We start from the raw sequence: 1,153,433 nt of genomic DNA, 5'->3' as shown, positions 1-1,153,433 counted from the left end.
CACGTACTGGGGTGGGGGTACGACTGGAACGTACTGGGGTGTACATAGACGGTGGTACGACACGTACTGGGGTGGGGGTACGACTGGAACGTACTGGGGTGTACATAGACGGTGGTACGACACGTACTGGGGTGGGGGTACGACTGGAACGTACTGGGGTGTACTTAGACGGTGGTACGACACGTACTGGGGTGGGGGTACGACTGGAACGTACTGGGGTGTAGGTACACGGTGGTACGACACGTACTGGGGTGGGGGTACGACTGGAACGTACTGGGGTGTACATAGACGGTGGTACGACACGTACTGGGGTGGGGGTACGACTGGAATGTACTGGGGTGTACATAGACGGTGGTACGACACGTACTGGGGTGGGGGTACGACTGGAACGTACTGGGGTGTACATAGACGGTGGTACGACACGTACTGGGGTGGGGGTACGACTGGAAGGTACTGGGGTGTACTTAGACGGTGGTACGACACGTACTGGGGTGGGGGTACGACTGGAACGTACTGGGGTGTAGGTACACGGTGGTACGACACGTACTGGGGTGGGGGTACGACTGGAACGTACTGGGGTGTAGGTACACGGGGGTACGACACGTACTGGGGTGGGGGTACGACTGGAACGTACTGGGGTGTACATAGACGGTGGTACAACACGTACTGGGGTGGGGGTACGACTGGAACGTACTGGGGTGTAGGTACACGGTGGTACGACACGTACTGGGGTGGGGGTACGACTGGAACGTACTGGGGTGTACATAGACGGTGGTACGACACGTACTGGGGTGGGGGTACGACTGGAACGTACTGGGGTGTACATAGACGGTGGTACGACACGTACTGGGTGGGGGTACGACTTGAACGTACTGGGGTGTACCTAGACGGGTGGGGGTATACATACACGGGGGGTACGTGTCGGACGTACGGGGGCTGGGGGAGTGTTGGGCGCGTATGCGGGCACATGTCTCCATGGTTGCTATAGGAGTTCGGTGCGGACGGTGTTTTTTCCATACGGTTGTAAGCTCGGACGCACGGGATGGATCGTGATTCCTCGGTCGGACTTGGCTTTTCACGTTTGTAAGATAAATCGTCCGAGGACGTGTCGGACACATTTTCCGACCCGAGGACGTGTGGGGAATGATTCCCAGTGCGGTTCGTATGGACTTTTTACCATGCGAATCGTGATTGCCAGTTTGTACGGCACTTGTACGATTCGTACGGTAAAAAGACCCGATACGAGTCGTACGGGGACATTTTTTACCGGATCGTGATCGGCACCCAAGGGTACCAGTCACACATTTGCCTCGAGATGTACTCAACAATTTGTGCCCCTCTTGCTCATAATGGGACCACTGACTCCCTGTACCCAGCAGTGAACACCTGTTGCCAGTGACCGCCGCCACGCCCACTTCCTGTAATGTGACACAAACATTTCTTTCAATAAACCCGAGTTAATGCAAATGAGGCATTTCAGGACCTTGCTTCAATGTTTTTGGATGCCCAGGAATGGAAGCAGTAAATGCCAATAAACTCAGAGAAGGTAACTGAAGGAGCCTGTGTAACTGCGGAATGTAGCTGGAGATGTCTGAATGCATTTATGGTATGTAGCTGTAATTATCGGACTACACATAGAATGTATGTATAGACAGAAAAGTGTCTTCCTGCAACCCTGCCCTGAGTGCCCCAACCGTAATGATGTTTGGATCCCTAATGCTAATTATACTGGTCATAGGCAAACACGGATCATGTATGTGCGCCATGACGTAGGCCTGTCTCACAGATTGTGGTCTTGTTGGTTCTGAAGGGGCGCCCAAAGCAGTACCCTCAAAGTGGTGAAATGGTGCCTTTACTAGTAGCTAAGCAGCACTAATGAGGTGGTGGTAACATACCGTGGAGGTATCAGTAGAAGTAAACAGGTCCTTTTTACCTGTGTCACTGGAGTGAGACCTGTAGGCTCATTCATTTAAAGTTCTGCTACTGTGTGCTTAATTCACCCTAGGTTTGTTGTGTCGTCCTGTGCAGTGCAGGTGTGGAATCCCTGTGCCGGGTGCATGTGTGCCTGTGAATGGTTGAATACAGGGATTATGCAGTCCTGTGCAGTGTGTGCATAGTTTCTGCATGTGCTGGGTGTATGTGTGGCTGTGAGTGGTACAATACACAAAGGATGTAGTGCTGTGCAGTGCATGTATATTATAAGCATTTGCTGGGTGTATATATACCTGTGAAGAATGTAACACAAGTAAAACTCTGCGTTCCATTTTGGGAAACCCAGGGCTGGATGGAGAAACTTGAGGAGAGGAGGTAAAGGAATCCCCCAGACAGATTTGTGAATTTCTGCATTCTTCTATGCTGGGTGGGACACAATGGAGGAAGAGAGAGCCAGGCTCTCCAGTACACCCCAAAGAGTGCTTTTTGATTTAGAGAGAGTTCACAAGGAAGGGGCCTGGTCACATCTCAGGAATGAGATGGGGCTGATAAAATAATTATAAGGAGTAGGGCTGAGGACCTGGGGTAGCCTTTTGGGATGCACATATCACTGTGGCAGACATCCAAACTTTTTTACTTTTCTTTATATTTTATCATAGGGAAGCTCCACAGTTGAGGTGGAGATCTCCCTATGTTAAACTTTATAGAACATTAGTAGAAATATTTTTATATTAAACATAAATGTAAATAATGTTATATGTGTATTCTAAATGCAGAACAATTTTTTAAAAAGCTACAGCATTAACTTCATTTTGAATTAAATCTGTAATTATTTAAGTATATTAACTTAAATAAAAATATTTTTTCTGAGGTTTACATAAAAAATACATCCTCACCTAAAGTAATACATATTTTTTTGATATGCAATAATAATTATTAAAAATTATGCCTAGAATTAATTGAAAGAAATGTAATTATATTTTAATAAAAAGTAATGTTACATTCATTTATAACTTGAAAAAAGGTTGTTAAAAATGTTATGGTTTAAATCTCTTTATTGATATTTCAACATACAAGAATATAACAATGCAGGGTTAGCTGTTGCGCCCCCGGTGTTGCATAACATATGGCCTAAATGGCCAATCAAGGTCAGCAAAAGCATAACACAGGGCTTGTAACAAAACATAAAACCCTCAGAAGAAAAGAAATAAAAGGGGGGAAAAAACCCATAAACCCCCACTACCCCCCACCCTCCCTCACCACCCCCACCCGTGTTCCATGTCCACTAACTAGGCTGTCTGAAACTGTACTTGGCCCCAATCACTTCTCAGTATGCTGTGTATCGGAGAGGCGCAACAGTCGGAGGTACTGGGGGCAGGTGACTTCCCGGAATTCAGTGGCTAAGAGAGACAGGAAGGGTTGCTACAGCCCAACATACCTGGACCCCTCCCCTGCTATTGTCAAAGTCAGTTTCTCCATTCCGAGAACATGCCACAGGTATTGTAGCCAGCCTGTGAAGGCTAGTATGTGGGAAGTGAGCCAGTGTGTGAGTATGTTTTGTATTGCAGAGCCTAACGCAATTGCCATCAGGCGGCCTCTACGGGATCGCAGCGGGCAAGTCAGGGGATTTGTGAGGCCCAAGAGGACATATGCCGGGAAGCATGGGATTTCTGTATCAAAGTGTTTATCCACTTCATCTAAATCCTGGTTCCAATAAGGTTGGGATCCATTGAATGAAGATGCTCTGGGGTATAGTAGCAGTAGGTAGCTACTTTTGTGAGGGTCTCCATTAGCCCCATGTGGTATCCTGAATAGTGAGCCCTATAATATACCCCTTCCCACTCTTTGTGACTGAGTGTTCTGCCTAGTTCCCTTTCCCAGCGTGCCCGGCCGGAATTATAAGTGTGAGCATTTCTGGCCTGTAGCATTTTGTACAAATCTGAAATTAGCTTTTTATCTGATGTGCGAGTGATAAGCCACCGCTCATAGACGGTAAGGTGCCTACCGGCCCCAGGTCGGACCTGAGCGTGGAGTGCCCAATGCCGTACCTGAAGGTAGCGGAGTCTCTCAGTTTCAGGCAGCCCATATTCCTGTTTAAATTGATGGAATGGAACAACCCCGTCCGCGTCAAACATGTGGTACAAAAAGCGGCAGCCAGAGGGTCTCCATCTTGCGAAGGCAACCGTGTCCATACCCGGGCGAAAGTCCGGATTATCTAACAGTGGGGTGAGCGGAGACGGGAAGGTGGTGAGATCGTGCCTGATATTAGTGTGATCCCACGCTTCTAGGGTGACTTGTGTGATATTTGAGGAATATTAATTGGGGGGCCTATGGCGCTTGCGGAGGAATGGGACTTCTTGCAGAGGTCTGGCAGCTACTGCCTGATCCTGGAACAACCAGTGTTTCTCCGACTCCCATCTACTCCACCTAACCAGGTGGCGCAGTTGGGCCGCCTGGAAGTAGAGCCGGAGATCAGGGATCCCGAGTCCACCCCGCTCCAGCGGGAGCCTTGCCAGCGTCTGTTTCAGTCACGGCTTCCAACCGTTCCAGATGAACTGTGCGAGTTCCGATTGTGTCTGCTGTATCCAACCTGGAGGCGGTAGGAGAGGGATAGTTCGGAACAAATAAAGGAATGCTTTGGTGATCATTTCTCCCCCCTCAGCACCCATGGGGCTGGCCGCCTCCGTGTCCTGGCTGTTGACTGTTTTGGGCCTTTGCAAAAAGGTCCTTGAGGGTCTTGTCTCTCCGCCCCCGGGAGGAGGACATGGTAGGTTTGGGCCAGGCGCCGTGTCCTGGCAGGTAGCCGCAAGTGAGTCAGGCGGAAGACGGTAAGCCGGTGCAAGTATTGTCGGGTACGCTGAGCAGAGCACTATTGGCGACTGTGTCTGGTCATGTGGTATGCTTCCCACCGGTGGGGGGTTCCCAGCCTCTGGCGCAATCGTTTATGGTGGCCGGCCGCTTGAGGAAACCACTAGGCCCGCCCTAAATTTGCCGCTGGTGCACACTCTTATTCTTGGGCCCTGTGTGATACAGTCAGCCGTGTGAGGGTGTCAGGGTCCCCCAGGTAGTCTCTCTGCAGCAGGGTAAGGATCAAGGTGCGCGGGGTCCCACAATCGGTCCATTCCCACCTCCGATGGACTCGCCGAGCCCCAGTCCCCGAACAGCTCTCCCAGGACGAGGCCCGTCACGGCCGAGCTCCACTCTCACCTCCGCTGTCACCGCCCTGCCATCCCATGCTCCCAGTGCCGACAGAGCACTGCGACTCTCCCTGCGCGGCGCGGGCTCTTGCCTGAGGGCTCGCTGGAGCTGCGGCGGTGGGTGTGCTTGCCGCATCTTCATCTGGGCCTGGAGTCGGCAGGGTGCTGCTGGGCCTTCACTAAAGATGGCGGGGCCACTGTGCCGCCGCTATCAGCCAAGCCACAGCGGGTGACCCTCAGGGATCTCTGGGCCGTCAGGGTCTCCGACAGTCACCAGGAATGGCCCCCGCGGCGTGCCCTCTAGGCTCCGAGTGTCTGCAGGGGAGTTCGGGCTTGAACACAGCCCTCTGCACGGCCACTGCCACCGTAGGATCGGGTCACTCCGCTCTGCCGCGAGGAAGTTCACTCGCCGCCGAGCCCGTGGGGCCCTCTCCGATCCTGCCGTCTTCCCGGGGCTCCCGGATCCTCGATCGTTGTCCTGGGGAGCGGGTCTCGAAGCTCCCAGTCGCCGTGGGGCCCCCCCCTGAATCGGGCACATCACTTAGCAGCCGCCTCCGGGCGAGGGGGACAAGCCATGTAGGGTCGTAGTGCAGCAGGCCGGGCAATGTCGTGCCGCTTGCCGCCAAGATTTCGTCATTCCACCGAGCCCCTGCCACTGCTATGCTGATGGGGCACTGCGGAGGGACCGCCGGTTGCTTTCTACGGTGAAACGCCGGTGCTTTATTGGGCGGCCAGCGAGAGAGAGCAGGCGACACGTCTTATCGAATCGCCATCTTGGCCACGCCCCGTTAAAATATTTTTAAATGAAATAATAAATGTTTTATTATTAGATTATTTTAACAATTTTTTAATATTTTTTAATCATTACATTTCATTTTGTATTATTTCATTTGGGGTTTAATTTTAAGTACCTTTCTCCATTATCTTCTATGGAATGGTGTTGCAGTATCAGGGGCTGGTCATGTGTGTTGCCGGACTTACCTCTGTTTCTTTTTGGCAGTAGGAACTTACACATGTAAATTTGGCTCCACTCCTTGTTTCAGGGGTTGGAGATGTGTACGTCTGCACTTTTAATTTTGTGAACAGCCCAAAGTAGTAAAGTTACTAAAAAGTGTAAGTGTAAATTACACTTGTAAATTACTCACAAGTGTAACTTACCTTTGTGACCAGTCACAAAGGTGAGACCTATTGGGTTTTCTAATTCTTGTTTTAATTCTTTTCTGCCTTCTTGTCACACTCATTTCCTCCACTAAGTGCTTGCAGGTCCTTTGTTTCTATGGGTCCTCTCATGGTCTTATTCCTTTGTCTCCTCCTACGTGGAAAGCATGTTACATCCAACTGACACCACTGGACTATGCACTATCAGAAGCAGGAAGGCCGCCTGAAAAGGCTCTCCATGGGTGGCTGTGTCTACCCACAGCCTAAGTAGGGGCAGGGAGAGAAGAAAAACAATACCTACTTTTGAGGTAGCCAAGAGCAAAGTGCAATGCCTTTTGTCAAAAGCTAGGTAAATATTCTGATTTTTAGCTTCATTGCTTCTGAGGGTACAAGAAAATGAGCAATTCCCCGAATGCAGTGCTCTTGAGGGTGTCAAACATGACATGGGCAACCTGGTAGTGCTGCCTATTTGGTGACTGTTGTCTTGTGACTGGAGTGGTACTTATTGTACATGTGCACCACCAATAATACACAGGATTCAGTATGAATAAACTACTCAAGTGTTTCACAAATAAACTGGACAAAAAAGGGTTTGTAATTGCACTGTTTTGCTTTGCTCTCAGTAGGTTCACATTAAGCGAATGCCACATACATACATATACCCACACATTGCAATTCTCTATCTCGTGGTGCACCAAGGCGTGCCTCCTGAGCCGGGGGAGAAAGGAATCATTTCTACCATGTGGTGAGGCTCAACCTGGCTCTGCGGCAGGGCTCTCGCAGAGCCCTCAAGTGTCACTCGTTGTGAGTGAGACTCATACATTTGAAGTTTAGGTTAGCTCTCTGTCATAACAGGCCAAATTTCATATCGGATAAAAAATGGCTAAACCCTAAACTATTCATATATATATGAGTGGTGGCGAAAGACATTTTTCTACATGGGAAAATAAAAGAAAACTGAAACGATAAACGTGCCAAAAACATTTCCATGTGATCAGTGCTTTAAATGAGCTGAAATACAACAGGGTTGACACCATACACCACTCGAGAGCTCGGGCTGCAAGTAAATCTTGTACAAAACAAAAATAGCTCTAGCAGGATAGATCCAAAAAACACTAGTCAGCACAAATAAGCTAGTAAGGCTTAACTTTCCCCATTCAAGATGGCAGACTACGTTTATGTGCAATGCCTGGGCACGCCTTCCATGTTTTCTTTTAAGAGATAATAGGTAGGAAGGCTTTTGGTAAGAAGATTTCTGGTTTTCGATAAAAAGGGGACTTGGGTGCACATGCATCAACCAAACAAAAAGCGATTCCTTAATAGCGAGAAATAAGAAATCGTTATTAAGGAATCGCTTTTGGGCATGCATGAACAGATTCAGTAAATTTTAGCGATTCCTTAAAAATCGCTATTTTTACCGAATAATCAATAGCGGGGCATGCAAACTCCGATTAGCTAATAGCGAGTTCGGTAATACCGAATTAGCTAATAGCGAATTCGGTATTAGCGAAATCGCAAATGACCGCGTCGCTCCGGGAACATGTAGATGACATCACCAACCAGGAAATACTGCAGCCCCACCCTCATTGCCTCGACAGAGGAGCAAACAGGAGCTGTGAGTGAAGACTGCCTGTGCAGAGTGAAGCCACACCGACTGAGCTATCCGCCAAACCAAAGAACCATGGAGAAGGAAGCACCATCCAGCGCTGAGGCTGCACGCAAGCGCAAGCGCAAGTTCTCCGACAGGGAGCTGGAGCACCTGATAAAGGGAGTCAGCAGCAAGCACGATCGCCTTTTTGGTAAGCTGTCCCTCAAGGTGCCTGAGGGGGAGAAACGGCGCATATGGCTGCGTATCCGGGAGAGGGTGATTGCTGTTGGTGTGACGCCCCGCAGCATTGACGACCTCAAGAAAAGATGGTACGACCTGTGGAAGCGTGCTAAGGAGAGGATTGCGGAGAGGCTCCGGGAGGCGACCAGAACCGGAGGCGGCCCTTCGACGGTCCAAACCAACACTGCCCTGGAGGAGCTGGTGGAAGGGACAATCGAGCGAGAAGCCGTCGTGGGAGTGACCCAGATGGACACCTCCAGCGCAGCCACAAGTGCCCAAGGTAAGATGCATGCCTGTGCCCATACCCAGCATAGCGTAAATCCATTCCCATGCCCCCAGCAGGATCTGAGTGTGCATGCAGCTTTGGCCCGCACAGCCTTACTGTTAACACTAGTGCATCATGGGAGTTGTAGTCTAGTCAGCCCAGTGTGCATGTACAGGCATAATACAATTACGAATCACCACATAAGTTGAACATGGATAGAGACTGTTTATTTAGTGGATCACAGAGGGACATGTATGTGTACGACACTACGTAGGTGTAACTATCCCACTAACCATGCACTGTTTCACACACAGATGCATCTCCTGGGGAATCGGACGACAGCGGGCAGCTGGTTATATCCGAGACACCTGTGGATTCCGACATGGAGACAGCGCAGGATGCGCATACATCACCTCCACCTGCCACCCCACCACCACTACCACCACCAGCACCACCAGCACCACCAGCACCAGCACCAGCCACACCAGCTGCAGCTACAACAGCCACTAAAGCGCCGAGGCGCAGGTCCCACGTTGCGCACTTACAGGTGATGGGAACACCCTCCACACAATTGGGACAAAGTCTGTGCTCCATCACACCGCCTGCTGCACCACCTGGACGCGGCAGACTGCCACAGCGGCGCAGGGCTCGGCCAAGTTCTGTCTCCTCAGGCGACCTTGATCTCCCACAAACCTCTGCCATCGAGGAGAGGATGCTGCGTTTACAGCGCCTGCAGGGACGACACATGGCAACAATAAGCTCAAATATCGTGCGCCTTGCAAGGGAAATGCGTGCCATGACTGCGGCGGTTAGGGACATGACCACTGTGGTGGCAGAGGGCAATGGGCACCTCAGGGAGGACATCCATGAGCTCACCCGTGCCATGAGGGAGGGCCATGAGTGCGAGAGGAGGAGGCACCGTCAGCAATTGGTGCGGTCCGCGGCCTCTACAAAGGCCATCACACGTCTCAGCAACAGCACCGCAGTGTTGGCACGCCGCTCGGTGTCCTTGCAGGTGGACCTTGGGCACTTTTGCGGGGATGTTGCCAAGGCACTAGGGCAGATGACCGCTGCTGTCGAACACCTACAGAGCGGCACATTCAGTGCTGGTGCATTGGGAGGGGAAGACGGCAGTGAGGCTGCCTCGAGTGTCAGCAGTGTGTCAGTGGCAGAGGCCTGCACCAGGCGCCGCAGTTCGCGGGCCTCCACGGGGACAGGCCGTGGTGAGGCGTCGGAGACACCTGAGCGGAGGCTTGGTGTACGTGGCAAGCGCCACTAGACAGATTTACAGCCATACCTGACCGTGGTGGGGCAACCATGGTCCTCCCCTTCCTGAGGCTGCACAGCTGTGACTTTAACGCACATTTGTAATAACTTTTGTCATGTGGAGCATTATTTACATCGCTTGTTTGGTTGCACATACCGCAGTGCTACTGTGCATTAAACAGTTGCACCCCCAACAAAATAGTAATGTATCATTCTCACCTGATTCAGAAATTATGTTGCATGATGTATGTCCGCCTCCTATGGCCCTCTGCTGTGTTAGGGACTTGTGCCTGTCGGTGTTGGGCGGGTGGTTGGTCATCCCGGTGGTCGTCATTCCTGTCCACCTCTATGGGTATCCCCCTTCTTGTCGCAATGTTGTGCAGCATTGCACATACAGCAATAATCCTGCAGCAGGTTTCAGGTTTGTATAGCAAGGCGCCGCCAGTCTTATGTAGGATTCTAAAGCAACTCTTCAGAATCCCAAATGTCCTCTCTATGACATTCCTAGTGCTTACGTGTGCTGCGTTGTAGCATTGTTCCTGTGGGGTTGCTGGATTGATGTATGGGGTGAGTATATATTCACGCAGGGCGTAAGCACTGTCACCTAGAAGATAGAAGCAAAGACTTAGCAATGGTGATGTTCATACATGTGTGGTGTTCATGTGGGGAAGCGGAATTTGTACGTACCAAGCAGGAGTCCCTCTCCAAATTCTCCGTTGAGTAGACGCCTGTGGATTCCACTGTGGCGGAATATGTAGGAGTCGTGTGTGCTCCCCGGAAATTGTGCCACTAGGTCCGTTATGATGTGATTGGCATCGCACACAACCTGCACGTTGATTGAGTGGTATGACTTGCGGTTACGGAATATGTACTCATTTGCTGCGGGTGGACATATGGGGATATGCGTACAGTCGATGCATCCAATTACATGGGGGAATTGTGCCACCTGGTAGAATGCCTGTTTGTTGCGGTCCAACTGCTGTGGGGTTGTGGGGAAGCTGATGTGGGTGTGTAGCATTGTCAGCATGGCATCTAGGAATTTCTTGAAGAAGCGTGAGAGTGCACTTTGCGATACGCCTCCGGCTACCGCAATTACCCCCTGGAAACTTCCTGAGGCCAGTAGGTGCAGGCTGCATAGGACCTGGACGTGCGCAGGGATTGCATTGTTTCGGTGTGTCTGGTGTTGCAGTAATGGTTCCAGGTCTGCAATGAGGCGCATGATCATGGCACGATTCAGTCGATACTTCTCGTACACCTCGTCCTCATTCTGCCCGAGCAAGGTCATTCGCAGTCTGAAAACTCTCTCCTGGACCCTTCTCCTGCGCTGTCCTGCCGCATTGATACGCATCCTCCTTGCAAGCACGTAGAGGGCTGCCATTTTGTGGTAGCCAACAGGGTCTCCTTGGCCACATTTAAGGGTTTGGTGATTAACACAATCAGTTGCACATGTTTAATTTTTTTTTTTTATTCACATGACTTTTTTTTATTAACTTTACCTCCAGGTTCTGATTCCCCTTATTTAGCTCATGCTAAATAGCGATTTTTGGGATTTTCGGTATTTGCGACTGTTGTTGCATTGGGTTGCGATTCGTTATTAGCCATTGGCACTTGCCGGGAGCTATTAGTGATTTCGGTGATTGCTAATTCGGTATTTAGGGATTCGGTATTTTTGCATGTTGGTTATTTGCGATTCGGTATTTTACCGGATTTCATTTAGCGATTCGTTATTTGCTTACATTTTGGGTTGATGCATTGGGATTCGGTTTATTTTACTCGCTAACGGGTGATTTTAGCGATTCGGTATTTTACCGACTGGATTTTGGCTTGATGCATGTGCCAGTTGGTTGCCACCTTTGATGCAAGTAAGGCTTTGTGATTGTAAAGGACGGCCCACCATTGTGAGTTCTGCTTAATTAATAGTCACACGATATGCAGCTCGGTTCAGACGTGCCTTTTGGTGACACGCTAGGTTTGGTGTAAATACTTGGTTTCCCTATATGAGCATGAGTGATACATCATGTGTTATTGCACCGCATTATGACTGTCATGGTCCTGCCTCCAGTTGCGCACTGACTGCTTGTGGCGCGCGAACTCAGACGTGCGATCCTCCCCAAAGACTACACCTCCCGGCGAGCCACGCACGAGTCACACCCCACGTGACTCAGGCGCGACGCCGGACAGCTGATATAGGGCGGCTATACGTTCAAACGCTCCTGATTATTCGTACTGGTACCCGCAGCGGAGTTCCCTGACGGATTACAGGGCATCAGGTGGTAAGAGTGCAGTGTGCACTAATTCCGGATCATCTGAGTGTTGACTTACAAAGGCCGGGGTGGTCTCTACCCCTTTGAGCACTTCCTTGCTTTCTCCTCTGTTGGCCGAGAGCCACCATCCGGCAGTCTCTTGCAGGTGGAGAGACTGATTCCCCGCTGCGGTCTCATGCAGGGAGGTATACAACAGAAACTGTGAGTAAGCAAAGGCGACTTGTTAGAAGCAGCTCCTTCTCCCCGTTATGCCATCTTGCTGAATCTCTTCTTTGGCCTGCATTGGGTGTTCCTTGTTCGAGTGTTGAGCAAGCGCTACAAGTTCTGTGTCCCTGTTAATAGTGGAACTGTAATACACTTTGCTTGCAACGTACCGGTGATTCTCCTTTTTGGAACGATTGCTAGAACCAGAGACCACTACACCCCGGAGTGTTGTGGATGGGGTAGACGTATTTACAAAAGCCAAAAAACCGCAGTGAACAAGACAAGTTCAGGGTATAGTGATACCCATACAACCCCTGAGCTTTTGGCACCTTGGGCAGTTACAAGACAATTATTGTATACAGGCCCTTTGTCGCTTCTTTAAGTTTGATGTTCTTTGGTTTTTTTTTCTTACTATAGTCCAGGAGTGAGCGACCAGAGAGGGTGCGCAGAACGTCTCTGCTATGCATGTCAAGCATCACCACATGTGACTTCGGGTATGTGTTGCTGGAGATTCTTCCCTCTTGTTAGCAGGACATCAGATGTTGTGATGTATAGAAATTGTGTCCGATGTATGTTCTCTCTTCCTATTAGTTCATGTTGGGGTCCTTGCAACAACCCTCTGCTTTCTCCTGGCGACAATCTCTCACCTTCTTATTTTACAGGTAGAGTGTTCTAGACACTCAGAGTAGCGAAAGTGTTAGTGCTTCATTTAGCTGTGCCACCGTAATATCGAACTAGTGCTTACGTTGTGTTCCTTTGTCATCCTTAGATCTCCCTCCACGCTGTTTCTACTACCCTTTCCTTCCCCCGCTTGACTATCCCACCACTCCATGTGTCTTTATAATCCGGACTTGGGGCCGTCGAGAGGTGGACCCCCTTGAGCATCAGCACAATCCCGAGGAATCTGGAAGGAGGAACCTGACAATGGCCATCTGTGTTTTAGTGTGAATTGGCCAGGTCCCTGCGTGTGACTTGGACTCTAACATGCACAGCGAAATGTGTAATACTCAAGATTCAATACAAAATTAACAATTTTTAGACCAACAAGTTTCTCACTCAATATATTTTTACATTTCAAAGAAACATTATAACAGATTCAAACATATTTCGATACATGTCTTATGTATAATGTTACATTGTAACTTTGGTGATTTAACATAAGAAAAAAGCCCAATGCATTTTGGGATGTAATGTCCCTTCATCAGGGTCAACCTGCAATGATAGAAAACGGGAGACAATTCATATTGATGTTTTAGGGAACTTAAATGAGGTTAGTTGTTTCATTATTTTATCATGCACCCTTCACCAATGCCTGTTGTGCTCGAAGGTGATAATTGTGCCTAAAAATCCAACACTTACAGTTGGCTCTGTAACGAACCTGAGTAGACAACACAAATATGATGACCTGATACAAAGGACACAAAAAAAGAGAAGAAAGACATTTCTAAGTATTGAAATTGTAGTGACCAATCCTCGCGCTCTATCTATCTGCCAAGGTACGTGTTATGATTTCACATACCTCTATAATACTCTAGGGATTGTCCGTGAATCTTCTCAACACTCTTTCTGTCATCAGTAGAAAGAAGGACCAACATTATACCCACACGCCAAGTTAATGATGAAAGTCATCAATATCGGAACATTAAACAAACATACCTCAGGACTTGAGATACGAGGAACACAAGTGTGCTCCGCTACTTCATCACTAAGCTACCAGCTAAACCAGGGCAGGAACTCCTTACGATAATCAGATGTTTCTCATGAGCCCACTACAAAAAAACGTAAATATCCTCAATGCGACAAGTTAAAAACTACCAAGTCGAATAGCCTCACAATCCCCCCAAGCACTTACCGATAATAACCGGATTCCCACGTGAAACGCCACAACAAAGTCGGACCGTTCAATCGCCCGAGGCGGCCGCTTAAGAACAATTGTTCTTCCATGCACTTAATAGAAAGGAAGGACAGACTTTTCCTCGACTTGCCGCCGTAGCTTAACTGGGGATCTCTGCCACATATCTAGCAAATGATTAAATTACTATATTTTAATGCGTGCACAATTGTTGAGGATCCACTCGGCATCTCGGGTATTTGTATGATATTAAAATAAAGTGGTGTTCACTACTGAATATTATTGGCTCAGAAGTGCTCCCAAATCATCATGGTGACCATTAATAAAGGAAATAAAAGTACACAGTGTAAATTGCGTTTGTGACCATGTCCAGTGCGTTTTTAGATATGCAGACTCATTACGTTTTTTTGCATGATAAATGACAATACAATAGAATCGTTGATCCTCTCTATGAGTAAACTAACACAACAACTACAAGCTGTGAGTAATACACAATGAATGGAGGGTAAAATCAAATGTGTGAAATTAAAGGAATGTTGGGAAAAGCTAACTCTGTGTTGTCCATGAATATATAATTGGAAATGCGTGTATAGTGGTTCTTTGGGCGCATGCATTAATCAAGAATGGGTTTTTTACAGAAAGCATGCCATTTCAAATTTGTCATTCAGCCCGTGGGGCTGCAAGGTATTTAACCTTTTAATCCAAAATGCCTCACGCTGTAATGATCTTTTGGAGTTGTCTATTCCTTGTGTGACAGGTACTTGTTTGATTATTTGGAATTTTAGTTGTGCGATGGTGTGTCGATATTCCTCCCAATGTACAGCTAAACTGGAATTCGGATTCCGGATCTTACTTTTATGTTCGGTGAGGCGTATTTTCATTTTTCTCTCTGTTTTTCCTATGTACAAAAGTCCGCATGGACATTTGATAGAATACACAACGTTTTGGGAATTACAATCTGTGCTTCATATGAGTCTTATTTTTTCTCCAGTCCTAGGGTGTACAAGTATTCCACCAGGGATGACATTGTTACAGTGGGTGCAATTCCAACATTTAGTTGTTCCACTTTTCCTCTTCACTGGTTGTAGTTTTTTACTAGACAATAGTTTGTTAAGATTGCATGCTCTTGAATAAGCAAATAGTGGTTTCTCATGGAATAGATCTTTGAAATCAATTTCTGACTCAAGTAATTCCCAACGTTTACAGATGATGTTCTTAATTTCTGTGGAAGCTGTTGAGAATTTGGAAACGAAAACTGTCCTATTCATCATTTTCTTTTTTTTTTTTTGAGTAATTCTTACTAATGGATTTTTAGGCACAATTATCACCTTCAAGCACAACAGGCATTGGTGAAGGGTACATGATAAAATAATGAAACAACTAACCTCATTTAAGTTTCCTAAAACATCAATATGAATTGTCCCCTGTTTTTTATCATTGCAGGTTTCCCCTGATGAAGGGACATTACATCCCAAAATGCATTGGGCTTTTTTCTTATGTTAAATCACCAGTTACAATGTAACATTATACATAAGACATGTATCTAAATATGTTTGAATCTGTAATAATGTTTCTTTGAAATGTAAAAATATATTGAGTTAGAATCTCGTTGGTCTAAAAATTGTTAATTTTGTATTGAATCTTGAGTATTACACATTTTGTTGTGCACGTTAGAGCCCAAGTCACACGCAGGGACCTGGCCACTTCACACTTAGTACATATCATATGCCAGGCAGGCATATGTCTAACGTAGCACACTCACGGGTATACTTTTTCATACCAGATAGAATTTTGAGTGCGCAATCCACCAACACCATCTGTGTTTTTAACCATGTGGTGCAGTATTGCCTGTTGTGCCTGTGCACAGGTGATTTCTCACTTTGAAAAAATCTATTGATGTACTTTTCAAGGTATTGGTAATCGGTCGCTCTGACCCTCTGATCATTCGCTTTTAATATATTTTGCCTTAAAGTGGATTTACATAACCGTGCTCCGTCCTGAAGAGGCCTTTAGTAAATAGGCTGAAACGTGTCAACCATACTACAAGCAGCCGGTCAGACATGAATTATAAAGATACAACTGACTTGAGAACCGTTGCTCTAAATTACTATAGACATTAGACAAATAACTCTTTAAGCTGGTCCTTTCCTTGAGCAGACTACCTTTTGATGGTTCAGAGGTTAAAAAAACCCAGAAATATCGTCATGTTTTGGAAAGGATTATGCAATATCTAAGATGCATGATGATTTTCTTTAAAAAAATTGTTGATACCTGTATGAGTAAATAATTCTAAAATCATGATAAACAATGAGATCTTGCGTAAACAAGTGTTGTGTCTTATGAAATAAAGGATGAACGGAAAAGCGGTACTTAAGTAAAAAATTTATGAAAGTATCTTACTTGGATGATAATAATCCAGCCAATAACAATTCAAGTGTTATTGGTGCTGACTAGTGCCTTTTAGATCTGGATTAATTATAGTGCATGTTGGGTTTCTTGTCTGGTTGGTAAATAACAGGGAGTGATGTGGTGTTTCTGCCCTTTTCTACTAGCTGCTGGGTGACAGTGTGTGGTATCCTGCTCTCTTCTCTGTCTGGTCCTTTCTCTGTGGTCTGTACTCTGCCGCTCAGCCAGCGTAAGTGATGTCACAGAATGTTCCCTGTGTGTATGTTTGAGTGGAAGTGTCAGTTGCTGTATGTGGGCTGAGCAGCAGGGATGCTGCTCCCGCTGGGGCTGATTCTCCAGATACTACTTTCAATACTACTACAACCATCTTATCCTCAAATGTTCCTGTCCTGACTGAACTAAAAAATAAATCTTCCTTTTGGATATAACTACATCTCAGCGTACCTTCTTTCTTGCATTCCACACTGGTGATGAGCGGCCATATTGGGGGAACTTTTCTGGTCAACCAGAGAATAGAGTCTGCAGGTTGGAGATGGATTCTCACATGTGAGTACTGGAACAGGAAGATGAACGAGGAGGTAATGGCTTGCACACCTAACAGGAAGAGTGTCTGTGACAAGGTGGCCTGATATATGCTGTCCACTAGTTCTAGTGGGCACCTTGAATCAGTCCAAACAACCCCTTATGGTGAATGGTTAAAGACAACCTTTATTGAAAGCTATCCTAGTGGTAGCTATGGGGAGCAGCCTTCAGGCTAAGTCTTGAAGGAATGTAAAGCAGCTTATTTTACCAGTCTATAATCTCTTGAATGGTCAAATGAAAGTACAACCACATCAGGTATATATTCAAAATATATGTATTTAGGATAAAACACACCCATCTAGTCTCTTTATGAGACTGGAGTTTGAAGTACTTTGTTTACAAGTTAGCAAGAATCGGTAATAGCACAAATACACGTTTGGGCCCTAGGGGCGTACCAAACCATATACCAAAAAAGTGGTATAAGAACCACGACTGGAATAGACACAAGGCCTAGAGCCTGTAGAATCGCTGGGACCCCAAGGAACCACCCAGGTAGTGACACAGGGGACCCACGGGGACTGTATGCAGTGTGGAAACACAACCGCGGGTTCCCGTTATCTTCTATGGGCAATGTCGCGGTTGGAAATTTAAAGATTAGGGACACTTCTAATCGAGTCAGGACCAAACCCTTTTGGACTTAAGAAGTTCTAGGGCTAGCACCCACGAGAGCACCGGAGTACTCGAGTTACCTCACCCAGGGAAGCCGTCTATTCGTGTCGGGTCGCGTCGTCGATTTCAATGGAAGCCTGCAAAGAACTGCTGCTGCCGTGAAGAGGAGAAGTGTCCGAAGAGATCCAAGCCCGGATCTAGGGTGGAAGGAACCTGAAAGCAGAGGGGACATAGTCTGTGTCACTAGCCAGTGACCAAGGGCAGGATGGACCAATGCCCACAGATGTCGGGTGCTTCAGGTGAGTTGATGGGTGTCTTGACTCTTCAGCCACGAGGTCCAGGAGGCATCGACGAAGTCCATGAGCCGGATTCGAGCTGTCCCACAAAGTCTGTCGAGTGCTGCAGTGTCGGCGACCAGAATGGATCCAACAAGCCTTGGCAACGGCAAGTCACTGGAATTCAGAGAAAGGACTGCGGTGCAGACCAGCAAGGTCTGAGGGACTCACCCAGCAAGGGTAAGTCAGGGCACGTCTGGAGCAACTAGGAAAGCCCAATTAGAAAAGGAGTTGCCTTCGTGGGGACCTGCTAGCGAACAGGCTAGTGATCGTGAAGGTGCCTCGGTCGCACTTGAAGCTGGCCCACGGTGGAGGCCAACAATCTTTGGTGCAGGAGGAGGACAAGGAAGATAGTGATGCTGCAAAAGTTCACGGTGTCCAGGGGTCACGGTTCCACGTCACCCACGATAGCCACGGGCCTCAGCTTTGCTGTGGACTCAGGGTAGCCTCGGGAAAGTCTGGAAATTCACCTCTGGTGATACAAAGACTTCGGGAGCTTCCGCAATGCACACCGGTCAGTTGCTTCTTTGGTGCCTGCCAAGCAGGGGAGTCACTCCTTGACCCCAAGGGAAATTTCTTCCATCTTCTAGTCATGATAGAAAGTCGAAGGTCCAGGATTTATGTTGCAGAGTTTCGTCCAGGGTAATCTAAACTCCTAGGGACTGGATTCCTATACTTATACCAAGTTTAGGGGATGGACTAACTCTAAGGCCCCACCTATGGGTGGGCTTGGAAAGAGGGATGGTTACACCCATTTCCTTTGTCCAGTTTCGCACCAGAGCAGGGGCAGGTAGCCCCTGCAACCGGTTTGAACTGGGCTATGCACAGGGACAGCAAACGTGCCCCCAGTGCAGGACTTCAAAGCACCAGAGAGTGCTCCCGCCCAGCCCCAATACACATCTGCCTGTCTGGGGAGGTGGTCACACCTCACTTCGACAGGAAACCTATTGTCCAGGCCTCCCCTGCCGGAGTTTCGGTCAGCAGCAGGAGGCCAGACCCGTGTCTGTGGCAGAGGCATCCATTTTGTGATGTCAGGGCTCAGGAAAGTCCTACCGGGTTTGACCAGCGTGAACATGTCTCTCCCTCTAGAAGGGTGGAATGCTACCCCAGCCACCAGAACTGGCGGGGGGGGGTAGTATTCCAAAGCGTTTGACTCCAAACACGACATGTTTTGATGCAGCCATTCCAAAGTTAGCATTTACCGCAAGGTTATAATGCACTTAAGAGTATATGGTATGGCTGTATCACAGGGTATAAAGATAGAATATCGACGGGAAAATATCGACTAGCATTAATATCGTGGTAAGAATATCGACTGTGAAAAATATCGTAATAGAAAATATCTTTGTAAAAAATATCGTTTCTTGAGAATGACAAAAATATCGTCAAGAAAAAATATCGATGAACAGAATATCGTTGATCAAAATGTCGTTTTACATAATATCGACAGAAAAATATAAGTTGTTATAAAATTTGTAAAAAAATATGTATTATGCTTTTAAAAAACTTACAAAACTCCTACTAGTAATAATATGTGTTAAAAAATATTTTCTACCAAAGAATTGTTAAAATTTTAGTAGCGAGTTATTGGTATTATAGGGGATAAGGGTGGGTAGTAATTTAAAATTTGGTTTTTACAAAATTTCTAAAATATAAAAATATTATAAAATAATTAAGAAATCCAAATTTGAATTAGAAATTTCGATTTGTTCACAAAATTAAATTTGTAATTAAATTTTAAAATTCCCCAAAAATTTTTTAGGAGCGGGTTATTGGTATTATAGGGGATAAGGGTGGGTAGTAATTTAAAAATTGGTTTTTACAAAATTTCTAAAATATAAAAATATTAGAAAATAATTAAGAAATCGAAATTTTAATTAGAAATTTCGAATTTTTCACCAAATTAAATTTGTAATTAAATTTTAAACTTCCCCCAAAAAATTTTAGGAGCGGGTTTTTGGTATTATAGGGGATTAGGGTGGGTAGTAATTTAAAAATGTCGTGTTTTAAAAGTGTATAAAATATTAATAAATTAGAAATTTATCATGAAATCAAAATTTAACTTCGAAATTTTAAATTTTACATGAAATTTATTTTTTAATATTAATAAAAAATATTAAATTAATATTAAAGAAGCGTTATTTTGGTATTATAGGGTAATAGGGTATAAAAAATAATTTAGATAGAAAAATTTATATTGTTTACTAACCAGCACATTTCCTGACTTATGTTGGATTGGAGTTAGAATAGTAAATTGTTATGGTTTACTATCCAGCACTTTCCCTGACTTATGTTGGATTGGAATTAGAATAGTAATTTATTATGGTTTACTATCCAGCACTTTCCCTGAGTTATGTTATGTTTGGAGTTAGAATAGTAATTTATTATGGTTTACTATCCAGCATTTTCCCTGACTTATGTTGGATTGGAGTTAGAATAGTAATTTATTATGGTTTACTATCCAGCAGTCTCCCTGACTTATGTTATGTTTGGAGTTAGAATAGGAATTTATTATGGTTTACTATCCAGCACGTTCCCTGACTTATGTTGGATTGGAGTTTGAATAGTAATTTATTATGGTTTACTATCCAGCACTTTCCCTGAGTTATGTTATGTTTGGAGTTAGAATAGTAATTTATTATGGTTTACTATCCAGCACTCTCCCTGACTTATGTTATGTTTGGAGTTAGAATAGTAATTTATTATGGTTTACTATCCAGCACTCTCCCTGACTTATGTTATGTTTGGAGTTAGAATAGTAATTTTTTATGGTTTACTATCCAGCACTTTCCTTGACTTATGTTGGATTGGAGTTTGAATAGTAATTTATTATGGTTTACTATCCAGCACTCTCCCTGACTTATGTTATGTTTGGAGTTAGAATAGTAATTTATTATGGTTTACTATCCAGCACTTTCTCTGACTTATGTTGGATTGGAGTTTGAATAGTAATTTATTATGGTTTACTATCCAGCACTTTCCCTGAGTTATGTTATGTTTGGAGTTAGAATAGTAATTTATTATGGTTTACAATCCAGCACTTTCCCTGACTTATGTTGGATTGGAGTTAGATTAGTAAATTATTATGGTTTACAATCCAGCACTTTCCTTGACTTATGTTTTGTTTGGAGTTAGAATAGTTAATTATAATGGTTTACTATCCACCATTTACCCTGATTTACGTAGGATTGGAGTTAGAATAGTTAATTATTATGGTTTATTATCCAGCATTATCTATTTACTATTTTTAATAAGAATAATATATGTCATGTTGTAATATTCATTTCAACAATATAAATTAAAAACATTTTTATAACATTTTTACATACATATGACAAGTTTCTAAATTAAGAAATAAAAAATTTTAGATCTTTTTTTTATTCATAGTTTAATTTGTTACTGCAAAGATTTTGAAAATTTTATAAAACATTTAACATAATTTTTGTTAACAAATTATATTGCAGTTTTGTACATAAATACAGTTTCAATTATGCATACATTAGTATATTAAATTTTAATATTTTTTATAAAAATTTAATATATTACATATTTTTTATGACATTGATTTTATCACGATATGTACATAACATAAATTTACATTTTGTAACATCTGAGAAAAATATTTAACAATGAAAAACATTTTTTAATATACAATAAACAATTAATACATAATTCTATTGAACATATTAATGTATATTTTACAATATTCATTTGTTTTTTAAGAATAAAAAGTAAATTATTACTAAACATGGTAAATTTATATTTAAAGGATGGATTTAGCTATTAGGTCTAAGTATGCTAGACCTTCTATACTTGGGTACAGTCTAGTTTTTTGCTGGAGATATTCGTACATATTTAATGTTTGTTTACTTACTTTAGGGCCAATTTTAGAAAGGGATTGCTCTATTCTGAGTTCTTGGTAGCTTTGTTCTTTTTTAATGCTTTGGATTAGTTTGTGAAGTGTTGGTTGACTTCTTCCTAAAGTGGCTTGGAAGGCATTATGCCATCCTTCAACTGCGTTGTTAGTTTTAGCTTTCTGTGCTATTGTACTACTATACACATTCCACCATGGAATCTGAAATTTAGGTTGTCTACGGTGGCCTGAACGATGTAATCTTCCAACCCAGGTATCTTCAAAATAGTCCAAGAAGGGAGTTAGTATTTTCTCATTGGTGCGGTAGAAAGGGCTGTCAATTAATAAATTGTAGTAGTTAGCTACTTCTGTTGTTGGTACATATGCCAATGCAATCAACTTTTTTATTTGATAAGCAAAGTGACTGTTTGTAGAATATTCAATGCTTAAGGTAGATTTTTGTAAGTGCCTCCATATACTTTGGTTGTAGTGATAATAACAACCTTGTATTGAGGTATGGGGATATATCTTAAGTATAGCTTGAATCATGGCTATTTCAAAGTCAATTATAATTCTTTGAGGATAGTAATTATCTGTTAATTCTTTGATCTTTGTTAAAAGTTCAACGTAGGTAGTATTTGTTTTGTTTGGCAGCAGAGTATAAATTAGAGGGATATTTGTATCTTGGTATTCCCCATGGATGGTGTAAAGTTGATAGAAAGGTTTGGGACAAACTTTAAAAGTCCCGTCCATCATCCATGTTTCACATGATTTAAGTTTTTGCAAATTACTATTAGTAGCAAAAAGTAAAAATCGTTTGTCATGACTCTGGTTGTCATATATTAGGAATTTATCCTCATTATGTGTAATGGTATATTCAGGATATATTTTTATATCCTTAAAACTTTCTGGCGTTGGTGGAGTTGGATCTGAAGCACGTTTAGTTTTTGAAATTAATCTTTTTAAGTTGGGAATAGAAGGTAGCTGTCCTGTCACATGTTCTGGCACTTTGCTTAAAACATTTTTCAAAATACTAGTGCTTGTTTCTTGTGATCCTTTACTAGCATCTTTCAATGTTTCCAGTGCTTCTCTAACTTCCACTTCTGTTACATTTGGTGGGTGGTTATGCTCACGTACATTTACCACATTGTTATCAACAGTTGTTGCTCTACCATAGCATGCACTTGAGTAATATTTGCTACATTTCCAATGGGTCTTATTCGCTTTTACTCTTTCTTGGGTGTAGGTGTAACCCATGTAGTTCAGCATTAGTTTCCCTTTTTGCGAAGTAATGAAAGTAGCTCCAGTTGCCATGTCTAAGGTAGATCTGTGGAAAATATATATATGTATTTTTAAGAACATTGAAGACTATTTACAGAGATGTGTATAAGAGCAGGAAAAAGCGTGAACATATACTTACTATGTGGCTTCACTGGTAATTCTTTTATTCTTATTTCTCTTTCTGAATTTTCTTCTTTTTAAGTTCTGTAGTAGTGTTAAAGAATAATTGAAAGACATGATTTAGTGTTATAGGTGTTTGATTTTACTTTCAGAATTGTTATACATACAGTGACTATACTTACTTGATGTAGTAGAAGATGTTGGTAGTGTAGTTGTAGATAGGTAAATAATTTTGTAGAGTCTGTGGAAAAAATAATCATTGTGTTACTTATAGTATTTGGATGATAGTAGTTGTTAACATATGAAGTAAATAGTACATTTACTTAGCAAGTTTAAATAATTTTTATCAGCTATCTAAGTAGACATGGATAAGGTAGTTTATAAATGTTTTTACATCTAATTTTTTGGTCGTTGTTGATAAGTTCAACATGTTTTGTTTTCACTCTAAAGAAGAACAGTTTTTAAATTAGGGAGTTTATCTACTTTTTGCTAAGTTCGAATGAAAAAAGCAATGCGATTTTACTTACTTGAAGTGTAGTATGACGTTTTGTAGTTGTAGTCGTAGGTTTGCATTCTCTTCTCTCAGCAAGGTAACCGTTTTTCTCCAAGTTTGTGCCAAAAATGGTAAATTACCTTAAGTGTATAATTGTTTTTATATTAGTGAGTTAATTAATGGTAGCTTTTGATTGGTTCAATTAGTGAAATTTCAAAATCATTGGTCGAGAACGTAATTTCGCATTAGAAAACCGTTATTTTCATAAGAGTTTGTTGCATCACTATTTGTTTGTTAAAGTACATTGTAAAAAGTTTTATATGTGCTTTTTTGTTTTATATGTAAATAGTTTATATGTAGAAAATAATGAAATGTGTTTCACATTTAGGCCATCGGAGTGTATGATAGTATCAGTAAATGTAATTTTATTTAACATATATTATATATTTTATATCAATAAGTATTAGGAAAACTAAATAATTATATGTGTGAATAGTTTTGTAAAGTAAAATAGTAAAAACAAGTGAGTAAAATAAAAGAATCGTGCATATCGAGTTGGTAATAAAAAGACGATATTTTTTGTATATTTCTATAAGCAGATAGGTCGTCGATGTTAGTGTAGTCGGTATAAATGTCTAAGGTAATGATATTTAAAATAAAGTCGATAATGTAGTAGTCGATATTTATGTTGTAGATATTAGTGTGAACGATATTAGGGTTGTCGATAAAAAAAAATCGATATTTGTGTGAATTCTTGTTTAAGTATAGGATGACGATATTAATGTAAGCGATATTTTAGTGACGATATTTATTTCTGACGATATTTATGTTAACGATATTCCATCATGGAACCATTGTCAAGGCCTGCCAGAGGAGTGGCTTATAGGTTTATATGTGTCTGTATATATATGTGGATATAGGTAGCCTATACCACTGTAAGGGGTGAAAGCCCACCCTTAGCCAGGCTGCAGTATCAGACGTGTGGTGCCATTTTGGAGTGCTCTCCAGGGGTGGCATAATACATGCTTCAGCCCCTGGTAGGCCTCTGAAGTACCTATGCCCTAGGTATATAGCATACCTTATACTAGGGGCTTATAAGGCACTCCAGAATCCAATTAGATATGTACCTAATGTACATGCAAACCATTTTAGAGAGGAAGCAGCTAGGCTGTGGTCCTGATTAGCAGGGCCACAGCCAGACTAATGTCGAAAAACAATGAAACACCAGCAAAAAGTGGGGGTACCCATGTGAAGCAGATCCTACTCTCCTACAGCGTCAACGTAAAGCATTTTATGTCAAGACCTAAGGCATCTGTTATATGCATTCCACTTCATCACTGACCCTCAAATAGTACCTATTAATGTATGTGGCAGAAGAAAGTTTGGGGTGCAACTATGTGAGCTGGCAATCCCTTTAGAACACCACTTCTTTAATTACTGGTCCTTGACTAGATAAGTAGTCTTTTACACCTGCTCCTTGATCCATCATTATTTTTGTTTTTATTGCTGTATTGTTGTGGCATCGCAGTGATGTAATATTAATCAGACAATTTATTGTATTACTTACAATTATAACAGTTATTTTTATATTTCTGTGAAGCTTCTTTGAAGTTACAGTTAATTAATTGATATACTACAGAATGTATTTTTTCTAATTTTCCTTACAATATTATATTTCTTTACCTTTTCTACATTTGTTTGACACAGAGAGGTTTTTTTCTCGTTTTGTCTCATGAGTACTGTGCCTAATGTTATGCCCCTACCCAGACATCGGACCTCTAGAGGCCCTTCAGGGGTAGGAAGATAAAGCACTCACATGCTTACCTAACACACAATGAGTCTGTCAGCTTCAGATATGACAAGACTTAAATGCTCCAGTTCTTTGCTGGTGTGCATGAGAGTCTCTCAGGTGGCTTCTACACACATCTCTATCTTTCAGGATACTGATAGGTGCCTCTTGCAAAACATCCACAGTCATCCTTCACAGTTGAGAATGTACACAATGGAACTGAATGGCTGTCAGTAGAATTTGATGTTCTTAGATAAAGATAAATGCCAGCTTGCTCCATACACCCATGGTACTCTTGTTAGTCAAGATTGTAAATTTAAACAAACATTGGCAAAGCCAATAAGTCTTGCATTCACCATCAGCATTTTGGCTTTGTTAATTCTTGTTTTGCTTCTTCATGGTTTTTGCAAAGCTTTATTGTTGGAAAAGCTGCCTTTCCCTCATCAATCTAAAAAAAAAGCATAGGCTACAAAAAAAAATATTTTTGGGACTCAAGAAACACAAATTGCCATAGAAATCCCTGGCACAGAATTGAACTACTTTGTGTGTGGATGTGCACCTTGTAAAAGGGGAGAATGCCATCACTCACAGTGAATGTAGCCAGCGGCTGAAGTGGGTTCATCCACTGCCCCATGCTGTATGCTGTAGTGAGTGAATAACACAATAACAGGCCAATGGATGAATAAGTACTTTATAATTTTAGTAAAAAAACACAGCCTTGGCTAATGCTAGATGTGAAGAGTTGTTCTTCATTTTGAATGGGCAACAAAGCACAAATGAAGCTGAGGTGAACTCCTCAAGTCTCAATTTATGAGAAAGTTGGCAAGAGCATATGGGGAATTATAGTGCTACAAAATGTTTTTGAGAATTATTGTACAAAAATAGGTATTCGACAGGCTCTGCCTGCACAGGTAATAGCGGCGGGGTGGGGCTTTGGGGGGTGGATGGGGGAAATCAACAGACGGCGGGATAGATAAAATTAAATTAAAAAATAAATGAAACTACTTACCTTGCGCTCACCACATCGCCAACTCAAAAATCTGGTTTCGTCCACAAGGAATTCATTATCCAAGTTCAAAGAACTGGTAACGTACAAGTGCCAAGTCGGAAACTTTTAGAATGGGTCAAGAGCCATGAAAGCCATTGGATCACAATTGGAAGACATTGAGTACAAATTTCACCTGACTGGGGTATGCAAAAAGTGATGGAGGAAATGCTTGAACTACCGCATTCCAGTCCATCATTGTTCTGCACACTATGTCACCTCAGTTTGAACCCAGCTATCTGCAAATCAGCATGTTTTTTTGCTTGTTGGGCAATGTAAAAGCGGGCGCAAGTTACTAAATATGGAAATAGCTGGAAATTTTACATCTTTGAGAAGATTGTTTGAAGCTGGACAGACCATGAGAATAGAATATTTTCCAATCTGAGAATTTCAAAGGGTGTAATATTTTTCAGGGAAGTGGAATTTCTCTGGTTATTGTTTGTAAACACTTCTAACAAGTAGTCTTAGAGGGAACCTCAGAAACATAGGGAGGGTGGAGATATCCTTTCTACATGAAAGGTGAGGGGATACATACTCCCTCTGAAACAATCGTAATACAAAAACGTGTATCCTCTCACTGAAAGAGAATGATCGAAGGAAGAAGAGGGAAAGAATAGTATACGTACTTCCACAGCACTCAGAGATGGGAAAAACCTCTTTTTTATTTTATAACCCTGACCCACTCTAGTAGTTACAAGTTGTTTTACTGCTTAGGGTTTTTTTAACATTAAGATAAAAATCCCTAACTCACCCAAGGTATCCCTTTATTAGTGGGGTGAGCGGGGATATTAAAAATAAAGAAGGAAGGGGAAATTCGGATATTATGGTCCTATGACGCTAAACTAAATGCGCTAACATGTTTCTGCTCTACTCTAATGGCCTGTGTGGGTCCGGGGCATTCGTCAGGGCGATACCAGAGAAGCGATACCCCAGTTGCGTCACCTTGCAGTTTTACAAAAGTGAGCGTACAATGCTGAAGAATTGTTCCGGCTTGCAACAACACAATAACACAGAAAGTTAAAAACTGTACTTGCTGTTCTTTGGGGAATTACCCCCAACTGTCGACAATAATTACTTATCAAGGGACGGTGGTAGGAAGGCCCTGTAGTCACACTTACTCCAAGGGTCCCAACCTGCAGGCAAACCTAATCGTCATGACCACTCCTTATGCTGGTACGGAGGGCGCTGGTACGAAGGGCGCTGATAGGGAGGGAGCAGTCAGGAAAATTATTTGAGAAGGTCTTTTGTTTGCCTCGCTGAAGTACAACTGAAAAAGAGGTGGCGGAAGCTTTGCATTAAAAGTGAGGACAGGGCAGCCCTGTATTCTTACAGGAATATAATTACAGGCATAAGCAAAATATTTATTCCAAAGGATATTATTTGTGAAGAATGTTCAAACAGTAGGCAGTACTACATATATTCCAGAGAGCAATATGTTCATATAAGTGAAGGCTTTTTGCAAGAACCATTTGGAGGAAAGGATGGGGAAGACCTACATGTGGTAACATTGGATTGAATTGGTCTGGCAATTGTATAGTGCATTGCTGCTCATAAGCATTATAGAAGACCTTACTGAATTAATTGCAAGCTAGAGCTTTTGTGAATGTTTACCATGTCAAGATTAGTGCAAGCCAGAGTGTGGGTGCATTGTGTCTTGTCCGATTTAGTGCAAGCAAAGTTTTGTTACCTGTTTGTTAGGGTGCATGGTTATTATGTGGTCGGTGTGGGAAGGTTTGATGTTGTGAGTGAAGCTCTCGGTGGTCCTATGAACTAGTCACTGTAGCTTGGTGCTGCATGTATGATTTCCCTAGTGAAGTAACACACTTGGGGGATATTATCAAGAAACGGCGTAAAAATTATTGCCGTTTTAGCGGCAGAAAACTGCCGCTAAAGCGGTGATAATGGGCTTGATAACATGCCGCAGAGAATTCCCATAGAAGCCCATGTTCTGTTGTCAACATGGGCTTCTATTGGAATTCTCTGCCACATATTATCAAGCCCATTATCGCCGCTTTAGCGGCAGTTTTCAGCCGCTAAAGCGGCGATAATTTTAACGCCGTGCTTGATAATATGCTCCTAGATTTTAATTTGGAACAAAAGTCTTAGAGCCTGATTTAGAGAAGGGGAAAATCAGGGCATTTGCCAAAAATTCTCATTAACTCACATTTGTTTAAACGTTTTGCTTACTCTTGTTCACTAACACACTGCAACTCTCAATTTTACACTCATTCTCAAATTGCTTCTCATTTGCTGAAGTTATCATGAATTGCCATATGAGGGCATAGGGGAAGTAGGCGTGTGGAAATGTAATTAGGGCAAAGCTACACAGTCACTTCAAAACCTGTCCTTCAAACTACTGGACTATAGTTTGAAAACTTTGCTGAAAAAATAAAATCTTTGGGGATGTGTGGGTGCTGGGCGGGATAACATCATACCCAGGGAAGGCTTAAATAATCTCCAGAAATGTGTAAATGACTCAGGACATGCCTTGTGCCCAGCACCTGTTGGTACATACTGGTACTGTGCGTAGCCATAGTAATTTTTCTTGCATTTCCATTCAGGATGACCCCATTTGATACTTAAGCATGAACCTTTCCCAACGCAAACTATTGGAATGATGAAGTCCTTTGAAAGCTGCCTGATAGGCCAGTGGAGGCTCTGGCTTCTTCTGAAATACAGAATGTCTTGATAAAGAGCCCATCCTGCCTAGTGGGAGTTTGTGTGACCTCTGTGCACCTGTCAGTGTGATCTATGTAAAGTGGATAATGGACCATGACAGGAGGGACTTGTAGGCTGGGTTTTTGGGTATAGTGCATGGACATAAGGGACACCATGTACCCAAAATGCCACTGAGGTTAGGGGTACGAAACAAAGGCCTTGAGTATACCTTGCACCCACTGGGCATGGTTAGCAGAGGTACTGGGCCCTCAGGGAATGGGTTGTGGAGGCAATACCCTGGGTACGCTGGTACTGTTCTCAAGCCAAACCCATCACTGTACAGGTGCATGGTCAGACCTCTGAGCTGTCACTGGCTTTGCCATGCTAGGGAGTGAAGATCTTGAGAGGGGCAGCAGCTTTTGCCACTAACCTACTCATGATCCTGAAGCTTACTAGTTTTCAGCGTTGATGATGGGAACCGTGAGAGATGTGTAAGAGGTACATGCAAGGGAGAGGGGTCAGGAAAGCTTCAGGCTTCCTTTCCAGAAGAAAGCACCGCCATGGGAAATCCAAGGGGGCAAAAAGGACGCAGAGTCTGATAACAATATTTATTTTGCTCCCTCACATGACGTTAAGTTTGCATCCGTAATTCTGTTTCGACAGCTTTGTTGTTTTCCCCCTTTGTCAGTTCCCTCAGTCTCCCTTCTCCCACTTCCTTTTACTCACCGCTGTGTTTATTTTTTGACTGATCTTGGTATTTTGACCTGGTTACTCTTTTTTTTATCTTTCTCCAGTTATCTCCTGTGATTTAGCTTAGTCGAATAGGAACCAGCTTTGACCTGGTTTTCGAAATTCTCCTTTTGTTTTTTGCGGCTACCATTCAGATTTCCAATGGAGTGAAGTGGAGAACTACTCGGCTTCAGTTCTCAGGCAAGTTTCTGGGTGTTCCCGGTAGCTAGCTACAGTGACGCTTCACCTCACACTGGGAAAACCACCTCAAGTATTTCTATAATACTAACCCATTATAGGAACCATCTTCTGTTATCTTGTACTCACTGTCTTTAACCTATTATCCTATTATCTTGTACTCACTGTCATCTGTTTTCTTCTTCTGTTATCTCATACTCACTGTCTTCTGTTTTCTTTCTTGACAGTGAGTCGTATGGCGCCTCTGTAAAGTTGTACCATCCTGTATCTCAGAGTCCAGGCCATCCTGCTCCAAATGAGTGTGTGTCTCCGGTAAACAACGTTTACCAAGAACCTTCTTCCCCGCAGGGAATCACAACAACGCAGCGCTAAGAGACCTGTCGGTATATATGCGCTATATAAATCCCCCTACCTATACAAACACGGTCGTTATAACGACTGCGTTGTGATTCCGCATACCATTACTCCGCAAGTCGGAACAACGACTTGCGGGGGTGGGGGGGAGGTGTTGGATTTAAAATCCAACACCTTCCCTATTGTCCGCACAGACTGGAGTTGGAATAGTAAATTATACTATTCCAACATCCAGCGTCCCCCCTCCGCAAGTCGTTGTTCCGACATGCGGAGTAATGATATGCGAATCAAAACGCGGTCGTTGTAACGACCGTGTTGTGATTCCCTGCAGGGAAAAAGACTGCGGGATAAGAACATACATTCGTGTGTCTCCATCTATCCCTCTCTCTCTCTTTCTCTTTCGCCTTCTAATCCCACAACCCTCTCTGCTTTTTGTTAAGAATCAGCTGTTCCCTACTTTCCTGGAGTGTGATACAGGAAGAGGAACCAACTAATAAAGCAAAAGGCAGGGTTAACCTCCCTGTACTTCGGCCTGAGTTGCAAGGTTGTGGCACACACAAACAAGCATTGGTAAACGCATTAGGTTTTGCCTGGGTGATTAATAATAAGCTGTTTTTTGCTGATGTTTGTCGCTTGCTGAGTAGCTGTACAATATAAGTTACAGAAAGTCTGTTAAAGTGTTATGACTTGTGTATGTACAAGAAGGCAATATATTGTGCTGTTACTAGTGGTATAGTGCAGGTAAGTAATAGTCAATTTTGAAAAATGAAACAAAAGAGGGAAATAATAGAATTAATTGATGTAATCGCAATATTATGTCTTTAGAAGAGTTCTGACAACTTTTGGGCACGGTGCAACTGCACCTGCTGCACCATTCAAATCATGACCCTCTTGCCTGTAAGGTAACTGCACTTGTGACTGCTTGTTTAGTATTAAAATATTGCAATATTTGGTGTTTAGAAGGGTTCCTAGAGCTTGTGGCCCCAGTTTCACTGCACCTGCTGCACCATTGAAATCATGACTCTAGTGTCTGCAAGGTAACTACACTTGTGACTGCTTATTGAGCAGTTAAATATAGCAATATTTGATGTTCAGAGGAGTTCTGACAACTTTTGGCCCTGGTGCCACTGCACATGCAACACCATTGAAATCATTATCCTAGTGCCTGCCAGATAACTGCATTTGTGACTGTCTGTTTAGTAGTAAAGTTTAGCAATATTCTGTGTTCAGTGGTGTCCCTAGAGCTTTTGGCCCCAGTGCCACTGAACCTGTTGCACCATTCAAATCAATCCCCTTTTAACATCAAGATAACTGCAATTGTGTCTGCCGGTACAGTAGTAAAATATAGCAATATTGGGTGGGATGCCTAGAGCTTTTGGTTCTGGTGCTACTGTACATGCTACGCCATTCAAATCATGACCCTCTTGCCTGCTAGATAAATGCACTTATGACTGTGTTTAGTAGTAAAATTTAGCAATAATCTTGGTTTAGTGGGGTCCCTAGAGCTTTTGTCCCCCGTGCCCCTGTACCTGCTGCATCACTCAAATCATGTCCCTTTAACTACAAGGTAACTGCAATTGTGACTGCCTGTTTAGTAGTCAAATATAGCAATATTATGTGTTTAGTGGAGTTCTGACAACTGTTGGGCCCAGTGCTACTGCACCTGCTGCACCATTCAAATCATGACCCTGTTGTCTGAAAGGTAACTGCACTTGTGGTTGCCCGTTTAGAAATATAATATAGCAATATTAGGTGTTTAGTGGGGTGCCTGGAGCTTTTGGTCACGGTGCCACTGCACCTGCTGAACTATTACAATTGTGACCCTTGTGCTTGCTAGATAACTGTACTTGTGACGGCCTGTTTTGTTGTAAACTATAGCTATATTAGGTGTTCAGAGGACATCTGACAACCTTTGGTCATGGTGCCACTACACCTGGTGCTCCATTCAGATAATGACCCTGTTGACTGCAAGATAACTGCACTTGTGACTGCCTGTTCAGTAGTAAAATATAGCAATATTTGGTGTTTAGTAGAGTCGTTACAACTTTTAGCCACAGTGGCATTGCACCTGCTGCACCATTTTAATCAAGCCCCTTTCAACTGCAAGGTAAATCCAATTGTGACTGCCTGTTTAGTAGTAAAATATAGCACTATTATGTGTTTAGAGTAGTTCTGACAACTTTTTGGCTCAGTGCCACTGCACCTGCTGCACCATTCAAATCATGACCCTAGTGCCTGAAAGATAACTGCACTTGTGACTGCCTGTTTAGTTGTAAAATATAGCAATATTCGGAATTTAGTGGGGTGCCTGGAGCTTTTGGTCCCAGTGCCACTGCACCTGCTGCACTATTGAAATCATGACTCCAGCAAGCGCTAGATAACTGCACTTGTGCCTGCCTGTTTAGTAGTAAAATATAGCATAGCTCTTGTATAATAACTTTATTTTTAACGTGCAATGTTTATTACAACTTTTAGAATTTGATCATAATGGCCAAAAAGATTAAGTTGATAAACTCAATCTGGTAATGCATACAAAGTGCAAAGAAAGGTACTGAAGCATGAATAGGGAATGCCACAAACGTTCTAAGGCTAAAGCATCTGCTCTGCACAAGTAAGTAATAAAAAAACGAGCATTCTACCATACTGTTAGAAGCTGTCTGCCTTTTCCATGGGAAGAGATCTTATCTTGACAGTGAATGGGGCTGAAACAATTTTAACAGCTTTTGTTGAAGTATTGTAATTGGGTGCAGCCTGGGGAAGTAAACAAAAAAAAATGTTCCACACAAAAGCCAATAAACATAGTAATTTGTTGATGGAAACTGATAAGAGCCTCCTTTTAAGATATATTGAATACAAGCAGTGTGCAGACGAAACCTAAATATGATTTTGTTTTCTTTAAATGGAAGTAAATAAAGTGATCTGATTGTCTGTTTAGCAACTGGTACTGAATTTGTACAATGAGTAAAATAAAGGAGTAGCTAATTTGGTGGTTGTCTGTATGTGAGAGACTACAACTGTGTGAGAGACACCCAGGCCTTGGTCTCCAGTGGATTCAAATTTCATCCACTTTTAAATAGGAGACACAAAGTATGGCTGTTGCACGGACCAAATGTTATGTTGTGCAGATTTGCAGAGCACACTAACACCCAGGAAAGTATCCTGGTGCTGAGCTGGTGTGAGTCTAGGTACACCTGGGGCCGTGTGGGACTATTCGGAACTGCAGATTTTCAGCTTCTTGGGGAATCCAAAAAATTAGGAGAAAGCTCTTATGTGTAGTGGTATTTGTGCAAATTGGAGTTCTAACGTACGGAGATGTCTAGAGGGTTTATGAAGCCAGAATCGATTGTTGAGGTATGCTGGGATAGTGTTATGTAGCGCCTTGAACAGTGTGGGTGAGGAGTTTGAATTGGGCTCTTTTGTGAATGGGGAGCCAGTGGAGCTCCTTCAGGTATGGGGTGATGTGAGTGCAGTGTGAGAGGTTAAGAGTGATTTTAGCCGCAGGGTTCAGAATGACCTGGAGCCTTCTGGTGAGTTTTTTGGTTTTTTGTTGATACCAGCATAGAGAGTGTTCCCTTAGTCCAGCATGCTCATGACAAGGGTGTGTTTGATGGTTTTCTGAGTGCTGGTTGGGAGCCATTTGAAAATCTTCCTCAGCATTTTCAGGGTATGGATGCAGAAGGCTGTGACGGCATTGACTAGGGCGGTAATTTCAAATTTGCTGTTAATGATGATCCTGAAGTTCTTGGTGTGGGTGGTGGGGTGGGAGACGGTCCTGGCTCTGTTGGCCACCAGGTGGAGTGCCACAGTGATGTGCTCTTAACAAATATCATGATTCCGGTCTCGTCGGCTTTCAGCTTTAGAATGTTTGTCTTCAACCAGTGAGCAAGTTCAGCCATGAGGCATTGAACTTGATCTGGGCAGTGGACGTTTTGTCTGTGAAGGAGAGAATGAGTTGCATGTCATCAGCGTAAGAGAAAAAATAGATATCATATGAGTAGCTATTGCTGGCTAGAGAGATCATGTATGTGTTGAAGAGAGTTGGGCTCAGGGAGGATCTTTGCTGAACTCCGCAGATGAGTTCGCAGGCGTGCGAGGTGTACTGTGCCAAGCTGACTGGCTGTGTCCTTCCAGTCAGAAAGGAACAGAACCATCGGAGTGTGTGCCCTTGGATTCCGATGTTGTGTAGGCATTGGGTGAGGATGGAGTGGGAGACTGTGTCAAATGTTGCAGAGAGGTCCAGGAGGATGAGGGCCACCATGTCTCCTCTGTCCGGAATCATATGGATATCATCCATGGTGGCAATGAGGACAGTTTCCGTTCTATGGTTGGTTATGAAAGCAGACTGAGTGGTGTTGAGGAGCTGGTGGTTGTTGAGTTACTCGGTGAGGTGTCTGTTGATGATTTTCTCTAAGACTTTGGTCGTAAATGGCAGCAGGGAGATCGGTTTACAGTTGGCGAGAATTGAGGGCTCCTCAGAAGGTTTCTCCAGCAATGGGAGGTAGGTTACGTATTTCCAAGCATCTGCAAGAGTCGCAGAAGAGGTAGAGGCATTCAAAATGATTCAAAGCATGGCACTGATGCATTGTAGTCCACTGGAGTTGGCTTGGTGGGGCAGAAGTTTGATAGGGCACCTGAGTGGATGGACTTCCTGGTGGCGGTGGTTTCTTCTGGGTGGGTGATGAACCATGTGTTCTTTGGATACATTCGGGAGGCATTTGGCGAAGTCTTTCGAGTCCTGCTGCAGGCTGAGTTGCAGTAAAAAGTGGTTGTTTGCAGTTGCGTTTTATCAGTTTGAGTACATCAGTGTACCAATTGGCAGGGTCTGGATCTTGTTGTATTGCTGTGTTTGAGGGGTGCCAGGGAGTCAGCGCAGGAATTGATCCAATTGTTAAAATTCTTGATGGCTATAGGGAGGCTGTTGGTGTGTTTGGGTCAGTGGGTGTTGAGAGCGGCGGTTCAGTCCTTGTCAGTGATGCTGCTCCAGTTTTAGCAGGCTGGTCTGGTGGTGGTTTGTGTGTTTTGGACCAGGACGAGGATACTGAACTAGATCAAATTAAATATATTGAATTCTGCAGATGTCCATCATGGCACAATAGGCTCCAGCTTGTTAATGCATTCGCAGTGAGTGTGTGGCTATTTTTGAATCCTGCTTTTATTGTTTATTGTTAATATATGTTGTATAGTGATTTGATTGCCCTTGAGCGAGGACCAGTCGTTTAAATCTGTGTATGTATGTACTTATTACTTTTTGTAAAACTTCAATCAAGGCCCATGCATCTGAGGTGCATCTGAGGGCTGAAGACAGTAAAATGCTTCAAAAGAAGCAGAAACACAACCATAAGGATCTCAGCCTGTGCCATGCTAGCGGCAATAGCGGGTGTTTGTGGAAGGTTTCATTTTATGGACTTTTTTCATGACCCGCATGGAACCAAATTTCCTTGCTTTTGGTGAGCTTCTCCTCGAGGGAGAATAGGGGTTGGTGGACCTGAAGCAGAGGCGTGCCTTGGACCCACGCGCTTCCTCAGTTATTCTCCTGCTCAAGATTTATTGTGTGTTATTGGCCAGACTGTGAGATATTTCTGGGAGACATCCGTTACAACGCAGTCTTTACACCGCAATACATTTACTACGTGGCCATTACAACGCAAGTCGTTACAACAACTTGCGCAGGATGTCGCTATACACTAAGGAAAAGTATGATTTACTATTCCAACACTTTTCCTACTGTTAGGTAGGCTGGAGTTGGAATAGTAAATCATACTGGGCCCGATTCACAGAACTAACTTAAGACAAAATCTTAAACTTACTACCATTTTGGTATTCACAGAAGGCACTTACTCATTTTGGTATTCACAGAAGGCACTTACTCATTTCGGTATTCACAGAAGTTAGGAGTCCTAACTTTAGGACTCCTAAATGCCTTCTGTGAATACCGAAAGTCTTAAAGTTAGGATTTTTCTCAGTTTAGGAGTAGTAAAGTTAGGACTCCTAACTTTAGGACTCCTAAATGCCTTCTGTGAATACCGAAAGTCTTAAAGTTAGGATTTTTCTCAGTTTAGGAGTAGTAGTTAGGACTCCTAACTTTAGGACTCTTGAGAAAACTTGAGAACATGAAACTGGAGGATGAGAGAGTATTGAGGGAGCTGGAGAGCAGGGCTAAGAGTCTAGAGATCTCCCCCTCTGGTGGCAGCGTACCTTTAGCACCTACTGAGAGTAGAGATTATATACCCAAGGATGTCATCAAGAATTTCCATAAGAGTAAAGATATTTGGGCAATGGTTTGCCATCTACGAGATAGCAATGGTGTCCCACCGCGTCCCTGAGAAGGATTGGGGAGCGGGGTTGTGGGGACACCTTGTGAGTGATGGGAGGGATATCCTGTTGGATCTGCCTGAAGAGAGCAGGATGGTGTATGCCCATATGAAAGAGGCCTTGTTAACACTATATAGTTTGACCCCAGAAATGTACAGGCAGAGATTTAGAACCTGTAAGCAGTTAGAGGGCACCACTTGGGTTGAATATGTGTCTTTTTTTTGCAGAGCAATGGATCGCTGGGTAAAAGGTAGCAAAGTGGAAACTTTTGAGCAACTGTATGATTTGTTTGCGTGGGAGCATTTAGCTAGTAACTGTGTTCCAGAGCTACGCCAGCACCTTATCGATAGCAAGCTAACTAACCCTAGGAAGCTTGCTGAGGATGCGGACGCAAGGTCATGTGGGAGACTTCGCCAAAGGTGGGCAGGGTCCCCAGCAGAGAAGAGGGGGGGGGTCAGGGGTAAACAGAGGGAGTACCAGAGAGGGCCCCAAAGTAATTCCCAAAGGAACCAAGGAGTGGTGCCCCAGTCTCCCCCTGAGAAGATGCCAGTGCCCCTGACAGGTATGCCTGTTCTTAGGGGGCCCCTTACTTGTTTTAAGTATGGTCAAGGGCCGCACTCCCGCTCATCTCCACAGATTAGGTCTTGTGGCTAGTGACAGATGCCTCAGCAAACAGCGACCTCTCCCGCGTTCCCCGCCGGCTCCCCGCCCGCGGAGGCCGCCGGTGCTGGTCCATAAGCTGGCCCCCTCTGGTACACGGTCTCCCGCCCTTGTCTCTCCCTCCTTTACACATGATGTTTCTCCCTCTGGGTGCCCACTCCTGCCCTTTTTCACTGAGCAGTTGGTATCTCTTCTGGATAAAGTTTTATTGTCATTTGAACATGTGATTATTTCTGTGGTACTGTAACGCTTCGACGGGCCTTGTCTCCTGTAATTTGGCAATTGTGTAATTGTACTGTGCATATTCTTTGAAGTAAAGGTTTTTGGGAAAATCCCCCAAAAAAAGTATGGTCAAGTAGGCCACCGTTATTATGATCCCACAGTGTCCCCAGAGGGACCACAATGCACCACCCTATGCACCAACCAGCCAGCTTGCAAGTGTAGCTCTGGGAGGGGAGGAGATGGGTGCCCAAGAGAGGTGGGATCCCATAGAATTGACCCTTGTCTCGCTAGGAGACTTTGAGAAGGTCCCTAACCCCACACTGCCTGATAACACTAAGAAGTACAGGCAGTGGGTGACCATCAATGACCATAGCGTGGAGGCTCTGAGGGACACAGGAGCTAGTGTGACTGCTGTCAGCTCCCGGTTGGTGTCCCCAGAGCAGGTTGTCCCCCATGCATTCTGCCCAGTAGTGTCAGCAGACAACTTCGAGACCCAGTGTGAGTTGGCTCAAGTTCCCTTTGAGTGGGGGGGTCTCAGGAACTCTTCAAGTAGCTGTGAGGCCCGCCATGCCGGTAGACTGTCTGTTGGGCAACGATCTAGAGAACTCCCCGTGGGCTACGGTGGAGAGGAACTCTCACTTGGAAATGTTGGGTCTTCCTGAGTGGGCGTGCGCGACCACTAGGTCCATGGCAGCCAGGATGTTTAGAAGGACCTGGAGCCTGAAAGTATGGCCCAGGCCCCTGCCTTAAAGAGAAGGGGTAGGGGGCACGGGAAACTGACCCCCATAGTTCCCACGGTCCAGGAGGGAGCAGACCTTGAGGGGAAGGCCCTGGAGCCTACAGGGGAACAAGTAGCCGAACTGGGGGACCTGCCTGAGCTGACCCATTGGCAGCAGGAAGGAGGGCCCACCAGGGAGGAATTTTGTGAATAGCAGAGAACGTGCCCTTCTCTTGAGGGGCTGCGGTGACAGGCTGCAGCCCAGGCAGCAGGTGATCAGTCAGGGTCCCATCTGGTCTATTGGGTGAATGACATCCTTTACAGCGAGCCTAAGGTTGCTGAGCCTGGATCAGCCGTGTGCTGGTGGTCCCCAGTGCTTCAAAGCCTTCCTACTGGGGTTGGCTCATGATGTGCCATTGGCAGGACATCTGGGGCAGACCAAGACCTTTGAGAGGCTGGTCACCCACTTTTATTGGCTCAGATGCTCACTGCAGGACATGCGGAAGTTGCCAGGCAAGTGGGAAGAGTGGGTGGAGGATCAAAGCCCCACTCCAGCCGTTTCCAGTTGTCAGTACCCCATTCGAGCGAGTGGGCATTGACATTGTGGGGCCTCTGGACCCCAAGACAGCCATGGGCAACAGGTTTATCCTGGTCTTGGTGGACCATGCCACCCGGTACCCTGAAGCCATCCCCCTCCGGACAGTGACGGCCCCCGTGGTAGGATGTGCACTGATGTGGATTTTCTCCCGTTTGGGGTTCCCCAGAGAGGTGGTGTGTGATAGGGGTACTTACTTCATTTCCAAATATATGAAGTCTCTATGGGAGGAGTGTGGGGCAACTTATAAGTTTACCACCCCCAAGGTAATGGGCTGGTTGTGAGATTCAACCGGACCCTCAAAGGCATGATTATGGGCCTGGAAGAGTCCATGAGGCATAAGTGGGACGTCCTCTTGCCATGCTTGTTGTTTGCTTTCCGTGAGGTGTCACAGAAGTCCATAGGGTTCAGCCCCTTTGAACTGCTTTATGGTCACCCGGTAAGAGGGCCTCTGAGTCTGGTCAAGGAAGGCTGGGAGAAATCTCCCCGGCAACCACCCTAGGATGTGTTTAGTTACATGCTGGCCTTCAGGAACCAGACTTGGCGTTTCAGAAAGCTTGCTGAGGCAAATCTGGAAGCCAGCCAGGAGGAGATAAAACGTTGGCACGATCAGAATGCCACTCTGATTGAGTTTCAGCCTGGTCAAAAGGTTTGGGTCATGGCCCCATTGAAGCCCTGTGCGCTCCAAGATAAGTGGACCGGACCATTTGAGGTGGTGGAGTGCAAGAGTCCTGTTACCTACTTGGTGGACTTGCGGTCTCCCTGGAACCCCTTGCGGGTCCTGCATGTCAACCGCCTGAAGCCCCACTTTGAGAGGTCCGAAGTGGGCATGCTCCTGGCCTCTCACTGACCTCCTGTGTGCAAAGGAGCAAGATGGGGCAGTGGAGAGTGTGGTCCTCTCCACCACACTGACCCCTGAGCAGCAGAGTGACTGTCGCCAACTGTTGGGGCAATTCAGTGATCTGTTCTCCCTGGTGCCTAGTGTCACTGATTGGTGTGTCCATGAAGTGGACACTGGGGACAGTCCTCCTGTTAAGCACAAGGCTTACCGCATTAAAGAGGAGGTTTCCAAAATGTTTGCTTTAGGGGTGATTGAGTCCTCTAGCAGCCCGTGGTCCAGTCCAGTGGTCTTCGTACCGAAAGCTGCAGCGCCTGGTGCCACTGCCGAGCTTCGGATCTGCATGGACTACTGAGGTCTCAATTCAGTCACGAAGACTGACGCGCACCCCATCCCCATAGCTGATGAGCTCATCGATTGGCTAGGGACTGCACGGTACCTCAGCACGTTTGAATTGACTTCTGGGCATTGGCAGATTGCCTTGACTGATGGAGCAAAGGAGAGGTCAGCATTCTCCACACCGGATGGGCACTACCAGTTCAGGGTGATGCCCTTTGGGGTGAAGAATGCCCCTGCCACCTTTCAGAGGTTGGTCAACGGGGTGTTGGTAGGGCTGGAAGATTTCAGCGCCGCCTACCTGGATGACATTGCAGTGTTTAGTTCCTCATGGGAGGACCACTTGCGCCACCTCTGGGAAGTGTTGATGGCACTGCGAAGCGCAGGCCTCACAGTCAAGGCAAGTAAGTGCCAGATTGGGCAGGGTTCTGTGATGTACTTGGGACGCCAGGTTGGGAGCGGCCAGGTGGTGCCCCTACAACCCAAGATTGAAAACATCCTGGCTTGGGAACCCCCAAAAACCCAGACACAGGTAAGAGCCTTTCTAGGACTCACGGGTTATTACAGGAGGTTTGTCAAGGGGTATGGCAGCATTGTTGCACCCTTGACTGAGCTGACTTCCAGGAAGCAGGCCAAGATTGTGAACTGGACTGACACCTGTCAGGAAGCTTTTGAAGCCCTGAAGACTGCCATGTGCACAGCACCTGTCCTTCTGGCACCCAACTTTTCAAAAGAATTTGTTGTCCAGACAGACGCCTCAGAGCATGGTGTGGGGGCTGTTCTGTCACAGATCAATGAGGAGGGCCTAGACCAACCGGTAGCCTTCATTAGTAGGAGGTTACTTCCCTGGGAACAGAGGTGGAATGCCATGGAACGTTTGCTGTGGTCTGGGCACTGAAGAAGCTGAGTCCATAGATGTTTGGGACTCACTTCCGGGTTCAGACGGACCACAGGTCCCTTAGATGATTGATGCAGGTGAGGGGTGAAAATCCAAAGCTGTTGAGGTGGTCTATTTCCCTACAGGGTATGGACTTTACGGTGGAACACCACCCTGGTACAGAACACGCCAATGCTGACGGTCTGTACAGATTTTTTCGCCTTAGTGATGAGAACCCCCAAGTGGGTGGGTAGTTCTCCCCACATTTCAGCAGGAGGGGATACGTGTTAGACCTGGCACCATTGGCGTGTGTCTCCCTTCCATCTTTCGCTTTTGTCTCCTCTGTGTTTGCTGGTGTTAGATGCTCTGGGTGCTGTGCCACTGCCATTCAGTGCCACCGCGCGAATGCTCCCTAATGTAAAATGACCGTCTGAATTGGTATTCCCCTAACCCTAGCTGACCCAGGGAACATGTTTGAAGAATCGAATTCGGTATGCCTGAGCTCAGAATATTAGAGTGTGTCTTTTGGTGGGGGTTATTTTTATATTCTGTGTGTGGGAGTGACACGTTTGAGAAGTGGGTATTTTCTTGCCTAAGTCTTCCCGTGTGCTCTGCTGTTATGTGTATTGGTTGTCTGGTTTTGGAAGGACAGGGCAGGCTGAGCCCGACCTGGATTGAACAGAGAGATCTGCAGTTGGAGTATGGGGAGGGGTGACCCTTTGATCTGAGCAGGGCTGTGCCTGGCAAGGTGAATGATGGCTCCACCTCCCACTGTAGGTCTGATGGCAGACCCCCTCTTCCTGAAAGGCAGGATGCCGCTTCGTAAACAAAGTGCTCCAAGATGACCCCGAACTGGTTCTTCCTGGGTTCAGTTACTTGTGACTTTTGGAGACCAAAGACTTTTGGGGTATAAATATCTGTGCTAAAACCCCTATACTGTGTGTTACTTCAGGATATCAAGACGAACCTCTGTCCGTGTAACTAGAGGAAAAGGACTTTGAAACTTTTATCTATCTTGCTGAAGCAACTACCTAAGGGCCTGATTTGAGCGTGCCTCCTGCCGAAGTCTCAGGGACATTAGACTTCACCCATCAGCCTTCCGAATTCCCATTGAGGGGGATTCTACTCGCAGGTGAGATTTCTGTGGAGAATTCCAGAGCCTCTGGGTCCACTGCGGGGAACGCAGGCTGAGAATCATCGCTATTGTAGGCCTCTGCAGCTGAGGAGCTGTTGCCGCTGAGAGCCCGCATTTGCCTGTGCTACGAAAATCATCGCTATCGCTATTGTGGGCCGCTGCAGCTGAGAAGCTGATGCCGCTGAGAGCCCGCATTTGCCTGTGCTACGAGAATCATCGCTATTGTGGGCCGCTGCAGCTGAGGAGCTGTTGCTGCTGAGACCCCGCATCTGTCTGTGCTGCGAAAATCATCGCTATCGCTATTGTAGGCCGCTGCAATTGAGGAGCTGTTGCCGCTGAGAGCCTGCATCTGTCTGTGCTATGAGAATCATCGCTATCGCTATTGTGGGCCGCTGCAGCTGAGGAGCTGTTGCCGCTGAGAGCCCGCATTTGCCTGTGCTACGAGAATCATCGCTATCGCGGGCCGCTACAGCTGAGGAGCTGCTGCCGCTGAGAGTCCGCATCTGTCTGTGCTACGAGAATCATCGCTATCGCTATTGTGGGCTGCTGCAGCTGAGGCGCTGTGCCGCTGAGTGCCCGCCTTTAATCACCGCCTCAGGATCATTGTGAGCGCACGCCGTGGACCGCCGCAGCGAGTCCGCCTGTCATCATTGTGGCTTCCTCATGAAGCTGCATGCCGGGCCCCTTTCAACTTCAAGTATATTGAGCATCACCGGGTCGCATATACCCCGGCCTTGAACTAAGTTCGCTTCACCCGCTTTTGTTTGCTGTGATTGTTTTTTAAGTGACTCCATATTTACGTGCATTTTGGCTCCTTGATGGCTTTTGAGCCGTGTTTTAAGCCTATAGAAAGATTCTAATTTTTCGATAACTACTTGTGTGGTGTCCCTTTGTAGTGTCTTCACTGCGTTATTGTGTATGGTCATAAATGCTTCACACACTGCCTCTGAGATAGGCCTGTCTGCTCGTGCTACGTTACCACAGGGTTGAGCTGGGGTTATCAAATGGTGTAGCCCCCTTACTCTGACTTAGGAAGAAGGGTCCCTATTTGGACATTGGCACCAGCCACTGCCAACTAGAGATCTCCATTTCTAACACAGCTGTAACACCTTTTATCTGAGCTGCAACTGTCATGTATTGTGCCCAGAAGTTGTGAGTGCGGACTGGTCTCTGGGTGTCGGCATTAAGGGCTTTATTGCCAGTTGCCCAAGAGGTAAGAAGTTCCGCGTGCCTGCAATCAGTTTAGGCACGTGTTTCCAATAGTTTGAATGGTGTTGACATGGTCTGGTTGTTGGCAGCTGAATGCGGCAAGGCTAAGTCATTGTGACTGCTCCTTGCTTTGCTGTATTGACAGATGCTCTGTTAGGCAACATGTAAATGGTAAGATCAGTGTCCTCTGTACTTTCAAAGCAATGCACATAACCCTCATGTGCTACTTATTTCATTTCCCTTGCAAAAGCAATTAACCTAATCATGATCTATTATGTGTTTTCTTTATTCTTGTAAGTCATATATGTTTTAAATGTAGCCACCCTCTTTTCAACCCTCAATGTGTCGTCCCAGCTCTTTGTGACAACTATTTGCTGTTTGCAACAAATTCCAAAGATATTGATACAGAAATGTGAAAATTGTTTAATATGATTAAAGAAGTAGCAAAGTGAATAGCTTTATTTCACATTGACATTGACAATGTATCATTTGGAGCCTTCCCCTTAAAAAAATAATATTCATTATATGTCCAGTGGGCTACTTGAGGCCGGTAAACCATATTCAGGGGCCCAAGTGGTAGCCTGTCATTCTGAGACACAGTCTTTGCTATGGCTAAATCCTGTGCTGTGCTAGTCTGTTTGTATTACCCCCACCCTGCCTTTCATATACCCGCACCACAATGAGTAGCAGAGCTGCCCCAGGGCTGCCTGCAGTGGCATAAAAAAAACTTGAGGGGGCCCTCCTGCAAAGTTCATGGATGGGACCTCACACGCTCCAGACCCAGTCATGAGCTCTCAGGCCTGCCTGAGCACAGTGCCACCAGGGCCCCCTGGAGCTCGGAGGCCCCCCTGTACCATGGGGGCTATTGTTATGCCACTTGCTGCTGGGCCATACTTAACAACCTTACTCCCATTTCTTATTCCCATGGGTTGAGACACAGGAGTGAAGAGGTTTAATTGAGGCATCTGAAGGGGAGTGGGAAAGGTAATATGAGAGAGAGATAAAAAGAATCTGCAGGAGCCTGAAAAAGAGAGAGAAGCTGACAGCATGACAAAGCTGTTCACAGCTGGGGTTGGCAGTCTGCAGATTACTGGACGGAGGGCCAGCTATCCTAAGTGCAGGATGGCCCCCATGGAGGGTTGGGCAGAGGGAACTCTTGGATGTGGAATATAATCCAAACATTCACTGAAAAAGAAAATCTAATGTGAAGTTAAGGTTTGCTTTGATTATAAAACTTCAAGGTAAGCTTTAAAAACCTCATAAATTCATCTGTCAACACAGGTAAAGTGCAATTATGGTTAAGAATTAAAACTTGAAAAACACATTGAAATTCACAAGTTATAGCTCAATCCAAAATCTATAACTACCACAACAGCCAAACCAAATGCAATGCTTATGATCTCACCCATGGTGTGATGTGGTGTTGTTACACATTGATATAAATATTGTGAGTTCATCAAATAGTTTTGAACAATTGAAAATGTTATTATCCAGGAGGAAGGGGTGCTGCCAACCGAAGGGACTCCTGTTGACCCCGGAAGTATTCGACGCCGGAGCCCTTTCTCCCTGGGGCGGAGAGGCAGTGTCCCCTCGGACTCCATCTCCTGAGGACTGAGGCTGGCCCTGTGAGATCTCAGTGATGCTCTGATCATGGGGAAGGACAAGGCCTCTCGTGCTGCATCAATGAAGATGCCGATATACCATTACACCACCCCTTCCAGGGGTACCGCCTCGGGTCCCCTGGGCTCCGTGGACTCAGACAAGGCTGTGGCCCCACCCAATGACCTCTCAGTATTGTAATTCTGCAAGCAATCCACGCCTCCCAAGCAGCAATGGAGGCCAGAGTTGGAGAAGTAAAAATGGATGTTGCATTGCTCCGTCAATATCTCCGCAATGCCATAGTCAAGATCACAGAGACTGAGTCACTGAACTCCACAATCGGAGACAACGTCTCAACCCTCAAGTCTCAGGTCTCAAATCCTGGCTCGCACATCAGAACTATATGGGCGTGCAGAAAATTGCTCATGGTGTAATAATGTCTGCATCATGGGGGTCCCTGAGTCCGTGGGGTGTTCGACCCTTCAACAAATGGCAGATCTCATAGATGCATGGCTCAAGTCCTGGATGCATGAGGGGCGCCTATTCCCCTGGTTTGCAAACACGAGAATAGTTGAAAATATTTATTTTAACTAACGTGCTCTAAAATGCAGTATACGAGCCACCACCAGCAGCAAAATGCATAATATCAATACAGTTACCATTGCAGCAAGGCCATATATCATAAAGGGAGATATCATTTTATAAAGACAGTGTATAACGGATTATAAGGCCTAACCACCCTCCCCTTGGTAAGCAGAAGTATTATTGCATAATAGAAAGTCTCTGGGCTTTGTCAGCAGAACCCATACCATAGGACATAGATCGTAGTTCTTCATCACAGGTGTGTGTTGCTCTTCTCCCAAGTGTGCCTCACCTAAACATGCATCCACATAATATTAAAGTACGATTCACCAGCAAGAAGAGCTGCATTGGTAGGCTTTGTCTACGTGCTAGGGCCTGACCAGAACAGAATACCAAGAGTCAATGTTTATCGACCTTGCTCACTATGTTCAGGCTAAACTCCAGGAACAGGCAGAGAACGAGCACAGCAGAGAGTTCTCATGTGAAAGGCATAAACAGAGTCGTGCAAAATAAAGACATGAAGTATTGTGCGCAAAAGCAGCATCATGGCTTCCGGGCTCATGCTAACTTAAAGATGTGGACAATGTCTCTACACGTGACACCCTTCCCTTGGCCAGGTTGTAGTGCATAGACAAACAGTTTCAAAGATAAACAGAGCCAAACCGCATTATGTTCCATGTCAATAGTGCCCAAAAAACAAAACAAACAGCAAGCATCCAAATAGTTGTTGCATTCGCTCACTGCATAGTCGCAATAGGCCTGGTCTGAGCAGAACCCCAGGACGGACATCCATTGCGTAGCAGGAGCAGCAGTACCAGCACTCCACACGCCAATGAAAACCACCAAAGGAGCTGGAAAAATAGAATGCATAAAAGCTGGTATCACTCCAAAAATCGTCTGAAAGGATGAAACAAGGCCGGAGCTTACAAGTTTAAAAAAGTGTGTCAGGCCTTGTGTATCAGACGCATTAAAGATTTGTTGAATTGGTTCCTCAAAATGTAGTGGGAGATTAGTATTCAGCAGTGACTGAATTTCACAAGATGTTCTAGCCACTTGCAATTCGAAGGTCTCTCGAGCAGAAGTGAGAGCGACTTCTTGTTGAAACAATAGCTCTTTGAGTCTGCTTAGTTTATTGAAGTCTGTTTTCAGAGTGGGAATGGAAGGCCACAGCAGGTGACCCCCTGTGCCCCCACAGCCGGTCGCTCCTCACCCTTGCTGCCTGCCGCTCCTGGACGCCTCCTGTTGCCGCCGCTGCCTACCGCCTCCTGCCTGCCTCCTGACGCCTAACGCTCGCTGCCTGCTGCCCACCTCCTGACGCCTTACGCTCGCTGCCTGCTGCCTACCTCCTGACGCCATACGCTCGCAGCCTGCTGCCTACCTCCTGACACCTAACGCTCGCTGCCCTCACCTTCCGCTTCACCTCCGCTGCCCTCTCTCCTGGTAGGTGCCGCCGCCGCCACCACCTCCTTTTTGCGCCATTTTCCGCCGCTGCCCCTGGTCCGCTCCTCCTTCCCGCCGACGCTGACCCCAGGCCCGCCTCCCCCTGCAGCCCATTGGTCCCCCCGCCTCCCACCTCCCGGCTAACCCTCCCTCCCGGCTCCTTACTTAAAGGAGCCGAGGCGGGCTGGTCAGTGTGACCCCCTGTGCCCCCACAGCCGGTCGCTCCTCACCCCTGCTGCCTGCCGCTCCTGGACGCCTCCTGTTGCCGCCGCTGCCTACCGCCTCCTGCCTGCCTCCTGACGCCTAACGCTCGCTGCCTGCTGCCCACCTCCTGACGCCTTACGCTCGCTGCCTACTGCCTACCTCCTGACGCCTTACGCTCGCAGCCTGCTGCCTACCTCCTGACGCCTAACGCTCGCTGCCCTCACCTTCCGCTTCACCTCCGCTGCCCTCGCTCCTGGTAGGTGCCGCCGCCGCCACCACCTCCTTTTCGCGCCATTTTCCGCCGCTGCCCCTGGTCCGCTCCTCCTTCCGGCCGACGCTGACCCCAGGCCCGCCTCCCCCTGCAGCCCATTGGTCCCCCCGCCTCCCGGCTGACCCTCCCTCCCGGCTCCTTACTTAAAGGAGCCGAGGCGGGCTGGTCAGTGTGACCCCCTGTGCCCCCACAGCCGGTCGCTCCTCACCCCTGCTGCCTGCCGCTCCTGGACGCCTCCTGTTGCCGCCGCTGCCTACCGCCTCCTGCCTGCCTCCTGACGCCTAACGCTCGCTGCCTGCTGCCCACCTCCTGACGCCTTACGCTCGCTGCCTGCTGCCTACCTCCTGACGCCTTACGCTCGCAGCCTGCTGCCTACCTCCTGAGGCCTAACGCTCGCTGCCCTCACCTTCCGCTTCACCTCCGCTGCCCTCGCTCCTGGTAGGTGCCGCCGCCGCCACCACCTCCTTTTCGCACCATTTTCCGCCGCTGCCCCTGGTCCGCTCCTCCTTCCCGCCGACGCTGACCCCAGGCCCGCCTCCCCCTGCAGCCCATTGGTCCCCCCGCCTCCCGCCTCCCGGCTGACCCTCCCTCCCGGCTCCTTACTTATGACGCCCCCTCAGCGACCGCGCAGCGGACGCGCGCAGCGGGCGCGCCGACTGAGCGCCGAAGGTGCGCCAAAGGTAAGCCCGTCTGCGCCCGTCCGCGCCTGGCCCGCGCCCAGCGTCAGACCCCCTGGCCCCCGCGTCCGCCCCCCCCCGCAGAACCTACGCTGCCGCAACACTCATCGCACTCAACGCCGGCCGAACCCCCGGATGCTATCAAGCATCACCGCGACGCACCCATGGACCCTTCGTCTGCCGAGCCTGCAACTTCTCCTGCCTACGAACCCGCACCACACCCTTCAGAACGGACATCAGCAACCACCTCAAGTGCATCCTGATCAACACCCGCTCCGTCCACCGACACGCCGTGGAACTCTGGAACCTCATCGACACCGCTGCTCCTGACGTCGCTTCCTAACGGAAACCTGGATGAACGCCTCCTCAGCCCCCGACATCGCCATAGCCATCCCGGACGGCTACAAGATCATCAGGAGGGATCGCGTCAACCAGACCGGAGGAGGGATCGCCATCGTACACAAAGACACCATTCGCATCTCGACTGACTCCATCGACGCATTCAACGCCGCCGAGTACCTGCACTTCCAGATCCACACCGACCCAAAGACCACCCTCAGAGGCACCCTCATCTACAGACCCCCGGGACCGCGCACACAGTTCTGCGATGACATCACGGACTTCATCAGCCCACACGCCCTCCCCTCCACCGACTACATCCTCCTCGGGGACCTCAACTTCCACCTGGAGAACAACAACGACCGCAACACCACCGCCCTGCTGGACAACCTCGCTAACCTCGGACTGAAGCAACTGGTCAACACCCCCACACACTACGCCGGCCACACGCTCGACCCGATCTTCTCGTCCAGCACACACATCTCCTTCAGCCACTCCACCGGACTTCACTGGACCGACCACAGCTGTGTCCACTTCAGCTTCAGGAAGAACACGACCCACCACCACCCGAAGCAGGTCCCCCACAGAAACTGGAGCAAGATCACGGCCGACCAGCTTACCTCCTCCCTCAGCCAGAACCCACCTGTCAGCACAACGGACCCCAACACAGCAGCCCACAACTTCTCGCAGTGGCTGACCACCTGTGCCGACGACCTCGCCCCACTGAAGAAACCACCCACCAAGCCCAGAAGCAAGAAGGCCCCCTGGTTCACCGACGACCTCAGGGTCTCCAAGAAGGCCTGCCGCACACTCGAGAAGGCCTGGCTCTGCGACAAGACCGCCAACAACATGACCGCCCTCAAAATCGCAACTCGCAGACATCACCAGCTCATCCGCATCACCAAGAAGAAATCCCTGAAGGAACGACTGGACAACAACGCCCATGACAGCAAGGAGCTCTTCAGCATCGTCAAGGAGTTCTCCAACCCCAGCACCGGAAGGAACGACATCGCCCCTTCACAGGACCTCTGCGACTCCCTCGCCTCGTACTTCCACCGCAAGATTGCCGAAATCCGCGAGAGTTTCGGGACTCCGCCCCCGCACCCATCGGTAGAACCTCCGCACACCACCGTCACTCTCCAGACTTGGACCAAGGTGACTCCCGAGGACACTGCCCGCATGATGAACACCATCCACTCCGGCTCTCCAACGGACCCGTGCCCCCACCAGGTCTTCAACAAAGCAGCCTCCACCATCGCACCCTACCTCAGAGACATCATCAACATCTCCTTCGACACAGCCACCTTCCCGGAGAGCTGGAAGCACGCCGAGCTCAGCGCACTGCTGAAGAAACCAACAGCGGACGCAACCGACCTCAAGAATTTCCGCCCTATCTCGCTCCTTCCTTTCCCTGCCAAAGTCGCCGAGAAGATCGTCAACAAGCAACTGTCCACCTTCCTCGAGACGAACGGATCCCTCGACCCATTGCAATCCGGCTTCAGAGCCAACCACAGCACTGAGACCGCCCTCATCGCAGCCACCGACGACATCCGGGCTCTACTCGACAACGGGGAAACTACCGCCCTCATCCTCCTGGACCTCTCCGCAGCATTTGACACTGTCTGCCACCACACCCTAGTCCAATGCCTCAACAACACAGGTATCCAAGGGAAGGCCCTGGAATGGATCACCTCGTACCTCGCCGGCAGAACACAGAGAGTACGCCTCCCTCCGTTCCGATCTGAGGCCACCGAAGTCATCTGCGGCGTCCCGCAAGGATCGTCACTCAGCCCCACCCTCTTCAACGTCTACATGAAACCCCTCGCGGCCATCGCACGCCAACACAACCTCAACATCATCTCCTACGCCGATGACACCCAGCTGATCCTCTCACTCACCAGAGACTCTGACAACGCCAGGACTAACCTGCACAAAGGGATGAAAGACGTCGCCGAGTGGATGAACCTGAGCCGCCTGAAACTGAACACGGACAAGACAGAAGTCCTCATCCTTGGACCATCACCCTCCGCAAGGGACGACTCCTGGTGGCCCCCAGCCCTAGGCACCGCACCAAAGCCAACGGACCACGCACGCAACCTGGGCTTCATCCTGGACTCTTCCCTATCGATGACCAGACAAGTCAACGCCGTCTCCTCATCCTGCTTCCACACCCTCCGCATGCTCCGCAAGATCTTCCGATGGATCCCGACCGAGACCAGGAAGACGGTCACCCAGGCCCTCGTCACCAGCAGACTAGACTACGGAAACACCCTCTACGCCGGAACAACAGCCAAGCTTCAGAACAGACTTCAGCGCATCCAGAACGCCTCCGCCCGACTCATCCTAGACGTCCCCCGACGCAGCCACATCTCGAGCCACCTGAGAGACCTCCACTGGCTCCCTGTCAACAAAAGGATCACGTTCAGACTCCTCACCCACGCACACAAATCTCTCCACGACATGGGCCCAAGATACCTCAACAACCGCCTCGCCTTCTACGCGCCCACTCGCCAGCTACGATCCGCACGCCTCGCCCTCGCCGCCGTCCCTCGCATCCAGAGAGCCACCTCCGGAGGAAGATCCTTCTCCTACCTGGCGGCTAAGACATGGAACTCTCTGCCCATCCACCTTCGGCTGACCCAGGACCACCTCGCCTTCAGGAAACAGCTCAAAACCTGGCTGTTCGAGCAGTAGCAGACCCCCTTCCCCTAGCGCCTTGAGACCCTTCCGGGTGAGTAGTGCGCAATATAAATGCCTTGATTGATTGATTGACAGCAAGCTATCTACACTCCCATGCGGGAAGGAAAAAGAACATTGCTGCAACAAGTAACTCTTTCAGAAACCGTCATTATATACGGAATCCCTGCCCGTAACCCGCAGCATTTGCTACCGTTAGAAAGCAATGTGAGTGTGGGAATAATTGAGGGAACTGGTGTTCCTTTGAGAAAACAGACTAAATTAGGCGCTGATCCATTGCAAGCACCGTGAAGCTGTATTTGGTTACAAACTAAAGCATATCCTAGTGTAGAATCACAGTCCTCCCCATCAGGAAAACGTATTTATCTTCACGCAAACAGTGAAACGTAAAGGTAAAGACCACATTTCATGCAAAAAAGTACTACCCTTTGGTTCAAACCTCCTGATAGGAAAATGTTTCATACATGCACTAAATTGAAAGAGGTAAATGGGTAAAGAAATAACCCCATGTATTAACCATACCGAGGAATCAGTCTCCGCTACAGTAAATGGTAGTTGTTTTACCTTCGCAATATGTAACAAGGTGTATGTGGAATCTTATTTATTGACATAAGCTTTTGTTTATCCGTCAAATTAAACAGCAAAAACAACGCAGTTGTGTTCAAATAATACCAATGCACTTTCTCATTTTTCAACCAGCCAAATTGCATCACAGAATGCAACTGATTTTGACCATGATACAAAACAGACACATCATTCTGCACAATGTCCATAACAGGTGAAACAATATTGTCCAAAGTGTAAATACGGGAAGACAGAGTATTATTGCTGTTGTCTACTACATCTAAAACTTTACGCAGGTTATCCTGATCTAGTTGTCGCAATCTGAAAGCAGCCTCCGCTTGGGACAGCTTTCAGATTTTGTTATATGTTGCATATGCAAAACTCCTCAGACGAGGAGACCGTGGACCTAAAAGGAAATCTGCCAGATCAATGTCACCATTTAAACGTGAGAGATGTTGTTTCACAGATGATAACGATGACTGGCCCAACCACTGTTGACACAATTTACCCACAGAATATGTAGTAACTGTATGTGTTTGCGGAAAGCGAGGGTCAGTTCTACTGAGCATGAACCCCCTTGTTGAATTTGAAAAACGCAACTGGCAAGCATTAGTACTGAGCGGCCAAATTAACCATCCCAAGGGTGCAATAGTGGTCGAATTGAGGGTAGCATTGTGGACCATACCCTGTATGTCCTCCAAAGAATAATTTGTATATTGCTGCCAGTCGTCATAAGCTGCTAATGAAGGAAACAAGGGAAAATTTAAAGTCTTAGCAGTAGCCAAACCAAAACATGTAGTCTGTTGCACTGCCTCATTCAAGAATAACAGCTGTGACGGTATCAATCACACACAATGCTGTGATTCAGTTCCCTGAACCTGCCAATTTTTGGTACCCCATATTGATTTCAAATCAATAATGTCTTTATAATAATCATAACCTTTCAAGGATAAATCGGTTATGAAAGCCAAAGAATATACCAATTTAGTATTGGTCAGCATGAATTTTGTGTGGGTTTGAGCACTCAATATCTAATAATATGATCTTGGGACAGATAGATTAGAACCCAAAAAGTAGACAAACGTATTTTTCTGTGATTGCAAACTACCTTGGAATAGGGCAGGACGATGTTCCATTTGTGTATAGCTAAGCTGATTACGTACTGTGTTTGATTTATTTAAAAAATGATGACCATAATGTTGGAAACAGAATAAATTAGCATAATTGGCAGAATTCAAACACAAATCCTCAGTTTCAAAAGCAGCGTAATATTTTAAATCTGAAAACAACGAATGATTGGCATTACCATCCCAGTCGTCGGAATGCAGTCCCGGTGTGATGACATCACCTGATGAGACACGAAAGACGCATGGTATTCTAATCGTCTCCATCGGACCTTCTATTTCATATTGAACCTTATCCCAAACAATGCCATCTATTACTGGCCCAGTTGAAATGTTAACATGGAACTGATCCCTTTACATCATATGAAATAAGGGATGTGGGGCCAAAACACCATCAACCAAATGTACATTAGAACGTTCAGGTAAGTAATGACCATTAATCAAAAGGAAAAAGACAGTCACAAATCCAACCCACATAAATAGAAACACTGTTGTAAGTACTGTTCAAATGTAGGTCCAAGGAGGAACCAGATAAGTTCTGTGAAACCAACAAAAGAAAATGGAAAGTCGACTTGGGGATTCTTCCGTAGTTGAATTCGATGAAGGTAAAAAAAAATTATCTCTGTCCAAGTATTACCCCACAGTTCCTAGTCGATACAAAGGTGGACGAAAAGCATTAAAAGGTGATTAGAGCGCACTTGTAGGAATGTCTACAATAAGCTCCATTAATGGGGAGTTATAAGTTGGATGTGTCACCATCGATAATAAGAACAAGACAGGCAGCATATCAATTGAGGTTTCTACTTCACTTTCCTGGTTTACGGTTATCGTCGTCGAAGACCTCACAGGCAGTGAAACATTTCTCTGCGGGGATTTGGGCATACTATTCAGTATTGGCCAAATGGTGCAATTTGACATGTTCAATAGAAATGTAGCGATTCACCTTACGTCCATGTAGTGGAGGCAAAATCACAGTTCGAGTGCCTTTCAATCCAAGAACTGGAACTGCTTCTCGGTAGAAAAGACCGAACTCTTTTTTGTTCTATATCTTCTCCCGGACCCGATCTCCCACTTTAGAAGCCACCCTGTGACTGGGTTCAGCACCAACGTGTCATCGGATGAGTGTAACTCAGCTTAAGCAAGAGAGTCTCGAGTCATCTGTAGATCCTGTAAAATAGCACAATGGTTACCTACATCAAATGTTGCAGCTGCCGCCACAACGTCTAGACCATTAAGGTCTGGCACAAACATTTTGATGCCAAAGAGCATTTCGTATGGGATCCGCATACCCAGATATCTTCTCTGGAGATTATTTAGGGCACGTTGAACCCCATATAAATGCGTCAGCCAACCCCAGCCAGTACCTAAGACTCTAGCTGTTAAAGCTTGCTTTAAGTCACGGTTAATTCGTTCCACTATAGAATTGCCCTTAGGCCTGTATAGAGACGAAAACTGCAATAGCACCCCCAGAGACCTCTTCGCATCCTTGTAAGCCATAGAGGCGAACGCAGAACCTTGGTCAGAATGGAAGGTACCACATACAAATGTCCTGATAAAGACAAACAAAACTCTAATGACATTTTGAGCGTCAGCACTACGTTGCGGCCAAACCCAAAGGATTCTAGTGCACGAATCCACTGTAACCAGAATATACTTATAGGCAGTGTCTTATGACAAAGGACTGCAGTGATCAAGATAAATACGTCCAAATGGTCGATTTGAAATGTATAGCTGGGTGTGTGGCAGACGTGTAACCATGTTAGGTTTAATCCGTTGACAAATGTCACAAGAAAGAGCATAATGGTGAGTCCGTCTATACAGACCATGGCACCAATAACGCTGCTGTAAAAGAGACACTGTCGCCGAAACTCCAGCATGTGCAGATGCCATGCCTTTGTGCGCAGCAATAATCAAAGGAAGCCTGCGGTCCTCGTTGGGAATCAGCCGATCCCCAACGGACGGAATGGAAGCAAAGGGAACTTTTTCCGGTGATAAATGATAAGAATACTTAGAAGGGAAACCTTGAGGGAACGATGTCCCATCCCTCGTAGCAGATATAGCCGCAAGTATTTCATTATCAATTTTAGTCATGGACCTTGTAAATGCTGCTACTGAACACGTGGCCACTGCAGATTTGGCTGCCTCATCAGCCAAACAATTGCCAACAGCATGTGTTCCCACACGCTGATGGCCAAGAGTATGTATAACATGTGTGAGCGACAAGCATTCCTTAAGAGCTGCCACCCAAACTCAAAGCGTTTCATGCTTGATTGCCCTACCTTTAGAGTCTCGATAATCATTTTGAGACCAAAAGAATAGATTGTCATTAAAGGACTGTACACAATAATAAGAATCGCACACTATAAGAGTAGGTACATCTGGATCAGCGAATTCGAGAGCCAATACTAAAGCCTGCAGCTCAGCCAACTGAGCTGCACAGTCTCCAAGAGACTGTGTGTGGACTAAGGAAGACTTAAACACACTGTCAACCATAAAGCCCGCCCCAATAGCACAGGCGGCTGAGTAAGCGTGTTTGGAACCCATGGCCAGCTGCGCAGATCCATCTGTATAAACTATACATTTGTATCAGTCAAGAGGAAGCAAAACCTGTGGCTCAGGATGAACCTGTTCGTACTGTAAAAACTCCTGCGTTTGCAAGGATGGGTCAAAGATGAAAGTGACATCAGCCGGTGTAAAAAACCTCGCCCACTGAATCCAACGGTGGTGTAAGGCTTTAGAATTCGGTACGCTACCATTGTGACCGCTTCTAGATTAGGCACAGGCGATACCATAAGAATGCGTTTTCCCTGAGCCAAAGAGCGTTCCTTCAGGATCGCCATATGTGCTGCTGTAAGAATTTTCTCAATGGGTGGAAAACACATCTCGGCTGAGGTGTAGAAAATGTGATTTGTAAGCAATGGGTATTGTAGCTCCCTCATTGAACGTCAGGTAAGTGAAACCCACTGTACCCGGTACAATCCGTATGACTAATTTAGTTGTGTTGTCACAAGTAAACAAGAAGTTGGTCACCAGCAGATCAGACTGCAAAGACCAAATAATTTTTGGATGTTCCGGAAGCCAGTTGGAAGACGAAAAGGATGGTTGTATCAACTAGTATAGAGGTTTGATACGCTGGGCATAATCAGGAATGCATGTCCTCCTGAAATTCAAAAAACACAGCAAAGTTTGTAACTACTTAAAAGTGGAAGGAGGCATTAATTAAGCACATTTTTCCAGAAAGTGGGGGGCCTTTGAGTTCGAAACCCAAAAGGAGATCCGCCAAATAGTTAATGTGCGACTTAGCAAAATTAAATTTGTACCCTAATTTTGCAAAGGACAAGATGATGCGGTCAACACACACCAGATGCAGTATCAATTCGTCATCAGTCAAATAAATGTCGTTGACATAAGAGAACGCATAAAGCATCAGGATCTATGTCGTGTAAAAGTGACACAACACGCGCAGCAAATGCACCAGGGCTATTCTTATAGTCCATAGGCAACCTTTTAAATCTTTTCTGATTGCCGACCGCAGTACATGCGGTCCAGTCACCGCTCTCAGGAGCAGAATTGTGACTGTAAAATCCATTGGAAATGTCCAAAGTAGTTTTATACTTTTTACGGACTATATTGTTTATTAACACAGAGCTATGGGTGTTTTGTACGGCAAACGTGCAAACATGACTGTTCAAATCTCTATATTACAAAACTATGCGTTCTGAATCGTCCGGTTTCGAAATCAAATCGAAAAGAGAGGATTATTCATTGATGAAACACAGGGTTCTATTACACCCTGATATTCCACCTGGGCTAAAATGTCACCAACGGACGCTTTCACCTCACGTCTGATCGGACACTGCGCCTGTGGCTGCGGCATCGATCGCAAAGGAATCTCATGTGCCGGTGAATCGCTATCCCAGCCCACCTGATTGCGATATACAGCCGGCGCTAGGGCTAAAGCCCATTCCGATGCATAAGCCTGTTTAGTCTCATCAGAGACATAATTCGAAAAGCTAGGGAGTATCACGTCTTCTCCGCAGGAAGATGCTAAAACAGATGGAGGAGGCCAGTATGCCTCCGCCAACAAAATGTCATAAGACGAGGTAAGGTTATCCCAAAAGATACCTTTAATTGTGCGTTATATATCTACTTGGATTTGGAAGACTATCTAATAATGTCTATCAGGGGGTGCAACTCGTGTATCAGCTGTTTCCACTGTAATGAACGTGTCAGTTGCTCTCGCCTCCAGACAAGGACGGAGAAGCTCTCGTACTATGGTAACTTCCACCTCGCTATCGAGGAGTGTCACAGCCCATCTCCAATCCAGGAGCAGGTTCTCACCGTCTGAGGCATATTTCGCTGTTAAAGCGGCAAATTTTTTCTTTTGAAACAGGGCACGATATGGCAGTTGTCCCTCCGGTTTGGTTTCTACGTCAAACTAGTGCGGCGGAACACAATGCTTTTGCGTGGCCTTGCCTTTTCTATGATCCTGCCGTTCCCCTCCACTGGACTGTTGATCCGAAGAGTCCTGCAAGGAACGAGGAGAACGGGGATCAGGAACCTGAAACCTCTCTGGTGTCTTAAGCTTAGAAAGGTCACGTAAATCATACCTACGCTCTGGAGCATCAGGTGTCGGTGCACCAGCAAACGAACCTGGCTTCTGCTGTTGTTGTTGTTTATTCTTATTCCAATTCTTTTTAAGGAAAGAATGGACGCCCCTACTTCTCAGGGGGGGGGTTTATTCTGCAGCTGAGTAAAAGGTTTATTCCCCAAATTATTACGCCCTAATGCTGCATACACCTTAGCGATAATCTTAGGCAATTCTATATCAACATCTGCTACTGCCTCAAGGCGCTGACTCACTTGCAATCTAACCGCATATCCGTTTATTGGCAAATATCATATCAGAGACTATAGGGACTACCCCAACCAGTCTCATCCCCAACTCCAGGGCAGCCTCCGCCCGTGCTCCTCCTGAACTTTCTTAAGAACTGTTGGTAGCACTGTCATGGAGGGGGTGCCAAAGCATAGCGAATACAGCGCCACAAACACCTACCCCCAAGTGGTGCAATAAGCCAAATTGGGAATAAGACCTTTTGGTAAACTCATTGTAAGGATTCTGTGTTTATCCAAAGGAGAAGTATTGGGCAATACAGCTGTGAGTTGCTCAAATCGCTCAGCTAACCAGAACGGCAATTCATCTCCATATTGCAGACGCTTCCCCATCACTGAATTAATCATGTTCGGGCTAATAACCATGCCACCATATCCTGGTTGCTGAGGTGGGGCTGCAGCCGGAGGCACCTGGATCATGCAGGACATATATTGTACCACACTTCTGTGAATACGAACTAAAGATTCATGTAAGTCTCTCAGCTCTGCGTGTGAAACGGGTAGGGCGCCATTAAACCAGATTGTGTGCTTCAAAGCTGATAACAGAATTTCCAGTGACCGATAAGGTCTATAATCCCGGGTAACCGCAGCGTGCTCATATTCATGAAAGAAATTATCATTCCCATCCACCGCCGGGAACTTAACCCAAGAATCAAAAACCTCGAAGCGAAAAGCTGCGTTCGTTTCAACCAGAAAGATAATGGTTGCCCCCGCAACTGGAACTCCATATTGCGTCAAATGAGCAGTCAATGCCGCGTGATTATGAGCAGCAATAGCCATTATCCAACAAAAGAAGAAAATACTGAAAATGGTAGCGCAACACTGGGTTTCAAAGAAACAATAACAAAACCTTTTAGAATCCAAGCTTGAAAAACCTATAATCACAAATATAGGAGGTAAATCCCTCACACCAGGGATGTCTCCGGTAATTGGTGAGCGAGTATTATGGACAAGCACAATCGCTACTCAGGGATCTCACGAATATGTACTAGACCAAACGTTGGGCGCCATGTTGCAGGGATTCTGCATATTCACAGAACTATGTGCAGGAATATAGGACCTCGGTGTATAGGGGCTATGCCTTCCTATCACCTCAGCACCCACAATCCCCGGACTGACTAGCTAAAGTGTCACACTTGCTCTCCTACTCACAAATGGAGAAACTAATGATTAGACACCCCAGAACACAACACTCCCGGATCTTTCAGGAACTGCAGTAACAAGATACACATTTTTGCTCACATTCTCATACTTGTCCACAATAAGATCTGACAGAAACACTAAAATAGTCGAAAATATTTATTTAACTAACGTGCTCTAAAATACAGTATACGAGCCACCACCAGCAGTAAAACACATACTATCAATACAGTTAGCATTGCAGCAAGGCCATAAATCATAGAGGGAGATATCATTTTATAAAGATAGTGGATAAAGGACTATAAGGCCGAACCACCCTCCCCTTGGTAAACAGAAGTATTATTATATGATAGAAGATCTCTGGCTTTGTCAGCAGACCCCATACCTTAGGACATATATCATAGTTCTACATCACAGGTGTGTGTTGCTCTTCTCCCTGGAAAGGTCCCTCTCCAAGTGTGTCTCATCTAACATGCATCCCAATAATATCAAAGTACGACTCACCAGAAAGAACAGCTGCATTGGTATGTTTTATCTCAGTGCTAGGGCCTGACCAGAACAGAATAACAACAGTAAGTGTTTATCGACCTTGCTCACTATGTTCAGACTAAACTCCAGGAACAGGCAAGACAAGCACAGCAGAGAGCTCTAATGTGAAAGGCATAAACAGAGTCGTGCAAAACAAAGACATGCAGTACTGTGTTCAAAAGCAGCATCATGGCTACCGGGCTCATACTAACTTAAAGATGTCGACAATGTCTTTGGTAACCATGTGACATAACGTTTGGTTGTTTTTAGCGGATATAAATATATATTATTTAAATGTTACTGTTTCAAAATTAGGGAGTTGTTAAGATACTATGAATATGGATAGGCTGAGTCAACAGGTGTGGAAAGGGAATGGTGTCCTTCTGCAGATATTTCTCTCTCTTTAACTATTTGTAGCCCCTTTAAAAATACATTATTCCTCAGATTACTAAAATACCACAGCTCCCCCCACATTTTTAACCCACTGGTTTCATTCCTGAATTACCATCTCAATTTTCATTTACTCCAGCTTGCTCCTCAGGAAAAGCTTTAAATTCAACAGCTCCAATTCCTACAAGATGGTGCAGCAGGAGAGCCTCGCGTTTGTCTTGAATACAAAAGGTTAGCACTATAGTTGTTCATTAGAACTCTGCAGTGATGCTACAGTTAATTAGCCCTCTCTGAGCAGCAAATGATCAATAAGCTTTCTAAAGTCTGCAGAATATCTGGCTGTTTACCAAAAAGCGCATGTTTTTATAACATTCTGGACAGCGAAAGCTCTCAAATTCATAGCATAATTATATGTAAAAGAAGCACTGAAATGTTACTGGCACAGTAAACCAATCAGCTGTTAATTTAAAAATAACTCCTACTTATTTTCCTTGGTTAACAGTGCGCATAATTTGTTGCACAAACGAAATCATGTATTTTATTAATGTGAAACAGGAGAAAAACAATGAACTGCTTTTTCACATAAATAACTTTGACATGCTAATTGAGGCTCAGCTGAGCTGGCATTGCAATGTTGCAACATCAGAACATTCTATCCCAGGGAAGCTAGTACAGCAATATTTTTTTACATGAAACATGAACTTGGAGAGCTCGTTCACAGCAAAATAAACATTCAATTGTTTTAATGTGTCCTGGTGCAGCTCAGTTATGCTACCTGAAGCCAACCCAAATTAGGTATTATTATTTGATTCCAATCCAATCAAGGAGGTGTTCTAGTGTTCCACATCTCTGCATAAATGTAGCACTCTAATTGCTTGTTTAAACTCTGGTGAAGCTGCAGTTGATCGCAAAGGAGTTAAGTGACAGACTGTTGGTGGGTTGAAAGTGAATTCTTTAGTCTGCATGTCAGAATTTATTATTATTTATTTTATTTATTTAAAGGTTTTATATAAAGGCCGACTTTGGGACGGTGTCAGGACTGACGATTAACCAACAAAGGTCAGTTGCGTTTCCATTGGCAGGACTAGTGGGGAAAAACATTGCAGAACTCCCGCCTCTGGCATTCACAACTTATTACTTGAGACTAGGTAAGCACTTTTGCCGCATGCCTTGTTACAGGAGTCTCGTGATAGCCCTTTACCGCTAAATCACTTTGTATGAACTTGTGCACTATAATTGATATCAATGCCTTGATTCACGTGGTATCACTATCATACCACCGATGTGACGCCCCATTAGCTACATACTTCGCCTCTCGTACAAAAGAGACTGCGCTTCCTACATTAGCGCCGGGCCTCAGATTACACACCGTGTAACCATCATTCTGATCAGAATTGAGCCTTTCCCCTGACTCGGTGTGTAACCCAAGTTGGTGATGCAGCGAGCGCAAGGTAAATAGTCTTATGTATTTACTTACATTACTCGTGGCCGTCCTATGCCAGACTCCACTCCTCCCCCCCCCCCCCCCCAGCCTTTCCCTCTCCCGCCCCGCCTCGCAGCACTCCCGCTGCGAGCCGCCACTGACAAACCTTAGTAATGTCCAAAGGCCTTAGTTAAGCAAAGGTGTCTGAATGGCGGAGTCCGTTCCCTGCTTTGGGTAGGCTGCCATGGCCCTTTATACACACCTGTAGGGAAACAAGATTGACTCCTGAGGGCCTTCTGCAACACCTTAGGAAAAAGGGCTCATTCCGCACACCTTATTCAGCATTCCAGCATTCTTTACAAACACTAAAGTGATAACAATTTGGAACACTAGGGTAGGCTCTTGCTTTGAAAGTGGACACTCTTGGTCGAAATACATTTAAAACATCCCAGCAGAGGCCCCACTAGCAGTCAGGCCGCTGCTTAGGAGTGTACATTTCTTCTTCATCAACAGGGGTAAAATTCCATGCAACAACCCAGCACAGCCAGAAATAATGGTGCATCATCTGAATATGGGGAGACTGAGGAAACTAGCCTCCAGGATGGCACAGAATTCTCTGTTTACTTGTGACCTTGTTGAACCGGTGATAACTGCTGCATGTGTGCTGTACAAGCTGGCCACTGATAAAGGCCAGGCTTTGAAGTCACTCAGGGTGCAGCTAACTAATCGCTTAGCAAACAGGTTACCAAGCTCACACAGAGCCAGACACAGCTTGGCGGCCAAGCACATCTGCCACTTTATACCTTGCAGAGGGTATTAAAAGCTCTGTGTACATATACACACCAATATAATACAATACAGGAGGTTAACTGATAGCTACAGGCTACTGAAGCAAACCACCACGTTCCAAACTAGCATTGTCTTATATTTTACTACCAGCCAGAGGTGGTCTCATTCTCGTTTACCTGACAAGGATATGGAGCTATAGGGAACTTCTCTAATGTTCAATTTTAACTGTAGACTCGTCTCTTTTGTTTTCTCTACTTTTCTAAGATCATAAAAACCTGTTGGTTTTGTAGCATTAGAGATTTCATTGGGTAGCTATGTCCTGTTTTGTGTACTTGCATCGCGCTTCAAAGTACGGTATATATCTGTACACCTAGTTAACCAAGATGAACACTACAAATTTAGGGCTTCACTTATGAGGCCCTACCGGCAATTTTGCGCTGCCAGAACGTCACTTTTTTGACTTTCTGATGGCCCAATGTGCCGCAGCATATTTATAAGGCCATGTAAAGCCACTTTACCTGACTTTTCATGACCTTATAAATATGTGCCCCTTTCACGCAGAAAAGTGCACAAAAGGGGCGTTCCATGGGTGTTGCTGTGGGTGTTCCCGCGTAACACCCATGGCACTGCACACATTCCCAGATTTGTAAACCTAGGAATGCGTCAGAACCTCAGAACTCCAGGGGTGTCGTTAGGGAGGCACAACAAGGAGACATTTTTTAATTTCTCCTCGTGCCTTCCTTTTTCTATGTGTGATGCATTTTACACAAAATCAATCAGCGCCACAACGCAGGCACCCTTGCACCCTGGCGCCTGCGTTAGAGCACTGCAGCCCATTGTGCGCCGGCGCTGGGGGAAAGGACAGGAATGCACCGTATCACATAGATACGGCGCATTCCTGCCCTTTTGTTTTGACGTAGGGCAGAGCAGCAGATTTCTTGCGGCGCTGGCCCACGTCAAAACCTCATAAATGAGGCCCTTATTCTGTATGGGGTTGAGTCACAAAAGATTGCGTGAATCTACGCATTGCAGATTTACTCCTACGATGTGTATAGATTTCCTACCCAGCATGTAGGCTAATGCCCAAGTTGCAGTGTTGTAAAAAACATAGGTGCTGCATCTTTTTGACTACACTATGTATAATGTTGGTAGTGGCACTTGTAACCCTACACTAGGCATCAAAGTGTTGATGGCACTGGCATCATGTGTCAGATGTCGCGTCTGTCACTAGTGGCCCTGTTCAGTATCGCTGTGTAGGTATACTAGCAGCAGGCCTGCCAACTCACACAGTGCCAATGTGTCACACGATCTCACCCTGTGAGGAGCCTATTTCGCACAGTGGGATGGAAGGCGAGCTGGAAGCCTCTGCACTGAGTTGGTTTTCAGCTCATCTTTGGAAGTTCTAAGCAACCTATATTCATCAAGGGGTGTGAAAACAACCCTGGACATTTGAGGCAGCCTCCGCATGAACTTCGTCATTAAGTCCCCAAAGGTAGGTTGCAGGTAGGTGCCTGTCTTTTCTGAGCAGGAGGAGCATATGAAATTCCCTTTATTTAGGGAGTCCAAAATATGTGATAAAAAGACTTCAAGTGGTCCAGAATGCTGCCGTTAGAATCCTTCATAAAATTCCCAAGCATCAATCAGCCAGTCAAACCCTAGCAGCCTTGCATTGGTTGCTGGTTCCTAAAAAAAGAATTCCTTTCAAGGTGCTCTGCATCAATCGTCAGGTCAATCAGGGTGAAGGCCCACTCATCATTCAGAAATTACTCATCCCCTATGTTCATTGTAAGCCTCTTCAGTCAGGTACACAATGGCTCCTGGAGGTACCTAAGGTTAAAAGAACAAGAAACAGAGGCCGCCCCTTTGTGTATCTTGTTCCTAAACTTTGATACATCTTCCCTGTCACCCTCAGATTTCATCAGTTGGAAGCATGCCTCAGAAAACTCCTCAAAACTCACCTCTTCTGAAGCGCAGCATTAACCTAAAGTTCATGCGGGTATGCTGGATAGTGTTGTTGCTATCAGCACTAGAAGGCCCGGTCAGGTAGCCACAAGCTATAAAAATATCTGAATTGAATTGAATATGACGGGATTTCTAGATTTCCAGTAGAGCAGTACAAGCCAAGTGAATGGAGGACTGTGGAGCCGCCCAAATGCAGAGCAGAGGAACTGAGGGAATGCTTACGAATATCGAAGAGAAGAAACAGATATAAAGGCAGATGCATCCGACGAGGCCCCATGCTCCAGTGTTATGCCTTTAATCCTCTGGGGAGCTCACAATTGGTTGTTTTTGGGTCTACATTGTGTCCATACAGGACCTTGGCCAGAAGATTTACAGCTGTGGTTGTATATTTTTTGGGCAGTTTTTGAACTATTAGCAGGTAGAAGAGGATGTGCCCGACACCTCAGGCTGTCTAGAAATTGGACCACCTACATGGTCCCTAAAACAAGCATGCTTCAGTTTAGGAAGCCACAGTGGCTTGGGTCTACAAACATAAGAATTTCCACCAGAGAGTTGGTGGTAGAGTCTGCGATGGCATGTGACAAGTTAGAGCCAAGAGCGATGGTGGCACAGAGAAGACAAAGCAAATGGTGCACTAGACCACCATGGATGAGGCAGGAGTTGGGAGAGTAGACTGAGGATACAACTAGGCCACAAGGGACTAAATGATCAAATGTTGGTGGGGCTAGGTGATGGGTGTGTCAGGGGTACCACTATGAACTAGCCTGAACAAATCAGGGGGATAAATACGTTCAGTGGTACCACTAAGGATTAGGCAGAGCAGGGCTTAGGTTAAAGACATTTAGAGAAATCACAAGACCACCAGAGATTAGGCAGTGTACGCCTTAGGTGAAGACATTGAGAGACACCACGAGAGCATTAGGCATTAACCGAGGCAGGGCCTGAAGGGGAGGCACTAAAGTCCCATAGGCAGAACACTTTTGAAGTAGGGCTATCTTTGGGAGAGACACAAAGTGGGCAGTGTCCACTAGGCCTAGAGGGGTTGTGGCACAGGATATTTGGATAAGATTGATTTAAACCCAGGAGACAAAAACGAATTGTTTGGTAAAGGGGTTTGAAACAAGGAGTTGCAGCATACAGTGAAGGAAGGACATCTTGGCAAGTTGCACAGTTGGAATGAATGTGGGAACAAGAGTATTTTTTTGGTCCTCATATGTGACAAAAAGAATAAGAGATGTATGATCAGATACTGGAATAATTTTGTTTTTACAGAGTTTTATATAGCGCGAACTTGAGCTGGTATCGGGTATCAGAGTGCTTTACATAGCACCAATTGCGTTACATGAGGACACATTCATCATTTTTGTTAGGCACAGGGAGATTAACTGATTTGGTCAGAATCACAGGATTTTCAGCGTCATTGCCGAGACTCGAACCCGGTTCCCCAGATTCGAGGTAGACCGCCCTAGCCGTTGGGCCAACTCCTCTCTCCTAATCATAAACCCACAGCCTGCTGGGAATTAACTCCTCTTGATAAACCTTCTTTCAACCAATTTTAGAGGTGGTGGGGTCACCCCACCCTACCTCTCCTTGGATGAGTATGTCTTAATCCTTGGACCATTACGATTCCTATCCGTAAACATGATTTGAAAAATAACAAAAACACAGGCTCCCAGGCACTAACCCTCTTTTTAGGTCTGTTTATACAGTCTAATCTACCAATACGCTTTACTGACTTTAGCCAACTCAAAAAAGATGGTGAAGTCTTAGAGACCCAGTTCATGCAGATTTCCCTATGTGCTATATTAAGATAAAAAGTAATTGATCTTGCAGTTTCCTTCTCTTCCCTTTAAATCCAACTCCATCTGTAACCCTAAATATGATCAAAGGCAGGCTTACCTCCATTCCCGTTTTTGTAACTGCTGTCAAAACCTTACCCACATTTTGCCAGTAGGCTTCAATTCCAGGACATTGCCAAAACGTGTGCATCATCTGCTCTCTCCAAATCGCATTTCGGGCAACACTTAATCTTCGTTCTCTCCCAATCTGGATAGTTTCTCAGGGGACCAGTAAGCCCTGTGTAGAGTGAACGGATGATTTCTTCTTAAAGGTGCATATCTAACAAAAGACCAAAGTGTAGCCATAGATACTTGCCAGAGGGATATTAAATCTGCTGCAGGAAGATCTTCTTTCCACTTTCTTCTAGCAGTGTATTGGGACCATCTTCTTCTTGCACCAACATCCAGTACCACTTGGCCACCTCTTTTTTTCCGCATTACTGCTACAAATGACTTCCTCCCAATCTGTTATAAGTCCCACATTCGTTTGGTCTCGAGCCCAGCTCACTAATTGCAGATTTTTTAACCTGGACAGCCTATTTGTTTTTCTTCTTGGAGAATCCCTTGGTATTAAGATGTCGTCGTCCGTAACTGACCCCATTTCTCTATTCCCCTGTTCAGTTATTTAACCACTTGAACTCCTAGATACCTGATTTCCTTTTTTTCACTTCTTTCCAGGTTAGCATCTACCGGTATATTCCAGGACTTTACCTCAGTTTTTCCTTCATTAATCAGGTACCCGGCTACATTCCTGAAGTCTTTCAGAGTGTTCAAAATGTTAGGGAAAGCACCTTTAAAATCTTTTGTGTAAATAAGCAGATCATCTGCATATAGAGCCTCTTTCTTAATCCAAACCTGATTTTGGAATGGTAAAATTCTTTGCTCACCCCTAATTCTTCTTGCCAGAGTCTCAATATATAAATTAAATATTAAGGGTGATAAGGGGCAGCCTTGACGGGTACCTCTACCTATTTTCAGTTGAGAAGTACGGGAGCCATTAACTAAAATCCTTGCAGAGGGGTGTCTATATAAGTTTTTAATTTTATTTTGAAACTTATTCCCAAGCCCATTTTGTCTTATGACTGTGTATAAAAAGGGCCAGCTCACCCTATCAGAAGCCTTTGCGGCGTCAACTGTCATGATTGCATGATGTGTATAGCTAAAGACCGTGTAACTGTCTGTTCTTTATAAACCCTTTCTGGGATATATTAATCAGTTCGCCCATTACTTTATCCAGTCTTTTGGCCAAAATATTTGTGTATAATTTATAATCATTATTGAGTAAAAATATAGGCCTTTATGATTTACATTTTTGGGGATTTTTGTTCGGTTTTAAAATTAATGTTATTATGGCTTCATTCCAGGTTTCTGGAACAAGGACTTTGTCTATGTATATCTATGTTATGTATATGGTGTTAAATAAAGTGGTCAGTACCGGGGTGATTTCCTCTGCCAGAACTTTATATAGTTCATTTTGGGAACAAGAGTATTGCTAATTCATTTCTCTGGTCACACCACCCATTGTACTTTTCATTTAAGAACTAAGTGGCACTCTTGTTACAGTATTAGCATTCACAAGAGTGAGAGATTTTCGATTCGCCTCAGGAGCCAGTGAGACGCCAAAGTGTATCTTCATTGCAACTGCTAGAAGGTAAGGTGGTTAAGTTACAGGGTGAGGAGAGTGTCAAAGAAGTGTTTGTTTTGCAGGGCTGGAGGCATCGACAGGGAGTATCGCTTCCATGATGGAGAGCTGGAAGGAAGTGAACAGAAGACTGTGTCATGCCTCTAAAGCTAAAGAGGAGATGAGAAGCAAAAGCAAGGATGGGCACAGGGTTGACAGGTAACTGTATTGCATGTGATATATCACGTGACAATATTGCGTCCAGCACATCGACTACCGCTGTATCATCAAGGTAAGCAGGGCCGGACTGGGAACCAAAACCGGCCCTGGCAAACTGCTCGGTCGGCCCCCCTGGGGGGGGGACAGGGGGTGCAGCCCAGCTGTTTGTTACTCCGGTTTCGGTTGTTTTTGTTACAGGGGAGCCAATATCGCTGGTCCCCGGTAATAAAAACGGCCCCCCAGGGGCGCAAAACCATCCTCCACTATGGCAGTCCACCGGGGAAATGCCCAGTGCCCGCTACGGCCTGTCCAGCCCTAAAGGTAAGTAGGAGTGAAGTTAACAATAGAAAATAAATATTTCACTTTGCGATACAGTGCATACAGTGTTACTAAATGTTGAAATTATTGACCTTGAAACATTGACATGCAACTGAGCAAAAGAAGCGGGGGCGGATTGAGAAGGATGCAGCCGACAACTCTACGAGGATGGGCCCAACTTACGGCAAGTCAAAAAAGAAAGAGGTGGCAGCATTCCTGGGTAGCAGCAACAAGAAAACTAAAGAGGGGGCTGGGAGGAGAAGGGAGCAATGAAAATGTTGAGAACCCCCATTGCTGTTTAGTTGCGTTTTACAAGTAGTACCTAATGTATCAAGGAAGAGATGTGAGTAATCCAAATTGGAGCAAGGGACATCCTGGGAAGAAGGAGCAAGAGGCTACAGAGAAAGGGGGAAATATGCAAGGGTAAGAAACATAGAAAGATGGACTAGAGTTGCTAAGGAGGAAGAGAAAGGGAGAAGCACTACAGGCCAACTCAGCGAGAAGAGGGAAAGGCGATTCAAAACACCAAATGGCCACACAACTGGATGTGGTAGGTCATCAAAAACAATGGAACAAAGTGGATTTTTGTGGGATTGCCCATGTTCTGCCTAAAGGAAGACAGGGCGATGTAGAGAACACGCTTAGTCGAAATGAGGCATTCTGAATTAATAAACTGGACACGACAGCATGCGGAATGAATATTGATTCCAAGCTACAAATCTATCTTGAAGATGCATAAATAACAACAGTATAAAGAGATAGTTTACATTGGAACAATAAGACGCTTTCTTGTCGAAATTTGTTTTAATAGGGTTTAATGGCTGAAAATAATTGTTATGTCAGTTGCTCTCAGCAAAGGTAAAGTTGCGAAATAATTAATATGGTATAAATATAGAATTGTGAAAACTGCACAATCTTTACAACAGATTCATAAATGCAAGCATTTAACGAATGGAAAGTGGGATATTTTTAAATAAATCAGTGGAATGTATTTTCCCCTTTGATATATATTAAAGCAAAGACAATTTTAGGCAGGATACAGGTAAAATAAAGCCATTGTTATCTTCAGAAATCGGCTGAATTGGGTCTGTTGCCAAGTACGCAGATTAATTGTTTATACATGAGTATAGGATGAAAAAATTGTATAAGTGTTTAAAATAGATTGTTTATGCATCACAACATGGGAATTTGTTCCTGACTTTATAATGTAATGTAATGTAATGGGTACTTGTTATGTTATGTTATGTTATGTTATGTTATGTTAAAAAGACTTATATAGCGCTCTGTTACCCAGAGGTGTCCTGGCGTTGTATAGAGCTCTGTTCCCCAAGGAGTGCACCACAGAGATTGACGGATGAATGACCCGAACCTTTAATCCTGATTGAAGGGCCATGCTTTGGATTTCTTCCAAAACTTTGCAGAGTCTGCAGTGGCCCGCATTTCCAGGGGCAGTTTGTTCCATGCTGATGGTCCTAAAAAAGAAATGGACCTCCCATCAGCTCTGGAGCACTAGATCCCAGAGATGTGGGCCAAAAAAGTGTTGGCTGAACAAAGGTATCTAGTCGGAGCATAGGGAATAATCCTTGCTCTGAGGTACCCTGCACGAGATTGAAGGAGGGCCTTCTGTACCAATATCAGGGTTTTGAAGAGAATTCTCTTTTTAATAGGGAGCCAGTGCAAAGCCCTCAAATGTGGAGAAACATGCATTCTCAATGGCAGACCCAACAGGGTACGGGCTGCTGTGTTTTGGACCACCTGCAATCTATTGATGAGATAGTCCGGAAGACCCAGGTACACAGCATTGCCGTAGTAAAACCTAGATGTTATTAGGGCCTGTACTACCTGTTTATCAGCTTCGAAGGAAAGAAAGTGAAAAAATGTCTTTAGCACACGCAGCAATCCAAAACAAGTCCCCACTAACGCGTTGACATAACAACTCCCATACAACAACTAGGGTCCACATTAACTCTATCGCATAGATAAACAAAACTAAAATAAAGGTGAATATCAAAACAATGAAAAGTCACTGCTGTTAACAATACTTGTACGACTAAATGTAAAAAACATATTAGTGGGCAAACCTTGACAGTGACCAAAAATGACCAATCGGTATGCAGTAGCATACATCATCAATACTAACTAATGTTAAAAGTGAAATACATTAGCGGCCATATTAAAATGACTGCAAGGTATTACACCTAACTTCTTATTTGAAAAATAGAGTTAAACTGTGACAGACTTCTGGTCTGACATAACGAATGGTGGATGGCTATAATGCACTTGCAGTAAAATGGACGGGACATCCGCCATAATTGTGACAGAGTATCCTGTCCACCAAACTCTAAATAAACTCTAAATAAGGCCCTAACTTACAATTGAAGATAAATTATGACCAATTAATGAAGAAGTACTTCATAGATACAGAGGCGGAAATAAATAAATGATATATAGATACAGAGGGGGAGATGGGGCAGTGGTGAGAATGGTAACAAAGCAGGGCACGTTTCACAGGAAGCTGGAGACAATAACAGATTTGCCTTAATGCCAGGTGTCAGAGAACCCTCTTCAGAGGCCACGGGGCACGAAGGAGTTACTGAGCCAAACCGAGAGGGTTTAGGCCTTTTACCCCTGATTTCCCTAGGCCTGAACAACTATGGCTCCTGAGCAAATACGGCCAAGTACCCCTTCTGCATTTGACTCTCAGAAGTAGCTATGGTCGAGCAGCCCAAGGCTCCCTCAGGGGGAAGTGTGAATACAGGTCAGTTGACATGACTCATAACTCAATGAGCGCAAAGCAATGTAAATAAAATCAATGTCAAACCAAATACTTATTTTTATATCAACAATAAGTATTTTATTGCTAAATCTACACATTCAAATCAATATTAAAACACATATAAACAATATATAAACAATACCACATTTCTCCTTGAGGTTGGGGCTCTAGTGTTTTGCCCCTTTCACTGGTGGCAGAATCCAGGGAATGTTCACTAGTAGGCCTCAACTCAAGAGTCCACTCCAACTCTTTGTAAAATAGTCAAAAGTGTCTTAGCACCAGAGAGCCTTCAGTAGCGGCTTCCCCCAGGACCTGAAAGGCCCGTAACTAGTATCACTCACTCCAGCAGTGAAGAGGCTTGCAATATCCCAGTGAGTGTTACGACCCCGGGCACTCACACTGCTTCGGTCCTGTGTGGTGAGTTAGGTAGCCACGGCTCTCTCCTGAGCACGTGCTGCAGGCACCAGCAGCGATTGGAGGTGCTCCTCCTGCCCTGTAAGTCTTGAGCTCCCCATACAGGGGGGGGGGGCAGAGGTTTGGATTCCTGTGCTGCCGGCTGGGGGACCAGTGATGAGGCGGTGCACACATGGTGGCGTCTTCAGTTTCACTGTGGCAGTTCTAGCTCAGTCCTGCATCATTCTGACCCACATGTCACAGACATACATTTCTCGGATGACAGCCCGATTCTCACAACCACTTAAGTATCTGCAGCACCTCCTGGTACACCGGGTTGCTGTAACTCTGCTGGCCAAGAGGGTGGCCCTCACCACACAGAAGTCCGTACTACGGTGTCCCTTCTGGCATATAGGGTTGCAGCAAGGCTCCCCGCAGGCTTTGGCCCTTCCGATCCAGCCATAACTTTCATAGCAGCCCCTCTAACCATATGGGGCCGCCGACACAGGCACCACACAGTTTCACATGTCCTGCACAGCATTCCACTCATGGCTAGCTTCACTCCAGCCCCCTTCCCAGCATACAGGGGTCGATGACTGGAATCTGCACTCAGGCAACAAGTCAATCGGTGCAACAGCCGTCTTCTCACACCATGCACCATGAGTCTACTTGGCTGGGCTCCCCACTGGACCTTTGTCCCTCCAACACTGTCCTCTTGCTCACAGAGCACACTGGTCTTGGCACACAGGCAGCATGGACATTAATTCACCAAAATGTCAGGAGTAGCAGAAGTTACATCACACACCCTTTGACTTTATTGACATCAAAGGAAGTAACATCATATGACCTTTGACCCTGAATCTTCCCAGGAAGTGATGTGACTTTACCTTAGCTCGGACTACATCACAACTACATCACAATAATTGACATCACTGAAATTACAATATATGTAAGTTATTAATAGGAAAATACAACACAAACATATTTTGTGTCCATCTATATTAGGGTGCTGACATAACCTTTGAAAGTGTTGCGGTGTATGTAATACAATACTTGCCCTAAATTGTACTGAGCAAACTGAATGAAACAGAGAGCTTTTGAATGGGTTCAGGGGTAAGAGGGTTTCTCCACAACATTTTTTTTTAATGGGTCAAATAGTGCATTTAAAGCAGGTTTTTCACACAAATCTGCTAAAAAGCCATTGGCTATGAATGGGCATTCGTAAAATATATAAGTCCTTTTTTAGTATGCCAAGCCTAAAACCTGACGTCGCACAGGAGTTGACCCGCTTTTACCAAAATTTGCTATGGATGCGCCCATATGACAAAAATACCCTCCATTGTGCCCAGGGCCACCATTTTGAAATGGGTGCCCCCTACAAGCCATTGGTGTCCCCTTACTCCAACAATTACATATAATACGTCAGTCCTGGAATTTTGCTATTAATGTTATCCATGTATAGTGAGTGACCCTCATGTAAACATTTAACTCCAGTATGACACGGCTAGGGTTTCATCATGTTTGTCCAATATCTATATGGTACAGACGTCATCCTTCATGGTAAGAATCGTCTCCAGTGTGCTAGTGTGAGCATTTCATCCTGGGTGTCCCATACCAAGAATTACCTCCAGAATGCCTGCCCCAGTCTTATGCCATGGACGTCTCATATATCAAGTAATATGCAAGGTCCTTGTCTGTTAATAATTGCCTCCAGTATACTAACATCAGTATTTTGCAAGGGCCAAAAGCAGACTTGCAAGCATTTTACATTCTCACTGATGCTAATTTACATTAACTAACTCACACTACTTCTCACATAGCCGCTCTTACTCAACCATTGTCACCAACTTTCACTCATTCGTTCTCACTCTCTTGCACTCAGTCACACACCCACTCACACATTGTCACTCAGCCTTACACTGATTAACTAACATCTTCTCACTCACACTGGCTTGGACTCACTCTTACCCTCACTCCATTATTCTTACTCGCCTTGGCTCACTCATACTCACTGACATTTAATCTAATGTATTGCCACTCCTATCACTGACTGAAACTTTCAGTCACACACAAATGCTCACATACACACAAACTTGCACATAAGCTCACCTTTTCATACACACTCTCACACCCAAGCATGAAAACAACATACATTTAAAAACAGTTTTACTTACCTGATGCTCCAGTTTTTGTTACACCAACAGTGAATAATGTACAATTACTCACTGTAAGTATAATTAACAATGAGCTTTAACCAAGGAGGGTGAAGCCATCCCTGTCTTCTTGGCACTGATGCTGCCACTTCTGAGGCCATGGGGTCGCAAAGGCAGTGCCAGGGGTCGCAGTGAGTAAGCATGGGGTCACAGCTGAGACCCCTGGCAACCCCTAAATGACGTTTATGGCAGGCAGGTGCTGGTGCTCCAGGCTCCAAAGCAGGTGGTCTTGGTTTCCCTGGAGGATGTCCCCTCAACCAGCAGTGAGACTAGCAGACCATGCCCCAGTCCTGGTCACCGGCAGACGTCTTGCAGAGCTTCTCTTCCTCACACAGCCCATCTGGTTGCTTGGCAGACAACAAATCTTGTGATCTCAACCTCCCCTTCTTATAGTTCATTTCCAGACACAAAATGTGATTTAGGACCTGAAACTTTGAAGTTTTATGTTGGGGTTTTGCTTCTTTTGATTCATTCACTTTTCTCTCTATTCTACCCCTGGAAAGGCTATCTGTCACAGCAAGAAAGGTTCCAAAGCTGATCATACAATGCAGCACAGTTCATGGGAGTGACTAGAGTTCACACCTGCATATCAGCCACAGTGATCTGTGCATGAAAAGGTTAATACTACTCTTAATGATTCCCTTAGCAGTCCCCTCCCCTTCCTGAGATGTGTCCATGCCCTTTCCTTGTGATATACAACTGAATCAAAGAGCATCTTGTTGAAGTGTACAGGGGGAGTCCATCCCTTCCTTCAGTGTCTCCCATCTGACTCACAAGAATGCAGAAATACAGAAATCTGTCTCTACTTCTCATGTCTTCAACAGACAGGCCTGGGATTACCAAAATGGAACCAATTGCAGGCACACTTGCACTCAACGTACATACACAGCACACTTACTATCACTTCCATGTACTGTGCCACCAGGCACACATACATTCAGCCCACACATTCATTCTGTGTGAGCTGCTCAGTACTGTAGCCTTTCCATATTGTGCCATGGTCAGCACACACAATGACCATGCACATGCGGCACAACACTTCACCCTTCATGCATTGTACTTCTCGCATTCACACATGCACCTACCACATGCTTTCACTGCGAATGCACTGCTCAGCACGGGAAACAACCATTACAATGCAGTCGTTACAACGCACTACCTTTACAACGCAGCTGTTTCAACACAACTGCCTTTACATCGCATGCCATTACAGCGCATGCCATTACAATGCATGTCACTACAACGCATGCCATTTCAACGCATAGCATTACAACGTATGCCATTACAATGCATTATAAGGTAAGTAATGGGGATTTTTTAGTTTTAGGGTGGGTGTGGGTTTTGGGGTACATGGTGATAGTATTTTTACCCCTAGACTATCCAACACTTACCCTACTGTTGCACTCACTGGAGTGGGAATAGGAATTGTTAACCCCTACACTATCCAACACTTACCCCACTGTTGCCCCAAAAGTATTATGCATTGTAATGGTATGCGTTGTAATAGTAGTTTCTAAAAATGCATGTAGTGGCATGCATTGCAAAATCATGCGTTTTAATTGTAGTTGCGATGTATAAACCACGCTGTAAAGGCATGCTTTGTAATTGTTTGCGTTGTAACGTCATATATTCCTCAGGACTACATCTCTCATGTAATGCATCCCTCACAATTATACATACATCCAGTACATGCACACGCCATCACCATGCATGTACTGCAAAGCACTACCCCATCCCTGTCCTACACCCTTCCTAGGTACACATACATCCAGCGCAGAATCGCCAGTCCTGCACTGCGCAGGACTCTATATCTAACTGATGTAGGTGAAGTGGTGAGTTAAGCACACAGCAACAGAACTTTAAAAACGTGAGTGAGCCTGTGGGCCTCACTCTAGTGGCACACAGGTTAAAAAGGACCTGTTCAGTCCTACTGATCACTACATGGTATGCCACCACCATACCATCCCGGTCCAACAAGACCGCAATCAGTGAGACAGGCCTATGTCATGATACGCTCACATGATCCATGTTTGCCTGTGACTACAAAATTCAGCATTAGGGATCCAGACAATAGTACAGTTAGGCAATCAGGGGAGGGGTACACGTACATTACCATGCAGGGGATGGGAGGGGTACACGTACATTACCATGCAGAGGACAGGAGGGGTACACGTACATTACCATGCAGTGGACGGGAGGGGTACACGTACATTACCATGCAGAGGACGGGAGGGGTACACGTACATTACCATGCAGAGGACGGGAGGGGTACACGTACATTACCATGCAGAGGACGGGAGGGGTACACGTACATTACCATGCAGAGGACTTTTCTGTCCCAACACTAGGGAAGAGAAATTCACATCACAATATGTTCACATTTGGGTGATTCAGAGGAAATAACCTCCAAAGAAAGTGCAGAGGAGCTTTTTAAGCTGAGATGCTGGGATAGCAGTAATGACCTGCACCATCCAAAGAAGGTGCAGAGGAACTTTTCAAACTGGAAATCTGGGATGGCAGCAATGACCTGCATCATCCAAGGGAGGCTGTATTTGGCATCTGAGATGCAGGAGGACCTGGAGGAGGATAATATGACATGTACACTTCTGAAGCACATGTTCACTTTTTAGATCAACTTGACACTGACTAACAGATGTGTATTGTTATCCAACTCAATGGTACTTGTTTAATCACCCTCAGAAGCATGAAAGGCTGAGTGAACCCACCGGGATATGAGCTTGTGAACATGAGATCCAACACTTATTTCTGGGTTGGATCCACTGAGCTACCACATCCAGGTCCAGGTATGAATTGGTTCTTGAAGAATAGGAACAGCACAAGTAGTGTGTTTGAGTCCCATCACCAGGGAAGAGAAATGCACATCACAATATGTTCACATTTGGGAAAGTGCAGAGGAGCTTTTTAAACTGGGATGCTGGGATGGCAGTAATGACCTGCATCATCCAAGGGAGGCTGCATTTGGCATCTGAGATGCAGGAGCACCTGGAGGAGGATAATATGACATATACACTTCTGAAGCACATGTTCACTTTTTAGATCAACTTGACACTGACTAACAGATGTGTATTGTTATCCAACTCAATGGTACTTGTTTAATCACCCTCAGAAGCATGAAAGGCTGAGTGAACCCACCGGGATATGAGCTTGTGAACATGAGATCCAACACTTATTTCTGGGTTGGATCCACTGAGCTACCACATCCAGGTCCAGGTATGAATTGGTTCTTGAAGAATAGGAACAGCACAAGTAGTGTGTTTGAGTCCCATCACCAGGGAAGAGAAATGCACATCACAATATGTTCACATTTGGGAAAGTGCAGAGGAGCTTTTTAAACTGGGATGCTGGGATGGCAGTAATGACCTGCATCATCCAAGGGAGGCTGCATTTGGCATCTGAGATGCAGGAGCACCTGGAGGAGGATAATATGACATATACACTTCTGAAGCACATGTTCACTGTTTAGATCAGATTTGCACAGAATAACATGTTTATTGTTATCCAACTCAATGGTACTTGTTTTATCAACCTCAGAAGCATGACAGACTGAGAGACCCCACACGGATAGGAGCTTGTGAACATGAGGTGCAACACTTATTTCTGGATTGGATGTATTAATCCACAGAACCACCGCATCCAGCTCCAGGTATGAATTGGTTCTTGAAGAATAGGAAACAGCACAAGTAGTGTGTTTATGGTGAAAGGTTCCGGAAACAGAAAAAGAAAAGCCCAGTAAGCTGGGAAAATACACCAAATATTGAGTGGGCACACACAGCGGCAGGTGCAACCTTCCATTAGGGGGCCTATTTCTCACCAGTGGGTACATGGATAGGGAAGTACACAAGAAAAATAGGGGGCTTGTATTTTAATTCTGGGAAATGCCAGCTGCAAATGTATGCATGTTGCAGGTGTGTGGGTTCTCATCTGATTGATAGGTGCATTAAACCACATTCTATTGGAAAGAAAGAAGGAGATGGACAGAATGGAGCAAACTAAGGTCAAGACGTAAGATGGCAGAGAAGAAGGAGCCTGATGAAGGTCAAAGTACATTTTACACCCAATCCTCCCTACTCCCGCGTGGGGTGATGAGCTGCAGATGGCTTGAGATATTTCTTGGTAAAAGGGCAATAGCCCTATTGCAAGATTTTGTAGAGGACTTTAAAATCCCTTACAGGGGCCTTAGTGGTGTGTTAAAATGCATATGAACATTGATTCTGCAATGGAGAGGCCAGGTGTTGTGAAGGAATAACATTGAAAATGAGAACAGCTTGTTCCAGGTGCCAGGGCCATTTGTGACATATTTTAAGCTTTGTAGAGTTTTCCACTTGAGTTTCGTTCCAAAACATGGTATGGGGACAGAATACTGTGGCTCTTCGGCATCTCTGTCCCTTCAGAAACCAGTCCCCCTGAGTCCAATCCCTCTGACTGACTGACTGAAGGGCTTATAAAGCGCACTTATGCCGAGGCGTCTTGGCGCTGGGTGGCTATAATGCAGACAACAGATCTTAAGACCCTGAAAAGAGCCAGGTCTTTATCAATTTCCTAAAAACGGCCCTATTGGGTTCTAACCTGTCCCTCTAAGACACCATCATCCCTTATACTCGTGCTCCAATGACCCCCTATGTTTCAGAACACTGACACTGTCCACGTGCCGACTTGTGTGGAAGGAAAACAAATGTTGCATTTTAATCCTTTTTTCCAGACAGATCTATGTGAGCCAGGATGGCCTCGTGGCTGTAACTCTTAAATGTAGCTTTGCAGGTTTCAGAGAACAATACATTTTCCAAATCCCTGTTCAGATAACACAACAGTTGTTAAGATGCAATTCAATGAAGCACACAGCTGTTAGCACTGCCATGTTGCGTGTCCACCTTGAGATTAAGGTATTTGCGGGAGCCACAGCTGTATTCTAGATCATGGTCCTTTTCATATAAAGAACCCTACTTATTTTGGGATGGCCTTAAAGAAGGCCATTTCTACAAGTATCGAAAGTGCCTGAAATAATAAAAGTTTTTGTGAGGATGTTCATTTTTAATGCATCCATTCTTCCAAGCCTTGTGAGGAAGAGAGGGGATCATCTATGTAAGTCTCTTTGAATTTCCAATAGTAACAGAGGGTAGCACAGAGTGGCATATTTGATTCGCCAGTGGTTGTATACTGAGGGTGAACAAGCGGGGGAGGGGGTCTCTGACAGCTGTCCACAGAGTTTGGAGTGCTCTAGGTACCACATAATTTGCCATCACTATTGCAATATATTTCAAGCCCAACCCAGTCTCTTCCAGGGCTTGTTTAAGAAATGAACAATCACCACAGTGCAAGGTCTTTTCAGCATCTGGAGAGACAAGGACTTCTGTAATTTTTTGTCTACTTTCTCAACTAAATGTATGTTTTTTTTCCAATAACACGGGTGTGTCTGCCTTGTATAAATCAAGAATCATCCGGATACATGATGGGTAGAATTAAGCAGTCTATTCTAGTAGCTAACATTTTGGAATACATTTTCGCATCAAAATTAAGACGCGCCATTGGCCTGTAAAAGGTTTCAAGCTTGAAATCCTTCCCAGGCTTGAGGATAAATGAAATAATTGCTTCACTCATGGAAGGAGCTATCCTTCCCGATTCAGCAGCATAGCTTTACGTTTTTGCCAACATAGCAGGGATCAGTCAGGAAAGAAACTGTTTATGGAAGTCCAGTAGCCATCTATGCCAGAAAGCTTCAGCAAATTGGTAGAATCCATAACTTGCTAAACTTTTTCCTCTATGATTGGGGCATGCAATACATCTGTCAGATCATTTGGTAGCTTTGGTAAACTTGTTTGAAAAATATATTCCATTTGTTCCTCTCTATCATATTCCCCGTTTGTGTACCGGTTGGTATGTCTTTGTTAAAATTCCCCAAGCTTTTCAAATTCTCCCTCCACTAATGTTTTGTCCTCAGATTCAATGTCTCTGATTGAGGGTTGCTCAAACTCCTCCTGCACTTGGCACACCAACCTTGGTCCTTCTTTATTATTAGTCTTGTAGGCGAGTTTCATAGAGTGATTGCTGCCCTATTTATAACAATCATTTTAATTTGCCCGCTGAACCCCATTATTTGTCTCAGAAGTGTGTGTGATGCTATGTCTGAATACTTGTGCTTTGCCTTCCTTAGCTCCTTCTCTAACTTCTGAGATTGATCCAAGTGTTCTGAATCTTTGCAGTTCTGATATAGATGCTACTAATTTGCCCTTCAAAACCAATTGAAAGACATCTCAGATGGTCAGTTCTTTTCTTTTTGAGTACTGGGTCTCTCCGGAGGAGTGGATGCAGTCGCTGTCGGTAGCTACGGATATCGGCACCGCGGCATGATCTGACATCATGAGGGGATCAATATCAGCAAAAATAACCAAAGGGGCTAGTTTGTTGCTGATCAGTACCTAATCTATTTGTTAGAATGTTTTAAGTACATATGTAAAATGTCTGTACGTTTTATCAACTGGATTCAGCTCTCCCCAGTTCCATGCTTTGTAGTATAGCTTTAAAATTTGGGAGCATCGACTAATGTGTTCCACACTATAATAAAGTCATCTGTTATTGGCAAGCACATAAAAGAAATTAAGTAATAAGCTCTCACATCCATTGGGCTCCAAGGTTCATACCTCCAAACAAGCAAGACTTACCCGCTCGAGGCCACATCAGTAACTCTAACATTCCCCGGGTCGTGGTTTGTTTGAGGCACATCATGAAATCAACAAAGGAGTGTACCATCAAAATACAAGAAGAGAAAGCATGTTGAAAATAACAGTTAGGTTTTACTGTAGAGAAATACCCATTAGGTTTCTAAAAAAGCCCTCACTCACCAACCTGGTTGGTGACATGCTTCATCATCGGGCCCCACGAGGAGTGGCCGTATGCCACCCTAGTGTGCTGCGACGCCAGTTTACTGCGGAGCTGGTAATAGGTGTTTGGTGAAGAGTGAATAGTGAGTATAAAAATGTCTAGACTGTGTCAAAAAATCATTTTATTAGTTTTGCCAATCAGACATGGATAAAATATATATCGTGTGGGATAAAGAACTCAATTAAAAGTTCAGTTTTATCCCTGGGGGTGTGGTCAACATGTTTCTGCCTATGTGTGATTGCTAATCAGGCTTTCATCAGGACCAGGGTGTAGTGGTGAACCCCAGCGGTGTGGGCGCGCTAAAGCCCACCCTAACCAGGGGTTGCTAGTGTGAAAAATATTAAAAAACACTAATAGTTCAGATTCCCTCGGGATTAGAGAGGAACCGAGTTTATTGAATAGTTTATTGAATAGTACAACCGTTCATTGTACCATGGGTCATGGGACGGGGGTGATGGCGATATGGCACACCGCCCTCGACGCCAGGCACCCGCTTGGGACCTGGGAGCACCCTCTTTTGACCGCACAGCCTTTTTTCCTGATGGTTTCTTTGGGTCTCGGGAGGCAGATCAAGGCTGGACTGGGAACAGCAACCAGCCCTGGCAGATGTCTGCTCGACCGGCCCTGGGAGAGGGGTGGGGCGTGCTAGCAAGCAGCACCGCTCCCACTTTTGTTACAGGGGGCCAATATTGCAGCACTGCCTCAAACTGGCCCCCAGCGACAAAGCCGGCCCCCACGGCCACACAATCAGCCCCCACCCCTCTGGCCCTGAGGCAGATGCCCTCATACACAGGGAGCAACCAGCTTGTCTTCTGGATAAATGTCAGCCCCAGCCACTTCCACACAGGAACGTTCTTAGTAAAGTGTTTTGACTCTCATGTCTTGACTTTCAGGTCCCAGGTGTCATCTTTCCAGCCTGAGAACAAAAAAAAGTGGTGGGTGGAAGGCTTCAATTAATCTCAGCCACGGGTAATTACTCTGAGCCGCAATCCAGTCTATCATTTTTCTGCCCACTATGCCATCACAGACAGCAACTAGCCATATGCAAATCAGTCATGGTCTTGCTCCAATAGGAACAGTCCAGCCTTAAGTTCCAGGCCACTTCCCCTTTGAACGGGAGCATAAGCAAACCCCAAACTAATTTCGACCTATTTGGGCCTCCGCAGTAGGATGCAGCTTGACACAGCGTGGATGGTACCCACGTCTGACCATATCTGTCACAATTAGGGGGTTGCACTGAGGAATACAAAAAGTGATGTGTGGATAGCTTGACTGAATCCCAGTCATTGGTAATTACTCTAGGCTGCAATCCTGTATCAGAAGCCCCAAGTTATTTTTGTTGATCAAGCATCGCTCTCAATCACCAAAACAAGCTCACAAGGAGACCTCCACTCTCCCACCATGTGGCAGAGGTTTTCAGGTTTATCATTGGGTCTGTGGTCAGGGAAAAGAAATGAATGAATGAATAACTTTATTGTTTAGTTAATTAAAACACAATTAAAAACAGATAAACAAGGAAAGTTATTTGCAAGTAATAGGGCAAGTGAGAAGCAAGACAAGCCATGTCTGCTCAGCATAGTGCCATGCTGCACCCCCTTGTGTGCCCTTTTTTTTTTTTTAAAGAAATTGTGTTTTCTACAGTGCAGGACATAAATCAGTAATTGCATTGATCAGAATATGCGCACTACAGATTGAGGCTCGGAAACACATAGCAGGACCCACTGCTAACTGTTTCCAAGCTGGCTTTTTAGGTCGAGCCTAGACAGCACTTGCGCTGTCTGCAAGACATGTTGTATTATATCCTATGTGTATTAAAATTTTAACTGCTTTCTATTGGCTGATGGCTGTGCCATTCAAAAATGTAGACTTTGTATTGGTGTTGGGTTATAAAAGTCTCTCCTTTCTCTCCTTCTGGCGATTTCACTTAGTGAGAATTTTGTTTGGCCATCAAACTGTGTAGCGTGTGATGGCCCCTGTTTACAGAGACGTGCATTTCCTTATCATAACTGCAGTCTGACTTCCATTGTGACCTAAAGAAGCTCTGTGGCTTTGTTTCTGTTTCAGCGTGCATCTGTTAACAATTATTCTTATCTCAACTGCAGTTTCACTTCAATTCTGACCTAAAAAAGCCCTGTGACTTTGTTTATGTTTTAACGTGCATCTGTTATGCATTTTCCTGAAGGTAACTGCAGTATGACTTTTATTCCAACAGTCAAACTTAAAAATGATATTAAAAAACCACGGAGCATTTTATTTTACTAATATTAAACATTGCATGTTATTGATTAAATAATACGGTAGAGCGTTTTTAGTTTCTTTTTCTGTTGACGTTGTGAGGGTTTGTTTTTCGTTTTGCCAGCGTACATGGGCAGAGATGCTGGAGTCATGTAAGGTGTGGCTGAAAGTAAATGGCAGTGCATATGCAGTTGTTTCGGCACCAGCTTTTTAGAGCTAACAATGGTGAGCACCGGCAGGACCCGGCCCAATTAAAGCTGTGTCTGTTGGTGTGATTAATACAATTATACCAAACAGTCAAACTTAAATATAATATAAAAAAACCATGGAGCATTTTATTTTACTAATATTAAGCATTGCATGTTATTAAAAAATACGGTAGATCATTTATTTTTTCCTTTTCTGTTGACGTTGTCAGGGTTTGTTTTCCGTTTTGCTACCACTGTTCTTTAATACTTTCACTGCTCTTTAATACTTTTTATATACTAAACTCCAATATACGGCGAGACCTATTGGCACTGCCAATGCTTGTTTGCTAAGCATCTGCTAATTCAAACAGTTACCAAGATGGTGAGTCCTGTGTTCAGCTCTTAAATCATTTCGATTGAACCTTGAACCCAGGCAGGAATTAAAAGCAGGCTGATGCAGTACAAGCGATAGCCATCTTTGTAATAATTATAGTCAAATATTTAGACAGTGGCGTCGGAGGGGAGGAGCGCGTGCCAATGTCCTCCCTGTGAGTCATTCTTTAGGACAGAGGGAAAAGTGCACTTAACACCTGGCAGCCACTCTCCTGGAACAGAACTCTAGCAGTACAGCCTGCAATTAGAGTGGGTGTGGATGAGTTCGGATGAAGTTTGACCTCAGCCGCACAGGGCTCCAGGCCAAGCTGTACTCTAGCACACATGGGCATACTGTTTGGAAAGCTAGGGTGTTTGCCCTGCCCTCTGGCTGCACCCACTCTATGGTGGAAGATGCAAAGGTAACCATGGAGAATCAGCCCACTTTTTACCCTTGCAAGGAGTGGCTCAAAATCCCAAAATATAGAGACTGAGGGGCAGATTTACAAGCTCCTTGCGACACATTTACGCCGCCGCAGCGGCGGCGTAAATCATGTACCATGTTGCGCCGTATTTGCAACGTGACGCATCTAGGGAGATGTGCCACGTTGTAAACCCCTGCACCACATGAAACCTGCATCAGGTTTCAAGTGGGCGTTCCAGCGCAGGGTGGGCGTTCCCTCACAGGTACGCCTCGTAAAAGTGACGCAGTGAAATCTACAAGATTTCACTGAGTCACTTTTACGGCCATGCTGCGTCAAAACCCTGCGCCTGCTTGAAGCAGGTGTAAGGATTGACGCAGCATGTTAGGCATAGGGCACCCCCGAGCCTTGCTGGAGCCGCGTCGCGCTTGTGACACGACTCCAGCAATGCGCCGCATTTCCGCCGGGGGATGTGACACGCATCTGTCCATCCATGCGCCATGGCGCGCCGCATTGTAAATGCGGTGCATCGGTGGTGGCGCACGGGTGGTTTTGCAGAGATGCGCCAGACCTTGTAAATCTGCCCCTGAATCTACTAAAATTGTACTTTTCTATGATTCACCTCACCCTGTTGCTTGGCAGTTGGCAGGAGCCCTAAAAAGCAACCTGTGATGGTGACTTGCTGCTAATCGTAGAGAAGGGTGATGCTCGTCACCCTGGGGTGGTGACAAGAATGATGTGAGGCTCTTCAGCCCTTTGGGGAAAATGCAATGTTGCCAAAGAGAGTGCTCCCATATCCTGAAACATTGGCCAGTTTTAGTGTGTTTTTTTCTGTGATTTGGTGCCACCTTTAGGAGCCTTTAGGACAATCCTTTGTCATCTTAAAAAGCACTGGCCTAGCTTGATGTCATGAGACGCACTTTATTTGTTTTGGCGTGGTTTATAAATGACCTTACTTTGAATTAGCTAGGTTCTTTCTCATTTCTCAGGTGAAAGTGTAATCCTGGGCTCATTTTGCATCCTGGAATTACCAGTCCATCCGTGTCAGTAATTCCACAAGCAAAATTACCCCATTAGAATTACCAATGCCTTCCCCTCCAGCTCTGTAGCGCCTCCTCGCTGGCAGAGTTCAGAATGCGACTGAAGACCTGGCTCTTCAACTGAGACACAGCGCCCAGATACCCCTAGGGGTGACAGTGCTGCGCTTTACAAATGCTGATTGCCTGACTGATTGATTAATTGATTGATTGATTAAATGTAGGTGCAATGAGGGCCACTTTAACATAATATGGTGCTGATGTTCTCAGTTAAACTTCCAACCTGGGGCTGTGCACTGGGCAACTGGGCAGTTGAGTTCCTATATTATGGCAAGAAGCCTAATAGGCATAGCACATAAAATCAAGTTGAGAAAGTACAGCAAATTATCTGAAAGATGACACAGGCCTACTTAGGGGTTTGAACAAAATCCTCTTTTCAGTTTTTGAAAGGAGTCTGATCAAGAAACATTCACCATTTTATTCAGAAATGGAAAGAAACGTGCACTATTCTGTTGAGTAATGGAAAGGAATTAACATGTTTTGCTGCCGAGTTGGAGTTATAAAAATGAATGTGCACTACTTTATTCGGAAATAGAAAGGAATGGGCACTTTTGCTCCAGTTATAGAGATGAATGCGCAGTGAGTTTGCCACATAATAGAAAGATAATGTGCACTGATGTTTTAATATCAACAAGCGTGGGTAGTGACAATAGGTTTGGCTTATGAATGAAAGCGCCTCTCGTGACACTGATGGGTTTAGGGACTCAATAGGTCACCATACATGTACTCTGTCACTCATCTTTGCACTCGTGCAGCCATTCATCCATCCTCTATCTCACTCACCCTTTGACACTATCATAATAAAACACAAAATCAACAATATAGGCACAATGCATTAAGAGAATACAAGCAGAAAAAAAGAAAACCTGCTACTGCCTAAGCACAACAACAAGCATATGCTCACAATCACGAAACAAAACAAAGCTGCGGGTGTCTGTCTTGGGGAGGTATCGTAAATAGTCTAGAATTGTTTTAATGTTCCAGAGTGACAGCCACATTTAGAACCAACGTGTTGGCCATTTTGGAATGGTAAAACAATGATACACTATGGACAACAGCATTCCATCATGGTCACCTGCTTTAGAGGCAGTGGCCACGTGGGGTATGGTGAACTGCAGATGAAAGGAGCAATAAAATGGGAAGCAAAGAAATGAAAGGGAGGAATAACTATAAAGTTAGAGGAAATTGTAAATGAAAGGACTAGACTGGCCTCCAGCTCTGACACTTAAGCTCACTCATTTTCAGGTGGATGTAAAAATTTCATCAGAAAATGCCATCAGAGTGCAAGCGAGCCAAATGACTGATGTGGACTGAACCATTACCCCATGCAGTATGCTGTATTGGGTGAAAGCCGAGAGTAGATGATACTGAAACAGACCAATGGCAGAACAGAGCTGACCCAAAGGCCCTCTACGCACCTATGTGGGGATATATTTGTATATATAGATGTAGGCCCCATTCAATGATTTTCTTTGTTACAGGATCCTGGAAGACAGCTAAGAAGAGATTCTAACAAGAATTATTACAGTGCAAATCTATCTTCTCACTCTAGGGTTTGTCAGAGGTGGTTACTGACACCAAAAGCCTTCCCAACAAACATAATTTGTGACATTTCATTTAACAAAATACCTTTTTGTAGGCTTTAAAACCAAGAAATAGTCATTCACTTTTAAATGCCTATTGACTTTAAAAGATGTATTTCACAATCAATGTGTCGGGCCTACTGTGGCCAGTGTAAATCAATCAATCAATCAAGCGTCTTGTAAAGAGCGACTACTCACCCAGAAGGGCTTCAAGGCACTGGAGGGGGGGGAGTGCACTGCTGATCTGTCGAGGGCACTGCGGTTCAGTCGAAAAGCCAGGCCTTGAGCTCCTTCCTGAGTGGAGGCTGTGACGGTGATTGTCTGAGGTGGAGAGGCAGGGTGTTCCAGGTCTTGGCTGTGAGGTAGGAGAACAATCTTCCTCCAGCCGTGGTCTTGCAGATATGTGGAACGGTGGCCAGGGCCAGTTGGGTGGAGTGGAGGTCTCTGGTGGGTGCGATGAAATGAGAGGTAGTGGTTGAGGTACGCAGGTCCCACATTGTGTAGGGCTTTGTAGGCGTGTGTGAGGAGCCTGAAGGTGATTATTTTGTTGACTGGGAGCCAGTGAAGGTCTCTCAGGTGACCGGTGATGTGACTGCAGCATGGGATGTTCAGGATGAGTCTGGCTGAGGCGTTCTGGATGTTCAGTAATTTCTTGAGAAGTTTCTGGGTGAAGCCGGCATAGAATGGGTTGCCATAGTCGAGTCCGGCTGCTGATGAGCGTGTGGGTGACCATCTTTTTGGACTCAGGGTGAGGACTTTGGTCTTCTCTGAGTTGAGCTTGAGGCAGCTGTCCTCATCCAGGTGGTGACAGCCTTAATCTTGTGGAAGTTGCTCTTGGGGACTGTGAGTTCGCTGGTGAGAGAGAATCAGCTGGGTGTCGTCGTGTAGGAGATGATGCTGAGTCTGTGGTTCCTGACGATGGCTGCAAGCGGGGCCATGTAGATGTTGAAGAGAGTGGGGCTCAGGGAGGAGCCCTGGGGCATTCCGCAGCTGATCTCTGTGGGTTCAGAGTGGAACAGTGGTAGTCTGACTCTCTAGGTTCAAACGGTGAGGAAGGAGCAGATCCATTCCAGGGTGTTGTCGGGGATGCCGACACTAAGGGTTACCTGGTCTGTGCACAGTATTTGACCAAAGAACTTGTCTACATCTAAAACCAGTGTGCACAACTAAATATTGTGTACAGTGAATGCTGCAACCAACAGAAGAGGAAGCAGGGTGTGTTCGCACCTTACACCTACAGCCTGCTGTAGGACTGAAAATCATGTGATGTAGATTCTAAGAGTACATAGAGGGCCACAGGGCATGGCCAAAGTCCATGGCCTACATTCATAACCATACAGAAAAACGATAAGTTCCCTGAGCAAACTAAATATATCAGAACCTTCAATTTGAATTCGTAGGAGTAATTTGAAAATCACATGGACTTGGATTTCTTACTGAACATTAAGGTGTTTATTACTTAAACAAGTCTCCTGAGGATCAATGCCAAAGCCGCGACTACAAGAGACCTCAATAAGAAGATGCAGATTGGACAAAGCCCTTATCTATAAACATATTAATCTGTGATTTTCAAATTACTCCTACGAATTCAAATTGAAGGTTCTGATATATTTAGTTTGCTCAGGGAACTTATCGTTTTTCTGTATAGTTGCAATTGTTATCAATTGTAGGCAACAGCGTTGGGTGGTGGCTGTTTTGTTCCCTTCGATGCAATCTTTGTGATATTTGTGGTTGTCTTTTACTGTTTTAATCACTATTTGTTTGCGCAGGATATACCTCACTGCCCATCTCTTTCCTACATTCATAACCATCATGCATGGCTTAAAGTCAAAGGGTGAAAAGGAGACAGGGTATATTACAGCCACAGGTCACCTTCTTCGCCACAGCTTGCTGCATGCATACTTAGCGGGTACACACTGGGAGTAGGATATTGCAAAAGGCTGAAGCTGTCGTCTTTTGCCTTCTCAAACAACAAAAGGTTGTGCACATGCAGCTCTTCAACCAAGGTAAGTAGGTGCATGCCATAGGCAGTCACCAGAACCTGTGACCCTGCTGTGCATTCTACAGTAGGGGTGCATGGGCTGGACCTTGTTAGAGGAAAGTTGTTTGTTAGCCAGAGTAAAAATAAAGTTTGTATCAAAAACCACCATAATTCCCCCAAAAAATATCAGTTATGGTGGACAACCCAACTATAAATCCGTCCAATGAGCAGCTGTAGACCTCACACATGACACAGATCATATCGGTTACATAAATGAAGCTGGCATGGGAGTGCTCAGGAATACAGTGTAGGCTACACTGAAGGCCAGGCCATGCATGAGATCACACTGGGCTTGGTCAAAGCCCATGCCATGCCCATTCTATTTTAGATGCACTGTCAGGGCCTGCACTCAGAAGGGACTGGGACACTGAGAATTAAAGTGTGGGGCCTGGTCAAAAGGCAGACTTCATCTGCAGTACACCGGGAATGCACAATGGCCATGTTCAGTCACTACTTGGAATAAGCAGGCTGAGAGCAGGATATGGACCCTTTTCATTAAATAAAACATTGTGATGGTCACAAACATCAAGAGGAAGAAAAAAAGCGGGTACAGTGGGAGGCCACTTTTGTTGTAATGCTTCCTGGGCTTAAATTGCTGTGAGAAGTACTTGGAAGGTATTAGGGCCTCACCACAAATATGTTGTCTACCCAGGACTATTCCACATCCATGAAGAAGTAGAAGCAAAAATGTGAGATATCTCGGAACACAGAGAAAGTCAACAGATCCAGACCATAGGTTTCCCCCATTGTAGAAGTCAAAAAGCCCAAACACCCAGGACAAGTGTTTATCTATAAAAAGGTAGCCTACTACAATTACAATAAACATCAACGTATAGGGGAAGACAACATGAAAAAGAGTGCTAACCAGGGAGGTAATTCAGGTTAGGAGTTAGCCTGGTGTAGTCAAGGAAAGAGTTCCACATTCTTGAAGCTAGGCAAGAGAAGGTCTGCTTAGATGTTTTGGCTTTTCTGGTTTTAGTTATTTCTAGAGATGGTTGTTTTTTGTCTCTCATTTCATTGGCGCTCCTCTGAATCGGAGTTTGGTTTATGGTTATATCTTTGAGGGCTAAACAGGCTGGCTTGATTTGCACTCAAGCTTCAAGTGGAGACAATGAGGAGGTGTTAGGATGAGTCCCAGCATCCTATGGGTGGCCGCACACAAAAGAACCAAACTGGAGAGACAGTGTCAGTGTAGCGGTACTCTCAAATATAAAGGGACACGATGGCTAATATTGAACTTTCCTTTAGGGGCACCCTTTTAATGTATGGAAGGACTAAGTACTGTTGACAGGGTCTGCCCCAAATCTGCTCTCTAAAATAGAAAAGTGGGCATTAAAGACCTAAGCACCATATTGAGGGCCATATGTAGGTAGCATCACATTTACCGACTCATAAATACCTAATTTTACCGATTCGGTATTTATGAATCGGTAAATGTGATGTAGGTAATAATTCGGTAAATGTTACCGAATCGGAAAAATTCGGTAATTTTGAATCGGTATTTACCGATTCGGTAATGTGGTATACCTTCCCATTGATTACTATGGGCCTGGAGGCCCATAGGAATCAATGGGAAGCCATTCACCATTACTGATTCGGTAAATACCGATTCGGTAATGGGGGGAGCATATTCAAGGGTGGCAGGGTGTCACATTGACACCCTGTTGCACCCCTGAATCTTGCATGTGTTCACATGTGGCGCACATACATGCCCTAAGGGCATGTATGTCTGCCACATGGCACTCTTAAATCTGCAAAATATTACTTTTTGCAAGGTATTCGTTATTTATCACCAACCTGTATTTGGTGGTAAATAACGAATTCTTAATACTAATTTTCACTCTTTAGAGTGCTCCCTACATTCAGGATTCGGTATTTACCGAATCGGTATTTTACCGATTTCTTAATTTCCGATTCGGTAAATACCGAATCCAGAAAATCTGCCACCTACATCGCAAATGCCTAAATACCGGTCGGTAACGTGATATTTACCGAATTTCGGCCGTTACCGACCGGTATTTGGCTTCCTACATGAGGCCCTGAGTATTGTAGTGGTGATCCAGCAAACTTCCTCCCTTGACACCAAGAATTAGAAGAAGCAATAAGCTGAGAAAACTGAGAATCATAGCAGACCTCTTGTGGTACAGGTTTAATTAAATCTGCAAATATTAAAGGAAATCATACAAGAAAGCCAGATGCCTTCCTCTAATCTCCCCATGAAGCCAAACTATTTTCCATATTTGACTTAGAGGGAAGGGAACATTTTAGCACACTCGCCCTAGAGCTTAAATGAAACTGACACTTAAAGAAACAGAAAAAATGGCTAGCAATGAGCACAGTTGTCAAGGGAGGAGCACCCATACTTCAAACATTGGGGTTGAGAGACACAAACAGTTCATGGTGACTATCACCCAGGCCACAAGCTTAGCATGCAGGTTGGTACCACACCCTTAGGGATACACTATACAAGAGGCCCAAGGTTCCAGCACTAAGAACTGCGATGCAACTGACCAGCAATGTCTCTTTGGTTATGAAATGCAGTGGGGCACTTGTCGTCAATACATGGGGCATGGTTCACAGGACCAGGGTGAGCACCCAAAGTCTGACGTCAATAAGGGAATGCCCCCGCCTGATCTGAACTCCATGTTCATCAGATTAGTGTGAGCACTTCCCCATGTTTGCACGACATTGCAGACGGAAAACTTTCACAGATGGGATAGGTCAGCTTGAAGTAAGCTCTGCCATTAATAAAAATGAGGTGACCCAAAAAAACGTCAAAGGACCTGGTGTCGGGTCTGGAAGTGAGATCCGGAGACAAGCCTGGTCCACAGGAGCGAGGATAGGATCACCACCCTCCCGTAAGGTAGGTCTACTGGTCGGTACTAGAAAAGTTTACGACCAGAGAAAGATACCCTCAGGGAGGGAGGAGACGACAACAGGACCACGTGATCAGAAGAGCAGTAGGGAGCTGAAGGGGTAATGCTGTAGCACAAAAAATAATAAACAGGAGAGACAAAAAGACAAAGGGGACAGAGTAGTGAGAGACGTCATTTGTGGAGTTCCCCTTTAATTAAGGACAGTTGTGCACCTCCTCATACTCATATAGCGGGTAAAGTCTCCAAAGTTTAAACAAGGTCCCAAATGTATCTAGTTCCCCAAATTAAGGCAAAGGAAAACGAAGGTTCTATGACCCGGAGTTGGAATGCACTCGAGGTCCTTGAAGTGGATTCTTAAGAACTCAGTCTAAATCCGCTTTTCTGAAAGACTCTTGGGGGTGTAACACATAAACAAAAGCTTCTTTGAAATGTACAATGTTCTTAGCCACGTTCAGGGCTACAGGCACAAAATTAACACAAAACGAAAATACCGGACTCTTGATCTTCAACAGGCACGAAGGATCCGTAGAAGGTTGGGTTGTCGTCAAGGAGTCTGCTGGTCGTTCGTCTCACACAAGGAGAGCGCGTCACTTTCTAGGGCTGTAGCAGTACGGTAAATGTCACAGGAAGGTTCCGTACGAAGGGGGAAGTTGTTACGCTTGTCGGGATATGCGGCCAAAGAATCCAGGTCTTATTTGTCGAAGCCTCGACAGACGGTCTTGACGGTTGCAGCGAAGGCACACACACAAGCGTCCCTCGGGTCGGGACTGCGAGCGGCGTTGCAGGGTGCAGCGAAAGGAAGACAAGCGTTCCCAGGGTCGGGACAGCGAGCGGCGTGGCAGGGTGCAGCGAAAGGTAGACAAGCGTTCCCAGGGTCGGGACAGCGAGCGGCGTTGCAAGGGAGGGAACACAAGGCGTGGTCCAACACGGCTGAGGAAAGCCAAGCGCCGTAGTGCAGGAAGACGCCTGGTTTAAACGGACCGCGCAAGGCAGCATGGGAAGGCATACAACTCCACCCCCAGACTCAAGGCATTATGGGTAACGTAGTGCCGGAAGCGGGAAGGTAGAAATAAGACAAGAAGCTGGACGATAAGAAGCTGGACGGGTAACACCTGGGTATCGATTGGTACAGAAAACAATAGGTCCTAGGAGTCAGAAGACAGTCTTGAAGACAGACATTGACTGATGAGGATGCGCTTCGATTAAAAGTAGGCATATATTTTGTATACTTCGTGGGACTTCATACTAAATCTAAATAAGGAAGTCTCTCGCCGCTTATTCTGCAGCAGTTTTGAGAGAGTTACTTCCTCCCTGGGACGTTTTCATTACGGCCAGTTTGGGAATTTACATTGAATTTATGTTCTTGGCACACCATTAACGGATCTCCTTTTGGGGGCACACCGGTTGCCTACCCTATCCCTGGGGGCTACACATTTTTTAACTTAGGTCCCCTTTATCCCTGTCCTGAGGAAGACCCATAGCTGAGGAGATTACTTACACTTTTGCGCCTGGGTCGAAAAGTTGACGAATTCCCCCCCGCTGGACCTGTACTCTATGTACCCCATCCCCCTACCCCGGTCACAGATGAAGTATCATTGTGCTTCGATAATAATGAACAAATAACGACTAAGACTTGAATGATATTAGGGGCAGGCCTGCTAACATAAGGATTTTGGCCTTAGCAGATCTTATACATTGTTTATAAGTATTGTTTTCCAATTTCTCTGATTCTCTTCTTTCACGAAAGCACCAACTTTTCACTTTTTCTTTCCACCCCTTGGTAGTAACCCCCCCTTTTTAAAGAAAATTGTATGTTTTGAATTGAACTATGAATGATTGACTACGAACAAATTAATGTTTTTCGGCATAACTATGTCAGTGGGTATTGTTTCATTAACAAGGAATGTATTTTGGCTGTGTTTTCCTTTTTTCTTTTCTATTGCAGGATTTAATCATTTTTTGAAGAAAAATTATCAACATTGATTCTAATATTTAATAATATTGTCCAGGACCTGAAGTAAGTTCTGCAGCAGGAGTTCACTTGTGATCAATGCAGCACAATCACCTTTAACTCTGGCTGACTTCAACTATTTGGCACAAGGTCTTTGTACCTCCATACCTTCCCATGAGAAGCATGACACTTTATCTAAAATTTGGAAGAAATGTTATATAAGTGGTTCAGTATATGGTAAACCCACACTCCGCACGTATTGTGAGGCCCAGGCACGCGACATGTTGGAACAATAAATAGAACTTCAGGCATCCTCGATTGTGATTTTTTTTCTCATTACTCTTTACAGGCCATCTGCTCAAGATGTCAGGACAAGTGTCCGGTTCGCCACATCTTGTTTCTTTATTCTCCTCAAATGGCCATACCCCACCCCTCCGAGTGTGTGGCTGCGTGCTTTAGAGTGTGCATCAGCCATCAGTTCCTGCGGCGCACAACATCCTTTGCCACCATTAACCAGTGTCAAAATAGACTGTTCTTGTTGTAACATAACTGCTTCAGTCCAACGGTACCATTGAAAGTGCAGCAATCAAACTCTTGCACCTTCACCCGTGGTTGGTGATTCCATCTGAGGTCATAGCAGCCATCCCCTCTCTCTCCTCTTGCTGTCCAGACCGTCATGCCTGGCTGATGTTGATGAGATTCCTTGTGGGATGCACTCGTGATGGAGGTTGGCGCAGGGCCTTTTCTTGGTGCCTCGCACCGTTCCTGGTCCCTTTGTCTCAGATCAAGGATGGCTACCATCTTCGAATCCTCCTCCCATCTCAAATTTTCATCTGTGGTTTCAGAACCCTCTCCTAATGATTCCATGTTTTTTGGGTGAGGAACTCCCTTGAAAAGGGACACATTTCAGCTCAGGTGGTAGTCATCTCTCCTTGCTGTCACCATAGTACCTTGCACATGTTCTACTCTCCACATGGTGTACTTGGATGGAGTTCTGAACTTGCTCCCTGGAAAATGATCTTTTAGGAGGACCGAGTCACCTGGGTTCAGCTGGCTCTTTCACCTCAATAGGCTCGCATATGTGTTGTTGTTGGTCCTCTTCAGGAGTGTGGTGTGGATATTCAATTGCTGAGGCGTCCATCCAGTATTGTGAGGCAGAACATCCCATGGAGGCTCCTGGAACACCAGGATGGTGAACACTGCATTGTACAGTGAGATGTGAGTCGGTATGTTCTTAGAAAGTGGTGTAATGCTTTACAATACCTTGGTGCCCAACTTGCGGTAGTTGGGCGGCTGGCCTTCTCAGTGACAAGGGGTTTACTATTTTCGGCTCCCAGAGTAGAAGCCCATCAGAAGTGATGTTCACTTCATTGCACATCTTCTAGAGGGCAACCACGTCTCTTCGGCTGTCTGCTTTCGTCTTGGGCTTGTGTAACAAAGTTCTTTCATAAGTTACTTCAAGCGGCTTCCACAACCGCTTGTCTGCACAGGCCGTTGATTGGTGTGGCTTTCTCCTCCATGGACAGGAGCTTTGGGCACCAGGAGTTTTTCAGCATATTGTTGTGTTCTTCTACATCTTCATCCACAGAGTGGCGTCAGTGACTTGGGTGATGGGATGAAAAGCCTGCATGGTTGATGCACCCTGGCTGGTATGTGACTAGAGAGCTGTAGAATCTACTTTTGAATGTGAAGTGGGGCTGGGTGCGTGGGCACATCCCCACCTGATCGCAAGAAATTCCTTTCCAATTTTGGAGTAGCATATTTTTGTAGTTGATAGCACTCCGCTGACAAAGGCGATTAAAGCCCATGTTGTGTCATACTGGTTCTGTAGTAGCACGGTGCCTAAGCCTAAGGGGCTGGCGCTTCTATTAGTTTAGAGCACTGTTTCACTTTGAAGTACTACATGGTAGTGATGCTCATGAGGCATATTTTATTTTTTCAGAATGTTTCCTGTTGCATCTCATTCCACTGCCATGAGTTGTCTTTTCATGTTAGGTGTGTCAATGGCTCAGTTAAGGTGCCCAGGTTGGGTATGAACCTGTCACGATACATGGCCATGCCTACAAAGCTTCTCATCTCTGTGGAAGTCTTGGGTGCTCTTGCGTTTTTGTACGCTGACACTGTCACTGGAGAAAAAATAGCCATAAAACTCCACTATGTATTTCAGCAAGACATAATTTTGTTTGTGGAGTATGAGACCGCTTTCTGACTGTCGCTGTAGTATCACTCTAATGCCAGCATTGTGTTGGAGGAAAATCTATTAATAAAGTATGACAGAACATTTTTGCACAATAATATGGTTTTATTCAATCAATCAATTGGGAAAATCAGCCAGTCTCAAAAAGAGACTAAAGTCTGAAGTTCAAAGTTCTGTATTAAACGCAGTAGTATGTAGACTGCAAAAGCCACACAAAAAACGCGTGTTATAAATTCCTCCATGACGCATATATCAAGCTGGGCAGATAAGATACTGCCAAGCATTTAATTGTCTATGTGTCCATGCTTGTCAGAAGCCCCCTTGTCACAGGTAGGAAGGTGGACTTCACAGTCTTAGCGTTTTTCCATTTGCCTTTCTTTATTTGGTCTGTTTTCACAGTGAAAAGAAAAATATGTCTTAAGTCAAAAATATACCCTAACACTCATATTCCCTCATATGGTGTTAAGTTCTGTATAATTGTCCGTAATTCTTCTCCCATTTTCTGTCTTTTCAGGAGCTTCTCCCAACCCCTCTTGGAGCCACTCGCCACAGCATCCAGATGCCCTCAGGAAAGAAAATAAATGCTGGGGTAAGTCACCTTACTTTACCCTTCTTCTTTATAATAGTGGATAGACTCACCACCACAGAAAATATGGAACCACAGTGGTTGTTCATTTGAAAACAAAAAAAGGAAGATTTAGGACCGTAGACCTTATAGCAGGAAAGGTACCGATTTAACAAAAGGGGTGGGCAACTTAACCAAGAATGATCCTATAGCCAGGTAGATGAATGTAGAGTGGAAGAAAGGATACATTTAAGAAGGAACTCCCTTCCATCCCTCCTGTTTTCCCTAGAGTCATGCCGTAACTGAATTAGCCACGTTTCTCCAGAAACGTGGTGGGGCGTCATGTTGTACTGGGTGCAGGCTCTCCGGACTTCTGTTCGACTGGTGAATATGCCCGGACTCTTTAATGCGGGGTCTTCCTGAAGTCAGGGTTGGGACGCACTTCATCCTCGTGTGTCAACGGACTGTCGATCGCCAAATCCCCTACTTCCGCCTCTCTGCCATTTTCGGGACAAGAACCAAGTCAGTTTCGGGTCCATTCTTTCAGATGAACTCAAACGTTCTTCCGGGGTCACAGCTGGTTTATTTTCATCGGTCCGACATAGGTTTCCTGGGGACCAGCCTTACAAAGGCTGGGCAGTTCCGTGATTGGTCCTCTGCCTATCACGTGACCGTCTTCATCCAGTTCACGGGTTGCAACTACTTCCGGTTTGTCAAAAGGCTCCGGCGAGAGTTGCTGTAGAGCATGGTACTCATAAACTTTCTCTCAGGGGCCAAATTTACAGTGTGGTTTGTGGCCGAGGGCCGCACCGGTGGGGGTGGGGTCAGAGGGGGAGGGGCAGGGAGGGGTGGGGCTAAAGCCAAAAAAAATTGTGATCATGAGGTTGAACACAGGTCCCTGCAGCAGACGCCTTCGTCCACTGAGCCACTAGACCTGGCATACACACATCTCTCTCTCTCTCCCTCTCCCCTCTCCCTCCCCCTCCCTCCCTCTGTCGCCCTCCCTCTGTCGCCCTCCCTGTCTCTCTCCCTCCCTCTGTCTCCCTCCGTCTCTCTCCCTCCGTCTCCCTCCCTCTCCCTCTGTCTCTCTCCCTCCGTCTCCCTCCCTCTCCCTCCATCTCCCTCCCTCCGTCTCCCTCCCTGTCTCCCTCCATCTCCCTCCCTCCGTCTCCCTCCCTGTCTCCGTCTCCCTCCCTGTCTCCGTCTCCCTCCCTCTGTCTCCCTCCCTCCGTCTCCCTCTCTGTCTCTCTCCCTCCCTGTCTCTCTCCCTCCCTCCGTCTCCCTCCCTCTGTCTCCCTCCCTGTCTCCCTCCCTGTCTCTCTCCCTCTCTCCGTCTCCCTCCCTCTGTCTCCCTCCCTCTGTCTCCCTCCCTCTCCCTCTGTCTCCCTCTCTGTCTCCCTCCCTCTCCCTCTGTCTCTCTCCCTGTCTCCCTCCCTCTACCTCTGTCTCTCTCCCTCTGTCTCTCTCCCTCTGTCTCTCTCCCCTCTGTCTCTCTCCCCTCTGCCGCCCTCTCCCTCTCTCTCCCTCTCCCTCCCTCTCCCTCCATCTGTCTCCCTCCCTCCGTCTCCCTCCCTCTGTCTCCCTCCGTCTCTCTCTCTGTCACCCTCCCTCTATCTCTCCCTGTCTCTCTCTCTCCCTCTGTCTCCCTCCCTGTCACCCTCTCCCTCCCTCTGTCTCCCTCCCTCCCTGTCACCCTCCGTCTCCCTCCCTCCGTCTCCCTCCCTCTCCCTCCCTCTCCCTCTGTCTCTCTCCCTCCGTCTCCCTCCCTCTTCCTCTGTCTCTCTCCCTCCATCTCGCTCCCTCTGTCTCTCTCCCTCCGTCTCCCTCCTTCTCCCTCCCTCTCCCTCTGTCTCCCTCCCTCCGTCTCCCTCCCTCTCCCTCCGTCTCCCTCCCTCCGTCTCCCTCCCTGTCTCTCTCCCTCCTTCCGTCTCCCTCCCTCTGTCTCCCTCCCTGTCTCCCTCCCTGTCTCTCTCCCTCCCTCTGTCTCCCTCCCTGTCTCTCTGCCTCCCTCTGTCTCCCTCCCTCTGTCTCCCTGCCTGTCTCTCTCCCTCCCTCTGTCTCCCTCTGTCTGTCTCTCTCCCTCTGTCTCTGTCTCCCTCTGTCTGTCTCTCTCCCTCTGTCTCTCTCCCTCTGTCTCTCTCCATCTGTCTCCCTCCCTCTGTCTCCCTCCCTCTCCCTCTGTCTCTCTCCCTCTGTCTCTCTCCCTCTGTCTCTCTCCGTCTCTCTCCCTCTGTCTCTCTCTCCTCTGTCTCCCTCTCCCTCTGTCTCTCTCCCTCCGTCTCCCTCTCCCTCCCTCTCCCTCCCTCTGTCTCCCTCCCTCCGTCTCTCTCTCTGTCTCCCTCCCTCTATCTCTCCCTGTCTCTCTCTCTCCCTCTGTCTCCCTCCCTGTCTCCCTTTCCCTCCCTCTGTCTCCCTCCCTCCCTCTGTCACCCTCCGTCTCCCTCCCTGTCTCCCTCCCTCCCTCTCCCTCTCCCTCCGTCTCCCTCCCCCTGTCTCCCCCAGACTGCGCCTCTCTATCTCCCTCTCTCTCACCCTCTGTCACCCTCTGTCTCCCTCCCTCTCCCTCTGCCTCCCTCTCCCTCCCTCCGTCACCCTCTGTCATCTCACCCCGTGTGTGTGTCAGCCCTCAGCCGGGGCGGAGGCAGCTTCCTAGCGCGCACACACAGCCGCACTGAGACAGCTTCCCAGCGCGCACACACAGCCACACCCGAGTACTTCACAGGTCTTTAAAAGACCATTTACATGTTAATAAAGCTTTGTTGTATTTCACCTCTTAGGCCCCTGAATCTCCACTTTGACAATCACTGGAATCCCCCGGCTCCCACAGAGCAGAGTCTCAGAGTGTGGGCTGCTGCACCCCGCAGTGTTTGCTAACACTTTTTTTTTTTTTTTTTTTTAAACACAGGTAGGATGTCTGCAAGGTCCACGGGCCGCCAAGGAAGGCTTGCCGGGCCGCTGCCGGCCCGCGGGCCATACTATGAGTAACCGTGCTGTAGAGGAAGAGAAGATGTCACAGATGAGTCTGTGCTCCATAGAACAGCCACAGGGAATATTATCTTCTTCTTCAGGGTCTCTCTCTCACTGTAGCTCCGGTTCACACCCCCTCTTGTGGGTTTTTCATTTAGTTCTCAGAGTAAGGGTGAGAAAATCATAGAAACACTATCTCTTGTTTGACATCAATGGGCCCATCCCAGTCTATCTGACTTTAACATATTCTCAACAGGCTTGCGTTAAGGCAGAATCCACCTTGTTACCACCCTGTACTCAATGCCCCATGATAGTGCAAAAAAGTTTCTACTGTCGGCCTGTGGTAAATAAAATCTTCTTTACCGGACTGAATTTCATACGGAATCTTAAAATAAAGTAAAATAGCTCAAAATAACAAGAGGCAGAATCCGTGGTATAAGAGGTTTTCTAAATGGGCTTTATTCCACTCAAAATGGCCGACTCGAGTCGCGGCCTTCAGGTTCCGTCACCACGAGGGTTCAGGAAGTGAAGTACAATACTTTATTGACAGACATGCATTTTTATAATAAGTACATTACAATGAAACGAATGTAGAAGGCGTAACATTTGATAAGAAAAGTGACATAACAGGTACGTAATCGAAACTAGGCGTAATAAGGAATAAAAGAAACATGATTGGTTAGGATTATCAGACATAGGTGGATCTATAAGATAATACTTGGCATAGATGCGCGCGCAGCAGCATGACGTGTGAGTGACGTGCAACTAGGGGGTGAAGGGACTTGACATTTAGCTCTACATGTGGAGACGAGAAGTCTGGGGGGTCAAGTCAACCTAATCCCAAATCATATCTAACATCCTATGTTTAAAGAACTATGTTATCCACAAGGAAGGACTCTCGGACAGAATCTAGTCTATACTGACTGTGTGCGTGCACAAACGCCTAAGTGTCTATATGAGATGCGAGAGGCAGAAAACTTTCCATGGCAGCAGGGCTATGAATCACTTGCAGGAGGACGGAAAGGCTGAGTCCTTTGCTTGTGAGCTAAAGGAAATGTTTACCTAAATCACTAGACAGGAATGCATCGGCTGAAGAGCAAGATAGATAATTCGAAGGTGAAATACAGCTTCTTGGCAGGCAGGCGAAAACTGGCCGAGGCAGGCACCGTTAGCTGCACAGGGAGTAGGACAAAGTTCATGGATACAGATGCGAGCTCAAGCTGAAGCTGTCAGAGACAGAGAGCAGGGAAAAGCTTTGAGGACAGAATCGGGCCTACTTGCCTGAACTGTAAAAATGGAGTAACTTAGCCATATAAAGTCGGTGGCCTTTCATACTTAGGAATCGAATATCCAGCCCATTGATGGCGGATCTGACAGAGAACATGTCGACGGTAGACACACATATATTTGCGTTCTTAGAAACTGGAACTGGAGGGAACATACATGTATTTGTAACATGCATATAGAACCGTTGGGGTCCAAGATAGGGGACATAACTGATCAGGAAAATCCACATTTCCACATTCCCTCCTTGTCCCCTACTTGCCCTTTAAGAGATATCAATCTTCATCATTCCATCGATTTGCTCATGGAGCATCATTTCTTCTTCCTTCTTCTTCCGGTGTTTTGAACGAGAACTGTGATATGGAATGCATGATGTGGCACACAGACCACAAATCGCTGGTCCACATTGCAGGCATAAACAACAACTGAAAAGTATAAGAAGGCCAATACCTAGGAAGGATAGAACTCTCCATCCCCAGGCTGATATCACACTCCAAAACCACCCGGACCACGTCCAAGTGCCTGGATTCTCGTGTATCTGGCTCACAATCTTATGAAGGCGTGTTATAGCTTTATATACAGATGGCGAATTTTCTGGTATAAATATGCAGCAGCTGGATCCGATGACCCTGCAAGCTCCGCCCCTATCGGCCAGGATGACGTCAAGGACAAGACGATTCTGGAGAACAACAATTCTCATCACTGATTGTTCTTCTGTCAGATTGCCTAGGGCGGCTATAGTCTCGTTTACTACAGCTTCAAGAGTCTTGGTTAGTCTGCGTATCAGCTTACTATTTGATATTGTACCTATATAGGGAAAGATACCTTTATTGAAATCTACATACTTGTCCCATGCCGTCTCAGTATAATCGACAACTGGGAGATCTCTTCGCTCTCTATTGTGTACTAAATGAACATCTCGATAATAATCAGGGGGAGCTAGAAAAACAGGTGGCAAAAGGAATGCTATGTAACAGGTACCATCCCAATCTAGAGGCAGACGCATATATGCAGTCTGACCACATATAAAGTAAGAATGGCGAGAAGCTCTAAATGAAGATTTACCTTGATCACTATATTCTACTGTAGTAACGCATTGGCTATGGCCCATGTGTATGGAACCAACTTTTCTTACACATAATTCACCCTTAACTGGAAATACTGACATAGTGGGCAGAATTAGTTCAACTTCGGTTTTGACATTCAAAATCATAAGATTAGGCGTAAAATTACCTAATTTATACACTTCATTTTCTAAATCAGTTCCTGTTCTACTGGGGTGACCCTCCTTATTAGGGTGACAGACTTTGAATAAAACTAGATTCAGATTTCCCCATATCCAATGTTGTTGATAAACTGCTGTGTCTGGGTCTATGGAATTTAATAAACTAAACCATGCTCCACAGGAGCCATTGTGTGTGAACGGATGTGGAAAGAAAGGCAGAACTCCTTTGTTATTCTGATAGGGAGGGAGTCGGCCACACACCCAACAATTGGTGGCATTACTAGTCTGATGGGAATGATGTAACATACTAATGAAGGTGTTGTTGCGCAGCGCAAGTCTATAGGACAACTCATGTGGGGGTAATTCACTAAAAGAATGTTCATCAGTTATATTGAAAGCACGTTTAGAAACAGGATAATACATATGCAACAATATGCTTGCAGTAACTATTAAAAAACTCAAGGAAAACAAAATTAATAAAGTCACAATACAGTGGCTACGCAGTAATTTACAATAAGCATGTCGTTTTATTATGATTCTGGACTCTACATCATTCAGACCTAAGGGATACATGTCGGGACAGATTCAACCGCTTCACCTTGGAGAGGACTTAAACAATCAAATCGTCCGACAGTTTGGATCTGGACCTGAGTTTCTGCTTATAGAGTTCGGTGCTACTGGCTTCAGCCAAAGGTAGCTTTGAGTCAATGGGGGAAGACACACGAGGAGTACTGTTTGTGTCAGGAGGAAGTCCATGAAATTTCTTTATATGGCTGGAATGCACCCAGCCTTTTCTCCCTTCGATCTTCACAGCTGTTCTGGTTGTCAGCAGGACCAACTCAGGAAGCCTCCACCTTGGCTCCAGTTGGGTTTTCCGATCAAAATTCCTGACGAGAACATAATCGCCGGGAATTACATCATGAGGTTTCACCTCGGTGTTGTCGGGAAAAGCTGCGACTACCTGTGAACGACAAGATTGTAGTGCAGACATCAAGGAAGCCAGGTAATCTGTCAGCATATTACAGTCAACATCAGTTATTTTACGGGGTATAGGCGTCCCCCACATATTCGGTGGTCTACCAAAGATCACCTCATAAGGTGATAGCCCTGTTCGAGAGTGTGCTACCATCCTCATGTAAAATAGCGCAACTGGTAAAGCTACTATCCAGTCCACACCTTTTTCCTGACATATTTTAGACAGTCTGATTTTTAAAAGTTGATTATGTCGTTCCACGAGACCTGCTGCCTCGGGGTGTCGGACACAGTGGAATTTCCACTGATATCCCAACAAAAGCGAGACATGTTTCATTAATTCGGATGAGAAAGGCTGGCCGTTATCTGAATATACAACACGTGGTAAACCGTACCGTGGGAAGAATTCTCGAACTAGCTGCTTGGCAGTAGTCGGGGCAGTGTAATCTGATACGGGATACGCCTCTGTCCAACGGGAGAGAGCGCAGACAACTACGAGAACATATTTGAATCCTCGACAACGTTCCATCTGAATATAATCCATCTGGAGGACTTCAAAAGGATGGTCAGGAGGCTGAAATCCACCCTGCTCTACGGGAACACTCTTTCCTGGATTAAACTGACAACATATCATACAGGTACGAACTTTTTGTTTAGCTGCTGCTCGTAAATGTTTGTTGAACCAAATGTGCTGAATGCTGTCTAGCATAGCCTTCTCTCCTAAATGTGCTGGACTGTGAACTGTAGCTATAATGGCTTGAACCATGGAATCAGGGAGAAACCATACAGATTTCTCCTTCGTCATCCATCCTTGATCTGTCTGGATCCCTCCTAGTTCAGTCCACTTCTTTATTTCTTCTGCTGTGGCATGTGTCTGTATGTCAATTACGTCAAGTGCGGGATCCTTAATTGTCATACACTGTGTTGGTGTCTGAACTATTGGCTTTGTCATGTCTAATGTGCGATTCTGAGCAGTCTGTTTAGCTGTTCTGTCAGCTAAATCATTGCCTTGAGAAATGGTATCAGTAACCTTCGTGTGTGCTTTACATTTCATAATCGATATAGCAGTGGGTAGATGTATTGCGTCTAACAAAGCATGAATGAGGGGTCCGTGCTGAATGTGGGCACCATGGGAGGTTAAATAACCTCTCTCTCGCCACAGCACGCCGAAGTCGTGTACAACTCCGAATGCATAACGTGAGTCAGTGTATACATTAACTTTCTTATTTGTGGCTTGAATACAGGCTTGTGTTAGAGCAATAAGTTCTGCTGCTTGGGCTGACAAAGTATCTATACAATTTGTCTCAATAACTTCAGTGTCTGTTGTGACTGCATACGCGGTCACTAAATCTCCTGTATTTGTTCTCATGCACGATCCGTCTACATACAACGTCAGGTCTGGATCTAACAATGGAACGTCTGTCAAGTCTTGTCTAGGTTTCGTCTTTATTTCAATGATTTCAACACAATCATGAGCTAGTGGGTCTGTTCCAATTACAGGTAATAGTGTAGCAGGATTCAATGTATTACACCGTCGGATCTCTATGTGTGGTTGAAACAATGTCAGTTCATAACCGGTAAGTCTTGCTATGGTCAAGTGTTGTGTTTGTGTTCGGTTCACAAGAACCTCTACTGCATGTGGTACTTGTACTGTCAATGGGTGTCCTAATACTATGGCATCGCTTTGTCTGATTGCTAAAGCTGTCGCTGCCACTGATTTCAGGCATGCAGGCAAAGCCTGAGCTACGGGATCTAATGTACTGGAAAAATAAGCACATGGCTTGCGTGATCCTGCTTGATCCTGAGTGAGTACTGACAAGGCAGTACCTTCGCGTTCTGTAACAAAGAGTGTAAAATGTTTGCTATAACATGGTGTTGCTAAAACAGGTGCTTGACATAAAGCTTCCTTTAGGCTTTCAAAAGCTTGTGTATGTTCCTGAGTCCAAGGGAGAACAGTCGATGTGGCTGCCTCCTGTGTGGTTAACTGAATGAGTGGTTTTGCTAGAAATGCGTACTGAGGGATCCACTGCCTACAATATGAAGTGAGGCCTATGAAAGCCCGCACCTCCTTTTGTGTCTGGGGTATTGACATGTTAGCAATTAACTGGATGCGATCTGGTGTAAGCTGCCTTCCCTCCTTGGACAGCGAGTGACCAAGATAAATAACTCGCTGGACACAGAATTGCAGCTTAGAAGGAGACACCTTGTGCCCCTTGTCGGCTAGGAAATGTAAAACTGTCAGAGAAGCTTTTTCACATTCTGGCTCGCTTCTCGCTGTGATCAGCAGATCATCGACATATTGAAGCAGTGCAGTATTGACTGGCATGTGGATACTGTCAAGTTCTCGTTTCAGTGCTTGGCTGTAGATGCTGGGGCTTTCTGTGAATCCTTGGGGAGCGCGTGAGAATTTAAAACTGCGCCCATTTAAACTGAATCCGAACAAGTATTGGCTTTCCGGATCCATTGGGACGCTGAAAAAGGCATTCTTGAGATCGATTACAGTAAAGAATGTTGCTTCGGAATCAATTGCTGTCAACAATGATGATATATCAGGGACCACAGGGAATTGTGGTACAATGCACTTGTTTAGTTCACGCAAATCAATAACCAATCGGTACACTGGTGGGGCAGTAGGATCAGTTCGTTTAAGAATCGGAATTATCGGTGAATTACATACATTGGAGTCTGTTTCTACAACTACTCCCTGGGCAATCAGCTCATCAATGATTTTCAGCAAAGCCACTACAGCATCATGCGGTAACTTGTATTGTCGCATTCGTGGTAGTACCACTCCTGCTTTCAGTGTGACTCGATAGGGTGTAATGTTCATGCAGCCAACATCCGTAGGGCCTTGTGCCCATAGATGTACTGGTAAAGTCTGTAGTCGGGGATCCATGTCTCTAGACACATAGTGACCTTTAAAATCACGTAAAAACAACCTTACTCCTTCCGGAGAACAACATATTATGGCTCCTAGTGCTTTCAGAGTTTTAATTCCTAACAGATTTTCTGGGCATGATTTAGTAAGCAATAAATCTGTAGTTCGTGTCAAAGGTCCTATCGTAAGTGGTAGAGGCTGTGATACTTCATTAACAATAGGTTTTCCTGAAAAACCAAGGGAAACATTTTGAGAGCCTGAGAGGGGTGCCCCTGGAACTTCACTACGTTTTATGGTTGTTCGACTTGCCCCTGTATCGAGTAAGAATTTTCTATCTTGACCTAATAATTCACTATGTACATAAGGTCCTTCTTGATCTACAGGAATCTCGATAAGCGGTAAGTCAACTTCCCTCTCTAGGCTGGTTCATGCGTAACGCTGATACTCAGGGTATTCATACTGTGCAGTCTGATACATTTGTCGTGTTGTGGTTTGTGTGGCAGTAGCAGGCAACGGTGGTGCAGCTGGCACAAACTGTATGGGTTGCTGTGAGGCTGGCATGGACTGTTGTTGAACTGGCATGGACTGTCCATGCTGCATAGCTCCTTGTTCATTCTGATCTTGTCTAACTAATCGTGGTCTCTCCTTTGCAATACCTGTAGCTATATTACGTTTCAGGACTGGACAATCGTGTACATAATGGCCCAGTTGTTTACAGTAATTGCAGGTTCCCTTTACAGGAACTGCAGAATCACCAGAATGTGTCACACCCTTTTTGTGACCATCTGCTGGTACTGTCTGAGAAACTAGCATTTTCATTTTTGTATCCTTCATGCGTCTATGCTCGTGTTCTTGTTCATCCCTAATTCTATTGTGATGATACTGTAACATTTGTAGCATTTGCGACGGAGTGTTACTTTGCCAGGTACTCTCGAATTTCAATATTCTATTCTTTACTGGAGGCAATGCATTTTCCACTAATTTTGTCACAAATAAATGTGGATATGAGTCACTACTTGCTTTTATACCACTATTTATACCAAAACATTTTTCAAATCGAGCATAATAATCGCTTGTGTCTTCATCTTGCTTTTGTTTGCAGGCTGTGATTGCACCCCAATCTTCCTTTTTTGTAGTTAATAAACGTGGCAGTACCTGTACTAGTAAACCTGGTAACAGTTTAACTTTATCCCCGAGCCCTGAACCTGCAGTTCGGCCCCTTTCTTCCTCTGCTAATGCTGTCCAGTCTATCTTTTGGTCTCCCACTTCCCACTCTTTTTCTTTCAGTTTTTCATAAATGCCAGCAGGCAAAAGCACCTTTAATATCGTCATAATATCAGGAAAGGTGTACTCTCCCATCAGTAACATGTCTTTAATTTCTCGGTGGAAACCCGCTGGGTCTTTGTCATGACTAGGTACTACTTTTTTCATTTCTAATAATTCCATTTTTGATATGGGTGTGTAAACAAATACACGGTGAAACTCATTGTCTTCGCCTTTTATTGGGTGCACTTCTCGTAGGGGATTTTGTCTATCCATATAGTACGGCGCTCTTTCTCTGCGGGGCAGCGAGAGAGAATCCGGACTTACAAAAAGGACATACTGCTTACGTGACACTAATATCTCTTTAATTAGCTTGTTACTAGAACCTCTCCATCTGTTCGTGAGTAGTTCCGTTAATATATCAGGTAAAGGACCAGGGTCAGCATGTTGGCTCTTATATAATATGAGGAGTTGCTGAATCATATAGATTCCAGCTAAACGTTGTTCATCTGTACTGAGATTAAAAAACGTGTGTGCTACGGTCTCATCACCGTATTTTTCAGGACTGTCAATCCAGTGAACGGCTGATCTGGCTAATTCTTGCTCATCCATGGAATCGAGGAGGTGGTAACCCCTTCGTTCTCGTAGTATTTTATCTGCGGCTTGAAACGAATGTTCAGGAGACTTCAGATTTATTATAGGCGTCGGATACGTTCTGCTATTATTTGGGCATACTGAGTGTATGGGATCAGAAAAACATCTAGCATTATCACAGGATCCTCCTCTGCCTACATAGGCTATGGTCTCTGACTGTCTTGCGGAATTCCCTGATTCGGACACTTCATCTTGCTCAAACTCGTCTGTTCCCAATCTTTCTTCATGAATACGCTCTATTTCTTTACGGATTTTTCGGCACATGGCTATTATACAATTTTGCTTATCGTGTCTCCCTTCTGATATATTCTGACTCCATCTTGTAAGAATAAGCATTGCATTCGGGTCTACCCCCGGGCGGTCTTGATTTCTGATCACACAGTTTATGAGGAAACGTAACAGTTCCCCCTGTATTTCTACTTTCTGGAATTCCATAGCTCTGTTAATACATCCTGGATCTCGTCCTGTTTGAACAAAATGATATATGTTATCTAGATGCGTAGTCATTCCTGGTAACCTTGCTAAATACTCTGCGGCTCGCCTGATACGTAATGATGCCAGGACCATTTCGTCCTCTTTACCAACCACCGGGTCATATCTACAATTTACAAGGAGTTCCTTAAGCGTACGTTCACTTACGAATTTAGGTGTACGTGAATGTGCTGACTCTTGAAAGACAAGTTTATTTATTCTAGGTGGTGTAAAGGTAATGCTAGCACCTCCCGTGGCCCCATCTGGGGCGTCGGGTGTGAATGGGTTCGTTGAACGTGACACAGCAACTATGGGTGTCGATACCTCTGTAGAGTCGACTGCGGAGACAGATGCGGAAACAGATGTGCTTGCCGAAGCTTGTGTCGGGACTTGCTGTTGCACGGGGACAGATACCTGATCCTGACGTTGAACCCCTACACCAGACGGTCTATGTGGTGCGGCGTTAGCATACTCGGGAGCTGCGTCGTCTAGATATGAGGAAAGAAAAACATCTTCTGCGGTTCTGGGATGCCCTTTTGGATGTACCTTAATTGGAAATAATGGGGGTGGCAAGTCTTTTGGCATCTCTGGAGCAGCCTTAGGTAGTCCTTCGGCTAGAAGGGGATACATACCATTCATAAGAGCATTTCTTTGTCTATTTACTTGTTCTGATTTCACTCGGATACCTTCCTTAATTAATAGATTTTCTTGAACTTTATTTGAACTTTCTTTACTCCTCTCTTCTTGTCTACGTGCTTTTTCTGTTCGTCTATGAGATTCTTTACGCCATAACTCAACAGCGTCTTTCTGTGATTGTCTGACCTTTCTTTTCCATAACTCTTCCTCCACTTTCATGATGCATTCTGCATCCCAGGTTCCCGCTACGGGCCACCTTTGACTTTCCGGCAATCCCTTGGTATAATCTACCCATAGATCAAGAAACAATATGGCATCTAAGCCATGCTTATGGTACATAAAATGCCCTGGAGTGTCCCTAGGAGGAATAGGAACTGCTTCTTCAAGCACCCCTTTTCTGGTAGTAATCTGTCTTAACTTCGAGAAGAGCGGCATATTGACAACTGATCTGATACTTACTCTTGAACTTACTTAATACGAAAAAAACCCCAATAATGAACAGTGTACAATGAACAATCATTCATACCACAATATGCAAGACATTTCTGAAAACATTAAACATTAAACATTTAACAATGACCGACAATGATGACAGTCTGCCTAACTAATCACCACGCTGAATTCTTGACAATAACTGCATACTTCGGAATACTTGATATACTGCTAAACAGTACATATACACTGCTAAACAGTGCAGACCGGATTTGTGTACCCAAATCCGTCTTGACCGGCACAACCTATGTGCGCGTCAACACGCCTCCCCGGCGATGGTACTCACCGAGTAGCTCCTTGAAACGGAAGGCCTCAGAGAATGGACAGGACTCGATGACTGCGGACAGCGGACCCTCTGGACATCGGGATTTCGAAATATCTGGTGGGCCTCTGTATACCTCGGATCTTGCTCTCTCAGCTAGGCTCTGGTCGGGATACTTCGCACTTCTCACCGCCTCGTCTGGGTTGATCGCAGCCTCAGTCGCCCCCGCTTGACCGGAGGGAGCTTACAGGAAATCCTGCTGGTACGCGTTTATGGTCCGTCCAGCTGTGGCAGGAGACCGGGCCTGCAACGCACCGCCGGCGCGTGAGATGAGAAAGTGTCCCTGTTCGGGCGCCATTATGTGGTAAATAAAATCTTCTTTACCGGACTGAATTTCATACGGAATCTTAAAATAAAGTAAAATAGCTCAAAATAACAAGAGGCAGAATCCGTGGTATAAGAGGTTTTCTAAATGGGCTTTATTCCACTCAAAATGGCCGACTCGAGTCGCGGCCTTCAGGTTCCGTCACCACGAGGGTTCAGGAAGTGAAGTACAATACTTTATTGACAGACATGCATTTTTATAATAAGTACATTACAATGAAACGAATGTAGAAGGCGTAACATTTGATAAGAAAAGTGACATAACAGGTACGTAATCGAAACTAGGCGTAATAAGGAATAAAAGAAACATGATTGGTTAGGATTATCAGACATAGGTGGATCTATAAGATAATACTTGGCATAGATGCGCGCGCAGCAGCATGACGTGTGAGTGACGTGCAACTAGGGGGTGAAGGGACTTGACATTTAGCTCTACATGTGGAGACGAGAAGTCTGGGGGGTCAAGTCAACCTAATCCCAAATCATATCTAACATCCTATGTTTAAAGAACTATGTTATCCACAAGGAAGGACTCTCGGACAGAATCTAGTCTATACTGACTGTGTGCGTGCACAAACGCCTAAGTGTCTATATGAGATGCGAGAGGCAGAAAACTTTCCATGGCAGCAGGGCTATGAATCACTTGCAGGAGGACGGAAAGGCTGAGTCCTTTGCTTGTGAGCTAAAGGAAATGTTTACCTAAATCACTAGACAGGAATGCATCGGCTGAAGAGCAAGATAGATAATTCGAAGGTGAAATACAGCTTCTTGGCAGGCAGGCGAAAACTGGCCGAGGCAGGCACCGTTAGCTGCACAGGGAGTAGGACAAAGTTCATGGATACAGATGCGAGCTCAAGCTGAAGCTGTCAGAGACAGAGAGCAGGGAAAAGCTTTGAGGACAGAATCGGGCCTACTTGCCTGAACTGTAAAAATGGAGTAACTTAGCCATATAAAGTCGGTGGCCTTTCATACTTAGGAATCGAATATCCAGCCCATTGATGGCGGATCTGACAGAGAACATGTCGACGGTAGACACACATATATTTGCGTTCTTAGAAACTGGAACTGGAGGGAACATACATGTATTTGTAACATGCATATAGAACCGTTGGGGTCCAAGATAGGGGACATAACTGATCAGGAAAATCCACATTTCCACAGGCCTCTAACCGTTTAACAGATAGAAATGTGGTGGCCTTTTCTGTGATGTCTGTACTAATTGTTGATGTCCTGTCAAGTTTGGTGCTACAGAGAAATATAATCTATTTATGCGTTTCAGCGTAGCTAAATTGACCATGCAACTTTTATATGTGTTTCCTAAAACTAATGTGCACTGTAACCTATATATTTCTGCTGAACCCACAGTTAACTTTTTCAGCACGTTCATGTATTAACCTAGACCGGTTCACTACTAACACAGGTTTAAAACTATCCCTTACCTGAAATGTGTGTATTTGGGTTTGGAATTTTATACTTGTGTGCATGTGTCTATAAAGTCAAATCCTATTATTTCCCTACATAAGTTGTTTCCCCAGAGTTAAGACTTGTGTAGCATTATAGGTCCACGTGTGTAGAAAACATATCGACTGGTTTCATCAAGCAGTTCTGATGGTACACTTCATTCAAGTCATGTTTTGTGAACCACTTTGATCCACTGAAGTCATGTAGGAAGTTGTTCAATGTTGGTGTTTTGTGCTGCTCTCTGCATATGGCTTTAGTGGGCAGTCACATGTCTATGCATATTCATATAGCAACTGATTTCTACAGCTTTGTCGTGTGGTTCCTGTAAACCTATACAGGATCCGCGCGATTTTAGACAACATAGACTGTGGGATAGGTGTCCAGACTGATTCCAGACACCCCCAACGGGTATGTTTGCCTGTATACCAGCTAGCTCACAGTCCCACTGTAAACTCATCTTACCAATAAGAGAATAATTCTTGGCAACTATCGAACATGATAACTCTGTCCCATCAGGGATCGTGGAAACAGTACAGTACTTTTCTCTCAGTCACTCGTGCTCACTTTGTCTCAGAGAGATACACAGAATAAACGGTGGGGACCTTTTCAATGAGCATTTATTGAACTAGGGTCATTCTAATGTAACCATAAGACAGAAACAGATATAAATGATTGTGAACACCAATAGAGTAAAAGGATGGTAGATATAAACCATAGTGCTAAAACAAGGAATATATGCAAGCATATAAATACATGACAGTAATAATTTAAACTCCTACGATGCAACCCTAAAGAACCAGCGGTGAATGTATAATTGGACGCGACTATGGCGTTTGATACCGTGGAGTGGCCCTATCTGTGGGCAGTTCTGTCTAAGTTTGGGTTTGGTCCGGAATTTATCCAATGGGTACGCCTGCTGTACTCTGCACCTCTAGCACAAGTGGTGGTGAACAGGAAGGTGTCAGCCTCATTCCCGCTTAGTCGTGGAACGCGTCAAGGCTGCCCACTGTCCCCCCTTCATTTTTGCCTGGCCTTGGAACCCCTTGCTGCATGGATTCATTGGGATCCAATTATACGAGGACTGAAGTGGTCCCCCAGGTGGGAGGACCGTATATCTTTATACACCGATGATATCTTGCTCTATTTGGCTTCTCCCCAGAAATCCCTAATTGTAGTTCTCAATATTCTGGCAATCTTTGGGAAGTTTTCGGGACTCTCCATTAATTGGGGGAAATCCCTGCTTTTTTCTCTTAATGGTAACCCTCCTGTTCCTCCCCGAAGTTGTCAGATACAAATTAATAACGGTGGGTTTAAATACTTGGGGATCTTTATTTCCCTCGACCCTTCAGTTTGGTATGCTCGTAACCTTCTCCCCCATTCAAAAACTCAAAAGTGACATCGCCAATTGGAGGAAGCTCCCCATCTCACTCCTGGGTAGGGCCGTCCTTTTCAAAATGATGGCCCTGCCCAGATTCCTATACGTTCTGCAAAACATGTTAGATGTCGTTCCAGCATCCTACTTCAGGGAAATTGAGGGCCTACAAAGAGACCTACTGTGGGACGGTGGACCTCGAATCGCACTAAACAAGCTAACGTTAAATTGGTACGATGGAGGTATCAGTCTCCCAGATATCAGGAAGTACTACTGGGCCTCCCAATTGGCAGCTATTAACCAGGTGGGAACTACAATAGAGCTCTGTATTCGCGTCCCAAGAGTTTTCGATTATCAGGCCCCACAAAACATTCAGTTCAAATTTGGCATGACGCCACGAACTCCCTGGGATGGAGAAACAAGTTAACTTTAGTCACCCCTCTGTGGGACTCAGAGAAGCTGGGCCATCTCAGGGAAACGAAGGGCTTTGACAGGTGGGATCTTATTGGAATTTCTGCTATCAAAGATATGTGGGGGAAGGGTGGTATCAAGACCTTCGGGGAACTTTAAACTGAATACGAACTGGCAGACGCGGAGCGTTTCCGCTATATGCAGGTTCGTCATTCACTCCAGTCCGCGTTACCTAAGGAGACAGTTCCCCTGGAGGCCTCCCCACTAGCGGACAGGGTTCTGGATGGTCACCTCCCCGAGAAAACGATCTCTCTAATATATAAAAAGTTGATTAACCACATGGCGGATCCTCTTCAGTCACTGAGAGATAAATGGGTGCAAGACGGGATAGAAATGGATGACGAGGACTGGAAGTCGGCGATATCCTCTCCCAGAGTGGTGGCGATTCCAGCGCGCCTACGGCTGGTTCAATTTAAAATCCTTCACAGAATATATATATCGGGGCCCCGATTGGTGAGCATGGGGTGGGCTGACACAGGAGAATGCAAGAGACAATGCGTCCTTATCAGCATCTACATGCACACTATCTGGGAATGTGCACATATTAGCTCATATTGGCTTCAAATACACGACACAATCAGTAAGGTGTTACACACCACTCTCCGACCAGAGGCACGGAGATGCCTACTAAATATATGGGAGCCCACAGTTTTGAATACCTCACAGACTCAGTGGGCCACTTTGGGATTCATGTTAGCTAAACGAAATATTGCTCAGCTATGGGAAGAGGCATGTCCGCCCACCCTAGAGGACTGGGAGAGAAACCTCGACTGGTGCATGTTCAGAGAAAAAACGGTGTATCTGGCAAGGGGATGTCCCAAGAAGTGGTCGCGAGTCTAGGGCCAGTGGAATGGCTATAGAGGGGAGATTTGTGCACCACCTTGTAGCAATGATCATGAAGACCCTGACTCCCTGTAACGTTCCTTGATATTATAATGTATGTATGTCCCTTCAACTGTGTGCAATGTGCTAACTGACTCGCCCGATCCTCTGTAATGTATGATTTGCCGATGTTTGTTATTAAAAAGAATTATTTTAAAAAAAGAATTCCTTTAGGATATAGCCATCCTCAATACCTGAAGTGAGAGACTGTGGGACCCCGTCTTGGTCTCCAGATACACACCCCTCGAGGGATATCAGACCACGGCGAGCTGCAGTCTCTGCGTGCAGGAACCTCAGCGTCTCGCGTCCTTTTGCAACTCACTCTGCCTCAGTAAAGATATAGTGTTTATATACCCGAAGTGGTACGCTCAGGGGATCTACCTTGCTGTGTCATGTCGGACTAGGATGACGGAAGGAATGACCCTTATACATAGTTATATGCAGTAGATGGTAGTCCTGCTGAGATTCCAAGAATCCTCATGCATAATGAATTAGGCTAATTTTCGGAGTAAACCCCATGTCATTTAAGCAGTACCGTAACTAGGTAAAAGGTCACTACCAAGAACCGTTATGTAGTGTAATGGCAGGGGAAGTATAGGTAAAAGGCCTGGTTACTACTTGAGCCTATATCGGGGTATCTGTATGAAACATAACAGCTTTAGGGTGTCTACCAACAGGGAGACCCACAGAATCATTCATGCCTCTTTCGCAATTATATTGAGTTCCTTAATTTTCCTGCGTTTTTGGGCTACAGTTGAACAGCATTCAAATGGACTGTGACAGTGGTGGAGTGCTGCTGCACAAATTGATTTATCTATGTGGAGCATGACTGGATTCATTTTGAGGCACCCTTTCCCATATAAAAGGCACTGCAATGTATTTACTATTTCCTTGGCTATCACATTGTTGCCTTCAGGGGAAATGGTGGCAAGGAAGGTGCCTCGTACCGGAATGGGCTCCATGTTGCCATATGCAAACAGATGTGTCTTGGTCTTCCATAGTAGAGAATGGGATACCAACAGTTGAAACTGCTAGTTGCACATGACATTCACGGGGGGTGCTTGTGTCTATCATGATGATATGAATTCTCTGATTTGGACCATACACATCAGTCTTGGTGTTTTTTGTTTTCTTAGTTAGTAAATGAGATCTAGATTTCTTCATAGTCTTCCTCCTCCTCTTCATAGGTCATGGCGGTCCAGGGTCGGCTCTGGCATCAGCTGTGACACTGCACAGCAACTGCGGTATACTGCTGATGTTCTTGGGGGATGACTTGGTCTTCTCCCATGGCATGCGTTGGCATAGTGGTTTTGCTTACCACTGTTGGGTGCACATTTTCTCTTGTGCTGGACATTGAGCAGGTGGGTGTGGTCTGCCCTATAGTACACAGATGTCACCTGTCGTGAGCACCAGCAGGACATGGGTGACTGCTAGCAAGTTTTGAACTCTAGTCACCTCTCACAGCATAAGCAGTTCCAGATTTAATGATGGGGTTGGAGTCAATTATTCTGTGATGGTGACCTTGGTGAGGGCCGAATCCCTATGCTTGGCTTGAATACTCAATAGTTTGTGGGACAGACTATGTGTGGGTACATAATCAAGGGACATGCCAGGTTGTCTCAGGATCAATCTCTGAACACAGAAGATTGGCAGCTTTGTACATTTTGTACCTGACTTCTTTCACTGGGTCATCCCCAGTGCACGTGCTCACCAGTTCTCGGCCGCGAGTAGAATCTATTTATAGTCTTGCCCCAATCCATACATACTCCTCTGTATTTTCTGCCATGTCCTCTATGTTGAGTGTGGCCGTACTCTGGTGTTCGGAGAGGTAATCTGCTGAGTTGTGACACCCAGTTTGTATTTTACAGTAATAAAGTACTCTTGCATTTGCATTTCTCTGTTTGTGGAGGGGTCTTGGCAGTGTCTCTTGGATTAAAGAGACGAGCAGTTTGTGGATAGTGTGGAAGATGAAAAGGTGTCCATACAGATAGATGCGGAACAAATAGTGTATGCTGATCGCCTCTTTCTCGATTTGCACGTATCATTCTTCCAATGGTCATAGTACTCTGCTCGTAAAGGCCGCTTATGCGTGGTTGCTGCACAGTTGTCTCTGTGACAGGACTGCTTCTAGTCCTGTGGGGCTGACATCTACGGCCAGCTCTGAATCCTTCAAGGAATCAAATTAAGTCAGGGTGGTCACTGCTGACAAGGATCTCTTGTTGTCTCGGAACGAAGCTACCTTGACTCCCCCCCAGTCCCATGTGACAGATGATTTGATAAGTTTACATAGTGAAGCTGTGAGAGTAGGCAGATGTTTAATGAAAGGTCATCCCAAGGAAATTTCTCTCCTCTGTCATCGATGATGGTGAGGATGCTGCTTTGATGGCTTTGACTTTGGAGGGGTCCTGTGTTACTCCATCTCCAGAGAAAAAGTATCCAAAAAATTCCACTTTTCTCTGGAGTAATTCACATTTTCCCCAGTGAAATGTCAGACCACTGTCTTAGAGCCTCTGGAGGAGGATGTAGTGATCTTTCAGGATCTTGCCGTAGACCAGTATGTCGTCACTCACGTCGACGACCCCCGTCGGTCCCGACAGCAACTCCATTATGGTGTTCTGGAATGCCACAACGGCACTCGGCAGCTGCAAAATTGAGTCTCTTAAGATGGTGTAGTCTGACATAGGTGGAAAACATAGTAATGTGACAGGAAGCTTCGTTCAACAAAATTTTATGGTATTCAGACCAGAGATCCATTTTTGAGAACCAGCAGGATCTGCTGATTTTTCCAACAAGGTCATCATTAGTAGTGGTGAGATGCCTCTGTCATTTGATGGCCAGACTGGGGAGTACATGCCCACACATAAGATTACCTCTCACGGTTATTTCAGCTTTCTCATGAGAACATGCGCGACATCCAGGGAGCGGGTCCTTCAACAGGTTTCAATGATGTTCACCTTTTCCAGTTTGTGTAGCTTTACTCTGATCTTCAGTCGGAGGGGGCAAGATATTTTGCAGAGTGTCAGGGACACTGGTTGTACTGATTGTCAATATGTAGTTGTACTGTCTTTTCCATCGGGCATACAATGCCTAGAAAGAGGTTGGATAACTCTTCCAGGAGACTGTTGCTTTCTTAGCATGTATGCTGTACACTAGTCTGATGAGCTGTAGGTTCTTGGCTGTCTGACAACATAATAGCATGCTGGTCCTCCCTTGAGTGAAGAATATCTTTGCCTTGGCACTGCAATCGCTGAGGGACAAGGGGGTTAAAAACATTTCTGCCAGTGGCAGAGTTTAGAGCGTTTATAGATGAACACCCACCCATCACACTTTTGTGGGTTTCCCTGGAGGTTGATCAGGCAGGAGATCATATGTCTCTTTGGCCATCTTATTTATGGAGGCCCCAGTATTGATGAGGCTGTGATGTGTCTGCCTTGTACCAGCCCCTAGAATTTTGGTGGTTAGTGGTTGGGTGCCTTGGACTGTTCTATCCTACACATCATGTGCACCATGTCACAACAGTCATTATCGTCCATGTCTTTGTGTAGTCTTCAGTGCTTCTTTCTGTTGTGTCTTTGTAAGAGTATTTCATCTTTAATGTACCTTAGCAACTGTATCATAGTTACCTTGTTGCTAGTTGCCATGTTCACTGGATTCTAGAGTGTGGAATCCAGGGGACAGGGAGAAAGCCTGCAGTTACTGAGGCAGGAGAGGAACCTCTGTGCCCAGGTGTTGTACACTTCAAATAAACTTCTTTTTGATTACCATAAAGTTTCCTGTGAACTTTAAAAATATCCATTTCCATATTTGGAGCGGCAGCATTAACTACCTTCTTGGAATTGGTTTTCAGGAATGTCCTTCGATCCACACACCTTGGAGAAGGTTTGCCACATGCTGCACACATCTTCCCCTTCGCCTGACATTTTGTGGGAATAGCCCTCTGTAAAGCCCACAGGGATGACCTGGCTGTGTGTGCCATTTCTTTCCTTTCGGGTCCGTCACCTTGACAATCTGGTTTACATGTTCTTGTTTGATTGGCTTCTCCAAACTCTGCCGTGCTTGACACTGATGAAAGCGCCCATAGTCCAGGTTGGCCTTTGGCGTGAAGTAGTCATTTTGTGCTATGACAATCAATCAATCAGAGCATTGTGAAGCACACTACTCACCTGTGAGGTTCTCAAGGCGCTGGGGGGGGCAGCTCTGAGACAGCTGAAGAGCCAGGTCTTGAGGCTCTTCCTAAAGGTGTGCAGAGTAGGGGAGTGCCTGTTGTCAATCGGGAGCTTGTTTCAGGTCTTTACCATGTAGGAGAAGGGTCTTCCACCCGCTCTGGCTGTGTAGATGCACGGAGTTTCGGTGAGAGCGAGGTCGGTGGAGTGGAAGGAGACTTTCGTTAAGGTATTGGGTTCCGGTGTTGTGGAGGGATTTGTAGGTGTGGGTGAGTAGCTTGAAGGTTACTCTCTTCTCTATGGGAAGCCAGTGGATGTCTTGCAGGTGTTGGGTGATGTGTTCATGAGGACAAGTTTGACCATGGTGTTTTGGATAGTCTGGAGTTTGCGGAGCAGGGATTTGTTGATTCCAGTGCTGGAGCAGGGTTTTATTTTAAATTGTGTATACCCTCTCCATTTTGCATGTTCAGATTAATAAGATTAATTAACTAATAGTAATCGTATTACTTGGTTTGCTGTGGAATTTAACCAACCTTACTAAAAATAAAGAATACACGTGGGAATTGCATTTGCATGGCCTAATTAATACGTGAACTAAACAATGTACGCATATTAATCATAGATAAATAGAATATTACATGTTATATGTCGCTTCCGTGATGTATTTGTAATTTGTGCTCTATTAATGTGAGTATAACCCGCAAAGAGTGTTGCTTCTGCTAGATAAATACACACACATATGGGTTTTATCGAGGGGATAACATTTTATTAGTCATTTCTATGTATTAATTACGTTTTTGTGTCTCTTTGCTTAAGTCGTCCATTATGGCCTGCCTAAAGATGGCTGACAGTGGTACTGAACCCGACTGCCAACGCTGAACAAGGCTTAGGTGAAGTGCGCATGTGTCGCCGCCAGCAACAGTGGCCTCTACACGACCCTAACTCGACCGTGCCCCTCAAGGATGCTCTGGGCTGCCAGCCAGATGCCCGAAAGAAACAAAAGAAGATACTCTTTTGCCCACAAAATATGAACTATATGTAAAGAAACATTCTCCGTATGAGAAAGTGGTGGAACGGATTTCATTGACCAATCAGAGACTTTCTAAAATATTACTAGTTACTTTTGGAATGTAATTTTACTATAAAAGGCCATAGAATAGAGAGGTTGCATCCTTCCCCATCGAGCGCATTCTTGAATTTCCTGACGTTATGCTGACGGAGAGGACGGTGACACTGCAGGACAGCTGTTTCCAGAGACTCTGACAGATTGAACTGATGACCCAGATTTTGACTTAGAAAACGACTTTTAGCCATAATAGGTAAATATGATGCTCAGCTGCTTGATTTAACAAATGAACTATTTTGCAATTATTTAGATAAAATATTATTATTATTACAAGAACTGTGTCGGGTTGTTTATTATGAGAAAATGTATTAATGTAAATAGATTGTAGATTTTAGAACACTTCAACCAGCAGCTAGCTGATCCATGGCCTATCCATGAGAGAAGTACCAAAGGTGAAGTTCAGGCCTTATTGAATAGAGAAGGGTATTTCCTTTCATTACAGCGAATGTAACAATCACCTCCTTAGAAAACCAGATTAATAGATAATGAATGTTGGTGTTATGGGCCCCACCAGCGAATGTAGTGATTGAGTGTGTCTGTGCGATCTATGAACTGTGACGGAGGGAGGGATTTTGCATTCCGCGCTGCAGCAGTTTTTCCTGGTAGCAGAGATATAGTTAGCTACTGTTTGGTTTGGTGATCATTGCTTGTAAATAGCTTATTGATTTTTGATTATTGATTAGTATTGATTTATGTACTAACACTATGTTGAGTCGCGTCGAGTTATATGTTGTTTGCTGCACGGCTTCTGGGATGTAGGAAGTCGGAAGTTTGTAACAGTTCCGTAGTAGAGCAGAGGTAAGCGCTGCTCTCGGGAAAGACGGAATTGTTGTTATCCTGTAGGTACACAGGAAAACGTGTAACAATTGAAGTTGCACGGCGCATTGTCTGGGTTCGATTCGGTGACATCGTCGTGTGTTGCCACTAGAAACATTTTCTGTGTGAGAGAAGTGTGCATGATAGCGAAGGTTACCTGTGAAATTTTGGTCTTTAAGTACCAGGAAACCAAATGGCATACCGATAACGCTTATGACTGAAAAGGTAGCAGGTGTTCTCTGAGCTTGTTTGAAGGGCAAAGTAGAGGGTAAGCGCTGCTTTGTTAACGAGTGTTATAATTCTGTAGTAGAACAGACTGTTCGCTGTTCTCGGGAAAGGCAGAATTCTGTGTGAATGTACTACATTTTCTGTATGAAAGTGCGTGTATGAAAAGGCATTCCGATTAATTACGAAACTCTGGTTTTAATTCTCGGGAGCATTGGGTCTCCAATTATGTGTCTTAACTCTGGAGAAACAGTTAGTTGATGCTTGCTAGAAGGGTGAAGTAGAGGGATGTGCTACTTTATCAACGGAAGTAACGATTCCGTAGTAGGGCACAGGTTAGCGCTGCTCTCGGGAAAGACGGAATTCTCGTGAGAAAGGTCTATTGCTATTCTTTGGTTAGCAAAGCGGACAATGGAGATGTTTTTGTGTTGTTACTAATAGAATTGTAAGAGTTGCAATAAAAGTTCACTGAGCGGACTTGTAAAGGAGGGGTAGACAGAAGCAGAACTGCCGCAGCGGCTGCTGATGTCAGAACGACCGCGCTGGGATTGGACAGTCGGTCAGAACTGTAAAACGCTCCCCATTGGTGCGTTAGTGTGAAGCCGCGCTAGGATTGGAGAAATACAGGGTGACGTAAAACACTCCGGATTGGTGCGTTAGTGTAAGTCGCGCTGGGATTTGAGGACAGAGACAGTGACGTAGACGCTCCTGATTGGTGCGTTAGTGTGAATCGCGCTGTGAGTGGACAGAATAGCGGTACAGTTGTAGAAGACTAGCGATACACGGAAACCAAGAAAATGTATTACCAGCCGCCAGACAAGGAGAAAAAGACATGGCTTAGTAGAATTAAGAAATGGTTTAAGAAAGATAAACAGGTCAAGACTTGGGAAGGACAGTTACTTCCTCCACCGAAAACCCCCGCATCTTTGATGATTGCGAAATACGGGTATCATACTTGTATTTGGTTAGACAATTGGGTAAAATATACCCAGGACGATGGAGTCCTGGCATTTCCAGAGCATGGTTCCTTTAATTTGGCTGTTTTAAGGAATTTACGTGGGAAGATGATGTATTTAGAACCAAGACCTAGACCGACACAATTTGAGGCATTGACAGTGTGGGAAGACGAAATGCATGAACGAGAAAGACAAAGAAATGGTAGAGGCTACAGACATCTATTTAGTAGACCATATGGACATGAAACGCATGATGATCGTATGAAAAGGTGGCAAAATGCAAGTATGACTGAGGGTGTGTTTCCTGTAAGAACGATAGGAGAGAATGAAGGAAGAAAATGTGTGGAAAAGAGGAATAATGTGGAATCAAGAGGTTACGGAGCAAATGAATCAGATGATGATGTGCTGGATGATGTGTTTTATACAAATCCACCACCGTACCGACCAGACCCAGAAATGTTGACACCAAACGCTCCAATGAGAGAAACATTACGAATTATCAAGACTGAGGCTATGTCACCAGAGTTAGAAAAGAGTAGCTCCAATAGAGAAATAGAAAAGAAGGCAGAGAATAGAGTAAATAGTGAAAATTCAGCAAAATTGGCCAAAACTACTCTAGAATTAACAGAGAAAATAAGAGAATTGACTAAAAATCTAGAAGCTGTAACAGTTCCAGTGACTATAGGTCCAGTAATGCCCATTTTTGAAAAGCAAAAAGATAGCGAACATTGCTTGACAGTACCATACAGGAACCATAATTTGGTTGAGAGTCCAGAACGGAGTCAAATTGAGAATCAGTGGGGACCGACAATAAATATGTTTGAACCAAATGTTTCAAATAATCCATTTATAAGTCAGAATTATGCAGAAAAGAGTAGAATGACAGTAGAGACATTGTTAGAACCCCAAAGAAATCCAGAACAGGGTAGCATAGAAAACCCAGTAGGACCCTCAGTGGAGGAACTAAGTGAATGGTTAAGAGGGTCACAGAAACAAGATAAGGAATCCCAGTCAATTGATGTAGCCAAGTTGCGATTCCTACACATTCCTTAATTGCGAGTCGCACATTGCGATTCGCAATTAAGGAATGCCGTCCCATTCATTCCTATGGGCCTCCAGGCCCATAGGAATGAATTGGAGATTGCATGAGCAATTTGCGAGTACCAGTAGGTACTCGCAAATTGCTCATGCAATTTCAAGGGTGCAAGGGTGTCAAAGTGACACAAATGCACAAAAGGCTATTTTTCAAAGTTTTTGCAAATTACCATGAAGTTCAACTTCATGGTAATTTGCTCCCCCTAATAGCGAAATCGCAAATTTTTATACTTTAATTCATTGCATTTAAGGAATCTCAATTTGGGATTCCTTAAATGCAATCGCAATTTAAGTAATCGTAATTTAGAGATTCCTTAAATTGCGATTTTTGCATTTGGGATGATGCATCCCAAATGCAAAAATACCGGTCGCAAAGGTGCAGATTCTGAGAATCTGCCCGTTTGCGACCGGTTTTTCCTTTGATGCATGTGCCTGTATGTCATTTACGAATGATTTCTCTCGACTACGCGAAAAGCCCGTCGAGTGGTACCGGCAGGTAGACAGATTTATGAAATTGTCAAAAGTACTATGGATTGACTTGAATAGCTTATTTGACATAATAGTAGCGGCAGATTTGTGGACAGAATGTAAGTTGATGATTAACTGGCCAAATCAAGAATACCCTAGGGATCCTAAGACAGGAGCTCCTGACCCAGAGGTAATGAAGAAATATGAACAGGTTATGGTATTTTTGAAAAATAAGGTACCCCTCAAAGAGACAGATTGGGTAAAAATTAACCGAACACATCAATAAAGTAAGGAGTCAGTACATGCCTACAATGAGAGGTTAATTTTGGCCTTTAAGCAGTTCAGTGGAGATGAGAACCTGAGTGATAAGGATTTGGACTCATTTCGTATACAAATTTGTATATGGTTTACGTCCAGACATTGGTGATATGATAAAACAACATACGGTAGATTGGCAAAATAAGAAAATAGATGAAGTTTTGAGACATGCCAAATATTTCAGTGATGAAATAGAGGCCAAACAGCGAAAATTAAAAGAGAAGGCAATGTGGGCATAGGTGAAGGTAGCTGAAAGGCAGGAAGCTCAGTTAGTTGAACAAGCAAATAACCCAGGAACTAAACCCAGATTCGGCCCAGGAAAAGGGAAAGGTAATATAGAAGAAGCCAAATTGCGGTAGGTTAGGGCATTGGAAATCCGAGTGTAAATTTCCTCCAAGTACTAATAATGAAAATCCATCATTGAATCCACAGGTGCAGAATGAGGTCAACTGCAGCAACAGCAGCAGGTGGTTACCTCACAGAATCAGGTGCCAAAACCACCTTTCCCGCAGAGCAGAAACACTCAGAAGTATAGTAATGAATCAGGATTTTACAATGAAGAACAGGTAAATAAACCATCACGCGCTCGCGCAGTTTCACAGTATTGGCTGCAACACGATGAAAGTGATTCAGAAGGAAGCTATTGACGGTGCCGAAGGGAGGAAGAGGAGTGCGTACTTGGCGCAACTCTAGAAGTAGACCAGACAGGACCATTTGTAGATGTGAAGGTTAATAATGAAAATATTATTTTCTTAGTCGATACTGGTGCTACTCGATCAACTGTTAGATCAGCTGATGTCAAGAATTTTCCTCTCTCGGATGAAACGATCCAAGTAGTTGGTGTATCCAACAGACAGATTAAAACTTACCTTACAGAACCAGTGAAAGTTAGCATAGGGAAATTTTCAGAAATGCACCGTTTTGTTGTGTGTGACACCAGTCCTGTGAATTTATTAGGTAGGGACCTGTTGTGCAAGATGAACTGCACTATATTCTGTACTCCAGATGGAATAGCATTTGAAACGCCAGATGAAGATGTATTGTATAAAATGACCATAGCTAACAGAGAGAATGAGGTTACTGAAACTTATGCAGTATTCAATCCTGATGAATTACCTAAAGAATTGAAGCAGTCTGTGAAAGCAGAAGTATGGGATTTTACCGGAGAAGATGTAGGGCTAATGAGAAATATAAATCCAGTAAAAATAACTGTAAAGGAAGGAATAAGCTATCCAAATGTTCCCCAATATAAATTGACACCTGAGATAATTGAAGGAGTAACTCCAATAATTGAGAAAATGATTAAACAAGGAATATTTATAGAAATAATGAGTAGTCCATGTAATTCACCAATAATGGGATTGAAAAAGCCTAATGGAAAATTCAGGATAGTACAGGATTTGAGAAAGGTAAATAAAATCGTTGTGTCATGTTGTCCCATTGTGCCAAATCCATCAGTGATTTTGTACCAGATTCCCCATGATGCGGAATGGTATACAGTAATTGATCTATGCCATGCTTTCTTTTCCATCCCATTACATCATGACAGTCAGCAAATTTTTGCATTTAGGTTTGGAGAGCGGATTTTGGCATGGTGCCGAATCCCACAGGGGTATACAGAAAGCCCCTCAATATTTAATCAATTGTTGAAGAAATCATTGGAAAGTCTGCAAATGCCCGAAAGTTCAGTACTAGTTCAGTATATCGACGACCATTTGGTGGCGTCGAAAACACGTGAAGCTTGCGAGGTAGACACTATAGCACTACTAAATCATTTGGCAAATGGAGGACTGAAAGTGTCCCCAGCAAAATTGCAGTATTGTAAGAAGGAAGTACAGTATTTGGGACATAAAATTGAGAAAGGGCTAAGAAAAATAACGATAGACAGAATCAGAATCATAAAAGGAATGAGAGCTCCCATGACTCAAAGAGAGGTGAGAATGTTTCTGGGAATGGTAGGGTACTGCCGTCAGTGGATTAGTGATTTTTCCCTGATCGCAAAGCCCTTGGTGCGTTTGACCAGGAGTGATGTAAAAGATCCCCTGGAATTGAACAAGGAAGAATTGGCAGCATTCAAACGATTGAAAGAAGGTTTGTGTGAAGCACCAGCACTAGGCATGCCTGATTACGAGAAAGAGTTTGAGTTGTATTGCAGTGAGAGAAATGGATGTGCACTTTCTGTGTTGATTCAGAAACATGGAAGATTGAGGAGACCGATTGCGTACTTTTCATCAATGCTTGACCCAGTGGCTGAAGCTTTACCTGGGTGTTTGAAGGCAGTGGCTGCAACATGTCGAAGTTTGGAGCAGAGTGAAGGAATTGTGAGGGATATCCATTGAGAGTGTTTGTACCTCATGATGTGGTGATTCTTTTAACAAGGAGTCGTACTCAGTATATGACACATAGTCGGCTGACTAAGTATGAGAAGGTCATATTAGGTGCAACAAATGTGAGCCTTGTGAGGTGTTTGAATGTGAATCCTGCAACTTTGTTACCAGATGCTGAGAAAGTGGAAGTGAGAGATGAAGCAGATCATGATTGTTTGGACGTGCTTGAGTATTGCACAAAGCCACGACCAGATATAAAAGATGTACCTTGGCCAGAAAGTGATTTCGTGTTGTTCGTTGATGGGTCATGTTTGAGAACAGATGAAGGAGTGCTAAGTGCAGCATATGCCGTATGTACGGTTGCAGCAGTAATGGAAGCATCTTACTTGAAAGGAGTGAGATCAGCTCAAGTACCTGAACTTGTTGCTTTGACAAGAGCATGTAAAATTGGGAAAAGTGTGAGAGTGACTGTGATAACTGACAGCCAGTATGGCTTCGGGGTCGTCCATGATTTTGGCCAACTTTGGCTACAAAGAGGTTTCCTGACCTCAAGTGGAACCCCTATTAAGAATGCTGAAGTGGTTGGAAAATTGATTGAGGCGATACAGCTGCCTAAACAATTGGCTGTGGTGAAATGTGCTGCCCATAGTCAAAGTAGTGATTATATCACTACTGGAAACAGGTATGCTAATGATATGGCACAGTATTGTGCAAGGAATCAGAATTCTGTCAATCGGGCAAAGGAAAGGGAAATGTCTTCTTGCTCAGTGATGTTTACTAACGTTGTGGGAACATGGGAAGAAGTGAGACAATTGCAGGAAGAGTCAGGAGATGAGGAAATGAAACAGTGGATAAAAGCAGGTTGTGCCCCAAGAGAAAAGGACCGTGTGTGGGTCTACCGAGATGGAAGACCAGTAATGCCTGATAGCATGATGTCTACCATGGCACGGATGTATCATGGCCAGGGACACATAGGGAGAGATGCTATGATCAGGTCTTTTAAGCAGACCTGGTACAACCCCAAGTTTAGGCTTGTAGCAGAGAGCCTATGTCAGAGATGTCTAATATGTCAGCAATACAATCCTGGAAGAAAGACAGTGGTGAGTCTAGGAACCATAGGCCGAGAAGGAGGGCCTTTTACTAGAATGCAGGTGGATTTCATTGAGATGCCTCTTTGTAACAGATTGAGGTATGTTCTGGTCATAGTCTGCCTATTCTCGAGGTGGGTGGAAGCATTTCCAACTAGAAGAAATGAGGGGATGACAGTGGCAAAGCTTCTTTTGAGAGAGTTCATTCCCAGGTTCGGGTTTCCAGTAACCCTTGAATCAGACAGAGGAGGGCATTTCCACAATGAGATCATAAAATTGATTAGTGAAGCATTGAATGTACAACAGAAACTACATTGTGCCTATCGACCAGAGGCTTCTGGTGTGGTTGAACAAATGAATGGTACGATCAAAAACAGAATAGGGAAAATGTGTTTAGCCACGGGTATGAAATGGCCTGATGTCTTGCCTCTTGTGCTAATGTCAATTCGAGCGATACCAGACAGAACTACATGGCTGAGTCCTCATGAAATAATCATGGGACGTGCAATGAGGCATGTGTTTATTCCAATCAACAAGCTGATGACAATAACTGATGACATGGTGTTGGAATACTGTAAAGGCCTGGCTGACGCAGTTCATTCTGTGTTTCATCAGGTTGGAGCGGATGCCACCACCCTTGAAAGGAAGCCAGCCCAGGATCTGAGCCCAGGAGACTGGGTAAGGATAAAAGTCCACAGAAGAAGAAACTGTTTGGTTCCGAGGTGGGGAAAACCAAGACAAGTCATTCTGACCACGACCACAGCTGTGAAGTGTGCTGGATTGAAAAACTGGATCCATGCCAGCCATACTTTGAGGATACCAAATCCAGTTGACAGCAAAGAAAAAGAGTATTATGACAATTCAGAGTCAAGTACTGAATCAGATAATGAAGAGCTGAGAACACAAGAATACTCCGAAAGGGGGGAGACAGAACCAAAACAAAGTTTGGTCCCCAGAAGTATCTCTCTGAGAAGAAGATTGCAGATTTCTGATACCAGTTCAGATTCTGAAAACGAACAAGGAACACAAAGTTCTAGAAAAGAACACAGAAAGAAGAAGGGAAAAGACAATGAAGAGACAATAAAAGACATTCGGGAGAAAGAAGATTCAGACGAAAGGCTGAAAAAGATTCCACCTGAAATAACTGATTCAAGTGAACAAGGGACAGGTACAGAGAGAGAGGGACAGATTTCTGCAGAAGACCCCCGAGGAGTTGTAGGGAATTGCAACACCCAGTTAGGTGAAGGGACAAGTAGTCAGCAGGAAGTTTGCGTGCCGGAGACCCGAGGAGGGACAGAAGTAGGGAAAACAAAACAGGTGGAAGAAGAAGCCGTTGAAAAGACAAAGCAAGTTGAAACAGAGTCTGAAGAAAGTGAGAATGAAATACCGGAAGGTCGAGTATTAAGGAAAAGAGCCTGGAGAGAAGATAAGAATAATAAAGGAGATAAAGAGAAAAGAGTTAAGAGAGATGAGGTGTGGCCAAACAAAATAAAGAGATTGAGATATCGGCTGACACGGGTGCATTCACCGAGAGCTGAACAGGTGAATGAAGTGACAAGCCAAGAAAAGTTGAAAGGAGAAGAAACAACTGAGAATAAAGAAAGTAAAAGAACGAGGAAACCTAACCAGAAGTATAAGTCACCAGAATGGACGTACGTGGCTCTGCCTGAAAAGGAAGAAGAGGTAGATAGTCAAGGAAATCCAGAGGAGACTTTACTGAAAGTGGTTCAAGAGGAAGAAGAAACAGGAATCCTGAGAGTTATCTTGTCCGACATTGGAGAACAAGAAATGAAAATTCAGGAGTTTCTGTATTGGGATGACGAGAAGGAAGTGAAAAATGATGAGATGCCAAACTGAGTAAATTCAAAAAAGCAACTGATGGAGAAATAACAAAAGTCAAAAGATAGAAAACTGGTAAAACCAAGTAGGTGTAGAGAATTCGAAAAGTAGAAAACTAGTCGTGAAGTAGAAAAGGCTAAGTCAAAAGACACAGTCCAATTTTAACAAGATGGCTAACATAGATAGTAGCAAAAGTAGATGTACATTCATGAAAAGATGGTGTAAAATGTGTTGTTGTACAGGATTATTAATGCTTCTGTGGAGTATACTTGCTTTACTAATTTCTTTCAAGGTTACTATTGATACACTAGAAGGACACACTGAAAACATTACTAATGTAGGGAAGATTCAAAAGGTAGTTCCGACTAGAATAGATAATAATTATTTACATAAAGATAGGTCTATTAATGATTTTTCAAATAATGTGTTTTCAAAGTTATTGTATGAATAAGTAAAAACCATGGACGTACGGGACTGCTACGTATGCATGAAGTTACCTGCATCTGTTTCAGAAGGAGTGACTTATCATCACCTTCCAGCAACGTATGGAATAGCATGTAGTGTAATAGCTAGTTTATTTCATCAGACTGGTAAATTAGAATATTATTTTTCAGATGTAGATAACATTTTTGCACAAGTACCTGCTAATAACAAACTAAACAAAGTAAGACCTGCTAAGGTATTAGGTGAATTTTTCTTAGAAACTAAAGAACTAACATTAGAATATATTTTTAGAAACAATTTGACTTGCAGTTTGAAGAAAGAGGAAAAGACATTCTTAGACATGGTTGAAGAAAGGAGATTGAAAATGCAAAGAAAAGCAACGGAAGGAAAAGGGGAGAAAAGAGTCTGGTATATAGAAAAAGAAAAACATTTGAAGTGTGAAGCTAGTCCAACTATAGCTTTAGATTTGCCTCAGAAAGGGAAGATGTGTATTAGAAGGAATAAAACTGCATATGATAATTATTTTGTAGGTAATAGTGAGTGCCATGATACATACCGAATCATGGGTGGATGGGGATTTAAAGGTGGAAGAGATCCAGTTTTCCCTGGACTTTATTTTATCTGTGGGAACAGGGCATATTATCGTTTGCCAGACCATTGGTATGGCACATGTTATGTAAGCCTAGTTTTTCCAAAAATCTTTCACATGGACAGAGGAGAAGATGGTGTACATAGTTTAGGTAATCATTTAGTACGTAGTAAAAGAGAATCTTGGACAGAGATTATAGGTGATATTTTTGGAGCATTGATACAAGCAGTGGGAATATCTTTGAATGCAGACAAAATTAGAAAATTATCAATAGTAGTGGATCGCTTGTCAACAAGCACCGCTGGAGGATTTATATTGGTAGATACTGAAATGGTTGCCATGCGTGCTATGGTAATGCAAAATCGACTTGCCCTTGATATATTATTGGCAAAAGAGGGTGGAGTCTGTGGAATGCTGAAAGTTCAACATTGTTGCACTTACATTCCAGACGAAAGTAAAGATCTGAAAATTTATATTAAAAATATTACAGAATTGCATGATGAAATTGCACCAATGGAGGTTGAAAGTGTTTGGGAAAGGATTGGTAAGAAAATAGCTGCTATTAAAAACTATTTAGTTAAAATAGGTAGTACATTTATAGGTAAAAAATTGTTTCCATTAACATGTGTGATTTTCGCATTATTAATATTAAGATTAGGTTGTATGTGTTGTAAAAACAAGAAAACAAAGAATAAAATAAAAAGAGAAAAACTAAAAAGAAAAGAAAAGGATCCAGATAGAGACTTAGAAGAGATAACTTTAGAAGAGTGGAAGGAGAGTATGTATAAAAAGGCAAAAAGAGATGAAGAAGAAACTGAATTATGAATAAGAGCAAGAACACATTTTGAGTTTTCCGTAAAAGGGGTAAAGAAATGTAGTGTTTTTGTGGTGATAAAATCACCAAAGGGGGGATTGCTGGAGCAGGGTTTTATTTTAAATTGTGTATACCCTCTCCATTTTGCATGTTCAGATTAATAAGATTAATTAACTAATAGTAATCGTATTACTTGATTTGCTGTGGAATTTAACCAACGTTACTAACATAAAGAATACAGGTGGGAATTGCATTTGCATGGCCTAATTAATACGTGAACTAAACAATGTACGCATATTAATCATAGATAAATAGAATATTACATGATATATGTTGCTTCCGTGATGTATTTGTAATTTGTGCTCTATTAATGTGAGTATAACCCGCAATGAGTGTTGCTTCTGCTAGATAAATACACACACTTATGGGTATTAGCGAGGGGATAACATTTTATTAGTCATTTCTATGTATTAATTACGTTTTTGTGTCTCTTTGCTTAAGTTGTCCATTATGGCCTGCCTAAAGATGGCTGACAGTGGTACTGAACCCGACTGCCAACGTTGAACAAGGCTTGGGTGAAGTGCGCATGCGTCGCCGCCAGCAACAGTGGCCTCTACACGACCCTAACTCGACCGTGCCCCTCAAGGACGCTCTGGGCTGCCAGCCAGATGCCCGAAAGAAACAAAAGAAGATACTTTTTTGCCCATAAAATATGAACTATATGTAAAGAAACATTCTCCGTATGAGAAAGTGGTGGAACGGATTTCATTGACCAATCAGAGACTTTCTAAAATATTACTAGTTACTTTTGGAATGTAATTTTACTATAAAAGGCCATAGAATAGAGAGGTTGCATCCTTCCCCATCGAGCGCATTCTTGAATTTCCTGACGTTATGCTGACGGAGAGGACGGTGACACTGCAGGACAGCTGTTTCCAGAGACTCTGACAGATTGAACTGATGACCAAGATTTTGACTTAGAAAACGACTTTTAGCCAGAATAGGTAAATATGATGGTCAGCTGCTTGATTTAACAAATGAACTATTTTGCAATTATTTAGATAAAATATTATTATTATTACAAGAACTGTGTTGGGTTGTTTATTATGAGAAAATGTATTAATGTAAATAGATTGTAGATTTTAGAACACTTCAACCAGCAGCTAGCTGATCCATGGCCTATCCATGAGAGGAGTACCAAAGGTGAAGTTTAGGCCTTCTTGAATATAGAAGGGTATTTCCTTACAGCGAATGGAACAATCACCTCCTTAGAAAACCAGATTAATAGATAATGAATGTTGGTGTTATGGGCCCCACCAGCGAATGTAGTGATTGAGTGTGTCTGTGCGATCTATGATCTGTGACGGAGGGAGGGATTTTGCATTCCGCGCTGCAGCACCAGCACAGAGGGCATTTCCATAGTCCAGTCTGCTAGTTATGAGTGTGTGGGTGACGGTCTTTCTGGATTCAGGGGTGATCCATTTGAAAGTCTTGCGAAGGATGCGGAGGGTGTTGAAGCAGGTGGAGGCAATGGTGTTGATTTGGCGGGTCATGGTGCATGAGGAGTCGAGTATGATGCTGAGGGGTTCGGGAGTGGTCCGTGGGAGTGGGGGGATGCAAAGGGGGCGGTGGGCCACCAGGTGATGTCCCATGCTGAGGGGATGGGTCCAAGGACGAAGACTTCTGTCTTCTCCGAGTTGAGCTTCAGGCAGCAGCTGCTCATCCAAAATGCGACGTTTTTCATTCCTTCCTGGAAGTTGAGTCTGGTGGTGTGGGGGTCCTTTGTAAGGGAGAGGATGAGCTGAGTGTCGTCTGCGTAGGATACTATGCTGAGTCCATGCTGTCTGACGATGGCGGTGAGGGGGGCCATGTAGATGTTGAAGAGCGTGGGGCTGAGCGATGAACCTTGGGGTACTCCGCAGTTGATCTCTGTGGGTTTGGAGATGAAGGGTGGGAGTCTGATTCTTTGGGTTCTGCCAGTGAGGAAGGAGAGGAGCCAGTCAAGGGCAGTTCCCTGTATTCTGTCCGGCGTCGTGGAGTCTGGCGGTGAGAATGCGGTGGGAGACAGTGTCGAAGGCCTCAGAGAGATCTAGTATGATGAAGGCCGGGGTGTGGCCTTGGTCGAAGAGAGAAGGGATGTCGTCTGTGGCGGCGAGGAGGGCGGTCTCGGTTCTATGATTGCTTGATTGCTGCGGAATCCGGATTGGGAAGGGTCAAGGATGGAGTTCTCTTCAATGAACTTTGTTAGCTGGACGTTGACTATCTTCTCAGTGACTTTGGCCGCGAATGGGAGAAGAGAGATGGGTTGGTAGTTTTTTAGGTCCGTCGAGTCTGTGCAGGGTTTCTTGAGGAGGGGCATGTGCCGGATTCGAAGGTGGCATTTATGGTGCGTAGTAGCTTGGGTGCTATGGTGGCAGCAGCTCTGTGGAAGATGTACGGTGGGCAGGGGTCCATTGGGGCTCCTGAGTGGATGCTTCACATGGTTGTGGCAGTGTCTTTGTTGGTGACCGGGATCCAGGAGGAGATGGTATGCTGGCTATAGTTGCTGGAGGGAAGAGTGGTTTCGGTGTCTGGTGTTTGTTCGTTGAAGTTGTTGTAGAGGGACTTCAATTTTAGATGGAAGTAGGAGCCGAGTTTGTTGCAGAGATCCAGGGAGGGTGTGACGTCAGTGGCTTCGATGGGGGATTTGAATGATGCTGAATAGTTCCTTTGAGTTGCTAGAGTTAGCAAAGATTTTGTTCTAGATGAAGATCCTTTTGGTGGATCTGATGAGTAGGTAGTATTCAGTCGTGGCGTTCTTGAAGGTGTTCCGATCTTCTGCAGTTTTGCTGTTTCTCCATAGCTTCTCGAGATGTCTGCATGTGCGTCTGGATTCTTGGAGGTCGGTGGTGAACCAGGTGGCCTTCATGGGGCGCTGTCTATCGGGGTTGCGGAGAGGGGCGAGCTTGTCTGCGCAATTGGTGATCCATTTGTGTAGTTCTTTGGCTGCAGAGTTAGCGTCGGTCGCGGTGGGAGGGGAATCGTGGTTGAGGGTGGAGTTGAGGTGCTTCTCGGTGACCTTGCTCCAGTTTCTTCACGGGGGAGTGGTGTAGGCTTTTGTTAAATTACATTAGCGCTGTTGTCATTCTCCCTCTGTGCCATCTATTTTGCCTTCTGTAACCCCCGCCCACTCCCCCCTTTGTTTTCCCGCCACTGCGTCCCCTGCGACCCCGCCCTCCTGCTCTCCCATTCACCGCCCGTTCCCGCCTCCCAGCGGCTCCTCCCTCCCACATCCCCTCATATGGAGGCCGCGCAGCGGGCGCGCCGCTGGCGTGCCTAAGGCAAGCCCGTCTGCATCCGTCCACGCCTGGACCGCGCCCAGTACCAGGACCCCTGGCCCCCGCAAATGCCACGACGCCCGCCTCCGCTATGACTCCAGCACCCTCCACGCACTCAACGCCGGTCGATCACGCACCTGCTGCCTGGCCACCCTGAAGCGCACCCAAGGACCCTTCTCCTGTCGGAACTGCAGCTTCACCAGGACCCGGCCCACCAACCCACCTACCAAAGAACCCAACCACCTCAGATGTATCCTTCTCAACACCCGCTCCGCACGCAAACACGCCATTAAACTCTGGGACCTACTCGACTCCAACACCCCAGATGTCGCCTTCCTGACGGAGACCTGGCTGAACCCCTCGTCGGCACCTGACATCGCCATAGCCGTCCCGGAAGGCTACAAGATCACCCGCAAAGACCGCACCAACGGAGTAGGAGGAGGAATCGCCATCGTCCACAGGAACACTCTAAGAGTTTCAACAAACACCAAAGACACCCTCAACATCGCCGAACACCTGCACTTCCAGATCCACACTGACCCCAATACCACCCTCAGAGGAACCCTTGTCTACAGACCCCCCAGACCCTGACCACAGTTCAGCGACTCCATCGCCGACTTCGTCTGCACACACGCCCTTGCCTCCATGGACTACATCCTCCTCAGGGACCTGAACTTCCACCTTGAGAACAACAATGACTCCAACTCTTCCACCCTGATCGACAACCTCGCCAACCTCGGACTCAGACAACTCATCACAACACCCACCCACTCCGCCGGCCACACGCTGGACCCCATATTCTCCGCAAGCCCCCACATCTCCTTCACCGACACCACCGAACTCCACTGGACCGACCACCGTTGCATCCACTTCACCTTCCAGAAACCCACCACTCACCACCACACCCAACAGATGCCTCGCCGCTACTGGAGCAAAGTCACCGAAGACCAACTAACCATCACCCTCGCCCGGAGCCCACCCGCGGACCCGACCGACCCCGACACCGCCGCCCGCAACCTCAGACAGTGGATCAACGACTACGCCAACACCCTCGCCCCGTTCAAGAAACCCTCCAACCGCCACACCAGAAAGAAAGCCAGCTGGTTCACTGAAGATCTCCAGGCCTCCAAGCAAACCTGCCGAATGTTAGAGAAGACCTGGATCCGTGAACGAAAACCGGAAAGCTACGCAGCCCACAAGAACGCCACCCGCAGACACCACCACCTCATCAGATCCGCCAAAAGGGCCTCCTTCAAAGACCGCCTGGACAACAATGCACACAACAGCAAAGAGCTCTTCAACATCGTGAAGGAACTCTCCAACCCCAGCTCCAACACCAACGACATCCCACCTTCGCAAGACCTGTGCGACTCGCTGGCCAGCTTCTTCCATCGCACGATCGCAGACATCCACGACAGCTTCGACGCAGCGACCGCCCCGGCAACCACCGAGACCCTCGCCCCCACGACCACCACCCGCACCAACCGCCTGCTATCTTGGACCAACATCAACGACGACGACACCATCAAGATCATGAACACCGTCCACTCCGGATCCCCGTCAGACTCATGCCCACACCACATTTTCAACAGAGCCAGCACCACCATCGCACCCCATCTTCGGAAAACCATCAACATCTCCTACGAGACGGCAACCTTCCCGGAGAGCTGGAAGCACGCCGAGATCAACGCCTTACTCAAGAAACCCAAAGCGGACCCCAAAGACCTCAAGAACTTCCGACCCATCTCCCTGCTCCCGTTCCCGGTGAAGGTCATCGAGAAGGCCGTCAACAAACAACTGACCAGCTTCAATCGAGGAGAACAGCATCCTGGACCCATCCCAGACCGGGTTCCGCAGCAACCACAGCACCGAAACCGCCCTCATTTCCACCACCGACGACATCAGGACCCTGCTAGACAACGGAGAAACCGCGGCCCTCATCCTCCTGGACCTGTCAGCCGCCTTCGACACGGTCTGCCACCGCACACTACGAACATGCCTCCACAACGCCAGGATCCAAGAGAAGGCCCTGGACTGGACCACCTCCTACCTCTCCGGCAGAACACAGAGCGTCCGCCTCCCCCCTTCTGCTCCGAAGTCACCGAGATCATCTGCGACGTACCCCAGGGCTCATCCCTCAGCCCAACACTGTTCAACATCTACATGGCACCGCTCTCCCACGTCGCCCCTATGCACGACCTCAACATCATCTCTTACTACGCCGATGACACCCAGCTGATCCTCTCCCTCACCAAGGACCCCCACACCGCCAAAACCAGCCTTCAAGAAGGAATGAAGGCCGTCGCCGACTGGATGAGAAACAGCCGACTGAAGCTGAACTCGGACAAGACGAAGGTCCTCCACCCCTTCGGCCTGGGACGACTCCTGGTGGCCGACCGCACTAGGAACAGCGCCAATACTCACCGACCACGCACGCAACCTAGGGTCATCCTCGACTCCACCCTCTCCATGACAAAGCAGGTCAACTCCGTCTCTTCCTCCTGCTTCAATACCCTCCGCATGCTCCGCAGGATCTACAAGTGGATACCCACAGAAAAACGAGAAGGATGGTCACCCAGGCCCTCGTCAGCAGCAGACTGGACTACAGAAAGGTCCTCTACGCAGGCGCTCCGGCCAAACTCCTGAAACGGCTCCAACGCATCCAGAACACCACTGCACGCCTGATCCTCGACATCCCTCTCCACAGCCACATCACACCCCATCTGAGAAACCTGCACTGGCTCCCTGTCAACAAGAGGATAACCTTCAAGCTCCTCACTCATGCACACAAAGCAGTCCACAACACCGGACCAGAGTACCTCAACAGCTGACTCAGCTTCTACACACCCATCCACCAGCTCCGCTCCGCCGACCACGCCCTCACCACTGTCCCCCGCATCCGAAGAGTGACCGCCAGCGGCAGATCATTCTCCCACCTCGCCGCCAAGACATGGAACACCCTCCCCATCTGCCTACGGCAGACCCAAGACCTACTGACCTTCAGAAGACTCCTCAAGACCTGGCTCTTCGAACAGTAACGGTACTCCCCACATCTGGCGAGAGGGTGTCAAGGAGGTCCCAGATTTCTATTGTGTGCCTGTGCAGGCAGCGCATGTTGAGGAGGATGCACCTCAGGGCTTCAGGTATGCAGGCGTCCAGAAGAAGGGCGGTGGCCGTGTGGGTCCGGAGGATGGTGAAGGTGTGTCGGCAGTATAGGCAGGTGAACTGGCAATGGTTAGTGTTTGGCGTAGACAGCTGGCAGTTGTTGTTCCTTCCGGGGCTGAGTGCGTGGAGGGCAGTTGATTCGTAGCGGTGGGTGGTCGGAGAACCAGTAAGGGACGGGGAGGGAGCGAAGTGGGAGGCCAGAGCGGGAACCGGCAAGGGAGGAGGGGCTGTGGGGGCAGTAGCGGAGGGGAAAATGGCAAAAAAAAAGGAAAAACGCAACAAGGAAGGCACAATAAAGTCACAACAAGAAGGCGCAATAAAAACAAGGCACAATAAAGTCACAAGAAGGCACAATAAAAACAAGGAAAATAAAGACAAACAAGGCACAGTACAGACACAGATAGAAAAAGAACAGACAGAATGAGAAGACAGATACGGCTGGCCGAGCAGACCAGCAGAAGAGAAAGGCTCTCCCACTGGACCACCAGGGATGAGGCGCAGGCAGGAGCCTGCGGGTGGAGGAGGGCCTCGAACACCTACATGAGAAAAGGGATTTGCAGGGGGCAGCGGCGCAACGACGGAGCAGCGCGAGGGGAGAGCGGAGTTCCCTGACAAGGAGGTCAGAGGTCTTGCTGTACAATGGTGTTGTAAGCGTGCCGCGAGCCTTCTTCCTCCAGATTGAGGGATAACTTGAAGATGCCGTGCCTGGACAAATAAAGAAGAAGTGGGCATTTCTGGGTGTCATCGACTACCATGACTGTGAGGTATGCCTCCAGTCTCTCCATAGCTTCTAATTTGCTGCTTGGACAGACGGGGTCCTAGCTACAAATCATTGTTGGCTTGGATGATTCTGTGAACTGGGGTGAACGAAGGACATGTGGCCGTTGGCAGCTAGTCTGCCCACAACACTGGTTGGCATGCCTCTGGGCAGCCCTCTAAGTCAGTTACAAGCCCCTGGTCCTGAGAAAAGGTCTGTGCGCAGATCAGCCACTGGTGCAATTATATATAGCGCAAACTCAGCCCGGAGGTATTGGATCTCTTTACATGAGCGCCAGTTACGTTACACAATGACACATTCATTTTTGTTTTATCAAGGAATGGGGAAATTAAGTGATTTGCCCAGAGTCACGGGATGTTGAGCCGACGCCGAGACTCAAACCTGGTTCCCCAGTTCCAAAGATGGCAGCTCTGGCCATTATGCACATCCTCTCCCCACCCACTGTGACAATCATAGAAATGTAGTTAGTGTTTAAGACATGCCCTTACATAGATCATGTCCCGTCTGGAAATCCCCCACTTGTTTCATCCACTAAAAGTCCTGCCTGATAGAAAGTCCCTACATGCCATCATTTTGAAATTAGAAAAAAGGGAGATTTAAAAAAACTAATGTTAGGCTTTAGTTTCCATACAAAATAAAGCACATTGAAGGAGATGCCTTTAGAAATCTGGTGTAGCCTGCTTGAATAGAGTCTCTTGACACGTATGAGAGCACAGAAGTCCAGTAAAGTCCTTATCTAGTGTGGTGAAATGTTCAACCCAAAAACTATGCTTCCACTCGGAAAGACAGAACACAAGATACTCTATCGCCTTTATAACATATTTTTCCCTCCTACGTTTGCTGAGACTAGGATACAGCAGGCAGCTGCGCAGTAGTGTACGTTCACAACATCGACTCCAGCTGCACAAAAGACATGCTAAAGTGACTGCATCATATCTTTCCACCAGTCTGACTGATGAGTCAGTGCGCCTGTGTACGTCACATTCATAAACCGGCACGCCTTCTGCGCGTACCATCGAGTTTCTGTCCAATGGGATCCCGTCTTTCTGCGTTCCAAGGCGGAAGCGGCACGCGGCTGCGTGTTGCGTCCACTGTGGTTAGTTTCTGTTGCTATCCAGTTGTGGAAGAGCTGATGCGAAGTGGGCTGCGCGCATTCCGGGAATTCTTGTGCTAGTCGTGTAATTGAAGTCGCGCCGCCTTTTTCTCAACTCCTTTTTCACAGTCTCCGGAGCTGTCCCCGAGAAGAGGTCACTGTGCCCTCCCACCAGCCATGGGCTGATGATAGTTTGGTCCTGCTGTTTAGTTTGAATGGCTATGTAATTATCTTGATTGGCCATTAGTCAATGACGGTGTTATTATTCGACGATATGTGCGTTCCCGTTATGTACATTAATTTGTTCTAGGAATTCAGCATGTTTTAGTAAACCAGCAGTTTTTTTAAAAAATGTAAACATCACCAGTATTTCACCTGTGTAAATGCTGCTTTACACTGATCAGTTAAATTGTACAATATTTTATTTATGCATTTTATGAAGCTGCAGGGTGTGTGTTTTATTTTAGTCAAGTAGACATTTCAGTGTCTCAGGTAAAATTGCTCTCTGCACGCCCATCCCCTGCTTCCTGTTCTGTTAACCAAATCCACATTTTATGCCGCTTTTGACAGTTTGACATTCCCCTTTTGGTAGGATCTTAGCTGCTTGATATCACTTTAATGTGGCATTAGTCCTGGATGAAAACATGGGACCCTATTACACACAGTGCCCCGGCATGCAATGGTATTACAGTAGGGGCCGCAGACACTTGTGCGGTTCCTTCTGCACTACCGATAGCGCTGGAGCACATAAAGCGCCAGCGCTATCTTCAGGGGGCGTTCCCTCATTTACACGGGGGTGTGCCCCATTCAAATGCGGAAATCCCTTTGCATATGCACAAACGCCGTATTCGCAGACGCAGGCCCAGAGGCTAATATACTCTCAGGAGGCGTACTGACACTGCGCCACCTAAAATGTGGTACACTGTCAGTGCGCCCCTGAGAGCAGCCCTCTGGAGGGGGAAAGGGGGCATATGGGCCCCCCAGACATCTCCTTGCAGGCCCAACTGCAAGTGGATTTCTAATCCCCTTTGAAAGTGCAGGTGGCTTGCCACCTGCACTGTGAAAACATGGAGCAGCTTCAAAGCAGCCGCTCTGTTTTTCACAAAAATGTGCTGCCTTGGGGGCAGCGCATTCATCATAACGGCTTATCTTCCTTCATGGCGCTGGGCACACCTTTTGAAAAGGTGCCCCCAGTGCCATGAAGGAAATGTATAATGCAGCCCGTAGTTGTTGATGTATTTGTTAGAAATACTCGTTTGGCACTGTTATTGATATCTTTTAGGTATTTGATGTAGTGTGGCTATAAAGGACCAAAATAGCAGTGGAATTCGGTTGAGACCAGGTTATAAACACAGTCCTGCCAAGTATCACGCATCAGGTGTTAGACTAACTAACGCATTTCAGTGTGGTGCTTCGCATCACCGCACTGAAATGTATTGTCACGCATTTGCATTGTGTTTAAGCCTCATGAAGCACTGCCTAAAACTGTAATATTGTGGTGTGGCAGCGGACCGCCCGTGCCTTGCGCGCGCTGCTCCTGCTGGTTTGGTGCTTGTAGATGAGCTAAGACTGCTGCTAGCAGGCAGCTCACTGCTACATTGTATATGATTATTTCCTGTGGTGCCACTCTCAGATAGCTTGACTTCATTGTCAGACCAAATGGCTACTACCGTCACAGCCAGGGCGGGACAGACCGGTCTGATTAAGTTGATTTATCTTATAAGGTCTTGCCCCGCGGGGGAGGGGAGACGTGACCTCACGTCCTGCTGCCGAAGTCGGGGGGTTTGTTAAGGGAGAAAGCAGGTGACGCTTTAATCATGGCGCACGCAGCGCTGCCTTTTTCTGCTTCTTGCACCGGCCCGGGCTGCCAGTGCAGTCAAAAATCTAATGTGACCGGCGTCGCGCCTAATTCAGTTACAATACAGCCGAGCCTCACGTCAATGAGCAGTGATCGGCGATTGCAGCGGCCGCACAGGAACACAACGCAATGTAAGAAAGAGGTAACGGTGTCTTATAGTCATGTGGATTACTTGTAAACTGTGCCCCTAACTTAAACGTTGTTGCTTCTGATAGCCCTAACTGCAGCCTTTGTTGGTGCTGCTCCATTGTGGGGTTCAGCGGGCAGAGTTTTCGGGATGTCTGAGGGCGTCAGAATGCCAGAAAGATGGCTCTGCACATAAAATACATACTGTTGGTCCAACTATGGGGTTAGGGTATGAAGAAACAGCCAGCGTGAGGGTCTTGGGGATGACAGAAATATGCAGAGGCTTAAGTCCTGTCTAACGACTTTGTCTTTTTTGGCGGGTTGTTTCTGGTGTCCTGCATGAGTGAGAGAGTCAGGAGGAACACTCACTGGACAGCAGTAGACTCACCAAGGACAACCCTGGACTAAAGAAGTGGGCTCTGCGGTGGGTCCCAGCCTGAACCTGCCTCCCAGAGTCTACTGCAGGCTCATGGTTCCCATACCCGCAATACTAAACCTCCGCACCTCACAGTGTCTCTAGCCCCTTACCATGGTCAAAACACCTGTAGGTCCTGAGCTAGTATGGCCATGATTCTTGACCCTCTGCATCTAAGGTAGGGGTGGCACATCTGCAGGCATAGTGTCTTGGGCCACACCAGAAGCAGATGTGGGAGAGCTCAAACGTCCAGCACAGAGGTATGTTTGTATGGCCCAAACCAAGGTGGCATCCTTTTCATTTAACACACAAAAGGCTTGGCATTTCTGAGCAGCTGCAGTAGTGCCTGCCTGCCCTCTGTTACTGAGGACTGCAGTCACATAGTCTGTGTCTGATTACTGCCCTTCTATTTCTGGTGCTTTGCAGCAGTTTTAATATATTAATTAGAATTTCTTGTTGCTCAAATGGGTGTAACTTCTGATATTGATATGTTTCCCTCTTCTTCGTTACTTGATTTTACTTGTGTGAAAGTGTCACTCATTGTCGTTGAAATGTCACTCATGATTACACTGAAATTATGAAAATGTCACACATAAGCAATCTGAAACCTTGGCAGCTATGTAAACACTAGGGGAGGTGAGGATGGTAGCAGGTTATTGAATCGGTTGTCCGTACGTTTGCTGATTGCACATTTACCTTTTTAGTGCAAATTTGTAAGAATGCTAAGGGAGTTATGATTGTATGTCTAGTTGCAGTACTTTAGCTCCACATATTCAGAGTAACAAAAATATGATACCTACTATTGATTAAGCATGACTTTCAGTTCGGTATTCATTGTTATAGAATCTTAATTGTGTACGACCAGACTGGAGAACAGAAATCAGTTGATAACAGTATTTTATCATTTGAGTTCAGGCCTTCTTGACTTCGTTTACCATTTCTTCTAGAAAGTGGAGAATTTTGCATTATGTCCAAACTCCAAGTCAGGCTCAATGTGCTTAGGGATAATGATGCCAGAAGATGATCATCTATTTGTAAAAAGAGTAATTGGAAATAGCAAACATGGGAATACGGTTAAAAATAGCTGTCTTGAGGCACTGTCTTAAGTCCCTTTTGCAATCTTGATCTGGCTACCCAAGCATGCAACTTAATATGGCCTGGTATTGCCGGGTCCCCTCCCTTGAAATGATCAGTTGACCCCTACCCCAAGCCCTTTCTCCCCCGAGGCATCAATAATAAAATATCCAAACACAATTCTTTGGATTAGGGGTCGGATAACCCCGGCTGTATTTATTACAAATCAATAAAAACATAATTAAAATTCATAACTCCATTTTTTTTCAACATATACGCAGAAAACCCAAACATATCCAATCACATTTCGAATACAGATATTTAACACATTTTATTGCTAACCTTAACATGAGTCTAATACATAGCTATACCTAACCTAAAACTGGAATATGTAAAATTTGTTTTCTGCGTATCCTGGAGGAGCCTATGTGCAAGGTCATGACCGTTCCCAACTACTTGCCAGGTCCCCCTTTACCGGAGTGACCTTGCGCAGGAAGCCCATGTGCCCATCAGATTCCTTTCCGCGGGTGCCCCCTACGCCCTTCCATCCTACCTCCCAGGGGCTGATGTTATGCCACGTTGGCACCCAATGCGCCTGCGCAGGGGTTGACCCAAGCGTCCTACCGGAAGCGGGACTTCCTACCCCCCGCACCCTTCAGCCTACCGGCCGACAGCGCCCCCTGGAGTTTGATGAGTGACCACTGTCTCCCCCCCAGGTGTCCCCGCTAAACAATGGGATGCCTACTAAGAGAAGTACATTTTGACCTAGCAATCATGACCTTACCGCCACAGGCAGCATAGTTGACCAATTATCTTGTCGCCCCATCAGCTACGGACCCAAAGGTCATACCCTGTGTGTTGCCCCTACCATCCAGGCTAGCACATTATCCAGGAATAAGTCATTACCCAGTTTATAGAGGTAAACCCCGTCCTGTAAAAAGAAACGCTCCCCCACAAATGCACCCATGTGGAATTGTCCGCAGTTTTGGAGTCCTGAAAAGTCTGTCAATCCTGTTATTGATCCTCTTTACGGAGTGATTCAAAGCCCAGACAGACTCACCCCCCCCTCCCCCCCGTCATTGGAACCTCGGGATCATGTGAGACCATACTAAAATCGCCTGAGGGCACTCCTTGGCCAACCATCCCACTTCAGTGATTATAGCCTCCCTTTCTACCCATGTGGACCAAATCATTGCCTCTGAGATGTATTATTATCGCTTTTGGAACTGATTCGACCTTAATCCCCCTTGACCAGGCATTGAAACGTTCCAAGCCTCCTGGCGGGCCCTGTCCGCAAAATTGACTGTGAAAAAATGTTGCTTCAACCTGTCCACATATGAATGGCCTATAATCCAGACTTCTCTGCGGCCCGGCTCCCCGGCGGGTACCCGGAGTGCGCGAGGCGCAGTTGACCAGCAGGTGATGACGAGTTCCCCTCCTGCGAGAAAGGACGTGGAAACTGCAGAGAAATGGAAACAAGGCCAACGTTAGCAATGATACCTAAAGCAAATGCAACCACACATAGCGCTTGTAGCAGTCTGAAGACCAACGCCCTATTCCTTGAACACCCTGTCCAGTCAGTCCCCGAGCCGTGGCCTCCATGGCTGCCCCGATCCTGGAAGAATGGGTACCAAATTTGGATACATCCAGGCCTGCCGCCCCCAAAGCCAAAGCCAAAACCCTCCCAAACAGGAACCATGTAAGGGGGGAACGTTCCTGGTGAATCAATAGAGGCCCTCCTGCACCCCACGGCCTGCAAGCCATATAAGTCTCCAGGTTGCCCACCGGACAACACGAGCTTCCTAGCGCTCTTTGCAGGATAACGTGATCCCCCCTCCCGTTCAGCTCCATTTTTGATCTGGGGATTGGTAAGGATACTCTCCATTGTGCATTTCACACTTCGCTCTCTAGCCTTTATAGAGGCCAGTTTTAGAAAGGACGGAAACTGCTACTGCCTTACTGTCATTGTTTTGTGGTCCAGAGGATAATTGAAGAAGGCCCTGCACGCCCAACTGGAGGTAGAACACAAGAGAGGGGGGAGAAGGATAGAGCCAAGGAATGGATGAGTGGAAAGAGAGAGGTAGAGTGGGGTAGGAAAGTAGCAGGGCTGGTTTGAACATTTTTGCCAGGGATGCTTTGATTCCCAATCAAGCCCTGAGTAAGCTAGCTCAGTGCATGCCCAAATACCAACTTACCTGACTGTAGAAAGTGCAAAACAAAGCCATCCTCTGTATCTTCAAATTCTTCACAAACCGTCACTGGCTTTCCAGCCAAACCTATTAAATTCTGTTCCTGATAAACAAATACCCTTCGGGTACTTTAATAAACTTGCAATAAACTCTCTCCCCAAACTGGGACCGTTTGCCAATCACTCTCTAGTTTTTGGTACATTAGACGGCGCCCTGTGAGTTCCGGTGCATTCAGCAGGCCTGTTTCTGTTTTTGAGTACTACAGCTTAATCTCTTTTAAGTCTGTGTAGGGCTTTATTCAAAAGATGGAGTGCAAGATGGAAGGAATAGGAACCCAAGTTCTTTCGTCCCCTCATACTTCAGCCTGGTAGCAAATTATGGTTTCAGCTATGTTTAAGATTGTTTCCAAAGCCAAACACAGCACACCGCAGTGCACATTAACTGATAGGTCCATGTTTCTTGCAGTTTGTAACTTTTGCAACTTAGAGGCATGTATGTTATACTTCACTGCATCATTCAAAGAGCAGCCTATTAAAGTGTCCTCTTTTTCGATGGGAACTGTGCTCTTTTTCAAAAATATGGTCCTATAAATTGACAATGAAGGACACATTTCCAGAAAGTGATGGCTGTATAGGAGTTTGTGATTCATATCCACAGTAACTGTGACATCCTTTAATTCCTTCTGAGATCACAACTCTTATAAAATATAAAAAAGGAGTTATCCTGTAACCCTGTTTATCCATATGAAGACTTTTATTAAACTTTATTAAAATTATGTCCTTAGAAACTCTGTGGTTATGGTTAATTCAGAGTTAGAGTTTCTACTGAAAAGGCACCTTTTGGTGTCTTATTAAACTGGACACTTTTTGACACATTTGCACAAAATTTACCAAACAAATCTTCTGCCATGGTTTGGCATGTAAAGTTTTGTGTGGCTCTTTCAAGGGGATGGAAAACAGGGTCAAAAAAGTGACTTTTTTCCATTTAACTCTTATAGGAATCTTGGCTCTCCCATACTGAAAAAAAGCTGAACGATATTACACTAAACTTGGCATGAAAGAAGAATGTTACTTAAGAATGTGCCTTTGCTTGGTTTGGTATAAATCTGTTCAGGAATTTTTGAAAAATGTGCATTCATAAAATGTTTCAGGGTGGGCTTGATGGGTTACTGACGGGAATCGGCATCGTTGCATGTTTCTCAAGCTTTGGGGAAAACCGACAGAGTACCTTAAAAAAAGAGAGGTCAGGGATATCAGAAGGAAAAGAGAAGAGACAGACACAAATGTTAATAAAAAGGGAGCAAAGACTTGGAGAAGTACTGAAGTGTTAGATCTGTGTAAGCCAGAAACAGTAGGAGGGCTCTTGGTGAAGCGGAGAAGACATTAAAACAAGCATGCAAGGAACCAGAAGCTCTGACCCACCAGAAAGGAAATCCCAGAGGAAGGCAAAAGAGGATGAGTGACTGCAAATGGAAGTTCAGCAGAAGAAGACACAGGCTGAGCCGATAGGCCCTCTGCACCACACAAATTCGACTGCCCATGCCCATGATTGTCTTGACCTCGCCAGGTGCCTCTATACTTCCTGAATAGGTGGTAGGTAACTACAGCTCCAGTTGGTTATAGCTGGAGGCGTTTGAGCATCTAACAAGCGATTGGTGGCGGAGTATCAAGGCTGTATCTTTGTCTGAACTAGAAAATCCATAAATGGTTGCATAACACTTGCACAGGCTTGGGAGAAAGTTTCATGGGTATTTTTCAAACCGAATTAGAAAAATAGAGTACAATTTCATAAGCAAAATGATACCAAAATGCCCAAAAATCCATTAAGGGAACTGGAGATGTGAATGTTTTTGCATTTTAAGTACAAAAAAATAAAAAAAACAAAAAGCACTAAGCGCCAATGATAGTCTATGGTGCCGGTACACAAGGACCTAAGTGGGTTTTCAGGCCAACCATGATTGAGTGCAGGTTGGATACACCAAGTTGGTTCGTCCCAGTCAAAGATTTTACCTTCTGACTTGGGGCTTGATTTAGATCTTGGCGGACGGGTTACTCTGTCACAACGGTAACGGATTACCCGTCCACTGAAATATAAATCTCATAGGACATAGTGGGATTTATATTTCAGCGGACGGGATATTCGTCACCTTTGTGATAGAGTAACCCATTCGCCAAGATCTAAATCAGGCTCTTAGTCTTTTTATGGAGCTCAAAATCTTCCAGCAGTTTAAGCCTAAAACAGTATCCAATGAAGTTGCCTCAAAATCGGACACCTTTGCCACAAGGTCCCATTGATGGCTCCAGAGGTCTTGGAAGTCCAAAAATGTTCAAAGTACCAACTTTTCAGGGTTTCTGGGGCAGCCCTGCAGGATCACTCAGGGACAGCACTCAGGGGACCAGCTCTCATTTCTGCAGAGGCCACCAGCAAGGTCCAGTCCAGGGTCTAGTTGGTACTATCAGCTGGTCACTTCGGGACACAAAGGCCTCCAGTCTCTCCATTTGCTTTTTGAAGATTATTGTGCCCATGTATTAACACTGAAGGTCAACTAACTGACCCTTGGAATCCACTTCTTTGTCCTGAGAGGTCACAGAAAGCAGGTTCAGTCCTTTGCTGATCTTCCGCAAGTCCAGAAAGTGTTCTGAGGAGGGTTCATTGTGGTGCCACATATATGGTTTGCACTAGCCAGTCATAACCCTTCCCACTTTTATAGCATATTATCCTGTTTGCCTTACTGCAAATTATTCCACAGTGGTCCATTCTAAGGGAAATTCAAGATGGCATATCCCTGCTGCTCTTGAAGGGAGTTTGGGTGCAAGTCAAGGGTGTGGTTAGGAAAATAAACCATCCCCTCCATCTCAGCTACTAAAAACGTGTTCTGGTGCCAGCTCCTCTTCCCACTGGGCTGGTGCCAAGCTAGCAACCTTGGGCCTAGAGTACAAATGCTGTCCTTTCCTCGGGTCTCCCCTTACACAAAACTATGAATGAGGAGGGTTCACCTCTGTTCATTTCAAGTTAATGAAGTCCCTGGAACCTCACCACCTGCCTTCTGTAAGCTCATATGTATCACACTCTTCACCCCCAGTCCAACCGGTCACTGGGCCTACGCTAATGTTCTGCTCTAGGAGGTGTTTTAACACATTAAGGAGAAGCACGGGCGGGGCAGCTGCTAGCAGGTTAATGCAAATTAGCCTTCAAGAGGTTCATGAAGGGAAAAGGTCACTTTTGATAGTTATGTTTCCCAAATATTTATTAAAAAGCTAACTTCAACAAAGAATTCTTTGAATGACTATTGTAGCTGGTTTCTGTCAACTGTACAGATTAAAGTTTATAATTTTCCTGGATCCAGCTACATCCCTGACAGTGCAAATACAGTGTTGAAACTAGTCATGGGAGGAACATGCCAATTTTAATGTCACAAATACTCCACTTGTAAAAAACAGGCACCGTACCTTGTGGGCAACAAGGTGTACTTAGTGGTGACTTATTAGTATTTAAAAGCAAGGTTTAACACTGCTGCAACCAGGCTACACACTGTTCGCCTGAAGCTATGTTGTATAGGCCAGCCCTTTGGATGGCACAATAGGTGCAGCATTCCACAGTTGGCATTTAACTTTAAGACCCAGGGGATTTTTATATTCCATATACTAGGGACGTAGAGGCAAACTAAATGTGTTGATCAGTGTTTATTCAGTTGAACCATATTTAAAGGGGGACCACTGCTTAGCAGTGTAAAGTGCACAGAGTTCCAATTCCTGCAAAAAAATCAGACCAACAAAAAGTTGAAAAATCTGGGTGACCATTCAGAACAGGCAGCTTTCCTATTCGAGGTCTGTGGCCTAACCTTGGACTCAAATTTAAAACAATTGATAAATCTGATTTGATTTGGGAGTTATTACCCCGTTGTCCATTTTGGGTATGCAGACTCAAAGCCGGACGGCGTACTGATTGTCTGGCGAAGACTTTAAAGAAAAATGTGGTCACCCTTACAGAACTCAGGGACTTGTTCCATATGTCCTGCAAAATTAAAATAAAGATCCATAAGGGATGCATCTCCTGGCTCAGATGGGAATTGGGAGTTGGGGGTAAAAGTAACCTCTAAGTAAAGGAATAAAAAAAAAACATAGTTTTCACCATGGGGTTCCCAGGTCTCAGTGTAGCCCCTTGATGTTCATGAACCCTTGTCAAGGGTTCGCAAATCCACGTGAAGGAATCTTGAACTCTTGTTAGAGCTTTATTTGGGTTTGGAACATGCAACGCGGGCTTTGGCGGAAAGACCTGGACTTTGATCAAAAAAAAAAAAATGTATGGTAAACCGCCATGGAACTTTTTGTATATCATGGAAAATGTGAAGAAAAATTTGGTCACCTTTATAGAACCCAGGGACTAGGTACACACATCCTGCAAAATAAAATTAAAATGAAGTGCCATAAGGGATGCATCCCCAAACTCAGATGGGATTTGGGGTTGGGGGCAAAGGAAACCCCTAGGTAAAAAAATGAAAAAGAAAACATTATTTTCACCAAGGGCTTCCCGGGCCTCTAGTTTGGGTTCATGGACCCCAGCTTGCCTCCCTGATGTTAATGAATCTTGTTCAAGGATTTGCAAATCCGTTGTAAGGAATCTTGAACTCTTGTTAGAGCTCCATTTGGGTTTGTTGACCTGGAACATGCGCAGCAGGCTTTGACTGAAGGGCCTGGACTTTCTGGATTTGAGGCTTTTTTGGACGTTTTCAAAAACTGGCCAGGGAAATGGCTATGGAAGTTCTTGTACGTCATGTAATTTTGCAAAAAAACATTCTTAAATTTTCTGCCTCAGAATATTAGGGTTTTGATTTCCTCACCATATATTCTTTTTGTACTTCATGCACTATAGCAAGTATTCTGAAGCAAGGATTATTTTCTGTATGCTTCGCCACCAGTACCAGTGCAAGAACAGTCTGTGTAAATGCCCTATCCTGTGCTCCTGGGATTCTGTCTTCTGTGTCTTGAAGTTAACATCCCCCAAACTCCTATTCATGTCTCTTAACTTCTCCAATGCACTACCCTATATCTCACCCTATACCTCTCTCAGTATATCCCCTATCTCAGTTCTCTGACTCATACCAAACCACATCCTACTACTATGATCTCCAAAATAACCCTTTCTAGACTCTTCCCTCCTCTACCCCTCCTTGCATCATCTAAAACCTCATTTTACTATTCAGCTCTCACAAACAATCCTTCCCTCATGTATCCCTCCTTAGACTCATCCAAGACCTCATTTTCCCCCTAATCCACTTCTAAAGGCTCCCCCCTCCATCCCAAACCTTATCCTCCTACTACTATGATCTCCAAATAAAAAATGTCTAGACCCTTCCCTTTTCTATCCCTTCATTATCCCTTTTATTCCAACTAACAGACTCACATGTCCACCACTCAAATTAATTCATATTCCATTATACTAATTCACCACTAATCCTTTTTGGGTTCCGGAATAGCGTGCTGCTCACCAAGAGGTGCTTTGGCGTCTCGTTAGTGGTGGTAGGCGTGGTATAAATATAATTGCATACCAATTTCACCTGCTTCCCTCACCATATCCAAAGAACACCTTCTAGACTCTTCCCTCTTCTAACGCTCCATTATCCTATTAAATCCAACCAATATACCCACAGCACCAATTAACGCATATTTTGCCCTATACTAACCCACCACTAATCCTTTTTGGGTTCCTAAGTAGCATGCTACTTGCTGAAAAGCTCTTGGACCCCTCGTCAGGAGTAGTAAGCTCTATATAAATACCAATTATTATTACAAATATTTTAGTTTAATTGGAAAGGCAAAATCCATGCAAGGTTTTCCTGCCAGATAAAGGTTCCTAATTACAGAGTGATGGGTGCTTGACACCCAGTCCGGTACACTTAGCACACATCATTGGTGATATAGGAAGAGAGCTGAGGCGCTGCAGGGCACATGGGAAGCATTTTAGCAAGTTAATAGAGGCTTGAAAAGGTGATAAGGTCCTTGCGAGAAGGGCCAACAATGGGGCAGGGCAATTGCACAAACAGCCTTACCATGCCCGACAGACCCTAACAGGGACAGTGATTGAATCCTTCTCAGCCCAAGGGGTGTTTATAACCCTGCTTAGCAGCACCGCCTCTATGATTGTGACAGGCTACTCCCAGAAATATGCAGCTCAAATGGTCTCTTGCATTTGCACTTGACTGGCCTCCAATGGAAACCTGCAGAGGCCACCCGTGAGAGATTGCCCAGGAGATGCATGTGCACCTTTCTCTGATTCCAAGATAGTGGTCTGTCTTTTACCTGAGGCACCCAGGACTGGCATGGGGTCTCAACAGAATCAGAGTGGAGGCCCTAGCGCGGAATTCACTCAAAGCAGCATGGAAAGGAAGAAATATGTGGTCAATTGGAACACATAGATATAATCGAGCACATGGCTGAGTTACCTTCCCTGTGGGCAATCCATCAGTGAAATTGCCACCACTGTTGGGAGAGTATGGCAGAAGTAAATAAGCAGACAGATTCTCTACCAGTGAAGAACCCTCCAACTGAGTGTCCACTGGTTCTCCTTCAAACTGGAGAAGTTTCAGGTGCGACCAATCACTAAAACAAGCCCACTGTGACTCCTCTATAACATAGATGGGGCCAGTCTACCATGTCTCTTCTATGATCACACAGATAGATCTCACCAGCCTCTATGATCACATAGAAAACTGGTGCCAGCCCACCATATCTCTACTAAGATCAAATAGATAGCTCATGCCAGCCCACCTTGCCTCCTCTATGATCAGACAGATGCTTGCACCAGCCTACAATGTCTCCTCTATGATCACACAGATAGCTTTCACCAGCCCACTGTGCCGCCTCTATGATCACATAGATAGCTCGTGCCAGCCCACAATCTCTCCTCTCTGATCACATAGATAGCTCAATAGCTTGCGCCAGCCCACGTGTCTTTTCTATTATCACACAGATAGCTTGCGCCAGCTCACAATGCCTCCTCTATGATCACACTGAAAGCATGCACCAGCCTACAGCGCCACTTCTATGCTCACATAGCTACTTTGTGCCAGCCCAGAATCTCTCCTCTATGACCACTTATTTAGCTTGCGACAGCCCACATGTCTCCTCTATGATCACATAGGTAGTTTGTGTCAGCCCACAATGTCTTCTCTATGATCACACAGCTCTCGCCAGTCCACCGTGTGTCCTCTATGATCACATAGATAGCTTGCGCTGGCCTATTGTGTCTCCTCTATGATCAAATAGATAGCTCATGCCAGACCACCGTGAGTGACTCCTCTCTGATCACACAGATAGCTTACTTCAGCCCACTACGTATTCTCTATGGTCACACAGATAATCCTACACCAGCCCACCATGTCTGCCCTGTGATCATAGAAATAGCTCGTATCAGGCCACAGTATCTCTTCTATGATCACATATATAGCTCTTGCCAGCCCACCATGTCTCCTCTATGATCACACAGCTCTCGCCAGCCCACCGTGTGTCCTCTATGATCACATAGATAGCTCGCGCTGGCCTATTGTGTCTCCTCTATGATCAAATAGATAGCTCACACCAGACCACCGTGAGTGATTCCTCTCTGATCACACAGATAGCTTACTTCAGCCCACTATGTCTTTTCTATGGTCACACAGACAACTTGCACCAGCCCACCATGTCTCCTCTATGATCATAGAGATAGCTTGTGCCAGGCCATTATATCTCTTCTACGATCACATAGATAGCTCTCACCAGCCCACCATGTCTCCTCTATGATCACATAGATAACAGGCAACATCCCACAATGTCTCCTCTATGATCACACAGATAGCTCGCCCCAGCACTGAGTTATGGGATGGGATGACATCCATTTTGAGTCGCAGACGTATCTGGTTCTCCTGCTACAGGCTTGTTTCTGTGCTTGCTGCTCGCATTCCAGGGGACAACGCACAGAGTAAATTGAAGTGGGTCAGGTAAGTAACCGAGTAAGATAAAGTTACTGTTAAGGGATACCCTTGACATATCTACTTCCTTCATTCTTGTCTCTCATGAGATCGACATCCGAGAGCAGCCGTCATCACCGTATTCAAGTCATCAAACTGACCCACTTTTCGAAAGGAAGGTCATGCTTTTTTGTACAAAAATGCAACAACCTGCCTTATTTTTGCCTCAACACACTTTCCTCACAGTGTCCTGTATGGATAACAAAGCAGCAGTATTGTTCCCTCATTTTGTGTAAATGTTGTGGCTCTAACATAGGGCACTGCTTGGCTGTGAAAATGGTGCTGTCAGTTTTATGTCTTTTTGAGATTGTTTTTATAATGTTCACCATCTCTATACTGCAACTTCTGAAACTGAATAACCTTGAGCACTTAAATACTGGATGTTTTTCTCACTTTGCTACTGGATTCAAGCTAGACTGGCTGATGAGGGCTGTTAGCCCGAAAGTGGTCCCAGGATGCTTGTTTCCGGTCCAGGGAAGACATGGCTTGGCAGTTTGGGCTGGACTGTTCCCATGAGGCACAGGGTCAAGACTGATTTGCATATAGCTGGGTCTGAACTGGGGTGGCGAAGTGAGCTAAAGAACGATGATGGATTCAACCCAGATCTGTAACTGGGGGTGAATGTCTGAAAAGTTTCAGCACTCCGTCCATCATCTCCTTGTGTTTGTTTATATTAGCCACGACCTAACCCAATGAGTATTTGTTAGAAGGTGGTTCTGACACTATGGGCCGCCCGGATTTTTCGCTTTTTGAGCACCTAATTGTGGAGCTTTTACTGTGGGGGAGCCTCATAAGTTGGAACTCACCCACAGTGAACTCAGGATGTAAGAGACTGCATGGGGATTTTACTGGTGTTCCCCTGGCTTGACCAGGCCACTGCGCAGCAGCTGGAGTAAGGGACACCGGGCTGGTTACATGCAGACACATGTGTACATGCGTGTGCACACGTGTACGGGCTGCTCAGTGGAGATTCCTAGCGTGCGCAGTCCAGGAGCAGCTACAAAGTGAATGGTGTGGCAGGACTTATGCAGTATTGGGTGGAATAGGCTTTATACACTGGAAACATGCCAGGGAAAGTCAGTGTGTCTTACTGTTTTTTTACTTCATTATTCCCCTATGGGAATGTGGAGCCAGGGGCTAGATTAACTTCAATTAGGCCTACAGTTTCCAGACATATACTAAAGTCCATTGTATTGGAGGTGAAAAGAAGTATTCTGCAGAGTCCAAAGTCATATTTGTACTGCTTTTGGGTCATCCAGAACTGTCATATTTCTGTGAGCCAGCCAGGACCAGACCCAGGCTGAGGGCTGACCTCAGCTGGATGGATTGATAACCTTTCTTCCACAAGCTAGGGCCTCCTCTCCACGAAGAGAAGATGGGAGGGGATACAGGCTCATCAATTAGCAGCTGTCACTGGGTGCCAGGCACCAGGCTGCACCAAGGAGGGAAGGCAGCGTGGGGGATGAGGCTTCAGACATGTGGCCAGAAACCCTGGACGACACCATTTTGAGCAAGCTCAGAGGCTGGACAAGAAGGAGGGAGCAGGGGCAGGGACGTGATGTGTCGTTGTTTGATAGGACCAACAGAGACTTCCTGCCAGCCCCCTACTCAACTTTTAAAAAGTGCTTGCACAGGAAGAGAAGGTCTCTCTGGGGTGTGTGCTCGGCTGAGGCTGAAGGTGCTGGAGCCTGGCGCAATGGGCAGTTGGAAGGGGAGACCCCCTGACTGCCCCCAGGACCCTATCAGCACCAGAAGAAGAGCCCAGGACTGGTGCACAGAAATAGGGGCCTCTGCGCAGGGACAAGAGGGGCCCAGAAAGAGAGCCTGGCAAAAGGCTGGCGCAGGGAGCCAGTGAAGACAGCACACAGCTGAATCTACCCTCTCAGAGACCCAGAGGGCAGAGGAGAGTGTTCCCAGTGGCGGGGGCTGGTAAAGAGGAGCAAATCTGCCGTTTTGGTGCCGTGTGGCCCCCAGAGGAGGGGGGTCACCCTCACTTGTGAAAAGGTGCTGGGGGAGCTGCAGGAGAAGCACAGTCCCCCCCCCCCCAGCACGAAGAAATCTGCAGTTTTGGTGCTTTGTGGCCCCCAGAGGAGGGGGGTCACCCTCACTTGTGAAAAGGTGCTGGGGGAGCTGCTGGAGAAGCGCAGTCTTCCCCCCCAGCACGAAGAAAAGTCCCACCCTCAGTGTCATGGGGACCTAAAGGAAACTACCCCTCAAGGGCTCAGCTAGCATTTAAACACATTCTAGGCTGGAACTTTTGTTCTACAGCTGAGGGTGTGTGGAGAAGTGCATTATGAAGTGAAGGGCTGAGTGGGGGATGTGTGAAGAAGTGCATCCCCTGGAGGTGAAGTGATGTAATTGCACTGAAATACATTTACTAGTGGTTATTTCTTTTTAGGTGGACTGAAAGTCACATGTGTAAAGTGAAGTACCTGTGTAAGGTGATGTTAAGCTAAATGGAGTTATGCTGCTGGACCTTCCTGCTAGGGGGTCTGGCTGTATTTACGTAATCCCATGCTTTTACCTGTGATTCCTTTTAAAGTGAAGAGGCTAACTGCAGGAGAAGTGTAGTTGCCAGGAGTACTTCTTTTGAAGGGACTGTAAGTCACATGTGTAAGGAGATGTCATAAGCCAAGTGGGGTTATGTTGCCAGACAGTCCTGCTAGGGTGTCTGGCTGTAGATGCGTAATCCTGTGATTTTATCTGTGATGCCTTTAGGGGCTGTAATTGCCATGCATTCAAATGATCAACCAAGGTGATGAGTACTGTCATTCTAAAGTGTGCGTAAACATGTATTCTTGCTGCTGCGCTTAGGTGAAGACCCCAGACTGCTAGCCCTTAAGATATAGAGGTGCATACTGTATGGTCAGTAGGAGATGCTCAGTCAGGGTCATGTGTCACCAAGGCAGGTTTACCCCTTTTTAATGCTTGTTGAGGTAATGGGGTGGGTCGCCACTGGGATGGTGCCAGTGCGCAGGGCCCTCGCTCGAGGTTATGTTCAACTATCTGCATTGGGGGCAAGTTGATGTGCATACATGGGAGTGGTGGTACTAGACCCCCCCCCCCCCCTTTGCGGGAGGGGTGGAGATGTTATGCAATGTCACAAAGTAATTCCAACAGCTTATGTATATTTGTAAATTGGTGCATAGTATTGAGTAGTGTGTGTGTTTAATACATGTACTCTTACTTTTATAAAGCAAAGTACAGACTGGACATTTATTTTTGTGCACCTGCAAATGGCGATTACTAGCCCACACCACCTCCCTTGAGTAAGCCTCAGACTGCTCTGCAACGCTACCCTCTGAGAGTCAGGCCCTACAATTGGTGTTTGGTTCCCAGTGAAGGACAAATGTAGTCATGTTATTTGTGCAGGCCTCACAGATGCTGCCTCGTTTTCCAACAGTATTAAATGCTAGGAGGTCCAAAGAATGCAGTGGAACTGTACAGCACAAAACTATCTACAGAATAACGAAGCATTGAACAACAGGCTGTGCCTCCAAGAATACAATTCAGTTTTGTTTACAAGACACAGGTAACTTGTAGCTTCCCATCATGTAGGGGCACAGTCAGGGCACAAGTCGGGGGTACACGCAGGTGCACCGCATCCACCCACTCTTTTCACAGGGACAAGCTCAGCATATTTCTGTGGGGCCCAACTTCTTGGCAGAAGGGACGGCGTCCACCCTGTGAAAAGAGTGGGTGGACGCTGTCCCCTCTGCCAAGAAGTTGGGCCCCACAGAAATATGCTGAGCTTGTCCCGGTGTGATTTTCAGACACCGGGACACGTTCAGCAGCGCCTGCACGTTGTCTGCTTTCTGTTCCCAGCAGCAACGTGCAGGCAGGGAGCTTTTTTTCACCTCCAGCTGTGCCGAAGTTAAGGGGCCATCAGGCCTTCTTTTATTTGAATATCATGACTGAAGGTGGCTTGGAACCACACACTTAAATGTAAATGTTACGGAGGGTAAACAAAGGCACACAGCTTGTTATCCCTTCACAGGTACTTGAGAGAGGAATGCTTTTGCCTTTGTTCAGTTCCTGTATATAAGAGATGCATGCACTGCAAGAATGTCAGATGTGTTGGTCTGTCCCATTATTTATATAAATAACAATTTAAATAGCACTATTTTATTTATTTTATAGCGCTATGCAACCCAATTCAGGGTGTCAGAGCTCTTTACGTAACATACACATTACACATTGACAATAAATCATGTACATGAATAACTCAATGTACAAGATGAGTTACATGAGAGAGTGGGGGTTACAAGGTGTAGGAGTCACATGTCCTTCATACCTCACTGTGGTCTATTAGAAAGATTACAATTTATGAACTGCAGGTAACAAAAGGATCTCTGTGTTAAAAAAGCAGTAACCCACTTTACTATCTACATAAATTAAAAATCTGTCATCTGCGTGTTAGATGATGTGCTTTGCAGGAGGCACATTTACCTTCTCTACTACTTTGATTCAAATCTGGGACTTCACAAAACACAGATCTTTCCAGCAAGTGCATTAACCACCAGAGTTATCTCACCATTATTACTATCCCGTGAGATTTACTGGCACCTTCACACCAGATGCCTTAACCCAATCAAATATTCAAAAAAGTAGACTTTGCAACCAATTAAGCATAACAGATCCCTTTCTGACTTTGCTGCTTGCTGTTGGCTTTTCTACGGACTCACCACCACTCCTTGCGGAACCCGCTTCGCGGGTACCGCTGCGGCGCGATAGCCGCCTGTGTCAAGACCTGTGGATTTCATCAGTGAGGGACTGGGTGAGTGCAGGGCTGCGAGCGGTGGGACAGGACTACGTCTCCCAGCAGTCCTGTCAACCCGCGCCACCTGCCACCTGGCCGCTCTCCCTGCAAGCCCCGCCCCACTTACAGCCTGAAAAAGCCCCTCTGTGCTCCACTGCCCTGGGATACCTTTCTGACTTTGCTGCTTGCTGTTGGCTTTTCTACGGACTCACCACCACTCCTTGCGGAACCCGCTTCGCGGGTCCCGCTGCGGCGCGATAGCCGCCTGTGTCAAGACCTGTGGATTTCATCAGTGAGGGACTGGGTGAGTGCAGGGCTGCGAGCGGCGGGACAGGACTACGTCTCCCAGCAGTCCTGTCAACCCGCGCCACCTGCCACCTGGCCGCTCTCCCTGCAAGCCCCGCCCCACTTACAGCCTGAAAAAGCCCCTCTGTGCTCCACTGCCCTGGGATACCTTTCTGACTTTGCTGCTTGCTGTTGGCTTTTCTACGGACTCACCACCACTCCTTGCGGAACCCGCTTCGCGGGTCCCGCTGCGGCGCGATAGCCGCCTGTGTCAAGACCTGTGGATTTCATCAGTGAGGGACTGGGTGAGTGCAGGGCTGCGAGCGGCGGGACAGGACTACGTCTCCCAGCAGTCCTGTCAACCCGCGCCACCTGCCACCTGGCCGCTCTCCCTGCAAGCCCCGCCCCACTTACAGCCTGAAAAAGCCCCTCTGTGCTCCACTGCCCTGGGATACCTTTCTGACTTTGCTGCTTGCTGTTGGCTTTTCTACGGACTCACCACCACTCCTTGCGGAACCCGCTTCGCGGGTCCCGCTGCGGCGCGATAGCCGCCTGTGTCAAGACCTGTGGATTTCATCAGTGAGGGACTGGGTGAGTGGAGGGCTGCGAGCGGCGGGACAGGACTACGTCTCCCAGCAGTCCTGTCAACCCGTGCCACCTGCCACCTGGCCGCTCTCCCTGCAAGCCCCGCCCCACATACAGCCTGAAAAAGCCCCTCTGTGCTCCACTGCCCTGGGATACCTTTCTGACTTTGCTGCTTGCTGTTGGCTTTTCTACGGACTCACCACCACTCCTTGCGGAACCCGCTTCGCGGGTCCCGCTGCGGCGCGATAGCCGCCTGTGTCAAGACCTGTGGATTTCATCAGTGAGGGACTGGGTGAGTGCAGGGCTGCGAGCGGCGGGACAGGACTACGTCTCCCAGCAGTCCTGTCAACCCGCGCCACCTGCCACCTGGCCGCTCTCCCTGCAAGCCCCGCCCCACTTACAGCCTGAAAAAGCCCCTCTGTGCTCCACTGCCCTGGGATTCCTTTCTGACTTTGCTGCTTGCTGTTGGCTTTTCTACGGACTCACCACCACTCCTTGCGGAACCCGCTTCGCGGGTCCCGCTGCGGCGCGATAGCCGCCTGTATCAAGACCTGTGGATTTCATCAGTGAGGGACTGGGTGAGTGCAGGGCTGCGAGCGGCGGGACAGGACTACGTCTCCCAGCAGTCCTGTCAACCCGCGCCACCTGCCACCTGGCCGCTCTCCCTGCAAGCCCCGCCCCACTTACAGCCTGAAAAAGCCCCTCTGTGCTCCACTGCCCTGGGATACCTTTCTGACTTTGCTGCTTGCTGTTGGCTTTTCTACGGACTCACCACCACTCCTTGCGGAACCCGCTTCGCGGGTCCCGCTGCGGCGCGATAGCCGCCTGTGTCAAGACCTGTGGATTTCATCAGTGAGGGACTGGGTGAGTGCAGGGCTGCGAGCGGCGGGACAGGACTACGTCTCCCAGCAGTCTTGTCAACCCGCGCCACCTGCCACCTGGCCGCTCTCCCTGCAAGCCCCGCCCCACTTACAGCTTAACTCTCCTCCTACAAATTTAAACAGCAACTTCCGCGTTGCGGGAGCGCGCGGGAGCGCCCGGGGATAAGCCCGGGACAAGGGCGGGACCGTCTGTGGCCGTCAGGGGCCGCAGGAGGCTGGGCTGGGCCCACTCTCTTTCACCTGCATTTCTTTGATCCTATCTGGTTTGTGAAATAGGTTCTGGGTATGCCATCATCGGCCCTAGGTGGAACACCAGCGAAGGAGGGGGGAGGTAACACCGGGACTCTGGACAATTATTTTAAATCGGTAAAGGGTGATGGGGGAAACGAAACCTCTCTGGAGATGCGTAGGGCAGAGCACCGTCGCTCGATCGAACACATGAAAAATAGGCCCCTCAGTGATATAACTCCCTATCCTATCCCCCAAGAGGAAGGTTCCCTTAATGGTAGCCAGGATCTTTTATCCCAAGAAGACGTTCCCCTATTACTACGGGATAGCATTCCCAACCCTGGCTCATTTCCTAAACAAACTACGGACATCATTCCACTACTAGTTGCCAGTAGTTTGGCTGTTGACTTACTCACCCAAACGCCCCCCATAGTTAAAACCAGGAATAATAAGCCAAAGCAAATTGTGGTGGCAGAGGTGCATGACCTACCACCAAACAAGCGCAGAAGGAAGCTGAGGGGTGGCCAGGGGAAGACCAAGATCCCCCATTCTGACTTTGGAAAGACACTTAAGTCCATATCTATGTATGACAGGCCATTAGTCAATGTGCATAATGCTACTCCCCCCAAGGGTACTAATACCATTACCACTGCTTCCATCAGCGACAAAGGGAACAACCCACTTAATATATCACTCCCTGTCATCTCTTTGGGGAACATTGAATTTCTAATTAGATCACTCCTGTTGCCCATTAGCGAGAGTTTGAAGAAAATAGAAATCAGGCTGACCATTTTGGAGGCAACTTTAACCAGCCTGAAAACCTCGGACAGCAAACAGAGTAGAACCATTGAGTCCAATCTACCAATAGGAACCTTCCCCAATATTCAAAACCCTCCGACCCACACGGGTCCTCCTTTGGGCACCACTGCCGTTCCCCTTTTGCAGCCACTTATGGCTATTTCAGTTCCAATTCCACTTAGCAATCCTAACATCCTACCTCCACAGACAGAAGGCCCAGCTTCCCATTGTATAGCCCCTGGCATAAACCCTGGGGTCCTACCTAATGCTAGTATTGCCCCCCTATTCCCTAATAAGCCTGCCCCTAGACCACGGAGACCCGACTTACCACCGGAGGCTAACAGCCTCATGGTGGTTGTGGCAGGTGTTCCTCCTCTCGAAATGGGTGAAAACGAGAACTTTCACTCACTCAAGAGGAAAATCATCAAATGGTTGAATTGGAACAGACCTCTTCCAGCCCACCTCAATAACGAGATCATTATGGTGAGAAGGGTACCATGGTTGGGGAAGACGGGAAAATCAATATCAGGGGACTGTATCATGGTGTCTTTTCGAGACCCTGGGACAGTACTACACATTTGTGCTGGGTCAAACAGATCACTGGATTCCACCATACAGACTTTGCCAGTTTCTTTCTTTTTCCCCCCCATTCGCATGCATCATGATTTGTTACAAGGTAACTGGATAAGGGTGGAACGGAGATCTAGACATAGGGGATATGCTCCACGTCCAGTTTATCGACCCCCGGAGACACCCTTTTTGGATCACAATCGTTTCAACTGTCTGAATGGACTGGATGGGGTTGACTGACTGTCCTCAAACCCGGACTCAAATCCTGTGACCTTGGGCAACGGTCCCAGCGAACCTTCTGATCCGGCTAGACCTACCTCTGAAAATGACCCTGATAGAGCAATTGGGGTAGTGTCTGGCTCTGGCACTGGCTCCCCCCTCCACTCCACCTCTGCAATCCCCTCTGTGGTTGCTCCGGCGCACATGAGATTAATTTGGTGGAATGTGGCCGGCCTAGCCAATAAACTGGGCACTCAAGATTGGATAACTTACATCGAGTCCGGGGATGTTTGCATGCTCCAAGAGACTTGGGCAAGGGAAGAATATAAGCACCAAGGTTATTTGTCATTTTCCATCCCGGCTAGGTGGGAGGGTAAGGGCCGCCCCTCCGGTGGACTCATAACTTGGGTGGCATCCCACTTAGGATGCCAGGCTTCACGCCTACCGGTGCCATCAGACGACATCCTAGTGGTTCTATTAGCCTGGCCGAACCTAGCAAAACTTGCCCTGATAAATATCTACTCCAGGCCAGTGGGAGCTTCGCGTGAATCTTCCACCGTAGAGGAGCTTTCAGCCTATTTATCGGAAATGCCAAGAGACATTCCTTATATACTGGGAGGGGATCTAAATTCCCATTTCGAGCCGCTGGTCGGCCTCCTAGAGGGATTCCCCATGGAAGAAGAGTCCAGGTGGTTAGTACCTTCTGTAGTAGCACCCTCCCCGAAGGCATGGACGCCTGTAGCACTGCAGATTACTGCCCTTACCCTAAAGCATGGAATTAGAGCCTGCAATGGACGCATTAAGTCTGATGTACCAAGCAAAACCACGTATAACAGAGTGGGAAGAGAGTCCCGCTTGGACTATGCCCTTGTACAGATAGTGAACTGGTCTTCTATCTTGGACTTTAGGGTTAGGGAGAGACTAGATAGTGATCATAATGCCCTTGAACTCGATCTTAGCCATCCCGGGCTAGAAGCCTCTATAACAACCATTGAGGAGATCAAACCTGAACTTCTATTAGATAACAACAGGAGAAGAATCAGGTGGGAAAAACTAGCCACGAGCCAAGTGCAACTCTCGAAGCTCTATGCAGGTTTAATTCCTATTTTGGAAAAAGTGGGAGATCTCGCTAATGACGTGGGCAATAAAGACTCCCATGAGAAATTATACCAGGCTCATGAGGACCTTATAAAGGGAGCGGCCTCTGAGCTTTTTAGTAAGGTACAGAATCAGAGGAGGGCCCAGCAACACAAGTCCTCATGGTACAATGCAGCCTGCAGGAAGGCAAAGGGAGAACTCCTCAGAAGCATCAAGGAGGGAATAGGCAGAGAGAAGCTGCGAGAAAGTAGACGGGCTTATAAAAAACTAGTCACCCACGCTAAAACTGAATGGGAGGAGAACCAGTGGGAGGAGCTCACCACTTCCCTCGCAACAAGAGACCACCGAATGTTTTGGAGAGTAGTAAATGGGGGGTCGGGGAACCTCCATTCGGCAATAGAGCCAAATATTGCAGCAGGGGTGTGGCAGGCACACTTCCAGTCTCTCTACAGTTCTGAGCTGGGAGAAACTATGACTGATATCGGTACTGGATTGGCAGAGTATGACGGGGATTTGATAACAGTGGGGGAGGTGAAGGTAGCATTAACAGGACTTAAAGGTGGAAAGGCGCCAGGACTGGATGGCCTGCCCGGGGACCTGTTTAAGCAGGAGCCCGATGTTTGGGCCCCCTATCTGGCCGCTGTGTTTAATGGAGTTTTGCACGGCATGGAAATCCCGAGTACTTGGCTGGGGGCAGAGGTGGTTCCTATATTTAAAAAGGGCTCGCTCCTGCTCCCAGCCAATTATAGACCAATCAGTTTAATTGACGTGTCACAGAAGCTGTTTGGCAGGATACTGCTGAATCGGCTTCAGGACTGGGTGGAGGAGTCGGGCGCCCTTAGTCCGTATCAGGCGGGATTTAGGAAGGGAGTCTCTACAGTGGATCAGGTTTTTCGTTTGAACGTTATCTATTGGAGGGCAGCGATATTGGAAGGTGGCAGTTTATACACCATATTTGTGGACCTGAGGGCCGCCTTTGACCTCGTGTCCAGAGGGAAACTCTGGAGTGTTCTGGCTGAGATGGGGGTCCCCCCGGATATCCTGATAATTTTAAAGAGATTGCATCATAATAACTATGCCCGGGTCAGGTGCGGGAAACTTGGGGAATTAACGGACAGATTCCCCGTTGACAGGGGGGTTAGACAGGGCTGTGTATTGGCACCGACCCTGTTCTGCCTCTTTGTCAACGGGGTAATCGCCCATCTCAATGGCACCGAATACACTGACGCCCCAAAGTTGAATGGCAGCAGGGTGCCTGCAATTATGTTTGCAGATGACACCCTGCTGCTGTCCAAAACCCCTATGGGGATACAGAGGATCCTTGATTCTTTTGTGGCATTCTGCACAGACAGGGGGTTAGAAATCAATGCTACCAAAACCAAGTTTATGGTCCTGAACCCAACCCTAAGATCACGCCTGAACCCCCTACTGGGATCATCACGTTTAGAGAGAGTCTCCACCTTTGAAAATCTCGGTGTAACGTTGAATGAAACCATGTCTTGGGGAACACACCAGACTAGGGTTAATCTTAAATTAGTGCAGACCACTGGCGGCATTGCTCGGTTGATGAAAAGCCCCACATATCGACCGTTGGGGCCGCTTATCCAGATCTATAAGGCACAGGCCAGAGGAGCTCTGATGTATGGGGCGGAACTGTGGGGTCATATAGCCTCCTGCAGTTTGTCTATAACTGAGAATAACTTCATTAGACAGATAGTAGCACTCCCGTCTAGCACTCCGCTCCTCCCCTTGAGGATGGATGTGGGACTGAGACCAATAGCAGATGAACTAGGTCTCAGACCCATAGTCTTCTGGCGAAGGCTATGGAGCAGTGAAGAACTTTCTACCTACAGGGCGGAACTGAGGGAGTTTCTAACCCACCCTAAAGCTCTACAGATCCCGTGGATAAAATATATAAAAAAGTCCTGTGTGAGACTGGGGCTCCCCGACCTGTGGTCGGATCCAGCTAACGCCTCACTAAGGATCCCACGAAGAGCTTTGGCCAACGCTTATCACGAGCAGAAATTATCTATGGCCCTAGACTGCAAGGAAGAGGGGTCATTAACATCTGTATTCGCGCAAAGCAAGGACTCATACAGGCTGGAGAGGGTCCTGGACGCTATGTCTCCTGTGTTGGCCAGGAAGCTATTTCTCCAATGGAGATATGGCACATTGCCTCTGCGATCCTACACCAGCTCCTGGTCAACACCGCCCTCTACCAAGCAATGCCCGGCATGTGTGTGTGCCGAGGAAAGCGATCTGCATGTGGTCTTGTTTTGTCCAACTTACACGGCCGCCAGGAAACATTGGCTCCTACCACTCATCAGAAACCTTGGTTTTAGGGAGTACCTCCCGGTGTATAGAATTTTAAAAACTGACGTTTCAGGTCCAATTGTGTTTGCACTAGCCAAATTTCTTACTAATGTCTGGTATATTCGTACCCGTATTCTAAAGTCGCAGGCTCCCACCTAATTTTAAGTTCATAATTTTAATCGCATGGCCTTTTATCTGATTCACCCTAGTAGTATTTTTTTCGTAGGGTGGAATGATTTTATATTGTACCAAATGTGTTTCCTGATTATTTTTCTTTGATGGTTTTACATGTTTCATATGTGGTTTTTTTTTGTATATCTTTTATGGCCAAATTGGCCGAAATAAAGATTAAATAAATAAATAACAGATCTACTACCATGCTTCTCCTTGTTAACAATTTCTTTGTGGCAGGGTTTAAAAAACATAAATGTATTAGTTGAGGCACACATTTTGCTTTGGGTTTGTTCCACTTGTTTGGCACAGCCCCAACGCCAAATCTCATTTGTTAAACCTCATAATGCGCTTAAATGTACTCATTGTATACCTGATAAACATATGTGTGAGGGCTTAGTATCTGATATCACTTTTTGTGACATCACTTCGTGTGATGTCATGGGCAATGTCACTTGCCGTGACATCATGCGCTGTGATGGCACGCGTCATGATTTCACTTGCATACTGCCTAACCTGGCTAGTTCCCCCACTTCTTTTTTTAGGACTTGTGCCCTGGTCGCAGTTCCCTTTGAAGATGTGAATCTTTCGTCTTTTTTTGTATTTCTGGCGGTTTGGTGCAGTTCTGAAGTCGACTAGAATGCTGTTTCAGATCCTGGCTGTAATATATGAAGAAGGCCTGCCATCTGGTTCTTTCCTTCTTGTATCTCTTAATCTCCACGCCTTGCAATGTCCTGGCGTTGGCCACCTGAGGAGGATAGTTTCTCAGGCGCACAACGCTGCAGTTACTGTTACCTTTCTAGGATACCCATACTGGTTTTGTAGATTACCCATCCTAGTTTTGTAGATTACCCATCCTAGCTTTGCAGATTACCCATCCTGGCTTTGTAGATTACCCATCCTGGCTTTCTAGATTACCCATTCTAGTTTTTTAGATTACCCATCCTGGTTTTCTAGATTACCCATCCTACCTTTGTAGATTACCCATCCTGGCTTTGTAGATTACCCATCCTAGTTTTTCAGATTACCCATCCTGGTTTTGTAGATTACCCATCGTGGCTTTCTTGATCACCCATCCTAGTTTTGTAGATTACCCATCCTAGCTTTGCAGATTGCCCATCCTGGCTTTGTAGATTACCCATCCTGGCTTTCTAGATCACCCATCCTGGCTTTATAGATTATCCATCCTGGCTTTGTAGATTATCCATCCTAGCTTTGTAGATTATCCATCCTAGTTTTGTAGATTACCCATCCTAGCTTTGTATATTACCCATCCTAGCTTTGTAGATTACCCATCCTAACTTTTTTTAGATTACCCATCCTGGCTTTGTAGATCACCCATCCTAGCTTTGTAGATTACCCATCCTAGCTTTTTTTTAGATTACCCATCCTGGCTTTGTAGATCACCCATCCTGGCTTTGTAGATTACCCATCCTAGCTTTGTAGATTACGCATCCTAGCTTTTTTTTAGATTACCCATCCTGGCTTTGTAGATCACCCATCCTGGCTTTGTAGATGATGCTGACCCATTGGGGGAGCCATTGCAGTTCCTGCAGTATTGGTGTGATGTGGTCAAACGTTTTCAAGCCCTTGATGAGGTGTGACACAACATAAAGGATGCCTTTCATGGGTATCATTGTGGTGTTGAGATGCCATTGGGCTACTAGCTGCTGCCGTACTGGTGGGAGAGGACCAAGGCCTGTACTGTTGTTCTGATGTTCTGAATTAGGTAGTGGATATGAAGTGGTTCACTTTTTTTCAGTAGCGAAAGCTGGTGCCATGCTGTCTTAGTTTTTTTGGCACTGTGTTCCTGTATCAAGGGTGAAACAAAGTGATTTTGCATTGGCTGTGAACTGTTGGTTAAGCTAGTTGGATTCATTTTGGAATTGTTAGCTTGAGCCTGGGTGTGTTTGGTGCAAGGTGGAAACAGAAGGAACTCTGTTTTTATCGGGTTGACCTTTCGATAGGTTCTTCACACATAGTTCTGTGTTTGCACAAGGCAGGTGTTTACCGAGTGTCGTGAGTTGGTAGAGCTCATGGCACTTTTAGGTTTTAAGGCAGGCTGCGTGTCGTCAGTGTACTGAGCTCAGGTCTGGCTCTCACCCTCTTTGGGATGAGAGTCAGACCTGAGACACTGCATTGGCTTTTGCATCAGAGAGGCACAGAAAGCACACTTGGTGTGTCAATAAAGCACTGATAAGCACCCATATAAAGCAAACTGAGTTTCATAAAAACCTGGCAGAATAGCCCAGAGGCAAGTAATTTTGTAACTGAGCTTCATCATGATGATTACATATTAATATTGGTTCTCCAGGAGCCGGGTAGAAGTTAAATACAGCAGGTGGCACCAGGGTACCCTGAGTAACACCACAGGGTGGGCAGGTGGTACCAAAGCACAGTGAGGGATACCAAAGGGTGAACACCAGGGCACCCTGGGGGACACCAAAGGGTGGGCGGATGGATCCATGGTACCCTGAGGGACACTAAAGGGCGGGCAAGTGGCACCAGGGTACTGTGAGGGACACCAACAATTGGGCAGGTGGCACCAGGGTACCCTGAGGGACACTAAAGGGTGGGCAGGTGGCACCAGGGTACCCTTAGGGACACCAAATGGTGGGCAGGTGGCACCAGGGTATCTTGAGGGACACCAAAGGATGGGAAAGTGCCACCAGGGCACTCTGAGGGACACCACAGGGTTGACAGGTGACACCGGGGTACCCCATGGGACACCAAAGGGTTGGCAGATGACACCAGGGTACTGGGAGGGACACCACGCAGTGGACAGGTGACACCAGGGTACCATGAGGGACACCACTGGGTGGGTAGACGGCACCAGGGTACTGTGAGGTACACCACAGGTTGTACAGGTGACAACAGGGTACACTGAGGGGCACCAAAGGGTGGGCAGGAGGCATCAGGGTACTGTGAGTGAAACCACAGGCTGGACAGGTCACACCTGGGTACCCTGAGGTGCACCAAAGGGTGGGCAGGTGGCACCAGGGTACTGTGAGGGACACCACGGGGTGTACAGGTGACAAAGGTGACCCTGACAGACACCAAAGGGTGGACAGGTGGCACCAGGGTACCTTGAGGGACACCAGGGGTGGACAGGTGACAAAGGGGACCCAGGGACACCAATGGGTGGACAGGTGGCACCAGGGTACTGTGAGGGACACCACGGGGTGGACAGGTGGCAAAGGGGACCCTGAGGGACACCAAAGGGTGGACAGGTGACAAAGGGGACCCTGAGGGACACCAGAGGGTGGACAGGTGGCACCAGGGTACTGTGAGTGACACCACGGGTTGGACAGGTGACATCTGGGTACCCTGAGGTGCACCAAAGGGTGGGCAGGTGGCACCAGGGTACTGTGAGGGACAGCACGGGGTGGACAGATGACAAAGGGGACCCTGAGGGACACCAAAGGCAGGACAGGTGGCACTAGGGTACCTTGAGGGACACCAGGGGTGGACAGGCGTCTTGGGAGGTAAAAGGGCACAGAGAACCATTTGATGGCTTTTGAATCTGCATTTGCCATCTCTCATTAAAAGCCTGCCTAGAAGGGTGGGGCAGCCCATGGTGTCACATACAGCGGGCAGATCCAGTATGACCAGCAAGCAGTCAGCCCTCTCGTCTGTAATTCTGATGGCAGTGTCCCAACAACGAAACCGAGTACTTTCAGAGCACTGAGCTGTAAACCTGATTGAATTGATATTTCACCAAGGTCTTATCTAACATTGGCAAGTTGGTAATTTGGCTGAAACAGGAGTGTTTGGCAGTATCAAGGTTGGTGTTGTTTGTGACATGACAGTGTCTTTTGCCATAGACAAAGCCCTCGTTGAACAAGCTGTTATTCAGAGGGCAAATAACAGAGGAGCAAACCAAGGGACGAGCTCCCTGAGCAGCCCTGCTGGTCCTGGGTCCATTGCAGAATCAGGGGGTTTAAAGGCCCACATGATGCTGGGTCTGGTGGCTTAGTGGACTAATGTGTCCACTGTAGGGGCCTGTGTTTGACATCATGGTCACAGGTTCAAATCCCAGCAGGTCCACTCAGCCTTTCATTCTTCTGAGGTCAATAAAATGAGTACCATAGAGTTGGGTAACAATAAACATCTGTTATTCAGCGCCAAGATACCCTTGGATGAACGAGCACTTAGAAATACACATGTTATGTTATAGAACAGGTCAGCTTTCCCTGGGGTAGCAAGTTGTAAAGAGAAGGCCACATCTTGGTCTGTGTGACTCAGAGCCCGGTTCAGGCCACTTACCAGTCACACCCAACCTCATAAGTATTCTGTGAGGCGTTAATTATCCCCCTTGATAAATAATGATACCACGGATTATGTTATTTATCGAGTGCGATAAATAACACCTATTATGAGTTTATGAGATTTTGGTGTTTAACGTACCAAAATCTGCACGATATGGTAATTACCGTATGTTTTCCCCTGTTAAATTTTGGCAGATTTGACCTGCCGAAGTTGAACTAATGTTGGGTTATTTAACGCATGTGATAATTATCGGAGGCATTGAATAAAACCAAACTTGTAATTCTGTCCTTGCACGGGACGTTCTTAACCGCCCAACTTGTAATCAGGCCCGAAGCTTCCCAACATAGCTGAAGGTACAGAGCCACCTCAGGGTAGTCCAGGATATTCATTTGAAAGGCCCTCTGGATTGACTTTCAGCCTACGCTATTGCCTCAGCCCATTAATTTTGTTTTACAGTCTTAATAGCAGCTTGTAACATTTTTGGGGTGTGTGTGGTGACTTTCAGCTTGGCATTGATGCGTCCTCCATTTAGTCTATGGCTGGCCTGTTTTATGGCTTTAACTTTCCTATCAAGTTCAGACTGGACTCTGGAGTTTGCGGGTTTAGTGAGAAGGACGCTCTGCTTATGAGGCGGAACATTCAAATAACAGATAGTATGAGCCAGGTGGAGAAGGCAGTATCTAACATTAAGATCTGTTGGACCACAGTGGAATATTGGTAATATTGTTTTTAAATGAATGTTTGGATGGGGTGTGCGTTGCTATAGGATATAAAAGCAGCAGCTAATCAGGGTATAGTCTGAGGACACGGTAGGGAGGATATTATTGACCCCGATATCTACATTTCTGCCAAAAACTCATCTAGAGGCTGTCCCTCGCTGTGGGTAGGGCCATGAGCTAACTGGGTGGTACCCCTGCCACTAGAAGAGGTGATAAAGCAAGATGTTGGTGCATCAGAATGGACATCTAGCCATAGGCTGGAATCCCCTAGGACAGTGATTGAGGAGGACATAAGAGACAAGGAACCCTCAGTAGGTTGTTGAGTAGTTCATCATTTCTCCCCGGGTGGTGATAGTAAACTAGTCAAGTGGTAGAATGCTTGCGAAGGTTATATTTTTCTGGTTTCTATTACGTTGTAAAACATATAACACACAACTTCCATGCATAGTACGTAGAATTATTCAAATAAGTAACTTCAGTTGGCAGTATTTACAATAATACTTTCTCACTTTAAAGTCCCAAAAATATACATACCAAATCTTCAAATTAATTTTAAAAGAAGTGAGCACATCTAAGATAACCCTTCGTCCTCCCCTTCGCAAAGAGAGTGGGTGGTTGTTTGCACAGCTTTTTGTCAATCCTTTCTTGAATGAGGGAGGATATATTTAATATTCCCATCACATTTTAGTAAAATGTGTGTCAGTTTCCAAGGAATGCTTACGTTCCTGGCAGAGTCAGTTCTCTTTGTATACGCTTCACCGTGTGCCTTTAAGGATTTTGATACGCAAGTGACCAACATGTGTATTCTATCCTACCTTCTAGACCTCTCTGGGGCAGTGGTACTTTGCGGTACAGATGAGATGGAGCATAAACAAGGGTAGCCCAGAATAGACGCCCTCATTCCTCATTCCTTTTGGACTGGCCTGAGCACCCAGAGTTTTACCAAGGTTATGGCAATAGTTGCAGTGCAACGTTGCAGGGGAAACAGCATTTACAACGCTGTAATTAGATCGCGTGTTATTACAACGCGGTCGTTACAACGACTGCGTTGTTAGTACATGATGTAATGACATCGCAGGTCATTACAACGACTTCCAGTAGGGGGCGCTCGGGTATTGAAAATTCATTTCAACACCTTCCCTACTGTTGCGCAAACTGGAGTAGGAATAGTAAATAATACTATTTGTAAGTCCAGTGTGCCCCCTACGGGAAGTCGTTGTAAAGACTTGCAATGTAATACATCGCGTACTAACAATGCGGTCGTTGTAACGACCGCGTTGTAATGACACGCGATGTATTACATCGCATTGTAATTTGCCATATTCACATTGCAGACATGATGTCCTCACATATATTTGTTCCTTGATGACTGATTTCATATGACCAGCAAACAACTTCAAAAGAAGTGTGATTTTTCCTTCTACCGGTCAGGAATCCAACTCAGGCTTGGGGATCAGACCTGCAGAAATACATTCTCAGGTAGTTTTGTAATTTTGCTAATTAACTGAAACAATAAAAGGACTTGATTTTATTTTATTAGAATAAATCAAATCAATTCTTCCAAATCAATTCTTCTTCCATTCTCAGCAGTTAGGACATTATTTTTCAGTGGTTCTGATAAGTTACATCATTGGCACAAATATACACTGGCTAGGAGGCTCTGGAGAACAACTGGATGGAAACTGGGAAGGCCCTTTAAAGATGGGGCTGCGAAGCACAGGACTGAAGGGTCAGCTATAGGCTTTCCTCCTGGATTATGAGAGGCAGTACAGTTAAAAGGACAGCAAGCATGGACTACTGTGCTTGGCAACAGCGTTTGTTGGACTTTAGCTGCTTATTATCAGTTCAATTACCTGTTTGGCGTTCCCACACATTTGTTGTGTTTTTACCAGGGGCGGCTCCTCTGTTATGGTGGAGGAGGGCCGCCCCACCGCTGAGAGGCAGCAGAGACAAACGTGAAAAATAAAATTATAATAAAACCATTTTATTATCATTTGGTTTCGCTTAGGGAGCCAGAGCGGTAGGGGTGGGGCCATCCTGGGAGCATAAATGCATCAGCAGGAGAGATAAGAGTGGTGGGGGCACTGTAAGTGTGCATGTTGGTTTGGTTGGCCGTCTTAGGACGGCCAAACCAACATGTGCACTTGCATTTCTCCATCCCAGCTCTGTTGCACAGCCATATGGGGAAATGGCGCCGGCTCCCTGTGCCAGAGCGAGCGTCAAATCAGCCCACTCAGACCAATCATGGCACTGCTCTCATGCTGGTAAATAGTATTACAAGCATGAGAGCAGCGCCTGGATTGGAGTCTGGAAGCCTGTGTAGGAAATTGCGAGTTGGGACCGGAGCACTGAGGCAGCCGCCGCAGCGGCGGGTAAGTGCTCTTTTAATTTATTTTATTCCCCACTCCCATTTCCCTACCACTTGTAATTACGAGCAGTCGCCACTGGTTTTTCCTTCCCCCAGTTCCCCGAGATAGTAGTTAACTCCCTTTCAAGGCAGGACTCTCTGACAGTTTTCCGTCTTTCCTCCGTTCCACTGCAGTCCTGTAATATTCAGCATTGCCATTTATCCATTGTTTGGTGCCCACTGACCGAAACGTCCATGATTGAAGCTCCATTGGATCGCTTCTCCTTAACCTTTTAGGGCCATATTATCAAGAAACGGCGTTAAACTTATCGCCACTTTAGCGGCAGAAAACTGCCGCTAAAGTGGCGATAATGGGCTTGATAATATACCCTTGAGAATTCCCATAGAAGCCCATGTTCTGATGTCAACATGGGCTTCTATTGGAATTCTCTGCGGCATATTATCAAGCCCATTATCGCCGCTTTAGCGGCAGTTTTCTGCCGCTAAAGCGGCGATAATTTTAACTCCTTGCTTGATAATATGCCCCTTAGTTCTTTGGCTGTATTCTGGTAGCTGTGGCGGGGTTACTGTGCTTCCCTTGCTTGATCCTGTTAAGCACCATATTGAGTTCGAGCTTTGGAGTGATTCATGTTTGTCAAAGATCTGTTTCTAATGTTTTGTGTGCAGATCCCAAAGGCTAGTGATTCTTTGTGAATTTCCAAGAAGTGCTGAGCCTTCTTATCATCAGGACCTCACCTGTTTCTCACTCTCATCTGACCACTCTTTTCCCCAGGGTAGCATTATCTTCAGATGTCTTACTTTTCACACTGAGAGCACGCTGCCTTAGGGACAGAGGTGGAGTCTCTCCGCTCCCACAAAACCACAACCGACCTTGGGTTCTGACACTACCCATTCTCAATAAATGTGGAGAAATCATCTCTACTAATCGTAGAAGCATATCATTTATTGGTGGAGTCTTCAAGAAGATGATTGGAAATTGTCTTTCCACCTGTGGGTATGGGACCCATTATTTCCGAGATGATGTCACATGTCAGCCTTCAAACTGGGAAGGATCCAATTCTCTTGTTTGTTTGTCTTACTAAGCATCTTGTATTTGTCTAGCCCACAAGGGACGGACAATGAAGTAACATGACATCTAAATGGATGTGATTGTTGATATAGGTCAACCGTTCCTGGTTTTTTTGTGAAGTATCTTATACAACTGGAACTACTGGTTTTGAAAAATGGAGAAACTATTGTCTTGTGGATATGCAGCAAGACTTTTTGATAAATGTATCCGGAGATTTTAACAGATTCCATGCAGGGTGTGTCGCAGGACGAATTTAGGATTCACCAACAAATGGGAGATGGGACTTAAAGCTAAACCGGACATAACCCATGCACATTCTTAGTTTTATCAGTGATTATGCAAGGGTAACTCTGAGGGTTGTGTGTCTCTCTGTTCCCCATTTGGTAAAAGGCTGTCGTCTTTAATGATGCCAAGTATAACACATTGAAATTCCTTTGGACATTGAATGGTGATTAAAATGTTGAAGTCCCTGAAATTCCTCAAATCTGAGGAAACTGTACCTCAATAAGCAGTGCTAGATTTTCACTTGAAAATTGAATTGTTGAATTCAAACTCAGGAGCACTAAAGTTGAGCGTGACCAGTTAAAAAGGAAGTGGTACATACGATCTGATATAATTTGCCAGACATATAAAGAGTACTAAATGAGTTATCGTGTATCTAGGTACTGATAAGAGCTGTTAAACATTGCCCAACTCAATGTCAGTAGATTTATAGACCTAGTAAGGAAGAAAGGCTAAGTGGAGCTGAAAGAATTTAAACTTGTCACAATCAGACTACACAAAAACTTTTAGAACAACTAAATTAGCTCAGTGAGCTATTCTTTGCATAGACTTATTCAGCACTCAAAAAGTTAAAAAATAACACTTGATATGTAGTTATATCAATCACATAATCACCAAGCCCAAATTTTCATAATGTTACATTTAGGTGAGGATTGGTTTAATTAAGTTCTCATCAAAGTGTGCTCAAGTAGTGTGTGCATTAAAGGAGCTTATGATGACATTCATCATGCTGGGCCCGATTCACAAACGTAAACTTAGACTTTTGGTCCAAACTTAGACCAAACGTCTAAGTTTACGACTTCGGGAATTTCCAAAGGGCATTTACAAGTAAGATCTTTATGTCCGCACTTGGGCGGGGATCCGGACACTGAGATAGTTAGGCCAAATGTCTAAGTTTACCTTTGTGAATTGGGCCTGATGTGAATAAATTGTTAGTGGGAGCGCATTTCATACATTTGCAGATCATTAGTTGCAGGTGAACCACTGGTTGCTTTCATCTGCATTCCTGTAGGTGTGTTGCCTTCACTTGAAACTCTGCTGTGAATGTCAACTGGTGTATTGGGTTTTAGTATGACCAACTACTTCTTGATTTTATTTTGGGTATCAGTTACCACCCACTGTCAGCAGCTTTTCCATCAGCGAGGTGTGTCTCTCACTGTTGTTGGAGAGACAGCTACCAACAGGGACCAGGCAGATGGTAATCCTTAAGTCGGATTTTTCACCCATGACAAACATTGTTCATGTTTTATTTTCTGGCTGGTCAGCTTACCACGGGTTAGGCAAGAATGCCCACCACATTTTACGGATATTGGAATAATCAGTGTTTCTATACAACACTATCACCCAAGAATGTTTCTGGTCGAAGAGTTACTTACTTCCTTAGTAAATTGTCCCTAATGTGTTGGCACAGTCATTGAGCATTATAAGTTGAGGGATAGTCAGGTTTAGACGTACACACCTCCCTACAATCTTATTTTTCTATTTCTCTGATGCAATTCCACTCCCTTCTTTGTAAAACAAAAATCTTGTGATTTTTTTAACAGGAAGGATTGGACTTTGCATTAAAAGAATAGACAAATATCGATGGAAGGAGGTGTGCAATTCTGACAGGCAGCTGAAACCCCAAAACAGAGGTTGTGAATTTTTGTTTTGTATTCTGCAATTTGGGATTTTATTTTATTTTTATAGTTAGGCACATGATTGTACCTTAATTTTAAGCACATGTGATGATATGATGAACAGTCGTACATCTCTGGTCCGGAAAGTGTGATTTCAGAACTTGATTCGGATGTGGAAGTTTATGTTTATGTTTACAGGTTTCATATAGCGCATTGGTGCAGGGTTTCCCATCGCTGCGGAGCAGGAGGTCATAGTTAGCATTAACTTATTCAGGAAACAACCATGTCTTCAGTTTTTTCCTAAAGCTATGCTCATCCGTGAGAAGCCTTAATTCTTTAGGCATGGAGTTCCAGAGTTTAGGCACCAAGTACGAGAATGATCTTCCTCTCCATTTGGCTCGTCTTATCCTGCTGATGTGGTATCCTGCTGCTCAGTCAGAATGACTGCCTGAAGGAATGTTAGTGTTTGGAATGTGTGCGTGCGTGAATCAGTTGGATGAAGGGCTGAGCAGCAGGGAAGCTGCTGCTGGTGGGGCTCCTACTTAGACTCTGACTTCACCTCTCTGTATCTAACTAATTTCTCCATACTACAGCTGGTTTTGGCCAGGCGATCTGAGGAGGATCTTAGGGCTCTTTTCGGTGTATATGATGTGATGAGTGCCCTGAGGGGAGGAGCGGGCCCTTTGTCATTCAGGGCCCTGTGGGCTATGCATAATGCTTTAAACTTGACCCTGGCCTGTACTGGCAGCCAGTGGAGTAGTCTCAGGGCCTCTTTAGCTGACTCGTACCTGGGTATGCTTCTACCCTGGCTGCTGCATTCTGTAGCACCTGCTACATATTGCAAGTGGGATAAAAGCAGCTCATGTTATTGTTAGGCCAGCAGGGCGCACGTCCTGAACCAGACTGTGCATCTCCGAAGAGGTTGGTAAATTGGGCATGAATAACTAGTTTTATTTGACCACGGAGCTGTACAATTAAAACGTGCCCATTAAAAAACTACTTTGTATTTTAAAAAGTAATTCACATTCTGTTTAAAGGATGCTATTAAGTTTGATCGAATGTTGAATCATAAGTAGGGTCAGTGTCAGGAAGAACAAACCCAGTGAAGCTGATCCTGTTTCAGTCTGAGAAGGATGTAAAAAAGGGCCCTATCTTTGCTGAAAGAGAAAAGAAGAAAATGAGTTGTAGGATCAGCAAAATATACACAAATGACCGGTTCAACCTACCCGAGTGTTCATAATGACGCAAGGGTCAGAAAAACAAATGTGATTGTGAATCAAAGATGGGAGATGCAGCATTTTCCTCCAAACATCAGCTGGGCTGTTTGATTACGGGGCAGGGACAATGACAGTGAGAGCACCGAGGCAAAGAAATGGGAATTTAACCATCAACACATTTCCAGTAACAATACCCTGCTAGGCAGATTGCAAGAACGCTAATGTCGTGTTTCTTAAGATTGCAAGACAAACACCACCTCCAGAGGCCACGTTAACTCCTCGTGTCGATTGGCCAATTTGGATGAGTGCATCCAGGAAAAGGGGCAGCTTTGGCTTTGTTAGGTTTACGCTTGAACATAGTGGGGCATATTAGCAACAACCGGCGATAATTATCGCTAAGCGCACTTAGCGCTAGGATAATTATCGCCGGATAACGTGGATTTTTAACGCTGAGATAGCGTGCTATTAGCAATGCTTATCTCAAAGCGATAAAAATCCTAGCGCTAACTGCCAAACGTGAGATTATCGCTGGAAACCCGGCGATAATCTCACGAAGATTGGCGTTAGCTTGATGATAGGGCCTCACATACTTAGCCATGATATCCACCTTCTATAGGATATCATGGCTAAGTCAGTCCTGAAGCAGGCGTAAGGAAAGTAGCGATAAGAGATGTTATCGCTACTTTTCCTGCCGCTATGCTTCATAGCGTGGGGCTTGATGATAGGAGAAATGTCGCTTAGCGACATTTCTCCTGTCATGTCAGGTCAGGAATGCCCACTTTGCATCTCATTAGAGATGCAAAGCTTGGCGTTAAGAACCTGGGCGCTAATGCAAGGTTTCACGCAATAGCGTGAACTTGCTGATTAGGCGATAAAATTATCGCCGCTTTTCGTCCGAAAACGGACGCAAAAGCGGCGATAATTTTATATCGCCTCGTTGCTGATATGCCCCACAGTTTTTCACTTTTTATTTTTTTATTTCTAAATAATATTTTATTAATGGTTTCTTACAACCATTTTAAACAAATAATAATTTACGTCTGCAATATATTTAGAACATCTGTAAGAGTATCAAACTAAATCAAAGAGCCCATCAACAGTCTTCCTTTGCATTTTTTGCAAATGTAAAATTGACTTTGATGACTGCAGTGCCCCAATGCAGAGGAACAAATCAGAGACGGTGGAGAGAGGGTTACAAGAGAGAAAGCAGACTGCAAGGGCCCTTACGTTTAGTTGAATGATTATTATAGTTCTGGAACAGCAACGGCCATGGCTGTTAGCTGGAAGCTACAGGCCAGTTCTCCTTTAATGAAACTCCAGTGCAAGTCAGCCACCAAACATCAACACCATTCCCATAAGTCTCTTTGCAAAACCAGCCCCTCTCTCTGAGACCAGGTGCTTCCTGTTCTGCCAGTACATAAAGAGCCTCTGATCAGTGCAGCTCCTTCAGCCTGCTCCTGTTGTTGGGTTCTGCTCCAGCTATTATGAAGCCCTGCTAACCCCAGCTGTGCTGCTGTCCTGGTCTTATTTAGATCCAGAACATCATCCTTGCACCATCTGCCCTTAAATCAGGACCTAGAGCTTTAGAGTTTTTGCGCCACTGACTTGCTCCCCCTTGTGCTGTTGGGCACTACTTTCCATTTGGGGTTCTAACCCAGGCTAACACTGGAACAGTCAGTGCTGTAGCGTCCTCCGAAGCCCGGGTAGTCGCCAATGACTACGGCACACACGGACCTTAGTATAACACGTCTTTATTCTTCTGCGTATAACCCCAAACTCAACATTCTAAACCTACATTCACTTCACTACGCTCTAAAGCTTATGTCATATCTATGGAGTCCAACAGGAGCCACAAGGGTTCTGTTATTACAAACTCACACAGCACTACAGTTGCCACCCTTTCTTCATCGTCTTTAACCCCTTCAGTGCCCGCCCCTTTCCCCGCCCTGTGCCGGCCGTTTCATTAGCGGGCGGGGTTTATGACGAGCTGGTCTCGTCATGGGCACAGCGCAACCGCGGCCCATGACGAGACCAGCTCGTCATGGGCATTGAAGAGGTTAAGAAGGAGAAAAAGGATCAACCCCAACATCAATCCTTAAAGGTAACAGACAAACGGAACAAAACGAAATGAATGGTCCAAGTAAAGGCAGGAGCACTGATGCTGCCACAAAGTCAAAGGTTTTGTGTAGCATAAAGTGAAAAGCTCTTTAAAAGCAGAAGGGAGATGAGTGGTGGAGAGGGCTAGCAGACAAGAGGCAGGTGGGATGAGTACATTTCATGAACAGTTGATTTTGGTGGATGATGCTGAGAGGGTAATTTGTTCTACGTGGCAGTAAGGTACCTCAGTGAGTGTATATACTCAATGTAGGGATCTCTGCCTTCTCACGTTCAAATTCTAGGGAGTTTGCACACTCCCAGCAACTGAAACAGTAGGGGCCATACAGATGATAAGATGAACTTCCAAAATGTATGATATGAAAGTTTGTTTGGGGCGTGGCTTAGTAGCCAACAATGGCGAACAAGTGAGTTTGCTGCTCCACACCAGACCGTTTTTCATCCTGCAATCCCTGGCACAGACCCGGCCTGCAGCAGAACATGTCCCAAGACCAGGGAAGACACAAGAGGTGTGGGCGCTGCCTAAGATCGGGGAGAGACAGGACTGTCCGAGACCAGAGAGTTGAGGAGCGGGCCTGTGCTCCCAAGATTGCAGCCCAGGACTGTTGACCTGCGGAGTCAGGGTGGCCCTGAGACTTTGCGAGGCGACTGGGCCACTGGATGTTGGAGTTTCCTGGTGCTTCTCAAATTGTTGTATGGAGCCTGCGGTTCTGAGATGGGGGCTGCACCTCTGAGCTGAGGGGCCTGCCGTCAGGCAGAGAGCTCTGGATGGCTGCGATGAAGTGGAGAGTGGAGGCAGAGGAACGACGTACCTTGATGTAGCCCAAGGAGAGCCTACGGAACTGGAGAGTTCGGATGCAGGCCTGCCCTTGGTTGGGGAAGAGCAGTGAGACAGCGATTGGCCTGGCTGGAAGCTGTTGAGACCTGATAGAGGTATGGTGAGTGGGGGCAGCCCCACAGTGCGGTGGACACTCAGGGCCTGGTTCGAAGCCCGGTGAGAGGTGCTACGCTTGGTGCGGTTGGCCTGGCCCCCTGTGTCCCTCTGCTCTCCTGTGCAAGGCTTGAACCTGCACCCTGAGTTGGGTGGAGTACCCTGACTACGCTTGGGGAGAGCTGGTGGGGGGCTCGGCCTGACCAGAGCTGTATTACCGCCAGGGGCCAGTGAGAGATACTGCTGGCTCTGAGTCACAGTGGAGAAGTGCCCCTGCGGGGGCCCAGCTTGAGGTCCAGTGGGGGTCTAATTTAAAGGGGTGATCCCCCAGCCCACCTCCTCCTTCTGCGAGCATGCCCCTTCCCACCTGGTGTTGTGAGCCGACTCGGGCCTGGCCCTGCTGCCCATGATGCAACAGAGACCGTAGATTGTCCTGGAGGACTGCCCTGCTTGGGACAACCCCGTGAATTGCTCTTTTCCTGAGCTGTGCTTGCAGGGTTGGCCCCTGCGGTTGGCGGCTAATAAAAGGGGTTGACTGCCACCTTGCTGGAGGACCGGCGGCCTGGGCACGTAGTGGTGACCCTGGCGCAGATTTGGAAAATCTGACCTCCGGATCTGAGACTCCCTTAAGTGCAGCAATACTCTGGAGAGGGCTGACTTGTGGACACAACCACGATTGTTGTTAGTAGGACCACGTGTTGGACCTGGATGGGTAAGGCCAGATCAAAATTAATAGGAGCACCACCAGACCAGAAATTATGATCACCCGGAGCAGAAACAAGGGAAACCGGGGTTGACGGTCCCGGCGGACACAGTGCAACAGCAGCTGACCAAACTATTAGAAGCCATTGCCGACACTAAAGCAACACTGCATCAAGACATTAACACTGTGTCAGTGGGGCTGGGGCTCCTCAGAGCGGAGCATTATAAGCTAGCAGAGAGGGTGAAAGTAGCAGAGTCCTCGATTGCTGATCTCCACCCTGTACAACAAGCACTGTCGCTCCAAGTTGCAGAGCTCTGATAAAGTTTGCACATTAGAACACAGGGCCGAAGATGCAGAAGGTCGCAATAGAAGAAACAACATTAGGATGGTGGGCATACCTGAAGGGGTGGAGGGGGGACATGATTGCCTTTATAGAGCCTTGGTTTTGCACAGTGGTCGCATCAGAGGGCTCATCGACATTCTACACTCTCGAGATGGCTCACCGTGTCCTGGCCCGTCCACTGGTGCCGTGCGCCCCCCGCGGCGGGTAGTAGCAAAAATGCTGCATTACACAGACAAAGACATACTATTGCAAAGAGCAAGGACTGATGGCCCATTTGTAGTGGACAATTGCACAGTCTCAATATTCCCTGATTACACAATTGAGGTCCAACGGAGAAGAACCTCTTTCTTTGAAGTTAAGAAAGGCCTATGGGAGGAGGGTATTCAATATTCTTTGATGTTCCTTGCCACCTCCGCATAGTGTTGGAGGGGAAGACACATTTCTGTGAAGATCCCAAGATGGCTTGAGGTCTACAAGTCTGGGGGGCCACCCCCACGGACGAAGTCTGCCGCAGTGCCTCGGGCTTTGGATCTCAAGAAGAGATCCAAGAGGAGGTCCAAATGGGGCCAGACAAAAAAGACGAGGCCATCCCGAACCGAGAAGGAAATGGTTGAGATCATGAAAGATAGGGATACTATCTCAGAGGTTGGCTCCAATTCGGTAAATGGGACTCAGGGGTCGGACTCAGACTCCTCCCGTGGGGGTAGTGTCTCCCTACCGATAGTTACCCCAGGGACTGTGGATGACATTATTTGAAATACGAGTCAAGCATGAACGGTGCCTGTCCCCCTCAGGATGGGCGGCTCAGCCCTACTGAGCTGCCCTATTGTCTGGCTGGGCCTTGTGGAAGTCTGGACCGGCACAGTCTGAGCAGGAGATTGCTCCTTTAGAGCGAGACCTTCCCCCCCTAGAAGGAGCACTCCTTAGGTTGGTCCGGGTCCTCTACCAAGACAGATGGTTTATCAACAGTTTGGGTGGCTGGCCGTTGCAAGGCTGCTCTGGTATTGGGGAGTTGTCGTTTGTGGCTGTTTTTGTTATGGTTTGGTTTGTTCTCAATGCAGGGGTGGTATTGAACCCCTTATCTGGGAGTGGGGTGGGTGGGGGTACGGAAAGGGGCAGAGTCTGGAATTATGTTTTTGACAATGGCATCCACACATCACACATTGAAGATCCTGTTGTGGAATATAAGGGGGATGGGCTCAACAGTTAAGAGGCATAATGTGCATAGATACCTGAGATGGCGGGGTGCACAGGTAGCCCTGCTACAGGAGACTCATCTCATGTGGGGGGAGGTGGAGAAACTACATAGAAGATCGAGGGGGCAGATTCATGTGACCTCTTTTTCAGCATATGCCTGGGATGTGTTAATTTGGATATGGGCGGGGGTCCCCTTTGAACCTGTACGTACCTTGATAGATAAGGAGGGAAGATATGTGCTTGAGATGCTATAAGATGGATGCCACTGAGGCAAGCACTGAATGTATCTTTCTGAAATGATAAACCCTTCTGGAGTTGTAAATGCAGTGCGATCTCTTGATTTCTCCTCTAACTCGATCTGGTGGTAGACATTCTTTAAGTCCAGGGTGCTAAATACTTGTGCACCCAGCAATGTAGTGACTAATTAATTTATTTTTGGGAGGGGGTGACAGTCGACCCACAAGTTCCTTTTAAGGGTGCGGAGAGCAACACAAAGTCTAACCTTACCGAGCCACCACTATTGTAAAAAGCCATAGAGAGGATTCTGTTAGTTCAATCACCCCATCAAAACTCAGTTTCTTGAAACTATTGCACACTTCCTGTTTTGCTGATAACAGTGTATCCCATACTTAGTATCTGACTGGTACAGTATCAGGTTTTAATTTTATAACATGAATGAAACCCTTTACTTTGCAAATAGTGCTGCTACAGACCTATTTGTACCTATTCAATCTGCTATTGGTAGTCTCATCCACTTCAAGAAGTAAGACTTGGAGTTCACCAAATTTCATGTGCCAAGCCTTCAGATGTTGTCTGCTCTGATGTATGCTTTCACCGTCTTCCACTAAGCAGACTTTTCCATAGGTGCTCTTTTACCCTCAAAAGTAGTTTTTTCCCCCAAAAACCCATCGAGGATTGCACAATTTTTTTGTGTAGCCCCCAGGTTAATATCACTCTTTTTAAGCTTGATGTTAGACCCTTCAACAACACCGCCTTACCCCCACGGACGAAGTCTGCCGCAGTGCCTCGGGCTTTGGATCTCAAGAAGAGATCCAAGAGGAGGTCCAAATGGGGCCAGACAAAAAAGACGAGGCCATCCCAAACCGAGAAGGAAAGGGTTGAGATCATGAAAGATAGGGATACTATCTCAGAGGTTGGCTCCAATTCGGTAAAGGGGACTCAGGGGTCGGACTCAGACTCCTCCCGTGGGGGTAGTGTCTCCCTACCAATAGTTACCCCAGGGACTGTGGATGACATTATTTGAAATACGAGTCAAGCATGAACGGTGCCTGTCCCCCTCATGATGGGCGGCTCAGCCCTACTGAGCTGCCCTATTGTCTGGCTGGGCCTTGTGGAAGTCTGGACCGGCACAGTCTGAGCAGGAGATTGCTCCTTTAGAGCGAGACCTTCCCCCCCTAGAAGGAGCACTCCTTAGGTTGGTCTGGGTCCTCTACCAAGACCGATGGTTTATCAACAGTTTGGGTGGCTGGCCGTTGCAAGGCTGCTCTGGTATTGGGGAGTTGTCGTTTGTGGCTGTTTTTGTTATGGTTTGGTTTGTTCTCAATGCAGAGGTGGTATTGAACCCCTTATCTGGGAGTGGGGTGGGTGGGGGTACGGAAAGGGGCAGAGTCTGGAATTATGTTTTTGACAATGGCATCCACACATCACACATTGAAGATCCTGATGTGGAATATAAGGGGGATGGGCTCAACAGTTAAGAGGCATAATGTGCATAGATACCTGAGATGGCGGAGTGCACAGGTAGCCCTGCTACAGGAGACTCATCTCATGTGGGGGGAGGTGGAGAAACTACATAGAAGATCGAGGGGGCAGATTCATGTGACCTCTTTTTCAGCATATGCCTGGGATGTGTTAATTTGGATATGGGCGGGGGTCCCCTTTGAACCTGTACGTACCTTGATAGATAAGGAGGGAAGATATGTGCTTGAGATGCTATAAGATGGATGCCACTGAGGCAAGCACTGAATGTATCTTTCTGAAATGATAAACCCTTCTGGAGTTGTAAATGCAGTGCGATCTCTTGATTTCTCCTCAAACTCGATCTGGTGGTAGACATTCTTTAAGTCCAGGGTGCTAAATACTTGTGCACCCAGCAATGTGGTGGCTAATTAATTTATTTTTGGGAGGGGGTGACAGTCGACCCACAAGTTCCTTTTAAGGGTGCGGAGAGCAACACAAAGTCTAACCTTACCGAGCCACCACTATTGTAAAAAGCCATAGAGAGGATTCTATTAGTTCAATCACCCCATCAAAACTCAGTTTCTTGAAACTATTGCACACTTCCTGTTTTGCTGATAACAGTGTATCCCATACTTAGTATCTGACTGGTACAGCATCAGGTTTTAATTTTATAACATGAATGAAACCCTTTACTTTGCAAATAGTGCTGCTACAGACCTATTTGTACCTATTCAATCTGCTATTGGTAGTCTCATCCACTTCAAGAAGTAAGACTTGGAGTTCACCAAATTTCATGTGCCAAGCCTTCAGATGTTGTCTGCTCTGATGTATGCTTTCACCGTCTTCCACTAAGCAGACTTTTCCATAGGTGCTCTTTTACCCTCAAAAGTAGTTTTTTCCCCCAAAAACCCATCGAGGATTTCACAATTTTTTTGTGTAGCCCCCAGGTTAATATCACTCTTTTTAAGCTTGATGTTAGACCCTTCAACAACACCGCCTTACCAATAATTGTGACGGGAGACCCTGAATTCACCCTACACTCCCCCTTCCAATTCTGTTTCTTCAACGTGCACAATGGTTTGTCATCAGCGCTGCACTTCACCATTAGTACCAAATTGTCCATATTCTCAATGTCTTCTATGTCTTCAACTGTGCACACCCTAGCTGTGCACTTATTTCTCTCTAAATACCCCTTGCTGCCACAAACATTACAAATTTTGGCCAAAGGTGACAGGTCTTATTGCGCAACTCCTGTTGTTGATAGCCACACATTGTGCATATACCTGTGGTTTTAGTGGCATAGCTGTCTTGTTTCACTATATCCATCCTCCTCCTATAGTTCAGCGTATCCTTTTACTTCCAGCACCATGTTCATGGTTGCCAGGGATTATGCCTCATCTGGCTCATGTTGGTTCAGTCCCCATGGCAATCGTGTTAGCTTACACAATTGTAGGATTACTGCAGGCCAGGAGTCTTTCTTGTACTTCTTTAGCGAAAGAGTGGCAGACCACTTGGTCTCTGATCATCTGCTCTTTGGGGAGAGGATGCAGCCTAACGGTTAGGGCTGTGGACTTCAAATCTGGGGAACTGGGTTTGAGTCTCGGCAACCACACTCAACATCCTGTGATTCTGGGCAAATCACTTAATCTCCCTGTGCCTAACAAAAATGAATGTATCCTCATGTTACGCAACTGGTGCTATGTAAAGCGCTCTGATACCTGATTTCGGGTCAAGTATGCTCTATATAAAACTTCGAGAAAATAAAAAATGTTCATACTCAAGTATATGCAACTTCACCAGATATTGCTCAAACGGCTCATGCGCCTGTTGGTATTTCATAAAGAATTTCCCACAGCTATGCTCAGTGAAGTGACAAAATGGCTCTCCAAATGAATTACTGCCTCTTCTGAGATGTTTACATTGGGATCCTCTGGAACATATTCAGGCAGATCATCAAAAATGTTTTGTCCTCAACTTCCCAAACAGTGGCAACGTATTGCAAATTTGCGTTAAGTAGTGTAGGTCTTTCCTTCCATTTCCATCTGATTGTTACTGAAAGCCCTGAACCAACTCTTCCATTTTATTGGGACTTTTATCGCCTAATTAGCAACGTCACGCTAACGTGTGAAACCTTGCATTAGCGCAAGTATTCTTAACGCCCAGCTTTGCATCTCTAATGAGATGCAAAGTGGGCGTTCCTGACCTGACATGACAGGAGAAATGTCGCTAAGCGACATTTCTCCTATCATCAAGCCCCACGCTATGAAGAATAGCGGCAAGAAAAGTAGTGATAACCCCTGTTATCGCTACTTTCCTTACGCCTGCTTTAGGACTGACTTACCCATGATATACTATGGAAGGTGGATATCATGGCTAAGTTTGTGAGTCCCTATCATCAAGCTAACGCCACATTGCGTGAGATTATCGCTGGGTTTCCAGCGATAATCTCACGTTAGGCAGTTAGCGCTAGGATTTTTATCGCTTTTGAGATAAGCGTTGCTAATAGCACACTATCTCAGCGATAAAAATCCACGCTAGCCGGCGATAATTATCCTAGCGCTAACTGCGCTTAGCGATAATTATCGCCGGTTGTTGCTGATATGCCCCCAGGTTTCTCCCTGAAACAATGGAGAGAGAGAGAGATCTTGACCACCTTCCATGCTTGACTACCTCGGTTGACAACCACCATTACTTAAAAGTACAAGCTGTGGACCAGCCTCCCTGAACAGCTGGATGCCATGTTAAGGCTTGCAATATTAAGACATAGAGTATGACAACTCTGACAACAGTAGACCTTAATGCCATGTTCTATTTCCAAAGATTAATTCCAGAACTGCCATTGAATTTGTTGATGTGTCACAGGTGTGTGCACTCCATGGAATGTGCAGCGTGCAAACCAGATAAGACTCACTGACAAATAGATTCCTCATGCCAGCATATCGCAGAGTACACACATGTACTGGAACAGTATTAGTGTGCGCACAGTAAGAGGACAGCAACAGTACCTGAAAATGTGTGTGGAGCCATGCATGAGGTCAACTTTTCATCTATACCCCAAACCTGACCCAGCCTCACGAGTCACGACTCCTGCGAAACACCTTTTACGGTATACTAGCAGCATGATGGAAAACACGCCATGACCTTAGTGACCTTTAAGATCCATCCACTTCAGCTGTGAGTGATGGAGGCTTGACGCACTGGAGACGTCAGTGGAACGCACATCCTGATCTTGGGCAGCTTCACGTTCCACCTACTCCAGCTGGAAGAAACAGATGAACAGTGGGCTCTGACTCTACCAAGCCCAACACATCACTTCCTGTGCTGCCCAATACACATGCGCTGAGGGCTCAGACGCAACAACACTGCGCAACCACTTGTTGGAAAGAGTTCTCTGTCGGCCAGGCAGAACATAACCCCAACCTGTATGGGTGCCTATATAATGCACTTCTGACACTCTCCACACTGCCAATCACACAAAAACATAGGTGAAATCCCATCGATCGTCCCCAACAAAATGACGACTGCAATGCAGTGATGCAAGACTATAGTATCTGACAGTGAGGCAGTTCGGACTGCAACTGCCTCAACTACCACGATGTATCCAGGGCCGCACTGGCCTTTTTCCATCGGGCATTTCCCCAGTGGGCTGGACCCGTTGGAGGCCGGTTTGCAAGCCTCTGTCATTTTTCCCAGCTCCCAAGGTTAATTTGAGCAGTCACAGGGGAGCTTCAAAGAAAGAGGGGGAGAGAGAGAGAGAGAGAGAGAGAGAGAGAGAGAGAGAGAGAGAGAGAGAGAAAAAGAGATTAGGAAGGAGAAGAGAAGGAGAGAGCGTGAATAGATGAATGGATGGAAAGAGAAACTTAGGGACAGGTGAGGATGGGAACAGGGCTGATTTGAGCGTTTTGGCCAAGCTGCGTTTAGTTCCACAGTCTGGCCCTGAATGCATCAGTATAAAACCTACATGCTACAGACTGCCACAACCCATGCTCAATGCATGACTGCTTAAAAACGTAATTTTTTTACATTTCTTTATTAGCATTTTAAAAAACATAGTACATCCAGCAAGAATACATTAATTTTAAGATATGGAGAAAGGAATCTCAATGGTCCATCATATTTCATCAGTAACAGTGCCCTGGAATGGGTAGCCAGCACATCTGTAGCTTTATAACATCATTATGATGCTACAGGTTTTCACACTTAAGGACAAACTACTATACTCATGTGATGTGTTCAGGGCAGGAAACTAGATTTGTATAATACATGGGTCTCTCACTTGGGAGAGTGCAGATCTAGACCAAACGTGTCTACAGTAACAGTAAAATAGTATTGGTTCAAAGTTGGGACCATCAACATGTCTTCTTTAGTTTCACTAAAGCATAGCTCCCACTTACCACCCCAAAGAAATAGAATACCTTTGTGTAGAAATATATTCTTTCTTTGCAGCTCACCCTTTAAACATCTGTGGTGAAACCCACATAAATCACAAAACAAGACAGGTAATCAGAGGTCCTTGGATGAGGGGCATTGCATTCGCAGATCAGATACAAAACTAGTACTTACCTCATTGTTGGTAATCAAAGGTCCTAAAATATCTCACATGCGCCGGACACATTTGTCATAATATTGTCACACAAAACAGAAGAAACCGTGTGCAGTGCAACATGGTGGATCTTGACAATTTGTCTTCCACATGAATGCAAAGCTTGGACCTCATCAGAGCCTCAGAAGGTGCCTCTCACCTTGGAATACTGAAGAGGCGTCTCTTAACAGCATTCCTAAAAACTGGAATGCATCCTTGGATGTTGTTAGTGCTTGAAGCTCCATGTGAATCTTAATTTGGTGTGTGTGGCTTTCAAGCCTACGAGATAATAGCCCCCGCCCGGTTGCACCGGTCCCACAATCTACACAACTATTTAGATTTGGAGTTCTAAGGTCAACATGCGGGTCCTAGCAATTTTCTGCACTTCAACTATGGTGGGCATCCTCCGGAATGATTCTATCAGTTCAATGATCTGCTCTCTAAGGATTCTCAATGATAAGGCCCCTGTTTCTACTTTAATTACAAACGCCATTGTCCGCAATATGGGCCACGCAGGTGTGGTGCCAGGCTTAGCCACAATTGTATGCAGGAATCCCCAACATTCCCTCAGTGCTCCTAATTTTAGTGACAAAACCCGGAAGAGCACGGCTACTTTACCCTTCTCCTCCTAGCAGCAAAACGTGTAGAGAGGAGCTTGAGACAAACTTCATTTACAGACTCCTGTGGAACTCCTTGAGTGACGCCCCTTGAACCTTCAGCCCCTTAAAGAGTAACTTGAAAGAGCACATTTCCCTGCCATCAATCTGCTCAGGGCTGCCTCTCGCAGGGAGAACATTTCCTCTTCAGCTTCAGTCCGAGATGCACAAAGAAGCTGGGAATTTAAAGTTACCTTTCACTTTAATAAAAAAAATATATTTTAAAACATCCTTAGTTTCTTGCCCCACGTTTATCTGCTTGTTTGTTTTTCTGTACAGACCTTTGCAAAGTGACCTTACTTACGTCAGTCTGGAGGTGAGCTGCAGTAGCTTGACAGCCCACACTGCTGCCTTTAGCCTTAGGTGAAACAGCTCTTTGTGGCCTCCTTAGGCCGCTCCATCCTGTCCCTGGATCCAGTCTTGTCACTAGTTTTACCTCTAAAATCACCTTATATCACAGATACTTCAACCTTCATCTTTAGTGCTCTCTGGTGGGCTCAACAGAATCTTCAGCGGCTTCACCAATTGAAACAGTTTGGCTCAAGGTGGGGTCTGACTTAGTGCTTTGAATGGAAATATAGAAGCGCAGGCACTCACTATTTACAGTACCTGTTCCTGGGAAGGGCAGGTACTCTCCCATTAAATGCACTGCAGCAGTGCTGAGAAACGCAGGTACTCTACTAATAAATGCATTGCAGCAGTGCTGAGAAACGCAAATACTCTACCAATAAATGCATTGCAGCAGTGCAGAGAAACGCAAGTACTCTACCAATAAATGCATTGCAGCAGTGCTGAGAAGGGCCAGTACTCTACCAATAAATGTATTGCAGCAGTGCTGAGAAGGGCCAGTACTCTGCCAATAAATGCATCGCTGTCGAGAATAAAATCTAAACGAATGTTTAGAAAAACAAGTGCACTACACTAAGCCCAGGTGGGGCTATTGGTATTTGAACATAAATAGATAACGTATTATAACAAATGTTGTCTGGACAAATGAAACAATTATTCAGAAGTGACACCAATTGAATAACATTGAAATCATCATAGTAGTTAATTCTCCATGCTTATAGCACAAATGAATGTCGAAGCTGAATCCATGTGTCCATGTAGTATTTACTCAATAGCAAGAAAAAGTAAACAGAACAATGTTCATTCTCAACGAGAATTCGCAGTTTCGGAAGACAAATCCCAATGCATTTCGGGCTTAAAACATAGCCCTTCGTCAGGGGGGTCTCTAGAAGCAAACAATATATACATATCAATTGAGAGTATGTCAAAAATTATACTACATTCAATTTTACTGTACAAGGAAAACGCAAGGGGATAACATTATCGTCATAACACCAGGAGTAAAGTACCACCACCACAGAAACCAGAAGAATATGGTGTAAATGCCTCGAAAAAATGTGTGTATTGGAGACAAAAAAATGCTCAAACAGTTCCTTATTGATAGCTACACAGACCCAATTCCAGTAAAGAAACAGTACAACACCAACACCTTAAGAAACCAAATCAATGAGTCAGATTCGTAAAAACAAAGCATACCTGCGAAAATATAGTGGGTAAACCACAAACGGTGTGCCAAAAGCACGACGCAACATATACAATTAACAATCCGGAAGTCCCACTGTAAGAAATATATATAAAAATTATACTAGAAACCTAATCGTAACAACTCATTTCAACAACGGTCTAAGTGTCCAAGGATGCAAAGCTTACCCTGAAAACTCACACGAGTGAGATTGATCGAATGGTTAACCAGCCAGAAGTATTAAAGCGCAGCCAGCGTGTAAACTCTAAAAAATAGCAAGACACAATAATCAGCAAGCTGGTAAACCTCCAAGACTGCTTCAGGTCTAAAGTGAAAACAACGTTAGCACTTACCAAATAAAACTACGTTCCACCTCAGATCGCTAACAACGCTGGCTCTTCAAAAAAGCCGCCCGCGTCGGCGTGTTCTTAAATAAGTATTGAAATAGAAACAGGACTAGCGCTAACAAGACTAGCGTCTCTCCCATGCCAAACGGCCGCCATATTTAAAGATTGAATACAATACAATCCAGATGTAAGAATAAGAGATTCACAACAGAAATGAAACAAGTCAAAGATAAAAAAGAAGACGAAGAGGAAAAAGAATAAAACAGAAACAGCTGGTGCATGACCAATAATGTTTTACATCAAGTAAGGGTACAAATGCAACAAACTGTAAGCATTGTGCATAATTAATACATCAATACATTGCATGAAAATTGATGGTGAACTTTTATAAGAAACAGAACAATTCAAACTTATCATTAAGTCCCTTTGGCAAGAGACTTTGCATGAACCAAATCCAATACGCTTCGCGCTGCAGCATGAACTTAGTCATATCTCTATCGGGACGTGGTATCACTTTCTCTAGAATACCAAATCGCAATTGTGAAATAGAATGCTTTTTTTCAAGCCAATGTGCTGCCAGGGGTGAGCTGGTGGTTTTAGTACGAATCCTACTCTTATGCTCAGTCAAACGAACCCGAATTGACCTTTCCGTTTTTCCAACATAAAACATCTCGCATGGACATTTAATGAAATAAATAACATGGTGACTGTTACAATTTGCATCGAAGTTAAGGATAATCTTTTTCCCTGTCCAGGGATGAGTTATGTGCTTGCCAGTCACGGCATTATTGCAATGTGAGCAGTTCATACAAGTAGTCATCCCTCTAAATGACGTAGTGGGTTTGACAGAAGTCTGATTCAGTATTTCCTTCAAGTTGTTTGACCTTTTGTAAGCAAATAGTGGTTGCTCAGAAAAAAGATTACCAAAATCAGCTTCATTTTGAAGTAAATCCCAGCGTTGTAGGATACTTTTTTTGATGTGTTTAGAATTTCTAGAAAAAGTAGATACAAATACTTCCCGGCTAGAAGAGGCCGGTTTGTCCTGTTTGCGAAGAAGCGATTCACGACTTTTAGTCATAGCTCGACTTTCAGCATCATTCACCAATTTCAAAGGGTAACCTCTAGCTAGAAATTTGTCCTTGAATTCATGCATGGTCTGCACGCTTGACTCAGGGTCAGAGGAGATACGTCTGATCCTTAATAGTTGGGAGAAAGGCAAATGTCTCAATTGATATGTATATATTGTTTGCTTCTAGAGATTCCCCTGACGAAGGGCTATGTTTTAAGCCCGAAATGCATTGGGATTTGTCTTCCGAAACTGCGAATTCTCGTTGAGAATGAACATTGTTCTGTTTACTTTTTCTTGCTATTGAGTAAATACTACATGGACACATGGATTCAGCTTCGACATTCATTTGTGCTATAAGCATGGAGAATTAACTACTATGATGATTTCAATGTTATTCAATTGGTGTCACTTCTGAATAATTGTTTCATTTGTCCAGACAACATTTGTTATAATACGTTATCTATTTATGTTCAAATACCAATAGCCCCACCTGGGCTTAGTGTAGTGCACTTGTTTTTCTAAACATTCGTTTAGATTTTTTCTCGACATTGTTGTATGTAGGTGGCTGGCAGTGCCATCTTTCAGGTGCACACCATAATTGTTTGAAGTTCAACTATTTTTGAGTACTTAGTTGTATTATAGTTTGAATTTGAATATTGAGTGCATGCCTAGCTGCTTTTGTCTCCAGTTTCACAATTTTTCACTGCCTTTGCAGCTCACTTTGCACCACTGATTAGTTGACACATCGTAAATATGTCGTTTGAAGAGATTGTTCACTTGACAGATAATCGAGCCCATACGAAAGCATATACATCAGCTGAAGCTAGTGATATCTATGGGCTGATCAAGGAAGCAAGGGCATTCGATACATCTACAGGTTCGACCCTTCAACAGCTTCGGCAATTGGAATACTTAATGCGTCGCGAAGTTAACCAGCGTCTGCACGCGACGACTCTTGTTCAGTATCATAAAGCGAGCAGGATCCCTCGGGGTTTGCGTTTAGCAATTAAGCCCATGCTTTTTAATATGAACAAGAAATTCATGGAGAAATGGTACGCCATTCTCAATAAGTGCTCTTTGGATTTAATCCTTTTAATTGTGGAAGAGTTATCACAAGTCATCGTTGAGCTTGAATCTGAAATTAAAAATCTGCAGGCCACTTTAATAACTCAAATGGCACCTGAGGTTTGGTCTAAAACACTTGATGACATAAATCTTAAACTAGATAATTATGCCAAAGAAATACATGAGCGAAAAATTAGGAAATTCCGCAGGGACACTATTGATTATAAGTTAGATGAGGTCTACACCTGGGCGGAAGTATACGCCCAGAAACGTAACTGGCAGAAACAAGGAACTACCTCGTCTGAGGAGAGTTTAGCTTCGGTTACAGATACCCAGCTGTCCCGTCCACCTGTCTCCACTCATGTTCAGTCACAAGATAGTGCAACAACTGAAACTGGGCCGAGCACTTCGAAGGTGGCTTTTTTGGAGATAAGCCCAGCGTCAAATCAACCTCCAACAGGAATTCCATCTGTAAAACCCGCAGAGGGCACAGATTCGACAAAAACAGGACCTTCACGAAGGAAGAAACATTAGTAGTTAATATTTCATCTAAACCTTTAACTACTAAACAAATTTCAGTTCTTAGTAAAGGTTGTTCCTTTGTTCCATCATACACAGGGAAGACTCTTAATTCTCAGGTTGATCTTTTCAAATTCACCAGAAAATTACGCCTGCGTTACTTTTTTTCCACAGTTGAAACCACTCCCAATCTTGCAACAGAGGATGATAATCTAGAGTTTAGACCTAAAAGCTCCTTTCTACCTCCTTTCTCACACAAAACGATTGATCTATTTGAGAATCTAGTCAAACAGGACCTCAAACACATTCCGTGTTCAAAAACAGTGTCTTTTAACTTGACCAAAGGCGAAAAAATGGCTTTGAATTCTCTAAGATCCAACACCACTCTTTATTTCACGAAAGCAGATAAAGGAGGGGCACTTGTTGTGATGGATCGTTCTCAATATGAAACCAAAGTTGAAACAATGCTACTTGACCAAGACACCTATATTCCACTCACTGCTGACCCCACAAGTTCCTTTTTGTCCCTATTGAATTCAATTTTACAGAATGCTGAGGATATGGGTTGGATCAACACTAAGACCAGAGAGTTTTTGTTTACGAGATTTCCTCGTAGACCCACCATATACATGCTGCCAAAGATTCACAAAAATGTAGCTGACCCCCCGTTGAGACCTATTGTCTCCGGTTGTGGGTCAATTCATGATCCACTAGGACGATACTTAGATACTTTTTTTCAACCAGTGGTGCAGTCTAGTCCATCTTATCTACAAGATACCACGCATTTGTTGAACATCATTGCAGATATGAGATTGCCTTTGTCATCTGAAGTCTTTTTCTGTACTATAGATGTTGTGTCTTTGTACACCTCGATTCCCCACGTAGAGGGGATAGAAGCTGTTGAATGGGCCTTACTTAAACAGGACTCCATCAGAGCCAATAAAGTGTTTTTATTAGAACTACTACACTTTTGTTTATTCCATAGTTATTTTCAGTGGAAGGGCAATTTTTGTCTTCAAGCCAATGGCACATCGATGGGCTTTTCTGGGGCACCTAGCTATGCCAACATTTTCATGCTCAAATATGAAACTGAGCATATTCTTTCCAACTCATTGTGGGCATCTAATCTTTTGATGTATCGTCGATACATAGATGATATTTTGGTTGTATGGCAGGGGTCTAGACAGGCACTAATATCATGTATCCAGCAGTTGAATACTATTAATCCTCGTATCCAATTTACTTATTCTGTTGACCCTCTAAGTATTGCATATCTTGATGTCACTCTGACAAGGACTGGAACTCAAATTGAGACAGCAGTATACAAGAAACAAACTGATCGCAATAACGCCTTGCACTATCAGAGCTTTCATCCTTGGTCCCTAAAAAGACATTTGCCTTTCTCCCAACTATTAAGGATCAGACGTATCTCCTCTGACCCTGAGTCAAGCGTGCAGACCATGCATGAATTCAAGGACAAATTTCTAGCTAGAGGTTACCCTTTGAAATTGGTGAATGATGCTGAAAGTCGAGCTATGACTAAAAGTCCTGAATCGCTTCTTCGCAAACAGGACAAACCGGCCTCTTCTAGCCGGGAAGTATTTGTATCTACTTTTTCTAGAAATTCTAAACACATCAAAAAAAGTATCCTACAACGCTGGGATTTACTTCAAAATGAAGCTGATTTTGGTAATCTTTTTTCTGAGCAACCACTATTTGCTTACAAAAGGTCAAACAACTTGAAGGAAATACTGAATCAGACTTCTGTCAAACCCACTACGTCATTTAGAGGGATGACTACTTGTATGAACTGCTCACATTGCAATAATGCCGTGACTGGCAAGCACATAACTCATCCCTGGACAGGGAAAAAGATTATCCTTAACTTCGATGCAAATTGTAACAGTCACCATGTTATTTATTTCATTAAATGTCCATGCGAGATGTTTTATGTTGGAAAAACGGAAAGGTCAATTCGGGTTCGTTTGACTGAGCATAAGAGTAGGATTCGTACTAAAACCACCAGCTCACCCCTGGCAGCACATTGGCTTGAAAAAAAGCATTCTATTTCACAATTGCGATTTGGTATTCTAGAGAAAGTGATACCACGTCCCGATAGAGATATGACTAAGTTCATGCTGCAGCGCGAAGCGTATTGGATTTGGTTCATGCAAAGTCTCTTGCCAAAGGGACTTAATGATAAGTTTGAATTGTTCTGTTTCTTATAAAAGTTCACCATCAATTTTCATGCAATGTATTGATGTATTAATTATGCACAATGCTTACAGTTTGTTGCATTTGTACCCTTACTTGATGTAAAACATTATTGGTCATGCACCAGCTGTTTCTGTTTTATTCTTTTTCCTCTTCCTCTTCTTTTTTATCTTTGACTTGTTTCATTTCTGTTGTGAATCTCTTATTCTTACATCTGGATTGTATTGTATTCAATCTTTAAATATGGCGGCCGTTTGGCATGGGAGAGACGCTAGTCTTGTTAGCGCTAGTCCTGTTTCTATTTCAATACTTATTTAAGAACACGCCGACGCGGGCGGCTTTTTTGAAGAGCCAGCGTTGTTAGCGATCTGAGGTGGAACGTAGTTTTATTTGGTAAGTGCTAACGTTGTTTTCACTTTAGACCTGAAGCAGTCTTGGAGGTTTACCAGCTTGCTGATTATTGTGTCTTGCTATTTTTTAGAGTTTACACGCTGGCTGCGCTTTAATACTTCTGGCTGGTTAACCATTCGATCAATCTCACTCGTGTGAGTTTTCAGGGTAAGCTTTGCATCCTTGGACACTTAGACCGTTGTTGAAATGAGTTTTTACGATTAGGTTTCTAGTATAATTTTTATATATATTTCTTACAGTGGGACTTCCGGATTGTTAATTGTATATGTTGCGTCGTGCTTTTGGCACACCGTTTGTGGTTTACCCACTATATTTTCGCAGGTATGCTTTGTTTTTACGAATCTGACTCATTGATTTGGTTTCTTAAGGTGTTGGTGTTGTACTGTTTCTTTACTGGAATTGGGTCTGTGTAGCTATCAATAAGGAACTGTTTGAGCATTTTTTTGTCTCCAATACACACATTTTTTGGAGGCTTTTACACCATATTCTTCTGGTTTCTGTGGTGGTGGTACTTTACTCCTGGTGTTATGACGATAATGTTATCCCCTTGCGTTTTCCTTGTACAGTAAAATTGAATGTAGTATAATTTTTGACATACTCTCAATTGATATGTATATATTGTTTGCTTCTAGAGACCCCCCTGACGAAGGGCTATGTTTTAAGCCCGAAATGCATTGGGATTTGTCTTCCGAAACTGCGAATTCTCGTTGAGAATGAACATTGTTCTGTTTACTTTTTCTTGCTATTGAGTAAATACTACATGGACACATGGATTCAGCTTCGACATTCATTTGTGCTATAAGCATGGAGAATTAACTACTATGATGATTTCAATGTTATTCAATTGGTGTCACTTCTGAATAATTGTTTCATTTGTCCAGACAACATTTGTTATAATACGTTATCTATTTATGTTCAAATACCAATAGCCCCACCTGGGCTTAGTGTAGTGCACTTGTTTTTCTAAACATTCGTTTAGATTTTTTCTCGACATTGTTGTATGTAGGTGGCTGGCAGTGCCATCTTTCAGGTGCACACCATAATTGTTTGAAGTTCAACTATTTTTGAGTACTTAGTTGTATTATAGTTTGAATTTGAATATTGAGTGCATGCCTAGCTGCTTTTGTCTCCAGTTTCACAATAAATGCATCGCAGCAGTGCTAAGAAACACAAGTACTCTACCAATAAATGCATCGCAGCAGTGCTAAGAAACACAAGTACTCTACCAATAAATGCATTGCAGCAGTGCTGAGAAGGGCCAGTACTCTACCAATAAATGCATCGCAGCAGTGCTGAGAAACGCAAGTACTCTACCAATAAATGCATTGCAGCGGTGCTGAGAAACGCAAGTACTCTATCAATAAATGCATCGCAGCAGTGCTGAGAAACGCAAGTACTCTCCGAATAAATGCATTGCAGCAGTGCTGAGAAACGCAAGTACTCTCCCAATAAATGCATTGCAGCAGTGCTGAGAAGGGCCAGTACTCTCCCAATAAATGCATCGCAGCAGTGCTGAGAAACGCAAGTACTCTCCCAATAAAAGCATCGCAGCAGTGCTGAGAAACGCAAGTACTCTACCAATAAATGCATCGCAGCAGTGCTGAGAAACGCAAGTACTCTCCCAATAAATGCATCGCAGCAGTGCTGAGAAACGCAAGTACTCTTCCAATAAATGCATTGCAGCAGTGCTGAGAAGGGCCGGTACTCTCCCAATAAATGCATTGCAGCAGTGCTGAGAAGGGCCAGTACTCTCCCAATAAATGCATTGCAGCAGTGCTGAGAAGGGCCAGCACTCTCCAAATAAATACATTGCAGCAGTGCTGAGAAGGGCCAGCACTCTCCAAATAAATGCATTGCAGCAGTGCTGAGAAGGGCAGATACTCTCCCTTTCAATTGACAGAAGTGCAGGTACTCAGTACCAGACAGTACCTGCACATTTACAACACTATGGCCTAATGTCCTTTCTAGGACCTTATGGGAGGTACACTGTGATAATCTCCCAATAAATGCATTGCAGCAGTGCTGAGAAGGGCCGGTACTCTCCCAATAAATGCATTGCGGCAGTGCTGAGAAGGGCCGGTACTCTCCCAATAAATGCATTGCGGCAGTGCTGAGAAACGCAAGTACTCTACCAATAAATGCATCGCAGCAGTGCTGAGAAGCGCAAGTACTCTACCAATAAATGCATTGCAGCAGTGCAGAGAAACGCAAGTACTCTACCAATAAATGCATTGCAGCAGTGCAGAGAAACGCAAGTACTCTATCAATAAATGCATCGCAGCAGTGCTGAGAAACGCAAGTACTCTACCAATAATCGCATCGCAGCAGTGCTGAGAAACGCAAGTACTCTCCCAATAAATGCATTGCAGCAGTGCTGAGAAACGCAAGTACTCTCCCAATAAATGCATTGCAGCAGTGCTGAGAAGGGCCAGTACTCTCCCAATAAATGCATCGCAGCAGTGTTGAGAAACGCAAGTACTCTCCCAATAAAAGCATCGCAGCAGTGCTGAGAAACGCAAGTACTCTACCAATAAATGCATCGCAGCAGTGCTGAGAAACGCAAGTACTCTCCCAATAAATGCATCACAGCAGTGCTGAGAAACGCAAGTACTCTCCCAATAAATGCATTGCAGCAGTGCTGAGAAGGGCCGGTACTCTCCCAATAAATGCATTGCAGCAGTGCTGAGAAGGGCCAGTACTCTCCCAATAAATGCATTGCAGCAGTGCTGAGAAGGGACAGTACTCTCCCAATAAATGCATTGCAGCAGTGCTGAGAAGGGCAGGTACTCTCCCTTTCAATTGACAGAAGTGCAGGTACTCAGTACCAGACAGTACCTGCACATTTACAGCACTATGGCCTAATGTCCTTTCTAGGACCTTATGGGAGGTACACTGTGATAATCTCCCAATAAACGCATTGCAGCAGTGCTGAGAAGGGCCGGTACTCTCCCAATAAATGCATTGCGGCAGTGCTGAGAAGGGCAGGTACTCTCCCTTTCAATTAAAAGAAATGCAGGTACTCAGTACCAGACAGTACCTGCACATTTACAGCACTATGGCCTAATATCCTTTCTAGGACATTATGGGAGGTACACTGTGATCTAATATCCCTTTTGGGACTTTATGAGAGGCACGCTATGGCCTTAAATACCTTCTGGGAGTTTATGAGAGGCACACTATGGCCTTATATCCCTTCTGGGACTTTATGGGAGGCATACTATGGCCTAATATCCCTTCTGAGACTTTATGGGAGGCACCCTATGGCCTAATCTCCCTTCTATGACTTTATGGGAGGCAGACTATGGCTTAATATCCCTTCTGGGACTTTTCGGGACAAACACAACAAGATGATGGACGGAGGGCTGAAACTTTTTAACCACTCACCCCTATTCATAGATCAGGGTTTATTCCATCGTTCTTTAGGTCACTTCGCCACCCCAGTTTGGACCCAGCCATATGTAAATCAGTCTTGATCCTGTTCTGCATGGGAACAGTGCAGCCCAAACTGCCAAGCCAAGTCCTCCCTTGACTGGAAACAAGCATCCTGAGACCGGTTTTGGGGTATTACCCCTCATCAGCCAGGCTAGCTCCAGTCCAGTGGCACAGCAATCAAAGGGACCCAAATCTGGGCATACCTTTGGCCACTTAGGGCGACCATAGCAAACACAGCAAGATGATGGACAGAGTGCTGAAACTTTTCAACCACTCACTAATATCCCTCCTAGGACTTTATGTAAGGTATACTGTGGCCTGCAATCCCTTCTAGGATTCAGCAGCAACCAGCACAGATCAGAGTTAGGAGGGCGGGGGCAGGGGCGTGAGGGGTGGAGGATGTGGGGGAAGTGGGTATTTGAAAAAAAAAAACTCACCTGATCGCCACTTCCTCGCCACGTCTCTCCTCCGTAGTCCTCACTTGCTGGCCTGAACAGGAGGCACACCCAGGCTCTCACTCAGCCAATCACAATGCTGCCCTAGCAGCATTGTGATTGGTCTGAGCGCCGTGTTTCGCCACTCAGACGCTGACGAGCCTGGGCATGTTATCCACGCAGGCTGTAATGCAGTCTGCATAAAGAACATGCGAAGTGCGCAAGACTATTTGCCCGGTCCCAGAGGGCCGGGCAAGCAGTCATTGTGCACTTAGAAGGGTGCTACCACTCCTTCACTGCCCCCACCCCCTCACACAAAGCTGCAGACATAGGAGAAAAGAAAAGGATAATAAAATGAGTTATTATCATTTTATTTTCCCATTATTTCACTTCCTAAATGCACTGGGGCGACACTCCTCTGCCTTAGCAGAGGAGCTGCCACTGCTAGGACTTCATGGGAGGTACACTATGGCGGAATACCCCTTCTAGGACTTCATGAGAGGTACACTAGGACTTCATGGGAGGTACACTATGGCCGAATACCCCTTCTAGGACTTTATGGGAGGTACACTATGGCCTAATACCCCTGCTAGGACTTTATGGGAGGTACACTATGGCCTAATACCCCTTCTAGGACTTCATGGGAGGTACACTATGGCCTAATACCCCTTCTAGGACTTCATGGGAGGTACACTATGGCCTAATACCCCATCTAGGACTTCATGGGAGGTACACTATGGCCTAATACCCCTTCTAGGACTTCATGGGAGGTACACTATGGCCTAATACCCCTGCTAGGACTTCATGGGAGGTACACTATGGCCTAATACCCCTTCTAGGACTTCATGAGAGGTACACTATGGCCTAATACCCCTTCTAGGACTTCATGGGAGGATGGCCTAATACCCCTTCTAGGACTTCATGGGAGGTTCAATATGGCCCCTTCTAGGACTTTATGGGAGGTACACTATGGCCTAATACCCCTTCTAGGACTTTATGGGAGGTACACGGTGGCCAATACACCTTCCAGCAGTGGCGGTCAATGTAGGTAAGCGCAGTGGGCAGAGAGGGGGGCAAGTCGACAGACGATGGAATAGGGAAAATTAAACAAATAAATAAATCCTATTCTGTCGTCGGTCGACACTCTCCCACCCCGGACTGCCCCACCGCGCTTACCTGCCCGGACCGCTGCTGCCTTCTAGGGCTTTATAGGAGGCACACTATGGCCTCATATCCTTTCTAGGACTTTATAGGAGGTACAGTCTCTTCTCAAATATATTCGCCCACTGATTCCCTAATTCACAGCAATCTACTACATGGCTTCCTGAAAATGCTGATGACTAGTATGATTGCCATGGAGTTCTGATTTTGTACTAGGTTGTGCCTGGCCGTGTGTTTCCAAATTAATTTCCTCTTCAGGGACTATTGCGGCATCAGGTGTGTTTGCATGAATGGGTCTATTGGGAGTAAAGTATGCCTTCAGCATAGTAAACAAGCATCGACAATCGTAACAGGTCTGGCATTGGCTGCCAGCTTTTTGGTTTTGTCAATTTTGCAAAACCTTATTCATGGGGAAGCTCCCATGCCCTCATCAATTCAAAATCACCGGTTAAAACCAAAAATATTTTTGGTCTCAAAATGCACTGAAAGCTCCTACGTTGTGTGTGGACGCGCTACTTGTGAAAGGGCAGAGCCTGGCAGGGAAGTGATGTAGTGACTGAAATTGCGGATCCCTTGCCCCACGCAGTAGCGGGTGGAAGATGAATGTGACACACACAGCGGCAGACCAGTGGATGAAGACGGCTGGCGGAAAGCTCCGGAAGTAAGTACATTGGGGCAGATTTATGAGCCCCTTGCGCCTCATTCATGCCGCCGTTGCGTCACTCTTGTGACGCAGCGGCGGCGCAAATCCTGTGCCATGCTGCGGGGTATTTACAACGTGACGCATCTGGGAGTTGCATCACGTTGTAAAGCCCTGCGCCTGAAGTAGGCGTACCTGTGCAGGGGGGGGTGTTCCGTCACAGGAACGCCTCCTAAAAGTGGCTGAGTGAAATCTACAAGATTTCACTCAGTCACTTTTGAGCCAATGCTGCGTCAAAACCCTGCGCCTGCTTGAAGCAGGCGTAAGGATTGACGCAGCATTGTATGGTTAGGGCACCCCCGAGCCTTGCTGGAGCTGCGTCGCGCTTGCGACGCAACTCCAGCAATGCGCCGCCCTTCCACCATCAGATGCGTCACGCATCTGTTTATCCTTGCGCCATGATGCGCTGCATTGTACATGCGGCGCATCTATTGTGGCGCAAGGGTAAACTTTCGTGACGCATCTTTCCTGGCGCATCCCGGCTGATTTGCAGGGATGCGCCAGGAAACATAAATCTGCCCCATTATACATATAATATGAATAAAAACCATAAGGTCCTGGCCAACGCCAGACCCAACAAAAATAGAATATTTATGCATGTTCTGAGACTATATCTACGTTGCAGGAATTTTAGGAAAGCAAATTATTCCATAAAAATATTTTTCCACAAGTGATAGTCGTGACGAAAAGTAAGTATTTTGAACTTCACAAGACCCACCTGACAGGACATAATAAAAGACACAGTTCTACATGGGAAGGACCTTCACAGCTGTTTGTCACTCCAGCTGTGATCAGCGAGGCATCATCTGTGCTCCTTGATCTTTTGTCGCACGCGGCATCACCCCCCCCCCTGCCACCAGCCACTAACTCCCACCAGGCTAGATGGATCTAGCTGGTGAGGTGGAACCGTGACTCGGGTTCTTGCTACACACCATTATGCGGCTAATGGACGTTAGCGCTCACTACTCCGGTTCATGACCTACAGCGTGCTGCCGGATTCCCGCCCTCCCTCCCTCTCGCTATCAATGTCTAACTCTTTTCCCTCAATATCATTCTCTCCCTTTCTTTTCCCATTCTTTCTCCTCCCTCTTACTTTCTCTCCTTTACCTCTCGCTCTTTCCCTTTTCTCTTGCCATTCTTTCCTCCCTCTTTAATCTGCTTCCTTTCCTCGTACCACCCCCTGTCCTCTCGCTCTCGCTCTCTCTCTTTCTCTTCCCATTCTCTTACTTTCATTCTCCTTTCACGCTCTTTCTCATCTCTCTCTCTTTCTTTTTCTTCCTCTTGCTTTTCCTTTCCCGTCCTCTCTTGTTCTATGTTGTCAAATAGAGTCTATTCACTTTGATACAAATGAGTAAAGCACGTTTCTTTGTTTCAATCCTGGTCACTCAGAGCAGGCCTTTGCACGAGCGGCAAAACGCAAAAACAACATTAAATTGTATTTCCTATCAATTTATGCATGTTTATATTCTATAAATATTCAAAATGTATAGATAAAATAAAATGGAAAAGAGAATGCGTAGAACCTCATATGATGCAATGAAAATTGTGGGTATATTTCAAAATCCAAATAACTCACTCTGGGGCATATTTACAAGCCCATTTTCGCCGCTTCAGCGGCCGATTTTGGCCGAAATGCGGCGAAATAAACATCTCACTATTTTCAAGGACACGCTAACGCGTATTTCCTTGATTCTGTAGCCGTTCTCTCTCCATTTTGCATGTCAGCGATTATTATCGTTAATGACATGCAAAATGGGCGTTCCTCGCAATGTCTGCATGATTTACGTGACAGACAGACCTTCGCACTATTAACAATGCGATGTAAAAAAACGCGCTAACCGCGGTTATCGCATGAAGTTTACGTCTGCTTTTCCTTCTACTTAGCTATGCTGATAATGGGAGGTGGATAGCCATGTTTAGACCACCCTCCCCTATCAGCAAGCATCTCCATAATCAGCGCTGGATTTCAGGCGATGTTTCTGTTCGCAAAGCGTTGATAATACGCGGCTAACACAGTGATGTAATTCAGCGATAGACGGCGATAAACAGAAATGCGCGAAGTGCGCTTAGCGATGTTTACCGCTCTTCCTCGATAATATGCCCCCCTTTTTTTATAAAGAATCTATTTATTTTTTTTTGAAAACATACTTTATTTATCAAGAACACATATCATGCAGGTCCCTGTAACCCAGAGAGTACTGCCCAATCACAATATCTTGACATTTTTCTTTGTATAGTAAAATAATGCAGGGCATTTCAAACCAAATATAGCCCCGCGGAATCTGAAATTCCCCCCATAAAGAATCTATTTTTACAGATATTTTTAGCGAGTTATATCTCGCAAAGAGACCCTTGCAACTGGTCATTGGAAGCCTTATGTTACCAAAACACATACATACATAATTACATACTGTGTGGCGGATGCGCAAAAGCATTCATGAGTATAGGAAGTAGTACAAGATGCGTATTCTTTTATGTACTCTTACACGCCTTTGTAAATTAGCTCCATAACTTCAAACACCTTTCTAGTAAAGCTGAATAGAGAGAGCGGTCCTTTGCATTTGTACAAATATGAATATTCTCATTTTTGTCCTATTTATGTGTTTTGGGGACAGGGCATAAAGGCATGCATGAGTATATAAAAGCAAACTAAAGGAGTACTGTTTTATATGCTCCAAAATGCCTTTGTGAAAAGGCACCATACAGTATAGAACCTTAGCCCCTTGCTGGTAGCATTTTTCAGTAGCGGCCATTTGCAGGGTGTGTGCGAGGTCATGCTGGCGCCTTGGCCAATTTCTGCCGTTTTAAAAAGCTGCTTAAGACCTGGCTATTCTAATGTTTCCTCCTCAACATGGTGCTCCTCTCTCATGCGCCGAGAGATCCCCCCTGGGGGTGATTCATTGCGCAATACAAATGAGTAAATAAATAAATTGGCAAAATCATCAAATACATTTTCCCCTTGGTCGACTTGAAGCGCTGTAAGGGCAGAAACATCAGAAATACATTTCCGATTTGTGAAGCCAATGTGACTCCACAATGAGGACCAAGAATCAGTCATTTTGATTAAAGTAAATTATTTTAGGATATGAATTAATCCAGTATATATACAGAGTAAAAATCTATTCACACGATATAGCAGTATAGTCTGGAGGCTCAAACGTGGCAGTAAATTGAGTCGTAAAAAATGAGATGCCGAATCGTAACAGCCACAACACAAATAAAGCAAATTGTCGCAATAAGGTGTTCCATAAAGAAACTTAACTTTTCTATCCTAGACATAGATTTAGAATATGATTAGATTTCTATCCAGGGAGCATAGAAGGTGTCAGCGTAGAATAGAATTCTGTAGAAGTTCCGGGAAATAGAAGAAGTGCTCGGCATGAAGCTTTACACCCAGGAAAAGCCCAGCAAAGAGAGATCTGTTCCCTCTCAGAGTCAAGGGAAAGTCTGCCTAACCAGCTACGAAGACACAGATTAATATAGCAGTATTGTCAAAAACTTCCTTATCTCTCTCCTCACCACCAGGAACCAACCAAATTGCTGAACGTGAGGGGAGTCAACGTGCTCCCTTAGTTTCCATCTCCTCGAAACTGAGTCTGCAACTGCCAACCTTGAACACCGCATCAACCTGATACGCAATAAACAAAAGGCGTCCTTTGACCATTATTTCTCTGAGTTGGTTGCCAACTTCCTCCCCGCAGGTCTCGCTATCAGTCGTCTAATACAAACAAAAGTCTTTCTTTACTCAATGAGAAGCATGATAACGCACCTGCAGAAGGAAAGATAGCACGCTGGCGAATTAAAGAGAGCTTTTTCAGTCGAGGCCATCTGTCAAGTTGAGCTTTTCAGAATAAAATAGATGTGGGTTACTATATGAAATACACGTAAACTGAAAAAAGTCATCAAATGTTAAATGTGAATATGCATAACATGGTCACAGCAATTGATTGATACACTCATGTGTATATAACTGTGTGTGCTTGAAAAGGATATACTCTATTGATTCGCTCAAATGTTACATACACGTTAATTAAGCTTAATCACATGTTAAATATAAATGTCGTATTCGAGGATATATATGTATACTCATTACGTACAAAGGGTGGAGCTTAAATTATGCTGCTCCATTTACATGGGGTTTTAAATGATCATGTGTGGTACCCCTTGCACTGTTCTGAAGCACCCCCTGGCTGTCTCTGCCCCCTTAGCCCCTTTACCCCAATTTGTGGCCCCACTGTCATCTGGTGGCCTCCAATGCTGCCTGCTATCTGGCATTGGCACGCCCATAGTTTTGGTTTATCAATGCATGTTTAAATTCTTCACAAACATTGGCAAAGTCAAACCATTCTGAAATTTGGCCCTGTCCATACGTGTGCATATATGATGGTAATCTTGTAATGGAGTTCCAAAAAAACACAAGGCACTCCATTGCAAGATGGACACCATGCATGTGCACGAACGAAAAGCAACCATCTTGAAATGATATGTCATATGTTCAAAATAACTGCCTAACTTAATTCTACCGCTTGCTGAACAGTCTTCGTCTGATGTTTGAATTCAACGAGAGAAAGAAAATGTATGCCTTTTTCAGTGGTGAATTTGTCTTCATAGCTTTGATCGGACAGCATGCATTGTTTTTAATACTTTTTGAAAAAAAGCATCAACATAGTCTGCTAGCAGTCATAAGAGTAGTGCCTGGGTAGCTGCCCATTCTAGAGAAAAATATATTTCAATATGTCTCCTTAATCCTTAGAAATGGATAACCAGCCAAAATAGTCTTCTTTTATTCACAATCAAGCTGATTAATACCTGGTTTTGTAACAAAGATATAAGACACTATCCTTTGTCTTTTGGGCCACCTATTAAGATAAATACTTGTCAGGTAATTGCTTTAGATTTTCCCCTACTCTACATGGATTAATACACAGGAATTGCTGGGTTTTAATTAGCATCTGTCTATGTAGATTTTTATCTTTTGTAACCAGAGTTTTCAAAGGAGATAATTTTATATAATTGTTGTGTGCTTGTTTTAACATATGGTCACATCTTTACCCCAGAGTATATCAGGACTTTGACACGGTCTATTTTCTCAAGAGCACCATTACCTATTCAATCGTCTAATTATAAGGTCTTCCAAACCGAGAAGATAGACTCGTTCAAAGGTATTTGAGAAGAAGCAGGGAAGAATGGCCTGTCGAACCAATGCAGTAGTATAATTAGGCCTGGATGTAGACAGGGGTCTTTTTTAAGTTGTATCTTCACTCGCCAAACACAACTTCATTGACGATCATGGAAAGATAGTCAAGGAGACCAACTCGAATACATTTTAATAACTTGCTCTAAGTTAAATATATTAGCTTGCGGGGCACACTGAATGTAATTTCATGGGCTGCTAAGCCAGTGGTGATCTTGGTGAGAAACCCGAAACAAAGGCTCAGGAGAGAAACCAATGTGTCGAAGCTGTGCACATCCACTGTGAGGGCCATGGTCATGCTAAAGTCAAATCATAAAGAAACATTGAGATGACCAAGACAAAGAACCATCCATCAGCTCCTCCTGCACCAAATCCTTCCCTATGGTAAGGATAAAAGGAGAGGCACTTGCACCGTGTCTGTTTATATCAAAAGAACAATGCCTCACCCTAATAAGCACTGGCAAGCATCCGGGCTCCCCTGTGATAATTGTCCTTCATCACGACTCACAAACTTTGGAAAACTGATCTTCCCTTGGATCAGGCAAATCAATAACTCATCCTTTGCCAAGGGTATTGTCACACCTTCATTAAAAAACCATTGTAAGACCTGTCTTATTGTGATTTTACACTTGTAAAAGTAGACATTGAACAGACGTGTGCTGTGTGACTCATGAAACACCTTTCCAAGCATTCGGACAGTCAGCACAATACCCACATCAAAAACTGCGTTGTTTAATTGCCTGCTCTTCTCACACACTCCTGTAGTCATTGCATGCAGTACGTGAAGTGGCTGCTGCAGTAACTTGTAACTTCTGATATAGGAGTTAAGTGCAATATAAGTCCCTTTAATCTAGTTACACTTGTGTTACACACATGTGCATGCTGCACCAGGAATCAGTCAAGCTCTCTTCTCAGCCCCTCACTCCAACTGCCTAACTTCCTGTATTACAATTGTATAACCTCAGATCCTACGTCTCGCTTAAGGTGAAGCTGATAGTCAGAGACACACCACTTGAGTATACCATCTCAAGATGTTACATTCTCTTTTCGACCTACACTCCTCCCTTTGCAAAAGCCACAGCTAGCCCTTGTTCCAGCATTTTTAAGCTGCTTACGGCTACTTATCATCTTAATTCCTTCATCCCCAGACCCTCGTACATAAAATGGACAACCGTGAATTTGAGAGTAGACTATAAAGACCTTCAAATACTGTAGCTGTTCATAAACACAGTAATCAGCCTTCTCGCATATTGGAAACAAATATCTGCTTCTATTCTTCGGCCTCACTGGTTATCCACAAAATTCTGAAACCCCTTTCACCTATCTCAGAATCCCCCCCTTTCCCTCTGAGAACCCAAAATGGTTTAGAGGCTATTTCCCCTTCATCCTTAATTCTCAACAACCACCAACGTAGGTTCCGTTATAGTAGGCAGTTCTCCAAAGTTGCCACCTGTTCACCTCAACAAATTAAAATCTTACTCCAGATTTCAAGGTGGTATCTGACGTCTGAAAATTCTTCACAATGCACCCTCACTTCTTATGATCTACAGTGAACACCACTACTTCTCATGGTCTACAGCGAAACACCCACTTCATAGACGAACCACTGTAAATCTGTTCCAATGACCTCAAGCTCTCCATACATCTACTGGTGACTGCTCCCAACCCGGTCACCACAACAGTCTTCAACCAACCTTCTACGTCTGGCTAACATGCATGACTGAGATAAATTAGCAAGATCTACTTGCAGCCCTCTTATTTAGGTATGACAAACAATCATCCATGTGGTGTCTGAGCAACCCATCCATACCTCTATTCACTGCACCTGTAACAGCCTATCAGCCTTCACCCTTCAATTGCACTGACTGCCTCGCCCACTGGTGCTCGCTCTACAACTGCTAAGCGGCTGAGAGATTAAAAGTGTGGTCTTACATTTTCAAAACACTTTCAGGGTGTATGCGGTTGTTTGATGTTACAAAGCTCTACGCAGTTTGGTCCCTGTCCGCCATAAAATCCTGACACATGCGTAAGTTATCTCTACCCTAGTAACAGGAGAAAGGCACATTTCTATTGTAGTGAGACAACTTCATTATTTTAACCAAAGCTTGAGGCCACCCAGACACCTTGGGATATACAGATATTCTGACAACTCTAATCCCAACACTAAACACTACTAATATAGGTATAGTCCATTCCCCCTTTCAACTTTACAGTGCACTTGGTGGTTTAACCTCAGCACGTAAACTAGGTTGCATAATTAACTGTACCTAACACTGTACTTGGTGTGTAACCACAGAAACTTAAACATCTATTCATGCAGAAGTGTTGGCAGTGTGTATAATTACTATCATGCAAAGAACAGAATTGATTAAAATATGATTTAATGTCAAACGAAGCTACATTGCCCATGTATAAACTTCAGCTATAAGGAATTACATTTATACTTACAGTGAGCATCATAATATCTATGGTAAACAAATCAGAGGTATTGCGCGGAAACTGAATTAAATAAATAATTAGCCTTTCAGTAAAATATTTAAAACAACATGTCAAACAATAACCCATCACATAACTTCTTTGTAATACAAACGAACCGGGAAACATCGTTTACAACGCGGGGATTACATCGCGATGCCATTACATCGCGGTTTTTACAACGCAAGTCGTTACAACGACTTGCGCTAGATGGCGCTCTAGGACAAGGAATAGTATAATTTACTATCCAACACCTTCCCTACTGTACGTAGACTGGAGTTGGAATAGTAAATTATACTACTCCTAAGTCCTATTCCTTGTCCTAGAGCGCCATCTAGCGCAAGTCGTTGTAACGACTTGCGTTGTAAAAACCGCAATGTAATGTACCGCGATGTAAATGTATGCGTTGTAACATCATACATCCACAACCCTATGTATATAAGTCCATAAGTCACATTGTAAACATGCCAATATTTATTTTATGTGTGCATGTATTTATTTATCTCATTATTTGTTTGTGGTATTCTAGAGCACAACCTAAACAAAAGGGTAGCAGGTAGTGGCTTGTGGGCAATCGCTGCAATAGCTATTTTAGAATTGACACATCTAGCAGAAAATCTATTAAACGAGAAGCCAGCAACGTTGGCATTGGTGATAAAAATTTAAATATATGTCATGAAGATGAGAGTATGCTAGACCCAGGGTATATTCTTAAGGGTTACTTCTCGAAGCCCTATCTAAAAAGTAAGAGGCCACTGGGGATGACGACTTTCAAGTACATATACCACTGAGGATTAATTTTAATGGGGGCAGCAACACCCACTTGGGTTCGGATGGAACCGCAGTCATCGCTGGCACATGGACTATAATTACCACAATGCCTTGCCTGTTGACGCCCATTGGGGCGGGACTGTGTTAATTAAATAAAGGTGTTCCTAGACTTCATGCTGCCTCTGTTGTCAATGCAAGCCAGTGAACAAGGGCTTACGGCTTGAAACGCGTTTGGCATTTGCATTTGAAAGCTGAGGCGTTTTGCTGACAGCTGTTGCCGGAGGTGTATGTGCGGATTCCCCCCCAGGAGTGACATCTTTATTGGGGACACCCGTTGTTGTTATATATATATATATATATATTACATAATGTAACATAATTATTGAAAATAAATATTTTACATTATTTTAAAGTAATTTTTTATTTTTTATTTTACTACTATATACTACATATTTATGTATATATATATATTCACTGAAAAAACCATAGGTTTCAGACATGTTATAGTTAGCGGAAATTTTACTGATAAAAAACCAATGAAATTCCCCCGTTATAGTTAGTGCAGGCAACTATAACTCACGTGACCGCAATCCTCTGCTGATGCTAATACTGTATTTAGACACTTATTTGCCCATCTCTTCTTCCATAAATTTTTAGCTATACATATATTACAAATATTTTTTTTTCATAAAGACACATATGTCATCAGCAGAAGATTGCGGTCACGTGAGTTATAGTTGCCTGCACTAACTATAACGGGGGAATTTCATTGGTTTTTTATCAGTAAAATTTCCGCTAACTATAACATGTCTGAAACCTATGGTTTTTTCAGTGAATTTGCAAGGTTTTTTAAATGCTAATTCCTAACTATAACCTGTGTGAAACCTATGGTTTTTTCAGTGAATTTGTACGGTTTTTTAAATGCTAAGTTACTTTACGCCATTCGTGGTGTGCACGCCCACTTAACGCAGTTCGTTCCGTGCGCGCACGGTGCGCTTCGCGCACCGTGCGCGCACAGTGAGCACGCGGTGCGCTTTGCGCACCGCTCGCCCACTTTACGCAGTTAGTGCCGTACACGCAAGGTGGGCACGCAGTGCGCTACGCGCACCGCGTGCCCACGTTGCGCACATGGAGGACATATTATGCGCTTCCTTGTGATAGGTAATCTGTTAAATTTAATTTGTAAGTGATGACAATAATATGCCATGCACAGAGAGTGTTTTTTTTTTTTATTAAAATTTTTAGCGTAAGCGCACCGTACGCGTACGGTAAGCGTAATCGGCGAAATTTTCAAAAAATCAAAATTTACCGTTTTTGGCCTTGGGGGATCTTTGAGGACTCAACTAACATGGCTATGTGCATGGGCGCTGTCTAAACAGCCCCTTTATATGTTTTTTGCCTTTGTTTACAGCCCCCCCCTCAGAGTGCGAGAGAGAAAATGGCGGCCGCCGCTTCCTGGTTTCGACCGATTCGAATGTTTACTTAGATGTAACAGCCAATCAGAATCGCGCTCGCGCACGCCACCGTACGCGTACGGTAAGCTTACGGTAAGCGTACCGTAAGCTGGCTCAGATATATATATTGATTTAAAGGCTATTTTCTCAGAATCTACTGAACAGATTTACACCAAACCTACAAAAGGCACTTCCTTGACCTGAGGACTACCTCTCTGCCAAATTTCTAGTAATTCTGTTCAGCCGTTCGGGCTGTAGCCCTGTCTAAAGGTCCTATGGAAAAATGCATGGGAAAAACGCGTTTTGGGACCCCCCTTTTATCTCAGCCCCCGCTTGACGAATCCTCCCGAGACTTTCAGGGTAGGAGCGGAGCGTAGCGCCCCACCTATTTTGAGAAATTCGCGAGGATTCGTCGACCGGCGCCAAAGTTATTCAAAATAGAATGTTGCGGATTTCCTATGGAAACAGGGTCCTAACTATAACTACCTACTGGCGACCGCCAGTAGGTAATATATATGTATATATATATACATATATATATATATATATATATTCACTGAAAAAAACATAGGTTTCACACATGTTATAGTTAGCAGGACATTTCACTCGTGAAAAACCAATGAAATTCCCCCGTTATAGTTAGTGCAGGCAACTATAACTCACGCGACCGCAATCCTCTGCTGATGACGTCAGATATTACATCACTGTATTTAGACACTTATTTACCCATGTCTTCTTCCATTAATTTTTAGCTATACATATATTACAAATATTTTTTTTTCAGAAAAACACATATGTCATCAGTGATGTAATATCTGACTCCACCATGACATCACTGATGACATCACTTGAAAATTAAATATGTTTTATATATGTATATCTCAAGGTCGATGGAAGAATAAATGGGTATATAAGTGTCTAAATGGATGATTTGTTTTTGAAAAATTGATTGTATAACTGACTGATTAAGTGTATCATAGTGAATACATGGCTTAGTGAGTAATGTTTAAATATGTAAATATCTGTATCAGTCTCTCACTTTGTGTATAAGTGGCTGTATGGGTTGGTGAGTAGCTGCATGGGTGTCTATATAGGTTATTAGTTGGTTTTTTGAGTATCAGTCTGAGTGTCTGCATGGTTCGGTGTGGGGTGTTACGTAGTGCATAGGTGCATGAATGAGTGACTCACTGTTTGTATGTGTTGAACACAGCATGTGTGCAAGACTGTATGGGTGGATGAGTGTGTGTATGGGTGTGTTAGTGAGTGAATGACTGTCTCAATAGTGTCTTTATGAGTAACTACAAATGTTTTAAACTAGTATATGTGACTATTGGTGTATATATGTGAGTATATGTGAGAGTGAGAGATTGAAAGAGTTCCTGTATGAATAAGTATGTGTTTCTATAAGTGATTGTTTAAAAGACTAAGTATGTGTAAGTTTCCGTAGAAGTAAGTGTGGTGGTGTGTGTATAACTGTATATGCAAGTAAATGTATGTTTGATTCTTTATTAGCATGAGTGACTATGTGTGTGAGTAACTCTATGGATGAGTGGCATTGTGTAACAGGATGTATAGGTGTATGAGTACATATGATGAGTGAGTACATGTATGAGTGACTGTATAGGACTGTTGGTGAATGAGTGGATGTGTATGTGGATCTTAGAATTACTGAAGAGGTTGTTGTAACTGGTATTGGTATGTCCATTGTTTTGAAAATTTTAGTCTCTATTTTTGAATGTGTGTATCAAAGATTATATTAGGGTGAGAGGAGGTCTGCCACTCTATCACAAGGATGATGTCATCAGTGATGTAATTTGAGATGTCATCAGTGATGTCATGAGTGATGTACCTGACCATGTCTTGAGTGATGTAATATGTGACGTCATCAGCAGTGCATTGCGGGCGCGCGAGTTATAGTTAGCTGAACTAACTATAACGGGGGAATTTCAATGGTGTTGTACAAGTGATAAGTCCAGCTAACTATAACACCCCTGAAACCTATGTTTTTTTCAGTGAATTTCGGAGGTTTTTTAAATGCTAATTCCTAACTATAACGTGCCTGAAACCTATGGTTTTTTCTGTGAATTTCAAAGGTTTTTTAAATGCTAATTTCTAACTATGCCCACAGAGATAGGACATGTGAAGAAAGAAGAAAAAATGCACAGAAAGAAACAAAAGAAGTGCAGAAAGAAGCAACAGAAGTCCTCAAATACGAAGATAAGTGCAGGAAGAAGGATAACGTGCAGAAAGAACAAAAAGAAGAGCAGAAAGAAGCCTTGTTGCAAAATCATCCTGTACCCTCAACTTTTTCAGACGGATACTGGTGGTAACTGAGTCTGACTAACCAGTCCTAGAGCCAGTGCTATGTTAAAAGACACTTAGAATACAGTGAAAACACCTACATACACTAGGGAACATTATGCGATGGGGTCCCCCTGTGATTAGCATGACCTCCTCTGTAAGCCCCTAGTATATAATAGGGTATGGGGATTAAAACTACCTCTTAAAACAGGCCACAGGGCGTTTTTGCACGCGTTAACTCAGGCCCCGTCCCCTCCCTTCACCACTGTGTAAACACGCCCTGTGTCCGTTTTTAGTTGGGAGATTAAGTACATTTGAATCCTGAGGGTCCCTAGGGTCCAACTAGCCCACTAGGTACCTCCAGTAAGTGCCACAGAGCTGCGTTGCAGAGAGGTGTAAAAAGTGGCACGGCCTGGACCACCTCTCTGCAATGCAGCTCAGTGGCGCTTACTGGAAGCACTTGGTGGGCTAGTTAGCCCCCAGGGGCCCTCAGTATTGAAGGGAAATTATATCCCCAATTTAAAACGTACCATAGTGCGTGTTTGCACACGTCACCTCAGGCCCCATCCCCTCCCTTCACCACTGTGTAAACGCGCCCTGTGGCTGTTCTAAGTTGAGAGATTAAGTCCCCTTGAATCCTAAGGGTCCCTAGGGTCAAACTAGACCACTAGGTACCTCCAGTAAGCGCCACAGAGCTGCGTTGCAGAGAGGTGTAAAAAGGGGCTTGGCCTCAGAACACCTGTCTGCAGCGCAGCTCCCTGGCGCATACTGGAGATGCCTGTTGGGGGCGCGTTTGCAGAGTGCTGCACGGAGGGGGCATGGCCTCCGGCACGATGCCAGTCTTTTATTTATTTTAATTTTTTAAGAAGGGGGGCTGTGTGGTTCCCCTTCTTATTCTAATTTATTGGCCCTGATGACCCCATCCCCCAGGGCCTGTCTCCTAATTATATTTTTTTGACCCCAATCCCCAGGGCCAGCCACTGTTTTTTATTATTTTTTAAAAATATATATTTATAGACACACCTAGGACATGCCGGACAAACCGTACATACCTATCACCATGACGATTTGCGTGATATTCATTAAAAGGCGACTATGCATGCAATGAATCCACGTGGAATGTATTTACACCACTAGTGAAGCTCTGACGTGTCTGATGCCCTACCGTGCCTAATCCCGGTAGACACCCTTGTCGTTTATTTATACAAACATGGGTAGCTATTGACGGGCTCATTTAATACACATGCACACCAAGCCATTCAAAGGGGATTCAACAAAAATTCGACCAAAACTATGCAAGAAACCCCCCTCACGGTTAATAAAACACACATCCACTGCCGGATGTGTAATACTTTTTATTTTACTCTCTGGAAAGGGGCCGAACATCACTCGAGAGTCACAGCGCGCTCCTGACAGAGCCCAATGCTGTGTTACACCCACCATTGCCTGCCGAGTGCCACACACCTCTGTGTTGTATTCCACTAGCTAGTGCATATGCTATGACACTCTCTAGCCCATGTGCACTGTAACACCACCCCGTGAAAATGTCATGCCACACTTGTCTTCGCACGGGTTATATTGCCCCATCTAACGTGCCTTCCTCGATGCCTATGTTATAACGCACAGTGCTATGCCATACATATTACAATCTGGGATCCATATCTTTGTCACAGTGCATATGCAACGTTACACTCCCCAGCACATATTTTATATTACAACTTTAGAGACTAGTTAGGTTACACAACACTGCCCTGTGCATATTACACTCCAAGGCGCATATCGCATAGCACGCGCTAGTGCCTGTGCTATCTCGCGCTCTCCAATGAATCTGTCATTGCGCACAATGTATTGCATATTATATTTCACGCCCGGTTCATCTTATATCACACTTTTTGGTGCATAGTTTATACCATACATTATATCTAGTTTTCATTTTCAATCGTGCTCTCAGGACTATGCTCTATATAACACTGTGTTCACCTACCCTTTTCACGGGCATTACATTTTGCGATAGGGGGTGGAGGGTCAGGGGGTGTTTCTGTCAAGTGAGCCCGGAGTCACAGTCACAAACGTCCTCTTCTTCCTGAATAAAAGTGAGATTATGCTGCATACTTGTTCATATTTTAAGTAGTTCGCACAGACACAATGTTTTAAAAACAATAAAGTTCCTAATACCCGCCTTCTCTGAACAGTTAGCTTGCTGCCCCATCCCCCTCCTCCTAATCCTCTGTTGTGTGAATCCATGGACTAGCCTCCTCCCTCCTGCCATGCATGGTCTGATGTACTGCCACTGCCCTCAATTTAGTCTGATGTACCAGTCCACTCCTCCTGCCCTCCATTCCCCAATTCTATGCCCCATCATTGACCTCCTGCTTAAACTCTGTGCTTAGCTTGCTGCCCCTATTCTCCTTCCCCCTGCCCTCCGATGTCTTTGTGCATGCCCCTGCTCCATCCTTTTTGCCCACCATGTTCCATGGAACTGCCACTCCTATCTACTCTGAGTGTTCTGTTGAGCTGCCACTCCCCTCCCACCTAACTAGCATTGTCAGATGACTGTAACCTGTCCCTGCCACCTCCACCCTGCCTGTCCACATGCCATGCCCCTATCCTCTTCCTCCTGTCCTACATGGTCCATTGTACTGCCACATCCTTCTGCCCTCCCTGGTCTGTTGTGCTGCAACTGCTCCTCCCACCTGCCCCGTGTGGTCTGTTGTGAGGCCCCTTCCCCTGAACTTTCTTGTCTGTGCACAGGTCCTGACCCTCCCTTCTATCCTCCATCGTCCTTTGTGCATGCCCCTGCACCCTCCTTCTTGCCCATCATAGCCATTGTGCTGCCACTAACCCTCCCACTTGCCATGCATGGTCTTCTGTGCTGCCATGGCCCCTCCCACCTTCCCTGTGTGGTTAGTTAGCTGCCCCTGACCCACTCCCACCTTCCCTCCATGGTCTGTGTGTATGCCATCACAGTCTCACTGTTGCTCTTCATGGTGTGTCTTGCTTCTAGTGCCCATCCTGCCTGACCTCCATGGCTATCTTGCTGCTCCTGCCCTGCCCCCTTGCCCCCAGCCCTCTGTTTACATGTGCAGATCCCTACTCCCTCCCTCCTGGCTTGTCTGTTCCATTGTAATGCCCCTGATCCGTCCCTCCTGCCCTTTATGGTCTGTTATGCTGCAGCTTTCTCTCCTGTCTGTTCATTATGGTCAGCTAGCTACCATTGCCTCTTGCCCCTCTGTTCTCTGTTGTCCATGTGCATGGTCCTGTCCCCTCCCTCTTGCTTTCTATGGATTGTTGTGCTGCACTCCCGTCCTGCATGCCCTGTGTGGTGTATTGTGCTGCTGCAAACCCTGATGCCTGCCCTGCAGGGTCAGTTTGGTGCACCTCTCCATGTCCCTCCTGTCCTCTGTTATCCAAGTCCATGTCCCTATCCCATTTCCTTCCATGATCCAATGTACCATACTTGCGAACATTTTGAACTTGGTAAGAGGGAGATTTTGAAAAAAAACTGGGGTATTGATTTTCCCCTTTGAGTTACATTGAAAAAGAGGAGATTGTAGACAGGAGACAGATCAAATAAAGCCCATTTGAGCTTAAAAACATTGGACGTTTCCTGGCTGAATCGGGTCTGTTGGCATGTATGGTTGTACTACCATTGCCTCTTCCTTCTGCCCACAATGGTCTATTACATTGCCACAGCCTCTCTTGCAAGTCCTGTATTGTTGGTTTGTTGCCCCTGCCCCCCTTTCCACTGCCCTCCATAGTCTGTTGTGCTTCCACGGCCCTTCCTGCCTGCTCAGTGTGGTTAAATTGTTGCCTTTGCACCCTCCTACCTGCCTTCAATTTTCAGAGTCCGTGCCCCTGGCCTCTGCCTCTCAACAGTATCCTAATGAACAACTAGATTGCTAACATTCTATATTTATTACAAAAGTGTGGAACGCCTGACATCATCTTGATGTAATCAAAACTGTAATACCTAGAGCATTTCCTTTAGAAATTCCATATATGAGAGGGTCTTATTGTCATCAAAATTATGGTTAGTGCTCTAAAAGACTAAAATAAGGACATATTTTCTGAGTTTTCAAATAGCGACAAAGCACTTTTAAATTATTTGTTTTCTTTATGTTTTTTTATCCAGTTGACCACTTGATTAAATGTTGTACTTAGGGGAGAGGATGTGGTGTTACTTCCAGAACTGCAGACTTTGCAACTGGGGAACCAGGTTGAAGTTTCTGCTTCAGCTCGACATTCTGTGATTCTGGTCAAATCACTTAGGGCCATATGTAGGTAAATATATTTTACCGATTCATAAATACCGAATTTTACCGAATCGGTATTTATGAATCGGTAAGTTATATGTAGGTAATCATTCGGTAATAATTACCGAATCGGTAACAATCGGTATTCAAGAATCGGAATTTACCGAATCGGTAAATACCGAGGTGGTATTTACCGAATCGGTAAATACCGAATCGGTAGTTACCGAATCGGAAAAACAAAACCACATGACTGGATGAAACAGCCAATCCTGTGCAACCAAATCCCACCCAACCAGGAAGTGGCCACACCCAGGCAGGTGCACACAATCAACAGACTCTGGAGAGGCTGGGAGTGCAGAGGAGAGGCAGGGAGCCAGTGCCTGATTGTGCAGCTCAAACTCACAATGTCCAGCCAGGAGACACAGAGAGATGGAGGGGAAAGGAGGAGAAAGCAGAAATTTAGCCCCAAGGAACTGCAGGTACTAGTGGAGGAGGTGGTGAAGCAGCACCAGAAGCTGTTTGGGAGGCAGTCCCTGCAAGTGCCTGAGTCGGAGAAGCGGAATATATGGCTGGGAATCCAGGCGCAGGTCAATGCTGTTGGAGTGACCCCCAGGGACATTGAGGTACTTAAAAAGCGCTGGTACGACCTGAGGATCGTCACGAAGAGGAAGATGGGGGAACTGTAGAAGGAGGCTAGCCGGACAGGAGGTGGAAGGAACAGGGCACCTGCCCTTACCGAACTGGAGGAGCTGGTGGAGTCCACAATAGAGCCCGAGAGTGTCGTGGGGCTTGGGGATGCCGACAGCTCTGCCAGAGCCGCCACCCAACAAGGTAAGACGCATGCACAGCAATGTTGCCCCCCCTACCCCTATCCCACATCCCCAATTGTGAAATGAGTATCCCACTCCAGTCCATGTGTTAGTGCAGACTGGCAATGCATTATGAGAGATGTAGTCTGGGAAACCCCAACCATGAACTGAATAGCACAGAACAACAAGGTATGGTACACACATTAGCGAAAAGCAGGCAGAGGACAATGTGAGAGTGATACAGAAATTTATTGTGATGCTTGCAATGCAGGGCTTCAGGTACACTGAGCTGATGTTGCATTTCTGTCCACAGATGAAACATCGCGCAGGACTGCACATGCAACAGGAGAGAGGGCACACCGGCAAGACAGTTCAGGGCTGGCCAGCACAAGTTCTGCCCAGAGATCATTGCCACAGCCAGCATCACCACCACAGCCAGAATCAGCACCACAGCCAGAATCAGCACCACAGCCAGCATCACCGGCCACATCACCGCCTGCATTGGTGAGGTCGAGGAGGCGTGCTGCTGCCAGGTTGCGAGTGTTAGAGTCCTCATCTGACGACAGCAGGGGCTCGGAGCCAACCACTGTGCCCCAGGATGGGAGCCATGCCACTGTGCCCTCCACCTCAGAGGGAGCACACACAGGTGCCAGCCGGCGCCGCAGTTCTCGGGTGCAGAGTCCACCAGCACACGATGAGAGCCATGGGGTGTTCTCGGGGCTCGAGGGCAACATGTTGAAAATACAGCGCCTACAAACAAAGGCAGTGATGTCAGTTCAGCGCCAAATGCGGGGACTGAAAGCTACATTTGACAACATGGACAGGGGCATCAGCGTTATGGCGGTGGGGATGAGTGAGATGGCTGCGGGCATGCGGGACATGTCCCAGTCCGTCAAGCTGTTGTGCAGCAAGTATGATGCAGACAGAGCTGCACGGCGCCGGGAATGGCAGAGGAGAGACAGTCATACGAGGGCACTCAACCGGCTGGCAACTGCCACTTCACTGCTCTGCAGGCGCTCTGTGGCTATGCAGGAGGGCCTGACACACTGCAGCAGCGACGTTTCTAGGGGGATGGTGCAGGTCACCAGTGCACTGGAAGTGCTATTGACAAGCCAGGCGGCCACAACTGGTGCTGGGGATGCTGCGGAAAGCATCGAAACCAGCAGCAGGAGCAGCATAACCCCCCCGGTCCCAGATACACGCAGGAGCAGCAGGCGGCATGGGGCTGCCACTAGTGAGGAGGCACAATCCGTGGCATCCCACACTGTAGCCCACACTGTAGCGCGTGGCCGCAAACAGTAATGCTGCACGGCATAGCCTAAGACAATTGGGTGACGTAACCCTGGACTTGCTAGTAGTCATTACACAATGTTGCCAGAATGGCATTTTCTTGGTGTTGTGGCGTAGTGCCGCATTATTAAACTACGTCATGACATCCAACAACTGGCTGTGTCCCCTTACTTACTCAGAAATAGTTGCATGTGATCTCTGCCCGTCTCTCTCTCCCATCTGTTGCTGTTGGCACTCCAGCTGCGTTGGCCTCTGGCTGTTCTGCCTCATCCTCATTGTCCTCAAAATCTGTTAGTTCCACCTCTGTACCTCTCTTCGTGGCAAGGTTGTGCAGCATTGCACAAGTGGCAATGATCTTGCAACAGATGATGGGTGTGTACTGGCGTGCGCCTCCGCTTTTGTGGAGGCAGCGGAACCTGCTTTTCAATAGTCCAAACGTGCGCTCCACCACGTTGCGTGTAGATTTGTGTGCCACGTTATATCGTCTCTCACTCTGGGTTGATGGGTGTAGGTAGGGAGTGAGGATGAATGACCGCACGGCATATGCACTGTCGCCTAGGTGAGTATGAGAGAACCATCAGTCACATGCCTCAATACACGATGATTTGCACTTAGTAGAATGGAGCGTCACTGTTACTTACCTAGCAGGTATCCTTCTCCAAATTCTCCGGCAAGCAGTCGTGTGTAGATCCCACTGTTCTGGAAGATGAAGGAGTCGTGGGTGCTCCCAGGAAACTTAGCTACGATATCAGTGATGATGTTCCCTGCATCGCAGATCACCTGCACATTTATGGAGTGGGTGGACTTTCTGCTCAGTGGCAGCTGGTGGGCAGATTGGAATGTGTGTGCCATCAATACAGCCTATGACATGGGGGAACTGTGCCATGTGATAAAAGTCTGTTTTGGTTTTCTGCAGTTCAGCCTGTGTGTTTGGGAAGCTGATGTAGTGGTGCATTCTCTGCATCATGGCATCCAGGAACTTCCTGAAGAAACGGGACAGGCAACTCTGGGATACACCGCCCACCGCAGCTATCACCCCCTGGTAACTGCCAGATGCGAGTAGATGTAGGCTGCAGAGCACCTGCACATGTGGTGGTATGGCATGCGCCCTTCTTGTTGGCTGGTCCAGGAGTGGGTGCAGGTCCCTTATGAGGTCCATGATGGTTTGGGGGTGTAGCCTGTACCTTTCATGTATCTCAGCCTCAGTCTGTTGAAAGAGTGTGATGCGCTGTCTGTAAATGCGTTCCTCCCGTCTCCAAATCCTCAGACCTGCTGCCTGTAGACGTAGGCGCCTTGCAATGACATACAGAGCGGCCATGTTGTCCATGCTGTTGCATTTTGGGATTGCTTATATGCACTGTTGATGCTTACCACCTGCTTTCAATCTGTGTTAATTACCGACTCTTAATTACCGAATTTCATGGATTTCTTAATTACCGAATTTACCTACATGTCTTTTCTCTTTTTACCACTTCTTATTTACCGATTCGGTAAATATGTATTCGGTAAATATGAATCGGTATTTTAGAATTCGGTAATTATGAATCGGTATTTACCGATTCATATTTACCGAAAACTGGTTTTTGGCCTCCTACATCTCACTTGACTAAATACCTGTCGGTAACGGGATATTTACCGAATTTCGGCCGTTACCGACCGGTATTTAGCTACCTACATATGGCCCTAAGTCTCCCCATGTCTACAACCAAAATGAATTTGTTCTTGTGTGATGTAACCAATGCTCATGTAAATCACTCCAATACCTGACAAGTCTGCACTATATAACACTGCAAAAACACAAAATAATAAGTGTTTTGCACACTTCTGTCATTGGGCTATATTTGGGCTACATCTGGGTGATTTTGGGCTACATTTGGGCTCTTTTGTCTCCGCTGGCCATCTTGGGAAATTTATTTGTTATGAAGTTTCCTAATTTCCTCATGTACTGCAGTCTCCTCGGTAGGAAATGCTTTCAGTTTTTTACTTTGATTCCATCATGAAGATATTCAGATATGTCACACATTTGCCATAAATTCTGAATGTTAGCACTCTAGTTGCTCATTAGATCACTGTAGTAAAACTACTGTTCACCATGGAAGTCTGCTCCTGGTATTAAAAGTGCATGTTTCAGTCTGCATGTCAGAATTTTTTAATGAAATAGAAGAGGATTTGAGAAGTCACTCAAAATGTGCCCTCATTTTCTTTCTTCAGCATTAATCATAATTTCTATGGCAAAATGAACCCCCTCATTGTGTTCCTTTTTAAATTAAATGTTTTAAGTGTTACCAGTTTATTCCAATCAAGATGGCTTCAGGTGTGCCATACTTTTGTCATAATGAAGACAGTAAGCGCTCTAGTTGTTTTTAAGAACATTCTGGGACATTGTTCTGCATTCTGTCCATCAATTGTTGTTTTTGCATTTGTCACCCCGAGTGGCAAGGGTATGCCCAGACGTGGGTCCCGTGCTCTCCATGCCACTGGAATCAAGCTATCCTGGCTGAAGTGGGGTGAAACCCCGAAACCGGTCCTAGGATGCTTGTTTCCAGTCCAGGGAGGACCTGGCTTGGCAGTTCGGGCTGGACTGTTCCCATCAGGCACAGGGTCAAGACTGATTTGCATATGGCTGGGTTCATACTGGAAAGGTATGGTGAGCAAAAAAACGATGGATTTAGGCCCAGATCTCTGTACTGGGGTGAATGTATGACATTGTTCTGCATTCTGTCTGTCATGTTCCACTGTGACTCCTCCGGCCTTGAACGATGCACAAAGGGTTCCACCCCCAGACGTCCCCGACTCTGGATTCAAACTACCACAGAGCACTAGGGCAATCAGGTGAGGGAAAGGGATTAGGAAGGGAACAGCTGGGAGAAGGATACCTGCAACAAAAGATTAACATAGATAACAACAATCCAACAACAGCATATAAGCAGCGCTACTCTTGTTAGGTCTCACTAAATGTGTCTTCTACATACATCACACATAACACAAGTTCGCCAGTAAGGACCTTCAGAGGTAAGCACCCTCCGTCAGACATCAAACATCCACCCTCTTCCTCTCCCTTTTTCTGCCCCAAAACAATAATAATGAATGACTACTGTGCCTTCCAGCAGTATCCAGCGGATATACTTGAAGAAAAGAGTCGATAGTCTAAAGGAGCCTCTCTAGGCTCTACACGCTGCCCTCCCTAGTATCATTAAGAGTCATGAAACTGGAAATGCTGAGTGCAGTTATTTGTAGCCCAAGACTTCCGGAATGACGGCTGTGACAGTCTTGCCCGTGATTGATTCTACTACCGTGGTCCGTGCTTGTCAGGCGTTGGAGCTGTACTCCCAGAGAATAATTGACAAGCAATCGGTGGCTAGACACTTCCCCTTAGTCCGGACAGCCGAGTGCTAACAATCCACATACCGATGCGGCGGCGCTTACCTCAGCGCTTCGCAGTGGTCTCCATCCTGGCAGGAACCACGAACAGGAGTTCACGAAAAGCCTCTCGCACTGCTGTCGGCTTCCAGGAAGGATGGACTCAGAGTTCCGGGGTTGGCGCGAGGGCGCTGACTTCAGCGCGTGGTTGCGGTCTCCCGACTCGGAAACCGCCAAAGACTTCTAGTTCCGGGGTTGGCGTTGAAGGCACTTACGTCAGCGCTTCGCTGCGGTCTCCCAACTCGGGAACCGCTAATGACTTCCCCGTCTTCCTCAATCTGCAGCCACAGGAGAACTCTCCTTGAGTTCCAACGGTAGTTGGCAGGATAACGCGTGCCTCTCCGCTCGCGTTCCCGAGCTTTAAGGCAATAGCCACGCCCTCCTACCACCGGGCATTCTGGGCCTCGTAGTCCCGGGTCTGACCACAAGTCAGGTAGGCGCCCATGCTCAGCGCCTGACACTGTCCATCAATTGTTTTTGCATTTGTCACCCCGAGTGGGAAGGGTATGCCCAGACTTGTGTCCCGTGCTCTCCATGCCACTGGAATCAAGCTATCCTGGCTGAAGAGGGGTGAAACCCCGAAACCGGTCCTAGGATGCTTGTTTCCAGTCCAGGGAGGACCTGGCTTGGCAGTTCAGGCTGGACTGTTCCCATGAGTCACAGGGTCAAGACTGATTTGCATATGGCTGGGTTCAAACTGGAAAGGCATGGTGAGCAAAAAAACGATGGATTTAGGCCCAGATCTCTGTACTGGGGTGAATGTATGACATTGTTCTGCATTCTGTCCATCAATTGTTGTTTTTGCATTTGTCACCCCGAGTGGGAAGGGTACGCCCAGACGTGGGTCTCGTGCTCTCCATGCCACTGGAATCAAGCTATCCTGGCTGAAGAGGGGTGAAACCCCGAAACCGGTCCTAGGATGCCTGTTTCCAGTCCAGGGAGGACCTGGCTTGGCAGTTCGGGCTGGACTGTTCCCATGAGGCACAGGGTCAAGACTGATTTGCATATGGCTGGGTTCAAACTGGAAAGGCATGGTGAGCAAAAAAACGATGGATTTAGGCCCAGATCTCTGTACTGGGGTGAATGTATGACATTGTTCTGCATTCTGTCCATCAATTGTTGTTTTTGCGTTTAATTAGAGGTGGCAAGCCCTGAAAGCTAGAGCCAAGCTTCATAAAGATACCTGGATCTGGCTCAGATCGAGGTCTTCTTGGATCCTCGAGTCCAAAACGAGCAGAGCCCTTGTGTGGCTTCTACCTGCCATCAATGCTTTAACCACATGCATCAAGAATTAAACACAAGGCAGTGGCCTTTGATGTAAAATGGGCGAGAGACAGAGATACCTGTTTAGAGGCTGAACTGCACCAGGTAGAACTAGAAAACAGGGAATCAATCCTGGCTTCCTTACTCCATCAAATGGTGTGATCCTTGCCAAACATTTTTTACTGACTCTTCTTTCTCTTCACTATCAGGTATGAGATACCCGTCAAATACGTGAGTTCGGGATGTGCAGACTACAAAAAAGGGTTGTGTTTGATTTAATACACTCCAATATTGTTCTATGACATTAAGAATCGAGGACACATATAGGGGGCAAATGACGAGAGACTTACCTCCTAGCGCACCAGTGGCATAGTCGACAGGGTGGGGGACATGAATATATCTATATACATGTTTAGAAACTGTCACTTGCAATACATTCTTCTCAATCTAATAAAATAACATGATGTGCTAAGGTGAAACACTTCCTTGTGTTAATCAAATGGAGTTGTTTGAATTTTGAAGTGGCTTCATCATATTTTTATACGACGTTTGTTACATGAGTTACATGCCAAGAAATCTTCAGGACTCGTCTCCACCCCTTAGAGCCAAGCCAGACCCCGAGGCTCGGCTCTGGTTTGGCTCGCCCTAATTTCTTGGCTCGTCCACCTCTACAATTGGGCACACATTTCATATTGTGAGAAGCCATAGGATGCACAAGGTCACCTTGAGATCTACTTTTCATTTTCCGAGCCATCACCCATTCTCTGCTGGAGGAGCTTTTACGAAGGGTGGTTCGGTAATGGTAACTCTGAATATGTGGATTTTTGCTCTCTGGGGGCTCAGGTCTCTCTGCAGCCTCTGACTTGCATCCGCAAGGCTTTGTGAAGAGCAAGTGTCAGCTCATGCAAAATAGCCTCAACACAGATGGCTTCAGAAAGGTCCAAGTGGCTGCAAGGGGGCAGTGTGTTCTGTTGGCCAACAGCCTGCGAGGCAGAGGGCCGAGGAGGTATGAGGCATGATTGAGAGGGTCACATGGAAATACTTTGCCCAATACTAACTTTAATTTCAGCTTTCCATCAAAATTAAGTCAAGCTGCTCGTTGTCTAATTTATTGTCAGTGGTTTCACTTTCAAAGGACACAATCACTTATAAGATCAAGATGTATCATTTGCTCCATGTTTCTGTAGTATTTTTCTCAAGGGGGCAAGCATGGGTAGGACATTTTTTTCAGAATAAGTATTGTGTGAATATGGACTGAATGCATCTTTATTCTGTGCTCAGGTCTAGCGTGAAAGTCTGAAGGCCTGTTTACAGGTTCAGCCAAGAGGACTGCTGCGGCGGTGGTCCCCCGCCTTCCGTATTGTGATGTAAGCGCTGGCCCAACAGCGGTGTTTCTGATGGCAGGGGATATTTTTTCTTATGTGTCGATGCGATGTACACATATGAATGTCACAAAAAAAATATTCTAAATCCCTTCTGTGACCATGATCCATCCCAGCCAAAACAAAATCCTATTTCAATGTTGATGGCCATCCTAGTTTTTCATTTTTTAAATATGGTCACCCTACCTTTTAGATCTCGCAGTGTTTATCATGTCTCAACAGTGGCATAGCTATACCTTTTGCCGCCTGTGGCAAACCCTGCTTTTGCTGCCCCGCGATGGCCGCAGGTGAGAGTAAAGTGAAGAGGGGGAGGGGGATGCTGGGTAAAAGTGCAGCTGCCCCCAATACTCGTGTCTACCTGGGGCGGACCACCCCCCCTGCCTCACCCTTACTACGCCACTGTGTGGCAAGCTCATCTTGAGGCAAGCTCCATGGTGTTACAAACATTAATTAGCACGAGAGTTAAAGTACCCTTGCATATCAAACCGTGAGACCACACCTCACCTGGTTGCCAGAAGATCCACGTTCAAGCTACTTTGTATCACCCACAAAGCAATACATGGAATGGGACCGCTCTTCATCAGGAATAAAATCACCAAACACATTCAACAAAGGAACTTTCGCTCTAAACGAGCACCTCGCCTCAAAATTTCCAAGATACAAGAAAAAAAACATGGGTGGCACATCCTTCTCTGTTCAAGCAGCCAAACTCTGGAACTCTTTACCACCAACATAAGATCCACAGACAGACACCTTATCTTCAGAAAACTACTCAAGAATTGGCTCTTCCCCACATAAGCACCATACGCAAACAGAAATTTACAGCATATCCCTCTGTATATAAGCATTTATTTTCACCATAGATACGTACCTATCTTTGTGTATTGCTTTGTATAGGCAGGTAGAATAATTATGTTGTTTTAAAAAAAATAATTAAAGTAGAATAACACTTGAAAACCGGAGTTTATTTGGTGCATCTTTGGCCTCCATGTACTTGCTTCCATTGTGCTTCTATGTACCTTCCATGTACTGGGATATGTGTGTTAGTTTTTTTTTCTCTTGAAAAAGCATATCCAATGCACTACCCTATTTCTCATCCTGTTCCTCTATCAATATATTGAATCTACATATACTTACCTCCTTTATGCATCTATATACTTTCAATGTACTTATGGATCTATATATTTATCACTTTCTTCTAATTTAGCATTTCAAATGCACTACCCTATTTCTCAGCCTATACTTCTCTCAATATATCTTCTAGCCCAACTTTCTGACTCATCTCAAACTTCTTTCTACTACTCTTTCCAATGCACTACCCTATTTCTCACCCTATACATCTATCAATATATCCTCTACATTCATTCTCTCGTTTATCCCAAACTCCATACCACTACTATGATCTCCAAAATAACCCTTTCTAGACTCTGCCCTACTCTACCCCTCCTTGCATCATCTGACACCACTTTTACTATACCAATCCCCCAAAACAAACCTTTCTAAACTCTTCCCTCTGACTCTTCCCCTCCACAAACCCTTTTTACTCATCCAAAAGCCTCCTTCTACTGCTATGACCTCCCAAAAAAAAAAGTCTAAATCCTTCACTCTTCTATTCCTCCACTATCATTTTCAATCAAAATAACAATCTAACACGTTCACTTCTCAAATTTCATATTCCACTATACTAATTCAATACTAATCCTTTATGGGTTCCAGATTAGCATCCTACTCGCCAATAAAGCACTTCAACACCCCATCAGGGTTACAAGCGCTATATAAATGCAAACCTTTTTCCCTTTTCATACAAATCCTCAACCCTTCTCAATCCAAATAATTGACTAATATATCCACCACTCAAATTACTAATTCAACACTAATCCTATGAGTTCCAGAGTAGCGTGCTACTCGCCTAAAAAGTGCTTCAAAACCCCATCAGGGGTAGCAAGCGCTATATAAATACAAACCTCTTTCCTTCTTCAATCCAGCACCTATCATTCTCTATTCAAATAACTGACTAACATATCCACCACTCAAATTACTTCATATTTCACTATACTCATTTTCAACACTAATCCTTTATGGTTTCCGGAATAGCGTGCTACTTGCCAGAAAAGTGCTTCAACACCCATCAGGGGTAACAGGTGCTATATGAATGCAAACCTTTCTTCCCCTTCTATCCCTCTGCTATCCTTCTCGCTCCAGATAACTGACCATAACTGATCCACCACTCAAATTACTTTCATATTTCACCATACTATTTCAACACTAATCCTTTATGGGTTTCCGGAGTAGCGTGCTACTCGACCCCCAAAAAAAGATTTCAACACCCCATCAAGGGTAACAGGGGTAACAGGTGCTATATGAATGCAAACCTTTCTTCCCTTTCTATCCCTCTGCTATCCTTCTCGCTCCAGATAACTGACCACAACTGATCCACCACTCAAATTACTTTCATATTTCACCATGCTATTTCAACCCTAATCCTTTATGGGTCCCGGAGTAGCGTGCTACTCGCCGAAAAAGCGCTTTGACGCCTCGTCAGGGGTAGTAAGCGCTATATAAATACAATTACAATACAATTACAATACCCCAAAGTCTGATACACTTCATATTCTGTTTACTCAGAATCACTTCAACCTCTAGCACAATACAGAGCACTGGCTGGGAGATTGGCGCACTCAACCAAATGTATAAGTAGAATGTCGCAAGCGAAAAAGAATTTCAAGACCAATGTCTAGAAATTCCTGTAGAGTTGCGCTCTAGTTGCTACCAGCGCAATGACGTAGGCGCCTGGCGGCCATTTTGGGTTTGATGAGTAAGTGCCGAGCCCGCGAACGAGCTAGACGTTCCCCGGCGCTCTCCCTGTTACCATAAGTGTTATATGGGAATAAACCACGGTATTTATTCTACCTACCTGAGAGTCTTGCTTGCTTATTGCCCCTGTAAGCGACCCACTACAAATGGCGACGAGGAATGGGATCGAAACAAAGCGGGGAAGACCGAAGAAAGCCTGAACGCGGAGCGCACGTGGCCAGGAACCAGGGTAGCAACACAAGATACCCACACAGGTACACAGGAGGGAGAGCGCGGCAGAGGGGACACCAAGGCCGTGTGCACCAAGCCAGGGGCGCATACACGTGTTCGCATAGAGTGAACCCAGAGCCACAAGCAAAAACCCAAATCCACGCGGCACAGAGAAAAAAAACTACACATCAGCCGGGACCAACCAGGGCAGCACCCACCAGGCAGGCAGTGAATGGGAGACGGGTCATCGTCTCAGGCCACTGAAGTGAGGAGCAACAGGCTGTCAGGCTCAAGCACGGGGGAGGTGCATGAATCGTGACCTCCTAGGCAACTGCTAGAAGACGCTGGGGATCCCCTGGCGGAGCAGGCAGAGCCAAGCAGTGGCGGCGGAGCGGCGGCACACCAGAGCCCCCCACGCCGGCAGAGACAAAGTGTGCCAGGCAGTCCAAGGGGTGAAGACGAGTCACCGCGGGGCAGAGCAGAAATGTGCACCCAACCATCCTCACTTATGACACCAATCCCATTCCTACCCAAACCGGGAGAACAGTCTATGAAATGGGAGGACTGGAGAGAGTACTTCATGAATTATGTAGAGGCCCTGGAAGACGAGGCAGGAGAGGCATTCCCCAGCAAGAGAAAGAAAAGGATTTTGCTGCACAATCTGGGACCAGAAGGTATCAGAGTGTTTCAGAATATTGTCCCCACACCGAGGCAAGCGGCAGATGATGATGTGTGTTCCAGCATGCAATAGATGACTTAAACAAGCACTACAGACCAGCGGTGTGCACATCCATAGACAGATATAACTTCCAACAAAGGAAGCAAGCAGAAGGAGAGTCCATAGACGAATACGTAGCGGCATTAAGGAAATTAGCCATCACGTGTAAATTTGGCACGCTGCATGACGAGTTCATCAAAGACCAAATAGTCATGCACACCACCAACTCCACGATACAGGACAAGTTGTGGGTCAATGGCGAGGCGACATTGAAGGTGGTGATAGCCATGGTAAAAAAGGCAGAGTTATCGAAGAGATGCGCAGAAGCGGCGAAAAAGGAGGCTAACCCGAGGCCTATGGTGAACAAAGTCACGGAAGCAGAACCGCCGGAGAGAGGTAAAGGAGCAGCGGGGGACACGAGGACACAGACCAAGTGGATGCCCAGGCCGTTTCCGGCGAAGAAACCAGGCATCGAGAGCAAGAACATGTGCTACAGGTGCGGCAGTCCGTCGCACCCAGCGCACGACAAGCGATATCCGGCCTTCAAAGCCAAATGCATGTTTTGTGGACTAATAGGGCACTATGAGAAGGTATGTCGCCGCAAGCAGAAGAAAATAGCCGTCAAATATATCGCACAAGAGGAGGAGGAAGACGTAGAAAATGAGGAGGATGATGACAGCGTGCTATGTGTAGACGAATACGTGATGGGAATAAACTGCAACCGATCAAAGAAACCACAATGTGACCTGGTGATTGGAGGAGTACAAATACAGATGGTAGCGGATTCAGGATCCCCTTATACCATCATACAACGCAGCGTGTGGGAGGAACAGTTCAAGGACCACATAGGTGACCAGCTGGAGCCCCCAGACATCCGCCCGGTCACCTTCACAGGAGACCCCATTCTGATGGTAGGATACCGGCGACTGAAGTTTGAATTCAAGGGATGACAGGCCAGGTGCAAATTATACGTGGCAGAAAAAGGTCCATCCGTCCTAGGATGGATAGACCAAGGTGATCTAGGTATACAGTTGAATCCCAGTGGTATCACATAAGTCTTAATGACCAGTGACGACCAACGACCTGAAGCGGGAAGGCTGAAGACAGAGTTTCCAAATGTGTTCGGGGGCAAGGTGGGTAGACTAACAAAATTCACACACCAGATCGATCTCAAAAAGGATGCCCAACCAGTGTGTCACAAAGTGAGGAACATCCTGCTAGCCATCAGAGAACAGGTGCAACAGGAACTTCATAGACTGAAAGAAAACGGCATCATAGAACCGATAACGAGTGCCGAGTGGTTGGCTCCATTGGTGGTCGCGATGAAACCTAATGGAAAAATACGTCTATGTGTGGACCTGAGGGAGCTGAACAAAAATATCGTCGTAGAAAGGTTCCCCTTGCCAAGGATAGATGAGATGCTAGCAAAAACCAAAGGAGTGAAGTGGCTTTCGACAATTGATCTCACGTGCGCCTACCACCAGATCACACTACACCGCACCTGCAGGAAGCTAACATCCTTCATAACCCCCTTTGGGTGCTACCAGTTCCGCAGAATGCCCTTCGGACTGGCCTCGGCGGCTGCCGTATTCAGAAGTTAATGCACCGACTATTTCACAGGATAGAAGGAGTGCAATATTTTCAAGACGACATTCTGATAATGGGCGTGGACAAAGCAGACCATGACACCAAGTTGTCCACAGTCCTACAAGTGCTGGAACGCAACGGACTCACGGCAGAATGGGATGTGATCAGTGACCAAGGGATCACCCCCAAACAGTCCAATGTCAAGGCGATATGCGATGCTCCACCGCCCAAGTCCAAAGAGGAAGTAAGGTCGTTCCTAGGCATGGCCGAGTTCTATAGCAAAATCGTACAACACTTCGCTACGAAGACACACCACTTGCGACAACTCATACAAAACAAGACCAAATTCGAGTGGACCAAGGAAACGCAAGAGGAGTTCCACAGGATAAAAACGGACATCGGCACAGCTGTTCCGCTGAGAGGATACGACCCACGAACCGGAGCAGTACTGACAACAGACGCCAGTGAGCGGGGTCTGGGAGCGATCCTCATGCAGGAATCGGAAGGCGGAGAACTGTCTACCCTCAGCTTCGCATCCCGATCGGTGTCTCCCACAGAGCAAAAGTACAGTGTCATAGAAAAAGAAATGCTGGCAGTAGTATGGGCTATGGATAAGTTCTGTGAGTTCCTATGGGGCACAAGATTCAGGCTGAGGACAGACCACAAGCCCTTGATCAAAGTCCTCACATCATCAGGACATGCCACAGCGACGCCCCGCATCGCGAAGATGACGTTAAAATTGTTGGACTACAGATATGATGTGGAGCACATCCCAGGACAAAAGAACAAGGTAGCCGATTACCTCAGCCGAGCGTCGGCCATGGAAGAACCTCCTAAGGCGTCGGATGACGGGGACTGCTAAGTAGCGTTCATGGGAGACCACGAACAAGTAATAGACAAGCACGAGTGGAAGGAAGCGTACGAGATAGACACAGACATGGAAGCAGTCAAGCAATGCATCCTGAGAGGATGGCCGGAAAAGAGGCACATGGGGGCCCTGCTCAGGAAATTCTGCGAAGTAAGAGAGGAGTTGTCTGTTTGTGACCAAGGGATTTTCCTGAGGAGAGGGGAGAGAGTGGTTCCCCCTAACAAGTTGATCCCTCATCTCCTGACTCTCATCCACGAAGGCCATCTGGGTATTGTAAAGACTAAAATGAGAGCAAAGCAGATGTACTGGTGGCCGGCGATGGACAACCAGATAGAGAGGCATGTGCGGGAGTGTAGCCAATGCCAAAAAGCGGACAAATCTATGAGCCTGATGCGACCACCCCTGGGGAAATTTGACAGCCCAGAGAACCCCTGGGAGGACCTAGCCAAAGACATCCTAGGCCCGATATTGGACTATCAGGGCACCCAAAAATACGTGGTGGTACTGGTAGATAGGTACTCCAAGTGGCCGGAGGTGGACGTACAAGTAGATATGGATACGGAAAAGATACTAAGGTTCCTAACAGCTGTTTTCCTTAGAGAAGGCATCCCACGCTCCCTCCTAAGTGATAACGGGCCTCAATTTGTATCGGAAAAATGGAATACCTACATGGCAAGGAATGGCATCAGGATTAAACACACGTCTATATACCACCCGGCAGGGAATGGTCAAGCCGAAAGATTCAACCGAGTCATTATGGGGTCTGTACAGGCAGCGATTGCGAGTGGAAAGGACTGGGAAAAGGAACTGAAGAGCATGTTGTGGGCGTACAGGATCACACCTGCCAGCACGGGGTACAGCCCCTTCCAGATCCTAAGGGGTAGAGACCCCTTCACGAAAGATAATGTGGCCTGGAAGGAGCGCACCATCCTGAGCAAGTGGTCCCCCGCCGTGGTACGCCACAACCTAGAGAAAGCTCAGAAGATATATGCAGAACACTACAACAAAAGGAAAAATGTCAAAGAGACGGAGCTAGAGAAAGGAGAGTGGGTTCGCGTCAAACTGGCCCAGTTACTAAAGAAGAGGGACAGCAAATTCAGTGCACCGCTGCAGGTGGAAGAAGTTTATAACCGGTCAGCCCTACTTAGTGACGGGAAAGTGTGGTTACAGGACCGTATGTCCAAGTGCAACAAGATCATGCAATGGAACGGAAGGGAAAGAGGACAGGTGATACCGTCCCGGAGTCAAGGGACTGAGACTATACCGGTTGGCACCAACACAAGCAGCCCAAGAGGAAGAGAAGGGGATGCAGAAGCACTGGATGGTGGTGAACTGGGTAACTCTGAACTCATGGAAAGCTCATGTGGATCTCCTGACAAAGGAGTTCCCCCAAACACCGGGCTGGGGGGGCCCGAGAACTTCCCAAGAGGGCACCGATCCCGCCATGGGCACCCCTATGAGATGTACTCGGACTGGAAGGACGGTGGTGAGACCTGCAAGATTTAGAGACTTTGAGATGGGAGATGGAAGGGAGTACGCATGCTGGAGCGGGTAATGCTTACATTTGTATACCCACCTCATTTTGCATGTTATTTCATTAATTAGATTAATTAATTAATTATAATCGAATTAATGGTTTGGAGTGATGTAGAAAATACTTATCAACCTTACTAATATATGAATTACACGTGGGATTTGCATCTGCATGGCTTAATTAATACGTGAACTTAATTCTGTACGCATATTAATAATAGACAATTAGAGTAGTGCAGGAGGAGGAGCCTAGCGCGCAACCAAGATGGCCGCGTAGGCTTGTGGCTCCCGGGGGCCTCCGCAACCTCCCACGTCTATCCTGTCATAATCCTGATTTTTTCGATGGGCTTTTGTTTATGATCTTGCGCTAAGGTGCCACTCGTTTTCCAAATCGATATTGGACTCCGGGAACGTGTTTTTTGGCGCTCTGAAGTTTGCGGCCTTCTCCGGCCTTGGTGCCGAACTCGGGTTGGTGAGGTGCCCGGCTGCGAATTGAACAACAGCGGCATGCCAGGCTGGGCCTGCCCCGGACCCCGTGCTTTCACTTTCGGTTTTGAGTTAAGCTACCGAGACTGATGCGTGGGACATTGGGAGAGCTGCGCGGAGTACGGAGTGCAAGGCCTAGTCTTGAACTGTAAACAGGCCACTTCAGTTGGCGGCCCGGATCTCCTGGCCTTCCTCCGGGTGCTGGAGGGTGCTGACCTTGCTGATCGCTGACGATGACGACGAGAGTGGACGGCGACAAACTGAAACCCAAATCTACCCGGAGGGGAGCTTATTCCCAGGCCAACAATATGGACCACTATGCACAGCCAAAGGGATCCCCTAGTGGATCGCGTAAATCGCCTGAGCCGCCCAAGGAGGCCTCGGGCGCATCATCCGAATTGACCCTGTTGGATGTCATGGGGGCCATTGAGGAGATGAAGGTGACTGTGAACCAGCAATTGGATACTCTGCCTAACAAATTGGACTCGGTGCTGATTGATGTCACCTTGGTCAGAGCGGACCTGTCGAAAACCAATGACCGGGTCGACTCATTGACCCAAGCAGCGTCGAGCCTAACGGTAGATGTGGCCGCCTTGCAGACGACGGTGCGGAGGTTGCAGCTCGCCAGTGATCTGACCGAGCGTCGCCTTGAGGACTCCGAAGGCAGGGCCAGACGGAACAACGTCCGCATTATCGGCGTGCCCGAACGGTCGGAGGAGTCTGCTGTGGATCTTTTTGTGGAGGATCTAGTGGTGACTCATCTAGCACCCAAAGGGCTGAGCAAGTTCTTCGCTGTGGAACGGGCCCACAGGATCCCGGGGGGTGCACCCAAGGTGGGTGCCCCCCCGCGGCCTATCATTGCCCGACTTTTTAATTTTCGGGATAGAGACGCTATCCTGCAGGCGTCGAGGGTGGCTGGGCCATTACGATTTGAGAACTCTAATGTTAGCTTTTACCCAGACTTTACGCAAGCGGTTCAAAAGCAACGGATGGGATTCTCGGCCATCAAACGGCGCTTGAGAGACATGGAGTTCAAGTATGCGATGCTGTTCCCGGCTAGGCTGCGGGTCGAGTTGGATGGTCGCTCCCACTTCTTCGACCGGCCGGAGGCGGTGGGAGAGTGGCTGGATGCCCTGCCCAAGAGTCGGGATCGGGAGGGTCGGATGGCGGAGAGCGGAGAGGGTTTGACGGAGTAGGAATGGAACCGTGATCCTGGTGATGGACTGTATTGGTAACGTTTTGCACCTGTGGCTGCACTGGACTCCAGTTTGTAACGATTTGCCCCGTGGTATTCGGAGGTTGCAGGGGGCTTGCTGGGGCCCTTTCCTCCTTCTGGGGGTTTTTTCTTGTCCTTTTTCCATATTGGGGCGACAGGCACACTGCATGTTGGGGGGGCTGTTTGGGCTCACGCAGGGGTGCAGGGAGGGGGGAGTTTTGTTGGGGTTGATGGGGGGGTTGGGGTTTGTTTGTTTGTTTCACAAGGCGGGGTAATATTTTTTGCTGTGCTATTATGATTGTGCTCCCCGGGAGAGGGATGTTTTGTGCTGGGAGGGATGGGGGGTAGGGGACTGAGACTTCTTTCCTGGAATGTGAATGGGCTGGGGGACAGGATAAAGCGGGGGGTAGTCCTGCAGTTCTTGAAACGTATTTCGCCTGACATTGTGTTCTTGCAGGAAACGCACCTCATAGGGAACTCTTTTCATGCCATGAACAGACGAGGATATCGCCTCCTGGCCCATTCTGGTTTCACCTCTGGCTCGAGGGGAGTGGGCATTTTAGTCAGGACCTCTCTCCCGCTGGTGGTGGATGAGGTGCTCCACGACGACAGAGGGCGCTACACTGCGCTGGTGGGGAGGTGGGAGGGTAGATTGATTTCGCTGGTCGCGGTCTACGTGCCGCCGGGCCTGCAGACGGCCACCTTTGCTGATTTGGGGCACCTGCTACTTGGGCTTCCGGGGGGGGTTTTGGTCTTGGGGGGGGATTTTAACGCAGTGGTTTCCGGAGTTGAAGATCGACACCCCCCTAGGGACCTCCCTCGGGCCCAGAAGTGGCTGGGGGGCTTTCTGGATACCCTGGGACTGATAGACTGCTGGCGGTTGAAACACCCTGGACAGGCGCAATATACCTTCCACTCTGGGGCCCACGGTAGTCTTTCGAGGCTTGACTATATGCTAGTGCCTGCGGCCCAAGCTGGGATGATCGGGGAAGTGTGACACTTGGCACGCGGTATATCTGATCACTCCCCTCTTTTGCTACACCTAGATATCGCCTTGGGGGCGGAGGGGAGGGTGGCGCCGATCAACCCCTGGTACCTACGAAACCCCACGATCCGTGCAGCCCTGGTTAAGTCTTTGGAACACTATTTTAATGATAACGTGGGGTCGGTGTCTTCCGCCGTCTCCCTTTGGGAGGCCTTTAAGACGGTGCTCCGGGGCCAGGCCCTATCTCTCATTTCCCACACCAAAAAATGCGAGGCGCAGGAGGTTGTTCGGCTAGAAAATGAGATCACCGAGTTGGAGAGTGATTTGGAGCAAGGTGTTACGGATGACAGATTGCATGAGCTGGAGCTTAAGCAGGCCGACTATAAGGCGCTGGTTACTGAATCTGCTAAGAGTATGGGCAGGGAGCAACAGGGGCGATTGTACGATATGGGTGATAAGGCAGGGAAGTTGATTGCCTGGTTGGATAAGAAGGAGAGAGCGAGTCGAGTGGTGCCGGAGATTGAGTGGGTGGATGGTGTGCGTGTGACGGACCCCGGTGACATTGTTGATTGCTTTGCGGAGTATTTTCACGGGGTCTACTCTCCGGTCTCAGAGCGATCGGAGGAAGACTCTCGACTGCTGCTTCGAGATATTACTCTGCCTTCCCTATCTGATGAGGATAAAGTATTGATGGATGCGGCCCTATCGCCAGATGAGATTGCTTTGGCCATTCGCTCCATTGCCTCGGGTAAGGCCATGGGTCCTAATGGACTTCCCATCGAATTGTATAAGCTGCGCCCAGATGCGATTGCCCCGTATCTCCGGGACATGTTCCTTGAGGCTCAGGCGGCGGGCTCCCTCCCCTCTGACCAACGTCTTGCTACTATTGTTGTTATCCATAAGGAAGGGAAGCCGCGGGATCGGTGTACTTCTTACAGGCCTATCTCTTTGTTAAACGCGGAGCCCAAAATCCTCGCCAAGGTACTGGCCAATCGTCTGATCCGGGTTGTGGGCGACCTGATTCATCAGGATCAATCCGGTTTTATACCCCATCGCAATACCGCTTTGAACCTGCGACGACTGCATGGCGTCCTTGCTCGCGCCCCATTCATTAGTGAGCCGGCCATCTTGGCGTCCTTGGACGCTACCATGGCGTTCGACACCTTGGAATGGCCATACATCTGGGCGGCGTTGGCGAAGTTTGGGTTCGGCCCGGGGTTTATCGGTTGGGTGAAATTGCTTTATGACAACCCACTGGCACAGGTAGTGGTCAACGGACGGGTGTCGGCTCCCTTTGTTTTGGGTAGGGGCACCCGACAGGGATGTCCACTGTCGCCTCTTCTCTTTGCGCTTTGCTTGGAGCCCCTTGCGGAATGGTTGCGATGGCACCCCTCGATACGTGGCCTTAGATGGACGCCGGAATACGAGGATCGTGTTTCCCTATATGCGGACGATATCCTCTTGTATCTTGCATCTCCGCGTAAATCGCTCATTGTATTGGTGGATGTGTTGAGCTCCTTTGGTCGCAACTCCGGATTGGTAATTAACTGGGCTAAGTCTTGTGTATACGTTCTCTCCGGGGAGGCCCCCCCCCCTTCCGCGGGGGTGCCCTATCTAGATTGCGGAGTCGGGGTTCACGTATTTGGGTATCTTTATAACCCTGGATCCGGTGGCCCGGTATGAACGGAATCTTCTCCCCCCCCTTCAGCGCCTAAGGGCGGATGTGGCGGGTTGGCGGCGGCTGCCGCTCTCGCCGCTCGGCCGGGCAGCATTGTTCAAAATGATGTCGCTACCACGTTTTTTGTACGCCCTGCAGAATACTATGGACGTAGTGCCGGCCCGTTATTTTCGGGAGGTGGAGTGTCTCCAGCGCCGATTGTTTTGGGATGGGCGGCCGCGGATTGCTCTTGCTAAACTGACCCTACCGTGGTATGACGGGGGGGTCGCCCTCCCTGACATTAAGCGATATTACTGGGCCTCCCAGTTGGCTGCCATCAATCACGGGATGTATGGCCCTGCTTTGAACCCGGCTTTTGAGATGGACAAATTGCTACTGCCAGGCGGAGACTATAATCGAGCACTATACTCGGGGTCCCTTGATGCGCGCTTGACGGGCCCGACGCGGGTCGCGGTGCAGGTGTGGCATGCAGCAAATGCGGCGATGGGGTGGAGGGATCGCTTGACTCGGGCTACGCCATTGTACGCGTCCCAGCGTTTGGGTTGTCTGTATACTACGAAAGGCTTCGAGAAGTGGGATACGATTGGTATCAGCACGGTAGGGGATCTCTGGACGAAAGGGAAATTCAAGACGTTCGACATGCTGAAAACAGAATACCAGTTGAATGATAGGGAATACTATCGGTATGTTCAAGTTCATCATGCCTTGTGTTCCGTGTTCTCAGACGTGGCGGCTATTCCGGAGCATTCCCCGTTGGAAGACAGAATATTGGACGGCTATGTGCCGGATAGCACCATTTCGTTGATTTATAAAAAGCTTATCAATGATCGAATGGGTTTGCTGACCTCATTGCGGGAGACATGGATTGCAGACGGTATAGAACTGGACGACGAGGATTGGGTGTCAGCGGTGGCCTCCCCGAAAGAGGTGGCTATCCCGGCCCGATTGCGGTTCGTCCAGCTTAAGATACTGCATAGAGTGTACGTCACGGGGCCTGGCCTGATGCGTATGGGGTATTCGGTGGATGGTTTGTGTAAGCGAGGCTGTGGGCAACTGGGGACTTTTCTCCATATCTTGTGGGAGTGTCCGGAGGTGACTCGGTTTTGGTGCAGAGTGCATGCGGTGTTAGAAGAAGTCACGCATGTTGCCTTGTTGCCGGAGGCACGTAGATGCTTGCTGAATGTCTGGGAGCCGACTGATTACAATGTGACGCAGACGCAATGGGTGACTCTAGGCTATATGATAGCGAAGCGTGACATCGCACAACGGTGGGGCTCCCAGAGGCCGCCAACGGTCTCCGAGTGGAAGGAACACATGGACTGGTGTATGTTTAGAGAGAAAACGGTGTATGTGGCGAGAGGCAAGCCTGGGAAGTGGATTAAGGTGTGGGGTCCCTGGAACTCCTATCGTGGAGGTATTTGCGCCCCGCCCCAGACGCGTGAGATGGACGCCGCTCTGTCTCCCTAGCCCCCGCATTCCTGTATGCTCCTGCGACATGCGACTTTGTCGCTTCTGCCTTGCCCCCCTCCCCCCCCCTCTGTCTACCCGGGTTGGTTTACTCCCTCGATACGGGGAGCACATGTTTCTGTCATTAACCTCCTCTGCCTTGTGAGTTTGATGTTTTCTGTTTTTCAAAAATATGAAACCTTTCCTGTTTGTTTAGGGACTGCGGCTGTGGCTGTCTGCGATGATTAGCACTTTAGTAACTCTTTTGCTGCTTCATTGATGTGCATGTTAAGTCGTGCCTATGTTTACACTGCGTTTAGCGGCCGGCCTGTTGGTTGTAGGCCCATACTTGTATCTTTTCGAAATTGTAATCTTTTCCGCGATCTTGGCTTAAAATCTTTGCAGGATGTTGCCTATCTGCGTCCTCTGCTATTTTGGTGTAGGGTATGGACAACTGATGAGCTTAGTCATTATGCAATGGGCCTAAAGGAAATCATAGAAAAAGATTCCTCCCACAAGATAGAATGGCTGAAATCTCTAAAATTATTACTATATCGCATGGGACTGAGAGATCTTTGGGACGACCCTTCTAATGCAGATTTCCCTTCAAAAGACCTCTTGAAAAACAGATATTGGGAGATGATCGGCTCAGAATCATATACTAAGGGCTGCTCATCTACTTTAACTGGCAGATTTTTGGAATTTAAGCCTGACATCAGACTGGAACCGTATTGGGGTTTAATAGAAGTTCCGTCCGATCGAAAACTTTTTTTCCAGTTCAGGATAGGCACACTTCCGGTTCGATCATTTACATCTCATTGGGTAGTGGGGTCAGAAAGTAGATGCCCAAAGTGTCTGGACAAGCATGAATCTATGAGTCACTTTGTCCTTTTTTGTCCGCTCTATACCATCCCACGCAAGAAATGGGTACTACCCGTTTGCCGATTGTTGGGCATCCGAAGATATGAGGTAGCCATGAAAATCTTGTCAACTGACCCAAGCCCGACAATTTCTATTGCAATGTCAAAATACATTAAGTGGGCCTGGGCCATTCGGTCTAAATCGATCAAATGCTAAAATAATTTTTTATTAGAAACTTGACTGGATTGTAATATTTTATGAGTTGGTTCACTAATGTACCCATGCGTACTGTTAAATCCTATTATATGCTTTTTAATATTGCGATTTTTAAATGTAAATATGTGTTGAAATTGTGTGTATATTTTTTTATGTCACTTTTACAACTTAATTGTTGAATAAAGTATTTGAAATCGGAAATTGTAATAAAGGTTTTTAAAAAAAAAAAATAAAAAAAAAAATAATAATAGACAATTAGAATATTGCATGATATATGTCGCCTTTGTGATGTAATTGTGATTTGTGCTTTATTTAGTAAGTATAAACCGCACTGAGAGTTGCTTTTGCTAGATAAATACACACACATATGGGTATTAGTGAGGAAATAACATTTAATTAGTCATTTTTATGTATTAATTACGTTTTTGTGTTTCTTTGCTTAAGTTGAGCATTTCGAGTGGCCACAAAATGGCTGACTCCTGTACCCGATGAAACCGGCTCCATTGCTCAAGGTTCTGGGTGAAGTGCGCATGCGTCACCGCTAGCAACTGTGGCCTGGACCTGACCCCAGATGAACATGTACCTTCCAAGGACAGCCTGGGACATCAGCCAAATATTCCGAACAAAGACTGTTGTGTGAACCGGAACTGACAAGGGTCATAACCCAAAAGACACTTTCGTGAGAACCTAAAAAGGATGATCCCTGAGTGTCCAATCAGCGAACTCGAATGCCCAGATTGTGATACTTGTTAACATCAATTTTACTATAAATTATGGTAGAATAGAGAGGTAATTGCTCACGTTGTTTTCCAATTTCCTGATGTTATGCTGACGGAGAGGACGGTGACACTGCAGGACAGCTGTTTCCCTGAATCTTTGACAGACTGATCGGATGCCCAATTTCCTGATGAACTTAAATTTCAAATTTGACGGGCATAGATTGATGAGACTACTGGATCTGACTTAGAAGATGATATTTAGCCAGAATAGGTAAATATGATGGTCAGCTGCTTGAACAACTAAGGAATTTATTTGCATTTAATTAGATAAAACATATTTGAGTCATTACAGAATTGAGTTGGTTTGTTTATTTATGAAAATGTATTAATGTGAAGGGAGAAGAAAATTAGGTAATCATTTAAACAGCAACTAGCAGATCCACCGCCAAGATTATGGGAGGAATACCAGAGATGGAATATAAGGCCTAAATGAACAACAGTAGGTGGTGTAGATTTGTCACTTGTTAGGGTAAAAGTGGTATTTCCTTCTCATATCAGCGTTTGGAAGATAATCGCCTCCCACATGGGCTAATGGTGAGTGAATGTTGGTGATATAGGCCCCACCAGTGAATGTATGGATAATATGTGTATGTGAGATCTTTGGCCTGTGATAGAGGGAGGGATTTTGCACTCCGCGCTGGAGCACGCACGCAAGTAAAAGTATTTGTTTTTGTGTTTACTGTGAAAAAAGGGGAGATATGTAGAGTTGCGCTCTAGTTGTTGCCAGCGCGATGACGTAGGCGCGTGGCGGCCATTTTGGGTTTGATGAGTAAGTGCCGAGCCTGCGAACGAGCAAGACGTTCCCCGGCGCTCTCCCTGTGTCCATAAGTGTTATATGGGAATAAACCACGGTATTTATTCTACCTACCTGAGAGTCTTGCTTGCTTATTGCACCTGTAAGCGACCCACTACAAATGGCGACGAGGAATGGGATCGAAACAAAACGGGGAAGACCGAAGAAAGCCTGAACGCGGAGCGCACGTGGCTAGGAACCAGGGTAGCAACACAAGATACCCACACAGGTACACAGGAGGGAGAGCGCGGCAGAGGGGACGCCAAGGCTGTGTGCACCAAGCCAGGGAAGCATACACGTGGTGTTCGCATAGAATGAACCCAGAGCCACAAGCAAGAACCCAAATCCACGTGGCACAGAGAAGAAAAACTACACATCAACCGGGACCAACCAGGGCAGCACCCACCGGGCAGGCAGTGAGGGGGAGACGGGTCATCGTCTCAGGCCACTGAAGTGAGGAGCAACAGGCTGTCAGGCTCAAGCACGGGGGGAGGTGCACGAGTCGTGACCTCCTAGGCAACTGCTAGAAGACGCTGGGGAGGCCCTGGCGGAGAAGGCAGAGCCAAGCAGTGGCGGCGGAGCGGCGGCACACCAGAGCCCCCCACGCCGGCAGAGACAAAGTGTGCCAGGCAGTCCAAGGGGTGAAGACGAGTCACCACGGGGCAGAGCAGAAATGTGCGCCCAACCATCCTCACTTACGACACCAATCCCATTCCTACCCAAACCGGGAGAACCGTCGATGAAATGGGAGGACTGGAGAGAGTACTTCATGAATTATGTGGAGGCCCTGGAAGACGAGGCAGGAGAGGCATTCCCCAGCAAGAGAAAGAAAAGGATTTTGCTGCACAATCTGGGACCAGAAGGTATCAGAGTGTTTCAGAATATTGTCCCCGTGCCGAGGCAAGCGGCAGATGATGATGTGTTTCAGCATGCGATAGACGACTTAAACAAGCCCTACAGACCAGCGGTGTGCACGTCCTTAGATAGATATAACTTCCAACAAAGGAAGCAAGCAGAAGGAGAGTCCATAGACGAATACGTAGCGGTATTAAGGAAATTAGCCATCACATGTAAATTTGGCACGCTGCATGACGAGTTCATCAAAGACCAAATGGTCATGCACACCACCAACTCGACGATACAGGACAAGTTGTGGGTCATTGGCGAGGCGACATTGAAGGAGGTGATAGCCATGGTAAAAAAGGCGGAGTTATCGAAGAGATGCGCAGAAGCGGCGAAAAAGGAGGCTAACCCGAGGCCTATGGTGAAGAAAGTCACGGAAGCAGAACCGCCGGAGAGAGGTAAAGGAGCAGCGGGGGACACGAGGACACAGACCAAGTGGACGCCCAGGCCGTTTCCGGCGAAGAAACCAGGCATCGAGAGCAAGAACATGTGCTACAGGTGCGGCAGTCCGTCGCACCCAGCGCACGACAAGCGATATCCGGCCTTCAAAGCCAAATGCATGTTTTGTGGACTAATAGGGCACTATGAGAAGGTATGTCGCCGCAAGCAGAAGAAAATATTATTGCCCCTGTAAGCGACCCACTACAGAGCCCATTCCGGAATTGCCTTCCTATTCTCCAAGCACACAGAAATGGTTTGAGGTCGTGGTTTCAAAAGTCTTTTTATTCCTTGATTGGTAATACGAGCCCTTTTGCCAAACTGTGGCTCGTATTGCCAATCAAGGAATAAAAAGACCTTTGAAACCAAGACCTCAAATCCTTTCTGTGTGCCTGGAGAACACTAACGTCACTTCCCACTCTCATCGCCTCTGGATTTAGAAGATCCGACCTGGAGACTGAGAATGGGCCTGTGGCGGCTGGCCTGGCAGAACCCAGACTATTCATGCCTAGGGCGTCAAGCCTGCGGTTTACGTTCTAGAATTAATATGGCTCTCTGGTTGCGCAGAGTGATGACGTGCTGATAAGCCGTCTTTCTAATCCCGTTACAAAACTTTACAAATTCATATATTTTATTTCTTCAAACGGGCATTGCTATTATTCTGGCTTTTGCTTCGGCTTGCCTTGATGGCTCTCTGCTGTTTTTGTGTTTTTCTCAGGCACCGCAACAATGCTCGTCTTTGCTGACTCACACTTGCAGCATGCAGCGTAAACAGCTTGTTAGCAGGGGTCTAAGCGTGCAGGCAGCCCCACAGCAACACAACACTCCCCACCACTTTATTTCACAGGAAGCGTTCGGTTGCACGGGTTTCACCGCCTCACATTCATTCCCTCCCTCCCACTTCTCGATTCAGTATCAATATGTGAGAAGCTGCCTTCCTGAGGGGTCAGGCCAGTTCCTATTTTAACAACATAGTCAGCTGAGTGACCATAGAAACCGAATTAAAGTTCCTTCCAATGACAACATGGCACTTTAACAGAATAGTTTTTTGTTTTTTTAACTCGTGTCTGTGCCCAGATGTGTAGACATTCATTTCCTGCAGCATCGTCCATGGCATTTCTACACTTTGTCAAATTATGCGTAGCCTTATACCTGCATTTTTTTAATCGATGGGCATGGTGCTTACAAGCTCTGCATTCCTTTTAAGTTTTCTGTTTTTAACCTAGAGAGTAAACCTTCCTGGCATAACTTTAGCAAGCACATGCTCCATTCTGATTGGCTGTTAAGTATTCACTATATTTCCATTGGTTCTCTGATTGGCTGTTAAGTATTCACAATATTTCCATTGGTTCAGGCACAGCTACTCCATAAATTCGTCCTCTGTTCGGTGACTGTAAGTGTTATTTCATGCTACTTGCTGATGGCAACTTAGCTGTCAGGCTACTATTGACTGCCACAGAACCAGCCGTGCAGTCGGTATTGCGATCAATGCAAGTCTTTGCTCCAGGGACTCCCCACGCCAGCAGCATAAAATGTAATCTGTCAGTGTGTGGCAACAAACCTTCCTAAGGCTAGTACATTGCTTTTGTGCTTCTGTGGCCCATGAAACCTTAGTCCTCGGGCCATGGATGCTCTAGTCTCTTCTTATTTCCAACGTCTAGCGGCGGCCGCTCCTTCTCCTACATCACAGCCAATATCTTGTACGACCTCCCCCTCCAGCTCGGTACCACCCCCTCGCTGGCAGACTTCAGTAAGAGACTCAAGACCTGGCTCTTCGACGGAGACACAGTGCCCAGATACCCCTAGGGCAGTGGTCTTCAATCTGTGGGGCGCGACCCCCAGGGGGGCCGTGGAGGCATGGGAAGGGGGTTGCGCTCTTCATTTGATAAAAGAAAACTTCCCAGACGGTTAATTCCGGGAATCTCCTGTGCTGGGGAATCGTCGTCAGAAGACACCTTTCTACTAGTGTGTTGCTGGCCTGTGAAAGAAATGCAAATGTGTGCAATGAGTTAATCTGCAAATGTAAAGGATTTGAAGATTAACTCATTGTGAACATTTGCATTTCTTTCAGGCCAGCAGAACACTGTCAGAAAGGTGTGTTCAGATGTCTGCCTGGCTTTGATTTCTCGGAGAGTGCAGTTGCATTCAATTGATCAAATCACTTGACGTTTTTGAGTGGGTAGTGCAATGCGTTCAAGAGGCCGGGAGGGCTCTATGTATTGAAAGTGCAAAAAGGGATTTTAAAAAAAATAGCACTTGAAATGCGATCGGAAGAGACATTATAGAACAGGACAATATTGGGGTGCAGAGTTCTTAGAAGTGCTTAGAATTTAAATAGAGAAGGGAGTGGGTTTATGTAAGCATCGTTTCTTTAAGAGCAAAAAAAATAAAGATTTTGTCACAACCCTGGTGTGAGTATCCTGGGGAGGGCAGCAGTGGGGCGAGGGCATCTTCGGGCATATAAAATAGAAACAACTCAGACAGCATTCTTTATAAAGGGGCAAAAACGGCCCATTGCCTGCGTTAGGAACAGCATTTGCCCTCCCTGCCTTTACCATTTGAAATCATTGTATGGTTTGTTGTTAAAAGGCGAAAGTAATGCAAAACGTCAGGGGCTTATCCTGTGAGGGGGCTTCTGAAACAAATTCATTTTTAAATGCCCCCCCCCCAACACATGCCAGCACACAAAAGAAAGGGTGGGGGGTTCACTTTAGATAAGAAATGACGTTACTGCTATCCACTATCTCGGGGTGGATGGTATGCACCATATCAAACAAGGGCTGAACACTGCCTGGGTTAAAAATAAGTCCTTCCACCTAGGATTCTGTGTATATCTCTGTGGGGGTTGGGGTCATGAGAACTGCATCTAAAGTCAGAAAACTAGAGGGGCACAGGGCGGCTCTTCACCCATGTCCTCGGAAGAGCACCAATGATGGGGTGAAGTAATGAGCAAATTAACAGAAAAGAAAGAAAACACACATTGTAAAACTCCGGCATATGAACTAGCTTGGAGATCGGGATAGGAGCACCCCAGGAAGCAGAACCCCTGGTTATGCTCGGAAAAGATTGTCGGCGGTTTTATGGTGGGGAAAAAGCACAAATGTTAATAAAAGAGTAAAATGGAGAGGGTGTCAAAACTGACTATGTAAAGCATTGCTACAAATTGAGCAAACATGGCATGTTCTTACTTACAGCACCAAGTGCCCAAAATGTGTATCTATATATAGATACACATACACACGAATACGCCTATTTCTTCCCGAACTGAAGGCGCGGCATCACAAATGCTTTATTGGGGGGTGGGGGTCAATCAGGGCAATCCAGTTTGATTCTCACGAGGAGATGTGCGTTTTCCAATGAGTGTGTATTGGAGAAGGGGTGGGGGCAGCCATCCATCCACGGCCCCCACCGCCAAACACCCCTGTAAGAATAACAAGGCGACGGCATAGCAATGCAGATGTGACTCAGTGCAAGGAATGCAGTTCATGGGCTAAAAAGGAATGTTGTAAACACTTTTTGGGGGTTGGTGATCAAATGTAACTAACATGGGAGGCTAAAGAGAAGGAGAGATTACCTGGGGGAGTCATACTGAAAAGTGGGGGTAAGGGGACTGTAGAAGACCTGTAAATATATACGGGTACTGTTGTCTCGCCAGTGCGAGGCGATGGGCCAGTTCTGGCATGTAGTACGGCTTCAGGGTTCAAAGGCTCCTCAAGACACAGCACAGGAACTACATTTTTAAAAATGTCTGGACGCCAACGGAAAGGGCAAATGAATCAAATGTCAAACTGCAGGAAAGGGAATATGGGCGCAGCTCGCTGAGGGGGTGGGGGCGCTGAGGAGAACAAGAGAACGGCTGTAACTCTCCGATGATGGCAGGGAGGCGAGGACTTTCCGGGGGGGGGGGCAAAGACACCACAGAACGGTTTGAAACATGGCGGTTCTTGCAGTTGGAAGTACCCGAATGGCTCACAGCCTTTCAAGTATGAAATGGAGTTCACACCATGGTGCAAGACGAAGGGGACCCAGATCTCTCACCAAAAAATCAAATACCTAGTTTCCTGCATAATGGACTTTGTGAGGGTAGTCTCAGTTCAGAACTACCGTTTATGCCAAGGAGTCCAGAGTGACATGCTGTACATTACGAGCATACACAGCTTTTGCTACCACGGTTAGGTCTCGCAGTGCTTTCACTCTGAGAGCCCTTTTCAGGCGTAGAATTCTAGGAAAACATGAGGCAACAAAAACAAACAAACATTTTGTCCACACATACGCGGCAAAGCATGCACACAATGGAAGGGGGAGGGAGGGAAATTGAAAGCATGCCGCCATGCGCGTGTACATTTTGTACACACATACACGACAAGCCGCATACGCGAAGCGTCATTTTCATTGCTATGACAACGAAAGCTTCGCAAGATGGAGTTGGACTGTCCACAGTCCGTACGGACACGCGTATGCTGTCTGCTTTGAACAGATGGCGAGAGCAGCCATCTTTGTCCATGCAGACGCGTGCATGTAAGCCCATGGGGAGAATTGATTCCAAAAGGTCCTCTTCATGGCGAGTGCAGCGCATGCGCTGCTTTCGCCAGGCGAGACCTAAAAACTGCATTACATAGGGTCTGAATATTATTAAATTCTATGGACCTCATTTACAATGAAATGGTGTAGGGCCACAGCGATTTTAGCATAATTATAGATTTGCCGCATTTGCCACATAATCCATCATCTGCCGCTTAATCTGCTAATTTTAATAAAACAATTATTTACTCAAAAGGTTCAAAAGTTACTAAAAAGCAGCAACAGGTGTTACCGCTCTGTAGAAGGCCCTTTGTAAAACTGTACCGGTTACCTTTTTGTTGCTTATTGCTATATTTGGGTGTTAAACTGGTACTAATGAGGTGCAACCACAGATTGACTGTTTCTCTGGAGAACATTTATGGTTGTCAATGATAAGGAATACTAGGTTCTAGAAATTTTTGGCAAGAGGGGGTCCTTATGCCTAAAATATTTTGATGGGGGGGTCCCGGCATCAAAAAGTTTGAAGACCACTGCCCTAGTGTGACAGAGTTGCGCTTCACAAATGCTGATTGATGGATTGAAATAGTGCAACATCTAAGCAGAATCGGAGACTGACGTCCAGTGGTGTCCAATGTAGGTCCAGGAGGTCTGAATCTGGATATCACATGCCAGATTTTCAGGACAAATACATTCTGTGTAAATTCATGAAATGTATGTTCATTGCATGTGGCGTTGTCTATTTTGAACTTCCTGAAACTCTTGCACAGATCATGCCTTCTTGGACTACATCAGACACTGGCCTAAATGAAAGTGTGAAGTTGGGGGGAAAGTTGCTGCTGTAAACTAGCCCTTTTTTGTGCTTAGCCCAGTTTTTTAGGATACACACTCGGTAGATCTGTCTTGGTCTCCAGAAATCGTGGTAATTGCCGGTGAGTCTTCTGACCCGGGAGAGTGAATTGATATCTCACAAACCCACAGTGGGACTACACTCATATCACTGGATAGGAATGTATAGCAAGGCAACATGAACTGCCAGAAAAACTTCTCAGGGAATTTTGAGTAGGGCCTCTTGCTCAGGTAAGGACCCCTGAAATCAACGCACGTACGCAACAGACTTCTAATAGTTATTGTGTGCAGAAAGTATGTGTTAGAAATAGTATTAGGATAATTGGGATATTAGTACAGGTGAATAGTAAAAGGGTGTATATTACGAAAGCACCAGGTACTGCAAATACAGGCTACTTAAATAACAATCTTATTACACCTACATAATACTTGTAATTTTGGGAATTTCTCATTACGTTTGTTGTGGGAGATTCCCTGAATGAAGCCACTTTCGGTAATTACGCATCATTTGTGGTGAAAATTTACTGAAAATGCACAGGTGCAACAGAACAAGAGTGGTTGTTTGCAGTGCTTTCATTGTTTGCACTTTTTCTTTGCGTAAAAAAGTGTCCTTGGGTCACAAATTGACGTGACGACACATTTCATGCTAAAATATAGTGCCATATGATGGATTTGCAAAAGCAAATTACCCGAAATTAACTTATCCCTTGCTAAAACACGATTTCTAAACAATACTTGTAAAGATTAAAAACTGAGAAAGATGAAGTGCTCGTAGCCTGGTGAGGTGGCACAGTTACTAGATATCATGGGAATTAACATATATTGGGCAATGGTTAAAACCAATGTGCATTAGATTACAGGCCTAAACTACAAGCGCAAATACAGACCGCTGGTAAATTAGCAACAGGTGATCCATGAAAGGGACGGCTTGGTAAACGGTACATACAGCATATCACCTACTAAGACACACATTACACTATAAAGCATCAGCATATGTAGGAACAAGGTAGTATAAGTAGCCAGCAGGTACATACCTCATAGGTTAGAGGTGAAAGTTCATAGTGTTACATCACTTGTTAGTGGTAAAAGGACAGGAGAAGCTCCCCCCTTCCTAGGATGTTGTTATGTTCTGTTATGCTCTACTCAGCAGAGTGTCCCGGCGCTAGGCATAGGAGGAATCGGACAGGCCGTGGGTTTAACTATTAAAAAGGCAGGTTTTGAGCTTCCTCTTGAACATATCGAGGCTGTGTATAAGTCGAAGATCTTGTAAGAGTCTATTCCAGAAGAGTGGTCCTAGATACGAAAAAGATCTCCTACCAGTTCTGAAGCAACCAATGCGGGGCACCGTAGCCAGGAACGCAGAGGAAGAGGGGAGGGTGCGAGCAGGGGTGTATGTGCTAATTCTCTTCTTGAGATAGGATGCCTCCGTCCCATGCAAGGCCTTGTGCATGAGGACCATGGCCTTAAAAAACACCCTTTTTTCACCACGAGCTAATGCACAGCCCTTGGGTGAGGTGTCATGTTGGACCTGGGAGTAAGTCTGAGCAGCAGTCTTGCTGTGGAGTTCTGAACCACCTGTAGTCTGTTAAGGAGACAGTCAGGGAGGCCGAGGTACAGAGCATTCCCATAGTCTAATATGGACGTAATCAGGGCCTGCACTACCTTTCTGCCAACAGACTCAGATAGTAGCGGAAGAACTGTTTTCTGCATGCGAAGCACACTGAAGCAAGACCCTGCAAGAGCTTGTATCTGCGGTAAGAAGGAGATGGAGCTGTCAATTTTGATTCTGAGATTCTTGACGCAGTTTTGTGGGAGGCCTGGGTGCAGCAGGTTGTTCGGCCAGCAGGCTCCCACAAAGTTGTGGGGGACATCTCCGAAAGTCATAATCTCTGTTTTATCCGGGTTGCATCTCAGATGGTGCAAATCCACCCACTGAAACACCTTGGTAAGACAGCTTGAAATCAACTTACCATCCAACTCCAAGCCTTTTTCGCATGCAAATAGAAGCTGTGTGTCATCTGCGTACGAGATGACTTTTGCGCCAAGGGACTCCGCAAGAATAGTAAGGGGGTAAATATACATTGAACAGAGTAGGACTGAGGGCCGAACCCGGCGGAACACCCACAGACAGGGGTTTGGCTTGAGCTGTATAGGGCGGCAGCCAGACTTCCTGAGTCCATCTGTTCAGAAAGAAGGCTAACCAGTTTAAGGCCAGGTGTCTAATCCCTATCTCGTGAAGGCGCTCGGGCAGCTTAAGGTGGGGCACAGTGTCAAATGCAGCCGTGAGGTCAAGCAGTATCACGATGGCTTTACCTCCCCTGTCAAAGGTGCTCTGGACATTCTCTACTATTTCGAGGAGCGCGGTCTACGTGCTAAAATGGGGGTTGAAACCGAATTGAGTAGGGTGGAATATTCTGTTGTCTTCCAGATAACTGGAGAGTTGGTGGTTGACTTCTTTCTCCACAATATTAGCGAAAGCGGAGAGAAGGGAGATAGGCCTATAGTTTACTGCTTGCTTGCGGTCTGCTGCAGGTTTTTTTTTAGCAACGGTAAAACTTTGGCCTTTTTCCCCATAGAAGAAACCTCCCCTGTTGCCAACGAGGTATTAAATATGTGGTTTACAGTGGAACTGATAGATGGTGCAGGCTCTAGAAGTGAAAACGGGGTGCAGAAAGGAATCTACGATTTTAAAGATTTCCTTTGCTTTGTTGTCAGCTTCCAGAGTCCTAGTGTCGTCAAAGCTTTTTTGGGCAAGATGCAATTTCACCTGATACACCCTTAATGCGCTCTTGTATGCAGCCTCATCATCCGTGTGATATTTCCGTCTCCGTGCAACAGCTGAGTCTTCCACTTCAGCAGCGGCGGTCAGGGGCATTTTAGTTTAAACACCAGTAGTAGACAAAGGGTGGTCCCACTTTAGGAATGGAAGGAGAAACATGATCAATAGTGATCTATTGTTGGGGTTCTGGAATTATGTGATTGAACAACTGCAGTGCTTTCCGCATAATTATGTAGAAATAGGACACCTTTTCTGTCTTCCAAAAGGTCAGCAATGGTGCTTCTGGGGTCCAACCTGCACAACATCAGGGGGACTATTGGTGGGAGTTCCTTAGAGGACAGACGTGGCTTGAGTTTGCCGGCAAGGTAGGTTGACCCACGTGGGCACTTATAAATGAGAGCGTACATTTTACATTTTACTCTAACAACGACGGGTAGCCAGTGCTTAATTTGCAAACAAATAAGTACCAGGGCCTTCGTCAGGAGAACAATGGACAGCTTGCACTACCCATTGCCTCTGCCAGTGCTACTAATGACACCACAAACACAATTACTAACCATCACATGTGACAATTCTGACTATTCCAAGCACCCAAAGCTATGACAATGGCTTGGGTGGGAGGTATTAGTCATTTTTTATGTATATTGAATGATTAAACAAGTGTTGTTGTCCTCATCCCTAAAATAGATAGACAGTGCCACCATGTGGCATTTTGTCATAAGTGCCGGTGTTGACAATTAAGTGTGGGTGCCTAGCACCGGAATCCATCGGCTCAAATTAAGCACTGCGGGTAACAAGTGCAATGTCTTCTAAAGACAGAAACATAATCATGTTTCTTCAGACCAAACATCAGCTAAATAGGCAGCATTCTCAAGCTGCAGTCATCAATGCATTTCCATAATGCAGTAATCCGGCATCAATGCCATTTCCATAGATAAGCTTTGAGTTTGAGCGCTCCTACTACAACCACATGCATGGCGTTCGGCAAGACGGTAAGTACCTTGCACCATTCACAGAGCCTGGACCACACAACTCCGATCGTGTTAGCTATCTTTGGAATCAGATTCTTGTTTGTAGCCATACTAATGCAAGACATTGGAGACTCTGGAGGTGACCCATCCTAAAGTGAAAGAGGAAAGGTGAGGTTAGTACCTATTTGGCACCAAATAAAACAACCTCAGTTTTGTCTGCATTCAGCTTCACACCACTCTTACCTAGCCAGTTGGCAATGTTGAATAAGTGTGAGTCAATGTACAGAATCATCCACTGGCCCACTAGTGCAAAGTAAATGTGTGTCCTCTACATGTATAATGACATTGAGCCCTTCAGCTAGAGGCCTGATGTAAATATTAAATAAAGGCGATGACAGTGCCAGCCCCTGCGGTACCACACAAGTGAGCCATAGTGATGATGAAGTGAAAGGCTGAACTTAACGACCTGTGCTTGTCGCTCAAAGGTTGAACAAAACTAATGAATGGTTTGGTCAGAAGCTCCTGTCAATTATCTAAGAAGTGAGTAGATGAATGGATGAGGGATGTGCGTGAGTGGACGCTTGGGGAGGAGGCCCATATGTAGCCCAGTAAGAGGGATGAGAAGTTAGAAGAAGATCTCGGGACATGGAGGGAGCTCTGCAGATATTTCCTACATTTTGAGGCAACTATGAGTGATCAACATGCATCGGATGTGAGCGATAGTATGACTGATGATGAGGTGAGCTGATGCCCTTGATATGATCATTCTTAAGCTCTTAGATACATGGCAACTGGTACTGGAATATGTCATAATATATTGTTTCATTAATTGTATCTTGTCTTCGGATCCCATCAGACTGCATGCTCGTAAACTGTATACCCACTGAGACTTTATTGAAAAACAATAAATAAAGGTTACACATTCTTTTATCTAAGACGTGAAATAAGCAGACCACTGCCGCCATACTGAACAGGAAGGAGACTATCTTCAAGATTACAGAGGACAAAACAAGCAAGCACTTCAGAGTCAGCGAAAGGGCTTTAAAAACTATTCTGTGCTTGACATTTAAGAGGTGTAAATAAATGATGGCTGCGTTCTCAACAGCGTGCAGTCTATTCAACTGATGTCTTGGAAGACTGATCTATAAGGCCTCTGCACAATCTACTTTAGAATTAATCAATGCACCCTCAAAAAAGTTGTTCAGTTGAGTGAGTATATATTGGAGAATCAATACGCATAAGCTGGTTTAGTTTAGAAAATTAACTTTTAACGATAAAGTCCATTTGGACATAAAGGCTTACATTGGACTCCCATCAGAAACTTTCATATAGGGGAAATAAGGATTGTTAGACTTGGGGGTCTCTAGTTGGCACAGGTATGCACTTGTGACAATTAGGGACCCTCGCAGCTGCGGCACCACTCTACGCGATGCGACGACAGCAGCTTTGGCGGTGACGCTCTTCTCCGATGTTGCGAGACGCTTCCGCTCGATGCGACAGCTTGTAGCGGCGACACACTTTACGCGATGCGACGACAACAGCTCCGACGGTGGCACGCTTCTCTGTGGATGCGAGGCGCTTTTCTTGATGCGGTGCAATGCGTCAGCTACGATGGCTGCGATGGCGACACGCTTCTTCCTCGATGCAAGACTCTTCTCTTGATGCGGTGCAATGCGTAAAGCTACGATGGCTGCGATGGCGACACGCTTCTTCGGCGTTGCAAGACACTTCTTCAATGATGCGAGACGCTTCCGCTTGATGCGACAGCTGCAGCGGCGACACACTTTACGCGATGCGACGACCACAGTTCCGACGGCGGCACGCTTCTCCTTCTTGAGTCGCGTTTCCAGCTCCTTTGGACACGCAGTCCCTCAGAAGGCCCAAAACAGCAGCAGGCACTTCCAAAGAACTCTGGGGAGCTGGGGGGTGAAGTCTGTTGTTCCTGAGACTTCAGCAGGAGGCAAGCTCTTTTCCAAGCCCTTGGAGATCCTTCACAAGTTGAGCAAAAGTACACACAGAGTTCCTTTCTCCTCTCTTTGGCAGTAGGCAACCCCTGCAGGCCAATCCCCCAGTTTCAGGGATAGTCTCTCCTCAGTTTCTTCTTGGTTCCTCTCCTCAGCAGAGGTTTCTTCTTGTTTTCCCAAAGTGATCTAAATTCTTGGGATCAGGGTCCCAATACTTATACCCCAAACTCCTTTGTCCTCTGAAGGCAGAGGGGCCTTTGCCTTGTTCAAACCAGTTCTGGTTAGTCCTGGAGCACTTTGTTTACCTGACTCCTTCTTTCCTTTCAGAGTGCAGGGCAGAGACATCAGACGCACCACAGGAGGTGGAACCAGCATTGTGGAGGGAAGGCACAGCCCTATTCAGGTTCCAGGTGCTACTCCTCCCACCCATCTAGATGCAGATCTCTCGATTCACCACTGGGCCACCTCACCCTGTCTCCTGGAATTCCCCAGCCCTGTCACTCAAACTCCAGATAGGGAATACTCAGCCTAGCAGAGGCAGGTTTGAATGGTTAGACAAGAAAATACCTACTTTCTAAAAGTGGTATTTTCAAACACAGAATGTTAAAACCTACTTCACTAAAAAATGTATTTTATCATTCTGAGTTCAGGCATACTAAATTCGAATTTCTACCATGTTCCCTGAGTCATTTAGGATTATAAAATGTAATAATCAAACTGCCCATTCTGGCCCATGAAGAACAGGTAGCCTTGCAATAGTGAAAAACGAAAATGGCTGTAATTCACTATTAGAACATGCCACACACACCGGGGCATGTCCTACCTTATCCTTACAATGCACCCTGCCCTTGGGCCTACCATAGGGGTGTCTGATATGAAGAGGAGGGAAGGTTTAGGCAGGGACATCATAAGGATTTTGGGGGCCCTGGGCCAAACGTATTTTGGGGGCCCCTGTTGGGAACAGTTAAGAATTCATGATTGATTTTGTTTTTTTCATGCAGTGTTTAGCCAGATCACTAACAGGCACACTCGTCCAAATTCTAAATGCGTTTACATCAAATCTTCAGAGCTAGTGATGTGTGTTTTCAGTATTGTAACAGCAGTAGCTCACTAATATTGCTGTAAATAATCTCTGTGACACCCTCCCATTTCTTATATCTGAGGGCCTGTTTTGATCGAAAAGAATGTTTTTTTGTATCGATGGTGCATAAAAGGTAAACACAACATTTCTCCGCAAAATGTCTGTGATAGACCCTCACATATCGCCCACAATAAAAAAAAATGAAAGGAAAAATTGTATTTAAAATAAACTGTTTAAGAATTAGTAAAGTTCATCAGGGCAAGACTCTCTGCAGAACAGAGCTGGCTCTATCAGGGGCTCCCTTGAAAGACTGGGGCCCTGGGCCAGAGCCCACTTTGCCCCTGCCTTAAAACGTCTCTGGGTTTAGGGACTGGCAAGTGGGTGCACTTGCCCAGTCAGCATGACAGTACCAGACTGCACGCAGGCTCTGCAATGGCAGACCATAGACACACTTTTACAGGCTGCTTCTTTGGGTGGCACAACCAGTGCTGCAAGCCCACCAGCAGCATTTGGATTTACAAGCCCTGGGCACTCCTGGTGCACTGTACTAGGGTCTGACAGGTAAACCAAACCAACCAATCATGGAATCACAAATTCATACATTAATTTACAATAGGGAGTACTTGCACTGTGGCACTTGTCAGCAGTGGCACAGTGCCCTGAGCAACTAATACCAGCAAAAAACACATGAGGCAACAGAAAAAATGGAAGTGAGACCCACCCCAAGGTGCCAGGTCTAACAAGGATTATTCAAAGAAACAAAAGTGTTTTCTACTTCATCTAAGTTCCTTGGAAATTGTACAGGTTCATCTTGTCATTCCCCTCGGATTTGTTCTTGGAGAACTTAAGGTTAAAAGATTTCTTTCTTCCTGGAACAGTTTTTTCAATATTCTTTTGTGAAAGAGCAAGAGTATGTTGCACAATTCCTCCATGGGTTCATAGGTGTTAGATGGATTACTCGGTGTATTAATTGAGATATGATCTGAAGGTCTGTACAATAAGTGTTGGGGCAACACTACCCCTTTACTAGTCAGCGTTCTTTCTTCTTTCCATATCCCCTTACCCTCCTGCTCTCTTTCTTCCTATTTTCCCCCACCCTCTTGCTTTTTTTAATCTTACATATTCTGTATTCATCTCTCTTTCCATTTTTCCCTTTTCTATTTTCTTCCTCACCTTTATTTTTCCCCTCATTCTCCAAATGCCTTTCTCTTACCCTCAACTCTTTCACTTTACATCCCACTTTTATCATCCCAGTTTGGAAGGCAAAATAATGAAATACTTTTGGAAGGTAAAATAATGAAAAGCATTGTGGTTCTCCCATCAAATACAATGTGACAAATCATTATATTAGAATTATGCCTTTGTGCTTGTGATTTGCAGGGGCTTATTATCGAAATACGTTTTTAGATCGCTTACTCTAAGATTGAAAATGTCCTGCATGTTTTTCCAGTGGCTAATTTGCTGGGCACCCTTTCTCAATGAATCAATCAGTAATCTTATAAAGCACAAAATACTCACCCTTTAGGGACTCAAGGTGTTAAAGGGGTAGGCAGAGGGGTGGGTGGCACTGGGGTGTAGTCGAAGAGTCAGGTCTTAAGGTCCTTCCGGAATTGTGGCAGCGATGGTGATCACCTTAGGTGCAGAGGCAGGGAGTTCCAGGTCTTCGCAGAAGGTAGGAGAAGGATTTTCCCCCAGCCGTGGTCTTGTAGATCCATGGCATGGTGGACAGGTCCAGTTGGGCGGAATGGAGATGTCTGGTGGGAGTGCAGAAGGAGAGGCAATGGTTGAGGTATTGTGGAGGGCTTGTAGGCGTGCATGAGAAACTTGAAGGTGATTCTTTTGTTGACAGGTAGCCAGTGAAGGTCTCTCAGGTGGCCAGTGATGTGGTTGCTGAGTGGGATGTTCAAGATGAGTCTGGCGGAGGTGTTCTGGACAGTCTGTAGTTTTTGGGGAATTTCTGGGTGGTACCGACGTAGTGTGCGTTGCCATAGTCGAGTCTGCTGCTGATGAATGCATGGGTGACCGTTTTCCTGGATTCAGTGGGGATCCATTCGAAAATCTTGCGAAGGAGGCAGAGCATGTGGAATCAGGAGGACAGAATGACATTTCTAGGAAAATTATGTTAGGTAAAATGTTCCCAGTTAAGAATAAAGAATTAAATTATTTTTAGTCAGAAGACATGGTCTATGTTGTGCTGACAAATGACTTTTTAAGTCAGTTGGAGCTGTAGGTTATATGCTTATAACATGGGACTCGTTAAGATGGAATGGTTCGTTCAGCTGAAGGATCGGGATTCGCCCAAGATGGTTAGTTCCAGGTTTTATGAGGGATGTTCCATTAAATAGAGGTGGTGTACATTTCTTTAAACATAAAATGTAGAAGAATATGGATATTGTTGGACTATGTATGATTGTATATGTCCCAGACTTTATAAAAAAAAAGATTCTCACAGTTCAGATTTAGAATTACATGGATGCAATGATATTGTTGGGGGGTCCAGAGTGTTGAGCTGTAGCTGTCGTTTTGTGTAAATATTTAATGAATTTACACAAGAGGTTTAACGTCTGATTTTTATTTTTGTATTAATTGGTTCGTTCTCTAAAATATTTTATTTTTGTAAGTTTTGTAGGCTTCCACCTATACACACGTAATTAATCCCATTGTCAATATTCTTTGTTTTTTGTTTTCTTTCCTATCCCTGTCTTTTGCGCTGTTTCCTATCCCCTGTTCATTACTCCCCAACTTTTGATTTCTTTCTAGAATTTTATTTTGTTTGTTCACTTTTCTTTTCTTTCTACCTTCTAAATTATTCCCTTTTTATCTCCTTGTTTCAAACCTCAATTTCCTTCTTTTTTTTGCCTCGCGTTTAATTCGTCCTTTCACTTTCCTGAGTATCCATTGCTTCCTTTTACGTTTTCCTTCTCTTTTCCTCTCGCCATTTGTTCTTTTTTCTCTGTCTCTCTTTCTCTGTCACTGCATTTACTTCTGTGCCTCTGCTGCACGAGTCACCACCTCTCTGCTCTACCATGGTATTCTTTTAGAGTGTTATTTATCACCCTCTTACTGTAGGCTCGAATCTCAGATTTCAGCTGAGGGTGTGAAAAGAACAATTCAAAAGTTTCGTGTGACACAGAAATGCTGTCAATAGTCAGGATTGAGTACTGCAACAATGCAGAGCAGCTGCACCTATGCCAGCAGGGTGGGAGCAGTAGTGTAGCTGGATGGGAGCAGAGGAACAGTGGCACAGCAGCTGCATAGTAGTTGTGAGAGGCAGAGACGTTTGAAGACCTGGGCAAAGTGGGCAATTGCCCAGGGCCCCCACCTTGCAAGGGTCCCCTGGAAAAAGTAACCTACTTTTTTATTTGGCCTCTGTCTATTATATTTCATTATCTAAACCTATCTGCCTACCTTTACGTGTGACTGTCTCTCACTACCTAGATTTATCTTAAAGATTGTATGGTTCCTAGCAAGATATATTTCATAGTTTAACATATAATTGTGTTGGCATCATGTGAGCTTGAATTAGCAGGAAATTAGTGATAAAATTCAAAGTTTTCCAGACGGGGCACCCAAAGTACGTTTTGCCTAGGGTCCCTAAAATCCTTAAGATGACACTAGTGAGAGCAAAAAGCAGCACTTTATCAGCAAGGGAAGCATGAGTGCAGCATCAGCACTTTATGTGCAAGAGCAGCGCAGGTCTAGCATGGTCTGCACCTGGGACATAGCTATAAACAGTGTCACAGTACACTAGCATGGGGGCTCTGAAGTGTGCACCCCCCTGCACCACAATTACAGCTGTTGTTACTACCACATTAAATGATGGGCACCCATGTGTCTTGCTTGCATTGCAACCCATGGTAACCTTGCTTTGCCATTGGTGAGCACTGCAGTGTATGAAAGGTGCATCAGTAGAACAGACAAACTACTTCAGAAATCTTTATTGCATACTGGATGTTGGGCTAGCCCTCTCTACAGGGTCACCCTCAAACATTTTGCCTTCACTTTCCTGTAGGCTGAGCCCGTTTGTGTTGGCTTTTTGTAGTCTGCGCACTTTACCAGTGCTAACCAATGCAAAAGTGCTTGTACTCTCTCCATTACACATGGTAAGATTGGCTTACACCCAACTGGCACATTTAATTTACTTGTAAGTCCCTAGCAAAGTGGTGCTACATGTACCCAGGGCTTGTAAATCAAAAGCTACTAGTGGGCCTGCAGCAATCATTGTGCCTCAACTCAAGTAGGCTTTTAAAGATGTCTCAGGCCTGTCATTGCATCCTGTGTGTGCAGTTTTAAACTGCCATTTTGAACTGGCAAAATAAACCTTTTGCCAGGCCTATACCTTCCTCCTTTTTAATCCATATGTCACCCCTAGGTAGGCCCTAAACCGCCCAGAGGAAAGTGTATTTTAAACCTTGGATGTGTACTTTTAAGTTTTAGATGTCCTGGTAGTCAAAAACTCTTAAACTTGTTTTTCACTACTGCAAGGCCTACCTCTCCCAGTGGATAACATTTTGTTACCTTATTACATTTAATAAGTGATAACTTTCAATTGAGAGCAAGTAGTAATGTCGCGTTTGGTGTCTATAGAATTGTAATTTAAAACCCTCTTTAATGGTAAGGTTGGGTTTTAAGTCGCAATTCTGAAAATACCACTTTTAGAAAGTTGGCATTTTTTTATCCTACCCATTTGGTGCCTGTATCCTGAGTCACATGATTAGTGCAGCTGGCAGCTGGTCTTTGGGAGACAAAAGGGGAATAGTTGTTGGCAGGATGGGCCATTTCTGACTTGAAAGGGGGCGGAGCTGTCACCTGCTAAACTTGCACATCACTAAGAGCCTACCTCTGCACACTCACAAAGGATTCACACTTGTCTATAATGCCCCCAGACAAGAGAGGCAGAAAATTCAAGACACCTTGGTAGTGGGAGGACTCTAGAAGCTTCTCCCACTTCAAAGTGGGCACCAAGTATAAATCTTGGACCCTCATACCAACCCTTCAGTACAGTTTTGGGCCTGTGGAAGTCTCAGAAAAAAGACTGCTGTGCTGTTCTCTACTGCAAGAAGGACAGCTACTTTGCTGCCCTAGTTTCCGGCTTCCCTGCTACCTGATTGAGAAGGACTAGACCTGCGCTCTGAGTCCAGGACCACCAGAGTGACCCCTAGGGCTACTTGGCTGGCTTTCTGATAAAAGCCTCAGTGACAGAAAAGGGTCCACCCACCTTGTACCCAACGTCTGAACTCTGTTTGTTGTGAGTCCTACTCCCCAAGTGGTGCTATCCCAGTCCTGCACCCTTGGAAGTAGGCCTGAAGGTGCTCTGCCAGCCCATCTGTGGTTCTGTCAGCAGAACCAATACATCTCCGACTCCGAGCCTTGCATCGCAGCCTGCAGTTGCCTCAGAACCACGCAGCGCAACCCATCCTCGACGCAGGCCTTTGCATCCCAGTCACATCCTCAACAACGACGCAGGAATCTGCAACTAGGCCCTGCAGCTTCTCGGAACTGTTGCTGCGAGAATACATCCTTGACACCAGACTTCGCATCACAAGCCCTTTGCTGATGGCATCCTTGATGATGATGCAGGACCCCGCATCAAAAATGGCCCGCAGCTTTCACGGAACCGGGACGCATCCTATATGCGGGATCTCGCAACGCTCCGCGAACCAGGATTTAAGGTACAATGTTCAGCAGGCCTAGCATGGTCCCTGTATCTGGCCCGCACTCCATTGCGGTCGGCCTGAACTTGTGACTTTGTCCAGGTCCGACGTGACCAGAAACTCATAGCTGGTGCTTTGTGCATTTAGGCACTATTTTCACTTAAATATTTAAAATTCCATATATCCGGTTCTACTGATTGGATTTTCGTTCGTCAATTTATCTCAAATAGTTAATTAATTATTTTTTTTAATAAAACAGTCTTTATTAATAATACAAACATGCATTGGTTCCAAGAATTACAGACGTAGTGACAATGCAACACGGAGAAAACAATACATTGGCAGCAAATTAATACACATTGTTTGTAAAATACCATACTCGTGTGATACCTCCGGGAGATCCTTAAGTTTATTAAATTTTACTCTATTTTTCTAAATGGGTGTGGGATTTTTCTTGTGTTGTGTTCTTACTTTATTACTATTTGAAGTGCTGCATAAACACTTGGCACATTGCCTCTAAGTTTAGCCTGACTGCTTTTGTGCCAAGTTCTTAGAGGGTCAAGCACAGGGTTTGGTTGTGGTTCACCCTGACACAGATTGAGTTTGCTGCGTGAGTACGGTTTCACCCAACTCAACAGCGTGCATCAGCAGGGCAGGTGCACTCTACAACAACAGCAGTGCACCCAGACACTGCAGCAGCAGTGCAGTTGCACCTTGGAGCAGCAGCAATGTAGAAGCACGCCAGAGAAAGCAGCAGACGGTGCAGCAGCAATGTATGTGCACATTGTAGCAGAAGATGGTGCAGTATCTGTTTAGGCACACACTGGAACATCAGGGTAGGTGCACACTGCCTGAACACTGTTCAGCAGCAGTGCAGGAGTATGCAATCAGTGCAGGTGCAGGCTGCAGTTGCAACAGTGCAGGTGCACACTGTAGAATCAGACAGTGCAGGAGCAGTGCAGGCATACACATGGGCATCAGGGTGAGTGCATACTACCAGCACACTGTACAGCAGCTGTGCAGGAGTACACTGAGCAAGTGAATACTGAATTGAGCTGAGACGGTGCAGCAATGCAGGGGCATGCTGGAGCAACAGCATGGCAAGTGCACACTGAGTGGAGTTGAAGACGGTGCAGCAGCAGGGCAAGCGCACACTGGAGCACCAGACAGTGCAGCAGCAGTGCAGTGCAGGTGCATGGCAGATCAACATCAGTGCAGGCACATGCTTGCTGGAGTAGCATCAGTGCAGGTCCACACTGGAGAAGGAGAATCAGAGCACTGCAGGAACACTGGGGTTGAAGCAGCATCAGTGCAGGTCCACCCTAGAGAATCTGACAGACCGGGTGCATGCTGGTGGGAGCAGCAGGGCAAGTGCACACAGACTGGAACTGCAGATGGAGCATCAGCAGTGTAGGTGCACGCTGGAGCTACAGACTGTGCAGCATCAGGGCAGGCACACGCTAGAGAACCAGCCAGTGCATGCGTACGCTGATTGGAGAAGAATTAGTGCAGGTGCACACTAGAGAAGCACACAGAGCAGGCACACGCTGGTTGGAGCAGCAGGGCAAGCTCATTCTGACTCGAATCGGAGATGATGCATCTATAGTTCAGCTGCATTGTGGTTCCATCAGCATCAGTATAGATTCACCCTAGAGAAGCAGACAGTGCCGGAGCACGCAAGAGCCACAGACAGTGCAATATCTGCTACTGCGCATGCTGGTAGAAGCAGCAGGCAGTGCAGCATCAGTGCAGGCACACGCTCGAACAGCAGATGGTGCAGCATCTCTGAAGTTACACGCTGGTAGAAGCAGCCGGTGTAGTATCACTGAAGGTGCATGCTGCTATGAACAGCAGATGGTGCAGCAACAATGCATGTGCATGCTGGACCAGCATCAGTAAATGCACACTCTAGTAGCAGACAGTGCAGCATCAGTGCTGGCACATGCTGTTATGAGCAGCAGACAGTGCAGCATCCGTAAATGAGCACACTGGTAGGAGCAGGGCAGTCATGTGCTGGAGCACTGTAGGCGTAAGCTGTTTGGAGCAGCATCAGTACAGGCGCAGGCTAGTGCAGAATCCCCGAAGGCTGCAGCAGCAGTACTGGGGCAGCATCACAGAAGGCGCACGCTGGTAGGGAAGCAGCAGCTGGTGCAGCATCAGTGAAGACGCATGCTGGTAGGAGCTGCAAAGTTGCAGGAGCTGTGCAGGTGCACGCTGGTGCAGCGGGTGGGGCAGGGTCACTGAAGTCGCACACTGGTAGAAGGAGAACACAGTGCAGGAGCAGTGCAGACACACACTGGTAGAAGCAGCAGACAGCGCAGCATCAGTGCAGGTGCATGCTACAGAAGCATGTCCATCAATAGTTCTTTTTGCATTTGTCACCCCGAGTGGGACGGGTATGCTCAGACGTGGGTCCCTTGCTCTCCATGCCACTGGAATCAAGCTATCCTGGCTGAAGAGGGGTGAAACCCAGAAACCGGTCCTAGGATGCTTGTTTCCAGTCCAGGGAGGACCTGGCCTGGCAGTTCGGGCTGGACTGTTCCCATTGGGCACAGGGTCAAGACTGATTTGCATATGGCTGGGTCCAAACTGGAATGGCATGGTGAGCAAAAAAACGATGGATTTAGGCCAAGATCTCTGTACGGAGGTGAATGTATGACATTGTTCTGCATTCTGTCCATCAACAGTTCTTTTTGCACAGAAGCATATGGCAGCATCAGTGCAGTTTCACACAAGAGTAGCGGATGTTGCAGCATCACTGATGCCTCACACTGGTAGGAGCTGCAGTGGTGGAGCAGCAGATGTTGCAGGATCACTGAAGACATATGCCGGTAAGAGCAAAAGGCGGTGCAGCATCAATGAAGGGGCACATTAAATGAAGCAGCAGTGGTGGAGCAGCAGACGTTGCAGCATCAATTAACCTCTTCTGTGCCCATGACGAGATAGTCTCGTCATGGAGCACGGTTGCGCTGTGCCCATGACGAGACTATCTCGTCATGAACCCCGCCCGCTAATGTAACGCCCGACACAGGGCGGGGAAAGGGCGTGGCACTAAAGGGGTTAAGGTGCAGTCTGGTAGGAGTAAAAGATGGTCCAGCGTCACTGAAGGCACACACTAAAGGGGAGCAGCAGATGGTGCAGCATCAATGAAAACATAAACTGGTAGGAGCAGCAGATGATGCAGCATCACTGAAGCACATGCTGGATGGAGCAGCAGAGCAAGTGCACACTGACAGGAGCTGGAGATGGTGCAGCATCACTGAAGGCGCACCTTGGATGGAGGAGCAGTTGGAGAGGAGCAGATGGTGCAGCATCACTAAAGGCACATGCTGGATAGAGCAGCAAGGCAAGTGCACACTGACTGGAGATGGTGCAGCATCCCTGAAGGTGCATGCTGGTTGGAACAGCAGACGGTGCAGCATCACTGAAGGCACACGCTGGATGGAGCAGCAAGGTAAGTGCACACTGACAGGCGCTGGAGATGGTGCAGCATCACTGAAGGGGCACACTGGATGCAGCAGCAGTTGTAGAGCAGCAGATGGTGCAGCATCACTGAAGGCACATGCTGGATGGAGCAGCAAGGTAAGTGCACACTGACAGGAGCTGGAGATGGTGCAGCATCACTGAAGGGGCACGCTGGATGGGGCAGCAGTTGTAGAGCAGCAGATGGTGCAGCATCACTGAAGGCACATGCTGGATGGAGCAGCAAGGTAAGTGCACACTGACAGGAGCTGGAGATGGTGCAGCATCACTGAAGGGGCACGCTGGATGGAGCAGCAGTTGTAGAGCAGCATATGGTGCAGCATCACTGAAGACACATGCTGAATGGTGCAGCAGGGCAAGTGCACACTGACTGGAGCCGGAGACAGTGCAGCATCACTGAAGGTGCATGCTGGTTGGAACAGCAGACGGTGCACCATCACTGAAGCCACATGCTGGATGGAGCAGCAGGGCAAGTGCACACTGACTTAGGCTGGAGACAGTGCAGCAACACTGAAGGTGCATGCTGGCTGGAACAGCAGATGGTGCAGCATCACTGAAGGCACATGCTGGATGGAGCAGCAGGGCAAATGCACATTAACTGGAACCGTGGATGGTGCAGCATCACTGACGGCACATGTTGGTAGGAGCAACAGTGCTGGAGCAGCACACAGTGCAACATTATTGAAGGCACACGCTTGATGGAGCAGCAGTGGTAGGGCAGCAGATGGTACAGAATCACTGAAGGTGCAGGCAAGAAGGAGCAACAGACGGTGCAGCATCACTGAATGTGCACACTGTAGGGGAGCAGCAGATGGTGCAGCGTCATTGAAGACACACGCTGGTAGGAGCAGCAGACGGTGCAGCCAGGAGAGTAGCTTGGTCAGTAACACCGGGGAGGTGTGAACTTCAGATTATTCATCAATCATGCTGGTTTATCATGTTAATCATTATATGGGAAGCAGCGCACAAGGGGGGCTTAAGGGCCAGTGGAAATGGAATGGAGCGCGGATTGTGAAGGGAACTTAAAAAAACTGTGTTTTGTAAAATAACAATGATTTACGACCTGCAAAACAGATTCAAGAATGTGTGTGTGTGTGTTTTTGTCTGTATAAGTATTTTAAAATCCCAGATGAAATCCACAGAGACACCTTACCATACCCGACTGTAAGCTCCTGTACCCAACTACTGATTCAAAAAAACATTTATTGGGGGGGTGTAACACCGCAAACACCACCCTTGAAGCTGCACCCCTGCAACCAGCATCACTGAAGGCACAAGCTGGATGGAGCAGCAGTGCTGAAGCAGCGGGCGGTGTATCATCACCGTTGGCGAAAGCTGGCAGCAGTGCTGGATCAGCTGAAGGTGCAACATCACTGAAGACATACGCTGGTAGGGGACCAGCAGACAGTGCAGCATCATTTCAGATACACCGGTAGGGGCAGCAGATGGCGCAGCATCACTTAAGGCGCATGCTGATAGGAGCAGCAGTGCTGCAGCAGCAGACGTTGCAGCAACAGTGGAGGCACATGCTGGTATGAGCAGTAGATGGTGCGACATCAGTGCAGGAGCACGCTGGCAGGAGAAGCAGTGCTGAAGAAACAGATGGTGCAGCATTAGTGAAGGCGTACACTGGTAAAAGCAGCAGACGGTGCTGGAGCAGCGGACGGTGCAGCATCCCCAAAGGCACATGCTGGATGGGCAGCAGTGATGGTGCAGCATCACCGAAGACACAAGCTAGTAGGAGCAGCTGTGCTCGAGCAGCAGTGCTGGAGCTGCGGACCGAGCAGCATCACCAAAGGCTCATGCTGGATGGAGCTGCCGTGCTGGAGCAGCAGGCTGTGTAGCATCACTGTGGATATATGCTGGTAGGAGCAGCAGACGGCGCAGCATCACTAAATTCACACAGTGGTAGGAGCAGCAGTACTGGAGCAGCGGACGGTGCAGCATCATCGTAGGGGCAATGCTGATTGCAGCAGCAGACAGGGCAGCAGTGCAGGGCACCCTGGTAGGAGCAGAAATGCTGGAGCAGCGGACGGTTCAGCATCACTGAGGGCTCATGCAGACGGTGCAGCATCACTGAAGGCACACCAGTGCTTAATTTGAGCTGGTGGTTTCTGATGCTCAGCACCAGCACTTAATTATCAACATCAGTGCTTGTGACAGTCTGCCACAAGGTGGCGCTGTCTGGCTAATTTAGAGCTGACCACAGCAAGGGTTAATTATTAATTCAATGTACATAAAAAATGACTATTACCTGCTGCTCACGCCATTCTTATTGCTTTGGGGCCAGAAATAGAATGAATTGTCGCACTTGTAGGAGTGTGATGGTTAGTCGTTGTGCTGTTCCTATTATTGGCAGCGCTGGCGGGGCAATGTGTGGTGGAGGCTGTAGTGGCCTCCTGATGAGAGCCCTGGCATTTTTTTTTTTTTACAAATTAAGCACTGAGGCACATACTGGTAGGAGCAGCAATCCGGGATTAGCAGATGGTGAAGCATTACTGAAGGTACACGCTGGTCGGAGCAGCAGTGCTGGAGAAGCAGACGGTGCAGCTATTAGTGCAGGCTCATGCTGGTAGGAGACAGCAGACGATGCAGCCTCAGTGCAGGAACATACTGGCAGGAGCAGAACTGCTGGTCTAGCAGATGTGCAGCATTGCTGAAGGGTGCATACTGGATGGAGCAGCACTGCAGGAGCAGCAGATGGTGCAGCATCATTGAAGGCATACGCTCGTTGAAGTAGCAGTGCTGAAGCAGATGGCAATGCAGCATCATTAAAGGCGCACACTAGTAGGAGCAGCAGCGCTGGAGCAGCAAATGGTGCAGCATCAGTGCAGGCGCAAACTAAAGAAGCAGCTGGAGCAGCATCAGTGCAGTCACAGACCAGAGCAATGGATGGTGCAGCATTAACGAAGGCACACACTGGATGGAGCAGCAGTGCTGGATCAGCAAATGTTGAAGCTTCACTGAAGACATAGGCTGGTAGGGCACCAGCAGACAGTGCAGCATTATTGAAGATACATGCTGGTAGGGGCAGCAGACAGTGCAGCATCACTTAAGGCGCATGCTGATAGGAGCAGCAGTGCTGCAGCAGCAGACAGTTCAGCGACAGTGAAGGCGCAAGCTGGATGGAGCAGCAGTGCCGGTGCAGCATCACTGAAGGCACATGCTGGATGCAGCATCACTGAAGGCACATGCTGGATGGAGCAGCAGTGCCGATGCAGCATCACTGAAGGCACAGCTGGCTGGAGCAGCAGTGCCGGTACAGCATCACTGAAGGTGCACGCTGGATGGAGCGGCAGTGCCGATGCAGCATCACTGAAGGCGCTCCCTGTTAGGAGCTGCAGACAGTGCAGCATCACTGAATGCGCACGGTGGATTTAAGCAGCAGACCGTACAGGAGCATTGAAGGCCCATGCTGGATGGAGCAGCAGTGCTGGTGCAGCATCACTGAAGGCGCACGCTGGGTGGAGCAGCAGTGCCGATGCAGCATCACTGAAGGCACATGCTGGCTGGAGCAGCAGTGCCGGTGCAGCATCACTGAATGCGCACGGTGGATTTAGCAGCAGACAGTGATCATTGAAGGCCCACGCTGGGTGGAGCAGCAGTGCTGGTGCAGCATCACTGAAGGCGCACGCTGGGTGGAGCAGCAGTGCCAATGCAGCATCACTGAAGGCACATGCTGGCTGGAGCAGCAGTGCCGGTGCAGCATCACTGAATGCGCACGGTGGATTTAGCAGCAGACAGTGATCATTGAAGGCCCACGCTGGGTGGAGCAGCAGTGCTGGTGCAGCATCACTGAAGGCGCACGCTGGGTGGAGCAGCAGTGCCGATGCAGCATCACTGAAGGCACATGCTGGCTGGAGCAGCAGTGCCGGTGCAGCATCACTGAATGCGCACGGTGGATTTAGCAGCAGACAGTGATCATTGAAGGCCCACGCTGGGTGGAGCAGCAGTGCTGGTGCAGCATCACTGAAGGCGCACGCTGGGTGGAGCAGCAGTGCCGATGCAGCATCACTGAAGGCACATGCTGGCTGGAGCAGCAGTGCCGGTGCAGCATCACTGAATGCGCACGGTGGATTTAGCAGCAGACAGTGATCATTGAAGGCCCACGCTGGGTGGAGCAGCAGTGCTGGTGCAGCATCACTGAAGGCGCACGCTGGGTGGAGCAGCAGTGCTGGTGCAGCATCACTGAAGGCGCACGCTGGGTGGAGCAGCAGTGCCGATGCAGCATCACTGAAGGCACATGCTGGCTGGAGCAGCAGTGCCGGTGCAGCATCACTGAATGCGCACGGTGGATTTAGCAGCAGACAGTGATCATTGAAGGCCCACGCTGGGTGGAGCAGCAGTGCTGGTGCAGCATCACTGAAGGCGCACGCTGGGTGGAGCAGCAGTGCTGGTGCAGCATCACTGAAGGCGCACGCTGGATGGAGCAGCAGTGCTGGTGCAGCATCACTGAAGGCGCACGCTGGATGGAGCAGCAGTGCCGATGCAGCATCACTGAAGGCACATGCTGGCTGGAGCAGCAGTGCCGGTGCAGCATCACTGAATGCGCACGGTGGATTTAGCAGCAGACAGTGATCATTGAAGGCCCACGCTGGGTGGAGCAGCAGTGCTGGTGCAGCATCACTGAAGGCGCACGCTGGGTGGAGCAGCAGTGCTGGTGCAGCATCACTGAAGGCGCACGCTGGGTGGAGCAGCAGTGCTGGTGCAGCATCACTGAAGGCGCACGCTGGGTGGAGCAGCAGTGCTGGTGCAGCATCACTGAAGGCGCACGCTGGATGGAGCGGCAGTGCTGGTGCAGCATCACTGAAGGCGCACGCTGGGTGGAGCAGCAGTGCTGGTGCAGCATCACTGAAGGCGCACGCTGGGTGGAGCAGCAGTGCTGGTGCAGCATCACTGAAGGCGCACGCTGGGTGGAGCAGCAGTGCTGGTGCAGCATCACTGAAGGCGCACGCTGGGTGGAGCAGCAGTGCCGGTGCAGCATCACTGAATGCGCACGGTGGATTTAGCAGCAGACAGTGATCATTGAAGGCCCACGCTGGGTGGAGCAGCAGTGCTGGTGCAGCATCACTGAAGGCGCACGCTGGGTGGAGCAGCAGTGCTGGTGCAGCATCACTGAAGGCGCACGCTGGATGGAGCGGCAGTGCTGGTGCAGCATCACTGAAGGCGCACGCTGGGTGGAGCAGCAGTGCTGGTGCAGCATCACTGAAGGCGCACGCTGGGTGGAGCAGCAGTGCTGGTGCAGCATCACTGAAGGCGCACGCTGGGTGGAGCAGCAGTGCTGGTGCAGCATCACTGAAGGCGCACGCTGGGTGGAGCAGCAGTGCCGATGCAGCATCACTGAAGGCACATGCTGGCTGGAGCAGCAGTGCCGGTGCAGCATCACTGAATGCGCACGGTGGATTTAGCAGCAGACAGTGATCATTGAAGGCCCACGCTGGGTGGAGCAGCAGTGCCGATGCAGCATCACTGAAGGCACATGCTGGCTGGAGCAGCAGTGCCGGTGCAGCATCACTGAATGCGCACGGTGGATTTAGCAGCAGACAGTGATCATTGAAGGCCCACGCTGGGTGGAGCAGCAGTGCTGGTGCAGCATCACTGAAGGCGCACGCTGGGTGGAGCAGCAGTGCTGGTGCAGCATCACTGAAGGCGCACGCTGGGTGGAGCAGCAGTGCTGGTGCAGCATCACTGAAGGCGCACGCTGGGTGGAGCAGCAGTGCCGATGCAGCATCACTGAAGGCACATGCTGGCTGGAGCAGCAGTGCCGGTGCAGCATCACTGAATGCGCACGGTGGATTTAGCAGCAGACAGTGATCATTGAAGGCCCACGCTGGGTGGAGCAGCAGTGCCGATGCAGCATCACTGAAGGCACATGCTGGCTGGAGCAGCAGTGCCGGTGCAGCATCACTGAATGCGCACGGTGGATTTAGCAGCAGACAGTGATCATTGAAGGCCCACGCTGGGTGGAGCAGCAGTGCTGGTGCAGCATCACTGAAGGCGCACGCTGGGTGGAGCAGCAGTGCTGGTGCAGCATCACTGAAGGCGCACGCTGGGTGGAGCAGCAGTGCTGGTGCAGCATCACTGAAGGCGCACGCTGGATGGAGCAGCAGTGCTTGTGCAGCATCAGTGACGCCGCTCGCTGCTAGGAGCAGCCGCCGGCGGCGGCGCAGCGGCAGCAGCTCCTCGTCAGCCTTCTCCCACCCCCTCGCCCCCTCCCCTCCTGAGCTCTGCCCATCTCCCGCCAGCAGAAGGAGCCCTGCTCTGTGCTGGCGGCCGGCGCATGCGCGCTGCACCCCTCTGGTTGGAGCTTTTCCTCCCCGGCTGCTGCCGCCGCCACCGCTGCTGCTGCTGGCAGTGTGTGCACAGTGTGTGCGGGCGACAGCTCAGCCTCTCCCCGGCTGCGGGTGCCCGGCGCTCCCCTCCCCGACCTGGACCCCCAAGGACTGCCGCTCCCCGGCCTGGACCCCTACCCCTTCTGGATGCTTCCAGGGCGCTCGGCTTCCTCCAGGAGCGGAGGAGGAGGCGGCGGGAGGCGAGGAGGACCACGGCGGCAGCGGAACCCCGGTAAAGCGCTGCTCCACTCGCCGCTCTCCGGGCTGGGCTTCCCACGGGGAGGGCTCCCCGGCCACGTACCCGAGGCCCTGCAGCTTCCAGTACCACCCCCTGCGTATTGCATATACAATAAGAAATACCGTTACAGCTGCCTGGGGCCCAGACGTGCCCCCCTTATACCTTCACTTGTTGTGTTACTGGAGGTGGGGGCTGAGGGCACCGGAGGGGGAAGGGATGCGCAGCCTGGAGGTAAGTGGTCCCGTGCCTTGGCGCTCATCATGTGCCGGGCACCACTGTTTACACCCTGGTGCCAGCCAGAGCAGGGTCCATGTGCACTGTGACCTGCACCAGAGTCATGGAAGGAGCTATGTAAGCCTTTCACATGCTTCTGTAACATGCTGTGCTCACCCGTGCTGCTGTGGAGCACCTCAAGGGCTCACGGTGCCCCGTGCACACCAGGGTGCACGCTTATTCTGTGGTAGATCGCGTCATGCGCTGTCATGTGCTGTAGAAAGCATCACGCTCCTGTGAGAGGGTTCATCTATAGATAGCGGTGCCCTGTAGCATTGTCTACATCGCTGCTGATGACTGTAGGAAGGAGTGCGTGCAGTTTAGCCAGAACTAAACTATTCTGTTCAGTGCATGTACCCTAGACTTCATGTATGTGGCATGTGCTGTGCTATAGCGCTGTGGCCTGTCTTAGAGTCTGTGCTACACCTGTCTTGCACATCCTACACCACAGCTGAGCATTTTACATCCGCCTGTTACCGAGTTGCATCTACTGTATGTAGTGTTCTGTTATCTATTCATTCGTTCATTCATCTACATGAGTTAATTACGGTCCTGTGAGCTTTTGTTTACCATTTCATTCTAACATCTGTTCTACACTATGCCTCCCAGAACTGTAAATCCTTAGAAGTGAGCCACACGACAGTATTAAACTCTGACCATTCCTGGACCTTTCCAGATGTTGCATACTCCACTATTCCACAGTCTTGGACTCTGCCCCATACCCTCGCCGGAGATGCAGCGCATCACGAGCCATTCCTCTTCATTGCTTACACATTAACTGTGTGATCCTAGACACTGCCTGCTTACTTCTGTCCAGCAGCGCTGGGCAATACGCCGTGGTGCCGTGCTCTGTAAACCCGTGCAGTTCTCAGCAGCACGTACACTTCTGTTGCACTATCGTACAGTGTACCACGCTCCTGTCCCTGTTACACTGCTTTCTATTCCAGCCTCTTATACCGTCAGATGTTGTGGCACATACCATGCAGTTGTGCAATGTAATGTATACTGTGCTGTCTGTCCTATGAGACGTCACAGAGTGGTGTGGACTAAACTCTGCAGTACTGTAGCCTTCAGTACTCTTACACGGAGCGTGCCTGTTCCGTAGCGCTGTGTACCGCCCTGCCAGATTAGTCACACCATTCCGTTTTGTTATTCCATCTTATTGCATCATCGTCTGCACTACTCTGTCCTATCACAGTCCGAGTTCCCCATTTCCAGCCTTTATTCCCTGTGGTGTATTTGTAATTATTATATTATTATTATAGAGGCTTTTGTAACGCGCAGATCTGCGCGGGCTCTCTGCTCCTTTCCAAGGAGCTAATATCACATGCATTATTTCTCAGAATTGGGGCGACTGCCCACCATGTTGCTGAAGCCCAGGTCAGAAGGCTTCATTTTCTGGAGGGTGCGGCACAAATTCGTGTTCTGTTGTGTGACTAACTGAAGTTGTGGTTGTTGGAGACGCGTGTGGCTAAGGGTAGCAGGTCGACCCTGTTGAATTTCACAGACTTAGTGGTGACAGACCTTGGCAGTAGAATCGAGGTGTGAAAAGGGCAAGAAAGTGTATGGCACCCTAAACACACAATACTGTAAGAGCCTGGGAACCACCATGGAGTACTGACCTGCAAGAAGGATGTGTCAAGTACACACCCTCCCCTAATAGTTGACTTTCTGGGCTGCCCTGCGAATCATTGATCAGGGATGTCTCAATGTACAAAATCTAGTGACCGCAACAGTGCTTCATCAGCAACACAGACCGGTGAATGCAAACCTTGTGACTGCTGGGGATGGGTGGAATTCAGCAACTGAGCGTGCTACAATGTAACCACCCCCTTTGGCTAGCTTACTATGGGTGGGAGTGTTGTGTTTGGACCCGGACCAGTGGAGTTTGGTGTGTGATTGGACAATGTTGCGTATCCCGTCCTCCTCTGGGGCTCTTGTTAAGGATGTCTTTGAATGGACCTCCTCATGGTGGTCAGGTAGATGCGAGTTCTTCGTCCCTATAGTATCATTGTGAAAGCTACTTGGTCCAACACTGCTCCAAGTTCATCGGTGTCTGCTGTGTGTGGAGACGGAGGTTTCGCAGCCCAGTAACCCTCCTCCTCTCCGCCTGCTTGTTACAGTAAGCGATTCTTAAGGGCGTAATTTGTATGGATGGAAGTCTCAGCAAAGGTTCTCAACGACACATTAATTATTTGTACGATCTAATTTGAGTCCCATAACACAGGGACGCCCCCTTTTCAAAGTGTCAGGAGCATATGATCTATAAGGATAATAGCAGCAATAGGTCAGACCATGACCGTCTTTTTAAGCAGCGGGGATGTTTGTCGCGCAAACTCATCATGATCACACAATATTTGGGTACCAGACTGCTTCTAATGACGTTCTTCAGTACATTTGTCCTTTTGATTCTGTTTTATCCTGTCTCAAGGTGCTTAAAATCAAATATAATTGCTTACTGTGTATGAGGGCAACTGTATGTTTCTGTGTGTATGAGCACGGAGGGCAGACATAAATCACCTTGGCTAATCAAAGCACCATTGTCCTCTCCACTTAGTACATGGTTTTGCAATTAGGAGCCGACTGGAACAGTTGTTTAGTTATTTTTCACAGCATTAAGCTGTCGCTGTTTGTAAGTGCATGGGCACTTTTCCACTGAAGGGTTTTCAAGCAGCCCTTTAACTCTGTCTGAATTGTTTTATTGCATAGGGATTTGTTGGTGGCCTAAATGTTGACTTGGTAGTCGTGCCTACTGCCTCAGTTAGCCACTTGAGTGTTGCACAACCACTGATCTCTCACTGGCTGAAAGGACTCTTGTGTGACACGCATGAGTTACCAAAGTTTTCAAGTACTGCAACGCACATGCGCAGTTTTGGATTTTCAAACCTAGTGGTGTTTAATGGCGTCATCACTTTTGGCCTCTTGACCACATCCTCCGCATGGTTCTCTAATGTACTGCGTTTGAACTTCAGGCCTATTGGCCTTCCGTCTTGGAGATTTTTTTTATTGACTTTAAAAAGTGAAGGTAGCTTACTGTATGGAGTATCCGCCATTTGGTCCAGAAACCATGGATTTATCAATGTTATTGTTATCATGTTTACTCCTATTGGCTGTGATATAGCGGCAGTCAATGATTGCCTGTTACCAGGCATTTAACCTTTATAGCTCAGTGCTTTGAATCCTTATTTAATGATGAATAGGAAGATGGTGGCGACAGTTGTACTTCGGGCCACAATATAAAAAATTCCCAACTAGTTGATATTGGCTCACCATGTTGCTGCTATCACATTCTCTGGAAGTATTTTCGAGTTCAAAACGCTATTTTTTTCTTCAAATGTTTAAAAGAAGAGAAGTATTATTTATTAGGAAAATTGGGAGGCAAATTGAATTCCGTTGGGATCATTTTTTTGTTTTTAAGTTTAACGTAAAGGAATACTTTGGACATCTATCTTGATAAAATTGATCCTCTTCGAATAATCTTAAAGGAGGTGCCCAAAAGAATTTTGATGGACCAGCCGCAGCCCTTTTTTTAAAAAAACAAAACCATATGCTGAGGATGGGCTTTTTTACATGCAATCAATGTCCGAGAATCAGAAATCATGCCAAATCCTTACTTTGCCCGCATTCATGCGTGGTCATGAACCGAGATGAAGATAAAACAGGCGATGACTTTTGAGTATCTGAGCATTGACATGCCCCACTCCCAGAGGTTGGTAGCAGCACCTTTACTTGCTCCCCAGTAGGGAGATTCCAACATGTGGGATGGGCTAGATGCAAGCTGACATTGGTAGTGAAGGCTTGTGTGACCTGGTGTTGAGGATCTGGGGAGCACTCAAACCAATCGAGCAGAAGTGTGTGAATACACATCAACTGCTGAGGTTGCTGGCGATGGAGGCAGGTGGCGGGAAGCGTGTTGCTCGCTGTATACCGCAAAAAAGACGACATTAAATTACTGTATTGTATGGAGTCTTTGAGATGCAGAATCTCTTCCTCTGCTTGAGCACTGTTTGGCTGGAGAGAAAAAGATGTACTGAATCTGTCACCGTGGTTACGCCGCCTGAGAGAAGAAGGCCTGTATGAGAGAGGACTTTACGTTCTTTTCCATGACCTTTTTTTGTATTTTGGTAATTCTGTGTTCTAAAGGTGATGCTGCGCTCTATGGGTTGGAGGGTTCTGAGAATTGTGAAGCCCATCCTCGACACCGTGTACTGCTTCTTGGCAGGGACTAGGGTTTCCAGTGTTACTTTGCACCATATCTGAATCTCTATCCGCTTTTTCTCTGGCATTACATTGAATGAATCTCAAATGTGGTACTTATGATGCATCATTCAGGAAGCCTTGCCTTGAAACATGGTCACCCATGTAAACATTGGCCTCAAACAATAAAGTCAACTTGGCTGCAGGGAATGAGGTGTGTTATAGGGAAATCCAGTGTAAACATATCTTTGGGTTTAAATTTGTCTTCGTTACTGGTCCATAAAACTTCTAGTTAAATGTCTTGAACACTGGCTGCCTGAATTCAAACCGTTATGAGCATTGCATTACATGTGTCTTTCTATATTGTTTTTTTTTTTTTTTTTTAAATTGTGCATGCCTGTTTTTAGTGAAAGCCATGTAATATGATTGGGTGAGGAGATGTGTCAAGCATACCACCCATTTTCGGGTGAGCTCATCTGTGCTAAAGAGAGTGATACTGACGGAAGCCGCTTCTTGGCTGAACATATTAGAAGTATTTCTTTTGCTTTTATTTTGTATTATTAAAGCTGGTGTTCAGCCTATTTCAAAATATACACATATTTAGGTTTTGCTTGCGCTGTGCATGCAAAATCTCCTGTAAAGAAACAAACACAAAAGCACAAAACAGACTTAAAGCTAATCTATTACTTCCCATTGGTTGTCTTCCACCTCACTCTTCTTTCCTTGCTTCTCATTGGTCAGTGCCTCCTCCTTACCTCCAGCTTCCTCCTGGGGCTTTGTGTTTGTCCCTGCAGTGGAGCATGGACCAAGCACAGCTTCCTGTCAACAGACAGTGTCCTTCCACTGACTGCATGCTCCTTCAGGTACTTTATTTAAGACTTTTTACATGCAGTCTCCTAGAGTGGATGTATCTGCAGTCTCTCTGGCTCACCCTGGCTCTTTTACCGCTATTACTGCTCACTCCCTCGGGTAGCTTTCTCTCTCCCTTCTCATGCAGTCCTTATTTCTTTCCCCCCCCTCCTCCTTCTGCTGCCATTGCTTGTTCCCCATCCCGCTCTCGCTTTCTGTTTTTTGTTTCCCATCTCCCTACCGCTATCTGCTGTTTGTTTTCCACCCTCCACCCACTGTCTGCCTTTTGCTCCCCACCCTCTTCCCACTGTCTTGTTTGTTCCCAGCCTCTTCCCGCTGTCCTTTTTGTACCCACTCCTCTGCCCTCCTCCCGCTATCTGTTTAGCCACCCCCCCACACTCCTCATGTTGTCTGTTTGCTCTCCGCTCTGCTGTTCCACATACCTAAAATAATAAAAAATCACTGACAAAGCATTAGATCTTCCATTGGCAAAACCTATTCGCTTTGCCAATGCTTGTTAGATCTGGGGTTAGCCAAAAACTTTTGATTTTACAAAAATGATTTAATTGTATGTATGTATGTATGTATGTACGTATGTGACAGCATTCTACTCTTTCACAAGAGAAGTTCCACACACAAAGTAGTTCTCTTGAGTGCAATGTTTCCTTTTTGAGACAAAAAAATATTGTGGCCTTTAGACAATTTTTTTTATATGTGCTAAGTCACAGCAGCTCTCCAAACCAAGGGGGTTGCGGTGCAGGTCCCGCACCGCAAATTAGAATACGACCTCCACCCCGGCGGTTTCATTCCGCATATTTGACATTGCGGCGGGTGCTGCTATGAGCAGCACCCGCCGCAATGCCAAAGTGCCAACGTGGCAGGCACCGCACAGTGCCTGCCACCTTGTGCATGGCAATGTGGTACCCCCTAAGTGCAGCCTCCCACCCCCAGGGGCCTGCAACGGGCCCCCAAAGCAATTCTCCTCCAGCCTTTCCATGTGACACCCTGCATCCTAATATGGATGATGGTGCCTGCTAGGCACCGCCACCATATTGATGCCAAAGACCGCCCGTCCGGCAATCGTTCCGATTGCCGCCCAGCAGAAAAGGGCAGACGCACTTGGCGTCCACTGCAATACCCCCCCGCCATTGTAATATGGCGGGGGGTAAATCAGGTTGGGTTGGCGGGCAGATCGCCACCACCAGGCCGGCGGTGGCGATCCGCCCGCCATCCTCATCACCCCCCAAATTCCCAAACACATGACAAAAACATCATGTATTGACATAAACAAAAGGCAAGCAGCCAACGTCCGACCTATTGGCTGTCAATTTTTGTAATCGGAAAGGGATTGTGGCGCCAGAGATGGTAAATATAATTTTCACTGGGCCCGCAATTTTCGTCAAATATTAAAGCTCGGATTGTAACTTTGATCTCCTTGTGCCATAAGTGCCATATTCGTCAGTAAACTATGTTGCATACTATGGCTCACTATGTTTATCAGATAGAAAGGGTGTCCCTCCCAACAGAGTAAATGGACATGTGGCTGGTGTGACTAGGTTTCATGAGTGAAGTCCTTGTCAGGAGACAGTGTGTATGCATTTGTCTGTTCTCTCCAGGTGGCAGATCTGCAGCAGACTGAGTTAGCGCAGTAGCCTGTCGCTGTGCACTGAGTTGGTGTGTGATAGGTCAGGTGGGAGAATGCGACGGTGTGAAATCTGCTGGGGTCTGAATGCTCGTCGTCTGAAGAGCGCTAAAGCCTACCAGGAAGTCTATTGGTGTGCGCCCTGTGCGGAAGGTCCTAGCTTTGCGGGGCAGTCCCACAGGTTGTGACAGGATAGCAGGGTAGTCAGAGAGTTGGGTGGAGACGCTAGGCCCAGCGGTAGCCAGTGGCGAGTGTTTCACTGGTAATGCTGTTTCTAGCCACTCCGGAGGAGGCAGTGATCCTAGACGAGTTGGAGATAGTTTTGAATGTAGGAGGGACAGTAAGGAGACCTGCATCCTGGCTCACCACAAAGGGCCGCCAACACTCTAGCGGAGTCTCGGCAACTCTACCTCAGCGCTGTGTGGGTGTTTTCCCCTGTCTTGGTGGCCAGCCGTCCGATGTGTGACGATAGGATTGTGATTTAACAATCTTTGTAGTAAGATCTTCTCCAGGTTTCCTAGGGTAGGGTAAACCCTTTCACTCTAGACCTTCGACTCTTACTGCCCTAAGTGATCTTTTGTGTCCCCGGCCTAAGATGCGCTCCATTTTAGGAAAACCTCACATACCAATAAGTTAGGAATACATCACAAGTAATAACATTGAGAACTCGGGTGTAGCCCTACTCCTGCTATTTAATGGTCGGCACATTGAGATTCGTTGTCTATGAGCATTCGGGCCTGGGGAGGTCTTGTGGGCAGCATAGCGCATGCATCTGTTCTTAGGGATAGGAGGCTATTTCAGGTTTCGGCCCACAGGTTGCGCCTCCTTCGGTCCTTCCTCAGGGGAACCGGAAATAACACTCCGACTCATGGCTTTCATCTCACTGGTGGAACCGAGGGTACTAAGGGGCTACACATCAGTATTTGTTGATTCGTGAGGGGTACCCAACCTGACATCATTGTAAATATCACAAGTGCATAATCGAGGGCGAAATCAGGTCCACCAACCCTTTCCTTACCTACAGGCACAAATTTATATCACAATCCTCAATTCCAGGGTGCTTTAATGGTGATAAATTCACATCATGGTGTTTTGTTCCTTCCGACCACTTCGGCTACGGGTTCTGTAAAGACTGGGGTTTGAGGCAGCTCTCCCTCCGCACCAACCTCCTCCAAGTCATAATAAAAAAATATCACAGAGTTATGCTGTATCCTGTGGATATCACTCTTGTGCGTGGGGTATCCGTGTCAGTGTACCCAGCCGCTACAGAAAAAATTGTATAAAGAGCACACACATTCTAATCGCAAACAGATTCTTCTGCATGTACCCTTTCATTGGATATCTTGTCACCCCAAAACGTGCTCCTGAGGTCCATGCAGAGTGAAAAGAAGTAGACACAGTCCTGGAGACATGTGAAGAAACTCAGATAGAACTGCTGAAACATTCCCATGGTAGTGGTTTTCAAAAGAAGTGTGAGCGCAACCTCTCTAAAGGGCACGATGATGTTTCTGGGCTTCGCCAAAAAGAATATAATCCTATCTTATTGATACATATATTGATATTCACACTCCTATATATTAATTGGAACAGTGTATTTCTTGTAATGATAATTTTCTCCCAAATCCATACTTGGCATCCCTACTGAAACATAGCCTTTAATAACTCAGCTAGAATTGGTGATTAACCGCATTGATTCGTATGCGGCCCTTCGACCCCGATGGGCCCGCCTCTCGACTAACTCTGAAGCCCTGTTATTAAGAAGTTATATGTGTGGGACTTGTGATGACGCGGTGGTCATTTAAGTACGGTCTGCTGGAGGTGTTTCTTGTCAAGCAATTTACGTAGACAATACAGGCATAAAAACAGAAGATTATGATATTGATCATTTACAGTTTACAGCTCCAAGATTCTATTGATAATAAAGTGGTAGCCACGGTTTTAGGTTCAGCTGTTGAATTAAATTCTAAAACTTCATGTTTTCCTATCTCAGGTGATTCAGAAAGTGTCAGGCCTCAGGCTTTACGATATTGACTCGCTATCCACCGGATCAAACACCTGAAATTCTTGGGGTTAGAATGAACAACCGTGGATTCCACATCTCTGATGAAGAATAAGGGGAGCTTGTTAAAACCACTTGTGGAACTGAGTGTCTATCCAGTTCCTGAATTCTTTCTGGTGGATGTATGAAAATCCTGAATTCTTTCCGGTGTCTGTCTCCAATTCCTGACTTCTTTCCAGTTCCTGTATCCAATTGCTGAATTCTTTCCCGTGTCTGTATCCAATTCCTGAATTCTTTCCCGTGTCTGTATCCAATTCCTGAATTATTTCCGGTGTGTATATCCAAATCCTGAATTATTTCTGGTGTCTGCATCCAATTCCTGAATTCTTTCCAGTGTCTGCATCCAATTCCTGAATTCTTTCCAGTGTCTGCATCCAATTCCTGAATTCTTTCCGGTATCTGTATGCAAATCCTGAATTCCTCCCGGTGTCTGTATGTAAATCCTGAATTCTTTACGGTGTCTTTATGCAAATCCTGAATTCTTTCCAGTTCCTGTACCCAATTCCTGAATTCTTTCCCGTGTCTGTATCCAATACCTGATTTTTTTTTTTTTTTTTTTTCGGTTTCTGTATCCAATTCCTGATTTATTTATTTTCGGTGTCTGTATCAAATTCTTAAATTCTTACCGGTGTGTGTATATCCAAATCCTGAATTCTTTCCTGTGTCTGTATCCAATTTCTGAATTCTTTCCGAGTGTCTGTATCCAGTTCCTGAAATTTTCCAATGTTTGTCTCCAAATCCTGAATTCTTTTGGTGTCTGTATGCAATTCCTGAATGGGACCTGAATGTTATTTATTATCTTAGTACCCTCCATTAAAGATCAATTGAATGATGAGCAGAGGAAGCTAGGCGTGCTTTTGTGATTCTACTACTCGCACGAGAGAACCCTGTGCATTCTGTACCTATGATATAAATGTGTGTTGAATTCCTGCTTGAAGCCGAGGCTCCTTGCGCACAGTATTTCAAGATCTCGGGAAAGCCAAAGGATTGTGTCGTTCAGGTGCAGCCACCACTATACATCAAGTTGCCATAGAATTAGAACCTTGGGGAGAGTGGAAATAAGCAGAACGTAATTAACTTTTCCTGCTGTGGCTTATCTCAGGCTATGCTTGAGGGGAACCCATCACTCAATAGGACATCCCTCCACTTACATCGTTTGTTTCCCATCATCAGGGCTTTTCTACTAATTCGAAAATCGGATGGCATTCTGGCCTGTGTTATCTGTTTCTGGAAGTTTTAACCTTCTGAAATTATAATACAAATTGTAGTGCAGGTAACTCGAACAGGTGCTTTGTGGAGAGCTTATTGGTTGTTATAAATTCATTGTATTAGAGATTTTTTTTTAATTTGTGCTTTTCGGTTTTGTCTTGTAATTGTACTGCTATTTATCAGCTGTAAAGTTAATGTGGACAAAAGGCAGCACATTTAGTTAAATTGTCTAATACCTGAGGGGCGGGGGTGCGGGCAGGCCCTACGTGACATCCTAATACTCCCACCACGCCCCTCAAACATGTCCCTCTGAAGGATGTTTTACTGAGCGCTTTTAACTACAAACAGACGAATGCTGATGAATGGCGTGCCGCTTTTCAACATACAAACATCATATGTCTTGGTTGGCCCTTCGACATATCCGGTCAACGTGGATAGACGTGAGCCACCCCAACTAAGCGCTAAGAGGGCCTACGAATGGCAGACGTGTGCTCTACAAGCACATGTTGACATAACATATTTAAATAAGTAATGCTTCTCGGCCGGTCAGTTTAATGTTGGTATGTGCCCTGAGCTTGCCTTTTGCTAATAGTCACACTTAATAAACACCCTTTCCACGTAATCCAGCTACTCCAAGCGCCAGGATGCTCTAATGCGGTTAACACTATTGGTTGTGAGTGAGTGAGAGGGTACAGCGTTTTATTTCCGTGCGAGACTTCTTTAGATGTTTCTCGTTGGCAGCCGCACATACATTTCACCGTGTCCAAGTAGGCCAGGCTGCCAGCTAGTGCGGGAGTTGTTGTTGAAACAGCTTCTGCGAGTGGTTAAAAAACGAATGATTTATCGTAGGTTTCTGTTCGCCATGACCTCTATTGCACATTGTAAACAATAGAACGTCCTTTACATCCTGACCTGTAAAAAGAAACTGCTGTTTCTGAATGTGTGTCCTGGCACCGGATCAGACATGGTAGGTGTCGAGCAGGATGTTTGCAAGGTAGTGTGCAAATAAAAAACCGTGCCCCGGAGTCTCGGGTTTTCATGAGGGCAGTGACAGCTCTTTCCATACGGACTGTGCGGCCGCTGTGCTTATCCTGGCTCCCACGGCCGTCGGCAATGTGTGATCGCCGGCAACTTCCTCTGCCTCGGTTGCCACATCTGCCAAAAATCGGGAGGTCTTACAAATGGGTTAAGGACCCCCATGACACTCCATACAAATATACCAACAGGTTCACGAGCCCCAAGTGCTGCATGACGAAGCAGTGAGGGGAAAGGTTCAACGAGGCTTGCCCCGCGAGCGCCATGTTCCAGCAGGCACAAGCCACGTCTCACCTTTGATCCAGGTATAGTTCTCACTGCAGGGATTCACACCTGAATCCCCTCCCTGCCCTCGGCCATGTACAAGTGACACCAGTAAAGAGTGAAGCAATATGAGCAGTCATACATTCTGAGAGAATGACAGTCCCAGTTCAACTCCGATAAGGAAGTTCTGTTTTACAAGACTGAAGTCGGGTCACCGGCAGGTGATTTTTTTCCCGAGGATATTGCATCAGAGAAGGACCTTTTTGTCCAAACTCCGAGAATTCAGGATGGCAGAGAATTTGAGAGTGAGAGAGGGAAGAATTCACAAGTGAAACAAACTTCCTGTGGGACTTGATTTGAAGTTTTTTTGTTTGTGTTCTAAAAATTCACATATGAAGTAGTGTTCATGATCAGAATAGTGTTCTTTTCTGACCAGGTCAAATCATTGTATTGATTGTGGACCTGTTAAATAAAAAAAATTAACTCCACCCCCAAACATGACATTTGAGATGCCCCTATCTCTCAATAGCCTGTCACCAATCTACATTTCACAGGGGAACGCATGGAATAGCCCAACACGATGGTGTTCTGCAATGCAGAGCAGAAAACTGAGTAATTTATTGCTGTAGACCTGCTTAGATTATACGGGATATGGGCTCTTTGAATAAGAGCCCTGAAGAAGCCTTGGTGAACTTACCGGACGAAACAGGTGTTGGTTAGGAATGTTTGGAGAAGAAACGATGTATGAGAATGAAGGAAGATTTCGATTAAAGCTATTTCATGTCCTTCAGTGCGCATTCCAGGATAACAAACTACAATTTCGGGGTTGTCTGGTTTTGGGGGGCACTGGTGTGGCTGTTCTCCCCATGAGTCTGCGCCTCTTAGGGCTAACGGAAAGACTTGTACTCTTTTGGTGGAGTTTGCGCTAACGTTCTCGCTACCACCCATTCCAGATCCACATTTCAAGGACCCTGAAGCAGTAACCGTAAACCCACCACGCAAGTATACATGTAGGATGTCATCAAGTGACAAAAAGGGTCAAGATAGTTTGAAGGGTAACAACTACCTGAACCTGAGCAATGGATGACCTTACACTCAGAAGAACAAACCCGATAGCAGAGCCCTTCTCCGCTCTTCCACATGCACTTACTGTGCACACAAGCCCATAGCGGGGTCAATCTGGCCACGTCCCAGACTACGCCAGTAGCCAACCCCAGCTCTGCTGGCCTCTATCCTGCCTGGCTACCGTCCATACAATAACAAGCACAACCAGATACTCTTTCAGGCGACCACCGACTCTGGCCACATGGGATTCTACATCCATGATGGGAGCCAGATCCGGAGGCATTCCGGGACCCCACAAATGGTTAAAATGTACAGTACACATTAACATGATAGAACACACACCTGTAGGATCACGTCACTCATGTTCATTCCAACCTTAAACAAAAAAAAATGGTATTTCAAGTGGGGACCTACGAGCAGGCAGGGCCACTTCTCTTGTGTTGTCATGGCCTCAGCCTGCAATTAGACCAGGGGGAGATCTTCTGGCTGCTTCTGAGACTTAATAAGGTCTCATCTTACACTGGGGGAATCCATCCTTCCTTCTCTCCCTCTCCTTCCTTCCCTCTCCCTCCTTCCTTCCCTCTCCCTCCTTCCTTCCCTCTCCCTCCTTCCTTCCCTTTCCTTCCCTTCCTTCCCTTCTTCCTTCCTTTCTACCTTCCTTCGCTCCTTTCTTTCTACCTTCCTTCGCTCTCCTTCCTTTTTTCCTTCCTTTCTTTCTTCCATCTCCTTTCTTCCTTCCCTCTCCTTCTTTTCCTTCGTTTCTTCCTTCCCTCTCCTTTCTTTATTCCTTCATTTACTCTCCTTCCTTCCTTTCCTCCTTCCATCCTTCCATCTCCTTTCTTCCTACCTTCCCTCTCCTTCCTTTTATCCTTCCTTCCCTCTCCTTCCTTTTTTCCTTCCATCTCCTTTCTAACTTCCGTCTCCTTTCTTCCTCCCCTCTCCTTCCTTCCTTTCCTTTCCTCTCCTTTCTTTCTTCTTTCCTTTCCTCGCCTTCCTTCTTTCTTCCTTCCATCTCCGTTCTTCCTTCTTTCCTTCCCTCTCCTTTCGTCCTTCCTTCCCTCTCCTTTCGTCCTTCCTTCCCTCTCCTTTCGTCCTTCCTTCATCTTCCTTTTATCCTTCCTTCCCTCTCCTTTCCTTTTTCCTTCCCTCGTTCCTTCCCTCGTTTCTTACCTCTTTTTCCTTCCTTCCTTCCATCTCCTTCCTTTCTTCTTTCCTTCCCTCCCTCCTTCCCTTCCTTCCCTTCCCATCCTTCCTTCTATTTACTTCGGTCTCTTTCCTTGCTTCCCTCTCCTTCTTTCCTCTCCTCGACTCCCTCTTCTTCCTTGCTTCCCTGTTTAGTTCTGACACTTTCTTCGCTAGTAATGTTACCAGGGTGACTTTGTCACTTCTTTAATGAGGCTGAATTTATATAATACTTAAATGTTGTATTAATTTTTATTTTGCACATTTGTTACAGCACGGAGCCTTTTCCAAGCAGCAGGTTAATACTTTGTAGAGAGAGAGTTTGCCTTTTAGAGCCATGGTGGCAATGAATTGTAAAGTGATAAGGGAGGTTTGGTAGGGCAGACTGGACAAAAGACCCCATTCTGCCTTTGTTAGAGTAAACAAGTGCCCCTGATAATGCATGTCACTGTAGTGTACCGTGGTGAACACGTGGCACGGTGATTCCTTTGGGAAGGTGTAACGGTAGATGTTCCCCCTCTTTCCACCAATGGTCCAACGCCTGAGCTTGTGTCTGAGGGACGCATTCATGGGGGGACCACTGACTCCTCCGGCTGACCATCTGCATACACTGTGCACTAGTGCTCGCAAGGAGGCTGCGTCCTCCACCAGCGTCCATAAACGTTTAAGGCGCTGCTGGTGGGTGACTGCAGCCTAAGCAAGTACCCAGCAGGATTGGCAAGAACTGAGGCTGTACCTGGCTTAGCACTAAGCCAGGCTCCTTGTTCCTGATCTTCCATACCCGTACCACTTGTTAATGAGAATTTAACTAATCCTTACACATAGTTACTCCTTTATATTTCACCTGTCTAAAATGTGAGGCAAAAGTAAGTGATTTGGCCAGGATCGTGAGATTTTGGACATGTGCAAAGCAGGTTTAAATACCTAGGTCTCTGGGCATCAAGGGCAGCAATATTGATCTATCTTCTTTATCCCCTAAATCTCTGGACCACATCTCCTCTATATCTATATCCTACATCTATAGACCACTTCTCCTGCATCTCAGGACCACACCTCCTATAGCCCCTGCTTCTCTGGACCCACCCCCATATCATCTGCATTCTTGGACCACATCTCTATCTCTTACATCTATAGACCACATATCCTATATAACCTGCATCTCTGGACCCCATCTCCTATATCCTCTGCAACTTTGGACCACATCTCCTCTACCTCCTACCTCACTGGATCACATCTCCTCCATGTCCTAAACCTCTGGACCACATCTCCTATATCCCCTGCATCTCTGGACCACATCTCCAAGAGCCCCAGCATTTTTGGACCGCATCTCCGGACCACATCTCCTAAAGCCCCTGCATCTTTGGACCTCATCTCCTATATCCCCTGCATCTCTGGACCACATCTTCTATATCCCCTGCATATCTGGACCACATCTTCTATATCCCCTGCATCTCTGGACCACATCTTCTATATCCCCTGCATCTTTGGACCACATCTCCTATATCCCATGCATCTCTGGACATCTCCTCTATCTATTACATCTCTGGAGCATATCACCTATATCCTCTGCATCTAATGTCCTCATCTCCTATATTTGTTACATCACTAGATCACATCTCCTCTGTCTCCTACATCTATTGACCCCATCTCCTCTATCGCTAACATCTCAGGACCACGTCTATATCACCTACATCTCTGGTCCACGTCTCCTATATCCCCTGCATCTATCTTTCACTTCACCTACATTGCTTACATCTCTCGGCCACATCTCCTCTATCTCCTACAACCCTTGGACCACATGTTCTGTGTCACCTGCATCTCGGGACCACATCTCATGTACCCTATGGTCCACTTTTCCTACCTTTCTTACATCTCTAGATCACATCTTCTCTATCTCTTACATCTTAAAACCACATCTCCTCTATCTCCTACAACCCTCGGACCACATGTTTTGTATCCCCTACATCTCTCGGCCACATCTCCTCTATCTCCTGCAACCCTCGGACCACATGTTTTGTATCCCCTACATCTCTCGGCCACATCTCCTCTATCTCCTGGAACCCTCGGACCACATGTTTTGTATCCCCTACATCTCTCGGCCACATCTCCTCTATCTCCTGCAACCCTCGGACCACATGTTTTGTATCCCCTACATCTCTCGGCCACATCTCCTCTATCTCCTGCAACCCTCGGACCACATGTTCTGTATCACCTGCATCTCTCGGCCACATCTCCTCTATCTCCTGGAACCCTTGGACCACATGATCTGTATCACCTGCATCTCTGGGACACATCTCCCATATCTCCAGGCAGTGTGCTCGTTGCAATCATCTATTAAAAAAAAAGGATATCACCCGGGTACTGAGTAATGTTTGGTGTTGTTTACTCGAATCCTTTCCAATACACAAAGTATCAGAGTAGATGTTGTGCAGCATGGGGGATCTCTTTGCCGTAGCATGGGAAGACCTCTCCTATCACCACCATCTTAATTTGATTCATTTAGTGCTCAGAGCCCTGGGGCAGCTGAGCGCTTTGTGCAGACGGAAACCATAAATGCTTCAGGAAAACGTACTTGTTTTCAGCACCTTCCTCGCTGGAAGAATCCACAGAGCGAAGCGCAGCGGTTCCGGTAAACTGCTCCAAAGCGGAGTAGTTTGAGTGGGAAACTGCCCTGTACCCGTATGTTTTTAGGGGAATTAGAAGTTGTGTTTTTTAACTCGAACTCGACCCAAAGCTAATGTTTTACGCCACTGCATTGCAGAAAGAAAATTAAAGGTTGCTGCCTGTGCTGATTAGGAATTGGTCTGTAGGCGAGGTCAGAAACCATAGGTGTACCTTTTTGTAGTGCGTTTTTGCAGTGGTGAGCCATTCAAATTGCCATCTAAAGCTTCTAGGACAAGCTCGGCCTTCTTAGGATGAATTCAGAAGTGAGTGTGTAGGGAGACAATTATTAGTGCAAGATTAGACTAAATAAAGCAAGGTGCTCATGGCCAGTTATTTCTCAAAAGAGCTTGCGCAGACTTCAAGGCAGCCAGAACTCAACAGTGAGCGCTACTACAGACACTTCACTAAGGAATCACCACTCCTCCACACGAAAGACATGCCTTGGTTACCAGTACAAGAGAGGGGGAAATTTAAAGTTCTAACAGCAACACACGAGGCCACCTATGGCCCAGTACTAGAACCTCTGAAGCATTGTGTCACCTCGTATCATCCAAGAGCATCTGTGTGGTCCAGTGCAATGCGGCGGTCGACCTCGAATCTGGGGAACCGGGTTCCAGTCTCAGCAGGGACGCTCAAAATCCTGTGATTCTGGGCAAAACACTTAATCTATCTCGCTGTGCCTAGCAAAATGAATGTGTCCATCTGTAACGCAACTGGTGCTCATGTAAAGGCAAAGAGTCAGCCGTCTATTAGCTTTAGCAGCGCTGGTTACTTTATTTGTGATGACCATATTTGCACAAGTCAGCCACTTTTAAAGCATCCACGACTGGGAGCTGTATAACATCCTGTTGATCGTATATTGATCTTCCGTCATATGCCCAGTTAATGTTAATATGATCTGGGTATCGTCTACATAATTGTTGACTTACACTCAAAATGTGCACAGCAGATAAAGTAGGGGCAGGATGTATATGTGCAAAAGCAGGGGGGACCGGTATAAGCCATGTGAAATTCCACATAAAACAATATTTTCTGCTGACCGCATCCCCCTAATCTTTTCCTGGACCCTTTGTGTGAAGAGAATGTGCAATTAAAAATGAACCTCAGGCAAACATTCTAGCATATGTGGCCATAATGTAAGATGTATATTTTTCAAAAAGTTAGGCTCTTTGTAAAATTTGTTACAAATCACTCCTCGTTACTTTAAAAGATTTTGGACTCATTACCAATTTTTGTAGCACCAAACTTGAGTCACAGTCAGATATTACTATCCCAGGAGAACCATTAATATTAGCAGTTCAAAGACATCGGTGTCAGATCTTTGATAAGGGCACAGGATTTAGTCTATTGCAGAATCAGGCGGCTCATTTTAGTGTCGCTTGACTTGTGGGGCGCGTGGGGCGAGAAACCTAGAATACTCCCAATTTGATGTTCTTTAATAATATCTGGTTTGTTGTTTCCTGGTATTAAAAACCCAGTAAAAACAGAGATGATAATCTACAAATAGAACTCCAGTTAACCATGATCTGCCAAGTATAGATGCAAGCTATTGGAGCGATTCGGAGAAAGCAAGGCTACTTTCATCGGCTGTAGCTGGTCACTGTGTACACCACCACGCTGACTCACTAACCCCCCTGCGTGACCTTCAGCATCCACAGCAGGAGAAAGCGCTAACCCAACCAGGTCTAAGAAAATACTGAAGACAGTCAAGCATGTGATGAACCTGGTGTGTAACCCACAGCAGTAATCTCAACCCTTGTATGTGATTTGGGCTGATGGTCTCAGACATGACAGCTACCAGCACCCCCTTTCGTGACGTTTAAAAGATGGGATGTGTAGAAGGCAGATGTGTGTGGATGTGCTTGGAAACCTCATGCACCAGTTGATCCATGTTCACATCAAACACCAAATGATTTCAGAATAGAACTCGAACGACTATCTGTGTCACTCCAGGCATGCCGTCCATGCACCTCTGATCATTTACCTTGTTTTCAGTCAGATATGTTTTTTAACCTACATGTGGAATTCGAGCGCCAGCTTTTGCCAGCTGTCTTTTACGTTCATTTTAGATACACGACAGGGGTTGTGAGGGTTACTGATCTCATAAAAGTGGAATACAGCATGTGTTCCTGTGATCCAGTCTGCAAGTTGTATTTTCAAGCGCAAGTGTTTTTTCTAGTTAAAAGAACAATAAGAAAACTAAGGCGGCTGATATTTTTTAAATCACAGACGACCAAAGCTTTTCTCCCCTGATGTGGCTCACAACATTTAAATAAGGTGATAAATGCTCTATACATCTTTCAGACGTTTTGAAACATCTTGGTACCCTTTGTCACGCGTTATGTTTCCAGTTCTTTGAAATCTACATAGAGTGTCAATTACACTCCTCCCCAGAAGTACAGCTGTCTCTGTATGCAGTGTGCTTTTTGGTGTATCATTCTTCCACCTAAGGAGTGCTTCCATTGCAGGGTGTGAAGGACTATTTTACATCTAAAAAGTACACCCAATAATTCTTATTTTACACTGCACCAACCTCTTTTTAATGCTTTTGTCAAGACTAGGATGCGAGCCTGTTCAAAGAAGGTGTGCATAGACTTATCCTGTGGTTCTACAGAAGTTTAGACAACGCGTCAGTCCGTTTTGTAATGATGCGTATTGAGTCATTGAGTACGATTCTGGTGTTGAGACAGACGTTGGTGATGCCTTATATAGGGAATTGATACCTGCAACTTCTATGTGTTTAGATGGTGTTGCCAGTTTGTGGCATGATGAGCATTGGATGTTTGTGAGAGTGGGAGGTGCCTGCTAGCGAGAACTCATGATGGTGTAGTGAGGAGTAGTGGGGCTGTACGCAAATAAGATATGAGCCTTGATACTTATTATCTGCCCAGTGGTCACAAGACAGCATATCTCGCCTTACAATCGACTAAATAAATCCATTTGCAAATTTACGAAACACTCTCTGAATCTTAGGCAGGGAAGACGAGTGTTGCAGATAATGAGGCCTTGTTCATCCAGAGATCTGATTGATTAATTAGGTGCTTTCATGTAGCATTCTAGCCATGCTTCTGTGGACAAAGGGTCTAAGCCTCGTCTGTGCCACAAATAGCCATTTATTTAGCTTGTCTCACAACCTCCTCGAAGGAGAGTGCCCTTTGCTTTCCGGATGGAAGGGTGGTAGGGGATCCTTAAATAGGTACCTCGAAGTAGGGCCGTGGAATGCCTGATTACCTGGCTTACAGCCTTAAATAGACACCAGTATAGGGTCTTCATCAGGACAGTGATGTTGTCTTGGTGTGTCCCATAAAAATTAACTGAGGAACCTGATTGCAGACTGCTTAGACTTTGAATGATACATCGCTTTGGCGTTCCGTGTAGAAGGCCGCTTCTGTATCCCAGGTAGGATGTAGATCACCACGAGGCAATTTTCTGAGGACGAATCAGAAAAAGGAAATATTGAGGAAGTATGCTGAGTAATATATACTTGTATGAATGTAAATCCCTGCACAGCTTGACTTGCCTGCTATAGTACTTTATATTTACAAGACTCCTTTGCTATCACTTTGTTGAAAAGCTGTCATTTTTCGATCCTAGATGCGTAGTCGACCCTCAATACACCCACTTTAATTCCATACAACAGAGGAATGAATGACAATAGCATTTATGAAGGCTGTTCTAGAGACAAGCCTAGCTTTCTCGCCAGCCTCATGTTTCCCAGAAATTCTTAGTAGAGGGACTTTCAGTCCGTCCTCTTCATCCATTGAACTGTTCAAGTGTCATTCACATTTTGCCTCCACCCACCACACCCTACGTCATGGAAGAATGGGTCGGCCCACGACATCTATCGCCTCCCTTTACTATGAGTTACAGCACTGTGCTGTTGCACATCCAACTTGAAAGTAATCCATTTCAATACCAGGGCTGGCAGGCCTATTTCTGCCTTATTTGTTTTTTAATATTTGCAGTTGAGTTTTTAATTTTTTTATATGACATTTATATGTACTTTTTTTGCAAACATGCACACCACCTTTAGAACTTTTTATATTTATTACTTTTACAGTTTTAAGAACTATTCAATATGCTTGCAAAAAGAGAAGTAAATAAAATCACAGGTTTACCGAGGCCTGGCGTTTTAGCTTTACTAATATAATTGTAGCCAAAGTTACTGACTCTTAGTCGAACATACTGCTTGCTATAATCCAATGGGAGCCTAGATCTGCGGCTTTCCTGCTCTACCTTTATGCTGTTCTTGATTCCATGATTCTCGTTTTCCATAGCCCCTCAGATATAAAGAGCTTTTGAAACTGTGTGTAAACCTTCTGTGGTTCTTGGACGTATCCGGTCCATTCCTCTGGTACTTGGCGACCACGCTGACACTATTGTCATGCTGTGACCCTTCTACTGCTTTTTATAGACGCCGCATCAGGCACGTTGACTCATGTTTCAGTGCTTTTTCAGGCATTTTCAAAACCTCTTGGGAGCGAACAGCCTATCAGGATGGGCTTTGGGGGGCAGTCGACTACAGGGAGGTGTGCCCCCTAGGGAGTTTGGGACAATGGTCCTGCCCAGGTTACATTGGGCTTCTTTTGTGCAACATTTGGGGTGGGCTTCTTTGAGCTTCAAGCCCATTGTTAAATAAGCGACCATTTTATAAGACCAGTCACCATTTTGGTAGGTGACACGGTGGCCGTCAGTCAAGGCACGTTGACTCACGTTTCAGTGCTTTTTCAGGCATTTTCCCACCTCTTGGGAGCGTGCAGCCTATCAGGATACACATTTGTTATTCTGTTGGCTTCAGTGATTTGATATCCCTACTGGCCTCTGGCTGGTTTCGCTTCATTGTCTCTGGAGGCTTGTAGGCTTCTTCGGTTTGGATGTAAATGATGACGACTCACTGGGATCTCCCGGTTCCTCGGATTTAGAGTACCCCAAGCCAGCGTGCATTCGTTGTCTGTTGCACGTGGCATCTCTGCGTCAAGAGGAGGCTGAGTGTGTGGTTTTTCCAGACTCTCTTGTACTCTGTTTTTTGTCTTCGCTGCAACGCTGTGATCTGCTGCCTGGACACCCCGTGCCAGGGGACTGAGAATTCTGCATGGCCGGCTTCGGACAGCAATCTACGGAAACAAGGTTTATAATTCTGAAAGAGTAATCCGGAAAAGGAAAGAGTGTATGCGGTTACTGTTAATTAGCTACAACTAAAACACAGAAATGCTTCCGGGCTCGGTGAATTCATGTACTTCATTTAAACCGCTGCGGGGGAGGCCAGCAGGGCGCAGCTCTCCAGCGAGCCCCCCAACCAACAAGGTGGTGCCCTGGGAGATCCTGCATTTAACATAAGTGGCGCTGCATTGGTGCCCTTTTAGTCAAAGTATTTAGAGGTTTCTGCTAAAAACGCGCTACTATATTCTTGACAGATTTAGAGACAACTGTCTCATTATGGAGATATTTATATATATATATTTTTGAAACCGCACTTTATTTGTCAAGAGAGCAAACAATCGATAGCTGGGTGGCGACGTATTTCTGCCCTGTTTACACGTAACACTGAACATGTTGTATGCATTTATTTGTTACTGTGATGATGTGTTGGCCGTTTGAGAAAGGCTGGGGAGCCAGCCGAAACGCGTTATGTGCGGCAACGCTGAAGTTAACTAAAATTTTGAATACTGCGTTCCTGTGGACTCTGTTCAAAGGAAGGTGGGACAGACCAGCGTCGTTTTTATATGTGTGTGTGTGTATATATATGAGAGGATGTAGCCTTACGGCTACAGCGGTCGACCTTGAAACTGGGGAACCGGGTTCGAGTCTCGATAACAACGCACAACATCCTGTGATTCTGGGCAAATCACTCAATCTCCCCGTGCCTCACAAAAATGAATGTGTCCTTCTGTAACGAAACTGGTGTTCATGTAAAGCGCTCTGATACCCGATGTCTCTGGTCTAGTCGCGCTATATAAAAAAAAAAAAATATATATATATATATATATATATATATATATATATATATATATATATATATATATATATAGTTGCCCTGCATGAGACCGCACACACAGTAAGTAAACCACTTTATTGAGGACTTGGCAGGTTACACAGGCTCACAGCGCGAATGCTCTCTGGGCAGCCCAACGCATTTCGAACATCCTTGTTCTTAATCATATGCACATCACAAGCGGAGCCGCCACAGCATTGCAGAGCAGTTATTCAAGTTCACCAACATCCCGCCCCCATGGGCGTGTACCAAAGTGCCTTCCGGAAGTTGAAGTTCTGCAATGAAAATATAAACCCAAGTGGGTGTTGCTGGCATCCAAGCATTTTAAAACAATCCCCAGCAGTGAGTAAATGCTTAACTGCAAGTCCCGAAAACCCTGCCCATGTAATCCAACAAACAGGGAACCTCGCCGCTCTGTCGGCAACGTCATTACAAAGTCGCCGTAGATCCACATTTCCCTCGCAGCAGTGCGGTCTCGCGGCTGAGACCAGCCGCTATATGTGAGACGAAAGAGTTGCCCTGCATGAGACCGCACGCACGGTAAGTAAGCCACTTTATTGAGGACTTTGCAGGTTACATAGGCTCACAGCGCGAATCCTCTCTGGGATCAGCCGCGAGACCGCACTGCTGCGAGGAAAATGCAGCTCTACGGCGACTTTGTAATGAGGTTGCCGACAGAGCGGTGAGGTTCCCGGTTTGTTGGATTACATGGGCAGTGTTTTTGGGACTTGCAGTTAAGAATTTACTCACTGCTGGGGATTGTTTTAAAATTCTTGGATGCCAGCAACACCCACAGGTTTATATTTTCATTGCACAACTTCAACTTCCAGAAGGCACTTTGGTACACGCCCATGGGGGCGGGATGTTGGTGAACTTGAATAACTGCTCTGCAATGCTGTGGCGGCTCCGCTTGTGATGTGCCTATGATTAAGAACAAGGATGTTCGAAATGCATCGGGCTGCCCAGAGAGCATTCGCGCTGTGAGCCTGTGTAACCTGCCAAGTCCTCAATAAAGTGGTTTACTTACTGTTTGTGCGGTCTCATGCAGGGTCTGTATATAATATATATATATATATATATATATTCACTGAAAAAAACATAGGTTTCACACATGTTATAGTTAGCGGAAATTTTAATCATAAAAAACCATTGAAATTCCCCCGTTATAGTTAGTGCAGGCAACTATAACTCACGCAACCGCAATCCTCTGCTGATGACATATGTGTCTTTATGAAAAAAAAATATTTGCAATATATGTATAGCTAAAATTTAATGGAAGAAGACATGGGCAAATAAGTGTCTAAATACAGTATTAGCATCAGCAGAGGATTGCGGTTGCGTGAGTTATAGTTGCCTGCACTAACTATAACGGGGGAATTTCAATGGTTTTTTATGATTAAAATTTCCGCTAACTATAACATGTGTGAAACCTATGGTTTTTTCAGTGAATTTGCAAGGTTTTGTAAATGCTAAGTTACTTTACGCCATTCGTGGCGTGCGCGCCCAGTTAACGCAGTTCGTTCCGTGCGCGCACCGCGTGCCCACTTTACGCGGGATGGGCCATGTACGCACGATGCGCTTCGCTCACCGTGCGTACATGGAGGACATATTATGCGCTTCGTTGTGAAAGATAATCATTTATATTTTCATTTTATAAGATACATGCCATTTACAAAAGGTGCCCTACGGGCACCTTTGGCACACGGGGTGGGGATAGTGTGGATAGTTTTTTTTTTATTATTAATTTTAACCGTAAGCGGCGATTTTAGGAAAAAAAATAAAATTTAATTTTTGGCCTTGGGGGTTCTTTGGGGACACCATCATCAATGCTAGGTGGTTAGGAACTGAATACATTGCCCCTTTAGATGTTTTTTGCCTTTGTTTTTGCTGCCTCACTCAGAGTGCGAGAGAGAAAATGGCGGCCGTCGCTTCCTGGTTTCGACCGAATCGAATGTTTACTTAGATCTAACAGCCAATCAGAATCGCGCTCGCGCACGTCACCGTACGCGTACGGTAAGCTTACCGTAAGCGCACGGTAAGCGCACCGTAAGCTGCCACAGATATATATATTGATTTAAATGCTATTTTCTCAGGATCTACTGAACAGATTTACACCAAACCTACAAAAGGCACTTCCTTGACCTGAGGACTACCTCTCTGCCAAATTTCAAGTAACTCTGTTCAGCCGTTCGGGCTGTAGCTGTGTCTAAAGGTCCTATGGAAAAATGCATGGGAAAAACGCGTTTTGGGACCCCCTTTTTTCTCAGCCCCCGCTTGACGAATCCCCCCGAGACTTTCAGGGTAGGAGCGGAGCGTAGCGCCCCACCTATTTTAAAAATTTCGCGAGGATTCGTCGACCGGCGCCAAAGTTATTCCAAATAGAATGTTGTGGATTTCCTATGGAAACAGGGTCCTAACTATAACTATCTACTGGCGACCGCCAGTAGATAAAATATATATATATATATATATATATATATTCTGCTCCAAAGGTTGTCCACCAGGTGAGCAGCACTCGATCAGCAGCTTTGTTTATGATAGGCATGGACAAGGATGCGCTTGTAGAAGCCGCTCCGTAGTGGAATTGCCTGACGCGTTTCGAAGCTCCATATGCTTCTCTTCAGAGGCTTTAACGGAGACGGTGTGTGCAAACGCTGAACCTACTTCGCCATTTTCATATTGCACTCCCACCAATGGGAAGCTCAAATGAGACTGTGCATTGTGGGAAATATGGTCCGGATAGCACACAAATCTTGTCCTGTATGGACTCTGCAAGTGGACTCGTCCTCAATCCTGTTTGCCGCTGCTGGCCCACATTACTGACACGATGGTTACCATGTCAGGTGGCCCCCGTGACATTGCGGGGTGGTGCAAGCTCCGCGGCAGGACGGCCGCGTGTTACATTCTGCTCCAAAGGTTGTCCACCAGGTGAGCAGCACTCGATCAGCAGCTTTGTTTATGATAGGCATGGACGAGGATGCGCTTGTAGAAGCCGCTCCGTAGTGGAATTGCCTGACGCGTTTCGAAGCTCCATATGCTTCTCTTCAGAGGCTTTAACGGAGACGGTGTGTGCAAACGCTGAACCTACTTCGCCATTTTCATATTGCACTCCCACCAATGGGAAGCTCAAATGAGACTGTGCATTGTGGGAAATATGGTCCGGATAGCACACAAATCTTGTCCTGTATGGACTCTGCAAGTGGACTCGTCCTCAATCCTGTTTGCCGCTGCTGGCCCACATTACTGACACGATGGTTACCATGTCAGGTGGCCCCCGTGACATTGCGGGGTGGTGCAAGCTCCGCGGCAGGACGGCCGCGTGTTACATTCTGCTCCAAAGGTTGTCCACCAGGTGAGCAGCACTCGATCAGCAGCTTTGTTTATGATAGGCATGGACGAGGATGCGCTTGTAGAAGCCGCTCCGTAGTGGAATTGCCTGACGCGTTTCGAAGCTCCATATGCTTCTCTTCAGAGGCTTTAACGGAGACGGTGTGTGCAAACGCTGAACCTACTTCGCCATTTTCATATTGCACTCCCACCAATGGGAAGCTCAAATGAGACTGTGCATTGTGGGAAATATGGTCCGGATAGCACACAAATCTTGTCCTGTATGGACTCTGCAAGTGGACTCGTCCTCAATCCTGTTTGCCGCTGCTGGCCCACATTACTGACACGATGGTTACCATGTCAGGTGGCCCCCGTGACATTGCGGGGTGGTGCAAGCTCCGCGGCAGGACGGCCGCGTGTTACATTCTGCTCCAAAGGTTGTCCACCAGGTGAGCAGCACTCGATCAGCAGCTTTGTTTATGATAGGCATGGACGAGAATGCGCTTGTAGAAGCCGCTCCGTAGTGGAATTGCCTGACGCGTTTCGAAGCTCCATATGCTTCTCTTCAGAGGCTTTAACGGAGACGGTGTGTGCAAACGCTGAACCTACTTCGCCATTTTCATATTGCACTCCCACCAATGGGAAGCTCAAATGAGACTGTGCATTGTGGGAAATATGGTCCGGATAGCACACAAATCTTGTCCTGTATGGACTCTGCAAGTGGACTCGTCCTCAATCCTGTTTGCCGCTGCTGGCCCACATTACTGACACGATGGTTACCATGTCAGGTGGCCCCCGTGACATTGCGGGGTGGTGCAAGCTCCGCGGCAGGACGGCCGCGTGTTACATTCTGCTCCAAAGGTTGTCCACCAGGTGAGCAGCACTCGATCAGCAGCTTTGTTTATGATAGGCATGGACGAGGATGCGCTTGTAGAAGCCGCTCCGTAGTGGAATTGCCTGACGCGTTTCGAAGCTCCATATGCTTCTCTTCAGAGGCTTTAACGGAGACGGTGTGTGCAAACGCTGAACCTACTTCGCCATTTTCATATTGCACTCCCACCAATGGGAAGCTCAAATGAGACTGTGCATTGTGGGAAATATGGTCCGGATAGCACACAAATCTTGTCCTGTATGGACTCTGCAAGTGGACTCGTCCTCAATCCTGTTTGCCGCTGCTGGCCCACATTACTGACACGATGGTTACCATGTTAGGTGGCCCCCGTGACATTGCGGGGTGGTGCAAGCTCCGCGGCAGGACGGCCGCGTGTTACATTCTGCTCCAAAGGTTGTCCACCAGGTGAGCAGCACTCGATCAGCAGCTTCCCATTGGTGGGAGTGCAGTAGGTAGTTATAGTTAGGACCCCTTTTCCATAGGAAAACCTCAACATTCTATTTTGAATAACTTTGGCGCCGGTCGACGAATCCTCGCGAATTTTTCAAAATAGGTGGGGCGCTACGCTCCGCTCCTACCTTGAAAGTCTCGGGGGGATTCGTCAAGCGGGGGCTGAGATAAAAGGGGGGTCCCAAAACGCGTTTTTCCCATGCATTTTTCCATAGGACCTTTAGACACAGCTACAGCCCGAACGGCTGAACAGAATTACTTGAAATTTGGCAGAGAGGTAGTCCTCAGGTCAAGGAAGTGCCTTTTGTAGGTTTGGTGTAAATCTGTTCAGTAGATTCTGAGAAAATAGCATTTAAATCAATATATATATCTGTGGCAGCTTACCGTGCGCTTACGGTAAGCTTACCGTACGCGTACGGTGCCGTGCTCGAGCGCGATTCTGATTGGCTGTTAGATCATAGTAAACATTCGAATCGGTCGAAACCAGGAAGCGGCGGCCGCCATTTTCTCACTCGCACTGTCAGGGGGGTGAATAAAAAAGGTGGATAATGTGAAAAGGGGGCAGGCTCGACAGTTCCTGACCCCCTAGCCTTGGTCAGGGGGTCCCAGAAGGACCCTCAAGGGCAAAAATGAATTTTTTTTTTTTCGAAAAATCGCCGTATGCGCGTAGCGTACGCGCACGGTGTAATCTGCGAAATTCCGCGAAATTCGCGGAATTACGCGTACCGTGCGCGCACGGCAAAAAAAAATTTGCAAAAAGGAAAGCTTAAAAAAAAATAAAAAAAATTGTGAGGTAAGGTTGGCTCTTATAAGAGCCGTTGGGTTCATACAGGGATAGAGGAAAGAAAGAATGGGAATATTATGAGTGTCTACAAACATGCTGGTCTATCTTATTGTTAATAAGGGGAAGACTGACCTCCCCAAAAACAATAAGACCACCACATTTTGTACACCTCATTTCAACACTCCCAAATCGAGGGTTGATGTCCAAAGGAAAAGAAGAAGGTGATGCTCCAACAACAGAGGAAGGGCTCAGCTGAGCTGCCGATGATGTACTCGGCTGAGCATCTGAGGCTGGGCTCTGGTGACTTACTGAAGAGTTTTCTCCAGTATGTCGAGCAAAGGTCCTTGGGTGTCTGTCCTGAAGGTGTCTCTTCATAGAGTGATTTCCAAAGGAATATTTCTTCCTTGGATTTCCTCTTGATAAAACACGATCACAAAGTATGCAAGTGACCAATTGAGCATTCACCTTTTTCTCCCCCTCTGGAAAAGTGAAATACTCCCATACAAAAGAAGTCTTTTGTTTCCTCCTTCTCTGGATCATGGTGGTGCTGCTGGCCTCACTCTCAGAAGAGGTGTGCTGTTCTGCCATTGTATCCCAATGTCAATCCAGCTCCTGCTCCTAGAGAATCACAAGCAGAAATGAGGGGAATGGGTGTGGTGTGGGAAGAATCTGGAACTGAAAGTAGTTTCAACCAATGAAAAGTGTTCTTTCAAGCAGTAATGAGGGGAATGGGTGTGGTGTGGGAAGTTTCTGGAAGTGAAAGTAATTTCAACCAATAAAAAGTGATCTTTGTAAGTCACATGACCTGCCGTGCGCGCACGTGACGCTTACGGTGCGCTTACGCAGCGCTTACGTCACTTTCGCGCATGCGCATTACACGCCCCTGCGTAACCGCGACGTTGCTTCCGGGTATACGCGTACGGCACGCACGTATCACGTAGGCGCGCTGCACTAATGACGTCCAGAGCGCGTAGCGTCAGCTTACCGTACGCATATCCTACAAGCGCGTAGCGTCAGCTTACCGTACGCGCACGGAAAAAAATGCATAAAAAAAAAAAACCTTTCCATAATGCAGGATATAGTACATAAATTATTATATAAAAAGGCTTACAAAAAATGACATAAAAAAAATTTGCATTTAAAAAACCATACAAATTAAATGAATTTGGGAATCAGACACATTATAGTTAGAAATTACCATTTTAAAAATCTTGCAAAGACACTGGAAAAACCATAGGTATCAAACATATTATAGTTAGAAATTAGCATTTAAAAAACCTTGCAAATTCACTGAAAAAACCATAGGTTTCACACACGTTATAGTTAGGAATTAGCATTTAAAAAACCTTGCAAATTCACTGAAAAAACCATAGGTTTCACACGTTATAGTTAGCGGAAATTTTACTGATAAAAAACCAGTGAAATTGCCCCGTTATAGTTAGTGCTGGCAACTATAACTCACGCGACCGCAATCTTCTGCTGATGACATATGTGTCTTTATGAAAAAAAAATATTTGTAATATATGTATAGCTAAAAATGTATGGAAGAAGACATGGGCAAATAAGTGTCTAAATAAACTATTAGCATCAGCAGAAGATTGCGGTCGCGTGAGTTATAGTTGCCAGCACTAACTATAACGGGGCAATTTCACTGGTTTTTTATCAGTAAAATTTCCGCTAACTATAACATGTGTGAAACCTATGGTTTTTTCAGTGAATATATATAAAATCTACTGGCGGTCGCCAGTAGATAGTCATAGTTAGGACCCTGTTTCCATAGGAAATCCGCAACATTCTATTTGGAATAACTTTGGCGCCGGTCGACGAATCCTCGCAAAATTTTCAAAATAGGTGGGGCGCTACGCTCCGCTCCTACCCTGAAAGTCTCGGGGGGATTCGTCAAGCGGGGGCTGAGATAAAAGGGGGGTCCCAAAACGCGTTTTTCCCATGCATTATATACATGGGGCTGATATATATATATATATATATCACCCCCATTTCCATTAAAGCTAGCTGGGTCGTAGAAGTTTGTTCTAAAACAGTTTGGGAAGGACTGGTGGAGGGAGGGAGAAAATATATATATATATTGTTTTTTGGGGTGCAACTAAAGCCTCATATGTTAGCACATTGTCATTTAAAGACCACGCCTTTTCCATTCAAATGGCCACAAAATTTGAACAGACACACAGTTTTAAAGTATCTTGATTGTTTTGATCCTATTCAAAATCTTTGTTTAAATTACACTTCAAAATTACAACATAAATGTGCTTCATTTTTGCTTTCCAAACTACTGAATGTGTGTAGTATATTCACAGATATTTACGTTTTGTTGTGTTACAAAAAAATGACATTCTACAGCTTTTTCTTTCACACTCCCTGTACCCCAGCCAGATTGTCACATAATTCACTTTTCTTTCTCTGACTGCAAAATAAGGAGTGTTTGTAAACACCAGTCACTGTGTTACAAAAATAAGCAGCACTTTGTCAGAAGAGATAGCCTGACACTTGATCTGTCTTTGAAGTGCAGCTAATGTGACAAAATAAATACAGAATTTTAAAGGCATCTTTATTAATTGCTTGGGCTTTAGTAACTCTCAATAAATCGTCTCACGACCCACTGCTCTAGAAACGAGCAATCCCACACGCGCTGTAACCTGATGAGCAACAGTAGGGTCACACGCGCTGTCACCTGATGAGCAACAGTAGGCTCACACGCGCTGTCACCTGATGAGCATCAGTAGGGTCACACGCGCTGTCACCTGATGAGCAAAAGTAGGGTCACACGCGCTGTCACCTGATGAACATCAATAGGGTCACACGTGCTGTCACCTGATGAGCAACAGTAGGGTCACATGTGCTGTCACCTGATGAGCAACAGTAGGCTCACACGCGCTGTCACCTGATGAGCATCAGTAGGGTCACACGCGCTGTCACCTGATGAGCAACACACGCGCTCTCACCTGATGAGCAACAGTAGGGTCACACGCGCTGACACCTGATGAACAGCAGTAGGGTCACACGCGCTGTCACCTGATGAGCAACAGTAGGGTCACACGCGCTGTCATCTGATGAGCAACAGTAGGGTCACACGCGCTGTCACCTGATGAGCAACAGTAGGGTCACACGCGCTGTCACCTGATGAGCAACAGTAGGGTCACACGCGCTGTCACCTGATGAACAGCAGTAGGGTCACACGTGCTGTCACCTGATGAACAGCAGTAGTGTCACACAGACTCTGGTGGGGTTTATGGTATGACTTTATTACTTCATTTTAGGTGTGTTGCAATAACATGAATATGTGCCTCAGTGTGAGCGCGCAAACCCCACAGTTCCAGCAGTATAAATAAGCAACAGTTTCTTCTTCGCTCATGAACATAATACGCAGTTTCCATTTTTGGAATAATCAATCTTTTCATGATTAACACACACTGCTGCCTGCAGCTGTATTGACAATTCTATAATTAGCTATCATCGATGTGCGAACATCATCAGCATCTGTAACCTTCCACAGTGCACACTGCACTTGACATGCCCACAGAATCTGGGTTCTGGTGTTCTGTTTGCAGCTGACAGAGCGATTTTCTTTTTGTTGTTGGTCCTCTTCTGTAATGACACAGACAAGCTAAAAATTGATAGAATGGAATGCTGACCAAAGGCATTCAAAAAGGTTGAGATTGACCACAACGCTGAATATAGAGCAGTGAAGGGTTTCACCTGATGTTTGATTTCAGGAGGATGGGGCGCCACTGCAACAGTCTGAAGCAGGTCTTTTAGTTACTGATCAGAGTTGAGTTGATAACTAAACAGAAAAAAAGATTGAAAGTGTTTTTTAAAGTGGTTGGGTGGAAGCAATGGGGTGGAGGTGACACATGGACAGGGGTGGCGAGGCAGAGGCAACATGCAGGAGTGGGTGGGAGCGTAGCAACAAGGGGGGCATGCTCCCTACATAAACAAAACAACAGCGTGTGTTGTGGAAAGCAAATGAGAGACAGCAAAGTTAAGTGGTGGAGGTGGGAGCAAAGCAAAAGAGCGCAAGGCGGAGCGATGCAGGGGAGTGGGGGAGAAGCACACAGACGAGATAGGATATTGAGTGCTGTGGAGGTGAGGGAAAAGTACACGAGGGAGACAGATGGAAAGCACGTACTTTAGTACATTATTAAAAATGAACAAGCATTGGCAAAATCAATAGTTCTCGCCTATATTATATGCTTTGGTGTAGTTGTTATTGTAATACACTGCAGTGTGTGCAAATGTGTGTGGTGAGGGTGTGGTTGGCTTGCACACCTCTAATGGGAATGCCCATGTGCAACCCGTGGAAAGTACCTTTGCAGAAAAGTAGCGCTTAGCTCTACTTTGTTTTATGTTGGGTCACATTCCAATGCAAATCACGATGTGTGTTTGAGAGTTCATTCCAGCGTTTTGTTGATGCAAACCTGGCGAACAAAAGTTAGTAAATTTCCCCTTGAGTCTTTCTGCATATTTTCTGGCAGTCTATCTTTTACTGTGTGGAGAGTGTAATATATTTTTAAATTGTCCAACATATTCACAGTGCTTTCACTCCCAGGCTAGTACCTCATGGGTCTACAAACTCACAAATCACTAGTCCCAAGTACACCAACCGGTTATACATACATATATCTGAAGACACTGAAAGCTCATGCAGGCTTGAGCCTGAAGCCTGGTTCTGGCTCAGATCAATGTCCTGCTGGAACCTCGAGCCCATAGCAAGCCGAGCTTTCATGTGGCTTCTGCTTGACACCCTCACTCTACCCTCGTGAACAAAATGGTAAAGACAAAACAATAATATCCGAGCTAAAAAGGAGAGACAAAAAAATACCAATTTAGTGGCTGATTTTTACAAAGTGGAACCAGAAAATGTGGATTCATCATGGCTTTCCCGCTGAACCGAATTGTGTGATCGCGGGCAAATATTTGTATTTTACCCACCTTCCTCTTTCTTCACTATTGCATATGAAAGCACCTTCGAATACATGAGCTCAGAGTACCAGCTGTACACAACCTATTCGGTTTCATTTAATAGACTATAATGTTACTCAGTTTATAAGAATGTGGGCTGCATAAAGGATTCTCATGACCATTGTCAGGACAGGGATGGTTCTAAGCTCATGTTTAAAAACTATCACTTTTAAAAATTACTTCTCAGTGCAGCGCTATATTGTGATGTGTTAATGTCAAAACTTCCACATGTTAAAGAAATACACGTTTTTTTCAAACTTTGAAGAGGCTTTATCATATTTTAAGTGATGTTTGGTGTGATTTTCATGGCAAACATTTTCAGGGTTCAGCTTGTGCACCGGCTCCAAGAGCCAAGCCAGGCCTTTGGCTCGGCTCTGACTCGACTGGCCAGCTTAGTGTGTTGGCGTGCCCACCTACAAATTAACCAACTGGGCTTTACTCTCAGAACAATGGATTTCCCACAGGTCAGGGAGGACCACATGATGTGACGACAGTGACTAAATTATGCAGCAGTAAAAATCACATTTTGCTGCATAATGACAGTTTTTGTGATGGTATTACTTCATTATATTGACATGTTCACAAATCTTAACACGGTACGGGCAAAGGTTTCACCTCATTAGTACCTGCCTAGCACCCAAAGGTTGCACATATGCTGTATGTGGTGCTCCTACCAAGAGGCTTTGCTGCTCCTATGTATGAATTTGAGGTGAAAAGGTGAGAGAGATAAAGGCTGTTCTAGACTGATTCTAATGTATGGGTTGATAGAAGGGTGTAAGCGCCTTGTGGCCACTGTTTGGACTGTTTTGGTGTGACATGAAGGGTACCAACCTTCAGAGGTGCAAACCCAGTGTTTCAAGTACTTAAAAGGCCCATAAGTTCACCCAGTCACCCTCAAAGCAGCTTCAGTGGAAGGAAAGTGCGACATGCACTTACACTGCAGCAGAGCCTACAGCACCCACAATACACTTTGATAAACACAAAAACTACCTGGAAAAGAGAAGAGCAGTTGGACATGGAGGGCTGGGCCATGAAATAAAATCATTTATAGAACCTGGTGACAGTAAGAACTTTTTTCATTAAAGATTCTGTTTAAATAGTGTATTATGAATGATTTCAATGCACTAAGAAAATAAAAAAGACATTAACATTTATTCTTCATAAATATTTATGTTGCAGCTTCTTGGGACTCACAAGGGTTAGGAAAGCGATATAGGAATGCCACGATAATAATACAATGTAACTGTCTTGCTCATTTATATTTTAAAGGAAACTTGTATAACCTCTCCTTTGTAGTAGTTCAGAGTGTGACAAGGTAGTACTCTAGTGTATTTGTCAATATGCTAATGGAGCCATTCATCCCTGTTGATCTGTCCCCCCACCAAGTCTTTATTTGACACCTTGCAAGTCAGCTGGAGAGCGCGAGACCGCCGGGGGCACAAGAAGCAATTAAAAAACAAAGTCTCCTCCACTTTTAAAAGGCCTTTGAATGATGTGTGAAGTGCTAGAGTCCAGCACACTGTCGGATAAGAATCTTCTGTGTCATGGAAGCCGAGGCAGCCCGCGCTACAGCACAGGAGATGGGTGGAGCAGGGGATCTGAAGGCCTTTTAGTGCAATGTGCGTTGCATCCCCTCGGCCGTCACCTACCCAGCCGGACATTGGGCACAGTTTCTCCCCGTCTCCCTGTTTCCTCCCATTCCTCCCCCTCCCCTGACGAAGTTCTGTAACTTTGCTTTTTATCCTATGTTTGATTTTGCTCTTGGAACAAATGTAACTTGTAACCTGTAACTCTGATCCTCATGTAAAGCACTTTTATACCTCCGGGTCTAGCCAGCGCTATATAAAACTCAAAAAAAAAAAAAAAAAATAAGTTGCAGCGCTTGGATTTGAGAAAAGAGACATGCAGAATTTTAAGTCTGGAACCCGTTTAAACTTAATTCTTTTTTCAGTCCACATGCTTTTAATAGACTGAAAAACGAATGAAGTTTAAACAGAGACTGCATCGCTGTCTCTTTTTAAACTTCTGGGTCATTTGTCCCCCGTGCCCCCACCTTTGTCCCCCCGCCTCCAAAATCTGTGGGAGGGGCATGAATCCCCTGCGTCCGCCACAGTTCTTGTGCCCATGCTGGTGCAGTCGTGTAAACCTACTGGGACCGTCTGATCAGGTGACTTGAATTTGCTGACTTGAATTTGGCTGTGAAACCTTGTACCAATAGGATCAGGTTGGAAGGATGTGTTTTTCGAGCGATAGCTCTGGTTTTTGGAACAACTTGCCTTAATATGTAGGTAATACTAACAACCGTCTCTGGTTTAGAAAGCATCTGAAGACCTGACTGTTTGCAGCTTGGGTCTTTCTGCTTTGGCCCCAGGATGAATTTTCTTGGTGTAGTAGGCGAACACTGGGAAGCCCCATTCTGGGGCAGCTATGCGCTTTGTAAGCCAGTATAACATAAACAGATTATTGTCAAGGGTTGCCATCTGACAATTTGGAAATTGGAATTATTTTATCCTCATGTCTTTCAAACAGGTGTATTCCTTTATTTCTTGTCTTATGATCTCTGTTTTTGTTGTGTAAGGATAGGACGATAAACCTTGCAATTGAGAGCATTCGTGTTCCTAATTCCGCAGTGCTTCTGCAAGAATTTGGACCGCATCCCGAGCTCCCGTTCAGAAAATTGGGCTGATTTTGTATATGGTTAACATTGTTAAGTTAGGCAGTATTGGGCCAGTGTGTCTCATACCAGTATTATAAAAGAGCTTATAAAAGGCAACAGAGCTGGGTTTTATGGTTCACAGGAGAAAGATTTATATCGCTTGCGTAATCCCTCAGACGCACTGCATTATTGACCCACCTTGTTTAGGGTAGACAAACAGAGTATGCTATATGCAAACACTTCCTGGCAGGTACATTGTTGACCTACCATCATGTGATAAAGTGCTCGTCTTGTGAGACTCCTCATTAGCTTGTCATTAGACTCTGTGTAGCAGCTTACAGTCTTTCGATCCAGGTCCAACAAATGTGGCCATCTTCAGGACGGCACGACCGGTCCAACCCTACATGGCGGTGACCTGGGAGGAGGGTGGGGCCACTGTGTTTAAAAATAGCTGATGGGTTTAAAGCACATGCTCTAGAGTTTCTTGTGTGCCCAGCAGTTTTTAGGCAACACTGAAAATATCAAGATAACACTGGTAATTAATGATCTTGCTGGGGAGAGATTGCTGTTTTGTCTAGTGGCAGTTTTGACTCATCCTAAAGGGGCGCAGAGGGTTAATGTGCCTGCTGCAGCAAACATTGTACATGCAGATGACAGAACTGAATGTGAGTGAACTATGACTAGCACTTTAAAAAAATTAAAAGTTTGTCAGAGAGGGGCTATGTAGAGATGAGGGGTAATGTTGGAGAGTGTTAGTGAGGAAATTAGTGGAGAAGGAAGTCATGGGGTGGGGGGCGCCAAAAAGATTGTTGCACGGGGTGCCACCAGTGCTAAAGCCGGTCCTGAATGTGGCATGGAAGTGGAAGTCTGGGAACTAAGGAGTTGATGTAGGGAAACATGTTTTAGATTAACTAGCCGGCCAGTAGTTCTCCGCTAGGTATCTCGGTGTTTTGTGATGTAAGTTAATGTGTCCCTATCCATTAAGAAACTCCAAAAGGGTGTTTGCAGTTTTTCTGGGGCCCCAACACTTTCTCTATTGTCCCCTTCGGATGACCTGTTTCAATAATGGAATTTGGAATTTCACCGAGCTCCTTAGATGTCTTGGTGTTGGGCGTTGCAACTCCTTTGTTTTGCATACATTAACATTGAAGCAAAATGCAAAGGTACATTGCCGATTTTAGGGCTTATGTTGCCTCAGAGACAGGCAGGATGTACTCGAAATGAAAGAAAACACGACTTTAATTTGGCAACAAAGCACAGAGTGTATTACTTGCGCAAGTGGAAGCACAGATAGCTTTACAGAACTGAAACTGAGCTCAAGTTGTATGGGAATGGTAGCGGGGAATATACCTTCTCAAAGGTGAATACGTCACAAGCAACATTACTGATGGAAACTTCTAGCAGGCATCATTGTCAGCAAAAGGAATTACTATTCTGCAAAAATAACTGTTCACGTGACTATGAAGGTCTGCACCCGTGGTTTGATACATTTCTACGCTAGCTTGGTGTCCTTGGCTTGTCTGGTCCTGAAGCGTGAGGCGCTACTCCTACATGTCTGGGGTTCTGTGAAACCTAACATCCTGGCTGTCCTGCACTTCTATTCTACTCTTATCAACATACATTATTAAACGCGTGTTCCCTACGAAGGGGGCCTGTGGCCTTCACGGCTACGGTGGCTGCCTAAATATATTTCTCTACCCTAGGAAACCTGCATCTGCTCTCTTAACCTGATTTGGGCTGCTTTTCATTCTGCTGTTGTAGCAAGGCGGGCCGGCCTGCGCTGTTCCTTCAGTACATACAGTTGTACACGTTTTCCTGGTGTTGTTTTCATTGAAACATACGCACTTTCTTCATTGTCTACAAGGCATACTTAAAATCGCGTATATAATGCAGTCCGCAGCTGAAAATCAGCTGTGTGTCCTATTCTTGGTTGTAGGATACTTCCGTCCAGACTCTTTACTGTGGCACTTACCTAAAATGTAGCGTGCCCGCCCTTCTGTCTCACTTCCCTTTCTGATCAGACCTATCCGCACCAAGCTAACCTCTGCAGGTCTTATGTAGCGAGGGCGTCCTTTGTTTGCTTACATTTTGGGGCATTTGCGCGTGATTACTTTTTTAGAAAGCCAATCGTTCCGGCCATTTGGGAAGTTACAGTTTAGTTTAGTTGCGTTTGATCTCGGGGTGTGTTCCATTCATTAATTTGGTGATGGTGGGAATGAGTGAGCCCTTGGCTTGAGGGATAGCATGGGTGACCCGATAGTGTTCATGGATGTGATCATTCGCGATTGCTCCTGCATTTCTTGTCCATGAGTGCACCTGGCAGAAATGAGATGAAGTGCTGGGTCCCGCTCGTGACTTCCTAGCCTTGTGGGCCGCCTCAGTGGGTTTGGCACTTTACTTTACCAAGAGCGGTCTTCCATGGCCTTCCTTGCCCTACTCGCCTTCTCTTCATTGAAGGGGAGTTGCACCTTGAAGGGGCAAGCCTCAATCAATTCACCACAAACCTCCAGTCCAATTGCCCAAATGGAAAAGCAAGATCTGCAGGGGTAAAGCAGCAGGTGCAGTGACACCAGGTCATCGGCTGTGAAGGGCCCAATGCACTGCACGTATCGAATTTTGTTTGGTGCGGGCCCATTTCCGTGCTTGCCTTTAAGCCCATATGCCCTTACAAATAACCATGAGAAACGCTTGTCACGTTTAGTTGAGGTGGCAAGAGTACAGAGAGCCTTGATCCAGAATAAAACATTAAAATATAAAATCAATATGGCCGATATAAGAAGGAAGCTGGACATAAAGACAAGCCGGGGAGGGCCTGCTGCTTTCCGATCCTTCGGACCACCCACTTGGCTGTGCTCAAAAATGAATGGAAAAAGACGAGTCCGATATTACTGAGGGGACCGAGGGCCGGATACTATCGTCTGTCCGACTGGCCTAAAAATATGATCTTCATTTACAGGCGCCTCATGAACAAGCAAATTAAATTCCATTTATTGAACAAGGAAATTCGATCATGGTTTGCTGATCTCATAAAGGGGTCATTATTTTTGCGGTCAAGCCTGAGTGCCAGCTATCACCAGTTACAACTAAGGCTGGACCTCAACATCTGCTCCACACGCGCTACAGGAGCCTCGGGGCTGCCCTGAATAGAAGAACCCACCGTATTCTCACCCAACTCTCTTTTTTTAAACTCCTCTCTAACCAATTGATTACTTTAACTTTGCTCTCTCACTTCCTCCTTCTCTTTTGTTAGCATACACCTTTTCACTAACCCCTTTTTGAACCTTTTTCCCCATTGCCCACGCCCCCATTCTTGCACACCGCTTGACTATTTTGTACCTAGACGTGTGCCGTTTTAATCACAAATGCAGATATAAACTTTCAATAAATAGAGGGTGGAGTTCTGCGTCGCCTTCAACGATCAGCTTGTCTAAAGCGCCATTAGAGAAGAGCTGGTAGTGCCGTCAAGACATGCTTACCTGCAACAGAGGAGAGCAGGGGCTTCATACCTGCCTCAAAGTTGCTTCCAAATACCCTTTGAGGCTCCCCTCAATCTCAAGAAAGCTAAATGTGAATAAATCAAGCACTTGTTCACTCAGACTACCTGCCAGGGACAAAACATGCAAGCTTCAAATATGGGATCCATATTTGTGTCCAGTGAACTCTCTAGAAACTGTACACCATATTTATCAAGGGGTTCGCTTTGCTTTTGCACCATGCAACGTGGTGCAAAAGCGACGCACCCCTAAGATGCGATTTGTCAAACCCCGCAAGGCCACCTTGTGTGACCATGAGTGGCTTGATAAAATCTCAGCGATTTACGCTGTGTTGCGCTACTCTGCCCCAGGCAGGCATTCTATGGGTGGTGCGGTGGTGTTCCCACGCAACACCCATTTATTTTGACGCACACCTAGATTTACCATTACTGGTAGACGTGGGAATGCGTCAAAATGCTGCCCTTCCCAAGTGAGGCGTGACGAGGAGAAATATCTTAATTTTATCCTCGTTTTTCCCTCTTTCTGTGTGTGCTTCATTGTGCAGCACACATACAAAGAGGAAAATACCTCACGGGATTGTTTTTGTGCAGGAAGGTGCCTTGACTGCAGCAGAACATCAGTCCGTGTAAGACACAGAAGAGTGTGTCTGTTTTGTAGCCGATAAAGCCACCTCAAATGCATATGACTTTTTAGAATGAGAGGCGGCAGGTAGCACAGGCGATTACTTTCAGTACTCAAGTAACGGACCAGCAGGAACCCGAGGATGGTCTCCTAATGCATAGTATGCAGATGGCCACCATTATGTGATGGGCACAGTAAGAGGAGTTGTTGTCTCACAATGGCCATTAAGACGACATTAAAACCCAAATAAGATTGTGAAAGAAAGTGGAGATTTTCAAAATTGGTGATATGGTAAGGGTAATTCTTGGCCTGTATGGTTTTTATGCCAGGCTGCTCTGCTATTAGACTGGCTGTTGCCCATCTGTTCTCTTGTGAGCGGTGACCGATATTTCAAAATACATGAGTTAATGACCGCACCCAATTAAATGGGACATACTCTCCGCTCGCACTCGTGCGAATGGAGCATACTCTGAAGACCCAGGAGTAGAATTTGTACGCACCGCCGGGCTTAAGGGGTTATTCCAAAGATTGAACAAGTTATAGCAGCATATCCCATCACAGCTGAACTATAAACTGACAGATCTCCTGACCAATCCCTGTGGGCGTTCACAGGCAAGAAGATAAAGCCTACTTGTTATTCCTGGGCTTCACCGTGTGCAGGAGGAAATGCAAAGGGGCTCAAGAAGGCCCATGGGACAAGTTCAAAAAGTTCCTCCAAATGGAGCCACAGAGAGTAAAAGACTGCCAGTCTTTCAGTTCTTGTAATGTTAAAAGGCACAAGTGCACACACACACACACACACACACACACACCTTAATAGGCCTCTGCAAGACTGTGATCACAATGTCATCCTACATGGTATGGGTCCCAGAATCCATAGGGGGGACTAATAACATATGGGAAGACATTGGAAGTACCAAAGCAAGTGAATGGGCACATGAGCAGGAGAAGAGGCATGTGTCCACCTACCACCAGAGAATGTGACACCGTTTGGGTAAAACGGCACCCCAAGAAGGAAGACTGGCCTTACATTTAACCCAAACTTAAAGAAGGGGTGTAGCAAAGATGACAACATGATAACTGGGGCTAGAGGTGACCAACGCCAAGCCACTACTCTACCAATCAAGCAAGGGCACAACAGTCAGAGAGCTGAAGCAAATACCCCCAGTGACATCACCCCATCACCCAAGATTCCGTTCACATCTGACCTCATGACCGGAAGACTCACATTCCGTCTTCTGCTCGCAGCCTAACAAGGCAGATCACTGGCAGCATCAGACAAGGTGATGCTAGAGCCTCCAACACTGACAATCTCCGATTGTCTGACTGAAGCCTGTTCCTCATTGGGCCCTTTCCTCCCAGTGATGGGTGGCATTGCTCTGATAACAAACCAGTACAGCAAGTACGGCAACAATGGTTGGGGTGGTAGTTCAACTGCGGCAGTCAATACTCTTGTTTGTAATACTGTGTCCAGAATTTTGGGATTACTCAACCAAGACATTGTTTCCTCAGATCATTTCTCCAGCAGAACGTGGGGCGATGGAGACTATGGGACCACTTGGACCCCAGCCCTCCATATCTACCCATCTATGCCAGCCTGGTGGGGATCTCCATTCCTTGAGTCTATCTGGCAATGTGGCAGATGCATTGAAGGCACCGATGAATGCCAAGGGACTCTGTGTTTGATTGACCCACTTAGCATCCATTTTATGTTTTTATGAAACAAAGTCCCACAGGCTGAGTCTGTTTTCAAAAATACAAAAAGAATGTCCTTGATACAAAAAATAATCCCCCCCCCCCCCCCTGTGCATTAAGGCCGTGGGTGCTTTCCCTGTCTGTGCCCACCAAGCCTAACATGGTCTACCCGAAAAGCAAAATCAGTGGTGGTAGCCCCTCCATCTCGCACTAGGGTGGAGCTCGGCTTCCATCACTGTAAACTGGGGACCCCTGGTCGGACTTGTCACATGGACAAGGATTTCGGACAGTGGAGGCAACGGAGACTCTGCCAGCTGAAAGCTATTCCCTCACCTATAAATGGGGCAGGAGACGTTTGAGGTTGGCAGTCAAAATTTTTGGGCAGATGAAGGGAATCTGCGAGCCTCATAATGACCCCCAAAATGTTCCTATTCACTGGACTTTTTTTTATCATTCCACCAGCCACCATCAATATGAGGGTCCTTTTGTGAAGACTGGTGCCAATTACCTTTTTGGAGCCGCTTATCTATTTCCCTACTAATCACTCTAGTTTTATGTGATTGGTTCGAAGTTTTGAGAGTGGTAAAACATGAACTTACCTGATTTACTGTGAGCTCCTGACTGGATCAGGCACAACGGAAGCATACATGCGCTCTCTGGCTCGGTGATGAGGCCATGTTACTGAATTAATACTAGAACCAGTCCCCAGGGAGAGCAGGACCAGAGCGAGCGAACCTCATGGTTTCCCTGCAGGCCAGTCAAGCTTTTGAACACATTGAGAAACAAATGTTTATGTCTTGTGCTAGACTGGCACGAATCCTTATTGCTCTCTTGACAGCTGTGATAGTGTAAAGTCTCGTTTGTTGTCTGAAAGCTCAAAGGTGCTCTCTGGAAGTCCCCTTTCATGCTTAAAAAAGAAATAAAATTAAATATGCATTTGCCAAACATATTGATCTGAAGCACTGGATTGGATAGAAGCTTAACCGTTTCCTATTAGAATAACCTTTCACAGAAGAGAGGGAATTTAATGACCCCTCTGTAACGGTCTAGTCGTCAAATCCAAGGGACCTATAGCCTGGAAGGGCAACCACACATTGTAACACTCTCTGGCCAGGCGTGGCCAGAGAGCTGAAATAAACGGGCGGAGGTCGCGCGGGACTTCTGGCCCAACTAGTAATTGTGGTGTGCGTGTCTCTGTCATTGTGTGGCCCAGCGTTGCCTTTCCTCCCCCCCCTTACCGCAAGGCCATCTTTACACCCTCCACACCCCAACAGCGACTCCTCCGGTGTGGTGGTGGAGCGTTGCCCCCTGTAAGCACCCTCAAAAACTTGAAAAATACAATAATAATAAAACGAGGTCTAAGCCCATTTTATTTTTCTTCTAAGTGTGCTGAGTCTTGGGGGCGGGGCCAGAGGGATGACGTACACTGAGGGGGAGTGGTATGCACATGTGGGTTTGGACGGCCGTCTCCGGACGCCCAAACCAACATTTGCACTGAAGCTGTCTCCTACCCGAGCTGCATTGCGGGTTGGAGACAGCATGCACAGGCTCCCCAGTCTCACTGGAAGTGCAAATCGAGGGCGCTCAGGCCAATACCGACACCAGCTGCCACTGCCCCATCCCCACCATCAAACCCCCCCCCCCCCCCCTCCTTCTTCGGCCCCACAGATCTGCTAACCAGCCAGCCAAGACGATAACCAGCTGGGTCCCTGCAGCCCATCAGCTACTGTTCCTTGTTAGCTACCGCAGAATCTCCACTATTTGTGACTGGGCTGCAGGACACACATTTGCTTTCACAAACTTCAGCAACCATCAGGTACAATTAATATGGCAATTGCCTCAGTTTTGTAATTGTTATTAAAAAATACATTATTCGTATTAAAGGCTCTTGATTCATGGGAAACTGAACTGCTGTCTGCTCTCTGTGCCTCTGTGTTTGATTGACACACTTTAATTGCAAAATCTAATTAATTGAGTAAAGATGTAACCCAAATAAGCACAAAGCAAATAAGCTGTTACAGGAGCCGGGATTTTGCCATGTGCCGATCCCTACTGTGACAAGCTGGTTTCTTTCAGTATACTATGCTCACGGTGCACACAACCTCCTGTGTGCATTGAGTCTCCACACTCCGGATGCCTCGACTGCACTAGATATTATGTGCTCACGGACTTTGCTGGTCGCCCTTCGGTGTGGCGCCGTGGCCAGGGCGACTGACTCCGGAATCTGGGGATCACGGTTCGATCCACGGCGCCGGCGGCAGATTAGCCAAGCACCATGTGACTCTGGGCTTGCTTAATCTTCCCGTCGGCCCCCAGCGCCTAGAGACCCTTACGGGTGATTGTTCGCGCTTTACAAATGTGAATTATTATTATTATTTTTCGGTGTACAATCTTGCCACTTGCATTGTTGAGCCCAGCTCAAATTATCTTCAAAAAACAAATACTGGCATCTGATGTTATGGTCTGCTGCTTCTTGTTGCTTGCCTCTTCAGTTTATCTTGGTCCACGTGGCAGGATCCGGCTCTGCTTGGTGTCACAAGGGACATGTCTCATGGTGCATCACCAGGGAACCTTTTTCCCTTTCCATAGTTTGTAATATTACATAATCGCACATCCACTTACTGACGAAAAGACATTTCACGTCACTGAGGCAAACTAAGCAAAGGCTTAGGAACTGTCTCGTAACAGTCTGCAACAGGACTTGTGTTTATTTTTATTGGAGTCTATTTGTGCTCACTTGTACCTTGTTACGACCATCTCCACTTGTGCGTGGTGGTGGATTTTTCAACTTCGCTGTTCACAGCTGCCACCGAAACCCTCAGATTGTGTCAGCAGGCATTCAAAATGTCTGCCAGCTGTGTCACTAGGGAACAGGGCTCCCACCAGGGCCGGACTGGGAACCAAAACCGGCCCTGCCAAAGAGGTCGGCCGAGCTGTTTGCCAGGGCCTGTTTAGGCCGATTTTGGTACAGGGACCGATTTTGCAGCTATGCTGCAAAAACAGCCTTGTAACAAAAACTGCCCCCAAGGGCCCAAAATCGGCCCCACCCTGGTGGCCCACCGGGGAAATGCCCGGTGCCCGCTACAGCCAGTCCGGCCCTGGCTCCCACTTTGACACTCTGATTTCGCTGCACTACGTCTCTATAGTGGTTTTTAACAAATAGATTATGGAGCGAGGCCCTTGTCTGTGAGCCACACTCTCCCTGTCCAAACCATCTCCCCGTGGGCTGGAGGTCCTAGCCACACTCGGGCTGCTCTGTCCTCTAATGTCGTGATGTGCAACGTAAGAGAATCTCACAACCTCTCGCGGACTAGAAGTAACCTGACTCAGAGATGAAAGCATCAGTCTGGACTACCAGGTCCTGGCGCCCCCTTTTTTTCCTGAGAAACCCTTCTGGCATCTGCATATGAGGAAGCCGTTCCCTGATTTCACTGGCGGTAGAATAGGATGGATTGCTTAGGGCACCCCACCTCCTTCTTCGGTTCTAACCCTAGAAGTGTGACCATGACATTTCCATACTAAATCTCTCTAAAGGCACGAGGGGAAGCACCCTTCTATCCTGCCCAGTGCTGCCCTCTTCATTGCTTTCGCCAACAGTGCAAGAGGCATTGCTTAATTCACTTTGGGGTTATGAGTTCTTTTGTCCGGGTCTATGTTCCTACCTTAAGGTTCTCTACTTTCAGTTACCTTGATACATTTAAATTGACAGCAATTACATCATTAGGATATGTTTTTTACACAATTTGAAAAATGCTTAAATTACACTACTCTGACTGTTTCAATTGCATTAACTTTCTAACTTTAATATAATTAATTTATATTTACCTAATAATTGTAATATTATTATTATTTACTGAAGACTCATTGTAACACAATCCAGTGCTTAATTTGTTAAAAAACATGAAGTGCCAGGGCCCTTCTCGGAAGGCCACTGCAGCCTGCACCACCCATGCCCTGCCAGCGCTGCCAATGACAGAACCAACCTAACACCAAACCACTGCACTCCTACACGCGGGACAATTCAGACTATTGCAGGCCACACACAGCTAGAATAGCGGCATGAGAGGCGGGTATTATTCATTTCCAATGTATTGACTTGGTAAACAGGGTTGTTGTCTTCATCTCAAATTAAACAAGCATTTGCAAAGAAATACGTCTCCCATTTGCGAGAGTTTAAGCTATTGGCATTGTAAATGACAATGCCTTTTATTTTATGCGTTGATAATTAACACATAAATAAAATGCATTGTTACTAAGAAGGGACTAACAAGCCTATTAAAGAATCAGAAGCCAGCATTTACGAAGGACAATGACACAAGCCAATGACAAATATGGGCGGAGCTTCTATTCCATACTCCAATATGGCTTGCAGAGCAGCGCATACCCTACCCATGTGGTGGACTGTCACTAGAGCTGGTGCTGACAATTAAGTGCCGGTGCCGAGCACCGGAAACCACCAGCACAACTTAGGCACTGACACTAATCAACCTTACATTTAAGGTTCCAAGAAAGGCCAGGTCAGGAGGTAGGTCCTTCTCCGACTTGGCCCCTCTGTACCAGAATCGTCTCCCGCTCCACCTATGCCATTGCACAGACCACCTCCAGTTTAGGAACATTCTCAAAACGGAGCTGTTTGCAGCCTAATTTATGGAAACTCTGTATTGGAATGCTGGGCTGAGCCGCGATATCCCTCCTGGGGTGATTTGTGCGCGTTACAAATTATATAAATAAACTTAAACTCGTATGCTAACTTTTATCCCAATCTTTTATTAATTAAAATTATTTTAAATTAAGTGTGAATCCTCAAACTAAACCTTATACTAACCCCAAACCTATACTGTACTTAAGTTGGACTAAATTAGGGAAAAGAATGTGCAAACAATATCCACATACTGACCCCAATACTAAGTTAACCCCGTTTTAACGTGCACTTATTTAAATAAGTATCCCTTACTTTTTTTTTTTTAAAACAATTAACACTTAGTATTTAATTGCATTATAGCAATTTGAGAGTCAAAGAAAGGAAGGTGCAGGAACCTAAATATTGTACTGGCATTATCTTTTGTTGTGATCTCTGCAGGGTTACAACAATGTAATTCAAACGAAGCAAAGATTCAACCCAGTATTGCCACCATCAGCTCCACCGATATAGAGGAGGTACATTGTGTACACCACTAGGGCATTGAAAAAAGATCTCAATGCCTTGTGAAATTCTTCTACTACCATAGGAGACCATCCCCCCCCCAAGGACCAAACCTAAGGTGCTTTATACATGGCATGTCGCTTATTGGAATGTTGAGCGCTCCACTGAAGACAATGGAGCCTGGTAGAAGCCCGGAGCATCAACATTGCAATATTTGTTCACAGCTGTTGAGGCCTTGCAGAGTTCTCTAGCGGGCTCTACCGGCCATTAAAGGCTCGCCCCCTTGTTAAAGACCCGAGCTGAAGGAGCAGGCCTTTAATGGCCAGTAGAGCCCACTGCGTCAGACTCTAATCAATCACTGAATTTGTAAAGCACACTACATACCCGTGAGGGTCTCAAGGCGCTGAGGGCGGGGCCGCTACTGCTCGAAGAGCCAGGTCTTGAGGTGTCTTCTGAAGGTGAGCAGGTCCTGGGTCTGCCGTAGGTGGGTGGGAGGGTGTTCCAGGTCTTGGCGGCGAGGTAGGAGAATGATCTTCCACCGGTGGTCTTTCGTTGGATGCGGGGGACAGCCGCAAGGGCGAGGTTTGCTGAGCGGAGCTGGCGTGTGGGGGTGTAGAAGTTGAGTCTGGCGTTCAGGTAGGCTGGTCCGGGGTTGTGGAGTGCTTTGTGTGCGTGGGTGAGGAGTTTGAAGGTGATCCTCTTTTCGACGGGGAGCCAGTGCAGGTCTTTCAGGTGGGGGGGTGATGTGGCTGCGGCAGGGTACGTCGAGGATCAGTCGTGCGGAGGCGTTTTGGATGCGCTGAAGTCGACGCAGGTGCTTGGCTGGGATTCTTGCGTAGAGTGCGTTGCCTTAGTCCAGCCTGCTGCTGACGAGGGCCTGTGTAACAGTTCTCCTTGTTTCGGGAGGGATCCACTTGTAGATCCTGCGTAGCATGCGGAGGGTGTTGTAGCAGGCTATATTATTGTCCTGCTTTTATTCAGACTTGAATGGTTCCCTACCCTGCATACATCCTTATCACTGGTGCAAGAAGTAGTGCAAGACACAGCAATGCTTGGCCAACCGGACTATACCCTTGGGCAATGTCTGACTCGAATCATCTCCGTCATGATCTTCCTAATCCTCTGTCCCCTTCTTCCATTGAGTGGGAATGAAGGAAGAGCGGTTTGAAGGAAGGGAGCTACACTAATGCCTTCCCCTCACTTGCATCCAGTCAGTATACCTTCAAGTCCAACAAAATCTTTTCTCATAGTGGGACTGCCCATCAAAATCTTTGTTACCATCATTCCGCTTCCGTACACCCGTCCCATCCTGCTGCAACCAATAACAAACCAAACATCTTATGTAGGAAGTGCAACATTATCACCAGAGCAGATCGCCACGTTGTAGAGGTAAACTGTACCCCTTCAATTTCGTCTGGGGCTTTTTAGGGGTGTTTTCTCTGAGTCTGCATAGAAGAAACCCTCTTCTGTTCCCCTCCTCCCCCTCACAATAGGTAGTGGCGGGTGATGGACTTTTGTAAGGGGTCGGGGGTAGATACTGTTTCCAACGCAACAAGCAAGAGAGGAAAGCCAAGAATCATGATTTCCTTTCTGAGGCTTTGCAGACTTCCTGTCCTAGAATTGTTTGACTAAATGTCAATGAATGATACATTTTGAAGTACTTTTGACACAAACAGCCTACAAATCCTTTGCTTCTGAAGCAGCACTAATGATCGAGTGCATGCATCATGTAAACATTGCATGGTTGGTCCTCTACTGTAATGGCACAGTCAAGCTAAAAAATGATAGAATGGAATGCTGACCAAAGGCATTCAAAAAGGTTGAGATTGACCAACGCTGAATATATAGACCAGTGAAGGGTTTCACCTGGTATTTGATTTTTTTAGTTACTGATCCGAGTTGAAACTTTTGTGCTAACATATAGTAAAATAAAAAATGTGCATCATTTTGCATATTGTTTCTGTAATTTCACACAATTACGTGTCAGCAAATTAAGCGAATTTCTCACATCTCTACTTTTATGCACTGCCAATGGGATTTGTATGACATTTAAGAGAGAGTGTGAGTGTGTGTGTGTTTGTTTGTTTTCTTTAAAATAATGAGAGTGGTCTCAGAGGACCCGCCTCCAGCTATAGGGTATTTGGAGTATCATTTGGTCTAGCACAAAGTGTTTCCATGGTAATGCATGAAGAACTATTTTAAATTTGAAAAGTACATGCAAACATCACGCTGTTTGTCACATCCAATTCGTTATTTCTCATATGCGTTCTACGCAGCAATCCTTCTTGTTACACTTGCTTTGCCAGTGCTGGGGAAAAAAAGTAACAGGCCTTTTTTTTTACAAACAGCATTTGTATGTGAAGCGCATGTCATTGGCATTTAAGTTGACACTTTAAAGCCAGACTTGTTGGCTTTGCAATGCTTGTTTGCTTTGTTCTGTGCACTGGAGGTAGGTGCGTTGAGCCATAAAGCTGGTTGTTATCACATACTCCTTCAAGCACTGAAGTGAAGTCCAGAGTTATTGCATCCTGCAACAAATAAGATGGAGAGATTTTCCACCCCAATCTATGGTTTTGGAAGACTGGTTACCATTGTGCGCGTTCACTTCTGGCGCTGTGGTATTGAGACTTCAGTTCTAGTTGTCTGCAGAGTGCCAGTAGATCCATCCAAGCAAGTGCATTTATAACTGCCAGTACATCCACAATCTCAACGGCGGACCCCTAGGTTTGCACCTCATGCTAGTTCCAACAAATCCTGGTCCTGCGCAATACTCCCCAGCGTCAGCTGTTGCGTGACGCCTCTATTTTCCAGATCCAGATAGATAAATACAAGTGGGGGTGTGTCAGGCAATGAAGAACAGTTGACTCAGTGCAGTATCAAAAAATCCTTTATTGCAAATACTTTTTCACAAGATTAAATAGCAAACACCGCTCAGCCAACGCGTTGCATTCCCTCAAGGGGAACTTCATCATGCATGAAACCATCTGAATGTCCAAACTGAAGTTTTGCCGGACATTCAGACTAACGGTTTCATGCATCAGGGGTTATCATACCTGGAAAACTTCCACGGTCTCCAGCGCAATATACTGGATAATATTACCTATGCGCAACTATAATTGATGACGTACACTGATGAAATTATAAGCCCTGATGAAGATCCCCTAGAGGGAATGAAACGCGTTGGCTGAGCGTTGTCTGCTATTTGATCTTGTGAAAAAGCATTTGAAATAAAGGATTTTCTTGATACTACTCTGATCTACTGGACTTCATTGCCTGACTGCACCCCCACTTGTATTTATGCATTTATGACTGCCCTTTGACCGGCGTTCTACGGTGTAGAGTATTCGTATGCTTAAGCCTGCCAGGCAGTAATTTGCAATTGTGACCTATTACTTGCAGTCGCGTAACCTTGAGTCGCATGTGGAATGACTACTTTGAGCTTAGGTTTGCAAAGAGGTCCAGTAATCTAACTGGCAAGGGGGATGAGGGGGCGGCTGAAGTCCTCTTTCCCCTAGTCCATTTCAACTAGGTTTGCAGTTTCATTGCACTGCAGCTGCGAGCTGGGGGTTTAGGACGCTACTCTTGTATCACCACCAGGTTCTGGTCCGCGTCGGAGATTACTCCATGCTCTTGGGTCACAGTTCATGCCTCTTTTATTTCAACAGTGAAATGACTTTTTACAAAGGTGTTGGGCATCTGCTATTATAAGCAGTTCATATCCGGTGCTTCTGCATTTAAGCCGCAGGTGGTGGGCAGACTTTGAAAGGTAACCAAAGGTGGAAATGGAGGCAATGGGTGGAAAGCGGCAGCTGTTGGGAAGGAGAGGAGAGCGGACAAAACCCACCACATACATTAGTTGCTTTCTGATTCACCGGGATAACAGATGAGTCCGTTCGATTCATAGTGTCAAGTCCAAAAGAAAGGCAAAGAAAGCGATGGGGCTCGGTTCCTGTGAGTTCCTGCTCAATTCGGTCTCTAGTGTCCGGGTCCAGCTTTGGGACTGTAGACGTACTTCTTCCTGCAGGTATAAATTGTTTTCGAACTGCATCTAGGCTTGTCTCAGTATGACTCAGGACCACATTTTTAAAAAAATTTAAAATGTTCATTTTAAGCCATTTACGGCAGGATCAGAAGGATTGCGCTATTTGTAAGACGCAAAGTCTCGTCCTTACACGCATAATGAACCAATGCCCCGGTGAAACCATCCAGCCACCCTTGAATACCAGGCACTGCTGATCACGTGTGAACAGTCTTTTATACATCTGTTAATTACAGATGATAGCTTTGCGAATATGGGTAGAGCCTGTATCGGAGAGAGGATCTCGCACACAGGATTCTTTGTTATCCACAGAACAACAATAAGCATTCTACGTATTTGTAAACACATTATTTATTTATAACGTGAGCCATCAGAATAAAGTAATTATTAATACTGGGGTATTCAAATGATGTTTGCGCGTGCCACAGCTGTGTGGTAAGGTCAGTGCATTGATACCCTTTAACACACCACTTGGAGTATCTAACTGCCCTTAAAAATGCTTTGTTTTGTGTAGATGGGAGTCCTTGTTAATGGTTTAAGGAGGAAAACGCAAAATTAATTTTGCATTAAACTAAACGGAGAAAAATTCCAGCTTGAACTTCATATACCTCTTTAAAAACAAGATGGTCGAAAGAAAAAAAGATTTTTTACCCATATACTGGCATACCTCTTTAACATAAATATTGTTAGATTCTTGGCCGATGGAAACCGATGTTATTTTTAAAATGGCTTAGTTCATGCAAGGAAAGCCTAGATATGTCAGTTTTATGTACTAAAATTCCACGCATTCTGTGTTACGCGTTCAGTGGTAGGACTCAAGTGCAGTTATATGAAGGGCAGTGATGTGACGGAGACATATGAACCATAAGTCGGAAATATTCATAGTCCTTCGATTTCTCACTGACCAGTCACATTATTGTATTTTTATATGTATATTTTATCTTTTTTCACCCATCTGCAGTAAGCCTACTTCATACGATTGTATAACCCTGTTAATTGTATACTTCCAATCTATTCCAATCTCTTCATGCCGGTTTTAGTACCCGTCTCTAAATCTTTCCCATGCTGTCAAATATCTCTTCTTTTTCTTTCCAGTTTCTTCTCAGTTATGTGATATTAACTCTCATATCCTCTTTAACTCTTGGTCTTTCATTGTTTATTGTAGCTGAACCTGTATTTTGCTCTTTCTTCCATTTTCTCGTCTCTCTTAATCTTTCTTCAGATTGTATTTGCCATCCAGCTGGCATTTGCGTAAAACAGCACTGCATATAAAATCTTAAGATTGGCTCTGTGACAATTGCTAACAATACACAATACACTGTTTTTCAAAGTACAGCCCTAATGGTGACCATGCTCAATCGCCTTTACTTCCAGTTTCATTCTCTAGTTTGAAACTTTGCAACAATCCATGTTCTTGACATGTGACTGTATAATTAGGAGCTTCAGGTCCAATTATTTTACCCAATTATTGTATCGTTTTGTTTTTAAATAGAGTGCCGAGGCTGCTATGCACCATTGAGCTCATTAAGTCTTATCTAAGGATAGCCTTTGCAGTTTGTTTTATCGAAGACCTATAGTGTGTAAAACATACTCTGGATTTGGAATAAGGCCTTTGCCCTTGATCGGGTGGCTTTCTTCTCCAGCCTCTGGAGCATTTCTTCTGTACTACCTTTCCTTTACCACTGGATGGGATTTCATGTGTTTTATTGCTCTATTTCCATCTCTCCTGTGTGCCGCTTTCCCTTTGACATCCCACCCCAAAACTCTTTTTTTACTTTACTCAGCACTTGTCGGTGTTTCATTGATCCCTCGTATCTACCAGTCCTCTATTGATCCCCTGCCCCTATCTTTAAATTTTACTTTCATTTTTTTAGGAGGCCCAGGTCCTGTAGTTTGCTACTGGGCTGTTCCTTTTTAGGTCTTGCCTCGCTATCGTGTAAGCGATCGCAAAGCAAGACTATTGTAAGGGGGCATTTCAAAGTGCTCCCAAAAGCGGATTGCATGGCGAGCACGCGCACAATCACGCGCATCGTGCCGCCATGCAATCCGTTTGGCATCGCACTTCAAAGAGTCCGCTCCCCCGCCTGGAATGCGCTACCCCGCCAAGCGCGCGCACCACGCTCCGCCGGGCTTGTCTTGTTTATCTCCGCACTGTGCTACCGCAATAATCTTGCGCACAACATTATCCCGGAGCTTCCCACTACCCATTTTTTAATACGCTCTTGCCGCTTGTATTTGCCCTTACCACCTAAATATGTCTTTTAAACTGCCCGTGGCACTTAAACATTCCTTACAGTACCTTTTTCCCCCCATATATCAGTATAATTTGGGGGGCCTTAAACCACAGATTTTTGTTTCCCTTTGTGCGCTCACTTCCTTCCTCGGTCTAGCCCCTCCTCCCTCCAATCAATTGGTGCTAGTCACACGCCGACGCGGCTATGAACAGTCGGCTTAAACACATGCCCTCCAGCCCTTTTCTGCTGCCTCAAAGACCCATTTACAAATTTTATCTTTCACACCATCTTGCAACGCCTTACCACATGGAATCCTCTTCGGCCTTCACTCGCTTTCTCTCCCCCCCGTGTTGTCCCTCGTTTACATTTCTTCTACTGCTGTTCAAAAGGTCATATGGGTATAAACACACGCTGTAGTAGTTTTAAACCGCTGACTCAAAAATGAGCATTACTCCAAGAGTATCACTAACCACATTGCATCCGCATCTGCACCTTTGATTTTGCCCTTATTAAAAGATTTTGCCCTCCATACTATGCACAGGCCCCACACATGCCATAAAGCATTTTGCCTACCTTACGCCTTCATTTGTAGTGTTCATACACAGACTCCCTTCGTCCCCTCACTCCCTACCTCCCTCCCTTGGTCATGCTTCTCCTCCTTCTATTATATGTTGCTGGTGGTTAGAGCCCGCATAACTATAAATTTACGCTATACAACTTAAAAGCTTGTACCACAACAATACAATAATGTGTTTACCACACACTCTGTCCCTGTATAAGCAAGCATGTACAATATAGCCGCAGCTACACAATTTTCCACAAACAGGCCACTACCCTCCAAAGTACCATATACCCGATTTGCTCACAAAGTATTGCACCTTAATTTCTGCCCTTAATATATTATTTCGTTACGCACATTTTTGACAGCACACACCCATGCCTTTTAGCACTTATTTTTTTGCACCACAAACTCGTTTGTGGCCGCCTTACCACACGTTTGCCCGTTTGCCTCCTGCTTGCTTTCTCCCTGCCCTGCCAGCCCCTTCTGCTCTACATTATATACTGGTACTAGCTACACAATAATTTTAGCCCTCAGTACTCTTTTCTCCCCTTCTCACTTCCCCTCCCTGCTACTATTTATATTTATCCCCTTCACCCTCTGATGCTTCTATGCTTCCAACGTCCGTATATACTCCCCGTACACACTCCCCTTTGCCCAGCCTCTCTATGCCTTTTAATATAATTTGGAGGACCTTAACCCACAAACTTTGATTGCCATTTGCACGCTCACTTTGTCTCCTCGCCCCAGCCCTTCCTCCCTCCAGTTTATTCACACACCAACACAGCTAGTAACGATCAGCTTACTCACATACCCTCCAGCCCTTTTCTGCTCCTTCAAATGCTCATTTCCAAATTGTATCTTTCGCACCATCTTGTTTGCCTTACCGAATGGATCCCGTTCTCCTTCCCTGGTTTCATACCCAGCCCCCCCTCTCAACTCTCCTTTAACCTTCTCTGCTGGTGCTGGTCAAAACACCGTATGGGTGTACACAACCGATGTGCTAGTTTTAGCCCCTGATTCAAACTGGCCATGACCCCACATAGTATCACCAATCACATTTTAATATGTTTCTGCACCTTTGATTTTGCGCTTAACAAAATATTTTGCCCTCCATACTTTGTAATAGGTCTCACATTTGCGAGAGTTTGAGCTTTTGGCATGGAAATGACCATGCCTGTTATTTATCTGCTTTAAAAGCAACAAAAATAAAAGGCATTTCGTTTACAATACCAATATCCAAAACTCTCGTAAATGCGAGACCTATTGCATTGCAAATGCTTGTTTTATTTACTGTTCCAAGATGGGCATCTGTCATCTTGGAATGATAAATTGTAAATCGTGCTATGGCTGTGGTTTTCTGATGCGACTCATGCTTGCATACATGTCATCACGCTGCATTCACCTTAGTATGATGATAAATAGGCGTTTGCGTGATGACACATACATGTATACACATTATTGCACCTTATTTGTTCTTTTTTGCCGATGCTGAACAGCATCAACAAAAGGCTTTGGCAAAATCAATAGATATGCATTGGCAAAGCCAAAAAGAGAGACCAATTGATTTTATCAATGTTTGTTTAGGTCTGGATGTTGACATCGCAGCTGTCAAGACCGGTATATTCAGGGCTTTAAGTGGGCCGGGTCTGAGCACCGCCAGTTTTTTTAAAGGGGCCTCAAAACGGGTCTCTATCGGGCTCTGTTTTGTGCCCTGTCACTGGTGGTCCTTTTTTTCCCGGACTGCAGTGACAGCAGGCACATCGATGTGCGCCTGCTCACACTGCTCTTCTCACTAGTGGAGAAGTTATGGCATGACGTCATGCCAGGTGAGCGTTGTAAGAGAAGGGAAATCCTTTAAAGAGAGTCATTTTCTCTCTGGATTTCCCTTCTCTTTTTGAAATGCAGAAGCAGCAGCATCGTCGTGGTGTCAGCAGGGCTTTAAGTGAAAGCTTTTTCAATATTGGAAACAAGCCTTAGTTGCTGCTTATTTATCTTATACTACTAACAGCCATTGACAAAGCCAATAGTCCTGCCTTGTTGTAGGTATGATGTTACTTGTTGTATCATATATCTGGATGCAGTGACAGAAACAGCAGAATACAAGTCGGGCGGCACACTATGCTAAGCATAGATTTTTAGCTTATGTGTTTTTAAGCCACGCCCTTAATTACATTGGCCACGCCTCTTTGAGAGACCCCAGTTTTTTCATCCCACTTAAAGCCCAGGGTATATTGCAAACAGTATACATAGAGTGGGCTTGGGATCTGCCCCTTTCAGCCATTGGCTTTCTTCAATGAGTTTCTTTCCTCCATTAGCTTGAGACCTTGTCAATTACTGCTTGGCTCAGCCCAGTGGAGTATTTGTCTCTCACAAACCGCTGTAATCTTATTTTGTTGTGTACTTTGGCCTCTACTCAAGTGTTTGCATGGGACTACTTTACAATTATAGTATTTTCTGCTTTCTCCTGGCTCCCTCCCATGTGTCTCACTCTGGTGTGTTAATTAGGCATGGCCCAAATTTATGTTAAATCGGCGTAATCTTGTGTAATTTTGCAAATTTCATGTTACTGTTGTTAAGTGGAATTCCTCAAATGATCCCATGTGGTGTAATTACACTGCAAAATTTTAGCACCAGAAAACATGAATGCCAAGCCCGCCCACAGCTGTTGCGCGTTGTAGTTGTTTTTTTTAAGTCCTGGCGTCCAAAATGGATGCAAGGGTGGATTTCATGCTAAAATGTAGTGCTAATTGCCGGTTTTTGCATATTGTGTAATTACATATATATATATTTGGGGACTTTTGTGTAATTACACAAAAGCAAATTATGCACATTTTGCTCAGCTTTATGGCTAATGCTCCATGCATTAGCACGGTTATTCCACATCTATTGGCTTTGCCGGTGCTTGTTTAAATTCGAGAAATAAGTGAGGCAGGGGTCCTTATACTGAGGGGCAAGCCTCAAGTGATCGGAGGGGGGGTGGAGGGGGGGGGGGGGATCTGGCCAAAAGAAGAACCATTATGCTGATAACAGTGCTTTGTTGTAAGCTGAAAAAATGAGCGTCAGTAAGCCGCTCTGTAATGCCAACGCCACATCCAGCCAGGCCCAATCGCAGCAGGGTGTGTTGCTGCACTTTCCACGTGGACTTGTCTCGGTGCCCTGCCTCCTCTTGATGCTGGGGTGCTCCCATTAAGGGACCAAACAGTTGTGTTGACACGCTTTTCTGAGCCACAGGCAAAGCTGCTGTGTGGTTAGGGTACCAATTGGGTTCCACTTCCCTGGCCGTGTCCTATCGAAGTTCCTCGAGCCCCATCAGGACCCTGGCCTTGCAGGGGGACATTGGTGCAATCGGGGTGACCTGGTTCCTGCTTTAGTGCCCTCGGCGGTGGCCCCTTCGTAAAGAAGAGAGGGCTTGCTCACAGCCCTCCCTCATTTGTGGAAGATATGTGTATTGTAACTTCTTAGTTCGCTAGTCCTCCGGTCTCACTTTGTGATGTTATTTTACGAGCAATCCTTTACTGTAAACTCTCTAATTTGTCTTGAGTCATTCTTTCATCAGGGTTGTTTTTTAGGTTCTCGCCTGAGACAGCGCTTTAGCGCTGCTCTGGCGAGACTTATAGTAAGCGAGTTTTGGAAGTGCAAACAGTGCTTTTCAGGCCTCCAAATACAGTGCATGTGCGTCGGCGGCGCGCACCATTTGGCAGCCTGAAAAGCACTGCCTGATCACTTCGCGGCCCCTTTGATGTCCTCAGTGAGTCCGTGTCTTTACGCCCGGCACATAAACAACCAGCCCGCGGGAGTGTCCCCAGACAGCTTGCAGGACACAAATCTCCTATTTCTTTGTTCGTGTGCTTGATTGTCATGTGGCACATTACGTAAACTTTGCACCAGTGCAAAAGAATTGCACATTGATTTTACACGATATTTGTTCCTTGCTTCACTCGGAATTAAACAAAGAGGTTTTCCTGCAATCATGTTTTTGGAAAGATGTTTGCATTGGGCCAAAAATGGAGTAAAGTGTTTTGTTCTATTTTTGTTACTTGTAAGATGGAAATGTGCAAACAGGAGGCTAGCCATCACTGGTGTAGACACAATTTTGACCCAGTCATTTCCAGATAACATAGACTGCAGGGGTGAAATGTAGCCATTTACACTTGCACCTGGACACACGCTAACTGTATAATCTGTAAATATCGGTGAAAAATTGAACCAGAACCATTAAACCAACATCACTGTAATTCGACCTAGGTTTTACGCCATATATTTTGCTTGTTATTATATGCATATTTCCACCAGGACAAAAAGCAAATGAAATAAATAGAATGTTCTCATTTTTTTGATTTTAAATAAAGAAGAAGATAAATGCATTTTGCTCCCATTTTGAACTGTAAAAGATGAGACGATGTCTGAGGGGAAAACAGTTTGCATTATCTCAGATTGCATAAACTCCTTTTTGTCTTAAGCAAAAAGATTTAATGAAATAACATTTGGAGTCAAATCTGCTTTTCTCCAGTCCCTGCTAAACAAGAAGGAAAACGGTGTAAGTTGCTTGCCACACACTGCTGCACGCCGCACAATGCTACACGAAACACTGCTGCACGCCACACACTGCTGCACGCCACACACTGCTGCACGCCACACACTGCTGCACGCCTCACACTGCTGCACGCCTCACACTGCTGCACGCCTCACACTGCTGCACGCCGCACACTGCTGCACGCCGCACACTGCTGCACGCCACACACTGCTGCACGTCGCACACTGCTGCACGCCGCACACTGCTGCACGCCACACACTGCTGCACACTGCTGCATTACTCACTGCTGCATGCTGCACGACACTGCTGCACGCAGCACACTGCTGCACGCCGCTGCACGCCACACACTGCTGCATGCCTCACACTGCTACACGAAACACTGCTGCACGCCACACACTGCTGCACGCCGCACACTGCTGCACGCCGCACACTGCTGCACGCCGCACACTGCTGCACGCCGCACACTGCTGCATGCCGCACACTGCTGCATGCCGCACACTGCTGCATGCCGCACACTGCTGCACGCCGCACACTTCTGCACTCCACACACTGCTTTTATGCGAGTTTATGCTACTGACATTGTAAATGACAATGCCTTTTATTTGTTTTAAAACCAAAACATAAATAAAAGGCATTGTAATTTTACAATGCCAATAGCTCAAACTTATAAATGCGAGACCTATTGCATTGCAAATGCTTGTTTTTTTACTTGGTAATATCTGAGTGTGTTTAGTTCGAAGAGCGGCTTCCAAATGCTTTGATTGGCTAGTTGCCTCTGAGTAAGGGCAGCCATGTTACTCCAAAGAGTCACAAACTGGCAGTGTCGCACTCCAGCTGTGGGACTGGGACTGGGCATGGCTTTCTCGAACAGCGCCCAGAGGCACCTCCATATGTAGGGACCTGTAGCGCACGTCATCGCGCAACACCCACCTACAGCAAGGATCATTTACTGCTAGAACAGTTGCTCCATTGTAAATTCAGTGCCTTGTTCTCAGCAGGAGGTGTGTTAAATCTGACACCTTTTTGTGTTAAGCGTAACTTGTCCCTGCCGTTCTTTCTGAGCCTTTCACTAACATACTAATACAGATACACACAAAATAGTATAGCGCTTGCGACTTTTGACTTGTACCGAGGCACTTGACTTTCAGACTGGACACCGAGAAGCCTTGGGAACTGTCCATAAATGTTTACTGAAACAAGCTTGTATATTTCTTAAATCCCCCCCCCCCCCAGTTTGTAGTATTTGTACAGCGCTTAAAACTCCTATGCCCTTGCATCGCTGCAGCGCACTCTGCACTTTTACTGACTAAGGCACGTTTTTAAATCGATTTAAAGGTTGCACATAACCCGTTTTAAAATGTTGCACAGGGACTTGTTTTTAAAAAAAGTATTTGAAATAAATACCTCCATACTCGCTTCACCTGACTCTCCCCGGTCCACCGCAGCTCTGGTAGCTGATTGTGTGGAGGGAGAAGTATACACCGGAAATATTCACTTCATGGAGGCCAATGGATGGACGCCGTTTTTAGAGTTGGCGGTCTAGTTTTAGCGCAAAGGCACTTCCCGGGTTTGGATTTAAGACCGGGATGGTGCCGATGCGCGGCTGGCGCGCCGAAGGCATGCCTAAGGCGAGCTCGTCTGCGCCAGTCCGGGACCAGGGGCCAGGAACCCTGCCCAAACCACCTGGGTTCCTCCAAAACGTCTAACATACACAAACCTAGAGCTCCGGGTATAGAATACAGTAGCCCATCCCACCTGCCAGCACTCTATGGTCGCCAATGAGCCCCTGACCTGCCCTGTCTGTGGATTCACAGCCAAGACCGAGTTGCAGCAGAGAAAGGGTGCAGGGAAAAAGACAGACTACATCAATTATTGGAAGATGGGACTAATCAACTGCAGATCCCTCCCAAAACATGCAATCTATTTCTGACGGGAACCTGGCTCCGAGAAAGCTGTCATCACCCCCCTCAATATAGCTATGAGGCCTTTGCTTTCAGATTGTCCCACACCCCTGCATGCTCCTTTTCAGGCTGCCTTATCTACAGGCCACCAGGGACCTGTACACCGTTCTTAGAAACCACCCCAGACATTTTGGTTAGCATGATAATAGGGAAAAGCGTCTTTACTGTTCTAGGCGACTTCAACATCCACTTGGACAATCACACCAACCCTTCGACAATGAGATGTCTAGCCGACTTGGATGCACTACAGCTTACACAACTGGTACACCTGCCCACTCACGAAAAGGGCCACAATCTGGACCCCATTTTTTCAAACGACCCCAGACTAGAATCACTGGCCCCCATATGTGTGCCATGGACAGACCATTTCTACATTCCAATCCGGTTTCTAAAACCCAATATCGCAGAGCCCAAAAACGTAAGCTCTGTACTGGGACATAAATGGCCAAGGCAGGCCCCCGAAGCCTGGATTGCAGACCTTGAGTCATCCTCCCCACCAGAATCAAAAGATTTAGAAGAAGCCCATAAAAATTGGTTATCCTGGATAAACGGATCCATAGACCGGAACTTCAGGAAGCCAGGTCCAATAAAGCCAAAAAACACCAACAAATTGTCCTGGTTCAGACCTGAGTTGGTCGCTCAAAAGAAAAGCTGTAAAAAGCTATAACGAAGCTGTAGAAAACATATGACCCCGAGCTCAAAATAGCCTACAAATGAGCTATCCAGCAATGCCATAAGAATATTAGGAAAGTGCAACTGCCTTTTTCGAAAAAAAAATTGAGAAGTCCTCCAACTCTTCAAAGGAGCTGTTTTAAAATTGTAAAGTCCCTTTCTACAATCGACTTGGGCGCAAACATCTCCCAATGCTCAAAAGAGCGATGCAATGAGTTAGGCTCGTTTTTCAAGAGCAAGGTGGAAAATATTTATAACTCACTCCACCCTAACATAAGCCTGACATCAATATCCACCGAAGCCCCCAATACCTCCCCTGAACCTCCCAAGAATGCAGAACAGTTACTATCCTCCCCCCCCCCCCTGTTCTACTCACTTTCCCCAAACTGAGTGAGGAACAAGTTGGGTCTCTGCTACAGAAAATTAAATCAGGGTCCCCTCTAGACCCAGCACTACTTAATATTCTTGTCCAAGGGGGGAAAGGTGTCGTAACTGAACTCTCCCACCTCATCTCCCTATCCCTCGAAAGTGGCACAGTACCCAAAGAGTGGAAGCATACCATTGTAAAACCCCTACTGAAGAAACCCCAACTCGACCCCGCCTCTCTGGCGAACTACCGCCCGATCTCACTGTTACCCATCTTGGGCAAGATCGCAGAGAAACACGTGAATAGGACTATCTCACAATTTCTAGAAGACAATGGTGTCATACATCAGACCGAGATGGCATTCCGACCAAAACACAGGACAGAGTGTGCCTTACTTGTTGTCACCGAAAAACTAAAAAGCATTTAGATCAGGGAAGAGCCGCCGCAATTGTGCTACTGGAGCTAAGTGCGGCCTTCGATACGGTAGACCATGCTGTACTGGTCAGTAGGCTCAAGGGTATTGGAATCAGAGGTACAGCCAATAAATGGTTGGCGTCTTTCCTGAACGGTACATCTTTCCAATGCATGGAGGCCGGAATCTTTTCAGACTCCTTTTCAGCCCCATGGGGGGTTCCTCCGGGATCTTCCCTGAGCCTGACCCTCTTTAATATATACCTGAGCCCACTAGCTCACATAGTACAGGAGTTCGGTCTTTCCATTGTGTCATATGCTGATGACACACAACTAGTGGTCTCAATCTCTGACTCCATCAACTCAGACCATAGGCAACTAGCCCCATGCCTGGAAAAGATTGGTTCATGGATGGCCGACTGCAGCCTTAAGCTGAATGGGGATAAAACTCAGCTTATGATCCTTGGTAGCAACTTCAGCCCACGCTCGGAGATTCCCTTGCCAGACAGACTGCAAGTAGTACAGAATGCAGCAGCCCGACTGCTTCTGAAGATACCCAGGCATCAGTCAGTAAGAGCTTCCCTTAGGGAACTACACTGGCTTCCTGTCCAGGCCAGGATCAAATTCAAGTCGCTCTGTTTGGCCCACAGAGCTATGCACGGGAAAGGCCCCGCGCTGGTACGAGATCTGATCTCCCAGTACTCACCACGTCGCCATCTCAGATCAGGATCACATTTTCTGATGAACAAGAGATCAAGATGGGGTGGAAGGTCATTTAAATACCTGGTTCCCAAGCTGTGGAACAGTATGGACCCAGAGCTGCGCATGATCGAGAATGAAACGACCTTCAAAAAGAGACTAAAAACATGGCTGTTCCCCTAAGCCAATATGCAGAATTTCTCCCTGTCTTGTTTCATACTAGCGCTGGGATGCCTAAGGGTAGCCATGCGCTCTATAAATACCTAAACCTGTCGAGGCCCCAAATCCCGTTTTTGGAGGTGATATAGGAGCCTAACCGTTTGTTGTGCCTGGCTGGCAGAGAGTGTTTTTTTTTTCATTGAGGCATGTGCGTAGAGGCGTGTGTGAGGTTCAGAGAGGTGCTCCAAACTAGACATGGCGACCTTGTACCTCCGGTTAGACATGAAGGAAGGATGCAGAGAGGTGCTGGACATATGATACAGCTTGCAGATAGTACCAGCTTCCTTGTGTCAGACATGAGCCTCATATCGTCACGTGACACTCCACAACTAGTTTCTCAATGATTAGCGAAATGTCTCTGTTTGATCATTTACTCACACCTGGCTTGCGTAGCCAGTACGTATAACAGTTGTACAGCACGCTGTATGTCGTGTGATTGCTTGCTAGTCAGTCATGGTTTTATGTTGCGTGTTTGAGGCAGCAGCGACTCTGTAGTCTGCCTCTTAGGCCTCCATGAGCTTCTAACTTTGAATAACCTCCCTTGTCACTGAATGTTGGGATGGCTATGCTGGTGTCTCAAGGCCTCTTTTTTTTTTCCTAAACTGAAACATAGCTATCGGTACTCTAAAATCCACTCTTAAACCATAACAGACGAAACAAAGTAAATCCGTTTACACTGTCAATTATGCAGCAATCTGGCTTCTGCTAGTTAGCTCCCAGGAACAAATACTTCCAGAGTATACTTCCAAAGTGCTACTATGGCGAAAAAACAAAATCTTAATAAACAGGCATTGGCAAAGCCAACAGGACTGGCTTGCGTTTTGAATGAGGAAATCATTGAAAAGAATCCTGCAGATGTGAATAACGAAAAACAATTGTTTACGTATCTACCAGTGAATTAATTTGATGTAAGGCGACTCTGAGTACATTAGTGGCGGTAAACTAGCCCCTCATGCACTGCAGTGCTTGCACTCCATAAATGGCGGAACTATATTCCAAACAGCCAGTGGTATAATGTGAGTGAGAATATTCTTTTGAATGAGTACACCCTGCTTTGGGATATATGTAGGTCCTGTTTTGCTGTATGGGACATGGCCCTTTTCATCGGGTGACAAGGTTTCTCGGATTTGGGTGACCAGGCATCACGGATTTGCCGGGACAGCCCCGGCTTTTCACTAGCTGTCCTGGCAGATTATGAGACATTTAGCTCATGTCCCAGGTTTTAGGTCTCGCTTTAGCAGCGCATGCCCTGTCTCTCCGAGTCATGCTGTATCTATTGTACGGGCTTTCGGCATGCCCCTCGCTTTCCATTTGCGCCTTTGTGTGTCCTTTAAAATCTGGTTCTTTTGGGTGGTGAATCTGCCCCACTTGTCCCGCCTTTTGTGTTTTAGTTCTCACCCAAGGCAACTGGCCCTTTCACATGTCTTCTTTATCTTCTGGGAATGTGTGCTTGTTTCAGCGCACTATTTTTTAAGTTGGTTTCTGGCTGTAACACAAGTGATCGTGTTTTTAGTAGTTCCATAGCTGTTTATTAAAATTTTCTTAGCAACTGTTCCCGTTGAGCACATGAGGCATTGCATCCCCTCCCACTCCCCTAGTTAAGAATGGTGGCGGCTCTAGGATGTCGCATGCCTTTCTTATTTTTTGCATGCCCCTGCCTGTTATGTTTTTCCATCACATCAGAGGAAACAATAGGGCCGGTGTGTGCTTTGGCTGCCGGCAGAGGGACGGAACTTTGTTTAGGCATGGTGCAGGGGAGGCCCTTCTGGTGCTCCACAACCCCTCCAGCACTCCCAGCCTTTTTCATTGCTCTCTGTGCAGCCGTGCGGGATGTTCTGCCTAAAAGGTACATTTACAACACTTTAGTCGCTACGGAGTTAACCCATCCCCATTTTTATTAAAATTTTCGTACCAATACTGTTTCTGTCCAGTGCATGAGGCATTGCAGCCCCTCCCACTCTTCCTTGTTAAGAATGGCGGCGGCTTTAGGGGGCGTGTGCCTTTCTTATCCTCTGCACGCACCCACTTGATTTTCCATCGTAGTGGTTGAGCCGCATACACAGCAGCAGAAAACTGATGAGACACTGTGGCCGACATGTGCTGGGGCTGCCGGCAGAGGCATGGGGCTTTGTTTGGGAAGGGGAGAGCCCATGGTGCAGCCACCAGGTCATCATCTCAGTCACGTACCGTTTCTTCCTCTCCCAGCAAAACGGAGCGCTAGTATAACATGACTGCACTTCCTCCCCACCCCTCTGCCTTCTTCACCTCCCACTTGATCCCACCATGCAGTGTCACATTGCACTTCTACCAATCTCCACTTCTTCAGCCACAGCCCGCCGTCTTTCAGTGTGTCTCCAGTGTGTGGCTTGTTTTTTCTGTGCTGGTAGAAGGAACCCAAGTTGGTTGGTTGTTACGAAATTTCCCAGGGCGGGCACTCCCTCACACTGCTCCTCCCCTCTCATCTCGCACTCCCACTGCCCCACTCATATCTCCCTCATGATCCACGTCTCATCTCTGTACTGCCTGCTAACACATGCTGCCTTCCTGCACCTCCTTGCACTGTGCACTCATCCACCTCTCACCTCTCCTCTCTGGGTGCCCATCCCCCTTGTCTCAGTGGTGCTCTCACTTAAACCTGGAAATTGGAAGATGTGCACAGCCTGTTTCTTTCCTTGCACTTTCTGTCGGCTCACAAACCTCTCTCGGTATCCCGCGCCCTCTCCTCACGGTGTCCTTTGCCCGCTCTGAAGCTGCCTCCTCACCCTGGCTCCCATGGGCTATGTCTGGAACCCCAGTTCCAAAGCCCAGGTGCATTGTGGTAGTCCTGGGCATTGCTGTGCTGTTCGTCATCACTCTTCTGCTCTGGTCCTGGTCTGTAGTGATGGTCCTTCTGCTTCTGCTTGTCATCCTCTTCCTGCTTACTCTGACTGGTGCCCTGTCTCCCATGGGCCTTGTCCAAACTGGGGTCTGCTCATCTGGTCAGGGCCCCTCCGCAGAGCTAGTGCTCAGAAGTTCGCCTTCCACCCTGGCAAGCATAATGTGCTGCGTGGCTAATCACTTATAAGGTCCCAAAGGCTAGATCTATTGGCTAGGCCAATGCTTGTTTTCTTTTAGAGACAGACTGAAAACATAGGGAAGCAGGTTTTAATGTGCTCAAAGGCAGGACAGTTAGCAGCTCCCCTTAGAACACAATTTAAATATAACCCATGAGGCTCGGTTTAAAAATTACTTTTAATGTTGTTCCTTGGTGCCTCGTGTTTCTATGTTGATGCGCGCTTTCATTTAAGTCATTTTGTTCCCCTCGGCTCATGTAAACTGAAGACTTTCTTCAACGTTTGCTAAATGTCCCGGGTTTTGGTTTTCAATATCTGTTCAACCTACCTTTTTATCCTCTGCGTTTCCTTTTTTAGTTCGAGCCTAGCGTAACGGGCATGCACTGCTCTGTGAGTCTTTATGTAAGGGCTTCAAAAATCTGACCACACGCTCGTGCGTGTGCTTTTGTTTTTGTCACAGGCTATTGGCCTTTGCGTGCGTCTTTCTAACAAAGGCGGCATGCAATTGGGCAAAGGCGGGTGCATGTCCCGCCTTTGCTCCGCCCACGGCCTAATGCTTGTGGTTACCCGCACGGGCGCCATCTGTTTTGAATGATCGTGCCCAGACGCGGGCGCGATAATTGAAAATAGATGGGCTACTTGCTCTCCTAAGAGCGGGCACCACTCGCAAACTTTTTAAAAAAAATTGTTTCCTGGCCCTCGGCTGTGTTGTCCGGCAGCCGCCATTGGCTCTGACCCGGGTTCGGTACTAATCGGAGCTGCCAGGTCAGTGCCTCAATATTGCCCACACAGTCGTCACTTCTCACTGTTCGATCGAGACGTGTTCTCTAACAGTGCGCTTCAAGCTCAGTGCCCTGCTTTGTGACTGCCACATGGTGAAAGAGCCTTCTCTTGTTTCTTATGACAACGGGAGGCCACCGGGCGGGCTCCTCTAGGGCGGGTTTCTATAAAGCAGCAACTTCCGGATCTACGGGCACCCCTCCCCTAGACTCTCACACAAATATAGAGTGCGAATTGATGCATTTTAAAACATTTTATGTAGAATTTAAATAAAAGTTGTTAAAACAGAGGCGGCGTCTTTATTTCGGCATGCGGACGTTGCCCCTGTGTGTGTTGTTTGCTGCCACCGGACCTGTTGTTCTCCACATTAAATGATGAAGCAGCAGTTTAGTATTTCCATGAGAGTGAGGGAGAACGTTTGAGACGTGGGTGGCGGGGCGTGGAGCTTTAATCATGATTGACACACAGGTTCGGGTGCGCTGGAGAGTGAAATGAACAAGCTAGGTTGCACAGATAGATGCCTTGCACTGCCCCAACCCAACATGCCCAGCAAGGAAACGCCGTCATGACTACCTGAGAAGACAGGGTTGGGGCTGCAGGGCCAAGCTGGTCACAACCTCCATATACGCCCTCAAGGTCATGAGTGTTTTGTGATGGTGAGAGTCACGTGTGGAAAGGTGCTGCGATAACGTGCTCGTTATTTTATAGCCAACTAAACACGTTAAAAACTTCAAAGCCACACAGACATCTAAAAGAAATTCTGAAGTGCCTCAGCAGCTTGTCTAATGCAGTGTGCCTACTCCCGTCAAAGTACTTCACTGAACACGGTCTAAAAAAAATTTCCTGTATGCATATAAAACTGAAGATTTTTGTCTTTGATTTTCAATAAATTATTTCGGTCAGCCTGTTAGAAAGCAGTCCATCTTCTCACGCATCATCGAGCGGATGTTCTGATTACTGTGAGAAAAGGCGATTCTACTCTTAACCAGCAGCCTGAGTGCGCTAACGCGAAGGCACAGCTCTAGGCATGTGCTGATTTACAGTGAGTAATAACCTCCACCTCTTGCATATCATAAATTCAATCAAAGCTTCACAGATTGCTAGTTAAGGAACATTTCGAGCGTTTCATTTTAAGGAACCCTCCACTGAAAACAAGAGCATTTTCTTTCATGAAAAATAAAAAGGCGGGGCTTCTGTTGCATTATGCTAATGCAGAGCAGCGGCGGCAGGCAGCGTCGGGCAGTGTGCAGACCCATGTTGGGGGCCTGTGGGGGTCTCCCTCCTGGGTGCCCGGCTGAGAGTGAAGTCGGGGGGCCGCTCCCGGTGTCGGCTGTAGCTCCGCCCGTAGCGTCCAGAAGCAGAGCAACAGCGCTGGGCAGAGCGGGGTCCCATGTCGGTGGGCTGGGGGGTCTCCCCCTCTTGTGTGCCCGCCTGAGAGTGAAGTCAGGGGGGCCGCTCCCGGTGGTGGCTGTAGCTCCGCCCGTAGCGTCCAGAAGCAGAGCAGCAGCGCTGGGCAGAGCGGGGTCCCATGTTGGTGGGCTGGGGGGTCTCCCCCTCTTGTGTGCCCGGTGAGAGTGTAGTTGGGGGAGGGGGCGCTTCCTGGTATATAAGCTCCAGGTATATAAGCTCTCGATGTCCCACTAACTAAACACTTATAAGGTCCCAAAGGCGAGATCTATTGGCTATGCCAATGCTTGTTCTTCACATGCATCTGTTATTTTCAAGTTATTTGCTTTTTTGCAGGCCACAGATAGCGCGCCATCAGTATTTCGTTATGTCAGTTCCACCCTAGCACGGCCTTGTGTTGGCCTGCCGTAATGACGTCAGCGGTACGTGACGCAGGCGTCTTCCGCCGTACGCCTGTGAGATGGGACGCTGGAGTCGCCTGCTTTAGGACATCGGTAGCCCTCCTTTCTGGAGATTTCATTCCCCGAATCTCTTTAACTTGGAGGCATTCCATGGCCCATTTAGGGAGGTGAGGCGCGTTAAATCGTAGGACTTATTGTTTCATTTCATTATTGTGGTTAACGCAGTGGCTATTTAGTCTGCATCTTGCTCTTGTGAAATCCTCCCATTCTGGTGACGTTGATTCGACTAATGTAAGTACTAATGGCTTATTAATGTTGTTCTTGGTTGGTTCTATGTATTGCGTGGCTCTGGGTCGGGGGTTCGCGGCCAGTAGGCTCAGTGCCACCTGGAAGAACTCTAGAAACCCTCTTAAAATACATATCCCACTTCTTGGCGCACCAATAACCGTTCTACAGTAAATCTCCTGGGGTACATACAGCCAGAATAGGGTTAGTGTTTGAGTTAAGGGACCTACAAGACCAGAGCTGGACACCACTACCTTGTATACTGGAGTGGGCTGAAAGTGCAGGTACTCTCCCCCCCCCCCCCCCCCCCCCCAATGCTGCCTGTGAGTAGCTTACCCACCCCAGATTTTTTGTTGCATTCTGGGACTTCCCGTTCTGTGTATCCACTTCTATTCTCAGGACTGCAATTATCTGCATGCTAAGAAGGCACCTGGGCTGGAAGATAAACTCCATCATGGGATTTGGAAACTTTAGAGCTGAAGGTGGAAGGGTTAGGAGCTCATATTGGGAACCAACACCTATATGCTGTCATTCTGAAAATATTCTTTTGGGGGGGTCGGGTAGCTAGGTACTGGCAAGCGGTGGCTTCAAATAGGTTGATTGATTTGGCCATCGTGGCAGGAGTGCATAAACATCAGCACGCCTGGCCCCAGTCTGGAACATATTCCCCACGCTATTTTTATTATAAATGTAGCCCATTACCTAATGTTTCCTGAAGCATGCACGTTCTTCACGTAGTGTCTGCACAGTCACGCATGCCTTGGTTTTGTTTGTGTGCTTCTGATCCGGGAGCGCTAGTGTGTGAGGGGCTGTGGGAAGTGGTTTCGTTTTTTTTCTTTTCTTTTTTCTGATTTACCCTACAGTCTTAAGGGGGTGGTGGTGGTGTCTTGATGTAACAGGAGACCCCTTACATTACTGCCTCTCGGGGTTGCAGGTGTTTCAGAGACCCGGGCTCACCTCCATATAGGTGACCTCATCAGTCACCGGTGGTATGTGCAGTGCTGGTGCCTGGAGGGTGATGCATCGGCTCCCCTTAATGATAACTGCTTTGTGGTGGGTTGTGACACCTGATGGGCGCTGTGCCTCTCGAGGGGGTTGGTGTGATTAGCAGATCTGCATCCAGACGGATTTCTCTGACCTGGGTTCACTTATTGTTCTACCCTGGCATAAACAAGAAAAGCTTTACACCACAGAGGTCCATACCTTCGAAGTAGTATAAATAAATAAATATATATATATATATACACACACACACACATATTTATTTTTTCGAAATAAGTCTGAGTCATTACAGTACTCTTGAAAATATATGCGCATGATTTAAGGCCAAAGGTAGGAAAAATCACATGCCTCTTTAGGAAACGAACATAAATTAGCATTCCGGCAGGATGGCTCAGTGTGTTGTACACCGGATGCTGAACTAGGCTGTGATTAGCAAATCTCAAGTTTGAATGCTAGCAAGGCGACACCTAAGATCCTTCCGAGATGGTAAATAGAGGATGGTAATATGAGCACCTGTTATGGACAGCTCTTAAAGTCCACATTAGTGCGGTACGAAGCTCTTTATAAAAAGTGTTTATGCACGGAAGAGCAGGGAAAGCCAGATCTCACTGTCGGAGAGCGAGTAGCTCGACCGGGCTCATCAGCTTGACCATTATTCTCTTTCACTTAAAGAATTCTATTTAACAAAAACGTCCAATGCATAATATACGTTGCACATGTTGTATGTTGATGGGATTTTAGATAATCCGATCACATAGTAAAATAACCCCCCTTTACAGGATGGGAGGCGGTGTTATCCACGAGTAGATGAGGTTAGACATACCCCAAACAAAAACAGTATTGCCCATAAAACAGCAGAGTCCATGAAATAAGCGTTCTTGAGTCAAGTTGGAAACCATGAAGATATGGAGGGAACCAGGCATCTGTGTCTGCGCTCGAAGCGCACCTAGATTATGGAATAGTGGCGGCTAAATGTACTTCCTTGTTGTCCTTTACCTCTCCTATTCTTTTTCTTCCCCCTTTATCTCCTGTAAGATTCTCCTGCAGTTCTAGATGTTGATCCACTGTGGTCCCACTTGATGTGTTCCTGCTTATCCCTTTTTATGCTGGGATTGTTGGCATACAGACCTCCCAAGGGGAATTATTTACCGATAGACACATTTATCATGTTCTGTATAGCAAGATGTGCCCTTACAGCTAGAGCGCTCCACTGCATTTAGAGTTTATTACACGCCACTGTATCACATCTACCTTATTTACACCCTATAGGTTCATTGCTTGAGGTACAACTGTAATATGGCTGGGTGAGGTGCTGTTCTGTTTTCCTTTTTCTCTTTGCTACTTTATATTAAATGGAAAATCAATAAAATCTGTTAGATAGAAACCACGGAGGTTTATTAAACAATTACATTTCATTACAGAATGCAAACTGTGTGTAATCATTCAATTGCACTCAAGGACTTTTTATTGAGCTCAGACAAATGCGGCAGGTGGGCAAGCCCCAAAGATAATATCAACGTTTTGACCAGTCCCAAGCATGAATCAGGCTGACAAGGGTCTGCTCTTAAAGAATCAAGAAATTGACTCTGGCTCACCTCCAAAATGAGCCCTCATATATAGCAAAATACACCGTAGAATTCAAAAAGCCAGTGTGAGGGGAGCAAAATATTGCAGTACCCCTCTGCCTCCTGGTAGAATGAGCCGCTCCTTCCGCTGCCGAGCTCCACAAGACTGTGCCTCGCACATCGCCCTCAAGGCCGCCGCTTCAGTCCCACCATCAGGTGACCGCTGTCAGGCTCACCTGGTAGTTAGTGTGTTTGTGGTACTTTGGTTTTTTATTTTGTCTGTACCACTTTATTTTTACTTTATTTTTATTTCATTTGGCTCATTTTGGCTCTTTCTCCTAGCTGGGTGGTAGCCCTTGCCCATTCATGCCATTTCTCGCTCCCACTGTCTTTTTTTCTGCCGCCTCCCTGCCAGCCCCCTCCCACATCCCAGGTCTACTCATGGAGGCCGCTTTCCTGCTCCAGTGAGTAGCTCTTTACTCCTGATAGTGTGCCCCTCCCACCGCACCTCCACAAGACTGTGCCTCGCACACAGTCCTCAAGGCCGCCGGTTCGGTCCTGCTGTCAGTTGACCGCTGTCTAGCTGACCTGGTGATTAGTGTATTTGTGATACTTTAGTCTTTTATTTTGTCTGTGGCCCTTTATTTTGATGCTATTTTTATTAGCTGATTTTGGCTCTTTCCCTAGCTTGTTGGTCACTCCCTGTTCCTGCCATTTCCTGTTGTTTTTTTCTGCTCTGAAACCTCCTTCCTCCCTGCCAGCCCCTACCACCTCCTAGGACTTCTTATGGAGGCTGCTGCGTGGCGGGGCGCAGTGGGCATGCTGCTGCCAAGTCTGTCTGCCCCTGGACCGGGCCCAGCGACCGGACCCCTGACTCTCCCACTCCAGCGAGATACACCGCCGCTGACCTCCATGCCTTGGACCCCAGACGCACTGACACTCTCTGCTGCCACACCTCCCCACGAACCACCAAAGGACCACTCTCCTGCCAACAATTCCGCCTTACCTTCTGCACTGAAACAACCAACATCACCAGCAACACCGCTAATAAGTCTGCACCAGTTACATCAACCTAGACCCCCACAACATCACTCCAGTGCATACTACTTGACACACGTTATCTCGGGAAACACGCCACAGAGGTCCATCATTCCGGGCGTCCTCTTCCTCACAGAAACCTGGCTCCACCCCGCGTTCGCACAAGACATTGCCACCAACATCCCTGAATGTTACAAGATAACGTACCAGGACCGACCCAACTAGCGCGGCGGCCGAATCTCAATCATCTACAGCACAATATCTGTTGCACAAAAGCCCTTGACGACCCAATACTGGTAGTGGAACACCTCAACTTCCAACTCCGCACAGGCAGAAAAAGTACCATCAGAGGTACCCTTGGCTACAGACCACCGGGACCCCACCCCAGCTTCTGCAACACCATCCCGGAAGTCATCGCCCCACTTGCAGTCGACTCTAAACACGATATCATCCTATCAGACCTCAAACTTCCATCTTGATCACCCCGGCGACACCAACTCCGCCATCGGACTCGAGTAGCTAGTCACCGACCCACCCACATCGCAGGACATGCTCGACCCCATCTTCACCTCCTGCGACAGTCAGATGAACATTACGGACTAGATGAAAGATAGCTGCCTCAAACTCAGCTCAGACAAGACAGAAGTTATCATCTTTGGTAACAACACCTTGCCTTGGAACGACTCATGGTGGATTGTGGAGCTAGCTCACCATCCAACCCAACAGACCACACCCGCAACCTTGGCATCATCGTGGACAACAAGCTATCCATGAAGAAACAAGTCAACGCAGTTTCATCCGCTTGCTTCCACACCCTTCGCATGCTCCGCAAGATCTTCAGGTGGCTCCCGATAAACACCAAAAAGACTGTTCCACAAGCCTTCATCACAAAGCTGACTGGACTACAGAAATGGCCTCTTCGTATGAATCACCGCACGCCTCCTGAAGAGACTCCAAACAATACGGAACTCAGCGGCAAGACTCTTACTCGACCTCCCCAGAAGGACCCGCATCATACCACATCTCAAGAAATTTCTCTAGCTCCCTATTCAGGAGAGATGCCAGTTCAAGCTGCTGATCCACGCCTACAAGGCCCTGCACAAAGAAGGACCAGCATACATCAACAAATGCCTAACCTTCCACCAACCGTCCAGAGACCTCCGATCAGCCTCCCTCTCCATCGCAGACACCCCACGTATCCGTCGAACCAACAGCGGAGGACGCTCCTTCTTGCACCTGGCAGCCAAGACTTGCAACGACCGGCCTCTGCGCCACCGGACCGCACCGTCGCTCCAGCAGTTCAGACGCGATCTAAAGACCTGGCTGTTTGAATAATCAACCTCTACGCGACAGCAAACCGTTCCGGAGCCTCAAGACCCTTATGTGTGATTTGCTGTTCACTATAAATGATTGATGGACTGCATAGGCACAGTAAATCAAAATACAGAATATAATGCAACATTCCCTAATAAAATCCCCTAAATGAATAATAAGTCGCCATTTGACCTATTGTCATTCAGATCCAATACAATCTAGTTTCAGACCAAACATTGACAGACTCCTATAAAGAATAGGCCCACTGAGCTAGAGTCAGGAAGGACCTTGGACAGTTGGATTTGGATGGAAAGGCTTCCTCTGGAGCTCACCAAGAGCAGCGCATCACAATAATAAAGCATTTCATTTCTACACAGAGAGAGAAAGAAATGAAAACTGTCATGGTTGAAATTCAGAATATCTAAGATTGCCTTAACAAGCATAATGCATTATACTTTGCCCTGTTGATGCACGTCATAAATTACGTGATTATTTCCCGGTGCTCATTGCAAATAAGATGAAAATGCATCAACTCTAACTCTGCCCCCCCCTCCCCCAAAATGAGGAACCGTCGCGGAGCAGGAACTTTCACTCCCTGCGCCATGAATCAGAAACTGAGAACCTTTGGTTAATGTTACACTCAAAATTGCACTTTCAGACAATGCATGATGCCACTTATCATGCGTGTCTCACTTAAGAAGGTGTGGAGGCGTGACCTGAGCATTTTTGGGGGCAGTATGGCTGAGAAGTCAATCTGTATAAACCGTGTCGAACCAGCACCACCTAGTCCATGGGTACACGCAGGACCCAGAATGGTTACTGAAAGTGTAGGAGCCCAGCGATATCGCAGAGCGAATAGGGGTGTGTGTGTTTGTGTGGGGGGGGGGGGTCGCGATAGCTTATATAGTGTACATTGTATGCTCTAGTACCACCAGGTGGTGGACCATTGCAAATTCCCTGCCTTCCATCCCAGACAGTTCTCAGTGAGATCTGAACATTTAATCGTATTGTGGTGCAAAGCCAAAGGTGTGGCATGGAGACTTAGAGACGAGGCACTGAAGGCTGGAGGACCTAGGAAGCCATGTTGGGAGGGTACATTAAGCGGAGGTAAGAGGTGGAGTGAACACAAGATGGTGCGAGTTACTCATTATTGGAGGTGCTATATATATTGGGAAGCGCCGTGTGGTTTTGGTACTGGGTGACCCTTGTAAAGATTCATCATTCAAAGCCTCCACCCAGAACACAAGTTTGAGAAGTTAGGGCAGCACAGACAGCATTTGGACTGCCACAGAGGGTTAAAATGTAATGGTCCGATTCACAAAAGTATTTATAAGTATCGAATTAGGTCTACAGGAGCACCCTTTTATGTACCCATATCTCTTCGTGAGCCAGCTGAGAAACATTAACTCCCTACTAGTAAAAGTGCAAAGAGGGCACAATCTTTTCTATTTGTATTAATGGCATATATATATTGCCTGAATATTTCCATTGAATTGAAATTTTTAATGTTTTGAGTCCAGTTCACAATGGCATGTAAGAAGTAAGCGGCGGAGTACTACAGGAATGTCACTTTTGTGTCCTCCAAAATGCCCCTTTGACTGGGCCCAAAGTGTTCAGAGAGCAGTGTTCTTGCGTAAACTGATACTGCTGAAACTGCCCTTTTGTACTCCACCCACCCCACTCCCCCCCCCCCCCCCATCACATCTTGCGGTTCAGTTGGATGAGCACACTCTCATGCAGCAGGGGAAATGCGTGCCTTGTGGGGCACCTCAAGCTTGCAGACTGGTAAACTAGAGGCAGTGATGGGTGACTGCCCTTGGTGCCCCTCCACCCCTGACACCTCACAGCCATCTCTCAGGGTGCCCTGCTCCTCCTTCCTGGTTGCCTTTCCTCCACGCCACACTTCCATCGTCATCTGACCTGGGCCTGTTGAGTCATTTCCTCCCATTTGTGGTCCAGCGGGGTAAAGCAGAACTGGTTTTAGTGTCGTATAAGGGCTCCCCTCTTTGAGTAGTCCCCACTCAAGGGGGTTCTCTAAACGGTCCTAGCTATATTTTCACATTCATGGGCACAGAAGGTCTCGCCTACAAAAGACTTCCGCAGGTGTTTGTTGCTGATATCCTCTTCTCTTTGTTTTATTCACAGAAGTGTTGTTTTATTTTATTTTACAGTGCATGGCCGGGCCCAGATCGTTTCTTAGTTGGCCAGCACTAGTGCTTCTGGTTGCCACAGCCTCCCAGTACCGAGGCTGCCTCGACTTGATCCCACCTAAGGTCTTTTGCTTCCATCAGCATGCACTCACTGTCTTTTAATCTAACTCTTGCAGGTTCTTGTACATCTTTATTTCCCGCTTTGTCGCTGTTTTACGATCTTTCTAGGGGTGTGGAATTTTATAAAAGATCCACCTGTCCAAGGTGGTTGAGAAATTCAGTTGTCTAGTTAAATAAGCATTGGCATAGCCTATAGGTCTCGCCTTTGGGACCTTATAAGTGTTTAGCCATGCAACAGTTGCATAACTAAATACTTACAAGGTCCCAAAAGCGCGACCTATTGGCTATGCCAAGCGGCCGCGAAAGTGAAAGTAATCGCGGTCAAGCGCGGCGCGCGCCCGCGCACATGCACTGTAGCTCTAGGCTGGCCTGGTAGCACTTTTTGAAGCCCTCGCAATAAGTCTCGCCAGACCAGCGCATGCGCTGGGTCAGGCGAGACCTAAAAAAAAAACGCGTCTCATGTCGTGCCATGCAGTGAGGTGACTGATAATGGCGGCATTTTCATGATATCAGAGCTGTGATCATTGCTTCTCTGAATATGCCTGGGCTCGTACTAATTCAAGATTTGGATTCAAGTAAGGCTTGATAAGGGCACCTTTCTCATTATACTATACATTTAATACATCAGTGCTCTACTTAAGTCAAACCTTTGAATAATCACAGGCTCTGCCTATGCAGGGCTCTATTAATGAACTGTATCTGTTTAGGTCAGATTTCTGACATGGCAGGGCTGTGAGTATGGCCGCTTTGTCATTATGCTGGAATTCTGATCATGTAAGTACAGGATTTGTAATATTTTTAATTGTACTATCGCTGTTTTTCTGTGAAAGGGACTTGTGAATTCCTCTAGCAAAGTTTGTTCTAAGCATTCACTTGATTTAACAAAATATTACTGCAAATAACCCAGTTATTCTTTTGGTCTAGTACTTGTGTTTCTAACTGATGACCAACGAGACCGTTCATTGTCTAACATTCGCCACATAATCACACTGCATAATTCTTCGACAAATCACTTAATCTCACAATGGCTCCGTTGCTGTTCTAATTATGAGTATATACTTAACACAGTGGCGGCTGGTTACATTTGAAAGTGGTGGCTATGACTTTAATCTAGGAAATGACGCGAGCAAGCTCAACGGACAAACTTGGGGTCCAGAGTGGGTCCTCCTCCTAAGAAAAAATTGAAAAAAGATGGGCAAATTATACATTTTAAATAAAGCAAATGCATTTAATGATAAAGCAAGGCTTATAAAGCGATGGGAATGTATAGTCTTGAAATATTAAAACCATTTAACAGGACCCAGATCTTACTGCATAAATATGTTCAACACTTATTGTAATTTGCAAATGGTAGAGTGCAACAACTTCAGCCCTTTAAAGTGTGTGCTTGCCCAGTGTCTTACACTGCGTGCAGCATTAACTGTGAAAGAAAATGCCCTAACTAGGCTTCGGGAAGCAGACAAGTCTTTAAATCCGATGAAACAAAAGTGGGGACTCTAAAAGGAAACATGTAAAATAAATTTCTGTGTGTATGTAGTATGTCACTCGACCGGTATTTTGGTTTCTCTCTGAGATGTAATTGCATCCAGATATATAACACAACAACTGACATACACCTAAAACATGTTGGTACAGTTGTCTTTGTCAATGGCTGTTAGCTGTTTAATATAAATGCAAAACAACTATGATTTTGTATGACTAATTAACATTGGAAATGTTTCAATTCTGAAATTGTGAGTCTGTGAATTAAATAGTATTAAGGCCTGAGGAAGGAGTTTTGGCCTTCAGTTATGTGCGCCTTATTTTGGATATGTATGCCATTTTTCTCTGCATATCTCTTCCATCTGCACATCTTCAACTACTACTCTAGCCGCTTCAACACACTCTTTTTACTCTCTCCCGAATGCACTTTCTCGCATCTCCCTCATTTCACCACTTCCAAACACGCACTGCACTCGCACACATTTAAGCAATTTATTTCCTTTTGCTTTTGCCTTGTAAATATTTTTACATCTGTTCACCCCATCGCACACATTTCCACAGAATTTCAATAGAAACTGTAATACATGACCATTGTTCTGTGTGCTCTGCAGAGACCAACCCACTGACCGGCACTTTGCTTTGGCTTCTGCGTTAGAGCTCTCAATCAAAAGCACTTCATAAACACCTGCCACGGGAAAAAAATACAGTAACACAACATGATAAAATAGCGAACACTCTTGGGGAATGCTAGATTAGGTAAAATGTGCAGTAAGAGAGGAACTAAATCGCTGACATGCTTCGCCTTACCGTTTTCAACATTCATTGTTCGTAAATCAATCCATGTTTTTGGCATTAAGGTTAAGGGCATGACGATGTGGCCAGTTTAATCTCCACACAACAGATAACCATCTTCACATATATTTCTCCCATTGCGCTTGACTCGAGTATCTGGATCAACTTCACAAAGGGAACAAAACCCCTGCTTGTCTTTTGGATCAATTTTGTGGGTAATAAATACAGCAGTCTACCTGTAAATGGGCCAGCGACGTGTAGCCAGGGCCTGGGGTGTCACAGTGAGTGAGACTAGCGTGACCAGGGGTCTTGTTACAATATACATAACACCAGATTACATTAGAACACTTGCCATTACAGAGGGCAAGGCACCGAATCGCACATGATTGCATCCACTCCACATTGTGAAGAATGGTAAAGGGTTGGACCTGAGCCTGCGAATGACAGAGTCACCGATAAGGATAGTCAGCAACTCTTTTTCAAACCACTTCTCCCGTCGAAAAGTTAAATAATTTACTCTTGATTAGTGCAGGAGAAAATCTTTTTCCAGGGTAGGAAGGGACCCTACCCATTCCTAAAAAAAATTTTTTTTTTAAATTAAAAAACAAATGTTGAGGTGCATGGTAAGAAGTTTATCCATATAGAAAAAAGTTTTAAGAAGTGAATTTGCAATGACATTACTTGGTAGATATTTGCATGAGCAAATATATGTTTATATATTTGTTTATGGAAAAACCAAATTCACAAATGCTTGCCAGGACTACCCCTGGAATCCTGCAACTGTTGTTGGTTACCAGTCTTCCTTCTTTAAACTCTTGTGAATTCCTGACAGTTGTAAATCTCACTCATGCAAGGTCTAGCTAGACCTGTGGGTGCATTTTTGTTACTTTCATTTTAATGGGCCCCTATATTTTAGGAGTCGCCAAGAAAGTGCATGCACTGTCTCCTTGAGACATGCCGTATCTACTCTATGAGCTTTCATTGCACCCATCAGTTTTCATTGGTTCCTTAGTATACCTTTCCAAATTCCTTTCTTTTCATTGGTGGAACGTTGCTACTTGTCCCGGCTACTGTCATGTTACATTTCCCCCTCCTCTTTTGTTGTTTAAGGTTTGATTGGCACACTAATTGTCTTTCTTTGAATTGGTCCCTCGCCGCGGTGTGAAGTCAAGAGCTCACTACCGCCTAGGAAGAAGACAGCAGGCATGGGAGGTGTGTGGGGGAGAGCGGGGCAGCTTAGGCAGCGTACACTGGCCGGGCTCAGGCATGCGGCTAGGAGCCTGGTGACGGGTGAATGTCTCCTGTGCAGTGCTGGCAGTCCGTTTCTCGCAAGGTGCCTCTGCCGACACCCTCGTTGGTGTTGTCCAGTCCTCCATGCGCGAAGGGCCCGGGAGCCCCTCTGGAACGGACGTGAAGTAGGTGGAGGCAAGAGATTAGCTGTGGCTCTCCTCTCTCACTAGCTAGCATCGGCCTCCCCTTCTGCACTTTCCCTCCTCCCGCCTCATTTGCTCCAGAGCAGCAGCTGGTCAGCTGTTCGGCCCCCCCCTCCCCCCCTCCCCAGTCTCTACTCTGCAACCTGGTCCCACTGTTTGTACCGCCGACAAGAAATGATCAGTAGCACAAGTGTTTATGGTAGGTGCTTTTAGACATCCCATCTTCTAAGTACCAGTATCACATATGCACTGTGTGTTTTTTGCATTTGTAGTTCTAAAGGCAACTGAGCGGTTTTCCCTGACTATATGCTGTCAATATGTTAAAGTGTTCTGTGTTTTAGTCCGTTTCACTTGATGTTTACTTGTGTATTCATAAATGCAGTTAGCTGCAAACCTCAAAATTTTCGTTTCATATCCACTTTTTAAAAAAAAGAAAAAAACTTGTATGATTATTCCAAGATGTTGAGAGTGTCTGGGCATGCCAGTGGGGGGTAGTGTGCTGCATGGCTAAACACTTATAAAGTACCAAAGGCAAGACCTATTGGCTATGCCAACGCTTGTTTACATAATGCCCATGATGGTCTTATACTGCCTCAACATTACTGGGTGTTTTAAAAAACATATTGACATACATCAAGCATGTCTGATTAAATTATGCCTTATGAAATGGCATATGACATTTAGCAGAACTGTCTGTGATCTTCACCTATTTATTTTCAGGTTGCAAATTTGGGAAGCATTTTGTTTTGAAAGCAGATTGCACAATAGTTTAGCAAAGCTGTCTGAAGCCATCACCCATTTTATTCAAGCTGCAAATATTTTTGGGTGTACTTTGTTTATCCGTCCGTTCTTCTCCATGTATTGGTACAGTATTAAGTAGCATTCCGGGAGCATTATAAACAGCCACAAACAATTATATTTTGCAAATGTATAAATATTTTCAAACTGGATCTACTATGGGGAAAGCAAGCTGCATTTTGTAAGAGTGCTCATTCTAACAGGAAAAGTTTAATGTTAAGGAGTCATAGTCACAGGTTGGGCATCTTTAAACTGGCAACTTGTGTTCTGTTGGGGGGGCTGTTTGTTCAGAGGCCAAAATAAACGTGATGACTTATTGTTCCTGACCACAAAATTATGCCCTGAGTCAGTGGCGTAATGAAACTTGAAGGGGCCCTCCTCCAGAGTCAGTCATGAGGTCTCAGCCCAGGGTACTGTGCTGAGGGGGCCCCAAGGTGCTCGGAGCCTCCCAAACCCCGAACCACGGGGGGGCTGCGGCAGCCTATGTTATGCCACTGCCCTGAGAGATAAGTAATTGGAATTCTCCATTCCTGCCTACTCCCTTTTCTCTCTTTTATGACTTTTTTCTTGCTGTGGGTCGAAGTATGAGGATAAAAAAAAAAAAAAGTCCCAGTCCCCAAAAATGAGTACTGGTACTCACCACCTGCAAACAGCGGCACAAATTAAGCATTGCTTTTCAGTTTCAAAGCATTTTGCGTGCTGCGGGGAATCCTGGTAGAACCTCTCGCCTAGTCTGGGGCCCCCACGCAGACTCGGAGGCAGATGTTATTAGAGGACGTGATCATTTGTCTGAATTATCTGCATGCCAAGCAATGAAAGGGCCGCTCTGGTCCAGCCAAGGAAGTCCATACAAAGCAGTGAAATTCAATTGCCTCGGCGCGTTTGGCACTTTTTCTTTTTGGCTGAGAGACCACTTTAGCTGTCTCGCCAGCCTCATGGTTTAATTAAAATACATCTGTGTATTCACCTAGGCAAGAGCTTTTCGGCAGCTGTCTTTAGCATTGGTCTGTTAGAGTGTCACGCACACTTTGCTTCTGCCCTCCACAGCATAGAGGATGAGCTGTGGGTCAGTTCACTTCATCCATTGGATGTCTTGGACTGGGAGTGATAGCATTTTTCCTGATCATGTGCACAGCTGCCTGAGAAAGAGTGCACGTCAGTGCCAGGGCTGGTGTGCATGGGTTTCTTGACAACTCCTTTTATATTTTTGTCAGTTTTTTGCATGGTCTATGTATTTGTACAAAAATAGATTTGATAAGTTCAACAATCGATCAATCAGAACATTTGTCGAGCATGCTACTCACCCGTAAGGGTCTCAAGGCGCTGAAGGGGAGTGGGGGGGGGGGCTGCTACTATTCGAACAACAAGGTCTTGAGAAGTCTCCTGAAGATCAGCAGGTCCTGGGTCTGTCACAGGTGGATGGGAAGGGTGTTCCATGTCTTGGCGGCGAGATGGGAGAAGGATGTGCCGCCGGTGGTTGTACGGTGGATGCGTGGGATGGTGGCGAGGGCTGCGGAGCAGAGCTGGCGGTTGGGGGTGTAGAAGGTGAGTCGCTTGTTGAGGTATGTTGGTCCGGCGTCATGGAGTGCTTTGTGAGCGTGGGTGAGGAGCTTGAAGGTGATCCTCTTGTTGACGGGGAGCCAGTGCAGGTTTGCGAAGGCCAGACCTTTCGGTTTTGCATGTGTGTGTCTGTCAGCGCAGCTATAGTACCATTAGATGTCTCCTTTCCTTCCTGGTTCATAATCTGATTATTAGCCACTTGATTTTGCAGGAATCAAACAAAATAGAGAGTTTATTTTATAGGTGAGTGTGTCAGGATAGCTTTGCAGAGTGTGACATCTAACCTTCTTATTAGGTCTGGTTTCACAGCGTGGCTCTGTTGCCTGACCTAGCTTGGTCACAAGAAAAGTTCTTTAAGAAACACTACTGAAAGGGGGCTCTGATTTTGAATGCAGTTTGATATCCCTATACATAGCATAGGATTGGGCAAACGCCGTGTGCTTCTAATGAAAGAATGCTTGTACTGTATTTTTTCCTTGTGTGTAAGTTTATGCTCCTAGCAGCAGGGCTGAGTTGTTGAGGGCGATCAAGGCAAAGGGCCTGGTATTACGAGACGTTACAGCAAAGGTAGTAGGACTGACTTAATTATTGTGAAAAGCATATGTTAAAGCCAGTAGGTCTTTAAGTGTAGATTGGACGAATGCTGTGTTATTTTGTTACATGGAATCCCACTGACTTTGTTAGTAGACTGGGCTTTTGGTGTTGGTTACCCCTTCTGACAGTTCCTTGCGGTAGATGATTGGCATTGTGATGATCACTTCTAGACCCTTTTGCAAGAGCCTGGCAGATTTACTTGTCTACCAGGCTCTTGTAATAAAACAATGCAAAGTACATACATGCTGATACATTCATAAAAGCGCTTTGAGTCTGCCCTCTCCTGCCACTGGCCGGTTTGAGTGTCATTCACAGTTTGCTTCAGCCCAAGACCGGATACCCTATGGAGCAATGGGTCAGCCTGTTTCAGTCATTGTCTCTCTTGCCCTGTGAGTAATAGCAGTTTGCCTGGTCATCTGTGCATATCTAACCTAAAATAAGTATGCTTCAGCGACATAATTCGTTGGCCAGTCTTTTAATTTTTCTATTTTCTCCTTTAATAGGTCCCCTTAAATTTATTTAATTCTCTTATCATTTTTTTTTTGTATTTTATAGAGCCCCAGAAAGTGCTTCCGGGTTGTTCCCTTGTCTGTCTTTTCATCGGCAGCACGTCGTTCAGGGTGCACACACTTCTAAACCGGACAAATCTTGGAATAGTATTGCCCTCAGTGTTTTATTGTTTTACTGTTTCTAGACGTCACATTTAAAATCTTTTTGTTGGCCATCTTGGATCTGTATTTTATAATGATACACTATATGCATTATTGCACGACAGTCGCCCAGTGTGATGGTTAAGAAGCTAGCTTGGAATCCTACTGTGCATAGTGTATCATTGTTTCTCCTCACCAAGATGGTCAATGTGTGGCTTCTAAATGTGGCGGCAAGTTGGAACTTTGAGACAGAAGTAAATGGAATACCATACTGATGCAAGATGGCTCTCTGCTGCTAGGTTTAAGTGTATTTTTCATTCCAAGCAAATTCTGCCACACTTAGGCCAAGACATATATGGTTCTGTCAGATCAATTATTGGTGTTTCACACATTCAGAAGGAGGCTGCATAACAATCCTCCCGTAAGTCTATTACCTACATTGAGAAGTCAAAACACACACAAAATGCCTTAACACTTGTATACATGGATTATATATTGTCTTTACAACAGTTCAGATCACTTCATAGGCAGTAAGCTTAATCAAGGTGCACCGTGCACAATGTATATTTAAAGTGCTTGTTCAGTGCCTGGATGCATGCGAAAGAGCATGGATTATAGGCCCATCCATGATCAGAGAAACTGTAAAGAATGCTTTGGGAAGATTACGCCCACTGAGGGTAGAATGTCTAAAGTAAAAAAAGGAGAAATCGAGTATCAAACATTGGAATGTTGAAGCATATGGCCTATACCGGCAAATATTGGTGAATCTATTGTCTTCTGTGGAAATTTCACTGTTCCAGTGTTCTAATATTAATGAATTAATTCAATGCAAACTAGAGAGGAGAAAGGCCTGGCCTTGAGAGCTTTATCCCTTCATGGATATTCACACCAAAATGAAAATTCAGATTTTTTTATTCCAAGGACCCTCCAATAACAAAAAAAACCGACCCTACCGTACCATCCCATCACTCCGAATGCTGGTTATTTCGATAACGTTCAGTGGCATTCATTAAGCAAACACAAGTCATAAGTTGTGGCTTGGCTGGAAATCCCAAACCATCAATGTCTGAAGTGGAGTTGCATGATTCACATATAGGTTTGATCCTGTGTGGTTCACAGTAAATTTTGTAAAGCTGAGACGGTTTGTCAAAGGAGGCCGTTCTTGTAGCGAACTCACTGTTTCCAGTGGCAGTTCCGGGTTCCTTTTCATTTAAAAAAAAAAAGCTAATTGTTTTGGGATAGATTGTGAGGTAATTGCCCCAATGTCCATGAGTTATTCTGAAGGCAGCTCTTACTTTGCAATAGAATGAATGCAGGGGCCCAAAGCTCTGCTCAGAGGCCCATGGCCGGTGCTATTAAATGCTGGCATGCCGATTAACAAGGCTGAGTAATTTGTATTCCACCTTCTGTCTCTTTAATCAACTAAAAGACGTTCCCTGCCCAATTATGTCACTCTTGCATGTTCCTGCGTTCTCCCTTTGTGACTTGTTTTTCCTTTTTCTCTTTCTCCGTGTGTCCAATTTCTTTAGGTTACTCTCTCTTCCCGTTGGTAAATGTCTAATGCTGAAAAATAAGTGCCAGTCCTCAAAAATGAGTGCCCGTGGTCCCCTCTGGCATCCACAGGCTCATATTAACCAGTGTCCTGTCCGCGGGAGCAAGACCAGATCCTCTCAATTAAACTGTGGAAATGTCTCTGTAGCAGAGTTTGCATTGTAGTGAATGCCATCCGATTGTGGCTGAATGTTCTAGTTAAAAACTTCCTTTGCTGGAGGTAGAAAGGGTGTACAACTACACTTTGACGTGTCCGCCTTCATTCGGATCCCCTTGAGCCGCTGTGAAGCTGGGCGCTCGCTATGAGCTCAAACTGTTGCCTCAGCCTTGTGTGTGCCACAGTCGGATGCAAATGGCTGCCTTTGGAATGGGCGAGAATAATTTGAATGCTATCCCTGGCTGTTATTGTCACTTTAAAAATGGTATAAGGTTGTAATTCTGATCCGTGCTTCTTTAGAATCAGCAGCACATCAGACACTAGATTTGAATGAGATAGAAACATTTGCGATTTACCTCTGTGCAATTTCTCAACAGTGAAGCTCAGCCATGATCAATGAGGCTGGACCAGTGCGCATGCAGGAGGCTCTTCTCCACAAAACACACAGAAGTCTATCCTTTGACTGGTCCTCAGCTGGAAAAATAGTTTGTTGTGATCTTCACTGTTCACCTCCATCCTTCTAAGGTGCATAGCAGAGACTAATGTGTTTCTTAGGAGCAGGAGATATTAAACAATAGGAGACCATTTATTGTTACTTGCTCTCTGCCGGAGAGTCCATTATCACGTCTGGCTTGACAGCATATCTGTTTGCCTGATCAATTTTTACCAATCTTTAAAATATACAAAGAGTGAGCTTTGGCTCCGGTCAGAGGAGTATTTCCCTCTCGCCTCGTGCTATTGGCTGTTTGGTGTATCAGTCTGCCTCCAAGGGTTTTGCTTTCATTGCAGTGGATGATGGATCTTATTGCATCTTAATTGCAAACTGAATCCTCACATAATAAATTCTTCATCTCCTATGTGCATTGTACACTGAAAGCATTCTTGTGTTGTGTTTTTTCACTGCAGGGGGCTTATTTTAATGTAAGTCGGGCTCAAAATTACAAGTGGAGTTGGAGCGTTGTCTATGCTTCAAAACAGCAGACATTTGAAAATTATTATTTTGCGTACTCAACAGAACACTATCGTTCAAATATTGACAATGACCTGGAATCAATACCTAGAGAGTGGAGCTCACTGAATACTGGAGAATCTTCAGTGGGAGTCTTTGGGCACTTCAATACTAGTCTTGGGTGAAATTTTAATAATTCCTGCATAACTGGGGTAATTCTTGTAATTTCGAGTAACAAAATGACTGATATAATGCCATTATACCACATCGCGTAATTTTAGGGAGACAGATCAATGTGATATGTACTGTTGGGGTAAAGTTTGAAGATGATCATCATTTTAGGTAGATTTTTTTTTTTTACCCGAGTGTGCCATTTGGGTAATTTTTTTGCATAAAACCACAAAACGAATGTATACAGCAGTCTTTCGAACACAACGGCAGTTCCTGACACAAGCTTGAACACAGGTGACTGGAAATCAACTTGAAATTACAGTTGATTTTTTTTCCCAAACAGACCATTTGGATAATTTTTTAGAGGGCGAGATGCATTTTGTGTAATTATGCATAATTTTGTGTTATTTTCCATCAATTTTTGCGCAATTACGGTACAGTAAATTTCACGAGTTTCGCACACCCCTAGTTCATACCAACAGTGTAGTGACTCAACCGTCACATGCCACTCACCTAACCTGTATTTTGGCTGGGTCTTCAGCTGCCAGAAAATGTACCTCACAATGAATCATTATGGGCAAGATGGAAGCCAACAGACTTTTTGTATGAAAAACTACACAATAAAGGGTTGACCTATCTTACCCAAATCTAGTCTTTTACCAAGGCTAGATGTGTGGCACTTGTATCTCAAGTGAGTGTGTGACCTACACCCAGGTAAATTAGTGTGATCGCCCACATTTCTTGGATATATTTGTTGGGTCCTCACCCCCAGGGCCCACCTGTGGCCTGCTTCATCATTGGACCCACACCCATATCACCTAGTGTGAGTGGGTGGGCTCTACGGGTTTATACCATCAAACACAATGGGGGTACCCTGTGCCCCTCAGAACCAGGGTATACAATGTTATAAACTACAATGGGTTCTGTTGGGTGTTGCAATTTCTTTGCGTGAAAAATAGGTGTTGGAAAGTGTATTCTCAAAAAAGTTGGGAGAGTGTGGGCCTGTGCTGACCATTATTCAGCACTCCCAAAGTGTATTACCTAAATAAACACCACACAACAGAAGTTATAATTATTTAGTATATTGGAAGTCATTTATCCAAATAATATGCACACATTTTCTTTTTCCTATGAAGCTGTCAAACAACTCAAAAATAAATCAAATGACGTGACTTAGTGATAAAGTGACATACAGTGAATAAATAAGTATTACTTTTGACAATGTAGACACAGACTAATTTTAACAATATATATGTAGAAAAAGTATCACCAAAAATGTCTGTTCTCTCTCATATCCACAGTTCAACAACATCCTGTATCATTATTCACATTTCTTTAATATGGTCGACAGAGAACATGAAATAATGGGATTGCCGGCGACCTTTCAACTCTGTGTATGTGTTCGTAGTTAAACATCACAGCGGGTCTTCTTCAGGACTAAAGGGATGTAGACTGCCTGTATGTGGAGATGATTCCTCACATGTGAATCGCATGTGTTGTATTAAAAGAGGGGTTTTAAAAATCAAACCAAAAAGTTTGAAGCAGAGTGTGACTCACCTAAACTCTGTGCGATTCAAGGGAAAGAACTCCACCAAGCCAGGATGGAGTCCACATATGGATCCACAAGTATCTGTAATCATGTATCCAAAATTCAACGCGCGGAGACCCCACTGGGGTTCACTGTGAGATAGAAACATGATTATATTGTGAGTGGGAAGCCTGTAGCCTCCTTGATGCTTAAATACTCGGGCAGGGCACAGATTGCTCACCTTTCCACATTTTAACAAGTAGACTTTATTAAATACAACAGCAATTATGAGGAATACTTTCCTCCTGGCCCCCAAGTGATTCTGAAAAATGAAGGAATGGAGTGTGTAAATCAAAAGGATGTTGCGTGGTTGGAACCAGGGCTCGAGTCGGGGGTACACGCAGGTACACGGCGTCCCCCCAGTCTTTTCGCTGGGTGGACGCCGTCCCCCCTGTCAAGAACTTGGGCCCCACGGGGCATGGATGAAAAAGGAAACCGTTCGTGTAAGCGGTATTGTCCTAATCGCAGTAATATGAAACGGCGTTCATTTGCCGTCCTGTCACTTTAAAACACAAATCGGCGAAGGACTGGGTTAATCGCGCAGCATTGACGGCGATTCTTTGCTATCTTGTGTGGGTATTCGATTTAGCCGCGGGGCAGCTTCCTCTAGTAATGCAGAGCCCCCAGCTTTCCCAGAGTCTTGCGTGAGTAGTTCCCTCAGTCCAGGTTTTTACTTTGTGTACAATGTTTTCATTTGCGCATTTTCTAATGGGATAAGCAGGACTACAAGTTCCAGAATACAGAGTAAAAACTTGGACTGGACGTAGGAAACGGGCGAGCTCTGCTTTTCATGAGGGCATTTGCATATTATCAGTCCCCCACTTCTTTTTATAGGACTTGTGTCCTAGTTGGAACAATAAAAACCCTAAAACTCCCGCGAGCATGGATGTCATTTGAGGCTAGTTAGGGGTCGCAGCTGCGACCTCTAACTTGCTCGTAGCTACTCCTTTGCGACCCCTGGCCTGAGAGGAGTTTTGCCCCCTCTGAGGCCATTGTTCACAAAGGAAGTGCCAGGAGAAGCAGGGGGCAAGTTAGAGGTTGCAGCTGCGACCCCTAAGTGGCCTCAAATGACATCCAGGCCTGCGGAGCCTCCAGCATGGACTCACAAGAGTTGCATCAAAAGCAAAGTCTTCCTGCAGCGCGTGAACGCCCCAAGCAGCCCAGGAGATTGACAGCTGGCCGCCGCGGTGTAAGCGGGCGCGTCTACTTCCGGGAGTGACCTGCTATCGGGCAACTCATCTGGTAGCTATCTTAATTGGAATGCCACGATGTTATGTCACACACATGCCGTAGCAGGTTAACCCTCTGATGGCTCGTGAAAAGGCGAAGCTAAAAGGATTATCAGTGCCCGGCCTCTGTATCAGATAAGAGGTGTGTAGCTGGAGAAAGTGCTCGTGAACTTTTCCATGTTCAGAAAACAGCCTGTTCTGTGCCAGACCCTGCTGTCAATGGTTGGAGCAGAGTGATGACGGGAGCTGGCTTTTCATACGATTTGTAAAGAAACATTCACAGGATATTCATGTAAAGAACTTGGCTTTTCATGACATTTGTAAAAGGCATTTGCAGAATGTTCATGCAAGGAACTTAACCACAATATTTATTTTCTGACACTTCAAAAGAGTATACATGTAAAACAGAGACATAGCAGAAACATTATACAGTAGTGATGGTATGTGGTGCATTTACAATGTTACACCATCCAGATGGCATCTTGGTGCATTCTTTATAATGTAATACGCAATTAAATATTAAAAAGGCCCTCAGATCCAACATTGGGGATTAATATTCTTTTGGATACATATCTTCTTACCTGTTTACCATATCTTGCTCACTACGAAGCTTATCTCATGACATTGTAGGTTGCTAGGAAGCCATATTTAACAGAATCTTAAATGTGTTCTAGTTTCAGGGACCTGTGCCCGATCAAGTAGGATAATGTTTCCCGCGGATGACATGATTAGTTCAGACGCCAGGGTTAAAAAATGTGTTAAGCCTCACAAATTACCCACTGCGAAGCAAACCTGCCTGTCTGTTAATTTCCTCGAATTCATTAAGGCCGTGGTTTACTGTGTCCAGAATTTAAATCTATTTGCATTATCTTAACAACAAAATGAATGATACGTCACGTCACCTCCCCTCGGGTTGCGGATTACATTCTCTAGTACCCACCACCTCAAACTTTCAGCCCAGTGTCCCATGGTCTCAAAATGCTCAACTAGGCTGGCCACTTGGGTACCACATCTAACTCTGCTGCAGTGTTGGGGGATTCTTGGCTTCACCTTTTGTCTTGTTTGTCCCCTGTATAGTTTATCGCAAGTGCATTGTATTGTGTAAACTACCTCTGAGCTGTTACAGTTAGTTTGGGGATGTAGTGTATATTTACGATCTGAGTGAGTAAACTCCTTTGTCATCACTGTTGGCTTGCAAGCCTTACAATGACCACACTTTTAGTGTCCAAAACGTGGAGGTAGACTCAGTTGTGTTCATAGATCCGTGGCTTGTGGGGTCTTCAAGAGGTAACTAACCACGGAATCCTTCCCATTCCTCCCCCTCTGAAAAGCATAGAGTGGTTTCTCAGCCAAGCCCACTTTGTCTGACACCAAACCCCAATATTTGTCCATCACCAACTTTTATCTTGTGGCTCCTTGTACAAGAAGTGGTAACACAGACCAACCTGTTCTCAGCTGCAGCTGCCCATTCCTGTACCTCCAATAATGTGTCACGTGGACAGTACCACGCCCTCTTTCTAGCCCAATGTGGTAGGCTCTTGGGGTACCCTCTCTCTCGCAGTCTGCTGAGAAGCCCATCAGTTTCTTTAAAGAAATCTGTCCTGTGCAATTTCTGCCAAGCCTCCGAAACTGCCCATATGGCAGATTATCCCAAAGATTCCTGGGATGGTGGCTGCTGTACTTGAGAAGTATGTGTCATTCACTAGGTTTCCTGTACAAAGTAGGGTATATCTTCATTAGCCCTATTTTGCATGTAAGATCCAAGAAGCTAATCTCATTTCGGTTGCAAGTCATCACGCATTTTATGTCTGGTGACCTCCTATTGAGCCAAGCCAAGAAATAAATCAAATCTAGTTCACTTTGAGTCCAAATCATAAATACATCATCAATGTACCACTTCCCCATTGTGATATTATGTATGTGTATATATGTGTGTGTGTGTGTGTGTGTGTGTGTGTGTATATATGTGTGTGTGTGTGTATTTATACGTATGTGTGTGTATATATGTATGTCGATGTGTGCGTGTGTGACTGACATAGTCTTGGGTATTCTGTATGACTACAGCCCCTCCTTGTCGGCTGCTTCTATTACAATCTCAGAATTCCGTTTTAAGGACTCCAAGTTCACTCTCTTCTTTTTTGAAATATTGTATTTAATGTACTCTCTCTTATTCAGTAAACCTATAACTTTCCCAGGCACCACATGTACAAAAGCCAGGGACATCGTCCGTGAGAATACCTACTACGATGCAGTGTTTCAGGAAACCAAGTAGGTATTCTCACGGACGATGAGAATACTTTTGAAGAATGTTTGACTACAGGGGTCGTCTACCCCGCAAAACCTTATGATGCCTAATTAATATATAGGACATCCAAGACCATATTGAGGAAAGAGTCCCAATTAGGGTCTGTATAATTGCGTGTATGCTTTACTGAAATTGTACGAATGTATATCGATGGGTTGTAAGCAACAACTGTGCCATGCAGGGATTCAGCATAGTAAAATTGGTCCCGATGAAAGCTGATTGACCCTCAGTGCAGTTATACGTCTGAAACATTTGGACCTGATGTCCAGGACCATTATATTCTTGTGCCATCCCACTGTTTTTAGACTGTGCCCAAAGACCTTGCATATTAAATAGTAACTTTAGGATCCTTGAGACCATTTTAACTCGCCCACAATCCCTCATTTTGCACCTTTAAGCACTCTGCTCAAAAACGTGTAGAGCCGACCTCGGTGTGGGTCCGATGAAGAAGCAGGCCGCAGGTGGGACCTGTAGGTGAGGACCAAACACAAGTACCCAATGTACCTGGGTGTGGATCTCACACTCACTTGAGATATATTAAGGCCACGCATCTAGCCTTGTGAAAAGAGAGAGATGGGTTTACCCCCCCCCCCTTGTGTACTTTTTCATCACAGTGCAGGAGGCTGAGGGTTCCACCCTATTACCAGATTTTCACTCCTCCTTAGTGTTGATGTTCCTTTTTGCATGATTAGATTGCGTCACGGTCTGTCCATCCGTCTGGCATGTTCAGTTAGCGCTTGCCAATGATTTTCAATATGAGGTCTCAGCCCAGGCAGTCTTGGGAGAAACAGACTACCATTGTAATGCTCTGGCTTGTGCCCAATTCATATTCATTCTCCAAATTCCAGTACCAGGGAGCGATGAATATATAAACACTGGTGCCGGAAGGAAAGGTATGTTTGTTTTGTGCACAACAGCACTACAACAGTGATTATCGCGACTCCTTGTTTTGTATACATAGTTTAAATTAGCCAAGAGCGCGTTGTCTGTTCTCGGGCTATGCCAAACAGGCGCACGAGAGCTTGGAAGCAAGCGAGTTTCCTGATCTCAAATGCCTGTCAACTGTGGAGGTGTTTTAAAGGATATTTTGCATCCTCAGGCTTGGGCCTCAGGGCCTTCGGTTTGTAGGTTGTGACTTCAGCTTTGATTACCTGTGGATCCGTGTTGCCTGGCCTTAGTTGAATTGTTTAGAGACTCCGTGCTATGCTGGGCTATGTGTTCCAATGGGTTTGCAATATGATGGGTGTCCACGCTCAGAATGGCTCCAGACATCCTCTCCTTCCAGAAAGGACTAAAGAACTTATTGTTCAGAAACACCTAAGCAATGATCTAAATTACTATGATTTTCCTAGTCTCAGGAATGTCTTACTCTTCATCTTAAACGTCTATTGATTAGCCTGTCACCCGCCTCCTCCCCGCTCCCCTTTTGAGTATCATGTTCTCAACCCACTCTGGCCTACCTTAACACCCACCTTCACATTGTCGATCAACTTGGTTTGTCATAGGCCTTTGATCTTCTCCCTACCCCGCTTTATTTCCTCCCTCCATCCTTTGCTTAGGCCAAAAGGTAATTCTTTTTTTTTCTAATTCTTTTTTTGTAAAATTGTCTTGCATGTTTAATTTCAGTTTTCTATACAGTACTGAAACCCCTTCTAGTGCAGTGGTGGTATAGAAAGATACACCAATAAATAAATTAAATAACTTGACTGACCTTTTGATCAGGTTATTTCTGCAAGATGATGAGCTTCAGCAGATGTTGGTCAACGAGCCCAGCACTCAGGTCTCTGGTGGTATCTGCTGTTCTGAAACAAGGGCTGCTTGCGGCTATCCGCAGGGCCTGGCCTACCACATTTCTGGAGATCTCTTCAGTGCCTGTAGCAACTGCAAACTGGAGAGACGTATGCCAATGTAGATCTGAAAATCTCATTGCCGACATTGATTGCAACCTCTTTTGGCACAGACTTTATAGAAGTGGGCCCTCTGCTACCTTTTTGCCATAGGCCATATGGTTTATTGTCGCAACGTGGTTTCTCCAGTTGAGTTTAAAGTCTAGAGTTAGACCTTGGTGAGCCTGCTGTGTTTACAATTTACCACTAGTGAATAGTAAGAGCTTCCTACCAGTCACTGCACCAGTCGCAGAATGTGTGTATGGATGTTTGAAGGTCTTTGGAAACTCTTTACACTGAGAAATAACTCCAACACCTTGCCATAGAGAGCCAGGTCCGACTTCCGAAGAGCTCTATGAATGTTTGACTCATGTGCTAGGATGAAAGATGTGCTCTCCAACCCTCTTCTTTGGAAACTGTATTGTATGCTCTGCTTAGTAACCGATCGCAGATGGCCGGTTCAAAAATGGCTATCAGGTGATTCAATGTCATTGGGCTCACCATATTGCAGATCAACTTTTACCTTTTACGCACCACTGTAACCGACTATGGTAGCTCAGATGGGGTATTTTAATCACGTATCAAAATAAATTTAAAAGACACTCATGGTAAAAATCCTATAAACGAATCACTTGAAATGTATAACAGCCTTTAACTGTATGTTATTTGTCAAGAGAGGCTATAAATTTGAATTGAGAACGCTAGTTTTTGTTCATTCATTTTTAGGTTCTGTTGATGCAAGTTGTGGCATGGTCCAGCAGCATTAAAAGAGACTCATCCTTGCTAAGTCCTACCTATGTGCATCCTCCATAAGGATGTTGGGTCCCTCCAACCTCTACAAGGATGAGTGCAGTCTTGACAGCGGTCATATTATCTAAGTTTTCAAAATGTCATATACTTGTTTGTATTACATGTTTTTGGAAATCCGGCTTTTATCTTTAGTGATATCCATAATCAACTGAAACCACACCACGTCCCTCCTGGCTCTGTCTCTGTAGCCGAGGGTATAATTAGACATCATTACACTGCAAATAGAATTTCCGTACGATGGGGTTATCCAGCATCAGTCCATATTGGCCCGGGGCAGGGCTGTCCATACCACATTTTGAATTGTAATTGAATATATATTGCTCTTATTTCCCCTGACCAGACGGAGCACATTATGCAATTTAGTGGATGGTAGGGATGAGTTTAGGGCTGTAGTTACTGTTGTTTAAGGTGAGGAAGTTTCCCCCTCTTTTGACCCACCCCCATTACTGCTTCGGAAAGTCAGAGCAGCAGAGATTTTACACTTCATTTTTATAAGCACTGGCTTGAAATGTAAATTTGTCTCTTCTGTACATCCTACAAACCTGGCCAGGTTGTCATAATGTCACCGTGAAGAAGGGACCGCCCTTTGATCTCTGGAACTATAAATAACTTCCGACCCACCTGAAATGCTCCTGTTTTTAGGGCTGGCTTGACATCACAGCTGTCGCCAGATATTGTGTGATCAACCTAAAAGTTGTGCTTGCACAAAAAATTATTTTTGTCATGGAAATCAAGCAACTGGCATAACGTAAAAATCAAAAAGTGTATTTCTATAATATACCAGAGTATATCACTGCGTTGAGTCGTTTATTAAAATTAATAATAATAGTTTTTAAACATGAATTTGGAAAAATGAATGTCCCGACCCCCCTGCCATGATGACAATGACACTGGTGAACTAAGAGGCAAGTCAATTATCATGTGTATCCTATATGTAGTCTAGATTATTTTTATGCATGGAGCAACATTAATCTTTTAAATCAAACACAAGAGGTCTTTATACAGCACCCATTCGTAACTCACCTATTTGAATGTGCGCTCAAATGTGATAATAAAGAACAAGGGCGCGCCTCGCGCGGCAAGTTAAAAAAAAAAAAGGAGGTATGTCTGCTGGCGAGTGGTGTGTGATGTGCGCGCACCATGATGACAGAGGAAAGCCAGATGGCGCCTCAGCTCTTCATTGTGCGCCTAACCGCACGCTCTATGCCACCTAAAAAGCTGTGGTCGGCTTTTTAAAGCCCACTCACTAAATGTCTCGCCAGAGCAACGCATGCGCTGGCTCAGGCGAGACCTAAAAAGGAGGCTCAGTAAAATAAAATAGTTGCCTGGAATCCCAGTTTTTAAAGTGGGAAAGCTGGGATTCAACCCAGTTTTCTGGGTTCACATTGTGCAATTCATGGAGATGGGCATTCTCGTTTCTGGAACGTTTTTTCCTTAACAACAGGTTTCAAACTGTTCTTGTAAAAGTACAAAAAGATTTTGAACATCTTTCCCAATAGATCCAACCCACTCCAACCACAGAGGGCATCCTAAAGCTATGTACGGGCAAAGGAGGCTTTGTTTGTTCTTTCAATGCTTCTTGTGCCTAATGATGTTGCGCTGTCTCTGCAAATCAGCTCACATGCAAGTTATTTATAAAAAGACATGGACCCCAACTGGGAACGTGCTGAATTCCCAAGTGGAATTCCATTTTGCACAGTTCTAAGAGGTCCGGTCTTCCTGCACCCAGATTAACTGGGTTCAGGAACATCACAGCTGATTTTATGGGCTAGAAAATCCAGCAAGTAAAATCCTTGTTGAAAAAGGATGCCTAGCAGCTCAAGACCCCATCCATGACACTTGCCTGATCCTCAGACAATTTATGGGCAGGAGGGCTACAAGCTCTTCCCTCCCAGCCAACATTCTCCACTCTTTCCCTCAGTCTCACCTGTCCCGTCCCCATCTTACAACAGCCCACTGCACACTTTTAGCTCAGTTCCCTGCACCTTTTTACCACCGGGTGGTAAATGTGTGCACTGTCCCCCCCCCCGGAAAGAGAATACCATGCGGAATCCCGCCTGTAAATCTGGGTCCGCACGCTGATTCCCCATCCTGTGGGGTTTAACTTGCCTCCTGTAGAGGTTGCGTCGCTGTGTCTTGCCTCTTCAGACTAATGTCGTTTGGCAGCAAAATGCTTCTGAAACCTTATTGTGCTGTAAACCTAAACCTGGGCCTGTCACAAGCACCATAGCGCCGATATGGGCTGTAATGGGCTTCTGGTGCAAAAGCATTGTACAATGAAACACTACTTTGTGCCCTACATGTTCCACTAACAAACTGGTAACCATTTTCTGTGCCTGGTATCTCTGTTGTGCCCCATTCAAAGTTACCACCGGGCTAATTGCTACAATTAATATATACATTTGGAAACAACTAATGTAGGGGTCATGGTCATTCTTGTCAAGGGAGTTTTGGAGACGGTCATCACAAATGTTGCCTTTTATTATGCGCATTGACCCTGCAGAATGTAAATACGACATTGCTCTTGCAGTGACTTTTACACGTGTTGGGAGGATTCACTTGAAAGCGTGGTTGCATATATTACTATTAAGAGGCACCATTCCTGTTTCTGTTGGAGTGGCCCGTTGCAGGACATGGCTCACCAGCCTCACGAAGGACTGCTTGCATCCTTGGAATGCTAGGACACAAATCAGTGCACATTCATTTTGAGGCAACTACATTTTTGCCATTCCTTAGAGCAGGTGGCCGCCTGCACGGCAGTAACTCAATCATCTCCGATGATAACTGCTTAATGTGAGGTGCTAACAACTATTGTATATTTGATGTAGGATTGCACAGACTCCTGGCAGAGTAATTAACGTGCAGTAACTTTGCTAACTGATTGACGCTCCCACATTCAGTCTCTGGGTGGATGAAAGCTGCATTCGGAATCAACCCTGTGACTTGTCAGTGACACATGCTGTAATCAGGTGTGTTAACCCACTAAAGGTAATATTGTGATGCCTGTACACGTGTGTGTGGGGCCTCAAGGAACCTTATGTTGCTATACCTCTATATGCGGACTGAAAGCATACCTTGTGTGAACAGGCCGGAGTGTCTTTCTGAGGCTGTAATTAAAACTGTTAAACAAACTTGTCATCTCGCAGTAGGAATTGGTACAAAGACATGTTGTCTTGAAATAGCATTACAAAAACAGGTTATAGCTTTCTTTGTATTGAAACTTCTAGAAGCTGTAATTAGCTGTCAAAACACTTGTCCCTCTCATTAACAAACTCTGCCAGAAGCCTATAAACATATAGTGTATAAACATGTATTAATTGAGTCCAGGACTCCTGTTTGAGTATCGGGATCACGGAACAATCAGAAGGGGAGATTGACGGGTGCGACGTCCATCTTTTCTATGTGTAAATGAGCAGGGTGCAATAGCTGATGCATCCAATGGTACGCATGCGAGCTTTGTGCTACTCTATAATAAAGGTCCATATCTGGGGTACCCAGTCCGCTCAGACTGTAGGGAAGGGTAAAGATCTTCCACTGTACTCGTGGCTGCTTCACAGCCCATGCCAATTTTCATCAATATTGAGGTAATGGATTTTTAAAAATGTGTTGGAAGGACCATGGGTATATTTAAAAACAGAAATAAAAACCTCGGAAGGACCACCATCTTCATGAGCGATATTCGCCCAAGCAGACGTGTCCAGCGGTCCACATCCCCTTCGAGTTTAGTGACTGCCCTACCATAGTTTTCCCTGAAAACTATCTCCGGGTCTGTATGAATCTGTATACCTGAGTAGCGTACCGGGTCTGTAGATCAAGTTTGTGGAAAATCCAATTCAAAGGGAGCAGTGCGTTTGGTCAAAGGAAATATTATGGACTTATTCCAATTTATTTTTAATCCAGAAAGCACCCCAAAACGGATAACTCCTCTGAGAACAGGGGACAGATTGGCCTCTGGATTTGTGACATATAGGGGAGTGTCATCGGCATACGATGACACTATTAGATTGTAATTAGGAAATCGGATTCCTCTGAATCCATGGTATTCCCTGAGTGCACAGGCAAGGGGCTCTGGAACTATAGCATATAGGAGAGGAGACAGTGGGCAACCTAGCCTGGTGCCTCTAGATATTTTAACGGGGGCAGTGACCCTTTCCCCAAAACTTATTCTTGCAGAAGGAGAGGTGTACAGAACCGCCACCAATTTAATAAATATTTCGCCAACCCCCATCCTCCTTAGTACCGCCCCCATAAATGCCCATTCTACAGAGTCCTCACACAGACCTCTTAATGACACCAAGGTAGGGTTTTTGTCGCCAAGGCTCTGGTTTAAGCAAGCTTCAGGTCTACTGCTGGATCTCAGATTGGTCCAGTGCAATCGCCACGTCTTCTGTAGCACCAGAACATATCCCCGGAACTCTTATTCTATGTTTTGTATGGTGATGTGTGGAGTAAAAGCAGCCGGCGCGTGCTGCCGTTTGGCCTACATATAAACGTTCTACGTTCCCTAAAATGTGTGAGCACTTTAAAACTTTCTGCTGCTGATATCTGTGCGTGTCCAGCACGTTTCAAGTAAGAATCTGGATGGGGTCGCCTCATCCCATAATCCCTCCAAGGTGGATAAATCATACGCTACTTACAGCTCTCCAAAACTGTAAATTTGCAGTTTCTAGGCATATATAAAAGAGCCTGCTGTGCCACAGCTTACGTGGTTGTGACACCTCATGGGTCACATTGAGTAGGAACATAGTAGCAGGACGGACCTCCCGGGGCCCCGTTTCGCACCAGACTTTGGAGGGTTACACTCACCCTTACACGAAGTCCTACACTAGGCAGTTGACACACTCAATGGTTCTAAGCCAAACGACTTAATACTGAGGAGACCCTTCCCATCAGCCCAGCTCGAAACTCCGACACCTTTCCCGTGGCTCATTATCCCAGTGTGAATGATATGAATTTGCAATACTTGTTATCAGACCTCATTTGACATTACTTGATGAGCCGAGGTTGCACAGTGTCTTTATTTATGTTTTATTATCTGTCACACTCACTAGAGCACTAGTCGTTTGCACTTTGTATAGAATAATACACAGATCATTACAGAGAATTTGGAGCATATGATATTGTTTTGTAGGGTGCCGAGCAAAAGCAGCAGGGGTGCGACTCCGTTTGGGCGGGAGGTAACCCTCGACCAACGCCTTTACAATTTTAACATCCTCACTGTACATAAGTATTTACCTTTGGTTATCCTACCCACTACCCCTTCCCACCGTAACCGAATTATGTTAACTTCCTGTAATTGACATCTTTTGCTTCCTCTCTTGTACTGGTGAAACTTCTTCTCAACCTCCCTTGAAACTGATTCAAACCCCCCCCCCCCCCCGCACACACACAGCAATCAAACTGCTTCCAAATAGAACGAACCCTTTGACCTCTGCATTTTAAAAGTGAAGTCACAGCATTGCTCCTGAATAGCCACCTGCGACAGTAGACCTGGAACCTTGCGAGCACCTGTATTCGCTTCACAGCTTTGGCCACCTTCTCTACCACGCAATGTGCATCTCTTGTAACTACGTTTATCTCTTGTATTTTCTGCATTGGGAATGTGATGTATCCTCCTTTGTTACCAGCGCAACTTCTCAACCTCAATACACAGCGCTCTGATACCCTGTTGGGTCTTGTTCGTGCTATATATAACCTTTCCAATAAATAAATAATAAACAATAAACCTGAGAAACCTCTGCCAGCCGCCAAAATAGCACCAGCTTATGGGCGACAACTATAGGTTTGCTCTCCCCTTGTGCACCTGGCTCAAGAAAGCTGCCCTGTGTCTAAATAAAACCTCCCTTCCATCTACTCTAGGGGGTGAGAGCGGCCTCAAACTTACTCCCTGTGCCTGCTAGCTACCAGCCACCGTGCTGCAGTACACAAAATGGCCGCTGGTAGCCCAACTCACCTGTCGCTATCTGTGCGGCCCGGCCCCTGCCTACTAGCCCCAAACTAAAATCCTACTGACAGTCCTGAAGGATGTACCACCTGCCCAAAAATGCTCGGGGGGCAGATCTCTGCAGTCTGCTGCCTCCCACCCTCTCCCCCAAGCCTCTAGCCACTGAATGTTTCTTGTCGTTGTAGTTTGTTGCAGGAAAGGGTTCAGGTGGCATTTCCTGAAGCTACTGATTGGTCTGCAAGTATAAAAAAGAAATACATAATCTGCCCCTTTTTTTTTATTTAATAACAGTGTGCTTGTTTTCTCGTGTTATACCTAAGCGTAAATTGCAAGAAAGTGTTGGCGATAAAATGAGAATTCTGTTGATGCCGATTTCCTCCAGTTGTGTCGCAGTCTCAATAATTAGTTTCTAACGCATTGCTGGAACATAGCAAAGGGCAGTCATCGCTGTTCGTAAATTTAGCATTGCTAAGTGAGGCATTTGTTGCTAAGCCTGAATTCTTTTTTTTTTTTAGCCCTCATATCTGCTGATTATGCTAATGTGGCCAGTAGCAAAATAGCGGCGGTGGATCTTACAAACACATGGGTTGGAAAGAAGAACCAATCAAAATTGAGAATAAATAGAGTTTAAACTTGCTTACTTATGTGCACTATCCCGTGCAGGGTAGGGAACAGCCAACGCAGTCTACCTGCCCTATAAAATTGGCAAACCAGAACTGGACTGATGGAGTTGAAACCTACGCATTCTTGACGTGGGCACCCTAGTGACCACAGATGATTGACATATCTGGAAATCCCCACAATCAGGGGCACCTGCTGACTGAAGGGGCTGCCTCACCCAGGCCTGAACGTCAAATGCCTGCATGACCCTATGTGCAACCAAAACCACTCTCATTGCCAAGACCACCAGGAATGCTCGGATTTGGCTGCAGCTCTTCCACAAATAGACGGTTTCATGGATTCGCTTCCACCCCCCCTCCCCATCCACAGACCTTGTATCACTTGGACTTATCATCAACAGAGGTCTTCCTTCAAAACAGACATCACAAAGGAAACCTATGCAGCTTGGTACAAGCTCTCTGTTATACGCAGAGTAAAATCCTGTCTTCCATAATAGGACTACATAGGTATTGTCCAAGTCCTCTAAAGGGTTGTTCGGTCTCCAGTCACGTATGGCCAAGAATGACTTGGACGCACTGTTTGATTAATGCTTGCAACGAGGCACAAGCGCCTAGATTCTTTGTTTACATGACTTGTAGTGAAGGCATTGATGCAAGGTGCTTCAAGCATGTCCGCAGGGACACAATATTCTAGTCCTTTTTTCTACCTGAATGGTGGTGACTCTGTACTTGTTGGCACCTTATATTTTACATTGGCCCCTCGGGGAAGCATCGTACACATCGCCTCCCCTCATCAACATCCTGGAACATTATGTTCACATTACTTTCACCTGGACAGGCCTGCACTGGCCCAACCCAACATCTGCAAGAACGGATGTGTCCTGCTTAAGTCTTTCCAGTGATTCCGCAGGCTCCTAGGCTGAAACAAGGCCCATATCTGGAGGCTGATCACAAAAACAAAAGTTGTGACATCACCAGACTTGAAAACTTGAAATCAAAAAATGCAAGAAGGAATCAGTATAGGTAGCTAAGACCCCAGGGGTCCACGGACCAATGTTTCAGGAACTGTGGCCTACTGGAAGAAACTTTGCAGCCGAGTTCCACAGATCTAGTCTGCAGGACCAGAAAAGAGACCAACTCAAGTGCCCGGCTCCTGGAAGCAGCATTTTACAGGCTCTGTGCATGCTTTAAACAGGTGCTTGACTTGGCACATATACCACTTGTATTGTTTACTTGTGCTATGGAAACTGCTGGTCAGACTGCAACTACTTTTTCAGGACATTTTGCAGGATTGGAAGTTCACAGAGCCCAGTTTGTCCTAAGGAAATCCCTCCCAAAACTACTTTTAGGCATCTTTGTGGGACCAGGCGTATACCACGCCATGAGTCGGGGAGAAAGAGTCATTCTCCCCCGAATCATCACCTGCTTCATTCCACTTTGACCTTTTTGCCACAACCACAAAATCTCCAGACCAATATCTCCAACTCGGATGAAATTGCCGCGTCAAGACCTGCCATCCCTCCTCCCCCATCCAAGACAACTGCTACCGAGCTGCAACCAATTTATGCAAGCCACTATTGCAATGAAATGAGCCCACATCAGCTGCCTCAAAGCACCTTTCCCTTCCGGAGCTTCTCACCGCCTCTAGGCTGTGTGGAGTCATTGAACTTCTCTCACTCTGGGCTACAACCTGCAGTTCACTCCTATTTTAAGGGTTTATGCTTTGTCCCAAAGACAGGGGTTCCTGGCTGGGCCTGCTTCCAGTCAGCCACCCCGCCAGCTGTCCTACCTGCCCCAAAGGCACTGTCGTGCCTCATAGGCCACAGTACAGTCAGGATCACATTGTCTTTCAGGTGAATTGCTTAGGCACTTTCCTTGACCTTTTCTCTCCGTTTCTGATTTCCTATATTTTAAGCATGCTTTACTTCTGGTTAAACAGTAAAGCGAGGTTTGGAGCCGGTTGGAAAATCAAGAGCCTCCAAAATGTGGAGGAAATGCGAAATCTAGAGGAGAATCTACTGGTTCAGTGTCCTCCGACACATCTGGAGGAGAATCTACTGGTTCAGTGTCCTCCACCACATCTAGAGGAGAATCTACTGGTTCAGTGTCCTCCGCCACATCTAGAGGAGAATCTACCGGTTCAGTGTCCTCCACCACATCTAGAGGAGAATCTACTGGTTCAGTGTTCTCCGCCACATCTAGAGATGAATCTTCTGGTTCAGTGTCCTCCGCCACATCTAGAGGAGAATCTACTGGTTCAGTGTCCTCCGCCACATCTAGAGGAGAATCTACTGGTTCAGTGTCCTCCGCCACATCTAGAGGAGAATCTACTGGTTCAGTGTCCTCCGCCACATCTAGAGATGAATCTTCTGGTTCAGTGTCCTCCGCCACATCTAGAGGAGAATCTACTGGTTCAGTGTCCTCCGCCACATCTAGAGGAGAATCTACTGGTTCAGTGTCCTCCGCCACATCTGGAGGAGAATCTACTAGTTCAGTGTCCGCCGCCACATCTAGAGGATAATCTACTGGTTGTGTCCTCCGCCACATCTGGAGGAGAATCTACTGGTTCAGTGTCCGCCGCCACATCTAGAGGATAATCTACTGGTTGTGTCCTCCGCCACATCTGGAGGAGAATCTACTGGTTCAGTGTCCTCCGCCACATCTAGAGGAGAATCTACCGGTTCAGTGTCCTCCGCCACATCTAGAGGAGAATCTACCGGTTCAGTGTCCTCCCCCACATCTAGAGGAGAATCTACCGGTTCAGTGTCCTCCGCCACATCTGGAGGAGAATCTACTGGTTCAGTGTCCTCCGCCACATCTAGAGGAGAATCTACTGGTTCAGTGTCCGCCGCCACATCTGGAGGAGAATCTACTGGTTCAGTGTCCGCCGCCACATCTGGAGGAAAATCTACTGGTTCAGTGTCCTCCACCACATCTAGAGGAGAATCTACTGGTTCAGTGTCTGCCGCCACATCTAGAGGAGAATCTACTGGTTCAGTGTCCGCCGCCACATCTGGAGGCGAATCTACTGGTTCAGTGTCCGCCGCCACATCTAGAGGAGAATCTACTGGTTCAGTGTCCGCCGCCACATCTAGAGGAGAATCTACTGGTTCAGTGTCCTCCGCCACATCTAGAGGAGAATCTACTGGTTCAGTGTCCTCCGCCACATCTGGAGGAGAATCTACTGGTTCAGTGTCCGCCGCCACATCTGGAGGAGAATCTACTGGTTCAGTGTCCGCCGCCACATCTAGAGGAGAATCTACCGGTTCAGTGCCCTCCGCCACATCTAGAGGAGAATCTACCGGTTCAGTGTCCTCCGCCACATCTAGAGGAGAATCTACCGGTTCAGTGTCCTCCGCCACATCTAGAGGAGAATCCAGTGTCCTCCGCCACATCTAGAAGAGAATCTACCGGTTCAGTGTCCTCCGCCACATCTGGAGGAGAATCTACTGGTTCATTGTCCTCCGCCACATTAAGCTTGTGACGGTGGACTGGCAGTGGTCGATTTGTTTTTATTTTTACATTGACTCCAAATATTGGAGAATGGTTCTTTAACCCCCACTTAAAAATCGGGCTCTGATTCGCTTGGGCTGGGCCTGCGCTACCCTCAAGTGAGCCAAGATGTAACTCGTCCTTTGTCTTTTTTTGTGTCTACACTCCTTTTGCAACCTCAGATCCTCTTCAAACACCTTTTCAACTGGTCTGAGGTAGAATCGATCACCTGTTGGGTGGTCGCGGATTCACAGTGTTTACTCATACCTTCTGGAACTCACTTCCTCATTCTCCTAGCTCCGTCAGTTTGCGATCTGTCTTTTGCCTCAATCTGAAAACCTGTCTTGTCATTCAGTGCTGACCAACCAGTTCATTTGATTTTTAACTTGCTAAGCATGCCGTCAAGGCAACTTTACAGCACTAGTCGACGAGGCGACTTTATAGACCATTTAGCAAGTTAGATGGTGGAGTATGAAAAACGTCACAAAACTTTCATGAGAAACGACTGTCGGTGGAAAACGAAAATCTTAAATGCCTTATAAAAAGCCTGGTCCCTCAAGAAAGGAAAGGAGTTATTTATTTAAGTAGATCTTGTGCTGCCAACGCTAGCGCCATGAAACTGTTTGGTGTAAGAGCACTTTAAAAAAGCTAAACAAAATGACAAGTCCTGGAAGGCTTGGGTGTTCATCTATCCCATCTCTTTAAGATTTCAGTTTCTCTCATGGATTTTTTTCTTGCAAAAATCATTTTTTCTTAATTGGAGTAACTTAGGCTTCATGACAGAAAATTATATTTCTGTTACTCAAGTTTCCTCTTTAACGAAGCCTTTGGGAGATGCACTTGGCCAGATTTCAGAGTTCCTCAGTAGATCATGTTTAATAGTTTAGCTGAATGAGTGCCAGAAATGTGACATCGCTTAAGTTTGCTCCACGGGCTGGATTTACAGGCCAGGTTGGCAGAGGGAAGCTGCGCGCGTGCTGGAGTCCTGTGCCCTAAGGGGCGCGTGGCCCACACTGTGGGTTAGGAGTGGGTGTGCGTCAGTGATAAACCCGTGAAGGAACGAGGGTGTGGGGGGAGAGGTGTCTCGTTGTGGGTGTCTGAGGAGCAGTGTGCGTATAAAAAGCGCGGGAAGAGCAGTGCACACATCTGGGTTGGGGGATGGACAGTGTGCACACTGTGGGAGGCGAGTGTCTCTTTGAGTGTGCTGGAAGAGGGCTGTGGGCAGTACGGTTGCTGGTGTGTTCATTGTGGTCGCGGAAATGAGAGATGTGGGGAGAGTAGAAAGTGTGGGAGGGGCAGTGTGCACATTCAGAGTACGCGAGGATGAGTGTGCACATTGTAGGTTTGTGAGGAGCAGTGTTCCCATTGAGGCTGCAACAGGAGCGGTGTGCACAATGCCTCTGTGGGAGGAGTGGTGTGCACAGTGCGACTGTGGGAGGAGTGGTGTGCACATTGAGGCAGTGGCCGGAAGTGCTGTGAACAGTGCCACTGTGGGAGGAGTGGCGTGCACAGTGCCACTGTGGGAGGAGTGGCGTGCACAGTGCCACTGTGGGAGGAGTGGCGTGCACTGTGCCACTGTGGGAGGAGTGGCGTGCACTGTGCCACAGTGGGAGGAGTGGCGTGCACAGTGCCACTGTGGGAGGAGTGGCGTGCACAGTGCCACTGTGGGAGGAGTGGCGTGCACAGTGCCACTGTGGGAGGAGTGGCGTGCACTGTGCCACTGTGGGAGGAGTGGCGTGCACTGTGCCACAGTGGGAGGAGTGGCGTGCACAGTGCCACTGTGGGAGGAGTGGTGTGCACAGTGCCACTGTGGGAGGAGTGGTGTGCACAGTGCGACTGTAGGAGGAGTGGTGTGCACATTGAGGCAGTGGCCGGAAGTGCTGTGAACAGTGAGACTGTGGGAGGAGTGGTGTGCACATTGGGGCAGTGGCCGGAAGTGCTGTGAACAGTGAGACTGTGGGAGGAGTGGTGTGCACACTGAGACTGTGTGAGGAATGGTGTGCACAGTGCCACTGTGGGAGGAGTGGCGTGCACAGTGCCACTGTGGGAGGAGTGTGCCACTGTGGGAGGAGTGGTGTGCACAGTGCCACTGTGGGAGGAGTGGCGTGCACAGTGCCACTGTGGGAGGAGTGGCGTGCACAGTGCCACTGTGGGAGGAGTGGCGTGCACAGTGCCACTGTGGGAGGGGTGGTGTGCACAGTGCGACTGTGGGAGGAGTGGTGTGCACATTGAGACTGTGTGAGGAAAGGTGTGCACAGTGAGACTGTGGGAGGAGTCGTGTGCACACAGACTGTGTGAGGAATGGTGTGCACAGTGCCACTGTGGGAGGAGTGGCGTGCACATTGGGGCAGTGGCCGGAAGTGCTGTGAACAGTGAGACTGTGGGAGGAGTGGTGTGCACACTGAGACTGTGTGAGGAATGGTGTGCACAGTGCCACTGTGGGAGGAGTGGCGTGCACAGTGCCACTGTGGGAGGAGTGTGCCACTGTGGGAGGAGTGGTGTGCACAGTGCCACTGTGGGAGGAGTGGCGTGCACAGTGCCACTGTGGGAGGAGTGGTATGCACAGTGCGACTGTGGAAGGAGTGGCGTGCACAGTGCGACTGTGGGAGGAGTGGCGTGCACAGTGCGACTGTGGGAGGAGTGGTGTGCACAGTGCCACTGTGGGGGGAGTGGCGTGCACAGTGCCACTGTGGGGGGAGTGGCGTGCACAGTGCCACTGTGGGGGGAGTGGCGTGCACAGTGCCACTGTGGGGGGAGTGGCGTGCACAGTGCCACTGTGGGGGGAGTGGCGTGCACAGTGCCACTGTGGGGGGAGTGGCGTGCACAGTGCCACTGTGGGGGGAGTGGCGTGCACAGTGCCACTGTGGGGGGAGTGGCGTGCACAGTGCCACTGTGGGGGGAGTGGCGTGCACAGTGCCACTGTGGGGGGAGTGGCGTGCACAGTGCCACTGTGGGGGGAGTGGCGTGCACAGTGCCACTGTGGGGGGAGTGGCGTGCACAGTGCCACTGTGGGGGGAGTGGCGTGCACAGTGCCACTGTGGGAGGAGTGGCGTGCACAGTGCCACTGTGGGAGGAGTGGCGTGCACAGTGCCACTGTGGGAGGGGTGGCGTGCACAGTGCGTCTGTGGAAGGAGTGGTGTGCACAGTGCGACTGTGGGAGGAGTGGCATCACAGTGCCACTGTGGGAGGGGTGGTGTGCACACTGAGACTGTGTGAGGAAAGGTGTGCACAGTGAGACTGTGGGAGGAGTCGTGTGAACACTGAGACTGTGTGAGGAAAGGTATGCACAGTGAGACTGTGGGAGGAGTCGTGTGCACACTGAGACTGGGTGAGGAGAGGCGTGCACTGTGCGACTGTGGGAGGAGTGGTATGCACAGTGCGACTGTGGGAGGAGTGGTGTGCACAGTGCCACTGTGGGAGGAGTGGTGTGCACAGTGTCACGGTGGGAGGAGTGGCGTGCACAGTGCCACTGTGGGAGGAGTGGCGTCACAGTGCCATTGTGGGAGGAGTGGTGTGCATATTGAGGCTGTGGGAGGAGAGGTGTGCATACTGAGCTTGAGAGAGGAGTGGTGTGCACATAAAGGCTCTGGCAGGAGTGGTGTGCACATAAAGGCTCTGGCAGGAGTGGTGTGCACATAAAGGCTCTGGCAGGAGTGGTGTGCACATAAAGGCTCTGGCAGGAGTGGTGTGCACATTGAGACTCTGGGAGGCGTGGTGTGCACACTGAGACTGTAAGGAGTGGTGTGCACGTTGAGACTGTGTGAGGAGTAGTGTGCACACAGCTTTAGAGACGAGTGGTGTGCACATTGAGGCTGTTGCAGGAAGTTGTGTGCACACTGGATCTGTGGGAGGAGTGCTGTGCACATTGAGGCTGTGTCAGGAAATGCTGTGCACATTGAGGCTATGGGAGTGGTGGTGTGCACATTGAGACTGTGTCAGGAAATGCTGTGCACATTGAGGCTATGGGAGGGGTGGTGTGCACATTGAGACTGTGTCAGGAAGTGCTGTGCACATTGAGGCTATGGGAGGGGTGGTGTGCACATTGAGACTGTGTCTGGAAGTGCTGTGCACATTGAGGCTGTGGGAGGAGTGCTGTGCAAATTGGGACTACATCAGGAGCGGTGTACACATTGAGGCAGTGGCAGGAAGTGCTGTGCACATTGAGGCTGGGAGGAGTGGTGTGCACACTGCGACTGTGGAAGGAGTGGTGTGCACACTGCGACTGTGGGAGGAGTGGTGTGCACATTTAGGCTATGGGAGGAGTGCTGTGCACATGGAGACTGAGGGAGGAGTGCTGTGCATATGGAGACTGAGGGAGGAGTGCTGTGCATATTGAGGCAGCGGCAGAAAGTGCTGTACACATTGATGCTATGGGAGGAGTGCTGTGCACATTGAGGCTGAGGGAGGAGTGCTGTGCATATTGAGGATGTGGCGGGAAGTGCTGTGCACATTGAGACTGTGTGAGGAGTGCTGTGCACATTGAGACTGTGGGAGGAGTGCTGTGCAAATTGAGACTGTCCAGAAGTGCTGTGCACATTGAGACTGTCAGGAAGTGCTGTGCACTTTGGGCACAGCACTTCCTGCCACAGCCTCAATGTGCACAGCACTCCCCCCCACCCTCCCACAGTCTCAATGTGCAGAGAACTTCCTGCCACAGCCTCGGGAGGAGTGCTGTGCACATTGAGGCTGTGGGAGGAGTGCTGTGCACATTGAGGCTATGGGAGGGGTGATGTGCACATTGAGGTTGTGGCAGGAAGTGCTGTGCACATTGAGGCTGTGACAGGAAATGCTGTGCACATTGAGGCTATGGGAGGGGTGGTGTGCACATTGAGACTGCGGGAGGAGTGGTGTGCACATTGAGACTGTGTCAGGAAGTGCTATGCACATTGAGGCTGTGGAAGGAGTGCTGTGCACATTGAGGCTGTGGCAGTAAGTGCTGTAGTAAGTGCTTGCACATAGAGACTGGCAGGAAGTGCTAGGCACATTGAGGCTGTGGGAGGGGTGGTGTGCACATAGAGGCTGTGGAAGGAGTGCTGTGCACATTGAGGCTGTGGCAGGAAGTGCTGTGCACATTGCGGCTATGAGATGAGTGCTGTGCACATTGAGGCAGTGGGAGGACACAGTGAGACTGTGGGAGGAGTGCTGTGCACATTGAGGCTATGAGATGAGTGCTGTGCACATTGAGGCTATGGGAGGGGTGGTGTTCACATTGAGGCTGTGGGAGGAGTGCTGTGCACATTGAGACTGGGAGGAGTGCTGTGCACATTGCGGCTGTGGGAGGACACAGTGAGACTGTGGGAGGAGTGCTGTGCACATTGAGGCTGTGGCAGGAAGTACTGTGCACATTGAGGCTATGAGAGGGGTGGTGTGCAGATTGAGGCTTTGGCAGGAAGTGCTGAGCACATTGAGGCTGTTGGTGGACACATTGAGGCTGTGGCAGGAAGTGCTGTGCACATGGAGACTGGGAGGAGTGCTGAGCACATTGAGGCTATGAGATGAGTGCTGTGCACATTGAGGCTATGGGAGGGGTGGTGTGAACATTGAGGCTGTGGGAGGAGTGCTGTGCACATTGAGGCTATGAGATGAGTGCTGTGCACATTGAGGCTATGGGAGGGGTGGTGTTCACATTGAGGCTGTGGGAGGAGTGCTGTGCACATTGAGGGAGTAGCAGAAGCGGGTTCCTCATCAGGATTGTGGGAAGAGTGGTGTGCAGGGGTTACTCCTCTGTTTGAGTGGAGGATTGTTGCCCCACAGGCCAGAGCTGGAAAAATAAAACAGTGATGAAGTTTATTTATTACCATTTTATTTTTGAGCAACCGATCCATCATGAACTGAGTGACCGGACGGGACGGGGCCAGGGCTGCTGTACCGAGCGGCAGCAGCAGGGACCTGTGCGCTTTAAATGCGCATGTTTTTTTGGCTGCCGTCTTGGGCCGGCCAGCCAGCCAGACATGCATATTTTAAAGTTCTCTAACCTAGAAAGGGCAGGCCTCCAGTGCACTTAAGAGCACTGAGAGAAGCCGCTCTAGCCAATCCTGGCGCTGGTGTCATGCTGTGAGAGCAGCGCTGGGATTGGGTAGTGCAGTTTCCTGGTCCCGTTATGGAGCCTGCCTGGAAGGAAGATGACCGTTGGTTGGAGGAGGACATCACGTTGCACCGCAAGGTAAGTGTTTCATTTTTTTACTTCCCACCCTAGGAACATGGCGGCCGCCGCTGGGGGTGTGTACATTGAGGGCGCCAGAGGAGCAGAAAAGGTGTAGAGTTTGCTTTTTCTCCTCAAGGACACTGCCCAAGTGCTCGATGGGTTTGGGTGTTGCTTGTACTAAAGTATTGATGAACGCAAAGGCCTCGTTAGAGGCCTCTAAAGACACATTTTGAGGGGTATGTAGCTCAGTCTCTGGCAGCGGGAGGTGTTCGATTTATGACTGAAGTTCAGAAGCTGACTGACTATGAGAGAGTATGGTCAGATGATGTTCACCTCTGTCTCTCCCAGACCAGGAGACCATCCGCTCAGATGGCCTTTTTATTTTTTTAAATTTGTGGGCTTGTTGTGAATGAGTTGGGAGCACACACGTCTAGCATGTTGTCGAGGAGTTGTTGAACGGCTTCTTCACTGTGATGTCATCAATTCAAGGTTCAGAGTTCATACATTCCAAATGTGCTTGACATGAATAGTTAAGTTGACGTCATGTTGATGCGTTTGTCCAGTGATGCTGCTTTTCTATCTCGATGTTGGGCCATGGAAGGTCTGAGGCATCGCTGCTCTGCCTTCTTACCTTTCATCAATTTCTGCCTTCGTTGTACTTTTCCTGGTCGCTTTCCAGGAATAAAGTTTGCCTGCTGGCGCTGTGGCAGTAACTCGTGACGCTGTTCTTGCCTCGGGCCATTACACCCTGGCATCCGGCTCCCCGGGGCTGCAGCCAGTGGAGGCCCGGGCCTCGGGGTGGCCAAAGAGTCACAGTTCGTGGCCTCCGGTGGGTCTTGGGTATTGGCTGTGTTTCGGTTTAAGATCTTCCGTGTGGTTTGCTTCTTAAGGACGCGTTTGCTCTTTCATCATGAATAAGTGTAACAGATTGTTTTTTTTCTGTATTTCAGATCGCTGGGTGATTTTGACCCCCTGTTTTGATTCTGGTGTGTCCCCCCTTCGGGAAGGTTCTAGGGGTGTGAACTTTAGAGCAGATATCATCCATGTAGTTTCGTGATCTAATTGGGCCTGGGTGAAATTTGCCAAATTCCGTCTAGCATAACTTCACAGTTTGACAGTATACAATGTTGCTTCGTTTTTGCGAGTGGAAGACTGGTTCGGGCAGAGAACGCCTCGCAAAGAGATGATTTTTATTGTTGTTGCTCAAAGCAGCTCCCTGGTGGTATCTCGTGGCCTTTTTATTCGGAGTGCGTTTTAACAGGAAAAAACTACCAGAAAAAACACGCTTCAGAGCTAGTGCGCCGTTATTTAACTTGGAGCATTATATAGCGCAGCGTCTCCTCTTGTTTCTACTTAAGAAATAATAACAGCACTGCAGAATAATTATCCCAGAGCGCTGTGCGAAAAGCAAACCAAATCGCATCACTCTGTTCGCCTATAGGGAGCGCCTTGAAGCCCCCGAAAGATTAGCTAGGCGTTCCATTTGACATGCCAGAGTGGCGCCTGTTGCTGCTCTGTTCGCGTCTAAAGAGGCGGCATGTTTCTATCTCGTTGGAGGCTTTCACCTCCAGAACACGTGGATTAGAGGTGGGCGAGCCGAGCCAACACTAACTGTGGGAGCCGAGCCAAGGGTCCGCCTGGCCTGGCTCTAAGAGGTCGCGCGGGCACGCAAATCATGCAGCAACATCTAAAATATGTAACGTTTCTGCAAAAATCAAAATAGGTGCACTGCTTTAAGACGCGTGTTTCACCGTAGCATATCAAATTATTATTAAAAGTGATCGTTCTAAACATGAACCTGGAAATATTCCTGCTCCGCAGCTCTGATGACAGTGACATTAGCAGTCAAGTCGGTTGTCATCTGTACACTATATGCCAGCTGTTTTTTTTTTTTTTATAAATGAAGCAACATTCATGAACTATAAGAGGTTTTTGTACATCGCACATCCTGAACACACTTATTCAAAGGTGCTGTCATGTGCTAATGAAAAAAAAGGAGGCTCGGTGAAATAAAAAATTGACCTATATTTACCTAGGATCACACGGTTTGTTCGAGCCAGGATTGAACTTCGGTTTTCTGGTTTCACATTGTGCAATTGAGCCACTAGAGGGGGTATCTCTTTCTCTCCTTTTTAGGTCTCGCCTAGCTATTGCGTAGCAATCGCTATGCGCGACTCTAGTAACAGGGGCATTTCAAAGTGCTCCCAAAAGTGGATTGCATGGCGAGCACCCGCACAATCACGTGCATCGTGCCGCCATGCAATCCGTTTGGCATCGTACTTCAAAGGGTCCGCTCCCCCGCCTGGAATGCGCTCCCCCGCCCCCGCCAAGCGCGCACACAAATGTGCTTTCACTTTACAGCAGTCTATTGCTAATCGTCACTCCCTGCCCGGGTTGCTGCGGGTCACAGCTCAGCGTGCAGTTGTCTGCTCTGTTGCTCTTGGCACCACCGCTCATGTCCTTCCCCTGCGCCTTTTCAGAGATGATCATGCTCTTGCTATTTTGTGATGCTTCAGAATCTCGCAGTGTACCAAGTCTTCGCCATAGTATGTGCAGCCGCTCCCTTATGTATCTGCCTGCCACTTCATTCCAGCCTTCCTTTACTCCAGTGCTTAAAATGGAAATACAGACGTGCAGGTACTCTCGATTTAAAATACCTGTGATTTAAAATACCTGTTTGCTCCAGAGAAGGGCTGGTACTTTCCCGTCAAATGTATTGCAGCAGTGCTGAGAAATGCAGTACCTGCACTTCTTTCAAATTAAAGAAGTGCGGGTACTGAGTACCGGACAGTGCCTGCCCATGTAAATCACTGCTTTACTTCCTTGCTGTCCTTTACCCATTCTGTTCCCTCCATCCAACTTGAATTCTCTCCCTCTCATCCGGCCATTTGACTCTACTCTGACCCTAGCTCCTATTCTGCCACCTCACCCGTCTGTCTCTTTGTCTTCTCTGGCCCTTTTCTCCCTTTCTCGCTCTTCCCTCTCCTCTGTCTTTTCTCTCCCCTCTCTGTCTTTACTCCTCCCTCTCTGTCTTTGCCCTGCAGTCTCTCCCTTTCCACTGCATTATACCCTTCCTCCATTCTAACCTCAACTCGTATACTGCCAGCTGTCCCTATTTTCTACGTTGTTGTTGCAGTCTCTCCCCTCTTGCTCCTGTCTGTCTCCCTTCTCTTCCTCCTGCCTCTCTCCCCCATTCTTTCCAATCTGACCCCTCCACCCAGCCTTTCTTCCCCTTTTCATTCTGCCTTTGCTCTCCATTCTGCCCCAGTTCGTATTTCTGCCATCTCTCCTTTTGTCTTCTTTGGCCTCGAGGCCTGATGTCTCCCCAGTTCTCCATTCTGTTTCCATCACTCGCCATGTATTCTGTCTCTCTTTAATTGCTGCAATTCCATTTCTGCCTTAGCTCTCTATTCAGATTTCTTCTCCCATTCGGTTACGCTTCCTCTCCTCTTCTGTTTCATTGTTGCCTTCTCCCCTAACTCTGCCCTCTTTGTTCTCACGGGTTTTCTATTGAATCTCCTCCACCCAACCTATCTCTTTCTCTTATTCTTCCCCGCTACCTATTCGGATTACTTCTCTCCTTCTTTTCACACCCCTTATTCTGTTCTCTATCTGCATCTCAATCCATTCTCCCTTCTTTGCCCTCTCTTCACTTTCACCCCGTCCATTTTGTCCTGCCTCTTTATTCTGCCCCTATTCTGTACACTGTTCTCCTTCAACTACATCCCGGAGCTAGGTGTAACCAAACGCCAACAAAACCTCACACACTATCACACAATGGTTCTTGCAGCTCAAGTGATGGACTTCCAGATCCTTAAGGGTGTCCAAACGGTTAAAGTGCTGAGATGGTATAACAATGGTGGGCAGCGCTATACAAATGCAAATTACATCACTTACTATTCTTTTCCTCACTCAACTCTGTGTACCTTCTTAACTCTCTCTAATCCTTCTTTTGTTTCTGATTCTACAATCTAGTTCCTTTGCTGGCCCGTAACCGTCAGGATTTTTAAAATTCTTATATCTGTTTTTTGGGCTTGGTGAGCCTGGCCCTTTTAGGTCCCCGGAGACGTTGCCGTCAAAATGTTTAAACAAGCATTGGCATAGCCAATAGGTCTCGGTTTTGGGACCTTATCAGTGTTTAGCCATGCAACAGTTGTTGTTGCACCAAGGATATTGTTCTGCATAACTCAATACTTATAAGGTCCCGAAAGCGAGACCTATTGGCTACGCCAATACTTGTTAACATGAGGGGTTTATGCTTTGTTATGAATTGTTCGAGCATGGGTACTCACAAACTTTCTAGGGGGGGGCGAATTTTCAGTGTGGTTTGTGGCCGAGGGCCGCACCTGTGGGGGTGGGGTCAGTGGGGGTGGGGCTAGAGTAAAAAAAAAAACTGTGACCATGAGGTCGAACGCAGGTTCCTGCAGTGGATGCATTAGTTAGACTACGAATTATGTTAGCCATAACCACATCGGTTGGTTGTTTATTACCATATATGTGTTGAGATTCTTATTTGATTTCCTTCATTTGTTTGTATTTATGTTTAATAGCATAACATCCTGTTTGACATGCCTTAATAAAATATGATGCATCATTAGGACATGTATGAATGGATTAATATGTGTAAATATTATTAACAATAATCCTATAGTTAACCTTTACTACATGCATCGGCAAAGAGAAAAATTGTGTCTACCAAACCTGTTACTGATGTTATGTTCCATTATTCCTTTTTCTTTAATTAAAGAGAAAATATTTAAATAGTTCTGTGTATAAAAAAGAAATACAATAATATATTTTTAATATTTAATCTTTTCCGGTCACATATTGTTTTTGTTTAGCATAGGTCCACTTTTTATTCATTTCCGAAATGTTTATTCACACATTTTTTTTTTTTTTTAAAACATGTTTTTTATTGCAACATTTTCAGCAACATAACCATCGGGGCAACCGGCACCCCCTACAATCTCCGGTCATATTCTTCGGTTTAGCAACGCACACAGCCATTCAGCCCACATCCCGGGGGCCGGGCGGCATAGATGGATAGTTAAGCAATGGAACACAACTATCGCCTCACAGCGGTGCCTGGTGCATGCCCCATGGGAGCCTCTGCTTTTCTGTCCCCCCAGCTACATTCTTCACCCAACTCAGTGTAGCATTACCCTCCCACCTCAGGAACTCCCCCAAGTTTATTCACACATAACGTTTCAACCCTGATTTAGGAAATTTCTTCAGGGGTACCCCTATTTTCACACATAAAAGTCCACTGAGCCACCAGACACAGCATACACACACATGTCTGTGTGTCTCCGTCTGTCTGTGTCTCTGTGTGTGTGCGCCTGTGTGTGCGCCTGTCTGTCTCTGTGTGTATGTCTCTGTGTGTCTGTCTGTGTGTCTTTTTGTGTGTGTCTGTCTCTCTGTGTGTGTATATCTGTGTGTCTGTCTCTGTGTGCGTGTGTGTCTGTCTCTTTGTGTCTGTCTGTGTGTGTGCGTGTCTCTCTGTCTGTGTCTGTATCTCTGTGTGTCTGTGTGAGTGTCTGTGTGAGTGTCTGTGTGAGTGTCTGTGTGTGTGTCTGTGTGTGTGTCTCTGAGTGTGTCAGTGTCTCTGAGTGTCTGTCTCTATGAGTGTCTGTCTCTGTGTGTGTGTTTCTGTGGCTCTATGTCTCTCTGTGTCTGTGTCTCTGTGTCTGTCTTTGTTTGTATGTTTGTCTCTCGGTCTGTGTGTGTGTGTGTCTCTCTGTCTCTGTGTGTGTGTCTGTCTCTGTGTGCCTCTGTGTGTTTGTGTCTCTGCGTCTGTGTGTGTGTGTGTGTGTGTCTCTGTCCATGTGTGTGTCTGTCTCTGTGTGCCTCTTTGTGTCTCTGTGTATGTGTGTGTGTGTGTGTCTCTCTGTCTCTGTGTCTCTCTGTTTCTGTGTCTGCCTTTGTGTGTCTGTCTCTCGGTCTGTGTGTGTGTCTTTGTCTCTGTGTGCCTCTGTGTGTTTTGTGTCTGTGTCTCTCTCTGTGTCTGTGTGTGTCTGTGTGTGCCTCGTCTCTGTGTGTGTGTGTGTGTCTGTTTGTGCCTCTGTGTGTGTGTGTCTGTCTCTGTGTGCCTCTGTGTTTGTGTCTGTGTGTGTGTCTGTTTCTAGTGCGCCTCTGTCTGTGTGTGTGTCTGTCTGTGTGTCTCTCTGTCTCTGTGTGTGTTTCTGTGTGTGTGTCTGTTTCTCTGTGCCTCTGTGTGTTTGTGTCTCTGTGTGTCTTTCTGTCTCTGTGTGTCTGTGGGTGGAATAGAGGCTGCGGAGAAGAGGATTTAGAAGAGGAGGTTGTTGGCAACACGAAACAGGAAGCTGCCCAAAATACCCTTTAAAAGTCAGCTGTGAAAACGCTTACAGCTGACTTTTAAAGGGCCTTTTGGGAAGCTTTCCGACAGTGCCATGTGTGAGGTCGCAGAGGCTGGCAGTAAACACAGAAGATGGCTGCAGGAGCATACGTATTTAATACGTATTCACCACGTATGCTGCTGCGGTCATCTTGTGTGTTTACTGTCGGCCTCACTGGCAATGTAACAAGCATTTACAATGCAATGGTCTCGGCATTGGTAAAGTTAGAGCTATTGGCATTGCTCATGACATTATTTTTGTTTATGTTTTTGTTTTTAAAACATTTAAAGAAACGGCATTGTCATGAGCAATGCCAATAGCTCTAACTTTAACAATGCCGAGACCGTTGCATTGTAAATGCTTGTTAAGGTGGGCGGTGGGTTGGGCGCCGGTATTTTCACGCGGGAGCCTCACACTGCCTAAACTTTGGCAAATAGCGACTTGCAAGGTGCTGGCTTCGTAAGGTTGCGGGAGTGGGGTGGGATACAGATTCTTGACAGCAGGGTGCCCTAAAGTCCTCTGAAATGCACGCGCAGGACAGCTTGAGCAGTCTACTCGAAAAGAACATTGTTGCTCCAGAACCGCTCATTGCGCCTAATTGTGTTATTCTTCCAAAAGGTTTTCATTCATTGGGATAAAAGAAAGGCACCTTTTATTTTCGACACATGTGAACAGGGACCCTCCACCCCCGCTCCCCCCCCCCTTCCAAAGGACACTGCAAGCAGTACGTTTAACGGGCATGTAGAAGTGCTGGTCAGGGTGCCTGTTTGCTCCGAGAAGTGCGCACTCTCTAATTAAATGTATCGCAACAGTGCTGAGAAGTTCAGACACTCTTCCTTTCAAATGAAAGTCGTGCAGGTACCCTGGACCGGACAGTACCTGCCTATTTAAAGCACTGCCTACACGTATGCCACGAGCATGGTTTAAAATGGAACTAAGGAAGCGCCGAGGGTTCGGTCAGACGGTGTTTGTTCTCTGGAGGAACGGGCGGGATCTCGCTGTCTGACACCACCTGCAGTCTAACGAGGTGTGCAGGAGCACACTGACAGCGCATGGGGTACTTGTGAATAGTGCAATCGCTCACTGTCTAACGGTGTCTGTTCTCTTCTCTGGAGAGACGTGCAGGAACTCGATGTCTGAAATCACGTGTAGTCTGACATCTGCCCTCTGGTGAGAAGTGCAGGATCTTGATGTCTGACGCTGCCTGTAGTCTGACAAGAAGTGCGGAAACACACTGACAGTGCATCGGGTCTGGTGAACAGTGAAGACACTCGCTATCTAACGGTGTCTGTTCTCTGGTGAGAAGTGCAGGGTCTTGTTTTCTGAACCCAGCTGTATTCTGCTAAGAAGTGAGGGAACACCTTGACAGTGCTTGAGTTTCGGTGAATAGCGCAGGCACTCATTGTCGTTGCACGGTGTTTGGTGACAAGGGCAGGGATTCCGTGTCTGAGGACATGTGTAATCCGACGAGGAGTGCGGGAACACACCAACTGTGCGTGTGGCCTGGTGATTAGGGAATACTGCAGGCACTCACTATCTAACGGTGTCTGTTCGCTGCAGGAACTCGATGTCTGACACCCCCTGTACTCTGCTAAGAAATGCGGAAACACACTGGCAGTGCATGCAGTCTGGTGAATAGTGCAGGTGCTCACTTTCTAAAGGTGTCTGTTCTCTGGAGAGAGGTGTGGGATCTTGATGTCTGACACCACCTGTAGGCTAATAAGGAGTGCAGGAACACACTGACATCGCATGGGGGTCTGGTGAATGCTCCAGGCACCCACTATCGAACGATGTATGTTCACTGGAGAGATGTGCAGGAACTCGATGTCTGACATATGCTCTCTGGAGATACGGGCAGGGTCTCGATGTCTGACACCACCTGTAGTCTAATGAGGAGTGCAGGAGCACACTGACAGCGCATGGGGGTCTGGTGAGTAGTGCAGGCACCCACTAACTGTGTCCGTTCTCTGGAGAGACGTGCAGGAACTCGATGTCTGACACCCCCTGTAGTCTGCTAAGAAGTGAGGGAACACACTGACAGTGCATGCAGTCGGGTGATAGGTGCAGGCGCTCACGATCTAACAGTGTCCGTTCTCTGGAGAGACGTAGGATCTCGATGTCTGACATCACCTGTAGTCTAGCGAGGAGTGCAGTAACACACTGACAGTGCATGAGGATCGGTAAACAGAGCAGACACTCACTCTGACAATGCACGGTCTTTGGTAACATGTGCAGGAACTCCGAGTCTGGCCCCATCTGCAGTCCGATAACTATCTGACGGTGCCAGTGATCTGATGAGAGGAGCAGTCACTTGGGGCGCTCGTTCTCTGGTGAGAACTGCTGTTCTATCTGGCAATGTCTGTAGCCTGGTGAGAAGTGCAGGGGCTAGGAGAAGGGCCTGACACTGCATATAATCTCAGGATAAGTGCTGGTACTTAGTGACAGTGCCTGTAGTCTGGTTGTTAAATGGTAGCGGCAGTTTCAGTCGATAACCTTTCAAGTATTGCCCGGCGGTAATCGTCTCTTATACCATTCGATGATTAACCAACAAAAGAGGCAGGCGCCGGAGACTGGAAGGGAGGAAACAAAGTTTTATTCCGTCAGAGCAGAACACATCAGATCGGACAGCAAGGTATCGTCTCGAGGTGCTCTAACCACATCTCTGAGGCCTGGCCTCTTATACACAGGTTTATGACTTTATTACAGGTTTATTATACATGGCACATCCTTGAGATCGCTTTGATACATGAAAGAACATCCTCAGAATCCCCGGCTTAGATCCGCTCCCACACATAGCTACAGTAGAAGTCCCCACCCCACCCACAGTAGGAGATGGCTATCACACAGCTGGACATTCCGCCAATTCCTGGGGGTGTGTGCGACTGGTCGGGTCCCAGGGGGTGGGGGGCCTTGATCTACTGTAATCCCTTTGATGTGGGGTGTTTCCCTTACAGTAGGGGCAATAAACTGCATCCGCAGGGCTAGGTGATGGCCTGGGATCGGTTCGGACAATCGGGCGCAGAGGAAGGGGGTTATCAAAGGGATGTATGACCATGTATGGGATGAAAGAAGGTGTCGGTCAGGCGTGGGATGTGGTTCCATGGCAGGGTCGTGCAGAAGGAGAGGGTTTATGGCCCATGTATGAGAGCGCGGGGGTGGCCGGCGCGCGGGGGGATGTTCGCAGCGCCAGAGGGACGCGCTGGCGATCGGCAATGAGGTCATGGTGCCTAAAATGGCCGTCGCGCGTTTTCTGCGTCTGGCGCTTGGGGAGAGACAAGATGGCGCGGATAATGTTCAGTTACGAACTAAATTTCCACAGTCCTCCCTTTTAACATATCTCGCCAGCTTGTTTAGTTCGGATCTATCCCCATAATACCACGAACTTCTACCTCGTACAGAGCTTTCATATGTTCTGCTTCAAAGTTCAGAGTCTTAGGGCAGATGCAGTTCGTGAAAAGTGAGCATAGAGGTGGCAAGCATTGAATCCCCAGGCAGCATCCACACAGTATCACAATCGGTATTAGGATAAACGTAAACAACCTCCACCCCCAACTTTTAATAGTGTCCCAAAACCAACTCCCAAGCGACCATCCTTCTTGCTTCTGATGAACCTCTGCGGAAAGTCTGTGGAGGTGTTCAATCGCCTTGTAGACTGAGGGTGAGTTATCCGGTACGTAGGTACAACAGCTGGACCCAATGATGCGGCATGCTCCTCCACGATCAGCCAGAACCACGTCTAGAACGAGGCGGTTCTGAAGAGCTACCAGGCGGACGGCCTGAAGCTCAGCGGTGTTGTTGGTGAGGATGCCGGCTGTAATGTTCATTGTGGTTTCGACTGCCTGGGTCAGGTGCCGGATGGCACGGCTGTTTGCCATTGGACCCCACAGTGGAACAAGTCCCTTTACTGCATCCATGAACTGTGCTCCAGTGGAGTCGGCTTGTACAATGTCCTTTGCCCGTTTCTGCCGGTGATGGTTTGCTGGAGCCACATATGTTGGAGGAAGGATAAAAGCGATGTAACAGGTGCCTCCCCAACCTTTCGGAAGCCAGGTGTAGGCCTTAGTACCACAGACGAAGTACATATTTGGGGAGGTAACAAAGGAGGGTGGGTCAACTGAGTCCAATGTTCGGGTGATGAGACAGGAACTGTGGCCTACCGGCTGTGTTCCTAGGCCTTCGAGGCACACCAGACCTGTGATGTTGACGACGGACAGGGCCACTGTTAGGGTGGTGGCCGTTCGTTTCCGGAGGTAAGAGAAGGTGGGTCTGGCTGGGTTGTTGAACACCTGCATTTCAACTCGCTCCTTGGCAGGGATGTCCATATGGAAAGAGGTGGTTGATCTCAAAGGACAAAAGGGGGCAGAGGTTTTTCCAGTTTGGTTCAGCCAGAACCCATGATAGAAGTGCGACACAGTTTTGCCGGAAGTGGCATTGTCCTTGTAACTTTCTTGCAGGAGGATTAGCCAAGCGAGGCAGGAGCCATGGACCGAGAAGGGCGAAGGGATGAAAGGGATAGAATGTCCAGTGGCATGTGGTAGCAATCCACAGATCCAGCAGTTAGTGGCATTGGCGGCAAGGTTGTGTTGGTGGAGCAGTTGCACAAAAGAGTTATTCCAGAACTCCTTACGTCTTTCTCGGAGTTGGGGTGAAAGTGAAATCAGATGGTGTTCTTTCATGGTGGTGGGTTGGGCAGTGGTCAGCAATGTCTTATGAGCGGGTGCGTTTTCTTCCAGGATTCAGAAAGTGACCATGAGAAGGAGGCAAAGGAGAAGGGTAACAAAAAGTGCAATGGTCTTTGAGCTGTGCATTTTGTCAGTCTTTGGATTTTTGTAGTGGATCTTCGGACGTCCGGTTGCTTCCATCATCTTCATGTCGGGTGCTTCCATCACCTTCATGTCGGGTGCTTCCATCACCTTCAAGGAACTCGGTAGCGGGCAGAACCACAGACTTTGTTTAGTTTCTCTCCTGGAGGCCTTTGAGGTGACTAGGCAACCGCTCTGAGATTTCAACTTAGTTTGTGGTCTGCTTAGCCGAAGTTCCCTCCTTGCGTCGTAGGTTATACCCTTCTTTGGATGGCACAGTGGGATCGGGATATTCAGTCAATTCAAGTGTCTCTGTATTCGGGCAGCGGCTCAGGGATGGTCGGTCCTTGTCCAGAAGTTCCTCTTGGGCGGTGATGTTGTCGGTGGTCGTCAGGGTCGATGATACCTTCTTGCAGTGGTGTGCATGCAGCCAATTACGTTTCCCCTTCACTCGAAGAGCTGTTCGGGTGGTGATCAGGACTTGCAGGGGGCCCGTCCACCGGGGCTCCAGACTCTTGGTGCGCTGGAAGTTGCGCACTAGGACAAAGTCACCGGGTTGGATGTCGTGTCCGGGGCCCCTGGAAGCATCGGGAATGGCTTGCAGCACCTGCTGATGGATAACAGACAACGTTTTAGTTAGATTGTACAGATAGTCAGACATGAGGACGTCCGGGACGTCGTGAATGGATGCTGGTTTTGGTGCTGTCCAAAGGTTCATGGGTCGCCCGAAGACGACCTCGTAGGGGGTTAAGTGGTGTTTGGTAGGAGTGGAACGCATTGATAGCAATGCTAGTGGGAGGGCGTCTGGCCATTTCAGTCCTGTCGTGGCAACTATTTTGGCTATCTTAAGCTTCAATGTGGCATTGTGTCGCTCAACCAGGCCTGCAGATTGGGGATGGAAGACCGCATGAAATTTCTGTTTTACACCCAACCCTTTTAAGATGAGTTGGATAACTTCGGCTACGAAGTGGGGGCCGTTGTCGCTCCACAAAATTCGACAAAGGCCGTAACGGGGGAAGAATTCTTTCAGTAGTACTTTTGCGATAGTCATAGCAGTGTTGTCGCGGGTTGGGTAGGCTTCCACCCATTTGCTGAAGGCGCACACAACGACAAGCACGTACTTCAGGGTTTGGCACCTTTCTAACTGAATGTAGTCCATCTGTAGGACCTCAAAGGGGTGACTAGGAACCCCAAACCCTCCCCGGGGCACAGCAGTTCCTTTACCAGGGTTGTGTTGGAGGCATACCAGACATTGTTGGACTAGGCGTTTAGCTGAGTCTGGGATTTTGTCGTTGTGCCAGACTTTGGAGATGAGTTCAATCATGGGGGCAGACCCTATGTGTGCGGGGGAGTGTGTCATGGTCAGCATGGGAATTGGGTATGAGTCAGGTAGCAACCATTTGTTCGTGTCTCTAGTTCGCCAGCAGCCTTCATCATCTTTCAATCCCACCCGTGCCCATTCAGTCAATTTGTGTGGTGAGCTGGCCAATTGTATGTCTCTAATGGTTTCCCTAGCATCCTGCCATTTTTCAGTTTGTGACCTGGTCACGTACATGCGTGTTGTTGACCTATTCTCGGCTGTGGTTCGGGCAGTGATGTCGGCCAGCGCATTTCCCTGTCCTATAATGTCCGTCACCTTTTTGTGTGTGCCTGGCATTTGATCACAGCTAGCCGTGTGGGGAGGAGGACTGCTTCGGTCAGAGCGGAGACTAGATCTCCATGTAGGATGGGTGTGCCATGGGAAGTCAGGAAACCCCTCTCCTTCCATAGGAGCCCAAAGTGGTGAACCACCCCGAAGGCGTACTGGCTGTCGGTGTAAATGTTTGCGATTGTCCCCGCTGCTAGGATGCATGCTCGTGTGAGAGCAATCAGTTCAGCCGCCTGTGCGGATCGCTGTGTGATGCGGGCTGTCTCAACAACTGTTCGGGCCGTGGTGACTGCATAGGCGGCTGAGGTGGTGCCGTCGGGGAGCTTGATGCATGAGCCATCTACCCACAGCTCTCCGTCAGGATCTGGGAAGGCAGTATCTCGGAGGTCAACCCTACTCTTGGTCTGTTCGTCGGTGAGGGTCACACAGTCATGTATAGGGGACGCATTGGGGTCATTGTTAGGGAGAGGTAGCAGAGTGGCTGGGTTCAGAGTGGTGCATCGTTTCAACGTGATGTGGGGTGCAAGCAGAGTCAGTTCATAACCAGTCAGTCGTGCGCTAGTCAGGTGTTGAGTCTTAGTCTGGTTCAGGAGGGTGTCAACTGCATGGGGTACTAGCACGGTGAGGGGGTTTGAAAGCACGATCCCCTCACTTTGTCGGATAGAGACAGCAGCGGCGGCTACCGCTCGAAGGCAGGCGGGCAAAGCTCTGGCTACAGGGTCAAGAGTGGCAGAGAAGTAGGCACAAGGGCGTTGCTTGGGACCTATGGACTGGGTTAGAACAGACAACGCGCATCCCTCCCTTTCGTGGGTGAAGAGGGAGAAAGGTTTAGTGTAGTCTGGGGTTCCTAGGATTGGTGCTGAGCAAAGGGCATCTCGTAATTCTTTGAAGGAGGATTGGCATTCGGGTGTCCAGGGGAGGGGGAAGGGGACATCTTTAGCCAACAGGGAAAGCAGAGGTTTTACAATAAGACTGAAGTTTGGCAACCACTGTCGACAGAAGGAGGTGAGGCCTACCAGAGACCGCACTTGCTTCTGAGTTTTGGGAACAGGGGTTTCTAGGATGGTCTGAATTCGGTCAGGTGTAAGTTTCCTCCCATCTTTGGATAGGAGGTGGCCTAGGTATGTCACTTGGGGTTGGCAGAATTGCAACTTCTTCCTGGAGACCTTGTGACCGTTCTCCGCGAGGAAGTGGAGGAGCTGGATGGTGGCTGTGACTGCGAGCGGGGTGGTGTCGGCCGCCAAAAGAATATCATCGACATACTGTATTAACACCACTCCGTCCGGTAGTTGAACTGCATCCAGTTGTCTCTTGAGGGCCTGGCTATATATGCTGGGACTCTCAGTGTAGCCCTGTGATGCCCTACAAAATCTGTACGAGCGGGCTTTTAAGGTGAAGCCGAAAAGGTAGCGGCTGTCTGGGTGGATGGTGATGGAAAAGAATGCGTTCTTGAGATCAATAACGGTAAAAGTAGTGGCAGTGGACGGAATCAGGATGAGGATGGTCGTGATATCTGAGACTACGGGGTACTGAGGTATGACTACTTTGTTAACCTCTCGTAAGTCGACAATGAAGCGGTATGCTTTCTCATCTCCCTCGCCTTGTTTCTTAACAATGGGTAGGATAGGGCTGTTGCAAATATTACTAACTACTTCTTCTACCACTCCTGCATCGACTAGGGACTGGATGATTTCCACCAACGCCTTCTCGCCTTCGGGCGATATCCGATACTGTGGAAGCTTTGGGAGCACTGCGTCCGGTCGGACAGTTATGTGTACAGGGTCGATCATCATGCGTCCTACGTCTGAGTCGGTTTTAGCCCATAGATGTGTGGGTAACGTGTCAAGTAGGGACAGGTCAGCATCGGTTATGGAGAACATACGTCGTGTGAGACAAGGCCTGAACAGATCTGGGTTATCGTGCAGTATGACTCGGACTCCGTCTGGGGAACATCTGATGGTAGCCCGGAAATGTTTTAGTAAATCAAGACCCATAATGGCGTCGGGGGTGTTGGAGGAGAGCAGAAATGTCGTGTCAGTGGTGTTATTTTCCAAGTCAAAGGAGATTGGTGCAGACAAGGGATTAGTGGAGGGCGTTCCATCAAAGCCTATTGAGGTTACATGTGAGCCAGACAAGGGTGCCCTTGGGATCAGCCGTTTAGATAGCGCACTACGTGTCGCCCCAGTGTCTACCAAAAATGGAGACTTTGTGCCCAGGACCTTAGCAGTGACGTAAGGACCTTGCTGGTCAACACGGAGTTCGACTGGACCCCTCCCTTGCCACTGGCGGTCCTATGCAAAGTCATGGGTGTTTTCGTAGTCGGACTGCTGGCACTGGTTCTGTCGGGGGCGGTCGAAGGTGTTTGGTCTGTATGGCCTGTCACTGGTGGTGTCGTTCGTGTACCCTCGTCCCTGTCCTCTATTTCTGGGGCTGTTTGCTATGTCTCTTGTGTCCCTATTCTTGTTCATATCCAGAAGGACCGGGCACTGGGATTTCCAGTGTCCGAACCCTTTACAGAACGCACACTGATTCTCGTCTAAGTCCCTGCGTCCAACGTAGGGTGCGGGTGCATGGTCTCTAGGGGGTAGTTTCCTTGGGGCAGTCGGTTGGTAGTTTCCCTTGGGAGGTTCCCTTCCTATGGTCACCCCTTGTAACTGTGCGATCATCACCCTTTCCTTCAGCTCCTTTTTCTTTCTCTCGGATGCCCTATCGTTCTCATTCTTTTGGTGTTCGTAGTACTGGGCCATCTGGAGGATAGCCGCGGGTTTGGAGGCTGCCCAACTACTCTCGCTGGTCTGTAACTTCTGGGAGACTTCCTGTGACAGACCCTTCACATAATTCTGGACAAAGAGGTGATGTCCGGTTGCAGTGGTAATGTCCTGGCCACTATAATCGGAAAACACTGTCTCGAATCGAGAGAAGTATTCGGATACATCCTCCTGGGGTTTCTGGCGGCAAGCCGTCACTATCGACCAGTCTACTTTCCTTTCTGGGATTAGGGTCTTTAATTTCTGAACAATCTTGTCTGGGAGTTCCAATATGGCCTTTAGAGGTTTCTGTCCAGGTTCTCGCTGCTTGTCTATGGTATCGAGTTGTACCCAGGTATATCCGAACGGCTCAGCGTGATCGACTTTCCGGATTTGCTTCCACACATCAGCCGGCAGACATAACCCGAAGAACAAATCGATATCCGCCAAGGTCATTATAGTTGAACCTAAGGCCGTACCTAGTTCTGTGTAAAAGGCAGTCGGGGTCTTTCTTAAGTCGGGTAGGGTTTTTCTAAAGGTCAGGATGTCTTGTCGGTCCCATGGCTGATAGACCCAGTTATATACAACCCTTCCCTTCGCATCTTGGTGGTTGATGTCATCGTGTGTTCCCTGACCTCGTGGGGGGACCCAGTAAGGAGCGGCTTCCTTGATGGGCATCATGGTATCAGTTTTTCCTGCCTGGGGTTCAGTCGCTATGGGGGTTTCTGTCTTGGTCGTCTGTCTGTGTTCTTTAAGATGTCGGAAGACTTCGAGTGTACGTGTGAAGAGGTCCGTCACATCGCCCTCTCCCTCTTCCCCAATATCAACCTTTCTATACAAGGTTGCTAAGCCTTCGGGACCTCTATCCTGGTACCTATCCTCATAGGCATTCAGAGTGTGATAACAAAGTCGTACGACAAGGTGTCGTCTGTGGTTGTCGGCATATGAGTTATACATATCTGTCACATATTCCTCACTTTCCTTCCGTTCTACTAGTGTTCTTACTACCTTATCGATCCCGTCTCGTTCACCCTTTGTTAGCCGATTCATTCTGGCGGAATCTTTCTTTCTCGTCTCGGGGTCATCTAACGTTATTGCTAACGTTGTGTTCAGTACAAGAGGTTCGGCCGGCGCGGAGGCCGTAAGGATCGAGGCCCTGGTTCTGCTTTCGCTTGCGTTCGGAGGTTGTGGGTGCTGCACTATAGGTTGGGAGGGAGCGTATGGAGGGGGCATGTAGATGATCGGAGGACCTTAAGCAATTCATCGTTCGCCCGTTGCTTGGAAGGCAACTCAGGGTAGAGCGTAGAGGGGGTCCTAACAGGGCACTGGCCTGACGTTTCAGATTCTTGTTTTTGTTTAGCTTCCTTTCTCTCCTTTATTTCTTCCTCTAACTTTCTAGCGACAAGGTAAGCTGCCTTTCGTAGTTCTTTTTCTGCCTTTACTTCTTCTCTCTTTTTCCGTTGCGTTGTTTCTTTGCGCCACATGCCGAAACTGTCGAGCATAGTGGGCGTCGTTTTATTGCTACGTAGAGCTGTTTCTAGCGTTTCTATTTTATGGTCATCAAAGGATCCCATCAGCGGCCACTGACTTTCGGAGTCCTTCTTTGTATATTTATGCCATAGTTTGCTATAGGCTACAGCGACTAGTCCATATTTAGTAAACATGTCCTTATTAGGGGTGCCTTCCAGTGGAGCCGGATGGTTCATCTCTAATAAGCGGTCCGGGCAGACCCAACTACCAATCAGTGGGGAGAAGATAGGCATGACGGGTTACAACGGGGACAAAAGTCTGCACTACCTATCTTTTCACTGCTTGCAAAGACTAGACAGAATATCTCTATTCCACGTTATTTGTAAGCAGAGAATACCTCCAAAGAACCAATATCGAACAACCAGTGTTCGGACAATCAATCAATCAATGGGGAGAAAGAGATAGGCACGACGGGTTACAACGGGGGACAAAAGTCTGCGTTACCTACCCTTCACTATCTGCAAAGACTAGACAGAATATTTCTATTCTACGTTATTTGCAAACAGAGAATATCTCAAAAAGCACTATTCGTCAAAAACAATCAATGTTTGGACAATCAATCAGTGGGGAGAATAATAGGCACGACGGGTTACAAAGGGGGACAAAAATCCGCGTTACCTACCCTTCACTATCTGCAAAGGGAGAGAGAGTTTTTCTACTCTTCCCCGTTTGTAGGCAGCGAATATCTCAAAAAGAACAATCAAATAAGCAATACTAGTATTTTCAATCAATCAATCAATCGTTTCGCAATTTGTCGTGTTACACGACCTTACCCGGACCGCATGGACAGTTTCTCGTCTTCCGCCTCCAGCGCCCGATCGTCCTCTACTCTCCGTATTTGCCGCGGCACTCCTGATGGTTCCCAGTCAGGACCATAGATCACTCGAGAGAGGTCTGCTCGGAACCAGTGAAGTTCGGATGATCGGCTGCCAGACGAGGGTCTATCGGGTAGGAGCTCTTCCCGATCGTTGCAGTTGTTCACTCTGTCGTTGGGACCTCTCTCATTGTATCCACGTGTCGCTGATGGGCCCCACGTTTGGGACGCCAATTGTTAAATGGTAGCGGCAGTTTCAGTCGATAACCTTTCAAGTATTGCCCGGCGGTAATCGCCTCTTATACCATTCGAAGATTAACCAACAAAAGAGGCAGGCGCCGGAGACTGGAAGGGAGGAAACAAAGTTTTATTCCGTCGGAGCAGAACACATCAGATCGGACAGCAAGGTATCGTCTCGAGGTGCTCTAACCACATCTCTGAGGCCTGGCCTCTTATACACAGGTTTATGACTTTATTGCAGGTTTATCATACATGGCACATCCTTGAGATCGCTTTGATACATGAAAGAACATCCTCAGAATCCCCGGCTTAGATCCGCTCCCACACATAGCTACAGTAGAAGTCCCCACCCCACCCACATTAGGAGATGGCTATCACACAGCTGGACATTCCGCCAATTCCTGGGGGTGTGTGCGACTGGTCGGGTCCCAGGGGGTGGGGGGCCTTGATCTACTGTAATCCCTTTGATGTGGGGTGTTTCCCTTACAGTAGGGGCAATAAACTGCATCCGCAGGGCTAGGTGATGGCCTGGGATCGGTTCGGACAATCGGGCGCAGAGGAAGGGGGTTATCAAAGGGATGTATGACCATGTATGGGATGAAAGAAGGTGTCGGTCAGGCGTGGGATGTGGTTCCATGGCAGGGTCGTGCAGAAGGAGAGGGTTTATGGCCCATGTATGAGAGAGCGGGGGTGGCCGGCGCGCGGGGGGATGTTCGCAGCGCCAGAGGGACGCGCTGGCGATCGGCAATGAGGTCATGGTGCCTAAAATGGCCGTCGCGCGTTTTCTACGTCTGGCGCTTGGGGAGAGACAAGATGGCGCAGATAATGTTCAGTTACAAACTAAATTTCCACATGGTGGGAAGCCACCTGTTGTCTGATGAGAAGTGCTAGTGTTCTGGTGAAAAGTGCAGGGACTCTGATGGTCTGTGTTCTCTGGTGAGAGCAGTGTGCTCAATCCGCCAGGATCTGTGTCATGGTGAGAAGTGCAAGGGACTCACTGCCTGATACCACATATAGTGTGATGAGAAGTGCGGGTACAGTACAAGGCTAAAGTAAACAATAAGCTCCGGAGAGGACAGGGTGAGGAGAGGTGAGGAGACCAGAGCAGCAGCCGGACGCAGGGGGAGCGGACGAGCACACGACTGCCTTTCTCCGAGGCAGAGCAGAAATGCCTCGGAGAAAGGCAGCGGCATTTTCGGATTCGGGGGCGTGTTTTGCTGTTGTCTCCTCCTTGAGACTTCTTGCAAAAAACACGCCCCCCGATCCGAAAAGGACGGGGCCTAATCTGAATGACTGACCTCTTCTCCAATGGCTGGCCAGCATTCAAGAGGCCAGCCAATGGAGAACAGGGGAGAAGAGGGGCGGGTTTAAGCCCCTCTTCTCCAAGTCATTAAATCTCGGAGCGAGACTGCGCAAGCGCAGCCTTCGCAGCCGAGACCTAAAAACGGCATGACAAGGTCCTCGAGCTGCCAATGAAGGCCTGCTGGGGGCCCGCGGACCCTAATATGAGTACCAGGTTAGAGTGTGCATAAAAGGCAGAAGTCACATGAAAGCTTGGCCAAGAGGATGCCGATCCAGGGCCAGACAGCTAGCTTGAGGCCGGCTCGAGCATTCAGTGTCTTGAACACCTCTACTGTGGATGACCCACGGCCTGTGGACCAGTGCATCTAGACATTTATTACCAGCAGAGAGATTTGCTGCCACAGAGCACCCCAAGTGAGACATGACCTGAAATTCAGGAGGCTTCATCGGGATGGGTTGCTCTTTAATGAGCAGGGCTCGTGGCAACAAACCCCTCCCTTCATCAAAATCAAAACACTGTCAGGGTGACAGACTAAAACCTGCATGGCTCCTTGTGTTGCTAATACGGGCACATGGCAGCTATGGTAGGGAAACCACTGGAAAATGGTTCTCACATGGGGGGGTGATAATTCCAGTTGCAGGACTCCCTGACTTAAGCACTCATCCTGACATCTGCGGTGCCAGGCAAAACAACAAGAACAATGTGAAATGTTTGTATTCAGTGTTTGATGTATGACAGTATGCTACATTTTCTTAAAGAACGTGATATTTTAGCATTATTTTTATAAAAGCATCGTGATCTTTCTTGATACCGTAATAACACACATTTTATCAATATACAGCAGGGAGCGGCATACATTCCACATTTTCTGACGCTACCATTTGTGTATCATCAAATGGTGCCCATCTCCATGAGCCGTCTCTCCAAAAGCTTGTTACTATATACATCAAATTGGAGAGACACTTCAGTAGAGTACATTCAACTAGGCCCAAGTGTTACCTACATTATGAGCCCAAAGAACGAATCTGTCACTGTGAAGTCTTCATTTCGGTTTCGAATTAAAAGGTCTTTGTTCAGTTGCTTCATAAATATCAGGTTTTCATCAAAACATCTTTTAATCCAGTATATTCAAAGACTGTTAAATATCAGAAGGAAACAGCCAACACGTTTCGTTCCTTCTTGCAGAACTTCTTCAGGGTTGATTGATTGATTGTTCCCTAATTGGTCCTTGGCAATTTGGACCTTACATGTTTAACTAGGAGTCAGTTATTCTTGCTTACATGATTGATAAAACAATATTGTCTATAGCGTGTTATAATTTTTAGATGAAAAGTTATTCATAAAGAGCAGACAGTGACTATGCAGTCATTCTCGGTTATTCAAAGTGTAAACTGCTGGTGGTGTGACGACGTGTTTGTTGAATTAAGTTGAATTTACTCAACTGGAGTGTGTCTCCCATTTGATGTAAAGCTCACATTTGGACTTTGAACATATGAACTTTGCCATTTTAGTCCAGTGAGTTAGCTTGCATCCTGATTAGAAGCTCTGTGTTGCTTTTTGAACCTGGGCCTTTTCCCCAAAATAAGCCCCAGTTAAAACCTGGACCTTGTATTGTTCGAGCCAGCCAGGCCATTTTTTTATGTAGCTGGCGGGTTAGTGTTTCCTTTCGCTGACCTACTTTGATTTTGCAAACCTTGTATGGTCCTCAGACTTCTTTCATGTAACGTCTTCGCGGCACAATCTAATGAGTAACTCGATCCGGTGAATGTTTCTGGACATGGTGAGAAATCCATTCATTAATTTACAGTCTTGTGTTTGTAGTAGAGCCAGGAGCAGTGATAGAGGAACGTCAATCTTTTGGCTTGTTCTCAAGGTTCATTTTTATTCTATTTTAATTTTTTTTAAATGTTGAGCTTTCTCTTTAGATGTTTGTGTGCCAGATAATACCTGAAGCAGTTATGCTGGTTGACAATGCTTAAGCTACCGGTTCTCCCCCTACGGAAATTACTCTGGGTAGTATTCCATTCCGTCGTTTTGAGTGTGCCTGTGCTCCTACAGAAGACAGCCAACAATATGCAAAGCAGTCTTCTGCAAAAGAAGCAAACATCCCCAACAGCTATGCCACATTTCCTCAGCATGGAAACCCCAGCAACTCCAGGTGCATGTCTGCTTCACTGCATGCTGGACTGACCTGTGTGGGGGGGGTATTAAAGACTAATTTTCTTAAAGTTAACCCGTTATGCACGCTAAAATGCAATAATTGAATGCTACCCAGAGGATTTTCTAATTCTAGTGGTGAAAATGATTTGGCTAAAATATTTCTATCCATCATTTTTTTTTGCTAACTTTTGTCCATTGTTCATTTACCTAGTGGCTGGTGGTGGAATATATCCATCCATGCAGTCTAAGTGAAATATATTTACTAGTTTAGTGGATTTTTAAGGTGTGGCTGAGCAAGTGCCCACTTTCTTCAGAGTTTTATACTTTTCGCTTTAGGTGACGCAAAGATTTAAATTCCCTGCCTGAAGCAGTCCACCAGACAGAAGTATTCCCTGTAGAAACAGGTCATAACTTTGCATTGTCCACAGAACCGCCAAAGGAAATGGACGGCTATGCCTACAAGTTAAATTCAAGCAATAGAAAACGGAACGGAACACGGCGCCCCTGGCTTGCACTACTTATCTTACCACCTTACCATAAGAGATCTGTAGGAGCCGCTGCTTTCTCGGCACGAGCCGCCAATCTTTGGAAAGTAGAACCAGCCAACATTAGGAGCGGTCAGCAGCGTGCATGCGTTTGAAGACAGTTGAAAACATGGCTACTTCCTAGATCACAGCACCACCCACATACCAACAACAGAACCCAGAAAACAGTTGCACCATCAGCGGCGATCCCCAGCTTACAACCCACGAATTGCAAGCAACTCAGCCAGCACACTGTTTTCGATATGCATGTAAGCTAAGAAGTGGCTGACCTATGGTTTGCCTTGGCATTATATACTTTAATATATACAAGTTGCGGCCCACAATAATACTAAACCATAATAAGCAGCAGTCGGCAACACATTGTGACTTAAACCTCTTAAATTCACACTAGACATATCTGCTGTGAGGGTCGACCATCCCCTGCAGTGTAGAGCCATCGCCAAATAAACAGGTGTGGAATACCTGTCGCATATTGCGGAACAATTCAGGGAGCTTTAATATAGTTCGCAACTGCAAGTCTTAAATATCTATACAATCGGACGGCTTAAATCCTTCTCACAAAGACATTCAGATACAGGATGATAAAAATGTCCATCCCTACAGATCTTTACATTTCTGGCACCCTCCAACCATTTCCCTTTTCCCGGTTCATTGTAAGCGCGTTCTCAAATTTGTTCAGACCGCGCTACTACTCTGCTTTTAATATTGGCACAGGGAAATTCTCAGTTAAAGTATTTTCTGTTCCTGTAGTCAATTTTATTTCACTTTGCTTTACACTGCACTATAGAGCCTCACCTAATTTAGGCTAGCCTCATCGATCTTTAGGAGATCTCGTTCCACCAGCATAGATCAAAACATCCGCGAGCTCCTCCCTTATATTCAGCCGGGGAGTAGTAGCTCCTTAGCCAAATCAGGTTTGGTTAAGAGGAGATCCCATATGATGAAGCATGCCACCACGGTGGGTGATGGGATTACGTCCTCTTTATGAGGACTTCATGACTAGGTTTTAGTTTTATTTCTCATTCAGGTTCTGTAAGCTTCACTGTATTATCTGTTTGTTTTGTTTTTTTTTAGTTTTTTTGCTTCTCCATACCCCTGGACCTTAGCGTATATATATTGTTAGTAGGGGGACTTGTCCAGGCTGGTCGTGTGCTCCCTCAGACCCCATCGCTTATTCGGTTTGTTATAACCCTCCAACCATGCCAGCTGCGAGCCGCAACCATACACAAAACATCAGATTGGACAACCCAGTATAGTAACCGGCTAAGCAGACTATATCATGAGAAAATCCCAAGAGGGCCCTGCATAGCTGTTCAAAGCTGCCAACATACCATACATTGCACGTCTTTCTCCGACTCTTCTGGCAAACAACAGGGTTATACCCAATTGACCCTTTTAATACCTGGGTAAGGAACAATAAAGTGCAAACAACAAATGGTACAAAAGGAAGAGATAAGGAAATAACTTTGGTCAAGAGCACACTAATTAACTCTATCTAGTTTATTAATCTAGACAGATTTTATCAAAATATTTGGACTTTCCTGCATCAAAAAATGACAACGGACCTTGATGAGAGCAACAAAGCAAAAATACAACAATACAAATATACATAAATTGAACATGTGCAGAACGTCACAAACATAGAAAGACTTATACACACAAAAAAGTTAACCCCTAAACAAACATATAATTTTCTGTTAGTGTCCTCCTAATAATTTCAGGACGAACCACTGGAAGGTAGTCCACAAAGCGCGCTGCGACTCAACAAATTATTGTCGGACTTTCTCAGCACACTCAACAGTGAGTAACCACACTGTGCTTATTTTCAAGGACTCCTCCTTCAAAACCGGGTCTACGCAATTGCGTTTCGGCCATACACTTTCCTCGGCCTCCTCAGGACAGGGTTAATACAAAGAATGTACACACACTACAAAAAAGAAGTATATACACATATAAATATGAATATCAAAATAAATCATCTTGCCTACACATGAACTTAATCACAAGCAAAGTCGTAGCAGTTCTCCATGCCGCCCTGCGGGGAGTATGTGGTCGGTGACCGTCACCAAGGGGCACAAAGGTGAACCGGGGACTTACACCTGAAAGTGATACCCGGGGAGGATCTGTATCTTCATTGCAAAGGGACTATAATTATATGACCACCAGCGTGTCAATATCTAAGACTGGCGGAAATGGTGTCACAACACAGACCCAGTGCACAGCCCACCGTTGCAGGTGGTGCACCAACCACAAGGAGTGCAAGGACTTCGGGGGAACCCAATCTCACGTTCTCTCACCCATGGCTAAAATACACCGTCGAAAAGCACGCATGCTTAGTGCTACTACTACGTGTCTCTTAGGTATAAACAAACATATGGCACTCACAGAGATAAGGTGGCCCAATGGACGCTCATACGTGCGGGTCATCCGGGTCCCCAGATACCCAAAAGGGTGCCGAACCTATCGACAAGGAAACAAGAGGCTAAACACACATGGCGGCGCAATTAATGTAAATGAGGGGAATACACTAGGGGGTACTGAGTCCAAGGGGGCTTACCTTCCTTCAACAGGAAGTCCTTCCTGATAACACTGGATGTCGACAACTTGTTTAATTTTTCAATGGGATCGCTACCTGCAGAGGCAAGAAGCCAAGAACCTTAGAGAACTCGTTGGGGGCAGACGGAACACATAAGTCCAAATCCTGCTGAACTAGCGTGACGGCACTTACTTCGACAGTAATCCGACTAAAAAGTCCGGAACACACAGCTAGTCCACTCGACAATCCCTAAGACGCCGGTCTGCGTGAGGCTGCGAGCTGCACCAGTTCCTATATTACCGGCGCTGGTCGAGGGGAGTAAACATGGAGAAAGGATTCCACTAGAAAAGAAAACGTGTCGGCCATCTTAACACGGAGTTAGTCTAAACTAGCGCTACCCTCTACCTCTGAAGTGTAAATCAAAGAAGGGAACACAAAGGTCATCTTAACAGGGGGTGCATCTCTACTGGCGCTACCATCTACCTCTAGGGTATGAATCAAAAGGCAACATCAGATCGTCAGAGATAGAAGTACAACCCAGGTACAACTCAGGGAATACCTCTTTTCTTAGCAGTCCTGTGACTGAGTTGTACCTGGGTTGTACTTCTATCTCTGACGATCTGATGTTGCCTTTTGATTCATACCCTAGAGGTAGATGGTAGCGCCAGTAGAGATGCACCCCCTGTTAAGATGACCTTTGTGTTCCCTTCTTTGATTTACACTTCAGAGGTAGAGGGTAGCGCTAGTTTAGACTAACTCCGTGTTAAGATGGCCGACACGTTTTCTTTTCTAGTGGAATCCTTTCTCCATGTTTACTCCCCTCGACCAGCGCCGGTAATATAGGAACTGGTGCAGCTCGCAGCCTCACGCAGACCGGCGTCTTAGGGATTGTCGAGTGGAGTAGCTGTGTGTTCCGGACTTTTTAGTCGGATTACTGTCGAAGTAAGTGCCGTCACGCTAGTTCAGCAGGATTTGGACTTATGTGTTCCGTTTGCCCCCAACGAGTTCTCTAAGGTTCTTGGCTTCTTGCCTCTGCAGGTAGCGATCCCATTGAAAAATTAAACAAGTTGTCGACATCCAGTGTTATCAGGAAGGACTTCCTGTTGAAGGAAGGTAAGCCCCCTTGGACTCAGTACCCCCTAGTGTATTCCCCTCATTTACATTAATTGCGCCGCCATGTGTGTTTAGCCTCTTGTTTCCTTGTCGATAGGTTCGGCACCCTTTTGGGTATCTGGGGACCCGGATGACCCGCACGTATGAGCGTCCATTGGGCCACCTTATCTCTGTGAGTGCCATATGTTTGTTTATACCTAAGAGACACGTAGTAGTAGCACTAAGCATGCGTGCTTTTCGACGGTGTATTTTAGCCATGGGTGAGAGAACGTGAGATTGGGTTCCCCCGAGGTCCTTGCACTCCTTGTGGTTGGTGCACCACCTGCAACGGTGGGCTGTGCACTGGGTCTGTGTTGTGACACCATTTCCGCCAGTCTTAGATATTGACACGCTGGTGGTCATATAATTATAGTCCCTTTGCAATGAAGATACAGATACTCCCCGGGTATCACTTTCAGGTGTAAGTCCCCGGTTCACCTTTGTGCCCCTTGGTGACGGTCACCGACCACATACTCCCCGCAGGGCGGCATGGAGAACTGCTACGACTTTGCTTGTGATTAAGTTCATGTGTAGGCAAGATGATTTATTTTGATATTCATATTTATATGTGTATATAATTCTTTTTTGTAGTGTGTGTACATTCTTTGTATTAACCCTGTCCTGAGGAGGCCGAGGAAAGTGTATGGCCGAAACGCAATTGCGTAGACCCGGTTTTGAAGGAGGAGTCCTTGAAAATAAGCACAGTGTGGGTACTCACTGTTGAGTGTGCTGAGAAAGTCCGACAATAATTTGTTGAGTCGCAGCGCGCTTTGTGGACTACCTTCCAGTGGTTCGTCCTGAAATTATTAGGAGGACACTAACAGAAAATTATATGTTTGTTTAGGGGTTAACTTTTTTGTGTGTATAAGTCTTTCTATGTTTGTGACGTTCTGCACATGTTCAATTTATGTACATTTGTATTGTTGTATTTTTGCTTTGTTGCTCTCATCAAGGTCAGTTGTCATTTTTTGATGCAGGAAAGTCCAAATATTTTGATAAAATCTGTCTAGATTAATAAACTAGATATAGAGTTAATTAGTGTGCTCTTGACCAAAGTTATTTCCTTATCTCTTCCTTTTGTACCATTTGTTGTTTGCACTTTATTTCTCCGACTCTTCAGCATCCAACACACTGCTAGGCGCTGTGTCCCTTAACCAGTTCGATGCGGCCAACGGCCATCGCGAGCACTACCTCCATAGTGCTGCGCACGTCCGTTGGCCGACGCGGCCCCACCCGCGCAAGAATTTACCCGCACCGCGGCGGATTTTACAGGTTAACGGGTTAACAAGACAAACGCGCCTCGGTGGTTATCACACACAACACGGAAACACTTTCCACTTTGGATCAAAACAAAAACGACATCTATCCAAACTCACACCCTAAACTATGTTGCCTGATAGTCAAGTAGGCAACAGCTTCAGTGCCCCACATAGGGGTAGTAAGCGCTGTATAAATGCTGCAATACAATACAATTTTATAAAACCCATTGTATGGTGTGTTGTCATCACAGTTTTGGGTATTACAGCTCTCCGTTAATCAGAGTATTGTGTTATCCTGGCCTAAATAACTGATCTGTTCCCTGCGCCTTGTATCCCCCCTCTACCAAGGTTTAGAGACAGTCAGAAACAGGCAAAATGGAGTCAAAATCTTGAGGGTGCGATGAAATGTCAGTGTGTCCGCGTGTTAAAATGTGCCCTGAAGGGTTTCACTCGCACCAAGGGGAGAGGGCCGCGCTACTCAGTAAACGGTGCAAGAAGCTAGCGTCATAAACATTCTTTGTGCAAAGTATGTATTCTGGGAATATTTGCGTCTGCACATATGATTAATAAAGCGTGTTTTTGGATCGAGGCGGGCACCTCACGGAATAGCCAAGGCCTCCCCGCTTCTTTCCAGTGCCTGGCCCTTCGAGGCCGGCGGCTCACACTGGCGGGCAGGAATGCAGCTCTCGTTACACCGCGTTTCTGTTAGTTTGCAAACATTTCGTTGCATTTCCTTGAACTTTCATCGACTGTCTGACCTTTAGCGATTTTCTTCCCCCGCCCGAGAGCGCGCGCCGTATTCCTTCATTTCTTTTCAGATTCGAGGCTTTGGGGCATCGATTGGCCTCGAGGGCCGGACTGCGTGTGCAACAGCAGAGAAATTGTCGATTGACACGCTTAATTCCTGCCACTCCCCTCCGTCACCTCTGCACGCGCACCTCCCACCCGCCCCCCCTCCCTAGAGATAAAGAAATTAAGTGCACTACCTGCCCCTGGTTAATATTGCAACACGCTGCCAGGTATATACGTAAATAATGTATTCATACCGTACAGCTGTTGCTCACAGCCTCCTTAGAACTCTCTAAGTCAGCTGACCACGTGTGTCGTCATTGGTAAGGCCTGCGGTGAAACCCAGATTTCATATAGCGCTCCGACGCCTGCTCACTGAAAGCCCCCACTTAACTCTCGCTGCACCTCAGACTGCTTAGTGCGCAAGTTCACCCTGGAATGTACTCGTAAATTTAAAGTTCTTTGTAAGGGATGCGTTTCAGTTTACCTTCGCGGCTGCCAACTGCATTTCATATATTTAATTACGCGATTTGGACTTTTGCCATTTTACCGAAACGCCGAGCAAACCCCATGTCCCCCAGTGAATCCAAGTTCTCCTCTCTGAAGTGCTATTGGAAGGATTTTAGGGGCTCGGAAGACATATTTTGGGGGCCCCTGTTTGGAACAACTTTGATTTTTTTATTACTCATTTTTGCTGACTGAAGTCTATGTTGGCTAGCAATATTGAATTATATGTTAATGGTTAAGATAAAAAGTACACAAACGTGAGCTAGAGAGGAACTGCGGTGTCCCAGGGGGCCCCTAGGATGGTGGGGGCCCGGGGCAATTGCACACGCCTTAAAACGTCTCGTCACTTCCGTGTGACTTCGGGGATCCAGACCCACCAACTCAAACTAACTCAACCCTGTGCCACTGCTGGGCATGACCATGGGGTGGGCCCAGGGCAGGGGGCCAGGCTTTTGTGCAATGCCATCAGGGTCATAGTTGAGTATCTCCAGATGCCCCGGGGAGTGCAGGGCCCAAGTTGGGGGTACATGTGGGTAGACTGCGCCTAACATCCACTCTGCCAAGAAGTTGGGCCCCACTGAAATATGCTAAACTCATCCGGGTGTAATCTTCAAACAATGGGACACATTCAGCAGCGCCTGCATGTTGTCTGCCTTTATTCCTGCAGGTTGTCTGCCTTTTAGTTCTGAGCCAAAAGGTGGCGAGGGGGCTTTGTTATTTTAAATTCCAGCTGGGTCCAAAACAAAGGCCGAATTTAAGGGGCCATCAGGCTTCTTTAGGTCTCGCCTGACCCAGCGCATGCGCTGGTCTGGCGAGACATTTTGTAAGGGCTCCAAAAAGTGCTACCAGGCCAGCCTAGAGCTACAGTGCATGTGCGCTGGCGCGCGCGTCGCGCTCTACCGCGATTACTTTCACTTTCGCGGTCACACGGCCGCTTTGATGTTTGATCGCGATCACTTTCGCGGCTGCACGGCCGCTTTGATGTTCTCCGTGAGGCTTCAATAGATTGCAGCAGTTAAAACAAGCATTGGCATAGCCAATAGGTCTCGCTTTTGGAACCTTATAAGTGTTTAGTTATGCAACTGTTGCATGGCTAAACACTTATAAGGTACCAAAGGCGAGACCTATTGGCTATGCCAATGCTTGTTTTGTTCAAGTATCCTGGTTGGGAGCTATCTGGTGCCTCACACCTAGATGCAAATGCAATCACAGGGAAGCAAAGGCGCACAACAACTTAGTACTTCACAAGTACTTAAATGGGGCCTACTTTTGACTTTGTTCACTCCCTGTAAATAAGAGATATGCGTGCACTGTAAGAATATCGAATGTGTTGGTCTATAACCGTATCTATACAGATACCAGGTTAAATGCCACTATTTTGTTTGATTTCTTTTGTAGGCTATCATCCCAATTCAGGGTGTCGGGGAGCTTTACATCACACATACACATTATAGATTGATTTACACACTTACATTATTTATTGTCAATGTACAGGATGTGTTATACAAAACTGTGGGGGTTACAAGGTGTAGGAGTCGCAAGCAGAGGTGGGCGTGCCACTGAAAGTTTGAGCCAGATTCGAGCCCGATGCCCGTCTCTGGCTCGGCTCGAGGTGCTGTTGGAACCTCGAGCTCATAATGAGCCAAGCTTTCTCGTGGCTTCTGCACACCCCCTGGTGAGACCCAGGATGTGGCGACTAAGCCCTAAGATACTGACTTTGGAACTGGGGAACCAGGTTCGAGTCTCAGCGTCGGGGGTCAACATTCTGTGATTCTGGGCAAATGACTGTATCTTCCTGTGCCTGTAAAAAAACACGGAACCTGTCCTGGTGTAATGTAACTGGTGCTCCAGTCCCTTTGGGTCGAGTTTATACTACATAAAAGCAGCAGACAAATTCACAAATTAGTAAATACAAAGCTTTAACATAAGGAAAGACAACTAGATCCCCATTTAGTGGCTGGTTTGTAAAAATTCAAACCAGAAAACGTAGATAAATCGCATCTTCCCCACTGAAATTGTGTGATCTTAGGCAAATATTTTATTTCACCAAAACCTCTTGTTTTTGATTATCGTGTGTGATGGCACTTTCAAATATTTGAGTATTAATGTCAAAGCTTCTTCCACATGTTAAAAAAATACACTTTTTTACATTTTGAAGAGACTGAATACTATTCTAGATGATGTTTGTTGTATAACTTGCATAGCAAACATTTTCAGGTTGGGCTCGTGCACGGGCTCCAAGAGCCGAGCTAGACCCTTGGCTTGGCTCTTACTATAGAATTGTTGGCTCGCCCATCTCTAGTCACATGTCCTTCATAGCTTACGGTGCTGCATTAGAAGGATTACAATTTATGAACTGCAAGTCACAAAAGGATCTCGGTTTTAAAAGCAGGAACCCCCGCACCCATCTACATAAAATAAAAATCTGTCTGCATGTTACATGATGTGCTTTACAGGAGACATATTAACCCTCTGTTGTATTTTGATTCATTCAAAACTGGGACTAGACCAAATCTCTCCAGTAAATGCGTTAACCTCCAGAGTTATCTTACCATTATTATTTACTGGGCACACAAGGATCTCTGCACAATGTGCCTTAACCCCATAAGATATGTTAAAATTCAGATATTGCAGCCAATTAAGCTGAACAGATTTACTGCCACGTTTCTCCTTGTTGCCAATTTCTTTGTGATAGAGTAGTTTAAAAAAAAAGTATAAGTTGAGGCCCGTATTTCGCCTTGGGGTTGTCACTTTTTGGTACACGCCCAACACAAAATTTCATTTGTTAAATGTTGTAGTTATGTTAAAATATTTATAAAGCCCATGACTGCCCCAGCAATGGGGCGACCTAGTGCTGACTGTATAGTAGAGAGGGAAGAAGAGGCAACTTAGTGATTGGAGAATAGCCAAGTCTTCACAGTCCTTCTAAAAATCTAATGATCGGAGATGCTGCGGGTGAAAAGAGGTTGGGAGTTGGAAAGGGCAGGCGCAAAATCCTTGAACGAGCGGCTGCCCGCTCTGGCCCTGTGAACCCGAGGCACTCGGGCCAGATAAAGATCTGCTGAGTGCATGAAGCTGGCGTGTGCATAAGGGAAGCGCATATCGCTCAAAATCCTAGGGCAGAGGCCCCAAAAAATCTTATGGATGATGCAGAGAGCTTTCAATTGAATTCTCTGTTCTATTGGCAGCCAGTGTAACCGGCGGAGGAGGTCGGAGACGTGACAATGCTTGGGAAGTACGAACAGAGCGCGGGCTGGAGCGTTCTGGGCACGTTGGAGCCTTTTGATCACTGATTTATTAGAGCCAAGGAACAACGCGTTGCGTAGTCCAGTCTGGCCAGGGCAGTGGATTGAACAATCAACTGCCGGGTGTGAGAATCGAAAAGTCCTAGGATATGCTTTAGGCCACGTGACAATCCGAAGCAGGTGCCTGCTACTGATTTAGCGTGGGCTTCAAAGTAGAGGGCTCTATCCACCCAGGGTCTTGACCACAGATTTAGGCAGGGTGGATACACCCAGTGCAGGAGGTCACCACTGGCTGCCCCAAAGATGGAAATCCCTACCTACTAGAAGGACTTCAGATTTGGTAGAATGCAATTGAAGGTAATTATTAGTCATCCAATCAGAGATAGCAGTTAGATCTTTCTGAAATTTCGCTGTATCCTGGCTGGGATTGCTAGAGAAGGTGAGCACCAACTGAGTGTCGTCAGCATCTGACACTACAGAGATGTTCCGGGCTTTAGCTATCAGAGCCAAAGGTCGGATGTAGACATTAAATAGAGTAGGACTCAGTGGAGAACCCTGAGGAACGCCACAGCATAGCCAGTGAGTGAGGGAGGAGAAAGTGGAGGCGATGACTTGAAAGGTTCGGTCGGCCAAGAAATACGAAAACCAAGAGAGAGGGCCTTGCCATCGACACCGATTTCCCTCAGCCGATGTAGCAGGATCTTATGGGAGACCATGTCGAAGGCTGTGCTCGGGTCAAGCAGAATTAGCACCTAGGTTCTGCCCTCGTCCAGAGAAGCCTGTAGCTGCTCCGTAACCGCAAGCAAAGTGGACTCAGTACTGTGCCGAGGCCGGAAACCATTTTGAGATGGATCCAGTATTAAATTAACTTCCAGGTATTGAATTAGAATAGCGTTGACGTGTGATTCCATGATTTTGGAAAGGAACGGGAGCAGGGAGATTGGTCGGAAGATTTCAGGCGTGGACACCTCCAGTGTCGGTTTTTTCAGCAGAGGAACAACTTTGGCGTGTTTCCACGATTTGGGAATAGACGCCGAGGATAGAGACAGATTGATCAGCTCCAGGCTCCCAGGTAGAAGATATTGTTGGAAGTTTATAAAAAGGTCAGGTTTCAGAGGGTCACCGGGGACCCTGACTTTCCCTTGACAAACAAAGCTTCCAAGGTTTTGGGGGAAATAGGAGAAAAAGAAGAAAGGGAGTAGGGCGGACTCCTCCAAGGGTGAGGAGAAATATTCCCAGGACAGACACTGCTGTAAATACGCTCAACCTTATTAATGCAAAATGTAGCCAATACCTCACACTGCATGTTGGAAGATATGGTACTGTCAGGGGCAGAGGGGGATTTTACCATATCTTTCAGAAGTGTAAAAATAGTTTTAGTAGGGTTGCTACTGATATTGATCATATTGGCATAGTGTGCGGCCCCAGTCTTCCGGACCAGTTTATGATCTACTTTAATATATTCGTGTTTCTATACCGTGCTTTAGCTATGGGATCGTTGGACCGTCTCCAGGCTCGTTCTAGAACCTTACAGTTCTTCCTCGCTAATGTTAATGATCAACCTACTAAACATGGTTGAGGTCTTAAGATGTGATGTCACTTCCTGTAAGGTTATGGGTTGTAATGTCACTTCCTGTGATGCCACGTGTGATGTCATCCTGCCTAACTTGGTTAGCCCTCCTCCCTCTGCTTTTATTTTTTTGGGGAGTTGTGCCGTGTGTGGGGAATATAGGCTTTGGAGCTTCACCCCTTCTGATTTAGGAACGCTCCCCTGCTGTCTTGGGGCTACTTCACAGCAGGTTTTATATTCCGGTTTACTTGACCAATAAGGCGTTCCTAAAGGTGCCTTCAGCAGCACACCTTTTGTGTTTTAAGACCCTCCCTCTGACGTCCCTTGTAACACCAATGCTGGCCTCTTCCCAGGCACCTCTGCACAGTGTGCAGGGCCAAGGGTCATGCAGCTTTGGCTGCTCCAAGAACATCTGGCCTCGGTCGTGCTAAGTTTCTGATTCCACCCCCTGACTGGCACTTTATGAGCAGAATCCAAGAACGCACTTTGCTTCCAAGAGCTACTTTAGGCCACTCCCCCTCGCCTCTCCAACAGTACATGTGGGTCCGCATCTCATGTCCCGGGGAGGTTGCAAAATCTGCATGTATCAGCTGGAAAATACACCTTGGTGGTCACTGGTCAGTGTGTGATCATTTCTCTTTACTGGGCAACACATCCCAATACTGTGTGACACAAGGCGGCCCTGTGTGAGTTGGCAGGTACTCTACGCCAGTCCACTCTATTCCACGACCCTCTCCTCCCCTCTACGCTACGCTACTCCATTCTGGGCACTTCTACACGAGTCCACTTTACACCGCTCTACTCTACAGCACTTTACTCACTTCGACGCCACTCCACTCAATTGCATGATACTCCACTCTGACACTCCACTTCACTCTATGCCACCCCATTCTTCTATATTCCATTCTACATCACTAGGCTCTACTCCACGCCACTTCAGTCTAGACCACTCAACTCCGCGGCTCTCCACTCTACGACACTGCTTCACTCTACTCCTCTCCACTCACGTCCAATCTATGCCGCTCCTGTGTGAGTTGGCAGGTCCGGGGAGCCTTCTGTTCTCATTGGTACAGCAGGGCTTTGTTTCTCAGTTACAGGTGTTCTGTAGTGTATTGTAAGTGGAATTAACTCAATTTGTCGACGAGCATCACATTTCCTTTTCAGATTGTGAAATGCCACAGGTCTCTGGTTTCAGCAAGTGCTCTCCGTTGCTACCTTTCGCAGGTGTGTGGCTTGTCGCTAGAGCCCAGCTCTTACCTGTCCCTTTAACCCACAGCTGAAGGTCTCACCACAAAATTCAGGCTGGCCAATATGGGGCTGATGTCACTGAAAGCGGTCTGAGTCACCACAGACCCTCCCTGTCCTACTGCAGGGATGGTAAATGCATGGAGCGCTGGTACCTACAACATAGCACAGTTCAAGTACCCCTATTATTTTTATTATAAAAACAGTTTTCCTGTTATAAGAAACAAAAGATAGTTTAAAACATTGTAACCAAAGTCGCACATAGCATCATCCGACATTTGCACAAACGACAGCGGAGTTAGTCGCGTTCCAATTTTCTACTTGTCACATTCAAGGGCTCCTCGAGCTCCTTTCAGTTCTTGATCCAGCTGTGCACATCTGTCCATGCATGTTGCTGCATTGAGATCCGTGGAGTCTTCTTACTCAACCAATAATGGGTGATGTTCCTTTCTGCGATTAAACACCCCAGCCCGATCAGCGCCTGCCTGTGTCGGCTACGTGCCTCCTCCTCTACTATCTCAAGTACCGTTATTGAACTTCTGTATAAAAGGGTTGACGGACGGCTCTGGTAAGGCAGAGTGGTGGGGCCTAGCTCTTTGAGGATGCATGGATGTCTGCAGGATTGGCAAAGCATATGCATGACCAACACAGGTCTGCACTGCCAAAAACTGTAGCAAAAAATGTTTGACTGCGGAAATGGCAACATCTTTTTATGGAGCTGAAAAGTTCATCAGTGGCGTTGGTGGCAGCTGGTAAAGAGCTCAGTCTCACCTCTGCGTAAGAGAATGATCTAAGGCCTTTCGCGCCTTTGTGCGGTTGGAAATCTTGAAGTCTGGCGGTGGCTGATTTTGGAGAGTGGCGAGACGGATTTGCATCTCTGAGGGTTTGGCATGAAAGGGCCGTGCACTGTGTGAGCCTCCTATGCTCACTGTTATCTTTTACTGGGGTCTGTCTGTCAGAGAAGAGCACTTCCACCATGATGGACAACTATATTTTTGGGCCTACCAGCTTTTGCCTCGATCTAGGTTGTTTCTATTTATGTGTGCACCGGTACCACTGCTGTTTGAGGTTGGTTCTCTTTCTAAGTAACTAAATTAGTGTGACAGGATTTGCTGACGTGTATCGTTTGGATACCTGGTGCCAGGATGATATGCGTCGATATGCCAGCCTCTTACGTAAATTGTCCACTTTTAAGACCCTACCTCGTTTGCACACAGGGGAGTAGCACATTACAGGCATGGTAGTGCTCACGGTCTGTGTTCACATTGTACCCCCCGTGAACAATGCACTGTGGAACCTGCACTTTTTAGTTTGAAGCCTACCAGACAGTGAAGCTGTCTGGTTTGCAAAGACTTCTTGGGGACACCCTGAAAGCTTCCCTAGGAATGCATTTGCCCATTGTTTACCATTGGCTTTGTGGTTTGTAACCCACATTTGCTTGCTTTCTACTTGCTGCCATTATTGGTGTTAGGTCGTCTAGCATGTCTTTGTCCCTCCCGTGGAGCATAACCTGTTTACCACCTCTCTGACTCAATCCTTGTATTCTTCCATGAGTACTCTCTATAAACAGGCCTTTACATTTTGTTCTTATCTTGTCACATTTGGTGTGCATTCAAAGACACAGGTCAAATGTCAGGTTCTGTCTTCCGAAGGAGCTTGGTGTTCACTTTTCTTTTTCTGACATTAAAGTGAGAGGATTTATGCGCCAGTTTTGCTAGGTACTGGGGCGTGCTAAAGGAAAGGATGTACAATGATATTTTTTTCTAACTCACAACAGAATTGACATATCTATAAATGAACTGTGAAAATATTTCAGAATATATTAGAATTAGGAAAGCACAAATGAAGCATATTTTCTTGTAACTTTGAAGTGTGGTGGAAACTGATATTTTAATATGATCAAAACACATCAATACTCTAGGAGATTCAGTTTTCACACATTATCGTTTGCCCCTGTATATTTTTATCAGAAGAACTGTAGGACTGTGTAAATGTAATGGTTATTTCAATTGAAAATGTGTTGTTTGTAGTGGCAGTGCAGTACCACGCCATGAATAATCCACTCTAAGCAACTCCACTTTATGGCACTCTACGCCAATCCACTCTATTCCACGACACTCTCCTCCCCTCTACGCTACGCTACTCCATTCCACTCCACTCTAGGCACTTCTACACGAGTCCACTTTACACCGCTTTACTCTACAGCACTTTACTCACTTAGACGCCACTCCACTCAATGCCACTCAACTGCATGATACTCCACTCTGACACTCCACTTCACTCTATGCCACTTCATTCTTCTATACTCCATTCTACAACACTAGGCTCTACTCCATGCCACTTCAGTCTTGACCACTCAACTCCACTCTATGGCTCTCCACTCTACAACACTGCTTCACTCTACTCCTCTCCACTCAACTCCATTTTACGCCACTCTATGGCTCTCCACTCTATACCACTCCACTCTATGCCACTTCACTCTATGCCACTCCACTCTATGCCACTCCACTCTATGCCACTCCACTCTATGCCACTCCACTCTATGCCACTCCACTCTATGTCACTCCACTCTATGCCACTCCACTGTTACTTCACTCTAGACCACTCTACTCCACTCTATGGCTCTCCATTATACGACACTCTACTTGTCTCAACTCCATTCTGCTCCACTCTATGCCACTCCAGTCTGTCACTTCACTCTAGACCACTCTACTCCACTCTGACATTTCACTCTACAACACTGCTTCACTCTACTCCTCTCCTCTCAACTCCATTCCACGCCACTCCACTCTACACCACTCTATGGCTCTCCACTCTACGAATCTGCTTCACTCAACTTGTCTCCACTCAACTCCATTCTGCGCCACTCTACTCTACGACACTCTATGCCACTCCAGTCTGTCACTTCACTCTAGACCACTCTACTCCACTCTGACACTCCACTCTACGACACAGTTTCACTCTACTCGTCTCCACTCAACTCCATTCTACGCCACTCCACTCTACGCCACTCTATGCCACTCCAGTCTGTCACTTCACTCTAGACCACTCCACTGTACTCCACTCTGACACTCCACTTTACAACACTCTACGACACTGCTTCACTCTACTCGTCTCCATTCAACTCCATTCTACGTCACTTCACTCTACCCCACTATATGCCACTCCAGTCTGTCACTTCACTCTAGACCCCTCTACTCCACTCTGACACTCCACTCTACGACACAGCTTCACTGTACTCGTCTCCACTCAACTCCATTCTACGCCACTCCACTCCACGCCATGCCACTCCAGTCTGTCACTTCACTCTAGACCCCTCTACTCCACTCTGACACTCCACTCTACGACACAGCTTCACTCTACTCGTCTCCACTCAACTCCATTCTACGCCACTCCACTCCACGCCATGCCACTCCAGTCTGTCACTTCACTCTAGACCAATCTACTCCACTCTGACACTCCACTCTACGACACAGCTTCACTCTACTCGTCTCCACTCAACTCCATTCTACGCCACTCCACTCCACGCCATGCCACTCCAGTCTGTCACTTCACTCTAGACCCATCCACTCCACTCTGACACTCCACTCTACGACACAGCTTCACTCTACTCGTCTCCACTCAACTCCATTCTACGCCACTCCACTCTACGCCACTCTATGCCACTCCAGTCTGTCACTTCACTCTAGACCACTCCACTCCACTGTGACACTCCACTCTACGACACTCCACTCTACGACACAGCTTCACTGTACTCAACTCCATTCTACGCCACTCCACTCTACGCCACTCTATGGCTCTCCACTCTATGGCTCTCCACTCTACGAATCTGCTTCACTCTACTCTCCACTCAACTCCATTCTACGCCACTCCACTCTACGCCACTCTATGGCTCTGCACTCTACGAATCTGCTTCACTCTACTCGTCTCCACTCAACTCCATTTTGCGCCACTCCACTCTATGACACTCTATGCCCCTCCGCCCCCACCACCCCCTGTGATCAATTCACTATGGAACCTGCATTTTTTTCTGGAGGGATCATTTAATGCACTGTTCCACATCTCATTATTTTACCGTGCATCCGCTGAACTCATGAAATGGTTTCTCGTTCTGTCTTGTTATGTATCACTCGTGTGAATCTGTAAGCTTTGGTTGTTTTCAGAAAATTGTATTCTTTAAATTCTTACCTTTATATCAAATTTTCACTGGCTGAATAATAGTTTCATCTATTTTGTTGCTTTCTGCAAAAAACACCACAGCATAACCCAGTGAGGCTTTCCACGTAATAGTTGTAGCTGCTGCGGGGTGGTTACATTATGGAAAAATCCGTTCCTGAAGGCTCACTTTCGGGCCAGTGGGGTATTCTCATTATTACTGTTTTTTAAAGCCCACCCTTGTGCTTCTGACGCCTCGCGCACGTTGTCTTGGTTTCCTATGAACCCTCCTCCGCTTCCTTCCGTTGCTTGAGACCTCCATCCGCGAGGCCACTGCAGGTCCACGTTCGATCACTCTTGCTGTCTCCTGCCCCAATCACCCTTCCTTCCTTCTTTTACAGGAGCCACGGAGAACAAGCATGTGCAATGCAATAGGTCTCGCATTTACGCGAGTTTGAGCTATTGACATTGCAAATGACAATGCCTTTTATTTTTGTTTTCGTTTTTAAAACTTAAATAAAAGGAATTGTCATTTACAATGCCAATAGCTCAAACTCGCGTAAATGCGAGACCCATTGCATGGCAAATGCTTGTTTTCAGTTAGGAGCAGGAGCTCACCTTTCAGGAGAGACGGGGCCTGGGCCAGTCAAACAACAGCACAGAGGGCAGTGTTTTGCTGGTCTCCAATTCCTACTAAACAGTGCACACTGCACAGCTGAGTGCTCACTGAATGGCACGGATGCTCACTCTTTTAGACATATAGCCATGTCTTGAGACAGCTCTTCCTGTGTGTCTTCTGCCCCCCTCCTGTCCCTCTTGCTACCTTGCAGCCCTGACAATGGGCATGACACCGACCTCCTCAAACATGGAAGCCATTGCATTCATTTGTAACGTAAAACTTTAGACCCAAGCTTTTGTGACCCTCTGCAGCTGATGACTGTCTTTGCAAGTGATGTGCTAAAGTAGCTTTCACAAACGACTTTTTTCAAAGCTGAATATTCTCCTGTTTGGTTCCGTTTTTGCAGTTCTATGTGCACACTTGGTCTGAGGGTGTTGGCATGCTTTACCTGAGCGCCTGTTATGTTGCACAAGGTCAGATTTATATATATTTTTAAAATGTAATTAACGGATCTGCCCAGAATCACAGGATCTTCAGCAGATGCCGGAATTCGAACCCGTGTCTCCAGTTTTAAAGCTGGCATCTTTGGACTGACCCTCCTTTCAAGGGAGTTGGAAATGGCCTGCTTGAGAAGGGCGATGCCAGGAGGCATCTGTGGGTGGGATCCAACAAGAGCAGATTAGCCCAACCTGATCGCCTCCTTTCACATCACAGCATGCTCCTTCTATGCACCCACCGTTTCCCAAAACATCATATGGTGGGGTGAAGTCTGGTCTGTGATTCTTACGGAACACCCCCCCCATCCCCACCCTGTGACGACATGGGAAAGGGAGGGATGTGAAGCAGTGGAAATTAGCAAGCAGCTCCTAGCGGTTACAGAGCTGAAAATCATGCTGCCGGGGGCTGCTTCGAAAACGGACACTCCTGTGCGTCATTTGGGGGTGAAGCCCAAAGTGCCCAGATAAAGCAAGTCCAGTACCTATCCACAATTCGTTCTCTCTCTCTCTCTCTCGCTCTCTCTCTGTTTCTCTCTCTCTCTATATATATATATATATATATATATCACTCATCGCATTTGGTGTTATTTTCCTTAATATTCACCAAAACTTTGAAATATTAGTAATTTCAACTAATAGGCCAAAACCTATGGACTCACTCATGAAAGGGTTTTTATTTTTGTTTCATGTTGAATCATTTGCCGCCATTCCTGCCTAACCGCGTTTGGTTTTGCGAGTTTAGCCCTCGGTTCCCTCTGCCCAGTGCCTGCTGAGTATCTGGGGTAGTGATGGGCAATGCGTGGCCTGGGCCCAGTCTTGGTACAGAGTGGTTACTGCAAAGAAAATTTGAAATGTGACTAATATTTCACATTGCGAATTAAGCATTCGCAGGGCATTTCAAAACGACGTGCCGCATGAACTTTAATTGTGCTTGTTGCATATGATAGCACCGATGGTGGCCTATATATGCAATCCCAGGTGGGAAACATTTTGTAAAAACGCCCATGTCCATTAAAGAGATGGATGCTGTGTTTTTTTAAATAAAGTTCACTTATCAGGGCATGCATGCAGTGTTTCCTTTGAGCTCTGCCTGCTTCCCCTGGTGCCATCCAACACAAATTCCAAAGGGCTTCCACAGACACCCACTTTGCGGACCAGTTACCACCCCAATTTGAGAGAAGATAGCTTTCCAATGGTTTGCGACTCTAATTGATATCCTAAGCCATTCATTTTTTTAATTTTTTTCACTTGCATACAGCAGGAGGAGCCGCTTTCATGACCTCTTCTTTCCGTGTTTCGAAAAGGCCCAAAACACTTTTTTATTACAAATTGGAAAGACTTTTCGGGCCTGTGAAACCTATTTTGCATATTGTGAAAAGGAGTTTTACAGTTGCACAGAATTGCAAAAAAAAAAGTCAGTAAATGAAACCCTACTTCTTTATGGTGTTTTTTTATTGTTGTTACACGCTATACAAAAAATGTGTCCTGTTAAGATCTTACTTATTCTGGAGAAGGAAGTCTATATCTTCCTCTTGGCAGGCAGGGCTGGCTTCAGCCATTGGCGAGCTGTGCCCGGGCCCAGAGCGCCTAGTTTTAGAGGACCGCGCTGACAAACCTACAAAACTGCATTTTTTTTTCCAGTCCGCCAGCGCCTGCTCTGGTTTCAGGCGCCGCGTAAATGACCTCGTTCCCTCCCGGTAGTGTATTCCAGTTTTCTTTGCCCCCTTCCTTCTCCCCCTCACCCCGCCGACATCACCAGCAGCCGCAGGGAAGTGGTGGAAGTTGCACAGCACTCCTTGTCCACCTACAGTGGCCTCTTAGACACCTTTTCCTGCGCTAACATCCAGTTACTCAGCAGATAAAAGGTTAATCTTCCTGTTGTGATATTGTTCTTCTCGTGCAGACACAAGGAGCAGTAGCAGACCAATTTTTCCCATTCACAGCCAATGTGTGGTGCAGCAGCAGCACAATTAAAAGGAGTCTATGCAATAGTAGCTCCTGTTATATATAGTGCTTAGAAAGGGTTCAAGTGTAAAGCACTGGGCAGGTAGAGGAGAGCAGAGGGGAAGAGGATCTGCAAAGGTGCCACATTTGGTTCTGCCCGGGGAGCTGTCTTAGCAAAGGCCAGCCCTGTTGGTGGTACCTATGCAAACAACGAATAAAGGTAGTGATGTTCGTGTAACGAGGACGCTGAAATATTGATGCTGTGTGCCCAATAGGACTACGCCTGCATAATGAAGGCTCAGAGTGAATAACTAAGCCCGGGTGTTGTTCTGCACTGAGTATCGTTGACGCTTTACGCAGTGATGTTTGGGGTCATCCCTGGTGCTGCTATGGGCATCCTGACGCCCTTGCTTATGACCTTCGGTGGCTGTGTAGTAGTGCCTCGCTGTTGCACTGGTCTGGATTGTGGAGCAGAAGGGGCTAGGCCTGGTTGGGTTGATCCCAACCTGCCTTTCCCTAAGGCTCTGGTAGTTCTGGAAGGGTTTTTAGTAAACTACTTCCTCTGAATTGTAGGCTTTTAAAAGTGTTTTAGTAGGGTTATAACAGACCTTCCATTGAAGAACAAATGACAATCGGACACGCTAAGGATAAAACGTTTTGCTGTTATTGACATTTTGTATAGCACCGTCTACCGGCAGTATGTCCTCTTAGCACTTTTGGCCATCCAACGGCGCGGCTGTATGATTCCAAGGTGTTCGTCGCAGGCCGCAGTCTGACTTGTCCTGCAGTGATACGTTTTGATGTGCTGGTCTCTCTACGTCTGTGTAGTGAAATTTGCCTGGTGTGCTCTTGGTATTAAATTCTGATGTAAACGGATCATGTGTGGTCCTGTAAGATAATAATAATGACTCGTCTTTTTATTATAGTGCTTTAAACTGCACTGCTGCTGTACTTAAGTCGTGTAAATAACAGGTGCAACTATGAACTCACTATTATGGCACTCCATTTTCCAACCTCAGAGTGATTGAAGGCTGAGTCTGCCCTGCTGGCATCAGGTCTCTTGATTAGCTGATCACCACTTTTCAATGGCAGGTGATCACCTCCTGACCCATGCTGCACGCTGGTTGGCTGGCACAGCCATATACATTGAGCTATGAGTCTTACGTTAGCATTCGAGAGGTGAAGATGGGGCCCATTATCAACTAGTTGGTCAGTGACAGACCCTTTGCGGGCGCGTCCAGGCAGTCTGTGCACGGTACTGCTGTCTACCTGATTGGAAATGTGTTTGATGCTCTGCCTGGCTCTCTGCATTTGTAATGTAGATGTCTCTTTAGTGGTAGGGCTGATGGTTTTCTGACCATCTCACCGTCAGGAAACACCTCAAGACCTGGTTATTCGAGCAGTAGCGGCTCCCCCCCTCCCTTCAGCGCCTTGAGACCCTCACGGGTGAGTAGCGCGCTCTATAAATGCCCTGATTGATTGAGTTGTCTCATTAATTGATACATGTAGGAATGTGGTAGTGCCTTATTGGTCATAACTGAGCTGTGGTGAATGTATGTAAAACGCTCTGCCTGTAATGTATTTTCCAGAATTAGGTTAGAAAGAAAGAGAAATTGAATGTGTTATGATTTTATGTTGGTTATTGTTTTTGGAGGGGGTTTGAGCGACTTGGAGGTGCTGGTAAGGTATACACTGAATTCCACAAACTCAAGATTCTCAAGGAGATCTTCAAATAGCTCTCCATCACAGTTTGCAGAACTGTCACCCAAGCCCTCGTCACCAGCCATCTAGACTACGGCAATGCAGCCTATGCCAGAATCACCCCACAACTGACCAGAAGACTTCAAAACCTTCCATTGGGCACTCGCATCACCCCGCACCTCACATAAATCCACGGGCACTCGCATCACCCCGCACCTCACATAAATCCATGGGCACTCGCATCACCCCGCACCTCACATAAATCCACGGGCACTCGCATCACCCCGCACCTCTCCTAAATCCACGGGTCCCAACCCACAAACAAGCACTCTTCTAACTTCTCTTGCCGACATACAAAGCCTTGCACAACATTGGCCCCACGTCCCTCAACAAAAGCATAAACTTCCACACACCTACCAAACACCTCTGCTTAGCCGGACTCCTACCTGCACACATCCTCGGCATATGCAGAGCCAGATCTGGCGGTCATGCCTTATACATAGCTCCTAAAGCCTGGAACGACCAAGGTCGCCCGCGCTCATCAGAGCCACCACCTCAGTTCTTGAAATCTGCAAGAAACTCAAGACCTGGCTCTTCACCTAGCCCCCGGCCCTTGGGGGGTCCCATTCAGGTCCTGCCTTAGCACCAGTAGACCCTCCCGGGTGAGTTGTGTGATGTACAAAAAGACATAACATATTATATCAAAACATAACACATACCTGTACTGTGTTTGGGTGTGTGTTGTATAACGTCATTGAGTGCAATGAGACTTGTGCTGTTTGTAGCTCTAGGTTTTGCAGTTTCGACCCTCCTTTTCTTATGAACAAATGAGGAAAGTGCGCTAAAATAAAAAGAGCAGCGCTCTTTTTTATTGCAAACCGGGCACCTAGGGCATTTGAATAAAGAGGTTTGTCGGTGCTTTCATAAATTAAATCCAGAATGTTCTTTCAAGGCCACTCATAAACTTCTTTATTGAGATGTTTTGGATTCGGTGCTTTTAAGGTGGTAAAGGCCTTCTTTATGGGTAGTGACCTAGTGGGCAATTTCTTATAGCACCTTAGGAACCTGTGGACTACTGTATTGACATCAGTCAGGGGTAGCCAGGGGTAGTTGGTGCCTGCTACCCCTTGGTCTCCCTGGTCCTGCTCTTGCTAGCTCCAAGGAAGTAAACACGGCTCTAAGAGCCCTCTTTACTTTCTCTATTGTTCACTCCTTGCCTTAGGCTCTCAACAGTAAATAGGATTCTATTGCAGAGCCAAAGGTGAGACAGGCGGAAAACCCTTTATTAACATAAGATGTCAAAGGCTGTGTGATGTCACTTCCGATATCCCTGGCATTATTGTGAATTGTCTTCTAGGCCCTAGCCTCCGTTCTCTCCAGGTTTCTATATTGCTTAAGACGCAGGTGCTTTCAGTGAACTGTTGGTGTCCTCTGTATCATCTTAAGTATTTTTGATGTCCGGATAAGGCATATTTTGGGTCCCTGATCGGAAGAACTTTGAATGTTATATATTCTAATTATTCAAGCCATAAAGAGACCAAACAATATTATTTATATCAGTGCTCAAACAGTTGAAATATGCCCCCCCGCTGAAGGCTCAAGTTCTGGTGTCCCTAATGAGGCCTGTTTTTAATATCCGCCTCTTGGGGGCGCGGGCGGAGTGCTCTCTCTCTACGTCCAGCTCTATCTGAGCTGCAGTCGGAGTAGGGGCGTTAGTGTTCATTCCCTTCAATGAGTTGGCGTCCGAATTGTCTTCCCATTCGTTGTTTTGGTCGTTCAGTCTATCAATCCTACTATCCCAGATCTGGAGATCCTGCTCCATGTTGTCGGTAAAGACGCTCCGAAGCCGGCACTCTTCCGCTACTGCCCACTCCAGGAGGTCAGTCGACCATTTGATCTTTTTTGTGGGGGTTGGGCTAGCCTAATGTATGGCTATGCCCTTTCTGGTCCGCACCAATCCCAGCTGAGCAAATCTGTACAGCATTTTTTTCCCTTCTTGGAAGAGGCAGTAGCCTCAGGAGGCCATGTCGGATTGTAAAGTCCGCTTTTACTTTTGTCACTCTACGCACCTCGCGTAATATCTCATTCCAATAGGGCTGTAGCTGTGGGCAGTCCCATGTGACGTGTCAAAAATCCGCTGGGATTGCACCACGACGAGTGCAACCGGATGGGCGAGCCGAGTAAACTCTATGTAGGCGTTGTGGTGTTAGGTAAGCCCTATATAAGTAATAGCACTGCATCCATTTAAATCTGGGTTACTGGCCACCTCATGTACTTGCCCCAGGGCCCCACTCCATTCACCATCCGTGAGTGGGGTCCCTAGATCCTCATCCCAGGAAGCGCGTTTGGGTGCAATATTGGTTTGTCTGTAATTTTTTGGGGCTACATTTAGTTGGGATATGATACCTTTTGTGGACCCGGGGTCCAAAATCACCTGCAATAAACAGGATTCTTCTGGGAATGGAGCCCAAAAATCCTTCAATTGACACTGGGTAGAAAGAGAAAGAGACAGAGGTATAAGCAGGAAGAGTGAGGGAGCGAGGTTCTGATCGAGAGATCAATGTAAGTGAGATAGAGTAAGAGAAACTGTGACCGATCAATTTACCTGTAGAAGGGACTCTGGGCAACTTCCCACTCTGCCGATGCCTTAAAACGTCTCTTTGCATCCTTGCCCTTAGCTTGTGTAGTGTTCTGCCTTGCCTATGGGATGTCAGATGGTCTGTCTTCAACTTGGAGACTAGGGGATCCCGCACCACTTCACACTGCATTTGACCCTAAGGGATGGACTCACCCTTTCCCCCGAGTCAAGATTACGTCATACTACATGGGGCTGCACTGAGAAGCCGCCATGCTGGATTTTCAGCAGCTGTGCCCATCTTCTGGGATCTTTCAGAAGGAGATTCTCAGCAGAAGATTTAACTTGCGGAATGAAAGTGGTGACTGGCATTTGTGCACAAGTCATGAGGGGTTAAACCCACGTGACTAAAGGCCTATGACTGGAGCAGGGTGGCATGGGCACGTGCGAGCCACTTTTAGGTTCGAGACTTTGGTCTAAAAGTTGCTTACCTTCCATTTCCGAGACTTGAGTTGATTGTCTCTTCAGCATTTGACCGCAAAATGGCGTTGTCATGGGCAAATCGGTTATTCTCCCTGTACCTAAAACTACAAGTATGCCCATAATCCGTAAATATGTGCAATTTAAACAAGGACTAGTTATTGTCCCATCCATCCGCCCTTCTCTTCCGCTTCACATTCTCGTTTCTATAACCTTCTTTGGACCTTAACCTCTGCAATAAAAATGTTCTCAATAAAGTGCTACACTGCTCCTTGAAGCTAGCTTTATGATCTATTAAGTAACAAAGATAAACACAGTTTAAAAAAACACAGAACAGGTGAGCATTTTTATAAGCCGAGGCGATCACTGCAGTATTTCCGTTTCCTGGCTGCAGTGCCAGTTGATGTGGGAGCTTTGTGCCAATGTCACACTTGTCTTTTAGCTTCCCCCTTTTGGTATTTAAAGTTCTATATTAAAGAAGTGCAGACCCTTGACAATCTTAATATTGGAAATGAAAACGTGTATTTATTTAGCGTATGCATGGTCACCATGCAGTCCTTTGAAGAAAGCAATATGGGTCAAATTATTAAAATCTACACTTGTACCAATGAGGTTTCCTTCAGAACATTAGAGCGGTTTGTTCAAACATTTATTGCATTGGTAGTCAAGATTGCGAATTTCAGTCAGTCAGTCAGTCAGAAAGTCTTTATTCGATTTGCATCATAAAAGACATACTACATATTAGACAATTAGACTACAAAACAATTCATGTACAATACAAAAATAGACTGTAAAACCTTTAAAATGGTAGAAAAAATAATGAATTAAAAATGATCACATCATGTTAAAAAATACAATAAAGTGCAAAGAGAGACGTGCCGTTTATGCCATGGACCAAAGTAGATACTATTGTGTGGCAGCAGGGAACAAAGATTACAGCTTCAGTTTCTTGGCCCTAAGGATCCATGCCCAACTAATAAATTTAGCAACACCTATTACTATAGGATTGGAAGTATCTGTTTTCAAAATTCTACTAGCGACCTGTGCAGAACGAGTGCTCATTAGTCTGCATGCAGGTCGAAGCCAGATACGTCTGGGAAGTTGATAAGTTGGGCAACAAAAAAGGAAGTGGTCCATGGTTTCAATCTTGTCAACACAGAATGGGCATTTATCACTACCAAGAGGACTCCAACTTTTGGTGAGTCCTCGCAGTGGTAGAGCGCCCACTCTGAGCTGGTGATACAACTTACGATCAAGGAACTTCAAGATGGTATCCCAGTAACTTTCAAAGACAGAGTCATCCTTAAAAACTAGAAAAGAAGCAGTCATTGTGGAACCTGTAAGGGAAGCACATCTCCTATTCTTAATGTAATTCCAGTACGCATCCTTAAGCACCTTTTTTGCCGGGAAAACTTCTGTATCAGGGTTAACCCATAGATCACGCATCCCGAGATCATATAACAGGGTTTTGATGCTAGACAACCAGGGAATCCTATGCGACCCCTCCAACCCTTTGATCTCCAGAAGGGCTTTTGCATAGTTAGATAGTTCGGGGGTCGTCCACAAGCGGCGCCAAAACGCCAGGGGTCTATACCCTGCGCAGTCCTCTATAGGCTGAATTCCCAGGTCAAACAAAAGAGGGATGCGTGGAGTGGATTGGGGAAGCCCAATAGCTGACCGGAGGAATTTATTCTGGGCAATTATCAATTTGGACAAGTTATTAAAGCCCCAGATCTCAGCTCCATATAAAATTGCAGGTAAAATCTTGGAGCCGTAGATCTTCATGAGTGGGGCTATTGGTTTTGTTAAAGAGTGTTTGTGCTCTTTCAACAAAGCTCCTCCCAATTGGGCATGCTTGAGCACGAGAAGATCCAGCTGGTGAGACCAGCTGCACGTCTCGCTAAAAGTGACTCCAAGATAAGTAAATACTGCCGTTTGGGATAAGTTGACACCACCCAAACACACCTCCGCCTTAACCCGCCGAGGGCCACGAAAAACCATAAACTTGGTCTTCCCAATATTTATTTCCAGCTCATGCTCGCGGCAAAAGGTCTCGAAGCGAGACAGGGCCAACTGCAGTCCCTGTCTCGTCCTCGAGATCAAAAGGGTGTCATCCGCAAACATGAGCAGGGGAATCTTCATTCCTGCCAATGTAGGTGCATCTGTAGGGCTATTTAAGAAGTAGTTTACAACCCCATTGATAAATAAAGAAAACAGGGTGGGTGCGAGTACACACCCTTGTCGTACACCTTTGGATACTTTAAATCTATCGGTCAGTTCCCCGGGTTTACCCCATCGGACACGGGCGTACGTATTTTCATGTATGGTGACCAAAAAAGAAACCAGATCTTTTGGCATGCCCATGTCCAAGAGAACTTTCCATAGCTTGTCCCTCGGCACAAGGTCAAACGCAGACCTTAAGTCTACAAAGGCTGCATACAATTTGCCTCCCCCCAGAAATACAACCTTCCAATACAGAAGTACTACCCTAAAAACTTGGTCCAGGGTCCCAGTGTGGGACCGAAAACCTGCCTGAAGTGGAGACAGCACGTCAAAGTCAGACATCCAAATTTGGATACGACCAAGTACAAGGCGGGCTATAATTTTTTGTACTGCGTCTATTAGACTAATGGGTCTGTAGTTACCCGGGGCAGAGCGATCGCCTTTCTTATATATCGGCAGTATCTCTGCCCCGAGCCACGAGTCAGGGACTACAGCACCACCCGCAAGGGCGTTAGCCAGGAGGGTCAAATAAGGAATCCATACATCTTGTTCCTGAATAAATAGGTCGGGAGGGATGCAGTCAGGTCCTGGGGCTTTACCACTCTTAATCGAGCGTAGGACTAACTTGGTTTCATCAGGGGAAAATTTTAAAGTATTTTCAACAACTAAAGGACAAGAAAACTGCCTGTCCGTTAAAGCACCAACCTTAAATTGTTCCTCAAAATACGCTACCCATTGTTGTGGTTCTACTTGATTAGAGGGGCGAATATCCGAGGGGGAGTTACCCCATTTAAGGAGATGCCAGAATTGGACCATGTTGCGGTCCTGACAAGCCTGATATAAATCCCTCCAACGCTCCTCATCCCAATTTTGCTTGGCCTTGTGTTGGGCATTTTTGTAAACAAGTCTACACTTTTGGATGATAGAAAGAGAGCCTGATTTAATGGCCTCTTTCAGGGCACTTTGAGCCATTCTGCAGTCCTTGTTGAACCATGTACGTGGTCTCAACTCTTTACCCCTACCGGTGGCGGGTTGGCTTTTCACAAAAAAAGTTTTGAGCTCCGCGAAGAGTTTATTGTGGGAATCCCGGATGTTATCCTTAATCAAGTTTTGGGATTCCATTTTATTAAGTGTGACCAGGGTACTGTTGATTAGTTCCCTGATGGCCACACGTGAAGATTCACAGGTGGCAATCTTCGGCCATCTCACCCTTCTAAGGTCGTTGGTAACAATGACATCTATAGGGGAACTGCCATCTGGGTAGGTAGGGGAGGCTGCAAAAGTATTAACCTTAATACACAGTGCAAGGGGATTGTGATCACTCTCGACTCTACTTACTACCACCATGTCGTCTATGAGTGGCCACAAATCCAAGCTGGCTAATATATAATCAATTCGGCTCCCTGACCTACCATTGTCAAATGTAAACCTCCCCATCCTGTCAGATTTGGTTCGCCCATTGACTGCTCTCATGCCCTGATTTAAACATAGACCCTTCATAAAAAGAGCAGCTTGAGACCATTTGTTAACTGGTTCCAGCTCCAACATGGGAACACCCCAGGATGAATCTTCTTCCTCGGTGAAGTCCCCACAATCGGCCCCCAATGGCTCAAAACAAACATTGAAATCTCCAGCCACAATCTTGTACGTGGACATAGAAGCGGTCTCCAGAAGATTCTCCAGTAGTAGACAAGTGGGAGAGCACTTGCCTCCCGGGAGACCTCTTACATAGATATTAATTATAAGAAAATCGGGGCCGCTACAAGATTTGACCCTGATTATCAAAATATCAGGACTATCAATTGGAACCTCTGACACAGTAACACCTTCACATTGACGGATCCAGGTAGTTAAGCCCCCCATGGGTCTGCCTCTATGGCTCTTAACAGCAGGTTTGTGGAAATTCAAAAACCCTGTACGGAAGTGAGGATGCAGTGCCCAAGTCTCCTGAAATGTCCATATTTCGAACTCATCAATAAAGTCAGCCCAATCAGGGATCTCGAGCCTTGACCCCAGCCCTGCAATATTCCAGGAGCCCAATTTTAATGTAGTCTTCTCGACCCTGGTTTCGGCTGCTTGACCCGAGACATGATGAGAGTCGAACGTTTCAACAGATGGTATCAAGATGTGACCAGGTGAGATAATCAAACAGGAACGATCTTTAGGGGGGGGTGTCTCGATCATAAAATCATGGTTCTGATGACAATTGGGACCCACCAACCCCAGGGCAAGCACAGGGGTACGTAGGGAGCCATCCATGTGTCAATCATTATCCTCCAGTGTAGAAAGAATATCAAAGCGGTTGGAAGTCGCAAGGGGCATGTCAGACCTGACGGGAAATGTTGGAAAATTACAATTTTCCCGTAGGGGTTGTAAAAAGCCTGGCCTATAAAAGAAGCCCAAAGGGAGGATCTTGATTGTGTTAGGGGCATGGGGGAGGTGGTGGGCAGCTTCCAGTATGTACTTGACTAGAGCAGGTGACCTGAAGCTTAACACAACACAATCCCCAGGAAAAGACTTGTGGGACTGACCGATCCAATTAATACGTCTAACCATATTGAAGTCATCAAATAGGGCCTTGCTGTTACCAATTTTGGAACTCAAGTAGTGAAGGGATTTATTCTTAAGGTTGGACCAATGTTCGTAGGATCCTTCCAGGAGTGGTGGAACATTTGCCAAGATGATCGTGTAAGGGGTGGCTTGGGGCGGAAGGTGTAGACTAGTAGGGGGTGGAGAGAGGCCCACTCCCACCCCTTCAGTACCAACCCTGTTGACTTGAGAGGGGCGTCTTTGCAGGTCATGACGAGTATAAATACTCCTGTCGGTAACAGCAGCATGACCTGGGGCGGTAACGTTCTCTTCCCCTATAGATGGTAGCAAAGGCATTACCCCCACTGGTCTTTGTGGTCTTGAGCTACCAGCCTCGTTGGGCACCTCCACTGACAACACCCCGTTCGATGGCATGGGGGGCCCTGGGACTAAGCTCTTGTTACCAGAAAATCTAGCTTCCAATTGGTCCAACCTATTGGCTACAAGATCCAATTTTTGGTGTACAGGTGCAAGGAGACAGGATAGTTGATCTTTAAGGCCGGCAAGAAGTAAATCCAAAAGAGGTTGTAACTGGGCCTGGCTAGTAGGAATAGTGTTTAGGTCCAAAACACTCCCTTCTACAGGGGGCCCGCTAGGCTTAAGAGAGAGCGACTCGACAATAAGTTTACTCTTTCCCTGACCTCTCGATTGTTTATTAATAACGACTTTTGTATTGCCTTTAGCTTTATGGGCCATCCTCCCTCTTGTTGTAACCCTGGGAGGACTCTGAATGGAAGCATAGCCCTGAACTGGGCCCAAAGATTCCTGCACAAGGGGAGTAAGTGCAGGAGGAGAGGTGATACCATCAATAGGGCTAGTATGATCATAGGCAGGCGAGCCAGTCTGTATCTGGGCACATGGAAGGGAAGAATTGGTGGGATCTAGGGAGAGCCTACGTTCCACCGCTTGAATCTCGAGGTTCAAAGCTGACTCTGCTCTTATTAGATAATCGTCCAGTGTTCCCCCCGATTTATCACCAGCCCTCCTTTTAGACATGCTACTGAGGCAAGTGCGGCCACACTTATTAACGAGCAACCCGCCTTCCATTAGTATAGCACTGAAGCTTGATATGGTGCACAGCAAAACAATAGTAGCGTATCCCACTGGCAACTCACAGTTCTTGGCGCCAACTCCTTACAGCAGCGACGAGGAGAGCTGTGGCAGAGCGAAGTCCCACCACATATGTTAGGGAATGGGCCCAGCCCAGCCTTTTCCGGGCTTCGCCCGGGCGCGTCCCGCGCAGCGGCTCTTCGTCCCAGCCTTTAACCCTCCCCGGCGCAGCCTGATGACGCTGTAGGCAGGCGCCCGGGAGAGGGAATGCTGGGGATGGTAGTTTTCACGAGAACCGCCGTTCCCCTCACGGCACTGCAGCAGGTTGCCCAGAAGCTCCGGTAGGAGAGCCGTTCCCCTCACGGCTAGCGAGGTATGTAAAAGCTCCAAAAAGTGCCCAGGAAGCCAAGGAAAGCGCGAAATTTACTGTTTGAAGTATGTACAAATACGTGCTATAAATACCGACTTTAGGTTATTTTGCCTATTTTCAAACCGACCAGGACATTAAAATACCGGTGATGCCGGTAGAAAACTGGTCAGGTGGCAGAACTGAAAGGCTCGTTCCTTTAAGCCGGCACTTCTGCTCCCCTTTCCTTTCGGTGTCTTCATTAACCGCCGCCTCCCTCTTCTGCCTGACCCGCTTGCGAATTTCAAATTCCGTGTAAAAAAAAATCCAGCAGAATTAAGGTTTAGTGGAAAAAATTGAAGCAAAATTTTAGTGTGAGAATTCTCTTCGCAAAGGAAGATTTTGCACCAAAATCTGCTCCAAGTGAATTTCGGCAAAGTTTGTAGAACTGGTCAAACTTTCCACTGTACGAAACTGGTTACACTAAATAAAAAAGCGAATATCTCTATCTGGGTGACCTCCCATTAACTCAAAATTAATCCTTTGAGCCAGTTTGGATTTTAAAAGCACTTGGAGTTCTGCGTGGGTGCTGGGCACGCCATGGCATTTCCCGGATGGGCACTTAGAGGCTTACCCTGGCTCTCTTTGTCCCTGCGACAGGAACCAGCTTCATACCTGGATTAAGAGGCACATTTACTGTGTTTCAGACCACGTCACCTCTGATGTAGCGCCCACACATGAAACACTTCAAAGGCACATTTTAAACCACACTGGGGCTTAAAAATAGCTGTCTAAAAAAACACAGCTAGGGACTTTTTTTATGGAGTTTCCATCAGAAATGTGTTGAATGATGTAGCCTTTCAGTTTGAGGAAATGTTAGTGATACCTTCCCCAGGTGCGTGTGTGTGTGTGTGTGTGTGTGTGTGTGTGTGTATATATATATATATAGTAATTGAATGTTCCTTAGCACTGTGGACACCCTATAATTAAAATTATTTATATATATATATATAGATTTGTATATATAGATTTTTATATATATATATATATATATATATATATATATATATATATATATATATATATATATATAATTTTAATTATAGGGTGTCCACAGTGCTATGGAACATTCAATTACTCATTTAGTGTTTAAGAACATGTACCGAAATGCCGCCCCATCAAATGAAAATAGAAGCTTTTTAGAACCTTGTCTGAGGTTCGCGGGCTGCATTAGTTTCCAGTGTGGGCGCATTTCACATTTGAGGATCAAGGACAGACTATGTCCAGCCTCCTTGATATCAGCATTTCGATTTAGAAAAATGCAGTAAAACTGGTAGGCTGGCAGTAGTAAGCGTTCCTGGACATAGGGAATAATTGTTTCACCAAGATAGGTAGCAGCTCGCTTGTGAATATTATTGAGTGCAAGCACCTTAAGGTCTCTTGGCCAGATTCACCGGTGCTTGGCGCAAATACTTTAAAAAGAGCGACAGAGAAGCCCCTAGGTATTGTGCAGACGAGGCGGCATACTGCGTTCTGCCAGACTCTGAGAGCCTTGGCCTCCCAGAAACATTTTGTTCATATAATCACGTTTGGGGTTTAATCCCCCCCCGCCTCAAACACGAACTTATTCTCACGCTGTTATTCAATAAGATCTGAGACCACTGACTGCACCTTCCTTAATTTAGCGATTGTCTCCTGTTCCACGGGCCCTACCTTGGAGTTCATTACCAGATTACAATCAAAAGTGCCATCCAAAGTCTTTGCTTTTTGTTGCAATCTGCCTTGTGACCAGAGAGCATGATGGGAATTGGTGTATGTTGTGGTGAATTGATTTGGTGGCCAGATCCAATAAGGGCCCCGGCCACCTACTCCATTTTTGCCCCCTTTCGTTGTGGTCTTTTGGGGACCAGCTGTAGACTGACACGAAGCCCCTCACCCCAGATAGATATCTGGGAATTTATCAGAATGAAAAAGAATGTCTCTAGTGATCAGACCAGGCCCATGTCTGAAACCCGCAAACTTGGAGACTACAGTATTGAAATATTTAGTCCCATTGCGGGCATACCACTGGCACTGAAAATCTTTTGAAAAGTCAGAGAAGAACAACCAATTTCCAGAGGCAAAATAATTTCATTTGAGTTTTTGGACTAAAAATACTTTAAGAAGTTTTTTTCTGTGTGTGTCCTGTGAGACCGTTCTACAGCTTTCAGCACTGTGGTCGATGGACACGGCTGGGGGAAGATTGTTGGATGGCTCTGATCTCTTCTAGCTCAATGGCCTCGGAGAGGGATCGTAGAGCTCTTGCTACGAGCTTCACCTAAGATGAGAAGTCCCCAAGCACGTCCTCCTCCTGGTAATCTCTGTCTCTTGCAGAATTGTGTCACTGGAGACTGGTGCGCCTGTATTGAGATTTGCCAATTTGCAAAGAGTGAAAATTTCGCAGAACACCATCAACCTAATGAAGACTGGTCAGTCCGCAGACATTGAAACTCTCGCAGGCTCCCAATGACGTAGATTTGCAAACATTGAAACCCCCTCAGAATTCCAACAACGGACACTGGTCAGTCTGCAGACATTGCAACTCTCGCAGGCTCCCAATGACGTAGATTTGCAAACATTGAAACCCCCTCAGAATTCCAACAACGGACACTGGTCAGTCCGCAGACATTGAAACTCTCGCAGGCTTCCAATGACGGAGATTTTAAAACATTATAACTCGTTCAGAATTCCAATAGTGGACACTGGTCAGTCTGCAGACATTGAAACTCTCGCAGGCTCCCAATGACAGATTTGCAAACATTGAAACCCACTCAGAATTCCTACAATGGACACTGGTCAGTCCGCAGACATTGCAACTCTCGCAGGCTCCCAATGACAGATTTGCAAACATTGAAACCCACTCAGAATTCCAACAATGGACAGTGATTAAACTGCCAATATTCCAATAATTGAGATTTGCAACCACTGAAACTCTCTCAGGGTTACAAGAATGACAAGCGCGAAATATAATGAAGCGCGCACTTAGGACTCGGCCCCCCGGGCACCCGGGCACGCCTCCCTTGGTGATCCTCATTGGTGGAGTAACGGGACTGCAGCATGAATAACTTCCGGGTCAACGTCGTGACGTCACTTCCGGCCGGAGCCGACACCCCGAGGGGGGGAGTGGGCGTGGGCCTATTTAGGGCAACTTGCCCTTGTCCTCGCCCTCTCTTTCTTACTGCGCCGGCCCCGGTATGCAGGGGTCTCCTTTAATCTCCCACCCACCCGTCCCTAAAGATAGAGCTTGGGGAGGTGTTGGATGTGGAATAGAGAGTGGCGGTAAAGAGGCCACATAAATTGCCTTTACATTGTTAAGGGGAGTCCTCCTGCATACTCCGTAGGCCAGCACTGAGGTGGAGAGACGGTAAGCTCACCCCAGAGAGAATGGGACACCGGCTGGGGGCAAGGGCGCCAGTTTAAAAATAGGGCATGGGGCATCCGCCCCTGGTTATTCCCTACGAGCCCCGATGAGCAGCCTGGTGGTGGTGGGGTGGGCCCCTCAGGTGGCGGACCTAGACCAGATGACAGGGGCTCACCCCTCAAGGACGCAGGTGGGTTGCGCCTTGCGTGGTTCTCAGTTGGTTGGGCGACGCGAGCCAGAAGGCCCCTTAGTGCTGGAGCAATAGGCAACATTCTTCTGGTGAATAAGTTGAATTCTGTCCGACTGGCACGAAGCTAGGGGGAACTTGAAGATAAATATTGATTAACGATTGAATTTGATAAATCCATATCATATCAAATTGTATGAATTATATATTGTCATGTTTGTGTGAAGATTTGTAATAAACATGGCCTTTTAACCCACAGTTCTGGTCGTCAAGCATCGATTTGTGGGTTTGGATGGGGGCAGGGCTGGGAGCCGTCCTGGGGGGTACGAGTCCTATGGACACTGGTCAAACTTCTGACGTTCCAACCACGGAGGTTTGCCAATCTGCAAACATTAAAATCCCCCCAAGATTCCCTCAGACTGGTCAGTCCGCAGACATTGGAACTCTTGCAGGCTTCCAGTGACTGACCAGGTCCGTCTGCAGTCCGTGAACCCCTCCCCAGTGCCAGTGAATGTCCAGCTGCAGAGAGTTGTGGTTACGGACATCATGAACTGTTCAGATCTCATGGACTTGAAAGTGCTTTAGTGTTTTTTGTTGGTCTGTTTTTGAGGCATGCACGTGCCTTTTCTCTGAGATTTCCTCCACTTCCGTCCAGATGTTCATTTTAAGCATAAAGACAGAGCATCCACTCGCTTTAAGCCACCATCAGCGGTTTTCGTGTGGTGAAACTGGGTGAGGAGACGAACCGGTGCCGATCACTTCCGGCACACCTGGGGGGGGGGGGGGCTCCGGTGAAATGGAAACCCCAGTGTACTGTACAGTGAGACACCGAGAACCAGGGGAACCCCCACAATATCCCCGCAGCTGAGGTACTTAGGGGCAACAGGTGGGAAATCCGTGCCATCACAGGCTGGAATCCCCCCAAACTCACCCCGCTAGTAAGAGTGAAGCGGCGTTGTGAACGCTGCTCTTGAGCGCACCTGCCTGGGAAAGTTTGTGTTACTCATTTGGGGTTTGTTCGTTTCACTGTCTAAAGAAAGCTCGCAGAGTTGGAAACTTAAAAGCGTGCTAGTTTCTCAGTTTGTCAGACCGCTATTAAAGTCCAGCTCTTATCTTTGCTGTGCAGAAGTGCTTATGTGACGAAAGTGTTATCAGCCTAGAGCGTGTAAAGGGTTTTATCTTCCAGGTTCTCTCGACACTCCACATAGGCCCTGATTCTCACACCAGGGCGTGCCAGGGGTCAGAAATGTACTCTTTGAAGAATACTCCTGCTCTGCAGTAGATTTCTGTCTCTTGTGGGACAGTCTAAGAATCGTTGGAGTACTTCTGAAAGTCTGCGACAGTCGTAGATGTCTAAGAATGCGTCAAATTGTAGAATGTACTGATGCAGAATGTAGGTAGAAAATCTTCCTCTCTGGACTGTGCACGAATATGTTTGCTAAAATGTGTTTTTTTAATTATTATTTCTCTAGGCGGGGAAGTTTCCCACTGGAGGAAACCCCTCCCTCGCCACCTCCATGAAACAGGGAAGTTGTTGAACCTCACGCGCTCACTCCTACCTTTAATGTGAGTTAATGTTGAGGAGCGCCCACTTCCTGAAAGAAGCGGGTACCCACAAACTCACCAGCTCTAGTCTGTCCATCTACTTCAGTAGTACTTCCGTGTCTCACAATTAATCATGGCTTTGTGAAGGTGGAAAAGCAGTCCCCACGGGTGGAGTTTTCTCTCCTGAAAACACACTTTATAGTACTAAAAATCCCATAAATCCAAAATTTGTGTGCGTCAGGATGTGACATTTCCATTGTTAAATGTTTTTTCGTGTGGTTCAGTACTGCGAAAGTGCTAAAAAAGATGGTGAATTTGACACTCATTCAAAGCACCAGATGGCTTTTCTTGGGGAATATTTACAACTACTTGCAAATACAATGTAATGAATGAAGCCGGAAAGCTAGGTCCGCTCACTGGTTTGTAACATAAGGCACTTTATTCTAGTCTAGCATTTTCTAGGTTGTCATTCTGCGCCGTAGTTTAATGAAAAGTAGGCACCTGAACAGCAACCGCCTTAGACCTCATTGGCAGTGTTTGCCGTGGTCAGATTGTGCCAGCCAATCAGAATGCTGGCTTCGACTGTCGCTCATTGAGAGTGTGCCGCAGTGAGAGGCCGGACACACAGTGATGTTTACCGGCCTGTGTGGGATGGTGAAAGCATGGCGACGTGTGCTAATGCCTTTATTGCTGGCGTGCTGGCCTGTCCACAGCTGGCAACTGCCCCCTTCCCCCTGATTATACCTCCTCGCCTTCAGCTGAGCCAACGATTACAGAGGAAGCAAGTACCAGCTGTTAATGGCCTTGCGCAGAGGGCAGTAATGCTTAAATATTGTTTAAATGTACTCATTAAATCTACTTGTCCGGGTGGCTGGCTGGCTGGGTGTGATCCAGCGGACTACAGTTTTTTTTTTTGTGCATATTTATATAGCACAAACTCGACCCGAAGGTACTGGAGCGCTTTACATAGCACCGTATTTACATTACACATTCAGGCACGGGGACATTAAGTGATTTGCCCAGAATGTGGACGCGACCTCGAGGCTCGAACTCTTATTTCCAGCACCAAAGTCGGCAGCGTAGCCGACAGACCACATCCTCTTCCCTACAGTCGTTGCCATGATTCACTGACGTATAAAAAACACGATTTAAAGGGCACCGGAAGAGAGGGTGCACTAGGATAGATCCCCGCCTTTGATAGCACTGACTTTTACCGTATGTAAATGAGCTGCTGCTAGGAGAGAGCTGAGCGTGCTGTGGGTAAAGTAGCGCCTCGCCTGCCTCTAAGCCCAGACAGTGCTCTCTGCGCTATTGTGAAAAGAGGAACTTGCCGCATGCTCCTTTTCACTAACTGGATCGGACGGTTTCTCCTTACTCTGCCGGGTGAGGGGGAAGAATGGATCTCACCCTCTAATCGGGCTCCCGAAATGCTTCAATTGGTAAGAAAGGCGCACGCGGGTTTTCATTTGAAGTTGGAGTGGTCTCTTGCACCATTTCCAGGTACAGCGCTTTGAAACCCTCGGGCTGAGCGCTTTATAATAATGACATTACTATTATGTGTGCGCTTTCTGAACAAGTTAAATATACGTTGCGGATTCGGTATAAATTGCCACAGAGTCTAAGGTGAATTCTATCGGGTTTGGACGGTAATTATAGCATGAAATCTGATGAACACAAAGAGTTAACAACAACTAATAAATTGCCTGAAACCAATGGCATCAGGTTAAGATCTTAGCCGGCGGAACATCGCACCGTATGTATTTATCTCGCGATTCGCTGTTAGTGTTGCCATTCCATTGGACTACTAGATTTTCTTTCCATGCACTTACTTATTTTCATTATTTTTGCATCGGTTTTTAATGTCATTATATTTGATTTGTTTGTATTATTTACATTTAATAACATTCCTGCAGGGTTTATTTACTCTTTTTAACTCCTACTGTTTCTTTTCTGAGCACTCTCATTATTTTCTTTATTTCTTGTAGTTTAGCATTCTGCGTCAGGCTTTTAATGTGCGCTCTTTCATCCGTAACCGCCCCCCGCTGCTAATCACCTCTCAGGACTGCAGTCTAGCGATAGCCAAACTTTGCTGGTAAGAAGCACATGTGCCACAAACCCGCAAAATGGTGCTGGTAAGCGCTATATAAAACCAGTTTTACGCATGTTTACTCCTGGAGAAACCCAAGCGGGGACGCCACCGTGGTATTAGCAAAGCGCTATAGATAGAGGAATCAAGGAGGTATTTGAAAGGGGGCGGGGGATGGGGGGGGGGGGGAGTGTACCTTTGTACCCCTCACTTGTAGCACTTCTGCTCCCTACTGCGGATCTTCAGGGTGAACCGACCCGTTCGAGCACAAATTAAACCGCGAAGTGCTAAAAGAGAGTATTCTGAACCTGTTTCCCTGGAATCGTTTAAAATGTAACTCAAAACTAATTATGTGACACAGGATTCCCCCAGCAAGGGCTATCATTTTTGTCTGTATGCAGGGGGTTTTACAAAACCGCATAATCTCCTTAAATACACAAAACAATGACTAGCGCAGATCCACGCTGTTGTCACGTGATGTTTACAGATCGGGGCTTGGGTTAAAGAGGAACACACATATACACTTTATTGCACACAAACTCTCTCTCACTCACGCACACACAAACTCTCTCTCACACACAAACTCTCTCTCACGCACACACACACACACACACACACAAACTCTCTCACACACATACTAACTCTCTCCCACACGCAATCTCTCTCCCACACAATCTCTCTCCCACACACACGCTCTCCCACGCGCGCACGTAATCTCTCTCCCACGCATGCACACAACCTCCCCCTACGCGCGCACACAACCTCCCTCCCCACGCGCGCACACAATCATCCCCCACACACATACTTCCCCTATCCCCTACCCCTCTGCCCACCCCCTTCCACGTTTCTAGCTCAGTGGGTTGAGCATCCTGTGCAAACATGCACGTGTGTCGGGTTGTATATACGCAGGCAGTGATGAGGCGGCATGTGAGTGTCCTAGGTGATAACCATGAGTAAGGTTGCCACTAGGCTGTCCAGTTACAGATATGTCCTGTATCAATAGTTACTATCAGGTATTATTGCCTCAACCTGCGCGCGCGCAGCTCTTGCACACAGATTTCTACACTCCTTGTGGATTTTGCAGATCACCCGAAGATTCTGTAATTGTTGGAAACTGCGGCCAGGTTTTCCCTTTCGGCCCTCGTTTGCGTGCATGCGGAGGGAGGGAAGACTGGCCAGGCCACGGAGGCGGGGCTGCACACGCAGCTGTCCATGTGTGCTCTGGTGCCGCTGGGACTGACTGAAGCGGAGAGTGCAGCTGGACTCTGCAGTGTCCATCCCTGCACAGCCGTCCAACCTATGTCATTCACTCACAACACTTGACGCTCATTCCTAGCCTGCCACTAGCCCCCAGGGGCCCCGTGCAAGAACATGCCCTCCTCCAGGCGTGAACACACAAGGGGCCAGATGGATGACCATTCCGTTTTGCGTGTCGCAAATTGTGATTTTAAGCGACTCGTAATACAGAGTGTACTAATGTGTCTCAGACACATTTAGTGATTCCCAATGGGGTTGCAAATGACCTGCCTCGTCAATACTCATGAGGCAGGACACAATTTGCGACCCTGAATGGGCTACAATCACGGAGGGTGACCCGCTCGGTGACAGCAGACCACCATGTCTATGTTTGCTATTTGAATACGGCAATGTTTTTTTTTTTCTCCAATTACAGCCCGTTTTCCTTAAAGGAAAACAGGATGCGTTGAAGAAAAATGAAATGTTTTCTTTAATTTTTTAAGGCCATGCCGTGGTCCCCTTGGGACCCCTTCCCATTTGCGGCTGGTTTACCACCAGTTTTAAAATGGTGGTCACTGCAATTGTTTTGCATCCGCTTTTACAGTCGTGCATCCTCCTGCAACTCGATATTAGGAAGGGACGCCCTAGGCACGCCCCTTCCTAATAGCGACTCACAAACCCTATTTTGTGAGTCTGCTAGGTTAGGTTTGTACATTCTACAACCCTTTTTAGCGGTCACAAACGGCCCGATTTTCCGTTTGCGACGCTTCAAACGTTTGTACATCTGCCCCTAGGCTTTTTGAGCCTGCTGCCATTACTGCACAGTGATTGGCCATTGGCTCCTAAGTATCCTGCCGTTACTGCACAGTGATTGGCCATTGGCTCCTTAAGTTTTCTGCCATTACTGCACAATGATTGGCAATTGGCTTGTTAAATACTCTGCCATTACTGCACAGTGATTTGCCATTGGCTCCTTACGTTTCCTGCCAATACTGCACAGTGATTGGCAATTGGCTTGTTAAATACTCTGCCATTACTGCACAGTGATTTGCCATTGGCTCCTTAAGTGTGCAGCCATCACCGCTTGGTGATTGGCCATTGTACTACAGGAGGAAGAGAGCACAGATCTCCGCACAGATTGCCTACGCATCACAGCGCACCTTAACTTTAAAGAATAAGCTTGGTGGAGCAACATAGTGTTGAGCTTCAATGCAGGGCAGCAAATACCAGGCCTCCTAAATGCTCACTGTAAATAATTCTGTGAAGAATTCTACTGATAATAGCAAGTCATATAGCGCTAAACAGAAACGTAACAGTTTTTTGGCACTTAATAATAGTAACCAAACTCAGTGCCACTTATGCTATCATCCTTAAAAGAATGAAAGCATGAGTAACTTCTGTAGGGTCTTAAACATGAGCCGTTCGCATTACATGCAGGTGTTTGCATCGTGTGCATAACCAACTGAGCTGTCTCACCATCATTGGAACTGTGAACTGTAGGGTATACCAGAATCTCTTCAGCAACCCGCTCAGCAACCTAGGATTCAAACCAGGAAGCTGCAGATTCCAGGCAGCAATCTGCAGCAGATATGTTAGTCACCTGCTCGGTTTTATTTCTATTAGAACCTGTCGCTTGCTGAACACTCCTCTCCTCAACATGTCTTAACCCACTGAGGCGTATCACCTGCCTATACTGCAACATCCGGGCCCAACACCAGATGGCGATCTATGCACAGTGTGTAGATCTGCAGCTCTACATGCCAAGAACAGATGCATACTGGTAAGTAGCATATTCCTTATGCTAGCTCAGTGGATTAACATTCCTGCTGTGGAAACTGCTGGCAGCGTAAAGGTCGCAGGTTCAGATCTTGGTGAGTAGAAGTGGGCGAGCCATTGAATGCTCAGCCTGGCTGGCTTGAGCAGACGTGGGCTCTCGGCTGGCCCATGGTCTTCTTAGAACCTCTGGGCAAAAACTAGCTGTGCCTAGAAGCCCCCCTCTACAAACAACAACTTCGCCACATGCATGACAGCAGAAAGCACTTGGATGAAAAACAGCTGCCTCGAATTAAACACAGGCAATACTGAAGTGGGCTCTTCTGAAGGAAACCCTCCGCCCGGGACTCTACCTGGTGGTCAATTAGTCCTGGACCCTCACCTACGCCCCCCCCCCCCCACTCACAAGAATCTAGACGACAAGCTCGACATGACAGCCCAAGTAAACACAGTGAGCTCCACCTGCTTCCACATCCCTATAACGCTGTGAAACATCTTCAAATGGCTACCAGAGAACAACAGCAAAACATTTACGCAGGACCGTCATCACCCGCAGACTGGATTTCAGCAACATACTCTGCGCAGGAATTGCTAAGAAGCTCCTGAAAAGACTCCAGATCACTTAAATCACTGCAGCGAGACGCATACTCAACCAACCCCGACGCACACACATCACCCCACATTTCAGAGAACTGAACTGGTTCCCAATCCACAAACACCCAGTTCAGACTGCTCACACATACCTCCAAGGCACTGGGCCTGCCTACCTTAATAGTCACATACACTTCCACACACCTCCCAGACACCTCCGCTCTGTGGAACGCTCACTGGTGCACATACCCCGCATCTGCGAAGCCACAGGGGAGGCCGCACCTCCTCGTATCTCCCCCCATAGCACGGAACAACCTCCGTCACCACATCGAAGCCTCCTTTTCACTTCTAGAGTACGGCAAGCAGCTGAAGACCTGGCTCTTCCGTGAACCTCACCTGGGAGACTGCGGCCTGCCCACCTGCAAAGCGCCTGAATACCCTCAAGGGTGATTAGCGCGCTTTACAAATACACATAACACTACATAACTTCTGTAGCCCCTGAGAGTCTACTCGGCACCTCTGACTACTTATATCTCCACTATCAGAATGCATAAGACCCGTGGCTCTCCTTTGCTGCACCCACGGGGGCTTGGAGTACTATGCGATAGTGTGCAAGGGTAGGGGAGAAAGAATGAATGGACTTTGTGCAAGGGGAGTGATAACTGGGTGTGTTGGCAGGAGAAAGGAAGCAGGAGCAAGACGAAAGAGAAGGAGAAACTGAGTGGTGTGGGGCGCATAGAGTTAAAGAAAGCGCAAAAGAAAGAAAGATGGAGCGGGGAAGCAAGAGAGAAGAGTGAAAGTGGATCCAGAAAGAAACACAGGAGAGTGTGGGAGAGAAACAAAGAGGGGGCAGGTATCACAAGAGATGGAAAGGGGAAGAAAGATGAAGCAGGCAGAGCGACCGAAAGTGAGAACATATTCATTTTTTTTTTTTTGCTAGGGCGGCTTGTGTTTGTCCTCTGGCTCAGCTGTTTTTATTACTTCTTTAACTTGTCCTCCTCTGTTGAGGCCTATTCAGCTTTATATAGCTCTCAGGACAGTAAAATGAATGCCAAGTATTTCACTCTCGTTTGGTTTCTTGTGCTGTCCAGGACTGATGAGACAATGGGAGGTCCCCCGACACGCCTTCCCAGAGTACATCTCGGCCCCATAGCGGCCGTGTTACATACAGTGGCTCAGTTCATCATGGGGCCTGAAACACACGATCATCAGGGCACGAGTCGGGGGTACACGCAGGTACACGGCGTCCACCCACTATTTTCACAGGGTGGACGCTGTCCCCCCTGCCAAGAAGTTGAACCCCACAGAAATATGATGAACTTGTCCTGGTGTAAGACATCAGGACACGTTCAGCACCACCTGCACATTGTCTGCTTTCCATTTCCAGCACCAAGGTGCAACGAGGGGTGTTTTTAAAAAAAAAAAAAATTATTTTTCTTTTTTTACCTCCAGCCAGGCCGAAGTTAAGGGGTCATCAGGCCTCCTTTTGTTTGAATATCTTGACTGGAGGTGGCCTGGAACCTCACACAAATGTAAATGCCATAGAGGGAAACAAAGGCACACAGCTTGCTATCTCCTCACAGGTGCTCAAGAGATGCATGCATTTGCCTTTGATCTGTCCCTGTAAATAAGAGCAGACACTGTAAGACTCAGATGGGGTGGTCTGTCCCAGTATTTACACAAATAATTTAAATAGCACTATTTAATTTATTTTATAGCGCTGGCCTGGCAGTTCGGGCTGGACTGTTCCCTTTGGGCGCAGGGTAAAGACAGATTTGCATATGGCCGGGTCCGAACTGGAATGGTATGGTGAGGAAAAAAACGATGGATTTAGGCCCAGATCTCTGTACTGCGGTGAATATATGACATTGTTCTGCATTCTGTCCATCAATTGTTCTTTTTGCATTTGTCACCCCGAGTGGTACGGGTATGCCCAGACGTGGGTCCTGTGCTCTCCATGCCACTGGAGTCAAGCTATCCTGGCTGATGAGGGCTAAAAGCCCGAAACCAGTCCTAGGATGCTTGTTTCCAATCCAGGGAGAACCTGGTCTGGCAGTTCGGGCTGGACTGTACCCATTGGGTGCAGGGTCAAGACTGATTTGCATATGGCTGGGGCCAAACTGTAATGGTATGGTGAGGAAAAAAACAATGAATTTAGGCCCAGATCTCAGAACTGGAGTGAATGTATATGTATCTGAGCTAGCACCCCTTATTCGGGACTTTGGCTTCAGTCTGACCACCTATGCCGATGACACTCAGATTGTGGTGGCAGCTTCCAAATCCCAACAGTCTCCGGCTCCGCAGTTCAGGAGTTGTATGAGCGCAATTAATAAGTGGATGACAGCACATTGCTTGAGACTCAACTCCAGTAAAACGGAAGTCCTAATTTTCGGCAGCATTCAGCCCCCTTGGAATGATCTGTGGTGGCCCGCAGATTTGGGCTCCCCGCCCAACCCGGTGGTTAAGGCAAAGAACCTGGGCGTACTTATGGATACCAAACTCACTTTCCATCACCACACAAATGCGGTAGTTTCGGCATCACACTTTCTTATCAAAAAAATCAGGAAAATCTTTCCTTACATTCCTAATCATACCAAGAGAACAGTAGTCTCCTGCCTTATCTCATCTAGGCTTGACTACTGCAACGGTCTTCTCCTGAACGCCCAGAAGCAACATCTGCATAAACTTCAGATGATCCAGAATTCTGCAGCCCGCCTCATACTGGATATTTCTAAATATCACTCTGTCTCCAATGAAATCCGCTATCTTCACTGGCTTCCTATACCTCAGCGAATTGATTTCAAAGCCCTGTGCATTGTCTTTAAGGCTTTGCATGGTATCGGTCCGTCTTTCTTGCAGGATCATTTTTCTTGGTATTGTCCCACTAGACAGCTGCGATCCACTGGAGCTCGATTACTTGCTGTTCCTAGAATTTTCAAAGCCCACTGGGGTGGACGCAGCTTCTTTTATGGAGCGTCCAAATTGTGGAATACTCTTCCCTTTTACCTCAGAAACGCTAGCTCCCTGTTAACTTTCAGGAAACAATTGAAGACTTGGCTTTTCCAGCATTAGAGGCAAAGTAGTCTTGTATCTCTGTTATGTCTAGCACCAAGACACCCCCGGGTATACGTGCGCTCTATAAATCCCTATAAAAAAAAAAAAAAAAAAAAAAAAAGAATGTATGACATTGTTCTGCATTCTGTCCATCAATTGTTCTTTTCACATTCGTCATCTGCTGTGATGGCATGCGTCATGATGTCACTTGCATAGTGTCTAACTTGGTGAGTCCCCCCTCTTCTTTTTAGGTCTCGCCTGACCCAGCGCATGCGCTGGTCTGGCGAGACTTATTGAGAGGGCTCCAAAAAGTGCTACCAGGCCAGTCTAGGGTTACAGTGCATGTGCGCGGGCGCGCGCGCCACTTTTACCGCGATTACTTTCACTTTAGCGGTCGCACTGCCGCTTTGATGTTTGATCGCGATCACTTTGACTTTTGCAGCCGCACGGCCGCTTGGCATAGCCAATAGGTCTCGCTTTTGGGACCTTATAAGTGTTTAGTTATGCAACTGTTGCATGGCTAAACACTTATAAGGTCCCAAAGGCGAGACCTATTGGCTATGCCAATGCTTGTTTAGGAATTGTGCCCTGAGTCAATCATATTCCTCCTTTGGCCTTCGAACAGGAACATCCAGGGGGCAGTCGTCTTCCCTTTTGCCGTCCTCCCCTTCTCAATCTCTCCTTTGCCGTCCTCCCCTTCTCAATCTCTCCTTTGCCGTCCTCCCCTTCTCAATCTCTCCTTTTGCCGTCCTCCCCTTCTCAATCTCTCCTCATCCTCTTCTCACAGCTACTGTCCGGATCTCTTCTAGCGTCGGGTTGTTCTATGAGCTATCATACCCAGACCCCAGCCCTTCCCCGCCCCATGTCTCTTTGACAGTTAGTGTATGATGCCGCTCAGAAATTAGTTCCTTTCAGACCCTACCTTGATCCCTTCGGGTATTTACCACTTCACCGTCATTTTTGTACTTTTCCTCGTTAAAAAAACCGATTGAAGTGCATAAAGAAAAGTATGAGGCGTGTGATCCTGGGCACACTGGGAACATGGCCCTCCGATCTAGTGGCGGGGTCAGAGACCTGGTTAAAAAGTTCAAAATATTCTGGAACTTTTTAGTTCGCATTTCGCCTACAGGTAAACGCATATAAAAATATAATGCACACATTGTAAATGAAAAATAAATGCAACTTAAATTTATTTGTGGGAAATGCATTTTTCTGGTAGGACAGCTTGGTAGGTTAATGCAATCACTTCTGATGTCTTTGCGTGTCAATGGACAGTCACTCATTTGAATTCCGGTAGGTGCACCGTGGAAATAGCGGTGTTTATTTATAGTGCTAAGAGGTTCAAGTATGTGACAAAAAAACTCTGAATAAGTCAGTCATCAGTTTGAAACATGTATGGCATACAGGTTCGTTGGGTTGCACACAGTATAAATAGGCTGTCTCAAAATGAGCAAAAAGATTTTGTTCAAATGTTTACAGGGCTTTCAAAAGGTACGTTATTAGTAATATCCTGATTCCACCTAGTGCAAACCCTTTTTATCAGTTTCCATGAATTAAAAGTTGAATTTCTAGATTCTATCAATTAAGGCCTAAACTGGCTTCCCAGCAGTGTTTAGATTTGCGGATGAACCAATTGCGAATATTGACATATATTTTGTGTATCCGGCACCTTGGCGAGAAGGCTCGACTCTTCTGAAGCTGCCTCGGTCTTCTCATCTCAGCCCTTCTTGTTCAACCTACGGAAACTCAACACTACAGGAACGCTTTTTTAAATAAAAAGTATGGGAACAGTTTTGATAAATTAATAAAGCTTGGGAAAGTCGTTTCCCTGCCCACTTTGACCTCTGCATAAAACGCTCGAACATCTACAGGCCATTTCTGAGACTTAAAAAGATTTCTTAGGCCCCTCCTCCACTAGGAAACCCCGCCCACCATGTTCACCCCCCTTGAAGCAGTGGAAGGGGGGCTGATGTCTGGTCTGGCCCTGCTTGTGTGTGTTTGAAGAGACCCTGGCATGAGGGTAGAAAGGATGAGCACATGTCAATGGTGGAGCAGAGACTGCATATTTCAATTAGTTTGTTTTCCAACATCAATAAATGCAACAAACAAAAAAAGTGCATTGAGAGTAAATATGTAAATTGTTGTTTTTTGGTCATAAATTGAGTGAAAAAGGTAATATACATTTTCTCAGCTGTTTTAACTGATTTTATTGATTTTTGCTGTTGCAATAATTTCAGCAAGTTATGGCATATTTACTTAAGATTTTGGCTTTCGTTTTAAAAACTTGATATTCTGAAATTGACAGTTCAGTAAAAAAAAAAACAATTTCCACTTTAAAAAAAAAAATATATATATATATATCACCCAAATGCCAATAGTTCTACAGATTTCAGAACATTTGCCTTTTTCCTTGGATTCACCTGCAGCGTTTAGTGGCCCCCCCTCCCACCCCCGTTTGCCATCGCCCACAAACAGTGATTCTGAGATCATTAACAGAAGATGCATTCTTTGGGAGCCTGTGGTGAATCTGTTTTTCCTTTTTTCCAGATCCCCTGTCCATCCAGGACTAAGAGATTACTCTGCATTGGCGATCGCCCTCTCTGATCGTGATGTCCGGGGAGAGCTGCTTTCACGTCCACTGGTCAGCGGACGTCGTGCAGGTTGGTACTTTCTCTGAATCATGTAGGCTAGTCGTGTCCATGAGAAGTGAATCCATGCCAGATTTTCAGGACACCCATTGACTCTATAATTGATTCCCATGTGGATTTACTGTATATACATTTATTTTATGTCTCATGAGTTCCGCTTTCCCTGATCTCTCCTATAGATTGCTAAGATTTTACAGACTTGTTTCATCTGTTGCATTTAAATGCCAAACACCCTCATCCTTTTGGTGAGTAGAAAAAATGGCTGATTATATGGTCTGGTACGGCCTATCGCCCCCTTCTCCCCCCATTGTGACAAAAAACAATATAACCTTTTGTTTGGAATAGGGGGTCGATGACCCCCGATCGTATTTATTAACAAACACACAAGATTATATATACATACAATAACGCAGAAATGCCAAGACAGGATTCGGTACATTTGTTTCATTCCTAGCTTTAACAAAACTCTAATACATAAATGTTCCTATCCTAGTCTAAACACAATGGTAATCACATTTCTGCGTAGTCCTTCGGGTCTACGGCAAGGTCAAACGCTGGCCCCTCCCCCTTTAACCCAGATTGTCCCGCACACCCCAACCGGAGTGCGCATGCGCAGGGGGCCCAGCTGACCCGGAAGTACTTACCCCCAGGCAACCCCCATACGTTCAAGACTTACTCCATAAAGGGGCCATGCAGACAGCGCAGCTTACTTACGCCCGCGTGCGGGGTGGCCAACCAGCCAATGGAAAGCGTAACTCCCCCTTTGTCCCCGCACCGTTCCAACCAACCGGTTGTAACTGCCCCTGGAGTCTGGTGAGAGCCACATGTCCCTCCCCTCTGGGCGCCCCACTTCATAAGGCGCCCCAAAAGATTAGTCAATTTCGCCTGTCCAACCTATGACCTTACCGCCCGCCACGGAATACCGCCTAAAACATGACAAAAAGGCATTTATACACCACATACTTTATCAAATAGCACCCTGTGGGAAAAAACACATAAAACTCTTTTACTTACACAAACTCATATTTCAGGGATGGTGGGTGGGGAAAAAGAATTAGTTGTCCTCCCGATGGAGGAGGCACACGTGACTGGTGTGCTGCCGGGGGGAGCAAGAGACCGCCCTTCGCGCTCCCCCCAGCTTTAAAGGATCTGGAGAGTCTCCCACGCCCCGGAAGTGATCCGATCACTTCCGGGGCGCGGGAGAGACTCATCTGACCCGGAAGCGATTCAATCGCTTCCGGGGCACGAGCGGGATACGGGGGCACGGCCGACCGCCATAATGGCGGCGGGCCGATGCTGGCCCCACCTTCCTCTATGGTCTGGTACGGCCTATCGCCCCCTTCTCCCCCCATTGTGACAAAAACCAATATAACCTTTTGTTTGGAATAGGGGGTCGTTGACCCCCGATCGTATTTATTAACAAACACACAAGATTATATATACATACAATCACGCAGAAATGCCAAGACAGGATTCGGTACATTTGTTTAATTCCTAGCTTTAACAAAACTCTAATACATAAATGTTCCTATCCTAGTCTAAACACAATGGTAATCACATTTCTGCGTATTCCTTCGGGCCTACGGCAAGGTCAAACGCTGGCCCCTCCCCCTTTAACCCAGATTGTCCCGCACACCCCAACCGGAGTGCGCATGCGCAGGGGGCCCAGCTGACCCGGAAGTACTTACCCCCAGGCAACCCCCATACGTTCAAGACTTACTCCATAAAGGGGCCATGCAGACAGCGCAGCTTACTTACACCCGCGTGCGGGGTGGCCAACCAGCCAATGGAAAGCGCAACCCCCCCTTTGTCCCCGCACCGTTCCAACCAACCGGTTGTAACTGCCCCTGGAGTCTGGTGAGAGCCACATGTCCCTCCCCTCTGGGCGCCCCACTTCATAAGGCGCCCCAAAAGATTAGTCAATTTAGCCTGTCCAACCTATGACCTTACCGCACAGGCCTGCATAGTAGACCGACTATCAGGCTCCTTACCAGTGAGCTCCCTCAAGCCACGCTAAAATGTTGCCCAAGAGCGACAGGTGCACCCCATCCTGGACATAGCATGAGTCCCCCCTAATGCACCCATGGGCAATTACCTGCAATCCGGGGGTCCTAAACAGTTTGTGTATCTTATTATTAATCCTCTGGGCCGAGTGATTGAGCGCCTTCACCGATACCCCTTCCCGCCGCTGAAGCCTTGGTATCATGTGTGACCACACAATGACCGAACCAGGGCAGCGCCTGGCCAGCCATGCTGCCTCTGACAGCACCGTTTCCAGTAGGACCCTCATATTCAGGTGCACCAAGTCGTTACCCCCCAGGTGTAAAATGATAGCATCGGGAGGGGTGTCCAAAGAAGTGAGCATGTGACCTATCCGTTCCCTGAACCTGTCAAAACCCAGCCCCCCATGTCCGAAAAAGGAAACCCTGACACCTAACTGCTGTGCGCGGGCAGCCCCATTACCTGCCCTGAAAAAACTCCCTAAACGAGAAACATATGAATGACCAAAAACACACACTTGACGTTCCAATTTTCCATCCGGGGAAACCGCTGTTGTCTTGCCTGTGTCCCGCTCTCGGCGAGGCGTCGCTGTCTCTCTTCCTGCGTGGCAGGCCGAGGGAACTGGCGGTAGAACAAGAAAAATACACCATCAGTACTATTGTCGCCAGAAGTCATAACCTATCAACTCGCACGTAGCGCCTGAAACAGTTGGAGGCCCACCGCCCAATCCTCCGCACATCCTCTTCCCCAAGACCCCGTGCGACCGCCTCGATGGCGGCACCTATTCTGAAAGAATGTGTCCCAAAACTACTGGGGTCCAGTCCCGCCTCGCCTATTGCCTTATCTAAGACTCGTTTAAATTGGAACTTCGTCAATGGATCCCCCCCGCATGCATTAATAATGGCCCCACCCTATCACTCTGTCACCGAGCTGCAAGCCACCCCCCAAGTCCCTTTTGTTCTTAGCCACCAATTCCCCTATTCGAAAGGCCCCATAAAAGGCCAAGCTAAAGGCTGCCCTGAATAATAAACCTTCCGTTACACTGGCGCAAATCTGCTCTAACGCTGCCAGGACTGATGCCAAGGTAGTCAACCCTATCGGGCGCCTAGTGTCAGGCGCAGAACCCTGTAACCGCTGCCAACCCTTCAATGCCTGGCGCACTACGAGTGCCTGAGTAGGATCCCGCCTGCCGCCCATCTGTGCAAAAAATGAAATGGCTGCCATGTGTCTCCTAGCCGACCCCACTGACTTCCCTTTATCCCGCAGGGCTTGCAAGTACGAGCACACCCCGGCCGAATCGGCCCAATGCGTCCCACCCTGGACTTTCAAGAAATTACAGTATGCCCCAAACGCCCCTTCATATGCCTTTCTTGTTCCTGGCGCTAGGCTTGCTGCCACCAAGTCCGGTAATAGGGGGCACCAATCTGCCAGAGCTGTTCGGGGAAGGGCGTTGGGCGTGGTGCTGCTCCCGGGAGATGAGTTCTGAAAACCTGCATCTTGAAACGAGACAGAGCGTCAGCGGCGTGGTTCAACACCCCTGGGACATGTTTCGCCCTAAACTGAAGATTCAACTGCAGGCATCTCAAAACTATCTCCTTAATTAAACGCAAGATCATCCTACATTTTGCTGACTGGTTGTTTATGCATTCCACCACTGCCATGTTGTCAGACCAGAAAACCACTGCTTTCTTGCGCAGTTGCTCAGGCCAGACGCACAATACCACCCAAATGGGGAACAATTCCAGGAAACCAATGTTAGTGGTGAGACCATTGTCTACCCACCACGTTGGCCAACGCTGTGCCAGCCACTGCGTGCCCAGAATGGCGCCAAACCCCTCACTGCCTGCGGAGTCCGTCATTAAACCCCACTCTGCGCAGGAAGTGACTGGTCCGGGCCACAGGACAGAGCCATTGAAATCCCGCAGGAATGCCAACCAAATACGCATGTCCTGCTTGACCTCACTGCTCAATCTGGTGTGGTGGTGTTTCTGCCTAAGGCCTGACATTGCCTGAGCAATGGATCTTGAAAAGGGGCGCGCCATTGGTATAATGCGTAATGCAAAATTTAACTGCCCTACCACCTGTTGTAGCTGGTGCAACGTTACCCTTTTAGCTTCCAGACATTGCCTCAGCGCATCCCCAAACCTCATCACTTTGTCAGCGGGAAGCCGTGAGCAACCCGCTCCTGAGTCCAGCTCGATACCTAGGAACTCTATAACCGGGGATGGTCCCACGGTTTTTCCTTGAGCTAGCGGTACACCAAAACTCTTCATCAGCGCACAGAAGTGCTCAAGCGCCTGCCCACACCCCGTGGTCCCTGATGGTCCCAGAAAGAGGAAGTCATCTAGGTAATGCAGCACATGCCTATGCCCTGTCACTTGTCTGAAAGCCCACTCTAAGAAAGTACTAAACATTTCAAAATAGGCGCCCGACACCGAACACCCCATTGGCATGCACATGTCCATGAAAAACTTGCCCTCGAACTGGAAGCCCAGGAGGTGAAAATCGCTCGGGTGAACGGGCAGCAGCCTGAAAGCAGACTCTGTCAGATTTCGCCATCAATGCCCCCGGGCCCAGCCCCTTCAACATCTCAATTGCCTGGTCAATAGAGGCATAACGCACAGAGCAGAAAGTCTCATCAATGGAATCATTCACTGACTGCCCCCTTGGTGCTGATAAATTGTGAATTCGCCTGAATTCCCCTGGTTCCTTCTTAGGAACTATCCCCAGGGGGGAACACACAAAGTTATGCACGGAAATCTTGTCAAAAGGCCCCGCCACTCTGCCCAATCTGCACTCTTTCTCAATCTTGGCTGCCGCCACCCCAGTGTTCTAATTGACTGACAATTGGTTCTTACAAAACGAGGGACCTACAAAATCTGCCACAGGGATTCTATACCCCTCACTGAACCCCCTCATCAACGTCCTTGCTGCGGTCTTACACTTATATCTGTTTAACCAGGGTATCATTGCGTGGAGGAGAATAGGTGACCTAGCTCCTTCAATCTGACTTCTTGGCCCCCCTATCCCTCTGCTTTTTAAGGCATTTCGCCTCGCCATGCCCTGAGTTACCACAGAAACTGCACGCATGCCTAAATCTGCATGTCCCTGGTGCTCGACCACAGGTGCGCCTGTTAAAATCCCAGCAGCATCCCTTCTTCCCTGCCACCCCACCTGGTGAAGCTGAGGGGAACGACCGAAAGGGCTGCGGCTTCGGCGGGTCACTCACAGCCTCTGCTGAAAGACCGCCCACATGATCCATTTTAGCGTTGGATCAGATGACCTGATGCGCCTAAATTTTTTATCATAGTCTAACCACCCTGAGCCTCCCTTAGTCGCCTGCGCCGTGCTGATCCTAGACATATAACAGGCCATTGCGGGCGCTTCCTCTGGAAAACGCTCCGTCCTCACCGCCATGTAAATATTGTAGGCCAGCATCCAATGCCTGATGTTCTCTTCCACCCTGTACCTCAACATCTCAGTCGCCCATTCACGCGCAGGCATATAATCCTTCTTCCTCCTCATCTCCTCCCTCTCAACCTCATCTATCAGGAGTGAAAATATGTCAATGTATGTCCCCTTCCATATCCTCTCCTTCACCTCCTGCGACAAATAGCGTGAGAGAGATTCGTAAGATGTGCGCGCCTCGCCCATGCCCAACAATGGCAACGTCTGTTGCTTACCATGCGCAGGTCCCGCGGTGTCCTTGGGGGCCCCGACCGCCGGCACTTCTTTAGGCTTGGTATGATCGATAAGCTGCCTCGCCTTTTCCAACGCGTCCGCCCCGACCACACCCGCTGCACTCACATTCAATCCCATGCCCCCGAGCCAGGGAAGTACGGCTGCTAAGCTGGAGACAAAATCGGTGGGAAGCGTTGGTACCCCCCTGGTTGCGGGCAGAACAGGTAACGGAACATTAGGCACCCCTGGCCCTGGCAGCGCCGGTGCGGGGATATGATTTGCAGGGACTGGAGGTGAAAGACCGGGCACCGCAGGGACCACCGGTACCGCTGGTGCTGGCACCGGATCCACAGGTGCCGGTGGTATGATACCGGGCGTTGGCGGGACCAAAGGAACAGACCCACCCACTGGTTCTAAAGGAGCAGGCTCTACTCCCGGTGTGTTGGGAGCTGCGGGTACCGCCGGCAAAAATGAGGGGCCCCCATTCCCAGGAACCACCTGCAGCGCTTTTTTCGCCCTACTCTTTTTTGGCAGGGGAGGGAAAGCTTCTCTGGGGGGTAATGCGTCCCTGCGTGACCTCCCTGATGGACCCTCCTGTGCGTCCAGCCTCTCTGCCAGCTGCGCCATGGTGTTAATTATTTCCCTTATCTTCCGCATCAGGGCGTCAACACGCTTGCGATACCCGGGCGCCGCTCGCCGCGCTTAGCTTTAGGTGGCATCACTACCTAACCTGTCAGCACTGTTACCGTTGTTTTTGCCACAGCACCCACGCTACCGGAGCCTCAAATACTGGCTAGTCCAGCAAGGCATGTGAGCACAGGCTCTAACCCGCTTGGCTCCCAGCAGCGCCGGAATGCAGGCCCCAGTCGAGTCCTCAGGAACCCTCTGAGTCGTCGAAGACCCCTCACAAGCGTTGCTGTAAGCCCTCCAAGTACTCGTGATGATTGATGCCAAACGCTGCAACCTGCTACACAAACTCCCCAAGGGCGCGTCGATTTCCAGCGCTTGTTGTCGCCACAGCAACGGCCCCTTCCGCGACGTGGGTCAAAATCGCGCCCCAGTCCCGCTGCTCTCCGGCCGCTCAAGATAAGGTGCGGGGCTGCAAAAGAGAAGGCAGAGATGAAAACCGCTCCGTATCCTCCCCCCTCGTGACATCCAGGAGAGCGTGAGCCGAAATCCACAATCGACAACAGGCAAGGTTCCCCTTCGCAACGCCGCACTAAAAAGGGGGGAAAAGAAAAAGAATTAGTTGTCCTCCCGATGGAGGAGGCACATGCGACTGGTGTGCTGCCGGGGGGAGCACGAGACCGCCCTTCGCGCTCCCCCCAGCTTTAAAGAATCTGGAGAGTCTCCCACGCACCGGAAGTGATCCGATCACTTGCGGGGCGCGGGAGAGCCTCATCTGACCCGGAAGCGATTCAATCGCTTCCGGGGCACGAGCGGGATACGGGGGCACGGCCGACCGCCATAATGGCGGCGGGGCCGAGGCTGGCCCCGCCTTCCTCTAACCCAGTGTTAAGGGCAGAGGGGCTTTCCTGTTGTTGATGTGTATAGGCCTCACTGAAGCCTTTTAACAGAGAGGCCTACCTCAGAATCCGAGCTGGCGATGCCCGTTTTTACTACAAAACACCTGTTTTCGGCGATTGCAAGAAGACAGTAGAATTATTTAAACATGACTGTCAGCCAAAGGCAGACATCTTCCAGAGATCTCCATTAATCACAGATGTGTTTTCCCTTTTAAGGGTTCTTCAGTGTGATGCAGTTGACATGTCTTGAGTTTAATGTAGTACATCTATATGAAATAGTACAAAAATAATGTATTCAAATTTATTTTTCATGTGAAAAGTGTATTAAAGAAAATTATTTTGCACTTTTTGTTATAAATTTAGCTCCTTACCATTTTTTCATGTGACTTTAATACTGTCTCTTTTATCGGGTTGAGTGTAAAGAAGCCAGTGGGCTAGGTAATACCAAACAGTCTGGGTAATACCAAAAAGGCATTGACAAAGCCAACCGGTCTGGCTTGGATTGTGGGTCTGTGCTACAAGTTTAAAGAGCCTTCTGCAGTGAGTGAAAAAACAAAAAGCGGTTGCTTTCTGTATACTGCACGCCCATGAGAGGAAGAGTTTGATGCGAGATGATTCAGTGTCCTTTTGAGATATAAAATATGGTTTCGTTCTTGGTAACACAAGTCATTTCATAGGACGCAGAATGACGAACAAAACAGCCAGTAGCACGCGACGAGATAGAAACGCAACTCTGGGCAGAGTCAAAGCCCGCTCTTCGTACGTCGTAAAGAATTCATAAAAAAAGGTATTGCAGACAGCTGAGGTGTCAGGCCAGACCTAACGCGTGTGACTGCATGCCCTACTGTAGCATGCTGTAGGGCACGTCATTTGCACATCACGCAGTGCACCACCTGATAGGAGGATTTCACGCACACTCCAGTGGAGTGGTAAAGACCCTGAAAGCACACACAGCGGCTCGGGGACTTGAATGACTGCAGGCTACTCTGTTCTGCTTCCCCACCCCCTCCGCAGTGTTCTCCCCACCCTCCTTTCCCCCTCCAGTGGTTGCGCCCAGTGACTCATGCTGATGCAATGTAACACAAGGGCCACTTGTAAACTGCAGCCCATGCACTGCAGAAAGATGGCGGCTGAGCTGAAGGTTGTTTTCACAGCTGGGTCCTGCAGGAAACTGGTCACATGCAGCTGTTTCCCAAAGCTGCTCCTTACAGCGCGTGGGCAAGGCCTGGCCTGGAGCATCCGTAAAAGAGAAGATGCGTTCAGCCTTCCTGTCCTTGATACACGAGGCTTTACATACACTTTCCTGTTAAGTTCAAGATTTGTACAGCAGTTCACATTTGACCCCAGATTTGTACAGTAGTTCACAAGCAGTGTTTGACCCCAGATTTGTACAGCAGTTCACAAGAAGTGTTTGACCTCAGATTTGTACAGCAGTTCACAAGCAGTGTTTGACCCCAGATTTGTACAGCAGTTCACAAGCAGTGTTTGACCCCAGATTTGTACAGCAGTTCACAAGCAGTGTTTGACCCCAGATTTGTACAGCAGTTCACATACAGGGGTTGACCCCAGATGTGTACAGCAGTTCACATGCAGGGGTTGACCCCAGATGTGTACAGCAGTTCACAAGCAGTGTTTGACCCCAGATTTGTACAACAGTTCACAAGCAGTGTTTGACCCCAGATTTGTACAGCAGTTCACAAGCAGTGGTTGACCCCAGATTTGTACAGTAGTTCACATTTGACCCCAGATTTGTACAACAGTTCACAAGCAGCAGTGTTTGACCCCAGATTTGTACAGCAGTTCACATTTGACCCCAGATTTGTATAACAGTTCACAAGCAGCAGTGTTTGTCCCCAGATTTGTACAGCAGTTCATATGCTGGCGTTGACCCCAGATGTGTACAGCAGTTCACATTTAACCCCAGATTTGTACAGCATTTCACATGCAATGTTTGACCCCAGATTTGTACCGCAGTTCACATGTAGTGGTTGACCCCAGATGTGTACAGCAGTTCACATGCAGTGGTTGCCCCCAGATGTGTACAGCAGTTCACATGCAGGGGTTGACCCCAGATGTGTACAGCAGTTCACATGCAGGGGTTGACCCCAGATTTGTACAGCAGTTCACATGCAGTGGTTGACCCCAGATGTGTACAGCAGTTCACATGCAGGGGTTGACCCCAGATGTGTACAGCAGTTCACATGCAGGGGTTGACCCCAGATGTGTACAGCAGTTCACATGCAGGGGTTGACCCCAGATGTGTACAGCAGTTCACATGCAGGGGTTGACCCCAGATGTGTACAGCAGTTCACATGCAGGGGTTGACCCCAGATGTGTACAGCAGTTCACATGCAGGGGTTGACCCCAGATGTGTACAGCAGTTCACATGCAGGGGTTGACCCCAGATTTGTACAGCAGTTCACATACAGGGGTTGACCCCAGATTTGTACAGCAGTTCACATGCAGGGGTTGACCCCAGATGTGTACAGCAGTTCACAAGCAGTGTTTGACCCCAGATTTGTACAGCAGTTCACAAGCAGTGTTTGACCCCAGATTTGTACAGCAGTTCACAAGCAGTGGTTGACCCCAGATTTGTACAGTAGTTCACATTTGACCCCAGATTTGTACAACAGTTCACAAGCGGCAGTGTTTGACCCCAGATTTGTACAGCAGTTCACATTTGACCCCAGATTTGTATAACAGTTCACAAGCAGCAGTGTTTGACCCCAGATTTGTACAGCAGTTCATATGCTGGCGTTGACCCCAGATGTGTACAGCAGTTCACATTTAACCCCAGATTTGTACAGTAGTTCACATGCAATGTTTGACCCCAGATTTGTACCGCAGTTCACATGTAGTGGTTGACCCCATATGTGTACAGCAGTTCACATGCAGTGGTTGCCCCCAGATGTGTACAGCAGTTCACATGCAGGGGTGGACCCCAGATATGTACAGCAGTTCACATGCAGGGGTTGATCCCAGATGTGTACAGCAGTTCACATGCAGGGGTTGACCCCAGATGTGTACAGCAGTTCACATGCAGGGGTTGACCCCAGATGTGTACAGCAGTTCACATGCAGGGGTTGACCCCAGATGTGTACAGCAGTTCACATGCAGGGGTTGACCCCAGATGTGTACAGCAGTTCACATGCAGGGGTTGACCCCAGATGTGTACAGCAGTTCACATGCAGGGGTTGACCCCAGATTTGTACAGCAGTTCACATACAGGGGTTGACCCCAGATGTGTACAGCAGTTCACATGCAGGGGTTGACCCCAGATGTGTACAGCAGTTCACAAGCAGTGTTTGACCCCAGATTTGTACAGCAGTTCACAAGCAGTGTTTGACCCCAGATTTGTACAGCAGTTCACAAGCAGTAGTTGACCCCAGATTTGTACAGTAGTTCACATTTGACCCCAGATTTGTACAACAGTTCACAAGCAGCAGTGTTTGACCCCAGATTTGTACAGCAGTTCACATTTGACCCCAGATTTGTATAACAGTTCACAAGCAGCAGTGTTTGACCCCAGATTTGTACAGCAGTTCATATGCTGGCGTTGACCCCAGATGTGTACAGCAGTTCACATTTAACCCCAGATTTGTACAGCAGTTCACATGCAATGTTTGACCCCAGATTTGTACCGCAGTTCACATGTAGTGGTTGACCCCATATGTGTACAGCAGTTCACATGCAGTGGTTGCCCCCAGATGTGTACAGCAGTTCACATGCAGGGGTGGACCCCAGATATGTACAGCAGTTCACATGCAGGGGTTGATCCCAAATGTGTACAGCAGTTCACATACAGGGGTTGACCCCAGATGTGTACAGCAGTTCACATGCAGGGGTTGACCCCAGATGTGTACAGCAGTTCACATGCAGGGGTTGACCCCAGATGTGTACAGCAGTTCACATGCAGGGGTTGACTCCAGATTTGTACAGCAGTTCACATGCAGGGGTTGACCCCAGATGTGTACAGCAGTTCACATGCAGGGGTTGACCCCAGATTTGTACAGCAGTTCACATACAGGGGTTGACCCCAGATGTGTACAGCAGTTCACAAGCAGTGTTTGACCCCAGATTTGTACAGCAGTTCACAAGCAGTGTTTGACCCCAGATTTGTACAGCAGTTCACAAGCAGTGGTTGACCCCAGATTTGTACAGTAGTTCACATTTGACCCCAGATTTGTACAACAGTTCACAAGCAGCAGTGTTTGACCCCAGATTTGTACAGCAGTTCACATTTGACCCCAGATTTGTATAACAGTTCACAAGCAGCAGTGTTTGACCCCAGATTTGTACAGCAGTTCATATGCTGGCGTTGACCCCAGATGTGTACAGCAGTTCACATTTAACCCCAGATTTGTACAGCAGTTCACATGCAATGTTTGACCCCAGATTTGTACCGCAGTTCACATGTAGTGGTTGACCCCAGATGTGTACAGCAGTTCACATGCAGTGGTTGCCCCCAGATGTGTACAGCAGTTCACATGCAGGGGTGGACCCCAGATATGTACAGCAGTTCACATGCAGGGGTTGATCCCAGATGTATACAGCAGTTCACATGCAGGGGTTGACCCCAGATGTGTACAGCAGTTCACATGCAGGGGTTGACCCCAGATTTGTACAGCAGTTCACATGCAGTGGTTGACCCCAGATGTGTACAGCAGTTCACATGCAGTGGTTGACCCCAGATGTGTACAGCTGTTCACATGCAGGGGTTGACCCCAGATGTGTACAGCAGTTCACATGCAGGGGTTGACCCCAGATTTGTACAGCAGTTCACATACAGGGGTTGACCCCAGATTTGTACAGCAGTTCACATGCAGTGGTTGACCCACCAGAGCCAGACTGGGACAAAAAGTAGGCCCAGGTACCTAAAAAGTGGTAATATCCGGGAAATCAATTGTAAAAAACAGCCCACCTGGCCATAAAACTGGCCTACAACTGCTACAAAAACTGTCCCACACACTGATCTGTCAGACCAGCTCATTGGCCACTGCCTCACTGCCCTACAGGCCAGTCTGAATCTGTTAACCCCAGGGGTGTAGCCACTACTGAGGCAGCAGGTGCAGTTGCACCAGGGCCCAGAGCCCTCGGGTATCTATTGAACCTTGATAATTGCTGTGTTTACTACCCCGATAACAGTCAAAGGGGCCATTTTCCTTGCTTGTACCAGGGCCCATGACATCATTACCAACAGCACCAGTAGTGTTATAGTAGGCGCTGCTTCCTTCGGTGAGACATATACTAGTGTCCTGTTTAACATTCCATCCTTACAGTGCTTCAGTGAGAAAACGCAGGGAAAAGTATCCTTCTCTGAGACAGGGCTTTAAGTAGGCCGGGTCCTGCCGGTGCTCAGCAGGTGCTGAGACAAGTCCCTATCGGGCTCTCCATTGTTACCCTCACCCTCCGGGTTAGAAAAAAAAATCTGAGCTTTGCAGCAGTGCCACCCCTCACTGCGTTTGATATAACTTCAAAGACTCGGTATAGTACATTCAGTGTCATCATGTCGGAGCTTTGTTGAAGGCCTTGGAGCGCTGTGCACGAGCACCAGTGACATCACACAAGGACACACTAAGTTTTTGAAACACTGGATATTGAGCCGACAGTGTTGTTGAGCCGTCAATATCATATACAACGAAGCCATCGTTTTTCCTAATTTATCTTATGCAACTAACCATTGACCAAGCCAGTAGTGCTGGCTTCTTGTAGGTGTAATATTACTTGTTGCATTACATATCTGGATTCAATGCCCAAAAGCAGCAAAATACCAGTTGGGCGGCACACTATACTAAGCACAGATTGTGTGTTAAGCCACACCCTTAATTATATCGGCCACGCCCCTGTGGGAGCCCCTCCCCCCCCCCCCCCCCCCCCCCCCAGTTTTTTCATCCCTTTCAAAGCCCTGCTCTGAGATGTACTGGACAAAGAACGTTAAACGCGCAGCTGAGGGGTAGCACTAGTTATTGCCCCCTAGTTTCCTTAAGCGCATGTGCCCTGAGCAAATAAATCAAGTGCGGAAAAATAATGAAGTGTTATTACAGTCTGCTTAAGGACATTACCTGCTCTTGGATTCCTGCCCCACATTATGGACCGAGGTGTTGAGGAGAGAGAGCATGATGGGAGAGAAGGGCAATTAACAGCTCTTAACCTCCAATAGCCTGTGGGCGGGAAAGCCATTAGCAAGCGATTTCTTAAGCCATCAAACAAAGGGAGGCAGATGACGCTGTGTCACACACTCGGGTTGGAATGGAAGCACACAGTGTTAGGTAGTAGCTGCATTTTAAGCTTTCTGATTGGCAGAGACAATCTGAACATTCGTTCCTGCATTTGCAGCAGTCATCAATAACAACACGCGTATTTGTAAAGCGCGCTTTCACCCAAGGGTATCTTGGCGCTGAATAACAGATGTTTATTGCTACCCAACTCAGTAGTACTCATTTTATCGACCTCAGAAGGATGAAAGGCTAAGTGGACCCGCTGGGATTTGAACCTGTGACCATGAGGTCAAACTCAGTGTGCATTTCACCTCCAAACTGGAGACAAATACTGTATATTATTTCATCTGCGTATAGCAGACAGGCCACTGAGCGTCCCCCTATACTCGGGGGATATCCTGACCCATTACCCAATGCAGCTGGTATATCGGATATACACAGAGAAAATAGCAGCGGGGCCAACAAGCAGCCCTGCTTCAAGACGCTTTTTGTTGGGATTACAGCAGGAAGGCCCGAACCACTCCCAACAGGACTTGGCACCCAAGTCGAAGAGTGCAAGGCAATAGTTAAGCGTAATAAGGTTCTGGGCATGCCCAGTTCATGCAGCTTTTTCCATAAAGTAGGATGATAAACTTTATCGTGTGCCTTAGAAGAGTCGATAAAAGCTTCATAAACAGGGTAACCTCTGCCTATGTTTGTACCATAAGTTGCAGGGCTGAAATATTGTCCATGGTGCCGTGAGTTCATCTGAAGCCCATCTGCTCTCGTGGATTCCTCACTAACCCTGGGCTGAAGATGATCTAGTCGGCTATTAGTGAATACTTTACCCACAGCATCTAACAAGGCAATTTGTGGATAATTATTAGGTAGATTACGGTCTCCCTTTATATAAAGTGGGATAATTACACTCCCAATCCAAGAGGAAGGCCCTTTAAATTTGCCACAAAATTATTCAAAGACGGGAGATAAAATGTAAAATGGTTGCCCAAAGATTGGCTTCACTTTTTTTTAAAAACTTTTTATTGAGAGCAGTGGTGCAAATAGCATCCTGATATCAACGGCAAAAAGAAAGATTCTTACGGTTATCAAACAGGAGTTTGGTAAGGCACAATAATCATTTACAATCATACATGTTTCAATATCACGTTAATCAGCCGACATAGCTTCATCAAGGGCGGGGAGACACGGGGGAACACAGATGCTTCCACGATATTCATTCCACTTTGCCCATATTTGAGACCATTTCTTTGGACATCCCCTGGACACATAGGCTGTTTTTGTCCTGAACATACACCAGTCCATATCCTGTTTCCATGATATCAGTGTTGGGGTGCGCACTAGCACCCCACAGTCTGGCTATATTGCGCTTAGCTTCCATGTGCCCCAAGGTCACCCAAAGTTTCTCTTTGCTGTTCAAATCCATTGGCCCCCACACATTAAGTAAACACCTTTTCCTTTCTGGGTCTAATTAGTCTAATTCTTGGCCCAGCATGAGCAGTTCACAATGTTCAAATGCAGTCCTAATGCAATGCTATGCAGTTCGTAATGCAGTTCGTATTGTCAGACTAATGCAGTTCGTAATGCAAGAATAATGCAATCCTCAATGCAAGTAATCAGGCAGTTCGTAATGCAAGAATAATGCAATCCTCAATGCACGTAATCAGGCAGTCCGTAATGCAAGAATAATGCAATTCTCAATGCACATAATTCGACAGTTCATCATGCAAATATAACGCACTCCTTAATGCAAGTAATAAGGCAGTTCGTCATGCAAGAATAATGCAAGTAATCAGGCAGTTCGTAAATCAAGTTATGACGCACTCCTTAATGCAAGTAATAAGGCAGTATGTAATGCAGGAATACCACCAGGCCAATCGATGTGAGTGATTAGTGCGGGCACCACTAGTTCCCAACCACAGGCAACAGTCCTGAACTTCCGAAGGTGGCCCCGGTGCAGCCGGGCAGGTCTGGGCCGCTCGAGGACTCAGCGCGTGTAATGCGATGCAGTGGGGGAGAGAGACAGGAGCACTCCTGTACTACTCCTGCATGCCTCCCCAGGCCACACGTGCTTGCGGCTCCCGACCGGAGTCTAAGCCTTACCTGGGGGATGTGCTGCCTCGCTTGCTCTCTCTCCCCGCTCGTCGGAAGTCCTGCTGGGTGCTCCCGATGACAACGCAGCTCCGATGCAAGGCGACGCTGTAGCCGGACAGGTTACTGCGCTGCCTTCTCCATTGCTGACGATCTTGGGCAGATTCCTCTTGCGAACAATGATTATGATTACCTCACGACCTCCTTAGCTTTTACGAAATCCTTCAGCACGTTGTGGCTCGGGCCGGCGGCGGCGATCTTGATCCGCAGCCTCCGTTACAATGACGGCTCGGACCCCAAACAGCTACACAGCAGTGTGGACGATGATTCACGCTGCGGGGGCACTGCAGCCACGGGGTACTTTCCAACCTGCACCACGGACCCGCGTCAGTCTCAGGCTGCACACGCACAAAGCGTCGCTGAGACTTGGTTGGGCTTCGGGTCACACAGTCCCGGGGCAATCCTCACGAAGGTCTCAGGCTACACGAAGCACACGCACACAGCGTCGCTGAGACACACTTGGAAACTTTGATGTTCCTGAGTTTCCACAACAGGGAGCCAGCTCTCCTCGGGTCCTTGGAAGCACGTTACTTTGGGACACAGCACACAGCAAAGTCCTTTCAAGAAGGGGGACACAGCACACAGCAAAGTCTCTTAGCCTCTCCATTAAATCAGCAAACTGCAGGCCAGCCCCAGAACACACAGCAAGGGTCAGTCCTTCTCTTCAGCTGTTCTTCCTTGGTAGAGGTTCCTCTTGACCGCGAAGTAGTTTCAATCCTTTTCAGTTTTGATCAGTCCAAAGTCCAGGGGTTTCAGCTCTCATAGTTATACCCCTAAATGTCTTTGAAGTCTTTGTGTTCAGGGGCACTGACCCCTGTCCAAACCGGTTCTGGGTGCCCTTCTGCCAGTGACACCTTCTTCCTTTGATAGTGGGGGTCTGGTTCCTCAATCACTCAGCAGGAGGTGGAGCCATTGTTTTATGGCAGCAGCCCAGTCCTCTTCACCACCTCCAGGGGCTACTCCTCCCCCCTACACTCCAGATGTAGGTCAGCTTGTTGCTGTCTCACCTACTCCTCCCCTGGGTAAATACATTTCCAGATCTTATCACATTCAAATCCAGACAGTCAATCCACAACCAGCCAGAGACGCACAGAATTGTTAGAACAAAATACCAGCCACTTCTAAAAGCGTGTTTTCTAAACACACAATTCAAAAACCACCTTCACAAAAGGATGTTATTAAAATGTGAGTTCAGGCACACTAAACTTCACCTCTTCATCTTAAGCCTATGGGAAGATAGGCTGGAAACATATTACACAGCCTTCCCCATTCTGTCCTATGGGCAAGATTACTTTGCAACAGTGAAAAACGAAATGGAGAGTATTTACTGTCAGGACATGGTACACACCTCAGTACATGGCCTACCTTTCACAGACACTGCACCCTGCCCAGGGGGTACCTTGGGTCTACCATAGGGGTGTCTGATGTGCAGGGAAGGGAAAGGTAAGACCTGGCAAGTGGGTGCACTTGTCAGGACAACATGGCAGTTAGCAAACTGCATGCTTACACTGCAGTGGCAGACCTGAGTTCTCTCTTTAAGGTTACTTGTGTGGGTGGCACAATTAGTGCTGCAGGCCCAATAGTAGTGTTTGCATTACCAGCCCTGACACACATAGTGCCCTTTACTAGGGACTTTACTAGTAAGGCAAACATACCAATTATGGACAATCCAATTACCGTTACACTTTATACAGGGAGCACTTGCACTTTGACTCTGATCAGCAGTGGCAAAGTGCCCAAAACATCGAAGTCGGCAACATTACGTCAGAAAAAGGTCTAGGGGAAGGCAAAAAGTTTAGGGAACTTTAGCCAAGGAGGGCCAAGTCCAACACTCATATTACCAACCCCGCACCAATTTAGGAAGTGATATACGAGGTGTACCCGTAGCCCACAGTAGGGCTGTTTGCTCACCTTCAATTGCCGCGAAATAAGAAGCCGGGACCGGGGCGGGCAAATTATGTAGAAAATATAAAAAGCGGGGCAGGGACATCATCTTGAAAAGGGCCTGGTCTTCCAGTGTTCCACATCGCTTTGGAGCCGCCTCAATGGAGGCAGAAGGTTATGCTCGTAATATTGCTTAGGTTCTCTCATGATGTATATACTGAGATATTTGAAGCCATTAATTGCCTCGGTCACACTACACCCCCTGGCCAGGTGTGGGAACCTCCCTCTGAGCATGTAGAGCACGGATTTGGCCAAATTGATGGCATTTCAGAGTATCTGCCAAAGGTAGCAAAAATATCCAGGACCCTGATGATCGAGGCCCGCGGCCACGCCAGGTACAAGAGGATATCGTCGGCATATAGAGAGATACGGTCTTCCCAGTCGTCCGACCATTTTAGGCCCCGTATTACTGGGCCCGACAAATCCAACTCGCTAGGGGCTCAAGTGCCAAGGCAAAAAGCAGCGGAGACAGGGGGCATCCCTGCCTTGTCCCTCTACTGAGGGTGAAGGTCGTCGATTTCCTATTATTCACCACCACTTGCGCCAAAGATTAAGAATATAGAAGTTTGACCCATCCGATATGTCCAGGTTCAAACCCCATCTTTCCCAACACCGCAAAGAGATAGTGCCATTCGATTGTATCAAATGCCATGGCGGCATCCAAGGGCACCACCACCGCGTCTTCCCTCAGCGTGTCTACTCTCCCAAGTACACCTTGGAGTCGATGAAGATTTAGGGAAGTATTTCTAAATGGCATGAAACCCGATTGGTCTGGGTGAACCAGATCGGATATCACTCCAATCAACCTTGTAGCCAACAACTTGGCTAGGATCTTCACCTCGGCATTCAAGAGCGAGATGGGTCTATACGAGGTGCATCGATCCCTAGGCTTACCCTCTTTATGAATAACCACTACTGTGGCAATTCATTGATCCTGCGGAAGCAGACTGGCCTCCAGGCTCTCCACATACATGGCCTTGAGATAGGGGCTATTATATCAGGCTTTAGCTTATAGAGTTCGACTGGGAGACCATTGGGGCCCATAGCTTTCCTGGATTGCAAGTCCCCGATAGCCAGTGCTATTTCGTAGTTCGTGAGCTCATTGTCAAGGAAGTCCCGGTCCACCTCCAACAATACTGGAAGCCGAACGTCCCCAAGCAAGGCTCTCGATGCTTCTATTGGATAGACCGTTTGCGAGTGGTATAGCTGAGTATAGTATTTAGCGAATTAGTCAGTGACTAGTTGCGTATCAGTGATTGTCTCCCCAACTTCGGTTGTGATTTCCATGACCAGGCGGTTAGCTTGTTCACGCTCTTCTAGCCACGCGAGCAATTAACTTGCTCTATCTCCTAGCTCATATATCCTACCAAGTTTATCCCTCTGCAATTCTTTAGCCCTGTTCGTCACTACACTCTTGTATTCCTCCTTCTTGAGAGAGAGGTTATGTAGCACATCCGGATCCCGGTTCATCAACAATTCCCACTGTAGCACCAATATCTCACATTCCAACTGCAGTAGCGCGGCATTTCTCTCCTTTTTTTGCCCCAGCTATTTGAGAGACTGCTTGACCACGCACCACAGTTTTAAATGCTTCCCAGAGCGTGCGAGCAGAGCCCACCGAACCCTCATTCTCCTGGAAATAATGTTTAATTGATAAACTAATAGCGTGTCGTATGTTGCGGTTGCGTGAGTGCCACGGGTTTATAGGCGCCGTCCTACCCGCCTGAACGCTTCCCCTACCCAACTGTACCCATATTGGAGAGTGAGCGGATATGCCCCTTCCCTGGCTTCACTTTTTAAAACTGAGATCGGGCACCCATCGCTGCAAGTTCTCAAAGCATGGATTGTGGTCACAATGTCATCCTTGGATGGCAGACCATAACTCCCAAAATGAGTTGGCAGCATAAAGCTCTGAGATACAGCTACTCCAAATGTTTTCCCTAATGGGTGAGCAGCGGGATCTAACCTTTGTTCCACAACAGTCCACAATAATCTCTCAGAATTTTCTCGAATTATTAGAGCATACTGCCTCAATCCATTTACAATCTGATTCTTGGTTTTTTTTTGTCCAACTTTCTCGTTTTCTTCTCTTTTTCAAAAGTGCTATTAATTTAAATCTATCAAGTGAAACTGGAGACAAAGAAAGGTAAGAAGGAAAAAAGAACGAAATAAGCTTGTTCTATCTCGGCATCTCAGATATGAAGCACCATCCCAGTTACATTCAGGACTCTTTTTCTTCCTTCACTTTAGAAAAGTACTGAAGTCTCCCCTCTTTCGATGAACATTAAAACCTTACAGAGCCCCTTACTCTCTATTGAATAATGTACCCTTGCTTCATTTGATTATCTATCTTGGCTTGTGACCAAAGCAGCTGGCATATACAACCCGCCGATGCCCTGGATGGGTTCACCTTGTATAAATACCTCCATACATAAGTACATGCATACATTCTTCAATCAGATGCACAGTGCCACCTAACATTTAAACTGTTAAGTGACCCAGGTGTAGGGTTTCAAACCTATGCTGATTAGGCACAGCTTTCTCCTATTCACTGTGGGTGCACCAGCCGACTCCAGCAGGCTTCAGTATACACAGAAGACCCAGGCGTGAATGAAATCAAATGAGTTAGGCTTAAACGGTGCAAAAGCCAAGTTCGCCCATTGCACCGTGCTATACAAAATAGCGAAGCAAGAATATGAACTGCCTACCTTGGAACATCTACTAGTCATCCAAGCCTCTGAAGGTGGCAACTCTTGGTTTGACTGTGGTGTGACTTAGGCTGGCAACTTGGTTAACTGTGAAGGTCTTCCACATATCATCTGAAGCTCTTCAAGACCATTTATGTCTGAAGTAAATTTTGGGGTCATCATCGGAGCCTAGCATGCTATTGCAACACTTTCTTTACTGACACGTCTCAATAAAGCAAAGATGGCATGTTTTACGGCACCAATCGTGTTGTAATTGGTGTGCAGAAGACGTCGATCTTCAGAAATTCACTGGTCTACTTTTAAGGGCCAGCATCACATTTATGGTGTGAGTGGCACTCAAGATATTGTTATGATACCAGAGTTTACCTTAACAATAGGGTTGGCGTCTACCTACCAGATAGACTCTTAGGGCCCAGAGCGAAACACTTCCTGGTTGTTCCAACTCACAAAGGCATCTGTTGAGGAGATGATCCTTTCTACCATCAAGCCATCAATTTACATCAATTACCACCTCCCCATTCTTTAGGAGACAGATAAAAGCCATCCTTTTCTGGTCTCTTTCCATCTGCAGCCTTATCGGGGCCCGATCCCAGTCTAGTGTTCCAGCGCCTCAGAAATGGAAATGGCATTGACCTGTGAGAGAAGCGCATTTTTTCTCAAAATCAGAAGTTACAAGTAACTGCTCCAAGATGAGAGCCGTGTGCAGGAAACCAGGTCACCCGGGCTCTTTGAATTTAGTGCTCAGCGAACAGATTAATTTGGAAAGGGAGGGAGCAGTCAGATACGCTAACCGTGGCTTACTTTCGGAATGACAATAAGAATCATTGTCAGAGAGACTCATCAAACTACAAAAGCAAATTTAAAAGGAAAATGTAACTCTGGGTGTTGGATGGAATATATGAAACAAGCATTGGCAAGCGCCATAGGTCTGGCCTTACCAAGTTATAGATTTTTATTTAATTCTATTTATTTACTTACTTAATGGAAACAAAAACAGTCGCTTTAAAAGTAATAAAAGGAAACTTGCGACTGTCTAAAGGTGCCATGCATATGTTTGTAAAACAAATATTTAAAAAATCGTGAAATTGAAGCAGAGATTGGCTTAACAGCTGTGACACTGAAGTAGATTATTTTTGGGGCAAATGTGCACAAGCTTATGCTGTCTATCACCATAAGAGGTGACAGTGGCAGAAATGGGCTGGCCCACTGTCCGATTCTTAGGGGGGGGGGTGCAAAATGTGAACAACACTTGAAGAGACCAATGGTTAAGAAAGGCTTTCCAAAATCCCCCTTGTTATGTATGTGCGTGTATGTATATCAATATCGATATGTATCTATCCAGATATGTAAAACTATCTTTCTCTATTTTTCACTCTCTAAGAGATATATATATATTGGTTTCCATCTGCACAGATTGGGTGGCACACCAGCCATTCTTAAGTTATGCGATTTATTCTTTCATCCAGAAATCAACAGCATTTACAAATATATTACTCAATGTTGGTCGCCGCTGGGTAGTTATAGTTAGGACTACCTGTCCATAGGAAATAGCTTTTTTGGTTTGCTAGTAAGTTTGGCGCTGTTTAATTAATCTTCTTGAACCTTTCCAAAAAAAGTGCTCTTTTTTTACTCGGCTCCTTCCTAGTAAGTTTGGGATGATCCATCAAGCAGGGGCCGAGAAAAAGGAGGAGGGGGTTCCAAAATGCAATTTCCCCATGCAATTTCCATAGGAATTTTGGAACTAGCTACAGCTAACACGGCTGAACGGAAGTATACACCAGATTAGTCAGAAAGCTAGATCTTGGTCCAGAAAGTGGGCTTTTGTGATTTGGTGTAAATCCGGTGGACACTGGGACACCCAAAATAAAAGTTAAAAAAAAAAACAATGAATCCTACATGATTTTTTAACATTTATGATTCACTGCTCCTTGAAGGAGTACCCAATAATGCCCTGCAAGGCCTTTTGAAAAAAATGTTTGTGAAGCTTGGGGATGTCCCAAGAAGCAGCAGGGGCACCACCAGGCATTTATTTTAATGTGGGCAGTTGCAGGGAGAGCAGCAGCCCTCCGGCAAATTACATAAAAATACTTTTAAAAAACATTAAGTCGTCTCCTAGTTCTATAAATCGATGGCCACAGGTGAACTTAGCCTACTGTTTTTTTAAAGCACTCCTGTCTGGAGCTGTATTGTCTTCTGCTGGAGTACAGAGCCACAGTTTAGTCGGATTTATAGCTATACTTTGTAGCTTCAAAAATGTTTAAAAAAAAGACTCAGACATGTTGATTTTTTTAAATAAAGCTTTATTGCATTTTATTAAACATTGAGCTGCATGAATTAATGAAATATACATTTTATTATAATTATTGGTTATTTTCTGTCAAAGACAATACATATGCTTTATATATGTTGATATTGTGTTCCATTCAAAAAGCCAGTAGGCCCACTTTTTATATTTTGCTGTTCTGAGTCTTTGACAAAGTCAGTAGCTCTGCCTTAGTTAAAATGACACCCCTTATATTCAATCATGTGCACCCAGAGTAATTTGGGTGCCATACCCTGTCCCCAAGCCCCTACTGCACAGAAGCCATGTGCAGTGGGGTGAGGCGGGGGCAGGGCATGGTTCACAGGTAACCCCATGCCACCTTTTTCTCCAGAGGCCATGCGTGATAAGGTGTTGGCTGCCTGCAGGGAGTTGGACATACAGCCAGGCCCTGCAGCAAACCTCATATGGCACACGGCCAAAAGCCGTGCATGGGGTGGGTTTGGCGTTGTGCATGGTAATAAAATATTGCTTTACCCAGAAAAAAACCTAGAAATTCACTGAAAAATACAAAGGTTAAAATGGCATTATAGTTAGGTATGGTAATAATATCATACTTTCCATTTTTTTAAATCCTTAGAAATTCACTGAAAAAAACCAAAGGCTAAAGGGACGCATAGTTAGGTGATATGTCAGTTAACACAAAGTTTAAACTAAAAAATTCACCAGTTATAGTTGTGTCAAGTAACTATAACTCGTACCGTAAGGTAACTATAACTCGCACCCTGGCCATGCACTGCTAATTGCCCCACATAGTACATCACTCAAGACATGATCATGACATCATTGATGGCACGACTGCAGCATCTGAAATGGCATCATTGATGACTAGACTGTGCATGGCCGAGCCTCGAGCTATAGTTACCTTAGGGCCCCCAATCTACATTTGCAAGAGTGCGCTTTATCAATTTAGGTTTGTTTTTTGTGTCACGCTGCCAGTTCAGAGCGCATCAGAGATGGAGGGGTGGAAGTAGTCCATGCGGCTCGGCTTTGTAAATGCTGGAATCTAAGAGCGAAAGACCGATTCCAGGTGCACCTCTTTGCTGCCTCTGAGTGGCGGCTGCAGATGCTCGAGTCTTCAGTGAGGGGTTGCAGACTGTACAATGCTGGACTGGGAATTTGAGAGCAATGAGAGTGGATACCGACTAGAGGCAAACTGGTATTTTACTTTTTTCTTATTATAAATTGTGGTATGATAATTAACATTTTCTTCTTATTGCTGTACTTATTTTCAGAAATGTTTATTTTGTTAAGTTTTTTTTCCTTTGTATGTTTTTTAAGATCCACCAGGATACCTTTCAGATGCCTTCTAGACGACTGGATACAGTTTTGTACATAGAGCCCGATAGTCAAAAAGTGTGTCTAGCCAAATGCGGGCCTATATTAAGGGGCTATAGGTGTTTGCGGTCTATTTAACGCAAACAGTGTGAGTGAGGCTATGTCTTTGCTCAGTATTATCGAGCATCCCTTGGTTTGCGTGGGTGCTTTGAATTGAGGGAATTCCCTGCTTGTACACCTGCGTCATATTACCGATGCAGCCCGGCAGGCAAAAAAACCCTCGGAGGATGCACCTACCGCCCCCCCACCCAGGATGTGGCAAACAGTGCGCCCCCTGAGTTTCCATTTGGGAAGGGTAAGGTGATGGGAGTCCCTGGTAAACGTCTGAGCTGAACTGGATAAAATAATGTTGTTCTGAAAGGGGCAAACTGCTAGATTTGTAGGCCTTGCCTGAAGCCCTCTTTTCGCTGTATGATGGCTTTCACCTGTCCGTGGTTGAAAAACCTAAGATTGTGTTACCATCTTCCTTGGAAAAAAATACCAGCCATTTGTTTGTCCTGCTATTCAGTCTCAGCCACGGGCAAGTAGGTGACGCAGAATGTGTGTAAAATTGGCAGGATTCTTTTTTTAACATAGCAATAATGCCTCTGTTTGCTCTAATAGTAATTCTGAAATGATTACCAGAGCTCACAAATAATTTTGGCTGATCTCTTTCTGTGTTGGCAGTTTTAGGTTTATGTATCAGATAGGAAAAATACCAGATTTCCTTGGTTTTACCCACATTTTTAGCAACCTGAACTTAAAAATACAGGCCAGGCCAGTAAAAAACAACCAGGTGGCAACCCTACTTGTGGACCATACCAAAACCTTCCAGTGAGCTTAGAGCCCGCCCCCTGAGTACCATTGGTTGATTTTATTGTAACTCATGTGTTTGCTTCTTATTCAATGACTTTTCTTCCTCTTCTTGTGTTTGTCCTCCCCTGGAGCAAACCTTCTTTGCCATCCTTTTAATGGGATGACTTGAATATTTCCATTGTCCACACTGAGGAATCACATTTTTATTTTTCTTACTCCTTCCTTGACAGTGCATGAAGGAGAGCAGACCTTTATAAATACGTTAAATGTCCATGGGCTCAGCCGCGAGGAGTACTCCCACCCCTGACACTGATCAAGTACTGCTGCTTATGACGCTCCACCAATGCCTGGATCCTAATGCCTCTCCTTTTCTTGAGGCGAGGCATAGTCGTCTACCACCCGGCCTGTATATACACTAGCAACGTTTGGCTTTTGGATACATTCTGTTGGACCTGGCCCTTTTTGCAGGGTTATCCCCAAACCTTTTGCCTTCCTCTTGTATTTTTTCTGATCTGTTTTTGTTGGCTTTAGGTGCTAATCAGTGCTAAAGTGCATGTGCTCTCCTTTAAACATAGTATGAATGGTTTACACCTGTTTGGTATATTTAATTTACCTGTAAGTCCATTGTACAGCGGTATTCCATATACCCAGGGCCTGTGAATTAAATGCTACCATTGGGCCTGCAGCGCTGCTTGCGCCACCCACAGAAGTAGCCTTTCAAACCTGTCTCTGGCTCTGCCACCGTGGCTTGGCATTTAAACTTACTTGCCAAACCCAAAGGTCACCCCTCAGGCAGGCCCTAGGTAGCCCTATGAGCAGGGCATTGTGTAGGTAAAAGGTAGGACATGTGCCTTTATTGTGTGGCATGTCCTGGTAGTGACAAACCTCCTATTTCGTGTTTCACTACTGTGAGTGCTGCTCCTCTCATAGGTTTGCTTTGGGAATTTCCTGATATATTTTTCAGTGGTAATTCCTGATCTGAAAGGAGTAGCGTTGGCATGTTTGATATGTTTGGAATAGGGGTGATACATCCTGCTTATTGCTGTAGGTAGAAATGCCACTTTAAGAAAGTGGGCATTTCACTATGCTTAATGACTCTTGTGCTTTGCAACCTGGCTCCAATCCAAGTCTAGGGTAGAGTGACAGCTAGGCTGTGTGCATGCTTTCCAGATAGCCATCACACAAGAAGGGTTGGGTGTAACAGGGTTGCATCTGCTTTCATCTGCATACTGAATGCACTTCCTGGGCTTGGAGAGAGGGAGGCGGGGCGACTTACATTTGTATAGGCTGTGTACTGCACTCACACAAAGGGCTCATTTACCCCCTGCTAATGTCTGGAGCCAGGGCTGGGGATTGAATGGTGGTGTTGTGCATTTCTAAAATTTCTTTTGAAGTTACCTTCACATCAAAGACATTTTGAGTATAAGTACAGGGGCTCTGCCTCAATAATTGTAGATAATGCGTGGGACTTGTAACCAGACACTGCTGCCTCAACAGACTGCACATTGCTAGAAGGAACTGTTTTGCTACCAGGAAGAACCGCCATTGGACTGACTTGCTTGTTGTGCTCACCTGCTTGTTGTGCTCACCTGTGGCCTGCTGGGATACAAAAAGGACTGACACCTTGCCTCAAGGACCCTAAAGTGCTGTCTGTCTGTCTGTTCCCTGCTTTCTCTGCCCCCCAGTGCCCTCCAGGGACAGGTGGGCTGCTCCCATGCAATTGGGACCTCTCAGGGTTCCAGGACAACGCTGCCTTGAGTCAGAGAGTAGCATGTGTTTTCCTCTCCTTGACCAGCATGTGTTAAGTGCTTTGTCTCTAGCTTCTGGGGAATGCTTTTTTGGAACCCAGATCGGAAGCTCATGGGGAGCGGTTTTTAGCTTCCTCCCTTGTCCTGGCCTCAAACAGTGCGTGGCTAGCACCGCAACATGATCCTGCAAAGATCCACTTTCCTGGAGTTTGGCTGTAGACGGTGCTACCCGAGTTCACTGCTGCATTTCGCAAACCCCCTCCTCAGCGCAGCCCCTTTGCACACAGGACTGGGTCTATGGTGGTGGAAGTTGTTGCCCGCAAAGCCCCAACCCAGAGGAGCCTCCAGGTGAAACCAACGGCAAACTCACTCGAGAGTGGTTGGACCCGAAGCGGTCCTGTAGATCGCGCAGCGTGCGCTCCTCGCTATTGGAGATCACCCTGCCTTATTGTCATCAATAACCAGACCAGGGCGGTCCTGGAATCATGGTGCTGCGCCCTGTTCATTCATTTAAAGAACACCCGAACGATCTCAACATGTTTCGGCATAGTGCCCCTTCGCTGGTGGCCCCATAATTACAGAAGGGATCTCCCTGCTGAAATCTGCTGCGTGCCCCCTCCCCCGGGAGGGACGTACCTTGGGGGGCAGCTGTTGTTGGTGGCATTACTTGGGAAGCCTTGACGGCAGCCCCCGGTACTTTATTCTCCTCACTGCTGGGAGATTACCGCATTGTCACTAGTAAGCGGTCAGGTGCCCTAGTGCCGTACTCTGTTCTATCAGAGCATTCAGTCAGTAAGCCCAGAGTGAGTACAATAATCCTGCTAATAGAAGGGCAGGTGTTCCAGGATCCATGTGCTGTTACTGTTACGGGTGTGTTTAGCCCGATACTCTAGGAGTTGGGTACTACTGGTGAAGTATGGAGGTTCATGTGGTTTCTCTTTCTAATCTAGCTGCTGCCTTTCATGCCCTGATGTTATGATATTTGTCGTTTTTACTTTGCCGTGTCAGGATAACGAGTATTTTTTCAGGACGTACATTGTGTGCGCAGTGACTGTGTTTTCATGACGTGCAACCTAGTGACCTTTCTCTTATTGCTCTCATTGGGAGGTTATGACAATTGCCTAGTTGGCAAAGTAACTATTGGTTGATAATGTTATGGTCTATGTTTCTCCATTGCAGTGCATTTATTTTGTGTGTGTGTGTCGGTGTGTGTCGGTGTGTGTGTGTGTGTCGGTGTGTGTGTGTGTCGGGGTGTGTGTGTGTGTCGGTGTGTGTGTGTGTCGGTGTGTGTTTGTCGCAAACGCTTTAAACACCGACTCTGGGGATACGCCCGCCTGCTCTGTGCCAAGCTACTGGAGGTGAGCACAGGTTATCTTTGGTGTGTAACTCACTTGCCCTGACTAGAGTGGTGGGATCTGCCTGGCGTGGATGCATACCCTAGCCAAACAGAAACCCCATTTCTAACACATTGGCTTTGTTTTCACTTTTAGAGTAACTGAAACTAGAGTCAGACTATGATGCTGTGGGTTGAGAAGCTGTGGTTACAGTGGTAAGTAGAGGTGGGCGACGCAAAAAATTAACATGGAGAGCCTAGCCAAGGGTCAGGATGTCAGAGAACAGCTGGACTAAGATTGAAGACATTGAGAACTAGGGTATGGGTGCCATGCAGCCGTCTTAGCTGAAATAAGGGAAGCTGTGCAAGTCCTTCTTCACCAGATTGTCTCTTTTTTTAACTCTGAAATATCATTCACTACCAATAATGAAAGGGCAAATTGCTCTGGCAGGAAACGTGTTTCCATAAATATTTTCTTTCCGCTTATCACTGATCATCTAGAAAAAAAGAGCAGGAGAAGGAAAAGTCAATTTGTTTTCGTTTTTGAAACGCCTTCAATTATGTTCTGTGGTCTGCCTGTGCCCTTGGCTGCTGGCTCTAGCAGCAGGCATTGTGAGGTCGGAACTCGACTGTAATAAATGATTACAGTTGAGCTGCTAGGTTAGATCTTTGTGGTTGTTACGCAGAGGCTAAAGATGTTTCCTTTGCAGCTTTGGCGAAAGTGTTCAACCCCAGGGCTGTCCAACGTTGGGCCATGAGGGCTCAAGCCATGCTAGATTCTCAAGGCAACCCCTACTAATGTGTAAAATTACCATTCAGACTAATTTGATACAAATTAACCCCATGTACACACGCTGAAACTTTGATCTGACCCACATGGACCACTAGTGGACACCTTTGTAGTAGGTTCTTATAAGGTGCTGAAGTGGTGCCAGACTTGAGATGTTTTAGCCTCTGGATGTACTATGAACACAGGAATGCCGGATACAGTTGTCCCGCGACTCCTGTGCCAGTTGGAAGACAGCTGTTCAGGTCCCATGTTCCTAGTCACTCATCAGACGCGGGTGCCCATACATATGCCCGTCACCGTTGGCGCTTCTTGGCAAATATTTGTTTTGACATTTCGCAGTTGTCTTTCACTAAATGTCGGAGCGCAGTGAAATGTGATGTAACATCTGGCAGAATTAATAAAATCTCCAGCATCCCGACAGGATATAAAAAGCCAAATGGCACATTTCTGACTCCTTTAGGAACCGGCCCAGCTGGGATCCGTTCTGAATCCAGAAACTACTAGACGGCTGCAGGCCAGCTGTTTCGATATCTGCCACCGCGGGCACCAGAACCCAGAAATACCGTTAAACGGGCCCAAGGCTCCAGGGATGCAAATTTGCCAGTCAACTTGAATTATATCAATGTAGGTGTCTCAACATTTTAAACTTTATCTAACCTGGGGGAAGGTTATAAAGCATGTTGATGACATTGACTCTTCTATAGCTCAGTGAGTCACCATCAGGAATTTTTGAGGTGTTGGGGACAGATGCGTGCAGACGTTCAGTGGTATTTTCCACCCGCAACGTCACAATTCTTTTTGAACTCCACCAGGAAAGTGGATTGATTCAGATGCTGTTTGCGCCGTGGGAACGGCGTACCAGGGGCAGGAAGTGGCAGCGGGTAGAGTGTTGCCTCTTGGATGCAGCCGCCCTTTAAACACGTCCACTTACCCACCCTCCTCTCGCACTGTTCTCCTGCTCCCATACCCAGCTGAGAACCCCAATGTAATCCACGCTACCCATCCTTCGCACACTTTCTGTACCAAAAACCCATGTTGCCTGCTCGTCCCCGATAAACCTGCCTGCCCAGCGGCTCCACTCAGGCACAGGATGGCGTGCTGGTGAATGGGGGGTGCACAGGTTGTGTAGGTGTGCAGGTCTGTGGTTAGAAAAAGCCAATTCCACAAGAGACTTTTTTTAGTTTTTAAGAGTTTGGCAGATGGGTTAGTCTGCCACAACCGTAAAAGAAATCCCGCCCGCCTTATCACAGGTGCCATAGGATATAATGCACCCATGGTACATGGGGGCCTGCAGTCCCTGTATTGAAGCCTGTCTCTACTTTCCTTATCACAGGTGCCATAGGATATAATGCTCTCATGGTACATGGGGGCCTGCAGTCCCTGTATTGAAGCCTGTCTCTACTTTCCTTATCACAGGTGCCATAGGATATAATGCTCTCATGGTACATGGGGGCCTGCAGTCCCTGTATTGAAGCCTGTCTCTACTTTCCTTATCACAGGTGCCATAGGATATAATGCTCTCATGGTACATGGGGGCCTGCAGTCCCTGTATTGAAGCCTGTCTCTACTTTCCTTATCACAGGTGCCATAGGATATAATGCTCTCATGGTACATGGGGGCCTGCAGTCCCTGTATTGAAGCCTGTCTCTACTTTCCTTATCACAGGTGCCATAGGATATAATGCTCTCATGGCACATGGGGGCCTGCAGTCCCTGTATTGAAGCCTGTCTCTACTTTCCTTATCACAGGTGCCATAGGATATAATGCTCTCATGGCACATGGGGGCCTGCAGTCCCTGTATTGAAGCCTGTCTCTACTTTCCTTATCACAGGTGCCATAGGATATAATGCTCTCATGGTACATGGGGGCCTGCAGTCCCTGTATTGAAGCCTGTCTCTACTTTCCTTATCACAGGTGCCATAGGATATAATGCTCTCATGGTACATGGGGGCCTGCAGTCCCTGTATTGAAGCCTGTCTCTACTTTCCTTATCACAGGTGCCATAGGATATAATGCTCTCATGGTACATGGGGGCCTGCAGTCCCTGTATTGAAGCCTGTCTCTACTTTCCTTATCACAGGTGCCATAGGATATAATGCTCTCATGGTACATGGGGGCCTGCAGTCCCTGTATTGAAGCCTGTCTCTACTTTCCTTATCACAGGTGCCATAGGATATAATGCTCTCATGGTACATGGGAGCCTCCAGTCCCTGTATTGAAGCCTGTCTCTACTTTCCTTATCACAGGTGCCATAGGATATAATGCTCTCATGGTACATGGGGGCCTGCAGTCCCTGTATTGAAGCCTGTCTCTACTTTCCTTATCACAGGTGCCATAGGATATAATGCTCTCATGGTACATGGGGGCCTGCAGTCCCTGTATTGAAGCCTGTCTCTACTTTCCTTATCACAGGTGCCATAGGATATAATGCTCTCATGGTACATGGGGGCCTGCAGTCCCTGTATTGAAGCCTGTCTCTACTTTCCTTATCACAGGTGCCATAGGATATAATGCTCTCATGGTATATGGGGGCCTGCAGTCCCTGTATTGAAGCCTGTCTCTACTTTCCTTATCACAGGTGCCATAGGATATAATGCTCTCATGGTACATGGGGGCCTGCAGTCCCTGTATTGAAGCCTGTCTCTACTTTCCTTATCACAGGTGCCATAGGATATAATGCTCTCATGGTACATGGGAGCCTGCAGTCCCTGTATTGAAGCCTGTCTCTACTTTCCTTATCACAGGTGCCATAGGATATAATGCTCTCATGGTACATGGGGGCCTGCAGTCCCTGTATTGAAGCCTGTCTCTACTTTCCTTATCACAGGTGCCATAGGATATAATGCTCTCATGGTACATGGGGGCCTGCAGTCCCTGTATTGAAGCCTGTCTCTACTTTCCTTATCACAGGTGCCATAGGATATAATGCTCTCATGGTACATGGGGGCCTGCAGTCCCTGTATTGAAGCCTGTCTCTACTTTCCTTATCACAGGTGCCATAGGATATAATGCTCTCATGGTACATGGGGGCCTGCAGTCCCTGTATTGAAGCCTGTCTCTACTTTCCTTATCACAGGTGCCATAGGATATAATGCTCTCATGGTAACTGGGAGCCTGCAGTCCCTGTATTGAAGCCTGTCTCTACTTTCCTTATCACAGGTGCCATAGGATATAATGCTCTCATGGTACATGGGGGCCTGCAGTCCCTGTATTGAAGCCTGTCTCTACTTTCCTTATTACAGGTGCCATAGGATATAATGCTCTCATGGTACATGGGAGCCTGCAGTCCCTGTATTGAAGCCTGTCTCTACTTTCCTTATCACAGGTGCCATAGGATATAATGCTCCCATGGTACATGGGGGCCTGCAGTCCCTGTATTGAAGCCTGTCTCTACTTTCCTTATCACAGGTGCCATAGGATATAATGCTCTCATGGTACATGGGAGCCTCCAGTCCCTGTATTGAAGCCTGTCTCTACTTTCCTTATCACAGGTGCCATAGGATATAATGCTCTCATGGTACATGGGAGCCTGCAGTCCCTGTATTGAAGCCTGTCTCTACTTTCCTTATCACAGGTGCCATAGGATATAATGCTCTCATGGTACATGGGGGCCTGCAGTCCCTGTATTGAAGCCTGTCTCTACTTTCCTTATCACAGGTGCCATAGGATATAATGCTCTCATGGTACATGGGGGCCTGCAGTCCCTGTATTGAAGCCTGTCTCTACTTTCCTTATTACAGGTGCCATAGGATATAATGCTCTCATGGTACATGGGAGCCTGCAGTCCCTGTATTGAAGCCTGTCTCTACTTTCCTTATCACAGGTGCCATAGGATATAATGCTCTCATGGTACATGGGGGCCTGCAGTCCCTGTATTGAAGCCTGTCTCTACTTTCCTTATCACAGGTGCCATAGGATATAATGCTCTCATTTTACATGGGGGCCTGCAGTCCCTGTATTGAAGCCTGTCTCTACTTTCCTTATTACAGGTGCCATAGGATATAATGCTCTCATGGTACATGGGAGCCTGCAGTCCCTGTATTGAAGCCTGTCTCTACTTTCCTTATCACAGGTGCCATAGGATATAATGCTCCCATGGTACATGGGGGCCTGAAGTCCCTGTATTGAAGCCTGTCTCTACTTTCCTTATTACAGGGGACTTGTGATGCACCTAGTCCCCGTATTAAAGCAATTGCGTCGCCGCTCACCTGTAATAACTTGTTACAGTTGAGTTCTGATCTCAGAATGCCTGCTGCTAGACCCAGCAGCCGAGGGAAAAGGGACGCCACAGAGCATAAGCAAAGTTGCGGGTTCAAAAACGAAAAACAATTGGCTTTGCTTTTTGTGCTCTCTTTTTGTAGATGAACAGGGATAAGCGGAAAGGAAATATTTATGGGAACATGTTTCTTTTTCCATGCTTTAGTTAATTATAGGAAATATAGAATCTCTCTGCATGTTTCTACATATTCTGAGCAACAGCTTTAAAAAAAAAATCTTACTTATATTGAACTGATATCCTTTTTTGCAACAAATATCTCACTGCCTTTTGTGTGTGTTTTATTTTTCAGTAGATATTCTAATGTTATTCCTAATGTTTACAGACATCCTGTCCCTTTTACATGAAAGATCAACACACCAAGGATTTAAGCATTGTGTGAGAATGGTGATAGTGTGTGGCCATGTATTAGAAGGAAAAAAAAGTTCCCCATGCCCTACATTTTAAGGATATCTCAGATCACTTTGTCGTTCCATTATCTAATAAAGGAACCCGGCCTTTGATGTCGTTCTCTATATGTCACAGAACTACTTTGTGACTTGCAATATCCTTATAATGTAGGGCGGGGTACTTTATCTCATGGTAATGAGGCGGATGGGATAGCCATCACTTTCGTGACGGAGTATCCTATCCACATTACTGTAGATCAGGCCTTTCATCTGAAAAAAGTGTTTGACTTCACCATAGTGAAGAGAAAAAAATGAATGTTTTCCCTTATCCCAGGACTATGTAAGCATCTCTCCCATAATATAACTGCCTTCTTCCAGTCTAGGAGATGGTGGCTGTTTCCGTAGTTGGTTACCTGCCATCTCAGAGATTTGTGTTCTAATCCCATCGTCAATACTTGATCAAAAATGGAATGCTCCTAGACAAATCAATGTATCCCTCTGTCCAGTAAAGTAAATATGTGAAACAGAGTAATGTTTTAATGTGTTGTGCAACAAATAACTGTACATGTGTTCAAATTTCCCAAGCTGCCATGTTGCAATCTGGTTTGATCCAGACACCGACACGCGATACTGATCAATGAATGGCATCTCTGGTTGAGACACTCTTGCTGCAAACATTGTTCTTTGTGAAGTTCTCCATTGCTCTGTGGAGCCTTTGGAAAGGCCAGGTGGACTTGAGTGTGTTTGTTGGGAAGCGTGAATTCCAGAGACGTGTCACTAGAGCAGTGAAGCGGTACAAAAGGGGGTGGTGATGGACGGAGCATCAGAACCAATCAAACACTCACACCCAGTCAACAGATCCGGGTTTGATCCATCACCGTTCTTTAGCCCACTCTGCCACCCCAGTACAGACATGGCCATATGCAAATCAGTCTGACCCTGTGCCTCATGGGAACAGTGCAGCCCGAACTGCCAAGCCATGCCTTCCCTGGACCGGAAACAAGCTTCCTAGGACCGGTTTCTGGCATTTCAGCCGTCTTCAGCCAGGCTTGCTTGAATCCAGTGGCAAAGTGAGCAAGGGACTCACGTCTGAGCATACCCTGCCAACTTATGGCGAACAAAGCGGTACAAAAGGGGGTGGTGATGGACGGAGCATCAGAACCAATCAAACACTCACACCCAGTCAACAGATCCGGGTTTGATCCATCACCGTTCTTTAGCCCACTCTGCCACCCCAGTTCAGACATGGCCATATGCAAATCAGTCTGACCCTGTGCCTCATGGGAACAGTCCAGCCCGAACTGCCAAGCCATGCCTTCCCTGGACCGGAAACAAGCTTCCTAGGACCGGTTTCTGGCATTTCAGCCGTCTTCAGCCAGGCTTGCTTGAATCCAGTGGCAAAGTGAGCAAGGGACTCACGTCTGAGCATACCCTGCCAACTTATGGCGAACAGAGCGGTACAAAAGGGGGTGGTGATGGACGGAGCATCAGAACCAATCAAACACTCACACCCAGTCAACAGATCCGGGTTTGATCCATCACCGTTCTTTAGCCCACTCTGCCACCCCAGTTCAGACATGGCCATATGCAAATCAGTCTGACCCTGTGCCTCATGGGAACAGTCCAGCCCGAACTGCCAAGCCGCCCACTCTTTGCCATTGTCGAACCTGTGGCTGACAGGGGGTTTTAGTCACTCGGGAGCGGAGGGGGCTGATGTTGTGTAGTAAAGGTTTATCTAAGTGAGAGAAGGGGGTCGCTATGAGCAGAGTCGGACTGGTACAGAAAATAGGTGCGGGCACCAGAGTAAAAGTGGCTCCCACTGGTAAATCGGCTAACAAAAAAGGCCCCCAAGTTAGCACATGGGGGCTGTTCTGCACTTGTAGAGACATGCTGCCTACATGTTTTGCTTGGTATGGAAGACAGCTTGGATTTGAGATTGCTGTAGGCAATGTCTGTGGTAAAATCAGGGACAGCAACAGTAAAAACCGACCCACACACCCTAAAACAGGTCCACAAACAACTCAAAAATGGTCAAACACTGATCTGTCAGATGAAATCGTTAGGCAGGGATTGCCCCGATGGCCCCGCATGAGAGGTGGGCAGGCTCAGCTTGTGCACCAGCTCCTTCACCGTCACCTATGAATGCAATAGTCTGAGCACTGGGCCTTGCAGCTGCACATTTGTCAACCCCTTTGTTTCCAAATGAACCTGCTTCCCCTATGTGCGCTGCAGGCATCTGTTCAGCCAGTTCCTTACCTAGAGGGCCGACCAGGTTGTCTCCAGAGGTTGTGTGGTTCATTACCACATCTGCCGGCTTCAATAGTACCGAAGAATCTCCAGCTCTCCAAGTTCACCTCCTCCATCCCTTTACCGCATCAGTTCCACTGGTCCCCAAGTCAAAGCGCTTTATGTGATCTGCAGGGCTAAGCGCTCATGGTAGCCATAAAGGTGTCGCCACACGATGCAATAACCTTGATGTGATCCTGAAACTTCTAGGTTTAGATAAGGTGTCTCAAGACGCTATCAATCATGGGAGCGGAGGCGTGGTGTTTGTGTACAGCACCCTTCCCCATAACCAGCAAGGAAGTAGTGAGTTCAACTCCTAAGGTCATATTTAATTAACCCGAAATTTAATTTGTATCACCTTCATTGGCATCTTCCATAGGACGTAGAAATCCGGGTCAGATGTATTTTCTCTTCTTCCGGGGAGCAGTGACATTTAGGGGCGCTTTGAGCGCAGGGGAGGACGCGGAGAGACGAACAGATGTGATTAAAACGTGTCCTCAGCATTCCAGAAGTAAATGCTTTTAGTCGCCATGGCAACTTGGAACGCTGTCTGCTCCGTCGGCGGATGAGGAGGAAAGTGGAGGCATCTGGACCATGCTTTAAATGGACAGAAGATTAAGTGGTTGTGATTGGCTGTTTAGAGATGAGGCGCGTGTCCACTTACGGTCAAGCTGTGATTAGCTGTGGCTGCTGGAGTCAGGTGCGATCCCGGGAGCATCGCTGGTGTTACGGCTCTCGCGAGGGACGCAACGCGGCCACTTAGTGCGTTGACAGGTAAGAGTTCTTCGAGTGATGTCAGCGCGCGCTTCAAGGGGAGCAGCTAACGCACTTATCTCTGTAACTGTCTGGACGCTGCTGGCCTGACATACTTTATCACGATTTACTTTAATGTAATGTCAGTGGTCACGAATACTAACACGAGCTAATTTATTTTGTAGTGTGTGCCATATAAAAACTAGCAAGCATTGGCAATGTCAACAGGTCTGTCTTATCAAACCACTGTCAAACCAGACCTATATGCACCCATGTGCGTCGACTGCCTCCCTCCCATCTGCCCTGCTGTCTGAGAGAAACGCTCTCTAAGGCGCTCTAATAGCATTGTAATATCACTGGGTGTCTCTAAAAATTCAAGCTCAGGCAGCTGGATAAATACAAGGATCACAGCTGTGTGAAGGGCAAGCACTGTTTCTTGTGGACGCACACAACTTCTGCCCAATCAAAACATGTACTCGTGACTCCCAACATGTGGGCGGAGCCAAAGCCCCTCTTCTGGTGATGCTCACATAATTGTATGCGGACAGCTTCGCTGCCAAGCCAGAGGATAAAAATGTAATAAAAAGAAGATATTTGTATTTCTGTGTCTCGTGCTGGTGCACATGAATGCCTCAAATGCGTAGAAAGCACATGTTTTAAATTACATTTAAGTACGTGCTGTGCTTACTCACCGTACATATATATAGTTTCTGTAGTGGGTACATGTATGAATTATTTATATTATGCATCTGTGTTGCACATATTCAGTGTATGCACGATGTACTGTGTGCCTTGGGTACTAATGGAACGTGTAATGCATTTATCCAGTATCCTGCTTACCCTGTATAGACATTGCGATGGACGGACCCAGTCGGATACATCTAAATTGCTGGAGAGGAAATCTGAAGAAGGAAAAGTCAAATTGTGCAGCAAACTACAGCACAATCTTTGCAGTACTGTTTTTAGATTTCAGCACATTAATAATGTTGCGGCACAGCTTCCCCTGGCTAATCCTGAATACAGAAAGGAGAAACTGAATGGTCACCAGTTAACCTTTACAAAGGGTCTACCATGGCTTAATTAAAGTAACTTTGATCCTTTTGTGCTAGAAACAATTTTTGGGGAAATCTGCAGATCCTGCTGCTGACAGGCCTCTGATTATGCAGAAAACACCACAGGTATAGAATTTCATAATTCCAGTGGCCCTGCTCATGACCTGTGATCCTTGGTGGGGGTAGCAAGAATTAGTGATATTCTAATTAATTCATATTGTGAAAGTATTCTGTTGATTGATGACAAGTTTTTATTGCGTACACAATGTATGAATATAACGTAACCTTATTCACGCCCACCTTTGCCAGTGTTCAGCTGTATGATGTGAAAGCCTGAAACTGTGCGTTAGCGTGTGCACGGCCTATGCCCGGTTTGTCTCATTACCACATGCAGGTATAAGCTCCCTCATTTCTATATGGAACCAGTGTATACAAACCCCTGGGTTCTAGTTGCTCAAGTGTCAATGTTTTATTCTTTAGGGAACTCTGTTGTAGTCAGGTGAGCGCCGTGCTCTTGGACCCTGAGCACAGGGTCGGCAGTGGGCGGGTTCATCTCTCTTACCTAAGAGGAGGTACAAGGCTGTTAGAGGGTACACATTTGTAGCAAATCAGAAGAAATTCGAATGCAGGCCTTTGCTTACTTTTAATAAAATTGTAGGTGCTAATGTATGTATTTGGTATTTGTATAGTGCATACCTGGCTAAAAATGCAGAGGAGCACGGTGCAGGGTCAAAGGCAAGCGTGCAGCCAGTGAGTGATAGGAGAGGTAGGTGGCTATTGGATCGCTATTACATTCTGTGTAGTGTTCTTTAAAGTGGGGAGGCTTCACCTAAATTGGATCAGCGTTGGGGCGGCTGTAGGGATACAGGGATGGTGCTTCATGCATGGATGGATAAGGCCTGCTGCCTTGTTTGCTTTTCAACTGTTTGTTCCCGTGTAAATAAACTGACCTGCAGAGCCTCTGGCAGGTCTGAGGTACTCGCCGTTAATACGGAGTTCATCCTTGTTAACTATGCTCATGAGAGGGTTGGTGTTGTACATGCATTTTCATTCTATTATGGCTACCTGTATCCCACAAGCCTTCCTTTGTGTTCATGCCATTTCCTTCCTTCCAGAATACCTGTGTGTATTCTATTCTATTGTGAAAAGTTCTACACTCGTCAGTTCTACACTCGTCGTCTGGTCAGCTGGCGGAGTGTACGTTTGGTTGACTCTCCATTAAAAGCTAGCCTACTTACTTGAAGAAAGTGTCCAGTTTAATTTACGACAGTTGGTGCGACCCCCTATCTGTTTGACCCAGTTTGCGTTCTACCTGCTGCCTACATGGCTTGGATTTCTAAGTGAATCTAGGAAAAATCTAGCCTGCTGCTTCCGAGAGGTAATAGATAGAGCAGGGTACTAAGGTTTTGGGTGTCAAACTTCATGGCCGTTGTTTTGGATTTTCAGCAATTCTTTTGCCGCCATGCCTTGATGATCTGTAGGATATAGTGAGCCTTAAGGCGACTTCGGAGTTAGGCCACCCAGTGAGTGGCCTGTAGTTGTTTGTGTTGGTGGTCTAGTTGAGGGTGACTTTCTTGACTAGAGTTTTGCTTATTTGTATTAGGTAATTGATATGGTGTGGGTCACTTTAAATAGAATGAGGCAAACCCTGATTATAGAATCCAGGATGTGACCAAAAAATAAATGGGAGCCTACAGTCGGTACTGTAATAGACAACATACTTTTCAGTTGGATTGTAATTTTATACCTATTTACACCACACATTAACACCCTCTTGCAATTTCCGCCACAGGGCAATGAAGTGATTTGCCCCAAATTCTGCAACTTTGTTTTTTTTTATCAAGATCCAATTCTAGGATTAGAACCCACGTCTTCAGGTTCCATGGTTGGCAACATAGTCAGCAGATCAAATTTTAAGTCTTATGTTTTAAGTTTTTCGTTTTCCTTTGACTTAAGAGCATCAAATGCCACACCAAGGTAGCAGTGCTCCCTTAATCAATGGACCAATCAAAGTTCAAGTTGTAGGATGCCAAGAAGCCACGCTTCTCCTTTAGTGTTAGTGGTTGCCTGGGCAGGGTGGCCATTGGGAGCACTTGACACAGATTGGGATTTCCATTGGATTTGGGGATTCTTCTATGAGTTTTTCCTCCTTCTTTGTGGCCCTCTTCAATCTTTTTTTCCATTGGAGCTTTTTTCAACAAAGGCAGCCTTTCTTGTACTCCAACTCCCTGTCTAAGAGGTACCTGCCCCTTGGCTGGGGTGAAGGCACAACTTATAAAGCTCATAATATGAGGAGTGAGCTTGAATTCAGTATTAACTTTAGGTACCATTGGTGATACAAGCAAACCAGTGGAGGTTGCTACTCACAGACAAGGGTACTGAGTGACAGGACGCTGTTTACTCTGCTATAGGGAGGGGTGCTGTTGCTTCTGGGTTTGTGGCTTAGTGGACTAATGCATCCACTACAGGGGCCTGTGTTCCACCTCATGTTCACAGGTTCAAATCCTGGCGGGTCGACTCAGCCTCTCATTCGTTCTGGGGTCGATAAAATGAGTTGGGTAACAATAAACACCTGTTATTCCACCCCAAAATGCCCCTTTGGGGGTGAATATGCGCTTTACGAATACACGTTATGTTATGTTACGATCAGGTATGTTCCTGGCGAACATGGACAGCCATGATACGCATGGATCTTTCTTATTCTTGAAAGTCTACCTCTATACAAACTCCCCTCCCGCAGGGTCTGCCCAACCAAAATGCTCGCATCTGCGCTCAAAGGGAGTGTGGGACCCGATGAATGCCTGACCCCACCATGCAAGATGCGCTGGCCCGCAGAAAGTTTGCCCAGCCCTCACTACATTATAGCCAGGCTGTTTTTCTGCCTGACATGTGTACCCCAGAGATGTTCGTACTCTTCCCTGTCCTACTACTCCGGTCCAATATCAGAACCGCTTACGTGGGTTGTTCAAGATAGGAAGAGAACTTGAAGTAATGTATTCCACAGAACACCAGGTTTACCAGTGCAAGCTTTGTGACAGTGGTTAAGTAGCAATATTGTATTAAGCCCTAATTTGTAATCCTTGCATATAGGTGAAATGCCTGTTGAAGGCTTGTGTGAATCTCATACTTGTAACATAATAAAACTATGCTGCAGAATTACAATAATAAGTTAAACAATGGCATATCATATATATATATATATATATATATATATATATATATTTCTCAGAATCTACTGAACAGATTTACACCAAACCTACAAAAGGCACTTCCTTGACCTGAGGACTACCTCTCTGCCAAATTTCTAGTAATTCTGTTCAGCCGTTCGGGCTGTAGCTGTGTCTAAAGGTCCTATGGAAAAATGCATGGGAAAAACGCGTTTTGGGACCCCCCTTTTATCTCAGCCCCCGCTTGACGAATCCCCCCGACACTTTCAGGGTAGGAGCGTAGCGTAGCGCAACCACCTATTTTGAAAAATTCGCGAGGATTCGTCGACCGGCGCAAAAGTTATTCAAAATAGAATGTTGCGGATTTCCTATGGAAACGTGGTCCTAACTATAACTACCTACTGGCGACCGCCAGTAGGTAATATATATATATATATATATATATATTCACTTAAAAAACCATAGGTTTCACACATGTTATAGTTAGGTGGACATTTCACTCGTAAAAAACCACTGAAATTCCCCCCTTATAGTTAGTTGAGATAGCTATAACTCGCGCGCCCGCAATCCTCTGCTCATGACGTCACATATTACATCACTCATGACATGGTCAGTGACATCACTCATGACATCACTGATGACATCATCCTTGTGATAGAGTAGCGGTCGCGCGAGTTATAGTTATCTGAACTAACTATAACGGGGGAATTTCATTGTTTTTTTACTAGTGAAATGTCCACCTAACTATAACGTGTGTGAAACCTATAGTTTTTTAGTGAATTTGTACGGTTTTTTAAATGCTAAGTTATGTATGTATTATTATATATTTTCTTTTAAGGTTTTTTACCGTGCGCGCACCCCGCGATTTAAAAAAAAATAAAAAATGTTTTTTTCACCCTTCGGGGTCCTTTAGGAACCCCCTGACAAAGGCTAGGGGGTCAGGAACTCTCTACCCTGCCCCCTTTTCACGTTTGCCACCTCTCTTTTTCACTGTTGCACCCAAAACATACAAAATGGCGGACGACACTTCCTGATTTCGAACGTTGACTGACATGTAACCACCAATCAGAATTACGCTTGCACACGTTAGGGTGCGCGCACGGTGTGCGCACGGTGCGTGCACGGTGCACGGCTATAGATATTTATGTACTTTTAACTGCAATTTTCTCAGGAAATACTGAACAGATTGACTCCATATATGCAAAAGGCACATGCCTGACCTGAGGACTACCTCTTTGCCAAATTTCAAGTAATTCTGTTCAGCCGTTCAGGCTGTACCTTCGACTAAAGGTCCTATGGGAAAATGCATGGGGAAAACGCATTTTGGGACCCCCCTTTTTTCTCAGCCCCCGCTTGACGAATCACCCCGAGACTTTCAGGGTAGGAGCTGAGCGGAGCGCCCCATTAGTTTTGAAAATGTCGTGAGGATTCGTCAACCGGCGCCAAAGTTATTCAAAATAGAATTTTCAGATTTCCTATGGAAACACGGTCCTAACTATAACTATCTACTGGCGACCGCCAGTACATAATATATATAAAGACTCTGGTGCAATGAACAACAGGGGGAAATGGGACAGGGGATAGTTAATGGTTCAAGAACCCACAGAGGTACCATTCACTGTCTGCATGGAACCAGTAGTGTCTTTCTGGTGTGGGGTCTCTGGTACCTTACCTCCTATTGCTTCTACTGTTGCTGACACGTGCAGGGAGTGTTGGGCACGACGACTGTTGCAGAAGTGGTGTGGTGCAGCGGTGGCCTCAGAGGGTGCATCTGGTGTCAGGCCCTGTGCTCTTTGCCCCTGCACTGAACTTGTCAACAACAGACTTCCACCTCCAGGTTAAGGCAATACATATCAAGATGGTCGGTCTCTGCCTCAACCAAGTGGCTCTTCCCTCTCCCTGTCTGCTTCTCTCAGCCCAGCTTCCTGAACTTCAAATGAAACTACTCTTCCATTTAGGACTCGTCAAGGCCTTCCACTGGGAAGAGGCACCACTGAGTCTACGTTGGCCTGCTGCTGAAAGGAGAAGGGTGTCGTGTCTCGAGTTGTATACATAAACAAATGTTCCCTGGCCTTTTATGTGACATGGGGCGAGCTATGCGTTTTTAAGGCAGCCATGTTTGCTGTTACTTAAATATAGTGGCTTCTGTTAAACAATTTACCATATTTATGTAAAAGCCTAGAGCTCTTAAAGAGTCTTCAAGCTGTGTTGACACTCAGGCATACAAGCCTTTGGACTGGTCCTTGTAAATTGGCTCCTGTCTAGTAAGTCACCGGCATGGCAAGCCTGGCTCCTCATAGAAGCCATTGGTGTAAAATACTTACAACAACCTCACTTGTGCTAGTGCAATAGGTTGACTGTTTGTTTTGGGGTAGGAACTTGCCTTTTGGCAGGCCTATTTTTTGTAGGTAAGCCCTACAGTCAATGAATAGGTTTGTGGTGCCAAATGGCCACCATGGTGCGCCTGCCCTTACAAGGGTATCGGTGCCCTCTTCCTATCTGACATGCACTTAAACCCTCCTATTTAGATTCATGGCGTCATTTGGGCTCATTTCTAAGCACTAGGGAGCCATAGAAGCGAGCCTGAATGGATGTGTCTGTAAGTTAATAGAAACTGCATCTTTGTGTAGTTGGAAGAGTGCGAGCGAGGTCTGTGTAATTCCCAGTCTTAGCAGTCCTGTTATTGTCTGTTGTAAATTCCCATGAAAGCACTCACCACTGTAGAAAAGAATCAAAGTACAGGGTTGCAGAAAAACAAAAAGAAGTCTCGCTGACTGCATGAGGGCTTCATGGCTTACGCTAGCTGGGAGTTGGCATTTTATTTGGGCAGTGCTTACTAAAGTGCAGTGTGCGACCAGAAAAAGTGATCACTGAGGCGTGCACGGATATCTGCGAATGTCTAGATTTGTTCACATTTGGTGGTTGGTTGGTGCTGGCCCCAAGAATCTCAGACTGTGAACCTCCGCATAAACAGGAAAGGGCACTATGCTTGCGGTGCGACTGGCAGTTGCTGTTGGGTAGAGGGTGGGGCTTTTGTTGGAATTGAGCGGATTTGTTATAGTGCTGTTGATTGGCCAAGAGTGTCTGGCCCGCCTTGGCTGAGAATATCCACTTCTGAAGTTTTAAGGGTGGAAAAATCGAATTTTCCTGTCTGCACTGGCAGTATCCGCAAAGCTCCCACCTCTGGCACACACATTAACTTTGAAGAACCAACTCTAAAAAGAGACTGAATTTGCTATTTCATACGCGGAATATATTCAGTCATAGAAGCAGTAGTTCAGAAGTGTTCAGAAGTGAAGGAACAAACTGCTCTCCTAGAGAAGCACTTAAGGCTGCAGATTGATAGTACACAGAAGCATTGAAAAGCCCATTATCCTGCTTTTAGTGAGGATCCTTCGCGTGCTGAAGGCCCTGGGATTCCTTGTGCTTCACCAGAGTTCGCGCAGAGTGCCTGCGGAACTCTACAACGCCCATTTATAGCAAATTCATGGGCACCACGTGCACATCCTCTGCTCTCTCGTCCTCCCTACATGCACACCACAATTTCTTTTACGCACCATCCCAAAGAGGACTAAAACCTTTGAGGTCCTTTTTGAGCTGCCTGCTTGGATGGTAGGAGCAGGACATTTTTTTAAACTTCATTTTAAATATGTATACCCCAATTACATTGTCTCCTTATACTCCTAGAAATTAGTTGGTTCTACTCCCCACCACCTCTTTGCTCCCATTACGCTCACTGTTCTGCATATTCTGGCTAAAAATGGTTCCGGAGTAGCATGCTAATCTCCAAAAAAAGCACTTCAACACCTCATCGGGGGTAGCAAGCGCTATATAAATGCAAACCTTTTTACCTTTTCTACCCTTCGCTATCATTCTCAATCCAAATAATTGACTAACATATCCACCACTCAAATTACTTTCATATTTCACTATACTAATTCACCACTAACACTGTATGGGTTCAAGAGTAGCGTGCTACTCGCCGAAAAAAACCACTTCACCCCCATCAGGGGTAGCAAGCACTATATAAATGCAAACATTTTTTCCCGTCTCTATCCCTCCACGTAACTATCCTTCTCGATCCAAATAATATGACTAGCATATCAACCACTCAAAGTACTTTGTAAATGTAAATGTATGTGTCTTGTAAAGCGCACTGCTGCCCTGAGGCGTCCTGGCGCTGTAGACCGCTGGGGAACCCGTCCTGGCTATCCCTGTGAGATGGTCCCTCCAGGGTATCTCCAAGGTGAAACCAGGCATCCCCAGCGAATGTGGGGGGCCGTTGTGGAGATGAGGCAAGCTAATGCCCAGAGTTGCCGAGTGTGTTCCTGGTTAGAGTAGGTACCGAGGCGAGAATTATCGAGTCCGTTTTGACCCTGGTCCACGACCCTGCCGCGTCGGGAATTGAACCCTGGTCCCTGGCCGATTCTCTGCTTACGGATCTGCCGCCTCTAACCAGTGAGCCACACCTCTCACTTTAATATTTTCACTTTACTAATTCACCTCTAATCCTTTATGGGTTCCGAAGTAGCTTGCTACTGACCGAAAAAGTACTTCAACACCCCATCAGGGGTAGCAAGCACTATGTAAATGCAAACCGTTCCCCCTTCTCTATCCCTCCACTATCCTTCTCAATCCAAATAACTGACAAACATAGCCACCACTCAAATTACTTTCAAATTTTCACTATACTAATTCACCACTAATCCTCTCTGGGTTCGGAAGTAGCGCGCTACTCGCCGAAAAAGCGCTTAGACGCCCTGTGAAGGGTAGTAAGCACTATATAAATGCAATTCCAATACAGTACAATAAAAACCAGTTTGAATTTATCTGTTGATAAATTGCACAAAGCCTTGTGCGTCGTCTTTTGCTGAATTCAAAGAAATGGAAGATTCCGAAGAGTTTCTCGTCGACTAGTTCATGGACAGGTAGAACCTACCGGAACGTGAGTTGACACTCCTTGGCTGATGAATCTGAGTTGCTCCTCTTTATGTTGCAGGTTCTCATTGGAATGGCAGCTTCATCAGTTCTGTTTTCAGGACTTTGCTGACATGGAGGTAGTTTGCATGCAGTTCTTTGGGTTGGTTTCGGGACATTCTACAGTGTTGGGCCCTGTCCAACCTATGACCTCTTTTTTATCGTTCCAGTGTGTGTTGGTTGTTTATCGGTGCCTGGATAGGTTGTAGGTGGGCAACAGTTTCTTCACGTGCTCCGGGCTGTCGCTTAAATGTGTCTCCTGTGCTCCACAGAGTACTTGGAATGTGTTTCTTGACTCCCCTGGGGCTCAGTGGAGAGCTCTTGGTGCTGGTTTCAGGTAGGTGTTTACACACGTTCTGGCGCATTTTGACCACACATATGTCTACACTATCTGTTGTAGACGAAGAGAGAGGAAATTAATGATACTAGGACTTGTCCTTCCAGAGGCCTGTGACTGTGCAGAAGGTGTCCTCACCTTGGGGAAGTTTTGCACTGTGAATCTTGCTTCTGCAGGAACTCCAGAGAAGTTCTTCCAGTTCTTGGGATAGATTTATTCTCGGTATGACAAGGTTATCAGTAGTATATGTGTTAACGTATTGTGAAAAAACACAGAGTGGGAAAGTTGTACATTTCAGGGAGAACCTCAACCCCATTGACTCTGAGGAGTTAATGATAACTGCTGATATCCCACCTTCTCCTTGGTTTCTTATCATAGAAAGAGTTTCAGGCGTCCTAATAGTCACTGATGAGTGAATTGGCATCGTTTATTTTGGAGGTTTTCTGTTATCCATCTCCAGAGTGCTTTCTAAATAGCACAGCTCGCGCTTGTGTTGCGGTCTCAAAACTCACACCATGTCTTTAATGAATACATCTTGCTCTAAAGTGTGTTGCTAGATGGAGAAAATATACCAGAAAGCCAAAATAAGACTGAGCTTAGCTAAGTCACTTTACTATATTTGCACCCCCATAACGTAAATGTTGAAATCTTGAGGGCAAATGTTGCCCTTCTTTCTTGTCGACATGTTTCTGCATAATAATAACATCCCAGTGGGGTCTAGAGCCTTCACCAGGACATTGATATAGGTGAAGCTTAACCTACTGTGCCAACTGAAGGAAGCACAGAGAACAAAGTTTCTTTTTACAACTTTTTCCCCAAAGGTGTGCTCTAGAGATTGTCAGCCTCCTGTCAGCGTTTCATATTGGGCGCCCAGCAGAGCGGTGAATGACCATCCGAGTCCGAGCCTTTTAAAAGACTAACTGGCAGGACCCAGAGCGCGTTTATGGATCAACTTTATCTTATTAGAAGAAACGTAGAGTTAATGGATGGATGGGGAAGTAAGAGCGGATACAGGATGAATCGGTAGAAATATAACTTTAATTCATTTATTTATAATGCTCAGCAATGCCAAACTCTCCGTTTCAAGGTACAAAACAAAAGAACAATAAGAGGCAAGATAGGTAAAAATGAATGACAGGAAAAAAACGAGCATAACAAATGCCGTCTTATTCAAAATCAGTAACTTGCAGCAGCAGAACAAAACCGAGGGGGACCTAACAAAATCTCCCCTCCCCACCCCCGCCAATCTGCGGTGAAGCGGCCAAGTCATGAACCATCCTGAGGTGTTTTGGGAGTTGGTTCCACATGTTGGCATCTGCCACCTTCAGCATTTTACCTCCAAACTTGGTTTGATGACATTTGCAAATTGACCTTGTTTGCTCTTGTTAGAGGGAAGGCAGTGACGAGAAGAGGTCTGTAAGGTACATAGATACGTCTCCAGGGTAAGGGTAAGAATGTTTTAGGGTACAAGGTGGGTCCTAAGAGAATGGATGATGGACTTGACCTGTGGCGAGAGAGCAACAGTGGTGAATGGCAGTGCTGAGAGCAAGAGAAGCTAGGCAGTGAGTTAGTCTTTGACATATATATATATAAGCAGACTACCAATAGAAGTGAGTAAAACTTGTTTATGTTGAAAGGTGTCTTTATATTTTAAAGGGTCCATACAGTATAAAGAAAACAAGCATTAGCATAGCCAATAGGTCTCGCCTTTGGGAACTTTAAGTGGGATGAAAAAACTGGGCAGTCTCTCATAGGGGCGTGGCCGATGTAATTAAGGGCGTGCTTAAAACACTTAAGCTAAAAATCTGTACTTTCCATAGTGTGCTGCCCCACCGCTATTTTGCTGCTTCTGTCCATTCATCCAGATATATAACACAGCAAGTAATATTACACCTACAACAAGCCAGCACTATTGGCTTTCTCAATGGTTGTAAATTGCATAAGGGACATTAGCAACAAATATGAATTCGCTGTATATTATATTGAAAATGCTTTCGTTCTTGTTGTCCTTTTACAGCCATACTTTTGCTCAGAGCTTCATGAGGGGGTTTTGCTTCTTCCATGCCCCTTTCGTTCGAGCGTCAGCATTTTATTTTCTGTCAAGCAGGTTCGAGCCTGACATCGGCTCAACACCCTGTGATTCAAAACATGAATATGTCCTTGTGTAATGTAACTGGTGCTCATGTAAAGCGCTCCAAGTTTGCGCTGTATAAAACTGAGTCTGACGGATGATATTATTGCAGTTACATTTTTGTGTGTTTTTTTTTTTCACCCTGAGGGTAAAAATGGAGAGCCCGATAGGGACCCGTCTCGGCACCTGCTTTTAGGAACTGCCGGTGTTGAGCACGGGCAGGACCCGGCCCACTTAAAGCCCTGTACAGGACTTTAAACAGTCATCAGTGCCTCTGCTTTGCCCACTGAAGATCCACAGGGGTATGCGCTGTCTGCGCTCCGCTCTAAGATGGCGCCGACTGACTAAGACTAATTAGCATTCTTTTAATTTATTACAGTATTCTAGCGCAAACTTGACCTGAAGGCATCGGAGCACCGTACATTTGCACAAGCTACATTACATATGGCATTCATTCTTTAGAGGTTTGTGGGAGATTTATTTGCCCAAAATCACAGGGTGTTGAGCCAACACTGGGACTCGAACCTGGCTCCCCAGTTGTACTGTCTGAAGTTCTAGCCTTTACCCACACATTCTCTCCAACAGTTAAGGGCACAGATCGCTTGCTCATTATTTCCATTTGCCAGTAAATCCCTATGGATTCTTTCATAGATGCGTGTGATTCTGAACGTACAGCCAGTGCGTGTATCGGTTCAGGATACAACAGCATTCACCCATTGGGCGGAGCCATTTGGGTGATGTAGGGGGCCTTCATAGCCCGTTTGAAGATGGCATGGACCGACAATTGCAATACTTGGGGATCTGTAGCGCCTGTGACTGTAATGCAACTGATGCTCATGCAAAGTGCTCTGATACCTTTGGGTCGAGTTCGCCCTATACAAGGTCCCCCTCCCCCCCCAAAAAAAATGTGTACAGTAGCGCAAAGTGGCTTTCTCTCGTTAACCCTACAGATGCTCACTGGCAGGGGTGCCGGCAAAAACATGAAAGGCAGCAACGCGCTGTAAGTGGTGTAGGGACAGCGAGCGAGCTGATGCAAAACAAAAAGTAGTGTGCCAAACATGCATAACTGGTGAAAAGTGACCTGATCCATGTAACTGGGTCAGTCGCTAGGGCGGAAACAAACTGGCAACATGCGGGACAAAGACAAAGCGACCATAGAGGAGGAAGATTTTACGAGGGGCACTACAAGGAGCCAATTACAAGTGGTGGGCATGGCCTAAGCCCACAGACAGTACACCATGCCTCGCAGAGGAGCACATGCGCGCTTCTGGGCTCGACCTAAAAAAATTGTTCTCTTCACCCAGATATGCATCTCACAATCACCAGCAAGAGACATTCTTGAATGTTGTTTGTTGATATTAGGGGATTTAAGATCTGTTGCCACATCATTTTCTCTATGGCGCCTTTACCGTCCACTCATCTGAAATGGAAGGCTCCTAAAACATTGAATATGCACCTGCAGTTTCTGACTTGAGAACTTAAGTGGTATAAATTGATTCTGGAGCGTTTGTCGATAGGAAGTTTGTGCCATTAGACTTCAATCATTAGGTGAGAGATTATTGCTAAAATAAAATATGAATGTTTTCGGACAGCCAAGCTTTCGCTCTATCTTCAATCTTACTTTTCTACTAAACTCAAGAAATGGGTTAAGTGGGTAACTTCAGTTGTGTTTTTAATGTTTCATTCTCATCGATCTGTGCCATGCTAACTCTAGCCTGCCAAGAGGCATGGTGATAATGTGGGGCGCTGATATTATTACATCTATTGGCAGCATTCACCTGCATTGTGCTTCAGACCCTCTAAGAGGTGCAGAGGATTGACTTGGAAGGCCCTTTTCAGCCCCACCTTATTTTTTTATTTTTTGGGGAGTGTGGAAACCTGACCTTCCTCACAGGACACCTCATTACCCACTGTATCCTAAGCTGTGAGATTTTACAGACTGATTTCCCACCATGCAACCAGTCTGATTGGGCAAAATACCTCCCTGTGTGTACTGCCTAATTTGATTGTCCATACGTCAGCAAATGACTTAATTTGAAAGAAAAAAAATATATGTGCCGGGGCTTTCGTCATGAGGCAGCTTTCACCAGACCCTTTCTCCTGTTAGCTCCGCCTAAAACAGAACCAACTACTCACCATGAAAGTTGGGAGAGGGTGTGGCGTAATGACCAGAGCAACCAACTTCGGAGCTGAGGAACCAGGTTTGAGTCTGCGTCGGCTCAACATCCTATGATTATGGGCAAATCACTTAATCTCCTCATAAATTAATATGTCCTTAACTGGCGCTTATGAAAAGTGCTTGTGTTGATGATTAAGTGCTGAGCACTGTAAACAACTGGTTCAAATTAAGCACTAGCCTTCACGCTGCCAATGACTGGAAGGACGCAGGGTGTTTGGTAAACAGCCCTGAAAGAACTAGCAAACTCTGAACACTGAGTGTTGTTATGGTGGTAGGCAGGTGCAATTGAATCCTTGTAAATTGTGTATTTGTGGTTTTCAACTTTTATTTTTCACCCACCCGTAAATAACTTACTGTCATTTCTTGACTGAAAGCTGATCCGGTGATTGGATAAAAAGAAACTTGCTAAGCATTGTGATTTTTGGAAGAGAGTTTGGTTAGTGGGCATTCGGCCCTATACACCCCTAGTTTTGGGACCTGATACCAAAGATTGGGCAAAGACTGCACTAACACAAGTGAGAAAGTTGGTCTATGCTCTTTGTTTACCTTTGTGTCCGTACCCTAGATTAAAGACCAAGACCAATCTTTACAATATTAAGGAAGATTTTTACGTTTCGTCCTCAGACAGCTGTAGCTGCCTTTTGTCAAAGACGTGTTGCCCTCAAAATATTGTATATAGATTGGGCTGTGGGTCAACCCCTTGCTCGTGATTGGATGGCTTGCTGGTCTGTCTCAGTTTCCTTCCCCTTGGTTGATGACTTTCCTCCCTATTTTTGTGTTTGTCTAGCCAATAGTACCATATCTTCCTTACTTTTCTGATTGAATCACTTGTTTTATTCCACTGCTTCCTTGAGGGATTTACTCTTAATTCGTCTTTCAGTTATCCACGTGAGAGCGTCACTTTCCCGGTTCTCTTCCTTGGCCGCTCACATTCTTTCCTCCTTTATTTTCTATTCATTTGTTTATTTGTTTTTCTTCTTTTTTCGATAGCCCATTAGTTACACACGACTGCTGAGCAGCTCGCTTCTGGCCATTTGCTCCTGCACATCAGCTCGCCACTTGCCCTTTTCTCCCCACTTTATTTTTCAGCATTTTAAAATTATGTTTGTGAGGGTCCAATGTACATGATGTGCAAGAGCAAATGGCCAGAAGCAAGCTTCAAGCAGCAGTGTAACTGCTGGGCTCTCAAAAAAAGAAAGAAGCATTGGCAATGCCAACAGGTCTGACTTAAAAGGAATCTTGTAGGGTAATGTAAAGCATTACAAGTAGATGGCATGGGACTGGATATGTATTTGTGTGTAAACAAAGAACTGTAGAATAATATCGGTGTCTGTGAAATGGTATGCTAGGTGACAGTTGCACTGTCAAGGCAGACTTAAAAATCCATGTAAGTTTATGGCTGCCCTCTCATCTTTGCTGCTGCCAGAGAAAAGCAGCATATGTTGTCAAGTTATCTAAGACACTTTAATAGCTTTACAATGTCATGTGTGTGCCCCATAACCATTAAGATCAGGCAGCTGGATAAATTAACAAAATTAACAATTATCACAATTGCACGGAGGCCAGGCACTTTTTGGTGGAAGCACACAACTTCTGCTCAATCAAAACATGTAATCCTGAATATATGTGAACCACCGCGGGACGATTCAATATCTGATGTCAGTGACTGAATAGACATAATAGAACGGCGGTGCCGGCATCGGCCACGCCAAAAGTACGGCGGTCGAGCCGGCCCCCGGCGGAACAGGAAGCGGGCCTGTCGCGCACAGTAGTGACGCGACAGGCGCACCTCCTTCCCATAGGTCCCGTCCCGGAGGCGTGACCCGGAAGTGATTAGTATCACTTCCGGGTCACATGAACGGACATCGTCCGGGCAGTAGCCCTGGCCTGGCCACCAAGGGGTATAAAGGGCTGGGGAGCACAGGAGTCTGTCTCTTCGCTCCTCGCTCCCCAGCTTGCCCCCAAGCCTCGCTAGGAGGCTGTAACTTTGTTTTATGTGAGATATGGATAGGAAACCTTTGTATTAGAGTTATGTTAAGGTTAGCCATCTGACATCTGTACTTATCAATTGTAATCAGCGTAAAGTATATTTTCTGCTACATTATGTAAATATTGTACATTTTTATAAATGTTTATTAATCTTTGTTTAATAAATACGGCCGGGGGGTGTTACGCCCCCCGCATCCAAAACTTCTCTGCTGTCCCTTTCTGGGCCTTGAGTGGGGAGGAGGGGGTGTTGGTAGTACCTGGCCATATGTACAGCTATGCTAGATTCGATTCTATTGTTCTGTGATGCAATGCGAATGGTAAGCCCGTGATAAGGATAACAAATGTGCCTTTCTCAACTTGCGTTGTCTGCAAGATATGCCTCTAAAGTGTACTGTCGTTCTTGGTTATAATGATTATTGTATATATTGTAACGATAAAAGATCAATAAAAAGTATGATTTTTTAAAAAATTTACTCCTGGCTCCCAACGTATGGGCGGGGCCAAAGCCCCTTTCTAGTGTGGCTCACATAAATGACTGCGTTGTCCAGCCAGATTATTTAAACAAATGTTCTGCCTGCTCCACTGGTAAGTGGCTGGTCGGGTTTGTTAAGGTACAGTTCTTGGCCCCTGGATCTTCCACCAGAGGGATCCTCTGCGTATTGGCGGGCAGATTTAAGAACTACTGAAGGCTTCGCTCTCCTACAGCCCATAATGGCCACTCCCTCAATCTCTAAAATATAGAAAACACAAAGGAAGAGTCTACACGTGTGTAAAGTTCAAGTATTCCTCTGAAATTCTGGTTATAGTGCTGCAAGCTTCTACGTTTCCTAAATTATAAAATCTTGTAAATGAATCCTGCAAAAGTTGTAGTGGAAACCATGTGTTGCAGAATCCTCTTGTAAACAGAATTTTTGAAGAAAATTAATTCTGCAAAAACTTGGTTACCTGAATATTATGCCTTTATTTGAAGTTTCCCAAAGTCGACAAACCTCAAAAACTGTGAACCTTGTCTACTTCACTGATGAAATGTAATGTTTTATGGAGCCCTCCCCTATCGTAGTAAGAACTTAACAAATCCGTCTTTTTAAGCATATGCCTGCTCTAAAGCAAATATCAGCGCCTCGACGCCGTGGTAATGCCAAAGGAGCACATAAGTAATTTTCTTAATTTAACTTGACCAAGCTGTGACAAATTAAAATGTTGCTGTAGTCTTGTTTCAATGAAAAACAAAAACATTCCCTATTTCCTGATGAGTGGAAACCTTTGAGAATTCTGTTTTGTCTCAGTGTATGATTGTGCTTTTTGGGGGAGGCACTGTAACCCTATAACATATGCATTCCAGTGCTCCTGTTTCCAGGCCTGTTGATCACCGCCAGCAGCAGTTTGCATGAATTACCGAGCGCATCATTATTGAGACTAGACCACATAAACAATGCAAGGCCTGCGCAGAAGGAATCCTATTTTTGAAGCTTTTTGCCCACCTAATACTGCTTCACTTGCACAAGTAGCCTGTTTGGATGTACAGTTGGGAATGGATTTACTCACACAAAGATGTTTATGTGAATAAATCTCCCAGCAGGGGTGGTGAGTGGGTGATCCAGGGAGGAGGCCCGGTTATCATGTGAGCACAACCTCATCTTATTCCTTTGCTTCTGTGAAGGACAGGATAAATGTCTTTCCTAACTAGGGACGGAGCAGGCAGTGCTTAATTTGTAAGAGAATGAGTGTGTGCCAGTGCCCAAAGCTCTGCTCAGAAGCCCGCAGCCTGTCATGAGCAGCACATTACTGAAGGATAGAGCAGGCCGCCCGCGGCAGCTGCTCAGTCTTTCAATGTGCAGGCGGCACATGTCTGTGATTGAATGGAGTAGTGGGCATCCCCCTGGTGGTTACAGTGAGCGACTGCACCTGCCTGCACCGCCTGTCTAGTGGGTCCACAGGTCCCCTTTCCTCGCCCAGAGGGCTGCCATCAGGGGGCGCACTGACTGTTTGCCACCTTTTTATGGTGTGACTCCCAAAGGGCTGTCTCTGCGCACACGTCAATAATACGGTGTGGGCACAGAAGCAAGGTGTTTCCTTCCTCTGCACGGGGCTTTGCTCCCATGCAAATGAGGGAATGCCCTCTTATGATCGTGTGGGCGCTATATGTGCATTGGTGCTATCAGTATTACAGAAGGAGCTACATGACTCTGTGCCCACTACTTTAATACAAAAATACCCCAGAGGCTCAGAAAACAGGAGCTCATGCATGTTACGCCCCAAGGCAGCGTGTCTAATGCAGACCCAGGTGTACTTTTGGGACTTAATTACAGACAATGCCCCGGGGACGACAAGGATGTGTGTGCCCGTTTTCTGTGCCCATGGGGCACTGTTGTATTATAGAAGGGGGCGCAGATTCTTGTGCAGGACCTTTTGTACTGTTGCACAAATCTCGCAGGTGCCATCTTAAGAGGCGTGCACTCATGTGCATGGGGGTGGGGCCCCATGCAAATGAGGGAAACACTTTAACTCTGCTCCTGCCACATTTTATGGATGCCGGCAAACAGCCCGCCAGGAGGCGCAATGACTGAGCTACAACGAGCTGGTATTCAGTCAGGGCTCCCCCTGAGGAAAGCCCTCTGGATGGTGCAAAAGGGGTTCCATGGATCCCTCAGACCTCCCCCTTAAAGCAAGCGCAGGCACTCACTACACCCGCCTGCAGGTGGATCTCTGTTGCACCTTTGAGTGCAAGCCAGTCAGCTGCTCTGTATTTCACTAATGCGCTGCATGCACCCAGGGCAGGCGCTATATTTCACCCTGGAGGCAACGCATTATCAGTGTTAGTGCACACTGTGCAGGTTTGCGACAGGCAATCAGTTTGAAGGTGCTGCATAGTGCACACAGGGAGAGTTCAGCCTAGTTGTAATCCTTGGAACCTTTTGTGAATCCGCTCCCTGTGTGGTAGTAGGCCTGTGCCTGCAGATGTATCTCTTTCTATGACAGCGGAATGCTCTACGCTGGAGTTTGCCACGAACTACCGACCTGAGGTACACGCCTGCTCTTCTGTAATGTGCCAGTGCTCATGAAAGAATGCATGTTTGGAATTTGTGCGTGTACATGTTTTGACAGAGCATGGGCTGTTCTTTTCTTCCTCGTGGAAAAATGTGTAATCTGATGCGTTTTCTTCTTTATCCACAGGTCGCAAGAAGTTGAGTGAATGACATTGGGTAAGTTGTGCTCAAAGCAATGTCTGCTAAATATAGCTGCGATATCGTTGTAATTGTGGCCTGCGCAGGAGGGGCCTGAACTTCTCGTGCCCAGAATTGTTATTCTAATCAAATGCCTCTGACGTCGAGACCTCGCCGTCGCTTTCAGTCGGGGATGTCCGTAACTTGAACCTTTTGTGTTGGCGATAATCATGTAACGAGCCTTATTCTGAGAAAAAGATGTTGTTATCCGAAACTTGAAAATGAGACGCGGAGGAACACAAAGCATTAATCTAATGAAGGTCAGCGCGCGCAGAGTTCAGAGCACAGTTCGGGGGAGAAACCAAAACCTCTTGATTGCTTAAGATTCGTGCGCAGCGCAGTTAATGCGCGATAACGCCGAGCAGCGTCAGAATGCACTAGAAGTGATCCGTGGTGGGAGGGAGCGCGCGCACAGCCGTGCGCCTGCCCGGGGAAGGGGGGGGCGCGCGCGCGGCTGTCTTTCCTCGCCGACATTGACTGAGAGGAGGGAAGATTCAATGGGCTGACCTTGCATGCCTCCACGCAGTGCTTTAAATGGGCCAGTACTGAGTACCGACACTTTTTTTATTTTGAGAGGGAGAGTACCGGCACTTTTCAAAAGCGATGTAATACGTACAATTGGAGAGTGCCGGCACTTCTCAGAAACAGGCAGGTACTCTGGATTAGGTGTGGGTGGAATTTGCATAGTCGCGCTACGCAAAGCTCCGCGAAACGGTAAAAATTCTCCGCGGGCACGCAAAAGTTTCGCGAGCACGCGGAATTGCTTGTTCCACCCGTTCGCGATGCTTTTTTCCTGTTCGCGAATGCTGTTTGCGTGCTCGGGGAGAAATATCTCGCAAACACACATTTTGAGAGCGCGAACAAGCAAAAAATTCCACGACGCCGCAGATCGCGGAATTTTTGGCAATTCCGCGCTCTCTGCCGAGCGCGAAATTGCCCAATTCCGCGAGCGGAACAGAATTTACCGCCCAGGCCTACTCTGGATCAGAGTACCTGCACTTCTAATTTTCCATTCAAGCACTGCCTTCAGGAAAATGTTGGGGCATGCCGAGTGCTTCGTGCAGGTGGGAGGTACTGACACTATTTTTTATGGACTGGGACTTTTTTTTTTAAACCATGATGATAAAGGGAAACGCATGTTTGGGAAAAAATCGCGAGAGTGAGATAAGATGTGGACTAGGCAGCCTTGGCCTTCGGGTGCGCTGGCGGAGATCAGAAAAAAACTTTGGGCCCCGTACCAATTTGTTTTTAACATATTAAGCACTAGATGTGACAGAGCTTGAGGGAAGGAGAGCTCATGTTCCACAGTTTATTATTGATGTAGAAGAAAAGTTCTAGTGGTTCAACTAATACTTGACTGAAGTCATTCCTCTCCGTCAACATCTTATTTCACTCATTATCTCACCTACAGCTCTCCAACTCGATTCATGATTTAAGCAGCGCTTATGGCATTGGGTGGCAGAGTAGGGTGTGAGGAGGAGTCCTGACACTATGTTGACAGTCGTGGAAAGCTTCAGGCCCTCAATGAACCTTTCTACTGATACGTGTAACAAGGTGTGGTCTCCCTCATGGCTTGTATTTCTCTAAGCATACCTTCTCAGTACAAAGGCAATGGTGTCTGTTGCGTATATGTTTGCGATGTATGTGGGGTATATATAAAATACGTAAACCTAGCTAGCGATAGAATGCTTTCTTCAGGAGGATGGTATACAGTAGAACGGACATGGTGGTGCGCATGGGTCTGTAAGTCCATACCCTTTCTGTACCATCTTGATTTATGTAAATGTGCATACGTTTCATATTCTTATGTAGCACTTAATTGATGTACGGCATTTCCTACAGAGATGCAGCCATTTCAGAATAACTACAAGTGCAGGCTTATGGAAAGCTTGGAGATTCTCCTGGTGGGAGTGGTATGCGTATACTTTTTGTTTTGCAGAAGATAACTGGTGGGCGCATAGTTCTGGCAAAGCACAATTGTGGAATCAACATGATTCCTTTTCCTCCCAAACCATAACTGAATGCTGGTGAGCTGACATGCACTTTTTGCCAAATAGTCCACCACCTGTCAGCACAGGACCTTTTGGCCAATCGAATTGCCTGCTCCGTGGCCAATCAGATTGCACATTTAGTTTGACTGGAATGCCCAGTGTCTGTTGGAAATGCAGGACCATGGACAGCCCTGGCTGGCTGGACCACAATTCCAACCCACTGCAGTGGCCATCTTAGATAAAGCAGCTTTATGGGAAGGGGGCGGGGGGGGCAGACATTTTCAAAAGACATTTTTATGACAAATTACCCCAGTGTCTTTTATTGCAGATTTATCAATCAGTCAATCAAACAGTCCTTTTATAGTGCACCTAATCACCTGTGAGGGTATCCAGGCGCTGCATAGCTGCTCTCAGTCGAAAAGCCAGGGCTTGAGTCTCTTCCTGAAGTCTGTCAACGAGGGTGATGTTTGGAGGTGGAGGGGTAGGGCGTTCTAGGACTTGGCGGCGAGATGGGAGAATGAACGGCCTCCGCTGTGACTAATACATCTGTGCGAGGGAGGCAGAGCAGAGGTTTCTGGATGGTTGGTAGAAGTTCAGGCAGTGGTTCATGTATGCTGGCCCTTGGTCGTGGAGGGCTTTGTAGGTGTGACAATAGTTTGAATAAGCATCTTTCCCGGACGGGGAGCCAGTGGAGGTTCCTCAGGTGTTAGGTGATAAGGGGCCGTTCGGGCAGGTTGAGGATCAGTCTGGCCTCTGAGTTCTGTATCATCGGGAGTCTTCTCATGAGTTCAGGGTTGGTCCCTGCATAAAGTGCCGTAGTCCAGACGCCATGGCTTTTCCTTGTGCTTGTGGGGAGCCATTTGAAGACTCTTCAGAGCATGTGAAGGGTGTGGAAGCAGGCAGATGAGACTGTGTTGATCTGTCATTTCATGGAGAGTTTGCTGTTGAGGATGATGCCGAGGTTGCGGGCGTGGTCTTTTGCTGTGGGGGTGCGTCTGTGCTCTGGGCCATGGGGTGTTGTTCTAGAGGGAGGCCTGGTTGCCAAAGATCAGCACTTTGGTCTTGTCTGTGTTGAGCTTCAGACAGTTGTCCTTCATCCAGGGTGCAACATTCTTCATGCAGTGAGGAAGTTGGTCTTTGTGGTGGCGGGGTCTGCTGAAAGCGAGAGGATGAGCTGGGGGTCGTCGAAGTATGATAATATGTTGATGTTGTGGTTTCCGACGATGTCAGCTAGTGGCGTCATGTAGGTGGTGAAGAGGGTGAGGCTGAGTGATGAGCCTTGAGGGACAACACAAATGGTGCTCATTGGTTCCAAGGTGATGGGGGAGGTAGATTGTCTGCCTTCGTCCCGTGAGGAATGATGCAATCCATCTGAGTGCGTCTCCCTTGAGTCCGATCTGGTGAAGTCTCTTGATGAGTATGTGGTGGGAAACAGTGTCAAAGGTCTGTGGAGAGGTTGAGGAGGATCAGAGAATTTGATTTTCCTCTGTCGAGTAAGGGACGGATGTTGTCTGTGGCGGCGATCAGGGCGGTCAATGTGCTGTGGTTGGCTCGGAAACCAGATTAGGAGGCGTCTAGCAGGTTGTTTCTCTCAAGGTGTTCAGTGAGCTGATGGTTGATGGGCTTTTCCAGGACTTTAGGAAGAAATGGGAACAGCAATATGGGGCGGTAGTTCTGGGGTCTGCGGAGGGTTTCTTGAGCGGTTTGACTTCTGCGTTTTTCCATGTGTCAGTGAAGGTTGCTGTGGTGACAAATGCGGTTGAGATAGGTTGGTGGTGAGTTGGTGGCTAATCTCGTTCCTTCCTGGGTTGAAGTGGTAGTGGGGGCAGGGATCTGTGAGTGCTCCAGAATGAATCGAGTTTATGATGGCTGTGGTGTGTGGTGTGGTGAGCTGTCCCATGCTGTGAGTAGTTGGTCGAGGGAGGCTTCTGTTGGAGTGAGGAGGCTGAGGAGTTCAGTGGGTTGTGGTTCGAAATTCCCATAGATGGTGGATATCTTGTAGTGAACATGATTTGCTAGGGCGTCGAGTTCTTGCGATGGAGGGATAATGTACTCAGTGGCCGTTGGGCAGGAGAACTCTCTGGCGATGATGAAGAGTTCCTTGGTGTGGTTGGCACTAGCCTCGATGCGCTCTGCCAGGGCATTCTTTTTGCACCTTTGAGTTGTCGGCGGTTATCTGTTGAGGGTGACTTGAAGGTGGCTCGGTCTGAGTCATCTCCACTGGTACGCCATCTTTTCTCCAGTTGTTTGCTGCGATGTTTCATTGTGCAGAGTTCCAGTGTGTACCAGCTGGCTTGTTTGATGGCTCCGCGGGTTTTGGTTTGTTTGATGGGGGCTACTCGGTTGGCTGCGTTTATACATTTAAATATTTTTCATACATCTATTAAAGGAGAGTGGCACATAATACTAAAAAACATTTCATAAGCAAATATTCTTTAATATTATTTGATATCTTATATAGCATTGAGACAGATCTTTTCAGCACACACATCTGTTCTAATGATGGTCCTTGGTGTAGTTCTATGAAGGACTGAAATGTTGACATATATAGGCCGATCAGACTACTGTTTCATGACTTGTCTTCTGTACCTTTTTTAATTTATATGGGGTGCGTTCACTTTTTCTGTCCTTTAATTCTGCTTTTTGTAGATGTTTGTTCATTAAAAAAAATATTTTTGTTTATGAGCTCTGTTACTCTAGTCGCACTGGTATATGAAAAATATTTAACTGGATAAATCTGTAATAAATTGAATTGTGATGATTTGTCATAAAATTGTATGTAATCCTCATATGTAAAAATGAATCTAAATAATTCTGAATATGATTAACAATTCCAGGTAAAAGCATGTGTGTAAGTGACTCCTCCTGAAGTATTTCTTCATGTATATCTTGGTTAAATCAGGATTTCCGATTTCCTGCTTTAAGACTGAGTACACGCAGACCACTGTCGCTCATCCACATGGGTTTGAAATTCAAGGATGGTCCGCTTGGCTGGTAAATAGGTGGAAGATTCTGAGCAGAAATGCTCAGAAGCCGATAGCATAGCCCATACGGAGGCCACAGCAGCCCTCTGGAACCCTGATGCAACTCACTGCTGATCACTTTTAGGCGCTATGCCTCTGGAGTCTTGCCCACAACCTTCTGTGCTCTCCTGCACAGAACAGTTACTCAGAAAGGTCCTTACTTAAGATTAGGTGAGGGGCCCTATGCATGGATATGTTTATACCCGAACATCCTCTGAGCCAAAAAGGTATATCCATAGGAATATCAGACCAGCGAGGTTTCTCCACGCTGAACATACTTTAATCCTGCTGGATTTCCCGTTTAAGGAGCTCTCCTTTGTTGCCTAATCCGAGTTTAGTTGTTAATGTTCCCCAGCAACACGTGGAAACGCTTCTGAATTGTTGTAGTGAGGATTTATTGAGGTGTTTTGGGTGAATGAAAAATAGGATCTGGGCTGTAACACATGAATCATGTCACTAATAAGGGTTTTTAGGTCTCGCCTGACCCAGCGCATGCGCTGGTCTGGCAAGACTTATTGAGAGGGCTCCAAAAAGTGCTACCAGGCCAGCCTAGAGCTACAGTGCATGTGCGCGGGCGCGCACGTCGCTTTTACCGCGATTACTTTCACTTTCCATAGCCAATAGGTCTCGCTTTTGGGACCTTATAAGTATTTAGTTATGCAACTATTGCATGGCTAAACACTTATAAGGTCCCAAAGGCGAGACCTATTGGCTATGCCAATGCTTGTTTAGGTCTTGTGGGGGTTTGTGAGGGCTCCAAAAAGTGCTACCAGGCCAGCCTAGAGCTACAGTGCATGTGCGCGGGCGCGCGCGTAGCGCTCTACTGCGATTACTTTCGCCGCTTTGATATTTGATCGCGATCACTTTCGCGGCCGCTTTGATGTTCTCCTGAGGCTTCAATAGATTGCAGCAGTTAAAACAAACATTGGCATAACCAATAGGTCTCGCTTTTGGGACCTTTAAAAGTGTTTAGTTATGCAACTGTTGCATGGCTAAACACTTATAAGGTCCCAAAGGCGAGACCTATTGGCTATGCCAATGCTTGTCTATATTTATGTTCTGAACCGAAGTTTTGAGTAATACTTAAGCACAATTTACATCAGTCTGATGCCCCGCTCGGCCCCCCACCACCCAATCCGTCTTGTTGTCTTGCAAGCGCCCACCTGTCTCCGCTCTGTAGGACATGCCTAGTAGGTACAAACACTTTTCACCCCAGAGAAAAGACTGAATGAATATGGGACCCAGAGGCAATATCTTCTCTATTATCCAGTGTTAGGCCAGAGAGGCCGGGACTAGGAGATTGCGGGGGAGGGAGGTAAGAGGAAACAGTGAGCCTGGTCCGAGAGGGAAGGCGCTGGAGAGGACAAGGCCGACAGTCTAGCCTTGCAGGGCCTGGTCTCAAACAAATGCAAAACTATTCATACATTTTACTGCGCAGGAGTCCTTAATCTGTTCACTCATTTCACGTGATCATTGCCTTTATTCTCAACCTGGACATTTCTTGACTTGATTACTTCTCTTCCCCCTGGTCTTCCGCCCTCGTCACCCTCTTCTCTCTTAACAATACTTCAGTCCTCTTCCTGTTGAAACCGCAAGATATGGCTCATGTGTCCTCACATGCTTTACCCTACACCCCCCTTGTCTCTCTCTCCCACTGTTGTCTTCAGAAGATCTAAATGTGTTCGTGGTCGGTCTCCTTCCTGTCTCCTGTCTGACAGCCCCGCCGCCCACCTCCTTCATGAGTTCCCGCCCACTTTTTACTGCTCGTTTGTGGAACCTTCATCGCCCGAAAAAATAGTTTTTATTTACTTTAACCGGGTTATTTAACTAAGGTAAACACACTCGCCCTGGCTCCTTCTCTTTCCAAGTAAAGACTGTTAACACACTGGCCACTGTGAACTACAGGACACGAGCTGTAATTCAAGCAGGGCCAACCCAGCTTTTCATCCTTCTGAGTGCTGGCCACTGGGAACTACAGGACAAGAGCTGGAATTCACGCAGGCCCAACCCAGCTTTTCATCCTTCTGAGTGCTGGCCACTGTGAACTACAGGACACGAGCTGGAATTCAAGCAGGGCCAACCCTGCTTTTCATCCTTCTGAGTGCTGGCCACTGGGAACTACAGGACACGAGCTGGAATTCAAGCAGGCCCAACCCAGCTTTTCATCCTTCTGAGTGCTGGCCACTGTGAACTATAGGACACGAGCTGGAATTCAAGCAGGGCCAACCCTGCTTTTCATCCTTCTGAGTGCTGGCCACTGTGAACTACAGGACACGAGCTGGAATTCAAGCAGGCCCAACCCAGCTTTTCATCCTTTTGAGTGCTGGCCACTGTGAACTATAGGACACGAGCTGGAATTCAAGCAGGGCCAACCCTGCGTTTCATCCTTCTGAGTGCTGGCCACTGTGAACTACAGGACACGAGCTGGAATTCAAGCAGGCCCAACCCAGCTTTTCATCCTTCTGAGTGCTGGCCACTGTGAACTATAGGACACGAGCTGGAATTCAAGCAGGGCCAACCCTGCTTTTCATCCTTCTGAGTGCTGGCCACTGTGAACTACAGGACACGAGCTGGAATTCAAGCAGGGACAACCCAGCTTTTCATCCTTCTGAGTGCTGGCCACTGTGAACTATAGGACACGAGCTGGAATTCAAGCAGGGCCAACCCTGCTTTTCATCCTTCTGAGTGCTGGCCACTGTGAACTACAGGACACGAGCTGGAATTCAAGCAGGGACAACCCAGCTTTTCACCCTTCTGAGTGCTATTATCTTGGATAATTCACACCTCCCCTCCCGCTGCTCGGGGTGTTTCCGCACCGTGCCCCAGGAGGTGCTCGGGGGTGGGTGACATTTTCGGTCTAGCTCTATTAGACAGAACCGCTGCTCTAATGTCTGAAGCCACACCTGATGTCTCCTCGGGTAAAAACAAATAGGTCCTCCTGGGTTTCCCGGGGTTGCTAAGCAGCCACATTCTCATAATGGAGAGAGAAGAAACCCCCGCATTCCACAATACACGTCCGATTCTGAGTACTCTGGTTCAGAATCCCGGCATCCACCGCCCTTTCAACCCGGAAGTATTAACTGCTAGCAGCCTAGGCCGAAACTGAGATTGCCTTAAGGGAGAAGTGGTAAAGCAGCAGGCAGGTGAGTGTTCTTGCCTGTCTTCAGCCCCCATCAGTAGGCGTGGATTCCAATTTGTTTCCCCTGCTGCTTTTTAGAGTCTTTGAAAACGAGACTTTGCAGAAGTGACCCGGAATTGATGTCGAATTTCTACAGATATTCGTCTGTCATTGCTGGAGACCCACAATTGCCATTCCTTTTGCTGGTTCTGTCACTGTACAAAATGGGCGGTTTGGGCGAATATCTTTGACTCTGGCACTCAGTCACCATGCAGAAGCAGGCTCTGATAAAGCATATGACGTGTGTGCCCCCCCACTGCTAGAGAGCCGAGATCCCCCCAAAACTTGTATTAAGCAATACATTTGTCATAACCTCCTCATACGACTCGCCTCTCCTCGTGAAGGTGCTCTTCCAGATACAGCGTCATCAGCCACTCCGGCTCCAGTCGACGGGGACCCCAGAGCCACGAGGAGTCAAGGTTTCGACACCACTACAGGACCGTACACATAATAGTAAAGCACTATACAGATGCACATACAAGGACACTGAAAGGTCGTATGAGGTGTTTTCCTTTTACTGTCGACATTATCCCTTCGTAAAGAGTTGTGTACATTGTCCGGCCTGTACAAAGACCAGTGCACCGACGTGCCGGGGTAAGTCTTACTATGCGTCTCCCAAAGTCACTTTTCATTTAGTGTCATTCACCGAGCTCCACAGCTCCAGTGCACATTCTTTCTCATCCACCCTCCGATATACTTCTTCTGTCGTGTATGACGCATAAAATGTGTAACTGGGCAAATGTACCGTTGGATAGTATACACAATTCACTGCAAAACCAATGTATGCCAAGGCAGGCTCACCTACCATAGTGTTTTCATGGTCTGGCTTGACGGCCCAGCTGTTGCCAGCCGATGATGTGAGAATCGCCAGGAGAGCTGCTTTGGCTCCACCCACATGTTGCGATGGGAGCCAGGAGTATGTTTTGATTGGGCAGAAGTTGTTTGCTTCCACAAAAAAGTGCTTGCCCTCCAAACAGCTATCTGTCCTCATTTTGTTTATCCAGCTGCCTGCCCTTGAACTTTCAGAGACGCACACATGACATTGTAATGCCATTGAAGTGTCTTAAATAACTGGATAATTTATGTTGTTTTTTCCTGGCAGAAGCACAGATGTGAGGAAGGCAGTAATTAACTTGTATGGATTTTTAGGCCTGGCTTGAGGGTGCGTCAAATGACTTTTTAAATGACACCAATATCATTCCGCAAAACGACATATCGATTCCTATGTTATTTACTTGTAATGCTTCACATGACCATCTACCATTTCTTTAAAGCCACACCTATTGGCATTACCAATGATTTATTTTTTTGGGACTAGTAGCGACAACCACGTGGGTGGGGGCTGACCCATTAAGTTGGGCTGACTCTGAAAGGCTCCATGCTGGTTTCTACCCACAGGAAACATAGATCAGTACTGCTATGCCCACAATTAAGGTGGTCAGTCTTTTTATAGAGTGGGGGTGATGCTTCGAGACTGTCCAGGACCTGCGGGATTGTTGGGCATTTCTAATGGGATTATATTTGCCTTTAGGGAGTGCCTAGGGGGCCAACCATCGGTCATGACGCCTGTGACAAAGCCATTTTCACTCAGCGGCCATATGACTAGGAGACCGGAAACCAGGTCACGTGTCCCTTCTTCCCTGGTGAAAGGAGGTTCTGTTTCAAAATACCTTTCAACTTCAGAATTACCACTGCCGTGCTAACGCAGTGGGATTATGACTAATGCTATTCCATACAGTAGTTTTTTCCATCCTGGGTAGCTCACAGCCACACGTGCATTCCATAAGGCCTCTGCAATGTTGCCAACTTGCACTCGCTTTCCTCACCGCCGGAAGGTCATTCACTGACTATATGTACCCGAGAGGGTCTCCTAAAACCCCGCTCTTCCTCTTGCTTCTGTTGATGCATTACTTAGCCAAGATGCGATCATCCCACCCATCTTCAGTCAGTTGTGACTGCACAGAGGAAAGCACATCCCTGCTCCTGCTATCACTCACATGCACAACATTGCAGTAACAGACACAATATGTTGATTTTTCACTCGAATGATCGCTATTGCAACAAACAAAGTGACATTTTCACTCCGATGCTCAACATTTTATCCACAGAGTGAAACTTGCAATTGTTGTTTTTTACTTGCTCATCATTGCAGCCACAAATACAATATGAAACCTGCTGTTAATGTGTCTTACTCACGTGCTCAACATTGCAACGACCAACACTACGGAAAGTGCAGTTAATGTTTTCACTCACATAGTCAATAGTGCAGCCACAGACCCCGAGGTGAAATCTGCCGCCCCTGTTTATCACTCCTGACACATACTTGAAATGTCAGGGTTGTGCACAGCATTCCTCTGGTGAGCCACGCCATTAGGACTTCTAGTCGCCGCCTTGCATAGAATCCTGTACTCTACTGAATCACCCGTTCCCTTAACGCAAGCTGAGGTTTGCCTCTAGATCTCAGGGTCTCTCTTGTCAGCAGAGGTTGAGGACGCGGAGGTGAAGAAGTGATGCTCGCAGCTTTACTAGAGAGCGTACTGCCCCTAATAGCCACTATCTTTGGTGCTAAAACCTTTCAACATTGGGCCAGACCCCTTGAAGCGTGGTCCTTCACGCGCAGTCTGTTTATTAACTCTAGAGCAGCCTGGCAGGCCACATCCCATCCTCGTCACCAACTTGAGGCTCCATGGACGCAAGTCGTTGGCAATAAGATCTGCATTTATATCCATACACGCAGCATCCGGTCCTCATCGTATGCGGCTGTAGGCACTTGGATGCCTGTATACTCTAACCCATGGCCTAGCGTCAGTCTACACATGAAACTCAAGACTTCCATGTCTGGACCCCACTGTGACTGTAGTTAAGGGTGTTGGATGAACAAATGTGACCAGCAACAACTCTGGCTTCCCTAGGGACCAGAGGGATCCGCAAAGGGTGTCATTGGTTGATATTCCACTGTCCGTCCTGGAGCACTAAAGCATTCCAGATCACAATGCAGCGAATGGTGCATTCCCTAAGTCTTGCACAGATGAAGCTAGATTGCAACCCATCCAACCATTGGTGAGACCTCAGGTGGGATATTGTGTGCCAGTCCAAAGGGAGGCAAAGGTTATGGAGCGCGGTCTGCTGCAGGACGAGGCATGCAAGGGCTTGACACCCCATAGTCTGGAACGAGACTAGGAATAGAGCAGGTACGATCAAAGCAGATGAACCTCTTAGAGATTGTCAGGTTCTTACCGGATAGGATTCTGCAGGAGCGCCACCGAGTCCCCACGCTGCTGTTGCGAGGAGTAGAAGCTAATTCCCAACCGTCCCTTCTCACACCGTGTGGCTATCAAACACTAGAACACACGGGTAAGGAGGGAAAGAGGGGAGACAAAACAAGGAAAGGAGGGTAGCATCCAGAGAACTGCCTTCTTGGTTGTCACTGTGGTTTTGAGAGAGCGGACGTCTGAAAAAGGCACAAAGAACATATGTTAATGAGAAGTGAGGTGAATGTCCCTAAAAACCCCCTCCACCTGTCCTGACTACCAATAGGAGGCTCGCCTACCTAGTGGACTGGTTGTGAAGGGAATCCTAAGAAGTTTACTGGAACTGCCCCTGGTGTTATGGGAGACACATCTTAGGATCTATGAAATCATAAAAGGAACAGGATAAGGATGAAAGGCTCGTAATATGGGAACTAACACCCCCACCCTCAATGCTCCCCCAGCACAGTACCTTGAGTTGTGACGAAAGGAGCCTTGTATGTAGTCCCAACTGCCAACTGTAGTGAATATGGCCAGCTCTCCAAGTAGGGAAACACAGGAAAGTGGGTCTCTGGAGGATGGGGCAGATAATGAGCGAAACGGGAGAGGAAGCGTGGAAGGACAGGGGTGCAGGAGCAGTTAAACCCGGCCGGCCCACGGGACAAGATCCGGTAAGGTGGGCGGAGTACACTACTGCCTGCTGAGGTATGCTCGACAGAGCAAAGGCACAAGGCGCCAAACGGCGCGAGACAAAAATGAGCCCCCGAGCTGGAGGAACCAGGCTCGGGTGTCAGAGCTCTGACAAAGAGGGTTGCTGAAAAATAGAGCAACTGTGGGATCCTCAGAAGAGGATGGGCGATGGACACGGGAACAGAACGACTACCGAGGTAGTCCAGGAAACTCAGAACGCTGGAGAACAAGTATCGCAACAGCCTGAGGAGCCCCACTGGAACGCGAAGCTCCGAGTAAACCGGAAGTCAGGCTTTTCAACTCGCCTGACCATGTTGCGCCTGCGCACTCAAGAGCGGCCATCTTGGACAGGGAACGGAGTCATCCGGGGGCTGGAATCGGCAGGCGTGACAGTATACTCCCCCTAGAACCCCTCCCACAGGTTTAGGCTTGTGAGGATGACGTCTATGGAAAAGACGGAGTAATCGAGGGGCGTGAACCTGACTAGCGGGTTCCCATGTACGTTCCTCTATACCGTAGCCTTTCCAGTGTATCAGATACTGCAATCGCCGTCTGTTTCTTCGTGAATCGATAATGGCTTCCACTTCATATTCGTCCTCTCCCTCTATGGATACTGGAGCAGGTTTTGGGGGAAGCCGGGTCTCAGGTTCCATGGGCTTTAGCAACGAAACATGGAAGACAGGGTGTACCTTGAAGGACACTGGCAACTGCAGTTCCATAGCTACGGGGTTGATTACTCTTTTGATCTTATAAGGCCCAAGATACTTAGGTTTGAATTTACAAGGACCCCTTAGAGGTATATATTTTGATGATAGCCATACCTCGTCCCCGGGTTGATACAAAGGTTCTGTCTGTCTGTGAGCATCTGCCCCTTTTTTACACTGTGCCTTAGCCTGGTCTAGATTGTCCCGTGTGACCTTGTGTATATCTTGAATGTTATGAATGAAGTCACTGACCGCTGGGACCACACAGTCCGCGATGGTCACTGAAGGAAGGGTCTTTGGGTGGAAACCGTAAGAACAGTAGAAGGGTGTGTTTTTTGTGGATGCATGTTGACTGTTGTTGTATGCATACTCTGCTGTCCATACCATCTTGTCCCATTCTGTTCTGGAGTGTAGTGACTGGCTTCTTATGTATTGTTCGAAGCACTGGTTTACCCTCTCAGTCTGGCCATCGGTTTGGGGATGATGACTTGAGGACAATCTGACTTCTATTTGTAGCAGGGAGCACATTTTCCGCCAAAACCGAGAAACAAACTGAGAGCCTCTGTCTGAAATGACCACGGAGGGAAACCCGTGTAACCTGACTACATGATGGAGGAAGATTGTAGCTAATTCAGCCGCCGTAGGGAGGCCTGGTAATGGAACAAAATGGGCCATTTTAGTGAATAGATCTACAACCACCAATAAGGTAGTGTGGCCACTGGTCGTAAGAGGTAATTCCACTACGAAGTCCATGGACACTGTATGCCACGGCATCGGGGGGGTAGGGAGAGGTTGGAGTAACCCCATGGGCCTCTGTCTGGATGTTTTACTTTGGGCACACACGTGACATGTTTTCACAAATAGTTCTACATCCTTTCCTAGATTTGGCCACCAAAACCACCTTCTGACTGAGGCAAGAGTTTTCTTTATTCCAGGGTGTCCGGCCAGAGGATGAGCATGACACCATTCTAGAGCCTGTCTTTGCAAGTCCACAGTAGGAAGAACCAGGCCTTCCTGTACATACAGGAACCCCTTCCGGGTAACGTGTTCCACTGACTCTACCATCTCTTGTCCGCTCCCTGTCTGTTGTTCTGTCCTTACTTTCGTGTAGAAATCCTCCTCTGACAGTCCTCCCACTATTCTATGTTGTGGTATGATGTGGGGTGGATTTACCGATTCTTCAGGCATCTCAAATCCTAACCGAGACAACGCATCAGCCTTACCATTCTGTCTGCCTGCTCTGTATTGAATAGTAAAATCGAATTCACTAAAGAATTGGGCCCACCGTAATTGCCTCATGGATAGGGCCTTGGCTGATTTTAAAAATTGCAAGTTGCGGTGATCTGTGAAGACCATAACGGTATGTCTGGCTCCTAACAGGTACTGACGCCACTCCTCAAAGGCCTTCTTAATGGCTAACAGTTCCTTGCCTCCAACTGCATAGTTTAGTTCCGCGGGTGTGAATTTATGGGAAAAAAATGCCACTGGATGTAATTCGCCTGTAATGTGGTCTGCCTGGGATAGCACCCCCCCCACCGCGGCCTGCGATGCATCCGCCTCCACTATGAATGGATACCTGGGATCCGGATGTTGGAGTACAGGTGCTTGGGTGAAAGCTGTCTTTAGTGTTTGAAATGCTGTCTCGGCTTCTGTTGTCCAAACAAAAGGAACCCCTTTTTTCAATAGTTTGGTAATAGGCGCTATCGTCTTGGAAAAACCCGAGATAAAACGCCTATAAAAATTGGCGAAGCCGAGGAAACTTTGTATCTCTTTCACCTTTTGAGGAGTGGACCAACGATGGATAGCTTCAACCTTTTGGGGATCCATACGTAACCCTGTTGGAGTTATAATGAAACCCAAAAAGGGGACCTCCTGGACATGAAACATACATTTCTCAAGTTTACAGTAGAGATGGTTGTCCCTTAGTCGCTGCAACACATTTCTGACGTGGTGTACATGTTCTTGCGGGGAAGAGGAGTAGATAAGCAGGTCATCAATATAGGCAATGACGTAGACCTCCAGCATTTCCTTAAGAACCTCATTTATAAAGAATTGGAATGCTGAGGGGGCATTACACAGCCCAAAGGGCATTACAAGATACTCATAGAGGCCATATTTCGTACAAAAGGCCGTCTTCCACTCATCTCCCTCAGCTACCCTGACCAAGTGATAAGCACCCCGTAAATCTAGTTTAGTAAATATTTGGGCATTTCTCACTTGATCAAGGAGAGAGGAGATGAGCGGAAGAGGATACCTATTTTTGATCGTAATCTTGTTCAGAGACCTATAGTCAATGCAACATCGTAAGCCCCCTTCCCGCTTTGGTATGAAAAACAGCGAAGATGAGGCTGGGGAGCGGGAAGGACGTATAAATCCCATGGCCAGCATGGAATCCAAATATTCCCTTAAATACAGGTTTTCTTTCTCCGTGAGGGAGTAAACCCGGCTACAGGGTATTTTGGCTCAGTTCTGTAGCTCAATCCGACAATCATACGGTCGGTGAGGGGGAAGACTAGTGGCCTCTTCCTCGTTAAAAATGGCTTTCAAGTCTTGATACTCCTGTGGTAAAGAGTTCTCCTCCTCCACCCTTGGTACCTTACTGATCTGACTAGACATTACCGTATGAGCCAAACAGTCTTCGGAATTGAACTGGATTGTTGCCTTTCTCCAATCTATCAACGGGTTATGCAACCTCAACCAAGGGAGGCCCAACAAGACCGGGAACTGAGGGGATTGGATCAAGTCAAATACTATCACTTCTGTATGATTAGGCTCTAAGAGGACTTGTATGGCCTCCGTCTGATGTGTGATGGGACCTGATTTTAAGATGCTTCCATCAATCGTGGTGACATTTTCTATGTAACCCTTGTTATAAGCTTGTACGCCATGATCCTCAGCCCAGTTCTTGTCTACAAAATTCCCTGAAGCGCCCGAATCTATCATGATTTGAATCTCTGTTTTTCCTTGGTTCCAGATTAATTTGGCGGCGACAAAAAAATGACTGGGGTGAGCCATACTAGGGTTAGCTGAAGAGACACTTAAACCAGAATAACCCGGAGTCCTGGTCTCACTAGGCCCCGGGTTTTCTAGTTTTCCGACTTCTTGGTTACTACTGGTTTGGTAGGACAATTTCTGAGAAAATGACCCGCCTTCCCACAATAAAGACACAGCTGATTGTCTCGTCTTCTGCGTCTTTCTTCAGAGGTTAAAGGCCCACGTAAAGTCCCTATCTGCATAGGTTCCACTTCGTCGGCTGCAGAAGCGGCTTCTGTTCTTTTCTCCCGAAGAATCACTGTTCTACTCTCGATCTTTCCTTTTTCTCGCTTTCGTTCTTGAAGACGATGGTCTATTTTGACCGCTAGGTCAATAAGTTCTTTACAATCCCTGGGGAGATCCACAATCTGTGATAAAGAATCTTTGATGTCGTCTCTAAGGCCCCGATAAAATAAAGTACTACGTTTTTCTTCTGGCCACTCAGCCTCAACCACCAACCTCTGAAATGAGGTGATATAGCTAATCAAGTCTGTCGTCCCTTGTTTGAGAGCTAGTAACTCTGTATCTGCAGACTGGGTATAAGTGTGTTTGTCAAAAAGTTTTTTGAATTCTCTTTGGAATGCCCTATAGTCCTGTAATAAAGGGTCGTCCCGTTCTATCAACGGAATTGCCCATTTTGCTGCTGAACCACCTAAATAAGAAATCATAAAAGCCACCTTTGCCTGGTCTGTAGGGAAACATTGTGCTTTACATGTGAATTGTAGTTGACACTGGCTAATAAAAGTGGCACATTTTGAAGAGTCTCCTGAAAATCTTTCGGGTGGTGCAAGAGGAATGGACGGAGGAGTAGTTACTTGTATAACCTGTGCTGAGCCCCTAGCACCGCCCTCCCCAGGTCTCTCTCGCTGTAGGGTATTTACTCGAGCGGTCAAGGCCTGCGTTTCTAACTGCAAATTCCCTATCATATTAGCTAAGTCCGTCATTGTAACCTGAGGTAAGTCCATGGCGCCCGGGCAGAACAAACCACTAGGGCTTCGCGTTCTGTCAGGTTCTTACCGGATAGGATTCTGCAGGAGCGCCACCGAGTCCCCACGCTGCTGTTGCGAGGAGTAGAAGCTAATTCCCAACCGTCCCTTCTCACACCGTGTGGCTATCAAACACTAGAACACACGGGTAAGGAGGGAAAGAGGGGAGACAAAACAAGGAAAGGAGGGTAGCATCCAGAGAACTGCCTTCTTGGTTGTCACTGTGGTTTTGAGAGAGCGGACGTCTGAAAAAGGCACAAAGAACATATGTTAATGAGAAGTGAGGTGAATGTCCCTAAAAACCCCCTCCACCTGTCCTGACTACCAATAGGAGGCTCGCCTACCTAGTGGACTGGTTGTGAAGGGAATCCTAAGAAGTTTACTGGAACTGCCCCTGGTGTTATGGGAGACACATCTTAGGATCTATGAAATCATAAAAGGAACAGGATAAGGATGAAAGGCTCGTAATATGGGAACTAACACCCCCACCCTCAATGCTCCCCCAGCACAGTACCTTGAGTTGTGACGAAAGGAGCCTTGTATGTAGTCCCAACTGCCAACTGTAGTGAATATGGCCAGCTCTCCAAGTAGGGAAACACAGGAAAGTGGGTCTCTGGAGGATGGGGCAGATAATGAGCGAAACGGGAGAGGAAGCGTGGAAGGACAGGGGTGCAGGAGCAGTTAAACCCGGCCGGCCCACGGGACAAGATCCGGTAAGGTGGGCGGAGTACACTACTGCCTGCTGAGGTATGCTCGACAGAGCAAAGGCACAAGGCGCCAAACGGCGCGAGACAAAAATGAGCCCCCGAGCTGGAGGAACCAGGCTCGGGTGTCAGAGCTCTGACAAAGAGGGTTGCTGAAAAATAGACCAACTGTGGGATCCTCAGAAGAGGATGGGCGATGGACACGGGAACAGAACGACTACCGAGGTAGTCCAGGAAACTCAGAACGCTGGAGAACAAGTATCGCAACAGCCTGAGGAGCCCCACTGGAACGCGAAGCTCCGAGTAAACCGGAAGTCAGGCTTTTCAACTCGCCTGACCATGTTGCGCCTGCGCACTCAAGAGCGGCCATCTTGGACAGGGAACGGAGTCATCCGGGGGCTGGAATCGGCAGGCGTGACAGAGATAGAGACCAAGAAGTTGACACAAGGCATTGACCGTGTAGTTCTAGAATGAGAAGTCACAAAATCCACTTTTGGGAGCAGGCGCTTAAAAAGGTATTTACAGAACGTGCTGTAAAGGCATGGAATAACCTTCCAGCAGAAGTGAGTGTCAGATCTGAGCACCGGGACAGGCCTGGTACTAACCCAGCCCAGGATAGTTGGGTCCTGGGCTCACTGTGCCACTGGAATCAAGCTATTCTTGCTGATGAGGGGTGAAACCCCGAAACCGGTCCTAGGATGCTTGTTTCCGCTCCAGGGAGGACCTGGCCTGGCAGTTTGGGCTGGACTGTTCCCATGAGACATAGGGTCAAGACTGATTTGCATATGGCCAGGTCTAAACTGGGGTGGCATGATGAGCAAAAGAATGATGGATTTAACCCAGATCTCTTGACTGGGGGTGAATGTTTTGATTGGTTCTGCATTCTGTCCATCATTTGTGTGTCTTTTGCTTTCTCGCCCTAAGTGCGCCAGGTATGCCCAGATGTGGGTCCTGGGCTCACTGTGCCACTGGAATCAAGCTATCCTGGCTGATGAGGGGTGAAACCCCGAAACCGGTCCTAGGATGCTTGTGTCCGGTCCAGGGAGGACCTGGCTTGGCAGTTCGGGCTGGACTGTTCCCATGAGGCACTGGGTCAAGACTTATTTGCATATGGCCAGGTCTAAACTGGGGTGGCATGGTGAGTAAAAGAATGATGGATTTAACCCAGATCTCTTGATTGGGCGTGACTGTTTTGATTGGTTCTGCATCCCCTCCATCAATTGTGTGTGTCTTTTCCCTACCAGCTTTGTTCCACTCTCCAGGGATGATGTTGGTACAGGGGTGGGATGGAAGGTGCAAGCTGTCTTTGTGCTTGGCAGGAGGTCGGGAAGCTGATTGTACATGGCGTGTGATGCTTTTCTCTCCTGAGCCAAGTCGATTGCATGTGTAAATGCTTGTTTTTCACCGATATTAGCGTCCTCAGCCTTCTCACTTATTTAATCGAATATGTTTGCATTTGTATGAGTGATAAATCCTTCAACGCTCCATGAATAAGCTCTTTGATCCACAGGTAAGTAGCACTGATAACCAGGCCCTTAGTAAATATTTCCCCAGCGGAAGAGATAATATTTCTTTCTAATAACCTTCTTGGCCAAATTCCACTTTCAATAAAATGTCCTTCCCCGCGGTTTCCTAATCTCATGCATTTTGCGCATCATCTTCCGCCTTTACCCATGAATGGGCCGTCTTTTTCGCTTGTGCATCTTGATCTGTCTTGTACTGAGAGAGCTCGCTGGAAAATGAGCAGAATCCTGTTTGAAAGCATTAGAGAATGGCCAAGAACAGATCCCATCGGAAAGATGTGTAAGGAGCGCGCTACCACAAGCTCCTATTCCTTCATGCATATGTTACTCATTTGTGGGTAGGAGGGTAAATCCCAGATGGGCTTACCAGCACCTGTTTAACAGAACTTGTGTGGGCTAAAAAGCACATTCTCTGATTACCAATATAAGTATCAGGGCTCTCCATTCTAAAGAGCTAATAATGCACCTTCTTTTCTCCGGTGCATAAAATATGCATCTACACCGTGTTTACTGCTCCAGATTATTGGACACTCCCACTCTGGACTACTCCTGCCTCTGCTGCGGATAGTCTGCAGGAGTATGTCAGAGGGAGTAAGAGGACCCCTGGAATTTTACTTCTAACATAGATTCCCGAACCTCCTACTTCTTTGTGAACCTGTAAAACTTGGATGTCCTCATTTTTAGGCAGTTTGCCCTAAAACTAGGGTAGTTAAGGGCTCACGTTGAAGCATGCAAGGGCTGTATTTATAGTTTTAAGTGTTGTTCCCTGTGCCCGTTGCTCCATTTCTGTAAGTGACAGCTGTGCTTGAAATTGGATAAAACCCCGCTTTTCATGCATTTAATTTAATTTGGGACACATGGTAAAAAGTGAAAATGAAGCTCCTGTCCACTTTAGAGTTGTGACCTTGTTAATTAATAGGCTGCAGGAAAGATGGAGTCGTCTGTCGCACACAGAACTGAATCAAGAGATCCCTTCTGGAAACCGTCCCAGGACCTTCTTTCATCAGGGCAACAGGCCTCGTTAAAAGAAACAATGGGGTGGAAGGAAGCTCAGAATTCAGCCTCAATTCTGTTGTTGATTAGTTATGTCTTGGCACAGCCCATCTTCGCTGTCAGCCGAATGCTTCAATGTGTGCTTTGTGGTGATGTAGCAGGCATACAAGTGACGAAGACAGATGTTGTGTGCTGTTTGGGCTGTTGTCGCTCGGTGCAGCCGGGAAACCTGTGTGTCTGTGGCAGCCATTCTTTTTATCCACAAACTCGTTCCAGGGTTTGATTGTTGCTTCGTTTAACATGCTCGTCGGCTGGCTGCAGCCAGTAGGAAGGTTTTTGCCCATCTAAATTCATGATCACACTCTATTGCTGCTTCTACGCCGTGCATGATGGGTAGTGTTGGGAGGCCAACACGAGCCACGCTCTCGTGTATTCGCCATGGCCTGCTTTCCAGACATGGATGGTATTGGAGACTCCGGCAAGTGCAGATTTCCCCTAGAACCAAAACTACCAAAAATTGTTTTTTTTATTTTAATACATACCTTGTCCCAACTAGACGTGTTAATTGCAGTTGTGTCGTCATCCTGTACAGTAGCATGTGAACCCACAAGTGGTGTGCAGTGTTGGGAGTGTGGGATGGTGGGATCTTTGTTGTCATATAGAGATAACAGATGTTTTGGACACATTAGGAACACATTTCCTCTGTGCAGGCTGTTTTAAGCCCCCAGGCATTGGCCCTCTTACATGGCTGAAAACGAGGCTCTGATAAGTTCCTTTTCTCTGAACTTTGCCTCGTGTCCGGTTCCTGGGAAGCACCCCTTGCTAACGGGTAACATTAATGTGCTGCAGCCTTTAATCTTTAAACTCTGAACGCTGTTATGTGTCACAACTGCACTTTCAGGGCAGTTTTTTTTTTATTGTCTCAAAGGCAACAGACTTCATAACGTCAAATTCAGTCCAAAACTTTGCCAAAAACACAAACTGCCTTGTTGTGCAACTTTGTCTCTCTCCGCAACGGGTTCCTTTTTTGTACACCTCCTTGTAAACACTTCTTCCAACCATGTAGTTAAAACCCACAGTTTATACAGCCATTGGCTTGAAAATGGGATGGATTCAAACTTTGATTCATATTACGGAGCAATAGCGAAAACTATTTTTTTCCATGTTGTTTCATACCCGACTTCTGCCGTTAACAAGTGCGGCAAATCGAAGCCAATTTCATTGTAGTAACTTTATAGACTTTATAAGCGAGGAAGACCGTGCCTTCTTTCCTGGGTTTCCAAATGTGATCTTCGGATATCTGCTGAGGTCAGCAGGACGTATTAACTCACGGAGCCATATTGTTGGCTAGAACTGTAAAGTACGGCAAACCCCTCCAATATGATCTGCAGTGGTGTAATGGGCGGAGGGTTGCAATGTGCAAAGAAGAGGACAATGGATGTGCGTGTTTTTGTATTATGTACATAATAAATATATCCATTCTGATGGGTAGGCCTTCCCACAAATTCTTCAACTTATGAATACCCCTCCCAGGCTTCACACTGGTTTGGAAAACGTATGTTCGAGCAGTGACTCCCTAGCACACCCTGGCTACTCAACTCGCACCACGAGACCGCCTCTTGAGGTGATGTCACCGGCGTACATTTGGCACTGGAGTCAGTATCTGTATGTCAAACGACAAAATGTACTGTTTTCAACAGCGACTAGGTAAAGTATCTCCGCTTTCAAACGGTCCAGCAAGAAAATGTCTGTTTTGGACCCCAATGATGATTGCATGTGGTGTCTGGGTCAGGACGCAATGCTGCGTTCTTGGACTTTTGTGCCTCCATGCACCCATAGGTTATTAGGGAGAGTTGTTTTTAACTATGGCCAGCAGGGAGGCTCCTAAGCAGACTCCCTCCACAAAAGGTAATTCTCATTTCACTGTACCATTTCTAAGAGATCTTCCCATAAAATACACACAAAGTGCACATTCTCCCTCCAGGACCTGATATTGGACTCTTCCTCAATGTTCGTAGAGAACCCAAGTGTCTGAAAAAGTAGGGTTCTCTGGTCCTTTGGCCAACCTGCACAAGTAGAGGCCTTCCGGTTAGTGATGCTGGATCTTTTCGTCATGGCCCCACAACACTCACCAAGGGGGGACTCCACCATTCATTGGGGCCCTCCTTCATTGTTGACCTTAAAACTGGTTGTGACCCTGCCCACGGAGCCAGTTCGAGCTCCAACCATGGAGTTAGGAGGTAAAATTATCATCTGTGTGTCAAGGGAAAAAGTCTGGGATACCTTTTGTGATGTACCAGTATGTGAATCTCTCTCCATGGCCGAAAGGTTGAACCATTTTCAGGACATCCTTTGTTCAGATTAAGTTACCTTGACTTTGGAATATAAGAACTATGAAGGATGATGGGTTAGAAGCGGATCAACTCCTGCAATCTAATAATACTGATGGCAACCAAGCAGAATTGCTGGTGGCCATACCTTCAGCCCGGTCAGAGAATTTTAGGCCCTCTACATTTTTCCACTTTTCACAGTTTTCTACCCTAAGTGGATCCTTCGTACATGCTCAGTCTTCATACCCAAGTTAGTCTATGTCCATTACCCTTTCATCCTCCTTAAACCCTCCTCATTCCATCAAAGAGTGGATTCCAGGACTGGTCAAAGTGGATACGTTGTTTATGGGCTGGACAGAAGCAAAGAAGCTCAAGGCAATTACCAAACACGCCCTTTTTCATTGGGTCATTCTCTGCATCAGGATCTTATTAGGATCCTGTATGACTTGGCCCCAAAACAACTCCAGAACACACTGTGTCCTCTCCACTAAGGCCATTGCTGCTTTCACTACTCTTTCCACAGGTGTGGTGGCCGATACCTGTTGGGTGGCCACACGGTCATCCCTGCATTCGTTGTCCAAACATTACTGTCTCATACATTATCCCACAGTGATGGGTACTTTCCCAGGGCTGTGTTGCATGATTTCCATGGTTAATCCTTGGTTAATCTGAACGGCTCAATTCCACTTTCCAGGATGGTATTTCTTTGAGTCTCGTTCTTAAGGTGAGTAATCTGTGGGAAGACATGCCCACCAGAAGATAAAGTTATTTACTATCGGTAACAATATTTCTGGTGAATACATAATTTTTATGCAATCTCATCAAGGCTCTCCCACCTGACGTAAGAGTTCATGCCATACTTAAAAAGAAGGGGTGTGTGAAGTCATGCAATTTCTTTTTATAAATTACAATTACAAGCATTGGTGCTATCTTTGTGAAATAAACTAGCGATTGGGCAGCCCAAATGCCAGACTTTGAGAAACATTAAAGGGCTATTTTCTGAATGATGTGTTGATGGGAGGATTCAGATGTCTTGAAGGGTGAGATGGGACCTGAGGAAAGCCCAAAGGTTTAACAGATTAGGAGATTTGGAGTTAGTACATGAATTGGCACTTCAGACAACTAGTGGTCAATCTCGATGGTAGGATCATTCGGAGCAAAGTGACACGACTTCTTTGTCGACTAAAGTTTAAAGGCAAAATAGCTCATCCATTAGTGAGTGAAGTGCATCCATTTAATGCTGATCTGTCTTCCAGAGGCTAGGTCATTAGATGGAATTTGATGTTGCTTCTCTTTAGGGTGCTCTGGTGCTTTGTGGTCACCATTGTTAGTGTTTACTTGTAGAGTTTGAAGAGCATGGGTGACAGACTTTGTTTGACACTCACCATATGCAGTGGGTAGAAGAGGAAATTAAATAGCACACCTCAGGGAGTTAAGACATACAAAACGATGGTTTTCATATATGGCTAAAAGTAATTTTTAGTTAAAGTAAAAAAAACTAAAAATACCATAAGGGGTCCTTATTAAATTGAATACCCCTATAATACATAAAGTGAGACAAGAAGCTAAGAAAATGCTCAAGGGAATGGAGGTGAGAACAGAAACTGTTATAGAAATTTACTGAGAATATGAAACAATCCTTAGTACCAACCTCTGGCGTTGTAGCTGGATTGGCTGCGGACCATCAAAGTGGACTTGGTTTCTGGCATGGTAGAAACTGAACAGAGCCACAGACAACCTTGGGTTTGAATAAGACTGTCCATGCAGCGATGGTGGAAATAGTTGTGAATTCAAAGCTTTACACTGTCCTTTTGGTGTGAAATATCTGATGCTGGCTAAGATGAGAGTCTATGGTGTTTTGTAGACCATTGTACTTTGGATACTTCTCGGCTCACATGCCCTTGAGGATCAGTGGCCAGAGAAGAAAGTGCTCAATTGAACCTGCTCCAAATCTGTCTCAGAATCAAAAGCGGATCCGTGAGTGTCCAGGATTTACTGTAGTCTGTCTCGCCTGATGATGCTCCTATTCTCCCAAAACCACCTGAATTTTTCTGATTGCTTAAAGGGTTTTGTTTCTGTTTCCCCCTTGCAAATGCAATAGCTCTGGGTAAAGGTGGTAGCCACCATCTGTACTGTTAGCTTGTTCCTTAGAGGCCAAAATCACAGTAACATTTGACATTTGTAAAGGTTTCTTTTTACAACTGAGTTCCATGATGCTAGAGATGTCTCACAACAGAGATTAATAGAGAATAAATGTTTTCACTTGGACCGAATGAACTTATTGAAGAAGCTGTCAAAGAGGTTGTGTCCAGGAAGGCACTCGTACGTCTCTCTCGGTGAGATATTCTATCTACAAACTAGAGCTGGCCCCTGAAATCTGGGAAAGCTGCCAGGTTCACATACCGTCTCCAGTCTTCCTACATGTCTTAAGCAGAGATGCTGTGAATCTCCCGTGGTCGCAAAAACTACTAGATTATGCTTTTGGTCAGATGTGATTTTCCAGTGGAAATCTCCACCAGATTCAGCTCATTTTCTCAGTGCCCAACTTTCTTATGGGCCAATGGTAACTGAAGATTGGTGCATTTTGTAATCCGCAGCAAGAATGAATGAGAAATGTGCATTTCCAATGGAACAGAGAACCTGACCTGAATAGAGGCAGAGAAAATACTTCGGAGAGCCCTACCGATCCCTCCTTATTGGACTCGTCCCCGTGACTTGGAACACAGTGACAAGTCATGTTTGGACACAAAGCGGGAGTGCCTTCGGACTACAATAGCAAGCCGCGGCACACTGAAATCCTTCTCAGCGCAAAGAGTGTGGAGGAGGGGGCATTAGTTACAGACATCAAGCGGGGAACCGAGTTTTCTTTATCCTTCCGGCTCTACCCCAATTTGCCCAACAAATGAAGCTGGGAGGCCTAGTAGGAGGACACCCCTGATTAGACGATTGGTCTCGCCCAGTAATTCTCTACCGACACACACAGAAGCATGCTCTAAACATTACATCCTAATGGGGGCTCCTCCACTAAACTTGTGCACGCTGCGGAAATTGGTAAAGCGGTTTTGCCTGCTGTTACCTCAGTCGGCTGGTAAAGACCGCTTGGACCATCACTACCGGAGCTCGCTAAAAGATTGGGGTGATGTAATGTTGGCCATAAATCCACACAGAAGAATCCAGGGAGTGTAGTGGACGGAGGGACGTCTCACGCCCAGCTACAGCAGTTTTACAAAATTGTTGGCAACCCACCCATTAGAGTTAAGGCACTGTAGACCCCCCTCTTGAGGGGCTGCAACGGGGCGATGGCAGAGGGGCGAGGAGGAAAGCACTGAAGCTTGGAGGAGCCAAGCGGTGGCCCTCTGCGCGAGTATGTTGCCTTAGGCTTGGAGACCTAAAAGGAGGGCGCTTTTAGGGTGATCGGGAAGCGGAGGAACGGTTGTGTCTAACTGGGCAATCGGTTGCCTACACCACAAGAGACCGCTGTATTCTTTGGCGTTGCTTAATTTCAATCAGTACCTGTTTGGCTGAAAATGCAAAGCCGTCTTCTCTTCCTCTTTTGATGAGAGCGGGGTGATAACTTGGCAGGCGCATTAAGCAACTCCTTGAATTTGTTGATCCTTCTGAAAAATAAATGAGTGCCTGCTCCTGTGTAAGGAGAGTGACTGCAGCCTGTCGTTATTCCACTGCCATGGAGGAGGTGGTGCGGAACGTTTCCGCATTTTATATTTTCATATTAAAACTGAATTTGTAGGCGCACATTATGTTTCAGAGGTGAAAACTAACAAAGGTAAATTGAGAAATAGGTTTTATGACGGATTTAAATTTCAGGCACATAAAATATCATTGCGGCGTCTGTTATGTAGCAGGCACCATATAGTTTATTTATTGTTTATTTCTTGCCTCGGTTGTACTTTCTAAAGAAAATGTATTTCTGAATAACATGAGGAGAAGAGTGTGCGAAACGCATCAGTAACCGCGGCCTCTCGGCTTTAAGCGGCTCCTTGTGGAAAGAAAAACACCCTTTGCCTCCAGCGGCCCTTGTGTTTTGTTATGGCATTCTCGGTTCTATTTTGCAATTAAATCACCTTTATTCTTTCAAGTTAAAAGCAGAGGTTATTTAGGAAGCAAGCGTGACACTGCAAATTAACAAGTACACGTCCCACTCTCCTAAACAGTTATGCACCGTATGAATTCAAGTGGGCTTTTTGTGTGCAGTTTAATATAGCGCGAACTCTACTCGAAGGCATTGGAGCGCTTTACAAGAGCAGCAGATACGTTACACAAGGTCACATGCATTTATTTGAGGCACGGGGATGTGGAGCCGACGCCGAGACTCGAACCTGGTTGCTCAGTTCCAAAGTCGGCCGTTCTGGCCCTAAAGCCACATCCTCTCTTTAGCATTGAATTATAGTTTCAAATAAAGTTTAAGAAAAGTAAAAGTACTCCTCGGATTCAGTCTCTTTCTTGATAGTTTTCAGTAATCCTTTCATTATTATAATTAAAGCTAATATACATAAAACAACTTTTATAAAAGAGTTTTCAATGAGCACAAGCTAACGAGGGAATGTGAGCCCACTGTTTAGGCCGTACATTCATCAGGTCTGGCATACCTCTTATAAGAGTTCCGATTTATGATCTGTGCAGCGATGTGCCCAGGGGTATTCTATTAATCAGACATTTCTCTGGGGCGCGCCTTGTACAGGATACACGTTGTTTGCCTTGTAAAATGTTTTATCCAGTATTTAGGTATATAAGGCTAGTGTTTAATTTGATGGGCAATTTTGGGAACCGGGATTTTTGTTTTTTAGCATCAGACTTTACCTTGGACAAATAGGAAAACAGTGACAAAGGGAGAAGCAGGGAAGAACAAGCATTGAAAATGCAATAGGTCTCGCCTTTGATTAAGTGAAAGCCATTTGCTTTGCTATACAATACCATTAGCAAAGCAAATGGCTTTAACTTAACCAAAGGCGAGACCTGTTGCATTTTCAATGCTTGTTAACTGTCTGTTCCTTCTCTTGCTTCACTGTACAGGGACTCCTGATGTTTTTTTTGTTTTTTTGTTATGAACACCTCATATTCCACAGGCGCTTGACAAGGTTTGTATCAAATTTGTCACTTAAGGTTGGGAACGGGTATTTCATATCTTTAAGACTCCTGCAGAGAGAAAGAATTGAAGCTGTGAAATGGATACTACCCAGGACAGTGGTGGGGCAGGGGTGGAGGTGATGAATGAACAGAGGTGGGGGAGGGGATGGGAGAGGGACGAGGTGCAGCCTTAGTATCGGATCTCAAAACGGACTGTTGGGCTAAACACTAGGCCCAAAAGTGGAGGCGTTGCATGATACAGAGGAGTAACAAGCACTGCATGAGTGGCCGTGGTGTACAGTGTCATGTGAGGAAGGGAGTGGTAGGCACGGTGGTGTCAAGCTACTGATTGGGACCTCAATCGAAAGAACCAGAATTAAAAGCAGACGAACCGGACGCAATAAAATGGGCCCTAAGGAGTTGCTACTGTACAAGCCTTCGTCCAGACCTAAAACAGATTGTACTAGTGAGGGCACTTTCTAGGAAACGGCGGGGGATTGAAAGAGATGTGACAATCAGTAATAGCTATTGTTGGAGAGCCAAGTTTATAAAATACAGAACTGAACTCTGGGCAAGAGGTAAGCCTCAACTTCCCTGCAGACAAACAGCAGGCAAGGCCTTGGCCTAGTAGACACTGGTTGGGGAAGTTAGCCAGTTCTTTTTCAAAAGTACTGTTAATAATTCAGTATGCTGGTGCTTTGAGTTCACAGAGTCCAACTCGGTACTAGGCCTCTGTGACTCCTGATGTTTTAGACCGAGGCAACTTAAGGTTGCCATTCACCGTTCAGGAAAAGTTGTTTTTTAAAAACATTGTAGGACCGATGTTAAAATTCAAATGAAAAAAGTGTAGAACCTCTGTTTCTTCACTAGTCCTGTTTGGCTGGATGTTTAACGGCGTTGGTCACCCTGGTGCTGACCAGACTGGCACTGCCTGGGTTGCTTTCCCCGGCTTAGACCAACATACACACATGTTGCCTGGGGGTAGCTGCAGTATGCGCCTCCCCCTGATAGAAACCTGCCCTGCCACCTACTGCCTGCCTCCTCCGTGGTGCAACACGCTAACAACCTCCATAAACATTTCAATTTGATGACTTATCAGAAAGAAATTAATCTAAAGACATCTGAGGAGTCTGGGTCTTCAAACAAATCACCCATACAAAAAATCACAGATAGGCACAAGGTTATGACGATGCAGACTGCTATATCACACAAAGTTCCTGTATTTCAGTATTGGGTAATTAATCAGTCTATACAATACTCTGCGTTCTGGTTGTCCTGAGTCCATTTTCGGACAACATCACCTTGCCCCCCACTTTGTGTGCAGCAATGAACTACTTCCTCTGGTACCACTGAACCCACAATAACAAATATCTTGTCGGAAGATTGACCTCGCATTAAAACATTCAGCCTAAATTTTAGATTACCTCTGGGAGGTGGAGGGAAAATTGCACTCTTCATCTGTGAACGAGAGGAGCAACTGTTGTTGTGATGCCTACAAATGGAGTGGCAGCTGAATGTACCTGACAGTCGACCCCGGGTGATAGGCCCCGAGGAGTGACGTAGCAATGAGCTCCTTATCACAAGACGATACCCAGCAGCAGCACTGCACAGTCGGAAAGACTGCTGTAGCACTGTTATTCGCAACCCTGGGAGCTGACGGAAACGGGCCTTTACTGTCAGATAGTGCCACTTCTGAGCCGGCACACTGGCCCGCGCGACCTGTGCGCCTTCTATTACACAATGCTACTGCTGACTGACAGCACTCTGCTTCCTGGGCTTGTCCAGCCACATGCCACAGTGTGACCCCATCCTACCCCCCCCCCCAAGCTTCTAATGCTGCCCCTGAAGGTAGTGTGTTGTTTGAAGGTCTGAGTCTGGGAAGGTCATGGGAGCCGTAGGCGGCTGCAAACGTTATGACAAGGAAACACGCAATTCACATTTCTTTCCTGTGCTAACTACAACAGCACACAACCCTTCTCCTGTGATCCGTAATGTGAGCAGCCAGCCAACAATACACTCGCGCCGGGCCACTTACACCAGCCGAGGTATCTGCAGCCTCTCCAGATCACGTTGCCCGGCTGGCTTGTTCAAAGGAGGCGGCGCTCCGCGTGACTCCTGGCGGACATGGCGGGGCTGTCTGAACTCGCGTCCCGATGGCCTTCCTGCAGCAAAGCCGGGAGCAGCGCTACGCCAAGGAAAGGTGCATGACCCGGTTAAACTGGGGGTACGTGGATAGGGGGAGGTCTTGCATGACGGCACCCGGGTCAGGAGCTGGAGCATTGGAAGGTGCCACTATTCGAAAGCGAAAGCACGGCGAAGCGGCATTTTAGTTGCTAGGACAACTAAATGGCGTGGGACTGTCCACAGTCCCACGGACACGCGCATGCTGTTTGCTATGGACAAATGGCGAGAGCAGCCATGTTTGTCCATACAAACGCGTGCATGCAAGGCCTCAGCAGAATCGATTGCAAAAGGTACTCGCCAGGTTAGACCTAAAAAAGAGCCAGCAGGAGTGAACTAAAGAAACAGGAAGTGTAGGGTGGTGGAAGAAAGAGCCATGAGGTGGAATCAAGACTGGGCAGCCTTGGTCTTCAGCCACTACAGCATGTGCCACGGATAGCTGTGTATTTCTGAAAAAAGTATTACCTTCTGCACTTATTTTATTATTATTATGTATTTCTTTATTTTACAAATCAAGGCCTGCTTAGAAGATATTGATTAGTCATTGTATTTATAGACTTTTAATTTGTGTTCAGAAACCACAATTTCTGGTTTAACCTCAGGATTCCCATCCCCATTTTCTGACATGGCATTTGTTTGGGTATCTGCAATAAAATTAAAAGGGGCATACGGCTTCAATTTACACTCTGCACATCATTTACATTTTTATTCTGGGGCTTTGGCATGGTGCAAACCTACTTCTAAGGAGCCTGAGGGGCTTTCCTCAGACATTTACTGTGCCCGTAGCACGTCTCATGACGCGCTGTTAGTCGAAAATGGGATCCTAGTTGCAATAGGGTTAAAAAAAACAGTGATGGGGATATGAACATGTAAGTGGGGCAGTACCAGAAAACACCCTCTACAGTTTTATTTTATGTTATGTGTTTTATGTCAAGTTTATTAAGTTCTCACATTTATAGCACATTACTCATATTTGTAATTTGGTAAAAAAAAGGCATAAGGCACCTTTTGAAGCATATGGCACTTTTTCTTTATGTGCCATACTCCTCCTGTCTTTGCATCCAGATGAAGTAACAAAGTAACATGCCTGGTTTCCACTTTAACGGTATCAACGAAGATCATGTAGTGAAATGGTGATGGCTTAAAGTGTTAGCTTTCATCTGTTAAAGTTGGAAAAAAGTGACAGGAGAAAAATAAAATTTCTGCGTGATTCTGATATTTTATATTTTGATAGTATCCATACCCCAACATGTGATTTTCATTGACACTTCTACATAAAGAAAAAAGCAAACCTTAACCTCTTCTGTGCCCATGACGAGATAGTCTCGTCATGGGCACAGCATGACGAGACTATCTCGTCATGAACCCCACCCGCGTGTGAAACGCCCGGCACAGGAGGGGGAAAGGGCGTGGCACCGAAGGGGTTAAAAAATTGGGATGCATATGTACTCTGAAGGGATGTCCAAATGGATTTGCCGTAGGGGAAGTAAGCCCTGTCCTCCTGACGAGGATTACCTGTACTGTAATTTTGAGCATGAGCGGGACGCACTGGTAATGTTTACATCTTCTGTTTTCTTGCAGTTACCCCTGACGAATGGCATAGATTGCCCAAAATGCATTGGGTCTGTTAACTATTGTAATGTCATGCTATGCGGAGGGGTGAACCCCCAGGTTTTGTTAAGGAAAGGCCTGGACAGTCATTCGTTGAACATGGAATTTAAATTTGGATTACTATTTGGTATGAATTGACAACATATTGAGATTTGAAAACTTACTGGATTAACAGAAATAACATTTTGACACCTACTCAGTGGGAAGTGTGATTTTGGTAGGGTATCCCTTGTTGGGACCTGACGAGGTTCCATGATCACTACTTTTAGAAAGCTGACATTTTCTTTCCTCAGCCATTTGGTGCCTGCAGCCTGTCTCTGGGTCACATAACTGGGTGTGGGTTATAGTTGGACGTTGTATATTCCTCCTTTTCAGCCGCACACAAAGGGGGTGTGACTAGTTGGGCCATTACTGGCAGGTTGGGAAGAAGGCGCTGGGCCCAGCCCCACTTACACTCGAATACACTGTGTCCTGCCTCCAAACAAAGGGCTGCATACCTCCTGTAGTTAGTCAGGTGCCAGAAAGGCAGGGCAGATGTGCACCTCAAAGGCATGCCTCTAGAAACTTCTCCCCACTTCTAAGGCACAACTGGGTATAAATATTGGACCTTAGACACCAACTCTTCAGTATGCTTCTGGACCTGTGGATACTCTGCCAGGAAGAAGGACTGCTGTGCTGCTGAAAAGACTGCCTCTCTGCTGGACTGCAGTTCTGAAGAAACTACTGCCCAGCTGTGCTGAACTGCTGCTTGTGGCCCTCTTGTCTGAATGAGAAGGACTGGACCTGCATCTCTTGAACTCAGTGTGTCCCCAAGGTCTAGCTGACTGGCCTCCTGATCTGAAGCCTCAGGGACACAACAGGCTTCCAAAAACCTTGATGGACTCTGTCATCTGTAAGTGTACCCTGCCAAGCGGTTCCACCTCAGTTCTGGACCCTTGAAAGTGGGTATAATTTGCTTGTCAACCTCTGTGGATCCAGCAGAACCAATGCATCTCCTCTGCTGTGCGGTGCAACCCTGAGCAGAACCGACGCATCACTGCTGCTGCGTGGATTGAACCTATCGCAAAGACCTGCATCTCCTCCGCAGCCCACATCATCTGCGGAACCACTAAAGTGCGACGCATCCCCAGAGCCGGCTCTTGCATCCCTCATCGACAGCAGTCGCGACAACAACACCGCACTCTGCATCACAGCCTCACAGCTCTTCGAAGCCGATGCTTTGCCCTGACTCCGTGCCACCGGACTTCGCATCGCAAGTCCCATCACTGGGATCCTCAACGTAGATGAAGGCCCTCGCATCGCAGCCTCGCCGTATCCCAGAACTGACGCATTGCTTTGCCTGCGGGATGCATCTTCGATGTGGATGCTCTTAAAGCTCTGTGAACCAGGATTTAATGTACTCTGTTAAGCGGGCCTTACTGGGTCCCTCTAGCTAGCCTGCACTCAGTCATGGTGTTGCACAAATATTTTCTACATTACATCTGAGTTAAGCTGGACTTCTCTGTGCCAAGCTACCAGAGGGTTGACCAAAGATTAATTTGGGTTTGGCTTGTGCCTCACCCTGACAAGGATTGTGGTTGCTGCTTCAGTAGGGCCCACACCCCAGTCAACCATCAACCCAGTTTCTTACACTTGCAAATAGTCTAACTACTGGCAGTCGCTGTGATCCAAGGAATGAATACCTCACTGACAACACCTTAGTAGGATGGACTGTTCCCATTAGTATCAAGGTCTGTACGAATCTGCATAAGAGGGGCCTTTGTCTAGAATGGCTCCCTGGGTGAAGAATGATGATTTGGAATGCTACCACGAGCAATTTCCCAGTGGTTTGACTATTTGCAAGCATTCTGCCCCTAACATTTTTTGCGTACTAATGAAGCCATAGCCATTGTATTTGTTAATATGTGTTAGTTTGGCATGAAACAGGACTTTGCCTCTGAAGCATGCAGTGCTTTACATGGAAAAAGGAAAGTGCCGGTACTCACCAAATTGATTGGGATGGGTCTTGTGGGTATGTGTTTGGGGGCGTGGCTTCGAGGCAGCGATTTAGCAATATCGACATTTTCTTATTCAGTGCAAAACGCCCAAGTGTCCTTCGGCCAAGTTCGACTCATATGTGCAGGGCTTAATTGGTATTTTTGCAGTTTTATATAGTGTGGACTTGACCAGAGGGCATTAAAGGTTTTTACCTGAGAAGCAGAAGATTTCCATGAAAGCATACTTTTTTGTTTTTGTGGCACGAGACATTTAAGTGATTTGCCCTGAATCACAGGATGTTGAGCAGACTCTGACATTTCACCCTTCCGTGCCCATAAAAATAAAATAAAGTGTGCCATCATGTAGAACTTGTGCTTCCCATTTAAAGTGCCCTCATGCCAAGTGTGTGCTATGTATAACTGTAAAAAAAAAAACAATTGCGCACTGCACACATAACAGATGTTGGCCAAACGGCGTTAGGCCCTCTGACAGTCAATGGCAAGTGTATTCCAGTGCTGCAGGCTTGCGCTCTGATAGGCAACAATTCCAATGTCGGGAGCTCTAGCGATCAGCCCACATTTCCATATTCCTGTTGCAATGTCGGCCATTTACAGCACTGGAAGCATGTGCCAACTTGATGTGGAGCAAAGGGCAGTTTATTCTGCTTGATCCCTTATACGACCCCACAGGCCCACCCCAGCCCACTCGGGTGCTGTGAGGCAATAAAGAGATGGTGAACCCTCTATAACATAACGTGTATTTGTAAAGCACACGTTCACACGTGGGCATCTTGGCGCTGAATAAAAGATGCTTATTGTTCCCAACTCAGTGGTACTCATTTTATCGACCTCAGAAGGATGAAAGGCTGAGTGGGCCCGCCGGGATTTGAACCTGTGACCATGATGTCAAACACAGGCCCGTGCAATGGGTGCATTACCCCACTAAGCCTCCAGACCCGGCATAAGGCGCTAGACCAGCATACAGATGATGGCTCTTTGTGACTTCCTATCTTGTCCAGCAGGGAAGCAACAGTATGGCACTGTCTTCTCTATGCCGCCCTGATAGCGATGTGACCAGCTCAGTGTGTGTAAACATAGTCCCCTGAAAAGACTTCCTTCCTGCTGTCAGAGGTTGAAGTATTCCGGATTTGTGCCCTTACTTTTTTGACTTTACCAAAACAGCTCTCCTACTTTTTTTGGTTAACAGACAGCTGTCCCAGAACAGTTAATTCCTACAGTTGAGATGCCTCCTTTGAAATGGCCAGGAGGGAGCCTCCTGTGCTGTGAATCTGAGGGAGGGACAGACAGCTAAAAAACGGAACCGGCCGCTGCAGGGTGCCTGCAGTCTGAAGGAAATGTTCAAGTGTGCAATTGGTTATTGTGCAAATGTAAAGGCTGCTCGGAAGCCAGATTTGACGTTAATTGATGGAGTCACTTGAAGCTTTGCGATGATAAATATGTATTCTTTTTCAGATGTATTGTAATCGTGTTACCAGTTTATTGTTGGAGTGCGTGTTTTTAATGGACACTCGTAGAAAACGTTTCCTCGCGGTACAATCTGATTGTGTAATTACCAAAATCTATATTTCGAAAGCCCTTTTTTAAATATTAAATTTTTACACATCGTACGGCTGCCTATATTACACACCGTGTGTCATAGTGCATTTCCCACTGTTTAGTTTAACTCGCATTTATTTTTCATTTAAGGTTTGCACGTTATTTATATGCAGTTAACTTTAAGTGAAAGTCCAACATAACAATTGTAGAAATATTGACTTCTTTTTAGCCAAGGTCTTGACCCTGTCCCCACGCTCACCAGCCCCCATTAAACTGAGGCTCACAGTTCCCATACTTTTTTAATGCACTTCGACAGCTGTCTAAGTTATTGTGCTGTACTCTGTAAGTCACTTACTGCCACCGATATCGGGACTAACGTTTATACAGTTTACCTGGGTTACAACTGTCCTCTGCGTCCTGCCTGCTGCGTGAAGCCGGCCTCTGCCCCGAAAGCATCAGCCGAAGCTCCCGGCTCTCCCTGGCCTTGGCACACTTTCCCTGTGGGCGGTGCCAGCTGTCCCTCTCTGGACGGCAGCCCAGTGAACTTGCACTCATTTTGCGCCGCAAGGTTCCGCTTTCCTTGGAGTAAAGTTTTCCATTTCGACAGCGCGCGCCGGTGTAATTCCATCCGCGCGCCCAGGCCTCGGTGGCCTTCTCTTGGCAGCCGCGTGAGCAGCAGCGGCGGGCCCTGGGATCCTGGCAGCCGCGCGCACACGCCCTCGCTCTATCGGCTGCTGAGGGGGAACGCCTGTGAGGTCCCCGTCTGCTGGCGCCGCAGCGTGACTGAAGCCCAGGACGAACTTCCGAGACGCAAGACTCATTTCATTATATTCTTCGTGGGGTTTGTTGTTTAGTCAAGTTAGTGTATAATTCCAAATATGCTAGCCTGCCAGAAGTGAATGTGTCCTTGTGTAACGTGACTGGCGTTTATGTAAAGCGCACCAACACCTTCGGATCGAGTTCTATATAAAACTGCAAAACAAAAAGACGTTAACCCGCTGAGGCAAGAACTAAAAGAAACCTAAAAATGCAACGTTTTAGCCTAAGGCTAAAGAAAAAAACAGGAAAAATGAAATATAGTACACGTTTTGATGGGTTGGGGCAGGGTTAGAGCGTATGTTCCATTATATTACGTTGGTTATTTGTACATTTTACAGGACGCTTCAAGCGCTGGACTGTTGGACAGGGGAGAACAGGAGAGAAGAAAGACGGGATGGGGTTTCCCGGACGACTGTATCTCTCCGGAAGTGTGTGGTGGGCGCCGCGCCCTGGGCGTCGGACCAGCCTGTAAACAGGACGAGTAACGCCCGGAGAGCAGATAACGCCCTTGGTATCCAGGGAGACGCACGCGCGGAGGCCACGCCCCTCGCGGGTATCAGTCACAATAGCCCTTCGGCCATTAGTTAGAGCAGGGAATACATTATAACTGGCTTCCGGCAATTTATTGTTTGGTAAGCAATTAGCGGGTTTAAAGCAGTTCTTGCAGTGCAGTTGTAGCCTTTAGGCTAACTACAAAAACTCGTTAGAACAGGAACTACACGCTGTACAATGCACGGGCTTCGCCATTAGATGATTCTATGCGGCACACTTACACGTTTGGAGAAGTTTTACTTTGCTAGGAAAAAATGTGTAACTTGGAAGAATATGCAAGAGATGTCGCTATACATATATGGACCTTTAATTGCCCTTAAATCTTAAATATACCCCTGCAAAACAGTGTCATTTTAAGGTTTTTGGGGGGCCCTGGGCGAGACATTTTAGAGTAATACATTTGAATTTTAGTAGCCATCGCCTGCTAATTTAAAAACACCTGATGCCAACGAATTGTAAATTATACGTTACACTTTAACAGGGTCATACAAAAACAGTCGAAATATGCCTTGTTTGGGACCCAGAAGGGGGGACCCAGGGGGTGCAGGGCGCGAGCCAGGTCTCCCCCTGGGTGGCTTCGCACAATGGAGCGGCCACCCAGGTGCCAGGGTAGAGGGTTGATTAGGGGCGCGAGGCGCGCCGAAGGGGATAAGTAGGGGGAGGCAGGGGCGGGAAAATCACTGGGCCCTCGGGAGCGGGGAGGAGGGGCTGGTTTACTCTCTTTTGTCCCACCCACCCACCCTCTGGTTTATTAGCATTGTTTTCTTCAACAATTTTTCCTGGTGTTGGCATGACACCGATGTTCTTTTTCTTTTTGCCACGGTAAGACAGGTTTTTTCTTGTGTTTTGTTTTTTCAGGCTGTACAGTGTCCTGGGTAGGCAGGGTTTTTGCTGGGGGGGTGGGCAGCCTTGAGCGGGTTAGCCTATCCTCCAACGGGGGAGGGGGGGGAGCAGTCACGTGATCAGGAAATGAGAAGTAGGGGAAAATGCACACAAGGGTCGGGATTCTGTTTAGGGGTAGGGCTTTTACATTGGGGGTTAGGTTTGGGGTGATTTGAGGACAAACTGTGGAAAGTTATTGCATTGCAAAAGTTATGATTTGGCACCTGTCTTAATAAAGTGGCCTTTTTTGCTAACAAGTAAGTGGTGGTTGGTGATTTATTGTGCGAATCCTTATGCTGACGCAGGCTAGTGTTGTAAGGAACAGCACGAGACCGGTGTCTTGAAGAATAAAGATCTGGTTTATTCAGAGGACAGCACGTGGCCAATCCAGGAGCCTTGCCAGTGAAGACCGTCTCCCTAGAAGGTTGTCCGTAGCAACATTCTACAAGTTCCAGGCTCTAAGTGGAATCTACATGCAAACCAACCCACAACACATCTTTCCCTTTTACAGCCCCAAACAAAAATAAAACTATAATACAATAAGTACAACATAGCTTATCAAGCAAATATTTGACAGAAAAATAACACATTTAAGGAATATGTCAATACATCGGTTTGCAGTGCAGACCTCCATAGTGATAAACCTGGGTACAAAAATAAATTGCAAGCGTAGCTGAGAAAATGGCAATCTAACCCTAGTGCAAGGCAAAACATTAGTACAAGACATAATCACATAAGTATCTAGGGAGAATAGTATTCCTCATAATGTTTGCTCTACCAGTGGTGCTTGAGGAACAATCCAGATTCAGAAACTCTGTCCATCACCACCCCCTTTTTCCCAAATCGATTTTATCCACACTCAGTGTGGGAGGGTATGCTCAGACGTGAGTCCCTTGCTCATTGCACCATCAGGATTCAGGCAAGCTGGGCCGACGAAGGCTGTGATGCCAGAAACCGGTCCCCGGAAGCTTGTTTCCTTCCCAGTATAAGAATTGGCTTGGTAGTTTGGTTTGCCCTGTTCCCATCATGCACTGGGACAGGTACAGACTAATTTGCATGTAGCCAGGTTCTGAGCTGGGATGGTGCAGTGAGCTAAAAAACGGTGATGGATTAAAACCATGATCTCTTGACTTGGTAAGAGTATTCTGCATCATTCAGAAACTCTGTCCATCACCACCCCCTTTTTCCCAAATCGATTTTATCCACACTCAGTGTGGGAGGGTATGCTCAGACGTGAGTCCCTTGCTCATTGCACCATCAGGATTCAGGCAAGCTGGGCCGACGAAGGCTGTGATGCCAGAAACCGGTCCCCGGAAGCTTGTTTCCTTCCCAGTATAAGAATTGGCTTGGTAGTTTGGTTTGCCCTGTTCCCATCATGCACTGGGACAGGTACAGACTAATTTGCATGTAGCCAGGTTCTGAGCTGGGATGGTGCAGTGAGCTAAAAAACGGTGATGGATTAAAACCATGATCTCTTGACTTGGTAAGAGTATTCTGCATCATTCAGAAACTCTGTCCATCACCACCCCCTTTTTCCCAAATCGATTTTATCCACACTCAGTGTGGGAGGGTATGCTCAGACGTGAGTCCCTTGCTCATTGCACCATCAGGATTCAGGCAAGCTGGGCCGACGAAGGCTGTGATGCCAGAAACCGGTCCCCGAAAGCTTGTTTCCTTCCCAGTATAAGAATTGGCTTGGTAGTTTGGTTTGCCCTGTTCCCATCATGCACTGGGACAGGTACAGACTAATTTGCATGTAGCCAGGTTCTGAGCTGGGATGGTGCAGTGAGCTAAAAAACGGTGATGGATTAAAACCATGATCTCTTGACTTGGTAAGAGTATTCTGCATCATTCAGAAACTCTGTCCATCACCACCCCCTTTTTCCCAAATCGATTTTATCCACACTCAGTGTGGGAGGGTATGCTCAGACGTGAGTCCCTTGCTCATTGCACCATCAGGATTCAGGCAAGCTGGGCCGACGAAGGCTGTGATGCCAGAAACCGGTCCCCGGAAGCTTGTTTCCTTCCCAGTGTAAGAATTGGCTTGGTAGTTTGGTTTGCCCTGTTCCCATCATGCACTGGGACAGGTACAGACTAATTTGCATGTAGCCAGGTTCTGAGCTGGGATGGTGCAGTGAGCTAAAAAACGGTGATGGATTAAAACCATGATCTCTTGACTTGGTAAGAGTATTCTGCATCATTCAGAAACTCTGTCCATCACCACCCCCTTTTTCCCAAATCGATTTTATCCACACTCAGTGTGGGAGGGTATGCTCAGACGTGAGTCCCTTGCTCATTGCACCATCAGGATTCAGGCAAGCTGGGCCGACGAAGGCTGTGATGCCATAAACCGGTCCCCGGAAGCTTGTTTCCTTCCCAGTATAAGAATTGGCTTGGTAGTTTGGTTTGCCCTGTTCCCATCATGCACTGGGACAGGTACAGACTAATTTGCATGTAGCCAGGTTCTGAGCTGGGATGGTGCAGTGAGCTAAAAAACGGTGATGGATTAAAACCATGATCTCTTGACTTGGTAAGAGTATTCTGCATCATTCAGAAACTCTGTCCATCACCACCCCCTTTTTCCCAAATCGGAACAATCCAGATATGCCACACTACCCTGAGCAATATTGGCAGATTCTCTAGATGGCCCACTGCAAAAGCTAGAAGATGACTCATTCTCAGGAACAGAATGAGAATCTCCTGTTTCCTCAGTATCGGATCCAGGATTGACTCCCGACAACCCCACCTCATTGGTCTTACTCAGGACATCCTTTAACCACAATTCAGCCTCCAGAACCTCAGCTGGCCCCATTCGCACAAGCACCAACCTCAAGTCCCTTCTTGACCAGTGCCGCCTTACTCTTATGCCACCATTTCCCATTTTCAACCAAAATCACATGATTAGAAACTTTCACCACATGTGTGGCAGGGAAAAACTTAGAGCCTTGCCTCTTTTGGTTCTGTGGTCTCCTGATCTTCACCGAGTCTCCTACATAGAAAATAACCTCCTTGACATTGTGAACAGCATCATACCTCACCTTGTATCTCTCCTGCCCTTCTTCCACTTTGCTTCGCACCTCTTCACTACCAGGAACCCTCCTGCTCGCTCCAGTTTTATCTAAGCCCCACGCAGGGGCCAACTCATACGAAGAGTGCCTATCCCCCAACAACACAAATGGGGCTACTTCTGTGGTCGAATGCGGGGTATTCCGATAACTCCAAAGTCTATCTTGAGCAGCCTTCACCACATCGATACTAGAAGCGAACACGGCCTGAACCTTTTCCTTCAGCATCCGGTTAACTCTTTCCACCATCCCGTTGCCTTGGGGACTATACAGAGCAACTGTAAGGTGCTTCATGCAATGGTCACTAATAAACTCCTGCATGGAAGTGCCCATCAACTGCACCCCATTGTCAGTGACTATAACCTGGGGAAAGCCCTCCCTTTCAAACAATGGAGACAAAAACCTACTACAGCCTCCGTGTTAGGTTCTCTCAAAAACTTACACTCCACCCACTTGGAGTAGTAATCCACTACTACCAAGGCCTATCGCTTACACACTGGCAAGTCAAGCATAAGCCCCACAAAGTCCATACCCAATTTTCCAACGGACCCTTGGGAAACTCAACTGGGCACAAAGAAGTAGAACAAACCCTCAAAAATGTGTTGGCCTGACCACAATCCAAGCATTGGCCAACCCACATGTCTACCTCATTTTCCATCCCCGGCCACCAATAAAAATCCCACACCCTTTTTTTGTGCCTGTCCTGTCAACATGACCTTGATGAGCAAGATCCACCAACTGCCTCCTAAGAACACTTGGGGGAATGAGCATATTCATCATAGTACCAGCTCATTCTGAATGGACAACTCGTCTTTGGCTTTGTAAAAAAAAAAAAAGGCCGGCAATCATCATTTAAATTTGTTGCCTGAGGCCAACCTTTGGTAATGAACTGCTTTAACTTAATCTGACAATTGTCTTTCTCAGCACACTTTTACCACTCCTCATACAAAATGGTTTTGCCGATAACTACCACCCCATCCACTTTACCAACAACACTTTCAACCTCATCAACCATATTCTCTTTGTCATTATGCTTAGTAGGACACCAGAACAAAAAGTCTTCCCTGGCATTTCTATTTCCAGGAATGTGCTTAACATCAAACTTGAGCTCATATATTCTTCCTAGTACTCTTACCAACCTAGGAATTGCCTTACTCAAATTCATTTCAAAAGTAAAAATGGCAACAGTTTGTGATCGGCTATAAGGGAAACCATAGGTATGTTGAAAAATGTCTGGTCGCCCGCATGCAAGCAGAGCTTTACGTTCAATGGTATTCTAATTATGTTCCACGAGGGACAACCATCTGGAGGCAAAAGCTACTGTACATTCTGTTCCCTCCACCATTTGTGACAGTACCGCTCCCAAACCAACCCCATTGGCAGCAGCTGTTACAATAGACTTGGCTTCATCTTTGAATGGGGTCCATGCAGGAGGCTCCACAATCAATCGTTTAAAACCTTGGCATGCATCACGTTCATTAGCCTTCATAACATATTCAACCCATTTGCACAAAATTTTCCTGAGGGGTTCAGTTTATAAAGCAAAATTCTGTATAAAGGTGGAATAGTATTCGCACAACCCAAAGAAGGACCTTAATTGATCTTTATAAAAAGGTTCAGGGCTTTGAGTAATTACATCAACCAAATCAACTTTGGGTTTAATATCAGTTTTGGACAAAACGTGACCTAAATACTCTAATTCTGGAGCCATGAAACAATATTTATCTCTTTACTGTAAGACCACGTCTTTCCAGAGTGCCCAACACATAGCACAGGACTTTCAAGTGATCCCCTCATTCTTTGAGAAAATTAAGATATTATCTTGGTACACCAAAACCTGTCTGTTGTCTCTTAACAGTTTAAACATTAGTTTCTGAAAGACCGATGCAGCAGGCGTTAAGCTAAAAACCAAGTACAAAGACCTATATGCACCAAAAGGCGTGTTAAAAATTGTGAAGGATCTGGAATTAGCTCACAAATCTATTTGGTGGTACGCTGCTCTCAGGTCAAAAGTGGAAAACACTTTAGCTTCACCCAACAGTGCCAATATCTCTTGGATTTTGAGAAGAGGAAAATAACCAATGAGAATGTTCTTATTGAGAGACCAGAGGTCCACACAGAGCCTCATCTCGCCATTTTTGTTTTTGCCTACCACAATGGGGTTACCCATTCTGAGGAGTCAACAGGCCCAATAACCTTTGCTGATAAACACTTTATCTAAATGGTCCTTCAATTGATCCCTGATACTTAACAGAACAATGTTCACCTTGTGCACCACTGGCACAGCTTTTTTTTCAAAACCATTTTATGTTTTAATCCTTTCACCAGTCCAAGGGTATCTTCAAAAAGGGATTTATGTTCCTCAAGTAACTTTGTAACCAATAGGTGTTGCGCAACAGAGTCAACCAAAGAGATGTGACATTCAGTTCCCTGTCCGAGCCACATACCAAGTGCTTCCTGATCTCTCCACCCCAAGATATTGTATCCTTTTATCGCTACAAAATATTAGTATTGATGGATCTCCCTTGAAATGTCAACACTTCATCAAAGTAACCCACCAAGTCAATACTATGACCCCCCTAAAAGCGATAGTGCATATGTCTGGAGGCAACAGTGGAACTGGAGGCCACTCTGAATAGTAAAGTTTGTTGTCAACAATGGTGATGGGTGACCCAGAATCTGCTGTGACTTTCAGTTTGGTCCTGCCAATACAGATATTACAAACGGGATCCCCACCTTTTGCATTGCTCCGATTTAGTTCTACCATTTTGATGGAAAACACAACTCTAGTGTCTAATTCCTCTGCTAACTCAAAACGATATATTCTAAGGTGAGCAATCTGTTTTCAGAAATATCCATCAGGAGAACAAGTTACTTACCTGCGCTAACACTCTTTATGGTGAATACTTTGTCTAACTGCGGATTCTTCACTTCTGTGGCATGAACCTTTTTCACAAATAAAGGTCACGAGTTAGTATTCAGCACACCGATACCAACAATTGCCAAGGCTCCGTCTGAGGGCACGGAAAGGGAAAAGTAAGAAACTGACATCAGTGCGCCTGGGTGGCGCGCAGGAACACTGCCGGCAACTGGGAACCATTCCCAGATGAAAAATCTGCAGTTAGAGTATCTACCAGAAAGAGCGTAACCAACGGTAAGTAAATTGTTCATTTTGTTATTTGTCAGGCCTTCAGAATAATATAGCATATTTCAAGTTTCCTCTGTTCCAGAAAATATTTGTTTGTTGCAAAGAGAAGGTGCGCGTTTGTTTTATGACGTACTTGTATTCATAGTTTGGTAATGTCTTGTTTCTGTGAGCAATAGCTTTCACCAGAAGTTGCATAATAGGATCTTTGAACATAGATGCAAGAATGTGTGAACTCAGTTCTGTTATAGTCTGTGCTGTTGTTTACTCTCAGGTTTCGGTGTCACTACTAGTCCAAATAGGGCCAAGGATTTTGAGGTGCTTCTTTGTTTGATGCCTGCACCTCTGTTTTATTTCAATAGGTGTTTGGACTGGCTTTTTTTTTAGAGAGGTTTATTGTGTTGTAGTGACATGAATAGCTATAGTACACCTGCATGTCGACGTATGTGTGGCTAGATGTAAAGAACATTTTGCTTACTAGAGCGCCTCCCATACACTGAAACAAGCCAATTTTTTAGGCCTTGTAGTTGTTCGCTTCCATCAGTATGTGGGGCTTTAATGCTGTGTTCCTTGCCTTATGAAAGTGTTACCCCTGCACCAGACTTCGCATCTTCCCCAGACAGTTCGCACTGTCACTGGCTGTACCCGTGAATGCTGTTTTAGTAATTTTGTCTTGATGTGCAGCTCCTAGCAGTGTGAGGGAGGAAGGGGTGTGCCATTTGCTGCCGAGCATCTCTGCAGTCCAAATAGTTATTTTGCGTGCCTCTGTTGCTCGCTTAATCCCCTCACCCACTCCCAATCACTTTTGCACCATTTTCCCTCACCCGTTCCTTTGTTCCCCTTCCAGCCAAGCTGCCCACTCATTAAATTCATTTTTTGTATTTTTGTCCAGCCACTGCCATTTGCTGATGTGGCCACTTCACATTCCAAAAGGTGCTTTCCTTATAAAAAATATATATATAAACACATACATATATATTTATAAAGCTCCAAGGTGCCTTCAGGCAAGAAGCACTCGAACGCCGGCATATAGCTTCAAGCTTTTAATCGGTATGGCGTCCTCCAACACGCAGTTACATTAAACCGCTGTTTCCGTTAAAAGAGCCTGACGCGTTTCGAAGTCTTAATCTTCTTCAGAGGCTGAGACGGAAAGTGCACTTTGCTCGTAACTCTCCCATTTAAATACTGCATGATTGCACGCCCCCAGATGGGCAGCTCCAATAAGACTGGGCAAAGCATTATGGGAAACGTAGTGCCAAAATTAAATTCACAAATTGGTGCACAATAATGTTCTGTTGAAAGTTCCAAGCCCTCAATGGACCTCCGCATGTGGTTTCATCCTAAATTCGATGTCAGCGCCCCATTTAAACGGCTCAGTCAATACCTTCCCGCATGGCCCCCTTTGATATCTGGGTGCTGCTCTCTTCTTGGCGAGGCTGCTGCGTATAAATCAATATCCAAGGTGCACTGGGACGCCTACAAAGAGGCATTGGCCTGCATGGGTAAACAATATGATCAGGAGCCAAGTATAATGCTGGAAAGTCTTAATTTTTTTAGGAGGAGATAAAATGCCGATGAATGTGTGGATGATTACATTTCAGCTTTACGTGTCTTGGCACTTGCGAATTTGAGGCCCATACTGACATTTATATTCGTGACCAATTTGTCTTAGCTTGCTTTTCAAAGAAAATTCAAGAACGATTACTTAGCTGCAGAAAACCCTCTCTCATGGAAACAATTGACATCGCAAAGAGCATTTAGCACTCTATGATTACTTCAAAAGCACTTCTCAATAAAACAAGCATTGGCATAGCCAATAGGTCTCGCTTTTGGGAACTTATAAGTGTTTAGCCATGCAACAGTTGCATAACTAAATACTTATAAGGTCCCAAAAGCGAGACCTATTGGCTATGCCAATGCTTGTTTCTGTTTATTACTGCTCTGTAGTAATGGCGGCACCCGTGCTTTTGCTTATACATCTTAAGCTAAAGTCGGGTGCCGAGATTGCTTCAAAAGTAAGGTCCCAAAAGCGAGACCTATTGGCTATGCCAATGCTTGATTCTGTTTATTACTGCTCTGTAGTAATGGCGGCACCCGTGCTTTAGCTTAAACATCTTAAGCTAAAGTCGGGTGCCGAGATTGCTTCAAAGTCAAGAATTGTCTATTTCTTTTCTTTTTAAGCAATAAGTTAGCTCCGTGTGTGCGCTGTACAAAAGTGATAATGTTTTTTACAGCGCACATCTAGAGCACACATATTATAAGCCTCTCATAAATGTAGTAAAGAACAAAAAGAAGACGGTGAGAGAAAGTATTTGTGTAAGAGCACACAAATTGATCGAGCAGGAAGCTGGGATTCATCCCCAAGGTTTTAGTTTCACTCTGTGGAATTCCGCGACAAGATGGATAGCTCTTTTTGACTTCAAATGTGATTTTTCCTTAAGTCTTGGAGGATGAGATAAGAGCATGGGTGATAGGCAGAATGCGGTTGTGCTTATGGAGAGCATACACCATGGATTTTTCTTGCACGTCCTGTTTTTTTATCAGAACACAACTATTAAATGTCATTAAAATAAGATGCAGCAACAAATGCAGTAGTATGCCGCATAATTTCCATGTTTGTGCTGCAATGTACTGGAGGGTCTTTTCAAGGACCCCACAGCTTATAATCAACATGACTACTTAACCCAATTTATAGCACATCATTTGCTTTATTTAATTTCTTTTCTCTTAAGAGTGCATGAAACATAGAAGTTGCTTCCTGCTCCCTTGGCACGAGGGTTGACTTGTTCATTCATAATTAGCTCTTCAGCAGCTTTGATTTTTCCGCTGTTTGTGCTCTGGAACAATGATCGTTTCTTGAAGCCTACCTCCAAAGTTACATGCTGCTTTAAAGGAATGCATTTTTAAAACAAACCCCTAGAAAAGTTGAGTGAGCAAAGAATATAAAACGGATAATGAATGATGTTGAAGGTGGACAGTTTACTGCTAAATACAACATTTTTAATCTAATTAAGTGAGATAATTTTTATTTTACTGTATACTGTAAGTGAAATAAAAGAGAAACAACATTAGATTGTGAGAGCTCAAAATAGACCTTGGAAAATGAAAATCTCATTTTGTTTTTGCGGCAAAATTTCAAGCTACTTCTTGGCCATGATACAATGTTGTCAACACTGCATGTGCATGGTTCTGTCGTGCAGTGGTCAAAGTGCATTAAAAACAAGCAAAAGTGATCGCGATCAGACATCAAAGCGGCCGCGAAAGTGAAAGCAATCGTATCAAGCGCAGCGCGCCCGCGCACATGCACTGTAGCTCTAGGCTAGCCTGGTAGCACTTTTTGGAGCCCTCTCAAAAAGTCTCGCCAGACCAACGCATGCGCTGGGTCAGGCGAGACCTAAAAATCTGTAAATGCGTTGAAGATCATATGAACAAGACCACAGACTGTGAATTTAGCTAGGCATGTTAAGCAACCTTTTAGGAGAGGTAACACCAGTTGCTTTAGGTGTGGGTCAAAGACGCATTTAAGCAATAATCCCACTTGCCCTGCCCTAAGCAAGAAATACATGCTTTGTAAAAAAAAAAATAGGCCACTTTCAAGGGGTCTGCAGATCCGGAAACGTCACTACAAGAGTAAACAGTGTTGAGCTTCCTGAAGCTGTTGAAGGGTGCACAGAACAACTACACAATGTTTTGTTGACAGGGGAAGGCAATGGGATTCTTGACAGTTAAAAGGTCAAAGGACCTTGTTGTAATGCATTGTTTGGCAGAATTGAAGTTCCTATTATGGCAGATTCGGGATCACTTATCACAATCTTATCAACATTTTTATTTTTCGATAAGTGGAAAGGATCTGCTGCTTTAATGAACACCGATGTAAATCCAAAAGCCGTTGGCGAATTGGACGTAGATATGTTAGGATTTTTCATGTCCAGTGTGGAATGCTTGGGAAGGTCGATTCACACAAAGGTTTATGTTGCTGTCAAAGGATGCAACATAATTGGGTGGCAGGACCTAGCAAAAACGGGTTTATACTTAATTCTGGGTTCAGATAATCCCATTGCTTTAGGAGAGTTACTTGAGGGCTACACTGAAGTTGGATTCGTTGATGAAGAAACTCAAGTGGGTTGTTTAGGAGTGGAAGAACGCACTGTGGATGTCAAAAGGATCTTGGACTGTTTTCCAAGCTTGTTTTCTGATAGACTTGGAACTGTCAAAGGTTTTCAGCATTAGATTAGACTCAAAGCTGATGCCCAACCTATCGTTCATAAGGTACGTCCCCTTCCCCTAAGGGCGAGAAACGAACTTAAGTCAGCTCTTGGGTCCTTATGTGAGGATGGTGTTATTGCACCGTGTGACTCCTCAGAGTAGGCTTTTCCCATTGTTGTAGGCAGAAAAAAGTACGGAGAGGTCAGACTATGTGCTGATTTGTGTTCATTGAACAAGAATATTTTAATTGATTGTCACCCTCTCCCCAAAATTCAAGAGCTTCTTGCTAGTCTTGTGGGTGCAATTTGTTTTTCCGGTAATTAACTTACGTTCAGCATACCATCAAACACCCTTATCAGCAGACTCTCAGAAGTTCACCACATTTGTCACTCCTTTTGGAGTGTAGAAATACCGCAGATTGCCTTTTGGCCTGGCCTCTGCGGCCAGTGTCTTCCAGAAGTTAATGGATAATCTTTTTGGAGACATCCTGGGAGTCCAGGCCTATCAGGATGACATCTTGGTCTTTACGAATGATTGGAAAACACATTTGGATAATCTGAGCAAAGTTTTAGGTGAGCTGGCCAAAACAGGTATGACCATCTGAATGGATAAGTGCAAGTTTAGCAATCAGCAATTGGACTATTTGGGTCACACTATATCCTCAGAGGGCATAAACCCCAGGTTATCCTTAGTTAAAGCAATTAGTGATGCTGCTTGTCCCAAGGATAGAGAAGCTCTGAGGTCCTTTTTAGGAATCACATAGTACTATGCATGATTTGTAAAGGGTTATGCTCAGACCGCTGAACCCTTGCGTGTCCCGTTGCGGGAGGGTTCAAAGTTTGTCTGGACAGATGAAATTTCTATAACCTTTGACCAAGTAAAAAAATTGATAGTTGAAGCAACTGTGTTGCATGCTTTCCAAGATGGCAGCAAATGTTTTCTCATTGTAGATGTAAGTCTAACTGGGTTAGGTGCAGTTCTGGGGCAGTGAGTTGCTGGTAAGGAAAACACAATAGCCTTTGCCTCCAGAATGCTTAAACTATCTGAAACGCATTATATCACACTTGAACGCGAAGCTCTGGCTTGTGTTTAGGCAATTGACAAATTTAAGAGCTACATCTGGGGGCGTGAATTTGAAATATTTACAGACCACAAACCCCTCATGCACATACTTAATGGAACTGGTTTGGGAAATGCTTCGGCCAGGCTGGTGAGATTGTTGTCAAAATTACAAGAATTTCATTTTTCTATAAAGCACATGCCAGGAGGAAAAAATGTCTGGGCTGACTGCCTATCACGCATGGCCTTACCTGATGGATCGGGTCTTGGTGATGGCGGGGACAATATATGTGTAGTTGCGGCCTTGGATGCTGTCAAAGAGGGTTCCCTTTTATCAGAACAGTCTTGGTTGGCAGCTTATGACAAAGGCATCAATCTAAAGCAAGTCAAATAATTCATTTTAAAGGGTTGGCTGGAAGGTAGAAAGCTTACTGGTAAATTAAGGGCTTTTGCTATGGTGGCTCCTGAGGTGTCCCTTGTCAACGACCTCGTCTTGCGTCATTACTTGTTTTTCGTTCCAGAAAGTCTTAGAAGAGACTTTATCAAGTCAGCACATCGCGGCCATTTAGGTAACTCTAAGACTTCTCAACTCATCAAATCCTACCATTGGTGGCCCTCTTTAGATTTTCATTTTTTGGATTGATTCCTTTACAGAATGTCTCGTTTCCAACAAAAAGTGTTAATTGATGGATGCCCCCTTGGATCTGATCCCCTTTCCAGTCAATCCTTGTGTCAAGGTTGGTCTGGATTTTTCAGGTCCATATGATGTTTTGCCTAGTAACCCCAGGTTCCTAATTTTGATGATTGATTATCATTCAAAATTAATATATCATATGTTTTGTGATACACAGAGTACAAATAATGCAGTCAAGTTTATAAAAAGGGTTTTCACGATTGGAGAATCACCCTCCATTATTGTAACTGACAAAGGCACTCACTTTGTGACACTTCAAAGTTGCTTTATATTCTCCCTCTTCTAATGGGTTAGTTGAGAGGGCAAACAGATTGGTGAAGGGAGGTATTCAAGCAGCTCTGTCATCTTGTCAGGATGTTCGAGATTTTGTTGATACCAAAGTGTGGTCGTATAACATTTCCCCTCACAGTACCACAGGAGTGTCACCTTTTACTCTCTTAAGAGGAAGTAAAGTACATACAAATTTGTGTCCTGAATGGCTACAGAACATACAGTGTGTTGAAAGGGCAGGTAATGAAGGTAATAGTCTTGCATCTCATCTGAAACAAAAGCAGCAGACCATGAAGTTGAGGCAAGATGATGGTAAACGTTTCCAAAATATAGACTTAGAAGTAAATGATAGGGTCCTTATTAAACACCCTAGGAAGGTTGCCAAAGGACTGTCAAAGTTGTCCTCACCAGTTCAAGTGACAAATGTAAGCAAAGGCTCTGCGCTTCTTGGGAATAGGGGGCTGGTGGAACAAGAGGTTGTTGGTTCGTCTCTCAAACACTCAGGCTTGCTCCTTGATGAAATTAAATAAATGGGAGGTTGATAAATGTGACTGGTCTAGTTAGATGCAGGATACAACCTCAGATGCTTTTCAGTCTTTGAGCAAAGATGGAATTAGAGTGATCACAGATTCTCAGTGCATCATCTCATCTGGTCTACTGGACACAATTCCTGTTGTTCAGGAGGCAACTCACAAGGATCCTAGTTCCCCCCACCGGAATGTTTCCATGCTTAATCTTGGTGTGAGCAGTCGGCAGAGGAGGATGCCTTCCAGATTTGATGATTATGTTTTAGGTTAAGATATGTAAATTTTAGGTCATTTCCATTGTTATACTTTGTATTCCCTCATGTTGATATTTGTGTTTGTTACATTCTAAAGGAGGGAGAAGTTGTGGTATGAGACAACTTGTGCCAACCCTGCGTGCAGATGCCTCCAGCCGCGGGCACGTTGCATTGTTCAGTTATTGTTTCACAACCGATGTTGGAACGATCTGTGCGGGAACTCTGGAAACGTTAATTCAGTTTGCAGAGACATTTGCACGCATTGGGAGCCTCGTCTTGGGTGTCCTGTATTTCTTCAATAAAACCTACGAGCTTCGCCTGAGAAATCTTCATTTAACACAGCCGTATTCCCCTGCAATGCTTCCAATCTGGATGGAAATAATGTAATTAGGACAAGACCACCCTCAGAATTTGTACTGACTGACTGAAGAAGTTGAGGACATGATGGTGCGATGGCGGATGTACAGACTGCGTGCCTCGAAGGGTTAGCACAATCCTGCCTGTTGCCAGACTTTCATCTCTTTGAGGAAACAAAACGCATTAATTATAGGGCTGGTGTATAGCCAACCTTGGCCGGGTTTCCATGCGGCACAAGGAGCTAATGGAAAACTTCACAGAAGGATCTAAGAGTGCAGTAAGTAGTATTACAGGAGTACTCTGATGTATTCTTACATGCCTTCGTATATTGTCCCTAAAATGAACAACTCCATGTTAATAGAACTGCAACGAGAGCGCAGTACTTTGTGTTTGTACTAATCGTATATAAATATTCCTTGACTATTCTATTTTTGCCCTGTTACAGATATTGTGGAGCCACTTCACAAAGATGTAAGAATTCATAAAAGAGTGCTATAGTAATACTTTTACACGCATTGGTGAATCCACCCCTTAGTTGGGTTCACACCAGTTAGGTTTTCTATTAGCATAACGTATAGCGCCACAGTTGAGGGCTGCCGGCAACATGATTTTTTTTATTTTGTATTTTTGTACATTTGTATAACCAGGGAATGCTTCAGAATGCTTGTTTTGAGAAAGGTAGATGTTACTTGAAGATGAAGCCTTGGTTATTTTTGTCCTCTTTTCAGCATGTTGGATATAACGTTGCTTCCAGAAAGAATTTATTCTATAGGGCTGACGTTGGTGATGTAACACATATGGTTTTAGAGCATGATCACAGAAGATGCAAATGAAAGGTTTTAGCTTGGCTATTGCCCTGTCCTTCAGGGAATCACATCTTTCTCCAGCATGTTCTTGGAACACCAGATCTCTTCCAGGCATAAGAAAGGTGAGATGCACTCAACAGCGTGCACAGCTCCGCGAGACCTGCCTCCTCTCCAATCTGTAGAGGTCTCCCACCACCCTCGCCAGTCTGAAGAGCTCTCCCCTTGCCTGCCCCCGTCTGAAGAGGTCTCCCTCCATCTGCAGTCTGAAGAGATCTCTCCCCCCAGTCTGACGAGGTCTCCCTCCCTCTGTAGTCTGAAGAGGTATCACCCCCCCCTCTGTTATCTGAAGAGGTCTCCCCCCCGCCTCTGTGGTCTGAAGAGGTCTCCCCCTCCAGTCTGAAGATGTCCCCCCTCTGGTTTGATTATGTCCCCCCTCCAGTCCATAGAGGTTACACCCCACCCTCTGCAGTCAGAAGAGCACCCCCTTCCAGTCTGAAGAGGTCTTCTCCCCTCCCCAGTCTGACAAGGTTGTCTCCCTCAAGTCCCCCCCACCCCAGTCTGTAGAGGTTCTCACCGCTCTCCAATCTATATAGGTCCCCCCTCCAGTACGAGAGGTCTCACCTCTACTCCTGTCTTTAGAGGTACCCCCCTCTACAGTCTGAAGAGACCTCCCCCCTCCAGCCTGAAGAGATCTAACCCCCCACCCACCCCTCCTCCATTCTGAAGAGGTCTCCCTATTTGTCTCTCTTTATAAGGCGCCCACACTGGTTTTCTAAAACCTGATGGCAGTTCACCATCACAAGTGACAAACACTTTGCCCAAAGCATGGCAGTGAGACGTTTTATGTGGATGTGCCCTCAAAAGGAGGGTCCAGCCCCCAAGTCTTGCACTTGCTCTAGTGCACCGCCAACAGGTATAAGAAATTCATTGTTTTCATTGCTAAAGAAATGACAAAGACAACAGGTTGGTGCTCAATGAAACACCCTCATTGGTGAACCTCCAGGAACATGGACATTTGAGGAATTAGATCACCATAAATGTATTGTTTTTCTTGTACTCTTTTATTCTTGTTCTGCATATTTCTGACGTCATATGTTGCTTATAAATCATTGCCGTTGTGTTAAGTGTAACAGTTTTGATGTATTGCTGTTTTTACTTATCAAAGCAATGAAAAGATGTATAAAAAAGCAGCACTCCAACTGGTTTATGCCTCAGTCTAATTCAGTGTTTTCTTAACTAATCTTGTTGACATGTGCCTTCTTTGTGTGCTCTGAGAGGATGGCACACGTGCAACGGTGCCCTGGTCCAGTCGGCACATATAGTTTTAATTCGGCTGGATATAGAAAAACAAGCATTTGCAATGCAATAGGTCTCGCATTTATGAGAGGTTGAGCTATTGGCATTGTAAATGACAATGCCTTTTATTAATGTGTAGTTTTTAAAACATAAATAAAAGGCATTGTCATTTACAATAACAATAGCATGAATTCTTGCAAATGCAAGACCTATTGCTTTGCAAATGCGTTTGGGATCTGTGCTATAAAAATAAAACAAGCATTGGCATAGCCAATAGGTCTCGCTTTTGGGACCTTATAAGTATTTAGTTATGCAGCACAGTGTCCTTGGTGCAATAACATCAACTGTTGCATGGCTAAAAACTTATAAGGTCCCAAAGGCGAGACCTATAGGCTATGCCAATGCTTGTTAAATATTCTTCCAGGAACTCATCGAATGGAAATAGGTAATTTCTCCACAGTCTACAACAGATATCGCACCACAAGAGCAAGTCCAAGTACAATTTACAGATAACAGGCGTCATTTATTTACATTTTTGCCTCCTTAGGAAGACTGTTTTGGCAGACTTGGTGATGGATAAAAACCCAAGCGCAGAGCACCAAAGGGACACTGTGACCTGCTAATGTCTTTGTCACCCACAATGCCAACATCCTTTGCACGTCACAGGGTATACAAGGCATTAAGGGGGTTTCCCCTGCTGGCATCAAGCTTTGTTTGAGAAGCAGTTTGGTGGCCTCAGGACCACAACCCTTGACCATTGCCCCGCATCCAAACTGCAGGCACCAGAGGGCACACTCAAATATTCTTCCATTCTGTTCACTGGATTCAATAATCACCCTTTGACAACTCTTAAAGGTATAATTTTTATTGATATTTGCACTTTTTAGAAGGGGTGAGGGGAAGACCTGGACAATACCCGAGGAGAGGAACAGGCAGACAGAGTAAAAATAATGTAATAGGTACATCGAAAGGCAGAGCAAGTAAGCTGTGACAATGAGCATTGTTATGAAAATATTTATTTTAAACTAATACTGAGAAAAATCCACATTCTAAGATTCATATGTAGAAAGGTCCCTGCCTCCCCAGCAGCATCAGGAGCAGAATCCTGTGAACAGAACACTTATGACGTGATAAGCAACCCTGTGTGACGTCAGGAGGCCCAGGGTACGTGCAGAGGGGAGGCCTCCGCCGCAGCTGAGGGAAAAGGAGAGACCACTGTTGGGAAAGTATGTCGGGTAGGATGGGATCTTCTTTCAGGTTGACCGCAGGATAATTTCTGTGAATAAATAGTTTAATTGTCTTAAGAAATTGGATAATACCCGTGCAATGCCTGCTCCCCCTGTTAAAATGAAACACGTGGCTTCCCCCACAAAGTGATGATGTATGATGACACGTTGAAAGTCTCCATTGTGACGTTTCCTGGGCATAGAAGGATAGTAACCAGGCAGCTGCAGTGTTGCACTCGGGGACACCGGACAGAGAGGAGTTGGAGATGGGTCAGTCAGAGACTAAAGCTGCAAGGGCTGAGCAGGCTCCAAAATGGAAAGGGGCTGGGGTGGGTCTAAGGGTGCAAGGTAAGTGAATGAACCAACCGAAAACTGAACTGAACACTGAACTTAGAGCGGTCTTGAAATTCTTACCTTCATCTTTCATTTCTCCCAGAGAAACAGAGAACGAAAGAGAGAGAGAGGAGGACGAGAGAGAGACAGGGGATTAGAGAGAAGGAGATAGAGAGGAGGAGAGAGTGAGGGGGAAGGAGAGAGAGAATGAAAGAGCGAGGGAGGAGAGAGAAAGAGAAAGAAAGAGAGGAGGAGAGAGAGAGAGACAGGGGAAGGAGAGAAAGAAAGAGAGAGAAAGAGAGAGAGAAAGAAAGCAAGAGAAAGAGAGAGAGAAAACGAGAGAGAGAGAGAGAAGTTTGAACGTATTTGCCAGGGATGCTTTGGTTCCTAGTCCATCCCTGAGCAGCTGCACTGGCACTGGGGCCCCGCGAAGTGAGGGCCCTCTGCACCAAATTACGGAAGTATTTTACTGCTGAAAAGGACCACTATACTTAATTTCAGATAAACGAGGAGATGGCGCTGCTACGTCACTGCTATTTACCCAGCGTCCCGAGCAAAGCAGAAGTAACTTGTGCTAGAATATTTATCTCTGCATCATTTAATAACGCCATTTATCTAGGAAATGCTTCGGTTCCCAGAGAGACGGTTTTTAGTACCCTATTAAAACGGGTCTGTAGCAACAAGGACGAGAGCGTCTGGCTGAGCCGAGGCTGCCGCCAGGGTGAAGAGACGGTGACAGGATTCATGCGCCCGGGAACACGGCGCAGATCTGTGAATGGGAAATCAATTTGTGAGCGCTGTGCGGTTCCCGTCTGGGCAAGTCTTCAGCAGTAACGCAGAAAGGACACCAACCATGGGCCCAACGCGAGACGCGGCGGGGAGGGGCGGAGGTCAGATGGTGCCTGATTGGGCGCTGAAAGCTGGCGGATGCGCGCGTGCACATGTGCGTGAACGCAAGCGCTAGGCCAGCAAAAGCTGGGGTAGCACTTTTAAAACCGCACTACTAAATGTCTTGCAGAGCAGCGCATGTGCTGGCTCAGGCGAGACCTAAAAAACATTAGGAGAGAGCATGTCCTGCCTGCAACTGCGGGCAGGACAAAGCTATTTGAGAAAATAGTGCTCGGAGGCTGTAAATAAAGCCTACCGACTATCCACAAACGTAACGGGGGTGTCGCCTTGAGAGGTTACAAAATGAGACAAGGCGATACTAAGGAGGGACTACTAAGCCTATTGACCAATGAACAGCCACAGTTTACAGTGGACACTGACCCAAGCTAATGAAAAATATGGGGGGAGAGTGGACGAGGCTTCAAGTCCCTACCTGAATACAGCCTGCCTCGCAGAGCAGCGCATGGGCTGCCCAGGCTCGACCTCAAAAGCAAATTATGCGGCATTATAGGTCACATTCTGTGGCACTACTATTTCACTATTTTGATGTTTTAACACATAACACTGCATGTGGAAAGGTTCCACCTCAGTAGTACCTTTTTCCATACAATACTACGACTAGCAACTCAAATGTGACCCGCTGCAATGGGTCAATTTTAGCTACAAATTTCCAAATATTTTGTGATGCTTGGGTGTAAATTGTGTTGCCTGAGATATAGGCTCCTTCTAGGCACCCCATCCCCAAAAGCTTAATAAGTCTGTTATGAGCCTGAAGTGTGGGTCTGCTCAAGCCCATAACGAGCCTAGCTTTAAAGTGGCTCCTGCCTGCCTTCCTAGTCCTTATCCCCAAGATGTGGTGTTAAGGTCATACTGGTTGACTGTGGAAGGTTCAAGTCTCGGCGTCGGCTCAATAACATCCTGTGATTCTGGGCAAATCACTTGATCGCCCCGTGCCTATAAACAACGCATGTGACCCTGGGAAATGTAGCTAGCGCATATCATGTAAAGAAAGTGGTCCAATACTTTTGGGTTGAGTTAGCACTATATTTTAAAAACTGCAGAAAAATGCACCAAAAGGTAAACACTAAGCCTTGACAAAAGGAAAGACAAATAAATGCACATTTTCTGCTGTTTTGTACAAAGTGAAAACAGAAACCCTGTTTATATCGTGGCTTCCCCGCTTACACTGTGTGACCTAAGGAAATATTTTATTTCACCAAAACTCTTTTCTTCATTTTTGCATATGAAAGCACTTTCAAATATGTGAGTTGAGGCTACCAGTTGTATAAAACTATCACTTTTAATAAGTACTTCTGAGTGCAGCGCTATAACATGCAGTATTAACTTCAAAGCCTCCACATTTTAAAGAAATACACTTTTTTACATTTTGAAGAGACTATCCTATTTCTACATGATATTTGCTGTATGATTTACATAGCAGATCTTTTCAGGGCTCTAAGATCCGAGGCAGACCCTTGGCTCAGCTCTGGCTCGCCCTGTTAATTTGTTGGCTCGCCAGCGTCTAATCTACGGCATTTGTAATTGTTCAATGAGACGCTTTGGCAATAAACAGTAGAGATATCGATGGCTTCTTCTACATGGATCATACCGGTCCGGACTGCAGAGCTTCAATTTGGTGGAGAGAAAATATAAGTCTCAAACCGCACCAGAATACCGGAGGCTCAGGCCACAGAAAACAGAGCTATCTCTCAGGTTATGAAGACCTAACCGTGAAGCCTTATACAGCAAAGCTTTCACTCAGATTGCTGTTCCTATAACATTACTAATCAAACACTATAGATCAACCAAGTGAATTGCTCAAAATCACACTAGAAATTTTCAGCTGGAAACTCGTTGCTTGAAACTTTAGCTGAAGTCGTCCGTTCTCTCCCTACCTATCCCTGCCCAAACTCTGATGGGTGCTGCTCCACAGGTGTCTAGTTTTCAAATTTCACTTTACACTATTTTAAATTATTAAATGAGTTTTTGTTGCAGTAAATCAGGCTCTTGCATAGCGCATGAAGTCTTAGTCAGGACCACTGAATTAAACGGCAAAGGAGAACCAAATTATGCGGCAGGATTTACTAAATTATCGGATAATAAATCTGGTTATTCAGAAGATGATTAATTGTATGCCAACTCCAGGAAATCCATAACTAAGCAGAAAAAACTGTGTCCGCAAAATTGTATAATTCCATTAGCCCCGGTGTAATCAGACACTAAATCGCCTTTCCCCCATTTTTCTCACCACATTCTCCTCTCTTTCGGTCTTTCCTCCCTATCTCTCATTGTCTGTCGCACCAGTTACAAAACTGCTAGTCAAGAAGCAGAGTGACTCACAGGAATGGGGCAGACTTTTTTGTCATGTGGTCCCACATCACACATGTAACATGATGCTAATTTGGGCTCTGAGCCAGCAGAATGCTGGGACTTTCAGGCCTCCAAGTTGGTGGCCTGCAACATTCTTCCCTAATGAAAGAAAAAAATAGATGCTCCGATGCAATTTAAAAGTAACATGTATGATATACAAATAAAATAAAAAAAGACACCTTCCGTGTGAAAAGCGAAACTACAGTTCCTAGAATGCAAAGTTTCACTAACTAAAATACCAGTGCTGGATGAAGGGAATAGTGAGCTAGGCAACTAGGCTAGGACAGTTTCCTGATCTCTGACAATCCCTGTCCCACACAGGCACCCAAATAACCAGTGTCTGTCCAGATCATGCCCACTGACAGCAGCACAATGATTCAAAATGCATTAATCTAATTAAATAACAAAAAACTACAAGTCCCAGAATTAAATGATTTGTTAAATGGCCGGACCGGAACCATGACGTTATGTGGCAATCCTACTCCAAAGCACTCCTGAGCACACTAAGGTTGGGACAGAAAATCGTATCATTGAATGTAAAAATACACGTTGCAGGAAAGGCTGCTCTTCACATAGGCAGCAGCCGCCTCGGGCGCAGTTGCAAAAAAAACACGGAAACTTTTTATTTCTTTGCCATTTCCGGTTTCTTCTGGTTTCTTTCCTTCCATGTTTAACCATTTACTTACGGCAAAGTGTCTGCACTCCTCTAAACAAAGCCTGTTTATCGAGGCTCAAAAAATGTTTAGAGAGTTGTAAATCGTAATGCGTATACCCTCCTGTTACTTGTTAGTGACCAAACAGCTGCTGAATGAGCAGAGGCCAGCAGCACATATAAAACAAGAGTAAAATGCTGTCTGAAGATAAAAATAATAACATTACGTTAGTGACAGGTTACGCACTTTCACCGATACAGCAGGTAACAAAAAAATCAGCAGGCCTTTTTTTAGGGCATTCACGGTAATTTTGTTTAAAGTTTCCCAGTCACCTCTTCTAGTGTTGAGAACTTTGTTTAATAATCAGAGAGGTCAGAATGTCAATAAACTGGGTCTCCCCCCTCTGCTACCAAGGTAGACCCAAGGGTTGGCAGTCGAGATCGCTCGGGCCCCTTAGTGCCTGTATTTATATAGTACGCTGATAAAGAGAGATGTTGGTGTGCCTCGAGGAGGGGGCCAGCGCTGTGCATAATGATGACGTGAGGCGCTGTGAAGTGGTGCTGCGCAGCGCTCCGCTGCTGCAGAAGGAGTTGCGGTCTGCATTGTTGTGCCTCAGTTACGTGGCCCGCGTTTGACAAAGTGAAAGTCACCCTGCAGCGGCACCGTGGAAAATAAAAGAAAGGATGGGCCACAATAATTAATGATAAAGCGTGGCATCAGGCATGCCGTGCTTGATGTGCACGCTGTCTGTCTCACTGAGCGCGTCCACGTTTGGCAAAGTGAAAGTTACCCTTCACGCCCGCGGTGGAGAGAGAATAAAAGGAAGTCGCACCGCCATAATTAAAGCTAAAGCGGTTCCTCTCGGAAATGCCCTACTGGAAGTGCTCTGTGTGTCACTGAAAGGCAAGACAAAGCTATTTAAAACAAGGCGGAAGAGACGCGGACGCCGTGTGCGATCCAAATATCCAGTCCGCGTGGGCGAGCCAGAAAGGAGACAGGGAGGGAACCAAAAAGCCTCTCTCCAAATGAAATGCGAGCGTTTAACATAAAGTATGACACGCACAAATAAAAAGCGGAGGCGGAGCTTCCACCCCACTTCCGAAAGCAACCCGACGACAATAGATCTCGCAGAGCGGGCAGCGCATGCGCTGCGACGCTAGGCGAGACCTTAAAAGAGTCGCTTTGAAATGCACTGTGTCCCCGGCTATCGCCTCTTGTACATTGTCTTGGCTCAGTTCAGCAGTACAGAGAACCATGACGTGGTTTGTGTTTGCCTTGCGCAGAGACACTCGGATGATGCAAATGAAGTTTACATGGTGTTTTAGTATACTAATGTGTGCCTGGGTCTGCAAGAAGTGTACCTGCAAATGACAGACCCCCTTTCACAGGATTTGCATCCATCTGTACTTTTGCTGGAGGGGCTTGAAACGATAGAAAACCGCGGATATTTTCCAGTCCTGGGTTAAGTCAAAGGATGTGAAGCTGGGAGTCCCCAGGAGTAGTTTGAAGGAGGGCCAGATTAGCGTTGGGCTACTGGGGGCACCCACAAAGTTTGAACCTCGTGGCTATTCCCCAACATAATATCCACAATGAGTTTTCCACCCTAATCGCACAACAAACTTTAGTTGTAGAAAATCCATTTAGAGTGCCTGTGTGTTATCATGGAGTATAGGAAAGGAAGTGATTTCTGTGTGGAGAAATAGTCAGAGTCAAAAATATGCGAGAGCGCTCTTGAGTCTGCCTAGACTCCACTGGAACATGACTAGGCAGATGCACCAGAAAATAAGGATTTTATAGATTTTCTTAACATACCGATTGAGATTTCACGAATCCTGGGGCTCTCTATAGAATGAAAATCATATGCATAAATCTGGGATGTGCAGATTTACCGGTTTTTTTTTTTTTTGCATGACTTGGGCTCTTAAAATCTGTTGTTCTATAGTGTTCATAATTGGACCCGTGTCTGCATCTTTCCATGGGAGTTCATTATGCTAATGGCTGCTATGACAGATGCGAAAATGTCAGCCATGTTTCAACGAGCTGCTGTGTATAACAGATGTATTTTACAAGTGAGGTGAAATGTTTTCCCAGATTATCCTTCTGATGGCGTGTTGATTTTGACAAAGCTGCCTCCTGGAACTGTACAAGCAAACTATATCCCACCGCAGCCGTACCGAGCGACACCGCCACAGTGGTCACCGGGGCTGGAAGGTGTGATGAGCGATGTAAGGCGTAACTTCAGAAATGTCCTCAGGCTGCCTGTCATCCAGTGTCACTCTTTGAACACATACATCCTGATTTATAAGGCACTACAGGAAACCCATCTACCAACATCAGTACTGTACCCAGCAAAACAAGCATTGTCCAAGCCAATAGATCTGGCTTTAATATGCAAGACACGTGTAAACATGGGAATTCACAAATGCTGCCTACTGTGTTGCATAAATATGTGCTGTTTATCATATTAATGCCAGCCCTATTGGATTTGCCATTGTTGGGAAAAGGGGTGAAAAAAGAGTCCCTTTTCTGTGGAATTCATATAAGAGAAATAATCTGTCAGTGTGGGGATTGAGTGTACTTTTCATATGTAAAATAGTCCCTCATGCATTCTAGTGTAATCAGTTCCTAGAATGTGGAATGATACATCAAACAGCCAGTAGCATGAGGGCTGGAGAGGGAAATACTCAGCTGGGTGGCACAAAAGTCCACTCCTCTTTATATTTTGAAGAATTGGTAACACTAAGCTAGGTAGACAGCTGCGCTGTCAATCAACATTTAGAAGGCAAATTCATTACCTTCATTGTCGGAGGTCTACGCAACCAGTTGCAGTGGGTAGGTGTTATTTCCTAAACTTCCCAAAGCATGTCCTCCACTCTGCAGTGCATAGAATTCTCTCTTGACATTTTTGAACTTTACAAATAGCTAATCTTTGCTATATTTAATGTAGTAACACACCATGCAGCCCTCTCTATAAGTGTATCAGATAAGTAATTTGAAAACAAATGTCTGAAAGTAGGCAACATTGAAATAAATCCTGGAAAACAAATGTGTATGGGCATTATACACTTAATTCCGCATTTGTGCACCGGAATAAACAGAACGCAATATCATGGTTTCAGTCTGTGTTGCGTATATAGTCGGTCATGTACTCACACACACGCCGCACATGAAGGGAGTTCCCACTTTACTGCTCAGGCCAAGAGGACTATTTGTGGGTAGCGTGCATGGTACTAATGGCATGATGCATTGACTTGAACATTGCACACAGTCCAATACAGAGATACCCAGACTAGTGTCACTGTAGACTAATATCCGTGTTGTCTGGGGTGGTACTCTTTGCTGCTCACGTGCGATGTCTTTGGTCCATGAGCAGCACTTGAGTTTTTGTTTAACTTGAAATGAGAAGCCGCCGTGGAGCGAGGTCACTTCCCGTCATGCCTTCCCTGGATCATGTCAGAAGATGGATCTTAAGAAAATATCTAATTTGGCCGGATTTCCAGGCTGTCTGCATAAAATAGATTTACATGCAATGAACCTACATGGGACCTTAGTTTCATAGCCTGTGGTTATTGGAAACATGTGTCCTCTCGACCTTCTGTATTAAACTGGCTACCCCGACAGGCAATGCAGATAAGAGCGTGGTACATTTCATATTACTTTAGCTGCAAAATTAATTTCCACTTGTTAATTAAAATAAAACATGGCAAATCAACCTATTCAGATGTTAGTAACTCTTTTCCTAAACAGATGCCTCTACAATTTCTTCACACTGCCCACCTTCCTCCACAGTTGGAAGCCCATATGGCGCGAGTATACCTTTTTAGACCTGCATGCTATTTTTTTTTTTGGCAGCAGCATAATTTATTGATCTAAAAATGCAACGTGGTACTGCGAGAAAAAACACATTCTGCATAATTATCACAGGTTATTTTTCTAATGCATTAAACAGAGTTACTGTGGGGCAGAGCACTAGACAGGGGAACGTATAGGTACACAGAAGAGGTTTGTCACAGTATGTATCAGTTTTGTGTCTTCACCTGGAGTAAAAAACGTGATATTGCCATTATAAGGTGCGTGCTTTTGATCATTTTTGTTGTCTTCTAGAGGGGTTATAATGTACATAGTTTGTGTACATAACAACAAACCCATCCCACAAATGATCCAAATTCCCGTTCTCCATCCTTCTTGGACCCACTCGCTGAAATGTTCTCCCACTGAACATCAGGGCACAACAACAGCACTGGTCTTTAAAACAGAACGAAAACCACTTCTCCTGAAACTTAAAGGCTGTAGGAATTCAACTTTTCCCTACTATACATGGGCCGCGCAATGTCAAGAGAATGTGGCCTTACAGTTACCTAATGCTAACGGGATGAGGACTGAGTGCCTTACTTGTGGAGGGGTGTGGAGGAGTGTGGCTCAATGGTTAGAGCGGCAGACCCTGAAGCAGAGTTCTGGCCAGGGACCAGGGTTCGATTCCCGCCTCGGCGGGGCTCGGGCTCAATTTCCTCGGACCTGTCTATTCTCGCCTCGGTGCCTATTCTAATCACGGGCCCCACGCTGCAACTCTGGGCAATAGCTTGCTTAGCCTCCACACCGGCCCCAACAGCGCTAAGGATGCCTGGCTTCACCCTGGGGGTGCCCAGGAGTGGACACTTCACAGGGAAAGCCAGGAGGGGTTCCACAGCGGTATGAGTATCAGCGCCAGGAAACCGCAAAGGCAACTCCGCAAGGTGGCCGTCTGGTGACAGTGCGCTCTATAAGTACCTTGACATTTATATTTACATTTACTTGCTGGAAAAGGGTAGCAGACATGTTCCTAAATGACTGAAAGAGAGATAGTCCCTTGTTTTCTTGCGGTGAGCTGGTTTGGAACTGGCGAACTAAGGATGAGGTAATGCCATGGCAAGGTTAGTGGTCTCAAGGAGTCTCGAGCCGAAGCTAAGCCTGTCCTGCACTTGTTGATTTGCAGCTTCTTTTGTATGAACTTTGGCCATGTAAACTTGTGATTGGTCTTGGGATGCTCTACGGGACTGTGGGAGGTCTTGGGATGCTCTACTGGACTGTGGGAGGTCTTGGGATGCTCTACTGGACTGTGGGAGGATCTACGGGGCTGTGGGAGGTCTTGGGATGCTCTTCGGGACTGTGGGAAGTCTTCGGATGCGCTTCGGGACTGTGGGAGGTCTTGGGATGCTCTACTGGACTGTGGGAGGTCTTGGGATGCTCTATGGGACTGTGGGAGGTCTTGGGATGCTCTACGGGACTGTGGGAGGTCTTGGGATGCTCTACGGGCACGTGGGAGGTCTTGGGATGCTCTACTGGACTGTGGGAGGTCTTAGGATGCTCTACTGGACTGTGGGAGGATCTACGGGACTGTGGGAGGTCTTGGGATGCTCTTCGGGACTGTGGGAAGTCTTGGGATGCGCTACGGGACTGTGGGAGGTCTTGGGATGCTCTACGGGACTGTGGGAGGTCTTGGGATGCTCTACGGGAACGTGGGAGGTCTTGGGATGCTCTACTGGACTGTGGGAGGTCTTGGGATGCTCTACTGGACTGTGGGAGGATCTACGGGACTGTGGGAGGTCTTGGGATGCTCTTCGGTACTGTGGGAAGTCTTGGGATGCGCTACGGGACTGTGGGAGGTCTTGGGATGCTCTACGGGACTGTGGGAGGTCTTGGGATGCTCTACGGGAACGTGGGAGGTCTTGGGATGCTCTACGGGACTGTGGGAGGTCTTGGGATGCTCTACTGGACTGTGGGAGGTCTTGGGATGCTCTACTGGACTGTGGGGGGTCTTGGGATGCTCTACTGGACTGTGGGAGGATCTACGGGACTGTGGGAAGTCTTGGGATGCTCTACGGGACTGTGGGAAGTCTTGGCATGCTCTACGGAACTGTGGGAGGTCTTGGGATGCACTACGGGACTGTGGGAGGTCTTGGGATGCTCTACGGGACTGTGGGAGGTCTTGGGATGCTCTACGGGACTGTGGGAGGTCTTGGGATGCTCTACGGAACTGTGGGAGGTCTTGGGGGAGGCTTGATTTAATGCAGGATTCAGTGTAGCCAGGATTCTGATGGGGCAGATTGGACCTCATTCAGAAAAGCTGGAGTGATGCTTTAGTATTGGCAGTAGGTACCTGCAGCTTTAAAGCAAGGCAGGTAGGATGAACTAACAAGGGGCGAGAATCAGCTCCCGGGCTTCGCCAAAAGGACAGTGCAGCTGAGGCATGGTCCCAATTTGCTGTACCTTACACAACCACTTCCTGTCTCCTTAGTCCTCTCCCGTTTCCTTCCTCCCCTTCGTTCTTCAGTGCCTCTACCTGGTACGGTCCACTGCTCCATGGACAGTGTACTGCACTCGCCACAAGCAGTATAGTAAACCTACTACAGAAGCGTTGCCACAAGTCATGCCCACCACAATGCGGTCTCCAGCCCAAGCTTCATCCGCGGCTCCTTGGAAAGAGCGGATAGGGTAAAAGGATGGTGTGAAGAGGCAGCTCTGCACTGCGCACAGGAGCAGCCGCCTCCACGGCACGTCTGGGCTCTGCTTAGACTGCAGTTAAAAATGCCGAAAGTGATGCAAAGAACACAAGGACCTGTTTTCAAAATAATAATTTTGTTTGCTTAGTGGCTCTTACCAATTATTACATTATTGAGTTATTTGGATTCAAGCCTATGTTGCTAACGTTTTTGGAGCCGATTAAACCTGGACAGGATGGACGCAAACTAAAGTTACAGTTACTATGGATTGTAACTTTATTCAAGACATTTGTGATCGCTGATTGAGTAAGAATGATAAGGGTAAAGTCTAGTGAGCTATTGGCTTATTCAACCTCTTCTGGTGCAGACTTTAAACCCAACGCATGCCCGGTGCTCGGATTGAATATTAGTCTGTGGTGAGGTGTGTGGTATTACAGCCTCTCCCAGAGTCCTCCAGGGCTACCTGGTTTCATTACAGTCTGTGCGCCACCATCTTTTCGTTTGGTTTCTGTGACCGCACTGCTCACATTCCGCTGATGGGACTGTGCGAATCATGATAGCTTGGAACTGTCTTTACTTAGTCTCGAGAAGCTGTTGCTAGTTATATATTTTTATATAAATTGTCATTTTAGTACCCGAAATGTTGTTAAAGTAACTAAAGGAGCACTCCTGATTTTTTTATATATTCTGCTACTTTTTTAATTTAACTCAGGCGTGCTACAGGGGCTAGCACACTGTCCAAATGTGCCATTAACCTTATAATCCAAGAATTCAAGTTTTTCAACCTGGCCTCTGTGCATTTGTTAGAATCACAAATCAAAGAAACTGATTTGTGATTCTAACAAATTAAACATGTATATGATATAATGAAATATATTGATGTTGGAACAATGTATTACTTGTTTTTTGTTTAGTTCATATGTTGAAGGATATCAACATGATTGTTTAAAGTTCATTTAAAAATCATATAACTGTTTAGGCAACAGTGCACAGAGGCCAGGTTGAAAAACTTGAATTTTTGGGTTAAAGTAACTATAACACAAAACTAAGAATGGAGAGAGGACAACCTCAACCAGTGGAATATTCCCTATGGCCAACAGTTTGCCGGTTATAAAAGTTTTGCTCGATGCTCTCAGATTGCCGACTTGTTGGGAATCTCTGCCTTAAAGTGGAGGACTAGGTAACGAATGTGCTTTTTCTGATCAAGCATAAAATCGCCTCAATGTGATACAAGTATAGACTCCTCTTAGCAATAGCTACCTCTCTTGCAGCAGTATAAATGATTTAATTTTTTTCTTCCACTAACATGTGGATATAGAATCGACACCTTAAGTTGTTCCTCAGGACTGAAAAAGCTGAATAAGTTTTTAAACAATATTTTTTCATTTTTTTGAAATGTAATTTAATCTTATTTCTTTTTTTAGGTTTTCAATTTTGAGGTTTTCAAACTTACTGTTTTTATACTTTTCTCCACCTTGACCAATATAATTTTACTTTCTGTCATGAGATTTTCCTCTGAAAGGCACATGATGTTCACAAATTTGACTTTTTGTTTCAAGCCACTTCAATAGTGGGTATATGTCATATAAAATGTAGAATTGCCTCCTTTGCTGTTTAATATCACTGTTTTAATGTATGTGTGGAAGTTATCTTAGCATTAAAGCCATTCGCAGAATGTACAAAACCGCAATACATTGAGGATGCTCGAGGCACGAAAGAGGGTGCACGGTGGACCCTGTGTGGTGGGGCAGAAAACGTTAAAATTGGCAATCGAGGGCATTGTGAAAGGGAGGCACAAATTTGTGCTACTGCTGGGGGACAAGAGGCGGTAGGGTTGGGAAGACTGACTCAAATGGGGCGGTCACAAATTGACCAGAAAAGTAACGGGTAGGCAGTGTAAAATGCGGCACCACACAAGGGGGTGAAGGAACAGGCATTCCTAGCAAGGGTCTAACAAAACTGATTATGAGCTATGTGGAAGCAAAGCTACGTCAAAAAGACATTTGCCAGTTGACGACTGAAAACATTTTCCAATTCTGATCTTACTTATATAATCAATACTTTCCTAAGCGGGACATAAAATCACTGTGGAATACTTACTGGCTGAAAGTCCACCAAAGATTGGAAGGTCTACTTGGTGAAAGTTCACCAAAGACTGCAATATGTACTTGGAAATACCTACTAAAAACTGAAAAACCTGCTTGGTAAAACATCACCAAATACTGGAATACCTGCTAGGAGAAGGTTTACTAAAGACTGAAATACCTACTTGGAAAAACCTACCAAAAAACTGAATACCTGCTTGGTGAAAGATCACCAAAGACTGGAATACCTGCTAGGAGAAGGTTTACTAAAGACTGAAATACCTACTTGGTGAACGTTCATCAAAGACTGGAATAGGTACTAGCAGAAAGTTCACTAAAGACCGGAATACATCTAGAGACAAAGTTCACCGAAGGCCAAGTTACTTGTGTCATAAAATTTGCTGGCTGGGAGAAATATTATGATTCAATGCTACTAACGTATGAGAGCTCTTTATAAATTTGTTTCAGCCGAGACATATGCCATTGAGCAGTTTTGTAGCTGTGTGGGCTACACTGAATTTTGCAACTGTTCAATGCCCTTCTGGAAGATGACACACTTTGTTTGTCTTTCCGTATTTATTTATTTATTTAAAGAGTTTTATATAGCGCTGGCTAGACCCGAACGTATCCAAGCGCTATACATAAGGTCAACAATGTTACAACATTGATAACAATTACACGTTCCATCAAATATATGCGACACCTTAAAGGGAGAGAAGGAGAGACAAGTAGAGAGGACAGGAGGAAAGGGGGAGTGAGAGGGGAGAGGACGAGGCGGAAGACGGAATGACAGACAAAGGGAAAGTCAGTCCAAAGACCGCATGGGTAGGTGACGGCCGAGGAGGTAATCCACTGCCAGTCTCCCCTATAGCTCTCAAGGTAGCTCCAGCGGGCATCGGTCAGAAAGATAGATAGAAAGGAGATAAGGAAAAAGCAGAATTGCAGAAATACAATGAGGGGGGGGCGAGACAGGGAGATAGGGAGAAACTGTGCCCAAGGTCCAGCTGGGTAGGTGGCGGTCGGGGGACGAACCAAGTCCAATCTCCTCAATAGCTGAACAGAGCAGCTCCACCGGGCGTCTGACATAATATAGTATGATATGTTCTGGAAATAATGGGGTCAAAAATACTGTAGTGGTTTGATAATCATATGTTTAGAGTATGTGGCAAGAAGGAATTGTGGACAGGTTTGGTGTATGATAAAGTTGGAACTGATAAGGCTGGCGAGAGTTAATCTGAGAGGAGGGTCTAAGTGTCCTATCTCCAAGGTTATGGCACTTTCCAACTATTGACATATGTCATAAAGTCATTTTAGCATTGTGGTGTGGGTACCAAAGTTGGAAAAGGGGGAGAGGGTCGTGCACAGTTTCATGTCTATTATTATTCCAGGTCACAATTGTTTGTATCTTTTATATTATGAGCTGCATTTTTTTTATTGGCATTTTCAATAAGGAATGACATGACCATTACACAGCTCGTACAACTCGAAGAATTCAAGAGTCTTATTCATAGTACAAGAGAAAGGATAACAATTGAAACGTCCATCTAGACAACATTTACAGTACAGTCTAGCTTTTTTGTGCCCAGGTAGTATATCCACTAGGCTGGAGTCTTCCCTGTTTTCTAGCAGGATGATTTGGGTGATATTAATTAAACAGCGTTGTTATGATGCGTCGTGAGAGGGTCCTGTCCCGTGTCTGCTACTTGTGGGGTGAGCAGCAGATATGCCTTTAGGGGCTCCCATATGTCTTGGGGTCTGGACCTCACTGGCAATAGATCCGAGTATGTGGTCAATTGTTCCTGGCAGTAAACCAGATCCCGCAACCATTCCTTGAATTTGGGAGCCCTTCCTGGACCCCATCTGCACACCACTTTTCGCTTGGCTAGCAGCAATCTGAGGGCCTCAAATCGTCTAATAGGTGCATCTATGTTTTCCATGTACCCAAGCAAGCCGTTGAGTGGGTTAAGGTGTATCTGCGTCCCCACCATTTGGGATAGTGCTTCCCCAACCTCCTCCCAGTATTTGAAAATTTCCCTGCATGTCCAGGCCAGATAGAGGAAGTCTGCACCCTCTGCCCCACGTCTTTCACATTGGTCAGTGGGCCTAAGTCCATAACGATGTAGCCGCACTGGGGTGTAGTACATCCTATGGATGTATTTGTAATGAATAATCCGCAGCTTGCTACTCGCTGTTATCTTTTCTGTCTGCTGGCATCACTCCGTCCACTGTGCATCCTCAAGTGGGAAGCCTAATTCTGTTTCCCAGCCCTCCCTTGACCCGTCCCTGGACCCTGTCTAAGCGGTTAGTGTACTCCGGTATAATCGTGCCACCGCATGAGATGTCAGTGGTTTGCACCATATTTTGTAAGCGAATCAGTGTAATGGAATCAGTGTATGAGGCTCCCTGGGGAAGTCTAGAGTTGCTGCCCCTATATCCTGCCTCAACCTTATAAATAGAAAGATCTCCATGGGTAAGGGGGTAAGTTCCCCCAAATAAACCCTCTTTATTTCAAACCTCCGTCCGTCATACAAATCTCCCCATGTGTGTATGTTGTAGCGATGCAGCATACAATGGTGTATTCCCTCATGGGTTACTGGGACATTATATTGATAGGTTAGAGGTAGCGCGGGGAGTACACTACAGGGGTCTGTAATCCCTTTGCAAGGTTTTTCAACGCTGCATTTGTACCTGCAACGGTAAAGTCTACCCCTCCAGCTCTTTCCTGGTCCACCCGAAGGAAACCAGTTAATGGGATGGGACTCATGTACCCCTGCTCCACTGCAAGGTGTGGCATGAAGGCAGAGGGTGGTACCAGTACCATGCACAGTGTGTCTGTGCGCACAGATAGTAGATTTCTGGGTCCGGGGCTTCGAATCCTCCCTTAGAAAAGGGTAGTGAAAGAATATTCCACCGGACTCTGGGCTGCTCCTCCCCCCCCCCTCCTCCTAGGCAAGTCAGATTAGCTGGCCTCTCAAGTGGCTAAAAAAAGGACGCCCTGGGTCGTAGGGAATATTTATGAATAGGTACAGCGATCGAGACAGCATTACCATTTTCATTAGCACTATTCGGCCCGCCTTGGATAGGGGAATGGCGATCCATCATGAGATGGAGTCGGTTATGGAGTCCCCGCCTTTCTGTAGTTCGCTCGTAGGAGTTCTGTTGTACTCTTACATGAAGAGACTGGTAGCCATGATGTAGGTTTCAAAGCCTTCTTTATTAGTTCCAGTTCCAGGTAGCATCAGTCTAGGTTTAGCCATGTACCAGCTCATATCACGGCCCATGTAACAGCCCCACCAGGAGCAGCCTGCCTAGCTGCTCAGCCCATCTCCAACTGTCATCACTCACCCACACAGGCACCCAGGCATTCCATTCATCACAGTCACACCAACATTCCGTTACCATCTCTCACTCTGGCTGAGCAGCTAGGAAGACCTAGGCTAATTACAATTAAGTAAAACTCAGGATATAACAAGTTCTTCCCTATTTCTTGCGATAACTGTACCTAAGTTTTTAAGCTCTGATGCACACCAGCTGAGCGGGTAGTCCAAGCCAAAAGGTAGAGTGTTGGGAGTAAGGGGTAAGATCTGCAATTTCTCCCAATTTATTGTTATGCCAGCGAGTTCTCCAAATCTGATAAATTCCCAGAGTATTTAATTTAGGGGGTCCTGCTTTTTTGAGGAAGGGGACCAGGAACTCTACGTATGCTTTATAAAATTCTGCCGGGAGCCCGTCCGGCCCAGAGGCCTTGCCTGATCCTAATTGCATAATGCATCTCTGATTTCCTCTTCCTCTAAATCGTCTGCAAGAAATTCCCGTTGATTATCGTCAGCCATCTCAGCTCCACGGTCTCTAGATAGGATTCTATGTTTAAGGGGTCTCCCAGACTGTTGCCAAGGCAGACACCGAGTCTATGTTGCGTATAAGGAAGTCCTCTAGTTCCTACTCTAGTTCCACCCTGAAGAGGATATCAAGTAAGGACTGCATGGGGAGACACCAGGACATGTAATTGGTGGGGCTTCCCAGAGGGGGCAGTTGCAAACTACCCAGGAAGTGGCCCGAGCATGTGCGGGCTAGATGTGTGCGTGTAATCCAAGATCCGAGACCTCTTGAAAACCAACCAGTAGTCTAACCTGTACGAGCTGGAATGCACAGTGAAGAAACAAGTGCCTTCTCTGTGCACCAGGTGCATAGATCGCCATACGTCAATTAGCTAGTGTTTGTCTATATCAGCTGCACTTGGCTCTGAGCCCTTGTGTGGTGGTGTGGCTGAGGATGGGAGCAATCAAGGTCTGGTTGCAGTGTGAGGTTGAAATTCCCCCCGATGACATAGGTTGAGCCAATGTTTATAACCAGACCCCACTGCGTGGTAAAGAACTCTTCGTAGTCTACGTTAGGACCAAAGCAGTTAACCAGCATAACTGAGTGGGACGCCAGCCTTCCCCAAATTATGCTGTACCTTCCTCGTGGGCCGTTCAATGCTCCATCCGCTATGTATGGGGTATGTTTCCATAGAAGGATGGCGGATCCTCGTGAATAGGAGGAATATTAGGAGAAGTATCTATGTGAAGCCCAACGCGCAGCAAATGCAGGAATGGATGCTGGAGCCGTATGGGTTTTCTGCAATAGGGTATATATGTATATTGTTCTTATCTAGATAGGTTAGTAGATGCCTCTTCTTGCGCGGATTATCTAGCCCCTGGACATTCCAGGTTAACAGATTCAGGCCCTGCTGCTTATCACTGCTCGCCATGTGATTTTGGGCTGCTTGGATCTGCTGCTTTAAACCACTCCTTGGGTGTCATGCTAATATAGGTTATAGACATCTAGCTACTTTCTCAGTTGCTCTGTGTGCCACATGCCTTCTGTTCTCCATCCTTCCTCTCTCACTCCCTCCCACCCACAACTGCTTCCCCAACTTGCCATGTATTAAATCCCCCTCCCTCCCATACTCCCAAAAGGGCCAACTCACCCTCATAACAAACAAGCATACCAATATTGCAGCGTCCTGGCACCATTGTTCTATGGAGACAGCTAATATAAGTATTATGGGATGTGGGTTTAGAACAAGAGTGAAAAAAGTCTGAGCAAGGAAAAGAGTATCAGTGAATAAGTAAGGTAGAAAAAACAAACAAGCATTTGCAATGCAATAGGTCTCGCATTTACGCGAGTTTAAGCTATTGGCATTGTAAATGATGATGCCTTTTATTTATGTTTGAAAAACGAAAACACAAATAAAAGGCATTGTTATTTGCAATGTGAATAGCTCAAACTCGCGTAAATGCGAGATCTATTGCATTGTAAATGCCTGTTGTTCCTTTCACTGTAGCAGTGACCTGGTTTGTTTTAAAAAAAATAAATAAATAAGACCTTTGGCCTCACGCTGTTTGTTCATTTGCATCTCACTGATGCTGGGAACAAAGAGATTGCAATCTTTACTGCCGTGCGGCCCGCGAAAGTGAAAGCAAACGAGGGCTTTCAGGCCTCCAAATGGTGCGCGCGCCCGGCCGGCGCACATGCACTGTATTTGGAAGCCTGAAAGCACTCGTTTGCACTTCCAGATCCCCCATTTACAAAAGCTCTCGCGAGAGCAGCGCTAAAGCGCTGTCTGAGGCGAGACCTAAAAAAGAGGGGGAAATAGATGAGCAGTAACAGTGGAAGCAAATATTCCATATCTAGGTGAAGGGTATAACTGCCGGAGAATGTCATCTAGAGGGCAAAGCAAGATTATGAGCTGGATTTTCGTTGTACTGGCTTTGTTGACATTTGTATTATTCCAAACAAACTTATGTTATGTTATGTTAGGAACATTTGTAATGCGCACAGCTGTCCCAGCTAAGGGGCGTCCTGGCGCATGAAAGCTAAATTCACCAAAGAATGGTTATTGAAGACTTGAAGACCCGTTGAGACAAAGTTCGTCAAACACTGAGATGCCTAGTAGGAGCAAGTTCACTGAAGACTTGAATGCAAGTAACATGTAACTTCAGTAGCTGGAGCGCTTGCATCCAGGTGCTATATGTGTTCAAACATTGACGAGACCTAGTTACTGAAGTAACAGGGAATTGAAGGAGAAACTTACCCATTGAGCTATCATAAAGATCACCGTTCCCATCTCATCTGTCCATTGCCATGGATATTTCTTTGCTTGTGTATGTATCTTACTCCCCTGCCTGGTCTTCTCCACTGCTCTTAATTTCTTGTTTTATTCTTTTGCCCCATAGTCTCTCCCAGTTATTTTGATGTGTTGTCTGCAGCCCTACTGCTGGGAGGTATTGCCATACATTCAGTGCACTTATTTTTTTTTTAGTATAGAATATAGATCACTTTACCACTCCTGGGGAAACTTCCCTTGTAATGTATATTCAGATCCACCTATTCTTGATCCTCCATGTGTTATTCTTTACATCCATTACTCGCCCAAAGAAATCTGGGGTTCTCTTCATTCTTCCCGAGCCTATGCATTTGAATCTTAAATATTCTTAAAAAACTTATTGTTATTTCTAAAACACATAGCTCACATGTTGCCATTGTGATGGCATTGAAGTGTTTTTGGTAGTCTGGGATGATTTTCCAAATGCTTCTGAGGTTTACATCCCTAGGTTAGCTGAAACCGGTGACTTTTCATACTTTTATGATATTTTGAGATGACCACATCACCACATAAAAAATCCCGCTGGACACTAATATCTCTACAGAAGAGGATCACTGTGAGATGTCGCTCTCTGGCTGGTGGCCATCTACAGGACCTACAACCTGCAGTTTTCTCTGGCAGGTAGATCTGGATAAGTGTCAGGCCCGAAGATCTTGAGAAAATCTGCTGAAGATGCAAACACGCAACTCAAATGCAGACCACCTTTATGTGGTTCTGTTTGTGCCTGGAATTTTCCATCTGCTTCCTTCAACATCTTCCAGTTTCAAATTTTTCTTTGGAAGGCAGTGATTTCCCCATGCTGATCGGTACTTCTCAGGACCCACAAGGTCTCACCTGCTTGCGTGTGTGTCGGTGGTGGTGGTGGTGGTGACTGACTACTACGCTCTTTAGAGGAACATCACTCATCACATCTGGTAATTGGGCAATGGTTGGTCTGTACCGCACAGAAGTAGCACTGGATGTAATCGCTTACCTACCAGTGTAATTATGGCTGTGGCACCAACAGCTACACACATAGTCTTGGTAAGGTTTCGGCGGTGATTGCACAAGCTCATTTTTCATGTCTGCACCCTGTCATTGTTCTACCAACTGTCCTTCCCCATTGTTGACTCGCATCACGTGTCCGCCAGTGCAATAGCTGCCAGGCCCTAAATACTGCTCTTGTTTTTCCTCTCCTCTCCTCTCCTGTGAGTTCTACATTCTGGAGGAGACGTTGCCTTTGGTTGCATAGAAATGTAATTCACATCTCCAGGCTTTTTTTTTTTTTTAATGGCATGCCTTTTGCTCCTTCTCCCCATGGGTTGAACTCTAGGCGCCTGGTCATTCACAAGTAAGCAAAAAGTCTCCAGGATTTTACAGTAGGACAGAGCGCACTGATTGAAATGTATTTTATCCCATATGAGGAGCCGAGATCCCATTCTAGATGAAGCGTGCAAGGAAAAAGGGAATTATTTTTTCCTATTGAACCGCCTTTTCCTTTTCTTGACTTAAAGCCATCAGTGTCAAACAAGGCGCTTATGTGTGAGTTTAAAAAAGCACATTTCACCCTTATCACACTGCGCAGGAAAGTACAAAAAAGGACAGAGTACATTTGAGTAAATTGGAAATCAGTGGGTCTGCAAGATTACACGCGGGGAACTCACAAAGCAGAGGAGTGTTAAGCGGAAAGGGAGTCAGAGAGACAACCTTGTTATCATTTTTCTGGATATAAGATAATTATTTGAAACCCTTGTATAATTAGCTGGCAAGATGCGCAAGACTGGGCTTGTCTGGAGGAAGTTTCATAAACCGCTCCTTCCAGAGAGAGCATCATGTGTCTCTGGGGGTGGGGTGTTCAGATGGGGGTCTGTGTCCCAGCTCTGCCTCCCGCATGTGCTCCACCACCACAGCTGAAGGTCACACACAATAATTTGTCCTTTCATTGTAGGGCAGTTTTATTTACTTAAAATATTTAAATACGACTTGGTTTGCGTGTGTATAGATATCTGTACCTAAATATGCGTATGTAGATGTATGCACATATACAAGGTCAGATTTACACATGTATGCATATAAATGTGTGTGTGTAAAAACATTTTGTAGGTGGTCTCACTGCTTTTATCTGCAGTCCAATATGTCCTACCTACTCCCTCCCCCTTTCCCGCTCCTGAGCCCTCTGAAATTCTCTTCGAGAGACGCCACTGGTCTATTGAAGGGAAATTATTGTTGATTACGGTCTTCTTTTTGGACAAGCTCAACATCAACAGAGCTGGCTTCTAGGCACTGGTGCATAGTCGCTAAGATCCAAACACACAATAAACAGATTATTGAGGAAACAGTAACTTTTCAAGTTGCGTCTTTCTGCAATTTCAAAGGTAAGGGAAGAGAGTTTCAACAATGAGCCATTGATACTGGAAAACTCTATGGTCCTAATTCACAAACTTAACCTTTTGTGTAAGTTTACGATTGTTTGCTATTCACAAAGGTATTTTACGAGTAGGATCTTTACGACTTTGGCGTCTCCGCCCATAAGAAGATAGGACTGTCCTATAGAGTCTAATGGTAAAGGTTTAAGGACACGGTTAACGGTTTGGGGTATAAGGTTAAAGGTTACATGAGCCCCTTTTTTCCATACTCGAAGACCAAGGGACACACATTTATGGGGCAAGAGAAATGCTCGCTTCAGGAGCCCACCCCCTTAGAGTCTCATGTCTGCATGTGCCGAATAAGCAACTAATGTTATGAGTAGGGGTGGCTGGTTTTCAAGAGTGATGGCACGGCACTACCATTCCACACTGGACTGGGTCAGCCCAACTCTTCCATGATTAATCTATAAGATGGTGAAAGAATCATCAGCAGATATACTTTAAATTTATATAAAGTGCTTGAAGAAGAGCCTTCCTAGCCCATTAGCTAGAAATGGAGCTTTGTGGGGTCAGCGGTTTGTGTTGAGCTCTTGACAAACCTGGTGAAGCTCTCAGAGGTCTGTTGTCTTTGGCCATTTTTAGGTCTCGCCTGGCTATCGTGCAAGCGATCGCTCAGCGAGACTTATGTGGGGGCTTCAGAAAATGCTCCCAAAGGCTTCCCAGGCGGATCGGGTGGCGGTTACGCGCACAACCACGCGCATTCCATTTGCCACCAGCTACTTCCTGCGCGTGCGCCGCCTCACGCATCCAGAGAGATTTAGTAAGGGGCACAAGACCTTAGGAATGCGGTTTATGGCCAGTGCATGTGAGGCATTCAAGCGCGAAGCTGGCATCTGGCATCGGACTTGAAAGCAGCAGACTGCTTTCGCCAGTGCGCGCTCGGCCTCACTTCCTGCATCCCCTCTTACAACAATTAACTTTCGTTATAACTCACACCCCATATGCTCGTTCCCTTCCTTTGATGTCCGCTTTTCTTGTTGTTTACAAACTACGCCACACACTGCTGCACGCCACAAACTGCTGCACGCCACGCACTGCTGCACGCCGCACACTACCGCATGCCACACACTGCTGCGCACACTGCTGCATTACACACTGCCGCATTACACACTGCTGCACGCCACACACTGCTGCACGCCTCACACTGCTACACGCCTCACACTGCTACACGCCTCACACTGCTGCACGCCACACACTGCTGCACGCCACACACTGCTGCACGCCACACACTGCTGCACGCCACACACTGCTGCACGCCACACACTGCTGCACGCCTCACACTGCTGCACGCCTCACACTGCTGCATGCTTCACACTGCTGCATGCCGCACACTGCTGCACGCCACACACTGCTGCATGCTGCTGCACGCCACACACTGCTGCACGCCACACACTGCTGCACGCCACACACTGCTGCGCACACTGCTGCATTACACACTGCTGCATTACACACTGCTGCACGCCACACACTGCTGCACGCCACACACTGCGGCACGCCGCACACTGCGGCACGCCGCACACTGCTACACGCCTCACACTGCTACACGCCTCACACTGCTGCACGCCACACACTGCTGCACGCCACACACTGCTGCACGCCACACACTGCTGCACGCCACACACTGCTGCACGCCACACACTGCTGCACGCCACACACTGCTGCACGCCTCACACTGCTGCACGCCTCACACTGCTGCATGCTTCACACTGCTGCATGCCGCACACTGCTGCACGCCACACACTGCTGCATGCTGCTGCACGCCACACACTGCTGCACGCCACACACTGCTGCACGCCACACACTGCTGCGCACACTGCTGCATTACACACTGCTGCATTACACACTGCTGCACGCCACACACTGCTGCACGCCACACACTGCGGCACGCCGCACACTGCTACACGCCTCACACTGCTACACGCCTCACACTGCTGCACGCCACACACTGCTGCACGCCACACACTGCTGCACGCCACACACTGCTGCACGCCACACACTGCTGCACGCCACACACTGCTGCACGCCACACACTGCTGCACGCCACACACTGCTGCACGCCACACACTGCTGCACGCCACACACTGCTGCACGCCTCACACTGCTGCATGCCGCACACTGCTGCATGCCGCACACTGCTGCACGCCACACACTGCTGCATGCTGCTGCACGCCACACACTGCTGCACGCCACACACTGCTGCACGCCACACACTGCTGCATGCAGCACACTACTGCACGCCACACACTGCTGCACGCCACACACTGCTGCACGCCACACACTGCTGCACGCCACACACTGCTGCACGCCACACACTGCTGCACGCCGCACAATGCTACATGAAACACTGCTGCACGCCACACACTGCTGCATGCCGCACACTGCTGCACACTGCACGACACTGCTGCACGCAGCACACGGCTGCACGCCGCACACTGCTACACACCGCTGCACGCCACACCGTGCCGCATGCCTCACACTGCTACACGAAACACTGCTGCATGCCGCACACTGCTGCATGCCGCACAGTGCTGCACGCCGCACACTGCTGCACGCCGCACACTGCTGCACGCCGCACACTGCTTCACGGCACACTCTGCTGCACGCCACACACTGCTGCACGCCACACACTGCTGCATGCCACACACTGCTGCACGCCACACACTGCTGGACACAGCACACTTCTGCACGCCGCACACTGCTGCACGCCACACACTGCTGCACGCCGCACACTGCTGCACGAAACACTGCTGCACGCCACACACTGCTGCATTACTCACTGCTGCATTACTCACTGCTGCATGCTGCACGACACTGCTGCACGCAGCACACTGCTGCACGCCGCACACTGCTGCACGCCTCACACTGCTGCACGCCGCTGCACGCCACACAGTGCTGCATGCCTCACACTGCTACACGAAACACTGCTGCACGCCTCACACTGCTGCACGCCACACACTGCTGCATGCCTCACACTGCTGCACGCCTCACACTGCTGCACGCCTCACACTGCTGCACGCCGCACACTGCTGCACTCCACACACTGCTTTTATGCGAGTTTATGCTACTGACATTGTAAATGACAATGCCTTTTATTTGTTTTAAAACCAAAACATAAATAAAAGGCATTGTAATTTTACAATGCCAATAGCTCAAACTCTTATAAATGCGAGACCTATTGCATTGCAAATGCTTGTTACAAGAGCTGCTGGTTTTTTACTTTCTTGATCCATTCTGTTAAATGTAGCTAGTCTCCCTTTGGGCAAGGCGAGCCGCTAGGACAGACTTTGCTGGTGTACCTAAACAGGGTTAGGGAGGGCTCATACGATACACGCCGTGTCCATTCCCGCAGGCAGTGTAGCTCAGATGATACAGAAGTCAGGAAGGCCTATTTATGGAGTGGCAAAATATTTTGACAGTGTACTGGAGATTTACCATGTCCGGATTATAGTCTTAAAAATGTACTTTAAAAACGATATTCTTGCTTGTCCCACTAAATATGAAGTCCAGTGGTTATACTCAGTCATTCCAAGTCATTGGGGTGTCTGACTGCATCATTTGTTTCAAAGCATCTGCACCATGACATACAGATTGGCATGGCTGTAGATGAATCACGTCAGATTCAATGGTGCAAACATTTACCAGTCTGGGAGCCAAAGAGTCCCCTCCTGTATGGAAAGACCAATGAACAGCACAGGTCATTCATATGGTGTTGACCTCCCTCGTGCTCTGTCACGCCCTCTCTTTCTCTATCTTTCTGCCCCTCAACTCAAAAATTGTCTTTTTGCAATTTCTTTCTAAAGGATATTTGTTAGCTGGTAAGTGCTATGCTTGGTTTAGGCAACCATTGGTAATAGAGGACAGGATTTCTTTTACTCGTGTCGATGTTTATTGGTGGCAGATTTTCTCAGTCTATCTCTGTGGTGTATAATATCTGGAATATGCCCCCGGTGGTATGCAAACACACTCCCTTCACAAGGCCACTTGAGGGGGAATAGATACCTGTGCTTCGACTGTGTGAAGAACTGGTGATTGACTAACCCTATTTAAAACCTCCTATTATATAAAATAGTGCATGGAAATGGGGTCGTATTCGGGGGGGGGGGGGGGTTCAAAGCTTAACTGGATGCTCCATCAGTCCTCTGGTAAAAAAATCTTGCTAATTGGTAGCGGGTCATAGTTTTCAAGGGTTAGCCCCCCTTGTAAACTAAAATAGCAAGGTTCTTAATCAACTGAGGGCAACTTGGAGATTTCTGGGCTGCTCAGGATATGATACACGAATGGACAGCGAGGTGGTGTGCTCCCTCTGTTGCAGTTAAATCCAATAATATCTTTATTAGGGATACTTTATATAAGTGGAAGAATGTCCCATTTTTAGTGTAGTAACTTTTTCATAAGAATGTTTGTCTCCTCACAGCAAGTACATTATACCACTAAATTATCATAATGGGACAATTATACATAATATCCTCAGCTTCCGTATGATGTTTATTTTAAAATGTGACCAGAAGCCATCAATCCCACAGGGATATCACACGCCTGTCATGCCCTGTAACTATGTGTGGACATAGCCATAGCCAGGAACAATGGTCAAGTTTAGGTTTCTTTGTAACATCACATGCAGTGATTCACAACGCGCTTATAATGTATGTAAGAAGGGGTTCTTAATCTCTGATAATACATTGAGTAGTGTTTACCCCCAGTACTTCATATGTTGCTCCCTCAGATAGAAGATATCGTTCTAATGCAGATATGCCGCACCAGTGTGAAATCTGTACAGAGGAAAATTATTTACACGCTCTATAGTGTGTGACTGAAACTATTTTAAAACCATTTCAAATTAGGTTGCTTCCAAAGTTGTCAATCTGTTTTTAGGTCTGCGTCTGTGGAGCGGTCTAAACCGAGCTTTTGGTGCAAATGGACATACAGTGGGCTTTGGGTTCAACCCCTTCCTTCATTGCCTTCTCTTCACCATTATTAGAGTTGAGGCTGTGTCAGTCATGTGTTGGTTCAGCTCCCAGGGGTCATTCTCTCTCACCTAAAGCTGCTGGCTGTGTGAGTGTGTCCTTTCATCTCCACTGGGGCGCATGCATTGCAGGGTACCACCTCGCAGGTGATGGTGCGCGTTACAAATTCACATTACATGCTTGAAGGATTCTTTTGTACATCCTTGTCTTTACATGAGCTGGCATATTAAGATCAGATCTACTGGCTTTGACAATGCGTGTAAAGTTTGTGTTACCGTTCATATCAGTTTCTGCTCTTACGTTGTCCAGTAATATGCTGCGTTAAGACCGAAGTCACAGTGTTTCTTGGCTGTGAACTGTCATAACTCAGGTTCATGTGAAAGGAACCTGAAAAACGAGTCTTCTCTTTGATTGGCTGTTTAATGAAAGTTGACATTGCTCCCAGCAAGATGCTTCCAACACTTTGTGCTATCGCTGGAAGAGGCTTCTGGTAGACCAAACTCACTGTAACATCCATCACAGGTCCTGCCTGATGACACCTTATCTATAAGGATAGATCAATTTTATATTCTATCTAGGAGGAATGAGCAGTACCCAATTGTTCATTTGTACCCAGATTCTTGTCATAGACCGTCAGATATTACATTAATATTTTACTATATATTGTTATGGCTCATAATATGATCTCTTGCTTCAGCCACTCATCCGGGTTTAAAATTCATGAATTAATACCACTTACTACGACACAGGTGGGACTCACAGGAGCGCTGTGGTGATAGATTGTTGTTTATGGTAGGACCGCTTTCTTTGCTTATACATTTCTGAGTCAGGCCTATGTGTATTGTTTCTACAAGCTGCTTCTTTGAACCTATGTTTTCATATATTCATGCGGTTCCCATGATTCTGTACATCTCTTGGATCTTGGTGGTGCTTGAGGTTCTGAGGGTATTTTCTGACATCTGTTCGCTCAACATCATTTCTTTAATAACAATTGAGGCTTGAGGCATGCAGAATGTAAATTAATAAGCCAATTTTGAAGGCAGACTCTGTACCTCTTTATTGGAAGAGACTGGCTCAGATCCTTCAATTTGGCAATCCTCGGCATTGGCCTCTGGTGACTCGTCATGCCCCCTCCAGGGTCGCACCTCTTACCTATTCGCATGCAAAAGCTGTCCCGCTCTCCTCGAAATCACTCACATCTATGCAACCCCCCTCCGTTCAAATCTGTCTTACCCTTCTAAAAAGAGATCTGCCCCTATGTCTGAAATGGGATCACATGCTGTATCTTTGGTGACAGCACAGGTTAGGAATACGCCTGTGGGGCAGGAGCTATGTACCCTTCATCCGTTTCATGTGAAGCCTTGTGCGATGGGTTCATACGCCGGTGGGGCAGGAGCTATGGACCTTCATCAGTTTCATGTGAAGCCTTGTGTGATGGGTTCATACGCCTGTGGGGCAGGAGCTATGTACCCTTCATCAGTTTCATGTGAAGCCTTGTGCGATGGGTTCATACGCCTGTGGGGCAGGAGCTATGTACCCTTCATCAGTTTCATGTGAAGCCTTGTGCGATGGGTTCATACGCCTGTGGGGCAGGAGCTATGTACCCTTCATCAGTTTCATGTGAAGCCTTGTGCGATGGGTTCATACGCCTGTGGGGCAGGAGCTATGTACCCTTCATCAGTTTCATGTGAAGCCTTGTGCGATGGGTTCATACGCCTGTGGGGCAGGAGCTATGTACCCTTCATCAGTTTCATGTGAAGCCTTGTGCGATGGGTTCATACGCCTGTGGGGCAGGAGCTATGTACCCTTCATCAGTTTCATGTGAAGCCTTGTGCGATGGGTTCATACGCCTGTGGGGCAGGAGCTATGTACCCTTCATCAGTTTCATGTGAATCCTTGTGCGATGGGTTCATACGCCTGTGGGGCAGGAGCTATGTACCCTTCATCAGTTTCATGTGAAGCCTTGTGCGATGGGTTCATACGCCTGTGGGGCAGGAGCTATGTACCCTTCATCAGTTTCATGTGAAGCCTTGTGCGATGGGTTCATACGCCTGTGGGGCAGGAGCTATGGACCTTCATCAGTTTCATGTGAAGCCTTGTGCGATGGGTTCATACGCCTGTGGGGCAGGAGCTATGGACCCTTCATCAGTTTCATTTGAAGCCTTGTGCGATGGGTTCATACGCCTATGGGGCAGGAGCTATGTACCCTTCATCAGTTTCATGTGAAGCCTTGTGCGATGGGTTTCTTTGTAGTAAGACAGAGAGAGAGCGAGACCCAGATTCTAATCTTTTAAACCCACCTTTATTGGACTCTACTCTGGTCAGAGAACGCATTGTAGGTTTAAAAAAATAATGTTTAATGAAACCCCGGATTTTAGGAGGATATTCTGTGTTTTGAGTAGCAGGTAAATATTGTTCTTCGTTGAAAATGCACATTTTCTGAAGTAACCGCTGAACATCTCAACGTTCCTTCCTTGCCTTGGAGGTCGAGGTTTCTCGTTGCAGGCTGCCTCCTTCTGGCACTTCCTCAGCCACTCCCAAGAAGAAACAAAAATCATTTGATGCTCCTTCGCAAGTTAAATTCCTGTTTTTCAGTAAATCAGTCTATCTGCATCACCTCGTCTGTCTCTTTTTTTGCACCTACACTGCTAAGAGACCATTGCGATAAAATAGCTGCACTCACAAATGTTAACATTGATATTGATTGACATACAGAATTTTATGAAGTCCATAGTAGTTCATTTATTGGGAAGATTAATCATTTAAACAGCATTAGATTGTGTAACATTGAGGTAAATTCACAGCCATAAACAAATTCTACTTTTCAGCCGAGTAGTCAAATACTTGAAACTGGTGGCGCAAGCGCAACAATCTGATGCTTGTAGGGTGGTTGGAAGACCCTCTCTCGCTTCACCTTTGTTTTATTAGGCGTAGGAGAACATGCTAAAAATTAAGGCAAGAACCCAGCGCTTTGCCCATACTCATTTTGTAAATAGAGTAGAACAATATTTCCCAAACTGAGAGTTACGACCCACTAGTGCATTATGGCCTCATTTTTGCTGGGTCCAAGGAATAAATAAATGCCTTTAGATTCTGTATTTATTTTGTCACATTTACTGCTCTTCAAAGACAGAGATCAGATGTCAGGCTTTGTCTCCTGACAAATCGCTGCTTATATTTTTAAACATGGGAATTGTTGGTTACCCTCAATTTGTAGTCCGAGATAGAATAGTAAAGTGAATTATGTGACAATCTTGCTGGGGTCCAGGGAGTGTAAGAGGAAAGGCTGCAGGATGTTATGTATTTTGTAACACACAACAAATGGCCTGATTCTGATGTGGTAAGGAAGGCCTCCTAACGGCATTTGCTCTGTGCAAATCGGATCGGGAGCGTGTCTTTCTGACCGGCCGAGTATGATGCGAGTTAGGCGTTCGGAATATCCCAATCCCAACCTGACAGCATTTGAAATGACGAGCCATACGGAGCAGAATCGTACATCTCTACGGGCGCGTTTCCAAACGACCGAGTACGATGCTGGATTTGGACCGTCTTTCCGAATCGTGCCGTCTGACTCGAATCAGCAGTCGGATTCAGACTTTGGGGGGCCATACTGAGCTCCCCTGCACCCAAAGCCTTCCCAATGAGGCCCGTGGGGGTACCCATGGGTCCCCCTTACCAGCCATGCACAGTGTGGCAGGCACCACGGGGTACCTGCCACCGGGTGCCCGATTTTCGCCAGCCACCCCTTTCTTTAATGGGAGTCTATGCATTCGGTCGGAACAAAGGCTCCCTTTGAAGTCAATGGGAGTCCAACCAAATCGTATCTGGAAGCATCCGGATGCATCATACTCGGTCGGTCGGTCGGACTGTCCTGATCCAAGTCAGTCGGAAACCATTTCCAAACCCATTAGGTGGGGAAGCTTTCTAAACCGCATCCGAATCAGGCCCAAAATGTTAATTGCTGTAAATTAACTGTACACATTCAGCAGATAGCACAGCAAACATGAAGTAAGTACATTTATTTTATAATTCTGAAATATGGTGAAAACAAAGATTTTAATAGAATCAAGATACTTTACTTGGTGATGCAAACATTATAACTATTTACTGAAATCCGATTTCCACACAGTATCATTTGTGTACAACATAGTTTTAGCAATAAAACTGCATGTCTGCAAATTTAGTAGCTATTTGAATGGAAAAAGGGCTTGCCTGTAAATGACAGTGCGCTACCACTTGATACTTTAGTTGCATTATAAAATAGCCCGCCTTATGCCCATTAAAACTATGTGGGTCATAAAAGTTTGTTCTAAAAATTGTGTTGTGGTTTTGAAAGGTTTGAGTAGCACTATGTTTCCAGCACAGGTGTATCAGAGCATAAGTGTAGCTTTACACCTGTACTCCAAGTGATTTCAGTTATTCTAACATTTTGTTAGCATGAGTACATGAACGAGTACTGCTCTGTCTGCTCTCACATATAGAGTTATAATACTTAAAATAAAAAAAATGGATAAAAGTGTATTGCTTTGTTAAGTATCTGTCGTCTGTGGTAGGGCCTTGGTATAAAAAATACTTTTGTTTTCTGCTGGCACTTACCGTCCACTGTAGAGTTTTTAAAATAACTCCTTCCGCCCTTTCGTCCCATTGTGAACTCACCCAACTGTTTGTGTGATCCACTCTGTAAGACCTGGGGTCACCGGGCCCTAAGGGGGTAACGTGACTCGAGCGGGTGGGCACCCGAAGGCTTAAGTGTAAAGCGACCATACAACACACACATCCCCTGAAGCAGGAAACGCACACAATAATGGACACCACACAGTAGATTCAATGAAAATCAGTCAGTTTATCTAAACACGTTAGATGCAAACGCAGTTCATTAGGTTGCAATGGGCTTTACTTGAATATATTAGTCAGATTCACCAGCATTTCATTAGGGTGCAATTGGCATTTACCTGAATACCTTAGCGTCAGATTCAAAAGCCATACATTATGATTCAATGGGTAATACCTGAAGACATTAGCGTCAGATTCAAAAGCCATACATTATGGTTCACTTATTGATACCTGAATACATTAGCGTCAGATTCAAAAGCACTTCGTCATGGGTCCCTTGGTAATACCTGGTGATCCTGGGGGAGCATTAAACACAGCGGTTAACCATAGCGCTGCGCACCTCCCACCACTAACGCTTTGCAATCTGACCTGGGCACCTAGGGCTGCATCTAGCACTCGATCAGCGCTGCAAGGTAGGACTTTAGAATAGTGCGCCACATGTGACAACCGCTTAGCGCTTCGGAACAAGACTTGAGAACACAGCGCTACATGGGACAACCTCTTAGCGTGTCAGAACAGGACTTGAGAATAGAGTGCTACAGTACTTAAATGCCGGGTCCCCTTTCACGGGACAGGTGTCTTCCCAGGCGGTGAGGAGCGCTCGGCAGTCTACTTTGGGGTGAGGGGACGATCCCACGAAGGGAGGCCAGAGTCTTGGCGGGGCAACGGGAAGCGGTGCGGTGCCGCTCCCGAGTGTCAGGGGGCGCACCAGGTCCTCCACGAGCCTCCCGGCGGAGGGGGTGAGTCCCAGGCCTCAGCACGGCCACGCTACCACCCAACCCCGGGGGTTACCTTGATCTCGACGTCCTAGGGCTGCTCTCGACTCTCCTGGGCTTCCGGCCGCTTCAGGGGCCCGCGCCCGCAGCCGCCAATGGCAGTGCGGCCAGCGGGGGGCGTGGCGCGTCACTCGATCTCAACGGCGGGGGCGGCGTCGGGCAGTCCGCCCCCGTCACGTGGGGGTGGAGGGAGGCTTCACGGCCTCCCCAGGCCTTGCACGATATCCTGCTCTGGCTGCGATGGCAGCAGCAGGGCCCCGGGCTTCTCCGCGGGCCCTGGTTCGGTGGAGGCAGGCTTCTTGGCCCTGGGCCGCGGTGGTGAGTGCGCCTCTGGTCCCCGCGCCGGGGGGGGGGGTACAAATTAAGGGGTGGACGACGGTGAGCTCAGCGCCCGATGTGGGACTGACTCAGGGGATCCCAGGCAAGGTCGGGGAGCGCAGGGGTCACAGCGCTAGTACCTGGTTGATCCCCCAGCAGTCAGTTTCAGCTTGGGTTTCAGTAGTGAGTTTCCGCATTCAGTTTCAGCGTGAAGTTTCAGCATTCAGTTTCAGCATGAAGTTTCAGCAGTCTTAATAGGGGTTCTGTTCCTTGGGGGGGGGGGGGGGTTGAGTTGGTGACTAGTTCACTCCTAGTCAAGCTTGGCAGACGGCCCCTGGGTTCCCCTACCGCTGGGTAAGATCAGTGGGCTAGTTACAGGATCCCTCACTCACTTGAAAGGCAGCACCTAAGCCCTGTCACTTCCAGAGGCATAAGTCCCTGACTAGGCCCTACCGCCTAAAACTCCTGCGTGGGTTCTCCAGGTCTGCTTTACCCCAACTGCCCACAAAATGTTCCCTCCCTCTGTTAAGTAGCCCTAGGTCAGGTGACCACTCTCCAAGGCGGCAAAAGTAAAAACCACACCTCCCTTCTAGAAGGTTCCAGCACATTCCAGGAGCTTCCCCATTCTACCTATGGGACAAAAAAGGCGGGCTGGTGTCGCAACATTGTTGTGGGGTTCCAGCCAGCTCCTGGCAGCTAGGGTGCTACTAGAACGACCACTCTGCAGTAACAGGGGCCTGTGGCAGCCATCTTGGGAGAAGGGAGCACCTGCACCTTAACACTGATTGGCAATGAAAAGGCGCCCGGAGACCTAAGTCCAACACAAAAATGAGGGTGGAAAAAATGAGGCACGGTCAAAAATAGAGGGGGAGACCACCCTGGGGCTGACGGGTCTAACACTCAAATTCCAATTAACCTCAAATTTGGCTGAATAAATTCAGCCGAGACCACTAATATTGCATTCCAGTATTTAGTTTCCTTTTTCTTATTCCTCTGTGTAAGTGTTCAAAGAACTGGTGAAATTTCTAAAGCGAAAGAGTTTAGACTAGCTGTACCACACACAGATGTGAATTGTGCTAGTGGCGTCCAAGCCGTCCATCCTTGGGTGGTTCAGTTTTCCACATGTTTTAAACTTACTTCAGACCGTGGCGGTGCGTCCATTAGGGCGCTTGGGCGTTGACCCACAAGCCGCAACCGCCGACTCCCGAGGCATTTAGCAGACAGGCTGAGGCTCAGCTCCCTCAGCGGCTCTGTCTGAAGGGGGTGAGCGGGGCAGCCAGCAGGTTGACTCCCGGCGTCATGCTGACTGAGTCTGACATGTCATTGTCAGACTCAGCAGGCAAGTGGGTGGTGCGGTGCACACAGCAGGCAGCAGTGCACATGTTGGGTTTGTGTCGGAGAATTTTTCCGACCAGCCCAGTCATGCGCACTAGTGTTTGCTGTGGCTGGCGGCTGCACATTAGGAGAGCGAGGGTTGATCAATGCCGCAGCCCTCGGTCTCCTAATGGGCGGCGAGTATCCCTGCTAAGCCAATCCTGGCTCTGCTGGAGCAGCGTCTATATTGGCTGAGGGGTTCCAACACTCGCACCAGCGGCCTCTCGCAGTCTGCCAACGAGGGTTTGGGCCCTGGGCTGCCATTGGCTGATAGAGGCTGGTGGCTGGGAGAAGAGGCCTAGCTCGGCTGGCACTGATTGAGCTGGCGCGCACTGAAGAAAGGAGCGGCGCGTGGGCTGTGCTGCTGGAACGAGCCGCTGTCGTTACCAGTGCCTGCTGGAGTGCGCCGGTCCTCCCTCTTCCTTTCCCCACCGAGTGTTTGGTTGGAGCGGCGCAGATGAGCTTGGCAGTTCCAGACGGCCTGCAAGGACCACCGAGGCGCTCCGATCCGGGGGAGACGTGACCATCCTTCACCCCACCCTGCGCCCGGATGTCTCTGGGAGGAGGAGCATGGTATTTCCGCTGCTGGGATTTCGGTAAGGGGGTATTTCACGAACCTATCTTCACTGAGGTTTGCTGCAAAGTTTACGTTTGTTGGAGAATTTAGTAGTTCTGTCTGTCAAAAGAGTTATTCGTACAGGGAGGGGGCGGGGCGGGGTGCATACAGATTGATACCCGCACCCGGGAGTCGCACTGATGAGCGAACTCGGTCTCTCTTGGAACTTTCAGAGAGTGAGCTACTTTGCGCAAGTGGTCCACTTATTTATATAGCGCCTCACTTGCCCGCTTCGCAGTACCCCCTTTTTTGACAGTTGAGAACTGATCTTTAGGCACATTAGGTGATTCGTCTAGGTGCACACAATGCGGTCAAGTGCGTCTTTGCTTAAATGTTAATCTATTTATATAGCGCCGGCCTAACCACGCGTTTTAGCACGGTTCTCGGCACTCCCTGTGTTGACAGTTGTTATTAGATGGTTGGGGAGATTGGGGGATTCGTCCATGAGCACACAGTGCGGTCACGTATATAACCCAGGTCGCCTACTACAGCCATAGTCTTACATGATTAGGCACTCGTGAGTAGCACAGCACTGTCAATTGAACCGCCTAGATGAGCCCTAGCTGCTCAAAGCTCAGCCAGCATGGTGCGTCATAAGCCAATGTTATGCTATAATGGGAATTTGCAAAGCACGACAAACCACCCGAGGGGCTCTAGGCGCTATAGCTGAAAGAAGGGTTAGTATAAAGGAAAGGAAGTTGGTGCGAGTGCGATGCTCCGCTTCTCCCGGACTCCGGAGCCGTCGCGGGGCTGGGGCAGTTTCAGCAGGTGAGGCTGCACTGGAGCATCTGAGAAGTAGCCCAGTCGGTCATTGTTATTTGAAGAAGGCTAGCCCCAGGCTAGTCGTTTATGACCAGTCCAGCACACGTCACAACTTCTTTGACGAGGTTTGATGTGCAGCTTTAGGAGCTCTGCAATCCCAGCCTTAGTATCGCAGCTGTTCAAAATCTTGAAGGCGCCAATGAGCACGTAAGTGCTAATTATTGACTAATCGAATCTTGTTAGAAATGATTGTCATGGGCAGACTATGTGTCTTCTGTTCCACAGCACAGGATACCCACATCAAAGTGTAGAAGAGGCAGTAGGCCCTGTAGTGGCGATGGACAGTGAAGCAGTGGCGGCAGGGTGCCTAGAGGACCTACTAGGCCGCAGTATGGCTATTGCTTTACGCCTCACCACTTTCGAATGTCACCAGCCGCCACTGACTTCAGATACCAAACTCTGACTGTAAAAACATTGAGTCTCCGCTGATGTTAGAGGCGGACGTCTGACTGTGGATCAAGGGAACCGCTCCCAGGTCTAACACGAAGATACGACTATCAAATTCCAAGCGTGTTTCAGGTTGACGTGCCTTTTATCCCTAATTGATTACTCTTTATCCCCTTTCGAAGCATATTTTAATTTTAGGTAGTGGGTCGGATTGATAAACCCCTCTAGTTACAAGGTCATCTATTAAATATTCTGGATCCCGTGAATGTGAATTGAGACACCAGACATGGATTTAAAATGTATGGCAGAGCAAGCAAAACGTCAATAAGGCCCAAAAGATGCGCCGCTTCGTTTGTAGTACCGCCTCAAGTGATTTTTACTGGTAATTAATCCCAGCGAGTTGAAATTTGGAATGATATGAAATAATTTTGAATGTATAATTTATGGGTTCAGATTCAACGCCATGTGCATCCCATGCTTCATGTTTAATCTTTTCGAGTTTGCGGCTTGTATGTTAATAGATGGGGAAAAAAATGATCCTTGAAAGGCGACCATGAGGGAGGGAGGGAGGATGTTTAAGCGAATACACCAGACTGAGGAGGTTGCTGAAATCAGCAAAAATGGCAAATTTTTAGCTCGGGACAGCAATTTCTCAGAATTAGCAAACACCCAAAAATAGAGATGCTGTTTAACAGGCTATTTCCAAATGTGCACTTTGCTGGCACGATTTTTATGTTCACAAGCCAAGGAAGTGTCATAACTATATGTGTTCACGGAATAAGAAAAAAGTTTACCAAAGTAAATGTAAGCGTCCAATATATACATAGCTCTTAATACTAGCAGTTAGCCTATTTGTAAGCACTGTCTGAATTTTGTAGATGAGAAGAGGGCATAGAAGGTAGGACATTTTGTGCATTCACAAAATAGCACCTGATTCTCAAACACAAATAGTGATGTAATCAATGGCGTCTTTTTTTTTTTTTTATCTTGCGTATGCAAGATTTGAGCAGATGGAACAAGAGTCCAAGAAGGTAGGTGGAAAAGGGACAGAGCATACAGATCCACCCATGTGCATATGCAAAATGGGAGTGGCCAAACACAAGCAATGCAAATGAGGGAAAAGTCCTGAAAGATAATCAGATGAACAACTTTCTGATTTTCAAAAGCGGGACAAAAGGTGTGTTCTTATTTGTGATCACAGACTACCCCTTTGTGAGAAAGGCAGGCCAGCAAATTTACAAGCCAGAAGGATCCATGCCCTGCTGGTCTTCTGTAAGAAAAATTATATTTGTATAAATCAGTGTTTAAACTGGAACTGTCTTGAAATTGTTTATATTAACTTGATGATCTGCAAGTGGATATCAGTTTCTCTAAGACCAAAATGGTTATGTTCACCTGGAACAAGGTAGATTTGCACCTGGAAGTGTTTGTGAACAAGAAGAAACTGGGAGAGGGACAAACCTGTGGGTTTCGTATTTGATGCGTTAGTTTTGAATCTGGTCGAGGGATCAAATAATTTTCTTATCATTGTGAGTGCAAAAGCTGGAAACAATGAAGACCTCTGCATATCCCGCCCCGGCATGTAGGGTGGGAATGGGATCTTAATATTTAACGTGGCTCTTTATGGAAAGCCGGCAGGTTCCGATGTTGACGGCCAGCCACAAGGCTGCAAGTTGCCCAGAATCTCCTTTCTATGCTGACCCAGTGAAGGGTAATTATCTTAAGCTGTGGTTGCTAGGGCTACCAGTATTTTGCCGCGCGTGCATGCGAACAATTATAGGCACCTGTTCATTATGGAATTAAATCTGTGTGAAATGGTTATCCACAATTCATTAAATGTGCTTGTTCCCACGTGTGCTCTAATCCAATTTTGCCTTGCCATGGAGATTGATAAGCTGGGATCCCACAGGTAAGCGGAAGACGAAGACACCAAGTTGTGAGGGGAATTTAGCACGCTGCGCGTACACAACAGCCACACAAAGCGAAAAGGCAACTGTCTTCACTCAAGTGAGCACGAACTTGATTGGTCACATATATGGATGGGACTGATGGACAACTATACAAATGCTGTAAATGCCATATAATAGAGATGGACTTTGTAAATGTGTTCTTCTGCCCCATACATTTAGTGTGGCCATCATAGACACTGTTCCAGTTGGTAGCTTTTAACCCTCAAATCATTCCTTTGAGGTGTGTTACTCTTAAATAATTCACTGGAAGCAAACCAAGACACGCCATGCAAAATGCATTAGATTGACCCTCTATTATAGTGTATCTAACAACATGTAGTGAGGTAACCACCCACTGGGATTCCACTTAAATAGAGGAATACGGCTAATGTTACTGCCATTTTGGCCAACACCATGTTCGCTTTCAGCCATTTCTGTCTTTTTAGCCAACCAGTATTTCTTTGTATTCCAGATTTGTAGTGACCTTTCGTCCTGTTTATCTGTGTTCCTACCACCATCGAAGGTGCTGCTTGCATCTCAAGTTGACTGCCTGAAAGCTATGTTTGCGGGCTTCGGCGAATGTTGGAGGGGTTGTCGGTATCCGTGATGTGTTCCATATATGGTGGGCCTGTAATGACAGAGTAAGTCTGGAAAGAGATTTTAGCCCATGTTAAGGATATTGAAAGCATTCCGCCTCCCTGTGACCGGGTGGTGGTGTTACAGGGAGATCTACATCAGTACATTCTACACTTTTTACTTTTGAGCGTGTCCATCCTACAACAATTTCTGTTGATGGTGCGTGCTTTGCAGGGTCCCAGACTTGGAAGCATCTGATATTCCGCCCCCCACGTTGTCAATCTGGTGGGTGAAAATATAACGCACATGCAATGGAAAAGCAAAACGCCACCGTGGGACCGTCTTAGATGAAGAATGGCTTTTGATGTATCTAGGCTTGACCGTGGTCGAAGTCATGAAGATGTGCTATAGTGGACACCCATGTCTTCTATGTGTATGTTTATCTTTTAAATACATGTGTTCAAAAAAAGAGGGCTGTTAGCAAAAAAGACTGCAAAACTCACCCTTCCGGCATCTGGTCAGCTTGCAGCTATGCGGTTGCGCAACAGAAAGTTCTGGCTTTGGTGACGTTAGACTGTGTTGCAACACAGGGACATCTGCCTCGTCCCTGCCGGTATTCACTGTGTGGTTGCGGACAAGCTGCTTTTTACTTCTCTTGTTTGCTGAACTGTTCGGGTCAACAGTCCCTCCCATGCATGTTTCTAGCCTCCTTCTTGCCTATCGATTGGGGTAAGCATCGCTCGTAACCAGTGTTGTCCAGAACTGCTCCGTTAGGAGCAGACCCATAGCTGGTTTTCACTGTATCTGGAGGTTGTATAAATGACTCCCATTTAGGTCCACCGCTTGTGAATTCATCTCATGGGGATACTATGAAAATCTGGCCTGGAGCAGCCCCTCTAAACATTGGCATTGAAACAAGGTATTCCTTTCTTGAAATCACTCAATTGGGCCAATCACATAGGACTTCCAAGATTGTTCATGAGGCAAGGTTCAGATTGGTCCACACACTAATGAGATGTGAAAATTAGGACATATATTTGAAAATTATTCCTTAGAATTCTGCCAGAATTCTGACCCCATCCTGGGATACTAGAGGCCTTCAGCGACTGGGCTGAAAACACCCTTGCACTTACGCTGGGCGGCTCTGATCTAAAAGATAGGTGCGACAGTTATATTTATTTGAAATGTTAGACTTTCCCTCCAGGTGCCTCTGTAAGTTTATTTTCTGCTGAACATATAAATGGATGTGAAAAACCACAACCTAGAGATAACACGTTAGGATAACTCCCGCTCTTCCGGTATGACAAGGTCACCTTGAAGCTAGGCATTCGAGATGCTCAAGCGTGAGAGCTGGGCCAGGATGCAGGGGCGGCGCCCCAGATGCTAGGGGCCTGGCACGCGTGTTATGAAAATGACCCGGGGTCACTTTAACCTGAGATGAGTTTAAGGAATGACTTTCTAAAATTGTGAGTCATATATTACTTAATCCAGTAAATTGTAGATAATATTTTTGAGGGGCTGATAAAAAAAAAAAAAAACGTGATTGTCCATAAAATATTCAATATAGCAATAGAGCAAATTCTTAAAAACTACATATGGGCTGAAGCTCGTGAAGCAGCAGGAAGGTGGGAGGCGGGTTTATTTTCTGTATTCAAAAATACACTCTAATGTTGCTTATAGGACAAATTAGATAAACAGCAAGAGATCTCAACAGGTCTCATTCAGAGGCAATTATACATGCATGTCAATAACATTGCAAGCAAAGAAGGAAGACTCTCAAACAATGAAAGTTTTTAGCAATCATGTATTAAATACGATTTGTACAAAAGGAAGAGGATTAAGGGTATAAACCGATCATAAAAGAAGAAAGTTACAGTTATATCAGCACTGTGGGCAGAATCAAGTCGCATAAAACAATCCGAAAATTGTACTTGGTGCTGGGAAGTGTACGTGACACATAAAGACAGCGACACAAGTGACAGTGAAGTCAGCAAGGGGACGGCGCAAGGTGAAGTGAAAGTGAATATATACAATATAATACAGTCGGCGGTTCTAATCTCAATTATAACAATGAAATAGAATTTTATCCATTTCATAGAACCATATAACAAGGTGGTGCCATCAATTAGGCTGACAGGTCGACGGCGTTTCGATCCCCACAATTTGGGATCATCATCAGGACCGGATTGTGAAATTCAGACAGTGCTGAGTGATTGAAACAATCTGAATGAACGCGTGGAAGCGTACATCCCGGGATGACTTCAAGCGGGCTGGAGTTCTGAATTGAGGCGTATTCCAGATGCGAGTAAAGCGCAGGGCTTGGGGACTTCTGAATCGAGGCGTATTCCGGGTACGAGTGAAACGCAGAGCTTCGGAACTTCTATTGAATAGAGAAACGGCGTGTAACTCAGCACAGGTCCAACAGAGTGAGCCATAGTTGTGCGCATGCGTAGTACAACCGTGCGTGAAGCCTGCTAGAACAAGATGAAGTTCATTTTCGTCGATTTTGTTAAAAAGGGGATCGGGTTAACTAGATGTCTGATAGTTGAAAATAGGTCCATTTAACACTCACATTACTTTGAGAATCATTTTTATTACAGTGTAATTGGTTAGCTAAGTCAGAAATGGACACATTTTAAATGCGATATTACTGTTATCTGATGATTTTTTTGCAAAGGCTTTTTTCTGGTTAAGAAGCTTGTCAATATGTTCCTTGTGATGCAATAGTGAATTTATTTTATTGGCGTTTGTAAAGTGCATCTTACCTCCGCAAAGACACTGCAGGCTCGTTTGGTGGTAAAATCGAGGTTCGTGGGATGACATATGTGAACACTTCAGGTGTGTTTCTGATGCATTCGCGGCTTTGTGCCCAACATGACAGTTGCTGCTAGGCTGACCAACTGGCATGGGTGCAAATTCAGGACGGTGAGTGTAAAAAATTCAGGACAAAGATTCATCATTTAGGACAAAAATTCATGACAGAAGGTCAGAATTCAGGACAAATATTCGCGACAAAAGGAATGTTTTACAGACACATGAGGAGGTTGCTTAATATTACATGAGTAAATAAACAACCAACACAAGTACAAGTCAAAATAAGTTTATATTAGGTTGAGACAACCTTGCACTGCATCTTTTGTGTGCACGAGTGAAACTTAAACACCTGCGTTTGCATATTCAAAAAAATAAAATAAAGAAAAAGATCAAAGCTGAAGGTTTTTCAGATCTTACATGCCTCCGCCTCCCCCATTAAAAAACATCCGATCCGATAAATCATCCCAAGGGGATGTGACGTGTACGAGCTATGGGGGCTGGGGTGAGGGGAGCGGGCAGTGTAAACATGAAAATAATAACAGCACAAATGCTGAAACATTGCACTAGTGGAGCAAAATAAATAAATAATAAAGGACAATTGTGCTTGTTCCATTGTGGCTGCTTGTGTGGCAGCGTAAGAGGCTGACAGTGGATGCACCTGGGTAACAATGTATTGTAATTGCATTTATATAGCGCTTACTACCCCTGCCGAGGCGGGAAAGCGCTTTTTCGGCGAGCAGCACGCTACTCCGGATCCCATAAAAAATTTGTGGTGAATTAGTATAGTGAAATATGAAAGTGATTTGAGTGATGGACATGTTAGTTATTTGGATTGAGAAGGATAGTGGGGGGATATAATAGGGGGAAAGGTTTGCATCTATATAGCGCGTGCTACCCGTGATGGGGTGTTGAAGCGCTTTTTTGGCGAGTAGCACTCAGTGGAGTGCAAAAGAAGTAAAAGACACAGCAGAAAGGGAGGGACAAAAATTTAAAACAAGCACACATGGAGGAGAGAAGAAATAACACATGCACTCCAAAAGAGTGTTAAAAAATAAAGAAAAAAGTAGCTCCCTGATTGTAAGTAATGGAAGGATATAACTCATCCAATCAGAAACACCGTAAAAACCTATGCTCCAGGGGAAGGACACGCACAATAAAAGGAATGAAAGCAATTGAATAAGAAGCAAGGAAATAAGCTTGATCAACAAGCCCGCCAATAACCAGCCATGGGCTGACCTGAAGCCCACGCTAAGTTTTGGCATTGAGCACAAGTCTTTGGTAACAGACGGGTAGGGCGGTTTGCACGAGCGGCCCAATCAGTCTTTTGCTAGAGAGGCAGGTGTAGCTGTCCATTTTCTTCAGATTGTGACAGTGACTTTCAGCCAGTCCAGTTTTTCAGCCAGCAAAGAAGCATGCTGGGACACGTAGTTTAATTTTCCTTAGCTTTGGTGTGGGTCTTTAAGTCTCATGAGACTGTAGCGCACCAGTGTTTGTTCATTGTATCAGTGTTTGGAATTTATTTAGAGCATTATCAGCTATAAGTATGCCACAGCAGCCCTTTTGGAGGCCTGTGAATTATTGTCCACGTAGTTGTAGCCAATATCCGCTTTGTAACAGGAACCCAAGAGTATGGATGCCAACATCAACGTACCCTCCTGCTGCACACGTCTTTCTTGTTTTCACCCGTGCCAGACATTGCCAGGACGCATGCCACATGGAAAACATTCATGTCTTGAGGTTCCCTTACGCACTCCGTCTCCTCTGCCCACGCAGCATCCAAACCTCCTGCAACCTGACCCGGTTTTAGGGATGTCTGTCTTGCATCGCTTTTGCACCCGAGGCTAATTTTGTTCAGTTAAATATTTGTTGTACAGAGCACAACATGAACTGAATTGACTGTAGGAATTGTGGAAAGTGAGCAAGAGGTGAAAAGAAACGTTTCAATCGTGCAAACCACTTGTATTTACTAAGGCCAAAATCCACTCTATTGGTCTTTAAGGCAGTGCGTGTGCGTGTGCGTGTTTGTGTGTTCGTATGTCATGCATTTAGGTTTGCCAACCCTAGCTGGGGAGTAACAGTGCGCTGTAGTGGACAGTAGGAAACAACTGGTGGTGTACAGGAAAAATAACAGCATATGCGGCCGAGTTCTCTCTTTTATATGGGCCTCCGATAGAAGGAGCTCGGTCTTTAAGGAAGGGGATTCCATCAAAGACACGACCTTCGGTTCTACTGGGAGGTGCAGGAGTTTATAGGCCCGGGACGCTCCCAGTTATGGAAGCCGCCCCCTCCAACGCAACAAAATGAATGCCACGATCGCAAGCTCTTCATTTGGGTACACGCAGGTCATGTCGATTATCAGACAACACTACATTAAAACAAAAAAGTGTAACCAAGCATGGTCATCAAACAAACAATGACATTTCTTAAGGCATTCTCATATTAACAGGCCACGGCAAATGACACACTTCTATCTAACAGATCCATCTTCATAAATAAAATAAAAAACGTATTTACAGCTAATGAGACAATTTAACATGCGCCAAAATGAAACCTCCAGCTCCCCAGAGCTTTGCCCCTCCCCTGGTCAGGTGAAAGGAGCCCCTAACCAAAAGCAGTTTGCCATGCCCTGGGCTCTGGCAGGAGGAGGCCCAGGAGATGCTGCCCCTGTGCAGCGGGGCCATTATGATAAATCAGCCGACATATTGAATGATAATGGGCCAATAGCAGCCTGTGGCCGGTCGGGGAGGGGCTGCTGCAGGCCACTGATCTCTGCAGGAGCGCGAGCTGCCCCTGCAGTGAGAGTTACGGGACTCTCGGGCTGCTAGCAGTGGGGCCGCTCGCTCTAAAGTGGACAAAAGGCGCTTGTGGAATAATTCTTTACGGACAACGGAGAAGAGGCCCACATTACGGGCTGTCCGTGAAATTTACGGACGGTTGGTCACCCTAGTTGCTGCAATTCAAGTGGCATTTGTGTGGCATGTCTTGGTGGCGTTTGGTAACAAAAATCAAGTTGGAGCAACTTGTACATATGTCTCCTAAGTTAGGTGCAGCACCTGCTTGCGGGCAGAATTGTCTTTGCATTTGTTGCTGCATTTACCGCATGTGTGTGTGTGTGTGTCTGTCTGTCTCACGCCACACCACCTTGTTATTCCTAGTATGGTTGGAGTGGTGTTAACTCGCTGCCAAGTGCTCCCACGAGTGACAATTGGACCCGATGCTGTTTTAGTCCAACAACACATTGCATTCTGGGACTTGTAGTTTCACTCACAGGATTTTGTAAAAATGCAAACAGCGGAAGGTGTCCAAGGTACATTGGAGGCGCCCACCTCAATCAATAAACATATCCACAAATGCCCGTGTTGGACACGGCATTACGTCAGTAATACTTTTTAGGGACTTTTAATATCAATTCACGTAAATTGTATGGTTCATTTAGCATAAATTGCACACAAATACCCCGCAGGAGACGCATAACTAGTTTCGCTGACCCCGCGAACTGCCCTGTAACAAGTACATAATATAAGAATACATGGAAACCAACAGACACGGTTCAAGCGCGACACGTGTGATTTTTGCTGTCAATAATGGCTTTATTTTACCTCTCTCCTGCCCAAAAGTACCTTTCCTTCTGTATATGTCAACGGGGAAAATACATTCCCCGGATTTCTTTTCAAAATCACCCACTTTCTGTTTCTAAAATGTTGGTGTGCATGATTATAGGGTAGCGGTTATCTGTTTAAGAGGTACTTTGTTTATATGCCACAGCTTAATTCCAGGTTTAAACATCTTTCGCGCAGGTGATCTGCATCACGTGCTCCCCACGCTGATTGGGGGGGGGGGGGGGGGGCGCACTAGCGTGTGTGTGGTTTTTTTTATCTAGAAGAGACTGTGCCAGGAACGCACGCTGTTCGTTGTGATTGACAAGACGTCATTTGTTTTTATTTTATGTGTTGGCGCCACCTGGAGGTGTCCAAAAGCTCCCTGTGCTCCAAGACTGCGGAGCGGATTTGTAGGGAGGGCTCGTCGTGGTGCTGGCAGCCGCCCCATGCCATGTTGTCTTTTTGGTCCGGTTTCGGTCTTCCTGTCGCATAAACGTTGTCGCTCGCCCCATCACATAAAACGGTAATACTTTATTACAGGACTTGCTGTTGTCAAATGACGGTCTCCGTGGGATAAGCGGTTTACTTGTACAGGTGTCCAATACTGTAAGGCTGAAAGTTGACGTTTTGTTTCAGAGCCATTACCTAAGTCAAGTGCCTCGAGGAAAAAAGAGACCCCAAGAAAGAAGTGCAAATGATTTGTTATGCTGTTGCTTTACCTCAGGCATCTGCTGTTTGTATCACTGAACATTCCATGGTAGCAGTGCCCAATCCAATGGTGCTCATTTCACCTACCTCAGGAGGATGTGGGGCTGAGTTGGCCTTGCTGGGGTTCCTGTCAGATCCCAGCAGGTGTCAGTGGTGAGTTTTTTAAGCATTAGCCCATCCTGCTTCGTAAGGCAAAGAAGCATTGTAAGTGTGTGTAGCTGATGGTTGTTTAGGTACGTGTTCACATCTTGAGTGAAGGAACACTTAATTTAACATCTGAAAGAGTGGACGGCTTCTGCCTGGAGCATCCCTACAGTGTGAATTTATTTATTTATATATTTAAAGTTTTGTAGAGCGTGGACATGGCCCGAAGGCATCAGAGCGCTTTACAGCACACACCGTTAAAGCGGGTGACAGTAATAGTAGTTGAACTCAAACGTTTACATCAGTGGATGCGTACATATATTACCACAAGAGACAGTTACAGCCGTTGGGCAGAGGACATACACAGTTACATGAAGTCAGATCAGGGCGCAGTGGAGAAAGTACCTAAGTCACGTCGAAGGTGAATTAACCAAGATGTCTGCCAAAACGGTTTGGCTTGAAGTCCTTTTTAGGTCTCGCTGAGCCCCTTCGCTTGCGCTGGCTCGGAGAGACATTTTGTATTTGGGATTTTTAAAGTGCTGCCTGTGGCCTAAAGCTTGAGTGCACGCGAGCGTGCACGCGCGCAGCCGCCAATCACTGCTGCGCGCGCACCACTCGTGTGCTTGCCACACAGCGCGTCCCGTCCTAGCGATCGCTATCACTTTCGCTTTGATCGCGATCGCTATTGCTTTCGCTTTCACGGCCGCGCGGCTGTTACTTTCACGGCCGCGCGGCCAATGCTTGTTTTTATTTTTTCTCGGTCTCCTAAGCGCTCATGCACACCACTCGTGGGCTTTTTAGGTCTTACTCTATAACCTGTAACCCCACCCAGTCTTTTCACCCTCTCCATGTGTCCTGTTCTCCTCATGGGGTCCCGCTCTTTGCTCCCCATGTACCTGCCTTGCACCCTCCTTTTGCCCCCTCTTTGCCCCTTTCTCCCTCTCCTTGCTTCCTTTTCACCTTCCGTACTTTTTCTCCGTTCTCCCACTTCACAAGCTCCTCCCGCTCTTACTCGCACGTACTGCTCCATCAGTGCCAGAAGCTTCCCAAAGGAGTGAGTCACGGCTGCCAGGTGGCCTCGGACCATGCGTGGCACTTTCAATCCGAGCAGAACTCCCACCCCGCGTGCACACGCCTCGAGGCACACGCCGACTATAGCCGCCACCTTAGGAAACCGCAGCAAGGATCCCTGGAGATGCAGGCAGCAGAGCCCTTTCTGGGTAGGGTTAAACATAACCGTAACTTACCAGGGCAGTCAGTGGGCTGGGCGCCTGCTGCAGAGGTGCGCACCTGACAACAGTCAGATCCCAGCTGGTTCACGCACGTTACACCCGAGATCAATGCGTAACCGCCAGTCCCACGTTTAAAGATGGTAGCTCAGCTGTTCATGTGCCTGCTGCATAGATCCCAACACAGCACGCAAACCGAGCCGGTGCACCAGCCAAGTGTGTAACTGCTGTTCCAAGGAGGATCGTGTGACCCCAATCCCAATGAGACATTAGTTTATTCGGTTAAAACACGTGCTGCCGAGTAGTGAGTAACTTCCAGATAATAATTCTAGCTGACAACTAACGAGGACTGCAGCAACGCTCTCTGCTTTCCCCCCGTTTGCATGCCTTTTCGGTATCCGCCATGCTCTACTTCTTTCCATTTCTGCCTTGCGCCTTCCTTCTCCCCTCCCCGCCTCCCTTCCCACCCTCCTTTTCGCTCCACGCACCTCGTGTTTGCAGCGCCTGCTTGAGGTGCCCCCCTGGCTAACTGCATTCATGGCAGCTTTACTCCGCGTGAACCAATCACCCCCCTTCCCGCGCCCCCCGCCCCCACTGCAGACTCAACAATACAGAGGAAATGAAACAAACAGGTATCAGATTGGGAATATGACCGCTCTATTCATGTACTTTCAGCTGGTTTGGACGCTGCTTCTGAGCAAATCATTCAGCACCAGCACTCATTCACTTACAAATTAAGCACTTCTCTCTTCCCTTCTCTCATGCATTATCTTTCTCCCTAGTTTTTTCCCTAGTTTTCTATCCTCTGAACCGACCACCTTATCCCTCTCAGTTTCCCTCGATATGACTGTTGCCAAAGCGCCAACATAACATTCAACAATCCAAACAGCAGTCGCATTATTAGAATATTTGCAGTATTTTTCTCTGCATTTTCCAAAGTTTTATGTACAATATGCAATCGGCTGCACTATCTACTTTCTCATGTTTGTAAACTCGCAGCTTGTGTGCTGCATGGCTAAAGACTTATAAGGTCCCAAAGGCTAGACCTATTGGCTATGCCAATGCTTGTTTGAAGGTTGCTAGACCGGTGGTAAGACGGAGTGAGGGGGGCAGAGAGTTCCAGAATCTAGTGGCGCTACCAGAGAAAGACTGGTTCATGTATTTCACGAAAATAGTGATTACTTCACCAGTCCTTTCAAAATTGGATTTTTGCAACAGTCTTTACCGGACTACGCAAGAAAAGCATGTCAATAAGTTGTAACTGGTGCAGAATGCCGCAGCTCGAATGGTTCTGAATTTGCCTAAATTTCATCATATATCCCAGGGACTTCGAAAGCTGCATTGGCGCCCGATACGTAACCGTGCTAAATTTAAAGCCTAGTGCCGTGCACACAAGAGACTATGACACAGGCCCAGAATTTCTTAGGAAGACGTTAACATGGCACATACGTAAGAGAGCCCTACGGTCCACAAACTCAAAAACTTTAGTAGTCCTTAAGATCAGAAAGGCAAACTGAGGAGGCAGGAGTATTCAATTCCGGACAGCAAAACTATGGAACGACCTCGCAGCACATATTAGAGACACTCCATCCTAGATGGTATTTAGGAAGGATATTAAGACCTGGCTTTTTAACAATGAGTGCGTCAGTTGTAAGCATGCTCAGCTTTCAATCAGTGCCAAGACACCCAAGGGTGATCGCGCGCTTTACAAGTCTCATTAACATAACATAACATGAATCTTTCTCGACTAAAGGTGGGCGATTCCAAGAGCAGGGATTGGGCATTTCTAGAACCTCTTATTTGCTCCAGAGATTTTCAGTTTCTCGTTTAGATCGGGAGACGAGGAAGAGTACAGCCCTCTGTGGGTAATGCAAGCGATTTCAAACTGGGCCCCGCGCTTCAGTGGCGAGCCATTAGAGGGTTAGCAGGGCAGGGGAAATGTGGTCAAATTTCTTGATACCTAAGACGAAGCATGCTGCAGCATGTAATGAATGGCCTACACTGGCAGGCCACGTTGCCTAAGAGCTACACCTTCATTTAGGGCATGGCCTACTGAAATTACCAGCCTGATAACTGGTAGCTTGGTGAGCTATACCTTCTGGAGTTATGGTAGGACAAATAAGCCACTTGTAATGTATTTGAAAGAGGGGCCCTAAAGTCTTCGCTTGTGATGGTGAGCACACACTGCCTGTGCTGGAGCTCATGGTTCAGTGGTGAGAAGCAGTCGCCCGTGGAATCTTTCACTCTGAAAGTTTCAAGTAACGCCACAGGGTGGATCCGTGGCAACAGAGTCCACAGACCCGAAGGAGGCGGGCGGCGCCCTAACTGTGCCAACTGCCACATTCCAGATTCTGTTGTATATTTAGGAGAGAGGGCAAATGTAGAATATGAGGGGTTGGGTGGCAGGAAGCGGGTTGGTTTGTTTTCATTTTGGTTGTGTGAGGGAAGGCGGTATTCTACATGGCTCCCTCATTACTCCTCTACCTCGTATTCAATGCAGGTGGATGTTCTGTAGGAGGCAGGGTAGTGATTCATGCATAAGAGAACATTCTCTCTAGTTGTCTATTTGATGTCTCTTAGAGTCCATTGGTGAAAAATATCTGTTATTCACTGATACCCATCTATAATTCTGCACCTCTTCCACAGAATGGAATTCTCCTGGTGGTGTTCCATAGAGTATAATCTAGATCCTGTATTTCCCTACAGTAGGTTCAAGATTCCATGGCTCCATGGAATGGCATTCCGATGAGTAATCCAAAAAGTGGAATCGAGACACTAGTTTTCACTGAACTAGATGTCATACCATTGTTTTCCGTAGAATGGGATTCTGATCGCAATATTCCATAGAGTAGAATACAGAGAGACGTCATCATAGACCGGAGCCCTTATATCAGTGTTCCATTAAGCAAATATCAGACGATTCTCTTTTATAAAGTGCCTTTTGTGTCATTTTCAGTGTTCCTCCACATCATCGTGTATGAACAACTTAACCTACAAAAATATTACATTGGATATATGGACTTGAGTGACTAGGTTGCAGGGTAGGTGGTTGTGTAGTAAAGAACAGTTAATACTTCCATTGATGATGCATTTGCAGGAACTGTAGTGGAAGTGCTATATTTATAGGTCTGCATTGCAACCATGATATAGTAACATACATCCAGTTTTCCTGTTTAGTATTTTCCAGATGACATATCCTTGAGCGAAGTTCATAAGCAGAATAAAACAGAATTACTCCTGTTCCCCCAGCATTTCTGCAAAGGAAACCCCTTTCTAGTTTGCACTCTATGTTGGAGTCACACTACCCAGTATTTGAGTATCTGTTCTGAAATGTGGGTCAAGAGTTTAGCCTTGTACTGTGAGAAACTCATCCTTTTTGCCTTAGAACCCCCATTTTTTGACTGATACTTGTTGTTACTGATTCTGATTGTGCCCTGGGCTCTGCTAACCAGACCTAGTTCCAGTGCTCCGTTTAAAAGGTATATGGTAATTAGGTGTAATTACAGCTGGTACTGACCATATACTTGAAAGCCCCTACTATATGGTAGAGCATGTAGGTTTAGAGATTCAGTAGATCTAATGCACTGATGAGTGTCATGCTGTGGTGCCTGCGGTCATCTTAGAAGCCAGCCCTGCCTTGCAGGCTGCGTTTAAAATAAAACGATGTCCAAATTTCACTTTGGAATTAAATGTACTTCCAAAGTCTTAAACTACCTTATTTTTGCATATACGTCACCCCTAAGGTCTGCCCTCGGTGCCCCCAGGGTAGGCTGCCATGTTAAAATAAGCAGGGACATTTTGGAATATGTTTTATATGCCCTGGTGAGGAAATAACTGCCAATTTCGCGTTCCCCATTGCAGAGCATTGGTTCCATTGGCTAGCATGGGAAGGCTTTATTTAATATTAATAACGTCTATCTTTAGACAAGAGTGAACAAAAATAATAATTCAATGTGTTAAATTAATAGTTACAATGACCCCGACAACTTGGCAAAGTTAGATTTATTATAACTTTTGTTGGAAAGAAGTTATAGAACTGGTTTCCTAAAGTTACCCAATTAAGCCCTGTATCAGCGTCTTCTGATTGGCCAGCCTTTAACAGGCTGAGCTGCCTTAAAGAGGTGTGAAGTGGCCTGGATTGAAACACAGAAGACATCTTGTGGGAGGAGATCTGCAGTTGCCAGGACAGGAAACCCAACTGGTCTTCAAAGGAAGAAAGTCAGGACCGGACCCAGGCCCACTCCCACATCCTGCAACCCCAGCCCTATGGGAGCCTTGATAATTAAATTAGAAGAGAGTCTGGAAGGGCAGTGTTAGGGAAAGGTAGCCAACCTCCAGCAGAGATTTTCTCCATTTTGAATTTTTGTGATTAGTGCTTTTTGTGACAAAAATATGCCACACTTCGGAGAAAGTGGTCATCACAGAGGGTAGCACCCTGCACTCCATTGATCAGGGGTGCCACCCCTGCTTGCCAGCCCAGAAACCTAGATAAATACGGGAGAGCTGCCCAGCAACTCAGATCCCTGCCTGGAAGAAACAAGAATAAGGACTGCCCTGCTCTACACCAAGAGGATTGTACTCTCAAGGACTGCACCTGCTGCACATCTTATGCTTCACCAAAACAAGGACGTTGCCTTGCTTTGAAAGTTTGAGTGGGCTCCCTGAAAGCAACATGTTAAAAGAGCTCCACCTTTCATTATCTCCACCAAGAAGAAGCCATTTGATCAGCTTCACCTGGACTTTGAAGGATTTGTCCAGGTGCACTGTGGGTCTTGTAGTCCTAACTTCCCAAGGAGCAACTCCAAACTTCTGGAACCTTGGATTGGTGTTGTGGACCCTTCAAGACCCTAAAAGAACTTTCTGGAAGAAGATCCAGAAGTTTGAGACCATTTGGAGAATTTTTGACAAAAAGTTCAAAAAGTTGACTGACTCGTCGCCTAGAGTCAAGCCGGCGACGTTGAATCCTGACTCAGCCGGAGATTTTCACTGTCGACGAGACCTCCAGTAGTTTACCAAGGCCTCATGCTGAAACAAGCCTCTGTCATGGAACTGCAACAGGAGCCTTGTGTCGCCGTATCCACTGACCTGAAGTGATTGATGCCCAGTCCACGGGAACGAAGAGAGCTCTCCACACTCCCCAGAGACAGGCCTCCTGATATAGAAAAAAGATTCTCTCATACAGGAAGGCTAGCCCAGGGAGATGCGGGGAATGATATCAAACCCAGGTAGCCTCTTCTGAATCCCCAAAAGGTTCAAGGAGAGCGAATTCAAAGTGAGTGTCCTAGGAGAGAAAACAAGAAATGCCCCAAATGAAATTCTATCCCCTTATGTAAATCTCAAAAACTTCGTAAGGATATTATGCCTGTCCCGCAGAGACAGTCGTTCCACTTACCAGCCAGATTTGATAAGGAACATATGAACTTTGAGAGTGATTCGAAGAACAAGGTAAATCAGGCACATCCGTTATTTCCTTCACAGTCCACAGAAGATCCGAAGAAGAAGAGGCAGATAAATCCACAAAGGTTTGCTTTCAATGTCCAAACATGTTTAAAGGCGTAAGTTCCACAAAAAGTCTGACTTTACAAGAACATTCACAGTCTATTACTGAGAACATATGGAGATTTCCAAACATAGGGACTTTGGCACAAAATAAAAAGCTGGAGTATGGTTCAATTTCCCAAAAGGCCTTTTATTTCGGGTGCGTTTATGCAGCCCAATGTTGCCACTTGATATTGGGGGCCAGGAATGTTCATGAATTGGCGCTTAAGCCAAAAAATAATCAGAGAGGTGCTACTGTAATAAACATGGTCGCGCATTAGATATATACGCGACCACGGTTGCAGCGAGAAAAAGGACGCGGCCGCGAATTACCTTCAAACGCGGCCGCGGAGTCACACACTGCTCAAATAAAAAAATAGGTGCTGCTCATTAAATGTCTTTAGCGCTACTGCGCCATAACAGGCAAACGCTCCATCCACAAGAAGAATCAGGGAGCAGTAGCGTGCCAGCTGGCAAAAGAAAAGGAACAAAAAGGATTGGCAGCCCAAAAGAAATAGGATTAAATACCTCCACAGAAAAACAGGTTTCAGCCACAGCAAGGAGGATCTCCACGATGGAACAGGAAGTGGGCGTGGTCTCAAGGGTGAAGTTTCCGGAAGCCGAGCACTGGGTCCATCTGCTGGCCTGCATTTATACCCTTAAGGAAGCATGTATAAATTCCTGTCCTTCTTCAGCATGGCAAGGGAATCTCGCAAAACTTTCTCTATCTCTGCAGAGCAGGCATTGCTAACCCTGACTAACAGTGGGGCCATTTGATGGTACAAGAGGCTTGAGCTGTGACACCTTGCTCGACGCCGAGAGAAAAAGCTCAAAAAAAGTGACTAAGTCAGAAGGTAAAAACATGACCGGGCCCTACTGCTCATCCTATCCGACCCGCACTCCATCTTGGTCGACCTGAAACTTTGACTGTGTCCCAGTCAAGCACTCTCCCAAATTGGTGCTTTTCACTTTTAGCCACTAGAAAACATTTAATCTTTTAAAATTCATATCCCTGGTTCCCTACATTGGATATTTGTCATATTGGTGTGAATTTAATCATAAAAATATTTCCTATTTGTATACATTTGTGTTGGATTTTTATTGTGTCTTACTTATTTACTGTTAGTGTTTTTAAATGCTTTACACACCTGTCTCCTAAGTTAAGCCTCTCTGCTCTTGAGCCAAGCAACTAAGTGTTGAGCAAAGACTAATTTATTGAGTCTTGACTGGACTTTATTTGGGATTGTGGTGGTGTTACTAACTGTAGGTCTCTTCCTGCACCTTGTAACAAACCACCTTTCAGCATATACCTTGTGCTTTTTTCCTGCAGTTTACTAGAACACTGTAAATGGAATAATTAACATAATAGTGTAGCCTGGTTGTGATCCTGTGTGAACTGTTTGCAAGGAAATATTGTAGCAAGGAACCTTCTGCTGCAAGCCTAATGTATAAAATAGGGTACCGTTTTGGCATTTTTTTTTTAAAGATTTAGGAGATCATTTTCAGATATGTAATTCCCCTGGCTGTGAAATGGGAAGTGTTTTTATCTTAAATATGGCCCCCAAAATAGGAAGCTGTCCTATATACCACTGGCATGGGTTTAAAAGGGGGCAGAGCACCATGTGTAAGGAGGAGGAAAAGTTAATTCTTCCTCTGCTCCCATAAAGTCAGTGGGCGGTCACTGTGCTGAAAAACGTTGACAGCGATGGCTACGATGGCAACTCGTTGCCTGCGGATTGCCCTACGATTACCAGCAAGGCTCAACTTTCCAGAAATGCTTCTGATCTGCAGGAAGTGCAATGTTTGACTTTTTATGCACCACCAGTAAGCCATGTATGTCTTGTCTGTGGGAGTCAATCCTTCATGAACTATTAATGTTGTCCAGCCAGAGTGATCTTGTCGAAACTTGACAGCAGTGGATTCCGTGGTCTCCCGACTGTGAAATTCATTTCTGGTAGACAACTGTGAAATTCATTTCTGGTAGACGTTCACTTCCCAAAGGCACCCAGTTGTTCTGCCGTGGCGAAAAAATCCATTTCATTGTGATGCCTTCCGTCTTTGTTCATCTCATCGCTCCCCTTGCATGCATCTAAGAAGGGATCATTCGTTTCAGAGGGGATAGCAAGTCGTCTTACCGCCTCACTTTTTCTCACATCACAGATAATTGAAACGAGGGTTTTTGTTTTCATGTACCGTGATTGTTAGTTTTGCATTTGTTCGGGCAGTGAGTGTTTTATGTGAGTACCCCAGGATCATGCCCCTATCAATGGCCTGTAGCCCAGAATTCACTACAAAAATGGCAACTGAGCATATTGTTCCTTTAAATGCTCTCAGGCTTTTTGGTCAACAGGACAAGAGCATTTTTAAGCCACCTCAAGATTACCATCCAGTGAATGAATGAATGGAACTTGTAAAGCGCACAGCTACTACATCAGGAGTGTCCCGGCGCCGGAGTTTCACATAGGACTGCACCCGAGAACGACTTAACTTTTAAAAAGCCATTTTTTCAGCTGTTCCTTAAAGGAAGTCAAGTCAGTGGTTGCTCTCAATGCCGCCAGAAGTTTGTTCCATGCTTGAGCACTCAGAAGGATGAAGGATTTACCACCCCTGCACGCCAAGCATACCTTAGGGACACAAGCGAAGTCAGCAGAGGAGGAACTGAGTGATCTAATAGGTGCATGGCGACAGGCACGCCTTCTGAGGTATCTGGCACCCTACCATGAAGGGCTTTAAAGAAAATTACCATGTCCTTGAATTTTATCCGATCCTTTACTGGAAGCCAGTGTAAGGCCTTGAGGTGAGGGGCCGTATGAGACCAGGGTTTCAGTTTGAGAATCGCCCTAGCCGCTGAGTTTTGCACCTGGAGTCGCTGAAGGAGGTAGTCCGGTAGGCCCAAGTAAAGGACATTGGCATAGTCTAATCTAGGAGTAACCAGCGCCTGAACCACTATCTTCTTGGAGTCTGGTGGGAGGAGTGGAAGGAATTATTTCAGCATATGGAGTATGCCAGAACAGGTTCCCACCAGTGCCTGAACTTGGGAGCTCATAGAGAGGGCATTATCAATGTAGATGCCCAAATTCTTAACTGTGGATTCGGCGACATTAGGGGGGGACAGTTCCTCCGGCCACCATTTGCTCCAATTGCTCACCCAAGGCCGGACACATTTCTGACTTATCAGGGTTGCACTTGAGCTGGTTATCCTTCAGCCATTTAAAAACCTTTGTGAGACAGGATATGATTGCATCCCCATCGAAGTCTGTGCCTTTGTCGCATGAAAAAATCAGCTGAGTGTCGTCCGCATATGAAAGTGGTGGGTCCAAATTACTGCACAAGGAATAGAAATGGCCTTTTTTCATTGTCTGCAGAGCTCTCTCAGAGGCCCAAATTCTATTTTGATGCAGAATTGGAAAAATATCCACGATCCTGTTTTCAAAATGTTTTCTTTCCATCCTTCAGTATGTCATGGGTGTGTAAAAGAGGTGAAGTTGTACTGAAAATTAGCTAATCCAAATTCACAAAATGATAATTTGCAGGCATTTCTGATTGTAAATTCTACTGATTGCTATGGAGATTCTGTAGTTGTGGTGGCTTCTTGCTGTAGACTTAAGGCATCAGAGTGTTCTCGGTGAAAGGTGGTGAACTCTCACAAAGTTGTGGGTTTGGCAATAATCACAAAAAACAATTTTTTCCATTCCTCTGGCACAGGTTCATTCGAAGGTTACAGAAAGACTAGTGAAATAAGTAGAGCATTCTAGGATCAATGTAGAATTCTGCACATTATTGGGAAGCTTAATGAGTCCACTAGAAATTGGAAATCTGCGCAAACCATAGAAGGAAACCACAATGCGTGAATGTTCAACTTTTTTCAGATTTATGAAAAAAAAAAGTGTGTGTCCTGTGTATTTTGTTTAGTTGATTGCAGCGCTTGTGACATTCGCGTCAATAACGCATGAAACAAAAATATAAATGCCATTTAAAAACTCACCTGTGGTGTTATGTTTTTTAACAGGTCGGCGATTGACTGGTCGCGACTGGATATCAGCAACGTGGTCTTTTCCAATAAGCACAGTATGGGGCAGCGCCCGGCTTTTCTTGTGCCCTGGAGGTAAAGGTGAGTGTGTTTTACCCATTTCATGTGTATGCAAGGTATGCTTTTCCTCTTAAAAGTGCCCTTTTTCTTGGAAGGAATCGCTCTTAAGGACGCATCGGTTCTGCGTGCAGTGAGTGTCCTGAGGGTTCAGGGTTGCACAGAAGTTTTTTTGAATAAGTATTTTTTGGAAAATGCCAATTACGTTGCTAATGCGACAGTGCGCAGCATTTCTGCGGTTGCATACGTATTTGTTTAGGTTTGTAAGTAAAATTAAAAAAATACACTCCGTGCATATATTTGCACAGTGCTGTCCAAAGTGTAAGCAATGAGTGTTTCTATTATGTGATTTGTTCTTTTTTGAAAAAATATTTGCTTTGACTTTTCGAACAAACAATTCAATTATTTCACTTAGTGTTCCATAAGTAATACAACAATTGCCATAGACAATGTGCATTCCGGTCATTGTACAAAGTGTCTGATTGCTGAAATTCAGGCTTGATAATATCCTTACAAAATCTTCAGTGCATTTGTTATCACCGCCACTAGGGGCGCTCTTTTTTTTCATGGCCTTCTTTTGAAAACAGTGGAAACTCTTGAATCGCCGGTCCTTTGGCCGTGAGGGTGTGTAGCGTTTATAGATAGATTATTACAAATATTGCCCCCCTGGCCTTTTAAATACCCAGAATTCAGTATGATCATTATTACCACCTTTCCACTAGTCTTGCCAGATAGTGAAGGAAGCAGGTGATCAGGGAAGGAGTGAGAAGGAAGCAGGTGATCAGGGAAGGAGTGAGCAGGAAGGTTGATCTACCAGTTTTTAGGTCGAAGCCTACCAGATGGTGCAGCTGTCTGGTGTCAAGGACACATTGAAGACCTGCTGAAAGCTTACCTAAAAATGCATTCCGTCCATTGCTTACCATTGGCTTTGTTTTGTTACTCAGTGGTTTTTTTTCTATTTACTGGCTCTATAGTGCTTTCTTGCTGTTTGCTGGCTCTGTTTGTTTTAGCCCGTCCAGCATTTGTGTCCCTCCCTTGGAGTATAGCCTCTTAACAATCTTTCTGATTGTCTTTTTAATTTCTTCCATGAGTGCTTGCTTTATAGGACCCCTTTTATTTATTTTCTCCTGAAGCATTGCATGAGTGTGTGTTTTATTCAGCTGTCTACCATGTATGCGCCTCCCCCGCCCCCTGTTGCTGATCAGCACAGTGTGCTTCCGTGCAGTTCCTACGACCCACATTAGTGTTTTGTCCGTATTGCTCTCTCTCGTCTCTATGTATGTGTGTGTGTGTGTGTGTGTGTGTGTGTATATGTATATATATATATATATATGTATATTATGAACTCATCCCCAGGGGCATTGGAGCCCTTTACATAGAGTACTTTCACATTCTTTTAATTTTTTTAGGGAAGAGGAAATCAAGCCATGTGCCCAGAATCACACGCTGTTGAGCCGAGACTTGATCCTGGTTCCTCAATTCCAAAGTTGGCAGCCGTGGCTCTGAAGCAACATCCACTGTACCCCCACTGCTCTGTGAATTACTCATCATGTCTGGGTGCTTTTCCCAGCACGGTGGGTTGTTTGAACCCCTTCCCTGACAGGTTTTCGTTAGCTAAGTCGATAGGTCGTTAAGAACCAGTTACAGTACATAAGCACTTCAGAGTACATGAATTACATAATAGATCCAAACAGAAAAAACTCTAACCTCACATAAGAATGGAAGTAAGTACATATGTCTACTACATATACTATTGGTTAGAGTTACATATATAAAAGATGCAAATTCACTTGAGATTACATTTTAAGAAAAGCTGAAGCGATTAGGGTTGGGCAAGTATATATTGCATATTTACACAGCATGATCTCGCTATTGCTGGGGTTCGTGCGATGCTCGTTCAGCCAGGCCTTCAGGGTGCTGTTGCACTTATGGGCGGTGTTCTTGGGCCTGGAGGGATCCCAGAGCTGGTGCTGGTCGTAGGGGTAGAAGGCCCGGGTGGTGTTGGACGAAGGTGGCGTGCTGGATCTTGAGATGTCAAAGTGGGCCCTCACCGTTCCACCACAAACCATCTTGGGAATGATCGCTGGCCCGTGGCGGCCCCAGTTGAGAGCAATAACCTCCTCTTTGCGTGTGGGCCCTCCTCTGGTTTCTCCCTCGGGCTGCCTGCGATCTGGCAAGGCAAGGCATCCGTCCTCAAAAAGCGGCTCTCTGGGGCACCTCAGCTCCAAGGTGTTCCTCCGTTGGTGCCACACTGCCGATGGGGCCTCCTCATTTCACAGCCATAGCCGCTAAAGCAAGCCCCAGGGTCCACGCTTCATTCACTGGCGGGCCCTCTGTGTCTGTCGCGGCCCCGTTCGTCATCGTGGGAGTCGTGAGTTGTGCAGCAAACTGTGGCCACCATCCGCCCAGGCTCCCTCAGTTCTTGGGCTACAGCTCGGTGCTCAGTGGCGGAGGCCCCACCAGTTAATCAGTTGACTTATTTAGGTGGTCCCCGGAACCTAGTAGTCCACAGGATGGGAACAGATGGGGAACCCCTGCGGGAGCTCCGTTGAGTCTTCCCTCCAGCATCCTACTTAATGGACGCTCAACGTAGTTTTTCCGTTTCAGTCATAAAAGGCAGAGCAAAACTGCAAGTGCCATAATGCAAATAAAAAAAAAAGTAAGTTACTTAAACTGATTCTGCTCGGCTTTTTGACCAGTGTACTTTGAAACCCATGACAACACGGACTACTTCATTCAGCTTTAAACACGTCAAAGAACTGTTCTCTCCAAATGCTAATTTACAGAAACACCATTTAACTCAAAATTAGAAAACAATTAACTTTGTCCACTATTATTACTGATTTGCACCGCAACACAGTACTCTAAAGAACATTCGAAAGACAGACCTAGTTCATTTGTCCATCACTCTCCACCACTCAAGGACTGAGACATGGTGTTGAGGCTTGCGCAGGAAGGACACACCCTTGGCTGTAGGGCTACAGCTTCCAATTCTGCCCCGCCAGAAGACTTGGACTGCCAAAAAACCTAATACTAGAGCAGGCAAGAAATCTATCTGACCAATGAAGTACACTTCATGGTCACAAAATCTGGCTTTGTCTGAATCGGAGCTTTTGGCACCATGGCGATGCATGTACTTTCGGGAAGCGCGCCATTAGGACACGGCACCCCGGGTCCCAGCCACGCCTCCACGACTCTTGGCTCATGGATTGGCTGCGGCGCCGGGGGAAGGGCAATGTTACTTCTGCCGGTGCCGATGGGGGGTGGGGTAATGGTGGGGGCCTATTTAGGGCACTCTGCCCAGGCCCACATCCTCTTTTCTTTTATGCTGGCATCGCGTCCAATCGAGTGGCGGGGAGGGCGAAGGTCCGGTTGGCCCTGGTCGCCCTTGTGGCGGTAAGGAGGCTTCATAGATTGACTTACATCTTTAAGGGGGGGGGGGGAGTCCTGCATAATCCCTAGGCCAGCACTGAGGGGGAGAGACGGTAAGCTCACCCCAGAGAGAATGGGTACACCGGCCGGGGGGCGAGGGCGCCAGGATACAAACTAGGGCATGGGGCTGTTGCCACTAGTAATACCCTATGAGCCCCCCCCTTGGGACAGCCTGGTGGTGGAGGTGTGGGCCCCTAGGGTTGCGGACAAGGAGCAGATGTCAGGGGCTCACCTCTCAAGGACGCAGGTGGGTTGCACCTGCGCGGTTCTCATTTTGGGGGCGCGAGCCATAATGCCCTTGGGTGCTGGAGTGATAATTAACATGTCTTCTGTTGAAAATTAGATTCTGACATTTCTTAGTTTGAGCATGATGCGAAGAAGAACTTGCTTGTAAATATTCATTTGATCAAGTGTTTTTAATGTCAGTTTCATATGGGATTTTGAATATGCAAAGATATGTATTGTCATGTTTATTGGTGAAGATTATTTGTAATAAACATGGCCTCTTTCTCACCCACAATGCTTGATGGCATATTATTCATTTTTGGGATTTATGGAGGTGGGGGTGGGGCAGGGACAACCTGGGAGGCCCGGGTCCTAATACCTATGGCTTTAGCGGGAGCTAGCGGTACAAAAGGGGGTGGTGATGGACGGAGCATCAGAACCAATCAAACACTCACACCCAGTCAACAGATCTGCTTTTAATCCATCACCGTTCTTTAGCCCACTCTGCCACCCCAGTTCAGACATGGCCATATGCAAATCAGTCTGACCCTGTGCCTCATGGGAACAGTCCAGCCCGAACTGCCAAGCCATGCCTTCCCTGGACCGGAAACAAGCTTCCTAGGACCGGTTTCTGGCATTTCAGCTGTCTTCAGCCAGGCTTGCTTGAATCCAGTGGCAAAGTGAGCAAGGGACTCACGTCTGAGCATACCCTGCCAACTTATGGCAAACAAAGCGGTACAAAAGGGGGTGGTGATGGACGGAGCATCAGAACCAATCAAACACTCACACCCAGTCAACAGATCTGGGTTTGACCCATCACCGTTCTTTAGCCCACTCAGCGGGAGCTAGACAACAATATATTCGAGTGAGGGAACCCAGTCAGCCACAACCTAAGACATCGCCCTGCTGGAAATTTTGGACATCCATTTCAGGACAACCCGCTTCCTGTATCCAACTTCTGCTCCGTCATGGTCAGCTTGAAATCACAGCGCTGTGCTGGTCAAACAGGAGATGTTGTTTTCAGCGGCGCTTTTTTTTGTACATGCTTCTTGCCTTAAAAGTTAATAGCTTTGGTTCTCCCTAACCTATTTGAACGATTTTGATATCTTATTGCGCATTAAGTATTTTTCTACTTGTCTAAATTTGTTTGGGAATTTTGCTGTATTGTGTTCTTTGCATAGAAATTGTTGGTAGTGCTTGAAATGTACATACATTTCTCTGGGGATTACCTGCTGTTTGTGCCATAACTAAGGGGCTGAGCTGAAGTTTTAATTGCAAATGGAGCGTTTCTTAATTCCAGAACAGTGCAGCGCAGCTGTAATATGACGTTTACTTTAGAAGGAAGAGGTCACGTTTCTCTGGCCTCCCCTCTGTATGCAGGAAACGCAGATTAATTGCGTTCGTGGTAATAGAGTTGGCGCGGCCCCAAAAGGGAATCAATGGTTTGCTTCCCCTGTTTATGTACCTTGTTTGGAAGTGAACTCTGCGTTTAGGAGTTCTACAGCCAGGAAGGATTTATAAGTTAGATGTTCAGTTTCATAAACCATTGAGCAAATAGTAAGAATCTTAAATATGTTTTTTTTTTTTTGATTTGCGGTCATTTTGCCCGATTATGGTGGGTTTTAGGGACATAGTTTGACACAGTTTAGTCACAGCAATGTTTTAGGCTGTATTGTTTTATAGAGAATGTTCTTGCCTTAATGTATTTGGTTTAAGAACTAATGTAATGTATAGAGAGTGACACAGCAGGCAATTGTCTCTGGGTAGAGAGGGAGAAAGGTCTTAGTTAGAAAGGGCGAAAGACTTTTAATTTGCCATTTTTATTTATTTGTTTTTTTACCCGGGCCCCCTGTTTTAATGCTTGTGGTGCTGATTCAATGGTAAATACTTATTCACCTCCCCAATTACCCTCTTGAACTTGCCACGAAGAACCTTGCCTTCAAGTAAGATATTGAATTGTTTTAAAAATAAATAAATAAAACTCAAGGAAGGTTCACACATTCAAATGACGCCTCTTTCAGAGAATTGGGCCACGCAAAAAATTGTCCCCAATAAGGCCTGGCGCTTTGTACGCAATGCGCCAGGCCGTGCCTACTCCGCTTCCCAACACCCATGTCACTCCATGGCGGCCTGATTTTAGGTACCATAATATGACCTGTGTTTGCGCATCACTCTCACTCCTGACTCTGAGCCCATGCAGCTTCAATGAACATGTGAAGAAAAGAAACTGGCACTTTAAGAAAGGCCTTTGAAATTGAATGAAATAAGCTACTATAGAAGAACTGCCTATACACGATTGCCCATTGACTCTCCCCACTGCAGGTTTAATGAAAATGTTAATGTTATTCTTCATTTTAAACACATCATCAACTTTTCATAGTCCGTTGGAAAGGCTGGAATGGTTGTAGCAAACTCATCTTGTATACGCTACAGCCGACGCATATTTCATGGTAGCCCTGCTTTTTCAAAGATTTGAATAATATAAAATAAACTATAACTAATCCCAGAAAAAAAAAACATGTAGAGGTGTTTAAAACCTTTTTTGCCCTTAATAAAAACACAAGCACCACATAATCAATGTATTAAAAAAAAGTCTCACTGATTATACATAACCCACAATTTTAAGTCACGTTCCCTTCGTTTATTCATTAATACATTCCTTTACATTCAACTTACACCACTTTGTTGTCAAGTGTTGACTGCCTCTTGATTTTTGTTGATTTGGCCCTCATTACTGCATAACCCATATTTCAATTGTGTTTTTGAAACCAAAAATGAGAGAGCCCATAATTTGCACAGTCCAATTGCACATAACATGTCTGACAAATCAGAACACAAACATATTTTCACTACACTTGTCATTTAATAATCTAATCAATTATGCAAATATGTTAACTGACAGATTTGTTCTATTGAAAAATATCTTATCTTTTTTTAGAGGATATCTTTACATTCAAAGCCCAAATTTTGAATAGGAGGGAGACAAAAGTAATATATCTTGTTAACCATAAAGATATTTTTCACATGTCCCACAGAGGGAATTAACCCTTCTACATCACATATGGTATACTCTACATCTGCCCATTAAACCATCTGAGAAATTATATCCTCAACTGCAAAGTTCATGGACTATGAGTTGTACGACATTTTTTTAATCTTCCTTAAACAACATGTCAGAAATGAGGTTGTTAATTTGCCAGGAAATGACCACTATCAACTTAAACACTATCTGTGCAGTTCAAAACTTAATTGAGAGAATCTCGGCTCAGCCCCATGGTTACGACACAAGCAGCAGGTAATCCTCTTGGTAATCTAATTTGTATTCTTCTTAAGTTGAATTCCTTTAGTATGCGGTATTATTAATCATTTTCCTCCAGTTGATTCTATGAAATCTTTTATTGTAAGCAGATTCTGTAAATTCCATAAAAATATTTTTTTTAAAGTACCAAAATGTTAACTTTCCTGAAATGCATTGCATTTTCCTTCAGTGTATATACCTATTTATAGTCACGTTGGGTATCAGTGTATTTATGTTAACATCACACAGTTTTATGCCATACCCATCAAACTAAATCCAAACCAATCTCAATGAACATTTATCCATCCAATATACAGATTATTACAAAATCCAATCATAGTAAATATATTCCTTTCAAGCAATGTATAGAATTCCCCCTCAGTATTTAAACCATTATTAACTGTGTCAAATGTATTGAACTAGAAAGTGTCCCTCATCCTTAATAACTGTTCTGAATCATCAACTCTCCTGTTTATTTTAACCTTGGATTTCCACAAATCTGATCTTTTCTGTGTCTTTCTCTACATGAAAGAGAGCTTGTTTGTTGTTAACCAATGGGTATCTGATGTATTTGCTCTCAAATGCTCTCTCCATACTTCTTCTAGTTTCGTAGTGGTGGAACCGATGTACTGTAATCCACAGTAATAGTCTGATAAACATAGTTTTTGGTGTTGTAATTAATAGAAGACCTGATGTGATGAATTCTCGTTTTCTTCAAATTATGCAGTTCTTATATCTTATCCATTTCATATTTATAACAAATGCATTTACTTCACTTGCAACAACACTTTGGAGGTTTGGAGAGCCAATCTCACCCATGTCCATACTCATTTTCAGCCTCATCCTATTTAATTCTACCACTCTGGCTTGATAAGTTTTTTTTAATGCAAGCACATGGGTCATCAAAGGTTTTACAGTTATGAACATATAGAAATCACTGTTAAGCTTCAAAATACCCCAATGTCTCATTAGACTTCTGAATATGTGATCATTATCAACACTATATGTGGTTTTGAATCTCATTTTTTCATCACCTTTATAAGGTTTTTTTCTTTGATAAGATTCCTATGATCATTGTCCACACTGAATGATTGGATGGTATAAATGAGGGGCAATCGGGTGAAGTCATGGTGTGCGCCCCATCTGGGAATAACAAAGGCAGGGTGGAACTGGTATAACTGATGGTGAAGTCAATCAATTTGCTTGCTTTGGCTTCGGCACAGATCCGAGAGGTGCATTTTATCAGGCCTTAGACACACATAGGACATGTTGGAGAGGATTCTAACCAGATCTGCTTACACCATTTTTTCCTGCAGAAAGGCAAGGCTACATATACATTTACTTTTTATTATGTGCATTAGAGCAATGTGGTGGTATGTGATAAGTTTGATTAAAAAACTAAGAACTGCAATAATTAGAGCCATAGCATGTAATTTTACAGTAATTTCAGGTGCAACTCAAACTCTCGAATAGGAAATGTGCAAAAATAAATGATTCTGTTGTGAAGCAGCAGAGCTTTCCCGTATACATTTTTTTATCATGACACTTTAAGTTTAAGCTTGTATCATGGCTCCATTTTAGCTCACTTTATATATCAATTGCTCTGAAAAATCATGAATCAAAGTTGGCAGCATATGCCCATGGTTGATTCTCATTTACTACTCACTTTACTACCATATGCAGACGACGCTGTCCTAATTTCAGGAACTGCCTTTGGACTAGAAGTTTACTCAACCCATGTGTAGAATTTTTTGACAGTCTTGACTTAAACCCCAAGTTTTCTAAGTCCCACGTCATGGTGTTAGGCCCCCGTAACACCTGGACTAGATTGTATAGTGTGAAAGGCAATCCCCTTAGTAGAGTACCTGTATTCCCCTACTTAGGAGTTCTCTTTGAGTCTTCTTTATCCTGGTCCTCTTTGGTATCGGCCAGAGGACATTTGCTATTAGGCTAGGCGACAAGTCCATAAAGGATATGATTGATATTTATAGAGCCAAATGTTTTGCCACAGCATCATACGGCAACAACTTATGGGAGTACAATGTGCCTTTGCTGCAAGTCCTCGAAAATAAATGTTTAAGAAACCTACTTTCTCTCCCCCAGAGCACATCTTGCGTAATTATTCACGAGGAACGAGGGATTGGGTATTTAGAGGATATGTCGCTGGCTCGGCCTTTACTCCTCTGGATCTCAGTGTGGCTTCGTCCAGCTAAGCATTTTAACTTCTCCATTTTGAAAGATTGCGTGGCCCTTGATCGTGTTGCCAGAGTCCCATGGATCAGTTATATAAAGGCAGGTTTTTCTAGGTTAGGTCGCCCTGAAATGTTTAATCACCCTGAAACTTTAGATCTGGAAGATCTCCTCTGGACTAACACAGCTTCTGCTGAAAGAAGAGCCGTAGAGAGCTTCATTGGCTGGGGATAAAGTAACCATAATAACCCATTTTACGCTGCATACCACGTTTTTAATTGAAACGTAGCTTTTGTATAACGTGCCAGACTTTCACCGGTTCCTTATGATGCATAGCATAGCAAGGATACAGCAGAGCACAAGGGGGTTGGTTGGTGGAAGAGAACGGCGTGGGAATCCGAAGTTGTTGCATAAAAGCTTGTACATTGGTGGACATCGCTAGAAAATGAGAGATAAAAGAAAAGATATATATAATATAGTGTTCATGGTTTAGTACAATGTCCCATTGGAACTGTGGAATATTATTTTGCCCTCTTACACAACTTCTCAGAGACCTGTTTCAGCTGTGGTGTGGGTGAGAAGGATAGCATACTCTTTGTCATAGCAATGAGTTGAAGTTGCTGCATTCTAAAAACATCTGGACAGTAAAGCTGTACCCTTAAGGTCCACTCTTTTAGATTATTTTTGACTATCCGGCCATCTCATTTTTAATCTTGTTTTCAATTTCATTATGGGGAGCTATTACCTGTAGTCACCACACAGCACATTAGAGACCCCATGGGAGGCATGGTAAGTGCAGGTCCAAATAACACCTGTAGTTGTGAAAGTCTAAGCGGGCGGGCCTTCTTGCATAAATGCATGAATGTATGTTTATAGTGCTTTCTGCTTTTGGTGTTTTAAGTGCTGCTGAAGGTCAGACTGCAAGGACCCTGTGGGTCCAACAAGGAGTTGGAGGACCCCTGCCTTTGTGCAAGAGTTGAATTCAGATCATCGGGATGAAAGGATACAACAGGAATGTAGCACTTAACGAAATCAACTCAGGGGAGATTACATCACTAAAGCAAAGTAGTGCCATTAATGTAAAGGTTAGGGTGAACTGAAGAACTGGAAGATGCATTGGCAAACGAACATGTCTAGCAAATGGAAGGCCTTGGATAATCGGAAGGGAATGCACGCGAAAGGCAAACCTCGATATTCTTTCGATCAGTAAAAACCATTCATACGGGAAGACTGGTTTGCAATGCCATTGAGGCCCAGCCGAAGATGGAGAGGACTTGCAGCATGGCAGCGACATTGGCATAGACTCAACCATGGCCTCTGACCAGAGGAGCATTTAGGGCGATCAGACGGGAATATGAAGTTAGAGAGATGTGCTGTACCCCCCTTGGTCTGGCTTGGGAAAGGCAGCGGCCTTGGTCTCATCTAGGAATCGATGGTCCTGTATTGAAGTGACTTGGACAACAGCATAGACGGAACAGGGCAAGTATTTGACCGTGAATCAAGCCCTCTGCACCCTGTGCATATCCAGCTTTAGCACACACACGGCTTTGCGGATTGGTTTAAAGTCTCTAGTGCAGATGTAGGGCTTGCGATGGTTGCCCTGGACTCACTGGCTCCACCGCACTGACACGCATCTTGCCTTCTCAGTAGTGTGGTAAATAAAATAAATATTACCGGACTGAATTTCATACGGAATCTTAAAATAAAGTAAATAGCTCAAAATAACAAGAGGCAGAATCCGTGGTATAAGAGGTTTTCTAATGGGCTTTATTCCATTCAAAATGGCCGACTCGAGTCGCGGCCCTCAGGTTCCGTCACCACGAGGGTTCAGGAAGTGAAGTACAATAATTTATTAACAGACATGTATTTTTATAATAAGTACATTACAATGAAACGAATGTAGAAGGCGTAACATTTGATAAGAAAAGTGACAAAACAGTGACATAATCGAAACTAGGCGTAATAAGGAATAAAAGAAACATGATTGGTTAGAATTATCAGACATAGGTGGATCTATAAGATAATACTTGGCATAGATGCGCGCGCGGCAGCATGACGTGTAATTGACGTGCAACAGGGGGTGAAGGGGACTTGACATTTAGCTCTACATGTGGAGACGAGAAGTCTGGGGGTCAAGTCAACCTAATCCCAAATCATATCTAACATCCTATGTTTAAAGAACTATGTTATCCACAAGGAAGAGACTCTCGGACAGAATCTATTCTATACTGACTGTGTACGTGTACAAGCGTCTAAGTGTCTATATGAGATGCGAGGGATAGAAAACTTTCCATGGCAACAGGGCTATGAATCACTTGCAGGAGGACGGAAAGGCTGAGTCCTTTGCTTGTGAGCTAAAGGAAATGTTTACCTAAATCACTGGACAGGAATGCATCGGCTGGAGAGCAAAATAGATAATTCGAAGGTGAAATACAACTTCTTGGCAGACAGGCGAAAACTGGCCGAGGCAGGCACCGTTAGCTGCACAGGGAGTAGGACAAAGTTCATGGATACAGATGCGAGCTCAAGCTGAAGCTGTCAGAGACAGAGAGCAGGGAAAGGCTTTAGGACAGAATCGGGCCTACTTGCCTGAACTGTAAAAATGGAGTAACTTAGCCATATAAAGTCGGTGGCCTTTCATACTTAGGAATCGAATATCCAGCCCATTGATGGCGGATCTGACAGAGAACATGTTGACGGTAGACACACATACGTTTGCGTCTTAGAAACTGGAACTGGAGGGAACATACATGTACTTGTAACATGCATATAGAACCGTTGGGGTCCAAGATAGGGGACATAACTGATCAGGAAAATCCACATTTCCACATTCCCTCCTTGTCCCCTTCTTGCCCTTCACGAGACATCAATCTTCATCATTCCATTGATTTGCTCATGGAGCATCATTTCTTCTTCCTTCCGGCATTCTGAACGGGACCTGTGATGTGGAATGCATGATGTGGCACACAGACCACAAATCGCTGGTCCACCTTGCAGGCATAAACAACAACTGAAGAGTATAAGAAGGCCAATACCTAGGAAGGATAAAACTCTCCATCCCCAGGCTGATATCACACTCCAAAACCACCCGGACCACGTCCAAGTGTCTGGATTCTCGTGTATCTGGCTTACAATCTTATGAAGGCGTGTTATAGCTTTATATACAGATGGCGAATTTTCTGGTATGAATATGCAGCAGCTGGATCCGATAACCCTGCAAGCTCCGCCCCTATCGGCCAGGATGACGTCAAGGACAAGACGATTCTGGAGAACAACAATTCTCATCACTGATTGTTCCTCTGTCAGATTGCCTAGGGCGGCTATAGTCTCGTTTACTACAGCTTCAAGAGTCTTGGTGAGTCTGCGTATCAGCTTACTATTTGATATTGTACCTATATAGGGAAAGATACCTTTATTGAAATCTACATACTTGTCCCATGCCGTCTCAGTATAATCGACAACTGGGAGATCTCTTTGCTCTCTATTGTGTACTAAATGAACATTTCGATAATAATCAGGGGGAGCTAGGAAAACAGGTGGCAAAAGGAATGCTATGTAACAGGTACCATCCCAATCTAGAGGCAGACGCATATATGCCGTCTGACCACATATGAAGTAAGAATGGCGAGAAGCTCTAAATGAAGATTTACCTTGATCACTATATTCTACTGTGGTAACGCATTGGCTATGGCCCATATGTATGGAACCAACTTTTCTTACACATAATTCACCCTTAACTGGAAATACTGACATAGTGGGCAGAATTAGTTCAACTTCGGATTTGACATTCAGAATCATAAGATTAGGCGTAAAATTACCTAATTTATACACTTCATTTTCTAAATCAGTTCCTGTTCTACTGGGGTGACCCTCCTTATTAGGGTAACAGACTTTGAATAAAACTAGATTCAGATTTCCCCATATCCAATGTTGTTGATAAACTGCTGTGTCTGGGTCTATGGAATTTAATAAACTAAACCATGCTCCACAGGAGCCATTGTGTGTGAACGGATGTGGAAAGAAAGGCAGAACTCCTTTGTTATTCTGATAGGGAGGAAGTCGGCCACACACCCAACAATTGGTCGCATTACTAGTCTGATGGGAATGATGTAACATACTAATGAATGTGTTATTGCGCAGCGCAAGTCTATAGGATAATTCATGTGGCGGTAGGTCACTAAAAGAATGTTCTGCAGCAACATTATAAACATGTCTAGAGATAGGATGATATATGTGCAAAATCATACTCGTAATAATTACTAAAATACTCAATAAAAACAAAATTAATAATGTCCTTATACAGTAGCTACGCAGTGATTTACAATACGCCTGTCGTTTCAACATTTCTCGGGTATTTTCTCTACTCAGGTCCAAGGGATACATGTCGGAGACAATTCAACCGCTTCACCTTGGAGAGGACTTAAACAATCAAATTGCTCGACTGTTTGGGCCTAAGCTTTAATTTATAGCACTGAGAGTCATTCTGTTCAACAAAAGGAAGTTTTGAATCAGTCTGTGAGGGAGTGCAGGGCACAGTGTCTATATCTGAAGGTAGTCCATGAAATTTTTTGACGTGACTTGAATGAATCCACCCTTTTCGTCCCTCGATCTTCACGGCTGTTCTTGTGGTCAACAGGACCAATTTGGGTGCTTTCCACCTGGGCTCCAATTGACTTTTCCTGTCGAAGTTTCTCACAAAGACAAGATTACCCGGAACAACGTCATGGGGTTTCGCCTCAGTGTTGTCGGGAAAGGCTGCAGCTACCTGTGAACGAGAAGATTGTAGTGCAGACATCAAGGAAGCCAAGTAATCTGTCAGCATGTTACAGTCAACATCAGTTATTTTACGTGGTATAGGCGTCCCCCACATATTCGGTGGTCTACCAAAGATCACCTCATACGGGGATAGCCCTGTTCTAGAGTGTGCTACCATTCTCATGTAAAAGAGTGCAACTGGTAATGCTACTATCCAATCGACACCTTTCTCTCTACATATTTTGGACAGTCTGATTTTCAGTGTCTGGTTATGTCTTTCTACGAGACCTGCTGCCTCGGGGTGTCGGACACAGTGGAATTTCCACTGATATCCCAACAAGAGTGAGACATGTTTCATTAATTCGGATGAGAAAGGCTGACCGTTATCTGAATATACAACACGTGGTAAACCGTACCGTGGGAAGAATTCTCGAACTAGCTGCTTAGCAGTAGTCGGGGCAGTGTAATCTGATACGGGATACGCCTCTGTCCAACGGGAGAGAGCGCAGACAACTACAAGAACATATTTGAATCCTCGACAACGTTCCATCTGAATATAATCCATCTGGAGGATTTCAAAAGGATGGTCAGGAGGCTGAAATCCACCCTGCTCTACGGGAACACTCTTTCCTGGATTAAACTGACAACATATCATACAGGTACGAACTTTTTGTTTAGCTGCTGCTCGTAAATGTTTGTTGAACCAAATGTGCTGAATGCTGTCTAGCATAGCCTTCTCTCCTAAATGTGCTGGACTGTGAACTGTAGCTATAATGGCTTGAACCATGGAATCAGGGAGAAACCATACAGATTTCTCCTTCGTCATCCACCCTTGATCTGTCTGGATCCCTCCTAGTTCAGTCCACTTCTTTATTTCTTCTGCTGTGGCATGTGTCTGTATGTCAATTACGTCAAGTGCGGGATCCTTAATTGTCATACACTGTGTTGGTGTCTGAACTATTGGCTTTGTCATGTCTAATGTGCGATTCTGAGCAGTCTGTTTAGCTGTTTTGTCAGCTAAATCATTGCCTTGAGAAATGGTATCAGTAACCTTCGTGTGTGCTTTACATTTCATAATCGATATAGCAGTGGGTAGATGTATTGCGTCTAACAAAGCATGAATGAGGGGCCCGTGCTGAATGTGGGCACCATGGGACGTTAAATAACCTCTCTCTCGCCACAGTACGCCGAAGTCGTGTACGACTCCGAATGCATAACGTGAGTCAGTGTATACATTAACTTTCTTATTTGTGGCTTGAATACAGGCTTGCGTTAGAGCAATAAGTTCTGCTGCTTGGGCTGACAGAGTATCTATACAATGTGTCTCAATAACTTCAGTGTCTGTTGTGACTGCATACGCGGCCACTAAATCTCCTGTACTTGTTCTCATGCATGATCCGTCTACATACAACGTCAGGTCTGGATCTAACAATGGAACGTCTGTCAAGTCTTGTCTAGGTTTCGTCTTTATTTCAATGATTTCAACACAATCATGAGCTAGTGGGTCTGTTCCAATTACAGGTAATAGTGTAGCAGGATTCAATGTATTACACCGTCGGATCTCTATGTGTGGTTGAAACAATGTCAGTTCATAACCGGTAAGTCTTGCTATGGTCAAGTGTTGTGTTTGTGTTCGGTTCACAAGAACCTCTACTGCATGTGGTACTTGAACTGTCAATGGGTGTCCTAATACTATGGCATCGCTTTGTCTGATTGCTAAAGCTGTCGCTGCCACTGATTTCAGGCATGCAGGCAAAGCCTGAGCTACGGGATCTAATGTACTGGAAAAATAAGCACATGGCTTGCGTGATCCTGCTTGATCCTGAGTGAGTACTGACAAGGCAGTACCTTCGCGTTCTGTAACAAAGAGTGTAAAAGGTTTGCTATAACATGGTGTTGCTAAAACAGGTGCTTGACATAAAGCTTCCTTTAGGCTTTCAAAAGCTTGTGTATGTTCCTGAGTCCAAGGGAGAACAGTCGATGTGGCTGCCTCCTGTGTGGTTAACTGAATGAGTGGTTTTGCTAGAAATGCGTACTGAGGGATCCACTGCCTACAATATGAAGTGAGGCCTATGAAAGCTCGCACCTCCTTTTGTGTCTGGGGTATTGACATGTTAGCAATTAACTGGATGCGATCTGGTGTAAGCTGCCTTCCCTCCTTGGACAGCGAGTGACCAAGATAAATAACTCGCTGAACACAGAATTGCAGCTTAGAAGGGGACACCTTGTGCCCCTTGTCGGCTAGGAAATGTAAAACTGTCAGAGAAGCTTTTTCACATTCTGGCTCGCTTCTCGCGGTGATCAGCAGATCATCGACATATTGAAGCAGTGCAGTATTGACTGGCATGTGGATACTGTCAAGTTCTCGTTTCAATGCTTGGCTGTAGATGCTGGGGCTTTCTGTAAATCCTTGAGGAGCGCGTGAGAATTTAAAGCTGCGCCCATTTAAACTGAATCCGAACAAGTATTGGCTTTCCGGATCTATTGGGACGCTGAAAAAGGCATTCTTGAGATCAATTACAGTAAAGAATGTTGCTTCGGAATCAATTGCTGTCAATAATGATGATATATCAGGGACCACAGGGAATTGTGGTACAATACACTTGTTTAGTTCACGCAAATCAATAACCAATCGGTACACTGGTGGGGCAGTAGGATCAGTTCGTTTAAGAATCGGAATTATCGGTGAATTACATACATTGGAGTCTGTTTCTACAACTACTCCCTGGGCAATTAGCTCATCAATGATTTTCAACAAAGCCACTACAGCATCATGCGGTAACTTGTATTGTCGCATTCGTGGTAGTACCACTCCTGCTTTCAGTGTGACTCGATAGGGTGTAATGTTCATGCATCCAACATCCGTAGGGCCTTGTGCCCATAGATGTACTGGTAAAATCTGTAGTCGGGGATCCATGTCTCTGGACACATAGTGACCTTTAAAATCACGTAAAAACAACCTTACTCCTTCCGGAGAACAACATATTATGGCTCCTAGTGCTTTCAGAGTTTTAATTCCTAACAGATTGTCTGGGCATGATTTAGTAAGCAATAAATCTGTAGTTCGTGTCAAAGGTCCTATCGTAAGTGGTAGAGGCTGTGATACTTCATTAACAATAGGTTTTCCTGAAAAACCAAGGGAAACATTTTGAGAGCCTGAGAGGGGTGCCCCTGGAACTTCACTACGTTTTATGGTTGTTCGACTTGCCCCTGTATCGAGTAAGAATTTTCTATCTTGACCTAATAATTCACTATGTACATAAGGTCCTTCTTGATCTACAGGAATCTCGATAAGCGGTAAGTCAACTTCCCTCTCTAGGCTGGTTCATGCGTAGCGCTGATACTCAGGGTATTCATACTGTGCAGTCTGATACATTTGTTGTGTTGTGGTTTGTGTGGCAGTAGCAGGCAACGGTGGTGCAGCTGGCACAAACTGTATGGGTTGCTGTGAGGCTGGCATAGACTGTTGCTGAACTGGCATGGACTGTCCATGCTGCATAGCTCCTTGTTCATTCTGATCTTGTCTAACTAATCGTGGTCTCTCTTTTGCAATACCTGTAGCTATATTACGTTTCAGGACTTGACAATCATGTACATAATGGCCTAGTTGTTTACAGTAATTGCAGGTTCCTTTTACAGGAACTGCAGAATCACCAGAATGTGTCACACCCTTTTTGTGACCATCTGCTGGTACTGTCTGAGAAACTAGCATTTTCATTTTTGTATCCTTCATGCGTCTATGCTCGTGTTCTTGTTCATCCCTAATTCTATTGTGATGATACTGTAACATTTGTAGCATTTGCGACGGAGTGTTACTTTGCCAGGTACTCTCGAATTTCAATATTCTATTCTTCACTGGAGGCAATGCATTTTCCACTAATTTTGTCACAAATAAATGTGGATATGAGTCACTACTTGCTTTTATACCACTATTTATACCAAAACATTTTTCAAATCGAGCATAATAATCGCTTGTGTCTTCATCTTGCTTTTGTTTACAGGCTGTGATTGCACCCCAATCTTCCTTTTTTGTAGTTAATAAACGTGGCAGTACCTGTACTAGTAAACCTGGTAATAGTTTAACTTTATCCCCGAGCCCCGAACCTGCAGTTCGGCTCCTTTCTTCCTCTGCTAATGCTGTCCAGTCTATCTTTTGGTCTCCCACTTCCCACTCTTTTTCTTTCAGTTTTTCATATATGCCAGCAGGCAAAAGCACCTTTAATATCGTCATAATATCAGGAAAGGTGTACTCTCCCATCAGTAACATGTCTTTAATTTCTCGGTGGAAACCCGCTGGGTCTTTGTCATGACTAGGTACTACTTTTTTCATTTCTAATAATTCCATTTTTGATATGGGTGTGTAAACAAATACACGGTGAAACTCATTGTCTTCGCCTTTTATTGGGTGCACTTCCCGTAAAGGATTTTGTCTATCCATGTAGTACGGTGCTCTTTCTCTGGGGGGCAAGGAGAGAGAATCTGGATTTACAAAAAGGACGTACTGCTTACGTGACACTAATATCTCTTTAATTAGCTTGTTACTAGAACCTCTCCATCTGTACGTAAGTAGTTCTGTTAATATATCAGGTAAAGGACCAGGGTCAGCATGTTGGCTCTTATATAATATGAGGAGTTGCTGAATCATATAGATTCCAGCTAAACGTTGTTCATCTGTACTGAGGTTGAGAAACGTGTGTGCTACGGTCTCATCACCGTATTTTTCAGGACTAACAATCCAGTGAACGGCTGATCTGGCTAATTCTTGCTCATCTATGGAATCGAGGAGGTGACAACCCCTTCGTTCTCGTAGTATTTTATCTGCGGCTTGAAACGAATGTTCAGGAGATTTCAGATTTATTACAGGCGTCGGATACGTTCTGCTATTATTTGGACATACAGAGTGTATTGGATCAGAAAAACATCTAGTATTTTCACAAGATCTTCCTCTGCCTACATAGGCTATGGTCTCTGACTGTCTTGCAGAGTTCCCTGATTCGGACACTTCATCTTGCTCAAACTCGTCTGTTCCCAATCTTTCTTCATGAATACGCTCTATTTCTTTACGGATTTTTCGGCACATGGCTATTATACAATTTTGCTTATCGTGTCTCCCTTCTGATATATTCTGACTCCATCTTGTAAGAATAAGCATTGCATTCGGGTCTACCCCCGGACGATCTTGATTTCTGATCACACAGTTTATGAGGAAACGTAACAGTTCCCCCTGTATCTCTACTTTCTGGAATTCCATAGCTCTGTTAATACATCCTGGATCTCGTCCTGTTTGAACAAAATGATATATGTTATCTAGATGCGTAATCATCCCTGGTAACCTCGCTAAATACTCTGCGGCTCGCCTGATACGTAATGATGCCAGGACCATTTCGTCCTCTTTACCAACCACCGGGTCATATCTACAATTGACAAGGAGTTCCTTAAGCGTACGTTCATTTACGAACTTAGGTGTACGTGAATGTGCTGACTCTTGAAAAACAAGTTTATTTATTCTAGGTGGTGTGAAGGTACTGCTAGCACCTCCCGTGGCCCTATCTGGGGCGTCGGGTGTGAATGGATTCGTTGAACGTGACACAGCAACTATGGGTGTCGATACCTCTGTAGAGTCGACTGCGGAGACAGATGCGGAAACAGATGTGCTTGCCGACGCTTGTGTCGGAACTTGCTGTTGCACGGGGACAGATACCTGATCCTGACGTTGAACCCCTCCGCCAGACGGTCTATGTGGTGTGGCGTTAGCATACTCGGGAGCTGCGTCATCTAGATATGAGGAAAGAAAAACATCTTCTGCGGTTCTGGGATGCCCCTTTGGATGTACCTTAATTGGAAATAATGGGGGTGGCAAGTCTTTTGGCACCTCTGTAACAGCCTTAGGTAGTCCTTCGGCTAGAAGGGGATACATACCATTCATAAGAGCATTTCTTTGTCTATTCACTTGTTCTGATTTCACTCGGATACCTTCCTCAATTAATAGATTTTCTTGAACTTTATTTGAACTTTCTTTACTCCTCTCTTCTTGTCTACGTGCTTTTTCTGTTCGTCTATGAGATTCTTTACGCCATAACTCAACAGCGTCTTTCTGTGACTGTCTGACCTTTCTTTTCCATAACTCTTCCTCCACTTTCATGATGCACTCTGCATCCCAGGTTCCCGCTATGGGCCACCTTTGACTTTCCGGTAATCCTTTGGTATAATCTACCCATAGATCAAGAAACAATATGGCATCTAAGCCATGCTTATGGTACATGAAATGTCCTGGAGTGTCTCTAGGAGGAATAGGAACTGCTTCTTCAAGCACCCCTTTTCTGGTAGTAATCTGTCTTAACTTCGAGAAGAGCGGCATATTGACAACTGATCTGATACTTACTCTTGAACTTGCTTAATACGAGAAACACAATAATGAACAGTGAACAATGAACAATCATTCATACCACAATATGCAAGACATTTCTGAATACTTTAAACATTAAACATTAAACATTATAACAATGATCGACAATGATGACAGTCTGCTTAACTAATCACCACGCTGAATTCTTGACAATAACTGAATACTTCGGAATACTTGATATACTGCTAAACAGTACATATACACTGCTAAACAGTGCAGACCGGATTTGTGTACCCAAATCCGTCTTGACCGGCACAACCTATGTGCGCGTCAACACGCCTCCCCGGCGATGGTACTCACCGAGTAGCTCCTTGAAACGGAAGGCCTCAGAGAATGGACAGGACTCGATAACTGCGGACATCGGACCTTCTGGACGTCGGGATTTCGGAAAACCTGGTGGGCCTCTGTATACCTCGGATCTTGCTCTCTCAGCTAGGCTCTGGTCGGGATACTTCGCACTTCTCACCGCCTCGTCTGGGTTGATCGCAGCCTCAGTCGCCCCCGCTTGACCGGAGGGAGCTTACAGGAAATCCTGCTGGTACGCGTTTATGGTCCGTCCAGCTGTGGCAGGAGACCGGGCCTGCAACGCACCGCCGGCGCGTGAGATGAGAAAGTGTCCCTGTTCGGGCGCCATTATGTGGTAAATAAAATAAATATTACCGGACTGAATTTCATACGGAATCTTAAAATAAAGTAAATAGCTCAAAATAACAAGAGGCAGAATCCGTGGTATAAGAGGTTTTCTAATGGGCTTTATTCCATTCAAAATGGCCGACTCGAGTCGCGGCCCTCAGGTTCCGTCACCACGAGGGTTCAGGAAGTGAAGTACAATAATTTATTAACAGACATGTATTTTTATAATAAGTACATTACAATGAAACGAATGTAGAAGGCGTAACATTTGATAAGAAAAGTGACAAAACAGTGACATAATCGAAACTAGGCGTAATAAGGAATAAAAGAAACAGGATTGGTTAGAATTATCAGACATAGGTGGATCTATAAGATAATACTTGGCATAGATGCGCGCGCGGCAGCATGACGTGTAATTGACGTGCAACAGGGGGTGAAGGGGACTTGACATTTAGCTCTGCATGTGGAGACGAGAAGTCTGGGGGTCAAGTCAACCTAATCCCAAATCATATCTAACATCCTATGTTTAAAGAACTATGTTATCCACAAGGAAGAGACTCTCGGACAGAATCTATTCTATACTGACTGTGTACGTGTACAAGCGTCTAAGTGTCTATATGAGATGCGAGGGATAGAAAACTTTCCATGGCAACAGGGCTATGAATCACTTGCAGGAGGACGGAAAGGCTGAGTCCTTTGCTTGTGAGCTAAAGGAAATGTTTACCTAAATCACTGGACAGGAATGCATCGGCTGGAGAGCAAAATAGATAATTCGAAGGTGAAATACAACTTCTTGGCAGACAGGCGAAAACTGGCCGAGGCAGGCACCGTTAGCTGCACAGGGAGTAGGACAAAGTTCATGGATACAGATGCGAGCTCAAGCTGAAGCTGTCAGAGACAGAGAGCAGGGAAAGGCTTTAGGACAGAATCGGGCCTACTTGCCTGAACTGTAAAAATGGAGTAACTTAGCCATATAAAGTCGGTGGCCTTTCATACTTAGGAATCGAATATCCAGCCCATTGATGGCGGATCTGACAGAGAACATGTTGACGGTAGACACACATACGTTTGCGTCTTAGAAACTGGAACTGGAGGGAACATACATGTACTTGTAACATGCATATAGAACCGTTGGGGTCCAAGATAGGGGACATAACTGATCAGGAAAATCCACATTTCCACAGTAGGTGGCAGGCAGAGACAGTGGCCCCATCACTGTAGGACACTGGGATGCACTTTATCTCCTTGCACCCTCATCTGGGATACCCCCACCCTTCCTCTCCTGCAGCTGGCCAACCCCCATGTGCCTTTGCTGAACATCTAATAAACTCTACTCCTTTGTACAGGTAGGGTAGTGACGCCTCCTTTCATGGTGATAAAATGTGTGTCCGCATGTACATTAGGCAGACTTTGTCAATTGTTCCAAGCCTCACTGTCAACATCACAGATTTAAAAAGTTGTGACTTTTTACCAATCTGCAAACTTTAGAATGAACAAGTACTAGTCTACAAAGAGGCCCTTTATGGTTGTGGTCCAGTTACTAGCCCTGGTGTTATACACCGTGGGGTGGGCCCTCTTCCAGCGACAATCAGCTCTCCACATGCTAAGCATGCGGTCTCTTATCAGCTCCCTCACAGCTTCAGGTCACAGATGCAGCCTGACCACGCTCCCTCTTCTATTTGTCTCGGGGGCTCTTCCACTTAGATCCAACGCGCATCTTCTCTTCCCACTTGAGAGTCGGTTTTTTGTTCTCTGCCAGGTTTCAGTCTCCCTTGAACCCATTCTTTTGTTTGCCTTTCTACCCTGCTTTGGAAAATCTGCCGACCAAACCACCTTTCCCCACAGAATCGAATATCCTGTTGGGTTTTGAGAGGAGCAGCTCCTCCCCGGGGCTCCCCAGAATTTGAATTTCTTACTTTGTAATGCGATGTGTTCTCCTCAAGGGGTTCCTGCGGCGCCATGGATGGGTAACAACGAGAAACAAGCGAGGAGAATCACGTGATATGTAAATGGACAGGTTTTTGGCTTTTGTGAAGGTATCTGGAAGACTGCCAGAGCGACCTGCTGCTAAATCAAGCCAGACCTCTTGGCGTTGTCAATGCTTGCTGATAACATCCGATAAATGAGTGACCGCAAACACTGTGTTGTGAAGAATTAGAATTGAAGATATGAGACTGTGAATTAAGGCTTGCTCAGGTTTGAGGGGTAGCTGTCTTCGAAATGTCTCATTCACTCCTCCACTTTCTTCTGCTATCTCTCACTCTTGGCCACGCCCCTTTTCTCACACATCTTTCTGAATTCCCCCATGTACAGGTCAGGCCATCTGCTTCCTGTTCATCAGTGTCTTTCTACCCTGACCTTCAGTATATACTAACGTGTGTCACCGTCTCTTCTCCTTTCTCCTTCCTGTGTTCTCATCCTCTCCCTCTCCTGTCTTCTCTTCCTTTGGTGCTGTCAGTATTTCAGCAGGTGTGTCCCCCCCACTCTCACATTAAATGATGGTGATATGTGGCTCTGTGCGCGCTGCAAGGCGGCCAGTTGTATGAGCGTGCAATCTGAACGCCTTTATGACCCACTGGGTCCAGCGCCTTCGTCCTCACTCCTGGGCTCCTGCGCCTTCATCCTCACTCCAGGGCTCCAGCGCCTTCATCCTCACTCCAGGGCTCCCGCGCCTTCATCCTCACTCCAGGGCTCCGGTGCCTTCGTCCTCACTCCAGGGCTCTGGCGCCTTCATCCTCACTCCAGGGCTCCCGCGCCTTCATCCTCACTCCAGGGCTCCCGCGCCTTCATCCTCACTCCAGAGCTCCTGCGCCTTCATCCTCACTTCAGGGCTCCAGCGCCTTCGTCCTCACTCCAGGACTCCCGCGCCTTCATCCTCACTCCAGGGCTCCTGCGCCTTCATCCTCACTCCAGGGCTCCTGCGCCTTCATCCTCACTCCAGGGCTCCAGCGCCTTCATCCTCACTCCGGGGCTCCAGCGCCTTCATCCTCACTCCAGGGCTCCAGCGCCTTCATCCTCACTCCAGGGCTCCAGCGCCTTCATCCTCACTCCAGGGCTCCAGCGCCTTCATCCTCACTCCAGGGCTCCAGCGCTTCATCCTCACTCCAGGGCTCCTGCGCCCTCATCCTCACTCCAGGGCTCCAGCGCCTTCATCCTCACTCCAGGGCTCCCGCGCCTTCATCCTCACTCCAGGGCTCCGGCGCCTTCATCCTCACTCCAGGGCTCCGGCGCCTTCATCCTCACTCCAGGGCTCCCGCGCCTTCATCATCACTCCAGGGCTCCAGCGTCTTCATCCTCATTCCAGGGCTCCAGCGCCTTCGTCCTCACTCTGGGGCGCCGGAGCCTTCGTCCTCACTCTGGGGCGCCGGAGCCTTCGTCCTCACTCTGGGGCGCCGGAGCCTTCGTCCTCACTCTGGGGCGCCGGAGCCTTCGTCCTCACCCTGGGGCGCCAGAGCCTTCGTCCTCACTCTGGGGCGCTGGAGCCTTCGTCCTCACTCTTGGGCGCCGGAGCCTTCGTCCTCACTCTTGGGCGCCGGAGCCTTCGTCCTCACTCTGGGGCGCCGGAGCCTTCGTCCTCACTCTGGGGCGCCGGAGCCTTCGTCCTCACTCTGGGGCGCCGGAGCCTTCGTCCTCACTCTGGGGCGCCGGAGCCTTCGTCCTCACTCTGGGGCGCCGGAGCCTTCGCCCTCACTCCGGGGCGCCGGTGCCTTCGCACTCACTCCGGGGCACCAGTGCCTTCGCACTCACTCCGGGGCACCAGTGCCTTCGCCCTCACTCCGGGGCGCCGGTGCCTTCGCACTCACTCTGGGGCACCAGTGCCTTCGCCCTCACTCTGGGGCACCAGTGCCTTCGCCCTCACTCTGGGGCACCAGTGCCTTCGCCCTCACTCCGGGGCACCAGTGCCTTCGCCCTCACTCCGGGGCGCCAGTGCCTTTGCCCTCACTCCAGTGCTCTGGTGCCTTCGTCGTCGCTCCAGTGCTTTCATCCTTACTCCAGGCCTCCAGTGCACTCCAGGGCTCCCGTGCCTTCGTCCTCACTCCAGGCCTCCAGGGCACTCCAGGGCTCCTGTGCCTTTGTCCTTGCTATGGGGCTCCAGTGCCTTCATCCTCACTCTGAAGATCCAGTGCAATTCAGGGCGCCGGTGTCTTTGTCTTCGCTCCGGGGTGCTGGTGTCTTTGTCTTCGCTCCGTGGCGCCGGTGTATTAGTTTTTGCTTCGGGGCGCCGGTGTCTTCGTCTTTGCTTCGGGGCGCCGGTGTCTTCGTCTTCGCTCTGGGGCGCCGGTGTCTTCGTCTTCGCTCTGGGGCGCCGGTGTCTTCGTCCTGGGGCGCCGGTGTCTTCGTCTTCGCTCTGGGGCGCCGGTGTCTTCGTCTTCGCTCCGGGGTGCCGGTGTCTTCGTCTTCGCTCTGGGATGCCGGTGTCTTCGTCTTCGCTCCGGGGCGCCGGTGTATTAATCTTTGTTTCGGGGCGCCGGTGCCTTCGTCTTCACTCCGGGGCACTGGTGCCTTTGTCTTCATTCCGAGGCACCAATGCCTTAGTCCTCACTCCAGGGCTCTGGTGCCTTCTTTCTCACTCCAGGGCCTTCGCTATCACTCCAGGGCTCTGGTGCCTTCGTCCTCACTCCAGGGCTCTGGTGCCTTCATCCTCACTCCGGGGCGCCGGTGCCTTTGTCCTAACTCCGGGGCCCCGGTGCCTTTGTCCTAACTCCAGGGCGCCTGTGCCTTCATCTTCACTCCAGGGCGCTGGTGCCTTCGTCTTCACTCCGGAGAACCGGTGCCTTCGTCTTCACTCCGGGGCGCCGGTGCCTTTGTCCTCACTCCGGGGCGCCGGTGCCTTTGTCCTCACTCCGGGGCGCCGGTGCCTTTGTCCTCACTCCGGGGCGCCGGTGCCTTTGTCCTCACTCCGGGGCGCCGGTGCCTTTGTCCTCACTCCGGGGCGCCGGTGCCTTTGTCCTCACTCCGGGGCGCCGGTGCCTTTGTCCTCACTCCGGGGCGCCGGTGCCTTCGTCCTCACTCCGGGGCGCCGGTGCCTTCGTCCTCACTCCGGGGTGCCGGAGCCTCCGTCCTCACTCCGGGGCGCCGGAGACTTCGTCCTCACTCCGGGGCGCCGGAGACTTCGTCCTCACTCCGGGGTGCTGGCACCGGTGCCTTCGTCTTCACTCTGGGGTGCTGGCACCGGTGCCTTCGTCTTCACTCTGGGGTGCTGGCACCGGTGCCTTCGTCTTCACTCTGGGGTGCTGGCGCCGGTGCCTTTGTCTTCACTCGGGGCGCCGGTGCCTTTATCTTCACTCCGTGGTGCTGGTGCCTTCGTCCTCACTCCGGAGAGCTGGTGCCTTTGTCCTCACTCCAGGGCTCCGATGTCTTTGTCCTCACTGCTGGGCTCTGGTGCCTTTGTCTTCAATCCGGGGCTCTGATGCCTTCGTCCTCACTCCAGGGCTCCGATGTCTTTGTCCTCACTGCAGGGCTCTGGCTCCTTCATTCTCACTTTAGGGTTCCAGTGCCTTCGTCTTGATTCCAGGGCTCTAGTGCCTTCGTCCTCGCTCTTTGCTTCAGTGCCTTCATCCTCACTCCGGAGGTCCCTGTGCCTTCGTCCTCACTCCAGGGCTCTGGTGCCTTTGTCCTCACTCCGGGGCTCCGATGCCTTCATTCTCACTCCAGGGATCCGGTGCCTTTGTACTCAATCTAGGCCTCCGGTGCCTTCGTCCTCACTCCAGGCCTCCGGTGCCTTCGTCCTCACTCCAGGGGGCCGGTGCCTTCGTCCTCATTCCAGGGGGTCAGTGCCTTCGTCCTCACTCCAGGGCGCCGGTGCCTTCGTCCTCACTCCAGGGCGATGGTGCCTTCGTCCTCACTCTGGGGCGCCAGAGCCTTCGTCCTCACTCTGGGGCGCCGGAGTCTTCGTCCTCACTCTGGGGCGCCGGTGCCTTCGTCCTCACTCCGGGGCACTGCTGCTTTCGTCCTCACTCATGGCCTCCAGTGCCTTTGTCCTCAATCCAGGCCTCCAGTGCCTTTGTGCTCACTCCAGGGCTCCGGTGCCTTTGTGCTCACTCTGGGGCTCCGGTGCCATTGTCCTCACTCTGGGGCTCCGGTGCCTTTGCCCTCACTCCAGGGCTCCGGTGCCTTCCTCCTCACTCCAGCGCTTCGAAGCCTTCGGTCTCACTCCAGGGCTCTGGTGCCTTCATCTTCACTCTGGGGCGCCGGAGCCTTTGTCCTCACTTTGGGGCGCCGGAGCCTTCGTCCTCACTCAGGGGCTTCAGTGCCTTCGTCCTCCATCCAGGGCTTCGGTGCCTTCATCCTCCCTCCAGGGCTCTGGTGCCTTTGTCCTCACTCCAGGGCTCTGGTACCTTTGATCTCACTCTGGGCCTCCGGTTTCTTTGTCCTCACTCTGGGGCGCCGGAGCCTTTCCTCCTCACTCTGGGGCGCCGGAGCCTTCGTCCTCACTCTGGGGCGCCGGAGCCTTCGTCCTCACTCTGGGGCGCCAGAGCCTTCGTCCTCACTCTGGGGCGCCGGAGCCTTCGTCCTCACTCTGGGGCGCCGGAGCCTTCGTCCTCACTCTGGGGCGCCGGAGCCTTCGTCCTCACTCTGGGGCGCCGGAGCCTTCGTCCTCACTCTGGGGCGCCGGAGCCTTTGTCCTCACTCTGGGGCGCCGGAGCCTTCGTCCTCACTCTGGGGCGCCGGAGCCTTCGTCCTCAATCTGGGGCGCCGGAGCCTTCGTCCTCACTCTGGGGCGCCGGAGCCTTCGTCCTCACTCTGGGGCGCCGGAGCCTTCGTCCTCACTCTGGGGCGCCGGAGCCTTCGTCCTCACTCTGGGGCGCCGGAGCCTTCGTCCTCACTCCTGAGCTCTGGTGCCTTCGTCCTCACTCAGGGGCTTCGGTGCCTTCATCCTCCCTCCAGGGCTCTGGTGCCTTCGTCCTCACTCCAGGGCTCTGGTGACTTCGTCCTCACTCCAGGGCTCCGGTACCTTTGCTCCTCACTCCGGGCCACCGGTGCCTTCATCCTCACTCCAGGGCACCGGTGCCTTTGGCCTCATTCCACGTCCCCGCTGGCTTTGGCCTCACTCCAGGGCTCAGCTGCCTTTGAGCTCCCTCCAGAGCTCTGCTGCCTTTGTCCTCCCTCCAGAGCTCTGCTGCCTTCGTCCTCACTCCAGGGCTCCAGTGCCTTCGTCCTCACTCCAGGGCTCCGGTGCCTTCATCCTCACTCCAGGACTCCGGTGCATTCGTCCTTACTCCAGGGCTCCGGTGCCTTCGTCCTCACTCCGGGGCGCTGGTGCTTTTGTCTTCACTCCAGGCCTCCAGTGCCTTTGTGCTCACTCCAGGGCTCCGGTGCCATCGTCCTCACTCTGGGGCTCCGGTGCCTTTTCCCTCACTCCAGGGCTCCGGTGCCTTCCTCCTCACTCTAGCACTTCGATGCCTTCGTCCTCACTTCAGCGCTTCGATGCCTTCGGTCTCACTCCAGGGCTCTGGTGCCTTCATCTTCACTCTGGGGTGCCGGAGCCTGCGTCCTCACTCTGGGGCGCCGGAGCCTTCGTCCTCACTCTGGGGCGCCGGAGACTTCATACACACTCTGGGGCGCCGGAGACTTCGTCCTCACTCTGGGGCACCGGAGACTTCGTCCTCACTCTGGGGCACCGGAGACTTCGTCCTCACTCTGGGGCACCAGAGACTTCGTCCTCACTCTGGGGCGCCGGAGCCTTCGTCCTCACTCTGGGGCACCGGAGCCTTCGTCCTCACTCTGGGGCGCCGGAGCCTTCGTCCTCACTCTGGGGCGCCGGAGCCTTCGTCCTCACTCTGGGGCGCCGGAGCCTTCGTCCTCACTCTGGGGCGCCGGAGCCTTCGTCCTCACTCTGGGGCGCCGGAGCCTTCGTCCTCACTCTGGGGCGCCGGAGCCTTCGTCCTCACTCTGGGGCGCCGGAGCCTTCGTCCTCACTCTGGGGCGCCGGAGCCTTCGTCCTCACTCTGGGGCGCCGGAGCCTTCGTCCTCACTCTGGGGCGCCGGAGCCTTCGTCCTCACTCTGGGGCGCCGGAGCCTTCGTCCTCACTCTGGGGCGCCGGAGCCTTCGTCCTCACTCTGGGGCTCTGGTGCCTTCATCTTCACTCTGTGGCGCTGGTGCCTTCGTCCTCACTGCAGGGCGCTGGTGCTTTCGTCCTCACTCCAGGCCCCCGGTGCCTTCCTCCTCACTCTAGGGCTTCGGTGCCTTCGTCTTCACTCGCTTCGGTGCCTTCGTCTTCACTCGCTTCGGTGCCTTCGTCCTCACTCCAGGGCTTCGGTGCCTTCATCCTCACTCCAGGGCTCCGGTGCCTTCGTCCTCACTCCAGGGCTCCGGTGCCTTCGTCCTCACTCCAGGGCTCCGGTGCCTTCGTCCTCACTCCAGGGCTCCGGTGCCTTCGTCCTCACTCCAGGTCTTCGGTGCCTTCATCCTCACTCCAGGGCTCTGGTGCATTCATCCTCACTCCAGGGCTCCTGTGCATTCGTCCTCACTCCAGCGCTCCGGTGCATTCGTCCTCACTCCAGGGCTCCGGTGCCTTTGTCCTCACTTCGGGGCGCTGGTGCTTTCGTCCTCACTCCAGGGCTCCGGTGCCTTCGTCCTCACTCCAGGTCTTCGGTGCCTTCATCCTCACTCCAGGGCTCCGGTGCATTCGTCCTCACTCCAGGGCTCCTGTGCATTCGTCCTCACTCCAGGGCTCCGGTGCATTCGTCCTCACTCCAGGACTCCGGTGCCTTCGTCCTCACTTCGGGGCGCTGGTGCTTTCGTCCTCACTCTAGGCCTCCGGTGCCTTTGTCCTCACTCCACGGCTCTAGTGCCTTCATTTTCACTCACTTCGGTGCCTTCGTCTTCACACCAGGGCTTCGGTGTCTTCGTCCTCACTCCACGGCTCTAGCGCCTTCGTCCTCCCTCCAGGGCTCCGGTGCCTTTGTCCTCCCTCCAGGGCTCCGGTGCCTTTGTCCTCCCTCCAGGGCTCCCGTGCCTTTGTCCTCACTCCAGGGCTCCCGTGCCTTTGTCCTCACTCCGGTGCCTTCATCCTCACTCAAGGGCTCCGGTGCCTTCGTCCACACTCCAGGGCTTCTGTGCCTTCGTCCACACTCCGGGGCTTCTGTGCCTTCTTCCACACTCCGGGGCTTCGGTGCCTTCGTCCACACTCCGGGCTCCGGGGCCTTCGTCTTCACACCAGGGCTCTGGCTCCTTTGTCCTCACTCAGGGCTCCGGTGCCTTTGTCCTCACTCAGGGCTCCGGTGCCTTCGTCCTCACTCCAGGGCTCCGGCGCCTTTGTCTTCACTTCAGGGCTCTGGCACCTTCGTCTTCACTTCAGGGCTCTGGCACCTTCGTCCTCCCCCCAGGGCTCTGGCACCTTCGTCCTCCCCCCAGGGCTCCGGTGCCTTCATCCTCACTCCAGGGCTCCGGTGCCTTCGTCCTCACTCCGGGGCTCCGGTGCCCTCGTCCTCCCTCCCGGGCTCCGGTGCCCTCGTCCTCCCTCCCGGGCTCCGGTGCCTTCGTCCTCCCTCCGGGGCTCCGGTGCCTTCGTCCTCCCTCTGGGGCTCCGGTGCCCTCGTCCTCCCTCCCGGGCTCCGGTGCCTTCGTCCTCCCTCCCGGGCTCCGGTGCCTTCGTCCTCCCTCCGGGGCTCCGGTGCCTTCGTCCTCCCTCCGGGGCTCCGGTGCCTTCGTCCTCCCTCCGGGGCTCCGGTGCCTTCGTCCTCCCTCCGGGGCTCCGGTGCCTTCGTCCTCCCTCCGGGGCGCTGGTGCTTTCGTCCTCACTCATGGCCTCCAGTGCCTTTGTCCTCAATCCAGGCCTCCAGTGCCTTTGTGCTCACTCCAGGGCTCCGGTGCCTTTGTGCTCACTCTGGGGCTCCGGTGCCATTGTCCTCACTCTGGGGCTCCGGTGCCTTTGCCCTCACTCCAGGGCTCCGGTGCCTTCCTCCTCACTCCAGCGCTTCGAAGCCTTCGGTCTCACTCCAGGGCTCTGGTGCCTTCATCTTCACTCTGGGGCGCCGGAGCCTTTGTCCTCACTTTGGGGCGCCGGAGCCTTCGTCCTCACTCAGGGGCTTCAGTGCCTTCGTCCTCCATCCAGGGCTTCGGTGCCTTCATCCTCCCTCCAGGGCTCTGGTGCCTTTGTCCTCACTCCAGGGCTCTGGTACCTTTGATCTCACTCTGGGCCTCCGGTGCCTTTGTCCTCACTCTGGGGCGCCGGAGCCTTTCCTCCTCACTCTGGGGCGCCGGAGCCTTCGTCCTCACTCTGGGGCGCCGGAGCCTTCGTCCTCACTCTGGGGCGCCAGAGCCTTCGTCCTCACTCTGGGGCGCCGGAGCCTTCGTCCTCACTCTGGGGCGCCGGAGCCTTCGTCCTCACTCTGGGGCGCCGGAGCCTTCGTCCTCACTCTGGGGCGCCGGAGCCTTCGTCCTCACTCTGGGGCACCGGAGCCTTTGTCCTCACTCTGGGGCGCCGGAGCCTTCGTCCTCACTCTGGGGCGCCGGAGCCTTCGTCCTCACTCTGGGGCGCCGGAGCCTTCGTCCTCACTCCTGAGCTCTGGTGCCTTCGTCCTCACTCAGGGGCTTCGGTGCCTTCATCCTCCCTCCAGGGCTCTGGTGCCTTCGTCCTCACTCCAGGGCTCTGGTGCCTTCGTCCTCACTCCAGGGCTCCGGTGCCTTCGTCCTCACTCCAGGTCTTCGGTGCCTTCATCCTCACTCCAGGGCTCCGGTGCATTCATCCTCACTCCAGGGCTCCTGTGCATTCGTCCTCACTCCAGGGCTCCGGTGCATTCGTCCTCACTCCAGGGCTCCAGAGCCTTCGTCCTCACTTCGGGGCGCTGGTGCTTTCGTCCTCACTCTAGGCCTCCGGTGCCTTTGTCCTCACTCCACGGCTCTAGTGCCTTCATTTTCACTCACTTCGGTGCCTTCGTCTTCACACCAGGGCTTCGGTGTCTTCGTCCTCACTCCACGGCTCTAGCGCCTTCGTCCTCCCTCCAGGGCTCCGGTGCCTTTGTCCTCCCTCCAGGGCTCCGGTGCCTTTGTCCTCCCTCCAGGGCTCCCGTGCCTTTGTCCTCACTCCAGGGCTCCCGTGCCTTTGTCCTCACTCCGGTGCCTTCATCCTCACTCCAGGGCTCCGGTGCCTTCGTCCACACTCCAGGGCTTCTGTGCCTTCGTCCACACTCCGGGGCTTCTGTGCCTTCTTCCACACTCCGGGGCTTCGGTGCCTTCGTCCACACTCCGGGCTCCGGGGCCTTCGTCTTCACACCAGGGCTCTGGCACCTTCGTCTTCACTTCAGGGCTCTGGCACCTTCGTCCTCCCCCCAGGGCTCTGGCACCTTCGTCCTCCCCCCAGGGCTCCGGTGCCTTCATCCTCACTCCAGGGCTCCGGTGCCTTCGTCCTCACTCCGGGGCTCCGGTGCCCTCGTCCTCCCTCCCGGGCTCCGGTGCCCTCGTCCTCCCTCCCGGGCTCCGGTGCCTTCGTCCTCCCTCCGGGGCTCCGGTGCCTTCGTCCTCCCTCTGGGGCTCCGGTGCCCTCGTCCTCCCTCCCGGGCTCCGGTGCCTTCGTCCTCCCTCCCGGGCTCCGGTGCCTTCGTCCTCCCTCCGGGGCTCCGGTGCCTTCGTCCTCCCTCCGGGGCTCCGGTGCCTTCGTCCTCCCTCCGGGTCTCCGGTGCCTTCGTCCTCCCTCCGGGGCTCCGGTGCCTTCGTCCTCACTCCAGGGCTCCGGTGCCTTCGTCCTCCCTCCGGGGCTCCGGTGCCTTCGTCCTCCCTCCGGGGCTCCGGTGCCTTCGTCCTCCCTCCGGGGCTCCGGTGCCTTCGTCCTCCCTCCGGGGCTCCGGTGCCTTCGTCCTCCCTCCGGGGCTCCGGTGCCTTCGTCCTCCCTCCGGGGCTCCGGTGCCTTCGTCCTCACTCCAGGGCTCCGGTGCCCTTGTCCTCCCTCCCGGGCTTCAGTGCCTTCACCCTCACTCCGGGGGTCCCTGTGCCTTCGTCCTCACTCCAGGGCTTCAGTGCCTTCATTTTCACTCACTTCGGTGCCTTTGTCCTCACTCCTGGGCTCCGGTGCCTTTGTCCTCACTCCAGGGCTCCGGTGCCTTTGTCCTCACTCCAGGGCTCCGGTGCCTTCGTCCTCAGGTGCCTTTGTCCTCCCTCCAGGGCTCCGGTGCCTTTGTCCTCCCTCCAGGGCTCCGGTGCCTTTGTCCTCCCTCCAGGGCTCCGGTGCCTTCGTCCTCCCCCCCCCAGGGCTCCGGTGCCTTCGTCCTCACTCCGGGATTCCATTGCCTTCATCGTCCCTCGTGCACTCCCACCCACAAGCTGAACTCACACAGATACCTAGAAGAAACTCAGTTCACAGTAGGCCCTGTACCAGAATCCTATCTCACGTAACAATTACAGAAACACAGCATTTGGGAAATCAAATCCTGTTAGTGAATGCAAGAACTGGTGAAATGTAAGCAGGCGTGACATCCCCGACATGGAATACCTTAAGGGGGTGTTTTTTTACTGTCCCTGTTGAGAAGTCAATCGGTGTTCTTGTCGATAAAGTAAATCAAATAGATTTAGGACCCGAAGGGACCCTGTTCCAAAGTTAGTTTTTAATTGCTGCCGGGCCTGCGATCTGGCAGGGCCCTCCCCACTTAAAGCCAAAGGGAATGATGTAGCACCTTTTGACATGTAAAATGGCCCCTTGTGCACTGCAATGCAAGCACTTTATAGGCGGTGGAGTGATGCCCCACACAGCCAACAGCATGAGGTGAGAGGGGCGGAGCCAAGCCCACTCTGCGCACGCCTGGTCGGTGGTGATTGACAGCCATTGCTTTGTGCTGTAGGTGATCGCAGACCTGTTATGAACCTATATGGATACAGATGTGCTTCCTGCCCCTCCCCCTTTGAAAACATCACTTCCACGAACAGAACCTGCGGTAAAACTGGAAGGTGAAGGATGTTTGCGCACGTTTATATGAAAGGTGGTCGTCTTTTGCACAACTGTGCTGACCGGGGAAGAGGAGTTTCCATGGAATCCCTGAGCCCACTCACTAGGGAAGGCGCTTCGTGCACATTTTAGCGCGATTGTGCGTGGGTGTGGCTAGCAATCTGCTGTATTTACAGCCTGCTGTACACCGGCAGCCTTCCTTTGGGATGCGGCGATAATGTATGCAGGGCTGTGGCGCTGACGGCGAGGCGCTATTCCCCGCAGGCCGGGAGCACCGGCGGATCATTGAACGAGTGAGTGTCGAGCAGTGCGGAGCGCGGAGAAGCGCGGCCGACGAGGTAAGAACCCTGGGCAGAATTTGAAACCAATTATTTTGGGCAGCGCTCCCCTCTCATTAGGTACGTGGGGAGAGGGTGGGTGGCACGGTATAGTCGCGTGCACAGGTGACCACGTGACCCTCCTAGAAGCATGTTCCGGGCATTTAAGATTCATTGCTTCAGCGCCGCGAAGCTAAAGATAAGGAGGTGCGAAAATGGTTCGCGAGCTCTGGGCTTCGATGTGCAGATCCGAGCGTGCCACCGGGCCGACAGATCTCAAAGCCTGGCCTCGCGGCACTACTCTGTAAACACTTTGTTGCCAAGTGGGCTGATGGTACCAATTAATGTTGAATGTGAAATGTATTTGAATAAATACAAGAACAATGAACAACGAAGGTGCTGTCCAAGGGCGCACAGCGTTTAAAGATCCTTCATATTTGAACTGACATCACATTTTCAGAAACACGGGAATTGCCACCGTTTCGCTGTTTACTTTGCAGTAAAACGGTAAAGCGACTGTCAAGCGATTTACTTTGCAGTAGCACGGTAATCCCCACCGTTACGCTATTTCCTTTGCTGTAGCACGGTAATCCCCACCGTTAAGCTATTTCCTTTGCAGTAGCACGGTAATCCCCACCGTTAAGCTATTTCCTTTGCAGTAGCAGGATAATCCCCACCCTTACGCTATTTCTTTTCCACTTCACGCTGAAACGCCCGTTGTATATTTTATTAAGCTCAGTCAATGACCCGACGAGCTCCTAGCTTGCACTTTAAACAAACACGTCTTTGTTTCCGTTCCTCTCTTTAGTCTGCGGGATTATACCCATGTGTGTAGAGGCGGTGCAGTGTACACATTTCTACACACCTGCACTTTCGCTCTCCGTCCGCCATGAATGCTTGTGGTGCGCGTGGCCGTAAGTGACTCAGCGGGTTACATTTTTCACTTGTGTACATCGCGGAGCCTACTGTAACTCACACGGCAGCCACAAGTGTGTAAAGTTTGTAACTATGTTTGTGAGGCGTGGCAGCATTTTTAAGAGTTTTCAAAAAGGCCTGCAGATAGGTTGTTTTGTGATCATATTTACTCGCTTCCGTTGATTGAATAAGTGCCGAAAGATTTGCAGCACGGTTTAGAATGCAACTATTTCAACTATCATTATACAAGTTGATTTATATAATACGTCATACGTATATACTTATAGATGGGAAGTTTAGAGACCGCTCTAACACAGGCTTCCGTGAACGCTACGTAGCTCCTTGGTTACTACAGTTAGGTTTTCACTCATACATATCGCTACAGCTAGCAAGTGATGATAATAGAACTGTAGCGCTCACAAGGAACAATCATAGCGCTTTATAGCGCACAGACAGCGACTATACCACTGTATAACTCGCAAGAAACACTTATAGCGCTTTATAGCTCACAAACAGTCATTATGCCATTGTATAACTCGCATGGAACAATTATAGCGCTATATAACTCGCAAACAACGATTATACCACTGTCTAACTTACAAGGAACAATTACACCAATGTATAGCTCACAAGGTACACTTATAGTGGTTTATGGCTCACAAACGACGATGACACCACTGCATAGCTATCAAGAAACAATTAATTATACTGCAGCACAGCTCACAAGGAGCAATTACACCGCTGCACAGCTCACAAGGAGCAATTATACTGCTGCACAGCTCACAAGGAGCAATTACACCGCTGCACAGCTCACAAGGAGCAATTATACTGCTGCACAGCTCACAAGGAGCAATTGTGCCGCTGCACAGCGCACAAGGAGCAATTACACCGCTGCACAGCTCACAAGGAGCAGTTGTACCGCTGCACAGCTCACAAGGAGCAGTTGTACCGCTGCACAGCTCACAAGGAGCAATTGTACCGCTGCACAGCTCACAAGGAGCAATTGTGCCGCTGCACAGCGCACAAGGAGCAATTACACCGCTGCACAGCTTACAAGGAGCAATTATACTGCTGCACAGCTCACAAGGAGCAATTGTACCGCTGCACAGCTCACAAGGAGCAATTGTAGCGCTGCACAGCTCACAAGGAGAAATTGTACTGCTGCACAGCACACAAGGAGCGATAGTACCGCTGCACAGCTCACAAGGAGCAATTGTACCGCTGCACAGCTCACAAGGAGCAGTTGTACCGCTGCACAGTTCACAAGGAGAAATTGTACCGGTGCACAGCTCCCAAGGAGCAGTTGTACCGCTGCACAGCACACAAGGAGCAGTTGTACCGCTGCACAGCACACAAGGCGCAATTGTACCGCTGCACAGCACACAAGGAGCGATTGTACCGCTGCACTGCTCACACTGAGCAGTTGTACCGCTGTTCTGCTCACAAGGAGCAATTGTACCGCTGCACAGCTCACAAGAAGCAGTTGTATCGCTGTTCAGCACACAAGGAGCAATTGTACCGCTGCACAGCACACAAGGAGCTATTGTACCGCTGCACAGCACACAAGGAGCAATTGTACAGATACACAGCTCACAAGGAGCAATTGTACTGCTGCGCAGCTCACAAGGAGCAATTGTACCGCTGCACAGCTCACAAGGAAAAATGGTACCGCTGCACAGCTCACAAGGAGCAATTGTACCGCTGCACAACTCACAAGGAGCAATTGTACTGCTGTACAGCTCACAAGGAGTAATTGTACCGCTGCACAGCTCACAAGGAAAAATGGTACCGCTCCACAGTTCACAATGAGCAATTGTACAGCTGCACAGCTCACACGGAGCAATTGTACCGCTGCACAGCTCACACGGACCAATTGTACCGCTGCACAGCTCACAATGAGCACTCATACTACTGCACAGCTCACAAGGAGGAATTGTACGGCTGCGCACATGGAGCAATTGTACCGCTGCACAGCTCACAAGGAGCAATTGTACCACTGCACAGCTCACAAGGAGTAATTGTACCGCTGCACAGCTCGCAAGGAGCATTTGTACCGCTGCATGGTTCTCAATGAGCAATTGTACCGCTGCACGGTTCACAAGGATGAATTGTACCGCTGCACAGTTCACAAGGAACAATTATACTGCTGCAAAGCTCACAAGAAGCAATTGTACCACTGCACAGCTCACATCGAGAATTTGTACCGCTGCACAGTTCACAAGGAGGAATTGTACCGCTGCACAGTTCACAAGGAGCAATTGTACAGCTGCACAGCTGACAAGGAGCAATTGTACCACTGCATAGCTCACATGGATCAATTATACCGCTGCATAGCTACCAAGTAACGACTTTACCGCTGCATACCCATTACCTAACAATGAACGTTTTTAGGGCGTATGGAACAATCGGGCCACGCTACAGCTTGCAAGGAACGATTAGACCACTGTATGTATGGCCTGCAGGGGAAGGTGCCAAGAAAGCTCACACTTAGCTGAGCGATTGTGTACCCTGGATCTGTAACCATGTTAAGCATACAATGCTCCCGGGCCGTTCTCAACCCCGCAGGGTCGTTGCAGTGTTTCTCCATCGTCGCCTCCTCACCACGGGCCGTGGTCTATCACCGCAGATCGCCTTGGGTACCATGGGGTATCCGAGCCAGTACAGATGGGGTTTAAGTGGCGCGCCCCGTATTGCGGAGGCCTTCGCTGCTGGGACACGAGGCCCTGGCTCAGGCGGTTTCCGTGAACCGCTCCTCTGATTGTCCTGTTGATGTTTTTTCCATCCATACATTGGGCTTTTCCCTCGGGCATGATGCTTTATTTTCCGTCCTCTGGCGCTGCCTCTTTTACTTTTTCGTCTGCGTTACTGGAAAGGTAATTAGACCTGTTCAGAATGCCATTTTGAGTATATGGGGGATGTAGATAAAAGTAGTTTTAATGGCATGTCAGTCCGGAAGTCCAGGCCATAGAGTGCACTTGCTTCCGGACAGCCAACACATCTGAAGAGTCCCTGTGTTAACAGCAGCGCGACATGTAACAGCCCTGCCTCCCCTGCTCCGATTCTTATGCGCCACTCCGTTGTAGTAGAGTCTCCCAACAGGGGGTACTTGTTCCCCTCCTCCGAAGGGGGTCCTCTCTCACTCAGCATCCCACATCCCTTCGACTGTCTGACTCAGCATCCCACATCCCTCCGAAGGGAACCCTGTCTCACTCGGCATCCCACATCCCTCCTAAGGAAACCCTGTCTCACTTAGCATCCCACATCCCTCCGAAGGGAACCCTGTCTCACTCGGCATCCCACATCCCTCCTAAGGAAACCCTGTCTCACTTAGCATCCCACATCCCTCCGAAGGGAACCCTGTCTCACTCGGCATCCCACATCCCCCGAAGGGAACCCTGTCTCAGTCAGCATCCCACATCCTCCGAAGGGGGTACTGTCTCTCCCAGCATCCCACATTCCTCCGAAGGGAACCCTGTCTCCCTCGGCATCCCACATCCCTCCTAAGGAAACCCTATCTCACTTAGCATCCCACATCCCTCCGAAGGGAGCCCTTTCTCACTCGGCATCCCACATCCCCCGAAGGGAACCCTCTCTCACTCAGCATCCCACATCCCTCCGAATGGAATCCTGTCTCACACCGCATCCCACATCCCTCCGAAGGGGGTCCTGTCTCACTCAGCATCCCACATCCTCCGAAGGGGGTACTGTTTCTCCCAGCATCCCACATCCCTCTGAAGGGAACCCTGTCTCACTCAGCATCCCACATCCTCCGAAGGGGGTACTGTTTCTCCCAGCATCCCACATCCCTCCAAAGGGAACCCTGTCTCACTTACCATCCCACATCCCTTCGAAGGGAGCCCTGTCTCACTCAGCATCCCACACCCATCCAATGGGAACCCTGTCTCCCTCAGCATCCCACATCCCTCCGAAGGGAACCCTGTCTCACTCGGCATCCCACATCCCTCCTAAGGAAACCCTGTCTAACTTAGCATCCCACATCCCTCCGAAGGGAGCACTTTCTCACTCGGCATCCCACATCCCCCGAAGGGAACCCTGTCTCAGTCAGCATCCCACATCCTCCGAAGGGGGTACTGTCTCTCCCAGCATCCCACATTCCTCCGAAGGGAACCCTGTCTCTCTCGGCATCCCACATCCCTCCTAAGGAAACCCTGTCTCACTTAGCATCCCACATCCCTCCGAAGGGGGTCCTGTCTCACTCAGCATCCCACATCCTCCGAAGGGGGTACTGTTTCTCCCAGCATCCCACATCCCTCCGAAGGGAACCCTGTCTCACTCAGCATCCCACATCCCTCTGAAGGGGTTCCTGTCTCACTCAATATTCCTCTTCCCTTTGAAGGGAACCCTGTCTCACTCCACATCCCTCCGAAGGGAACCCTGTCTCACTTACCATCCCACATCCCTCCGAAGGGAACCCTGTCTCACTTACCATCCCACATCCCTCCGAAGGGAGTCCTGTCTCACTCAGCATCCCACACCCCTCCAATGGGAACCCTGTCTCCCTCAGCATCCCACATCCCTCCGAATGGAGCCCTGTCTCAATCGGCATCCCACATCCCTCCTAAGGAAACCCTGTCTCACTTAGCATCCCACATCCCTCCGAAGGGAGCCCTTTCTCACTCGGCATCCCACATCCCCCGAAGGGAACCCTCTCTCACTCAGCATCCCACATCCCTCCGAATGGAATCCTGTCTCACTCAGCATCCCACATCCCTCCGAAGGGGGTCCTGTCTCACTCAGCATCCCACATCCTCCGAAGGGGGTACTGTTTCTCCCAGCCTCCCACATCCCTCCGAATGGAACCCTGTCTCACTCAGCATCCCACATCCCTCCAAAGGGAGCCCTGTCTCACTCAGCATCCCACATCCCTCCGAAGGGAACCCTGTCTCACTCGGCATCCCACATCCCTCCTAAGGAAACCCTGTCTCACTTAGCATCCCACATCCCTCCGAAGGGAGCCCTTTCTCACTCGGCATCCCACATCCCCCGAAGGGAACCCTGTCTCAGTCAGCATCCCACATCCTCCGAAGGGGGTACTGTCTCTCCCAGCATCCCACATTCCTCCGAAGGGAACCCTGTCTCTCTCGGCATCCCACATCCCTCCTAAGGAAACCCTGTCTCACTTAGCATCCCACATCCCTCCGAAGGTAGCCCTTTCTCACTCGGCATCCCACATCCCCCGAAGGGAACCCTCTCTCACTCAGCATCCCACATCCCTCCGAATGGAATCCTGTCTCACTCAGCATCCCACATCCCTCCGAAGGGGGTCCTGTCTCACTCAGCATCCCACATCCTCCGAAGTGGGTACTGTTTCTCCCAGCATCCCACATCCCTCTGAAGGGAACCCTGTCTCACTCAGCATCCCACATCCCTCCAAAGGGAACCCTGTCTCACTTACCATCCCACATCCCTTCGAAGGGAGCCCTGTCTCACTCAGCATCCCACACCCCTCCAATGGGAACCCTGTCTCCCTCAGCATCCCACATCCCTCCGAAGGGAACCCTGTCTCACTCGGCATCCCACATCCCTCCTAAGGAAACCCTGTCTCACTTAGCATCCCACATCCCTCCGAAGGGAGCACTTTCTCACTCGGCATCCCACATCCCACGAAGGGAACCCTGTCTCAGTCAGCATCCCACATCCTCCGAAGGGGGTACTGTCTCTCCCAGCATCCCACATTCCTCCGAAGGGAACCCTGTCTCTCTCGGCATCCCACATCCCTCCTAAGGAAACCCTGTCTCACTTAACATCCCACATCCTTCCGAAGGGAGCCCTTTCTCACTCGGCATCCCACATCCCCCGAAGGGAACCCTCTCTCACTCAGCATCCCACATCCCTCCGAAGGGGGTCCTGTCTCACTCAGCATCCCACATCCTCCGAAGGGGGTACTGTTTCTCCCAGCATCCCACATCCCTCCGAAGGGAACCCTGTCTCACTCAGCATCCCACATCCCTCCGAAGGGGTTCCTGTCTCACTCAATATTCCACATCCCTTTGAAGGGAACCCTGTCTCACTTACCATCCCACATCCCTCCGAAGGGAACCCTGTCTCACTTACCATCCCACATCCCTCCGAAGGGAACCCTGTCTCACTTACCATCCCACATCCCTCCGAAGGGAGCCCTGTCTCACTCAGCATCCCACATCCCTCCGAAGGGAACCCTGTCTCAATCGGCATCCCACATCCCTCCTAAGAAAACCCTGTCTCACTTAGCGTCCCACATCCCTCCGAAGGGAGCCCTTTCTCACTCGGCATCCCACATCCCTCGAAGGGAACCCTGTCTCACTCAGCATCCCACATCCCTCCGAATGGAATCCTGTCTCACTCAGCATCCCACATTCCTCCGAAGGGAACCCTGTCTCTCTCGGCATCCCACTTCTCTCCAAAGGGAACCCTGTCTCCCTCAGCATCCCACATCCCTCCGGAGGGGGTCCTGTCTCACTCCGCATCCCTGCCAAGGGAACCATGTCTCACTCAGCATCTTCCATCCTCCGGAGGGGGTCCTGTCTCTCTCAGCATCCCACATCCCTCCGAAGGGAACCCGGTCACTCTCAGCATCCAACGTCCCTCCGAAGGGAACCCTGTCTCATTCAGCAGCCCACATCCCCCTAAGCAAGACTTCTCTCACTCAGCATCCCACATCCCTCCGAAGGGAACCCTGTTTCACTCAACATCCCACATCCTTCCGAAGGGCGTCCTGTCTCACTCAGCATCCCACATAAGGGAGTCCGGTCTCACTCAGCATCCCACATCCCTCCGAAGGGAACCCTGTTTCACTCAGCATCCCACATCCCTCCAAATGAAACCCTGTTTCACTCAGCATCCCACGCTCTTTGAAGGGAACCCTGTCTCGTTCAGCATCCCACATCCCTCCGAAGGGAACCCTGTTTCACTCAGCATCCCACATCCCTCCGAAGGTAGCCCTGCCTCACTCAGCATCCCACATCCCTCCGAAGGTAGCCCTGCCTCACTCAGCATCCCACATCCCTCCGAAGGGAACCCTGTTTCACTCAGCATCCCACATCCCTCCGAAGGGAGCCCCGTCATACTCCGCATCCCACATCCCTCCGAAGGGTGCCCTGTTTCACTCAACATCCCACATACCTGCGAAGGGAACCCTGTCTTACTTAGCATCCCACATCCCTGCGAAGGAAGCCCCATCTCACTCAGTATCCCACATCATGTCTTTTTAGGTCTCGCCTGGCGTGGGCTGCGCACATGCGCAGTCTTGCTGGCGAGATTTAACGTTTTGTGGTATTTTCAGTAAAGGGCATTAAGCCCCGCCCCTCTTTTCCATTGGCTGGCATCACCATTTATGCTAAACGGTGACCAGCCATTGGAAAAGAGCTGTTCCTGACTTTTTTGTTCGGCTTTTTCGCCCGTCCCACTTGGACGGGGCCGCCTGCTTTCCTTCTGAAGTGAAAGGTTTCTTATCTTTATGGGGTCAAACATATGGCCCCATAAAGATAAGAAACCTTTTAGCAGGCGAGGCCGTCCAAGTGGGATGGCAGAAAAAGAGAAAAGTATACGTCATGGCGAGCGCTTGTTTGCTTTGACGTTTACGTTTCTTAAGCGTTGTGTTGCATCATGTTTTTTTTTTAGTTTCTTCCATATTATGTAACACAATAATCCTATTGTGTATATTGAACATGACTTTTTTTCTAACTGAGAAATCACCAATAAAAGCATACATCATCGCAACCCTCCCTGAAGGCCGGATTTATAAAAACAGTTCTCGCTCCGTGTCCGCTTTAAAATAAATTTAATTTTCATAGTGGTATTGCATAATCTCCTTTCATTTCTCTGCTTGGCGTGAGCCCTGGACAAACCTTCTGCGGGGTATTCCTGGGATATTGCATCAGAGTTACACCCTCCGCACTTTGGGGCGGGGGCAGGGGGTGTGTATCTGGGGGCAGGAAGCCGAGCCTGGGGATCCCCTGCCGCTAGCTTTAGTCTGAAGCCTACAGCCGACCGGAGCGCATCGGGTCCGAAAGGAGGGCACAGCGCACTGAGGCAAGCATTTCAACCACCCTGAGCACGGGACAGAGCAAACTTTACTCCACCAGTAGGTGTGAAGTAAAGGAGGCTTCTAGAAGGGGCAAGAACTCCAACAGGTGACATTAGAGGGTCGTCGTTCCCGCGGGAGACCTCAGGTGGGCACCGAACCCGAGAAACACCTGCAGAGGAGCACCGAGGCCTCGGAGGCGTGGGCACCGGGTCTCGGGGGTACTGACACTGCCAGGCGGGGCATTGGAACTGCCAGCGAGTCAGGAAGGGCACCGACCCGTCGTTGGTCCCTGGAGGCCGGGCACCGGGTATCACTGCTTCCTCGTCGTCCGTAGGCCACCAACGGGGGCACCGCACCTGGAGGCGGCGGGTCTGCCAGGAGGGTGATTGAGTCAGCGATAGTCTCAGGAGGGGTGGCCAGGCCCGGGAGTTGGCACTGGCGGACCTGGGGGAAGCGGACTCTTTCGTCCATGATGTCCGGAGTGCCCGCAGCGCTCGTGCTTACGGTGGGTATTTTACACTTTTCATATCACAGTTGGAAACTCTGTGGCGGTTATTTGGAAAGAGTGTGGTTTGAGGACTGCACAGTGTGTTGGGCTGGTGAATGGAAGTTGTGGTGGAGGAATGGAGGTTCAGAAGTTCATTAGACTTAATTGTTGAGTGAACTCCGGAATAAAACATCTAAGATACAACGGTGCTTAATTTCGACCATAATTATTAGCGCGGCCCAAAGTTTGGCTGAGATGCCAGCGATCGGCACTACCCAATGGCATGGGTGCCAAATACTAGCGCTGTGCAGTGCCGATGACACTTCACGCCGGCCTCTTTCAGCCACCACCAGTCACTTTCTGCTCGTTTTTCTCAAAATTGCAGTTTATTGTTCACCCCTACTCTCGCTCTTTATCGATGTTTTTCTGTATTTCGCTTCCTACTTCTTTTCTTCTTTTTTTTTTTTTTTTTCACTCGTGGCCTGTGTTTGAGTTGGATGAGGAAAAGTAAGTGCCGATGTACAGAAATGAGTGCATGGGGACCCCACCTGAATCCATCGGCTCAAATTAAGCACAGCACGAACAGTAGCTGCTCAACATTCCCTAACAGAAAGAATAAAGGAAGGGTGGCAGTAGCAAGAGGAACATCACACAGTTATATCTCACTCATACCAACAGGTACACCATGGGTAGCAAACACTAAAAAAGGGGAGGGTGAGAGGAGTTTAAAGAACTGTTGTGCGATCGTCGGAAACCGACATAAACTTACAAGAAGTACAACACACCTGGGAGAAAGAGTCAAACCGCTAACAGAATTATAGCGGTACCATACATTGCCGTACTCTTTTATGAGGCTGAAGCTCTATGTGCATCTTAATAGGAGCCCTCGGGTGGTGACTATTTTCACTTGGTCTTTAAAAAACAGACACCCTGGCAAGAAAGGAATCTAGACAGGGTGGATGGATGTCTTTTCACCTGGGTGTCCGAGGTTAGAGGCCTGGCCGTGTGCATTTTAAGGTGGAGCAGGGCATGCCACGGCTGTTCGATATTGGCTTTGACTACTAAGTGATGTGGGGCTGAGAAGCATAGGTTAAAACAAAAACCACAAGCTGATGCAATTGTTAACCTTTTTTATATCATATTGCAGATGTGTTGTATGAATTAAAACGAAGAAAAAAAGGAAACACGTTGCAACTTAAATGTGACAGCCATGTGCTTTTTTTTTTGCAGAGTTTTATATAGCGCAAACTTGACCCGAATCCAATCAGGGATCAGAGCGTTTTACATAGTACCAGTTACGTTACATGAGGACACACATTCATTTTTTTAGGCACAGGGAGATTAAGTGATTTGCCCAGAATCACAGGATGTTTTAGCGTCGTTACCGAGACTCGAACCCAGTTCCCCCAGGTCTAAGGTCGAGCGCCCTAACCGTTAGGCCAACTCCTCTCCCCAATTGTCCACTTATCATTGATATGTTAAAGGAAAACAAATAACTATTGCTTATAATTTGAAGAGCATAGTATGGTTTAGGTGCTTTCTAGGGGTAGGGTTCAGTCCTTAATTTGAGCGGGTGTTTTCAGGTGGGGTTCACCCATTGTCATTTTAGGGACCGGCACTTACATTTCCTCATAAGATTTTGACCCAGATCAGGAGAGAGAAAAAACACATGCGGTAAAAGGCGGAAGAGAAAAAAAGTAAAAACTGTGACAAAGGGAAGAAGCTTTGGCATAGCCAATAGGTCTCGCCTTTGGGACCTTATAAGTGTTTAGCCATGCAACAGTTGATGTTGTTGCACCAAGGATATTGTGCTGCACACTTATAAGGTCCCAAAGGCGAGACCTATTGGCTATGCCAATGCTTGTTTCTTACTACAAGCACACATTCTTACACCCGAACCATTACCTTGCTACCACTGCCTCCTCTCCACTCAATCTGTAACCCAGTTTTTGTTTACAACACCGGTCTTGCTCGCATTTCCCTCCACAAGGTTCTGCTCCTTTCCCCTGCAGTTCTGCTCATGTCCTTTCCACCATAACATTTGCAGCTCTTTCTCCTCATTGAAAGATGGAGGGTGGGTGGTGCATCACCTACCTCCTCATAGCGCCCACTCATCTGCTCACTCTACAGAACCAACAGTATCCCTGTTAGGAGGAAGGTAGCCGCTCTTGTAGGCATTCGTCTTCCTCCAGTCCTTTAGCGACTGCGGGGCAGAGGAGTGGTCTTTGTGCCGCTTCGCCTGGTGGTCTGCACTCTCCGACCCGGTGTAGCACTGAATCCATCCTGGAGGCGGGGATCCGGAAGAGAGGGGCTCACTGCAGCCTTGACTTCTTTATCAGTGGCCTTGGATCATGGACCCCACCAGCCTCACTCCCTTTCCCAGAGGAGATGCCCATAGTTTCAACTAGAGGTGGGAGGAAGGAAGGACGTGCAAGTGAGCAAAGGCCGTTCCTAAACAACCTAAAAAAGTACAACTCTTCCACCAGCCAACCAGGGAGCTCCACTCCTCCACCCTGGCCCACATCCCCCGCATCTATTGAAGCCGCTGCGGAGGTCGTTCCTCCTCCTACCTCCGCCAAGTCCTAGAACGACCTCCTCCTCTCTGGAGGACTCCAGAAAGTACCTCAAAACCTGGCTATTCGACCACCACAGCCACCCGACTGAGGCTCACAGAACCCCAGCGCCTGGAGACCCCCCAGGGTGACAAGTTATGCTTTACAAGACACTATGATTGGTTGATTGAACTCTTGAGCTTGCATCTACAAAAAGAAAATGTAAGATATAGCTATGCTCCACCCAAAAGAATGTGTGTGGTGGGTCCCCCCCCCCCTCATTCCCCCCCCTGAAGAAATGTTGCACGGCTCCCAATCTAAGCTACACCTGGACATCTCATTTTAGTGCCCATGGAGCACACCTGTGGAACAACATGATGGGTGACATGAAATTCACAGCTGACACTTGATATTCCACAGCCTTCATATTCCCTGTTCAAGCACACATTCTGGTTGTGAGACAGTGTATTTAAAATCCTCTAGATAAAGTCTCTACTGCGCCTCAGACTGTTTCCCCCTAGATAGGTTCAACTTTTAACCCAAATTACACACAAGATAAGGTGCACTTCTTTGTACTAACCTAGGAGAGCAATTCTAATGCAGCTGCTGTTTGTTGGCTAGCAGGGTAACGTACGACTCTTCAGAGTTCAACTAAATTAGAAGAATGTATTACTCGGCACCCTAAACCTCTATGACTTGTGTTTACACACTCGATCCCTCCAGATGTATTGCCTTTTTTCTCGAGCTTTTTTTGTGTTGGTTTTTTATGTCAGTGTGTTTTACAACTGCTAAACAGGTGTAAAATGCCTATGCTCCCCTATAAACATGGTTAACTTAGTTTAACTGTGATTGACAAATCTAAGTTGCCTATAAATCCCTAGTAAATTGTGTAGGAAATATACCCAGGGCCTGGAAGTTAAATGGAACTTGTGGACTGTATCACCTCTGCTGCTGACAGAGAAAAGTGATGGGGGCAGACAACAGCATTGCAGGCGCCATCATACATACAGCAGGCACAGCACATGCAGCACTACTAAACGTTCAACTCAGAAAAGTTACAGCACAGACAGCAGCAAGTGCCAGCTTCCCTCACACTCCCAGAACTTGTGCAATACGGGAATCAGCAATGTATGTTACGCCCACAGAGCGCAACTGGTATAGTAGACCTAGAGGCAATACAAGGATCTGCAGATACATAGGGTTGGATGAGTTCCAGGGACAAGCTTCTCTCACACATGGAACAGGTACAACAAAGGCAGCAGGAGTGCAAGCCTCCCTGATGCAGACAAATTACAATGCACACATATGAAGTACAGAATATTGAAGCTGGCGAAGCTTCCTGCAGCGGGCTGCAACAGTTCGGCTTACCCATGCACGCCCTCATACTCGCCCTCGCTCTCCAGCAAATCCTGGAGCAGTGCAGAACTCCCACAGATACACAGTCAACATACAGGCGAGCCATCTACCCATACCTAAAGTTCAGTACAGGAAGTACTTTTTTTGCATACATTAAACATATGCAGCACTGCAAGTATCAGAGCAAGTTTTCTCACTCAGAACAAACGGCACTGGTAAAAGCAGCGCAAGCCTCACTCACCTACAGACAACAGAAACCGCTCATGCAGCAGCTCTTCAGGAGTCCTAGCTCATAAAACATTGACAGCACGGAGTAGCAACAGTGCAAGCGTCTCTCACAATCAGGGCAGGTACAGCATTCACCGCAGTATAGAGTTCATAGTTCACTAAACATTGACAGCACGGAGAAGCAACAGTGCAAGCTTCTCTCTCTCACACAGGGCAGGTACAACATACACCGCAGTATAGAGTTCATAGTTCACTAAACATTGACATCACGGAGTAGCAACAGTGCAAGCTTCTCTCTCACACATAGGGCAGACACAGCATAGGCTGCTGCAGTAAGTGTTGCTTTGTATCAAAGAGAACAAGTGCAGCGAGCCTGCAACAGTGTATACCTTTAGTACAGGCACTAATTAGGCACAGTGCAGGTAGTAACAGTACATTCTTAAAGCATAGTAAGCACGCTGGGTGCAGGAAGCGTGTCTCACGTGTACAGTTCAGCAGTACACAGATCGAGCTTTTCATAGGTACAGCACGGGCAGGAACAGTACACATTTATGTGTACAGCATGGGAACCAGCAGTGCAAGACTTTCTTGCATAGAGTAGTACAGAGGCAGGGCACGCCGTCTGGGGGTATGACATGGGCACATTAGGGGGAAGCACCAGGCTTAGAGAGGGTGAGTTAGTTATCGGGAGTTAGGTAGAGAGTGGGGGTTTGGAGCGGGCTATGAACATTCCAAGGTTCAGAACAGGAGTAGAGGGCTGGAACAGGCGGACCTATGAGGAAATGCTGTGTACGGTGGCGCACTTGGTGCCGCGTGCTCATCATCCTGCTCCCTTCCTACCACTGACTGCAGCCACCGGAGCGGAAAGAGGCGGCGCCATCACAACTAGAAACAAGGCCGGGTCAGTAGCAGCAGCTGCTGAGGCAGATCAGGTGACTCATTGTCTACCTTCCAAGCCCGCTGGGCGAGGACCGGCAGCTTATGGATCCTACTCACACTGTGGTGGGATGGAGCGCCTCACTGCAAGCACGCACTGGGCCCGTTGGTGGCCTTGGGTCAATGAACCACAGACACCGGGAGGCAACATGTGCAACCTCTGCTGTTCAGGAACTCTCTACTGTCAAGCCAGATGATTTGTCCTCGGTGAGGGTAACCCCCGCCGAGCAACAACGGACCGGAGAAGAGGGACGAGTACTCCACCAGGGCCTGATTACAGAACGGGCGCACTGTCCCCGTCTGCGGCAGGCGCGTGGCGCACACCAACACAGTGCGCCCTATTAGATAGTTTACCAGGACCTTTGGCTCAGGTTTGCCATGGATCTGCCATCTTCCCTTTCCAGTATCTATTTCCTTCTGGCTGATGGCCCACGTTGGATGCTTTTGGTCCTTGGAAAGCAGTGAAGGGCGGTAAACAACGTTTACCCCAAAACTTTTTCCCCTCTTGGAATCACAACGCTGTTGTTACAACGACCGCGTTGTGATTCCGCATACCATTACTCTGCAGGTCGGAAGAATGACTTGCGGGGGGGAGGGGAGGGTGTTTGATTTAAAATCCAAAACCTTCTCTAGTGTCCGCACAGACTGGAGTTGGAATAGTAAATTATACTATTCCAACATCTAGCGCCCCCCCCCTCCGCAAGTCGTTGTTCCGACTTACGGAGTAATGGTATGCGGAATCACAACGCGGTCGTTGTAACGACCGCGTTGTGATTCCAAGCAGGGAAAAAGGCGGCGGAATAACGTCGTAGATTCGTGAAGGGCCAACCTGTGCATGTTGAGCAGACCTGATGCCTATCTCAAGGAGGGGCTGATTAGGAAAGTAGAGAAGCCGCTGGTGGCGTGACTGCTGCCTTAAGAGCCGTAGCACGGGTAGCCACCCTTTAGCTCAGTGTGTTGATTTAAAACGAATGGATATCCGTTTTCCTTGAGAATGGTTTATGGGTGAAGAATGGTTGGCTAGCTGACGGTCTGCTGACTGGCGGATCTGCTCTTAGTTCATCGCTGGCTGCGGCATTTGATTAAGTGGTGGACCGTGGTACGGATTGCGGTGCCCTTGAGTTGACATACAGTATATATCGCTAGGTTCTGCAGTCATGCTTGAACACTACACGTTATTTCTCAGAAGCCGGCCTTGGAGCACTCATGCTTCATAAACAGAATTACCTGAGATGCATTGCATAGGGGGTCTTTCCTAGAACACAACGCTTTTTATAGATGTCTCTCAATGTTGGTGGTTAACTACAGCTGTAATTCAAGACTTCCATTCGTATGAGGTAAATGATGTAACCAATAAGTAGAGATACCCTATTTTCCTCCAAGAGTATGTTTGTAAATCAATTTACATTTTAAGTGATCTGAGTGCAGCTGACCGCTTTCTTCTTCTTTTCTGATTCGATTGCTAATTTACCTATGTGATGTTTGTAAAGCGGGACCGTAGCTGAACAGTAGGCACGAGCCCTAAAATACAACACGACGCAGTCGTTTACCAAGAGGCAGCAATTGTCGTCTCTGAAAACTTTTTAGAACCCTGGCCATTTGTATTGTATTGTATACGTTTTTGTATAGCGCAACTATCACCCCACGGGTATCCTGGCGCTCAGAGACCGTGATGACATAAAGCATGTAGAACGAGCAGCCACTAGTCAGAGGTGTTGCTACCTATTCCTGGCAAATAGCCAGGTCTTAAGGTCTCTTCTAAAGCCCAACAGAGATTCGGCCTGTCTCAAATCTTGGGGAATCTTATTCCAAAGGCACGCTGCCGCCGTGCCAAAGGCCCTCCCTCCCATCCTTGCCAGTTTTACTCTGGCAACGGATGCCAGGCTTTGGCTAGTGGACCGAAGGAGTCTTTTTGGTTCAGACCAGTTGTCGCATATGAGGGCCGTTTGCTATGCACTTTAAGATGAATGTACATGGTCTGTTTCCCTTTATCAAGATAGGATGCATTCCTTTAAGAACCCATTGAATATGAATTTACAATATTGATGAAACATTCAAATACAGCCAACTGTTAATAAGGCATCAGTTCACACACAGTGATTGCATCTTTATTTTAAAATGCTAGAGCTGTCTAAAGCTTATGTTTTCAGCTGCCTTTACGCCTGATCTAACATACAATTCATGTGAGGTTTGTTCTAATAACATTTCTGGGAAGCATAGTAATTGAGGTAATGTCTCCAGCTAGCTACAGCCAGAGTTGCACTCATGTATATTGCTTTGCACTATTCGTGTCACATCCCTTGTAGAAATCCCTTGTTTATCCAGGGAGACTATGTGTGTACAAGTCACATGGAATATGCCACAGCCCTCATCTGAGGTAGTATCCGAATAAACCTTGTGGGCAAAGGACAAATACATTTGTAAATGTTGCGTGATAGAACTCCTTACCTTTTTGTATTTATATTTATTCAATTCATTTGTCATCAGAGCAATCCTTTTTCCAACAGGAAAATGTTATTGAAAAAGAAAATTAAATGTTCTATACAGTTTTCTTGTTGCTTGCAAAGCAAAAGTTGAAAGAAATGTTCATAATTGTCTCTAAAAGTCAGGAGCTTCTCAGCTGCCCTCTGCAGTGCTCCAGTAACAATGGGGCACTGACTGCTCGTAGACCTTTCAAATGTATTTACCTTTTAAAAGCAACAAGCTCAGTCAAACCCAGGGGAATGCTCAAGGCGGGCAGGCGTTTTAGTTATTTTGCTTTGAGATAAATAAGCTTAATTCACTGAAATACTACTGCTCCTTGCTATTATGGAAACTCCTTTATGATAGAACCTCATTCCATTGAAATAATGATTTTGATAACGCTGCCCACTATGCAACATAAATGCCCCAAAAAGCTGTTGAGGAATTTGTGATGTGGGCCAGTCCATACCACATGGCTGCTTCAATTAGGTGTTGAGTAAATGTGATGTGGAGCAGTCCATACCACATGGCTGCTTGCATTAGGTGTTGAGTAAATGTGACGTGGGCCAGTCCATTCCACATGGCTGCTTGCATTAGATGTTGAGTAAGTGTGACGTGGGCCAGTCCATTCCACATGGCTGCTTGCATTAGGTGTTGAGTAAATGTGATGTGGGCCAGTCCATACCACATGCCTGCTTGCATTAGGTGTTGAGTAAATGTGACGTGGAGCAGTCCATACCACATGGCTGCTTGCATTAGGCGTTGATTATATGTGATGTGGGCCAGTCCATACCACATGGCTACTTGCATTAGGTGTTGAGTAAATGTGAGGTGGAGCAGTCCATACCACATGGCTGCTTGCATTAGGTGTTGAGTAAATGTGACGTGGGCCAGTCCATTCCACATGGCTGCTTGCATTAGATGTTGAGTAAGTGTGATGTGGGCCAGTCCATACCACATGCCTGCTTGCATTAGGTGTTGAGTAAATGTGACGTGGAGCAGTCCATACCACATGGCTGCTTGCATTAGGCGTTGATTATATGTGATGTGGGCCAGTCCATACCACATGGCTACTTGCATTAGACGTTGATTATATGTGATGTGGGGGCATTCATACCTTATAGCTACTTGCATTAGGCGTTGATTAAATGTGATGTGGGGGCATTCATACCACATGGCTACTTGCATTAGGCGTTGACTATATGTGATGTTGGGGCATTCATACCTTATAGCTACTTGCATTAGGCGTTGATTATATGTGATGTGGGGGCATTCATACCTTATAGCTACTTGCATTAGACGTTGATTATATGTGATGTGGGGGCATTCATACCACATGGCTACTTGCATTAGGCGTTGATTATATGTGATGTGGGGGCATTCATACCACATGGCTACTTGCATTAGACGTTGATTATATGTGATGTGGGGGCATTCAGACCACATGGCTACTTGCATTAGGCGTTGATTATATGTGATGTGGGGGCATTCATACCACATGGCTACTTGCATTAGGCGTTGATTATATGTGATGTGGGGGCATTCATACCACATGGCTACTTGCATTAGGCGTTGATTATATGTGATGTGGGGGCATTCATACCTTATAGCTACTTGCATTAGACGTTGATTATATGTGATGTGGGGGCATTCATACCTTATAGCTACTTGCATTAGACGTTGATTATATGTGATGTGGGGGCATTCATACCACATGGCTTCTTGCATTAGGCGTTGATTATATGTGATGTGGGGGCATTCATACCACTTGCATTAGGCGTTGATTATATGTGATGTGGGGGCATTCATACCACTTGCATTAGGCGTTGATTATATGTGATGTGGGGGCATTCATACCACTTGGCTACTTGCATTACTTCCCGGCTGCTCAATTCATTTGTTTTTGTACAGTGGATTCTTGCCTCTCACGTTGTAATCAGGCCTTTTTTACATGTATGTTAGGGTCATGAACGATAAGAGAATTTTGAATTTTAGAAACTGAAGATTGTGAAAAACCAAGGTCTTCTGAAATGAAAGTGTTTTGAGTAAAATGCTAACAGTTCCTGTCGCATGGCGCTGCTCGGTCCTGGTCTGGGGCAGGAGCATGGGGAATGGATGTCGATGGATGCTTCTAAGGTTAGATTCTCTGCTTCTGATATCCAGATTGTTATTGCACACACGTGTTTCGGTTTCTATTCCTTACTTCAGTACTTTTTATGGCCGCTGATGTCTTCCCGAGTACCAAGAATCCACGAGGGACCACACATTTGTTCCTGTTGACTCTCACTCTCTAGGGCTCCCCTACAAGACGTTGCGTCATCACCTTGTATCTACTTCACTGTTTACACTGTGTAAGACCCCTGGGGCATGGCTGCATGTTTATTTGCAGGGATAACTACGTATATCACAGATGTGAGAATATATCTTTATTCTAACACTCTAAGTCGTTTTCTCTGTTGAAATACTCAGCACCACAGTATGTACCAGCCTCTGTCCTGTGGGAATGAAGGGTTGTAATTCATGCAGGCTAGAATCCTAAGAGATGCCTTTAGTAGGCTGCCTCCATTCCCAGCCAATCCCACCGGTGAGTGCTTTGTGTTCGAGTTCCCCATTAAAAGCATGTTTCCTCCAGATGCACAGAAGGTGCGCCTGTAACCTCCCGCGTGGCGGTGCTGGGGGTAAAAAGAGTGAGGTCTCTTCACTTGAGGGATTGAACATCCTTTACGCTTCCTATAATTCTGCTCTCTTATGGTTGTCGCTTAGGGTAATCCTGCTTTAATTGCTATGTTCCTTAAGGTGACCACAGCCGAGTCATATAGCACTTATGAATAATTTACACACTCCCTGCTGGTGTTCAGTGCATGAGACGCACAAAAGACATCTGTTGCCGCTGCAAGGCCGACTCCCTGCGAGCTGCAAAAAACACACACAGGTTCCGATATAAAGTGATAAGAACCGAGGCCAATGTCGTCATTCTTTTATCCATATTTCTCTTCATTTATTTGTTTGCTTCTGAGTAAAACAAAAGGCAGAAAAGAAACCGTGATGTGTTGACAAGTTATGCGAGGCCTTCATTTCCAGTGGGGCCTACAATAAGCATTAGCAGGTATAGGGGAAGTGATTTATTTAGAATAGAGAGTGAAAGGCTAAAAAGGTAGGTGATGAGAGAGAATTGAAGGGGTTAAAGGTTGTGAAGAACTCTAAGTTGTATTTTTTCAAACAAGCACTGGCAAAGACAACGTGTTTGCTTGCTCTGTATAAACTCTTTGGAGAGTTACACCAGAGGGCCAAAGGAAGGGGCCCAGACTATGCATCTAGCGCGGTTGCGTGGCTCCGATGTGAAGCCCTACCAGGACCCGAAGAGTCGGTGGTGCTGCCGACAGGTCTTCACTGGCTGGGTGTGCAGTAAGTAGCTACTTTCCCATCCCGCCAAGGCCACCACGTAAAGAGTGTAGCACAGTCTAATCATCTGCGCTTTGCTGTGGCCATGTATTGATCACACGAGTGCTCGCGAATGGCACTGAAAATGATCTGCAGCCAGACCTTTAAAATAAGCTAGAGCCTTTGAAGCTGCTGTAGAAAGGGGTTGGTGTGACCAGGACCTGCTATTTGAATAATAGTGCAGAAGTTGAAGGCCTTGAGGGTTGTGAGGGAAGGAACTCTGAGAGTATCCGCGAGGGAGGCGTCGGATGAGTATAGAGTGTCCAGAGCACCGGTGCAGCGGAGAGACCTGGTGAATGGGCGGGAGCGGTCTTGATAGTTTTTTTACTGATGACATCCGAGTGCGATACGAGAAGTGGTTTGGGCGGTGATAGAAAGGACAAGGACGTGTGGAGGTAAATAAAAAGCAGAGGACCGGTCGATTTCAGTGAGTACCACTCAAGGGAACGGTGATTGGGAAAGGCATCTCATGGAAAGAGGAACAAATACAGATATGTCAACAGTTGTTGTCAAATTGCTAACAAGATGCATACAATATAATTTTGATTTTTTTTCCCAAGTGGTCCATTGGTAATAACCCTAGAAATGCCCGTCTTAAAAGGTTTATTGCAGCACGTGGCTTACCTGGGCCAAAGTGCCTAGAGGGTGATGGAGGAGGTAGGTCTTGAAGAGGGCTGTATTGAACGAAAGTGTGCCGTGGCAGATGTGCGTTAGTTGACCACACAGATAGTGGGCAGCCAGTTAGCAGCCCCCAAGCTAGTGTTCCCGCCTCCCCCAGGTCCATTGACAAACAGGATTCATACATCATGCCTCGTCCCTTTCAGAGCATGAATAAAGATTGCCGCTTGACCAGTCATTGCTCAGCAGAGGGAGAAAGAGGTCCCGGGATGACCCATCATGGCGGACCACGCAGGATCAGCAGCTGTGTTCCCAGCAGGTGGTTCTTAGGGTGAGTGCCCCCCATGCATATATCACAGATGGTGAACCAGTACCTAGATTGGAGTTGCTGATGGACCCCCAAGGCAGATGGTGGGTGAAGTCTGGCAGGCCACACCGCTTGACCAGTCTAGAAGCGGAGCTACCAGCTTGTCTTCGGTGCCAATGCTGCAGTGGATTGTGGGAGTGAGGGCGAATGAGGTCACACGGACCGGTCTGTGTGGCACACAAGCACACTGTGTATTCAGTGCCCCACTCCACACAGAAATTTTAAATAAGGGGATACAGTTATACTTCCCATGTTACCATACTTTCATTTTTGAGTAAAAGGAGTAGGGGGGAGGGGCGGGGCAGAGGAGAGGCTATTTAACAGAAGCGCCCTACAGTTAGCCCTGCAGCGGTCACAACCTGTAGGGACATGAATTTGTTGGATAAAACTATGATTCTTGTCCACGCAGTCCCAGCATTCCGTTCAGACCATCTACCTGATGAGCACATTTACTTACGTAGATACATTAAAGCCGGAAGAGGACACGGGGGCTTTGGGTTTAAACAAACTCCCTGTTGCATGACCACCTCATACTTAATACTCATTTAACATGCAGCTATTTAAAAGGCAAGTTATAATAAAGGATGTTACGTAGCTGCGCACCCTGTTTAAAAAATGCGTCTCCCTGCGTGCCCTCCGGAGCGGAAAAAACACGTTCCAGCTTTTCATCCAACCACTTACTCCATTTTACATGCTTTAAAGCACGTTTGGCATCCGTTGTATTAGTAATGAAATGAATTTGCTCTCTTTGTTAATGCACAGGCCTATACCAGTGAAAGTGGATTTTAATTAAATGCATTGCAATTCAAGACGATAAACAATTTTGACTGGTCGACTGATTGGGGGAGGGGGTGGAGAGGGGGAGGGCAGTACTTCATTATGCTAACGCCTGCAGGGTGAATAGGCAACATTATCGCCATACACATCATTGGTCGTGATTAGAAAAATAGTTTAATTTACTGGATTATAACTTGCACACAACGAATTAAATCAAATCCATACACGCTGAGAGAAGTTAAAGAAGCGACGGCACGTCACATCCTCTCTGAACGGAAGCGCGTGTTTCGTGCGTCCTCTTGATGCCTGACCTGGCCCTGCTCTCCGGTCCCCATTACTGTTTTTCGGTCGGTCATTGCTGGTTTACATATGGCTACAACCAGTCTGTAATGGAACAGAGGAGCTCCAACGCAGTAGAATGGAATGCTACCTCCAGAATACAGTGTGCTGCTCTGCCAGTGTCGTCGAATCATTTAACAGGGGTGTGGAAATTTGTCAAAAATCTACTTGGCCAATGGACAAACTTTTACAGAAATCTACTTGTCCTGGGAAGATATCTGCTTGCCCCACCTATTCCATAAATCACTATGGTGGGTCTGCACGGCGAGAACCTGCACTGTAATCAGTGCAACATACTGTGTAACATTATTTCAAGCGCAAGTCCAATTATGCAGTGCATGGTCATGCATCCTTAAATGCAACTGTTGTAGTGGCAGGTTGTACAGTATGTGGGTGGATGTGTCAGTGTGCACTGCTCCCAATTATCAACCAGTATGCATGTGACAAAATTTCAATTGTAGAGAGAGTACCTAAAGACCGTCTATGCCAAGTATACTTCAATTACTTCAATTAATGTAGTCAATTACCAGTCTGCACTGTGTCGGAATATGAACCTGTAGGACAGAAGGGTGTTCTTCATCCTAGGGCGAACTCATAGCTGTCCAGCTTCAAATATACTCACATGTGAACATGATCTGATAAACGTGTGGATAGGAATAACTGCACTTTTTGGAAGAGCTTATGAACTATTCCTGGGGCAACCAAAATGGTGTGGTTCACTGAGGCAGTATCCACAAGTACAAATTCACAAGAGGCAGTACTGGGCAGTTAAATCAATCTCTCCTTTTACATTCCTGGGCAGGTGAGGTGTGATTATACTACTGTGCACTCACTGATAAATCTCCACATTCTTCTCCCACACAAGGAGCATATGCAGCACAGGCAGTAGCAACAGGGTTCTCTTGTGCACAGTAGTGGTATAGTAATGGAACCGGAAGAGTAAGCTCCGAAAACATGAATAGGTGCAGCTCCACAATAGATGTGCAAGTTTGTCTCACTTAAATTTGTGAAGAGTTCACTTTTTTTCTTTAAAATCCAAGTTCTCTGCCACTTGTCTCTCTCCTTCCAATGTCCCCAGCCCCCCACTGCCCACCCAGATGTGCCAGTTATATTCTTGGAAACTCCTGTAATTCTGTTGGCGGATGCTGACATACGAGTATTGGTAAGCCTGGTGAAAGATAAGGTTTTAACGTTGCAGCAAAGTGTGCAATCAGTTGGGTTTTTCAGAAGCTGAGCGTTCTGAGGGTCTAAGTGATGATGCTAGGACATTTCGAAATGGGCATATGCATAAAGAAGGCACAAAGTCCAGCACACTGGACAAACGCTACTTGTCAAATCATGTAGGGAAAGAAAAACAATCCTTTATGTCTACATAGGATGAATACTCACACAGGGGGCAGTGTCAATTTTCCTTGGATCTGGTAGGGGCTCATTTTTACTGCTGACGTAACTGTGCAACAAAAATGCAATACAGCGGTTGCATAAAATTAAGGTGGGAATATTGTATAATTTCATGCAGTTGTCAATAAAATGTGATTGTGAGACCTACAAATGTAAATTCTGATAATTTCTGCTTTATATTGAACTCGGTTCTGCAATTTTTGCCATTTTACATCGCTGCAAATGACAGATGGTCCCCCACTGATGGCAGGTCCTGTGTACGTGCGTGATCTATAACAGTCACTCTAATAATGAGATTCTACAGCTGAGACGTTTTCCTCATAATTTGCCACATAATCATGCTGCCTAAACTGCATATTTTAACAAAAATGTTGATTCTAGCTCAAATAGATCAAAAGTTTCTAAAAAAGAGGGTATACCATCCTGCCACACAGTGAAAAGCCCATGACAAGTAGTGAGGTCACTTTTACATTGCTATTGCTGTATTTGGGTGTTAATCTGAAAGTAATAAGGCAAAACATTTATACTGACAGTGTTAACGTATACAGATGTAAAAAACATGAAGTAATACGATAAACAAAAATGTGCTGCATTCTGCTACATAATTCTACATTTTTTTGGCCACATAATTTAGTCAACCCTGCGCATAATTTAGACCTTCTCTGCCGCTTCATTACAGTGGCTCTGTTTATTTAGCACAAACTGCCAGAGCACTTTGCATGGTGGGGGCTGTTTACAGTAGGTAGAGGAGACGGGAAATGCAACCAAATAGAGGTACAGGGCGGCTAACAGGAATGAGCCCAAAATTTGAAGAATCACCGGTTTCTTGCCAGATTAAGTCTGTAAAATTGACACGGACGTGAGGCTCTTCCTCTGCTGCAGTGGCAAGGTTGGAAAATAAAGTGGGGGCACTGATTAAGCGAGAAGCAGTGAGGGAAGGTGGAGGTAATGGAATAAGGAAAAGGCAAGAAAGACTGTGGGGGATGGTATTAGGAACGGAGACTGCAGGCAAAAATGTGACATTGCGATGTTTCAGACACCAAGAGTGGCCCACGTTTCAGTGAACTGTGTGAAATACACTGCACACATAACATTGCCTGGAATGAGAAGATTCTTTCTGCCTGCTTCATTATGTGGCCTTTCTTTTATTCAAATTCAGCTTTATTTTTTAACCCCAGGAAAAAAGATGCCGTTTAAAAAATGTTTCCATTTACAGCGCACGCATAATCTTGCAAGGCTGCCTTTTCTGTAAGACTGCCAGGTGTTCAAGTATAATGGTTAACTCCGTGCCCCCGAATGCGACCTCGTCCATAAAAGCAGACTGACAAAGTAAAGGTCAATGTCTCTAAATAGTGAGACTCCATTTGTTGTGTTTTCAGTCATTATGAAAGCTGAACTGGTTGCATTGTAATAGGCGCCTGCCGCGCCTCATTGATCAGCCCATAGCAGTGGAGAAGTTCCCGCCTTACTGTAAATTATTCCACACATTTGACCCTGCCCCCACGCCCACTGATAACAGTCCATTCCATGGAGCATAAGACTTAACATACTTTTCTTAAGGCTCTGACCGCTGCAAAACCCATTATTAGGTTGACTCGCCTGCTGGTGAAGTATTCACTGTGTCAGAGACGGCGACTTTCCGCTCCCGATTCCAGGAAGTGCCTCGCAGCGCACCAAAGATGAGTGGACTGCCCTGGACGGATCCCAATGGACAGGGTGATCGAGCCCTGCATCAATCAGTGACAGAGAGACCACAAGGCCAACCGGCCCGCAGCGCTGGGACCCAGACAGAGGCAAATGTGTTTCGTGCCTCAGCGCCCGCCATTTCATGTTCATCAGCCGGGTTCTAAGAGCAGGTGGGCTGAACCAGTGTGGAACTCACGCTAGAACACTGACGTCTAGCGTAAGACTCCCCCAGCCAATCACTGACTAGATAGAGCCCAGTCATGGGCTTCCAGCCAGTCAGAGGCCTCCAAAGGCTTTTCAATTGCCTGTGAGCCCCAGAGCGCCCGCAGCTCATTTCTTTTTTGTGATTTAATGTCTACTTGTCCGCCGGACAAAATAGACAATAAATCTTCTTGCCCTTCATAAAATTCTTGTTGGTTCGGGCGTCGGGCGATATGATTCCCCCACCCCTGATTTAAGCTGTCCATGTGTTGTGAATTTATGAAAAAATATATAAACAGTTGTGGTGTAGTGCGCGTGCGCAGTGTTCTGCCTTTTTATATTATTACGAATTAAAACACCTTCTACAGCAGTTCAGTATAAACCGAGGTAACGAGCTGCAGCAAAGTGCGAGTCCCAGCGCAGTTAAAACAAGCATTGGCATAGCCAATAGGTCTCACCTTTGGGACCGTGGAAGTGTTTAGCCATGCAACAGTTGATATGGTTGCACCAAGGATATTATGCTGCATAACTAAATACTTATAAGGTCCCAAAGGCGAGACCTATTGGCTGTGCCACTGCTTGTTTCAGATTGATCGCTATTAGGTTAGTTTTCCAGTCAATTACGATGGTTTTCATGTTCTCCATAGTGACTGATGCAGTATCCTGCGTAGCAGTGGTATCGCTGTAACTCACAGTTCACTCAACAAGATTCACACCTTTTCTGTTTCCAAATGTAACTTTGACTTGTCTGTGTTCCCTTTTCCGCATGACGCAGTCTTAGACCTCCACCACAGTTGTGCCCGTATGCCTTGCACTTATTTAGCAAAGTAGGAACCTATAACTTACATCATTATCATAAGATCTAACAGAGTTCCATGCATATTATACCTCCAATTTACACGGTTCTCTCTGACAATTAGGAAAACACCATTTGCACATGTTATTCCCACAAAAGTAGTCACTTACGTCGGCACTTTAAATTAAATGGTTGATTGCATTAAATTAGAGAGCCAGATAGAACGTGTGTTCAAATGCACATTCGTGCTCAGAAGTGAAACTACTTCATAATTAGCACGCAGACAAGGCTCATACTGTTTGTAGCAGAGTGATAAGTTGTAGAGAGCAACAAGAGAAACTTACAGGGTTGTCCCTTTGAAACCGGGCACGGGTCGCGCGCCCACCGCCCCTGCTCCACGTACGATGGCGGACGCGGCACACATCCACCTGGGGCTCCTAGAGGCAGTTATTCCAAGCAGCTCAGGCCGCATGGAGCTAGTTGATGATCCAAGGAGGCCGTTGCTTCATCCGGCGTTTGCATCTATCAGCAACTCCTTGAACAGAGCCACCCGTTTGTCTTTCAGCAGCGCCAAGAAAGTTCTCTGATGGGACAGAAATAGTGATTGCCGCGAGCAGAATGATATGCAGCCGTACCGCCTAATTAAAAGCATTTTGTGCCAGTTGCTTTTGTTGGGCAGGAGCCATCCATAATGTAATGTTAATCCTGTTTATGTAGGCCCCGGGGACAGATCTGAGATCAACATTGCCATTTAAGTAAGGCCAATCAAGCGCGAACGCCTCAATGCGAAAGGTGACTGCCGTGCATAGGGCTCGCCCAGTCACTTTGAGGGCTGACTGGAGTCGTGTTAGCTCGTGAACATCGGTGTGAATGTGTTTTCCTGCCCAGTGCCTGGAATTGGTTCAGCGGTTCCAAGCCGCATAAAAACAGTGCTGCGATAAAGTGGGCAGTGCTAACAAGAGGAATAAAACACTCAAAATATAAATACCGCTGCCCTCTAAAAACAAGCCGGTAATGTTTGTGTAAACAAAACGTGCGGGCGCGAACAGGAGTTGTGTGCACGCGCGCGCGACAGTGAAAGAGATCAGCAACAGAACATTGGAGAGGCGGGGCGGAGCGAAGCGTGTGCGCTTGTGCGCGTAATAGCAAGCTGGTGGCCGGCAAAAGCCTTTGGTAGCACTTGAATAACCCGCTTACTAAATGTCTTGCCAGACCAGCGCATGAGCTGGCTCTGGCGAGACCTAAAAACATGTGCATGGAAGCTTAAATTAAATCTTTACTAAACTAAACATGCTTTTTGTACAGCAAAGAGTATCTTGGCCAGTGCTGCAGGCTGTCACTCTAGCATGCACTCTAGCTGATAGAGGCATGACACTTCTCCACTGGGCACTATAAATCAGAGGGGAGGGGCATGTCGTGTAATATTGTATAGGGGAAGGGACGTGTTAAACCAAAAAAAAAAAGTTTGATCTGGAAAATGTAGCTAGAAACATTTACTTTTCAAAGCAAAGTGTAGACGAGTTCCCCAGAATGCAAAAAGACGAAGTTCGTTCGATGGTCTGTGGGCAGCTTCTGGCGGTCCCATAAATTGTGTGGGAGTATCAATGAGGGCCAAATTTTGGGGAGTTGTGCTTTGAGGAACACTCTAATAGTCATCAGGTGAAGCTGGGCACAGAGTATGGAGCCCTCACCCGATAGATGCAAACTTTGACCAGAGGTTGCTGAGGCTGCCTCATGATAGAGGCTAGGCCACTGAGGAGGGACAGATTGTCACCTATACATTCAATATATTCATCTTTAAAAACTGATTGACTTTCTCTCCCTTTGTTTTCAGAGTTTGTTCACGGACTTCACGGTGCCAAAGGGACTGATGTTAAACCCCGTGGAGGATTCGACCTGGCTGCGAAGGATGCCGTAAGTCAACGGTGAAGCTGCGAAGTTGGCTTTCCTCAAGCGGACCAGAGATTTACAATGTTTTTTGTTATTTTATGAGTGAACACGGCCTTGGAGTGCTCTGAAAATCTAAAATGCGGCCATGGACGGGCTCCTGGCGTTGGATTATGCTCATTCTCTTTGCCTGGGGGACCTTGTTGTTCTACATTGGTGGACATTTGGTGCGGGACAGTGACCACCCGGATCACTCCAGCCGAGAACTCTCCAAGATCCTTGCAAAGCTGGAACGATTAAAACAGCAAAATGAAGACCTAAGGAGTATGGCAGAATCTCTCAGGTAAGAGCGACAACCACTGGTTGCTTTTCACTGGTCCACCAGTGTCGTACTGCGCCCATATGCTGTTGGGTCATCACTGTTTGTGGCCTTGTTGATGATGTAAGGTGGGGACTGCGTGCTGCATCTGTATGCGCTATTGGGTGTTGGCTTGTCGTCCGGTTTCCTATTTTCTGTTACAGAAGTAGCTCACATGGCTGCTCATCCAGAGACATTCTGCTTATCGGAAACTTGAGTTTTGGACCTTGTTGTCTTGTTTTCTTTTGAAATAATATCTATTGGCTATTCTCATCAGAGCCAATCTGATAGGTTTATGAAAGGCACTCTGTGTGGTACTTAATTTTTTTAAACAATTGCAATCGTTATTTTACTATTTCTTTACAATAAAATTCATCATCATCACATGGTATTAGGACACAGACCTGTTTCGGCCTACATTGAGCAAGAAACAGGGGAGTAACCTGCCCAAATATAATTTACAGGGTCCTAGGCGGATCCACTATTTGCACACAACTAGCCGGAACAGACAATTGCGATTGATTAAGCACTAACTTTTATTATTTTTTGGGGGGTAAAAAAGATGTGACATACATCATACAGTACATTTTTTAGTGATTATTCATCAAGGTCAAATAAATAGGACAAACTGATAATATACAACGTTTAGGTTGTCAAAACATAAGATTTACATATAAGATCCCAGACACTAAAACAGACAACCAAGGGTTCAGTCACACTCGCATACATACAGTTCTATCATACAACGTAAAGATCGTTCAAAAGCAGCATCAAAAACAGTCGTATGCCACATGATGATAGGGTGGATAGAACATTTAGGAATAGGTCAGATGCTATAATTCCAGCTGTTCAATGTAAAGAAACGCCAACGCGCGTTTCGGTGTCCAGCCCCGGTTGGCGCCGCACCTTCATCAGGGCAAAGGAGGTCGACAAGTACTGGGATCACCAGACCGGCCTAGGATCATAAAGAATGCATAATCAGGATTGCAGCAATATTTAGAAGACTGTTATTAATCATTAACATTAATAGGTATCCAAAGGCAAACATCTGAACCGGAAAGAAAGATATACATCTTAATTTGTATTTATTCTTTTTTACAAAAGGGTAGACAATGGGCCAGCCGGCTCCATGAGAACTAGAATAGAGTGCACCACATTCTAGAGAATAAATAGAAGGACTTTAATAATAGGTCCAATTGCATGATTAATAGCAAAAGTTTGCAGGGTAAAGATCACAAAATGAAGAAATAAAAAGGCCCAGTGTGCTCATTTAAAAGTAGGTAGTGAGTAATCAAGTGGGCGAAACAAAGCCCAGATAGGAAAGCCCCTCGAGAGATTAAGCCTGTGAAAGAGGCAGAGAGACATAGAAACCAACCAAGTGGATGAAAGAAACATGAGGCCAATACCTAAACGGTAAAAGTCATAACATTATCTGTATATATGTGTCGCCCCGAGTCTACATCAAGGATGGTGCATCAGGTTCCAGTTTGTAGATATGTCGACTGCATGGAGATCCAAATAAAGAATAATGGCAAAAAGACAAGAACGTAAAATGAATCTAGAACTTAGGCCAGTTCAAAAACACAATACGGCATATTAGATGTCCTCTTCGGCCTACATTGGGAACAATAGGGCGGTGGAAGGCCACAGTAGCAGTAAGATCAGCTCCTTGAACATCCACGTTTCTTCCTGGCGGCTGTCACTGAACGACAGCAGTAGCTTCCGGTGACAGCAGCCAGGAAAATGCTCATGGCCAGAGAGGCATGTTGCTAGCCGTGCTGGCTGACTGCCAGGCATGCGCGGCATCAGCTCAGACCCTCAGTGCGCCTGCCAGAGGGATCTCATGGCCAAGAGGGGAATTCAGTAGATGTTTATGGGGGTCTCCGGAGTCCCCACAAAAGCGAATACTCCTGGGCTGGCCTCTGCTTGTTTATTTGTATCTTCGATTGATTGGTGAGGCCTGATCCGGAGCGCATTGGCTCCTTTTGGACTAGTCCTTGGTTGTTAAACATTGATCCACTAATGCCGGCTCCGAACCAGATGTTCAAGATTTCCACCTAAAACACATTTGCATTTACTATTAGGCCTGATGACAAGTTGCACTGTACAGAGGTAACGGTAAAATCACATGTAATCTTACCCCTACCATGCAGTGAATCCGCACCAGCACTGTGCACTCACGAGTAAAACCTGATGAAATGGGGAATTACGGTGGGATTAAAAAAAATGTGTAAAACCGCACAGTATTCCCAATTGTTTTGGATTTGAATACATTCATTTACCACCTGTTTTAAGCAGGTGACACATGTATGTGAAGAAGTGAGAGTGGGATGGGAACCATGGACAAGAGGGCCAGGAGAGTAGGGGAGGAGTTTTTGTGTGTGCATTTCTACATTGCAGAACTTGTGGCCGGAAATAATCGGGTCTGCTTCTCCCACGCCCAGAAAAACAGGTGTGAATTAACCTGCGCACTTTGAATGAGCCGGAGTTAAATTTCGTCCCTTAACTTCACTCTGCCTGATGCTTGACTCGTATTTAAGTGGTCTTTGGTTCTGTAGCTAATCTGGCATGGGTCCAGCCCTCTTGAACTCACGCTGGACACCCCTGGCCTTGTATGCGTTTCTTTCTTTTGTAGTATTCTGCATCATGTGTGGTGCTGTTTCAGCATCCGTTAGCTGCTACTTGATTCACTTTCCTTGTTGTCGGTAATCTCAATAGAAGCCTGCACGGGGGGGGGGGGGGCCTGAATGATTCGGACATGGCCAAGTTAAGGGTGCACGTTTCTAATGAAAGACCCCTCCTTTCTTCGGGAGTATATTTGAACATTTTCTATTTTTGAGCTATTGCAGGTGAGCTGAAGTAACCTTTCCCTCCTGTTCTTCCCGAGAGAGATTCTATGTGTGTGCCTATACATGCACTTGGAGGGTATTTTCACCGTCCACGCTGGTTTTGACATTTGCTGCACATTTTTCAGCTAAACGTTCTATTTGTATTTATTTGTTAATATTTTTCAGGACACTTTTAGCGGAAGGTAAATATTCTGGGGGGGCTCCAGTGAGGGAGGGAGAATCGTGCTCTGTTGGGTATACTGCGAAGCCCCCACACTCTTGTAATGCTTGACCTATGCGTGTGGGATCTGCGATTAACGCCAAGTAAGAGAACACGTTTTCTTAATAATTTTATTTTTGTTCAGAGACAATACACAAAAATAAAACAAAATACAACATACGGAATTCAAACAATTCAATTCGAAATCAAGTGAATCGATGTTGACGTGGATTTATTCAATACAGAGCGGGGACGTTTAATCCAGGAAGTGTTTTAAAGGCACACTCTTCCAGTGTAGAGAAAAAAAAACCACAAATCTATTTTCCTACTCTTGCATGTCTGAAATCCACCAACTGGAAGCATTCCAGAATGTTCATTTATTTGTCTGATGATGTTCGCTGGTATTTTGAGATGTGTTGAATCACCACTCATTGGACTGACCCTGATGGTATTAGAAATGGGTTCAATATAACTCGTAAAATGTAAACAACTAAACTAATGGAATTGTTGTGTTATCAATCCAGTCAGAACTTTCTGGCTACGGTAAAAGCCCTGTTTTTTTTTTCAAGACAATATTGTAGGTAAACAAAAAACATATTGTCTCCTTCGAAAATTTACCACACATTGGTATTCTTACTGTTTTGCCGTTAATAGTGCCGTAAGGGCGGAAATCCAAAAACACATTTCAGCCCTTTTTTCCAAATATTTGAGCGTTTTTTAACTTCCCCAAAAATATAGCAGCACTGGATTAGAATGATAAATAAGGGTTTTGGATTATTTTGGGGAAAGTTGCGCTTGCCCCAAAAATTCTCGGACTGAAGTTGGAATGGTAAGTTATCCTTACCAGTGACCATATAAACATCTGTTGCCGGAGGCCGCCTTTGAGGGCATGTTCACTGCAGTATGTCTCATCGCAGGCGGCCGTCTTTGAGTCCATGCACCTCCACCCTATTCTTATCACCCTGATGACAAGTGCATTTACAAAATGTCCTGTTTGTTTCAAAAAGTAAAGAAAGAAAACACACACCACCCAACTCTCCAACAGCCCTCTTTCCGTCCTGAAATTAAAACATTGAGGGGGGGGGGGTGGGTCTTGGATCATTGCTAAAGATCGAGACACTTCTGGAAACCCTTGTCTTGACCATGCACTGAAAGAGTCTTTCTGAGTTTGCGGCCCCACAATTTGTCCCCCCCAAAGCTCTATTTGCAGGAGAAGTTAAAAAAAAACTTGCTCTGCTTCCTCTTTGAGAGACATCCAGAGTGTCGTTTTAATGCCTACTCTTTGAGAGACATCTCCCATGTCGTTTTGAGCCCTACTCTTTGAGAGACATCTCCCGTGTCGTTTTAAGTCCTACTCTTTGAGAGACATCTCCCGTGTCGTTTTAAGTCCTACTCTTTGAGAGACATCCCCCGTGTCGTTTTAAGCCCTACTCTTTGAGAGACATCCCCCGTGTCGTTTTAAGCCCTACTCTTTGAGAGACATCCCCCGTGTCGTTTTAAGCCCTACTCTTTGAGAGACATCCCCCGTGTCGTTTTAAGCCCTACTCTTTGAGAGACATCCCCCGTGTCGTTTTAAGCCCTACTCTTTGAGAGACATCACCCGTGTCGTTTTGAGCACTACTCTTTGAGAGATACCCCCGTGTCGTTTTAAGCCCTACTACGTGCTCTGTGTCGATGGGATTTAACTGATGCTGCACACATTCATTGCTGCTGTGCCTCTTGATACCATAGGTTGTTCTATGTATATATGTTTACATAACATGGATGATCTATTTGTGACTATCCCTGTTTTCTACTGTGACTGTGTTACCCATTGAGCTCTGTAAATGTCTCTCTGTTGAGCCCTAGAACGGGGACACACCACTCATTTGTTTAACTCCAGGTTTTGTGTTGCAGTATAGTTCTAGAACCAGTTGTTTTTGGTTTGGTAAAGCTCACCATATATCCCACAATTGAATCTTTTTCTCTAAGCACGTGTGGGGACTTGAGCTGTTCAACCAGGAGAGAATGAAAGCCAAGCCTCCGCTATAGCCCAAAGCCGTTTGTCCCAGTCATCCCCAGTTCTGAAAGTTCTTGTCTCGCTGACATTGGAGTTCGGCGGATCAATGCTGCTGATCGAACGCTTCGCCCCGCGGGCTTTTCCGAACAGAGAACAATAACACGCGGCAGCTTCAGCAGGACGCCATTGGCAAGCCATTCTTTCCCGCGCTGTGAGAGGACATGCTGTCAGGGCTCATTTACCGCCATTCTCCGTACAATTGCCCGCTCCTTTGTTGTTTCGTTTACCAGCAGTGGCCTAAAAGTGAACATAAGTTCTGTCACAGTCCAGAAATGGCCAGCCGTTTTCAAGCTCTCTTCTGCCTCTGTTAAGTGAATAAAATACAAGTGCATTCTGTCTTATTTCACAGGTTTTCTGTGTTTTTTTTTTAAAGACTATGGAGCTAATAGTACTGTCTTGGAAGAGAGATCCCCTCACTCACCAGCCCAGGGCAACCTGGAAATGTGACTAGGTGACATATGCATTCTAGATATATCCAATCAATCAGAGTGGTAGGAAGGGCATGTTTAATTTATGGGACTGTAAACTCTTTGATTAGGTAGGGCAGACAGTACTAGAGTTTTCAAAGTAATGCAAAACAATGAGATTTTATTTGTGTGGTAGTGTATAAACATTCTTGTGGTAATTGCTTTTAAAACACCAGCACTGACTATTTCGGTTTTACTGAAAATCATATTTTGGTCGTTTCACTTTCTCCATTGGTCATTTGTCGTTGGAATTTTATTTTTAAACGTTCAATGATTTTTTTTTTTTTTACTGATGTGGTTTGTTAATTTCCACACCCCATATTCTTGTCATATTTTGGACCGTGTGCTCGAAGGGTCCCACAAGTGAAGTGGCTCGATTGAAAACTTTAATGTGTCTCTAAATGTCGGGTGGGAACTTTAAGGGGACGTTCATCGTTAGCAGATTGAGAATCCTAACTTGGAATATTTCAACCACACAACGCGTCTTGAGTTGTTGCTGCTTTAATTAGATTCTTCATCGGCTTCCTCTTCCATCTGCGATGGAAGGCCTAGTGGTGTATTGATGACACCAAGAGAAGAACAATGTCACAACTCAGACACTGATATTAAGACCATGACCATGAGCAAAGTACATCAAAGTTTGTGTGAGGAGCCGATCATTCATCCACTAGCCGTTGGGGAGAGTAACAATACCAGCATTTGTAAAGCGCACAGCTACCTCCGGAGAGGTGTCTCGGCGCTGGGGGCCGTCGGGAAGATTAAACAAGCTATTGCCCAGAGTCACATGGTGCTGGGCTAACCTGCCGCCGGGGAGATTAAGCAAGCTATTGCCCAGAGTCACATGGTGCTGGGCTAACCTGCCGCCGGGGAGATTAAGCAAGCTATTGCCCAGAGTCACATGGTGCTGGGCTAACCTGCCGCCGGGGAGATTAAGCAAGCTATTGCCCAGAGTCACATGGTGCTGGGCTAACCTGCCGCCGGCGCCAGGCATCGAACCGTGAACCCCGTGGTCCGGAGTCAGGATCCCTGGCCGCTGTGCCACACCTCTTCCACCAGAGTGAAATAAAGTTGTTGAGTTGAGCCGCATAGGCATTAAATCTCATTTCAGTGATTTACCAGCAGCTGAGATTAATCAAAGGAAAAACCTGCCTCACTATGCAAATTTTCACTTATCAATTAATACTTTTTAAGGCTCCATGTGTTCTAAAAAAACGAAGATTAACGTCATAATTCTGTTAGAGGAGAATCTGCTTTCTTCACCAGTAAAACGTAATTTTCTACCTCTTAACTCTCATTTCCCGAATTTTGGTTCTCTGATAGAAGGACAGCCTTATGGTAGCCTGCTGACAGTTCTGCGGCTCGCAAAATTCATCTAGTACATGCAGGAGGAAACCTATGACTGGGTGGGAACATATTTCTCTACCAGGGGTATGAAGTAGAATGTATTAAGAATGCATTAAGTCGAAGGGGTAGTAATTTGCACACCGACTTGCCTAAAGCATTCCTGTTTTATGAACCGATCTATTTACTGGTAGCTTGGCTCACAAAATATCAAATCTTAGTGGGTCGTAATTCGACCTACCTCATGAATATTAATAAGGTAGGTCGCAAATTGTAAACCACTATGATTCGGTCCCATCGCAGGGATATTGGCATGTTGGGGATAGCAGACCTGCGATGGTTTTTTTAATAAAGCACATTTTTTTTTTAATGCTGCACGTTTTCTGTAAAGGAAAACAAGATGCAGTTAAAACAGTTTGAGTATTTTTATGGTCCCCTGCCTACTCCTAGAAATGTTTTCCTCAACGTTCACAAAGGAGAAGGGGTCCCCTTAGGCACCCCTTCCCGTTTGTGAAAGGGTTTCCACATCCTTTGAGGTGTTGGTGAAATATTAATGTTTTGTGACCAGAGTTTGGACCCAAATTATTAATACATTCCATAAGAAATTGGTATTTGGAAGGGAATCCGTACACAAGCTGCTTCCAAACAAATATTCGGTATGGTTTTTTAAACCCATTTAACAGTTCGGAAAACCTTTTCCTTATCATTAAATGGGCTTAATACGTTTGGCGAAGGGGTTTAGAGTCCCCAAATGCTCTGGTTTAACGAGTCAAAGGGGTTGTGACTGCTAAAACCCTTCGTACATCTGGCCCATGGTGCTCTGGTAACAGCATGTTAAAAATATAAACAATCCTTGATATCAAAACTAATTTCTAAGCGCTTTTTGCAGTAATGGTGATCTACGCAGCTGCCCCTCGTTTCTTTATTGATGATTTTTACCTATAAAATAGACTCTTACTTAGAAGTTACCTGTGAATTGTGTGTTCTATCCTGATCAGGGCCGATATAGTTGTCATTTTGGATGAGTGATGGAGCGCCAGGGAAGATATGACTTAATTCCTCCTTTGTAATGTTGTGTAGATAATCTGCAAAGTGCACCTTCAGCAGCAGCAGGTATTTATAGCAGAGGCCCTCTTTGGATAGGGGTTACTTGTCAGTTCTGTTGCTCGCTGGGTCCCCTCTGTAATGCATCATGGTTAAACTTTGGAGACATGAAGGAGGTAAAATGTAAAACAAACATTGGCAATGCCAATAGTTCTGGCCTTAAAGGAATGTGAATGTTGTATGGTAATGTGAAGCATTGCAACTAAATAGCGTAGTAACGGATATGTATCTGTGTGGAAGCAAAGAACTGTAGAATAATATTGTTATAGGTTAAAAGGTCAGGTGACAGTTGCCACTTTCAACCCAGACCTAAACATCCATGTAGGTTAATGACTGCCCTCCTCCCATCTGTGCGGTGGTCCTCCTGAAAGTTCAAGCTCATGTACCTGGATAAATACAGTAACTGATCACACCTGTGTGGTGGGCAAGCACTTTTTTGTGGAAGCACAAACGTCAGCCCAATCAAAACATGTACTTTTGGCTCCCACCATGAGCGTGTGCGTGGATCCAAAGCCCCCCTCTAGTGATCCTCACGTAATTGTCTGACGCCAGCTGTACTGTAAAGTCAGACTATAATCGGGTATCTATTTGCGCATGGACACTAGCTTAATCTCTGGTATTTTATAATTTTAAAAACCCCTCAAGGCCAGTGCTAGTTCATTTAATCTGGATCACTCTAGCAAAACAGCACCAATAACATGTTGAGCTGAAGGAGACTGTTTTGGATCCAGCCAAAAGATAGCAGTGATGTGACGTTTTTTATAAACCGGTTCTGGGCTATGATAGATGCTCGCACGATTTCTGGTCCTTTGATAAAATTGGGGACTGTAACGTGCTGAGCAGAGGACTTTGTGCTTTGGCCTGCCTTATTCGGACAATTTGCGACAGACTTGGTTATGCAGAGCCAATGAATTAGAGGATCCCAAATAGCCAGATTAGGTAAATATGATGATCTGCGATTTACTTGAAATGATCTAGAAACTTTAAACTTTGGCGAGAGAAATGCAAATATAAATCATTATGAAATTTTAGATAAACGAATATTGATTAACAAGAAATATGAGTTTGTGATTTTTCATTTAAGGGAAATAAGGATTCTGAGTCTTAAAATGTGTTTTAGCAGGTTCTAAATCACCATCAACCAATCCAACTAATTGGTCCGCCGACCAAGTGGGAGGAGTGCCTTGATGTTTAGGATTAGGGATCTATAGGCGACGGATGTTAATGTATATTTTGTAAAATAACTTTTTCTCTCCCTATAGGTTATAAAGTGTCCCCCCCGCCCCCCTACATGTCCAGCGCTTGAATTACTCATCCTTCCTGTGAGTGTAGACTCGTGAATGGTGACGTGTGTGAGTTGATGTTATGGGCCCCACCAACGAATGCTTGTATGAATGAGTGAGCGTCACGACGGGTCTGCGACGCAGGGAGGATATCGGTATATGTTGTTCCCCATTTTTCAGTCTTGCGCTGGATCACAGCACCAATAACATGTTGAGCGGAAGGACTCTGTTTTGGATCCAGCCAAAAGATAGCAGTGACGTGACGTTTTTTATTAACCGGATAGGAGATCCAGTAGCTGGCGAGTCCTATAGTTTTCTCTGTTGCTTCTTGCTATACATCATATTTACTTCCATATTTTCTTCTTTCTTCTGAGCTTAGTTTTCTCTTGCCTGCAGGTAAACCAAAAATATGACGGCTCAAACAGAGTGTTTCGGCCTTGAATCTGGAAAATTGATTGCAGACCAAAATGTAACATTGCTTTTTGTGAAAGAAACAATATACAACAATCCCTGCAGGCCCGATTCAGCCGCCTTCCTTCATAACTCAATATATTGGCTTCTGTTCTATTGACGTTCTAGAAAAACCCGCAGAGTGCATAAAATACTTCAGACTACAGTAAGGAAGTGCACTCTCAATGATGTTAGTGTGATATCACACGCCTTGGTTGATGGACTGTGAGCTGTTGTGCGCCTGTGTGCGTTTGTTGAATGATGGTCGCCATGTATTGCCTTTACAGGTGAGTTGGCCCGGGTGCCTTCAGAAGTAGTAATTTTGGGGTGCTCTAGAGAAGAGGGGTCTCCCTGTGCGGTGGGAGGAAGGCGCTGAAGGGAGGATGGAGATGACTAATGGAAAATTGAGGAAAGTCCCAAACCACTCTGAGAAAGCTGTATACCGGAGTTGATTGATTGATGAATGTGCTCACGCCTTGAGGCAATGTGTAATGTGTTGGAGCATGCCACTTTCCAAAATAAATTTGTGACTAATGCAAAAAAATACAAGCGTGCAGACCCAGATACAGCGCCGTTGTTTCATAATTCATGTGGTTGTACCGAACATCGGCATTTACAAATGCGCTAAATTTAGGCTCCTCTGATGCAGCATCAACCAATTACTCACCCAGGTCAACAAACGTCATATCCCTTTCCATGGAAATGAAAGACTCATTTTGTGCTACAGTAGGAGGAGGTGTCAAGTCAAGTTGGAATTACACCTGCAAAGCCTTCTTTTAGTGTCTTGACCTAGCCGGGGATCTGCCTCTTTTACCTTTCAGGGCCATATGATGTGGGAGATTCACCAGTGCTGCTCTGGGGTTTTTCTACTGCATTACTTTCGCAATCATTGTGAACAGCCACAGTAATAGCTAGTATGCCGCTACTAGGCCCATCTGCTGTAATGTCCATTAGATTAGAAATGGGGTGTCCAATGTAGGTCCAGGACAACCAGATCCATTTTCATTTGTAGGATATTCTACAGAAGATACTTTTACGCTCATGAAGCTATGTGCAAATCATTTAAATGGCCAATGATAGTCATGAAAATCTAGCATGAACCCACCCTTCTCGGGCTACATTGACCACTGCTGGACTACAGCATTACTTTGGTTTCTCAAAATGGCAAAGGTTTTGTTGGGTTGCTGGTTAGAATGTAATGTGGGAATGTTATGATGTGGAATGTTGGGTGGGGAAATTCTAGGACCGGCAGTTGTTGGTAGAGGCATCCGGCATGTGATATATTGGTGGCATGTACTTGGGACTTATAAATAAAAGTGCTTACACAACCCTGAAGATTCCTCTTCTTTTCATTGGTGACGAGCTGGAGCTCAACCGCCACCAGTTTTCCATATTGTCTGGCTGGTTCTGAGGGGCCTCAACGCACTAGAGCAAATCGGAGCTGCCTGACCGGACTGCGGGGAACTTCTACGTCCGCGGATAAATCCGTTGTGTTTCAGCGTATCAACCGGACTGCAGCTGACTCAGACTACCGCGGTTTCCTCTGCTGGGCGAGTCAACGCCCGTGCGCACTGTTTGGGTAAATGTGTTGAAGCCCAGTGCTCTGGCTGTCTGTCGGACTAGTTGCATTTGCTTTTTACCCGAGAGCGGTGCTCCGACTCCTGGTCTCGTGGCATAGTTTGCTCTGGATCCGCCATTCAGATTTGAGGCAGCTCCTTCAAGCTGCTGAGGAGTCTGCGCGCTGCTGAAGGGGCCTGTCTCAAGGTAAGTGGCTGGTTGCTGTAGTTCGGCTCTCTTCTCTCTGATGTCAGCTTGGCCGCCATCTTTATTACTGGCACATCTATAAAGCTGTCATCGTTTTCTGTGTAGGCAAGCCGTCATAATACAGCATGCATGCATGCATGCTGTATCCATAAAAGAACTAGCAAGTGCCCACCCCTCCACCATGTGTGACGCCTCCACCCACTCCGGCTTTCCCTTTACAGCATTCGTAAATCCATAATGTGGTGGGAAAAGCGAAACTACAAGTCCCAGAATGCAATGCACTGCCGCCTGAAAGACAGGACTGGCTGAAAGTGTCACACATGACATGGGCAATGTTTAAGCTCCTCCTTAACCCTCCAGCTCACCCTTTGCTTTCCCCATTACCCCCTTTTTTCTTATATTTATTTTTACATCAGCCCATCTAGCTCTTCCACTTTTCTCATTTTTTATTTTATTTATTAAAGCCACCCCCTCATTGAGAGACCGAATTTGTTAGTAGGCGGAGTTCAGGTCTTTCACACATAATGAGAACACGGTGTTGGACTGAAAATGCATTCGTCAGGACAGATGAGTCACAGGTGAATCACACCAGTTCTGGGGGTGATCGCTGCAATGTGCCAAGGGCAAAACATAATAAGCATTGGCAAGCCAATAGGTCTCGCCTTTGGGGCCTTATAAGTGTTTAACCATGCAACAGTTAATGTTGTTGCACCAAAGATATTGTGCTGCATAACTAAATACTTATAAGGTCCCAAAAGCGAGACCTATTGGTTAGGCCAATGCTTGTTCTTTTTTATTTATCCTCAACATATTTTACTTGGTTTTGCTGTTATCGGTTTTTGGTTACCAACTTGGAAAGCGTGTGTGCACCTCTGGCATTTCTGTCCGTGCCTGGCACACCTCCTTTGTATTGGACACAGTGGAAAGAAGCTTTTGAAGCACATTGGGATAAAGGTAATGGAGACATGTTAAGTAATTAAAAGAAGAAAGCTTTATGTGTCCACAACTTCGGTCCTGAAGGCAGGTCTATTTTAAAAACACTACTTTTACAGGAGGTAAAAGTACAGATACAGCAGGAAGGGGCATCGGGGTAACTGGCCGCAGTTGATGTAGGGGATGACTGTGCTTCTGTAATAAAAGTCCTTGCCAAAAGCTATTCGCCATCCAAGAACGTTGTACTTGAGCGACCCAAATTCTTATAATGAGCGCAGGTTTAGGATGAATCCATTGAAGACTTCGTATCAGTGTTTCTTCAGTTGGCCACTACCTGCAACTACAGAGATTTAAGAGATGAAATCATTTGTGATCAATGAATTGAGTAAACTCATAACAAGGGAATCCAGGAAAGATTGTTGTCCACAGATGATCCTAGTTTAGAAACGGCTATCACCATCGCCGGAGCTGTTGCAAATTCAGTAAAGAATTAGCAGACCAAGGGGACTCCGGCACTTCTAAAGCTGTTAATGTTGTCCGTGGGAAAGAACGGAAGGATGTGAAAAAAAAAACATACACTACTGGGGAGAGAGAGGGAAGGAAGTTGGGTGGCAAGCGGAACAAAAATGATGTTATAGTGTGTTTCAGATGTGGGAGTCACAACCATGTGGCTTTCCAAGAATTGTCTAGAGCTATCTGTCACATGTTTTAAATGCAATTGAAAGGGGCATTTTGCGAGAATGTGGAGTAACACACGCAAACCAGTGGGAGCTCAGATAGGTGAAACTTCATTTGAGAGTGAGGTGAGGATTGTTTCTGGGTTAACTGTTTGTTATCTTTCATTTGTTAGGGGGAAGGATGTGTTGGGTTGCTGGTTAGGCTGGAATGTGGGAATGTTATGATGTGGAATGTTTGGTGGGGGAATTCTAGGACCGGCAGTTGTTAGTCAAGGGATCCGGGATGTGATGTACTGGTGGCATGTACTTGGGACTTATAAATAAAAGTACGTACCCCACCTCGAAGAATCCTCTTCATTTCAGGTTTCTCTCTGCCCTGACACAGATTCTGCGATCCCTAACAATTCTGGCTTACACAAATGTACTCATGTGCTAAATTGTTTCTCTGAAGGGGCTCCATGTATCTCATACACTATGTGCTGTTAGCATACAGCATATTGATGGATACCTGTAAAGAGATGAGTAATCAGCTTGCAGTTTCCATCCTAGACTCTAAATGGAAGTTTTAGTTTCCATAGAAATGGTGCATGCCTCTGCTTCTCGCAGCCAGCTGAAAAACACATTCTAACAGAGAAGATGAGCAGAAAATGGGCCCTGAGGCCATACTTTTTTTTTAATGTATATTAGTATGTAGCATGTTACCTCAGTACCTCTCTCTACATCATGACAAAAATTATGAATCTATACCTTACACCTGCGAGTAAATTCTGTATTTAGCACTCATTGATCCATGTTCCTAGTAATACATCACATCTCTCTCACTTGAAGTAATTTTCTTCCTGACCGCTTTGATTTTCTATACATTTGTCATGTTTTTCATTATTTTCGCTAAACGTTGGGTGTTTAATTGTTTATTTAAAAGACTGAGTTTTTACTAATAAATCTTTCATCAAGGGAAGTTATGGTACTCTACTAAGATATGTATGTTTTTGACATTATATTAAAAAAATAACTTAAAAATAATGCAATTTAAGGTTGTATGATCCAAAAGACTAAAAACCACTAACGTTTGTGAGCTGCAAATCTAGCACTCCCCTTTTGCAGTACTCCCGACCCCAGATATGTAACTAGTGACGCCTCATAACAGTTTGGGAGACCCCTTGTTCCCATCGGCATATATAGTAATCTTAAAGTCTTGGAAACACAGGCAAGTACCAGGAGATCCCAACATTTCCAAGGCTTGTCCTTCTTCAAGCCATTGGGAGATAATAGTGCTCCTAGTTGTGCCTTGATGCCCCAGCACTTACCTTCCCTCACCTCAGCTGTTTAAAGCTCGATACACTGAGTTAAAAGGGGCTGGTTGAGGCTAAGTGCCTTGAAAGACTTCATTTAAAAAAAAAAAAAAATACTGAACAGACTTTCATTGAAGTAAAAATCTGATATTTTTTTCTGCACAGCCCTGTGATTTAGTGTATCTTGTTGAGTGTCATCTTTGCATTGCGTATATCTGGTATAAGCCAGAAGGTCAGTCTCGGCTCTGGGGCATTGAAGAGTTGTAGTTATCTGAAAGAGACTATTAGTTATGTATTCTTTACCTTAGAATTACCCCCAGGCATCAGTCTGGATCCGGAGAATTTTTCTTCAGCAGTACACCTGCGTGTCAGTAGGTGGCCTCGGTCGACTCCGCGTTCGTCGTTTGCTTCATGATCGCTGGAACCACCCCTGCACGCTGACGTCAGTTCTTTCTTTTTCTGATCCAGCCAGCGCAGATCCGGAGAGAGCGGTACCGCTAGTCAATTTTTTTTTACTTTTGTCGACCTCTTTTTCGAGTCATTAAACTCCTGGTGCACAGGGATGTAACCTTGGCGGATCGGCTTCAAATCTTGTGACTCTTGTCAAAATGTGATGTCCGTTACGGATCTGCACCTTGTGTGCCTGTGGTGCTTGGAGCATGATCACGACTCAAAGTCATGCTCTGACTGTCGGGCCATAAATCCGAAGACATGCGGGAGTGGTCCTGAAAGCTTCTGAAGGCCCGGCAGTCAGCTCTGGGCCGCTTGAGGTCCCGTTCGAGAGGGAGGTCGCAGGACCGGTCACGGAGTCACCACCAACACTCCTCTTCGAAATGTTCGGGTAAGTCGAAGCACAAAAAGAAGGCGAATAAACACAGTCGCTCTTCGCCTTTTCTTTAGCCGATGCGTCGCGGGATGCGGAAGGTCGTCGTCCTTTGGCTCCGTCCGCAGAGCCTACTGGGTCGGCTCTGAATTTCCCTCCCTTCCTGGGAGCCGGAGCAACCCCTGCCCAACATCGTAGTTTTTACTAAGCTCTCCACTCTATCTTTGGGCAGCCTGACTCCGCTGACGCGCCTTCAGGCACAGTGGACTCGGCTGGGGGTTCCCAGCCGGCGTCGACCCCGGCCGCCTCCTCATCAACTTGGACACAGAGCCGAACCAGCGTCGACTGATGCCGGTACCCGCCGGTACTTTTGTGCCAGTGTTCCCTATCACTCTGAGTGGCAACCGGGTGAGGAGGACTGGGACCCTTTGGCAGACCAGTTGGATGAACCGGATTGGAGAGAGGAGGTGGGTGAGGCCAGTGGTCTGGAAACCTCTACAGACCTTGGCATGCTTTCTGCACCTACTGTAGCTACGGGGGAGGGAGCCTCATAGGCTGTGGTGTTACGTAGGGCAGCTGAGGTTCTGAACCATGAGCTTCCTACGGTGGCGGTCAGGACTAACCTCGTGACCGAGGTGCTTCAACCGCCAACGGCTTCTTCGGAGCCCCTGTTGCCGTTCAACGAGGCATTCTTAGGGCATTTCGTCCAAGCCCAGGACATGGGCCCCTGTGGATAGGATGATTGCCCAACGCCACCGCATGGTCCTGGGCCACCCAATTTTCCCCTCCCAACACCCTACCCCTGAGAGCTTGGTGGTCCAAGCCTCCACCTGATAGGGAATCCAAGAAGCTGGATCATCTTGGGAAGATGTTTTCTTTCACCAGCTTAGGACTGCGGTCAGTGAACACCGCATGTCTCTTGGGCTGTTACACCCACTCTGTGTGGTATATGGTCGTGCAGTGCTTCCACAGTACCCGAAGGAGACCTGAGCAGTTATCTCTCATGCAGTGGCTGAGGGTAGAGATGCGCAAAGTTCGCCATACGATGTGGGCTGGACACCGCCGACTAGCTAGGCAGGACGATTTCGACGTCAGTAGCCCTGAGATGCTATGTCTGGTTGAGGTCCACTGGCTTCTCGGGTGATGTTCAATCGACTCGTTTGGACATGCCCTTTGATGGCCGTCGCTTGTTTGTCGACAAAGCAGACAACGCGCTCAAGCACTTTAAGGATTCCAGGGCTACGGTCTTATGACCTCGTGCATCCTGCTAGTGGATCATGCCAGGTGGCATATGAGGGCTCTGCAGTGGGACTTGAAGTTCCAGGGGGCACAGCATCAGGGGAATCTTTCATTTTTTTTAAATTGCTTTTTCCATTTATATACAGCACAACTTACATCTGTTAATTACAATAACATATGAGGAATAATCATACCAATTTTTATAAACAGCATTTGATATAGAAGTATTTAAAAAAAGAAGAGAGAAAAAACTGAAAGTTATCTTTATTGAGAGAAGAAAAAAAAAAGACAAACACAAAGAAGAAAAGAAAAAGACAGAATCTCAGACACATATCCAATAGGGGGAAATTCAGGCAGGCGGATAAACAACGGGAATATGTCTCGGCTGTGATTAGCTGCAGTTGTGTTACAATAATCTAGGACCCAATATAAACCTGCGATTCCTTCCAGCTATAAATAGGTGCCCATATACGTCTGCCAAGGGATTTCCCTCTCTTGTCCTTCCTTTCATATATTCCCCTCTCAAGATTAAATACCACGAGAAGCTGGGCTAGCCATAGCTGAAATGTTGGAGCGGCTTGATCAAGCCAAGCTGAAGCAACACAAATTCGCAAAACTGCCATGGCAAGAATAAGGAAGCGGTAAGACATAGTTTGCCCCTGGCTATTATCAACTCTGAGGAGCATTAGAGCTGGGCTTAGCTTAACTTTAAGACCCAGGGTATGTTCGAAAAATGTTGTGATAGAGGATTTTAACATATCAAGACGAGGACAGGTGGAAAACATATGAGCTAAATCGGCATTTGGAGAATCACACAGAGAGCACCTGGTTTCCCCCCCCCCCCCCCCCCATTGTGCGATCTTTGCCGGGGTGTGATATAGTGAAAACATTGTCTTATAATGCTGGGCTTAAAGCCCAGCAGAGCATAAAACTGTCTGCCCCAGCCCTAGAGACTGAAAAAAATGATCCGAATCGGTGCTCAACCTGCCTTCCCATTTTTTACCATGCTTTTTTTGCAAGATCATCCGGTTTGAGTGCTGTGAGTTCAATATAAATTCCTTTAATAGTGCAGCCATCACCACTTATTATTACATGTATGGCTTTCACCTTGCCAAATCCATTAAGCCCACCCACCTTTTTACTCAGGAAGCTTCTAAGCTGAAGATATTTAAAGAAATTCCTAGTGCCAATACCAAATTTGTCCTGAATGTCCTTAAATTGATAGATTCCGTCCAAGCTCAATAGATCCCCGACTTTCAAGAGGCCACACCCCGCCCACTCCGCCATAGTTCGATCCAAAAAGATTTCTGGCAGCGTGGGGTTTCCAAACAATTGGTTATAGAAATGCATCCTCCCAAGGCCCGTCTTCTTCTTGAAGGCAGCCCAGATTTTAAAGGCTGCCTGCATGGTTTTAAATTTAGTTGTCTTAAAATAACTAGGCTCGCTGAATTTCATAAAACAGTTTACTGCGTCTTCCCCACCAGTAGCCTATATACATCAGGGATCTTATCTTCAGCGCTAGGGTCTTCGGATCGCCCACCGAGCATCCCACACATATATTGAAGAGCCGCGGCCCAGTAATAAAATGTAAAATCTGGGACTGCCCAGCTCCCCTGGCCGGAGGCAGTGTCATATATCGTAGGGCCCTCCTTGTTTTACCATGTGCCCAGACAAACCGGTTAACCAAGTTATCCAGCGCGGTGAACCACTTCTTCCCAAATTCTAAGGGTATTGCCTTGAACAAATACAGTATTTTAGGTAAAAATACAATTTTAATCACATTACAGCGGCCAACCAGTGACATGTGCAGGTTATGGAATTTATCAAAATCTGTATTGGCCTTCCGAATTACAGGATCAATATTTATAGCCACCAGATCGTTCAGATCTGGGGTTATAGTGATCCCGAGATACACCACTAAGTCTGTCATCCGCGGATTGGAAAGGCTGATCACCCCATTCGCGACAATCTGGGTCTTCTGCTTATTTAGGGCATATCCAGAAATCCCACCAAAAGGTAAAGCTATCTCCTCAACTGCTGCTATTGCTGCTAAGGGGTTGGGGGTGACTAGGGCAAGGTCATCCGCATATGCGAGGACTTTTGTTGCTACCCCATGGTAAATGATAGGCTCAATTTCCCGGCTGGCATCCAACTGTCGAATTAAGGGGTCTATGTAAATCGCAAATAAGAGGGGTGAGCAAGGGCAACCCTGCCTGGTGCCCCGTTTAATCACAAAAGGCGCAGTATGTTTCCTGTTAATTCTAAGACGAGCAGTTGGTGCTCTATACATAGTACGGATGGCTTTACTAAACCCCTGCCCAATACCAAACCATTTCATTGCCTTCCATAGATAATCCCAGGAGACCCTATCAAAGGCTTTCTCTGCGTCCACGAGCAGCAGAGCCATAGGGTCCCCTGAGACTTCTGCTGCACCGAATAGTTATTACCCGACGAATATGCTGGGTGGTCCCTCTCCCCGGGATAAACCCGTGTTGATACAGGTGGATTGCTTTCCCTATAACGGTGTTTAATCTAGCAGCTAGAGCTTTGGACAGAATCTTAGCTTCACAATTTATAAGAGTAATTGGCCGATATGATCCGGGTTCCTGAGATGGTTTACCCTTTTTTAGAAAATATTATTATATTGGCTCCTGCCCAGGAATCGGGGACCGAGCCCCCAGATTGTGCATGGCATATCGTGTCAAGCAGATCGGGTCCATCAGGGAAATCTTTCAGATTGTGTCCAGATCTCGGAGGGCACTGCACACCAATTGCAGTGGTGGCTAACGAACCAGGATTGGGTCAACGGCAGGTCCCTCTCCCTTTCCCACCCAGAGTTTACAGTGGTGTCAGATGCATCACTTCTGGGGTGAGGCGGCCACATGGGGGAGGGGGAGATCAGAGGCCTCTGGTCTTCGGCGGAGTCCGGGCTCCACATCAACCTTCTGAAGCTCCAGGCGATTAGTCTTTCACTGAAGGCATTCCTTCCTTCTGTCAAAGGAAGAGTAGTGCAGGTGTTCACGGACAACCCCACTTCTATGTGTTATTACAACAAACGGGGCGGGATGGGGTCGTGGACCGTCTGTCAGGAGGCCCTTCTTCTCTGGAAGTGGCTGAAACATCAGGGCATGTCCCTGGTGGTTCAACATCTGGCAGGTTCCCTGAACACCAGGGCGGACAAACTCAGCCTCCGGTGCATCATGGATCACAAATGGCGTCTTCACTCGGAGGTGGTGCAAGGTCTCTTTCAGCAGTGGGGAGAGCCTTGGTTAGATATATTCGCCACCGAAGAGAACACACTATGTCAGCAGTTTTGCAAGTTTGAATTACCAAGGCGGCACTCTCTCTGCAACACGTTTTGTTGCGAGCGGAGTTGTGGTCTGCAATATGCCTTTCCGCCAATACCACTTCTGCCCAGAATGCTGAAGAAGATCAAGGGCTCTTTATCGGAGATCTTTTGTTCCTTGCCGTTTGGTGCCGAATGATACCATTAAAAATTGTTTTTTAAAATGTCTGCCTAGAATTGATTAAAACATGTTGAAGTCTTTATCGGTACCATTTAAGTGGCACATATATTTCTTTAATTCTTTTGACACCGCTTCCTTTCCCCAAACAAAACCTTCCAATTTGGAAGGTGCTGTCATCTATTATTCGACATTCCTGTACATTTTCAGCATGTGGATGAAAATATGGATAATATTACAAACCAACACCTTTGTTATATTTAGGTAAGATCTTAATAGAGTTCCTGGATTTTATTACTTACCAATCAGATGCCACCCAATGATTTGCCCTTGCATTTACAAAAATCTAAGTTTGCCTTCCTCAGTACGTTTAGCAAGTTGATATTTTCTCCTCAAACTATCAATCCTCTCATTAAACCTTGAATTAGCATTCGACTTGACTTTATAGAATTCAGTATGACGTATTTTTGCAAGGAAGGGAACCCTTGTTTATCCACCTTAAAAATGCCTAGAAATTGCCACCGTTCTGTATCTCTAACCCGTAGGCACCAATGTCGTACACCCACAGCTCAACGAGTTTGGTATATCCACTCAAGGTGACTAGACCTTAATACCGATACTACATAATCACAAACTGAATCAGACCCCGATAAGCAGTGTTAACCCTGGAACCACATGGTGCTGTGAGGTCTGCCCAGTGTCCTAGTGCGTGCTGCATATATATATGCTTATAATAAACCGTAACTAAATATGGTCACCACATACATTCCACTATGAGAGTGGTTCACGCTTGAGTGACTGCATGTTATTGATCTCAACAGTAAAATAATGGCAAAACACCATCATTCTTTCCACCCCATTACATTTCTTTTTCAAAACAATATTTTTTGACTGCATGTAACAATTTCCAGAGCATACACCTGAATTAAAAAAACAAGCATTGGCAACGGTAATACGGTTGGCTTTTTCAGCCTGATGTAATGGTGAAAGCATATTCCGCCACTATTAAAAGAGAAAGAAACCATGCCACTGCCTAAAGGTGGCCATGTGATTTCAATAAATGTTTTGTTTTTAAAACGCATTGGCCATTGCATAGAATGTTAAAAACCTACTGAGTGCTTCCACGCAGTATAAATAAACATTCCCTTTTGAGTTGTAATGTACATGGTAGGAAAACATGATTCTTGTTGGCTCAAACTAAAGATAATTTGCTTTGAATTACTGTAACCTGAAGACCTTGTTTAAGATCACAAAGACGAACCAAAAAAACCTGATAAAACAGATAAAGGATGGAAAGAAAGAGGCATTGGCAAAGTAAAGTGTTGGCCCACCAGTCCCGCAATTGAAATGCACTTTTTGTAAAGCAGATATGCACATGAGTTGCCAATCACTTTGAAAAGAGCCAGTGGCTGAAATTGACTGGCCTGATCCCCCATGCTGTATACCCTGGTGGGCGCAAGTAAAATGCAAATGACATTTGAACAGACTAGTGGATGAAGAAAGCTGACCCAATGCCCCCTCTCCTCTTATATATGTATATTTGTCTTTTTCTTGTTGCGTGAGGCTGGCAAGACGGCTAAAGCGGTCTCTAGTTCAGACCTAAATAAAAAAATTGAAAGCTGCTGTTTAGTTTTTCACTTTATGAAAATTTCTCAAATAGCTTGCGGGTATCATCCAGAATTCAACTAATTCCCAGTTTCAAAATAACTTGTTTCAGTCTTTTTTTTTTCCATTGGCCGATTGTAGAGAATATGTCCTCGATGAAATCGTGGATCATAAAGCCAGGCCAGGTGGCATCAAATATTTATATTGCTTCGCGCCATATGCTTCTTTAAAAAACTAATGAAAACAACAGCGGAAGGAGGGTAGATTTATAGAGTTACTGCTTTAATAATTCAGCAGATGAATATTCCCTAGCTTCTGTATTCATACATTTTCTCCACGGTACAACAATGGCCTTAGAAAAGAGATTTAATATTTTATTTTGGCGATGCAAGTTTGCTGACTGTTGTACAGCATAAAACAGTTACTCGAACAGATTTCCAGAAGCCCGGAGATAGGAAAATGCTGCCGCGCCCCATCTGTGGTGGAAGGCGGTCATAGGTCATGGAACCTACTGGCAGCATTGGGAAACCTCAAAGAATATTTTGTAAAAGCAAGACTAGTCAAGCATATTGAAAATAGTATATCACAGATGTCAGGGTGGTTTTGCAAGGACTTGGATATTAAAGTGGCTTTTTAGGAGGTCCGAATAATTGTGGAACTAGGTTAAGGAAGGGTGATGGGGTGACCTTGTTGAGTTTTAGTAGATCCCTCAGCGCAGTGCTGTACAGAGGGCGTGTAACAAAGTGAAAGAGGCTGTTGTGGTGACCTGGTTAGGAGCTCACCTACTGATGTTCAGCAAAGAGCGTGGTGGAAATAGTCAATTCCGCCGACTAGTACAATTCTGAAAATGTTGGTCTGGTCTGTGTTGGACAGGAAACTAAGCTGTGGTTGAGCAGTTTACGGCCACCTAAGAGGAGAGTGCTTTTGTGGTTATTTTGCTGCATGACAAAAATTTGAAAATCCCATGGGACATGGGAGATGTGGTGCCGGTAAGGCAGAGGTAAAAGGCGTCCTCCTTTCGTCGACAGTTGACGAGAAGAGTAAATGTATCAAAAGAGAAACAGGAGCTGATTTTGACAGCAGAAGTTTACATTTGCTGTTAAAATCCACAAAATCCACAGGGGTAGTGAGGACATGGAGTCACATTTCAAAAACAGGGAAGCTGGCTCACAGGGGTCTTCCTGTGTGGTAGGAGGAAGGCGCTGAGGGGAGGGCGGAGATGACAAATGGAAAATTGAGGAAAGTCCTAAACCACGCTGGGAAAGCTGTAACGGAGTATGAAAATGGGGGTATGATGATACGGTACACACCATAATGAAGCCTCCTCTGATTAACGTTGAATTGTTGATGACCATACACCAAGAATGATAAAGACATACAGGTGACCAACCACAAATGGTACGCGGAATTGTTTTGAGCGATGCCCCAAAATCAAAACTCTTATAACTCAGAAGGGCAAGGATGCACATGTAAGTGGTATTCAACCTCACAAAGGGAACAAGCATAGCACAAATGACACATTATTGATTGATAAAGTAGCACTGAAACTACAGGCCACAGGGCATGAGGCTAGACTGGAGACTTGTGGGATAAAACTGTTAAAAAAACAACTCTTTAGCAAGAGGGGTGGTGCTACCTCATAATGGCAGAGGCAGGAAACAGCAGTAAACACCATAGCGGGTGGCTGACCGGGGATGGACAGAGATGTGGGCTGGCGCTGAATGCCACAAGGGTCAGGCAGGGAAATGGGCAGGTGGGGCTACCATCCTTTGCTCTACTAGAGCCGCGCCCATGCCAGATTTTCAGCTATCCATATGGGATACATGTACAGGCAATTAAAATACTAAGCTAATGGTTATCCTTAAAATCTGGCATGGATCCGTCCCATGTGGTCCCGCGTTGGCTTTCTGTGATCTAGGTTTCCATTCTGCTTTCCCTCTGTGAGAATCCTGCTTCCGCCCAGATGTATAATCCTTGCAGAATATTTGTGTAAATTTAGAGATGAATTGTTTTTTTTATTTTTTATCCTTGGCGCTCTTTTCTGTGTGTTCCGGAGTTGGCCATTTTTAGCTTTCTGTTGGTAGTCGTCTGTGCTTCTTCAGCTCTACCAGACCATGTGAGACCAATATTTTTAAGGAGGTGGTACTTGTGGACTGCATAGTTGTGTTCAGACTTGGAAGCAAACCCGCCCCTCTAGGAGCCCGCCTTATCTTTATTGTGCATGCAACGTTTTACTTTAGTTCTCCATAGGGATCAGTCGATTTCGGATTTTTTTTTGTATCTCCTTAAGCAATTTGTTGTGATGCAGCAATTATTCATAGCTTCCACTTACTTGAATGCGGCACATTTTATCTCTGAAAGCAAACTTTGCAGGTATTGATTAAAAGGCCTGCTGTCAGGAGGAACAGCTTTTATACTCTGAAAGCCCCGCCTTAGCGTGTTTTTCTCTGTACATCTAATATCACTAGTCTGTCTTCGTACCACCTGTGGTACCAGGTGGTAGCTGAAAAGTTTGCTGTTTTTTAATGCACGTTTTGGTCTTTTTGAATTGAGTAATAGAGGAAAGTCACATATTGTTTGCAGTGCTTAATTTTATTACGAAAATATAAGTACAAGTGCAGGTGTGAAAAGTTTGCAGTAGGAGCCCACCTTTGGCGCTGGCGAATGCCGGATTGCTGAATACCAGAGCTTACCTGGTCTTGATTCCACCTCATGTCTTTTCATTCCACCACCCTCACTCCTTGTCTCTTTATCTTACCCCTGCTGTCTCTTTTTTCAGGCTTTTCTATCGTTTTCTGGGTCCTTTCACTCTTTCTCTAGTTCTGGGTCAAAGTCTGATGATGAAAAATAAGTCCCGGTCCCCAGAGAAGGGTGCTCCTGACCACGTCTTGCACAGATTAAACACTGCCTCTGCCTGGGGTCTTGCCACATAATGTGCTGCCATTTTCTTTGCACTAGTTTTTCTGACAGGTCCTCAAACTTTATTAAAGTGTCAAGTGCAATCCATAATCATTTATAACTTTTTAAAATTTAAATCACTAATAAGGAAACAACTGGCACCCGTGCCGGGGTATCGCAGCTACTCCATTTTGTTTGATCTAAGAGTTACTGTAGCTCATAAACTTGCAACTGTAAGTACTGCATTGCGATCATACAATTCTACTTCAGGAGTAGGGGTTAATGCCCAAGTATCAGGCCCAACCTCTGTGTGTTCTGTATACAGTGGCTTCATCTACCCTGTGAACCAGGCCATTGTTAATGTGCGTCTCTGGCAAACCACTGCCTCTGAGGTTCTTAGTTATTGAGCATAACTGTGAAGTTGGGTGTATGGAGAGCGGGGCGTGTCCCCTCTTTTGTCATTTGACACATAGATATGGATGTTTAATATATCTCCCGATGCTCTCCCTGTTATGGATTGGGGCAGCAGCTTGTACACCCTTCACAATTCCATGCACTAAAGAGTCTTCGGTCAGACCTCAAATGTGCCTCCTATTCCCTAGCCTGGGTCCCGATGAGAGGAGGAGGGTGCCCACCAGCAGCCGAACAGCTTCCAAGTTGTGTCAAGAAGGTCTTAAAGAAGAGTTTAGGAAAAGCTTGCAATTGCTACACTTCAGACTTTGCACCAGTAGGGCAAGAGCTTTTTGACCTCTTACTTCCAAGCCTGTGCCCCTGAGCCAATATGATAAGAACTTTTCTTCCCCCCTGATCTTGACAAGCCTGACCCACTGTGCCAATAGGGTAAGAGCTTTTCCCCCTTATATTACCAAGCATGGCCCACTGAAGGTCTTAAACACCCTTTAGATTCCTGGATTAAGCAAACCTGAAGTAAAGAGTTCCTTGAGTGCTTGTGAGAATCAGCATGCCTACCAGCGCTGAAGGAGCCCTCCTACTGAAATACCTTGGGCCAGTTGAGTGTCCCACCTGCTGCTGGTGTTCTGCGTGCCTTCTCTTGGAACCTTGAGGGCCAGTGTGATTGTCCGGGCTTCTAGCAGTGTAGTCCACAAAGAACAGAGGAACCAGAGACATTAGTACTCACTGCATGTTACCAGAAGCATGCCTGCATGAATCTCTGCACCTGCCTTTGCACAGAAGAAGTGAGAGAAACTTTTAGCACGCACTTGACCTCTGGTAACCATCTTCAAATACCCTATAAAAGCTGTTCACTGCAGACACACCGCTAAGGCTGCCAACCACGATGACCTCTTCTCTGCTGTTGCCAGTCAACCAATGGTTAACACACCCTTAAAGGCTAGGCCCTGTCCAGGCCTTATCCACCATGCCATCTTCATCTTGACAGAAAGGACCTGGTAATGCCATGAAATGGAGCGAAGCTTCTCCCATCCCTGGGCTAAGACACTTCTATATAGATTTTAAAGGCCGCCCATCACCTTGGGGGTCTGTATCTGGGCCAGCCAGATGCCCCTTTCCCAGTATTTAAACTCCACAGGAGTAACAGACCAGCACCACTGGGAGCTTTCATGCACCTTCCAGGGTAACGGACTTCACCCCTACCCTCAGTGGCCAGTGTGCTCATTTTTTTGCTCTTAGAGGCCATCTTGTGGACACATTAGTTAGCTGACTATTTTTTAATTATTTTTTGCCCTTTTTCTTGCAGGCAGTAGTTGGTTGCCTGGGGCCTTGTGCGCTATTCACATTGGTTGAAGATGACAAGGGTTGCTGCTGCTAGGTCTCACTTAGGTGTGTAGCAAGCTTTGTGAAGCAGATCCTGTGCTCCCAGCTGTGCTGAGCGCCACTGGTTATGAACCTGATCTCCGTTTTGTTCTCCTCCTCTGACTGCCGCTGCCCGCGTCCCACGCAGTGGGACATCAGCAGGGCAGCCCTCTAGTGGCCGCCCGTCGCAGCCTTCCCCCTCTTCTGCCTCGCGCGCGAGGCTACGCCCAGGGAGGAGACCTCCCAATAGTGTGTAGGTGGAGGCGGGCCGTTGGGGGTGGGGGGCGAGGCTTGCCCCCCCTACTACCCATAATGAAAGTGTCAGTGTAATCTTTGGGTGACATCTGTGCATGCGTGTTGTGTGGAGCGGATGACGGTGTGGTCACTGTGCCGCTGCCCGCGTCCCACGAAGGGGGACATCAGCAGGGCAGCCCTCTAGTGGCCGCCCGTCGGAGCCCCCCCTCTGCTCCGCCTCTCTAGCGAGGCCGCGCCTCGGGGAGGGGAGGCCCCCAATGGGTTTGTCTTGGGGGAGGCGTGCCGCGAGGCTGGGGCGAGGCTAGACCCCCCTCTTAAGCGCCTCACCCCCTCAGAGCTTCCTCTGCTTCCTGCGCTCCTGGCCACGCGAATTCCCACCCTTTTCGCTTACCCTGCGCGGCAGAGGCAGCGCGCTATCGGAATGTTGTAATGTTTTTTCTTGCGTTGCAGGCGGAGTTACAGGGCGATCTGGAGGCAGAAGGGTACAGTAAGGGTACCTCTGCGACAGGCGGTACAGTAAGGGTACCCCTGTCCGGCACAGTAAGGGTGCCCGAGCCAAGGTCCGGGAGCCGAAGGAGGTTCTGGGAAGACCGCGACGGCGCCCCGTTAGTCCTACGGGCGGTTGGGGGGCCTGACCAACCGGGGGTGTGCCACAACACGCTCCGCCCCTGTTAAAAGGGGCGGGAGTATTAGACAGATCACGTGATCCAAAGGAGGATCTGGAAAAATGTGCCGCACTGCAGGGCATCGACCCACCGTGCGTGCTGGCTCGCAAGGCGGGCGGAGCAGCGAGGGGCTGCTTGCCCTGGATCGCCCGTAAGATAACCCACTTATCGTCATACTTATGTTGTATGAAATAAACCTGCGACGTTATTCCAATAACGCGCTGTCTCTGACACGTAGGGTAAGCGGAAAGGGTGGGAATACGCGTGTCCAAGCTGGAGCGGCGCGCAGGAAACAGAGGAGGAACTGGGCGGGAGGGCCGCCTAAGTAGGGGGGGCAAGCCTCGCCCCCAACGGCCCGCCTCCACACTATTGGGAGGTCTCCTCCCTGGGCGTAGCCTCGCGCGCGAGGCAGAAGAGGGGGGAAGGCTGCGACGGGCGGCCACTAGAGGGCTGCCCTGCTGATGTCCCACTGCGTGGGACGCGGGCAGCGGCATAGTGACCACACCGTCATCCGCTTCAGTCAACACGCATACACAGACGTCACCCAATGATTACACTGACACTTTCTTTGTGGGTGAAGAACTGCTGCAGGTTTATTTCATACAACATAGTATGATAATAAAATTGGGTTATCTTACGGGCGATCCAGGGCAAGCAGCCCCTAGCTGCTCCGCCCGCCTGGTGAGCCAGCACACACGGTGGGTCGATGCCCGGCATTGTGGCACATAATTATTTTCAGATCATCCACTGGGTCACGTGATCTGTCTCCTACTCCCGCCCCTTCTGACAGGGGCGGAGCGTGTTGTGGCACACCCCCGGTTGGTCAGGCCCCCCAACCGCCCGAAGGACTAACGGGGCGCCGTCGCGGTCTTCCCAGAACCCCCTTCGGCTCCTGGACCTTGGCTCGGGCACCCTTACTGTGCCGGACAGGGGTACCCTTACTGTACCGCCTGTCGCAGAGGTACCCTTACTGTACCCGTCAGTCTCCAGATCGCCCTGTAACTCCGCCACAGCTCTGGGGAGGCTACCGTCGCTGCCAGAGCCCCCCTCCCCCAATACGTGTTACTGATGTCCCTTGTTAGCCAGCGCCTCTTGTACGTCGAGCAGGAACATGTCCATCCCTACCCTGGACAGGTGCACCCCATCCGCCTCGTAGTACCCCTCAACCTTCTCCTGGATCAAAGCATGTCTGATGAAGCCCATGCCCCTGCGCTCCATAAATTTCTGCGTGGACCTATTGAGCCTTCTACGTGACCGCTCTACTGCTGCCGGGGACCTGGCCCCTCTCCAAATCCTGCGGGGGACAATTTCAGACCACCAGACCTCGCATGACCCCCCGGCCTGGCTAATGGCCTGCAAGTCAGTTTGCATTGACAAGAGCAGAGCCCTCCTTCCCCTGGCAACCAGGTCATTACCCCCTAGGTGCAAGATGATAACAGAGGGCGGAACCCCTACGACTGCCAGGCGCTGTTCAATTGTGCCGCGGGCTTCACTCCATTTCATGCCCGGGGAACCCAACCACACAAACTGTGTATTAGCAAAATTCTGCGACCAGTTCCTGTGTGCTGCCCAGCGTTCCAGCCTCGTGATGTAGGAATGGCCCATCAACCAAACCTGGTGACCTGTCAATGAAACGAGGAAGCGGCTTTTAGGTAGTCGTATCTTTATTACACACAAAAATTCGATACGTTCATCATAATGACAAAAACCCAGGGCGGGAAAAAAGTCGGGTCTGCACATACAGCATTAAGGGCGAACATACCTCTTAAAACAGTCCGACTCCCATCGCCCCACCCCTTTTACCCCTTCCGGGCCCAGGCCGGCTTTGGCCGCTGAAGTAGCGGCACCAATTCTGAAGGAGTGCGAGGAGAATCTGCGCCCACACCCCGCTAGGCCAGCCTTAGCCAGCGAGGCTCCCAGTATACGGTCGAACTGAAATTTGGTGAGGGGGGATCCGTCCGCATGAACCAGGAAGGGACCCGGGGATGCTGGACGCAAGGCCAGGTATTCCCTGACCATGTGAACCGGGCAGTACTTGTTGTCCCCTACGGTCTGTAACACCACTGTCTTCCCCCTCCCTGCCTGGTCTGTCTTTGATCTGCGAATCCGTAGCTCCAGTGATGCATTGAGGGCCACATCCGCAATCCCCAGCGCAGAATCAGACAGGTCAGCTTTCGATTTTGCCACTAGTTCGCTGACCCTGAAAGCGCCAAAGAATGCCAGGCAGAAGGCCGTTGAAAACAGCCTAGCTTCGAACGGGGAGAAAGTCGCCAGGGGTACCGCGTCTAGGAGGAGCTGGAGGTCTCTGAATTCAATGGGTGCCCTGGTGTCAGGTTGTCAAACCTCCTCCCTGGCCCAGCCCTTCAGGGCCGCCCTAATCTTGGATGACCCCGTAGGGTTGACACTCCCTTCTAACCTGGCGTCGTGGCGCACTGCTGCCAGGTGACCACTAATCCAGGAGTGCGATCTGCCATTCTCCTTGGCCCACACCACAAAGGCCTCTACCTGTTCTTCCGCCCCCAAGGCTGAGGAACCCAGCGCCTCCCCTACCGCTCTGAACTTTGCTAACTGCGAGTCGTACTTCCTCCGCGTCGCTGGCGCCAAGGACCTCTCCCCCATCTTCCTCAGTCTCTCCCCCACTGAAGCAAGCGCCAGAGGTGGTCCGGGAATGGTGTCATCTCCGCCCTTGCCCGCGGCCAGGCCTCCCGGAACCGGAGCCACTGAAAGCGAGAAAGAGCGTCAGCTGCCACATTCCGTACACCCGCGATATGCCGCGCCCTAAACTCGACGTTGCTGCGCAGACCCTCCCTGACTAACTCCCTCAGCAGGCTCAGGACTAGCGGGCACGAGGCAGTCAGGCCATTAATGGCGTGCACCACCGCCATGTTGTCTGACCAGAAGACAACCTTCATGTTGCTCAGTGTGGCCCGCCAGAGATGCAGTGCTACAACAATTGGGAAGAGTTCCAACACTGCAACGTTCTGTGTCACCTTCTTCTTACGCCATGCATTGGGCCACCGCATCGCGCACCACTCTTCCCCCAGAATCACACCAAAACCTTCCCTTCCAGACGCATCAGAAAACAAGCAGAGCTCCTGACTGGCTATCCATGGGGCCCTCCAAATCACCGTCCCATTAAAGCCCATGAGGAATTCCGCCCACATGGCAAGGTCAGCCTTCAAGCCGGCGGTCAGTCGTACAAAATGGTGCTTCTGAGTTACATTTGCCGTGGCCCCCGCCAGTCTCCTTGAAAACACTCTGCCTGCTGGAATCACTCTTGCTGCAAAATTCAATTTGCCAATCAAGCTCTGGACAGCCCCGAGGGTCGCTTTGTCCTTGCCCAGCAGCGCCTGGATATCCTGCAACAAGCCCAGTACCTTCTCGGCGGGGAGCCTAGACTCGCCCTTTACCGTATCTAGCTCCACGCCAAGAAAGGTCAGTACCTGCGCCGGCCCCTCGGTCTTACCTGGGGCAAGGGGAACCCCCAGAAACTCTGCCAGCTCCTCAAACCGACTCAAGCCTACTGCACACTCGTCCGACCCACCCGGACCGAAGAATAGGAAGTCATCTAGATAGTGGGTCACCTGTGTGATCCCGTGAAGTTCCCCCAATGCCCACTGAAGGAACGAACTGAAGGCTTCGAAGTAGGCGCAGGAGACAGCACAGCCCATCGGCATGCAGCGATCATAAAAGAACTGCCCTGCCCACTTGAAGCCTAGCAGATGTTGACTAGCTGGATGTACCGGCAGTAGGCGGAACGCGGATTCAATGTCCGCCTTCGCCAGCCACGCCCCCTTCCCTACTCTCCTGACCATGTCAATGGCCATGTCCAGGGAGCAGTATGCCACGGAACACATACCCTCGTCCAGCCAGTGGTTCACAGAATTTCCTTCAGGGTATGACAGGTGGTGAATTAGGCGGTAGGTGCCCTGTTGTTTTTTCGGCACAACTCCCAGTGGTGACACCAAAAAATTGTCCAAGGGCGGGCTGCTAAAAGGCCCAGCGACCCTTCCTGCTGACAACTCCTTTCTCACCTTTAGGTCCACCACCCCGGGCATATCCCTAGCGGATTTCAGGTTCTTCGCATCTCTGGACTCCAGCGGCCCATTGTATGGAATCCTAAAGCCATCGATGAACCCCCCCCGCCAGGAGCGGTCTGTCCCGAAGCAGTGGATACCGCCTAATTAGTGGGAGGATATTTCCAAGGATGATGGGTGAAGGACCCTTAACGGGGGCCGTGGCGCTCTGTGGTGCACCCAGAAATGCGGGGAACGGGACTGTTGGGGGGGGGGAGGACTGACGAAGGAGGGGGCCCATGTGTGGTTTCAGAGTCGGGCGTCAGTCCTGTTGGGTGCAGCGGGCTGTGGTGCGCTCTGGCTGGGGGTGCATGAGGTGGCAGGGTGCTGCGCGCCGCACTTGCTGCAGCTATGTGCGAATTTACATGACCTCCCCCAGGTGCAGTTTCCCCCATTGTAAAGGCGGCACGTCCCTGAATTGAATCGCTTGCCCTGCCGCTGCCCCCGCCCCCTGCCACCCCGAAAAGGCTGCTTAAAGGGGCGCCTGGGAAACTGGTCCTTCTTTTTATCCAATGCCTCCCCTTGCCCTTTATATGCCTGGTCCTTCTTCTCCCTGGTGGGGCGGCACATGTGTTCCACCCAAAGCTGAATCTCCTTCTGGTCCCACCCCAGGTCCGGGCATATGGCCATTCTTTTCCTGAAATCCTGGTCGTAATAGAACCAACCCAACCCCCCAGAGAGCCTAGCCTCTTCTTGGATCGTGCTGGCGTACTGCATTAGAGCCTCACTCTGTTCCGGAAATTTCTGCACTATGACCGCTGCCAATATATTAAATGCAGATGTCCAATTTTCGATCGTCTTGTCCGGCCATCGCTGATACCTGACCCTTTCCTCTTCCTTGCGCCCCATCTTTCTCGTGTCCACCCCTGCCGACCCATGCATAAGTAATGTCAGGATGTCTATATACTCTCGCCTCCAAATCCCTTCTTTCGCGGCCTGCGGCACCAACCATGCCAGGGAACAGCGGCCTGATGCCAGTGGCGCTTGGGTGACAAGGGGCTTCGGGACCTGAGCTAAACCCTCCCCCCCAGACGCCGCAACACCCGTTGCTATGGCGGGCGTAGACTCAGCAGCAGCAGGGATGGGGGGTGTAGCAATCGCCGGTGTGGGTGGCGGGGACGCCAGTGTGCCGGCCGGGGGAGTGCTCGCTGCAATACTTGTGGAAGGGCCGGTGTCCCCTGGAGTTGACAACCCCAAGGCTCCCCCCAGCTCACCATTGCGCCGTTCAACGGTTGTGCTCTGCCCAGCCCAGACTTGGAGCACGGGCGCCTGAGCAGGTGCGGGGCCCGACGCTGTGGGCAACTGTGGCGGTGCAGCCAACGCGTCGAGGCGGCTCTGGAAGACAGACATGAGGCCAAGCATCTGGTCCATGGCTTTGCCCATCTGGGCCAAGTCAGTGAGTCCTGTGGCAGAGTCGTGCACCGGTGTTGTTGCGACTGCTGGGAGGCCAGTGCGTGTTGCGGTCGCCTGCCGTTTCCTGGCCGGCTGGGCCTCTGGACAGTAAGGGTGCCCGAGCATTATGTCCGGCACAGTAAGGGTGCCCGAGCCAAGGTCCAGGAGCCGAAGGGGGTTCTGGGAAGACCGCGACGGCGCCCCGTTAGTCCTTCGGGCGGTTGGGGGGCCTGACCAACCGGGGGTGTGCCACAACACGCTCCGCCCCTGTCAGAAGGGGCGGGAGTAGGAGACAGATCACGTGACCCAGTGGATGATCTGAAAATAATTATGTGCCACACTGCCGGGCATCGACCCACCGTGTGTGCTGGCTCACCAGGCGGGCGGAGCAGCTAGGGGCTGCTTGCCCTGGATCGCCTGTAAGATAACCCAATTTTATTATCATACTATGTTGTATGAAATAAACCTGCAGCAGTTCTTCACCCACAAAGAAAGTGTCAGTGTAATCATTGGGTGACGTCTGTGTATGCGTGTTGACTGAAGCGGATGACGGTGTGGTCACTATGTAGACCAGTGCATCACAGACCACTGTGCACTAGCTGTGCTGTTGGCATGCTGACGCCATGGGTGCCTGTTAAGAGTACCTAGGGATAGCATGCGCTACCCCTGGCGCTGCCTTTACTAGGCCTGGTTTCTGGGGTCATGAAGGCGGCTGCAGACGCTGACAGCTCTGTTTACTTTCTGCAGCTTTTACTCCTGTTTTTTCCCGCTAACACCTGCAACCAGTAAGAGGCTGGCGATGACCAAAGGTGTGAGCTGGAAAGCATTTCTGTAATGTCATTGGTTGACAGTGTCGTGATGTCACTTCCGCTCCCCCTGACATGTTGGCCAATTGACGTCCGTGCACAGAGCTGCTCCTTTTCTCTAACGGTAGGCAGCGGGGATTTGGTGCGCCCTGTTTACCTCCGCAATTTGCTGGATAGAGCGTGGCATGGTTTTTCCCAACCTATCGACTTTACTTCCAGTAGGTGTGGGAAGGCAATCCTCCCTGTCACTGTTGGGCTCGTCCTGTTTTCAAGGATTTGTCTGCCTTTTGCAGATTGCATTTCAGATTCTCCGCAGTCCTGGCAGCGCCACTCAAAAGGCACTTTTCATGCAACCTTCTGCCATTCTTTGGTCTCCAGAGCGATTTTAAATCTGAATAAAACAACTTTAGAATAATTCGCATCATTGTAGGCGGCGTCGCGTCATCTTTTGTGGCGAAGCGGCAGGGCGCATTGGGTGAACGACACAGAATTAAACGCTGCTTATTCTTGTCGTTGAGGTAAACACCATTCTGTGTGTATACCAAGGACACAAGCTATCATCGGTTCAACGGGTGTACTTTATGTACACATCTTTTAAGCAAAATGCATTGAATAATCAAACATTCTAGTGTGAAACCGGCTTTACAGTTTGCTCTTCATAAATGTCTTTCTGAATAAATGCATTGACCTTAAAAGCTGCAATATACATCTGCTGGAAACGGCTCTTGCAAACTTTGGCATTATGTTTTTTTTTTTTTTAACACAAACAGTTCACTGCATGTTTGATTTATAATCCTGACACTCATGTTTTCTTCCAGTAAAAATGTGTCATGCCAAAGAAGTGATGTTTCTAAACACACACCAGACTCCAGTTCTGTTATGAGTGGTCAAAAGGAATTCACTGTCGCCATATTCCGCAAGTGATTCTAGGTGACTTGGTACGACCTACTGTTTGAAGCAAGGGCTGTCAGGGTCAATATGTTTTGTGTTTGCACAGGGAAAACATTTACTCAAATGCCACTAGCTCAAGGAGTTGTTGTACAGCGTGCGCATCAGAGGTGCGAGCATCCCCCCACGTTAAACAGTTGCCACATGTTCACCAGGTGTGGAACCACACACACTCTGTCTGTCTGTCCTCTCGCCCTCCTTCTTATAGTGAGCTCTATTACTCAGGCAGAAAATGTAAAGTGTAGTAGCAGCAGTGAGAGATCACCTGGGCACAGAGCGCACACACAGTGGGTACCAATGGTCGAGGTTAAAAGCACCAACCCATCTACCACCTACCAACAAGGCAGTCAACCACAGTATGGATAGCAACTTTGCAAGCATCTTTAAGCACAGAGAAAAGGTATAGAAAAGCCGGGCAAGGGATAGAAGAAAATGTTTCCCCTATGTGTGTATGTCGTTTTAGGTCTTGCCTACGCAGCGCGCAAGCGCTGCTTTGTAGTGACCTCTTGCAATCACTCCGGACTTTTTGGAAACTTGTGCATGGTCTGCACTGTTTCCAATGAGCACTCATGCATGTACGGCGTTTACCTTGCGGGAGCGGGCAGCGGCGCCATCTGTTTGCAATTATCGCATTCGTGCTTTGGAAACGGATGGCGCCGCTGCTCGCTCCTGCAAGGTAAACGCTGTACATGGACTGAGCCTCAAAAGCCGCTCCCCGTGCAACTTCCGAAATAGTCAGGCATCAAGCAGTTAATGAGGTTGAGAAATGGCGGAGTTGCCTTCTCCTTTTCCCTTGTTTCTATTGCTACACATAAGAAGACCAGATCATTACATTGGTGGAATATGTTGTTGACACTGAACGGAGGATCTCTTAATGCACGACACGGTGCCCAAAAATGTGCAAGAAATTGTTTGGACTTGGTCATAATATGTGGCGATGCAAAGAAAGGAAACCAGAAGAGTGGTGGAGTTGGCAGTGGTAAACAGAGTATCTTCTGTATATAAAGGTTTTCGTTCTCTTTTCTGGGAGGGCAGAGGGCAGCATGCCACTACACGGAGCGCTCGCCCTCCCTAATGATAAAAGGCTTTCTAAATGTTTGCCTACTTTTATATGAAAACTGTAACTGCTGCAACAGTTCCCTCCCCTTGGCACTGCCATTATTAATTCCACAGCGCACGTCAGTGAGAGATTAAGAAGTCTCCAGTCATGATCCTCGGATATTCGTGACTCGAGCTCTGAAGCTCAAGTGTTACCAGCTTTGGGTATTCACAGAACGCTACGATGCTCTAGCCAGCAGCTTCTATGAGCACTGTGAGCGTCTGGAAGTGTAGCTGTGAGGCCTCATTCCAAAGGCCCTTCCAAGCGCTGCAGGGTTACCACGAGGTGACACCGTCTGTGCTGGCTCCTTTCCCCCATCTGCGGGGTTGCTTCATGTCAACTGGAAAAATTAGAGAAATCCACGTGGGTGGGGGGGGGTCAACTTTGCGGCGTTCGAGAGAGAACTAACTTGCTGACCACTAGCATCGGTGTGAAAAGTGCAAGACGCTAGGTAGGGATTTGCGAAGCCGCTTTAGGTTGTGGATGTGCAGAACATCTGCGGTACTATTCATAATAAAATCAGAGATATCTCGTTGTGTAGCCTTTAAGGACAGTCTTGCTGGACTATATGCTATTATTACGGTATTCTTTTATGTCGGCCAGGCATGAGTGAAAAGCCAAGATCCGACTCCAAACTGCGAGTTCTATCTAGGTTGCCCGAATATCAGTGTAGCAGGTGCCTCAACCCACTGAGCCATGTTGCTTTATTAATTTACTGAAAGCTCTGAGGGCAAAGCAGACAATGGGTAAACCGATGTGAGGTTGGCCTGACTAAAAATCTGCTTCGCCATTGATTAGCAAAATGGTATCGCCGGACTCTGCCAGGTAGTTAAGGGTCCCCTTCCAGTCCATGGTTTGCACTGAACAATGTACTTTTCCTAAAATGTCAAAAAATGTGCTACAAGGGCAGCCTAACGTCTGCCTCTGTACTGTATCTCCAATGGAACGAACAGATTCCTTTCAGGGAAAAACAATGAGGTACTCTCCCGTTGGAAACAAGTGTCTCCAGGTTTCTTCACTGGGTTCCTTCTTTCTTAAGACTGAAATAATTTGGCAAGTATGAGGCAGGTCTCACACCGGGGCATAAACACTGACAATTTCACACCTATTGATGCTTGCTTGTGGCTCTCTGTTGTAGAGAGTGCTCTTGAAAGACAATGTGAAATGCATCCAAATTTATTTGCCCTTTGTTGTGTTCATGTCTGTACTGCGTGGCCCTGACATTGAAATTCCAACTTGAACTTTTAGCTAAAAAATATTCCGAAGAGCCACAACTGGATAGGTTTATGCTTTGACTTTAAAAGCGCCACCAGCCAGGGTGAAAGTGTAAAGCAAGAGATGCACAGAGGATCGTTTGAAGCAATGTGTCCTGTACTTCAGCAGAAGCAGAAAGGAAACAAGCATTGGCATAGCCAATAGGTCTCGCCTTTGGGACCTTAGAAGTGTTTAGACATGCAACAGCTGATGTTGTTGCACCAAGGATATTGTACTGCTTAACAAAATACTTATAAGGTTCCAAAGGCGAGACCTATTGGCTATGCCAATGCCTGTTGGTCTAGTGACAGACATTATGAGAAACTCGCACTGCTTTCAGCTGCAGCTCCAGGACGTGCAATCATGGCCAGTTATAAACATCTGGAGGTGACTCAATTCAAAGTATGCACTATACAAGAACAATATGCTGTACGAAAAAAGTCCAGAAATGCAACATCCTGGAAATAGCAACCACGCTTAGAGAATGCAGGATTACCGGTCTATAAGCTTAGCTCTCATCCGTTACGGCCAGTCAAACGCAGGTAAGTAGTAGGAATACATTGATTCAATAGTTTGAAAAAATCATTTTCTGCTCAAGCGTAGGAGACCCACCCCATGTGGTAGGGTGTTGAACAATCCTTTCTCACAGCATATGTTGGTGGGTATGGATATCACACAATAAATGACATACAAAAACGTTAAACTATTTGATAATAAAAAATCAACAATACATACAAATATGTATTTATATACCATTATTTAGCAAATTGGACTCCATTATCAAGCAATAAAACAAAAAACACAGAACCAGCAAAACCAAAGTAAGGATTTGAAATGATGGGACCTACAAATTATCCACAGAAAAAAATAAACCAAAAACCATGCACACAAAGGGAGTAGAGATTAAAGTAGTAAAGAGGAACGCGCTCAGAGGGGTGAGCTAGATTCCTCATGGCACTTGTCTTTTTCAATAAAGTGAATCTAGAAGTGACTTCTGATCACCAATCGCCCCGATACTAGGTCAGTTTTCAGGTGCTGTATCAACAAGTACGCAAACATAATGCAAAACTTTTCAACAACAACAACAGTCTCAACATAGCCAATTAGAAGCGAAACATAATCGAGCAATAGAACTAGGACAATTTAAACCTGCAGTATTCTGTCCAAACCAGCACCACAGGCAGGAGCCTGCCAAGGAAAGAAAGAACCAAAGAAGGCCAAAACAACCACAGAAACACAAGGCTGTCATAGCCAGGCTCATGCAAACCGAGTACTGATTACAGCCTTTCAGAGAGATTCATATTTATGTCTAATATAACACATTCCATATATGTAATCTGGTGTTTAAAGCACAATACAGGTTATAATGCTGCAGGCAGAGTATGTGGTGCATTCAACACAACTCATTCTTTATGTTCTGAGATGAACAATGAATAAGTGAATAATGAATAAATCTGGCACAAGATGCAACAAACTCCAGGTATGTCTAGCAGTGTGCATGGATAATGTGGTACTTTGTTGGAACCCTAAGTGGTGAATAGATGGGACATTCACGCTCACTGTGCCTAGAGGAGAGGCAGAAACATCTCTGGTGTTTCTTCCATGTAAAGAGAAACATGGTCTAGCAATCCAACAGCCCACCTGGGCAACAAAGACAATTGGAAGGAGTATGGGAGGGTAGGGAGCAACACGAACAACAGAAGAGAGGGAAATGGGCAACAGGACATGGAAAAAATGCTATGACATGGCAAGTGCTGGATGTGGTTTTTTTTCCTTCCGGTGAGTGGGGTGAAGGGCAAAACAGACAATGGGAGGGAGGGGTGTCCTATGGAATAAGCAACAAGGACAAACAAGTGGGTGTGGGAAGGAAGCAGCAACACCGACAATGGGAGGATATAGTGGAGGGGAAAAAGCAATATGGACAGTGGAGGGGTGGAAGGGAAGCAGCAACACAGTTAATTGGGATGGGAGGAAAGAAGCAACACGACTAGAATAAAAAAAAGAAAAGAAAAATAGCACCTCAATCACAGCTCAAGCCATGGAAGGACACTAATCAATATGAAGTAATCAGTTCTTGGTCCATGCTCCAACCAAAAGAATAGGAAGTGAAGCCTGCATGGAGCTGGGCAATTACAAAAAAGCAAATAAGAATGACAATGAAGCCTCCTCTACCAATATATTTGACGGGCGGCAACCGGAATAAACCACGCACAATTGACCCAATAGGATGCACAGGGTCACAGTTGCCCAAGATGTCTACCGCACTAAAGTTTAGAATACAGTACCCCCCCCCCAGCCCCCCCCCCCCATCCCATCTACCGGTTATTTGGTGTGACTGGTTTCCACTCTGTGACGATCAGGCAACAATACAAACATTACACAAGCTACAAATTGCGCGCCTGAGTGACTTGTTTCTCAACAGGGTTGTGAAAACATGGGAACAGGCGTCCTCTCAGGCCCAGGGTTTGACGGCCCGAGACATCTATCAATACCATAGAGTGCGCAATGCCTTGTGTACGATACTTGGCCCTGAAATGCTTGAGCCACAAGAATTGAAACCATTGATGTATCTACTGCAATCGGTGTCCCCTCACCACGGTATTACCATACTTTATACACTCCTCAAAGCACCAACAGCCCACTTGAAACAGAAACCCCAGTTAGAATGGGAGGAAGAGCTAGGCATGAAAATTGCAGACCCACAGTGGTCCCACTGTTTTAGCAATATTAAAGCAATATCCCAGAACGGTAGGCACAGAATAATCCACTTTAAATTTCTCCACAGAGCGTATTACACACCGGCACGGTTACATAAATATGGGATCAGAGAGGACGATAGATGCCCAAGGTGCTCAGCAGTAAATGCCAATTTCACACATATGGCTTGGGAATGTCCTGGTGTGCGGGTCTTCTGGGCGGAGAGATTTACTGCATTGAATGATATGATGAATCTAACTATACCAGAATCCCCGTTCGTTGCACTCTTTAGGTTTGATAAAAACATCCCAAAGGCAGTCCTTAAACTAGCCTCCATAAGCCTATTACTGGCCAAACGTTGGATTGTGGTGAGGTGGATGAGAGGTCCTCTGCCTAAATTAACGGAGGGGCATACAGATTTAGCCTACTGTCCCACGCAATTGGAAAACTTTAATGAGCTAAAGCCCGTTACATGCCAAGCTAAAGATATTTGGGGACCATATCATGCATATTTGTTAGAAAAAGCTGCTAATGACACTGCCCAAACAGAGCAGGAGAGAACTGGTATAGGTTGAATGGTGTTCTCGCAAGCTGGGTATTTCGAGTCATATGCAGAGGGGGATGATGTTGTTCTAATCTACAGATGTACACTAGATTATGTGGAAATAGTAAATATTCCGGAAATATGGAACACATTAGGAGGACACGGGACACAAGTGTATAGTCTACTATTGTAAAGTTGAGCTCCGGATGAGGTGGCACGATGCTTCCTCCATTGTATAACTTCGGTAGTATTTGCGAATGTATATTCTACCTAAACTGTAATGAGTGCACATTTCTTTGGGTACATGAAGAATGCTTGTGTGACTATGTTGCTTTCTTTATTGAAAAATCAAAATAAAGTTAAAAAAAAAAGAATGGCAATGAAGCAAATGAATAGTAAGCTGTGGGCGGACTCAAAGCCCCTTCTAAAAAACATATATTTTGCAAGTAACAGAGTATGCACTAAAACATCTGCTGTTGCTGGTGAGACCTAAAAATAAATGAACTCTCATGATGTTTATACAAATTCCAGGATTTTCTTTTAACTTCTCTAAAAGTATTTTCAAGGCACAGAACACTGATAATGTATTACATCAGGCACAATCAATCAGCGTCCTATGGTTAGAGCAGAGATGTAGAAAGTGTCCTATGAAAAAGGTGATCTTGCCTTACGAGACTTGGAAAGCCTGGACGGTGTTACTTAGTTGTCAGGTATAACATTTAATGTCATGGTTAGATGAGAACCCTAATGAAGAAAAACAACTACTGTGTGGTTGCCACTGGTATATAGAGTTGGATCAATTATTCAAGGTTAAACCTGACACAGTAATAGTACTACCGCTCGATATGAAGTATGATGAAGATATTGAATTAGACTAGGAGCAGAATTCTGAGATTAACTCAGTTCTATAGTAATATTTGGATAAGGGGTTATGAGAGTATCGCCACTATGAGGCGGAAGCAGAAGCTGCTGGATGGATAAGTGGCGGCTGTAAGTTAATGAGGCATTTTTGCAGAGATTACTAGTTATTAGAACATTGGAATGTGGAGCACTCCATTGTAGACAATGGAGTGCTCCGTGCTTCTACGGGCCGGTAAAGGCCCGCAGAGCAACATTCCAATGTTTTACAAAACCCTCTCGAAGCTCGAGGGGATTTAAATCTCCTCGAGCTTCAAGAAGCCTTTGTTTAATTTGTTAGAACATTCTGCCCTCTAGTGGCAGAATGTTCTAATAGCCTTATAGCCCTTCGTAGCAGGGCTATACCGGCTATTAAAGTCCCGCTGCTTTTGTTAAAGTCCCTCGCCTTCGGCTCGGGCCTTTAATGCTGCAGCGGGCCTTTAATAGCCGGTATAGCCCGCTACGGCGGGCTATGAGGCTATAGTAGTCTCTCTCGCCATCTCAAATGACATTAGAGTCCACGTGGGATATTTTCTGTTCTTTGCCAGGTTTTTGTGGAAGATGCAGTTATTGGCCAGAGTAACCTGACAGACTTTTGTAATTTATATGGATAGAGGTATTAATAGGACTGGCAGGGTTGGGGGGCTGATATCATCATTAAATTCAGTGCTCTTTAAGGAAAGGCTGATTGAAGGGCTTAGGGTTAGAGAAAAGTGGAACATGGACCTTGTCTATCTACTACAAGACCATCAATAGAAAAAGGTTCTGTTGTACACTACTTAATGTTGTAGCAATTGCCAGTTTTAGACCGTGTCAATGAAAATACCTCCACTTGACCCACTTCACTCCTAATTATATACACAAGATTTACCCACATAGACATGACATTTGTCCTAGGTGTGATGACGGGAATGCTGATCTGTTGAGTATGACTAACCTGAAAGGCTGTGTAAGATTCCTGGATGACTTGAAGGTTAGGATATGATCAGATGTGGGAAATACAGTGGAAAGCACAGCGGAACATTGTGGTTTGGGTGGGAAACATCCAGAACAACAAGGCCAGAGCCACGAGTTTCGGAAGCCCGCAAGCCGAACAATGACTTGCTCAAACAACAACTTTGCCTTAACCACGCATGTGTGTGGTTAAGGCAAAGTCGGTCTAGTGTTCAGGATGGGCGGAGTGAGAGGACCGTTGGAAAGTGAACAGGACTGGTAAGAGTCATTTTTAGGGGGTGGGAGGTTTGGGGTAGTTTTTAGGGGGTGGGGGGTGTTCAGGGTCGTTTTTAGGAGGTTGGGGAGTGTATTTAGGTCTCAGGGGGAGAGGGAGGGGGTGGTAACATTTGCCACGGATAGCCATTTACCATGCATGCCTTCACCACGAAAATTTATGGTAAAGACATGCGTGGTAAAGCAATTTGTGGTTAAGACGCAGTCGTTGTAGAGACCACGTTGTAAAGGTAGGCGTTGTTGAGGAACTCGTTGTTCTGACATAGAAATGTTTTAGGTCTATATTCTCAGCTGAAAAAATGACAAATCAGATAGAAGTTTGCAGCACAGGGCCTTGTGTCGGCTTACAGACATGGTATGATAGATTGGTTGCAGAGAAGTGGCCAGTGATTGAGAGATTGAAGAAAGATGAAGGAAATGGGCACCGACAGAAGAGAAACGAATGTCTATAGTAGATTCAGACCTGAAGAAAGAAAGACCTTCTAAGGTAGAGACAGAAAATGCAATGAATGGTCCCAAGATAGGCAGCTCCAAACTTGAATAAGAAGGATTCAAATTATTGTGCCTTATTATACTGTAACAGACCTTGACAAGTGCACATTCTGATACAAGAGGTGGATAGCAATGATCAACCTGCCTTCTACTTGAAAGTATTATTAACAATAAAATCAGGACAGGATATAACGACACAAACTGTACTGTATGACTGTTTTTGCTGTGAAAGGTTTCCTTTATTTTTTCTTTAGGAAAAACAAGAAGTTTACACAACAACAGCAAGAACCAAACTGCAAAGCACAACAATGATCTTACACACAGACACGACAAAAAGACACTCAACCACTGTGACTTAGGTCAGTAACAAAACCTAGAATCATGTTAAGCACCCACACACGCCTACTGCTTGGAGCACAAATGGAAGCAAAGCACTATGCAAATGATGTTACTGTCTGAAGCACCCCTCCCCTCCCCCACCAAAAGGCCTAGGCTTCCTTCGATGCAGGGGGTGCGACGGGGCTTGTGTTAGCCCCTGGCTCAGGGCCCAAAATAATTATTAGAGTTAAAAGCAATATCATAACATATGCACATCAAATGAATGTCAGCATACATCACTACAAGAGGTACAGTGAATAATAAGACATATAGGGTACAACGATACAACACATCACAGTAACATCAAAACCTAAGACTGCTACTAAGTGTGGCGCTGTAAAGTAATTATGCTGTTTTGATTTAAAGACATTTCTAAGGGCCACCCAAGCAAGAATGATAGATGTGAAAGAGAGCATGCTTTTACAATTTTCTTATAATATTTGCAAATTCCTGCTGCACAGCACTCGAATTAAGTATTTCATACGATGCTGTACAACGGAGTGTTCTCTTCTGCTTCTATCCCAAATGCCGCCAACATCAAACGGGTTCCATCGGATGCACTATTACCGAATATTAGTGCAGGTGTAGTGCTTTAGCATTTTTTTTTATTTGTTTTACACAATGTTTAGTCAAGAAAAACCTTGGTAGTTGGTCAATATTATCAGCCATAATGCCACTACTAAAACAAGCTTTGGCATAGCCAATAGGTCTCGCCTTTGGGACCTTATAAGTGTTTAGCCATGCAACAGTTGATATTGTTGCACCAAGGATATTGTGCTGAATAACTAAACACTTATAAAGTCCCAAAGGCAAGACCTATTGGCTATGCCAATGCTTGTTTCGCAGGTCGTTACTTTACAGGTTGGGATTTTTTACCTCACAGTCATTACATCAGAACTTACTTTATATCACAGTTTATTGCATGCAGAGTACTTTACTTCTCAAGATGTATATCTAACCACAAGCCCACACGAGTGTGTGTGTGTGTGTGTGTGTGTGTGTGTGTGTGTGTATATATATATATGCACGCACACACACACACACACACACATACACACACACACACATCTGTGTGGGCTTATGTGTGGTTAGAAATATATCTTGAGAAGTATATAAATATATATATATACACATACATATGCACACATATCTGTGTGCTTGTGTGTGGTTAGAAATATATATCTTGAGAAGTAAAGTACTCTGCATGTAATAAACTGTGATGTGTGTGTGCTGGTAAGCTTGGATATTCTGACACACCTCCCCCATACTCTCAGAATGGGTACGGTTTGGGCAGCAGTAGTGACCGCTTCCATCTCTTGCTCTCTCCCCCACCCACACACTCGTGGGGATACAGGGACAGAAGCTGTGCAAGCCTCCATCTCACACACAAGGGGTATTGTAGGGACAGCAGTATGGCATGCTTGCCTGACACCCAGAAGAGATACAGCGAAGGCAACACATGCACGGGCACCCAGTGCTTAATCTAGTTCTCTGCCTGCCAAGGGGTGTCCTGGCTGGGATGCATTGCTCCAATTGTGCGGGGCTGACCATCTGCCGTCACATGTCCTGTCTCTTACCAAGGGTCTTGAAACCAGCTGCGCTTGATGACTGCGAGAAGTCATGATAGTTGGTATCTTTCTATTATATAACAGGGTTGAATCCAGTGTTTCTTGTTCTATGGGGTAACAGAAAATCCATGGGCCCTGAGCACCCTCCCTCTCAAGTAGTTCTATAGCCATCCCAGTCCCTCCAGCCACACCTCTTAATCCTTGCAGGGTCTTTGGAGAAACCGTGCAAGACCTTTGTTGTTCGATACCTCCTTTTGGAGTGGTTCATGCAGGCATCATCTGGATCTTCGGTACTCAGTAGGTCTATGTGCGGTCACCAGTAGTAAACGATGGTACTCAGAAATAAATGCACTCTAGTTGGTTAATCAGTTTACTCCATTTGTACTCTTGACTCTCTTTGCAATGTTGAGCAGTTAAACCTCATTGCAGGAGGCCGTTGTAATAGGTTTGCAATTCATGGTCTGTTTTAGTCAGTAGCGATATAAAGTCAAATCCAATTTTTTGTACGAGATCTGTCCTTTAAAGATAATAGGTCTTTATTTACGATTAGGAAAGGAAGGGCAGTTAAAATGATAAACAACAAAACAAAGCAGGAGGTTCTAGCAGGTGACCACAGCAGTCCCTACAGAGTCCTGTGCTCATCTGACCAAGGAACAAGCAGCAATCTTTACAAGCCCGCCTGTGCACAAGGTGCAGAACGTCTTGGGAAGTCCAGAATGGAGCATTATTTGTCTAACTCAAGTGACACCAATGCCATAGCAGGTTAAAAACAATCTTTAGTCCTACCTCTCACAATAGTGAGCCTCTGCACAGGCTTTCGTCCCGAGGTTTCAGAAGGAGTGGAATTGTAGATACCGGCTTCTCCACTCTGGAGCGGGATCTCTGATTTCTGGGCAGTCCTTTGCAGAGCATGGAGGACAGAGGTCACCGGTGACCTCGAGGTGTGAACTGGGCTTTATGCACTTCAGAGCGCTAAGTAAGGGTTCAGCTACTGTCAAACCAATCGGGGAATATATCTGCCGAGGCAGTCAAAAGGGGCTTCATGCAGCTTTTTGGTTGGTCTGGGCTGAAGGTACATCGCCGCTGTAGACCAGTGTGTTATGAAACTGCTGTGGTGTGTCTGAGGTTCTGCCGGAGAAGCTGTCCCAGTGGCAAGAAGCCAGTGTTTACCCGAGGCAGGGAGGGATCATCTAGCACATGCAATCTACACCTTTCTTGCAGTGAGCAGTCTCCATGCACACAGCACTGGAATCCAAACCCATGACGCACTAAGTGCATGTAGCTGGAAGAGAAGGGTCCCAGTGAGGTAGGACTGAATGCATTTTCTGTGGTTAGAGTCAGTAGACTTCTCCCCCAGGGGCACAAGTAAAGAAGAGCTTTGCTGCTCAATAAAAAGTTAGCTGTGTCCAACCGCCAGTCCCTGTGTGCTTCACTATAGATTAGGGCTCCCTTTTATTGGCACCACAACCAGACCCCGTGTTCTGCTGATGGAATGTCGGACTACATGGAGCAATCCCTATGAGCGTGCACATTATTGGACAGACCGAGTGACAAATACACACAGCAGGCCAGGAAAAGCTGGACCCGAGGATCACAAAGCTCTCCTGGGTAGCTGGGACTTTTCATCTCTACACCGATGTGACGCTGAACTCTTCATGGCTTCACCAGGGGTATGAACCTCTATAAAATATTACAGTGCAGTGCCTTGTCTTTTGACTTAATCAGCGCTACTGGGAAGAAGCCCCTCTTAATTGTGCTCTTATGCTGCGCCATTAGACCACAGGGCTTTCCCATGGAGAGAGATCACTTTTGGTGGATCTGAGACATTATCATGCAGAGATCAAGCAGCACTTGTTTGTTACCTTGGTGTTTGTACTCGATCAGGTCATTGCAGAACCAGTCATTCCTAAATCATGCGATTTTCAAATATATCATGCACCTCAACTTTCATCAAGTGGAGTATCTCTATAAATTAATATTTATTTTCACTTTAGTCTTCATTCACTTGCTTGCATATGCTTTGGTTACCCTATATACCATTTTACGTTTGGATGTCTTTATTTCTCAAATTTTCTGCAGAGATTAGTTTAATCTCCTCTTCCCTTACTTCGATAATTGAATGTCAGATCAATTCAGGTTCCCTTTGAGTCAAATGTGTGGTGTTCGTCTGCATCCATCACTTACCTACACCCATCCCCTTAATGCCGCTTTACTCGGTCCATCTCAGTGGGGCAGGGGGATCCGGTTGGTTTTGGGGGCTTTGGCATTGGCTTGTCATAGCTGAGCTCTTCCTCTAGTCACAAAACCGAGTTAAATTTGACTCTTTCTAACTCATACAACGAGTCTAACAGAAGTTACCTGTTTGTGAACTGAGCAGCATTTCAATGGGATGTTTTGCATTGTCAGTTATGTCTAAAAATGTACCAGATAATTATATAACTTCTAGACAGACCTCTTTGTGGTCTGCTGTGAAGTAGATCTACACATCACCCACCTCTTACATATTTTTTTAATTAACAGGTTTTTGTTGTTTTTCTGTAGCACTAACATGACCCAAGGGCAGTGCAACACTTTGCAGCTTCTGTAATAGACAATTGTCAAATTAACCATCATTATTAAATACGAGTAATATTTTATAGATATTTACAAATAAAAACAAAGACAGGATTCTAAACAAAATATCAATAATTTATGTATTTTAACTAAAGAAAATCTTAGCAGAGTGCCTAGAAATAGCTAAAGCTTTACATCCAGTTTAATAGATGCAGCGATTCAAATTTAAGCAACAAAAGAAAAGGTGCTACAGGAGGAAACAGTGAAGGAGGAGGGAAGAAAGAAGCAAGAGAGAGTAAAACAAATACTGAACACCACTGCAGTTTAACTAGAGAATATACAGACCATGCAGATGTCAACAGGGTACAGATTGGAAGAGATTTGAATGAAACTTACTTTGAGGTCTTTCTTGAAAGACAGGTGACCGGCAGATGTGCACAGTAAGGTGGGAATTAAGTGGCACATTTTGGTTGCACTCCCAAAAGTGGGATCCAGCCAATGGTGCTATATTTCTAATGCTGGAGGATCCTGGTGCGACATAGCTCTGTGGAGAGCACTGGCCTCATGAGAGTCTCCGTTTTGTAGTCCAGCCATGCAAAGTGTGTGTTTTGATTAACTTTGTTTAATGGCGGCCATTTTGTAAAATGGACGTATCTGATTCTGGAAGCTGTTGGAGCATTAAGATCCTGATTTGCTTCATTTTTAGGTGCAGCAATGTAGATATAAAGGCATCATACAAACAAATGTTCTTGACTGACGTACCCTTAACCATCTGTTAAAATTGCTGCTTCCACATAGACGCTCCTTCTGTGCAGTCCTAACTTGTTTCATGGTCTTAATATGGAAAATTGACTGTGCAGCGGAGACTGTCGAAGCCTTCAAACAGGAAAGTATTTAAGGAAATAATTGGAACGTGAGATTTCCCCACAGAGCCACCACGCATAATGAAGAAAACCTGAAGTATGACATTTCAGTCAAGTGTAGAAGTGCCTAATTGCTTTGCTGCCTCTTTTGGCGGCAGCGGAAGCCCAAAATTACCGCCAGAGTCCGGCGTGCGGAAACAGCTTCGCACCTTGAAAGGGAACCAATCAAAGCGCAGTAACGAGTTGTTGCTACAAGGAACAAAGGATGTTGTCAGCCATCTGGGCTTCCATCCGAGCTTGGTTTCCATTATTGATGTACAGTATTGGGCTCCATTGAGTGACATGAAAGAGCCAGGCATGTAAGAGAAGGTGGCGGCGAGAGGATTGTATTGGAGGCAGACATGTTTTTATCAGGTGCCTGCTCTGAGCGCTACCCCGTGCTTTGTGCTCTTTGACTGAAATAGAAAAAATTGCCAGACCAAGTTCAATTTTACAATGTGCGCTTTAATCTTGTTTCTATAGCTACACAGGAACGGGGAAAATAATTAATGACCCTTTTCATCCACTAAGAGCATTGCAATTTTTCCCTGTGTGAATTGTAAGTGACGCATCGGTATTGAATTTGAGGATAAGGCAGTGCGTGACCGTGAGACATCTCGCACCGGGGGCGAATGGTGAAATATCTCAAACTTTTCATTGTCGTGACCCGTTCGACAATAAGACTTCTCGCCTCGTTATCGCCATTCTCAGCATTCTTAAGTCACTTACGCTTTAAAGTTCATTGGTCTCAGCCTTCTGTGGACCCCAATTTTTTCCTGACCTACTAATTTAGAGTAAAAACAGATGGTAGTCCGTTTAGTGTTTCTAGACTGTGTTGGGTTTTGAGGTTTCAAACTTGATGTCCAACTTGATGTCCTGTTATGGCCGCTGCTAAACTTTCGCTTCCTTACCAATGCTCCTCAGCTGGAATCTCACAACAAGAGACTAGTTCAGAACTTCTGTCCTCAAACAGCATGTAGCTTGCTGTAAAAGACCTTTTGTAGACACAAGAATCGCTGTTGTAACAGAAAATGCCTTTCTTTTCGCAAAAGCCAAAAATGTTGTCAGTGCTTGTTTTCTGTTGTCCGAGTCGGGTGTTAAACTGTTCCTGATTGTTTTAAGGCACCGCGTTCAGACTCGGTTTGCTCAACAGAACCTGGTTCAGCTTTCACATGTTGTACCACATCAGGAAGCGTTTCCTTTCCCACTCTAGGCGTATTTGAGGTATCGGACCTATTACACTGCACAGTGCTTCCATACTGTGTAGCTAGGTTTGCACTTAACGAATTTCAACACAATGAAACAACACACACATATAAAACATATGTAAATGCTGCATTTACACTAACTCTGCAGCAGATGCGCTCTTTGGACGTGCTGTGTATTATTACGTAGATAGTGGTGTTTGGCAGAAGTCGCTGTGCTTGGCAATCTGCTCGTCTCAGTTATATATGGGATGTCCAGATGTATACTCTGGCCTTAGCTACGTTGATCTACCCAGTGCTTGGAGCTGCATCTGCCCAAACCTGTACTCGCCCATTATTGGACGCAGGCGTGAAGGAGGTCCTATGGCATCACGTCCAGAGCTCCAGTGCGCGTGTCCGTCAAGGAAGCATCTGGGAAGCCAAAGGGCTGTGATGCGGTGGGACTGCATTCGCCTGCCTAACAGGGTTGTTCGCGGTGAAGGTAAGCTAGAAGCATCAGTGGGTCTGGCTGGTGGTCGACTCACGAAGGCGACTGGCGTGCTTCCTGAAGGGAGCTCTGTAGCTGAGAAACTGCCCCTCTGCCATCTTAAATTTAGTTGCATTGATCAAAACCAGATTGCAGGTGTGTCTCCCTTTGAGAGCTGATGAATGTTAAACATCTTACAGTTACACTTTTTAACATGCAGTTCAGTTTCCAGGTTGAACCAGAGTGCTGGACAGCAGCTTCTAGTCCTAAAGAGGAAATGACTCCTCAAATTTAACAAATGGCTTTCCCCTCGCTCCCAGGAACAATGGCCACACGAGCAATCCCGAACAGACCCAACGGAGCATCTGCTGTGACTGGACCGTGTTACCTTTACTGTTCCTCCCCCCTTACCTTGGGTTGTAAAGTCTGCAAGGGAGACGCAGGAAGCACGGAAGACGTGCTCACCGAGGGTCATAGCGAAAATCCCACCTTAATTAATCAGTATTTCCAATTGGTGAGTTTCATTTTTTCACCACCAACAGTTCATTCTGAAAGGTATTTATGCAACTGTAACCTCTCCCCACATGGTAGAAAAACGTGAACGTGACAAAGGCTTCGATTTGTGTTCATTTGCCCCACTATCTCAGCAGTACAAAAAAATAATGATAATAACAAGCTTTGGCAAAGCCAGTAAGTCTCGCCTTTCGGCCCTATGTGCTTTGCCAATAGTTTTTAGTGATTCTGAGGCAGTACCTCTGATGTTGTGCAGCATTGCTAATGAAACAAGCATTGAAAATGCAATAGGTCTCGCCTTTGATTAAGTTCAAGCCTTTGCTAATGGTATTGTATAGCAACGCAACTGGCTTTAACTTAATGAAAGGCGAGACCTATTGCATTTTTAATGCTTGTTTCCGGACTGCAGTGACAGCGGCACATCGATGTGCGCGTGTTCACACTGCTCTCTTCTCACTAGTGGAGAAGTTACAGCATGACGTCATGCCAGGTGAGCGTTGTAGGGTAAGGGAAATCCTGTAGAGCACGGTTACTCATAGTACGGCCCACGGGCCGCCAGCGGCCCTGCAAGCCTTCCTTGGCGGCCCGCGGACCTTGGAGACATCCTACCTGTGTTTAAAATAAAAAAAAATAAATAGTGTTTGCAAACACTGCCGGTTGCAGTAGCCCGCACTCTGAGACTCTGCTCTGTGGGGGCAGGGGGATTCCAGTGATTGTCAAAGTGGAGATGCAGGGGCCTAAGAGGTGCAATACAACAAAGCTTTATTAACATGTAAATGGTCTTTTAAAGACCTGTGAAGTACTGGGGTGCGGCTGTGTGTGCGCGCTGGAAAGCTGTCTCAGTGTGGCTGTGTGTGCGCACGAGGTAGCTGTCTCAGCCCGGGCTGAGGGCTGACACACACACGGGGTGAGATGACAGAGGGAGACAGACAAAGGGAGAGGGAGACAGACAGAGAGGGAGAGGGAGAGGGAGAGAGAGGGAGAGGGAGAGAGAGGGAGAGGGAGAGAGAGGGAGAGGGAGAGGGAGAGAGACAGAGAGGGAGAGAGACAGAGAGGGAGAGAGACAGAGAGGGAGAGGGAGAGAGACAGAGAGGGAGAGGGAGAGAGACAGAGAGGGAGAGGGAGGGAGACAGAGGGGGAGAGGGAGGGGGGGAGGGGGGAGGGAGGGAGGGCGACAGAGGGAGGGCGACAGAGGGGGAGACAGAGACGGGAGAGAGAGACGGGAGAGAGAGACGGGAGAGAGAGACGGGAGACAGAGGGAGGAGGGCGACAGAGGGAGGAGGGTGACGGGGGAGAGAGAGAGAGAGATGTGTGTATGCCAGGTCTGGTGGCTCAGTGGACGAAGGCTTCTGCTGCAGGGACCTGTGTTCAACCTCATGGTCCCAATTTTTTTTTGCTTTAGCCCCACCCCTCCCCCTCTGACCCCGCCCCCACCGGTGCGGCCCTCTGCCACAAACCACACTGTAAATTTGGCCCCCGAGAGAAAGTTTGTGAGTACCCATGCTGTAGAGAGTCATTTTCTTTCTGGATTTCCCTTCTCTTTTTGAAACTCAGGAGCAGCAACATGGTCGTAGTGTCTGACACCAGGGCTGTAAGTGGAAGTTTTTTCAATATTAATATACAAGCCATAGTTGCCACCTATTTATCGTAAGCAACTAACAACCATTGACAAAGCCAATAGTCCTGACTTGTTATAGGTATGATGTTACTTGTTGTATCATATATCTGGATGCAATGACAGAAACAGCAAAATACAAGTCGGGCGGCACACTGTGCTAAGCACAGATTTTTAGGTGTTTTAAGCCACGCCCTTAATTACATTGACCATGCCCCTTTGAGGGACCCCCCAGTTTTTTCATCCCACTTAAAGCCCTGAAGGTAAGTCGTGCCTCCTGCCACAAGACACCCACTTCAGCACTCTTAACTGCCTACGACGCCCCCTGGCTGTCCTGCCTCGAGTCAGGGGCTACGCCTCACAGCGGGAACTGCACGATTTATATATAGGTCGTTTCTGAGGAAGGTGTAGGAGCGCCAGGAAGTTCAGCGTGTCCGACTGGGAGTGGCCGCTAGTCTGCCAGGCGCCTACGCCTAACTCTCTCAGCTTCGCGAGTCTCCATGAAGAGTGAAAGCTAGTGGTTTTGGGGGCGAGCTATTGAAATGAATGCAGATGAAAAAATGTGCAGTTGCGGTGCGAGTGAAAGTAATTACCGTGAGTAAACACAACACCTTCACAAACCCTCTGAACCACCAGAGGCTTGTAGAGTGAATTTGCGGGTCTCCTAACAGCGCTGATGCTTTCTTAAACTAAAGAGCGATGTGTGTGGTCTCTGACGGCACAACCTGGAGGTGAGAGCGGCCTCTGTGGTCTCGGGGGCATCCCCCGCACATTGGAGCTCCCCTGCATTGCAGTGAGCCTCGAACCCTCCCGCCTATGGGAGCACTCTACTTCAAGCTACCACCATGTTGCTATGAAGACACATAGTATAGAGAGCAGGATATCGGATGAAAAGGGCGGGGCTAACTTGGCGGGAGTGCGGTCAGTGGTGGACCAGGAAGGATAAGCTGCAGAGGGGACCTAATGTGAAAGTCAGAGGGGATACAGTCAAAATAGGCCAGAACAAACTATTGGGATTGTAAAAAAAAAAAAAGTCACTTTTTCTTTTGCCCTTATGCACTACAGACCGAGACCCGCTACATGCATTTTGCGCCGGATCGAATGTGTTCAACAGGATGAGATCCTTAAGCCAACAGAGATGAGGAATGGTGTAAAAGTAGACTAAGACACCTACATTCTAAAACCAGCCTCCCCACTTGAGTAAACTGTGTGATCCTGGGCAAGCATGTGCCTTAAACCACATTATTGGACAAATGAAATGAATCGGAAGCACTGAAACCTAGCTGCTACGATCCTGGACAAGTAAAGGTAGTAGTGTCTTCTTAGGCCACCGTCAGCCATGTGAGACCTTATGAGAGCGGAAGTGGGGCCGCGGCCATACTCGCGCCTTGATTCAGTCTCCTGGAGACTCCTCTTGAAGCGCTGTTGTTGTAGACATGGTGGCAGTAGACAGTGTTCTACGTTTCACATGATGTACAAACAAGCGCTCGGCATTGCCTTGTCCTCCCCTGAAGGATCGCTACCTTTGAAAGTTTGAAAGCCTCGCCTGCTAAAAGGTTTCTTATCTGTTTGGCCCCATAAAGATAAGAAACCTTTTACGGCAGCAGGAAGTCAGACGAGCCAGTCCAACTGGGACGGCTCTAAAAGAGAAAAGTGTACGTCACTGGAAGCTCTTTGCCAATGGCTGGCCACCGTTTAGCATAAACTGTGACGCCAGCCAATGGAAAACAGGGGCGGGGCTTAAACCCCGCTAGTGAAAGCTACCCAAAAACATAAAAACTCGCCAGCGAGACTGCGCATGTCTGCGCAGCCTACGCTAGCCGAGACCTAAAAAAGGCACTATGACTCATGCTCCCATCTCATTTTGTGGACGTGCACAGCATTTGTGCGTGCCTGCAAAATTACGCAGGTGCTTTTTGGTTTTCTTTTTATTTACTGATCCGAGTTGGATCGGTAAATTTTAAAAAAAAAAAAGTTAATTAATGCAAGAGGCTTTTTTTGTCCGAGGGCCTGGCTGCTGTCTGCCGTTTAGTTGCCCCACTTTGAGCATCATCCTGTACTTACTTTAAAAATCATCCTTTCAACATTGGCCATCCGCCATCTTTGATGGTAAATTAAAGTGTAAAGTATAAAGATGGTCACACTTTACACATGCAATCTTGCAATCTTTAAATTAGGGCTGGGCATAGTTCGCGAAGTAGCACTTCGCGAAGCTACGCAAAGTCAAGTTCGCACTACGCGAGCTACGCGTAGCACTTCGCGAACTGCGTAGTACCTTGTTCGCACTGGGCCAGATGTCGTTTTCAATGATTGCACAGTGCGGACAAGCAACCGGCACTGTGCAATCATTGAAAATGGCATCTTGCACAGTGCGAGCTGTAGTTTTCTGCTGCTCGAGTAGATTTTTACTCGAGCTTCAGCTTTCTCAACGCGAACTGGTACTTTCTCATCGCAATGAGAAACCTGACCTCCTCGCGTTGGGAATCTTGCCGGGAGGTTTATTTTCCATGCTCGCGATCGCCAACTTGAAGTTGCTGATCGCGAACAAGGAAAAAGTCTCGCCGGGATGTCATTTTGCTTGCTCGCGGTCGCCAACTTGATGTTGAGGACTGCGAGCAAGCAAAAAATGACCGCAGCACTACGCAACACTACGCTACGCGTGTTCGCACTGTGCTACGTGCAGTTCGCGTAGTGCGAAGTAGCCCGAACTTCGCAAACTACGCGAGCGTAGCGTAGTGCTTTGCCCAGGCTTACTTTAAATACATTTTCTGATAGAGACTTGTAACCGCAGATTCCTCACCTTGTGAATATCCCAGGCACCAAACTGGATCTAGAAGATTTTACAGCAGCCATCCATGTTGGTAGGTGGTGCCGTGGGGCTCCGCATTGACCTGGTGGCATTCCAGAAGTGACAGTCTAAGCTGTATACAAGCACCACCGCTGCAGTCTGATGTAATTTCCTTTCTGTCCGCTCCTTTGTCCAACCTTTTTAGGTCTCGGCTCGAAGGCTGCGCTTGCGCAGTCTCGATCCGAGATTTAATGACTTGGAGAAGAGGGGCTTGAACCCGCCCCTCTTCTCCCCTGTTCTCCATTGGCTGGCCTCTTGAATGCTGGCCAGCCATTGGAAAAGAGGTCCGTCACTCTGAACAGGCCCCGTCCTTTTCGGATTCGGGGGCGTGTTTTTTTCAAGAAGTCTAATTATCTCCTCCAGCCAATGGCAAGAGGAGAGTAAAGGAAAACACGCCCCCGAATTCGAAACCGCCACTGCGTTTCTTCGAGGCATTTCTGCTCTGCCTCGGAGAAAGGCAGTGGTGTGCTTGCCTTTTGCTCTGCCTTGTTTGGGTTGTCACATTATCTCAGTACGGTCTTGAGGGTACGCCAGCACTGCCGCTTTAAGAACGGTCCTGTTTTACCTCTGCAGAAGTTTGGAAACCATGGGTGAAAATCGAGTTGCGTCTGCTGCTTTAAAGTATGCCCTCAAATATCGTCCACGCTGACCACTGTAAAACCACAGAGCGTACATGGGCACTGAACATAGTACAGGCTTTGGGCATCCTGGATTAATGGCGCCTAGAACCCCAATACACTAACCGCCATCCCCTTCCTGCTCCCAGGCCCTCCAGGCATACAGCGAAGGGAAGGGGCGAGCGGTTATAGAGGAACCTGAGGCTTGTAGTCCTCCTCGCACTTGAAGATGTTCTGTGGCATCACGCCGTCGCTACCCATGGGACTACAGCTCCCAGCGTGCGCTCGGGCCAGTGCTACGCAGGCGCTCTGGTGTTCGAAGGAGCGCGTCTGTTATGCTGCTTCGGCGAGGATAAAAAAAAGAACAGCATCTGGAGGGAGCGCGAGGCACACGGCGCGGGAGCGGCCGGGGGTGCAAGTAATCTATGTGTGTCCGCGCAGCCTTTGTGCGCCGCAACAATGTAACAAAGCGCCGCCCGGGCGCGCTTCGGAGCGGACGACAAGCCTGGCTTATACATGGCTTCTCCGCTCCCCCGAAGCGGGCATCCTTGGGCGCCGCTGCGCCGTCTCCACCGCTCCCGGGGCTGCGCAGGCCGTGGCGGTAGGGGCGGGGACGGGGGGAGGCTCTCCGTGCATGGCTCCCAGAACTGCAGGAAGAAGAGCGTTGCTCACGGGAGGGAATTTCTTTTCTTCCCTGCCCGCCATCTTTTGAAGGTGAAAATGAGAGGAGGGAAGGAGGGGTAGTAGGAGGGCTCTAGCTGGGGAAGCTTTGTGAATGTATGAGCTGGGCACGGAAGGGGTGGCCATGGGATGCGGTTGCCAGGCGGGCGAGGGGGTACCCTTGAACGTGTGACGGGAAAGGGGGTGTGGGGCGTGATGGTTCCAGAGTGGAAGGGACATATATCTCCTAGTGGGTGTTACCAAGAGACCAGGTCTTCGCTGCGATGCTCGGCTGTGGGGGGAGCTTCAACTACCTGGCACCCTTTTTAGGTTTCTCGTGCCTTAAACACTGTTAAATGATTTATTGCTAATCTCGTCACAGGTGCTGGAAGGTTTGTGGAAGCCACTGTGTGTGTATGTGTGGCTCTGTGAGTGTGGCTCTGTGTATGTGGCTCTGTGTGTGTGGCTGTGTGTCTGGCTCCATGCGTGGTGGCTCTGTCTGTGTGTGGGTAACTGTGTAGGTGGCTCTGTGGGTGGCTCTATTTGTGTGTGGGTTGCTCTGTGTGTGTGGGTGGCTTTGTGTTTGGGTGGCTGTGTGTGTGTGGCTCTGTGTGTGAGTGCAAATGCAATAGGTCGCGCATTGGAGAGTGATTAAGCTATTAACATTGTAAATAACAATGCCGTTTCTTTAAATGTTTTAAAAACAAAAACAAGAATAATGTCATGAGAAATGCCAACAGCTCTAACTTTAACAATGCCGAGACCATTGCATTGTAAATGCTTGTTTCCTCATCAGTTGCCGAGTTTTTCCTCTGAATTCTTCTTTTCCAGTGTGCAGGTGGCCATGTCGCCCCCTAAAGCTATAGTGTCTTAAATTTGTCGGGACTGTCATGAAGAGACATCTGTGACAGACCCCCAGGAGGTGTGTCACTGCTGTTTGAGTTTCTGCCATGGCTCCCAGTTGTGCATGGAGTACGCTTTTAAGCATCTGAATCCGAAGCCAATCTAGCAGCGCAAACTTATGAACTATTCCTTGAGGGTGCTTGGTCTGCAATTTTCCCCAGGCTTATCTTCAGATATCCCTGGAAAAATATAAATAAAATCTTGGGACTCTATTCAAAATAATGGTTTGCATCTTAAGATCTAATAAGACTGCATAAGTTGAGAAGCAATTCATTATTGTATATGATTTATTGACATACATGTAGTTCATATATACTTAATTGTGAGATCTAGTCCTAATCTGCAGCACAACACAAACCAATGAAAGAATTGTAAGAAAAATACCTGCAATCATAAACAAAATGATTTAATGGCATTCTTACTAAGGCAGGGCAAGTTGGTCGCTCGTGCTTGAGAGCCCCGCCCCCTTGCTAATTGCATCTTGGTCTTGGTGCTTATTAGCAAGATTAATTACACTGACTGCAGCGTGTGCAGGTTTGTTTTTTGAGCTGTGCTTACTGTACAATTGACAAGATGACAATTGTGCTCTAAAACCAGCTCCCATCGGCTGGAACTGCGAGGCCCCAGGAGAAGTGGGGGAGGGGAGACAATCGACTTATTGGTTCCTTCATTCTATTAAGAGCGATCTGCTAATCAGAACATGCTGATCTCATCATCCCCGAGGGGCTGAGTTACAGAGATGCTACTGCAGGGGAGGGGATGTGCTCCAGAGCCTAAGGTTGCTTGTCTTGCTCCCTGGAGACCGGGGTTCTAATCACGGGGTTGACACCTGCGTAATTTAAAAAAATAGATTTCGCTTCTAACTGAGCTGAAAACAAGAAAAACACTCACACACATCGATTGTGAATAGAACACCTCATGTTTGAGATGCTTCTGCAGCAATATTTTTTTTTTTTTGCAGATGGCCTCCGCTGCTCACGTGTTAGGCCCGTGCTATCTCATATACTACTTAATAGTACATATGCAGATGCCCAGACTCTAATTGCTTTTATGAGCATAACTCACAAGAGGTGACGAGGTGGTGCCCCTCCACTTCTCCCTCAACAGTGCCAATAAATAGCATATTACATTCTGTACATCTGCATTAAGGCTTTGTGCCATTGTATTTTTTTACTGTGCGTTTTTATTGCAAAATTATATTTAACCAAAACCAGGATGCCATCAGTTACATTTTTGCATTAAAGTAAAATCACACTGGAGGTCCCATAACCATTATGAGAGTTGATTCTGTGGGTAAAACAATTGCAATGTGCATTCTGTGAGGCAGTAAACAGTTTTTTTCTGTTGTAAAGTTTGTTCTAATGCAGTAGCAATCTGTAATTTGACCATTGCGTTGTAGTAATAAATATATTTATTTGCATTAAATAATGGGCCATTGGGCACCTTTCTTTTCACTGACATGGCATTAATATATTTATACCATGTCAGTGAAAATCAGTGTTGGGAAGATAGATGCTATTTGGAGCAAGTGTAAGCCTACATTTATGCATAGATTATCACACTGCAAAGGTCACTTCCCTTGTTATTACCATAGTACAGTATGCTTAGCTAGATACATTAATGCTAACTGCTTTGTAAAGTCCATGTTACAGCCACTGTGTGGGAGATGTTTATCGGTGTTACACATCAAAAAGCGGTTGGGCCATAAACTGCACTGTTCATTCCCTCTGTAGAAGCAGGGGCCATGGCCCACTCAATAACCCGCCTCTCCTAGGCCATGGCCCCACCCCACTCTCAACAATGGTAATTAGGAACATATTATGCTTGGCACAGCTGCTGAAATACGAAATGTCAGAAGTTTGCTTCTTCATCAAAATGCTACGGGATTAAACTGCGCCCTAAATTCACTCTCCTAAAACTTTTGGTGCAAAGCCAAACTCCAGTTATAACTGTGACCTCAATGCATTCTTTTTTTATAATACTTGAATGACCACAGCACTCGTGGAAAAATCTGTTAAAATTTCCCTATGTGGTTTGAACCTATAGCAATTTATTGCGGTACATTAAAAAGTTTGCATGTTTTTCAAAATCTATCCACAATTTAATCTAGTCCACATAAAATGAAATTTTTTAAGTGTACTGGTATGCTCTGAACTAGAGAGTCAGGATATTTTATGTGTACTCTTCTTACATTGGCACTCTAAAGGCGCTTGGATAGACGTTCTGAAGGTACTTTGCTAAATGTTCTAAAGGCGCTTGGCTTGACGTTCTAAAGGTGCTTACCATGACAATCTAAAGGCACTTACCTTGACGTTCTAAAGGCACTTTATTGACGTTCTAAAGGCGCTTTGCTTGACTTTCTAAAAGTGCTTGGCTTGACATTTTAAATAAAGTCACTTGGCTTGACGTTCTAAATGCTCTTTTTTTTTTTTTTTTTTTTTTTGGTTGTAAGACATTTATTATGAACAAATGAAAGAGATGTTGTACACTGCGTCACGCCAACAACCCGGAGGCAGGCCGCTATCTGGTATAGTATACAAAGATTACATAGAAATATCCTCAAAGGTCATCATCCGGGCAGTGGATCATTCAGAGGTAGACTTAAGATACAATAAAATCTGCATTTTGTACTGTGCATCTCTAGCAATAAAACGGTCTTACTTTTTCTCTTAGTGCTGCTGACATGTGAAGGATAGCGAAAGGCGTTCTAAATGCTCTTGGCCTACAATATAAAGGCACTTTGACGTTCTGAAGGCACTTGGCTTGATGTTCTAAAGGCGCTTGGATTGACGTTTTAAAAGTTCTTAGCTTGACATTCTAAAAGTGCTTAGCTTGACGTTCTAAAAGTGCTTGGCTTGACGTTTTAAATAAAGTCGCTGGGCTTGACGTTCTAAATGCTCTTGGCTTTATAATCTAAAGGCACTTTGTCAATCTGAAGGCGGTTGGCTTGATCTTCTAAAGCGATTTGGCTTGAAGTTCTAAAGAAGCTTGGCAGTGGCATAATAATCCTCTGCGACTTATAATCACCTGGTATCCGGTCTGCTTTATCTTCGGTTGTTTCTAAAGTGCTTTAGAACTGTACCACCTACCCTCTGGACTTCATTTATCTGTTCATTCATATTTGTGGTTATCGTGATCTTTGACACTGTAGTTTGGACTACACATGGGATTTTTCCCAAGCAAAGTTAATAGATTTTGCCTTTCACAAAGCTTGCAAATGTTTTGAGTTTATCTCTATTGTATGAAGGTTTTCTGTGAATCTCTCAATTCTTTTCAGGGTCTAGCTCTCGTTACCAGATAATGCTGATTGAACTGTTGACAGTTAGCATCAGGATTATAAAATGTGGTTTCACTCCAGGGTGGAACACTGGACAAAACCATGCAGGAATGGGAGATACACAAATTCTCACATATTTCCCCAAACTCCAATTCTGGAACATCCCTGTCGCCCTCCTCTGCTGGATTTACTGGTACACCCACCCAAACTCGGAAATATACCCGCTATGAGATACTTTTACTATACTCAAACTCAGGCAAACTGGAACACTTGCTGTCTTTTTCTCTGCAAGTTTACCTTTCACAGAGCTTTTCTATGCACTGTGGCATTCTGTGAGAGAATCAATTCTTTACCGTCCTAGAAGTTGTACATAGAGAGGCCCCCACCACAGTTAATTTGTAACAATATGGCGAAATTGAAAAATAACTTCTACTCCTTATTAAAAGTGTTTGCACAAGAAAAGGAGACTAACAGTGTCCAGTAAAATATACCTTTTAGAATCCTTTTAGTATTACATGGATGGACATGCAACACAACTTATTGCGAAAATCAATCGTGATGTTTCTCCTAAATGTATTACACTTTGTAACCTTTGACATTTTCCATGGAACTTTGTGATAGGTGCAAATAAATAAATTAATATAGTACCTCTCAGTTTAGAATCTTTCCAAACATCAATTGATGTTTCACTTTTAATTTGCTCCTGCAAGGGATTTGTGTGTGGGGTGGGGTGGGGTGGGGGTGGGGGGCAGTGTAGATTGAGGAGGGCCAGGTCTAAGCCTGGTTTTAAAGATTCCTCAGTTAGAAGAATTCATGTACAATTTATGTAAACTGATTTATTTGTTTCAAATGTGATCATCTGTCCCTCACTTGACACTTCACGACCTAGTGAGGCAGGTACATGAAGAGAGCCCAGCATTTTACATTGAAGATGGCAGCTGGTACCACCTATATGGCTGTTGCTTATTGGGTACAAGTTTGACATGACGGAAAAGCAATTTTCTCTTCTCTTTATTTATGCGGAGTTATAACAATCTGCGTATTCCCGTGTCCTTAATGGCGAGCATGACAATTCTGGGGCACATCTCACGACATGCAAGTTGAACAAAAACAAAAAATGTAGGATTATTTGCAGTTTCCACGTGCACAATAGTCCATTTCTTGCAATGTGATGGCAAAAAATATTTTTTGTTCTCTTGGTCCTTAGTTTCCTAAAGTTATAGAACAGCCGTTAGCTGGTCCTCCGCCCTTGCTGTTGTGTACTACCAGAAATATTCTTGTAAGCAAATGGTTTACATAAAGGTTGTACCCCGATCCTGAAGCCCTCACCTGGGTGCTCACATTCTTCACTCCTTTAATGTGTCATTATATGAGTTGTCACACTCCAGCCTTTTCCCTGCATGTCAATTTAACAAACCTGTTATATTAATCTGCAGGTTAGATGGCTGGATTTCAAGTAATGATTCCATACAGAAGTGATTCTCTTAAGTGGTATGGCTGTTGAGGTTGTAAACCCTTGTCATTTGCTAATTGTCCTCATCTCTCCTAGGATACCCGACGGCCCTGTTGAGCAGGGCGCCGCAGTAGGACGAGTACGCGCTTTAGAAGAGCAGCTTAAAAAGGCCAAAGAACAGATAGAATATTATAGGAAACATTCAGGAGATGGTGAGTCTGACCTCTTGTTATACTCCTTTGAGTAAATATGTCTTTGCCCACACCTGCAAGCCACAAATGTCCATGTGTGAGTGCCCTAAGCTTATAATCCTCTTTAACAGGTCCCGGGAAAGATCATGAAAGTTTACGAAGAATGATTGAAAATGGAGCGAAGGAACTTTGGTTTTTTGTTCAAAGTGAATTGAAGAAGTTGAAGCTCTTGGAAGGAAATGAACTCCAAAGACACATCGATGAGATATTAGGAGACATGGGCCACCAGCAAAGGTAGGTGAATCTGCAGCACCGTTAGCGTGCTTTTTGATTTGTGTGCTGAATTCTACAGTTCAGATTATGCTGCACAAGCTTCCAGTAGGGGCCATACATGTTTCTTGTTTGAGGTTATTAGGACCCCTCAATACCACTGTTTAGCAGATGTAATCCCTACTTTACATTTGAGCTCATTCCTCAAGAGGAGCTTATCACACCTCAAGAATTTGCCCTATTTTCAAATGATTCAAAAGATAAATACCTTACTATTGAAACCGATCAGATGACCCCTTGTGCTGACCTTGCAGATTGTTTCCGCTGCTCTCTGTCTCCTTGTTGTCCCAGCATGTGGTTCTGGAGCAAAGGAAAGTTAGACAAGTACATGTGTTTCTTAGGTCTTTATGGGGCCATTTGGAAACGAGCAGAAAATATAAATTAGTCGGATCTAGTTTGGTTAAATTGACCGCTGTGTGAACGTGCTTGTTATGATCCAGCGGCTCTGGATCGTTGTGAGTGGCTCTTACCATAGATGTTAAGCCTAAGGGTTGACGAAGGCTTTCTTTGTGATTGAAAACTGTTCAGAGTTGTGTGTTTCAGTGTACATAAGGTGTCTGTGCTGGATATATGTTCTTTTCATGATACATTTCCATGCAAGATATAGAAATGGGAATCATTTACATAGTAGTTACCCTGAATATCTAGAATGGATGTGGCTGTCAGGGCAGGTTGCCATTGTGAGGTGGGGCGAGGCAGCAGATGGACAGAGCCTCGGTGTACCGTTTCCTAAATCCTGCTTTTGATGGGGCTATGATGTCGGTCAACGAGAAAAACAGGCCTTCTTGTGGCATAGCAGAGTATATTTAACTTGTTTGTATGTTCACTGCAAAGCAGCTGGTTGCCTTTCTTGGTGCATATTTTCGATAGGGAAACAATTTTAATAAAGGTTTGAATCATGTTTTATCCATATTGCTATTTACCTTTCTAGTGGCATTTAAATATGTTCTTATTTTAGTATTTGTGTGACCACTAGCCCTGCGGTTTTGCCTGATGCCATTTATGTTATGACTGGAATCCCAGCACTGAGAACGCCGCCGTAAGAGTTTTGTAATTTAGGCTTCCATACCTCCGCGTGTATGAAGAAGTGAAACCGCCTCATAAGAAGAACAGCAGTGAATTCTACACCCAGAGTGTTTAACTTTTCCACAGGGGATAATCGTTCCATAGGAGCAGACTGCAATCAGTTGCTAAGCAGTGTTCGTCGTGCTTCATGATACAGTCTTAGTGCAAACACTCAGACGCTTTAGAGGAGAATTTTCCTGTAGTATTCATACGAAGCGTTGAATCTCCCCGAATTAAACGGTGTTGTATTCCTTTTGCCCTTATCCTGATGAGGCCCAAATTAATGGGCCGAAACATGTCGAACCCACAGACCATGATTATTATTAAAAAAATGATTGCACACTTTTTGTACTAAGTGGAATGTTGTCTTATACCCTTCTAGTGTGTATTGGACTACTTCCTTTTCTTGGATTGCTTTTTTTAATGATGTCTCTTGTTTACAACTAGCATCAGTATTAAGTAAGAATGGGTAGGAAGGATTTGTATATGTATGTATTCACTTGTGTATATGTTTTGTGTGCTTTTATTTTTTACATATTTAAAAAAAAAAATACTTTTGAATATTACACTTGGAGTCGGTATCTGAGCTACATGAAAATAAAAAAAGTGTAAAGATCGAATACTCTGTAACAGGGATCCATTTTTTTCCCTTTAGAAATATAGGTGTATCTGTTCCTCTTCATCATTTTTTGTTTCCACATTTATGTTAGGAAGGACAGTAAAATGTAAGTATTCTCTGATTATTTTCCATATAATTATTCTGAAACATTCAAAGCATTGGTATCTGCTCAGGTCCTGTCACAAGTGCATTTTCTAGCATTAGATACTGACATTTCTCATTGTCACCACGGTGAATACTAAGAGATTATTTGATTTCGAGAGAAGTCCTATACTTGGTTGTCCATTTCTTAGTCATTAATGCAGGATCACATATTCTATTCCTGCACCGGTTGCAGTGCTCGGTAAATTGATATCCTTTGCAAGTCACAAGGCTGTATCTTCTGAAGGATGTACATCTAAAACCAAACCGCCTTCACAGCTGCAGTGACATGGCTGCCCCAAGACTCAATACCTTCCATTGATGAACTCTACCAAGCCTTGCACAACCTTGATTCCTCAGCATCATCGAACGTTTGCATTGCCGTGCAGGAAGCGCAGCGGGCCAGAGGAGACTGTAAATGTACTATTATTGCTACCCTCTATGGTGCCATGCTTGGGAATCACAGGCAATGCAAATGAACATCTACCAGTCATGAATTACTTGGGCAAAGTGCTGGAAAACATGATTTCACTTTGCCTCCTTCAATGGTCGCAAGATCATCTGAGGGTGTGAAACTTGGAGGGCGTGTAAGAAAATTTGTTGTGGAAAAGCCCGGTGTTTGTGAAAGAAGACTCTGCACACTTCTGACATGTCCAGCCACATGTAATGTATAAGTGTAATCCTTTTGGTTACGTCGATAATACATTTAATAACCAGGTTTAACTAGATTCTGAAGAAGCCTTACACTCATCTCTGCCCAGTGTGGCACAGAAAATACAAGGGACATCCTGAGAACTTGATGTATTATGTTTATAACGGGTGTAAATTGATGGCCCACATGACAAGATTTTAAAGGCTTCCCCTGAAAAATTTGTCCTTACAATTGATCTAAATGTCTCATTCACATATACGTCAGTGTTTATCCCAAAACATCAGCTGAATCCAGTTCGGTTTGGATACCACTAGTTTAATGTGTCATTTTCCTAAATGTGCCTTATTTTTGATTAGCGACGTTTCGTTCCTCGACATGGCAGATCACATATTGTCCTTGAGTGGTCTCCACTTGCTTAAATTAGAATACTGTGTAATTTTCTAGAATTAAGAATTTGACAGTATTCTCGTTGTTAATAAAAACAACACAATTTAGTGCTATTTCTCAAAACCAGCTTAGCAAATGTGGTAATGTTGGGGCCTTAAACTAGAGAAAGATGCTTTTGTGGCTGTCAAGCAGTTCATTTTATGGCCCAGGTGAATATTAAGGTTTTATTTGATTTCTAAAGAAGCTCTTTACTTGCTTCGCAATTTACAATATTAAATAAAAAATGCTTCAAATGTGCATTGGAGAGGGCATCTGTGTTTGCACTATTTGAGATTCAGTACCATCATTGTGTGTTAATAAGAGGGACCTATCATAGCTATAAAAATGAATTAACATAATGTGTGGCATTGTCCCTGCCAGCTAGGCCTCTAACAGAAATTACCCAGTAGAGAATACTGGTGGGTGGAAAACGGTTTTCTTGGACAGAGTATGAACTAATGCTATGAATGTGTTTTATGGGTAAATGTAGATTTGATTGTTCAATATAAGCTAATGTATTCAGGAGTTGTTGGTGTTGCACTGTTTTGCTTGACTCACTGCATGATGACGGTTTAGATCTTGAAACCTACTAATGTGTGGTAGAGTTCCTTTTTTGAATAGGTCGTTGTCAGAACAAACGTTTGGTTTTTATCAAAATGAAAGCTACATTTTAGTTATAATAGGAGCATCCAGAGTTATAGGGCAGGACAGTATTCAGTTATGTGGTAGGGTTGACAGAATTATGCGGCAATAGTGCACACCTCATTTCATAAAAACAGCTCTTCAGGACAGTATTTTGTATGTGTCTAACCAGGAACTTCTTTATAATTCATGGCATAGAACCCTAAGGTCTGACTGGCATAGACCTTAAGGTCTGACTGGCATAGAACCTTAAAAAGAGATAAAGAATATCTAGGATCCTTCTATGGTATGTCTGGCATAGAACCTTAAAAAGAGATGAAACATATCTGTGATCCTCCTAAGGTCTGACTGGTGTAGAACCTTAAGGTCTGACTGGCATAGAACCTTAAAAAGAGATGAAGCATATCTGTGATCCTTCTATGGTCTGACTGGCATAGAACCTTAAGGTCTGACTGGCATAGAACCTTAAAAAGAGATAAAGCATATCTAGGATCCTTCTACGGTCTGACTGGCATAGAACCTTAAAAAGAGATGAAGCATATCTTTGATCCTTCTAAGGTCTGACTGGCTTGGAACCTTAAAAAGAGATGAAGCATATCTGTGATCTTTCTAAGGTCTGACTGGCATAGAACCTTAAGGTCTGACTGGCATAGAACCTTAAAAGGAGATGAAGCATATCTGTGATCCTTCTAAGGTCTGACTGCCATAGAACCTTAAAAAGAGATGAAGCATATCTGTGATCCTTCTATGGTCTGACTGGCATAGAACCTTAAGTTCTGACTGGCATAGAACCTTAAGGTCTGCCTGGCATAGATCCTTAAAAAGAGATGGAGCATATCTGTGATCCTTCTACGGTCTGACTGGCATAGAACCTTAAAAAGAGATGAAGCATATCTGTGATCCTTCTACGGTCTGACTGACATAGAACCTTAAGGTCTGACTGGCTTGGAACCTTAAAAAGAGATGAAGCATATCTGTGATCCTTCTAAGGTCTGACTGGCTTGGAACCTTAAAAAGAGATGAAGCATATCTGTGATCTTTCTAAGGTCTGACTGGCATAGAACCCTAAGGTCTGACTGGCTTGGAACCTTAAAAAGAGATGAAGCATATCTGTGATCTTTCTAAGGTGTGACTGGCATAGAACGTTAAGGTCTGACTGGCATAGACCTTAAGGTCTGACTGGCATAGAACCTTAAAAAGAGATAAAGCATATCTAGGATCCTTCTATGGTATGTCTGGCATCGAACCTTAAAAAGAGATGAAACATATCTGTGATCCTCCTAAGGTCTGACTGGTGTAGAACCTCTGTCTGGCATATAACCTTAAAAAGAGATGAAGCATATCTGTGATCTTTCTAAGGTCTGACTGGCATAGAACCTTAAAAAGAGATGAAGCATATCTGTGATCCTTCTAAGGTCTGACTGGCTTGGAACCTTAAAAAGAGATGAAGCATATCTGTGATCTTTCTAAGGTCTGACTGGCATAGAACCCTAAGGTCTGACTGGCTTGGAACCTTAAAAAGAGATGAAGCATATCTGTGATCTTTCTAAGGTGTGACTGGCATAGAACCTTAAGTTCTGACTGGCATAGAACCTTAAGGTCTGCCTGGCATAGAACCTTAAGGTCTGACTGGCATAGAACCTTAAGGTCTGACTGGCATAGAACCTTAAAAGGAGATGAAGCATATCTGTGATCCTTCTAAGGTCTGACTGGCATAGAAACTTGAAAAGAGAGGAAGCATATCTGTGATCCTTCTAAGGTCTGACTGGCATAGAACCTTAAGGTCTTACTGGCATAGAACCTTGAAAAGAGATGAAGCATATCTGTGATCCTTCTAAGGTCTGACTGGCATAGAAACTTGAAAAGAGAGGAAGCATATCTGTGATCCTTCTAAGGTCTGACTGGCATAGAACCTTGAAAAGAGATAAAGCATATCTAGGATCCTTCTATGGTATGTCTGGCATAGAACCTTAAAAAGAGATGAAACATATCTGTGATCCTCCTAAGGTCTGACTGGTGTAGAACCTCTGTCTGGCATATAACCTTAAAAAGAGATGAAGCATATCTGTGATCCTTCTATGGTTTGACTGGCATAGAACCTTAAGGTCTGACTGGCATAGAACCTTAAAAGGAGATGAAGCATATCTGTGATCCTTCTAAGGTCTGGCTGGCATAGAACCTTAAGGTCTGACTGGCTTGGAACCTTAAAAAGAGATGAAGCATATCTGTGATCTTTCTAAGGTCTGACTGGCATAGAACCTTAAGGTCTGACTGGCATAGAACCTTAAAAAGAGATGAAGCATATCTGTGATCTTTCTAAGGTCTGACTGGCATAGAACCTTAAGGTCTGACTGGCTTGGAACCTTAAAAAGAGATGAAGCATATCTGTGATCTTTCTAAGGTGTGACTGGCATAGAACGTTAAGGTCTGACTGGCATAGACCTTAAGGTCTGACTGGCATAGAACCTTAAAAAGAGATAAAGCATATCTAGGATCCTTCTATGGTATGTCTGGCATAGAACCTTAAAAAGAGATGAAACATATATGTGATCCTCCTACGGTCTGACTGGTGTAGAACCTTAAGGTCTGACTGGCATAGAACCTTAAAAAGAGATGAAGCATATCTGTGACCCTTCTATGGTCTGACTGGCATAGAACCTTAAGGTCTGACTGGCATAGAACCTTAAAAAGAGATAAAGCATATCTAGGATCCTTCTACGGTCTGACTGGCATAGAACCTTAAAAAGAGATGAAGCATATCTGTGATCCTTCTAAGGTCTGACTGGCTTGGAACCTTAAAAAGAGATGAAGCATATCTGTGATCTTTCTAAGGTCTGACTGGCATAGAACCTTAAGGTCTGACTGGCATAGAACCTTAAAAGGAGATGAAGCATATCTGTGATCCTTCTAAGGTCTGACTGCCATAGAACCTTAAAAAGACATGAAGCATCTCTGTGATCCTTCTATGGTCTGACTGGCATAGAACCTTAAGTTCTGACTGGCATAGAACCTTAAGGTCTGCCTGGCATAGATCCTTAAAAAGAGATGGAGCATATCTGTGATCCTTCTACGGTCTGACTGGCATAGAACCTTAAAAAGAGATGAAGCATATCTGTGATCCTTCTACGGTCTGACTGGCATAGAACCTTAAGGTCTGACTGGCTTGGAACCTTAAAAAGAGATGAAGCATATCTGTGATCCTTCTAAGGTCTGACTGGCTTGGAACCTTAAAAAGAGATGAAGCATATCTGTGATCTTTCTAAGGTCTGACTGGCATAGAACCTTAAGGTCTGACTGGCATAGAACCTTAAAAAGAGATGAAGCATATCTGTGATCTTTCTAAGGTCTGACTGGCATAGAACCTTAAAAGGAGATGAAGCATATCTGTGATCCTTCTAAGGTCTGACTGGCATAGAACCTTAAGGTCTGACTGGCTTGGAACCTTAAAAAGAGATGAAGCATATCTGTGATCCTTCTAAGGTCTGACTGGCTTGGAACCTTAAAAAGAGATGAAGCATATCAGTGATATTTCTAAGGTCTGACTAGCATAGAACCTTAAGGTCTGACTGGCATAGAACCTTAAAAAGAGATGAAGCATATCTGTGATCTTTCTAAGGTCTGACTAGCATAGAACCTTAAGGTCTGACTGGCATAGAACCTTAAAAGGAGATGAAGCATATCTGTGATCCTTCTAAGGTCTGACTGGCATAGAACCTTAAGGTCTGACTGGCTTGGAACCTTAAGGTCTGACTGGCATAGAACCTTAAAAAGAGATGAAGCATATCTGTGATCTTTCTAAGGTCTGACTGGCATAGAACCTTAAAAAGAGATGAAGCATATCTGTGATCCTTCTAAGGTCTGACTGGCTTGGAACCTTAAAAAGAGATGAAGCATATCTGTGATCTTTCTAAGGTCTGACTGGCATAGAACCTTAAGGTCTGACTGGCTTGGAACCTTAAAAAGAGATGAAGCATATCTGTGATCTTTCTAAGGTGTGACTGGCATAGAACGTTAAGGTCTGACTGGCATAGACCTTAAGGTCTGACTGGCATAGAACCTTAAAAAGAGATAAAGCATATCTAGGATCCTTCTATGGTATGTCTGGCATAGAACCTTAAAAAGAGATGAAACATATCTGTGATCTTTCTCTGGTCTGACTGGCATAGAACCTTGAAAAGAGAGGAAGCATATCTGTGATCCTTCTAAGGTCTGACTGGCATAGAAACTTGAAAAGAGAGGAAGCATATCTGTGATCCTTCTAAGGTCTGACTGGCATAGAACCTTAAGGACTGACTGGCATTGAACCTTAAAAAGAAATGAAGCATATCTGTGATCCTTCTACGGTTTGACTGGCATAGAACCTTAAGGTCTGACTGGCATAGAACCTTAAAAAGAGATGAAGCATATCTGTGATCCTTCTACGGTTTGACTGGCATAGAACCTTAAGGTCTGACTGGCATAGAACCTTAAAAAGAGATGAAGCATATCTGTGATCCTTCTTGGTCTGACTGGCATAGAACCTTAAGGTCTGACTGGCATAGAACCTTAAGGTCTGCCTGGCATAGATCCTTAAAAAGAGATGGAGCATATCTGTGATCCTTCTACGGTCTGACTGGCATAGAACCTTAAAAAGAGATGAAGCATATCTGTGATCCTTCTACGGTCTAACTGGCATAGAACCGTGAAAAGGGATGAAGCATATCTGTGATCCTCCTATGTTCTGACTGGCATAGAACCTTAAGGTCTGACTGGCATAGAACCTTAAGGAGAGATGACGCATATCTGTGATCCTTCTATGGTCTCACTGGCTTGGAACCTTAAGGAGAGATGACGCATATCTGTGATCCTTCTACGGTCTGACTGGCATAGAACCTTAAAAAGAGATGAAGCATATCTGTGATCCTTCTAAGGTCTGACTGGCATGGAACCTCTGACTGGCATAGAACCTTAAAAAGAGATGAATCATATCTGTGATCCTTCTAAGGTCTGACTGGCCTGTTGAAATATTTGGAGCTTTGTCAACAGAATCTGATGTAAACATGAATGTGTTATAGTAGTGGAACAAAAAATCATGACAAAAGGGGAGTCATCCTCCACCCCTATTTAATTATTTTTCAGCTTTTAAGATGTTGTGTCTTGCAGCTGCCAAGAGCCGTTCCCCCAGTACATTAAGTGGGGATGTTTACACTATCTGAGCAATATCGGCCCTTCTTTAAGCAGCTGATTAGGGTGGCCAGTTACCTTCTGTAAAGTGACATTGCTCTCCATTCTTAAAATATTGTGGCTGCACAATCCCGTTCTCCCAATGCCCCTTTTCAGCTCGAAGCCTATGCTAAAGACATCTGAGGGGGCATTCAGAAAGCTGACCTAGGAATTCATTTCGCCCTTTGCTTACCATTGGCTCTGTGGTTTTTTTAAAATCGTTTTTATTGGTGTTTATTGAAAACTCTTATCGGAAACTCTCAACACAATTACATTTCTACAATGAGATCAACAAATTACATAATGTGGTTATTAGTTATAATTCTCTGTACAGTATACACATCATTTGTAACCAATGTAAGAAATGGTAAATCAGTAATGTGGCTTAAGTCCGGCCCCGCAGTCTCCGCCGGGTTTAGCCGCAAAGCAAATCACTCGCTCACCAGAGGGAATCAAGAAACCCTGGGGAGTGGTCGGGTCATTGTCTATAGCATTCTATCAGAGCATGCAAAACATGGAGACTATCAGAACCTATTACCCAGGCCACACTGTCAGTGACTATGCAGAATAGGATTGAAGCCGTAGTGAGAAATAAAGAAACTCATTAGCAGGAGCTCCTTGTCTTCATATAATATAAAACAAAACAATGAACTAGAAGAAAAAGAAAACCACCAGAGGTCTGCCAGAAGCTCAAAGGTCTGTCATGAGTTAAATACCGCTACTTGGGGGTCCGTGGGGAAGCCCCCCATCCGGAGGGGGAGAGGGGAGAACCAGTGTGGCAGGGGGTCCTGGACAGCTCTGTGGTTTGCTTATCTCATTTTCTGGCTTTCTATTTGCTATCTTTATTTACTATAGGCTAGAAGTTTCCAAACTTTTGACTCCTGAGGACCCCCATTGAGTGACTACTGGAGGCCTGGGACCCCCAACAATGTGTATGATTTAAATTTCAAACATTAAAATACTAATTCGAAAAAGAAAAACAGGGGTACACACCAACCAAATACTCAAATTACTAAAGATTTTAGTATTTTATATTGAAAAAGTAGGCAACATTTTAATGGGAAGGTTGGTACTGCATCTCGGCGACTAACTTTTCAAAGTTTGGTTTATTTTGCAGTGCGAGGCTCCTGCTCTTGCCAGGGCCAGACTGGAAACCCAAAGGAGCCCTGGCAAATGTCAGACCAGTCCCCGTACGGACAATCTTTGTTGGGGCTCTTCAATGAATCTCTCACTACCACCCTCCCAACAGTGCCTCTCACCTCTGTCACATGTATTTCATTTGTTTCATAGCACCTCTCATACAAGTGTAGGGTATCAGAGCACTTTACATCACACACGAATCATGTGTGTGTGTAAATCAGTGCATAGAAAATGTTACATAAGGCAAAGGGGACTGAAAGTTGTAGGATTCATATGTCATCCATACTGGTAGGCAGTTTTTAAGAGTGCTTGTTCTGGAGAAGCACAAACTCAGGATTCAGAACAAAACACAGTGATTAGAGTTGACTTTAATTTTAACAATTTAATTCTACCCAAACATACCTTTTTGGCAGCATCAGGATAATTAAAGACTGGGAAAGAACATACCTTACTAACTTGTACCATGCAGTTTGCATGCAGCTCTTTGTTGGTAGTTTGTTTCTCACTGTGCTGGATTATGATTGTAACTTATAAACTGCACAGGAACAAAACAATCTCTTTGACAAAAGCAGTAACCCACTGAGCTATGCACATAAAGTACCGTTTTGCGTTAGATTGTGTTCTTTGCTGCAGGCATATTAACCATCTGCACTCCCTTAGATGTGTCAAAACTGCCACTGGAGAAAACTCCCATCTCTCTCCAGCAGGTAAATTAATCACCAGTTATCTTGACACTTTTATTGTTGCCCGGAAACTGCTGATTATACAAGGAACTTTGCAGGGCTTTTAAAATGTCTGCCTGCGGACCCCGTGGGAATGTGTCACGGATCCCTGGGGACCCTGCAACCACAGTTTGGGAACCACTGCTTTATTCTGTCCAGCTTAAGTTCACCCCTCCCATTGCCTAAACCTTGTTTACTGTATTGTTCCACAAACTCACTTTCTAGAAACATGCCTTTAAATCGTCATCTTATCGTGCCATGTTTGCTTTACATTCAAAGACAGAGAGAGGTCACTCTTCCGAGGGAGCTGGATGTTTGCTTTTCTTTCTCGGACTTTAAAGTGAGAAAAATTATGTTACGATCCTGCTGAGTATCCATGTAAGAGAAGGTGTAGGATGCTTTTTTCTCGAGCACAAAACAACAACAACAAAAATGAACTGTGCTGATATTTTAGAATATATCAAAATTAGTACAAATGAAGCACATGTTTTTGTAATTCGGACGTGTGGTTGAAACAAATATTTGCAAAAGACACACAGTTGATGGACGGAATGCAGAGCAAATCAAAACATTCTCCCCCAGTCAGGAGATCTGGGTTAAATCCATCATTCTTTTGCTCACCATGCCACCCCAGTTTAGACCCGACCATATGCAAATCAGTCTTGACCCTGTGCCTGATGGGAACAGTCCAGCCCGAACTGCCAAGGCAGGTCCTCCCTGGACTGGAAACCAGCATCCTAGGACCGGTTTCGGGGTTTCACCCCTCTTCAGCCAGGATAGCTTGAATCCAGTGGCACAGTGAGCCCTGGACCTACGTCTAGACATACCCGGCGCACTTAGGGCGAGAAAGCAAAAGACACACAGTTGTTGGACGGAATGCAGAACAAATCAAAACATTCTCCCCCAGTCAAGAGATCTGGGTTAAATCCATCATTCTTTTGCTCACCATGCCACCTCAGGTTAGACCTGATCATATGCAAAAAAGTCTTGACCCTGTGCCTCATGGGAACAGTCCAGCCCGAACTGCCATGCCAGGTCCTCCCTGGACTGGAAACAAGCATCCTAGGACCGGTTTCGGGGTAGCACCCCTCTTCAGCCAGGATAGCTTGATTCCAAGGCCATGGAGAGCACGGGACCCACGTCTGGGCATACCCTTCCCACTCGGGGTGACAATTGCAAAAACAACAGTTGATGGACAGAATTCTGTTCTATGTTTTCAGAGAAGGTTTAGAAAAGATACAGCTCATCTCTGACGCCTTCAATCTTAAGGCTTCATTATCAGGATCCAAACTTAAATAAACATGAAACAAACCTCAAGTCGACAGAACGCTACTTCTGAATGGGTTGACATTTTGTTGTCCTGCTGACGCATTCTTTGTTGTTGTTCCTTCTTGTGATTGAGCTTTGGGCTCACTTTCCAGTTCCCTCTCTTTGTTGTCAGCTGCTTCGCCCGGTTTACTGCTGTCTAGTGATCTATACAGTCCAGATACACAGTTAAAATGCATTTCCACTGTACAGGTAACTGTTTAAAAGGCCCTGCTGTGTATCATAGCCCTATCCGGAGAATATCGCCATGTGACTACTACAAGCAGTTTTACAAATAATTCTGCTTCACAGTGGAAGCTTGTGAATGTATTTAAAAGAAGGTTCTTAGCGAGCCTTGTGGTACTGTACCTCTTCCTGAATTTTTCACTTGTTATGAGTGTTGTCACCACAATAAGGGCCCATTTGGCACAGGGACCCTCAGACTATGTGTTGAGGTGTCTCAAGGGGTCTCAAAGCCTCTTGAGTTGAAAGCAGATGTTGCGTTGCATCATTTGTAGGAATTGCCCACTAAGGCTGCGAGTGGCGACTAATTTCCGTTCCTACGTCAGAGGCTATATTTGTGAGTGGGAATGAGACACAATGGGCAGAGTAGACCACCACCACAGCTCTCTGTCTATTGTCCTGACCTGTGCTGGCTCAGGAAACCAAGTGGGTTGACTTTGTGTGTCCCTAATGGGCCACTGTGGTCACAGATGGGGCTGGGAGAAACTAAATGCTGCGCCCGTTTTCCATTTCTCTTTTATGCCAAGTTCAGTGTCCTATAGTGAATGTGGACCCCTCACTGGTGCGAGAGGGGTGCTTGGGATTGCATCAATCGAGTGGTAACATTTCCTTACCAAAAGGCAGCGAAGCAGGAGCCCCTCGTAAAGTCTATAGAATATTTCCACTTTCTGAAGAAAGGCAATTCATGATCGAGCTCTGATGGTCACTTGTTGACCCTTTGTATCTTCCTTGAGCCTTTGCCCACATTTGCCGTAATTTGTCTTTTCAAATCGTTCCACGATGTAGTGAGCTAACACCTTGTGGCTTCCTTTGCATTCAATGCATGTTCTTATCTTGCGCATTGGAAACCGAATCACCTCTTGTCAGTTTCACTGAGAGACAAGTTATTCGCCCAGGATCACACAATTTGAGGGGAAGTAGGGGAAGCTATGTTTCTGGTTTCCAAAGTCTGCAACCTAGCCATCAGACATAATTGTCTGTAATTGAAAAAGGCCTCAATTTTGTCAAAGATGAATCCCACCATGGTGTCAGGGAGCGCCACCGCTCTGTTCTCTGCCAGCTCTGTAGCCTAGATGGCAGATTAGGTAGGACTGGCCTAGCTCAACATTTGGAACATATGTCATTAGCCCTTCCTTTTCCGAAGCTTAGAAGAATTATTGATTTACAGAAGCAGTGACTTTTCCAGGCATCTAATTTATCACCCATCCTCATTCTGTCAGCCCCACCCTTTTGAATGTATACAGGCTTCCTCTGGCTAAGATAGTGCGCTCTTTTGGGTTGACATTAGTTTCATATGCAGATGACACCCAATTGGTGATATCCATTTCACCCGAACCCAGCTCCAACCATCACGACCTGGCTCCCTGCCTTCGGGCAGTATCCAGTTGGATGGTCAGTTTAAGCTCAAGCTTGACGCCGATAAAAAGGAGGTGATGATGCTGGGCAATAACCTCAACAAGGCATTTTCAAACTCACTGCCTGCCTGTCTGGAAGGGCTCCCCAGCCCCAAAGGGGTGATAAAGAGCCTTGGAGTGTGGCTAGACTCCTGGCTTACCATGGAGTACCAGGAGAAAGAAATTGCCACCACCTGCTTTGGCATCCTTAGAGATAGGTCTTAAATCTTCTCCCCTTCCCAGCAAGAACACTACTTGTGCAGGCCCTCATCTTATTCTGCCTTTATTGCGGGAATGTTCTTTATTTTGTCTCCCCCCAGTATGTGACTAATAAGTTTCAGATTTTATGGAATGCATCCAGACTGCCACTGATGAACCTTCCTAGGTATCAATCTGTAGGAAAGGCGCTGCACTCCCTCCACTGGCTTCCTGTGAAGCATCAGGTTAAATTCAAGGCCCTATGCATTTTGCATAAATCACGACAGAATAGAAGCCCCACTTTTTGAGATTTTTGACCACTTCCTATATTCCTGGAAGATTTCTCAGATCCTCCTCTGCCCATTTGTTACACCTTCCAAAAGCAAGAAGATCTTGTTGCGGGCCGTTCCATTTGCTGTTGAGCCCTCAATTTGTGGAACTCTCTTCCTCTTGATCTACGCCTTGTACCTTCTGAACTCCCCTTCCACAAAGCCTTGAAAACCTGGTTCTATTTGAGTTAGCTCCTACAGGGAGTTGACATAATGTGCCGTTCTAGGGCTGGGAAGCCTTCGGGTGGCTATGCGCTTTACAAACCCCCCCCTGAATCCTCATTCTGCTCTGAGTGCATTTAACTCAACATTGGTGTGCAGTGCATTAAACCTCTAATTCGACTCCATGAATGATCGTCTGCTAAGACCCTGTGCAGTTCAGTAAACTGAGCAATATTTCTGCCATCTGTATGATGCTTAATTATAGGAAATGCCCCCAAAACGATTATTCTATAAAAGAATTTGGCTGCTTAATGGCTCATTCTAGTAAACTCCTGCAGCTCACTAAAATGATTGTCAAAATCGATAGGTTGCACTGTAATATTTGTGTGTGTTTTAATAAAGGAGCGCGTACAGTTACTGTGCATACCCTGCCTAGCACCGCTGCTGGGCTCCGGTATGAATCTGCCCGCACCCTGTTTGCAGTGGTAGTTGCTGGTATATTCTAGACTTTTCTACACACCCCTGTGTTAATAGTAATTGATGTAATTATACTGTTCTTAGCTGAATTTTCCAAAACATTGGGCCCTTTTAAAGGGGGTTGGGTGCGGGTGGGAGGAGGGAAGGACTGCCTCCCACCCGCACATGAGCCTTTTAGACCCAAGCCAACCCCGTTTCCAGTGGTGTCCCCCGTAGGTCCATCCTTTCGTAAGTGTCTTCATCCTGTGTGTGGAGCCCCAGGGAACTGGGATGGAGCATAATAAGGAAATGCAGGTAGGAGAAGATGAGACTCCAGGACTTAGATTGGGCTCTGAACGTCACCAAAGTCCGGGAGGCTCCACCTCTTCTCCACTTCAGTAAGAAGTTAGAGACCAATCTCTTCCAGTTGCAGTGTCTTCTTACTTGTGTGTTTTGTTGGTGCTATCATGTGTGTTTATGTAAGAGGTGTGGTGTTGGGGCGACAGTTATTTAGCAGGCAGCATGGCATATGTTCTGTGCTCAGTGTATGAGGATATGGGGTGGTCTAAAATGCTCTGTTGGCGGTGGCATGATATTTGTGTGACGCGAGGTATCGGATTGTGAGCAGCAGTGCTGCGTTCTGTGTGTGAGGATGTGGAGTGGTCTAAGATGCTCTGTTGGTGGTGGCATGATAGTTGTGTGACGCAAGGTATCGGATTGTGAGCAGCAGTGCTTTGTTGTGTGTGAGGATGTGGTGTGGTCTAAGATGCTCTGTTGACGGTGGCATGATAGTTGTGTGACGCGAGGTATTGGATTGTGAGCAGCAGTGCTGTGTTCTGTGTGTGAGGGTGTGGGGTGGTCTTGGATGCTTTGTTGACGATGGCATCATAGTTGTGTGACGCGAGGTATCGGCTAGTGAGCAGCAGGGCTGTGTTCTGTGTGTGAGGATATGGGGTGGTCTAAGATGCTCTGTTGGCGGTGGCATGATAGTTGTGTGAGGAGAGGTATCGGATAGTGAACAGCAGTGCTGTGTTCTGTGTGTGAAGATGTAGGGTGGTCTTAGATGCTCTGTTGGCGGTGCCATGACCGTTGTGTGAGGAAAGGTATCGGATAGTGAGCAGCAGTGCTGTGTTCTGTGTGTGAGGATATGGGGTGGTCTAAGATGCTCTGTTGGCGGTGGCATGATAGTTGTGTGAGGAGAGGTATCGGATAGTGAACAGCAGTGCTGTGTTCTGTGTGTGAAGATGTAGGGTGGTCTTAGATGCTCTGTTGGCGGTGCCATGACCGTTGTGTGAGGAAAGGTATCGGATAGTGAGCAGCAGTGCTGTGTTCTGTGTGTGAGGATATGGGGTGGTCTAAGATGCACTGTTGGTGGTGGCATGATAGTTGTGTGAGGCGAGGTATTGGATAGTGAGCAGCAGTGCTGTGTTCTGTGCGTGAGGATGTGGAGTGGTCTAAGATGCTCTGTTGGCGGTGGCATCATAGTTGTGTGAGGCGAGGTATTGGATAGTGAGCAGCAGTGCTGTGTTCTGTGTGTGAGGATGTGGAGTGGTCTAAAATGCTCTGTTGGCGGTGGCATGTCAGTTGTGTGAGGAAAGGTATCTGATAGTGAGCAGCAGTGTTGTGTTCTGTGTGTGAAGATGTGGGGTGGTCTAAGATGCTCTGTTGGCGGCGGCATGATAGTTTTGTGACGTGAGGTATCGGATAGTGAGCAGCAGTACTGTGCTCTGTGTGTGAGGATGTGGTGTGGTCTCAAATGCTCTTTTGGCGGCGGCATGATAGTTGTGTGAGGGGAGGTATCGGATAGTGAACAGCAGTGCTGTGTTCTGTGTGTGAGGATGTGGGATGGTCTAAGATGCTGTATTGGTGGCGGCATGATAGTTGTGTGAGGAGAGGTATCGGATAGTGAGCAGCAGTGCTGTGTTCTGTGTGTGAGGATGTGGGGTGGTGTAAGATGCTCTGTTGGCGGTGGCATGATAGTTGTGTGAGGAGAGGTATTGGATTGTGAACAGCAGTGCTGTGTTCTGTGTGTGAGGATGTGGGATGGTCTAAGATGCTGTATTGGTGGCGGCATGATAGTTGTGTGAGGAGAGGTATCGGATAGTGAGCAGCAGTGCTGTGTTCTGTGTGTGCAGATGTGGGGTGGTGTAAAATGCTCTATTGGCGGCGGCATGATAGTTGTGTGAGGAGAGGTATCGGATAGTGAGCAGCAGTGCTGTGTTGTGTGAGGATGTGGCGTGGTCTCAGATGCTCTGTTGGTGGTGGCATGATAGTTGTGTGACTCAAGGTATCGGATAGTGAGCAGCAGTGCTGTGTTCTGTGTGTGTGAAGATGTGGGGTGGTCTTAGATGCTTTGTTGACTATGGCATCACAGTTGTGTGAGGAGAGGTATCGGATAGTGAGCAGCAATGCTGTGTTCTGTGTGTGAGGATGTGGGGTGGTCTTAGATGCTCTCTTGACGGTGGCATCATAGTTGTGTGAGGAAAGGAATCGGATAGTGAGCAGCAGTGCTGTGTTCTGTGTGTGAGGATATGGGGTGGTCTAAGATGCTCTGTTGGCGGTGGCATCATTGTTGTGTGAGGCGAGGTATTGGTTAGTGAGCAGCAGCGCTTTGTTCTGTGTGTGAGGATGTGGGTGGTGTAAGATGCTGCTTTGTTCTGTGTGTGAGGGTGTGGGGTGGTCTACAATGCTCTGTTGGCGGTGGCAGGATAGTTGTCTGAGAAGAGATATATGGTAAAAGCCACTGTGTTTTGTTCTGTGGGAATGGGGTGGTCTAAGATGCTTTGTTGGCTGTAGTGGTATGGTTTTGTAAGAAGAGGTATATGATGGTGGGTTAGAAAATATATACTGTTGCCTCCAGGTTGTGTGCAAGAGTGTGCGTGCTGGGAGGTCTTCCTAACATGTCATTTGGAGTTGAGGGATTCATATTTGTATCACGATTTATGTTCCAGGTTGTCCTTGTGACTGCCAAGTGCTTCTCAGAGCTGCTTCATCGCAGGCTACATAACATATCTGTGCTGTGTGGATGTATGCCATATGTTATAATGTGATGCCTTGAATGTCTGGAAGAACTCGAAGCATTCTAAAATCAGTCAAATATATGTTGAATCTTTTCCTAGATAACCCTAAAAATACCGCTAGAAAGATTACTTGAAACTGGAATGTTAGAAAAGGAAAGCATTATGTGGAACAGGGCTCACTGGAAAAGGGCATTCTGAGCTGATACACTTCATCTGTTATTGCATCAGACATGGACTATGAGTTATTGCATGGGCTGTTAACTGTGAGTGACTGGTTTATCTGTGCTCTTACTGGATGGTCTAAGGGAATCCGCCACATCATTCCTAGAAGAACATTAATACAGTGAATCAGCCGTTACAAAACCTGAGTTTCTACAGCAACATAAAGAAATTGCCCCCGATCCCAACACCGCATAGAATTTTTTGGAGGGCAATCTTGAATTCTAAAATGGTGATGGCAGCAGTCACAGGGAAGGGAATGTTGGCAACGCAACTGCCGAAAAAGCGCTTCGACGCCTCCTAAGGGGTATTGGGCGATATATAAATGCAATTACAATTACAATACAATACAAATGTGCTCATACAGGATGTCTGATTGACTGCGAGGACAACAATTGGATTGCTGGCTGTGATGACATCATCAAAACCAGCCATACCACATTCCAGACTACACGTGAGATCACCACAGGACTGGATAGTGCAACAGTGGTCAGAAAACAAGGGACGCGGGAAGATCTAGTGGTAGATGTTGAGGGCGTTGTTAAAAAAGAGCTAGAATGGTGGACAAATACAAACAGGTTTGTTATGGGCAGGCCACGACTACTATAGGCGCCCATAGGATGGTGTGCACACATGGGAAACCTGGAAATAAGGGGCCACTGAAACGCAGAAGAAGTAGAAAAATGCTTTAATGTTAAAGAATTAACAACTGTTTTCTAGCACTAAATGCCGTATGAACACACCGAGGGGCATTTGCCTTTGTTTTCCCCCCAACAACAGTACTTACAGCAGTAATCAACAAATGCAATATAACAAACATGCACATGAATCTAATCGCACCCATGTGGGGGAAAAAAAATATGGTTTTCCTATCTGTGTACTCGGGAGGGATGAATCTTCACAAGGCGGGGTGGCATTCAACCCAACACCAAGTCCCCTCTCCCTAGCAGCCTGGCTCCTGAAGACCTACCTAGCTTTCCCACACATTAAACTGCCAGAATGTGGTTCGCAGTAATCAAAGAGCTCAGTAAACACACACATACATCCGGTTTAGGATTTTATTCTGGTTCGGATGGAGCCAGTAGAGTTCCTTCAGTGCTGGGGGGTCATAGGGTTGAATATCGTGGAAGAGATCAAGCCGTTGCTTGAAAAACTACTTTCATGGGGATGCGGGAAGATACTGGAACTTCTGCAAGAATAGCCTTGTGCACAGTCCAAGCATGAGCTAAGACCGTGTGCTGCTATTCTTTTTAAGGTGGGGGTCAGCAGATGTTATATTTTTTGTCAGAGATTGAACAAAGTAGTTAGCTGAGTGATCCGATTTTGTGATGCGGGATATTCGAAGAATGCTCCCTATAGGGAAGCCTTGGGGTCTGGCATTTGGTCACTCTGTTGGCAGAGAGGTGTTTTAAGATACTTTGTTCCTAGAGTCATTTCGAATTTGTTTTGGTTCCTGGGGGTAATAGTTAAGAGTTCTTTCTGTTAAGGAGGAACATGCTTGAGATGTAGTCTTGAAGTTCGAGGAGGCCATCCATCAAGGTGCAGATCACCCTAAATGAAGACATCCTGTCTAACGGTTGAGTTTCATCCGTATAGTGATGCTGACTGAGCATACATTTCTTTAGCATGTCTTTTAGAGGCACAGATATAGATGATACAGTACAGGGGTGAGAAGTGAGCTCTGGTACATCCCAAATCATGCTGATACTGAGGAGCAGTTGTTCCCTGATTGGACCACTTGTTTGCTGAGAAGGCAGGAAGAAAGGCAACTAAGGTCTTCATCAGGAAAGCCCATTCTGTACTCAAGCAATGTTCGCAGTCTGCCGGGATATCTAGCTTTGGATGCTGCTGTATGGATTATGGAACATGGTGCCCGGAGAAATGGACAGCATGACAAGTAAAGCCAATATTATCCGATACCTATTGCACTTGCTAGGCTGCAAATTATTACACACATTTTTTTTATTTTTTTTTATTGAGCAGAGCATCAAGGGCAATGCATGATATATACGCAAACATATTAGGCTTCGTTCATGCTAAAATCCTCAACTTCATGTCCAGATATCAAACTGTGGTACATAGAAAAAAAAAACTATGTCTATTTACTTTTAACAAACACAGCCATCAAAAACACTTCTATAATATCAAAGTGCTAAAGTGCGAGAGAGCAACTGCAAGTTCTAGTGCAAAATATGTAGAACAATCACAATTTTAAAGTGCAAAAGTGCTGAGCAGCATACGTTACTACATCCATTAGTCGCAATAGACCATCAAAACAATTCCAAATCCACACAGTGAAAGATTGCTAAAAAGGGCTAAGAAAAATACCCCCAATGCCAATTCCACTACCCATGTGAAACAATTCTAACACAGCTACTAAAATCACCATTTGAACAACTACACAAGGCCACATTAAACCCTTTAAAACAAAGCACTTTCCTTTCCAGCAGCAGTCGCATCTCTACGCAGGGTCTAGTCACTCAGTGGACTAATGCAACCACTGTAACTGCACAGATATGTGATTGATATTATGACCACTCTTTCAAATCCTGGTCGATCCACTTAGACTTTCATCCTTCTGAGGTCTATCAAATGAGTGCCATTGAGTTGGGTAATAATAAATATCCGTTATTTCAGCGACAAGATACTTTTGTAGCTTAATGTGTGCTTTACAAATAAACATTATGTTGTGTTAACTGCAAGCACGTATTACACAAGACCTAAACTTTCAAGTACATAAAAATAAGACAGTAATGAGTTAACCCAGAATTTAGACCTAACATGCCCAACTGGCTACCTTTTTTCCAAAAACCAAAGACACCAGCATAAAACACTACACACGTCATAAGGAGTATTGTGTACTGCATGGGCACATTTTTTCCAAGGGCCACAAAGTTTGGTCTGTGATGTGACCAAGGGCTGCATTGATGCCACCAGGGTGGTGGCCCAGTGGAAGGGGGAGATGGTAAGGTGGGTATAGGGGAAGCAAAGCATACATCTAGCTACCGAATTGCACAATGCGAAACCAGAAAACCTGTGATTAAGCCCAGGTCTCCACTTTTCAAATTGTTTGATTCTAGGCAATTGATTTATTTCACTTTTCTCCCTTTTTCTCCATTATCACATATAAGAGGACCTCAAAATACATGATTTCAGTATGCGTGCTGTATAAAAATATTCTCCTGTGTTAGATTTAATAAACACTATAATGTTGTTCATGTATAATAGAAACTTGGGCCACCCTAAGAGTGCACATAACAACTGATGTGCCTCTTAGTTCACTATTGGCATTGTTTTCAGTGTCGGAAAGAATGAATGTTCTAATATCATATTTGAAAACTATCACTTTAAAAAAATACTTCTCAATGCACTGATATAATCTGATATACTAAGGTGAAAATTGTCTGTGTGTTATTGAAATAAACTTTCTGAATTTTAAAAAGACTATCATATTTTTACGCATTTTCTGCAAGATGGCTTTGAAAGTGAAGGTGGTCATAAAGTTAAGTGGTGCAGGACAACCTAGTTACTTCTTTTTTTTAACTTCAATAACCTTTAAATAAAGGCTTGCCTGTTTGTTTAGCATCTTTATAATGTTTGTGCTGAGTCGAGTGATCAGCAGCCCAGTGCTGCGGTTGATATAGGTCAGACGGGCCGCATGAGGCTCCCGGGCCGTACTTTGAGTATCCCTGGTGTACTGCATAGAAGCTAAAAAGGACATGAGACAGACTCGACAGTAGTTTGTTGCTTACCTATCACTCGAAATGCCAACCCTTATCAAAGGGTTCTGTAGCCAGATGGACTGTGCAAACAACCTGAATGTGTTATACAGTGTCCGAGTAAATACTTGAGTTCAAGCCGAGAGCATACTCAACAAGGGAACAGGAGGCAACCGTAGTATCCCTTCAGGACATCTGCACAGCTGCAACATGCTCCTCCACACACGGCTTTACCAAACACTACTGTGCAGATATTCAGGCAAGGAGAGGAGCGCAATTGAGGCAGTCAATGTTAAGACATATACAACATTCATTATTAGGATGTTATGTATGGCTTTCAAAGAGAGCCGCTATAGTTTTTTTAGGTTTTCAAATGCCATAACACACTGCTATGACATAGCAACAGTTGAAAACAAAACTGGTTGTCCACTGTTGTGATGTCATAAAGGCCTAGCAGGCGTGGCTGGCTGGCCTCCCTGAGAGCCTGTCGGCGCAGTTCTGCTTGTCGGCTTTGACAGAAATCACAGCTGCTGGTGGGGGAAGGAATGCAGGAAAGGTGGTGGGGGTTGGTCAACCATTTCAGGTTACGTTTTTTTTTTTCTTCCCTTTTGGACAGGGATACACAACAGAGGCCATGTCATATATGGCTCACCCATTACTCTTCTGCCACTATGTAGCAGTTGAGAGCAGGAGCAGCTGGTTTTGGGGGCCATACATAAAATCACACTTGGACAAAAAGTGAATCACTGGGATATTTTTCACCTCTGTGTACTGAGTGACATCCCAGAGAACTCAAGCTTCGCCTTCATTGTCTGTTTGATGTCACTCAGAACACCTTGGGGGGAAAAACATCCCTGTAATCCACTGTTACCCCTCCATAATTCTATATATGGATTCAGCACTAGAGGACTGACACCGCTACACAGCCAATGAAAAGCCAGTGAACCTTAAAGCAGTGGAGTTTGCATTGGAAGCTAACAACTTACCTGTAATAATAGTTTTGCAACGTGAGACTTGTCTGGCTCCACATGCAACTCCACTCCTCCCTAGTTGGGGAGGGGCAGTGGTTACTTAACAGTAATTACTAATTTAACTCATCATCCCACTAATCCATAACACAGGAAAAAGAATCTGAAAACGGGGGTGATGCACGTCATAGACTCCACCTATAGTCGACGACTAAAGAAAAAGCATTTACTTACTCAGAATATTTCCAGACCCAGTCACTAGATGGTGGAATAGGACAAACCATGTGAATCTAGACATCTCAAACTGCAAAACTATTGTTACAGATAATTAACTAATTTGTTACCTAAAGCTCATTAGAGTTACATTGACACCATAGTTACACAATGACTTTCGGGTCCCCAGAAGAAACTGCATAATTTGAATCCAGTCTATACTAGAATACCACATCCAATCCCCGCTAGATACTGAAAGGTAAGCATGAAGTATACTGAACAAAAAAATCGCCAGACAAAATCGGGCGAAATTATAGGAAGGTGGGAAGCCGGACTCTGTGCATGGAGTTATCGGTCAGATCCAGGGAGGAGCTTCCGGGTGAAGTCTGAGGGAATATTTAGGGTTGAACAAAGCAAACACAAGGAGATGATGGACGGAGCGCTGAAACTTTTCAAACACTCACCCCCAGTCACAGATATGGGTTGAATCCATCATCATTCTTTAGCTCACTTTGCCACCCCAGTTCAGACACAGCTATATGCAAATCAGTCTTGACCCTGTGCCTCATGAGAACAGTCCAGCCCGAACTGCCAAGCCATGCCCTCCCTGGACCGGACACAAGCATCCTGGGGCCGGTTTTGGGCTAACAGCCCTCTTCGGCCAGGCTAGCTTGAATCCAGTGGCAAAGTGATCAAGGGACCCACGTCTGGCCATACCTTGCCAACATAGGGTGAACAAAGCAAACACCAGGAGATGAGGGACGGAGTGCTGAGACTTTTCAAACACTCACCCCCAGTCACAGATCTGGGTTGGATCCATCATCGTTCTTTAGCTCACTTTGCCACCCCAGTTCAGACACAGCTAAGGGTTGAACAGAAGAATGCAGTGCCGGTTGTCATGGATATTGGCTGAAGCAAACACTGCAAACTGGTTCAGCAGCTGGAAATCAGGTAGTGCCTGACAGCCCTCGGCAAACAGTGTCCATCTGGTGGAGGGAAAAGGCAGAAAAGGGCAATGTTGAGGTGACAAAGGGAATAGAAAGAATCACCCAGAGCCATACAAGAACAGAAACAAGGACAGACAATCACATCTACCTTAAAGCACCTCAGAGGTCCAGGCAGGAAACTCCTTCCTAACCCTGGTTGTTGTGAGAGCTAAGACTTTTCAACAGTTCGGGATCTAAGTAGTGGTTATAAAGGTGCCCTCGGCCCCTCCTATACCCCAAGGTTGTTGTACTGGACCATGTCTGGCCGGCAAAGACCATTCCGGCATTTCTGGCAAATGTAATTCTGCATTGTTCCTGCTTCTGGCATGCTAACCTATACCAGGGTCTGCAAGAAGACTGGACACAGGATTCCTGTTCATTTTTTGGTTCCAATCAGCTTTAACCTCTTCAATGCCTATGACGAGCTGGTCTCGTCATGGGCCGCGGTTGCGCTGTGCCCATGACGAGACCAGCTCGTCATAAACCCCGCCCGCTAATGAAACGGCCGGCACAGGGCGGGGAAAGGGGCGGGCACTGAAGGGGTTAAGGCAGCATTATCCTGACAAAGGGAAACAAAGGCAAAATGCCACCAGCGTCCATGCAGTCTCTCTTTTAATTCTGATTCCGGCATATGACCTGATGAGGGTGCTCACCTTTGAATATCAGTCAATCATGATCCCAGGGCTAGTACACAGTCCCCCCTTTTTCAAGTGGCTTGACTAGCAACCTATTTCTATCTGTGTCCAAAGGTACCAGAAAACCTGCCAACGTCCTTAATAATTTTTTATATATCGCATAGCACATTTGGCCAACACCAGTCTGGCAATCCTCTTCCCATCTTTCCATGGTCTGTTTTTACTACCATTGAAAAAAGGCCCATGCCGACCCTCCCCGCCCACCCCATTAAAAAAAATTAATAATCCCACCTCTTTCCTATTTGAAAATATAGCAATAAATGGGCGTAGGACAGGTGCTTCCATAAAAAATGCAGATTGCTGCATTAAACCAGCGAGCAACGTCATTCGTTCTCACGCCGCAAAACATCAGGAGTTGAATAGTCACTGAATCGAAAGAGCTGTCCTTCTCCTGAGAACCCAACAACTATAGTGTGCTCACACTGCAACAACTGTAATCAGTGGCCACCTGATGTCTGTCTCCAAAGAGAAGTGCCTAGTTTTAAAGTGCTGTTGCCGGGAGCCACGGTCACTAAATGCCCGTCCCAGATACTCTTTCATGGTGCTTTAAAAGATACCACTACCTGAAAATCTGAGCCTAGGTCCGCAGCTCGGTCCCAGTTGAATTCCCGCCTTTCCTTGGTGTTCTTTAGGAAATAACTTGATAGTAACAAACTCAAGGTGGAAGATTCACACCTAACATACAGCGTGTTGTGCACCGGCAGCTGGTCTCACACCTTGGGAACGGATCAAGCCCCCTCAGAAAAGTAGTCCACCTGCTACAGACCTTAACTCCTCAAGTACATTCTTTGACCCATCTGCTGTGCTTCTGCCTTGTGTGGTCGTGTTTGACAGCGGTCTGTTGTTGATTGCTTTCACAGGTCAGTAATGACAGATCTGTACTACCTCAGTCAAGCAGACGGAGCGGGCGAATGGCGCGAAAAAGAGGCCAAAGATCTGACGGAACTTGTCCAGAGGAGAATAACATACGTGCAGGTAAGATGAACAACGAGGCAGGCATCCCATCTCCTGTCAGACGAAAAAAAAATGTTTGCATTTTACACTTTTTTCAAAAAATGAGTATGGACAGGAATAAAAAATAAACACGTTGACCTCTGTAGCTGGGTTTCTTCAGTGCATCAACTGCATGTCCTATAGCTTGCGTCACCACAGCAGAATGTTTGCATGAGAGCAGCGTCTGAATAGGATACACGCCTTGATTAGGTAAACAAGCATGTCATATGTGATGCAATCTGGACGGTGTAGTTAAAGCAAAATAGAATTCCCAAAGAAGTCACTGCATTTGGAAAGAGCCTGGTTGGTGCAGTTGCATCTGAAAAAATCTGTGTTTTCTCGTCCAGATTTGCTGCACATCGCTTGCAAACACCATTAGAGTTAGCCCCCGGTTCAATGAAAGGGGAGCAGACGGCTGTGTCCCCTCACAAAGATGTCTGGAGTAAAAACTCCAGAGCACAAGGGAAACACCGGTGACAATGCTCGGGGTGACATCACGTTGTTTAACACTATGTGAATGCAGGCGGGGCAGCCACGGGAATGTTTTCTTCTTAAATCAGGTCGGCATATTTGGGAAATGTGTTGGAGGGTGGAGTATACTTCTGAACAAGCAACAAGGCACTGAAGTGTGTGATCCCTTAAAATGAAAGTCCGCCCTGGCAGAACTGCGCAGACCTGCCACGGGAGGCCTGGACTGGAAAGGTCCAGTGGGGGCATGCTTGAGTCAAGGCAGCTAATTCTGCTCTGAGGGCATCCCCCCCAGCCTGCATCGCCCTGTCCTGACTGAGACCCGCACAGCACTAGCCGAACAACAACAGCAGCGTAGGGTTTGAAAGGAATAAAGATGGTCAGGTCTGGCCACAGACCACTTTAACCAGAAGAAAAACCTCATCTCATAAATTCTGAAGAAGATCACAGAGAGAGGGCTTCATGTTGGTCCCTTCCATCTGTTGACGTGCACTGGACGGCTGTCCATCAAGGTGATGGCCTCTTGTGGATGGTGAGATTCAACAAAAAAATGCCAGTACTGCACTATGATTAACTCGTTTTTTATGATTGAGTAGCAATCCTCAATTCAAGACCAATCTTATAGTCTGACTTCTTTTGAAAAAATCCTTTTATTTTAATTATTAGTCATATAATTATTTGGATTATTCAATTTCTTTAAACAAAAATTGAGATGACAACAAAAATAGAGACTTGAACAAAATATAAACAACAACGTATAATATGTACAAAGACATAGACAATGTCACAACTTTCATATAATGTATAATACTTAACACAATATTCAGTAGACAAATTCAACATTTGAAAGACAACATTAAGTGCACTTAGGGACATAAACAACAAGACCTAACAAATTGACGAAACATTGACAAATATTCCTGTTCATGGACAAGAGAAAACGCCCTGTGTTGATTAAAGTTTTTTTGAAAACAGGTGCGGATTCTGGTGATTAATAAAGAATTTATTTGTTCTTATTATCATATAATAGACCATCCAATAATCTGATTTTTAAGTTTATAATCCTGGGGAGATTGGTCTATTTGAAAGGACGGAGATAAAGGGAACAGGGGTCGACGCGTTTCGAATCCCCTAAGTAACAGGGATTCTCATCAGGACCGTGAAGATTCAATCTATAGAAGAAATAATAAAAACATTCTGTCAGTCATACTCAGAACACTCGGCTTCAATCTATCAAGCAAACTCTCAGATCATACCTTTGTCATGTGATTCAGCAGTCGTTCTCCCAATGTAGTTATTGGATCTGTAATATTAAGGATTCAATGGACTTAATAAGGTTGGTGTACCGAATAGAAAGGAAAAAAGATGACTTGCGTAAATCAGGGCACTCACATGGAGATGCGGTGTGTCCGCGTGATCAGTTCCTTCTTGTCGATTAAATCAGTCGATTCTAGAAAGAAGAAAAACCTTTATTTGCCTCGGCAAAAAGGGGCAAGCACTTGCGACTTAGTGAGTGAAATTGGCTCGGAATTGAGAGCATATAAGCACGCTGCGCGTCTGATTGTGAAGGGAGGGTATGTCCAAGAATGAAATAGTTCTTGCAATCGGTTACGTACATTCACGAAGACGTATGTGAGTACTTCTGCATTCAGATTCGTTTAGATTACGGCGGCTTCCTAGGTTGTGAAAGGGTTTAGGAGATCTTACCAGTGTTAGTTTTTCAAGTCTCCTCCATACGCATCCATGTCCATGACTGAGGCGCGTTAGTGCTTGACCCGGTTGACCCGGTTGTAAAAGTAATTGGAGGCTGCTGCTAAGGATTCTGGGCATCGTAGTTTTTTGATATATCTTGATGCATTTAAAAATCGATTGTCCACTCTATCCATGAATTCTTATAACAGTAGGTGGAGGGAGAACACTGTGTTCATAGATTGTAAAGTTCCGACATTTCATTCAAGCCCTGTGTGGCCGAATTGAATTTTAGGATCAACATCGCTTCTCGTTGTTTGAGTTTGGTCTCAAGATCTCCACCCCTCTGATCATGCTCTAACTTCGAAATGACGGTCCATCTGAAATCGAGATCTCCATGTGACTCATCAATCCAATGTTGGACAAGAGGTGCTGTGGTGATTTTTTTCTTTATTCGTGATTTGTGTTGGGAGATTCTCTGTCTGATTTCCTGATTTGTTTTCCCTATGTACAGTTTAGGGCATGGACATAGGATGGCATAGATCACGTTTTTCGATTTGCAGTTCGTGAAAAAGTTGTGTTTCCATGAGATACCTTCGTGTTGGAATAAATTCCCTTCAATTGTGGAATTACAACACATGCATGTTCCACATTTCTTATGTCCTGTGATAGGAGGTAAGTTGACAAATTCACGTATTGTAGAGGTCTTCTTGGCAGGGATGGCTGCCCTGATTATTTGGTTCGCAATACTTTTATCTTTTTTGAAGGCAAAAAGTGGTTTTTCATTTAACTGTGTGTCAATATCCTTTATAAGATGCCAGTTCTGGTGGATGGTTTTTTTGAGGAAGTTGGATGTTGCCCCAAAGGTAGTCACACAAACTGTGCGTTCAAGTTGTCTCTTTTCTTTCTTTTTCAGAAGTTCCTCACGTGGTGTCCACCACGCGCGTTTGATTGCCTTTTTAACCAATTTGGATGGATATCCCCGGTCTACAAGTCTTCCCATAAGTAGATTTGCATGGTACATATACTCGTCTTTGAATGAACAATTTCGACGTATGCGTAGCAGTTGGCCTATTGGTAAATTTTCTTTTAGACTGCGCGGGTGGTTGCTTGAAAAATGCAAGGATTTATTGCGGTCAGTCTCTTTTCTAAAGAGGGTCGTCACCAGCTGTCCATCTGAGCAATAAACTTCCACGTCTAGGAAAGAAAGTCTTGTCGGTGATGACTGGATACTGAATTTGATGTCCATTGTGCGACTGTTAAGCCATCCATGGAAGTCAGTTAGTTGTTCCATTGTGCCAGACCATGTGAAAAAAATGTCGTCGATGTAACGAACCCAGCCCCTTATCCAATGTGAGAAGGGGTTGTTGTTGTGTACGTATCTGTCCTCATATACACTCATAAAGAGTATAGCCAGCTCCGGGGCAAAGGGACAGCCCATGGCTACTCCCTTTATTTGGAGAAAAAAGTCCTCATGGAATTTGAAGTAGTTTTTAGTCAAAGCCATCCTGGCCAATTCCAAAATGAAGTCCGTGGGAATTTTGGTTGGACGATCTCTTTTATCCAAGAAGATTTCCACCACTTCTAAAGCCTGATCCTGGGGAATTTGGGTATATAGTGATACTATATCCATGCTTACTAATAGATCTTGTCCTTCGGTAAATGGTACTTGTTGTAATTTGCACAGAAAGTCAGAGGTATCTCTCAAGAAGGATTGAACTGTCAATGTGAAGGGTTTAAGGAAGAAGTCAATGAACTTGGAGATGGGTTCAAAAAGTGAATCGCACCCAGATATTATGGGCCTCCCCGGCGGTGATTTGGCATTCTTATGTACCTTGTCAGCGATTTCTTCAGAAGAAAAAAAGAACAAATTCTTTACTAAACATAATTTGTCAAAAAAAGAAAAAGATGCACTAGTCTCACTTAGAAATGATGAAAGCATTATAGTGAAGCAAGCCGATAAAGGCGGTTCGATTGTAATTTGGGGAACCAATGAATATATAGCGGAAGCCAATCGCCAGCTACTTGACATAGAATGCTATCGGAAAATAAGATCAGATCCAACAATTGAATTTCAGAGAGAACTTGAAAAAAATCTTCAAAATGGGTTCGAACAAGGCTTTTTGGGCAAACAAGAATTCAAATTTCTAGTCAACAAACACCCAAGAATTCCATTGTTCTATGTACTCCCGAAGGTACATAAGAATGCCAAATCACCGCCGGGGAGGCCCATAATATCTGGGTGCGATTCACTTTTTGAACCCATCTCCAAGTTCATTGACTTCTTCCTTAAACCCTTCACATTGACAGTTCAATCCTTCTTGAGAGATACCTCTGACTTTCTGTGCAAATTACAACAAGTACCATTTACCGAAGGACAAGATCTATTAGTAAGCATGGATATAGTATCACTATATACCCAAATTCCCCAGGATCAGGCTTTAGAAGTGGTGGAAATCTTCTTGGATAAAAGAGATCGTCCAACCAAAATTCCCACGGACTTCATTTTGGAATTGGCCAGGATGGCTTTGACTAAAAACTACTTCAAATTCCATGAGGACTTTTTTCTCCAAATAAAGGGAGTAGCCATGGGCTGTCCCTTTGCCCCGGAGCTGGCTATACTCTTTATGAGTGTATATGAGGACAGATACGTACACAACAACAACCCCTTCTCACATTGGATAAGGGGCTGGGTTCGTTACATCGACGACATTTTTTTCACATGGTCTGGCACAATGGAACAACTAACTGACTTCCATGGATGGCTTAACAGTCGCACAATGGACATCAAATTCAGTATCCAGTCATCACCGACAAGACTTTCTTTCCTAGACGTGGAAGTTTATTGCTCAGATGGACAGCTGGTGACGACCCTCTTTAGAAAAGAGACTGACCGCAATAAATCCTTGCATTTTTCAAGCAACCACCCGCGCAGTCTAAAAGAAAATTTACCAATAGGCCAACTGCTACGCATACGTCGAAATTGTTCATTCAAAGACGAGTATATGTACCATGCAAATCTACTTATGGGAAGACTTGTAGACCGGGGATATCCATCCAAATTGGTTAAAAAGGCAATCAAACGCGCGTGGTGGACACCACGTGAGGAACTTCTGAAAAAGAAAGAAAAGAGACAACTTGAACGCACAGTTTGTGTGACTACCTTTGGGGCAACATCCAACTTCCTCAAAAAAACCATCCACCAGAACTGGCATCTTATAAAGGATATTGACACACAGTTAAATGAAAAACCACTTTTTGCCTTCAAAAAAGATAAAAGTATTGCGAACCAAATAATCAGGGCAGCCATCCCTGCCAAGAAGACCTCTACAATACGTGAATTTGTCAACTTACCTCCTATCACAGGACATAAGAAATGTGGAACATGCATGTGTTGTAATTCCACAATTGAAGGGAATTTATTCCAACACGAAGGTATCTCATGGAAACACAACTTTTTCACGAACTGCAAATCGAAAAACGTGATCTATGCCATCCTATGTCCATGCCCTAAACTGTACATAGGGAAAACAAATCAGGAAATCAGACAGAGAATCTCCCAACACAAATCACGAATAAAGAAAAAAATCACCACAGCACCTCTTGTCCAACATTGGATTGATGAGTCACATGGAGATCTCGATTTCAGATGGACCGTCATTTCGAAGTTAGAGCATGATCAGAGGGGTGGAGATCTTGAGACCAAACTCAAACAACGAGAAGCGATGTTGATCCTAAAATTCAATTCGGCCACACAGGGCTTGAATGAAATGTCGGAACTTTACAATCTATGAACACAGTGTTCTCCCTCCACCTACTGTTATAAGAATTCATGGATAGAGTGGACAATCGATTTTTAAATGCATCAAGATATATCAAAAAACTACGATGCCCAGAATCCTTAGCAGCAGCCTCCAATTACTTTTACAACCGGGTCAACCGGGTCAAGCACTAACGCGCCTCAGTCATGGACATGGATGCGTATGGAGGAGACTTGAAAAACTAACACTGGTAAGATCTCCTAAACCCTTTCACAACCTAGGAAGCCGCCGTAATCTAAACGAATCTGAATGCAGAAGTACTCACATACGTCTTCGTGAATGTACGTAACCGATTGCAAGAACTATTTCATTCTTGGACATACCCTCCCTTCACAATCAGACGCGCAGCGTGCTTATATGCTCTCAATTCCGAGCCAATTTCACTCACTAAGTCGCAAGTGCTTGCCCCTTTTTGCCGAGGCAAATAAAGGTTTTTCTTCTTTCTAGAATCGACTGATTTAATCGACAAGAAGGAACTGATCACGCGGACACACCGCATCTCCATGTGAGTGCCCTGATTTACGCAAGTCATCTTTTTTCCTTTCTATTCGGTACACCAACCTTATTAAGTCCATTGAATCCTTAATATTACAGATCCAATAACTACATTGGGAGAACGACTGCTGAATCACATGACAAAGGTATGATCTGAGAGTTTGCTTGATAGATTGAAGCCGAGTGTTCTGAGTATGACTGACAGAATGTTTTTATTATTTCTTCTATAGATTGAATCTTCACGGTCCTGATGAGAATCCCTGTTACTTAGGGGATTCGAAACGCGTCGACCCCTGTTCCCTTTATCTCCGTCCTTTCAAATAGACCAATCTCCCCAGGATTATAAACTTAAAAATCAGATTATTGGATGGTCTATTATATGATAATAAGAACAAATAAATTCTTTATTAATCACCAGAATCCGCACCTGTTTTCAAAAAAACTTTAATCAACACAGGGCGTTTTCTCTTGTCCATGAACAGGAATATTTGTCAATGTTTCGTCAATTTGTTAGGTCTTGTTGTTTATGTCCCTAAGTGCACTTAATGTTGTCTTTCAAATGTTGAATTTGTCTACTGAATATTGTGTTAAGTATTATACATTATATGAAAGTTGTGACATTGTCTATGTCTTTGTACATATTATACGTTGTTGTTTATATTTTGTTCAAGTCTCTATTTTTGTTGTCATCTCAATTTTTGTTTAAAGAAATTGAATAATCCAAATAATTATATGACTAATAATTAAAATAAAAGGATTTTTTCAAAAGAAGTCAGACTATAAGATTGGTCTTGAATTGAGGATTGCTACTCAATCATAAAAAACGAGTTAATCATAGTGCAGTACTGGCATTTTTTTGTTGAATCTTATATTGGCGCAGCCTTACTGCGTTGGAGCCAGAACCCTCATTGTTGTCACTCTTGTGGATGGTGACATGACCACTTGTATACTCTCACTTGGTTTTAGTGATATTAATGAGTCCTTTTCCAAGACCACAGATTCGACAAACAGCATTTAGCTTGCTTTGTAGCTCGCCACTGAGACCCGCTGTCTGTGGTGATTTGATGTACTTACTGTGCTGGAACAGCAGTTTAATTGCTGACTTATGGGCGTTTTGTTAATTCCCAGTGTCGCTTGCCACTGTAGTTAGTGTATATTGAAGCTTGCTTTCCGCTGTATATGTACAACAAAATGTAAAGTTGGCCGACAGCTGGCACCTAAAGAATGCCACCACTCTGAGGAAAGAACTGTCGTGAAACCTGTGAATGACCATCCATGTAGAGACCACGGCTTTCCGCAGCGCTCATTAGTTTGGTTCCGGTCCTTGACTACAGTGCGGGCGGGCGGTCTAAAAGTGTGGGAGTTACCATATTTGGTCAATCCAAAGCGTATTTTCATGGTAACTAAACAAAATTTTCATGTGGAATGGAAACCTAGAGAACTTGTAAGGAGACTTTTTCAGCGATGGTGGGTTTAGTTCACTACATAAAGATGTTGAATACAGGACAGTGTGCTTTAATCATAATTAGGGCTCCCTGTTTTCCGTTTTTACTGATTTTTACAGACAAATACAGACAGAAAAACATTTATTTTCCTGTCTGTATTTATCTTTAATTCTGGATAAAAGCGGAAATTGGGTTGTTTTTGAGTGACTCCAAATGCTGTCAGTCTTGACTGCCAGGCCAATAGCTGCGAGGATTGACAGGCAAGGGGATGAATAAAATATGTGGATTTTAGTAACAAGCCTTAAACAGCAGTAGATTTGCACAACCTTGATACTAAAATGTACATATTTTCTTACAAATCCACATTTTACCATCCGAGTGTGTATATACCATTGAAACCTATCAACGGTTCAGGCATGAGTGCACATTAACTGGTTAAATAAATGCAGAAATATACACATTTCAGCTTTATTTTTTCACAAACCTAAAATAAATATGGATAAATACAGGTAAAATGAGCAAAAAATAAATATGGATAAATACAGACGGAAATGACATAAATAGAAATACCATAAAACCGGGAGCGCTAATCATAATCTAACATACTCCTAAACCTGAACATAAGCGGGAACTGCAATGAACGCAGTTTAGACCTCCACCCAGTCTGACGTTCCTAGGATGCTTGTGGCCACTTTTCCGGGATTCCCAATCTGGCTTTTTCACCAACGAACATGGTGCTGGTTACAGTCTTCGTGACACACCTGTATCCTCTCCCCAGTCGGTCTTTGACACAGGTGGATCATTTCTATTACAAATGCTGTAAAATAATGTCCATGTGCCCATAAATAAGGGCAAAGTAGTTGTTCGATGGGGACATACATTTAGGGGCGGGAGGGAAAGGTGGCTAACACGGACATGAACTCAAGAAAAGTCTGCCAGTTGGTAGAGGTACGAGGGATCAGTCCGTTGACGAGAGGCCCAGGCAGGGGTATTGTGGTAAGTTTTCTGGGCCATGCATTGATCCTCATGGGCTTTCTGAATGCCGAAAGTAGGAAAGTTCCCACAGATCGGAAGATCATGAACTCCCTGGTAGGGATGCCAGGGATGGAGAGGCTGTGAATCGGATGCTGCCGGTACAGGCTTAGAGACGACTGGTATAGGGAAAGGGGTGAAGGGGTGGGGAGCAGATGCCTCTGGCCAGGTGTGGAGGTTGTAGGCCCTCTCACTGAACACTGGAGTGATGAACTTTAGCAAGGCATTCTTTTGGGTAAAGAGCCAGCCCCCCTATTGAAAGTAAGGGGGTGAAGTGGGGTGGAGCAGCATGTGTCTGTTGAAAGTGAGGACTTTGTCCGCGGCAGAAGAGCACGGTGGATGTTGGAGCAATAATCCTGCTTGTTAAGTACCAGCCAGTGGATAAGGGTTTATCTGATCTGAAGTCGAGAACAGGTTGGATCCTGTGTATGATTGTGGTTCCGATGCAGGTGGACAGCTTCACTCGCCCTCACTCCCAGGTTTCGTACCAAGAAAGAGGGTGTCTTAAGGGGAGAGGTCAGCTGGACCAGGTCAACTTGAGGCAATGGGGGTCCTTGCAGTGACAGGGGTCTCTAGGGGCACAGGTGCGAAAGGAGAGGGTATATGAGACTTCAAATAACTGGACGGTGTTGCTTTGAGGAACTTACACCAGGAGTAGATCCAAGTGACGGGTGAGATGACGAGGCATCAAAGGACAGCAGACCTGGCAACTGTGAAACCTCTTTCACGGTGAGAGACGAGGCATGGACTCCGGAGATACAGGGCTATTGAGGGGCCAGCATTCACTCCATCACGCAGGAATATACCTCGTTATCACGCAGTCTTTTTCCCCGCAGGGAATTACAATGCGATCGTTACAACGACCGCGTTGTAATGCCGCATACCATTACCCCGCACATCGTAACGACGACGTGCGGAGGGGGGCGCTGGATGTTGGAATAGTATAATTTACTATTCCAACTCCAGTCTGTGCGGACAGTAGGGAAGGTGTTGGATTTTAAATCCAACACCTTCTCCCCCCCCCCCCCCCCCCCCTGCGCAAGTCGTTGTTCCGACTTGCGGAGTAATGGTATATTTACCCCTCCGTAGCCATGGGTGGAGTTGGGATGGTGGGAACTCCTACCTTGGTCAAAACACAGAAGGATTCTGGAGCCGCGTCTCGTGGGTTCTGCGGAGTCTGAAAAATCCATAATGGATTTCAAAACTGCAGAGCCGGAAACTCACTCAAGAAAGGGCTGGACTGGAAATGTAAAGCCGCGCTAGCAAAAATGTCCAAGCCATCTCTGCTCCTTCCCTTGTCTCGCTCTGTATCTTTCCATACATCCATCCATTCTGTCTCTTCTCTCTCTCTTCTGCCTCTGATCCCTCTTCGCAGCCACACACCCCGTCCCTGTCACTTTGATCTGGTTTCCCTCTCAGATCTCGCCCCCTCTTTCTCTCTGTCTCCAAAAACCCCCGCTGCGTTTGCTGCCGATCGCCTCGAGGAGCTGGAGACCGGCGCGAGCTGCGGTCCAGGTCCGTCGGAGCGCGGCCTCTAGGCCGGCCTACCGTCCCCCCCCCCCCTGTGGGTGGCGTCATTGTTATCGCCCTTCAAGTGTCTGCTTTAGCAATAGACAGCATTGACTTGGTAAGTCAGATCGAAAGTAACACATTTCTTTTCAATCAACTTTAAGGAATACGGCCTCAAAAATTAATTTATTTTGAAATTCAAGAAAATGTAAAAAGTTGCAGTTTGAAATGGTACTCAACGGAGCAGTGTACATCTAAAAAAAAAGACATCCGCATAGATTTTACCCCCTTATTTACTTCTCCATGCGTGTGGCTTGTTCCATTTCCGTTTCTCTCGTCACAAAACGTGCCTCGCGCTTCTGTGGCAAACATTGCCCCCAGAGCCATCAGCCCCGCGTGACGTTTTGGTGGAAACATCTGACATTTCAAGCTCGATTTACTGTTGTGTATAGATGGCTTTCTTCCGCCACAGAACCCACCACAAACACTTTTAATTTCCAGGGGATGATCGCACAACAAACAATGCATAACCGAGCCCTGATAGGTGAGGTGCCCAATGATGGAAAGTTTGCCCCCCTTGACCCGCACTTTCCATACTTTGAGGCCTGACATTACTAATTAACTCCGAACTTAATTTGCACAAAAAAGGTAAGTACCAGGGCCCTTGTCAGGACGTCGCTGCAGCTTCCTCCACCCATTAATAATTCGGTGCGATTATTCTGTTATGCTGCGTTCAAGTTGCTATAATTCTAGCGCCTTTTGGAGTAATTTTTTATGCTCGCTTTTGCAAACTTTGACGAGTTAGTGAACAAAGGGAATAACTTAGATGTTGACAGGGGATGAAACAGTATCTTAGCCTCACTTTCTGTTTATGCTTTTTATCTACAAAAAATGTGGGAGTGCGTCAGAACTGGCTCAGTTAAGGTAGTGAGTGCTATAAAAATACGTTCGCAGAATCTCAACATAGACAGGTCACTGAGGTGGGCAGAGAAAAACCCAAACCACACCGCTAGATGTTATTGAGTAGGAAAGCTGTAGCCATGGCCTAGGACACTTGATGTCTATTCCTGGCTTTACCACGTAGCAGGTAGGGAACACTCTATTGAACGCTTGGCAGGGGTCTTAACAGAGTGCAAGCTGTCTCTGAGCCTCAGTATCAGAACCACTCCCACCCCAGTTGTGTAGCAATCAAGATGCAAATTTTAGAACCAAAAGACATGGCTTATTTGAGAAATGGGTTCTGCCCCATTTAATCCGTTTGGGCTTTTCGCTTAATGGCCTACCTTGTTTATGGACTTCTGCTATGAGCAAGTCTGACGACCTTATTCTCACTCACTGTAAGCTCTTTCATAATGGATTGAGAGTGTGAATCGTCACTGTCTGCCTTTTAAGATAAGGTCTGCCACTGAACTGCTAGGATAGCGGACTCCGGCCTGGTAGCAGGTAACTGTGAGCACACAAGCGTGCAGGCATAGCATTGGAAACTACCGCCTAACTCAGCCTGGTATCTGCTCACAGGTTGGGCCTTATAATGTGAATGGGCATTAATAGGGTCAGTATGTACATCTGTAATGCTTCACTGAAATATGTAGAGTGCTTCACTGTATCGGACACTGAGCGTAATTTCTGCCCCAAAGTGCAGTTTCACCACCTTTAAACCTAGAGACTAGTGTGATGCACCAATGGTAAAGCGGCATTTCAATTGCTTATTTGACATTAATTTCCACACATCAGCGTTCCTTATGACAGTTCAAGATTTATCATTTCTCTCTGACGTCTCTCCTAATTAGATTTCGGGCCTTTGAATCACTCTGTTGGGCCAGGTTAATTACTTTGCTGGCCAGCTGGAGGATCAAAGGCCTCTTCAGAATGGGCATGTGCTAATTACTTTTCACAGTGCACCTTGCTAGGAAGGGTTCAGCCTCACAGAAACAAAGGAGGGTAGCCGGAGGGTAGCTGGAGCTAGTCACAGGAGGGTCTGCCCTTTGAAGTTTTGGAGGGAAAGAACCATGCTGTTGTGGCAGCTAGACTTTCAACAGACCACTTGAATGCACCCTCTTGGAAATACCTATAATACAGTGCAGAAGTGTTGGGCAGAGGTGAAGGGATGATGAGTCACCCTAGGATTGTGCAAAGGTGCCTACCGTATGGAAATTCCTTCCCTCACTTAAAATCCCCCTGCACAAAGAAGAGACAATTGAGAACCGTCTGGACCTCAGGGATATCCGCCAGGGGAATGCTGAGCTAGGAGAGAGAATACCCCTGACTCCCCCAGAGATGGACTTCAGATGGCACTCTGGCACTAGAATTTGTTTTTCCAGGACTAGTGCCACTTGCCCTCCATACACCCTCTGGGTGACAGTAGAGGGATGGGTCTGCTGGGGGCGGGACATGGCAGGCTCCATTCGATCTTCTGTGAACTGTTCTTGCAGAAGTGTGAACGCCAAAGGCAGAAGAACCCTGACTTTCACTAATCCATAGGAGACCGCGCGACCAGGAGGCTGCAGGCAGAGGCCACTCAGCATTGGCGTCCTGGGGGTGCTGCTGGGCAAGTTCCTGGGAACAGAAGAGATGCCAGGTGCCTAGAGAGGAGACTGATCCTGTGTAAGGAAGGAAAGCAGTAAAAATCAAGCTCCCCACACATCTAAAAGTGTGGTCCCCCCGAAGGGCAAAGTTCAGTTGGGGCACAAGTAGCATCCCCTTCCAGATTCCAAGACTATCCTGGGGAGGGCCAAGGCCTCAGCCATCGGTGCAGGCACGGATGATGCTGGGAAGGGGCCATGCGAGGGGCCCCATTCCTATTGGTAATTTTCTCCCTAGGAGCCCCCGCTTCCCGGGGACCCACTGCAACCAAAAACCGTGAGCATTGCCATTGCTTCACGCCCAGGGACGCCAGAGCCCTAGGAGCCAGGTAGCGTGTCTCCTCCGCCCCATGCCTGTGTCTGGGGATGTGTGGAGAGTGCACCGCACAGCAGTGACCCACCCACATGGAAGTCAGTGGCAGAATAGCGATGCTGGCCCCTGCCCCGACTCAGAACAGCGTCAACCAAGCTTGGACTCCAGCAAGGCTGCGCGGGAGTAGGCTCCCCACGAGCCCCTAGAGACCACCACATGCCAAGTGGCCCATAGGAGGGGTAAGGGCACCCGGCCTTGGGGGGGAAAATAGAAAGATGCATCATGAGGCAGCACTGATAACAGAAAATATATAATGGAGAAAACAAAGCTGCGAAGCAGGGGATCGACCCATAAGCCCAAGTGATCCGATCAGCCAGAGCATGAAACACCCCCTAAACTTGCATACTTCTCCTGATGGTACCTCAGAGGGAGCACCCACAACCTGAATGCATTCTGGGAGTTGAAGGAAGTGCAGCAGTCCCCAGATGAGCGCCCGTCAACTTTTTTTAAGGCTCACTAAGTCTCCCAGTGTGTCGAATTAGTGACCCTAGGGGAGGGTTGTTTGACTTGCACGCACCCCTGGAGCGTGGGCCTTTACCCAAAGGCTCTGGAGTGCAGGCACCCCTGTTGGTGGGCCCTAAGATTGCCTTTCAGCATGGTTTAAAAGAAATATGCTAACAGTTTATTGGAAAATTAAATGTTTTAGTGATAATCACAAAGTTAACCGTGAGTCATCCATGCCCCAATGAACGCCACCCTAGATGGTACACTCCACTGAGGTTTTAATTGTGTTGCAGTGGTTTAATATGACACATTTTGATTTTTACTAATGTGGTGACTCCCTGACAGAGCCGATAGGCCTGACCTTTGATTAATACACCCCACTGTATTTTGCTTAGTATATGTAAGGGTTGTTGTAGTTTTAGGGTTCAAGGGATGCTATGGATGTGAACAGTTAGCGGGGTGTCTCCATGGGTATTTCAACCTTCCATCATGTATGTATTTGTGAATGAATGCCTAGTATTGAGTATAGTGTGTGTGTAATGTCTTTTACATGAAAAGGCCCTGAGAGGTTGGTGATTTAATGGGCGTTGTCTGTTGCGTGCCTGAGGACGAGGGGGCTAGTGGTCACAACCTCCCCTGGCTGCTCCACCTTGCTAGTTTGAGAGAGTCAGGAGCTGCAACAGGATCTTTGGTTCCCAGTAATAAGAAGGTTGCAAACTGATTACTTGCTTCACATCCTTCCTAATTTATAACCCGCTTTCTTACAGTTTACAATCCCATGTCCGCATGGGAACAAACTGTGTGCCCCTGGGCAATCACTTCTTGAACATAAAACAGAAAAGACTTGGACTGGAACATAGTACACATTGGATTTTACCTCACGGGAAAGGCTGTGCCCGGTCGCTAAATGTGGTGTCGTGGGTCAGTTATGGACCTTGAAACAAGCAGCCCTGCCCTGCAATCTCGGCATTCCTACTACTTCAATTGTTGTTGTTGTTTGATCTTGAGCAAATCATGTTCTTCGTATGCCTTTGTCCCCTTAGACCGTTGAATGGGGTCAATGCAGACCATTAGCACCAAATACATAAATATTTCCAGAATGGACACCCAGCATGATCGGTAACTCACATGTCCGCATACGTTTGGGATTCCTAAATGTTCCCATATTAAATGACGTCCGATTTAAGATTTTCATGATAAAAAGTGTCTTTATTTGATGCTGTTTAGGTCAGTTTTTGAATCCAGAATGATGCACCTTTGTTTGGTAAAATCTATTTCGGTTTTGCAATCCAGAATGTCAATTTCTATGATTAGATTTGTGTGGGTTTTGCATTTTAAATTTCTGTTCGAAAGTGTCGCTCTTTGTTTTAGATGCCTGCTCGAGCCTTTGTTTGATGAAGTCTAGTTGGTGTTTGGACTCATGAATATCCTTTTGCTGAAAGACAACTGGAGCAAACCAGGTGGAATGCTTGGATTAATCCCAGCTACTGGTGATGGGTCTGGGCTGCGTTCCAGTCCCTAACCTTCCACCCGCCATGCTGCTCTAGAAAGAAGCCCGCTTTGTGCAAATCAGTACTGACTCTGCTGCTCATGGAAACAGTCCAGCCCGAACTGCCAGTCGAGACCCTCGCACAAAGGGGATGCAAGTAGCCCCAGAGCTGTTTAGCCTCGCCAGTCAAGTGCAGCCTGAGTCCTGTTGCATGGTACCTATGTCTGGGCATACCCATCACACTTAGGGCATCGTCGGGACGGAAATGTCCTCTGGATGGTAAAGGATGTGAACCCTGCAAAGTGCCCTAATTGTACTGATTATGGATCCCTAATGCTGATGTTTGTCGTCTTAGCAAACACGGATCAGGCGTGTGCACCATGACCTAGGCCTGTCTCATGGATTGCGGTCTTGTTGGACTGGGAGGGGCTCCCAAGCGCTACCCTTCTAGTGGTCAAAGGCTACTGCCTTTATCAGGAGTTAAGCAGCACGAGCGCCGTGGTGGCGGCATGCCATGCAGTGATCAGTTGGAGTGAACATGTCCTTTCAACCTGTGTCACTGGAGTGAGGCCTCATTATAAAGTTCTGCTACTGTGTGCTTGACTCACCCGTGGCCTACATCAGTTTGGCGTGTAGTGCTGCACATGAGCAGTGTATCTGCGCTGGTTGTATTTATGCCTGGGAAGAGTTCAATACAGGGATAATGCAGTACTGAGCAGTGCATGCAGGCTGGATGTATGTGCGCCTAGAAGTGGTACAATACATACTTTTTAAAATGAACTTAGAACCATTCTGACCCCCACCCTGGCGACAGTGCCTTTAGTGAGGCAAGACCGTTGTCATGTGAACCCTGTATAGTGCCCAGATTCTCCCAGATAGAGCTATATTATAGTCTATTCAATTAAACGCATCAGGTTTTTGTACATCTGCTTTTCTGAACCCACGTGTTTGAAGGTGCTTTCATATGTGATAGTGAAGAAAAAGGAGAATGGGTACAATAATATATTTACCTCTGATCTCACGTTTGTGTTAAACGGGGAAGCCGGAATTATTGCAGGTTTTCTGCTTTCACTTTATTCAAATCAGATGCTAACTGTGTATGTATTTGTCTCTCCTTTTACTTCAAATGTTAATGCTTTGTTTTTAGCTCTTCGTGCATGAGGCAGACAGACGTCACATAAAAGCTCATCTCGTTGTGGGCTCTAGGTTCCAACAAGACCTCGAGCCGAGCCAGAGCCGGGCTTCAGGCTCATTTCAGCGGCTCACCCACCCGGGTCACCTCTTGCAGAGGGGCTCTTTGCATGGGAAGTTCCTTACAGTAGGTTTTTCAAGAGAGGTAGTGTAGTGATATTCACCCTCCCTCAGAACTCACCAGCAGCATTCTCAGCATGAAAAAGTAATTGCTGTGACTTTGTGAGGTATTAAGGTTTTCTGCGCGTTCTGATGTGAGTGAAATACCACTTTACACAGATGAGCAAATTTAGTGTATTTAGATTCCTTTAGTTGAAAATAAAATTCCGTCCATCAATCAGCCCCTGTTGCGCAAACGTGGGGACATTTCGCATCCCTAGTTCTGCAGCCGTCTGCCCGACATAGATGGCTTCATTTAGGGCAGTTTCCTTGTTGCCATGGAGACGATAGCTTTGGTCCTCCTTGTGCTGCTGCCTCAGTTCTTTCAGGTGATGCCATTAGGTTTATGCACACGAAGCGCTTGAAATCGGGTTTGGTGTGCAGGCGCTTAACCTAGACTAAGCTATTGACGCTTGTAAACAAGGGCTCTTCCCCATCCTCTTCCGGGTCAGCGAGGCATTACTGCTAGACATCTTGACATGGCTCAGGAATGACCATGTTTCAATAAACTTGCTTATGGGGTGGAGACCTTTTAGCGAGACCCTATAAAGGTTTCCGAACTGGGACAACAGGAGGGTTTAAGAAAAGTCCCCTCATGTTCTCTTCAGCTTCTTGTTGACCAGTTCAGAAACACTTCTTCCAGGGGCCGTAGGTTCTTCTCAGTACTTTGCTAAATGAGCCGATTGCAAAATGTATTTTAGCAGGCAGAGTTGTCTGCCTCTTGCACACCGCATATTTTCCGGCACAGGATGGAATGTGTTGCTCCATTTCTACCGAATTTGATATGTAACCCATCTCTGGCCAGTGCTGGGACGAAGGTTACAATCTGGGTCCAGGGCTGCCTTTCAGCAATACTGTTCATCATAGGAAACAGCCTTTGGAAGATGCCACTCGCTTCCAGCTTTCATCTGCCAACCCCGAATGGGTTCATGGACCGATATCCTGCCTATGGCAGGACGAGTCTGTGCCGCACTCAAAAATTAAGGTACTTACTTTATTGATTTTATCAGAAAATTAGTAAATATTTTTTAGTAAACACTAATGTTGTTAGGACTCAGTGTTCACAGATTCATTTTTAAATATAAGATGTAATACATCACGAGGTGCAATAACGTTCAGTTAAATTGCATGGCCCTGTATGTTATATTTATTCGTCCTTTGCATGACGTATTGTCTCATGTATAGAGGTAGTTCCAAGATAGCCGCTACTATACTTACAAGACCCCACTTGTCCATCAATCGCTGTCCACAGGGCACACTAGAGGGACCTGCTGCTACCGAGATGAAACTGAGGACTCAGTTGTGCGGAAGTGTCGATAGCATAAGCTATGCATACGTGAAAGGGTTGGCAAACGTGCACGTTAAGGTTTTGAGTTGTAACAAAATTATCTAATTCCTCATAGCACTTCTGTTTGAACCACTGATTGACCCTTTAGTCGCGCTGTGAAGAACGGCAAGAAAAAAAAAGAAAATGCATGAAATGGCCACTGTGCCGTATACATGCGCTCACCTACGAAAGGACACTTTTTTATTCACCGATCCAAGATGGATTGCTAAAAAAGAAATTAGTAGAGCAAAAGCACTTAAAAAAAGAGGTGGCATGACAGGTTTGCGGGAGCGCGGTGGGCGGGGGGCCATAGGTGAAGCAACACAGCAGGTGGGGGAGATGCAACGAGAGGGACAGGACATGGGTGAAAGAGCATCATGGAGTGCAGGGGGCAGAAGCACACAGCAAAGAGTGAGCAACACAGGTACAGAGACCGTGTGGGGGAGAAAAGCACATGAGGGATACAGCTGGAAAATGCATGCACCACAATGAAGCGCTTAAGCAAAAAGAAAAAAGTAGTTCCCTAAAAGCGAGCAGAGGAAGCCAGCCAATCAAAGATATGGGAACAAGACAATGCACCATGTGGTAGACAAACACAAGATTGAAAAAAACTCCTTCAAATATGCATTAAAATGACCGTAAAGCCAACCAGTGGTAAGCAGTGGACGAGCTCCATCCAGGCCTCTATATGTCTTTGGTAAGCTCACAGTATGCCTTTCACAAGCAGACAACTTGCACTCAACCTAAAAATAACGAACAGCACGCCTTCGCCATCTATGCACCCAGGTTCTGGAATACGGTCATTGTATCTGGATGAACCACCCAACTCTACTCCAATTTAGAAAAATGGGAAGACCCACCTCTTTAAAGAACACTGCATCATGCCCAATTAACAGTCCACTTGGGCTCCCGAATCTCTGTTTCCTCTTCGGCCACTTGATGGCATATAAATGCCACATACATTCATACATAGCTAGCAGTTTTTTAGGTCTTAGCCTGGGCAGCGCATGTGCTCCTCTGTGAGCCATGCTGTATTAGAGTATGTACTTGAAGCCCCGCCTACTCTCCGCCCATATTTGTCATTGGCTTGAGTCTTTATCCTTCAAAAATTCTGGCTTCTGATTCGTTATTAGGCTTGTTAGTCCCTCCTTAGTACCGCCTTGTCTTCATCTGTATCCTCCCATGAGGACTAGACCTTTTACTTTGGTTGTTACAACGTACGTCTTCTTTAGTCTGTAAGCACTTTGTTTTTTAGTGAGTTTCCCTTACTGCAGAAGGGTCTCTTGTGCGCAGTTGTGACCCCACCGGCTTGCTTATTTAACTCATAGCAAACGGGGAGCTCTTCAGGGGCCATGGAAGGCAGAGGGGGGCAACTCAGCGATGCCTTCAAGCATTTGGAATGCAATAGGTCTTGCATTAGCCAAAGTTTAAGCTATTGGCATTGCACATGACATTGCCTTTTATTTATGTTTTAAAAACCAAAACTTAATTAAAAGGCATTGTCATTTACAATGCCAAAAGCTCAAACTGGCGTAAATGCGAGACCTATTGCATTGCAAGTGCTTGTTTTACATGTGGGGGCAGTTCCCTGCTTTGGCCAGTTGTCTTTTTTATGTGCTACTGTGAGGTTCCTTTCAAATGAGCATTCCAGGCCTAACTCCCTATTAAACTGCTCAGCTGGAAAGTCGTCTTTGTTGCATTTCACAGGATATTGGCCATGCCTTCCATGTGAGGTCCAGGTGGGTTACTATTTCAATGAGCGCCCCTGGGAGTCACCCCAATACTGTGTTTTAAGCCAGTAATACATTGCACAGTTTCTCATAAGCCAGAGCTGGTCTTACTCGCCAATGATGTCGCGTCAGCGTTTCCTTAGTGTTTCAACTATACCCCCCCCTCACCCAATTGACCTCGTTTTTTCTTTGCTCCCCTCTTTCGATGCCGCTTCAACAAACCAGTGTTCCTCCCATGTGGTCCTACACTGAAGGTCCCACTATTTCCATACAGAGCTCAATTGCTCTATCGCGAGATTTGTGTGATACAAATGCACGCAATTGCAGTAAGGTATAAAGTAATATAGCATGCTAGCCAACTATGTATTTATTGTAAGGGGTTCACGACTTTGACCAAATTGAGTTTTTTGTGTGTAATTGAGGGAAATACCAATCTGCCACTTAGCGCTATATTTTAGTGTGTAGTGCATCCTGGCTTAAAAATTTGATGCAAGGGCACATTTTGGGCTAAAAAATAATGTAAAAAACAATTGATGCGAACACCGGCTGCTTTCTTTCTTGTTGCTCCCGTGCTATAATTTAGCTGCGAATTGTAGATTAAATGCATAACACGGCACAAGGGCCTATTACAGGGATTTTGCGTAGCAAGCACGAGCGAACTTAAGTGAATTACACCCCATAGTTTATAGTTCACCCAGAACTCTTGTATCATCCAGCACATTGATACACTGTTTGACACGTAAACCATCCAGGGTTGACACAAACAGTTTTTGCCTTTGAATAGTTATGTAGTGATATTCGATTGCTCCCAATCTTTACAAGCGAGGCAGCCTCCTGCATCCTTTTCCAGTATTAACAAGAAGTAAATTCACAGCCTTCTGTTCCACTCCTTACCCAGCCATGTCCAGCCTTACCCCCCACACACGCACTTTTCCAGCCATTGTACTTTATGTTCTGAGAAAGACTGGTGCTTATGTGATTGGCATTCGTGGTCGGACTGGCCGTATCGGCCGTCTCCCCGGGAGGCTGGAAAGGTGGGGGGCGGTTTTGTTACTGGGGTCAGTTTTGCAGCAGTGCTGCAATATCGGTCGCCAGTAACAAAAGCAGCAGTCCATCACACTTGCGCCAGAACTACCACCCCCACCCCCCTCCGGCGGGTTTAATAAAATTGCTAGGGCGGCTTTGAGTTCCCAGCCCAGTTTGAGTCCTGAATGGGTGCAGAGAAAATGTGAGCGTAGAAGAGTGTACGAGTGAGATTTAGTGACGCCTGCAGTCTTAACCAGGCCGCACAGCAGGTTGAACAGCAGGCCGAGTGCTGCGCATGGCTGGACAGTGTTTGAATATATTGTGAACGCCGCAGGGTTCATTACCTATATCCAACGTAGAGGATCAGGTCTCAACAGAAGTAATAGAGGTCATCATCTGTTGCTCTGGCCTCAAGATAGACCTATACATACGTATTGAGGCTTTCTTTGAGCCAGCCCTCTTCATCCATGGGTTTTTTCAAGTCTTGTTAAAAATTTACTTCCGTCCACCTGAGTGTACAACAGAGGCAAAGGGGGATCCGACTTAATCCATTGTCGCTCTTGTACTGTGAGGGACAGAATTTTGCACGTGCACAGACACCCCCAAAGGAGTGTACTTCAGTGCTAGGACTCGTGTGCCTAGGCTGCTGGACCGCTCCTTCATTTGTGCATTCTTTCTCTTCTTTACATGTTGCATATGTTTACAAAAAATAAATAGGTCATGCCACGCCTATCAAGGCCATGCCTACTTCCTTTGCCAATGCTTGATATCCTAACTTTTCTTTTCATGTAACACATCAGAAAAATAAAGGATATCCAGTTCGGTGCTCCTGTGATATATAACAAACAAACCGGTGGATATGCTGCTTGATCAGCACATCAAAATGTCAAGTACTAGTAGGATCTGCACTAATTTAGCATCGTGTCCATTTTTGTTGGGTGCTCCCGTGGTGCCAAAATACCCACCCACCCTGGGTATTAATCAACTAGATCTACAATGTAGTCTAGATACAACTCTACCATACGCACCAAAGCACACCAATACAAAGTCACTATAATCCTCATTATATAATAGGATAAAGACAGCACAGTCAGTCCATGTAGTTTCAAAGATAATGCTCCAATAAGCGATCCACAGCTGATGAGGTGTCCAATCATTCACATTTATTCCAAAAAGGATAACAAAGGTCAGCCGATGCGCGTTTCGTCCTCCTGGACTTTCTCAAGGCTGCAAAATTACATATATAAACAGTTTTGTGATACATTATTATATTTCAAAACTAAAACACAACATGTTACTAAAAACTGTGCCTCATTGGACATACCAAATTGAGTACGCAATCACGAACCAGGGTGTAAAAGAACTTCGTGGCTTTTATTTTTTATGGGAGAAAGAAATCTATCCATCAATCCATACTAGTGAGAAAAAGAGTGCGAACAACACTCCCTTATGCCTCACCGTGCCGCAGCAGCGTATTCACAGTTTGCAATAAAGAAGAGGAGACCAGTCTTTTGATGAAGGTAAATGTTCCACTAAATTGGATATGTATCAAAATGCCTCATTTTCCTACGGCCAAAAGAAGAAGAGACGGGAAATTGAGGCATTTTGATACATATCCAATTTAGTGGAACATTTTCCTTCGTCAAAAGACTGGTCTCCTCTTCTTTATTGCAAACTGTGAATACGCTGCTGCGACACGGTGAGGCACATGGCAGTGTTCTTCACACTCTTTTTCTCGCTAGTATGGATTGAGTGGCCTGAGTGGAGCCGAATTTTGGGATCTAGACTTGCACTATAATTTCACTTTTAATTGCACAAATTTCTGCAGTGGACCCCCTTTTCTTCTTGGGTGACGTAACTTTTTCCTCCAGAACTGGGCTATATATTTGTAATACACAGGGCATCATTTTTAACACATTTGGTGATTTTCCTTTCCTTTTTCTTTTTTGCACAGTCGTTTTTCTTTCTCCCATACAAATAAAAGCCACAAAGTTTTTTTACACCATGGTTCGTGATTATGTACTCAATTTGGTATGTCCAATGAGGCACAGTTTTTAGTAACATATTGTTTTTTAGTTTTGAAATGAAATAATGTATTACAAAAGTGTTTATATATGTGATTTTGCAGCCTTGAGAAAGTCCAGGAGGACGAAACGCGCGTCGGCCGCTGTTTGTTATCCTTTTTGGAATAAATGTGAATGATTGGACACCTCAACAGCTGTGGATCGCTTATTGGAGCATTATCTTTGAGACTGACTGTGCTGTCTTCATCCTATTATGTATTGAGGATTATAGTGACTTTGTATTGGTGTGCTTTGTTGCGTATGGTAGAGAGGTGCCCCAGAGTTGTCAGAAGTTGTTAGACACTGAGAGGTAAAGTGAAACAGTCCCTGTGATTTAAATATAGTATCTTACTCCATATATTTCAGTGCTCCTAGAACAGTCTTGCATTAAAGCAGTACCTGAGGTCACTTCTGCATAGTCTTGGAATCAGTTGACGCTTTTCAGATTAAGGGGGTTGTCTAGGACTTGGTGGGCTGCACTCTGTTCTACCACAGGATCAGAGACATGTACTCTCCTGCCCTGGCGGCCAAGAGGCTTCTATATTTAAAGAGCCCAGCATGCCTTCAGGTGAGCCGCTGCTAAAGCTACTGTAAACTTTCTGTGCGGCCAACAAGTTTCATGCACCAGCTCGGCAAATCTTTCTGTTTTACAAAAACAAACTCTCAAACTGAGAGGTTGATTTTGAAGAACAAATAGCTGATGGCCCCGAAATCCAGGGAGATTTATCCCCATGGTGTGTGCGTCAGTTTTAATTTTTTCCATTCAGGACCACCAGGCTTTCTTTAGTGGTACTGGACAAGAAAAAAGGGCAGTCTACCCTGAATAGGATGTGCGGCAGTAGGTCCTTAGACTAACGGACCAAACTCTGCAAGGCCGCCAGCTCAAGATTTCCACTGGCCAAGCCAGCAGCGCCTCTGCTGGTGGAAACATGATACTTCTTCTGACTCTAAATAGAGAGGGCGATCCATCAAGATGGGGAAAGGATAACCCTGCGGGTGAGTAATGCATGAGTTGAGGGCAGCACAGCTCTGAAACAAAGAGCCGCATTCACTTCACTTCAAGGATACATTGCAATGTTGTGCTTGCAGGAATGGAGTGCATGTGAGTGGGATAGAAGCAGTCCCTGACTGGGCAGCAAGTGCGCTCTCGCGAGGTGACGCTGACCGCATGAACTCCTGTTTGTATCAGTCTTTCACTCTTTCCAAAGTACTCCTGATTGTACCTGTCTGTTTAGAGCTGTGACTTTTCAGTATTTAACCAGATAATGTGCTTGGACCGATTTCATAGCACAGAGAATGGAAGTTGATTGTACAGACTCTCCAGAGTTAATGATCTGCAGAGTTTAAGCACTTTTGCTGCATGGTCATGGGTGGAGCTGAAAGATAAACCAATGTAACATTTTATTTATTGTAAATATTTATTTGAAGCACTTGTTACAAGAGACTTGCCTTCGCAGAATGTTGTAAGTAAGAATAGCCAACTCAAAGGTGCTCATTATATTAACCTGAAATTATGAAAAGCAGCGGAAGCTCCTGGTGAGACTCCGGCATATGTCCTGCAGGCTTTGCGTTGTCTGACCGGTACAAATGTGCTTTCAGCTCACATCAGAAACTGTCATTGAGCCAAAATATCTGCAGGAGAGGCGCAAGCCTCGTGTGTTGAGCGACCTTTAGCTGCATCTTTTGTACTTGACCAAGTGAATACCAAGTAGCTTGTAGGAGGTCGGCGATTGCCATCTGGACAGCTGGGAAGTCAGAATATGTTGCTGAGGTAGCAGGATTTCACTGCGGCGGAGCTGCACGAGCAGGTTTTTTCCCTGTATCCGTTGTCACGCCGAAAGCCGGTGAAGAGGTTTCATGATGAAGGTGATCTGATGGGTTGGGCTGTTGATGATCGAAGAGTTTGTGAGTCTCGGCTCTGACACTTTGAAGTTTCTGTGGTACCTTGGCTGGTAGGTGCAACTCGATGGCGTGGGTATTGCTATTGCAATCGTTTACGCCGGGGCATTACCAGTGCTAGCACCAAGACAATCTCCTCAGAGGAGTGATCAGTATTTAGAGAATCCCCGGCCCAACATCTAAGGAGAGAAGGACATCTTTAAACCAAAGAGGATTCTAAGAATGTGCACCTTCATTTTAGTGGGTGGAAGCAACCCCATGGAAGCAGGGACGAGAAGCGGCACCTCCTAGTATCTAACGCTTAGCTTTGCTTGCATGGAGGAGACTCGTTGTCATGCATCGTGCCCTAGGCATTTGCTAGATTTTTGTGACTTGGTTTTAGCAAAGTTGCTGCATATTGTGCTCCTGTTGTAAACACATCCTGTAAGGCGTGCACATTTGTTTTTCCCTACTATAATTATTGAATGTTTTTTGTCTTTACTGTGTTTTATTAGATTTGTTTGTGGCCTTTTTTGCTTCATTGATGGATGTAGTATTGTGTGTTTCTGTTGTAGCTTTTAAAACATCAGTGGTTATGCTTGCCACAGTCTTATTATGGACTTTTAGAATCATAACTTTAAGCAACTGTCAGTCCTTTGGCTTTTATCAGTGATACATTATGATAAATAAAAATTGTTATGTGCCGCATCCCATTAATATCTGATAGGGTAATGAAGGTTGCCTTCTCTGTGTGAGGGGCAGGACATACACGTGGTTTTGAACATTCTATTAGTGGTGTTTTCTCCAGTGAATATTATGTTCAGCATTTGGCATAGGGATGGGGTGTAGTTATTAGGTGATGTTGAGGTATCTTTTCATGCAATGTGTATTTTTGAGGTGCTATTCTAATTTCTGAGCTGGTCATGCATCTGGCGTTCCTGCATCCGCTCGGGCCTTTAGATGATTGACTTTTAGGGTTTTTTCTCTGCTAAGGACCTTGCAGTAGTTTGGTGAACTATACAATTTCAGGAGAAGATGCATGTTTTGTTGCAGTGGAATGTATGAATGTATTAGTTTATGTAACAGAAAATCAGCTAAGGACTAACAGATGGTCGATGGTTAGGATTATTTTCATAATGAGGGCGGGATGATTTAAAACCATATATATATTGAAGGCCCTGGGGATCACCACCACCAGAGTTAAGAGTGAAGTCAGTGGACATCCTAGTGATGGCAGATGAGAGATTCCTTGAGGAGAAGTGACTTCAACACTCCTTTCTAAACAGGAGGATCTGCTTTTGGATGTTATCAAAGAGTCTTTAGTACAAATCTTACAAATACCTATCTTCTGATATTTTTTTCTGTGCCCTTCTTGATTCCTAGTTTGGCAGTGACAAAGTGGGTGTTGCATTGGCCTCCTGAAATAAACATTCCTTTGTTTTGCATCACGTAAGTTGGGTTATTGGTTGTTACTGTCTCCGACATGGCACAGCAGGTTTCTGAGATGATTTGGGCCAATGTGGTGGTCCATGGTAGTTCTGTACTTGGGATCTGGGTCATTCATCTTTGGAACTTTAAAGAGCCTATTGTTGGCCTTATGTTCTCTATTCAGCGGAATCTGGTGAGAGATACCCGGCAACGCACTATTGGCACTGTTGAGAGTCGACCAGCATTTCTGTGGTGGTTGTGTGTTCTCCTTTCAGAAGCTACGTTTTTATATTTTAAAGGAGCCATAGCTGACGCTACGCTATCAGGATGTAACAACCAATATAGTTTCTTAGATTGCTGTCAATGCCTGATCCAGGTGACTTTGTATTTGTGGGGAGTTGTGGCCTAACTCCATTTAGGTGCATGACAAAGTGCCGTTCTAGATTTGATTTTAGGATTTGGTGATGAGAATGAACTCAGCCTTGGTTGTGGATACACGTTCATATAGACATCAACATGGAAGCTCCAGTCATCATCCACGTAGCTCCCCATCAGGGTGGATGAACTCACTCAAGGCCACATCTATGAAAATGACATTATGCAAACTTTAACAGGAAAGGCCAACAACGCAAGGCTTTCAGATCCACCACCCAACGTAATAAATAAATCCTTCACTCTATGGATTTGTGCTCACTCGCTGAAAATCTGTTATATTCCAGCCTGGACACTGATAATCACCAGCGAGAGATCACCTACCTGATTTTGTGGGCGAGATAAATAAAAAAAAAGGGTATAGTTCCATAGCTTAGCAAAAAAATGTATGCCCACCTCCAAAAATACCACTCTGATTGCAGACCACAAAGCAATGCAGGGAAAGCGGCCTGCCATCCAAGTGCCTGACACTTCCCTTCAGATCATTGTCCTTGTTGACCACTTTCTCCTCATTCTGCTTAGCTTCACTGCAGACTTTGATTCCACTGGTTCTCAAGCCCTGCTCAATACCTTCTTGGTGGGGATGGGCTTCTAAAACGCCATCCTGTAATGATTCTCGCCCTAAATGAAGAATCCATCCCAGCTCACTCGGACGAGCTCCTTCAGGTATGAACCTATCCCATAACCTGCCCCATACCCAAGCGCTCATTCCTGTTTCTGGTGATGTTCAGACTTTGGCATGGAACGCCTTGGACTCCTCCTGGCCTAGACCAAAGTCCAGATTTTACCAGAATGCTGATGATACCAAGCCGTGCTTCAAGCTTTTAATCAACAATTGATTCACCCGACTAAGGGATTGCATGGCCACAATTCATGCCTGGATGTCAGAGGCCTTCTCAAAGGTCAGTCCTTCGGAAAAACTTTGTGTCGCCAACAACAGCCAAAAAAACAAAAACCAGGAGCCTAACAATCAGGATTCTGCCCTAGACTTAGAGCTGAAACGAGTCTTGTAAATACTAGAGGGCAGCCGCTTATGCCTAGGGCGCGACTTGCAGCGTTTGACACAGTATACCTCAGTACTCTTCTTAGGAATCTCTAAAAACTCTTGAGCGCGCGATGAACAGCCCTTCAGTAGTTCACGGCTTTTCCCTCTCGCTGCACCCACCAGGTCACATTGGGTTTCTTCTGTCTGAGTTTGGCCACTCCTGTAGTGCGCCGCAAGGCTCTGCATTTAAAATCTCTTTTATGTGCTGGCATCGCCTTGGCTATACAATGACCCCAGTATTCAAAGAGAAGGCCTATACGTTTGCAAATAGTGCACAGAAACACATGCCCAAAAGTGTCACAGGCAAGGACGCTTCACCTCATGTTTACAGATGAGGCAACCGCTGTAGATTATGCGGTGAAGTCTTGGCATGCTCTTATCTCTGTTACTGAGCAACACAAAACAATAATGAGCCACAGAAGTGATTTACGTACAGGGAATTGGAGATAAAGTGAATAATTGAATGGAGGAGTCCCTGAATTATTTGTTTAGCTAGATACAAATCAAAAGATGAGAAACTAGCTTAATATACTGAGTTTTAAAGCCATAACCTCAGAACGCATTCTCAATCACACTCCGTCGCAGATAAATCTCGCCTCTTGCAGGTAGGAAATTACAATATAGTTTTTTTTATTATCAGTCTTGCAGATACATATCTAGATTCTCTGTTTTATTGTCCGTGGAGCTGAAATGTGCCCGGCTGCAGCCCTCGGTTTGCAGAATTTTTTTTTTTAATGTAGCGTTTGTGAACAATTTTCAGCTCGATGCATGTAATTGCTCTGTGTAGATTGTGTGTTTTTTTAAGCTCTCTTCCGCCGTTTGTAGGAAATCATCCCACTTTCGTAGTCTGGCCTCCCTTACACGTTGTTCTCGGATTTCCATTCATGTCTTCGTATTTCCATTTGCTTGAGTTTCGTTTGTAGAGATGTGCTTGATGCTGCCTGCTTTAGTTATGGTTCATATTTGTTAACGTGACAGCAACATTTAATTTGCAATAGATTGCACCCAGACCATGCCCTTAAAACATGGCTTTTTATCCAATAAGCACTTATCTCTTTATTTCTTAGAGGTCTAGCTTCATTTCTTCTTTCTGTTGCACATTCCTTCTGTTCTAGTGCCTAGACGCCTTTGGGCAGTAGTTTGCGCTTTACAAATATAAAAAATAAAATAGCATGTTGAAGAATTGCCCTTTTTTGTTGTTTCTTTGAATGCTTGGCCATTGTTGTGCCAGTGACTGTTTTCCAGGCATATATCCCAATCCCAATACGTTGCAATGGCGTATATTATTGTATGTGTGGTTTGTTGTGCATGGGGATTGCGGTCTAGTTGGCACTCCTTTGTCAGTTACATGGCTCTGGGTTCATATTGTGCTCATGAGGGTGTGATTGGTCAGTCTCTAGCACTTTCTCTTTGATTAAGGTCAAGTCTGTGTGTCTTTGGAAAGATGCTGTGTAGCAAGTATTGCGGGGTGAACTTGTGCTTGACTGTCCAATGGTGGATCACTATAGCGTATCAGAAGTGTGGGGGATGCATGTGATGAGGTCAGTCTAGCTTATGCTGATTGGGTGTATGCGTGTACCGTATCTTGGGTGTGGGTGATGGCCTGTACTATAGTGATAGCTGAATCCAGGCAGATCTGTTACCCATGCATACGAGGAGTTCTGTCATGCAAGTCCTCGTGAAAACGATTCGTCTTGGTGGAAAAGTGAACATCACAAAACAGGCATGTTTTTGAATCGTCAGCTCGTGGTTCATGATACGATACTTTGGAATCATAGCTCCTTGTTAACATTTGATGAAAATGACATCCATTTTACAACTGAAATTATATGTCGTGTAGTAAGTATTTGCACAGGGCCCTCTCCCACAGCATTCTCTGGCCCAAGCACCCGTTACGCTTCCGGCATACTTATTGAACAGGACTATAGCGTTCAGTGAACTTTCTTACACAATTCTTTTGATATGCAGGGAAAAAAAAACAAATAGGTTTTATTTCTGCATCAACAAATGTTGACATTCCAAATTGCTTCTCCTATACTCTTTCTACTGAATTGAGATGCAACATGGATTTTTTTTATGCTCTGCCCCTTAGTGGAAAAAATGGGCTGCTACTGTTTAAATAGGCCTGCCACCTGTTTCCAATAAGCACAGTTTATTCGTTCAAACAAGAACTTTCCTCTTAGCAGCATTGCTTACTTTGAGCTGGTGGTTTCCGGTGCCCAGCACCAGCACTTAATCGTAAAATCCGGCACTTATAACCCAAACGCGATCCAAAGGTATTGGAGCGCTTTCATGAGCACCTGTTAAGGCCACATTCATTTTTTGTAGGCACTGGGTTAAGTGATTTGCCCAGAGTCACAGGATGTTGATCCTATGCCGAGACGCGAACCTGGTTCCCCAGCTCTAAAGTCGGCAGCCCTGGGAGTTACGTCACATCCTCTCCCCACTAGTAGGGTTTCATTGTTAGTAATTAGTTCTGTTATAAGCGGCGCATGTAGGAGCAATGGGCTGGTGCAAGCTGCTTCCTGACGAGAGCCCTGGCACCAATTTTCTCACAAATTAACCACAGCTTAGCAGTATCCAAAAACTCATGACAGCAACTCGATCTAGTAGAACCCATGTGCGATGAACTCATCCACTGTAACTTTGACCAATGTGTACGTTTGAAGTTCATGAACTTAGAAGAACTCCAGTGTTTGAACTAATGCGGCAAAGCACTTAACAACACCTGCATGAGGGCGGTCTAGAGACAGCCCTGCCTAATGTTCATACCGCTGCAGATTTCCGCTACTGGTATGCCCACCATATCTCTGAGCTGTGCCCCATCGGTTGGGGTGAGTGTGTGCCTGCATTGGGACTACACAGTCCCGAGAAGAGCAAAGCCCCCATGGAGGACCTCAAAACCAGTGCGGCAGCGGTCTGGCTTCAGGAAGCCGCCTACAGAAGTAAGAGAGGATCTAGAAATGAGAGAGTCGAAGCACCTGTGCTATGTGCAGTTCTGCTACAGGAAGGAGCAGCCTGAAGAAGGAAGGCAATCTTATGAAGGTGATGTGAGGAAGCCACAGTCTCTCTTACAAGGTAGAGGACTGGGCCAGTACTATGGCAGAGGGGGCATCCATTGGGGGCACCACCAATTATAGGGCACTATGTTGCCCTGTGGAATATGAGATATGGCAACCTTCTTTAGGAGAGGGATGGCAGCTGTCACCTACCAGACTCCTTGCACCAACTCATGAGGAGTTCGAATGTAGGGAGCTGAGAGAAGCACAAGAGCTGCAGTGATAGAGGCAGTGGCACACTTGCACCATCCTTCAGTTCCATACTCAGACTGTGGCAGACAACACATGCAGATCTACACCATTTCTTGCTCTCCACAAAATCCCTCTTTCTGTGAAAACCAAACTAGAATGAGCAATGTTTGAGGAATCCTTCCACCAATTTTCTAAAATTAAAGTTATCAAAAACAGAAGTTTTCCTCATTCCTTTGAAACAGATCATAGGACCACGTTCTGGTACTCCAAATGGGGCCTCTTCCTGTTCCTACGATTCCTGGGAGAAACCACTGCATCTTTTTAGAATCTTCTCTTACCCTCGAACACCAAGGTTGCCGGTAGCTGCTTCAAGATTCTGACCGTCATTCTTCCTTTTTTAGAGTCTCACCTCCATCTGCTGGTTAACTCCTTAATCCAGTCCAGTGTAGATATGGCAATATGTTTTACCTAGCATCTCTCGTTAATCGGTTTTAACATCTCTCGTTAACACAAAATATGTCAGCCTGCCTGGTTGTATGGTGTTTCAGGCATGACCATGGTAATCTAGTTTTAAGGCCACCCCAGTGGTTGCCCATGTGAAGTAGTCATTTTCAGGTCTCCAGTGCGCTAGTGTATGCACTTTTTCTTGTGAGAGATATTGTTTTCTACAAGGGCTTTGGAATCCACCAATGGCTTATCATTTGTGGGCTTCATTGTCACTCTCATTTGCTGCCTCCTAATTGGACGGTGCGTGCCTCTTCACCTCCTCTTCTTTCATCAGGATCACGTACCAAGTACGGATTGCTCCATCTTGATTAAGGTACTTACACTGCGGGTGCAGTGATTGAAGTACTATTTTTCTTTATAGATAGCACAGTTGTCCTTGCTGCTTCTTCCCTACTATCCCACGCTGCTCTCCTTTCCACATTGCTTCTTCTCTCAGACCCGTAACCTCGATTGTCCATGTTGCTTTTTATGTTGTCTGTTACTTCTGCCCTCCCACTGTCCCTGTTGCTCCTGCCCTCTCACCTTCCCATTGTCCATGTTGTTTCTTCCCGCCTATTGTCCGTGTTGTTTCTTCCCTCCCACATCCTGTTGTCCGTGTTTTTCCTTCCTTTCCACCATCCCTTTTTCTGTGTTATTTCTTCCCTCCACCCTCTCGTTGTCTGGTTAGCTTCTTCCCTCCCTCCCACCCTCCCGTTTTCCGTTTCGCTTCTACGTTGTGTCGTTTTTGCTTCTTCCCTCCCACCCTCTCGTTGTCCGTGTGTTTTCCTCCTTTCGCACTCCTGTTGTCTATGTTGCCTCTTAACTGTCCGTGTTGCCTCTTGCCTCCAAACCTCCCGTTGTACGTGTTGCCTCTTGCCTCCCACCCTCCCATCGTACGTATTGCCTCTTGCCTCCCACCTCCACCCTCGTGTTGTCTGTTGACTTCAATCTTCCATAAGAAAAAAAAAGTTATGGTACAGCATTAATGACCCCGTCGTAGCCCTTTCATTTTCTTAGCTTCCTTTTTTCGCGTTCTACTGCTTTAAAAAAAAAAAAACTTTTAGCCATGCTTCACAACAGCCTCACTGCTCTACAACATAGCTAAAAGATATAGTAGCAAACCCAATAGCTCTCATAGGCGAGACCCAGTGGCTTTTCCAGTGCTTGTTAAGTTTGTGACTGTTGGGCATAAAGCTATCTCTCACAATACTCCAGTCACGTTGACCTCAAAATTGTGTTGGTCCAAACCGATTTAAAGACTGCGATCTGCAGGCCATTGCAGATATCCGAATCCAAACTCTATCTGTGGTGTATCTCTGTTGGCGCACCCAGGATGTGTAACACTCTGCCTTGCATGTTTGGACTATAGCGCTACTCTGGGGAAATGCTGAAAACCTATATTTAACCAATGTCTGTGTCGATAGATTTCCTTTTAGTGATTTTATTGTTTCTGTTTTTTGACAAAGGTAAGAAGCTTGGGTGTATCAGAAAGAGGTTTTGGCTATGAGAGGTCACAAATCGAACTTAACAAATAGGAGGAATTTAAGGTGCTAGCTTCTCAAAAATGGTTAGGTTGACAATGTGCAGGGGAAACCAGTGTGGATGACAATGTGTCCTTTCTGCACACAGATGTATGTTTGGAGAAAACCTGTTGATTGCACACAGTGAGGAAGTACAGGGGAGGAGGAAATACCTATTTGGTGATAGTGGCACTGGTCATCTGAGAAAATCTTGGTGTTGATGGACTTGACAGAAACCCTCCTGGAGCCTGGGAGTTTGAACCTGACCAGTTCTCCTGTCTTAAGTGGCCTGGCCTCGATCTTCAGTGTTTTGCCAAGGAAAGGATAAAAAGTATTAGACCCTCGCTAATTCTAGAAAACCTGTATCTTCTATTAAAACTTCAAGATGTTCACTGCCCTCCCCTAAATAATATCAGTACTAACAAGATTAAGGAGCAGCCAACCAACATTCCAGGTCGGGGAGCAGGAGTAGATCGGATCTCTGGGGGAAGAGTAGGGGGATCAGTTTGGGGTGCCACACTCCCCCATTACTGGGCCACACTGTGGCGCTCTGATGCTGAATGTGTTGGCAGGTGCTGTTCTGCACGCTATGGCCTGTGCCCATTCTACAGTTCCCAGTTGCTAAACAATGGATCTGAGGAAGCACATCAATCCTTCCCACTAGGAAGAGCTTTCAGCAAGTAGTAAATCCATGGTGAGGAAGCTGAGGCGTGGGTGTGGTGGGGGGTAAGGGTGGCTACATGTAGGTTGGACAGAGTGACAGGTAATTGGATTACAAAATGTTGATATGTGTTGGAAAAAGAGGGTCTCTAGTTGGCAATGGTTTGCACCTTTGTCCAAGGAGGGACCCGTGCTTCTAGTCAGGTTAAGAGAATTACGCCCTTAGACAACCCCTGCTCACCCCCTTGGTAGCTTGGCATGAGCAGGCATGCTTATCTCGGAGGCAGTGTGTAGAACATTTGTGCACACATACAGTAATGCAGTGAAAACACAACAAATGGGTACCACACCAGTTTAGAACAATAGGAAGTCTTTATCTAAGCAAAACCAGGCCAAAATAACAAAAATCCACCAATACATCTCTCAAGATATCACTAAAAAATAGGTTATTCGCAAGAATAAAGCTTGAAGCAACAAATAGCTCCACCGGGGGCTATTAGGAAGTTGTAACCATTGAAAATCCTAAAGTACGCGGTGTGGTGTCGGGCTCGGAGTCACACGGACGCCAAAGAACAGTACCTTAGTAAATGATGAAAACATGACGGTGCACGAAGTTGGGTAGGTGATGCTTCGTTGGCACCGGGTGGCGTTGGTTCCTTACGACGACAGGGGAGGTGAGGTGTTGGTTGCTTACTGCGATGCAGGGGAGGTGAGGCGTTGGTTCCTTACTGTTGCTGGGGAGGTGACATAGCGTAGGCGCCGAGGCGTCTGTTCCTTATGATGCTGCAGGGTCGATGGATTCGGGAGGTCACCCACATCGGGTATCGACTCCACAGTGATGAAACACTGGGGTCGGTGAGATCAGGCTGCTGTGCGAGTCAGGGCGGTGTGTTTCGTGAGCGTCACAAGTAGTGACCTCAGGTTTGTAGCAGGCCGCGGCGCCTCTTGCTGGCATCAGTGTTCCTATTTCCCTCTGGCATCTGACACAGCAGTTCTAGGTGCAGGAGGACTGAGGGAATGAAGTCTTTGTGTCCCTGAGACTTCAGAACAGGAGGCAAGCTCTACACCAAGCCCTTGGAGATCTTCTTCAAGCAGGATACACTGCAAAGTCTTGGTCCTCTCCTTGGCAGAAACAGCCACTGTAGGTTATCCCCCACACAGCAAAGGGGCAGTACTTCTCCTTCAGTTTTCCCAGCTGTTCTCCTTGGCAGAGGGTCCTCTTGAGTCAGAAGTATCAAAAGTTTTGGGGTCTTGGCCTCAATATTTATACTGTATTTCTCTATGTTCTCTTGTGGCAGAGGCTCTGTCCTCAGTCAAAACCAGTTCTGTCCTCTTTGGCCCAGCTTCCTGGCAGGAGATTGAGACAGCATTTTCCAAGGCAGACCAAGCCTATTCAGGTAAATCTCCTCCCACTGCTCTGAATGCAGCCCAGGTCTTTTTAGGCGGCCCTGACTCATCCAGGAAAGGCAGGACACACCTCAACCCCCGAGTGACTGTCTGAAGAGAAAGCATATCCCAGCCCCTGTCACTCCAAAACCAGACAGTCAATCCACAACCCTGCCGAAGTACACACGATGGCTAAGAAAGAAAATAGTCACTTTCTTAAAGTGTGATTTTAAAACACAATATAAAAATCATCTTTACTAAAAGGTGCATTTTTATATTCTGATTTCAGGCATACTAAACTCCATCTTTCTATCTTGTCCCCATGGGAAGTTTTACTTGTAAGATGTTACAAAGTATTCCCCATTCTATCCTATGAGACAGATAGCCTTTCAATAGTGAAAATCAAAATACACTGTATTTCACTATTGGGACATGTCCTACCTTTCACATACCCTGCACCCTGCCCATAGGGGTACCTGGGCGGGTACCTTGGGGCCTACTTTAGGGGTGACTTACATGTAAGAAAAGGGAAGGTGGAGGCCTGGCAAGTGGTGCACTTGCCAGGTTGACAAGGCAGTAGAATCTGGGCTCAGACACTGCAGTGGCAGGTCTGGGACCCCTTTGAAAGGCTGCTTGTGTGGGTGGCAGTGATGAAGGCCCACTAGCAGCATTTGACTTACAGGCACTGGGCACACACAGTGCACTGTACTAGCTACTTAGTAGTAAGTCAGATAAGCCAATCATTGAAACACCAATCCATAAACACAATTTACATGGAGAGCATATGCACTTTAGCACTTAATAGCAGTAGTTGAGTGCACAGAGTCCTCAAACCAACAAAAACAGGGTCGGACATAGAAGGCCAAGAATCAAAAAGTCTGGTGATAAACCCGGCGAAAAAGTCAGGTCTGACAGTAAGTTGGAGAAATGATACCCTAGCCTGGGATCGCACCACCACACCTTTCCTCCCACAATACCATCCACTTCCTACCGTCACCTTACCCATCCACTCTCTAAGCCAATAGTTTAGGCTCTCAGTATAGTTAAGGCTCTTAAGAGCTCTACCCAAGGTGCCCCCATCTTTCCTACCTAGCGCAAAGTTATTAATTCTGTAATACACTTATAACTAATTTGCATCAATTCTGCAGTGAATATGCATGAGCACAAATCCTTCAGCCTATGCAGTCATCCTCGAGGTTATTGCAAGCCTGCTCATCATGTCCACTTACTCTACCAGAAGATGGCGGAGTATGGTAGGTAGAAGCGGCAGGAGTGGGTTGAAGACAGCATAGCACTGTTACCCAGAGTTGGTTGGGCATAAGCCTGCAATTGATATTCCTGGTAAATATGTGACAGTTTTGCATTGGAATCCGTCTCTCTCCAAACAGTACTTTACTGGGATGCTAGGGATACATTTTTTAATGTATGAATGTCCTCTGTTAGGCCCATCCCTTACAAGCTCTCCCTTTTTGTGTCAGCTTCCTGTTTGGAATGTGCATCTCCCAACACGTCCCTGCTCCTCCAGCTGTAACCTCACACCTGTGGCATCTACCACATATGTGCCTTTCAGCACCAACAGCCCCCTCTTCTGCCTAGAAGGAGAAAGGTTACACTTTACATCACAGCACCAACAAAGAAAGACTTATCAATTCCTTATAAACTTTTCTATGTCTACACAGATTCCAGACCAAACTTGTTCCGGGAATCATTCACAAGCCCTTTGCTTCTTGTAAGGGACATTTATGTTCCTCAACTACTGTAATTATGACTGTTAGCATCTAGCTGTCACGTGTTTGTGACCTTCACTTTTGAACTGCTATAAAATGCTACATGACTTTGACAAAATCACCTAAAAGCTGTTGATAACCTTTACCACTCATAGATCGCCTAAGACCTCCCTGCCTCATGCAGCTTCTCTTCAACAGGCCCCACACCAAAGAACCAAGACTCATCTCAGCGTGGCTTATCGAAGGGTGAACAAGCTACACTGCCCTGTGCGGGGTACCACAGAATTTCAGCAAAATAATCCTTTATGTTCACCCCAGTAGCAAGCGTGGTTTAGATGCCTTCCCAAATGATGTTGTTGAACCTCTCAACTAAACCGTTATTTTTTAGGCCTAAACAACAGCGTCTTTTCACTTTTATTCAAGGAAGTTCTCCTCCTTAGTCATGTAAATTAAACACCATTACCTGTGGAAAGACCCTGAGGTAAAATAAATCACTCAAAAAATGCAGTGCCACATTGGTGGTGGGATTATTCATAACCCATCTCTCACCCCAGTTTGGGAATGAATTGACAGACTCCCCCCCCCCCCCCCCCCCCATCCGCCGAACACGACTGAATTAAATAATTTACGAGCACCAAAGCGGTCAGCTGGACAACCCAAGCACAAGCTGAGAAGAGGCAGAGTCGGGTGTAACATGAAAACAGTAAAATAGTACAAACTTTAATACATTATTTTCCATTCCTTTTCTGGAGAATAGATCTTCAGTCTGGTCTGGCACTACTGAAATAAGCCTCCTTGCTTATTCCCACATCGGATCAACAGGGACTCAACAACAGTCATGAAGATGAGTTTGAAGACGTGTGATGATAAAGTGTCAGGGAGGGTGCAAGAGATTGATCGTTCTAGGCGGACCAAAATCCTCACATTGCACTGACCTGAACTCACCTCCATCAGATCAAGCCCGTCCCATGCGCTCTCCCCTCTCTAGCGTTGGACTGCGGAAGCATGGATCCTGACGCCCTTCTCCTCTAAGAAATAAAAACACTCCATGTTTTTATTTGGTGTATCATTGATAGTCCACATCAGAGTAACCTTCATTGGTGTTCCGCCAGCTCTCCATTTTGCCAGATATTTTCATTAGTGCGCTCTTTTGCTTCGTCACCTTTTTCACTTATCCCTGATTTTCATATTTACACCCCCATCAAATCTCTTGCTCAAAAGGCTGTATGTCTGAAAGTGTTTGCATAAAATGAAAGTGCTATTGCTGTCTCACGGTGCAGTAAGTAGCAGTTATTGGTATTAACCAGATCTTGGTGCTCCGTTTATTAACCCCCCCCCCTCCCCCCCCCCCTCTCCCCCCAATAAGGGAAAAATGCTACCTTCGACTGTGCCGGTATTCAGACCAATTCAATCATTTTTGACACCAGATGTCAGTAGTCGGTGCTTAATTCAGTGAGCTATCTTTCCATCTGTGAGAATCCTTTACCCAATTAGCAAAGTAGTATCAACATGAGAAACATCTACTGTGCCCCTTTTCTGATGGATTCTCTTCTCTGCTGGGATCCACCTCTTAAGACTAACGAATCCGCATAGATTTCTCGACTCTGTCCCCTGTTCTTTTCCTACTCAAATTTCTCCAGACAATGAAGCACATTGTGGTGGCATTGAGTGGCATTGAGTGGCAACGTCCAAACGATCCAATGTCAATGCTGCTGTTTTGGAGAGCGATACCTCCTTCCAAGAATAGTCTAGTATTTCAGCTGATGGCCGCGGGTGATATTTCTTCAACAGACCAGCTTCTTGCTGTATCAGAATGGCTTTTCGTCAGAATCTGAGGCACTTCATGACCTGTGAAAAGTGAAATGTAGAGAGCCTCCTTTTGTGGCGCTCGGTGGCTAGGGCATACTTATCCTATTGAGTGACCTACAGTGCAGAAAGTGATATCTATGTGATTTCATGAGAAAGACTGCAACGCAAACTAAGCATGGTGCTGAGGTACCCTTGTGCGGCTACTCGCTGTAAATTTAGGCAATTGTTTTCCTATGTATATAAAATGATTTAAACGCAATTTTGCTTTGGATTTTGGATGCATATTGTTGTTATAAATGTCTTATGTCAACCGGTCTACCCTTAGTTTGGAGATGTTCTTGTTCTTGCTTTGATGTTTACATTTTCCACTCTACCCTTCCTAAACACACATTGTTTTAATTTATTTTGATGCCAGTCTTCTTCTGTAAAATAATTCAGGATCCAGATTATAACAATTTAACTTTTAAGTCACTGGCCGACAAACATTATAAGATTAAGAACAAGACAATCGTTGAACTCATTGAGATTGGACCAGTTAAATGTAGAAGGAATAAAATTAAGATGCATTTTTACTTGTAGAGGAAATAAAGTTGTATTACTTTCGTCCCCTTCCCCAAATGAGCTTAGAAGTGTTTACTAGCTTTCTGGTGATGCGCTCTATCTAATCTCATCTAAGAGCACCAGAACTCAAAATGTGTGAGGTTTATCTTCCATTATTTCACATTAAAATGTGGTTCGATTCCTCCTGCAAGAGAACAGAAAGTAACGTCACCCAAGATGTTGGCGTTAGTGTGGTATACTGTATCTAGCATAGGAAGGCAGACCATGCAGCCTTTTGTGTAGCGATGAAGGACATGTCCCCCAAGACTCCATAGACGCAGCATGCGCTTCTATTCCTGCTACTCGCTTCACTTCCGTGACATGCTCGTGGTTGCTGTTGAAAAGAGTATTTTTGCAGCTGGAAATCTGAAAAACTGCTGGATAGCTGTTAGCTAGGAATTAACTGTACGGGGGGCACCATTGCCCTCCGATGCAGACGTTCTGTGCAGAAGGAGCATGCAGTCAACACTTGTAGGCAATACCAGTTTATTGATTTTTGTCTAAATCTGTTTTTTTCCCCCCAAACGATATATTTACTTGTGCCAGATGCAATGATCCAACCTTGTAACATTGTGGGTTAAAGGCCTCCATCATTGCACCCCTTGAACTGAAGTTTAAGAACCATGGTGCTGATTGTCAGCAAATAAACTAAGGATATGTGTGAGGATTGGCAATTAGACTCCTTTATTTTCTTTAAGTCCAAAAGGAGTTCGACCTACATCCATTATTACCAAAGGTCTTAGTAACGAGTTTTATACAATCTGGATATTTAGCAAACTTGTGCTGAGTGAGATGGAGTCCAATGTCTCTTTCAGCCGAATAATCGTAAATACAGATGTCCTGCATTATTGACTACCTTCAGTTAAATATCAGAGTAGCAGTTAAAATTGATTTATTTATTCAAAACATTTTATACAGCGCGAACATGACCCATGAGGGTATCGAAGGGCTTTAGAAATGGTTAAGAAAGCAGAAACAAGTAGAGTAAACAACATCAACATTGATAACGGTGCAGGATATGCAAGCGCCAAAGATCAGGGTCCAAACCGATAAATCTACAAATAAGATTATAACGGCGAGTAATGACTTTCTTATTTGGTGAGTACAAACCAACAAGATAGTTTACTGCTGTGTTATATTTTACTGGCAGCATTGGCCATGTTAATTTAAGATAAAATATTTCCTCTGTAAGACAGCGCTTGTGACTGTGAATGTGTATCTTTGTAATTTGCATCTGTCTTTTTTGGTAAACTCAATGTTTTTCGCAAAATGGCTCCTCCGTTACACTATCCAACAATCTGTTCCTGAAAGGATATTTTGAATTTGGCAGCTCCTGTAAACCAGCACCACCTGCTCTGCAAGGACGACTTCATGTTATTCTTTATTGATTTTAACAAATGCCTGAAAAGCAATCAGTGGCTGCCTGAGAGATTTAAGTGCTACGTTGCTGTTTACTACTGCATTTTTTAATGTTTGTGTAATTAAACTTTGCCTCATAAATCTTATGTACAGTTGAAAGTTATTCTGAAACATGGATTCAGAAATTGTTAAAACGTTGCTGTTTTACATCTAGAGTGGGTCGTAATTTACCCACTGATTTAGATAAATTTAGAGGCAGTCTTTTTTAATAACATCTTTATTGAGGTTTATTTTAACGTGGGCAGTACAATACACAGGCTCAGTAAAAGGTAATAAGCACCCGCAAATGCAAACTGAATTAAGGAGTTTAAAGTAAGGGGAAGAAAGGAAAAGCAAACTGAAACCAAGCGTGAAAATAGAGGGATTGGGTATGTCTTTCAAGCAGTGCTTAATTTGAGCTGGTGCTTTCCGGTGCTCAGCACCGGCACCTAATCCTCAGCACCGGCGCTAATCGCATGAATTAAGGACACACTCATTTGGAAGACGTGATTTTCCCCAGAATCACAGGATGTTCAGCCACGTCGAGACTCTAACCCGGTTCCCCAGCTCTGAAATCGTCCGCTCTAGCCATTAGGCCAAATCCTCTACAGAATAATAAGTGCTGGGGCTCTAGTCAGCAGACAGTTTGCGCCAGCACATTTCTCCTGTTAGCGCTGCCTCCTGAGGAGTGCCCTAGCACTTTGTTTTTACAAATTAACCACTGCTTTCAAGCCTTAGAGTATTCGAGGATCTGCGTCCTCTGTGCTAAGTGGTGTACAGGAGGGCCCAAGAGATGTTCTCTATTTCTCTATGGCCTTTTTACAAATGACAACAATGGTGGACCAGTCTCTATTTGATTGCCCTGGTTGCCGTAGTCGTAATTGGTGGTCACGCGTTAAAGGGCTCGAAACATATGGGGCTGGCTAAGCCAGGTATTCTTCAGATTTCACTGTCCTTCAGAGGCCTGAATTCTGCAGGTCGCAGGTTTGAATGCCAGAAACTCGACTCAGCGTTTTTATCCTTCAAGGCTTGATAAAATGAGTATACACAAAAAGGAATTGGGGAAGCTCCCGGTACCTAAAGGGTTTGAGAGGTTTCTCAATCAGAGTATGTCCTCCCTGGGCAGAATATAACTCACAAAAAAATAACCCTATGGACCAACTTGTGGTCAGTGGTGGCGATTATCTGACTGTACAAAAGAACAAAGGGGGAGAGAAAAAGGGAAGAGAAAGGGGGGCCTCTCTAGTGAAAGGTTGAACCCAACTCAACCATGAATGTGGGGGAGGAAAACACTTTGTTTTAATTACCCTCACACACACTAGTGGTATCATGCTTCATCATCTGGTCACCCCGACTCGGGGTGGGCTCGACCACAGTGTTGGGAGCTCTGTGGATAAATGAAGACCAGGGGGATTAAAGATGAAAAAACCTCAGGCAGACCTCTGGTTTCCCTTTATTCTTGGGTCTGTCTGGGTTATTAAAAAATCTTTAAAACGGGTCCTGTAGGAGTATTATGGTCCTAAGACCCTAGTGCCGACATGTTTCAGTCCTGGGTGGCCATGTAGGTCCTGGACTTTCTTCAGGGCAATTGGATACCCCCTCTGGGAAAAGTACGATGGGGAAGTCCCTATCCTCTCAATGTGGTGAGGGCAGAGTAGCTACTCCTCGTGTGTGTAAACAGATAACTCATCTGTTATGTTTAATCCTCCATCTGTGAAGAAAACAAAGGACAACGACAGACAACACACAATATTAAAATAACATCAATTCAGTATTGTTGTGCTTACAACCATTTAGGTGCATGGTGGAGACCAGACTCATATGCATGCCATAATCATGTGCATGGTAGTGTCATCAGTCTCCTCCCCTCTTGTGCCACTCATCTCTTCCTCTGTAACATACTGATTCTATGTGACAGGAATTTGTGAAGTGGCGAATATATTCGTATGCTAACACTAGCTGCGTGTTATTCTTTATACATGCCAGAGTGCCTGCACCAAGTGCCAGTCTCTAAGAACAGTTCACAACATATTTCCTCTAAACGAAGTGAAAAGGTGCTAATTCGCACGAGCCAATATGCCATACACACATCTATACTATAAGTTCTTCCACATCCATTCAGTAGCTTACCCTTTCTTTGGAGGCTGAGAGTATCACACAGGACCGGTAAGATAGTGTGGGTGGTCCTTAGAAAATCATTGTGTTCAATTCAGAGTAAAAAATGTGAGGAATGAAGAGGGGAAGAAACGGATATCTCAAGGCTTGAAAACTAACAATGGCCGAAATTGCCTCTAGCTTACGTGGTAAAACACGAACAATGCCTATACGCGCTGATCGGTACTTACTTCAATTAAAGATCTCACCCCGCTTCTCACACCTATTAGGGACCGGTCCTCGGCTTGTGCAAGGAGCCTACAGAGACCGGTGTTTATATTTCATATGGGAGCACAGGAAGAGATTTAGGAGACCTGCAAACATGCCCCCAACTTGGCGATCGGAAGTGACGGAATCGTCACGACGGCGTATGGCGTTGGGGAGCATGGAACGTGTAGTTAAAATTTCTTCCCGTGCTCCCTTTTGAAATATAAACACCGGTCTCCGTAGGCTCCTTGCACAAGCCAAGGACCAGTCCCTAATAGGTGTGAGAAGCGGGGTGAGATCTTTAATTGAAGTCCACTAATGCAACCTGTCTTTCTGGGAGGTATATGCTCTGATGGATTCAGTCAAGCAGCTAGCTCCAAAGTTGCCTGAAGAGGATCGGAATAATTTCTTGGAGTCCCTTTCTGATGCTCAAGCTGCGGCCCGTCAGGTGATACAATCGGGTCTGGACACTGCTGACTCTGTGGCTCGTGTGATGGGGTCTTCTGTGGCGACAAGAAGACAAGCTTGGCTTAGATCGTCCGGATTTTCTCCTGATGTTCAAGCTACTCTGCTGGATTTGCCCTTTGATGGATCAAGACTATTTGGTTCAAAGGCTGACTATTCCTTGCAGCATTTTAAGGATAGCAGGGCTACTGCAAGGTATCTGGGCCTCCAGGTGCAGTCCAGGGGATACGGCTACAAGCGGTATCGTGGTTTTGGAAGAGCTGCTTCCTTTCGTGGCCGCCAGCAGACTTAACAGGGCCAGCAGCAGAATCCTTTGTACAAATCGTACAGAGGGAAGAATAAAGGGCGTCTTAGGGGAGCCTCTCGGCAGCAATCCTCCTCCTCCTCCTCCTCCACTTCTCCTCTCGTCACCATTGGTACTTCAGAAAAGCAGTTCTAGATCCCCCATCTTGGAACATGTTGGTCCGGTAGGGGGTCGGGTGTCCCACTTTCTACAAGATTAGAAACTGATAATTTCAGATCGTTGGGTTTTTAATCTTATAGAGAATGGGTACGCCTTCTCTTTTTTAGAGTTTCCTCCTCCTTACCCTCCTCGTCTGGGTTGGTGTTCAGAGGACCACTTACTGCTTTTGCAGCAGGAAGTTCTTGCCTTCTAACAGAAAGGTGCGATAGAGGTGGTTCCGGAGCAGGAATGGGGTCAGGGATGCTACTCCCGGTATTTCCTGATTACCTAAAAGGACGGTCGATTAAGGCCGATCTTGGACCTTAGGATTTTGAATCTTTACCTCAGGCAGGAAAAATTCAAAATGTTGACCTTGGCTCAGGTTCTTCATGCGCTGCAACAGGAAGACTGGATGGTGTCCATCGATCTGCAGGATGCGTATTTTCATCTTCCCATCCTGAAGTCACATCAGAAGTATCTCCGGTTCACGGTAGGATCGCAACACTACCAGTTTGCGGTTCTTCCGTTCGGTCTGACTTCCGCACCTCAAGTCTTTACGAAGGTGATGGCGGTGGTAGCAGCACATCTCAGAAGGTCAGTGGTTCCTGTTTTCCCCTACCTGGACGACTGGCTGTTTAAAGCAGTCCCCGGAGTTGGTGTTGCCCCATTTGCAAGCTACAACACGACTGTTGTCTCAATAAATGTACCCAGATCTCACCTGGTACCTTCTCAGCGCTGCCTGTTCGTAGGGGCAATACTGGACACTACTGTGTGTCGGGCATTTCCGCCTCCGCAGAGGGTTCTTGACATTCAGGAGATGATTCCTTTGTTTTACGATTGAGTGGTTGTTCCAGTCCTGAAGGTTCTACGCCTACTCGGTCTGTTCGCTTCCTGCATACTGTTGGTCAGTCATGCGTGCTGGCACATGAGGGCACTCCAGTGGTATCTCCGCAGGCAGTGGCATCAACACAATGGAGATCTCGGGGAGAAGGTCAGAATCTCCAGAGAAGCTGCAGTGGAGTTGGCTTGGTGGGATGTGCAGGGCAACCTGTCTCAAGGAAAGCCCTTTCAGCTTCCTCCACCTGTGACCACAGTGATCACAGATGCCTCCACTCTAGAGTGGGGTGCTCATCTGGGGGATCTGGAGGTCAAAGGTCTTTGGTCTCCAGAGGAAAGGTTGCTTCATATCAACCTTCTGGAATTGCAGGCGATACGTTTGGCACTAAAAGCTATCCTTCATTCCCTTTGCGGTCAGTCGGTTCAGGTCCTTACGGACAACACTACCGTGATGTGGTACATCAACAAACAGGGAGGTGTAGGGTCGTATCGTCTCTGTTGAGAGGCTCTGCGACTCTGGGCCTGGGCTCAGAATCATCAGATTTGTGTGTTTGCAAATCATCTAGCCGGTGTGCCCAATGTTTGTGCGGACAGTCTGTCGGCATTACTCGGCGGATCACGAGTGGCGGCTTCATCCAGAGGTGGTCCATCACATCTTCCAGATGCAGAGGTCTCCTCGGTTGGACCTGTTTGCCACCCACGAGAACGCGCACTGCCCGTTGTTCTGCAGTCTCCAGTATCCGATGCAGGGAGCGCTGGGGGACGTGTTTCAATGGGATTGAAGCTCACAACTCCTTTACGCATTTCCTCCCATACCCGTGATTCCTCGGGTTCTGAGAAAGATTCGTCAGGACCGGGCCCAAGTCATATTGATCAACCCGGATTGGCCAAGAAGGGTGTGGTACACAGATCTTCTTCACCTCTCATCGCACCCTCCGCTCCATCTCCCTCTCAGGGCAGACCTCCTCTCGCAGTCGCAGGGGCAGGTTCTACACCCCCACCTCCAGAGCCTGCACCTTCATGCCTGGAGATTGAACGGGGCAACCTGAATTCCTTCTCTTTCCCACCGGATGTGGTGGATGTTATCTTCCAGATGGTCTAGATTTGTTAAATGGTGTGGAGTGAGGTCCATTAATCCTTTAAAGGCCCACTTGTCAGATGTTCTTCAGTTTTCGCTTTTCTGAGCCCAGCAGGGTTGTGCTGTGGCCACTGTTAAGGGCTATTTGTCGGCTTTTCTATGTTTGCCAGACCAGCCGTCTTTATTTAAGTTCCCCATTGTCATGAGGTTCATTAGGGCCTTACAAATAAGTTTCCTCCCACTCCTTTCATTATGCCAAAGTGGGATTAGAATCTCGTTCTTACCTTTTTAATGGGTTCTCCATTTGAGCCTCTTCATACTTGTCCTTGGAGGCTTCTTTCTTTTTAAACGGTTTTCTTGATTGCCATTACCTTGGCTAGGAGGGTAAGTGAGCTTCATGCTCTTAGTTGGAAGCCTCCATTCTTGACCATTCATGCAGATAAGTTGATTCTAAGGACCAGGGCTGCTTTCCTTCCAAGGTGGTTACTCCTTTCCATATGGGGCAGTCCATTACTTTACCTACCTTTTATCCTCCCCCTCACCCTTCCAAGGAGGAGGAGAGACTGCGTCGTTTGGACCCTAAGAGAGCCATCGGCTTTTATTTGGACAGAACAAGAGATCTGAGACTGGACGACCAGTTCTTGTGGGCTACATTGGACGAATGAAAGGCAGAGCTGTGCACAAGCGGACACTTTCAAGGTGGATCATCTTGTGTATTAAGATCTGCTACGCCTTGGCCAAGAAGGACCCTCCTGAAGGTATCAGAGCTCATTCCACCAGAGCTAAGTCTACTACTTCTGCTTTGGCTAGAGGTGTTCCTGGTATTGATGTTTGTAAAGCAGCAACTTGGGCCTCCCTCCACACCTTTGCAAAGCATTACTGCTTGGATTCGGCGGTTAGGAGGGATGGTCATTTTGCTCGTTCTGTTTTGCAAGATTTTTTGGTCTAGTCAGGTGGACACCCTCCTCCGGGAGAGGTACGGCTTTGGGATTCTATTGAGAAGGTGAGGAATCCACAGGCAGAAGTATCCATCAGAAGAACAAGTTACTTACCTTCGGTAACGCTTTTTCTGGTGAATACAATATCTGCCTGTGGATTTCTCACGGTCCCACCCGCCTCCCCGTTGTCCACCTGTTTCTACCAAAAAGATGCTTTAACTGTTTAACATGGGTGTTTTTTAAATATGTCTTAATCATGCTTATGTTTTAATAGTGGGAAATGCTTGGTCTATTGCTATCTCTCTATGCTTTTATTGATTTTGCAATTGTGTATATATATTTTGTATACTATGTATACATGTGAAAAATGTGTCGGTCTGCCCGTTTGCCTCGGCGGCACGAAAAAATGGGTGGAACTGACGTCAGCATGCCGACAAGGTCTTCTTATGGCTCCGATGACGTCATTCGCAGTCGCGAACGGAGCCGTGCTATTATGACGTCCTCGTCATCGTGGGAGAGCTAGGAAAGAATTTCCGCGGAATACTGGCACAGGGGGTATTCAGAAGGTTAGAAATCCACAGGCAGATATTGTATCCACCAGAAAAAGCATTACCGAAGGTAAGTAACTTGGTCAACTAAGCTCCAGAAACTGATGTAACTTTGTAACCATGTTCCTCATGTAAAGCTCTCTGATACCTCCGGGTCTAGCCAGCGCTATATAAAACTCAATTAAAAAAAAATATTAAAAAAATTTACTTATGTGGTATTTGAATAAAGCAAACTGTCCAAAAAGGCTGTTGAGCACTGTACAAAGTGAAAGACCTACATTAAATCAGTGAGTGATTGATTGTAGGGGAAGCTGGCTTCTGGTAGTAGAGCTGATGTTCTTTAAAGAGGGGTGTCTTCAGCTGTTTCTTAAATGGGAAGAGGGTTGGGGCATTCCTCATGGAAACAGAGTTGTAATTCCAAACCCTGGATGAATAAATTGAGACCTATCGCATCGTCTTTTTCTTTTTTGCACTTCACCGTCACCAGCATGATGGTTCCCGGGCTGGGGGCATGCTGAAAGTTGCCAGAGATTGTGGGCATGTCAGCCAGCTAAGTAGGGTGCAGTTTGGGATGTCTTTGTAGATAAAGCAGCTGTTTTGAAGATTGTGCAGGCTGGCAAGGAGAGCCAGGGTAGTTGCATCAGTGGTGTGATGTGGTCGTGTTTCGAAAGTGTGTTGTGGCACATAGGATGCCTTTGGGGAAGGGGCTAATGTGGGTTCTGGGAGGAAAGCAGAGCTTTGCCCCCACCTCGATTCAAGAAGTATGATGGATTGAAGAGCAGTTTTGATGTCACTTTTTACAAGGAATATTTTCAGTTTCTTCAGTAGAAAGAGCCAGTACCTGGCCTTGTTGATTTTCTTGGTGATATGTTCCTTGAAGGTGAGGTCTGTCTGCAGGGTGCAGCTCTGTGGCTTGGTATTGATTGAAGGGCGGGGTATGAATCTATCAGGGTTGTTTCGTAGAGCTAGGTCTGACTAGATGTTTGTTGTTCTGGGCAAATAGAAGTAATTCTGTCTTGGTGAGGGTGAACTTCAGGTTTCTGCTCTACATCCAGATCCACAGTAGGTGCAAGCACTGTTTGAGGCCTATGTGTGGAGCAGAGGAGACATTCAAGTAGAGTTGTCTGCCGTTGGAATATTGATTGGTTTTGATGCTGTTATCATTGAGTAGAGTTCCAAGGGGTTCCAGGTAGAGGTTGATGATCATGGGGGGGTCAAAATAGAACTCTTTGGGACTTTGCAGGTGATTCGAAGCTTCTGGGACCTGGAGGTGCCCAGATGAAGGAGCATATGTTGCTTGGTTTTTAAGGAGGAGAACTAGTCAAGGACATTGCCAGTACCATATAAGCTACTGATTATTAGTATGCTGCAAATCTGGGATGGGTTTCGCATTGCTTGAACTCTTTTGGACACTGCTACTCTAAAATAATTCATAAAATTACTGTCCACCTCAGTTGTACTCATTACAGTAAAGTTGTAAGAATGCAAGACTGAGACACTCCAGCCTGCTTTCAGATCTACAGCCAGTAAGTCTGTGACAGACAGGGATGGGGAATTTAATAAAATATCTACTTGTCCATGGAACAGGTTGCTTCATAAATCTACTTGTCCTGTAACAAAATCCATTCGTCCTTTTGTGCCATTTAATGTGGCGACAAATTATGGCAGCAAAATCATTATATCAGAGATCCGAAATAGTTTCTTTGATTATGCCAGGGCTCCTTCCATAGTAGGGTTTAAGTACTAGCAATTCCCTTATGTTGCCACATTTCCACAGATCTGCATACTGGGGCTGAAGGTAGTGGTAGGCAATAGTTCCAGGGTTAGAATGCCCTTTGGAGTCTGTCCAAACGTACGAACTTGCATGTTTTAAGGGTTTTCACCAACTCTTCTCTAATCTTTTTCCCATACTGAGAATGGTTGGAAATTTACACCTGACAATGGCAGACATAAAACTTCTTCCAGGGTTGGGGAAAAGTGGTTGGAGGCAAAGTGAACTTGCAAACACTCAGATTTTCGCATGAGCAAATTTACACCTGCATATTTACTCATGCTAAACTGCAGTTCACAAATATTTTCTAGGAGTACTATTTCTTGGCCTAAAGTCTTGTGAATGCACGAAAGTCGTATATATCTGCAATTAATGCAAGGACGTGGGTGCACGTTTGAGACTTTATTTAATAATTGGGCCCCAAATTAGGTCTGGCATTAACTATGACGTTTTATGTTTGTTAAAATTCTCTCCCGCTCCTGGTCTATCAGCTAGATTCACTGTGAGTGACAGCATTCTGTTCTGTTTCACAAGGAGCATATTAACACACAGTGGTTTTGTTTAGTGCCAGGAACTACTGTGGCAATGTGTGCTTTTTGATACTAAAACAATTTTTGCTTTTGCTAATGTTTGTTAAAATGGTGAGGGCCCGGCAACTCCCACACCGATAAGGTTTTACAAAACCCATGCCAAAACAAGTTAAGCATTGACAAAACCAAAAGGCTCACCAACAATTTAAGACCTATTGGCTTTATCAATGCTTGTTTATTTTTGTTTCCCATAATCTTATTAAAACTGGTTACATTGATTTTCCAATATGAATGTTTTTGAGAAATACTAGCGTACATCAACCCATTTTACTAAATGATGCTGCAAATATATGGTACCTAAAATTTTACAGTAGCTTAGCTAAATGTTTTTGCATTTTTTTGATCGTTTTATTTTGAGAGCAAAGAATCATAAATATTGCTTTCAAGCTTCTGCAAATATTTGCATCGAATCGGAGAGCATTCTGGGAGCATTATACATAGACTCATATTGCTAGACATTGAAAACGCGTGTACACATTTTTATACTGGAACCACTGTCAGCTGTGCAGTCTGAGTTTACAACATTTACTTAGAGCACTCACCCTAATAATAAAGGCTTTGCATTAATGAATCATAAATACAAGTTTGAACAGCATTAATACATGGACACAAATATTACCTTAACTGCAGGCAATGCCTTTCCCTGGTCCATAATGTGGTACCGTAAACTGGCAGCCAAAGGAATTCCACATCCCTGGACAGGCACCTGAAGCAAACATATTCAGTATCTATTTTGACCAGGAAATAAGGACACCAAAAAAACTAGAACATTAATGCTTTGCTGCGCTATGATTTGTGATCCTCTTCTCCACCCACCAATCAACCCCTCTCCAGTTAATGCATTGTAGCCAAGGCCACATTTCTCTCTTCTTTTATTTTTTCACTTGAACCACTAAACATGAAGGGATTTAGCAGAATTAAGACTGTATTGTAATTGCCTTTATATAGCGCTTACCACCCCTGACGAGGTGTCAAATCGCATTTTTGGCAAGTAGCATGCTACTCCAGTACCTATAAAGAATTAGTGGTGAATTAGTGTAGTGAAATATGAAAGTAATTTGAGTGGTGGACATGTTAATCAATTATTTGGATTGAGAAGGATAGTGGAGGGATAGAAGTCTGTGTGTCTAGACCATGCCAATCAATCAATCAGGGCCTTTTAAAACGTGCTACTCACCCATGAGGGTCTCAAGGATGAGGGGGGCGAGGTGGGTCTGCAGCTCCGGATCGGCCAAAAAGCCAGGTCTTGAGGCTCCTCCTGAAGGTGTGCAGGGTAGGGGAGTGTCTGATTTTGACTGGGAGCTCGTTCCAGGCCTTGGCTGCGACGTAGGAGAAGGCTCTTCTGCCTGCTCTGGTTCTGCGGATGCACGGGGTCTCTGCTAGGGCGAGGTAGGCAGAGATGAGGTTTCCATTGGATATGTGGAATGAGACTCTTTCATTGAGGTATTTGGGTCCAATGTTGTGGAGGGATTTGTAGGCGTGGGTAGCTTGAAGGTCACTCTCTTTTTGACGGGGAGCCAGTGGAGGTCTTGCAGGTGCTGGGTCATGTGTTCATGTCGTGGGGTTTCGAGGACGAGTTTGGCTGCGGTGATCTGGATGGTCTGTAGTTTGTGTAGCAGGGATTCGTTGATTCCAGCATAGAGGGCGTTACCGTAGTTCAGTCTGCTGGTTATGAGTGCGTGGGTGATGGTCTTTCTGACTTTGGGGGGATCCACTTGAAGGTCTTGTGGAGGATACGGAGGGAGTTGAAGCAGGTGTAGGCAACAGCGTTGATCTGGCGAGTCATGGTGAGGGAGGGGTCTAGAATGATGCCGAGGTTCCGGGTTTGATCCGTCAGGGTGGGTTTCCGAGGGCAGAGGGCCATCAGGTGTTGTCCCAGGCAGTGGGGGAGGTTCCAAGGACGAGGACCTCTTTCTTCTCCGAGTTGAGCTTTAGGCATCTGTTCCTCATCCAGGCTGCAACATCTTTCATTGCTTCTTGGAAGCTGAGTCTGGTGTCTTCGGGGTTCTTCGTGAGGGAGAGGATGAGCTGGGTGCCGTCGGCATAGGATACTATACTGAGCCAGTAAGCGACCGGCCCTTTGGTAACCTCATCTGCTTGTTGATCTTGACTGAACCTGCCTGCTTATTAATGTGCAGCAGGCTGTGTTGTGCTGTGAGTAATAGAAATGAGGAAATGAAGGGATGCTTGAGCAAGAGATCCTAAAATTAGTTGATAGTCAGCTCAATTGTATGACTTAATAGGTGTGAAATTCTCATTTTGTTCGAGAATCACAATTGTAAATGATACTGTGGTGAGAGAAAAGTGTGTTTAGGCTCTTGTCTGACAGACTTACTCATTTTGAAGACTTTTGCTGCCGCAGCTTTATTGTGAAGGCTTCAAGTCTATCAATAATTTAGCAGTCTGCATTGTCTTCAGATCCCCGCTAAATACATTCTTTGTGTTCAGTGAGCTGACATCAAGAAAACAAAAATGAACTGTGTAAAGCAGTTAATGCGCATACGCTGCTAGAAAATGTGTTCCCGCTGAGATGGGAGCACATCTCTAGCATTCAGTAGCTAGCTTGATAGAATTATTCTTGAGTTCACCGGCTCCTTGGTGATTTTTTTTCTGCGATTGTAGCAAATTAGTATGGATCCAAGAGCAGTGCATTTAGCAAATTATCTTATCTTCCCCTTCAAGCAGCACCTTCTCGTGCCTGCCCTCTTCGCTCCTTGTTGCATCTGAACAGACACCCCGCCATGACTTCCGGCTGAACATTTACCCCCCCCCCCACACACACACACTCTTGACTGGCCAGCTCTGCTCTAACTGCTGCCATCCTACTGAGACAGCCCAGCCCCCGCACTACAGGGCCTATCCATGCCTACCATTTGCTGCCACCCTCTGCCTCCCTGACATACCTTCCATCATGGATTACAAAAGACAAGAATGCACACAACAGCTGACCAAGGTCAAGCACTTAATTTCCACCAGTTACCTTCCATCATGCATCACCTTCCCGTCGCCTGACATCTCATCTTGCACTGTTGCATTGACTACTTACAATGGGTTGCACCAAATAAGCTCATATGCATACTTTTTAGCTGAATGTCCTACTTGCTCCTTTAGTATTGTTCTCTTGTTAAGGTATTCTGAAGGGAAACTCCATTGATTTGTATTTATAATGACTATGTAAATTGGAAATTACAACACATTAAATGAATGAATGACCACATAATTTACACACTGCCAAAATGAGCGTTTCTTCTGAGAACCTTTAGTAGAAGGAATAGACAAGAGGACGGGAAGAATGGAGCTAGTAGTCAAGGCTTTGGTTGGCTTGAGGTTTTTCCTGAAGCTGGGACACTTGGGGATACCTCTCGGATAATGCTTCGAAGAGATCGTAATCGCAAACCTTCATTCCAGAATGTTTTGTCACCATGTTGTATCTTTCTTGTGATTGGTTGAGGGCACGTAATTGTAGAGGTCTGATAGGTAGGTGATGTTTATGGATGACTTCAGATGGTTAAAATTGATTTCCCCAGTATGCGTCTCAAGTCCAGCAAATGATTTGGAAGTCTGTACTACCAGAAAATGATGGTCCGTGAGGTCTGCGATGAGATAGAAATGCAAGCCCTACCATTGACTCTGTAGAGGCTTTGTGCTGCTTGCTCATACAGCTCATGTACGTAACTAGAGATTACTGGTTTGGTTGTCAGGCATGTGCACCTCTTAATTTATTAAGCTACTTTAGAGAATTGCACTCATTCTCCTCATGTTTGTTACAGTTGTAAGGTAAAGTGACCTCTGCAGCCTTTGTAGCCTTACATGTAAAACATTGACAAAGCCAGGATGTTGCTTTAATGTATTAAAAGGGTGAGGTGTGAAGGTGCAGTAGAGGATAAACCGAGGCAGGGTGTTAGGAAGAGAGAGTGACAATGGTCCTGCAGCAAGTGAAATGGGACAGTAGAATCTAGAAGCCTCCAGCGCCCTCCAAGGTACTTTCTAAGTTTACAAATCATTCATCTAGGAGGAGGCGGGCATTCGAGTGCAGAAGAGGTGCACAAAAGGTTGGGGCAAAGAGTAGAGTGTAGGTGCTACAGGACATGGAGGAAATGTGGAGAAATTGGATGGGACAGTACAGCTTAGCAGTCTGTCAATATGGCAGGGGAGCCTGCAACTTCCAACCAGCTGTGCCATGCTGGGGTGGTGAATAGGCACACAGGATTCAAGTATAGAACTCTCATGCATTTGTGACCCCATCAAAATGCTGAAATAGTCAGCTTTGCTTCTTTGTGAACTATCTGCCCACCACTCCTGGAAAGCCCAGTCACTGTGGAAGGTAGCTGCCAGCCTGTTCCCCACAGATTGTAACATTAACATAGGACACAGTGACTTGTTGTCACATTGAAGTGGAAAGCATGCACAGCCCCAGTATTGCTACAATATGCTGTCTCGCTATCAAAATGCATTCAGTCTTAAAGTTGCTCTGGTGAGGAGCAGAGAGAGGGTGTTACGTATTCACTGCAGCCACATTCTATCCTGAAACTGAGAATTCCAGAACCTGGGAACGAGGAAAACGGATAGATGTGCCAGGGGTTGGTTCACTGAAGTCTTGCTCCTCAATAAAGACTAATGTCATCACATTATTGTTGGTGATTAATTGCAAAATTGGTGACGAGGATGAAATCCCTGATAGCTCACAAATCCTGTGTAGCCAACACCTGAGAGTAACTTTGTGGGAGAAGTAATCGTCGCAGCAAATTTCGACTGGCAGATAGGAAAATAAAGGGGAAAGTGTGTGGTCAGACGGAGTGGAATCGGGAGGAGCTAGACCCGACCAATTTACAGAAAATTTAGTTAATTGAAGTAGGGGTGTCGGTGTAGACTAGCCCCGCACGAGTGCTGCGCTTGCAACACATAGTCTCCATTGATTAAAACTGGCACTCAGCTGCCTTTTACTCAGTGTTGCCCAGGGCAAAAGTGAATCAGCAGGGATCGCATGGACTGAGTTTCCGGCACACGCCTTACCGCTGTAATTACCGCGTTGTCATTTCCTCTCTGAAGAGCGCCTGCCCTTTTGGTCTCTGCCTATTTGCTACACTAGGAGGAAAAAAACAGAGGACCAGTTGGCGGCATAAGCATTGTGCAAGGACCATAAAAGGAGGACCATAAACATAGTAGAAGGAGTTTCGCAAGTCATGTTCTTTGAGTGTAGTATTTGGGAAAAGAATAAGAGAATTTCACATCTGGCAGCATATGAACATTCCAGAGCCGTGACTATTGTGTGACTGTTTTGGTGATACAAAAAAAAAGACAACAGTGACAACTTTTATTGTTTCAGCTTATTGTTTTAGATCTAGGACAACGGCGACAACTTTTATTGTTTCGTTTGAAGTGTTGAATTATCAAAATGGATGTGCAGCTGATTACTCTTCCTCCTAAGTTTTTGCGGATCTCTGGTCGTCCATGGGAGGTTTAGAGGGAGTTGTTTGAGACTTAGTTGGAGGTAGTGGGTGGAGATGTATTTGTTTCCAAGTAAAAGTTGGCTATACTAAAGCCTAACCTAGGGGTGGATGGAAGAAAGGCGCTGAAAACTCTACCTGTGAAGGATGAAATTAATAATGATGATGCTTCTAAGTTGGATGAAGTCCCTGATGACCAATATAATGAAGCTATGAGGGCTCTGGAGGATAATTATGGGAAGAAGGTGAGCATTGTTGTGGAGAGGCACACATTTTTCTCCTGTGCTCAGTTACCTGGTGAGAGTGTGGAGCAATATGTATGTGTCCTGAGAAAATTAGCTGTGACATGCACGTTCAAAGATTTTCACGAGGAAATCATAAGGGACCAATTTATTACCACAACCAATCGCACAAAAATTCAGGAAAAAGTATTAGTATTGAAAGAACCTTTTCTTGAGAAAACAATCACCATTGCACGAATGATGGCAAAAAAGTCTATATATGGAAAATAGCTTAATGACGATCAAGGGAAAGAAAAAAAAACAATTCTGAGGGTGTTCATGTAGTGCAAAAAACACCGAGCTCACAGAAAGATAACACCAGTACTAACCTGCCTACCAAGGGATAATATGTGAAGCGATCATGTTATCATTGTGGGACTATTAGAGATTTGGCAGAGTCTGACTCTTGTCCAGCCGCAAAAGCCAAGTGCTGCAGGTGTAAAAAGTTGGTAATTTTTTAAGGATGTGCAAGTTTGAAGTGTGCACTGGGAATAAACAAAATTTTTAAGTTATGCAATAAGTTGTGTGTGACTCAGACGGGTCCAGGGATTCGTCTCATGAAGGTGGGGTGGACATTTTTATTGTGTATGAGAGCACTCAGCTAGAATGTTTCATTGGAAACATCAAAAAAGGATATCACCCCACAAAATGTGAAATAAGAATCAGTGGCAAAAAAATATCTATGCGAGCTGTATACCTTAATAGATCAATCTATATGGAGAAGAGCATCTGGTTCCAAGTTGTTCCCCACAGACGTGGAGCATGAAGGTTATTGTGGTGTGAAACTACCCATATTGGAGTACTTTGTGGGCACATTGGTATAAGAAGAGAGATTTGCATGTGCAAAAGTGTATGTGGTTGAAAAGGGGAAAGTGTTGTTGGGATGGAAGGAACAGAAAGCCCTAGGCATATTTTTAAATCCCAATCCACCAGACCAGGTGCTGCTCACTGACGGTAGTAACAATGAGCTCTGGAGCAGCAAATATCCAAAATTGTTTTCTAATCAATTTGGGTGTCTTAAACGGTTTGAACATCGAATAGTCCCGAAGAAGGGATGTCTTCCTAAAATAGACAATGTGAGAAACATACCTTTAGCGTTGAGGGGTCAATTGATGGAAGAATTGGACTGGTTGTGTACATCTGTGGTTATCGAATCAATAGTCATCTGAATGGTTCAGTCCAGTTGTATTGGCAACCAAATCCAATGGGAAGTTAAGGCTGTGCGTGGAATTAAGGAATCTAAATGAGGGTTGACCCCCATCCACTTCCAAGTATTTCTCATCTTTGGACTCCTCAAGTTCATACCACCAGGTGCTTTTACATTCTGAGTCAAATCATCTGACGTCTCATCACATCTGAAGGGGCTTTTCAGCTTGTACACATGCCCAGCCAGCGGTATTCCATTGTCCAGAAGGGATTGTCTAATGTGTTATTCTTTCAGGATTTATCAACAACATATTCATATTCATCTTGGACAAAAACCTGGTGAAAACAGAGTGTGTGGGCCAATTTCAAATATTCTTTCAGGATGACATCTTGTTGTAGGGTCCAGACAAGGAGAGATAGTGTTTTGGAAACGGTACTGGGAAGATTGGAGAGTGCCGGTTTGACAGTAAGCAGGGAGAAGTGTAAGTTTTGTGTACAGAAAATGGAGTACTTGGGGCACTATCTTGGAATTGTATCAGGCCCACACTGAAGTTGGTAGAGTCAATCAAAAAAGCGCCTTTATCCTCAGACAAGGAACAACTTAGTTCCTTTTTGGACCTAGCCGAATATTATTCCAGGTTTGTAGAACACTTCTCAGACAAGGTGTGCGTGTTGCACCTGTTAATGAAGAAAGGAGTGAAGTACGAATGGACCAAGGAATGTCAGTCGGCGTTTGAGTCTGTGAAGGAGGCCATTTTCAAAGCAGTGATTTTTGAAAACTTTTTACTCGTGGTACAGGACCATAGTGATGCCAGTGCGTATAGTCCTGGAGCTGTGCTGATATAGCAGTAAGGTGCTCAGGAGAGAGTGGTTGCATTTGCATCACAGACTTTAAGAAGAGTCTAGGGAACATACTCTACCATGGAGGAGGCATTAGCTTGTTATTGGAGTGGGCAGCATTTCAATACCTATGTTTGAGAGACTGGTTATACAACGACCACAAGCCCCTCAGAGTGGTTTTATACAAAAGAAGTAGGAAGAGCAGCTCCCAGAATAGCCAAGTGGTTGTACCATCGGAGTAATACAACATTTGAGATCAACTATATTCCGGGTGCAAATGTGAATGCAGACTGAGAAATATTTCTCTGCAGCAGTTATTCTTACATGAGCTTTTCAGAAAGGGTAACTTATTTTTTTCCCATCTGTTCACGTGCTATCACATATTTAGCTGAGCATTCATTTTCATGGGAGACTGACTTGCCAGCATGGTACACACAATAAGTCATTTATTGCTAAAAACATATTGTCAATGAATATTATAATTAGTATGGTGAATCCAATCCCTGGTGGAAGCTCAGGCTGTTTGTGGCAGACCATACCTGCCAAAACACACGGTGCCACCTTGTGACACGTGATATCGGCCCTCATCACACGGTCTCCCTGTGAGGAGACAATCTCACACGGTGGCAGGGAAAGCGAGCTGAAAACCACTGTAAATAGTGGCTTTCCAGCTCGGTTTCCGAAGCTTTGATCTTTTGTTTTCTAGGAAGAGGGGCTTTCGGGTGGGACGGGGTTCAAAAGTGCCTGGTAGGTACTCCTCTGCACGTGGCCCCCAACCTTAATGTCCCCGCCCCCTCCTCACACTGTGAGATTGTTCTTCAAGTTTGCAGGTATGAGCAGACCCTCATTTAGACGCAAAGGCCCTCATTATGTGGGTCTCCTAATTCCAGTGAGTGGTGCCAGTAAAGGTGTTTCCGGCCTCCTTGGAATTTTGAGATTACCTGAATGCCATGGGTCTGTTTACTTTTACCCGGAGATTTCAGCTACTGTAGTAGCCAAAATATTCAGCAGAAATTCTAGGGCAAAATGATGACTTCTGAGGGGAATCTGACTAGAAGGTGCTGATTTTGCCTGGTAATTGTTCATATGTCAGTGTTACACTGGTAATCCCTATTTGCTCCGCATCTCCCCTCGGAGTTACCCGTAACCCCTCTGTTGGTAAGTAACTCGGTGATGGGGGATGGACTTGCCTGGGAATTTTCCGACTCACTCATAATGAGAGCAAAAGTATTAAGTCTGCTTCAGGGGTGCAACTTTTGGGTTAGCTACTGTGGACTCCAGTTTTTTAAATGAATTGTTTGGGACTGTATACATAAAGTAATGCTACAAACATATGCTAAAAAGAGGTAATACAATTTCAGATGAACACAAAAAGCTAGTGTGAAAAACAGTAATACAAAAAACACAAGTAAAAGAATAGTGTGTCTGTGTGGTTATAAAGGATCACAACGGGGACTTTTAGGGTTGAGGCTTAAGGTAGGGCATGTTTCTCACAGTGCTTGTCAGGAGGCGTTCAGAACACATGCTCAACCAAACCTTGGCGTCTGCAAAATTGCACAGAGCAATAGCCCGGGTGGCAATTCTAGTTGTGATTCTATGCAAAAGTGTGTGGAGTACATGCATGGGGAGAGCGGTCGCCCTTGAAGCTGGGGAACCGGGTTCGAGTCTCGGCAATGCTGCTCAACATCCTGTGATACTATGATACCCAATGTCTCGGGTCTAGTTCGCGCTATATAAAACTCATTAAAAAAATTAAAAAATACACAACTCTCAAAATATTGAGAGGGCTAGAGCAAACGGAAACGCAGTGTTTACAGGTGAGTGGGTGTGTTGATGGTGAAGTGAAGGGGATGAAAAGAAGTGCAGGAGTGAGTGAAAAGAGGGAGCAGAAGAGGAAATAGATCAGGTGTGAGATATGCAGATGGAGGATTTAAAAAAGATGGGGGAAAAAAAGGGCTCAAGTGTGTTACAGGCTGAGAAACTGCAGCCGAAAATGGTGCAACGGAAGAATGGGAGTGACTGAGACTCTGAAAACCACTAACATTTCTATAGACTTTAGCAATGTTTAATTTGCAGTCTAATATTTTCAGAATGCAAATACTTTCAATTCTATTTATTCACAGCAAAATCATTGTTACTCATGTAGCCAATACTGCTAGCAAACATTCGGTCTAGCTTGTTCAAGGTGCATGTCTGTTATTGTGTGACATGTCTGGATCCAATAACCAAAAAGCTCACATAGAGGCCCCAATATATGGGGCAGGTGGCATGCTCTGGCAAAATACAAGAGCTGACTTTAAATATTTTAAGCCACATCCTTCTTTACATAGGCTACTCCTCTAGGGAAGGATTCCTAATTACACCTTTAAGGCCACGCCCTTTAGTAGGCACTTTAAAAAAAAATCCCATTTAAAAGCCCTGCACCTATGAGTAGGTTACATAAAGCAGGATACATAAATATAGACCCACACCAGTGATAAGTGCCCAGACCTAGGAGTTTTCAGCGAGCGGGCTGAACCATACCTTTAACGCCAGAAAGATTGTGCCGTTATTGGAGTGTTAGTTATTATGGGCAACCGAAGATGACTTTTCCTGAAACTGCAGAGCACATGCCGGGTGGGTCTGCAAATTTCCCCTTTCCCTCAACTCACTGTTTGAATAAACTTGGTGGAAAATTGTGTAGCTGAAATAAAGTGTGACTGGTCCCAGTGGCATCACTTCTGGGAATAATTTGAAGCAAGAGAGAGCAGGTGCAGGAACGGTGCCCCCTTTCACAAAGCAGTCCAGAATTACCACCTGCACCTTCAGATGGTGACGGGTAACAGCAGTGGGCATGCCAATCTGAGCGACCCAGCGTATGCAGTTGCCTTCTTTCTTTCTTCATAATCTACGCTTTGTTACTACTCTAAACGACATACTACACTGAATAAACTACATTGTGCTTTAAGCCACCTAAGCTTGTGTGGGTGTTTTATACGTATTATTTAATATGGTGATCAGACAGTCTTATATAAGCTGGTTCGCAAATTCAACCGCAGGGGCATAAAAATGACTAAAACATAGCTTTTTTCCTCTCTCAGAACCCCAAGGATTGTAGCAAAGCCAAAAAGCTGGTCTGCAACATCAACAAAGGCTGTGGTTATGGATGTCAGCTGCATCATGTTGTCTACTGCTTCATGATCGCATACGGCACCCAACGAACACTGATCCTGGAGTCTCAGAGCTGGCGGTACGCCACAGGTGGCTGGGAGACCGTCTTTAAACCCGTCAGTGAGACTTGCACCGATAGATCTGGAACCTCCACTGGACACTGGTCAGGTAAGAAATCATGTTGCGTCTACTCACACAGCTTCGCCCCAAATTGCACCTTGTATTTGCCCAAAGGTGACTTGGGTAAACTTTGTAGTTCATTAGTCGGTCATCATCATTTTTTTTCACAATTTAATGTTGGTGGTGGTATTTAAAAAAAAACAAAAATTAAATTGAGCCTGTTTGCAGGTCCCCTGTGAAGATGAGGTAAACATCTGTAGATAAAATCATGCATGTTCAGGACCACATCTAACAGCAAAAATGTTCTCCTTTAGGGAGTTTCCAACCCTGACACAGTGAAATGGTGGGCTAGAACAAATATTGGCTGCCCTGTAACTCAGAAAATAGGAGACAAAGATGTAAAGGAGGTGTATTCCAGTGGGAGAAGCCATGTACGCATAGCTTTATGGCTCCAAAGCATTTGCATCCCCATCGGGATATTAATTCCTGTTTTCAGTGGTCACCGTTTGGTTTCTCACTGGCTGGAATTGTCATTGGGTTAGAAATGTATCTGAGCGGTTCACTGCGTAGGCCCTTATGGAAAAGGCATAATATTTTGAATCCATTCTCTTGTTTTTCAGGTAACAAGTGAAGTGATGTTCACAGAGTTGGGTTCTTGCCTTATGAGCAAAACCCTGCAGGCTGATACATTCTATACATTTTTATGTTGCTGAAAGAAAACTGATTGATTTGGGATTGAAATAAATCAGTTTATGACAATAACAAGTTAATTAAGGATAAATTGCTTTGTAATCATAACTCCCCAACACACAGTTTAAAAATCGACATTCTTGGAAGCAAGTGGAGATCTTGGAAGCAAGTGGAGATCTTGGAAGCAAGTGCCGATGATCCGCAGAAGGGTGATTTGAGATAATTGGCGGGCTTCGACACTTGTTGGTGAATAGGTGTGGGAGTCTGAAGATACAAATGTGCCTATCTCTGTCCTATACCAGTGATCATATTGTATTGAACACATTTCCCCCCTTCTTGTTCTTAATTAACATGCACTAAAGAAAGCGCCCATACAGAATTGTTTCAGTTGGGGTGCACGGTTTTCATTGTGCATTTGATGGAGGCCAAATGATTCTGCCATTGTTTTTAAATTTAGGATTTGTGTTTTTGTAGCTAACCTAGCTGGGGGGCAACAAAGCATCATACCTAAGGGAGAACCACATAAGAGCCAAGGTCCAGTGCATCTAGTGACACTGGAGTGAAGTGGAGTATTTCCTTTTGTAGGGCCCTGGAGATGGTGGGATGCTCTTTGTTGACACTGAGGGGTACTTCTTCAGGCTCCCAAAGAAGGCTTGCGTCAACAGATTCTGTCCGCATCTGGGCAGAGACACTTGAACTACCTCCCTTTGCACCTCTGGCTTCCTCCTTCGCTTGTGTGAATCGTGAAAGACCACTATCATCCTGCTGCCCTAGACTGTATCTCGCACCATCCTCTGATGCTCCATTTCTTCAGTATTTGGGCTCATTTATTCTCCTGAGGTCTTATTGTAAATCTATCTGCATTTTGTGTCCTCACCTGTACAGCGCTTTGATTGCCCCTGGAGATCTGTATTCGCTTTATAAATACATTAAAAAAATAAACACGTTTTTAGATCTTTTCAGGATGGCAGGAGGGCTGGGCTCAGTCTGACTTCACAGAGGTTCTGTTCCAGATTCTGGGTGACTCGCTGGAGAAGACCTGCTCTGGGTGCTTCTTTTCTGCAGTTTCTTCACTTTACACCTTCTTACGGTGTCCTGGCTGCTTTTGATGCATCCGAGCCTGGGCGTGTTCACTTTCTCTGCCGCCTGAGGTAGGGCACTGCTCATCACTGCTTCGTCGGTGATGCAGCAGAGCACAAGGAACATACGGCTTGGAAGGGCAGCCTGTGGATATGTGCCAGAGTAAAGGGCAGCCTGCAGAGATGTACCACAGTGAATGGCAGCCTGTGGATATGTGCCAGAATAAAGGGCAGCCTGTGCAGATGTACCACGGTGAAGGGCAGCCTGTGGATATGTGCCACAGTGAAGGGCAGCTGGGCAGCCTGTGGAGATGTACCACAGTAAAAGGCAGCCTGTGGAGATGCACCACAGTGTAGGGCAGCCTGTGGAGATGCACCACAGTGAAGGGCAGCATGTGGAGATATACCGCAGTGTAGGGCAGCATGTGGAGATGCAGAAAGTGTAGGGTAGCCTGTGGAGATGCACCGCAGTGTAGGGCTGCCCGTGGAGATGTACCACAGTGAAGGGGAGCCTGTGGATATGTGCCACAGTGAGGGTCAGCCTGTAGTGATGTACCGCAGTGAAGGGCAGCCTCTGGAGATGTACCGCAGTGTAGGGCAGCCTGTGGAGATGCCCCACAGTAAAGAACAGCCTGTGGAGATGTACCGCAGTGAAGGACAGCCTGTGGAGATGTACCACAGTGAAGGGCAGCCTGTAGAGATGTACCACAGTGAAGGGCAGCCTGTGGAGATGTACCACAGTGAAGGGCAGCCTGTGGAGATGTACCACAGTGAAGGGCAGCCTGATGAGATGAACTACAGTGAAAGGCAGCCTGTGGAGATGTACCACAGTGTAGAGCAGCCTGTGGAGATGCACCACAGTGAGGGTCCCTGTGGAGATGTACCACAGTGAAGGGCAGCCTGTGGAGATGTACCGCAGTGAAGGGCAGCTTGTGGATATTCACCAGAGTAATGGGCAGCCTGTAGAGATGTACCACTGTGAGGGTCGGCCTTTAGAGCTGTACCGCAGTGAAGGGCAGCCTGTGGAGATGTGCCACAGTGAGGGTCAGCCTGTGGAGATGTACCACAGTAAAGGGCAGCCTGTGGAGGTACACCACAGTTAGGGTCAGCCTGTGGAGATGTACCATAGTGGGAACTTTCAAGCATGCTAGAAACTGCTTCCTCATAAGTAATAATGTCCACTGGCTAGGAAAACTCAAACGAACTCAAATGAACTGTTCAAACTATTTATTTTCACAAGGCTCTGGGATATAACCTATCAAACTATATACTGCGGAAACCTACCACATGCAGGGGAAGTTGAGTTTATATTCTGACATCTTGATGTATGGGGAGGTGTGTGTGTTTGCAAAGCACATACTGGTGTTTGCTGTCTGTAATTAGCTTTTAAGCATGCATCTATTCTGGTGCTAAAGCTTTCACTCCAAGCTGTGTAAAACTTAATTATCAAGCGTCAGGTTGTGCTTCAAAAGCCATAGCTCACGCTGTGTTTGTTTTATTACTTATATTTACTGCAAATTCAATTCACAGTCCATTCTCTTGTAACCTTGGCCAAGACTGGGAACATGCAGGCGAAGAGTAGTGCAGCCAGGCCAGTGAATCAAATACCTATTTGGAGTCCAGAGCTGTGTTTAGGCTCTGGAGGTCTGCAGGTTTAATAATAACCTGATAGGGGGGAAAAAAATATGAAAAAACAACGGGAGGTATGTGAATAAAGGCTGCATAACCAACTCTTATTTATTTATTTATTGAAAAGGTTTTATATAGCGCTGGCTCCACCCGGGGGTATCAGAGCGCTTTACATTGGAATGGCAATAGTACATGGAATTCAAAACAGTGTTATTCAAATGAAGCATTCAGACATGGTGGACTTAGAGAACACATTGAGTAATATAGCTTGAATCAATAAAAAAATGCAAAGAAGTAGCAATTTACAAAACAACACGTGAATAGAGTAATTACAAATTATTAAACAGTATAAAGGAGGTAGACTCATTTTTTGTGAATAAGGAAGGGTTGGGCGAGTGAGAGGGGGAGGGGGAGGGGGAAGTGTTCAGAAAGGGGTGGGAGGGGGGAAAAAAAAGGTGAAGGTGGGTAGGGAAGGGGGTGAATAGGTGAAGTCGACAAAAGAGGAGTGAAGAGAGGGGGGAAGGTAGGGGTTTCAAAAGGAAGGAAGAGTATAGCAAGTATGGTAATAGAAGGATTAAGGAGCCCAATATTTGTTGAGCAGGTGCATTTTAAGGTCTTTTTTTAAACTGACGTATGAAGGGTTAAGTCGTAGATCTTTAGGGAGGGCATTCCAGATGCTGGGAGCCTTACCGGAGAAGGAGCGAGATTGTGCGGCTTTCTTTTTTAACAGAGGGGGGACGAGGAGGAGGGAGTTGGTGCTTCTCATCGGTCGGGCACTGCCAGCTTTATTGAGTTTGTTTGAGAGGTAGAGTAGGGTCTTTTCATGAAGGGCTTTGTACGTAATGCAGGCTAATTCATGGGAGGATCTGTCTTCGTTTGGAAGCCATTTAAGGGTCTTAAGAGCAGGCGAGATGTGGTCAGAGCGTTTGCAGTCAGTTGTAAGCCTGGCCGCTAGGTTGAGAACAGATTGGAGGGGGGCAAGGTGTACTTTGGGAGATCCGGAGAGTAGAGCGTTGCCATAGTCAATTTTCGAGAGGACTAGAGACTGGACAACAGATTTGAAATCTTCCGCTGGAATGAAAGGTTTGATTTTTTTTAGATGTTGGAGCGTGAAAAGGGCTCCTTTTGCCCATTTTTTTATATGGGAATTGAGGGTTAACTTACTGTCAATGGTGGTGCCAAGGGATTTTACTGATTCGGATAAGGAGAGTGAACAGTTTAGGGCACTAAGGTCAGAGATCCATGTTTGGATGGGGAGTGGGTTGTTTTTAGGAGAGAAAAGAATGATTTCAGTTTTGTTTGGATTGAGTTTGAGATGATTGGAGTAGAACCAGGTTTGTATATTAGCCAGGGCGGTGTTAAGGTGTAGGACATCTGAGTGGGATTTGATTTTAAAGTACAGTTGGGTATCGTGGGCATACAGGTGATAGTTAATACCGGCTTGTTTAAGTATGAGGGTAAGGGGTTCCATAAACAGGTTGAAGAGAGCAGGAGAGAGGATAGATCCTTGGGGGACACCGAGGGAGACAGGAGTGGGGCTTGAGAGGCAGCTTTGGATTTTGATTTGTTGGGTTCTGTGTTGGAAATAGGAGGTGAACCAGTTGAGGACAGTGCCACTAAGGCCGAAACGAAATTTAAGTGTATTGAGTAAGGTTAAATGGTTAACTGTATCGAATGCCGCAGAGAGGTCTAGGAGAATGAGTAGGCAGGTTTCGCCATTATCCAGGGTGTGCTGGATGTCATCGACTATATTTAGTAATGCAGTTTCAGTGCTTCAACCTTTACGTAAGCCAGATTATAGAGGGTCGAGGAGGTTGTAAGTGCCAATGTGTTTATCCAATTGAAGAAGGGCACATTTTTCAAGGGCTTTTGAAAGAATGGGGAGGTCTGAGATGGGGCGGAAGTTATTAGGGTTGTTAGGGTCGGCCTTGGGGTTTTTAGGAATGGGCGTGACGTGTCTGAGTTGGAGGGAGACAGGGACACACCCCGAGGAAAGGGAGGAGTTGATGATATTGGTCCAATAAGGGACAGTGACGTGCTTAAGAACTTGGACGAGGGTAGACGGGAGAGGGTCTTTTGTGTGAGAGGACGGTTTTAATTTGGACAGGATGTTAAAGACTTCTAGTTCCGAAACGGAGTGGAAATTCTGTCAGGAGGCATTATTTTTGAGCTTTGTTTTGTCGGGGTAGGTTTCAGGAGGGGTTGTGGAAAGTTGGTGCAGAGGGAGGCAGGGGGTAGGATCAGAGGGGAGGTTGTTGGAGTAGTAACAAGGGTATATTGGGGGTTGGGAGGGATCTGAGTTAAAATGAAGGATTGGTCAATTTTGGCGATTTTTTTCGGAGTAAAAGTTAGCAATTTCTTCACATTTGTTAGTGGTGGCCGTCAAGTGGAGGGGGGCGGGGGAGGTTTGGTTTCTAACAATGTTGCATAATAATAAAGGCTGCATAACCAAATCTTAGAATAAGAAGAATAAAAAATGAGTCATGCGGTTTCTTGATGGCTGCTTTTTAGGACCAGTGCAGTTGATTAACACTTAGGGGTCTGTTATGATGTCGGGCGGATCGCCACCGCCCGCATGGCGGTGGTGATCCGCATGACATCATCCCCCGCCCGCCTCCCATTTCCCCCGCCATATTATGATGGCAGGGGGTACCGTAGCGAACAGGAAGACCGGGTTGAATATGGTGGCGGTGTCTGTTAGGCAACGCCATCCATATTACAATGGGAGCAGGAGGCAGCCTTTCCGTGGCGGAAAGGCATGCAAAGTTTGCAATTGTGGCCCTGTTGCAGGCCCCCAGGATGTTGGGGGGGCACATGGTACCCCCCTGCATTGGCACGGGCAAAATGACAGGCCCCGCGATGTGCCTGTCAACTTGTGTATGCCAATGCACGAATGTGCATTCCCAGCATTGTGGCGGGCGGTGCTGTGAGCAGCGCCCGCCACAATGCTGGGAATAGAGGATGCCACCGCCACGGTGGCGGTGGCATCCTAATTGCCGGTGCAGGACCGCCGCACCACTGGCGGCCGGTCCCAGCACCGCTAGGGTCCACCCGCCATCCTAATAGACCCCTTAGCGTTTAATATTCTGTGGCAGGAAGCAAAGTTTCTACATCAGCGGGGCCCATGGTAGGTCCAGGAGAATTTGATCTATGACCGGGTTTCAGGGTGATCCTGACTACATAAAGGAGTTTCATGTAGATGGATTTGTGTGTAGATGTGTTTTATGTAGATAGCGTGAAAGTCTAGCATGGTTACTTCCCTCCAGGGCTTAGGTTGTACAACCCTGATATTCTGCTCCAGGTGCGTGAAAAATCGTCTTTTACACTATTGCTGTAGTTCGGCAGACACAAATATTACATAGGAACAGCACATAGTTAAACGTATTGCTTTTATCAAGTTGTTTCATACCAAATAATGAGCAAGTAGCCTGAAACCTGTGACATGGATGGCCAAATATGTTGTAGTAAAAGTACTTGTGTTTGCTTTCCCAGTCAAAATATTTATACAAAATACATTTTAAACTGTAATAATCCGAAATGGCGTCCAGCATCAAAACCCTGGTTTTAAATTTCAACGTGGGAGAACAAAGTTAAATGAAATGGTAGTTCCCAGGGGCATTTTGTCCATGTCCCAGACAATTTAATGCATTTACTCCCAAAATAAGGTGTGTAATTAAATATGAATAAATTGATAACCTTCTGATGTTTCCTGTTTCCATCCATGGGCAGGCCCTAAACATGCGCCCACATATTTGAGGACTGGCTATTTATTTTACCATTCGACCTCAAGTTTTAGAATATTTGGGGACAGTGTATTCTCAGGTGTCTGTGCACTCTTGGCAGGCCGGGCAACTGAAGGTACAGGCATATTTGTGCACGAGTGCCCTGCGTCCACACGCTCAGTAGAGGTGGAAGGAGGCTTGCAGGCAGAATCCTACAGGTGGTTTCAACAAACACGAATCACACCAGCAGAAAAACCAGGGGGTGCAGCTATGCGGAAGAGAAGGTATTACATAACGCTTATTAGTTTGGCATTTTGACGTCATCAGTGCCTTAGTTGGCATGGATTTTTAGGATGGTTAGTAGTCTGTCACTTACGTCATTAGTAGTTATATTTTGGAGCACAGCCTAGCTGTGGATATACAATTCTGTCAAAAGTCACTATTGCCATAATCATTCCTTCCAGAAACCGGACGAATGATTCGGGAATTTTGCTGAATTGAAGTAGGACTGAGGTTGCCAACCATATATGCCCTGCAGTCTTTTTACAGCCTTTTGAGTCTTTTTACAGCCTTTTGAGTCTTTTTACAGCCTTTTGAGTCTTTTTACAGCCTTTTGAGTCTTTTTACAGATGTTTGAGCCCAGCTTGTTCCTCAGAACGAGGAGGAGGGAGCAGATCACCAAGAGATGAGAAGGTCTGCCGTGGGTGTCGGGTTTATTCTGCAGGGTATAGTAGTTGATGCATTATCAGCTCTGACTCGTCTTGCGTTGGCTGATGACGTTGGCTTGAGTTAATTTACCCGGGGCGTAAGAATCTGTCGAGAGAATCAAATAGCCCTGGGAAACCCTGAAAGGTCACTCTCTCGTTAGAGGTTGCCAGCCAATGAGAATCCGAGAAGATCAGCTCTGTGATGGGTTGTGTCACACACAATACTCTTCTCTTGAGATGGGCCTGTCCCGGCTAGATGTCACCTCGGGTGAGAGCCCCGCTGGTGAACAAAGAACAGTTTGTTGTCACGGAAGAGGCTGAGCGAAGCTTCTCACCCTTTGTCTTGAGTCTGCTCAGCAGTCTAGTGAGGAGGAAATACTGACACTGGTGTTCCTGTGTAGCTAGGTTGACCTCATCATTGTGAATGAAATTTACATCACCTGTCACTGGTTGTCTGATACTTTCCCATGTTCAGTTTCATGTTGTGCATGCACCTTTCTTATCACATGTCTGCTGTCCCTCCAGGTCGTCCCCATGGACAAGTGAAGTAAGTGCTGACCACTGGTGCCTTCGAATGTCCATGGGTAATACTAGATAATACCTGGCGTCTGCAGAGAGTTGTTAAGGTTACTGAAGGTGCTGTCAGTAGGAGACCCAGCGGATGCGTTTGAAGGAGGCACCATGGATTAGTGAAATTGTGCCAGGGGGCACTCAGTTTGTTTTTACATTTGTGTGATGTCGCACTAGTTGACAAATTCTTTTGTAGCACAGTGCATGGAAGCTACATCCAGCACTGTAGTTGATGTATGCTTAGAGTTAATACAGCTTCCTGTGATTTTGTGATCAATCAGAGCAGAGGCCTTTTAGATTGTGTAGCATTAAGTCTTATCAGAAAATGTAACCTGGTTATTCTTTGCATGGCATCGTGTTTCCACCTGATGCACGCCAAACGCACCATAGAGTACTGTGGCTGTCCGTTTACCAGCCATTAGCCTGCTTGACTTTGAGCATAATGTTGATGTGCGACACGAAAACTCATGAGAAACTCTTGCCAGGTCCAGAACAGGTCACTGGAGGCATCCAGTGCTGTGCAAACACACACATCAGATATGGTCCTCAGGCCTGAACAGTGCTCCAGATGGGTCCACCTGCTGTGTGCACAAGACAACACAAGTGACCTCCAAAACTGAAAACACTCCAGGCGTAGCCTCCTGAACTGGGCAGAACACTGCACATGAGGCTTCTATTTCTGGACACACTAGGACAAAGATGACCTAGTAGTGACGTGAGTAATGTCGGAAATCTCAAGGGCTAGCAGTGACCTGCATAATGTAACAGACCACAAAGGCCTGCGGTGACCTAAATAATGTCATAACTCACAAAGGCCAGCGGTGAGCTGAATAATGTCATAGATCACAAAGGCCAGCAGTGACGTGAATAATGTAACATTCCACAAAGGCCAGCAGTGACCTGAATAATGTAACATTCCACAAAGGCCAGCAGTGACCTGAATAATGTAAACGTTCACAATGGCCAGCAGTGACCTGAATAATGTACAGACCACAAAGGCCAGCAGTGACCTAAATAATGTAACATTCCACAAAGGCCAGCAGTGACCTAAATAATGTCATAACTCACAAAGGCCAGCGGTGACCTGAATAATTTAACAGTTCACAAAGGCCAGCCGTGACCTAAATAATGTCATAACTCACAAAGGCCAGCAGTGACCAGAATAATGTAACAAAGCCTAGCAGTGACCTGAATAATGTACCAAATCCCGAAGGCCAGCAGTGACCTGCATAATGTTAGAAACCACTAAAGCTGGTAGTAACCTGAAATGTAAGAAATCACAAAGGGCAGCAGTGACCTGAATAATGTAACAAATCAAAGGCCAGCAGAGACCTGAATAACATATTAAATCTCAAAGGCCAGCAGAGACCTGAATAACGTAACAGACCACAAAGGCCAGCAATTACCTGAATAATGTAACAAAGGCCAGCAGTGACCGGAATAACATAACAAAAAGCTCAAAAGCCAGCAGTTACCTGAATAATGTAATTGACCACAAAGGCCAGCAGTAATTTGAATAATGTAACAGACCACAAAGGCCCGCAGTGAACTGAATAAGGTAACAAATCTCAAAGACCAACAGTGACCTGAATAATGTAACAGACCACTAAGGCCAGCAGTGACCTGAATAATGTAACAGACCACTAAGGCCAGCAGTGACCTGAATAATGTAACAGACCGCAAAGCCCAGCAGTGACCTGAATAATGTAACAGACCACAAAGGCCAGCAGTGACCTGAATAATGTAACAGACCACAAAGGCCAGCAGTGACCTGAATAATGTAACAGACCACAAAGGCCAGCAGTGACCTGAATAGTGTAACAAATCCCAAAGGCCAGCATTGAACTGCGTAATGTTAGAAATTACAAAGGGTGCCAGTAACCTGAAATGTAAGAAATCACAACGGGCAGCAGTCACCTTAATAATGTAACGACCACAAAGGCCAGGAGTGACCCGAATAGTGTAACAAATGTCAAAGGCCAGCAGTTACCTGAATAATGTAACAAAGGCTAGCAGTGACCTGAATAATGTAACAAATCACAAAGGCCAGAACTGACCGGTATATTGTTAGAAATCACTAAGGCTGGCAGTAATCTGAAATGTAAGAAATCACAAAGGCTATCAGTGACCAGCATAATGTAACAAATCACGAAGGCCAGAAGTGACCGGTATATTGTTAGAAATCACTAAGACTGGCAGTAATCTGAAATGTAAGAAATCACAAAGGGCAGCAGTGACCTGAATAATGTAACAGACCACAAAGGCCAGCAGAGACCTGATTAATGTAACAGACCACAGAGGCCAGCAGTGACATGAGTAATGTAACACATCTCAACGGCCAGCAGATACCTGAATAATATAACAGACCACAAAGGCCAGCAGTGACCTGAATAATGTAACACATCTCAAAGGCCAGCAGTGAACTGAATAATGTAACACATTTCAAAGGCCAGAAGGGTCCTGAATAATGTAATAGACCACAAAGGCCAGCAGCGACCTGAATAATGTAACACATCTCAATGGCCAGCAGTGACATGAGTAATGTAACAAATCTCAAAGGCCAGCAGTGACCTGCATAATGTAACAGACCACAAAGGCCATCAGTGACCTGCATAATGTAACAGACCACTAAGGCCAGCAGAAGTGACCACAGACCACAAAGACCAGCAGTGACTTGAGTAATGTAACAGACCACAAAGGCCAGCAATGACCTGAATAATGTAACACATCTGAACTGCCAGCAGTGACAGGAATAACATAAAGCTCAAAGGCCAGCAGTTACCTAAATAATGTAATAGACCACAAAGGCCCACAGTTAACTGAATAAGGGAACAAATCTCAAAGGCCAGCATTGAGCTGAATAATGTAACAGACCACAGAGGCTAGCAGTGACCTGAATAATGTAACAGACCACAGAGGCCAGCAGTGAGCTCTTACTGTAAGAAGTCACTGGCCATGCGTGAGCTGAATGCTCTAAGAAACCGCTAAGGCCAGCAGTGACCTCTTACTGTAAGAAATCACTGGCCATGCGTCACGATGTGACTTTCTAATATAGGAAATCACTTAGGCCAGCAGCTGCCTCATACTCTTAAGACATCACTAAGGCATCAATGACCTTACACTGTAAGAAATCACTCGAGCCAGCATGAACCTTACAGTTTGAGGAATCACTAAGGCCGGTAATGGCCTCATACTGTAAGAAATCTCTAAGGCTAGCAATGACCAGAATACTTTAGGAATCCACTAAGGTTAGCAGTGACCTTCTCCTGTAAGAAATCACCAAGGGAAGCCGCTGCATTATACTGCATAAAATCCCCAAGGCCAGCAGTGACTTCATACTGAGAAAAATCTTTACGGTCAGTAGCAGCAACCTCATACTGTAAGAAATCCCTAAGATCAGCAGTGACCTCATGCTGTAAGAAATCACTAAGTGAAGCCTGGCATCATACTGCATAAAATTCCCGAGGCCAGTAGTGACCTCACATTGTAAGAAATCTCGGAGGTCAGCTGTGGCCTCATACTGTAAGAAATCACTTAAGACCAGTAGTGACAAGAATACTTTAAGAAATCACTTAAGGCTAGCAGTGACCTCATACTGTAAGAAATCACCAAGGCCAGCAGTGGCCTCATACTGAAAGAAATCACCAAGGCCAGCAGTGACCTCATACTGAAAGAAATCACCAAGGCCAGCAGTGGGCTCATACTGTAAGAAATCCTTAAGGCCTACAGTGACCAAAATACTTTAAGAAATCACTAAGGCCACTAGCAAGCAGAATCAGTACGAAATCGTTCAGCAGTGATGTGAACATTGGGAACACAAAATCTCCGAATTTAATGGGCGTAGCCTTTCGTAAAACAACAATTCGCTGTCCTTGCTGCAGGACCACTTGTCTGCATTACTCGCTTGTCAGTGTTTTAAAGCGTGAAGGTGTTGGGAGGCGTCCAGTCAGCATATTTCTGCAGCGTGTTCCTGGATGGGGCGACCTTTCATCTCCTGTGCTTTGCAAGACGCCTTGCTGTCGCAGTGCACGGGCCGCATCTGTCAGGGTTCTGGCAGCGCGCGGCATCCCGGGCTGCCTGCCATGTCACTTCCTCCAGGGATCATTGCAGTGTTGAATGTGACATGCCAGCCTGCAGGTGGCTTCAGCGCGCGCCTGTCACGGGGACAGGATTCACCCCGCGCCGTTCCCGGCATGCAGCGGGCGCCTGTTTGTTTACCTCGTTGTCGTTCGCCAACTGTCACTGCTGCCTTCCGTGAGAGAAAAACATCTTTACTACTTACTGGAAAACAATAGTTTAAAAGCACCTATGTACTAATGAGCGTTCTTTGCGATGGATAAATGTACTTTTCTTGGACGTCTGTTCAAAAATACTTTTTTTGTTTTATTTCTTATCTAAATGTTATGGTGTTAGACGTAGCGTTTATCGGCATCAGCCATTTTTGCAGAGTATAATATGTTATTTATGACCACTGTTGAGGGAGGGGAAGGGACAGCAGAATTCACTTCAGGTTCACATCTCATGAGTCCTGGCCCCTCCTTACTGGTAATAAACAGCGTATTACACCCACCACCCCTGAATATGTACTGACTATGGAATGGTGTCAAATTGTAGATGCTCTTCTCTTTACTCACATTTGCTCCTTTCTTCTTACTATGGTGTCTGAGCTATCGCCTTAAACCTGTATCGGGATCAGCATTTTCAGGTTTGGGATACTTACGGGGTTGGTGGTGGTTTCCGCTGAAGATAAAATGAACTCCATTCTTACTTATGCGATCATAGTTGGTTTTACATGGTATGTGGTAGAAGTGGTTCTTTGTGGTGGTGGATTTCTAGCCGTGACTGTTGGCTTGGGGAAACAGAATCGCCTGCCAAACAGCTTGTTTCTTGGAGAGCAGAATTGAGGGTGTGAGATATGGGAGGAGGCAGTCTTACAAAGTGAAAAAAATATTAACTGCTGCTAGTACAGATTGAGAAAAAGAAAATTTGTGAATTGAGCACACATTATATTTGAGCTCCGAGAACGTGGGCTTTAAAAATGTTTTTTACCCTAGGTTCAGGTAGAAAAGGCCGCTTCTAGCAGGTAGCGTTTGTTTTAGTGCGGCTATAAACTATATTTATCTGTAACTATTGATCAAGCAAGGTCTGCTCAGTTTATTTTCTCTCCCTCCAGTAATAACAGCAATGCATGACCGTTCTAAAATCTATGTGAAATATACGTTTCCAGTTTAATGGACGGTTAAACAACCATCTTAACACTGTTATTCCTGCTTACATAAGAATGAAGAAGTACATTGCTATATAAATTAAGCATTATTTCCTGAACCCACTGATAGCGGTTAATGGTCCACTCCGCTGGTATGGACCCTGGACTCAGATGAAGATGCATAACAGGGGCCGGGGTGGTAGTCAGTGCTTTAAATGGGAAAAAATAAGTGCAGGTACTCATTAGAATAGAGGCGTGGCAAGTGGGCGGGGCGAGGAACAATATATGATCGTACTTAATGACTTCTGTAGCAGATGCAGCACATGTCAAAACAGACGAGAAATGCGTTTATGGCACTAAAACAGATTAACCCACTACACATAATTACAAGCTCCTCCGAAGCAGAGCGGAATCTGCCCTGGAGGAGAAACCTAACCTGCGCCTGCCGTGCTGTGGATCAGGGTACCGGTACTCTCCCTGGCTACAGAGAAGTGCCAGTACTGAGTGCAGCAAAAATCGGAAGTGCCGGTACTCAGTACCGGTGAGTACCGGCCCATTTAAAGCACTGTGTTAAAAACCTTTCCTGCCCTATAGATAAAGGCAAAAAGGCTGTTAGTAATCCCCCAACTCAAAATGGGAATGTGCAGCAGGAGCTTCCTCTGCCTGAAGCATAGAGTGGATAAAAGTTTCCAGTCTCCGGTGGTCCTTCAGCCTCCACCTCTGAAGCTGCAATTCCAGACACTACAGTCCCATTGGGCACCTTTTTCACTGCATGCTTCAGGTGAAAGCTAGCTCCTGGAGCTCTCTTTAGCGCTTGACCATAGACTGAAGGGGACTGCGAGAGGGGATGCTCCAAAGCACAGCAGAGGACAGGTAGCTGGCAGCACAGAAAGATCTCTTTTCTGGCCAGTAATGGTACCTACAACCTGCAAAACGAGCATTGCCATTGGCTGTACCAGTTCCCAAGGTTCCATCCAGGCCGCTAATATGAGTTGTATGACTCTTTCCATGAATAACTTATCTTAAGAGCTTAATCCAAAAGACTCCTATTAATAAGAACATAATCCTAAGTACACTACTGATATTACAGCTTCCAGACTCAGCCGTACTCAAGGTTATGTTGGAATTAAATTAGGATGAGAAGGTACTTTAGGTAGCGCTAGACGGCTGAATTTGTTTAGAACTTTCTTTATAAGTTTAACACGTATTAGAACATTGGAATGTGGAGCACTCCATTGTAGACAATGGAGTGCTCCATGCTTCTACGGGCCGGTAAAGGCCCGCAGAGCAACATTCCAATGTTTTACAAAAACCTCTCGAAGCTCGAGGGGATTTAAATCCCCTCGAGCTTCGAGAAGCCTTTGTTTAATTTATTAGGACATTCTGCCATCTAGTGGCAGAATGTTCTAATAGCCTTATAGCCCTTCGTAGCAGGGCTATACCGCTATTAAAGTCCCGCTGCTTTTGTTAAAGTCTTTAATAGCCGGTATAGCCCGCTACAGCGGGGTATAAGGCTATATTAGAACATTGGAATGTCGGAAGCTCCATTGAAAACAATGGAGTGCTCCAGGCTTAAAATGGCTGGTATAAGCCCGGAGCTCCAACATTCCAATGCTTCTTTGTGATTGTGAACAAAGGCTTCAGGGAGCCTGAGGGGATTTCAATCCCCTCGCGCTCCATGAAGCCTTTGTTTAATTTGTTAGAACATTCTGCCCTCTAGTGGCAGAATGTTCTAATAGCCTTATAGCCCTTCGTAGCAGGGCTCTACCGGCTATTAAATTCCTGCTGCCTTGTTAAAGTCCCTTGCCTTCGGCTCGGGCCTTTAACGCTGCAGCGGGCCTTTAATATAGCCTTATAGCCCGCCGGCCCGCTGCAGCGTTAAAGGCCCGAGCCGAAGGCGAGGGACTTTAACAAAAGCAGCGGGACTTTAATAGCGGTATAGCCCTGCTACGAAGGGCTATAAGGCTATTAGAACATTCTGCCACTAGAGGGCAGAATGTTCTAACAAATTAAACAAAGGCTTCTCGAAGCTCGAGGGGATTTAAATACCCTCAAGCTTCGAGAGGCTTTTGTAAAACGTTGGAATGTTGCTCTGCGGGCCTTTACCGGCCCGTAGAAGCATGGAGCACTCCATTGTCTACAATGGAGTGCTCCACATTCCAATGTTCTAATATCTGGTATAGCCCGCTACGGCGGGCTATAAAGCTATAGCAAAAACCATACAGTACAGCGGCAATGTGCATAACAAGATCCATGACAGTCAGTGCAAGGCACACCCATCACATACAGTTTACAGAGGGTGAAAGCATGTGAAAGCAGAATCTCTATTGTACAGTGTAGCCCCCCTCACTCTCCCTACTCTCCCAATCACTCCATCCCACCCAGTCATACATTGAGCAGTTCAGCCCAGTCATGTAAATCTTTAGCCACTTTATCGTTTGTGAACATCTTTTTCTCATGGTGCAATTTTAAGGGGTTGCGGGCAGATCCAGTGGATAACAATACAGTGATTTGCCAAAACTAGCCCCAGAGTGGGGAATTTGTCATAGCTGCCAACATTTTTCTCAATCAGTAGCCTCAATGTTCATCTACACTTATTGACCACCCCTTGGCAGTATTCAAACAACTGAGCACAACCCCAGGTCATGTGTAGGAAGTCTGCACTGCCCCTCCCACATCGAGGCATGTCGGGTACCTAGGCAGGTGGAACTAATGCAAGCGGACATGGGCCAAATATGCACATTGAACGTAATCAAAATGTATCAACTTGAATCTAGCATTGCTGGATATAGTCTGAACCGGTCCATAAGTCATCTCTCATTCTCCATCACTTAACAGTGTTTCTAAATCTAGATTCCCACCCACTGTAAGCAATGAGAGGTTGTCTGTGTCTATCTTTTTTCAGGGCACTCTATAGGTGGGACACACCTTGAGCAGCGTGTCCCAATTGAAGCAGCATATCTAAAACCGAAGTTGTCTGGAGTGCACTGGGGAATCCTGTCCATATCTCCTTGGCTGTGTTTGCCAACTTGGCGTATTTCAGGAACTGTCCAAAACCCATCCCAAAATTAAGCTACGCCCACTCAAATGTTAAAGGAAACTCGCCAGGGTGCATTTCACCTAAAGTGGTTCATCCCCCATCCCGCCATTGAATTAAAGACATGTCATTACATGTTTTTGAACTGATGTAACCACCATACCTCCAGCATTGGTACTATTGGGGTGCTTATGATGTGCATTAAGAAATTCTAAATCATTATCAAAATGGTTGAATGGTCTTCTGCCCAAACAGCATGAAAACAACACAATACCAAATTGTTATACAGTTTGGGTTGATGAATGGTCCTCCCTTTGGAGTGTTTTTTTTTTGTGATGGTTTGAACAAGACCATATTAGTCCCCTACACATTATATATACATTATATTTGCCTGTTTGGTTGAGTGGGAGTTGGGTAGGCAGTATGCTACATGTTTTGGGGGTTAAAGTTCTCTGCATGTAGTAGGAGAGCTTTTAAAGCTCTCTTTAATTCTTTGATGGCAGTGTTGGGTGTAATTTGGCTTGGGAGTACGTTTCAGTGAATGTAATGTAATCTGGCAACTTGAGTGAACAGGAGAGAGACTTCAAACTCTAAAGCTTGGCATTTCCCACTAACGTCTTGCTTGTTTTCAGAACTGCACTTTAAGTAATGGCTTTTTCACCCCCAGTGTCTTAAAAGCCAGCACACATTAATTGTGCCTGTTAGGTTACTACCATCATGTTTTACTAACTATGATTTCCGTATATTTTTAGTTTTGTGACTTTAGCACCATGCAACAAGGGGGGGGGGGCTCTGTTGTAACTTTTTGTATAGCTCTTCTGTTAGAAATGGGGTTCCTGGTTGGCTGAGGTATGCACCCAGGCCAGGCAGGAACTACCACTCTAGTCAGGGTAAGCTAGATACACAATAAGATAACCTGTGCTTACCCTCTGGTACCTTAGGATAGAGCAGTCAGACTTCTCTACAAAGGCAATGTGTAAAGTATTTGTGCAACACACACAGTAACACAATGAATACACCAAGAGAGTACTCCACACAGGGTTAAAAATATAGATTATATTTTTTTGAATAAAATAAGACGAAAACGACAAAAATCCAATAAGTAGAACCAGAGTTATGAATTGTCAAAGAATAAACCAAAAACAGTGCTTAGAAGCCAATAGCCCTAAAAGGTTACTTTGAGTGGCGCTAGACAGGGGTAAATCAAAATTTCAGGCCGACTGAGCACGGGTTGGATACAGTTTCAAACAGGTCCATCCGTTCGTGAGGAAGACCATTGCCGGGAGCAGGTAGAGCATCGCCAACGATGAAATGAAGAGCTGGCTGGGCATCGCAGACAGGGCCTTGCAGTCATAGGCAGAGATTCTGGCTGTGAGAGGACCCGATGCGGCGGCTCTCGCTGATCCTTCAAGCGAGCAAAGCAGTCCCAGTGGAGCGGAATCCTTTGCGGGTGAGAGAAGCCCCAAAACCTTAGGAGCTGTAGGTGATGAAAGGAGCTGCAGAACCCACTTCTGAGGCCAAGAGATTAGAAGGGGCATCTCAGGCAAGGGTAGGACTCACAGAAAACAGAGTCCAGCAGCACCATCAGAATTGTAGGAAGTCTTTTGTGTCCCTGTGATATCAAAACAGGAGTCAAGTCAGCAAGACCTTGGAGATCAAGACCAGTAGTGTCTACTCAGACACTCATACACCCACTGAGAGACACACTCAGTGTCAAAGGTTAGTGGTTACAGTTAGGAAATAAAATTCAAAAAACCTTACAAATTCACTTAAAAACCAAAGGTTACAGGAACATTATAGTTAGGAAATAGAATTAAAAAAAACTTAAACATTCACTGAAAAAATCAAAGCTTACAGGGACGTTAAAGTTAGGCTCGGATTTCACTTGCACAAAACCAGTTAACCTCTTCAGTGCCCCGCCCTTTCCCCGCCCTGTGCCGGGCCTTTCATTAGCGGGCGCGCTCCATGACGAGACTATCTCGTCATGGGCACTGAAGGGGTTAAATTCAGCAGTTATAGTTACCTGAGCTAACCCGCAATGCACTGCTTATCACCTCACATATTACATCACTCATGACATGGTCAGTGACATCACTTCATCAGTGACATGAGGACCCTGTCCCCAAGTCCTGTAATGACTGCCACAACATGTTGTGGCTAGCCAATCAAGGGGATGTGGGTGTCACTTTTGGACCCTCCCACATGCCCTTTGTGGACAGGTTTCTTTTACCTTGTCCCCGTATATATTTTTTTTTTCGTTCATTTGCAGGACTCGTATACCATGTTCATGAGCCCTGTGATGACCACCTCAGCATGTTTAAATTGTGGCCAGCCAATCATGATTGACTAGTCTCCTTTAAAGTAGCCAACCAGAGTATATCTGAACATCAACAGTTCAGAACATGCCTCCCACATGTCCTTTGTGGACAGGTTTTTTTTTACCTTGTCACCGTATATATATTTTTTTCATTCATTTGCAGGACTCTTATACCATGTTCATGAGCCCTGTGATGGCCACCACAGCATGTTTAAATTGTGGCCAGCCAATCATGATTGACTAGTCTCCTTTAAAGTAGCCAATCAGAGTATATCTGAACATCAACAGTTCAGAACATCAACAGTTCAGATACACCTAACTTTCTAATGCCTTCATGGCCTCCCCAAGCACCTTTTTAAACACAAATTTCTCAAACGGTTGAACCTATTTACACCACATAATGAAAAGCATGCATTTTGAATAAAGTTCTGCCTTTCTGGCAAGTTTAGAGAAATTCCTTTCAGCCTTTTTTTTCTTCTAAATTGCTTCTCCATATTTTTTGTTGGGAATAGTTTGGGAAATCAGTGCTTTGGCACCCTCCTTTTTATTGGTCCCGGCTTGATGGATGGGCACAAAACTTTCCAGGAAGGAGCAGAGCTGAATGAATCTTTTTTTGGAAAGGTTTGTGAAGATTCGTCAAGTGCCAATGTAATTAGTGAAACAAAAATGCTCTTTCTATAGAAACTCTCACGTAATAAAAATTACACAGTGTAATATATAATGTACACTAAGGAAGTTCTCCAATTTCTTCCATTTGTGACAACCAGCCAGTCAATAGCTCTACACTATGTCCTTGGATTGCCATCACAATTATTATTATGACGTTGCAATCAAACACTCTCAAGTAGACTCCCATCAGCAGTTATATTTTTTCAACAACAAAAGGTATTCAGTTCGAGACCATTCTGTTAGGACATTACTCTACTGAATGTTTCGTGACAATACTATATTTCAGTGACATTTCACCATCTAATCAATTCCAATTGATTAATTTACAGTTGCTACTCATCATCACCCTGTGCTCTGTTAGGAAACTGACCACTGCTTCCAAAACTCAGTGACTTTGTTTAAGAAGCTATATTTAAGTCAAATCAACTGCCTGCCCCTACTGGTGCTTCTGACATGAACAAAAGTTAGTTTGACCTTTAAAACGAACATTAATTGCTCATTGACACGATTTGGCCTTTGACATCATGGAACAATGAATTTAATGAATTGTTACTATGGTTTTTCGTCTTACATTTCCATAAATAGATAGTGTTATTTCTCTTTCGCTCCCTATTTATTTATTAAAATATATTTTTATTTTCCATTAGCTGTAAAGATGGGAAACATTAACATAACAGTAAAGTTACACCTAGACTGTACATGTTTGCTTGATTTTCTCATTTCTGGTGACTGTCTAATCAATATGGTACAGAGACACAACAAGCTCCAGAAGTCTCCCTGCAACTGCCCAGCTGAACCTGCTGCACTGTATCTGCAACTGGACCTCCCTGAGCCCTGCTGGCCTCTGCTAGATCTCAGTTCCTGATTCCCAAGAGGTGCCTCCCAGGTCCTGGATACTTGGTGTGGCGTCATTTGCGCGTATCATAGAAGAAAAGGAGAAACCCTGATGTTTTCGTGCCAAGATCTCACAATGCGAAGCTCCGGTGAACCCGACTCTTCGCACTACAGCAATTGGCAACACAACATTGCTCTACAGCATCCCCCATAGCTCCTGGTTTCATGAAGTTCCTTTCAGTCCAATGTCCCTGTTGTGGCAGTTTGTGGGTCCCCATCAGCTTCGGGTTAGGCCATAGTATCTCATCCTGCTGCCCCAGATTTTTGTAATTTTTTTAGGTCACCCTTTCTGTTTCCATATAAAGATCCATACCCCGCTTCCATTCTTGTAGCGTGGAAATTTCCTGCGCGCCCCAGTGTCGTTCGATGTCCCTCTTGGCCACAACCAAGCCCAGTGCGCTGAAGAGGAACTAGGGTGGGGGATATCAATGTCGCATGGGATTCCCAAGAGGGTGAATTTAGGGTCTGATGGAAGGGAGATTCCCAGGATTGCATTCAATTCTTCGGTTATCGCCTGCCAGCATGCACCTATATGTGGACAAGCCCAAACCATGTAAAGTAAATTGCCTAAAGCATCCTGGCAGCGCTGACACCGGGGAGACTCAGCACACACCATTTTATGCAGTGTCTCTCTATCGTAATAAACCCAATCGAGGATTCTGAATTGAATGAGACAGAGCCTGGCCTTGATTGTGACCTCTCTAGGGTGCATCAGGGCAGCCTCCCAGTCTATATCTTGCCTTTTCCCAAAGTTCCCCTCCCATGTCCCCATCAATTTTCTCAGAGTATCGGGCATATTGTTATTTATTGCTTTGTAGGTGGCAGAGACTGCCTTGGTTGTTAGCTCTTCCTGAAGTATTCTCCCTTCAAGTGGTGCGTATTCTGGGAAGCGCTAGTCCCCCATTATATGAATTACGTTGTAGTGACTTTAGGGCAATTTTGGGGTGTCCTTTCAGCCAGAGTAGCGCACAAAGTTTATATTAGATTTCCCTGAATATCGATCTTGGGAGGGGATATGTGTTTTGTAGTGCATAGAGGAATTGGGGCAGGGATATAATTTTAAACATGGCCCTCCCCCTCCCCATTATGGTGAGTGGTAGGTCTCTCCATCTGTCTGTGTCCTGTTTAAAGTTTGATAGTACCCGCTGTATGTTGTGTGTGTGACAAATCGTTGGGGGTGAGAAAATCTCAAGATATTGGAAGCCCTCTGTGGCAATTGGCAGATCTCCGGTTAGCGATGGCCAGTCCATGTCTTGTTTTGGGCTGTATAGTATGGTCCCTCCCTACGTATTGAATGAATGAATGAATAAAAGGGCATTTGTAAAGCGCATGGCTAACTGGGAGTGTCCCAGCGCTAAGGTCTAACACGGGCGGAGACAGACTAGGGAAACAGCAGAGTCTTGAGTTGTTTGCGGAAGGTCAGGTGATTGGAAATCAAGCGTAGGTGGAGTGGCAAGGAATTCCAGAGCTTGGAAGCATTATAGGAGAAGAGCCGTCCACCACTTCTGGCCCTTCTTATTCTGGGGACCTCGGCCAGATACAATTCGTCCGACCGAAGTTTTCTATTTGCTTTGTAGGGGAGAATCGGGGCTGAGTTAATGGGAGGGCCTTTCCCTGTGTTTTATGAGCAATACACAAAGTTTTAAATCAGATGCGTTCTTGCACATGGAGCCAGTGGGGGGAATCGTATTGACAGTTTAGCTGATTGCCTATTGGATGACCCCGTCAATAATCTGGCTGCGCTATTCTGGACTAGCTGGCGTTTGAAAATTACTGCGGAAGGGGAGCCCAGGTATAATGCATTCCCATAATCCAGCCTAGAAAGTATAAGGGATTGTATCAATACCTTTTTTACTGGTGGGGGAAGAAGAGGGAGGATTTTTGTGCCGTTCTAAGCATGCCGAAACAGGTAGCTGCTGTCTTCCTGGCCTGTGTCCTGAAATTAAAGTCCTGGTCCAGCCATATGCCCAGACTCTTAATCTCTGTCTTGGGGTAAGGTGGAGGACCCATGCTCAGAGGCCGCATCAGATTGGGGTTGAAATTGCAGGAGTTACCCAACACCATAATCTCAGTTTTTCCACCGTTGAGCTTGAGCTGGGATGCGTCCATCCACTGCGAAATGTCACCTAGGCAGGTATGGGGACTGTTGGTTTTATGGTCCGCCTGGTTGAGTGCAATCACCAATTGCGTATCGTCCGCATAGGTCACTATGCGGACTCCAGAAGGGGCTACAATGGCTGCCAGGGGGGCCATATATACTTTAAAAAGGGTCGGGCTGAGCGAGGAACCCGGCGGGACCCCGCTTGTTAAGGTGGCCGGTTCACTTATTGATCAAAAAATGTAAAAGTCCTATTGACTGCAGTACATTTTGGCCCCTATATTTCTAACATTTTGGGTTTCATATATGAAATGTTGATTACACTTATCTATTATGTTTATGAACCTCTCTGGAGGTCACACTACTCATACATCCCTCAGCCTGCTACCTCAGGCTGTATAAAAACTGCCCTCCCTTAGGGTCCACAGATGTACACTGTGTACCTCAAGTGCGGTCCATATGTCTGTATATATCACCAGAATCCCAAGATGGCTATGTAGGACTATATTATACATGATACCTGTTATGTATTTTTTATATTTCAAGTTTATTTGGGGGAAGTTAGCTTGAGAAAGTTGTTGTTTTCAATATGCAGCTCAGAATGAGAACTGATTGGAAGCAGAATGTTCATGCTTTGTTTACCTTTGTTGGAATTGGCCCTCTCTGCAAGGTGATCCCCAAATGTTTTGCCTTCCCCCCTTCTGTTTCTGAACAGTTTTTGTTGGCTTTAGAACTCTGTACACTTTACTACTGCTAACCAGCATTAAAGTGCTTGTGCTCGAGCCTTTAAAGATGGTAAATTTGGCTTACACCCAATTGGCACATTTAGTTTACTTGTAAGTCCCTAGTAAAGTGCTACTTCATGTACCGAGGGCCTGTAATTTAAATTCTGCTAGTGGGCCTGCAGCACTTAATGTGCCAACCGTGTAAGTAGCCTTTTAAAACCAGGTTTGAGGCCTGCCATTGCGGCCCTCGTGTGCAGTTTTAAACTGACATTTCAGCCTGGCAAAATGACCATTTTGCAGGGCCTAAACTTTCCTTTTTAATTCATATGTCACCTCTAGAGTATGCCCAAAACAACCCCCAGGGCAGGGATTGTATTGCTTAAAAGGTTGGAAATGTACTTTTAAGTTTTACATGTCCCAGTAGTGAAAAACTCTCAAATTTATTTTTCACTATTGGAAGGCCTACCTCCCATGCAATAACATAGGGTTACTTTATTACATTTGATAAGTGATAAAACTTTTAAATTCAGATTTTAAGTCACAATTCTGAAAATGCTACTGTATTTTTCTCGAAAGTTGGCACTTTCTTGTCCTAACCATTTTGTGCCTACAGCCTGTATCCTGGGTCACATGAGTAGGTGTAGTTGGCAGTTGGCCTTTGTGTGTTCCTCATAGACAGTATCATAATAGAGGGTCTGGGTGTTGGCAGGGTTGGGCGTCCTGGCTTGAAGAGCGTATGGGGGCGCTGAGCTATCACCTACTACCCTTGCACTTCAAAGGCACTGGCCCAACTCGCACACAAAGGACTTGACACTAGCATGTTGTGCCCCTAGACAGACTTGGACCAGGGCAGGGAAGCAGAAAATGCCAGACACCTTTGTGAGGGGTAAACTCCAGAAGCTTTTCCCACTTCAAAGGGGGCACCGGGTATACAAATGGGACCCTCAGACCCACTCTTCAGTATACACCTGGACCTGTGGATACTACAGAAGGACTGCCCTGCTGTCAGAGGACTTCCCCTCTGCTTGAGGCCTGCCCTGCTGTCCGAGAAGGAAGTATTGATGTGCATTTTTTATCCCAGACTACCTGAGTGACTCCAAGGAATAGTTTGCTGGCCTCCTGTTCTGAGCTGCAGGGACACAATAAGCTCCAGAAGTCTCCCTGCAACTGCCCAGCTGAACCTGCTGCACTGTATCTGCAACTGGACCCCCCTGAGCCCTGCTGGCCTCTGCTAGATCTCAGTTCCTGATTCCCAAGAGGTCCCTCCCAGGTCCTGGATACTTGGCATGGCGTCATTTGCCCGTATCATAGAAGAAAAGGAGAAACCCTGAGGTTTTCGTGCCAAGATCTCACTAATGCGAAGCTCCGGTGAACCAGACTCTTCGCACTACAGCAATTGGCAACTCAACATTGCGCTACAGCATCGACAGCCCATTGTGACTGCCAATGCGAAGCTCAAGCAACAATCGTCTAGGACTCCTGACAGGATCTTCGCACTACAGTGACGACCACCCACAATGCTTTCCCTGCTTCTTGCAACCCCCTTCACCGCTAACTGAGCTCTTCGTGCTGGACTTTAGAAGTTAACTTTATCAGCAAGACTAACATGGTTCTGGTATCAGGCCTTCTTTTCATTGGTGTCGGCCTGAACTTGTGACCTTCACCTGGTCTTTATGTTTTTAGGCACTATACTTAAATCTTTGACATTGCATATCTCCCTGTCTACTGATTGAAATGTTGTCATTTTGGTGTCAAATAATGGAATACATTTTACTGTATGTTTCTAAATGGGTGTGGGATTTTTCTTGTCTCGTTTTTTCACTTTATTGCTTTTTGTGTGCTGCATAAATATTTTACGCATTGCCTCTAAGTTAAGCCTGACTGCTTTTGTGTGAAACTGCCAGAGGATTAAGCACATGTTAATTTAGGTTTTTTGTTCACCCTGACAAGGATTGTGGCTGTTGCTTAAGTAGGGTTTCACCCTCTCAACCAATTTCCCACAACCTTTCTTTTAATAGGTTATGAATAAGACAGTGGGGTGTGGTGAGGTTCAGTGGATGCAGGTGATTCTGTGGCTGGAGCATTTACAGCATATGTATCGATTTACTGAGTTGCCACATAATTAGTGACATTTCAAGATTTCACCAAAATGTTTTTTCCATCTCAAGTGTATAAAAATAATACTGAATGATAATGTGCTGCATAATTCACATTTTTGCCACATTATCTGGGTAACCATGCAACTTAATTTGCTCCTCGCTGCTACATAATCCTAGTAGCCCAGACAGTGTTAAAGCTCTGTAGAGTACTTTGGAGGCTATCATTATGATGATAAAATCTTTCTCATGCAACAGAGAGGTATATCCCATATTTTATAATTCCCCAATGGAGCCCTTCCCGTTTGTGACTGGTGGCAAAAACGTTTTTATTAGAACAGGAAGTGGTCCCACGGACCACTGCTTACTCTTAAAAAATTTAAAGAAAACTTTTCTTTTTTATTTCTTCTTTTAAAGGCAGCCTGTTTTTTTAAATTTTTTTTAAGGAAAACAGGGTGCATTAAAAAAAAATGATTGCTTTATTTAAAAGCAATCACGGGTATGGTGGTCTGCTGACCCCAGCAGGCCACCATGCCTGTGATTTTAGTGATTCTTAATGGGTTGCAGTTACCTACCTCAATATTAATGAGGTGGGTCGATTTGCGACTCCTTTGGAATCACTAAACGAAACTCATGGAGTTTCATACATTAGGAATAGTGATTACTTAATTGCGATTTGCAATTAGTGCCTTGCTCTCTCACAGCAGAGAAGAAAAATAAAAGCAGAATCTGTACTGAAAAATTAAACATACCAAAATCAGTTAGTCATTTTGACAAAATATTATAATCAGTTCAATGCAATTCAGCTTAAAACATGCAGTGCATCAGATTGTGTAGAAACATGCAAAGATTCAATCTTAACTTCAATGACAAAATATCTCCTTTCTGCTGATCACTTTTTCTTTTTAGCGACGTGCATCAGAAATTTAAAAACGGCAGTTCTCGTTCTCCTTGTTTAATCTGCAGTTTCAACTATGTTCCTGCTCCGTGGCCTCCCTTTTACCCTGGCTGCTGGCTCCAGCAACAAGCACTATGGCAATCAGCATAGAATTGTAATAGGGTATTACTGCTACATCATTTCTTTATTACTGGTGATCAGAGACGTCATAAATCGTCTGTAGTAAAAAAATGAAATACTAGCATTCACATAGCAATTGAAGGCTCCTGTGTATTATTTACATATATATAGTATACCTTGCATAGTATCTGTTTCGTCAATTGGCAACAGAATACCCCAGCGGAAACACGTCGTCCATCCCTTACGCATAACAAACTGAAGTAAGACACTTCATCTTTGTCGGGAGTGCAGTATTCTGCTGCCATTTGACGAAACAGATACTTTTGAAATCCGGTCTTTTTCTGAATCCGTGTTTTATATTACAACCACCCGCTGCACCCAGGCAAAGTGAAGTTTCTCTGTTTTTACATAAATATATATATTTTTTTTTCTAGACTGTGTGCAAATTGGCACTGCACTGGTAACTTTTTCTTAAACAGACGCTGCGATATGTTGTTTATATACAATAAGCATTGTGTAAGAAATTGCCAAAAATCATTTTTTGTATATTGCTGACGCTAGGTGTTGAATGCGCTGATCCTTCATGTTTTTATAACTGTGATTTTATAAAACTGTTTACAATATTCCATTTGTATTCAATTTAATGTCCGACCTTTATAAATATGTCCTATTTAAGTTAGAAGTATGTGCTCACTTTTATGATCTTAGTGATCGAAAATAGTTCTAATATATATACCTATATCTCTCTCTCTCTCTCTCTCTCTCTCTATATATATATATATATATATATATATATATATATATATATATATATACCGCTTATAATTGACAATTGTTATTGATGCAGGTCTCTGTAAATAGAACTGCGTGTTTTCTTCACTTGATGGCACCTTTGAAGGACATATGCAAGGTGGATAAAATTTAGTAATGCAAGAGAATAGTATTTCAATTGAAGGTGGTTTAAAATGCTAGATTCTGGTCTGACTCTTGTTTTACGGCACCGTCTAAATAGCACCAAATTACACGAATAAACCTGAAAAATTTCCTATTTCTTAGTGGATGGGGAGAGCACCAGCAGAACTTTTTTTTCCCGGACCACCAAATATTCTTTCACCGTTTCTGGCCAAGTAAACTGTTCTGTACATTATAATCCGATTTTCTCAATAACTGTAAACTTTAATACTTATGGCCATGCAGAAGACACTTTGACAACTGATTTCTGAAAGTAGGTCCTTTCTAATGATAGTTGTTAGTTTTTTCAAATATCCGTATCCCAGTATTATAATCACAGGCACAGAATATGCCTTCTCCCCTTGCAGGTTCTCATATAGCAGTCTGTCCATTGCCTTTCCACAATGAAGCTTTCCAAATATTGGCAGATGGACAAGGTTCTAGTAGAGGCTTCCAATTCGTATTTAAAAATATATTTTTCAAAATATCTTAAAACTTTCATGATTTTAGTTGCTTTAAAATACAGCCCACATTGGTGTTTTATAGCACTGTGTATATTCATGGCTGGCATTTACAATGGCTGTAATTAGAAAGAAGCTCTGTGTGGGAAAGAAAAATCTGTGCATGCCTACTGTAACGGAACTCTCTGGTATCCAGTAAACATATTCAAATGAAAGTTAAAGCAGTGGAATAGCAAGATATGTATTCTTTATTTCAACCCAAGGCTGGGTTGATTGGGAAGATATGTTGGAAGCTAAAAGTTGTAGTAGAATATAGTACGTTAGTGAAGAGACTTTGGAACCTATGTAGCAAAGCAATGGCGGTACGCAGAGTGAGCAGACCAATGGAAATTTGAAAATTGCACACTAAAAACTATGTGTAACCAATAAGAGAACAAACTGTAAAAACATTGGATGCATACAGTCCAAACAAGCATCAGATGATTCATACAGAAACAAGTTAAAACATTTGAAGCAAACTTTTTGAGAGACCTCGGTTTCTTTCAAGAGACATTCACGTAGAATGGACGCTGGATATTCTCTTGTTTATTTTTAAAAGCTCGAGGACAACTTGAGCACCTATGTTAAGTGGTAACTTTCTACTGTTAGTCTAATGTTTTTAAAAATCAACAACCCTCTGTAAATTAGAGAATTAAATTATACCATGCTTTGACTACTGTATAGTAGTGGTTACATATGTGCCGTTAGTCAATATAGTTGAACTGTAGATATGCCCGCCTGGCACCTGAACCACCGACATGCCCAATAGCACCAGGATGTTTTATATCATTTACTTCCTCTACCCACCCCACTCTGGCAAGGCTGGCTACACCCCTTAGTGTAATATTGTATACCTGGTGGAATAGTGTTAGAGCGGTCATAGAATTAATGAAAACAACTCACTTCTATAGTTGAAAAAAGGGTTGTTTTAGACTATGTGAACTGTAACTAAATCAGGATATTGTGATAACTGCTATCCGACTGAGCAAATTAGTTATTTGGATTAAAATGTATATCCCTGTGAGGTAATCTAATAAAATGTCTTGTTTACAAAAAGTTGGTAGTTAATGATTCAAAACTCTACGCTCCTATTCTTATAGTCATTTTCGTATATAAATTTTGAATTGTGTAGGGAAAATGTAGACTGTAGTTTAAGTTAGAATTTTATTTCGACGTCTTTCAGCACCTGCTTTTTTGTTCAATCAGAATGATAACATAATTAGATCTGTTTTAAAAAGTCTACACAGGTATAATACAGCACAGCTTTAGTATAGTGAAGCTGTTGTATATGACAGTGGGAAGGTCTGGATGGCCTTGTATCTAAACCTCACAAGTAGGTAAATTGATTATCATGAGTATCTTGATTTGGATAGAATGCACAGGGGTCGCTTCATATTCTACAATGAGTTGCTTTTCTGAAAAGGTTTTCAGGTTTTGCTCTTTTTTAAATGCACTGATGTCTTTTAGAACTGCGAACAATACATAAGATTTGCTAATTTTGAAGCATCCAACTGTGATATCAAGGGATGAAGAAGTGGCTGGTTCTAGGGACATTTTCAAAAAAATGATCTGAGTAACCACAATGGGGTAACTTTGTGGGTAGTCACAAATGCTGCTATGCCTTTGCTAGACTTCCTCACATTTCTTAACCTTTTCCACAGCACCCTAGGTGTAGGTTGTGCTGAAAGTGGCACATCCCTATTTTTTGAAAGCATAGGGGAAGCTTTAATATGGCAAATCATTTTCCCTCTAAAGAAAAAAGAAATGTTTTATTTAGTCTGCAGTGTCGAGCAAATGCAGATGGTAGGTTAGGGCTTGGGCCTCTCCAGCATACATGCACTGTTTTTGAGGATTTGGAGTTTGCGTACATCTATGTATCGCTTGTTAATATGACCATGAATTGTTACATTTGCTAATAACTTGTTTGTAAATAGAGCACCCAAATTACAAGAAAATATCAAGAATATGTCAAATGTTTGTGATTTATAGTTTCATTCATGAAATAATACACGTTTTACATTAAAAAATGTTTTTAATTGTTAAACATGTGGACTTTGTTTTTAAGCATGAGCATAAGGAGTGTAACTTCCCATAATTTCTATGTTTCGCCTAAGACAGCGCTTGTACTGTCAGCAAATTCTTTTGTTTAAAAAGAAAGAAGCTTAAAACTAGCTCAGAGACTGCTCATTCCGTACCATTCATTGGCAGGTTTCGACATCACTCTTGTTTCTTTGTTTTTTATTGGTCACTGCCTCCCGTTTGCCTCCTACTTCCTCCTGGGGCTTCAGTATGTGTCCTTGCCATGGAACATGGACTAAGTACCGTTTTATGTCTGCTGCCAGTGTCCTTCCACTGGCTTCAGGCTCCTGCAGTCACTCTTGTTTTTTGTTTTGCTTATTTTACATGCACTTTCTAAAAGGGCATGTGTTTCTAGTCCCTCCTCCCAATGTCTGTACTCTTTCCGTCTTGTTGCTTCTTCCTCCCTCCTCTTTCTCACCTCCCTCGTGTTGCTTGCCCCCAGCACCCCTCGCTCTCCGTTGTATTGCTGCTACTCTTCCCCCCACACCGCCCTCATATTACTTGCCCCTCCTCCCAGTGTCTGTTGCGTTGCTGCCCCCCCCCCCCCCACTATCCCCTTCCTCACGGTTCTCGCTGCCCCCTCCAAGGCTCCCTTCCGTACACCACAAACCAACGTTAAACAAAGCCAATCACCTTGTGCAGATGTGAGTGCTATTTGGCTTAGTTTTATGTATTTTAGACCTATAGTAGGAAACATTAAAGGGACCCCACACGCCAAGGGGACAGGGTACCACTTAACAATGTATTCACAAAATTACCCTCAGGACTAAAACATGAACTCCATGCAACACTCAACATTTATTAAACATGCATGCTGCATTCAAAAACATTTTTTTTTACCACAAGTGAGTACCATTAAAATTGAGAATTATATATATGGTTTTAATTCTCTTATTTAAACTAAATTAAACTAGAAATACGAATTTTCGTGGGAGAGAAAATGTGTGTGTAGTCCTGAAGGAGGTGGTTTGTTAACAAGAGTGTGTCCACCAAAATGCGTTGACAGAATATTAGAGCAGAATTTGCAGTACACTGGGAGGTTCTGTATGAGATATAGATATGATCATGGATCCCTGTTCATACAAATAGCAGGTTTGCATGCAGACTTTTTAATAGATTAACTTGTGTCTTAATTGCTCTCCCTTATGTAATCGTCTTTTTGTTATAAGATTTTAGACTATGGACTATTATCATTGGTCATGATTTATATGTGTTTTTAAACAAATTGTGATATTTGGAAACTGAGTATGTGTGGAAACATTTTGTTTTATTATTTATTTATTTTTTTAAAGGAGAATTAAAGCCATATATATTTTTCACAAGTCTTGTGGTACTTGCTTATGGGGAAAAAAATGTTTTTGAATGCAGTATGCATGTTTGGTAAAAGAGGAGTGTTGCATGCGATTCATGTTTTGGTCCTTAAGGGAATTTTGTGAATTTGTTTTAGACATATTGCGCAGCAGCATGGACTGCTGTGCAACATGGCTTTAAGTAAGCAAGCATTGGCATAGCGAATAGGTCTCGCCTTTGGGACCTTATAAGTGTTTAGCCATGCAACAGTTGATGTAGTTGCATGAAGGATATTGTGCTGCATAACTAAATACTTATAAGGCCCCAAAGGCAAGACCTATTGGCTATGCCAATGTATGTTTTCCTTCTGGCGGGGGGGGGTGGAGGGTAACACAGACAACGGGAGGGAAGGGTGTCTTATACAAAGACAATGAGCGGGGGTGGAAAGGAAGCAGCAACACAGACAATGGGAGGATGTCGTGGAAGGGGAAAAAGCAATATGGACAATGGAGGGGTGGGAGGGAAGCAGCAACACAGTTAATTGGGATGGGGGGAAAGAAGCTACACAACTAGAATAAAAAAAAAGGAAAATAGCACCTCAATCACAGTTCAAGCCATTGAAGGACACTAAGGACACTAATCAATATGAAGTAATCAGTAATTGGTCCATGCTCCAACCAAAAGAATAGGAAGTGAAGCCTGCATGATCTGGCCAATTACAAGAAAGCAAATAAGAATGACAATGAAGCCAATAAATGGTAAGTTGTGGGCGGACTCAAAGCCTATTATAAAAAAAATATCTTTCGCACGCCACAGAGCATGCACTAGTACATGTGCTGTCGCAGGAGAGACCTAAAAATAAAGGAACTCTCATGATGTTTATACAGGTTCCAGGATTTAACTTCCCTAAAAGTATCTTCAAGGAACAAAACAGTCTGATAATTTCCTTCATCAGGCACAATCAATCCGAGTCCTATAGTTAGAGCAGGGATGTAGAAAGTGTCCTATGAAAAAGGTGATCTTGCCTTGCCAGACTTAGAAAGCCTGGACGGTGTTACATAGCTGTCAGTTATAACATTTAGTGTCATGGTTAAATGGGAACCCTAATGAAGAAAAACAACCACTATGTGGTTGCCACTGGTATATAGAGTTGGATCAATTATTCATGGTGAAACCTGACACATTTATAGAACTACCGCTCTTGATATGAAGTATGATGGAGATATGGAATTAGACTGAGAGCAGAATTCTGAGTAATACTCTGTTCTATAGTAATATTTCGGTATGGGGTTATGCAAGTATCGCCACTATGAGGAGGAAGCAGACGCTGCTGTATGGATAAGTGGCAGCTGTATGTTAATGGGTTTTTGTTTGCAGAGAGGACTAGTTAGTAGTCTCTCCTACCATCTCAAATGACAGTAGAGTCCACATGGGATATTTTCTGTTCTTTCCCAGGTTTTTGAGGAAGACGTTTATTGGCCAGAATAACCCGACAGGCCTTTGAAATTTATATGGATAGAGGTATTAATAGGACTGGCAGGGTTGGGGGGCTGATTTCATCGTTATAATCAGTGCTCTTTAGGGAAAGGTTGATTGAAGGGCTTAAGGTTGGAGAAAAGTGGAACATCGACCTTGCCTATCTACTACAAGACCATCAATGGAAAAGGGTTCTGTTGTACACTACTTAATGTTGTAGCAATTGCCAGTTTTGGACTGTGTCACTGAAAATACCTACACAGGATCCACTTCACTCCTAAAAATATGCACAGGATTTACCCACATAGACCTGACATTTGTCCTAGGTGTGATGAGGGGAATGCTGATCTGTTGTGTATGACTAACCTATGTAAGGCTGTGTAAGATTCCTGGATGACTTGGCGCTTAGGATATGATCAGATGTGGGAAATACAGTGGAAAGCATGGAAGCAAAGCACTGTGCTGTTACTGTCAATTAAGAGACACAAACATGGAGGTCTAAGTTAAATTTCAGTAGTTCTCTGCAGTAAGAAATAACTGCGATGACTATATATATATATATATATATATATATATATATATATATATATATATATATACTGCTTAATATTTGGATACTATAATTACCTCATATTCCTTTAAAATAGCACTTTCTTGAAAAAATAATGCAAATGTATTATATTACATTGATCAAAACATTATGCTGCATAGAATACTTTAAAAATACGTCTATAACCTCTCTGCCTAGTGCAAGAGAGTACTGTCATTTCAAAGCTTAGTACTAGAGAGAGAGAGCTTTTCATACCCCATTTGAGGGCAAAATCTCTACACCCAGAAATCACATAGATGCCATACTTATTTCCGGGTATTTTGAAAGCTGCAAGTTAGGGAGACTTTCTCTCCTCTCCCAAGATATTGGGAATGGGTGTTTTGTAGACTTGCTGCAGCTCCTCCCAAAGAGGCCGTACTTAAAGTGCCTCGGATGTTTAGGAACACCCTTTGCAGATGCTTATCACAGCCCTCAGAGTGACTTGCGCGCTCATTACCGCACTTACAGGTGTTTAAAAGATGGATGTGGGGGTGACGTGTAAGATGTGCATTGGGTGCTCAAAACAGCACTTTTAGTAAACAGGGCATGAACGAGGGCGCATCTAACCAACACGCACTTTTGTTGCCATTTTGAAGGAGGGGGTGCGGGGGGGGAGAGAACTTACTGCGTATAATATTATGGGATTCATTTCGATGGTTGTGAAATGAGGAACACCAAAATCAATGTAATCTTCGTACTGTCACAAGGCTCGCAAGGTGAGGGAAAGTAACAAGCCAAAAAGATCGCCGAGAGAGTTGAATAAACGGATAAAGTGTTGTACTGGACGCATTCCCATACAAGACCAATGGGAAATTGGAACTGATTGAAAAAGTTTTCACTGTAGAGCTGGTCAACCAGAGGGGCGTGACAGGCAAATCCAATGCCTTAAAAAATGCATAAAGAGTCTACGTGATGGTTTTTGGGTGCAATTGTGCTTTTTTTCCGCGCAGGTGTTTGCAGGCGGCGGGCACTGACAGAAAGGGAAGAAAGATAGTAAAACACTGACAAAAAGAAACCCGGGAGTGGTGAGTGCGTGTGAGCGCAGCCGGCTCTTTTTAGAAGCACATACTCGTGCTTGTGACGCTCCCCTGCGCGCTCCCGCAAGGTGTATGCTGCCACAAGCACGAGTATGTGCTTCTAAAAAGACAGTATGACGGCTAAAGGTCCTCCTATGCAGCGCATGCGAGACCTAAAAAGGACTATGAAACGATCAACGCTGGCTGTGTTATAGCGCTTTTTTTCACTTTACTTTAAGCATGTTGCACAGCAGCGCAGGCTGCTGGGCAACATGTCTATAAAGAATTGATAAAGCCAGTAGATCTTTCATAGACAAAATCTATTGGGGATGCGAATGCTGGTTATGTTCTACATGTTTTATGCTATAAATGCATTTTGTAAAACCAACTTGAGCTACATCAGCCAACCTTTTAAAAGTTTGTGCTTTTAATCTCCGCTCATCAAAAATGATAATCTTTGCTTGGAATTTGATGTCCCCACCTTTCACCTTTAACAGGCACTCTCCACCATTAGGGGTCTGACTCCACATCTTGCCGATGAACCTTCCTCTTTGTTGTATAGAGAAACACAAATCATAATAATCAAGCAGTTGTTACCAAGTACTGATTTGTTAGGGTTATATCAGTCACACTCCTTCTGAACTTACTCTGGTTAAACCTAATTGTTACCATCTTTCCTTCTTGACAAGGAGTCTCACTTGACCGGAGTGTCTAGCATCTGCCCAACTACTGGCACCTAATCCTGGATCTCACTTGAAGTGCTGCCATACCAGCTTGCTCCTCGTCCATTGCAGGTCTTTGACAGGAGCCTAGTCCAGCTTTAGGTATGGACACTAGAATTCCCCTCATCGAGTATCAGAAGGGAGACCGCAGGATGACTTTCTTAAGAAGTGTCACTCATGGGCATGTCTTCTGTGGTCTGTTTTATGAGCTCTGGTCCTCTCAGATTCAGTTCCACCTGTCATCTTCTCTTTCCAATTCTTGACCCTTTCCAGTTTTTATTTAATTTAATAGTTTTGTATCACACTGCTTCAGACAAGTCTGCATCAGTAATTTGGAAGCGAGAAATGCAGGATACATGGAAATGTGATGGGTCGAGTACTGGAAACAGCCAGTCTAGATAAGATACCAAATCCAGCCAGAACAGTGGTTGGCTGGATTTACTATCTTATCTTGTTAAGGAACAAACGCAGGAGGTGAGTTCTCAGAATTCTTCTGAAAGTTAATAGTGTAAGGTGGGTTTTTAGATCAGCTGGGAGATGATGATTATTATTATTTTAGTTTTATAGAACGCAAAGCTTCCCGATAGGGTTTTCTAACCCTAGGCATGTTTAGTAAAGCATCAGGATCGGTGTACCAGAAGTTGAATTAAGAAGAGCCAGGTCTAAAAACGTTTCCGCAGAGCACTTAGGGATTGGCACATTCTCATCGAGGTGGGTAAGGCATTCTACAGCTTAGGACCCAGAAAAGAAAAGGCTCGGCCACCCTGACGAGTTCTTCTGGTTCTGGAGACAACACAGAGATTACAGTTACTGAAAGGTAGGGAACGACTGGGACGGTAGTATGTCACCAACGGTCTTAAATACTGTGGATCTGCTTTAGGCATGACTTTATGCTTGTAACACAGTGCTTTGAACTGGATTTGCTTTTCCACCAGCAGCCAGTGGAGGTCTTGAAGAAGATTGGACGTAGAAGAGTATTTAGGGAGATGGCATAGCAACCTAGCTGCAGCATTCGGTACCACCTGCAGTCGTTTGAGTGAGGCCTTGGATGCCCCAAGATAAAGAATGTTGCCATAGTCCAATCTTGACAGAATCAGAGCCTGGGTTACTTATTGTACAGAGACAGGCAGAGAGCGGTCCAGGGGGATGGTGCTACACGAGAACGTGTTTAGTTTTGTGTTCGAGGGGATTTAACTTTCAGGTAGAGTTTTTGTTTTTTTGTTTGTTTCTAAGTTCACTTTGGTATTCAAGTACAAGAGAGATGTGGTTGTATGTTTTCGAACATGGTAGAAGTCTGGCCATTGTTTAAAGAACCACTTTGAGTTGGTCATTGGCAGATTGTGGGTAACCTGCTAATGTGGCATTTCCAAAGACGAACTGAGAAAGAACAAGGTGTGTGCTGCTCCAGTGTTTGCTGGAGAGTACACATTTGAAAATTGGCAGCTTTGGCAAGTTTGTTTGTAAAGTCTAAATGAAAGAGTAGAGTCGAGAAAATAAGTAATTTTACTGAAGAGAAATCTTCCCTTTTAGATTTTTTTCCCTTAAGAGTGAGGAGTATGAACTAATGTTTGGGTAGATTGAACATTTAAAGTGTTCACCCTCAAGGTTAAAAGTTTTGTCAGGCAGGACTGAAGTATGCATTTTTTATGAAGTTTAATGGGTAGAGACATTTTCTTCCTCAAATAAAGGACGCAGCACCTGGAGTTACAGGTTGAAAAGCGTCGGAGCTAACAGAGAGCCCTGAAGAACACAAGAACACAAGAAAACATCCGTGATTTTCCTGCGGTGATATTTTCTAGCCTTTAATGATTATTTGCTGCGGAGGATGTCAACCTTCTCAGCACCCGTCATTTGAAAAACGTGATGTTCCATGGTAGGGATTTGTCTCTGTGGGTCATTTGCGTCAAATACGATTGAGCGATTGCCCCATAATGCGGCCTTAAATGTATTTTTTAAAGTGGTGGTTATAATGCTGCAGCAGAGGCAGAAACCATATAATAATGCGTTAATAGGTGCTCCTCGTTCTTAAAGGAAATTAGTAGTTTGTATTCACAACTTTAAAATATTTTTACAAGTTATGACTTGTTTGAAAGTGCAAACTGTCAGATCATCAATTGTGGTCAATGTTTGGTTCCTGGGGCCAATTTTATATCGTTTGGCCAATTTCATGTTATCTTGCAACTGCAGCAGCCTCATACACATGGCTCTCTCACTTCTCAATTGTCAGCAACCATTCTGAACACTTGCCTCTCCTCTACTACACTTTCTCCTTCCACATACATACATTGTGACTTCATCCGATCCACCTTATGAGCTACACTCAGAAAAGCTATTGGTCAGTAGTCACCACACGCCATATCAGAGGGACTTCACACGATCATTTCTATCTGTGAAATTAAATGCCCACACATCTTGCTTCTCTGACTCGGAGTTCACAGAAAATGTTCTAGGAACTTGACAAGTGGTGTCTCAGTCCATTAATCAAAACTTTGCATCTGCTACACCCCACTAAACACCTGTTATTTTTGCAGTTGGTTCCTGGTTATTCAAGTACAGATACATGGATATTTGATGGCTTATAAAGCTGCAGCCAGAGCAAAGCAGTGCCTTCTGAAGTGCCTTGAAGCCAAACCATGCTTGATTCCTTTCCACTGTGCTAAACGAAAATGCCATTTGAACCTGATAGAAAAAGTGTAAGATACTTTGAAAATGACTGTCTCTGGTTTTCAAAATAAAACGCTTAATTTTACAACAGACTTACTTCCATTTTAATAAGTGGCAGTAGGAACCTACATTTTATTTGTATCTGGTCTCTAAAGATGTGCCTCCTCCCACTGTACAATATCCCTCCTCTTGGCTTGCCGGAGGGAGTTTACCCTGTGCGGAGGGAAAGTCAAAGTTTACCCATCCTGCGTAGTGTCCGCTAGACTGAATGACCTTCCTTCCGACTGGTTAAAGCTTCCTCAACGAGTAGCTCATAAGGTACTGGTAGCTCTCCAGCTACTGGTAGCTCTCCAGCTACCTGTAAGTTGCTCCCCTGTGTTATGCCGAGTAGCTTGCATGATGACAAAGGAATAGCAAGGAGACCAGTTGCTCCAGGCACAACGAGGGGTTTCTTTGATATCCTCCCAAGTCTTCCAAGCCAGGTCTAAGTCTGCAGATCTTAACTAAGGAGAATGGTGTGCTTCAATTTTGCTTCAACCCATGTTTTTAGTTTCTTCCTAGTGTGAGGGATTGGACAGCCATTGAGCTATTATGTGGAAGTGTCAGTAAGAGATGAAGGGGCAATGTAGCATCACTGAATTGTATAGACCACACGTTCTAAACGTTTCACCTTCATTGTAAAGCCCCTTCACAGGAAACAAACATTGAGAAGAAGCGAAAACAGAGAAACAGGTGGATGGACCTGCTCTATTGATGAGCCCCTGTCTGGAATGTGAAGGACCCTATTTAGGACTTGTATCCCTGCACTTTAGTGAACTGCAGGGATAGCGGCACTAGCTCTCTGACATCCTCATAGGACTAGTCGAGGGAGTTTGAAGGAATGGGTTCCCCTCACACTTCTGAGGAATGGTCCTGATATAGGTGTCCCTGGAGCATGTAGAGCTCACTCCAGAGGCTGCTTATGGGACACATAGGCACCCATACAGTGGCTGAAGTCCTGGGTGTCCGAGGAGTACAAGCAGGTCTGCCGTGAGAACCTTGGAATGTTGCTGCCAGGAAGACACCTGGCCAGGAGATAACCTGGGCTCGACAAGAGGGCATGTCCAGGCCCGACAGCCATGCTGGCATAAGGTGCATTAATCAGCAGTACAAAAGCTGTAAAAAAGGTATTGAAACCAGCGGCGGTTTCTGTTACTGGGCGGAGGGGCTCCACCCTTCTAATTTTACAAGCCATATGCATGGTAATTGCATCCACATTGCTTTCAGAATGATCATGCAATACATTAGACTGCCTGCTTGATGTGACGCTCGCACACGGACAACAGGGAGGCAGTCAGGCAGTTTTCTTGAGACACGTGTATTAATTAGTGCGCATGTGCCAATAAAATAGCTTTTGTGACGCACAGTAATAGGTGAATACGGGCGAAAATGGCACCAGTCCACTCCTACAATACAAGGGGGTCCTCAGAGACCACCCATTAATGACGCGAGGCAGACTCCTGTTTAGAAGCAGCCCCGGGCGTGGACAACATCAGCCCTGTACTTCCCGGAGTTGCTTCTAAATTACCACTAAAGCTGTCTCGTCACAACCCCACCCTTTTGCAAGTCGTCACAGGGTGGGTGTGGTCAAACCCATAACTGACCACACCCAACCTATGACGAGTTGGGAAAGGGATGGGTTATTTATTGAGCGAGAGAACTGTTTATTTCATGTAAATCACTCAACCAGGCTGCGAGTCTGCAATAAAAGTCATATAAACTCTCAGTTTTAATAACGCACAGTCAATCTGAAATGTGTGCTCATAATACAAATACTGTAACTAACAAGTACGTCCCAATCCAAACCTTCCTTCACCTTCAATAAATCGTGACAATAACCAGCTGGTGGGCCACAGAATAAAAGCCTCAATATCCATATTTAGAAGTTTCACATTACCACCTTATCTCCTGCAACAGAACAGTTTCACTTAACTTGATGGCAAGGACACCAATGCCGTCAGAGCTATTGATATGCAATTTTAAGATGCATTATTACATGGAGGCGTCCATCTTTATTCAGGTGATGCCGAGTTTATAGCGCACATGTACCTGCCGTTTACAATGTTTTGTAATGTGTCATAATGTAAGGGAAGTTATTTTTCAGAACTTTTTAATTTGTGATAGTAAATCGTCGTTATTGCCTGTTGTAACATTTTGAGTACATTTCTGGTGTGTGGAAGCATTAACAACAAGTTGCTCAATTAAACAGATTACACTGCGCATACTTCTGCTCCGTGTATCTGTTCATAGCGTTTCAGCCAGAAAGCTTTCACTTTCAGTTCTGTGGAATCGAATGGGACTGGTGTGCACCTCCGTCTGTGGCAGCAACTCCAAACCTCACCAACGGCAGGACCGGGACAGAACCACGTTGGCCAAGCTCCTTCTAAATTGGTAGGGTAACCGAAGGTGATGACGAGAAAGGAAAACCAATGTAACTTCAAATAGAGGTGAGGTGAGTGCATCGACTCGAGTCGGCCCTCTCCTCTATCACAAGTTGCATTATCCTTTTCCTCTCTTGCTCTATCTCTCTTCTACTATTACTCTGTATAACTGGCTCTTTTACTCTGTTGCCCTCTCGCTCTTTTTAAGTCCATTTACTCTCCCGTCTGTTCTCCGTTTTGTGTTCCCTGGATCGCTTCTCAACTCTCCTTTGGTTTCCATTGACTCACCTTTTGTTTCTACCCCGCTGACTTTCTCTCATATACCACATGTCTTCTTTTTGTGACTTTTTTTTTTTTGTTATCTTCCTATCTATTCCACCCTCTCTTGCTGTGCTTTTTTTGTTTCTACATTTCTTCCTCTCCTTTCCAAATGTTTATAATGTTATGTTAATGAGCTGCTAGAATATTCAAAAACAGGAAACGGTTTTGTCGTCATAATCATTCACAAACCCTTAGAAAACAAGCTACAAGGCATAAGCATGAATTCATTTTGTTTCATTAGCCTTCCTCTTTCGTTCCTACAAAGTAATTTTCAATCCGGTTACTTGGTAATTCTTGGACAGCCTGAATTACTAAACGGCAATCGATGATACACATATTCATAAATATGCACTGTGACTGAACACACACAAACTTTGGAACAAACTTCTTGCATAAACTTACACCGTGACGCTCTTGCTGAAATGTGCGCATTTGTGCAGGGGCAGTCACAGGTGCTTAGAATAGTGCATCAGTACTGTGCACATAACTTTCATACACAGACAAAAATCTGCACGTGTACATGTACTTGTTTGTGCACAAATGCTTGCACACAAAGTCGTTTCAACAAAGGCAGTACATGCATACATATACATTAACACAAAAACGCACTTGCTCCCATGCAAAAAATGTTATTTGGTCTTGCGCCCTACCACTATCAAATTCCAGCAGCCGCCACTGATTGAAACCTTCTTTTTTTTTGTTGTTGAAAAAGCAGATTTTATTGTTTACAAAGCAATATCAAGTCACAAATGTGGCATCACACAGTTAGTCAATAATACTTATGGGAGTTCAATCCTCCGATGGACAGGGGTGCCTCCTTTAGGCTTGGCTGGATATGAGGAAGTGTGAGTTAATCCATGAATATATATCATGTATAATTAAATATAGGTACATATGTAGGTACCCTTCCAGCCATATCTAAGTAAAAATTCTCTGTGGCATATATTGCAAATCAAACTGGAATGGTTAAACTAACACCCCCGCTCCCTTCACTTTCCCCCTTCCTCTAGGCGTGCCAAGGCTGGGTCTGATGGTCCCATTTGAGATAAAACATGCTGATGGTGTGAGGTAGTGACCTATGCTGACATATATTCTACTCCTGTAGGCTTTCTTCCGACATTGCATGCTGAGGACAAACGACTTGACTGTAGAGCAGAATTCAACACAGGAAGTAGTTGTGTGACGTACAATATCAGGGGGTTTCTTGCACCTCCTCAAGGGAGGAGGAGTCAGGGTGCTTTAATGCTGTCACCAAAGCCTGTCATGTCCTGACATCCTTCCTGGAACCCCGGCCTCTTCTGGACTCTCTCTCGTATAGGCCCTTCATAATCCGCCCAACGTAGGACGTCCCTTTTCCACCCCTCTACGGAGAAAGTATCAGACCCTTCTTAACAATAATCTAGGGGTTTGGAGGGCCCTTCCCAATGCTCCTCTAAGCAGGGACACACCACAAGAAGCCCAACACAGAAGAGCTCTTCTAAATTTAGCCAGCAGGGCTGCAGATAGTTAAAAAAGAAGTCAACACTTGAATGCGGTAAGTTAATCTTTGCAGCAGATGCCCTAGAGCTAGGATCACAGAATCCTGTGCTATTATTCTCCAAAGGGAACTTGTTGCATGTTGTGGCCCCACCCATTCCACCCTACCCCTTCCCCACCCTACCCCTTCCCTAAGTGGGATGGGTATTCCCAGACGTGGGACCCGTGCTCACTACGCCACTGGAGTCAAGCTATCCTGGCTGATGACGGCTGATAGCCAGAAACCGGTCCTAGGATGCTTGATTCCGGTCCAGGGAAGACATGGCTTGGCAGTTCGGGCTGGACTGTTCCCATGAGGCACAGGGTCAAGACTGATTTGCATATGGCCATGTCTGAACTGGGGTGGCGTAGTGGGCAAAAGAACGATGGATTTAACCCAGATCTCTTGACTGGGGGAGAATGTATGCATTGTCAGCATTCCGTCCATCATTTGTTTGTTGTAACGCTTTTCGCCCTAAGTGGGATGGGTATTCCCAGAAGTGGGACCCGTGCTCACTACGCCACTGGAGTCAAGCTATCCTGGCTGATGACGGCTGATAGCCAGAAACCGGTCCTAGGATGCTTGATTCCGGTCCAGGGAAGACATGGCTTGGCAGTTCGGGCTGGACTGTTCCCATGAGGCACAGGGTCAAGACTGATTTGCATATGGCCATGTCTGAACTGGGGTGGCGTAGTGGGCAAAAGAACGATGGATTTAACCCAGATCTCTTGACTGGGGGAGAATGTATGCATTGTCAGCATTCCGTCCATCATTTGTTTGTTGTAACGCTTTTCGCCCTAAGTGGGATGGGTATTCCCAGACGTGGGACCCGTGCTCACTACGCCACTGGAGTCAAGCTATCCTGGCTGATGACGGCTGATAGCCAGAAACCGGTCCTAGGATGCTTGATTCCGGTCCAGGGAAGACATGGCTTGGCAGTTCGGGCTGGACTGTTCCCATGAGGCACAGGGTCAAGACTGATTTGCATATGGCCATGTCTGAACTGGGGTGGCGTAGTGGGCAAAAGAACGATGGATTTAACCCAGATCTCTTGACTGGTGGAGAATGTATGCATTGTCAGCATTCCGTCCATCATTTGTTTGTTGTAACGCTTTTCGCCCTAAGTGGGATGGGTATTCCCAGACGTGGGACCCGTGCTCACTACGCCACTGGAGTCAAGCTATCCTGGCTGATGACGGCTGATAGCCAGAAACCGGTCCTAGGATGCTTGATTCCGGTCCAGGGAAGACATGGCTTGGCAGTTCGGGCTGGACTGTTCCCATGAGGCACAGGGTCAAGACTGATTTGCATATGGCCATGTCTGAACTGGGGTGGCGTAGTGGGCAAAAGAACGATGGATTTAACCCAGATCTCTTGACTGGGGGAGAATGTATGCATTGTCAGCATTCCGTCCATCATTTGTTTGTTGTAACGCTTTTCGCCCTAAGTGGGATGGGTATTCCCAGACGTGGGACCCGTGCTCACTACGCCACTGGAGTCAAGCTATCCTGGCTGATGACGGCTGATAGCCAGAAACCGGTCCTAGGATGCTTGATTCCGGTCCAGGGAAGACATGGCTTGGCAGTTCGGGCTGGACTGTTCCCATGAGGCACAGGGTCAAGACTGATTTGCATATGGCCATGTCTGAACTGGGGTGGCGTAGTGGGCAAAAGAACGATGGATTTAACCCAGATCTCTTGACTGGGGGAGAATGTATGCATTGTCAGCATTCCGTCCATCATTTGTTTGTTGTAACGCTTTTCGCCCTAAGTGGGATGGGTATTCCCAGACGTGGGACCCGTGCTCACTACGCCACTGGAGTCAAGCTATCCTGGCTGATGACGGCTGATAGCCAGAAACCGGTCCTAGGATGCTTGATTCCGGTCCAGGGAAGACATGGCTTGGCAGTTCGGGCTGGACTGTTCCCATGAGGCACAGGGTCAAGACTGATTTGCATATGGCCATGTCTGAACTGGGGTGGCGTAGTGGGCAAAAGAACGATGGATTTAACCCAGATCTCTTGACTGGTGGAGAATGTATGCATTGTCAGCATTCCGTCCATCATTTGTTTGTTGTAACGCTTTTCGCCCTAAGTGGGATGGGTATTCCCAGACGTGGGACCCGTGCTCACTACGCCACTGGAGTCAAGCTATCCTGGCTGATGACGGCTGATAGCCAGAAACCGGTCCTAGGATGCTTGATTCCGGTCCAGGGAAGACATGGCTTGGCAGTTCGGGCTGGACTGTTCCCATGAGGCACAGGGTCAAGACTGATTTGCATATGGCCATGTCTGAACTGGGGTGGCGTAGTGGGCAAAAGAACGATGGATTTAACCCAGATCTCTTGACTGGGGGAGAATGTATGCATTGTCAGCATTCCGTCCATCATTTGTTTGTTGTAACGCTTTTCGCCCTAAGTGGGATGGGTATTCCCAGACGTGGGACCCGTGCTCACTACGCCACTGGAGTCAAGCTATCCTGGCTGATGACGGCTGATAGCCAGAAACCGGTCCTAGGATGCTTGATTCCGGTCCAGGGAAGACATGGCTTGGCAGTTCGGGCTGGACTGTTCCCATGAGGCACAGGGTCAAGACTGATTTGCATATGGCCATGTCTGAACTGGGGTGGCGTAGTGGGCAAAAGAACGATGGATTTAACCCAGATCTCTTGACTGGGGGAGAATGTATGCATTGTCAGCATTCCGTCCATCATTTGTTTGTTGTAACGCTTTTCGCCCTAAGTGGGATGGGTATTCCCAGACGTGGGACCCGTGCTCACTACGCCACTGGAGTCAAGCTATCCTGGCTGATGACGGCTGATAGCCAGAAACCGGTCCTAGGATGCTTGATTCCGGTCCAGGGAAGACATGGCTTGGCAGTTCGGGCTGGACTGTTCCCATGAGGCACAGGGTCAAGACTGATTTGCATATGGCCATGTCTGAACTGGGGTGGCGTAGTGGGCAAAAGAACGATGGATTTAACCCAGATCTCTTGACTGGGGGAGAATGTATGCATTGTCAGCATTCCGTCCATCATTTGTTTGTTGTAACGCTTTTCGCCCTAAGTGGGATGGGTATTCCCAGACGTGGGACCCGTGCTCACTACGCCACTGGAGTCAAGCTATCCTGGCTGATGACGGCTGATAGCCAGAAACCGGTCCTAGGATGCTTGATTCCGGTCCAGGGAAGACATGGCTTGGCAGTTCGGGCTGGACTGTTCCCATGAGGCACAGGGTCAAGACTGATTTGCATATGGCCATGTCTGAACTGGGGTGGCGTAGTGGGCAAAAGAACGATGGATTTAACCCAGAGCTCTTGACTGGGGGAGAATGTATGCATTGTCAGCATTCCGTCCATCATTTGTTTGTTGTAACGCTTTTCGCCCTAAGTGGGATGGGTATTCCCAGACGTGGGACCCGTGCTCACTACGCCACTGGAGTCAAGCTATCCTGGCTGATGACGGCTGATAGCCAGAAACCGGTCCTAGGATGCTTGATTCCGGTCCAGGGAAGACATGGCTTGGCAGTTCGGGCTGGACTGTTCCCATGAGGCACAGGGTCAAGACTGATTTGTATATGGCCATGTCTGAACTGGGGTGGCGTAGTGGGCAAAAGAACGATGGATTTAACCCAGATCTCTTGACTGGGGGAGAATGTATGCATTGTCAGCATTCCGTCCATCATTTGTTTGTTGTAACGCTTTCCGCCCTAAGTGGGATGGGTATTCCCAGACGTGGGACCCGTGCTCACTACGCCACTGGAGTCAAGCTATCCTGGCTGATGACGGCTGATAGCCAGAAACCGGTCCTAGGATGCTTGATTCCGGTCCAGGGAAGACATGGCTTGGCAGTTCGGGCTGGACTGTTCCCATGAGGCACAGGGTCAAGACTGATTTGCATATGGCCATGTCTGAACTGGGGTGGCATAGTGGGCAAAAGAACGATGGATTTAACCCAGATCTCTTGACTGGGGGAGAATGTATGCATTGTCAGCATTCCGTCCATCATTTGTTTGTTGTAACGCTTTTCGCCCTAAGTGGGATGGGTATTCCCAGACGTGGGACCCGTGCTCACTACGCCACTGGAGTCAAGCTATCCTGGCTGATGACGGCTGATAGCCAGAAACCGGTCCTAGGATGCTTGATTCCGGTCCAGGGAAGACATGGCTTGGCAGTTCGGGCTGGACTGTTCCCATGAGGCACAGGGTCAAGACTGATTTGCATATGGCCATGTCTGAACTGGGGTGGCGTAGTGGGCAAAAGAACGATGGATTTAACCCAGATCTCTTGACTGGGGGAGAATGTATGCATTGTCAGCATTCCGTCAATCATTTGTTTGTTGTAACGCTTTTCGCCCTAAGTGGGATGGGTATTCCCAGACGTGGGACCCGTGCTCACTACGCCACTGGAGTCAAGCTATCCTGGCTGATGACGGCTGATAGCCAGAAACCGGTCCTAGGATGCTTGATTCCGGTCCAGGGAAGACATGGCTTGGCAGTTCGGGCTGGACTGTTCCCATGAGGCACAGGGTCAAGACTGATTTGCATATGGCCATGTCTGAACTGGGGTGGCGTAGTGGGCAAAAGAACGATGGATTTAACCCAGATCTCTTGACTGGGGGAGAATGTATGCATTGTCAGCATTCCGTCCATCATTTGTTTGTTGTAACGCTTTTCGCCCTAAGTGGGATGGGTATTCCCAGACGTGGGACCCGTGCTCACTACGCCACTGGAGTCAAGCTATCCTGGCTGATGACGGCTGATAGCCAGAAACCGGTCCTAGGATGCTTGATTCCGGTCCAGGGAAGACATGGCTTGGCAGTTCGGGCTGGACTGTTCCCATGAGGCACAGGGTCAAGACTGATTTGCATATGGCCATGTCTGAACTGGGGTGGCGTAGTGGGCAAAAGAACGATGGATTTAACCCAGATCTCTTGACTGGGGGAGAATGTATGCATTGTCAGCATTCCGTCCATCATTTGTTTGTTGTAACGCTTTTCGCCCTAAGTGGGATGGGTATTCCCAGACGTGGGACCCGTGCTCACTACGCCACTGGAGTCAAGCTATCCTGGCTGATGACGGCTGATAGCCAGAAACCGGTCCTAGGATGCTTGATTCCGGTCCAGGGAAGACATGGCTTGGCAGTTCGGGCTGGACTGTTCCCATGAGTCACAGGGTCAAGACTGATTTGCATATGGCCATGTCTGAACTGGGGTGGCGTAGTGGGCAAAAGAACGATGGATTTAACCCAGATCTCTTGACTGGGGGAGAATGTATGCATTGTCAGCATTCCGTCCATCATTTGTTTGTTGTAACGCTTTTCGCCCTAAGTGGGATGGGTATTCCCAGACGTGGGACCCGTGCTCACTACGCCACTGGAGTCAAGCTATCCTGGCTGATGACGGCTGATAGCCAGAAACCGGTCCTAGGATGCTTGATTCCGGTCCAGGGAAGACATGGCTTGGCAGTTCGGGCTGGACTGTTCCCATGAGGCACAGGGTCAAGACTGATTTGCATATGGCCATGTCTGAACTGGGGTGGCGTAGTGGGCAAAAGAACGATGGATTTAACCCAGATCTCTTGACTGGGGGAGAATGTATGCATTGTCAGCATTCCGTCCATCATTTGTTTGTTGTAACGCTTTTCGCCCTAAGTGGGATGGGTATTCCCAGACGTGGGACCCGTGCTCACTACGCCACTGGAGTCAAGCTATCCTGGCTGATGACGGCTGATAGCCAGAAACCGGTCCTAGGATGCTTGATTCCGGTCCCGGGAAGACATGGCTTGGCAGTTCGGGCTGGACTGTTCCCATGAGGCACAGGGTCAAGACTGATTTGCATATGGCCATGTCTGAACTGGGGTGGCGTAGTGGGCAAAAGAACGATGGATTTAACCCAGATCTCTTGACTGGGGGAGAATGTATGCATTGTCAGCATTCCGTCCATCATTTGTTTGTTGTAACGCTTTTCGCCCTAAGTGGGATGGGTATTCCCAGACGTGGGACCCGTGCTCACTACGCCACTGGAGTCAAGCTATCCTGGCTGATGACGGCTGATAGCCAGAAACCGGTCCTAGGATGCTTGATTCCGGTCCAGGGAAGACATGGCTTGGCAGTTCGGGCTGGACTGTTCCCATGAGGCACAGGGTCAAGACTGATTTGCATATGGCCATGTCTGAACTGGGGTGGCGTAGTGGGCAAAAGAACGATGGATTTAACCCAGATCTCTTGACTGGGGGAGAATGTATGCATTGTCAGCATTCCGTCCATCATTTGTTTGTTGTAACGCTTTTCGCCCTAAGTGGGATGGCTATTCCCAGACGTGGGACCCGTGCTCACTACGCCACTGGAGTCAAGCTATCCTGGCTGATGACGGCTGATAGCCAGAAACCGGTCCTAGGATGCTTGATTCCGGTCCAGGGAAGACATGGCTTGGCAGTTCGGGCTGGACTGTTCCCATGAGGCACAGGGTCAAGACTGATTTGCATATGGCCATGTCTGAACTGGGGTGGCGTAGTGGGCAAAAGAACGATGGATTTAACCCAGATCTCTTGACTGGGGGAGAATGTATGCATTGTCAGCATTCCGTCCATCATTTGTTTGTTGTAAGGCCAAGTGCGCACTGCCACGATTGTAAAGATTTCCCACTTTTGAGGTGGTGGAGCCAGTGAGAACTTTTCCTGCTGCCCCTGGAAGCCCATGGGCTTTACTGGGTTAACCCTGTGGAACGGGATCCCTGGAATACCTCCGCATCAGCCTTTCTTCGCACGTTGCAAGGAAAGCCAAAAGGGGACATGCCCCAGGGGTTCAGCCGGGCATAGACCACGCAGCCCTGAAGTATGTGGGTTTCCCTTCAGGCACCAAGGGAGCTGCTGCCTCCATCTTGCACATCTACTTTACATTTTTTATAAACATTGCCAAGGGTTGTAGTCCTGATGGATCTTAGCATAGTGAACTACATTGTCAAAGCAAGAGGCCTGACATATTGTATGATGCTTATCTATAAACGGCTTGTTATGGGCACCTTCTGGTTTATGGTGATTTTAGGTGTTATTGTCTGCTAATGCACGAAATAGTTAAAGATGCCTTTAAATTACCAGGTCTGGGTTGGGGGAAGGGTATCCTATCAAGGGGGCAGTGTAGACCAGTGGTTAGGATTTCATCCAGACAGGCGACTACAACTTGACTTATAGTTCTGCCACTGCACGACTGCAACTTTATTCTAGACTTTGTAATACATTCACAGGTTCTCAAAGCTCATTTCATTGTGTTCCTCACATCTCTTGAAAGAAGATATTATAAAATGTAATGCATTCAATTATTTGGATTGTGAGCCTAGCTGCTGAACAAGAAACTCATTTTGCGCCTCGTATGCGGAAGCATAAAACATGCATGAGCGCATGCTATTAAATGCAATAAAACATGACCGATCAAACCTCAAATTGTACCCGACATGATGGATCTGACTCCAGATCTTTTGAGACACAGCCAATACGTGTTAAAAAAAATCCTCTCTTTTCTGTTTGGCTCGCAGTTCTCCGACTGGTCCAGATATTGGTCGATAGGCTTTGTTTTCGTTTTTAAACCCTCACTGTCTTTCTATGATTCATTATCGATGCACTTTTCCTAACTAACTTACGTCGATATCCGGGAAACTAACTCTGCATGGTCAGACTTTTCACCCCCGCCCCCTCGTTTCCATGCGTGCTCCTCCAGAAATAGCGCATACCACCGCAGAGATGAATGATGGTGTTGCACGTGGCGCCCCCAGCAGGCTGTGCCATGCCCAAGCCTCTATTTCACTTCTCTATTGGAACGTTTCTCTCTCCTGCAAACTTAAAGCAAATGCTTTCAACTTGCAAAAGCGATGCACATTAATTTTCCTGTGCAAACTTATGCAATATGCAGTGCCTAAAATGGAAGTGTAGAAGTGCAGGTTCTCCTTGCCACAGAGTCCCTGCTCAGAGGGGTTTTCTTTTGGCACCAGTCAAAAGGCCCTGTAATATTGCTGTTTGCCTCCATCACTGCTCCTGCTCACCGCACATATCTCGCTGTTGTGCATGGCCTTCTGAGTGTAGTGTGTGGCTGTCGCAGGTGTTGTTAGTTGCCCTTTTTATGCTTGGGTTTTGACAGCACAGATGTCAAACTGACCTGTTTCCAACAATATACATAGAGTGGGTTTTGAGCCTGTCCCCTTCAAGCATTGACTTTATTTGACCAGCCTTGTTCAGCCATTGTCTTACGACTTTGTCCACCTCGTCTTTGCTCAGACCAGTGGAACATTCCTCTCTTACCTACTGTTAATGGCTGTTTGGATGTATCCTTCTGCTTCTACTCCAGTGCTTGCATTAAGTTGCAAGAGGGACTTCCCAAATATAGCCCTCTCTGTTCACTTCTGCAGGCTCTCTCCTGGCTCCCGTATCAAAAGTGCTAACAACACTGCATGTGTTGGTACATTGAACCCAGACCTATTGGCTTTACCAATGCTTGTTTAAACTGAGATCGCTCATAAACTGCATACTGGTAATGGATGCAGATTTATGGCGTTCTGCCTGAAGAGGTCTGTTTAGAACACATGACAAATATTTGCAGTCACTGCAGAGAAGTTAGGCAAGGTTGGATGGAGTCCGAGCGGTGTCACCTCTTTCAAGAAGATCTTGTTCGTACTACTGACGCAGTGAACGCTGGCCCAAACTGTAAAAGGCATTGATTTCTGCACTTTCAGTGTTTTCGCAAATTTCATGTTTGTTGTAGTCAATGAGAAATTGACACAAACATATTGTTTAGAATAATTACCAAGGGTAATTGTTAGTACAAGCATTAATACTGTTAGCATTAATAAGAGTAATTGTTTATATAACACACAGTACAAACAAGTATTGCGCTACAATAATTGTCAGCATTATTACTGAACTCAGTTGTACTTTCTTAATTTTTTATTTATTTAATTGTAGAAAATTGCAACTCTATCTTATTTAAACTCTACTAACCACCCTTTAGTGGCCTCAAAGCACTTTGGTGTATGCGTGCATACTCATGGAGTAGTGTTTTACAATACAGTACATTTGCATGACACTGGTGGTGATCATCAATTATCCATCAAATATGTTCCCAATATGGTGACAAAGTCTTGAATGAGACCCGAACTGAAGAAGCGCATACGGTCTTGGGTGTTTGATCAGAGAACTTAGGGATCCAACTAGAGAGGGTTAACCTGAAAAGGAAATGGTTAGCCAAATCTGAGATTGGAGCAGTGGGTCTTTGATGATCTTCTGAGCTTGAGATAGTCTTTATCCATTCTCAAATGAAATGGGGTGCCATGGTACTACGAATTAAGAGTTTCTTCACATACATTTAATAGACTGTTCTTTGTGAGGTCTGAAGCTAGAGTAACAAGCATTGGCATAGCCAATAGGTCTCGCCTTTGGGACCTTGTAAGTGTTTAGCTATGCAACAGTTGCATAACTAAATACTTATAAGGTCCCAAAAGCGAGACCTATTGGCTATGCCAAGTGGCCGTGCGGCCGCGAAAGTGATCGCGATCTAACATCAAAGGGCCGTGCGGCCACGAAAGTGAAAGTAATCGCGGTCAAGCGCGGTGCGCGTGCCCGCGCACATGCACTGTAGCTCCAGGCTGGCCTGGTAGCACTTTTTGGAGCCCTCTCAATAAGTCTCACCAGACCAGCGCATGCGCTGGGTCAGGCGAGACCTAAAAATCACTTAAGAGACTTCTTGAATCCAAGTGGAATGACATATGGAAAGTGACAACAGTTTCAAGCACCTTTTCAGGACAAGGAATGCCAGAGATTGGTCTGTAATTAGATAGAACTTAGGCGCCCACATTGGATTTAGTTAAAATCAGAGTGATGGTTGTGTCTTTAAGGGTCTGGGGGATGACTCCACTAGATTAGGACGTATTGATTAGGCTGCTGATGATCGGTGTAAGTGTGATGAAGCCCGGCTTGAAAAATGTATCATTACCAGTGTCCAGAAAAGGAAACTATTTTTTGAAGGAAACTAAGATATTACTTACGTCAAAGTTAGAGCCTGGTAAAAACTATCAAAGAGTGCTTGCTAATGAAGGTAATGGAGGTAAAGGGTAGGGATATATAGTCATTGGAGTTTTGATTGTGATTTAAGAAATGGCCACTGGTTGGCACGGTTTGGATGTTATGAGAAAATACAGTGCTTTATTGCTTTGTCTACAATCCTTCCCAAAATGCCGGCTCAGTAGGAGTCCAGTCTAGTTTAGCCTTGAACCCACAACAGGCAAAAGTCCATCACCCACTCAAATCCCGGCAGCATTTTCACCTTGTTCAGTTTACAATAAATACCTGGCCTCCCACTAATACCAGACATTAGATTGTCTGCCTCGTCCAGCCAATCCAAGGGCTGCCTAGCCCACTCCAGCCCAGAGCCCTATACAGGGCCAGGTATAGCACAGCTCTGTTACAGTCTAGGACTCAGCCAAAATCCCAGTAGGATACAGACTGTGGGCAAAGTACATCATCTCGCTTTGCTCGGTTTTAGCATTTCTTTTGGGGGTGGAGGTGGGAGGGGGCCAATAAATGTGGTTATTGAATGTTAAAAAAAAACTGAACACTTATTTGCACTTACTTGGTTGTCTGTTTTTCAGTGTTGGCAGCTCCTGGTAAATGTTGTCAGGAAAGCAAAAGGATGGGACGGATGTGTAGAATTCTGCATCATCCCATGGAGATCAAGACATGAAACTCTGCTCCCAGCATTCCCACCTTCGCCACATTTCTCCCAGTGAGCAGGTTCCAAAGATGTCTTACTTATGACATCATATACTGCTGTACTCCAATAAGCTTACGTAGCTACCTTCAATCCTTCCTGTTCCTAGAACAGCCACCACTCCAAAACGGTAGTGCTTTTAGATAATGGCCTTATAGATAGACTGGATGTGCATCCTTTGCGTTGCGTAGATGGTAATCGAAATCTACAGTTCGGAGTTACCAGATTCATTCATTGGTACATCATTTTTCACTTATGCTGGAAACACATTTATATTTTTGCTTAATGTTGTATTTTTTTACTTAATGTTATGTCATGTACTATGTTATATTCTTGTGCCCCTGCTTCTGTGCCTTGGTAATCTATAGAGTATGCAGAGTTCAATGACCAGAATGTTCTCCATGCATGCTTTTGGCAACTAGCGCTGCTTGAGTCTGCAGTGGGATTAAAAAAAACATGCTACTCATCTTAGACTACATTGTAGCTTTTATTTACTGTATCACAACAAACATTGTCCACTTTATCCCAGGTTACAGAACTCCACAGTGAGGGTCTCCTTTAAGGCTCTATCCACTCCAGTAACTGAAACGGGGATGGAGGTTTTCATACTTGGCTGTGACAGTACGATCAAGCCTGTTGAACTTACAGTTTAGGGGAGTTGTGTCCACTTTGTGTCTTGTGCTGTAGTTTACACCTTTGCCTACAGGCCAGGCTAGTTGTAGACATGTCCTGAGTGACGTCGGTCTTGACGTCACTGTGCTGCCGTTCTCTGCTGAAAAGTTAGCTTCCACCCCCTTAAAGCCTTTACCATTACCTCCCGCATCACCTACTTTACGTTCTGCGCCTATGTGCATGCGGCCATATTGAATTGGGCTAAATCAGGACATCCAGTGGTGGTTATGTTAGAGTTCAAGTGTATGTTTCACTATGCAAAGACACACATCTGTGATGTGCACACAAGTTGTTCTTTTAGCCACCGTGGACGCACAGCTTAATGTTACATATTGCAAGCATCACCTTATGGACCTGCTGGCCAAAATTAAGTCGGCATCCCCGAAAGACACTCCTGTTCCCCCCCCACCGCCTCCCCTCTGCTTGGATTCTAAAACCTATATTTTCCCTCTCTCCTGACCCGGCCATCACCCTCCTCAACCTGTGCCTGATTCAGGGCAGTATTCCTAACTCCTCCAAGGAGGCTGTGGTGATCCCGCTCCATAAAAATCCAAGAGAAGCCCCCTCGATCTTGATAAACCCATCTCCTTACTTTCATACCTGGCAAAGATACTAGAGGCTCATGTCGCTCAGCATCACCGCTCCTTCTTAGAAGACTCTAATTTCCTCGACACTCACCAGGAAGGATTCCCGCCTGCCCACTCAACTGAAATAGTCATCCTCTCTGTAGTAGTGGACACGAGAGAAGAAACAGAGAGAGGCATCATTCAGGCACTGGTCCTCCTAGAGCTATCAGCGGCCATCGACATGGTCAACCATGCTCTCCTGATTGACCGTGTTGAGGCTGCGGGCCTGCAGGGCACAGCCCTCGACTGGATGAAATCCTTCCTCAAGGGCTGCTCTCAATCCATCCAACTCTCTCCCTTTAGTTCATCTAAGGTCCTAATAAATTGTGGAGTACCTCCGGGATCCCCCCGTCCCCTCATCTTTTTAACCTGTATATTCACCCTATTGTACATTCCCTAAAGAAAATGAATGTAAAAATGTATAACTGTGCTGATGATATGCAGCTGCTCTTGAAAGCACCTCGGAATCCAAGGAAATCTTCCAAAACACAATGTTATACATTTGCGTCTTGATTAGCACTAACCAGCGAAAAAATAAATTATGATTAAACAGTAATTGTCATCACTAAAAACAAACGCAACCACTATAATCCTTCCTTCTGCCCACCTGAGATGGGCTCTCCCCCTATGCCCAAGAAAGCTGTAAAAAGCCTCAGGGTCCTCATAGATGAGGATCTCTCCATGAAACCACAGATGGGAGCAGTAGTCTCCTCCTGCTTCCTCCAACTTCGGAAAATTAGGAAAATCTGAAAATATTTTACCTTTGAAGCCATCATCCAACTCATGATTGCCCTAGTCACCTCCCAAATATTCATACATGTGTCCTCGCTATGAACTACACTAAAGCATGTGGTGGATCGATGATGGACACACCATTTACTATATTGCTTTTTTTGTACTAATTCCTACACACTTAATTGAAGGCCCCAGTTGCCATTTTGCTTAAAAGCCCCTTGGACCATACAATAGTGTCTGTTTTGGGTGAAGTTTTAATAATAAATCCAATTGTTATTTTTTTCTTTCTTGCCTTTTTGTTAGTATTCAAGTTATTATCTATATAGTGTTCTTGTATTAGTGGGTGGTAATTTCAGATGCTTTCTCCATAAAGTATTTTCAAACACTGTTGTGTCTGCTTTTCACATTCATTTCTTTCAAGTAATAATATTTAATATTTATTTACTGTGCAGTGTGTGAATCTACCACAACCTTTTTTTGAAAACAGCTGGTTATTTACCCATTAGGATACTTGTTTCAGGGCATTTATGGAGTATGTAGGTGGAATGGGTTTAATATAGATGTAACCCAGAGGAATAAGGTTTTTTTTTTTTTAGAATAAAAATTGAGGTTAGAAGGGTAAGCAATTTTTCAACATTTCCCACCATACAAATTGCTTGAAGGAGAAAAAGAAGTTGGATGAGCATCAGGTTGGGGTCAAAAGATGAGAGATTTGCTTCGATGTGCAACCCAGTTTAGTGGTAGCGAGCCCATTATCTGAACGAGACAATAAGTTATGGATTCCTCACCTTAGAATTACCCCCCGGGCGTCAGACTGGATCCGGAGAATTTTTTCTTTAGCAGTACCCCTGCGCGTCGATAGGTGGCGCCGGTCGACTCCGCGTTCGTCGTTGGCGTCGTGGTTGCCGAAATGACGTTGTGGTATCTGCTTAGACGCCCGCCTCGCGCGCTGACATCAGTTCTTTCTTTTTCCGCACCAGCCAGCGCAGATCCGGATAGAGCAATACCTCGAGTCACTTTTTGACTCCGTTGGTGTGACTTTTGTCTACATCTTTATTTGAGTCGTTCGACTCCTGGTGCACGGAGTGATGTCAATTCGGACCGGCTTCAAGGCTTGCGACTTCTGTCGCAAATTGATGTCAGTCACGGACCGGCACTTCGTGTGCCTTTGGTGCTTGGAGCACGACCACGACTCAAAGTCGTGCTCCGACTGCCGGGCCATGAACCCGAAGTCTTTGCGGGAGCGGTCCCAAAAGCTTCTCGAGGCCCAGCAGTCCACTCCGGACCGTTCGCGGAGCCACTGCCACCTTTAGTCATCAAAGTCTTCGTTTTCGGGTAAGTCGAAGCATCGTCACTCTTCGCGTTTTCCCCGTCCGTCGGCCCAAGCGACGATGGAAGCGGAAGGTAGTCTGGCTTCGCCCATGGAACCTGTTGGGTCGACTTGGCCTTCCCTCCCTTTCCAGGAACCGGAGCGACCCCATCCCAGCTTTGAAGCTTTTACGAAGCCTTGCATTCCATCTTTGGGCAGGCCGACTCTGCCGGCGCGCCCTCAGGTCCCGCGGACTCGGCTGGGGGCTCTAGGCCTCGATGCCGGCAGCTTCGGCTCCGCAGGGCCCCCAAGGATCCAGGCCTGGATTCAGATCGGCGCCGGTTGACATCGTGACACCTCCTCCAGCATCGAATCCAGTGACAACACCTCCGCCCCCTTTGACGCCAGTTGTGTCCCCAGCCGACGTCGACCCCAGCCTCCACCTTGATGTGGACACGGAGTCGCGTCGGGCCCGGCGCAGACTGGTACTTTTGTACCATTGTTCTCCCCTGGTTTTCCCTATCACCCTGAGTGGCTACCAGAGGAGGGTGAGGAGGACTGGGAGGGGTCTGTGGACCCTCTAGCAGACCAGTTGGAAGAACCGGACTGGAGAAAGGAGTTGGGTGAGGTCAGTGGCTTGGATACGTCCCCAGACCTTGGCATGCTTTTTCCCCCTACCATGGCTAAGAAGGAGGGTGCATCTGATGCAGTGGTATTGCGTAGGGCGACCAAGGCCTTAAACTTTGAGCTTACTATGGCGACAGTCACGACTAACCTCCTGACCGAGGTGCTTCAGCCGGCAGCGGCCTCTTTGGAGCCCCTGCTGCCGTTCAATGAGGCCCTCACGGACATCCTTTTGTGCACTTGGTGCAAGCACACCCAGAGGGGCTCCTGTGGATAGGATGATTGCCCGACGCCACTACCTGGCCCCGGGCGACCCCATATTCCTCTCCCAACGCCCCACCCCTGAGAGCTTGCTTGTCTAAGCCTCGACTTCCAAGGGCGCATTCCCTACCGCACCACCTGATCGGGAATCCAAGAAGCTGGACCATCTTGAGAAGATGTTTTCTTCCTCTAGCTTAGGACTGCGGTCGGTGAACACTGCATGTCTCTTGGGCCGTTATTCCACTTGGTGTGGGACACGGTTGCGCAGGTGCTGCCACAGTGCCCGGAGGAGGTCCATGCCATGCAGTTGTCGAAGGGAGAGTGTTAGAAATGGGATTTCTGGTTGGCTAAGGCTTGCGCCAAAGTCAGGCAGAAACCACCACTCTAGTCAGGGCTGGGGAGTTACACGCCAAAGATAACCCCTGCTCACCCCCTTGGTAGCTTGGCACGAGCAGTCAGGCTTATCCCTGAGGCGATGTGTAAAGCGTTTGCGCGCGCACCCAGCAACAACACCCAAGGCCCACCCCAAAGGAAACTCCACACAAGGTATTCTATAAAAATAGCCTTTGTATTATACACAACACATTAGATAAAAACACACACTCTACAATGTGCCAACAGGCACGGGCAGAATTTACAAGGGATTATATATACAGGGGACAGGGCCACCTGGACCACTGTCAGGAATTAGCACTTTTTAGAACATAGGAATAATACTGTAGTACAAAATAACATATGTAGCACACAACCAGTAACTACTGGTATCAGGTAAGTACCACTTACGCAACCCTAACCACCTTAGGAAAATATTGCGCAGGGAATCAGGACCTCACTAGCACCACCTGTACTAGGGAGAAAACAACCACCTAAGTATCACAATACCTGTAGGGGTAAACGCACTTTACACATGATGCATCACATTCAGAGGTGTAGAACAAGGGAAACACATGATGCATAAACTACATTCAGCGGTGTAAAGCAAAGCACATGACGCATAAACACAAGGTGCGCAAAACATACTACACCGTACATTTCCTAGCACCAAAATCGCATTAGAGTCCAGGTTGCGCCAAAACCTAAACGTAGCAGCTGCCCACTACTTGCTGGGCAGCTGGGGACAAGAACAGGGCCTAAACGCTGCAGCTGGCACTAAGTGCTGCGCAGCTGTGGTAGGCAAATAAGGCATGGGCTCTCACTAGCCCCTGGAACAATATCCACAACGTTGGAGCCACCTAGGCTCGAAAAACAACATGTCCCCCATGGAGCACACGGGCTCCTGAAATCAATATGCGCAAAACGTGGGAGCCATCTCTGGGCTCTACACACATCATGTCCCCAAGAACTACAGTGGCCCGCCACGGCGGCGCCACTGCCAACACTGGCCCTCTCGTTGGAGCCTCAGGGCTCTAAACCAATTATGCCCCTGGTTGGAGCGCACTCGCGCTCTAAAAGCAACACTGCCCCCTCGGTGCAGCTGCCCTCTCCAAGCGGGGCAGCTGAAGTCACAAGTGGAAGCAGGGGGCCTGGCACATCTGTGCCCTTGACGTTAGAACCCCACACAGGCGCTGAAAACAACCCATGCCAGCCTCGTTGGAGCGGCCCCCCTATCAGGCGGGGGCCGCTCAGGAAATCAGCCTGGGCAAAGTGCCTCGAACCGGCACCAACATCCGCCCACACGGAGCCCCCACTCACCAGTTTGCAGGATCCCCGGCAGGCTCGGCTTCACTGGAGGCACTCTCCCTCGCTCCAGCGGCCGGGTGCACAGAAGGCTGCGGAGCAGGGAGAACCCTCTGGACTCCTGGTCGACTCCTCTTCGGTTCGGGACTTCTAAGTGGAGCCTCGCAAGCTCCAGGCGGCCGCCTCCCATCAAAATGGCGGCACTTCCGCTTCCGTCCCGCGGCCCCGCCCACAACCAGGTGGGCCGCGGACTCGGCGGCGGTTTTTCAATGCAGCTCGGGCCGCGGCGGTGATTTCACGATGTCAGAACATACGGGGTGGGCACCCGCAAATTTCAACCACAGAAGCGGGGTGGCACCCGCCAATTAAAGACATAAGCGGGGTGGGCACCCGCACCAAAGGCACAATATAAGCGGGGTGGGCTCCCGCTAGGCATAATCAGAATGCGGGGTGGGCACCCGCTCTCGGCAGCATCAGGGGGGAATCCCTACGACGGGGATTCCCTCTAAACAGACGGCAGCGCCTCGCTTCGGAGCTCCAGCGCTCCTCTGGGGCAAATAAAGCGATGTAGCGCTCCCAGGGCGCTAGCAGGCTGCACCAAGCCTGGGCAGAGACCAAGGACCAGCAAAAAGGTCCAAAAGGTCCTGAAGCCATCCAGGGGGCAAGGTAGGGCCCAGGGGCCAGCACACAGGGCCCTCCAGCAGGGAGGTAGCCCCCATGGCGGTCCCTCCTGGGCCCCCACCAGCAGCAAGCCCCCCTCTGTCAGGATCCAACAAGAGAACAGTTTCTGTGGGGACACAGCCCCATTTTTATACAGCAAACCCCTTTGTTCTGGGTTCAGGGTGAGGGGGAAAACCAGTCGCAGCTGGTTGGGGAGCACCCTTGATGTGCTCAGCCCCTCACTCTATTCACTGGCAGGGCTAGGGTCGTCAGTCGCACCACAGGGGGCGGGGCCAGCATTGTGTGTGGAAAACCCTGTCCTATTCAGGACCCAGGTGTACTCCTCCCACCCATCTAGCTGCTGATCTCCCCATTCACCACTGGGTGACTCATCCTGACTCTGGGGAATCCCTAGCCCGTCACATGACATGACCAGCCAATCACGCGACAGACACACTGCACACAGAAGTGCCCACTTCTAGAAGTGGCACTTCCACACTAGGTACATGCACGCCGCACACATCATCGCGCAGCATTCACTCCCACGAGTCCGCACATACCAAACTCGGGCCTGCACACCCCACGCATCAGGAACTACTAGGGACACATACATTCCCCATGCATTCCTATGGGAGGGCAGGCCTATCTCACCACATGCACTCAGAGCGCGCACGCACTTTACCCTGGGACACAGGGAAAGTGCGCATAAACCAAAAAATCACCACACCAAGTCGCCAATAAAAAGCAAAAAGTTCAGGGGTGAACCTGCCAGAAGGGCCAAGTCCAACACAACCCCCTTCCAGCCAAAACGCAGGGCAGACCAATCACCACCGTGATGGACTTCCCTGCTTGGGGCGATAGAACACGGACGCAGGCCCGCACTGCAGGGACACTCTCCGGTTCTACGCCATTCTCAATCAACATGGTTCCATCTGAAAAAAACACAACCGAAAAGAACTCAGGCCCAACTAGGCTACCCCACTGGTACTACCTAGTTGTCCACGGCCAGGACCAGGCCCTAGGCCACCCAGATACCACTGGTCCTTGCCAAACCCAGAGTGGGGGGTAGTAACCCCTGGCATACAAGCCATTCTCCACTCTCCCTCTCAGTGTAGTTCCCAACTACCACTGATCCTTCAACCTAGGGTCCGCACCCTCAGGCTGACCAGAGGTCACGGGCAAGAATGCCCCACCCTACCTCTACTTCTGGGGTTCCGCACCCTCCCAGGGAAGCACCCACCAGAACACAACTCTCCCACCAGTTCAGGACCTCTCTCCACCAACTGGTCTACCACCTGGGATCCAAGGGGTCAGAGGCGAGGACTCCCTCCCTCTGCACCCCCTTCCACTGTAGAGCAGGGTCTCTTCACCTAAGATGAGCCCCACCTGCCCTCAGGACTACAGCTGCCCTTACGTCCAGATCCGGAAACACCGACTACTGGCTCCCCAACCGAGGGACGTACCCTTTGGTCAGATGCCTGGCGAACCAGGACTTAACGAGGGTGACACATACCTAATGGGTCGTGTGACAGTCTGCCTGGCGCTGATCTCACGACCTCCTGTCCATCTGACAGTGCGTGCAGACCCCCCAGGACAGAAGTGGCGACACCACGGTCACTCAGTGGCGACACAGCCCTCCCGGCTGGTCCCTGACCTACTGGTTCCCACTGGGGAATCCCTCCCCCTCTCACCCCTCCCTCTGGACTTCCGCACCCTCCCAACTGGAGCGGTACCGCCAGACACCAGGACTACTGGAGCTCTGATTACAGACGCTCCACGTCCTCTAGACACTGGGAGATCCTCCTCAAGTGACCTATTGGTACAGCCTAGGCCCCCGACCTGATGTTCCCTAAAGAAACCATCCAGGCCCTGACACTGGGTTTCGGGCACCTGGAGACACGCAGTCCCACCCACTCCTTCTCCGCAGAGACAGGCCGTGAGCCCCTACACCGAGACCTAGCTGGGCTACTCTGAACCTCTTCCACCACACTGGGCTGGAAGACACCTCAGCCACTCCTATTGGAATCACTCCCCAATGCAAGTTCCCTATCCCAGAGAACTCACACCCAAGCAACTAGCAAGCTCCTTATTTCAGAGAACTCACACCAAAGTATTCAGCAAGCTCCTTCTTTCAGAGAACTCACACCATTCATCCACACTCACACACCCCCCAGACTAGTAAGACAGTTTCTACCGCCCCTGATTTCTCAACCTGACCACCACGTGACACAGGTACTATTACTCTGGGAACTGGGAATGGGACATTCACATTCATCCAGCGCATTACACATTCATCCCCAAACCCCTCCCAAGACTGGTAAGACAGTTTCTACCGCCCCTGATTTCTCAACCTGACCACCACGTGACACAGGTACCACTACCCCTGGAACTGGGAATGGGAATACATGCACTGGACACACATCTGCTGCCACCACTGGATCCCACCCTCTGGTGAATCCAGCAAACACAATGCACTAAGGGGGATGATCTACCCTCCCGAGCTAGGGACACCTAACTCACAGTGCACAAGAACACATTTCCAAAGAAATGACATTTAAAAGCAAACTTTAAAACAATAATCCCTATACCATGTGATTTATCTAAATGCAGAGTTTTGTAGTGCGGCCAGTTGCTGCTGCGGTACAGCGCAAACGCAAGTCCAAATCCCACCGCTGATCACCAATGTTAGAAATGGGATTTCTGGTTGGCTAAGGCTTGCGCCAAAGTCAGGCAGAAACCACCACTCTAGTCAGGGCTGGGGAGTTACACGCCAAAGATAACCCCTGCTCACCCCCTTGGTAGCTTGGCACGAGCAGTCAGGCTTATCCCTGAGGCGATGTGTAAAGCGTTTGCGCGCGCACCCAGCAACAACACCCAAGGCCCACCCCAAAGGAAACTCCACACAAGGTATTCTATAAAAAATAGCCTTTGTATTATACACAACACATTAGATAAAAACACACACTCTACAATGTGCCAACAGGCACGGGCAGAATTTACAAGGGATTATATATACAGGGGACAGGGCCACCTGGACCACTGTCAGGAATTAGCACTTTTTAGAACATAGGAATAATACTGTAGTACAAAATAACATATGTAGCACACAACCAGTAACTACTGGTATCAGGTAAGTACCACTTACGCAACCCTAACCACCTTAGGAAAATATTGCGCAGGGAATCAGGACCTCACTAGCACCACCTGTACTAGGGAGAAAACAACCACCTAAGTATCACAATACCTGTAGGGGTAAACGCACTTTACACATGATGCATCACATTCAGAGGTGTAGAACAAGGGAAACACATGATGCATAAACTACATTCAGCGGTGTAAAGCAAAGCACATGACGCATAAACACAAGGTGCGCAAAACATACTACACCGTACATTTCCTAGCACCAAAATCGCATTAGAGTCCAGGTTGCGCCAAAACCTAAACGTAGCAGCTGCCCACTACTTGCTGGGCAGCTGGGGACAAGAACAGGGCCTAAACGCTGCAGCTGGCACTAAGTGCTGCGCAGCTGTGGTAGGCAAATAAGGCATGGGCTCTCACTAGCCCCTGGAACAATATCCACAACGTTGGAGGCACCTAGGCTCGAAAAACAACATGTCCCCCATGGAGCACACGGGCTCCTGAAATCAATATGCGCAAAACGTGGGAGCCATCTCTGGGCTCTACACACATCATGTCCCCAAGAACTACAGTGGCCCGCTACGGCGGCGCCACTGCCAACACTGGCCCTCTCGTTGGAGCCTCAGGGCTCTATAACAATTATGCCCCTGGTTGGAGCGCACTCGCGCTCTAAAAGCAACACTGCCCCCTCGGTGCAGCTGCCCTCTCCAAGCGGGGCAGCTGAAGTCACAAATGGAAGCAGGGGGCCTGGCACATCTGTGCCCTTGACGTTAGAACCCCACACAGGCGCTGAAAACAACCCATGCCAGCCTCGTTGGAGCGGCCCCCCTATCAGGCGGGGGCCGCTCAGGAAATCAGCCTGGGCAAAGTGCCTCGAACCGGCACCAACATCCGCCCACACGGAGCCCCCACTCACCAGTTTGCAGGATCCCCGGCAGGCTCGGCTTCACTGGAGGCACTCTCCCTCGCTCCAGCGGCCGGGTGCACAGAAGGCTGCGGAGCAGGGAGAACCCTCTGGACTCCTGGTCGACTCCTCTTCGGTTCGGGACTTCTAAGTGGAGCCTCGCAAGCTCCAGGCGGCCGCCTCCCATCAAAATGGCGGCACTTCCGCTTCCGTCCCGCGGCCCCGCCCACAACCAGGCGGGCCCGGCGGCGGTTTTTCAATGCAGCTCGGGCCGCGGCGGTGATTTCACGATGTCAGAACATACGGGGTGGGCACCCGCAAATTTCAACCACAGAAGCGGGGTGGCACCCGCCAATTAAAGACATAAGCGGGGTGGGCACCCGCACCAAAGGCACAATATAAGCGGGGTGGGCTCCCGCTAGGCATAATCAGAATGCGGGGTGGGCACCCGCTCTCGGCAGCATCAGGGGGGAATCCCTACGACGGGGATTCCCTCTAAACAGACGGCAGCGCCTCGCTTCGGAGCTCCAGCGCTCCTCTGGAGCAAATAAAGCGATGTAGCGCTCCCAGGGCGCTAGCAGGCTGCACCAAGCCTGGGCAGAGACCAAGGACCAGCAAAAAGGTCCAAAAGGTCCTGAAGCCATCCAGGGGGCAAGGTAGGGCCCAGGGGCCAGCACACAGGGCCCTCCAGCAGGGAGGTAGCCCCCATGGCGGTCCCTCCTGGGCCCCCACCAACAGCAAGCCCTCCTCTGTCAGGATCCAACAAGAGAACAGTTTCTGTGGGGACACAGCCCCATTTTTATACAGCAAACCCCTTTGTTCTGGGTTCAGGGTGAGGGGGAAAACCAGTCGCAGCTGGTTGGGGAGCACCCTTGATGTGCTCAGCCCCTCACTCTATTCACTGGCAGGGCTAGGGTCGTCAGTCGCACCACAGGGGGCGGGGCCAGCATTGTGTGTGGAAAACCCTGTCCTATTCAGGACCCAGGTGTACTCCTCCCACCCATCTAGCTGCTGATCTCCCCATTCACCACTGGGTGACTCATCCTGACTCTGGGGAATCCCTAGCCCGTCACATGACATGACCAGCCAATCACGCGACGGACACACTGCACACAGAAGTGCCCACTTCTAGAAGTGGCACTTCCACACTAGGTACATGCACGCCGCACACATCATCGCGCAGCATTCACTCCCACGAGTCCGCACATACCAAACTCGGGCCTGCACACCCCACGCATCAGGAACTACTAGGGACACATACATTCCCCATGCATTCCTATGGGAGGGCAGGCCTATCTCACCACAAGCACTCAGAGCGCGCACGCACTTTACCCTGGGACACAGGGAAAGTGCGCATAAACCAAAAAATCACCACACCAAGTCGCCAATAAAAAGCAAAAAATTCAGGGGTGAACCTGCCAGAAGGGCCAAGTCCAACAGAGAGACTCAGCGAAGTTCGCCATCCGTTGTGGGCTGGACACCGCCGTCTCACGGGGCAGGACGATTTCTACGTCGGTAGCCCTTAGACGCTACGACTGGTTGAGGTCTACTGGCTTTTCGGGTGATGTCCAAGCTGCGCTTTTGGACATGCCCTTTGATGGCCGCCGCTTGTTTGGCGACAAGGCAGATAACGCGAATGAGCGCTTTAAGGACTCCAGGACTACGGCCAGGTCCTTGGGCCTCGCATCCATTTCCCACCCAGCGCAGTCTGCCTTTCGCCCCTTTCGTGGCTATGGAAGGGGTGCCCCACCACGTCCCGCTCAGAGCCACAGGCCTGCGCAAGCTGTCAAGTCTCTGTGCAGCCGGGGACATGGGACCCACCGCTGTGGGATTGGGGGCAAGCAGATGGGCCAGTCCACCAGCACCCCCTATGCAGCAGCCTCCAAGCCCTCCTAGTCCGATCTTTCAAGGCCACCATTTGCCAGTGGGAGGCAGGATTCGTCATCACCTCCTTCACTGGCTCAATATCACGTCGGACAGGTGGTTTATGTAGATAGTCCGAAGGGGCTACTCCCTCCCCTTCGTGACTATCCCACCTCAGACCCATCGCATGTCCGAGGATCACTTGGCCCTTCTCCAACAGAAAGTTACGGCTCTCTTGGCCAAGGGAGCCATCGAGCGAGTTCCTGCCCCAGAAGTAGGTTGTGGTTGTTATTATCTCTACTTTCTGGTGCCCAAGAAGGACACCTGAAAGCGAGCCTGTGTCCTATCTTGGATCTCAGGAACGTCAACTGCTTCCTCCGGAAGGAGAAGTTCAAAATGTTGACACTAGCTCAGGTCCTGTCTGCTCTAGACCCTGGAGACTGGATGGTAGCGTTGGACTTGCAGGATGCTTATTTTCACATCCCCGTCCTGCTGGCCCACCGGCGTTACCTGCGGTTTAAGGTAGGCCACGAGCACCTTCAGTTTTCCGTGCTCCCCTTTGGCCTTACCAGCGCCCCTCGGGTGTTCACGAAAGTGATGGCGGTGGTCGCAGATCATGGGTTTCAGTCTACCCCTATCTCGACAACTGTCTGTGGAAGGCGGGCTTGCCCCACGCTGTCGTCTCCCACCTCCAGACTACGGCCGACCTCCTGCATTCACTGGGGTTCACCGTCAATGTGCCAAAGTCACCCCGGATTCCCTCTCAGAAGCTCCTTTTCATCGGAGCGGTTCTGGACACAACGCAGTTTAGGGCCTATACTCCCGATTTGCGAGTCCAGGATATTCGGGCTATGATTCCGATCTTTCAGCCTCTATCCCGGGTTTTCGGTCAGAATGACCCTGAGACTACTGGGCCTCATGGCCTCCTGCATCCTGCTGGTGGACTATGCCAGGTGGCATATGCGGGCTCTGCGGCGGGATCTGAAGTTCCAGTGGGCACAGCATCACGGCAATCTTTCCGATTGCGTCCGGATCTCGGAGGGCACTGCACGCGAATTGCAGTGGTGGCTAACAAACCAGGATTGGGTCAATGGCAGATCCCTCTCCCTTCCCCAACCAGAGTTCACAGTGGTGACAGATGCATCACTGCTTGGGTGGGGCGGCCATATAGGAGAGGCTGAGATCAGAGGCCTCTGGTCTCCAGCGGAGTCTGAGCTCCACATCAACCTTCTGGAGCTTTGGCTGATTCGCCTTGCACTAAAGGCATTCCTTCCCTCTGTCCGGCGAAGAGTAGTGCAGGTGTTCACAGACAACACCACCACCATGTGGTTCTGCAACAAACAGGGCGGGGTGGGGTCGTGGACCCTATGTCAGCAGGCTCTCTGCCTTTGGACATGGATGGAACATCAGGGCATATCTCTGGTGGTTCAACACCTGGCAGATTCTATGAATGCCAGGGCGGACGAACTCAGCCGCAGGTGCATGATGGATCACCAATGGCGTCTTCACTCGGAGGTGGTGCAAGGTCCCTTTCAGCAGTGGGGAGAGCCGTGGTTGGATCTTTTCACCACCAAAGAGAATGTGCAATGACATCAGTTCTGCATGTTGGAATTTCCAAGGCGGCACTCGCTAGGCGACGCTTTTAGTCACGAGTGGAGTTGCGGTCTTCTATACGCCTTTCCGCCTATACCACTTCTGCCCAGAGTGCTGAAGAAGATGATGCGCGACTGGGCCCAAGTCATCCTTGTGGCTACGGATTGGGCATGAAGAGTCTGGTATTCCGAGCTATTGCACATGGCCATCGATCCTCCGATCAGACTGCCTCTTCGGGAGGATCTTCTGTCACAACAGCAGGGGACGGTCCTCCACCTGAAACTGTCCAACCTCCACCTCCTTGCATGGAGATTGAGCAGCGACAGTTGACAGCTTTCGACCTTCCTCCCGAAGTTTGCAATGTTATCTTGGCAGCCAGGCGTCCCTCCACCAAAACGGTGTACGCCTGTAAATGGAACAAGTTTGTGGCATGGTGCACAGCAAAGGCTGTGAATCCCCTTTCAGAGGTTCTCCTCTAAATTCTTTCTTTGGCCCAGCAGGGCTCTGCTCTTGGCACTCTCAAAGGCTATCTTTCGGCCATTTCGGCCTTCCTTCGGCTGCCTGACCAGCCTTCTCTTTTCAAGTCCCCTATTGTAAATCGCTTCCTTAAGGGCATTACTCACTTGTTTCCTCCAACCCCTTTCATAATGCCCTAGTAGGACTTGAACCTGGTTCTCACCTATCTTATGTGCGCTCCTTTCGAGCCACTACATAACTGTCCTCTCAGACTTCTGACACTTAAGACTGCCTTTCTTGTTGCCATCACCTCTGCTCACAGGGTGAGTGAGCTTCAAGCCCTTTCTTCTAAACCTCCTTTCTTGGCTGTTCATCCGGACTAGGCCTTCTTTCCTTCCCAAAGTGGTTACCTCTTTCCATATAGGACAGACCATCACCATGCCCACCTTCTTCCCGCCCCCGCATCCTTATGGATCCAAAACGTGGGCTTTCATTCTATCTGGATCGCACAAAACAATTCCGGGTGGATGATCAGCTCTTTGCTGGCTATGTGGGCCCCAAGAAAGGTCACGCCGTGCAAAAGCAGACCATCTCTCGATGGGTCGTCTTTGCATCAAAATTTGTTATTCCGTCGCAAAAAAGGAACCTCCAGTGGGGAGTGCGCGTTCATTCCACCAGGGCGACAGCATTCACTACTGCTTTGGGACGTGGAGTTCCCCTTCATGACATTTGCCAGGCCGCCACGTGCGCTTCATTGCACACATTCACCAAATATTACTGCCTGTACAGCCAAGTCCGTTCAGTTCTCAAGGACTTTCTGGTGTGAACTTAGTTTGCAGGCCCACCTCCGGGGTTGATATTGCTGGGGTATCTATTCTAAGGTGAGGAATCCATAACTAATTTTCTCTTTCAGTTATGGATTCCTCACTGACCCACCTATCCTCCCCGTTCTGCGAACTTACTTCTAGGGTAAGGGACTCCCTTTCAGGGCCCTCGTTTTGTACACCAGTGGTCAGTGTCTTGCTTGGCTCTGCGCTTCTGCTGTGGAATGTCGTGTTAAGAACGGATGTCAGCGTGCGAGACCGGCGTCTAAGTAGATACCGCAACGTCATTCCGGCGACCACGACGCCAACGGTGAATGCAGAGTTGACCGACGCCACCCATCAACACTCAGGGGTACACCTTACAAAAAAGTTCTCCGGATTCAGTCTGACGCCTGTGGGCAATTGTAAGGAGAGGAATCTATAACTAATCTATGTCTCTTACAGATATATCGTTACCGAAGGTAAGTAACTTGTTTGATAAGTATGTTATTAACCTATGAATATTGGAAGCAGACTGTACATTTGAAGACTTTACTTTGCAAACACTGTATCTAATCCAGATTAAATTGTTACCGTGTGTTGGGACAAGAAGGCGGGACAAATAGTTTTCTCTGAAAAACACGTTTTTGAGTGACGCCCTTTACCTTTTTAAAAGCATTGATGTGTCTCTTTCATCTTCTAAGGAACTGGAGAAAAGTGGGAACCTTAGGGTGGGATTTGTTCAGGAGAAACGCAAAGTGAATTCCTGTTTTAATAAAAGAAATGTAGTACAAGATTTAACCAAAGGGTTCTTCAAATGGAAAACATATAGGAGCGGATATCCATGCATGGAAATGACAGGATGGGCTCTCCAGCGAATAATGTTGCTTTTAAGATATGCTGGATATTTTGCTATGGTATGTTAGAGGCAGAAAGTTAAAATCATTACCATTAGTGAAGACAATGACGATGATCAGAGCAATTGCAGCTAAGATGGTGTATTCACTGTTAAGAGTAGCATGCAAGACTACTTGGTTTCCCATACAAACATATGTATTGCTGGGTGTGAATTCTCACTTAAGTGGTAGAGATCATCTGGCTGATGAGCTTTAAAAAATGCGTGGTCTCGGCAGAATTGAACCCATAGAATCACCCCTTTTGGTTATAACCATTGGTTATAGGTCTCAAAAGAGGGAGAGGTGTGGCGCAGTGGCCAGAGCGGTTGACTCCGGGGCACAGGGACCGCGGGGTTTATCCCCAGAGGCAGCTCAGCTCAGCATCATGTGACTCTGGGCAATAGCTCACTAAATCTCCTCAACGGCCGCCAGCGCCTTGAAACCCTTGAGAGGTGATCTGTTCACACTTTACCATTGCAAATTATTATTATCAAAATGAACTCTATGTTGGGAATTTAGATTGTAAATGGATAGACTCCCACCCCTTGCCGTGCATGATTGATTTGTTGTTGATGTTTAGAATGCCAGAGTCGTTTAGAAAATAGATCTACCTATTTACCGGTTGAGTTTCATTCTGAATCAGACTACCAGACAGCATTCGTGTCTCTAATGGGATATTTCAGTTTTTGTAGATTGCTCTTTGAGCTTCTCTCTGCAGCCTTGGATTTTCAGGGAATCATGTTTGAATTTCTGGAGAGAACTGGAGGTGTCGTTGCTTTCCAGGACAAACATGATACAGTTTTCATCAGGTGCTGCAAATATTAAGGCTACTGGGATCTAGAGGAATATGGAAAAGTGAGTTTGAGAATAATAGAATATGTTGTCAGATGAAAGGATTGACCCAAGAGCAGGACTTGTGGATGCAATTAAAATTGTCTGCGTCTAACTCAAAGGGACACAGTTTCTCAATTTCTGGGCTTGTGCACATTTTATTTTAACTTCATCCAATATTTCGCAACCAGGACAGAAAGCATGAAGGGTTTGTTAAGGAGGAGAAAGATGTTCAGTGGGGATGAGGGGTGTCGGGAGAATTTACATTGCTGAAGGAATAAATTGTGTCAGAAGAAAGCACAAAAATCCTATGATATGAAGGCCATGTGTTGTGTACCTACCAATGCGAGTAATTTATGGTCTGGGAGCAGTGTTTCCTCAAAAAAGAAGCTGGAAGGGAAAACACTTTGATGTTTGTATCTAGAACACGAAGTCCAGCTGAAAGAACATACTGAGTAATTGGAAGAAGAGCTGTGGATTGTTGCTGGGCAATGAAAAGTTATGAGATGTATTTAGGGGAGAAGATTACTATGTTAAAAAATTGCACACACTTGTGTACATTTTCTGTGGCAATGTTTTGAAAGACCATACATTAAGGTTGCAAGATTGAGTGGTACATTGTTCAAAATTGTATTGGAAATAATTCATGCCCCTTGGGCGGGTGGATGAACCAGATGGCAGGCTATCTTTCCAAGTCTCTTGTTGAGGTAAAAGAACAATGGAAGGATATGAAAAAGATGGAAGTTTGGTTGCTGTGTCTGATGTGTCTCGATCATGTTGGATCTCGACAGAGGAATGGATAGATGCTTTGGGAAGGGACGATGACTTCAAAGTAGTAAGAAAGTATACTATGCAAGGTTAGCTGTGTCAAAAATTGTGCCGGCCGAAATACTAGCATATACAAAGACTTATAATGAATTGTTCATGGAGAATGACAGAATGCTGGTGCGAGTTGCATTCAGTGAGCCTGAAGCAAAAGTGGACGTGTACAAGGTTGCTGAGGCCACGTTATCATATTGAACTAGTCTACAATCTTACACAGGTTTTAGTTTAAAAAAGAAAGTATTTAAGGGTATGACTTGCACTTCTAGACTAGAAGTCTTCAAACTGTGGGGTGAGCTCCCTGGAGGGCGTGGCCTCTTCTTGGAGTGCGGGTGGGGGGGGGGTCTCCACATTAAAGAAGTTGGGATGGTGAATACTTAAGAGTGGGAACCTGCAATCAAGCACAAATGTGTATGTAAAAATGACTAAAACCCTTACATTGATGACAGGTTTATCAGCATCATTGTGTGGGCTAGTATTATTTTGTACTTTTTGTCTGGCAGGTGTGGTTGTAGTGGAGAAAAGCCTAGGGCAAAGGCTGAGCAGTGAAGCAAAGGAGGACTACTGGGGCCCACAGGGAAGGAGAGAAATAGAGCCCAAAAGAAGCAGACCGAGTGGGATGGGAGAGCTTCAGTAGTCTCAAGGGGTGGTGCACTGCAGGAGACAATGGAGGTGGGATGATAATAAATCATGTGGTGAGAATGCTTGGAGGAATAATGAATTGTATTGGTCAGGAGCAAGACAGAGTTCCAAAATCTTCGTAAAAAGTAAGTTCTGCAGAAACATGGACTGGGGAGCACTGACGGAGCATGGAGGGAGTAAGTGCTGTGGCTTCCTGGAGCATACTTCTTGGCCTTTTGAGTCTCCAATTCTGGCGAGATGGAGAGGTTTTAAAGAGTGATTCCATTGAAATTGGTTGCAATAAAACTATTTTTTGTAGTTGAAAATGGTTCGCAGGATGGGTGATCTGATTCAGGTTAATGAGAGAAGTGTTGCTTGTTTGAAGGGTGAAAATGAGCCCTTGCAAGGTGACACTCTTGAGGTGAGGGTAAGTTGAGCACTGTGTCATGGAGGGTTATAAAAGTGGCAAGAGGAAGGGAAAGCTGCAGGAGTTGGTGGGAGCAGGGAGGTAAGCAGTAGACCGTGGGGGCATGGCAGAAACAATGCAGGAGTCAACAGTGAGAAAGAGGTGCAACAATCTGGAGAGGGGTGGGAAGGGGAACGGCCCAATAAATCCCCACAGTGCAATACATTTGAACAAGCCCCGTCTCCTTTATACAACTTCTGCTCTCCCAAAAATGTAATCTCTCTCTATACACGTCAACTTGAAGGTAGGGGCCCATGCAAAATGTTTGCTTGTTGGCCTTGATGCAATAAAGTTTGAAGACCACTTCTCTATACTGTGCCCAGTGTGTACATGGAAGTGGTATCAGAGCTGGGTTTACACAAGCAGAATAGAGGTGGACCTTAGGTTAAGAGTAGAGAAGGCACAGGAAAAAAAAAAGGTCCAGTGTGAGGAAGATTAAAGTGGGAGATTGGATGTATATTAGAACATTGGAATGTTGAGTGTTCCAACTGAAGACAGTCGAGAAGCTGCTGGCTTCTAATTGCTGGTATGAGCCGGGAGCTCCAACACTCCAATGTTAGTATTTCACAGCAACAGCTGTGAACAAAGGCCTCACGGAGCCTGAGGGGATTTCAACCCTCTCGGGCTCCGTGAGGCCTTTTTTTTATTAATAGAACCTTCTGCCCTGATGGGGTGGAATGTTGTGATAGCCTGCCATTGTTGGGCTATTCCGGACATTAGTCTCCGGCATTCCACTCAGGTTTTAACGCTGGAGTGGGCATTTAATGGCCAATATAGCCCGCTACGGCAGGCTATAAGGCTATATTAAATGCCCTTTGCTTCGTGCCAAAGATGATTTTAGGTTTGGAGCATCTGTAAGAGTGGAAGAGCCTGGTGAGCGGGAATGTGCTCAGCGTTCTGGGGCGGGAAAGGATTTCACCCATTGTCAGAAGCAAACCATTATCTTTGCCTTCCGATGAACCACAAACAAAAGGCTGATTGTTCACCCACAAGGGGCCTGCTGTGTATCTCATTCGGCACTATACTGCTGTAATGAGTGCCTGGAGCCTGCTGTGTGAAAGAATAAATTTAATTTAAAAAGAAAAAAATCAAAGGCTTTAAATATGGAATGACGTTTTTAAAGACAATAACCTCAGTAAATTGCTTGAATCTGCTCCAGCACAATTGTTGCAAACAGGATGGTTAAATCTTCTAACTCCATGAAAGGCGGTTTATGGGGTTCTGTGCTGCAGGTCCTGCAGGAAAGCAGTGTGTGTTGATGCAATGCTAGTGAAAACAAACGTGGCCAAGAAAATCTGATATTTGTTTCCACAGTGCAAAGGTTGAATCATGTGTTGCCACCAAAGTAAAGGCTCCACCACTACAGCTATCACACTCTAGATCGTCAGTGCTTGAACCCTCACTCTAGGCTATAGTGCTGTGCTGTGGGTCTGTATAAATAACTTCTTTTAAAACTAATACACATAAAAGAACATAAAGAATAAACGATATATGCAGGGGCACAGAGAGTAGTAGGTTGTGTATTACCTTTGTTGTGTGAAAGGAGGCGCTGCAGGATCCACTCAAGGCTTCGCCTCTGATCTGATGTCAAAGCCCCTCCCCACACGCAACAATATTAATATATAGCATTTACGCTGCACATCTGCATACATTCCATATACCAGGCTTCTCTAACGGGTAGCTCATGAGCTGCTTGTAGCTCTCCAACTGCCAGTAAGGAGCTCTCCTGTGTGCAGACCAGAGTACTAAATGTTGATGCCTTTCCTTTAATTATAATTAAATTAATATAGGCATACCAAAAATGGGAGTGCATATTCAAGACAAAAATATGTTTATTTGTCATGCTCATAAGCTGATATTTGGAGAAAATGGCTGCATTTGCAAAATACATTTAAAGCTGATATCTGAGTGATAAATCACGTGACATGGGGCAGACTTTATACAAAAGATATTACATTGGTGTAAGCGGCATTGCGGCTAAGACTGTTACATATTACTCATGTAGAGGCATTTCATATTACTAAGACTCTTTTACATTACTGCTGGCAACCATTTCTAATGTACTAAGGTGATTGCTGGTTGTAATCTTGCATATGGTGACCACTAATGTACTATTGTCTGATATGTTGGTCGCTATTACAAAGCGATTAACGTTAGTAGCTGTTAGAAATGGGGTTTCCGGATGGCTAGTGTATGCACTTAAGCCCGATAGAACCCACCACACTAGTCAGGGTAAGGGAGTTACACACCCAAGATAACCAAGCTACCAAAGGGGTGAGTTGGGGTTATCTTGGGTGAGTAACTCCCTTACCCCGGGCATATGAGGTACCACTGTGCAAGGGACTTAAACAGGTAAATTAAATATGCCAAACCAGTGTAGACCAATCTCATCAAGTTCATAAGAGAGATGCCCTTTAGCACTGCTCAGCAGTGGCAAAATGCCCAGTCAGAAAACAAAAACATGTTGGACAAAATTCAGGAGGAAGGCAAAATGTTCTGGGGTAACCCTGCAAAAAAGGGCCCGTTCCAACAGTAACTCTCAGTGAGATTTATTGAAGACACGCACACAGTCACCCACTTTTCTTGAACAAAAATACTGTTTGTAACCTGCAAAATATGGATTTCATCATCATGACCGCTCTCAAAACCACGATGCAGGGCTTTACCATTGTCTGTGCTACTAGTCTTTAGTATGGAGGACCAAATTATGTAATTTTTTCTTTGGCAAAAAACGCAAATTATGTGGCACATTCTTTCAACAAAAGCACAAACTGGAGGAAGCACACTGAATATTGAAATTTAACAGACACAAATTCAGTAATATCAAAACTATCACCTAGTCATTATGCTGCAGTTGTTGACTGACAAATGAAATTCAAGTCTTCATTTCTTGGCAGATAAAAACATGTTATTGAGAAGATACATCGCTGTTAAAAATCACAGTCCGCCCAGCCACACGCATCACATTCTGTGGCAGTATTTTCGCCCATATTGGCTAGAAACATTTTTGTGAAATCTGAAATTTTGCAAAACACTTTACAAATTATGTGGCAAATGCAGTTAATCAATAATTATATGGTAGATGTCTCAGCCAAAGCTCCGGCGCTCTCTGTTGTTGATTGTTTTATAAACAATGTATTCATGAAAGGTATAACTAAATATCCGAACTGAAATCAGTGTCCATTCCTAGCCGCAATTTGAAGAATGCTATTTTTTAAAGATATCTATCCCAAAATAAACATGTAATATGAAAATACCTGAAGGGTAATGTGTGATATGGTTCTGTATTGCCATGGCAGGGTTCTGGTGACATTTACAAATATCTCTGCTGTCGGCCTCGTGCCATATGATGAACCAATCAGTGGCAATATTGGACCATGTTACACGGTTACCCATTATGCGTACTCCATTTATATTTATGCCATGGCGGTGACAATCGATGTGGTCCACTAACACCTTACTGAGTGCAGCTGTGCTACTAAACACATATTTATTACTACAGTGCAAAAGTCAAATTACAGTTTTATAACAGAGTAGAGTAAACCTGACATTACTAGTGTACTGTTTACTGCCACACAGGTATTGGAATTACTTAAGAAAAGAAACTATTTTCCTAATAGTAACAAGGCCTCTTCAATGTGATTTTCCATTAATGCACAATTGTAACCCCTTGCATCCTGATATTGGTTAAATATCTTTTTAAAAACCTCAAAAAAGACCATGGCATAAACCATCTATGCAAATGCGCATAATATAATCTGCTACTTGTTATCTTTTTTTGAGGGAGGGAAGGGGCATCTCACTCGGACACACTCGCTACTTGGCCTCCTCACCCCCTTCCCCTTCCATGCCCCCACATTCAACGGTGGTAATAAATAGCATATTACACTCCACGCGCCTGCATATACACTATATATGTATGTGATAGAAACAATACATGTTTGCTTTCTTAACACAAAAGCAGCGGTTTCAAGACCTGTGATTCACAGCTCATAATGAGATGATGGATGTTACAGATATAACAATACCTATGAAATAGGATTTAGTCCAGTGGGAGGCCTAATGTCAGCCCTATTTCCGTCAAATTAATGATCTCATCCTAACAATACATTTCGATATCTCATTGCCAAACGCTTCTGATAATATTTACAAGCTTCCTTTGTTTAATGAAACAGGTCCCTGCTGCACCCTATATCCATGTCCTTAACTGGTCCTGCAAAAACACTGATCGATTTCGGAACAATAAATTTAAAAAAACGTTAAGGCAATCCATGTCAGTGATTTGGTTCCTGTTGCATTCCCTAAGAGGGTTTGCTATTTCCAGGATGTTCTGAGTCTGTATTTTTTACATATTGCATATTACTGTATACTGCTTACTTTGAACTGAGTCGCCGCCAGGTGTTTGCATCAGGCCAATGCTCTGAGCTCTGGAGTTGAGGCAGACAGGAGTGGGAGTTTCTTAGTGCCTGTCAGTGGGCAGAAAGATGTTCACAATACATGGTCATCCAATCGTTGGCCTCTCTGCAGAGCGCGCAAAGCAGTGGCCGCGTATTCCTGTTGCAATTGTGATTCTGTGCAGGATTTGGTGGGTGAAGGATGTACACGCTTGTCAAAATATTGACAAGGCAAAAGTGAAAGAAAATGCATGACTTATAGGTGAGTGGGTGCATTGTGTGTTTGGAGGTGGTGAAGTGAAGGAGATGCGAGGAAGTGCATTCAGGAGAGAGTGAAAAAAGGGTGCCGAAGAGGCAAGAGATGAGGTGTAAGATATGCAGATGGGAGAGATGTGGAGACAAAAGGGCAGACGGGTCCAATATACAGTGACCATAACCGGAGTTACTGAGACACTCTGAAGATCACTACCCCTCCCACAGGCCTCGTTCATTTTTAATTCACAGTCTCATAAATTCAGAATTATAACATTTTCATTATTATTCACAATAAAATCTTTGTTGTTGCTCATTGATCCTAAACAGCTAACAGCCACTGCCAAGGCCATTAACCCTGGCTGATTGTAGGTGAATGCCAGTTGTTGTGTTCTATATGTGGATTTAATAACAGAAAGTACCGGTCGGGTGGCACTGTAATTATGGCCTGCCCAGAAATGTAGTTTACAGGTATAAGCCAGGACCATAATTACACAGGCCACGCCCCTTTAGGGACGTCCCTCGACACTTAGCCCTGACCAAAACGTTTTCCAAGCAGATGGCATCTGGTGCTGCTTAGGGCTGCGAGGGGAGTGAACAGCTATTCATCCTGAACTACATTTGGGCTTATTGCTTTTTTTTTCTCCACTTCAACAGACTTAGTTATCCACTTTCCCAGCTACCTTATGTTACTTTACTGTTAATAATGTGATGTGCACCGTTTCAGTGCCCTCCTAACGTTTGTGTCTATGATATCCGCAGTGCCTGGAAATTTCTGTTTGAGGTAGCTGTGCGCTTTACAAATGCCTATTGTATTGTGTCCTGCGGGTTGTCCCAGTTGTGTGTGCCTTTCTGGGGAGTCTCCTGCTCTAACCTCTCGCTCTTCTTGCATTGCATATTTTTGTCCAACAGTCGTTGCTTTCCTACACTTTATGCCGCGCTGGGGCATTCTGGTTTTGTTGTTTGCGTTTACCGTCTCTTAAAAAGTGTTTGGTTAGTTGATTTACAAAATATAGTAGCAAGTAGTAGCTCTGCAAGTAGGGGCGCAGTGGGTCCTGCAGCACCCCCATAAATCTGTCATGGAGTTTAGATGGAGAGTAAATATGCTTTGATTGTAGTTTTTAGGTTGAGCCTTTAACAGCGTGCATGCGCTGTCCTGGCGAAGACTTAATGTAGGGGCTTCGGAAACTAACCTAAGAATCGCACATGCTCGTGCATGTGCTTTTTGTTTTGGCCCACGCTATTGGCCTTTTGCGTGCGTCTTTTTAACGAAGACAGCTCGCAATTGGCCAAAGGCCGGCGCATTGCTCCACCCATGGCCTATTGGTGTCGGTTACCCGCAGGCCCGACATCTATTTGCAATTATCGCACACAGAGGAAACAGATGTCTCGGTGTGGCGCGCGCATGTGCACCACTCGTTTAAAAAGTTATCGCCTACTTCCTTGTTGAAGCTGCTCCTGCTATGTTCATCTAACAAGAGGCCCTGGTTGTAATTACAACGGTCAGGTTTTGCTTAGCTTTCATGAACAGCTTGATAATTAAACTGTGGGCAATGGTGAATTTCTATAGAGTGGTCTGGGCCTATCATTATCTAAATGCACTATCATGCGTTATATATTAAACGGCTGCAGGAAGGAAATCGGAATTAATGTAGGTCTCCCCCAGTGTAATAAAGCCATATTGTACTGGAACCTTAGAATAAAACCCACTGCCTGTGAAATTTGGCTTTTTATAGCACTACAGTTTGCATCCACACATATAATTAAATGAATATTGCATGACATGTGATTTGTATAGCACACCTTGGGAGTACATGTCACCCTGCCATGAGTGGACTTGTGCAATGTGAGACTTATTTCGATGGTGTGAGCATTCTTGCGGTTGTGGTACTTGCGTAAGAGTATGGCGGGCAGAACAGTTGTGCCTGGGTGCGCACTCTACATAGGCAACACACGCTGAGTGCGTTAGTACTGCTGTTCGTGTCGTTGTGTAGGAGTGCCCCAGAGTCTGCCTGTGCGAGTGTCACTGTGCATGCATCCGTGCCAATGTGCGTACATGAATTGTGTGGCTGCCGGCTGAGAAGTGTCACAATGCACGTGTTGCCGTTCATGCCTGTTTGCACATCAGTGGTGCATGTGTGTGGCTGCCCATGTGCCTGTGTGCGTGTTGCTGCACGTGTCCGCGGCCCTTGCAGTGTGTCAACAGGGGGTGAATCGTTGTTGCTTCGTTTATTCCACCGCTGTCATTCACAGCATCCAAAAGTGCCTCCGTCATATTTAGATCTCCTACTGCTCTTTCAGCAGCTGCAAAATTCCACTCTCTCAGAACTTTCAATTCCAAACAAGCATTTGCAATGCAATAGGTCTCGCATTTATGGGAGTTTAAGCTATTGGCATTGTAAATGGCAATTCCTATTTTTGTTTTTTAAAACACAAATAAAAGGCATTGTCATTTACAATGCCAATAGCTTAAACTCGTATAAATGCGAGACCTATTGCATTGCAAATGCTTGTTATCTTTGGGTGACGGAGTGCTGCTAATCTTTTAATTTGGTACATAGGAGGCCACTAGGGTCCTGGGTTAGCCTGGGCTAATATTATTTAAATGAGCGCTAGCCAGGTCATCAACCAAAACTCCCACATTGTACTCCTTTGTTTTGGAGTTTTGCTTACTGTTGTCAATGCGATGTAATTTTAAATGTCATCAGACCCCTCACTTCACGCACCTTTACTATATTCCTTTGTGAGTACCAAACTATCATTTAAATAGCAAAAATTGATAATCCATTTATGCTTTCAATAAATGTGATGTCATTTCAACCGTGTGTCCATGCATATATTGCGTAACTCGTCCCCCGTGGACTAATAATTTTGATGACTTGACTAGCGCTCATTTAAATAATATTAGCCCAGGCTAACCCAGGACCCGAGTGGCCTCCTATGTATCATTTTTTCTTGTAATACATCGATTACCCCTGGTCGGAATACTGGGGTACCCTTGTTCATGATATTATAAATCTTTTCATTTGGACAGTGGTGTTTACTATTCCTTTCGCTGACTGCGTGTTTAGAGTATTATGCCGTTTTAGCTAGTGGCCCTTTTACTGGGGTACAGGTGAAAGGAAGAGGGCACAGCGTTCTAGAAGTCTTCTAACGCACGCATAGAGAAAGACCTGTTTACTGTTCAAAGCAGATTAAAAACATCTCAAATTATATATATATATATATCAGCAGCATGGAAAGTCCCTTAAGTCAGGTGATGTCGATAGCTGGCACCTCTGCACTGAAAATTGGCAGCATCATGTTCAAGCGCGGCTGCTCATGCTAGGATTGTCTGGGTATTTGGCCATCCCCAATCCTGAGCCACAATGGTACCTTCCATTATGGAGGAGGAGTGCCGGCCCACACATAAGGACATGAAAGTAAGCTTGCAAATAGACCTTATTTTAAATATGCCGAATTGCATTTTTACAGACTTTGCAGCGACGTTGCTTAAATATGGAATTTCCTTACGCTTCGGAATGCCCTAAAGTTCGGCTGTCCTGTTCCTTGGAGCAATAAAATGCAAATGGTATTGAGTTTGTATAGGGCGTCTGTATAATTTCTACATCTCAGCGTTCTGGGGCTGGAAAGAAATTCCGATTGCGCCTTTGTGTGACAGAAGCAAGTCATTATCTTTGCAGTTGGATGAACCACAAAGAAAAGGCGCATTGTTCGCCCACAAGGGGCCTGCAGCGGAGAGCTCCGGGAACTATCCCGCTGTAATTATGGCCTGCTACCCGCTGCGCGGAAGAATATATTTTATTTTGCAATAAAATCATAGGAGGCTTTAAAAATGGAATGCCATTTTTATAGAAAATAACCGCAGCACGTTGCTTGAATCTGCTGCATCCCATTTGTTGCAAACTGGCTGTTTAAATCTCCCAGCTCCCGGAAAGGCTGGCCAGTGGTGGAGCGCCTGCCTGCGTAAAGCGCTGTGTGCTTGTGGCGTGGAAATGAATGCGGCCTAATGTCACGCAGTAAAGGTGCCACCTCACGAGCCATTGCACCCCTAATCTTCCGAGCTCCCTCCGTGGGCCTGTGCAAGGAGAAGGGGCTCGGGTTCTGCTGTTCTGATGATATATCTGTCCTTATGCTACATCTTCTCATGGAGGGAGGGAAGGGGCAGCGGGACCCTCTATAGGCTTGGCGTCTTGTGCTCCATGGACCCTCCCCACGCGCAACAATGACCATGCATAGCAGATTACACTCTGTCTATAAATAAGTGCATATATAATACATTGTTAAACTGATTTAATTCAGAAAAAAGCAGCGGATTCAAAAACCGATGTTTTACAAGGGTATGGTGTTATTTTATGCATGTGACATCATTCCTGTGAAGGAAGATCCAATCCAATAGGAGGCCTGGTGTCTGCCTTATTTCCTCACCTCCAGGTGGACAGAACCTGAACATTCTAACCGCAACCATAGCCTGTTGTTAGCCGTACCTTGTAGACCGCAGATTCTTACTTGTTTATTTGTTGTAGATCATATAAAAACAATAAGCAAATAATTATGGTAACAGCATCTCTGTGCCCCATCATTTGTACCTACAGGTCTTTACACTCTTTCAGTTGTTTGAATAGGTTCCCGGCACAGGGTGGCTTATTCCGTTCCCCATGTGAGTCTTCTGCAGCATGAATATGTTGACGTTGGGCCTATAGAGAGAGGTTAATACCCCTGGTCTGAGGCATCTTATAGGTCTTCAATTCACATTGTTGGGGCCCGGGTTTGGCAGGTGGGACGCGACAAGAAGGTGAGCTCGAACTTCAGAAAACAATAGTTCTGTAAAATTTAAGTTGTGACGAACTCTTCCGCCATCTTAGTAAAACTTCATATGCATCACCCATGAGAGTGTGGAATGAAATCCTGCATTCGATTTACATGTAGAGTTAAATAAGAATCTGCCTAGTAACTGCATTAGCTATTGCATACATGCTTAACCTAAAAAGAGCATTTGTTTAAGGAATGGTGATGTGAACGGCATTTTATTGCCTTAAAATTGATTCTTCTCTTTATTAATGGCTTTTTGCAAACCAGGGGCAAATTGATTTTGCAGAGTGCCTAGTATTGTCAGAAACAGTGGAAAATGCCGCATCGGAGTTCAGATCAATCACTCTTCTGGGGTGGTGTGCTCCATCTTAAGCACACCAGGATGAGCTTCATGAGATTGAATTCAGAACTGTTTACTCTGGATTTGGATCTTTCAAGAAGGAGCAATAACCCATTTGCTAGTTTCTTAAGTGATTTTCTTTGATGAAATTCATGTGGCAGGAAATGTATTTTTCCCTTGATGGGATTGAAATGGGAAGAGGCGGCCGCTCACTCTTTGCCTGAACGGGCTGCATCAGGTTCAATGAGGTTTGAAAGAGGCAATGTAGGAAGTGATCTGTTGAGTAACATTTGTCCTGCTATCTAGGAAATAGTTTCCAAAGCAAAGTTAGAATTGATGTGCAAAGCATTTTATGTTTGGATTTGGGTAAACGTGAACTTTTCACATAGCAGTTCATTGAGGATATTTGGTGGGTATGCCTGAAAGCCAGATTCACAGCCCTAGGGAAAGACTACAATGAAGAATTTTCACAGGTGGAGTTTTACTAAAATTCCAGGGAACCCGCGGAACAGGTTTAGAACAAGTGTGAAATAAAAATGACCGAATGAGAACCCAGAACTTTTACTTGATATCGGAATGCATGTTAATTGGCATATACTGCACTAAGACATTTGCTTCTTGAACGGCACAATAAATCTCAGCCCCATGCTCACATCCTTTTACATTTACATTCCTTGAAAAGCCTGGAGAGGGGCTAGTTTCTTTCATTGAACAGAAAGCTCTACCAAATGCATGTCATTGGACATTGAATGGCCCTAGTTTACATAAAGTGCTTTGGTGCGGGCCATTTTGCCGTTCTTTCCTGCAGTTCTTAACCATGACCGGGTAATTTTGCTTTCAAATGTACACTGATTGCCAAGTGCAAAAACATTTTTCTAGTTGGTCGGTGCAAATGGCTGTTTAAGATGTGTAAAATTGCCTGGTTCAATGCAGAATAGCCAGATAGCAGTCGAATGTGATTTGGTCCTTATGTTAGTGCGATACATGCTGTGCTCGGTTAGGCAGGGTTTGTGCGGTGGTGTTGTATTGTAGTATTTGGGTAGCGCTTAGACACGTGGATAGCAAGGTAGGGTGTGAGGTTGGAAGGGTGTTGGTCCTTTGAGCCCATATGGTAAGCGTTTTCATGTCGTGCATGGTGACCACCGAGGCGCGCTTACCATGTAATGGGACGCAGCGCCTGGCGGTGTGATTAGTGTGGGAATGTGAGAGATAGACTCACAAATTGTAATTGTAATAAGGACTCAAACACACAGGCAGCTATGTAGCCGCCGCCTGGCCAAGGGTGGTGCTTCTCCCTTTGTGTTATTAGTGTTGTTGCCGCCCTGGTAAGCTCAGCACAGTTACTTAGCTAATCTTCTTACTCTAAGCTTCTTTGGAGATTACTGTGATTGTTTTAGAGCACATTATGAGAACATAAGCCTCTGAGACTCCCGATTGTGGCTGATATTTGCTGTCCGCGCCCGAGGCCACCGGTCCCCTACGCCACTCATCGGCATCGATGAAAGTGGACCAGGCTGCTTTTTCCCCCACTGCTCACACATGGTGGCAGCTCTTTCCCTCCTTTGGTCCCTCTGAAAGTATCTCCTCAGCTCAAGCGTATTAGAACTTGCAGATATTTCACCTCTAATATTTGCATTTCTTACAAGCAGCAGAGATACCGTTGCATCTCGACGCTGCTTTAATCTCCCCTTCTGTCTCCGCGAGTGAGTCACAAAGTGAGATCCAGCAGTGCCATTATAGTGGCAAGTTTAGGTCGCTGGAGGCCTTTCTCTGCTGTCTGTACAGTCACATTCCCTCTTTGTTGCCTTGACATTTGCAGAAAACAGGGCATTGCTGTCCTTGGAACGACAAATAAATCACTTATCAAAGAGTAAACATGTAAGCTTAGTGATAGGTTGATGTCTCCTGAGCAGACACCAAAAATTAGATTTTTTGTTATTTTAGATTAGGAGCAGGGCTGTGCAAAGCTGCAGCTTTCATGAAGTTCGATGCACAGCTATACTGCTCACTCTCTCTGTCTGTCCACCACGCAACTTGATGTTTTTAGTTATACCGATAGCGGACCTGGGCAAAAAAACATGCAGAGAAAAACACCTTTATCTTAAACTGGTGATTGGAAAATAGAAAAATACTATAAAATACATTGGTGAACACAGTTTTTCTTAAACTTAAGCCGTTATTTACATGGCAGACAATCTAGTAGGTGGAACCTGGAGTGCACTGCACAGGCCGTGGAGGCAAACCGAGGATAAAAGTGATTTGCAATTATAAGGAAGACGGTTCCCTTTTGCAGAGAAACGGGTGCTGCTTTTGACTATGAGGAGAAATACACTTATGCTGCTAAGCCCGGTACACGCCCGGCAAGAAGGCTAACGTGGCAGCCATGTTGGAGTCTATGTGCTTCCTCCTAAAAGCAAAGTGAATCCTAGAGTTTTCAGAATGGTGGTATGTTTTGAGCATCGTAATACACAGACGCCATGAGCATTAGATAATATTTAACAGCAAAAGAAAATAACTTTTAAAGAGACTGTTTAAACCTCGTTATTGTAAGGGAGCTATTGTATAACTGTTCTTAAACATTTTGGTTTCCAGTACAGCACATTCTAGAAAGCTGTGTAAGTTTCTTCATTTTTAGAAAGCAGCATTGTTTACTATCTATTTAGTTACATTATCAAATGTTTCAAAGTAGGATCTGTTGTGAGTGTGGAGAAGGGGAAGGGCTGCAGCCAATGGGAGAGGGTATGCTGGGCCTCCAACACTTGGCATCACTGCGCTCTCGCTGCCCAGTTGAAGGTTCCCACAGATTGGTCATCTGAAGGAGTCTGTTTGCACATAGTACTGTGATCAGTGCTGGAATGGAAAATAAGTTATCTAGAAACCCATACGTTAGCGGTCTGGCAGCAGAAAAAAGGGGTGAAGTCAGGAAAAGAACAGTCCAACGACCAATTTATGAATTTGTTTAAAAATAATAATTTAAAAAATCTCCGCAAAGGAATGGGCAACAAGGAGAAATGTGACAGTCAACCTGTCCTCGCTTACTTAATAGTTCCTAAGGAGGCTGTATTTATGGAGTTGAGGCACCCTCTGCAGAGATCATTGTGATAAAGGATAATAATACGGGTGAGATAACTCTTTTGGTTAGTGCACTTACTAGAGATATGTGTTTTGTATAGTCACAAATTGGACACACAAAGTAGCATAAAAGGTTAATGTGCCTGCTGCAAAGCACATTGTTTAACTTGCAGCTCACAGTCTTATATTTTACATAGATAGGATAGTAGTATACTGCTTTACATAGACAAATCATTTTGTTTCTTGCAGTTCATAAGCTGCAATATTTGTAATATAGCATAGTGAGCTATAAACCAGCATCAAGAACTGTAGGCAAACTTCAAGGCAAGGGTTTAGAACCTTGTTGGTTTCTTTCTCAAGTTCATGAGTCGCAATATTTGTAATATAGCACAGAGAGCAAGAACTGGCATCAAAGAGCTGCATGCAAACTGAAGGACATGGGTTTAGAAACCATTTTGTTTCTCAATTTGTTCTTATTATAAGGTTGCTAAAAAGGGGTGCCCTGGGGTAGTAATAAGGTCTTATTAATGCAGGAAACCCCAACTACTGCATTACGTTTTAAATTCTGCTTTGTGTTTCTTCTGACCATGCACTCTTAACATTTAATGCCTACCAGTAAGACTGATGTGTGACGCGTACACCTTCTAATCCATCCTTTTACGTAACATTTCCTGTTCATTGATTTACACACTTGCTTGCCATATTGTCACTGAGTAGTTCTATAAAAAATAAAAATAATGAATAAAAAATTGTTATTTAAATCGTTATTTGTGTAATTACTCAGAATGACATACATCTGACATTCTTAAAGTGAATGCACAACTCCTACATAGAGAGTTTGAAGAAAAATAACTTGCCTCTAAATTATAGTTTCCCTTAAGTACTTGTGAATTAATATCAAGTTGTGCTTCTTTGTTTCCCTCCATTGCATTGGTGTTAGGTTCCAGATAGTTTCTGGCCTGGATGATACTCAAACAAAAGGAGGGCGATGGTCCTTTAAATCAGGGTTTGTCTTTGGCCTAGCTGGAATTGAAAATAAGAAGGTGGCGTTGCTGAATATGTTCCGGTGTCGACAAATTACACCCGGGACAAATTCAGCATCTTTCACGGGGGCATCCAAGATCTGGCTCAATAATAGCAGATGGATCCCCCCTTATTTCCTGCACTGACTGTGATTGCCATAGTAAGCAACATTTACTGTGTCTCTGGTGACTATGGCCACGGGAGCCCTTACCAGTCTCAAACTGTATGACCAAGCTTTTTCCCCTGATATCTAAAGCAGTTAATCAAAAAGCAAATTTGTGCACATGTGCAAATTTACCACAAAATATGGAGAGTCAGGAGGTGAGGTAGGTAGTGATCTGCTGTTGGGATCTCTTCCGGTGAAAATGCCCTGCTGGTAACCCGTGAAACGTAAATATGGTAGATTGCTGGATCATCAACAGGGATCTAAATGACTGTTGCTGCTGAATGGAGGATGGAAGTTATATCTTAATTACTATTTTTATGCCAAGTTTCATGGGCACAGCCTTTCCCAGTATGATATGTATCTTGGGAATATGCAATGTGATAAGCTAAAGCTCTGCAATGGGTCAATGATTTTGTCCTACCTAGGAAACTCTGGCTCTGCAAGCAATGAAATGGCTTCTATTCAACCAGCAAGCCCTGATGAAAGTGCTACCACAAAAACACCCTTATGTAACTGTAAAAACCTATGACCTGTCGCAGCCTTCAATCCGTAGGAGCTCGAGCAGAGGCATGGACTGATCTTGTGATACATTCAACAGCTATTCATACCTGTGGGTGATTGTTGAATTCACATTAAGTTGAATTCTGTTTGCAAATTCAAATGCATTGTAAGTTGATGGGTCGAATAATTTAAGTGTGTTGTGCTAATTTACGCCAGATGGTTGAATTCAAAGATCTAAGTTCAGTTGGAAGGTGAATGGTAAAAAACAACCCAAGGGCAAAGACCAGCAATACTGCAGAGTAGGGGTTTAAACTCCAGCCTACATATTTTTGAGGTTGTTATACTGCTTTTGTGGAAACTGCAGATTAACACTGTTAAGAGGTTAGAACCCGCTCCTTGGCCGCTTCTGAAATTGCACAGTAGCTTAAAATGCATGCTGTATTGCACCGATTGGCATTTCCCATTATCTGTGTCCAGTGTTATGCATGTGATATTCCTGTCACGTCTTTATTAAGCGTATGGTCATTTGATGTAGATTCCGGTCATGATACAAATTGCTACTTTGAAAACCTGTAAAATCATACCTTCTTTTTGGTTGCATAACGTTGGCAGGTGTGCCATTGCTTTATTATCGCCCATGCACCTAATAAGTATTCTTGTGTCTTGTCTGGTGAATAGTTCACAGTTTTTCCATGCAGGTTAATGATAAGCAATCGGTTTTAATTGACAACAGTAGTGCAAGGGAGTGGTTTGGCACAAATGCTTTCCTAGGTGTTGTTTACAACTCTTTTTTGCTTAGTTGAGCCCTAGAATACTATGAATGGCTTTCATTGTTTTTCTTTGGCCACCATGGAGCACTGAGACACGTGTATTTTACGTTAACCATCTATGGTTCGGCATAATGGGTGACTCTTTCACCCAACTGATAACATGGATATTGCCCTGACACTTGGCTTCAACTAGGTAAGTGTGACTTTGTCGCTTGCGAGAAATTTTGTTCACTTAAAGAGGGCTTATTGCTTACCATTGGTTGGCTTCATCGTCACTCTTATTTGCTGACTCCTGTTTGATCAGCGTCTGCCAGTTTCACTTCCTCATTGTGTGTTTTCCCCTACACTGGAGCATGGCCCAATTACTGTTTTCTTTGTGAGTGCCTTTCTGCACTTTCTGGCCTTGGTTACTTCTTACACTTGCTGCACTCACTAAGATTACGTGTGTTTGCAGGCAGTCTGTCCTCTTCCAACCCCCTCCCTCTCTGTGTCATTGCTGGTCCTGTCCTGCTCCTCCTCCTGTGTTATTGCCCCATCATCGTTGCTTACACCACCCCATCCTGATTTTGTAGTTTGACCTGTTCCCCTCCACTATACCTGTCCTTGCTTACCCACTCCCCCTCCTGCATTGTTGCCTGCCATTGTTGATTGCTCCATCCCCCTCCTGCATTTTTGCTGACCTGTTTTCCTTTCCACTTTGCCTCCCTGTTGTTGCTTCCCTGCCCTAGGCTCATTTTTGGCGTCGTCAATGTTTTTAAAAGCCATATTGTACAGCAACGTGGCTGTGGTCACATGGTTGAGTAAAAAAATATATAAATGAAGTGTTGCTGTGCACAGCATTGACTTAGTCACTGCGCGTTTTCTTGGGGACTAAAATTGTTGCCAAACCCCATAGATCTTGCATAGGCGATGCCTATTGGCTTTGCCAATGCTTGTTATTATATGTTCTAGGGCATAGGGAAACATGAAGGAGATTCTTCGTCCCAATGAAGGCTCTTGTAATACATCACCTTCATGACTGAAACTGTTTTGATGGCATTAAGTGACCAATGCTAGATCTTCCAAGTCAAGATTTGCTCTTCTACCCCATAGCTGATGTTACCCGTCTTTGAGTTGCTTTGGTCACTACCTTTGCTGTAAGTGGGAAAATCTTTAGTGTATAACATGCACACCGCTGTCCAACCAGCACCTACTTGCACGGGTGTATATTTTAAATTATTTTGTTGGTCTGTAATGTGTCACTTACTATTGTGAAAGGTGGTTTGCAAAAAAAAAATACTAGAATTGTTATGGGTTTGTATTTGGTTATGTGAACAGGTAATAATGAAAAATTAAAGTCACATAAAATTGACTGATGGTATCAGGTTGTGTGACTCTGCTACTCTGAATGTATTTGAGAATAATTCCCCACTGGTTCTGTTTAGTTTACCCTGTCGTCCCCTTACAAAACAAGTAGGTTGCCGCTGACACAGGCCTGGCTTGCAAGTGAGCACCTCCGGATACACTATTGTTAAACATGGCCATACAAAGTAGCTCTCTGTACATGTTCATGCACTGTGAAGCTTTCTAGATCTGTCATGAGATAAATATTGCATTTTTTGCGTGTTGTGCTTGCTAGGATGTGCAATGAGTCTATAACCTGTGGAGCTGATAGCCAGCCTGCACCCAGCCTGAATCAGCCTTTGTCACATCCTGGTCAAGTGTTGTAATGGGGTTTGGTTTCCAAGTGGACAACATGATTATTACAGTTGCGAGGATCCCTAATCTGCCTGCAAGAATGTTGTTTTTGGGATACAGACTCTAGAAAAAAACTAATGATAAAACTCTTTGTGTGATGTTTGAAGTCTAACTGACATCACTGGCATTCAAACTTTGAAAAACTCTTCACCAATTTCACAGGCTCTATCAGAAGATCCCGACATAACACCAGGACCAGTCTAATAAAGATGCGACCTTCCGAGCCTCCGCAGTAATTTTATCTGATGAGTTTTTCCGCTCTCCAGTAAGGGCTCCCTCACGCCCGAAATGAGGCTGAAGAGCTCTTTAGTCAGTGGCCGCGTATGACTAAATAAATAAATAAATTTGATACTTGTATAGCGCACTACTTACCCGCAAGGGTCTCAAGGCGCTTGTACGAATACCGCTGTGGAACCCATCCTGGCTTTCCCTGTGAGGCGTCCACTCCTGGGCACCCCCAAGGTGGAGGCCAGGCATCCTTAGCGTTGTGGGGGCCGTTGTGGAGATTAAGCAAGCTATTGCCCAGAGTTGTAGAGTGGGACTCCATGATTGGAATAGGCACCGAGGTGAGAATTATCACGTCCGTGGAATTTTTGAGCCCAAGACCCGCCGAGGCGGGGAATTGAACTCTGGTCCCGGGCTAGACCTCTGCATCAGGATCTGCCGCTCTAATCATTGAGCCACACTTCTCCACCTGTATCCTGTTGGAGAGATTCTGGCTTGTAGAATTCGATAAAGAACCCCCTCTCAAGTGAAGTAATCCGAGACTTCAGGATCAACATAGAACAACAAGAGGCACCTTCTGCCACCCCTAGATTAGTTTTGTTCATGAAACCTTTCAGTCTGCTGAAGCACATATGAGATCCTGCGTTGAGACAATTTCTAGAAGTTGAGAACCATATAAAATATCTAGCCCTGAATTTAAGTGTCTCCACCTGGGCAAACCCCTGCCCTTGTGACTGTGTGCGCTTGGAGGTCACCCAAACATTTATAGCTGTTTGGCTTAAAAAAGGCCCATAGTGAGCTCAGCTTAGCACTTTGTAATGTTTTTCACTATCTTCCATAGAATTGCATTGCTTCCCTTATGCCTTACATAGAAAATGGTTAAAGCTATTTGTTACAGTTTTCTTCACTCAATTCTTCTTGAGATCTTATGTGGCATTTACCTAATGCAATATCACATTTAATGGCCTTAATTTTTACTTTACTCTTTTATTCTTATTATTCTATTGCCATTTAAGTTGTTGATCCTTGTAATCCTCTGTTGTGAAATTTGCCTTTGCTACTAAAGGAAGAGGCGGCTTACTTTAGGGCGATTCGCAGTTGTAACCTTCCTGGCAAGGGTTTTGGGTGAACTCACCTAAAGCATGTATAGGGTTGATAGGCGTCCTTTCCCTTTCCCCGCCAAGGGGATTTCATGCATCAAGTTACGTATGTACATTTAGGATTGCTTTGCTGTCTATCTGCTGTTAGAATCCTGCCTGGGCCTTTTGTTCTCATTCACCGACATTGGATTATAACATATTTCCATGCTCTAATTAATTGTCGTCAGTAAGTGCACAAGTCGAGACACTGTGGTTGACAAACCGACAACTTGAGTCACCGTATATTGCCACAAGCAACATCTACAACCAGAGATCAGTAAAACTCACATCTGATCTGTATATGCCCCACTTTAAAGCAAGCATGTGTCATACCACTCAAAAAGAGTTTTATCGTTGGGGGCATACGAGCATGCAGGTAGGCAACGATAAAAAGCCTTGATCCAGAGGACCCTCAAATAAATTGCAAGTTGATGAAATTCCTGTTGATACACGAAAAGGCTGTACAATATAAATCGGAATGATCCTGTATGCCAAAAACAATCTCCAGTATACATACTGATGTTAAACTGTACTGTTCACTATAAGGTAGATTATGGACATTGTTGTCCTTTATTGGTTAACAATAACCTTTTATTGTGACTGGTTTATTATTGAAGAGTAAGGTTTAATGACGGCATGTTGCACCATTTTGATTGTATTTTCCCTTAAATTGATTTTGCATGGCCATTGCTGTATTTTATTGGTCAAAATGAATCTTTTATTGAGACGGATTCAGGAAAAGGCCTTGCAATATAAATTGTAATGATCCCGTATGCCACAAATAGCCTCCAGTATAACATACTGATTTTAATCTGTACTGATAATTTTAAGGTAGAACACGGACATTGCTGTTTTTGATTGGTCAAAACGGCCCTTTCATTGTGGCCGATTTGTTATTGATGAATAAGGTTGAATGACAGCATTATTGGACTTTATTGATTGTATTTTTCCTTGAATTGGTTTTACATGGCTGAGTTTATAGACCATCATGACACCTGAAATGTGGAAGTGATGACCTTTTCATTTTATTTATGTAATATCAATTATTTGTAATTGTATAAGTATTGTTTGTTACGGCTTGATTAACCAAAGAATAAATTCATTCATTCACTCTGAACACTGATAGCAAACCTAGGGCAGTCATTTCAGCCCTTGAGACTTTGGTTGGAGAATCTCATCCTACCCTGTCTCCTTTGTCTGCCCTCAACTCAGTTGCTGGTCTCTTAAGAGTCCCGCTATCTACAAGGACCTCCAAAGATAACAATCGAAGACCTGATAAGCGATATTGCATATTACTATTAGTCTAGATCCTTCTTAATGTCTTTAGAATGCCTCACAGTATTACTTTTAGCTGCCCTGTCCTCTAACCGACCGCTCAGGCACATCTTTTGTCAAAGTTGTAGATCTTGACAGTGTTTGGGTCTCCACCCAGTGCTTTGTTGTCTAGGTCTGATGTTACTAGCTCACGTCCTGCATATGTGTTCTCACCTGCACATCTTGCAACCCTCTTGTGGCATCAGAATACATATTAAAAGGAGAGTCTCAAGCGCCATATCTCTGCAGGATTTGCAATAATAACATTGCGTATGCAGAATGTGGAAGGCATTTGAGTTTCTGCCGTCTGCAAATTGGCGATGTGAACAACGCAGTGCTCCTGATATCTCTCTGACCGCAAGTAAGAAGTTTGAATCAGAGAAAGGTCAACTCAGACTTTCATGTTTCTTAGATCAATAAATGTAATACTATTAAGTTAAATTTTGAGGTTCTATAGTCCTGCCGCCCCAGTATTTCATGGTTCTTTGAATGCTCATTGAAAGCATTTCCTGCAAAACAAAGTTCCATGCAAAAAAAGAGGCCCTTGAAATTGATCCGTGTAAGGTTTTCTCAAACAACTTGCTTAAAAACCATATTCGTCTTACTATTTTACAACCAGCTACATATATGTTTATTTATTAAACCGTTTTATATGCCGTTAACTAGACCCGATCAAAGCGTACATAGCAGTTTACAAAACCATTAGTAGTTTACACATTGCCTGATGCCTAGTGCCCTTGGTAATGAAAGAGTATACATTGTGGAAGGGGTCATATTAGGACGATTTGCTCTCTGAACGACCTAGGATTTAGACTACTGAAGTCTCTGCCTGCCCTCGTCTGTCAGGGTTCCTGAACCGTCCCTGCTGCATTCACTGTGTCCGTGGCAGCAGGGTGAGTGACAACCTCAAGCGCATCTTGTTCTTCACTCCATGAAATCTGAAGCGGGCCATCCCTGCCATGCGACCTCTGGCACCACTGTGCGTCCATAGCAACCGACTTGTGAAGTACTTCCGATGAAGACTTCCAGTTCGATCTCCATAGTGATGGCTGTCAAATAAAGAGCCTTCAGCTGAATTTGAATGTACTGGAAGAGGAGGAGCTATGAAGGTGGATGAAGGGCCACATGAAAGAGGAGTCTGTTGCGGCATGAGGAGTCTGTTGCGGCATGAGCAGTCTGTTTCGGCGTGAGGAGTCTGTTGCGGCGTGAGGAGTCTGTTGCGGCGTGAGGAGTCTGTTGCGGCGTGAGGAGTCTGTTGCCGGAGCTATGAAGGTGGATGAGGGGCCACATGAAAGAGGAGTCTGTTGCGGCATGAGGAGTCTGTTGCGGCGTGAGGAGTCTGTTGCGGCGTGAGGAGTCTGTTGCGGCGTGAGGAGTCTGTTGCGGCGTGAGGAGTCTGTTGCGGCGTGAGGAGTCTGTTGCGGCGTGAGGAGTCTGTTGCCGCGTGAAGAGTCTGTTTTTGCATCGCAGCACCGCGGAGGAAGAGGAGGGAAAGTTGAACGTGCCGACTGCTGTACCCGCTTTGTTCTGCTCACTGTCCTAGCTGGGAATCGGGTGCAGAGAAAGGTTGTGCGAGGTCGCCAAGCCACCTTGGACCCGGAAGCAGCAATCACAGACAAGGTGCTGCGGCAAAGGTAGCTTGGGTAGTCGGGGACATGGAGGAGTCAGGGGGAAAGGTGGGCCGCAGTGTGATAGATGCTGCAGCATTGGGCTGTGAGCACTGCGGCGAGCAGAGGAAGCTGGGCCAGCTACCGGGTCAGCTTGCTTCCCGCACATCTCACCCACCTTACTCCCTCTACCCTTATTTTTGGTCCCATAGAATCAAACGAGCCCGGGATGTAAGCAAGTGCTCCCACATGGGCAAGGAGGAGGGCTTAATAACTGAAATAGGCTGTGTGGCTCAGGAGGTCCTCAGATCATCAGACTACCAGAGAACAAGACCAACAGGCCCTCCTAAGGAATTGACCCGTACTGAATTGGTCGTGGAATTGTATCTATATATCTACCCATTTACCCCCATCCACCTCCAACTGCATGCCACTCCAAAACCCAAAACGGGTGCAGTACTGTGTGGCGGAAGCCTATGAACTTACGGACCTACTATCTGGGCCCTCTACATGGGTGTCATCAATTGGAACAAGGGTGCTCGTGCCGAGAATGGACAATTGCCTGTTTGGCCCATTGACACTGGAAAATTCAATTACAAACTCGCAATTGCCGCTCTACATTGCTGAACGTACTCATCTATGCAACAGGCAATATGGTGATTGCCACAGGCTTCAGGATCATGCCAGTCAAGATGTAGGGACTAACACACACTACCCCATCAGTGAATGAGATGACGGTTAGCAGCTTTTTGGCCCGTCCTCCATCGAAATTAGGGGTTTCCTGGGCAGAGAATCTGATCGCACAGAGTTCTCCATTTGCGAAGATTACATAATTTGGAGATACTTGTTCTCCCTAGAACAAATACTGAGTTTTGTGCTCACCATAATAGAAAATGTAGGTCGAGAAAACGATCATAACACTGACATTTTAATACTCATCTGGAAGCCATGGCCATGAAACTGTCTAAACATGGAGTCTCAACACAAACATATGTCAGTTCTTTGGTTTCCCCTTCACCTAGACTAGCAGGAGACCCCTGCAGCTCCCCGCCTTTTTCGGTATCTGGAGGGACTATAGGATTAGGGTCATCCAGTTTTCAGAAGGAGGCTCAGACCCCCAGGGTGAAGCCTGCTCCCAATGTAACATCTGAGGAGACGCACTACAGCTCTGAGATGCATTGCGCAGTGACCTCCAAACAAGACAAACCATTGTACAAACTGCCGTAAGCCAAACATTAGCCACGGTATGTCTACAAAGAACAGCACTAACGCTCCGTGGAGATCCAACCACTGATTGAGAAAAAGCTCAGGGGAGCAACCACTGAGGATTACTAAGCATAGTGTTATAGTTGATGCAACAACTCAGGAATGCAGCGACTGGCACTAAGGAGAGCAAAAGAAAGCTCAATCCAAGGAAAAGCTAACGGAAAGGAGGGGGAAATTACCGAAAAAAGGTACAATACCGGGAATGGATGACATCTTTAACTTGAGAGATCTCTTCAGAGAACCAGCAGAAGATCATGAGGAGAACTGCCATCTGCACCCAATTTTCAGAAGGGTAACTAGAGCCGGCTAAAAGACCCCCACTGCTACTGAAGTAGTGGATGAGATTGAGCTGCACCCAACAGCAGTCTATAAAAGGAAAAGGAAAATCAAGACAGCTAAAATAAATCAGAGTTGAACAAAAAAGGGAAGGGAAACATGCAACTGCTCATTCACCTTCCGAAGTGAACTCAGGAGGCACTGCCTTGCAAGCAGCAACCTCCCCTATACATCTGCAGAAGGAGCCTTTGGCTCCGTCATCGAAGAACCAAGGGACGTTAAAGGCCTGAGCTCTTCCCTATTAAACCCCTGTGCAAGAGCGTTTTCATCAGTCTCTTAACCAGTCCCAATATGCCCATCAGTGTTAACCAACCAAAGACCCTAGGGACATTCGCCCCCAACAGTTGGAAGCCCTTCCATGCCTTAAAGCAGTTCACATTCATCGATCTTTTGCCTGGCCTGCAAACTTATAACCACTAAATCGTGCACACCTGCTGGCAGTGTTCCGGGCTATATCTGCACTTTCCGTGATATCATCATAGAACATAACTGGTAAACCCAGGCTTTAGGCCCAACTCAACATACAAGGCAATGAAGAACAGATGTGTTCAGTGCTGTGGAGTTCCGTACACCAGCCATTCTGAAGCTGATTGGGGATAATATGGACCGCCTCCACCTGATGGGAATAGATATGGTCCCGCAAAGTAGGGTTAGGCAACCAGGCTCACATCAAGATCGTAATATTGAATTCCATGTGGTGAATCCGGAGCAACATAATGTCTAGGGTACTTCTAAAAGGCCAGAAGGAGACTTTAAACTTCCACCTGATACGTTAAAGGATGCAAGAAACACGACAGTCAACAGGTTGGGAAACGACACCCGTAGGGCAGTTGATATGAACCAGGAAAGGAGAACTCACCCTCAAACAGATGATGTCAGTTGCCAGTGGCTGCCAGCGGTCTTTAACAGCAGTAACCCATCCAGATTGAACGCCCATTCTACCATGACTACACGCTTTTAACTGAAGCAAAGGCGCTTCTCCTGAGCACGAATTCAAGAGCCCAAGTAATGACAGCATCCAAAGTGAGGCCAAAGGAATATCTGTTCTGTCATGAAACATTGCCGGTCTGCAATCAAACTTGAGGACAATGTCTGGATGTAATTTGTAAGCTCCAAGGAGATATGCTGTTTTCAGGAGACGTAGGCTGCGGATACCAGCACTGCCACCCTGGTACTGCTAGACTATATGGACTTTGCTATCAAGGCCACCAAGTCAAGCATAGGGAGAGCAACTGGGGGCCTCTCCATCTGGATTTCAACAAAACTGATTTGCATAGCAACAAAAATGTCATCACTCACAACCTCATTATGTATGCTACATGCTACATGTCCCAAATGCAAAAGAAAACACTCACCATACTGGACGTTTTAAGTTTATATTTGAACCCAAGCCTTGGTGACAAACTAAAGGGCCAACTTGCAGCCCTAAAAAAAAAGCTATTTGTAACATAAGGAGCAAGGTGGCTAATAGTGACAAGTATCATATAATAGTTTGCGGTGACTTTAATATCTATCTACACGAAAGCCAATGGGGGAGGTCACTAAGTGAAGAGGAGGCAAGTTGAGGGATCCCTTCACCAGTTTTGGGAAGCCTTATCCGAGTCACCAGACATAGAAAAGGGAAACTATTCATTAACTTCCTCTCTGAACTGCACCTAAGCTTCCTAAATGGCCAGACTACCCCGGGTAGCCCTGGGGCCCCTACATTTCGCAAGAGAATTGCATCTTGCTCTCAAATAAGAAATGGGGCTTGGTACTAGGCATGGAAGTAGCCCTGCAACCCTAGAGTGATCACAATCCTCTGTGTTTCAAGTGTGAAATCTTGGCTGAACATAAGTGTCAATTGTTTCACCGCTGGTATTGTACCCAACAACAGCAGAAGCGCAGTAAAATGGGGTGCTGAGAAATTCCTGAACGACTAGAACACGCTGGTGTCATCTGTAGGCCAATTCATCCCCAGCATTTGCGTCGCAGAGAGTGAAGGCTGTGTTGCCATATTAACAAACTACAACATATTATCAAATGAGCTTACACGCTACTGGTCTGCTCCACAGGCATCGAAGCATAATGTCGGGTAACCTGATAAAAGTTGGTTTGACAAGGAGTGCAGAACTGCCAAGTTTGAACTGAAAAGAATGTACCAGGACTGGCACACTTCCTCGGGGAAAGAACAAACATTTAAGGCTGTGAGTAACAAATACAGAGCCCTACTCAGAGGAAAGAAACTGAACCATCAACAAGGAGTCTGGCAAGATCAGATTAAGGCAGCAGAGGAAAAAAACAGTAGATGTTCCTGGGGGAAAACTGCTGGAATATTCAGAGAAGGCCCAAGGAGCCAAGGCCACCACCTCCCAGCGCAGACCTGGGTAGATTGCTTGAAGGGCGTATACTCTTGCAGCAATTACAGGTCACAATCTTCAGAGTATGCTGGCCCCACGCCAATGGGGCAATTAACGATCTCGCGCTCAGAAGCAGAAAGAGCAATCCTGGAGCAGAAGCCAAATAAAGCACCTGAACTGGATTTCGTTCCAGTCAACATCTTCCGCTCCGAGTGCCAGACTTGGTCAACGGCCTTGACTAAGACCTTCAGTGCAGCACTGGGAAAAATCATGTCCCCTCATCCTGGCGATCAGGTATTATATAGTACCTTTCCACAAAAAAGGAAGCAAATCATTGTCTAACAATTGTAGGCCAATATCACTGTTGGACAGCACCGGAGAAATATTGAACCGCGCTCTTCTGAACAGATTGCAGGCCTGGACAGACAAAAGTACGATCCAGATAGATGCACAAGCGGGGGTTTCGCAAGGACATCCGTACCATCGAATAAGCTGTAAAACTATGCATGGTGTGCATCAAGTATATAAAAGTGCTGAAGTCTCCAGTATACTTATCTTTTATAGATCCCAAATCCGAATTTGACCTGGTGAATAAACCCAATCTATGGCAATCACTAGAAGAACTAGAGGGTGGAAGAGCCCCTCTTGCAAGCTCTCAAAATTCTACAAGAAGAAACCTGTGCCCGCGTTCGCTTTGGAAGTAGAGTAAAGGAAGAGAGTAGAGGAAGTACCCCATATTTTAATATTCTCTCAGGAGTACAGCAGGGATGTGTTCTTGCCCCGTTGCTGTACTTTGTCTCAGAAAAATTCTTCTGCAAGGGGAACTCGGATGTACCAAAGCTGTGCAACAAAAAGATAGTCCTGCTCCTGTTTGCTGACGATGCTGTAATATTGTCTGCCACACAAAAAGAATGGCACAGGAAGCTGCACAGCTTTGATAGCTACTGCCATCGCAAAGACTTACACATCAACACGCAAACAACGAAAATAATGCCAATGTGGACATCCCCATCCCTGAACAAATCCGCAAGGATATCTGGCCAGGTGCTTGAAACTGTTAAGAAATATGATTTGCTTCAACAATAAACTGACTTAGCGAGACTGTTGCTAAGGCATCCAGTATTTTGCAGTGGTCAGTCAACGCTGTTCAGAGGGTCAAGTATAAAATTGGATGTCAGTCACTAAGTGTCATCTTTAAAGTTTACAGGCAAAAGCAGTGGAGACATCAGTTTATGGCACAGAGCTATGGGGATACAATGGCTTTAAACGTCTTCAAAAGTATAGCATTCTTTCCTGAGATCGTTCTTCTTGAACCTGGGCCGGGGTCCATGGCTTCTTCCCCTAGTTTTGGAGCTGTGGTTGGTCTCTATCTCATTGCTGTCCTTGCTCCGGTCATTTACCGGTTATGTTTAAACCGATATCGCCATGGGAAATCCTATCTGACAGTAATACTGAAAGAATTAGGCCCAGGAAAAATAAATTACAGTCCCTGGTGAAACTACGTGAAAAGCTGCCTTAAGGAAGTCTGTCTTGCTTATTTTTGGTCGAACCCAGCCCTCATTGCTGGTGATTCAGCTGCCACGGTCAAAGACACTTTAAGTGAGAACTCAAGGCATGCATCAAGCTTGCCCATTCCTCCAAACCGACCTGCAATTACCATTCAAATGAAAAAAACGATGGCCATTGAGCAGTACTTGAATGGTATTACCCCAATAACTCCGACCTTTTCGACTGCGACATTGGTGGCCGAGAAACACTAACGCACTTAATGCTTTTTTCTGCAGAGACCATGCATTTATGCACTAATTGGCTTGTACCGCTGTTTAAGCAGTTCTCAACACCAAGCACAGAAGCGCTAGCACGTGGCTCCAGATGAGAGTACAGAAAAATGTATAAGCCTATGGCAAGTTATATCATGGGATCTTGACTTCTCTGCAAACGCCCAATTGTCGCTCAGAAGCCCGCTTTTAGATGCTTGAAAGCTCACCATAACGTGATGTATATGTGGCTTATTCATGAGCCCCTACCGTAACAAAACTAGGCAAGCCTGGCTTGGACTTTAATACTAGATGTATGACATTTATACTTAACTTTTCTATATTTCAACATATGATTTTGAAGCACATATAGGATCTGTTTTTATTATTTATAAGTTAGTGTATTTATGGTACGGATAAGGTTTTTATACACTGTGATATATATATATATATATATATATACACATATATATTTGTGTGTGTGTATATATATATATATATATATATGTATATATATATGTATCTCCACCACACTTTCTCTCATGCATCCGTCGCCACCTCCAAATCGAAAGTCCCGTCGCCTCACAGGACCCCCCCGAAAGCGGGTTCGTCCAATTCCACTCACTCCTTCCAATCAAGGATGATGACGCCTCGTGCAGCTTTAGATTTTTATTCGGCCACCATCGAACACGTTTCGACTGCACAGCAGTCTTGCACACCGGTGCTGTGCAATCGAAACGCGTTCAATGGTGGCCGAATAAAAATCTAAAACTGCACGAGGCGTCGTCATCCTTGATTGGAAGGAGTGAGTGGAATATATATATATATATATATCAGCAAGCACTCCGCCCTCACCTTGGCTGTTACATCAGGGAGTGGAGCACGGAACACGTTTTTAGGTGCAGAGAATTTTTTATTTGGCTCGTTCAGACATCAGCATCGATGACACGTTTCGACCCCGGAGGGCCTTGATCACATGACGCGCATCACAAAGTGGTTTACTTTGATACCATTTTTTTAGTGTTTTCTTAAAGTGACATGTGCATACAATTCGTGAGTTCATCATAGACATAGACAGCAGAATGGATTACTGGTCTAAAAAGGACTTGTTTTTTTGGTTTTGAATATAAATTCAGGTATAAATACTGGAACAATAAATTAAATAATAAACCTAAAACCATTAATCCTTAAAACCACACATCCTTAAAGGTACTGTTAAATATTAAAAGCAAAACAAAAACCTTTTATAAAGACATAGTTTTTTTTAAATGATTTCATTGCGAATGCTGCCTGACAATAACATCCTGGTTGAAATACCTTAACCTTTTCGCATGATTGTCAATGGCGTTGGCAGATGTAAAGTGCTAGTGCATGTTACAGTGCTCTCAATGTAAACATCATATTTAATACCTTACAACTTACAAAAATAATATATATACAAAGGGACGAAAGAGAAAAAAAACAGACGCTGGGGCAAGCACTGCACAAATACAACAACAAAAAACAAACAACAATACAGGAGAAACAAGCGCAGATAAAAGAAAACGGAGAATTCGAAAACACAGTAATCAATCTAACAAAAATGGATTTAACGGAAAATGAACGCAAAATACTCGCCTTAGGACTTTCCTTTTGTGAAAAAACAAACTTTGAATACCCACAGACACGAATAGATCTCTTTCAATTTGTGAGGAAATTGAAATTGCAAAAATATTTTTTCAACAGTACGAACAGAGACACTTTTCAATCTACATGTGAAGACACTAATAATGGATTGACAGTAGCAGATGAGACTCTACTACAGGATCTATTACAAATGCAACATGAGAATCAAGATACCTCGGAAGTTGGGATGTCTAATACAAGGTAGGAGGCACGAGGCCCTATACGCACTCCTTTCAAGCCTAAGTCAATGTTCACTCCGATGATGCCCAAAGATGGACTGGACGTTTTCGCCGAAAATGTGGTCAGAGATCTTAAAAACCTAGCACTCAAAAGCGACAAAGAATTTACCAAGACACACAACAGTAACAGGACAAATTACAACAACGTTATGAGCAAAATTAAAGAACGCCAGTATGTTGTAGTCAGACCTTATAAAATATGAACCAGATTTGTGGGCTCCCCTTTTATGCAATGTTTTTAATAACCTGACCAATATGGCTATTCCGAGCACTTGGTCGACCAGTATCATTGTGCCCATTTTTTAAAAAGGTGACAGATCCAATCCCAGCTGTTACCGCCCAATTTCCTTGATAGACAATACTTGGAAGATCTTGGGCAGGGTTGTCTTAAATAAGATCAGGAAATGGGCTGAAGACAACCAAATTTTAAATTGTTGTCAGCTGGGATTTAGAAGCAATGTGGGAACTGTCGAACAGTGTTTGAACTTAAATCTTATTCTGGACAAATATACGATCGCTCAAAAAGTTCCACTTTATTTGGGTTTTATGGATTTAACCTCCGCCTTTGACTTTGTTAGTAGATCACGTTTATGGGAGATTCTTTTAAATTATGGGTTGGACGAGGCTTTGGTCCATTTTTTGGCATATTTGCACAGGGATTTAAAGGCACGGGTGAGGCTAAGCAATGATGCAGAGGTTTCTGGGGATATTGTCATTATTCCCCGTGCTTTTATTTGCAGACAATGCGGTCCTCATGGGCCGCACCCCCAATGAACTTCGCACTTTAGTTACGGGGTTCGTATCTTTTATGGCCGAACTGGACCTTTGCACTAATTTAAAAAAATCTTATATAATGATGTGTGGGCCGAAAAAACACTGTATTAATTCTATAACATCGGGCAGCGAATCCCTAACACGCACAAGCACTTTTCCTTATCTGGGCTTAGTTTTTTCAGAATCAGGCTCTTGGCAAGTCCATGTACCCACAGCAGAAGCAAACTTTCCAAAGCGGTTAATTCTATAATTAGTCTTCGGCAGCCAAAACAAGCAGAAGTGGTATTACCCTTAATCCAAATATATAAATCGCAATGTGTATCGACGGCCACCTATGGTGCTGAAGTCTGGGGGTATGTAAATTGTAGCGGGATCCAAATTGAAGAGAATAGATTTTGTAGAAAATTTCTCGGGGCTCAAATTTCATCTCCAACTTACATATGCCACAAGGAATTGAACCTATATTATGTGGAGGGTTTTATTAGGTCTCGTCCAGCTATATTCTGGCTAAAAATATGTCAGAACCCCGCTGCGATTTTAACACGAGAGATAATTATAGACTGCCTTAAATGCGATAAGGGTGGTAGTATACCCTGGCTTGTTGCAGTTAAAAACAGTTTAGCCAGTGTGAAATTGGAGCATATTTTCTTATGTCCATCAGCATTGGAAGGCATAAGTACAAAATCACTTAGGGGGGCGCTGTATGATCTGTATCATAAATAAAGACAGAACATCGAGCATCATAAATCATCGATTGTTAGGTATATGCCCTTTCTGGAGGCACCGAGCACTCAACATCATATGCCACAGAAATACCTCAGGAAAAATATAGGGAGATGGAAAAGGAGCTTACTTTTCCACCTTAGGGATGGTAGTATAAAATATTCACTTTGCTTCCCGATAGGATTTAATAACAACCTTGAGCAGTTGTGTTGCCCATGCGGTATTGGTAGTAAACAAACATTGTTACATTTTTTACTTTTTTGTAAATGTTATGCCAGATATACAAAACAGTATTTAACTCCCTATTTTAAGGCATGGGCTATCTTTGATTTCAAATTAGTATATTTTGAAATTTTACGGCTAGAAAGTGATGATTTGATTTTCCGAGTAAGCACGTTTTTACAAGCTGCGGTACGCTCACGTGCTTCCATGAACGAACCCTAATGTGCCACAAATTTTGTAACACTGCCTAGTGAAATTCACCTTTTATCTTTGCTCTTATAATAGTCATTAATATTACCCGTAACTAAATATTCTGATAAAGCTGCTAGTATTGGTAGAATTGAAAATGGGGTTTTAGTTAATTTATATCTGTACCTTGATGCCCATCATTGTTTGATTTATTGCACGCTATCACACTTTATCTGTAACATACTGCTGACTTTGCACATTGGTCTAAACCTCGTACTTTGTTATTAATGCTGCTAGATTCTGCAGGTTCATCCAACCTTTTTACTGTGATTTTACTACTGTAACCTTGTATTTGTATTGGATGATATTGTATATTTATATGTTTTAAAACTTGTATTGTATTTGCCATTGGTAGTGATTGTGCTTTTATGGATATTTTTATCCGAATAAAGATTATTTGACTTGACTTGACTTGTAGTCAGATGGTCCGACAAAGGGGGTAATGTGGTCCTGTGGCCCCTGGATGACTACAATGCGGAGGCAATGAAACAACTTAGCGACAAAGATTGCTATTGCCATATAGCTCCAACCGTCATTATAGGCATAAAGGAGAAATTTCATAAATCACTTTATGAAAGTGCCAATTTGATCACCAAATCAGAATTTGAATATTTAAAAACTGATTACCCAGTGACACCGCAGCTGTACCTAAACCCAAAAATCCACAAAAACGCCACAAATCCACCAGGGAGGCCTATTATTGCAGCTATTGGGGGCCTATTTGAAGTACATCACGATTTGTTGACTTTTTCCTACGGCCATTAGTCTGTGAACTCCCATCTCACATTAAGGATACTGGCGATTTTCTGACTAAGATTTATGATGTTAATTGGAATGATGATTATGTTTTGATGACCCTTGATGTCAACTCGCTATATACGAGTATAAGACACAGGGATGGTCTCAATGCCCTAAAACACTACTTGAATAAGAGGCCAATCATCTTGAAAGAACACTCTCAAATGTTGTTGCATATTGCAGAATGGTGCCTTGAGAAAAATGTGTTTATTTTTGACAAATTGTTTTACAAACAGCTACAGGGCACAGCCATGGGTACTTGCTTCGCCCCCAGCTATGCGAATTTGCATATGGGCTGGTGGGAGGAGCAAGTACTCATGACGGGACAAAAAACGGCTATGACAGAAAATGTGGCCATCTATGTCCGTTACATAGATGATGGCATGGATCTATGGAAAGTGCCGAAACATAATAGTGTCACGGAAGGTATCCCATACGCAGTGTGTCTCAGAATGAGACGTAACTGTAGTACAGAAGAAGGTCTAAGGAAATCTACTAAAGAGCTCTTTGGCAGACTACAGAGGAGAGGGTACAAAACCGAAACCCTAGACAAAGCTAAAAATAGAAGCGAGCTAAAAACAAGAGAAGACCTATTGTTCAAAGACAAAGAACAAATTAAAAGTAACGGAGCTGGTACTCCCAGACTCATTACAGGGTTAAATGCATACCACACTACAGTTAGAAAAATACTCTACAGACATTGGAACACTGTTCGTAGTGACCCGGTTTTGGGAGCCACCTGCCCCAAAGTCCCAGCTATCAGTTTTAGAAGAGCAAAGTCTATGCACCAGGAATTGGTATGCAACTCACCCTCAGTAGCTAAAAGCCAGAATTGGCTACAGTCACCCAAAGGCTTTACCAAGTGCAGTAGAGGCAAGGCCTGTATACATGGTACTAACATGGAATCTGTCATCATGCCCTTCAGACACACACCATACCTAATTTGTGGCAGCTTTAATTGCAAAACAGATTTTGCTGTATACGTTTTGCACTGTACGTGCCCTAAGATCTATGTAAAGCGGTACAAAAGGGGGTGGTGATGGACGGATCATCACAACCAATCAAACACTCACACCCAGTCAACAGATCTGGGTTTGATCCATTACCGTTCTTTAGCCCACTCTGCCACCCCAGTTCAGACATGGCCATATGCAAATCAGTCTGACCCTGTGCCTCATGGGAACAGTCCAGCCCGAACTGCCAAGCCATGCCTTCCCTGGACCGGAAACAAGCTTCCTAGGACCGGTTTCTGGCATTTCAGCCGTCTTCAGCCAGGCTTGCTTGAATCCAGTGGCAAAGTGAGCAAGGGACTCACGTCTGAGCATACCCTGCCAACTTATGGCGAACAAAGCGGTACAAAAGGGGGTGGTGATGGACGGAGCATCAGAACCAATCAAACACTCACACCCAGTCAACAGATCTGGGTTTGATCCATCACCGTTCTTTAGCCCACTCTGCCACCCCAGTTCAGACATGGCCATATGCAAATCAGTCTGACCCTGTGCCTCATAGGAACAGTCCAGCCCGAACTGCCAAGCCATGCCTTCCCTGGACCGGAAACAGATCTATGTAGGCAGTACTATTCATCAGGTTCACGTTCGCATCTTACAGCATCTAAGGGCTATTGCGAATGATGACCAGACATATCCTATGGCACGCCACATAAATTTGTGCCATGGAGGGAAGTCCCAGGACCTCTCCTGCTTTGTCATTGACAATGTCCCTAAAAATCCAAGGGGAGGAAACCAACAACTGGCATTACGGAGATTGGAATCGAGATATACAATTCTCTTCAACTCCAAAATCCCACAAGGGATAAGCGCTGAATGTTCACCTGTGACCCCGTAGTTAGGGACTCGCGCCTCTCCTCTGTTATCCATTCCTCGAAGCATAAGAGTTCTTACACTTTTTTACAGATTTTTGATTGCACCATTATCCCTAAAACCGCTCACCTTCAGTTTATTATTTTTTTAATTTGACACAATTTGTTTCCTGTAGCACTACGACACACTATTACGCCCGGTTGGGTTTAGTTTGGATAGAGTCTGATTGGTTTCCCTACCATAGACTTCTAACTGGCACCGCAAGCCCACTTGGCCAGGACAGTCGTTGCGGAATGAAAATACCCTCACCCTCCATCTTACCCTCTAAGCCAGTACGCGCACTTCTCGAAGCAGAACCCGCCCTCCCAGCAGGACCACTCACTTGCACTCCAGGAGCAGACAGGTGGAATCCTAAATTATCAATCTAGATTTTTATCCTGGAGTATGAGAAAGGAAAAAAAAATAATAGGAAAAATAAGAATAAAAATAACAATAGGGAGGGTTTTCTGCCTCTTTAGCATCAGGAACGACATTTATGCGCTATTACACTTGTAAACTCTCTTGGTAATTCCTGATGTAGCATCTGCTATTTATTGGTTCTCGAGTATGTGTGCAACAGATATGTAGGATAATTTAATAATTGTATGAATAGAGGAAGGGGCCCAACACCCAAACCACTTGTGTCACGTTTATGTCTATGGTCGGCATTTGATTTACTTCATACACGATGTCACGTTCATCTTGGAGGTTAGGAAACAAATAGAATAGACATATTTCTTTCTTTTTCATTTTTAATATGAGTGATTAGTTTAACTCAAATTATAATATTAGGGGAACACAAATGTCCTATAGATTATTATGTTGTTTGTGTATATATATCCTTTTCCCCACTGTGTTTTAATTTATGCACTGTCATATATCATAGTCACTGTGGAACGTCTATGTAAAGTTCTGGTTACCATGGTAACCAAGGGATAATGGTGGTTGTGTTTTTAAATTTGACACTCACAGAACTGTTAATGCAGTGAACAAGGCGGTCTTGCCGCCGAAACGCGTCTGACCTTGTTTTGAATAAATCGCCTTCTGTGCCAGAATTACTCACGGAGTTGGTGCCTGTTTGTTGAAAGACTGTCAGGATGTCAATATATATATATATGAATACATTGGGATTTAACCCGCGATTCATGATTAAAACGGACATTACAAGGATTTTATGTCGATAGTAGATGGATTTGATTTTTTTCAACACGCATTGATAATGTTGATTATTGCACAACTATGTAAACTATTTCAATGTGATGCGTTATAATTTATTTGCATTACAGTGGTTTTTTCATGTGATTTTGACTTTGGTAAACCTTTGGGTAATTTCAAAGCATGATATGAATTATGCCTCAAGTTGGTAGCATTTGAAACCTTAATCCATCAAAGTCTGTTGTTTATGTCTATACTGACATATACCACGTGTAGAGCTCTTGCCCTCCTATTTAAGGAAGTTGATTGATTGTATATGTTGTCATGTGAACAAGGCTCTTGAGGAGCCGAAACGTTATGGCGACTACTATGCGAGCAAGCGAATAAATTGCACTAAAGAATAACTGGTCCGTGTCTGTGATCTCTGGGTGTGAGGCTTCAACGTTTCAGCCACGCCGAGTTAGCACTACCTGTTGGATATATATATATATATATATATATATATATATATATATATATATATATATATATCGGAAAGTTCAAATTCCTGCTACTTCCACTCAACGGCGGCGAAGAAGGAAACTCGGACCCCGCTGGACTTCAGGTAAGATGTTTTATTGCAGATCACATATATATAGATAGTGATCAAGGCAGAGAGCTGTCGAAACGCGTCATGGCGATACTATTTTCAAAGCAATAAACGGAAAATAGCACTTATCTTGGGTCTGCTCTCGTTTGTCTCCTGTGTATGAAAAGTGTTGAAGAGCGAGACTTCTTTATATATATATATATTTGTGTGTGATTTATAAACCATGGGAGATTGCTTAGGAAGGGCATTACTCAAGACGCCTATTCAGGACATAAAAAGAGATGAGACATTAGTTCTTTGATTTAGTTGTAGCTTTCATTTTAATTGAGGGTGTTTATTGTAGTGTTATTAAGCGCAGCTCCACTTAGGCTACTTTTGACCGTTTTACATAGAAATGATACGCATATAAAACTAGAAAAAATACAGGAGAGCCAAATCAACAGATAAAAATGAGTAGAATAAAAAGATGCATATGATTACATTTATAGGAGGTGTAAAAAATGAGGTTACTGGTTGACTGGGGTGTGAGCCCCTGGTCCAACAGCAACCACAATCCTTGTCAAAGTAAGGCACAAGCAAATCTCAAATTAACGTGTGCTCACCTGCTGGTAGCTTGGCACAGAGCAGTCCAGCTTAACCTAGAAGTGTTGTGTTAAAGATTTGTGTAACACTTCAACAGTGAAAACCACACAAAAATGATTCCACACCAAGTTTGAAAAATAGAGTGAAATTTAATAAATAAAACAAGACCCAAACAACAAAAATTCAGTCTGTAGAACCGGATAAATGACTTTGTAAAGAATTTAGTGAAAATAGCACAAAGCGCCTACTCAGGTTATCTGATCGCCTTGGACCAGGTGAAAGTCGCACTTTGAAGCTGACCACAATGGAGTGCAGGTCAGATACAGTTACCTGGTTAGTCCCTCAGAAATGTACCTTCTCAGGTTCATGCAAAGCGTCCCGTTCGCATTGAAGAGGACCGCGATGAGCAGAGAGAGCGTCACAGGAGGCTCTCTGCGTCGTGGGTGGCTCTTGCCATCCCGGGGAGAGGGGTGTTGCTCGAGCTTTGCTTTGGCGATTCCCGCAAGCTGTCGATGCTGCAATGCGAAGAGTTGGGATGAACTGCGGTGCAAGCGACGAGGTCTTGGTGTGAACGGGCCCTTTGGCAGTCACGAAAAGCCCAAATGCTTGATTTCAGTACCGTTGAGTCACACCAAGGTTCCAGGACCTGAGTGGCACCACTTGGTGGTCAGGAACTCGCTGTTCCTTGGTCCAGGTGCTGGTGCAGGATGTTGGGAGCCTTTTATGTCCCTGAGGATCGGATCAGGAGGTCACCAGACAGACAGAGCCCTTGGAGTCACTCTGGGGTCCTGGGTTCAAGAGGAGGTTGCAGGTCCAATTCTCCTTCCCCAGACAAGAGGGAAACAGAAAGCAGGTCAGCACAGCAGGGCAGCAGTTCCTTCTGAGTAGCAGTTCAACAGTTCCTCTTCCTGGCAGAGTATCCACAGGTCCAAAAGTGTACTGTAGAGTTGGTCATCTGGGGTCCAGTGTTTATACCCAGTTGTGCCTTTGAAGTGGGGAGAAGCTTCTAGAGGCATGCCTTTGAAGTCCATAGCTGCACTGCATTTCTGGCCCTGGCCCCAGACTAACTACAGGGGGGTATGCAGCCCTTTGTGTTGAGGCAGGACATAGCCTACTCAAAGTGTAAGTGGGTTGGGCCCAGCTCATCCCCCGCATCCTTCCAGTGATGCCCCTTCCAGTCACACCTAAGCTCCCCATTGTGTGTGACTGTCTAGGAGGAATACACAAAGCCCAACTGTCAGCTACACCCAGTCGTGTACCCAGAGACCGGCAGCAGGCACCAAATTGCTGCTTAGTCAAGAAAATGCTAACTTTCGAGAAGTAGCATTTGCAGAATTGCAATTTAAAATCCGACTAAGCACTAAGACACTTCTGTGTGTGCGCACTTTACAAAAGCTTTAGTTACTTACTTACTTCACCATAAGTTAGGATTTTAAATTGTGATTCCAGAGACACCAAACATGAAGGGGTTTCTGTTCCCATATGGAAATTACATTTCTAAAATGTAATAAGGTAATTCCAATGTTATCCTACGGGAAAGGTAGGCCTTGCAGTAGTGACAAACGAATTTAAGAGTAGTTCACTACCAGGACTTGAAAGTACATGTCTATTTTTTCAAATACACTGTACCCTGCCCTTGGGGCTGTCCAGGACCCACCTTAGGTTTGACATATGTATTTAAAAGGAAGGTATGACTGGCAAAAGGTTTATTTTGCCTGGTCGAAATGACAGTTTATAAAACTGCACACACACAGGCTGTAATGGCAGGCCTGAGACGTGTTTAAAGTACTACTTAATTGGGTGGAAGCCCAATAGTAGCATTTAATTTATAGGCCCAGGGCACATGTAGGGACATATAATTAAATTAAATATGCCAATTGGGTATAAGCTGTTCTAACATGTTTTAAGGAGAGAGCACACGCACTTTAGCACTGGTTAGCAGTGGTAAAGTGTGCAGAGTCCTATTGCCAAGAAAGACTAATTCAGCAAAAATAGGAGGAGGAAGGCAAAAGGTTTGGTAATGATCCTGCAAAAAAGGGTCAAGACCAACAGGCAGTAACTAGTTATCTGCCTAACGAAGAAGACATGACATACATTGCATTCAGCCTCAAAAAGCAAGACAAACATAAACTGTATGGACAAGGTATGCCACCCCCTCTTGCATTAAATAACATTGTAAATAGGACGTTTCTTTCAAACCTGAGCTCATCCTCTGGCTGCTGATTGCTGTCTGCTAGGAAGATGTTTATTTCTCTCCATAAGCTGTTTATTTCTCTCCATAAGCTGTTTACAGATGGGCAGGCTGAGATAGTAGACCTGTGGACAAGGGGTCATTGCAGGCTGATTGACAGCCCTCTGCTGCAGGCCAGCGAGTTAGGCTGCCAAGCTTGGTGCTTGGCAGGTTCATCTACCCGCCATCGAAGGTGCAGGTGGGCTTCCGGACAGCAGCATAGATCGCTGCATGTCACGCACAGCATGATAGAGTGAGGGGTTGGCATAGCTGGTGGCTGCATGCTGCGGAGTTATAGTGGCTCTAGTCATGGGAGGTAGGGTCACTACAGCCCACAGTGACAGTCCTACTGAAGACAGCAGAAGTCCTAGAGTTGAGTTTCACACAAGTGTTGTGGTTCTCTTAAAATCCTAAACTGCACACCTACGTCGCACTTCTTCATCCATCGGTTCGAGGTGGCATCGTTTTGAGGCGTGATTAGAAATTATTGGGAATCCAGCCGCAGTGTATGTTATAGAATTTTTTTATTCTTTTTCACATTGCTCAATTAACCAGATTTGAGCCTGAATAGCAGCTTCCCGTGCCTCCATTTTAGCTGTACCCGCCTCTGTAAGCCTTGGTTGGGGGAGGATGATGATGGTGGCTGCTGAATTCAGCCACTCAATGGTTGTCCAATAACCATGGTGAGGTCAGTTAGGGCAAGGGCATTCCACTATGACGGCCCTGCTCGGAACTAGGAAGCCTGGCTTGATGGACTCCAAGAGGCTGCCCCTGCCCCTGTGTGGCATCTCTTCTCGGACCAGGTATCCCGTGGCGCTGCTTCTGGTTCTAAAGGGAGGTAGGCGGTTGGACTGTGTTTGATGTGCCCTTAACTGGCAGCATCAATTTAATACAATAAGGAAGACATACATGCAGCACCTGCATAAAACTTTCAACTTGAACAATATGCCACAAATAGAAGTTTGGAGCTGTGGACAATTTAAATATAAATTCTCTGAGGGACAAATCTGCTAAGTGCAGGTTTCACATTGAAAAAACATTGAAGCCGGCTGTTACTGGCATAAATTCCAGCAATCAAATTTTTTTTTTTTCATATCAAAAGGATTGGCTGGAAGATTCTTTAGTAAATGATTGTTGCAGGGAAACCTACCACTTTGGTATGTATTTCGTTACTAAAATTGCACACTTGACATCGATATCTATTATATAGGCAGGGTACAAGTCGCGGGGACACACAGGGACTTGCGTCCACCCACTATTTTTACACCCGAACACGTTCAGCAGGGCCTGTACTTCGTCTACTTTCAGTTCCCAGCAGCAACGTGCAGGCAGCGAGGGAGCTTTAATTTCACCTCAATCTGGGCCGGAGTTCAGGGGTAATCGGGCCTCCTCTTGTTTGAATAGCCTGACTGGAGGCGGCCTGGAACCTCACACTTAAATGTAAGTGCTACGGAGGGTAAACAAAGGCACACAGCTTGTTATCTCTTCACAGGTACTTAAGAGAGGCATGATTTTGCCTTTGTTCAGTCCCTGTATATAAGAGATGCATGCACTGCAAGAATGTCAGATGTGTTGGTCTGTCCCAGTATTTACACAAATAACAATCTCAGTAGCACAATTTTATTTCTTTTATAGCGCTACACAACCCAATGCAGGGTGTCAGAGCTCTTTACGTAACATACACATTTTACATGGACAATAAATCATGTACATGTGTAAATCAGTGTACAAGATAAGTTACATGAGACAGGCTTACAAAGTGTAGGAGTCACATGTCCTTCATAGCTCACCGTGCTATATATCAAGGATTGACATTTATGAACTGCAGGAAGCAAAAGGATCTGTGTGTTAAAAGCAGTAACCCACTTTACTATCCACATAAAATAAACATTGTCATCGTCATGCTAGGCAATGTGCTTTGCAGGAGGCACATTAACCTTATACTACTTTGATACAAATCTGGGACTTCACAGAACACAGATCTCTCCAACAAATGAGTTAAACTACAGAGTTATCTCACCATTATTACTATTCCCTGAGATTTACTGGCACTTTTACAGCATATGCCTTAACCCAATCAAATATTTTAAGATGTAGACTATGCAACCAATTAACATATCAGATTTACTGCCATGCTTCTCCTTGTTGCCAATTTCTTTGTGGTAGGGCTTAAAAAAACAAATGTATAAGTTGAGGCCCAGATTTTGCATCGGGATTGCGCCCCTTTTTTGGCACAACCCTGACACAAAATCTAATTTGTTAAATCTCATAATGCGCTTAAATGTACTCATGATATACCTGATAATCATATGTGTGGGGGTCTTAATATCTGATGTCACTTCCAGTGAGCTCACTTCCTGTGATGTCGCATGCAATGTCGCATAGTGGCATCATTCGCTGACATGGCACGCGCCATGAATTCCCTTGCATACTGCCTAACCTGGTTAGACCCCCCACTTCTTTTTTTAGGACTTGTGCCCTGATTACAGGAAGCAGGGATTTTAAATTACAATCGAAGGTAAAAATGTGAGCTTTGTTTGCTTTTTTCCCTCGTTGTGCTGCATTTGACTCGGGTTCCTTTTCACCTTCAGTTGGTGGAATATATTTCTCTGGGCGGTGATGTAAAGGTTTGTTTTCATTCTGACAATTCAGATATTGTAGACGGAGCTTCTATCTCGGAATGTCTGTGAAGTCACATGACACAGACTTGTGACACGTCTTTCCGGTGCCCCAGATGGCACTTTAAAAGAGGCAAGCAGAATATACCTGGTGCTTGAGATCAGTCAGATTCGTGTAGTAAATACTGTTGTGAAAGATCTTTGAAAAGCTGAGCTTTTGACACTTTTACAGGAACCATATCTTGATGCTAGGGACCATCACTTGGATACTTGTCTGATCTATCAGTGGCTAACTTCCCTTTCATCAGTGGCCAATGAAAAGCTAGTGTGAGGGCCAGACGAAGTGTAGTTTTTTTTTGCAGAACTGACACTCACAACCTATTTACGGTTCGTTCAGCAGAATGCGCAAGATCTCTGCTGAGCGGCTGTGGGAAAGGCACTTATCGCTTATATTGCAGAAGTCAAATTTAATTCACACTCATCAAAAGGAAAGGACCAATGCTGAAGTCGGCACAGCCAGAAAGAATGGAGACAAATTGGTCCTTTCTACCAAATTGTGGATGAAACTGTGTTCAGGACAATGGCACTGACATTTTCCACAGACCCTACAAGGTTGAACCCCCGCCGGATGCAGGACAGGTGAAGTTTCCATGGAGTTGGCACTTACAGCCTTTTAAGAACTCGCACAAAGAGTGCTCATTATCCATAGCATTGCGTGGCTCTTCGTAGGATCCTTTTAAGCAGCTCCTCTGAAGTTGCACACCACTGTGAGCCCTTTCGAATCTTGGTGACAGAAGTCCAAAGCAATCGTTTTTTTTCTCTTCTCTCTACTGCTCAAAGAACCAAGCCTTAATAAAACGTTCACAGTAAAATCCTGTAAGTGTAGGACAGGTAGAATGTGCCTCTGCTGGTCTGGGGCATGCCAGAAACCACCTTACTGCCCCGTCCCCAGAAATACACTAGACTGGACTAAACCATCTGTTCAGCCTGCACAACCCCATTGTTCATATATTTGTGCACAACATTCTGATCAGTCTGATTGGCCAACCTTTAACAAATCAGAATGCTGGGATCCCTGGCATATCTAATTGTATGTTAAACAATCACTTGGGACAAAAGGAAATCAGGGTCACTATGAAACCTGCCTTTTTGGTCTTCTAATATGGGCAAATGTCGTTGCAAATCCCTCTGGAGAAGAGCCTAGGTGAAGGCACTTGGTGTTTACTACGGCATCTTCTTGCTTTTATGTTTTTAAGATCCTTCATATGATGGTGACCTGCCTGACGATGGTGATCATGAGGTCACTGCTCACAGTGGTGATTGGTGGAAGACCCTTCAATGATAATGCCATATTTTTAAGTACTCTTAAATATATGGCTTCGAAAATCAAGTTATTTCAAATGCAGGAACGAAATTTCAATCTTCCATTCCGATATATTTTTCTCTATTCTGGTAGTCAGTTTCTCACACAGTGCCGTTTAAATCCCTGAATATGGCCCATGAGGTCTTGCGTTTCCTTCATGTTAGGTAAAGTTCTTTCTTAAAATGGTACCGTCAGAGCGTCTAAACTTACCATCACATTCTGGCTTTTTGACTTCTGTCCTTTACCTGAAAGTATTCCGAAATATTGAAAACTTTACACCTGCAGTAATCTGACAGCCATTCAGATCTTATCTGAAAATGATAAGCAAATGCCTTTATTTGAATGCACTCTTCGCTTCCTGTCTTGTATGACTAGCCCTTTTCTATGTCTACTGCTTGCATGAGCTCACTCTGTGTTGTATTCAGAGCACTGTATGTCCAGAAAAAACCTCTAGTTGGATCAGCATTTCCTTGTTCTCTGTAGATCCTAATTAAACAATTTGAAAGTTTGAGAGCCGTGCGTACCGCCTCCGTACCGCCTTGTTGTCATAATATATTTTAAAAGAGAAAGTAGAACTTCCAGTGGGTGAGACACTCCATCAAAATCCAGTGGAAAGGCTGTGGTTGTTCAGAAGTCTTGCCCCAAATAGGGTGAGCTTGAGGTCCTGAGCTTTGTGCTGCATAAATGGATGAAGCATTAATAGAGACTAGGACATTTGTCCCTTAAATACAACCTCCTGAGTGTATGGTTCCCCGCTAACGGATAGACAAAATTGCAGATAACCTACATTAAGGAGCAGGGTTAGGCATTCACTCTATTCAAACTTTACACAAACCTGTTTAGTCCCTCCACTGAGGCAATATAGAGGGTAATAGCGAAACTCCTTCCAACTGTTAGTTACGGACAACACGCTTTCCCTGGAGCTTTAGCACCAAGCATTGAGAAGGTGCACTGCCACCCCCTACAAGCCAATTGTGCATCTGGAGTGTGATCATGCATCAGAATTAAAACTGACTTAATCGATAACATTGTGCATGCATAATCGTAGGGTAGCGGTAATGACTACCGCTGGGCTATTCATGTTAAAGTCTCCACCGGCACAAGTGAGCCATTCATGTTAGTCTCCCAAAGCCACAACCCCAGCTGATGTCCAGGCTACTGCCACTGAGATTCCCTTCCCGTCTTAAGGCCTGAGGCCCTCTCCATGAAGGAAGCAGTAAGAAAGTAGCTAGCTGAAGAAGGAAGGCTTGGGCTCGACTCTCTCCAGAAACAACAGTGTATGCCTGGTCTGAAAGCCTTGCGCCATAAGGGTGCCGGCAGCCACTCAGAAAGAAACAAAGGTGGACCTTCAGCAGAAAAGATACTTTTCTTAAGTCTGTCATCCGATTCATAGGAGTAGACCAGCCGTTGTGGAAACATATATCCTGTAGTTCAGCGGTTCTTAACCTGTGGTCTACAGCACCTTCACAGGGGATCTGCGACTGTTTAGAAAATGTAGTAATATTAGCAGATTCATAAAATATACATAAAATGGCAAAAAGTAAAATTGAACATTTTAAATACAAATGTGAAGCAGTTTTAAATTTGAGGGTAAATATTAAGTTGGTATTCTTAGTTTCATTTGTGGGAGGAGGGCAAATCCAGCAAATGGATTCCAATAAGGACAATTGGAAGCATCAATTGAATCAGAGAGAATGCATTACGACCAAAAAGACAGTGATATGCTAAAGCCTGACATATTGATCCGTATTTTACAAATAAAACTACTTTTTGAAAAGCTCGAACCTTCTAATTAAAATAAACATTTCGAATATTGTATATTTTTGCTTGTGAGGTAAATAAAATATTTCACAATTTCTATGTTTTGTTCCATTTGTACTTTTCTCTGCATTTTTGTGTATTGCTTTGAGGCTCAAATCGTAGAAATTGCTTAGGCGTGGTCCCCGGCTTCCAGTAGCGATTCAGTGGGGCTGGTTCGGAACGCTGCTCTAGTTGATCACAATTTCCTACTGGTTTGCCTCGTTTTCTAGAAATAGAGCAACTATTCGAGTTTTCCACGCAATCCATTTGCCTTCCTTTTGTAACTATTTTAATGAATTGAATCAAATAACTTATTATTATCATCATCAGCCAACAAGCCAATGGCTGGAGTGGAGCTTACACAAACAAGCCAATGGCTGGAGTGGGGCTTACACAAACAAGCCAATGGCTGGAGTGGGGCTTACACCAACAAGCCAATGGCTGGAGTGGGGCTTACACAAACAAGCCAATGGCTGGAGTGGAGCTTACACAAACCAACCAATGATGGAAGAGGGCTGGTCCGAAGCACCTTTATATGTACTGTTGTTATATTGTTCCTTGTTGTGTTGACATAAGCTTTGATGCTAGGAAGCCATCAAACCAGACCTAAAAAAGAGAGCAGTCTATTCATGTTGCCTGAGTTGATGATTCCACTGTACTCTGATGAACATGTTGAATGGACTGCGCTGGAGTGAAGCCGTGCAGTCCATAATGCTCTGTTTTCGTCTACAGGTGAGGCAAACGACAAGGATGTTCAGGTGGTGGAGCTCCCCATTGTCGACAGTCTCCATCCTCGACCACCATATCTACCGCTCGCCGTCCCAGAAGATCTAGCCGATCGGTTAATACGTGTTCACGGAGACCCTGCCGCTTGGTGGGTCTCCCAGTTTGTCAAGTACCTGATTCGTCCGCAGCCCTGGCTAGAGAAAGAAATCGAAGAATCAACGAGAAAACTTGGGTTCAAGCATCCTGTTATCGGGTAAGATTTTTTTTGTTTTTTAATAACAGTTGTAGAAATAGTAGGAGTAACATTAGTAGTTTACTATCATTACTACTACAATGTGGATGATAGCTTTATTATTTTGCCATATACTTAGTGGCAGTTGTGTAATGTTACGTTTCTCTCTTTACGGTTGTCTTGTTGGTAATTGTCAAGTAGTTCACATTTCAAAAAATGCCATTTACAATTTCACTACTTTTCATTTGCGAAGAAAAAATATTGTTTGTCATTCGTTATACCTCCCTCTCTACCCTCCTATCCCCTTCTCGCCTTCTTCTTTTCTTGCCCACGCCAGGGCCAGGCTTGCACTCGTCAGTACAGACACCATTAGGTTCGAACCTCCAATAACACTGTAACATCTCGAAATGGAAAAAGACAACCCTTTCGTTGTCCCTCATTTGTGTTGTGATCCGCCAGGGTTCCCATAAGAGCTTCAGGGCTTTTCTGTGCAGTGTTCTTCGTGCACTGAAGGAAGGCAGTAAACAAGCAGACACAGTTGTGCACCAGGACGGTAAACCAGGACACGTGCTTCCCTAGAGACAGGACCACAGATGGAATCTTGCTTAGGTTTAATAGGTCTATTTGTCTTTTTACTACTTTGGCACATGCATCGCTAATTGCCGGTAAGTGGGTTGTACGGTTAGTGTGTGCCTCCAAGGACCTGCAGGGCCCAGTGTTCCATGCTGCATTACCTGCCTGGCGTAAGCTGCACATTATCCTAAGCCACTGGTGAGTCTTGTGGCCCACAAACAGGGTTAGACATTAAGAATATTTCTTCTGGGAGGCACCCAGTATACACGAACCTGTGTTTTAGGAACCTATGTAGCACAAGGGAGACTGCACTATCGTACTACGGAAATGCGAAGCTCTGTTGGATCCTTGGGGTTCACACCATGGACCACAGTAATTCTGCCCTAACTCACTCCTATGACATTGTTCTGCATTCTGTCCATCAATAGTTCTTTTTGCAATTGTCACCCCGAGTGGGACGGTTATGTTCAGACGTGAGTCCCGTGCTCTCCATGCCACTGGAATCAAGCTATCCTGGCTGAAGAGGGGTGAAACCCCGAAACCGGTCCTAGGATGCTTGTTTCCAGGCCAGAGAGGACCTGGCCTGGCACTTCGGGCTGGACTGTTCCCATTGGGCACAGGGTCAAGACTGGTTTGCATATGGCTGGGTCCAAACTGGAATGGCATGGTGAGCAAAAAAAAGGATGGATTTAGGCACAGATCTCTGAACTGGGGTGAATGTATGACATTGTTCTGCATTCTGTCCATCAATAGTTAATTTTGCTAACTCAGTCCTACTGCACACTCCCTCAGGTTTGATGTGCACTCATTCAGCCATTCTCTGGCTACACTCAATATAGCACCCACCTTCCCCGCCCATCATGGAGTTTGTGAGTACGTAAGCTCCTGGACAATGTGTTGGTGTGCCATGAGCAGCTAGAATGTCCATTTAACCCTTTTTGCAGTCTCGGGAACCTGTGCTCAATCTTCCCTTACACACTGCTAGCAAAGACAACACCCACACTGCTGGTGAAGATGGTGGCCATTTTTTGGTGTCACTACTCATATGTAATGAATTAATACAGGTGGCTTGAAGTCCTGTTTTCTTGTACAGGCACATATCTGAAAGAAACACAGCTGAAAGAAACACGTAGTGATAGATTCCTTACCTTAGAATTTCCCCCAGGCATCAGACTGGATCTGGAAAGTTTTCGTCAGCAGTGCCCGTGCGCGTCGGTAGGCATCGTCGTGCAGCTCCGCGTGCGTCGCAGGCGCCGAGATGACGTCGTTGGAGCTACTTAGAGGCGTCCACGCTCGCTGACAGTCAGTTCTCTCTTTTTCCGCGCCAGCAAGTGCAGATCCGGGAAGAGCAAGTACCCCAGTCACTTTTTGACTGAGTTTATTTTTTAGGCCTTTTGTCTCAATTTCTTCGAGTCGATTGACTCCTGGTGTCGTAGGGATGCCCGGCTTTAAGAACTGTGGGGACTGTTACCGCATGATGTCAGTGACGGACCCGCACCGTGTGTGTCTCTACTGCCTGGGGCACGACCACGACTCCAAGTCGTGCCCCGACTGCTGGGTCATGGCACCGAAGACTTTGCGGGAGTGGTCCCGAAAGTTGCTGGAAGTCCGGCAGACGGCTCTGTGCCGCTCAAGGTCCCGGTCCCGTGGGAGGTCGAGCGACCGGTCATGGAGCTGTGACCATCGTTCCTCTGGATCAAAGTCTTCGCACTCGGGGTCAGGTAAGTCGAAGCATTCCAAAAAGAAGTAGAAGCGTTGTTGCTCCTCGACTTCCCATCGCGGCTGAGGGTGCGGGTGGTGCCACCCCGCGGCTCCGGCGGAGCCTGCAACGTCGCCGCCGGCCTACCCACCTTTTCCGGATCCGTCAGCGACGCCTGCTCAGGTGCAAGAGTTTCTTATTGCCATGGCCCAAATCTTTTTGCAGTCTGGCCCTACCGGTGCGCCTCCGGGCCCCGCAGGCCCGACTGGGGGTCCTGTCCTTACATCGCCGGCAGCCCCGGCGCCGCAGGACCCCCCGGGATCCGGGATCGGACCCTGGTCGACGCCGGTTAACCTTGTAACTCCTCCACCGGCGTCGACCCCACCGGCACCACCTCCGACGTCACCCGTTCCTCGGGACGACGTCATCCCCAGTTTCAGCCCTGAACAGGACACTGTGCTGGATCGGTGCCATGCGGCGCCGATCCTGACGCCGATAGGAGCATTTTTCCCCTATGTCCGTCCTCCTTATTTTCAGCCTGTTTCACAGACTTCGGAGGAAGAGGAGGACTGGGAGAGGCCTGAGGACCCACTCACACATCAGTGTGATTATGATCCGGACTGAGCAGAGGATTTGGGGGATGCCAGTGGTATTGACACCTCACCTGACCTTGGCATGCTGTCTCCTCCTACAATGGCTACGGAGGAGGGAGCCAGTTACGCGGTGGTAGTACGTAGGGCAGCCGAGGCCCTCCACCTCGAACTCCCTACTGTGGCCATCAGGACTAACCTCCTGACAGAAGTGCTTCAGCTGGCGGCAACCTCTTCGGAGCCCTTGCTGCCTTTTAATGACGCACTTTCTGACGTCCTTTTGGGCACTTGGTCCAGGCCCAACACAGGGACTCCTGTGGACAGAAACGTGGCCCGCCGCCATTGCCCTGCTCCGGGCGACCCTCTCTCTCTCCCAACACCCCACTCTCGAGAGCTTGGTTGTCCAAGCCTCTGCTTCCCAGAGCACGTTCCCTTCCGCACCTCCGGATAGGGAATCCAAGAAGCTGGAACAGCTTGGCAAGAAGCCGTTTTCATCTGCCTGCTTAGGGCTGCGGTCGGTGAACACCGCATGCCTCTTGGGCCGTTATTCCCACTCTCTGTGGGATACGGTTGCGCAGGTGCTGCTCAACTGTCCGGAAGAGGCACGGACAGTACTCTCCCAAGCTATAGCGGCTGGTAGAGACGCAGCACAGTTCACCATTCATTGTGGGCTTGATACCGCCGACTCGCTGGGGAGGGCGATTTCCACGACGGTGGCGCTTCAGTGCCACGCCTGGCTGAAAACAACTGGCTTTTCAGGGGATGTCCAGAACACCTTGATGGACAAGCCCTTTGATGGCATTTACCTTTTTGGCGGGCAATAAGGCGGATAGTGTGTTGGAGCGGTTTAAGGACTCACGGGCTACGGCCAGATCCTTGGGCCTGTCAGCCACTCGCCCTCCTCCGCCTTCCGCTTTTCGCTCCTTTCGTGGCCACGGAAGGGATGCCCCAACACGTTCGTTCCCGAGCCACTGGCCTGCGCAGCAACATTCTAAGCGCGGACGTGGGAACCGTCGAGGCGGTTCTGGGGGCCAGCGGGTGGGTCAGTCCACCTCCACCCCTGCAGCATCCACTGCAAAGCCTTCCTAGTCCGACCTTTCAGGCCCATCAAACGCCAGTGGATGGCAGAATTCGCCATCTTCTCCCCCACAGGCGCAACATCACATCGGACAAGTGGGTGCTGCAAATTGTCCGAAGGGGCTCCTCCCTCCCCTTCGAGACTCCCCCTCCTGCCATGCCACCTCAATACCACCGCATGTCGGGGGACTATCTTGCGCTTCTTCAGCAGGAAGTCACGGCCCTCTTGGCCAAGGGGGCCATTGAGCGCGTTCCTGGTCCAGAAGTAGGTCGTGATTGCTACTCCCACTACTTTCTGGTTCCCAAGAAGGACAAGGGCCTGCGTCCTATCTTGGACCTGAGGGACGTCAATTGCTTCCTCCGGAAGGAGAAGTTCAAGATGTTGGCACTTGCTCAGGTCTTGTCTGGCCTCGACCCGCAAGACTGGATGGTAGCGTTGGACTTGCAGGACACTTATTTTCACATCCCCGTCCTGCTGGCCCACCGGCGTTACCTACACTTCACTGTAGGCCACAAGCACTTTCAGTTCACTGTGCTCCCCTTTGGCCTCACCAGCGCCCCTTGGGTGTTAAAGAAAGTGATGGCGGTGGTCGCAGCTCATCTGCGCAGATCAGGAGTTTCAGTCTTCCTCTATCTCGACGACTGGTTGTTGAAGGCGGGCTCTCCCCAAGCAGTCGTCTCCCACCTCTATACTACAGCTGACCTCCTGCATATGCTGGGGCTGTCCATCAACGTGCCGAAGTTGCACCTGATCCCCTCTCAGAAGCACCTCTTCATCAGAGCGGTTCTGGACACGACGCTGTTCCGGGTCTATCCTCCCGAACAGCGAGTACGGGATATTCGGGCTATGATTCCGATCTTTCAGCCTCTGTCCCGGGTTTCGGTCAAACTGACCCTGAGGCTGCTGGGCCTCATGGCCTCCTGCATCCTGCTGGTTGATCATGCCAGGGGGCATATGTGGGCTCTGTAGTGGGACCTGAAGTTCTAGTGGGCGCAGCATCAGGGGAATCAGTCCGATTGCATCCAGATCTCGAAGGGCACTGCTCGATAACTGCAGTGGTAGCTCACGAACCGGGATTGGGTCAATGGCAGATCCCTCTCCCTTCCCCAACCAGACCACACTGTGGTGACAGATGCCTCCCTTCTGGGATGGGGCGGCCATATTGAAGAGGCGGATATCAGAGGCCTCTGGTCTCCGACGGAGTCCGGGCTTCACATCAACCTTCTGGAGCTCCGGACGATTAGTCTTGTACTGAAGGCATTCCTTTCCCTCTGTCCGGGGAAGAGTAGTGCAGGTGTTCATCGACAACACCACCGCCATGTGGTATTGCAACAAACAGGGCGGGGTGGGGTCGTGGACCCTATGTCAGGAGGCCCTTCGCCTCTGGACATGGTTGTAACATCAAGGCATTTCCTTGGTGGTTCAACACCTGGCAGGTTCTCTGAACGCCAGGGCGGACAAACTCAGCTGCAGGTGCATGATGGATCACAAATGGTGTCTTCACTCGGAGGTGGTGCAAGGTCTCTTTCTACAGTGGGGAGAGCCTTGGTTAGATCTATTCGCCACCGAAGAGAACGCGCAATGTCAGCGCGTTGGAATTTCCATGGCGGCACTCGCTCGGCTACGTTTTTCGTCGCGTGTGGACTTGCGGTCTGTTGTATGCCTTTCCGCCTATCCCACTTCTGCCCAGAGTGCTGAAGAAGATCAGGCGCGACCGGGCCCAAGTCATTCTTGTGGCTCCGGATTGGGCACAAAGAGTCTGGTATCCCGAGTTGCTCAACATGGCCATCGATCCTCAGATCTGACTGCCTCTTCGGGAGGATCTTCTGTCGCAGCAGCAGGGGACGATCCTCCACCCAAACCTGTCCAGTCTCCACCTCCCTGCGTGGAGATTGAGCGGTGGCAGTTGACGTCTTTCGACCAGCCTCCTGAAGTATGTAATGTAATCTTGGCAGCCAGGCGTCCCTCCACAAAGATGGTATATGCCTGCAGGTGGAACAAATTTGTGGCATGGTGCACAGCAAAGGCTGTGGATCCCCTTTCTGCCCCTCTTTCTGAAGTACTTTTGTTCCTCCTTTCTTTGGTCCAGCAGGGCTCTGCTCTGGTCACTGTCAAGGGCTACCTTTCTGCCATCTCTGCTTTCCTTCAGCTGCCAGATCAGCCTTCTCTTTTCAAGTCCCCGGTAGTTAACCGTTTCTTAAAAGGCTTAACGCATGTTTTTCCTCCAATTCCATTCGTTATGCCTTAGTGGGACTTGAATCTTGTACAAACTTATTTGATGTGCGTTCCCTTTGAGACGCTTCATAACTGTCCTTTACGTCTCTTAAATCTTAAGACTGCTTTCCTGGTAGTCATCACTTCCGCTAGAAGAGTGAGTGAGCTCCAGGCTCTTTCTTCCAAACCTCCTTTCTTGTCTGTTCTTCCTAAGGTGGTCACTGCCTTCCACATCGGCCAGACCATTCATTTCCCCACCTTCTTTCCGCCTCCGCATCCTTCAAAGGAAGAAGAGAGGCTCCACTGTCTGGATCCAAAGCGTGCGCTCTCCTTCTATCTGGATCGCACAAAACAGTTCCGGGTGGATGATCAACTTTTTGTTGGCTACGTGGGTGCAAAGAAGGGTCAGGCCGTACACTAACGCACCATTTCTAGATGGGTCGTGTTTTGTATTAAGGCTTGTTACTCTCTGGCTAAAAAGGAGCCTCAAGTCGGGCTACGCGCTCACTCTACCATGGCGACGGCAGCCACTACTGCCTTGGGAAGAGGAGTGCCTCTGAATGGCATCTGTCGTGGGCATCGCTGCACACGTTCACCAAACACTACTGCCTGGACAGCCAAGTCCAGAGAGACGGCTTCTTTGGCCGTTCAGTTCTCCAGGACTTTCTGGTGTGATCTTAGTTTGCAGACCCACCAACGGGGTTGGTATTGCTGGGGTATCTATTCTAAGGTAAGGAATCTATAACTAATGTGTTTCTGTCAGATGCACAAGTTACTTACCTTTGGTAACAATATATCTGTAAGAAACATTAGTTAGTTATAGATACCTTACCGCCCCACCCATCCTCCCCGTTCTGCGAACTGATTTCTAGGGTTAAGGACATCCTTTCAGGGCCCTAGTTTTGTGCACAAATGGTCAGTGTCTTGCATAGCTCTGCGTTTCTGGCACGGAAAGTCGTGTACAGAACTGACTTCGGCGCGCGAGGTCGGCGTCTAAGTAGCTGCCGCGACATCATCCCGGCGACCACGATGCGGACAACGGATGCGGAGCCTACCGACGCCACCTTCCGACGCGCAGAAGTACTGCTGACGAAAAACTTTCCGGATTCAGTCTGACGCCTGGGGGTAATTCTAAGGTAAGGAATCTATAACTAACTAATGTTTCTTACAGAGATATCGTTACAGAAGGTAAGTAACTTGTGCGTATAGATCAGAACACAACTGTAGTAAGAAAGTATAATAAACAGGACTTTAAAGGGATATTAAAATCTCCCAAATTTTAAGGATATTAGAACAGTATTACATGTTTTTATCTTGTAGTTCTAATTACGGACACCACTGATGTCGCCCTATATAGAACGAGTAAGCTTGAAAGATTCAGCTTTGGCTGAATCACTGCTTAACATATTATTGCAGATCACTATCTCTATGTACAGTAACATGTCCAGATTTCAGTCACAGTCCATTCCAGGTGGCGTTATATATATATATATATCTTAAGATGCATTGATCATTCCCTCACTCTTTTGGGTTGATTTCATGCCCTTTTTTGTACCAGAAGCAGTAAGATTAGGACTTCCAGGAACTAGATGATTTGTATGCATTCCTACTTGGGACAGGCTTTAAATGGGTTGACCAATTATGATATCCATAGTGTGGATTCAAACTCTTGGAAAAACATGTTTCCACAGCTTTCAGGCTGCTTGGGATGTAATGATGTTTCACCAGCCAATCAGAATGTGGATGACCACTTTTATGCTGCTTCTTAGCTCGCCTGAAGAGAGAAAAAGATTCCCAGAGGGCTGAATATCTTGGCTCTGGGGGAAGAAAAAGTTATGCGCGGTTGTGTAATGGCCCTAGAAAGGTGGCCTGGATTGACGAGGACAGGAGCCCCACAATGCACGCAAATTGTCTGTGGGAGATGTGTGGTTTCGATAGTGCCCGCCGGAGCTCGTGGCAGATTTTTGTCACCTTCCTGGAGGGAAGACTGAAAGTAGACTCAATGGAGTTGATTGAGAAACCTAGAAAAATCACCTTCTGGGAGGTAACCAGGGTAGACTTTGTCTTGTTGATCACGACGCCAAAGCTTTGCAGGAGATCGACCGCTGCCTGGAGTTGCTGGGTGAATGTCTGAGGGCACTGCGCCATCAGCAGGATGTCATCGAAATAGACGATGAGCCTCATCCCCTGAGCTCGCAGGTGTTCCACTACCAGCCTGAGGACCTTGGTGAAGCACCAAGAGGCAGAGGATAGACCGAAGGGGAGAGTGGTGATCTCACATGTGTTGCCTCCCCAGGAGAACTGTAGGAACCTCCTGTGAGGGGGGAAAGATAGGAACCGAGAGGTAGATTTCCTTCAGATCCAGACGCTCCATCCAATCCTGTGGTCTCAAGCTATCCCAGAGAAGGTGAATATCCTCCATTTTGAAGTGGCAATTAATTAGCCACTCGTTGAATTCGTGCAAATTGATGACCGGGCGCTGCCCACCATCTGCCTTGTCCTCTAGGAAGAGGTTGCTGATAAACCCTCTGGGGTGGGGAAGGGTTTGAGAGATCACCCCTTTGGCTAGGAGAGACTGCACCTCCTGGTCTACCAGGGCGGAGTCTGCCGCAGAGAAACATATGGGACGTGGGGTTACGGGCTGGGAGGGATTACCATAGAACTCTATCCGGAAGCCCTGTATTGTCTGGAGAACCTAGGCATCCCTGTGATGGAAGTCCAAGCCTGGAAAAAATTCGCCAGGCGGCCCCCTACCTTTAGAAAGGAAGAAAGTGTGACACTCACCGGCATTGTTGGAGGCGCCGGCGCCTCTGGTCCCTCTATGCTTGCCACAGTGCCCTCTGGTGGGATAGAAGTTCCCAAATCTGGCCTGGTTCTGGTAGTGGCCTTGGTTGAGCCTTGTCCTGTGGAAGTATATTGGTTATGGCGGCTGGTCGAGCGGCCCCTTCCTCGACTGGCCCCTCGGAAATCCCGGGAGTGAAACACCTTTTTGATGGAATTTTGGGCCTTGTCCAGGGAGGTAAAGGTGTTCACAAACTTTCCCAACTCTTTAATGAAGGGTTCCCCGAATAGGCTGCCTTGCGCAACAGGACCCGCCTCCGAATCCGCCAGTTCCCGAAGCTTGCGGTCCACCTTTATTAACAAGGATCTGCGCTTCTCAGTAGACCAGGCGCAGTTGGCATTGCCCGAGAAAACCACGGTGCGTTGCGCTCAAGAGGACAGGGTATGCGGGGAGGTAAAGGAGCCCGAAGCTTTCGCCTCTTCCGCCATGTCCAGGATCTTTGTAAGTAGGCCCAGAGCGTCCAGGAGCTAGTCCTGGCACGCCCGCCAAGACCTATTGATCCCTTTCTTCAGAAGCTTAACGAATTTCTGTAAGAAGGTGGCCATCCGTGGGTCAATATTGGGAGTTAGGGCCACCTTGCCCTTCAACGATGGACGGGGCATTCCGCCCTAAGACAGTTGCGAGTGTCCTTCTCGAGAGGCTTCCGAATTCGGCTTGCCACATATTGTGTGACCTTGTCCGACGGAGCCCATTCCGAAGACCTCTGGTGAAGGATATCCTCTGGGTCTAGCATGTCCCTACAGAGGCCCTGGTCATCATGATCAGCAGGTAGGCGGGTGGGATGAGAGGAGCCAGGAGCGGGAGGGCTCCTGCATCCTCATCAGTGTACCTGTGACTCAGTGGGGTCCGAAGGGGGTGCTGTGGGACGAATGCTGGCCAGGAATGCTTGTTTAAGCCTAGCAAAGGCATCCATATCTACTACTGCATCACGGTGGCGCTTTGCTGGCGGTTGAGAGTCAGGGGGGGAGGTCCATTAGGCAGTGATGGGGTTGCGGTACCTGGGATGGACCCAGACAGTTTTTCACAGACCTGTGCGATCTAGCGCGAAAGGCGCTCTTCCAGGGGGCCATAGCCTCAGAATGGATGCGTCTACCACATCGTAGCATTCGTCATCACATAGGAGAGAGCTAAGGGGGTACTCCTCTTCCCCTTGGTGCTCCATATAGGGATCAATGCTGTAGGGTATGCTCAGCTGCCCTTATAGTCTATAAGGGCTATGGCTTAGAAAACCACTGGTGTGTGGGTAGAATTTGATAATGGCAGGGTATGCCTGATTGAGGGGGCTGGGTGTCAGCCTAAAGTGTAATGCAGGCCAAACCTTGCCTTTTAAAGGGGGGGCGGAGTCTGGAACCCTGCAGCCCTATTGCAACACTGTTGGGGCAATATGTCTGGGAGATGGTCCCAACAGGCGAGGAGTCTGCATGTGTACAGACTCCCTCGTGGAAGCGTTCAAGAGAGAGGGTGTATCACCCTACTGACGCTGTGTACAGGGTGTAAAGAGTTCTGCCACACAAAGCACTACAGACCCGCAAATGCGGGCGTAACTCCTCAGACGGACAAGGCTCACCTCTGCGATGCTACTCCGATGTCAGGAATGCTAACCAGCTGATCCTGCAATTCCCCAAAACAAGAAAAAAGTAGCATTTTCTTCTTTAACACATCACTTTGAAAAAACTCCCTTTCTCCCCCTCCTGAGACTGATCTCTTTCAGACCAACCATCAAATAGGAACTCTCCATCCTACTGTTCTTGCTGCATCTCCTACCCCCTTCCCCCCCCCACACACACACTTTCCACGGATTTCTTGTGCCACGTCTTTGAATCTACAGTGCAGCTCAGTGTATTATGAAAGCTTATTGAATTCTGTACAAATTGTACTCCGCAATGCCCTTTACGGAATCTGCTCACCCCTCCTTTTGTATATGTCCAAGCTCCTGAGTGACCTACACACAGTGATGCGTTCTTTCCATTCTATCTAAAGTGTGCTGCTGTTCACAGGGGCAAAGGCCACATTATATAAGTCTCCCCACGCCCCCACCCCCCGCCCAAATATGAATACAAAATTGAAAGCACATTTATACATGTTTAGGTAAGGCAAATGCTAATTTTTTGCCATTTGTAGAATGCCACTTTGCCGCATCATGGGACAACACAACATTGAGCAAATCAACAAACGAGTCATAATATTACAATGAGCATTGGGTGCAGTGCTCATACCTTCTCCCTCCTGGCATTGGACACAAGAAAGACGTAGTAACCCGGGTGGATCTTGTTTTAAAGAGCTGATGATTGCCAAGATGGTAAATGTTTAAAAAGGTTCGAAAGTTCTTTTATATGGTATGTTCTGACCTTATGAAGGCTCTCTTCATATCTCGTGTTTTCTAACTCACTGTTTTCAATTTTGCCTGCTGTTGACAAAGAAAATTGCAGCGGTGTAGAGGTGTTTCCGCTTGTATATTTTCTATTTTCAAAGTGTGAAATTGGTTTATAGCATAGTCTGCGTTTGTTGATAGACTTTTAGAAAGTCCTGTTGCGTACCCTGCTGAGTTTTTGCATTTTGTCTCAGTGTTCATGTCAGGAGGACGGATAAAGTGGGAACAGAAGCTGCCTTCCATCCGATTGAAGAGTACATGGTACACGTTGAAGAACATTTTCAGCTCCTCGCTCGTAGACTGCAAATAGACAAGCGGCGTGTATACCTGGCGACGGACGACCCCTCCTTACTCCAGGAAGCAAAATCAAAGTAAGCTTGAGCCACATTGTGAGAATGCATCATTATTTGGGAACATACATATTTTGGAAGAGCCCATCTTCCTAGCTGTTGATGTTGAGCATTTTGTCTCCTAAATGGTTATGTTAATTAAAAGAGTCATGTCTTTGTCTCATTAGATTTCTGATTAGTTAACCTGGACTGTTTCCTGATATCCATCAGGTTAATGTGGTTTTTGCTAGTCACTTGAGGTGCATAAATATCTTTTTTTTTTTGTAGCACAGTACATTGTTTCTTAGCAGTGCAAGGTAATTGTTATATAGCAACACCTGTTCAGTGATATCATTTATCGCAAATCACTATTCCTTAGTAGTGGTGCTAAGCTACTGTTTCCTAGTAACTTGAGTTTATTGTTCCCTGGTGTCAAACGTTTATTGCTGCTTATGAAGACAAGTTGTTGTTTCCCGGTACTTGTTCATTGTTCCCTAATGCCACAATTTCATTGTGTCCTAGTAGCTCATGTTCATTGTTCCCTGGGAGGGCAAATTCATTCTTTCCCAGAAATACAAGTTAATTACTCTCTGGTGCTGATAGCTTGGGTTTATTGTTCCTTAGTAAGTCATGGTCATAGTTTCCAGGTTAATATTAGTTCATTGTTCCCTAATAACACACTTTCATTGTGTCCTAGTAGCTCATGTTCATTGTTCCCTGGGAGGGCAAATTCATTCTTTCCCAGAAATAAAAGTTAATTACTCTCTGCTGCTGCTAGCTCAAGTTTATTGTTCCTTAGTAATTCAAGGTCATTGTTTCCAGGTTAATATTAGTTCACTGTTCCCTAATAACACACTTTCATTGTGTCCTAGTAGCTCATGTTCATTGTTCCCTGGGAGGGCAAATTCATTCTTTCCCAGAAATAAAAGTTAATTACTCTCTGCTGCAGCTAGCTCAAGCTTATTGTTCCTTAGTAAGTCAAGGTCATTGTTTCCAGGTTAATATTAGTTCATTGTTCCCTCATGACACACTTTCATTGTGTCCTAGTAGCACATGTTCATTGTTCCCTGGGAGGGCAAATTCATTCTTTCCCAGAAATAAAAGTTAATTACTCTCTGCTGCTGCTAGCTCAAGTTTATTGTTCCTTAGTAAGTCAAGGTCATTGTTTCCAGGTTAATATTAGTTCATTGTTCCCTAATAACAATATCACTGTTCCCTAATAGCATAAGTTACATGTTCTGTAATAGTACAAGTACATTTTTTTCTAACAGCATAAGTTCATTGTCCCCCCAGTAATACTAGTTTGTTTCTCTCTGGTGTTGCGAGGCCATTGCTTCCTAGTAACAGACGATCATTGTTCTCTTGTAATGCAAGTTTATTGTTCCCTAGTTATAGCGGTGTAACAATACTCAGCAACACAGGATGATTGCTCTCACAAGCCGCTGGGCCACTGTTCCAAATAATACGATTACTGTTTTCTAGGAATATTGTTTTCCTCATTTAGGTTTTTTCCGTTTGTGTTTTCAAGAATGTAATACTCGGGTAAGTTTACCAGGTTTATTTCTCAAAGCTGTGTCATTGGCTTTGCCCTTTAAGTTGTCCATGCAGCAAAACCAGTTATTATTAATAGTGACGATTTCAAGTAAATATGTTGTTGTTTTTTAAGATAGTGTCCCTGGATACCGTTGTTGTAGGACAGTGAAGCTTCCGGGCATTGCGTAACACTGGACAGCGGTTCTCACTCAGCTGCGTGAGGAGAACCTCGCACTTTGCTGTGTTACAAGCCTGAGGTCCGACATGATGCCTTGGGGAGACCTTAACCTCCCCAGTCTCTTTTGGTGAGGTAAGTTCACCATCTGATGAGACCACCCTCTTCTGTCTTGCCTCAAAATCACTTGACCAGCTCCCTTTATGAGAGTAAGCGCCTCTTCTGCAGCCATTAGTATTAGTACTATAGCAAGTGCATGCACCTCTAAGTGTACCATCTGATGAGACCACCCTCTTCAGTCTTGCCTCAAAATCACTTGACCAACTCTCTTTACAAGAGTAAGGGCCTCTTCTGCAGCCATTAGTATTAGTACTATAGCAAGTGTATGCGCCTCAGTTTCCTTAATTTAGAGCATCGCGTATTTTAAAGTATACTTATGAAATATATCTTAGGACGGCCTGACACCCGAGAAGCTGCATTTGATTTATAGTATCTTAATTCTGCAAAGTCTACAGCTCATCCCCCAAACATAATTCACCCGGTTCGAGGCTAGCCAAACTGATGACATGCACCCTTTGACTCATGACCTCATCACAGATTCACCCTCATTGACTACGAAGCCCTCAATTTGCTCCTAAGGAGCTGGTTGAAAAGCAAGCAAGGTAACAAAGTAACAGGTTAGTGTAACCATGCTTAGTTTCTGTTACTGTCTCTACCTTGATGACTTCTTAGACCAAAGGTAGCAGTGCCATTGATCTCAGGCTATATTCCAGGCTTATAACCTGCGACATATGACCCCTGGCCTGTAACCTGTGTCCATTCCCGGATAGGACAATCTAGTATGAGTGGTCAGTATTAGCTTGCTATGTTATGAAAGCTTGTTAATTGTTATTTGACATATTTAATGACAAAGACCAACCTCTTGATTACGCTTTTGCATAATATATACTCCTGTAAGACAAAGGAGACGCACAGCACGCGTGGGTGGCGTCGCGCTCTGTGCGTGCACTCTTCTTAGGACTTGTCACGAACTGCATAGGAGCAGACCACTCCCTGTTCACACGTGCTTTACTCTGCCACATAGAGACCTCCATAAAAGTCTGTTTCACCCAATCAGGAGACAGGAGCATCTTTGTGCAGGGAGCCACTCTGAAGGGGATTTGTCAGACATGGGAGCTGGTGGCGGTTAGTTATCCCACAAAAATGGGAGGTCGACATAAATACAATTCAAACAAACAAATAAACATTTAAATATGGAGGAAAAAAAGTTTCACTTACCGTAGCCTGCAGCACGGCGACTCCTCCTTTGTTTTATTTTTATTTTTTCACCAGTTCTAATGCCATTAAGGATTTCATTTTTTCGTCTCCGCGAATGCCATTAAGGTTATGGCAATAATTATTTTCCATTTGTTCTATTCTAGAATAGCCCATTATAAAGGTTTGTAAACGCCAGATTTCTTATGTGCGCCGACTTCGCGGGTTTGATGGGGGCAGTGGGGTATACCTCAAAGTAGGATGCTGGGTCCCTGGTAGGACGCCGCGTGTCTCTGTCCGGTTCTACTAGTGATACAGCCCATGGGAGAACTCTTGAGACCCCTGCCTTTTCTTTCCAATGCACATGGGTCGCTGGCTAGAACCTGGGGGTCAAGGGAGATCTTTCAGGTGGACCAACCAGAGGTCAAGCCAGGGGTTGCAGCTTCTACCTGACTTCTAACAAAAGGTAATGTGGCCAGAAACCTGCATCTTAGCCAATCCTGTCTTGTATAACATATTTGTAAATGGTCCTACCAAATGTTCTTACAAATCAGAGATGTTCTGAACAACAGTATTCGAAAAGTAAGGCTGTGTACTTCATGGGCTCCATGTCATAGCTTTGACAGGCACAGATATTGATTGAGCAATTAACAGAAGTTGTATTTTGTAAACTGTACACCACCTGTTAGAGTTTGAGCTACAAAGTCGTAAAGTGGTAGAAAGTCGAAAAAATAGAATACAAGCCTAATATTACAGAGCCAGTTCACACAGTTTGACATTTTGCCATGAATATACATCTAATTTGTTGTTCTTTATTCCTAAATATGCGTCCTGCTGATATTTGCTTTGCGGTGGTTTGTCGGCCGCTCCACTGCATGGGACACCATCTGGCCAATATTCAGTGTTTGTTGTTTACTGGTTTAAAGGTCAGATTTTATTTTTATACACAGCTTGGGGCCTTTAGCTGCCAATAAGCTACCAATACGCTATAGTAGTCACCTCCGGCTTCTTGTTTACCGCTTTGCTTTTTCGTGTCCTCGTCTTCACTGGATTTGATTACCTGCTTCCTGTTGTTTCTTCGTACTACCCTGTCATAATAATGTCAGTGCAGCTGCCATATATGGGTGGGATTTGTTGCTCTGTCATTCTATAGTATGCATACCATATTTCCACCTGTGCGCTCTTTTCCCATTACCACTTGCAGTGTTTTCTGATTGATGATTTCTTAGGCCTCACATGCGGCTTGCAGGCAGCTATGGAGAGTCAGGAGACAGGGAGGGGAGGAGACTTAAGTGACAAGGGGGCTAGAGAGATGGATCATTTTCAAAACCTTCAAAAATGGAGCATTCACGTATTTCCTCAGCCAGCAGTCTGCTTGGGAAGATTTTTTTTTCCCGAGAAGCAATTGGGCAGGTTGGTTTTTATTATACATCACTTCCTGTGGCGGCCCTCGGGAAACAGGGTTTTAACCTATCTGCTGAAAAAAATGGTCCAGCATATCATTACTAACCGTTAACTTTAATCTACTTGATCTTACAGAGACCAGGCTCACAAATAGGGAAACGACCAGTCTGGATGCCAGGCTTCCCGAGGGGTTCACGATCCTCAGCAGAAACTCTGAAACAAGAGAGACTGCTGTGCACAAGACAGACTGGACATTTTAGACACAACTGGGAAATTCAAGATGGAGTCTAGGACTCTTACCTTGAGTACATCCGGTAGAAAGGGACTACCCCTCCTCCATAACAGGGAGGGTGTGGGTTGAGTCTGCCTACAAAGCCCTGCTTCGTAAGCAGTGTTTGGCTCTGGCACAGACTTCAAATTAGTTTTCCCAACACACAATTTCTTGGTCAGGGGTCCAAAGTCGGGCTGATCGATCAACAGTGTTACACAGAAGCGTTAACCCTCCCCAGGTGACTTTCCTCATAGCGGCTACTCTAAGATCTTGTGGTCTGGACTACGATTTTCACACCTCTGACACTCGGCTTCTTCTGCCAGCTTCAATAAGACCTAAAATCCTATCTTCTTGACATCCAGTCATAGGTATGTGGAAACCCGCTTAAGCTGGACACCAGAAGAGTAGGGTCCTAATCTTTGGCCAGGACAGTTTGTCGAACCCTACCCTCTGACCCAGTCGTTATAGGAGGGCTACCTTCTTCCCCAGCAGGCAACTCTACAACTGTGCCTGCTTTGATAAAAATGTATTAATGAGGATCTGATTAACGATGGTTTACCGTGTTCTTCTTACCATGTGAGTCTTTTATGCTAAAAAAAACTTCCCTCTTCTACCCCAGGATTTGCAAGTTTCTCTGACCGGTGCAGGAATGGTGTTAAGACTTGACTATGCCAATGCTTGCTACTTCAGGTTCCTATCCACCAGCTTCACAGGTTTCCAAATATGGCACTCCACACAACTGGTGCTAAATACTGCTTACATTGTCCTACAATCTTGTCACAAATCCAGCTCCAGGTTTGGTGCCCGGCTCACTGAGCAGTCAAAAGGGATGACACTCAAGGTGTTCTAAAATGACGGAGACACATTCCATTGCATTCGCCTTGCTCTAGGCCAGGTGTTATGTAAGGGTGTGCGGAACTTGCTGAGTTACCTAAAAACTCTGCGTGATTCTACAGAGTTCCACAAACGACTGAGTTCGGTACGTTGCCCTGATTTTTAGCGCCAGGAGCTTGTCCCACGTGAACGGCACCACGCAGCGTGTCTGAGGGCCCTGCTTCTTTCTACCGCTCGGGTAGCTTTTCGACTCGAGCGCCAGCTTTCTCAGTGCAACCGGTAGCAACCTGCCGCGACCGCCCGGCGCTAAGAAATATAGCCAGGAGGTGTTCTAGCACTTGATTTTCACGCTCGCCAACTTAATGTTGGCAAACTGTGTGCGAGAAAAAACTCTCCCACCTTGCGGTTAGCAGAGTTTTTCCAAAACCCTGTGTTCTAAGCCGAGTGGGCAAAACTCTGCGAACTCTGCTGGATGAGCGGAGTTTACTGCCCTCCCTAGTATTACGTCCATTCTCATTCGCAGCCAGTTAAAATGCCCCAGTGCGACGGCTCACGAATTGCGTGGGGCCGGTAATCTTGAGGTGATGCGTTACAATGCTGCATGCAATTAGCCCCTTTTTTTGCTCCTTTTTTCAGATGTGGATCACGCCAAACTTGGACACTATGAATTATATCTGCATAGACAAGGGGCAAAAATATTTCGTCCAGCCCTAGTTCCTACACCTTGGCCATCTTGAGGAATGTCTTCTTTCATGAACAAAACTTTATTTCAAGTGATTGATACTTTTTTGTGTAGCCACATCTACTGCAATAGGTTTAAAGCGCTGACTCTATTGTGCTGAAACTATAATTGAAAATTGTTGTAGCGCTGCTGTAGATAAAAGGCTTAGTCCGTTTAACAAACAACAATAATGACCATGCAAGACTTGCCGACTGATTGTAATGCAAAGGAGGATAAGAGAACACAAAATGAATAGATTGGTATCTCGTTCAAGAGAATACTAAAAAGTTGTGTTCTCATGTGTTCCCTTTCCCTTTTTATTTTCGTATTTCAAAGGTGTTGTATCTCTACATGGGCTGCTTTTACATCAGATTTTCTCATGGCAGTGCACCATAATACTTGAGAAGAATACTAGAAACGCATCTTACTAGGAGTCAGGCAAAGCAGTCATAACCAAGAAGCATTGGCATATCCAAAATGTCTGTTGATGGCTGGCAGCCTTGTGGCTTTGTCAACACTTGTTTTGTCATGGTTTCTGCAAAACTTTATTGTTGGTGAAGCTGCCGGACCCTCGTCAATCTTTAAATAAAAAAACGCACTGGCTAAAAGCATGAATATTTTGGGGGTCTAAAAAGCACACATTGCCAGGTGGGAGAAAGAAAAATGTAAATGACATAAGAGCAGATCAACGGGCAAACATGTTTATCATAACATGATTTTACTAAAACCAATAAGTCTTACCTCACTCCACACCTAAACATGGGTGCAAGGTTCGTCAAGCATGCCAACTGTGCCCATCCATAAACATACCTTCCCAGAATGGAAAACCTCTCCTGCTTCACTGGCCACCCCCAAATTGCATGCCGTAAAGCTATAGTCAGGATGCCATATGGAGTCCCAAACCCTTCCCGGACCAACAACACAGCGGGTGCACAAGGAGTTGCTCTATTTTGCTAACAACTCTTGTATCTGATAGAGACATCTAGCCGCAGATTCCTTAACTTAGAATTATCCCCAGGCGTGCAGCACCACCTCTGTGCGCCGGGGGATGGCGCCACATGACCCCGCCCTGATGTCGTCCACGGACGTGACGTCAGCGAGGTCATGTAAGTCCCTCCCGGCGCTCTGACGTCATTCTCCAGAAACTGTTAGTACAGCGTGTGCGGGAGCGTGAAGCAGGAGAGGTTTTCCATTCTGGGACGGTATGTTTGTGGATGGGCACAGTTGGCATGATGGGACTTGTAGCTTCACTTACCCCCACTTAGCACAGTTAGGATGGCCCACCATACCCAATGCTGTTGGCTGAAATATGAGGAGTGGCCGAAAAGCCCCCTCGTGACATGAGACCAGTTGAGAGCTTTGGTTGACGGTACAATCTTTGGTTATAGAGCCAGTAACAGAACACATTGGGCGAGGCTCAGTTACTTTCGAAGGAGTTCCAGGTAGGATTCTGCGTGCAAGTATGCTTCTTTTTGGATTATGTAACCCTCCTGTTAATAGAAATTGTTTCCATGATCAAACAATTTAAAACTCTCAGGTCTGATGGTTTTCCTGTGGAACTTTACTCAACCTATAAAACGAAGATTGTACCCTAATTGCCTCAGTTAACAAGGCTGTCCTAGTGGTTTAACTTATAATGGATATGATCCCAAAGAGGTGTGGCCAAACAGACCACCCTCACTTATTAACAGCGATGGGAAAATACTTGGCAAAATTCTACCTGATAGAATCCAAGGTTTGATCTTGGACTTGATGGATGGGGTTTTATTTCTAACTGGAACACAGCCCGAGGCGCCTATTTTACTTTATAGATCAACTACCAACTGACATCATGACACCTACTATAGTTTCTTAAGACATACAAAAAGCTTTCGACAGGCGATGCATTGCTGTGTCCATGCAACCCTGAGACAGTCCTACTAGAAGTAATAGAGCTATTTCATGATTTTGCCAATGCATCTGGTTACAAGTAAACTGTAATACAGCTTGACTTTTTCAGTTAAAGCTGACAGCCCAGCCAGAGTGTCTGATGATTCAGCATAGCCCCTTGCTTTGGAAGGCAGACACGTTTCGATACTCAGGGGTACAAGTCTACCATGACTCTGAAAATCTGGTAACAGGCAATATCGGTTGAGTATTAACCAATGCTAGACAATCATTGGTATTTTGGGGTGCTCTTTGCTGTCTCCAGTGGAATGCATAGCCATACCAAAACATCTACTGTTACTGTCATGTCTTCTGGTGTGACTGCCCAAGACCTGGAACGAACTCTCGATCGACATCAGACGCGCTCCCTCTCTGAACATCTTCAAGAAGGCACTCAAGACCTGACTGTTCAACTCAACGGAGCTACTTGCCCCCTCCCTCCCCCACCCCCTAATGCCTTGAGACCCTCACGGGTGAGCAGCACGCTTCACAATTCCTTGATTGACTGCCCAGGAAATTCTTTGCGGAACTTAATTCTGTATTGACTCAATTGGTGGAGGGTGGCAATCGAAGACAAATGGCACTGACCAAACTAATGAGCGCACTAGATAGGGGCTGACTGGGCGCCCCAAACTATGAGGTTTATTACTTATCCACCCACTGGAGGCAATGCTAGGAACAAACACAATGAGCGAGGCGTTACCGAATACAACTATAACTATCAAAGATCTCTCTCATTTGCTAGGCAATGCTAGAACCATGTTCTTGCTCAAACTGGAAGTCAGATGGCTTGTTCACCCGAGTTGCAGTAGTAGTGTCTCCTAGAATTTAAGGAACTTACCAAAACACATATTTGGAAGACCTGGCCCACTTCAGGGATACAGACGTTGGCTGACTACAAATTCCCATGGTATTTTCCATTCATATGAAACTCTTACACAAGCACGGGACCTGGGGGCAGGACATTTCTTCACATATAATGCAATCTTCAATGTGATATGGCGAATGTGGGATGAGGGGGAGGTTCAACCAGACACACATGATGCTCTATGTTTATTATTCACACACAGTGACAATAAAGGTTGTGACTTGTTTATGCAATGCCATCTCTCCCTTGTTTTATGGTAATCTGAACATTTTGAAGGCCCAGTGGGAGGAAAAGATTAAAACTTTGTTTGTGGGTAAGGCATGCGGTATAGTACTGCAATACACTAAGGCAGTCTCCCGGAATCAGAGGTTTGAAATCACACAATCGAAACATTTGCACCAGGCATATCTCAGACTGATTAGGATAGCAAAAATGTTCCCTGGCTCCTACGACTGCTGTCTGGGATGGTTGGCCCCAAACGCTGTTTTTTTTTAATCATATGGTGTGAGCCTGTGGGGTCATTGATCAATACTGGGACGAGAAACAATTAAATAAGACACTGTGTATCTTCAGCCAAATGGAAAGGGCAAAGCTGCCAATCAAACCTGTATATGTATGGACCTGGCATTGGTAATCACCAAGCGCAACACTGGGCCAAGCATGCCTCAATTATTAAAGTAAGGCTGAAAGGTGTTAGGGCTGAAATAGCGGCTAGTGCATGTCGCAGAACACGCAGTGGTGATACAGCGCTAAAGCAATGGGATACAGTACTGGTGGCACTGAAAGCCAAGGCTGACCTCAGGCCTTTGTGAACACATGTACAGCATGCTGATGGGAGAACTTTGACCTATAGTATGCAACTCAGTGAAGGGACTGTTCAGTTCAGCCGTTCTAGACACTCCTATGTCTCTATACATGGATGACCCTCAATGCTACATAAGGAATTTCCAGGTGCATTATGGCTGCTCACAAAGAACCCATGTCGATTCTGTTTGTAAGTCAAGTTATGTTACAAAGAGTCGTATGTAAAAATCTAAATGTTTCTCGTGAATATAACATACACTTCTGTGTGAATCAGACACTAGGCGTTGATGTACAGCCATGTGAGTTCTGAAGTAAGTTTCTACCTGACTGGGAATGTATTGGAATGTCTAGAGAAAATTCGAATAAAGAAATATTGGATACATAGTGGGACATAGGAGGTTGATTTGTAAACAGCTTGTCCACGCGGCACACTGGCTCATTTCGCTAATCTTCTTTGTGATATTTATCTCTCCTTTCCTGGTTACCTAAATGTGTCCAGCGTAAGTACAGGAGGGCCAAATCCGTGCCAGCTGTTAAAAAATCTCTCTTTAAATGAGCTGGGTTTCTTTAGTTGCAACCTATTTTATGTGGATATTTTTAAAATCTAGCTCGGATCCAGCCATGTTGGGCCTGCTTTGGACACCCTTTCTAACAATGCACGTGTGTGTGTGTGTGATGTAGGAATTTGCCATTTCTCTTTGATTGTCAATTAGTTGGAAATCGAGTTTTTCTTGGTACTGTAATCAGTCTTCACAGCCTTTATTTTGATTACTTAATAAACTCCTGATGAACTACAACATTCCTGGCGAATCTTACTTAACAACAGCCTTGCAGGAGTCTGGTAGTTCCCAGAGTCCGGGCGAGGGGATGAACTGAGGCACAAACGCGGCCGTCCTGGCCGAGAGCAGCGTGTAGATGGCCCGATGCAGCCAACCCCATATTACGCGCGCAGATTGCTGAAGGAAGTGTCCTGATTTTAACATGGGCGAACAAAAGACAAACTGCTGGAATTGTGCTTAACCTCCATGGCATGAGCGTTGATTGGAGGAAGGAAAAGTGGGCCACGCTTCAGCGCTGAGAGCTTTCTCTCAATATCCAGACTGAGTCAGGGCCCCCACCCAGGCGCGTCTGGAAGATGCTGCGCCAGGAGCAGAAGTGTGCATGGAGATAGGGCTTGACTGAGCTACCCAAGAGGCGCCCTTCCGGTGACGTCATAAAAAACGATGGTGCGTTGCTGCGCATGCGCAGAGACAAAGTAAGGCTTGTTCGTGTTGGTGGTAGCTTCCGGCAGAAATACATGGGTCATAGGGAGTATAAGGGACGGCGGCGGCTAATTAGGATGACCACTTACCTTCCGTTCTTAAACCATCCGTTTTGCCCGGGTGCCTGCTTCCTGAAAGAATTGTGCATGTGTGTAATTGGTTACTCTTCACATATAAAGGCTGCTTGGCAGCCATATAGGCATTAATTGATCAAGTCAATTTAAGGTTCCTGATTACAAAGATTTATTTTTAAGAGGTATTGTAAAGGTGTTCCAAGCTGAACTGTGGTGTGCATGTTTTTAATGGACAGTTATAATATTTGCACTGGGTACAATCCATACTTTAGAAGAACATTTTTCATCATTAACCTAAACGTATTTGCTCAGTCTGTGGCATCCTATCTTATACTATGTGTAATTCCAGCTAAAAGTACCCAAATCAAAATTCTCTGCAGTACCAAACAGGATTCAGTTCTGTGGGTCTCTGGTTACACACGTAGACATCTGCAGTGATCACATTGACCACTTGAGATTTTGTAACATAAAGTGGTGGATTTCCAGCTGATTAGTTTAAATAGAATTTATTTTTCATTTAAGGTGTGCGTTATTATGTATGCAGTTAGTTACCTGACGTTGAAACATCAACAAGATGGTTACAGATTATTTTCTATTTAACCACGCATTCGAATCCGCTTCAACACTCACTGCCTTCACCAGCATTGCACACTAGATCGCAGTATTCCTAAATTTTTCAGTGCACTTCAACTCTGCGTTGAAAAGCTATTTAAAGTATGAGAACGCCAGTGAAATTCGCAGGTAGTATCCTGCCTTCCTTTACCTTCACTATATACCTCCTTTTTTAGATATCATGCCAGATTAACCTGTTATCTGTATTTATTTAACTATTTATCTGACGCAGTTGCAAAAATACACAGACCTCTGGTTTCAAAGGGGATTGAGTAAAATAAATGAATCTAGTCAGTGACATAATTGCACTATGTGTGAGCAGGAAACGTAGGTTAACATCCCAAATTCCCCGCATAACTAAATTGTGTAATCTAAGTCAAATAAATTTACTTCATGTGTCTAATTTACTTGACATTAATATTTGAGAGCACTTTCAAGTAATTCAGTACAAGATGGATCATGTAAAAAAGCCTCACCTGTATTTCTATGCTTCAATAGCCTGTAATGTTCCACCATGCAGAACAATAACATTGGCCATGGTGTAAGGGAAAAGAAAACACTGAAGATGACATGGACAGGGTGGCCAGTTGCCCAGGACCACCTTTTCCAAGGGTCCTGGCCCCATCCCACCCGCTACAAGCACAACCAATGGATCATTGCACCAGTAGAGCTTATCAGGGTGGATGGGTTTTGCTTGTTCAGCCACTTGACAGTGCCTCTTCTGTTTCTGGTTTCTGGCCTTTCTGCTGAGACTACTCTGCATGTATGCAATATTGTCCAGTACTCATGGTGAGCCCATCTTGTCTGATTTTAGGAATTGTCCCACCTTGTTTTTCTGTTCCTCATTTGTCCGGTTCTTAGCAACAACCCTTTGAATCAGTTGCTGTGGATCTCCCATCTTATCTTGACTTCATCCTGCTTTTTTAATTCTCTTTGTCTGTTGGTCTGGGCTCCCAGTTTTGAGGTAAATGGAACACACTCTAGTGCAACAGTCAGGACTTCTTGGTGCTGTGAGACTACCGACAAGTTGTGGGTACCTCATATCTTGACATAAGATGTGAGATTGTCACCCACACCATCTGCTCTGCCTTATTAATTAATTTTAGGTTTGACATCTAGTGGAGGTGATGTGAGCCAGATGTGTTTGTTTAACTTATCTTAACTAGCAGAAGGTGAAAAAGTAATTTACCTTAATGTTTCCCAGACTGTTTGCCATGCGTTTAAAATGTTTAGAAATATAATCAAAATGTTGCTTTCTCTCCCAGAAAGATTGAGTAGATTTGAGGAGGGGTGATGCCCTTGACACCATGCTCAAGGTCAACAATTTACTTTTGAACAAGGACATAATCTGTTAATAATTTACAAAAGAGGCCTAGACTCCAGGTACCGCACCTATCATACAGTAGGGAATAATACAAGGAGTGGTGCCCTGATCAAGTGGAAGCAGGCTCCTGGGTCCCCATAAGTGGATATAATCCACAGACTTTTACAACAAAGAGATCAGCACTCACTATATATTATTCTTTTGACAATATATATTTTACTCAAAATAGTATTAGTCAAGTCCAGTACTGGTGTGAACATTTTGTACATTTCACATAAAGAATTACCAACATACAACACGTCTGAGCAAATTTGAATGAACTTGTGATCTTTGAAAGCTAACTACTTTGACTAAATAATCCTCAAATTCAGTATTGGACTTGACTAATACTATTTTGAGTAAAATATATATTTTCAAAACAACAATAGATATTGAGTGATTATCTCTTTGTTGTAAAGGACATAATCTGTTCCTGAATGTACTATACCTACAGGAAATCACATACAAAGCACAGTGAATACATAGTGCAATATATCGATTTGTAAATAAATGCATTGATGAAAGTAGTGGCATATGACAATTCCTCAGATGTGTCAGTAAAATTGAACTTATTTTTTTTTCTTCAAAATCATTTTTATTGGCATTTTTGAAAAAGTACAGTACATTATCATCAGTATCATTTAGAATGTATGTCATCCATTTAACTTCTTGTCATGAAATAGAATTGCATCGTATTGAGCGCCCCCCTGAACAGTTCTAGAATTGGTACGGTTGAGGTGGATCGATAGGTGAGGCGAATTCTGTGTTCACGCAAGGTAGTTTGCGATCTGTACTGGAAGTCGGGCTTTGCTCTCATTGTCAGCCCTATGCTAAAAGTAGTGGTAAGTGCCAGCTAATGATGTAAACTGAAACAAACTAGGGAGTCAGTAAAATTGACCTTATGTCCTGAATTTTGACCCTTTGTCCTGAAATATTACTGTCCTGCCCAGAATTTGCCTCCATGCCAGGTGGTCACCCTGGTGAGCAGATGATCACAAAAGACCCTGCAAGGGGAAAGAACAAAATGTAACCCATTTTCCTTCCACTGATAAACATGTCTGTTGCTTTATTTCTTTAATCTTGATAACATATTGGAGAGATGCATATTGGGACAGAGAACAAAGACTCTGGGACAGACCCACATGGACACTGGACATAGAGACTTGGACACTGTGAGTTTATGAAACAGAGACACAGACTCTAGGACAGTGAGAAACAGACAGTGGGAGAGTGACACACAGACACTACTAAAAAGCTACTCCTCGCACCGGTAGATATAGCCATTCTAGATTTTGTGAAAAAACCTTTGAAAGAAAACTGGCAGGAATGCAGGCTAACAACTGCCCGTCCCTTTCAAACTCTTACATTCTATCCCTTACATAACAATGTTTCCCTCATTCCACAACACCATCCATCCAATCTCACTATGGTAAAGCTGCATCCCAACACACCTTTTACCTATACAAAAATCCAAATAACACAAATACATTTAATTATTTTTCTTACAGTAAAGATTTTAACAACAGTTCAAAAGGAACTACAAAGGGAGAACTTATACCCTCAAATCATAGTCCTTAAACATGATCAGGATGGTCCTAATTCTGGACAATTTTTCCTGGTTATCAGCCACTACATCTACTGCTTTTTAGGTCTCGCCTGACCTAGTGCATGCGCTGGTCTGGCGAAACTTTTTGTGAGGGCTTAAAAAAATGCTACCATGGCTGGCCTAGAGCTACAGTGCATGTGCGCGGGCGCGCGCCGCGCTTGATCGTGATCCCTTTCACGGCCGCTTTGATGTTCTCCGTGAGCCAATGCTTTTTATGTAAAGCGCTACTAAGCCAAATGACTGAATGACTGCATGCAAGCACCTTATAAAAAATGTAATTTGTGTGCTAAAAAAAACGTTTGTTCATCAGTTCTGCGTGATCAGTGATGAGGCAGAGGATTCTATCTGAGGCTCTCAGTGGTGATGTTGCTTAAAGCCTTGCTTCTAGAAAGATAGTTAATTGGGTTAAGTCCTAGCTACAGAAAACTGGATGTAACCTGCTTGTTACCCTTTATGGGTAAAATGCAAAAAAGTCAAAAAGATGGTGCTGCAGGTAAATTCAGCCATGAACGTAAGTTTATCATCAAATTTACCTTTTTTACGCCTGTCATAAATTGTCACTGAGACGGCAATTCTAAGCCAGTGATATCTTCAGCGTTAAATGACACTTAAGGGTTGAGAAAGTGGGTGTTCCAAAGTGTGGTTTACCTTGGAATCTAGGGAACACCCACAATACCTGTATGTATGAGGGTATTCTCGAACTCCCCCCTCTCTTTAATTTCTACCAAGAGATAGTCTTACATTTTTGCCAGCCAAAAATCCATAAAGTGCCTTGAAATGAGCTGTGAAGTAGTGTCAAGCCAATAGTGCCGGCAGGCTGTACTCCAGCAGCTGGGGCAGACCCACAAAGTTGTATGCTGATTTATATGATCATAGTTGTCTCACGTGCTCATGTGAGTAGCTCTCACCATTGTTCGAGAATTGTTTAAGGTCCTAGCAGAAGATCCGGAAGCACGTTGTGTTCCGAGGCGTAGGGCAGTTTCTTAAATACCATCAATAGAGACGTTTGTGATTTTTTTGTTTGGTGCACTGCCAGCTAGCTACACATATAATTCGGCCCCCAGCTATAGCTTGGCTCTTTCATGTGAACATTACCAGCAGGGTGGGGCATAGAGGCCCCTGAACCCTGGTCTGAACTGACAGAACAGCTGAAAGCGGAGTTACATGTGTGCTTGGATAGTGCCATCTGGAGACAACTACTAAGCTACCAGTGTCACTAGCAGCCCCACACTACTTGCATCACCCAACTAGATACACAGAAACAGTGGAAATAAGGTGCTGTTGTATTTGTGTCATGGGCTCAGTGTATGTGGTAAGGCGCAGAGTGTAACCATAGCTCAGTGTATGCTCACTGCCTGGCCTTACTCATTGCAGCATATGCTCGGCAGTGGCAGACACAGATGCGGATCTGATGGAGCGGTGTATCTTTGACTTCCTGTCACGTCAAACGTTGGCTTTCAGGATTTTGTGTCAGACGAACTATTCGAACTTTCCTGCGAGCCTCCTGTTTGTTTACCAGTGAGATGTCCCGAGGCACAAGCAAAGCTCCATGTAGATTTAGCTAAAATTCACAATCATAACACGAAGGGGCGTATACTTGTCACTCTGCCATTGGAATATTTCAAGACAGAAAACAACGATATATAAATATACCGGCTCAAAATACATGCCCCCCCCCCCCAAACAAAACATGGGCGACCCATTCAACAAACGTTTACAGATTTTAAAATCCTCCTGTTTGTCCTGAAGCAGCTAACCAGTAAACCTCTGAGCAGGGGGGGTCACCTCTTTCTACTCCATAAAGGCTTTTTGTAAGCCCTGGTGGGACTGGTGTAATGCAACTCCTGCCAAACAACTGCGTCGCCTTTGCATTTTTAATACTGCGTAATTGCTGTCTGGTTTTCTTCTGCTATTTTAAATCGTGAAAATTTGCATTGGTCACAAAACTGTTGTTGTAGCTGCTCAGTTTCCCGCTAGATATGGCTAGTTTTTTAATATCTCTGCCGTGTTGTTTTCTAGCCATCTCTTGTTTTGAATTTATTTTTTATTTTTCAGTCAATCATGAATCATTTTAGGTCTGAACATATAGCAAAGAGACTTAAGTCTTTTTCTGTAGGTTAAACATATTGTAGGTATTCATAAAGAGAATTAGAGATGGCAAGCAATATAGGACATTGAGGATAGTAACGAATCCACATTTCCTATGCCATTAATCCATATATCCTGTCACTTTAACCCCATACACTAATCTTATCTCAAAGGGCATCATTATCTGTGTTTTATTTGGTAGCTCTATGGAACTGGATTATTGTTGGGGTAGATGACTATCTGCTTCAAGGAATAAGCACAACTCTTCTAAGGGTGAACCCTCAAGATCATACAATTAACTGGAGCTCAACCCCATGGTAGCTATGGAACAGAGCTAACAAGTTTAACTTTGGGCAATGTGTAAAGTATTTATGCAAAGCCAAAATAGTAATAAAATCAGAATGCAAAACATAAAAAATTCCAACCCAATAATTAATTGAAAAATGGGTTAAAATATAATAAATAAAATGACACCAAAAAGACAATTATCTACTAAAGGGAACCAGAGTTATGCATTTTTAAAATATTAAGTAGAATTAGTGCAAAAAAGCACAAAGCTCCAATGATAGTTACTGGTCATGGTAGACCAGGACCGAGGTGCTATTTGAGGCTGCCCATACAGGTCTTGTATACCAAACAAGTTCGCCCTGGTCGGCGATTTTAGCTTCTGTCTTCATCTTATAATTCCCAATATACCACAGCAATACACTTATGAAGCCCTCAGGACATCAGGGAAGGCACTTAGAAACTCAAAGAGTGTCAGGCAGAGGCATACAGCAGGGTCTAGTCTAAGTCCAGTTGCCGCGGGTCAGCTGGATACTTCCAGGAAAGAGCCTCTTGCAGCTTGTTGTTTCCCTGTTGCCACACAGGAGGTCAGCAAACTTAACATTGGAGTCCACTTCTTTGTCCTGGGTACAAGAGGGAGCAGGTCCAGACTTTCAGAGCTCCTCTCGGGTCACAGACAGCAGGTCCAGCCCTCTTCTGATTTTCCACATGTCCAGAAAGTGTTCTGAAGTGGGTGCCTGCAGGTGCCATATTTATTCCTGCCACGAGCTATTTGGTCGGGGTTATTCATGGCCTCTTCCTAACCAATGGAGTAAAAATTTCCAGAGACAACCCCCTCACTTTTTTCAGTAGTCTTACTGCGAACAGGCCCGAAATGCAATGTATCAGTGAAAATTCACGATGGTGTAAGTCTTTGACCACACTCAACTTGGGTTCTGAGGACTAGGTGTGTGCGTGGAGAGTGTACTATGGTAATCCTAGTGTCTTCCCAGATCTAATACTAAAATCCAATTTCGAAGAAGGTACTGTGTCCACAAAAAAAACAGAGGCAGAAATCTGTTAGGTCAGAAGAAGGTCCTTCGGCAACCAAACAATGGATACACAAGAATTGTCTTGACATTCTGTTCTCTCCCTTTCAAGTGCACCCCAGGTGTTATATGTAAACCCAGGGTGAGATGTTTGGTAACTGAAAACCAGCCTCCTTCATCAAACAGACAGGGGATCCACATGAACTGTCCTGTTATCGCCTTTCAAAGTGTGCTGATAATAAATGTGGCTCAATAGATCTGACGAACAGGATTTGACACTGCGTTGTCAAAAGAAGGTCTATATCCCAACCATGCATATTCTGTGGAGTTCAGGAGTCGGCTCTACCCATTGAGGTCAGATTACGGTTTGCTTCTGGGAGGCATTTCACACCTATATTCAAGGCTAATCACTGGCTGTGAGAAGCTGGACATCTAATGCACATTAGCCCTCAGGTAACTGTCTACATTTCTTTAATACTTATTAAAAATCCTACTTCACCCTAGGATCTTTCATTGTTGTTGAATTATTTGTCTAGCTGGTCCCGTTTCTGAGATACAGTGTTAGTATTTAAAATCGCTTCCCAGTGTTTCTCTATGGTCAGACAGCCTTCCTACATTCAAAATAGCTTTTGGATGCTAGTCACAGTAAGGGCATGTTAACATTGCATTTCTACATGACCTACACCCTGTCTTGTGGGCTATAAGGTCTACATAAGGGTGACTTATTAATATTTAAAAGGAAGGTCTTTACCTATCAGAGGGGGGTTGCAGTACATGTTTTGCACTGTCACAGTCAGGTTACACGGGTAGGCCTGAATCCATGTTTGCACTGTAGTGGATGGCACAATAGGTGTTGCAGTCCACTACTTCCAGGCCCTGTGTACATTTTGTACCATATAGTAGAGACTATTGGCAAGTTGAAAATACCAATTAGGAGTGTGTCAATTCAACCATGTTTAAAGGGGGCACAGGCACTTTACTACTTTAGCAGAGGTAAAGTGCTCAGAGTTCTAAAGCCAACAAAAATATATGGGGCCAGATGTACAACTGTTTTTTGCGGTCGCAAAGGGGAATTCTGCCCGTTTGCGACTGCAAAAAAGGTCTGCCCAATGTACTAACCCTATTTTGCGAGTGGCTAACCGATTAGTGACTCACAAAATATGGTTAGGGACTCGCAGTTAGGAAGGGGCGTGCCAAGGGCGTCCCTTCCTAATAGCGAGTGCAAATGGCATGTACCACTGTTTTGCGATGACTCCCAGTTTACCACCCTTTGCAAAAGGGTGTTAAGCCACTTGCAAATGGGAAGGGGTCCTCAGGGGACCCCTTCCCTTTTGTCAATGGCCGCAAAAACATTTTTTAAGGGCAGGCAGTGGTCCCAGGGACTACTGCCTGCCCTTAAAAAATGAAACTAAAAAGTTCCAATTTTTTTTTTAAATGCCTCCAGTTTTCCTTTTATGAAAACGGGATTATTTTAAACAAGCATTTACAATGCAATGGTCTCGGCATTGTTAAAGTTAGAGCTATTGGCATTGCTCATGACATTATTTTTGTTTATGTTTTTAAAACATTTAAAGAAACGGCATTGTTATTTACAATGTCAATAGCTTAATCACTCTCAAATGCGAGACCTATTGCATTTGCACCCACACACAGAGCCACACACCCAAAGCCACCCACACACACAGAGCCTCCCACACAGAGCCACTCACATAGAGCAACCCACCCACAAATAGAGCCACCCATAGAGCCACCCACAGAGCCACCTACACACACACACACACAGAGTTACCCACACAGACAGACCCACCACGCATAGAGCCACCTACAAAAAAAGCCACCCACACACACAGAGCCACCCACACAGAGCCACCCACACACACACAGACCCTCCCCCACACACACAGACCCTCCCCCACACACACAGACCCTCCCCCACACACACAGAGCCACCCACACACACAGCCACCCACACACACAGCCACCCACACACACAACAACCCACACACACACACACAGAGCCACCCCCACACAGAGCTACATGGTGTGAGGTGAGGGTGGGAGGGGGGCTGGGGGATCGGTGGGTCGGGGGAGGGGGGCCGTTTAGCAGGGTGGCATAAAGGTGCGGACAACTGCAGGGCCACGGTGGTGCATAAGAGCCGGGAGGGCGAGGGTGAAGCGCTCTCTGGGGAGGGAGGAGGGTCGCGGTACAGGGTGCAATGCTGGAGAGGGCGGGGGGTGGTTGCACTTGGTGATAGCTGAGCTGCAGATTGCTGCTGCACCCCGGCTTCGCCCGTTGCATAGGGGACCCATGCGGCCTTTAGCGGGGGGGTCGGTCGCGGTGGTGCTCAGGAGCAACAGGGGGAAGACCTGGGGGTAGGCAGGAGTTGCGTGGTATTTATCCTTTCGTCCTTCAGAGGCCGGTTGGGTGGGTCACAGTTTCAGCGGGGCGCCCGGGAGCCATTGGGCAGGGGGGGTAGGTGATGGCCGGGAGGGGCCAAGGAGTGTATGGTAATGGAGGAGGCGGGAAGGGCCGAAGGAGACCAGTGCAAGTGGCGCCGATCAGACTGTCACCCAATGCCAGCCAAATGGGAAATGATTTAGCATTTTGTGGATGTAAAATGCATCACTTCGGAGAGCTATTGAGTGTCGTTGAAATGCGCAGCCAAAACAAATGTAAAGAGATGTTGGGTTTACTACTCGGTCTTCTTCCATGTGCACCTACATTATTTTTGTACCACACGGTTTCTCACGAAAAGAATGAACATAAAGACATGTAATATGTCCGAAGTTGGTGATAGCCTGATCAGCCCCAAAGCCCTTGACGACGTGTACCTAGCGCCTAACACAACCCCATCGGTGAGCGCACTGTGTAAGGACTCCACACATAAAATTACGTGCACGTCAGCCACCTCGTTTCTGATCACCACAAGCCTCAAGAGTGTGAAGCCTCTACAGTCACTGCATCCTAAACCCTCCACCCATGCATTACCTAGACCAACATACTTCCTCTCCCATTCATCTGTCTGTGTGCTCTACCACAGTCACCAAGTATCCCGGGAAACTGTCTCACGGCCACTAAGTCCCTTTGTAACATCAAAACAAGCCCCCCCTTGCTCCAGACCACTGTTTGCTGACGTGTCGTTTTAAGCCATGCTAGCGTCGCTCCCAACTCCAGGGTAGGGTATTTGTGGAGCCAGGGTAGGGTATTTGTGGAGCCAGGGTAGGGAAAGTGGCCTCTGTGCAGTCAGTTCTCTGTTGGACCGGTCAGAGGGATGGAGCCTCCTAGAGATAGAGGCATGGCACGGGTCACTCACAGAGACAGAGGCAGGCTGTGCCGGAGTCCATTCATTGAATGGTCTCCGGCAGCACCAGGACCCCTCCCATCCTCCCCGCACTCACTTGTCCTTCTCGGTGCCGAAGATGGAGGCCAGGTACTCCGCCATCTTCCTCCGCCCGCCCAGACAACTAGAGCACTCAAGGCGCTGCCGCGCGATCAGCGCGTCATCAACGGCGACCCGTGTGCAGGGTCAGCACGAATCGTGTACGTCACAAAGAGCAGCGGGTGAGTACGTCAGAGGAGCGCGCCCGGGAGCCGGCGATGTCACGCGGGGGCGGGAGCAGCTATGCATTGCCAGGAGTAAGGGTCCTGCCGAGGTAAGTTCAGCGACACAGAAGACGGACAAGGCACCGAGGAGGAAGCTGCCCGCGCCTCACTTACTTATCAATGCCCTTTTATAGCGCCCACGTGGACCTTACCCAGAGGTGCTATGGCGCTTTAAAAAAGAAATGTGTTACATTGTATTACTCGAGTATATATCGGGGCAGTTACAATACATAAAGAGTATTGAAGCACACCAGCCATGGTTTCAGTGTATGAATGAGTGACAATTTTCTGCTGTGTGAATACTTCGAGTTCCGCTTCCTCCTGAGTAAATCAAAGCAATGATTAGTATGTGCGTGCCTGTGGGTTTTCATTTTATCGATCTGTCAGTGTGGAGGTCTATCTCAGATTGTCACCCATATGCACATGCCAGGGCTCAAGCCCTAAACAAGCATTAACAAGCACACCACTGCCTAAGCACACCGCTGCCTTTCTCCGAGGCGAAGCAGAAATGCCTCGGAGAAAGACAGCGACGGTTTCGGATTCGGGGGCGTGTTTTTCTTTTCTCTCCTCTTGCCATTGGCTGGAGGAGAAAATGAGAAAAGTAGCAAAAAACACGCCCCCGAATCCGAAAAGGACGGGGCCTGTTCAGAGAGACAAACCTCTTCTCCAATGGCTGGCCAGCATTCAAGAGGCCAGCCAATGGAGAAGAGGGGCGGGTTCAAGCCCCTCTTCTCCAAGTCATTAAATCTCGCGCGCGAGACTGCGCAAGCGCAGCCTTCGCTAGCCGAGACCTAAAAAAACTGCTTTACTAAAAAAGAAGTCACAGACATGGTGGTCTGCTGACCCCAGCAGGCCACCATTCCTGTGAGTGCGAGCCATTCCAAATGGGGTCGCAAATTGCGACAGCCTCATAAATATTAATGAGGCATGCAATTTGCTACCCCATTGGGAATCGCAAACAGTGTCTGAGACACAGTTGTGCATTCATTTTTGTGAGTCGCAATTTGACGCAATTTGTGACTCGCAAAAATGAATAGTCGTACATCTGGCCCACAGTCCAGAAAAATGAGAAAGATCAGGGGTAACCACACAGGATTTCCTACAGTAGCCCTGTGGCTGTACTATGCATAGCAGTGACATCAAAGTCTAGACCCAAGTGGCTTTGCCAAATATGAGCTACAATTTACAGTAATAGTTAAACCTTTCAGTAAAAATCTCCATGTGGGCTTTCTGCTTGAGGCTCTGCTATGGCATCTCCTCCCCTGGCACAAGAGTTGCCCTGTGGTTGCTGATTATCTCAGTGTTTAAAAAAGGACATACTCCCAAATCACAAATGCTTGCTTATTTCACCTGAGGATGCTCAATGGTCGATGATTCTGCTACTTTTGACAACAGTAAATCTCAGACCATTTCCAGTGTGGCCAGGGACCAGAAAAAGTTTGTGACTACCCACTAACAATTAGGTTTGGAATTTTCCCACACTTTCGGATCATTTCTATCTTGGAACATCCTCTCTGTCCCCTGTGGAAGATTTAAGATGCATACAAATCCAGAAGTGAATGTGTTCTTTTGTGGGAGTAAAACCATGTTTTGTTAAAGACAAATTTGACTTTCCAGTTGTACGGCTTATATTTTCCCAAGTAAAACTGCATTTGTTGGCCAACATAACTATCAGAACTGTGAGGAACTGATTCCACGCACAGCGTCCGGATATGTTGGTTGAAGTCCTGCTAGCTCACAGTGCGTCATCTATACCCCTAACCTTAAAAGTTAACAGATAGATTTGCAACCTCAGGAAATAAAAACCCTGACTCCCCATGGAGATTGTGGTAACAGATTAAGATCCCTTTCGCTTAGTTAATTATGCATACTCAAAGAGATACACAAGAAATACACAGTGAAGCATTTCAATATTTATTGAATCATTGTGATTTTTGAGTAAAATTCTTGCACTGCAATAATTAATAAAATGAAACAGAATAATATGATTAGCATTACTAGAATGGTGAAAAAGATAAACAGTTCAACCATTTTGCTTATTACAGAGAATATATGCTTGCATACAAATACTGTAATATGTTGTACTCCTACCTAGCGCATCCTAACCTATCATGTCTAGGGTGAGTTAATCTGCCAAATCCCTGTATGATGATCTAACTCCACGTTACCTGTGGGTAAGTGTCATCAAGCTGCCCATCTTGGTGGAGAGCTGGGCAGTATCCCTCGCATGAGGTAAATAGGAATCAGCTGGACTAGAATTCCGGCATGGGTCAACTTCTCAGTGCCGGCGAAATGCTCCTCTGTCTAAACAAAGGGCTCATGTCATATATATAATAACATCATCCATATTACCATGCCGAAGCCCCAGTCAGGCCGCTATTGTATATTCTATTGTGATAGCTCTGTTGTCTAGTGGCCAAAATATTTTGCATGATGAACTTTGCCTTGTATAGAATGTTAAAGGTGGCTGTTAGTGTGCCTATGAAGTAGCAGCGTAAACAAAACTGAGTTCGAAAAATATTATCCTGTATGTGCATACAACTGAATGTGTGTCAAATGTCATTGTGTTTAGGATGCGTAGGCTACTAAAGAATGTAAGGATGTAAAATGGCGTTTCTATTCAGGCTTAATGTAACCATGTGACATTCCGCTTGTTAAAAAAAAAGGCCACTTGAGTGTGCAAGGTGAATTTGCGCACAACCAGCTTTGTGAATCATGCGTATAGTTTCCTTCTATAATTATGGAAAATCTGCATTTGTATGTCCTCATGTTTACGCTTTGTGTTTTTAGTTTTAACATGCATATTTTGTATTTGTAAAGCGTACATATAACCCAAGGGTATCAAGGCACTGAATAGTAGGTGTTTATTTTTACCCAGCTCAATGATATTTTTTTTTATTGACCTCAGAAGGATGAAAGACTGAGTGGGTCCGCCTGGATTTAAACCTGTGACTAAAAGGTCAAACGCAAGCCCTTACTGTGGACGCATTAGTCCACTAAGCCACCAGACCCAGCCCTTTCCACTCTTCTCTTTTATTCTCATCCTACATACTTTAGCATCAAAGCTCTCACCTGGATACCTATTGTGGCCTACATCAATTTCTGGACAGTTAAGAGGGTCTTTATCTTCTTCACTCTTAGAAAACCATTATATTCTTGATGTGTTATGCACACGATTGCTGTTCCTTTCTAAAGTGGCTCATGTGGTACTTATCTATGTCATATTATTAAGTATTTCTTCTATGTGCCTAATCTATCTTAAGGACAAGGCACTGTTGTTAGTATCCTTGTTACATCTCTTCCAGCAAATTGTATTTATTTTGATATGCCGTAAATATTGATTCCACGCATTTCTGAATTGCATATGGCAGAGGGCTAATTTCCCCTTCCATATACTAAAGAAATATATTTTAAATGTGCAACTTCTTTCATAACACGTGTATATGTATAACCACAGCAAAGACTAAACCCTCTAGTAAGAGTTGTGTTTAACAGATTTCCCAATACCTGGTTCTCCTCTGTAATTAGTAATCTAAAGTGTAATAAGTAAATATTCAAATCAATTGTCACTTCCTGGTCCACTAGAGTATCAGCTGTTCTGGTCCATCGCCAATGAAGCCACACCTAAGAATATACCAGACCACAACTGTTACATGATCAATAATATGACAAGTAGTTAGGTCCGCTAACAAGAGACAATTAACAACTGCTGTCATTGACCTTCTTATTCTGTCACACCCTAAATGTAGTTATTAAAAGCAAACCTGGCATAAACTTCCATGGGTGTAGCCAGGGTGAGCTGGGATGAACCCTGAGGAGTTCTACAGGTGCAATAGGACAGTATAACTTAGTCGTCTTCTCGCCTGTCTTTTTATGTGATGAATGTTGCTTGTTAGACCAGGCACCCTTGGCGTGCTTTTCCCTCTTAACTTTTTTTTTAACTTCAACCCTACTGTTGTGCTGACTTTGTTTTTGCTGGCTTCATGGCTGTGCACACTTTACCACTGCTAACCAGTGCTAAAATGCTTGTGCTCTCTCTTGAAAATATGGTAGAATTGGCTTACGCCAAATTAGCACATTTCATTTACCTGCAAGTTCCTAGTAAAGTGTTACCATATGTACCTCGGGCCTGTAAATTAAATGCTACTAGTGGGCCTGCAACACTGATAGTAGCCCTTCAAATGTATCTCAAGCCTGCCATTGTACCCTGTCTGTGCAATTTTTAAACTGCCAATTTGCCATGCCAAAATAAACCTTTTGCCAGGCCCAAACCTTCTTTTTTAATACATGTAGGTCACCCCTAGGGTAGGCTATGAACAGGGTGTACTGTATTTAAAAAGTAGGATATATACTTTTACGTTCTGTAGTGGTAAAGTGAACACCCCCCAAAGTCATTTTTCACTACTGCGAGGCCTACCTCTCCTATAGGATAACATTGGAGTTACCTTATTACATTTAATAAGCTGTATCTTCCAGTTGGAATCAGGTGACAGTGGTTGAATATGGTGTCTAAAGAATTGCAATTAAAACCCCTCTTTAATGGTAGATTTTTAATCACAATTCTGAAAATGCCACTTTTAGACAGATGGCATTTGCTTGTCTTAACGATTTGGTGCCTGCAGCCTGTTCCTGGGTCACATGACTAGGTGTAGCTGACAGTTGGTCTTTGTGTATTGCTCCCAGGTGGGGAGGCAAAGGTAAGATAGGTGTTGGCAAGATGAGGCACTCTAAGTTAACGAAGGGGAGGAGCTGTCACCTACCACACTTTCACGTCACAAAGGCTGTGCCTAAGCACTCTCACAAAACGGTTATCTCTGTTTTTTTGTGACCCCAGATAAGCTGGGGCCAAGACAGGGAGAAAGGGGATGTCTGACATCTCAGGGGAGTGGAAACCTCTAGAAGCTTCCTCCACTTCAAGTGGGCATGTGTAAATATTGGACCTAAGACCCCAACTCCTCAGTACACATTTGGACCTGTGGACTCTGCTAGGAAGAAGGACTGCTGTGCTACTGAAAGGACTGACACTCTTCTGGACTGCTGCCCTGCTATCCTGCTGTACTGACCTGCTGTCCTCTTGCCTGGGTGAGAAGGACTGGACCTGTATCTGTTGAGCCAAGGACCCTATGGTGACTCCAAGAGCTTGTTGCCTGGCCTCCACTCTAGAACTTCAGGTGCTCCAACAAACTTGAACCCAGCACCTGGACTATGCCATTTGTGAGTCCTACCATGCCAGGTGCTGCCACCCCAGTCCTGGACCCTTGAAAGTGGGCCTGAAGGTGCTCTTCCAGTCCATCCTTGGATCGTACAAATCTCCACTAGAGTGCAGCGCAACCCTAAGCAGAATTGATGCATCGCCTCGCATACCTGACCTTGCATCACAGCCCGCAGCCCCATTGGATCCACGGTGTACGATGCATCCCCGACACAGGCCCTCGTATAGCAAGTCTCTTGTCGATTATAGCTTTGATGATGACACAGAACTCCGCTTTTCAAGCACCGTAGCTTCTTCGTAGAACACCGGTGTGTGCCTCATTCTCGACACAGGGCTTCACATCGCAAGCTCCCCTCTTCGACAGCCTCCTCCACTTCACATTGCAGCCTCACAGCTTCTCTGAACCGACTTTGTGCGATGCTTCTCCGACCAGGACCTCACATCGCCTCTGATGCACAAAGCACCCTCGATGTGGGACTGTACAACTCTTTGCAACCAGTATTTAAGGTACCCTTGTTCAGCAGCCATAGCTTGGTCCCTGTAGCTGACCCGCACTCCATCACGGTCGGCCTGAACTTGTGACTTTGTCGCGGTCTAGCCTGACCAGACCCCGCAGTTGGTGCTTTGTGCTTTTTGGGACTATATTCACTGAAATCCTGAAAATTGCATATCTTCAGTTCTACTGATTAGATTTTTAGATCAAGCCTGTAGTAGCGCGTTTGCGCTGCTCTGGCGAGACTTTTTGTAAGGGGCTTCAGAAAGCTCACCAAGCTCACCACACGGTCGCGTGTGTGTTTTTGATTTTTTGCACTGGCTATTGGGCTTTGCGTGCGTCTTTCTAAAAAAAGACAGCACGCAATTGGGCAAAGGCGGGTGCATGTCCCACCTTTGCTCCGCCCACGGCCTATTGCCTGCGGTTACCGGTACGGGCGGCATCTTTTTTGAATTATCGTGCCCAGACGCAGGCGCGATAATTGAAAACAGATCGCTCGCTGTGGCGCATGCGCGCGCACCACTCGTGTGCTTTTAGAATTCCGCAGCTGCGGGGGGGGGGGGGGGCTTGTTTTCGAGTTACAATTGAGTTGTTTTCACGTTGATGTGTGTTTTTCTTCCCTTATGTGTATGGTAAGATTTTTACTATATCACTAAAATGTTGCCTTTTTCGCAGTGGTTTTATATTGTACATTTTGCTTGACACCCCTAATCGTATATAATTGTATTCAAATTGCAATCAAGGGGTTTGTTTCCTTTCGCCCGCCTCTATTCTCCGAATGCCTCTTTACCCTCGATACGCACTTTCCCTACATTATCATAATTAAGATTTTACATTTAACATGTTCTTTTGACATCCTTCTTCCACACGCCATTCCCCCTTCACTCCCCCCAGCAAATCCCTTTTTGTACATCTCTATAATTTCCTTGTCTACTATGGTGAAAGACACACCTTTGTGCAGATCACTGTCCCCCACGCAAAGCAACCCTTCTCCTAGTCAGTAGTGCTTTGTGCGTTCAGCACATTTTGCTGACACGCCCCCTAAGCATTGTCCCTTTAAATTGTCTATGGGCCCGCGCAGCGTGGGCCTTTTAAGAGACTTTGCTTTAATCTGCAGCTGACAGTCTTGTGCTCTGACATCCCAGCTCCAGGAGCTCGGCCTTCTGATTGGCTGGCGTTGACATCAGTATCTCTACTTTCCTCTGGCATTAATATTATTCCTGGCGATGACCTCACTCCTCACCCTCCCTCCCTGGGGCAGTTTTAATTTTAACAATCCCGAGCCTGGCTTCCTGGATCCCCTCCGGACTCACAGGCCTGCATGTCACGAGCGCGCTTGTCGTGTACGTGTGCCCCCCTCGGACCGGGCACCCCACGTCAGCCATTAATAGCAGAGGAGGGCATAAGCGCATCACAGCTAGGGGAACGGACCACCTCCGCCTTCCTACATCACGCACCGGCCCAGGCAGCTAACACTCGGGGGCCCGAGTAGCAGTACCCCCTAGCTACATCAGTGACAGGGGCACACCACCTACAGCTCCTCGCCTTCAGCCGCACTAAGAGGCCACTACTACATCAACACCCGGGCACCCTTCCGTGGGAGGTAAATCCAGAGCCACTACTGGAACACCACCAGGCCGTAACCTTTGTCACCTACAGCTGCTAGCCATCAGCCCACAGGAACGCTACTACAGTAGCGCCAGGACACGCCTGTGTGTTATGTAAGGCCGCTGTCGTCAGTGGAACACTGCCACATACAGCTCAGAGCCATCAACCACTAAGTGTGGCAGGGCCATGTACAGCCGACAGATAACAATCAGTCCCCGACCACCAACCAACCCTGCCGTCCTATGCACCCCGTGCTTGCCGTAAGGTAAGGAGCCCCTAACTAGTAGGGTAACCTGCCGTGTTTTTTCGTTAGCTGAGGCTTTGTCACCCCACCTGCCAAGAGTGACAATCAATTCCCCAAAGAAGAACGCTGTTAGATAGTGGTAAATCTATTTGAAACAAGCATTGGCATAGCCAATATGTCTCGCTTTTGGGACCTTATAAGTATTTAGTTATGCAGCACAATATCCTTGATGCAACAACATCAACTGCTGCATGGCTAAACACTTATAAGGTCCCCAAAGGCGAGACCTATTGGCTATGCCAATGCTTGTTTCCTTTTCCACCCAGGAGTTTCAGAACTGCCACATGGAACTCTGTCCTTATTTCTGAATTTGCCATTGCTGTTGGTTGCATCCTGATAATAGACGCATTTGACCTTGGGCCCTCGAGTTTGCCAATTCTACTGACTTTTATTTTTGAAACATACACACTTGGTACTATTCACAAACTATTGGTTCAAATCTTGCAACTTGTAGAAGGCTATAAGAAAAGGACACACTGTAAGGACTAATATCGAGGGACGTGTCGTCACCAATGATTTTCCTTTGTTTATTGGTCTCTGCGACGCTACAGACAATATACAGTTTTCGCTGCAAAGTAATAGCAGACTCAGTAAAGTGAACATCTAAAAAAATGGGGGGAAAGAAAAGGTGATAAAACAGGAAAGAAAGTGGAATCGGGGAAGAAAGAAAGATGGGTAGATAGAAAAGTGAACTTGGGGAGGAGCGGTGAAAGAAAGGTAGGAATGGGGATAAGGATAAATGGGTGAAAAGAAGTTGAGAGGATAGACGGATAGGTGGATGGACGGTTGAAAAAAATAAATGGATTGCAGAGCGAATGGAAAGGTGAATGAAAAGATGTATGAGCAAAAGGATCAATGAAGGTTTGATGAATTAATTGATGGATGGCTCAGTCAAAAGAAAGGATGAGTGGATACATGTTTGCATGGATTGATGATGGGTGTGTGAACTGATGGTTTGATGGGATCACCCAGGGATTGATGGGATGGTGAACAATTGAATGATGGTTGAAAGAATGAATGGATGACAGCATAGAAATGTGAAATGGTGGCTATTAGCAGTTCAGTGAAAGGATGAATGGATGGATGCTCGAATTGCAGAGTCAAGGGAGCTCTTCTAGGGAGAGTCGGCTCACGTGTTCCTCTTGCATGGTCTATCAGTTCTTTGGCTCTGAGTGAGAGTTATTTTAATTTCCTGGCAACACCCATGCGTACAAACATGCTCTTACACTATGTAACTTTTCTGAACCTCTTCGGATGTCGGCTCCCCCGCCTAGAGTGATGTCCTCACCTGAGCTGACCGCCTGCATATTTCTCTCGCGAGTTTTATGTGGTAAAATAATAAGTCTAAGCAGTTTAATGAAAACTGTTTTTGTTCAATCGCTGTGTAATAGCGGTTTTAATTCAAGATAATGTGGGGGCCAGACATGGTCATGTTATGCACGGATCCTCGACAAATAGTTGATGGGTTTTGTCTGTTGCAGAGGACATCCAGGAAGGTTATTTATTTTTTTATTATGGGCCCCATTAATTTTTAAAGTGCCATGAACACTGGGAATTCGGGAGATTACTCCGAATTATGTGTTTCCATTCATTTCACAGACCAAAACACTGCATAATGATTTCAATATTTAATGTTGTAATCTAAATCATTCTGTTAAACAACGCAGCGCGAAAAATAGTCCGGAAGGACACGCGAAGGACACAGCGCTGCCATGCGTGCACTCCTGTCTTTCCTGTTCTCCCTTGTAACCTTTTCTCCATGCTTCTGTCTTTCAGATACCCAAATTATGAATTTATTAGTGACAACTCCATATCCTGGTCTGCAGGACTTCACAACCGGTACACTGAAAACTCTCTGCGGGGCGTGATTCTGGACATTCACTTTCTGTCTCAAGCAGACTTCTTGGTCTGCACCTTTTCCTCCCAGGTAAGGATTGACATGGTGTCTACCAGAAGGGGTTTCTTTTCCACCCATGTGAAGATGGCCTTTTAATCTTATGTCATGGCCTATGCCTAAGATTTAAAGGGTCACGTCTGAGATCCGCTTAGGTTGTGGATTTGAGCAGTTGTGTTAAACACCATCTATGAAAAATGTGTTATTCTTCTGTTGGGAATCAGCAAGGCTTAGCTGAAGGCAGCGCTGACCAGCCTGAAGTGCTGTTGTGTTTTTATCAAATATTTGTCCTAAACTAAATCCATGCACCCTAGTACAGTTTTTAATTTTGGGGGAATAACCCCTTCTCTACTGGGAGCCAAGTTCTTCAAGAGTAGCGTAGATAGGGTTGGCAGAGGAAGCTCAACTCAAGCCCATAAGCTCTCAACAGGTTTCAGGCGTCTCATTTAATGGTTTGAGAGTGCTAGGAATTTTTCTGCACTCTTCACCAAGTCAAGAGTATTCATTCAAGTTTTCTGTAAGCATTGGTGATAGAGCACACAAGTGGCAGAATTGGGCAGATCCTTCTCATCAAAATGCTCAAATTTAGTTGATTTGGAGAGCTGTCCATCTGTGCTGTCATGCCTCCCTGTACAATTGCATTATCTTGTGCACACAACATTCCCACGTGTCACTCTGAAAATTCAAGAGTTCACAACTTTGCCGCTTGCCTGGTGTTTGGTTTGAAATATGACCGTATCTCACTGGCCATCAGTCAAAGAAAGAGCAAAGAACATAAGGTACATTTACATTGAACAAAAAACCCTCTCTCTTACTCTTAGTTCCACTTACTGCCCAAGGGCTACTTCTTTTATTTGGTCATTCTTCAATAATATACATTTACAAGATTTAGTACAGTCTGCTCAATTCAAATCAAAGCATCTTAGAAGTCAACCATAAGCAGTGCCAATTGTTGACTAAGACTATCCATGTGCCTTCTGAAAGGTGGTATTTCCATTTGAATGTACTGAACGACTTGTTAGCACGCACGAAATAGGCATGGTGGAACAATGGGTGACATGAACTTTAACTCAGAATACTTATTTCTGCTAGATACTTCAAAGCGCAGATTCCTCATCTTTAGAATGCTCCCCAGGTTTCAGACTGGATCTTGACATTTTCACAGCTGTGCTCCTGCGCGCCGTGAGACTCTGCGTAGGACTCGTTCCACTGAGAAATGACAGACCTTGGTTGTAGATTAGACCACTCCCCTCCTGGTCATTATACACCTTTGAACACAGACCTGGAATTCCCCTCCATTTTTGTCAGTTAACAAATTACCTTCAAATCTTTTCCAGTGTGCAAGGGACCAATGCCATGACTGCCACAAACAGATGTTAGAGATGGACCCGCAGAAGGTGTGCATCTCCTGGTTGGGTTCGGGCACGATTCCAAGTCGTGTGAAGAATGTGCCCTGCTGCACCAAAAGGCGATCTGAGAACATGAAGCAAAGTTTTATGTTGCCGAACACCAAAAGAAGTCACACACCTCACTCAAGTCTTGCTCCAGGTCGAGGGCACAGACTCGTTCCTGCTCTTGAAGCCGCTCCCGCAACAGGTCTTCTTAGTAGTTTAGGTCATCCAGTGTGTCTAAATCTAAGAAGAAGGAAAAGAAGTAGAAGCAGGATAAAGTCCAATCCCATCTCTCTGTACAAAGAGATGTTGGGAGGGCATCAAGGCGACAATCGATCTTGTTCCCAATCCCCAGTCGTTGAGCCAATTCCACAACTGATCCCATTGCACGCCGAATTTTATGGGCCTTCGGCAATCCCCCAACAGGTCGAGGCTTTTAAGGACGCATGTTGCTTATTTTTAGCACTCTTCTGACTCGATGGGGTGCTCCTTTGGGCCCCAAGAGTCTCAAGGGTCCTCCAGTCGGGTTACTGCTGTTGGGTCTACCCTTGACACTATCTGTGCCCATACGGCCCATTTTTGTTACTACAGCAAGTTTAGAGATAACTTCCATTCACTCTTCAAGATCTGTGCCGGTCTCTTCTTCACCGATGACAGTCCTAACATCAATGGCATCGGAGCTGCCAACTTCATTGTTTGACCTCAATCCGAATCTTCTTCAACCCTCACTGAGGTCAAGCCTTGACTTCAATCCATCATGCCCGGTCGCTGTATGGTCTGAATCAGACACAACACTGCTTATTCCAAGAGGCCTTACTGAGGGGTGTCATCACCTTTTTTGGCTTGGATTGTGATCAACCTGATAATGACAATGGTGATGATGGGAATGATTTATCCCCACACTATAAAGCTGATGATATCCACATGTACTTGTAGGAAGCCAGATGGTTGGATAACTCCACAGCAACGGTGGACCCCCCCCCAGTGGAGGAGAGGGCATCATTTGCTGTGGTGCAGCTGAGGTCTTGGACTGACAGCTGCCTTCGGTTGAAGTCAAGACAAATATTCTCAGATAGTTTTGCACCCTAGGCCAGCATCATCTGAACCCTTGCTTCCATTTAATGAAACACTGACTGGCACCCTCATGAACACTTGGGTGAAGCCTTGCTCTTGACCATTGGCGAAAAGGCAGGTGGCCAGGTGCCATAGACTGGCGTCGGGTGACCCGGACTTGCTTACTCAGTACTCGACTCCTGAGAGCCAAGCCTCGACCAGTAAAGTCAACTCCAGTGCGCTCCCCATGACTCCTACAGACAGGGAGTCCAAAAAGATGGAGGCATTTGGGAAGTTAATATTCTCTTCCGACAGCTTGGTCTTGAGGTCAGTCATTGCATTCTACCTCAAAGACCTTTATGGGCAATCTCTCTAGGACATGAACAGCAAGACCTTGCTGGCAGGCCAGAAGGAGTTTAAATGTTGTTAGGGCTTTCCTAGATACTACTTACTTCTTGGGGTATGTGGTGGGCACTAATGTGGTGCTCTGCAACCATGTGTGGAAGGGACCCACTGACTTCTCTGTGCCCATCCAAGCGTATCTAATTGATAGGTCCTGCCTCTTTGGCGAAAAGGCTGATTCCACCCATGAATGCTTTAATGGAGAGCTATACCTCTTTCCTTGGGTTTTTCAACCTCTGTATGACAGTTTCCTCAACAGTCCCGACCCTCTCAAGGCTATTCTAAAGGTCTGGCATACAGGCACACCTAGGCCCTGCCACCACTGCAGCAGTCACTCCATTCATTTTGCGGTCGAGTGGAGGCATCAGGCACCCATTGTGCAGTCCACCGGAGACACTGCTCCACTCAGTCCTCTGTCCCTGTGGCATCAGCCTCCAAGCTGATTTAGTTTGCCCCGAGAGACATACAGCCACTGTGTGGGAGGCAGGATGAGACATTTTAATCCAGGATGGCAAGCCATCACATCCTGCAGATGGGCCCTCAAGATTGTTCAGCAGGGCTCTGCCCTTCTTTTCTTTCCAATTCACTGCAACTTCCAGCCGTATCAGAGCAGTTTTCAGAGGATTGCATATCCCTCTTGCCTCAAGAGGTGCAGGCTCGTCTCTCGAAAGGACCCATCAAGAGAGTGCCAGCCTCGGAAGTTAGGAAGGGTTGTTTACACCGCTATTTTGGCGTGCTGAAGAGGAACAGAGGCCTATTTTAGTTTTTCGCCCTCCGAATGCCTTCTTTCGGAAGGACATATTTAAAATGCTCACTGTGGCCCAAGTTCTGTCTGCTTTGGATTTGGGCAACTGGAGGATTGCTTTAGACTTGCAGAACGCATATTTTTGTATGCCCGTCTTGCAGTTCTACAGATCTCACCTGCGGTTCAAGGTTGGCCAGGAACATTTTCAGTTTGCTGTGCGCCCCTCTGCCTTACCAGTGGCCCTCTGATGTCCATGAAAGTGTTGGTGGTGGTAGCCTTAGATCTTCAGAGGTAGGATATACCAGTTTTCCTCTACTTCATTGACTGGCTGTTGAAGACTGGCTCCCCATAGTCAGTTATGGTCCATACAGCATCGAACCTTCTTAAGTCTTGGGGTTCTCGATCAAGCTGCTGAAGGCACACTTGACTACTTTGCATAGGCTTGCTTCTATAGGAGCTCTTCTGAGTATGGTGCGATTCTGGGCTTTCCTCCTCCATATTCAGCCCAAGACATTCCACTGTAATACCGATGTTTTAGCCTTATTCCTAGGTCTCAGCAAGTGGAGCTGTGATGATTCTTGGCTTGTTTACTTTATGCATCCTGCTGGTCCACTTTGCCCAATATGTTGGTTCTGCAATGGGATCTGAAGTTTCAGTGGGCCCAGTACCTAGGAAACATGTTGGATGTGTGTGTGTATGTGCTTATATAGCGCCGAATCACCCCTGGGGGTATCTCCGCGCTGTACTCATACCGCTGTAGGAACCCTTCCTGGCTATCCGTGTGAAGTGTCCACTCCTGGGCACCCCCATGGTGAAGCCAGGCATCCCAGCGCTGTTGGGGCCGTTGTGGAGACTAAGCAAGCTATTGCCCAGAGTTGCAGCGTGGGACCCATGATTAGAATATGCACTGATGCGAGAATATCAGGTCCGAGGAATTTATAGCCCGATACCCTGCCGCATCAGGAATCGAACCCTGGTCCCGGACCAGTGCTCTGCATCGAGGTCTGCCACTCTAACCATTGAGCCACACTTCTCCACAGAGACCTGAAACCTGGATGTTATCGAGGTTTCAGTGAAGACTGCACAAGATCTGCAGTGGTGGCTGATAGACCGCAACCTGAACACGTAGCCCCTCTCCCTTCCCCATCCAGGGCTGACAATAGTGATGCATGTGTCCCTGCTGGGTTAAGGAGGTCATCTGGGAGAGGTGGAGTTCAGAAGACTCTGGTCTACAGCAGAAACCCAACTCCATATATATCTGTTAGAGTTGTTAACCATCTGTCTGGTGTTGAAGGCATTCCTGCTGTTCATCCATGGAAGGTCGGTGCAGCGTCTCACAAACAACACAATCACCATGCGGTATTGCAACAAACTCTGGAGTCGGCAGGAGTATCAGGGCATCTGCTTGATCGTGAATCAACTGGTGGGATCTTTAAAGACCAGAGTAGACGAGTTAAGCCAGCAAAGCCTGAATGATCATCATTGGTGGTTGCAGGACATCTTCCGACAGTGGGTAGAGCCCAGGCTGGGTTATTTTGCCACCACTGAACACTCATTGTCAAAACATCTGTGCTTTGGAATCCCAAAAAAGTTCTCTCTCGTAGATGTATTCAGGCTAGAGTGAAGAGCGGAACTCCTGTACGCCTTTCAGTCACTGTCTTTCCTGCCGAGTTCTGGTGGGGATCAGGAACAACTGGGCACAAGTCATCCTAGTGGCTCTGGATTGGGCCAGGAGGGTTTAGTACCCAGAACCTCTGGGAATGAGCATCAGTCCTTCCATCTGGCTACAGTTTTGGGTGGATCTTCTGTCACAATTGCAGGGCAGGGTTCTGCTCCCAAACCTGCAGAATATACACCTCCTTGCATGGAGACTCATCTACATCCTGAGGTCGTTGAAGTCATGCTTACAGTCAGGTGTCCCTCTACAAAATCTGTTTACAAATTTGTGGCATTATGTAGTGTCTGCAACTCAGACCCTTACGAGCAAAACTGTCAGATGTATTGTTGTTTGTTTTATCTTTGACCCAGCAAAGTCTTGCAGTGGGCACCATTAAATGTTATTTGTCGGCCCATTTGGCCTTTTTCCTTTTGCAAAGACCAACCGCCCTTGTTTAAATCTCCTGTTGCGATGTGGTATATTATATGTTTGACGCACATGTTTCCATCCAAAATGTTTGTGCGGCAACGTTATAATCTTAATTTGTTCCTGATGTTCCTCATGTGTATCCCCTTTGAGCCAGTGCACAGCTGCTCATTGTGTCTTGTGACTCTCCAAACCACTTTTCTCGTTGCGTTCACCTCAGCTTGTCGTGTGAGTGAGCGCCAGGCTCCCTCTGTGCTGCAATAAAGGATATACTCTTGAATTGATTTGAAGCCTACTGACTTTCATTGGTGCACCTTCCCTTTTTGTATGAATCCCTCTGTGCTGCCATTCGACACCACCTTTTTTCTCAGATAAATTGGTGTTGAAAATCAAGGCAGCCTTTTTCCCAAAAGTCATCATGTCTTTTTACATTGGGGAATCTATCAGTCTCCCAACGTTCTTTGACCCGCCGCATCCCTCAAAAGAGAAAGCGAGACTTCATTGATTGGCCAAAAGAGCCTTGAACTTCAATATCGATCACACCAAAGACCATTTTTTAGATTATTAGCATTTTGTGAGGTTCTGTGGAGCTAAGAAAAGTAATTATATGCTGAAAAGGACCCTGTTGGGGTCGATAGTCCTATGCATCAAGAAGCAGGCTCCTGAAGGCACATTTCAACAGGACCAAGGCTGCTACAACACTGTTGACACACGGTGTCCCTGCTCTTGACTTCTGCCAGGCTGGGACATGGGCATCAGTGCACATGCCCACAAAGCACTATTGTCTTGACAGCCAGGCATGACGGGAATTGCATTTTGCCCGTTCAGCCCTGCAAGACATTTTGACCTGACAAACCCTTCACTTTTGGGAATTACTGCTTTGGTATCTATTTTAAAAGTGAGGAACTAGAGGTTAGATTTGCCCATCAGAAGAACACGTTACTTGCCTTCGGTAATGCTCTTACTGGTGGATACTACATCTTAACCGCAGATTTCCTTACTGCCCTCCCACCTCACCCTTTTTTTTTTTTTACCTTTTAGAAAGTTCCCAAATAAGAGAGCGGCACACTGGTTTTGACACTTGTTTTGTGCTAGGAGTCTCATGGAGTGGAAAGAATTTATCAAGAAACTGATGACGGCGTGCATGTGTGGTGCTTATATACAGCTCCTCTCTGTCACTTCCGGGGCAGAGAAAGGCCTACATGGAGTTGCTCAGCACCAACTAGAAGCCCATAGGAGCACTGATGTTAAAACTTCCAGATCCAGTCTAAGGCCTGGGAATATTCTGCAAGTGTGGAATCTGCGGTTAGATAAAGTAAGAGCGTGGCAGAAGGTAAGTAACTTGTTTTTGTTCAATGCATGATACCCACGTGGTTCACATACTTGGCAAAATGCAAAATATTGTATGCTTGGGATTCATCGAATATTTCTCTTTAAGGCGAAAAGACTTTAATTTTGTCCTCCGGGACCCCCTGGATAATATGGCTGGTGATATTTTGAGTGGACTCATTGAAGCCCCTGTTCCATGTTTGCCGAAAGAGTTATTTTCTCAAAGATTTGATAAACTGTGCCGTGTTAATACAGGTTGTGATATACTGGGATGTGCAAGCTAGTGGTTACTTCATTCCACCGCGCCTGTTAATTTTACTGTGCATTGGGTTCTGACCCCATTTTCTTTTATTTCACGTCACGTTGTTCATTTTGAACGACTGCAGGCAGAAGTTGAGCCTGCGCATCAAAAAACTGGAGGGAGGTCACTTGGGCTGCCTTTTCATTCTTTTCTCCCTTGAAAGAATCCACATATCTGGGCATGCAGGCATGGCCAATCGATTTGTCAGCACACTTAGGGGCGAGCGGTGGAGGAGGAGTAATGGGCGGGAGGGTGGAGAGCAGTGTGTTCTGTGTATGTGCATGTTCTTATGCCCTGGGAGCTTGTTGAATGCTAATGCTGCTCCCTTTTGATCCTAGTATGGGTAATGTCTTGGGATGGAGTCTAGTCTTTAGTATCAGAGTCTTTCTTCTCTTTCTGGTCTGGGCTCGTAGGATTACTGTTAAAGTGTTCAAGATTCTGTCCACAACATCTCGCCGATTATCTGTCTTGAGATGCGCTAGGACCCCACGTCCAGATGGACAGAGAAGAAAGATGGCTCAGAAATAGAGCGGAACGATTTAAGTGGTTAATAATGTCATGCATGCCGATAGACTCGATTCAGATGGGAGACTCCCTATTTTTTAATCCAAAAATTGTTTTGTTTTGCTCGTCTACCTGAAATTGCCTTTGATTAATTAGAAAACAAGGGGGGAAACACATTCTGCCGAGATGTTTTTGTTGTTGTTTTTTTTAATCTCCCAGTTTACTCTTCTAAAACGTTGGCATGTATGTAACATGCAATATAATCTATTATTTGCTTGTTTTCTGCATTGTGTACCACGCTGCATCAAAACAGAGGGCTCCGGCCTGTGGAGGCAAATGTGCAAAACAGGGCGCCAATTTCTACTTCAAAACGCTTTCATACAGCGCCACTTCAAACATGGCTGCTGAAGGCCAGAAGTGCTTGGCCACGCAGGAGCTGCACGTGCCATTTCCATGGCTGGCACGTGAACCTGTGACAGGTGTTTCAGGCTGAAATACACTAACACTTTGGCAGAGCGTCTGAAAAGCCCCCTCAATGATCTATATGTTCAGCACAGAGAATGCAACATTCATTCATGTTATTTACGATAGCAGTCAATATGCAAATAACGTCCTATTTAAATCCATTGCTTGCTACAGTATCTAATGCATATTCTTTTTGAACATGAAAGGCAGGCTGGGTTTGAAAATCACTGGGCAGCGTGTGTAAACACCTTCTCCCCAGGAGCACAATCCAGAGTAAAGTCAAACACCTCATCCAGAGGCAAGTCTTGTTGTATAGATTGTACAAGATTTCATTGCCTTAACGGGTTGGATGCTCTGGAGCACTGACAATGGTAGCTTCTGCATATGGAAGCTGGGCTGGTGAAGGTGAACAATAATGCTTGTCTTACTAATCGCTGAACACTTTCTTCTCAATACAGTGTAGTGTAGTTCCTATATCCCTGATAGGCTCTGCACACTGGAATAATATACACTATAGTTTTGACATAGGACTGAGGTCCGTATGTCTCTATTGAGTACATTAAACTTAATTACTTGTGTGTGCCAGCTAACGCAGAAGTCACTAGAAACTTCTCGAATATACAAGAAGGGATTCGTTTCTGACAACCGCATAAACATGACAACTTTGTTTCCCTTAGAGTCGAAACAATCTCAGCACCGTGGAAACAATAGATAACAATTTCACTCAGTCATTCGTGCATGCTTCGTTTCTACAGAGTTACACAGAAATAGATTTTGCCTAGAGTTGCCAAAAGTTTCTCTAAGTTCTAGTCGGCTCCAAACCTTAGAATGTGTGAGGTTGGAATCTCTTTCGGGGACTCGATATCTAACACCCCGCAAGGGGAGTCAGAAACACTGGAGCTGGATTCTCTGCGAGGAGGATGACAGCGTCAGTGCATCAGGCGGGAACTCGATCTCTTTCCGAACTTGCTGTGGCGAACCGCAAGTAGGCAGTCGAACTGGACCGTACCGGATCCGTGGATTGCTAGGGCAAGTGCAGGTATATTTATACCTTGAAGGTGTTTAGGAATGCCTGTATTGACGTAAAAGTCGGGTATCGGAACGTCATGAATGAACCCCTAAGGAATAGATGTTCATGCATACTAAATGAGTTCTTGGAGAAATCAATATCCAAGCAAGGGAAATTCCTAAAAGGCTTAAGAGTCTGGTTTTCCAAGAACTCGTTGTGACGTGGATTGACGGATGTAGGAGACCATGCCTGTATTTGGGGAGCATGGACAATGCCTAAATAAGGGCTGGATTTTCTATGCCTTAATGAGGGCAAAGCGAGTTGTGCCTATATAAGGGCATAAATCGGGAAACCTATATACGGAATCTAAATCTACACACCTCAACGGTAAAAGTCTTTTCAGCCACCAAAGCTAAATATTTTATCCCATGTTAGCTATTATTGAACAGCCTGTCAGTTACTGCTAATGCTTAATCTAGCAGTGTAAAAAATGCAACACTAATGTGACATGGCTCCTGTGAAATTGATCAACGCTGTATATTCTGTTTATGTTGTATCACAAATGAATGAAGCAGATTTAAAAAACAAAAAACCCTGCAGCAACAGTTAAGACCGGTTTCTTTTTTAGGTCTCGCCTTGCTATCGCGTAAGCGATTGCAAAGCGAGACTATAGAATACGGGTTTCAAAAGTGCTCCCAAAAAGCGGATTGCATGGCTAGCACGCGCACAATCACGCGCATCGTGCAGCCATGCAATCCGCCTTTTGGGAGCACTTCAAAGGGTCCGCTCCCCCGCCCCCAAGCGTGCGCGCGCCACGCTCCGCCGGGCTTGTTTTTAAACGTAAACAAAACAGCTGCTGCTTGTTAATTAGTGCAGCGCGCGCGGCGTGCACCACTCTCTCCCCCACCTTACTGGCCCCTCACTCGGTGCCCTGCCAGGCACTTGGCGCGGTCGCTGCTTCTTAAATGGTTAAATTGGAACTTGGTCTTTGATGTTCCGACTGCAAAGGGTGACGAGCAACAAACGTAGTAGTACCTCGCACCAACATCACTGGGCCCCAGAGCTTCACTTTCTACTGTGTGGAAGTGCGATAAAAGGAGCGAGCCGGTTAGTGTTTCAAATATCTTTGAATCCAGGAGCCAGCTTCTACGTTTATCCGCCGAATGTTAATGCTGAGTTAGTGTGTGTAAAATATGAATGGCGCTTTTTAAATTGTAAATTGTACTTTTGAGACACCCTATGCAAGGAAAAATTCCCTTTTTCATGTACGTGTGTTCTAAATTTCCTAAACATTTCACCTCCTATTAGCATGAGCTGCTGCGTGGAATTTTAATTGAAACCTGGTGTGTCTGCCGGGAGAGTTTCTTTCAGATCCTAAAAACGTTGGCAGTGGGTGTTTTATCTTCCATTTGAAATCACAGTGGATTTTCGTGTAAAGTGTGCTCAGCCCGTACCTGACACATTGATTGAAAGCAGCTCCCCATGATCATTTGTTTCCCTAGTGTTCCTGCGGTGATATGGCCAGGAAGTTATAAGGCATCTGAGACCGTTTTCTTTCCCTGTTGGGCGAGCGACGGAACTAAACTGACAGCAGGCTGATGCTCGTCTCGGAAATCATGCACGATGACATCCGCACCTCCAGGCAACTACAACCCTCTTTCCTCGCTGCTGCTTTTTCACAACTCCCCCCTCCCCCCCTGCTTATCAGCTCACACAAGACGCACACCTCATGCTCATTCAATGCACACCCACCCTCCGTTACCACCATCGTTCCCTGCTGACTGGCCACAAGTGCCAGTGACTGCTGTTTCCTGAAATTTGCACAGATTGTTACCCAGCTGCGACGTGTGTACTGTTCAGTCCTTAGTTTATTATAAATAAATACTTGCAGTTTTTCTAGGGAGCCAGTTAAGCCAGATTTACATAATACCAAGGCTGCTTTAATGGTGATTCCACTAGGAGCCGCTTTTTTTTTTCCTCCACTCTACATTTCAAATATCAGTTTTGAAGGTTCTTTTTCAACCCTACTTTCTCCATTATGCCATTGCCTTGCTCTGTTTCTCCTTCATTGGCTCTTTCCATCTCTAGCCCTAGGTCAAACTCTGAAGATGAAAATGTTTTCTTGGTTATATATAAAGTAACAAAAATGCTTAGAACACATTTGGAATGCGCGCCCCGCCAAGCGCGCGCGCCACACTCCGCCGGGCTTCTTGTGTGCTTCACGAAAGATATGTATTTTATGGATGCTGCTGCACCCCACATGCCATGATAATCATTCCAACTGGTGGTGTTAACTTTTCTAAACTATGCACTCCCCTTACAGCCTTTCAGGCACAGTAATGTATCTTTTCTGTTTCATAAACGGCACCACATTTTACATGTTTACAGCTCGTCTGAGCTTGTTTTTTCATGCTCGCGGCACCCATTTCCCGGCCGCCGTTTAATGATGCTTTTTTGGGGTTTTTTTTGGGGCCTCCCTCGACCCCATGTGCGAAGGTGGCAGGGCTCGCCAACCCCGGGATGTACTCCGCTGGCGCTGCTCCGACTAATCTCACTCAGCGTCCAAGGGGGAGGGGGCTTTCTGCTTCGCCATTTTGCTCGTTTTAAGAGTCTTATCATTTCCACTAACTTTATGAAAGTTGAATAACTACCTATTTAGCGCCGATAACACAACACATTATTTGCTTTACGTTCCTCTATTTTAAGAGTAATTTGGGAATGCACCTCGAGACTGTCTTTTACCCTCACTGACACTTTTGCACATCATTTACCCGTTTTAACAAACCGGACTATGAGTCTGTCTTCTATCGCCATGATCGCAGTAATCTTTGAACACCGTTTCACTTCCAAGACGTGCACCTGTTTTAATCACACACATTCAGGTTTGAAGCAATTCACGCTTTTGAATTACACGGAAGGAACAAACATGCGCCTTTTCGCTGACACGCGGGTAAGTTATTTACTCCACCAAAATGCATCGCACAAGGGTAACTTGAAACTTTACATTATTTACAGCTCGAGGTCACAACGTTTTTTCGCTTTTGAATAAAGGATCTGACGTAAGTTTAAAGCATGCTTTCACCCAGCTCCTTACCGAAACCGTTGCTACATAAATCACGAACTTTTTCCTAACGCACTCGCGTTGAGTTCACATTGGAACGGCACCGGCCACAACTTTTTAATTCTCAAATGAGGCACGAATTCACTCCATGATTAAATGCATGTATTTGTTTATTCACAAACTTCATTGTTATACGCACAATTGTATCTTTTCGATAACTATGTAGGACTTTTCGCCACACGCCTGACTCTGCCCTTGAACCCTGCAGCACCTGTTCTCCTAACTCATGCTGCCCCTCCACCCTTGAGCCGTACTGCACCTGTTCTCTTTCCTTCGGCTGCAGCTGCACCTCCACCCTTGAGCTGTGCTGCACCTGTTCTGCTCCCTCCTGTTGCAGCTGTCCCTCCATCCTTGAGCCGTGCTACACTTGTTCTGTTCCCTCCTGCTGCAGCAGTCCCTCCACCCTTGAGCTGTGCTGCACCTGTTCTACTTCCTCCTGCTGCAGCTGCCCCTCCACCCGTGAGCAGTGCTGCACCTGTGCTACTCCCTGCTGCTGCAGCTGCCCTTCCACCCCTGAACCCTGTAGCACCTGCTGTCCTCCCTCCTGCTCCCCCTCCACCCTTGAGCCGTGCTGCACCTGTTCTCCTGACCAGTGGTCATGCTGCCCGTCTTCCCATCTTGCCCATTGCACCTCTCTGCATGGAGTTTCTCATCGTACAGAAAAGCAGGGCGCACTGCCCCCTTGTGGAGGGACAGTCAAGCCTCTTTCGCAGCACCCTGCCTAGCTAGCTGCTTGTAACATAATGCTCTCAATTTTAGCGTGCATATAATATTCAGGTAGTTCTTCCATATGTGCTCTTCTGATTGTCTCCTGCAGTGGTGTAATTGCATATATGTCAAATTATCACTCCACTGCAAACAATAAATATAATTAAAAAACAGTGTCATTTACAATGCCAGAAGCTCCAACTTTTAATAATGCAAGACCTATTGCATTGCAAATGCTTGTTATTAATTTGTTATGGAAATTCTTCTGCTAAGTGGACCACCTGTAAGCAGAAATAATCGTGTTTGCTTCTGGACTAGACTATTTCGATAGGACTAGGTTCATCCTGCTAGACAGATCAGACACTTGCAGCCACCACAGAATCCAGAATCTTGAGCTGCCTCAGGAACAGCTCTACAAGATCGTGGGACTCCTGTCTAGTGAAACCTGCCCTGGCTGCTTGTGGAAGGACTCATAAGACTACGATCTTCTGCGTGGGCCGTTGTTCCCTTGTGGGCTTTCTGCTTATCTACAACACACTTCTTAAAACCCCAAGGTTTTTCCTGGCGTGGATGGGTGGCATGACTATTCTGTCTATGCAGATGTACTTTGGAAGTCTTAATCTGCCGAGTTGAGACATAGCACCAGTGTTCTTAGCTGCAAGTTTAACAAGCATTTGCAATGCAATCGGTCTCGTCTTCAGGACCTTATATGTATTTTTCTATGCTGCACATTAGCCTGGGTGCTGAAACATCTACTGTTCTTTAACATAGAGGGAAAGTAAGCACCAAACTGCATGACACATCAGGTATGGGAACACATGGAGAGAAATATTGCCTTTCAGCGGGAAATGGCATAGTCCAAAGCTCTGTTTTTAATATAAAAGCAGGGCCTTCGGTGGTCATATCACTGAAAACACAAGATTTGAAAAATATATTATTGTCTACGGGTGCTCGTGGAAGACAATTTCTATGGACTGGAATCTAGAGAATGCTAAAGTGACTCTGGTATTTTACTAACCTCTGCTGGTCGTTTCATATCAAGAAAGTTAAATAGAGGCAGTTGCCAGAAAAATTTGAAGAAAGTCCCTGAGCAGAAAGCAATTCTGGTATTTTACTGACCTCTGCTGGTCGTGTTCTATAAACACAGTTAAATAGAGCCACTTCAACAGGAAAAAAGTCCCTAAGTGGAAGCAGAAAACTCCTAGGGCTGATCTCCAGCGCCCACAAAGTACATACACATATAGGTATCTACTAAAGTATATACTAAAGTATATACAAGAGGTCTTGAATGCTCGACCTAAAGTATATAAAGAGGTCTTGAATGCTAGACCTAAAAATGGCCTGTTTGCTACCTAGCTCTTGCTTTTGCTACAGGCACATGGGATCTTACTTATAAAACTGAGATTTTTGGGCAACAGATATTTTTAATAAAAGTAACTAACACATCATGGCGGGCATGACTTGAGGAGGTGATAGACCCACTCAAAAAAATCATTCTAATTGTTTTTGTCCAGCTAAGAACTCTGAAATAGCTATGGTAATAATAGTAAAGGCGTCTTTTCGAAGATGGTCATGAATTGCATTGTCTTCAACCCAGGGGTTTTGTTAATTGCCTGTGGTTCATCAAACCAGGGCAGTGGGACCACTTATAAAGACATGATTTTCATTAGGCCACTAGGTCAAGATTGCTTGGGTCCCCTGATGCAAATTGAGCATAAACCGCACTAGGATCTTCCTGAGAATGAGAGGGACTGCAGATTAAATGGAATCATTTAGTTAATTTGCAACACAGCTTCCGGACAGCCGCAAACATGAAGAATAAGGCAAAAGAAGGATGTGTTCCTCAGATTACCTTGGACCTACTACCAGTTCCGTTGTGAGAGTTCTAGGACTACCATATTGGCCATAGTTTAGGATGGTGGGGAGGGGAAAGATGCACTGTCCTTCACCCGACGGTTAAGATTGATTACCAGTGTAGGTTAGTTAAAAACAAGAGTTGGATGCTAACTCAGCCAAGTCTGAGACAAAGAGTACATTGCATTATTGATATGTAATAACAGTGTTGATTTTGAAACACAGCTTTTTATCACTTTGTATTCCACTTGGATGTTCAATTTCCAAAATTCAATCATAGAGCTAGTGTTCCTTGGTAAACCTAGACTGCAAGGGAGGCACGAATTCCCAAAGTGTAGAGGGTGCCTCTGCTGGGGTATTGGGAGTGGACAGTCAATAAGACTGTTCATGTTGCCCTCACACATGTCATGGTTCATCATTGGGCGATACTCCTCGTTGGGCCGGCGCTGCAATGAACAATGGGTCCCCCGAAGGGTCGCTTAAGTGGAGATCTTTTTCGAGGCTGCCGTATAGATGAAAACCGGGTAGTCAACAAGTTTGCGAACAGGTAAGAGAACTACATTTACTGTCTCAAGAGTGGGACCTAGTGGTGGTCACCCCTCAATAAATGTGCCGACATGTTTCGCGCCTTTATTGGTCATAAGGATCCGGGGTGCTTCATCGGGACAAAAAAAATACTAACATATAGTGGATAAACTACCCCACACTGAGCGGTGCCTGTTCTTGCTACCTACTGTGCGTGTGTTGTGTTGTTCCAGGTCCAACCTAAAGTTCGGCAGACTCCAGCATCATCGGGTGATGCAGAGGTGCCGCGTGATATGCGTGCTACGGTTTCAGTGTGCGACCAGTTCGACAGCACCTACCCTCCTCCGAGTCCCCGGAAGAATAAGCTGCGTGTCCCCCTGAACTCCTTTCCCTTCTGAGGGGTTCTCATTTGAACATTATTAAATTTTCAACCAGTCCTGTTAGGTTTATAGTCCTCACAGAGTTTGTAGAGACTCCTATTTTTTAATAGCCAGATTTAGATGGTGAGCAATGGAGCATGTAACATAACAGGGTTTTCAAGACTATTCGAGATAGAATACGTCAAGTGGGGTGATTTCATCTTTCAACATTACCCATTTGTTACGTTCCAGTACATTGCGTTACCCATAAATACAGTGTGAAATACAGTGATGTTAAATGATTTGACCAGAATCACAGGTTATTTGGTTAAGTGTCAAACCTGGGTATAGATCCTTCAAGGTCCAATGTCAGCACCATAGATATGAGGCCCCATATCACACCATATTGTCTTTGACATAGGAGGACCCTCAATAGAATTGCAACAGCTTCATCAACAGATGAACCGAAAAGAGCACTGGTCAACTGTCCATGAAAGAAGTATGGTAATTGCCCTATTACTTGCCGGTAATCTTCATTACTCCTGGTCCTGTTATCCTCGTTCAATCCCTTAATAATGGAGATGACCCTCTCCACGTCAGAAGAAAAGAACAGGTGTATGCTGGGACCCCTAATCCCACCCCCTCCCACTGGGAGTACATAAACAGTACCTACTGAACATTCTGCCTGAACTACCAAGCCACCAACATGAAGGCCGTCCGGGAGGTAGGGAGGGGCGTAAGGAATGAGATGAGTACAACGGGACCACGAGTAATGAAGATTACCGGTAAGTAATAGGGCATTACTTCCAGGTCCCGCCAGTCCTCATCCCATTCCTTACTAATGGAGCATACCAAAGCCAGAAACTCGGCCTTCAGAATTCCCAAGAACATCTCTGCGCCAGGCAACAGGCAATCTGGAAAACGCCCCCAAAAGAGGTAGCAATCATATACCAATCAGCAGGGAGTGCAGGGTCTCCAAAGTCCAATGCCACAGAACCAGGACAGGAAACAAAATGAAAAGTTGTACTCACCCCCTGGGGCAGGCAGACATCACAACTCACTGCATGCACCCACCAGGCAGCCCAGGTGCTCTCCACCAGTCCAGCGCCGAGCAACAGGAAACTGCCCTACCGGCCCGCCAGGCACTCCAAGTGCACCACCGAGAGAGGCCCTGAGTCGCCATTTAGCAGATACAGTACGTCCTCCAGCCTGGCCCAGCCACCAGGAAGACGCGCCAGGTAACCCGGAACAGACTGGGAGGGCCGGCGCACTAGCCGCAAAGGGCCGGTCAGCAACAATTGCGGCTCCCGGCAAGCCCAGCGGCCAGGAGGCACCACGCAGCATGTCGAAGACAGCCCAGCATCCCAACAGGGTCCAGTAGAAGACCGCAGCAGGTAAGCCATACATGCAACCTCGTACCATTCTGTCGACAGACAGAAAAAAGAACAGGCGGAATTCTGGGTAGGTACTGTTCATGTACTCCCAGTGGGAGGGGGTGGGGTTAGGGGTCCCAGCATTCCCCTGTTCTTTAATTCTGTCATGGAGATGGTCATCTCCATTAGTAAGGAATGGGACGAGGACTGAAGGGACCTGGGGTAATACGTCAATAATCAAACCCCCTAATAGTTCCTCAGGAACTCTTTTGGTTGCCTTGACTCAAAACCTTTCTAGCCTAAACTCTACCGGAAAGAAAAAAATCCCTGTGATAAGCCATGAGATCATCTGTCATAGGACAGCAGCATAGCATGCCCAGTACCGGTCCAGCACACATATGGGCTTTGATATGTTTGCCTTTGGCAATCTCTGTTTGAAGGAGACTTCGGGTAGGACCCACATTTATCATGTGCCACTGCCATTAACTACAAGTATGTAAAGAGAAGAAAACCCACTAGGAAATGTAGATCCAACAATTTTTTATGCAAACAGATCTGTAGTAAAAGTAGACAGGCAGTAGTTAAAATAAACATAAAAGGGAACAAATTGTGAAATGAATACAAACTAAAATATCACGCTAACATGAAAGAGTGGGTCCATAAGTGTGATGCGCCCAGCTCTTCATGAGCCCTAAAAGCAATGACGAAGTGCCCAATATGAGCAGAGACCCTTCCAGAGCTGGCTAAGTAGCCCAATGAGCCTTTCCGGAATGAGTGGGAGTGGACTGCTTGAGAAGTTATGGGTAAGGTTTAAAAGTAAGCAGTATCATATAGCACTGCCTAAATAGTCAAGTCTTAAGTAGCTTGTAGAACTTCCTGGGGTCAGATTGAATTCTTGCGGCACTTAGTGTTGTCATTCTGCAATTTAGGTAACCGGTACAAGAATAACTTTGACCCATCACACCCATGTCCCTCTACAACTTCCAATCTGTGAAAAATTCAATCGAGTGACAATCATTAAAGCCCGCAATCCTGTTGCTTGGTCTAATGAAGGTGAAGTAGAGGCATAAATGATGGGCTGCATAGAGAAACTTGCCTTGGGAGGCTTCATCATTGGAATATAAGGGTTTAGTAGCAGTCATGCTAAGTTTAGCTCATTTATTCATTCCTTAATGTACCAGGTTGGGCATGTTTACTCATTGTCCCCGATGTAGGCTGATGATCTTCTATCAACCTTAATTATTCTGACCTCGACTAAATTCAGGGAGCACTCACACCCCTTGATTCTAGCAGCCAGGTCCACTTTATCTAGAATCTCTGTAGTTTTGTCTTCTAGAAATGCTATTTTATATTAACAGTGCTATGTTGGTGCCTTTAATGTAAGGCACCCTCTGGCCCAGTGTCAAATCAGGTCTTAAAACTCCATACCTAAGAAGAACACTCTTATGTGTACGCTCTTCTCACTTTTTGTTCGTCAAAAAATGAATTGTGTTACAATCCTGTCTATTCAACATCATCTATAGTGGGATTCCATCCAAGATAGTCGAACTACGTTGAACTCAGCATTATGTATCACACGTATTGTTTGCCCAGAAATGTTCAGAACACACCTTCAGAGAAACCCTTTCCCTGACTACCGAACCTGTGCACAAAGTTCAGCATCAGTGGACAACCAGCCACCCCAACAACCCACTGCAGCCTTGGTCGGTTTTCAACAATAGACTCACGCAGCCTGGAAGGTACTAATGCTTTGGTAGAAGATTCGTCCACTCACATGGTCCTATAACTGAATCTGATGTCCCAGCTCCCTGTTTTGTATTGTGAATATTATAACTTTGGAGAGACTTTTAAGAAGTAGTTCCATTTAGAAGGTATCTCTAGGAAGAAAGGTAGTTTTATGCTTAAGTCACTTAAAATAAATAATTTATAGCATTCGTTTTTTGGTTATCATTATAAAAACAACCTGGCATCAAATTTCGGTGGTATTTAAAAAAAATTCTAAAGATGTCATTGTTTTGGCCAGCTAATGATAGTTGAACTTTTCAGTTTTTTTAATTCTTCAACGTGTTTAGATAATTCTTCATTCTGACGATCCCATTTTATCACCTCCTTCCCTGAGCTCCTTTTTACCCTCAACCACTTAACCTCAGAACCCCAAATCCCTACTTTCGTCCTCCCACTGTAGCATATGAATAAATCTCTTGTAAGAAAGTGCAAATCCAAAGTACCTCTGTAGGTGTAAAGTGCCCTTGTATTCTAAATTTGCTCATACGGGTGTAATAGTTGGTTGGTACTTGCCACTACACCTGTCCATTTATTTTTGTCTTTATATCATTTTATTCTTTTCTCCATAGGGATTTGCATGACTTATTTTTGCCAATCTCATTGTTTATCTTGTAAACACTTTATGTTGCGTTCAGTTTTGCAGTCTACAATTTTTATTTGTGTAAGTAAGTGATAATGTTTATTGCTTGATTACTTAAAATCATTGCAATCACAACAACTTCACATCTCAATCTTAAAAACTAGATTAATCATTAAAAATTCATTACGAGCAAAACATCTTCCCATCACATAAAATAAGAAATAGTCCTATACATACAATTTTAAAACTTAATAAAATAAAATCCAATCACATAACATCTATATTTACAGAATAATATTGCACATTTTATATTTTAAAGGTGACAGCGTGCACAGCATACTATTTCCTTATACAAAATGGAAAGATATTCTAACGAATAACCATTACTTTCAGCTGGACAACTTTACACGTTGTAATTCAAAGCATTAATGCTAAGATACAAAATTACCTGAAACAAAAAAGTTTCTAATGTACATTTAATGCACAAATTACATTTCAAGGTGCTAATGTGCAATTATTGCAGCAACCATCATATCAAAGCAATAATAAAGTGTGCCAATGTACTGTAAAGTGCTAATATGCGATTATTACAATGACCATCATATTAAAACAATAATAAAGTGCATTAACTTACAGTAGTAGTGGCACGTCTGTTTTAACATGTCAAATTGTCACCCTTGTAGCATTATTATTAAGTAGTAAAGATTATAAGCCAGATAATACTACTAGTCAGCACAACCATAAAAATACAGGAAATCTACCTTATTGTATCAAACATTTTTTCAACAGCCAATAAAATTTTTACCAAATGACACAATAATGGAATCGATTCACCAGATAGTGACATGATTAAGGCCTGACGAGCAGATCACACCCTGCTCTTCAAGAAATGTGGTCTCAAAACTGTACGTCGAAGCTTAATCAACTTAGGGCACACACACACTATATGGACTAGTGTTTCCTGTGGCCAACCACAAAGTCTGCATTTAGAGTCCGGCCACTGCTTGATCCATGATTGCGTGCCCTCCTTTGTTGGGTTAAATCCCATACATAACTTTAAAAACTTAATTTTAAACTTCGCTGAGAAAAAGCATTCAAATACGGCTGAATACGCAGGGATTGGTATGAATTAATCACATACCATGCATAATTTTTCTCTGCTAGTTCAATTTTATCCAATTTAAGCGATTCAGTTTTAATAAGCTTTTTAAAATTAACTTGTAATTGGGCATTTTCAGATCTTGCAGTACAATTTGCAGGTCGATATCTCTTAGGGAAGTTAAAATAGAAGATCTCCATTTAGCTGCATAGACACACTTGTCAATTTCTTGCCAACAAATGTTCCCTAGGGATGCTGGTACTGATGTTGACAATGCGACCATGCATTTTATGAAAGCTCCTTTTTGATACTCTATCTCTGCAGACCAAACTCCATTCTTATTCCTGCTTGACTCACTGATTTGGCAATCCCAAAAGTTGCTTTGAAGACCTTGACAACCAATAGGTCCAGAATCTTCAAATCTTTCCCTCTAATAATGGGAGAACCATATATGAGGGTTGGTTATAATTTGGCTTTAATTACTTTAGGGATAAAATCATATGATTGGCAGTTCAGTGACTTTTTAAGACATTTATAAGCGTGGATCAAGGTCACAGCCTTGGCCCTTAGATCCTTAAGATTACATTTTAAAGACACACGGTTGTCAAACACCACCCCTAGGTATCTGTACGTCTCAACAGTGTCACACCGGGTGCCATTGCAGCGGGTTAGCTCTCTAGTGGACAGCCCTCCTGGGGCATAAAATCGACCACGTTAACGGGTGCGCAGCGGGCGCACCGTTGGCGCGCCAAAGGTAAGCCCGTCTGCGCTCGTCCGAGCCGGGACGCGGCCAGCGGCCTGAGGATGCGGCCCGTCCCTCGGCAGGTATCGCCTATCCGTAGGATAAGTTATCCACGAGAAGCACTGCTAAGGCTTAGACTTCTGTCTTCGTGCACTGGGGACAATAATAAATTGCAAGCGGAGGATATTAATCTGCCTGAGGGACGCTTGTGTTGTGGGTATTGTGAGTGGGCCCTGAGTAAACAGCAACAGGCTTCCCGTAATTTACATCCTCCCCCCTGTAACTCTCAAAGAGATGGGAAACAGAATGCTAGAATAGAGGATCAGATAAGGGTAGGACAGAGAGCCTGCCTGCGGGGGCTATACCTCAATTCCAGATCCATTTCAAAACACGTGGCTGAGATTTGGGACTTGCTGGACGACATTAAACCAGACATATGTCTCCTTACGGAAACCTGGTTGAATAATGATTCCACCCCGGCACTGGCAATGGCCTTCCCAGCAGGTTATGCGGTCAGCCAATTGGATAAACCTATAAAACGGGGCGGCGGGCTAGCTATTGCCACGCGCCCACCCTATCATATTAAGACTCTGGACACGGTCTCCTCCTCAAATCTAGAGCTACTGATATTTTGAGTAGAACGCGACCTAATCATAGAGGGGACGGGAGCGCTAGTATATCCTCCACCTGGAGGCAGCAAGAAAGAGTTCTGCACAGCGCTACTTGAGAGGTTGGCTTTGTATATTTTAAACACGAACAAATTCCTATTAGTCGGGGATTTCAATCATCATCTAGAGAATCTTTCCAATGTAGATTCTGCCAGCCTAGTGGCAGTGAGGGACTAACTCGACCCATCATCAAGAGACGCTAGTCCTACTCATATTGCTGGCCATATGCTGGACACCATCTTCTCAAATATTCCCGAGCTAGTGGTCGAACCCCCTCAAACTTTAGGCTGGACAGACCACACGGCATTAAGCTTCGCTTTGTTGTCTCCAAACCCAGCCGCCTGCACGCAAGGCCACATAGATTTCCGCAAGCCCTGGAAAAAGGTAACCTCTGCTGCTTTCAGCCAAGTATATAATGTCCCCTCATTTAGTACGAGCGAATACTGTGACACAGCCTTAGGAATGCTTGAGGGTTCAATCCTAGAAGCCCTAGATGTTATAGCTCCACTCAGAATGGTAAGAATGCAGGATAGAGCAGCCCCTGCTCCCTGGTATTCAGATACCCTCAAGAGGGAAAAAGCTACATGCAGGGCCATGGAAAGGAAATGGAGAAAATCCAAGGCAGAGCCAGATGAACAACTGTACCGAAGGGCGCATAGAGCCTATCTCAATAGCTGCAATATAGCCAGAAGAGCACACTTGGGCTCTCGCATTATGGAGGCGAAGAACTCCTCGAAGGAGCTATTTAAGATCTTGAAGGAATTTACCAATCCTAAGGCCAACAATCCGTTGCCTCCCCCCACCCAGGAGTTCTGTGAAGATTTAGCCACCTATTTCACTCATAAGATTGATACAATCTATTACTCTTTCGAACGGGTGGAAGCAGACCCTCCTGTAGATCCTCCGCAGGAAATATTAAATCTTCTTAGGCTAGATTATTTCCCTCATGTTACGAGTGAACAAGTGGGCTCCCTATTAAGTCTCGTGAAATCAGGATCTCCTTTAGGTCCTGCACCACCGACCGTTATGTCAGAATTCAGTCCGGTCTTGGCTGACGCGCTTGCTGAGGTCTATAACATCTCGCTAGACACTGCCACGTTTCCTAGGAAGGTGCTAGGGGATCCGACTGATCTACAAAACTATAGGCCGATCTCTCTTCTCTCCTGTTGCTCGAAGGTAATGGAGTCACTGGTAAACCAGCATCTGTCCCGTTATCTGGAACAAAATAACCTTCTGGATCCTTCCCAGTCCGGATTCCGTGCCTCGCATAGCTCGGAGGCCGCACTGTTGGAGGTTACGGATACCATAAGGTTGACACTGGACAGGGGGACCCCAGTGATCCTAGTCCTTCTTGATCTGTCGGCAGCCTTTGACACCATCTCTCACAGGATCCTGTTGGATAGACTGCGAGGGATTGGTGTCAGAGGCATGGCTCTTAAATGGATATAAAGTTACCTATCAGATCGTTCCCAAAGCATCCAGCTGGATACCTTCGTGTCACAGACCACACTGGTGGACAGGGGAGTTCCTCAGGGATCTATCCTGAGTCCCACCCTATTTAATGTGTATGTGGCCCCCTTGGCGGAAATCATTAGAAGCTGTGGGTTTGAGACCATCTTGTATGCCGACGACACGCAGCTGATTGTCCCCATTGAGGATGACATTGTATCTACTCAATCAAAATTTAAAAGCTGCATGTCTAGCATCGCGACGTGGATGAAGAAGAACTTCCTACAGCTCAATTCATCTAAAACAGAGATACTGCTGTTCGGGAAGGCCGAAGAAATCTGGTCCCCTGACTGGTGGCCTGTAGACCTGGGGGAGGCCCCTTCCCCAAAAAATTGGGCTAAGAATCTTGGCATCAGGGTTGATAATAAGCTATCAATGGAGGAGCAGGTGAAAACACTTGTCAGGCATCTGCTTCAGAACCATGAGGATGCTAAGAAAGATCTTTCCCTGGATCCCACTCCCAGCTAGAAAAACCCTTATCCAGTCACTCTTGGTTAGTCGACTGGTCTATGGCAATTAGTTGCTTGTTGGAATAAGGGAAGACCTACTATCCAAACTACAGGTGGTGCAGAACACTGCAGCGCGCCTCGCCCGTAACAAACCGGCATGCACCCCGTCTGCACCCCTCTTGAGCCAACTTAATTGGCTTCCGATTAGGAAACGAGCCATTTTTAAGATGCTATGTGTGGTCTTCAAGTCTCTACAGGGGAAAGGCCCAACCTACCCCAAAAAGAAACTTACCCTGTACCAACCTACACGGCAACTAAGATCTTGCAACCGTAATTTCTTGTGTTCCCATAGAATAAATAAAGCGAAAATGGGGGGGTCGAGCATTTTCTTATCTGGCTCCCAGTCACTGGAACAACCTACCAGAGAAGATCTGGTCCTGTACCGAGATATCCAGCTTTAAGAAACTGTTAAAGACGTGGCTGTTTTAGGAAGCCCTGCCCACTAGTACTCATTCCTCTAAGCGCCGAGAGATCCCCCAGGGATGATTCGTTGCGCTATATAAATGAGTAAAAGTAAATTATACCTGCTCTGGCCTTCCAGGAATTAAATTCTGTTTTGCTACACCAATTTTCATCACTTTGGTTTTTTTGACATTCAATTCAAGGCCATTCTGTTGGGTGTAGTCATCAAAGGCGGTAATAAGTCTTTGTAGGCTGATAGGAGTATGACTCAAGAGGATGGTGTCATCGGCATACTGGAAGTAACTAATTTTCTCCCTTCCATCCTAGGAACATGCCCATTAACAACATCCAAATGTTGGGAAAGATCTGATAAGAATAAATTAGACAGGGGGTAAGGACACAACCCTGCTTTAGGACGTTATGTGTTCTTATTTTCCTTGATAAGGAATTGCCATTACCCAACTTAACTTGAACCCAAGTATCGGTATACAAAAGAATGATAGCCTTCAACAGTTTCCTTGCAATGCCCCGATCAACCAATTTTTTCCATAACAGGTTTCGTGGCACAGAGTCGAAGCTGCCTTAAGATCAATAAAAGCAATGTATATATTTTGTTTATTTAAGACAGCCCTCTCCGCAAGTAAGGTTAAAGCCAGCAGATTTGTGATAGTGGATTGTCCTTTCCGGACCCCAGTCTGATTAAATGGAATAATGCCCTCCTGTGTAGGCCAATCTTCCAATTCTATCAAGAGAGTAGAAGCGAACACCTTTGCATCGACATCAGTAAGCGATATTAATCGATAGTTAGCAGGGTTGACCACCGGGCCGCTCTTATAAATGGGTTGCAGTATGCTGCCTTGCCAAGATTCTGGGACCATTCCCAGAGTTAACACTTCCCTGAATAGACGATGCAAAATGCCAGCCCACATATTTGTAAAAGTAATTCGGTTAATAGCTGAGGGTGGTGAGACCCCACTCAAGTAATATACACAGTCCTTGTCAGGGTGATCCACAAAATACATTAACTAAACATGTGCTGAACCCGCTGGAAATTGGCACAAAAGCAATCAAGTTTAACTTAGAGGCAATGTGTGAAGCATTTATTAAGCACTCAAACAGTAATTATGTAAAAACACAATGCAAGAAAAATCCCAAGCCAATTTAGAAAAATAAAGTAACATTTTATAAATAATATAACACCAAAATGACTAAAATTCAATCAGTAGAACCGTAGATATGAGATTTTAATGTTTTGGGTGAAAATTACACCAAAAAGCACAAAGCGCCACTCGCAGTTATCTGGTCGCACTGGATCTGGGTAAGGTCACGAGTTCAGGCCAAAAGCGGGTCAGATACAGGAACTGGGTTTGCCTCGCTAAAGTTACCTTCTTGAGTCCCCATAAGGAGCTGCTGTTTACGGGGGCTGCAAGGAGGTCAGTGGTGCAAGGAGCAGGCCGGCTGTCACGAACGGTCGCTGTTGTGGTGGTAAGAGCCAGTCGACGCTGGGGCTTTGCATTGGCGATCATCACGGACTATCACTGTCACTGCAAAGTGCAGGTCTCGCTGGAACCTCGCTTTGGCTGTTGTCGCGGACGGTCGTAGTGCGAAGATTCCAAATGTTAAGAGCAGCCCAAACTTCTGGATTTTTCACTTGGGGTTCAGGAGGAGTACACTTGGATGCCAGCCAGGGTCCAGGACTGGGGGGCACCTCTTGGGGACCAAGAGTCACTCCAGCAAAGGGCTGCAGGAGGGTCGAGCCGGTTCAGTTGGTGCAGGTCAGCTGGGCAGCTGCAGGGCAGTCCTCTGGAAACTTATTGTGTCCATGTAGCTCAAACAGGTCAACCAACTGAATTCTGGAGTCACGTCTGGGGAGCCTGAGTTCAAGGCAAGCAGGTCCAGTCTTCCTTCTTCAAACAGCAGGGCAGTCCTTCTGAATCGCTCTCAGGTCCAGGAATGTTCTGATAATAGGTTCTGAAGGGGTTACTTTTATACCTGGTGCAGCCTTTGTGTGTGGTAATAGGTTCTTAAGGTGCCACTTTTACATCTGGTGCCAGCCTTTGCATAGTATACGTTCGAGGCATATGAGCTGCAGATTGTACACTTAGCATAGATCGCCATCTGGTGTTGGGCCCGGATGTTTGCAGTTTGTTTTTCTTCTTGGACAGTCTTTGGAAGTCACGAGTTTGGTGACTCCTCCTTCGGTCCGTACTGCGCATGGGCTTCGGCTCCATCCTCAGATTGTTTTTATCCGCCATCGGGCTCGGATGGGATACTTCGTGCTCCGGCTTCGAACTTCTACGGTTCCAGCCTTGATGGAAAATCCTCGTTTCTTCGAGTTTCTTCATCATCATCTTCATCTCTCGAAGCGGCACTTTTCTCCATCCCGTACATCGGCACCGGCCTTCGGGCCCTCCTCGACTCCGGTCCCGGCCGATGGAAAGGACTCCGTTCAAAAAGTGCCCAAAATGTGGGTCTAAATTTCCCCACACCGACCTCCATCAGGTGTGTAATCTTTGCCTCTCTCCAGAACACGAGGCCAGAGACTGCCCCGCCTGTAAGTCTTTTCGATCGAAGAAAACCATCCGGGATCGAAAAGCTCGACGCACCATGGCGCACTCATCGTCTGCAGCTCCACCGGACATCTTCGGAGACGGCGCCGAAGCTTCGGGGCAAACACACACCGAGCAGGAAGAAGACGTCGTCAGCGCTTCCGAGGCCGACGACTCCGACGTGGAGGACATCACACCGGCGCAGCGGGCCGTGAGTACTGTGCCCCCTCCCGCCCCCGCGCCCAAAACCAAAGAGACTCAGGTTACTCCCTCGCCTGCCGGCCTGGGCAAAACCAAGACCAAAGCTTCGATCACCCCACCTTCGGGCCCGGTGTCGAAGCCCCCAAAGTCTCACGGCAGCTCGGGATCGAGCCAGCCGACGCCCGGTGCCGAAAAACAGCATCCGGCACCGAAGAAAACAATATCCAGCTCGACTCCGAAGCCACCGGTGCCGAAGCCTGGACTCTCGGTGCCGACCAAACACAAACACAAATCTGTCGGCACCGACGCTCCGGCGCCGAAAACTCCTTCGACGCCGAAAAAAACGGAGGCCCCAAAAAAGCATGGCGCACACAAACCATCGAAGTCCTCGGTTCCGAAATCACCGGTGCCGACGGACGATTCGGCGCCATTGGCTCTGTTTACACCAGACCCTTTACAAAAGACTCTGTCCAAAGATCCAAAGACTGGGCTATTGACTTTAATTATCAAGAAAAGACGCCTTGATACTCCGGCTCCTCCTCCACCACCCAAACGGAAGGACTCTGCTACTTCTCCCCTCAGAGTGCCCTCCCCACTACCACCTCCCCTACCTCCTCCACCTCCTCCACCCCCTCCCCCTCCCAGGTCTCCGCCACCTTTACCTCACTACTCTCCGGCCCCGTCCCCAGATCCGGATGACGGGGACCCGGACAATTATCCCGCGGACGCCCCAATGGATCCCACTCCACCAGGGACCCCAGACCCGTGGGAGGATTACAATAACCCTGATGTACCCGATATTCCTCAGGACGACCTATACCCATCCAGGCCGTCTCCTCCAGAGGACTCCTTAGGGTTCCATCATTTAGTGCAGAGAGCAGCACACTACCATGGGGTGGACATGCACACTGAACCAGTGGAAGAAGACTTCTTACTGGATACATTCGACATACAGGACAAATCCACCTCTATCTTACCCATGCTTAAGGGTGTCACCAAGCTTGCCGCAGAGGTGTTCAAAGACCCTGTCAGGGCCAGGGTACTAAACCCTAGAATAGAGAAAAAGTATAAGGCGGCACCCACAGACCCTGCATACATTAAGGGCCCTGCTCCCTTAGATTCCCTAGTTGTCTCTACAGCTAGAAAGCGGGCTAACTCCCAGTCCTCAGGAGAAGCCCCACCGCCAGACAAGGAATCCAAACTCCTAGACGCGTCTGGCAAGCGCACCGCCTCTCAAGCTGCAAACATGTGGCGCATTGCAAACACACAAGCGCTACTTGCGCGCTATGACAGAGCACACTACGACGAACTTGAGGCTCTTATGCAGCACCTCCCCGAGAAACACAAGCGTAGGGCTCATGAGCTAATACAGGAGGGTAAACTCATTACAAACACCTCCATTAAATGTGCCCTCGATGCAGCCGACACTGCTTCTAGAGCCATAAATACCAGTGTCCTGCTTCGTCGCCATGCCTGGCTCAGGATCTCAGGGTTTAAGCCTGAAGTCCAGGCGTCCATACTCAATCACCCCTTTGACCAACAAACTCTCTTTGGGCCCAAGGTAGACGAAGCGTTGGAAAAGATGAAAAAGGACACAGACACAGCAAAGTCTATGGAGGCACTCCAAACACAAGCCTCTAAACGTTCCTTTCGACACTCCTCCTTTCATGGCACAGGCAGAGGCTTCTCCACCGATAGCACCTCTACCTCCTACAAATCCCCTCCTCAAAATACCTTTTCAAAGGGCAACCAAAGAGGTGGTTACAGAGGCAACAACAATAAGGGCAGGGGCAAAACTAACAACACCCGTTCTGCCACCCCGCCCACACAATGACTTCCCTCCGCTCCCCCCAGACCATTCCACTCCGGTCGGGGGCAGACTACAAAACTTTATCCACGCATGGGAGTCCATAACATCGGACAAATGGGTGACCCAAATCATTCGGTCAGGGTACTGTCTCGAGCTAACATCTACCCCGCCCAATATCCCACCAAGGCACCGTCCAATGTCTCAAGAACATTCCACACTGCTCAAACAGGAGGTACTCTCCCTCCTCCAAAAACACGCTATAGAGCAGGTCCCCATCAATCAGCAAAATCTAGGGGTTTACTCCCTATATTTCCTAATACCAAAGAAAGACGGTACCCTCAGGCCCATTCTGGACCTCCGGCCTCTAAATGCCTACATACATTCAGACCATTTCCATATGGTCACCCTACAACAAGTCCTCCCGCTCCTCTGTCAGGGAGACTTTCTCACAACCTTGGATCTGAAAGACGCATACTTTCACATTCCAATACACCCCTCTCACAGGAAATACCTCAGGTTCGTGGTGGACGGGCAACATTACCAATTCACGGTTCTCCCCTTCGGGGTCACCACCGCACCACGGGTGTTTACCAAATGCCTAGCGGTAGTAGCAGCACACCTCAGACGTCAACACATTCACGTCTTCCCTTACTTAGACGACTGGCTGATAAAAGCCGCGTCTTACCACCAATGCGTGCAGCATACAAACAGCACCATCCAACTGCTCCACCAGCTAGGCTTCACGGTGAACTACCAAAAGTCCCACCTCATACCATCTCACACAAAGCAATATCTCGGGGCCACTATAGACACCTCCAAAGGTATTGCCTATCCAAACACAGCCAGAATCACAAGCATTCAAGCCTTACGCAAAACATTCCTTCCCCAACACTCTCTTCCAGCAAGAGTGTTCATGAAGCTCATAGGAATGATGGCGTCTTGCATCTTTATAGTGCCCCATGCAAGACTACACATGCGTCCACTTCAAGAGTGCCTAGCACAACAGTGGAACCAGGCCCAGGGTCAGCTGACGGATCTGGTGTTGGTGGACGGCCGCACACATCACTCTCTGCAGTGGTGGAACACCACAAACCTTTCCAAAGGGCGGTCGTTCCTGGACCCGGTTCCTCAGGTGATTCTAACAGCGGACGCATCGCTCTCCGGCTGGGGAGCGCACCTCCTACACCTCACAATGCAAGGTCTATGGACGCCACAGCAAAAATTGCTCCACATCAACCATCTGGAGTTCTTGGCGATCTTTCTAGCCCTAAAATCTTTCCAAAAACAGATTTCGGGCAAAGCAGTCCTCATTCGCACAGACAACATGACTGCAATGTATTATATCCAAAAACAGGGGGGGACACACTCTCCCCAGCTCTCCCGCTTAGCCCAGAGCATATGGAGATGGGCAATTCCCCAAAACATCTTTCTCCTGGCACAACACGTTCCAGGCGTACAAAACACCATGGCAGATCTGCTCAGCAGACAAACGCAACAACTACACGAATGGGAACTGCATCCGCAAGTTCTTCAGCCATTCTTCCAACAGTGGGGACATCCTCAGATAGACCTCTTCGCCACCCACGAAAACAAAAAATGCCCAAGCTTCGCCGCCAGATACCCACACCCATTGTCCAAGGGCAATGCGATATGGATGAACTGGTCAGGCAGATTTGCATACGCCTTTCCACCTCTCCCACTAATTCCATTAGTGGTCAGGAAGCTACAACAGCACTCCCTCACACTCATTCTGGTAGCTCCGACGTGGGCCAGGCAGCCGTGGTACACCACGCTACTACAACTATCAGTGGTACCACATCAAAAACTGCACCTATCCCCATGCCTCCTAACCCAGAACCATGGAGAAATCAGGCACCCGGACCCAGCTCAGCTCAACCTGGCGATCTGGCTCCTGAAATCCTAGAATTCGGATACCTTAACCTTCCCCCTGATTGCATGAACATCATCATGGAAGCCAGACGTCCTACCACTAGAGCATGTTATGCCGCAAAGTGGAAAAGATTTGTTATTTACTGCCGTAACAATACAATCAACCCTTTAGATGCATCCATACAGCACATCATATGCTATCTGCTCCATCTTCACAGGTGTAACCTGGCATATTCATCCATACGCCTACACCTAGCAGCGATCGCTGCTTATCTACAAAACAGACAGCATTTATCTCTCTTCAGAGTGCGCGCTATTAAAGCCTTCATGGAAGGCCTTAAACGAGTAATTCCTCCCAGGGCACCACCTTCCCCTGTATGGAATCTAAATTTAGTTCTTACACGACTAATGGGTCCGCCCTTCGAACCAATGCATAAATGCGAGCTACAGTTTCTCACCTGGAAAACAGCTTTTCTCGTAGCTATCACTTCCCTTAGAAGGGTTGGTGAAATACAAGCGTTCACTATACAGGAACCCTTCATACAAATACATCACAGCAAGGTCATACTTCGCACAAATCCGAAGTTCCTGCCCAAGGTCATTTCCCCCTTCCATCTCAATCAATCGGTGGAATTACCTGTCTTCTTCTCGCAACCTCAATCTGTTGCAGAAAGAGCCTTACACACACTCGATGTAAAAAGGGCCTTGCTATACTACATACAAAGAACGCAACCCTTCAGGAAGACTAAACAATTGTTCGTCTCCTTCTCTCCACCACATAAAGGCAACCCCATTTCTAAATCAGGGATAGCTAGGTGGATTGTAAAATGCATACAGATTTGCTACCAAAAGGCTAAAAGAACATTATCTGTTCCGCCTAAAGCCCATTCTACAAGAAAGTTAGGGGCTTCTATGGCCTTTCTAGGGAATATACCCTTAGATGACATCTGCAAAGCAGCCACATGGTCTACACCGCACACCTTCACAAAACATTACTGTGTAGATGTGCATTCCAAGCAGCAAGCTAGAGTGGGCCAGGCTGTACTAAAGACACTATTTCAAACCACTGCAACGGATACCGGTGGTCGCCGCTAGGGTTGGGTACTGCTATATAATCTATGCTAAGTGTACAATCTGCAGCTCATATGCCTCGAACGGAATATGCTACTTACCAGTATGCATCTGTTCTTGGCATGTAGAGCTGCAGAGTTGTACACGCCCACCCGCCTCCCCGGCTACCTGTATCCGTTCCAGTACATCTTATTTAGATACTACACACATGGGTTTCTCACTGTGATTACCAAGCTCCATCATTTCCCTGTTGGCGAAAAACAATCTGAGGATGGAGCCGAAGCCCATGCGCAGTACGGACCGAAGGAGGAGTCACCAAACTCGTGACTTCCAAAGACTGTCCAAGAAGAAAAACAAACTGCAAACATCCGGGCCCAACACCAGATGGCGATCTATGCTAAGTGTACAACTCTGCAGCTCTACATGCCAAGAACAGATGCATACTGGTAAGTAGCATATTCCTTCCCTGGCCTACCCCAAAGCTGGTTCTGATCATTTTTCCATTTACCCTCGTCCTGGCTCCAAACTGTCTAGGGTAACAAAGAGCAGGCAGACCTAGGTGTGAGCTGCATTTGTGAGTGGCAGGGCATTGCAACCCTTAGACGTCAGGATGAGGACGGGTTAGCCCCAAGACTACCCGTTTAAGCTCAGGAAGGGTGAGTGCAGCATCCGCAGAGGATCCTGCTATGGAGAGCAACACTCTGCCCCACTCCCAAGGACCTTTTGTGCCCATGTCTGTACGGAATACATAAAACACCACAGGGAAGCCATTCATAGTCATGTAAAATTGGACACTTGAGGAAAGGCAAATTTGAATTAGACCAAAAAATGCCAGCATTCTAAAAGTGCCATTTTCCGAATAGTAACTTAAAATTCGGCTTTACCACTAAAAGGATTTTGAATTGCAATTCATTTGTGTGGAAACTGAATTTCTCTATCTTGTCCCAAATTGAAGTTATCACTTATTAAGTGTCTACTCTAAGGTACCGCAATGAAAATCTACTTTGGGAGCTTTTCATCGTCTGGACTTGCAAAACTGAAATAGACATGTCCTACTTTAAATACCACTAACCCTGCTATAAGAGTGGTTAGGGCCTAACTTCGTGGTGCCTTATAAATATTTTTTTAACAAAGGTTGAGGCCTTCCAAAAGGTTTATTTTGCCAGGTCGAAACAGCAGTTTAAAACCGCACTCTAACCTACTGTGGAAAGCCTGAGACCTGTTTTACAGGGCTACTTTAGTTGGGTGGCACAATAATTGCTGCTGCCCACTGGTAGCTTTTAATTTACAGACCCTGGGTACATGTAGTGCCACTTACTACGGACTTGTAAGTACATTAAATGTACCAGTCTGGTGTAGGCTTATTTTACCATATTTTAGGGAGAGAGCAGAAGCACGTTGCCAGTGGTTAACAGAGAAAAAAAGTGCATAGAGTCCTAAAAGACACCAAAAATGGGTTCAGCAAAGGAAGGCAACAATCGGGGGTGACCGTGCAGAGAGGGCCAGGTTCAACAATTTGGTTTCTTCATTCTAAGGATTATTTACATATTTGGGAGTTTTGTAAAGTGTGGGATGCATCCAGACTGTCGCTTCAGTGTCAAATGCCTCTGGTGGATTCCCCTTGGTGTAAGTTCAGAGACATCCAGCGGTCAACTGTCGTGAAACTGTTCTCCAGTCCGTGGTTAGAGGTTTTCATGTAAAGCATGGATTGGGAAGGTGGGGCACGGTCCCTTCATGTCAGCATGGGCAAGACCCAGCTTGCTAGTAATATCCATTCTAACACAATATACATAAATGTTTTTTGATTGATGGTGGGTCTGCTTGATGAAACCTGCAGTTTGCAGAATGGACAAGTTCTTCTCACAAAGTAGACCCTTTTAGTCTCCATATATCTGGGTATAGAACATAGATTGCGAATATATCAGCCAACCCAAAAACAAACCAAGGGCTCCCAAAGGCCAATAAGTGTAGTCATGTCTGCCCAGTTGGCTAAAGGGAAGGAGAGAGGCAGCTGGCACAATCACCCTTGTGCTTAAAATCCCCTGTGCAGCGACTGCTGGGCCAGAATTGCAATTTTGCCCTCTAGCTCAGAGGCCTGCCTGGATATGTTGGCACTGTACACGCCAAAAATTAGAATATTACCAATCTCTTGTGCACATCTAGATCTTTAAACATTTAATGTACATGGTAAAGGGTTCAGCAGCTCTCTTCTGTATTCCATCTATAAATAGTTTCTTCAAATCGTACAAAGTTCAAAGTTAGCAAAGTGTAGCAGCAGTCGACATAGAAAGTAATATTTAAGAGATAATTGTGCAAATTGAAACTTGTATGTATTTTTCCCCTACATAAGTATTTTTTTATAACAGTTGTAAATAAAATAACATTTAAGCACAGATAAGAGTGAACTAACCCAGTGGTTCTTAACTTGTGGTCTTGGACCCCTGAATGCCTGCGAATCATACTCCGGGGTCAGCGACTGCTTAGAAAATCAAATAATATTAACAGGTTGATAAAGTGTGCATAAAGGAAGAGGCAACATTTAAAGATTACAATTTTAAAACGTTCTGTGAGTGGTACGGAATTTGAAATTAGAGGCTACATTTTACGTTCCTATCCCCAGATTGATTCCTGGCAGCAGTGCACGTGCATCAAATAGAATATAGTATGGATGATGAATGGCCTGAATTGAGTTTAGAAAAGTGTTAGCATTACTATTCAAATTCTATTTTTTTAATATGTGTGAGTGAATTAAGCAAATTATTTATTACATTATTGATTTATGTTTATGAATGCTTGTTTCTATATTTTTGCTGCACTCCTAACACTGTCCACTGTGTGGCTGATTTAAACTTTTTTGCCAGAGTGGATTTTGATTCCGTGTCCTGCTTTGAATATTCACTCCTACTTCCAGTCGGCTATTGGATTGCATTTGACTCCTGAAGCCGAGATAGCATCTTAGGTTTCCGAAAACTCCCTCTACTGAGCCCACTCCACTGACAAGAAATGGCATAGTCTTGCCAGGTAATTCCTGTTGCTATATCTGCCTTTATATTAGAATTAGGCTTCCTAGTTCTCATTGCATGGACCATCTGGAAGGCTGAGCAGGTTGCAGATTATACAGGGATACTCTATGTGTAAGCATCCGGGTGAAGAAAATGTCGGATATCCATAGTAAGCACAAAAGAGTGCTGAGTCGCCAAATTGTAAACAGTGTTAGGTGCTTTCGTGAGATGAAGTATTTTTCCTCAATAATCGATGTCCTAATGAGGGTTGGTGAAAATTCAGAAATAGTCACACTCATGGCTCCCTCCTCTTATGCAATTTGTCAGTGAGTTGTAGAGTACAGAGAGGAGAGCATGTACAAGAACCCTGCTGCAAACAGCTGTGTACTCTGCCTCAGGCCCTTCCTCGGAGTCTGCGTAGATGACCAATAGATTTGCTTACATTTGTGGGTGTTTAATTGTACGTTCCGGACCAACAGTGGTGATGGAGGTGAGCGCCACTTTGCTTCCTGCGTGCTGTGCTGCTCAGCCACCCGGTGAGCGAGAGGTTGCGTTTCATCTATGGAGTCATGAGAACCTGCTCTGTGAACTGCTTGGCATATGAAAAGCGGGTCCGTCATCCCAGAAAGTTCTGGGGTGACGGAGCTCCTCCCCTAAAGCTGGTAAGGAAGGGCCTTGTGTATAGGGGTGGATGGAATTTGCGAAATTCACTTTCGCAAATTATCGCGAAAATGTTAAAAATCTCCGCAAACACGCGGAAATATCGCGAAGATGCGGACGTTTTTTTCCCGCCCCTTCGCGGTATTTTCTGCGTGGTCGCGGCTCGCCAACTTACCCATGCGGTTGCTCGCGGGCGCGGCCATCTTGTTTTCACTTGTCTCGCGGTGCATGATCGCGAGAAGAAAGACGTGATCGCGCGACGCATGACGTTACTGCGGGCGCGAACTGTCGCGAGACAGCGCAAAAGGCTACCAACAATCCAACATCTCGTGGAGAACGCAACCGGATCGGGAAAACTTGTCCGCGAACGCGGGGATTCAGGTAAGGCGATCGCGCGCATGCGAGAATGTATTATCTTACAGCGTGAGCAAGAAACAAATTATCGCTAAGCTGCGGAATGCGGAAATGTTGACATTTTCGCGCTTTCCGCGGAACGCGAAAATGCCAAATTATCGCAATTTCCGTGAACGGAATTTTGGCCCAGGCCTACTTGTGTACCCCCTGATCCAGTGAACTGTGTGAACCCGCAATGGCTACCCACCCAAAGTACAGTTCCTTCTGCTGTGAGCACTGTCTTCCAAGACAGCAGGTGGGAGCTTTCATGCTCGCGTCATCCTGACTACAAAAATATTGCGAGCTGGATTGCCTTGTGTTTTAGAAGATTTAATTCGTACAAAACAATGTCATTATTAATGCCAGCACGTGACACAGAGATTGCTTTTCCGTTGTATACGGAAACTTCCTAACAGGGCCTGTGAGTCTAATTAGAAACGTTGTATTCTTGATTAGAATACCTGGCACTCTGTTACAATGGGTCCAATTGAAATCTACTGGTAAAAAAGCTGGTGCATAGCCCAAAGGTTGTATTGTTTATGCAGTACGTGGCTTTGTTAGTGTCCTCCATGCCCGTCACCCTGAGCACTTGTGTTTGTTGGGTTCTCGAGTTTTATGGTGATTTGCCTCTAAATTGGAACAAGAAGCCCTGTTTGGAACTGATGTGCACGATTCTCAAACTCCTATAAAACCTTGAATTCCGAATAGAAAGAGTTCCAAAGCCCCGCCAGAGGTGAATGCAGATGTGCACTCCTCAGAGCCAGTCTTGTTCTGTACTGGTAGAGGCTTATGAATAATGTTTGGATTATCAGCTGCCTCTCTTTACCCTCTGTGACCCCTTCTGCCCTCTGTGGATGTGCAGCAGCTGTGAGTCATCCGAGCATTGTAAGTACATTGGGTCCACTCCTCTCTCCAGAGCATTACTGGAACTATGATGTGCTGTAGGGGCAGGGTGGGCGCACACATCCACGCTGTCTGACGCAAACACACACACACACACACCCACCCATCAACATGTAATTTCTCTCACACCCATCCATTCACAAGCGTGCATACATACACCCTCCATTCACAAGCACATACACATCCATCCATAAGCGTGTGTTTATACACCTACATTCATACACACACACACATGCATCCAACATTCATTAAGGAAATACCTGACATTGTGGTGACATCAGGTGGCGAGAAGGAGAAGCAGAACCCTAGGTAGTTCCTGGATGCTTTGGGGAAGGAAGGGACTGCTGGAAGATCCCACTGCCTCCTATCATTGGTCAGCCATTGAGAAGAAGACCGTCTCTACCTAGTCACAGAGTAGGATGCGATCAGTGAGAGTTGCTGACCCCACCCCACTATGTGACAAGGCGTCACTGATTGACACTCATCCCTGGCCACTTCAGGGCTTAAAACTGAAGCGCCCAGTTCCAAGTCTGTGGTGAGACGCAACCTCATCATGAAGAGGACAGCCTCTGGAGGCATTGCCGGACTGAAGTGGTCACACTCTCAGGGCTGTGAAATCTTCAGCCCGGCAAAGGATGGTTCAGGATGCTAGGGACCTGAATATTTAGCACATGTACAGCACCTGACTGCCTGACGAGTGTCTGTCAGGCTGTCCATTGCTTCTCCTGACAGACACTCGTCATGCATTGCAAAAGGGTGTGTGGAGTTGGGCACCCCCACCCCTAATGATGGGTCGCTGCTGATTATTAGGCTGTACAGAGAGGACTGCTGGAACAGGTGGAGGTGCATCATCGTGCGCATTAGTACACCACCTGTTGGTCCCCAGGAGCTGCTCTCTGAGGACAGAAGCAATTAATGCAGTGTGGCCCTTACACCTTAAACTTTCAGGTCGCTCGGCCCCCATTAGTACAATAAATATGTTCTCTTTTGTGGCATGATTGCGGGGTTAGAGTTAATTTCGGAGTTAAGGGTGAGGCTATTCAGGCCAGCCACAGGGCCACAAAAGCACCATGCCCTTGCAGCCTGTGTTCAGTTGAGTGACGGAAGCTTGCTTTGTATCTGTTTCTGATGACTTGGTCTTGACTTGGTCTGTGGTAACATTGCATCTCTGGTGCCCTTAATGTACCTTTTGTAAAAGAGGACAACGTGCACTACTGATACCCACCAGTCACCGTTTCTGTGTGTAAGTGAAGCTTGCACCCCTACTGCATGTGCTGTACATATTCTGTTCTTTAGGGAAGCTTGAAGTAGTGCTTCCCCAGCTTGGCTTTTGTGTAGCAAGCTGCCTTTGCGGATGCTTGTGATCTCCCAGTTCAGTGTATGGTGGGCTAATCGGCCTGCACTGCTGTTGGTCACAATGTACCCTAGGCCTGTGTGTAAGAAGCTACACAGACATCTGTCCATAGGGACTTTGAAAGGACATGATGAAGGCAGCTTTTGTCTGATCTAAGTTTCAAGCCGATACCGCTGCGGAGATGTGGGTGTTTATTTGTATCATTGATGGTGTGCCAGTTCTTAACTCTTTTGACTGCACTAGGTGTGGCTAGGGGCATGTTCTAAATTATTTAACAAAGGTGAGAAAATGGCTTATTCTTTTTATAACTGTAACACTGACTGGCCAGTAGAGGGCAGTGTTTTACGGTGTTACTTTTACCTGAGTTTCCAAACCTGCATCGCCCGTTGAGTAAGCCTTGCTGGTTCGAGCTCCAGGGCCATTGAAGATCCAAGCCTGGAACCAACACCCTTGACAATCCTAAGCGTTTGCAGTAGTATTCCACAGGCTCGAGAGGCGCCAGGCCATAGTTGTGACCAGGGCCGGCTTTAGTGCCGGTGGCGCCCTGTGCGACAATGTTTGTTGGCGCCCCCCCAATGACCACCTCCACCACGGATTCTCTCACTAGCACCCTTTAACAGTGACCACGTCTCCATAACCACACTCTCTCAGATGCATTGAATTAGTTATATAGCGCCACTCATACCAGTGTAGGGTGTCCGAGCACTTTGCATCACACATACATTATACAGAGACAATCAATCATACGTGTGTAAATCAGAGTATATGAAATGTTACATAAGCCAAAGGACTAAAAGTGTAGGAGTCACATGTCATCCATACTGGTAGGCAGTATAGTTTGAGTGCTTGGTGTGGAGAAGCACAAACTCAGAGTCGAAAAAGAAACAGCATAGTTGGGAGTTTTCTTTAATAATAAGAATCGATTTCTAGCCAAATTATTCCTTTTTGCAACATTAATCAATGTTCTAATGTATGCTTTGCAGTGTGTATGCAGTTCTGTGATGAAAGTTAATAGCTCACTGTTCTGTATTAGGACTTTAAGTTATAAATTGCAAGTAACAAAAGGATGTCTCTTTTGAAAGCAGTAACCTGCTGATCTGTTTACATCATACGCGCTCTCTAATCTACTTGGTACATGTTCTTAGCAGCAGGCATATTAACCCTCTGCACTAACTTCACCGAAGTCAAAACCTCAACTATACAAAATGCTGTTCTCTCCCCAGGACGATAATTAATCACACGAATTATCTTGACATTTTTGTGAGGCCTGGTAATTGCCGGGGGAAAGAAACGCTGCAGCAGGTGCTTCAAAAGCTTAATGAACTTTAAAACACGGCGCCCCCAGGAAGCCAGCACCCGGTGCGGTGGCACCGGTCGCACCGCCCTAAAGCCGGCCCTGGTTGTGACAACTCCGCCGGCCCTGACAGACGCTTGGCTTTCCTAAATCCTTGGAGACCGGGAGCCGTGTTAATGTGGGAAATCAGTGATCTCGGGAAAGCGCATTATCTTGGGTTTCCCCATCTTAGTAGTGCAACTGCAGCAGACCGGGTTTGCTTCTGCCGTTTCTCATCCTTCCAGTGTCGGTGGCCTGGCAGCTGCTTTATTACAGCACACTCTAGGTATGATCTGGCCTTTGTGCGGCGACCCCTGGAGAGCAAGCAGCACCGGGTGACCTGGAATGACTTGATTCTCTTGTGAAAACCACTCCCAGTGTCAGGGATGGGGCTTGCGCTTTAGAAAAACTCAATAAATATAAAACCTCACCCTCAAGGCATGCAAATTACCGAGAAGGGGCACCTTGTGGCTCAAGAGATGCCAATCTGATAGCAACCACAGGGAAAAGAGGACGGCGCAAACCGAGAGAATAAAGAAGAAAGGAAAGGAGTAATAGGACAGTAGTTAGGACGTAGTGGTGTGCAAAACTTGAAATCAGTTGAAAGGTTTTGAGAAGTTTATGAAGTTTCCCAGTTTATCTTTTCCTTTGTGTGATTTTGTTCTGCACATTACGAGGTCGTTTTCACCACACAGGAAGTCATTTTCACTCTAATCTGATCAGACCCAGCTAAGCTGGAATGCGTAGGCATGTTACCTTTTACAGAACGTGTCAGTGCACAGTGGCAAATATATGACGAATTGGATTTTGTTCCTGATGTCCGATTCAGTGTGATTGCTTGACCATGCACCCTGCCTTCGTCTGATCGTATGTCACCCCATTGAGGAGCGTTGCTCCACCCCCAGGGTCGTGCATCATGGTTTTTGAGCTGCCACCCCATGTTTTTCAATTCGTATCACACCCCGCCATTTAAACAACTTTAATGCTGCAGATAGACACTATTGTTAGGCACTCTTTTTTAGAAACTAACAGTTTTTGTTCCAAGTCGCCCGTGCACCAATAAAGGCTGTGCATTAGAGAACACCATGTGAACTGCCCCATATATCCTCCCTTAAATAACTTACATTTCTCAAATTTGATCTCGCCTCCATACACCAGCTGTACCGAGGGGAAGTTTAAATACAAAAACGCAGCTATCCCTATTTCGAGACGCTTGCATTGCTGAATACATGATTCATTTTGCACCAAATTCGAGTGGTTAACATGCTACCTCTGTTCCTTTCCCCCATTTTCTTTTGATTGCACAGCGCTGCAGAGATGGATATTCCTGACAAAATCTGAACATTTTCCGGTCTCAGTACACCATCATGTTAACTGCAATTCCTTGAGGCTTTCTCTCATAATGGGCGCCCCGTGAAATATTGTTAAAATGTCAGGCCCCAGAATTGGATCATCTTTCTTGATATTCAGTGGCAGGAGCAGGTATCGGCTGTGACTTTTAAAGACTTGAATCATGAAAATTTCTATATATTTTATCTCCGAGGCAACAGTGGTAAACGACCTCCATTAACTAGTTTTATTTTCTTCCAATTATTAAACTTTCAAAGGATTTAAACACGCCCTTGTGCCTCTGTTTTCATAGCAGAAGGTCGCAGGCATGTTTATCGCCTCCTCTCCTACATATACACTGGTTTTTTGATGGTTGCAAAATGACTTTTTCGCTATTTATTCATATGAGATGATTACTCTTCCAAAATGAATTTCATAAATGTGTTAGTTTATGTTGGATTAGCACACAGATCACCATCAGTCAGGAAATCATAACATACTTTACATTCAAATCAGCTGGTGCTTCTTTAACTTGAGATAAAGTAGTCCCACCAGCAGGGGGCAGTACAGCGTGTCATATTACAGCTGGGAGTTGCAAATAGCATGCTGTTCCTGGCGGAGAGAGAGAGAGCATGGGTAATAATACGCATCGCGGAACCCCATACTCAAGCAGGTGTACAAACAATATGGAAAACGCAATATTACCACTGTATGGTAGGAGAGCTTGGTATATGTATGAACCTGAACTGGGGATGGAAGGGTCTTACACCTCAGTTCTCCATTATAGCAGAGTGCCTTGGACTGGTACAGCTCAGCTTCTCAACCATCACCTGTGGAAAAGAGCCCTCCGAGACATGTCTTAAAGAGATGGATGGGGCATTACCGTACCCATGGGTCTCTGTGATCTGGGTGAAGAGAAAGAAGCAAGGATGGTGGAAAAATGAATGGCGAGGATTTAGGGACTCCTGCACATTAGGGCCATTTAACCTCAGAACGACGTCGAATAATGCATACTTATGTTGTCTGCGTCACCGAAGGCAGTGCCCTACATGACAGAATCCCTTAACAGACCCTGGTGGTATTGCAGCCTCATGCAAGGTGACTAAATGATGACCTACAGAAATGGGTGACTCACCGAAGGCTCAAAGGCAACAGCAAACCCTCTGAATGGTCTGTCCTCCATGTTCACTAAAAGACATGTTAATGTGGAGAGGCTCCTGTTTGGGAATGAAAGGGTAAATGAGAGCAGTACCTGGGCCATTGAATACCATCAGCAGAATTTGTATGAATTTCTCTCTTGACCCGCATCCCTGGAACCATGGAGGGGACCAATAGGGGCCAGAGATTCCCGAAGAAGAACTTTTAAGGATTTGAATACCACGGGGAGTAAAGCCTGAGCTGAAATGGGCTGGAGAAGAGCTAGCACAATGTAGGTAAATGCTTCTGCGGCCCTTAAACCACAACTATTTTTAGGCGCAATTCCAACATGTAAGCCAACGAGAGGACAAAGCTGGCAGAGCTTTCCCACACACTGTAGCAAGTCTGCCACTATGAACACTGAAGTACTGGGTATTTTAGACCCAGCGGTGCAGGGGCACACACCCTATGACTTCTGGGTTCACCCTGTTCCAGACCTACAGAAACACAGAGTCTTCTGGGTGAAGTCAAAGATTCATTTATTGGCTGCAGACCAATTACAGGTATCCTAGAAGTACAACAGCGTGTATGTTCTCAGGAGACTGCTGAAAATCATAGGAATGGACTTCACCTTAAATACCCTTTTTCTTGCCTCAAGCATACATTCCTAGGTTTATGATATGGCCATTACAAGTATACATTACAAACGAAAAAGCAGAGTCATGATGACCATCCCACATTCCAGTTCAGCCAGCCCACAATGATTTACACAGTAAGGTTCAGATCCCACATCGGATGTCAATAGACCCCCCAATAAACATGAGCATCTCCTGTTTTGGGAAACAAGTCATAAAGCAGGAACAAGCAGGTGTGAAAGAGATTAGCCGGAGGATTGTGTAGAATGAAAGGGTTTTATGATGGGTCAAGCCCTGATGCTAATCACAGGTGGACGGAGAAAGGGGAGCTCGTGAGACCGGTTTGACCTGGGGCAGCAGAGCCAGCTGCCCAGGTCACAGAGAAGTCAGAGGAGAAGCCCATGTACTATGAGGCCCGTATTTACTCCATTATAGCCTATGTGAGGGCAATGACAAGATGGCCACTGCTTCCAAAATGGAACCCGCGTAGTGAAGCAGAATAGCGTGTACACAGTGCATTCATAGCTAGAACGATATATAAAGCACTCGTACATGCCGCATTAACCATTTGCGGTTTGCTAATACCAAGATAGACAGGGGTAGGGCCCTGTTCCCTACGCGGTCCCGAATATTAAAGTACGACAGACCCTCCTTTTGCCCTTACATAGGCAATCACTATACTCATCTTAATCCGAGTCTAGGTTAATGTTCACGAAGTCATGGAGATGTTGCTGTAGCATCATCCTATTACTTAGGTCGTCCCTCGATACAGGTTTCCTTACACATAAGGTAGCACAGAGGCCACATATCGCAGGAGCACACTGTATGCACAGACAGAACAGGAAAAGAATGGCTAAGATCATTCCAATGACCATCAGAACTTTCCAACCCCAGGCGGATATCAATTCCCAGAACCACCCCACCAGTGACCAGTCTCCCTTATCCACGTGTATGGATTCAGATATTTTATGGAGTTTGGAGATGGCTTGATACACTGTTGGAGCATTATCTGGTATGAAAATGCAGCAACTGGATTGGATGACCTTGCATACCCCACCGCGGTCTGCAAGAATAACGTCTAGAACCATGCGGTTCTGTAAAGTCATAAGGCGATCCGCTTGGAGCTCAGCCGTCAGATTACCAAGGGCACCAGCCGTTACATTTATAGTGGATTCAACCACACGTGTCAGCTATCTCAGGTTCCTACTATTGACCATAGGTCCCCAAAACGGCAGGAAACCCAAGAAGAAGTCTCCCGCTTCCTGACCCACAGTGTCCTCCTTACTAATCACGCCTCTCACAACTCTGGTCTTGTGATAATCAGAGGCAGCAGTAAATGTTGGCGGTAGCAAGTTCGCAATATAACATGTGCCCGAGAAATCAGGGGGCAACCATGTATATGCTCGGTCATTACAGATGAAATATGTGCCCTTGGCAGCCAAAAACGCAGGGGAAAACTGTGACGGGAAAGTGTACGTTTCAGTACAGTCACTTCTTCCCAGTTGAGCTCTAGGATTCTGACCATTACCTTGTAAGCAGAACCGACCCATGTGGGGTACGACCCAGATTGGAGATGAGATTTTTCGCTGTCTTTCACCCAGACTAATACTATACCCCGTCGCGTTCCATCCTACATAAGGTCTCAGCTCTTCTTTGGGGATGGATGAGTATGCATCAATATCCCTACTCATATCAGCAACTCCTTTTATCAAAGCCTTATTATTGGTGATAGGTCTGATGGAACGCGGTTGGCGAGGGGAGTACGTATCTAGAGCATAGAGAAACATGGTCTGGAATGCCCATGACGATCCATTGTAACTATACGGCAGCACCAGGTAGGGAATACCCTTGTTAATGGTATGTGGCATTAACCCACACACCCAGCAATTGGTCGTATTCATTACCAGTTGGTGCTGGTGCAAGAGCTGGATAAACGAGTTATTTACAAACTCTGATCGTCTGGTCTGTTCGTGCTCAGGCAAAGGGTGAAAAGAGTGAGAGGAGGCGGTAGAAAGAGATATAGGCTGTTCAGTGGGTTCAATGGGCTTTTGAGCGGAGAAAAACACAAATCCTACAATAAACATTATTATACTACACAGTGTAAAAAGGCACAAAAATACAAAACATTTACTTTTTACAATTCTACACATCCTTGCGTTAAAGTTCATTTCCTCAATCGGTCTCTCCATCTTAAAAAACTCCATCCTCTACTCGGGCCGCTCGCGGCGGATGAGTTTCTTCTGCTAAGGAGTACGCCTGTCAGTCCAGGGAAACGCCCTAGACCAACCAGAACCGTTGACCTAACGTCTTCGGCCTGTACCCCAAAGTCTTGGCACCGCGACCCTGCGGCAGAACCCGGATGGTGGTTCGAAAAACAAAAATCAAGAAAGTCCTTCAGATGGCAGAGCAAAAATGTCAAAAAGGAAATAGTGAGAAAATCTTTATTTGTCCATGGGCCTTGGTCTCAAATTATAGCGGAGACGGCCAGGTGCTGTTTGGTCTTGAAACAAAAGTTCAGGCTCAGTGGTGTCCAGTCGATTTGATGGTGGCACAGCTTCCTGCAGAATATTGTCACTCTCTTGGTCTGAAACTGTGTCTCTTATGCGTGCGTCACTGAATGGTACAAAACGAGGTACAGTGTCTGTCTCAGAGTCGGCGATACCCTCCTTGACCCACTGGTCATATGGCAGAGGCAAGGGGACTACTTTGCAGTGGGTACCATGGATCCAGTGTTTCTTCCCTTTTACTCGCACCGCTGACCTTGTCGACAGGAGTACAAGGTGAGGGCCGATCCAGCGAGGCTCGTCGTTGCTCTTACGCTGGAAATTTCGGATCAGGACCCACGAGCCAGGGTTGATAGGGTGTCCAGGAGGTTCAGAAGCTTGGGGAAGAGTATCATGTACCTGTTGGTGCAAAACACGCAGTTTAACAGTCAAATCATACAGGTAATCGAGTAGTACTGGATGTTCAATCTCACTAAATCTCGTAGGCCTCGGTACACCCCATACGTTGGCCGGGCGGCCAAAAACGACCTCGTAAGGGCTAAGTCCCACTCGTGAGTGTATGGTCATTCTGGTGGACAGGAGTGCTAAAGGCAGAGCGTCAGGCCATTTAAGACCGGTGCTCGCCTGAATTTTGGCCAGCTTGAGCTTTAAGGCTCCATTGTAGCGTTCTACTAGTCCAGCTGATTGGGGGTGATTTGCAGCATGGAACTTCTGCTTTATCCCCAGCCCTTCACATACATTCTTCATCACTTTACCCACAAACTCACTTCCATTATCACACCACACCATTCTTGGCATCCCAAACCTAGGGAAAAATTCCTTTACAAGGGCTTTGGCTGTGGATAGGGCAGTGTTATCTTTCAGAGGATAAGCCTCTATCCATTTTGAGAAAGCACAAACAACCACCAGTACATATTTCAGGTTGTTGCATCTTTCCATGTGAATAAAGTCCAGCTGCAAAACTTCGAATGGACATGATGGGGGTGCAAAGTGACCAGCTGGAGTTGGGGTTCCCCTACCAGGGTTGTACTTCAAGCATACCATGCAATTCTTGACCACATTCTCTGCACACTTGGGAATCCCAGCATTCTGCCATACAGGAGCCAACAACTTGCATATACCTTTCGTACTGATATGTGCCATTCCATGTGCCATAGTAACCACTGGAAGCACATATGCATCAGGCAATAACCATCGCTTATGTTCTGTCAGATCAATCCAACAACCATTCTCATCCAACTTACCCATACTTTCTCTCCACTTGCTTAACTCTTTCTCTGTGGCTTCAGCCTGAAGCGACTTCACACTCTCTATTGTGTTCTCACACATTCCCACATCATTAACCCATTTTGTGGGGCCTGCAACATACATTCTAGTCTTCACATTCTGTGCTGTTTCTTTCGCGGTCTCATCAGCAAACGCATTCCCACGTCCAACATCATCTGTGACTTTCCTGTGCGCACTGCATTTCATGATCACAACTTGCAACGGTAGGGTCAGTGACTCAAGGAGATCATTCACCAACTTGCCATTCTGAATTTTAGCTCCATGCGACGTCAGGAACCCACGCTCCTTCCACAAACGCCCAAAATTATGAGCCACGCCAAAGGCGTACTGGCTATCTGTGTATATATTCACTCTCATTCCTTCAGACAACACACATGCTCTCGTGAGGGCGATTAATTCTGCTGCTTGGGCCGAATTATGTGGCACTCGTGCAGTTTCCACGACCGTGTGTAAAGTCGTGATAGCATATGCAGCAGTCGTGTCACCATTAGGGAGTTTGAAACATGAACCATCCACCCATAAAGTGCCATCACACTCAGTCAGGGGAGTATCTTTTAGATCTACTCTCCCTTTCGTCTCTTCTTCTGTCCTGAACAGACAGTCATGTTGCTCAATCTCGTCTGAGTCTGCTGGGACTGGCAACAATGTAGCTGGATTCAGCGTATTGCATCTCTTTATGTGTATGTGATTTGCTAACAGTGTGAGCTCATAACCTGATAATCGCGCACTAGTCAAGTGTTGTGTCTTGGTTCTATTTAATAATGTGTCTACAGCGTGTGGAACCATAACAATCAATGTATTGTCCATTACCAAACCAGCAGATTGTCGGATAGACATTGCTGCAGCAGCTGTCGCTCTCAGACAGCTTGGCAATGCCCTCGCTACAGGGTCCAAGGTTGATGAAAAATATGCGCATGGGCGCGGTCTGTCGCCAAAAGGCTGTGTTAACACTGACAACGCACAACCATCTTTCTCGTGAACATACAATGTAAATGGCTTACTGTAGTCAGGGGTACCCAACACAGGTGCTGAACATAATGCATTACGCAATTCCACAAAACTTTTCTGGCACTCTTCAGACCATGGGATAGGATTCGGTGTGTCTTTGCATGTTAAGGCTACTAAAGGTTTTGCCAACAAAGAAAAACTAGGGATCCAATGCCTACAGTATGAAGTGATGCCCAAGAAAGCACGCACTTCTCTCTGTGTCTTTGGCACACTCAACTGTGCAATGGCTTGAATTCTTTCTGGGGTCAGTTTCCTTCCCTCCTTCGATAAGAGATGACCTAAGTAGGTCACTTCTTGTCGACAATATTGCAGCTTAGAGAGAGACACTTTGTGATGGAAAGCAGATAAATGGCGCAACAATGACAATGTGGCTTTTTTACAGACGTTTTCAGTATCCGCGGCGATTAGTAAATCGTCCACGTACTGAATCAGGATAGCGCCACTAGGTAAAACAAGTGCATCAAGCTGCGCTTTCAAAGCTTGACTGTATATTGATGGACTCTCACAGTAGCCCTGGGGAGCGCGTTTGAAGCGGAAGCTTCGGCCTCCCAGACTAAAGCCAAAAATGTCTCTGCTCTCTTCTGCAATTGGGATACTAAAGAAAGCATTCTTTAAATCGATCACTGAAAACCATGCAGCAGAGGCTGGAATCATCGTTAACAAGGCAGTTATATCGGGGACAACCGGAAACTGTGGCACAACAATCTTATTAACCTCTCTGAGATCAATCACAAATCTGTAAACAGGTGGCTGTGAAGGATCCGTTCGTTTTAAGACAGGTAAAATCGGACTATTGCAAACGTTGCCTCTTGTCTCTTCAATCACACCTTTATTAATCAAGTCGCTGACAATGTCTAACAATGCTTTCTGCCCTTCATTAGAGATCTTGTACTGGGGAATACGTGGCAGTCTGACATTAGCCTTTAAAGTCACCACATATGGCGGTATCTCCAAGAGGCCCACATCATTGGGACCAGTAGCCCAAAGGGCATCCGGAAGGGATGATAATTCAGGCGGCATTGTGTTTTTAGACAAGTACATTCGGGAAATCACTTTCTTGCCTAATGTAAGTTGTACTCCTGAAGGAGAACAATACAGTGTAGCATGCAATCTTTTCAACAAATCTAATCCCAGTAAATTCTCACCACAACCTGTTGTCAGAATCAGGGGTGCTTTCAGCTCGTAAGGTCCAACAGAAAGTGACATGGGACTAGAAATCGGGTTCCTAACTGGGGCGCCAGAAAAACCTACTGAAACATTTATATCGCCAGACAAAGGTGCGCCAGGGAGTTTTGAATGCATGATTGAACTCTTTGCAGCACCAGTGTCTAGCAGAAAAGGCTCCGTTACATTTGCTGTAGTTACCTCAACATATGGTCCACTCTGATCCACTGGCACTGAAACAACTCCCTCTCTCTGTCTATGGCTGTCCTAGTAATCATTACTTTCTGCATCACCATCCTCTGCATAATAATCATTATTATAATACTGGGCGGTATTACTAGTCGCGTTAGCTTGCTGATCAAAGCTATTGATGGTGTTTTGAGGCGGCAGAGGACGCGCGTTCTGGGGAGCATTTCCACGCCCTCTGCCTCTAGGAGCTTGCTGACCACCCCTACCTCTTGCTCCATACGCATTACCGTTCCGCTGCATTAATTTAGGGCAACTATATTTATAATGACCTTCCTCTTTGCAGTATGAACATTGGTTGGGACCTACAGGGACACGTGGTTGATAATACCCGTTCATTTGCTGATTGTTCTGAAACTGTTGGGGTTGGTGATAGACACCTTGGGGTTGTCTATAATTATTCTGACCTCCACGTGGCGGATAGGCCTGCTGTAAAAGGACCTTTGTCTTTAATTCCTTCGTTTTCTTTTCTGTTCTATCTTTCTCGTCTTTATCTCTATTTTCATAATACTGTGCAGTAGCCAGTATTTGCGCTGAAGAAGAAACAGCCCAAGAACTTTCTGAATCTTTTAACTTTTTACACAGGTCAGGAAGTAGATTCTGCACAAACTTATCCACAAATAACCGTTGGCCACCCTCAGTACTCATATCCTGCCCACTGTGATCAATAAACGTTTCTTCAAATCTAGTAAAGAAGTCTGACACTGTCTCATCTTTCTTCTGCTTACATGCAGATAACTTGTCCCAATTTACGCGCATCGCAGGCATTATTGTCTTCATATACGTGATGATTCCACCAGGCAGTTCAGCTACTAAAGGTTCTGGTTTCGCGCCACCAGTTTGTCTAGCATCAGCAGCAATAATGTTAGCCCATGTATCCCCTAGTTCGGCATCGTGATCTACATTACGAATTGATCCCCATAGAGGCTGTGGAACAACATTACCAAACAACATGTCTATGTCGGCCAGATTCATAACGCATGACCCTGCCGTCTGTGACAACTCTTTATAATAACCTGCTGGGTTTTTACGGGGATCAGGTAAGGACTGCTTAAGTGCTAACACCTCAGAGCGCTTCCATGGAACATGCACCCAAACACGCTGGAAATGCGCTGGCACAGCGGCGATACCGGCACCGGCATCAGCTGCAACTGCTTCCTTCCATACCGGGGGAACTTCTCTCATGTGGTATTGTCGCGCTTTTACCTTTTTCCCCACAAGGACATCTTGTTCAAACAATGACTGTTGACAATCATCATTCCTGAAGGACAATACAACCGCATCTGCTTTATCTACTTTGCGGTCCACAATTATACCAGTTCCAAAATCAAACCTCACTCTACACAATTCCTGCGGGCTCGGATTTTTACCACTATCCTCCAATTCTTCACAGAGAATTTCGCACATTTTCTCAAACACATATCTCTGTTTTGGGGCATCCCATTGATGGAAAACGTTGACAACTGATTCCACATCATACAGTGAAGGGAAAACAATCCATCTACGCGCCATGCTATCTATTACCTTTTTCTCATCGGGGTTAGGCAATTGACTGCGCAGTTGCTTACGCTGTAAACCAGGAGTCGTACCAGATGACTCAAAGAGAGGAGACATTAATGTAGTAACCACATTAGCTAAGCGCTGTCGCGCTGAAGGAGAAGCTGAGGCGAAAACAGGGGGATAAACAGAGGGGAGAAAAGAGGATGTAGAAACAGGTACTGGAGTGGTGCAAGGAAGAGTGTCAGAAGAGGCAGCTGCTGTATTAGGCAAAGTCGCAGGAAGTGCGGGGGCAGTTGGAAGCACAACTGGCGGCCCTTGAGAGGGCTGCGCTACATGGATAAGAGCCGGCTGCAAAGCAACTGGCGGTAGCGGCAAGGCTTGCAGTATATTGACTGGAGGTGGCCTATTCACAAGCTGGGGAGGTGCCGTGGCATTTTGAGCAAACGGGGGTGGCGAACTCAACAAATGTGACATCAGGGGATCTTTCTCCTTTTCTTCTAACTCATTCTGCTTAGAATGTGGTAAAGCTGGGTAACATTTGTCAATCCCTAATTTGCGCTGCCTGTGCAATTGCTCACTCATCTGCTCCTCCTCATTGTCTTTGAATTGCACAGCTGCTTGCATTACTGTCATACCTTTCTCTCTCTTATTCTTTTTCGCTAGCTTAATTTCCTTTTGTTTGGCTTCCTTTCGCCATAAGCGGAAAGAGTCAAACATCGCCGGCCGGGCTTTCTTCTTAAACAATTTAATTTCCAAATTATCTAAAATATCGGTATCGAAACTACCATTTTGGGGCCATTTTAAAACACCGTCTTTCCTGGTGTAGTGGATCCATACTTCGTTATATGCAATGGGGCCTACGCCATGTTTTACATAGAGCTCATAAGTTGGAGTTCCAACCGGAGGAACCGGACATGATTCCTCCAGCTGGAAATCTTTTCCACAACCCAAACAGAATAATCTACCAAATAGTCCAGAACCAGGCATCTTTGCTCACTAGTCTAGATCCAAACGTCAAAGGATTATCGATTACGATATTCTCGTGCATACACGAGTCCTCTGGCTTTGGCGTTTGCAAACTCCAAATTACCAAATTACCAAATCAAACGATCCTGAAGGATACCAAAAACAAATGGGAGACGCTCCACTTATACTTAACTGAATATTGCTGATCGATGGCGTCACCAGAAGACTCTCTCGATTGTTTCGCTCTCTCAAAACTCGTCAAGGGTCCAAAACAGGTCGATTAATCAGGGCAGCAGTCCTTCGTAGCCGTCGGGACGCGGAGAACCTCGCAGAAACGACTTTCGGACCACGTCGACATGCAGGGGTCGATGAAGTGGCGGCCTTCCTCCGGAATTTCCACACGAAGCTCCTCACGAACCTCTGGCTTGGACTGGTACCGCTGAAATCGTCCCGAGTTGGGCGCCAAACTGAAGTACTGGGTATTTTAGACCCAGCGGTGCAGGGGCACACACCCTATGACTTCTGGGTTCACCCTGTTCCAGACCTACAGAAACACAGAGTCTTCTGGGTGAAGTCAAAGATTCATTTATTGGCTGCAGACCAATTACAGGTATCCTAGAAGTACAACAGCGTGTATGTTCTCAGGAGACTGCTGAAAATCATAGGAATGGACTTCACCTTAAATACCCTTTTTCTTGCCTCAAGCATACATTCCTAGGTTTATGATATGGCCATTACAAGTATACATTACAAACGAAAAAGCAGAGTCATGATGACCATCCCACATTCCAGTTCGGCCAGCCCACAATGATTTACACAGTAAGGTTCAGATCCCACATCGGATGTCAATAGACCCCCCAATAAACATGAGCATCTCCTGTTTTGGGAAACAAGTCATAAAGCAGGAACAAGCAGGTGTGAAAGAGATTAGCCGGAGGATTGTGTAGAATGAAAGGTTTTTATGATGGGTCAAGCCCTGATGCTAATCACAGGTGGACGGAGAAAGGGGAGCTCGTGAGACCGGTTTGACCTGGGGCAGCAGAGCCAGCTGCCCAGGTCACAGAGAAGACAGAGGAGAAGCCCATGTACTGTGAGGCCCGTATTTACTCCATTATAGCCTATGTGAGGGCAATGACAAGATGGCCACTGCTTCCAAAATGGAACCCGCGTAGTGAAGCAGAATAGCGTGTACACAGTGCATTCATAGCTAGAACGATATATAAAGCACTCGTACATGCCGCATTAACCATTTGCGGTTTGCTAATACCAAGATAGACAGGGGTAGGGCCCTGTTCCCTACGCGGTCCCGAATATTAAAGTACGACAACACTGGAGTGGTACTACACGTGTACCTAGAAGAAAAGAGCAGTGTTAAGAGGTATCCCAGAGGAAACCCAGGCTGGGGTCTGAGAGCTTCCTTGAATGGGCTGGACACATATTCACACGCATCGCTTTCGAAGTGGCCGGAGCATGATATAGCCATGGGACTGTAATACTGCAGAATCACCCTGCGAGTTGTGCTACCTTGAAGAAAAGGGCCAACAGGTTAGTCTTTGTTGGGGGCTATGTGCAAACCTCAGTCTCTATTCAAACTAAATTAACAGAAAACCCCTTTCTCTGGTACATCACCAAAGTCATCAGACTCGAAATGAAACGGACAGACCTTATGTATCGGAGGTCGAGTTTGGATCACAGTCTCAAATAGGTATGTTGAACCTCAAGACTCATTGTGGGCCAGGAATTCCTTGAATACTGCTGGTGCAGACACGAGTCCAAAACATGAATGGACTAAAAGTTCTGGAAGAAGCGCACCAGAGGACCACAAAGGGAACTGAACACACATTCCCCCCACTGTTGGACACAGTATCAGCCACTTAGTCTGTTTCCATTACCCAGGGGAGCATTATATCGCAAACAATCAGTACATTCACAGATCGCCAACCAAAGCCTGTTGATATAGATATATATATATATATTTTTTAAAGCCATTTCTCAGTCCAACCTCTAGATTAAGGATACATCGACCTTGAAGATTTGAATTTTCCGCTAGATGGTTCAGTGTGTAGATAGCCCTCCAAACCCTGCTGTAACATGGAGCCAGCAACTTGTAAAAGATTGCAATCTTCAATTAAATTGGGCAGTTGGCTCCCTATATTCCCAAAGCCTGGCACAGATCTCCCCATGCTGCTCTGAAATTGGATAATGTTTCTTCAGCTAGATGCAAATGAACAGAGGCCACAGGTTATCGTAACCTTCCCAGTCGACTCTACGAAGAGGAGGCATCCCAGACCTACCTGGTGTGCCTTAACAGGATGTTCATAACAGAAGCCCTAGATAGTATTTATGGTTCAAGAAGACCTCTGTCACAGTATATTAACCACGATTACTATTATATCAAGTTAATGGCACTTAATGTGAACAGAGGTGAGCCTGTGACCTGCAGATTGCTCATAGAAATGCACCTCTGGATCATCTCGCCATCTTCTTGGTGCTTCTGAGGTAAGGTTCAAGTGTGAAACTGAGAACTAGGAACCACATCTAGGATTCATTTAAGCTGACTGATCAGAAAAGGATTGAGGGGCCTCTGTTTATAATGCTCATTATCACAGATTTCATGATGATTTTTTGATATGAGCTCCCTAGAGATTCAGTTTGTGGCCTCCATCACAGTAGAAAGTTGGAAAGGTCTTATCATGATAGAGACATTTTATAATAATTTCTTGTTTACTGTTTAATATTATTCTGTTACTCCTTCTAATATCTGTAATTAACAGGTGACATTGTCCACCTAAATTAGGCCTTCGGCTGAAATGGTTGATCCGTGACCTGAAATCAAGACCCTTGGGTCACTCAAATTAAACTATCATCGGACATTTGGAGGCGGAACGGTGTATATGCCGTGACTCGTACAACTAGGGTATTGTTAATATACCAGTTCTATTTAGTGCCTGCACCACTCGCAGCGACAGATTGCACAGAGGACTAGTTGCGTTCTTCTGGAACATGAGCCTTGGGTATAGTGCTGTATAGTCAGCAACTCAACCGTGGTGGCCGGGAGACCGTGGGGCTCCGAGCACTGCTAAGGGCTGGAGGTCTCATCAGAGATGGTAGCAGTCTACCCTGCCCTTAGGGCCTCAGCCACACCTCGCAAACACGGTTGAGAGTATGGAATTCTTCTTCCCTGACGATGCTGAGCCCTCAAAACAGAAATCAGGGAAAAACTTTAATTTGGAACTCTCTAGAGTCAGATTTGGGAAGATGTTCAGCTACCTGCTTGGGTCTTCCCAAACCTACAACTACCACTTCCTCTTGAACAAAGGCAAAGTATCCTCACAACTAATCCTATTTGTAGATGCCAGTTCTGATGCTTCATGTCGCTGGCAGTACAACATTCTGCCTTGCCTCCTTGGTAGGGAAGGGAGTGATTGGCGGGCACAGGTCACAACAAGTTCCGCTGGAAGCAGCTCCCTGGTCCAGCTTAAAAGAGAATCGCTAATGGGCAGGTAATGTCGCATGCTGGAGCACAGACATGGCTCCCGTCAGGTATACATAACACAGGGCCCACCCTGTAATAACCAAAGGAAGCGCCGGATGACGCAAAACAAATAAATAAAAATACTAACATAATCAGGGCACAAGTCCTAAAAAAAGAAGTGGGGGGACTAACCTAGTTAGGCAGTATGCAAGTGACATCAAGGCGTGCGACATCATGGCACATGACATTACATGTGACATCACAGGAATTGACATCATAGGAAGTGGCATCATAACCCACGACTTTATTATGTAGGTGTGATGTAAAGCGCTCTGACACTGTGCTTTGGGATGAATAGTACAATTCAAGAAAAAATAGTGGTACTTAAATTATTTCAACGTCTCCTCAGGGGTAGTAAGCACTATATAAATTAAATTTGGTATTATGTAAATACTGGGAGAGACAAACATCTGACATTCTTACAGAGCATGCATATCTGGTAAACAGAGCCTGAACAATGTGAAAAGCTGCCTCTCTTAAGTATGCGTGAAGTGCTAACCTTGCTGCATTTGCCTCTAGGTGTGAGGCTCCTGACTGCTCCCAGCCAGGAAACTCAAACAAACGGAGGCCTGATTACTCCTCAAATAAATTCGGCCTTTGTTATGGGCCCAGCAGGAGTCTAAAATAAGAAAGCCCTGTCCCTGCCTGCACGTTGTTGCTTGTTGCAGATGGAAAGCAGAGAACGTGAAAGCGCTGCTGAAAGTGTCACGGTGTTTGGAAATTACACCGGGACGAGTTCAGCTCATTATTTAATGCGGACAACTTCTTGGCAGGGTGGACGGCGTTCACGCTGTGAATATAGTGGGTGGACGCCGTCTACCTGAGTGTACCCTCGACTTGTGCCCTAAACATAATCAACCACACCAACCACACCCGGCAGCTGAAGAATTACTGGATATGATGATGGAAGGAGAGAGGGAGCCATTTAGTTGATCCTAAATTTGTGTATGTTCCTGTGTGTTTATGATCCATAAATGTGCAGGATGATGAGGGAGAGCATGTGGTGTAACGGCCATAGCTGACACCTTTTTATCTGGAGAATCAGGTTCAAGTCCTGGGGTTGACCGGTATCCTGTAATTCTGGGCAATTCGCTTAACCTCCCTCTTGCCTAAAAAAATGAAAAAGACATTCTTTAATCTAACTGGTGCTCAAGTAAAGCGCTCCAATGCCCTTGGTTCAAGTTTGAGCTATATAATAACGTGGGGGAAAAAGTGTGTGTCTGTGGGCGTGTGCATATAGATACGTACGTACATGTTAATATATGTGTGTGCATATATATATATGTATGTATGTATTCAGCTCAAAATCTTCACTCAGCGAATGAAGGGGACCGCACACAGCAAGGTTTCTCGGTGATATTTTATTTTATTTCATATCCGAGAATCAGCAGGACGCGTTTCGGCGTTCGCACCTTTTTCGACTTGTATTTACAAAGTGCAGTTGACTCGAGAAATAAATATCCGGATCACTGGTTCTAGTTCCGGTTCAGTTGCCATGAACAAAAGGAAATGGAAAAAAGACTAATCAGTAATATTTCGTCCGAGTAAAGTTACAAAAGGACAATAATTTTATCACTTAATTACATTAAAATTTCATGTTATTAAGTCAAAGCATTATTAACATTTTATGTTTAGTTCATCAATAGAAATGTAGACAAACTAATCAATTCATAACAAAGGCAATCAATCCAAGTACCATAATGACAATCTTTCTAGGGAATCCATATTATTTTATGGCAGTTAAGGTAGAGGCATAACACCACAAAATTGAGCCCTGTATGGGCATTAGTAACAGTCTAACAAAATTAATGAAAAATTATTTTTCTGCAGGTTGCTAAGTCCCCAATTATTCTAAGATCTCTAAGCTATCCTAGATGACATGCCAGTTCTTCCTCTGTATTGAGACCATAAGGAGAGGTGGTTTGGAGATCAATAATAAAGCGGGATTCTAATCTCCTCAGTTTCAATTCCCGGTTTCCTATACGCTCACTGGGTGCAACGTGGTCCAGACAAAAAAATGCAAGTAAATTCCTATCACTATTTTGATATTGGGCGAAATGTCTGGCCACAGGATATGAGGGGTCCTGTTTTTCAATTGCTCGAGCATGTTCAACGATGCGTTTTTTAGTGGGGTGTATTGTGCTACCAATATATTGCTTAGGGCAGGGACACGTAAGGCAATATACGCAGAAAGATGTATTGCAGGTTAGGAATTTGTTGATCAATCTAGGTTTTTTCATTCCAGGGACATTATATGCTGATACCTTTTTACTATGTCTGCATGCCTTACATTTTGAACAAGGAAAAAAGCCAGTGACATTGCTGATACGTTGGATGAATGGTGTAGGTTCGTAGTGACTCTGAACCAGTTTATCTTTTAGCGATCTACTTCTCCTGAATGTTATTTGTGGATAGGCTGGTAAAGAGTCACCGATAACTCCGTCAGATTTCAGGATGTGCCAGTTTCGACACAAAATCTTTCTCAGAGTATTAGTCTCATTGGAGAAGGTTGTAATGAACCTAACCGTATCTTGTTCTGACACATCTTTTTTATGATGGGTATCTAGTAGGGACTGCCTGGGAATTTTGTTAACCTTACTTAAGGTTTTTTGTAGTAGATTAGGGCAATAGCCTCGTGATCTAAATCTTTCGCTAGCAGATGCTTCATACTGGAAGTCAACTTCACGAGAACAATTCCTTTTTAGACGCAATAGTTCTCCATAAGGAATGCTATTTTTTAATGATTTTTGATGACTGCTATGTGCTTCCAGTATTGAATTCCCTGCAGTCTCCTTTCTAAAGAGAGTTGTACATATTTTCCCTTCTTGGACAAAAACCTTAAGATCTAAAAAAGGTACTTCTTCCGTACTAAGCTGTCCACTTAGATGGAGATTTAGGGTATTGTTATTAAGTGCTGCTATGTACTCTTCAGCTTCACTTTTGGGACCTTTCCATAGGATAAACAATTCATCTATGTATCTATACCACAGAATAATATTTTTGGTCCAATGAATATATGTATCAGCCCAGGCCACCTGCCTCTCCCACCAGACCACGAATAAATTCGCGTATGTATGTATGTATGTGAATATATATAGTATGTGTCGCTTCAGTTAATACGGATTGCATTGGGACAATGAATGTGGCTGAGGTCGTATCCACTCTGTTCGACTGCTGCAGGATTTGGTTCCCAATAAAAAAAAGACACACGCAAGCTCCTGTCATTCGATTAATGGTCGGGCTCAAAGGTGTATGGTGGGCAGTGCTTTAAATGGACCGGTGCGGAGTACCACCACTTTTTATTTTTCTCCCTTTGAGTACCGGAACTTTTCCTTGGCCAAGGAGAGTACCGGTACTCTTAGGGGAAAGTCAGGCAGGGCAGGCGTGATAGCATTGGGAGCTGTGCTGCTGCGCATAAAGTGCTCTGCTCGACTGCTGCAGGTAAAGAGAAGGCAGAGTGAAGGGAAGGGCCAGTGTACACCTCTGAATGGAGCCGCTGTTGAGCAATCCCGCAGCGGCTCATTTGCATCACTTAAGGGCTGTTTAGGGTTCTGGGTGCCCTGCGGCTGTCTGTGAATGAAAGTGAAGGGTCCAATCAGACCCTGCCCAGTCAATCACACTGTAAGTGTGTTTGTGACACTGGGCTTACCCCCACCCCACAAATCTAATATATTTGCAGGGTTACACCCAAGATGAGAATGCACCTCTCAGCACCAGTCTGCTGAGAGGGTGGGAACGAGTGCAATAACCACTACCATATATTGGCCAATTAGCATTCAGCTGGGCAGTTCACTGTAGGGCAGCAGACAGTCCATCAGTATGCACACTACGGTCTCTACCCGTCCCAGCCCATCTGTGTCCATTTGACAAGTTTCATGTGCACATCTGAATTTCAGCATTAATCTAGTTAACTGACATGCACGCTCCAATTGTTCCATTGACTTTTCAAGGGGCAGAGTGTGCTAAAGCAAGCAACCTGGGAATCCACTACATATTTCTCTAACATAACTTTGGGAATGAGTAATTTAGAGTGACTTGAGGTTCAGAGGAAAAACTGATTCTACAGTTCTGGGTTTAATCCTTTTTATGATCAAAAGATTTGAAAATACCAAAAGGTCCCCTTTGGGCAGTGAGTACTCTACAAACAATCAATGATATCGACCTACCAACCATTAATTACATTCCCCTTCCCATAAGATCAGGGTTTAATGTTTTTAGTTTAGTTGCCCATTAAAAAATGAACTCCATCATCAATTTATTTTGTAATCTGCAACCTCGTCTCATGTTCGAATGCCTTTTTATTGTGTGCATGAAAATGACTTTTTCTGACTTTTGCGAGATTAATGTGGAAAAGGGGTGTCCACCATAGGTGCAGAAGGGCCAGTTCGAGTCCAGGTTTTCTGACTATTAACATGAGGTAAATGTGCATGCTAATTATCTGGATCGAATTGTGTGTGAGTGGTCGTGAATGTGTGATTTTCTTAAAAGATGGGTGAGTATGTGTGTATAAACATGTTTAGTCTGGGAAGACCAGCTCCCAACCACCTAATGGAATCCAGTCATGTCTGGGTAAACCAGATGCAGCATAAGCCCATAGTACTGGGTTTGTCAAATAGTAAAAGGCAGAGGCCCCACAGAACACAAGATAAAGATCCTCTAGGCATAGGAGAGCAAGCAGTCAATGAAGGTGAGAAAGCAAGCGGTTGGGGGGGGGGGGTTGTTCAAGCATGGATGCCAGGGTTCAACAGACTGTGGATAATAAACAGGTTTCCTGGGAACTGAAAAAGAGGTCTTGAATAAAAACGTATGGATTTTGAGACGAAGAAGGAGATGGGCAAGAAAAACAAAGGGAAATGAGTGGCTTGAAAATGGTCTTCAAAATAATGAACACTCTCATGATACGTACTGACTTTGAGCTTTATGACTAGTGTGATCGTGTCCAGTTGTAACCTCCTCACATTCTGTCTTCTTGTTCAGACACTGCCTAAAACCCTTTTAAAAAAAAAAAACATTTAGACTTAACTGAGCCTCTCAAACCATAGGTGATCTTGAACAGTTGTGATTATGCATTAAGCTTGTTGTTGTCCTATTTTTGAAAAACTGATGAACTTATACCCCTTAAAGGACTCTCCAGTCGAAGAGAAAACACAATTCTCTTAGCCCAGGCCAGAAGCTCTGTAAAAAAGGTACTTTAGAATGCTTGATGATGTCCGGCGGTGTTTTGAGTTCTAGTGTGACAGTATTCAATGGATGGCCTCTTTAATTTGTTTGTGTGTTATTCAATGAGAGGTATCAAAACACAGAGGTGAGTTTGCCCGTGATTCATATTGCAGCAAAGCTAAGCTTTAATTACATTTAGTGAAAAGCAACACAGCCTTTGCATTCTGGGCCAGAATTACAGCCAGAGTCTTCTGTTTGTGGAAGTCAGGCCACGCATAAAGTTCAGACTGCGCATAAAGTCCAGACCGTGCATAAAGTCTTTTGTTGGTTGTCCATTATTTTGGAAAGTAGAGAAGCAGGGGTGGAACCTTGTTTGTTTCTTGCACCTTCCATATGAAGCTCTTTTCAGAAACCAAAATGTTTTTTCTCAATGCCTACACATGTACTATCTTGATGTATGTTGTAGGGAATACCCAAATTCTAGAAAACTGTACTAACATCTCCTTTGCATCTCTCCAATACCTAGGAGGCCTGGTCCATACTACAAAAACTACTAAAAAATCCCATGGTCTCCTGACCTTTAGGTGCCCACTGTACCTACAAAATGCTGGATTTATCCAGCCTGTACTCGCCTTGCACATCTTCTGTTTGCCTTATGCAAGCGGTGCTTGCCTCTCCCACAGACCCAGATTACTTGCTTTACTCAACCGGTCATGATCCAGACCACCATGTGCTCACACATGCTTAACTCGCCCACCCTGTATTTTCCTTGCCAACCCTTGCTTACATCATGCAAAATGTGCTTGGCTCGTCCACTCTTTACTGACCCACCATGTTTGATTTACTCAACCTGCCTTAACTGATCCATCCTTTATCTCCTCACTTAATTCTCACCCGACCCAGCCAGTTCAAGGCACATGTGCCCTGTGCTTGCCTTGCTTACCCTGGTGTGCCTCTTGCTGTTCATTTCATTTACTTTACATTGACATATGCTAGTTCAACTCATCCCATTTTGTTAATCTCAGCCATTTATATTAGCCCTTCATCACATTTGTCACCACTCCAGTTCCTGGTAATCACTTTGCTTGCCCACTGCTCACATGAGGGAACCTCGTGCTCCCATTGAAGGAGCCGTGGATGGTTTTGATTGACCGTAGTGGGTGCCTGCTGAATAATAGATGATGGCTGAGACAGTATTGTAGTCTGCATTGTGTTGAAGACCAGATTGAAAATGTTCCCGTTCGTTTGGGTTGGTTCTGTGACTTTAGTTTTGATGTTTACTGTGTGAAAAGTGGAGGAGGCAACAGAGAAGAAAAGGATGTAAAGGTGGAAGGTGTACCCTAAAGAATGGAGGACAAAGGGAATAGGCTATCGTTAGCCAGGTTTCTTAGTCAAATTGCCTACAATAGCTGTTGTTGTGCACAATGACTTTTATGTTTCATATGTGCATAGGCTCAGGGACAATCTGCATTGGTATGACATTCTCAAAATAATAAACGTATCCTTTTGCACTTGGTCGGAGAAAACAAATACTCTACAAATAGCAGAAATAATTCTGTATTATGAAGCACAAATGGCACCAAGTAAATGTGGCTCCCATTAAATGCCTGCCTCCAAGCTGCGCCTCTAACCCCGCCCACATTTGCCCCTCCTCTATTCAGTGCTCAAGTTGATGAGTACCTGCACTTATTTTTTCCCATTTAAAGCAATGATGGTGGAATTTCTGTTATCCAATTATTTTGGCCAAAGCATGCCAGTTTACTGCCAAGGCCAGCGTCTCCTCATGGTTCTAAGAGCTCTAATGCCGGCCTGTTCCGAAGATTTCCGGGATAAGGTGCATTCACTCACACCTTGAGGAGGAGGCAGCAGGCGCCTCACTGTGCGAGTCCAGCACTGTCTGACGCTCAGTTCCTCGCCTGGCACCTCTCTGAAGACATCAGCAAAGCTGCCTCGGCCTGTTTGCTGATTCCTGCCTGGTACCCAAGGCGCCCACAGGTGCCCAGGCAGCGATGGATGTGCAAATCAGATCTCCGTCCCTTAACTGCCGGGCATAAATTGCCTCCGTTTGCGAGGGTGCCTGTTGCGTCAGGCTGTTTCTGAATGCATGCAAACCATCGGGGGTTGTTATAAATTAATTTACTCTGGTAAACACATTACTTCCTCCGAGATTCGAGCTACGCACCAGGATCAGCAGAGATTACGCGATAATTACTTGTTAGTGTCTGCAGCCGGCTTTACCGCCGCGCGCACCGACATGGATTTATCATATTCGGTGTCTGTGGACGGGATGTACTTAATAACAGTTTCAGCGTCCCTCCATGCTTTATGCCTGGAAGGCGTGCTGGAAAGTAGTAAACCAGGACTGGCTGAGACCGGTAGTTCATTCCTTTACTCATTACTGACTCATTGCAGCTTCTCCAGCGACAGACCGGCCTCTAATGAACAGGATTTTTGATTGTGTTATACATTATTGTTTTCAAATGTATGCACGTATTTCTATGTTGCCCAAGGAAGAGATTAAAACAAATCGTTTTAATGGATCTGTAGGGCTCGGGCTGCAGTGCTGGTGGTGTAGTGAGTCAGGTGCTGGAAGGGACATCCCCAGAGATAGTGGAGAGACGTTGCATGTTTCCCCAGGCCCCACTTTAAAACTATACAAAATGCCATACGAGGGACATCGTGTTGATCTACAGTGCATGCTTCCTAATAATAGACCTTACAGACATAAGTCAACAAACCTGTCAAATGCAGCCATGTTACAGTGGCTTCTACTGGAGGGAAAGTCAATTTTCACACAGAACACATGGTGCTGAGACTAAATAATGGAGCTTAATCCCCTGCAAAGGTAACAAAAACAAAAGTGCACCAGGGACTGTATTGCATACAGTACCCCAGGGGCACTATGGGCGTGTGTGTGCCTGCTTTGAGTGTCCCTGGGTCACAGTCGTACAAAAGGGGCTGCAAACGCTTGTGCGGCCCAATACTGATAAGCTGGCGCACATGTAGCGCCAGCACTATCTTGACAGAGCAAACAGCGCCCTAGTAGTGTGCCACAAATTGGTGTTGCACTGTTAGTGCGCCCATTGGCTTGCCTCTGGACGGGTGAAGGAGAGTTCCCAAGGAACCCCAAGATATCCCCCCTGAAGGCGGATGCAGTCAATTATTTCACCTGTCTGCAGGGGACCTCGGCCCCCTCTTAAGAGTGCAGGCGGCTGCCACCTGCACTGTGAGCCACAGAGCAGCTTGTAAGCAGTCGCACTGTATTTCACTGAATGCACTGCTAACACGTCAGTGCAAAGATTGTAATAGGGTGCACTGTCCCTGTTTGCGCCGGCGCACCTGCTTACAGGTACGCCATTGCACAAACGGGGATAGCGCGCCATTACATAATGCTGGCCCAGGAAGCAAAGGATCTGGTGGCACACAGTAGGCAGATGGAATTTTGATGGATGATGGGTGCCAGGTCTGGTGGCTTAGTGGACTAATGCGTCCACTGTAGGGGCCTTTTGGTCGCAGGCTCAAATCCCGGCGGGTCCACTCAGACTATCATCCGTCTGAGGTCGATAAAATGAGTACCAATGAGTTCATTAACAATAAACATCTGTTATTCAGTGCCAAGATACCATTCTGTGTGAACGTGCACTTTGCAAATACACGTTATATTGTGAAATAAGCAGACTAAAGTGAAGGTCAAAGTTTATTGGAAAGACGATCAATAGTTTAGCCTTCCTAGTCAAGTGACTACCACCCACCACACCTAGCAATAACCCCTCATTGCAATGTGCTGTAGGTGCAGTTATATCATTCTAAGCCCATTGCAAACTTTTCCTCACACTGTGCGTCTTTATGTACGCGACATAGTTAGTATGAATGCTGAGATACTTACGAATTTCCTTGGATCTAGTCCTGGTTTCTTTTAAAAACAGTTTCCGTGCACACCAAATTACTTTTTTCATAGTTCATGGTCCACATCATATTCTTAACAGAAAAGACGATCAGATCACCACCTGGGAAGGCTTTTGAAATTGCCTTCTAGAGCCTCATCTGATATTCGGTGCCCCAGAGGATCTTTTAAATAACATTAAATGCTGTCTAGATTGCCAAGGGCACTCAACCATAGCCAGAGTTCAGAGAACCATAAGCCAAATAAGTTGTTCTAAACATTTTTGGCCAGGCATGGAGCAACAACTAGGACATTGCGTAGTTGTATATTATTCCCGACAAGCAAAGTTTTCTTCTAAAATGTATTCCGAAGTGTTTGTCCTGAAACTAAGAATGTTCTGTCTATGATTGTCTTTTTTGATTGGGATACTGTCAACTAGCGTGCAGTGTCGTAGAGCACAGTAATGAATCTTATTGCATTTGCTTACTTGCGATAATGGCTCTCCCTCATGGTAAGAGACTCTAGCCTTTGACTGTTGTTAAATACAATTATCCCTTGATAATGTTTGTTTCGCTGATAAAAAAAAAATATATATTTACTGTTAACTTGTTTTTATATTTTATTTGAATTATTTGATGTGAAAAAATCATTTTTTGTTTGTGATGTTTATGAAACATAGTTTCCTGATACAATTTTCTTCTTTTTTAAGGTCTGTCGAGTCGCCTACGAAATCATGCAGACATTGCATCCAGACGCTTCAACAAATTTCCACTCCTTGGATGATATTTACTATTTTGGGGGACAGAATGCCCATAACCAGGTTGCCATTTATCCTCACCACCCACGAACTCCAGATGAAATCCCCATGGAGCCCGGGGATATTATTGGTGTGGCTGGAAACCATTGGGACGGTTATTCAAAGGGCATTAACAGGAAATTGGGTCGAACGGGCTTGTACCCATCTTACAAAGTGAAGGAGAAAATAGAGACTGTTAAATATCCTACATACTCAGAAGCTGACAAATGAGGAAAAATGAAGGCGATCGGTCACTAACTCAGTTCAAGCTGGTTTGAACTAAGCGACAAAGAGACTTGACGGGTTCAATGAGCTTCTTTGACATTTTATTGTGTGGTCAAAAGTACAAAGCCATTGCGTATGAACTCCGGAAACTGTCGACCTCCTTCCTCCTGAGAGTACTTTACAACAGTACGTGCACTCCATCCACAAATAGAAACACACATCTTCTCACAACATGTGGACAGTACTTTTGTACTACTTTGCCTCTCTTTCAAATCTTCAAAGTCATGTTCGTAATCGGTTACAAGGGCCTGCGCCCAGCTCTCTTGCCATTAATTGATGACGATGCTCAAGACGTTTGACACTGCCATGTTGTGTAATTTGAGTGACATGAACATATTTTGTATATGTGAAATTTTAAACATGGTGCCTCTCTGTGAGTGATCACGGACCTTTTTACCAGAGCCCTACCTAGCCTCGTTGCCGAGCAGCACTTGATCCTTAAACAGCATGTTTCGTACCACGCAACATGCTCCAATCAGTAGATTTCCAAATGAAGCAAGAAACCGCCCTGGGCACCCTGATACCCGCCCCTTCATCAGATGATTTTTCATTGATTCCGCTGATTAGTTTGTGTCACCACTAAATGAAGGATCCATCTAGAGACAAAACATTCACTGTTAATTACAGTAGAAGATCTTTTGTAAACAATGCCATGAACAGATTCTTTAATACCTGATATTTCTGGACATTGTCTTTGATAACAAAACAATAAATAATAATATAAAAATTGAAGAACCTTCTTGGCCTTTAAAAAGAGAGATGTTTTTTCTTATTGAATCATGCCTTTTGCTTGTAATGTCAGTAAATTGTTACTACATCAGGGGTCAGCAGTGTGTGTACTCCATCACCAAAAAAGCCATATTAACGCCAATGATTGTAGCAAAGAACTGATGGCAAAGAAGTAACCGGCAATAGTGAAATCGATATATGTACGCATTGTTTTATTCCTATCCGATCCATTTTAATGTCTCAGTATGAGACTGTTTAAAACAATGTGTAAAAGAAAGGATGATCTAAGATCAGTAGCAGTATAAAATATCTTAAGCAATAGCTCACTTACACTTGACAGATAATAGGGCAATAGGTGTGAAGTGTTAAACTCTTAAAAGTCATTTTATTTCAAAAAGATGTTTGTTCTATACCTAGTATGCAACATTCCCCCATAAAATTCTCACAACTTGTGGATCAACACAAATGTTGTACCTGTGGTAGATTTACATAAGAGGATTTCTCAAAAGCCCCCTTATGGCCCCACCACAAATTATTTTTATTATTATTCAGCATATGTTAAGCGCATAGCTGCCCTGGGGCATGCCAGCGCTTCCGGACGAACAGGAGAGGTTGAAATAACCATGTTTTAAGAAGTTTCCGAAAGGGGAGAAGGCGAGGTTCCGAGCGAAGGTGAGGGGTCAGAGTGTTCCAGATTCTAGGTACGTTGTAAGAGAAAGATCTTCCTCCACTTCTCACCCTCTTAATTTTGGGAATGGCTGCAAGGTTGAGATTAGCTGAGCGAAGACATTTCCTGGGGCGGTAAAACATGATGAGGGAGCTGTTGATTACTGGGCCCTTCCCCCATAGGGTCTTGTGGGCTATACACAGAGATTTGAATTTTACTCTTTCCAGAATTGGCAACCAGTGTATGGTCCTGAGAGCTGGCTTAACCAACTAAGTTTCAAGAATCCCGAGCAGCGCAGTTCTGCGCGACTTGGAGTTTCCTTATCGTTGCTTTAGGCGCTCCTAGGTAAAGAGAATTGCCATAGTCCAAACGAGAAAGGACAAAATCCTGGACCAGGATTCTCCTTGCCCCCATAAGAAGGAGAAGAAGGACTTTCCGAAGCAGCCTGAGGGTGCCGAAGCAGGCTCCTGCCAAGTTTACTGCTTGGTTATCAAATATGTGGACCCTTTCAAACTGGGGAGGAAAATGATCACCGCAGGCGACTGTTCATGATCTCCCCCCTCCCTATTTCTACTTAGTTTAATGGATTATTTAAGGACTGGCATCTAGGTTATTTCAATTTATTTTATAGAGGGTTAGTTCAACCACCTGGCTCTTTTGCCTGAAGACCACGAATAGTGCTGTATTTGACCATGTTGACCATATGAACTAAGAAGATAAAGATACATTTGCAGATTTCTTTGTGAATGGCACGTTTTTCTGTTTTATGGAGTTCTTTAGGGAGAAGGTACCACCATTTCACTGCCAAAAATGAGCAAGCTCTAACACCTAATCTTGTGTTTTTTACTCTCGCTAATGCACACCAACAATAATTTGTGGAGCATTGCGATAGACCAGGATGATAATCATGGACCAAAGCCATAGTTTGCTTATGGTCAAATCTTTGAATTCTGCGCATAATTGTTCCAAATAAATAAATATTTTATAGTAAAGCCTTTTCCTGCAGGAAAAAAATATAAAGCAGTAGTTTGGAATAATTCAAGTATTAAAGGCTCAATCTAGATGGGGTCCATTCAAGAGTTCTTATAGAGCAGGTGCTGCCCCATTGAACAATCAGATATGGTTCCATGTGAGAGGATTAGTCGAATCCAGATCTGGTACAAAAGTATTTCAAGTTGCAACCTGGCGTCTGTAGAGCAGAAGTTCAGCATCTATTGCATGACAAATCATGGAATCAGTAAAGAACATAATGTTGACTATCTTGTTGATCAAGGACTTGCCAGGTGGCATGATAAATGTCTTACCAGACGATGGGCTAGTTATATTTTTTGACAATGAAAGCAAAAAATGTGGCCATGGAAAGTAAACTGGATGTTATATACCCTTGCGTTGGAAGCCATTCTGTACTTAGTGTGCCACCAAGGCATGTTTTTAAAGGATATCACTGAGATGCCTCAGAATGTTATGAATATTGCCAAAGCCCTCCACGAGCGTGTGGCAAATGGTTGAGTGCCTCAAGGTTCTGCATCCTGGTACATTGCTGTTTGACACATTCTTAAGTTATTTAGAGATGGATGTGAGTTGGAATGTTGTGAGGTTTTGTGACTCTTTGTAATCACAAAAGAATTAAGATTAAAATGGACCTTTTTGGAACATAGATACGTTGGTTATAAAGGAGGTTTATTGTGAAAGGGTCCTATCCCCCCCCCACAGTTGCTCTGCACTGTTGCAGTCTTTTCTAAATGGCTTCAGTGTCCTTGATTGTGGGCTCCCCATCACACAAGTCCTACCACGGTTCCATTAAGTGAAAGTCCCGCATCTGTATTAGTTACTCAGCCTAGCTGGGATCTTTCTGTTCTGGGTGATTAGAATTCCTTCATCTAGCTCTGTGTTGTATTGATAGTCTTATTTACAATCGTATACAACTCATTTTACTTTCACAGATGTCCTATTAGATTTATTACAGTGGGAAATGTTGACTGCATTTGTTTTAAACTGTTCGATCTCCTTTATAAATGTTCTGGCTCATGTAAAGTTAATTTATCACAGCAATCAATACATTTGCTCAATATGTGAATTATTGATCTTGCAACTTTGTAAAGCACCCTGTCACCCTGTGGGTCATGTATGTACTATACAAAACTACACATAAGTAAATTAGTGGAAGAGGATGTCTTAAGAAGTCAAAATGGCACATGACGAGAACAAACAAAATCATGAGATGTTGATGAGTATGCGTGTGGAGGAAGAAGGTCTGGGAGTTAACAGACTGTAAGATAACATGGGTGCATAGTGTCATTTTGCTTCATCTAAAGTGGTGAAAGCCATTTAGCCTAGGTGTACATTTAGAATATGGTGCTTAATATGGGGCACCCCTTATCCACGAAAAGGGAAATTTGAAGATCTGAAAAAGGTTCTAAGGCAGGACATTTTATTAATTGTGAAGATTGTGATGCTCGACTATTTCATCTCAGTCAAATGTGTAGTGAAAATCACAGTCCACCCTAGTCATCCATTGCTGACCAAGTATCAAGAATTTAAATAATAGGGTAGTGTTGTTTATGATAAAGGCAGATGTCATGTGATTGCATTAATCATCTTTTACCCAGTCTTAGCAGATGCTAGCATGCAACCTGTTGGTACATAGACTATTAGGTAACTTCATGGAACTTCAGAAAAAAATATATTTAATAAATGAATCATTTTACCTTTGGTTAGGGTTGGGCAATGGATGCACCCAAGTTAAGACATTAGGTTAGGGTTGAGGTTAGAATAGAAGACTAGGGAAGACGTAAATGATGGTGTAAGAAGTAGTTTCAGTAGAAGATTGGCACAATAGATGGTATGCCTCCTTTAAAATAGAATTTGTATATGGAAACGGAAAAAAGTTTTGAGTTGGGTCTAATGAGAGAGTAACATATTAGGATAAATATTAATGTATGTATATGTGCAATCACAAATGAAGTCCTAGAAACTTCATTTTTTACCTCTGCGTTTTTGTACTTTCCATTCGCATGGATGTTAACTGTGACCTTTTTACCCCTATTTTATTTCTGCATTTTTGTTCTCTTTGTTTTGCAGTCTACTTCATTGTTCGGCGTTAAAGTGAGAGATATACCTCAGGGTACAAAGTAGGCCCTGAGGTCACTCCCTATATCAATGGGAAAGCTTTATGTACAATACTGAGCAGAGGACTGAAGCTATATCTTTGGTGGAAAGTTAATCAAGTAAAAGAAGAACCCAGAAACGGGCCACCAGCAGCTCGCAACATCAAGACATTGCCAGCAAGGCTTCAGCTCAAGAGATGCCCATGCCAGAGAAGAAAAAAAGCATGAGGTGGAGAAGTGATGGGGCCATCTGTGTAGTACAAAAAGAATCGAGAGCAAACATCCTGAGTTAAACTGATTAACAAGCATTGGCATTGCCAATAAGTCTGGCCTATGAATGAAAGTGCATTTTGTGTCACTGATGGGTTAAGACACTCAATAGGTTCTTTGCACTCATGCGACCATTCATCCATCCACTGATTTAATCTTGTATTCAACCTCTGACACAACCACAATAAAACCCCCAATCTCAACAAAATGTGCAAGATAAATTAAAAGAATGCAAGTACAAATAAACATGCTGCTGTATAAACACGTCCGGCATATACTTGCAATAATAAAATTAAACATAGCAGTGGGGGACTATCTTGCAAAAGTATTGTAAATAGTCTATTGTTGGTGTAAAGTTCAAGCATGACTGGCACATTAGAACCATGTTGGCCTTCTTGAAATGGTTAAACAGTAGTACACAATGGACAATAGCATACTGTAACGGTCACCACATAGTATCCGGCACTCTGAAGATTAAAAGAGTGGCAAGCAAGCAACCTGTTAGTGTTGCTTGGAGAGTTGTATCCTCCTAAGAAACATTAAAATAAATGGTGAAGAAGCAAAGAAATGGAAGGATAACTTAAAAAGGAGAGAATTAAAAATGTTAGGACTGACCAACCAGCTCTGACACTAAAGTGTGGATGTAAACAGAATCAGAAAATGCTGTTATTCACAGGGAAAGAAACAAGAGAGCCAATGAAAAAAATGGACTGAACCATTACCCCATGCAGTTCGCTATCATGAATTGAAGCAGAGCGTAAATGACTCAGACCAATGGCAAAACAGAACTGACTTAAAGGCCCTCTACATAGAGGGACATATAATTTTAAATTACCGACTCGCAATCGCAAGTAGGTAGGTATATATAGTTAGGACCTAGTTTCCATAGGGAAACCATTTTTTGACTTGCCTATAACTTTAGCTTTGTTTATCCAATCTTCAATACATTTTCCCAAAAAATGTTCAAGGTAGGGTCTGGTTGTCAGGGAAAGTTGGGGGTGATCCGTGAATTGGGTACCGAGAATTTGGGGTGCGAAATAAGGTGCGATTGTAATGTTAATTCTCATAGGAACCTTTACCCACATGTACAGCCCGAACTGTTGAACGGTATTACACCAAATTTGGCAGGGATGTAGATGTTGGTTCAAGGAAGTGCCTTTTGCCTATTTGGTGTAAATCTGCTCAGTAGTTTTTGAGAAATTTAAGCCAAAAATTTAATATCTCGGATCGCGGATATTTCGCGATGACTTCGCGAGTAATAGCGAAAGCACAAGCCAACGAGAATGCTCTGATTGGCTGGACGGAACCTGAACAGAAAGTTGTAGCCGCCATTTTATTGATCAGGAACTGTCCCTGGGGCTGAAAATTTGTGAAAAAGCTAACATAAGGGGTCAGAGTAGAGGTACTCTGACCCCATGTTTGAGAAATGGGGGAGATAGTGACACAAGTTATGTGTCCAAAATAGATTTTTTTGATCACGTGCAGTCTTCGCGACAACGCCGCAACCGCCAGCGCAGCCCCCATCTACCATTGCGGAGTCAGCTCGACTATCACGAAGATTGGTGGAAATATTAAAAAGTATATCACTGAATCATTAATGCGCATTGTTATAGAGATATTGAGATTCTGATGAATGTATTTTTTTTTTTATGTATAATGCGTGCAGTTACACAACAGGGTTTCTCCGCGCTGAGAACAATTAGTGGTACAAAAGGGGGTGGTGATGGACGGAGCATCAGAACCAATCAAACACTCGCACCCAGTCAAGAGATCTGGGTTTGATCCATCACCATTCTTTAGCCCACTCTGCCACCCCAGTTCAGACATGGCCATATGCAAATCAGTCTGACCCTGTGCCTCATGGGAACAGTCCAGCCCGAACTGCCAAGCCATGCCTTCCCTGGACCGGAAACAAGCTTCCTAGGACCGGCTTCTGGCATTTCAACCGTCTTCAGCCAGGCTTGCTTGAATCCTTTGGCAAAGTGAGCAAGGGACTCACGTCTGAGCATACCCTGGGGTGGCAGAGTGGGCTAAAGAACGGTGATGGATCCAACCCGGATCTGTTGACTCGGTGTGAGTGTTTGATTGGTTCTGATGCTCCGTCCATCACCACCCCCTTTTGTACCGCTTTGTTCGCCATAAGTTGGCGGGGTATGCTCAGACGTGAGTCCCTTGCTCACTTTGCCACTGGATTCAAGCAAGCCTGGCTGAAGACGGCTGAAATGCCAGAAACCGGTCCTAGGAAGCTTGTTTCCGGTCCAGGGAAGGCATGGCTTGGCAGTTCGGGCTGGACTGTTCCCATGAGGCACAGGATCAGACTGATTTGCATATGGCCATGTCTGAACTGGGGTGGCAGAGTGAGCTAAAGAACGGTGATGGATCAAACCCGGATCTGTTGACTGGGTGTGAGTGTTTGATTGGTTCTGATGCTCCGTCCATCACCACCCCCTTTTGTACCGCTTTGTTCACCATAAGTTGGCGGGGTATGCTCAGACGTGAGTCCCTTGCTCACTTTGCCACTGGATTCAAGCAAGCCTGGCTGAAGATGGCTGAAATGCCAGAAACCGGTCCTAGGAAGCTTGTTTCCGGTCCAGGGAAGGCATGGCTTGGCAGTTCGGGCTGGACTGTTCCCATGAGGCACAGGGTCAGACTGATTTGCATATGGCCATGTCTGAACTGGGGTGGCAGAGTGGGCTAAAGAACGGTGATGGATCAAACCCTGATCTGTTGACTGGGTGTGAGTGTTTGATTGGTTCTGATGCTCCGTCCATCACCACCCCCTTTTGTACCGTTTTGTTCGCCATAAGTTGGCGGGGTATGCTCAGACGTGAGTCCTTTGCTCACTTTGCCACTGGATTCAAGCAAGCCTGGTTGAAGACGGCTGAAATGCCAGAAACCGGTCCTAGGAAGCTTGTTTTCGGTCCAGGGAAGGCATGGCTTGGCAGTTCGGGCTGGACTGTTCCCATGAGGCACAGGGTCAGACTGATTTGCATATGACCATGTCTGAACTGGGGTGGCAGAGTGGGCAAAAGAACGGTGATGGATCAAACCCGGATCTGTTGACTGGGTGTGAGTGTTTGATTGGTTCTGATGCTCCGTCCATCACCACCCCCTTTTATACCGCTTTGTTCGCCATAAGTTGGCGGGGTATGCTCAGACGTGAGTCCCTTGCTCACTTTGCCACTGGATTCAAGCAAGCCTGGCTGAAGACGGCTGAAATGCCAGAAACCAGTCCTAGGAAGCTTGTTTCCGGTCCAGGGAAGGCATGGCTTGGCAGTTCGGGCTGGACTGTTCCCATGAGGCACAGGGTCAGACTGATTTGCATATGGCCATGTCTGAACTGGGGTGGCAGCGTGGGCTAAAGAACGGTGATGGATCAAACCCGGATCTGTTGACTGGGTGTGAGTGTTTGATTGGTTCTGATGCTCCGTCCATCACCACCCCCTTTTGTACCGCTTTGTTCGCCATAAGTTGGCGGGGTATGCTCAGACGCGAGTCCCTTGCTCACTTTGCCACTGGATTCAAGCAAGCCTGGCTGAAGACGGCTGAAATGCCAGAAACCGGTCCTAGGAAGCTTGTTTCCGGTCCAGGGAAGGCATGGCTTGGCAGTTCGGGCTGGACTGTTCCCATGAGGCACAGGGTCAGACTGATTTGCATATGGCCATGTCTGAACTGGGTTGGCAGAGTGGGCTAAAGAACGGTGATGGATCAAACCCGGATCTGTTGACTGGGTGTGAGTGTTTGATTGGTTCTGATGCTCCGTTCATCACCACCCCCTTTTGTACCGCTTTGAGAACAATTAGTGAGCTTGCACCTGGATTGGAAAAGGGAGTTAGACCTGACTATAAAGGAGGGTCTTTTTATCTTTTTACGAAAGGTTAAAAGGGACTGATTGATCCTCCGTTCCAGAGGAAGAGAATTCCACAAGTTAGGTCCAAGATAGGAGAACGAGCGACCTCCCATATGGCTCTGCTGTACTCTAGGAACTGAAAAAAGAGAAAGGCTGGCCGATCTCAATTGGCGGGGGGTAGGTAAGGCTGGACAAGGCTTTGAATGTAAGAGGGTGCCAAGCCATGCTGAACTCGAAACATATAACACAGTGCCTTGAACTCAATACGTTTGGTAACCCTGAGCCAGTGGAGTTGATGGAGCAGTGAAGAGACAGAGACGTGACGGGGCCGCCAAAAAAGCAGGCAAGCGGCTGCATTTTGAATGAGTTGAAGATGACGAACAGAAGCCTTGTCCGCGTCCATGTAAAGTACATTGCCATAGACAGATTTTATAGTTATTTATATAGTGAGTTATGTAGTGTGATGGTTAGAATTAATTATATAGTTATAATTTTTTAATGTGATAGTGGCTATTGAACTCTTACTTTTGCTTTCTGCTTTCGTGACATAACCGCCGGGATCGCGATGACCAACATCGTCTCGATCTCTAGCCTCACAGCGAATACGGAAGATGTGTTTTAGAGAGGGTTGTTCTAGAAATACACTATTAAAACATGAGTTTGAAGTGTACAGTAATAAACCCCTAGTGTGTAAAATACTGTAATGTGTGTTTTCACTTTATGGAAAAGGCGCGATCGTCGTGGTTAACAGCGATGTCGCAGCGCTCCGAATAACCGAGAAAACTGAAAATAGGTCTGAAAGATGGTTTTTAAAGATACTTTGTACAAAAATATGAGTTTTAACATGCTTGGAAAGAAGTATTTATATAGTAATATGTGTAGTGCAATGTTCAGAATGGATATTTTTACATATTATTTTTGGATGTGTTGGTGGTCATTGAATGTCTGCTCTTGTTTCCCGTTTTTGCAACATATCAGCAGGGATCGCAACATCGTCGTGAAGATTGTCAAAGACTAAAAAAAGCTTTAGAAAAAAAATCTCAATATTCCGGGCAATAGGGTGGCTCTGGCAAGAGCCGTTGCGTTGGTTTACTGTATATGGCTGTTACACATAAGAGCGGAGCAGAGTTTCAGGTTAGTTAGAAACACCCTGTTACCGCCATCAGTTAAGTGCACTCCATCATTTCTAGAAATTCCATGCATGTCAAAACGCAGATTGTTGTTATAGATACCACCCTTGTGATGGTCTCTGAGGGATGCAGAAACAGTTTTATTAACATGTTTCCTGGCTTTGTCAACCTGTGAACAGAATTGATTGGATCACTTCCATTTCTGTCTTTGGCATTTGTTAGAGTACTCTAAGACAGTGTGAGGGAAAAGCATGGTCAATTCAGCAAAGATATCCTTCATTAGGATTTCCAGTCCCACTCCAGTTAATGTGCCATTTCATTGCGACCACAGTGCACAATCATGAGGAAGGTTACAGGAACTTTATAGTTAGTAATTAGCATTTATAAAACCTTAGGAATTCACTGACAAAACAAGGGTACAGGGCCGTTATAGTTAGGAAATAGAATTTAAAAAACCATAAAAAAATTCACTGAAAAATTGAAAGGTTACAGGGACGTTATAGTTAAGCTAACTATAACTCGTGCTCCAGCAATGCACTGCGTATGACCTCACATATTACATCACTCACGACATGTTCAGTGACATCACTGATTACATCTCAAATGACATCGCTTATATCATCCATAGAATCTCTGACGCACCCACTCACACCCCAATATAACCTTTTTTACACCCACTTCAATGTCTACACTAGCATTCTCAAAACCATAGACACACTGATACCAGTACTTACACACCCACTCACTGATTCATAGGTCTACAAACACATCCACTCAGTTACCCATACAGCCACTCTTACACCAACTCACTCACTAATACAGCCACTGATATATCCACTCAGTCTCACACACCTACTCACTCACCTATAGTGTCATTCACAACCATTTACACAGTTATACACCCACCTCTCCTTTATTCATACACATACTAGCACATACCTATACATTCACTGGCACTATCACACACTCACCCATACGGCCACTCTCACAATCACTCAGTCACTCATATACTCTAACACTCACCTATACTGTCTTTCACATATGCCGTTACTCACCCATATACAAACTCACACATCCATTCACTCACCGATTTTGCATTGACTGAGAGACACCTAATCACTCACTCATACAGTCAGTCAGTCGCCCACTGAAGCATTCATACAGGCACTCATTCACCCACTGATTCATCAATACACCTTGGTGTATATATATATTTAACACAAACAAAACATTTTAAAAACACTCGCAGTCATTGGATGATGTCATCAGTGATGTCACTGATCATGTCATGAGTGATGTAATATGTGAGGTCATAAGCAGTGCATTTCGTGGGCACATGTTATAGTTCGCTGCGAACTGCTGAATTTCTCTGTTTTTTTACGTGTGAAATCTAAGCCTAACTATAACGTCCCTGTAACCCCTGTTTTTTTGTTAATTTCTAAGATCTTTTAAATTTGATTTCCTAACTATAACGGCCTTGTAACCTTTGCTTATAAATTATCTAGTTATTTAAGACACTTAAGAAGCATCGCAGTGCCAGGTTTGTGACCCTGAAAGTTTAAGCTGAGGCAGCCTTACTGTTGGTGGTTTAGACAGCTGGATAAATAAACAAAATGATCACAGCTAGATGTAGGGCAAGCACTTAAGGCTCATGTGCTATCAAAACGTGCTCCTGGCTACCATCATGTTGGCGGAGCCTAATCACCCCTCTCTGAGTAGCACTCTGAAAGATCTTTTTTGTTGATTGCATAATAGTTGGCGCCATAATAGTTCAACGCCAGAGCTAAAATTCCCTGTAGATTAGTATACCCATGGGCTATGAAACACAAAGCTACACTCTGGAGGCTAAAGTTAATGACTGCTCTCCTCCCATCTTTGCTGCTGCTAGTGAAAAAGTGTTGCTGGCTCAGGCAGCTTGATGAATAAACACAATTATCACAGCTACATGGAGGGCAAGCAGTTTTTGTGGAAACGCACAAATTCTGCCTAATCAAAATGTTCCTTCCGGGTACCATATGTGGGTGGAGCCAAAGCCCGTCCCCTGGTAATGCTCCGTAAAGCCCTTTTTTAGGTTGATCACATGATGTCTGGCAACAGCTGCACTCTCAAGCCAGACATACAAAGGAAGAAATATGCAAATATACAAAACACACTAGCAACTGAAATACGTTTGGCATTTTTTAATGAAAGTGCATTGGCAATTTTGTATTTGTGATTGTGCCGATTGGTAAGTGGATCAATGTGGAAGTCCTCGTGAACGCCCTAATATATTCTAGACGCACTCATTGACCCACACTGTCAAAAACCCACGCTCAAGAGCAACACACAGGTACATGATCAACCATGAATACACATCAGATACTAGTGTAACCAATCAGACACCTAAACATGCCATCACACAGCAAGTCACATTTCCACACATTCACGTGCATCATCAGACAGCTACACATGATGAGATAAGATACCCACACACCAAAAGATTAACAAATCTTATCAGATGAACATGTACACAACCTGGTACTATTGCGCACAATCACACGAGCTTGCACACAATTGGCACTCCGGCAGTCATACATCCTTGCACATGATAGACTCAGACAGCCGTGCTTGCCATGTGATACGCTCACAAAATCACTTGGGAATACATATATGCACACTATCAGACTAACTCAAACTCAGGCACGTACTAACATGACTCGGACTCGGATACCCGTGCACAAAATCAGATTTCCACATATGCCAACAGGCACAGATGCATGCTCAAACACCAACATACTAGATCAGACACCGAGGATGCCACCATGCAACAATGTGCATAGTCAAACATCGAACACGCCATTGAGCACTGGCACATGTACAGAAAACCATGCAAGGCATCGAACAGCTGTGTACACCATCAGATACAACCTGTGCTTCATGGAAAGAGGTATCCCTGGGCAGAGAGGGCACTCGAGAACACCACATATTCCCTCAAAGGCTTCATGCCTCTGGGTCACGTGGGGTTCATAAGGAAGTCCCTTCCTAACACTCTATTCTTGGGGTGGTCTGTTTCCTGCCAGTTGAAATGGCAAAGACATTAGCAATGTTAAACGTTATGTGGAAGTTAAACTGGTCGAGGTCAGGGGCTCGCACAGGGTAGAGGATGTGGCCATACGACCAGAGCTGCCGACTTTGGGACTGAGAAACCAGGTTCAAGTCTCGGCGTCGGCTCAACATCCTGTGATTCTGGGCAAAACAGGTCAACTCCCTGTGCGTAAAAAATTAATGTGACCTTGTGTAATATAACTGGTGATCAGGTAAAGCTCTTCAACACCTTTGGGTCATATTTGTGCTGTATAAAACTGCAAAAAAAAAAAACATTGTCTCGGATTTTAACCACCTTCCCAAAACTCCTGATTGCTTCCTTCCCCCTCCTTTCCTCACTGACTGAGATGCAAGAAAAGAAGGACAGATCTAGGGAGGAAAGGAGTCAGGCCTTACCAGGAAAGGTAGGGAAGTAGAGTGTATTTACTCAACATACGCAATTAAGGTGCTTTGGCACAGCTGTGTTTGGAAGAGTAGTAAGTATTGTAGGTCTAGACTGAGGTGCTTTGACAGATAAAGGTATAATAGTGGCAGTGCAGATCAGAAGTGAGATGCGTCAGGAGACTGAGTGTGTGTGTGTTAACAGTGTGTTTGGAGTTAGGTGTAATGGCCAAGTGGTTGAGCATCAGCCCCAGAACAACAGGGGGTGCTGCAGGGTTCGATTGAGGTCAACTGCAGAGCTGTGTGGAGATCACAGTTTTGGAATAGTAGTGAAATTAGATAGCGCTTACTACCCCTGACGAGGCATTGAAGCACATTACTGCGAGTAGCACGCTACTCTTGAGCCCAAAGTTAGTTGCTCACTGGTTGTTGGAATAAGTTGTGTGCTCTCAAAGAAACTATTGAATGTATTGAATCCAGTTTCTTTGTTGTTCGTTTATGACTTGAGTGTGATCATTACAGGGAGTTATGTGAGGTAGAGAGGTGTGGCTCACTGGTTAGAGGCGGCAGACCCGCATGCAGAGAATCGGCCAGGGACCAGGGTTCAATTCCCGACGCGGCAGGGTCGTGGACCAGGGTCAAAACGGACTCGATAATTCTCGCCTCGGTACCTACTCTAACCAGGAACACACTCGGCAACTCTGGGCATTAAGCTTGCCTCATCTCTACAACGGCCCCCCACAGACGCCGGGGATGCCTGGTTTCACCTTGGAGATACCCAGATAGGGACCATCTCACAGGGAAAGCCAGGACGGGTTCCCCAGCGGTCTTCAGCGCCGGGACACTTCCGTTGGAGGTAGCTGCGCGCTTTACAAGCTTCCATAACATAACATAACATGCAAGCAGTTGGTTCAATGAATAGATCTTGGTAGGTTGCAGGGATACGGTTCAGAGATAGAGATTAGGATAGGCATGTGGTTTAGAGCAGTATAATGTTCCTCCTTAATGATGATGATGAGACGAGGAGTATAATTAAGGATGTTTATTTAAGTTAAAGAAGAAATTGGCTAGTTTAAAGAAAAGCCTGGGCCAACTGACCTAAACTGGAATCTGGGCCATCACAAGGTTCTAGCCCGAGATTCCATCGGTCAGCATTGGTCAGGATATAACACATCCCCTATCGTTAACACGTTTGCAATTAAACAAAATGATAAAAAGATTACACAAATGGACTACAATTAAGAAGATAACCCAATTTCCAGAAACAATGAAATGACATGGATGGAATGAAATGGAAACCATAACGTATGTACAATGCATCCATTTGATACTACACAAATGGTTACAACTCTCTCCATATCTTCATCAGTCACAGACTGGTCACAATCCTTTTTAATTGGTAAACGAGATAGACAATCTGCTAAAATGTTCCTGGCACCTGGAATGTATTCCACAGTGAAATGAAAATCTTGTAACTTGTACTGCCATCTGGCAATCCTTGGTGTTGCTTTTCCACAACCTTTGGTGGTAAATAGCTCCACCAATGGACGAAGATCTGACCTAACTTTAAATGGGGTACCATGTACATATTTACGAAAGTATTCTATTCCCCACCAACATGCAAATGTTTCTTTTTCCAAAGTTGAATATTTCACTTCAGCATCCCTAAGTGGTCTTGTTGCAAAAGCAATTGTGACAAGTTTTCCATTCTGGTTCTGCATTAAAACCACACCAATACCAACATTACTGGCATCAGTCACAATGACAGAACCACACCGCGTGTCAAACGTTGCCAAAGCAGGAGTAGAGGATAATTCCTTTTTAAGGTCTATAAACTCTGTGGCACATTCCTTACACCAAACAAATGTTTTTTTTCCATTAAGTTTCTCATGTGATTGGTCTTATCTGAAAACAAAGGAATAAATTTGGCATAATATTCAGCCAGACCCAGAAAAGACGTAAGCTGATCTTTAGATTGGGGTTCTGAAGCTTCCTCAATTGCCTTTACCAAATTCTGTTTTGGTGATATTCCTTTCCAACTGATATTATGTCCTAAATAGTCCACAGAATTCATTTCAACTTTACATTTTTCTTTGGTCAATGTCATTCCATAGTTTTGCAAAATATTAAGAACCTTGCAAATGTTCTTGCTTATTGTTCCCGAACACTAATATGACATCCTGAAAATATAAAGTATTTTTAATATCTTTAAACAGTTTATGCATAGCTCTCTGAAATACCGAAGAGGCTGATATCAAACCAAAAGGAATCCTCTTGTATCTAAAAGCCCCTTCCGGAGTTATGAAAGAGGTGTAAGGTTTGCTATCCTCATGCAAAGCAATTTGATGATAAGCATTGGATAGATCCAATGTTGAAAATACAGCGGCCCCATTTAAAGCTGAAAACATTTCATTAATATTCGGCAATGGGTGCCGATCCTCCCACACACACTCGTTTAAATATCTTAAATCAACACATAGTCTAATTTTTCCATTAGGCTTGTGGACCGCTAGAACAGGAGACAACCACTCAGACGATTCAATTCCTTCAATTATGTCTTGCTTACGTAATCTGTCTAATTCTTCTTTTAAAGATTGTCTAATAGACAAAGGAACATTCCTAACTTTGTGAATCTTAGGAATTGTATTGCGTTTTAAAATTATTTTATGAAAAAAATTCTTCAGCAATCCTAGTTTTGATGAGAAGACATTCGGAAATAATTTCTCCCATTCAGTCATTTTATCTTCATCAACCTGAGCTATGAAATCAGTATATCCTAGTACCTGTTCAGGATGATTAGGATTTAGAGTGAGGAGTAAATCCCTTTGTTGTGGCCATCCTAGTAAGCAAGATCCTTCTTTAGCAACATACACATTAGCAGAAAGGGTCTTACCTTTAAAACTGATTTTTGCAACAAAATATCCCAAAACATCTATAGGTTTATTGCCATAACGAACCAATTTTATGTCAGATGGCAACAGTTGTGTATTGGGAAATTTCTTTAGAAATTGATCACCAATTAAAGTATGGCGAGCTCCAGAGTCAGCCATCACTTCAATATCTATACCATCAATGATAACAAAACAGAATGGAGAATCCTTTTTTTTTATCGTTGACTTCATGAATGCAAAGCATAAATTATTTGTCTAAATCCTCTGGTTCTTGGCATATTGCCTTGATATGAGCAGGTTTATTCACAAATTTGTTTTTATTCCTACACATTCTGGAGTAGTCACCTTTATTTTTGCAATACCTACACATCTGTCCAATGGCTGGGCAAGATTTATCATTTGCTAAATGAGCAGGTATCCCACATTTGAAACAAATCTAATTGTTTATTTTTGTATTTTGAGTATTAAACTTTGTTTTTTCCTTACCACTATCTTTTAATGATTTGTCTTCTAATTTATCATCACTCAGCTTTTTCTTTACAACTTGAACTTCAGAAGTAGGTTTTGCGGCTAATTCTTTCATACCTAATTTCATATCTTGAATCTATGACTAATCTCAATAGCTTTCTCTAAAGTAAGGTCCTTCGCAGCTAATAACTTCTCTTGTAATTTAGTGTCTCCAATTTTGTGTACCAATTGATGACTCAACATTTGATCATGAAAATCTCCATACTTACATTTTGCAGCAAGAATTCTTACACCATTGACAAATGATCTCCATACTTATATTTTGCAGCAAGAATTCTTACACCATTGACAAATGAATCAGCAGATTCATTGGGTAATTGGGCTCTACTTAAAAATGTATGTCTAGCAACCACTTCATTAACTTTTTTGATATACAATGTATCTAATTGAGAAATTGCCATATAATATATATCAACATCATCATCCTCTTCAAGAAGAATAGGTGGTAGAAGACTTAAGACACGTCTCCCTTCTGCACCCAAACAATGTATAAGTATAGCAAGTTTATGTTTATCAGTATAAACTTCTCCTCCAATAGCCTCTAAATATGCCTCAAAACCATCTTTCCACTGTTTCCACTCTAACACAGGATCACCTGGATTAGGTAAGAAAGATAATGGTGCAACAATACTTTCCATAGTAAATACTTGTTAGATTTGGGGGTCTCTAGTTGGCGTAGGTAGGTACCTGTGACAAATAGGGACCCTTGCGTCTAGTCAGGGTAAGGGGGTACACTTCTAAAATAACCCCTGCTCACCCCCTTGGTAGCTTGGCACGAGCAGACAGGCTTATCTCAGAGGCAGTGTGTAAAGCATTTGTGAACACATACAGTAATCAAGTGACAACACTACAGATGGACACCACACAAGTTTTATTTAAAAAAATAAGTATTCTTTATATAGATTTAACACAAGACTATAACCGACAAAAATCCACAATACTGTACTTAGAATGGTATAATTAGCTTAGTTCTTTTAAGATGGTAAATGCAACAGTCAGAGTTCAATGTACCTTAAGATGCGTAACGCAAGACAACAAAAGTGTTGCAAGGACGGTGATGCGTGGAAGATCTGGTGTAAAGAAACAAAGATGGTGCTTTGTCCTTGAGGCGACACTCTTCCCGGTGTTGCGGCGGCGTCTGCTGTGACGTGGATCCTCTTCTCCGGCGATGCGAGATATTTCCTCATGTTGCGAGCCGTGACAGGCCCTGCGACACGCTTCCCAGTGATGCAGCGACGTCTGCTGCGACGTCGATCCTCTCCCCTGGCGATGCGAGTTGCTTACATAACGATTCGAGCCGCGACAGGCCCTGCAACACTCTTCCCGGAGGTGCGGCGGCTTCTGATGCGACGTCGATCCTCTTCTCCAGTGATGAACCACGACAGGCCCTGCGACATGCTTCCCGGAGATGTAGCGGCATCTGATGCGACATCGATCCTCTTCTCCGGCGATGCGGGGCGCTTCGGTGGACCTGCGATGACTCAACGATTCTTCTGCGACACACTTCCCGGTGATGTGGCGGCATCTGATGCGACGTCGATCCTCTTCTCCGGCGAGGCGCTTCGTGTTGTGAAGCGGCAGTTCGGCGACACGCTTCTTGTTTGTGAGTCGCGCCTCCAGCTCCTTGTGACACATAGTCCCTCAGAAAGCCTCGCAAAACAGCAGGCACTTCCAAAGAACTCTGGGGGAGCTGGTGGGTGAAGTCTGTTGTCCCTGAGACTTCAGCAGGATGCAAGCTCTTTTCCAAGCCCTTGGAGATCCTTCACAAGTTGAATAAAGTGCACACAAAGTCCTTTCTCCTTTCTTTGGCAGTCAGGCAACCACTGCAGGCCAATCCCCCAAGCAGCACTTCAGCTTAGGGATAGTCTCTCCTCAGTTTCTTCTGGTTCCACTCCTCAGCAAAGGTTTCTTCTTGTTTCCCAAAGTGATCTAAAGTTCTTGGGTTTGTGTCCCGATATTTATACCCAGTTTCTCTTTGTTCTCTGAAGGCAGAGAGGCCTTTGCCTTGTCAAACCAGTTCTGGTCAGTCCTGGAGCACTTTGTTGACAAGACTCCTTCCTTCCTTTCAGAGTGGAGGGCAGAGACATCAGACGCACCACAGGAGGTGGAGCCAGCATTATGGAGGGAAGGCACAGCCCTGTTCAGGTCCCAGGTGCAACACCTCCCACCCATCTAGATGCAGATCTCTCTATTCAGCCCTGTGCTGACTCACCCTGTCTCCTGGAATTTCCCCAGCCCCTGTCACTCAAACTCCAGACAAGGAATAAACAGCCTAGCAGAGGCAGGTTTGGATGGTTAGACAAGAAAATACCTACATTCTAAAAGTGGTATTTTCAAACACAGAATGTTAAAACCAACTTCACTAAAAGATGTATTTTATCATTCTGAGTTCAGGCATACTAAACTTGAATTTTTACCATGTTCCCTGAGTCAGTTAGGATTATAAGATGTAATAATCAAACTGCCCACTCTGGCCTATGGGGAACAGTTAGCCTTGTAATAGTGAAAACGAAAATGGCTGTAATTCACTATTAGGACATGCCACACACACCAGGGCATGACCTACCTTATACTTACAATGCACCCTGCCCTTGGGCCTACCATAGGGGTGTCTGCTATGAAGAAAAGGGAATGCTTAGGGACTGGCAACTGGGTGCACTTGCCCAGTCAGCATGACAGTACCAGACTGCGCACAGGCTCTGCAATGGAAACCTTAGACACACTTTTACGGGCTGCTTCTGTGGGTGGCACAACCAGTGCTGCAAGCCCACCAGCAGCATTTGGATTACAAGCCCTGGGCACTCCTGGTGCATTGTACTAGGGTCTGACAAGTAAACCAAATCAGCCAATCATAGAATCACTAATTCATACATTAATTTACAATAGGGAGCACTTGCACTGTGGCACTGGACAGCAGTGGCACAGTGCCCAAAGCATCTAACACCAGCAAAAACACATGAGGCAACAGCAAAAAATGGAAGGGAGACCCACACCAAGGTGTCAGGTCTAACAATACTTATACTGTATGGTTATTTCGTGTAAAGTATATGAATCACAATATTGTGTTCACTATTTAAGAAACTACGATGCTGTGTGTCTGCAATAACGAGAAAAGATAGAGAAAAAAATGAAATTAAATAAAGTTACATATGATGACTGTAGTTGGTGTGCAGATCACCGCAAAATTGCTATATTTTCAGTTAGTAAAAAAAAACACCACAAACTTTACATTTGTTAAAACAAAAAAATTTAAAAAAAGGGCTCAGATATCTTTAGGGCTTGTTTCTATATCAAGTTGACGTTCCACATCCATAAGAGAACAGGAAAGACTTACTCCAATCACGTGATCACACACGGAGCATGCGTCTTTCTTCAATCGCCAGACACAGCTTGAAAGGAACGAAGCAGAACGCGTGTGGATGACGGTGCCCGTGAAATAGTGGAGCAGTCTGTGACACTTCGGGAGAATGGGAATAACAGGTGTGCACTCGATCCTTAGGACACAGATGACGGTGGCCGCTCGAGTCACAGCACGTAGCAGGTAAGCACTCAAGTCTCAGCACACAATTGACAGTGGGCGCTCAAGTTACAGCACGCACTCAACGCTCGAGCCTCAGCGCACGCAACAAATGTCTGAAAGCGCTCGAGCAACAACACGTGCTTCAAAGAAAATACAGCGGCACAGCACTCGCTCCTAAATTAACTGTCTCTAGTAAATAAGGCACAAATGGTACTCAGCTACTCACGACCAGCATCATCGCTGGGTTTCTCTCTCGAAAACAGCGTGAGCCTGCGTCCAAATTAAACATCGTAGTCCCGCTTCCAAACCAAATGCAGAGTTCACCGAGTTGTCATCAGAACAAGGAAATTTGTTTTAAACGCTGGATTTTCCTCTTGAAAAAAGCATAGGCCCATAGTATGAAGTTCTCTTGTATTGATGCGACGGAGACTCGCTTCTTCGCACACGCCGACTGAAGTGCATGTAAGGAAACCCTGCTACGATGTACACTTTGCATCGGCAGCTCTCCAGGCTTTTCCACAGGTTGAACACGCTCGTTGCCAGTATAATGTTCCTCTTTAATGATGATGATGAGACGAGGAGTATAATTAAGGATGTTTATTTAAGCTAAAGAAGAAAACAGCTAGTTTAAAGAAAAGCCTGGGCCAACTGACCTAAACTGGAATCTGGGCCATCACAAGGTTCTAGTCCGAGATTCCATTGGTCAGCAGTGGTCAGGATATAACAAGCAGTCTATATCTACAGGAGGCATGTAGCAGGGATGGAGAGGGGCATTCAAAATAAATATGGGAGGAAGAAATAAAACATTTGTGTGAAGGTTATTTTTCCATGCTGGTTTTACAAATATAGCAGGGTGATTTTTGCATAGCATAAAGTCTGTGGATGTAAACCTGTAGAAAGAAACAAAGTTTAAATTCTACTGTGAAGGAATGTGGCTTTTAATAGTCTTTCTCGAGACACTTTAACTTTTAAATTGTTGCAGGTACTTACCTCGCTACAAAATGGAACCCCAGTGCTTATTGAGACCCTGTTTAAGGAGACCGTCAAGCAGACAACATACCACATGCAATACAGAAAATGTCATCTACCTGATTAAATGTCCTTGTGAGATGCAATATGTGGGTATGACAACACGTAGAGTAAAAACCCGCATATTGGAACATATGAGTACGATACGATGTGGTAAGACGAATACAAAACTTATGGCCCATTTCAATGAGTATAAACACAGTGAAAGAGAGTTAAAGTGGACAGTACTGGATAAACCATTTATCTCACCAAATATGAGTGACATTTCTAACTTCCTGTTACTAAGGGAACAACGGTGGGTGGAAAGGTTGAAGAGTAGTACAAAGGGACTGAATGATTGTATCCCTTGGTTCCAATTACATGGAATCATAAAGAAATGAAGAAATGGGATTACTTAAGAATAGGTACTCTATGGCTTTCCTGTGGATAAATATACCTCCAGATTCACTGACATATAGGAGGGACAAGGGTAACCCTCATGAGGGATATAATAGTATGGGACACTGTATTAAAACGACATACTGTTTGGAAGCTTGTATAGTAAAATCCCACTTGGATAATACATTTGAGGTGATCACCTATTAGAACAGACAGTTTAAAAATGGCCGCCAATCGGGTTATCCTCGATACATGGGAGACAGCTTGAGCCCCTCTCTATGTCTATGAATTGTACCGTCTAACGGGAGACTTGTTGACGCGATTGGGGGAAGCGACGTGTTACATACTCCGTAGCTCTTTATATGGAGGCGAACGATGAAAAACCTGGATCGGCGGAGGACCGTTGCGGGGCCATCGGTGATAGTGTCTCTTTGGAGTAGTGAGTAGATGCTGAATGCAAATAAGAGAGTTTTGGGTGTATTTATAGAATTGACCTATCTTGCGCATATCCCACAACTAAATTACATAAAACTGACACAGTGTGGCTAATGCTTTCGGAGCTTATACTTCAGAGTTAGAAGAGAGCTATGAAAAGCGTGTTGATGCAGTTGAGAAATGAGAAACATTTAACTGACATCGTTTCCATTTTCCTTTTGTTTTGCTTTCTCCTTCTCTTAATGCATTATTTGACTCCAGAGTGTAACGACAAGAGCACCGCCCCCCAGGGTCCCGGGTTTAGAACACTACTCGTAAACTCTTGTAAGTAACATGAAGCTACAAGAGTAGCGGTTCAGAAAATTGACGCGTTTGCTATGGGGTGATGGTCACTGTTATCACTCACCAGACAATATGAGAACGATATAGTCTGGCAGACTTTTGATGAAGAAAGAATAAAGATTATGATGATTTGAATATACGAGCGGATTAGAAGCTCGATTTTAAATTTACTTCACTTCTAGTGGTGTTTGGGTTCTCACGCGGTGTAGTGATCTTACCAATAAGGAACTAGGTGTGTGTGCAAAAAAAACTGGGTTGCTATGAGATAATGGAGTTGTTTTAATGACACATGGGGGAATTCAAAAACATAAAAGTATAATGATAAAAATGATGAGCACAAGAATTATAGATTTTATTTTTGCTCTTTTCTGCTTCTTCTTTCTTTAGAAATATGATTCCTCTTGTAAATTTCCAGAGATAGTGACATTGGGACATTGCCTAACGCACAAAGTAAAAAGGTAATAAACACCCGAACAGGGGTGAAGACCAGAAATTAGGGACCAACACCCTGACGAATGCCAGAGCGACCTGGCTAGGCGCATAAAAAACTGGCAGAAACATGTTGGTATTTGCAGTGGGGATAGAAGGGTCGTTACCTCCCCTTAATACCCCGTATTTTTGGTTTTAATCCTACCAGGGGCTAACAAAAATTAAAAATTGAGTGTTGACCGCTAGGTAGTTTTAAGTATATGTATCTGCACCTCTCTTGGTCCCTCTTCTAAGGGGAAGATTTGTTTTTCCTTTGATTTGTGTTACACTTTTGTGTTTCGTTACGTCTTTTTTTATTTACTCTACCCTCACCACTACTCTTCATATTTCCCCCAAAAAATTGCGCTCCATCCAGTGTGTTGGTCTGCACCTGGATGTATGGTGCAGCCCAATGAGGAAGCATGACGCTGTCAAGTGTGTGAGGGTAGTACTAAGACTTTTTTGTCTTCCCTGGTTTAGTGTTAGGTAGGGTTGTATGTGAGACACACCACCCCACTGAGGGTAGGTGGAGAATTTTGTGTATCTTCCTGTCCCTCAGTCTGGGGAACAGAACAACCACGTTTGGTAGTTTTTCTCTGTTGTGTGAGATTTGGGGTACAGGTGCCCCACAATATCAATTGTCACCCGCTCAAAAGGGGTGCTTCCCACAGGAAACGGTTGGAGAGGAGCCTTAGCTTGCCTGGCAAGTTTGGCAAGGCCTACCATGTGCATCAGAGTGCCTTCACATTTTGGGCCAAAAGAAGTGGGTGACAAGCCTGTCAAAGTTATTTTCCTGCCCCGAATGTCCTGCGAAAAGGCACATCATGAGCCAGACCTGTAGGAAGGCTCTATAGTGCTATGTACGACCAGCACATGGGCTGACCCTGGCTCAGCAACCTAAGGCTCGCTGTACAGGAGACAGTTCTCCCAGTAGATCCAATGTGATTCTGACTGATCACCAGCTGCCTGGTTTGCAGCCAGCTGCCGCAAACCAGCAAGAGTAGGGCACTCCATCTGCTCCTTGCAGAATTCCTTCCTGGTGGGACCCTCCCCTCCTCATGCTGTCAATGGGTCAACTCAGGCAGGTCTTCCAATTCGGCCATTTGCTCCCCTGTAGGTTTTAGAGCATCCCCCTCAAGGTCTGCCTCCTCCTGGACCATGGGAACTTCCAGTGCAGATTTTCCGTGCCCCCTGCCCTTCCTCCTCCTGGCTGGCTCCTGGGCCACTCTTTCAGGCTCCAGGTCCTCTTGATCACTCCGACTGGCTGCCATTGACCGAGTGGACACACATGCCTACTCAGGCAGACCCTACATCTCCAGATTGTATTGTATTGTAACTGCATTTGTATAGCACTTACTACCCCTGACGAGGCGTCAAAGCGCTTTTTTCGGTGAGTAGCACCCTACTCCGAGACCCATAGAGGATTAGTGTTGAATTAGTATAGTGAAACATGCAAGTAAATTGTAAGTGGTGCATAGGTTAGTCACTTATTTGGATTTGGAAGGATAGCAGAAGGATAGAAGAGGAAAAAAGGTTTGTATTTATATAGCGCTTGTTACCCCTGATGGGGTGTTGAAGCAAGCTACTCTGGAAACCAATAAAGGATTAGTGGTGAATTAGTATGGTGAAATATGAAAGTAATTTGAGTGGTGGATATTAGTCAGTTATAGGATAGAGAAGGGTAGGTGGCGGGATAGAAGAGGGAAAGAGGCTTGTATTTATATAGCGCTTGCTACCCCTGATAGGGTTTTGAAGCACTTTTTTTTACAAATGGCACACTACTCTGGAACCAATAAGGATTAGTGTTAAATTAGTATGGTTAAACATGAAATTTATTTGAGTGGTGGATATGTTAGCCAGTTATTTGGATTAAGAAGGGTTGGGGAGGGGTGGAAAAGGGAAAAAAGGTTTGCATTTACATAGCGCTTGTAACCCTGATGGGGTGTTGATGCTTTATTGGCGAGTAGCACGCTACTCTGGAACCCATAAAGGATTAGTGGTGAGTTACTATAGTGGAATATGGAATTTGAGAAGTGAACATGTTAGTGTGTTATTTTGATTGAAAAGGATGGTGGAGGGATAGAAGAGTGCAGGATTTTTTTTTTTTTTTTTAGGTCATAGTAGTAGGAGGAGGCTTTTGGATGAGTAAAAAGGGTTTTTGGAGGGGAAGAGTCAGAGGGAAGAGTTTAGAGAGGTTTGTTTTGGGGGATCGTTATAGTAAACAAGCATTGGCATAGCCAATAGGTCTCGCCTTTGGGACCTTATAAGTCTTTAGCCATGCAACAGTTGATGTTGTTGCACCAAGGATATTGTGCTGGATAACTAAACACGTATAAGGTCCCAAAGGCGAGACCTATTGGCTATGCCAAGGGAAGCTAAACTTCCACTGTACATTCATCACACATATGGCTATTCATTCTATGCCGAAACGGAACATAAATGTCTGTAACTCAAGGAGAGTCTGGATTGTATGGGGGTAACCGGGACAGTTCAAGTTAGACAGCATAGAGTATGTGCACCGAATTGCATGACTGATTCAGGTCTAAGAGTTTGTGTGGAAAGTATCCTAATAAATATTGAAATGAGAGAAACAGAAAGACAGAAATTGGGAGTAAGAGAATTAGTGAGCGGGAGAGAAAGACAGAGGGAGCGATAGAGAATGAATGACAAAGAAACTGAAACAAAAATATAGAGATAGAATTTGGGAATTAGGAGAGAATATGAGGGGAGGAGGGAGAGAAAGCAAAACGGTTGGTTAAAGAGAAAGATGGAGGGGAGGAACAGTAAGATGCAACAATGTAAGAGACAGAGGTGGGAAAATATTGAAGAGATAATGCTGTGAGAGAGAAAGAGACCAAGAGAATGCAAGAAAGTGAACCAAACCGACAGTGGAGAAGACAGATAAAAATGGGGAGTTGGATAGAGAGGAAGGGATAGTGAGGTGGGAGAGGTAGAAAGGGAGAGCTCAAACGAGGGAAGTAAGAGAGAAAAGTACGTGATAGGAACGTAGAGCTTGGAGAGAGGTGTCAGCTAGAGAGGAATAATGAGCTATGGAAGTAGTAGGAGAAAAAGAGATCAGTGGGGAGGGATATAGAAATAGGAAACCTGGAAGTGGGTGGAAGAAAAAGACAGTGAAATAAATAGAAGGGAAGGAGAAACAGGTAAAGAGTGGAGGAGGAGGGAGTAGAAGAGGGAGTGGGGACTTAGGGAGGAAGAAATACATGGAGAAGGACTGAGAGATGAGAGTGTGCAAGATAATGAATAATATAGAGACGGGAGAGAGATAGTGGAGGCGAAAGAATGAAAGAAGGATTTTTCTCAGGTTCAGTTAGGTTTGAAACAAAAACCAAAAGAAGGAAAAGGAGAGTAAAATACAGAGGGAGGTGTGGGCTGAGTGAGATAGAGGAACGCTTACAGAGATGTGCAGACAGTTGGCAGAGGGAAAGGGAGAAGGGGAGAGCATCGTGGAGAGGCCAATAGAACTAAAGAGAGGGAATTTTGAGCAAAGGAGTAAGTGAAAGGTCTAGAGAAAATAGCGAGAGTAATAAAAGAAGAGGAAGAGAAAAGGTTAAACAGGGAGAGACTAAAGTAGAGTGGAAGACTAAGAGGGAAGGGCACAGAAACTAATTGGAGTGGATAGGATGGGGTAGAGAGAGAAGAGGGGGTAAAGAAAGAGTGAGATGGAGTGAAACAGAGAGAGATGGAGACAGAGTAAGGGAGAATGTGTCAGCAAAAAAAGGGAAAGGCGTAAAAAGGGTGAGAGAGAAGGTGGAGGAATGAGAAACCAAAGAGAGAGGGAATGGGGAGAAAGACATGTAGAGTGACGCAAAAGAGAAAGGAAAAAAAACAGAGACAACGTGTATACGTAAAAGTGGAGAGGTTTCATTATATTTTAACTAAGAATAAAAGTAAACTGATAGCAGCATGCGACTCCAAGTGCAGAAGCGTTCCTTATACAGAGATGTAACATGAATAATTGTTGTACTCAGTTGCTGAAGTAGAATTAGTGAGCACACGCACAGGACGAGCAGACAGACAAGGTGCCAATGAGAATGAACTAGAAACAAAGTGCTCAGTAAATGATTAGGAGGGAAGGAGCGAGGGGTTAGCAGGGAAAGGAGAGACGCGGGGAAGGGTGGGGTGAGAGAGCATGAGTGTGTGTGAGGACAATAAAAAATAATGATATGATATGAGAGATGTGTTTTAGGAAAAGTGTGCATACGGAAGGCAGCCTGTCAGAATATGGGCTTGACCTCCCCCTCCCTAATCATAGGTTTACTCATAGACAAAACTCCTTCCCTCTCCCGTTCACTCACTCACTTCAGGCCAAGTCGTCCCCTCGCTCTGTTCCTCTCTGTGAATTCCCCGAGACAGAGTCAGATATCACTCCTCTGACAGCAACGTATCCGAAGAGCACTTATTTCTTTCTGAGAGGGAGAGAGCCTGCTTTGCAGAAACGTCACTGCTCCCGAGTCTTTTTCAATATAAAAAAAATGTAGATAACACATGAAAGCACTTTTTGATGACTGATGTGCAGGGCGTGCAGGCTGTTATCAAATCAGACAAACAGCGATAGGAAGCAATATTGCGATAATTGCATAAGGTTGATATTGTAAGTACGTCCTATTGTGTAATTCAACAACAGCATTTTTCTCAAAAAGTTCAAATTTATAACATAGGGCATTAAATTCAAAACGTGTTGTCAATGTTTCGAGCCAGTACAAACTGGGAGACAGGGCATTCCCAGGCTAACATGTTCCAGCCCCAGTGCCCACGGGCCAAGGGCATGGCGATCAATGCGCTATGCAAAAACAACTTAATAAATTGCCACTTATTGGGGGTGAAGTCGCCCTCTGTTGTGGCAGTAGCAGGGTGCCAGACAACAGAGGCGGTGGCAGGCCACCGTGCCCCTTTCTTAACACCCTGCCACCAATGCAAACAAACTGAGAGCGACGCCAACTCTGCACTGGACGCGAAAAGAGAGACGACAAGGAAGTGAGGAGAAAGAGCAAGATAATAGGAGACAAACATAGCAGCTAACGAGGAGGAAGCTAGGAAAAACCGGGAAGCGAGGGAGTGCCTGGAGGAAACTGAGAGAGGAGAAAAGGCTAAAAAAGGACCCAAAAAAGAGAGGATGAGTTGGCGAGAGTAAAAAAAAAGAGACATTTCAAAATACCTGAAAATGAAAGTGGTGTTTTTGGACGAACGAAAGGTAATAAATATGGAACTACAGCAAAAAAGAAAATGAAAGGCTGTCGCCTGTAGAGAGAGAAGGAGAAACTCGTGGAATTGGGAATTACTGAAACTCGGTAGGAAGAAGACACGGAGAGCGATAATAACAAGATGGCAAAAGTGAAAGCAGGGGTGAGCACGCGCCGGCAAACACGCGAGTGGTGCACGCGCAACAGCGCCAAAAGTGAAAGTAATCACGCTCCAGATGGCGCCTCAGGCGCTGAAAGCTGGCAGCTGTGCACGTTCACGCTCGCATGAACGCAAGCTTTAGGCCAGCAAAAGCCGGTAGGTAGCACTTTGAAAACGCACTTACTAAATGTCTTGCCTGAGCCAGCGCATGCGCTGGCTCAGGCGAGACCTAAAAAGGTGTCAAATGATGCTAGGAGAGGTAGAGTAGGAGAGAGTCTAGAAAGGGTTATTTTGGGGATCATCGTAGTGGTATGGGGTTTGGGATAAATGAGAGAGTGGATGTAGAGGATATATTGATAGATGTATAGGGTAAGAGATAGGGTAGTGCATTGGAAAGAGTACTAGAAAGCAGTTTGAGATGAGTCAGAAAGTTGGGCTAGAAGATATATTGAGAGAAGTATAGGCTGAGAGATAGGGTAGTGCATTGGAAATGCCAAATTAGAAGAAAGTGATAAATATATAGATCCATAAGTACATTGAAAGTATATAGATGCATAAAGGAGGTAAGTATATGTAGATTAATGATATTGATAGAGGTACAGGATGAGAAATAGGGTAGTGCATTGGATATGCTTTTCCAGGAGAAAAGTAACAGATACACAGATCCAAGTACATGGAGGTACATAGATGCACAATTAAAGCAAGTACATGTAGACCAAAGATGGGGTTTTTTTTTAATCAACATAATTAGTCTACATGTTTATACAAAGCAATACACAAAAATAGGTACATATCTATAGTGAAAATAAATGCTTATATACAGCGGGATATGCTGTAAATATCTGTATGCGTATGGTGCTTATGTGGGGAAGAGCCAATTCTTGAGTAGTTTTCTGAAGATAAGGTCGTTGGCGGTGGTCTTATGTTGGGGGTTAAAGAGTTCCATAGTTTGGCTGCTTGAACGGAGAAGGATATGCCACCCATGGTTACTTCTTGTATCTTGGGATTTTGAGGCGAGATGCCCCTTTAGAGCGGAGTTTCCTTTGTTGAATGTGTTTGGTGATTTTACTCCTGATGAAGAGCTGTCCCATTCCATGTATTGCTTTGTGGCTGATACAAAATAGCTAGAACGTGTATCTTCTGGCAACCGGTAACCAATGCAAGGCTTTCAAGGCAGGTGAGATGTGGTCTCGCGGTTTGATATGCAAGAGTAGTCTGGCAGCTGAGTTCTAAATCCGTTGGAGTCGTTTCATGGTTGTTACAGGTGATCCGTCATAGAGGCTGATGAGATGAGATCGGCCTTCCACATTCTTCCTAGTGGAACTCTACAGGTCACTGCCAAGCATACAATCAACAGGCATGGTTGGACTCACAACTACTCTTAACCTCTTCAGTGCCCATGACGAGATAGTCTCGTCATGGAGCACGGTTGCGCTGTGCCCATGACGAGACTATCTCGCCATGAACCCCACCCACTAGTGCAACGCCCGGCACAGGAGGGGGAAAGGGTGTGGCACTGAAGGGGTTAAGGTACCTGAGACCCACCCCCATTCAAAGGGAACCTGCATCACCTTACACAGGCACTCAGGGTGATCTGCTGCAACTATAGGGTGAAGTACATTGGGGAGCACCTGCTCCTCAGACACCAGCTGACACCTCACAGATGTCACACTGGCTCCAGTGTCTCTCAGAGCTGCACCCTCAACCCATTGATGGTCATCCACTGCCAGTATTTGTTAGTATCATCAGGCACAAGGGTCATCTTCACCATCTCACTGTCTCATAGTGAGACAAGGGTCATCTCAGCTGGCTCCCACCCTTCAAATGGAACCAACTCCTCCCTGAGCACTATACTAACCAACCCACGTGACTGTGCACCAGTGGGTGCTGGTGTGTACTTGGGATCCCCTCATCAGGTCATTCTCCTGACCAAATGTGGGGACCCTTCTCTGCAGGCTTCCTGTAGAGCTCCACAGTTTCTTACCACTAGAGGGCTGGGAACCTTTACCCTGGAAACTAGATTGAGGCCCTTTAAAGAACTCCTTCTGTTTACCCTTGTCCTCCCCCTCCCCCACTCTTCTGCTTGGGACCATGCCCACCCTTGGCTGAGTCTCCCACATATCGGTAATGGACCCTGGTACTTGTCCAGCAGTCCGCCTCCTGACCAAGCTTCCTGTGGTCAGTCAGCTTACTATGAATCAGATCCTGGCATATCTCGGGCTACCAAAGACTATACAAGTGCTCCCAAGCGATCAAGCTATACAACCCCTGATAGTCAGTTACCTTGCTGCTGTTTATCCAATCATCCAGTGCTCTGCAAAAAAAATTAACACATTCAAACCAAGTCTGAGAATCAGTTTTCTTAAAAGATCTAAATACTGCTCTGGTGTGAGCCTGAATCTGGAGCACAAGGCCTTCTTCATGATAGGGTGGTTAATGAATCCCTCCCCTCTATCTCAAAGTGTTTCCACAGACCTCCCGTCCCCCACTGGGCACTAGGGATCTCATTTATGTTGAGTGCTGCCTCATAAGCTAAAAACCAAGCATATATGTCATCCCCTTTCTTGAAATTTTGCACCAGATCCTTTGGAATGTGTACCTTCCACCCAGACTGCACTGGCTGCACTCGGATTGGACTCTGCCTGCTTGACCTTGATTTCCAACTCCTTCAAACTTAACTCGTGAGAAAAGCCATTTCTTTTCCTCTAAAGCAAGGGTCCTCTCTTCCAGAGCAAGGGTCTTCTCTGTTGCTTTTGTTCCATTTCAACCGTTTTAATCTGGCGCCTCACAAGTTCCAACTGATGATCCTTGGCTCTCTGTCAGTCTTCCATCTCCTCTGGGGGCAGATTTCTAGAGGACATACTGCTGCCACGCCTAGAGGGCACTTCCCCCACAGGCACATCCTGTGCTCCAAAACCCCTTTTGTTGGTTCTGAAATTCCAGATCCAGATTCCTATTTTCAGCCTCCCCAGCTTCTCTGGCTGCCCAACAGGCACCCAAGGCCTTCTGTATCTCCTCCTTCCTGGCAGAGCTTTTCATGGGACATCCAATCTCTTTGCAAAATTGTTTGAGCTGATCTGCTTTGTAAGAGTGCAACATTTCAATCTCAACCTGCATCCTGCAACCTCACTAGCCGGTTTACTACTCAGAGACATGGTGTGTGTATACTTCAAGGGTTAACACAAAAATAGGAGATAAAAAAGCCAAAAACAGTATGTGGTCGCATAATGTTCTGCACTCAGTAGTAGTGCACACTGATCACTGTATGTCAAGTACAAATACAAGTCCAAATCCTCACTGCTGAGCACCAATTTTAGAAATTGAGTTCTTTACTTGGACAGAGAGCATACCAGTGCCAACTAGAGACCCCCATTTCTAACAAGTGGTCTTATACCTTTGTCTTTCTTTTCAACCAGGAAAATATTGCTGACAAGACGTACCCCAGAGCCTGAGGCCTCCAGGATAGCCCCTTTTGCCAGCAAGTCCTCTAACTCTTGCATAACTAATTTTGAGTCTTCTTGAGAGAATCTTATTTCCCTGGGAGTTTTCACCTGAACCGGAGTGTCTATAAACTCCAGCTTGTTTCCTCTGACGGCGTCAATGACCTATAGATCCTGCGTCACCATTCTCCAATTCGCACAAAATTGGGCCAACCTGCCTCCCTCTCTTATAGGGGTATCTGAAGGGTCTCTCAAAACTCGTACCTGAGGAACATCCTCTTCGCCTACGATCGCCTCTGGAGGCCCTACTGCAGAACATTTGCCTCTGGGAATAGAAGCCTTGGTGGGACCCAAAACGCAACTGGGCAAACCTGTTGCCACGTACCATGAAGGGTCTGGATGAAGCCTGACTTTGGCGAAGGTACCAACCCCTTGTTCTCCCAGCCCTACCAAAAACCTTGTCCTGAAATACCCTATTTCTGCGATTTTTGTATGAAGCTGAAAACCCCTACATACTTGCCCATGTCCTTAATAAAGTCGTCTCCGAAGAGATGCCTCGGAGGGGAGGGGCCCCATTCCTGGCTTGCCAATTTGATCAACTTGGGATCGTTTATTAGGAGGATGCTCTTTCTCCTCCGTTGGAGGGGGGCTGTGTTAGCATTCCTCAGGAGGCAGACAGCTCTTTGGGCCCAGTGGCACAACTCTTTAAGATTGACTAGAGTTTTACTGAGGTAGGCGACCTTTGTCATTTCGAGCATCTTGGTCAAAGGGCCAATGACGTCTAGCAGGCGATCCTTTCGGTACTTTAACACACTTTCCTTAGGTCCTTGCCCACTTTGTTAGCAAATGCTACTATCTTGGTGTCTAATTCTGGGGTAATTGTGACTTTGTCAAGGAGGGAGGTGCGTGGGCACTCAGATTTGAGTAGAGATCTTACTTCCTTGGGGATCTCCCTCCTCAACCGTAACGCAATGTACTCAGTGACATGCTGTGAAGATGGTCACTATGGGGCCATAGGGTGTTTGATTAGAAGGGGATCGAACATATCCTCCTCCCAAGGAAGCCTTGGATGTCTCTTCTGATTTCCCTTTCCTCCTGACCTCGATGTCCTTGTGGTCGGAGTACAATCCAGAGGAATAAGAGTGATCAATCTCAGGTTCAAAAGCCTCATCACTATCAATACATATAGGGACATTTGGACCTTTTCCTTGCCCATCTACAATGCCAGAAGCACTGATTTCATCACCAGCTCTCTCCTGCGTCAAATCCTCCCTTGTCACTTTCATTTTCTTTGCTTTTTAATAGAATTTTCACCTGCAGCTCATTTTCTGTGGGGCTAACCTACCCACCCAGAGCATTTGGGCTGGTCAGTAGTAATACAACGTTTCTCTTTAATGGAGATTGCCTTCCTATTGATGGTGTCATCTAGAGTCCCCATCAATTTTCCAATTGCCCTATTTACCATGTCCTCCAATTTCCCTTCAATACCATCATCTAGCTGTTCCTCAGTCAATTTGTCACACTAGAATATTTATTGTATTAAATAGGGCTAAAATAGCTAAGACAGTAAATGAAGTTTTAAATTAAGCCAGCCTAATTAACCAAATGATAAGAGGTAATTGAAGGGGCATCTCTCCAGGAAAAAACAATTGAGGTGACTACAACTGCCAACAGTCTCTGCGACCATTATACGATCGTACCCAGCATTTAGAAATGGCCACTCCTATTGTGTGGCATTATCCTTTTCCCATACATTTAAAATGGCGGCCGAGACGCATGCCGGGTACGTCTTCAGCGGCTAGAGTGCTTTCCTTCATAGTCTTCCTGACCAGGAAGTACAATCCCCAATCAGTACGAATGCGAAGGCAGGAATGCCGTACCTAAGAAAAAGAAGTGGGAAAACTAGCTGAAAATGGTGCAGATGCCTGCTGTGAAGGGCACCACACTGGAGAGAGCAAAACGATGTTGGGATGGTCGGTGCGGCCCCATGTCGAATTGTGCATCGTACTGAGGCCCTGCATGGGACAAGAAGCTACTTAGGAAGGAGCCAGTGTGTCTTTTGCAGCCTGCAAGCTGCCGAGGCAGGAGTGGGAGTCACACACTGGCGTAATCACAGCCCACTCCAGCAGCATTGTTCAAAGCTCCATCGAGGCTCTGATTATCCACCTCTCTCCCTCAAGAAACAGGGATAAAGGAGGTAAGAAGGGGCATCAAGCAGGCCTATAGTGTAAGCGCAAACCTCAAATACAAAAGGTTTAAGGGAAATATTAGTGTGAGGAAAAAGTAAAGAAATTAGCAATAAAGAAACAGTCACCAAGGTGAACAAATATGAAAGGTGCAAATCAATTAACAAGTCTATATATGACCCTCCAAGAGCAGGACTCACTCAAAAACGCCCATAAGGCTAAATCTCCCTTATTAATAAAGGAAAAAAGCAGATTGTACTTATCTTGTGAGCAGCAGCAACAAAAGAAGAAGATAGCTGCATGTTGCTGGACTATATACTTAAAGACATGGAGGCCAAGATTATCCCACCACATAAATACCCACCCATATGGAGTAAATCAATCAATCACGACATTTGTAAAGCGCGCTACTCACCCGGAAGGGTCTCAAGGCGCTGGGGGGGAGGGGTACGTTACTGCTCGAACAGCCAGGTCTTGAGCTGCTTCCTGAAGGAGAGATGGTCTTGGGTTAGCCGAAGGTGGATGGGGAGGGAATTCCAAGTCTTGGCTGCCAGGTAGGAGAAGGATCTTCCTCCGGCGGTGGCTCTGCGGATGCGTGGTACGGTGGCGAGGGTGTGGCTGGTCGATCGTAGCTGGCGGGTGGGCGTGTAGAAGGTTATGCGGTCGTTGAGGTACTTGGGGCCCAGGTCGTGGAGGGCCTTGTGTGCGTGGGTGAGGAGTCTGAACGTGATTCTCTTGCTGACGGGGAGCCAGTGCAAGTCTTTCAGGTGTCCGGTGATGTGGCTGTGTCGGGGGATGTCCAGGATGAGTCGTGCGGAGGCGTTCTGGATGCGTTGGAGTCTTTTTTGAAGTTTGGCAGTGGTTCCGGCGTAGAGGGTGTTCCCGTAGTCCAGATGGCTGGTGACGAGTGCCTGGGTAACGGTCTTCCTGGTTTCTGTGGGGATCCATCTGAAGATCTTACGGAGCATGCGCAGGGTGTTGAAGCATGATGAGGAGACGGCGTTGACTTGTCTGGTCATCGAGAGGGAGGAGTCCAGGATGAAGCCCAGGTTGCGCGCGTGGTCCGTTGGTTTGGGAGTGGTGCCCAGGGCAGGGGGCCACCAGGAATCGTCCCAGGCGGAGGGGGATGAGCCCAGGATGAGGACTTCCGTCTTGTCTGAGTTCAGTTTCAGGCGGCTGTTCTTCATCCACTCGGCGACGTCTTTCATCCCTTCGTGTAGGCTGGCTCTGGCGGTGGCGGGGTCGTTGGTGAGGGAGAGGATCAGTTGGGTGTCGTCGGCGTAGGAGATGATGTTGAGGTTGTGTTGGCGTACGATGGCTGCGAGGGGGCTCATGTAGATGTTGAAGAGGGTTGGGCTGAGTGATGATCCTTGTGGTACGCCGCAGATGACTTCGGTGGCCTCGGATTTGAACGGGGGGAGGCGGACTCTCTGGGTTCTTCCGGCGAGGAACGAGATGATCCACTCCCGTGCCTTCTCTCGGATTCCGATGTTGCTGAGGCGCTGCACTAGGGTGCGGTGGCAGACCGTGTCGAACGCAGCAGAGAGGTCCAGGAGGATGAGGGCCGCTGTTTCCCCGTTGTCGATCAGGGATCTGATGTCGTCGGTTGCTGCGATCAGGGCGGTCTCGGTGCTGTGGTTGGCCCGGAACCCGGACTGCGAGGGGTCGAGGAATCCGTTCGTCGCGAGGAAGGCGGCGAGCTGTCTGTTGACGGTCTTCTCGATGACTTTGGCAGGAAATGGAAGGAGCGAGATGGGACGGTAGTTCTTGAGGTCAGTGGGGTCCGCCGTTGGTTTCTTCAGGAGGGCGCTAAGCTCGGCGTGCTTCCAGCTCTCCGGGAAGGTGGCGGTGTGGAAGGAGGTGTTGATGATGTCCCGGAGGTGGGGTGCGATGATGGCGTCGGCCTTGTTGAAGACGTGGTGGGGGCAGGGGTCGGTGGGGGATCCGGAGTGGATGGTGTTCATCGTGTGGGTGGTGTCTTCGGTGCTGATCGGGGTCCAGTTGTCGAGGGTGGTGGTGGCGGGCGTTGGTTCGGTGGTAGGGTGCGTGGTGTGTGCGTTGAAGCTGTTGTGTATGTCGGCGATCTTGCGGTGAAAGAACGAGGCGAGTGAGTTGCAGAGGTCTTGCGAGGGAGTGATGTCGTTGTTTCCGGCGCTGGGGTTGGAGAACTCTTTGACGATGCTGAAGAGTTCCTTGCTGTCGTGGGCGTTGTTGTCCAGTCGTTCTTTGAGTGCTGTTTTCTTGGTGGCGCGGATCAGCTGATGGTGTTTGCGGGTGGCGTGCTTAAGGGCGGTCCTGTTGTCTGTGGTCTGGTCGAGCCGCCAGGCTTTCTCGAGGGTGCGGCGGTTCTTCTTGGAGTCCTTGAGTTCGTCAGTGAACCAGGGGGTTTTCTTGCTGCCGGGTCTGCTGGGAGTGTTCTTTAGTGGTGCGAGGTCATCGGCGCAGGCGGTCAGCCACTTGGCGAGGTTGCTGGCGGCTTCGTTGGGGTCCGATGTGCTGGTGGGAGGGTTCTGGCTGAGGGAGGCGGTGAGCTGCTCGGTGGTGATCTTGCTCCAGCGAGGAACCTGTTGCGGGTGGTGGTGGTTCGTGGTTCTTCTGAAGCTGAAGTGGACGCAGCTGTGGTCAGTCCAGTGGAGTCCGGTGGAGTGGCTGAAGGATATGTGTTTGCTGGATGAGAAGACGGGGTCAAGCGTGTGGCCGGCGTAGTGGGTGGGGGTGTTCACCAGTTGCTTTAGTCCGAGGTTGGCGAGGCTGTCCAGAAGGGTGGTGGTGTTTCTGTCATTGTTGTTTTCCAGGTGGAAGTTGAGGTCTCCTAGGAGGATGTAGTCAACGGAGGGAAGGGCGTGCGGGCTGATGAAGTCTGCGAAGTCTTCGCTGAATTGTGTGCGTGGTCCAGGGGGTCTGTAGATGAGGGTGCCTCTGAGGGTGGTTTTGGGGTCGGTGTGTATCTGGAAGTGGAGGTGTTCGGCGGCGGTGAAGGTTTCGTCGGAGTTGGTCGAGATGCAGATGGTGTTCTTGTGTACGATGGCGATGCCTCCTCCCGTCTGGTTGACGCGGTCCCTCCGGGTGATCTTGTAACCGTCCGGGATGGCTATGGCGATGTCGGGCGCTGAGGAGGCGTTCATCCAGGTTTCAGTGAGGAAGGCGATGTCTGGTGCTGTTGCGTCGAGCAGGTCCCAGAGTTCGATGGCGTGCTTGTGGACGGAGCGGGTGTTGAGCAGGATGCACTTGAGGTGGTTGTTGCTGGTGCTCGGCTTGGCGGGTGCGGTGCAGGTCCGTAGGCAGGTGAATTTGCAGGCTTGGCAGGTGAAGGGTCCGTGGGTGCATGTTACTTTTATTTTCTTTCAGATTATGAAACGTTTGAACGATATTTTGTCGAATAGCCTTTGGGGAGCATTCGCCTTTGGAGTTTAGTTCTGTGTTTGGATTTGTCTTGTTCGCAGTGCTGGAAGAAGGAAGTTGGCTGCATGTTGCTGGACTATATACTTTATTGGAGTGCTTTAAAGTGCTAAATTCTTTCTATTGTTGCTGCTGTGAGCGGGCAATAAAAGGAGATTTTTATAATCTTAGCCTCCGTGTCTTTAATAAAATCCGGATTTTCTGCCCACCAGGCTGTGAAAACCTACTTTGTCCCAGGGCACAGAGCAACAAATGCCTGGGGTCATTGGCTCCTAGGCTGCCTGAGGAAAATGATGCAAAAGTTGTCTCCAGCATTTTGTGCATCCTTCTCCTTACACAGTCTAGGAGTCAGTGACCCCAGGATTACTTGCTATAAGTATTATAGAACGGGATGCACAAGCGTCTGAGTCCCTTCCAGTAATACCATTGTGACCCGGGGTTGTACAAAGCGGGCACACATGCCATGTGGCGACCTAGGGGTACAATGTATAATACTGCTCCTAGTAGCCAATTAAATCCTGATAAAAAAGAATTTATCTGTGCTGACCCAAAATATCAATAAACCTTTCTTCATGCAGTGGGTGAAAGAGGCTGACCCAAAGCCCTTATCCGTAGCTGTTTTTTCTCAGTCAAGGGAAAGGCTTTAGTTGTTGTCAGTTTTATTAAGGATGTAATGGAGCATAATAGCACCAGGCAAAAAGCCTTGTGACATTAAAAAAAAGGTAGAAGCAGAGAAAAGATTGCGTTCCCAAATTTTTAAGGGTCATCTGTAAGATGTGTCTGATTGGTTTCCACAGCTTTTCACCCAGAGTGCAAGATGACCAACTCCCCACTCCAATATTTGGGAATACAGGGAGGTCTGTCACCAGGATTTCTTTCCGGCCAGGTCCCCCCTGCCTGCCCTGGTCCTGGTTTAGCATACAAATATAAAAGCAGAAACAATACTCTGGATACTTGGTTTTAAATGGAAACAAAAAAAAAAGTCTGAACCAGCTTATTTTTTCATTCCATTTCCTTCTGGCAATTACCCTTGCAATATAGGTAGCCGACAAGCAAATTGGAGCAGAAATTCATGCTTGATTCCGCCTGGTCAAAAAAGCTAATCATTTAAAAATTAGAATTTGAGCTTTTCCATTCTATTCTGGTTTCAATTACTGTATTTCTCTCCAAATGTGATTGCTCTTAGAATGTATGCACAATGCTGCAGGATTAACACAAAGGCTTGAAAAATCATTGAAATAAATGCTGTTGGCAAATTGGAGTTAGTTAATTCAGGAGCAGCACATTCCGTCTTCATAATGGCACACAAAAGCGTGGAAGAGTCACAAGCCTTAGTGTCAGATGATGTTCACCTAGTATGGCTCACTTAAACCGTCTGGGCTACAGACTGTTCATTCTTTACAGTCCTGTATTTATGCACACCCATGTAGAGGCATGGCATGCCTAAACCTTCAGGGGTACAGACTGTTCCTTCTTTATGGTCCTGTCTTTATGCACACACTAGTAGCAGCATGGCATACTTAAACCGTCTGGGGTACAGACTGTTCATTCTTTACGGTCCTGTCTTTATGTTATGTTATGTTACCAGATTTCTAAAGCGCATAGCTGCCCGTGAGCGTCCCAGCGCTGAACAAGTACAGGTGGAATCAAAAAAAGGAGGCTCACGGGAACAGCCAGGTCTTCAGAGATTTACGAAATGTCAGAAGGTTGGGTTGTGCGCGGAGGTCGAAAGGAAGGGAGTTCCACAACTTGGAAGCATGATGTGAAAAACGTCGACCTCCTGAGCGTGATCTCTTAGTTTTAGGCGGCCGAATAAGGTGGGCATTAGAAGATCGAAGGGATCTGGAGGTGGAGTAGGGAGTCACAAGGTCTTTGAAGATGGGGGGTGCTTTTCCATTAAGAATTTTGTGCGATATACAGAGTGCCTTAAACTGCACTCTTTCCACGACGGGTAGCCAGTGTAGAGCTCTCATGGCTGGTTTGGCCAAAGAGCGGCTCTTAGTGTTGGTCAGAATCCTGGCTGCCGCATTCTGCACTACTTGAAGTTTAGTTGTAACTTTCCGCGGTGCACCCAGATACAATGCGTTTCCATAATCCAACCTTGACAAGATGAGGCCCTGGATCAAAAGTTTCCTTGATTGGAAAGGGAGAAGTGGTAGGATTTTCCGGATGGAGCGCAGGAGGCCAAAACAGACTCCAGCCGTTTTCCTAGCTTGGGTATGCATGGTAAGGTTTTGGTCTAGCCATAAACCGAGGCTTTTAATCTCGGTTTTGGGAGTTGGAGGCTTGCCCATGCATGGGGGCCAGAGAGAGTCTGGATGAAAGTGGGCCTGATTCCCCATCACCAGAATCTCCGTCTTGTCACCGTTAAGCTTCAAGTGAGATCTGTCCATCCAGCTGACTATGTCTCTCAGGCAGGAGTAAAGAACGATGGTGGGATTTTCCTGCTGGGTAAGAGACACCACCAGCTGCGTGTCATCTGCGTACGTCAGGAGTTTGATCCCATGAGGGGTGACTATCCTTTCCAGGGGGGACATATACACGTTGAAGAGCGTGGTGCTTAAAGAAGAGCCCTGTGGCACTCCGCAACGTATGGGGGTTTCTTTAGATGTATAATTGCCCTCAATCACCTGGAATGAACGGTCCTGAAGGAATGATTTCAGCCAGGACAGGGCAGTACCTGAGATTCCAAGATCCTTAAGTCGTTGGGCTAGGATTTGGTGGTTGACCGTGTCGAAGGCCGCACTTAGGTCCAGGAGGATCACTGCCACTGATCCTCCTGCATCCATGATCTTCCTGGCCTCCTCGACCACCGCAACCATCGCAGTTTCGGTGCCCTGGCCCGGGCGAAAGCCTGTCTGTGACGATTTAAGAAGTTTGTTAATTTCAAGGTAATTAGACAGTTGGGAATTGATTAATTTTTCTGCTATCTTGCTGATACATGGGAGAAGGGAAATCGGCCTGACGTTGGAGAAGTTAAGGGGGTCTAAATTCGTTTTTTTAAGTAGGGCCCTGACCTTCGCCTTCTTCCAGCTAAGGGGTACTAGTCCGTTAGTCAGAGAGGCATTGATCACATTAACCATTGGCGTAAGAATGGTAGGTGCTACCTGCTTTAAAATTTTTACTGGGGCGGGGTCCGCTGGTGAACCACTTTTGCACACCCAAGTAGCGGCATGGCATGCCGAAACCTTCTGGTGTACAGACTGTTCCTCCTTTATGGTCCTGTCTTTATGCACACACTAGTAGCAGTATAGCATACTTAAATCTTCTAAGGTACAGACTTTGCTCGTCCCTTAAGTTCTGGCTGCTATGCACACCCAAGTAGTAGCATGGCATACTTAAACCGTCTGGGGTACAGACTGTTCATTCTTTACGGTCCTGTCTTTATGCACACCCAACTAGCGGCATGGCATGCCTAAACCTTCTGGGGTACAGACTGTTGCTCCATTATGGTCCTGTCTTTATGTACACAATAGTAGCAGTATAGCACACTTAAATCTTCTAAGGTACAGGCTTTGCTCGTCCCTTAAGTTCTGGCTGCTATGCACACCCAAGTAGCAGCATGGCATACTTAAGCCTTCAGGAATAGAGACTTCACTCATCCCTTAAGGTCCAGTCCTTATGCTCTCACAAGTAGGAGATTGGCTCACTTAAACCTTCTGACGTAAAAACGTGGCTAGTCCTTATGGTCCTGCCTTTATGCACACACAAGTAGCAGCATGCCACACTTGAACTCTCTGGGGTAGAGATTTTACTTGTCCCTTAAGCGGTGACCATTACGCACACACAACTAGTAGTACAGCTCGCCTAAACTTTCTGTGGTAGAGACTTAGCTCATCCCTGATGTCCCATGCTTATGCACATCCAGGTAGCAATACTACTCACTTATACCTTATGGGGTATAGACTTTGCTTACCGCTTACGGCCCTACCTTTATGCACACACAAGTAGCAATATGGTATACTTAAACCATTTTGAGCAGAGATTTTGCTCATCGCTGACGTTCCATGCTTATGCACACCCAGGTGGCAGTACATCTCACTAATACCTTCTGGAGTATAGACTTTGCTTACCGCTTACGGCCCTACCTTTATGCACACACAAGTAGCAGCATGGTATACTTAAACCGTTTTGGGTTGAGACCTTGCTCATCTCTTACAGTCCTGCCTTTATACACACACAAGTAGCAGTACAGCTCACTTAAACATTTTGGGGTTCAGACTTTGTTCATCCCTTAAGCTCCTGTCCTTATGCACACAGTGGGAAGGGATTTGTATCCTATACATCCAGGTTGTGGAACTCACTCCCAACAGAACTAAAACTCAAGGCAAATCTATTGAAATTCAGGAAAAATCTAAAAACCTGGCTTTCTAGCAAATAGTCCCAGTGCCTTCCATAATAAGTTCTGGTTGTGCATTATGGCTCAGCGCCTAGATATCTCTGGGTAATTGTTGTGCTTTAGAAATCCTATATTCATTTCATTCATTCATTTCACAGAAGTAGCAGTATGGTTCATTTCTGCGGTTCAGACTTTTTTAATCCATTAAGCTCCTGTCGTTATGCACTCAGAAGTAGCAGTTTGGTTCACTTCTGAGGTTCAGGTTTTTCTCGTCCCTTAAGCTCCTGCCCATATACACACAGAAGTAGCAGTGCGGTTCACTTCTGGGGTACAGACTTTTCTCATCCCTTAAGCTCCAGCCTTCATGCACACACAAGTAGCAGTGTGGTTCACTTCTGGGGTGCAGATTTTCCTCATCCCTTAAGCTCCTGCCCTTATGCACTCACAAGTAGCAGTGCGGTTCACTTCTGGGGTTCAGATTTTTCTCGTCCCTTAAGCTCCTGCCCTTATGCACACACAAGTAGCAGTACGGTTCACTTCTTTAGTGCAGAATTTTCTCGTCCCTTAAGCTCCTGCCCTTATGCACACACAAGTAGCAGTTCGGTTCACTTCTGAGGTTCAGGTTTTTTTCGTCCCTTAAGCTCCTGCCCTTATACACACAGAAGTAGCAGTGCGGTTCACTTCTGGGGTGCAGATTTTTCTCATCCCTTAAGCTCCTGCCCTTATGCACACACAAGTAGCAGTTCGGTTCACTTCTGAGGTTCAGGTTTTTTTCGTCCCTTAAGCTCCTGCCCTTATACACACAGAAGTAGCAGTGCGGTTCACTTCTGGGGTGCAGATTTTTCTCATCCCTTAAGCTCCTGCCCTTATGCACTCACAAGTAGCAGTTTGGTTCACTTCTGGGGTACAGACTTTTCTCATCCCTGAAGCTCCTGCCCTTATGCACACACAAGTAGCAATACGGTTCACTTCTTTAGTGCAGACTTTCTCGTCCCTTAAGCTCCTGCCCTTATGCACACACAAGTAGCAGTTCGGTTCACTTCTGAGGTTCAGGTTTTTCTCGTCCCTTAAGCTCCTGCCCTTATACACACAGAAGTAGCAGTGCGGTTCACTTCTGGGGTACAGACTTTTCTCGTCCCTTAAGCTCCTGCCCTTATACACACAGAAGTAGCAGTGTGTTTCACTTCTTTAGAGCAGACCTTTCTCGTCCCTTAAGCTCCTGCCCTTATGCACACACAAGTAGCAGTACGGTTCACTTCTTTAGTGGATTTTTTCCTCGTCCCTTAAGCTCCTGCCCTTATGCACACACAAGTAGCAGTTCGGTTCACTTCTGAGGTTCAGGTTTTTCTCGTCCCTTAAGCTCCTGCCCTTATGCACACACAAGTAGCAGTTCGGTTCACTTCTGAGGTTCAGGTTTTTCTCGTCCCTTAAGCTCCTGCCCTTATACACACAGAAGTAGCAGTGCGGTTCACTTCTTTAGTGCAGACCTTTCTCATCCCTTAAGCTCCAGCCTTCATGCACACACAAGTAGCAGTATGGCTCACTTAAACCTTCTGGGGTACAGACTTTGGTCTTCCCTTACATTTCGGCCCTTATACACACACAGCTAGTAGTACAGCTCACTTAGACCTTCTGAGGCAGACATCTTTTCTCGACCCTTAAATTATGGCCCTTATGCACATACAAGTGGAAGTATGGCTCACTTAAACCTTCCGGGACAGAGACTTTTCTCAACCCTTACATTCCGGTCCTTATGCAGACACAACTAGCAGTATGGCATACTTATTCCTTCCGGGGCACAGATTTTGCCATCCTTTACAGTCTAGCCCTTTTGGACATGCAAGTAGTTTTTCGTTTAAGATGGTCTTGTCAAAATAATCCACACAACCCTTCTCGCTGGCTCATGAAGTTTCCAGGCAAGAGCTAGTGTCATCACAAAGCACACTAAATGCAACATACATATACACATTGATAAAAATACAGAAAGGCAGCCCATTTCAGACATCACTTTTTGTAGCAGTCTACGGCATTTCACAGATGGGTACAGACTAAAAGTAGGGTCTGTCCTCCTCCTCGTACGCACTGAATTAAATACACTATGTTTATGTTTATGTGATTTGTTGAGCGCATGGCTGCCCAAGGGCTTCCCAGCGCTGCAGAGAGGGTGATGCAACGTTGTAGAGGGGCAATCAAAGAAAGAGCCATGTTTTAAGTTTCTTCATGAAACTACGCAAGTCCTTTAAAAGTCTCAATTCAATGGTCATTCAGTTACAAAGTTTTGGGACAAGATAAGTGAAGGATCTACCTCCCCATCTGGCTCTATTTATCCTTGTAGTACTCATTAGGAAATCACACGAGAACCTGAGGGACCTGTTGGGTGTATAAGGGGAAATGAGAGACGGAAACAGGACTGGACCCCTGCCATGCATAGCCTTGTGGGCTAGGCAAAGTGCTTCAAACTTGATCCTAGATTGAATAGGGCGCCAGTGTAATTTGCTCAATGAATCTCCTGCGTGGCAATTTTTAGTATCATTCTGGCCGTCGCATTTTGAACAAACTGCAGCCTGCTGACTGGCTGGTCCAACTGCCCTACACCTCGCACACACACAGTGACTTCTCCGAAAAACCCACCACCCCACTTAAGATCATACCTTGCTCTCTAGGACTACTTGATCCATACAGCTACAATGCTCTCTACCCACACAGCTCTATGTTGTTTTGAACACTTTTGCCAGAGGGCCCAACAGCGGCAAAAGGCTACCAAGCCACTCACTTCACTTTTAAGCATTCGTGTGGACTTTGTTTTTTAGGTCGAGTCTAGTGGCAGCGCACATGCGCTGCTCGCTCTGCGAGACTGATGTAGTACAGTATGGGAGAGAAGCCAGCGCCCACTCTCTGCCCATATTATTAATTGGCTTGTGTCATTGTCTTTTATAAATGCTGCCTTTGGATTTGTTAATAGGCTTGTTAGTCTCTCCTTAGTACGGCCTGATTTGTAACCTCCCATGGCTACTGGCCCGTTTACTTCGGTTGGTACACGGGACCTGTTATTTAGTCTGTAAGCACTATTTACTTTATTGAGTTTCTCTTAATGCAGGCCGTACATGCGCTGCTTCAGCTGAAACCGCTTGTGTGTTTTTTAAGCAGCACGGCCGCACCCGTAACATGGGTGCCTGCTTTCAATCACTTTAACCCGGCATTATCTCGTGTTTGTTGCAGCCCCCCTCTCCCGCCCCGGTAGAATGGATTTAGAAATGATTAGCGAATTAAGTCATGTGAATTCTAGGTAGCACATAATCGTGTGCTAATGGGCTGAAGCTGACAACAGCACATCTGTGTTACATGTCATTTGCACTAAAGCCACCTGGCAAGGTTGTTTTCAAAAGCCTGTTTTATTAACAACACCACCACCAATACCACCACCACCAATACCACCACCACCAATACCACCACCACCTCCACCAATACCACCACCAGCACCTCCACAACCACCACCACCACCAATACCACTAGCAATACCACCAGTACCACCCCCACCACCAATACCACCACCACCAATACCACCACCACCAATACCAATACCACCATCAATACTAATACCACCAATACCAACACCAATACCACCACCAATACCACCACCACCACCAATACCACCACTGCCAATACCACCGTCACCACCAAATATCACCACCAATACCATCACCAATACCACCACCACCAATACCACCACCACCACCAATACCAATACCACCACCAATACCACCACCAATATCACCACCACCAATACCACCACCACCAATACCATCACCAATACCACCACCAATACCACCACCACCAAAAATACCAATACCACCACCACCAAGACTAACAATACCACCAACACCAATACCACCACCACCAATACCAAAACCACCAATACCCCCACCACCAATACCAATACCACCATCAATACCAATCCCACACCAATACCACCACCACCAAGACCACCATCACCAAATATCACCACCACCACCACCAATACCATCACTAATACCACCACCAATACCGCCACTAACACCAATACCACCACCTATACCACCACCAATACCACCACCACCAATACCAATACCACCACCACCACCACCACCAATTCCACCACCACCAATACCACCACCACGACCAATACCACCACCAACACAAATACCACCACCACCACCAATACCACCAACACGACCAATACCACCACCACCAATACCACCACCACCAATACCACCACCACCAATACCAATACTGCCACCAATACCACCGCCACCAATACCACCACCACCAATACCACCACCACCAATGCCACCAACACCACCACCACCTATACCACCACCACCAATATCACCACCACCAATACCACCTCCACAAATACCAATACCAATACCATCACTTCAGCACCTCCCACTCATTAGTAATAGCAAGGGCACAGTATGAGGCCAGAGCTGCAGCCAAGACGATCTCTACCTCCCTCCATGCCTGCCATACAGCACAGCCTGCCCCCTACACCAGGAGGTGAAGCCAGGGCCCTACTACAACTGGAGTGTTTTTTATTAGGCCAAAGAAAGCAATGACATTAAGCAATGCAACAGTGCACACTCAAATCACGGAGAGGGCAGGAAATAGCACCCCCCTTCCCGCTCTTCCTACTGAGCCACGACAGTGTAATCATAGAGCGAATGGTGTTGGAGCACTTTATTAGTGTTTATAGCTCGGATCATATGTACCTCACTTCACACTTTGTGTCCGTGTAATTTACAACACGTACACATCTTCTTCACTGCACAATTTATCACTACTTTAAAGACATCGCAGGCCGGTCTCTTCCTCCTATTTACAATCTAACAAGCAGCCGAGAAGGCCCTTTATTGCAATGCAATAGGTCTCGCATTTGCGAGAGTTTAAGCTGTTGGTATTGTAAATGACAATGCTTTTTATTTGTGTTTTAAAACCCAAAACAAAAATAAGAGGCAGTCATTTACAATGCCAATAGCTCAAACTCTTGTGAATGTGAGACCTATTGCATTGCAAATGCTTGTTTATTTTAGCATTGTAACATTGCCATCGGCCAGGTGGGAACAGTAAACAAAAACAAAAAAAAAGGTTTATGGACACAGTGTGTCACAATGCATCTGTTTAAATAACAGTCATCTGTTTTTTCATAGTTCCAAGGTTTCAGGCATGTGGGCACATGCATGTGTCACAATGTATATGTGTGGCCATTTTGGCTTTTTTTCTGTGTTCCAACATGTGCAATGGCAATGTCAGAGCAGCCAACTGAAAATTAAACAAAAAGAAAGTGTGCAGAAGCACCAGGAAAACAAGCATTTACAATGCAATGGTCTCGGCATTGTTAAAGTTAAAGCTATTGGCATTGCTCATGACATTATTTTTGTTTATGTTTTTGTTTTTAAAACATTTAAAGAAACTGCATTGTTGTTTACAATGTCAATAGCTTAATCACTCTCAAATGCTAGACCTATTGCATTTGCACCCACACACAGAGCCCCACACCCAAAGCCACCCCCACACACAGAGCCACCCACACAGAGCCACTCACATAGGGCAACCCACACACGGCTTACCACTAAATATGATGTAGCCTTGTGCTTTAAGAGAAATCAACATTGATTAATGCATGCACCAAATTACACAAAAAAGGAGACATACAGCGAGTAACGCACTTGCCCACATCCATGAAAGCTGATTATCTACATATGATCATGGACAAAACCTCACACACACACAAAACACACAGACATTCACACCGACATGTAAACGGATATACGAATTTCAGTTTAGTGGTCAAGTGAATGATGCCCGACAGCATTCTAGTATGTTAAGAGCAGCACAATGACAAACTACAACAGTAGATCAGTATGTTGCAGGTCTGTGATGGGAAAAGGAGTGTTGGTGAATGTGCATTTTCGAAGTTGTACACGGGATCACATCCACTATCAATTAGTGGCATAACTCAAAGAAACAACGACCTGAGTAGGCTACAGCATGAAACTTAAATGCTGATGCCCAACTCAAGGATGGTAATGCAAACAGAGAGTTAATAGAATTTCAAGATAGGCAGGCCCAATGATTATGGTAATGATTTGCTAATGCCGGTTTCACTTGATTGTTTTTGAAACTTTAAAACAAACTTTATGACGGCCGCCCGCGCAAGCACATGTACATACACAGCAGACAACTATGAATGGTTTTTGTAAGAAGTTTTACAGTAAAAACAAATCCAATACCATTTGCATACTGAGCTTATTAAATGTAGATATGCTATTATCTGTCGTGAAAAATGAAAACAGACGTAAAGAATAACAAGTGCTGAGTAGTGCGGGTTTTATACGGCCAGGTTTGGATGCTTCGCCTGCCCCCTGGGGAGGGTGGGATGGGCGCTCTGCCTGCAGCAGCCCGAGCGTGGTGGCGCAGACCCACGCGCTGTGGGCATGCGCTGTGGGGAAGGGGGGCTCGGTCTGCGTTGGTACACCAGGCAGGGGAAGCACAGAAAGGTAAGCTGCGAGATGTGTAAATCATTTATAACTTGTGAACGTGCTTTACGGTCCAATAATTACACCGAGGAGTTCACGTGATGGGAAGCACGGGTGTGTGCACGAGAAGTGTGTGAGCAATGTATGATTCACAACCAGTTGTCCGATAAGTGCACGTGACAGGAATAGGGAGCACATGTTATGCACCGTAGATGCGTGAGGTATATTTGATTCACAAGCAGGGGACGTGCATTATCGTCCAGCAGTTCCATCGAGAAGTTCACATGAATGAAAGCACAGGGGTATGAGCGAGACATGCGTGGGCTATATATATGATTCACAGCTGGCGAACGCGCGCGCCATGGTCTAATAATTCCACCCAGGAGGTCACGTGATAGCAAGCTCAAGAGATGCGTGAAGGTATATATGAGTCACAACATGTGAACGTGCATTACGGTCCAATAGTTCTACAAAGGGCTTCGCGTATTTTTAAGCACAGGGTGTATGCACGAAAGATGAGTGAACTGCATGTGATTCACAGCCAGCGAACGAGCGTTTACAACCACTGTACGTGCATTACGGCCAAAAACATCCAATTGAGATGTTCAAGGTATAGAAGCACAGGAGGTATGCATGGGAGATGCGTGCGCTATATATGGTTGACAACAAGTGAAGGAACATTATGATCCAATAATTCCACACGCAACGCCCAGAACTATTATATGCTAATACCTGTGCAAGCTGCGACGTGACGCATTGAGGAGCCGACAGCAGGGGGAGAGGACGCCATGAACACCACTGCCTTTCTACGAGGTGAAGCAGAAATGCCTCGGAGAAACGCAGTGGCGTTTTCGGGGGCGTGTTTTTCTTTTTCTCTCCTCTTGCCATTGGCTGGAGGAGAGAAAAACACGCCCAGAGAAAACATCGGAAAAACACGCCTCCGAATCCGAAAAGGACGGGGCTTGTTTTGCGAGACAAACCTCTTCTCCAATGGCTGGCCAGCATTTAAGAGGCCAGCCAATGGAGAAGAGGAGAGAAGAGGGGCGGGTTCAAGCCCCTCTTCTCCAAGTCATTAAATCTCATGAGCGAGACTGCGCAAGCGCAGCCTTCGCTAGCCGAGACCTAAAAAGCATTGGAAAAGCTTGTAGGACAGCACTTTCCTGCTAAAAGCTGTTGGGTTTGGAAATGTTTTTATTTGTTGTCATTTACTGAAATCGGCCCTTTTCCGTTTAGCATTGCACTTTCCCTTTAAAATCTCTTTTTTAAAGACCCCTTTTCTTTAAATCGAGCCCATCAGACAGCACAGCTGTCTGGTTGTAAAATACATTGTGGGCTTACCATGAACATAAAGGGGCTTGAAGCCAACCATTTGCTTACCATTGGCCGGGATATCTTTTCACTCTTTTTTCTGCTTCTTATTGGTGTCCCAGCCTGTCAGTCATGTGTTTGGCCTGCCCATAAAGCATATCCTCTTTACCCCCCTCTTTTCATTGGCTGGCTTCTGCCCTTCCATTGCATGTTTTTCAAGCACCACTTTTTTTGTTTGAGTCAAACACTTCATTAGATTGCATGTATTTCCCATTTCTCCCTCTCCCCTCCCTGCATTCTGTGTGTTGCTGTCTGTCACTAGTGTGATTCCCCATCCCACATGTTGCGCTCCCCCTTATATTCTTCCCCCTTGTTGCTTTCTTGCCCATGTGCTTCTCCCCGCATGCTCAATGTTGCTCTCTCCTGTTGCTTCTCCTTACTCTTGCCCTCGGTGTTGCTTCCCTCGCCTACATGCTCCTTTTCTCTCACACACTACTTCTCTCCCCACCACCGCCCTCCATGTTGCACACCCCACCGTCACCCTACTTCTCTCATGCTCCCTGCTTTTCCTCCCCATCCTACCCTCCATGTTGCTTCCATCCCCCCTTCAGCTTTGCTTGCCACACCTGCTCCATCCTTGTTGCCTCTTCCTCACACCAGCCCACCAGTTTGCTCGTCCCATCTGCTCCCTCCAACCCTCCATGTTGCCCACCCCACACGCTCTGTGTTGCTCCCCCACCAGCACTACTTTTTTTTTTTTTTACCTTTCCAAATAATACATTAAAAAAATTACTTGCATCATTTTGTAGGCGTGTGCATGCATAGTACATATTCCTGCAAAATGGCACAACTGCCGTGTCATAGTGCTTTTTTGTAGTTTTGTTTCTCTTTAGCCATGCTGCACACATTGGGATGTTGTATTGCATGGCTAGAAACTACTGTAAAACCAGTAGGCCCCCAAAAGGAGACATATTGGCATTGTCAGTCTGCCAATGTTTGTTTTCTTGGCTCCCATGCCTTTTTGCCCGGTATTGTACACCCCTGGGTTATTCAAGTAATTGTATTTTTTGCTTTTTTGCAGGAAGTGATGGACATATTTTGGTCTTGTAAGATTTTTATGTGATAGTATCACTGCTTATTTCTACCTGATCTATTGGACTGGAGGAACTTCGAAGGAAAAAGCTAACATTTTAATCTGGGTGAGAGGTCGGGTGAGAGGTGATACCATGACAGGGTCCAGGCTGATGTTTCTGCACGCCTGTGATGTTTACAGTATTTGAAAGGGTAACCTGTTTTCCCAGATTTTGTTTTCTAGTTTATTTTTTGCTTATATCTGTTGGGGAGGAATTGTTTTTTATTTAAATAATCTATCTCTGTTGTCTAGTTTGCCAAAGAAGTTGTCCGTCAGTTAATTTTTCTGAACATATTGAATTATGGCAAATATTTTTCTCAGACCTGTTGGCAGTGACTGGCATGATTTTTGCATTGATTCTTGTGATGTAAATATTGTTCTTTAAATACATGTCAGGAGGAATTACTTTTTTTGGAGTGTAAGGGCGCAAATTACCTAGTCTATATGTGCCTGGTGCGAAATTCCATCAGTAGCCACAAACCAAAAACAGAACACAGGAAAAGTGAGAAATAGTCCATCAAATTCAATTCTTTACAGATGTCTTTCTGGGATTTGGGATGCTAGAAGGAAAATCCTGATGGTGTCATTCTGATAGGGTGTGTTTTTGGTGGAAAATTATGTTGATGTTGATTAGTTTTCCTGATCCAATAAGAAAGAGTATTTGTGTTTACCAGACCCTGCATGCTACATGTTCACTGTCCAAGATTTTGAGAAAGATTACCTTGCTGATTGCCTCCGTCCATGTGCTGTAAATATTTGAGAAGTATCTGAGAAGCTACCTAGATACTGCACCTGAATTCTTCTGTTGGAAAAGTCTTGTTCTATTAATTGCAGAATCTCTGGCGTATGATCTAGGCCTGTTTGGAAACTTGTTTGCCTGCTGGAGAACATGTTGGATCTTGGAAGCTATGGCACATGAGAGGCCCCTGTGCTTCAACAACAAGCTGTTGACTTGTGCTGAATGTCTGGTTAATTTGAGTACTGGGCGCTTGAAGTGCACTGTAACCAGATGCAGACAGTAAACCGGACTTGAAGTGGGTTATGGTAGTGTAACAATCATGCAATCTTTTATGTTTTTGGGGAGAATTACGGGAGACCTGTCCTGAACCTTTTGGAACATTTTGTAATAAATACCACATTATGCCAATTTAACGTCCAACACACAAAAGGTATTGGGAGGAATGCTTGCAATAAATCTAGCCACTGGCAATTACTCAGGTAGCATTCAAATCCATAATTTTCCCACCATTCCACCTCAGTTTGGACTCAGCCATATGCAAATCAGCCTTGACCCTGCTCCAATGGGAACAATCCAGCCCGAACAGCCAGGACAGATCCTCCCTGAAATGGAAGCAACCCAGGACCGTTTTCTCCCCGATTAGGGCTCTTCAGTTGGGTGCAGCTTGGTTCCAGTAGCACACTGAACACAGGACCCACGTCTGGGCATACCGATTAATGGTGCATAAGGAAGAGAAATATATCAACATTTGGTGCTCAGCATGTGTTTGCCAACCCACTCTACTGCATTCAGTAGAGTAGACCAAGACATTGTAAAGGCCAGACAACAAAAGTGGAGGATCAATTAAGTACTAATAAAAATCCTAAAATATAATTCTGATCTGTGACTCAGAATTCAACTGTAGGCAGGAAACGTCTGTCCCTAAATGACTTCAATTAGGGGTCATGTTTGCCCCAGTACTCTTAACCTCTTGATGGTGAATCTCACTTCTGTATTGGCAGATATTCACTTATAGCCACCACAGCTAGCAGGCAGACACATAACTTATCTGACATATGCACACAATATCATTTTGATTTACCAAACCACAATTGGACTCCAGCGCATTGTGAATGGTAGATAGCTTTACCTAACATGATCAATTTAAAATTGGCAAAATCCACTTTGGGATGAAAGAAATTGATACACATTTGTTCAGAGATGGGAAGAAAATTGCTTCAGTTATGTTCTACGAGCAGTCAGGATATCAGCTACACAAGGTACTAGAGAACATTTACCAACACTGAAAGCTAAGGAGAGAATTTTTTCAAATGCTAAAGCTTGATTTTACAGAAAATGTACACTCATTCCCAATATCCTCGGTGTTATGGTTAATTACGACAATCATTACTCTAGTCTTCTGACTTTTAGTATTCTCATACAAATTCAGTGGCTTTTTGAACAAAAGTCAAATAGGTTGACTTTGTTCATTGTATATGCTGCGAACATCTATACCTGACGTGTTCACAAGGATTGAATGTGGCCTGTGAAAATGTCTCTGATTTCTGAATTATGTTTTTCTTACATTTTTTAAGTAAGTAAAGCAGAAGAAGAAATCTGATAAAGATGTATGTGCATGACAGTGATAGGACCGGATTCTTGCCTACCTGATTTTCTCCAAGAATCCTCACAGGTCGCCAGGATCTTTTTATCTGCCAAATAGCGTAGAGGGGATGAATACAATTATCAAAATATAATTACCAAAATTTGATTTCATTTGGAAAGGACCACTGACTCCGAATCTAAAATTTGTAAGATTTTATTACAACCAAAAACAACTGAACATACAAACACCTCAGTACAAGGTGTAGAAGGTAAATGGGCACTAACACGAAAGCAAGCCTACGCGGGATTCTCATTCGACTCAAAACAAAAAGAATTACCAATTCCAAAATCATCAAGAAAACGATAGTTAGACCAATATCTATTTTAGGAATCATCAGTCTCTAAGGTGACATCTCTACTTAGCATTCCCATCCCAGGCAAGAGAATCAAGAAAAAGGTGTCAGAAGTACATTCACTTAGTCAGAGCTCGATCTAAGATGCTCCTTCTAGCTTCCCGTCTAAACCTCATCTGCTCAACTCACATGGCACTGTCCATAATACAAAACCCCAAAATCATAGAACACGCCCTTCGGTACACCTCTTCAGCCAGGTCTTCCCCCAGCACTTTTCCTGCAGTTTTTCTCTCGGTAGTTTTCCACAAGATTGTCTGGCGTCCAACGACGGTTAGCTTGACCTTGAGTCCCAGGCACCTTCTCCGCTGAAAGTATCATCTCCACATTCCAATGCACTCCCCTGTTGGCTTCTCACAGCATCCTAACTCCTAAAACAAAGACCTAGTCTCGCTAACGAGCTAAATGTCCTTGCACCTGCAACAGAAATATGGGAACGAGAAACCATTTCACATCTTTAAGATTTTACATTTCCCTGCAACGCAAAGCCTTTTCCAAGGGAATCATTTTCGGCCTACAACATTAGCTAACATAAGGAAAGGAACAGGCCTTTTCTTCTAACGTATATGCGATCAAGCCTCTACAAAATCAAACACACTATTAAATCATACTCTAAGCATTAGTTCATTATTCTCATGTGCGTGAATAAGCAATCTACACGTGTAATTTTATCATGGCACACGTTTAACCTAATACATTGCATTGCACGAAAACTAATCATTATGCATTTTACTGAATACATTCACGATAACTTGCAACGTTGATCTTCACAAAAGCGTTATTACATTTCTAATCACCTCTATGTTAAACGAATTCTAATAATAAATTTCTAAAGCTTTTCAACATACATCGACTAATATGCGGGTGCTGACTAACGGTGAATATAATGCACCCCTACAAATTTCAGAATCACATGACGCTCTATCAACAGCACGATCACACCAGACACTGCACCTACTTGTATCTCCCTATTTTTAAATATGGGTTTGGGACATCATAGAATGATTGAACAGCCAATGTAGTATTTCTAAAAACACACTTAAATAAAGCCCTTCAGGAGTCATGTGGCCAACCTGAGAACTCTTTCTGCTAAAGATCTTTAAATATGTGAGCTCTGGCTTCAACGCCCTAACGTTTCAGAGATAGTCTGGGACCCCAATTTCATTACTAATGGTGACAAGATATATCACATGAGACTTTTTCAGCTTATGATAATGAAATTTAGGAGGCTCTGGGGAGCTGAACTTTCTGCTCTTGTTATTGCATGCACATCAAGGGAGAAAAAATTGATACTTATGCTTTGCATTTTGCACAGTTTTAAATTTAAACAAAAAATCTAATTGTAAGAAACTGGATTATTATTTGTGGTGGGTATTAATCCACCTCAAGGAATAATCACAATCCTTGTAAGGGTGCACCCTCATAGTTACTAAATTAACCTGAACTCAACACCCTAGTAGCTGGGGCACTGAGCACACAGGCTTAACGCACGACAATGTGTAAAGTATTTTTGCAGTACCAAGACAGCAATAAAGTCAAAATGCAAAACAATAAAGTTCCCAAATAAAATTAGAAAAATAGAATAAGATGTCATAAATGAAATGGCAAACATCCAATAAGGGCGAAGAGAGATATGAATTTTAAATTTTTTAAGTAGAAGTAGCACCAAGAAGCGGAAAGTTGAAATGATAGTCAGTAATCATGTTTGACCGGGTCCCAGGTGTTATATGAAGCTGCCCTCAGTGTTATATGAAAAAATCTACAGACAGAAGTATGGTGGCACAATTCAGGTCCTTCAGCAAACAGACAATGGATACCCAATTATAGTTATAGCATCCTGCTCTCTAACTTTCAAGTGCACTATGAAGTGTTATATGTAAACCAAGCAGACCTATCAAGCAGGCTTTGGCCCTCACACAGGATTTGACTCTGCAAAGTCAAAAAGGATGCTCACAGCCCTCACCCTGCATACTGTGTGAGGCTCAAAGGAGTCATCTCTGCTCGTGCAGATCAACCTTTTGTTTCCTCCTGGGAGGCATTTAACCCCTTTTTCATACCTACTCAAATGCTAATTACTGGCTGGTAGAAGTGGGAGAGTAAATGCAAATTTGCCGCCAGGAGCTTAAGTAAGGGAAAAGGTAACTTTATAAAAGTTACTTTTCCTTAATGTTTATTAAAAACTCACTTCACAATTGAATTGTATTTTTAAAGACAATTGAAAATCTTTCTAGGTCATCTTACACAGAGATTGCAGGTAATCCAGAATACTGCTGCCAGGCTTGTACTCGTTCTCCATAAATATAAGAATATTTCTCAATCAATCAATCAAGGATTTGAAAAGCGCAGCAAATCACCTGTGAGGGTCTCAAGACGCTGGAGTTGCTAGATGCTATGTGGTGATCTGTTCATTCAAATAGCCAGGTCTTGAGTCCTTTCCTGAATTCCCAAAGCGATGAAACAGTCCTGAGGTGCAGGGGAAGGTCGCTCCAAGCATTGGCCACCAGGAGTGAGAAGGACCGTCCTCTGCTGTTGACATGGTGGATCCGGGTGGTGTCTGTGAGGAAGAGGGCGGTGGATCCGAGGTGTCTGGTCGGTCGGTGGAAGGTCATGCGTTTGTTGATGTATGCTGGTCCTTTGTTATGCAAGGCTGTGTATGTGTGGGTCAACATCTTGAACAGGCATCTCTGCTAGATCAGGAGCCAGTGTAGCTTCTTGAGGTATGGTGTGATGCGGGTCCGTCTGGGGAGATCGAGGATGATTCTTGCCACTGAATTCTGTATTGTCTGTAGTATCTTCAAGAGGCGTGTGGTAATTCCTACATAGAGTGGGTTCCTGTATTCCAGCCTGCTGGTAATAAGGGTTTGCGTGACGGTCCTTCTGGTGTTGAATGGGAGCCACCTGAAGTTCTTGAGGAGCATGCGTAGGGAGTGGAAGCAGGCAGATGAGACTGTGTTTAACTGTTTCTTCATAGATGCTGAGGTTGCGGGTTTGGTCTGTCGGGGTAGGAGTGGGCCGAATTCAGCAGGCCACCATGTGTCGTTCCATGGCAAGGTGTTGTTCTCGAAGATGAGGACTTCTGTCTTGTCAGTGGTGAGCTTGAGACAGTTGTCCTTCATCCAGTCAGTGACATTCATCATGCATCTGTGAAAGTTGGCTCTGGTGGTGGAGGGTCTTCTGACAGTGAGAGGATAAGCTGGGTGTCGTCGTTATAGGAGATGATATTGAGTCCATGCGATCTGAGGATGCTGGCCAGGGGGTCAGGTACGTGTTGAAAAGGGCAGGTCTGAGGGACGATCCTTGTGGGACATCGCAGATGATCTTCTTGGGTTCCGAGGTGAACAATGGGATACAGCTTCTCTGGGTTCTTCCAGTATGAGGCGATCCATTTGAGGGCGTCTCTCTGAATTCCGATGTGGTGGAGTCTTTTGACCAGGATGTAGTGAGAGATGGTGTCGAAGGTGGCTGACAGGTCCAGGAGGATGAGGGTTGATGTTTCGCTGCGGTCCAGGAGAGCCCTGATGTCATCGGTGGGGGTGATCAGGGCTGTCTCTGTGCTGTGGTTGGCATGGAATCCAGATTGAGAGGGGTCCAGGAGGTTATTGTGTTCCAGGTGTTTAGTGAGTTGCTGGTTGATTGCCTTCTCAAGAACCTTCGCTGGAAAGGGGAGCAGGGAGATGGGCCGGTAGTTCTTCGGTTCTGCTGGGGGGCCGATGGTTTCTTCAGGAGGGGCCTCACTTCAACATCTTTCCAGTTCACAGGAAAAGAGGCCAAGGTGATGGAGGTGTTCAGGACTTTCTTGATTGAGTTCCTCTATTTCTGTGCATCTCGGAAAATCCATTGGCTCACTATCCGGAAAAGATGCTGGTTCAAGGTCCTCTGCCTCTGTCATAGAGCTACGGTCTGAACTGAATTTGTTAAAATTCTGTAAGGCCTTAAAACCCCTTTTGTTTTATTAAATCTAGATGCATTCTGGTTTACTGTTAACCCAGCACCAGGACACATTCAGGTAATTGTCCGCTTAAAAAAACTAATAATAATAATAATAGTTGTTTCATTATTTGCCTAGTTATACCTATACTTGAGATACAGTATTAGAATTTTAATTTACACTTTTGTTTTCTACATAGGACAGAAAGGCCTGCCACAGTGAGTAATTGCTTTTGGGTGCTAGTCACTGTAAGGTCATGTTAACATTACATTTCTACTTGTCCTACTTTTTAAACATCATGCACCTTGCCCTGTGGGCTTCAAGGCCTACATAGGGTGACCTATTATTATTTAAAAGGGAGGTTTAGACCTATCAAATTGGTGTATTTTGATAGGTCAACCTGCAGTTTTTACATTGTTTCCGTCAGACTACACAGGGTAAGCATGAAGCTTTATTTGCATTGCCACTTTAGTGGATCGCACAACAGGTGCTGAAGTCAACTAATGGCACTTAACTTCCTGGCCCTGGGTACACCTTGTGCCATATACTAAGGACGTATAAGTAAGTTTAACATACAAATTAGCAATAGGCCAATTCGACCATTTTTAAAGGTGGGCCACAGGCACTTTACTACTGGTAAGCAGGGATGAAGTGCACACAGTTTTAAAAGCAGCATAAATGTGGGGTCCATTAAAGGTGCAAAATATGGATGCTCACGTGGAAAAGTCGGATCAACTAAACTTGTGAAATTACTGAAGGTAGATTTCCTTATAGGGAATTATAGCTCAACCACCAGTGATGCAGACTATTGTCTTAATTGTCAAAATTATTGATGATATTAAACATTAGCTGTCGGCACAGGAGATGAGTGATCCGGTTTGTTGTTAATGTTGCATCCATGTGCTCAAACTGCATCCGGTAAATGTTATTATCTGATGATTGGGTGACTATGATTAATTTACCTTGATTTTTTATGCAGACGGACCTATACCAGTCTTCGTGATTTCTCCAATTTGAAGTAACAGGCATCAATATTAAAGAACAAATAAGCCGTAAATGCAAGATCTGTGTGTTTGAGGTTAAAAACGTTTCATAAGTTGGTGATTCATGTTCCCTGACTAACTTGTCCTTTTTATTGTGCAGTACCAGTTACTTGTGATTAGAATCATTTTAAATTAAGTTCACAACAATAAATAGTTAGGTTGGGTTAGGTTAAGGTCTGAGAACTCCAAGTGGTTCAGGTCAGGTCAGTTTTGGAGAATTTACTGGGCCAGATCAAGTCTAACAGGGCAAGGGGTTAACTGGTAGACTGAGGCACAAGTAGCTGGACTCGAGTTTTAGCTCTACGCATCTACTTAGTGCCAGATTGCGATTTTGGTGGTGCAGCGCCGGGTCCACCCCGCCACCGCACTGCCAAACCTGTGAGGGGCCGCCTGCCAAATTTCGAGCGTTTCTCATGTCTGGCGGGCTCTTTTCTGCCGTTCCCACGGCAGTGCCTTCAAAAACAGACACTGCAATGGGAACGCCAAAAACAGTTCCTGCATGGCATGGACTGTGCAGGAAATGGTCTGCATGCCCAATGGGGGCCACATTCTGTGCCTCCCTGTGTGCATCCACAGGGCGGAGAGGCACCAGTGGGGTCTGTAGGACCCCCTTTGTTTCCTCTCTGCCAGGGTTTACTTGTAGTGAGAACCTCCATGTAAACCCTGGTGGAGAGGAATCTCCCGCCAGCATATTGTGGCCTCCTGACCACCGCAGCACAGCCGGGGAACTGCAGTTCACTGACGGCTGCTGCAGGGCGGTGGCAGTCCGACCGCCCGACTCGTAATCAGGTGGTCAGGAGACCGCCACGCCCTCGCGGGTCTGGCAGTCCTTGTACCGCCAGACTCCTAATCGGGCCCTATGTGATGTCTTACCTACATAAACAACCACAAAGGTGGCATCATATATGCCCAATGAAAAATTCCTTTAATAGAATCTTTGCAGATTTTGTTCTTTGAAAAGTTGCACCTTGATAACATTTCGCAATTGTTATAAATATTAAAACAAAACAAATTTGAGAAAGGGTGTTTGTGGAATAAAAATAGGCAAACTCTTTATTTTAGGGCATATTATCCCTACTAAGAATAATCACTGCTAAATGCACTTGCATTTGCAAATCTGGGTTTTGCAGGTGAATGTCCTTGAAGCAGAACTTTGCAAGTTTCTGAAGTTTGCAAAATTGGTTCCTATGAAATTTCACAAAGGTTGCATGTAGCGAATCTGCACAACGTTCCACACCTTTTTGTATTCACCAGTTGTTTACTCTCTTATGTGTTCCCAGGTGATTATTAGGACCACATCTCTAGCCTAGTGCTTATTAAAAAGTGTATAATTAGCCCGATGGTAAAGGCTTCGACTGTTCAACCAGAAGACCTGAGTTCTAATCATGGCTGCTTCCCAACATGAACAAACTGTGTGATCTTTGAAATGATAGTATCTCATGTGCTTCAGTTCTCTTTTCGTCAAAAATTGATTGAGGCTAGAAACAAACTCATCTTTTTAGTTATCTCTGTTTAAAAGGCTGACATTTACTTTGGCAACTGCATGCTAGCCCAGCATAACATAAGTATTTGGAAAGTGCATGTTCACCGCAAAGGGTATGTTGGCGCTGAATGACCAATGTTTATTGTTACCCAACTCAATGGTTCTTATTTTATCGACCTCAGAAGGATGATAGGCGGAGTGGACCCGCCGGCAGTTGAGTGACCATGAGGTCAAACACTGGCCCCTACATGAGACGCATTAGTCCAGATTGATTGATTGATTGACTAAACCATCAGGCCCCACGGCAGACCTACAACTGGTGTGCCTCCTTCCGACTGAGATGGAAGATTCAAAAATCTATTTTGCACATATTGAAAAAGAGAGGAATAAATGAGAAAAAGTCAACTACTCAAGAGCGAAACCAGTGCACCCTTTTCCCCGATTTTCACTGTTAAAGTAAACCAGCTGCATAGCCATGGTGTTTTGGCAGACAGACAGAAATACACCAGCGACGCACAGAGCCAGCATAAAGTTTCAGCGCCACAGTCGGAGGGGAAGAGGCCCCGGATGTCCTGTGACCCCCGCGTGGGTCGCCGTGCCACCGCTGTTATGTGGATGCCAGCCAACAAGAACGCCACCGTGCAGGAACGACGTTCTGTACTCTCTATTTAATTTGTACTTTGTAATGCGTATTACACCCGCAGAGAATCTCGGCCCCCGTTGCAATTACTGCGCTCCAGAAGCGCTTTGTACAAAGCCCCGCCTGGGAGGCGCGCGGTTCCAACTCGTTTCAGGGCAGGATATTACACGGCAGATTTTCAAGTACAGTGGAGCGGGGACGCTATGCAATCTGTAGGCAGAGCAGGGAGTTTGCATGTTTACCACTGCTGCCCTTTTCAAGCGGATAATGGAGATACGTATGTTGTAATGAATGGAACAGACTGGCGCGTGCAGAAAACATACATATTCTCACTCTGCATTAAAGCCATGCTTGGCTAAAGAGGTTGGCTTAAGCTCCAACAGCTGGAATGGACTGATAGACGTCAATTAGGGCTAACCAGGGATAGCATCTGCTAGCCTTAGCTAGGCCTTCAGTAGCCCTGGCACAGCCATTGCTACCCCTTCTGTCAGAGGTCAAGAGGTCAGTGTCAGGAAGAAATCCTGTGTACATTATGAAGGTCACATTCTTGGCGCCTTTAGTAGCCCCGCAGCAGTAAATAGGTATGTGGTGGGGCTATGAGAGGGACAAGGGGATCAGACTTTAGATGACATAAGGGAGACGGCTGTGTGGCAAAACGGGGTTTACAAATAATATTATTACAAAAGAATATGGTGTCAGAAGTATCGTCACCCATAATATCAAGTCTAAATACTTTGTATGTAAACTACCAAAATACTCACACACTTTGTATGTAAACTACCAACATAACATGGCAAACATATTGCAGAACAGAATATCGTCAAGAAAAGGCTAATATATCGAAATATTTATATATATATATATATATATATATATATGTATATATATACTACTGGCGGTCAGTAGTAGGTAGTTATAGTTAGGGCCTAGTTGCCATAGGAAGAGCTTTTTTCGATCTGCCAGTAACTTCGGCGTATTTGACAAATCTTTCCAAAATTTTCTAAACTAGTATGATGCGCACTTAAGCTGCTGTCTTGAGAGTTTTGTGGTGATCCATCAAGCATGGCCAAAAAATATGGGGGGTCCCAACATACGTTATTCCCATAGAGAGTTTAGACACGACTACAGCCCGAACTGCTGAACGGAATTAAACCAAATTTGGCAGAAAGGTAGCTGTTGGTCCAGAAAGCAACCTTTTTGTAAATTGGCATAAATCAGTTCAGGCGTTTTTTGAAATATTAAGTTAAATTCAAATTTGTATATATAGGGACACAGATTCTCCAAAGATCCAACAGTCGCACTGCTGAAATCTGATTGGCTGCCAACGCTTCAATAACAGGAAGTATTTGCATCCATCTTAACCTCTTCTGTGCCCATGACGAGATAGTCTCGTCATGGAGCACGGCTGCGCTGTGCCCATGATGAGACTATCTCGTCATGAACCCCACCCACTAGTGCAACGCCCGGCACAGGAGGGGGAAAGGGCGTGGCACTGAAGGGGTTAAGACTCAGCTTCAGCCAGTTTAAAAAGAAAAGTGGCCAAGGTAGGAATACCCTGACCCATTAGATGTGGTGGTGGTGAACCAGGGTGACCCTGCCATGGCAAAAGAGCTTTTTTTTAATTTTCAGAAAAAAAAGATGTGCGGGCTCCCACGCTTCTCTAATGTTTAGCCCCCGGGTGAGCCAGGTACCAGGGGCATGAGTAATTATATAAAGGAGGGGGATGCACTGGGCCCCCCTCCTAGGGCTTATGATAGCCCCAGGGACCACCACCTCCCTGGGGTACTTTGAAATATATTTGCAGGGCCCACGCGTGCCCCAGGGATTGTCAAACAGCTCCAGCTTGCAGAAAGTGGAGTTTTAATCTGTTTTCCTGTGCGCAAATATGTGTGCAGGGAAACAGATGAAAACGTTTGCTCTGACAGACAGGGAGCTGCCTGTTAGCAGCCTCCTGTCTGTCAGATCAATGCTGGCTCCAGCAGGAAGTGGGCAGCCGGCTGGGACCACTGGGACCTTGAGACTCTCCCCCCGCGGTCCCCAACAGAGGTCACTGGGTGCCCTGAATAAAGATAGCATTCCCCTGGGTATGGGGTCCCTGGGCCCAAAATTGACTTGGGTAGGGGGCCACACGGCCCCCTCCTCTTATAAAAATACCTTTAAAATGGCTGGGCCCTCAGGAATTAGATCCACAGGGCCAAAAATGGCCCGAGAAGGAGGAGCCACGTGACCATCCACCACAAAAAAATATTTTTTTTTAAAAAGGCTGGACCCCACGGAATGAGGTCCCCGGGGCTGAAATCGGCATGGGGAGGGCGCATGGCCCCCCTTTCCAAAGTGTAATGGACAGGCCCCGGGGGATGGGGTCCTGGGCCGTGTAGCCACCCTCCCAATAGTATGATGGCCAGGTCCCGAGGGATGGGGTTCCTGAGGCCGAAATCGGCTTAGGGAGCGGGGCCATGCGCCCCCCCTCTAATAACTTTTTGTTTGTTGTAAAGTCCGGTCCCGGGGGAATGTCACCAGAGGCCCCTTTACTCAACCACTCTGCAAAGTGGCCTCCTGGTGCACTACTGGTTGGGGGGGGTGAAGTCTCCTTGGCTGCTGACATCAGGGATGTCATCAGTGATGTCACTGACCTTGTCATGAGTGATGAAATATGTGCGGTCATAAGCAGTGCTTTGACCTGCAGAGGACAAAGCAGAAAAGAAGTGGCACCACAACCATGAAATCAAATTTTCTTCATTTCACCAATACCATTACGGGAAGATCTCAAGAGGAAAAACTTGTATTTTGAAACTTGGCACACCCCTAAGTAAATGTATTCACTTTTGCACGTGAGCTTCCAAAAGCTTGGTTAGTTTTAGGGCAGATTTTATTCCGCAGAATCTTATGGGTCCAAGTCAAATACTATTCACAAAATACGCATGACAAACATTGGTGCTTGGAGAATAACATTGGACTTGGAGCACAGAGATCCTACAGAACAAATCTTCCCTGAGATTGGTCAAGGTAATGAAAGATCAGATGTGTGCAAAACTATAAAAATCCATTGGGGTTCGTACAATGCTGTCAAGAGTTTCTCTTGTGGCCCTCCCTTATTCATTCCAAGATGGATAAAGGGTGGACTCCATGACCCCCTTGCCGCCATCGGTCTACAGCATTAGGCAATGTTAAGCGGCCTTGTAAAGGTGATTATTGTCACACCGTCTTACATTACATTGGTCTGGTGGTAGCAGATTTGCGGATATCGCCATCTGAAAAATGCACTAGGGTGGTGATTTAAGTGCTTAATTTGAGCCTGTGGTTGCCGTTGGGGTCCACCGGCAGTCATTTTTGGGGACCAGCACTTATTTTCCAGCATCAGACATTCACTGAGAGCAAGAGAGGGAAAAACACACAAAGTAGAACGATGGATGAAGAGAAAGACAGAAAAACGGACCAAAGGGAGAAAGCAGGAGCCTGCGAGAGTGAGATAAAGGGGCAGGGAGTGTCCGGTAGTGAGTTAAAGAGGCACAAGGCGGATTCAAGCCTAGGAACTCCTGTCAGCGCTCCGACATTTAATAGCGCCGGCCACGGGCTTCTGAGCAGAGCTTTGGGCACTGGCACCCATTCTTCCACAAACTGAGCTCTGGGTGGATTGCAGCGCTGCTCATGATGGCGATCACCTCCATTTGCCAAAAGCAAAGTCAGAGCCAGAAAAAGAGAACCAACCACAAGGAGGGAGTCTTCAGCCCTGTCATAAGATGAATGAGATTAATGGTTTGCAACTGAGTGCACAATAACAAGGCCAAGAGGGAGCTCTCCCTGAACTGAAGTGCCACATCAGAAGGGGCGGTTCCTCCGCTTGAGTGGAGGAGTGTTGCTCCACTGAAATACCCCTAGAGATAAATAAAAAAATAGTAATGAAGTTAATTCATTGATATTTTATTTTTGGTCACCCTGTCCCGAACAGAGCGTCAGGATAGGGGCAGGGCTGCTGACTGGCAGCGCCAGACATAGCAGGGCACTCTCAGTTTAAAGTGCACGTCTTTTTGGCTGGCCGTCTTGTGGCGGCCAGCCACACATGCGCACTTTAAACCTCTAGAACCCAGCTGGGTTAGAGAAAACAAGAGTCTCCAGTTCTCTTCTGAGCACTCATAGAGGCTGCTCCCACCAATCCTGGCCCTGCTCTCATGCTGGCAGCCTGGGGTTTTGGATCCTGCCTGCCTCGAGGCGAGAAGACCATCGAGGAGGACTTCAAGCTGCAGGTAAGTACTTTTAATTTTAAAATGTTTTATGTCCCACCCGTCTCATCACCCTCGGGACATGGCAGTCGCCACTGCACATCAGCCATGTTCATTCATTGGCTTTAATAAAAATCAGGATTTTCCATCACTTTTGCATTTCTTTCCTCATTTCTCTTGCTTGAGTTATAAACAAGTGCCTATTTCTCTGCACCCTGACCTCAGGCTACCTGCAGCCGCCCACTGACATACCCCATCAGTTTACAAGAGCTTTATCTCCAAGAACAGAAGTTAAAGGGCCAGCAGCAGTAGTGGGGGTTCGCCCTACCTGGCAGGGCCAGCACGGAGCCAGTTGAGATGGGTTTTCCTTCCCTCTCTCCAGGCGACTGTTGTGTGTTTTCATCACCCGCCTCCCTGGCTCCCCTGAGCCAGGAGGTGAACGGCGGCGTTTTGTCAGCTGCCAGCCCCGGCTTACGAACACGTCCGCATTCTCCTGAAGCCAAGAGCCTTATGAATATCTAAAGCCCTGTTTACTCTGATCTCTCGAGAGCGCCTTCCTGCCTTATCACTCTCTGCCAGCCTAATAGATGTCTGAAAAATGTGCCCTAATTTCATCAGAAGTGGAATTCCCCAGTGGACATCACATTAGGTACTTACTGGCCCGGAGTGGGTGCATTTCCATATGTGCGTGCGCACTGAAGGCAGCTTTTCCCCATCTCTTATCAGGTGTTCAGTGGAGGAGAAACGGGAAATCATTCTTTCTAAACGAGTCTTGGTGGATTTCAAGCTCTGCATGAAGGCAAACCAAACAGGGCCAGGGCGCTGCGAAGAAGCGCCATGAGCTGGGAGGCGCCATGCTGTTCCCTAAAGTTTATAGCGCAGGATTGAACGTAAATGTATAAACTGCTTTTGTCACAATTTCCACAGACCTCGCTTTAGCAGCAGAAGATGCGGCAGAAGATGCGGGGCTTGGGTGTGACTGCGCTTGTAGACATTGTGTTATAATGCTAGGGAAACGAATAACACTCTAAAAGCAAGCCAATTACTTTATAGTCGCAAGTGCGTTTTGGAGCTCTAAGTTCACTTGTAATAAGAAAGAAACGTCAATACTTGCCTGTAGTATTTGTTACAAGAGAGCAGTGACGTCACAGTGCCAGCAGAATGCCGCTGGCCGCGTCCCACGCAGGGGGACATTAGCAGGTCAGCCCTCTAGTGGCCACCCGTTGGAGCCTCCCCGCCCCTATTGTTCCTCCTCTCTCGTGAGGCCGCGCCTTGGGAGGGGATGAAGTGATGGTCGGTACGCTTGCAGTAAATCACAAGTTCTTTATTAAGAACAATACATGAAAACAGGTGAGCGCCAGGATACACCTCCACTTCCTAACCCAGACTAACTGCAACTCCCAGAACCCGAATGTCACTGAGTCAGTGACATTCCATGCACGCACACACACTCACCTTAAAGGTACATTCAGACCACGAGACACACGAAAACTAAAGTAGGACACAACACATCCCCCCCCTTAATACAACAAACAGACAGCTAACAAAACCAAAATACAAAACAAAAAAAACAAACAAAGCTTTTCCCCACATACACAGATAGAACACCAAGCACAAAACAACCGTACTACACAATATACTCCTTGAGCCAACTAGGCAAAATCTTTTTCCTTTTGCCTGGCCCCATGCAACCATCACCAGAAATAACATCCCCCTGTAAAGGCAATGTGACACTTTCCTGTGGAGGTACCATGATTGGCTGACACGACATAGACCCTTCCCCCTCTGTAACAGAAGAAGTATCCTTGGCACCCCCATGACAGAATTCATCCTCCTGAACCACCTCATGTTCCCGTACATCTTCCACAGCTAACTGTGACCGTAGATTACTATTCTCAAAATAATCCTCCACCCATTCAAAATCTTCCCTTTGATCCTCCACAAGATTACCACCATCTTGACCACCAATCACAGCTATGTCTTTCAAATTCCACACCTTCCCATCACTTAATCTAACCGAATTCCTCAAAACCTCCATAACTTGCTGAGGTGTCTCAAATCTACTCTCACCTATAAGAACTTTGAACGGTTTCTTGACCCGTACCCAATCACCAACTTCAATATCCACCTCCTTGGCACCATGGACCCTATCATAATAAACCTTAGTCTTTGAATGTACTTCTTCCAATCTTCCTCGTACCTCACTAGGAGACCAATGATGTACTCCACTTTGTACTAACCACTTAGGATTGTACTTACTCCTTGGCATTCTACCCCTCATCATGACAAAAGGAGGCAAACCAGTTTGAACTTGAGAAGTAATTCTGTACGACCACACCGCTTTTTGTACTTGTATCCTCCAATCCAGATTTTTGTTCATTGACGCTTGGATGACTCCTTTAATCACCCTATTAAAACGTTCCACCGTACCATTCCCACTTGGATTGTACAGCGCCGTGGTTTTGTGTTTAATCCCACACCTTTTAAAATACTCTTTAGCCATATTTGAAAGAAATTGCACCCCATTGTCCGTAAGAATGCAACCCGGTAAGCCTTCCATCACAAAGATATTATCCAAAAACCTTAAAACGGACTGAGTATCTGCCTTCTCTACAATTTCTACAACTGGCCATTTGGTAAACAGATCTATAGCCACCAACCCATACTCTTTCAATTCACCAACCGGTCCAAAAATGTCCACCGCAATAGTATCCCATGGCAAACCCGGAATCAAACCTTCACTCATTGTGGGTCTTAAAGTTTTCAAAGACTTGTCCGCCGAGCAACAAACCGAACAAGTCTTCACAAAACTTTCAATCTCCTTGTCAATTCCTGGCCACCAGAACATCCCCTTCACAATCAACTTCGTTCTGACAATTCCAAAATGCCCCTCATGGCATAATTGTAAAATTCTTCCACGCAACGTTTTTGGAGGGATTATTCTATCACCTCTCAACAACAGATCCCTGTCTAGGACCAATTCCATCCGTACCTCCCAATAGGATTGCAAACCTCCCATGATACTTGCCTTCCTCGGCCACCCTTTAGAAACGTACTCCACAACTCTCTCCAACACCTCGTCCTTAGACTGTTCCTCCAGGCATTCACCTTTACTGATAGCAGCTGCACCAGAATCATGTACTAAGGCTATACTACAGTTCCCCCAAGGATCATCCACACACTCCTCCAACGGAGTGGGCAATCTTGATAGGCAATCCGCCACTACGTTTTCCTTGCCCGGAACATGCACCATCATATAAATGAACTCCTTCATCCTCATTGAAATTCTGGCCAATCTAGCCGAAGCAACTGCTGTACCCTCACTAGATAAAATACGAACCAAAGGTCGGTGATCCGTACGAATCACCATTACTTTAACTCCACCCAAGGATAGCTCACAAATAGGTTTCCCCTCCATAGAATTATCCTCTATGTTCAACATGAAGCTTCCCCTCAAGCTCTTCACACATTCTTCCTCGCCCTCACCATCTTCCTCCTCATCATCCCATATGTACTTTACATTGCTGCGCCTACGACACATTTTGCTAAAATGCCCTAACAATCCACAAATACCACACTTTTTCTTCAAAGCCGGGCACATTTTGCTAAAGGCTAAATGTTCTTTGCTGTTGCAACGATAGCATCTTCTCTCCTCCGTCTTAAAATCTCTCACTTGGCTTCGCGTGGGATGATTAGTCCATCTCCCTTGCGTACGTTGAAAATTTGGTTTAGCTTTACTTTGAATTTTAAATACTCCCTCTGTCGCCTTTTCCGGATCCTTCTCTGCTGCCTTGACCACTGTCGCACATCTCCCAGACATTTCTGACTTCCTCATTATGGCCAGTACGTCCTCCAGTGGTGCATCACCATTCACCCATAAGCGATCTTGTAGAGGTGAATTGTTATTATGCATAACCAAATGATCTCTAATTAAGTCATCATGTAGATCACCAAACTTGCAATCTATCGCCAATTTCTTCAAATCATCTAACCAGTCATCAACAGTCTCATTTTTGGCTTGCTTCCTCTGAAAAAATCTGTGCCTAATTACACCTATGTAAACCTTCGGGGCAAAATACTTGTCCATATCTTTTATTGCATTCTCAAAAGTATTTAAATTTGCATCTGACACTTTGGACATTCTTGAATAAGTTTTTAACCCCATAGGTCCTAAGGAATGTAGGAGTATTCTCTTTTTCTGTTCTGGTTTCATTTTCCCTGCTTCATCCACAGCCGAGATATAGTTAATAAAGTACTCTTTCCATTCTAACCATTTGATACCTGGTTCTGCTCCTGTTGCCCAAAAGGTGTGTGGGTTACTTATTGAATAATTCTGCTGTGCCATCTCCAAAGTTGTGGGATTTCCTTCGTTATCCCCTTCACTCATATTCCAAATTATTGTTTTTTTTTTATAACAACAGTTTAAGTTCTGGGTCAATATTCCTTGTTTGGGGTATTCCCCCGGCAATCTCACCTGTTTTCGCTGCACTCCGCTGCTCCGAACACCTTGTGGTTCACTTTATTTGTTTCTTTGTTTATTTTTTTCCTTCAGCTCCGTACGAACGTGTTGCTAGGTTACCAACGCTGAAATTGACTAAAAAGAAAAAAAAAATGGCCGCCACGTTGGGTCACGCAACGTGACCTTGCGTGGCTACGTTGAAGTATTCCTAAGCACTGCGCTTGCTCCTGACGTGTCCAGATGCTCCTCTTACGTCAGGAGCGCCTCGCGCATACAGTTCCGGAATCTCCACAACGATTCGTATCTCGCCAACAGCGCGGACCCTCCAACCGTCCGAGACTCTCCTGGACGGACAATTATGTAAACAGTTCCTTTTCCTGCTCTTTTTTTCTTGTTCTCGTCCGCCGTTGCCCGTCCAAATGGCGTAACACTCGAGAAGGATACCCACAAAAATAATTTTAAAAAAATATCCACTTCCTCCGTTTTTTTTTTTTTTAAAAAAAAATTCTTCACACGCCGCTGCTCCAATCCCAATCGTCGCCAATTGAAGTGATGGTCGGTACGCTTGCAGTAAATCACAAGTTCTTTATTAAGAACAATACATGAAAACAGGTGAGCGCCAGGATACACCTCCACTTCTTAACCCAGACTAACTGCAACACCCAGAACCCGAATGTCACTGAGTCAGTGACATTCCATGCACGCACACACACTCACCTTAAAGGTACATTCAGACCACGAGACACACGACACTAAAGTAGGACACAACAGGGGAGGCCCCAATCAATGGCCCTGCTGGGGGAGGCGGGCCACTGGGCTGGGCGGGGCCAGGCCTATTTATGCCTCCTGCCTCCGTAGATCGCCCTCTGCTTCCTGTTTCTCTCCTGGCCGCGCGAGATGCAACAGCGGTCGTGGTCCCGTCGCACTGGTCGTCGTCTTGTCGTGGTGACCTAGTACCTACGGTGAGTCTTGCTGCCCCCACTCCGCCCCGGCCCTGTCCCTGGGTAGTACCAGGTCGACGGGGCCCTGTGGCTCGGATGGCCACGGGCGGAGGGGGAGCAAGATTTGGGCATGGTGGGCGTTTTTGATGGGCGGCTGCCGCGGTTCGTTGGCGGTGCTTCCGAAGGGCAACTAGGAGCAGGGTAGCAAGGAAGTAGGGGGGTTTCATGCTGGTGCGCGAACGTCAATGCCCGCACCTCCCTTTTTTAAGTCCCGAGTGCGCCGTGCGGCACACATGCTCACTGCCTACTGCCCGCCCCCCATTACGGACCTTGGACTAGCCGGGTGCTGCTGCCCTCCACCACTCCGAGAGGGACGTAGGGTCGTCGTTTATGCGGTCGCTTGCGGTGCGAAAAGGAAGGGTTCGAGCCTCTAGGTCACATCCTTGCCGGTGGGGGGTTAGCCTGAAGGGCTGGGGGACTGGCCGCTAGCGTGGCCTCACGGCTCAGTTCTCTCCAACTCACAGAACCTCCGCTCTTGATCTGCCATGTGATAATAGCACAAGTTCGCTCATTACTGGGAGCATCGTCTACAGATCAATCAGTACTTGTAAAGCGTGGCGGATCACACCTGAGGGTATCCAGGCACTGGGTCCGAGCGCACCGAGGCCACGTGCCTCGTTATCGGGGCAGAGCGGCAGGAACGGCCTCACTTTGTGTCCTAACATGATTGGACCCACTGCCTCCATCATTCTGGCGACCCGGCCTCAGCACAAGCTCTCACAAGAGACTTTACGGTTTATCACTCAGAGAACCAATCACCTTCCCCCTCTTCCGGGGTCGTTCAGGCCACTGGCGCCCCAGCTCACAAGATGGACCTGGTAACTTACTGTGACACACCAGGGATAACCAGTAAGGAGATTTCGTAAACTAACCTATTCGGCTAATTAAGTAACGATGCCAACGACCATAAACCGACTTCTCACTGACGTGCAGAGACGTGAAGAGCTTTAAATAATACAGTTCTTACAGAGGCCTAATGCACTGGTTCTAACGCTGCAGACAGCGCTGCGCAGCAGGCGCCTGCACACTCAGCTACAGCGCACCCTTAACAGGGCAGAGGAGCTATTCAAGCGCTGTAAAGTCTGGGTGCAAAGACGCGTCACAGTTTTACACCGCAGAGCACGTACGCACGACTTCACAGCGCGCTCAGTACTGTCCTTGTACAGCGCTACGTGGCACTGGTGTCGCCTCCAAGCACAGTCCGGGGTGCTCTAGATACAGGCCGCTCTGCTTCCAATGCAGGGTTAGGCTCCAAGCGCGCAACACCCATTGGACTCCAAGGGCTTCAGCCCCCCCCCCGTCGTGTGTGGCAGCCCGGGAGACAGCTTCCGGGCACACACCCAGCCGCACCCGAGCACTTCACAGGTCTTTAAAAGACCAATTGCATGTTAATGAGGCCTCGCTGTTTTACCTCGTCTAAGAGCCCCTGCAGCTCCACTCTACCGATTGCTTAAAGTTTCAGCCCCCCCCCAGAAATTTTTCTTAGTCCCCCCCCCCCCCGAAATTTGGCTCTTGTGCGCCTCCGGGGTTAGCAGACTTAATATTTACACTGTGACCTGTATGGGCCGCGCTGGGAGTCTAGGGGATGCTGCCATCAGGCTGCAGAGCACCTAGCGCTGAGAGAAGGCTTCCCAGTGATACAGATGGTGAAATACAGCGCCAAGCTTCCGTAGCACTTGTCCTTCCTTCCATGCCACCTTTTGGTGGTCTTCAAGGCTGAAGCATTGGGGGTCGGCTCCTAGAACGTGCTGTATGTCCAGGCCAGTACTCTCCCCAGCAGCTCCGCACCCAGCACGGGCTCATCTCTGCTCAGAGCCTCCGGTCTTGCCTGGATCTTTCCAGGGTTCGCGCCAGCTGCTCGTTGCTGCTCAGAGGCGATTGCGCTCCAGCCTGGTGTCACACTGTAATTCTCCCGGTTTCTAACATTTATCGTTCCCCCTGCTATTTTGCTGTCGGTTTCAATTTTCAGGTGTAATACTCCTAATTTTAGGTCTCGCCTGACCCAGCGCATGCGCTGGTCTGGCGAGACTTGTTGTGAGGGCTCAAAAAAGTGCTACCACTGTAGCCTAGAGCTACAGTGCATGTGCGCGGGCGCGCGCGTCGCGCTCTACCGCGATTACTTTCACTTTCGCGGCCGTGCTTCGATGTTTGATCGCGATCACATGCATAGTGCAGGATACAAACCAAATCTTTTCCGGCAACTAAGTATAATTTTCCAGGGATACCCAATGAAACTGGTTTATCGGGCAGAAAATAACAGATTTCAAACTTTAGCTACTGAAACTTATGCTTTCCATGCACAACTAGCCAGTGCATGGCCCATTACGATATGCTGAGGAGAACCAGGCCCGAAGTCTCAGCGCCTTATCAATATGCAGTGTTTCTGGGAAAATCACGTATTCTCCCCGTGCCTAAGAAGAAAGGAGTGTGTCCTTGGTGTAGTGTTAGTTGGTGCGCAGGTATAGCGCGCAAACACTCGATACCTTTCTGGTCGTGCAGCACTACCACAAACTTAAAAATGTATATGGTACCAAATAGTCTAGCATGAGGGTGTGTTGCAGACATATTAGTGTGTACATATTGGTGTGTACCTACCAAACACGGGCTGGTACACAACGCATACTCTGACATGGCACGCTGGTGAGCAGACACTGTTGACTGTTAGGTAGTATGTTGTGTTGACGGGGGAAAGGTGCAGAGTGGTAAGGGCCCTGCAGTGTCAGTCATGGGTAAATAACGAGGGGGTGTTGGGTGCATCCCCTCGGCACAAGTTATTTTGTGCAGCTGGGTAGGGCACCATCCTGTTGAGTAGACAATGAGGCAGCGGGTACCCAGAAGAGCATCAAAGTTAGGCAGAGGGGCAGATATGCACGCTTGTGTTTGTTGGGGATAGGCCGTCTGCCTGTTGGAGAATTCCGACAGTCTGCTCATGCAGCCGCCGCTGCTTTGCACTTTCTAGAATCTGTGCAAAGTTCTTGTTAAACTGTGCCATGATTTAATAAGTGAGTATACGTTATTTACTACGTTAATACATTAGTGACTCGTTATAGATCTTGCACAGCCACATCTTTGGCCTAGGAGTCAGAATTGAAGCAAGTCAAGTATTTTACATTGAAGCCATGATAGTTGATCATGTACCTCATGCATTACCGACCATTGGCAAGGTCAACAGTCCTGGCTTGCGGTATGTGTAATTTTGCGGGTAGATCATAATTACTGGTTGCAACGACTGAGGAGGCAGGTCCATGCTAAGCAAATATTTCAAATTTTGCCCAGTCAAATAGGGAGGACCTGCTCAATGGATCAACATGCTTGTTTTAATCAATTAGGTGCAAGTAGAAAAGGCCAAGCAGTCAGGCAGGGGGACAGGTTGAGGCTGGACTCCCCGGGGGGAAGGTGAAAGCTCAGATCTTGAGTTGAGCAGTAGTACAAGGGCTGTTGAGTCCTATGTTGAAATGTGGCTAGAGTTACATATATGCACGTGCAATGTGACTCAAGTATATTTTCCTCTGAAAGGGCTTGGGAGTGTAAAACGTTAGTAAGTTTGGCTAGTAGTGTTTGGTGACTCGGCCTCAGGGACAGTTACTTGGGCATGCTCCTTGCTGTATTCGGCAGCGCACGAATCCAATGCAAGCGCGAGTTGAGTTAGTGGTCTCTCTTACCTTGACGGATGTTTCATTCCTGAAAGCCCTGAACCAGAGGCCTCCATCACTATTCACACTATTGTCCCCAAGCTTTCCTTCGTTCCTGGCTTCATGTTGAAAAGGCATGGCTTTATATTTCAAATGTACTCTTTTACGGGCCACTCGCCATTTTACTAAGGAAGTAGCTTGTGGTGATTAAGATAGTCACATGTGATCAAAGATTGGTTAAAGGTTTGGATTTGGAATACCGATGTTATTTATTGTGAGTCCACGCTTGAGTCAAGAGGTGCTGCTGTCTTTCTTTTTTGCCTTGCTATTCGAAAACAGCTGGTGTAATGTTTTCTTTCAATCACAGTCATAGTGGCAGCTTAGTCTATACAGAAAAGTCAGCAGCTTGAGCTGTTTTGAGACAAGCTGAGGCCCTGGGTTCGTGGGTCATACATAACACCTTGAAGGTATGTATTGTGATGGTGAGTTCCACACTTAAGTCAAGAGATGCTGCTGCCTTTCATCTTTTAGCCTTGCTATTCGGAAACAGCTGGTGAAATGTTTTCTTCTACTCAGTCATAGTGGCGGCTTTGTCTATTCAGGACAGTCATCAGCCTGAGCTGTTTTGAGAAAAGCGGAAGGCCTGGGTTGTGTCATACATAACATCTTTAAGGTTATTCTCCCTGTTCCACAGGGAGGCAAGGTAAAGCCCAGAGTGACATGGTCTGCCGAGACTTGGCCTAGCTCGCCTCTTCTGCGACCTTTTGAAGTTCGTTTATTTATTTATGAGGGTGACAGATGCTATCACAGTTGTTTGATAGGCACCAGGGCCAGATGACATTTAAGTGCATTGTGTGCTGGAAACCAAGGATCGGGTCCATTTTAGAAAGCATAAGGAGCGGTAAATATTTGGTGTCGCTCATAAGATGCCCTGTGTTGGGTGAATGATATCTGAGAGCTGTACTCCTGCGAAAAGGACATTGCCAAATAGGCAAGCCAATGGCACATCAAGTGGTCATGTGCAAAAGCTCGAAAGTCATTTTGTTATGGAATCCACCAATACTGCTCTCTTTTATCCATTCTACCATATTAATGTGTTGACGTGAAATGTTCACCTTGGCCACGTCGCGACCCCCAAGATTGAAACTACATGTGGTTTCCCCAGGGATCCTTTACATGGAAACACTTTGGTGGAACAAGGTTTATCACACCAGGTCCCAGATATTGGAACTCCCCACCGCTAGAGATTAGGTCCTGCACAGACCTCATGACTTCCCGCAAACTCCTAAAACATGGCTAGTTAGACAGGTATATGAGTAACATACCACTCTAACAAGTTTCAGAGTAGCGCCAGGAAACCAATCTGGTACGTGTGCCCTACAAATTTAGTATAACATAACACAACAAATGTTGGATGGTTTTGGTTCTTTATAATCTTTTAGGAGCAGAACACAATGTGTTTATTGCACAAACTGAGAGATTCGAAAACAGAGCTTGTGGAACCACACAAGATGTTTCATAGGTGACATCAAACCACACTGTTGGAATAAACAATTAAAAAAAAAAAAAAAAAGAAAAGAAATTACACTATTTTGGAATTAATTAAATGGAAGTCAACAAGTTTAATGATATTTGGGACTAATAGTTATGGTTAAGGTGAGATAAGGTTACAGCGTTTTACAAAATCAATTCTAAAAAGTGCAGTCAAGTTGTATCAGTCAATATCATTAACTAACAACATTATATAACAAACATTACACGAACGGTAAATAGTTCCAGTGCCTGTTAAGGCACTTGCACGTATGTTCCCGATTGTTGTGGTTAGCATTAGGTTTTGAATTAGGGATGGAGGTGCTGTGCCAATCTACTTATTAAAACTGATTGAATTCGATAAATATTAGTTCAAGTTACATGTCGTCTTCAGGAATTAAGCTTTCATTTTAAGTAAATTAAAAAGTAGGAATGGACCGAAATATTTCAATAATATTTTCTTAGTTTGATTTTATATGAACTATTGAAGAACAAGGCTGGAATAAGACTCCACCATCCAATTAATGTAACTTAATTTGCAAGAATATGCAATAGAACTCGTATTATCTGGTTAGTTAAGATAGATCCCGAGAATGCCAAGTCATTATTGACAGTAGGGAGGCCATAACCAGGAGATGTTGCTGAGATATTGGTCATTAGAAGTAAACAATAGGATAATAAGAAAATGTGAAAGGAAACAAAAATAGGGAGCTTTGGCCGAAAAGGTAAATACGACAGAGTTAGCAGTTTTATCTATTTTATTGCGTGCTGTAGGAAGGTGAGATTGTCTCAACGAAGCACTTGCCAAGAATGCTGTCACTAGCCAAGGGTGGCATCACTATTCAGATACAGTGTCATGAAGCAGCCAGGGACAGTAAGCATATGTTGCCCGTGTGCTGGGTGAGAGTACAAAGACAGAGGCTGTTGCCCCCCTACTGTCTGATGTTCACAGCTTTTAAGCACCCATCCCATCATTAGATACCCGTGATGTCAGCTTGTGTTGATAAACGTAGGGAAGGCAGTAACTCACACGTTACCTCCATCTTGCTTTATTGTGCTGTAGCTGTTGGACACACACTTCTAAGCCACAAAGGACCCTAATTTGGCCCAATTGAAAATCACAATAGGATTTCATGTCCTTACCATAACCGCCAGTTTCAATGCCTTGTTGCCCATGCCATATTTTCCAGCCTGAGAAACAGAGTTAGGTGTTGCCTTCTTCGCTCAGTCTTTCCTTGTAGCCCAGGGGTTTGAAACGTTCGCAAAGTTTGGTCCGCGAGCTGAAAGATATGTATCCTTCAGAGGCAAATTCTCATCTGTAGCAGTCAGCTTTAAATATTTTGCCCTGCCTAGAAATCATGCAAACCCCGAAGCAGCTGCATTGCGGGAAACAGAAACACTATCAATACATCACCTTTTTAGACAAAGTGGAAAATGAAACCTCCTTCGTGCCAGGAAAGATACTCTGTTTTCCGTAAATACATCCACCTTCTCCTGCAGAGAACATATTCTTCCATTGCTGCAGAGAACATATTCTTCCATTGTTTACGAAATTATGTTCAAGGAATGAAGGGTATAGATGTCACGTATAAGCTGAACAGCAGTGGGGCCAAAAGACATCCTTGCGTCGATTCGTTTTGGTGGAAACCCCCTTTGTAGTCTGCTCTGGTGTTCTGAGTAAAGTTGCAAATTATTGATGTTATTTACGGGTTACAGAACAGGATCCATAGTTTGGCCCACTAAAGCTAGCTCGCAAGGGCAGGGCACCTATAACAGCGAAGGGAGGAAGGGGGGGCTCTGGCAGCGACAGGAGCCTTCCAGAGCTGTGGCGGAGTTACAGGGCGATCTGGAGGCAGAAGGGTACAGTAAGGGTACCTCTGCGACAGTCGGTACAGTAAGGGTACCCCTGTCCGGCACAGTAAGGGTGCCCGAGCCAAGGTCCGGGAGCCGAAGGAGGTTCTGGGAAGACCGCGACGGCGCCCCGTTAGTCCTTCGGGCGGTTGGGGGGCCTGACCAACCAGGGGTGTGCCCTGGATCGCCTGTAAGATAACCCACTCTATCGTCATACTTATGTTGTATGAAATAAACCTGCAACAGTTCTTCACCCATAACGAATGTGTCAGTGTAATCTTTGGGTGACGTCTGTGCATGCGTGTTGAGTGGAGCGGATGACGGTGTGGTCACTAAGATCGCCTCCTGCTGCTGGGCTTTCACTAACAGGATGGTACACTCCTCTACTCCATCACTCTCCCGGCCTGGTGATGTAGGGCGGAAGTGCGGGTGGGACAGGAATGTGTGGACTACACTCCATGTGTCCCACCAGCCATGATTAGACGTTGGCGCAGATAGGGCTGAGGAGAGATTTCCAGCTTGCCCTGCGGATATGAAGGCACAGGCCCTTCCCATTACACTGCCGTCCCTTTCTTAAGCCTCTGAGATGAGATATCGACACAGGCAGGGCTGAAAATGCAGACACAGCCTACAAGCAGAGGGAAACAGTTCCGCAGCATGGCAGTCACCCCCGTACCTCACTTGGCCAAATGATACAGTAGAGCAGGCAGGGCAGAAGCTGCAAGGGACAAGAAGCTTGTTTCACTTTCCTCTGCTGCATGGTCCAAAACATAACACACGACTGGGCCTCAAATAAACAAAACAAAAGAACCGGTAATGGAAGGATCAGCAAGAAAGGGGCACAAGAAAAGAAGAGCAGACATCCCCGTGCAGTGGTGGTGCCTGTATTCAGCTCAGTGTCATCCCCGTGCAGTGGTGGTGCATATATTCAGCTCAGTGTCATCCCCGTGCAGTGGTGGTGCCTATATGCAGCTCAGTGTCGTCCCCGTGCAGTGGTGGTGCCTGTATTCAGCTCAGTGTCATCCCCGTGCATTGGTGGTGCCTGTATTCAGCTCAGTGTCATCCCCTGCAGTGGTGGTGCCTGTATTCAGCTCAGTGTCATCACCGTGCAGTGGTGGTGTCTAATTATTGAGCTCAGTGTCATCCCCGTGCAGTGGTGGTGCCTATATTCAGCTCAGTGTCATCCCCGTGCAGTGGTGGTGCCTATATTCAGCTCAGTGTCATCCCGTGCAGTGGCAGTGGTGGTGCCTATATTCAGCTCAGTGTCATCCCCGTGCAGTGGTGGTGCCTGTATTCAGCTCAGTGTCATCCCCTGCAGTGGTGGTGCCTATATTCAGCTCAGTGTCATCCCCTGCAGTGGTGGTGCTTATATTCAGCTCAGTGTCATCACGTCCAAAGGTGGACGGAATCGTGACAAAGGCAGATGGCACTACCTCGGTGTGGGATCGATTGCAAGAGTTTCCAGACCCAGTCCCGTGCCTGGGTAGATTCATAAGGTGGGTAACAGCAGGGTGAGGAGTCTGCGATCAGACAGACTATCCACCAGAAAGAGCGTTCCCGAAGATAAGTCACTACTCACGGAAATGGCTTTGTGAATCATGCCCTTTGAGGTCACCTAAAATGTCCTATTACTTACCGGTAATCTTCATTACTCCGGGTCCCGTAGTCCTCGACACCGTCATGGACAAGTGAGATGTAACTATCTCACTGACAGAAAAAAGAACAAAGGAATGCTGGACCTACCCTTCCCCCTCCCATTGGGGGTACATAAGGAGTACCGGTCCCAGCATTCCTCCTGAAATACCAAGCCCCAATGAAGGCCGGCAGACAGGGAGGGAGGGAGGGAAGTCATGACGGTGTCGAGGACTACGGGACCCGGAGTAATGAAGATTACCGGTAAGTAATAGGACATTACCCCCAGGTCCCTACGTCCTCGACACCGTCATGGACAAGTGAGAAATACCAAAGCAAACACCGGCATTCATACCAGAAACACAACAAACCACCAGGACAGCAAACAATCCCAGAGATTCATTGGAAATAAAGAAGAAAAAAACATCAGGAGCGAACAGAGCTCAACACCCCCAATGCAAAACCTCCATCATCCCCCAACAGATTGAGGAGCCGATAATGCCTGATGAAAGTATTAGAAGAGGCCCACGTGGCAGCTCTACAAATCTCAGAGAGAGGAACACCCCAAACCTCTACCCAAGATGCAGCCACCCCTCTCGTAGAACGACCCTGAACCCCCAAAGGAGGAGGAGACCCAGACAGAGAGTAGGCCAAGGAATGACTCGCTTCAGCCAACGGCCGATCGACACAGAAGAAGCCGTACCCCCAAGCGAAGCCGCCCCAAAGGAGACAAAAAGGGAGTCCGACTTGCGAAACACCGCCGTGTGGGCAAGATAAATGCGCAAAGCCCTGCACACATCCAACAAGGACTACTGGGGACCACCAGGAGAATCCAAAACAGAACCCAGGGCAGGCAAACCAACTCCTGGCACCTGTGAAATTGCGAAGAAACCCTCGGCACAAAAGAAGAATCAAGGCGGAGCACCACCCCACCCTCCGTGAAGGACAGAAAAGGAGCACACGCCATCAAGGCCCCCAACTCCCCAAGACGAGGAGCAGAGGTGACAGCCACCAGAAAAACCACCTTGAGAGTGAGAAACTTCAAATCCACCTCATCCAAAGGCTCAAAAGGAGGATTGATCAAAACCCGAAGGACCAAAGGCAAATCCCACAGGGGAAAAGAAGGACGAGGCACAGGCCGAGAAATAGCAAAACTGCGGAGAAGACGAGAGACCAAGTCCTCAATACCCGAAAGATTCCCCCACGGGGAACGAAAAGCCCGAGCAGCGGCCCACTGGGTACGCAGAGTAGACACAGCCAAACCTTTCTTGAAACCCTCCCACAAAAATTGAAGGACAACCTGCAAGGAACAGAACAAAGGGTAGACGCTCAACGCCGAACACCAATGACCAAAATTACCCCAATGCCGATCATAAGCTTTGAGGGTAGAAGGCCTCCGGGAACGCTGAAGAGCCACCGCTAAATGCTCCGGGAAACCGCGCCGTCTCCAACCCTGCCTCTCAACTTCCACACCGACAACCTCAACCGGAGAAGAGACAGGGACGGGGAAGACCGCAGGGGAGACGGAGACAGGGGAAGAAACCAGGGACCCTGAACCGCCAAAAGATGCACCGTCGGAAACCAGGACCTCCGAGGCCAAAACGGCAGGACCGTCACCACCTCCCGATGTTCCTGACACAGACGGGCCAGAAATCTGGGAATCAGAGCCAGAGGGGGAAGGCATAGAGGAGATGCGACGGCCACGGCAGTGACAGCGCGTCCACCCCCCAGCAACCCTCCTGCAGAAACCGGGAGCAGAAACGAGGGAGCTGAGCATCGTGCCGGGAGGCAAAGAGGTCCAGAAAGGGACGCCCAAACCTCCCGCACACAAGCCGAAATGCAACCGGGGTGAGAGACAACTCCAGAGAATCCGGAAAGCACCGACTCAGGACAACCGCCACACAGTTGTCCACTCCCCGAAGAGGAACCGCCGTCAGAGACAGCAGATGGCCCTCCGCCCAACAAAACAGGGGGACCACCACCGCATTCAAAGAGGCCGAACGAATCCCCCCGTGATGAATGAGAGAAGCCACCGTCACCAAAATGTCGGACCGCACCAACACGTTCCGATCAACAGACCCCGAAAACCCATCACAGGCCGGGACACCGCCGCGAGCCCTCTCCAGGCGGAAGACCGGCGGCTCTCCAGGAGGGACCAACGACCCTGAAGGGAGCGAGACCCCAAGGTCTCACCCCAACCCAAGGCGCTGGCATCCGTCGTCAAGACCAGAGAAGGAGAAGACTGCAGGGGCAGACCCAGCGACAGATGACTCCACACAGACCACCACAGAAGAACCGGGAGGACCACCAGAGACACAGGAATCAGAACATCCAATCGCGGGACAGGGGATCCCAGAGAGACAGGAGGTACACCCAAAGGGGGCGCAGATGAAAACGCGCCCAGGCCACCGGAAAAACAGTCGCCGCCATCAGACCCATAAGACGCAACCAAAGGCGTACCGGAAAGGCACCCACCACCCGGAAACGACGAGCAAGGGACACCAACGTCACAACCCGAGGCTTGGGGAGGAACACTCGGGTCAGATCCGAACGGAAGCGGGCCCCAATAAAAACCATGTCCTGAGACGGCGTTACATTGACACTAGGGGAAGTGGAGCAGGAAACCATGGGCCCGCAACGCCGAGCACACCACCTCCCCGGCCTCCAGCAACAGGACCCGAGACGGTGCATGGTGCAATCAGTCGTCCAAGTACGGGTACACCATCACCCCTTGGAGATGAAGCCACGCGACCAAAGGCGCCACCAGCCACGTAAACACCCTCGGCGCCGACCGGAGACCGAATGGCAACACCATGAATTGATAATGATGCCCCAGAACACAAAACCACAGAAACTTGCGGGACAGAGGATGGATCGGAACATGGCAATACGCATCCTGAAGATCCAGGGTACACATGAAGTGACCCGGCAGCACCAAGGAAACCAAAACCAAGCGGAAACCCCCCGTATGTTTGGGAACCAGAAAGATTAGGGAATAAAAGCTCTCCCCTATCTCCAAAGGAGGAATCTCCTGAATGGCACCCTTCTGAAGAAGATCCACAAACCCCTGAGAAAGATGAACCCGCATGAAACAGCCCGACGGCCCGGGAGTCGGCCGAACCCCGAATTCTGGAGGCGGAATCGAAAACACCAGAGTATAACCCAGGCGAATGATCTCCAACACCCAGACGCCGGAACAAGACTGAACCCAGGCAGCCAGGAAGAAGCGAAGAGGCCTCCGACCAACAACCCGGGAACCACCGCCAAAGGGTCAGGAACGCGGCTTGGCAAGCGGAGGGGACTTAGCCTCACGATCCCGACCCCGGCCAGACGCAAACCCTCCCTGGCCTCTCACAAACTGTCTATGAGAGGCAGGATGAAAGAAAGACCTGGACTAGAAGGGACAGGAGCAGAAGAGGAGACCTTAAATGAAGAAGAATGCATCTTCTCCCCAAACAGTTTGTGCAACTTGGCCTCCAATTCCCCCCAAACAACATAGCACCCTGAAAAGGCAACCGCAAAGCGTACGCCTGCTGCGCAGAGCCAGAGTACCAGTCCTTAAGGACAAGACTGCGACGAGCCACCACACAAGCCCCATCGGACAGTGCAGAAGCACGCACAACGCCAAAGGAGACAACGGACAGAAGCTCCACCTGACGCTCGATCTGCACAAGCAACCCGGAACAGTCAGTCGCATTGTCCACAGATTGATAGAGCGACGTTAGGTCAGACAGCAGAGACTGCGAAACATAAGTGCCATAGATGCCAGCCTGCAAGGCCAGGTGGGAACCAGAATAAACCTCCCGGAGTGCAACATCCGCCTACTGGTCTACAGGATCCTACAGCACAGCGTCCATAGCCAGGGGGGCGCGCCCCACCAAACTAGCCCAAAAGAAGTCAATAGGGATAGAATCCGGAAGGGCCGAAGCCATATCTAGCAGAAGATAAAGGCGCGCCATAAAGCGCGGAATCAAAATGCGAACAGGATCAGCACACTCCCGCTCCAGAACATCCCAAATGAAGGGATGAACAGGAACATCAAACGAGGCAGCACTCCGAAACTGTCGCATTAATGGCCCCCTAGAGGTACTCGGAGCGTCCTCGTCAGGGAACCCCACGTTCACCTCAACATGCTACAGAAGACATGGCAATGCGTCCTTGTCCACATATATGCCCTGCAATCCACCGTCCCCCAACCAAGCAGACTCATCGCCAGAAGTGGCCGAAGAAACTGGAGCAGGGCACCTGCGACGGGACCCAACATCACCCATCACGGTCAAAGGCTCACGGAACAAGTGAAGTAATCTAATAGTAATCCCAAGTGCCACACTTACCAGTGGCCCGCAATATCAAGTCAATAATAAGCAGTTGGCAACGTAGAAGGTTCAAGCGTTTATTGGCCACAACAGAACTCTACATAGAGGAGCCTCATCGAACCTCACCCATCAGGTGCGCCGTAGAAGACTGCTGGCCCCTTGACAAGATCACACTTATATACATAACAGGTTCAGCATACAAAGCATTGTAAGTGGAAAAACACCAGTTAGCCCTAGAGCTCCTAAATGAGCTCATACCATCTGCCCGTATAAGGTTACTATCTCGTTCAGAGAAGGTCGGCCGGGTGGCTCCCTTTCGTCTCGGGCACAGAGGAATTTCGCTTAGTACTCCCTACTGCAGATGTGACCTTGGGCCTCGGCCGTAAATACAATTCACCCTGTCTCTAGGCTGGTACGAGCTAAATCATACAGACGGTGGGTAGAGAGAGACACGTGATCTGAAGCACGACTGTTCATGATCCAAGATGGCCACAGTATGGCTTTTCGGCCCTTTCTATCATGCAAGACACAGAGACCAGAAGAGTTACTTTATAAAGCAGTTCTCGATGCATATGGAATAGAGGTAGTCTAAGATACATTATGCTAACTACACATATTTGACTCGAATCCCACACAAGCGCCGAAGACGCGCATCACCACCAACATCACGGCGTCTGGACCTGGTAGGGGAAGGAGACCTGGAAGCAGCCGTGGAAGAAGAAGAGGAAGACCTCTCACGATGATGACTCATCCTAGAACGTTTACCCATGGTAGTTTCACACAATAAACACCAAAAACGCTACAGCAGAAAACCGCTATGCGGTACTCACCCCACCGGCCCGTTTGGAACGAGCAGCCCACAGCCGGAATCCTCGAGGCGCCTGACTTCCGTCCCGCCATCCAAAACCGGAAGTCAGGCATGTCGAAACCGGAAGGGGAAGGAGGCCGCATCCTATCCCGGAGCAGCACACCGGCCGCGCCCCCTAGCAAGCCCGGCAGGCCAGGAGGGGCGGCCATCGGGCCGGTGCAAAGCCAACGCGGTATTACACCGCCGCGCGGCCGAAGAAACCATGTGAAGCCCGCGCCACTCCCCCCAAGCCCGGCAGGGAGGGAGAGGCCTCCAACGAAGGATCGCTGACATAAGAAGAATCAGCACCTCCGCGTAAGTAACAAAATCCAGCAAAAGGCAGGAGCGCCCCCGCTCCTGCCACGTCCACACACTGTCAGGATGACAGAAAAAAGAACAGGAGGAATGCTGGGACCGGTACTCCGTATGTACCCCCAGTGGGAGGGGGAAGGGTAGGTCCAGCATTCCTTCGTTCTTTTTTCTGTCAGTGAGATAGTTACATCTCACTTGTCCATGACGGTGTCGAGAACGTAGGGACCTGGGGGTAATGACTCATGGTTTGCTTTATCCACCTATTTCTTGATAACTTTTTGTCCTTCTGAGAGAACTTTTAGGAAGATAGTCTCCATGACATCTGTGTACCTTGTACACTGCAGAAAAATAAGCCTCTCAGTTTTAAATTCTATACTGGTACACTCGATACAGAGGCTGGCATCTCTGGACACGCGGTGCAGACCGTGGCATATATGGACACTCAGTGCAGAGCTGGCATCCCTGGACATTCGGCGCAGAGCCTGGCATCTCTGGATGCTCTGTGCAGATCCTGGCATCTCTGGACACTCGGTGCAGAGTCTGGCTTCCCTGGACACTCGGTGCAGAGCCTGGCATCTCTGGACTCTCTGTGCAGAGCCTGCCATCTCTGGACATTCAGTGCAGATCCTGGCATCTCTGGATGCTTGGGTGCAGAGCCTGGCATCTCTGGACACTCCGCACAGAGGCTGTCATCTCTGGACGCTTGGCACAGAACCTGGTGTCTCTGGACACCCGGTGCATATCCTGGCATCTCTGGACACTCGATGCACAGCCTGGCATCCCCTGACACTCTGTGCAGAGCCTGGCATCTCTAGACACTCAGCGCAGAGCCTGGCATCTCTAGAGACTTGGCGCAGAGCCTGGCATCTCTGGACACTTGGTGCAGAGCCCGGCATCTCTGGACACTTGGTGCAGAGCCTGGCATCTCTGGACACTTAGTGCAGAGCCTGGCATCTCTGGACACTCGGTGCAGAGCCTGGCATCTCTGGACACTTGGCGCAGAGCCTGGCATCTCGAGACACTCGGCGCAGAGCCTGGCATCTCGAGACACTCGGCGCAGAGCCTGGCATCTCTGGACACTCTGTGTGGAACCTTGCACCTCTGGACACTCTGTGCAGAACCTGGCATCTCTGGACACTCGGCGCAGAACCTGGCGTCTCTGGACACTCAGTGCAGAGCCTGTCATCTCTGGACGCTCGGTCCAGAGCTCGGCATCTCTGGACACACACAGTGCATCTCAGGATACTCACTACATAGCCTGACATCCCTGGACACTCGGTGCAGAGCCTGGCCTCTCGGGATGCTCGGTGCAGAGCCTTGCATCTCTGGATGCTCTGTTCAGAGCCTGGCATCTCTGGACACTTGTTGGAGAGCCTAGCATCTCTGGATACTCGGTGCAAAGCCTGGTATCTCTGGATGCTCTGTGCAGAGCCTGGCATCTCTGGATACTCAGTGGAGAGCCTGAAATCTCTGGATGCTCGGTGCAGAGCCTAGCATCTCTGGATACTTGGCACAGAGCCTGGCATCTCTGGACACTTGGTGCAGAGCCTGGCATCTCTGGACACTTGGTGCAGAGCCTGGCATCTCTGGACACTCAGAACAGAATCTGCCATCTCTGGACTCTCGGCATCTCTGGACACTCAGTGCAGAGCCTGCTATCTCTGGAGACTCGGTGCAGAACCTGACATCTCTGTACACTTAGTGCAAAACCTGGCCTCTCTGGACACTTGGTGCAGGGCCTTTCATTTCTAAACACTTGGTGCAGAGCTTGGCATCTTTGTGTGCCTACTTCGGTGTGATCTTCATTTGATCTTCATCCCACGAATGGGGGTAATTCTGCAGCCTTTGAATAATGGAGAAAAACATCAAAAGTAAGATGTCTCACAGTACAGATGAGTGGAAAAAATGCAGCCCTGCGCCTAGAGACCCTCACTGGTGATTTGCTGCGCTCTATAAATGTTTGATTAATTGATAGATTTGTTAAGGCCACTCCCAGATTATCTCAGAGATAACGTTTTCTGCAGTTTTAACAGAATTTCTCTAGAGAGATAGACCCTTCCCTCCATCTTCGATAATAATTGCCACAAATGCCAATCTGGAGGGGAGCAACCTCGAACCATCTGTATCATCAGGAGCTCTAGTCCAATAGAGCGAAACACAAAACTATTAACTGTAAGGAGCTAAAGGCCATCTGCAAAGCCCTAATAGCCTTCTCGTATTGGGAAGGGGGTACTAATCAGGTAGCAAAGGTGTGTATGTTTGTCAGGAAGAAGTAAAGTCTGACACTTTAATGAATATTACATACAAGATGGACACCAACATTCCCATATGCCTTCCCTCCATTTCCCTTAATAATAAAGGTAATATTCAGAATAAAGAAAATAGGGACTCAGGTCATCTTCATAGCTCTTTATTAGCGCAGGAGGTTGTGATTCCCCCTTCTCACGCGTTGAGTACCCAACATGAGTGGACATTCCCACTACTTCCAGTACCCTTAACGTGGCCGAACCTACCGTTATTAAAATTGAGAAGCCTCAGATTAATAGTCTGGCTTCTGAAAGGTTAGACCTTTGTAGGATAGCTGTCACTCAGAAAGTGGCAGGAGCCATTCAACAGCTTGAAGCCCCTCCACATTAAAATCATATAATAAACATTGGGCATCTTTCAAATGCTGGTGTGCATCAAAGGATTTAAACCCTCTTACTTGGAAAACCCTAGCTTTCCTTTAATTCCTGAGAGGGTTTTCTTCTAGGGTTGGCCGTACCTACGCTGGGATGTCAGTTGGCTGCCTTTATGTCCTTCAGATCTCCTTGGAAGAACTTAGGTACTCTTCCTGAGTTAGCTCCCTCTCTGCGAAAAGTTTTGAGTTAGGTTGGAGAGCCTTTTCCACCTTGTGATTCTCTGGGACATGCTACCCCTTTCGAGCTGCTGAGTGTGCATCTATGAAACACCTTGTATCTGAGTGTGTCTAGTTGTAGTAACAAATGCACGTAGATTTGGTGAGACTGGTGCACTTCTGTCTACTTATCAATACCTTCAATTTCTACCCAAGGGTCTTGCTTTACGTCTTCTCCTTCTTTTAAAATGAAAGTGGCTTCTGTCTTTCATATCCATCAAGAAATATTTCTTCCTTATTTCTATCCCTCTCCAATTCTGGTGGAAGAACAGCCTTTTCACACTTTAGATACAAGAAGAGCTGTCAAAATGAATTTAGGGAAGACATCTAATATTCACTAATCTGAATCCCCTTTGTTTCTTCTGGTTCTTGCTGTCACTGCCTTAAATCAGTTTTAGATACCCTTAGTTGATGGGCACATTTTGCTATTTCTGCAGCTTACAAATCTTCAAGCGTACCTATACACTCTACTTTCAAGTGTCATTCAACAATGTGCAGTCTCTGTCTCCTACGGTTTGCCCAGGGAGTTTCTATAGAATATGTGTGTAGGGCAACAACCTGGACTACTGTTACTTCTGTCAGACACTATAGTTTACAGATGCCTAGTATGGGGATAAAAACGTGTTGTAGGAGCTGTAACTAATAGCAGCAGGAAAAGTGAGAATTATAACTAGTTATAGTATAATATAATTGTTCTTTGCTGAATATAAATTGCTTGTTTAAATCAATGCTGTGATTGCACGTGATATCCTCAAGATGTAAGGACAAGGACGAGGTGGTAATTGTTAGATTACTTACCGGTAATCCACATTATGTAGACTCCTACTCTTCCTCGTACCATCATTTTTACCCAGTCTCCTCTCCAAGGAGTGGAGGCATTGCTTTATAGCTGCTTGATATATTTTAGAGGACTACCTGTTCCTGTTGGAAGATGTAAAGGCTGGCCCACGGAATAGTAGGATCCAGAGTAATGAGGATTAACAGTAAGTAATCTAAGCCGTAAACAGTGCAAAAACCATAATAAACTACAACTTCCTCAAGTGTAAGCTAGATATGGTCTTGGCACATTCTGTCACTGGCATTTTACTTCATGCTTATATTTCTGGTTGATGCTGTGATTTCGCACCAGAATACCAAATGTACAGATCGTGATAAAATTACTGCCACATTTAGAGCAGAAATGCAGAAAAAGTATGATCAGTCTATGGTATTATGCAGTCGTGGTATTCTTTTAAAGATAGTAGCTACCGCTGGTGTTATTTATCACTGGAAGTAATGGCACATCTCTGACAGTAATATGGCATACAAGCACCACCAGTTTTATCCCCTGCAAGTCTGATCATCTCTGCCGCTTGGTAATTTACCACCTACAGTATTTTCTCACCATAAGCCTGTTAATTGCATAGTCTTGAGATGGTTTGCGTCCTATGTGCAACATCTGACTCACAAATAAAAATCAACAGCAGTCTCTCTAAGCCAACACCTGTCCCACAAGGTGTACCTCAAGGCACAATCCTCTCTCTAGCCCGATTTAAACTTTTCATGGAACCCCTCACAGCTTTTTTGAACCAAGCGGGGACTAAATATCACCTGTATGCTGATGACACAACTGTACTGCAAAATAACATCACCCAAAGACATCTTCTGAACGCTATACTAAATAAGATTCAAACCAGGTTAAACACCAATCCCCTCAAGCTGAACCTGAGCAAGACTGAACTTTTACTCCTTTCCCCAAAAATTAATATAATCCTTCACCAATTTAAGATGGCTCAAAAAGTCGGATGCACTAAACTATTCTCTTTCACTTTCTAACTCCATAAAGTCCCTGGTATCACCCTGGATAAAAGAATGTCAATAAAAGAGCACATCGAAAACTCCAAAGAAGAGCTCTACACACTAAAACATCTCAAGCAAATCAAACCATTTATTCCACCCCGGCGATTTCAAAATGGTAGTGCAATCACTAGTCCTCTCGAGGCTTGACCAGGGCAATACCATCCTCACTGGAACTCCTAAAAGTCACCTTGCGCCTCTAACAGCAACTCTCAATGCGGCCGCCAGACTCATCACAGGAATTAAACGGTTTGATCACATCTCACCTGCCCTCAAGAGTCTCAATTGGCTTCCCATCAAAGGAAGATGCATCTTCAAGACGGCTTGTATCACCCACAAGGCCCTTCATACAAAAAAAACCCAAATACCTAAAAAACAAATTATCTAAAGCAGGAAGAGGCTGGGCCCTTAGAAACTTCAACTCACTTCTCATACCACCTAATCTGAAGAAGAAATCCTCCCTGGCTTACTCGTTCTCAGGAAAGGCTCCTAAGATTTGGAGCTCACTACCTAAGGACCTTAGCTCAGATCTCTACGACCCGACAACTAATTCTACACGCTTACCAGCTGACCCACATTTTCAAAGTTGCAACCCCCATCGACAGGATCCAGGCTGCGGTCACCCTCCTTGTCAAGCTGTCTTTAAACTGCTGCTAACACAATTACTTTATGCTGGATTGTCTTATGCTTTTTGACTCTTTTGATCCACATGAAGCCTCGCATGTAGTGTGGCTGAACTTACTCCCATATCCTGTAAAACGCTTTGATACCTTCAGGTCTTGCTAGCGCTATATAAAACTCAAATATAAATAAATAAATAATTAATAAGCCTTTGTCCCGGTCTCCAGCTGGCCTAGATTTAGAGGCAGGCAGCCGGGTTGTCAGATGACACAAAAAAGCATAAATGCGCCTGGTGCACAGAGTTTTCTTCCTGTGCACCAGTGACATTCTCCTCTTTTAGTGTCTGTGAACTGGGCAGGCTAACTGTGGCTGTGGCTCGATCCCTGGTGAATAAAGGCACTCGTTTAACCCTTTGCATTATACTTCCACAATATAACCGATGCACAGCACAGCAATGCGTGCCATTAGCCTTAGGCAACATAGGAACAAGGGGGGCGGGGGGGGTGACCCCTCAGTAGTCTTCCACTTGCAATAAAGGGAATACCGTGACATATCTCAGCACATCAAGTCGCCAGCCCAGGAGGCACTGCTCTCGTAGCCTTCGGCTTCTTAAGCATCTATTAGCGAATCAGGGCATTGCACAAGGCCCGGTCCCATTTTACAGTGCATTACACCAGTATTAGTACCGAACCTTTGCAGTAGCCATTTAAGAAGTCAATACAAAAACCAACAATTAACAACCAACATGTGCGATACAAATACCATCGGGAGGGTCTTCGCGGTCACATTTCGGGGCTGGTCAAATGCCAGTCCATCACACATCAGTCCAGAGTTCTAGAGAGAGGGAGAGGAGTATCCTTGGCAGTGGAGTGTGTGCACCTGCGTGTATATATACATAGGTTCGGAGGGGGGGGGGGGCATGCTACAGACATCTCTCATCCTATGGCATGTGTTGTCTCCGTCCCTGGGCATGTTGGGTAGCATGGGATCAAAGGGGCGATCCCCCTATTCTGGGACAAATGCAGATCTCTTCGGGTCTAGTTCGGAGGGTCGCCTTGGTCACATTCCCCGTGTCCAACATACCCTGCAAAGTACCCCCTGTCTGTCTTCACTGCCTCCCTCGCCTTCTGCTATACTATCTGCGTCTTCAGAGGGTCCCTCCCAGTTTCGGAGCATCTCAGATCTCAGGTCACAGGTCCATGACAGGGCACCTGCGCACCGCTCTAGTATCTTCCCTGATGAGGGCTCTCTCCTCTGCCAAGGCCCAGCTCCTTACATCCTGTGCCCAGGCCTCCAGCTGGAGGACCAATGCCAATGCCAAATCCAGGAACCTGGATCCCACTTTCTTGGCTTTAGGCTACGGGGACAGGCCCAGCAGGGATGTGGTTTCCCGGGCCGTTGGCCCTTCATAACCCCCCCCTTGCCTATCTTTCTCGCCCCCTGATTGGGGGGGGAGCTTCCTTTGGTTGCGGGCCTATCCCTGCCCTCCCCGGCCTAGCCGGGTCTTCTAATTGCGGGGGGCGTGGCGTGGGGGGGTCCCGCCGCCGGCCGGCGTTTTACCCGGGCCTCCATCGGGTCCGGCTTTGCCTTCCCCGGCCCGGGTCCTAATACCTCGGCCAATTTACGCACCACCTCTCCCCAAAACATGCACAGTTTGGGCAACTCCCCATCATATGTTCAAAATCAGCACCCGGTACTGTACAACTAGGGCATGGTCGTGGCCCCTCGCCATAAATCACCTGTAGACTATGGGGTGTTATATGAGTCACGTGAGTGTAATTCAACTGTGTAAACTTCTGGTGCGTGTTCCTGGATATCTTCTTAGGGTATGCCAAGACCTTACTCCATCCACTATCTCATAATCCACGCCTCAAGAGGGCCCCCATCTAGTTCTCACAGCCAGAAGTGGTCTTTGTGTCATTTCCAACAGTGCTCTACAGCCGTTTTTTTTCCAAAACATATTTTATTTGCATCGGCAGCCATATGCGGCCTGCAGGGCCTACACCGTACATGCACTGATTAAAATATACAAATATGGCACCGTTTTTTTTTAATGTGAATACAGGTAATAAACAAAACATTAGCAAACTAAATAACATGTGCTGTGTCAATATGGTACCCCTCTGGTGGCACCCAGCGGTGTCCAGGCGTCCTCAGAGGCATATAAAGTGTATTACAGTGTCATAAGTCCGTATCCCTAACTGGGCGCATCACTGGCATCTGCCGTCAAAGGTAGTCGGCCCAGCACTGCCATGTTGTAATATGTTTCTGAGGGCATCCCCTGGATATAAATATTGGTCGGTCCAAACCCATGCGGCAATTCATACCTTTTTTCCAGACACCTAGTAGGGGAGGAGAAGGAGCCTTTCAAAGTTGAGCCACATCCCGTTTTGCTAGGGTAAGGCCCAGGGTTGCCCCCAATCTCATCAGTAACATGTAGGAGGATCAATCTCAGTGACATGAGAAGATCCCAAGCCAAGACATCAGATAGACATGACAGAACCCCCTGCAAGAACCTTGCGCGCACTCTACATGACCATGTCGTGTGAAGGAAGGTGCCCTCATCGGTGTTACAACGCAGACACATGGGGAAGGCACTAGGCCAGCTCACCAGAGTGTCGTGTGTAGTGGGCCCGGTGTCGCTATTTAAATTGAATGAAGCTGAGGTGAGATGAGATGGCAGCACTCCATGGGGATTCAAGGGCCTCGGTCCAGTCGTCATCCTCAATTGGGCCTATGTCCTTGTGCCATGTCGCTCGGAGTGTGTCTAGTGTGGTATGGCTGTTGGTGATTAGGGTCTGGTATATCTTAGTAATTTTGTGGTCACCCAATTTCCCCAGGAATAATTTATTTTCCAGTGGATTGAATTCTGGGAGCGTCTCTAGGTCCTTGATATAGGGGTTCAGGGCATGGCAAAATTGTAGATATTTGTAGAATTATGCGTGTGGCATATTAAATTCGCTTTGGAGCTCTTGGAAGGATTTAAGTGTCCGCCCATGCATGACCACCCCAGTGAGGATAGACCTATGTTATTACAACCTCGGAACCCAGGTAAGGTGGCCATCTGAGGAACGGGGCCGTTGTCCCAAGCAGGAGGGCTTGCGTTAGGCGGCCCTAGCACCCCATTGACGCAGCAATTGTTTCCAGACCTGGAATACCACCCTCGTCGCAGGCAGAAATGCCCGAGACTCCACCTCACTAAACAAGAATGTGTGGATAGAGGTGCTGCCCATCATCCATCACTCGACCGCATATGCCGTGTCATCTCTATCGCTGTACCACCATTCATTGAGAACGTGCAAATGACCCGCAGCATAGTAAGATTGTATATCTTCCGCCGCAATGACGCCGCAGTAGGTGGACTGATAGCAAGTTTGTAAGGCCACTCGGACTGCAGCTCTACCTCAAAGGAATTGACTCAGAAATGTATTAATTTGCTGAAACCAAGCGCACGGAATCAGGTACGGGTGGTTCTGCAATTGGTATAGGAAAAGGGGTATAGATCCATCTTGAAGATGGCAAATCGACCATTGAGCGTCAGAGGCAGGTGGGACCAAGATTTCCCTTCCGCCCTAACATGTTCTGTTCATGGAGAGAGGTTGCGCTTCCACCCGACATGTTGCGAGGCAGATAGAAAGACACCAAGATATTTCAAGCCCTCTGTGGCAATGGTCAGATCAGCTGACCAGGTACCGAAGTCTTGGGTCCCCGGTATCAGCCACAGAACTGATTTGTTGGCATTCATGTATAGTCCAAACGTCTTTCCAAAAACGTGCATAATGGGGGGCGTGGCTTAGGCGCCGAGGGGAATGGCCGCCGCTCTTCGAGGCTCCGGGAGAGTGTAGCGCGACGGAGATCCTCCGGGCGCCAACCGCACTCAATTTTACATCGAGACCGCATATCTAAGCAGCGGAAGTCTTCCTGCACGGACCGGGGGCATTGCGGAACCTCGGGGTGAGTGCATAGAATGCTTTAACGGACATTCTTTATTGGCTGTGACTCGAAGCTAGAGCGCGGCTGCCATTTTGCGCATACCTGGAAACAGGTTCACAGAGTCACTGTCCACGTACTTGTCTTATATTGCCTTGCATAACGCTCCATTGGTCCAAACCTCCGAAGAAGTTCGAAAGCCTCCATGATACTTTTGTTGTCTTTTGCCAGTTTTAAATGACCTCTCATTAATATTCCCTTCGATATTTTTTCCAGTTACAACTCGATGAATATTAATAATGTTCTTAGGCATACAAATTCAATTTCATGTAGTATTCTTTATTATACATCATAGTACTATTTAGGTTATTATAGTATATATATTTTCTTTCCCCCTGTTCCTTCCCCCCCACCCTCCCCCTTTTCCCTTCCCTTTTTTGAATGCTTATTGGTATATATTATTACCTTTGTATTTTTCGCACTTGTTGTATTTTTCCCTTGTATTATATGGATTTTTGTTGAATAAACTTGACTTCAAACAAACAAAAAAAAAAACTTGCATAATGCTATAGAGCCATTTTGCCAGGTGTCTTCTATTCCCCATAGTCAACATCAACTGAAGTACTGCATGACTCTTGGGCTCCTCCCTGCCAGTAGACCATAAGTCGCCGAACAACCTAGTCAGCGCCTCATATGTCAGAAATTGGCCCGGGGCAGCCCATATTGTTCCAGTTCTTCTTTTAATGGGGTCAGTGTTCCTAGTTGGAAGCAGTCCCCTACTGTAGTTAGCCCTACCTCCGTCCATGCCATCAACTGTGGCGCACTATAGCATGTAATCGGGTCACCATGAGGGAACCCCTCCAATGGCAACGCCGGGTCATATAGCGGGTGCCCACTAGTGAGTCATTGACAGCGCTTCCAACATGCCAGGGTCACCGACAACAGCACCCCCGGTCTCGGAAACTCCCCACCTTTCGAGCTAGTAGGCACCCATTTAACCTTTACTGACCCCTTATTTTGTACGTGGCATTTCTCTCTCTCTTCTCTGTATTGATGATAGAAGTGAGGTAAACAGTTTTGCTATTGTTCTTGCACACAGATCTGTAACACTCCAGCTTGGCTTTCATTGGGTACTTTTTTGTGGTTTGACCTGGCTGGTGATAAGAATTCTCATCGACTGACATGAGCACAGACTGTTTTGTCAGGTTTCGGTTTTATGAATTGTGCAGTGGTTCTCTGAGTTGCCTTTGCTCAGATGCACCAAATTATACAGTTCATTTCTGCATGATTAAGAACTGGGATAACAATCTAGTTCAGTTATTCAGTCATTGGTCTGGAAGCTAAGTCCCAGCCGGGATATTTTGTGTATATTGTGGGCCCCAAGCTTCTGTGAACTGAGTTGGACTGTCAAATAATGTTTTCAGTAGTTCTTCTGGGAGTTAAAGCTCTCCCTTGTCTTCATTGTAGCACAGAATGCACGAATAACATGCCCTGCTCTGATTTGACAGGCACGCAATGGCCTTAGATGCATCCAGCGTGAAACAGAGAAATTGACCTTTTAGAGAATGCTGTTCTTGTGTCCCACTGATGAAAAATGTGATGTCGTTTTATTTTTGTAATTTTCAGTTTGATCCGAAATACCCATGTTTTTGTAGTGTATGAATGTACAGGTTCTTTTGGAGGCCGTCTTATTGTAGCCTTGCCCTCAAGGTTTGAAGCTTCAAACCAGGTAGGTTTCTTAAGCCCAAAAAGTAAACTAAACCTTTTCAGAGAAAAGGAAAACTGGCAGATATCTCTTACACCTCCCCACGTGTTATGCTTGGACAAAACCCCTCAGATAATTTCTCATCTACAGGTGGTATACACAGTCCCACCCTGTACCCTGAAAACACTATGCTCACCTAATAGTTGGTACTTTACATCACAGAGTATTTCTTATAAACTATCTGCTGCAAATCATTTTCACTAGAATGATTGTCAATATATATATATATACATATATATATACGTGTATATATATATATATATATATATATATATATATATATATATATATATATATATATGTATTTTGAAACACATAGTTATTTTTCTTAATACATTTTCGTTAGATAGTGAATGCTTACATGCTTCATGTGACATTATACGTTACTAATTGTGTAAATCTCAGGCAGCATATAGATCCATCAGGTGATATTTTGCATCAAAGATTGTTGGTTTTCCGCAGTCTTCGTGAAGGCCTGGCTGCTACCTTAAGCTACTTGTTTTTACAACCTCTGCAATATATTCTCAACCTGTACATGGAAGTAAAGGCACAGCAAGCAGTAAAGAATACAGGCTAGGCAACCATAAAATAAGATCACAAAAAACAAACAACATATCAGATTTTAAAATCCCACTAGGTCTTTTCCTCACTACCACTTCCAGTACAGTGCTTCTTTTGAAATCTTATCGGCCATTATCAGGTGGTCTCTGCCATCTACTTACTCCCCGCTTCCCTCCTCCCCCCACTATACCCCAATAAGCAAAAAGAATTAGCGCCTTCACCCTTGGGGACATTGTCTTGTGAAAGTACCTCTGTGGCTCAATCAGATACCAACCTCTTATCTCTTTCCTCCCGAAATCTGCCAGGGTCGCTTCCCATGCCTGGGATAGCTCGCGCTTTCTTATCCCTCTATATGTCTCTATATAAAAAAGTATACTCTGATAACCAGCCCACTTTTCGACTTCCTGCCTCTGCACCACAAAGGGAGAGTTCCTTCTGCAGCCTAAGACAATTTGGGCCATATTTTCAAGGAGCTATCGCCGAGTTATCAGCACCTTAACTCAGCCAAAATTGTGATAAACCTACCACCCCATTCACAACTTGGTGCTAACAGCCGACAACACCAGCTTTCCTGCGATAGCAGCCTCAAAAAACATCACCACAGATGACCCCGGCAACTATCGCTAATGAGATGCAGAGTAGACGTTCCCGAGCAAAAAGCCGCGACAACACCACTCCACAACATTCACAACGACCAGCCACATCGGCGATAAGAACACAAAACATGCGATAAGGCGCGTTAGCACCAGGAAACTAACACCTGCTCAGACCTGGTACAAAGTTGGACCACAGCCTGCACCACAAAAGCGAGCCCAGCCCAGAGCCACACCTGAAGAACAACAGATGCCATGGAGCCACTGAACATGCGTGCCGGACACCCAAGAGGGCCACAACACCCACCGCCACCACCCCCAGGAGCCCAACTCCCAAAAGGCCCACTCCCCGGACCACCACAGAGGCAGCGCAGACAAAGACTGTGGACCCTGAGGAAACGCACCAGCCTCACAGACCCAACACCTGACAATGTCATTGCCCACTACAGGCCCAAAAGTAAAACCATCCTACGCAACCTGACCATCATCGCCCAAGAGACTTATGGCACCAACACAGCGGACAACCAACATCCCACCCCACACAAAGCTGCTGGCTGTGCTGCATCTGTTGGCCACTGGCACCCCCCAACCAACACCTGCCAGAGTCGGAGGAGTCTCACAGCCAACCACATCCAAGTCCCCCACACCAGTCCTGGACATCACCATCAGCCTGGTACCCCAGTCTCTATACGACAAACACAATGCGCAGGATTCGCTGGAGACCAAGCAAGGACCACACGCCATAGCTGGATGCACGCACGTGTTGGGCGCAACCCACAGCACACATGTCATACCTGTATCCCCTGGTGACACACCACACAATCACCGCAACATCCTCAGACAGTCCAAATTCAACCTGCACTCCAAGGATGGCACAAAGTGAAATGCACAGCCCCTTTAAAAGACCCAAATGAACACCCCACACACCTCAACTCCACAACCATGCAACTCACAACTCTGGCAATGCACACGTCACAAAATCACATACAACATGCAAAACAACATGCCCACCCACCAGACACGACAGAACAACTTACTATCGTAACCTGGGCAAGCCGTGAACATAAGCCATCAACAGCATGGCACCTCAGCCACACAATGGCGGAATGAGAGGAGAGGTGGGAAACAGGCATGTGTGAAGGAGGCAGGAGAACCATGATTGGGAAAGCACACAATGCCAAGAGTAGTGGAGATGTGCTGGACAGACTGCAGTATGCAGAACACACCCATATCCATGGCGACATACACCGCTGGTGTATGGAGTTTAGTGGGCAGTAGACGCAACCATGTCATCCCAGCCAGTGGGGGAGTTCGCGGAAATCTTGCCTGTTAAGTCCCCCCCCCCATAAGCGCGAGCGGAGTGGGCTGGCCCGGCATACGCAGGCCAGCGTAGGGGTGTGAATAAAAAGCACGTAGCCCTGGGCGTGGCCCCTTCCAGAATGCCCAACGTGTCTGCCAGGTGCCGTCCTCGTGAGCGGATTTGCCTGCGATCCTGTGTGCCTGCTGTACCCTGGTCCGCTGGACCCCGAACCTGTCAGGCCCTCCTCTGCACAGCCAGGCTGACACTGGCGTGTGTCAAGGAGGGCCAACCACGTGCCAGCGCAAGCTCCAAGCCCAAGGTCCGCGACCTTGGAAGCCTCCTCAGACCATCAAGGCCTCCACGACACAGGCCCACTTTAGTCCTCTCTCGTTGACGTACTCTACTGCTGCCTCCGGCCTACACTACAGTGAAGTAGGTCACACATTTGGAACTGAGTCTTGATTACACGATGGCAGAGTACGTATCAGAGGAGCTGTTTTGTGCCCTGTCTTCCCTATCTAAAGAGCCAGCCACTCCGTGAGAACCCGGCTGGGTCCTCACGTGAGTTTTTTAATTCACCTCTCACGAAAGCACTTCACTTTAGCTGTGCCCTTTACATTCAGATGTCCCAGTATCCTAAGTCCTGAAGAGACCCCGCATTCACAGGAGGGCCGAAACGCCGTCGACAAACACACAGAACAGACCACAATTCAGCCTGTATCATTGCATACATAAACTGTTCAAAAATTTGTATTGATATGGTCGTTCTGTTTCTTTTTCTTATTTATGGAAACCTATTTTTCTAAAAAAACATTATTATCTTGTACAGTCACTTTTGGGTTCCAATTTTCACTTGGGGACACCGAGCACCAAAAAACCTTTTTACGGTTAAAACACTTTGTATGTTTTTGATTCAAAAGAAATGTATATACCATTTATTGCTGTGTATAAAATACAGTATTGATTCAACTGTGTAGAGTTTTCTCTCTGTCCTCTGACATTACGAAGTCCTTTACAAATTCATTGCCATTGTGCATATATATATTGCCTAAATCATTTTTTATTAACCACTGGAACCATTGTTCTTCCATATCTAATCATTACCCTGGTTCCGTTGTGAGTAGGGTTCCCCTGTTGTTACAAGTGACCAACTCTGTGTATGGCATGCTCACAACACATGTCTGTTATCCCCTGCTGACTACTGCTTCCGGCCTACATTACGGACAAGTAGGTCACACATTTGGAACTGAGTCTTGATCATACATTGTCCGTGTACGCACAACAATGAAGATTCTACTTCACTGTACTCCCTATGATCAGGTGGCAGCAACCATGTGCATAGCATCCCAACAACACGTTGCTGACTGCTGCTTCCGGCCTACACTGCGGTCGAGTAGGTCACACACAATTTTGAATTCAGCCTTGATTTATTTATGGCTCACTTGATGTCATTGTACAGGCGTCATCAGTGGCGAAAACAATGCTGTGGCATTCCATTCCTCCATTTGCTGCTTCCGGACAGCTTCCACCCTCTGCATCATGCCCTGGAGGACACCGTCCACTGTCCCCCGTAACCCTCCGCAACATACACCTCGGACATTGATGAGGACCCGCTCAGGTCACATGGCCCATCTGACTGCACTGCAAGTCACCGTTCCGTGGCTGGGTGCCTGTGCCGGCCGCAGTGCATCCGGGGCCACTAACTCTGTGCTGGACAGGTCGTGACCCCTTCTCCTGGAATATTGGATGGCCTCTGAGGTGATGGCCTTGGGGTCATCAACGTCATGTGTCTGTGGCCCTGCGCTGTCTGCTGCCTCCGGACTCAACTGCAGCTCACCAGGGCTCACACGTCGAGTCCTGATGGGCCCGGACGTCACATCACCACAGGAGGCACACGCTACCACTGCAAGGACCACCTCCAACCGCCATCTGCCATCGTCAGAACGGTGGGCCTGACAGACTTACGGAGTTGCTCACACCTGACTGGATGCCATCTTCTGACTGATCCCCTGCTCAGCACTCCAGGTGCCACTAGCTCAGTGCACCATGAATCATCGTCAGTTACTGATAGAGTTTTGTGCTGTGGAGAGGTTGCGCAGCAATGTCACCTCAAGCAGAGTGGGAGACCTGGGACGGTGATGAGGAAGATGATGCAGGTCTAACACACTCCACTGTTCTGCATCAGGAATATCTCGAAGGGACACAATCCAAGACTTTTTATTCACATGAGGGCGCTCATCTCTAGTGCTCCAACTCCAGTGCACTGCAACTCACGGACACTTCTGTTTGCATGTTGGATGTCCCCTGGACTTTCTCCAGCTCCCTCCATGTTGCTCAGCAGTTGACTCTGTTATGCAGGTGTTTTCAGTTTCCGTTGCACTGGTGTCCAATGTTCAAGTGGTTGCCAGCACCAAGCATTCTGTGTGGGCTGGCTTACACTCACCCCACACACATCCAGCACAGGCGGCATTGTACATGTGGCCCTGGCAATAAAGGCGCACGTGCCCGTAGCCAGTTCAACATGATATCTGTGTGTGTTCCTGTTGTCTTGTTGTATGCATGAGGGCCCTGGACCCTACGACATTGCATTGTGCTGTGTACAGCGGACGCAAACATGTCACCACAGGCAGCGGGTTACAGCTTGGAAAAGTAGCTTTGTCGTCACTCACTCAATTCGTAAGGGGAATGGCCTGAGCCGTTGTACGCAGAGCCAACGTGGGTGTGTGACTGCTATTTGAGTGCCCCTGGGCGTGGCTCTGTACTGGGAATGTGCATCTGCATGTGTCTATGGCAGTGTGTGTCTCCTTTGTGGGGTGTGGGTAGTCCCTAAAGGGTAATAGACACCAACATATGTGATCTAGTTCGCTTGCCATGGGTTCGGAGCCCACCCAAACCTGTTCGGCAACCTCCTTTTGTCGTGCTGGCACATGGCATTGGGGTACCATGGGTGGGTGGGTAGGTGGAGTGTCGTGAGCCAGCTGTGCTTGCGGGTGCTTCTTGCTGTGTGGTCTGTTGCAGGCCCTGTGTTCTCCTCTGAGTGGCTTGGCTGCCCGGGTCCTGGTGGTGGGTTGTGTGGGATGTCCATGGGCTGTTGTAGGGCATCGGTGTCAAAGGTGTGGTGGTCCTCTCCGGCATCACTGATGTGTTGTCTTGTGTGCTCTGCTGGAGGTGTTGTGTGCCCCTCTGCAATGTGAAGGGGAGACGCATGTTGACATTGTGTTGACATGTATGTTGGTGCATTGTTCTGGTTTACAGGCAGACTGTATGACAATGTACATTGTGACTGTTTGGGAGGTGCTGAGTACTGCTGCGGGACAGTGTACATTTGGACTACATGACGGATGTGCGGTCGTACACGTACTTTTCCATTTCACAGTTTCCTGCCCTGTCAGATGTGGTAGGCATGTTTCTGTGCGTGTGCGGAGCCATTTGTGTCCTCTATTCTGCAGTGCTGACTTTGCGCATTGTACCACATTGTCGTCAATGTGGGTGTGCTCTTCTTGCTATGTGTGTGTGATGCAGTGTGACAAGGGGATCAGGGACATGAGCCAGGGTAATTGTTGGTCTGCAGTGGGCTACACCTCCTTGGGCATGTGTGTCATTGTGCCCATCTCTCCCCGTCCCCCCAGTCCCTGGTCGTTACTCACCCTGTTGATGTTGTGTCCGGTCCTCTCGGGCTGTGTCCGTACTCCCTACTCCTTGCACCATCTCCACACTGATGACTGTGGCCTAGCTTTCCTCCAGCTCCTTCTGAGGCGCTGGGCTGCCACCTCCTGTCGCCATTGCAGCCTTCCTGTTTGCAGCAGGTTTGTGCCTGATTTAGGTTGTCACATCATGTCAGCGCCTCTTAGCCTCCTCGGTTGGCCTCCTAGGCACTCCGACTGCATTCCAGGTGGTCTACTTGTGTGTCAGTTGCTGGTAGTGTTCTGTCACCTCCATGACGCTGATCTGGTTTTGCGGCTGACTGCACCTAGTCTTATTCTCCCTCTTCTCCTCGGCCGTCCCCGTCCCCGTGGTTCCTTGCTGGTGGTCTGTGGGGGTTGTGGGTTTGGCGTTCGCCTGTGCGCTGGTTCAGGGTGCATCCATGGTGCTGTGCACTTTGATTTGTTTCTGGTGTGTTTTTCTTGTTCTGCTTTTATAGTCCATTTTCCCGCCAGACGAGTGAGATTTGCAGGCCTGTGGCTGGTTTTTGCAGCTTTTTGTATCGCGCTTGGCCTCATTGCAGCTTTTTAGGTGTTTGTGTTTCGCATTTTTGAGGTGTGGCTTTGTTTTTAACGCGCCCATTAGACGCGTTCTCTGGTGAGTATCGCATTGTACCGCCGTGTTGTGAATACTTGGTTAACACGGCGTAAAATTACCGCGATCCACTGCTGTTGTAGGTTGCGTTAAGTAACTTTTGCGATGGTTATCACACATTCTTGATAATATACCTCTTTGTCTCTTGGCTAAAGTAAGAGTCAAGTCTATGAATTTGCTAGCAGCTTTATTGCCTTTGTGTGAGGGTATCTGTATGCCCAGTATGCATACGTATACAGAGCACTCCACATTTCTGTCTGTGGTATTGTTGACTAAAAGTGTAACCTGATGCTAATATTCCCTAAGGTTTGCCCTGCTCGCTGGCATTGTGGGCATGTAGCTCTTGCACTGGGGTAGTACCTATTTGTTAGTTTTGTAATAATGCAGGTCCTTGTGTATAATTAAAAATGTATTAACTTGAACCGGGCATTGCAAGAGATAAAGGGATATATTTATAACAAAGTCACACAGCGTATTCAAAAGAATGCAGTGCATTCCTGCCTCTGCCCTGCATTGGAGCAGTTTGGCTGCCTAGCGCTAACGCAGACACCTTTGCACAATGGTGCCCGTGTTGCATGCAGGATTGTTTTCGTGCAGGCAAGGGCACCTTCATGCACACAAACTATCCTGAGAAGCATATTCCTCTTTTGATAGAGGAAGTAACGAGGAAAAATAAAGATATTTCTCCTCATTAAGCCTCCCAATGAGAAGGCTTATCTTTTTGTTGCATTCCCAGGTCTACCGCTTTTGGTAAATCTGGGAATGCGTCAAAATTCATGGGAGTTGTGGGAGAACACCAATGCAATGCCCATGGAACACCTTCCCAGGGCAGAGTAATGCAATGCAACTATCTGCTCTCTGTTACGTTACTCCACATTTATGAAGCTACTCAGGGCCACGCAAGGTGGCCATGTGTGGCTTCATAAATTGCATTTTGGGCTAGCGTCATGCTTGCACCAGGTTGCATGGTGCAAGAGCGACACAACTTCCTTTGTAAATATACCCCTCAGGGTGCATAGAGGAGCATTCTGTCCCATGTCTGATCAACCATCTCTTTGCCCATGTCGCCCTCCCATCTAGCCGTAAGATCGTTCAGGGGTTTCTTTGTTTGTTGTATTAGTGCCTTTTATATTTGGGTCACTGCCTTCTGTCTGCCGGTCATTTAGCAAATTAGGTGGAGTGTTTCATGTTTGATAGGCTCTTAGGGTCAGAATTTCAAGAAACTGACGCGTCTGTACAGATGTGTCAGTTTCCCAGTGCCTCCACGTGAAACACTTGCGCCATCATGGCTGCTCCGTGTTTACAAAACGGTGCACCATGGCGCAAGGATTGACAGATGCATCAGAAATTCTGATCTGTCGGGGCAAAAGTCACGCATTGCAGGAATCGTGTCGCAAGCACAACGCAACTCCAGCCATGCATGGGGAGGCCCATTCCAAATACACAGCATCACTCCGTATGCCTGCTCCAAGCAGGCATAGGGTTTTGATGCAGTGGCACAGTGAAATCTTGTAGATTTCACTACGTCAATCCTACGAGGCTTTTTTTGCATGGGAACACCAACCCTGCTAACATTATACCTGACTCAGGTATAATGTGACGCAGGGTTTAACAACATGACACATCTCCCTAGATGCGTCACGTTGTAAATGGG

The 1,153,433-nt window shown here is 46.2% G+C and overlaps 1 protein-coding gene across 2 annotated transcripts; it reads left to right on the top strand.

Annotated features, from left to right (window-relative positions):
- Window positions 1-269,969: 269,969 nt before the first annotated feature.
- FUT8 (fucosyltransferase 8) lies at window positions 269,970-1,050,592 on the top strand. Of its 2 annotated transcripts, XM_085627218.1 has the most exons (13): window positions 269,970-270,273; window positions 448,765-448,877; window positions 504,126-504,154; window positions 614,163-614,264; window positions 676,801-677,196; window positions 738,838-738,953; window positions 739,064-739,226; window positions 764,639-764,753; window positions 825,059-825,296; window positions 941,604-941,850; window positions 953,391-953,567; window positions 984,631-984,781; window positions 1,049,494-1,050,592. In XM_085627218.1, exons 5-13 carry the CDS (start codon window positions 676,994-676,996, stop codon window positions 1,049,809-1,049,811), a joined length of 1,728 nt encoding a protein of 575 aa, XP_085483344.1. In that variant the 5' UTR covers window positions 269,970-270,273; window positions 448,765-448,877; window positions 504,126-504,154; window positions 614,163-614,264; window positions 676,801-676,993; the 3' UTR covers window positions 1,049,812-1,050,592. The 2 variants fall into 2 exon arrangements, with proteins under 2 accessions (XP_085483344.1, XP_085483345.1); XM_085627219.1 differs by lacking the exons at window positions 269,970-270,273; window positions 448,765-448,877; window positions 504,126-504,154; window positions 614,163-614,264 and adding an exon at window positions 648,082-648,398.
- Window positions 1,050,593-1,153,433: the final 102,841 nt, after the last annotated feature.

The sequence above is a fragment of the Triturus cristatus genome, chromosome 9 (assembly GCF_964204655.1).
Source record: "Triturus cristatus chromosome 9, aTriCri1.1, whole genome shotgun sequence".
NCBI lineage: Eukaryota > Metazoa > Chordata > Amphibia > Caudata > Salamandridae > Triturus > Triturus cristatus.
The sequence above is the reverse complement of the archived record's forward strand: the minus strand, read 5'-3'. Positions and strand labels throughout refer to the sequence as shown.

Excerpts from the sequence above, each read along its gene's own strand:
- FUT8 (XM_085627218.1), top strand. The coding sequence starts at position 676,994 with ATGCGGCCATGGACGGGCTCCTGGCGTTGGATTATGCTCATTCTCTTT. Across the intron at positions 739,227-764,638 it reads GACATGGGCCACCAGCAAAG|GTCAGTAATGACAGATCTGT; the intron begins GTAGGTGAATCT and ends TTGCTTTCACAG. Across the intron at positions 953,568-984,630 it reads CTCCAGGAAGCAAAATCAAA|ATACCCAAATTATGAATTTA; the intron begins GTAAGCTTGAGC and ends TCTGTCTTTCAG.